Genomic DNA, 1,153,433 nt, shown 5'->3' with positions numbered 1-1,153,433 from the left:
AGCATTGAGTTCATTGACGTTTAGAGTGAGTACTGAAAGATTTATTGCCATTATGATGCTTGTAGAGTTGGAGTTTCTGGTGGTGTTCTCTGGTCCTTTCTAATCTTTGTTGCTTTTGGTGTATATATATATTTTTTCATCTTTTCTCCCCTCAGAGAGTCCCCCTTAAAATTTCTTGCAGGGCTGGTATAGTGATCACAAACTCCTTTAACTTTTGTTTGTCTGGGAAACTTTCTATCTCTCCTTCTATTTTGAATGACAGCCTTGCTGGATAAAGAATTCTTGGCTGCATATTTTTCTGATTCAGCACATTGAATATATCCTGCCACTCGTTTCTGGCCTGCCAAGGTTCTGTGGATCGGTCTGCTGGAAACCTGATCTGTGTTCCCTTGTAGCTTAGGGACTTTTTTTCCCTTGCTGCTTTCATGATTCTCTCCTTGCCTGAGTATTTTGTGAATTAGACTATGATGTGCCTTGTTGATGGTTGGTTTTTGTTGAATCTAATGGGTGTCCCCTGTGCTTCTTGGATTTTGATGTCTGTGTCTTTCCCCAGGTTAGGAAAGTTTTCTGCTATGATTTGCTCACATAACCCTTCTACCCCTATTCCTCTCTCTTCCTCTTCTAGGACCCCTATGATTCTGATGTTATTCCTTGTTAATGAATCACTGATTTCTCTAATTCTTAAATCGTGCTCTTTTGCCTTAATCTCCCTCTTTTTTTCTGCTTCATTATTCTCTATAAGTTTGTCCTCTATATCGTTGATTCTCTGTTCTGCCTCATCCATCCTTACCACTGCTGCATCCATCTGTGATTGCAGCTCAATTATAGTATTTTTAATTTCATTCTGACTAGTTTTTACTTCTTTTATCACTGCAGAAAGGGATTCTAGTCTATTTTTGACTCCAGCTAGTATTCTTATTAGGGTGATTCTAAATTCTGGTTCAGACATCTCACTTGCATCTGTGTTGGTTAAATCCCAGGCTGTCATTTCTTCGTGCTTTTTCTTTGGGGTGAATTCCTTCGTTTTGTCATTTTGAAGGGAGAAAAGGAATTAATGAGTTAGAAAAATTTTAAATTAAAAGTTAAAAAAATTTAAAATTAAAAAATTAAAAACACACACACCAAAAAAAAAAAAAAATCAAATAAATGATGCTAGATCCTAGGTGTGTTTTGGTCTGGGTGTTGAAAGTGGTTTGACAGATTAGAGAAAAAGTGGGGGTGGGGAAAGGAAGTCATTTGAGAATTTGAAAAAATGAATACACTGAAGTAGACTAAAAAGAAATGATGGAAGTAAAGTAGAATTTTAAAAATTTACACAGAAGTAAAGAATATACTAGAAAAAAATTAAAGAAAAATATTTTTAATAAAAATTGAAAATTAAAAATGATATTTTTCTCTTTCTGTACTGAAGGAAAAGAAAAGAAATGAAAAAGAGAAAAAATAGAAAAGAAAGAAAAAAAGGGGATCGTTTGAAAATTTGAAAAAGTGAATACATGAAGTGGACTAAAATGAAATGATGGAAGTAAAACAGAATTTGAAAAAATTTACACAAAAGTAAAAATATAGACTGGAGTTTGGTTCTCGAGGCGGCGGCAGCAGCGGCGGCGGCTCCGGTGGCTCCTCCTCCTCCTCTGGTGGCGGTGGCGGTGGCGCCCCGGGCCCGAGCCCCGGCTCCCCTCTCCGCCACCCCGCGTGCCCCCTCCTTCCCCGGCACCGCGGGGAACATGAGGCTCCGCTCCCGGAGGCCGGCGAGTGAGTGACCCCCATCCCCCGCCTCAGCCCGCCCGCCCGCTGGCCCGGCCGCTCCCCCCCGCCTCGCCCAGGCAATGACAGCGGCTCCGGCGTCTCCGCAGCAGATCAGGGACCGGCTGCTGCAGGCCATCGACCCCCAGAGCAACGTAAGAACCCGCTGCGCGGGCCGGGACGGAGGCCGCGTGGGCCCGGGACCCTCCCCCTCCCCAATGCCCCTCGCCCGCCGGGCTCCGGGGAACCCGCCCGACGCCCACCTGCCCCCGAGGGCCGCTGCCATCCCGGTCTCTCGCCCCACGGGCCCGAGCCGGGGGCAGGTCAGGCAGTCTGGCGGCGCTGGGTACGTGAGGCCGAGGCTTCCGTGCGGCCTGGGCGGAGGGAGCAGAAGGGAACTGAGGCCAGAGCTTTGCCTTTTCTTCCGCTCCAGATGTATGACCCTTACTGCTCCTTACGAAGCTCACCCGCCTTGCCCTTCCCCGGGGACCCGCGACCCCCGGGAAGTCTTCCCGGCGGGGGGGGAGGGGAGGGAGAAAGGCTGTGGAGCAACTGGTGTCCGGGGTATGACTCGGGCGCCTGTGCCGCCTGTGTCTCGGCCTTCTGGGTGATCAGGAAAGTCCTCCTTTCCTCTTCTCCCGGCTGGAAGCATCTTCCTGGCTTCAGAGGGACCCCCCCTCCCCGCCCCCAGCCTACTTTGCCCTTAGCCGGGTGCCCAGGGCGCGTGGAGAGTCCCCCCTTGGTTCTGCGAGTGGACATGCCTTTGCCGAGTCCCTCCTGGGATCGCTGCCGACGGTAGATGATCGTGGGGAGGGTGGGATCCTTCCTGTTGCCTTTCTAGGCCTAAATGCCCATTGCGTCTTCTGACCAAGCCAGAGCCCCGCTTTTTGGTGTGAATTAGAGGTGGTGATTTTCTTTCCTGTTCTTCAAGAACGCTCCTTCGGCTATTACTTCCCCCCACCTGAGGGTTCCGGCTTGGTGGCTTGTCACTTAGAGGGTCAGGGTCAACCCCAGGGTGTTGCTTTTTTAGATGGTCCTCCACCGAGGCTACTGTTTGCAGAGAGATCTTCTCTGCCCGTCTTCGCGTGTGTAGGGGAAGACTCGTAGTGTCTCCCCTCATGTTTTCTCAAAGGGATTGTTGGCAGTAGGGGTCATTTTCTCCTGTGGCAGGAGCAGGTTGAGCAGTAGGAAGATGTTGTGGCAGGTATGAGATGAGCCCCTGCATTTGCTGGGAGACCAGGAAGTGGCCATTGAGATCACTTTTTAATATGCTGGAGATCCAAGGAAAAAACCTTTTTGTCTTGGGCCAGGTAACTCCGGTTTCTCTCACTGTTGGGTTTTTGTTTTTCCTTTACATTGGTTTGACTAATTACTCTTAGGGCTGTGCTTTAGCCTGGTATTTTTGGAATAATTCACATTGGCTTGTATAATTTTGGTAGAAATTGAGGAGTTACGGTGTCTGTAAGTCTCTGGTTTTTGTATCATAAGTAATCCTCTTGTTCCTAGTCTTCAGGCCCCATTAAGATCGACTTGGTGGTAATTGTCTTCAACAAATGTTGTATACATTTTTGTTATGACTTTGGGGGTGGAGTAGGCACAAGCTATATAAAACCTTCCAGAATATTTTGCAGTAACTGGAGCCGCTGCAGTTCCTAAGACTGAAATATTAGAGAATAAAACAAATGACATGAAAAAAAAAAAAAAAGAAAAAAGTAAAAATATAGTAAAAAAAATAAAGAAAAATATTTTTAATAAAATTTGAAAATAAAACTCATTTTTTTCTCTTTCTGTATTCAAAAAAAGAAGTGAAAAAGAGAAAAAAATAAAATTGAATAGATGGACCTGCTAACAGATAGAAATATGACTGAAATTACTTCGTTTCCCCTAGAAGTCAGATTATGAAGCTCTTTATCGTCCATAAACTAAGCAGGCGGTGAGACTTGTGTTCTTGAAAAGTGAGGTTGGCCCTGTTGGGCGGGGCTTAGTATAACGGCTCTGTTCTCCACTAGATGGCGCTGCTAACCTACTTGGGTAGATTGTTGTGGCACTCATAGGTGCGTATGCGCATGTGTGGAAGTGGTGAAAATGGCGTCATCCAGCTACCTAGTCTCTAGTATCAGAACTCTGTTCTCCCTGATCAGCAATCGCGCACCCTTCCGCCGCCTTCTGCTTTTGTCCACTCCCCACTTTTTCACTGTCCGTGACCAAGCCCCAGGTATTTCCTCTCTCCCAAGTTTTGTCTCAGATGCAACTGTTTTCCCTAGCCCCTTATTTCTAAAGGACTGTGGCTTTGGCCCATTCCGTTCCTCTGTGAGAGGGTCTCATCAAGCAATGGCCAAATATCGGCTGTACCCAGGAATGCCTGCTGGACACTGCTGCTGCCGCCAGTGCCCCAGGACTGCAGCCAGGTGCCAGCCCGACCCAGAAAAAGTTCGTGAGATAGTGTAGCAGCAGCGTTTCAGGGATTATGGAAAATCACAACACACATCTAGCACCAGGCTTCACCCTTAGCGGCATTGTTCCAGCACCAGCGAATGTGGCCGCTCTCTGGTTTCTGCTGGGACCAGGTGGCTTCAACAGTCTCTACCAAATGTCCTTCCAGCAGTGGAACCACTTTTCCCCGTGTGGCCTGAGAACCTCCGGGACCCCACTCTGCTCCTGGGGATTCACCCTTCCCACCAGAGCACCGCCAGGTATCAAGCTGTGGAGTTGCAGACTCTGCACTCCCCTTGTTTACAGTCTTAATGGAACTTAAGCCCTTTCCTTTCTCCTTTATCCCTTTTTAGTTTAGTCCCTGTGGCTGTTTCCAATTTTCCACTTTCTCTCCAGCTGCTTTTGGAGAGGGGTGCTTTTACCGTATTCCCCCCCCCCCCCCCGGCCACCAATCTCCATCCTCTCTCTGCCCACAAAAGCTGCTCCCTGCCCATCTTGGCTTCTTGCTCCCCAAGTTCACCTCTCCGTGCCATGTATCTGGTGAATTCTGTGGTTCAGGTTGTGGAGATTGTTGTGTTAATCCTCAAATCAGTTTTCTAGGTGTGCAGGATGGTTTAATGTTGGTCCGGCTGTATTTCATGGAGGCAAGACACACAAAAAACTTTCATGCTGTTCCACCATCTTGGCTCAACCCCCCACTCCCCCCCCAAGATTATGGTTCTTAAAAAAATACAAGATTCAAGCTGTGGCCATTCTTTTTGTCTTCTTTTTTTTTCTTTTTAAATGTTTATTTATTTTTGAGAGAGAGAGTGAGCGAGCGAACACGCACATGAGTGGAGGAGGGGGATAGAGGATCTGAAGTAGGCTCCACACTGACAGCAGAGAGCCAATGCAGGGCTTCAACTCATGAACTACGAGATCATGACCTGAGCCAAAGTCGAATGCTCAACCAACTGAGCCATTCAGGTGCCCCCAGGATCTGGCCATTCTTTTCTCCTTTTTTAATGTTTATTTTTGAGACACAAAGAGATAGAGCATGAGTGGGGGAGGGGCAGAGAGAGAGGGGAAGACAGAATTTGAAGCAGGCTCCAGGCTCTGAGCTGTCAGCACAGAGCCCCACAATGGTCTCAAACTTGTCAGCCGCCAGATTGTGACCTGAGCTGAAGTCAGATGCTCAGCTGACTGAGCCACCCAGTTGCCCCAGGCTCTGCCATTCTTAAGGAACAAGGTCAACAAGGTCAAGATCCTGAGATGTGTAAGAAGATCAAAGATTTTTCCTACTGACCCTCTTCCATATACAATGAAATTGAAGGAGACAGTTCTACATCTAAGCACTTTGTTTTATTCCAAAATAATAAAGTCTCATTCTGGCAAGTTGGAAAGAGATGCAAGGAAGAAGGATTGAAAAATGCAAACTAGAGGGATGAAAAGTTGAATATTATGCCTTTTCGCTGTGGTGTGCTTGGTTTTTACCTTTGAGTAATCATATTTTGAAACCTCACATGACTGCTAGTCTGAAATGACGAAGCGGTGTAGGTCACTTAACCTTGGAAGAATAAGATGAATCACTTCAACTTTACAGAGCGTGTACTTTATTGTTTTCTTTAAAGTAAAGATGAATTCTTGCCAAAAGCAAGGAAAAATCATTAGAATATTTAATTTTTCTCAGACAATATCTGTCATTTATTAGTATTCTTTGAATGAATTGTCCTTTAATGTAATTTTGATGGGATAAAATGATTTTCTCTAAGTACTAAATTTGAAATGGGTGTGGGAAGAGAGACAGAGGTGGGGGATGGGAGGAGATGGAGGGAGATTAGAAGCAGAATAGATTGTGGGGAAATAACATATTACTATCGCTCTCCAGAAAAGTATTTACCCTTTTCTCCTCTTCAGCTACCTTTTAACATTTCAGAATGGAAGTTTCTGGGGAAGAACTGTGGTGACTTCATACAGTGGTGAGCTGGAGCCTTGGAATCTCCTTTATTGACAGCTCAGATTTACAATCTCTCCCCATCTGTTTACAGGCATAATATGCCGCTTGACAGACATTAAATAAATTAAAGGAATTTTTAATCAAAGAAGAATGAAAAATGTTTTCAGTAGGGTCACACCCCAATTCCAACACTATTTAAAATGGATTTGCAGTTGAGATTACTTTTGTTAACTAGTATTTCTAGCTTAGTTTACCAACTCTGCAGCTAGTGTTAATTCTTGTGCTGGCCATTCCTTAGACTAGTTCTGGCAATGGTTACCTGAGTTAGCTTGTAACTAGATGAGCAGATCTTGGAGATAGCACTTGGTATATTGCTAAGAGCATGGCATTAGTTGTTTTAAGATCTGTGGTCAAGTTTTGGTAAGCATCCTCTCCTAGGGGCTGACTCTTGGAGTCTCTTCTTCTGCTTCTGCAAAATGGGAGTACCAGATCTACTTTGTTTATTTGGCCCAGGGAGTCATGGTAATAGTCAAACAAAACTGTTACATGTGAAATAGCTTTGACAAGTACAGAGAATACAAATGTAACAGAAGGCCATTACAGGAAAAGCAAAGTGCTTATTTGGAAGGATGGATGCTTGCGCCAGCCTGTGGAAGGACTTGGTTAATGCAATTGCCTCTCATTCCTGTAAGGGGCGCTATGAAGAGGACATTGGGTTTGTTGGCAAGTGTGCTAGTACTTTGCTTGCCAACTGTGCCAGAAAAGAGTATATAACTAGTGGGAAGGTACTCCAATAAGGTCTAGTGCATCTTGGTTCTGCCTTAGATGGACAAAGCTGGACCCCAGGGGAAGGTCTGGAATTCATCCAATGTGAGAGCTATCTGTACTCTGGAGAAGTTTCCTGTGAAGAAGACCTGCATCCTCATCCCTGTCAGCTCTGGTACATGTGTCACCAGTGACTCAGGGTGGGGCAGAAGGGAAGAGACTATGTCACTTTGACAAACATCACACATGAAGTTGAGGATTATAATCTGCTGTCTTCAATTATTTTTTCAAACAGCATTTATTGGGTGCCTACTCTGTGATAGGCCATGTATTAGGAGATTGAAAGATTAAGAGATGCAAATGTAATTGGGATATGGTTCCTGCCATTAGGATGCTTAACCAGGTGGGGAGACAGACATGGAAAATTTCCAACACTACAATGGTGTGACGCTGTACAAGCACAGGCAAGAAAGTGGTTAATTCTGCTCAGGACGGGGTGAGGAAAGACTTCACAGCCTTCACTGAGCTGGGTCTTAAGGAACCAGTATGAATTACCAAAGATGACAAAGGAGGGAAAAGTATTCTTAGAGGAAGCAGCATATTCAAAAGCATGAAGGGGGTGAATGAGCATGGTGTGATTGTTGGGTATGTAAGTAGAGTGTGGGGATGGGAGTGGAGAATAGTGATGAGAGATGATGTCAGAAGTGTAGAAAGACACCAGATCATGAAGGGCCTTTTTATCTGCCTAATAGACTGAGGGTTCTTAAGGAAAATCTTGGGTTCCCAATCTATAGTCTTCTCTAAGATGCATGAAAATAACTTACTTGGTCAGTAGAGTGGAGCCCAGAAGTTTTCTCAAGGTGGGGGATAAAGAAGGATTCAAGTGTTTTAAATTCCTCTAGGGTGTGTATAAGAAAGAGTAGATAAGCTTGAAAAAGCACCCCCGAAGATTCCCAGTGGTCTTTGCAGAGAGTCACAGGACTGATTTGGGATAAGGAGAACTAGGTAGAACTGGAGACATAGATCTGTTCAGTCAGTGAACAGTGCTGCTGCCTCACTCTGATTCTCAGGGACAGATGCACCTAGAATGTGGAGACAGTGCTCACAAAAGATTGGGTTTGAAGTAGAACATCCTGGGCAGATTATTCTCACCAGAATGCTTCTACATTCATTCCTTAAGGTTGACCTTCCAAGATGCCTACAGAATTGCAGAAAAGCTTTATGCCTTTTCACCTACTGGAGTAACCCTATAGCCTTTGACTTTCTCCTTAAGGGGTCTGAAGAGCTGAAACAGGGTGAAGAATGTCCTTTCATCAGCTGACAATCCAGCATATCCAGGTACCTCATGGGTTAAACTATCACTTCATAGATACCTATTATTTTAATTTTTTTTAACGTTTATTTATTTTTGGGACAGAGAGAGACAGAGCATGAACGGGGGAGGGGCAGAGAGAGAGGGAGACACAGAATCGGAAGCAGGCTCCAGGCTCTGAGCCATCAGCCCAAAGCCGGACGCGGGTCTCGAACTCACAAACTGCGAGATCGTGACCTGAGCCGAAGTCGGACGCTCAACCGACTGAGCCACCCAGGTGCCCCGATACCTATTATTTTAGATGCCATTAATTTTATTACTACATGTTATTAACATGAACCACCTAGTATATTGCAAACAAGATACCACTTTCTCTTCTATGTGTATTAATTGCTGTAGTTGTATTATTATCATTGCTTCCAGTACTTCTAGCCCTAACTACTACACTATTAGCATGACTTCTTTTTTTTTAATTTTTTTTAATGTTTATTTATTTTTGAGAGAGACAGACAGAGTGAGAAAGGGGGAGGGACAGAGAAAGAGGGAGACACAATCTGAAGCAGACTCTAGGCTCTGAGCTGTCAGCATAGAGCCCAATGTGGGGCTCGAGCTCACGAACCATGAGGTGATGATCTGAACCAAAGTCAAATGCTTAACCAGCTGAGCCTCCCAGGAGTCCCAAGCAGGACTTACTTTATCAAATTTCTTATCAATATTTATTTTGATTCTTTGAACTTTGTGAAAGATTTATTCTAATTTTACCTGGAGTCAGAATAATTTTACTTACATTAACATATTATTCAGGAGCCAAATTAGTCCTTTTGTTATATAGAAATAATATGAGCAATATCATTAATTAGATTTTTGGAGTATATTCTGCGTATGTCATTTAGTTACCATAGAAATGGTGCTAGAACCAGTTGCATACTTCACATTTTCTACAATAATTATTCCTCACTTAATATGGGTAAAATTCTTCAATTGACCAGATACTTTACATAGAATAAATATTAAATGATGGCCAGATATACAACAAGACTTAGGCTTTACTTTCTTATTTACTATTGATGGGTGTGAAGGTTAGTCAACTCAGCTGAGGTATAGTATCCAGTTATTTAATCAAACACTAATCTAAGTGTTTCTGTGAAGGTATTTTGTAAATGTGGTTAATATCTACAATCAGTTGACTTTATTTATTTATTTATTTATTTATTTATTTTTAATTTTTTTTTTTCAACGTTTATTTATTTTTGGGACAGAGAGAGACAGAGCATGAACGGGGGAGGGGCAGAGAGAGAGGGAGACACAGAATCGGAAACAGGCTCCAGGCTCTGAGCCATCAGCCCAGAGCCTGACGCGGGGCTCGAACTCCCGGACCGCGAGATCGTGACCTGGCTGAAGTCGGACGCTTAACCGACTGCGCCACCCAGGTGCCCCTACAATCAGTTGACTTTAAATAAAGATTAATCTTGATACTAGGGGTGGGCAGTTGGAAAGCCTTAAGAGCAAAAACCGAGGTTCCTTTAGAAGAAATTTTGCCTTAGGACTGCAGCATTTTTATGTCTGAGTTTCCAGCCTGCCAGACTGCCCTACAAATTTCAGTTTTGCTCATTTCCACTATGTCCTGTCTAGAGGAGTTAGTGGCTTTGTACACTTTTCCATTAGTTTCAGGATATACACCATGTTACATGAGCCAAAAGCCAACATTACAATGATATTCCTAAATGTTAATTTAACTCTCTCCCTCAAAATATATTCTTAGTCTTTCTACTTTGTTATATGCTTACACAGCATGAAACAGTGTCTCATCTATAGGGTCATTTATTTCACTAAAAAAAAGTAATACTAAGAGTTAATAATTAGAGAAGCATTTGCCTGAAATAAGAAGTATGCTTTCCATCATAGCAAACATTTGAAGAACCAATTTTTATAGAAGCTTAAGTATTCATAACATTTGAAATACCAAAAGACCCAGCATCTTGAGAATCAAATTTCTCAAAATTAGTTTCAATCTTATGCCCCTAAGACTTTTTCTTAGCAGATAAATTATTTGTAAAAATTATCATACAACCTTGTCAAAGTGACTTATTGACTCAAAGTCCTGTGCCATGATGGTGTGGCATTCTAACTGTAGTTTCAAAATGCAAGTTCTCCTATTTTAGAAAAATTGTTATATTTCCATGACCATGTCCTTATAATTACATTTAATTATGTGCAAAATTATCTTACATAAGCACAATAGACACTCATGAAGTAGAAATGATATGAACTAAGTTATCTGCAGTTATTTTAATTTTCATTTTTTATCTTTGTGAATTCTTTGCTTAAATCCATTTTTAATGGATAAAATTAATAACCTGTTCTTAGCCACAGAAACAATAGGACATCAAAGATATTGAAGTTATGAATATATAGACTATGAAATTTTAACTTTGATTCATACGTGATTTCAACACAGACTAACTTAAAACATAGACAATTTCATCAACTAGAATTTGATAATCAAATGGTACTACTCATGAAACTTTAGATCCAGATATTAATCTCATCAAAAGATGTTCTCTACCTATGAGCTGTGTCATCTTTAAATTTAAAAAGACAGACATTATTCTAGGAGTTTTAAATCACGCAAAATTAATATTCACAAGACTTGGTATCCGTTAAGAGCCGTGCTTTGAAATCATGATTCAGTCCATAGTGCTTGAAATGGCACCTACAGAATATTTTAAAAGCCAATCTGCATGCATACTATAAATTAATTGAGGAGCTCGCATAACGTCAACATTTTCAATTACACATTGAGAATTTAAATTGTTCCTCAATGACATGGCCCGATTAGACACAGCACTGTCTTATCAGGAATTCTAGCATCATTTATCAATTTTCAATTTAAAATCTCTGGTTTCATACACACACACACACACACACACACACACACACACACTCAAATGTATGTTTGTTTATTTTTAAGTAGGCTTCATGCCTAGTGTGGAGCCCAGTGCAGGGTTTGAACTAAGAAACCTGAGATCAAGAGTTGGACATTTAGCCAACTGAGCTACCCAGGTGCCCCTGATTTTATTTTTATGCTATCAAACCTTGCTCAAAACACTTGAAACACCAAAAATGCCCAGCTCTTTGAGACACAAAATGAAGCAAAATGTATTTGCCTTTTTCATTACTTCATAACATTGGAATTGCCTGTTATAATCTTAATTATGTTTTAAACAGTTCTGTTCTTTCCCCAAACTGTTTTATTAGGAACTACATAGTTCATTACATTCTAGAAGTGATTAGTCTAACAACTTTAAAAATAACTAATTAACAACAAACTAATAAACAACAAGCTAATTAACAACAACAAACTAACTGACAACAAACTTGATCTCTAGTATTTCTATCACTTATTTTATTTATTGGGACTACAAACTTGTTAGAGGTGCTATACCAGACATTCACCCCATCCACTCAAATCTCAATAACCCTACCAATAGTGGTTCTACTGTAATAAGCAAGAACAGTTATTACTGGTTTCCGTTATAAAACCCAAACTTCACTGTACATTTTCTACCTCAAGGCATGTCTATTTCACTTATCCCTATGTTAGTAGTCAACCAATAGCCCTTGCCATACAGCTTAGAACCAATTTACAGCTGGCCATCTATTAATTCACCAAATTTGGAGAGAAATATTAGCCCTATTATCAATTTGTCCACTTGTCCACTGATACTGTCAATAGAACTTATTATTTTAGTACTTCTTACAGTTTTAGAGTTAGCAGTTGCCTTAATCCCCATGTCTTAACTCTTTTAGGAAATAAATCAAGACTCACAAAATATATATTCACTATATAGGAAACCAGAGCCATTAGCCATTAACAGGAGCAGTATTGATTCTATTATGTATTAATAATCTCAGGATTGACTATGATTCTATTTCAACTCATCAGCCCTATTAATACTAGGATTATTAATCAACACATTAACAATATACCAATGATGGTGAGATACTGTATAGGAATGTATTTTCCAAGATTGTTGCATATCAGTTGTATAAAATGACTTTGAATATAGAAAAGTCCTCTTCATTCTGTTAGAAGCACTTTTCTTTGCAGGCTTTTCCCGCATTTTCTTAAACTTAATGCTTGGGCTAGGACATGGTAGATGCTGACCAACAACAGGTGTGTGTGTGTGTGTGTGTGTGTGTGTGTGTGTGTGTGTGTGTATTTTTTCCTGCTATATTCTCTAGAAGTGCCGTTATTTGACACTTTAATCTTTCAAGCTTCTGCCATTCTTATTACTTGAGCCCATCACTGTCTAAGAACAGGAAATCACTAGCAGACATTACAACCGGTATTTATCACCATTGCTTAAGGAGTTTACATTATTACAGGCTTTAGGATATTATGAAAGAGATTCACTGTCTCTGATAACATCTATGGCTCAACATTTTCTAGAGAAAGAAGATGTTATGGATAGCATGTAATTATTTATATCACACTCCTTAATCATGAGCTTTCTGTGTCAACTAAAATTCCACTTCACATCTAATCAGTGCTTTGGGTTTAAAGTTGCTTTGGGTTTAAAGGGCCTGATATTGACCCCTTCTAGATGTCATGTGATTATTACTTTATGTATTAATTTATTGATGAGGAGGCCATTTTTCAAGTATTAATAGTATAATTGACTTAAAATTAGTTACTTTTGACATAAATCTAAGAATAGTTTAGTATGATTACCTGTAGTTAACACACTATTCATTTCTATATTAGTAGTTATCACAACCTCATGACCACAATTAAACTAGTCACAGAAAATCAAGTCCATATCAATATAGATTTGACCCATTAGGATCTGCTTGCCTACCACTTTCAATAAAATTCTTCATAGGGTCACTTACAGTCTTACTATTAAACTTAGAAATTAGGACTTTTGGGGCACCTTGGTAGCTTAGTCGGTTAAGCATCCAACTTTCACTCAGGTCATGATCTTGCAGTCCCTGAGTTTGAGCCCTGCATCAGGCTCTGTGCTAACAGCTCAGAGCCTGGAGCCTGCTTCAGATTCTTTGTTTCCCTCTCTCTCTGCCCCTCCCCTGCTCACACCCAGTCTTCCTCTCTCTCTCAAAAATAAATAAACATTAAAAAACATTTAAAAAAAGAAAACAAAATAAATTAGGCCTTTTGACCATTACCTTGGGTTTCCCACATAATCAACCTACAAACTATCTTGTAGTGTGTATTCTTATTCCATTTTTTGCCAACCCACAAATGAATCAAAGAGGTACTTGAAGGAATAGAATGAACCTAGCAGGAAGTTTTGCTTTCATTTTGAAGTTCTTTCATCACTGTCTTAACAGCTAGGATGTCAACACTTTATGCTAAAATCTGTTATGAAGTCCCTGATACAGAAAAAGTGCTCTGCAGTAACAACTCTCCCCTTTCCTTTCGTGTTTCTATACTTCTGCTCTGGAGACACTTGTCTCTAACTGCATGTATTTTAATCGCTTGTTTTTTGTTTTTTGTTTTTTGTTTTTTGTTTTTCTGAATAAGTCAATGAAATCAAGGGAGAGCCTCAGCCCATCATGTGAACAGACAAGAAATGCATGGGCAGCAGTTGGGCATCCTGCCTGCACTTTGTCCTCTTCTTAGAGCTCCTCACTTTTCTCCAAGCCTGTTGAATCATTCGCCTCATAGGTCCTTCTACCCCAAGTTATTCCATCAGCATCAAGAGCTTATTGCCTTGTCTTCTTATTCCTCAGACCAGCTCAAAGAAGTGGAACCTAATTATTATTGGCTCTACTGCTTTACTGTGCTCAGTGCAGTTTAGTGACACTTAGAAATTCTTAGAGCTCTAAGTGAAGTAAACCAATACAAGTCTACCCAGTTCACTTTACATCTAAACCAAACATACAATGATATATCAGAAATGACTTCCATCCTTTGGATCCTAGTATCACAGATTGAGATAACTACACAAACAACTATAAGAACACTTCAGTACAGAAGGTGATTGTAGGTCACTGGAAGGTTGGGGCACCAACGACCCAGAATCATTCAACAACACCCTGACTTTCTCAGCTGTTCTTTTCTCATTTTGCTTGTAACCAAAAGTAACAGAAACAGGCATTTCCCTTTGGGGAGAGATTTTCATTTAGAAAGCCGGGTGGGGTTTGACAAGATGGTGTGGACCCAGTTTGTGCTCTCAGCCTCCTCTTTTGGGTCTGCCATTTTAATTGACTATCATCTTCCTCCAACCTCCTCTGAAGGTAGGATCTGGTAGGAGCTGAGTCAGTCATGTGTACCTTAGCATGAACTGAAGCATGGTTACTTTTTGTTTTCTAAGAATAAGAGGCTTGGTCTCAGCTGGGAATCTCATAACTTGGTAGTGTATGTCAGTGAAGGAGGAGGGTTGGTCTGCCTGGGCTCAACATGTTTCATCACTAAAGCCCCTAAAGTGGTAGTTCTCACTGCGTTGTTCTTGGATCAGCAGTATTAGCATAAGCTGGAAACTTAATAGAAATACTCACACCAGATCTATTGACTCAGATATTTGGGAAGGTGAGGAGGAGAGGCAGCCATGCAGAATCACCCTCAGATTTGAAATCCCATGCCCCAGGAATCAGGGGCCGTATAAGCAAGGGAGGCCGAGTTGCTGTGGCAGCATCTATTGTACGAAGTTATTATGTATGGAAAATTTGTTGTAATCATGTGAACAAAACACTGGGCCAGTCCCAGGGATTAATATTTGTGATTATGGGAGAAACTGGGATTAATTTTTGTGATGAATATTACTCTGTAATGGGATTTTATGCATCCAAGAGAATATGATTTGCTAATGGAATTAAGAGCACGAACTAGGGAAATGCTCATCTATTTGTGAGCTTGAATTTGCATGCAAACAATGAATAGGCTAATTACAACACTGATCCATTCAGACTCAAGGCTTTCTTATTCCCTTTTCAAAGTGTTATCTTTTGCCCTTGGAAGTAATGAAACTGTATTTCTTTTAAAATGCTCTCAGACTCACCAGACCATCATTTGTCCTCAAATAGGGAAAATGTGCAGGATTTTATAATTTTGAAAACCCTCAAATCTAGTATTAGAGAACAAAAACCATTAACAATGAGGAAAGGAAGGAGAGAGAAAGAGGAAGAGAGAAGATCATAGTACAAAAGGTGTAATTTGGGAAGAATGTCAACCTAAAAACAAGAAACCAGTGCAAGGGGTGAAGTGTTTATTTAGAAACAAAGAATTGTAATTAGGGGTATGCAAATTTAGGTAGAAACACAAATAATGCCCTGATTACAGAGGATGAGCTAAGGGTTTTTATGGGAAAAAATATTAGATGAAGTTATTTTTAAGAAGAGTTCATTGGGGCTGATAAGCAGGGCTAGATTGTAACTTATTGATTAGTCAGGCAAAGTGGTCACTAAGCAAAAGTTCACTTTTACCAATCTTTTCAAACAGCATTTTCTCATTCTTGCTGACTTCTTGGCATGTTGATGATTTGGCTCAGTTCAAAGGTTTAGAAAATAGGATGTGCAAGGCAGTTCCTCTGAAATGACTGCTCCTGCTCTATTTTTAGGAGATTCACTTTGTCATTTTTCACATTTCCCTCTTTTGAGCAAGATCTTTACCTGAAAGCATTGTTGATCAACTACTAGAATTGGGTTTTCTCACGTTTTTGGTATTTAGTCCTTCATTGCCAAGGAGATTCATTAATTCCTTGTGGGCAGGAAGGCTCATTCCTGATATTTTTTGTCCCAGGATGGAGGAAAAATGGCTTCTTTAGTAGCCTTTAGGCCACATTTGAACAAGTGCACCAGAACAGAGGAAGGCTTCTTGTCAGGTTTTATAAATTAAACAGAGTTTGGTAAAGTTCTTTTAACAAGCCAAATCAATATTGGAAATCAATTCACAATGTTGGGCTACCATTATTTGTATGGAGTGGGTTTTTTTGTTTGTTTGTTTTTGTTTGTTTGTTTTTTTTTGTGAGAGAGGGCACAAGTGAGCAAGGGGCAGAGAGAGAGAGAGAGAGAGAGAGAGAGAGAGAGAGAATCCTACAAGGGGCAGAGAGAGATAGAGGGAAAGAGAGAGAGAAAGAAGTGGGGCTCACCCAAGGCTCGTGTTTCACCCAAGGTGGAGCTTGTATTCACCCAATGTGGGACTTGAACTCATGAACCGTGAGATCATGACCTGAGCTGAGTCAGATGCTTAATGACTGAGCCACTCACATGCCCTGTGTGGAATTTTTATAGCACTATGATAAACAACAGAAGCAGAGTCTTATAATAATAACAATTTCTAGAGTCAGAAGTAAGGCACAAATTCTAAACTGTATAATAGTTTTAAACTATGAGGCTCTATCTGATGGTAGACAACAAAACAGGTCAAAAGGCCAAGAGCTTTCTAGAAGTACATATTATACCTGCTTTCTAAAGGTACCAGTGGGGTTGTTCTCTAATTTTGTGCAATTGTGTTTCAATCACACAAACTTATCCAAGTATAGCAGGTGGTATTAACAATGGAGCAGATGCCATCTTGCTCTGCTAAGGTATAGTCAGGAGCAAATCTGTCACGCAGAACAACTTGAGCAGGTGAATTCAAAGATTGTTCTTGGGCAACTATTGCCTTAGTGGTAGATTTAGCAGTGACCCCTGAAGTTTTATATAAATTTATGATCATGTATGACTTTGCATTAGCACCCTGCCATGGAAATAAGATTCTCAAAAATCGTATTCCTTTAGTGTCATAGACACCTCTGGCAATTCTTTTTTTTTTTTTTTTTTTTTAATTTACATCCAAATTAGTTAGCATATAGTGCAACGATTCCAGGAGTAGATTCCTTAATGCCCCTTACCGAACTAGCCCATCCCCCCTCCCACAACCCCTCCAGTAACTCTCTGTTCTCTATATTTATATTTTTTATATAAAAATATAAATATATTTTTATATTATTATAAAAATAATATCCCTGTTTTTATATTATTTTTGTTTTCCTTCCCTTATGTTCATCTGTTTTGTCTCTTCAAATCCTCATATGAGTGAAGTCATAAGATTTTTGTTTTTCTGTGACTGATTTCACTTAGCATAACACCCTCCAGTTCCATCCATGTAGTTGCAAATGGCAAGATTTCATTCTTTCTGATTGCCAAGTAATACTCCATTGTATATATATATACCACATCTTCTTTATCCGTTCATCCATCGAGGGACATTTGGGCTCTTTCCATACTTTGGATATTGTTGGTAGTCCTGCTATAAACATTGGGGTGCATGTGTCCCTTTGAAACAGCACACCTGTATCTCGTGGATAAATACCTAGTACTGCAATTGCTGGGTTGTAGGGTAGTTCTATTTTTAGTTTTTTGAGGAACCTCCTGACTGTTTTCCAGAGTGGCTGCACCAGCTTGCATTGCCACCAACAATCCAAAAGAGATCCTATTTCTCCGCATCCTTGCCAACATCTGTTGTTGCCTGAGTTGTTAATGTTAGCCATTCTGACAGGTGTGAGGTGGTATCTCATTGTGTTTTTGATTTGTATTTCCCTGATGATGAGTAAAGTTGAGAATTTTTTCATGTGTCAGGTGGCCATCTGGATGTCCTCTGTGGAGAAGTGTCTATTCATGTCTTTTGCCCATTTCTTCACTGGATTATTTGTTTTTTGGATTTTGAGTTTGATAAGCTCTTTATAGATTTTGGATACTAACACTTTATCTGTTATGTCGTTTGCAAATATCTTCTCCCATTCTGTCAGTTGCCTTTTGGTTTTGCTGATTGTTTCCTTCGCTGTGTAGAAGCTTTGTATTTTGATGAGGTCCCAGTAGTTCATTTTTTGTTTTGTTTTGTTTTGTTTTTGTTTCCCTTGCCTCGGGAGACGTGTTGAGTAAGCAGTTGCTGCGGGCAAGACCAAAGAGGTTTTTGCCTGCTTTCTCCTTGAGGATTTTGATGGCTTCCTGTCTTACATTGAGGTCTTTCACCCATTTTGAGTTTATTTTTGTGTATGGTGTAAGAAAGTGGTCCAGGTTCATTCTTCTGCATGTCACTGTCCAGTTTTCCCAGCACCACTTGCTGAAGAGACTGTCTTTATTCCATTGGATATTCTTTCCTACTTGGTCAAAGATTAGTTGGCCATACATTTGTGGGTCCATTTCTGGGCTCTCTATTCTGTTCCATTGATCTGAGTGTCTGTTCTTGTGCCAGTACCATACTGTCTTGATCATTACAGCTTTGTAGTATAGCCGAAGTCCGGGATTGTGATGCCTCCTGCTTTGGTTTTCTTTTTCAAGATTGCTTTGGCTATTCGGGGTCTTTTCTGGTTCCATACAAATTTTAGCATTATTTGTTCTAGCTCTGTGAAGAATGCTGGTGTTACTTTGATAGGGATCGCGTTGAATATGTAGATTGCTTTGGGTAGTATCGACATTTTAACAACATTTGTTCTTCCTATTCAGGAGCATGGGATCTTTTTCCATTTCTTTGTGTCTTCTTCAATTTCTTTCATAAGATTTCTATAGTTTTCAGTGTATAGATTTTTCACCACTTTGGTTGGATTTATTCCTAGGTATTTTATAGTTTTTGGTGCAATTGTAAATGGGATGGATTCAATGATTTCTTTCTGTCACTTCATTGTTGGTGTATAGGAATGCAACCGATTTCTGTGCATTGATTTTGTATCCTGCAACTTTGCTGAATTCATGCATCAGTTCTAGCAGTTTTTTGGTGGAATCTTTTGGGTTTTCCATGTAGAGTGTCATGTCATCTGCAAAGAGTGAAAGCTTGACCTCCTCCTGGACGATTTGGATGCCTTTTATTTCTTTGTGTTGTCTGATTGCAGAGGCTAAGACTTCCAATCCTATGTTGAATAACAGTGGCGAGAGTGGACATCCCTGTCTTGTTCCTGACCTTAGGGGGAAAGCTCTCCGTTTTTCCCCATTGAGGATGATATTAGTGTTGGGTTGCTCGTATATGGCTTTTATGATCTCGAGGTATGCTCCTTCTAGCCCTACTTTCTTGAGGGTTTTTATCAAGAAAGGATGCTGTATTTTGTCAAATGCTTTCTCTGTATCTATTGAGAGGATCATATGGTTCTTGTCCTTTCTTTTATTGATGTGATGAACCACGCTAATTGTTTTGTGGATATTGAACCAGCCCTGCATCCCAGGTATAAATCCCACTTGGTTGTGGTGAATAATTTTTTTAGTGTATTGTTGGATCTGGTTGGCTAATATCTTGTTGAGGATTTTGGCATCCATGTTCATCAGGGAAATTGGTCTATAGTTCTCCTTTTTAGTGGGGTCTCTGTCTGGTTTTGGAATCAGGGTAATGCTGGCTTCATAGAAAAAGTTTGGAAGTTTTCCTTCCATTTCTATTTTTTGGAACGGTTTCAAGAGAATAGGTGTTAACTCTTCCTTAAATGTTGAGTAGAATTCCCCTGGAAAGCCATCGGGCCCTGGGTTCTTGTTTTGTGGCAGGTTTTTGATTACTAATTCGAATTCCTTACTGGTGATGGGTCTGTTCAAATTTTCTATTTCTTCCTGTTTCAGTTTTGGTAGTGTATGTGTTTCTAGGAATTTGTCCATTTCTTCCAGATTGCCCATTTTATTGGCATATAATTGCCCATAATATTCTCTTATTATTGTTTTTATTTCTGCTGTGTTGGTTGTGATCTCTCCTCTTTCATTCTTGATTTTATTTATTTGTGTCCTCTCCGTTTTCTTTTTGATCAAACTGGCTAGGGGCTTATCAATTTTGTTCATTCTTTCAAAGAACCATCTTCTAGTTTCACTGATCTGTTCTGGTTTTTTTTTTGGTTTCGATAGCATTAATTTCTGCCCTAATCTTTATTATTTCCTGTCTTCTGCTGTTTTGGGGTTTTATTTGCTGTTCTTTTTCCAGCTCCTTAAGGTGCAAGGTTAGGTTGTGTATCTGAGATGTTTCTTCCTTCTTTAGGAAGGCCTGGATTGCTATACTTTCCTCTTATGACCGCCTTTGCTGCATCCCAGTATTTTTGGGTTGTGGTGTTATCATTTTCATTGACTTCCATATACGTTTTTTAAAAAAATTTTTTTTTCAACGTTTATTTATTTTTGGGACAGAGAGAGACAGAGCATGAACGGGGGAGGGGCAGAGAGAGAGGGAGACACAGAATCAGAAACAGGCTCCAGGCTCTGAGCCATCAGCCCAGAGCCTGACGCGGGGCTCGAACTCCCAGACCGCGAGATCGTGACCTGGCTGAAGTCGGACGCTTAACCGACTGCGCCACCCAGGCGCCCCACTTCCATATACGTTTTAATTTCCTCTCTAACTTCTTGGTTATCCCATTCATTCTTTACTAGGATGTTCTTCAGTCTCCAAGTATTTGTTACCTTCCGAATTTTGTCTTAATGTTGATTTTGAGTTTCATAGTGTTGTGGTCTGAAAATATGCACGGTATGATCTCGACCTTTTTGTACTTACTTAGGGCTGACTTGTGTCCCAGTATATGCTCTATCCTGGAGAACGTTCCATGTGCCCTAGAGAAGAATGTATATTCTGCTGCTTTAGGATGAAATGTTCTGAATATATCTGTTAAGTCCATCTGGTCCAGGGTGTCATTCAAAGCCACTGTTTCCTTGTTGATTTTTTGACTAGATGATCTGTCCATTGCTGTGAGTGGGGTGTTGAAGTCTCCTACTATTATGGTATTACTATCAATGAGTTTCTTTATGTATGAGTTTCTATATATTTGGGTGCTCCCACATTTGGCGCATCAGTGTTTAGAATCGTTAGGTCTTGGTGGATAGACCCCTTGATTATGATATAATGCCCTTCTGCATCTGTTGATACAGTCTTTATTTTCAAGTCTAGATTATCTGTTCTAAGTATGGCTACTCCGCCTTTCTTTTGTTGACCATTAGCATGACAGGTGGTTCTCCATCCCCTTACTTTCAATCTTTAGGTCTAAAGTGGGTCTCTTGTAAACAGCATATAGATGGATCTTGTTTTCTTAACCATTCTGTTACCCTATGTCTTTTAATTGGAGCATTGAGTTCATTGACGTTTAGAGTGAGTACTGAAAGATATGAATTTATTGCCATTATGATGCTTGTAGAGTTGGAGTTTCTGGTGGTGTTCTCTAGTCCTTTCTAATCTTTGTTGCTTTTGGTATTTATATATATTTTTTCATCTTTTCTCCCCTCAGAGAGTCCCCCTTAAAATTTCTTGCATGGCTGGTATAGTGATCACAAACTCCTTTAACTTTTGTTTGTCTGGGAAACTTTCTATCTCTCCTTCTATTTTGAATGACAGCCTTGCTGGATAAAGAATTCTTGGCTGCATATTTTTCTCATTCAGCACATTGAATATATCCTGCCGCTCGTTTCTGGCCTGCCAAGGTTCTGTGGATCGGTCTGCTGGAAACCTGATCTGTGTTCCCTTGTAGCTTAGGGACTTTTTTTCCCTTGCTGCTTTCATGATTCTCTCCTTACCTGAGTATTTTGTGAATTAGACTATGATGTGCCTTGTTGATGGTTGGTTTTTGTTGAATCTAATGGGGGTCCTCTGTGTTTCTTGGATTTTGATGTCTGTGTCTTTCCCCAGGTTAGGAAAGTTTTCTGCTATGATTTGCTCACATAACCCTTCTACTTCTATTTCTGTCTCTTCCTATTCTGAGACCCCTATGATTCTGATGTTATTCCATTTTAATGAGTCACTGATTTCTCTAATTCTTAAATCTTGCACTTTTTGCCTTAATCCACCTCTTTTCTTCTGCTTCATTATTTTCTGTAAGTATGTCCTCTATATCACTGATTCTGTGTTCTGTCTCATCCATCCTTGCCACTGCTGCATCCATCCCTGATTGCAGCTCAGCTATAGCATTTTTAATTTCATTTTGGCTATTTTTTACTTCTTTTATCTCTGCAGAAAGGGATTCTAGTCTATTTTAGACTCCTTATTCTTATTATCATGATTCTAAATTCTGGTTCAGACATCTCACTTGCATCTGTGTTGGTTAAATCCCTGGCTGTCGTTTCTTCATGCTCTTTCTTTTGGGGTGAATTGCTTTGTTTTGTCATTTTGAAGGGAGAAAAGGAATTAATGAGGTAGAAAAATTAAAATAAAAAATTAAAATTAAAAAGTTAAACACACACACACCAAAAAAAAAAAATCAAATAAATGATGCTAGATCCTAGGTGTGTTTTGGTCTGGGTGTTGAAAGTGGCTTGACAGATTAGAGAAAAAAAAGAGGGGGCGGGGAGAAAAGAAAAGAAAAAAAAAGGAAATCGTTTGAGAATTTGAAAAAATGAATACACTGAAGTAGAATAAAATGAGATGGTGGGAGTAAAATAGAATTTGAAAAAATATAAACAAAAGTAAAGAATATAGTAGAGAAAAATTAAAGAAAAATATTTTTAATAAAAATTGAAAATAAATATGAATTTTTTTCTTTTTTTTTTTTAATTTTTTTTTTCAACATTTATTTATTTTTGCGACAGAGAGAGACAGAACATGAACGGGGGAGGGGCAGAGAGAGAGGGAGACACAGAATCGGAAACAGGCTCCAGGCTCTGAGCCATCAGCCCAGAGCCTGACGCGGGGCTCGAACTCCCGGACCGTGAGATCGTGACCTGGCTGAAGTCGGACGCTTAACCGACTGCGCCACCCAGGCGCCCCTGAATTTTTTTCTGTGAGAAAAAAGAAACTAAAAAGAGAAAAAAGATAAAAAAGAAAAAAGAAAAGAAATCATTTGAAAATTGAAAAAGTGAATACTCTGTAGCAGAGTAAATTAAAATGATGGAAGTAAAATAGAATTTGAAAAAATTTACATAAAAGCAAAAGATATAGTTATAAAAATGACATAAAAATATCTTTAATAGAAATTGAAAGTAAAAATGAAGTTTTCTCTTTCTGCATTCAAGAATAAGAAAAGAAACTAAAAAGAGAAAAAAAGAAAGAGAAAAAAGGAAATTGAAAATTGAAAGGTGAATATACTGAAGTAGACTAAGATAAAATGATGGAAGTAAAATAGAACTTGAAAAATTTACACAAAAGTAAAAAATGTAGTAATAAAAATTAAATAAAAATGTTTTTAATAAAATTTGAAAATAAAACTGATTTTTTTCTCTCTCTGTATTCAAGAAAAAAAGAGAATTGTAAAAGAGAAAAAGAAAAAAAAAGAGAAAGAAAATTGAATAGATGAACCTACTAACAGATTGCAGTAGGATTGAAATTACTTCGTTTTCCCCTAGAAGGCAGTCTATATAGCGCTTTATAGTCCATAAACTAGCCAGCAGTGAGACTTGTGTTCTTGAAGAGCAAAGTTGGCCCAGTCTAGTGGGGCTAAGTGTAACGGCTTCGGTGTCCACTAGATGGCGCCGCTAGACTACTGGGGTGGATTGTTGCGGGGCTCCTCGGTGCGTTTGCGCATGCGCGGGAGCGGTAAAAATGGCGATACTGTTACCCAGTCTGTTTTCCGGGATCAGCAATCGCGTACCCATCCTCTGTCTTCAGCTCTCGGCCACTCCCCGCTTTTTCCCTCTCCATGACAGGCCCCAGGCAGTACCTCTCTCTTGAGTTTTGTCTCAGACGCGGCTGTTTTCCCCGGCCCCTTACTTCTGAAGGACTGCAGCTTTGACCCGTTCTGACCCTCTGCGGGAAGGTCTCACCAAGCAGTGGCGGAATGAGCAATGGCCAAATGTCGGCCGCACCCAGGAACGCTTGCTGGACCCTGCTGCTGCCGGTGCTCCAAGACTGTGGCCAGATGCCAGCCCGTCCCAGAAAATGTTCGCGAGACAGTGTAGCAGCAGTGTTTCAGGGAATATGGAAAATCACAACACCTGGCACCAGGCTTCACCCTTAACGACCTTGCCCCAACACCAGCAAATGTGGCTGCCTTCCGGGGTCTGCTGGTACCAGGTGGCTTCAACAGTCTCTACCAAATGTCCTTCTAGCAGTGGAACCACTTTTCCCCGTGTGGCCTGAGAACCTCCCGGACCCCACTCTGTTCCTGGGGATTCACCCTTCCTACCAGAGCACCGCCAGGTATGGAGCTGTGGAGTTGCAGACTCTGCACTCCCCTTGTTTACAGTCTTAATGGAATTTAAACCCTCTCCTTTCTTCTTTTTCCCTTTTAGTTTAGTCCCTGTGGCTGTTTCCAGTTTTCCACTTTATCTCCAGCTGCTTTTGGGGAGGGGCGCTTTTCCTATATTCTCCCCCCCTGCACCCCAGTCTCCATCCTCTCTCTGCCTGCAAAAGTGGTTCCCTACCCTTTCACGGCTGCTCGCTCCCCAAATTCACTTCTCCGCGCCTTGTACCTGCTGAATTCTGTGGTTTAGGTTGTGCAGATTGTTGTGTTAATCCTCCAATCAGTTTTCTAGGTATGTAGGATGGTTTAGTGTTGGTCTGGCTGTATTTCATGGATGCAAGACACACAAAAAACTTCCATGCTGTTCCGCCATCTTTGCTCCTTCTGGCAATTCTTATTTTAGTGTATGATATAGATTAATGGGGGATGTCCAAGTCTGAGTCTCTGATTATTTAATGAAATAGGCGTAACCAATAAGCCAACTGTGTAGTAGCCTCCAAGTTGATAAAGATTTAAGCAATGTCTTCCCCACAAATCTTTCTGCCACTACAACTAAAAATAAATCTGAATGGGGTGCAGATCATGAAGTTATCCTAATGATATTGATTGAACCAAGGATTTGAAGGATGCAAGCAATTAAGAAGGCTATCTGCAAGTGGAGTACAATTATATTGACATATAGAAGTAAGGGCTGCAGAGGAAAAACAGTTGAAACCTGGAATGCTTGGCAAGCTTAATGTTTCATTTTTACAAATGTTACCTCTTAAATCTCTGGAGGGTCTATTGGTTAGGCAAGTAGTTCTAAAAGGAATCCAGGTGGACCTTACACAATACAGAGGCTTAATAGTACACTTAGCACGAGGCATTGGAGGAGGAATGGTGGAGATATTGGTAATTAAATGTACTAACAGATCTTTAGATTTATGTGTAGAGTGAGGCTTTTGATGGCAAACCCTGTTGATTCGGCAGGACAGCTAGGAGTAGGAACTTTCTTTAAGTGGGAAACATGAATCCTAGGATCAATACCATTGAGCTTTGCAGTACAAAGTTCAGGTAAGAGTACCTGATATGGTCCTTTCCATCTTGGTTGTAAGGATTTATTTTGGAGATGTCATTTTCAATAAACAAAATCGCTTGGTTGTAAGTTGTGGTGTTATATTACTTCGCCTCCAGGGAGCACACTGAAAAGATTGTATGATTTTTGTTCATGACCTTAATTAATCCCTTAAAAAAATAGAGAATATCTTCTTTAATTAGTTGAGCATTAAATGCAGCTGGGGCCAGATACAAAGTTCTCCCAGTTACAATATTGAAGGGAGACAGCTTATGTTTTCTGAGAGGAGTGCCCCTTAAATTCAACAGGACCATAGGAAGTGCATAGACCAGGTCAATTTTGATGTTTTCACAAATTTAGCTGTGTTTTAATGATGTCATTTGTTCTTTCCACCAGTCCACAGGACTGAGGGTGGTAGACAAAATGGAAATGTTGTAATATAGGCGAAATAGAGCACATTTGCTTGAAGATGTGGTCAGTAAAATTCATTTCACAGTCACCATGGGAGTCCAAGGCTATGCCCCAAGCAGGTATGATGTTTTCTAACAATACTTGTGCAACAGTTGAAGCAGTAGCCTGCCAGCAAAGAAATGTCTTAACCCAATGAGAAAACATAGAGATCATGACAAGGACATATAGTATTTGTAAACTTGAGAAGGAGACAGCTGGATAAAATCTGTTTGCCAAACCTCAAAAGTCCCATTAAGTCATGACCCACTACAAAATGGCCAGCAGCTATCTGAATGATTTTCCCTGGGTTAAATTTTGGGCAAACAGTGCAGGTTAACTGAGCTTCCTTAGCAGCCTTAGTGACATTTCCTCACCAGTATTATTTCATAAAGCTTATAAGTTTGTCAGTTGTCCAGTGAGTCATTTTGTGGGTCATTTCAAGTAGGACTTTTGGTTGTTTTGTTTGTTTTTCATAAATTCTGATAGCACTGGTTTATTGTTTGATCCATACCGTGAATTAAAAAAAAATTTTTTTTTTAACATTTATTTATTTTTGAGAGACAGAGCAAGACAGAGCATGAGTAGGGGAGGGCCAAAGTGGGGTGGGGACAGAATCTGAAGCAGGCTCCAGGCTCTGAGCTGCCAGCACAGAGACTGACGCGGGGCTCAAACTCATGGACTGTGAGATCATGCCCTGAGCCTGAGTCGGACGCTTAACTGACTGAGCCACCCAGGCACCTCTCATGAATTTTTTAATGAACTGAAAACATGACGATTGTGAGTCCAATAAAGTTTTTCTCTATGGGATGCCTTGGATTGGACACCCTTAACAATAAGATTCAAATACTCTTTTGGAAAATAATCAATATTTGCTATAAGGTTCTTAGTTTCAGTGGAACTTAAGGCAGTTGTTTTTGCTGCTTGATCAGCTGGGTTATTTCCTTTAGCCTCATCTGATTCTAATTTTGAATATCAGGGAACTTCAGGGGCGCCTGGGTGGCGCAGTCGGTTAAGCGTCCGACTTCAGCCAGGTCACGATCTCGCGGTCCGGGAGTTCGAGCCCCGCGTCGGGCTCTGGGCTGATGGCTCAGAGCCTGGAGCCTGTTTCCGATTCTGTGTCTCCCTCTCTCTCTGCCCCTCCCCCGTTCATGCTCTGTCTCTCTCTGTCCCAAAAATAAATAAATGTTGAAAAAAAAAAAATTAAAAAAAAAAAAATATCAGGGAACTTCATAATGGCCAAGCCAGAGGGAAGTTGCTAACAATTCATTGACAAAAACTCCATTTTTAAAAATGTTGATTTATATTTGAAGGAGAGAGAGACAGAGGGTGAGCAGGGGAGGGGCAGAAGACAGGCAGACACAAGAATCTGAAGCAGGATCCAGGCTCTGAGCTGTGAGCACAGAGCCTGAAGCAGGGCTCGAACCCATGAACTGTGAAATCATGACTTGAGCTGATGTCAGATGCTTAACTGACTGAGCTACCCAGGTTCCCTGACAAAAACTCCATTTTTAATTTGCTATCTTTTGGACACTAAAAATCCTCTTTGTTTACAAAGCACACCAAAATCATGAACCACCCAAAGGTGTAGTGATCATTTGTGGAGATATTTGAAGTTTTATCTTTTACAAAAGTAGAAACTTTGTACACATTTTGCTAAAGGTTCAGAGCAGGGAACTGTGGCCTCAAAGCAAGGTTTCTTCCTGTATGGTGGTTGATGAGCTGCCCAATGGGATACTTTGCCGTGGATGTGACCCAGAACCTTTCAGGACCTGAAAGCAGGATTTTTCTTTAAAAGCCCCCACATGCTATAGCCAATCTGAGTGCTCAGCTTTCTGGTGCCACTTTCCTTGTTTACACTGGCCTCCCCTCTGTCCTCAAATCTACCAAGTTCTTCCATACACAGGGCTTCCTAACATGCTGTTCCCTCTGCTTTCAGTGCTTTTCTGATTATTCACTTAGCTGGACCCAATCCATCCTTCACAGGCTTAAACATTATTTCCCTAGATACCCTCTGCCTCAGTCTGGTATATTCCTTTGTTTTTTATTCTTCTGGGGTCCTATATTTTTCCTTTGAAATGCTTGTGTAGGGGAGGAAAAGTTTTCTTCCACCTTCTTTGGGCCCCTGGCTGGGTTTAAAAAATTAAACTGACGAAGACAGATTAACAGGAGAAAAGCATGCACAGTATTTAGGTTGTATGTGACACAGGAGCCTTCATAAGGAAATTAAGACCCAAAGAAATGGCTAAAATTGAGTGTTTTTATGCTAGGTTTGATGAAGAGTGTATGGTCATGGAAAGATGTGATAGGATAGGACAAAGGTGAGCTAAGGGTAGTAGACAGGGGGAGACTTACCAAGTCCTTTTGTTGGGAAAATGAATAAAGTTTTACACCATAAGATGGCCTACGGGACTAAAACAAGCTCTGGTCTCTAGCGTAGAGACCCCTCTTCTGGGTTCTTCTTGCCCTGTTTGCCGCGTGCGCAAAAACCCACCACAGATAAGGAAGCTGAAAACTATGAATTACCCTTCCCGCCTTCATTCAGGGTTCAGATCTTTGGAGAAAAGGTCTCCTCTGAGCCCGCTGGTGTTAAATAAATCTCTGATCCGCCAAGATCTCCGAGTGCTGAATGGTTTTTCTGCCAGTGTTCCAGCTTGGTTCTGTAACACTGTTAGTTTAGATTTCTCTCAGTTTTTGGAGACAGATAGAAGTGCTCCTTTCCTCTAGCATAGGGAGGGCATCTCTCACATGAGGATTTTATGGCTTGCTTCAGGAGAAAGTCAGAAAGTCTTTTTTTTTTTTTAATATTACATTTTTTTTTAACTTTTAAATTTTTTAAATTTTTTATTTGAGAGAGAGAACATGAGTGGAAGAGAGAGGCAGTGAGAGAGAGAGAGAGGGAGAGAGAGGAGGAGAGGGAGAGAGAGACTCTTAAGCAGGCTCTACACTCAGCATGGAACCTGACATGGGGCTCGATCCCACAACACTGGAACAATGACCTGAGCTTAAATCAAGAGTCATATGATGAGGGAGCATAAGGCAAGCTGAGGGCAAAGTACAAGCTAGTATATCCCCCACCCTCAGGTGGAATATGTGTTATATTCCTCAAGCACTCCTGCTTGCCCAGGAACAAAGGAAAGGAAAGAAAACAAATGGTTAACTGATAGAGGTCACAGGACACAGGATAGAGATATTCAGGACACCAGTCTCCATCAGTTCATACATATCTTAGTAAATTATAAGAAAAAGGCAATCTTATCAATAGCCTAATCTCCAGAAACCTACTGACTTAGTTTCCTGAAGCCCCTATTATCGCCCTCCCCTCTATAGTGATGTGGGGAATAAAGGCAAGAAGGAAATGGCAGGTAAAATTAAATTTCTTTATAACCTGCAGCCCATTGACAAATACTTGAAGCAAATACAGAGTATACCATTTCCCCAGGAACCCCCTACTGTCCTAATGTTAATGCCTGACTAGAGGAAAAACAACTGTAGCTTGATGATAGTAAGGCCTCCGGTATCTTAGGAGTCCTCTTTAGTATATCAAAGTCCTTCTGGAGGCTTCTGTTTTGACTTTACCCCCCCCCCCCCAAATCCATAGTATATAACCAGTCATTCTTCACAATCCCAGGGCAGCATTTTCTGTCCATGGGTCCTGTCCTATGCTTTAATAAATCACCTTTTTACACTAAAGACGTCTTCAAGAATTCTTTCTTGACCATCAGCTCCAAACCCTCCTATCATTCCAAAACCTCATCATCGGACACTCAACCAACTGAGCCACCCAGGCACCCTGAAAGTCTTTTCTGAGTATGCTTTTTCTCAAATTCCTTCAATTTGAAATATTCAACATGCCAAGGTGGCATTTTGGGGTAGTCTGTCCTGAAACCTGTCACTTATCACAATTCAATTTCACACTTATCTGTGTGATTATTTGTTTAATGTCTGCCTTGCCCACCAGACTGTAAGTTTCCTGGGGGCAAGAACCATGTCTGCCTCCACTGCTGAATAACACAGTGCCTGACATAATAGACACACAATGTATTTTTGTTGAATGAATAAAAAGCAGAGTAAAAATTCTTGACTGCTCTCTTCTGCTAAATCTGATTCCCCATGGATTAATCTAACTGCTGGAGTTTCTCTTCTCTGCTCCAGCAGACTGTGCTTAGGCTCCCCCAAACTGGCATGTTTTCTGCCTGAAAAATAACCTGCATCTTTCTCTCAGAGACCTAATAGCTTACATGCCCTGGTTCTGCCAGTCTCTTCCTGGAATTTGCCTCTGTCCCTCACCAAACCTCCATTCCTTATTCTATCATTTGTCTTTATTTTCTACAAGGGAAGGATAGTTTGGAACACCAAGGTTCCTTTCCTTTTGTCATTTAAAAACAAGAGGTAGGTATCACACTACAAAGACTGAAGGAGCAATGGCTTAGCTCAGGGTACAGTCAGCCTGGGCTCTGAGCTGGACAACTATTTTGATGCATAACCTTCACATATGTGCTGTGACAACAGTGGAAGAGACTGTGTCTGAGAGTACAGATTTTGTGGGGACTAGCTCTCAGGCACTAGGTGTATGCTGTTTGCTGGTTTTTGGAGTAGCTATTGTTTGTTATGACTGCTGCTGTAAAACCCCAGGGGCTCCATTGACATAGAATGCAATCTGAATGGCTCCTCTTGGAGTTTGCAATGTGGAGGGATTGCTGTTGTGTATTCCAGGCCTTGTTTATGGATAAAAAAAAAAATAAATAAATTCGAATTTTGTTCCGTGGCTTTTAGGATGAAGTTGTCTGGGTCTGGGCCTTTAAATCAAATAGGCAGCAACTTTATTAAGTGACAGACATAAAATATCCCCTAGGAAAGTCTTAATTTTCCAAGTCAATAAATCTGAACACCAATAACCAGACTGAAATGATTATATTAAAAAGAAAGAAAGGAAAAAAAAAAAAAAACAACTTGTAAGTTTTGAAGTAGTCGATTTGTAAGTCTGTAAGGATTTTAAGGGTCACTCTTGATTTTAGCATCTGAGTATGTGAGTTTCTTTCTTCTTCCAAACAAAGTACAACAGTTCAAGTTCATCTGGGATTTGGATCATGTGGAGTCTATATGAAATGACCCTGGGGCTAAGCAAGTGAGTATGGTAGTGAAGAGGAAGGTAAAGACAATGGATTCTTCTGCTGTGTTTTTGTTGGGAATATTTTCCACTTGTGCACAGAATAGAAAATCTAAACAACTGTTCTCAAAATGTTTATTAAATGCACGGATGAATAGTTAGGTCTGGCGATGGAAAGGGCTCAAGGCTATGAATGAGACAACTTGAGATTTAGCCAAATCTTTCCACTAAAGGGAGAGGGCATGGAAAGGAAATATCAGTTAGGAGGCTCTTAGAGAAATTCTAGGAAAAGATTATGGTCATTGAACCAAGGAATTGCTATACAGCAAAGGCTTTCTGGTGACTGTGAGAACACATGACAGACACTTTGGGTTGGCTCCCTGATGGCCATTTCACTGTACTTCCATTAACTGCCTCCTATTATGGCAGCTGAGAAAAGTCAGATGCTTACTTTCCCAGCCTTCCTGGTAGCTATAGTTGTCCATATAACCTGGTTCTGTCCAGTGAGACTAGAGAGAGTCAGCTGGGAATACTGTGAGTAGAACTTTACTCTCTGATAAAAAGAGAGAAGACCCTCATGATGGTTCTTTTTCACACCCCTCTCCCTGTTGTGCAGCCCTCCACTCATCCTGGACATGTTCATGTAGACTTGGTGCCTGCATTTGCAATGTCCATCTTGTGACCAAAGGTGAACACTCATAAAAACTACAGAGATGCTGACTCAGGGTCCTGACCCTGTGTTGCTTTTGAGCAAGTTTTAGAATTATTCATGTCCAGATTTAATTTTTTTATAGTTAAAGATACCCTTGGTTTTATTGTTGTGGTTGTTATTTACAGCCAAAATCATTTCTAATTGATGCAGAACATAATATAGTTTTCACTAGTCTATGGAAGCAGTGTGGACTGATAAGGAGAAGGCTGGGTTTTATTTTGAATCATACAGACCTTGCTTCATCATTTACTAGCTATGTGAACTTGCAAGGTAATATATACATGTGTTAAATGAGGGAATTGGAAAAATGGATGCTAAGATCATACCATGAGTAAAAAAATAGTGCCCTAATGATAATGGTAAAAAAAAAAAAAAAAAAAAAAAAAAACGGGGGGGTGGTGGTGGTGCTGGTGGTGGCAGAATGATAGTGTATACTGTAGGGACGACCAAAGGAGATCTATAGTCTCAGTGTTCCATAGATTGGGTTTAGTTGCCCCAGACATGACCTAGCATCATGTGTTTTTAAAGGGCAAACAAGAATTTTATTTATGACAGTTCTGTTCTTATGAAGAGCTTACTTCAGAGCATGACACCATCTGCAGCATGTCAGGGGGGTTTTCTTGTTGCCTTAATATGTAATTAGCAGATGCATCTTACTGTCAGCTCTGAAGACCTGGTCTCTGTGGAGCCTCTGCAGCATCTCAAGTTTTGGCTGGATGGGTGCCATGTTGCTATGGCAACAGCTACACTCCTAGCACCAGGAATGTGCTTGTTTTTCTAAGAGCCAGGCGTTGGCCTTCTACATCAGGGGGAGCATGTTTTCTCCTTCGTGAAGTCTGCCACAGAAGTCTCTGGCCCCACTTTTAGCCACTGGTTTATCCTACAACTCGACTCCCTCCACTTGGCTGGCCAGACAAATGCTGTCATTTTAGGCTATATGTAGGATAGAACTTTCTGGGTTGGGACTTTTTGAGGTAGACACTCATTTGGGTATAATTTGCTGGATCTAGCAAAGTGCTTCTTTTGAAGGGAAAAAAAGAATTTGATGATACACATCCCATTCTTTAAACAGCAAGGTTTTTGGGGGAGGCTACTGGCCAAATTCTCACCTGTATTTTCTAGGAGACCAAATGAGCTCTGCCATGCAATAAGAAGTCTAAGTAAAATGCTGGGTTCCAGGGGATGCCTAACTGAGAGTGATTAGAAACTGGAAAGTATGTATACAACTTTTTTCCCCAGAGAGGTTTAACCACAGCCTGACCACCATAGTGGCTCACTATGTTCAGCTCTGACTTCATCAGCGCATCTGTTATCCCTTCCCTCTGTAAACTGGGCTTCCAGGGCTGAAAGAAGCAAGAAAATTGATGAAAGCCCAGACCAGGGCCCACACTTACATACGATCTTGAACAACCAGAATTTCCTGAATTTTCTCTTTTATCAAAGAGGGGGATCTGGAAGGTGTGCATTTTTTCTTTCTGTGAAGGATTAAATTATAATAGTATATTCAATTTAAAGAAATAACAGCCATGTGCTATTTAAACCTTGTATCTAGTCTTACAGATGAGAGAGTAGTGGAGATCCTGGTTTGAACCTAAACTGACTTTATATCTGAGATTTGGAGCTTTCTGGGCAACTGTAGAATACAGGGATGGGGGGGAGGGGCAAATGACAGGACCACCAGGAGTCTATTCGCATGTGGAAATAAGAAACCTATTGGAGAAGAATTTCTCCTGAGGGATAAAGAGGACAAGCTATGCCCAAATTTATGGTCTCAGCCATTAAAGTGGAGGGTGGCTTTGAGAATAGAATGGTGCCTGAATCTCATTTATTCTCTGGATATTGAACCTTTGGCAGAGAGCTACAAGTGAAAAACAAAATAAAATAGAAAACTGATTTCGCACAAAAATCTCTAACAGGAGCAAGAAATTCGGTCTATGTGGCACAGTGTGGACTCAGCCATCCTTGAGGAAGGACATGGAGGCTTAAATCTATCAGGCTCAGCAACAGCAATAGGTAATAGAACGAAAAGTAGCCCAACAGGGGCCACTGTCTGCAAATGGGCACTGGAAGTAATCTCTAGTCAGGACCTCAATATCTGGTGTAGTCGAAGGGACTGATTCATTAATGAATGTGAAAATTCCCACAAGAACTCCCACAAATGTAAGAGCATAATTTTAAGGGTGCAGGAGATCTAGCCAGAGTGGGTCAGCACCAGAAAACCACAGCTCATTTAGTTAGTGATCCTGGACTGGCATGCCCTTGGGCAAAGCGCTTGTAAGAGTATCTGATTCTAATATACCATGATAAATGCATGAGAGAAGGAATGCCAAGACACTATGGGGACACACCAGAGACACACTCAAATCAGACTGTGCAGGTTAAAGGAAGCTTCTGAGAACATGTGATTCTGTAAGTAAAAACTAGTTAAGTGAAAAGGGCCCGGAAGGGCATTCTGGGCAGAAGGAAGACTGTGTGTCAGGGCAGAGAAGCAAGAGGCATGATGTGAGCAGGGATTGTAAGTGGAGCTTGGAAAGGGTGGAACACAGGCTGCCTGTAGGAGGATGGCATGGTGGGAGGTGTAAATGGTGTTGACCATGCAGGCAGATGACAAATTGGGAAGGGCTTTCTCTGGCTTGTCAAAGAGTTTGGGCTTAATCTTGAAGGCTGAGGTGAGACTTTTCAGTTGGGGGAGCAATGTGATTAAATTTACTTTTCAGAGAACTACTTCTAGCAGAGGTACATGGACGAACAAGGTAGGGAGTCAGACTCGTTTGGAGGTTCTTATAGCATGTGTAGCAAAAATTGTGAGAGCCTGAACTAAGAAGCTTTTATATTGCAGGTGTTTGTCCGGAGAAGGTCAGACTGTAAGGATGTAATGCAGTTTCCACAAGTCTAAGGGGCATTGTGATATTCTGGGAATATAGAGGTTTTCTTTGGGAGCAGACAGCAGTGGGTTCAAATCCCTTGGCCTGCAGTAACTGACCAAATTGTCCTAGTAAGATGCATATGCCAGCTGTATGAATCTACATTTTATTCACTTATAAAATGAGGATAATGCTACAAACCTCAAGATATTGTGATGGTTGAATGAAATATGTGGTATGTAAATAGTCACTCATAAGTAGATTAAGACATATGACTTCTTTTTCCTCCTCTTTTCATGGTGTACATACAAAGACTTGCCATGTTGTGGTTACCTAAATCGAAGCACTAATTATTATTTTTATAGCAAATCCCCACCCCATTTAAACATTACTATAGAGACCTGACTCTCCCAGGAAGCTCAGAAAAGAGGTTGAAGCAATAAGTAGTTGTCATATCCTCTTGTGATTTTTATGTCTACATGAATATAAATTTGAAAAAACAAAGAGATGTCCTTCTCAAATGTGCTTTTTAGTAACACTTTTCTAAGGCCTTATCACCATAATTTTAAAGAAGATAAAAATGTGGAAAAAATTTTTCTTTAAAACAAAAGGATGCATCTGAAAGTTCTTGGAAATAGAGTATATTAACTGACTTTTTGGATGTATTTAACCAGGTACAACAATTTAACACATGTTATATCAGCAGTCTCATTTAGTATTCATGAACTTGGGGAATAGAGATCCTGCTGATAATAGAATAAAGGGTACTTTAGTTCTGAGCAGTCCAAAGCTGAATTCACATAAAAAATGGTCTCCAAGTTGTTCCTGATGGAGGAATAAAAGAACAAAAACTGTTCCTTGAGTGGTGGAAGCAAGCATCAAGCATCCCCTGGAGGGCTTGTTAAAACACAGACTGCTGGGGCCCAGCCCTATAGTTTCTGATTCAGTAGGTCTGGGGTGGGGCCCAGGGATTTACATTTCCAATAATTCCTGAGGTAAACCTGCATTAGTTGGTTTGGGCTGCCATACAAAATACCATAGACTGGGTAGCTTAAGCATCAGATATTTATTTTCTCATAGTTATTGAGGCTGGGAAGTCTAAGAATCAAGATGCTGGCTGAGTCAGTTGCTGGTGAGGACTTTCTGAATTGTAGATAGCTTCCTTCTTGCCGTGTCCTCACATGGAGGAGAAATAGAGTATAGATGAGCAAGTTCTTTGGTATCTCTGCTTATAAGGCACCAATCCCATCAGAAGAGCCTATCCTTATGACCTCATCTAACCCCCATTACCTCCTCTCAAAGGTCTTATCTCCAGATATCATGTGAATTTTGGGAAGGACAACCTCTGAATTTTGGGAAGGACACACCTTAGGTCCATAACATTCCATCTCTGGCTCCTCCAAATTCATGTACTTCTTACAAGCAAAATACATTCATTCAGTCCTAATAGCCCCCAGAAGTTTTAACTGATTCCAGAATCTAAAGTCTCTAAAGTGTAAGGTCCAAAGTCTTATTTAAGTCTTAATCTCAGATCTTAATCTTATCTCAGATGGGATTTAAGATATGATTTAACCTGAAGCAAAATTCCTCTGTAACTCCGAACTTGTGAAACCGGGAAAGTTTATGTGTTTCCCAAATGGAATGGTGGGACAAGCATAGGACAGACATCCTCATTTCCAAAAGGGAGAAATTTGAAGGAAAAAAGGAATGATGGGTCCCAAGCAAGCCCAAATGTTGGCAAGACAAATTCCATGAGATCTTAGGGTTTGAGAATCATCCTCTTTGGTTTGATGCTCTGCCCTCCAGGCCCACTGAGGTGGCAGTGTCAATCCCATTGTTTGACAGGGTGGCTGCCCCTTCAACTCCTACAGAATACCGCCCTGATAGCTCTCTGAGAGGACCCACCTTCTTCAATTAAGGAGGAAGAAAGCTTGGGGCCGTTAGAGTGGAGTGGTAGCCTGGATGATGTCTGAATTTCTTCCGTTTCCTTGAAGAATAAAACATGTTTGCAGCTGGACAGCTGTATTCGTTCCTACTCTTTGGTCCTGTAGGATTCCAGGAGTCTGACAGTCTTCTTTCATTCTATCCCGTTTTTTTTTGTTCCCCTTTAGTCCCAGCTGGTAGTGTTTTTGCTGGTCTTTTCCCATCTCTGTTCTGACTTCTGGGGAGATAACTGATTGAGTCCATGAGTCACAGCATAATCTTTTTATCAAACAATTGGTGAGCCACACCCTTAGTAATCTGATCTTTTTGCAACCTCCAAATTCTGGTTCCTTTTCACTTAACAATTCCTTAATTTCTCTCTTCCTTTACCTTTTACTATAAGCAGGTAAGAGGAACAAAGCCCCTTCTTCAAAGCTCTGCTGAGAAATCTCCTCAACTAAATATTCAAGTGCATCCTTCGCAAGTTCTACTTTCCACAACATACTAGAACACAGTTCAGCTAAGCCAAGTTGTTTCCCACTTCATCATGAGGATTGCTTTTCTTCCATGTTCTAATCATCTGTTCCTCATTTCTGTCTGCAATAGCACCAGAATGGCCCTTTACCATCCATATTTCTACCAACCATTGTATTCACAGCAATTTAGCATATTAATTTTGGAGAGACACAAATATTTAGTCCATAACCATGCTGGTGGTCTGGAGATCACACTGAGAACCATAGAGCTTGGTAGGTCAACTGTTGCATTTTATCTTGCATACTTCGTAGGTGACGCTAAATAGTCTTGGACCCTAAGTATATTATCAAAAAGCCACAGACTACACATGCCTCTCAATCTGTATCATTCTTAGATTTGACGATGTTGAGTCCTGCTCTGTGTCCTGTGCTTTAAAGGGCCCCATTCTGGCCTTTCTCTGGCCTCACCCTTCCCCATGGGTAAAGAGTCCATGAAGCCAAGTGGTTTGCCACCATGGAGCCTGTGTCTTTCTTCTGGACCCATTCCTCTGGATTCCTGGGACACTGGAATTCCCTGTCCAAAAGGCCCTGGGCCCATTATTTTCCTAGGGTAGGGGGAATAGGAAGACAAAGGGACAGGGCTGGACAAGGACAGACAGGAGTTCTGATATTTCTACCCTTGAGCCTGATTTTCCACATCATCATGAAGGTGTATTTGTCAAGACATAAGACAGAACATTTTTAAACCCCTTTTCTTTCAGCATGATTTATAACTTTTAAATATTTACACAGATGGTACATGGAAGTCCTTTTGTACTCTTGCCCTGGGCTCCACGAATGTTATGGCAGGCCTGCTTCAACTAACAATAAAATAGGCAGGAAAAGTTACCCATGGTCTCTTAACTTATAGAACATTAATGTATCTTTGTATGTTCTATATTAATTCTACTCAAAATTGTGGTCCCCAGACTAGCAGCATCACCATTACCTGGGAGATTATTAGAAATGAAAATCCTTGGGACCCACCCCAGACACACTGAATCAGAGTCTGGGGGTGCAGCCAAGGCATGTGTGCTTCATCAAGTCCTCCAGATGATTCTGATGCCTGCTAAAGTTTGAGAATCTTTGTGCTAGACCACTGCTTCTCAAGTTTCAGTGTGCATAAAAAAATCACCTAGGATTTAGTTAAAATGCAGTTTCTGATTCTACATTAGGAGTTGAGATTCTATAATGCTAACAGGCTCCCAAGTGATGCCAATGCTACTGGCATGTTGCCCTTATTTTAATTAATTAATTAATTAATTAATTAATTAATTTTTAGCATTTATTTATTTTTGAGAGAGAGAGAGAGCATGAGCAAGGGAGGGGCAGAGAGAGGAAGACACAGAATCCAAAGCAGCCTCAAACTCACAAACCGTGAGATCATGACCTGAGCTGAAGTCTGATGCTTAACCAACTGAGCCACCCAGGTGCCCCTGTTGCCCTTATTTTAAGTAGCAAGGCTAAATCACTCCAGCCTGTAGCTATAATTAGAAAAGATGATAGCCTTTTCAGTGGATCAGGATTATCTTCTGATTTCACCCCACCCAATGCAATTTGTGGTTATAGACAGAGTATGTTGACCAGAAGTTGGATGGGAAACTGAGCTTCCTGCTCTCTTAGAGAGGATATTCATCACACCGTGTGTAAGTAGACCACAGACGTTGCTTCTTGGCCATGTTAAGTGGAGATGGTGTGATCTCAGAAAAGAAAAACCATGTTATGGTGCATATAGATAGGCTTATGGGACCATTGTGGCCTCACAGAAATTCCAGTGTGGACAAAGGATGTCATAAAGCCCATAAAGTAAGGTCCTTGCCTGCCTTCCCCATGCTGTAGATGAGGTTAAGTTCTATGCTGCTTGAGGTGGGGGTTCAGATTCTGAAATTACTTGCAAATTGAGCTATAGAAAAAGAAAGTACTAGTGTTTCTTGAATGCTTGTTTTTTTCTTTTGTTTCTTGTTTTTGTATTTGGATTGAGACTAGTTGCCAACTATATATTTGTCTGCCAGGGTTGCCATAACTAGTGGTTTAAACAACAGAAATTTATTTCTCACAGTTCTAGGGGTTAGAAGTCCAAGATCAAGGTGCTGCAGGTTCAGTTTCTCCTGAGACCTCTCTCCACGGCTTGCAGTTGGCTAGCTCCTCACTATATCGCATCAAGACACACACGGTCTTTCCCCTGTGTGCGTGCATCCCTGATGTCTCATCCTTTCCTTATATTGGATTAGAACCTCACTCTCACGACTTCATTTAACCCTAATTAATTCTTTAAAGTCTCTATCTCCAAATACAGCTGTATTCTAAGGTCCTGGAGATTAGGACTTCAACATGAATTTTGAGGGACACAATTCAACTCATAACAATATTGTGTAGTGTGCAGGGAGCCCCTGATCTGGGCTGGAGACCAAGTCTGTACTCCTGGAATGGCTTAGCTGTTAGAGGAACCTCTTTCTGGAACTTTAAATATGGCTTGATCACTGTCTTAGACCTTATGACTTGCTTGTTTTGTTTTTGACAGATGCTCTGTCTACCCAGAGTGGGGCTGTGGCTGCTCTTTTCCTTCCCAGATCCTGAGGTTTCCCACACTCTCTCCTGTAACACCCTCTTATTCCCTGCTAGGAAGCCCACTTGCTCCTGAGTCAGGCAAGTTGTCTACAGGTTTCGCTGACATCTTAGAGTTCACTTGAAAGCCTTGCTATCTGAATGTACACAGAATTTAACTCCTACTTCAGCTGACTTTTCTAAACTGCTGTTATCTGCCTACCCTTCAAAGATCACCTTTTAATTTAGGATAGACTGATTATTTAAGCATCTCTAGGCTAGAGACAAGGCGACTGGAGTTAGAAGAGGGGAAAAAGTTTAAATTAATTCTTTCTCTCTCTTCCTACCTGTCAAGTACCCTCACCTTTTAGAAAACAAAGCTTGTTTTGCTGTCATTAAAGAGCAAGACCTTTAGGGGTATGTGGGTGGTTCAGTTGGTTAAGCTGCCGACTTCAGCTCAGGTAATGATCTCACAGTTCATAGGTTCAATTCCCATATCAGGATCTGTGCTGACAGCTCAGAGCCTGGAGCCTGCTTTGGATTCTGTGTCTCCCTCTCTCTCTGCCCCTCCCCAAAACATGCGCACATGCTCTCTCTCTCTCAAAATTAAATAAACATTTAAAATAATTAAAAAAAAGAGTAAGCCCTTTAAGAACCTTTGCTTTGAAGAGAAAAAGACTAAATGAAGTTTCCTGATAAGAGAGTCTCCTAAGTGACATTTGAGAATCCTAAGTGACTGAGTTTGGAGGAGTGCTCTGTTTTTAGGGACACACTTTTCCCCTGGTCATCATATTTAAGATCTTAAAGAAGTACTGGGAGCAACCACATTCAAAAAGCAAATGGAAAAGAGTGGTCACTGCTATAGAACAGAGTCTGGAACAATGATTTTTATGGTAATCCTGGGAAACCAAGGCCATAAGCTGTTTCTAGACAGTGAGTTACAGGAATTTCAGGTATGGTCATCATAGAATCACTGTCTCTGAAAGGAACAATCCAAATGACAGCCCTGCCTTAGTTTAAAGCTAGGTTCTCTTTTCTGCTTATTATGGATCTTTGATAAGAAATACAATTGCTGAGAAGTCTGTTTTGCTTGCTGTTTGCTACGAGCATTGTGAAGCCCTTCCTGAATGTAACCCGCTGTGTAGTAGAATGGGTTGTAAACCTTCCTAAATGTAGTCTGATAGGTAATGGAATGAGTAATTGTACATAAACTAACCGGCATTTCTCGCTTCTGTAAACCTGCTTGCTTAGCACATTCCCCACCTACCCTACCCTCTTCCCCCTTCCCCCTTTTTCCTCCCGCCACAAGTAACGGACAAAGCCTTCCCGCCAAAGGACAGACAAAGGACGCCCAATCAGAGAACAACAAATGTCCTTACTTTAAAATCAACCAATCAGGCCCCTCATAATTTGAAACCTCCCCTGTGCTATTTGTCTCTGTCTATAAAAACGCTGTACCAACCCTGATCGAGGCCTCTTGCGTCACCGGCGACGAGTGCGCAGAGGACCAGGTTCGAACCTGCAATAAACGACCCTTGCCGCTTGGCTTTGACTCACGACTCTGGTGGACTTTTGTGGGAGGTTTCGGAACTTCGGGCATTACATCTCAAATTGTAGCATGGGTATTGGTCCCTTTTGGTATTCTGGTCAGATACTCAGGGGATGTTTATCATCCTTGTTTTAAAATCAAGAAGCTGAGTCAGGAGAGTAATGTGACATGCCAAGTGATACAGCTAATATGTTGCAGAAGCAGGGCTAGAACTCAGATGTGGCCACTCTACTGCATCGCAGGCAGGCAGAAACTCCAGAGCTGCTCCACCTCACTCACCATGTTTCAATAGTGAGACCTATCGACTCGATTCTTAAATCCATGTCATTATTTGAGAAGGATGAAACAACACCATTGATCAGAAACCTGCATTTCTCAGAGATTACATGTACCTCTTGGCTTACAGACAGCTTAAATCTCAGCCATACAGAATATGGTAAGTTAGCCTGTTTTTGGATCTCAGACATTTCTTCTATCTCTGAATTGGTTGTGGTGCCTGATTTGAGATGTTATGAAATCCTGTCTTTTAATGAAGCCTAATAAGGTGTACCTAGCAGGGCCTCACTTACCATGAAAGTCATACTGGGCACTAGAAATGTTTGAATAAACAAGAATCATCAAACAGGATAATTTGATAAAGGGAAGATTTGAAGCTTTCTGAGTTTGTAGCATCACCTGGCGCAATAAGCCAAGTTGTCTCCCCCCAAAATTCATAAGCTGAAGTCCTAAGCCCCCCCCCCCATAATGGTATTTGGAGAGGGCCTTTGGGAGGTAATTAGGGTTAGATGAGGTCATGGGAGAGGGGTCCTACTGATGGGATTACTGGATTTACAAGAAGAGGAAGAGAGACACGTTGTGAAGGTGACCATCTGCAAGCCAGGAACAGAATCAGCTGGCAGCTTGATCTTGGACTTCCCAGCCTCTAGGACTCAGAGAAATAAATATCTGTTGTTTGTAAGCCATTCAGTCAATAGCAGACAGAGCGGACTAATAAACCTGGTTTTAAACCCAAGGAGTTCTCTGGAAAGGAGGCCCTCCAGGACTAGTATTTCAGACTCATTTAAAAGCACAATGAAAGGAGGGGGCGCCTGGGTGGCTTAGTCAGTTGAGCGTCCGACTTTGGATCAGGTCATAATCTCACGGTTTGTGAGTTCGAGCCCCGTCTCCAGTTCTGTGCTGACAACTCAGAGCCTGGAGCTGCTTCAGATTGTATCTCCCTCTCTCTCTGCCCCTCCCCTGCTCGTGCTCTGTCTCTCTGTCTCTCTCAAAAATAAATAAACATTAAAAAAAAATTTAAAAGCACAATGAAAGGACAGTGGACTTTTATGAGCCCAAATGTTAGTGTATTTCTCACAATCATAAAGTAAGCCTGTTACAATGATAATCTTTATTTTTGGTGACAGCTCTTTAGAGGTGACTGAGCATGGAGCCTTTTTTTTTTTTTAAACAACTGGTGATTGGAAAAAAAGAATCTTCTGGGATTATTTAAGGCCCAATGCGTTGGCTGTGTGCTCTTGTAATTCATGGATCTCAGTTGTCATTATAAGACTTAGACAGAGGCGAGTAACTTCTGAGACAGACTGCCTGGTCTCTGTTCAACACTTCCTGGTTGACTGAGAGGAGAGACAGCAGAAAGGACAGGGGTCACAACTGGCCCTGGAGGAAATCTGGGAGCTGTTTTCCAAATCATTATCAACTAGCTAAATGGTCACAGTTGCAGTAGGATGGGTACCTGTGTTCTAAGGAAGGAAAAAAGGAAAGACAATCCCCCTATTGGATGTAACAGTAATATCTCAGCTGTCAGTCAGGAGCAGGAAGGTTAACACCGTGCAGGAAGGCTGTAAGAGGCAGGCAGTGCAGTGGAAAGAGCTGGGCTCAGGAATTAGACAGTTGTGAAATTGATTCTGGCCTTAGCCACTGGTTGAGTTAGAATAAGCCACTCATCTGTGCTGATAACACTGCTTGTAAGATGGTCCTGTGGGTTGGTGATAAGTCAGAGAATTTCCTAATTGGCTTCTCTGTCTCCATGGGCACCACACAGGCCAGTCCTCCATCATCTCTCATCTGGCCAACAACAGCCACCTGACTGCTATCCTGATTTACTCTTACCCCCTTCGGCCTGTTCTCCACACAGAAGCCAGTATATCTTAACACATTAATCAGGTCATGTTCCCCCTGCTTAAAACCTTTTAACCCTGTGGGTATATAATCATACCCAAACTACCAACCACAGCTTATAAGGCTCTGCCAAATCTGCAGCATGCCTAGATTTTTGAGCCTTATCTTACAGTTCTTCAAATATGCTCAACCCTTTTCTGCATCAGGGCCTTTACATATATTGTACCCTCTGCCTAGAATGTTCTTACCTCCTCTGTTTGCTTACTTAATTTCCTTCTCATCTTTCAATTCTCAGGCCTTCTTGAATTACATTTCTACCTTCTTCATAGAACTCAACACAAACTGCAATTATTGTGTTTTCCTTTGTTTTTTAGATCTATTTTCCCTGATAGGATGGAATCTACACTGAGGACAAGGACCATGGCAGTCTTGTTTATCATTGATTCTCAGTGCTTAGGACTACATAATTGTATATATATGATACATCATTGTTTAAGGAGGTCACATATACATGCACACACGTGTATACACACACATATGTGTGTGTGTATACAGCCTACTTGATGTAGTCTAAATGCTAAAACATAAAACTGAAGAAATACCTCTTTTAAACATAAATAAATGACTCCAACACATAAGGCTTTCAAAACAACATAGTTAAAATTTATTAAAGCATAATGAATCTTATAATTATTCATAATTATTATATTAAAGTCATGAAAATCGTATTTTCTCTGTTATTTGTACTGTATGAAAACATTACTTTTAAGAATATTAAAGACTTAATTCAAACCATATGGAAGATGGTAATTGTGTGGAGTACATATTAATATCCAAAGAAAAATTCTTCTGGGATCACACTTTGGGAAAGGCTATTGATTAGGGTTCATTGATGACACTGAAAATGAAGTTGTAGGCTCACAGAGAAGCTAATGCTTAAAACCAAGTCTTAAAAGATAGCTTTTGCCAACTGGGTGCTGGTGGTGACAGTGGAAGTGGTCCTAGTGGTGGTGGTGGTGGTGATGATAATGACTGTGTTAATGGAATTAAATGTGATGATTACTCATAGTGGCGGTGCCGTTAGCACTGATGGTGGTGGTGGCGAAGCTTGTGTTCATTTCATCAGAGCATGTGGAAGTATAAAGAAAAAGAGTGTGGTAGAGAACTATAGATTTTCAACATAACTGGTACCAAGGAGCATGTATTTTTTTAGAAAACATGAGGATAAAGAGGAAGGCAGGAGTATCACAATGTGCTAAAAAGTTTGTACTTTATCCTATGAGGATAATGTGTTCTTTGTAGATGTTTTATTAGAACCCTTATTAGGGTTTATTCAGTAGACAGAAAATGGAGATTTGGATTAAGAAGGTCATTTTGGCAGCAGTGAGATAATGGATTATAGTGGAAACAGTGCCTTAATTGGTCATAGGGCAATTCTCGATTCTGACTTATCTTAGGCTCCAATTCTTTTTCTTTTTCTTTGTTTTTAAAACTACTTTATTGAGGCATGACTGACTTGTTAAAAAATTACACATATTAAATATATATAGCTTGATGAATTTAGGAAGAATACACACTTATGAAACCATTACTACCATCAAGGCCATAGATATATTCATTACCTCCCAAAGATTCCTCCCACCCCCTTTCTTGTTGTTGTTATTGTCATTGTTATTATTATTATTATTTATTATTATTATTATTTTGGTGGCAGGAACACTTAATATAAGATCTATCCTTTTAGAAAATTTTGGGGCGCCTGGGTGGCGCAGTCGGTTAAGCGTCCGACTTCAGCCAGGTCACGATCTCGCGGTCCGTGAGTTCGAGCCCCGCGTCAGGCTCTGGGCTGATGGCTCAGAGCCTGGAGCCTGTTTCCGATTCTGTGTCTCCCTCTCTCTCTGCCCCTCCCCCGTTCATGCTCTGTCTCTCTCTGTCCCAAAAAAATAAATAAACGTTGAAAAAAAAATTAAAAAAAAAAAAAAAAAAAGAAAATTTTAAGTATACAATACAATACTGTTAACTGTTGGTACTATGTTGTATAGCAGACCCCCAGAACTTATTTACTTTAAATAGCTGAAACTTTGTACTGTTTTGCCATCATCTCTCCATTTCCCCCTTCCCCTCAGCCACTGGCCATTACGTCATTCTGCTTCTATGAGTTTGTTTCAGACTTCACGTGTAAGTGATAACATACAGTATTTGTCTTTCTGTATTTGGCTTATTTCATTTAGCAAAATGTCCTCCAGGTCCATGTTGTCACAAATGTCAGGATTTCCTCTTTTTAAGGTTCAATAGTCTTCCAGTCCATGTGTATACCACATCTTCTGCATTCATTCATCTGTCCATGGATATTTAGGTTGTTTCTGTATCTTGTTTTTTGTGAGAAATACTGCAATGAATATGGGAGTACAGATATCTCTTAAAGATTCTGATTTCAATTATTTTAGAAATATACCCAGCAATGGGATTGCTGGATCATATGGTAGTTCTATATTTAATTTTTTGAGGAACCTCCATATTTTTTCCATAGTAACTTCACCAATTTACATTCCCACTAGCACTATACCAGGGTTTCCTTTTCTCCACATCCTTAACAACATGGTTATCTTTTGGTTTTGTTTTTAATAATAGTCAACCTAACAGGTATGAGGAGATCATATGGTTTTGGCTTGCGTGTCCCTCATGATTAGTGATGTTGAGCACCTTTTCATATACCTGTTGGCCATTTATATGTTTTTGGAGAGGTGTCCATTCATGTCCTTTGCCCAAATTTTAATTGGGTTATTTGGGGGTTTTTTGCTGCTGAGTTGTTATATATTTTGCAAATTAACCCCTTATCAGATACATGGGTTGCAAATATTTTCTCCCATTTTGTAGTTTCCCTTTTCATTTTTTAAAAATGTTTATTTACTTTTTGAGAGAGAGAGAGAGAGAGAGAGAGACAGAGACAGAGACAGAGCTCAAGCAGGGGAGGGACAGAGTGAGAGGGAGACACAGAATCCGAAGCAGGCTCCAGCCTCTGAGCTGTCAGCACAGAGCCTGATATGGGGCTCAAACCTACAAACCATGAGATCATGACCTGAGCCGAAGTCTGGCGCTTAACCGACTGAACCACCCAGGCACCCCCGTTTTCATTTTGTTGATGGTTTCCTTTGCTGTGCAGAAGCTCTTTAGTTTGATGTACTCCTACTTGTTTATTTTTGGTTCTGGTGTCAAATCTAAAAAATCGTTATAAAAATTGATGTCAGGGAACTTACTCTCTATGTTATCTTCTAGGAGTTTTACAGTTTCAGGTCTTACAGTTAAGTCTTTAATCTATTTTGAGTTGGTTTTTGTGTGTGGTTTAAGATAGGGATCCAATTTCATTCTCTTGTATTGGCTGTCCAGTTTTTCTAATACCAGTTATTAAACAGTCTAACATTTTGTATTCTTGGCATCCTATCACAAATTAGCAAACTGTACATGTGTCGGTTTATTTTGGGTTCTCTACTCTGTTTTATTGGTCTGTGTGTCTGTTTTTATGCCAGTACCATACTGTTTTGATTACTATAGATTTGTAATATAATTTGAAATCAGTCAATATGATGCCTCTAGTTTTGTCTGCTTTCTTAAGATTGCTTGAGCTATTTGGATGTTTTGTGACTCCATATGAATTTTAGGATTGTTTGTTGTATTTCTTTGAAAAATGCCATTGGATTGATAGAGATTACATTGAATCTGTAGATTACTTTGAGTAGTAAAAAATTTTTTTAATTTTTAAAAAAAATTTTTTAATGTTTATTTTTGAGAGAGAGACAGAGTGTGAGTGGGGGAGGGGCAGAGAGAGGGGGGGGTCACAGAATCCAAAGCAGGCTACAGGCTCTGAGCTGTCAGCACAGAGCCCGATGTGGGCTGCACCCACAAATTGTGAGATCATGACCTGAGCCAAAGTTGGACTCTTAACAGACTGAGCCACCCAGGCGCCCCTTTAACTTTTTTTTTTTTTTTTAACATATATTTATTATTCAGAGACAGACAGAGCATGAGCATGGGAGGGGCAGAGACAGGGAGAGACACAGAATCTGAAGCAGGCTCCAGGCTCTGAGCTGTCAGCACAAAGCCTGATGTGGGGCTCAAACTCACAAACGTGAGATCATGACCTAAGCCGAAGTCGGACATTCAAGGGACTGAGCCACCCAGGTGCCCTGAGTAGTACAAATATTTTAAAAATATTAATTCTTCTAATTCATGAGCATGCAATATCTTTCCATTTATTTGCATCTTCTTCAATTTCTCATTAATGCTTTATTGTTTTCAGTGTATAGATCTTTCACCTCCTTGGGTAAACTTTTTTCTAAGTATTTTATTCTTTTTGATGCTATTATAAATGGGAGTTATTTTATTTTATTTATTTTTAAAAAATATATTTTTTTAATGTTTATTTATTTTTGAGAGAGAGAGAGACAGAATGTGAGTGGGTTGGGGCAGAGAGAGAGGGAGGCACAGAATCTGAAGCAGGCTTCAGGCTCCGAGGTGTCAGCACAGAGCCCAACACGGGGCTCGAATTCACAGACCGTGAGATCATGACCCGAGCTGAAGTCGGATGCTCAACTGACTGAGCCCCCCAGGTGCCCCAAAATGGGATTTTCTTAATTTATTTTTCAAATAGTTCATTGTTAGTGTATAGAAATGTGCTGATTTTTTACATTGACTTTGTATTCTGCAATTTAATTGAATTTGATTATTAGTCCTAATAGGTTTTTGGTGAAGTCTTTAGAGTTTTCTGTGCATATGATCATGTCATCTGCAAACTGATAATTTTACTTCTTCCTTTCCATCGGGCCCCAATTCTTCTCCTAAGAAAGCATAGACAGAACAAGTTAATTTAAAATTGGAGGAAATCCATAATTCCCAGCTTGGTTAAATACTTCTTATTTATTTCTTCCCTATTTAGTCCAGGAACACCTCTTTTCTGCTGTATGCCTGGGCTGAGCACTGATATCTCTCCTATTCCTTTTTTTTTCTGTTCCCCCTCCAGAATGTTCCATGCCTGACAGATACATCTTTTTGTAACTCCTTAGTTCCTTTACTGATGCATCATCATGTATGATCATGATACTTGCAAACCATGGTTGAGGATATAATTTTACCCCAAAATGATTAACATCTGTCTTCTACTCTCATTTCACCTGATTAAGCTGAAACTTGATCTTGTATAATTCAAGGCTAGTCACTTCTAGGATTTTCTCAGATAAATTCAGCATCTCTCCCTTTTCCCTACCCACACTCTGTGGGTGTGAATGGTAGGGTGGTTTATATGGGGCACTAGATAGATGGAAATGGGGCATTGTGTCCTTGACTGGCATCCACTGTTGAGATAAACCATCTTTTTTTCTAATCAGCATTTATCCTATGGTATCTATTGAGGGGGCCAAGTCTCTCAAATGGCTTCTAGTCAAAACCAGTGGCTGTTTCTTTAATATGGATATGAGACTCTTGTAGACCTGCCTCCTCTACATAACATAAGTGTCACGTGGAAAAAAACTGAGTATCAGGTGAGGGCATGTAGGAAGTATCCATTTGGCTTCCCTCGCCCACTGCCTCTATCCCCCGTTCATTGACCCATGTTGCTTACCCTTGCCATGAGTGTTGCTGTAAAGACCCTGAGTGTTTACCCATATTCTGAGTTAGAAAGAATACAAGCTTCCAGTTATGAAATGAATAAGTCACAGGAATACAAGGCACAGCATAAGAAACATAGTCAATGACATTGTAAAAGCATTGATGATAACAGATGGTAGCTACAGTTGTGGTGAGCATAGCATAATGTATAAACTTGTTGAATAACTATGTTGTACACTTGAAACTAATGTAATGTGTGTCAACTATACACAAATGAAAAAAAAATGTAAAGAAACAATACTGGTAATGGAGACCCAGGTGTATAATCATAGGTCCTCTATTTGTAGTATTGCTTCTTCCTAACTTTTTTCACTGCCTTCTTCTTCTGATTTTAATATTTGGATTAATTGAGATTTTCCGTACTTGTGAATTATCATCAGTCCGTGTGCTATTCTAAAAAGAGCAGAAGATACTATGCTGCATTCACTCTTGTCAGCATATGATATGTGGTTAAATAAGGTTAATCAGCTTTTGACAGTTATAGAAGAATTTTGGGAGTCATGTGAGTAATATCTTAAAGAAAAAATCCACTAGAAGGGAAGAAATAAATAAAGAAGGAAAACTGACATTGAGTCATGCTTCCTGTCTGATGGTGTGCTTGGCCTTTTCATATGTAGCAACTTTTAAGACATAAAACAGTGTTTTATGTGAGATAGGCATGTGTTATCCTGCTTTTAGAGCTGAAGTAATTAAGGTTCAGAAAGACCAAGTAACTTGCCTAAAGTTAAACATTTTATAAGTAGGAGAATCAGAATCTAAATCCAAACCCCATTATCTCCAAAGGCCAAGCTACAAACAATAGTTAACTGAATAGTTAAATTAGAAAATTCTTTTGAAATCACTGGCACATAAAGAATTTCAATAGGGTAAAACCACAAGATTGATAAAATATACTTTATGTTATTCTGATATCTATAAAGGAAATATTTTATTTTTAAAAAACTTTTAAAGTTTATTTATTTTGAGAGAGAGACCAAGTGGGTGTGTATGCACAGGAGAGGGGCATAGAGAGAAGGAGAGACAAAATCCCAAGCAGATCCCACACTGTCATCACAGAGCCAACAACGGGGTTCAATCTCATGAACCTTGAGATTATGACCCAAGCCTAAATCGAGAGTTGGACATTTAACTGGCTGAGCCACCCAGGCATCCCTATAAAGGAAATACTTTAAATGGAGACAATCCACAGAAGAGTGAGCTGGCCTTTGGTACTTTAACCATAATTTTAGACTAAAAGCCACAATACTATGTCTAAATTGCTGAGCTTTCTTGGAGAACTTGTTCTAATCAAATTGCATATTGATTAATATTGGAATGAAGAAAACCAAATCATTCTAGCACATAGTGGTTTCAATAAATACCTATTGATTGGGGGGGGGGCTGGGTGGCTCAGTTGCTTAAGCGTCTGACTTGGGTTCACATCATGATCTTGCAGGTCGTGGATACAAGCCCCCATTAAACTCTGTGCTGACAACTTGGAGCCTGGAGCCTGCTTCAGATTCTGTGTCTCCCTCTCTCTCTCTGCCCCTTCCCTGCTCACACTCTGTCAATCTCTCTCTCAAAAATAAATGTTAAAAATTTTTTAAAAAATACTTTATATAATAAATACCTACTGATTAAATGAAAGAGTTCTGATAATAAGAGTTTAGAAAAAAAGACACTAAAATACAGACACAATAGATTTAAAAATATATTTGATAGAAAAATCTTAACTTGAATTAAGAATAACCATTAAAATAAAACTAGAATAAAACTAGAATAAAAATTCTCTAATGGATCCAAAAATATTATATATCTTTAGATCATTCTTAAATAGAGCCAAGTTAACCATTAATATCAGTTTGAGAGTCAACTGTAGAGAGAATGAGCAGAGAGAAAGAGATGCAAGCTACTGTTTTGAATAGGGATTTATTTTAGTGGATTATTTATATATTAATAAATAGTCTCAATCCAGCAAACTAATCCTCATAGGATGTTCTCCTTTTACTTTGAGTTTGTTCAGTGCTTTTTACAGCAAAACAAAATAACGAAAGTAATACTTTTATTCTTTAAACAAAAAGTTTTTAAATGTTTATTTTTGAGAGAGCATGAGCAGGGGAGGCGCAGAGAGAGAAGGAGACACAGAATCTGAAGCAGGCTCCAGGCTTTGAGCTGTCAGCACAGAGCCCCACGTGGCGCTCGAACTCACAAACTGTGAGATCATGACCTGAGCCGAAGTCAGATGCTTAACTGACTGAGCCACCCAGACACCCTTGCTTTTATTCTTTTTTTTTTTATTTTTTTTATTTTTTTTATTTAAAAAAAAATTTTTTTTTTTTCCAACGTTTATTTATTTTTGGGACAGAGAGAGACAGAGCATGAACGGGGGAGGGGCAGAGAGAGAGGGAGACACAGAATCTGAAACAGGCTCCAGGCTCTGAGCCATCAGCCCAGAGCCTGACGCGGGGCTCGAACTCACGGACCGTGAGATCGTGATCTGGCTGAAGTCGGACGCTTAACTGACTGCGCCACCCAGGCGGCCCCTTGCTTTTATTCTTAATGCCACTTCAGACTATTGAATTTTTGATATAGTATAGAAATCACAATGTTTCCATGGCACCAACCATTTGGGTCAGTGAAAAATGAGATGAGTCTGTTATTGTGGTTCAATATTTTATATCTTTGCAATGTGTATAAAATTTCTAAACCCATGATGTAGGTCATAGTAATATTCCTTGCCCCATAAATTAATAGCAGTTGTCTTATTTGGTGAATTAACCTTCAGTGAATAACTTCTGAAAAATACACATGAATTTATGGTACTTAAATGTTTTTCTATTTAGAAGAAAATAATTCTAATTTATGTAAATGTTCAAGCTGATGAAAGGACCCCAGGAAATGATAGGATGAACCTTTTGATCTTGCTACCTAAAGTGAGAATTAAATGCTTGCTACCACTGAAATGCTTGATTTAAGACATGACCCTTCCTCTTTGCCTCTCAGTCTCTGTCTCAAATAATTACCAAAATTTATAGCAACTAATTTGGAAAAATGACTCCATTTTAGCTTACAAACAAACCATCTGAAACTTCAGACTTTCTGCACATGGAATAAAGTGGGCTAACTACTGAGTAAGAATATCGTTCTGTGTTGACAAAAAAATGTAATAGGAGCAGAGCTACTATTTTCCATAAGGCAGCAGAGAATGCTAACACTCTTCCAGTCAAGGGCAGGACTGAGCAGACCAAAGGACACATTTTCAAGGGCACTGGAGTCACATCAGAAATAGCCACAGCCTTACTGCCTGCCTAATTAGGTTGCCTTTGGACATTCAATTTAGCATATTGAATCCCTATAATGAGCAAATGGCTGTGTTTGATGTGTGTCTGCTTTAGCAGGAGAGGTCAATTAGGGTCAAGAAAAAATCTTTTGGGTTTATAAATACTTTGGGTGTCATGTAGTTCCATACTCTTGATGTGATGCTGAGGAAGCTGATGTCCTCAGAGGTTAATTGACTTCCCCCAAGGTCATACTGCTACTACGATGGGCAAAGCTAGGGCTATCACACAAGCCTCCTGAATTTCAGTTCATCTCTATTCCACTTCATCACCTGTCTCCCCAGATGTCTACTTTTTGCTTACTTTGCATAGTAAACAGATGGTTCTTCTCTACTTCTCATTTAACTGAATGGCCAAAGCATCTTGGACCTTAGCCATGCTGTATTCTTTGCAAGAATGAACTTGGCTTTCTTTGATCTTCCCCTAAATGATGAAGCATTTTGATCCTCAGCTACCAAGAAGAGTTCACAAGAGTGTAATGACTATACTTCACCTTGGTCAGTTATAGGTTTTAAGTTTCTCACTCCCCTCGTGGGGAAAGGCACAGACCTGGGACATTGAACACAGCTGGTTTTCCAGGCACTAAGATGAAGTATGGGAATGGAGTAAAGACAGGAGGGTAGGTAGCAAGTAGGGAGCTAACAGTAAAAGGAGGGTCTGAAACCAAAACCATCTCGATAAAGCAATAAATCCCATTGGGGCTGGGGAGCTCAGAGTGTAGGATCTGAGCCCATCTGTTCCTTCCCACCCCCTGCCTCCATGACTTTCCTAGCACTGGAGGGCTTGGCTGGAGTTGTACCACAATGGAGAGTGGGCTTTGCTCATTCTAGCTCTTTGTGGCGAGTAAGCAGGGGGCTGTCACGGAGGACAGTTGGGCACCTGCTGTGGGAATTATATTTTTAGGGGAAAAATGGTTTCCAAATTTTTCCTGAAAACAAAATAAAACAAATAAACAAAAGCAACTCTTAAGATTGTTTCATGTATTTCAGGGTCAGAGAAGACCTACTCCAGAAAACATACCAATTCCACAGAGTTCCATAATTAAATTACTACTTGAGTTATAGTAACTACCTCTAAAGATCACTTCTGGCTGAACCCCATACAAATCTAAACATGCCAATGATATCTTTTTAAATGAGTGCTATACTTCTATTTGAAAAATATCTCTTCACCAAAATTTTTCAAAGAGAGCAAGGAAGTAATTCAAAATTAAAGAAATGCAACAGCCATTAACTACTATATGACTTTTCAATATTCTTCACAAAATTTATGCCTAAGAAGTTCTTTAAGAAAAGAAGTGCTTCCAAAAGCTCAGCTAGGTGGGAGAGAAAGTATTTCCAATGTGCTGATTCAAGAATGTTCTTCAAGCGTATGTATTAGGTTCCAGTTGAACAAGTGCTCATGGAATAGATTACACATGAAAGATGTTTGTTATAGGTTTGCGTCAAACCAAACATCCAAAAGAAGCAGATGCCAGAAGCACTGCTGTACGTGTGGAGATCTTAGAATCTAAACGTGGAAATATTTATTGATATATTTTATATTTAAGACTATGGAGAAAAAGACTATGATGCAGCCCTTGGTTTACCTGGTCCCAACTCTGTTTCGCTAAGAGGTATGCATTCTCATCTGTGAAGAAGGCTTCAAATGAAAGCTAGAGGTGGAGATGATGACCTTGACAAACTATGTACTAAATGCAAAAACAAAACAAACACACAAACAAACAATAAACTCCAAACAACAAGAGGGTTGTGATTTGAGTGAATTTAGTAAATTAAAACATTCCATATTGAAAATAATTATATTTATAGATAGCATTGGAACAAAACAATTAAAATGTTCACCAGTGAGTGACTTCAAAGATTGATACAGGTTGAGCCAAAAATAAGAAAAACTTGCCTTTGGCTTCATCAAAATGGTAAGCCAGATCCCTTCCTTTTTATAATTGAAGCCATTCACTACTTTCATTCTGGTTTATTAATATGGAAATACAAAGAACAATATGAGGAACCTTTGTTTTTCTATTCTTTTGTATACTAGTTGATAAGGAATGCCAAATGTTCTGGAAAAAAGGAAACGAGGGAATATATGAATTAATTTATAATGAGACACATGTGTCCTGTAGTTTTACCAAGATGAATATATTTTTAATTATTCTTTTTTATTCTTTATTGATTAAACAAACTTAGAAAATAGTCATGTATAATATATGCTGATCTATTCACTTGGGCTTTTTTTTTTTTTTAAAGGTAATTATGTAAGGTACAATATCTAATGGAATTTTTCAAAGTAGTGTGGATTGAGAAAACTTATTTCAAACATTATATTCCAAAGTTTACCATGTTCTAATTTCCATACTACATTTTGATATAATGTGTTATCTAAAAACAAACTGAAGAGTTTGTGACATTGAACATGTGGTTCTTGATCAGTTGGCAATATCATGTAATCTCAGCTCTGAGGATGACATGGAGCTAAGAGAGGCAAGGTCAAATCTCAGAATAAAGATTGTGAGAACCACCTTAGGAGGTGGAAGGTGATTGAGTCTCTTTATGATGGAGGTGGAGTGGAAATAATGGGGATTGGATGAAAGAGCAACCTGGAACAGAGAAGATGTAGGTATCGTGAGTAGAAGTGGCTGGGGGAGAGTTTTTATCGAGCCCCACATTTCCCTGAGTGAATATTACCTTCCCAAAGCCATGTGAGAAGGGACAATGGCAGGGCCAGCCCCTTAGCTGGAGGCTGCAGGACAATATTAAGCTCATAGTCTGGCTGTCCATAGATATCAGTGAAAGCCCTGAGCTGGGGACTCTGAATGGTCAGTCCTTTCTCCACTCTCCACTTCAAAAGCTGGATTATCACTGAGTCACCTATTGACAAAGAGCAGAGCCTAAGAAGTAAGCACAGGTGTTTCTTGAGAACCAGGATTGCTTGATGAATGTGTTGGGAGGAGGTGGATGAAGCAAGTAGTTGAGCCTAGATTGACAAAAGGAGAGTAAAATTAAAAAAGAAATCAAAGACTAAGAAAACTGGTCTAATGACTTCAGTAAAGAAGTGTTTTAATAGCAATATTGGACACAAAGTAATGACGGGAGGGAAATTTGAAAAATTAAATTTAAGTATAAAATAAAGATATTCTTGAACATGCAAGGCCCCGAAAAGTATCCATTTTGGTAACATTGTTGAAAGAATTATATATTCTGGAAGAAGAAAAATAAACCCAGTACTCTAGGAAATACATAAATACGTAAAATGTACTGCCTAAAAAGAAATACAAATGCACATATATTTATTTACATGGAAAACAACCAACTAACCATTCAGAATGAAAGCTGAAGATGATATTGCATTGCATACACATATAATATTGCACATACACACATATATGTGCATGCATGCAAATGCCTAGTATTCACATCTTCACGCATATCCTTTCTATACTGAACCTGGGCTGGCCTGTGTAGAATGTGGCAGAAGAGACACTGTGTGACTATTAAGGCTAGGTCAGAAGAAGCCTTGCAGCTTCAGTCTTGGTCTCTTGGAATGCTTATTCTGGTGAAAATGAGCAGTCATGTAAGAAGCTTGAATACCTTGAGAATGTCCAAGCTAACAACATAGTGAAGCCACATGGAAGTAAGTCCCCAGCTATTTCAATATCTCAGCTGAGGCACCAGAGCTGTGAACTGTCTTGGATGTTAGGTCCAGTCGAACCTTCAGATGACTCCAGTCCAGCCGTCACTTGAGTGGAACTGCATTAGAGATGCTAGTGAGAAGTATTTATATAACTCTGGTCATTGTATAGAACCAAAGAGATAATAACGAGTTGTTGTAAGCCACAACATTTTGGGGTGCTTTGTTATAAAGCAATAGATAGCTGAAACAATCGAGTAGTAGTTTGATTGCACAATGACCCTGATTATCCCTCTCTTCCTGCATCTTTGCCCTTTGCAGTGTGAAATTGGTAGCTTATTTAATCAAGAAGTGGAGTCTATTTATCCATCCTTTGAGTCTGCATTGGCTTTGTGATTTGCTGTGGCCGTTAGGTTGTAGTAAAAAATGATAGTGCTTCTGTGTTCTCTCTCATGGAACTCTGCTACCCACTTGAAAACAAGTCCAGGCTAGTGTGTTGGAAGATTATAGAGCTGTTAAGCAGAGATGTTGGCTCAGTCATCCCAGACAAGGCCCAAGGCATACAAACCAGCCAAGAGATTTAAAGCCATCTAACTGACCTGCAGTTGACCTCAAAGGCCTGAGTGAACACTGTCAAGCCTAGCCTTAGAACTGCCTGGGTAACTCGTAGACTTGTGAGCAAAACTAAATGTTTATTGTTGTATGCTGTTGAAATTTTCTGTTTATTGCATAGCATTATTGTGGCAACAGGTAACTAATCCATTTAGAGAGAAAAAAGAATCCATTCCAAATTTAGAACAAAACCTATGATGATACTAATATACTTCCAAGGTAGTAGTAAAGATATCACATGGATGTAAAAACATGTTAAGATAGTGTTGTTCAGGATCTTGATCAGACAAGTCTGACGAGACTCATCAAAGATACAACAGAACGTGCAAAAAAACAAAATATGCTGTGAAAAGAGGAAATAATTCTAAATAAGAAATTTTAAGACAACAAAATTATAATCAATTATCACTTTTAATTTAAACATCGAAATCCCACATGAACCAATGATTGGTGAAAAGAATTAAAATTATTGGGGCACCTAGTGGCTCAGTCGGTTAAGCATCTGACTTCTGCTCAGGTCATGATCATATATGGTTCGTGAGTTTGAGCCCTGCATGGGGCTCTCTGTTTTCAGCACACAGCCTGCTTTGGATCCTCTGTCTTCCTGTCTCTTTGCCCCTCCCCCACTTGCACACGCACTCTCTCTCTTAAAAATAAACAAACATTAAAAAATAAATTAAAATTATCTTCTCAACCAAGAAAAAGTCTTGGTTGCAGATAACAGAATCCACTCAAGGAAGTTTAAGTAAAAAGGACTTTTAAGGGAGTATGGATTGCTCAGACTATTTTTAAAAAGCCTAATGAAATAGTCTTTAGGCTGAACTTGCAGGATAAACTCCCCCAAAACTTCACTGCAGAACTGAGTCAGCTTGGAACCTGCTTCTACTGTAGTCAGAAGAAGGCTGAATTAAGGAGTCACTAGTAAGACTGTTAGCTCCTGAATCATGCTGCATTTCCCACAATCTAAGCCAGAACTGTCTGCTTCTCTCACCATATGACTTGGTTCTGAATCAAGATTTAGTGTGCATACTTTGATTGAGGGAACCTAAGTCATATTTGGCCCTCTAGCTGTAAAGAAATCTTAGAAATATGATTTTCAGCTTTCTAGTCTCTGAATGCTGGTATAAGGTTCGAACCTCTGTTGAGTGTGTAAGTCTGTAGTATTTCTCACCCTTGACTTGTTTGTTCAGAATATAAAAATGTTAATATTAAGAAATTAATAGGAAAAAAAAAACCCAAAGTATAGATCTTAAAAGTTAGGGATAATCAACCAAAGTACGATAATAAAATGTGTAACTTTCAAACTATCAGAAAAATATATTGATTTATCCAATGGAAGTTTGGAATGAAAGAAAAAAAACCCCACTATATGATAAATTGAAAATATGTTGATGACTGAAAACAAGAAATAAAATTACAAAAACAAATTCTGATGTAACAGTAATTACAATAAATGTAAATAGACTAAACCAAAAATAAAAGACTCTGAGATTGGAAGAAATATGTTTTCTACAAGAGAAAAATTTAAAATAAAATTCTGTAGATGGAAAATTGAAAAAGTGAAAGTTGTACTGCTTGACAGTAATAATGTCAAGATTTGTTGGACAGAGCTAAATTAATTTGTATAGGAAAAGTTATAGCTTTGATCTATCTGATAAAAAATAAAGTATTTTATTTAAATTTTTTTTTTCAACGTTTATTTTATTTTTGGGACAGAGAGAGACAGAGCATGAACGGGGGAGGGGCAGAGAAAGAGGGAGACACAGAATCGGAAACAGGCTCCAGGCTCTGAGCCATCAGCCCAGAGCCCGACGCGGGGCTCGAACTCACGGACCGCGAGATCGTGACCTGGCTGAAGTCGGACACTTAACCGACTGCGCCACCCAGGCGCCCCAAAGTATTTTATTTAAGAAGATAGAAGAAGCACACGAAACAAAAGCCAAAGAAAAATGGAGAATAGAAACAATAAATATTACAGCAAAAATATTAAGAGCAATTAAAATAGAGGATAACAAAGTGAAAACTCAGTCATAGTTTTTATTATTTATTTATTTATTTGTTTATTTTTAATTAAAAAATTTTTTTTAATGTTTATTCATTTTTCTGAGAGACAGCATGAGTGAGGGAGGGGCAGAGAGAGAGGGAGACACAGAATCCGAAGCAGGCTCCAGGCTCTGAGCTGTCAGCACAGAGCCCAAGGTGGGGCTCGAACACAGGGACCATGAGATCATGACCTGAGCTGAAGTTGGACGCACAACCGACTGAGCCACCCAGGCACCCCTCATAGTTTTTAATATACCTAAAAAGTTAGACAAATCGTTAATCAAGGACAAAAGAAAATATGCAAATAAAACATTTAATGAAAAAGGGAAACAGTTACAAGCAAAGTTAGGCTTTTAAATAATAAAGTTATAAGCAACCATCACTCTCAGATTTGTAATAGAAATTCCAAATGGATCAGGGCTACTAACGGAAATGAAATGGGAATTATCCTACCTTCAAACTAGCTATTTTAATGGATGGGTTCTAATAGAATTTCAATGAGCAAATAATTCTCATTTAAGTAAATTGTTCCAGAAACTTGAAAAGACTAAAAGCAAAATGAGTCATTTTTGAGGATAGCATAACCTTGATTCTTAAAGCAGTCAATAAAACAAAATAAAATTGTAAGTCCAGTTATGACAGAAAAATCCAGTGTAAAGTTTTAGATAATGAAAGCCAATCATATATTATAGAAATGTAATATGATCTAGTAGAATTTATTCCAGGAATACAAGACTAACTGAAAATCAGAAAATCTATCATTAAAATGAATCACATTAGGGGCTCCTGGGTGACTCAGTCGGTTAAGTGTCCGACTTTGGCTCAGGTCATGATCTCATGGTTTGTGGGTCTGAGCCCCGCATTGGATTCTGTGGTGACAGCTCAGAGCCTGGAGCCTGCTTTGGATTCTGTGTCTCCTTCTCTCTCTGCCCCTCCCCACTTGTGCTCTGCCTCTGTCTTTCAAAAACAAATAAATGTAAAAAAAAAAATTTTAAAAGAAAGAATCACATTAATAGAAAGAACTTGATAAATTTTAACATCTCTTGATGGAAAAAAAAAAAGTACCTCACAGTAAGTTAAGACATGAAGGAAACTCCATTAACTTGGTAAATATTGCGTACAAAAACACTACAGAAAATACTTAGTGGATAAACTTTTATTTATTTATTTATTTATTTATTTATTTATTTATTTATTTATTTAATGGAGCAACTTTAAATTCACTCCCTTTTAGATCTGGAACAACAGAAGAACAGGCATATAAGCAATGCTTACTGACCCACAAATAATTAAAGGTCCTGGCTAATGCAGAAAGACAAGAAATAGAAATGAGAGGGAAAAGAGTTTGGAAGAAAGAGCAAACTTGTTATTTGCATACAACATAATCATCTGCATAAAAAACACAGCACAATAAGCAGACAAACTCTTAGTATAATGAGAGAGTTCAGAAGATTGCTAGTTAAAGGTAAACTTAGGAAACTCCACCATAGCAATAATTGAAAATGCTATAGAAAAACAGGCACGATAACAACAAAATTACATATAAAATTACATATTACATAGTTAGGAATCAATTACAAAGAATGCAAAAAATTATCATAAAAAATTTTAAACTATAAGAGAAATAAAATAAGGCCTGAATGATTAGAAAGCTATAGCATGTTAATGACAGAATGACAATGTTGTAAAGATCTAAATTGTCCTCATGTTAATCCACCAATTTAACACAATTCTAATAAAAAGTTCTTGTGGTGTCAGAGTGGAGGATATTCTCTTAAACATGATAGTAAAATTGCAAAAATAAGGTAAAAATAGTAGACTTAGTTATATACAATTAAGGATTTCTATTAAAGAAGACTATAGGTAAATTTAACAGAATGAGGATGAGCTTGGAGAAGATATATACTGTATACTAACAAGTGATTAATATCTAAGATATGCAATGAACAAATCAGTAAAGAAAAGAAAATGCTCAAAAGAAATAAATAAGCAATCCATAGAAGGAGAAATCTATATGGGTAACAAGTATGTGAAGAGATGTCCAATTTCAGTAGTAATCAGAAATGTAAATGAAAACAGTAGCAATCTCCTTTATAAGCATCAGATTGGCGAATGTTAGAATGTTGGAAAATCCCAAGTGGGCAAACAGGAATTCTCACGCAGCCCTCCTGGGAATGTAAAGGAACAATTTCTGAAGTACTTCATAATAATGAAATACTATATAGCAGTCAGAGGTAACAATATTATATCAATGTAGATGCAGTCATCACTGTATAATATTAATACATATTAATATTATATATATATTTTTTTAATTTTATTGTTTATTTTTTAAAATTTATACCCAAATTAGCATATAGTGCAACAATGATTTCAGGAGTAGATTCTTTAATGCCCCTTACCCATTTAGCCCATCCCCCCTCCCACAACCCCTCCAGCAACCATCAGTTTGTTCTCCATATTTATGAATCTTTTCTGTTTTGTCCCCCTCCCTGTTTTTATATTATTTTTGTTTCCCTTCCCTTATGTTCATCTGTTTTGTCTCTTCAAGTCCTCATATGAGTGAAGTCATATGATTTTTGTCTTTCTCTGACTAATTTCACTTAGCATAATGCCCTCCAGTTCTATCCACGTAGTTGCAAATGGCAAGATTTCATTCTTTCTGATCGCCAAGTAATACTCCATTGTATATATGTACTACATCTTCTTTATCCATTCATCCATCGAGGGACATTTGGGCTCTTTCCATACTTTGGCTATGGTTGATAGTGCTGCTATAAACATTGGGGTGCATGTGTCCCTTTGAAACAGCACACCTGTATCCCGTGGATAAATGCCTAGTAGTGCAATTGCTGGGTCATAGGGTAGTTCTATTTTTAGTTTTTTGAGGAACCTCCTGACTGTTTTCCAGAGTGGCTGCACTAGCTTGCACTGCCACCAACAATGCAAAAGAGATCCTCTTTCTCCACATCCTTGCCAACATCTGTTGTTGCCTGAGTTGTTAAAGTTAGCCATCCTGACAAGTGTGAGGTGGTATCTCATTGTGGTTTTGATTTGTATTTCCCTGATGATGAGTGAAGTTGAGCATTTTTCATGTGTTGGCCATCTGGATGTCTTCTTTGGAGAAGTGTCTATTCATGTCTTTTGCCCGTTTCTTCACTGGATTATTTGTTTTTTGGGTATTGAGTTTGATAAGCTCTTTATAGATTTTGGATACTAACCCTTTATCTGATATGTTGTTTGCAAATATCTTCTCCCATTCCGTCGGTTGCCTTTTTTAAATTTTTTTTTTTTTCAACGTTTATTTATTTTTGGGACAGAGAGAGACAGAGCATGAACGGGGGAGGGGCAGAGAGAGAGGGAGACACAGAATCGGAAACAGGCTCCAGGCTCCGAGCCATCAGCCCAGAGCCCGACGCGGGGCTCGAACTCACGGACCGCGAGATCGTGACCTGGCTGAAGTCGGACGCTTAACCGACTGCGCCACCCAGGCGCCCCCGTCGGTTGCCTTTTAGTTTTGCTGATTGTTTCCTTTGCTGTGCAGAAGCTTTTTATTTTGATGAGGTCCTAGTAGTTCATTTTTGCTTTTGTTTCTCTTGCCTCTGGAGACGTGTTGAGTAAGAAGTTGCTGTGGGCAAGGTCAAAGAGGTTTTTGCCTGCTTTCTCCTCGAGGATTTTGATGGCTTCCTATCTTACATTCAGGTCTTCCATCCATTTTGAGTTTATTTTTGTTAATATTATACATATTAAAAAAAAAGCAATGGAATAATTCAGTGCTATTTGTATACTTTGAAATCACATTCACATATCTTTCCAAGACACCTGTAGATGCAATGATATACATTAAGCACGTTAGAATTCATGCCTATGGGGCAAGGGGGGGAAGGGAAATAATTGTGTGGGTTATGATGGGGAAAAACACAGAAATAAAACAAGAGAAGAGCTTTGCATGGATTGATGATGATAGCCTGAAACTGAAGAATATTGTACGCAACACTCTCTGTCCAAAGTCCAAAAGGAGGACAATAACAAAACAAAGTAAGGAGTGTGAAGCACAAGTCTGTGGGGCTGAGTGAGGAATCCAAGTGTGGTAAAAGTGCCATGTAGAGAGAATTTCAGAGGGCTGAGCCTGTTTCACCTGACATCAGTATATACCAAACTCAAGGTTGGTTTTCAAGGTTCTTCCTGCAAGCCGTGGGCACCCTAGTGAATTGTTCATGAAATGGGAATAATTTGATACTAAAAATATTAGAATTGCTAGATGAGTGCTGGGGTGCTATATAACAAAGTACCACAGACTGGGTACTTTGTAACAACAGAAATTTATTTCTCACAGTTCTGGAGTCTGGAAGTCTAAGATTAGGGTTCCAGCATGGTCAGGTCCTGGTGAGACTCTCTTCTGGGTTGGTTGCACACTCCTGTCTTCTCTTTCTATCCTCACATGGCAGAGAATAGAGAGAGGGAGCAAGGTCTCTCCTGACTCATGAGGGCACTACTCTCCATCATGGGGGCTCCACTCTCATGACCTCATTTAATCCTAATCATCTCCCAAAGGCCCCACCAATGAATTACTATCGCATTGTGGGGTAGGGTTTCAATGTATCAATTTGGGAGGTGGGGGACAGTGGCATTCAGTCCATTCACATGCTATAAGGATTCATTGGCAGTGTATTGCAAGGCAATTTGCAGGGAGCACATTAAGCCTCTCTTTCCACAAAAGAGCTCTTTGAGGAGAAGTAACAAATGCACATCTTCCTCTATGACCCTTGTAGTATTTTATTTGGCCATCCTCTTATTCATCCCACCACTTGAGAGTGGTTCCTCTTCACATCAGAGTGGCATATCCAGACTCTGCATGCAGGGGTAAAGTGGGCTTCAGTCTTGGCTCACAGCTTTGCACAGGGCTTGGTATCCAATCATAAATTAGTCCCTAAGGGGGCATGAGAACATCCCAGTAATTTGTTCTGACAAAAGCTGGATTAAACATTTCCAGGTCATTTGGTGCTCAGTGTGGCTCAATTAGGCACACCCGAACCCACAGGCATCTGGCTTTTTGTACTTTTGGAGAACAAACCAACATGAGAGAGAAAGTCACCACAGCAACTCCATGTGGCTGGGAGACAGAAAGTCATAAACACTGGATTCTTCCCAGCCCAGCCCTGGGACAGACTCCATTTATGTACCATTTGATGCAGTGAGCTTATTAGGTTCTCTTAGATGGCTATATGCATTCCACAAGAACATGAATTTGCTTATTTTTTTTTAAATTAGACTTTAAAGTGCCATTATTAATACAAGCACTTCTATCAAGAATGTCAGATCTCATTTTTATTTTAATTTCAAATCTCAAATTTATATTCTCTGCTATTTTTAATTCAAAAGTATTATGTGATTCATCACACAGCATGTGTTACTAGATTCCTTAGGATTTCATATATTCTAGCAACTTCTAATGGTTTACATAAACATACCTGGCGTGCATTAAATGAAGTTTAGTCATTTTAAATGCAGGGTAGTCTCCACTGCATTTCTATCTTTTAAAATTTGTTTTGCTTTTAAGCTAGTGGTTTCATTATTTTTCTTTTTAACACTCAACTTATTTAGGGTTTAGGACCATTTTTCCCTGTGACATTAGTTTCAAACTAACTTTTTTGCCTTGAATTATTTTCCTGATGAATTTTGGTCATGATGGAGTAGGCTGAATAAAGCTGTGAGTTAAGTATATTTCCCCCCACTTAATCCAGTTGAACACCTTTATATCAGCTTAATATTCCATAATATACAAACAGCTGAAATATTTTCCCAATTGTTTTCAGATTTGATTACCTAAAAAAGTTTTATAACTATTTTTAAAGGGGGATTAAAAACCAATAACAGTGGTGGTCCTTAAATATCAAATTAGAATTCTTGCTGAAAAATTAACAAGTGAAATAAATCAGTCCAGTGTCTGATTGCACATCAAATGATAAAGATCAACTTCCCCTTTGTGGAAATGCTAAAGCTGTTCTCACTGCACTTCTCTTCCTGTCCTTTGAAAATTTGAATGAAATATTATTTCAGTGGCTAGATATAAAGCTAGCAATATATGTACATGTGTAATCCTCTAGAGTTGCAAGGAAACTACCAGTTGCTTGTCTAGGTGACCACTGAATAGTGTCTTAGAACTTCCAAAATTAGAGGTTGTCTCTGAAGGCAGGATTAGAAGTTATTGATATTGTTTCTTTGCAAGGAGGTGGATATTTTAGGGTTCTAAGTCAAAGGATTTTGTCATCTCTTTCTCCACTATCAAATACAGTGCTAAAAAATGTTGTCTATCCTATCTAGCTTCTAGTTTTCTGGCAAAAGTGAGATTTAAAGATATAAATAGCTGTGGAACCCAAGGTGGCAGATAGGGGATAGGATATAGCAGAAAGGTTTTGCTCTCCATTCTCAAGCCTTTGGCAGAAATGCATTGGTTGTTCCAGGAGTAACAGTAGTAACAGACAGGTAGTCTGATCCTTTTCAAACCTTCTTCAGAAGAAAAATTTGGGTCCACTATGTCTGTCAATACTAATTGTCTTAATTCATTCAGGACAATGGGAGATGAGATTCTTTCTTTCTTCTAGAAGAATTATAGATCGCAAGTCAGCACAGTCTTCCAACAAAGAGTTCTGAGCAAGGTATTCGGCAGATATTACATTTCTCCTCCCTCAGTGTATTTATCTTCTGGAGAACAGTCACACAGATCTTCCTGTAACTTGCTTACAAACAGTGGTTATAGTCTATTAACCTCCTTTGTTCCCTGAGGAAGAGAAAAATAATTACGTAGGTATGTTAGATTGTCCTAAGGTTTTTGAGAATCTCTTCTAACATTCTTCACCTTGATTGTATCAATTGGTAACCAATGTCTGTGACAATCTTTGGTGCATAAAATATTCCCTTATTTGATCTGTTAAAGTTAAATAAAGATGGATAGTTATGATTGCCTGCCTTGATAACAAACTCCCAAGTCAAATTAATGCAGAATTTCTATGCAAGACTACTTTCATCCCAGCTGTCTGGAGATTACCATTACAGATTTCAGATTGCTCACGTTTATTCAATATATTTGGCTTGTTGCTTTCACTTAATTTTCAACTTTAGAATTGGTTTTATTGTGTTTTCTATTCTTATTACAACAAATAGGATTCTTCTGATTGAGTCCAATTTAAATGGAGTCTGAAAACTGAGGCAAGTGCCAATTTACCTCAGCATATTAGATTTGAAGCTAATGTCATGGCCTTAATAAGTCTTAACTTAAACACTGTATGTGATTTTTGAGCAACACCATTTCCTTCTGTAAATTGGGTTTTACATTAATTATAATCTCTTATATGTCACCGTATGTCTTGCATTTGCAAAGCACTGGCTGTAACATTACACAGTTTATTTAAATTGACACACAGTTTTTCAGTATTTACCACTTTAATTACTTGGTGATTATTTAGTGCCTAAATTGGAACCTTGGTCATTTAAACATAAAACACTTATTGGAAGTTTAGTCCCCTGTAACTGCTAGAATCAAGCATTTACTAACAGCTGCAATATGTTTTTGAACCTCATATCCCTCCAAGTATTAGGGCAACATAACTTTCTCAAAAGGCCAGGGTAGCTGTTTCTTGTATCCCTGACAAACGATGATCCTTTTTCTTCCTGAACATCTATAGAGACAAGAAGCTGACAGCTTCCAAAAGCAGGCATTAAGGCACTAGATGCCACAAAAATGTGGGCATAGGGAGTGGTGGAATGAGTGTACTATAAGAACAGAAAATCATACTTGAGCAATTGAATTATTCTCCATATTCACAGAATTCAAGCCACACACATTGGGTGACTGAAATGGGTGGAGCCTAATGATGTAACTGAAGTTTAGAAAGTCTTGGAGATGGGAGCCTCCCTGGTGAGTAAGTCTCCCTTGTGGACTCAGGTTCTCCAGATGATGGGAGAAGTAGTTGGGGCATAAAGTTGTGGAAAAGAAACCTGGAGGTCAGTAATTGCCATTAAAAAAAGAAGGGGGGGGGTGCCTGGGTGGCTCAGTCGGTTAAGCATCCAACTTTTGATTTCAGTTCAGGTCATGATCTTACAGTTTATGATTAGAACCATGCTTGGGATTATTTCTCTCTCTCTCTCTCCATCTGTCTCTGCCCCTCCACTGCTCACATGTGCGTGTGCTCTCTCTCTTTCTCTCTCTCAAAAATACATAAATGAACATTAAAAAAAAAAAAAAAGAATAAAGGAGCAGTAAAGTTGCCACTCCCAGTGCTATTAGGGTGATTTCATATTTCTCAGTCACCTATCTTTCCTGAATCAGAATTGCTACTATGTTCTATTTCCTGAATGCTATTCTTCTATATGTACTTTAAGAACTGAAGGCTTTTCCAAGAACAACCAGATGTAACACCACTAGAAAAAAGTCATGATGTACCTTTTCCACATAGACTTTTCAGTAAAACAGTTACATACACATACACAACAGTGAGTTGATATGCTTAAGTTCTATTCACTCAGCCCTAGGAAAAAGAAAACAAAAAACACTTCTACAGAGAGATAGACAATCTTAGGTTATCTTAGTGTCAAAAGGCAGCACTTTTTTCTTAAAGAATTTTTTAAGTTTATTTATTTATTTTGAGAGAGAGAATGAATGTAGGGGAGGGGCAGAGAGAGAGGGAGACAGAGAATCCAAAGCAGGCTCCAGGCTCTGAGCTGTCAGCACAGAGCCTGACACGGAGCTTGAACCCACAAACCGCGAGGTCATGACCTGAGCCGAAATCAGATGCTTAATAAACAGAGCCACCCAGGTGCCCCTGATTTGGACCTCTTTCAGTCTCCTTTCGAATCTGGTTTCCTCTTATTACAGTCCATCAGAAGATACACTGGCTACTATAGAATTGTTGCAGAGATTGGATATTTTTGACTAAAATGAAATTTTTGGCTTCTGTATTAGTTTTAGTTATCAATGTGATCTTATTACTTGGAAGCAAAATCGACCATCAGAAAAGTGAGAAATTTAATTTTTGAGGAGGCTTCAGAGGAATGGAATAGATAATTAAATTGAGGCTACATGACTAAATCACTGCGAAGGCTTGTCTTGCCTATAAAAATGGTCAGTCTGTTTTTATTTTTAGCAGAAAAGCTGGGACATTGAACAGAGATCCTTGCCTATCTTCACTTCTCCTTTTTGTGGTAACAGGGATTTGCTTCAGCTGTCTGCATCTTCCCCCAGTAGAATAAGGTCCCTGTCTATTCCTGAGGATTCAGGTCAGACCAAGACATTCCACCCTCACTTTGTCCCCTAATGTCTATCACACCATTCTGCATATTCTCTGCACCCATCTGTTATGATCTTGGTTATTTATTAATTTCCTTAATGGAAGTAAGCTTCTTGAGCATGTTATTTATTTGGTTTTGTTTGTTGTGCCTAGTACAGTGCTGAGCACATGGTAGGCACCCCTCAAATATTTACTGACCCAATGGTGGAATACAATTACAATTAATCTTGGGCTGCTTTCCTTTGTTCTTTTTAGTCATCCATGACTTTCTAAAGGAGGAGAAAGAACTGTCCCAAAACCTAGAGCCATTGTTCACATTCATTTACTAATTTAATGACACATAAACTGAACAGTTCTAATATTGGTTTCCTTCAATGATATGCATATATTCCATTCACTGTTAGAATTAGTTTGACCATGATAACTTGGAAGTGAATCCTGGAGAACAAATTTTAACAACAACCACCAATATATGTATCTACTGCTTCTTAGGTGCCAGGCATTGTTCTAAATTCTTTATTTGGATGGTCTCATTTAATTTTTACAACATCTTTGGCTATAGGTACTCCTGTTTTCTCAATTTCTAGAGTGGGAAATTTGCATAGAAAGGCTAAGTAACTTGCTTAGGGGCCACCCAGGATATAAACCCAGGTAATCAGGCTCCAGAATCTGTGCTCTCCACCTAGGAAAGGTGGTGGATGGAAGGGGTCTGTCTCTCAAACATTCTCAGAATCGAGATGGTTCTTAAATATCTTCCTTAAAACATCACTGCCCAAGTACTTCATGTTTCTCCTGGAATACTTTCAGTGATAAACAACTCACAACCTTATAAAGTAGAACACCGCATCTTCTGACCAAGTTCATATTTTTGAAAAGCTTTTCCTAAATATTGAACTAAGGCCTTTTCTTCTCCACTTTCTTATTTGTTCCCTTTGGTGCATGAAACAATTCCAGTCCTTCCTCCAGCTGACTGTCCTTCTGACACAGGACACGGTCTATCACAAGCCTTCTGAATTTTCTTGTCCCCACGTTGTACATCCCCAGCCTCATGATTGTTTAAGGATTTGTTTAAACCATGTACGACATGGTTTCACATGTATTCATCCTGGCCTCTGTTATCTGAATGCATTCCATGTTCTGCAAAGTTTGTCTTTCAACTTGAAGCTCTTCTTGAATTAAACCTTGTAATTGAAATACATGAATCATGATATCCTCCTGTCTAGTCCTTTTAAAGTTCTCTACCTTTGGCTTTGGTAATACTATCTGAATATTTTTTCTTTTTTTTTTTTTTTTAAGTTTGTTTGTTTATTTTGAGAGAGGGCAAGCAGGGTAGGGGCAGAGTGAGAGAGGAGAGACAGAGAATCCCAAACAGGCTCCGCCCTGTCAGCACAGAGCCTGATGAGGGCCAGGAACTCACAAACAGTGAGATATGACCTGAGCGGAAATCAAGAGTTGGACACTTAACTGACTGAGCTATCCAGGTGCCCCTGAATATTTTTTCTTTTATTTGCTAATATGATGCCAAAGTGAGGCTCTTGTAGGTTTCAGGAAGCAAAGATAAGCTCAGGAGACAGAGATTTGCAGCAAAGCCACATGAGGAAATAAGGGATACTTAGGGCCACACTGAGGCCACAGCAATAGCTCTGGGGCATGACAGGAATTTCAGTAGATGTCCCCTCAGAAATGGGTTCCTGTGTTCCCTCTCTGCTGCCCGGTCACTCCTGGGATTCAGCCAGTCTCCCACTTTGTACCTGTTGTTCCTGACTTCTGGCTATTTCATATTCTCTTTTCTCCTATTCTGGCTTCTATTGTTTCTGTGCTTCTTCCTGCTCCTTCTCTATGTATGTTTTTCAGATTCACATTAAGGTATTTAGACTGGAAAATGTGTAGGCTTCTCTCCCCACTCTTAACTATCCTGAATTTCAAAGTAAATGCCATGTGAAGTTTTATGATAAATATATATAAGTCCAGAAAAAGTTCTGATTTTTTTCCCCTGTAATTATCATTTTAATGCTTTCAAAATAAAACAAATATCAATTATTTCCATAATACTTTCTTTGGCACTCTGGTGATATGAACTTTGCCTATTCAGAAATCAGAATGTTTTTATTTCCCCTTACGAACTGCTAATTCTTTTTTTTTTTTATGCCAGGTTCTCAAACGGTCTAAGCAATGAGATCTGATCAGCTCAATTAGGTCACAATTGTGCCTGTTTGGCAGGATCCGTGAGCCAGGCTGCTCTTTAATCAGGCATGCCTTCTTGGTACAACCAGCTGTAACCAGGATTTCAGGGTTACGTGGTACCAAATAGCCCCCTGGGTGGGTGTAGCTGAAATCCTTGAGTGGGTGAGGAGTCTGTCAGGCAGATCACATGGCCATTTGTATATACATATATGTATACAGACCGCTGGAGGACTTGCTCACTGCCACATTCTACACCATGATTAATTCTTTCACCTTGAAATGTGGTGTCCTCAGTGAAGTACAAACTAACTCATGTTGCCAACCGTCCTAGGGGACCCTGGTCTTCACAAACCAGGGCTCCAGTGAGACACATGGCACTGGCCAGACCACTCTAGGGTGTGCAGGTGGCAATGGAGAGGGGGAAGCCATCTGGCTCTCCACGTACAAGAGACCTGTATCCTGCACTTGGCTCAACTTGAGTATGGGAAATATACCAGCTAGCAACCTTTGGAGGGTGCTGGTATTTCTACCACTCTATTAAGGATTTCAGTGATACCAGTTTAGATATGTGTGTTTTTGCTCTAACCTTATCATTGTTTTTCCAAGGAAGTGATATTCATGTATAGAAATAGCGCCTGTGAAAGCCGACAGAAACACAGGCAGACCCCAGAGAGCCATCTGCTGGACTCTAATCTGCCCTGATGCTCTCTCAGGCTCATCTGCAGGGTCCGTTTGGTGGCCATATTTGAGCTGTCCTGAAGGCTTCTGCTTGGCCCTGGAGTCTTCCCTTCTCCTTATACTATGCCTGTGACAGCTGATGTTTGTTCCAGGGCAGCCTGGCAAGTTGCCCAATAGCAGAGAGCTTATTTCCAGACATGCAAAGACGCTGGCAGATTGGGGAGAAAAAGTGGGTTGTTTTTATTTTCATGCCCAGGAGTAATTGCACAGAAAGGCGATGCCCTGGGCGTTTCCCCACCAGCAGCAGATGTCACTGGTTGGGGGGAAGAAGTGCAGCCTCTCCTCCCCTCCTCACTTCCCTTTTCCTGGTAAAGCCCAAGGCAATAAAATTAAATCAAGCATTACTATTTTTTACATTGAAAATGCTCTTGAGTTTGAATTATGGATTCAAATGGCTCTTAAAGAGAGCACCCGAGGGGCTCTGAATGCTGCCAGATGGCAGGGGAGCCAGGCAGGGGAGCCAGCACCGGCTGTCTCTGACAGAGATAAGACCACAGGAGGCTCCTTTCTCTTGTAAACTGTGAGAAACCAGCCACACACATCTCCAGTTCAAGGTTTTCCTCCCCTTCCTACATTGGTGTTTGTGTTCGGTGGGATTCCTTGCCCAGGGTTGACTCATTAGGCCTTTTGGGTAGCTGGCCCTCATTTGTGAGCCACATGCAAGGCTGCTGGTGTCTAGCCAGGTAATTCAGGTCTGTGACTTGTATCCTGTAACATCCCCCAGGCCTTGGAGACACTTGATCTGGCACCTGGGGAAGACTGGAGAAGCTCCCGGTCTGTAAAAGCTTGTGGGGGAAGGTAGGGAGGAAATGCACAGAGGGAGAAGAGAGAATCTGCCAGAAATTAAATGCAGACAGTCTGCTCCTCAGAGTAGCCAAGGCTCTTTGGAGATGGGGATGGGGCTTGGTTCTGCTGCCCATTCCCAGAGGATATGACCTAAACTGAAATCTTTTTCAGGCTCCTCTCAGTCTTACAGTTGTTCAGAATGTCTCAGTCCACTGAACATCTGTCCATCCACTCACCCACACTCCCATCCAACAAAGATGGGTCTTCTGCTGATGCTGTGCTGTAGGCTGGATGACAAAGCTGAACAAATCACGGAAGCTATTATCTACTATGAGACTCCCGCATGTGGCTGCTCTCAGAACTCCCCAGGAGCTTTTAGAGAAACTCAGCATCCCTGGTTTCACCCCAGACCTATTGAGTCTGTATCTCTGGGTGTGAGGAGGCCTGGAAATCTCATTTTCAAAGCTCCCCAGGTGATTTTGATGTGCACTTGAGTTTGAGAACGACCTAGGGGGTAAGCAGTTATAGTCAGAAGGTGGGACACATGCTAGAAAATCAATTGCAAGTGCCAGGTGAACCCCTGAACAAAGTTCTCTGAAATTTCACTCCATTCTGGAGGAGTGGGGAAAGGTAAGAGAGGAGGTGACATGGAGCAGGTTCTTGAAGGGTGAGCAGTTTTCCAAGCAAGCTATTGGAGCAAGAAGATTCTAGCCACCAGAAATGGCAGTCACAAGAGCATGGAAGTGTTCAAGGAATTATGGGGAGTTCAGTGTTGTGGAAGGATGGGTACCCCTGGGGTACACAAGCAGTGAGTCTGGTACTGGTGCAAACAAAAAGTAGTGCATGTTTCAGGGGAAAGTTGGCTTGAGTTCGGGTTTCTCTAAGATGATCTGCGGTGATGTTCAAGAAAAAATGTGAAATGCATTTAAATCCCAAGAAAGCTGTCTGACTGGAGACATCATTTTGGAAACCAAAGCATATGGTTAGATAGGAAGGTGCCTGGGCATCTGTGTAGCAACCTCCGCAAGTAGCTGTGAGAGCTTCAGGGCGGGCCCAGGATCCAGCCCAGACCCTGGAGGTAGTCTGGGAAACTCCAGGCCTCTAAAACTCTAGAGCGGACCTGGAGCTTTCTTTGGACGTAGCTTTTAGAGGATGTCTCATGTCCAGACAGAGTCCTCTTGAGGCTGACTCTGCAGTGGGTGCGAGTAGTAGGGTGAAGTGCCTTTTAAATAAGACACCCTCTTTGTGTTCAGCCAGCCAGGGCCACGAACGTGGTAAGGCCCTCCACCGAGCCCCTCTACCCAGTCATTCTCCAACAGGGAGCTGGTTGGGGCACAGTATCTGCTCACTCCTTTATTTGACAAACAAGTACTGAGCATCTGCTGTGTGCCAGGGACTGTGTGTGGCTTGGTGGATATGAGGTCGAATGAACGCAGCTCCCTAGGTGTGTATCTACTTCTGCCATTGATGTTATTTGTAAAGCTTTATGTCCCCCTCCTTTATTTTTCTTTCTTTCTGAGTGAAACAGGGTAAATATGCTGCCACTTCTTACCAAAAAATGTGTTATGCGTTGAATAAACTCAAATGAACAAAGAAAACCAGAAGAATCCATCTTTGCTTACTCTGTTCTCCAACAAAGCAGTTTAATGTTGTATTTAGTGTATAAGTCATTCCCCAGGAGAGCTCCACTTGAGAACAATCAGTGGAATGAAGTCTCTAGTTCTGAATTGTCTTTTTGGATAACAAAAACTTGGGGTGAATAATGATAATGATAATAATAATAAAAGATGTACTGGAAGATGCCTTTTGTTAAAGGAGGGAAAAAAACTGCAGACATTTTTTAATGCTATGTCTGATCTCTATACAGAAACCTGTCAGCTTCATGCTGTTTTTAGTCAATTTCACAGTGGGGGAGAGAAATGCCGATGACTTAGGAGAAACAAGTTCAAAGTAGGTAACACAATTGCTGAAAGCATTTCCTCAAAAGGAGAGCTTTATAGTTGTAGCTAAAAGCAAATAGAAATCTAGGTGCATATATGGAGAGTGTTTCCAGGTGATGGTTGTGGGAAGTACAGACCCAGGGAGGGTTGGGAGGCTGCTTTTTTGGAGAAAACAGGGAATTTTGTGCACCTACATTGACTCTAAGTTTACATGTAAGGGTGCAGATGTTGCTGTTCTGTTCTTGGAAGAATGCCTTCCCCAGAGTCCTCACCTTGGGGTGAGGACGGGATGTGTTGAGCAAGAGCACCAGAATTTTCAATCTCAGCCTGTTTGTACTCAGGATTCATGGCAGGCTCAATGAGTATTAACTGAATGAATAATATGCTTGTATTTTATTATATCATATTAATATTAACAATTGCTCTAAGACAGTGATGGTCCTGGCACTAAGACCACTCTCCCAGAGTTCAGACTACTAGCATAAAGCCCAAGACAAACTTAATTGAATTATTCTTCCTCATTTCTGTGTCAAGATGCTTTTATTTATTTATTTTTAATTTTTTAAAATTTTTATTTATTTTTGAGACAGAGAGAGAGAGCGAGAGCTAGAGCGAGCGCACAAGTGGGGGAGGGGCAGAGAGAGAGGGAGACACAGAATCCAAAGCCAGCTCCAGGCTCCGAGCTGTCAGCACAGAGCTTGATGTGGGGCTTGAACCCACCAACTGTGAGATCATGACCTGAGATGAAGTTGGATGCTTGACTGACTGAGCTGCCCAGGCACCCCTGTCAAGATGCTTTTAAAGGAGGGGAGAAGGTTCAAGTTAGTAAGGTGACCCTTATTACCATTAGGTATGCCTTGGACTTCACCAAAGGAATGTCCCTACAGCGACTATACAGAGGGAACTTGCCACCACACACTTTGGCCTGAATACTGGAGTGGGAGCAGCTGTTTGGATTTGACCACAGGCCACATTAAGATCTGAGATGAGTGTGGCAGGATGAATGGCAAGGAGACATAAGGTAGTGATGGAAGAGGATGAGACGTCTGTGGGAGAATTATCTTCCCTAACTCAGTGCCTTAGAAAGGGAAGGAGGCAGGAGATATTAAAACTATGAATAAATGAAAACAGGACTCTTTCCTGGCCACTGAACATTTGGACCATTGCTGCTTCTGGAAGTCCCTTTCTGATCCATACCATTAATATGATGCATGGTGTTTCTTCAACCAATGTGTGCCACTCTTTAAAGTCTGTTGAATTACGCTAACAAACTGAGTGTTTTTATTTACTGTGTTCTTTCCCAGCTCTTTTCCTTATACACGTGTCCAGAGACAGCTCCTGATTGGTCCAAATGGTCATTTGGGTCATATGTGGCCCAGCTGGCACTGCAACTGTCACCGCATGCCTTCCTTCACTGTTTATTAGAATGCCTTTCATTCCCAGTGTTCTTCCCAGAGGCCAAAATGTTTGTGGCTGCCATATGGTACCCACTTCCCTTATTTTGTGGGATCCTGGCAGCCTCCCATCTCCATTCGTTTCTGGGTCCTGCTTTTATCTGACAAAGCAGTTCATTCACATACAAAAGTTAGTGAGTTGTCTGGCTAACTGTGGGGTACAGTGTAGTAGCTCCTTCTCCACAGCATGTGCATAGGAAAGTCTATCAATTCTTCCTAGACTTTGATTTATGTCATGCAATATCTATTATATTTGATCTGTATGGTTCCAGAAGTCAGTCTATAACATCCTAAAGCGCAAATACCTTGCTTTTGTCATTTTCCTATTTTTTGATAATTGTATCACCATGCCAAATAATGCTGAGATAAACATTTGTAATCTATCTCCTTTCTTTAAAAAAACAAAAAAGTTTATTTGTTTTGAGAGAGAGAGAGAAAGAGAGAGTGTGCAGAGAGAGAGAAAGAGAGCTGGAGAGAGAGAATCTCAAGCAGGCTCTGCACTGTCGGCACAGAGCCCATTGTGGGTCTTGGCCTTATGAACCATGACATCATGACCTGAGCCAAAATCAAGAGTCAGACACTTAACCAACTGAGCCTACCATCCTTTCTTTGGGATGATTTTTCTTAATGAATCAACCTTAATTTTTAAGGTTAACTCCCATGAAGGGATCATGAATCAAGAATTTAAGTTATATTGGCTTTTACAAAGATATTATGGTTACTTGGTCATGTCCATAGCTTACTGGACTGGGACAAACCATCAAGGTAGATCTCTTGAAATATTTCTATTTTGTCAGGTAGGTAGTGCTATTTCCCATGTTCATGGGTATGTAGTCAGGGCAAAGAGGTGATGACCCTTGACGTGGGCCTGCTTTGTGGGCCTTTTCAATGAAGTTCTGTGAAAACAGAGCTGAGCATGGAGAATACTGTATGACTTAAAAAATGCTAATCCCTGTGATTTATTTTAGCACATTTGAGTCTTTATTTGTAATATTTATTATAGTCTCAATGGATTGCCTGATCTACTTTCCTGCTATTGTTTTAAAGAAATTTCTCTCCAGATATAGTACTGAGTGAAGTAATTTGCTTGAATGTAATGTTAAATTAACTGCACATAGCCTAGGTAGAGAAGTCTCCTTGTTGATTTCCTGAGGGTCAGCGTGAGCTCACCTTAAGTGGTGCCAAGTGGGTCCTGTGGGGCTGTGGAAGGTCACAGCACCAGCAAGAGGGGCTCCTTTGTCAAGAACAGTGGTGTAGAGCCTAGGCCTCCAGGAAAACCCAAGAGAAGGAGTAGTGTTGGCAAAGCTGCGAAGTCATTGCCCAGGAAACTAGACACCTCTGGAATAGAGTCACATCTGCGGTGACAAAATTGCCACAGAGTTGAATAGACTTGTGTTTTACTTGGAGAGAAGCCAGTCAGCAGGAAGCCCTGAGCAAAAGGCAGCGTCATTCTGGAGGCACTCTACTGGCTAAGGATTTACCTTCTGCCTCTTTCCCCCCACTTCCTTAATCCCCTGACTTTTAGAAATAAGAATGAAAGCTGTGGGGTGCTTGGATGGCTCATTGGGTTGAACATCCAATTTCGGCTGAGGTCATGATCTCACAGTTTGTGAGTTCGAGCCCCGCATGAGGCTTGTTGCTTTCAGAGTGGAGTCTGCTTTGGATCTTCTGCCCCCACCCTCCTTGGCCCCTCCCCACTCATGCTCTCTCTCAAAAATAACTAAACATTAAAACAAATAAAAACCCAAAAGCTAAAACCATGGTAGATCTAGTTAAAATATTGTATTTTTATATTCAAATAAACATTACAGGCAAATGTGCAAGGTTCAGGGGTAAAGAATTTTCTTTACACAGTGGAAAAAAAAGTAAACAAATGAGACTTCCTACTTTGTTAGTTTATGTTGTTAATCACAAATTGCAAAATCCCTCACTATTTTTCTATCAAATTAATGAGAGAGAAACCCTCCTGTATTAGTTTGTGAGGGCTGCCAAAACCAAGTCCCAGACACTGGGCAGCTTACATAACAGAAATGTATTTTCTCACAGTTCTGGAGACCAGAAGTTAAAGATCAAGCTGTCATTGGGGTTGGTTTCTTTTGAGGCCTCTCTCCTTGGCTTGTAGATGGCTGTTTTCTCCCTGTGTCTTCACATGGTGTTTCCTCTGTGTGTGTGTGTGTGTGTGTGTGTGTCTGTCTGTTTGTCTGTCTGTCTGTCTGGGTCCTAATCTCTTCTTATAAGGACCCCAGTTGAGTTGGATTAGAGCTTGTCTTAATGACCTTATTTAACCTTAATTGCCTCTTTAAAGACCCTATCCCCAGATATAGTTACATTCTGAGGTGCTGGGATTAGCATGGATTTTGTGGAGACACTTTAGCACACTTTCTTCATGAGAGTTTTGGAGTACATTCTAAAACTGTGCAGATTTTCTGTGATTAAAAATTATATTTAAAACATTTTAAATTCCTACCAAATATGTGCCCAAAACTCCACGAGGTCCAATGTGAGCCTCGAGGGAAGGAATTGGAGTCCTTTTCAAAGTAAGATTGAAATGAGTGTGAAGACAGAAATAACTTTAAAAATGGGAAAGTTAAAAGGATAGTTTATAACAGTCTGCTAAAATGAATATTAACTGTAAAAGAAGAGAGTCATGGGAGCTGGAATTTTCAAGGTGGGATTTTTGGAAGAGGTAGATTTTTAGCAAGAACACAGTGGGGGGGGGGGGTGGGCAATGGTGCCTGGGTAGCTCCGCCCATTAAGTGTCCTACTCTTGATTTTGGCTCAGGTCATGATCTCACACGCTTTAGGATATTGAACCCTGCGTTGGGCTCTGTGCTGACAGGGTGGAGACTGCTTGGAATTCAGTCTCTGTCTGTCTGTCTGTCTGTCTCTCTCTCTCTCTCTCTCTCTCTCTCTCTCTCTGCCCCTCCCATGCATACATTCTCTCTCAAAATAAATAAACTAAAAAAAAAAAAGAACACATAATATGCTGTCTATCCCTCATCCCCTTTTTTCTCAAGCTTTACCAATTCCACACATGTGTACTTCATCTTTTGATGGCTTAATTAGCACAAAAAGTCTAGGATCTGGTGGTTCCTGTTTCTCTACTAGAGTAGGAGGAAAGTTTGAGTGTCCTTTCCCTTCCTCCCCTTCCTCTTGTTAGTTATATTGTCCTTATTTCTTTTTCTTTCTATAAAAAATAGCACAGTACTCACTAGCAAAAGCTCTTATACCTAGGATTATATACATTAATCTCAGGGTGCCTGGCTGGCTCAGTCAGTGGGGTGTGTGACTGTTGATCTCAAAGTTGTAGGTTTGGGCCCTACACTGGGTGTAGAAATTATTTAGTAAAATCTTAAAATATATACATATATATCTTGGTGGAAGTGAAAATTATCTGCATACCTAATCCTTTTGGAGAGAAGTAGTGTGTCTGCCTTAAGTAAGAGTAGTTATTTTTTCTTGTGTGAGAACACTCAGACTGAATGCCTAACGAGTAAATTTAGGAATCAGTTAGAACATTCACATTTAAGTCAGAAATAATTATTTTCTGAATGTTGGCTACTAATGTTGGCTATAAAATTGCACTAGGCTTTGGATGACAGGGTGCAAAATATGAACAGGAACATAATCCAGAGCTTTCAGTGAGCAAGAGGGCAGCAGATAATGGGGGTTAAGGTGTAAGCAGACTCTTCTTGGACTGATATTAAAATGCCGTTTCTGTGTTTCTAGTAGCTTCCAAGATCTAAGAAAAGTTTTGCAGATCTTCAAGTTTTGCTGACCAAACCTGATTTGCCTCTACCCAAGAAGCAGTTATCAGTATTAATTTTAGTCACTTGTTTGGTACTTTTGTCACAAAGTAGATTACATTCCCTGAAATACAATAATTTTCCTCTCCAATATCTATCACATTATTCCTACCAAGCAGACCTCTAGCACAGGTAGGAGAAAAGATGAAAGGACAAAATTTCTGAATGCTACAGTTGAAGAATTCTGGAAAAAAAACACTCCTGGGCAAATGTCTGTTGAGCACCTGCTATGTGCTAGGCATTGTCCTTGGTGATACAGTTAGAAAGATGAAAAATGCATGATTCTACACTCAGGAAGCTCACATTTTGGTGGAAGAGATGCTCAAACCTCTTAATATCATACAATGTCAACCAACAGCACTGTACTAGAAATACACACAAAGTGATGTAGAAACTCCGACTAGAAAGTAACTGACTGTGAGGAGTTAGTTACAGAATAGGTTACTCTGCAGAACAGGTGAAGCTTGAGGCTAGGGACTTGAAGGGTAAGTGAGAGTTTACCAGGTAGAGAACAGATGGAAAGATGTGACAGGCTGGTGACAACATAATGACAGCAGAGAGGATAAAGTGCATATGATCGGTACACGTTGTCATAGTGCAAAATGGAAGCAATTTAAATGCTCGACACCACAGGGGAATGCATAAGTACATTGCTAAATATTCATACAGTGGACTATTATGTAACCTTTTTAAATGATGTTTACAAAGACGTTTTAATGTGGGGAAGTGCTTATGCTATAATATTAAGAAAAAAATAAGCAAATATAATGGTCTATAATGGATTAAGCTCATCTTTTATGGACATAAAAGTCTGGAAGAAAAATGTACATATCATTGCTTTTTGCTAGTTTGCAGTATTTGAATTCAGCTTTCATGAGTTTATATTGTTTTAATAGAAAAACGAGTCAGAAAATTAAAAAGAGTGTATGTCAGGTTGCAGAGTAAAGACTAGAGTAGCTGGAGCTGAGGCCTGGGGGAGGGAGATGAGGCAGCAGGCCACCCTGCTGCGGTCACTTACTTATCCTGGAGCTGATAGGGAATTATGGAACTCCAGTTTGTATTGAACACTGAAGCCCTGTTAAAACAGAAAAATGAGTCATGAGGGGCAGAACACTGAGCTTCCATCACTTGTAAATTTTTGCCTTGAGTTACAGTGGTGGTCATGCTGCTGGGTCCACAAATACCATGGACCCAATTTTCTATGCATTCTGTTGCCTCTTGATAAGCCCTATACAGCAGTTTTTCCCTCTAGAGCTGGAATAGATTACTGCTACTACTATTGAACACTTGGAGAGCTACTTGGCTTGCATTTACATAAATATATTTTTCCATTGTGGTTTTCTACCTGTGTATAATTAAATTTGCACAAGTTAAATACGCATACACCCATGGTGTACTGGCTTTTCTGGCAGAGCTGTGTCCTCAGGAATAGGGACATAGGACTTCCAGGTTTGGAAGGGGACAGAAGGGCAAAGGCTTAAGATGTGTTTTGCCATCATGGAGTGTTTTCGTGGAACACCCTGGGAATCTGGGGGTCGGTGGGGAAACCTTCAGTGTTAGGGTTGGAAGTCCAAGGAGTAAAGGTAGGGGAACCTTAAGCTCAAATTTACTTACTTCTCAGGTTTTTCTAGGGTTGGAATGAAAATTGCAGCTAGGCCATATTGTTATTTGACATCAATACGTCTAACTTGTGAGATTTTATTCAAGCCAGTGCAAAAAAAAAAAAAAAAAAAAAATCTAGCCAGCCAGCCATCTAGGATGACAAATTCTGACATAGATAAATAAGAGTGCACCTTCTTTGTTTACACAAGGCCTTTGATATCTGAGGCCAGGCTTGACACAGTCTGTCTCAAAGGATGGAGACTGCTACCGCACCTTGGAAAGAAGCAGGCGTAGAGACACCGACCACATCTCCTCACTCCTGCCCTCTGTCCTCAGCTTGTGGGTGCAAGCTTCCCTGAGAGAACAGTCTCATGGCAGAACAGAGAGACAGGTCTGAATTTGTGCCGATGGTTGATGGAGCATGTCAGGGGCTCAAGCAATGAATTTCTCTAGAACTAGTATGTAGCTACCCAGAGCATACAACGGCCGGGAGCTGGTTAAGGCCAGGCTCTTGCAAAGACAAATTACCCACATCACTATGACCCAACCAAATTTGTGAAAGTTGAATCTGAAAAGAAGTATTATCAGTGAATGAAAAAAAAACCTGGCTCAAAAAGTTCCCGGGACTTAATGAAAGAGTCTTAGCTAGTCAGTGAGCAAGCTGGGGCTAAGAGCTCAGCTCCCCAAGCCCCCGACTGTACTCCAGAAGTCAGCACATCTCATTTCACTGTTGTTCCATGATTTCCATTGGCAACATGAGATTATCCTCACCTTCTCCTCTTTTAACACAATGGTACACACATAGGCTTGAAATTTTTTCTCAGTTTTGATTCGAGGAAAGCTGGTGGTGCCCTTTGTTTTACAGTCGAGCTGTTGCAACCTGACTGAGCAGGCCAAAGTGGAAATGTGAGAAGAGCTTTTCCCCAGACAGTTAGAATACATAATGCAGATGGAAATTTCCAAGATCTGAATCCCTAAACCTGGACAGATCTCCCCTCTGTCCTTGAAATATATAAGTAAACTAGCAAGATGTAAAAAAATTGAACCCAAGTAAATATTCATCATTTTCCTTCTTCCATTCTGGATCCTACAGAATATAACAGGTGGTGCTCTTTGCATTGGCTCTTGGATTTTAAAGTGTACGTGTGCAGAGGGCCTGGGTAGCTCAGTTAGTTGAGCATCCGACTTCGGCTCAGGTCATGATCTCATGGTTTGTGGGATTGAGCCCCGCATTGGGCTCCGTATTGACAGCTCAGAGCCTGGAGCCTGCTTCAGATTCTGTGCCTCCCCCTCTCTCTGCCCCTCCCCCACCCCCGACTCACACTCTCTTTTTCCCTCTCTCTCTCACAAATAAACATTAAACAAATTTAAAACATTAAAGTGTATGTGTGTATAGGAGCAAGTGTGTGTGAGCATCTGTGTGCAAGTGTGTGAGTGTGTGTGCATGAAAGTGTGCCTGTGTGGGTGTGCATGTGATTATGAGTGTGTGAGGACATGTAAGCACATGTAAGCACCAGAATGTGGGTGTGCCTGTGTCAGAGTGTTGTGCATGTGTGTGCACTTTGGTAAAAATAGGAGTTGAGACACTAATTTCTTTTGATAACCAGTCCAACTTCTGCAGCTCCAGTTATGACATACACCTGTTTGCAGCACTCTTAAGATGGGAAATTGTATTCATGTTGACAGCACAGTTTTCAGAGTAGTGGTTTTAATAGGTTGAAGGCACATCAGCGGTATTTAGAGATGTTTGACAATGTCAGGAAAATATTTGCCTTCATTTCTTAACTGCTCCAAGTTTTGATGCGAGTACCAAGGCACGTATTAAAGGCCAAGATTTTACTTTCAGATATAGCAAAGGCTTTATGGAGCGCCTGGGTGGTGCAGTCGGTTAAGCAAAGGCTTTATTTATAGGAAAGATATGTGTTCTAGTCTTGCCTTCCTCCCTTTCAAATTTCATACTGCAGCCAAAATGATTTCAAATTCATGATTAAATTTGTTACTCTCTACCTGAATTCCTTTAATTATTTCTGTAGAAAACAACAAATATTGGTTGCCTACCCAATTCACTCCCTGCTTCCGATGGATGTCATTTAGTTGGACATCCCTGACCTCAGAGCTCCAACGCCATAGCACTAGAGATGGATGCTGGCTGGCTGAAGCCTCAGCGACTTCACCTTCTCAGCAGCTTTCCTGCCCACAGTCACCTGCTCAAGGCTGGAGTGTGCGCTCAGCTGGGAGGCCAGGGTGCATCTCAGGATCTTTTCTTGAAATGCTGGGACCGAGACATGCCCTCTTTCAGGATAAGCTGAGGCAGACCCAACCCTAGGAAATGTTGGCATCTTGAAATCGGGATGGGAGCCAACCTGGGGAAGCTGTGATCCTTTAGAAAGTGAAGTAAAGAGAAAGAATGTGAGCCCGTAGTGACTCTATTACAATAGTCCTGAAGCTCACCTGCTTGAGGGCTCACTGTGAGACCTGAGCATTCTTGGGGAGAGTGCCGGTGACCCCGCCACTGCACTCTCCACCAGCCTCCATTGTCTCCTGCCTGAAGGTGTCTCCAGGTGTGAAGTGGGCCCCAGTCTCTGTTCATGCATGCCCCCACTCAAGAAAATGTACAGCAGTTACTCCTACGTGCTCCCTCCCTCTGCTCCTCCTTAGAGGGGGTGAGCCTGTGAGATTCTGCCACTCCCGGAAAAGGAGACTGATGCCTAGAGTCAGTCCCTCCCTAGAGGGGGATCCCCCTCCCTCTAGGCACTTCTAGGTGCTCCAAGAGATGTTTTTGACCTCCTCCTTTTGTTCCAGAGTATTCAAAACAGGGGGATGAAAGTGCCCTCTCCAGACCTCTTTGCCTTGAGGACTTCCTTCTGGATTTCTACTATTTTCCTTACATAGGACACAGAGATAAGTGAAGTCCTGGGGGATGACTTGTGTATCTTTCAGTAATTCTCACAGAACATGTCCAGAAGCTCTTCTTTAAGATTTGAGGACATTATTACTAATTGCCCTCAGCATTGGGACTTAAATAAACAGTTTTGTGATAAGAACAAAAATGCCATCCAATGTCCTATTATAGGTCTCAAGACTAAAGGTCCACATTAAAGACACTAATTGTGAAAATATTTTTAAGTGACAAATTATAGGTGCACAGTGTTTCATAAAAGAATGGCAAGTACACATGGATTTCTAATTAGCAATAAAAAGAACACTTTCAGAAGTACTTTTGTTGAGAGAAAAACAGAATTGTTCTGGCAGATAATATGAATGAGGTGTAATGGGTTGTGCATAAGACGATAGAGAGTAGTGTGGATTGTGGTAAACTACACCACAGAGCTGTTTAAAAAGGTCAGCTGAAACTCAGTTCCAGAGATTTTGTTTCATGAAGAAACATGGCCTTAAAACTAGGTCCTATTGTGTCTTTTTTAAAACAGTTTATTTTTTTTGAGAGAGAGAGAGAGAGAAAGAGAGAGAGAGCAGAGAGAGAGGGAGAGAGAGAATCCCAAACAGACTCTGCACTGTTAATGCAGAGCCTAATGTGAGGCTCGGTCCCACAACTAGGAGCTCCTCATCTGAGGCAAAATCAAGAGTTGGATGCTTACCTGAATGAGCCACCCAGGTGACTCTAGATCCTATTATTTCTTAAGAGGAGTTGGAAATACTTTTTTTTTTTTAAATGTAAAGTCCCCCAAATTTTAAATAATGGCAACTAAATCAAAAAACATACTGGGCTCAACAAAAGCCTAACTAACACCTGGCCAAATGTGGTATTTAGAACAACAGTTTACCACCTCTGAGAAAGTGCTATATAAATATTAAACGTTATGATGATGGGAATGATGAATGCTGTTCAACATTTTCTAAACAATGCTCTAAAGTGATAACTGTGTATTTCAGTAATCTAAAATATGTCCGGGGCGACTGGGTGGCTCAGTCGGCTAAGCATCCACCTTCGTCTCAGGTCATGATCTCATGGTTCTTGAGTTCAAGCCCCATACTGGGCTCTCAGCTGTCAGCACAAAGCCTGCTTCAGATCCTCCTTCCCCTTCTCTCTCTGCACCTCCCTTGCTCATGCTCTCTTTCTCTCAAAAATAAATAAAACATTTAAAAAATATGTCAATCTGGGGCACCTGGGTGGCTCAGTCAGTGAAGCATCGGACTCTTGATTTTAACTCAGATCATGATGTCACGGTCATGAGATCAAGCCCCATGTTGGACTCCACGCTCGGCATGGAGCCTGCTGAAGGTTCTCTCCCTCTCCCTCTTCTCTCTCTCTCTCTGCCCCTCCCCTGAGCTCTCTCTCAAAAAATAAATAAATGAATAAAATGAAATATGGCGATCTGATCCTATTGTCCTGAAGCTCAGCATTTCTACCAGGTGGACTTTGCTGGAAGACAGACTCTATAGGTATTAGGTGGTGATATTTAATTCCTAGAGCAGTTGTCCCCTGTGCTCCAAGTGACAGGACCAGCATACCCTTCATCATTGGGTGGCAGGGGTTAAAAATATACTGAATCAAAATCTATTCACTTGCATATCACTATCCTTTGACTCAAAAGGTAGGATGGGTCAAGGAGAAGGATGGGAAGTCAATGACCAGTACCAAACAGACTCTTACTGAAGAAATGAATGAAATGGGTGTAACGCCATGGTTGTGTTCACATCCATGTATTTTTATCAAATGTTTTTAAAATTCAGTCTGATTCATTCATTTTCAGTTCAGTGAGCCCCATACTATGGAAATGATTTTTGTAAACATCTCTCAGGCCAAGAGGCTTTTGTTTAGGCTTCACGAAGAATTAGCAGTGCAAAGCTCTGAGAAGTTTTGCCCTCCAAATCAATTTATGTGACAATGTTAGAATAATTGCTTGTGTGATATGCAGAGAAAGACACTTGAGGCAGTGGTTCCAGATGAGGGCTCTTTGTAAAATGCAAGCATCCAGCCGGCTGACCAATGGCTGCTAGTGCTACCTTCACAGGCTCTTCCTTGTTGTTGTGGAATTTGTCCTGCTGCTGGTGGGGGCGGAGTTCTCCCACATGCATTTGCTTTAATGTCAACTTCTTTAAGTGGCATAGAGGTGGGAGGCTGGTTCCTAGGGTTTTCCCTTCCCATTCTTTCTCCTCACCTACTCTTCTGCCTCCCCTTTATAACTTGTGCTCACACACACTCAAGCATTCACAAATTGCTACACTCTCATTTTACCTCCAAACGAGTACTGGGAGAGCATCCTTTTGCGTAACGAGGCCAATGGCTTGGGGAAGGAAGGAAAAGGAAAAAAGAACACCCTCCTAAGAAAGATGACAATTCTCATCAGGTTTATAGTCAATCTTTTAGAATTATTCTATTTTACTTAAAAAATAACTTTTCACAAGGAGGAGTGCCTTTGGCTATGTTTCTAACTCTAAAAGAGTCTAGACTGGCTTTTTGTACTGGTTGGCTTAGTCACTCATTCAATTAATATTTCTTGACCCTCTTCTAAGCATTAGGCACTGTTTGAGTCAGTGGAAAGAGAACAACGACAACAAAAAAAGACAAAAACACCTACTTTTCCAGTGGATGTAAATGAATTAGATTAGAGCAGCAAGGTTGTATTCAGAGGGCAAATTATCAGCAGGTGGACAGTAAGATCAAACACCTGTTGAAGATGATTTGCATTTTAAGTGCACAAACACTGTTTTCTCAAAGCATAGTTTCTTATTTAGAAAAAAAAATCACAGTCGATTCTTAAATACAGAGAGCAAACTGAGGGTTGCTGGAGGGGTCATGGATGAGAGGATGGCTTAAATGGGTGAGGGGCATTAAGGAGGCACTTATTGGGATGAGCACTGGGTGTTATATGTAAGTGATGAATCACTGGGTTCTACTCCTGAAGCCAAGACTACACTGTATGTTAACTAACTTGAATGTAAATTTAAAAAGAAAAAAGAAAAAAAGAAAAAATCACAATCTTCAAGAAATGAGGCATTCATTGGGTTTCAATAGAAAATATACTTGGTTTTATTATGGTTAAAAAGTGAAGCACTATCCCTACTCATAGATGCAGAGGCTGAGACTGCATCCTCACAACTACCATTTACTAGTGTTAAAAGAAATCTAGGCATATTTAAATTTTTTTAAGTTTATTTATTTATTTTGAGAGTGTGTGTGTGTGAGTGCACGAGGGGCAGAGAGAGAGGAGAGAGAGAATCCCAAGCAGTCTCCATGCTGTCAGTGCAGAGCCCAATGTGGGGCTTGGTCTCACAAATCATGAGAGCATGACCTGAGCCAGGATCAGGAGTTGGTTGTTTAACTGACTGAGCCACCCAGCCACCCCACATATTAACATTTTTGAGTTTATGTGAGCAAAATCAATTTAAGTCAGGCAGTATCCAATCTAACAGAAAAGAGCTCTGAGGAGCTGTACAAAATAAAAGACTTTTATAGGCAGAAGGGAGCAGGGACAGGAATGTGATAGTAGGCAAGAGGGAATTGATCATTGCAAGGTTATGTTCCTTTGGGGGATGGCAGGGGTCTATCAGGCATATCACCTAACTAGTACTGATCAGAAGATTTCTGAGAGACTGGTTGAAGCTTCCATTTCTAGGAAAGCCAAAATTGTAACTAAGCCTTGGTTTGGTGATGTGGGGCTTAGCATAAGTGGCTCAATTTTGGGCCTGTTTTCTTATTTTTAACCAGCATTGCCACCTTGGGAGTGTCTCCTTTTTTCCCTCTAAGTACCCTTGTTTGTAAAATGGGGTTAGTCCCTAATACAAGATAGACCTATGATGGCATTTAGATAGTGTGCTCTCAGGAAAAAGCATTTTGTCCACTGTGAAGTGCCACAGAGGATATTATGGTTAAGTTTGGGAGTAGGTGAGGTGAGTTGGAAGGGAGAGGAGGCAGAGGGAGACCAGGACCCAAGTGGAGACAAACGTATCTAAAGAGATGGTCCAGGCGGGGGTGGTTGTTGTGGAAATGGCCTGATCTCCTAGTGCCCTGGATGAGATTATGGCAAAGAGACCTTTTCTGGAGGCAATGTCCTCACTACTCTGTTATTATGCAAGTGAATATGACTAGTTTCGGGTCTGGGCAGGTACTTAGGAGAACTGTTCTGTTGTCCAAGTTCATTAACTACCCATGTGATGCTGGGAAGTTACTGCACTATTCTGGGCTCCACGTTCCATGCAGCTCATTGGCAAACAGCCTCAGGAGATTGGGCTTTTGGTAGGTTGGAGGTGGAGGCGGGGGGCACCCACCTACCTGGAGCAGGAGGACACTGGCAGTTTCCCCATATAGGAGTCTGCTTTGCCTTTCTTTGGGAGCTGAAAATTTCAGTGTAGTGCAGTTTAAATGGTTTAAAAAGGACATGAGGAATAGAGGACGTGCTTTGCTGAAGCTATAGATGTCAGATTATAAATCAGAGAGTGGTAAGGGACCTTGGACCACCTAAATCCAAATTCCACATTTTGTGGGTTAGGAAGAGAGCTGGTAATGATACATCCCATGTGACCTACCCCCATGAGAATCAGCACCCTCTTTACTTTTCTCCACATGCCTTTGACTGTCTATAAGGCTTATATTAGGGTGGATCTTTTACATATAAAGTTGACTTTATATCGAAATCTTGTTATCATAAAGGATTATGAGTTTTCTTATAATACTGAAGGTTTGTTGTACTAGTTCCATGAACTATTGATCTCTCTGTGCATATGCTTGTGCATGCGTGTGTGTGTGTGTGTGTGTGTGTGTGTGTGCTTGTGTGTGGGTCCATGCATGTGTTTGTGCGTGTGCATGAATGCCTATGTTCTGTTGACCCAACTGTGCTGGTTGATCTGGTTCACTGTAATCCCAGGTCAGGGGAAAGGGAGCAGACACTCTTCTAAAATACTAGAAGTGTATTCAAACACTATGGTAACCAGTAAATTTATATTTACATTAGCTTATCACAATCTTATTTTAGTATTTGACTTAGTTTCATTCATTTTTAAACTTCACTTTCAAACTTTTAAAGCTCTTTTCCTCCCCCTGGAGGCCACACCTGTCTATGTTTTCCCAGAGTGTGTGTGTGTGTGTGTGTGTGTGTGTGTGTGTGTGTGTGTGTGTTGAGGGGCAGGGGTGTGGTCTGTTATTAATTAATTAATTTCTTTATTGGCCTATTTAGTTCTGTCCCTACTTCTAAGCCAAGCCCTTCTGGTGCTTTGGGATACAGAGGAGAGGCACAGGGCAAAGATGTCACTCTCCCACTGAGCAGTCTATAGTTCCTTCATTGTTGTTTCTCTGGCTCATACAGGCTGCCTGGCATCATGCTCCCCCTGCAGTGGCCCAGGTCCAGTGTGCCTCTCCAGGAGGCACCGCTGTGGCAGGTTTCCTCCTGCTGGAGCTCCCTGCCCTGGCCTGGGAGAGCCAGCTCTGCTGGACCTCCTCCACCACACCTGTTAAGCCCTCCAAAGACTGTCTGTCCCACAGTCCCATTTGCTGGGTTCCCAACCCCAGCTGGAGGACACTAGGGTGAGGAATTGGCAAGTATGAGTTCAGCTCTGTCTGAGATGGCCACCCCACCTGTGGGGACACCTGACATCCTTGCCACGGCCATTCCAGGAGTGTGGGCCACTGCTCTGCTGTCCGCTCCGCATCCCTGATCTCACTCCTCTTGTCCTTTGCTGGGAGCAGATGGGCAAGCCAGAGACTAAGCAGACATGGGTCAGGGAAAGAACTGCCCTCCTCTCTTTCTTCCAGACACCCCAACTTAATGAGAGGTTCTCTTGGGGTGCTCCACTCTTGACTTTGGAGAGAGTAAGCACTCCGTCTCTCCACAAGGAAGGCCTAGCTTCTCTCCATCACTGCACTCCCCTAGATGGCAGACTCCTCCTTCTTTGGGTTTAATCTGAGTCGGGGGTGGGATGTTCTTGGAGGGCTGGTTGGTTCCAAAGATTTCAGTGAGCCTGCAGGCCCCTACTACCCACTCTAGCTGCAGGCAGATGTCAGCTCTCTGAACTAGGAAAGGGCTTTTAGGGCCTTTGTTCTTGGCCTTGGACCTTTGCCACAATTCCGAGACACCAGGAGAAATCCCTCTTGACATTCTGTATCACAGCCAACATACTCTGTTCTCTGTCAAAGAGCTCAAATCAAACCCCTGGTGTTTCAAGGCAAGATGTGCAATCCGGAATCCCACTGATTGCTAGCACATAGTTCAGAGGTATACATTTCAGTTTTAATGGGAAAATATGTCCAATTTTCTCTAAACTTTTGACTAATATGTAAAGAGCTAAATTTTTCTTTAATATGTTGCTTTTGTATTTTTAATCCTGAAGAGAAATTTCCAGAAAATGAGATTTTCACATAAGTTTAACTAGTTTGTAAATAGTTGTACATAGTAAACTGATAACTCAACATTTGTTTGGTTATTTTAATTAATTATTAAAAAACTCTGTAGCAGAGAAACAGACCTGCCCAATGTCATCCAGTGGGATTAGTCAGTGGCCAGGGAGGGCCAGATACTAAGGCTCCACCATAATGGGGCTCACGGGTTCTCTATTATATACCCTAAATCTTCCAGAAATCATCTTGACCCCCAACACCTAATTTGATGGTTTAACTGCATGATAACTGTACCTCACACTGTGTTTGAGAGTAACAGACCTCCATGTAAGTGTAAGTCACGAGGTGGAATTTTTTAAAGTTTATGTAATAGTAGTTTAATTATTTCAGTGCAGCGACTATCTGGGCCACCTAAACCAGGTGTCAAAATATTCCTTCTGCAATGATGCAAAATATTTCTTTTGCAGTGAATACAGAAATGAGGTATCCAATGGGTTTCAATAGAAAATATACTTGCTTTTAGTATGGTTAAAAAGTGGAGCACTATCCCTACTCATAGACGTTGAGGAGAGCATTTCCAGTCTCCTACACACAGGGGGTTTAACTGCAGCATCAATTCATATGTGTCTATTGTTGGGGAACTTATTGGTGCAAACACCAGCATGTATATTTGATGGCCAGTTTTTAAAAATGTTTTAATAACTGGCTTTATTATCTTTTAGCAGACATATAAATAAATTCTTTTTGGGTTACAGGGGGAAAATAGTCAAAAAGATTGATTGGAGAAACAATTTTCCTAACTGCATCATAATGGAGTAGAAGCAATAATTTTATTAAAGAACTTTTTTCCGCAAAAAGAAAAAGCTGGAAGGAGTTTATGCATTTATCGGACCTGCCAGAGATCCAGAGATGTCTCTTTCACAGTGGCTAGAATTTCCCAAATATGCCAAGTGAAACATACATGGAACCAGGGAGCCTCACGGTCCTGGGGGTAAGACAGTTGACTTTGAAATAGGAGCAGACCAGCCAGGTCAGCCAGCAAATGGGTGAAGAACAAGAAAGAAGCCAGACAGACACTTTGAAGCCGATCATTTAGGGACAGCATGACTGACCATCTTGGTATTTCTGAGTTGCAAAACTGCTTGAATCCCTGCTTTAATGCCCTGCTTTGTGAGGTCCCTAAATAGTTCTTCCTCAGAGAGAGATCTGGCCTTATGGGTGAACTGTGTAGGCTTGCTTTCAGGATATCTTCTTTTGCTTTGCTTGGTTGATAAAAGCATAGTCACAGATTCATTCTTTTACCTAGTATATGTGTGTTGTCGGGGGCTGTCTTCTGCAGCCACCACATTGGGTGTCTTCTATGGGAAGTGGCACAGAGTGTTACTTACACAGGGCAGGACCTGGTCCTTCAGGGGACCTGTATTAGTCTTCTCAGCTGCCATAACAAAATACCACGGGCTGGGTGGCTTAAACAACAGACATTTATTTTCTCACGGTTCTGGAGGTTAGAAGTCTGCCCCGGACTGAATGTTTGTGCCTCCCTCCCCCCCATTCATATGTTGAAAGCCTAATCCCAGTGTAATGGTATTTGATGCGAGGCCTTTGGAGGTAATTAGGTCATTAGGGTGGAGCCCTCAGGTATACGATTTGTGCCCATATAAGAAGACACCAGAGAGCTAGCTAGCTTTCTCTCCACCAGATGAGGATATAATGAGAAATCAGCAGTCTGCAACCAACCCAGAGGAGGGCCCTCACCTGACCTTGTTGGTACCCTCATCTCAGACTTGCAGCTTCCAGAGATACATTTCTGTTGTTTAAAAGCCACCCAGCCCATGGTAGTTTGTTGTAATATACCAAACTGACTAAAGTTCAAGATCAAGGTGCCAGCAAATTTGGTTCCAGGTGAGAGCTCTCTCTCTGGTTTGCAGATAGATGCCTTCTTGCTCTGTACTACTCACATGGCCCATCTTCTGTGCATACAATCAATGACAGAGAGAGAGGACAGAGAGCACAAAATTAGCTCTGGTGTCTCCTCTTTCTATAAGGACATTAGTTTTATTGGATCAGGGCTCCAACCTGATGGCCCCATTTAACCTTAATTACCTCCCTAAAAGTCCTATCTCCACATATGCTCACACTGGGGGTTAGGACTTCACTATATGGATTTTAGGGATACACACTTCAGTCCATAAGAAGACCCATGTGGCACACCCGTATGAACTGATGTCTGGCCCTTGTGGGTTCCAGCATTGATGTCTTCACATGTCACCTGACTTAATCCATTCTGGGATTCACCTCCTGGACTTTTCCAATAGTCTCTATCCACAAATGAACTTTTGCCCCTTACCTGTCTCCATCCTACACACATTGCTTCAGCTCCCCCTTCCTACTTCCTGCCCCTGTGTCAGAGTCACCTGCCATGGGCATCTTGCTGCAGAAGAGGGTGCATTAATCCATGTCATTTTTGCTTCTACCATGTACAAGACAGATCAGGATCTATGTCAAAGATTCATCTTGGGAGAAAACTCCATATTGAAGTCCCCAGGGCCTGGAAATTAGCTCTTGCCCTTCAGTAGATACTACTGTGTGAGGTGCTCTGCTAGGACTGAGGGAGATGTAGTCTCTATTCCCACAGTGGATGGGATCCCTTTCAATCCATGATGAACTGTCAATTTAACAAGAAAACCCTGAGTGATTTATTAAAAGATAGACTTTGACAGCAAAGTATTTGCAAACATATATCACCCCTCTGGAAACCATAAACCTGCTCCTGTTTGTGGCGATGCATTTATTCATCCAGCAATCACACGTGTTCATTATAGAGGGAGTGTAAGTTGCCAGCAGAGGCCAGAGTAGGTGAGACTGGAAATTTAGACAGGATTCAGATTATGAAGGCCTTGTGTTCCTAGCTGAAGACTTTGTTCTGCAGGTAATAGGAAAGGTAGAGGCACAGGGGATAGATTCATGTGACTCTGAAGTTGTGGAACCCACAGGATATGGACCATGAGGGCAAGGGCTCACTGCATAATAACCCCTGGCTTCTGGCTGGTGAGCCTGGGGGGCTGTCTTCTAGAAAGGGAATGCAGAAGTCAGAGCAGGCTTCTGGCAGGGGTGATGGTTTTGCTTGGGGAGCATGGAAGTGGCAGATGCCAGGGGGGCATCTAGGTGGGGATTCTGAGAGTCTGTGTTTCCCTTGAGCCTGGGTGCTCTGTAAAGAGACCTTTTCTTCTCACTCTCTCCTTCTTTGGTACCTGCTTCTGTCTGAAAGCCTTTCTCCTTCTGCCTGGCTCATTCTCAGGCCATCTTCAAACTCCTTTCCCGGAGTTCCTTGGAGGGATCCTCCCCAGGAGTACCACTTTATCCACCAGGTCCATGGCTGACTTTAGCCCCTAAGCGTGATTATTTTGTCACAACTGCTGTCCTGCCTGGACGCAGCCTGAACCCCCCTCCCCCCACCCCTTTCCATGTGCTCAGGCATGACTTGGGTTGTCTGTCCCCAGCTGTTTGTGCTTCCGGGTTGGATAGCCAGCTGCATCTTGTGGCTCCCTAATTACCCCTTTACTAAAACACTGTAGAGTCCTAAGCTCTTCTAGGTACAGACTGTTCCTGGGTACACTTAGAACTTAAGGAAACAGAGAGACAACATTAGGACATTGCTATCACAGAGCCTTTTTGGAAAGTAGACCCAGTAATATAAATAAATGCATGATGAAAAAAAATCAAAACATAGGATGTCCAGGGTCCTTTCCTGGAGGGGAGACAGTGTAGAAACAAGGCTCGGTCTTTCAGGAAATGCCTTTCATCCCCTTCCTCATTTTCTCAAACTCAGGTCAGAGAACCTCTTATTTCAGGTTCTGGTGAAAACACGAGGTAGAAGCCCTGTTTCTGAATTATAATAATAAATATTATAATAATAATATAATGCATGTTTTATGCCATTTAATCCTCATAGCAAGGCTATACTTACTGTTATATACTGTTATTATTCCTTTTTTTTTTTTTTTTTTTACAAGAAAAAGACATGGAGCTTAAACAGGTTACGTCACTTGTCCATGGGTCCCACAGCATGGCAGTGGTGAGACTAGGCTCAAACCTACCTACCCAGGACGCATGTCGCTGTGTGTATACTGGGCCTAATAGTGTCTCCCCCAAATTCAAGTCCACTTGGAGCCTCAGAATGTGACCTTATTTGGAAATAGCTCTTTGTGGATATGATTAGCTAAGATGAGGTCAATGCTGGATTAGGGTGGGCCCTAAATCCAGTGACTGGTGTCCTTATCGGAAGGTCACGTGAAGACACAGAGACATAGGGGTGAGAAAGCCAGGTGAAGATGCAGATTGGAGGGATGGGTCCTCAAGCCAAGAGCACCACGGATTGCTGGCGACCACCTATGCCAGAAAAGGATCTTGGGACAGATTCTCCCTCAGAGCCTCAAGAAGGAACCAACCCTGCTGGCATGTTGGTTTCAGATATCTAGCCTCCACAACTGTGCACTGATAAATTTTTGTTGTTTTAAGTCACTCAGTTGTTACAATACCCCAGGAAACTGACACACTGGACTATGGCTGAATTAATTTTTCAAATCATTTCTGAATAGTCAAAATGATAATCATTTTCCAGGTACTTTCCATCTTCTTCCAGTGTTGATTTGACAAGGCTTATTTTAACCTAGATTCATTTCCTCCTTTATACAAAATTTCCTGGTTTATTTATGTATAGGTGTGCCATCTAGTGGCATGAAGTGAGAAATGCTTGTTATTTTTAGAAATGGCTATGATTTGAGTAGTCTCATTTGCTTGCTCCCTGAAGAATATCAGAAAGAAAATCCTGTAGTAGAATCTTTCCTAAATATCTGTCTGAGTGACACAAGATAATTCAGATGATTTTCTAAAATTATATCTAGGTTTTAAAAGAGGTAAAATTAAGACATTAATTTTAAGTCGGACTTACAGCAAAAAAAAAAATTTTTTTTTGGCATTATTTTTACAATTCAGCGTATTATGAGGAAGTTTGTGTCAAAAATACATGAACCTTGTGGGAATATCTTTTAGTTTTATTGTGAATTAAAGTAACTTTAGTAACTTAACCAACTTTATCTCTGCATCTACAGATCTACCTACCTATCTCCATATATGCATATTTTATAAGATTTGATGTTATTATTGGGAGATTATTATACAAACAGCATTAACAGATTTAGCTGCATTTAACCTACATACATAGGGTAATTCTGCCATACAAAAATAGAATGAAAATGGATTATGCTACTTTCAACCCCACTGCCTTTTTGTAATGGTGAATGATGTTGTTTTCAAAATTACCCATGGGTTAGTCCTCCTGGCAGTGCCCCAATCATCTCACACCAGGAATGGAGGAATTCTCACTGTGTTCCCCTCCACCTCGTAGAGCACTGCTCAGTTAATCCTTGCAAGGCTCTACTTTCTTCCCCTGCTAAGTCAGTGGATTTTTTTCTCTTACCTTTCCAAGCTTCCTGCTCTAGGGCCCCAGACTAAGGAATGATGGTGTCACCACCCCTCAACATTTATCTTACATGATTCAAAGTAAAGCATCCCCTGACCCATAAAAGACACAGGTTACATCTACTTTGGAAGGTAAATAGCCCCTTCTTAGAATTTTGGTTTGCAAAATTCTTGATAAACTTGGCCAAGTTTAAGATTTCTCCTTTTCAGGGACCTCTGCTTGCTCATGCCCTCAACAAGTACTCAATTTGCTTCTTAGATCACGCACCTTAGTTGTCAAACTGATTTGCTTCAGTGCCTCATTTATAACCTGTCTCCCTCGTTGCTCTCCTTCCTCAGCCCTCCCTCTCATGCTGACTAATGTTCGTTCTGGTGTCCATGACAGACTTGTGCTCGGCTCTCACCTGAAATGGTGCTGTCTCTCTCCACGAGCCAAGTTCCAACAATTCTCTAAGGCCCACACCAAATCATGCCTTCTGCAAAGGCAGGAACATTTTTTAAACCCACTTTGGCCCTGCCAGCATCAACATGTGTTCTGTTTTTCTTCATCCATAACTGAAAATTTGGAAAGACTGGGTGGCTTTCCATGGAACACTTCAAGATCTCTTTTTAAATCGTTCATTTTAGACACCTTGTAATCTGAAAGATGTAAACAGTGGAAATACTGCTTGGCAAAACCCAATAAAGAAATCAAGAAAGATTTTATTTTATAACTCTCCCTGGATGATGCATGGCTTGATAGAGCAATGTTTTTTAGATTGATAGCACTCGGCAGAGCTTTCTGTGGGGAATATTGTTGACTCATGTACAACGAATAATTTTTATATTGAAATTCACTCCTAGTTTATCTGATGTTTCTATCTGCCTCGAGACTTTAGCAAACATAAAAATGAAAAAAATATTGGCATATAACAAGAGAGTATTTTTAATCTAGCATTTTTACTAGAAACACATTATTGCTTTTTTAAATGGAAAAGCCAATTATTTTACACTCACAACAGAATCATTCAAATCATAAAACATCCAAGAAAGTGCTTAAAAAAATAAAAATGATTGACTCTTCAGACTCTGATTGCCCTGACACTGTATGTTCTAGCTTGGAAATTTTCTGATCTTGTAAAAAGGCCATCTTTCTTTCATCTCTTCTTCCCACAGACCTAAGAAGTTTTTGGTTGGGGAGAGGGCAGTTACTTATGCTTAGGAAATTTTGATGTGACATTGCTGCCCTTTGGAGGCCTTTTTTTATGACTGGATTTTCAGTTTCTTCCATAGCTTGTTACATGATGCCAGGAATTAATCATTAGTTGTGGCTGCGAAAAGGAAAAAAAAAAAAAAGGAAACAATAACTATAATAAATACATAATATATTTACTTGTTATATTTAATAAATAATAAATATGTAATACATAAAACATAATAAAATATAACGAACACTCTGTGTTGGTGCTTGTTATAGCGAAAATAGTAGGCACTGAACTATTTGTCACTAGAGGTGCCTGTTAAATTGCCATGTGCTACAAAATCTTTCTCTCTTTATTTTTATTACTTTTTTATATACATATATAGAGATATTGAAAGCAAGAGTGCCGGAGAGGGGCAGAGGGACAGAGAGAGAGAATCTTGAGCAGGCTCCATGCTCAGTACAGAGCCTGATGCGGGGCTCAATGCCACGACCGGGAGATCATGACCTGAGCTGAAATCAAGAGTCAGACGCTGAACTGACTGAGCCACCCAGGCTACTAGAAAACAGAAGCCTCATACACAACATGGCTACCATAAGCTTTGTTATTTGTATCTTGATCAAATCAAGGCTATGATAATTAGACATTCAATTAGAGTTAGATGTCAGAGCTGTTATTGTCAAAACGCGGAAACTGTTGCATACATAATACATGTTAGAAATAGGCTCTCCTTTGTAAGCAATGTGAGATAGTCAACATATAAGGATTGGCTGTTCCTCTTGCATGAATAAGATGTAAAAACTGGAGGAGGCCTACAGTCTACATCCTTAGGGGAAATACCACACGCTCAGTCCCTAATGGTCCCGTGTCCCATTGGTGTAAGATGATTGCTTGCTGATGCCTAAAAGTCTAACAGAATGTTGCCTCTATGTGCTGTTGTATCTGCCTCAAGGGAACTTGTCAGGAAACCTAAAAGGGATCCAGGAAGATGGGACTTCTGTTAGCTTACGTGGAGTTTTGTGCTGCTTGCTAATGAGTGTGTGGTCAACACGTACCTGTATACATGTTACCTTTGCTTTTGTTATAGCCTGAATAGCAAGAGTGGGGCCACAGCTCACCCTTATCTACATCAAACTGCTCTATAGGCTCCTGCTAAGGTCAGCTTCTGGTAGCTGAGGTTAGTTAGTAACAGTATATAAACTTGCCTTTGTAAAATGCCTTAGTTGAGGGAATACATGTCAACATCTTATCAATCAACATTGATAATTGGCTAGACTGTATTGCCCTTTGGCATAACTAAATTACATAGCATGCTAGATGATGAAAGTCTTATTAAAAAAAAAGAAAAATAGAGCAAGGTAAGAAGAAGCAGTTGTGGGGGCAGAGTAGTTGGGTCCTCTGGGGTCTTAGCTATTTTAAGTACTTTGCCTTTTTCTCTGAGACAAATAGGGGGACATTGCAGGGTTTTGAGCAGAGGACTGACATAATCTGATGTAGGATCATTCTGATAGTTGGATTGAGAATAGTCTTGGAGAGCTGGGCTGGAAGCAGGTTCACCAGTGAGGATGCTTTTTTGGGAATCCAGGAGAGAGATGACGGTCTCTCAGGCATCAAGGGTATCCAGGAGTGGTTGCAGCTAGATCTGTTTTATAGTTAGAGCTTACTAGGTTTGCTGATGGATTTCATCGAAGATATAGGAGCAGGAAGAGCCAACAATGACCCCCTTTTGGCCTCAGCATCTGGAAAATGGAATTTCCATTAGCTGAAAAATTGAAGCCTGGGATGAAGTAGGGTTGAAGAAAATAAATAAATATGGGGATATCTTGTAATCCATAACTGCTATAAAAATGTCAGCCTGTAGAATTTGGCGTGTTTATCAAGTCTATGTAATTTAGCATGTTTTAGTAAACTGTTGCTTTTTGCCTAACGTACTCTTGTGTAAATCTCCTGGTTTCTGATGATCGCATCACACCCCGCACAAGAAATCTGCTTTCATTTGCTCTGATTGCTTCTTGTCTCCCTGACAACCTCCTGCCCTGCCTCCAGTCCAGCACAGTGCTGAGGTAAAGATTATTGGCGGGAATTGGCGGGAACCAGACCATTTGCACCTGTTAGCTAGTGAGGAAGTTTGCCATCTGCTTAGCTTATGAAATCACTTAAAGAGCAGAACATAGTTTCTGTCACCAGTTTGCCTCCAACAGTCATTAGTAATGTGAGATGTTTATTGAATTTGGGGTTCCTAGGGTCTGGCCTGTCAGGATCTGGTTCAACTTTTAGATTTCTCTTTCTTGGAGACTTCACAGAAAAACCTCATGGTGCCAAAAATATACATGATATGTTAAGCATTAGCGTGGAGTAGTGAGGTGAGATGTGCCATCCAGATCCTAAGAAGGAGGAAAAAAATGAAACATTCAAAACACCATATTCTTGTTTACTTAAAAAATTACTAACGTACTTTCTAGCCATGGTAACACGTAACAGAGACTGGATTCAATCTCTAACATAAAAAAGGAAAACCAGACAAAATGTAGGAAACAAAGGTTTCCACACATTGGCTATGAAGCAATGCAGGACTGTGATCCTTGAGGAAAGGACAACCAAATCAGTAAGATGAGCTCTGGAACTGACCCAAACTGTTGCCCAAAGGCAGTTTCCAGGCTGCAGAGTCTGGAAGTCTGGCTGAGTTGAAAAGCTTGAAATTGGAATTCTGGGGGCTAGATGCCTGGAGTTTGTGGGACAGAATATCAGGGAAGAGAGCTACAGAGAGTTTCTGAGACACGCAGATGGGTCCTCTCTGGTCTTTGGCCGAGCTCTGATCTGCTCGTGTGTGAGAAGACACTCAGCCAGCACTAGATCAAACATGTCCCAGAGCTCACACTGGGTTGGGAGTATATCATATCCCCACAAGCTAGAGTGGGGAGGCCTTGTAAGATGTGGACATTGAGTAGGATGAGAAGAAGGGGGTTAGCACGAGACTGCCAGTTTCTCCTGACCCATCCTGGTGAACTTTAAAGCAAGTTTCAAAAGGATGAAACTGTTCCTAAGTAACTTGGGTCTAAGTAACTGCGTGCTAAAATAGAGTCCAATACTCCTTAAAGTGCTACAACAAAATCCAGTACCCCGCAAAATGTAAAATTTACAATATCCAGCCAGCATCCAATCCAAATGACCAGGTATATTAGTTTCTTGGAGCTGTCATAGCAAAGGCACACAAACTGGGTGGCTTAGGATAACAGAAATGGATTCTCTCACAAGAGAATTAGTTGACATAGATGTTGCAACAACTATGATAAAAATTCTCCATATGCAGGGTGCGTGGGTGGCTCAGTCGGTTAAGCGTCTGACTTGGGCTCACGTCATGATCTCAAGGTTTGCATGTTCGTGCGCTGTGTGGGGCTCTGGGCTGACAGCTCAAAGCCTGGAGTCTGCTTCAGATTCTGTATCTCCCTCTCTCTCTAACCCTTCCCTGCTCACACTCTATTTCTCTCTCTCTCAAAAATAAACAAACATGAAAAAAAATTACAAAAATTCTCCGTATGCTCCATTTTGGATAGTTTTTTTTTATTATGTGTTCTTTTGGGTTATTTTTTATATAATTTCATCTAATCTCTGTAATAGCATAGAAGACAGAGATTAATATTGTAAGTCATAAGTAACCCCTTAAAAAACTTTGCGAATGCGAGTCATGGAAATTTTCATAGTTCCTTCCTTACTTTTAAATGGAAATAATAATACTTAAACCTCACAGATAAGTTGTGATGATCAAGTGAAAGTTTTATAAATTACCTGTTATATAATTGACTCTTATTAAAGACTAGCAAGTATTTTTGTTAATAAAAGCTGAGGCAATGACAAAAGCAATTATAGGTCCAATTATGATAGACCTATGATGGATGAGGCTGACCACAATAGTTTAATTATGATGGTTTTGATTTATTGCTTTTGGTAAGAACTGTACCAATTCAGACAAGCTGGGATAAGGCGAAAGTCAAATTTGAATGAGCAGTCTTAATTACAGAATTTGAAGAAATGGTTTTTGATTATTGTCAACTACCTGCAGTAATTTGAACCAGGCAGCAAAGTTTTGCCTAGTATATATTCTTAAGGGACTGGGCTTTAATGATTACATAAAATGATCTTTCATTAGCATAACAGGCTTTCAGTTGCTATAAAACAGTTTCTTTACATAAGCAGTTTGTTTTCTTTAGCGATAGTATAACTCCTATTGGAATGATTTGACCAGCAACAACCATATGACAATTTCTTTATAGAGCCAGGCACCAGCCTCAAGGCACCAGCTGAGGGCTATAGCCCTGGCCATTGGGGCACCTGCACCCTGGGGAGCCCCCCTGTGAATGCCTGCCCTCTGGTGATGCCACTTCTTTCCTGTTGTTCCCCCACCTGTGGTGGTGGTAGCTGCTTCCTGTAGTTAGTAATATCCAGATTATTTTAGCCTGAGAATTTTTGCCCTTTCAGTGCTCCAACAACCATACAACCAAGTCCTGAGTTAAATCCCCTCTGTTTTAAATACCTAGCATAACTATTCTCTTGACCAGATCCCAGCTGATAGCATATACCAAGAGAAACAGTTGGCACCGACCAGACCAGAGAGATGCCAGAGATGGAGCAGAGGGGCAGTAACCAGAGAACGAGCTGGAGCTGTGTGGGGGGCAGGAACTAGAAGGAGGATTTCTAGGGCAACCCACCCAGTTGGTTGATGATGCAGCTTTGGCAGAGTGTGCTGTCCTAGTTGCGCCCCCACCAGCGTTTCCTGCTCTCTAGCTGAGTGGCCTTGTCAAAGCCTCATCCACTACTTACAACATGGGTCTTCAGTTTGCAAAATGTGAAGGTTAGTCCAGAGGAATCCCATGCCATGCTTCTTTTTGGCTGTAAGTTTCTCTTGAATGGTTGACAGTTTTGCCCAGGTCCAGGTCGGGAAGACTCTCCTGTTTCTTTCCATATGCTAAGGGAATACAGGATTAAGAAAGCAGAATGATTTGGCCCCCTGGCATGCACAGCCTCTTGAACAGGTAGCAGAAAGGTTTTGTACAGCCTCTGTCAGGTTCAGATACCAGTCAGCCAGAGGAGGCAGCACATGTCAGACTTGGCCGAAAGCGCTGCCACATGGCACTGACCATGTCACAGTGCAGCATGTTACATGCCAGTATGATTGTGTTTGAATGGTGGTCATTCCAAGTGTGGCAGCAAGATGAAGTCATAACCAGAAAGCTAATTAGGTTCCTGGGATGGTGCAAAAGGAGGCACCGGGCAGGATTCCTGAATATGGTATAATTAAAATGACTATGCATGTTTTCCCATATATAAAATGTACTGCCTTTTCTGAATAAGTTTTACAAGAAGGAATAAAGTCTAATTGCTTGCCACTTAAAAAAAATTTTTTTTAATATTTATTTTTGACAGAGAGAGAGAGAGAGAGAGAGACCGAGCATGAGCGGGGGAGGGGCAGAGAGAGAGACACACACAGAAACCGAAGCAGGCTCCAGGCTCTGAGCTGTCAGCACAGAGCCCGAAACAGGGCTCGAACTCACAGACCGTGAGATCATGACCCGAGCTGAAGTTGGATGCTCAACTGACTGAGCCACCCAGGCATCCCAGTTTGCCACTTTTTAAAGAACTGGACTTTTTATTTTAGGTCTATTGTATGTGGCAGCTAGGTCTCCTTGGTCTTAATATAATTAGTATGGAAAAAGCTTTGAATTTGTTCCTGTGAAATTCACAGGGACGTGTCTGCATCCTGCCCGTGGGCTTCTGGCAAAACCTGTTTTGTATTCTGATATAAGGTGACCCGATATCAAAGCCTTATACCCTCAGCAGGTGAAGATGATGATATTGGACACTGAAGGGATCTGGGACTCTGAAAAGCATCATTTGCAATTAGTTTGAGGGTAGGTAGCTCAGCTGGCTGGCTTTCAGGTTGTCAGTTACCATGAAAAAGTATCTGCTGGATATTGAATACCTATGACAGTAATAGTATCCTGGGTATCAATCAGTTGGAAAATAAATCCTTTCAGGGTGGGTCAGATGTTGTTGGTCTTTAATTTCCACGGGCCAGATCATTTTCTGGTCCTGATGTAAGCATTCAGAGGACTTGAAACCATTCTTTTTTGGCCACATATGAATGAGGCTAAAACAGCCGCCATCCATTTTCAGCTTGTACCACCTACTGAGCCAACCCATCCCCAAACCACGGTCAGCTGCTCGTAAGGGATCCCCCATATGGCTGTGGCTTTGGGTTGAGAAAACGACAACGTGGTTGACAAGGGGCTCTGAGCTACCGGCTCACACAACTTGCTTGTGCCCTTTGATCTTGCTCATTTGAGATCCCAGACATACTATTTCCATCTTGTGATGAATTGCTGCTGGGCTCACTGGACACTATGACTTGGTGGGTCTGATAATAGGCCCACGCTCATGCTGAGCAGTTCTGGATGCATGATTGCTCTGGTGGTGTCCCATGGCCAACCACTCGACCTCACACGTAGCCCAGGAGCAAATGAGAAGGTGTTTTTCTTTAATTTTTTTTTTTAACTTTTATTTATTTTTGAGAGACTGAGCATGAATGGGGGAGGGGCAGAGAGAGAGGGAAACACAGAATCCAAAGCAGGCTCCAGGCTCTGAGCTGCCCAGACGCAGGGCTCGAACCCATGAACTGTGAGATCATGACCTGTGCCGAAGTCAGACGCTTAACCGACTGAGCCACCCAGGAGCCCCGAGAAGGTGTTTTTCAAGAGGCCTTGAATTATTTCCTGCATGGGACATGGCCGTGTGCAAGACGCCCAGGGCCTGTGTGGTCATCCTCCACTGGGGATTACTACACACTCCACACGGCATCCCTTCCCACAGCTACTATCTCTCACGCTATAGGGTCTGCCGGTTCACAGGCCCAGGTGACAGGACTCCTTGTGCACCAGAACCGAGACCTGCTGTAGAGCTCTTCTCTTCTCTGGGTCCCACTTAAGGCTGGTGGACTTTGTGTCACCCACTATGGAGACTGAAGCATATTCCCAGGTGTGGCACATGCCGCCTGTAGAACCTCAATGCGCTGAGCTAACATTTTCAAGGTTGAAGGTGTAAGATATAATAATTTGTCTTTTCCTTTGGAGAGGATTTACTGGCATGCCTCTTGCCACTCGACTCCAGGATTTTTATTGATGAAGTGCCTTGAATCTTTGTAAGGCTTATCTTTTACCTTCTGGAGCACATGAGTCTTTCCAAAGCCTCTGGCACGCTAGACTTCTCAACTCATCCTGGCCAATTAGCATAATGTTATATACGTGATGCATCAGTGTGATTCTTTGTGGGATATCCACATAGTCCACACATCTTAGTATATTGTTACCAGTGGAAGGAGAGTTGACATGGCTCGGGGTTTGTACAGTCCTGCCTATTCCATGTGAATGGAAACTGTTTCTGATCTCCCTTTCTTTAACAAATGTTTATTCAATTTTGAGAGAAAGCATGAGTTGGGGAGGGGGATGAGGGAGAGGGCGACAGAGGATCCCAAGCTGGTTCTGCACCCACAGCAACAAGCCTGACGAGAGGCTTCAATTCACGAATTATGAGATCATTACCTGAGCCAGACACTCAACTGACTGAGCCACCAAGGTGCCCCTGAACTTCTCTGATTAGAAAAGAAGATATGTCAAATCAATGGCCAGAAAAATACCACATCTGGCATAGTGGCTGCAATTGGGCTATTCTTTAGTTGAGTTTTCAATATTCCACTCTAGAGCCTGTTTGTTTCTCCATAGGCCAGACAGGAGAATGAAACGAAGATCTGATGGGTACCATCATCCTGCATCCCTTTTTAAAAAAAAATTTTTTTAACATTTATTTATTTTTGAGACACACACACACACACACACACACACACACACACACACACACAGAGAGAGAGAACAGAAGCAGGGTAGGGGTAGAGAGAGACAGGGAGACACAGAATCTGAAGCAGGCTCCAGGCTCCGAGCTGTCAGTACAGAGCCTGATGTGGGGCTCAAACTCACAAACTGTGAGATCGTGACCTGAACCGAAGTAGGACACTTAACCAACTAAGCCACCTAGACACCCCCTTTTTTTAAAAAAAAAAATTTTAACGACCATCCTTCATCCTTTAGGTCCTTAAGGGTAGCATTGATTCCTGCCATCTCCCCACCCCTTGGACCTGATATTTTTTAAAAGTTGGTGGTGGGCATTTTCAGAGGCTTCAGTTTGACTTTCCCCACCATGATACCCCTTATCTCACAAGTTGAGGCCCCAACTTGTGTTATAACTACTGACAAAAGCATTGATTAAGCATGCCAGTCCCAATTATGAATTCAGGAACAAGGTAAATCTTATTTGGTGGGTCCACAGACCCAGTGGACTCCATCTATCACATCATAACCCCCTCCTGCAAAGAGGAGGACCAGAATGATGCATTGTCACAAATCGGGAATAGATGGTAAATATCAAAAGAATGGCACTGATGGTGATGGTTACAGGAACTGGAAGAAAAACATTGGAGCCAAAGACCCTTATTCTAAGATCCTTATAAATATAGCATATTCCTGGAGTGGATGCTTGGGAGATTTATATGTAAGATGAAATTTATGTAATGTAAATTTAAATGTATATGTATATCTGCTAATAATCAGCAGGGGTGCATTATTTTTATTTCAGAAATAGATATCTCCACCCCCTCCCCAAAGAATATCAGACACTTCCATCAAAATAAAATAAATTACTCATTGGAGCTTACTAATTTTGAATTGACAGGCACGGATCCAAGGGAAATATGGATATGAGCAAGTAACAAGAACATGTCAGCTGCAGTTTACTTTCATCCTTAAGTGTGTTGCCCTTGACAGTTTTAATAACTATTTCTGTCTAAGTTACAAAGCTTTGTACTGTCTGTTTGGCTTTTAGTTAAATTGGCTCCCTGAAAAAGGAATATATGCTAACGCTCATGCTCCAGTTGCTTTCAAGTAAAGCAGATTAGCAGTATCATGCATCATGTCGGTTTCTGCTCAGTAATCACAAATGTTGACATGTTTCTTCAAAAATGTATTCACTACATCTGCTGCTTTCTGAAAGACTGAAATAGTGGCTCTTTTTTTGGAAATGGCATTAATGGCATATTGATAACCACGTTTGGTTACAATACACATTGTGAGATCCATATGCAGAATAAAAGGCCCATCTCTCTTTCCAAATGGATTGCTATTAAAACTCTCAGAACTCTCAGCTCTGGCTCAGCTGAGCAGGCAAGTGGCCCAGCAGGAGCCGGTTCCTTTGCCTTGACTGTCTTTCACAGTAATGAGGGCCTTTAGTATTTGGAAGGGACATCAAAGGTCATCTGGTGGCAAGAAGATCCCACATCTGACATCGCATTTATCAGATTCTCCTGGGGAGCTTAAAAATACATCCATCGCCGTCCTTATGCAGTCCCAGTAAATCAGAATACCTGGAAGAAGAACTTGAAAAACATCAGCCAGATCTGGGGATTGCTGATCTGGTCCAGCTGCCTTCATGATTTCAGTAAGTCTTCATATTTAGAGTCAGAAGTAAGTAGGTCTTGTTAAACTTATCTCCAACATCTGGTTGTTGAACTATTTGTGAATGTCCTTGCACGGACAGACCAGAGCCATCGGGTTTTTATCTGATGGGGCATCATGTCCCGTTCATCTCCATATCCTCCCACAGAGCTTCTGCTGTGCCTTGTTCAGAGCCACAACATAACATAGTTTGAGTCAGATGAATTAATAAACTTAGGTTTTAGACTTTCTTTCAGACAAAAAGGGAAAAAATAAATGTCATTCTTATTTTCTTTTTGTACCTAAACATTGGCTGTATCAGAACAAAAACTGTTGTAATTATTTAAAAGCATGAAGTGGATTCCTTACCCATACGGAGGAATTTGAAGTTCTTCATTGCCATCTGCTGGAGTCAGTGTTGCACTAAATCCAAACTGCTGTAGTATACCAAAGCTTCCCCCGTAAAACAGTTTATATGGCTAATAATGCTGGAACTCCTATCCCCCCCAGGCCCCAGGCTAAAAGCCAGGTGCCACCCGGAGACATGTGGATGCAGAGTTGTGGGAATGAGGAGGCGTGGATTCCAGCCAGGTATCTCCAAATTTCGTCGCTCCAGACACATATTCATGCTCAGCTGCCTTCACTTCTGGGGGCAAAGTGGAAGCTTCTATAGTGAATGGTTCTGATCCTTGAGCTCAGAGAGAACGCTCCTTTCCCAGTTGTTTGGTGGGAGAGCGAAGCTGAAAGGGAAGCAGGCTCAGCGTCCCGGGACTGAAGCTGTGTGTGCGCTGGGCACACGTGAGCCCGTGGTGTCCTCTGTGAGGTGGAGACCCGAGCTACTCACAGACTAACACATGCCTCCTACTGTTAGGACAAACTGTCTGGAAGCATCTGTTTACTTATCCTTAACACAGTGTAAATCAGTAATATTCATCCTTTCTCATCCTTCTGTGAGGATGTAAGGTGGGTCTGTGTCCCTGAAGGACTCTTCCCCGGGTCTATTCCACCCTGTCCATTACTTATAGCAGGAGATTATTAAGGACATTGAAGAAAAAGTGCATCCTATTCCCTATTATAAGAAGGATGGGTCTTTTCTTGCTTTTTCAACATATATGAAACAGGATGACCCAAACCAAGCGAACCTGAACTCAAAGCCTCAAATTTGCTGGGATAACTCGAGGACAGTGTTATCTCTGGGCTGGATGGCCCTTCGCTATCACGGGAGTGGAAGAAACTCTTCCTTCCCGTGCTATGGCTGTGGCTGGGCAGATGGAGGGGACGTACTTACCTGGAGCTCTAAGCACTTACGTGTGCTGGCATAGGTGTGCTTTACTTACATGATGCCCTTGCCCCTGGGCCTGCATCAAGCTGCATGTTAAATGGGGGACGTGTAGTAGGTTTTTGTTGCCCTGAGTCCTGAAGCGTGAGACCTTTATCGGTCTCCGCGGGACACATTCTGCCTTTCTCTTCTCCTGGGTCCTGACTTTTTTGTTCTTTTTCCCTTTTCCCAGGCCCACCTCCCCCTTGGCATATGACCAATCCTCAGCCATGACTTAGTTCTAACAGGTGACAGGCAAGAAAAGTAGCCAACACTTGGAAGAGGAGAGACTGGGGCAGAGGAGGGTGGGGCGGGAGCAGGCCCAAGAAAGAGTTTGAGTTGGGTCATCATTTCAGCGCTAGGGCCACGTCCTCCCTGAAGCTATCTGTGATGATGACCCTACTCCCCCCTCGTGACCCACCATTATCTGTACCTTTCATGGGGGCCACTTGTCACATTCTGCCTTACTTAGAGGTGCTACATACAGATAAGAACTCCTCTGGCTTATCATCTGTTCTGGGGCAATTTTCAACTTTCAAAACAAAAAAAATCATCTTTCTATCCTGCACATCGCAAAAAACACCATGTGACTTACTTTTAATATTAAATACTTGTTGAACTAATAAAAGCAGGAGATGGGAGCTGGGTTTCAGCCTGAGGCTTGTAGCTCACAAAGAACAAAACCGCCCAGTGTAAAGGGAAGTGAGAGTGTGTGGACCTACTGGTTGGGACATTCCTGGGGAAGAAAGAAGTTATCCTGTAGATGTGCCAAAAAGTCTCCATCAGAATTAATTCAACCTCATTGGGGTGCCTGGGTGGCTCAGTTGGTTAAGTGTGGGACTCTTGGTTTCAGCTTAGATCATGATCTCACAGTTCACACGTTCCAGCCCCGTGTCGGGCCTTTCGCTGACAGCACGGAGCCTTGGGGATTCTCTCTCTCCCTCTCTCTCTCTCTGTCTCTCAAATAAAGTTAAGTTTTTTTTTTTTTTTTTCCAAGAAGTTCAACCTCAGAATGCAATGGTTAATAAATTTAGGAAGTGAGTGAAGTACAAATTATAAATGAGTACATATATTTAGATGTTCATTTATTTGATGCATAGAATGAAAGTTTTCACAATTAACGTAAACCCACAGTATGAGTGCAACAGAAGGCAAACTGAAAGTGTATAGATGACATTTATCCAGTTTCTGAATAAAAACCAACTATGCAAAGCCATGTTTGGCTCAGGAGCGCAGCTCCATTATGTGGTATTTAATAATCCCCACCAGCCCTCCTGTATTGGCTACAGATGTGGTTCTTCCTGTCAGTCATGTGGGCACTATCCCTGCAGCAAGTGCAGTAGGTAATAGAGATAGGTTGCACTGAAGTTAGAAATGTCATGGATTATGTAGCTCACCCTGATGTCCTAAATGTTGTGGTACTGTGCTCTGAGTCTGAAAGTCAAATAAGAGCTGGACCCATTAAGAGTAGAAATATTGAACTCACATGGTCTGAAAAAACAAAAACTGAGCTCATTTAGTAAGGCATGCTTGCAATTCTCTGCAATTAAAAACTGTTAGTAACCATGATGGATAGGGACCCTCCGTTTTCAAGCGTAATTACAAGAATGAACCGAGGGTTTGCGATCTGCTCACTAGAGGGTGTTAGACACTAAAGAGCTGCCTTCTCAAGGAGCGCTGAGCTGGACTGACCAAGACTCAGGAAAACAGATGCCAGACTTCCTGTGACAGGGCCGTCTTTTCATAGATTTTTAAAAAAGGATCCTTTACTAGTATGGTCAATAAATCAGAATAATTTTTAAATTGTTTTTCTAATTTTACTGTAAATGTTCACTGGAGGAAAACAGAAAAGTAATAGAGATACCCTAACATATGAAGAGTATTTTAATTCACTTATAAAGTCCACATTGAGAACTAAACATGATTAATAACAGGTTTAACCACAGACTTGCTGGAAGCTGAACATTCTTAAGCAACACAAGCCACGATTTCATATGGTTTCACTTAGTATTTTGGTGTCTATCTGTATTTTCTTTCCTATGCTTATAAAGTGTTAATAATTTATTTTTTACTTGATATTATACAGAGACTATGTATTAACGTTCATGTATGAATATATTACTTATAAGTTTATGTCTAGGCTTTGCATATTATGTGGATCAATACTAGATTATTCTCTAAGTTTTGAAAGGTAATTTTCAAGGAAATGGATTATCAGTCCAAACTTTGCCTGAAATCACTGTTTTCCGTAACTGTAATTTTTTTCAGCTGCTTAACAGAGACAAAAAAGGCGACAGCTAATTAATATCAGTTGTATCAATTGTATCTTGCTTGTATCAAGCAAGATAGAGAATAAAAAGCAATGGTTCTTGATATCAAAGATTGTGTAATCTAGCCAGGGAAATGACACTAACAGCATTGCAGGAATGAATGATGGTGAAGTAAGCAGAATGCCAGTGCCAGTCCAATATTCCTGTAACATTGAGTTGTAGACCCTGCCTGCGGAAGAAGCTCCGAGAAGGAATCAGAGTTAGGTGAACTTTTCCAATTGGCCTCCTGGAAGAAGCAGAATTCAGAATACAGTTTTGAGAAGGCAGGGACTGCGCCTAACTTCTTCATTACTGCATCCCCAGCGTTCAGGGTGAGGCCTGGAATGCAATTCGTTTCTTAAAAACGTCAGCACCTCTGCTCTTTTTATGTAAGAATGGTGATACTGCCCTCCAGGGGAGGATGTGTCATTGAAGATATTTTCCAGTCCTGTGAGGAGGCCATTCACTCATGTATCAGGTTTTCCTACTATCTTTTATTAGAGAAGTAATGAGGTTCTGGAACACTGTCTAGGGCCATAAGTCAGAGTGCAGGTCATTAGCTCTTGTTGCAGGTGAACTTTTAACCTTAGCTTCACGAGCACGGAATGAGCTAATCCGCCACCAGTGATATATAAAATATGCTCAACAGAAGTATATTGTTTTTTTCTTTTTCTCTGTTGTCTTGAAAGACCTAGAATAAAAGGGAAAAAATGGCTAAGAGAAGCTTAAAGGTATGGGAAGATGTGTGGTGATGGAGTTTTTTTCCCTCTGTAGTCTCTTGAAACATTCTCACACAAAATCCTGTTCTGAATAAAGTATGAAGGCTAGAATGAAAATTGCAGTGCACGGTTAAGCCAGGCATTCAAAATGCCTTACAGATTTTGAAACTATATTCTGGTTTTAATTTTTTCATGCTATATGATCGGTGCTGGCTGTAGGCCATGCGTCCTCTCAAGTTGGAAACCTCTTGCCAGGCAGAACATTGCTGGAAGCTATTAGAGACGCCAGCTCTGTCAACACAGGACACCCGTGGGCTTAGCTATCCTGCATGGGCCTAGGGCCGAGGTAAAGAACTTATATTAGATGCATTTGAATTTTGGGACTCAGTGACCACATTTCCCAGCTTTGAGGGCCAGGCAAAAGACATAAACAGGTTTACCCGAGATACAAAATCTGGCTACAGTTTCTCGGATTGCACACAAAACACTGAAGTAGCTTAAACATTTAAACATTAGTGTTGCCTACCACTTTAGGAACTACAATCCCCTGCTAGATTCAGTGTGAACTGGTTGCAGTGATGGTAGAAAACAAGAACGCACTGAAACTTCTGAAATGTTAATGAAGCTATTATTGCAGAAGGAACCCTGCTCTGAGATTTGGGTTTCCTTGTGTCAGTGGCTACTAATTAGCTGCATGTCCTTTGGTTAGTGTCCTCCCATTTCTGGTCTCACTTTCCTATCTGTAAAACAGGTCAAACTAGGCAACCTAAGATCCTTTCTTGCTCTGCCACTGTATGCTTCACAGATCATAGCTTAGTCAATATATCTTAGGTGTAGAAATGATTCTGAAACTATTTGTGTGTATTAACCTTGAAAAAAAAGGTAGGCTTCTGGTTGAGGAAAAATGCATGACAGATTTCATGTATTATACCCCAAACTGTGCCACTAAAAAAATCAATGCAATTTCTAATATTCTGTACATTTGACTTAAAAATAATTAATGATTTTCTGCTTTTCAGGTTGGTTTTAGTGAATGTAACTGACGGCAACATGTACTTGTTTGTATTATATTTTGTTAATTGGCAAAAAAATTTCAGGGAATTTGTTGGGGTGGCTGGTGCGAACCATTCTAGTTTTGAGAAGCAATGAAGACTGAGGAAGAAGAAATAGAGAGTTTACATTTTACATTTTATTGGGATTAGGTGTTTAGAAACAGAACTTCCTCGGCAGCCGAAACACTGTAATGAGGGAAATAAAATGTTCCTGGCTAAGTCAATGTCCCTGTGCATTCATATTACCTACCTATGAGCACATGTTTTGAATTTTGGCCTGAGTATCTAATGGCATGCAGAGTTCTTCACTTGACGTCTGCTCATCAGGGTGATGTCACACTTGTCTGGCCAGGAGCTATTGCTAGATGAAATTTTCTTGACTCAAGGATCATGCTGTGTATGGCATGTGCATGTGGTGGGGGATAGAATCTAAATACATAAGTATCAGACTTCAGCAGAGGTCAGTGATCTCAGAATGGCATTACATCTATTTCTGCTCTTACCAAACTTATACTCCAGCTTTTTTTTTTTTTTTTTTTTTTGTCCTGGTGATTTTTTCCTCTTTGGATTTTACCTGAGTAGACAAGCATGAAATGAAGTTCTCTTTGCATTTTACTAATGTCAGGAATTCTTGCAGCTCAATATCGCTGATTGGTAATGGTCCACCACACCAGGGACAGGTAGTGGCTTTACGCAATGCCCGGGACTCCTTCAATCCACCGACTTCCCCAAGGATCATGGCCTGCCAGTTCACAGCTGAGTCCTTCCCCAGGCATTGCTCTTAGCCTTAGGGGGTGACCTTGCCCCAGTTTCCATCTCCTTCCTAGGGTGGCCTACGTCCAAAATCCGGTCAATGTGGAGGTACAAAGGCCTGGCCTCCTTGTCTCAAGCTTGCATGGCCCTGAGGGCCATCTCAGCTCCTGGCCTCCTACGGGATTCACTGAGGCTGACTGAGATCTTGATCACAGCTGCATCACAGTTTAACCTCGCCTTCTGCCCAGTTCCACATCTCTTTTTTACCTCACCATGTCATTCCTCAGAGCCCCCAGGGAAGCCTCCTGGGTGCTAACCTCGGACTCACAGTCTGTTTCCCTGCAAACAGACTGAATGGGAACTGTTTTCCCATTTAATGGTGTGAGCTTCCTCAGTGTCCATGCTCAATCCTAGTAAGATAAACTCTTCTGGAAAAGTTAATATTGACTGTCTGGAATATTAACACATAAAATTTAGTATTTGTATTTTTCACTTTAGTGTCTAGTAGAAAATTCTAAAATAAAAAAAATAAATGACTCTTTTACTTATTGCAAATATTCCTAAAACCTCATTCCTTCTTTGGATATATTGGAATGGTCTTTAAAAAATTACAAAGTATTGTTCAGTATGATAATCATGGCCTCTTTTAATAGTGTCTTTATATGATTTATCCACTAGCTTTTTTCATCTTCATTAGAATGAAAAATTAAAATGCTTGATATTGTTCATAAGAAATAATTAGTGCAGCTGAACACACATAGAACTGGATTTTTTTCCTTATGATTTATTTCTTCACTGTTGTGACTCAAACCACACACATAAGTAACAATGAAAATTTCAAAGAAATAGCCTAAACTGGTACTACTTTGTACCAGTTTATATGCACGTGCCCTGTACCTTCCATGAAAATTCCATTTTTATAAATCCATTTTTAGGATTTTTTGGGGGGAGTCATAATTGAACTTAGTAACTTTTGTCCACCTTTTAACTAAGCCACAAGAGATATTCAACTGAGATTGTTGACATATGCCTCTTAAAGAAAGTAGTGTGCTTTTATCATGATGATCTCTTGCCAGATTTAGAAATTAACAAATGAAACAAAGTAGATTTTATATCAAAATGGCACCTAGAAATTTCAATTGATAGATGTATCAAATATATAAATAAGTGACATAAATTCTATTTCTCTAGGAAATAGAGGAATTTGCAACTTTGTAATATCTTTTATGAAGCAAAATCTGTCTCTTCAGTAATAAAATCAAGGTGTATTTAAAAATTTATTTTAGGCTGAAGCTCCCCAATTTTTCGTGCATGGGATGCAATATTTGACATTTTTCAGTTTGGTTTTTTTTCAAGCTCAAGGTGTTCATAGCTCAATACAGTTTACAGAATGGATGCTTTTCCTTATCAAATGACCACTGTCTGTATGGATTGATATTATGAAAATCATGGGGTTGTTCAGGCAGGGGCAGGGAAGCACTGTATCATTAGTATCCACTATGCAGGCTATAGAAAACATTTCCAGTAAAAGCCTGATGCTGCCATCTTGGAGTTGGCAGAGAGACGACATGGCTATGGGCAGGGTGAAGCAAAGCCTAATGTTCAAATGGCATCTGAGACACATATGCTATTTATAGAGTTGAGAGAGTAATCTGGTAAAAGAATTACACTGGGTTTCCATAACCTGTCTTGGAAGCCTGTTCTATTCCATCCATGTCTCTACTTGGGTGTCAAAGTTAAAGAGACCTCTGGTTAGAAGTTTCAGAAAATAAGTTCTGTTTCTTACTCTAACTGGGTTGTTCAACCTTTCTCTCTGGGGCTATTTCCAAATTTCCAAATTTGGGGTCTTCCAAATTTCACTTGTGTCTCTCAAAGCTGATGGGGGAAAAAATAAAAAAGTGCACAGATGCTGATATTTAAGGGAATACAATGCCCTTTGAAAGATCTGAATAGGAATTAAACATATAAGCGTATAAATGGAGAATCATGTAACTATTTGTCAAACTTACGAGGTATAACAAATTCATTATTAATAGCTGGGGCAAGGGATATCACCTTATGTTTCCTGTCCTGATGAAATCTGATATCTTTCCAAATGGTGTTGATCATCGTTGTTTTGGCATCTGGTACCTTCTTTGCTTTGGGAAAGGTTTTGGGCCACAAAAAGGTAGTGATTGCTTACAGCCAAATCAATTGGGGAAATTTTTGGTTAAATTGATTTCTTCACTGTAGAACTTCTCAGATCCTGTATTATGAGTCTTCAAGAAAGGGATATCATAGTGAGTGTCACTTATCTAGATAATTTGATCACAAAATCGTTTTTGTGCATGATTCATTAGTGTGCATTTGAAAGAGGGATTTCTGGGTCAGTTTTGGAAATGCTGACCTAGTTCTGTTTTTGATTATAATATTTTAGAAAGTTTTTCTAGCTTTGTAAAATGAATTGGAAGTTTTAGAATTTCTCCCCCCCCGCCCATGCTTTGAAAGTCACTACAAAAAATTACAAGGATTTGTAACTCTTAATTCTTCTTGTGTAAGATGGGCCAGACGACAAAAGTCATTCCACGTTTGAGGTTCCATGAGAATTATTTTTTGAGCAATAAAATTTTATTTTTATCCTTTTTCTTTAAAAGTTTATGTATTTATTTTGAGGATGGGGGAAGGGGCAGAAAGAGAGAATTCCAAGCAGGCTTAGTGCTGTCAGCACAGAGCCCTATAGGGGGACTGATCCCACAAGTCAGATGCTCAAATGAAGAAGCCACCCAGGAGCCCCACCTTTGTTGTTTTTTAAACACAACTTTCTTAGGACCCCTGGGTGGCTCAAGTCGGTTAAGCAATTGACTCTTGATTTCAGCTCAGGTCATGATCTAATGATTCATGAGATGGAACCCTGTGCTGTCAGCATGGAGCCTGCTTGGAATTTTCTCCCTCTCTCTGTCTCTGTCTCTCTCTCTCAAAATCAAATATAAATAAACATTAAAAAAATAAACACAACTTTCTTATGCAACATAACCTTTTCTATGTTGGACTTCCTAACCAGCAAATAGGCAATTCAAAGGATACAAGGAGATCAAAGATTAATGATGATGTGAATAAATTGGACTTTCTAGAACCACCCTTGCTTTTCATAAAGGAATGCTGAACTTTAGTGACTTTAGCAGTCCGCATGAAGACAAGGGTCTATGAGGTTGGAGAATCCATGCCTGGCAGCTGACTGCCTGATATCACTTCTTACAGGGGATAGGAATGGTGGGGGGGGGGGGGGGCAGGGTATAGGTGGGTGTATATCAAATCTCAGGGACCTGTACTGAAAAAACACATTTCTATTTCACTTAAACCATGTTACTCAGTTTCCAGATTAAGATTTTTTTTGAGTACCACTTTGCACCACTGAGGTACCTGATATTTACAAAGCATCTTATATATAACCTAGTTTTAAATATTTTACTGTGCTATTGTATCTACTCAAGGTGTTAACAAAACAGGCCTGGTCATGTTTTACTACAATATGGTTATTGATCTATATTTATGTTTTTCTACTTGCTCTTGAGTAAGTTTTGAAAATTCACACAGTGGAAATAAATTTTAGGTCCAAGATGAAGCCACTCCTGACCAAGGTGCTATGTCAGCAAACCAATTTTTGTGTTTCTATAACGTCCCCCTTGACCAGAAACACGTATATCCAGTCACCCAATATCCGAATACTGATTTCCTTATTCCTTGATTTCTCTAAATGAGGTCAGATATGCAGCACCAACCAATCATGCCCCATTTTCTGTTGCCACTTCTTTTTTAAAAATGTTTATGGGGGTGCCTGGGTGGCTCAGTCGGTTGGGCGGCCGACTTCGGCTTGGGTCATGATCTCGCAGTCCGTGAGTTCGGCCCCACATCGGGCTCTGTGCTGACAGCTCAGAGCTTGGAGCCTGTTTCAGATTCTATGTCTCCCTCTCTCTGACCCTCCCCCGTTCATGCTCTGTCTCTCTCTGTCTCAAAAACAAATAAACGTTAAAAAAAAAAAATTAAAAAAAAAAGTTTATGTATTTATTTTGAGAGTGAGTGGGGAAGGGGCAGAGAGAATCCAAGCAGGCTCTGCACTGACAGCACAGAGCCTAACCGGGGCTCAAACTCACCAGCCATGAGATCATGACCTGAGCTGAAACCAAGAGCCAAATGTTTAACCACTGAACCATCCAGACACCCCTCCCTGTTACTACTTCTTTTTTTTTTTAATGTTTTTTTAATTTATTTTTAAGACAGCATGAGTGGGGATGGGGCAAAGAGAGGGGGAGACACAGAATCTGAAGCAGGCTCCAGGCTCCGAGCTGTCAGCACAGAGCCCGACACAGGGCTCGAACTCATGAACCATGAGATCATGACCTAAGCCGAAGTCAGATGCTCAACCGACCGAGCCCCCCGGGCCCCCCAACCTGTTACTACTTCTAATGCTCTATAAAGTTTGCTCTTGATCCAAATCCCTCAGGAAGAGTGTTCCACTGCTTGTGAGACATTGAACTCCCTCAATGCATGGATTGTTTTGCCTTCAACAAAGGACAATAAACTTGTTACTAACTTTAGTTTTGTCATTTGACTTTGCCTTTGCAAAAATTATGTATTTTACCATCTTTTTAAAATCCTACTTCTCAACAGACGATGAGCAACAGAAGTCATGTGTTTTCCATCTTTCTCAAGCCCATATCACCAGCACAGTGTTGCACAAGGTAGACATTTATAAAATGTGGTGAGATCATGTCTGCAGGTCAGCGTTGTCATTCTTCATAGCATCATTCTGCACATGTTCGTGTGATACTGTAATATAATGAGAAATGTATATTTGGTTTTCTCTGGTTCCTGGCAGAGCTCCTAAAATCCTTGGAATTTCCTGAATGAAAGGGATGGGGGGAACATCTTTTGTAATTCATAACAAGCCTCTTTCAACTATACCAGAGTCATGCTAAAGAGGTGACCCTTAGAGGTAGGGGACTGGTTGCCAGAGGAACCAACCCTGTGATTAGAGGTTTGTAACTTTCAGCCCCACCCTCTGATCTCAGGGAGGGGAGAGGGGCTGAAAATTGAGTTAATCACCAATGACCAATGCTTTAATCAATCATTCCTGCATAATGAAATAAGAAAGCCTAAAAAATTCTAAAACATAAAAATTCTAAACAGTGGAGTTCAGAGAGCTTCCGGGTTGGAGAATTCATCGATATGCTGAGAGAATGGTGCACCCAGAGAGGCGTGGAAGCTCTGTGCTGCCCCCCCTTACCCTACCCTGCATAGTTCTTACATTTGGCTGTTCCTGAATTATAGGCTTTAGACTAAACCAGTCATAGTACGTAAACTATTTTCCTGAATTCTGTGAGCCATCCTAGAAAATTATCAAACCTGACGAGAGGGTCATGGGAACCCTCCATTTACAGCCGGTAGGTCAGAAGTACAGGAAGCCTGGACTTTGAAACTGGTGTGTGAAGTGGTGGCAGTCTTGTGGGACTAAACTCTTGTGGGTGTGTGCTAATTCCAGGTAGTGTCAGAACTGAATTACAATTCAATTGTAAGGGTTGGAGAATTTGTTGTTGATATGGGAAACCAACCACCACCCTTGACATTTAGTGTCAAAGGTGTTCTGGGAATAGAAATAGATCATAGTGTTAGCTAGTGATAACTATCATCTATCTATTGAGTGGTCGATATTTTGCCAGCGCTCACCATATATTGTTTCTAATTCCAATGATCTTTTAAGATCATATTCTTGGCACCATTTTACTAATGACAAAACTAAAACAATTGCTTAGTAAAGTTTATATTTCAGATAAACTGAGTTTTCAGTTCTCCCTAACTTGCGATCCCTGCCTACCCTTACCCCACACTAGGCTACTACTACATGTCTCTCTAGCCATAAGAAATCTACTGGGGACAATTTATTCAATGAACATATACTGAGTGCCTCCTGTGGTCCCATTATTCTGCAGGATGCTGTGTGTCAGAACATAACAGAAGGAGAATAATAATAGTAGGAGAAAACATTTAATTCTCAAAAAAATAGATACTTTTATTGTCTTCCTCTTACAGAGGAGAACAGTGAGGCACAGGATTGCTATGTAATTTGTCCAAGGCCACACAGCTGAGTGGCAGAGCCATTACTGAAACACAAGACATCTGACTCCAAAGTTGAAATGCCTCTTATATGCCATCCCTTATATCAATGCGTTTTGAGTCTGATTTGAAAACAAAACAGATATACATGATACAGCTATAGAACTATGATTCCATAGTGTCCATACAAATCTGAAAGAACATGCTATAACCTTCATATTCAAGACAAAAATATCTTCATGGATCTCATATGCAAGTTTCGTGAGCTGCAATGTGATTCAATAGCTTATAATGATCAGTTCAGTTACTTGGTTTAACTACAAATTTTTGTTCAGTTAATTTTTTATGTCATCTTTTGATTGAAATTCCCTAAAAAGAAGCTCCCATCATGACTATTTCTGCCATTCTGAATCTCAAAAAGACAAGGACCAAGAAGATCACATATGAGCCTCTGAATAGAATATAATATCTTTGGTGAAATGCAGTTGGCTCATTTAGACATAGTTCTGCTCAAAATAACCTAGATGGGCTGGATGGAATTTATTGCATTACTAATGTTCTAAAGGCAGATTTCCCAGTAATAACTCACCCATGAAACTCTACTTCAACAAAAGGCTACTTGATGGCATAGAATAAACTGAAATGCTTTTTTACAGCCAGAGATTTCCAAACCATCTATACCCCCATCCCTGTAAGCAAATGGGTCAGAAATATTTATGAGGCACCTTGCATTTTTATCACCTCTGCAATGGAATATAGCAATTTCATCATGACCACATTCCATCTCTACCTTTATTCTGGTGATGGACTCCTTAGCATATCATAAGCAATCCATTAGTGAAAGGAACTTTGGCATTCAGAAAGGAATGAAGGGGAAAAACAGAAGTTGTTGAAACTAGTTATTTTTGAGCAATATACTATCAATAGCTAAACTAAGTTTAATAGTTAATTTCAGAACAGTGTCAGCATAGGCAGTTGGGAAGATAGCTGCCTGGTAATTTAATTGATCTGCTGAAGGTATTAACCATTTATTTTTCTTTCTTATAGAAAGAAACATTCAGTTGATCTTGGTAAATTCCAAATGGCCAGCATTTGAGACATGATGTAAGACTCATCACAGACAGGTTAGCTTTGTTTTCCCCCTTTTTTTCCTAAGAAAGAAGCATGTGATAATAACTGCTTTAAAAGCATCTCTTAAAGCTGTCAGAGGTCAAATTAAACATTAAAGCATTTTGCCGTTGATCAGCATTGCTGTTTTGTCTTTCTTCCTTGTTAGAATGCTATATAGAGAAAGCCAATATGTGATTTTACATTAATTTTTTAAGAATAATGATTTTATTATTTATGTAAGTGTTGCATGATTTTTATTTTAAAATTCAAGCAACTCAAAAGTTCACAAAGAAGAAAACTTAAAAAATGAACTAGAAAGGGAATCTATATTATATTAGCTAATATAGATAATAATAAAATCTAAGTATGAAAAAACATCAAGTAACATATATACTTTTGTTATTTTAAATTATTTTCTTTTAGAAACCCTGGTTAAAAATTTGGTTAGCCAACTCTCAAATTTCATTATACTTTCATAAGGTATGAGACATACACTGTTTAAACTGAAATTTGTAGATGACCTTATATGAAATGCTAGTTCTAGATTATTCTAGTTTTTATTTTTTATTTTTAAATTTTTAATTAAAAATACTTTTTTTAGTTTATTTATTTTACTTTGAGAGAGAGAGAGAGAGAGAGAGAGAGAGAGGGCAAGCAGGGTAGGAGCAGAGAGAGAGAGGGAGAGAGAGAATTTCAAGTGCTCCACACTGTCAGCACAGAGCCCGATGCTGGGCTCGTACTCACAAACTGTGAGATCATGAACTGAGCCAAAATTGAGTCTGATGCTTAACTGACTGAGCCACCCAGGTGTCCCTTTATTTTTATTATTTTACATTTTTTATTTTAATTCCAATTAGTTAACATACAGTGTTGTATTAGTTTCAGGTATACAATATAGCGATTCAACACTTCAGTCCATCACCAGTGCTCATCACAGGTGCACTCCTTAATCCCTATCACCTACTTAACTCATCCCTATACCTACCTCCCCTCTGGTAACCATCAGTTTATTCTGCATAATGAAAAGTCTGTTTCTTGATTTGTCACTCTCTTATTATTTTTTTTTCCTTTGCTTGCTTGTTTTGCTTCTTAAATTCCACATCTGAGTGAAATCATATGATTTTTCTCTGACTTATTTTGCTCAGCATAATATTCTAGCTCCATCCATGCCATTACAAATGGCAAGATTCCATTCTTTTTTATGGCTGAATAGTATTTCATTGTATATATATACCATTCCCTCTTTATCCATTCATCAGCTGATGGACACTTGGGCTGCTTCCATAATTTGGCTATTGTAAATAGTGCTGCTATAAACACAGGGGTGCCTATATCCTTTTGAATGAGTGCTTTTGTGTTCTTTGGGTAAATACCCAGTAGTGTGATTGTTGGATCATAGGGTAGTTCTATTTTTAACTATTTGAGGAACCACCATACCGTTTTCCAGAGTGGCTGCATCAGTTTGCATTCTCACCAACAGTGCAGGAGTGTTCCTTTTTCTCCACATCCTTGCCAACACCTGTTGTTTCTTGTGTTTTTGATTTTAGCCATTCTGACAGGTGTGAAGTGATATCTCATTGTGGTTTTGATTTGCATTTCCCTAATGATCAGTGATGTCGAGTATCTTTTCATGTATCTGTTGACCATCTGTATGTCTTCTTTGGAGAAAGGTCTATTCATGTCTTCTGCCCATATTTTAATTGGATTGTTTTTAGGGTGTTGGGTTTTATCAATTCCTTATATATTTTGGATACTAACCCTTTATTGGATATGTCATTTGCAGTAGATTTTACTTTTCAAAGGAAATATGGCTTTGTATTAATACAAATTTCATTGTGTTAATTAATATTAATTTGTTATTATTAAGTACCCATGCACAAAGCATTTTTTTAGTCATAAAGATAAATATGGTAGCAGAGACTAGGTAGGTACTTGGACACACAGGTAGATGATATTTACTAACCTTCCTTCGCATTAGACTTGTGACTAAATTCTGTCTGGTGGAATGTGGATAGATTGATACACAACTTTAGGGAGAAACCAGAAGATTTCCCATGCATTTATGTAAAGGCTTTTATTTCTTTGCTTCCCATAAAGATCTAGTGAAAGATTTTGAAGTTCTAGGTGTTAGTGGGGCCACTGGATGAATAAAGCTCTTGATAATTATTTTTACTAATACTTATTGGTGAAACCTTATAGAAATTATTTTTTCAAGTAATGTGGGCATTGATTTTATATACAAAAATCACCTGTAATTATGATACTTTCTTTCATACAGTAACCCAGTTGCCTCCACTTTTTGTTCTATAATTAACATGCAGCTAGATTTCTGTCATTATCATATGATTTCTAGAGATGCCTGAAATCACTCTAGTGTTCTGAATGGGAAGAGACTTGGATGGATTTTCTTTCTTTTCTTGCCTTAAAAAAAAATTTACTCTGTTATCATAGATCCTGGGTGTTCATTTTATTTCCTTTCTATGCTATCAGATAAGTTTTCCTGCTTTTTAAAACTAAGAATAAATGCGCTTCACACAAATCACCACAAACCTCATATTTTTCTGCTGTCTACATGCTTTTCTCATATCTTCTTTCATCATCATGTGCAATTTTGGTTTTCCTCAGCACTTTTAATTTTTAATTTTTTTTTTCAACGTTTATTTATTTTTGGGACAGAGAGAGACAAAGCATGAACGGGGGAGGGGCAGAGAGAGAGGGAGACACAGAATCGGAAACAGGCTCCAGGCTCTGAGCCATCAGCCCAGAGCCTGACACGGGGCTCGAACTCAGGGACCGCGAGATCGTGACCTGGCTGAAGTTGGACGCTTAACCGACTGCGCCACCCAGGCGCCCCAGCACTTTTAATTTTTAAAAATGTTTATTTTGAGAGAGAGACAGAGCGAGTGAGCACACAAACAGGGGAGGGGCAAAGAGAGGGGAGAGAGAGAAAGACACAGAATCTGAAGCAGGCTGCAGGCTCTGAGCTGTCAGCACAGAGCCCGACATGGGGATGGAACTCACAGACTGTGAGATCATGACCCGAGCCAAAGGCAGACGCTCAACCGACTGAGCCACCCAGACGGTTTTGATTTTCCTCAGCACCTTAAGTGTGGGAGATGGATGCCAAATGCTTTGAAGCTTATGACCTAGGTTAAAAGGCCACAGGAGGCCTGAACAGACTTGGAGACACCAGAAAACAACCGTGTTGCAATGACCTTCACCACCTCACCATGCAGTAGCTCATGAATGGTCAACACAACGACCTTATGTGGGCTGCATAAACATTGTCCTTCCCTGGCATGAAAATAACCACATTTTTAGAAAATATTTTTGCAAAAATGTAGGATTTAGAGATTAGGATTATTTATCCCGGAGACAATGACTATGGAAGGCTTCCCTCAAGTTTACAAGGAGTTATTATGCAGAGAATAGGGACCAGCTGTTCTCCATCTCTGAAGAATCCCGAAGAGAGAGCTAACCCTCAGCATGAAGTAATTAGGTTGGGTATGAAAAAGGATTCCTGGTGGTGAGAGTGAAACAAGGAAATGAACCTCTTCGAGGAATACCTTAAAATCGGAAAGAACTCCAAAAGCAGAATCACTGTCCTGGAGCACTCCCAACATGTGAAATCTCTAAAAGCCTTGTACTTGTAGGAAATGTGCAATTACTTATCTGCATTTCTCAATGGGCATCCATGACATCCTCAGTGACTGCATGTTTATGGTGGTGTGTTGGGCATGTATTTCCTCTAGATGGTAAGTAATTTGTGTTTTGTTTCCTCATATGGTTCTAGTGATGCAGTCTGGGGAGGTAGGATTGTGTTGGCCGTGGCAGGCATCCTGCTCTATTATTTTGATTCCAAGATCTATGTGGTGTTTGACAAATTGCTTAATCTCTCTGAGACTTGATTTCCTATAATAAAAGAGGATAATTAAGGAATAAATACGTTTATTTATATATATACGTTTATAAATACGTTTATAAATAAAATAAATAAAATAAAATAAAATAAAAATAAAAATGTTTATATATATGTTTATAAATACATTTATTTATATATAAAAAACGAAATTAAACGTTTATTCATTTTTGAGAGATCGAGAGAGACAGAGTAGGAGTGGGGGAAGGACAGAGAGAGGGAGACACAGAATCTGAAGCAGACTCCAGGCTCTGAGCTGTCAGCACAGAGCTAGACGTGGGACGCAATCCGTGAGATCATGACCTGAGCTGAAGTTGGATGTTGAACCGACTGAGCCACCCAGGCATCCCTATTTACTTTTTTACTTTAGACAGAAACAGAGAGAGAGTGAGCACGTAGGGGAGGGGACAGAGACAAAGAGAGAGGGAGAGAATCTTAAGCAGGCTCCATGCTCAGCGTAGAGCCCAAGGCAGGGCTGGATCCCATGACTCTGGAATCATGACCTGAGCCAAAATCAAGAGTCTGGACGCTCAACCAACTGAGCCACCCAGGGGCCCCTCCATGATTCATTTTAAAAGCAAAATACCACTTAGAAATTTAAAAATTCTCTCAAACAATTCCTTTGTCAAAGAGAAAATCAAAAGTAATATGTCAGAATATCTGGAAAACATTATTAATTAAAACATGACATATCAAAACCCATGATACAGCTAAAACTGTGCTCAGAGGAAAAATATACAACCTTAAATGTTTTTATAGATGAACAAAAATTAATTTAGTAAGCATCACATTTTAAAAATTAGATAAAAGACAAGGAGATAAACCCAAGAAAAGTTGAAGGAAGTAACTCAGAAATTTAAAAGCAAAAATTAATGAATATAAAACAGGAAAATGATAAGCCTGAAAAATAAATTCAAGAGTTGACTCTTTGAAAAACTAGTGAAAAAGAGAAAAGCATAATTATACAAAATAATAAAGGAGATGGGGAAATGACCATGGATACTGAGGAAATGGAAGTAATTGACTCTTGATCAACTCAATATTGGGGTGAAGTGGAATAGTTTTTAGGGAAAGGTAAATTGCTAAAACCATCCCCTTCCCCTTTCCTATGGAAAGAGGAAGGCCATTTTCCATATTCAGAGACCATTTACTGTGAAAGAGATACATAAAAGTTGTTCAAAACGCTAATGCCTGTCTAATGACAGCTTGGCTCTAATTGATGCAACTATAAATGTGGGGGAGGGGAGGGGGGGAAAGAGATATAGAAATTGGAAAAGAGAAGGTAAATTATTGTTTGTAGATAATGATTTATATATCAAAACCTAAGAAAATCAACTGAAAATTAGTGTCGATCATAAGCAAATTTGGAAAGTTGTATACAAAATTCATATAAAAAAGTATAATGGAAAAAACACATTTAGAAAAACAACCCATAAATAAACTCAAGAAGAAATGTGCAAGAATTTTATGAAAAGAATTCTAACACATAAAAGAAGTCTTCACTAAATAGAAAAGCATTTCGTGTTCTTGGAAGGGTACATGGAATGTTACGAAGTTTCACACATCCCCAAGTTAATCCTAAACTTAATGCAAGTTAATTAAAGATAAGGAGTTTTTAATTTTTATTATTTTTTCTTTTTTTGTGGGAACTAAGTGGTTTGAAAATTCAAGAGAAAAATTAAATCTGTCAGAATAGCAAAAATAGTTCTGAAAATAAGAGCAACAAAGGGGGATGAGACATGCAGATTTTAAAATATATTTTAAAGCTAAGATATTTAAAACAGATTGTTACTTGTATGTGAATACACAGGTCCCTAATAAAAGCTAGTAGGTCAAGAAATAGATTCAGGTCTCTATCCTTTTTTTTAAAAATTTTTTTTTTCAACGTTTTTTATTTATTTTTGGGACAGAGAGAGACAGAGCATGAACGGGGGAGGGGCAGAGAGAGAGGGAGACACAGAATCCAAAACAGGCTCCAGGCTCCGAGCCATCAGCCCAGAGCCCGACGCGGGGCTCGAACTCACGGACCGCGAGATCGTGACCTGGCTGAAGTCGGACGCTTAACCGACTGCGCCACCCAGGCGCCCCCAGGTCTCTATCCTAATAAGAGTTTAGATTACAATAAAAGACTCTTAAGTACAGAGAACAAACTGATGGTTGCTGGTGGGGTGTTGGGTAAGGGGGATGGGCTAAAAGGGTGATGGGCATTAGGGAGGGCAAGGGAGTTATAGGTAAGTGACGAATCACTAAATTCTATTCCTGAAATCATTATTATACTATATGTAAACTAATTTGGATTTAAATGAAAAAAAAAGAGTTTAGGTTACAGAGGTACATGCATTTGTCAAATTCAATTAATGTACAGTTAAGATTTATACATTTCACTGTATATAGTTTATTTTGAAAAAAATATTAAAATGTATTGGACTCTTGTCCAATGACATGCATACTAAACTATTCAAAGGGAAGAGTGCTGCTATCTGCATTTTATTTTGAAAAAAATCAGAAAATCAAAAAATGAGATGGATTGATGAAATTTTGTACACATAGATGGGAAATTTTGTAATTATGTAAAACTATCTCAACATTGCCATGTGCTTGAAAATGTCACGATAAAGTGTTGGAAAATAAGTTTAAATGTATAGAGATTTAGAATACAGTAAAGATGAAAGTGGTTTTAACTTTATAGAATGAAAGATTTTGTCTCCTATTATAATAGTTTTAGGAACCAGAATGCTACTGGGAAGGGCTAGGTCTAGGGAACAGAATTACTCCTGGGGTGACTCTCATAGATTCTGTAGTGTTCCTGGGGGTTCTGACTTGTGAGGCTGTGTGAAGCCTCCATGAGGGCTTTCCCATTGGGAGGCATGTTGGCCAGCAAGGGGAGCACAGGTCCTCTGGGACAGCACATGTTCAAAGAGCCGGGAGAAAAATGTAGTCACTGGACCAGAGCACATGTGCAGGCCAAGGATGGCTCTGTCCTTCAAGCATGGTTATTATTCACTCCTTTGAGTTTTGTGTTAAGCTGCTCTCTTATAGCTTAAAGCTTTAGGATTGAGAACAGTTTGTCCAGGAGTTCTGAGTAGTTCATAAAGTACAGTTATTTAACTATTTGTCTTCTGTGGTTTTGTGCTGCTCAACCCTATATTTATAGTTCTCAAAGATTGTGTGGAATGGGTGTTGGGAGAAGAGCATTTTTCTGTTTTGTACACAGCCCAGCCCCCAGCAGGAGTAATTTTGCCACCATGCGGAGAGAACTAGCCACACTTCAACCGTAAAAATGCCCTTTGGCTCTGATGGGTAAATTTGGGGTTCCTTTTGTTTAGGGTCTGAGGGTGGGATAGGTGTATACCTTTGGGTAGTAAAAGGGAAATATCAGGGGGCACCTGGGTGGCTCAGTCGGTTGAACATGACTTTGGCTCAGGTCATGATCTCAGGGTCCATGGGTTCGAGCCCTACATTGGGTTCTGTGCTGGCAGCCTGGAGCCTGCTTTGGACTCTGTGTCACCCTCTCTCTTTCTGCCCCTCCATCACTCACACTCTGTCTCTCTCTCTCTCGAAAATGAATAAATGTTAAAAATTTTTTTTTTTTAATTTTTTTTTTCAACGTTTATTTATTTTTTTTGGGACAGAGAGAGACAGAGCATGAACGGGCGAGGGGCAGAGAGAGAGGGAGACACAGAATTGGAAACAGGCTCCAGGCTCTGAGCCATTAGCCCAGAGCCCGACGCGGGGCTCGAACTCACGGACCGCGAGATCGTGACCTGGCTGAAGTCGGACGCTTAACCGATTGCGCCACCCAGGCGCCCCAAAAAAATTTTTTTAATAAAAATAAATAAATGGGAAATATCAGAAACTTGATTCCATAGTTTTGAGAGTTCTTAGGGAGAGTTCTTAGGGAGGGGAAAGTGTTAAACAGTTTACAGAATATGTTTACAACTGAATAGGTTTCCTCAGCATATCCTTCATTGAAAATATCAGCTTTCATGTCCCCTTTTTTTGTTCTGAAAAATTACCACTTGAAAATACAGAAATGCTAATGCATGGTCTCTGAGAAAAAACTTGTTTGTCTTTTGGTTTAAATTTATTTGATTGACAATATCGTGGGCCTTTAAAACCCTACACCTGCCTGAGCACTATTGGAAACAAGCACTGGAAAGCTTTCAGTGATGAAGGTCACCCAGCTCCCACACATAGTTCCCACTGGACATTATTTCCATGAGGTATAAAGTGTATAATTAGCAAAGGGTCAGCAAATAAGGTTTTTAAGAATGTGATTATAGAAGCAGAAAATCATTTCAGGCAAGAATGTAAAATGTGGGTGTTAAAGTGTTCAGTGATGAACTGGACCACATCCCCAATTCCAGCTGCTTTGTACTCTCTTCACAAACTCACCTTCAAAGCTCCAGACTGTGCAAAGTGCCTTATATACCTTTGCCACTTAACTTTCATGATAATCCTATAAATTGGTCTTATCTCTGTTTTACAGATCAAGAAAACTGAGGCCAAGAGAGTAAAGTCAAGTTAAAGCATAATTTTCAAAAAGATAAAATCAGAACTCTCAAATATAAAAAGGACCTGTATCAAATATTTTATTGAATTCATAATTAAGGAGGGAAAAAGATGTTATGATCAGTTCAAAGAGCATTAAGAGTGTATTTACCATCAACATAACAAAGAAATGCTAGGACGAGATTGATGAACTAGATATAGAACTGGTTAATGTCCAGCAGGCCATTGAGATTTGGGGTTATCTACTCCATTGGGCATAAATTACTTGAATCTCTACTGGACAGAAATGTACAAGTTATCAAGTAAATTCCCTAAGTATGGGAACTTTAATCAATAGTAAAAATGAGGTGAACACAGTATGGGTCTTGACAATCCTTGAATGACCTTTGTCCCTATGTGATACTGAAAGAATCTGCCTCCATCTGTCTGCCTTATTTCCAAGTATGAAGAATTTTTCTGGCAGTAACCTGTTCCAGGTCTCACAAATAGCATAGTAGTAGAGCAGAGATTCAAACTCCCGACACTGTGACTCTACCGTCCATGTATTCAACCTGTTGTCATGACTCAGTAATGAGTTTTTTTTTTTTTAAAGACTATTGGAATCTATCAGATCTGTGCAGATAATTCCCTTTGATAGCCAATGCATCTTTGAAACACAAAGATTCTCTAGGTGATGAAACCATCCAACCCAGCCAATAAACATCAATCTGAAGTAATAGCACCTTTTGTGTCTGTGTTCGTAGAGATTGCTCAGGCTACGGACTCCAAGAACAGGAGTACTATATTAAGAATGACACTGAAAAAAACACTTTATATTTACCTCTGTCTTTATCTATATGAAAACATTCAAGAAATAGATTCAGACTGAAATCATATTTCATATACTGTTTTGCAAGATGGGGGTACTGGTGGCAACGGCTTGAAGTTTAGGGAAAAATGTCTTAGAATAAGAAATGGATACATAGATGCTCACCTTGGGGTATCTATCAGCCTTCTTCCTTAAATTCCTTTATACTTTACAGTAGGCTAATAAAGGATTCTCATATATAATCACTGAACACATCATGTCATGAATCATGTAAAATCAGTGAACATGTCATGTCACCAAAGAGGTCATGGATACCAGGAAAGCAGCAGGAAGGTGAGAGGTTGGAAGTAAGGAGGCTGACTGTGAAATTGGAAAAGTCACTTCACTTTTCCATGCATGCCTGCTGCTGTCATGGGCTCCATTCTGCCCAGGTCCCAGCCTGGCCCCACAACTCTGCTCCCCGCAGCTCTGCACTGTCCGAGGCTCTGGCCTGCCCACAGTGTCCACTGCTATGTGGATGCTGTTACAGGACTTAGAGCTTGGGCCCGCGCATACTCGAGCTGTGGCTGGATCGATACATCACGCATACACAGTCTCCTGAATATCCTTCTGCTTGTGCACATGCTCCATTTCTCCATCAACTCTGATGAAACCCAAGAGCAAAGATAAATTATTAAGAATTTCAAGACACTGACATCAGAGCATTAAGCCAAGCATGAGGGCCTTTTTAGCACAGAGTCCTAAATGACGGTACAGGTTGCATACCAAGAAGCTGGCCCTGAAAGGAACTCTCAGGGCCTTGTAAATGCACGACTTTGTGATTTCACTTACTGGCTCTCTCCAAATCATCTTCTTGTATCCCGAAACCTCTGTTCTGATATATTTACCAAGGAACAAATCTTTAATGTTTGGGTGGATGATGATAAACATACAAGACTAAGAATGAACAGTTAAAAATGGGAAAAGTCAGAAGAATCTGATGCCACAGAAGCCAAGAAAGAATTTCAAGAAGAATAAAGTAACCAAGTGACACTAAGAGATCATCAGTAAGTAAGATCAGGACTGAAAAATTTCCATGGACTTTGGCCACATGGAATTTACGTGATAATAGATCTTCATGATCTTAGGAACAAGCTGTTTTAATAGAAAAATGCAGGCAGAAGCTAAATCAGAAGTGCATTGGGAAGTGAGTGGGAGTTGAAAAATGGACTCCTACAACCCGCCTTATGCGGCCTGAGGATGAAGAGATAATCTAAGACAACCCTCAGGAATGACTGTGGCTACACGTATCAGGGAACATCTAGTTCTTTGTACATGTTGCTTCTCATTCATCTTTATCTCTGCTTATGATAATTTAATTATAATATCATGTATTGGGAATCTACTACGTGTTAGGCTAGCGCTGAGCACATAATACCCATTTATCTCTAATTCTGCAACAACCTTGTATGCTATTTCTCTCATTTTCCAAATGAAGAAATAGACTCAAGAGTACACATGACTTGTTTAAGTTCACACAGCGATCGCCAGAGATGGTGTTCAAACTTGATCCTGAGTCCCTCCTCCTTCACTATCATAGTCCCTGCTGCTTTGAGCCACTCTTTCTTTTCTATGACATGTAAGGAGTCCCAGGGAAGAGGATCAGGTAGTTTGTAATCCTTTGTTGCCTCTTACTCATTAATCTCAATACATTTCATATTTTGGACACCTCAGATTGGATAAATATTGTTCAATATATTCTATTGCAATTTGCTGAACCTTTTGCTTGGACTTTGAACACACAAATTTCTTGACACAGCAACTTGGTCAACAAAAATTCATAATATGGGAAAGTCCCACCCAACCTATCAAAACCTTATTAGTCACACCTTTGTAAATGTGCCACACTACTTTCTGCCCTCATTAATAGTCACCTTTATTGATGAGAACTGACCACCACCCTGGTCCAAGTCTCCACCATTTCTTATCTGTATCATTACAATAGTCACTAACAAGTCTGCTTCTACCTTTGGTCTCAATCAAACAGCCACAAATGAGACTTCAGAACTATAGGTCTGATCATGTAATCTCTCTCTTCAAAACTTTCTGTTGGCTCCCTGTTTCACTCAGAGGGAAAAAACAAAATTCTAACAACAGCTGATAAAGCCTCCTTACTACCTGGACTCTTCCCTTACTGCCATCCCCCTTGCTCACCCTGCTGGAGTCACACTAACTCCTTGTTGTCCTTTCTCCCAATGCTGTTTTACCTCTCCCTGATTTTTTGCCTTCGAGGTCTGGGGTTCTTTTCTAAAACTTTTTTGTTTCAAGAACTAATTTTAACTTGTTAAAAAATTGAGGTATAATTCACATAACATAAAATTCACTCTTTTAAAGTATACAATTCAAGGGCACCTGTGTGGCTCCCAACTTTGGCTCAGGTCATGATCTTGCAGTCCATGGGTTTGAGCTCTGCATCAAGCTCTGTGCTGACGGCTCAGAGCCTGGAGCCTGCTTTGGATTCTGTGTCTCCCCCTTTCTCTGCCCCTCCCATGCTTGTGCTCTGTCTCTCTCACTGTCAAAAATAAACACTAAGAAAAATAAAGTGTACAATTCTGTGGTTTGAGTATATTCACAAAGTTGTGCAACCAGTACTGTTATCTAATTCCAGAACATTTTCATCACTCCCCAAGAAAACTCAATAGCCTTTAGCCATCACTCCCCATTCCCATCTCCCCCAGTCCAGAGCAACCATCAATTTACTTTCTGTCTCTATGGTTTCTCCTATTGTGGACATTTCATATAGACAGAATCATACAATACAGTATGACATTTTTACATACCATGATATTTTCAATGTTCAACCATGCTGTAGGATGTACCAAAACATATTTTAATGGTTGACTATTACCCTGTGTGGCTATACCACATTTAGCTTATCTCTTCATCAGTTTATAGATATTTGGTTTGTTTCTACTTTTTGAGCCTTATGAATAATGCTGCCCTGAACTTCTGTATATAGTTTTTGTATACTTGTTTTCAATTCTTTTGGGTATACACCTAAGAATGGAATTGCTAGGTCATAAGGTAGTTCTATATCTAACATTTTGAGGAATTACAAAACTTTTTTAGAGTGGCTGAACCATTTTACATTCCTACCAGCATTGTATGAGGGGTCCAATTTCTCTACATCTTTGTCAACCCTTGTTATTGTACAACTTTTTATTTTAGCCATTTTGGTGGGGGTGAAGTGGTATCTTATTGTGGTTTTGATTTACAGTTCTCTAATGACTAATGATTTGAGTGTATTTTCATATGCTTATTGACTACTTATACATTTCCTTTGGATAAAAATCTATTTGAATGCTTTGCCCTTTTTAAACTGGGTTGTCTCTTGTTGAGTTGTAAGACTTTTTTTTTTAATATATTCTGGATATTAAACCATTGTCAGATATATGATTTGCAAATATTTTTTCCAATTCCATAGATTATCTTTTTTCTTTCTCAGTGGTATTCTTTGATATACGAAAGTTTTAAATTTTGATGAGGCCAATTTATCTGTTTTTTTTTTGATTGCTTGTACTTTATGTATGTTTCTTTATCTAAGAAACTGTTGCCTGTTTTACCCCTATGATTTCTTCTAATTTTATAGTTTTAGCTCTTACATTTAGGTCTTTGGTTCATTTTGGCTTAATTTTTGTATATGGTATGAGGTAGGAGTTCACTTTCATTCTTTTGTATGTAGAAGACTAGTTGTCCCAGCACCATTTGTTGAAAAGACTATTCTTTCCCTAATATACTGTCTTGGCACCTCAGTTGAAAATCAATTAACCACTAGTGAGTGGATTTATTTCTGGATGTTCAATTCTATTCTATTCACCTGTATGTCTCTCCTTATGCCTGTACCACACATTATTGATTACTGTAGCTTTATAGTACATTTTCAAATCAGTAAGTGTGAGTCCCTTGTATTTCCTCTTTAAGATTGTTTTGATTATTCAGGGTCCTTTGCAATTCCATATGAATTCTAAGATTAGATTTTCCATTTCTGTAAAAAAGACCATTGGTATTTTGATAGGAATACAGTCACCCTGTAGATTGTTTTGAGTGGTACTGCCATCTTTAACAATATTGTTTCAATTCGTGAACACAGAATGCCTATTTATTTAGATTTTCTTTAATTTCCTTCAGCAAGGGTTTGTTAGTCTTTAGTTACAAGGCTTATACATCTTTGATTAAATTTATTCTTTATTCTTAAGTATTTTATTCTTTTTGATGCTATTGTAATGTTATTTTTTAATTTTCAAACTGTTCATTGCTATTGTGTAGAAATACAATTGACTTTTGCATGTTGATCTTATATTTTACAATCTTGCTGAATTTGATTATTACTTCTAATAGAGTTTTTTGGGGGGTGGGTTTTTTGAGCTGGGGTGGCTCAGTTGGTTAAGCATCTGACTTCAGCTCAGGTCATGATCTCACGGTTCACAACTTCAAGCCCCACATAGGGCTCTGTGCTGACAGCTCAGAGCCTGGAGCCTGCTTCTGGTTCTGTGTGTGTGTCTCTCTCTGCCCCTCCCCTGCTCATGCTCTCTCTCTCTCAAAAATACATAAATATTAAAAAATTTTAAAAAATAAGAGAGTTTTTTTGTGTGCAGAAGGGGCTCTTAAGGATTTATTGGTATATGAGATCATGTTATATGCAAATGAAGATAGCTTAATTCTTCTTTTCTAATTTGGATGACTTTTTATCTCATCTTCTTGCCTAATTCTCCTGGCTACAACCTCCAGTACAGTATTGAATCAAAGTATAAGCGTACACGTTCTTGTTTTATTCATGAGATTGGTGGTGGGGGGGGGGCATCCAGTCTTTTGCCATTAAATATGATGCTAGCTGTGAGTTTTTGTAGATTCCCTTTATGAGGTTGGGGAAGTTCGCTTTTATTACCAATTGGTTGGTTGGAGTCTGTCAAATGCTTTTCTGCATTTAGTGAGATGATCATGTGTTTTTTTTTTTTTGTTTTGTTTTTTGGGCTTTTAAAAAAATTTTATTAATATGGTGTTATTAATATGGTGTATTACATGAATTGGTATTTGAATTTTGTGCTGACTTTGCATTCCTGGGTTAAATCCCACTTGGTCCTGGGATGTAATTCAGGATGTTTTATGTTGCTGGATTTGGTTTGTCAGTTTATTGTTGAGAATTTTTCACCTATATTCATTAGAGAGATTGGTCTGTAGTTTTTTTCTTATAATATCTTTGGTTTGGGTATTGGAGTAATACTGGCCTTGTAGAATGAGTTGGGAAGTCTTCTCTCCTCTTCTATAGTTTTTGAGGTATTGGTGTTAACTCTAAATGTTTGGAAGAATTCACCAGCGAAGATACCTGTTCCAGGGCTTTTTTTTTTTTTTTTAATTATTTTTTAAATGTTTATTTTTGAGAGGGAGAGAGACAGAGAGACAGAGTGTGAGTGGAGGAGGGGCAGAGAGACAGGGAGACAAAATCTGAAGCAGGTTCCAGGCTGTGAGCTGTCAACACAGAGCCTGACTTGGGGCTGGAACTCACAAACTGCGAGATCCTGACCTGAGCTGAAGTCTGATGCTTAACCATGCTTAACCAACTGAGCCACCGTGGCACCCCTCAGGGCTTTTCTTTGTGAAACATTTTTTTTATTATAACTTCAATTGCTTTACTTGTTATAAGTCTATTCAAATTTTCTTTCTTTTTGAATCAGTTTGGGTAAGCTAAGGTCTTAAGAGGAATTTGTCCATTTAATCTATCATGTGAAGATTTATCTACTATAATTCCAGACACTAATGGTTAGAAAAAATTAGAAAAATGAAGAATTACGATTTATCTTGAATAAAAAGCCAAATATTTGACTTTTTTACCTTAAGTGCCCTGGAAGAATCTAATGTCACTTTGATAATAAGGGATTTGAGAACTCATGAAGAAATTTTTATGCAAAGTAGAAATGTAAAACATTCCTAAATGGTATGCCCTAAGAGGAAGATTAGAAAATTGTCAAAAGAGGCCCTTGCATTTGAGTTCAGAGTGAATTCAGTCTATTAGTGAATAAAACATTTTTCCTGAATAAACATTATAATTATTTTTTAAAAGTTACTGATGGGATACCAAAGAAATGAGATTCTAGACTGAACTCCTTTCTGAGATCTGGGCAATTCATGTTCATTGAATTAGTTCCCCCCCCCCCCCCTCATTTTCTGTAGAAAACAAAAATAAATGATGAGTTATAAAGTAATTCCTCCTCAAAATTCAAATTGGTAGCAATGTTAATAATTGTCAGTTTTATATCAAAAAAGAAAGCTTAAGGTAATTTTAATGTAGAAATGTTTTCATACATTCTGTTTTTAACCACTTTAGGCAAATTGTTTTATACTAGTATATATGTATATTTGTTTTTTGGATGGTATGTCACTGTTTCTTTTTAATATCTTTTTTTTTTTTTTTGGTCTTAAGATAGGGTATTCATTTGAATCTATTTAGTTTAAAAAATCAGTATTTAAGTGAGATTAATCACTTTTTCATTCTATCTCTGTTTATCTTGCCTCAATTAACCTTTTATCAATATATAATTATTTAGTATTAAAAAAAATGGACTTTACCAGGGATTTTGTTACATAGATATTACAAGTCTCTCTTCTGTCTGGTATACCCAGGCATTTTTAAAAGTATATTTACGTTGTATATAGAGAAAGAGAGAGATGACAACTGTGCTTGAATGATACAACATAAACATATTGTATAATCATGTAATAAACTTACCACATTGTTGGCTGCACAGTCTAATTATAGGCATATGACTTGAGGTAAAAAATCAATTCATCCCGAATTCATATATCACAAAGGATTCACTGTGGCTGAGGCGTCACTGCAAGTGGGAAAGTAGGAAGATGAGGCTTTTCAGGTACTCAGTGAGGAGTTCAGATTTTTATTTTCTGGGAGATGGAGAACCATGGGTGGATTCTGGTGAGTGATGAGATGTGGTCATTTGCAGGGACACCTCCCTCTCGGAGCTCTGTGGAGGTAGACTTGGTCAGGCAACTCTTGTCTTTTCAAGAAGGACACCCTTAATCTTGTGGTGGACTTTCTGAGAAGTTGGTCACAGGGTCATTTTGCAAAACTTTTCCATCCAGACCTGAAAATTAAAGTTATTCCAGTGAGAATCTAGAGCACAGTCTAGGTCATATTACATAAACCAGGTTGGACTTTGAAAAATGGGATGTCCTATTTTTATACATTGCTAATAAAAACAAGCTTATGACTGCTCTCTGAAAATTCTAGGCAATACCCCAGCCTTTCGTTGTTTTAGTTTCTAGTACATTTATATTAAAATGTTCTGTTTTTAGAATGGTTCACAGTGAGGGGCACCACTTAATTTACTTTATCTTTTGCATCCTGTAATGTAATAAATGTCTGTATTTCCACATAGCTTTTTCATCTCCTCTTTATGACCCCTCCACTGTGGAGAGGTATCACTATTCTCATTTTAAAATTCAAGAGGCTGATACTCAGGTTAAGCAACTTGGCCTTCATTACAGAAATAGCAGAGTTGGAATTTGAAGCCAGGTCTTTCCGACTCCAAAGTGTTTCTCCCCCAGTAGATTACCCTCTCTCCTTGATAGAACTTGTCTAATTGCAGTGCCGTTTTTCCTCTGTACACCCCCTTTCCTAAACATTTTCTCCATGTTGCCTGAAGGCATTGGGTGAATTAAAAATCTGCCCATCTCTGGGTTAGGATAGCTCAACTTCTTTAATTGTTTAGCTTATGTAGCCCTTTGCTTCCTCCATGATAACAGGATAAAGAAGAGCCAGGGGAGATCTGTTCTCCAACACCTTACATCACTGTGCAGACAATTGGCAGTCAGGAGAGAGGCAGCTGCCACACTCTTCAGATATCTATTTAAAGTTCAAAGAGACGGTGCGTGACAACAACGAAGAGGTGAGTGTGGCCCTGACCAACCCACCCAGCAACAGGAAGAATGGCTGAAAAAGGTAAGATTTAAGGCATCAGACCCTCTTGGTAAGACAGGCCCAAGCTCCCTGGTTTGTTTTATGTTCCCCAGTATTTAGTATTTCTCAGTTATTCTTAAGAATGTGGTATCTCTGCTAAATGGGCATTCATCATATATGTTAGCATGGCTACGAAAAAAGCCATTCAATGTACAATTTATGGATTATGTCTGTATGTTACATGTAGTTTCAAAGGATCAAACAGAAGAGCTTAATTTGTTCATGCTTGTTTTGAAAGAGGTGGGAGTCAGCTATTCTCGAGTGTTATACAAGATTCGAGGTATTGTGGTGTGCTGGACCAGAATTGAGGACATTTGATTCTGTCCTCAATTCATGGCTGTCCACAGATCAGCCATGTGAGTTTGGGGAAGCTCCGCTAGCTCTCTGGGCCTGCCTCTAAAGTGAAAATAAATAAAATGGACTTAGTCATTTCTGATATGCTTCAGATCTGAATTTCTTATTTTCTGGTTTTAAAATGTGAGTTATATTTAAGAAAAATGATTGACTCTACTATGACAGAAGGGGCTGAATATATATTGTATCCAAGAAATGCTTTTTTTTTTTTTTTTCAACGTTTATTTATTTTTGGGACAGAGAGAGACAGAGCATGAACGGGGGAGGGGCAGAGAGAGAGGGAGACACAGAATCGGAAACAGGCTCCAGGCTCTGAGCCATCAGCCCAGAGCCCGACGCGGGGCTCGAACTCGCGGACCGCGAGATCGTGACCTGGCTGAAGTCGGACGCCCAACCGACTGCGCCACCCAGGCGCCCCAAGAAATGCTTTTTTACACTACACTGTTTGCTCTTAATCTGGACAATGATCTCATGAGATAGGCAGTATTGTCTTCATTTCCATTTTACAGATAAGGAAACTGAGGCATAGCTGAGTATAGCCACTTGCCTGTGATCATAGAAAGTGGTGACAGCAGATTCTGAATGCAGACAGTCTTGTTTCAGAGCACAGTGCCCTTAAGGATACTTCCAGGTATAACCTCTTGGGCATGCTCAGAATTGGACAGAGAGAAGCGTTTTGAAATCACTCTTCATATTTAAAAAGAAGTTTTGTGCTTGTTTGTGCCATAATATAAGTGACCTATGCAAAGTATATTTGTTCCTATATATTCCTATTTCAAAATAATGCTACAGATTATGGTAAAACTTAAAATATTCATGTTAAAAGAACACAAATGCAACCATACTCTGAGTGTTGAAATGCAGTCAACTGTACTGTTTTACAATCAGTAGTAAATAATGAGATATATACTTTTAGGGCTTTATTATATGTAAATTTTAGAATCGTACAAAAATATGCTTGTATAAGATATTTATAAATGCTCAATTAGAATATTTGTATTAATTTTTAAGTTCTTTGAAACTGGGAAAAAAGTGAAATCGCATATATGAACAGTTCAAAAAAGTTACTGCTATGTACTCCCACTGTAATGGCACCTTAATTCATAAAAAGGCTTTCATCCAAATGAGAGTAAAGGGCACATCACAATGTTCGCTTTATACTTAAAGCAATACCACAGGCAGGTAAAGAGAAAGGTTTTTCCATGAGTGGTTAATGCTTTGTTCAAGGTCAAAGCGAGATGGAGAAGCAAGGAAAACCCGTTGAATTTGTGAGAGTTAAAAGACATGCCAACATTCCTGGAAAGATAGATTTAAACTATTAAAGTTCACTTTAACTGCACAAAGTTTGCTTTTATTAGAGGAGCTCCTAATTTTAGAAGTGTTTCTTTTCCTGATGATTTTAATAGTAATTAAAAAAAAAAACTTCACATTTTAAAATGATAGAAATGGTAACAGGCACACAATTGCTAAGAATATGCGTTCTCTTTGTTAGCTGGTGGTACAAAACCCAATTGTGCTTTTCAGTTAAGAATATATGAGTCCTTAATGTGTGGACATTAATTCTATATGATGTCTTTTTGTGCTCTTTTTGAATCTTTTTGTGTGGTGTGCATGTACAATGAATATTTAAAAAATGATAATTTTATAAATTGCTTTCTTCAGATTAGAGTTCAAAATAGACACAGGAGTAATCATTGTTCTAAATGTCTTTTATGTGTGTTGGATCAGTGTTGGTTGCTCTATTGAATATGTTAAGAAAATAGAATCTCTTTAGTTGAGAATGATTATATAAGGTATAATGCTTTTCTTTTCCTATGATACTTAGGATTAAAGTCAGCTATGAAGGCTAACAACAATTTTCAATAACTTTCCCTATATTATGATTATTTAGTTTAGGAGGAATTGCCTCAAAAGTCATTTTTGATGGTTTCTATGTAAACAGCTGCTGTGTTCTTGAACAAATGCAGGGATGTGTTCTGTGTACCCTAGGCACACACACAGGAAGGTTAGAGTTTGCAAAGCTCTTGCACATGCACAGTATCATTTGATCCTCTCAACAACTCAGGGAGGTAGATATCACAAGTTTCATTATCTCTACAAATAGGGAAGTTCAAGCTCAGAGTTGCCCAAGGTCGCATAACTGTATAAGGAAAGCCTATCATTTGAACACAGGTCTTTCCTTTTAAATACCCAGCCGAGTCTCATGTACCCTTTGTAAAACAGAAGATAATAATCATGTCTGAGAGTGACTGAAGAGTGTATTTTTTTTTCCTCTTGATATTATCAGATTCCATTTATTCTCTCAAATAAATTCTCTATCTTCAGAAGATATGATGCCAAAATGACCTACCTACTCTGTTTTCTTTTCTTTATTTTTAACCAGAATCTACACTATCACACCTTCTGGTCCCTATTCTTCTCTTGATTGGCTGGATTGTGGGCTGCATCATAATGGTTTATGTTGTCTTCTCTTAGAAAGGTAAAGTTTTCAATAATTGAATGTGTTTATTCATAAAGACCATACGTTACTCCAGGAATAATCTTTTCTGTTTTACTAATGGAACATTTTATCATACAGGCAAGAAGACTTCAGATTGACTTCATTTAGAAGAATTAAGAAAAACATGAACATGACAGATTATTAAACATTTCTCATGTAAATAAACTGCAATGGTTGACATCACTTTCTAACCTTGGATTTGTAACCTGTTACTTTGGTGTACATATGAATCTTTTTAGGACCTTTTAAAAATTCCAACTACAAATAAGAACTGTAAGAAATTATGGATGAATTTCTCTATAACCTGGGAATAGGAAAAATGTTCCAAACTTTGACTAAAAATGCATAACCAATAGGGAAAAGTTTGATAAATTACATTAAAAATTTTGGGGGGGTGCCCACCAAAAAAAAACCCTATAGAAAAAATGAGCTAGAGATGAATAGAGATCGTTGTTCACAGAAAATAAGCTGTAAATATAAACTTCCCCTTCCCCTCTTGCTCATGATAAAAGAAGTGTAATTAAAACCGCACTGGAGAACCATCGCTCACCTCGTAGCTGGGACAAAACAAAGATGTTTGACTTTATATATGTGGGGAATAAAACACGCTCATATACTGCCTTTAGAAATTAAAAATGGTACAGAATTTTTAGAGGTGTTTGACAGTCAATATCTATCAGAATTAAATATGTATTTAACTTCTGACTCAGCCATTCCTTTTCTAAGAATATTGCATTTCCCACAGATGCACACTGGTAAAAGTGCAAAATGGCATCTGCACAGGCCTACTTATTAAGGCATAATTTGTTATAGCAAAAACCTGGAAACAAGCCAAGGGTCCATTAACAGGGGGCTGACTAAATAAACTGAGTTCTAGCTACATAATGTGTTACTTGGACGTCTGTGAAAACGAATGAAGGGAGTCTCTATATACTGATGTGATGTCATCCCCAAGTCAAAGTGTTGAGTGAAAAAAGCCAGGTACAGAATTATGTATTCTACGTTTCTATAAAATGGAGGGGGCTGTATCAATATGCACATTCTTATTCAAGGGCTCAATATTCTTTTCTCCAGCACTTTAAAACAGAAGGTAACGTTTTAAAGGAGGAATAGAAATGAATTTTTCTATTTTTCTATGTTTCCACATCCAACCTGATCATTTTCTCAGAGAACAAAGAAAGCTTAGCGCAGTAAAAAAGAACAAAAATTTTGGAAGTCAGATTGCTTTATCCTAACTTGGGAGTCCTTTGAATAGTTAATTAATCTCTCTAACCTCAGTTTTCTCAACTATAAAAGAAGGATAATAATATTCTCATGGGATTGTTTTGAGGACCACAATGTTTTCTAAACCTGCCTGATCTGAATTGACTGAGTCATTTGTGAAAAATACAGATTCTTGAGCTCCTTCTCTAAGAGTTTATTTTGGTAGGTCTGGAGAAAGCCTGTTAAAAAAATCAATTCTCCAGGTGATTTTTATTATCATAGAAGTTTGGAAAACACACTTACAGTGTATGTGTATATGTAGGCATTCCTCCAGATACATATAGACATTGATCCACGACAGCTTACATTGGTAAGTCCCAGCCACTTTTCTGTTTATTGCTGCAGCAAAAAAAATTGCACTATATTATATATATATATATATATATATATATATAATATATAATATTATATATTATATTATATTATATTATATTATATTATATTATATTATTATTATATTATATTATATTTTAATTACATTAGGTATAATGATACATAGTACTATTTGTCCACTAATATTTTCACATATGTGAATTTTATTTTCTTTATTAAATTTAAGCCCTTTATTGGTGAATCCATTTCTTACCTTTTCAACATATAGACTATAATTCAAATTAGACAACTACTAAATATGCACCAAAAGGGTAATTATTTTCCCCCTACAATATCCTTGAATACACAATGTTGATGCTCTAAGTTTGAACTTTAAAGATGTTGAAGTAATTTAAGCTGGATTGGAATTCTCAAAGAAGTGACTAGTGATCTGTGAATAATACATCTGAGTAGATGATTGCATACAGATCTTATAAGGCATAGAAGCTTATATGTTTTTAAATTTCCAAAATCTTCAGTGTACATTCTGTCAAAGTGCAGTTATACCTATTTGAGAAGAGTATGATGGGTTAACTGTTTCTTGACATTTTTGACAGAATTAATGCCTAGCCTTACATCATCATAATACCCACCCTATGCCTCTCCCCTACCCCAAGACCTGTATTGATATTAGAGCTGAGAAATACTACTTTTCTAATACCTATTAGGACATAAAATATAAAGAACTTTAAAGAAAGCTGTTTATCACTCTCTGTGTCTGGGAAAAGTGACAAATTCCACTGAGTCTTGAAATGTTTAAGGAAACTCCTCATGATCTACCAAGCTCAACAGAGCTGAGAAAATTCCCAAGGATAAGTCCTGGAAGAGAGATCCCTGTGCACAACAGATACAAGGTTTTCAAGTAATATGCATCTATCGATCTTATAATAAAATAAACCTGAATTTCTCTTTTTTTCTGAGGAAATTTCCTAGTTTTATTTATTATTTGTTTTATTTACTGTCCTTTATTTTTGCTTATTGCAGTTTCTCAGACATCCCCTTTCTCCTCTTCTTTCTTAGACAAGCACAGTAGTTCCACTTAAAACATAAATATACATTAGCCTGAGATTCCTTTAGAGGAAAGAAAGAACATCAAAAGCAGAAGAATATTTTGAGTTGGTAATTTCCCTGAGAATGAGATGGATAAGGTGTTTTATTCTGCTCTCCTTTGAAAGTGATTTCCTGTTTTGCAAAGTGAGATGGGTATGCAATTTCTTATAAATCATCTGAACGAATCCTGAGTGGGCACAAAGTGGGTTTTTTTTTTTTTTTTTTTGGAAGGACAGAAATATCCCAGGGCTTCAAATTTAGGCCATTATCGGAGATTTAAGACCATTTTCAGTAATTTCCCTGGGCTGGGCATACACGCCCTTATAAATTCAAAATTCCAAATGACACAAATATAGAGCTGATGAAGTTATTTTTAGAGCTTATGCCTATGACTATTAAAGGAAATAGGATATTGATTAGAATCTTGATGCTGAATGAAATAGGGTCATGGAGAGATTGTTTTGAGTTACAGGTTACCTGCTCTGTAAAATCGGTCCAGAAGTGGAGAGTAAATGGAAACAGGCTTAAAAAGTGGTTTGCATACTGATGTGCTTAAAGCCTCTAACCTGGCATCCTATTTGTTTTCTCTCATCTCTACCATGTGAAGATATACTCAGGATAGGATGTATTTGCATTTAGAAAATGCAATTCCCTAGTTTAATCGACACGGTGATCTCATCAGGATGTTATAGACATTGGGCATATTCCTCATTTATCTCGCTAAAGGTAGAAACTTGCTTTGGAGCCCATTGACATTAGATGGAGAGATTGCTTTGGACCTCTTCAAGCATATAGCCAGATCTGTCCAATTTTGTTTTTCCCTTCATTTTCTGCTCTTATCTTTATTTAATATTCTCTCTCACTCTCCTCCTATTTCCCTGTTGTACGGAATTGACACTTCTTTTCTGGTCTCAGTAGCCCATGGGGAGTAATGATATCACCTTAATATCAGTAATTCTAACTTCCTTGGCTCTTGCACCCTCCTGCTGAGGAAGCCAGGAGGGTCTCATGTGGCTCACATGGGCTTATGAATATGTCCCCTGCTCTAGTCACCACTTCTCCTCTCCAGGACCCAGCCGTGTCTCAGAGACACTGTGGGTGGTTTCCCATTTCCCTCATCTCTCCCATGGCAGCCCTCACTGGGCCTATATGTTGGTCTGTGAGCAAGTAGTTGTTTGTCGAGTTCTAAAGCAGTGCTGCCTAATGTTACATACTCCTCAGGGCTTAATTAAATAGTTCTTTTAGTTTTCATTTTCAGCCTCCCCTCTGGCTCCCTAGGACATACATCCAGGGCAGAGCCAGACAGACTCAAGTGGCACCTGCCACACTGAATTCACTATCACTGGGTCAAGTTCCTCAAGCCTGGCTTCTTCGAGGAGTTCTCCCAGGAGTCTCCTCAAAGTTATGCAAGCAGGCTTTAGTTTATTTGCCAGATCAAGATACCAGACATGCTGAGAGCTGTTGGGATCTCACTGCCACTCGAGTAATGCATCTGGATTCTCAGAGTCTTATGATACAAATAAGTAGGGTCGGTGATAATTTAAGACAAAATACTGGTCTCAACCTGCCAAACAGATTTAAAATGTCTTTTAATGTTTATTTATTTTTGACAGGGAGAGAGAGAGAGAGAGAGAGAGAGAGTCAGAGAGGGAGATGCAGAATCTGAAGCAGGCTCCAGGCTCTGAGCTGTCAGCACAGAGCCCGACAAACTACAAGACCATGACCTGAGCTGAAGTCATTTGCTCAAGTGACTGAGCCACCCAGGCACCCCCCACCAAACAGATTTAAAAACGAGTCGACTGATTAACCATTGGAAGAACATTATTTTAGAATTCAGTGTTATTAGACATTATCATCTTGGTAAGAGTTTATCTGAGCACCCTTACCTCCAAACACACACACACGCGCACACACACACACACACACACACACACACACACACACATTCCCCACTAAATAAATGGCAGATCCTCTTTTTCAAACTGATGTATAGTTGACATATAATATTAGGTTCAGGTATACAACACAGTGATTCAACATTTATATTGATTACAAAATGTTCACCATGATGAGCGTAATAAACTCTTTCAATGTAGGATGTGTGACAATGTAGGATTCACTAGACATGACAGGAAGATGTCTCATGGATATATATGAAGTGAATAAGTGAATGAATGCCTGAACATTACCTTTAACCAAACAGCCTCATGAGATATATTAAGAGCGTGAAGCTCTTAGCACAGTGTCTAACACTTACTATGTGCCCAACTAATGTAAGATTATTTTAATCATTATTAATATCACAATTTTCCTTATTACATCTTACATACATTCTTACTTATTCCAGTGAACAACTCTGTGAAGTAGAAATTATCATTAACTCCGTGCTGAAAATAAGCAGGCTGGAGTACAGAAATGTTGAGACTTGTTCATGATTATATAGTTAGTGACTGGTACAAACAATACTTGACCCCATGTCTTCTGATTTCAAATTACAAATTGTTTTCTACTATACTGTATGATCAAATTATAAGACTTTTTTTTCTGAGAGAGAGAGAGTGCAAGTGGGATAGAGGAGCAGAGGTAGAGAGAGGGAGAATCTCAAGCAGGTTCCATGCTCAGCCAGGAGCCCGACGCAGGGCTCAATCCCACAGCCCTGGGGGTCATGACCTGAACTGAAATCAAGAGTCAGACGCTCAGCCAACTAAGCCACCCAGGTGCCCCTAAGATTCTTTTTGAACTATACTAGAAGATGCACCAAATTTCAGAGGAGGAAATCTCTACCCTATATTCAAAGAATTAACAACTACATTTGTTTCTTCTAGGTGACATTTTATTTTCATGCTTCTTGGTCTCCACATTTGTGTCCGTTGGCACAACCTCCATTCTTTCTCTAACCTCCTTTTGGTTTTCCATTCAGTCCCTTTCTGTGTAATATTGTCAAGTTCTTAGGTTTCTGTTGTCAGTCTTTTGACATTAAAGGATCTTTGTACCATAGAACTTAAGGCTCTTAACCAGGTATATCTGGGCTGCCTACTTTCATTTCTAGCTCTAAGCCAACTTTGCATGTTCTGTTCTGGAAAATAACTACTCTTGGCCCTAGCATATTCCACCCCTTTTCCAAACACCTAAATTTATATAACTGCCTCCTTCTAGACTTTAAATTTTGGCTCAAATGTGAGCCTCCTCCAAGAAGCAAAGGGACATGGAACTTTAAAGCTTTCTCTGTATCTACAGATAGAGTGAGCTGAGGGTTTTCATGTTGTAAGTGCTGTAGCAATATTCACACAAGTGCTTGCAAGTAAACATGTAATCCCTAGATAGTAAGGGTTTTTAGATCCTTGCATAGTTCTAATAACAAAGACATGTGAAGACTATCATTAAAAGAGACATCTGTAATAAAGGCCCTCTTCTCCTGACAACCTCAAACAATTCAGTAGTAAAAAGTTCAGATTTGCTTCATCTATCTTCAGTGCTGCTCACTTCCTCAGAAGTATCTGCTATTAGCAATTAAGTGGGTATCCATCCAAAATCATTGCAATGTGTTTACCAGATAGTTTACATTATATGGTTGTAAAAGTGTTCTTATTCATTATCTCACTTGATTCTCATGAAAGGTAGGTGTATCCAGATGTGTGAAATAAGACTTAGGAAGTCTTTATTTGGGCAAAGTCCCACAGCTGGTCACCAGCTCAGCAGAACTTAACCCAGGGCTGTTGTATATAGTCTTTGTTGCTATAACAGATGCCAACTTGCAGTGTGTGTATTTAAGATTGATGGAAATGGAGAGAGCATTGAACTTGTACAGTAAATGACTTAGTCTTATTTATGGTGTGGCATGTATCTATATTGCTTACATTTTTATATTCCATTAGCCTATATCTTCATGTAGTTAAAGCACTGAAGAGCTGCACTTGCTCTGAGATGCTCAAAAGTCCCTCCCTTACCCCTTTCTTCTTCGCTAAGCCCAAGGCTGATGTATTCATTTTTCTACCAATCTTGATAGAGGTATACAGTGAAGTTGATATGGGATCTCTGAAAGTCCAACTGTCTGGTTTCCTGGTGCATGTCTCTACAATGTGATGAGTTAAAATTTTTCAAGTTTAGACGGGGCACCTGGGTGGCTCAGTTGGTTAAGCGTCTGACTCAATATCAGCTCAAGTCATGATCTGGAGGTTTAGGAGTCCAAGCCCTGTTGTCAGGCTCTGTGCTGACAGTGCAGAGCCTTCTTGGGATTCTCTCTCTTCCTGTCTTTCTGCTCCTCACCTCCTCTCAAAATAAATAAATAAATTTAAAAAATACTTAAAAAAAGTAAAAGTTTTCAAGTTAAGAGACGTCGCTTCATAGTCCTGGGACTTAGCTATGATACAGAATACCCAGAAAAGTAATCCTTTATGCACCAAAAAAATAATAAAATTACCTAGCAATAAATTTAACAAAGGAGTGAAAAACTGTGCTCTGAAAACTCTAAGACATTGAAGAAAGAATGGTTATTGCAGCATTAACCATAACCAAGATATGGAAACAGTCCAAGTGTTCATTAATAGAGGAAGGGATGAAGAAGAGGTAGTATATATATACAATGAAATGTTTTTCAGCCATGAGAAAGAATGGGGGTGCCTGGGTGGCTCAGTCTGTTAAGCATCCAACTTCGGCTCAGGTCATGATCTCACGGTCTGTGAGTTTGAGCCCCGTGTCGGGCTATGTGCTGACAGCTCGGAGCCTAGAGCCTGCTTTGGACTCTGTGTCTCCCTCTCTCTCTGCCCCTCCCCTGTTCATTCTCTCTCTCTTCTCAAAAATGAATAAACATTAAAAAAAAGAAACAAGAAAGAATGAAATCTTGCCACTTGTAACAACATGGATAGAGCTAGATGGTATAATGTTAAGCAAAATATGTCAGAGAAAGACAAATACCGTATGATTTCACTCATATGGCAAGTTTAAGAAACAAAACAAATAAGCAAAGGAAAAAAAGAGAGAAAGACAAACCAAGAAACAGACTCTTCACTATAGAGAACAAACTGATAGTTACCAGAGGGGAGGTAGATGGGGGGGATGGGTGAAATAGATCATGGGGATTAAGAAGTATACTTGTGATGAGCACTGGGTGATGTATGGAACTGTTGAATGACTTTATTATACATCTGAAACTAATATAACACTGTATGTTAACTATACTGGAATTAAAATAAAACACTTTTAAAAAAGTAATTCTTTGGAAGACTTTTTAAAAAATCCATGTCTACATAAATTCAATTTAGAGAAAAGAGAAAAAATAAATCAGTGGCATTTTAGTGATGACTCCCATCCAGGAATCCAAAGAGGTTTAAAAACAGCAACAGCAGCAGCAACAGCTCATTACTCTTAGTAGCGTATCTACAGATAGTGACAAGGAAACCTGTTGAGAAGAAAAGTGGCGTGAGGGGCGCCTGGGTGGCTTGGTCGGTTGAGCGTCCGACTTCGGCTCAGGTCATGATCTCACGGTCCGTGAGTTTGAGCCCCGCGTCGGGCTCTGTGCTGACAGCTCAGAGCCTGGAGCCTGTTTCAGATTCTGTGTCTCCCTCTCTCTCTGCCCCTCCCCTGTTCATACTCTGTCTCTCTCTGTCTCAAAAATAAATAAACGTTAAAAAAAAAAAAATTTAAAGAAAAGTGGCGTGGTGTATGAATACATCAGGTAATAGAAGCACAATAGAGTCCAAGTAGAAAGCAGGGTGTTGTGACCCATTATCTCGAGTAAAGCAGGCCAGGATCAAGTGTGGGGAGGAACTCAGTGTTATATTTTCAAACCACATTTGACTTTTCTTTGATGTCACATTAAGAAATTTAGCTACTGAGAAGCATTTGAAATTCATTGCCTGAAGTAATTTTGCCTAACAGTTATCAACTGGAATTTAGGAGAAGGCCGTATTCCAGGTAGTGAAAGGATGTGCCCTTCCGATTAATCATCTCAGTCTAAAAAAATGGTAAAGAGAAAGTCCAACTCAATACTCAGCCTTGGAAAAATGGTTGGAATCCCACTTCCCTTGAGATAGGTGGCTTATGAGTTGGTGACTATTTACAGAAGGACTTGAAGAACAGTGAAAATTTAAAGGCTCAGTTATCATCAGTCATGTTGCAGTTAATTAGACTGATTTCCAGCAAAAGTACTTGATGTGTTGTGGTTTTTTTTTTTTTTTCCCCATGTCTGGCCCATCTATTGTTTGATAAAAGATTGTAATAGAGATCTGGTTAATTTTCTAGTAAATTGATAAAGTTTTTTTTAAACAACCAGAACAAAGACCTGTGTGGTATGAATCATCTGTGCACATAAGTGTCCAGAACCACACTGTCCTTCGTTGTCATAGAGGTCAATGTACTCAAGTCAATGTACTCTGTATTTTTAAAGCCCACCCCCCCTTAGTTTTCCAACACGTCTTCCTACATCCTTCCAAATCTTATTTATTCCTTTCCAATAATTCACTACTATATCCCACTAAGTTTTATCTGAAGGAATTTTAACCATGTAGTAAAGAAAATAAAGTCCATGTGGGTATAAGTGTGTGTGTGTGTAACATGAAAAATAAATTTGATAAAAAAGTTTCCTTCCTCTTAAAACTATTTCAAGTCTCTGGGTATTTCTTATTCCAATAGTTCTCAATATTTGGTCCCTGGACAAGTAGCATCAGCATCATCTGGAAACCTGTTAGAGATGCATACACTGGGACTCCAGTGCTTTTCAATCAGAAACTTTGGGGGTGGGGCCCAGCCATGGTCTTTTAACAAGTCTTTTTAGGTGATTGTGATACACACGTGTTCATGTTGGGAAGCTCTGTCTCCAAGCTGTCTAACTTCTAAAATATCATCTCAGCTTGGGCATGTATCGGTAACAACCTGACACAGTCTTTTTCTTGAAATCCATGAGTTTCTTTAAAAAAATTTTTTAAATGTTTATTTATTTTTGAGAGAGAGAGACAGAGTGACAGCAGGGAACGGACGGAGAGAGGGAGACACAGAATCTGAAGCAGGCTCCAGGCTCTGAGCTGTCAGCAGAGAGCCCAACGCGGGGCTGGTACTCACGAACTGTGAGATCATGACCTGAGCCAAAGTTGGACGCTCAACTGACTGTCACCCAGGTGCCCATGATGAATATCTTTTAAAGTACAGTTTTTTGCTCTCTTTCTGAATCTGGCTCTAATTTACTTTTGATGAACATTACTCCATTCTTGATAATTCAGAGGTCACAAATTCACATGCTTGGGGGACAGCAAGGTAGTGGAGGTGAGAGACACAAAACCAAAAGTAGAGAACAGTGAAAACTATGTGAACAAATGGAGAATTCACTCCTTCCTGCTTGCATCCATTGAAATTCATATTTAAAAGAATATTATCTGATAAAACAGACAACATTGTAATCAATGAGACTTAAAAATCTATTTTAAATATATTGTCAAGAAAAGATTTATAAAAAGTGCCTTTAATTCCAGTTGCTGTTGAAATTACATTTAAATATATATGAACCCCAGAGGAAATAAAATAAAAATGTATAGTACAGTAAGATTCTTTGCTTTGTGTTAGACTTTAGGAAACCAAAGCCAGTTCTACAGCTAGGTTTAAAGACTTGTGCAGGATTTGAGATCTTTTTACAATGACTTGATTTTATTTCCTTGTCTGATTTCACTTAGCATTAGGTTAAGAAATATATGCAAGAGCAAATTCGAGACATCTGCCTCTTGAAAAGAAATCAAAGCATGGGGAGGCAGAGGAACTAACATAAAATACACTTTTTTGATCTAAGATCACTGCTGTACAGGACTCTCGGGCTTTTGGATAAAAAGTTAATGTAAGTAAAGCAAGTGTTACTGATTTCCCTTCATCTAATGAAGGTTTAGAAAAGGAAATGACATTTTCCCCTCTTCCAAGAGAAGACATTATCTTTCTAGTTTGCATATGCTTCACCTCAAACCTTGAAAAAGATTTATTTCCTTTTAGCTTAATGAACATATTTGCTTTGTTGGGTTTCTGGAAACTATACTATAAGAGGAAATAAAATTTAGATATAGGATCTCTTTTATTGTCTTTCTCTAAACAAGATCATGTCCGTGTTTTAAAACTCATTGTTAGGTTCTAATGATAGTGAAATTCTTTAAATCATGGTATTTCAAACATGAAGTAGGTAAGTTTTAAAAGTTTACCTAAGAGGGATGCCTAGGTGGCTCAGTTGGTTGAGCGTCCCACTTCGGCTCAGGTCATGATCTCATGGTTCATGAGTTTGAGCCCCGTGTCAGGATCTGTGCTGACCGCTCAGAGCCTGGATCCTGTTTCAGATTCTGTGTCTCCCTCTTTCACTCTCCTCCCCCCCACTCATGCTCTGTCTCTTTCTTCTCAAAAATACATAAACGTTAAAAAAATTTTTTTTTAAATAATAAAAAAATAAAATGCTGTCTATTTTTTAATTAAAAAATTTTTTTAGTATTTGGATCAGCACAGTGCTCTATGGTTGTGTCATCAGAGCAAGCCCTTAATCACCCCTTTTTCTGGTGGCTACAGGGATGATGGGTGCAGGATGGGGCCTTTCTGGTCCATAACACAGGGTTCCCTGAGACATCTTTTTTTTCCTGGGGTTACCTGAGTAGATGCCTACTGGAAGATGGCTCTTGCACAGAAGACCTGGCTGGTGTGGTAGCCCTGGCAGAGCCTGAACCCTTACACCTTGAAATCTTCAGTACACTTTCATATAGGCATTGGTCAAGGTGACCAACTATCCCAGTTTGGGTATCTATGGAATGGGAGAAAATTGGCAAACTGTTAATAACTGATAAACTGTTAACTGATAAAGTGTTAATATTCAGAATATATGGGGAACTCCCATAACTAGCAAAAAACCCAAAGAGCCCAATTAAAAAATGGGCAAAGGAACTGAAGAGACATTTCTCCAAAGAAGATATGCAAATGCCCAAGGGGAAGGTGAGAAAGTACCCAGCATCAATAATCATCAGGGACATGCAAATCAAAACCACAATAAGATATCACCTTACATCTGGGGTGGGGAAAAAAAAAAGATATCACCTTACATCTGTTAGGATGTCTTTAAAAAAAAAAAAAAAGGAAAAAAAAAGTGTTGGCAAGGATGTGGAGAAATTGGAACCCTTGTATGCTATTAATGGAAATACAAACTGGCAATTCACTATAGTAAAGAGTACGGTGCTCCCTCAAAAAATTAGAAATAGAACTATCATATCCAGCAATCCCACTTCAGGGTATATATCCAAAGAAAATGACATCACTACCTCCAAGAGATATTTTCACTCTCAAGGCTATCATCACAATAGCTGAGACATAGAAGCAACCTAAGTATCCAAGGACAGATGAATGGATAAAGAAAATGTGGTATACACATACAATGTCATATTATCCAGTCTTTAAAAGAAGGAAATCCTGCCACTCATGACAGCATGGATGAACTGAAGGACATTATGCTGAGAGAAATAAGTCAGACACAGGACAAACACTACCTAACACTTAGATGAGGAATCTAAAATAAATAAAGTCATAGAAGCAGAGAGTAGGATGATGGTTGCCAGGGAAGGGGGAAACAGGGAGGTATTAATTAGTGAAAGGGTACAAAGTTTCAGTTATGCAAGATGAGTAAGTCCTAGAGATATATTGTACCACGTAGGTCCTGTAGTTAACAAAACTGTATAGTATACTTAAAAGTTTGTTAAGGAGGTAGATCTTATGTTAAATGTTTTTATCACACATTAAATAATAATAATAAAGAAGGAAAGATAAGTGATGAATATCTTTATGGCATAGATTGTGGTAAAGGTTTTTTGAGTGTATACTTATCACTAAACTCAACAAATTGTATATTTAAACATATACAGCTTTTTGTATGTCAACCATACCTCAATAAAGTGGTTTAAAAAATCATTGGAACTGAGTTATAGTTATTAGTAGCAAGGAACTGATAAAAATCATAGATTTATTAACTTGAATTACATGAAGTTGGAATGTTCACCTATTTTGATCTATAAAAATGGCAATTTAATATGGTAACATATCATGAATTTTGAAAATAATTATTAAGTCTAAATAATAAAGTTTTATTTAATATATATACATTGACTTGAACAGAAAGAATTTATGTGAAAGCTTCTAGGGATTCTGATATCCTTTGAAGACTGATCCATACTCTAGGGATCTGAATGTGTCAGGTTAAATTCAACTTAACAACACTTTATTGTGCATGCACTATGTGCCAGATACTGTTCTAGGTGCATCAACAGATATATCAACAGATATATATCAACAGGGTTATATCAACAGATAAAATGTCTTCTTTTATTTTAAGGTTCCTACTGTCATGGAACGCAACTTACATTGTGATAGGGAGAAACAGAGAAATAGGAATTTTAAGAATTTTTCTACTACTATCTTTTTTCTGCTCTAGCATCCAATCCAGGATACCATGTTGAAATCAGCAGTCATATCTCCTTAGTCTTCTCCAATCTGTGACAGTTTTGCCATGTCTTTCAGGACCTTGTCACTTTTGTGGAAGAGTGGTCAGGTATTTTTTAGGCTCTGTCTCAATTTAAAATTGAGTTTGTCTGTGTTCCTGTAATTGGGCTAAGATTTTAGATTTGGGAGATGATCACCACAGAGATGATGGGGTTTTCTCTTGGCATCCTACCAGGGGTCTCAACATGACTTATCACCAGTGATTCAGCTGTGATCACTTGGTTGAGGGGAGTATTTTCCAGGTTTCTTCTATTCCTCAGAAGTGAGTCACTAGGTCCAGCCTACACTCAAGAGTTGGGAATTAAGCTTCCCCTCCTAGAGGGAGGATTATCAAACAATTTGTGGACACATGATAAAACCACTATAGTAATTGATAAATATTTGAGGGGAGGTACTTTGAAGCTATGCAAATATTCTGATTCTTTTTAAAGTTTTGTGTTAATCAGTGGATCTTGCCTCAGAAATTATTGCTGTGGAGTTCTAATGGTGATATTCTGTTTCCCTCATTTCTTCCACACTTATTAATTGGAATTTTTTGTGAGGAGGATTTGTCTCTTCTCACCAATGTATTTATATATTTAATTTTTAATTTATATTACTATGGATTCATGGATTTTTCCTCCTTGAATAATAGTCCAATACTACGATTATTTTGTTACTCAGATTGCTCCAACTGTGGCCATTGGAAAGTCTTTTGGTCTTGTTCCTGTGCCTTTTTGAAGTGTCCTCATTTTTTACAGTGCTTCCTTACTTTCTGGTGCTATAAAATGCTCCAAACTTATCTTGCATTTTCTCATCCCCAGCCCTAGAATCAGCCATTTCTCCAAGGAGCCCTGGTACCTCATATTGGAGAATGATATTTACTTTTTTTTTTTTTTAATTTTTTTTTTTAATGTTTATTTATTTTTGAGACAGAGAGAGACAGAGCATGAACGGGGGAGGGTCAGAGAGAGGGAGACACAGAATCTGAAACAGGCTCCAGGCTCTGAGCGGTCAGCACAGAGCCCGACGCGGGGCTCGAACTCACGGAGTGTGAGATCGTGACCTGAGCCGAAGTCGACCGCTTAACCGACTGAGCCACCCAGGCGCCCCGAGAATGATATTTAGAAGGCAGGATCTGGGCACTATACCCCATTATTGCTGGGATGCCACTGCTTCTTGACCCTCCTTGCAGACAGAGCCAGGAAACAGATGTATATCACTAACCCAAGTGTGTATCACTAACCTAAGATTCCTATGCTGCTGTAACAAATTACTGAGGACTTAGTGACTTGAACAACACCAATTCATCTTACACTTCTGGAGGTCAAAAGTCTAAAATAGATTTCAGTAGGCTAAAATCAAGATGTTGGCAGGTTAGTGTTACTTCTGGAGGCTATAGGAGAGATTTTGTTCCCTCACCTTTTCTGTCTCCTACAGGCTTCCTGCATTCCTTGGCTCATGGCCTTTTCTTCCATCTTCAAACTTGGCATCATAGCATTTCAGATCCATATTGCATCAATGTGATACTCTGCTTTTGTTGTCCCATCTCCTCCTCTGACTCTTTTTAAGGATGGTTGTGATTACATTGGACCCACCCAGCTAATCCAAGTGAATTCCCCCATCTCAGGGTTCTAAATGTGATCACATCTGCAGTGTCCCTTTTGCCATGGAAGGTAACATATTCACAGGTTCTAAGGATTAGGATGTGGACATCTTTACAAAGGGGTCATTCTGCTACCTACCACTTTGCATACGAACAGGTACTAAATTTATGTATGTATCTACCTGTCTTTACATATATTAAAATAAACATGGGTTCATACTGATCTCTGGATCTATTTTGATAATAGAACCAATTCGATTTATATTTAGATTGGATGAGAGGTATGAAAGGAATAGAGGAGTCCAGGATGACTTAAGCTTTTGACCAGAGCAGTGGGGAGAACAAAGTTGCTATCAACAGAGAAAAACAAGGCTATGGGCAGAGCAGCTTTTGCAGGAAAGATCAAGAGTTTAGTTTTGGGAATGGTGAGTTATAGATTTTATTTAAAATGCAAGTGGAGTTGTTGACTAGAAGTTTGGATATAAGAGTTTAGAATTTTGGAGGAAAGTGTGAGCTAGATATACAAATTTTAGAGCTATTGGCATATAGATTGCATTTCATGCATGGATGATATCTTCAAGGAAGTGAGTGTAGATAGAGAAAAGATCCAAGGACTGAGCCCTGCCATTTTCCAGGATTAAGAGATTGTAAAGAAGAATAAAATGAAGGAGAGGGTAAATTTAAATGGGTGGATTTTAGCTGCCTTGGTAATAGGATAAACCAGAACAGCTCTGACTTGGAAAGACTGATTTATGATGGATATGTAATTTTAAAATGGATACTGAATATCAGTAGGAAGAATAGTTGGTATTAAAAAATATAAGGATATCATCTTAAAATTATTACATGAAATAAAATATTTTTCTCAATCTCAATAGAAACCAGTATTTCTATACTTGCCTCTTATAGAAGAAAATTGAGGGAAAATATCCCCAACCTTGTATTCATTATTTATCCAAATAGCCAGACTCCTGGTTCTACTGAGATTTATTATAACCCATTAGCACCAAAAGCATGGATTCTTGCAGAAGTAGTGGATTTTGGCCTGGTTGTAGTATCACATACTGTCTTGCTGTTTTGTTCGACTACTTGGGTTGCAAGCAGTCTTAGAAGAACTAAAATACAAAGCAGCCAGTTCCTCAATTTACTAGACCTATGAAGCAATGAAAGTTGATTTCGGCTATTGTATGAGGCAGATAGTTAGGGAGAAAGCACTCTTCAAAGACAATTGCTTCAAGTTCTAAAAATTCTTTGAAACAACACATTTTTTACGGAACTGTAGAGATATTAGTCCTTATTAACAATCTTATTATCCTCCAATTCTCATAGTGCCAATTATGTGTGTGGAAACATACACAAAACAGTATTAAGGGCAAGATTACAATGAATAATCCTTTCCACTTCAGTCTAAAAATATCCATTCCAGGGTGGAGATCAGCAAAGTCAAAAGAATTGCTGATTACAAAATGAGTCATAACATCGGTCCATTGATTGGAGATGTAAATGTAATTTCCTCTTAAATTACCCGTGGGTTGCAATTTAGCAGTATTAGATTATGACGATTGCATGAGTTTATCTAGGTACTTTTCTATTTAATTTAGCAGCTATCTCAAGAGGCGTGGACTATGAGGAATCAACATGAATACAGATTGCTAACAGATGAAGCCTGGGCAGAATCTTGCCTTGACTGGCATTTAGGGTTCCTAAAATTACTCATTCAGATACTGGTTGCCGGGTATATTTTAAGCCCAAAGCAATGTCACATGCCTTCCAGGCACTGGTGAGTTTGGGGTGTGTGTGTGTGTGTGTGTGTGTGTGTGTGTGAAATGTGCTCATTCTAAGGAAACTCAGATGATTCCTTAATATTGGCTGGTGAATGCATGATTCTACTAGAAGTTATTCTGTCATGGGGGATGAAATGAGCAGGGTCAGTGCACCTAACAGAGCTGCCACATTTGGCAAAAGTGAATGCTGCCTCTGCCACTCCAGGTCTTTTTGTTTGTTTGTTTGTTTGTTTGTTTGTTTGTTTTTTCTTAAGCCAGAAGATTATACAAACACTTAAGAATATAAGAATTTTCATACCATCTGACAGCCTAATACTTCCAGTTCACAGCAGTGAGATGACAATGCCATAGGACAGAAAAATAGGTTTTAAAACAGAATGAAGCTTTTTACAGTTCTCTATCAGGTGTTAAGCTGTTATTTCCTTTTGTTTAAAGATAAAGATTCATGGCCCAAACTATGAAACATTAAAGGTCTACAGACAGTGCTTTGTTGTGTGGGATTCTCACTTTTTGTTTTACACCAAAAAAATGTCTATAAGTAAATGCTGAAAACAATTCTCTTCAAATAAGTCGGTATCTGTGCAATGTGATAGCTATCCACCTTTGAGAAAAGTAGGCAAATGCTGTATTAGTTTGCGAATGTATGAAAATACAGAGGCCCCGGGTGGTTCTGTGCCATGTGGTAGATCTGCATAGAGGTAACCTTGGGATTTCACTATTACTTGAATGAGCTGGGTGAGTGAGTGAAACTCTGTGGGGTTTTATTCTAGCACCTATTTTTATTATGATTCTAGCTTGAATTAACTAGAATGAAAAAAATGAACGAGTGGACAAAATAGAATAATTATAGAACCAAGGGAAGTTCTTATGAAGAATTTCCATGATTTAGTTTCATGGATGTTAGCAATTGTTGAATGGCAAAAAGGGCTTCATGGCCAAATAAGTTTGGGAAAAGCTGAGCTTAATAAAGCTGAACAGATTTCTTTACTGAAAGACTGCTCAGAATTTTTTATATGATAATGTACATTTTGAATCTCTAAGAAAGGGATATATATGTATACATATCTTTACATACATAGATAACAGATACAGATATGTGTGTATATGTTTTTTCAAATATACATTTTATATGGATAAATATATATACATACAAATATATACAACACAATACAAATACATACATATACATACATATATATGTATATATATATATATATATACACATACACACATACATACACTTTTTATAATGAATAGCACCTGAAGAAAGTTGTGTACCCCACATCTGGCACCAAGTTGAAGCATTAGCTGGCTGTGTGATTTTATTTGAGTCACTTAGCCTCTCTGGACCTTGTTTCCTTCCTCTGCTAAATTAAGGGAGTGAACTAAATGACCTTTCAGGTCTTTTGAAGTTCTAAGAACTAAGTCTCCATTTTATGGAAAGATATCATTAACCTTGTAGACAGCAACCACAAAATGTGTACTAAATATCATCAGCTTTTCTTGATGATACATCATGGATCTATAAAACATGTATTTATCTAAACCCTTCTTTTAGCTGTGAATCAGCAGTTTACAAGAACAAATGCTTACTGAGCTTACTTCTTCTACTACTTGGCTCCAAACAACTGGTACACATTAACTGGTGTTTCTTAGTTCTTATTTCCAGTGTTTGGGGTAAGCCTGTGTCAAGAAGTCCATTTTGTTTTCGGCTGCCACCACAAAGCAGCTATCTTATAAATTCAAACACCTGAGGTCCCGGGGACCTACCCTTAGTCATCTTGAAATCAGTTCTCTTTGGACCCCTAGGCCATTCAATATCATACCCAGAGGCATTTTCCTAAGTGGACTGATACCTTTGGCAGGTCTCTCCAAATAATTTGCCTTCCTAGGAATATCTGGTTCTAGGGCACAGACCAAACAGTATCATTCCCTTTGGGGTCTGAGGATAGGATGGCATCTGGATTTATCTAGGCTTGGGCAGTGTGGACCACTACCTCAGTGGCTCATATTACAATGTAAAGATCCCTGTTTGGACACCATAACATTACCTTTTGGGGTGATAAATGTTTTATTGTTATTCTACTGGTGCAGCCACAAGATGGCATTCTTTTTGTATATTTTCCCCTTTTGCTTAACCATTTCCTAGGACAGAAGTTATTTTTGAGGCACGGAAATAACTAATCTAGATGAAACAAATGGGTATTTTCTTGCCAATATCAACCAAAATGGATGGATGGGCTGTTTTAGTTGAGAGGAAAATTATCCATAAAGCATAATGTTTTAGATTATTTACAGAAATTGCCTCAAAAATGAAGCTCAGAAGAATCTCATAACAAAAACCTCAACTTTTTAAAGAATAGGCAAGAGTTGAAAATGATTCTCCATAATACTGTATGTCTGATGAAACATAACATTTGTAAGAAAAATGGCATGAATAAAACAATGGTATTGATTCACCTCTTTTGGAAAAACATGTATATATTTATGATTTGAAGAGTACCAGTTTGTTGTAGACCAAGGAGCATGGATGTTTAGCAGATGACTGTGATATTGATCCAAACATTCTGCCTCTTTCTAAATGGGAGCCAAGAATATGGTCTAGTTTATAACTTCTGGTTCCATTTTTTTTTTTTTTTTTTTAATATTCACTCCCACTCATCCCCTAAGGAAACAACAGTACATATAATCAAAAGGAAATATTTCTTCTTCTGTTCTTTGTTGGGTCAACTCATGATAATTAGAAGAGAATTGCCAGTTGTATTTTGAAAAAGGAAAATTATATTAATAAAACGCTTTCGTCCTGCATTGCCCACACACTGATTAAATTGTCTGGGCCAATTTGTGGGGTAATCATGACTTTCTAACTTCTCAGAATAGCTTGCGTATGTTCCCCTTTGTCCCAGAACAATACCCTAATCTGCTGGCATGTGGGCTTGTTGTTTCATCAGCAAGGCATGCTTGGATTCTCATAGGATTGAATACAATGATTCCCTTCCTGGGAGTACCGGACCCCCAAAAGTTTTCTGATCTGAGTGGCATGGCTCCTTGGAACCAATCCATTATTCTTTGTCCCTTTGTAATGTTCAGCCATTTGCAGTTGTTTACTCTTCTCAATATATCTCTCTTGATTTGTATATGAAACAGCTCGTTTGGGCCTTCTTCTTAGCTTATAAATCGAATAGGAAGGAGTAATTGAATAGAAAGGACTAAGGTAGGTATGGGAATAAGCTGCAAGAGAGCCTGGAGGCAGAGCTCATTTGTGGTAAAACTGTTAAGTAGTTGAAAGGAGGAAGAAGAGGGAGAGGAGGGGTTTTTGAAATTCCTTTCTAGAATTTCCTCCTGCCACTTCCTCCAAATTTTAAGACACACACACACACACACACAAACACACACACGTGCGCATGCACATTCACACACACACTCCAATCCTTGCTCTCTCTTTTTGCTGCTCCATGGCCTCTCCTGAGTCCTCTTTTTATCCTCTATGGACAATCAATCCTTCTTAAGGTTTTAGGTTTTTCTCTGTAATATCCACTGATAGTAATGAAAGGTATGCTCTATTATTTGCATCTTCTACAGAACTTAAAATCAGAGCCTTTAAGGACTCTGCAGAAGTAGATAAAAAGGGGTATAATAAAATTACTAGTGTTGGTATCAGTATTTGTGATAAGAGACCCAGATTTGATGACACAATGGATCACCATTAAAAGTAAATCATTGCTAGGGTGCCTGGGTGGCTCAGTCCATTAAGTGTTCGACTCTTGGGATTGAGTCCACGTCGGGATCCTGAGCATGGAGCCTGCTTGGAATTCTCTCTCTCCCCTTCCCCTGCTCATACTCCCACGAGCTGCGCACACGCTCTCTTTCTCTTAAAATAAGTAAATAAACATTAAAAAAATAAATCCTCACATATTGAAGAAACAATCACCTGAATTTGCTGCAATAAATTTTATCTAGAATACTGCTTTCTGTTAATACTGTCAATACTGCTTTCTGATCTGGAAATAGCAGGTAGATAATTTTATTAGGTAAAATAAAATTTCCACTTTCCACCTAAATAAAAATTTCCATTTTCCTGTTCTCCAATATTACATATATGCAAATACTTTTTAACTTGAAAACTCCCTTTGGTAATATCACACTGCCTTCAAAAGAAGCATCTTATTTTAAGGGTATTAAGATGAGTGTTTTGAAGAGTTCCCAATTAGTGATAAACCATTGTGACTATTCACACCCTTAACTGTCTTCCAAGACTGACTTATGGCTTTGATCTTTACCTTGTTGATTAAGTATGTTTGGTAAGATTTTATGTTACATCTGACCAAACTGGCTGTTTCGTTATCCAAATACGTTAATTCAGGTTCCCACAACAACATGGGGAAGCAGCCCTCTGTGGCATCCCTCTGTCATTGCTGTGTGCTGTTTGCAGAGAACAGGTGGTGCCTATGTTCCTCCTATGATCAGTGTTTCTCCCACGGCCACGGTCCAAAGGACACGGTGCCTTTCTCCGCAGAGAGGCTGGAAAGGGTCCAGGAACAGGCAAATTCAAGATCTGGGATTAGGGAGATTTCCTTAGAAGGTGGGCTAAAAATGAGGTCTAGAAAGACCAGGGCTACCAGGTGATAGGAAGGAGTCTGTAACAGTTGCCTGGTGGTGAGATGTTTGTGTATGAAATTCCTGAGTGGAGAACAGGGCAGCTGTGCCTTGAAAACATAAGAGTCACTTTAAGACAGGTTAGAGACAGACTTAGCCTCCATCTCCAGGCTATTTGCTGATGACCCTCTGTGAGTTACGGTACCGTTTGGATAGATGTTATAGCTGTTCTCTTTAGGAGTTAGTCACCTTAAATTAAAAGTAGAGACTATGTGAACAATTTAAGACTATGTAGCATAAGGTAAGAATTTAGACCCTAGAATTTAAGACTCCACACTCATTCCAGATAGGAATATTATTTTTCTAGTTGAGAAACATGGCCTTTTGGCAGGCAAAGCCAGTGCTCATGAGCTGATAAAAATGGTCCCAGTGCGTGCTTAGTTGCCACCCCAGGTGACATGACATGAACAGCTGTTGCAAAATCTCAGACCTTGATTCCTGCCAGACCACAGGCTACTGAGCCCAGAAAACAAAACCATGACTCATAGTGAACATTCATGGCCCCTGAGGTGGATACAGTCACACACTCACACACACACATATACACACACACACACAGAGTGCTGCAGGAACTTGGACTCTGTTACCTGGCTGTCCATGTCTTTGTAAGGACGCAACCCTCACCCGTTCCTGACAGAATCCAAAGACCTTTGTGGAACCGCTCCCTACTTCCCAACACTGTGAAAAGGAGTGTGTGTTTCCAAAGGAAAGTGCAGGCTCTAAAAGGATCTGTTTGTGGCGAATGGGTGGCTCAGTTAAGATTAAGCATCTGACTCTTGATTTCAGCTCAGGTCGTGATCTCACTGTTGGGAGTTTGAGCCCTGCATTGGACTCTGCGCGGACAGCGTGGAGCCTGCTTGGAATTCTCTGTCTCCCTCTCTCTCTGCCCCTCCCCTACTTATGCTGTCTCAGTCTCTCTCAAAATAAATAAATAAACTTAAAGGAAAAAAAGGACTGTTTAACTTCCTTTTAGTTCCTCTTTGCCGAGTTCTCCTGGGACTCTATGTTTGGGGAAGATACAAGTTTTGAGTCTGAATCTTTCCTTTAGAGTAAGTCAGGCAATCTTGGGGGTCTTTGTGATCCCTGTGGTCGGGTGGCAGTCTTCAGGATGCTATGGCCATCATCAGAAAAGTGGGTCCATTGCAACTCTATGATTCTCTGATTTGGGACTTGGGCAAATAAAGACCTAACTTCTGGATCTAAGACTAGTATCCTGAAAATTTTAAAAATTTGGAAGTCAGTGACAAATGGTGGAAAATGACACAAACGATTCCACGTCAGCGTGAACTTCCCAGGCCCAGGCAGTTACCACAGCCAAGAGAAGCAGGCCACACACAGCCTGGCTGGTTGGGTGGATAGGAAGTGGCAAGGACTGTGGCAAGCTACTGGGACCAGGTCTTGTCTAAAGAAAAGGGGGAATTTGAAGCTCGGCACTAGCTGACTGTTGCCACATGAAGAGATGAGCTTATGGGTGCCAGCTCGTCTGGTTTCTTTCAGGAGAAGCCAGAGATCCAATGTAGTAAATGACACCCCTGAGGTTTAAATATTGGGCACTAATTCAAGTTGTAAAAAAGACAAAAAAAAATCAAATTGCTTTGTGGTTCAAATAAGACCAGTGCAGATAAGCTATGAGTTACCAAATATTTTTAAGTTTATTTATTTATTTTGAGAGAGAGCAAGCATGAGAGGGGGGAAGGGCAGAGAGAGAGGAGAATCCCAAGCAGGCTCCAAGGCTGTCAGCAAAGACTTGATACAAGGTTTGATCCCACAAACTGCAAGATCATGACCTGAGCAAAAATCAAGAGTTGGACACTTAAATGATTGAGCCACCCATTTTTTGACCCATTTTTTGTACAGGAAGACATTACAATATCAAAATTTTGATTGATAATCGCTTACATGGAATTTTCTAAAACTGCACTTACTTTAATATAAAATTTTGTTTTTAATTGCTTACCTTTCTGCCTAGAACATAACAGATCTTGAATAAATATTTGTAAAACGAATGATTAGAATACAATTGGTACTTCTTGTAGATACTGCCTGTTGGTTCTGTTTCCTGCATTCCAGTGTGAGAAATGTGTCCTAGGATATGGAGTAACATGGTTATTCAGTTGGTAGGTAATGGAGCTGGTGGCACAGCATCTTTAGGCTACACTGTACTACTTGGAGCTATCCACCAAATTCAACTCACAAAAGATTCCAGTAGGAGTCTGGCTGTAGCTCCCATCACTTGGGCTCAGTTCCCAGCCTCCCTGTCTCCTTACTCCAGTTTCCCCATATATTTATTTAAAATTTTTTAATGTTTATTTATTTTTAAGAGAGAGAGAGAGATTCAGAGCATGAGAGGGGGAGAGGCAGGGAGAGAGGGAAACAGAATCCAAAGCAGGCTCCAGGCTCTGAGCTGTCAGCACAGAGCCTGATGCAGGGCTTGAACTCAAGAGCCACCAGATCATGACCTGAGCCAAAGTTGGACACTTAACCTACTGAACCGCATAGTCACCCCTCCCCATACATTTATGAAGCATGTACTGTCTTCCAGTCGGGGAGATGAAAAAAGTAAAGAGACACCTTATAATCCAACATGGAAAGTGAATCAGAGGTGCAGGGGTAGAATCTGGGGTCCTAGACATATGAAGCTTATGCCTCTGAGTTACATATTTTATCTTTTTCCCTTTCCAAAGATTCCTCCAGACAATACCCTTGTTTTGATTATCTATTGGTACATAAACTTAGCAGTGTAAAACAATAAACCCTAACTTGTTATCATTACCTCTCTTGGTTTTGTGAGCTGACTGGACAGAGTTGCTTAAGATCTCTTGCCTGTTGCAACCAGACAATGAGTGCATCTAGAGTTCTCCCTTTCTCTCTCTGTTTTTTCCTCTCTGTAATGACTCCTTCTAAAGGACTTTTCATTTCTCCTGGCCTTCTGACTGTCTTCCCCAAACAAACATATTGGTGCAGTTCTATGGAAAGTCCTTTCCCACGTGCTAAGATTAAGGAGCGCCATGAAAAACCAAACTGTTTCACAGCAGAGGCTCTGAGGACAGCAGAATCTATGAGTGATTGTCTTAGAAGCTAGAGGTCTGGAAGAGTCCTGGGCTTACCTAATCCCACAAGTGGGTAACATGTGTTATGTAAATCATTGACACATAGACTATTTGAAGCCAGAATAAAAATGGCAAAACTTCCTGGAGCATCAATTAACTCAAACACTTGAGAAGAAAAAATAAATTAATTCACAGGACTTTTAAGATATCAGTTTTATATTAAAGTCAATAACCTGAATTTTAAATAATAAAACCAATACTCAGGGAAAGGTGCACTTGTGTGGGGACCCTTGTGAAATTCTCAGTGTGCACGTTCAGTTTCCTCTTCTACAACATTTGGCATTCTTTCTGGAAGAGTTGAGGCATCACGAGCTCTCCCATGTTACCGTTGAAAATCAAGATAAGAGTGTTTGTTCTTAGTGGAGGATTTGAGCTTAGGTCTTACTGATTCTAAGAGGTGCTTTATTCTTCAAAATTCTGTGTCTTTCAGGACATTGGAGCAGGAAAACCTTAGCTGCTTCTGCTGTGGAGTCGTGATTATCCAGGCCCAACGGTAGGTCCTACACATCCTGGCCTCTGTTAATTCCTTCCTCCTGCTGGACTCAGCATTTTTACTTATGGGTAGTACTAGATGGTAGTCCTAGACTGTGGTATCTACTGTTTATGGTGTTGTTTGCTTGTTGGCTATATTTATCATGCCTTCTTTTCTATCTACTTCCTCATACAGCAAAGGAATTTTCCTTTCGGGGGGGTTCTTCCTGATTTTATGTGCTCTTGGATGTACCGTCAAGCACATGCTCCCACTCTGCCCCTCTCCCTATCAACTCCCATCCCCTTCCTTGACCACAGATCAAAACATATAAACTAAACAGAGCCAAATCAGGAAACCACACATGTTAATTTCTTTCACTACTGTAACAAATTAGCACAAACCTAGTGGCTTAAAACAACAAAACTTTATTCTTTCACAGTTCTAGAGGCCAGAGTCCAAAATTGGTATTGGCACAGCTGGTTCCATCTGGAGGTGCTAAGAGAGAATCTGCTTCTTGCCTTTTCCACCTTCTAAACCTGTATTCCTTGTCTCGTGGCTCCTTCCATCTTCACAGCACAGCAATCCAATCTCTGCTTCCATAATCACAGTTCTCAGTTCCTTCTCTCAGACTCTGATTCTTTCTGCCCCTTTCTTCTGAAGATCCTTGTGATAGTATTGGGCTCACCTGGATAATCCAGGATAATCCCCCCATTGCAAGGTTTCTTAATTTAATCACATTTGCAATGTCCCTTTTGCCTCATAAAGTAACATATTCACAGGCTACAGAGATTAGAATGTGAACATCTTGGGGGGGGGGGCATTTTTTGTATACCATTCTCCTGGGAAAGTAGTTCATCCAAAGGTGGACATGTGACCTAAACAGGAAAATTAAATCTTTCCCTGGGATTATTATTAGGATGGGAGGAGAAGTTATTTTTCCTAGGAGTGGCTAATCTTGAAGAAAATTATGGTGGTGCTGCCGGCAACTCTGTTTCCAGTTACTGGGCAAAGCTCATCTGTAGCAGGAGGGAATAAAGCCAAATGATTGAGAGCTGTAGCCAAGAACATGGAAGCAAAAGGCAGTGGTGATAATATTTGAGCACCTGTATCCAGCTACACTTGAAACCAGACCTTCTTGTGATTTCCCAGGCTTACAAACCAATAAGATCTCTTTTTGCTTTGAGCTGAATTTATATACTAATGACTCCGTATTTTTCTTAAACCATGAGAAGGAAAGGGATGTGGGAGCCAACTCAATTATTTGTCTGTTCTTTTTCAGGGATATGATAACTGTTTGAATATAAATGAAGTTGAAGCTGTCAAAATAAGTCTTTATAAACATGATTAAGTTTTGTTTTCTTATGTCTGTGCTCTACCAAACTACAACAGGGAATTAGAAGCTAACTATATTAAAAAATATGAATGTGACTGTAACTGGAATGTTACTGAAATAATACATTCCTTGACTTTTTGCCACTGTTTTCTCATTTCCAAAAGGAAAACAAAAGAACATTTCTCTTTTATGGGAAACCAATTCTTATAGGCTCTCTTGTCTAGAGAAAGGCAGGTGCATTGTGTTAGTAACTTTTTGTCATTCAGGCCTGAAAATGTTTGTTCAGTAAGGTTAGATCCATTAAGAGATTATCATTGGCTTGTCCTGAGAGGATGTAGTTACAGAAATAGTTAAAGATGTAGTTGAAGAACGAGTGGTCCAACTCAAAGGGAGGGTATAGAATGGTGGATTACAGTGGCCACATTCTTTCAGGATGTGAAGATTCTTTCCTTCCCCTTCAGTCTGGGTTGGCCTTATGGTTTTTTCTGACAAGCAGAATATGGAGGAAGTGGTGCCTTGCTAGTGTCACCTCCAGCTCCTTAGAGGACAGCTTCTCTTACTTTTCCTTGAACCACTGCCTCTTAGGATCCAGACACCATGGAATAAGCATTGACTAGATCACTAAGTGATAAGAGGCCACACAGAGAGACTGTGGAGGAAGAGACATTGGGACTTGCTAGCTCCAGTGGTACAGAGAGATGAAAGCAGTTGCACGAATGGTTTTCAGTTGCAAATATTGTTGCAACAAAGATGAGACTTTCCCCATTGAGGTGCGCCCAAAATGAAGAACCATGGGAGATATTTGGTTGTATTTTAAGCTCTTAATTTAAGCTCTTGGGGTTATTTGTTATGCTGCAAAAGATCATGGAAACAGGTACGGCTGCCTAAGATTGGAAATAAGGGATTGGCAGTGGGTACCATGGTGGCTGAGACTTGCACGATACACTTTTCTTCAATGCATCCTGTAAGTGGAGAATGCTGCGTGGTTATCAGGAAAGTGAGCATCAAGTGCCAGCCAGCAGGAGCCATGGAGAAGGAAGGCTTCCATGGCCACATTTGGCACAGAAGGTGGAGGATTGGGACAGGTTGGGCCTTTGGCAAAGTTTTCTAACAGAACATGTTTCTTCACCTTTCCTCCTTCCTGGCTGTCTGGAAGATGTCATGAGAAGAGCTCTAGCAGTCGTCATAAACCATGAGACAATTTTGCGCATGAAAATTATGCACTAAAAATGGCAGAACAGAATGTTGGAAGGATCCTAAGAATTAGATGACTTTGTGGAGCTGCTGTACCTGGAGTCCTGATTTCCAGATTTCTTTCACTTGATGGAATAACCGTTATTTCCTTAAGCCCCATTAGGTCTCATTTACATTGACTGAAGGCATTTTCTCACTGATATACTACACAAAATGACTAAAGTTATGTTTCCCCCAGACCTTAGTAAATTATGAAATGAACCATATCTAACATGATTTATAAAAGTAAAGAAATATAATGTTTCCCCTACCTTTGCTTCACAAAGCAGATCTTTTAGTAACAGGTCTTTAGAAAATAGTAGCATTAGAGCCCATGGAGACATTATAGCCAACCAGGTTTCCCTTATACACTGAAGACATTGTGAAAAAAGCTCGAGATTTAAGTGGATGTAAACTTGGGTGTGAGTCCTAGCTCTTTCTCCTCAGGCAGGTGAGTTACTCTCCCGGAACTTCATATCCCTTATGTGAAAAATGGACGTAAGACACCTGAGTGTCTGGGATGATATAATGAAGTACCTCAAGAAATACAACTTACACTCCTTGACACATAGAGAGTCCTCAATAAATGACAATGTTACAGATTGTGCCCAGTAGAGAAAAAGGGAAATTATAGAGAAAAGAAAAAAGTAAAAGTAGAGAGACAGTAGATGGCACAGAGGAAAGAAGGCTCAGATGTGATGATAATGATTTTCAAAGCTCTGTTTTCTGCAGACCTTCATTTTCCCAAGGAGCAGAGATATTATCTATAGCAGGGAGATACTATAGTTAGCAGGTTATTAAACCAGCTATTAACCCAAACACCCAGCTCTATGCTCAGGATTTGAAAACAGAACAAAACCTCAAATCTGGGCAGTTGTAAAGAAAAGAAGCCAGTATGAATGAAGAATTCACTTTCAGTTATTTCTTCAGCAAATATTGATGACTTCCAGTGTTCCAAGTGTTGAGGATATAGTGGAGAACAAGACAGACCAAGCTCCTGTGCTTGGGAGCTTTCATTATAGTGGTACAGGACAGGCAATACATATGTAAACTAAAGCACATACTGTCAGGTACTGAGGGATACGTTGATGAAAGAACAAGCAAGTGAAGAGAGAGAGGGATAATTGTAGGAGAGATGATTTTTAAAATAGGCTTCTGAGGTCCAAAATTGTACCTAAAGAATATAAATTAAATATGTAAAGATTAAAATTTGCTTGGTTATTGTATCTTCAAACCATCATGGGTTTTGTCTGAGGGTCATAGAAAGAGATGCTGATCATTTTCTTCTTTATAGAAAGATTTCACAAAACAGTTCCTAAATATACTTACTCAGTATCCTTAAACTAGTCATACAATCTCTCCAAGCCTCAGTTTTCTTAACTGTAAACATTAAAGCCATAATATCCACTTCACAACGTTTGTGGGAAACCAAGTGAAAACATTAAGGTTTATGAAATGTCTGGCACACTTTCAAAGCTCAAGGAATATTCATTCCTTTCTCTTTTCTTGGAGTAGGATTTAACAAAAAGAAAGTGATCCAAACTAAAGCAAGACATCATTTGTGGAAAGACAAGAATTCTTGATTGTTGGGGTGATGACTTTGAAATTGAGCTTCTGATGGTGTTTGTGGATTACTGAGATATTTGGGGAGAGGAAGCCCATGTGTGTCCTTTAATAAGAATGAAGACAATGGGTTGGGTACAGTCATTCCTTCGCATTTTTTTCTAGTTCTGTGGTTCTGAACTTGGTTTCTGCCCTTTCTTTTTCAGGCTAGAAGTCAAAGTTTCCTAGATGTGAGTTCACTAACTTGTGCGGGAGCGCCTACATTACAATCATCTGAGAACTTGTTATAAATATAGATCCCTTGGTCCCAGCTCAAGATTCTTCCCCCCAGCTCTAGACATTTTGATTCGGCCATTCAGGAGTCGGGACTGAGTGATACTGAGTGATATTTGATACTGAGACAGAATTGTATCAAATTCCATTTTAGGTTGTTCATTTACTTATAATAAAAAATGGCTCTTCTCCTTTGAGTCTCCTGTGTAATTTTGCTTATCATTTGCCCTCAATTTGTAAAAGGAAAATAAAAATCTATAGCAGTATTTCCCTAACACGACCTAACATTTTCCTTACATAACTTTCTATATCCATTTCAATCTAGTTACTAGTGAATTAAAGAATCTCAACAACAAATTTAAATTTTCACTTCCATCTTCAAGTGGATTGTGCACAAACCAGGGGGTACTTTCCTAACCCCTTTCTTTTATAAATTTTAGCTTAGAAAATAATGAAACCATTACATTTAGCTAGATATCTAAAATTGTTATTTATTTATTTATTTATTTATTTATTTATTTATTTAAAGTTTATTTACTTGAGAAAGAGAGAGACAGCATGCGTGAGAGAGAGAGCAGGGAAGCAGAGGGAGAGAGAGAATCCCAAGTATGTTCCACACTGTCGAGACCGACATGGGACTCGATCTCACAAACTGTAAGATCATGACCTGAGCTGAAATCAAGAGTCCAACACTTAATCAACTAAACCACCCAGGTGCCCCTAAAATTCATATTTAAAGATCCTAAAAAAACAAACTTACCAGTAACTGCTATTGGTACAACTTGGTAAATAACTGAAAAAAAAAATTAGATCTGTATCTCACAATGTATAGTGGTGTAAATTCCAAATAGATCAACTATTTAAATGTAAGAAAATAAAACCATACAATTACTAAAAGAATACATGGGAAGGTAGGAGAAACTGGCCGCGTAGGAGGATGCTGGGCTCACCGTGTCCTGCTGATTGCTTAGATTCCACCCACATCTGCCTAATTTACCCCGATAACCACCAGAAGACTAGCAGAATGGACTCACTGGAGCCAAGCGTAGATGAGAGGCCCACAGAAGAGGGTAGGAAGGGCGGAGAGGCGGTGTGCACTACAGGGACTGGCGGGAGGGACCCGGGGCAGTGGAGGGGCAGCCAGCCCACCCAGCAAGGCAGAGCCCCTGAGTCTGGCCATAAAAGCGGAGGGGCCTCACGGAGTGTGTTCTGACAGCCAGTGGGACTTAACATCTGGAATGTTATAAGTCAACAGCTCTGCTTGGAGAGCAGGAGGGAGAGTTGTTGAGCCTCGGAGGACAGAGCTCAGCTTGGCGGGAACAAAGGCATGGAAAGCACTGTCTCCCTCACCCATCCCCCAGCCAAAATCCCAAAGGGAGCCAGTTCCCCTCACGTAACTTGCTTGCACCGTGCAAACACCCAACGCTGTGCTTCTGTGGATCCATCCCTCCATCGGGTCTGCCTCCCTCCTGGTGCTGCAGGGCCCCTCCCAAAGCAGACCACTGAAGACAAAGCCAGCTGAGCCTGCCCCTCCCGCCCCTGTGCACCTTCCGGATCCACCCCGGCTAATATGCCAGATCCCATAGAAGCAGTACCACAAGACTGGCAGTGTGCAAGTAGCCCAGACAGAGGCCACACCACTTCACAGTGAGTCCTGCCCCTGGGAGAGGGGAAGATAAGGTACACACCAGTCTGACTGTGGCCCCAGCGGTGGGCTGGGGGCAGACATCAGGTCTGACTGTGGCCCTGCCCACCAACGCAAGTTACTCCAGACAGAACAGAGGAAGAGCTCTGCAGTTCCCCGCCACTCCAGGGACTATCCAAAATGACGAAACAGAAGAATTCTCCTCAAAAGAAACTCCAGGAAGTAGCGACAGCTAACAAACTGATCAAAAACGATTTAAGCGATGTAACAGAAAATGAATTTAAAATAATAGTCATAAAATTAATCCCTGGGCTTGAAAAAAGTATAGAGGACAGCAGGGAATCTATTACTACAGAGATCAAGGGACTAAGAAACAGTCAGGAGGAGATAAAAATGCTATAAATGAGCTGCAAAATAAAATGGAGGCGACCACAGCTCAGATTGAAGAGGCAGAGGAGAGAATAGGTGAATTAGAAGATAAATTATGGAATAAGAAGAAGCTGAGAAAAAGAGAGATAAAAAAGTCCAGGAGTATGAGGGGAGACTTAGAGAACTAAGTGACATAATTAAACGAAATAATGTACACATAATTGGGATTCCAGAGGAGGAAGAGAGAGGAAAAGGTGCTGAAGATGTACTGGAAGAAATCATAGCTGAGAACTTCCCTGATCTGGGGAAGGAAAAAAGCATTGAAATCCAAGAGGCACAGAGAACTCCCTTCAGATGTAACTTGAATCGATCTTCTGCATGACATATCATAGTGAAACTGGCAAAATACAAGGATAAAGAGAGAATTCTGAAAGCAGCTAGGGATAAACATGCTCTAACATATAAAGGGAGACCAATAAGACTTGTGATGGATCTGTCTACTGAAACTTGGCAGGCCAGAAAGGAATGGCAGGAAATCTTCAATGTGATGAACAGAAAAAATATGCTGCTGAGAATCCTTTATCCAGCAAGTCTGTCATGTAGAATACAAGGAGAGATAAAGGTCTTCCCAAACAAAAACTGAAGGAATTCATCACCACTAAACCAACCCTACAAGAGATCCTAAAGGGGATCCTGTGAGACAAAGTACCAGAGACATCAATGCAAGCATGAAACCTACAGACATCACAATGACTCTAAACCCGTATCTTTCAATAATAACACAATGTCAATGGGCTAAATGCTCCAACCAAGACATAGGGTATCAAAATGGATAAAAAACCAAGACCCATCTATTTGCTGTCTACAAGAGACTCATTTTAGACCTGAGGACACCTTCAGATTGAAAGTGAGGGGTTGGAGAGCTACCTATCATGCTACTGCAAGTCAAAAGAAAGCTGGAGTAGCCATACTTATATCAGACAAACTAGACTTTAAATTAAAGGCTGTAACAAGAGATGAAGAAGGGCATTATATAATAATTACAGGGTCTATCCATCAGGAAGAGCTAACAATTTTAAATGTCTATGTGCCAAATACAGGAGCCCACAAATATCTAAAACAATTAATCACAAACATAAACAACCTTATTGATAATAATGTGGCAATTGCAGGGGACTTTAATACTCCACTTACAACAATGGATAGATCATCTAGACACAGGATCAATAAAGAAACAAGGGCCCTGAATGATACACTGGATCAGATAGACTTGATAGATATATTTAGAACTCTGTATCCCAAAGCAACAGAATATACTTTCTTCTCAAGTGCACATGGAACCTTCTCCAAGATAGATCACATACTGGGTCACAAAACAGCCCTTCATAAGTATACAAGAATTGAGATCATACCATGCACACTTTCAGACCACAATGTGATGAAGCTTGAAATCAACCACAAGAAAAAGTCTGGAAAACCTCTAAAAGCATGGAGGTTAAAGAACACCCTACTAAAGAATGAATGGGTCAAGCAGACAATTAGAGAAGAAATTTAAAAATATATGGAAACAAATGAAAATGAAAATACAACTATCCAAACGCTTTGGGATGCAGCAAAGGCAGTCCTGAGAGGAAAATACATTGCAATCCAGGCCTATCTCAAGAAACAAGAAAAATCCCAAATACAAAATCTAATAGTACACCTAAAGGAAATAGAAGCAAAACAACAAAGGCAGCCTAAACCCAGCAGAAGAAGAGAAATAATAAAGATCAGAGCAGAAATAAACAATGTAAAATCTAAAAACACTGTAGAGCAGATCAACGAAACCAAGAGTTGGTTTTTTAAAAAAATAAACAAAATGGATAAACCTCTAGCCAGGCTTCTCAATAAGAAAAGGGAGATGACCCAAATAGATAAAATCATGAATGAAAACGGAATTATTACAACCAATCCCTCAGAAATACAAGCAATTATCAGGGAGTACTATGAAAAATTATATGCCAACAAACTGGACAACCTGGAAGAAATGGACAAATTTCTAAACACCCACACACTTCCAAAACTCAAACAGGAGGAAATAGAAAGCTTGAACAGACCCATAACCAGCGAAGAAATTGAATCAGTTATCAAAAATCTCGCAACGAATAAGAGTCCAGGACCAGATGGCTTCCCTGGGGACTTCTACCAGACATTTAAAGCAGAGATAATTCCTATCCTTCTCAAGCTACTCCAAAAAATAGAAAGGGAAGGAAAACTTCCAGACTCATTCTATGAAGCCAGCATTACTTTGATTCCTAAACCAGACAGAGACCCAGTAAAAAAAGAGAACTACAGGCCAATATCCCTGATGAATATGGATGCAAAAATTCTCAATAAGATACCAGCAAATCGAATTCAACTGCATATAAAAAGAATTATTCACCATGATCAAGTGGGATTCATTCCTGGGCTGCAGGGCTGGTTCAACAGTCGCAAATCAATCAATGTGATACATCACATTAATAAAAGAAAAGATAAGAACCATATGACACTGTCAATTGATGCATAAAAAGCATTTGACAAAATTCAGCATCCTTTCTTAATAAAAACCCTCGAGAAAGTCAGGGTAGAAGGAACATACTTAACATCATAAAAGCCATTTATGAAAAGCCCACAGCTAATATCATCCTCAATGGGGAAAAACTGAGAGCGTTCCCCCTGAGATCAGGAACACGAAGGGATGTCCACTCTCACCGCTGTTGTTTAACATAGTGTTGCAAGTGCTAGCATCAGCAATCAGACAACAAAAGGAAATCAAAGGCATCAAAATTGGCAAAGAAAAAGTCAAGCTTTCACTTTTTGCAGATGACATGATATTATACATGGAAAACCCGACAGACACCACCAAAAGTCTGCTAGAACTGATACGTGAATCCAGCAAAGTCGCAGGATACAAAATCAACGTACAGAAATCAGTTGCATTCTTATATACTAACAATGAAGCAACAGAATTACAAATAAAGAAACTGATCCCATTCACAATTGCACCAAGAAGCATAAAATACCTAGGAATAAATCTAACCAAAGATGTAAAAGATCTGTATGCTGAAAACTATAGAAAGCTTATGAAGGAAATTGAACAAGATATAAAGAAATGGAAAAACATTCCATGCTCATGGAATGGAAGAATAAATATTGTTAAAATGTCAATACTACCCAAAGCTACCTACACATTCAATGCAATCCCAATCAAAACTGCACCAGCATTCTTCTCGAAGCTAGAACAAGCAATCCTAAAATTTGTATGGAACCACAAAAGGCCCCAAAGAGCCAAAGTAATTTTGAAGAAGAAGACCAAAGCAGGAGGCATCACAATCCCAGACTTTAGCCTCTACTACAAAGCTGTAATCATCGGGACAGCATGGTATTGGCACAAAAACAGACACATAGACCAATGGAATAGAACAGAAACCCCAGAACTAGACCCACAAATGTATGGCCAACTAATCTTTGACAAAGCAGGAAAGAATATCCAATGGAAAAAAGACAGTCTCTTTAACAAATGGTGCTGGGAGAACTGGACAGCAACATGCAGAAGGATGAAACTAGACCACTTTCTTACACCATTCACAAAAACAAACTCAAAATGGATAAAGGACCTGAATTTGATACAGGAAACCATCAAAACCCTAGAGGAGAAAGCAGGAAAAAACCTCTCTGACCTCAGCCGCAGCAATTTCTTACCTGACACATCCCCAAAGGCAAGGGAAATAAAAGCAAAAATGAAGTATTGGGACCTCATGAAGATAAAAAGCTTCTGCACTGCAGAAGAAACAATCAACAAAACTAAAAGGCAACCAACGGAATGGGAAAAGATGTTTGCAAATGACCTATCAGACAAAGGGCTAGTATCCAAAATCTATAAAGAACTGACCAAACTCCACACCCGAAAAACAAATAATCCAGTGAAGAAATGGGCAGAAAACATGAATAGATGCTTCTCTAAAGAAGACATCCAGATGGCCAACAGGCACATGAAAAGATGCTCAATGTCACTCCTCATCAGGGAAATACAAATCAAAACCACACTCAGATATCACCTCACGCCAGTCAGAGTGGCTAAAATGAACAAAACAGGAGATTATAGATGCTGGAAAGGATGTGGAGAAACGGGAACCCTCTTGCACTATTGGTGGGAATGCAAACTGGTGCAGCTGCTCTGGAAAACAGTGTGGAGGTTCCTCAAAAAATTAAAAATAGACCTACCCTATGACCCAGCAGTAGCACTGCTAGGAATTTACCCAAGGGATACAGGAGTACTGATGCAAAGGGGCACTTGTACCCCAATGTTTATAGCAGCACTTTCAACAATAGCTAAATTATGGAAAGATGCTAAATGTCCATCAACTGATGAATGGATAAAGAAATTGTGGTTTATATACACAATGGAATACTATGTGGCAATGAGAAAAAATGAAATATGGCCCTTTGTAGCAACATGGATGGAACTGGAGAGTGTTATGATAAGTGAAATAAGTCATACAGGGAAGAACAGATTCTATATGTTTTCACTCCTATGTGGATCCTGAGAAACTTAACAGAAGAGGCAGGGGAAGAAAAAAAATGGTTAGAGAGGGAGGGAGCCAAAACATAAGAGACTCCTAAAAACTGAGAACAAACTGAAGGTTTATGGGGGGTGGGAGGGAGGTGTGGGTGGGTGATGGATATTGAGGAGGGCACCTGTTGGGATGAGCACTGGGTGTTGTATGGAAACCAATTTGACATTAAATTGCATAATAAAAAAAAAAAAAAGAAAAATGCCATTCCATTAAAAAAAAAAAAAAGAATACATGGATAGATTTCTTTATCTGATCTGAGTAAGGAAGGTCTTTCCAGGGCTCAAATTTCAGATGTCATAAAAGATTAGGTAAAAGCCCAAAATTCTGCATGGCAATAAAAGTGCCACCAGAAATATGTTAAAAGACAAACAATAAACTGGGAAAAAGATCTCCAGCTCATATTACAAATGAAAATTAATATCCTTAATATAGAGTTCCTTTAAATGAAAAGGTATGTATACTTTTTAAAAATTGGCAGATACAGAAAGGATACAGAAAAGATACAGAAAAAAGAAATGTAAATGGTCTCTAAAACTTATGATGTTCAAAGTTCCTCATGATAAAAAAGTTAACACTATATTAAGATACCATTTCTCACCTAGGGATTGGTAGAATCTAACTTTGCCTTCAGGCACATTCATCTGTTGCTAGTGGGAATGTAAATCGGTATAACTCCTGTGGAGAGCAATTTGACACTAACAATCAAAGTTACAACTGCATCTACCCTTTGACTGGGCAAGTCCACTTCTGGGTATTTCTCCTACAGTATCTCTTCCTTTGTGCACGATGATGTGTGTTTGAGGGTTTTTTATTTCAGCTTTGTCTGTTGAAATGGTCCAAATGTCCAACAAAGGAGGATTAGCTAAATATTTCATGTACATTCAAACAATGGAATACTTTACCACTGTAAACATGTGGATGCCATTCACAGATATGGAACGCCTCCAAGATGTGTGGTTTCACACGGGAAGAAAGGCGTAGGGCAACCTGTTAGGCTAACTTCTGTGTAGCAAGGGCAGGAGGAGAGTGCATACCCATATTAATTTTTATTTGAGTCAAAAATCTTTGTTGTAAGTAAATTAATAAGATAGTTGAAGAGGAGGGAAGCGGGTTGGATTCAAGGACGAGTGGACACTTTTGTTTTGCCATCACCATGTGGTTAATAACTTTATCTGAAAGAAAATATCTGATAATATTTTGTTTTTTTTTTTAAGTTTGTTTTTCTTTTAGTGATCTCTATACCCAATGTGCGTATAGAGTCGCAGGCTCCACCAACTGAGCCAGCCAGGCACCCCTGACGATAGTTTTTAACATAGGTTTTACCAGTGAAGCAGGAGACTGTATTCCTTTTCCTACAGTTTTGTTTTACACACCAGAAGACTGTATCACCTAAGATGTAAAATTTAAAGGCCTCTGTGGAAAACCAAGAATGAGCAGATCCCATGTGGATAATTAGTGTTTTAAATAAAAATAATATTTTGACCAGAGGAATGTGAAGGAAATTATAGACCATCCCACGCCAAACACAAGAGGAAAACTCCCTACGAAGGTGGTGTAAAAAACAGATTGCAGGGGCCTCCACATAATTTTTCCAGAATGAGAGTGGACTAGCCATGAACCATGTGTGTTTAAAGATTTTTTTTTCCATGAAAGTGAGAAATCCATCTAGTGAAATGTTATTTTAAATACACTAAAAACCATGAAGAAAAGGTGTTATTAGTCCTCAACTGTGTGTTTTGGCTGCAAATAACAAAAGAACCTTTTCCTAGTGCCATAATCAGAAGGAAGCGGGCCTCTCGTGTGGGTTCAGAGACTTAATAAAGTCACAAAATTGCTTCTAAAGCCCCAGACATAAGCATGCATGTTCAAGGAGGATGAAAAGGAGGAACTGCTTTTATAAGAAACAAAAAAGAATACACAGTAACTTTGCCTAAACTCCCTAGCATACTTTTCTCCCACCTCTCATTGGCCCAACTGTGTCACATGGCCATTCCTAAGTGCAAGGGGCAGGGATGGGAGAATGAGAATATAGTTTTGCCAGTTTCTGCAGCAGGAACAGGAAGTGGAAAGTGTTAGGAAGGCAGCCCACAATGTATGCCGTACTGTAATTGGTGATGGGCACATCTTCAAGTGCCTCTGCTGCATATGGTCCGTGGGGGGGGCGGTTATTAGATCCCCAGCTGGAGGCTTATTTGAGGCTGATTTCTCCCGTATTAAAGGAGGACGCAACAAGAGATTTCTTTACATTTCCTGGGCCTCTACCCTTTAGGAACTGCCCACCTGTTTTCTGCAGCTGTAAAAGTGTAGTGCCCTTTAATACAACACTATTCAGGGCACCTGGGTGTCTCAGTCGGTTAAGTGACCGACTTCAGCTCAGGTCATGATCTCATGGCTGGTGGGTTCGGACTGCGTTGGGCTCTGTGCTGACAGCTTGGAGCCTGGAGCCTGCTTCCGATTCTGTGTCTCCCTCTCTCTCTGACCCTTCCCTGCTCACTCTGTCTGTCTCTCTCTCTCTCTGTCTCTCAAAAATAAAATAAAACTTAAAAAATATAACACTATCCTACCCCTGTTCTATTATTATATTATTATTATATGTTTAACTTTAAAAATGGCTATTAGCGAGCACTTCAATAACCTTTGAGAAAATCTGTTCACTGGATATTCTAACAGAGTGACACTTTCTTTAAGAAATTGCCTGATGGTAAGTCCGTCTGGCTTGAGTTCCTTTGATTATTTCAGTACCTTTGGGAGCTTGGAAGGCATTCCTCATCCCTTGAATATTAAAGATTTGTGTATGACCTTTCTGCCCAATCAAATAATTAGTGTAAGCCAAGTCTTGTAAAGTGAAAGCAAATACTCTTAACCAGGAAATACAATTTTAATAAGGTGTTTGTCTGCCATTACCCCCAAAGCATGCCTTCTCTCCAACAGGTTTATACTGTGCTAAAGAACAATTTAGATAATTCTCTCATTAAAACCCAATGTTGATAATTTTTAGATGATTACCTTCTTCAAGAAATACATTGTACTTAACATTGCAAAGCCATTCAGCAAATTGGTATTTATAATAATTTGGTGCAGGTGGCATTTCAATGTCACTAATTGCTGTGATGGATTGTCATGTTTGGTGATTCCTTGCTAAAGTTCCTTCTAGCTCCATCAAATGTCCTGTGATTCCATGGGTGATCTTATTTATTTAATTTCAATTTTTTTTAAAGATTTTATTTTTAAGTAATCTCTACAATCAGTGTGGGGCTTGCACTCACAACCCTGAGGTCAAGAGTCCCACTCTCCACTGAGGAAGCCAACCAGGCGTCTCACAGCATTCATATTTAAAAAAATAAGCTACAGTTGACTGAAAGTCTGAACTTGCTATTTCTTTTGATCTCAAATCCAGGTATGTAAGTTTGATCTTAGGGTGAGAAAGTGGCCCACCCAAAATATTTATTCCACCTAATTCTCAATATCCCCTCAAGAGGAGACAGATTTTTTTTTTAAGTCATCAATAGGGAATCCTTTGAATGTAGATTGCCGTGGAGGGGGTAATACCTAATATTGATGGGAAATAAGTCTTGCTCCTCCTGGTGTTGGAGTAGAAATTAGATTAGTAAAAGAGATTAACAGAAAGGTGGAAAGTAGTCTTGCTGGAGGTGGATATTCTTCACTCACTAAAATATGCATTTCTTATGGGAAGGACAATCATCCATCCTAGAATTCACAAAGTCTGTCTACTCAATTACTCATCTGGCAATGTTTATTGAGCAACTGCTTTATAAAAGACACTGATACAAAAAGAACCTTCTTTTCGTATCTATTCTCCTCATATTGGGGATGAGAATATGGAGGGCAGAGAGGCAATGTTTTACAATGTTTTTAGAGCCAGAGAAATCCATAATTTAATAACATTTACAAAGATGTCTCAAACCTGAAGCAGACACAGATGGAACTGAGTGTGTGAGGTAGCCTCACACCCAGCAGCCCAGCTGCTCTCCTCTCTCTCTGAAGTCTCTCCAGGTTGCAACGTGAACATTTTTGCTGAAGGGATGAAATGAGCCCCCTCACTGAATGGCATCCCTTCTGAAGAGTCGCCACTCATATAGCTCAGCTGTTTGACATCAAGACCCCTTACATTCACTTAGTGGCCTGGTCAAGGTTGTTGACATCCAACCTCCAGGATTTTTGCAATACTTGTGATGTCCCAGAGAGGTGAATGGGGCAGAGGTGAGAGACCTCCTGTCTGGCACCAGGGTTGCAAATTGAAATGTTTACAAGAGCATATGCCAGCAAAGTACTTATGTGAACTGACACAGTGGGGAAGAGGGGAACTGTGCTGCACATGCTCCATCGAAAGGAGATAGCTCTTCAACTCCAGTTCCCTTCTGCCCAGATGTTCTCATTTTTCAAGAAAAGCCAGAAATCCAGGGCGCCTGGGTAGCTCAGTTGGTTCAGCGTCCAACTCTTGATTTCAGCTTAGGTCATGATCTCATGGTCATAAGATCAAGCCCCTAAGTCAGGCTCTGAGCTGAGAGCATGGATCCTGCTTGGGATTCTCTCTCTCCCTCTTTCTCTCTCTGCCCCTCCCCCACTCATGCTCTCTAAATAAATAAATAAACAAACATACATTAAAAAAGAGAAGCCAGGGGGAGGAGCCAAGATGGCTCAACAGCATGGAAATGTTTTGGATGTCTCGCGTCCATGAAATATAGCCAGACCAACACTAAACCATCCTACACACCTAGAAAACTGACTGGAGGATTAACACAGCAATATGAACAACCTGAACCACAGAATTCAGCAGGTACGCAGCACAGAGAAGTGAACTTGGGGAGCGAGAAGGCGCAGGAAGGGAGGTGCTTTTGTGAGAGGAGTAGAGGACGGAGACTGGGGGGAGAATACGGGGAAAGCACCCCTCCCCCAAAGCAGCTGGAGAGAAAGTGGAAAATTGGAAACCGCCGCAGGGACTAAACTAAAAAGGGAGAAAGGAGAAAGGAGAGGGTTTAAATTCCAGTAAGACTATAAACAAGGGGAGTGCAGAGTCTGCAACTCCACAGCCCGATACCTGGTGGTGCTCTGGTGGAAAGGGCGAATCCCCAGGAACAGAGTGCGGTCCGGGAGGTTCTCACGCCACACGGGGAAGAGCGGTTCTACTGCTGAAAGGACATTTGGTAGAGACTGTTGAAGCCATCTGGTCCCAGCAGACCCCACAAACTGGCCACATTCGCTGGTGCTGGAACAAGGTTAAGGGTGAAGCCTGGTGCCGGGTGTGTTGTGATTTTCTATAATCCCTGAAACGCTGCTGCTACACTGTCTCGTGAACATTTTCTGGGATGTGCTGGCACCTGGCCGCAGCCTCGGGGCACCGGCAGCAGCAGGGTCCAGCTAGCGTTCCTGGGTGCGGCCGACATTCGGCCATTGCTCATTCGGCCACTGCTTGGTGAGACCCTCCCGCAGAGGGGCAGAACGGGTCAAAGCGGCAGTCCTTCAGAAGTAAGGGGCCGGGGAAGGCAGCCACATCTGAGACAAAATTCGGGAGAGATACTGCCTGGGGCCTCGTCAGGGAGAGTGAAAAAGGCAGGGAGTGGCCGAGAGCTGAAGACAGAGGATGCCTGCGCGATTGCTGATCCCGAAAAACAGACTGGGTAACTGAGTATCGCCATTTTTACCGCTCCCGCGCATGCGCAAACGCACCTTCGAAACCCACAACAATCCACCTCAGTAGGATAGCAGCGCCATCTAGTGGAAAGCGGAGCCATTACACTGAGCCTCACCCAACTGGGCCAACCTCGCTCTTCGAGAACACAAGTCTCACTGCTGGCTTAGTTTATGGACTATAAAGTGCAATTCAATTTTCTTTCTTTTCCTTTTTTTCTCTTTTACACTTCTTTTTCTTGAATACAGAAAGAGAAAAAATTCATTTTTATTTTCAATTTTTATTAAAATTTTTTCTTTATTTTTTATTACTATATTTTTACTTTTGTGTAAAGTGTATTCATTTTTTCAAATTCTCAAACGATTTCCTCCCACCCCCCTTTTTTTCTCTGTCAAACCACTTTCAACACCCAGATCCAAACACACCTAGGATCTAGCATCATTTATTCAATTTTGTGTGTGTGTGTGTGTTTAAGTTTTTAATTATAATATTTTTTAATTTTAATATTTTTTAATTTTAATTTTTCTACCTTATTAATTCCTTTTCTCCCTTTAAAATGACAAAACAGGGGCGCCTGGGTGGCGCAGTCGGTTAAGCGTCCGACTTCAGCCAGGTCACGATCTCACGGTCCGTGAGTTCGAGCCCCGCGTCAGGCTCTGGGCTGATGGCTCAGAGCCTGGAGCCTGTTTCCGATTCTGTGTCTCCCTCTCTCTCTGCCCCTCCCCCGTTCATGCTCTGTCTCTCTCTGTCCCCAAAATAAATAAACGTTGAAAAAAAAAATTTAAAATGACAAAACAAAGGAATTCACCCCAAAAGAAAGAGCATGAAGAAACAACAGCCAGGGATTTAACCAACACAGATATAAGCTAGCTGTCTAAACCAGACTTTAGAATCACGATAATAAGAATACTAGCTGGAGTAGATAATAGATTAGAACCCCTTTCTGCAGAGATAAAGGAAGTAAAAAATAGCCAGAATGAAATTAAAAATGCTATAACTGAGCTGCAATCAGGGATGGCTGCAGCGGCAAGGTTGGATGAGGCAGAACAGAGAGTCAGTAATATAGAGGACAAACTTATGGAGAATAATGAAACAGAAAAAAAAGAGGGGATTAAGGCAAAAGAGCACGATTTAAGAATTAGAGAAATCATATATAAGATATATACCAAAAGCAACAAAGATTAGAAAGGAACAGAGAACACCACCAGAAACTCCAACACTACAAGCATCATAATGGCAATAAATTCATATCTTTCAGTACTCACTCTAAACGTCAATGGACCAATGCTCCAATCAAAAGACATAGGGTAACAGAATGGATAAGGAAACAAGACCCATCTATATGCTGTTTACAAGAGACCCACTTTAGACCTAAAGACACCTACAAATTGAAAACAAGGGGATGGAGAACCATCTATCATGCTAATGGTCAACAAAAGAAAGCCGGAGTAGCCATACTTATATCAGACAATCTAGACTTGAAAATAAAGACTGTATCAAGAGATGCAGAAGGGCATTATATCATATTCAAGAGATCTATCCACCAAGAAGACCTAACAATTGTAAACACTGATGTGCCAAATGTGGAAGCACCCATATATTTAAATCAATTAATCACAAACATAAAGAAACTCATAGATAGTAATACCATAATAGTAGGAGACTTCAACACCCCACTCACAGCAATGGACAGATCATCTAATCAAAAAATCAACAAGGAAACAATGGCTTTGAATGACACACTAGACCAGATGGACTTAACAGATATATTCAGAACATTTCATCCTAAAGCAGCAGAATATACATTCTTCTCCTGTACACATGGAACGTTCTCCAGAATAGACCATATACTGGGACACAAATCAGCCCCAAATAAGTACAAAAAGATCAAGATCATACCATGCATATTTTGAGACCACAACACTATGAAACTTGAAATCAACTTTAATAAAAAATTTGGAAAGGTAACAAATACTTGGAGACTGAAGAACACCCTATTAAAGAATGAATGGGATAACCAAGAAGTTAAAGAGGAAATTAAAAAGTGTATGGAAGCCAATGAAAATGATAACACCACAACCCAAAACCTCTGGGAGGCAGCAAAGGCGGTCATAAGAGGAGAGTATATAGCAATCCAGGTCTTCCTAAAGAAGGAAGAAAGATCTCAGATACACAACCTAACCTTATGCCTTAAGGAGCTGGAAAAAGAACAGCAAATAAAACCCCAAAACAGCAGAAGACAGGAAATAATAAAGATTAGAGCAGAAATTAATGCTATCGAAACCAAAAAAACCAGTAGAACAGATCAATGAACCCAGAAGCTGGTTCTTTGAAAGAATGAACAAAATTGATAAACCACTAGCCAGTCTGATCAAAAAGAAAAAGGAAAGGACCCAAATAAACAAAATCAAGAATGAAAGAGGAGAGATCACAACCAACACAGCAGAAATAAAAACAATAATAAGAGAATATTATGGGCAATTATATGCCAATAAAATGGGCAATCTAGAAGAAATGGACAAATTCCTAGAAATATATACACTACCAAAACTGAAACAGGAAGAAATAGAATATTTGATCACACCCGTCACCAGTAAGGAAATCGAATTAGTAATCAAAACTCTGCCCAAAAACAAGAGCCCGAGGCCATATGGCTTTCCAGGGGAATTCTACTCAACATTTAAGGAAGAGTTAACACCTATTCTCTTGAAACTGTTCCAAAAAATAGAAATGGAAGGAAAACTTCCAAACTCTTTCTATGAAGCCAGCATTACCTTGATCCCCAAACCAGAGACCTCACTAAAAAGGAGAACTATAGACCAATTTCCCTGATGAACATGGATGCCAAAATCCTCAACAAGATATTAGCCAACCGGATCCAACAATACATTAAAAAAATTATTCACCATGACCAGGTAGGATTTATACCTGGGATGCAGGGCTGGTTCAATATCTGCAAAACAATTAATGTGAGTCATCACATCAATAAAAGAAAGGACAAGAACCATACGATCCTCTCAATAGATGCAGAGAAAGCATTTGACAAAATACAGCATCCTTTCTTGATAAAAACCCTCAAGAAAGTAGGGATAGAAGGAGCATACCTCGAGATCATAAAAGCTGTATATGAAAGACCCAATGCTAATATCATCCCCAGTGGGGAAAAACTGAGAGCTTTCCCCCTAAGGTCAGGAACAAGACAGGGATGTCCACTCTCGCCACTGTTAGTAAACATAGGATTGGAAGTCTTAGCCTCTGCAATCAGACAACACAAAGAAATAAAAACCATCCAGATTGGCCAGGAGGAGGTCAACTTTCACTCTTCGCAGATGACATGATACTGTATATGGAAAACCCAAAAGATACCACCAAAAAACTGCTAGAATTGATCCATGAATCAGCAAATTACAGGATATAAAATCAATGTACAGAAATTGGTTGCGTTCTTATACACCAACAATGAAGCAACAGAAAGAGAAATCAAGGAATCAATCCCATTTACAGCTGCACAAAAAACCATAAAATACCTAGGAATAAATCTTAGCAAAGAGGTGAAAAATCTATATGCTGAAAACTACAGAAAGCTTATGAAAGAAATTGAAGAAGACACAAAAAAATGGAAAAAGATTCTATGCTCCTGGATAGGCAGAACAAATATTGTTAAAATGTCGATTCTACCCAAGCAATTTACATATTCAATGCAGTCCCTATCAAAATAACACCAGCATTCTTCACAGAGCTAGAACAAATAATGCTAAAATTTGTATGGAACCAGAAAAGACCCTGAATAGCCAAAGCAATCTTGAAAAAGAAAACCAAAGCAGGAGGCATCACAATCCCAGACTTCAAACTATACTACAAAGCTGTAATCGTTAAGACAGTATGGTACTGGCACGAGAACAGACACTCATATCAATGGAACAGAATAGAGAACCCAGAAATGGACCTACAAACGTATGGGCAACTAACCTTTGATAAAGCAGGGAAGAATATCCAATGGAATAAAGACAGTCTCTTCAGCAAGTGGTGCTGGGAAAACTGGACAGTGACATGCAGAAGAATGAACATGGACCACCTTCTTACACCATACACAAAAATAAACTCAAAATGGATGGAAAGACCTCAATGTAAGACAGGAAGCCATCAAAATCCTCGAGGAGAAAGCAGGCAAAAACCTCTTTGATCTTGCCCACAGCAACTTCTTACTCAACACATCTCCAGAGGCAAGGGAAACAAACAAACAAACAAACAAATGAACTACTGGGACCTCATCAAAATAAAAAGCTTCTGCACAGTGAAGGAAACAATCAGCAAAACCAAAAGGCAACCGACAGAATGGGAGAAGATATTTGCAAACGACATATCAGATAAAGTGTTAGTATCCAAAATCTATAAAGAGCTTATCAAACTCAACACCCAAAAAACAAATAATCCAGTGAAGAAATGAGCAAAAGACATGAATAGATACTTCTCCAAAGACGACAGTTAGATGGCCAATCAACACATGAAAAAATGCTCAACATCACTCATCATCAGGGGAATACAAATCAAAACCACAATGAGATACCACCTCACACCAGTCAGAATGGCTAACATTAACAACTCAGGCAATAACAGATGTTGACAAGGATGCAGAGAAAGAGGATCTCTTTTCCATTGTTGGTGGCAATGCAAGCTGGTGCAGCCACTCTGGAAAACAGTCAGGAGGTTCCTCAAAAAACTAAAAATAGAACTACCCTATGACCCAACAATGGCACTACTAGGTATTTATTCAAGGGATACAAGTGTGCTGTTTTGAAGGGACACATGCACCCCCATGTTTATAGCAGCACTATCAACAATAACCAAAGTATGGAAAGAGCCCAAATGTCCATCGATGGATGAATGGATAAAGAAGATGTGTTATATATATGTATATATATATGTATGTATGTATGTATATATATGTATATATATATATACATATATATACATACATACATACATATATATATGTGGAGTATTACTCGGTAAGCAAAAAAAGAATGAAATCTTGCCATTTGCAACTATGTGGATGGAACTGGAGGGTATTATGCTAAGTGAAGTTAGTCATAGAAAGAGAAAAATCATATGACTTCACTCATATGAGAACTGTAAGAGACAAAACAGATGAATATAAGGGAAGGGAAACAAAAATAATATAAAAACAGGGAGGGGGACAAAACAGAAGAGACTCATAAATATGGAGAACAAACTGAGGGTTATGGGAGGGGTTGTGGGAGGGGGGATGGGCTAAATGGGTAAGGAGCACTAAGGAATCTACTCCTGTAATCATTGTTGCACTATGTGCTAACTAATTTTGATGTAAATTTTAAAAAATAAAATAAAATAAAATAAATAAATCACTGAGTTTATGCAAAAAAAAGAGAAGCTAGAAATGTATATTTTTATGATAGTAACTAATTCAAATCTTTAACACTTTTGGAACCAAACAAAACATGTTTGTGGGCTGGCTGTCAGTTTGAAATTTCTGATTTACAACTCTGATTTTAGGCCTTACCTGAGTATCTTCTTCATTGACCAGGGTTATTGTCTTTTTATATTCATTCCGTATAACTGAGATTGCAACAGAAGTCGAGTTGAGCGATAAATAATATGGAGATTCAAATGCAAACACCACAATATAAGATGCACTAGTTATAATAATAGTGACATTAAATAATGTGCATGATATTACATTCGTTAATGATGAGTTCAGTCCCTCACTATATCACCTTTGGTAAGTGACTTAACCTCTGTTTCAATTTCCTCATTTGTAAAATAGGGATATATTAGTATTTACCTCAAAAAATTGTGAGGACTAAATGAGATAATGCATATAAAATAACTTGATGAATTAATGACATATGACGTTATGAGCGGGATCTAAAACAGCACCCCTCTTCACTCTCTGAGATTTAAACCAGTTGAAATATAATAAAGCTATTCCATGGAGAACTAAATATCATCACTATCAATGGTAAAGGCTAGGTTGCAAGTCACATTAATTGGACTAACGAAATGGGCTTGCTAACTATCTATGTCCCATTCCTGGCCTTGACACAATCTGTCTGAGAGAAATTTTGCTTTCAGAGGAACGGACACTTAACCCAGAGTACTAACTGCCCTTGGTCCAGATGCAAAGGAAAAAGGGGCTTAGTGTCTTTGTTCACTCCCACTTTTGGTATTAGCTCTGTCTGAGAAACAGTAACCAATGGCTGTCAACTAATGGTAATGCTCCCCTCCAAGAAGAGTCAAGGGTAAAACAAGAAGCCTGGGATATTGAGGGGAAATCCTCCTCAAGGAAAAAAAGGAAAGGAATAGGGAAGAAGCAATTTCCCTAAGAATTAGTAAGTTCTCAATAAGTGGCATCTATTATAATCACCATTAATTTTCAGTGTGATAGCCTTTAGATGAATTACAAGATGAGCCTTGCCAAAATGTAATCAATGTAGCCCCAAGCAGGAATTCTGCAAACTGTGTTCTTTAGAATCTAAAAGAAAAGCTGGGAAAAATGGATCCAGGATCAAATAATTTTGGAAAAATGTGCATTAAAGAAGAAATGGATTTCTCCATCACAGGGCATCTTAGAGTTTTTAATATGTTAATTAGCACTTGGCATGATGATAAATATGGATAATGAATGCCTCTATCTCATACTTATTTGTATTAGGACACTTTTCTCCTAGCATGTTCATCAACATCCTAGGAACAATGCTCTGTGGATGATGGTTAGGGAAATGCTAATTTGGATTAATTTTAGGGGGCGCCTGGGTGGCTCAGTCGGTTAAGCGTCCGACTTCAGCCCAGGTCATGATCTTGTGGTTCGTGAGTTCGAGCCTAGTATCGGGTTCTGTGCTGACAGCTCAGAGCCTGGAGCCTGATTCAGATTCTGTGTCTCCTTCTCTCTCTACCCACCCCCGACTTGTGCCCTCTCTCTCTCTCTCAAAAATAAATAAACGTTAAAAAAATATATTAATTTAAATCAACCAATTTTCCAAATACTTAGGAAAAACACTATTACATATCATATACATCAACTTACTACAAACTTACACCAAAAACCCCCCCAAAAAACAAAAAAAACCCCTGAAAACAAAACTAAGCACATGGAAAGCAAAGTACACTTTATTAAATTCTCCTGCCTTTAAAAATGTGTGTGTGTGTGTGTGTGTGTGTGTGTGTGTGTGTGTGTTGTGACCCAGAAATTCAAATAAAAGCAGTGAATTCTCTCTTAGACAAAGGCAAAGATTTATTTTTTTGTTCAGTTTGGGTACCAGTAGGCTTTGTCATTACCAGCTAGGCTCTCCTTACTGGACTGAGCTGGTTTCTGCATATGGGGCATTATGTACAATGTTGGGAAGAAGGGAGGATTTGAATTTAGGGTCCCATTAAATTTAGGTTTCTAATTCAAGCAAAAGATTCTTTAAAAACAAACAAACAACAAACAAACAACAAAACTAGTTTGAGCTGCCAATTTATTGCTTTCTTCCTAACGTTTTCTTTATAATAACTAAACAAAATGGAAGCCATATGCTTTCAATTCCTTTATAATTCTTTTTTTTTAAATTTTTTTTCAACGTTTTTTATTTATTTTTGGGACAGAGAGAGACAGAGCATGAACGGGGGAGGGGCAGAGAGAAAGGGAGACACAGAATCGGAAACAGGCTCCAGGCTCTGAGCCATCAGCCCAGAGCCCGATGCGGGGCTCGAACTCACGGACTGCGAGATCGTGACCTGGCTGAAGTCGGACGCTTAACCGACTGCGCCACCCAGGCGCCCCACAATTCCTTTATAATTCTTGTTCCAAATGCAGTGTAAAAATTATCCGTTCAAACATTAACTTCTAAATGGTCTTGGTTTTATTTAACCAGTTTATTCCAGCTTTGAACTTGGCAGGTATAGAGGTCTAACCAGTTTTTAATATGGACGAACTGTTCTTGCAATTTCTTTGTGACACCATGTTTCAGCCTTGGTGTTCTCTTTAATAAGAAATACAGCAACTAATATTTACAGAGTGTGTGCCAAGAACATTATTTCATTTGATGTTCACAAACATCTTCTAAAGTAGATGCGATTATTTTGCCCATTTCACAGATGGGGACTGGGGTTTATAGAGAGGCTAAACAGTTCCCGAGGCCACCTAGTTTATACAAAGCTGTGGTTTGATGGGAACTCAGGCTGTGTGCACTTCGTTCTGTCCCTGAACCACATGTCCAGTCTAAGAGTACTTGGAGATACAGTTCTTAAAACCCATCTGGTTCTTCAAGATCTTTACAGAGTCATAAATTTGTATGAATCCAAACATGCTTTGTTTACTGTTTACATGAATGAGTCTATATTTGGTAACTCCCAGGGCGCTCTCAATAATTTAAAAACCACAATGTTCAAACTGTTCTGGGAGGAAGAGATTAATAGGAACAAAGAGTTAGCTGATGCTGTTTAATTGGGCAAGCATGAGAGGCTGAATAAAAAAGAGAAAGACTGGCTCAATTATGGATGGGATGCTACATGGATGAGAATGTAGTTGTATTCTTGAAGCTTTAAGTGGAAATGGATGGGTTGCACGTCAAAAATCCATGCCATGTAGGAATATCAAAGGATTGTAAAAGTTGCAAAGGATACTTTACAACTGAGGCCATGGTGAAATAAAAGCAGCAGAAATGCTAAAGGCTCAGGTATCTGAAAACTGTTTTCAAAATATCTACCACAGACTAAGATATATTATACATGGGCACCTTTGCAGATGTGCCAGGATTTATACTTTATCTGATTTGAATTCTGAGAGGGTACATGATCATGGATGAGGATAAATCACCTCTTCAAATGCAGAAAGGTTCCTTCTTTCATTTAGATAGGTTGGAGTTTTGTTTTTTCTTCTCTTTGTTGTTGCAGCTTGAGAAATGTTCTGTCATGTGAAACAGATTATGCTCTGTGAAATCATCTGAAAGAATATTAAAGCCACATTGTGGCTTTGCATGGCATGTTACTTCCTTTGGGGTATGGGAGGGAATTGTAGTTCATGGTCTTACTAATCAAATACTCCAAGGTGAGTACCAAATTTGATCTTTCAGGAAGATCCTTGAACCTTTACCAAAGCTACTATATGAGATACATACATGCCTGAAATGGAGTTCCTGCCTCCACAGACACATAGTCGCATGGAGTATCCCACATACACATCAAGTATCTATTATATGAGAGAGGACTGTGGCAAAAGCTCCAATGGGGAAATGACACTTGGTAGAACCCAGAGTAGGCAGTTTAAGTTGACCTGAGGATATTAGAGAAGATGTCGCAGAGGAAGAGTCATTTGAGTTTGTGTGAAAGAATAAGCAAGATTTTGACTAGAGACAAGTAGGAGGCAGCAATTTCAAGCTTAAAAGTAGCTTCAATCAACAAGGAGGAGTGGGATTTGCAGGTAGTTAAAGGTTGCATCTTCAGTTAAAGGATGCAGATCTAATTGAAAGACAAAACAGAAAACAGACACATTTATTTCAGATTCAGTCTGTGGATTGCTAGTTTTCAACCTTTGGGTTAAAAGATCAAAGGGCTCACAGTCAACAAACCCTATCCACCACTCAGAGCTTCAACTCAGCTTTTTTATTGTCTTTTTCTTAAAAGGTGAACAGATAATCAGGTACCCGAGAAAACTTAGCATAAAAGACAAAGGCTAAAAAACACACACAAAATGGACAATTTGAGGAAACCCAAAACTCTGCATAAACATGAGAACATCGAAAGGAGAATTACCATTACTCCCCTTAGAGAGGTAGGAAAAGATATTGCATCTCTGAACCATGAGCAAGATGCTATTATAATTAAAAAACCCAACTCTTAGAAATTACAAAATACTATAGCCAGACATAAGAAAAAAAATAAGAGTAATGTTATAAAGTAGAGAAAAGATCCTATAAAGCAGACTGTATTCATTTCCTAGGACTGCTATAACAAAATATCAGAGTCTGGGTGGCTTAAACAAAGGAAATTTATTTTCTCACACTTCTGGAGTCTGGAGGTTGAAGATCAAGATGTCACTAGGATTGGTTTCTTCTGAGGCCTCCTTCTTCTCCTTGTAGATAACCACTTTCATGTTCACATGGCATTCTCTCCCTGGGTGTGCCTGTATCCAAATTTCCTTTTCTTAAAAGTACCAGTCACATTGGATTAAAGCCCACTCTAATGACCTCATTCTAACTTAATTATCTCTTTAAAGACTCTGTACCTAAATACAGTCACATTCTGAGGTACTGGCAGATAGAACTTCAACATTTTAATGTTTGGGAAACATGATCCAGCATATAACATAGACCAAAAAGGATTAGAAATGGAAAACTGGGAGAAAAAGTAAAGAATGGTAGAAAACTAGGAGAGAAGATCCAATATCTGAAAAATATGAGCTCCAGAGTAAGAGAACAGATAAAAAAACAAAGAGGAGAATAAGTCATTAATGAAGAAATTTAACAAAAATTTCCAGAATTTTAAGACCCAAGTTGCAAGATGAAAAAGCACTTTATAGGGGAGCCTGGATGGCTCAGTTGGTTAAGTGTCTGACTTTGGATCAGGTCATGATCTCATGGTTCATGGGTTCGAGCCCCGTGTGGGGTCTGTGCTGGCAGCCCAGAGCCTGAAGCCTGCTCTTGATTCTGTGTCTTCCTCTCTTTCTGCCCTTCCTCTGCTCACACTCTGTCTCTCTCTCTCTCAAAAATAAACATTAAAAAAATTTTTTAAAGTGCTTTATAGCAAGAAAATGGATGAAAATAGGCCCGCATCAAGACAATTATAAAAAAATTTTCAAATACCAAAGGCAAAGGGAAGTCCCTATAAAAATGTAGTGGGAAAAACACAGGTCATATATGAAAGACTAGGAATCAGAACACTTTCAGACTTCTCAAAAGCCAATATTGAGAGCTAGAAGATAGTGGATCAGTGCCTTCAACAATTTGGAGAAAAACAGTATTTTCCAGTATGAATTCTATATTCGGCAAGTTATAAATTGAATGGATGGCAGAATATAAGTATGTTCAGAAAAGTAGTCTCAAAATTCTTCTTTTAAATACTCTTTCTCAGAGCTTCTGGAGGATGTGTGCCACCAAAATTGGAAAGCAAAGAAAACTACAGACAGAGTAGTTGTTCTCCTTCTTGGCTACTCATTGAAATCAACTGGAATGCTTTAAGAAATACTGCTGTTTGGGTCCCACCTCCAAAAGTTCTGTGTTAATTGGCCTTGGATGAGGCCCAGGCATCAGGATTTCTTAAAGTTCCCCCAGATGATTTTTATGTATATTCAAGGTAGACATAGAAGAAACAAGAGACAGGAAGGGAATCCCCATGGTGATACAGAAGGAATTCTGAAACAAAAGGTCTACAATGAGAATAGAGTGCAAGTCATTTATGATGGAGCAAGTAGGAAAACCTCAAAAGAAATTTCTTCAAATAGACAAAATTGAAATAAGACATACTGAAAAGTATAGAGAAGAGACTTGGACAACTGATGGAGAGTTTTGTGTTGAGCCAACGCTAAGTACATAGGAAACGAAACAAATATAAAAACTAGAAAATTATTAATCCCGCCAACACACACACAAAAATTCAGGTAAGGAAAACTTATCAGAGCCTACTACATGGCTTGGTCATGGAAAGAACCTACATGAACTCTGAATATTGGGAAGGAAGGGCAGAGGAAGTCTACAGGTGTGCAATGGGGTGTGTGTGTGTGTGCATGCACAAGAGTTGTGTTTACCTTTTCTATGGTAAGAAATCAAGATTTAATGGTTAAAAATAAAATATCAATGAGCAGCCATACAAGTGTGGTATTTAGAAAGCCAAAATCTTGAAAGTTTTGCTTCCGGAGAGTGCGAAGTAGGTTGGAAGGCTAGGGGATTGTTTTTTCTCATCAAAAGTTTTGTAAAACTGGGGCGCCTGGGTGGCTCAGTCAGTTAAGAGTCCGACTTCGGCTCAGGTCATGATCTCGCAGTCTGTGGGTTCAAGCCCTGCGTCGGGCTCTGTGCTGACAGCTCAGAGCCTGGAGCCTGTTTCAGATTCTGTGTCTCCCTCTTTCTCTGACCCTCCCCTGTTCATGCTCTCTCTCTGTCTCAAAAATAAATAAATGTTAAAAAAATTTTTTTTTAAAAGTTTTGTAAAACTATTTCACTCCTTAAACCATTTACATTTTTAATTTTATTAAAGTAAAAATTAAAATATACAAACAGTATAAGAACAAAAAAAGATGAGATATACTACTGAGGGATGACAGAGACAAACATGAGAACAGACAGGCTAGATCATGCCTTGACTTAAACATTGGTGTTAGGAAAATCAACCAGATCCTTCTACAGAGACCTCTTGGAGTTGAGATACCAATATGGAAGACTTATTTTAGGATGAAAGAGGGGAATCTTTCAGGGAATAGATATGTTCTAGATTTCCTTTTAAGGTCAGAGGACTTTATCAGAGAATAAAGCTATCTAAGGACACTAAAGAACTCAGCATTTAATCACCCAACTATTTATTCAACAAACATTTATGGACCAATGGCACTACCCTGGATATTAGATATAATTGGGAAAGGTGACTAATCCCCCTTTGGACATCAATTTAGCAGAGGAATAAAGTGATAAAAAAATAGGGTAGTAGATTCTGTGATGGAAGATATGGTGCTATGGACATATTTAAGAAGTTCATATAAAGACAGCTAAAAAGGAAATTATTCAGAGGGGTAGGTCAAGTAGCAGCTTATGAACTCTGATAAGAATTGTGTACTTTTTTTTTAATTCTCAGACCTTATTCATCTTATAGCTGAAAGTGTGTACCTTTTTGATTGATTGATTGATTTTTTAAATCAATCTCTTCCCTTTTCTCCCCACCCATAGCTCCTGGCAACCACTTTTCTATACTCCGTTTCTATGAATTTGACTTTTAATTTATATTCAATATATAAGGGAAACCATGGAGTATTTTCTTTTTCTGCCTGACGTATTTCATGTAGCATAATACCCTCAAGACCTATCCACATTGCCAGAAGCTTCAGGATTTCCATCGTCCTTGTGACTAAATAATATCCAATTGTATATGTGTACCACATCTTTATTCATTCATCCATTGATGGGCACTTAGGTTGTTTTTGTTTCTTATAGACTTTACCCAAAGAGAAGCAGGGAGACATTAAGAGTTATACACAGAACTGCTATTTATAGAATAGATTAGAAAGGACAAGGATGAATAAAGAAAGGCTCTTGCCGCAACCATGTAACAAAGGCTTAAACTAGGGAAGAGTAAGAGGAATGGTGAGCAGATAAAGGACATATTGGAAGGCAAAATCCGTGGAACTTAGGACTTCATGACTGATTGAATGTGGGCAGTAAGGGAAAGGAGGAAAGGTACAATGTGGTACAATGTGGGTACAGCAATATGAACGACAGCATCATTCTCAAAAATATGAAGAGGGGCAGATTCCAAGGGAAAGTCTTTAGTTCCATTTTGAGCATATTGAGTTTCATATATAATAGCCAAGCGAAAATGTATGCTCCAGTTTATGTGATCAGACCTTTAGAGAGAGAACTGTACAGGTGATATAAAGCTGAGAGTCTTAGATGATAATTGGAAGCGTGTATGCAGGAAAGGTTGTGAAAGGAAGGTATAGAGAGTAAGAAGAAAAGACACTGGTAGAACCATGAGGATCACTACTATTTTAAAAATAGAAGATTAGGTGGCTGGAAAAAAAAAAAACTGGAAAGAAGTAGCCCAATAGATAAGAAGAAAACTAGAAGACAAAGTATTAAGAAGGAAGGATCCAATTAGGAAGGATGAAGAAAATACAGAAGAATGGGAATAATTAATAGAACAATGTACTTGAGGGAATGAGAAGTGAGCTTCAGATAGAAGAGGAGGCAAGCTAGCTTCTCCAATTCAATGGGAGAGAAGAAGAAAAGGATAGATGCAAATACATGTAAGCTTTCATTTAAGATGGCAGTAAGTAGACTTGAGTCCAAATCTGCTTGATCCTTTCTCATCTTGAAGTAGGAACCAGGGCATTTGCTGAGAGTGAAAGGGAATAGTAAGTTTGGAAATCTGAGGAAAATAGGGAATGCTTGATGTTCCCTTTGTGGAAAATGAGAAATAAAGCTTATTAAGAAAATGTCAGAGAATTCCAGGTACCTATGATGGCTCCAGTGCTGTTGGGAACTATGTCATATCTGTGTTGCATGATTTTCTCCAGCAGCCTAAATCTAGCATTTAAATCTACCAGACCTCACAACATGCTGCCTTTAATTTCTTTGGTGTTCTCAATCCACACGGTTACTTCCAAAGCATTCATCATTTCTATCTGTCGCCTTGCTGTAAAAATTCCTGTCCCCTTCCACAGCCAGGCTGGGGCAGAGGTGGGCATGGTTACCCAGTATTCACCTGAGGGATTTCTTATTATAGATGGATAGGGAAGCTCTGATAACTCTAAAAATAATGAGTGGCTACATTTCATTCTAGTTGATTAGTATATATAGAAGAAAGTTTTGAAATTTGGTAATGATAACTGAAACCATCTATGACAATAAGACTATAGTCAACCTAAGTCAACATGATTTTTTGTTTACTCCAGAAAAGCTTTGCCTTGCAAACAAATAAACCAATAATAGAAACCAATATATAACTTTACTATTTGCTTCAGAAAATTCCTACAAATTATTAACTGGAGATAGCCCTATCTGCTCAGTGGGGCAAACTTACTTACAAACAGCTGTTTATATATCAAGGCTTACTTCAAGACTCTTGCCTTGTTGGGGTCACTGATTCTAAACCACTGTGTTACAAAATTTGCTGAATCCCAGTCTGTTCCCTATCTTGAAAGATATGTCTTAAACCATTTGACCTCAGACCCCCAAAGCCCTATATGTATCCCATTTCTTCCCATTGTTAAGATTCTGTTCATATTTTGGGGTGTTCAAATAGGGAAAATTTAGAGATATAGCAGAAAACAAATAATTGAAATTTAGAACTTTTCAGCACTTCTTAGCTATAAAATCTGTCCCCCAAGGACTGGGTCAAACTATTTTCAATTCTCCAAACTTGCATCTACTCCTCTTTGGTGGATGTCTCATTACAGAAGTTCCCCCCATGTAAACAATCTTCCAGCTGAATCCATTGTTGCCCATCTTCACCTCCCACAAAAACTCGATTACCAACACCTGTTAACTCTACCTCATAAATAGCTCCCAAGTTCATGTGCTCTTTACCATCACCACAGCCACACTCTCATCCAGCTCACTTTGGCCTCTGCAACAGTGTCCTGATCCTCTTCTAGTGCTTCCTGCCATTTCTACAGGATGGGACCCACAGTACCCTGATATCAAGGGAGAAGTTTGCTTACGGTTTGAGAAAATTGGGTAGAGATTCTGACTATCTCAGTTTCCTCCTACATGCTCCCAAGACTGAAAAGATTAATATTTTGCTTTGGACAGAACAATTATGAGCAATGAAACTGAATCATTAATAAAAAAAACCTCCTGACAAACAAAACTCCAGGATGAGATGGCTTCCCAGGGGAATTCTACCAAACATTTAAAGAACAGTTAATACCTATTCTTCTCAAACTATTCAAAAAAATAGAAGAGGAAGGAAAACTTCCAAATTAATTCTATGAGGCCAGCATTACCCTGATACCAAACCCAGAGATGGACATGACAAAAAAAGCGAACTACAGGTCTATATCTCTGATGAATATAGATGCAAAAATTCTCAACAAAATACTAGCAAGCTGAATCCAACAATACATTAAAAAAATAATTCAACCATTATCAAGTGGGATTTATTTCTAGCATGCAGGGGTGGTTCAATATTTGCAAACCAATCAAAATGTTATATCCTATCTATAAGAGAAAAGATTAAAACTATTTGATCAACAGACGCAGAAAAAGCATTTGGCAAAATACAACATCCATTCATGATAAAAAAAAGTCAACAAAGCAGAGTCAGAGGGAACATACCTCAACATAATAAAGGCCATATATGAAAAACCCACAACTAACATCATACTCAATTGTGAAGAACAGAACTTTTTGTTTAAAGTCAGGAACAAGACAAGGATGTCCACTGTCACCACTTTTATTCAATATAGTACTGGAAGTCCTAGTCATGGCAATCAGACAAGAAAAAGGAATAAAAGGCATCCAAATTGGTAGGGAAGAAGTAAAACTCTCACTATTTGCAAATGATATGACACTATATATAGAAAACCCTAAAGACTCCACCAAGAAACTACTAGAAATGATACATGAATTCAGTAAGGTCACAGGATACAAAATCAATATACAGAAATCTGTAGCATTTCTATACACTAATAATGAAGTAGCAGAAAGAAATTAAGATAACAATCCCATTTACAAGTGCACTAAAAGTAATAAAATAGCTAGGAATACACTTAACCAAGAAAGAGAAAGACTTGTACTCTGAAAACTATAAAACATCAATGAAAGAAATTGAAGATGACACAAATGGAAAGATATTCTGTACTCATGAATTAGAAAAATTAATATTGTTGAAAATATCCATACTTTAACAAAGCCATCTACAGATTTAATGCAATCCCTATCTACATGCCAATAGCATTTTTCCCATAGAACCGGAATTAATAATTCTAAAATTTGTCTGGAACCACAAAAGTCCCCAAATAGTCAAAGCAATCTCGAAAAAGAACAAAACTGGAGGTGTCACAAACCCAGATTTCAAAATATACTACAGAGCTGTAAGAACCAAAACAGTATGGTACTGGCACATAGATCAATGAAACAAAATATCAAGCCCAGAAATAAACCCATGAGTATATGGTCAATTAATCTTTGACAAAGGAGGAAGGAATATTCAATGGGAAAAAAAGATATTCTCTTCAAGTGGTGGGAAAACTGGACAGCTACATACTAAAGAATTAAACTGGACCACTTTCTTACACCATACACAAAAATAAATTCAAAATAGATTTAGGACCTAACTGTGAGAGCTGAAACCATAAAAATCCTAGAAGAGAACACAGGCAGTAATTTCTCTGATATTGGCTGCAGTAACATTTTTCTAGATGTATCTCCTAAGGCAAAGGAAACAAAAGGAAAAATAAACTATTGGGATTAAATCAAAATAAAAAGCTTCTACACAGCAAAGTAAACAATCAACAAAACTATAACAATAAACAATATACTGAATGGAAGAAGATATTTACAAACAACATACCCAATAAAGAGTTAGCATCCAAAATACATAAAGAACTTATACAACTCAAGACTGAAGAAACCAAATAATCCAATTAAAAAATGGACCGAAGATATGAACAGACATTTCTTTAAAGAAGACATCCAGATAGCCAACTGACACATGAAAAGATGCTCAACATCAATCATCATTAGGGAAATGCAAATCAAAACTACCATGAGATACCCCTGCACAGCTATCAGAATAACTAAAATCAAAAACACAAAAAACAACAAGTGTTGGTGAGATTGTGGAGAATAAAGGAACGCTGTGGGTAGGAATGCAAACTGATGCAGCCACAGTAGTAGACAGTATGGAAGTTCCTCAAAAAATTGCAAGTAAAACTACCATATGATCCAGTAATTCTACTATTGGGTGTTAACCCAAAGAACACAAAAACACTAATTCAAAAGGATACAAGCACCCCTATGTTTATTGCAGCATTATTTACAATAGCGAAATTATGGAAACAGCTCAAATGTCCATTGATAGATGAATAGATAATGAAGATGTGGCATATATACACAATGGAATATTACTCAGCTATAGAAAAGGATGAAATCTTGCCATTTACAACAACATGGATGGAGCTAGAGAGTATAATGAAAAGTGAAATCAGCCAGTCAGAAAAAGCCAAATACCATATGATTTCACTTACATGTGTAATTTAAGAAACAAAAACAAACAAGCAAAGGAAAAAAGAGACAAATGACAAAGCAGACTCTTAACTGTGTAACGGAACAAACTGATGGTTAGTTACCAGGAGGGGAGATGGATGTGGGGTATGGGCAAAATAGGTGAAGGAGATTGAGACTAAACTCATCATGATGAGCACTGGGTAATGTATGGAATTACTGAATCACTATTGTACACCTGAAACTAATATAACACTGTATGTTAACTAACCGGAATTAAAATTTTAAAAAGCTCAATATTTTGATGCACGCACAGATGTGGATGGTGTGTCTGTTCTAACACACTGCATAGGAATCTTGGCACTAAATTCTTCTCAGTATATTAGCATTTGAAGCATTTTTTCATCTTGTATCACCAATTTTTAGTCATCTGTCTCTCACATAGTGAATACCTAACATGTGTTGTCGAATTGGCACAAACTAATTTCTGGAGCTGATATCTTGAAACACAGATTACTCGGGGGGCCTGGGTGGCTCAGTCGGTTAAGCGTCTGACTTCGGCTCAGGTCATGATCTCGCGGTCTGTGGGTTCGAGCCCCACGTGGGGCTCTGTGCTGACAGCTCAGAGCCTGAAGCCTGTTTCAGATTCTGTGTCTCCCTCTCTCTGACCCTCCCCCGTTCATGCTCTGTCTCTCTCTGTCTCAAAAATAAATAAAATGTTAAAAAAAAAATTAAAAAAAAAAAAGAAACACAGATTACTCATGTCATGAAGAGCAAAACCTTTTGGGGAGCCAAGATAAAGCCTTATTTCCACAAACCGTCTTTCAAGATCCTCTCTCTCCCTCACAAGGCACCTTTGCAATCTGACCTGGAATTCTACTAGTGAGTTACATGGGATTTCACTTCAGGCTTCTGGACTCTACTCTGCATTCTTACATTTTTGTATCCTTTCTCGTGTAATACCCTCAACTCAGCATGCCCTTCATCTCATTTTTGGCTTGAGGAAATTTGCTGATTCTTTAAAACCCAACTAAATGTCACCTCCTCATGTAAGTCTTCTCTAAATGACTGTGTCCTTTTTATGTTTTTTTAAAGTACTTCGTTAATAGTCTGTAGTGGAGATTTAAAAAAAAAAAATACAGTTAACAGCTGACAGTATTCTTCTTAGGGAAGAAGATGCCTTTGGGTAGCATAAGGTCTTGACAATGCCCAAACAGGTAAAAGGAGAGCAAAAGATCTGGAAAAAAAAAATAATAAGTAGCCCAACCTCTGTGTGTGAGAAACGGGTAGGAAATGGCTGAGTAACATGGTGGAGTAATCTAAAGGGTCAGGATAGGGACTTTGGTATTCTATTTTAGGTTGTTATATCACTATATGGTATTTCTAAAGATTTCAGTGAAGTATGCCACATGTTTAAAAGCCTCATGAATGTTGGTTTTATTTTATTTTATTTATTTTGGGGAGGCACAATCGGTTTGAAAGTGGTAGAAATAAAGGTACATTCACAAGATAGAGTAAAAAATAAGACAGCAGAGCAGAATGTGGAAATTGAAGGTGTTACGAGTTACAGGACAAAAATGGGGATTTAAGTCAGTCTTCTCTGTATCTCAAGGGACAGCAAAGCCTTGGCTGGGTTTCACCTCAATTATAGCAGTTATCATAGTGCATTTTAGATTATAGACGATTATAGGTGGTAGGTATTTTCCCTGGGGGGCAGGATCCCATTGAAACATGGATGCCTCGGCTGCAATCATGGATATGACATGGGGACTGAGACAATTCATAGAAGAAGGGGAGTTCTAGGCAGAAAAGCAATGTGTGTCTGTGACAAGCAATTAATTTTCTTCATGTAACTCAGCATAATTGTTAATGTCACCTACTGGACTCTTAATCCTGTGTTGTACATTGTACTGCTGTTTGAGAGATCTTACTAGGTGGAATCATCCCAACACACCATAAATTTCTTGTGGTAACTACATTTCTATGCACTCCCTTTGCACCAAATGCAAGTTTAGAAACAAGCTGAAGTGTGCCTTTTATGAGGACAGAGATTGTATCTGTTCTGTTTACCACTGAATCCAAGCACAGTGCCTGGCTCACTCTGTAAGCAGAATAAATATTTGTTAAAATAATGAAAAAATTAATAGTTGCTCTGTAAACTTTTAACCAGTTTCTTGAATGATGCATTCTCATGATCTGGAAGTGGAAGAAATGTGGTGATTGGCAGCTGAAGAGAAATAAGGCATAGAAAAATACAGAATGTGCTGATCTATATAACTTATTGTTAAGGTTGCTTTTTCTTTTGTTGGTGCCAATTAACCTCATATGATACACAATTGAAGCATGGTTATCTAAAATCTGTGTTTGATGATTTTCCAATTAATTTGCAAATGAATTTCCATGTTTGCCAGCAAATTGAATTGGGTCCACTAAAATACAATCTTGCTTTCTGGGTTTTTTGAATTCTATTCCCTTTTCACTTTAAAGCAAACTAGAAATGCATATGAAAGTATGGCTTGAGTTGGGTTGCTGGAGACTACCCCGAAATGTTCTAGGAAAAGGTATCTATGAAGTGTATCCTTGCCTGTTGCTGTTCATTCCCCAGGTTTTCAAAATTCTAACCTGCCTGCTACTTAACTGAAATTTGTGACTGAGTTTCAATGGTTAAATATCCTCCAGTTTCTGGGCACTATCAATTCCTCCAGTTTCTGGGCACTATCAATTTCCTCTGGGAATTGAAAACACGTTTGTCAATTTCACATGCACGAATCTTGCAGAAATACAGTTCTAGGAGGCACTGAAAGTACTTACCAGACTAAAAGCTTTTTTTTTTTTTTTTTGTGAGCAATTAACGTAATTAAAATACTTGGTTACATCTGATGGCCTCATTTTCTGAATACTGTAATGATCAGAGTAGAATAAATACATTTGATACATATTGATCAAATATTGCAGTACTTTTGCCCTCTGAATTTTTATTTGATTTTTCTGAATAATTTTGTGTTATATAATTTGCAGCTGTTCTCTTGTTGCCCTATATACTCTTAGCGTTTACTGTCTTAGGTTCCTGGGACATGCATAAAAAGTACCACAGTAGTGTAGCTTAAGCAACAGAAATTTATTCTTTCACAGTTTTGGAGGCTAGAAGTCCAAAATCAAGATTAAGCTTAGTTACTTCTAAGAATGCGCTCCATGCCTCTCTCCTGGCTTCTGGTGGATTACTGACAAATGTTGGTGTTCCTGCCTCATAGAGGCCTCACCAGCATCTCTGCCTTCATCTTCGTGTGGCTTTCTCCTTGTGTGTGTGTTTGCTCTTGGTGTCCAAATTTCCCTTCTAAGGACACCATCCATATTGGATTAGGGCCCACCCTAATAAACCCATCTTAACTTGATCATCAGCAAAGGCCCTATTTCCAAATGAGGTCCCATTCACAGGCACTATGGGTTAGGGCTTCAATATCTTTGGGAGATACGGTTTGGCCCATCATGGTGGCATAACATTGTCAGTGATGGCTGTAAGGGAGGATGAATAAGAAACTGAAATTTCTTTGAAGCATTGAGCTGGGCCCTGAAGGGGCCAAGTGCAAGGCTTGGTGGGGAGAGACAGAACACTTCACAAGCTATGAGAATAGAGATTCACTGTGATTCCTTTGATTACTGTCTAATACCTGAACCAAACACAAATGGAAGGGTTTTTTGGAAAGAGATAAATAGTCAAAAAAAAAAAAAAAAAAGGGCTGGATTTCAGTCCTGGCTCTGCCATTTTTCCAGCTCAGTAATCCCGTATAAGCAAACCAACTTCTGCAAGCCTCTCTTTCCTTGTTTGTAGATGGAAGATCTAATAGCTTGAGGGTTAAGTGAGACACTCTATGTAAAGTACCCAGAACTGTACCTAAAATTTAGCAGAGCTCAAAAATAGGTCTTTCCTTCTCCTTACTCCTTTTTCAATGCTCTTTCCCTCTATCCTTGAGGTCCTAAAATTGCTCATACTAGTGGCTTTCAATAAGTGAAAATTTTGGAGCATCATATTGCAACTTTTTAAGAAAAGTGAACGAAGGATGAAGCGGCATATGCATTGCAAAAATTGAAGGATTTTGAACTCTTCTGTCTCCCATTCTGACTCATGGGTTAAGCATTAGGGTTAAGACATATAGTTTCAGCAGTTCTTTTAAAATGCTTTCCTTGGGGTGCCTGGGTGGCTCAGTTGGTTGAGTTACAGACTCTTGATTTTAGCTCAGGTCATGATCTCACGATCATGTTGGACTCTGAGCAGAGTGTGGAGCCTGCATAAGATTCTCTCTCTCTCTCTCTCTTTCTCTCCCACTGCCCCTCTCCCTCACTCAAGTTCTCTCTTTCTCTCTCTCAAATTGAAAAAAAAATAACTTTTCTGTCTACTGGGAGATTGTCATAGGAACACATTAGCATCTAATAACTCTTAAGGGGGGCTATTTATCAGATGAGCCAGCAGGGGCTTGAGGGAATGGGATAAGATCAGATGGGTTTGTTATATCTAAAAGGACGAGAGCCATTTACCTGGTATTTACTAAGCTCCTCCCCGGTGCCAGGAATTGTGATTGAGCCAGGTGTCTGCCTTCAGAAAACTTGCCTTTTTCTCCCATGGGAAGCCTGTGTTTCTGGAAGCATCTGCCATGCATGGTCTGTATGTGAGGGCTGGCTGTAGGGAGGGTACTGAGGAAAGTTATGGGTGAGAAGGGTAAGCCTCCAAGAACTTCACTTATGCCTCAGAACATTCCTGATGGAAGGGAAACAAAGACCCAAGAAACAATGTCTTATCAAGGAAATGAGTAGAGAACTTTGAATCTAGTTACAATGGGCCTCATTCAACAATAAGAAAGAAAGCATGGGCTTCCCTTGGGCTCTGTTTCTTATTGTTCACAGTTAGGTACCATTCCCCTTATTTAGTCACGTGGAGACTTCTCAAGTTTCAATGACATGCAGTGTTAGATTTTAGACATCATCTATCCAACTCCCTCAATTTAGAAGAAAAATTGAAGTGGGGTGCCTGGGTGGCTCAGTTGATTGTCTGACTCTTGATTTCAGCTCAGGTCATGATCTCATGGTTTGTGAGTTCAAGCCCTGCATCGGGCTTCTCACTGGCAGTGTGGAGCCTGCTTGGGATTCTCTCTCTTTCCCGCTCTCCTATTTCTCTCTCTCTCTCTCAAAATAAATAAACTTTAAAAAAAATAGAGGAGAAATTGAAGCATTTAGAGACTAGGTCGCTTGCCCAAGGTCACAGCCTCCTTCGTGACAGGTTTCCTTACCTCCAGTTCTGCTCCCTTTCCTTTTGGAGTTGTTAACAAGACACAGCAATAATTTTAATTTGTATTCATTTTGAAGTTCTAATTGTCAATTTCTCTTTTGATATGCATAAATGGGACATGGATTTTCTGCTTTGTTTTCCTTCACTTCTATCAAAATTGAGTTGTTGGTTGGTGCCCAGATGCTCTGTGCTTTAAGCTTGGATTATTTGAAATAGAATTCATTACCCTGGGAAACTAGAATTTTTTTCATCTCCTTGCAGTGATCCTTCTTTTTTTTCTGTAAAGAGTCATCTTGACATGGTTTATTACCATGTCTTCCAACCATTCCTCTAGCTATTCTTACCATTTGATTTTGATTTTCATTAATGACCAGGTGTTAGGCAGCTGCTCTGCTCATTTTGGGTTCATCCTAATTTTCGAGTTCCTTCTTTATTAGCCTGGACTGTTTTGTATAGGCTATCTTTAATGGCTTGGCCCAGTTTCAAATTACAAAATAGGTTTAATTAGTTAGATTCCTGCCAAAGCCAGTTGATTTCAGAATGAGGCATGGTTTTAAAATATTTTTCACTATTTTTCACTACTGGCCTTACATGACAACTTTATTTGTAATCTTGGATTTAAAAAGAAGTTATCTCATAATGATCAAGGCTGGGAATGCCAAATAATTCTAAATTTGTTTTTCGTGGTGCATAAGACACAGACATTTAAACAAAAGAATTATTATGTTAGTTTTATATTTCCTAATGAAGCTAGTATCTTATAGGAATTTATTGCAGACAGACCTAGTTTTATTAGTTCCAAGAAAGAAATAGTCTCTGTCTTTCCTCAATAGAACCAAGTAATAAATAACCTTATTAGCTACCAGGTCAACCTGTGGTGATAGACATTTTGGAAATCTATGTTGCCACAAATGTTGTTTTATTTTGACTGTTGCATAACATATTGGCAAGTCTATTAAAAATTTCTTGGGTTGACAAAGTCTTCACTGGCCCAGTTTATCTGCACTGACCCCTACATGACTTATCAAGGAAGACCTGGAATCCTAAGACTTGAGAAGTATAGGTTGGTACTTGCCTGGCTGGGCTGAATCTGGCTTAATGGGCCAGGTGTTTTCCTCCTCTCTACTCAGGGTCAAAGGATCTTTGGGCATAAAGTCCTTTGGAAGAAGTGCTGTTCTTTTCACAAATACCTCAGTAGTGTCTATGTCTGGATTGCCCTTCTGGGTAATAGAGCAGATACATATACTTTAGCAACAATTCTCTGTAGGGAGCTAATGGAAGACAGTGTGAAATACTGATTGAGTGATCTCCCTAACTTTTTGTAGAAAGGGTTCAACCCACTGAATTTCTTTGGATCAGAGACCAATTAGTTTGGCAACCCATGTAATTTTTAAGGTATTGAATTCCCATTTACTTGTACCTCAACTAGTGTAAATAATGTTTCCACATAAAACTAAATCTCTAGACCCATTTAAATATGCCTAACTTGTTCCCACAATCACATTCTGAGAACACTAAAGAACCATCAAGTCTGCTGACCCACATTGCTTGAATAGCTCTTGGCCACCTCATCATGTTAGGTTACCCTCATCTACCAATCCTATTCCAGCTTCTTTGGTTTCCCAAGTGAGTGTAGTGACATGTATGGTCACTATGTTTAAAGAATAGAGTGTTTTAATATATGTTCCATTCCATAGGATCTTTGTACGATGGAAGCCACAGAGCCACACTGAAATTTCTTTTGTGAGAATTTGGAGAATGATTCTTTGGAGGACCAATACTCTATCAATACAACGTTAAGGTCAATAAAATATTTTAGGCTTGAAAAATGTTTTTGGGTCCAAAATATGAAACTCATGTAAACTCACATAAATTATATTTCATGTGAAATCTAAATATATTTCAATATGTTTGATATGAAGTAGGGTAGAACTTCCAAAAGTAAGAATATTCAAAGTCTAGGAAGCTTTTAAAATGCCTTGGTTTTGTCCCTGCATGGCTCCCACAGCCCAGCGGAAGCTAATGGGCCAATGCCCCATCCCTGGCCATTCCCACAGTCTAACCAAAGCCAGTGGGTGTGTGCAGCTTACACAGGAAGATGCACCTTGTGTGCCTGACTTTGGTGGCTGGTAGAATGGTGTTTCTGGGCCTCATGTGTCTGAAATAATCAGAGATACAGTTCTGAGTGGGCTACCATCTCCAGAGCACTGGGTAGACAGCAAATGGAAACACACCTCAGTTTTCCTGTGAAAAAGGCCTACTTACTTGTCCCGGAGCTTCAGCCTGAGAGGCAGACATCAGGTTTGTCACACATATCGAGCTCTGGAGGTATTCCTAAGGAACATAGGCCAGGAGACATCATCTTTGCTGTCCCTTGGCCTCACTGCAGTTTGTCAGTACTTCTCAGAAAGGAGAGGAACCCGAATTTTTGCAACTGTGTCCAAGGGACCACCTTCAGATCACCTGGTCTGGAGGCCAGCAGGATTTATGATCAATTAATGTGATAAACTACATTAACCAAATGAAGGATTAAAATCATATGGTCATTTCAACAGATGTAGAGAAATTACTTGACAAGATTCAACATTCATTTATGATAAAAACTCACAACAAAGTGGGTGTTGATAGAAAGTACCTCAACGTATTACAAAGGCCATATGTGATAAACCCACTGCTAACATCATACTCAACAGTGAAAACCTGAAAGCTTTTCCTTTATGATCAGGAACAAGACAAGAATGCCCACTCTTTCCACTTCTGTTTGACACAGTGTGGAAGTCCTAGCCACAGAAATGAAGCAGGAAAAGGAAATAAAAGCCATCAAAATTGGAAAGGAGGAAATAAAATGGTCACTATTTGCAGATGATATGATTTTATATTTAGAAAACTCAGGATCTGAATGGACATTTTTTTCAGAAAAGACATACAAATAGCCAATGAAAAGACACTCAAAATCACTAATCATCAGGGAAATGCAAATCAAAACCATAATGAGATATTACCTCACACCTGTTAGAATGGCTATTGTAAAAAAAAAACACAAGAAATTACAAGTGTTGATGTGTGGAGAAAAGGGAACCCTCATGCATTGTTGGTGAGAATGTAAATTGCTGCAGCCCTGTGGAAAACAGTATGGGGATTCCTCAAAACAATTAAAAAGAGAACTAGCATATGATCTAGCAATTCCACCTCTGTGTATTTATAAAAAAAGAAAAGAAAGAAGGGAAGAAAGAAAGAAAGAAAGAAAGAAAGAAAGAAAGAAAGAAAGAAAGAAATATTAATTCAAAAAAATATATATGCACCCCTATATTTATTGCAGGCCTTATTTACAATAGCCAAGCTATGGAAACAACCTAAATGTCCATCAATGGATGAGTGGATAAAGAAGATGTGGTATATGTGTATAAAACAGAATACTATTCAGCCATAAAAAGAATGAAATCTTGCCATTTGAGACAAAATGATGGTATTCTGCCAAGGGAAATAAGTTAAACAGAGAAAGACAAATACCATATGATTTCACTTAAATATGGAACAAATAAAAAATAAACAAATAAAATAAAGAAATAAAAATAACAAATAAAAAATAAACAAAACTCATAGATGTGGAGAACTGGTGGTTGCCAGAGGGGAATGGGGTGGAGGGATGGGCAAAATGGGTGAAAGGAGCAAGAGAAAACATATTTTAACCTCTTAACATTTTTTTTGGAGAGAGAGAGGACAGAGAGAGAGAAGAGAGAGAGGGAGAGAACAAGCTAGGAAGGGGCAGAGAGAGAGGGAGAGAGAGAATCTTAAGCAGGCTCCATGCCCAGTGTGGAGCCTGATGCTGGGCTCCATCTCACGACAATGAGATCATGACCTGAGCCAAATTGAGAGTTGGATGCTTAACTGAGCTACGCAGGTGCCCCTAACCTCTTACCTTTGATAAAATTAGGGCCAATATTGTAGAATAGGGACTATTCTGAGTCCTTTATACTTCATGGCATATTTCACAGAACTGTGGAAGATTGGGAGTTTCAGGGGACAACAGATCATAACTGATACATTTAGGGCTGTTGCTTTCCAAAGCAGTCAAAATGGCTGCTGCAGAAGTGACTGTGAATGTCATGACTCATGAATGACAATGAGTCTTTTTCAGACTCCTTTCTCAGTCTTGTGACTAGTTCTGGTCAACAAAGTGTGAGTGAAAATTGTGGCTCTCACTTTTACGGCTGGGTGTTCTATGTGATTTCTCCAAGATCTCTGTGTTCTCCCCAATCCATCTGGTGGGAAGTGAAGAATTCCAAGATGGTGCGTAAAAATGCTAGAAGGAGCCAGATAGCAGTCATGGGTCAAAGAACACCTAGGGAAACTGTCCAGCTGTATTGGATTATTTTACTATAATTCCCTTTTGTCATATAAATTCTGAATAGAATTGGCTTCCATACTATCATATGGTTTGTAGCATATACAATCTAAAGTTTAAGTCCACAATTATTCTTCTCAATAGTAATGAATCTCACATTGGCTGTGTGATCCTGAGATTTTATCATATAGTTTCTCTGGTCATTCATATATGATATTTAAACTTTTGTTTCTTCCTTCCAGAGATCGATGACTTTATAATGACTCCTTGTATTTGTTAGCACACAGATTGAGCTGCTGTAACAGTCTCCCGTCCTCCTCATAAAACAAACTCAGACTCAAACGAGATAGAAGTTTATTTCTTTCTCATTCAGTAGTTCAGAATAGGCCCAGAGTGAGCTTTCCCAGGGACCCAGAGTCTATCTATCTTGTAACTTTACCACCCCACATTGAAACTAGCTCCTCAGCACATTTGTATGCTCCAGGATGTACTATGGAGTGCAAGTAATATCCTTAAATAATATGATCCAGAAGTTGTACCCTCTGCTTCTGTTCACATTCTATTTGCTGAAACTTAATTATGTGTCCAACCACCCCTGGTTGGAAAATATAGTTTCTAGCTGAGTAGCCATGTGCTCACAAAACTCAAGAAATTCTGTTATAAAAAGGAAAAAAAAAGGACAGTGGCCACGGGGGCACCCCTGTTCTTACCTGACTAACCACTTTGGGATTTAGGCTACATTTCAGTATCAGAAGGGATCTATTTGGCATAGCCTGTACTACTCGATAGTAAACCTCCTTGCAGAGGAAAAGCATTGCCTCCCCTTGAAATAATAATGAATACATTTATTATCATACAGCAATCTTACATTTTTCTATTAAGGAACTAATCCATGGAAAATGCACTTTCCTGCAATATATTTTAAGTGCCATTTTGTGAGCCTGCACTGTATTTACACTAGGATTTAGGAAGTCCAAAATAATTTCTACCAACCAATTAGAATGGGTGCCAGTTGTGAACACAGGGCACACTCATATAGGTGCCTACCAGCTGAGTATCAGCCCTGTCTAGGGGTGGGTTATGCTCAACAAGAATTTGTTTACAGTGAACTGAGGAACCTAATGGAAGATAATTATCCCAAGGGAAGTGAGAATTGAGATTTAAGTTTGGTTTAGCAAAAACTAAACAAAACAAACGAGCAAAGGAAGAAAAAAGAGAGAGAAAGAAAAAAGAAACAGACTCTTCACTATAGAAAACAAATTGGTTATCAGAGGGGAGGGGGGCGGGGATGGGTGAAATAGTTGATGGAGATTGAGGATCACATTTGTTAAAAGTACAAGTGATAATTATGGAAATGTTGAATTACTATATTGTACACCTGAAACTAATATAACACTGTATGTTATAGTATAGTATACTGGAATTTTTTTTTTAAAAAGTTTGGGTTAGGAGAAAGGAGATTCTGAGCTCAGTACATTGTCACCGAGAATGTGGCCACTTGTCTTTTTTTTTTTTTTTTTAAATCTTAACATTTATTTATTTTTGAGAGAGAGAGAGAGAGAGAGAGAGTGAGTGGGGGAGGTGCAGAGAGAGAGGGAGACACAGAATCTGAAGCAGGTTCCAGGCTGCACACTATCAACACAGAGCCCAGTGTGGGGCTTGAACTCACGAACTGTGAGATCATATGAGATCATCACCTGAGCTGAAGTCAGACACTTAACTGACTGAGCCACCCAGGAGCCCCAGCCACTAGTACTAATTTGAACTTAGGTCAAGAGGTATGCAATAACAAGGCACATAAAAGCAATATATATATATATATACACACACACACACACACACACACACACACACATATGTATTCTATACTATATAGCACCATATATTCTATAATTATAGCATGTGATATATATTATATATTACATATTATATTAGAATATTATTCTATATTATATATTAGATAATTATAGCATTATATATATATATGTATGTATATATCCCCTCTTTCAAAATAAAAATCTTTGTGGGATATGGAACACAAGGTGTCAATAACATGGTAGCTGATGCAATGGAAAGATTCTACACTGGAATCTTTGGCAGTAATAAGAGACAGAGCCCACAGGTCAGATGACAGTGTCCTCAGTGTCTGGCATTGGCACTCTGAGAGCTGTGTCACGGGGCATAGGTAGCTGTGGCTCTCCCTTTCGTGGGGATTAGCAGCAGTAGCGCCCTTTGTGAGCGCTGGAGCACAGCTACCACATTCGGAATTGGCACTAATAAGGAACATCTTTGCAGGAAACTGGAGCCAAAGAGGAAGGAATTCTTGAGTGGTCAAGAGTACTGAACTTGGTGTGACATGGAACATGTATGTGGTCCCCAAAGGACTCTCAGAAATATCTGGGAGGAAGTTGAGAAGGTCGGGAATTTGTTCCTACATAATGAATGGCAGTTAAGACAAAGTGAAACTGTTTGGTGACATTTATTGTGATGCTTTCTCTACCATCTCTCCCTGCTTTATGAATAGTTAATGTTCTTGATCTATTGTATCTACTGCTTGTGGCCTTATCTAATAGAGCTAGCTCCAGGCCTTCCTGCCTCACTGCCCTTGGACTTTATCATTGATTTGCCCTGATTTCCATAGGAAGGAGCAGCTCCAACATAGCACACTTTCTTTTTTTTTAATTTTAACTTTTATTATTGTTAAAATACTTTTTTATTTTTAAATTTTATTTAATTCCAAGTTAGTTACCATATGGTGTAATAATGATTTCAGGGGTAGAATTTGGTGATCATCACTTTTCATTTTTACTTTAGAGAGAGAGAGCGTGTGAGTAGGGGAGAGGGGTAAGGGGAGAGAAAGAATCTAAAGTAGGCTTTACACTTAGGGTGGAGCCTGGTGTGGGGCTCCATCCCATGATCTTGGGACCATCACCTGAGCTGAAATCAAGAGTTGGACACTCAACTGACTGAGCCACCCCGGTACCCTGCATATTCTATTCAGGGAACAGGTGATCCTGAGGCTGAAATTACGTAAAATATCCTTTCCCCTCTTCTACTCAACTGTTTCTTTTGTGTTGCCTTGACCTCTTTCTGAGTACCATTTGCAGCTTCTGATTCAAGGCTCAACAACAGAATCAGAACCACACTTCTAAAAAAGTCTCCCTTGTTCTAGCCTTTTGCCACAATTTTCTATTCTAATTATGTTCGCTTATCATTAGTCTTGCCTCTGAACTTTAACCTGTTAATTTTAATCTAGCAAAATGTCTTACCAGAGGAAAGGATATAAAAGTCACTTTATTAAATGACTCAAACAAATGGTTGGAGACTATCTTAGTTGGAATATATTGAAAATATTTTGACAGGTGTGTTTGGTGGTAGAATTAAATACAATGACATAAACTTGGCTCATGGTCTCCAAACAGAAAAAGAATTGGAGTGCTACAAAGTACCAGATGCTGTACCCAGCCCAAAAGGTACAGTAGTGAAGAAAACAGGCATGAATTCTTGTGTTGTTTACTAGATGTCTGGTTTCATGTTAGTACAATCCCCTCTCTCGGCAAAAAATCAGACTTTAAATTTCAAAGGCACTTAGAGCATTTAAACTTTTTGGATTGGAATTCTAGATTCCCATAATTTTGGCCCCAAACTACTTTGAGAAGTGAACTTGCTTCTGGTTAATTTTAGACAACTCCACTGGCTCTGTGAAGAACTGTCCCAGCTACCAACTTTGACTCAGGTCGTTCTCTTGTCTTGAAATTCCTGTCTTGTTATTTTCCCTTTAAAAATCTTTAAACCTAGTCAGTCCATATTTAAAACCTAGCTTAATAATACATCTTACTAAAGTCTTTGCAAATGATTGCAACTGGATGTAGTCCTCTCATTTGAACTCCCTTATCATTTCCATAACTAAATCCCATATCATAATTATTCTGACTTAACTCCCTTGAATTGGCATTAACTCATGTGTTGCCATTGTGTGAATTGGAGAAAGGCATCCCTTTCTCAAAACACTTTACATTCATCTATTGGAAAATTGTGAGTTTGTAGAATAAGAAAATTATAGCCATCTGTGGGAAAAGTTACAAATACACAAATCAGTTATATCTAAGACATACAAGAAGCCCCCTAGATTGTGTCACTTTTGATGGCCACCCTGGTTTCACTTATTAGGTTGCTAGTTGCCCTTGGTTATGCCAATGGTGTGCTGGTAAATGTTGAACAGCTGGCTGTCTGGGAAAAAGCAATCAACCAAGCCATCAGCCAACCAGCCAACCCTGATGCGTAGTGTTGGTTGACCTCAAGCTTCCAAAATGACATCAACTAGCTCACAAAACTCATAAAAATTTAAAAATCAGCTCTCATCAGCTGTCAATAGTTGGCTCCAGCATATCACAGGCTGGGCTTTGTTCACTCATTTTTCCATCTATAGAGCTCAGTAAGAGTTGAAGAAGTCCTGAGCGATGCACGTATGGAGCTTACAGGTGTTATACATTGAAAAATCAGGAATATTCTTGGTGTTGCTACCAAGGACAGCATGCACTTGCCAGTGTGACTATCTCCTCTTTATTTCTAATGTTGCAGGGCAATATGTCTTTTTTATGACATACACCTGAGGCTGAAGTGCAGAAGTTCCTGAGAACACAGCAATTTATTAGCTTGCCCTAAGGTAAAAATAATACCTATAAATAACTTTTCAGTAAAATGCAATATGCCAAGTGCAGTAAAATCTCAAGGCTGCTTTATGATTAGTATTTCCATGGTCCTGGGTTTCTATTTTCTCAAAGCTTTGCTTAAACAATTTATATTTTAGCTACTTTAGTGGATAAAGCCATAAATATTTTCCTGACATATTAGTGCTTAGACAGGGAAGGCCCTGTTGCTGGTTAATTAGTTTGCATGCTGAGATGAAAGGTGGGTGATCGGTAAGGCTTGTTAAGTGTCACATACCTAACCTTGGCTAAGATGAATTATGTTTATTTTATAAAGACCAATGTTTTAGTCTTCGTGTGAGTCAGTTACAACTTTGTATTAGTTGAGAATAATGAAAATTCATATCTAGTTATCTCAAATTGATGTCATACCATATACTTCACTACCTAATAACAGGTAAGTGAAGAAGAGTAAATATTCTTTGATATTTTTTTTTTATTTAAAAAAAATTTGTTTAACGTTTATTTATTTTTGAGACAGAGAGAGGCAGAGCATGAACGGGGGAGGGTCAGAGAGAGAGGGAGACACAGAATCGGAAGCAGGCTCCAGGCTCTGGGCCATCATCAGCCCAGAGCCCGACGCGGGGCTCGAACTCACGGACCGTGAGATCGTGACCTGAGCTGAAGTCGGACGCTTAACCGACTGAGCCACCCAGGCGCCCCAAATATTCTTTGATATTAAAACAGTTGCATATATTTTGCCATCAGAAGACAATATCTGAGCTTAGCATAATTTTCAAAACGTTTAAATAATTCTGAAGTATTGTGCAATGACTATTAATATCATGTATATTCTATAGCTGCCTTAGCAAATTACCACAAACTTAGTGGTTTAAAAGAGCATGAATCTATTATTTTACAATTTGGTAGGTCAGAAATCTGATACAGGTCGCCTTGGGCCAAAAAAAAAAAAAAAAAAGGTATCAGCAGGGCTGTGTTCCTTCTGGAAGCTCTAGGGGAGAATCTGTCCTCCTTTGGTTTTTCCAGCTTCTAGAAGCCAGCTGCATCCCTTGGTTTGTTACCCTCCTCCTCTGCCCTCAAAGTCAGCCACAGCTGACTCTCACATGGAACTCTCATACGGTTTCACTCTCTGCTGTCCCCGTTTTCATTTTTAAGAACCTTTGTGGTTATGTTGAGCCTGCCTGGATAACCCAGGATAATTTCACCTTCTGAAGGTCAGGTCAGCAGCAACCTTAATTCCTCTTGCAACTTTTAATTCCCCTTTGCCCAAAACCCTAATATATTCACAGGTTCTGGGAATTAGTATGTGGACATACATAAAAATTTATATTTTTATACTTACTTCTGAGCAAACTATGTTTCAAAGGAGTTAAATAGCTTCCCCAAGGTGTCTGGGTTGATGCCATTTTCTAAGCAAAGTGAAGATAACTTGCCTAAATTGTTTCCCCACAAATTATTATCTCATTCAAATCTTCGATTTTGTTTAGAGTGTTCTTGCTTTTGCTCTTTACTTTTGAAGAAATCCTCTGCTACTTAAAGGATCGCAGGTTTTGTGCCTTTTCTGTTTCAAGAATGTCTAGTGCAGAAAGTGATTTAAAAAGGGATCAAGTAAACGATTCACCTAGAGCAACATGAAAGACAACACGGTAAAAAGAAAAAACAAAATTCTAGTCTTTTAGCCAAAAGCCCTCATGTTTTTAAAGACCCACAGGCTTAATTAGTGTCAAGGAAAAGTCAGAGGTAAGCATCAAAGTATTTAAATATCAACTCCGTTGAAAATACAATTTGCTGGCGACTGGTACAGTATCCTTCCCTGAGAGGTGCTTGTGATTATGACCATTTTGAAGAGGAGGAAATTGAGGCTTAGAGGAGCCAAATGCTTCCCATGTAGCCATTTGGCTGGTCTTTGCTTTGACCCTGTGTGTCCCTGGGTCTATCTGGCTCTCTCTCGATTCAGATTTTTTCCATAACACTGTGCCCTAGTTCCTCTGCACGATGATATCTTTCGTCATCTCCAAGGAGTTTGGTTTGCAAAATATTCCATCTGCCTGCCTTCTGGTTTTGAAAACGCTTTGATCTTAACTCTGATTTTAATTCTCAGACAATGGAAATGCAAAGAAATAGTCATTTGTTAAGAGTAGTGATTTAGCAACAGGACTGGAATAAGAGCAGAATTCAAAATTCCCAGGAGATCTAGGATGAGTAACATCCTTATCATACAACTTCTAGCAAATGCAAGAAATAAACAGGACCTCTTTCTATGTGGAATGATGATGAACAAACTTTGAGGATAGCGTCAGATATCTGGACAAATAAGGGAAGGTTTTCTTCCAAAAAATGTTTACGAAACATGTCAAAAAGCCAACAGTGAATAATGAATGACTGTGTCAGTTTTAGAGTGCAGACTCCCCTTTGCTGTGTCTTCCATTGCTACATAGATTAACTGTGGACTTCTTACTCTTTTGTTGACTAATTTTAACCTTCTCCAATATATTTCCTTGCCTCCTTCTGCAAATGTCAAGATCCTAACCATACGATCAAGTGCAACTTCAGTGTTGGTTCTTCCAGAATGCCTGGCATCCTGGGAGGGAAAAGTTTTCTGAATTCTCAAATTTTGCTTTCTCATATCTCTCAGCACATCACACATTCAGCTGCATTTATTTGTGTGCATTTTTGATGTCTTTACTATATTAAAAGGCCAGCTGTCTTCATTTATTTTTATCTTCTAGTGGGCCCAGTAGAAGACTGTCTTCTAATGGGCCTTTTTATGTGATACAGTGCATCACACATAAAAGGTGCCTGATGTTTCATCAATGAATAAGCGAATGGATGTAGTGGACAAGTGTAGTGTCAGCCCAAGACTGTTACTTTGTCTTGTTTTTCTTTTCTAGCTCCTTTGATTGTTGCTTCTAATACAGTACCTTCAGCATAGCAGATGTTCTATAAGTGTCTATGGACATGACTTCAAAATACTTAATGTTCTCTTAAAAATCACAATGGCTTATATAAAGTCATAAAAGTAATTGGAAAAGATATTATTTTCATTAATTTTCCTTAAAGGAGTATTCTGGGAATTATTAGCTACAAATGAGTTTATCTTGATAGATTAAAATGAATTTTACAGTGATGTAGAGAGTTTTGATAGTAAATTTATGTAGATTTTGGACTTCAGCATACCTTGGCCTTATCATTTACTACATGTGTGAATTTGGGCAAATTAGTTAACCTTTGTGAAACTCAAATTCACCATCTATAAAACAGGAGTAGAACATTACCTCACAGGTTAGTTATATTAAGTGGAAACTCTACACAAACAGTCTATATTATATGTCTGGCTCACAATAAATAATAGGTATTGTTTCTCTTCCTCACCCTCTTTTATTATTTTCACTTTTCTTAAATATTAAATCTAACTAAAATGCATGCATGTCTTCATTTTGATTACACAAAATTAAAGTCAACATATTCAAAATTTAATATGCATAATATAATCCAAACCTAGATGTTTTATAAAGCATTTAAGAAGCATCTTGTATTACTAGTGTTTTGGACATGTTTATTTTTCTTTCTCTCTTAGGAATGGTCCTTTTTGTCTTTTGGAAAGCTATCCTTCTCTGAGGGTAGGGTTAGGGTTAGGGGCAGAGTTGACCATCACGCTTTCTTCTGGAGAAAGGCAGTCTGCAACAATGAGGTAGACACATGGAAAGAAGACCTAGTCATACATGTCCCACATTTGGTACTGTGGATCAATAAAGTCTCTAGTTTTGGCTAAACTAGCATGAGTGTGATCTTCACATTTATAACCAAAGTCATAAGTAAACATGTATGAGCAGGGAGTTACCTGGATTCATTGTATCCTTTTGCCTCCTCCCTGTTCTACCTCTAAATTCTAGTATCTGAGCCCCTAGGTACACCATGGTGCCTACCTGGTGGAGTATTTAGGTCTGATCACTGTATAATTTACAGACTACTGTTTCAGTCAAATGCTGTAACCTTAACCTTGGCCAGGATTTGGCAAATGTTAGGATTTTGTATGAGCGGAGACCAGGTGGGAGAGAGTGGCAAGATCAGTCAACCCTTAGTATTTTTAGGGAGAAAAAAGAACAAAAAAACCTCTCAAACACATGCGTTGTTCTCACTGAATCACCTTGAACACAGTCAGTGGAAGGTCCTTAAAATTCCCCTGCTCTGTGTGAAGCAGTGTGTGTCAAAACCACCCTGGGAAGCAGATCTGGCCCGTGGTGGGAGAAGGGGGCTCCTGACCAAAATCCATTTCACTGGATTCCTTGCGTCTAAGTGGTCTGAGCTACTAAACTGAATAGCTTCTTAAGTAAATGAACACAGCTTAAATTCATAGGAATTATTAGGTTTCTTTTGGGGGATCAATTTTCTCCTCATTCCTCTTCCTTCCATCTTTTCTCCCTTACTTACTTCCTCCTCTCTTCCAAATAACATTTTTTAGATGGCTTTAAAGTGTAATGTTGTCACCTTTTAGAGACATTTAAAATGCAGAGGGCAAAAGGAAGTAAGAATCACCTGTAATACTACCACTCAGAGATATTCCCTCTTAATTTGGGGCATACATTCTTCCAACTCCTTTTCTATGCAACGATATTTTAACATAATTGAAATCATGATGCATACTTAATTCCATCCTCTTCTGATTTTCTTTGAACAAATCTAAACATTTTCCGCTATTTCTTTTTTTCTCCCTATTGCTTTGATTCTAAAGGTAAAGCTGCCATGAACACCTTAGCATTGCATCTTTGATGCCATATTTCAGGAGACATAGAGCATTGATAGCATGCATGTTGGAAGACTTACACCAAGGTAATTGACAATCCAGATATTGTACTTGACCCCATTTTTGTCTTCCTGCATACAGCGTGGACTTTTAGGATGCATTATAATTGGAAATAACAAGATCAGAGATGACACCAAGTGCATTTATAGGAGTAGAATCAGATGTTAACATGCCTGATACCTGAAAAAATTGTTGTTAGTTTCTGGGTAGAAAGGAAATTCAGAAATATAAAACTTAGTCACAATTGCTAGACTTCCAGTCTTCCTACGCTGTTCAAGCCGAGAGCCCATCATTATTTCTGGCAAAAGTCAGTGCTCGTTTGTCTGTCAGGCTTCTCTTGCACAACCTAGAGGTTCTGCTTTGTCAAACAACAAAACAGAAGCACAGTAGTTTGGCTATAAAGTTGAAAATAACAGTAGTATTTCTCACTGTTTTAGAGGAAATTCCAAATACAAAGGAGTTAAAATTAAGACAACACTGTTAAAGAAAAGAATAGAATGCAATACACATGTGCCATGTGTATTGACATTCGTCCCATGTGGCTCCTCTCTTCACCTGATTAACCAAAAGTCAAATCCTTCAACCCAGGGATGGTGCACAAAGACACTTTTGGTTTGTGCCTAAGTCAATTCCTATGCCATCTGGAAACCTTTGCACTGAATATGTGGAAAGAAATCAGATCAGAAAATGATAGTATCTTTGGAAGAATGGGGTGATATAAATAAGAAGATATTGGTGAAATAGTTTATATCATTCATTGTTAAAAGATCCATTTTGAAGCTGGCAGGAAGTATAAGATTACAGAGATAAAAGCTCTAACATTGGCTTTAACATTTTTCAAGACATAAACGCTGTGGGGGCTTACGTGGCGTTAGGGAAGACTTGGACTAAGAGTAAAAGCAATACTATGAAAAATGTTTGTTTTTATTTTGTATTTTTGACACTGGAACCCATAAAACCTTCTGATTTTCCATCTTTTCCAGGATGGAGTCTCATTTCCAAACTAACAGTTATCTTCTACTTTGAGAACTCCACCTGTGACAACAGGAATAATAAAGGCTTTCAAGAAAACTACTAAGAGCAGTGTAGACCCTAACTAGATAAAACTTTGGTCTGTGTCCTTTGAACTATAACGTTGTTGACTTGGACTCAGGCATTTACACAAGAGTTTTGAAATTATTTTACCCAGTGGTTCTTAACTGGGGGGATAAATTACAAGCAAAGAAGTACTGGATACATTCTCCTTCTCTTGTTGAGAACTACTGGTAGAATCTAACTTTCTTTTATTTCAGGGGGGAAAAGCAAAGATCCAAGAGAATGGATCAAATGTCCAAAGTCACCTTGTCATTTATGGAAGAACAGGACTAGGAGAAGACTCTTCTCCCAGGATAGCATCCTTTCCACCTTAGAGCTAGAATCCACATGGACACTGAAGCATGAAGGCAGACTCCTTACCAAGGGTGGCTGCTGAGTAATTCTTTGTCCTCTTCCCTGAGTTACATTGTCTCCCGACCCTTAATGTCTCAGCTTCTAAACTCTTTCCTTGACCAGGATTCATCCATGGTGAAATTGGATTTATGTTTGAGCTTACCTGATGGAACAACTCCAAGTGATTGGGATTGGTTGAGAGAGAGCCATACAACTCAACAACAGTGCCATGCAAGATTAAGAACATCCTCATGTGTGAGGGAGGGGAAAGTTTTGGCCTTCTCACTTTGGTGTATCCCTTAGTCCCAGGAAATCTGGTATTTCTAGACACGGGACATCCAGACACTAGAGAGTTGTTCCCCCCTGCCCCATCCGCCCATAAAATTTCACTCAAGTCCTTCCATAGGGATGGGAGTCTGACATTTTAAAGAGTGGGGAATCTAGTGTCTTTTTATAATTTGTACTAGTTGCTTTTTGGCTAAGATAGATACTAAGTGATTCAAAGACAGTTGTTCTCTTCAGAACTGGAACCTCCTATTGCTCCAATTACCAATATTACTTAAAAGTGTTTTCAGTTTAGTTTAAAGAAAGATACCCATAAGTATACTTTTAATTGTCCATGATAACAGTGGTAGTGATACAAGAAGAAAAGATAAGGATATCCATGGCTAGTATAAAACTGTATTTTCAATATTTATAATAACTTTAGGAAATATTTGTGGAAATGAGCCCATTAAAATCTCAAGTTAAAAAAGATGGCACCATTTGTAACAACCCCAAACTGGAAACTTCTCAAGTGCCTATCAACAATGGAATGGGTGAACTGTAGTATAATCACAATAGAATATTATTGAATATTCTATTGAAATCACAATAGAATATTATTGAGCAATGATAATGAAAGATCCACAGTCAAATGCAACAATATGGATGAATCTCAAATGTAATGCTGAGTGAAAGAAGCCAGACGCAAAAGAATACATACTGATTAATTGAAACCAATGTATGATATTAAAAGTCAGGACAGTAGTTGTCCTTGGAGGAGCACAGTGGTGGTTGGAAGAAGGGGCTTCTAAGGCACTAGTAATATTCTGTTTCTTAAAGGTGCTGGTTACAGGGCTGTCCACGGTAGGAGAAAGTTCACTGAGCTGGGTACACTTACGTTTTATGAAACTGTTGTGTGTTATATTTCAATAACTTTTTTTTTCTTTAAAAAAGGCCAATGGGCATCTTTCAAGAAGCAAGAAAACCAACACTCATATTTTGAACAGAAATTCCCTCATTTTCGTTTTGTTAGGAAAAATAAGGATGTTGGAAGTGTGCCTCTTTTGTAAAATGTTAATCAAGTAATGAAATGAACCAAACTAGCTAAAAGGACAGGGAAAGAGAACATGAAAGCCTCAAGAGATGAGTTCCTATCAGGGACGCAACAGTCCCCTCCCAGAACTCTTATGTGAGTTAGGATTTTAGAAGCAGGTCTGTCTGAGGTGGGGAAGTCTCTCATTTATATCCAGAAATGCACTTTCCAAAGCTAGACAGCTAGCACAATAGGCTTAGTGAGTAATGGGCTCACAATTTCAATTTATTATCAAAATATTTCCATCAGACAACAAACCTGAAAAGATAAAGAGATGCAGAGCTATATAGATGCCCTTTTATCGGAGCCACCTCAGGGACAGATTTTATTCTGAAAATCCTGATTGTAAACCACAGGTCTTATGTATCTTTAGACAACTGTCCAATGGCCATTTTTCACCTAGTTTGTGCTTAAAGTTTTTTATCAATATGATTTATAAGTGTAAAAATCTCAAATCTTCATCTGTACATCACTTTACAGATCTTGGTTCGGAACTATCTGTCTGAAACTTCGATATTCAGTGATTACCTATAATAATAATTACTTAGTCATAAATGTAATAATTAAATATAAAAATTATTATTTATACATTACTACAAATCTCTTAAAAAGATCAAGTTTTGAGAGGGAGAGAGAACAAGAAATTGCTTAGAAAATTGCAGGGAGCCTTGAGAATTTCAACATCAGTGAAAGCAGGTATAATGAAAAATAGTTTCAGACATTCATTTTCGCCCTAAGAGTAGCTTAAAATACAATGATTTCAGGATGAATAACTGATGATTGGAAAAACTGGTTTAAAATTACATTAGGTCCCACGGCCCCAACATGTATAAGAATTCTTTGGAAGATTTTTGCAGGAGCATAAATGTTACAAATAAAAATAAAAATAAGTAATTAGGCAATGTGTGTTTTAACTCTCATGCCACTGCTGTGCTTTTGGAGCCAACTGTATTCTCCAATCTCTTCTTTCTCCCTTTGATTAGAAATCCCAGTCTACATCAAGTGGTTAACACTGTTTTCAAGAGGGGACATCAAACTGGCAGATCATATGAGAAACAGAAATGAATGGTAATATCTTTAGACATAAAGCGTTATTTACACAGTGAGAAGTGATTGATTTGATAGACACCAGACCCCACCCCTCCTCTCCATACCTTTTCCAGAATAACCTAACTTCGTTTCTAAATGATGCTCTCTCATCTCTGTTAACTACCCCCATGTAATTACAGTGACTTCGGTGGCCCATTTTCTCTTGGACAGAGTTTCCCATTTTCATAGTGTTGGCAAGGCTAACCAAAGGCTACGTCGCTTTTTCTGAAGATCACCAAACTCGGCATTTCTTTTCTGGATTCATGTATGAGTTCTTGCGGCAATGATAGGCCTCTGAAAACTCAGGGGAGTTCTGCAAAGTCCCAATAATTCTGTGAAACAAAACAAAGTCACCATCAGCATTTGATACTTATGTCCATACCATATAGGAGAAGCTCTACAGAATTTCTATAGGTGTAGGCCTATTGAGGGAATTTGAAATTTACAGTTTAAGAGAGTAATAATTATCATAAAAAAGAAACAGGTAGAATAAATTTGTTATTTGTTAATAGAATTTTTAAGTGAGCAGGTAACAAACCACAGGAATTAAGAGCACAGATTTGAAGATGGCATGGCTTGAATCCTGGTTGTAAGTTGAATCTATTTCGCTTCTCTGTGCTTCACTTTCCTTTTCTATAAATGCATATGATAATAGTACCTGCATCTTAAGGTTGTCAGTAAAGTAAGTAAGATATACACGTTGTAAAATAAATGAATAATACATATTTGGCATTGCAGTTATTATAATAAGAGTTTGGCCAAAAATAAAATCATGAGTGTTCATTATCTTTTGGAAGGGCTCACACAGTAACAAGTATAACAGACTAAATAGATATTTGTTGATTTAATAAGGAAGAGAATTATTTTCTTTCTTTCCAAAAGAACTCCATAGATATCAGAAACTGGATTCAGCCTGAGTAACTGGAAAAGGCTGGCAGAAAGTCAATTTCTTCTTATCTCTGACCCCAATGGGCAAAAACAACACTGTCCAACCCACTTTCGGCACCAAGCAACATTTGAGGAGACAGATAGGTCAGTACAGTGATGCAGAGGTGATGTTTTCACATCAACCCCAAACCAGCTCCTTCCCTTCTCTTCCCACTGGGACCACCCCACCACACCCACCTTGGATTGGGAGGAAGGGCAGGGAGGCGAACAGACTAGGGTGATGGGAAGACCTCAAGCAAGTGACAGGAGAGTATGTTCTAATTACTGAGATTTCCTCACGTGGCAGATGTGCTAAGTGTAAATCTTTGCACTCTTATCTCCTCTAACCCATTCTCTAAATCAAATCCCCTAATTCCCTTATTTAAAATCTTCCAGGGGCTTGAATGAAAGTCAACTTCCTTTCTGTGGCTTCCAGTGTTTTGAGGGCTCCAGCCGACCTTCCCGGCTTCCTCATAGTACGTTCGTTCTTCATCCCATTTCTCTCAAACTACACCAACCTACTTTCCATTCATCAAACCAGCCAATTTCTTTCCCTCTTCAGGGCTTTCTGCTCCCACTGACCATAGTCCCTGGAAAGTTTACTCCCCAGTGACTACATGACTCACTCCTTCGCAGCCTTCATGCCTCCACTTAAACACCCCTCCTCAGAGGCTTTCTTCAAATAATGTCCAGATTAGTTCCTTCCACCTGCAGTAGCCCTCTTGGTTCACAGTGATTTGTTCTCCTTCTTTACTTCCTGACATAACCCTACCTTGTAATGTGAGGGCAAAATACTGTGTATCTCTTGCTCCCTGCTGCCCTCCCCCCAAGCCTAGCACAGTGCTTTGTATATTGTAGGACTCAGGACATACATACCGAATAAATGAGTCTGTTGGCTGGTCACGGTGATTACATGTATACGAGGAATAGGGCATTATAAAGAAAATGTCCTGCTTGGCATTTGTGTTGTTTATTTGCTACAACCAACTAGAGAGAAAGCAAGCATTTGCTTTCCTTATTCCCATTCCAGGAAAGATAACTGAATTTCTGAAAATCTGACTCCCTAATGTGTCAACTATTACCACATCAACTATCTCTCATCCCCAACACTGCAACTCCTCTATCCCTTCAGGGAGAATGTAAACCTTTTTGGTTATGTGTGTATTTTTAGTACTCCTAGAAAAGTCCTAAAGATTAATAGGAATCTTCCTGGTATTGGGGGGAGGGCGGGTGATGATTGAAATGGGGTGGGGGCCAGAGCTGGGGCATTTACGTCTATTAGTCCATTTGATACGGAAAAGACTGGCTTCCCAGTGCTGAGGAGGGGCCCAGTAATGTGCCCTCTCCTTTGTGTGAACGGCACAGACATGCCTCCCACTATGAGCAGGGTCCTGAGAGAACCTCTGATAGGATGGGGTGTAATGGGCCCTTGCCCATAACCACCTGAAGGAAATTGAGCCACCTGACTTCAGAGGGAGCCCTTGAATTGCAGGGATATCAGCAGTGACCACAGCAGGCTGGAGATGGAGGCTAATTCCCTAATTTCTAGGTCTTCGGGTTCCTGAACAATCTTAAAAAGGAGTACACTGAAAACTACTGAAATTAAACTTCTTACTTCCTTGCTTAGGGTGGGAGCTTGCGATTGAGTTAATTTGCTATTATAGTAATAATAATAATAATAATAATAATAATAATAATAATAAATGTGTCACTTCTTACATCTAAAAGTTTAAGAACAAATTCACTTGATACTTGGTCAAAAGTGATTATATGCAGGAATAAAAAGATTTTATTTTATTTTTAGTAATCTCTATTCCCAACGTGGGGCTCGAACTCATGACCCCATGATCAAGAGTCACATGTTCTACCAACTGAGCCAGCCAGGCGCTCCAAAGAATAAAAGGATTTTAGACATCAGGAATTTGTATTGGTCTTTAGTCTTTTAAGTTTCTGGGCTCATGGACTCTGAGACAGAAAGATGCTTTGATTCATTTAATTCAATCCCCTTTCCACTTTAGGAAGCCCTATATGCTGGCTGAATGACAGTCATCATGGTGGCCCGATTGTTCCTCAAACTGGGGAGGAAGCTCCCTGATGGGCAAGGAAATCATCTGAGAGTCACTGAATGGAAGAGCTGCTGTTTTTTGTTTTCATTTTAGTAAACTTTTTAAATAAAAGGATTGTGTCTTAGATATAATCATATGGGGACAAGTACTTCAGTAAAATGTCCAAACCCATGACTTAATTCTACATTTGTCATAAAAATATTAAGGAAATTAAACACATACACACACACACACACACACACACACCCCTCAAAAAAGGGAAGTCTTCACAAAGCACCAATGGGAGTTAGCAATGTGGCAACACTCAACCTCAGGCACACTTAGCTCTTCATTTCAATTCCAGCTCTTCTCTTTCCATCCAAAGGCTTCGCTTAGACAATTTGATTCTGAATAATTAGGTCAACAACGTACCAGGCCTTCACTTACCTTCCTAGCACTCTAATTAATGTCTTATTGTTTACATTAAATCTTTGGATGGAGGACATAAATAATCTATTTCAAAAAATGGATACATTATTAATCAAACGAATCCCTTCTCTTAAGAGTGGGGTCATATTTCATTAATATTACATAAAATACTTACCTGAATTTCGTGCTACATGAAAACTGTGTGGCATATGTGTTTATAATAACAAAGATAAATGGCTCTTATTAATTATTTCTTAAAGTGATTTACTTGAAAGTTTTATTTTATTATATAAAATATTTTATTGTACTATTGTTGTTTATTGCCTTGGCAAATAATCACTTCTTTTAAAAACATTTAAGATATAGAGAGTTGAACATCAGGTGACCAAGAAGACTACCTCTGCCTGCACTTAACTGGATTTTTGAATTACTGAATGAGCTTTTTGCAATTAATTGGTCTTCTGACAACCCTTTGTTCCCTCTTTTAAATGAATGACTTGGTTACCAGGTTAACTAGCTTCATTCATAAGTAAACTATCCAATCTTTATCATTAACTGTTGTTGATGATTTTGTTAAAGTAAGGTCACCTTGATCAGCTTATGCTCCACTATGGATTGACAAAGAAATAAATGCCAGAATAGATTCCCAGATCCAGTCTGAAGATTAACAAGTGCTAACAGGAATTCTACAGGGTTCACCAAAATCCAAACTAACACTTACAAAATATCAAAACCAATGCTAATATTTAAGGTAAATGGAGGAAACATTAGTATTTCAAAGACGATTTAGCATATGCATTCTATATCATAGAATAATAGGGAATAAAATCACCATATTACTTGGAAATGTCTACATAAAACACTAGAAAGACTATCTTACAAAAAGTGCTAGAAATTAATCTGTGGGGAAAATTTCTTGCTTTATTAGTAGTGTTAGTTCTATAAAGTGCCCTTATATTCTGACTGGAAGACAATTATCCACCAATTTAAGCATCTATTTTAAAAATTTTTCTTAAGTGTTTGTTTTTCAGAGAGAGAGACAGAGCATGCGCAGGGGAGTGGCAGGAAGAGAGGGAGACACAGAATCTGAAGCAGGTTCAAGGCTCTGAGCTGTCAGCACAGAGCCCGATGCAGGGCTCAAACTCACAGACTGCAAGATCATGACCTGAGCCAAAGTCGGATGCTTAACTGAGCCACCAAGGGGAGCCTAGCAACTTAAGCATCTAAATTAGCACTATTACTATTTAAGTAGCATATACATTGGTATCACTTTGTCCCTTTGGACTTCCTTTAAAAAAAAGTATCAGACCCTTTTATATTGTTTAGAAGTATTACATCTGGATAACTTAGAAACACATGTGTAGTTTATATGGTAAATATTAGCATAACAACCATTCCGAGTGACTGCAGATGGCTAAGAAAAACTGAATTTCCAAAGAAGTCATTTAAATTTTGAGTTCAATTTCTAGAACCTCATGGGGAAATGTTTTTGTTTTAAATACTAAAGTTTTTAGAAGTTTATGTAAAGTACATAAGACTTTGGTTAGGAAGAATAAGACAATTACAGCTCAGACCTAACAAATTGTTTTATAGATTCAGCTTTATATCAAGTATATTTTGTCTTTTGTTGTTAATACTGTGAATATTTAAGCGTAAGCTTACAAAATCTCCCTCTATTTCAGAAATGTTTCTACACAGCCCACTATGCACAATTTTTCACTAGCAATTCAATTTCTATTAGTTTTTAAGGCTCTTTAAAAAATATGTTTTACTTTGTAGAGCCAGGAAGCAGCTTGTTTCCAAAACTAAATGTAACCTCAACCTTTTGCCAAGGAAATCCCTTTACCTCCAGAGAAAATAATAATTTCCTTGACAAAGGGTTGGCATTCCATTTACCCTTTTAAAAAAAACAACACATACTTTTCTTGCTATAAATGAAAAATAGTCAAGGAGGCATCTTTTGCACCAGGGTAGAGAAAATGAAAGTTACAAATAATTTTACATATTTTATAATAAAATAATATGTACTTTTATAGAGAGCAAATTTTACATATTTATAATAAAATCCTTTCAGTTTAAAATTGAAGGTAGAACAGTTACATATTTACCTACATATCATTTAACCGGTGATCAGTTACTGGCATTCTGAACTATACAGACATAAGAAATGAGCAACAAAGAGCCCTTGACTTTAGTTAATAAAAACTGTTTCAAATTACTCATGGAAATTCTTATTCTGTTTATACCTTTCGTGTCTAAAAATAATTCTAGTACTAATTTTCACACACATATATGTAACAGACACTTCTATATTAACATTAATATTCAATGGCTCTTATGAGAATTTAATCCTCATTTTATATATTAAGGAATTGATTAAGTAACAGCTTGCAAATGGCAGAATCATGGGTGGAACTCAAGTGTTTCTTACTTCAAAGCTTGCATTCATTTTTTTTTTTTTTTTTACCATACAAGTTTAAAGATATGCTTTCTGACCTAATCAGAATAAAGGAATGAAATGGCAAAAGGCAGGCAATGTAGTAACAGAAAAGAGAACTAGGAAAGAAACAAACAGAAAAACCCTAATAAAAAGCCAAAATTAAAAGTCAAAAAAAGCACTACTGTATCCCCATCAGTGGCTCCGTATTGTAGGAATAAGTCGCTTCCCACACTAGCTTTTGAGGATTTCAGGAGACTAATAAGCACTAAAATGCCAACTAGTAGTCATAACAGTCTGTGTCATTTAAAAACAAAGGCTAGGTTTTGTTGAGGATACTGTGTTAATAAGGCAACAGGGTAGAAAATATTTTAAACAGAGAAATTTTCATCCAGTGGTTAAGATGAAAACATTAACACTCAAGGGACAAATTGTAGCTATCAAAAGCTTTCAATTTGCAAGCCTCATTCTCTGAGGATGCCAGGTGTATCACGTACTACAATAATATTACTTAAATTCACTTAGGTTTCTACGGACATATGCTTTAGTTCATCGGGATATGGAGGGAAGAACTTTGACCAATTAGATTGTTATCATGGTTAATGTGAGCGCATAAATTGCATTCATTGCCTTCAGAATTCGATTCCCGTACCTTCATTTCTGAAGACTTCAGTAAGGAAAAAGCAAATTCTAGAAACGAAACAGTTACTTGGGTAAACCATGATGGGAATTGACCTAATGACTTTTGCTGCTCATTACCTAAAAAAGAAGTTAATTTGAATATTCTACCAAGACTGAATTTACCTTGGATTATAAACATATTGGGCATACAATAAACAGTTGCTGAAAGAATGCATTTTGAAAGAACTGTTAAGGCAAATACTAAATGATGGTGATTACAATGATGATACTAGAACAAGCTGAGTAAATTCTTTAATTTGTAAATGTGCTATTTTATTGTTTCATAATTGAATGTGGTTTTTCCCCAGGAGTGAATGATCCGGGCAGTATACTTATGGCTATTTTAGGAAGGGCTTTTAAAACTCAGCCCCTTAATTCTCTCTTGTTCTCAAACTGTTTTCTAACCACTCTACAAAATTTTTAATTTATTTTTCAGAGTTCCTGCTTGAGAAGTGTTGTTGATCATTTAGCAGTGATGAAGTGGTATAGTATGTTGGAAGGGGGAGCATTAATAATTTAGTCCTAACTGGATACACAGGGATCCAGGATTTAACACTGAAACACTGGTTCGAGTGATTCTCTTTCACTGTTTTGATTTCTCTGAGATTTTCTGGTCTCGGAAGGACTTTAGGTTTCTTCTAACTCAACCCTCCACTCTACAGCGCATTTTTCTCCAGCATCCTTAATGACCTGTTCTCTGACTTCCGCTTCAAGGTATCCTCTCCTGGAGCTCTGGGGCTAACTTTATGTTGGACAGCCACTGATTACCTCTAATTAAGCCTCTAATTCTAATCAACCTCTAATTAAAGAACATTTCTCTTTATGTTGAATGCAAATCTTTCTTTGGAATAGGTACTCATTGGTGCTAGGCTTAAACTTTTCATAGCCTCTTAAAAATGTCTATGCTAGCTTTAAATAGAGCTACTATTCTCAGGCAGCATCTTTGTTGGAATCCATCAAGCACTGAGCATTGGTCACGTATATTCTGAGGATAACAGCAGTCAAGGCTATGCTCATGTAAACATGACATTTATCCTGTTTTGTTCTGGTGATCATTTGTTCTATGACCCTCAAAAGAAAAAAACAAGTGTATTTCAAAATTTTATAGTCACAGTTAGAAAAAAAAAACAATTTCCAAATTTAGAAGTAATGGAGTCAATATTGGAGCACCGGACTGCTGTTCAAACCCATGTACCTGAAATTCCCTGGGCTGTGAACATCTGTTTTAATGGAGTTGACAGCATACTCTGGCCTGTAGGTCCCACACCACACCTAGGGATAGGGATAGAAAAAGGAAAGTAGTGTGCTTAGGTTCAAAGATTATTTGTTTCAGAAAGCCAACTTCCTATTGCAAAAATTAAATTGGAATTCTGCATTCCCCAACCATTTACTCTTCAAATAATTCTTCAGTGATAGGCAACCAGAAACATAATTATCATTAATATGATATGATAGTCTGTTATAAACAATGAAAGTCAGTCAAGTCAAATGCTCTGCCATAACTGATTAAAACAAGAAAACTCAGCATGCAATATCTAACTTACTATGAAATTATAACTCAACATGATTTTCATATCTATCAATCAAAAAAAGATACACTACCTGGGCAAAGTTCAAGAAGAATAGTTGTTTGTGATTTAGGTCAAGTCCAGGAAGTAGTTTTTCTTCACCATTCTTTTTAACATAATTTTGATAGGCCTAGGCAGTTAATGAAATAGAAACATGATGTTTATAATTTTGAAATTTATGTATAAATCTATGCAAAAGACCATGTAACCAAGTAACCAAGTAATTAACTTTTTATATCAGGATCGCCATAATAATATATTTACATATGGAAACTTAACAACTATTTCATGGATTAGAAAGAAAACCAGAATTTATTTACAAATGGTCTGAAAATATCAATGATCAATAAATGTCAGTTGAATGAATGGATGACTTAAATAAATGATGAAAAACTTATCTAAATATTGTTCTATAGAGAGATGGATAAGTCTGGTTGTTGGAAGAATGGATTGCCAAGGGAGTTTGTGATGGTTATATTTAGCACAGTTATTACTCTTAGCAAAAAGACTTTCATCAGACTTCGTTTGAATGATTCAGGCCCAAAGTCAAGGCATTCCTTAAGATCTCTTAAAAATTAGTATCCTATGATTCTAAGCATAAAGATGAGCCGTTATTGTGGCCCCCTGGAAGACAAGGCAAAATAGACTGAACCTCAGTTGCATTAGGAAGAAGGAATTTAGGTTACTTGAATGTCAGAAAGTGTTCTTAATTCTTAAGGCTTTATGAACTCTATTAAAAAATGCAGTTTTTCTCCACTAAATATACTTAAGAGATTTACAACAAACTTTCTGAGATGTGTTACTTCCAATTTAATACAAAGGAAAGCGATCACTCAGATAGGCAGAAGATATATTTCATTTCTTCCTCCTTGCCATTGACATAGATTTACTGAGTATCTCCTTTGTAAAGATGCTAGGAGCATGGGGAAGACTTGATCCTGCTCCCTCCTAGGAAGCTCACAATATAGCAAGGGGACAAGGTATTAGATTCTATGATTTCACATATAATAAAATATTTGCACACTTGTAATTTGCTTCATTATAATAATTCTGTACTTGTTTTAGGTGAGGATCTTCATGGAAGTACCATCAACTCAGATTTTGACTAGAGTTTTACAGGAATGATTTTTAATCTGTCTGAATATTAGAATAACTGTGGGGGTTTGGGAGTATTAAGAGTGCCAATTCCGTCCACTTCCAGGCAAAATGAAGTGACAAGAACTGGATTTACCTTCCTGCTGAAACAACCAAATGATGGACAAAATATATGGAACAATGGTGCACATTACACTGGACATCAGGCAAAAAGGAGAGTGACCTCTCTGAGATGGTGAACATATAGGATAAGCCCTATAATTGCCCCAGTGTATTGCCTTAAGCATTTGCAGTTTACAACGTAGAGAAGAGAAACTCAATCAGAGTTTAAGGGACTGCTTGAGTTGAGGAGGAGCTGAGAGTTCAAGGACACCAAGGACAGAGTCCTGAAGAGGAGAAAGCCACACAGAAGAGGATCTCTAGAGATCAAGTATTCAGCTGAGTATGTGAGTATGCATATGAGCAAACTACCAGAAACTAGGGAAGGAACCATGAAAAAGGATTAGAGATAAAAATGCCTAGTATTCACACAGGACAAAAATGGAAGACCTTGAGTTTCACACAGTAGGGTCTTGCCTCAGCAGTGGAGAATAATTGTCCCTGGACTGAACACTACCCTAGTCCCACCAAATAAGTTGTAAAAGCAAGATCCAAAAGGATCAAACCATTTCTAAGGAATTTACCTGTGTCCAAGTATAAAGCTCAAGAATATTTGTGCGAAAACAAAATACCTAGTATCATAAGAGGTAAAATGCACATTGATTGGCATCCAGTCAAAATATTACCAAGCATTCAAAGAAACAGCAACGTACCACCCCCCACCCACCCCAGATTCTGTTGGGATTCATTCTTTTGGAAACTTTGCAGGCAGCTTAATCTCTCAAGTCTCACACTTTGATCATCCATGGTCACTGCCAAGTCACAGGTTCTACCAGTCATCTTTCCCTCACTGCTTCCCCTTTCCTGGCCCAACCATTAAGGCCCTCCTACTCCCCTCTAACCCATACATTTCTATAGTGGGAAAATAACCCTACATCTTCATCCATTGCATAGGACATTCCATCTGTGTTGGTTTTAGAGAAGCGTGGTTCTGTCCTGAGGCACCTTGACCCTTGCACCTTCTCAAGTAGACACTGCTCATTGTCTCACATGTGAGCTACCTCGGGGTTAGAAGAGGCATTTAAAACTACCCTCTCTCTTTCTCCTTGTTGATTCCAAGACCAGTATCCCTCTACTCTTTTGTGAAAATCCCTACTTTTTCTTGTGCGCATGGCATCGACTAGATCATCTTTCAACCCATCAAATAATGACATCTTTCATGGAAGGTTTGCAGTTACATCTCCAGCGCTGAGAATAGTAAGGTCCTCAACAAGTATTTGTTGAATGCAAGAATGAATGGAAGGCTAAACGAGATTCTAAGGGATGCTCCATGGATATACCCCTCTGGATATAATAGTTTGGATGATTACAAGGCTACATGCCACAAGGCCATATCACTTCAGTCCCTCACTGTATCAGTGTAACTGGACTGTGGTTGATGCTGATTATGGTTCCTAACTGCTTCACCTGCTGTGAAACTGGGGGTCCCATTTAGTACACTGATCAATGACTGAAAGAATCCTTTTTATGAGATACCTTTTCTAAAAAATTATTTCAGAGATTATTTCTTAGAAAAATGTTGCTTCCTCTATGGAACGTGCATGTCTCCTCGTTTCTGCTCATATAACATTCCATGTTTCTTCTCCTCAGCTTCTCAGGAGCTTAGACTGGTGTTCAGCTCAATCATAACTGTACTGCCCAATCCCCTTTTTCCCCATGTATTTTCTACTTTTTATTCATTGCTTACTCCCTACATTATATGCACCTTTTGCTAAAGGCTTTACATCAGTGATTAAGTATGATAAATATATACTCCAAACATTAAAATGGGAAACAATTATTACTCACTCTGTATGCTTGGCCAATGCCTCCATTATCAGCAATATTTTCTCCCAGTGTATTAATTCCATTGAGCTGTTAAAAAACAAAAGATGCTTAAAGATTCTTACCTGTATTTGGATTGTTAAGAAGGCATCAATAATGCACTTAAGATGGACTATATCTATTCCTCAAAAAATTGAAAATAGGGGCACCTGGGTGGCGCAGTCGGTTAAGCGTCCGACTTCAGCCAGGTCACGATCTCGCGGTCCGTGAGTTCGAGCCCCGCGTTAGGCTCTGGGCTGATGGCTCAGAGCCTGGAGCCTGTTTCCGATTCTGTGTCTCCCTCTCTCTCTGCCCCTCCCCCGTTCATGCTCTGTCTCTCTCTGTCCCAAAAATAAATAAACGTTGAAAAAAAAATTTTTTTTTAATAAAAAAAAAAAAATTGAAAATAGAAATACCATATGATTCAATAATTTCACTATTGGGTATTTACCCAGGGAAAACAAAAACACTAACTTGAAAAGATATATTTATTTACTGTAGCATTACCACAGCCAGGGCACAGAAACAACTAAGTGTCTATGGATAGGCAAACAGGTAAGGAAGAAGTGACACTCACACACACGCCCACACACACACAGGAATATTACACAGCCATAAAAAAGTGTGAGATCATGTCATTTGAGGCAACACGGATGGACCTAGAAGGTATTATGTTGTCAGGCTGAGAAAGACAAATACCATATGACTCCACGCATAAATGGAATCTAAAAAGGATGAATTAAAAAACCAGAACTATAGGGGCGCCTGGGTGGCGCAGTCGGTTAAGCGTCCGACTTCAGCCAGGTCACGATCTCGCAGTCCGTGAGTTCGAGCCCCGCGTCAGGCTCTGGGCTGATGGCTCGGAGCCTGGAGCCTGTTTCCGATTCTGTGTCTCCCTCTCTCTCTGCCCCTCCCCCATTCATGCTCTGTCTCTCTCTGTCCCAAAAATAAATAAAAACGGAGAAAAAAAAATTTAAAAAAAAAAAAAAAAACAAAAAAAAAAAAAACCAGAACTATAAATAGAGAACAAACTAATAGTTGCCAGAGGGAAAGGGGACAGGGGGATGGACCAAATGGGTGAAGACCAGAGGGATATTCAGGCTTCCAGTTATAGAATGAGGAAGGCACAAGAATAAAAAGCAGAGCATAAGGAATACAGTCAGTGATACTGTAATAACAATGTCAAGAGACAGATGGTAGCTACACTTGTGGTGAAACCACAGTGTATAAAATTGTCAAGTCACTAAATTATATATCTGAAACTAATGTAACATTACATGTCATCTACATTCAAACAAAATAAAACATCATCGTCGTCAACAACAACAATAAAAAAGACTGAATATATCTAAAACTTTTCAAGAGAGTGCTGATGACATACATGTTGTCCACCAGCTAGGTCCCAGGAGAAGTTTCCATACTGGTACACCATGCATTGGGATTGGTCTTTAAAATTATTTGCAGACTGTTGAGTCCACCAGTCAACAAGGTCTCCATCCTTATTAAAATTCCTGCCTGTAATATAATGATTTAAGTAAAATGGGAACTCATTACATCAAGAACTACAATAAGGTATCTTTAATCTGAAAGGCAAGGAACAAAATACCACTGTGTGAGAGAACACTACACTGGACAGGTAATGAGAGGAACTGCTCCCCTCCTCATCCTGTGTTGATGAAACCTGGGTTGCCAGGGCCTGCTTTGCTGATGTGCCTTAGTATTAATCCGAGCCTTGCGTCCACTTGGTTCCTGATATCTCAGCCGAGGCCACCAGGTAAACCACTCCTGAAATCGTGCCTTGTTTCTCTTGGAGAGTTTTCATGTTGACCAAGACTGTTTAATTTGATATTTTGAAACTTAAAAAGACCATTATTTTTATTCTGCATTCATTTCATATCTCAGACCCTTCATGAAACACACCGTGGACTCAGTTTCCCTCGACTTCAAGCACACAGAAAGAAGTGCCTTCCTCCTAGGGCTTTCCCACTAATGCTAAACACATTGATCTTTCCCTTTTTTGAGCTACAGTGGCATTTATTACATGTCATGTTTTAAGACTTCATTTTATCATCCTTTTAAATAGTTACTTATGATGTAGTGAATAAGAAAAGGGCTACAAATTACTTGAACTCACATCCTGATTCCACTAATTCCTAGCAATTCTTTCATGTGCCTTTACTTTTTTCCATTAAAAAAACTGAAATGGTATTAGTACCTACCTGTGAAAATTACTGTATAGTTGAATTAATAGACACTTTCATGAAATAAGACCAAACATTTATCATTGACAAATATCAGTGTCTTCTCAATGTAAATATTTGTGTTATTCCGTCAAGAGCGGAAAGCACACATTGCTTACCTCACTACTAGAAATTTCTGATCTTCCTAAGAACAATTTAAAAGGAATACTAAAAGTATGATTATTAGCCAGTGGTACATTGATGAATAAATATGCTCTTGTATTGATCAAGTATAATAACTCTTAATCAGGTTTATCAGCCAAAGGAAAGTGTCCACGGCACTTTACCATTGTCATCGAAGCCATGGGTGATTTCATGTCCTATGACCATGCCGATACCCCCATAGTTCAATGAGTTAGACTGCTGAGCACTGAAGAAGGGGGGCTGCAGGATGCCAGCTGGGAAGACTACAAAGAAAGAAGATGGTTAAAGATTATTGGCATTATTCTGTGATGGCAGGCCTGGGGCTGGCTTTCTGCCTGGTAAGCTATTTTCCAGTATGTCAGTTCCACTTAATTGTATATAAAAATCTTCTGTGATAAAACAAATGTAGGTCTTTTATTATTGATGACAACAGAGAGCTCATCCCAAAGCGGTACTGTAATCTATGATTTATAATCACAATTCACTTTACAAACTCTGCTAAGATTGTTTTTTGCTATAAAGAGTTTAGAGCAAGGGAAAATTATCATCTTCATTCAGAAAGTCTTTTCCCCACTGCAAATATTTGGGAGAAACAGTTATTTAATAACACAAGTATTTCTTTTAATGTCATCTCTAACATTTTATTCATCTACAATAGCTTGTTAAATAAACAGAACTACTCAATGAAAGGCATCCTCCAATCACATTGCCCAATTTTACTTTTAACAAGGCACCCGTGGCTGTTTATTTCCTTATTTTTGGTTGTTGTTCTTCCTTTTCTTATTGCCCTCACCTGCTCTAGACCCTCGAATATCAGTCCTTTGAGAGCAGAGATTTGTAGGCCCAGAGATACATTTGTTTATTTGTTGAGTCCATTTGTTTTTTGAGTTCATTATCTTCAGCATCTAAAACTAGCAAGGTGCCTGGAACATAATAGGTGCTTAAGAAATAGGTTGAATGGGTGAATGATCAATGATAAATGAACAAATGAATTTACTAAAGACTTTATTAAATAAATATTTTTATGTCTACCCTGACATCTGCATTAACTTGCTAGCTTTTTACACTTAGATGTCTCACAAACTTTAAATTTCATGTGTCAAACATCAAACTCATCATTTTCCCTTCTAAACCATCACTCTCTTGACTTTATTTCTGATAATGGCATCTGAAGGGTCTCAATCATCCAACATGAACATTTTTTATTTATCTTACATGCTTTTTTTATTGTTTAAATATTTGTTTATTTGTTTGTTTGTTTTTACAAAGTCTTATATAGTCTACTTAGGAAAAGACCAGGTCATGTACCTTCCTTCCAGAAGCGTTTCTTCTGTTTATCTCCTCCTATCAGTCTTATTGCCACCATCCTACTTCATATTATCATTCCTTGTCTTAAGAATTACTTAATTTCCATGGGGCACCTGGGTGGCTCAGTTGGCTAAGCATCCAACTTTGGCTCAGGTCATGATCTCATGGTTCGTGAGTCCGAGCCCTGCATCGGGCTCTGGGCTGACAGCTTAGAGCCTGTAGCCTGCTTGGATGCTCTCTCTCTCTCTCTCTGTCTCTGTCCCTCCCCTGCTAGTGCTCTGTCTCTCAAAAATAAATAACCATTAAAAATTAAAAAAAAAAAAATTTAATTTCCTATGTGATCTTTCCACTTCCTGTCTCACCCAACTATAATCTATCCTAGATCTAATCCATCCTGCAGCCAGACTAAAATGCACCTCTTTGATGGGGGGTAGGGGAAAGGGGAAAGTGGGTGATGGACATTGAGGAGGGCATTTGCTGGGATGAGCCCTGGGTATTGTATGGAAAGCAATCTGACAATAAATCCTATTTTAAAAAAAAACCACGCAACTCTGGTCATTATCACTCCCCTGAGAAAAATCCTTGGGTGGCTTTGATACTTTCTAACTAAATATAGCATCTTTTTCCTAGCCTTTGCCTCCATGGTCCTCTCCTACTTCATCTTCCTCATGCCCACCCCCTTCCTCATAGTACTCATAACTTAGCAATTTCATCTTACATGTTTTAAAATTCTAGTATCTACTGAGTTACATCCTGTAATAATAATAATAATAATAATAATAATAATAATAATAATAAAATCTTTGGTAGCAACACCTATTGCATGCAAAACCCTAGGCGACTGCTATGTGGGATTCTAAGAAAAGTCAAGAGAAGGTCCCGACCTTAAGAAATCTAAGATCTAGTTATACAGAGTAGCAAATGTTGTTTCTTTGTCTTTTGGGTGGGGCGAATATGGCATAGCCTTGAATGGATTTCAAGGATAAATATTGGATATTTACAGAGGAGACTTTAAAAATATGCTGGACAATTTAAATGCTCTCCAGACCTTTAAAAAAAATCTAGAAAGTTGCCATAACATCCAAAATGACAAAATAATTAGAAAATAAATACTTCTGTCCTTGGAGAATTTTGATGAAAGTTATACCTCACATGTAGCTGCCTGAGTTATCAACAGTGCCAAGAAATTATTTTTAGCTTAAAGTATTAAAATTATGTGCAGTACGTTATTCACTTAAAGTGAATACTATCTCCCACACTATGTACTTTGATTAAAATCCACCCGTTATATAAAATGCTCTTATGAAATGTGCTATCAAGACTAAACATTAACTGTAAAGATCCTGCTGCTTTAATTGTACCCTGATATGTCATTCTTCAGGCAAGTGATAATATTTTTATGGTTCATATTAAATACTAGTCTTCAAGATCAGCTTTGCAAATTATGATTTCTTGTTTTACACTATCAGCTAAATCTCAGTGATGAGGATTTTCCCCATTAGCCTATCACTATTACCAGTAGACTTCACAACTGTTGATAACAATTACTTAGTTGTACATTTTTTACATTCATGATTGTCAATTAGTTAATTACATAAGTCACTGGTCCATGAAACAAAAAACTGTGTTTCTCCCTAACTCCCATGCCCTCGCTTCCCTGGTTTATTTTTTTAAGGCTGCGAGCAATTCAATTTTAGAATCTTGTATAAAGCTTGATGACATCAGGTGAAATCAATTTGGGGTGGAAAAAAGTTAAAGATTATTTTTTATGTTAAATGGAATATCAATATGTTTGGAAACATTTGCTCTTAATTTTCAAGACTGAAAATGAGATTCCTAAGAACACGTAATGTAACTTTAGAAAATTTATTATTTCAATGTCATCATACATTACCCAGGTTGAATACACTAGATAATCCATGGGAGGTTTCTGGAGCTCTATGGAGCAAATGTGTGGGGAATAAGAACCAGTGAATTAAACACTTTCAGTATGCCTTCCTGTCTGGGAAGCTGATTTTTTTTTTAAATTGATGGAAACTGGCAGGGGTGCATAAGGCAGAATAGAGTCTTCCTGTGTGAGTTAGAACAAAAAGTGTTTGGAGTTGAATTAAAAAGAAGAAATTATTAATATGATAACTCCCTAAATGATAATAAAACAAGTTCTTTTTTACCATAACATAAAAAGGCCAATCCCATGAGAAATTACATGTGATCTAATTTAAGGTATTTGTGTGAGGGTAGGAGGGTCATTTATGAGACACATGCTATTCTATAGCTATTCTAATTCTGTAATGCGCAATTCCAAAATCAAAAGTTGTATATCTATGTATGTATACAGATACACAGACAGACAGACAGACACACACACACACACACACACACACACACACACACACACACTTCTATCTAGAAGAAAGATGAAGGTCTGGATCTTCAATTATTTTTAGTTAAGACAATCCCCACGTTGAAGATTTAAATGAATTGTCAAAGAAAAAACATACACATGTCAAAGATTTCTTCTTGCATGACACTTTCCTTTCCTCTGAATTGCTGTTATTGTAACACAAGCATATGAAAAGATGTTAACAATTTTTCAGATACTGAATTTCTACCTGATGAATTTATCTTCAGAATCTTTAAAAGGTCTTTCTTATTAAGAATGCTTATTGTAGCCAATTCTTGATTATTCAGAGGATAACTGACTACTTTGTGAAATGTTAGGCCACTTTTACCTTCTGCCTTTTTCCTTTTGCTGTGTGCTTCTTTGGTTAGAGGGTATCAAATTCAAATTGAGAACATTCTCTGGTCTTCTCTGATCAGGGAACCTCTGAAGTAAACCAATTTTGAGCCAGCTCCAGGGATATGAGGTAATTCAGAGCCTAACAAGATCCTGCCTTGACCTAAACTGTAGATCTGCTCTAGAGAGGGGCTGAAGGGATTATCATACCAGAGTGGTTCTACAAAAGGTCTGTATGGGTCTTCTTGCTGGAATGAATCAGCACCAGGTCTGATAGGATCCAGGGTCCTTCCTCAGCTGGATTAAAATAAAGCTGTATCTTTTAGTCTGCTCAAATACAGACTGAAGTCCAGGCTGCCTCATTTTGCCTTGGAATTCCATAAAAGCTCATTATCCTGTTTAACTCCAAGTCTATAATGAACTAGATATTATACTGACAGAACTAGTGAATATCAAAAAGAGGTCTTCAAAGTGAAGGCTCTCCAGAGAGAAAGGCACTTTTAAGAAAGGACTGAATGGTTTCTAGGAATACATTGAAAAGGGTAGACTGCATGTATTCTTAGTTGATCATTAAACAGACGCTGGTCTGGGTTTAGGTAATCATTGCACCAGCTAGGAAATGTACTAGACTAGACTTTGAACTAATTGATTTTAACCAACTGCATATGACTTACTTATTATTGATATGTTATAAAAAACAAGTCTTGGGGCACCTGGGTGGCTGTTGGTTAAGCATCCGACTTAATTTTACCTCAGGTCATGATCTCATGGTTGTGAGAATGAGCCCTGCATTGGGCTCTACACTGAGCATACAGCCTGCTTGGGATTCTCTCTCTCCCTCTCTCTCTGCCCCTCCCCCACTGGCTCCACTTGCTCCTACAGTCTCTCTCTCTCTAAATAAATAAATTAATTTAAAAAAACACACCAAAACCCCCCCAAAACACACACAACTTTTCTGATTATTTTATATAATTAATTTTCATGTCATATACCAAAATAAATTCCAGATGGCTAATGATTTACTCCAAAAATAAAGACCATAAACATACCAGAAGAAAATGTAGCTAATTTCTTAATTTAACTTTTCCTTGGTTTAAAAGCAAGGGGGAAAGGTATAATCGAACTTTAAAACAAAATCAGAGTTATAATTTCTTTTAAAGTTTGTTTTTTAACCAATGGTAAAAAATATTGCAGGATTTTCCACTATATCTAATCTAATTTGTAACAGAATTCAAGAAAAATGAGGTTTAGGGCATGAGATTTTATTTGAGAATAATGCTGAAAATATTTCCCCTCTTCATTCTCGACCACACTTTGAAATGAAGGGCTAGACTAAGTACACCTGGAGACACTGGCTGTACTGTTTGTTTAGTATACCTCTGATAGTAGTCAATCTGTTGGGTGCCTTTCTACATATTTAAAACCCTTGGGAAAAAATAGGTCCATTTATGTAATACTTAAGAAAAAGTTTAAAGATCTCAAAGTCTTCCCAGGGGAAAAAATTATATATCTTTGTTCTATTAAGTCATTTAGTTATTCATTATACCTCTCACTCATGTATTCATTTCTACACATATTCCTATAACATTACTACTCATGAACATATTAGTTTTTTTTTTGATTAAAAGTAGTTAAGCAAATATAATTTCACATGGTTCAACCTAATATAACTGACTTTTCAACTTTCTGAGACCTTTGGAATCTTCCAGAAAAATGGGTGATAGAGATCAGGACCATCCCCACCAGAGCTAACATACATAATTGCCTGGAGGGTGGGATTGCTGCAAAGCTGGTTCATGGAACCTTAAACTTATGCTGATGCTTAGAAAGTCCTAAAGTCAATATAACTTGATGGAGACATGAGAGACATTTAAAAAGCATTCAGAAATAAAATAAAAGTACTTAGACATAAGATAAACCATTTAGCCACAGATGAGAACATTGCAAAAGAAAGAAAACCACTTAATGTAATTTGTACTAACTTAAAATTTGCTATTACAGTGAAAAGAGGTACATGGATGCATTTACTTTTGAGGAGTATATTCAATAAATCAATAACTCGGCCTCTGCTGTGCTTTTATGGGGAGTACTTTAAATTGGTCATGCAATTCACTACAAGTTGGTAACAACAGAGAAATATTAAAGAATTGTTTAGGAATAGACCTTACCTATCTGATTTCTGCCTGAAGAATAAAATGCATTGACTACAGCTGCTCCACTTATCCACCTATGGAAAACATAAGAACTCATTACAAATTATACTATTATCATCTGATTCAATCTACTCAACGCAATAAAAGCATTATTACTATTCCAAGAGGAATCTTAACTTTCTGTTTGAAATATGACCAACAAGTTAAAATTAGTTCACTAGGTAAGACAGCTCATTTGAAAATATTTCTACTTTTTGAAAAATCAGAATATATCCCCGTCTGCAAATCTGTTATTTCACCTGTGTGAATTTTGTGGAGGCATCTCACAGTACAAAACCTATTCATATGTACCTTTTTGGAAACTGCAATGGATTAACATTATATTGAAATATGTTTACCTTTAGGTTCCTGATACTTGGTAACTATACCAACAATTCTGGAGCAATTGGCAGAATATTGAAGTGTAAGTTGTTAAAACTTCATATTCAAATATATTTACATCTTTTGAATGTTCTAGTTTATTTTGAAACTAAGATATCCCCTTCTCAGGTAGTTAGTTTCAGGTAGTCTGCCTCTGATTACTGCCATTTAAAATTACCTTTTTTAAATGAAGCAATCCAGCTAATTGAGCAAAGGCATATTTTGGTATAATGACTGCAAAGTGAAATCCAGGTGGATCTTAAGTGGATTTGTCTGTCTGTCTATGTATACCATGACTTAGTCTCCATGCAGTATTTAGAGATTTCATAAAATACAGTTCCTGACTTCAGTTTAGTTGAAGAGATGAAAAAGCAGCATAAATTACCATAAGACTAAATGAGAAAATGGAAAAAAAAAAATAGCTCGCAGACAATAATTTGAGGGCAGTATTAAGCTAAAGAACAGGTGACAATGGTCCCATGTCTTTCTGCTCAGATATTATGAAAATTGCATACCAGTAATCATTGTTGGGGGTGTCTGGGTGGCTCACTCAGTTAAGGGTCCAACTCTTGGTTTTGGCTCAGGTCATGATCTTACAGTTTGTGAGACAGAGCTCCACGCTGGGCTCTGCACTGACAGTGCTGAGCCTGCTTGGGGTTCTCTCTCTCTCTCTTTCTGTGTGTGTGTGTGTGTGTGTGTGTGTGTGTGTGTGTGTCTCCTTGCCCCTCCCCTGCTTGTGTACATGCTCTCTCTCTCTCTCTCAAAATAAATAAATAAATAAATAAACATTAAAAAAGACCCAATAATCATTGTTAGAATATTACTCAGGCTTAAAAAGGAATGAAACCATGCCATTTGTGGCAACATGGATGAACTTAGAGGGTATTATGCTAAGTGAAAGATGTTAGGCAGAGAAAGACAAATACCACATGATTTCACTTATATGTGGAATCTAAAAAAACAAAACAAATGAACAAACAAAAATCAAAAACAGACCCCATAAATACAGAGAATGAACTGATGATTTCCAGAGGGGAGGGGTGTGGGGGGATGGGCAAAATGGGTGAAGGAGAGTGGGAGGTACAGGCTCCTAGTTATGGAATAAATGTCACAGGAGGAAAGGTACAGCACAGGGAATATAATCAATGGTATATAATAGCACTGTATGGTGACAGATAGTAGCTACACTTGTAGTGAGCACAGCATAATCCAGAGTTGTTGAATCACTATATTGTACCCTTGAAACTCATGTAACATTATATGTCAACTATATTTCAGTAAAATAAAAAATAAAATTATTGTTCAGCACTTTTTTGCAACAGGATTAATATTCCAATCTTAATAAGACTTTTATATATGTACATTTTATTTATATATATTATATATACTAGTATATATATGTGTGTATACACACACACACACACACACACACACAGTCATTGAATAATAGATAATGCTTAATTTCAGATAACCCCTTAAATGTCAGCACACATGCATACACTTAAGACAATCATATATTATTAGCTAACGGTTTCACTGTAGTTATGCCACTTTCAGGGCAATAATTAGTGTGCCAATTATTATCCTACTCATGGAAGGAGTTTACAGTAATTAGTACAATGAGGTTAAATCAGAACTGTTTCCAGACCCTGCTTTGCAAGGTAAGCAGTACAAAGTCAGCTGTCCAAATCAACATTTTAGCTACAATTTCAGTAACTATTGTGGGATGTCAGATGTGAGTTCCTATTTTGATCTCTTAAAAAGAACTGAGCGAAAGCCATATATAACAACTGTCTGATAAATTCTAATTAAGTATGAATTTTATCTCCAATAACACGACTCAGACATTCATAGAAAACATCGGGAAATTAAAAAAAAAAAATCCAGATAACACTTCTCTGAATTTTTCTTTAGAAAGAAAATTAATTTGAAGACGGAGTGTGTGTATGGGAGGGGATGGCTGAACAATATTTTTGTAGTTTGATGCCATTTTAAATAGATAAAAACATTTTCAAACAGGATGGTGTGACTGATAGATCAGTTTTTCCCAATTTCATCATAGGTGAGTCATCACTATTTAAATTTCTTGCAGGTTGAGGATTACAAGCAAATAATTACATTTATTTTAATTAAACTCCACTTGATTCCCACATAATTCTCACATGACTCACAGCAAAAACATATAAATCCAGGGGTGTTAAGACTAAAATCAAGAGATCAGGAACCATACAGAGCAAGTCGATTTTGTTCGTGTGACCAAAAAGGCATTACGAAAGACAATACTTATGTAAGTAAAAACCATGATCAGGAAAAATGATTTATCAGGATTATGTTTACATATATTCACATAGTTATTCACATAGTTATTCTGACTTAGGTTCAAGTGTGGCTCTGAGTTGTGTGGCAGGAGGGGCAAAATGGACAGCGTGCTCCCGCTACTCCTGAGGAGAAACACCATTCCTTACAGCGACTCTTCAGAAAGGTATTTTTCATGTGGTCTCAACATTTTGATAGCACCTATGGCAGTAGACTTTATGCACAAATAGCTTAAAATTATTCATTTTAATTGTCATAAAATTGATGTAACATGTTTCCAGGTCTCAGTTGTTTTAAGGTTCAGTTTCTCAATTATGAACCGATTTAGTGATGGTATACTCCTCATGGACTTTTATGGGTAATCACAAATCATATGCCAATTTTTTGGTTCTGGACTCAGGCACATGCTACAAATGACAGACCAAAGGTGCCAATCCAAAATGTTTTCTTAAAATAAGTAAAGCACAGAGGAAAGGAGCTGGATGTATGAAAATGTTTCAGAGAGCAACAGGTCTCAGAAGGAGGACATAGATGAATGAAGTTTATAGACCCTTCTCATGTTTACTGCTTTGGTAAAAATAAATGTCATACCTTTGTTTTAGTGCTTTTCTGTTGTTCTGTTACATGACTTTGAGGGGTTTATGATTGCATTTTGATTCATGTCTGTAACTTTCCAGGAGGGAGTGCTTTACATATTAAAACGTCCATGGTGAATTATGCTTTCAAGAAAATATGGAGCTATTTATGACCACAAAACTCCCAAATAAAATTGGAATTACACACTACAGAGCAGTAGTGTGTAGCATTTGCTTTTTCTTCCCTGAGAACCTGCACAATGCATCCTTAGACTACCCCTGGGTGATTCAAGATTGAAAAGCACAGGGCATACTGTCCCTGGGAACAACAGGAACTTGAAATACTGAGATTGAATCGTTACACCTTAAATAAAATGATGATAACAGCTACAGGTTCAGCATCTAACATGTGTGGTCAGTCATGAAATATCTCAGTACGCTGGATGTAAAAAGCTAAATTACGGCAAAGAAAATATTTTTCAAGTTAAAGGTGATGTAATGGAAACCGTAAGTTCATTTGATTTGGACACAGCCTCAAAGTTTCAGGAAAAGCTTCCATTTATGGAACAGAAACACATTTGATGCTGAATAGCAGCACAGAAAAGAGAAAATGCACAACAGAAGAGAAAACCAAATGGTGGTGATTCTTGCCCTAAAATAATGGGTAGTGCAGGTTGACGGTACCTTTAACGTCCAGGCTGGAGGCCAGATACTAGCAGCTGCCTGGAGCAGGTATCAGACCTGAGTGATGAAATCACACCCATTCTTTGATTTTTCTTCCTGCCTCCAATGGTCCGAGTGGGCAGGAGTTTGGGTGTGTGTGGTATTAAGCAAAGAATGGGAAAGCAAGAAGGAGGAAAACTTTAATTTTGGAGCCATGATTTCGTCAGGTGAACGGATTTTGGTTTGGGGGCATTTGACAGCAGAACAAAGATGGGCCACTCTAAGCAGCACAGACCTCAAAGCTGAACTAACAGTGTGGATGGGAAATATGACTGAAATACCCTTGAGATGGGGACCAGGTGTTTCTCTTCTATCTCTTATTACCCTGAAGAACCCAGGCAGTGATGAATTAAAGCACAAAGACATCAGTTTTATAGCAGAGACGAAAGGCAGAAGTCGACAGCCTGATCCCGCAGCCTTTTGGATGTAATAAACCCACTGGATTGCAAAAGCACCTGGAATTTAACTCCTCTTTCACCCTCTCATATGTAACTTTAAAACTTAAAACAACAAAACTGTTAATGCCCCTTTCCCTGAAAGTGTTCCATTTCCCAGCATCTAGTGGTCCCAAAGCAACTCCTTTAAGATCAGCAGTACGAAACAATGGTTTTCTCTATCTTCCTCAAGTCCTTGTGGAAAGGAGAATTCTCATTTTGTAATCCCAATAACCACTGTAACCTTTCACATTTATTAATATTCTTTCATCAAGACTTCAGAGTTTCCTATACCTATAGACCTTCATTCAGCCAAACCAATCATACAAGATAGATGACACGTCCAATTTTCAGGTGTAGAAACTAAGGCACAGCATGCTTTTCTGACCTTCGAATGCACTTAAAAACTAAGCAATACAACAGGGACACGAATATGTAAACTACGGAGAAAGAGGACCCTCTCATCTTCCATCCAAATCCTCTACTTCTGAGCTGTCGATCTGTATTATATAACACATTTCAGTACAAGGATGAATGCCATTTCCTTGCTAAACTCTTTAAAAATGAAAGTGCTCATTTTTACTTACTTATCTTCAATATACAAAACTCAGTTTTATTTATATACACTGGCAATGTCAATCCAAAATGAATTAAGAAAACAATGCCATCTACAATACTACTAAGAACAATAAAAGATTTAGGCACAAATTTAACAAAAGAAGGGCAAGATGTGTACGTTGAAAACTCCAAAACACTACTGAAAGAAATTAAAGAGGACTTAAAAACCTAGAAGAAATATGCCACTTTCATGAATCAGAAAACTTAATTTTTTATTGAGGTATAATTAACATATAACATATTAGTTTCAGGTGTACAATATAATGCTTTGATATTTGTATACACTGCAAAATGATCATCACAATGAATCTAATTACCATCCGTCACAATACAAAGTTATGAAAAACATGTTTTTGTTTTCTCTTTTGGCAGCTTTCAAATATGCACTACATATTATTGACTGTAATCACCAAGTTATATACATTACATCCCCACAACTAATTATTTTATACCTAGAAGTCTGAATCTCTTGATCCCCTTTATGTATATTACCCAGCCCCAAACCATCCTCTGCCCTGACAACTACCATTCTGTTCTATGTATCTATAAGTTTTGTTTTTTCATTTGTTTTCTAGATATCACATATAAGGGAAATCATACAGTATTTGTTTTTCTCTGCCTCGTTTCTCTTAGCATTTACCATCAAATTCCATCCATGTTGTCACAAATGGCAATATTTCACCCTTTTTATGGCTGAATAGTATTCCCTTGTGTGTGTGCATGTGTGTGTATATGATGTATATGTATAAATATACACACACGTACACACACACACACACACACACACACACATGCATACATACATACTGCATCTTCTATCCATTCATTCATCAATGTAAACTTAGGTTGTTCCCACATCTTGGCTATTGTAAATAATGCTGCAATAAATATAAGGGTGCATATATCTTTCTAAATTAGTGTTATTATTTTCTTCAAATAAATACCAGGAAGTGGAATTGCTGGGTCATATGGTATACTTCTATTTGTATCTTTAGGAAACTCCACACTGTTTTCCATTGTGGCTGCACCAATTTATATTCCCACCAATAGTGTACAACAGGTCCCCTGCTAAACTTGCCATTTTTTTTTTCTTTTTGGTAATAAACATTCTAACATTGTGAGGTGATATCTCATTGTGATTGCTTTGCATTTCCCTGGTTAGTAACATTGAGCATCATATCATGTGCCTCTTAGTCATCTTTTGTGTCTTCTTTGGAAAAATGATTATTGAGATCCTCTGCTCATTTTTTAATTGGACTGTTTTTTTTTTTTTTTTTTTGCTGATGAGTTGTAGGATACACACACACACACACACACACACACACACACACACACACACATATATATATAGTCTCCAGCTTTTATCTTCTCTCTCAATATTGCTTTGGCTATTTGGGATGTCTTGTGTTTCAATACAAATTTTAGGACTGTTTGTTCTTTTTCTGTGAAAAATGCTACTGGAATTTTGATAGAGATTGCATTAAACCTATAGATTGATTTGGTAATATGGAATATATGGTTTTAATGCTCTTTCATTGGGAACATATTTGTCTGCTTTCTCATTTTGTTTGACTCTTTTCACTTGTTTCTATGTACTAGGCAAAACAACTACCTTTCGAAGTATTGAAGGAGTGCCCTTGTGTAGGAAACTTATCTCTCAACCTTGCCCTAGGTCTTTGCTCTCTCTCAACCTTTGTAGGTATCAAAGCAACCTGATTCATTCTTCATAGATCCCAGTTGTTGAGGGTGTGGCAAGACTTGTCAGTGTTCCAAAGGGAGGAATCTCATTTAGCACCCAGTTTGAGGTTGACTGGAAGCCCCTGAGACAGCAGTTTCTAAAGTACACAAATATATAGTTTTGAGGGACTGCAATTGTAAACCCTGCTGGCCTCCAGACCACTTGATCTGCAGGTGTCCCTGTTGTATAGTTATAAAAATTGGGGCTTCTGAAGAGTATACAAGCTCCTTTTTGGGAGGTACTGGGGAGGTGTAGTGAGACGCAAAGATGGTATCCCCAGCCTACATTCTCTGAGAGCACCTCCATAGCCTCTAGACCTGTAGCACACCTGAAGTCTGCCCCTCAGACTGAAAAGCTCCCGGACAAATAAATAGGGCTTTCACACAGAAATACTGGAGGTATGTTTTAGTCTACAGTCTGTGTAGTACTCTGGGGGTGGTTGCCTGCCAAAAACTATCTCTCAAATTGTTACAGTCCTTGGGATCTGGTGGCTTCTTAACACAAGCCCCCTGGCCACCAGAGCCAGGTAATTAAGGAGCATCCCCTGTGTGTCCTGTATATGCTCGTTCACTTCAGCAAGGCAGCAGAATAGCACAGAGCTGAGGCACTCCTACCTATGTTATCAAGGGAGAGAGAGAGAGCGAGAGAGAGAGAAAGAGAGCAAAGTTGGTGTCCACCCATTCCTCTCTCCCCATGGAGTCCCAACAGGCCCATGCCCTTTCGGCAGATGAGTTAGGATTAGCAAATAAATCTCCTTCACATATAATCTAGGCCCTTTTCAAACTGCTGCTTTTGTGCTGGTCCCTGGAGTGACTGGAGTCTGCATGCAAGCCCTTTAAGATAATTATCTCAGTTCTCTCTGTCCTTTTGGGTCTCTTGGATTTGAGTCCCACTGGTTTTCACATCTCTCCATTGCAGGTCCCACAGGTTGGTGTGATGTGGGGAACAAACACCTCAGTCCTCAGAAAGAAGCTCTGGATTGGTGAAATCCCCCCTTCCCAGTTGTGGGTCACTGCACCAGGGATAGTGTTTTTGGCAAGACCACCAAACTGCCTCTCCCACCCATCTCAATTTGGCCCTTTTACTGTTTGTCATGAAGAAGCTGTTCAGCTAGTTTTCAGGTCTTTATCAGAGGGAATAACTGTTCCATATGTAGCTATAGATTCAGTCCATGGAATGACGTGAGTTCAGGATCTTCCTAGGCTGCCATTTGGGACTGCCCCTTTGAAAGTGCTCCTTTTAAAATTGTTTCACACTTAGGTCTCCCCCTTACCCTAATACACTTTAGGATGCTGGCCTCTACCCTACAACGGAGTCATTTTAGAAGACCAATCATGACCAGACTGTAACAAAAACAGCTACTATTTAATAAGCACCTAAGTTATACGACAGGCACATATACAATATATAACACAACAACCCCATAAGGCAAAAGTAGATGTTATTTTCCTCAGTTTATAAAGGAATCACTGATACTCATATTATGGAGGTTGTCTAAGTTTACACAGTAAGTGGCAGAGCAAGAACCTTAACTCAGGGCTGCCCATTCTGTCTAAGTCCCATTTTCCACGGTCCCATCGTCCCTCCCTGACTGCAAATTCTTTCCACTGTTCCATAAAGTGCAATGTTTTTTACCCAAAGATAAAAGCACAGCAGGATAAAAGAGCCTCTTTAAACTATTCATTGATGTTGCAGAAGAGTTGTTAACATAACTGAAGTACTCTGATTACCTGAGAGGTGAGAACCAAGACACCCATTGTGACCTGAAATTGGGAGAATCCACTTCTTCAACAAAATGCAACAGAAATCACTGATGTGATTTTCTTCCTAGAAGTCATCAGTTGGTGGCATGTAGTTCTAAGTTTGGCAACAAGGCACATTCTTTTTAGTCTTTGAGAAGTTTCTATCTGTATACGCACAAATGTGTGCCCCTTCATTTGTGTGATGTGCCAAATTCAGAGAAATTCCCAAACTGGAAAATATATGGGTGGGTGAATCAGTTGTCAGAATTTTCTTTTGATGACTTTTTTCCTGATTTAGAATAATCTTGGGATCTTTCAAGAACTGAAACTTCTTCTATCCTATATAACCCTTAGCAATAACATAACTTACATTATGTCTATTGTCTATCTCATTAGACAGTAACTCCATGGAATCAATGATATTTCTTTTTTTTTAATTATAGTAAGAACATCTGCCAGAAGTTATATCTTCTTAATACACTTTAACGCATTGAAAACTGTGTGTACAAAGCTGCACAGATCTCTAGAGGTTATTGATCTTGCTTAATTTATACTTTATGCCTTTTGACTAATAACTCCCCATCTACTCCTCTCCTCCAGCCCCTGGTAATCACAATTCCATTCTTTGGTTTTATGAATTTGACTATTTTAGAAAAACTCACATAAGTGGAATCATGCAGTATTTGTCTTTCTCTATCTGGCTTATTTCACTTAGCATAATGTTTTCATGTTCATCCATGTTGTATATTGCAGAATCTCCTACTCTTTAAAAGCTGAATGTATTCCATTGTATATATGAACCACATTTTCTTTATCCATTTATCGGTCAGTGGAAACAGGTTGTTTCCACATCTATCTGTTCTGAATGGTGCTGCAATGAACAAGGGAGAGCAAATATTCCCTGAAGATATCGATTTCAATTCTTTGGAATATATTTAGAAATGGGTTTCCTGGGTCATATGGTAGTTCTATTTCTAATTTTTTGAGGAACTGCCATACTGTTTTCCACAGCAGCTGCACCATTTTGCATTCCCACCAATGGTGTGCAAGCTCTCCAATTTCTCCATATCCTTTACCAATACTTCTCTCTCTCTCTTTCTCTCTCTCTCTCTCTCTCTTTTTTTATAACAGTCATCCTGACAGCAGTGATGTGTTATCTCATTGTTGGTTTTGACTTGCATTTCCCTGATGATTACTAACGCTGAGCATCTTTTCACGTGTCTGTCAGCCATTTATAAGTCTTCTTTGGAGAAATGTCTATTCAAGCCCTTAACCCATTTTTAAATTGGCTTATTACTTTTTTTGTTACTGAGTTTTAGAGGTCTCTTATATATTTTGTAGATTATCACCTTATCAGAAATATGATTTAACCAATGTTTTCTCCCACTTCATACATTGCTTTTTTATTCTGTTGGTCATTTCCTTTGCTGTGCAGAAGCTTTTTAGTTTAATACTGTCTCACTTGTTTATTTTATGCTTTGTTCTTAATTGTATCTCTAAGACTTAGGGAACATGATAGGTGCTCAATATGTATTTGGGCCTTGGCATATGAATGAGTCCTCCAACCTCCAAGAGAGATGACTCCCCTCCTTGGACTCTGGGAAGGGGGAAGGCACTAGGCCTAGGTGAGGCACTCCTTCTATGCAGGCTATAGAGAGCCATGGCCACCAAGAGCTATGCACCAACTGAAATATCATCCCCTCAAGATGGTACACTAGTAGGGGCACCTGGGTGGCTCAGTTGGTTAAGCCTCCGACTTCAGTTCAGGTCATGATCTTGCGGTTTGTGAGTTCGAGCCCCGTGTCGGGCTCTGTGCTCACAGCTTGGAGCCTGGAGCCTGTTTCAGAATCTGTGTCTCCCTCTGCCCCTCTCCTGCTCACACTCTGTCTCTCAATAATAAATAAACGTTAAAAAAAATAAAAAAAAATAAAAAGATGGTACACTAGTGTAAAAGTTCTAGAATTCTTTTGCAAAATCTCTTAGTTTAAAACTTCAACCTTTAAACCATTTAATTCCCTTCTCTACTTCCCATCCCCTCTAAAAAAGCCAAAAACCCAAACCAAACAAACACACAAAAAAACCCAAAGCCTTCCTTGGGTGCTAATTAAAAAGCAGAAATGTTTTTATCCTTATCATGAAGAGCACTGAGTAATGTATAGAATTGTTGAATCACTAATCTAATGCTGTATGTTAATCATACAGGAATTGCAATAAAAACTTAATTTTAAAAAAGCAGAAATGTTTTTACTGATCAAATATGTTTTGCTTATAGCCTCCAAAACACAGCGGAAAACCACAAAGCCTGGCAGTTTAATGGGAGCCTAAAAGATGGAAATCTCAAATTTTCAACTATTACAACAAATGTAGAACACAAGAATTCCATGGCAGTATGTGGGAACCAGAATGATTTGTCCAAATTTAGTCTATCTGTTATTCCATGTTCCTGGCTCAGTAGTGCTTGATGAGCCAAATAATCTTTTTTGTAAATCCTCCCCATACATCTATGCTCATGGAGACTCATTTGTGTCTCAAGTCTCCAGCACTCCGCACACACACCCTGGACAGTTCCTACCAACACCACCTCTATACCATCTCATTTACCCACATTATATTATATTATATTATATTACATTACATTATATTATATTATATTATATTATATCATATTATTATATTATATTATATATTATATTAGTGGATATATTATATGATATATAATATAATAGCCCTGCATACTATTTTTCTTCTGATAACCAAGCTCACTGATATAGGACTTCATTAGAAAGAAGACTGGCTCTAGAAATATCAGTGAAGGGGAAAAATAGAAGGGTTATTTTAGAAAGAAGTGAGCTACTTCCCTACCTCTCTGGAGAGCATGTTCTTTTTCTCTCGAGTCACCTGATGTGTAGAAGCCAAGGAGGAAAACTTCTTGGCTCTTATCAAAACTTCACAGTTAGGCCCACAGAATTTGAATGCTGGAATCTTAAAGATGATATACAGTCTAAATCAACCTGCTCATTTTATAAATAAGAAAACTACATGCCTTTTAAAGGGCCACAGGTAGTAAGTGGCAGAACTGGGACACTGAAAGAGAGTTAATGACTCATTGCAGTGGCAAATCCATGGTGTCGCTTCACAGGGTACCAACCTCCCTGCTGTTTTTGGTGGTGTTGACCTTTCAGAAAAAAACACACAGAGCCACAGTGCTGGCTGCCAGGGATTGCCACCACCCAACGAGCCCAGATTAGAAAAGACAGCAGGCTTGAAGCAATGACAGGGAAGACAGATGAACCAACCATTTTGTTCTGTTTTGTTTCTAGTGAATCTTCTGTTCATGTCAATATTAATTTAAATGCTGACATGTTGCTTCTAGAGAATGTTCTACTAATAAGTAAAGGTTTAATGGTGGTTTTAAAAAAGTGCTGTTCTAGCACTTGTAACAGAACCAAGCAAACTCTGCCTTTTATCAGATTTAACTGTTACTTACTTGCTTCTTTCTTTAGATTGTGAGCTCCTGGCTCCAGGGCCACATTTTATTCATCTATATCCTTTACAGTGTTTATTTAGCACAATGATTTGCACGTTGCAGCTGCTCAATAAAATGCTTATTGAACTGGCTCTTATCAATATACCTGTGTTTTTATTTTGAAACACAACAGCAGGAAAGATGAAGCAATGAAATGAATCTTTGTAGTTTTTGATAAGTAACGCCACGGCTCAGTGGTCATGATTTACAAACAGGGCCACATCACAGTTATATCACAGGAAGTTGTGTCCTGAGAAACTAACAAAATAACATCAAATCTAAAACACAAGAAAAGGAATGCTTTCTGTTGTTATTCTTGTACATTTTTCTTTCTCTTTAGAGGTTTATGTTCTATTGACTCTAAGTGAATAATCATGTTACTGGAAATAAAATCATTATAGATATATATCTAAGTAATTTTGCCAAAGGATATTACATTCTAAGTTTATCACTCTTACTATCTGATAATATGACATATTTGAAATTCTTTACAAACTGGTACCAAAGACCCAGAGAACACAATGTTTGGGATAATTTTGGAAACACTAGGCACTCAGAAACCCCATGAACCAAGCTTTTCAAATTTAAATCCCTGTCCTTTGCAGTAGCTGCCTGCTCAAATGGGCAGAAGGCTCTTTTAGTGAAATGATTAAATCAGGTAGATCACATACAGACTTCCAGGACTCTCTCAATGTTTTGAATCTGTTAAACAGAGAGAGTAGCGGAGAGCTGTTATATAACTTCACTGACCATGATGGTGAAATGCTTGGATGTGACACTCTCTACCTTAGCAGTTGAGTTCACTTCATCAGCATGATTACAAACCACTACTGTATCATTTATTAACCCCAGAAACATTGAGGAAGGGTCTATATTCTGTTCATCAGTGTTCAGGCTCTGGTGACACAAACATTTGGTTTCTGCTTTCAACAAGGACTAGGGCAGGCACAAGGTGAAGAGAAAAATGCAGTGGGGTGCTATGAATAAGGAAGTAATGTTCTAGTTGAGTCCAACAATATATAGGCTTCTGTTAGATGAACAAGGACAGAAAGGGTGATCCACGGTAAGGGACAAGGAGAAAGAAAAGATGGAAGAATGACCTAGAGTTATTCCTATAGCTGGAGGTTTGGGCAATGCTGGGAGGGTGGGCAGGGTGAATCTAAAGGAATTCTGGAGAGCTAATGGGAGGAATGCAGAGCCTTGTACCATGAGATAGGCAATAGGGATATATTGAAAGGTTTTCATCAGGAAATAACACGACTCATTCTGATTTAAAAAATCTCTAGGGTATTAGTAAGGAGAATGAGCTGAAGGAAAGTAAGATGATTGGTGATAAGATTAGGAAAAAATTAGTAATAACTTTGGTGAACAATGAGACATGCCTGAATTTACTCAGTGACCATGGAGAGAGTAAGATGGAGATCCCCTAGCAATACCTATATAATCTTTAAGTAGCAGCTGGTAGATGTAAACTTTTGGTTTTGAATGGGGATCTGGAGTAGATATTACTATAGATGTCAGAGATGAGAGAAAGAGATCAGTCTAGAATGGTGAGTCCCTGATTTCTGTCTTGATAACAATAAGATGAAAGTTGCTGGAAAATATAGGGCAATATGAGGATATGGGGAGAAAGATGATCAAGTTTTGTCCCAAATGGAAAATTCTGTGTTTGTAGGGTCTGTGGAACACCTATGTAGAGATGTTTCATGGGTAGCTAGACATGTGGGTTGAAAACAAATCTGGGCCAGGTACAAATATTCAGTGGTCATAATGGCGGTAGAAGATGCCAAGAAGCATATGAGTTTGCCCAGTGAGGGGAAAAACAAACAAACAAACAAAAACAGGTCCAGAAACTTATTACTTGGTTAATTGACTGAATTAATTCAAATTGATTGTTGTCTTGAAAATATAATGCATCTACAATACCCTACAATATAAACCCTACATAATCCATAGTTTTTCCCATCCCTGTCCCATCAATTGTGGGCATGGGCACTATTTCTCCTGCAAGACCTTAGGAGTGAGGACTTGAGCATCTGAAAATGTAGTTCTCTGAGAGGTAACTACAAACTATTTGAACAAAGCAGAAGCAGTAGATGTGTCTGCCTGAACACACACAGTGAGGATTTGAATTTGGTATACATAAAAAAGGAAGGAGAACATAGTGACTTTATTACTACTACACAATTACAAAATAGTTCTGAAACTTTCACTCCAAGAAACCTCAAAAAAATATAAGGAACTGTCATGACATTGTATCCCACAGTCCTAATGGTTTGACGTGATCACTGTCAAAAGTGCTTCCAATATTTTGGAAAACGAAAAATAAATTTTAAACCTAAACTGCCAAATTAAAAGCATCACCCTGTAAAAAGAAAATGACACAAAACTAAATACGAAGAGTATCATTAACCAAAAGGAACTAACACTAACTCAGAGGTTCTCACTTGAAGTTGGGGGGTAGTACTTAAAAAGAATCCAATACCTGGCTCCCCACCCACAGGCAAGTACATCACAGGCAAGGGTAGTGAGATTGGGGCCTCAGTACTATTTCTAGGGCTCCCCAGGTGACTCTCCTGTACAGCCAGAATTTAGAACCCTTGGACTCAGTACACAGGCAGAAGAAGAGAAAGGAAAAGAAACTAGTCTGACATGGCAGAGAAGACCTTAGAAGCCATATTGCACTTATGATGACTATCAGAAGCTCATGGGAAGGACCCAAAATGTTCTGTTGACCTATGCGTGCTACTGAGCAAACATTCATTAAAACAGTGTACACAGCTTTCACTTGTGATTATTGTAAGGGAAAAGGACTCAAGAGAAAAGCAACACATATGATGAAAGGGAATGAAAAATGCAAACTATATTACGAAATAATTGTAGAACTTTGGACTACATTAAGTTCAAAAGAAAACATGAAGCCATAACTCAACAACTATTTTTAAAATTATGAAAAAGTCTTCTGGTGTCATATGGATGCAGGTTATATTAGCTATTTTCAGAAACACTATTTGACAATATTTCTCTGTAGATATTTCACACAGTACTAACAATTATTAAATGTAAGTATATGCATCTTAAAGAAAAAAATTCAGACTTACAAGAAACTTCTCAGTTTATAAGTTTACCCACTGAATATTCTTTTTGATGACTTTTTTGTGGGTTTCTTGAAATAGGGTTTCACAACCAATTACAACACAAACCATATGCACCCACTCTTCTTCCTTCTTTGCCAGCTAGGACACTAAACGTTCTCTGACATTTGCAGCCCTGTTTTTAGCACCAGACAATACATTTACTGCAGTATAAACCCAGAGGTCAGCAAAGGAAATCAATCTCTCTTTCATGGCAACTGACAGATTCAAAATGCTGTACAGAGATTGAACGTATTGGCATTTTCACTTAGGAATTTTGTCCAACCTGTACTTAGTTAACTGAGAACAGAACAGCCTGTCATCAAACAGTCTCACATCACTTTGTACACTTCCTGGCACATTTCCCTCCTAGTGGTAGAGTTTATTATATATGTCTTTCTTACCTTCTGCTGTTGTAATATAATATAATATAATATAATATAATATAATATAATATAATATAATATAATATAATTAAAGTTCACTTGTGATTCTCCCAGTTCCCAATGAAACCTGGACTTAGTGTTCTACAATATTAGTTTAGTAAATGAATAAATGAACGAATAAATGAATACATGAATAATAAACCAAGCACCTCACTGTCATGTTATTTTGTTGGCTACCACACGATCAAGTTAGTACATTTCTTTTTTATTCGCTCACTCACTCTTTAACTCAGTTTTAACTGAAAACCTTCCATGTGTTCAGCATGCTGCTGAGCAGTCAAAAGGAATAGCCCCTGTTCTCTAGAAGTTAAGAGCCCAGCAAGAAAAAGTCAACATAAGCAGCTCTAGGGCTCTATGTGCACAAACACACAAGTTGATGCATGTTAATATGTTAGACATACTGAGTTAGACACACCCATTTAGTTGAAAAATAAACACTAAGCTGATGTTAACATGAAGCACCAATGCCACTGATAAGCAGGGATTAAGAGCATTTGAAGGCAACTCCCATTATCTCTTATTTGGCTGCCACAAGTTTGAGGGGCGTGTCACACGGAGCAGTCTAGAAGGGGATGGAGTTGTGGGATGACTGACCCATAGAAAACAGGTGGGGCAGGAGATAATTCCGAGTTCCACAAGTGTGGCCTCAGAGAAAACTTGCTCTGGGTTACCTAGGTTAAGGTGTTCTTGAGAAACTTGTCCACAAAGTAGAGGAAATAGGTAATAATATGAGAGGAAACCAAAGAAATGAGGTAGCCTGAGGCCACCATAATAAAAAAAATTTTAATTTTGCTTAAATCTTTGACCCACCTTTAGCATATTCTTGGATGCTCTTAGAGGTATTCACTCCATTGAAGGAGGATATTGTACTTTTTTAACATTAACATTGAGTCAGGTTCTTTCTCTTAACCCAACAATGAGAGGGGAAAAGCCCCTTTTCTGAATGAACATATAGCAAACTGGAATATACATACTCATCCTTGTCCACCTTTTCTCGGAGCTTCTTTAGTTGTTTATTTTGGCCAAACTTCAAGTTTTGAATTATGTTCTCAAAGTATTCATCTTCCTTGTAGTTCAACTATATTACATAAAAGGTTTTGGGAAAAATAGTCAAAATTTCTGCTAAAAAAACATAGGGAACATTTTCTTAAATCGTATCAGTTAATAAAGTTAACGGAGAGCATTAAAACTTACCAAAGAAGGATTTAATTCCATTTAGCCTAGTTCTATATAATAGGTCACTGTCGCTCTAACTAAATCGCTACTTTAGTCTATTCTTCTGTAACTAATCAAATGAACCGAGTGTCAGACAAGCTTTCCTATATTGATAGTAACCCTTACATGACAGATAAGAGCACATTCCATTTTAGCACCTACAATGTACCAGGCACTGTTCTCAGCACTTTATATATTACATGTTTTTAATCCTTATAATAATCTTATGAAGATGGGTTGTTATTGCCATTTTAAAGCTGAGGAAACCAAGGCAATTAAGTCACTTGCCCAAGTTAGTGAATGGTGGAGCTGGGATTTGAACCCAAGAAGTTCCCTGTGGGTCTATGTTCTTAGCCATCAGACTCCTGCCACAAAGGACCCCAGGACTCAGATGCTGCAGCCAGCTCATTTACAAGAAATAGTCAAGCTTTTCTATAAATGTAAAGAGAGAAGAGGACACTGTGGCTTGCAAACTCCCATGTTAGACCGGTAATCAATGGATTAGGAATCACTGACATCCCCACTTCTGGGCAAGGATCACCTTGTTGTCACCAGGGTCTCAAGGAGTTGCAGGGACCAAGATTAGCAACAGGATCCTCAGCTGGGTCTTAAATCAATAGTGTAGTGACTTGAATCAATTCCGTTCTCTTTTCATTGTTACATTACCAGAGGGGAATAAAACTGATTCTGGTTTTCAAATGGTAGGTTTTTGTTTTGTTTTATTTTTTTTTGAATACAGAGGCATAACCTGGTTTTTATCCAGTGGAGGAATAATAGGAAAGCGAAGGGGAACTGAAGACGTGACTTTCCAGGCCTGGACCAGAGGAGATAAGGAGCCTGAGTGCGGCCTGTTGCTCATCACTTTGATGTCTACCCCTTGATGCTCTTTAAAGGACACCAGATTTTTCCAGTACTGTTCAATGGAATATATGGAGACCAAGATCACAAAAACCAAATATGAACCAGGCCAATGAAACAAAAGGCTTAAACTAAAACACAAGTTCTGGCTTCAGTGGAAAAGGCTTTTATATAACAAGACCTTTGGCCTTAGGCTACTTCACATCATTTCGGGCACCCCACAGCTGCAAATGACATCATCACCAGCCCCAGGTATCATTAGCACAGTCTGTATAGAGACTTACCTCGAGGTATTCATTATTCAGTTTGTTGTCATTTGAAATAATGTCATCAGGATAGCCAATTCTTTCTTTAATTGCTAAGGCCTATGAAAATTAAAATATTGAATATAAGGATAATTCTATAGCTTTCAAATGCAAACATTATATATATATTTTTTAAATGCAAACATTATAATTTGCCCATGACTGCCAATTGAATAACCTGCTCCATACTGTTTACAAAGATAGTATCTGACAACACTTAAATAGAGATCTTTGCAATGGCTTCTCCCTGGGGTTGAAAATAAACAAAAACCGGTTCTGAAATTTAGCTTCTAATACCCTATTCTTATAGGCTCCAGCTTTCCCAAGAAAACCAAAATGAAAACTGACAAGTCATTGTTCCTCATGTATTGTACTTCTATGAAATTTTTCTCTGAAAGGCTTTTTTCTTCCATTTCTTAGGAGGGGTAAGTAATAGAGCTTCCATTCTACCAGCTTATAATTGTCTTTCCATTTCACTGATTTGGCTGAGAAAACAGATATGGGCTTACAAGTTTAGTGCTAATGTTCTTTCTGAGTATGGAGTCCTGGAGTTTATATGTTCTCTTTTGGTCTCCAAGGCCAGTGTACCTATCTTCCACAGTTAAATGAATGGCATTATTTAAATGAGTAGAAGACAGGACTTGCCTTGTTGTACTAGCTCATGTTTACCACTTGCTTACTACCCTTGCTAATTTTTATTTTTATTATTTTAAAATTGTTTACTTTTTTTTTATTATTTTATTACTAGTTTACTATTGCAATATCTTTCCATTTTTTATTTCTCTCATTTTTTCAAAGATATTTGACTTTTGATTCTATCATATTACATTGCTCTTAAATATTTTAATTATGCAGGGCGCCTGGGTGGCTCAGTCAGTTGAACGTCCGACTCTTGGTTTCGGCTCGGGTCATGATCTCACAGTTTGTGAGTTTGAGCCCCGCTTCGGGTTCTGTGCTGATGGTGTGGAGCCTGCTTGGGATCCTCTCTCTCCCTCTTTCTGCCCCTCCCCTGCTCACTTTCTCTCTCTTTCAAAATAAATAGATAAAAACCTAAAAAAGTAATTTAATTATGCTACAAATCTGTTTCATAAGCACAGGATTTCCGCAGTGGATCAGACAGGATATGCGTAAGTCTGTTTTAGGCCAAGCCCATTTTCTTGTAGGTTTCCACACCACTGCCCATTACCATCAGCCCCTTCTCAGAGGTTTTTTATTTTCTAGAAGACACTTCCCCAAAGAGTGTCCTAAGGGACACAAACTACAGAATTAGGTCTACATAAAAAGGATTTATTGTCAAATACTTTGGGTAAATACTGTGACAAAAACATTCAGCAGGCTTCTTTACTGCAGCTTAAAATTAGGTAATTGTAAGTGTCCAATTGTAAGCATAAGGAATTAATTTGTCTATTTACTCACTCAATACATATTCAAGCATCTATGATGAGTCGGGTACTTTGTAAGGGGCTGAGAATACAATGCTAGGAAAAAATTTCTCCCCCCAGAGAGCTTACCATAAAGTTCAACGACAGACAATGTAATGAGTGTTAGGTATGGTGCCTTAAAATCATCTCCCAGAAGCATGTAACCTAGTCTAGGGTGGGATCAGGAAAGTCTTCCTACAGGAAATGTTCCCTAAATTCTTTGACCGTGAGAGTCTTCTTCAGGGAACTACTTGTGGGTTCAGTGGCTTATGATACTGCCTTGGGAAAAGATGATCTAGCATAATCCAGTTGTGCTACATCAAATAGACCCAGGTCAAGATAGCTAGAACATGAAAGGAGTAGACCCGGCCTGAATTTCTGAGGAATTTCTGAGTCAGTGATGAAAAGACAGATATACTTTGGTGCCTAAATTCTAGACCTAACCTATCTCCAGCTTTGAGAATACTGAAAAAGATAGTCCTTCCACATGATTTAATCCTGGAAAGAACTAGACTGTATCTTGGTTTTTTATTATAGTAGGTTCATAGACTCTTTCTGTATCAGTTTGAAGAATGGTCTGTTCTTCTTGCCATCCCAACTATAGAGGAATTATCAGGTTGCATGTGAATTTTGCTGCCAAAGTACATAGAATTTCCACTGGACATATTCCTTCTAGTTTTATATAGTTATCAAGACAAATGACCGTAGTAAGTTTAAACCTAAGATTTCCTTAGGCATCTGACACCTTTATTCTTTAAAAAAAAATTTTTTTAACATTTATTCATTTTTTGGAGAGAGACAGAGCATGAGTTGGGGAGGACAGAGGGAGACACAGAATCTGAAGCAGGTTCCAGGCTCTGAGCTGTCAGTGCAGAGCCTGACGCCAGGCTTAAACCCATGAACCATGAGATCGTGACCTGAGCCAAAGTCGGACACTTAACCGACTAAGCCACCCAGAAGCCCTGACACCTTTGTTCTTATGCAAGATATGAGAAGTCCCAGTAACAGGTGCACAATGGGGTAGATAAGAATAGCTATAACAAGGCTCCTTCAACATCCCTTTAACTGTAGATCACCATGTAATACTCAAATAATGCATCACCTTACACTTACAGAAATTTAGCACTTTTCTCCCTAGGTCATATAAAAGTCTAAATCAGGCATGTTTTCTAAAACTTGAGCTGGAAATCTGCATTAAACATTAAGGGATATTTTTTAGGCTTTAGTAGAGTCCTTTTGCATAAGCTTTATGAAAAGAGGAGATGAACCATTGATAGTATCTTTCGGTTCTTGTTCATCTAAGATTTTTCCTTGTTTTCTGAAGACTCCTTAAAAAAAAAAAAAGAAAATTGGAGATCTTTCAAAGGTTTGAACTGAACATGGACAGTAGGAGCTGGATGCAAAGAGATAATAAAAGGTGAAAAATCATAGAAACAAATCTTTATCCACGAAAACTGTTCCTGGAAACATGACATCTTGAAGGAGCTTGCTTAATTTTATGCAATCCTTGAACTTCTTTCTTCTGAACTTCCTTAAAAGTTGATCTTTGCTTGTAAAGCAATTGTTAGCTAATAGTGAGCTTTGTGTTTCTTTTTTACCTTTTCCTCAGCTTTCTTTTTCGTCTCAGCATCCATCCAAGTGAGGTCATCTAAAGTCTGGATAAAAACCTCTCGGATCTGTGTAATCAAATCCTCAACCTAAAATGAAAGGAACAGAAGACAAATTTAGGCCATGAATTAATTTTCTGTAACACAAATTTTAACAAACAGGGCTTTGAGCTGCCTTTATAGGACTCAATAATATGTTAATGCATGTAAATTTATAGACAAACCATGACCTAAACAAATGGATACATGTGGATAATTATGTTTTCAAAGGAATCTTGCTACTATTGACACTAATGGTGAAATAGGTCTTATATATGCATTAATGAAAAAATTATCTTTAGAATGTAATGGCTTCAGGACGCCTGGGTGGCTCAATCTGACTTTGGCTCAGGTCATGATCTCACCATTAGTGAGTTCGAGCCCTGTGTAGAGTTCTGTGCTGACATCTCGGATTCTGTGTCTCCCTCTCTTTCTGTCCTCCCCCACCTGTGCTCTGTCTCTCTTTCTCTCAAAAATAAACATAAAAAAAAAAGAACATAATGGTTTCCATTATCATAAAAAAAAACACATAAAATAGTAGCTGTCATCACTGTTAGTAGTTCAATTAAGCATAAAGTAGCATTTTAATAGTTTCTTTCACTTAGTCTTTAAGTTCCATGGTCTTCATTTCAATAACAATGAAAAATGGAGTACTTTTTTAGATATTTCAAATAAACCCTAAAACCTTACTTTCAAAGTTTTTCAGAAAACTAATTCTTGGTCAGTCTTGCCAATAGGAGAATTTACAATTACCTGTATCAACAGAACATGTGAGTGAGTGGGTACTCTGAATACATTGTTTCGGGACGGGGGACGATTGGTTTTGGACTAGACAACTTTAAGATCAGAAACAGAAGCAGATCTTTTGGGAGAGGGAGGAGGAGAGTGGTTGAGAAATAACCACAAATTGTGATACAGAGATTCTCCGCCAATTAATAAACTTTAGCCCAATTATGAACTATTGTAATTGCCCACTGATGGAAACAATTAACTGATAAGAGTATTGTGCTGAAAACATTACCACATGTTTACTCTCTCCAGCGAATGCAGCTTCCACGTACAGCCTTCCCACAGCATTTTCCATATTCCCATTGACATAGTTCGCACAACGTCTCCACGTTGCTGTCTCTGATGTTGTGCCATAAAGGGCCTAAGGGCGAGAGAAAGGAAATGACATCTGACCACGAGAAGATGGCCAGAGCAAGGTAGAACACATATTTCACAGGGACTCTGTTCTTTATGTCCTCTAAATTCTGCTTCTCCTCACAAGGCATGTTGTCCTTGCCCAAGACAAAAACGTAATCCAACTGGAGCATTTACTTACAAATAATCTGAAAACAAGGTATATTTTCGGCAGCACATCCCAGTGGAACTTTGGGCCGTTACAGGTGAATACCCTTGTAGACAGTTTTAGAAAACAACAACAAAATGGCCCCCCTTCCACCAAAACCAAAAATATATATATAACAGTTACAACTGCATAAACGTAAACACGAAGTGATGTTCAATTTATGTAACAAGGGAGGTATCTGGTATATAAGAAAACACATTTCAGTTTTTTAATAATTTAGCTGAATTTCCAGTACTTAGAAGAACTGTATGTGAATAATTTTAAGTACTAACGAGGGAATTAACTGAGGTGAGGGAAATCGAGCAAAAGACCATTTTTGCAGGCTTTAATTTCAAAACTTTGTCTACATTTTCTTTCAAAGGGTAAATGCTAGAAATGTCAAATAAACAGTTGTTTCCTTTCCATAACACCAATCAATACGTTTGCCAGAGTTTTTCCTCTTCAATCCCTCCTGCCCTCTCCCCTCACCACAGCACTAATAGGATGATTGTTTAAATAATGCAGGTACAGCCTAGTAAAAAGCCTTAAGGTTGTCTCCAGGTAGCTGTACTCTCAGTGGATTGTCCACATCAAAGTAGTCCACCAGTCTTTATGTCTAGTGTGCTACGGGCACCTGAAAATGAAATTTATTCAGATAGACCCCCTTGCAGTTACGTTTAACACAACAAAAAACCAAGCCAGTATTCTCTCACCAACTGCTCAAATAACCAAATGCATCTCCTTCCAGGGCAATTCAATCATGCTGCCAGAGTAGACAATCATGGGATGGCAAAGCCCTTGAAAGCTGGCTTTCCTAGGCAACAGAGCCAAAATACGGGCAAAATAACCAACATTTGGCATTTTGACTCTTGGCAAAGTTCACCACATTCTAGCACATGGCAAGCCTTCATAACCATGTATCTCTTTATGCGTTAAGTCTTAAGAAAAGAGAGATTTTTTCTTCACCTTGCGGAAAGCATTTCTGGACTCCTTGTAGGTTCGGCTGAGGCTGCTTACAAGATCCATTATGAATCGCCAGGACATTAAATTTTGAAGATCTCTGTATAAAAAAACCCACCACCCAGCAACAGAAAAGATGAGGCTGCAAAGCTTCTAAAGAGTGATATTAAATGTAAATTTTGAGGACATAGGCACTCTGACATACCTACCTGGCAGAATATTTGGTAAGAGTGAGCTTAAGTTTGGTTAAATATTCTGGAGCATAAACAACCACCTCTTCTTCATTTGGAATATTAATATTCACAGTTGACATGATTTCATTTGTAAAATTTGACCAGCTGAATGGCTGGAAAAAAGCAGGCATAAAACATTCAGTCATTTTGGATTTCTCTTCTTGGTTCTAAGACTCAATTATGGTTATGGAGTCAGACATGGTTAGAGTGTCATTTGCATCACTATAGAATTACCACAATGGCCAGTTTATTTGCGTGCGATTTTTCCTCCATTGTTTCAATCAGTTCCTGAATAGAAATTAGTTCTGTAGCATGATTATTTAGAGAGCAGCATTCAACCAACCATTTAAGAGCAAAAGCAAAGCCCTTAAGCATAGAGAATATACAGCTAGAAATTAAGCTCGATGTCATCTTCTTGGTCTAACTCACATTAAAAAAAAAATGAAAAAGCTTTATAAAATAAAGCTTCCTACATTTATGCAAAAATTTAAATGGGTATAAAGTGATTATCTTTTAAAGGTGGATATTAAACAATCCATTCAAACACAGTGATACATCTCAGTGGAGATCCTGCTATAAATGAAAGTATACTATTGTAGGAGAGGTACAGTAATGTCACAGATACAACACAAATGGTCCAATGAAGCCAAACAACACATTTGAAACTATCAATATTGGGTCTATAGGCATATGCAATTTTTACACTTTGGAGCTGCTAAGAGATGAAATCTTATCTGTTATTCTCTAAATGGTTATTCAACCACCAGTAGATGTAAGAAAAAAACACAGATGTAGAAGTACATAAAAATAAAGATCACTAAGTATGTAGTACTATATACTTGTCTTAATTTCCTTTGGTAGTTTGGACCATTGTTTCCAAACATATTTATTAAAACCCTTAACACTTATTATTTTAAGCAGCTTCATGTGAGAAATTCCTAACAATAGGTCATGCCTTTACAAAATATCCCCCCTCCCTTTTTTTCCTGTAATTAGTGCCAAAGAGAATTCTATCAGTGAATGTGATGGTTTGTAGATTTTCCCATGGATCTTGCTACTTTTCACAATCATGTGTATGAACTTATACACAAGGATACACGCATAGTCCCCAAAAGAGATTATTATGTACTGGCTAATGAATTACAACTGTTTATAAATGGAATCTATGAGACAGATTTTTCTTCTTATTTCTTGTGTTCTATTTCTCCACTATTGCTCGGAACATCTCGATAGATGGCCTTGATGAGAATATGGCAAGTTCCATAAATAAATTATCCTTTTTAAGAGTTAAAAAGAAATCTAGTGGCTTTATTATTTGACTGGCCAAGTCCAATGGCTATACAGTTGTATTTCAGAAGGATTTTCCAGTTTAATGTTTTCCAAACTTTTTGTTACAATAGTCTAATATCATTGCATAGCTGCCTTGAAAGGAGTTTTAATTTGAAATTCACTCTAACTAAATATAATACAATGATTTCACATGATTTTTTTTTTCCCAGTCTTGTCATCAGGTCAAATGGTTGGTGTCCTCTAAATTCATTTTGACATTCAATTTATTTCAAAAAGTAAATAATCACTGAATTTTAACCAACTATATTTCAATGTTATAATTTTAGAAATGACACAATAACAGAGCACATAAAACTTGGTACTTACCTTCCCATTGATCTCTAGTGAAAAGTTATTTTGGAGCTGGGCTAATGTCATTTTGTTATAAAGAAGCATTGGATCATTTCGATCTTCAGATTTAGTTGTAGCCTATGGATTTAATTTTTGATCATTGTTTTAGAACTAAGAATGATTTAGAAAAATATAACTCTATATGAAGGAAAAAGAAGTATGGAATAGGTACAACATAACTCAAGCTCTATTTTGTATACTTGTTTAATGGTTAAAATAAATTGATATCAAAAAGAGAAGTGAAATTTAGGAGATTTTAAGTATATTTAGTAATAATCATCACTATTTGGCTGCCATGTCGAATACAAAATTCTACAAAAATCTTTTTGTACTTTGACAACTGCTGAACCACACAGACAGTGTCCACAGGCCTCTTTCTTTTTAAGGGTCATGGCCAGCTCAGTTGTTGCTGTGGTTGGTTTATATGATAACTTTCTCAAATACAGTCTTCTCCAATGCAGGTCTCAAATACTCTCTCCCACCTCCTCATTGCCACTATCCAGCGTCCCAGGTAAAATCCAGACAGGAAAAACAAAAACAAAAACAAACCAAAAACCATAATGACTTCTGCAAGAATTTAAAGCCAGTAAGAGAGAAAATTCCTAGTGCACACCACAGTCATACGAGGAGAGTGCCAGCACCTTCTATTTTTGTGACTCCTATCCCACCTAATTAGTTTAACACACTATACTCAACAGCATCCAGTTTTATTTACTTGTTTGTTTATTTTTCACTCAACCAAAAAAGAAAATCGTAGTAGCAACTCCTCAACTAGTGGCTGAAATTAGCAAAGTCAATTTTAAGTGAGGAGAGACAAAAGGTAGAAGTTTAATATGGGAATTATTTCTCGGTGACAATGGCTCCAATTTCCCCTTTAGGTACTTATTTATTCATTACTTAAAAAATTATTTATTGAACATCTCCTGAATGCAATAATTAGCCGGATTCTGTTAGAGATACACAGGTGATTCAAACAAGACTAAGACCTCACCTCAACCTGAATTTAAGAGAGAAGGAAAAACAAAGACACGAATAATTCTGAGGTAAGATACAACTATCACAGAGCTAAGGCTGATCAAAGGATGACATGGTCTGGGAACGGCCAAGTGGTAAAAACCCAGGGCAATAAACTATTCTCCTCTCACCACTCTGTGTCCAGCACAGAATCACATGTAACCCATCCAAACGCCATTCATCCAGCTGCAGCTCCAAGCAAAGTCTGGCTCTGATTGGAGATTTTTGGTCGCATGTAGCTCCAGGAAAGCTAAAATTGCCCTCAAAGATCTTTAGTCTTCAAGATGCTGAGGGCAGTGGCAAGCACATGGGGATTTAGGAACACGGGTTGTTGTTTGCAATGTCAGAGAGAGGTCTGTAGATTCTAGACTGAACCTGACCATGCGTTTAATCAATAACCTTGATACTGCTTAGACAGAATTAACTCCTTGAGACCGCAGACTCTTGTCAGAGCAAAGTCAGACAAGAAAGTGCCAATTCATGCCTGGGTGGCTCAGTCCGTTAAGCGTCTGACTTCAGCTCAGGTCACCATCTCACGGTCCATGAGTTCGAGCCCCGCGTCGGGCTCTGTGCTGACAGCTCAGAGCCTGGAGCCTGCTTCAGATTCTGTGTCTCCCCCTCTCTCTGACCCTCCCCCGTTCATGCTCTGTCTCTGTCTCAAAAATAAATAAACATTAAAAAAAAAAATTAAAAAAAAGAAAGTGCCAATTCAGACTCCAAGGGTTCATCTGAAACTAGAGAAAACTCAGGAAAACACCCTGTGGGCTTTGCTGCTAAACCTTGCCTGTCAGACCCTTTGAGCCAGCCTGGTGGTCTGAACTCAGTAACATCACACTGTCATGTGGTCATATTCAGGGACTAGTATTTCTAAGCAAAAGGACAGTCAATCTCTGTGATCACCTTAAACTTTAAAATAAAGCAAAGGAAAACTATACATAGCAATGGCATGTGCCCTGAATCTCAAGGACATTTCAACAAATGACTGCAAATAGGCTTTTGGTATAATCCACTTATAATAAGTAATTAAGTGTATCTAGTTTAATATTTGCCAAACTTAGTATGCCTCCTGGCTATCAGGAACCCAGTTTACTACAAAACTCTACAGTTTCAAAGGTCCTCATAAAGTCAATGATTCATTACTGAGCTATGCATTCTTACCAGTTGGTTACAAAGTTGCACATTTTACCTTTAAAATATGATAGAGAGGAGAAAAGAAAAAAAGAGTGGTGAAAATTTAGTGTATTAAAAAAAATGTGTTTTACATTGGCAATTTCTTTTTCCAATTCCATAACTCTCTTCATTTCCAAAGAAAGTTGGTTTTCATCGATGGGCAGTCCTTTCTCCTTACGAATCAATCTGGCCACAGAAATCATAAAATCCACGTATGCTATACAAGCCTGCAAGAAATAAATAATAATGAACTGTCGGAGAACATTCTAAATATTTAGCATGACGATTTAACTTAAAATTTATTAATTTTTGGTAACACATAAAGCGCAGTAAAACAAATATCATTTTCTAAATCCTAAAAGAAATGACCTGCCCAGGGGCGCCTGAGTGGCTCTGTCCGTGAAGTGTCTGACTTCGGCTCAGTCATGATCTCAAGGTTCATGAGTTTAAGCCCCACATCAGGCTCTGTGCTGACAGCTTGGAGCCTGGAGCCTGCTTCAGATTCTGTGTTTCCCTCTCTCTCTGCCCCTTCCCCACTTGCGCTCTGTCTCTCAAAAATAAATAAACATTAAAAAAAATTAAAAAAAAAAAAGAAAAAGAATAAGAAATGACCTGCACAAATTCTTAGAAAGTCATCATGTGTTTGAATTAGAGCAGAACAAAAAAAGTATCATTTGAAGGTACTAAGTAATTTATCACTATTTGATTTGGGAATTCTATAATTTTCTATTCATTATCAAGTTATTTTAAATTGCCTTACTAAGAATGCAGTTGCAAAAACACTTGATAAGCAATAACCTAGCATTTTTTCTTGAATAATAATAAATTATTTTACTGAATTCCATTCTCAGATTTTCTATGCTTATGTATGTCCTTTTCAAATGTTCTTGAAGAGATGGCCACAAACTCATATAACATTATCAGGACATCTTTAGATCTTTTCTTTGGCCAAGCATTTGTTTTTTGTTTATTTTTGTTGTTTTTGCTGCTGTTGTTGTCTAAGCAGCAAATGAGACTGTGTGCTCATAATTTGGCTCACAATATAAAATTTCTATATCTGGATATTTGAGCTTTTCTAAGGACTTAAATTCTTTCCATTTTATCTTCACATGCATTTTAACTTTGAGAAGGTAAGCCATAAACTAGTTATATTATCAACCTTTTACAGAATATATAATGCCTTACTCAAATTCAGAGTGGCATCAACACCAGGAAATGGAATACCACTTATGTAGATTTCAACCCATTGCTATTCAGCCATTATTATCCATCAGCAATTAAAATAAATTATGATCCCACCCCGTAAAATTTACTCAAAATTCAAGTTCCTAGCACCAGCTTAATGACAAACAGACAACCATGATTAGGGAAGTCATGCCACACAAGTTTGTGGTTAATGGGCACTTCTGTGCTTCTAATACTCATTCACAGGGTAAATACGAAGGGAGGTTATACAGCGCTTAACACTTTGTAGTTTCAAGAGGGTTTAATATCCCTACTTATTGATTATCAGTCAAAGGAGCACACTTATATTCACTGTGAGTACAAAAGGCGCATCTGAATTTGTAGTGACTCATTAAGAGGATCAAACATAAAACCTACAGGCAAATAAAAAAATATTTTATCAAGCAAGATGTACAGGTATTATCAATTTGAAAATCAAAAGGACCACTTAAAGTAAGGTTTAGATACTGGCATTCTATGACCTTCACTAAATGCTAAGTAAACAGTTCCCCAGGGAGAGGGTTTCTCTTTTCATGGATACCCCGTGATGCTGGGGTATCCAGCTAGCATCTCTATTCTTGGAACTGCTACTCAATAGAACAAACTATTTTTTCAGCTGTGGGCCTGTATTAAAAACCTAATCCACTAAGGCAACAGGGATAAAAGGATGTTTTTATGTATATTCTCACCAAATCATTCTTTTCCTATTAAAAGGTAATCAGAATTCTTGTTTCCCTTTGAAGTAAACAAATATGTCTGATTTCACATCTCACGGGACCAACTATTCCAAAGTATAAGCATGCAGCATTTTGAATTAACCATATTTCTAATCATATAAATTCATCTGCATTCAGCAGGGAATTACTACTGACTATGAAGGAAATGGTAATTTGAATTTTCCAGTATCAGTCTGCTGAGATTCCTTTTGATTTTGTGGGATGCTTTTTTTGGTAATGAGGTAAGAAAGCAATAACAAGAACGCTCTCCTGCCCTTCACCGATGCTGCAAACTGGTTCTACTCCAGTATCTTTATCTTTACAGGTTCATTTAAAGACTCTAGAACTTGGCATAAGGCAAGCACAAGAACTCTGGATGGTGCTTCCAGTCTGCTGAGCTGGTAAGGTTTCCCAGAAAACTGGAAGCATATGATATCATCAATCTCTGGGATTCTTGAATATTTAATACAGCTACATGGAATACACTACCTCCTTTAATCAGCTCCATTACCTGGCAACTACTCCAATATGACTGATTAAAATGTGTGTCTTAGTATCTTGATTATCTTTCCTGGCTTCCAAATTTATCTAGTAGCTGTCAGAACCCAAGCTTACTCCTGCTGTTAAATCCTTTTTACAAGATGTGATTCTACCCTAAGGTTTTAATACTCTTCCCTGAGATACTTATAGATATGTAATATGCCAAATGATAGTAATTGTCATGATTTGGGGAGAAAGTAATCAACGTATATTTTAACATTTAAATAGTACATTGGCCAGTACATTCAATTTTTCTTTTTTGGTACTGAAAGAGCAATTAGTTACTAGGACAAGGGTCACAGCCAGTGGTCATAAGGTGGCCTTGTTTAAGCCTTCACACAGTGAATCCTTTATGTGAAAAAGAATCGGGGCGCCTGGGTGGCTCATTCTGTTGAGCATCTGTCCTCGGCTCAGGTCTGATCTCACTGTTTGTGAGTTCGAGCCCCACATCAGGCTTTGTGCTGATAGCTCAGAGCGTGGAGCCTGCTTTGGATTCTGTGTCTCCCTCTCTGTCTCTGATCCTCTCCCACTCACACTCTGTGTGTGTCTCTCTCTCAAAAATAAATAAACATCAAAAAACTTTTTTTTAAAAAAAAGAATCCACCTAAATATCTACAGAGCCCTCCTTTTAACTTTTTTTTTAACGTTTTATTTATTTTTGAGACAGGGAGAGACAGAGCATGAATGGGGGAGGGTCAGAGAGAGGGAGACACAGAATCTGAAACAGGCTCCAGGCTCTGAGCTGTCAGCACAGAGCCCGACGCCGGGCTCGAACTCACGGACCGCAAGATCATGATCTGAGCCGAAGTCGGCTGCTTAACCGACTGAGCCACCCAGGCACCCCCAGAGCCCTCCTTTTAAAAATAAAACTTTGTACATCCCAATTCCTATAATAGCAGGTTCAGAGATGATCATTGGTTTCACATGGTTTTATGGTAAAATTCGTAATAATAGCTTTGTGAATTTTTAAATTACATATTATCAATGGGACAATATTTACTAACATCCAAGACCATGAATTGTCACTCTTATTAGAACTATCTTCATTTTGCAGGACCAAAAAATGGTACTTATAAATTGGCTCTGTTCAGAAATTGGGCTTCTCCTGCTTAGAACAAAGCTGGTATTTGTTGGTTGCCAAAGAGAAAAAGAGCAATGACATATTACTATTGTCCTTCAAAATTTAGCATCTTTGTTTATGAACAACAGCAAGACCCAGGGAGGAACAGATAGCTTTCTAGTTAGATTGGCTGATATTTGGGTACCTGAGGGCAACAACAACCTAAGGATCAGGGTTTCGCCTCCAAAGATTCTGTCCTGGGACACCCAGCTCTTACCAATTTTCTGCGTTCCCTTTTCTAGAGGAGTCATGTGGAGATGACTGAGAAGTCATCGAACTGTGCTATTCTTATCCACTGATGCCCAGGGATTTTTTTTTGAAGTTTTCCTCACTTTTTTTTTTTTAATTTTATTTTTTATTTTTTAAAATTTACATCCAAATTAGTTAGCATATAGTGAAACACTGATTTCAGTAGATTCCTTAATGCCCCTTACCCATTTAGCCCATCCCCCCTCCCACAACCCCTCCTGTAACCCTCAGTTTGTTCTCCATATTTATGAGTCTCTTCTGTTTTGTCCCCCTCCCTGTTTTTATATTATTTTTGTTTCCCTTCCCTTAGGTTCATCTGTTTTGTCTCTTAAATTTTTTTTTTTTTTCAACGTTTATTTACTTTTTGGGACAGAGAGAGACAGAGCATGAATGGGCGAGGGGCAGAGAGAGAGGGAGACACAGAATCGGAAACAGGCTCCAGGCTCTGAGCCATCAGCCCAGAGCCCGACGTGGGGCTCGAACTCACGGACCGTGAGATCGTGACCTGGTTGAAGTCGGACGCTTAACCGACTGCGCCACCCAGGCGCCCCTGTTTTGTCTCTTAAAGTCCTCATATGAGTGAAGTCATATGACTGACTGACTGATTTCACTTAGCATAATACCCTGCAGTTCCATCCACGTAGTTGCAAATGGCAAGATTTCATTCTTTTTGATTACCGAGTAATACTCTATTGTATATATATATACCACATCTTCTTTATCCATTCATCCATCAATGGACATTTGGATGCCCAGAGATTTTTAATAATGCTCCACAGAAAGTTTCCTGAAGGAACACACAGGGGACACCAAGTGGGAAAGACAGGTTTCCCATCAAAAAGGCTTGTTATTTTTTTGACCGCTTAAACATCATTGTCAGGGAGCACGCACCTGTCGCACTAGAGACCTGCTCCCCTGCAGGGACTGCAGACAGAATTGAGAAAGAGCACCCAATCTGAGCAGGAGAAACACCAGACTCGAGAGGATCCACTGTAGACCAGCATGGGAACTCTTTGGGGGCTTTCATCAGATTATGAATGAGGAGAACCTAGAGACTGATGTGAGCACTTATTGTGTAACTTCTAAGGTTTATTGCAGATGTTTGAGAAGCTGTATGTAGTTCCTTTTATAAACCACGTTCAATCCATCTCAAAAAATTCTCTTGTCAGTGCCACACATGCCAAGACAAGTCTTGTCATATTCACATATTCTTGTCATATTCACTAAGTCTCAAGTTTAAAAGCTCTTTTACATTTTGTTAAATACAGATGCCTGGACTGGGTACAATCTCCTGACTGTTAGTCACCTGGTGCCCAGAAAGGACAAAATGAGGTCAGCAGTTTCCCTTGCAGAATCTGTTTTATCAAGTCAGCCAAGCAGCAGCCAGTGTGATCTTTTTAAAAACCAAACCAAATTACATCTAAATTCTCCACCGACCCCTATCCCCAGTCACTCACCTTGTATCACCTTGTTTTGTTTCCTTTATAACACTACTGTCTGCATTTATCTTATTTCCTTATATTATTTACTTGTTTCTTTGCTTTCTATCTCTTGACATTAGAACAGGAGTTCTAGGTGAACAGGAACTTTTCTGCCTTGTTTCCTTGGTATATCTGCCACCTAGAAAAATATCTGTCACATAGTAGAAGCTCAATAAATATCTACTGATTTTAAAAAATGAATTTTGGGGCGCCTGGTGGCTCAGTCACTTAAGCATCATGATCCACTCAGGTCATGATCTCACAGTTCATGGGTTTGAGCCCCACATCAGGCTCTGCGCTGATGGTGTGGAGCCTGCTTGGGATTCTTTCTTTCTCCCTCTCTCTCTGCCCTTCCCCTGCTCATGTGCACTCTCTCTCTTGCTCTCTCAAAATAGATAAATAAACTTAAAAAATTAAAAAATAAATTAAAAAATGAAGCTAAATTTTAAGTATATTAAGTAAGTTTCCCTCACTTCCTATGTCATCAGACTTCCATTCTCAGCCCAAGTCTGGAACAGTTTCTCTCTGCTTGTATTTTGGGTAAGTGAGCAAACAAAATCCTCTGTAGGTTTAACTCAATTCCAGCTTGCGCCTGCTCATTGAAAGGATTGCAAACCTCAGCTTTTGTTCCTTCCTTCTTTCCCGGTCTGCATTTTCTCTTATTCAGACACACAGACCCTGGGTCATCTCTTTTTGGCTTCCAACCGTCCTGGCCATGTTCCAAGTCCTCTATCCTCATCCCTCAAACATCTCCATTTTCATGAGCCCTCAGTTTTTCTAAGTGGATTGAATTTGTTCATGATTCTGGACTCCTTCTTCCCTCCTATGCCCCTATAGCACTATATCCTGTGGCTTCTAATTTCCAATTTCTGCCCCACCTCCTCTGGTTCTCATCTGCTAGACCAGTGGTTTGCTCACTTTTCTTTTAGCCCTGAAATGCTCTGTTCAAATAAATATTTTGTTGATGTGTAAGCAAGTAAAATAAATCCTGATGGATTGTCTTGAAGCATGTAGGCAAGAAGGTGTGGCTACACAGAGCCCTGCTATTGAGACACACAAAGAGGTCTTAGGTTTGGAAACTGCTACTCTGGCTTATTCTACTTTCTCAGACAAACACGGAGCATAAATAAACATATCTATAACCCAATTATGTTCAAATATTTGGGGTGGCTAACCTACAGATTTCTTTACAAAACAGGACAAGGTAACAATTAGCCTTGATAATCTAGAGGTAATTAAAGGGAAGCTTTGAAAACTGTTCCAATTTATCCTCAAATACAGAGTTGGGAGACTCTTCTGAAGGTGAGTAGCTTCTTAAGAAAATTCATGCCATCATTCCTTTCAGTGACTCAATCAATATACAAGAACTTTCTCACATAAGGCTGGTTCCAATGAAAAATTATGGATAGGATGATTATCTTTTATGGGTAATGTGTATCTTTCCTATTGTTTTCTTTGCAAAGAAACTATACCCTTAGAACGTACAGAATTATTTCAAATCTCAACTTCTGTCCTGTGAGGTAGTAGTGTGTCATTCAACTTAATCAGAGTAGGTTTTATTACTTACAATTAATGTTCTTTTTTTTTTATTTATTTATTTATTTATTTATTTATTTATTTATTTATTTTACATTTATTTATTTTTGAGAGACAGAGAGCGACAGAGCGTGAGCAGGGGAGGGGCAGAGCGAGAGGGAGACACAGAATCCAAAGCAGGCTCCAGGCTCCGAGCTGTCCGCACAGAGTCCGACGCAGGGCTTGAACCCACGAACTGCAAGATCGTGACCTGAGACGAAGTCGGACGCTCAACCGACTGAGCCACCCAGACGCCCGTACAATTAATGTTCTTAACTGACACATGGATCTTTTAATCTGTGAGTTTAAGCAAGTCATTTTACTTCTTTGGGTCTCTGTTTCCTCATTTGTAAGAGAAGAGTTTGGACTAAATCCTCTAATGTCCCATTTAGTTCTTAAAGTCTGTGCATGAGTAACCTTAATTGTTAAGAAAACATATGAATGTGTCATGTACGAAATATTAGAATATATATCTTTGGTTTCTATTATCATAGGGCATGTTCTCTTCTTTAAGTGAGACAGAAAGTACAGAAAATGAAAAGGAACAGAGGTATTTAAGTTCAGAAAGATAACCAGACGAATATCATACGCATTTCTCAAAATATAACATTTGAAACTGCCAGAATAAAAGCACGTAATAAGTCTGAAAAGCAAGAAGGCCTTTTAACAAGAGAAAAATAGGTTTTGTCTTTGAGGAAGGAGGTGAGAGATAGTTCTTGGGAAAAAAAATGCATCATCTATTTTCATTACTTAGTAGTGTAATGACACAAAGCATTTTACTGTTTTGAATGCCATACAATTATCACAACACAAAAATTCCATTTGGAGGGTATCAAAAGCAAACACACATACACACACACACACACCACAAACATATTTCTATGAAGCAGAATGCGCTTTCATAGTAGGTGCTGTTTCCATTGTTTGTGACAAGTTTAGCTTAGGATTATGAGGAAGACTTCTTGAATGGGCTGGATATCCTCAAAGAGGAGCCAAGAAGGATCTGGGGAAATGGGGTTAGGTAATGATCTGATCAAGATTTATGTTTAGGGTCCTTATGATCAAAGAGGGGATGTGACCCTCCCTCATGACCCTGGCCCCTGAGGCATAACTGCAGAATCAGACTCCACACTATAGTTTGAAAATCATTGGTTAGAGTGACTGGCAAGGAAGCCAGGCTTCTCTAGTCAAAGATGGAGCCCCTTTCCTGGTAAAATTTGGTGACCTCATGCCAATCCTCAAAATTTCTCTTGGTTATTTCCAATAAAATAATGTGGAATGCAAAAGTATGGGGCCCACTGACTATGTGAATATATCTCAGACAAACTGAAAGTGTAGCAGAGAAAGAATTAGACGTTAAAAAGAGGAAGAGGGATACATCGTTTATAGGATGTTTGTAAGATACTTAGGAAATATAGTCCATTAGCCACTGATATTCTAGAGTTCACACTTGCCCCAAAATCAAGGTGAGGAACTAGGAGGGAGCTCTAACAGATTGGGTGTTTCTACCTTCCTTTTCTTTCCTCTCTTCCCTGCCATCTTCCCCCTCAACTGTTTATCTACTGATTCCGTTCATCCCCTGATTCACTTAGTATTCATTTGATAACTAATAAGGGTCAGGAACCAAGCTGGACACTAGAAATGAAGCAAAGAATAAGTGAGACATGCCACAGTTGCCACTAATTTTACACTTTCCTAGGGGGGGAAAGTGACATTAAATAAAAAAGTATCCAGAAATCCATGCGCTATGGGAACATAAAGGTATTTTCGTCTAGTTACAAGTTCCAGGGAAGGCCTTCATGAGGAAATAAAATTTAAACTTAGATTGACAGGGTGAGGAGAAAAGGAAGAGAGAGGGCTGGGCAGGTGGCAGGTATGCGAGCAGTACTCCAGGCAAGGGAGCAGATATATAAAAGCCTATAAGTGAGAAAATCAATGAAGACCAGTGTTACACTGATACAATGATATTAAGATTTCTTCTAGTTTTATAACTTTTCCACTAGATGTTATTTCATTACTCTATCCTTTTCATCATTTTTTTTCATGAAGCAATACAACACTAAGGAAAAAGTATTCACAGAGGTTAACTTTTTTCAGAGATAGCAAGGTAGTGGGAAAACTAGAATTAACTTTTACTTGAGAGCTGGCTAGGGATACAGAATAGAAACTAAGTGAGGGATTACAGGTAGGTGTGTCTGGGAGAGAGTAGCATATATCATGAGGGCAATAAGGAAAAATATGGAATTTCTTCTGTGGCCACACATATTCTTTGTTCTCCCCCTGACATCCCCCCGCCCCATGCAGTTAATGGATTTGAAAAGAGGGGGAGGGTCCACAAATATTCTAGTAATTATCCATTTCCAGGATGAAAATTAGATTTTATCCCATATGCCAACCCCCCTTTGACTGGTTGCTTGGAGCTGGAGCACCGAGCTGAGAAGTATTCTGGGGCCTGATGTTAGCAGGAAAGGGTACAATTAGTACAATTACCAATAGCCCTATTTATGGAAGCGGGGCAAGGCAGCAAGCATGCTGTGTGTTTCCTTGTCTAATCCAGATCACTGAGGGGCACCTAATTTGAACTGGTAACTTCCTGGCTGTAAATGCCAATGCTGCTGGATTTTCCCTATCATTTGCTCATTTAAAGAACCTTCCTAGTATAAAGTCCTACTCTTATGTCTTTGGCATCCAAAATTCCCTTCTTCTGTTTAGTAATAGAGCTTTCCTCCCTGTCAACCACATGTTAAAAGGCACACACATGGCCACCCAGCTTAAGACTACATTTCCCAGAATACTTAGAATTTAGCTGTGGCCACATGGCAATGTTCTAACCAATGGAATGTATGCAACTTCTGCATCACTTACATAAAAAGAAATCTTTTTTTTTTTTTTCTTTCCTCGTGGCAGGAAATGTGAACAGAGCATTGGCGAACCAACTCTGACCAAACAGACTAATATAAAACATGAGAAGACTTAATGTTAGAGCAATAAGGTGGTCAAAGAAGCTGTGGTCTCAGCCACTCCCATGGAGCAGTGTTTCCTTCCTCCCCTGACTGCCCGCCTCCTTCTGTATTACAACAGGAGATAGAAATAAGCCTCTCTCTGGTTGGAGCTTCAGTATTTTTAGGTCTCTGTTACCGTAGCTTAGCCAGAACCCAACTAATTTACAAACTCAAGGGCACACAGGGACCAGGAAGTCCATATAACCCAGTAATCATCTAAATGACTGCTCAAGGCTGAAGAACAAGTGCACTATGGAAAGCAGCAGCCACCTGGGAACGCAGGCCTAGGGCTTCCAACCCTACTAATTTATCAAGAAATCTAGATTCGCAGATCTTACACTATCATTATCTTACAATATTGTTAACAATATTGGCAACTAATCCAAACTTAAAAAACAAAACAAAACTGCGGGTTAAACAAAAATGCCTCTGTGTCAGACTCAAGTCTATGATGGCCAGTGTATGACCTGTTCTAGATTACAAGACAGCATTGAATCGAAAACACACAAATACACCATCATCCTAAGAACTGCTTTTTTTAGCGGGGGGGAATAAATTTCCCCCCAAATACACTGACTGCCAGGTAGTCCCTGATATCAGAGATATTAGAGGTCAAAAAAAACCTGGCATATTTTTAGGATTGGAAAAATTAATGTTTTTTAGGACACAATCCTGAATATGAGAAACATTCCAATTCATGATGATGACAGTGTAACATAATGAGCCAGAATTCCTCAATCACCCTCAACTCTGCAGCAGGAAGTAGCTCATAAAGCCTGTAATAGCTACAGCCCACACAGTTACTAGATGATAATGAACTCAAATATCCCACCTCCATTTGACTGTCTGTGCTACTAGTAGTGGCCTTTTATAACATATCTTTTTCTTCATTTCAATGTTGTGTAGCCACTCAAAAAGGCACTTTACAGTGGATTGATTCCACGTTATCTGAACTTAATAATTAGGCAAAATAAATGCTTGACACAAACATATTTAGCTAATAATTTTCACTATGAAGTCATTTCAGCCATATCACTACCTTGTAACCCATCAGGATCATCAAACGTAAACTTATTTCTGAGTTACCAAACAATTATGAGGAAAACATTTATAACATCTTCCCCAAATATCTAATTATACGTCCCATTGCTGGGTTTGTCTTGTGTTGTGTTTTACATCAATAAGCATAGGCACACAAACATCAGTGTGAGGGCAGTAAGGCTGTGACATAATACAAAGCATTCTAGAATACCCCCCAGTTCTGTGGCATATGATGCTCCCTGGCTCCCTGACCAATGTTAGAGTCAGAATGTGGCTGCAAAGCTTTGTCTGAACCCGATGCTCCTTCCTAGGTAGTCCTCTGAAAGTCACATCCGGTGACTGGTTCTGAAAGGGCACTATAGAGTATGATGTGTCTCCTTCTCATACTGGACCATTCCCTGAACCTCAATGGCACTGCCCTAGACCATGATTATCTGTTTTTGTTTGTTTGTTTGTTTGTTTGTTTTAAGTAGGCTCCATGCTGGGCGTGTAGCCCAGGATGGGACTTGAAATCACCACCCTGAACTGAGATCAAGACCTGAGCTGAGATCAAGAGTTGGGTGCTTAACCAACTGAGCCACCTGGGCAGTTCCATTTACTTTTTAAATGACTCAATTTATAGAGGAAATGAAACATTTATAATTCACTTTTCAAAATGGGTCATATGACTTAAATAGTAAGAATCAAGACACAAATAAGGAATTTCAAGTTTCCTTATTCCTTAAAAGACTTTCATGGAGCATCTGGGTGGATCAGTCAGTTAAGCGTCCAGCTTCGGCTCAGGGCATGATCTCGCGGTTTGTGAGTACAAGCCCAGCGTCGGGCTCTGTGCTGACACCTTGGAGCCTGGAGCCTGCTTTGGATTCTGTGTCTTCCTCTCTCTCTGCCCCTCCCCCACTCACATTCTTGTCTCTCTCTCAAAAATAAATAAACATTTAAAAAAAAAAAGGACTTTTGGGAGCCTGGGTGGCTCAGTGGGTTGAGCGTCCCACTTTCAGCTCAGGTCCTGATCTCACGGCTTGTGGGTTCAAGCCCCACATCGGGCTCTGTGCTGACAGCTCGGAGCCTGAAGCCTGCTTCAGATTCTGTGTCTCCCTCTCTCTCTGCCCCTACCCCTCTCACGCTCTGTCTGTGTCTCTGTCTCTCTCTCTCTCAAAGATAAATAAATGTCAAAAAAAAAATTTTTTTTTTTAAATTAAAAAAAATAAAAAAATAAAAAAAAAAGGACTTTGATTCATTCTGCTGAGAGTATGCATTCAGTCCAAGGAAGCTCACTACTATGTATATTAAGTTTAAATTTGGCCTTAATCTTTTTTGGTATTTATAAGTTTACACCAATTGTTTCTGTAGCTTTCTGTTGTTGTTTGTTTGTTTACCTCTTCGTATATTCCAGTGCATTCATAGTAGTCTCTGGAAGGGAGGCCAAGTCGAGGCTGATCAATCTGTAAAAAATATACCAAGAAGAAAATAAACCATTCAGTTGATGTGGGACAGTTGGACAAAATACAAGCATGTCTATCTCTGTATGAGCAAGAGCCTAGTGTTCTTGCTGTTTATAAGGGTAACAACAGTCAGACAATGAGTGAATACAAATTAGGCACTGGTTTCCATACTACTTGGCAGTTTTACAGTGATGGGTAGTTAGGTAATCTGGAAGAGTATGCTGCAGGTATTTGAGGAAAACCAAAGAAACTTGAATGAAATACACCAGGAAGAATTTTTTAATGCAAAACCAAAGGTGCAGGTGGACAAAAACATGTTAGAAGCTAAGACTTGGAAGTTTCTAAATTACACATTTACAGGACATTTGGCTTCCTGAGATTCTAATATGCTCTCCTGGAAGACATTCTCTTCTCCCACCCTTAATGGGGATGAGAAAAAACCAAAAAAGTGGAAACCTCTGTGGTAACTCTACAACTGTTTCTCTAGTGGAAATCTTGCCAGAGATTTTTTTTGAGATTCCCTACCCTGGGGGTGGGGGGTAGGGGAGACTCCTCCTCGGTTCTCTCCTGCTCTGCTCAACACTTGAGCAGACCCAGCTGACAGCAGAGTGTGTGAAAGAGGAAACTAGTTTCTGCTCGAGTGTGTCTGGTCCACTGGACCACCTGGAGAGCCACCTGGACACATGTGCAGCTTTGCGAGATTGCTTCCTATGCACCGCGTGGTTTGATGGGTACGGGGCAAACTAGGGCATGTATGGGTTAAAGTGAGAAACCCAGCAGCTGTAAAGAGCCCAGGACAATACAAAAGAAACAGAACCCAGAGGATTAGCATGGAAAGAGCCAGAAGGTGTCACCACAGATAGGGCTCTGCCCCCTTTCCAACCTCCCCACTCTCCCTAGGAAATCTCTTCATGGTGATCATGCAGAATGCTGGTACTGAAGAGCCAAAGGAGTGAATTCCAGAAGGGAGAAGGGGGCCCACTGTAGAAGACAGCTGGGTTCAATTCCTTTCATGATTTTAATAAAAATGGCCATAAAGATTTATACAACAGTGACATAAATATGAATCTGTGTCTTGCAACTTTTGGGGTACTTTCTTTCACAGGAGACCAAAAACAAAGCTCTGTAAATATTTTAGTCCATTCCAAACACACTCATTAAGTATTAATTTCATCTTAGGTGACACCTTAAGTAAACCTAAATGAATGGCTTACATGAGGGGGAAAAAATCTAAAACACCGATTTTAAAAGAACAGTATTTTATTTGCCTTCACTGAGAAAAAAGTTCAGATATTCTTTAGTAACAGCCAAAACTGTACTCAAAATCCTTTTCTCAAAAAACAAACAAAAAACCAAAAAAAACCCACTCCCCCACCCCCAAATCCCCCAAATCCCTTTTCTGTGTCCTTTTGGGAAGCAATTGGAAATTTCTGGTTTCCAGATTTGCATTACTCATGTAAACCAAACTATGCTCCTTTCATGAACATATGGAGAAATCAGGTGCTGTTTCAAATTAGGGGGCCCTTTCATTTCTTTAATTTATTTTATGAAGAAAGCAGTATCAAACCTAAGGTAGCAGAAGGGAGACACGACCACAGCATTAAGAGAATACTTTCAAAATTGGGAATCCAGGTTTCAGGGACAGAGTACAAATTTATTACTATCTTGCTCATGCAATTCAAATGAGAATATGCATTATTTCTAAATACCAACAACAACAATGTATGCAGAAATGTTATTAACAATTTAAAGCTAACTTGGCTGTCAGCCCACAAACTTACATGAATTATATGGTTCACAGAGTTCTTATCATCAGTGCCAACAAAAAAATTAAGAATGACTTTTTTCCCAAATTTAGAATTCAGCTGTGCAATAGATTTCTCAGCTGTCCAAGAAGGACCTAAAGCAAAGAAAGGTGAAGAATACTTTTAAAAGTTTCAGTGCATTAATGTGATACTATAATAACATAGATTCTATATGGAAATTACATTTTTAAAAAAGAATGAAAATCACCTTACCATAGGTCTGCTCCCAGTTGTCTGTTGCTACGGGCCAATCATATATATCTGGTAGTAGACTGAGTAGAGGTTTTCCGCCTCTGCTATCAATAGCGGCTTTTGGAAACAATGAAAACAAATTCCTTATGAAGTCTTTGCATATTTTGGCACTCTCTTCATGAAATACAAGGAAGAGCACTTACATTCATTTATACAAGATCTGTACAGTGTTTTTGCTTTCTGCACTGCTATTATATCTTCAGTTTTGGGTTCCTGAAGAACATCTGAAATAGAGCATGGAGTACAACCCATCAATGCAATTGCTCATTTGCAGCTGTAATTAACATTTGCAGTGCAGGTTCAGAAAAAAAGCTTGCTTTTGTGTATGTATGTTCACTCCCTCCCCATGCTAAAACCCTCCAGGAAAAACTAAACCCCCTACCAGATCATTATTCCTAGTGCAGAACTGGGAGTTGATTTCATTAGCCAAGTTAGATGAAAGTCTTTTTGACTAGATTCTCTTTTTTTGTGAACAATGACGTGTACTGCTCTGCCATACATAAGTTCCTGTTTTTTTTAAATTAAGATGAAAAAGAAATAATAATGCAGAGGAATATGGAATTTAATATGATAGTCTTCTCGATAGCTGGAAATAATTATCTTTGTGTGATTGTACTGTTCATGCTCCAGATGAATTGAATGAATTATTCTACTTGTTTGGATGTTCTAAAATAGCAAAAATTGTTTTTCTACAAAGTAACTTCTAGAAGTGGGGAACAGAAGACGGAGGATAGCAGAAGACTAGACAAGACTTCCTCAACTTCCCAGGGAGAGTATCTTAGCTGGGTTAGAATAAATACCCACCCAGGGATATAAACGTCAGTAACATCTTCAATACAGTAATGGCTCAATATCGACATCAACCCAGGGCCAGGGTGGGAAAATAGAATGGAGGTGGTGTTTGGTGGCAATCAATTAACTCATTTAAATTTTTTTTTAATGTTTATTTTTGAGAGAGGGAGACAGAGAGGCAGAGCCAGGGGGACAGAGGATCCCAAGCGGATCTGTGCTGACAGCAGTGAGCCGATGTGGGGCTTGAACTCTTGGACCACGAGATCATGACCTGAACCAAAGTCGGAAGCTTAACTAACTGAGCCACCCAGGCACCCCAATTAATTTCTTATTGTGTGAAATGGCATAAGATGCCACCCTGTAGAGAGGACAGATTTTGTCGTATGTGTACCCACAAATGAAAGCAGGAATGCTGAGATGCCAACATATCCATTTCAGCGTTACCACCCTCAGAGAGACTTGGTGGTGAGCCACAAAACTTGGAGGGATTCTCGGCTTTAATCTTCTGTGACATTCTCTGTAATGGCTAAGAGTTGTATCTTTAAAAAATGGATATATTAAGAGAGAAATCTTTGATGCGTAGACACAAACTCCACTAACCTTTCAAAACGACTTCTAGTTCATCTCTTAAAATGTCAAAGTTACTGTAACGGGAGCTGGTCTCAGGAATGACGTTGCGTTTCAACCAGCCTCCACAGGCATATTTAAAAAAGTCTGTACAAGGCTCAGCAGTGGCATCCATGTTCTGGATCAGTCGAGCAGCTGAAAGACCAGAGAATGAACGAGATCAAATGAAGGGTGCATTTCTTAAGTAGTTTGGAAGGGGGGAAAAGAGGCATGTTATTTCTCCTTTATGATCAAGTCAACTGCACTGATGCTCCTTTTTCTTACTTCTCTAATGGTCAATTGAGGAGGAATGATGACTCTTATCTATGTATAGTCCTCCCTTCCTTTGTTAGAGTTGGTTAGGTTTATTCCTGACAGGTCTCGGTCTTCCCATCCTACATCCCACCCCCACCTCCAAATAACTGAGGTTCTTGCTAGCTCCTATCTCAGATGACAACAAAGAACACAGGTCTGCCTTACCAGGCCTGAACCTGGGGCTGACACAGGCGGCTCTTCACTCTATTAATTTTAGCGGCTGACTCTACTTTTCAAATTTCTGTGACTTTCGAATGTCTCTGAGACTCTAAGGGAAGTGGGATTGTTCTTTGTTTTTTTAAAGTAATCTCTAAACCTAATGTGAGGCTCAAACTCACGACCCTGAGATCAAGCGTCTCATGCTCCACTGAGGGGAGCCAGCCAGGTGCCCCTGTGGGACTGTTAATGCATTTTATCACTCTACTATTACTACTTCTTGGACCTCGCTCACAATATTTTTGCAATTCAAATTTGACATCCGATTTGCACTTGTTTATGTAGAGTCTGTCATTACAAAATCGGCTGTAAGCTCATTAGCTTTTCTTATGTCCACTCTTTTATCTTTGAAAAACTACAATGAAGATACAAATGAGCCAACACCGAGTATTTACAACGTGCAAAACCCTGACTGTGCTAGGTGCTGCAGTTGATAGAAGGATGTATAAAATATGAATTACTGCCATTGAGGAGAAGGATAACATGCACAGGAGGCCCAACACCCACAATTCCTACACCTGGAAGAGTGAGAAAACCCTCCCACTGTCCTCCCCACGTTCTTTCTCATCCAAGTTGAACTGTTTTGCAGTAAAAACAAAAGACCAATTGAGAATTCATCTGTATCAAGAGAGTATAAGTTCTCAAATGAGCTTTTGAAAAGACTTCACTTTCTGAATTAATTAATTAAAAAACTTCAAACAATTGCTGAGCTGTGTGGATTCTTCCAACTTGGAATGGTTAAGTCTGTTTTGCAGCTCAATTCTCAAGCCTCGGCTTCTTACCACCCTCTGGATGTGTTTGCCTGGCTGCCACTTCAGGCTCCAAGTCTTTAATGCTGAACTACGGGTCGTCTCCAGACCATAGTCTGGACTCGTGCACCTTGGTACACAGCACAACCATCATCATGGCCTCCCGGGTTTGAACTTTGGGTAACGCTCTGTATTTCCCCCTCCCGCTTAGGTTATTGGTAACTCCTTTGCCTCTTTCCTATACTCGCCGTGATGAGTTTACATTTTCACTCCCTTTTGGCTAGAAGTCACCCAACTATTCATCTTGCTAATACCATCTCTCTACTTGTATATATTCCACATATCTTTCACAGATTAAACTTCCCCAAATACACTTTTGCGGGCCACTCTCTCACTGGAATATGGCAGTAGCTTGCCATTGCCCAGGTTAAATTACAAAATTCTTTAATTGGCCTCTAAATCTTTACTAATCAAAAAAAGTCTCTACCTTCTCTTTTTTTCCTGTGTTTTTACTCAAACTCTCTGCCCCAACCAGACAGCCTCGCTACATGTGCCACAAACGTTCCTGTGTTTCTCTGCTGGGTGCTGGTGCTTCTCAATTCCTCATCCTACCCTTCTAACTTCTCTTCCCTTTCTTCCCAAATGCTGCTCACCATTCAAGGTTCAGCATGTGGCCCATCTCTTCCCTGAGGCTCCCATGACTCCATACTTTCAGGGAATATTTCTTTCCCTGAACTTCTGAGAGCTCATTGCCTCACTCAGTCCTTAATGCTCATTGTGGACACCTACACCATCTTCCTAACCATTCTGTTGATGAACTTAGCCTCTTTGCATTCCCATCACCTAGCACCTCATAAAAGACAGGCACAAATGGCTGTGTGTGATGACATTACTGAGTTATCTGTGAGTCCTCTTACTCCTTCCTCTGACACACCCCCTCCCCCGCTCCAGCACGTCAGACCAGTTCTCATCTCCTGGCCTCCAGTCCATGCCTTCCTTTCAACGCCCACTGTTTCTGCTCTCTTTCGGGCCCTCCTTCTTTTAGGATCTATCCACGCCCTTTTGCCCAAGTTGTGGCCCCAGGCCTGTGCCCACTGCAATCCACCCTGTGGGTCAACTGGATTAATGTTGCCATAACATTTCAGCATGCCATTTCCATTCCGAGGTTTTCAAAATACTCCATCTGCATTTATAATAAAATCTAGAAAAAATATATAAATATACACCAACATATCATAAAATCCCCACCTGAAACTAATGTTAACACTTTATGTTAATTTTACATGAGTAAAAAGAAAACAAACAAAATCATAGATGGAATAAATGACTCTGGGAGAAATTTTAAAATAAATACAGACTCCACAGCATATTCTCATTCTGATGCGTCTAGTGAAGCTTCTCTCTCACTACTTCCTCACACACGCCTTCTGTCCCAGTAAAATGGCTGCGTCAGTTTGTGCTGTGAACACCTTACAGTTTTCTGCTTTTGTAACTTTGACCGTGCTGCATCAAGCCCTACTAAAATATCCTTTTTAATATTTTCATATTTAGAGATTTCAGGCATTTTCAAGGCCTCAGTTCAAACCATCCTTCTTCATGAAGGACTGTCCTCGCAAAATCTATATCAGCTGCCATCGTACTCATTTTTTTGTTGTTGGAAAAAAACATTACCTCCTCACCTGGACTGTGTAGTTCTGGTAAAGAAGGGAATGTGTTTTCCAGGTCTCTTACAGAGCCCAATGTTGCAGTGAATCAAAATTGGTCAGTAAAAACTCTTAATTTAAAACCTCAGGTAAAGATTAGGAAATTGATTTTAAAAAGATAGAAAAACTAACTCCCTTAAATGCTGAGGGAAATGAAAATATGATGACAGGGGAGGTGAAAATAAAGACCCTAAAACTTGGAGAATTATCACATTTAAAGTGAAAAACCAGAAAACTGGGGGCCTGAAAGAAGAGCTAACCAAAGATGGTCTAAGCAGACATTTTTAGCAATTTTATGTACCTTTTGTCTTTTAAAATACTTTTAAGTATTAAAAATGAGCATTGTAAAGGCAACTGCCATTTTGGGAGCACTTCTAGTTTCTTCCCTCCCTGGGGAAATGGAAGGTTTATGCCCCTAACATCACAAGGAGCAAGCAATAAACTCCGAGGGGGAAGAGCAGTGAACCAGTAATGAGTCAGTAGAATGAACAAGTCTTACTGCCTATTTGGAAACAGCACATACCCTTTTAAACACCTTGAACAAAAAGGAGGAGCAGTGAAGCGGCTCTATGCTCATGAGCACAAATCCACTGCCATGTGAATGCCTCTGTACGTCTCACTTCTCCCACAAACAAAAAAGGAGGATCCTTCCCATCTAGGTGGAATTCATCACCTGACACCCGGTTCAACTACCTACATCTGGAAAACAAACCAAAGAAGCAGGATTCAAACAATTTGTGAGGGCTTAGCAGGCAACAGATAGGAAGAGACAACTTTGCAAACTCTTTCCTGTGCCACTTTTCAAATTTCCTTTGACCAGAGCTCATCTGAGCATGGGCGCTTCCAATCACTTCAAAGAGAGCTTGCTGTCCTGGTGAATATTTTGGGGCCATGGGCCAAGGCAAGTCATGGGCTAGCACTTTTATGCCGGGTCTTTGATCAAGCTTCCTTTAATCTCTTATCGTGGGTTTGATTCTCATTTTGCACCTTACCATCCGGACCTCTGTGCTGACTTTTCTTTGAAGTCAGCAGTAGACCTGCGGGTAGAAGGCCTGTAGGAAACAGACGCTCAGCTGTCAAACTGGTCGTAATTGTTTTTATATTTTGCGCTTTGTTTTGAATTACTCAACCTCTCCACGCAGCCACACCTGGGCTCTTCAGATGTTTCCTTATCTGTGTGTTTCTGACTCCTGAGTAAACAAATGTGGTTTAAAAACAAATAAAATTATTCACCTTAATAAGTAGACATAAAGAATGATGTAGTAAAGGCAAAAGTATTGACACAGAATGATGCTGACCACATGTTCTTAAAGTGAAAGAAACCGTATTTATGCTATTTTTAAAAATCGACATAAAAGCACAGAAAGTCTAAAAGACATAGCAGTTACATCTGGTTGGAGGATTATGAGTGTGTTTAATTTTGTATTAGTTGCTTATCTTTATTTTCCAATTTGTATTAGATGAACATGCACTGCTTTTGCAATAAGAAAAAAAGCATTTTTAATTTAAGAAAATAGTCACATAAAGACAAGAAAAGTAATCTTCTATTAATAATGAGCTTATTTCTTATGAATGACAATTCCAAATGTTCGAGGCTGATAATACATGACACACCATTTTTTTTCCTAACTAATCTTCTTGTAACATTCTCCTAACTTGCTTGACTATAGGAAATTTAAAACAAGCTCAACTACCATCCGGGAAGTTATTAATTACTGTATTCATTACCAAGGGTCTATTGTGTGGGAATGGATTAGAAGATGCTGTAGAAGCTGGGAAAATGTTTGGGGTCCTTAAATCAGGCAGACCGGTTTTGAATCCCTGAGCTTCACCACTTTTTACTTGTACAAGATTAAGTAATGTCCCCAAGATCAAGCAGCTAGTAAATGATGGAGTCACTGGCCTTGCACGTAGGCTCCCAGGGCCCCAGGTTCACCACCCTCTTCCCTCGGTATTTTGGATAGACCAGGTGGGGGTATGTGAGAAGCAGCGACTTGCATTCTTTCCCTTTCTTCTTCTTTTTCCACTTCTTCTCAGTTACCCTCTATTTTGCCCTTGCCCTCTCCCCTCTCTGCCACTCTGTAACCACAGCTTCCCAACTTTATCACCAGCAACAAGTCTCGGGTCAAAGGTAAGAGAAAGTATCAGGGCTTGGAAGGTCTGTGGTGGCCAGGAAGAAGGAAAAAGGTTAACCCCCCCCCCCAACAAACAAACAAAACAGATGAATTCCTCACGGCAGGGTAAGTGGACAGGCTAGTGGCATACAGCCCATTTGTATTCAAGAAGGGCGTCTTTTTTTTTTTTTTTTAACTTTTTAAACGTTTATTTATTTTTGAGAGAGAGAGGCAGAGTACAAGCTGGGGAGGGGCAGAGAGAGAGGGAGACATAGAATCCGAAGCAGGCTCTAACCTCTGAGCTGTTAGCACAGAGCCCGATGTGGGGCTCGAACCCACGAACTGTGAGATCATGACCTGAGCCAAAGTCAGATGCTTAACTGACTGAGCCATCCAGATGCCCCAACAACCTACACTTCTAAGTGCACTTCAGTCCCTTATAAACCCCTGGCCCCATATTGCAGGAAGCCACACATATATCTCCTGTGTACAGGCCCACTCCTTCCAGGCCTCCTCTCTACTATATTGCCTTTGGCCTCCATAACCTTTTGCCCCATCCATGACCCAGTTCGGTCTGGTGCAGGACCTATGTGAAAATGCCTTTCTTTCATCTGTCATCGTCCTGGAGGAGTCTCAAAGAGGCTCCTCATGTCTCCAGGTAAATAGCTGTCTGACATTTTAGCTCCATGCCTCCCTCTCCCAAGAACCACAAGGACTGATAGGCCTGGTTTGGGGGAGACAATAATAGCAAAACCTGCACTCTGTTCAGAATTATTTCTCTCCTCTGATGGGCAAGTCTTTGTTTAAGGGCCATGTTTGTTGAGCTTGACTTTCTATTCCTCCAAGATGAGCTCTCTCTAATCTCAGGAGCCTCTTGGGCCTCTCAGGCAATAGACTGGGGGCATAACTACACCAGTTTTCAGATAGGATTGGACATGAGGAAGCTCCAGCTACACTGGAATTCCACTTCATGTCACCAATGGCTTCCATGCCACACGATCCCCTGCTTTCCAACAATATCAATAGTTTGCTACCTGAAAATAGGACTTTTGGCACTATGCCCAAGAAATATTTCAATGTTTATACATATACATTCCCTAGAGACTAGTTTTCTGGGTGTGTGTGTGTGTGTGTGTGTGTTTTAAAAAGATTTCTGAATGTGTCAGGTGCTCTTGGGGAAATTTTCAGGAAAATAAGGGAAACCTGAAATAAATAGGATTGCCACAAGCAGCAAATAAATAAACTGGATAGCATAAAGCTTTGTGCTGTGGCACTTTGTGGACTTAACATTAGTTAATACTGGTCCCTACTCAGTAGTTCACTGATGCTTTCCCATAAGAATGAATTCATGGGAATTATGAACATGGTCCATTCTTTTTATTTGATGTAGTTCTAACGTCACAACTAACACTGAATTAGCAAGTACAGAGTCATTGACAACTGGAGAAATACAGAGTTAGGTTCTTATTAGCTTCTGACCACAGAGCATTTTCATCAACCAATCAATACATAATCTTGTTTTATGTGTTTCTATTTGATTGAAAGACATTTTATTTAATATATATCATTGAGTCATTAATACCGAACTCACAGCCAATAGTGCTACAACTCATGAGGGAACAAAGCTTATCTAACACAGGTGTTTTCTTTGTAAGGCACAACACAGCTTTCTGATGCTTAGAAATACTAACAGTATTTCAGCACAATGTTTGGAACCCTTTTTAAATAGGGAAATAACCAACAAAAAAACACAAAAAATACGACAAATACGACACTAAATAGACCAAGGACCCTTGCTTACAGTCCTTGTTAGACCTCAGCCGGACACACACGTGTCGGGTGACTCAGATCTTTCACCAATCTGCTCAGGTCTGCAAATGACCTCAAAAGCACCACACACATTGATTTTGGGGGTTACAAATAAATTTTAGCCAGCCAGGTGAGTTGGCAAACGGGGAACTCTCAAAGAATTTGGATCAACTATATACTTTCGTCTGTTTCTTCTTTGAGGCTTTTTAACTATCCAGAAGATGTACAAACCAGGCAACAATATGTAGTGGCAATGAATTCAAATAATTTCATCCTCAATTACCAAACTTATATTCTAGTGTCAAAGATTTTGAATAGGTTAGGCATCTATTTACAACATAAGTGCCACACATCTGATTCTGTGAAAAAATTTCTTCCTTGACTGTTCTTACTCTGCACGTAACTAAGTCTTAGGAAATGGTATAGAAGCAAAACTGTTTTCAGCCTGTTCTCTCCAAATCAGCCTAAGTCGTTGGCTTTTTGACCCCAACCACACAACATTTTCATTTCATTATCTTAAAATCACTATAATCAGCCTAGCTTATGACTGTTCTGGAAGTGTCCAGAAGAGGTCAGAGAAATGTTGGGGTACCTACAAATGCTCTTGTAAAGACCTTAGGACACCCATTTCTGACCCAACCTTCTTTCCTAAATGTGTGCTTTATTAATACCTGATATTACTTACTGGGAAAATTTGACAATTTAAAAATCTCTTTTGACAACATTCTGAAAGTATTGCTGACCTTATTCCCCTGCTGCTACCCTCCTCCCGCCATCCCCCAGCCAAAATTAAGGCCAAGTCAGAACGTTTTGAAAGAACACAAGGAAAATGCAATGTAATCACAACGGGTCACAAAGGACTCCATTCAAAAGGCAGTAATGTAGAAACTGGATTCTAGAGGACCATTCCTAAAGGGAAAATGACTGAAAATTAGCAAGCACACAGACTAATGCTAATAAAAACCAAATGGTTTTCATTGCAAACATTCTGGATTCTTCCACTTTTAAATGAAATCCTTGTCCCCAAATTGCTTTTGTAATACCTTGGTGAAGGAAAGGTTGCAGGAGTGGGATGGGGAAATATCTGATGCTGAATTTAATCCAGACTGCTAGTTTATCATTTAATCAACCACTCCCTGTCAACCTCTGGTGAAGTTCCAGCTAAGCCAAGGTCAAGTCTTAACACTAGTCTAATTGATCAGCATCAAGAAAAGCCGTCACTATACATTTGTTCAGAAACTGTGGATTTATACAAGTAGGTCTGAGGAAAGCATAGTGGCTTTAATCTGTAGAGCTGCAACTCCCCGGAAAGGAGCCCTATTATTTCATGTCTTAACTTGAGATGTAGTTAGTATATAAGTATATTTCAGATATGCATGTGATCAATTTACCTTAAATGTATAGACAAAAACACATGTCTGCATGCACGTGCTACAGTTAACCTGGTATCCATTTGCTATCAGATTTACAGATAAACTCACTACCAGATTCACATATAGAATGTAAACTATAGGATTTCACTTGGGTTGAGCCAAAGATGCTTATGTAATAATAATAATAATAATAATAATAATAATAATAATAAATAATAGCCAATGGTGGACATGTGTCAGGCACCAAGCCCTTACTGTGTGAAAAGTACTGTTTTAAGTTCTTCAAAATTTGTTTTCATTAAACTGTATATGGTAACTACATTTTTGTCCCCATTTTAGAGCTAGAGAAATTGAGGATGTTGGTAAGCAACAAAGCCAAGGTTTGACTCAAGCAGTGGTGGCCAGAGTCTGAGCTCTTCTGTGATGCTAAGTTGCCTCTTTGCTTTAAATGTTTTTTTCTTATAATTGCTCAACAGAGTAATACATATTACTTCTATTTTAAGGAAATCTAAGCACAGAGTCGTCACATGTCCAAGATGACCAAGATAACTTTAGATAGAGCATTGGCTTAATTTTAGGCTGTTGTTTTTAATACAGTATCATTCTGCCATGACCAAATAACATTAAAGAAATTTTAGAAGCTACACAGAAAGGGGAAGAAAATCCAAATTAAATTAAACAGCAACCAGTTTGGGGGGGGAGCGGGAGGGCAGTTTTGATGCCAAATTAAGGTTTTAATTGCTCTATAATGTGAGTATAGCTACATGAATTTTTTTTTTTTACCTCATTTGGCCCTGAATTTTAGAATTTGTTGAGATAATCACAGAAATCTCAAGTCTAATAGACACACAATAATAATTCTTTTTTGGCTCTCCCCAAATTAGTGAAATTCTTATTAGTGAAATTCATTATCTTATAGTCCATTTAAATGAATGGCTCACAGCCAAGAGAGGACAGTCAATAATTTTCCAATAGGGATTCCTCCAAAAATCAAAACCCAAAACATATTCTTTTAATAACCCAAAGCCTTGACACTGTGTTACAGTTAAGTTAAAGTGCCATATGTCTAAAAATAATTTTTCTTTCCCAGGTCCAATTTGCATTTTGAATCCTAAAAGATTCTTTGCTAGCAAAAAGCTATTAGAGATTATACTGCAATTTAAATACAATATATCACTTAAAATAAGTTATCAGGGCTGCAGGTTCATTATAATGTTAATGAATAATAATGTTCCTTTTTGAGGAAAGATAGAGAAGGTTACTGAAAGGCTAGGTTGTTCTCTCAGTAACTTCTGTCAGGTAGATTCCAAGATCCCTGGACACTGGTGGATGTCTCTAAAGAGAAAGCAGTGAACTTACATACCCCTGTTTCTCCCATTGAAACATTTTGTTAATTTAGACCACAGTACTGAGCAAGAATGACCAGACACCTTCTCTAATATGCAATTACTGAGAATAACTCAAAACATTCTGCCTTTGCATCAATTTTGGTTACAGGGTGGTGCAAAAAGATCACAGCAGGAAGATGAGCTGGGTCATCAGTGCTTTTATAAAACTGATGTTGGAATCATAAGACAGCTCTTTTCTAGTGAGCACTATTCAATGCAGTATGTATAACAAACTAAGCACTTAGTGGACACAAGGTCGTGTTTGGCTCCAAATGTTTGTATTTTTTGATGAATAGCTCTTTTATAGTATCAAAAACACAGAGGATTACGCTAAGTCATTTGCCTTTTCCAAAAAAATGTTCTCCTTGTGGGGCATGAAAAGACTCCAAAACTTTTCAACTCATTTTGACAAGTATTTTTGAGTATCCCCATGATATCTGACAGTACTCAGAACTGAACACACCAGGCTGAATAAACAGGTATCATCCCTGCCCTCGGAGAGCTTGCAGGTTTTCCTCTGAAACGAGACTATTTCTTTCGTAATGCACATAAACTCCTATAATGTCACTGTATCTAGACATGCATGGTTCTCATTTTCAATCGCTAAATTTAGCCAGTATTCAGTTGATAAGTAAAGCTCTTATTTTATATGCAACCTGAGATAAGGAGGCACATGCAGTGTTTCCATGTGCCTGTGTTTGCACGTGTGAGCCGACCAGGAATCTGAACGGTCACGTTGTGAATGAAATGACCAGGGATAGGGAACCTGAGGAGATGATGGTTGAAAACCAGCAACACTTAGCTAATCTGGGGCATCCAAGAGAAGGAAAGCACAGGGACTTCATTAAATAAGAGTGGAAATGGATTATGGAGAAGAGAGAAGCTCCGAGAGAGCTGGAGTCAAACAAGAAGGGCCAGACTAGTGGTGATTTGGGTCCTAGAGAGCTGGTTATGCTTACCTGAGTAGGAAATTCATTGAAAATTCTCCCTGAAATACCTCCAGAAACGGTTTCCTTGTTGACCTAATTCTAGCTTAGGAGGGTAGAATTAGCAAGGTAAATTAAACAATTGAGAAGAGAGTCATTGGCTTTGCCACCAGCAAAGGAGATGAATCAGACAGAAAAGGGCTCAACTTAAGTTGCTTGACAGAGAAACCCAGAACTGAGAAACCTGACTTACGTAAGCAGGACAAAGCCAGAATGAAAACACTTCTTTGCTGCCATATTTGTGGATCAGGTGCCCTGACAAATCACTTTGCCTGAACAACAGTGGTTTTGTGACATCAAAATAAGGAAGTCGAGGATAAACATAAAACATAAGTGAAAACTTTATTTACTCAACCAATATGTATGGACAATTTACTATGTGCCATGCACCTTGCTAGGTGGTGAAGACAGAATGATAAATAAGATAGAAAGAGTTGAAACTTTCACTATAGTGGGAAAAACTAGACATTGGACAACTAACTACAAGTGAGATGTAAGTTATGGGTATGTAGGGAATGAAGGAAGAATTAGCTAGGCAAAGGTGGAGAGAAGACCATTTCATTCATTCATTCATTCATTGTTCCACAAATATTTGAGTCAGGTACCAAGCTGTGTTCCAGGTGGAGAAGGTGGGTGATGGCCTTGACAAAAGAGGACTGGAGTGTAAGAGTCTATGGGTGTGAAAAGGTAGGCTAACCTCTGAAGAAGGGATGCAGGATGGATAAAGGATGAAAAGCTACGTTCCCAAAGCTTCAGCACCTACATTCCCAAAGCTTTTCCTATCTTTGATTGGTGGAAGCAGACTTGTGGGAACTAGTAAGCAGGGGCTTGGCCCTTATCACTCTGTCCAGTGAAGGGGAGGGATATGATCATGGGAAAGAGGATTTACTCCTGCTGAGGCTGCAGGAAACAGCCAGCCTTGTCCTGTAAGTTCTCATCATGAGCATCTCATGGAGACAGCTTTCCCTTTATTTTCTACCTTGATGGCTGGTCACAAAATTCTCAAGAATCTCTTGGACACGTGCCCTGCCAAATGGACTTATGCTTTCACGAGCCCTAGCTTAGATGGGTCTTCTCCATGAATCCAGAGTTCTTATGGACTACAGATGTTAAGCTGTGGGCTGACCTCCTCCGTAGGTTTCATATATTGTAGCATCATTTGTATGATGATATGGTTAGATGAGAGATGGGGCCTCGGATCATCAATGATGATGTATCAGTATGAGACATGCAATTACTGAGAAATAAAGCATATTTCCAGGTAACCCACAGAATACAGAAGCAATAATAATTGTAGATACACTCTTTACCCAGAACAAGGGATCTACTCTGCACAACCAGGCCATAATGGTCATTCCAAAAGAATTCTTCCTTCTCAATTAAGTATGTCTTCTCATAGTAAATTATCACCATCTGTTATTTAAAAGCTTTGAAAATCACACATGTGCTCTATCAGCATCTTAAAATATTTTGACACTGGGTTCTTTTTCCTGTTACTATGCTTGAATTAAAAAAGACTTTTTGGGGATGCAAACTGTTGCAGTCACTCTGGAAAACAGCATGGAAGTTCCTCAAAAAATTTTAAAAAATTAAAAATAGAACTACCCTACGACCCAGCAATTGCACTACTAGGTATTTATCCAAGGGATACAGGTATGCTATTTTGAAGGGACACATGTACCCCCATGTTTATAGCAGCGCTATCGACAAGAGCCAAAGTATGGAAAGAGCCCAAACGTCCATAGATGGAGAATGGATAAAGAAGATGTGGTATATGCAGTATTACTCGGCAATCAAAAAAGAATGAAATCTTGTCATTTGCAACTACGTGGATGGAACTAGAGGGTATTATGCTAAGCAAAATTAGTCAGAGAAAGACAAATATCATGTGACTTCACTCATGAGGACTTTAAGATACAAAACAGATGAACATAAGGGAAGGGAAGCAAAAATAATATAAAAACAAGGAGGGGGACAAAACATAAAAGACTCTTAAATATAGAGAACAAACAGAGGGCTGCTGGAGGGGTTGTGGGAGGGGGGATGGGCTAAATGGGTAAGGGGCATTAAGGAATCTACTCCAGAAGTCATTGTTGCACTTAATTAAAAAATTAATTAATTTTTAAAACTGACTTTTATGGGCCCTGCACTGAACATGGAAGCTGCTTGAGATTCTCTCGCTCTCTTCCTCTGCCCTGCTCCCCTGTTCTCTCTCTCCCTCCTTTTCTCTCTCTAAAATAAAATTAAAAATTAAAAAAAAAGGACTTTTATTGTTCATTTAAAGTCAGGTAGGCAATATCCGAAAAAAAAAATTTAACTTTTCACACATAATTAGATTTTCTTGTATTAAACAGGACAAAAAATGGATTCCTCCCTCCTAAGTTTTTAAAATTAACAGGTATGGTAGCTGATGTATGAGAGAAAAAGCAGGATCCTTGGCTTTCTGTGTTGACGTACAAAATTAGTGGCCTGTCCCTCCCTCAGTAAAGGAAGAAACATTTTTGTTCCACGTAAAATGTTTGTCATGTACATAACCTGGGCTCAGGTAGAAGCAGTACGAGCCAGTCCAGTGAGACTGAATCCTACTTTAGATGGACTACAAGTGTCAGCAACAGAGGAAGCTTCCAGCTAAGAGCAATGTCGGGATTGGAACCCACAGGCAGTTCCAACGAAGGAGATGTAACCAGCAGTGTGCTGATCCAAGAAAGTTCTGCAAGGTCTGGCAAAAGGTAATGAGGTTAGGAGCTAAGCTAGGTTTCAGTCCCAGAAGACAGGAAAGAAAAAGGGGAAAGAGACTCCAGAAGCGGGGAACGAGCCAGAAGTGAGGTCCCAAGGGACAAGGTAGGACCCTACGCAACTGGAGCTGAGGTCAGAGGCAGCTCACGCATGAGACTCACCAGATTTGGAGCCCGAGCCACTGACCATGACCTTAGTGAGTGCCTGGGCCTGAAATGGGTCTGACTCTACAACAGAGACCCTGTGTGGAACCCAACTAGTTTGTAAACTTTTTAAATCTTCTCATCTCTTTTCTCGGTTTTAATTTTATTATCACAGTTAAAATACATCATGTCAAATTTCATAGCAATTATTGCTACTATCTTATATTCTCTTTTAAAAGATTCATATTGGGGTGCCTGGGTGGCTCAGTCGGTTAAGCATCCTACTTGGGCTCAGGTCATGATCTCACAGTCCGTGAGTTCGAGCCCCGCATCGGGCTCTGTGCCGACCGCTCAGAGCCTGGAGCCTGCTTCGGATTCTGTGTCTCCCTTTCTCTAACCCTCCCCTGTTCATGCTCTATCTCTCTCTGTCTCAAAAATAAATAAACATTAAAAAAAATTTTAAAGATTCATATTTGCATGGATAGGGGTTTAAGAGGACTTTCAAGGCTTCACTTGTGCCATTTCTTCTCAACATGCTTCTCAACATGTATCCTTGCTACAGAATAGTGTATACAGGGCTTTGAGAAATTTTCTGTTCGGTTAATGACTTTTTATATATTGCTTCTTTCACTCGATCCACTCAAATATAATTAAGTTATTTCTCTGAACAAATACAATTATTAATATTTTGCTTCTTGGCAATATCTAAGTTAGTGAAATCATTAGTTGTTATATACATATGTTTGGGGATAATGAATTCATCTGGCTTCAGACTAGCAGACGTATCAAAACATCCTAATTTCACTCAGCTAATTTCATTATACCAGAAAATTAAGCCCATGGCTTTAACAAAAGCTTTCTTTTCTGGGAGTATTTTTAAGTAACTACTGGATCCTCAAGCACATCTTATTATAAGTCTTTAATGATTTAGGAGTCCTTTCAATAAGAATTTCTTTGAAGTTCAGGAAAGCCTTGATTAACAAAAGAAACTTTTTAAAGAGATGGCCTGGGCCATATCCATCATGTTATAGTTGGCTTGCTTCTTTCTGCTTTAAGCATCAAGCGCTGAGGAACAGACGCACTGAGGGCTATTGGTTGCCTGCTAACTGATTTCAATTTGACTTCCCAATCATCTGGTCTGTGCTGTGGACCAAATCCCTTTTTTCAGGTTCACAGCTAAGGTCCTACTACTTGTTAGACTCCTGCCGACTGAAGTTTCTAAAAAAGATATTTTGGGGTGCCTGGCTGGCTCAGTCGGTAGAGCATGCTACTCTTGACCTCAGGGTTGTAAGTTTGAGTGTAGAAATCACTTAAAAACAAAATCTTTAAAGAAAATAAATAAAAATTAATTAATTAATTAATTAAAATTCAAAAAGATATTTTTATTTCTAAAGTGTGACAATTCCAAGTTGTCTGGGTGGCTCAGTCAGGTTAGCATCTGACTCTCGATCTCAGCTCAGGTCATGAGCTCATGGTTCATGAGTTCAAGTCTTATATGTGGCTCTGCGCTGACAGCGTGGAGCCTGCTTGGAGTTATCTTTCTCCTCTCTCTCTGCCCCTTTCCTGTTCGCTCTCTCTGTCTCTGTCTCTCAAAATAAATAAACTTAAAAAAATAAATAAAATGTGACAATTCCACTTTGTTTTTTGTTTTTTTTTAATTTTGAAGGAAGATCGTGTCTCTGAGAAACGTTTAAACAAACATTTTGTTTTAAGGTAAGAACTCACTGATTCACTTTGACTCTTCTACCTAGGCTAGTGAAAAGATAAATAGAATGAATTCATTAGTGATTCCGTCAAATGGAGTTCAACAACAACATGCCAGACGGGTGGTCCTCCACCATGACCTCTTGCTGGTTGCTGTTTACCCACTTGAATTATATAATTACATATGACAGCACGTGAGCCAAAAGCCCTAACTGGCGTGAACTAATTTCTAGCTCTGGTGGCACATCCTAAGACTCTAGAATCTCATTCCTGTCAGCTCCATTTGGAAGGGTATCTCCCGCAAACTTTTCTCTGGAGAAGGAATGATAAGGGTGTGGGATGTGAAACAGGAGAGCATTTTAAGTATTTAAGTATTAAATTAAGTATTTCAGTATTAAGCTCTAAGCCTTATAGAGTGCAGCCACCAGCTCTCTGCTTTAATCAGAAAGCCTTCCCCTGAAGCTCCCTGGCCTTCTGGCACTCTGAGACACTGAGAGACAAAACTAGCCTTCTATTATCACTACAGGTAGCATCCAAATCATTTCTCTTCACACTGCTTGTTTAGGCTTCTGCCAGTTGATCATTCCAGCATCAACTACCTTACCTCTTTAACTGTCTGGACATTCTTCACTGTTTATTAAATATTAACGCCTTGCTCAGTCTTCCCTTCCATGAAAGTTCTGCCATCTTCCCAGGTAACATCAGGGACTTTAGGGACCACCTCTGCTACTCTCCAGCTCTAGAATTTCTGAACTTTCTGAACTGTCATGACCTTCACCTCCACTCCACATCAGTACATGCATTTTGATGGTAACATCCTGAGGTTGCCATCACCCAGAACAGTTCTACCTTTGAAATCTTCGACTTGAGTAACCTATGTGCCGACCTTCTGATCCTTAGAAGGTTTTTCATTTGTTTATTCCCTCTATACCTGCTTTTGAACTTCACTGAGAGCTCACCTCGCACCTACTCTATTTTCCCTTTGTGTTTATCTTCTATCCAGCCTACATTCTTAGTGCCATCATTTAAACCAACATCTCATCACAGTATTTCATTCCCTTGCTCCCTGCAAATAAGCCTACCCTGAATCTATCCAGCTGCCTTCCAACTATAGGCTAAGATATTTAGTAGTGTATTTTAGGCCCACCTGGGTGGCTCAGTCAGTTAAGAGCCTGACTTTGGCTCAGGTCATGATCTCACAGTTCGTGAGTTCAAGCCCCACATCGGGCCCTCTGCTGTCAGTGCACAGCCTGCTTTAGATCCTCTGTACCCTCCCCTCTCTCTGCCCCTGCCCCATTTGTGCTCTCTCTCAAAAATAAACATCAAAAAGTAATATATTTTACACATTGATTCATTGACCGTCTCCTTTTTTATTGGGAGCTTCTTGTAAGCCTGGACTTTGTGTTAAACACTTCTACATCCTCAGCAACCAGTGTAGTGCTCAATATCTGTTGAAGATATTATCAGTGGTGCCAGAAAATCCCAAAACTACCTTGGTTAACGCCATTTCAAATAATGGCCTTAAGCTTCACCAGGGTTATCAATCCTGTGCACAGTCTTTCTGCATACATGGCCCTGGCTGGCCTTCCCTTCCCCTCTATACACTGCCCCTTTTCAGCCTTTGATACTCTCACTTTCTCTGCCAGCTCAGGCCCAGCAGCAGACTTTGCTTCTTACTTCACAGGGAAAACTGAAGTAACTGGATGATAACCAACACACCTTCCTATCCTTCCCAGCCTCCAAACATACTTGTATTCAAGCCATCGTTGCCTCCTCCCCCGTAAGAGAGGAAGAGGGGGCTCTCCTCTGTCTCGGGAGTCCTACCACCTTTTCCCTGGATATATCCTCCTTATGTCCCCAGGAACTAGACTTATCAATTTTCCCACTTTCCACCTGAAATTTCAACTTCTTCCTCTGTGCTCCCATTTCTTATCAACCTCTCAGCTGCAGTAAACTCCAACAATCTTACTTTTTAACATACTCTCTTCCTTATGGTTTGGTGATTTTACACTTCCCTGGTTTTCCATTTACCTCCCTGACTCCTCCCCTTCTATCCCTTTTGGAAGTCTTCATTTCCTTCCTGGGAAATCTCAACCACACCCTCTGTATGCTGACGGTTCCTGAATCCTTATATCCAACCCTGACTTTGCCACATGGAAGACTTATGAGTATTTCCAATCTACACTGTCTCGAAAGAGACTTTTCACTGCATATTAAAATCTATCCATTCTCTCCAACCTGTTACCAGTCAAACCCAGGCAACCATTAGTTCTCATCCCAGAGAAGTGGGCAGTAGCCTAGTTTCCTGCCCACAGCCATTCTTTAGTTACAGTTCTGAACAAGTCATGCTTCATTTGAAACCCTTCCTTCCATAACTTCTCTGGGCTCTTAGTTAAAGGTAACATCCTGATAACATCCAGGTAACTTTACCATGGTCCACATGATCCAGCTCCTGCTCATCTCTGTGCCAACACTCAACACTTCCCCTCCTCATCCCCACTTTCACATCCTCATACGCACCCTCTGTGCCTTAGCCCTACAGCTATTCCTTCAGTTCCTCAATATTGTCAAGCTATCCCTCACACTTGGGATGCAGAAATGTTATTACCTTGTATGTATGGGTAAATCTCTTCCTCTACCTCACCAGGTATGAGCTAGATAGGAGGCAAACCTCTGCTTAAAATCCTTCAGATCCTCCCTATAACATATTTATTTATTTTCCATAAGCTTTAGGAGGAATTACAACCCATGTAGTATGTGAACTACCCCAATTAATTTTTCCAATATCATGTCTTGCTAGCCTGGTGCATTTTTCCAGCCATCATGAATCATGTGCAGGTCCTCAACTCAACTCAGCCTTTGCTTGCATGCTGCATCTAGCCTATGCACATGCTGTTCTCTGCTCCACTGGTCTGGTAGTCTCTGACTATCCTTCAGAACTTAGTGGGTGACATTTCCTCTTGCTAATGAGTTCCTGGCCCCATCACAGTCACTCGAGCTGCCCATTCCCATGAGTTATCTGGTTCAGGTGTTCCTTTCTCAGAGTGCCCACAGCACAGTCTGCTTATTTCTGTCATAGCACTTACCCACACCATATGGTTATTTAGTTTATTGGTCTGTCATGCTGACCGGACTACCACTTTCCTGACGACAGGGGGTATCTGAGTTCATGGTCCTGAGTGTCTAGGAAAAGGCTCAGCATTTAGATGGTGCCCACTTAATGTTTTTGGAAAAAAATCAATAAACGAACAGAGGCATGGATAAACAAATGAATGGATGGATGAGGAAAGAAGTTGTCTTGTTCTCTGTGAAGACATCCCGGTCCACATTTTTCCAGGGAAATTCAGGAGGACATTCCAGGTTCACCTTCTCCATTACTAGCAGATAAAAAGGCCAGTGCCTCACCCACTCTAACTGAGTTGTCAGTGGGTAGCACAGCCTGAAACTGCACCTGTTAAAGCAACTATTTGGTTAACATATACACTTCTTTTTAAAAATGCAAACATCCAGGTAATTCCTATATACCTTAATGTCAACTGATATACTTACAATGCTTTTCTTCTGACCCCTAACAGAGACCACTCCACTGAAGGAACAAGAACTTTGTGTGTCAGGGAGGAGAGATGGTTTGGCATGGGTATATTTTAAAAGCTTCCCAAATTATCCCAATAAGCAGCCGTAGCTGAGAATCCCTATTCTTCAGCACTTCTCAGACTTTATTGTGCACACTGTTCTCCTGGGGACTACACTAAAAATGCAGCTGCAGATTCAATAGGTCTGAGGTGGGGCCTGAGAATTTGCACTTTTGCAAGTTTCCCAGCTGATGCCAATGCTGATGCTGCCAGTCTGTGGGCCACACTTTGAACAGCAAGGATCTAGTTATTCTTATTGCCACAGGTCTCTGGTTTATTTACTTTTGGGGTCAGTGAGTGGCGAGGGAAGGGATAACAGAGAGAGTGTGCAAGGGCAAGCATGGAGTAACTATGGATTCAAATCAGTGTGCCTGATGGTAAGTTTTGTTCTATAGGAAATGTGGATCTAAGTGCCCATTTCTGATTGTGCACACTTTAACTTATTCACAGGCGGACCTGTCATACCTTGTGCTACGATAGAGCACAGAAGTCAAGGAAAATGTTAATAAGGGATGACAAATTATAGACTATATAGACTATATAGAACTATATAGAATATATAGACTATATAGAACATTCTCTCTCTCTCTCTCCTTCCCTCTCTTTTGACCATGCTTTCATCTTTAAAAATATGTTGATTGCTTTTTGGTTCTCAATAAATAGCCTAAACAGGGCATCTGCAACTTGCATGAAAAAAAACACATTAAATGGAATATATCCGTGCATTATACCTACGGTGCATCTCCATGAAGGATGTGTCATGTGAAATGGGCTATCATTATTAGTCTTTGCTGTTTCTCTGTAAAATGAGACACTGTAATTCCAATTTTGTAGATAAGGAAAATAAAATGCAGCAAGCTAAACTGACTTAATTAAGATCACATGCTAACAACACAGGATGTGGCCAAAACTTGTATCTTTGCTCTCCCATGCTAAGTTGGCTTAGTGGAAAAAGGAGCAGTAATCTTTCAAAAGATTGTGCCTTAATTATTCATAACACTTGTATCTCTTTGAAATAAAGCTTACTATTTAACATTCTTTCTTCTACACATATCTACTGCTGGAATTTGTCTATGTTCTATTCATCCAATTATTAACCTATTGAAATGAATTCAAAGTGGCCTTACAGGGATACATAAATTAACTCATATACACTGGATGAAAAAGAAAAAAGAGGATAGGAATAATGCTAATGAATCAAATGGTATACAAAGAGGTCTTATAATTACAAGGTGAAAACAAATTTGACTCTTGACTTACTAGCAGTCAAGGTGAAACGGGACACATTTCACAGAACCCATATGTGAAACCAACACATTTTTTCCAAGAGCAGGATTATTTCCAAAAGCAAACTGCTTTGCGGTAGACCCCATATTCTGACTTTGTTTCAGAAATGGCTGGCCTACCTTGCCCTATGATATCACATGCATCTCTGACACCCTCTGAAAGCGAAACCCCCCCAGTGCATGCAAACAATGTTTCCAATGTCCAATTTTGAATTTTAACTTCCTACTTGATTTTCTGTTTCCATAGACTTTCATCAATATTAGCCTAATACAATCCAATAATCGATACTCAAACTGAGAAGCTTGAGTTACTTAGTGAAGATTTGGTAGACACTTAAAAGGAAATGTAATCATTTTTAATTGCAAAAATGGGATTAAACACTTAATAGCAAGCAGAAGATCAAAATATAATTACTTAGAGGCGCCTGGGTGGCTCGGTAGGTTAAGCGTCTGACTTCGGGTCAGGTTATGATCTCACAGTTGGTGGTTTCAAGCCCCGCATTGGGCTCTGTGCTGACAGCTCAGAGCCTGGAGCCTGCTTCAGATTCTGTGTCTCCCTCTCTCTCTGCCCCTCCCCTGCTCGTGCTCTGTCTCTCTCTCTCTCAAAAATAAATAAATTAAAAGCAATGTTAAAAAATATAATGATTTATAGATGGACACTGGAGAGATAAAAAAAGGGATGAGGGTGGTTTTGTTTTGTCTGTCATTGGCTTTATTAAGTTACAATTTGCATACCATAAAATTCAACCAACACTTTTTTTTTTTTTAATTTTTTTTTTCAACGTTTATTTATTTTTGGGACAGAGAGAGACAGAGCATGAACGGGGGAGGGGCAGAGAGAGAGGGAGACACAGAAGCGGAAACAGGCTCCAGGCTCTGAGCCATCAGCCCAGAGCCTGACGCGGGGCTCGAACTCCCGGACCACGAGATCGTGACCTGGCTGAAGTCGGACGCTTAACCGACTGCGCCACCCAGGCGCCCCTCAACCAACACTTTTTAATAAATTATCCAGTTGCACAAAACCATCACTGTAATCCAACTTTAGAATGTGTCCATTACCTAAAAGCCTCCCTAGGGCCCATTTGCTGCAATTCCTGCCCCACTCCCAGCCCCAGGCAATAGCTGTTCTGCCTTCTGCCTCTTTAATTTTGCCTTCTCTGAAAATTTCATGTAAGTGGAATTGTATAATATGCACGTTTTCGTGTCTGGTTTATTTCACTTAACAATGTCTGAGGTTCATGCATACCATTGCATGTGTCATAGTTTGTTCCTTTTTATTGCTGTGTTGTATTCCCGTTTACAGCTATACCTTATTTTGTTCATTTACCTGTTGATAGACATTTGGGTTGTTTCCATGTTTTGGCTATTATGAATAATCCCATAATGAACAATCACAGAGAAATTCTTGTGAGGACGTGTGCTTTCATTTCTTTTAGGGAAATACCTAGGTATGAAATTGCTGGTCATATGCAAAGAGTATGTTTAACTTTTTATGAAAATCACCAAATACTTTCCCAATTGGTTTTAAAAAAATTTTTTTTTTCAACGTTTATTTATTTTTGGGACAGAGAGAGACAGAGCATGAACGGGGGAGGGGCAGAGAGAGAGGGAGACACAGAATGGGAAACAGGCTCCAGGCTCTGAGCCATCAACCCAGAGCCCGACGCGGGGCTCGAACTCACGGACCGTGAGATCGTGACCTGGCTGAAGTCGGACGCTTAACCAACTGCGCCACCCAGGCGCCCCATCCCAATTGGTTTTTAGATACTCACCTGGGAGGTACTGAGGTATTTTTCCATTCCCACCAACAATGTTTGATGTCTCCAGTCTCTATATCCTCACTAACACTTGATACTCTTTTTTTTTTAGTGTTTATTTATTTATTTTGAGAGAGAGAGAGAGAGCCCATGCAAGCAAGTATGAGTGAGTGGGAGAGGGGCAGAGAGTGAGGGAAGAGAATCCCAAACAGGTTCCATGCTGTTAGCATTGAGCCCAATGCGGGGCTCAATCCCACAAACTGTGAGATCATGACCTGAGCTGGTACCAAGAGTTGGATGCCTAATCAACTGAACCACCTGGGCACCTTTCTTTCTTTCTTTCTTTCTTTCTTTCTTTCTTTCTTTCTTTCTTTCTTTCTTTTTTAATTACAGCCTTTCTGATGGTTATAAGGTGAGGGTATGTTGAATAGAGAGAATATATCCTGGTTTTCAGTCAGTCAGTCATAGGATAAAAACTAGTTCCTTCCCCCCACCCCACGCGCCCCCTCCCCCCACCTCTACTGTATATCCTTTTCTGAACAATCAGAGAGAATGAAATCTTTCAGGATTCAAGGGTTTGGGAATTGTCCCCTTATGAATTTTTAATTCTCTATTTTTCAATTTCCCTTAAATAATCTACTAATATTATCAACTTGATCTTCATATTATATCAAAGGCTTAATGGAAAGCACTTGCCACCCCACAGTTTGCTGAGGAACAGAACAAAGCAAGACCCTTGAACTACAGCCATACCTCTCACTCTGCAATGTTAAGTGAGTGCAAAGCCAGAGGCCTCATCCTAGCCAAAGCAGAGTTTATATCCACTCTCCTTTATATATAGGTGATGTTCACAGCTGTGAAACAAACCTTAGGATTCCAAATAAGCTTACCAGGCATTGTTAAATTTCCTTCCCTTTAACCATTTCATTCAACTTATCTATGTTTTCCATACCTTGGCCATGCATTAAGGAAAAAAAATAAAATAATGGTGTACCACTGCTTAAATTCTACCCAGAAGGTAAGAAAAATATGTTACATATGTTTGTTTTTATCACATAATTGATTCCCTTCTTGGAAAGGATTTGATTGACAGATGCTAATTTTGACCGGGGAAATTTTCAAGGAAGTATTGCTACACAATAGTCGGGAGAATGGTGTCGGGAAAGCTGCCCAAAGCAAACTGCCACATGCCACATTTACATGAACAAAGGTGTGTCTCAGCCAGCTTTCTACTAAGATACCTGTTAGCCGGAAGGATTTTTCTCAAACTTAATTACAAAATAAAATAGCCTCATCTCCTACTCCGAAAGGTTGCTACACACCTGGTAGCCCTGAAGAGTCAGTCTGCAGTCTTTCTTGTACTTATCTAGTTGTGCCATTTTTCTCCATGGAGGCTTCATGGGGTGTTAACAGGCAAGAAAGGAGAGACCGTGGCCAACAGTGAGAGACCTTTTCCTGTTGCTGCCAGGAAAAGTCCAGTTGGTGCCAAGATACTTCACCCAGGGCATTACCAGAATCTGACCCTTACAAAAGTGAGCAGAAATTTGAAGGTTCATACTCTGAATATGAATACATTATCTCGGGGCGCCTGGGTGGCGCAGTCGGTTAAGCGTCCGACTTCAGCCAGGTCACGATCTCGCGGTCCGGGAGTTCGAGCCCTGCGTCAGGCTCTGGGCTGATGGCTCAGAGTCTGGAGCCTGTTTCCGATTCTGTGTCTCCCTCTCTCTCTGCCCCTCCCCCGTTCATGCTCTGTCTCTCTCTGTCCCAAAAATAAATAAACGTTGAAAAAAAAAAAAATTTGAATACATTATCTCACCATGCTGAATATATCTTTCAAGTGAACAGAATGCCTCCTTTCCTTCTATTAATAATTAAGTACTTATCAAAAGTTTGCTTGGTAGGAAAAAAAAAAAGTTTGCTTGGTGAGTAGAGATTTAAAGGAAAGGAAATGAATAGTTCTGAGAGATTTTATCCAAGGCTTGATGCTCCATGAACCTGTCTCTCGGTGTCTCTCGGGCTACCATGATTATGCAGTATACAACCTGCACAATGTACAGACAGTCTTTCTCTCTCTCTTGTGCATTGTATTGCTCATGTATCTTAACTTGGCTTCTCCATCCCCCAAAGAGTCTAAGACAACACTGTTAATATTTGCTTCTTTAAGACCACTCAATTGCAGTTGTATTTGATGTACTAAAATCACTGATGAAGCTGCTCACTGTTCTCAGTAAAATAGCTGTTTTCTGGAGTGGAGAGATATTTGTTCTCCTCCTTCTCAGTCTGGATTTAATTATTTCAACTCTCCGAGAGTCATCTTATGCCTCTTAGCATTAGATTCTAGCAGGAGGGGAGGCAATCTGCTTTCATACAATGTAAAGACATTGGGTATTAAAAGGTTGATAGACTCCTAGTCTCCTTCGAGGCAACACGGAGGAATGGTCACCATTACAAGCTCCAGAATCAGGCTACCTGGGCTGGCATCCCAGGCCAAGTTTGTTCATTTATAAAAATAAGATATAATGGTACCTACCTCACAGGGTCATTGTAAGAATCAAACGTATTGATACATATAAACTGCTTAAATAGTGTCAGACAAATAACTCTTCAGTGTTAACTATTATTACTTTCTTTTATTATTGTCTCTTTCTATTCTATTCTATTCTATTCTATTCTATTCTATTCTATTCTATTCTATTCTATCCTATTCTATTCCACTCTATTCTATTATTATTCTCCTATATTCTATTATTATACTCCCCTGTAAATCTATTTAACATTCCTTCCCCATACTCTATATCACACACCTCCATTTAGTAATAAAGCAGCAGCTTGGTGGGAAACGCTTGTGCATGTATGTATGTACATATTTTAATTCCTTACCAACAGTCTGAAAATAAAGGAATGATGGAGGGTGTATTAGAAGTTCCCTCTCACTGCTATAACAAATTACCACAAACTTAATGGCTTAAAGCAGCACAAATTTCCTGTCGTACAGTCCCAAGAAGGGTTGCCAGCACTGTACTCTGTCTGGATGCTGTAAGAGAGAACCGTTCCTTTCCCCTCCCAGGTTCTCGAGGCGGCACACATTTCTTGGCTTGGGGCTGTATCATTCCAACCTCTGCTTTCTGCACTGCTTTGGTCATATCCCTTTCTCTGATTCTACCCTTCTGCTCCCTTCCCCTTATAAGCATGCTTATGATTACATAAATCCATCCAAATAATTCAGGATAATCTCCCCATTTCAAGATTCTTAAGTTAAATTTGCAAAGTCCTTCCCCCCCCCCCACCATATAAGGTAATATATTTGCAGGATCCAGGGATAGGAAGTGGATATCTTTAGGGAGGCATTATTCCACCTACCACAATGGGAAAAGCACTGGATGATCTCTTGAGATCATTCAAGCCAGTGGTACCTAATTGGAGGTGGCTCTGATGTCCCAAGGGGACAATGGCAGTATCTGGAGATATTTTTTGGTTGTCACAAGTTGGGAAGGGAATGGTACTAGACATCTAGTGGGTAAGAGGTCAGGGATGTTGCTAAACATCTTATAATGCACACGACGGCCTCCTCACCCCGACAAAGAATTATCCAGGCCAAAATGGCAACAGTGATGAAGCTGAGAAACCCTGATTTAAAGCATGTGATTCCTTGAAATCTTCCGAGCTAGTAAGGTTACAATACAATGGAAACCAGTTTCAGGATTTAGATGTATATGGAGAAGTTTGAGAAATCACAAGCAAGCTCTATAACTCCATGTTTTGACAATCTTATATAGTAAATAAGAGATGAATAACATTACTCATGCTTTAATAGTAGGGTTTTGAACACTACCTTAACTTGTTATTTGTTAAGTAGTGTTTCTTTTATTTTAGGTTGGTATAATCTTTCATACTGGTGCATTTCATATACATGTAAATTATCTTTAAGTATGTATTATAAACATAATTTATGTATGTTATAAATATTAAAACTCATAGATTCTCAGATTTAAAGTACCTAACACCAAACAGATTTCAAGATAATCTATATTTTTGCCTTCGTATGACCTGATATCTATCCCTTGACTTGAAAGGATCAGAGAAGTACACTTGCTATGACATCCTCATCTATCAAGAGAAAGACATAAGTTAGAACCAACTTTTACTTAAAGTAAGCACCTTGGCTCTCAATACCTACTTTTCCAATTCTTATCAGTCTCTGTGCTCAAGGTTGAATTCTCCCAGTCTTTGTATGTATCTATTTTAATGCTTATTTATTTATTTTGAGAGAAAGAGAGATTTCAAGCAGGGGGAGGGGCAGAGAGAGAGAGGGAGAGAGAGAATCCCAAGAAGGCTCCATGTTGCCAACACAGATCCCAACGCTGGACTCAAGGTCATGAACCATGAGATCATGATCTAAGCCGAAATCAAGAGTCAGACATTTAACTGACTGAGCCACCCAGGAGCCCCTCTCCCAGTCATTTTTTTAAAAATTTTTTCAATATTTATTTATTTTTGAGAGAGAGAGAGAGAGAGAGACACAGAGTGTGAGCGGGGGAGGAGCAGAGAGAGAGACACACACAGAATCTAAAGCAGGCTACACGCTCTGAGCTGTCAGAACAAAGCCTGACATGGGGCTCAAACCCATGAACCGTGAGATCATGACCTGAACTGAAGTTGGACGTTTAACCAACTGAGTCACCCAGGCACCCCTCTCCCAGTCTTTTTAAAGCAATCTAGAAATTGTTGGTAGGAGACCTTATATTCTTTTCAACATCTTTTTTTCCCCATGTTTCTTTTCCTTTCCATTCACTGCTCATTCATTTTTCTTTAATACTTTTTTCTGTCTAAGAATTCCCCTAGAATTTTGTTAATTTGCAGCAACTTTTTTTAAGTTTATTTATTTTGAGACAGACAAAGAGTGCGAGTGGGGGAGGGGCAGAGAAAGAGAGAGAATCTCAAGCAGGCTCTGTGCTGTCAGCACAGAACCCACGTGGGGCTCCAGCTCACGAAACCGTGAGCCGAAATCAAGAGTCAGATGCTTAACCAACTGAGCCACCCAGGCGCCCCAATTTGAGCTGCTAAAAACAGTAGTTGTATCTTTTATGGCAGAAAAGGTTGACTAACAAGCAGGGAACTGTGGGTGTGTAAGTGGGCACAAGTGTGAATACTGTACCCATAAGGGTGAGTTTCAATCTTCATTTTCCCCCCCAGGAAGAACAGTAACTAGCAATATGAAAGTATTTTAACAGCTTGTAAACAAACAGAGCCAAATAAAGAAGATCACAGTTATTCAGCAACTTTGTTTACCACTGACACTATTTCTATTGTATACATTTCCCTGCCAAGGTACAATTCTATAATGTGTTTTACGTTTGGTATGATTTCTAAGCTACAATGAAAGGATACATGTTAAATATGTCTTAATGAATTGAGATTTCCCAAACACCACTTTAAGAAAAAAAAGCCAAAGTCCAATCCCTAAGCAGTAAATCACACCTAAGATTCCATATTCCAGATATCACATTGCTAATTGGGGTAGGTACCACTAGATGAGGCTGCCCAGACTCTCTGTATCTGCCTAGTTAAAAAATTCCATTTCTTCACGGTACCCAGGTAGCTCAGCCAGTTAAGCATCTGACTTCAGCTCAGGTCATGATCTTACGGTTCATGGGTTTGAGCCCCATGTCAGGCTCTATGCTGACAGCTCAGAGCCTGGAGCCTGCTTTGGATTCTGTGTCTCCCTCTCTCTGCCCCTCTCCCACTCGACTCTATCTGTCTCTCAAAAATGAACATTAAAACATTTTTTTAGTTCCATTTCTTTGTATTAAATTAAAATTAAAGAGAAAGAGAATGAGAGACTATGTGTGAAAGAGAGCCTATAGATTAAGAGACTTAGAAGACATGTCAAGTGTATTAAGGACAGAGAAACTTGGAGATAATTAGAGGTCAATACATAAGTGGGAGTTTCTCAAAACAGGATAAGAATGAGCATATAATAAAAGAAAAGTGGGGGATGAGCAAATGATAACTTTGACAACTTGGGCACATACCAACTCTGGCACAGTGCCCCTGGACATCTCCCAGCCAAGGGATCTGTGCAGCCATTTTCTGGGGAACAAAGAAACTTCTTTTGTTTCTGGAAAGCCCTTGGGTGGGCAAGTGACTGTTAGTATGTTGAGCAACCAGTGGCTAATGTCCCAATCAGGCCTCCCTCCAGTCACCTACATCATATCTCAGGTGTCCTGTCAGTGCACATGAGATCCAGAGCAACTACAGCAATAAAAACATCAAAAAGCAATATACAGAAGAGCAAAGGGCAAACATTCAGAACATTAAACTATCACCTAAAATCCCAAGATATTTTCTCATCATTATTTTGCAAAGGTCAATGCATAACAGAAACCCAGATAAAACCATCTAATAGGAAATGGTTCAAAATCATTTGGGACAGGCTATTTCTTAGAAGACATGTGAACATTAGAAAAGAGGTCTAGAATCTCCTGACAAAGGAGACAGGAGGTAAATAGTGTTCATATCCCAGGCTGTTGCACCCAGCTACCACCTTCTTCTTGTCAAATGCTTTTCTCTTTTTCACCACTCTCTAATTGATGTGACAGCTTATAACTCCACACACTTTCTCGGTTCCCTTCTCTGACTTTTCTTTTCCTTGTACTCTAACTCTTGATGTCCTCTTAAGTTCAGCCCTTGTAGCTCATCTCCTTTTAAGAACCCAAATACCCCACAAGGCTTCACTTATCGCTCCTGGACAGATCCTAAATGACCCACACGAGAGATCTTCCTACACCCCATCTCTACCCTCTTGCCGTCTATACCCACTTGTGCATAACCCCTGGCTTAGACCCAACCTGTCCAAATCCATATTAATCACATCTCTCCCTTAAACAAATTTACCTCCAAACTTCTCTATTTCTGTGCGCATGGTTACCATTTTCCTGAGTCCCGTAGATTTTAAAACTTGGGATCAGATCATTTTCTTTTTCCCTTTTTTTAAAGTTTATTTACTTATTTACAGGGCACGGGAGGGGCAGAGACAGAGAGAATCCCAAGTAGGCTCCGTACCATCAGTGCAGAGCTGATGCGGGGCTCAAACTTACAAACCGTGAGATCATGACCCAAGCCAAAACCAAGAGTTGGACGCTTACCTGACTGAGCCACCCAGGTGCCCCAAAACTTGGCATTATTTTCAGATCATTCATATTCTTCACTTAACAATACTGTTCCACTGAGTCATCCAATTCTCCCTTCATGTGGTCACAGGGCTCTCTCATACCACTCTAAGCTGCTCCTCAAGGCACCCCTCCATTACAGCAGCAGTCCCTATCTGCCCACCCTCTCTGGCTCATCACTTTTCACTGAACCTACCCAACTCCGCACTCCCAGAATCATCTTTCGGCTTTGCCTTACTGAATGATCTGTCCTGGAAAATATCCGTTTCTCCTTCATTACAACATCAAAGCTAACACATGCATTTCCAAAGCTCTCCATCACGTGGCCCTATCTATCAAGCCTACATATTCACTGTTTCTCAACAACATGATTGATTCCTGTTCTCTGTCCTTACTTGGAATTCCCTCTTCTATACCTGTACTTCTAACCCTTAGCCCATATCAAGGCCCCTCCCAAATCTCTCTTCTCCAACTGGCTTTACGGACCACACAACACTCCCTTCTTAGTTCATGCCCCTCTGATCACCTGCATCGAGAAGTCAACATGATAATATGATGCTCTCGCCATTTCAGCGTGTTGTCTTTCTCCAACTACCTGGCAAACTCCAAGAAGCTAGAGATACAGTCCTCTATCACCCTTACCACACACTCCAGAGCTGGAAAGAGCAAATTCTTTTTTAGAATAAACTAGCTAATCAATCTAGTACTTAAGTACTTTTGGATTTTCCTTGACTATAAATAAATGATCTATAATAAATAAAAGTATACACAAAGGAAATATAGAGATATTTGTCTATTAGCATTTGATTTTTAAATGTTAATACATTACTTGCAAAACTATTCCATTTGAAAACCATCTTCTTACCTGATTTTATGCAGTCTGACGACTTGCAAATGCCATCTAGAAAAAGAAGGGAATATGCATAAATATCTGCAATGCGGGTTTGTAATTTCTCCCTATATTCTGTTCTTTTAAAAACTGCCAATTAGGGGTGCCTGGGTGGCGCAGTCGGTTAAGCGTCCGACTTCAGCCAGGTCACGATCTCGCGGTCCGTGAGTTCGAGCCCCGCGTCGGGCTCTGGGCTGATGGCTCAGAGCCTGGAGCCTGTTTCTGATTCTGTGTCTCCCTCTCTCTCTGCCCCTCCCCCGTTCATGCTCTGTCTCTCTCTGTCCCAAAAATAAATAAACGTTGAAAAAAAAATTAAAAAAAAAATTGCCAATTAAATAATAAACTCCTTAAAGCAAGAACTAAAACCTGAGTATTGTATGTCATTGCCAATAGTTAGAAAGAACATAGAGAAATAAAATAGGTAAATCCTAAATTTAAACACTTTATTGTGAAAAACACCAATTTATTGTATCATCGCTACTCACTAAGCCCTAGATCTACTAAATTCAAATCATCAGTTGTTTCAGTACGGTAATCTTTTTTTTCCCCCTATTAAGGAACTAATCTTTTCTAATCTTTATTGTGAAAACTGCTAAGACTCAAATTAGACCTCTTAGATTCCTGTGAAGCCCTTTAGAATTTCAATGACACAACAAATTTCACTAATTGAAGCTGGCCACAAAATGGTGTATACTTTAATCAAATAAAATTATACACTAGAATCCTTATAAAATAAGCATGAGTGCACTAAATATACTTGGCAATTAATAACTTAGCTCAAACATAAAAGACATTGTACTTTAGTCAGAGTTAACTGTTTCGACATATTGATGTTACATTTTATGAAGAAATCTTTATACCACCATCCTTAAGTATCTCTCTCCATAACACATTTGCTTGGTAGACGAAAAAGGCGTAAGATGAAGATTTCACTCTCTTGTGCATTTTTGTGTGCACAGGTGTGGGAGTCACTCACCATCATAGGTTGCATAGAGTGCGATCATCGTCACGGCGATGATGGTAAGGAGCAGGACAAGGACGGAGAGACTGATCTCCAGTGAGGTCCATCGTTGTTTCTTTGGCCTTGGAGTGTTGATATCAGTTATATCCATCTGACTTTCTGATTTGCCCATCACCTAAAATCTGGAAAAAAAATTTTTGTTAAGTCTTTAAATACTACCAACAAACTAATACATAGATAAAAAGAAGAGAAAATGTGTGTACAACTTTCCAAATGCTAATGTGGCTAGATAAAAGTAAATGACTAATTAATTTTAAGTAAGAAATCAAGTTCTGTTTTTGAAAGTCAGAATTTTGATTCTGAAAACACAGTATAGAGCCAATGAATTTGACATGATCAGTCACAATTTTTTTTTTTAAATAACAGTAAAGATCCAAACAAAATTAGACAAGAAGACTTAGCTAAATACTCACATAAGATTCCTATGGCAGTTCATAAGCAAATAATTGCTGTACCATCATAAAGCAAAGTTTTAAACTCACCCTTCTGAACTTTGGACAACATCAAAGGTGAATTTTATATCTTGCTCCAATGGTTTCCTTCATAAGCATGGAAATCAATGACTAATACTTTGAGGTTTTGACTAAGCAGTAATTTGAAACATGAATACAGATAAAAACAAAAAGGAACAAACACTTGTGATAGCTTATTTTTAGTCTTTTTTTTTTTAATGTTTTATTTATTTTTGAGACAGACGGGGACAGAGCATGAGCAGGGGAGGGGCAGAGAGAGAGGGAGACACGGAATCTGAAGCAGGCTCCAGGCTCTGAGCTGTCAGCACAGCTCAGAGCCTGACGCGGGGTTCGAACTCACGAACTGCGAGATCATGACCTGAACCGCAGTCGGACGCTTAACCGACTGAGCCACCCAGGCACCCCTTGTTTTTAGTCTTAAAAACAACTTTTATTTTTACAAGCTCAAAATTACAACTACTGCTGATGTGGGTATCTATTAACTGGTTAGACAACATTCTGATGGTCACTCAGTGAACCAAAAGTCAGTGGTTTACACCCAGAGATAGCTGTTAACCTTAATCACTGTTTCTTCGTGCGACTGAAGAAGAAAAAAATATATGCATTAAAAAACCCTCCTTGCAGGTCAGGGTAACAATTGTTAAGATACTAACTTAATTTATATTTAAATTAATATTAATACTTCTAATAATAGCTGACATTTGTTGAGTGCTTCCCGTGTGTCAGTCACTAGTTCTTAGTGCTTTACCTGTGCTGATTATTTTAATCTTTGTAAAGTGGGTATTAATATTCCAATTCTATACTTTAGGAAACCGAGGCACATAAAACTCAGGGAACTTTCCCCACTACAAAACTAGTAAATGTTCTTTACAGAGAACACATTTGGTCACTGTTTGAAATAAAAATGTATCATATCATCACACAATAAAAGCTATTTTAGATCTTATTGCAGAAGTTTTGGAAAGGGGGAGGGAAGTTAAGGGGATGAAAGCCTAAATATTAAATTTCATTAGGTTTCTTTTAGAGCCCTTGTGGTTCTTTATTGACCATCCACCAAAGCTCCAATTTTTCTGCATGACTGTAGAAAAGGGCATCATAAACTAACAGATTAGCTGTTTATAACTTTATACCAATTAAGCACATAACTTAGTTCCTAGAGGAAGTGACTCCTCAGAAATACTCTTAAAGATCTTTGTTGAACACCCACAATTTGCCTGATGGTATGTTTTGTGGAAACTGAGGCACAGGATAAAGTAGAAAATGGATTCTACATTTGAAGTGTGGACTGGGAGATCCCACTGATAGCTAGGAATTTAATCTCCCCAGTGAGTTATTAATAAGTGAACCACAGCTGGACTTTAGAGTTCTGGATACAAAGTCTTAAGCACGCTGTCCTCTTGATTACAGGAGGCTATAACCAAGGACAGACTATCAAATAAAAATATTTTATTAGACCATGAAAACTGTGTCTGCTCAATAAAAGTGGGATGTAATGTACCTGAATGTTAAAATGTCTTACTTAATGGTTATGTAACTCATGTTGGCTTAGTCTCACAGACCCTGGGGTTATGATATGGAATTGCATTGATCGTGGCCCTTGGAGTTTTAATACGGATGTTGATTGGGGAAAGAAAAGATGGGACCAAATTTAATACTTGGACACCATTCAGAGAGGTAAACAATAAAAAGAATAATTTTCCCCGTTTCCCCAGAAGAATTCAAGAGTGGCGTAAACAGCATCTGAATATTAATCACATTTGCCTTGCATGAGCATTTGTCTTACTGCTCTAATATTTCAGAAGACAATCTAGCCAAGTTTCCCTGAAATAATACGATCCACTTCTCATTAAAAAAAATTTTTTTTTAACATTTATTTATTATTGAGAGACCAAGAGACACAGAGCGTGAGCAGGGGAGGAGCAGAGAGAGGGGGAGACACAGAATCTGAAATAAGCTCCAGGCTCTGAGCTGTCAGCACAGAGCCCAACATGGGGCTCGAACCCACAAACTGTGAGATCATGACCTGAGCCAAAGTCGGTCGCCCAACCAACTGAGCCACCCAGGCGCCCTGATCCACTTCTCATTTTAGTTCTCTCTGAGAACAACAATCAGTTTCTGTAGTAAAACTTAGGGCCAGGAACCAGGGTAGCCACAGGTTTAAATTAAAGGTGCTCTTTGGCTCCACCAGGCTTCCAACTTCAGAAAACTGGTAGGCAGGCATGTCTTTCTCCCGTCTAGGTTACTTTTCCCTCACTTCTCCTTACCCTTGAGACTGGGGTACAGAGGCAGCTGGGCTTTTAATGGTTCTGCACCTAAGACTGCAGAAATTGTTACAGGGAAATAAAGGCAGTGACTACAGCTGTTAGCCCTTTTACCTGCATCAAAAGAATATCATCTTTGAATCACCTGCAAACCCTCCATCTGCCCCTCTTGTAAACACGCTGATTTTTTTTTTTTTTTTGGTCTTTTGCTCCTAAGTAGCAATTTTGAACAGCACTGAGCAAAAGGAGAAATGATACAAGTTTAACTTCCTGGTTAACTTTGCCATTCATTTCCAGACACTTCTGGTGGATTCACTATGTTCCTATAAGAAAACAGGAGCCAGAATCTTGAACACCAAGATCAATCACCAACCCCCTAGATACAGAATATTCAAGTCAACTACACCCAACCCCATTTTAGAGAAGGGAGGGAAGAGTGCAAAAGGATACAAAAAAAATTATAAAGTTGATACTTATAGTTCCATATAAAGCAGGATATGCCCCCCACCCCAAAATACCTACATGTTTAAAATAGTACATCTCAATTGGAGATATGGTCAGAAAGTTTCAACCAAAAAGGAGACACTTCTAGAGGAGAGAACAGAGAATTAGGAGATCTAACCCAACAAGAAATCTGCCAACTTCAGCTAAATAACATTACCAAAAGAATGATTATTTTGCTTAAGTAGAAACAGCATTCCAAAGCAATATAAAGCAGCAATTCTTACACCAGTTGAGAATAGAGTCAAATCAACCTACAGGATAACTGCTTTGTTAAAGGGAAGTCTATAAACCTAAGCGATTTTCATCTTCACAGCACTTTCCCACATTAGCATTTCTGCAAGTCCCTGAGGGTACACTATTAAAACAATCTTGTGTTATGGAAACTGAGGCACAGGAAGCAGGAGAGACAGGTTGCATATTTAGGCTGTAGCTGCGGAGGCTGAAGAGGCAGGTCAAGAGAGAAACCATCTCCTTTTTTCCCAGGACATTACTGTGTAGGTGTTCCCGGGGGTCTGGACACAAAGTAACAACCACATCACTCCCATATGCCGTGCAGCTTTTCAACAGAAGTCACAGCAGCGAGTTCAAGAAAGTACCGGACAAATTTTTTAAGTGCTGGGGCCCAGAAATAATGCAAGAGTGAAGACGCTGCAATCCTCCAAAGCCGGCCTGCCGATTGGCAGCTCCCCAATGCTGACACTGCACGTCAGGTACTACTTTCCAGTTTAATAAAATTACCATTTGCATCACCTATGGGGGAGGAACAGACTCAATCAAGTGGCTAAAGAGGAACGTTTGGTTGCAATTACCCTTATTTTCGAATAATACAAATACACTGAGGCCAATGAGGTAAGAAAACTTTCACCTACCTAGGAACTCCCCCCCCCCCTGCTCCCGCCAACCAACCCTCTGTGATTTAAGCACTCTATCAGCATAAATTATATAACAGCAAGCTAAGGTTAGGGCAAGATGAAGAGCTAGGGTAATGAAAGGATCTTCAGGTTAGGAAAAGTAAAAACAGAAAAGTGAGTTACAAATGAGAAAATCCGATAGAAACCAAAATGAAAACAAACCTTGCTTTAAAAAAAAAAAAAAAAAAATCCGTGTCTGTAACAGCGGAATGGCAAATTCCCAGCCCCCAGATCAGACCCCCTGCAATTTGGTAGCGCTGATCCCGGCAACCAAACATAACTCCCCGAGGCAGAGGCTGCAGGGAGCTGTAGAAATGAACCCGAAGACTCGACCCCACATCACTCGCAGACCCCTCCTCCAGGTCACCCTCTTCGCCCCTTCCCTCACTCTTCGAGTCCTAGATGCGGCACCTTCCCAGGGCACGCCTCCCTCGCCCACGGCCGCGGGGTCCCGGGCGCTCGATTGCGCCGGAGCCGAGCCGCTGCCCCTGCTCCGTGCGCCTCCCGGGCGGCCGCTGCCCTCGGTCGGCTGTGTCCGCCCCGTGCCCGTCCCACCGGCTCCCACCGCCCGTGCTCTCGCGCCCTTCGGACCCTTCTCCCCAGCTCCCAGGTGCGGGCTCGCTCTCCCAGGACTCACCAGTGGGATTCGGGAGAAGTTGGAGGCTGCTGAGCAGACACATCCCGACCAATGAGCGCGCGGGGCCGGGCGTGGGGAGCCCCGCCGAGCGCCGGTCGGTCCGTGCGTCCGCCCCAGCGCGCCCCGAGCGGCGCGGGCTCCGGGCGGCGGGCGGCGGCGGCGCCGAGCGAGGCCGGACTCGGGGGAGGTTCCGGCCCCGCGGCGGCCCGGGCCGAAGGAGCGAGGGGGAACCGGGCATCCCTCGGACCCGCACCCGGAGGGACTCACCGTGGCCTCTCAGCGGATCCCGCGCCGGGAGTTGGGCGGCTGCTCCCGCCTGCGCGCGGTCAAGCTTCGCCACTTGCACATCTCCGCGCCCCGCGCGTCTCGGCGCTCTCACCCCCCCCCCCCCGTCCCCCCCGCCGCAGGACGAGCGAGAGGAGCAGTTCCCTGGGTGACCTGAAGGTTTCCGCTAGGTCTCCCGAACCCTGTCACATCGTGTGTGGGGGCCGGGTGTGCGTGCGTGCGAGAAAGCCCCCCCACCTCACCCTTCCCAAAAGGGCTTTGCCAAACATTCTTGGAATTGCTTAGCGTCGGGGCTTTCAAGAAAACAATGCATCGCCTCTTGGAGAATGTGTAGTGCTGATGAAGGTTCTGTTGCTCTCCCTAGTCAACCTGAGACCAAAATGATTCTCTTCTCACATTCTTCTTTCTCTCTCCTTCTCCTCCCTCCATCCCAGCTTCCTTCCTTTCCTATTTGTTTTGTTCTGTCCCTTCCCTTTTTTGTTTCCTTTCTTTCTTGACCCCTCTCCCTTTTCCTTCTTCCCGTCTTTCTCCTCCTCTCTCCTCTTTCTTCTCTTCCTTTCTTGGTCAGACCAAAATGATGTCAAGAGCTATATTCTGTATTGAAACTCCCCACTCCCACCTCCTGACTCTTGGGAATCTAGTGATGTGTATATCCAAAGGCTTGGGGACCGGGAACGAGAGAGTCACAGAAAAATAAGCGAAGGTGTGTCTGCCTTCTAAAATTAGCTATAATGTGTCTGGACCCTTCTCGTTTTCATGGAGCCAAGTAGCAGCACAGCATTCTCATGTAAGACATGCGATTCCCCCTCAAGGAAGTTTAAAAAAAATACTTTTTGCACAAAGGCGATTTCTTTATAAAAGCTACCTTCAGCAGCTCTAAGAGTCAAGGAGCTCAGAAGAACTAGACCTCCCATATTGGTGTGGTTTGGGGGTTTGGGGGTTTTGTTTTGCTTACATGATTTTTAGTTCAATTATTCAATGCCATAGCTTCAACAGTGTCCTTTTCCTTTTTCAAATCATGTCTCATTGCAAACACAGACACACACACACACCCTGAGGAAGTCATACTGAAATACAGGTGACTTTTCCTGAACTCGCAATTATCTGTTTTTGACATCAAGTAACTGACAGATTTTACATTCTTTACGTGGTAGACCTGAAAAGCAAGGAGAAATAGTAATACTTGCTAGTGAAATAGTAAGTGGGATACAATGTAGAGACATTTTTTAAGAAGTTAAAATAATTATTAAATAACTAGATTAATATACATCAATCTAATATATAGGCTTCAAAAGAATTCTCTCCATATCTCTCTGCTTTACTCTTGTCTGGTTCATGTGTTACACACCACTTAATCCTCATGACAACCCTAAAATATGGATGTAATTGCCCCATAAATGAGCATAAGGAGCTTGGCCAAGTTAAAACTACTGGGAACTGTTTCAACTGGAATATGAACCCAGTTCATTTTTTTTTAAGATCTGATTTTTAAGTAATCTCTGCACCCAATGTGGGGATTGGGGATTGAATTTACAAACCCCAAGATCAAGAGTCTCCTGTTCTACCAACTGAGCCAGCCAGGAGCCCCTGAGTCTAGTTCATTTTTGATTCAAATGCTGAGTTACAATTCTCCTCATTTTACAGAAAGGACTGAAGCATAGGTACGTGATTTACTAAAATTCATTGTGTGAGAAATCTTGTTCTTCTAACACTCTAGTGCTTAATTTTTACTACTTTTCAGCTAAATTACCAAAATGTTATTTCAACCTTACATAATCAACAATGAACTACAAGCAGTTAGAAAAGTCCTTTTTTTTTTTTTTCCCCATGTAGCCAGGCCTCAGTTTCTTCACAGGGAGCCCCATGTATTAAAAATGTAATATGTTTCTTCTGATTAACATAATAATGAATATTGGGGGATGCCTGGCCAGAATAATCCCCAAATTTGCATACCAACAGAAAATGCAACTTAAATTCATGCCTGATCTTAACATTTCCATTTAAACTTTTCAAGCTACATTTTGTTTTCCAATTTGCACAAAAATTTTAAACAGAAAAAGGTTCTTTTTGGAAGGTAATAGAATACCCTCGCAGTTCAGGAATATCTAATTACCAGTAGAAAATAAGACAGTCTGGTTTGTGTATAGTGCCTCTAAACTTATAGCTGGAAGTTGAAAATAAAGGTAATTCATTTAAATTCTTTTAAAAATTAAAGATTTGTTAATGAGAACTTTTCGGACTATTCAGTGATAAGCATATATCATAGTTTTAGTTCTGTCTTGTTGCAAGAGGAAAACATTGCAGGAAGCCAATTCAAAGATCCACTCTTAGTGTAGGGGTATTTTACAGGGGAAGAAAAATGAAAAGAGAATATACAGAAAAAGAAAAAAGGTATAGTTAAAGTTGTTTTTAGACTGTCTTTCAGCTGATAGTCAAGAAGGTGTGTTTCCCACAAGTCTTAATCTCATTAAAGTTTACCAAAATTTAAGGGTTTCATCAGGAATGCTAAATCTCTTCCTAGAAGGAGGTTAAACAAGTTTAAGAAGATTTCTCTTTTAAAGGATCTAATAAAGAAAGAGTCCCCAGGTTAGGAAACTCAGAAAACCTGAGACTTATAGAGGTTGTACAAGGTCATGCAATTTAGTGGGTTATAGAGATGGACCAGAAAGTAGTCCTCCGGGCTACCATGCATAAGTTATTAACAGTGGAATGATGCGTTGGTTCCGACAAGTTACAGAGTAAGATCCTTAAAAGCTGTCCCTGTACACAACACTTACAAACGCTTGATACAGGATTTTTTAAAGGCCCTTTAAATGCACCACTGAGCCAGCAAGAAAGGGAAGGAAACGCCAAGATTAAAGTCATGAATTCAGAAAGTCTTGTAAGTGTTAAAGGTGGTGCTGTCCTGGGGTGGCTACCCATCTGCAGCCTCACCAAACCTACGGTTGCATTTGTAACAGGACTTGTAAGTGCCAAGGACTTCTTAGAGAGCAAGGTGAAAAGTCAAGTCAGAGATTCCTACCTAAAACTGAGGCCACTGAAAAGAAACATCTGCAGTGCAAAGGTGAACTAGAAAAAGAAAAAAACAAAACTCAAACCCCATTCACATCCCCTCCCTTCCCTCCCTACCCCAAACCAAAATATGTTTGCTTTTTTCAGCCTTGACTCTGGCAGGTAAATTTACACCAAAAAGTTACTGGTGAATCATAATCAGATGGACAGTAGGGCTAGCTAGGATTTAAACGAATTCTGTGGCCTGAAAATTCCCAAGTTAAAAGTTTGTAGTAAAGTGGTTCCAGCTAGACTATACCAAACAAAAATTGAAAGAATTATTATCACTCAGCTCTCACTAAAGGAACTTACTGAGAATACATTTATAAAACAAAATGATACTGAAGTAGGAAAGCTGAAAGGACTCCATTTTATTTATTTATTTATTTATTTATTTATTTATTTATTTTCAAATTTTTATTTTATTATTTTTTTTAAATACAATTTTTATTGTCAAGTTAGCTAACATACAGTGTATATAGTATGCTCTTGATTTCAGGAGTAGATTCCCATGATTCCTTGCTTACCATTTTAGAAAGGTTCCATCTTTACTGTTTTTTTGCTAGGCTCCATTTATTCATATTCCATATTTACCTCTGAATAAGCCAAAGAAGCTATGTTCCCACTTCAAGGGGGAAAAAGAAAGTTAATTGTTCTCTGAATTTTGTCCTAGGCCTCAAACACCTAATAACGCTTAAGAAGAACCAGATCCCAAATATGTTCCAGAACATTAGCTTCAAACAAACCTCAGCTGATATTGGCATCAATACCCCTACCTTCGGTAATTCATGGAATAACACCTATTGTTCACCTGACACTCATCTCTGATTGGACCCAACCATGGATTCCTGAAGATATACATCCCCTACACCCTTGTCCAAGATAAACCCCAAGCCCCAAGCAATGATGAGACTCATTCTCCTTTTCTTTGGGGGTCACCCAGATATTCTGTCTACTATTCTCTGTCACTCCCCCTATTCAATAAAGTCTGTTTTCATTTTCTCCAGCTTGCATTTGATTTCTATCCTGTGTGAAGCCAAGGACCCTCTTGACTGGGTTCTTGGACTCAGCTTGCCTGCATCAATACTAGATAGATAAGTTATTTAAAGGAGTGATAAGCAAAGAATATAGTAACAATGTAAGAAAATCTAAGTAAACATTGACTTAAAAAAAATGTTTGGGTATACAGATGGCCAATAGACACATGAAAAGGTGTTCAGCATCACTCATCATCAGGAAAATGCAAATCAAAACTAAAATGGGATATCATCTCACACCTATCAGAATGGCTAAAATCAGCAACACAAGAAATGACAGGTGTTGGCAAGGATGTGGAGAAAAGGGAACACTTATGCACTGTTGGTGGGAATGCAAACTGGTGCAGCTACTCTGGAAAGTAGTATGGAGTTTACTCAAAAAGTTAAAAATAGGGGCACCTGGGTGGCTCAGTCGGTTAAGCGTCCTACTCTTGATCTCTGCTCAGGTCATGATCTCTCAATTCATGGGATCGAGCCCTACATTGAGCTCTGTCCTGACAGTGTGGAGCCTGCTTAGGATTCTCTCTCTGCCTCTCTCTTTGCCCCTCCCTGCCTCCAAATAGATAAATAAGTTTTTTCTTAAAGCTAAAAGTAGAACTACTCTATAATCCAGCAATTACACTACTAGGTATTTACCCAAAAACTACAAAAATACTAATTCAAAGGGATACATGCATCCCAATGTTTTTTGTGGTTTTTTTTTTTTAATTTTTTTAAATGTTTATTTATTTTTGAAGGAGAGAGAGACAGAGTGTGAATGGGGGAGGGGCAAAGAGAGAGGGAGACACAGAATCCAAAGCAGGCTCCAGGCTCTGAGCTGTCAGCACAGAGCCTGATGCAGGGCTTGAACTCACAAACTGTGAGATCGTGACCTGAGCCAAAGTTGGACACTCAACCAACTGAGCCACCCAGGCACCCCCATGCATCCCAAAGTTTATAGCAGCATTATCTACAGTAGACAAACTATGGAAAAATCCCAAATGTCCATTGGCTGGAATATTAGTGATAAAAAGGAATGACATCTTGCCATTTGTAACAACATGGATGGATCTAGAGAGTATTATGCTAAGTGAAATAAGTCAGTCAAAAAAAGACAAATACCATATGATTTCACTCATATGTGGAATTAAGCAACAAAACAAAGGAGCATAGGGAAAACAAAGAGAGAAGCAAACCAAGAAACGGACTCTTAACTGTAGATAACAAACTGATGGTTACCAGAGAGGAGGGGGGTGGAGGGATGGATGAAATAGGTGATGGGGATTAAGGAATACACTTGTGATGAGCACCAGATGTTGTATGGACATGCTGAATCACTAAATTGTACACCTGAAACTAATATTACACTGTATGCTAACTAACTGGAATTTGAATTAAAAAAAAAGTCTGGGGATAAAAAAGATCAACTAAAATATTAGACAATAATGGTGTATAACTTGATAGTTTGATTAGAGCTAAAGCACTCTAACAGTGCTTATTTATGTTGTCGGAAAGGAAGATAATGATAATGATAATGATTTTAGACTTTATTAAATTAATTATACATGTAAAAATTACTAGTGTAAGTATTCAATGAGGAGAAATTGAGTGCATGAGGTCAAATGTTGCAGAGAGGTAAAAAAACTAGAATTAATAAAAGGAAATCTAAAGGAAAATAAGGAAAGAGAAAAAGGAAACATTAGAAAAGACATACGGTACAAAATTAACATGGTAGAAATAAATCTAAATATATCAGTTACAATAAATATAATTGGACTTAATTCTCCAGTTACAGGACAAAGATTGTAATGCAATAAATAGACAAAATTCAGCTATCTTCTATTTAGGAAACAAATCTAAAATATAAGAACATAGAATGGTTGAAAGCAAAATGACGGATAAACATATGTCAAATATTAACCAAAAGATAACTGGTACAGAAATACTGTAATCAGATAAAACACTTCAATTTACCAAAAAAAACCAAATAAAGTAATCAGTTCAGCAGGATAATACAATTCTAAATGTGATTACATCCAGTAGCATAAATTTTAAATATGTATTGCAAAAAATAACAGAACTATAAAAAGAAATTGATAATTCACCGTGATAAGGATGATTTCATTTTTTATTAAAAAAATTTTTTTAATGTTTATTTATTTTTGAGAGAGAGAGAGAGAGAGACAAAGAGGGGTAGAAAGAGAAAGAGACAGAATCTGAAGCAGGTTCCAGGCTCTCAGCTATCAGCACAGAGACTGACATGGGGCTCGAACTCACAAACCGCAAAATCGTAACTTGAGACTAAGTTGGAAGCTCAACCCACTGCCACTCAGGCACCCCCATGATAAGGATTATTTGAATACACTTTTCTCAATATTTAATAAATCATGTGAACAAATTAGTAACAACCCAGAAGGTCTGAATAACAATACTAACATTCTTCCATAAGTATATTGAACATTTCATTCAAGGATTGGAGAACACACACTTGTCCTTGACAAGTAATCTTATGGAAGCTGTGGGCTAGATTTTGGGCAAGGGAGCTTCTATAGCAGTTTGTATTTTAAAGCCTCTTTCTCTTTCTTTCTTTTCTTTCTTTCTTTTTTTTTTTTTCTGTAGAGAATTATCTCCCTGAAGTTTGCATTTCAAGGAGATGGCCCAGATAAGAAGGTAAGAGTTAGTTTTATTTTAGCTTAGGGGAGAAGACCTTAAAAAAAAAAAAAATCCTATCAGGTTCTGAGTATCAGCTTCCAGTTTGGCCAACAATTAAAAAAAAAAAAAAAACCTTTTAAATATCTTTCAATTTCTGCTGGGAAAACAGTAAATATTTCTGGCAATACTGAACACCCCCTTAGACTTCAGAGGCATTCACGAATTGAGTGCGAAAGCTATTTTATTTTTCTATCAGGTACTACAGACAGAGATCTGGAAGAGCTGACTCTGGTGAGAATCCTCACCCTTAGCTGGCTTCTGCCAGTTTTCCATCCACAGGCTATGCATGGGGGTTAAAGCAGAGGGTATACCACTGGTATCTACCAGAATTTCCCAAGGGTTTTCTTTAACTGTAATTTTAGTTTCCCTTAGCTGTTTAAGGGAATAAAATAGCAGTTTACCAGAAAATTCCTGAGTGTCATCAACTCTGGGAGGGGTCCGTAAGGAGGTTCTCCGTTGACGGTAGATTCAGGGTTATCTGTAAGGCCACTGACTTGGTGGACTTGCGCTCATGGTCTTGTAATCTCTTTAGAGTGGAAAGATAATGTAGAGAGAGGATAAATGATAGAATGAATGCTTTAAAGGAGGAAGGAGAGGAGAAGTAGGAATTGCGTCCATCTTTCATTTCAGGTGCCTCTTGTGTTGTGTGTGTGTGATTTTTTTTTGCAATGAAGCTATTTTAGAATCTTGAAGTGTTTTTGAAGCCTTCAGCTTACCTATTAAAATAGGTATCTCATTCTGTTTGTTTAATTTGGGAACACAATTTTTAAGTGCACTTCTTAAATGATCTCAGCTAATTGGAACATTCCTCAGAATGGCCATTGTAATTTCCCTCCCTGAGGGCTGGCAGCAGTTTTGTAGGACCCTTAGCCACAAATGGAGTTCAACCCACATTTCTGTCCAGCCATATTTTAAGAACCCCAACCTGACAGTTACTAAGTTCTCAGGACACAAAACAATGATCTTGTCTAATTCTAGGGGGTTTGGGGGTAAGATTTTTTCATTTTTGTAAATATTTATAAGTTCCAGGACCATAGCAATTAGATGTCAAATAAGCAGATTTAAGTATCCCATTCTTTTTCAGCTAAGCCTTTGGATCTCTTGGAGCCAAACTAATACCTAAGGAAGATGTGCCACTGGAGTGGAGATTGTGTGTGTTTTAGAGCGAACGTCATTGCATAGAGATTTTCTTGAGGTTGGCAGGTGACCTAGAGTCAATCTAACCTGTTCTGAGACCAACGTATCCTAACCCAGCAGTCTTCTTAGAGTTAGGTGGCAAATACTCTAACAGCTTTTAAGTGCTCAACCCATGCCCACCACGTTTTGTGGCCTTTTATCTTCCAAGATTCCCAGAAGCAATATAGCCTTTACTTAGTGGACCCAGTTCAGCTTAACCTCGACCCAGTCTGATCCCATATCCAGTCCAGTTCTTAAGTCTGACCTGTCTCATCTTGGACCTGGTCCAGTTTTTAAATTGAATCCAATCCATTCCAAACCAATCAGCATTTCCCAATGTGAAACCTAGGGAGTGGGGAGAGGACTGAACTGGTGGACCCCAAAGAATGGGGATTGCAGACTGATTGCAAACAAATTGGGAAATACAGCTGCCACCAGCGCTTCCCAACATGGAATCTCGGGAAGAATTCCAAACAAATGTGGAACTGCAGACTAAACTACCAGCAGTTCCCAAAGTAGAATCTGGGGGCAGAATTAAGGCCTGGGGTTTCTAATCAAATAGGGAACTGACTAGAAATTCAATTAGATCAGGAGCTTCACAAAGAGAGTGGAGCCTAGAATCCAGAGAAACTTACCCAGAGCCCTCTGAAATGGCCGAACGGCGGAAATGGCGAGCAAGACTGAACTCAAAGGGTTCTCAGGTTACCACTCCTGTTTTTCTTTTCCTCTCTGAAGCTATCAGAAGTTTGCTTCTTATGTTTGCCACCGCCGCCACCAAAACTGCTTTTAAAAATTCAGCTGAGTAAATATGAAGATCTAATTGGCTTTATTCAATGATTCATGAAACAGGCAGCATCCCATCTGGCAAATGGAAAGGAGTTTCAAAGAGCTATACAAACAAAATGGGAGACTTTTATAGGCAAAGGGGTGGGAACAATGGAAGAGTTGATTATCTCATCTTCCTTTGGGGACAGAAAGGGGTCTATCAGGTGGATTACTTCGCCATCCCTTAAACCAGATTGACTGGTTTAAGATTACATTCCTGGGAGAGGTTGAAACTGCAATTACATTAGGTACTAAGTCTTGGTTTGCTGAAGTGGGGCTTAGCACAAGTGACTCAATTTGGGGCCTATTTTTTCTTTTTTTATCAGTATATATTGGAGAATGTCTTTATGACCTTGCAATAAGGAATTGTTTCAAAACCCAAAAAGTTCAAAATATAAAGAGATTGCTAAATTTAATTTACAAATTAAATTCTATTTGTTGGCCAAAAACCTTTGTAAAGACAATAAAAAGCAAAGCACTAGGAAAAGATCTACAACATATTAAAGTGGAAAATTATTAGAATATATAAAGAACTGCAAATGAAAGCCAGACAATCCCTCCAAATCGATAAAAGACAGACATTAAAACAAAGGCTAAATAAAAATGACCGTAGCATATAAGAAGATACACAATCTTATTAATAGGTAACTGCCAATTAAAACTCCAATGTAAGCCCAAGTTTTACTCAATGTGACTTCTTACACATCGCTGGGAAGAGTATTAATTTGTATAATCTTCCAGGAGGAAAAAAAATAGTTGTCCTTGTAAAGGGCAAATGATATTATTAGCTGTCTTTTCAATAGAGTTTGGGGCATTGGCTAGCATAAGAGTAGGAAAACTTGCTCTGCAAAGGGCCAGATAGTTAATGTTTTAGACTGTTCACATATATTTCTGTTGCATATCTTCTTTTTTTTTCTTTTTTACAACCCCTTAAAAAGTATCTTAGCTTGTGGGCTCCATAAAAGCAGGCTACTGACCACTACTGAATTTGTCCAGTCAGCTATAGTTTGCAGATCCCTGGCTAGCAGATCTCTCAGGATTATCTGACTTTATTGGGGTGTATACCTCAGGTTGACTTTCTATTGACCATACTATTTTGCAACTGTGAAAAGGTAACCTTTATTGGAAACTGATAGCAATGCAAATGTACTTGTGTGGGAATTTGTGGGAAAACGACAGCAATGGAAATGATTCTTGTTTAAAATAATGCAAATAAATCTTTTCCGGCAAAGACACTAATGATTTCCATTGAAAAGATAACCCCAAACATTACATTTCGTTGGCCTAGGCCAATAAAAGTTTGACAGGCCAATATAGTGTTGGAAAAAAACTACACTTTAGCAAACCATTTTGGAAAACATTTGCATTATCTGGAAAGTTGAAAAGGCACACAATTTACAATCCAGCAATTCTCCCTTCAGATACATATTCTAGAAGAAAGCCTGCACATGTGCACCTGGAGATATGAGCAAGACTTCACCACAGCATTATCTATAAGAATCCTGAAAAATAACTAGAAACAACACAAAATTCCATTGATGGCAGAATGGGTAAAATATTGTAACACATCCATAACATGGAATACTAGTAGAACACTACACAGAATGCAAAATAAGCAACTGCAGCTAAACAAATCAATATGGATGATTCAGAAAAATGATGTTGAGTGAAAAAGCAAGCAAATCCTGTGCAGGATTGCATAGATTCAAAGAAAACAAAAGATATGATGCTTATGTAATCAAGGAAGCCATAGTTTAGTGGGTAAGAGAAACACGAACAAGCATGGACACTAGAACACGGTAATTTTCATAACTGAGTTATATATAAAGTTCATTTGCTATGTGATAGGCAACTTTTTACCACTGGGCATATCAGAATACTTCATCACATAACACATCTTTTATTTGGTGTGAGGAATTTGTTAGGTAGAGGAGAGGATAAAAACATTCAAGACAGAGAGAACATAGAGAACATTCTCTGTGCCTTGAATATTGTATGACATACATTGTAATATTTTAATGACTTCAAACGGTTTAGCATTGCTGAAGGCTAAAAGGCATGGGGAGGAAGAACAGATGGGGAGCAGTTTCTTGTGAAAAGACTGAAGAGGTAGGGACCAGATAATGAAGGAATTTGTACCTGATGCAAACTGTTTACACTTTGTTGCATGCAATAGAAAATCATGGTGGAATTCATGCAAGGGAGCAATAAAGTCAGCCTTGTACATGAGAATGCCCAGCCTGCATTGATGGTCATGGAAATCATGGACAACAGGGCAAAAAGGTAGGCAGACATCCCCTAGAAAGCTACTACAATGAAGGGTGCCTGGGTGGCTCAGTTGGTTAAGCATCCGGCTTTGGGTCAGGTCATGATCTCATGGTTCATGGTTCAAGCCCTGTGTCAGGCTCTGGCAGCTCAGAGCCTGGAGCCTGCTTCGGAGTCGGTGTCTCCCTTTCTCTCTGCCCTTCCTCGCTCACACTCTCTCTCTGAAAAATAAATAAACATTAAAAAAAAAAGGCTAGTTCAATGATTATTTTAAGTTTGTTTTTTATTTTGAGAGACAAAGAGAGCAACAGGAGAGGGGCAGAGAGAGAGGGAGGGAGAGAATTTCAAACAGGCTTCACGCTGTCAGTGCTGAGCCTGACGCAGGGTCCATCTCATGAATCGTGAGATCACAATCTGAGAAGAAATCAAAAGTCAGACACAAGTGACTGAGCCACCCAGGCACACCAGCTAGTACAATGATTCTTATAAGAGGTGTTTTTAAAATAACTGAATGATCTAAGGCAATTCAAGATTAAAGAATCCATAGGATTTAGTGATTTTTTAATATTGAGGGTAGCAAAGAAGCAGGAATCTAGAGGGACTCCTGCATTTGGGCAACCAGGTGGGTCTGTCACTTCACAGAGCGAGGGATCATTTAGCGGTGAGCTATGGATAGGATGTTGGACATCTCGTTGAAATTGTAGCATTTCTGTCATGTGATAGAATGTAACAGTGGGATGTTTGTTGCTTCCAACAGTCCAGCAAAACATCTAAATATCTGTTATGTGACACATGCAATAATTATCTGCGATGATGGGACAAATGAGACTCAGAAACATTGTAACTTCAGGTTTCACTCCCCAAGCAGTTTTTTGATTGACCATAACTGACGGACTGAAAATTAAATTTCAAAACGTGGAATTGAGCCTATTCTCTGGCTAAACTGTTCCATGTGCTCTGATATTGCAGGGCAGGAAAGTCCCTACGGGGACCCGCTGCACTTTCCCCTCACATGAGGACGTGACTAAGCTCAATTACGGAACCATGCTCATCCCCCAGCCATGTTCCCAAGCAGCTCTGAAATTCCCGCATTGACAACGTATAGAGAAAGGGGAAGAGTGGAGATTCTACGGCACAGCTTGTGTGGACACTGGGCATTCACAAACCTGGAACTAATTCTGGCTCGGAGGGAGGGCTGTCTGTGGCAGGCACGTCGAGGCTGCCCATCACCACATACTAAGGAACATGTGCATCTGATTCACTGCCATTAGACCTCTCTGATGCATTTCCTGTGGACATCTGTGGCAAGAGCAGGGAGTTGAGTAGTACATCACAGCAGCGACAGGAAGAACCCAGATTGGGGACAGCTGTTCAGCCTTGGCACAGTTTACCTTTAAATCTCTGGTTCTTTCTGATTCTGACCTTGAATGGGGTTGCTGATTACAAACAGTCAAAACTAGGACAAGCAAGATAAAGAAAAGAAGTGTGGCTTCTAAGCGACCTCTGAGTGGGAAACTTTGCATCTTACCTTGATATAATCATATTGTAAATGTAATCAATTCCCAGCTTCTCTTGGATCCATAGTTTCCCAGAAAAATTGCCAAATGAAATAGAAATATCTTGATTTTAGACTCGTGTTTTCTGCTTTATGCCTTAGCAATTCATTTGCAAAGATAAAGTTTATCTTTAACCCCATCATTCTTAATCCTTTCCATCAGATAGACATTCTTACCAGTTCAGATTATTGCATTTCCTTACATTCTTTAAGTCCAAATGAAGTCTTTAAAATTCACCCTGATCTGTACGTGCAGATGTATGCACATAGAGGCTTTTAGTGTATATTTTTATTATAATGTTTACAATTTCTGAAAGCCAAATCCTAAGGAAAACTCACTGCTGTAACTAATTGTTATGACCCTTTTCAATGTTAAAAAAAAAATCCCTTCAAGTACAGTGACTTGGGAATACTTCACAATAGTTTGCTCCGTGCACATTAATACGCTATAACTTTCTAAGTTAGGCCAGAAAAGTTAAAGAAATGAAAGTAGGATCCATTTGACAAGGGCAAAATTTGTGTAATTGAAAGCTCCAAAAATATTAAATAATGCGGTCTGTCTTGTTTTTGCTCCTATCAGACTGACTGTATTATTATAGATGAGTTGTTTGTTCCCCTAGCCCACCTGTGATATCTAATGGCTATCGGTAGAGGCTGCAGTTATATTCCCAAGGGAAACTAATCTCTTCCTGTTCCCTCTGATTATGCCCATTTCCTGCTGCTTCTGGAGCTGGGTAGGGAGGCAGATCCCAATAAGGTATTTTTGCTGGGATCGTCTGACATCACAAAGATAAGGGATAGGTTTAGTCACATTCTTGCTAAATTAAGCCAGTATCAGGGTATTAAAATAGCTGAAGGTAATGGAGCCTATCCCTAGTCTGTTAAACTGACAGTATTGCTTTTTACTCATTTGAAACTCAATGAGTTTCTTTCTGCTAAGGAATTCGGGGTCAGATTAATTTCTCTAGTAACTCTTTGAAGTAGGTGCTAATAAAATTAAAAAAAAAAAAAAGGTTTCCCCATAAAGTACAATTTTTCTCCTCCTCTAATATCTCCAATAAATTGCTAAGGCACAATTTCACATTCTAGCAGGGAGTGATTAGTATTTCTCTAAAGTCTCAAAGAAAAAGGGTCAGGTTAGTACTCTTCAATCACAAGGATGCTCTTCTTCTCCCCAAATCAGTCATTTGTGGGTTCACCCTTTTCCTGGGCCCGGAAAAACCTCTCTTAATGCTGAGCTGTCCCCCTCTCATTAATCCTCTCACCTGGTTACTGAAAACCTTCTTTAATTCTCTCCGTTATTTCTAGCCCTGTGACCTTTTAAAGACTTTCATATATTTCGTGAACTTTCACTTCTCAGTTCCACAACACTGTGCTAACACTGGCCTCTCCCATCCTCTTTTTCCTCTGTGTCTACTGAACAAAGCATCTTTGCTTCTCCTTTCATCTCTTTACCATTTCTTCCTTGCTTTTATCCATCCTTCTTTACGGTTCCATGAGGCCCATGGTCTTGTGGCCCACAACTAACAAACCTTCATCAATTAGCCCCGTGTGTTTCCTGAATGGCAGACTCATGTTTCCTTCCATTTGCAGGACACTGCACATACGCATGCTTCTGGGACCCGGCAAATTTTACACAACCAGCATTGCCCAAGTTCATCTAGGTTTCATACGTCCGAGTGGTCTTTCATGACTTCTTTAATACTGTCCATATAGTTAAGTTCCCAAGTCCTAGCAGTTTTTATCTCTACAGGATCTCTTGACTCCTTTCTTTACATTCCATTCCCAAAGCCAACATTAGCCAGCATGAATTCTCTTCTCTTATTTTTCCTGGATTATTATATTAATATTTTAACTGCTATCCTTACAAAAAGTATAATTTCATCTTTTTTTGATCCCATTTCATTGTTCACTTTAGTCCGTGGTTGATTGGTAGATGAGGCAAGGAAGAATTGTCCCCAATAAGTTTGAGAAGAAACATAGCCTTGCTAATACCTTGCTTTTGGCTTTCTAGCCTTGAGCTGGGAGAAAATACATTTCTGTTGTTTTAAGGACCAGTGGTGGTACTTTGTTAAAGCAGCCCTAGACAACTAATACTGACATCTAGGAGATCATTACATAGATTAAGGGGGAAAATCTTCCAGGTATAGGTAACAGTATGTTCAAAGGTGTAGAAAAGTACAAGAGTGCCCAGAGGAATGCCATCAAAGCAAGTGAGTTGTTTAAAGTCAAAGTGATCTGTGTAGTTCAATGAATAATAAATACACAAACAGTGTGTGGTGTTTCTTATTATTTCACACAATGAGTATGTGCCTCAGAATGAACAAAAGAAATGAGACACAAACCTTAGCCTCTTTTTTTCTTTTCCTTAGCCTGTCTCTTAGGCCTCTCATCATTGAGTATTTTGCCAATTGGAGGATTAACACAGTTGTGCCATATACTTTAAAAAAATAAATAACATCATTCCTAAACATGAGCCAAACACTATATTTGGTTCTCAACCAAAGAAACAGGTACCTATTCCAATATGGACAAAACACTGGATATATTTTAATTCCTGACAGGTCTTTTACAGGTTTCTAATTTGGCACCTTCGTGATGTGTTTTCATGGATAATTTTGGTTCTAAATAGTTTTTGTCTGCCTGCTGATTTGAGGCTCTAGAACTCCTTAGTAAGATTCAGCTTTACTGTAAAAGGTTGTATGATGCCCAACTTTCTGTTTCTGAAAGACCTCAAAGTTGGTCACTCATGATTGGGGAAATGCAAGTCAAAACAACATTGAGATATCACCTCACATCTGTCAAAATGGCTAAAATTAAAAAAATATAAGAAACAACAAGTGTTGGTGAGGATGTGGAGAAAAAGGCACCCTCTTGCACTATTGGTAGTAATGCGAATTGGTGCAGCCACAGTTAAAAGCAGTATGGAGGTTCCCCAAAAAATTAAAAAATAGAACCACCCTACAATCCAGTAATCACATTACTGGGTATTTACCCCCAAAACACAAAAACACTAATTCAAAGGAATACATGCACCCTGCTGTTTATAGCAACATTACTTACAATAGCCAAATTATAGAAGCAGCCCATCAACTGATGGATAAAGAAGATGTGGTATATATAAATAATGGAATATTATTCAGCCATAAAAAAGAATGAAATCTTGCCATTTGCAACAACATGGATGTAGCTAGAGAGTGTAATGCTAAGTGAAATGTCAGTCAGAGAAAAACAAATACCAAATGACCTCACTCATATGTGGAATTTAATGAACAAAACAGGTGAGCAAAGGGAAAGAAAAGAGAGGGAGAGACAAACCAAGAAACAGACTCTTAACTATAGAGAACAAACTGATAGTTACTAGAGGAGAGGTGGTAGGAGGATGGGTAAAGTAGGCCATGGGGATTAAAGAGTACACTTGTCATGATGAGCACCAGGTGACATATGGAATTAAAAAAAAAAAATCTCAGAGTTAGAGGGTAGGGTGTAATTCATCAACAGATGGGAAATTTTTATTTTCTTTACCAAGCCAGTGAAATTGAGACAGTTTAACAAATCCTTTTTTTTCTTTTCCAGCATAAAAAGAATTGCCACATATATTGGATAACTACATATATTCATCCACATTATATAATATATGCACGTGCCTGTGTTATGTGTGTGTGTGTGTATGTGTGTGCATGCATACATACAATGGGGAAACTGAGATGAAGAGAAATCAAGGAATTCTTTGAAGTTATAGAACTGATAAAGGGAAATTGTCGGATATTAATTTATATATTCTAACTTCAAATTTAATATTTTTCCAACTTGAGTATGATGATTATTCTATATATATATGTGATTTTCCAGCACAGAGGTCCTCAATGGGGAAAATTTTGCTTTTCAGGCAATATTTGGCAATGTCTGAAGACATTTCACTTGTCCCACTGTGGGTCGGACATTGGGGGTGCTGGTGGCAGCTGGTGGACAGAGGCCCAGATCTGAACATCTTACAATATACAGCACATCCCCTCAGAAATAGAGTTATCTAGTCCAAAATGTCAGTAGAACCAGGATCAGAAAATTGTGATCAAGCATAATGGCTAATAATGAATATTACTACCATATGCTAAGAAATAAATTATTCCTAAGCAACTTTTCTTTACCCTTGAAATATCCCTGATTAATTACATAGTATTCTCACTTTACAAATGGGGAAACTAAAATGGAGAGATTAATTTGCCTCAGCAGGTGATGGGGCTAAAACTCAAACACAGATATTATTGTTGCTGAGGACTTTACTTTTAACACTACATTCTAACCAGCTCACTGTCAGGAAGGTCATCATATGATAAAACGTGATTCCAAATAACTTTCAGTTAAGGATTATTTTATGCTTTGGTTGCCTTTGCCTGACAACAAGTATTGTATTGTATTGTATTATATAAGACAATGATGTGGTGTAAAATTTGCTGAAATCAATTTTCGTTGGCAGAACAAAATCAGTCATACAATGAACACAGGATCATGTTATCCTGTCTGAAAAATAAATGTTTGTGCCTGATTTATACCTCGGAGAAGTAGAAATGTAATTTTAAAATCCTTTTACCTCCTTTAAGATAAAATTTATAAGGTACTTCTGTGATCACCTAGCAACTTTTATCCAGCTATATTATTGTTGAGAATTTTTTTTTGAGAAAAAGAATTTTTTTAATGACCAAGAGACCTTAGGGAATTTGAATTAAAAAGTGGTCATCAGTAATAGCGGGCTGCCTAATTCAGAACAACATTCCCACTGTGAACAACGGAAAAACAAAGGAAGATAACATGATGAAATAGTGAAAAAGCAGGGGTCAAGATCTGGAGAAAGAGGTAACCTAGAAAGTGAGTCCTCAATTCAGGGCCCTAGAGGAAAACTCTAGGGAAAAGGATCAATTCTTGATGAGGTCTGAGAGCCTGAGACGGCAGTGCTTTGACAATTTTGTACAGCAAGAAAGACACAGTGGAGGCTAGAACCTGCCAAGAGAAGGAAACTAGTGAACCCCTCAGTGCTTTGGATTTAGACCCCAAAGGATATACCTTAAAGAGGAGGATGTACTGAAAACAATCTGTCCCTTCTAAGATACTTTTTACTTACATACTGTTTTCACCTTGGGACATCTTTTTTCACATAGGCTATATGCAAAGTTATCCTTTGATAAGGCATATCTCAGACAAAGTTGTGAAAGATTCAGAGTGAAAGATTCACACCCCCCCCAACCCACTTATTGTCATCAGGACCTTTGGACTTCCCCTCCAGTACAGCCATTAGTTCTGGCTCTCTGGGAGGGACCTGAGGGCTCTAGAATCATGGAACGTTACAGCTGGAAAAAAAATCTTAGATTATTTTGTTCAGACCCCCTCATTTTACAAATGAGTAAACTAAGGACCAGTGAGGCGAGCATACTTGCCCTAAATTACTGCACTAAGGAATAAATACCTGTTGTAAAACTTAGTAAACCATCATAACCATAAGTATTTCACCTAACACATTAAGAAAGCTTCTAGCAAAAGAAAAGGACTTTAATAATGGGGTTTTAGCTTGCAGCCGGCCCAAAGGGACATCTGCAGATCACAGAGACTGTCTCACATATATGAAATTATATAATTTTGCTGCAACTTCTCAGAACATCATTTTTGTCCCCAGCCTCTCAAAGGGCAGGTATAAAGGTCTATTCTTGAAGTCAGTAACCTATGATCTAATGGCCCAATGTAATTTTAGGTGGCACACAAAGTATTTGTGACCACATTCTTCTACCCTTATCCTTATAATTTAAGAGAGCCGTAAACAGATTAACAGCTCCTGCTTGGACACTCTGGGTCTAGTCTCCTAGGCCCAAATCTATTCAACAACATTTTTACTCAATTCTTATATTGTTAAAAATTTTTTTCATTTTATTTTCTTGTGTTTACTACACTAGGTGTGAATAATGATAATTTTTGCTTCTTTTTTGTTGAATTTTGTTCTTTTTTATTGAATTTGTTACATATAAATGTTCATTTACCTAGAATTTCGGAATTATAGAAATAGCTTTTACTATTGATATATCTTTGATTCTCTTGGATAAAACCTACATTGGTCATTGGTTTTATATATCTATATATATCTATATGTATCTATATGTATCTATATGTATCTATATATGGTTTTATATATCTATATGTATCTATATGTATCTATATATATCTATATATATATAAATCCCAAGATTTTGGGATCATGAGTCAGACACTCAACTGATTGAGCCACCCAGGCACCTCTATATTTTTCTTTTTTTTTTTTTTTTAAATTTTTTTTTTCAACGTTTTTATTTATTTTTGGGACAGACAGAGACAGAGCATGAACGGGGGAGGGGCAGAGAGAGAGGGAGACACAGAATCGGAAACAGGCTCCAGGCTCCGAGCCATCAGCCCAGAGCCTGACGCGGGGCTCGAACTCACAGACCGCGAGATCGTGACCTGGCTGAAGTCGGACGCTCAACCGACTGCGCCACCCAGGCGCCCCTATATTTTTCTTTTTTAATCATTTAATATACTTTTGATTTAAACTTGCTAGCAATTTATCACAGATGGTGGCATCTTCATTCATAAAAGACATAGGCCTTTAGCTTCTGTTCTCTATGGGAGGTAGGCAAGGTAATAGTTAATAGCTTGTCTTCTAGAACCAAGTTACTTGGGTTCCATCTCAAGCCCAACATTTATTTATTTATTTATTTTTTAAATTTTTTTTTTCAACGTTTATTTATTTTTGGGACAGAGAGAGACAGAGCATGAACGGGGGAGGGGCAGAGAGAGAGGGAGACACACAATCGGAAACAGGCTCCAGGCTCTGAGCCATCAGCCCAGAGCCCGACGCGGGGCTCGAACTCCCGGACCGCGAGATCGTGACCTGGCTGAAGTCGGACGCTTAACCGACTGCGCCACCCAGGCGCCCCAAGCCCAACATTTATTAATTGTGGGATCTTAACCTCTCTGTGTATAAGTTTTCTTATCTGTAAAAGGTGATAATAGTATCTATTTCATAAGCATTTTGTGAGAGTTAAATGAATTTATATTCTTGGAACACTTACAGTAGTCCTTTTTATACAAAAAGCTCTTTATAAGCATTAACGTCTTTCTGGCCACGTCTTAACGTCATTCTGGCCAGGTTTTGCTATCAATATGCTAACCTCATAAAACACACTTGGAGGTGATCCTTCTTTTTCTATGATCTGGAAACACTTAAAAGGCAGAATAATTATCTATTCCTTGGGGATTTGAAATAACTCAGTTATGAAATCACCCCAAACCTGTGCCCTTTGGCAGGGGGTGGGGATAGCGCTTTGACAAATTCACATTTTCTTTATCTTCTTGGCGTAGTTTTTTGGATATGGGTAGTTTACTGGAAAATTACACTTGCTATTTGAAAATATTAAGATTTTTCAAATGTATCAATATATGGGTTTTGTTTTTAATCTTTTCTTAATGAAACTTAAAATATATGTATTCATTTGTGGCATTTTCAGAGTCAGGTTATGGTTTGGTTATCAACTTATTCTTTATTTGTTCCTTTTTTCCATTTAATTCTGATGTCATCTTTTAATATTATTTTCGTTTTTTGGGTTTTTCTAACTTATGTTAAATGCTTTAGTTTGTTCTTTGGTACAATGTTGTCAAACTGCTTTAAAAGTGCGAAGAAATAGTTAAGAGATGTTTCTTCTCTTTTTCTTTTTTCTTTAATTTTCTTTTAATGTTTATTTATTTATTTATGTTTTATTTTTTAATGTTGATTTTTGAGAGAGAGAGAGAGAGAGAGAGAGAGACAGAGTAGGAGTGGGGGAGGGGTGCAGGGAGAGAGAGAGGAAGATGCAGAATCCTTAACAGGCTCCAGGCTCTGAGCTGTCAGCACAGAGCCTGATGCGGGGCTCAAACTCGTGAACTGCGAGATCATGACCTGAGTCAAAGTCAGGCGCTCAACCATCTAAGCCATCCAGGCGCCCCTGATCTTATTTATTTATTTATAAATATAATTTATTGTCAAATTGGCTAACATACAGTGTGTAAAGTGTGCTCTTGGTTTTTGGGGTAGATTCCTAAGATTCATTGTTTACACATGAAAACAGTGCTCATCCCAACAAGTGCCCTCCTCAATGCCCATCACCCATTTTCCCCTCTCCCCCACCCCCCCATCAGCCCCCAGTTTGTCCTCTGTATTTAAGAGTCTCTTATGGTTTGCCTCCCTCCCTCTCTGTAGCTATTTTTTTTCCCCTTCCCTTCCCCCATGGTCTTCTGTTAAGCTTCTCAAGATCCACATATGAGTGAAAACATATGATATCTGTCTTTCTCTGACTGACTTATTTCACTCAGCGTAATACCTTCTAGTTCCATCCACGGTGCTGAAAGTGGCATGATTTCATTCTTTCACATTGCCAAGTAGTATTCCATTGTATACATAAACCACATCTTCTTTATCCATTCATCAGTTGATGGACATTTGGTCTCTTTCCATAATTTGACTAATGTTGAAAGTGCTGCTATAAAACATTGGGGCACATGTGCCCCTATGAATCAGCACTCCTGTATCCTTTGGATAAGTTCCTAGTAGTGCTATTGTGGGGTTGTAGGGTAGTTTTATTTTTATTTTTATTATTATTTTTTTAAAGTTTATTTAAGAGAGAGACAGAACGTGAGCTGGGGAGGGGCAGAGAGAGAGGGGGACACAGAATCTGAAGCAGGCTCCAGGTTCTGAGCCATCAGCACAGAGCCCGATGTGGGGCTTGAACCCACAAACTGCGAGATCATGACCTGAGCTGAAGTCAGACGCTCAACCAACCGAGCCACCCAGGCACTCTGGGTAGTTCTATTTTTAATTTTTTGAGGAACCTCTAAAACTGTTTTCCAGAGTGGCTGCACCAGTGCACATTCCCACCAACAGTGCAAGAAGGTTCCCATTTCTCCACATCCTTGCCAGCATTTGTTGTTTCCTGGGTTGTTAATACTAGCCACTCTGACAGGTGTGAGGTGGTATCTCATTGTGGTTTTGATTTGTATTTTCCTGATAATGAGTGACATTGAGCATCTTTTCATGTGTCTGTTGGCCTTCTGGATGTCTTCTTTGGAAAAATGTCTATTCATGTCTTCTGCCTATTTCTTCACTGGAATATTTGTTTTTCAGGTGTTGAATTTAGTAAGTTCTTTATAGATTTTGGATACTAACTCTTTATCTGATAAGCCATTTGCTGGCAAATATCTTCTCCCATTCCTTTGGTTGCCTTTTAGTTTTGTTGATTGTTTCCTTTGCAGTGCAGAAACTTTTATCTTGATGAGCTCCCAATAGTTCATTTTTGCTTTTAATTCCTTTGCCTTTGGAGATTTGTCTAGTAAGAAATTGCTGCAGCTGAGGTCAAAGAGGTTGTTGCCTGTTTTCTCCTCTAGGGTTTTGATGGTTTCCTGTCTCATATTTAGGTTTCATATTTCATCCATTTTGAGTTTATTTTTGTGCATGGTGTAAGAAAGTGGTTTAGTTTCATTCTTCTGCATGTTGCTGTCCAGTTTTCCCAGCACCATTTGCTAAAGAGATGCTCTTTCTTCTATTGGATACTCTTTCCTGCTTTGTCAAAGATTAGTTGGCCATTAATGTTTATTTATTTTTGAGAGAGAGACAGAGAGTGAGTAGGAGAGGGGCAGAGAGTGAGGGAGACACAGAATCCAAAGCAGGATCTAGGTTCTGAGCAAGCTTTGAGTACAGAGCCCAACGTGGGACCCAAACCCATGAACCGTGAGATCATAACCTGAGTCAAAGTCAGACACTTAACGAACTGAGCCACCTGGGCACCCTTCTTTCTCTTTTTCTAACACAAGCACACTATATTTATATGTTATTTGTTATGATTACATTCTCACTAATTAGTTAATTGATTCATTCACAAATATTTATTTAGAACTAGACATTGTCCAGGGTGCTGGAAGTGAATGTAGGGCAGTGAACAGTAAACAAAATGGGCATTGCCTTCAACAAGAATAAATGCAGTGATTAAATGTGCTCTGAGGACAGGGGGATGCTTTTCCTCTTTCTTGGATTCGAACTGATAGAATTCTACTGCCTAACCCTTGAGATCAATTATGATCAGGAGTCTTTATTTAAAATTTTGACAATTTTAGCTTAACTGTACACATGTATTATTATTATTATTACTTATAGGGATTTATACAAGTTTTTTTAAATCAACTTCCTATTGATACATCTTAGAATATATGATAGCTAAGTAAGTTGGTATCCTCTGTTGTTCAGTATGTTTGCCATGGGCTTTCCAGAGCAAGATGGTAAAAAAAAAAAAAAAAAAAAAAAAAAAAAAAAAAAAAAGTTATATTATAGACCCCTCTTTCTCTAAAAATTAAAAAATTGAAAATAAGTTTAAAACAGCAATTGCAAACATGCATGAAAGAAAATATTAGTGTAGTAGTAGGAGTCAAACAAATAAATACATAACCAAGCCAGGGAAAGAGAGGTAGAATGTAACAGGCATTGTGAAGATTCCTTCCCTCATCCCTCCTGTAAGCCATTGGGGGAAAGATGAATTATATCCTAAAAAGTATCATTGATCCTTACCCTTTCACTGTTCCCTTCCCCTCTCACACAGTCATTACAGTTCGAAAACAAAGGAATGAATAAAGACATCAGCTTGGGAAGAACTCTCAAACCCTTTGAGAGTATGAAATATAAACAGCTATCTATCAGCACACCAGAGGCAGGCAAGTCCACTAGGGCTTACCCAGCGAGAGGTGAACTGAGTAGAGAAGTCTGAAAAGGTATAATAATCAGCCAAATTAATTGGCCTTTTATTTTTTTTAAGTTTATTTATTTTGGGGGGTGTATGTGGGAGGGGCAGAGGGAGAGAGAAAGAATCCCAAGAGGGCTCCATGCTGTCAGCACAAAGCCTAATGTAGGGCTTGAACTCACATACCATGAGATCGTGACCTGAGCCAAAACCAAGAGTCTGATGCTCAACTGCCTGAGCCACCCCTAATTGGTCTTTTAAAACAGTTTAGGGATCTAGTAAAAAGGATGCCAAATGATAAAATAAAATCATCTTAGGGAAGAGGCACTTGGAGAACTGCAGGTGAAAGCCTATCAATTTTATTTTCTACAAACCAATGTCTTATAGTCAAAAACAAAAAATACCTGAGTGGGAGGAGACTGAATTCAGCTAAAAAAATATGGTAAGGGAATTGAAGATCTGGGATTACTATCTGAAGTTGCTGAATGGAGAAAAATGAGCTATATCCTAAGAGTAGTTCCATTTAAAAAATTCTTAAAAAAGAAATAAAGCAACAAAAAACAAAACCCCCCAAATCTGTGGCCTGACTACAACGAGTAAACTAAGGCCCTGAACTCTTTTTAAAAAAAGGCAAACCAATTTTTTATTACACTTTTTGTATAACATACATTTAGAAAAACGCATAAATCACAAGTATACATCTCTGAATTTTCACAAAGTTAAGACACCCGCACAATTGCACCAAAAAGTGAAACCTTGCTAGTGCCTCCGAGATCCCCCTGGACCCATTACTAGTCATTCCCTATTTGTCCCAGAAGTACCCATTATTCAAACTTCTCATCCCACAGGTTAGTTTTTTAACTGTTTATAAATGGAGAATTCACGCAATAGACTTTGTATTACTTTGGGCTGTCAGGGAAAAAAAAAACGCCAAGACTTAGTGGCTAAACAATAGAAATGTACTTTCTCATTTCTGGAGGCTGGGAGTCCCAGATCAAGTTTCAGTCAATTCAGTTTCATGGCAGGGAGCTCTCTTCCTGGCTTGCAGACAGTTGTCTTTTTGCTATGCCTTCACATGGTGGAGAGAAAGCAAGTTCTCTGGTGTGTCCTCTTAGAAGGGCACTGATCCTATCAGATTGTGGCCCCATACTCATAACCTCTTTAATCTTCATTTTCTCCTAAGGCCTGAATGCAGTCACAATGGGGGTTAGGGCTTCAATTTATGTTTTGAGTGGACACATTTAATCCGTAACAGATTCTCTCTTTTTTGCTCAACATTGTTTGTAATTTCTGTGTATTCATTCTTATTACTATATGGTATTTCATTGTGTGAGCATATCACATTTCCCCCCATTTTACAGTTGAGATATTTGAACAGTTTCTTGTTTGGAAATGCTATGAGCATATTTTATATGTCTTTTAGTGAACGTATGAATACATTTGGCAAACACATGAATATAATACTCATGTTCATTATATATTTAAGAGTTGAATTGCTGGGTAATGGAGTATACATATGACTCAGGTTTAGTAGATGGATACTGCCAAACAATTTTGCAAGATAGTTGAAGTAGTTTATGTTAGCAATTTATGAGATTTCTGTTTACTTTAGATCCTTGCCAATTCATTCATTGTCATTTTAGCCATATGTTTATTGGCCAAAAGATACTCATTGAAGTCTTTAGTCCATTCTCAAGTATAGTGAATTTCTAACAATGAGAGAGCACATAGGCAAGATCATCTGTCTGTGATTTGTCATAGCTGGACTTAATTCTTTCTATTCATGCACAATTAGGGAAATGATAGTATTCATACCAAAACTCTGTGGAATAAAAAATAGGGTCTCAGTTACATGGAAGGAAGATAAGAAGAATGTACCCAAATTATTTACCACCAAAAGAAGGTTTTGGCAAAAAACTCAAATGAATAACAATGAAGGCAAAAAGAAATTGCATGAAAGCTACATAAAATCACTATAATAAAAATTATTAAAAAAAGAATTAGTATAAAAAATTCTAATAGGTGAAATACATGATATGGCAAAAAAAAAAAAAAAAAAAAAAAAAACCAGAAAACAAAGCCAAAGAAATAAAAGTAAATTGCACACTGCATTAGTGTCCTACGTCTGCCATAACATATTACCACAAACTAAGTGACTTGAAACAACAGAAATTTATTCTCTCACAGTTCTGGAGGATAGCTTCTGTTGATTGCTGGCAATCCTTGGCCATCTTCTCTCTCTGTGGACCTGTGAAACCAGAAAACAAACTATCTGCTTTCAAAATATAATGGTAGGTCAGGCACAGGATAAACATTACCATTCCCAAGGGAGAAATCAGAAGGAATAAAGCAAGTCTCAAGCAAGTCTAAAACCCAGCAGGGAAAATTCCATTAGATAGATGCAAGGCCTGGGAATCATCATCTAAGGTGTGATGCTGTGTCCTCTGGGCCTGCGGCAGTGGCCTTACCCTCTGGCCTCTGCCTTTGCGTCTGTAGCTCTGCCTTTGGAACCACTCTGTGTCCTTGAAGGCCAAGGCCAAGCCCATATTTGCAGCCAAGAAATTTATCAGCTTTTTTTTCCCCCCTTGTAGAATCTCAGAAGTGTGACAGCTTTCCTTCATTTTGTCCCATCTCTGTCTCTTTTTAGTCCAGGCTGGTAGTGTGTCTGTTCATATAACATTCTCAGAAGACTTGTTAGTCTCCCATGTAATTCACAGTGGTCTATGCCATCTTACAAGAAAGTCCTCCACAGATCTTCCCCAGCTTTGGTTGGGAAGGTTGATTGATCCGTGATTTCCGTACTTAATCTATTCAACAAAAGTTGCCCAGAATCCATGATCCTGCCTCTAGAGCATGCTATCTACATTAGGCTGATAATTTTCCAAATCATCAGATTTGGTGCCATCTCTTTCCTTTCACATTTTACTACCAGCTTCAGCAAGAAGAAACTAGGTTGAACCCATCACACTTTGCTTGGAAGTATCCTTAGCTAAATATCCAAGTTCATCATTTATAAATTCTGCTTTTCACCAAACTATAGAATGCAACTCAGCCAAAGTTTCTGGCACTTCATAACATGAATCATCTTTCCTCTATTTGACAATAACATATCCCTTGTTTCCTCCTGAGACCTCACCAGGAGCACCTTGGATGTTCATATTTTTTACCAACATTCAGTTCATGACAATACATGTGTTTTCGAAGATGGTGGAAGCTGTGTCTACCATGCCCCTCACTTCCATCTGAGCCCTCAGCTGACGTGCCTTTAACATTCATATTTCTCTCAACCATCTCCTTAAGGCATCTAGACTTTTTCTATGAAAATTCTTCCAGCCTCTACCCATTTCCCAATTCCAAAGCCACTTCCACATTTTTAGGTATTTGGTACTGCAGCCTCTCACTTTCAAGTACCAAAATTGGCATTTTTGGTACTTTGCTGGGGCTGCCATAACAAATTACTATAAACAGGTAGCTTTAAAAACCAGATTTATTCTTTCACACTTCACAAGGCCACGAGTTCAAAATCAAGTGTCAGCAGAGTTGGTTTGAGGCAGAAACTCTCCCATGTCTCTCTCCTGGCTTCTCGTGGTTGGTTGCCAGCAACCCTTGGCATTCCTAGCTCATAGAACTACTACTCGAACCTCTTCATCCATCTTTACATGGCCTTTTTCTCCTGTGTCTCTTTGTTTTTTTTGCTGTTTCAAATAAAGGCAGTGTCATGGGATTCAGGGCACCCTCTAATCCAGCATTACCTCATCTCAATTCTTGGCTTAATTATATCTTCAAACACCCTATTTCCAAATAAGGTCATATTCTGAGGTTCTGGGTGGACATGAATTTTGGGAGGACACAGTTCAACCCATTGCACACACCATGAGAAGTCTGACCGCAAAAGAATTAGGAAGAACATGATTTGGGTTAGAAAAAAGAGATACAAAATAAAATAGTGAAGTTTCAGAAAGATGAAATGGGAGATTTCAGGGCCAAGGGAACAAAGAGGGTGCTTAATACAGAAGTAATGAACAAATTAGAATTAGTAAGGATTAGAATAGACATGTCAAAGACAGAGTTTCTGAAATGGAGGAAAGGTTTGGGATAATCACAGTGATTTGACATAAAAGCAACAAAGATTAAAGCAGCTAGAGGGCAGGTAATAAATGTGGAGAGCAAAAGTCAATGCCACATAAAGATCTCCAGTATCTGTGAATAAGATAAACTAAACACTAGAGTAGAAAAAAGTATTCTGATACAGAATTATTAGTATTTTTATAGGAAAAAGGAAAAACTGAAACTACGGATTAAAAGGCCCACGATGTTCGAGGAAAAATTGATGCAGGCTGTTCATTACCAAGGGATGTTCTGAAGAATTTACTGAACTCCAAGGACAAAAAAATCTGCAAAAATATAGTGATAGAAAGGCTATATTCAGGAAATTTCAGACTTCCTCAGATTTTACAGTGAGGCAATCTCTACTAAACTCTGAGGAAAAAGTTAATAAAAATTTTTATGCAAGCCTTGTTATGTAAGCACCAAGGCAAAGCTATCTTTTTTTTTTCCTTAAGTAAGCTTTTACATCCAACATGGAGTTTGAACCAGGACCCTGAGTTCAAGAGTCATATGCTCTACCAACCGCCCCTAAGGCAAAGCTATCTTTAAACAAATGCAAACATCTCAAAATAATCTCACTCTAGCCCATCTCTCCCACTGATCACAATGAAACAAACTCTGAACAACAAATAAACAAGCATGTTCTGAATTGCTCAAGGACTCTGAAAAGAAACAAAACCAGATAGGTGGTAGAGGAGCAAAAACTGAGGAAAATGTTCCACGTAGGGTGACTTTCTCATTTATTTATGAATTTATCTTTCCTCTGTGGCCCTGCTCTAAGGGTAGACCCCACAGAAATCAGGGGAAGGGGTCGTCACCAGCTGAAGAGTGTGCCTTAAGGAAAGTCCTGGAAAGGAGAGAGGGAAAGAAGGGGATTTCTGATTTGATGCAGGATCCTACACCTAGATCCTAGGTCAGGCCCAGCTCCTGATCTCTGGGTGCATAGGTCAACGAGCACATGGCAAGGCCTTCAAACATGGAGCTGAGCTTTGAGCCATATGCACAAGTCTCAGCTTCACCCAGGAATAATGTCACCCTGGAACAATATCTATACGGGAAAGACCCAAACAGAGGCCTAAAAAGATCTGACCCGAAAACTGGACTACTCCAAAAATTCTCATACTAATCAATGAACGCATGGGCCAGAGATTTGCAAAGCCTCAAAAAACTGAACTGAGATTTGAATTCCCACTCATAGAAATAAGACCAATTCTACTGTTTCTTTAAAATTTGTTTTTAAGGTTTATTTATTTTTGAGAGAGAGAGAGAGAGAGCACGAGCAGGGGAGGGGCAGAGAGAGGGAGACACAGAATCCGAAGCAGGCTCCAGGCTCTGAGCTGTCAGCACAGTGTCTGACGTAGGGCTCTAACTCGTGAACCTTGAGATCATGACCTGAGTCGAAGTCATTCGCTTAACCAACTGAGCCACCCAGGTGCCCCATCAATCCTAATGTGTAAGTCATATTAGTTTCTCCAGAGGATTAAAACAAGCCCTATCATCTATACAACATAACTTTCACAATGTCCAGGATACAATAGAAAACTACTCTGTATACACAGAACCAAGAAGAGACTTTAATGCAGCTATTATATATTAAAACTATGCAACGTGATGCGGAGGAAACACTCCTAAAAAGAATGGAATGAGAGAAAGCCTCATAAGATAAGTCGAGTCTATAAAAAGGAAATTTTGAAATGATAAATGTAATAAATAAATTAAAAAAACTTACTGGTAGATAGACCTATAAGTTGAGTAGAGATGACAGAGGAACAAGTCAGTAAATGTGAAATAAATCAATAGAAATTATCCAACCTGAAGAATAGAGGAAAAAAAAATTGGGGAAGAAAAAAAACAATAACAAACCACCTCAGCTCTTACGGACTAATGTGACAATACCAAAAGGTCTAGCACATGAGCAGAGCTCCAGAGAGTCTGTGTAAGAGACATAGAAGCACAAAAAATGGCTGAAGAAAAAAGCGGCTGAAACTTCTCAAATTTGTTGAAAGTCATAAATTTATAGATTCAAGATCAGCAAACCCCAAACAGTATAAACTCAAAGAATACCATGGAAAATAAGGAAAATAAGACAATACTTTGGACTGAATTATACTTAAAAGATGACATATCCACAGTTATGAGATAAAGCTGTTCTAAGAGTAAAACTTAAAACACTAAATGCTTTAAAGAAGAAATCTTGGGGCACCTGAGTGGCTCAGTCAGTTAAGCATCTGATTTTGATTTGGGCTTATATCATGATCTCAAGGTTGTGGAAATGAGATCCCACAGGCTCTACTCTGAGTATGGAGCCTGTTTAAGATTATTTCTTTCCTCCTTCCTCTGCCCCTCTCCTCCACTAGTGTGCTCTCTCTCCCTAAAATAAGATTAAAAAAAGAAAGAAAGAAAAGAAGAAATCTAAAATCAATGCCTAACATTCCATATTAAGAAGCTAAAGAAAGAGTGAAATAGGTCCAAAGTCAGTAGAATAAAGGAAATAATAAAGATTAGAAATCAACAAAATAGAAAACAAACAATAAAGAAAATTAACAAAGTCAAAAGTTGGTCCATTGAAAAAACCAACAATATCAACACAGACCAACACATTCTTAGGTAAAGTGATCAAGAAAAAAGAAAAAGAAGATAAATTGTCATGATCAGGAATGAAAAAGATATTAGAGAAGAGCCTATACATATTAAAATGATGATTAATTTTTAAAAACCTCAAACCATAACTTCCTGAAAATTTACACTTTTCCTAAAGAGACCTTTTGGTAAACAAAATATCAAACTAAATGTGTGCAAAATATAGCAGTGGTATACTCTAAAACATCAGTTCAAATAGTTTCAAAGATAATTACAACCTGATTTAAAAGTATTTCAGGGAGGGGCACCTGGCTGGGTCAGTTGGTAGAGCATGCAACTCTTGATCTCAGGGTTGTGAGTTCAAGCCCACATTGGGTGTAGAGCTTACTTAAATTACTATATATATATATATATATATATTTTTTTTTTTTTTCAGTGAATAGTGAAAGGAAAACTAGTGACTAGTTCCACTAGTTCTCCTAAATCATGACTAGTTCAGGAGAAAAATGATACCAAAACGTGCTCCCCGCCCCACTCTAAAATTATAACCTAGTCTCACTCATAATATTAATGCAAGTATCTTTTAAATCTTTGTAAATAGCGTTAAGTAGTCAATTAAGGAATAGTATTTCTTGGCTTGGTGAGGTTCATCCCAAGAATGAAAAGATGTTTACAGCTTGGAAAATGAAGTAATTTAATTACTCATAATATTGGCCTAAAAGAGGAAAACTGATTATTCTTATCCTATTCAAATGAAGATATTTGACAAACACCTATCATAATCAAAACACTTAGTGGAGAAACAGTATAAACATTCAAATTAAAATCAGGATAAAGGGAAGGATTCCCAGTGTTAATAATATTATTAATATTGTTCAGGAAGTGATAGTGAATACAAATTAAACAAGACAAAGAAATTAGAAGGATAAATACTGGAAGGAAAAAAGAAAAGGGAAACCAAAGAAAAACTTATTTGCAGGTGAGATGATTGTCTACTTTGAAAATTTAAAAGAACCACACACAAAACAACCCTCTTACAATTAAAATAAATTTTAAAATAAATTTAAGTTATTTGAAATCAAATAAAACTAAAAGAAATTTTAGCAAGATGGCTGGTTTCAAAATTAATGTACAAAAGTCAGAACCTTCTCTAACAACAAACTATAACATGTCAGATGAAAAAAAAGAAAAGGTACCATTCACAATGGTTCTAAAAAGATACGCACTGAATTTATAAGACTTTTTTGACTACATTTTTAAAACTATTGAGATTGGTAAAGGAAATGATACTTTGTTTATGGGTAGGTAAGAAAAATGATCAATTAATGCTAACTTAATTTATTAATTTAAGTCATTCAATCTCATTGAAACACCAAAAGGTTGGGGGGAAATTAGACAAAGTGTTACCAGAGTAAATTTGTGGAAGTAAACATGTAAGGATAGGAAGGACAATTCTGGAAAAGCAATGAAAAAAAACCAAACAAACTAGTCTACTAGATAATAAAATGTGTAATCGAGTTAAAACAACTAAAAGAGTTTAGTATACCAAAGAAATACACCTAGGAAACATAATAAATGATCCTGTGGTTGGTGCAACTATTTATGGGAAATTAGGATATTATGAAGGTGCCATACCAAATCAGTGGGGAAAAAAAAGATTAATTAATAGCATTGGAAAAACTTGCTAACAGTTTAGAAAAAATAAATTTATCCCTTACTTAAAATGAATCTCAAAATAGTTTCTAGGTACATTAAAAATCTAAAAATAAAATTATAAAATTACTAAAAGAAAAGTGGGTAAACTTATATGTAATCTTGTTATTGGGAGGCTTTCTAGGCAGGACACCAAACACCAAAGCCATAAAAGAAAAGTTAAAAGAATTGTATTTGCAAGAAGAAAAAGAAAAAAAGACGAACTTGGAAAAAAATTTATAACAGATAAAGCTTACAAATGGTGATTTTTCTGGGGCGCCTGGGTGGCGCAGTCGGTTAAGCGTCCGACTTCAGCCAGGTCACGATCTCGCGGTCCGTGAGTTCGAGCCCCGCGTCGGGCTCTGGGCTGATGGCTCAGAGCCTGGAGCCTGTTTCCGATTGTGTGTCTCCCTCTCTCTCTGCCCCTCCCCCGTTCATGCTCTGTCTCTCTCTGTCCCAAAAATAAATAAACGTTGAAAAAAAATTAAAAAAAAAATGGTGATTTTTCTGAATTTACAGATGGTTTATATGAATCCCCACGTAAAAGACAATGAGTGTAGAAAAACACGCAAAGGTGATAAATGCTTAATGGAGAAAGAAATGTAAATGGCCAAAACCATGAAAAGATACTCACTTTCACTCATAATTAAAGTCGACAAAAGCAAAAAATGGTGATCTTTTTCACCTTTTACATTAACAAAGGTAAGGAGGTTTGATATTCAATGTTGGGGAGGATATGAAGAAATATATGCATTCATATATCACTGGTAGGAAAACAAAATATACAACTTCTTTGAAAGATAATTCAGCAACAGTTATTCAAATTGAAAAATGAGAAGATTCAAATTCTCTTTGGTATATGATGCAATTTGTGTAAAACATTAAACACGTGTGTGTGTGTGTGTTTGTGTGTGTGTGTGTGTGTGTGTGTGTGTGCGTGTGTGTCTGTGTCTTTCCCCTTCTCCCTGAAGGATCCGTAAGAAACTCTTCCCATTAGTTACCTTTGGAGAGAAGGACTCTTCATGAAATGGGAAGAGAGACATTTTCTTTTTATATCATGAATGTTTTTGTTTACAGGGTTTTCCTTTTTTTTTTCCCTAACCATAATTCGGTATCTCAAAATAAAAAGAAACTAGCCAGACGCCTACCTCTCACATTCTCACAAAAGATGACCAGGCTGATGGAAGGAATTCCATTGCAGAGATTCTCAGCAGCTAGTTTGTATCCTTTCTTCTGAACTTACCTGACAGGAGGATTTAAAAGAGCAGTTGGGAAAAGCTCTCAGTACCTGAGTGTCTGTGCACATTATCTCAGAGAAGATGAAAGCCAGCATGGTCATTAAGACAGCCAACTCCATTTGACTAATTTCTCTAAACTCCTAAATTGAAATACTCCTTTGTTGAAAACATTTTTGAGAGCTAAGTAGAGTTCTTATAAGATGACAAAATTCAATTTCAAAAAGATTAAAAGGAGTGGTTCATAAAAGTTTAGAAACATTTAGAGTGTTTATCTCTCTGATTGAGACAGTATGATGCTGCTGACAATCTTCTTTCCTCTCTGACTCTAAATGGCCATACCTTTTAGTAACTTGATACACAGCCTTTGGGTCTTTGGCATTTAAGACGTGGTACTTGAGGATTTAAGTTTTTCCATTTTCCTTTCCTATCTTTCATCTCTAGCTCTTTGTTTTCTATTAAATTGAACTCCCTCTTCCTTCTTTTCATTCATTTCTCTAAGATACCACCCTGTGCACTTCTATTTAAATAGAGATTCTGGAGTATGAAGACAATTTCCAAAAGGTCTTTGGGTGGATTAATAGGCCTTAAATACCCTGCAGGATGATTTGAACCATCATTTCAAAGATAAAAGTAATGGTTGCTTGTCTTACTTTTTCTTATTAGTTTTATTTATCTCATGACAAAATCCTTCTTTTCTCTTAAAACTAAATTTATGGATCTTTTTAAAGCTATAAAGCGGTTTTGTGTAATAATAAGTGCAACATAGCCTTCTGCTACCCTTCCATGAAATCCCTTCTGAAAATTTGCTGCGATAGAAATAGTCAAGAAACCAAAGAAGTTGTGACCTTTCTAGGTGTGTGGCTTTTTTATCTGTACTCTGGAATCAAGTTTAAGGTCTTTGCTGCCACCATATTTAATACTACCTGCTCATGCATTTTGTATCACATTGCCTGCCCACTTTTATATTTTTATCGTACTTCTCACTCTCTGAAAATATTTTTTTTGGTATAATTGTATGTTATCTGTGTTGTTCATAGATTGGAGGCCAATTTCCCATGAAGTCAATGAAGCTAAACTTCAGAGCCCCTGTTTCACCTGGGGCCCGTGTGAGTGTGGGAGTTTCTGGAAGCTGTGGAGTATTCAGGGTAAAGAGGGGAAGGCAGTCTGCCACTGAGAGGCCTTAGCATGTAGGCATGTCTAGTAATTTGCTTACAGGTATCTCAGAAGAAAGGGGCCTGAACCTCCAATGCCCCAAAAGTGGTTGGATTTTTTTCTCTTATTCCTAATAAGTAGTCACTACTATATCTAATTTGATATCTATAATTTGTAGGTTGCTTTGTCTCAGAGAGGGCCTGCCAAATTATGTTCATTTAAGGCTCTACAAATCCTTACCGTGTCACTGATTAGAATGTAAACCCCGTGAAAAGGCCGTGTCAGCTGCTTTCATCATCGTAATCTTAAAGCCTACAGCACATAGGAGATACTTCACAAATCTTTGCTGAAAAAAATATTGAGATGAGGGAGATCGAGGAGAAGAGCATTCCAAGACTACTGATCTGAGAACAGATATGGCTTATTTCAGGAGCCGCAGAAAGGTTAGTGTGGTCGGAACATGCGAACGATGGAGAGGAGAGATATGGGCATACGCAAGGCCCAGAAAATTCTAGGTGCATTGGAATATTGAGACATGACTGGCTTTATTTTATTTTATTTTTATGACATGAACTTTTTTTTTTCCTTTTCAGTTCTAGTGTAGTTAACATACAGCACTGTATTTATTTAGACACGACTGTCTAAATATAAAAGATGACTTTGGTTGCTCCGTAGAAAATGGATTGGAGGGAGAAACAATAGTGAGGGCAGATCTGCAGGGGAGTGATGGTGTGGACGTGGACCAGTGACAATTAGAGAGAGGGACTGAAGTAAGGGATTCAGGATGGATATGAAAGATCAAAACAGCAGCATTTTCTGTTGCACTAAGTGTGGAAAGGGAGTGAGAGGCTGCAGGAAGGGTTCATGGAATTTTGTGGAATTTTTGTGGTCTGATGCTCTTTGTTATGTTGCACAGTCCTGGGGAAAATGCAAATAGAGAGGGTCTAGATAACACCTAGTAGAGCCATGTTCTTTCTTTGTAACAGAAATTGACATTTCAATGGCAGATTTCCCTAATGCTTTGAGACACAGATTCAGAATCACTAGCATCAGTCTCACCTTGACTTTTTCCTCAAATATACATTTTAAATAGTTACTTAAAATTTCTAAATCATAACATTATAAGGCTATATGGAGGAATCCAGATAATTTTTTAAAATTTTAGTAATTTTTCAAATGTATTCCATTTTAAATATAGGTCTGAAATATTGTTGACCAGTCTCCTTTTTTCTTTTCTTTCTTTCTTTTTTTTTTTTTTGAGATACTTTTGAACTTACAGGAAAGTTGCAAGAATACTATAAACAGGGGCATCTGAGTAGCTCAGTCAGTTGAGTGCCCAACTCTTCATTCTGGCTCAGGTCATGATCTCATGATTCATGAGGTCCAGCACTGTGTCAGGCTCTGTGCTGACAGCGCAGAGCCTGCTTGAGATTCTCTGTCTCCCTCTCTCTCTCTCCCTTCCTCTCTCTCTTTCTCTCTCTCTCGTGCTTGTGCACGCGTGCTCTCTCTCTAGAAAATAAATATTAAAAAAAAGAGAATGCTATAAAGAAATATTAGATATTTTTACCCAGATTCCTCCAAATATGAACATTTGCTGTATTTGCTCTATTCTCTCTCTACACAATACACAATATATATCACATATATGTGTGCACATATGTGTATATTTAACTTTATACTTACACATTATTCTTTTTCTGAACCACTTGAGAGTAAGTTGCAGACATGACGTCCCTTTCCCCCCAAATACCCCACTGTGGATTTTCTAAAAACAAGCAATTCTCTTGCACAACCACTCTAAAATGCTCAAAATCAGGAAATTATCTTTAACACAATACTATAATCAGCCAATTTTATGGAGATTGTTTTGGCCATTATTTTTAAATGCAAAGATCTAGCTTAATATCTTTTCCCAACAATGTTATTGGAATGAAAGTGGGCATTTTATTTTTTATTTATATATATATATATACATATACATATACATATATGTATATATATATTTAATATGAAATTTACTGTCAAATTGGTTTCTATACAACACCCAGTGCTCATCCAAACAGGTGCCCTCCTCAATGCCCATCACCCACTTTCCCCTCCCTCCCACCCCCTCCATCAACCCTCAGTTTATTCTCAGTTTTTAAGAGTCTCTTATAGTTTGGCTCCCTCCCTCTCTAACTTTTTTTTTCCTTCCCCTCCCCCATGATCTTCTGTTAAGTTTCTCAGGATCCACATAAGAGTGAAAACATTTGGTATCTGTCTTTCTCTGTATGACTTATTTCACTTAGCATAACACTCTCCCATTTTATTTTATTTTTTTAAGTTTATTTATTTGAGAGAGACAGAGAGAGAGAGAGCACAAGAGACAGTGGGGGAAGGACAGAGACAGAGGAAGAGGGAAAATCCCAGACAGGTTCTGTACAGTTAGTGCAGGACCCAACATGGGACTCCATCTCAGTGACCTCGAAATCATGACCTGAGCCTAAATCAGGAGTCGGACACTTAACTGAATCACCCAGGTGCCTTAAAAGTGGGCATTTTAAAAATGAGAGGTATTTGTTCAGTACCAACTGACTGAATCTTATTTTATTTATTTATTTATTTTTTTTTAAATTTTTTTTTCAACGTTTATTTATTTTTGGGACAGAGAGAGACAGAGCATGAACGGGGGAGGGTCAGAGAGAGAGGGAGACACAGAATCGGAAACAGGCTCCAGGCTCTGAGCCATCAGCCCAGAGCCCGACGCGGGGCTCGAACTCACGGACCGCAAGATCGTGACCTGGCTGAAGTCGGACGCTTAACCGACTGCGCCACCCAGGCGCCCCTGACTGAATCTTATTTTAAATTTATGATCCTTACCCTCAAATCCTTACCGCCTGGCAATTCTACTATCTCTCCCTGATCTATTTAATTCTCACTTTCCTAACTGACACACCTTTTCCATTTTTGTCAAATTCCGACAACTCTCTTGCCTCTTTTCACTCTCAGCTGATGATCTTTTTACTTCACCGAGGAAAGAGTAGCCACCAAAAGAGGACTTCCATACATTCTCACCACAAAGCCTGTCAAACCATCTTGTACCCACATCCTCTGTCTTATTTTCCACTTATTTTCCACTTATTTCCACTTATTTGCCACTATGAAGGGGTTATTTTTCCTCCTGCCTATAGTCCACCCTTCCTCTTGGCACTGGGTCTGGTCCGCATCCAGGATTTGTGGGCCTCAACGGCCTCCTCCAGCATTTGTGTTCTGTGGTTTTCTCTCCCCACTTTTGAGTCATCAATATCTTCTTCATTAGATCATCCACTTGACCACCCAAAGCTGACTTCATCACTCCCTACCACCATCACTCCCCCTACTACCCATTCCCCTTACAATAAACACAGAGTTGTGTACACTCATTATCTCCACTTCCTCTCCAGTTAGGCCAATTCTCCCCTACAATTCCATTACAATTGTTCTCACCAAGATCATCGGTGACCTATGTTTTCAGATTCAATGATCATTTCCCAATGCTCACTTCATTTGACTTATCAGCAGCATTTGACACAATTGGGCATTCCTTCCTTGAGATACTTTCTTCACTTGGCTTGTAGGTTACTCCATGGTTTTCCTCCCTCACTCATTCCTTCTTTTCTTTTCCTTTGTTGGTTCTTCCTCAACTGTTTGAGCTCTAAAGGCTGGAGTTCTCTTGGGCTCACTCCTCTGAGCACTTCTCTTCCTATTCCCATTTTGCGCAATTTCACTCAGTTTCAATGTTTTAATATCATGTATACAATGATGTCTGCCAGCAGCTGAGCAGACTGTTAAGGTCACAAACTCTGGAGCTAACTACCTGGCTTTGAACGTGCCCCCTCCAGTTACTAGCCCTTTAAACATAGGAAATTATTTCTCTGTGCCTCAATTTCCTTAGCTGTGAAGTGGGGATAATTACAGTACTTACTTACCAATTTGGGGAGAATTGATACTAGTCAAATTTAAGTTGGAAAACATAAGCCACTTTAAGCATTTACAACAAAGGGAATTTAATGCATTCTAATAGTAGTGTAAGTGATTAGAAGAGTTGAAAAGCCAACCAAGGGATGCTGAGGAAATCCAGACATTATTAGTAATGACAATAAGCCACTACCACTACCTGGAGAGACAAAGAAAGACTTACTAGAAAGCTATAATACTCAAGAGTATGGAACTGTCATTAGAATACACATGTCAATCAATTCAACAGAACAGAGAGTCCAAAAATAGTATAATTAATTGAATTTTGAAAAAGGTGCCAGCATAATTCAACAGATAAAGTAAATTATTTTCTGAAAATAGTACTGGGAAAACAGTATATCCATTTGGGAAAAAAAATAAACTGCACACTGTATATAAAAATTAACGAGATAAACCACTGAGCTAACCCTGAAAGTTAAAACTATAAAACTTCTAGAAAAAAAAAACACAACATAGGATAAAGTAGTTGCAAACAAGGTAAGCCAAAATGTTTTTGGAAATAGAAACCACAAACCATACACAATTTTTGATGAATTAGACTTTAACAAAATTAAAAGTTCTGCTCTTCAATATACACTACTCTTCAAAAGAAGAGGCAAGCCACAGACCAGAAGAAATTATTTTCTATGCATATAGTTGACAAAAGAGTGATACCCAGAATGTAGCAGGAACTCTTACAGCTCAATAATAAAAAAGCAAACAACACTCAGTCATAAAAAGAAATAAACTACTGATGCACGCAACATGTATGAAACCAGGAAAATACTACTTGGAGTGAAAGACGTTAACCAAAAGATTGCATACTATATGACCACGTGTATATAAAACTCTGAAGGAGGCAAATCTAAGGTACAGGGACAGAAAACAGATCAGTTGTTACCCAGGACCTGTGGTGTTGGGGAATGGATTAGGACAGGGTACAAGGGAAATTTGGGGGATGATGGAAAACATTCTACTTATTGATTGCAATGGTAGCTATACAAATGTATGCATTTGTCAAAACTCATTGAACAGAACACTTTAACTTGGTGCATTTTGTTTATGAATTTTACTTCAATTAAATTAATTTTATTAAAAAGTTAAAAAGAATGTAATAAGCCCAAACATGAATTACTGACTTTTCCTGAAAACCTTCTGTTCTCCCAATTCTGCCCATTTCAATATATGAAAAATTTATTTCTCCAATTGCTCAGGCCATCAATCAGAGTCTTTCTTCACTCTTCTCTTTCTCTCATGTTTCACCTCTAACCCACTGGCAAATTCCATCAGCTTTACCTTCAAAATACATTTGATTGGTGGGAATGTAAATTGGCAAAACCACAACGGAAAACTAGTATGGAGGTTCCTCAAAAAATTAAAAATAAAAATACCATATTATCCAGCAATTCCAGTTCTAAGTATTTATACAAAGAAAATGAAAATTAACTTGAAGGATCTCTGTTGCTCCCATTTTCATTGCAGCATTATTTATAACAGCCAAGATATAGAAACAACCTAAGTGTCCCCTGATGGATGGATGGGTAAAGAAGATGTGGTGTGGGGGCTCCTGGGTGACTCAGTCAGTGAAGCATCCAACTCTTGATTTCAGCTCAAATCATGATCTCAGGGTTCCTGGGATAGGAACCACACAGACCCTGCTTGGGATTCTCTCTTCTCCCTCTCTCTCTGCCCCTCCCCTGCTCATGTGCATGTGCATGTGTTTGAGCTCTCTTTCTCTCTCTCTCTCAAAATAAATAAATAAACACTAAAAAAAAAAAGTGGTGTCTACACCCCCCCCCCGCCACACACACATGGGAGTATTATCCAGCAGTAAAAAATAATGAAATCTTGCCATGTGTGACAACACGGATGGACCTTGAGGGCATTATGCTAAGTGCAATAAACCAGGCAGAGAAAGAAAAATGCATATGTTCTCTTTTGTATGTGGAATCTTAAAAAGAAAATAAAGAAAACAAACTCAAAGATAGAACAGATTAGTGGTTGCAAGAGGCAGGGGTGGGGTGGGAGAAATGGGTGAACTGTTTTGTTTTGTTTTTTTTAATTTAAATACTTTGAGTTAAAAAATGTTGAATGTTAAAAAAATACATCTTGAATATGATCACTTCTCGTCACCTTCACCACGACTGCACTGGTTCAAGCTACCATCATTTTTGCCTGGATTACTGAAGCCACCTCCCTGAGGAAGTTTTTCTCAGCAGCTCCAGCTCATTTATGGTATGCGTTCTACTGCTCTCCCCTGGTAACTTGTCTCATTCCGAGTCAGAGACAACTTTCTTACACTGGCCTGCTGGACCCCATCATCTGCCCCATATTACCTCTCTCACTGCATCCCCTCCCCTCTCCCCAAATTCCACTGAAATCCTTGCTGTTGCTCAAACGTGTCAAAGACAGTTCCAGTCAAGGTCTTCTTGTGCTCGCTCCTCCCTGAAGGAGAGCAGGCCAGCTCGTCTGCAAAGCTCAGCTGTCACTTCTTTCTGTCTCCTGTCACAGGCTACCCGCAACCCTACCATGTGATCTCTGTTCCTTTTCCTTGCTGCATTTTTACTCTCGGTCCTTATAATTCCCAGACGTATATTTGTTTAATTGCTTTTGTTAGGTCTTTTTCTCACATAGAATATAAGAGAGTGGGAAGTTTGTTTTGTTTTCTCTATCTCTAGCACCTGGAATGGTGCACTCAATAAATTTTTATTATTTTACTAGTCATGCATAACATATAATTTACATTGGTTTTACATTTATATATGTTTAGTACATAAATATTTTAAATATAAAATACATATTATATGTAATATATAAATTATAATATATTAATATTAATAAGCATGCAAATATTTATTGAATAAATGAATGAATTGATTTAGTCTTGAGGCATTGTACACACATATGCATTTTATGTTTTCTCCCTTCTTACTATGGAAGTTTTGTTTTCTTTTAATGTTTTCATTTACTTTCGAGAGAGAGACAGCGTGAGCAGGGGAGGGGCAGAGAGAAAGGAAGACACAGAATACAAAGCAGACCTCAGGCTCTGAGGTGTCAGCACAGAGCCCAACGTGGGACTTGAACCCACGAACCATGAGATCATGACCTGAGCCGAAGTCAGAGGCTTAACATACTGAGCCACCCAGGCGCCCCTTGCTATGGAAGCTTTATTTTTACTCCATCGTAATTCCCTAAAACAATCATCTGTCTCCACTGTTGCGTGAACATCTTCATCACAGCCTACAAATGCTTGGAAGTGCTGTCATATGTCCTCTCGGAGTCTACTATAAACATAAATAATTCATTCTGGCTTCTTCAGCACTCAGCCAGTGTGCTCTGCCATTCTGCTCAACTGCAGAACTCCAGGCAGCCACCTTTAATTGATTGGATTTGGCAGGGAATATGAAACCTGTTTGTTGTCCTAGATGTAAATTCAAACTTTCTTTGGTAGTTGTTTTAGGCTTGATTTCCAAACTGACCAAGAGACATGGACCCATGGGGTAAAATGGAAATTACACGCTCTTTAAAGCTTTTCCAACCTTGCTGGGATGGACCAAAGAGGCAGACAGTACATTAAATAATGATTACTGCATATTTTATTAAGACTCTAGGGGTTTAGCTTAAAAATAAAACTCCCAGTTCTCCTTCATCTGTGCCTTGACAAGATCTCAATTTAATTGAGTCCTATTCTTTCGTAGCCTCCTAAAGTCTAATCAATCACAGATCTCAAAGGCAAGTACAGAAAACCCTTCAAATTGTTATCTTCCTTGTTAATAACGAGAGCCCTTTATGAACACGCTCTGTACCTCTTCTAAGTGAGATGAAGTCCACAAGGCCAGGGAAACATCATTTTCACTCTCTTGCTCCTAAAATCGAACTGATAAGTCTGGTCCTTATTTCTAATGAGGTTTTTGAATGTAAAGTAAGATGCTTAATATTACCAGGGGATTCCGGGACAGGAAAAACAGATATAAAAGAAAAAGTCAATCTTCTGCCATGTGTTTGGAACTCAGGAATTTACTGGTGACGGTTGGGGAACATACCGTCCCAAATCCTTATCTTCCTCTCTGTCATAACCCTCTGGTACTTGCTAGACAGGTAAACTGTCCCTATGTTACCCCCTCCCCAAAGACCAATTCCTTAAAACTTGAGTCTTACTTGTTAAGCTGAGAAGAAGATGTGTTTCTTAGACAGGATTTAGATGTCATCTTTTTCCTTGTGTACATTCTAAAAATCTGCAGCCTAATTCTTTAAAGCAACTGGCCAAGTTTTCTATATACATTAATTGAGATACTTCTCTAATTTTGAATCTGTTGATATCTTTGGTTTAAGGAATTTCTTCTGATGTAGTTGTAATTAAATTGCATATCACCTCGAATTTATTCTGGCCCGAGGGAAGAAAGTTGCCTGGGATTTTCATTAACTTTTTAATTAGCCTTTTGGTGGTTACCTCCGATAGATTATTTTATTTTTAATAGAACACAGCTACATCTGTTCATTATATTCACTACAAACTAAATCTTATTTTTGAAGTGCCCATAGTTGCTTCATGGCAACATTTCCTTATTTGTTTAATCTGCTATTTCAGCCTTCAACTATGGATAGAATGTTTTAACATCAATAGGAAACAACGCTGGGCAGATAAATGTTGCCTTTTAACATTGAAATTGTCTGTTATTTTATTTTAAACTTTAGAAAATTGGGGCCCCTGGATGGCTCAGTTGGTTAAGTGGCCCACTTCGGCTCAGGTCATGATCTCATGGTTGGTGGGTTCAATGCCCCACGTTGGGCTCTGTGCTGACAGCTCAGAGCCTGGAGCCTGCTTTGGATTCTGTGTCTCCCTCTCTCTCTGCTCCTCTCCTGCTTGTGCTCGTCTCTCTTTCCCTCTCTCAAAAATAAATAAACACTAAAAAAATTTGTTTAATAAAATAAACTTTAGAAAATGGTTCAAATAGTCTATATCCTCATCTAACTATGAGTTTTAATTTTATTGGTATTTATATCAATACGTTTTTAGTTTTATCTATTAGAATTCCTTTGTAATGAAGCTGGTTTCTACCACAGTTTGAATGAATAAACATTTTTTTTGAAATACATTAACTTGCAAATAAGGAAAAGCTTAATATAATACACTTAGCCTCGATGGTGGACGGCATTGTTTATTCTGACAACAGTATGTTAAGAATTTTTTCCATAATTGCTTCTTATCGTGTTCACAGTGGTTTAGTAATAAAACAGTAAAAAGGTAGTGAAATCTAAAGGTGTTTTACCTAAGGTTGACTTTTGATCCTGAACTTTGAAGACAGTCAGTTCATTAAGAATAACTGTACTTTCCACTTCTAACATATGAGACTTTGAGAAAGTTCTTTCATGCCCTGACACTTATTGCCCCTTCTATAAAATGTGGATTGTAGGAGTGCCTGGGTGGCTCAGTCAGTTAGATGTTCAACTCTTAACTTTGGCTCAGGTCATGATCTCAGGGTTGTGAGATCGAGCCCCATGTCGAGCTCTGTGCTGAGTATGGAGCTTGCCTAAGATTCTCTCTCCTATTCTTTCTCTCTGTCTCTCCCACCTTCAAAAAAAAAAAAAAAGCCTTTTTCTTTTTCCAGTATGTAATCAGTATTACATGTATTAGTTGGAAATATGGAAGGCAGATAGGACAGTGTCTGGTCCCCTGTACAGTCCCCTTGTTAATAATGTGCCAGCCACATGTGTTTCCTTTCTTCTCCTGATCCCTGTCTTTAGACTTTGCCCTCCTATCCCCTCTACCTCCAGATGTTTACATGGCTAGCTCCTTTTCTACATTCTCACCTCATCAGGGAAGTAACCACCCAATCTAACCGCCATCCTTAATTAGTTATGATATTACACATCACTCCATTTTATGGTCCTCATAACCCTTATCAATAGATACAATTACCTTCCTTTTCTGTTTATTTGTTTATTTTCTTTATACCATTCAAGCTCTTGGAGAGTAAGGATATTATTGTCTTTCTTTTCACTGAATCCCCAGAGCCTAGAAGAGAGAGTGATATATAACAATCGAGTGAATAAATGGCAGTTGTCACCCTTTTCCAGTGAATTCACTGGCATTCCAAAAGAATCATCTTTTTTTAGAGTGGCATTTACCTATGCATAAACAGATTGCTAGAAATTAGTAAATAGATAACTAAAAACAAGGCAAGGGTGTACCTCTGCCTTTATTTGATTATGCTGATGAGAAATAAAAATATACTGTAGGTAAAAGATTTATTCATTCACTAAATAAACCTACCATGTGAGCACGTAGTATGAACTAAGGATTGGGCTAGTCATTGCAGTTAAAATGCATGAGAGGCTTCAGGGGACCCTGGGTGGCTCAGCCGGTTAAGCATTGGACTTCAGCTCAGGTCATGATCTCGGGGTTTGTGGGTTTAAGCTCTGCGTCAGGCTCTATGCTGACAGCTCGGAGCCTGAAGCCTGCTTAGGTTTCTGTGTCTCCCTCTTTCTCTGCCCCTCCCCTTGTCGTGCTCTGTCTCTCTCTCGGGAATAAATAAACATTAGAAGAAGAAAAAGAAAAAGAAGAAGAAGAAGAGGAGGAGAAAGAGGAAGAAGAAGAAGAAGCGGAAGGGGAAGGGGAAGGGGAAGGGGAAGGAGAAGGAGAAGAAGAAGAAGAAGAAGAAGAAGAAGAGGAGGAGAAAGAGGAAGAAGAAGAAGAAGCGGAAGGGGAAGGGGAAGGGGAAGGGGAAGGAGAAGGAGAAGAAGAAGAAGAAGAAGAAGAAGAAGAAGAGAGTTCATATTTTAAAAGCACCTAAATCTAATTTGTACAGTAAACCAGGTATTCACTCAAATTGTTGCCTTTCAGTTAGCTATGCCTTTATGCTATGAAAATGCTAAAATGTTAGATAAGCCCAGGCCAAGGGATTTTGTGGAAAGTAGCCCAAGGCTAAGAAATCTTTACAGCAGTGACATTTGAGCTGGACCTTAAAGACTGAGTGGAGGATTTCAGGGTAGAGAAAGAAAGAAGGTCATTTAGAGAATACAACTAGCATGAACAAAAACCCAGAAGAGTCCTTGTCCTCCTGTGTGTTGGGGTCAGGGAGGTGGTGGGGAGGAATCAGCCAATAGCCTAAAAGGCTGAACAAACATAGGAGGGAGTGGCAAGACTGGAAAGGTAATTGAAACCTTAAAGAATCATAAATACCTTACCCGGGGCTTAGATTTTAAACTGTAGGTGATAGAAAGTGTAAGCTGGATTAGATCTGCATTTTAGAAAGGTCATCGCTATGACTATGCTGAAGAGGAGAGGGTTTCTAGAAGACAGGAAAGAGACCTGAGGCAGTGAGCAGTTAGAGTAGGAATGCTGTCTAGTAGTCCAGGCAGGAAGCCCTGAATCAGGAAGTTCAGTAGTAAGCTTCAAAGAAAGAGACGGGTTTGAGGGAAATTCAGTAAGGTAATACTGCTAAACCAAAGATAATTCTGGAAATGGCCAAGAGTATTGACAAATATTAGAAATATGACAAGAAAAGCTGGACTTCAATTTTGGAGATGTGGAAAGTGAGGTGCCTGCAAGGTGTCTAGACTTGCAGATCTACTGGGAGGCTTAGTCTTTGAATGAATGTTTGTTAAAGTTCAAATCATTGTCTGAGTGGTCAAATGGACAGAATAAAGTAGTGAGTCTGTTGTAAACTTGTTTCATTTGGAGACATAAGGGAGGAAAGAGGTAGGAAACATCATCAATGTGCTCCTAGACATATGTGCTTCTATAACTTTGCCAAGAATCGTGGATACTGAGTAACTAATTAGGTTGTTACTTAAGAGGCTTATTTTTCTTACAGGGAAGCAAGAGTCTGATTCTGCCTTTGCCCTTGAGCACAGTGATAATAACAATAGTTTGACACTCAAATAATAATCATTTATTAATTGCCGACTACAGTCAGGCAGTGAGATGAGCTCTTTCCACGAATCAGCTCATTGAATCCTCATTTTATGAAGCAGGTACTATCATTGTTCTCTCCACTTTACAGAAGAGGAAACAAAGACAGCAGGAATTTTCCCAAGTCACAAAGCCAAGCAGCGGTAGAAGTGGGATTTAAATCCTGGCACCCTGGCTTATGACAACCTTTCACCTCTGGGATACATCCTGTAGCATGTTTCTCATGTCAGTCGGACCCTGTGGTGTGCCCTTGAGCCTCTGTACATGCTATATTTTGGACTGACACGTTCTTAACCTCTTCAATTCTTCTTTCTTTTTCTTTTTTTTTTTTAACTCTTCAAATAAGTTTTATCTTCACTTTGCAGAAGCCAGTCTTATTGAACTTATCTTTGGTTTTATCTCCCTTTATATTATTTCTTTGTGAAGTTTGTTTATTTATTTTAGAGAGAGCATGAATGGGGGAAGGGCAGAGAGAGAGAGAGAGAGGGAGAGAGAGAGAGAATCCCAAGCAGGCTCCATGCTGTCAGCACATAGCCTGATGCAAGGCTTTATCTCATGAACCGTGAAATCATGACCTGAGCTAAAATCAAGAGTTGGATGCTTAACCTGTGAAACCACACAGGCGTCCCAAACTCTTCAATTCTTTTAACCACTTGGTTCTTCTGACAGATGAGCGACAGGAGCCTCCATAAACAGACACTGAGCTGGGATACTGGGATACCCCTTTTAAAGACAAAAACAGGGGCGCCTGGGTGGCGCAGTCGGTTAAGCGTCCGACTTCAACCAGGTCACCATCTCGCGGTCCGGGAGTTCGAGCCCCGCGTCGGGCTCTGGGCTGATGGCTCAGAGCCTGGAGCCTGTTTCCGATTGTGTGTCTCCCTCTCTCTCTGCCCCTCCCCCGTTCATGCTCTGTCTCTCTCTGTCCCAAAAATAAATAAACGTTGAAAAAAAAATAAAAAAAAAAAGACAAAAACAAACACCCCAAAACCCTAGGCACTCAAATCCTTATAGTAACAATTTCCCCAGAGAAAAGCATAGGGCACGTACACAGTAGACCAAATTTAGCAGGTGCTGCTAAAAGAAATGTCCAGGACCACACTGGCCAGAGGGACAGAACCCGTACTTTGTCTTCACTAGGCTTTTCTCTGGGATTGCCGTTCTCTTTGTGGATTGTGAAAATCTGATACCTGGTGTCCGTTAATCTCTACACAAATCTGACACCGCCTGGTACCTACTTTGCCTCTCCTTTTACCTATATACTTCCCCCAATTCCTGATTTACTGTGCACCCTGGGGTCGGCTTTCAGAAGAACAAATCACACACTCGCTACAGTTTATTAGCTAAGCAGAGGCTTTCTGTCAATACTTCTCTGTTTTATTTGCCCTGTCTGTTGGGAGGCATGTGATGGCTGTGGCTGGGTTGCACACCTGGGTGCTGTATTTCCTCCGAGAGCCAGGAGCAGAGACAGGAGTGTCACAGACATTCTGCTCCATTTTTTTCAGGAAGCTGCACCATTGACTGCCCCTCAGACCACATCTAAGCAGCTCCATCTTCTTTCTGCCAGACGGCCTTCAAATATGTAGAGACAGCTATTATATTCAGTGGGTCTAGCTTCTCCAAGTTGAGAAATCCCACCTGGTCAGCTATTTTTCTTGTGGCATGGTGTTGAGTGGCTTAACAGTCCTTCCTGGGGGATTCCAGAGATACTTGCTGCAATTCCCCTCTACTTCCTATAGCATTATTTCTATATAAGGTGGTCCTTTTTAAAAAAAATTTTTTTTTGTTTAGAAAGAGAGCATGAGTGTGCACAAGTGCGGGGGGGGGGAGGGGGGAGGAGAAAAGGGAGGGGGGAGAGAGAGAGAATCTTAAGGAGGCTCTACACCCAGCACAGAGCCAGATGCAGGGCTTGATCCCACGACCCTGGGATCATGACCTGAGCAGGAACCAAGAGTCGGATGCTCAACAGATTGAGCCACCCACCTGCCCCAAGTTGGGCCATTTTTATTTATTATATAACATTTTCCGCATTTATGGTTTATATACATATCAATATGCAACTTTATAGGAAATGTACCCTTATGACAAATATCCCTGTTTCTATGTCACACTGAAATTCCTAAATTCCTTAACTCAAATCCCCAAATCAGGGCAATATCGGTGCATAAACTATCAGAAAAGAGCCACATGTAAATAATACCAGTTACAACAGAAAAAAAGTAAAATAACATCAATATGTAAAAGTAAGACTGTGTTAAAGAATGAAATTCAACTAAGTATGAAGTTTTCATGGGCCTCAGTAAGTGCTTCAGGAATACCATCTAGCAAGTAGAGGGGAGCACTGAAGAATTGTATGGAATGAAAGGTTTTTATAGGAAAGAGTATGAGGCAAGAAAGTTATTAGCAAGAGAAAAGAAAGAATTCTTCCAGGCAAGGTCATACTCCTTTAGGTGATAGAGCAATGGGTCTTATTAGGTAGATTATCTCATCTTCCTTTAAGGGATAGAGAGAGCTCACATAACAGATTACCTCATAGGTGCTGTTCAGAGAATTCCTGGCTCCTGGCTGACCTGTTATGACTACGTTTCTGGGGGAGGTTGGAAGTGCAATGAGGTTAGGCATTAAGCCCCGGTTTGGTGACTTGGCCTAAGTAGGTCCATTGTGGGTCCCCTGGTTTTCTTTTTAGCAACTGGATAACATTAATATTGTCCTTCCTGTACAACTTGCTTGTCTTCTCTCAAACTACCAGCCTTATTTATCATTCTTGTGCAAACAATGTGAATCATTACATACACCAAATTAAGCATGGTGGAAGTGGGGGGGGGCAGATTAGAAACAGCACAAAGTGAAACACTCACAGCACATGATATATCAGTGTAGGGTAGATAAGATTCCAAAGCTCCAAGTAAACTTAAACAGTTAATAATAATTAAAAAAATAAATAAATAAAACTGAACTACTCACAGTCAAGAACCTGGGTGGTATATACTCCTTCAAATTCCCATATAGTATATCCTTGTATATGGTTGTGTTTATAACAGGTCACAAAATCCTCAGTGTATCTCTGGCCAGGCCAGTGCAGGCACAAATTCCTGTTGTACAAGGAATCCCACTCCTCAATTTCCAGCCATGACAATTAACAACCCCAATTCATGCTCAGTGTGGGGGCCACACCATTGTTCTTAACATTAAAAACCACACGGCTTTTATATTCCCACCACATTCCACAGAGCTCCAGCTCTTGTTTGCTGGGTAATTTCTAAGAATGCCTTTGTGTTCTTATCTCAGTGTCCTCTGGAGTTGTAAATTCAGTGCCCTGCACACTTATCCTCCGCATGAACAAGGAGCTGAACTGTCTTCGGAGCAGAGTTTTACTTTCTTGGTGCTCTCTGCCCCTGCTCACCCTCTCTGAGTTCAGTTGTGCGATTCCCTGAAACGAGCATGTTCCTTTCCTTTGCCGTAGCCCTGCTCTCTGGCCTGGGCATCTTCAGAACTCGAAACCTGGTTGCTGAGAGAGGGATTCTCCAGAGTCCCCTTCCCATGATTCTGACCTTTCCCCCAGGAGGCGTTAGCAAATATCTCTCGGAAGTTGCCCTGTGTCATGCACTTTATGAAATATGTTTGCTCTTTATCGTCATTTTTAATCTAAAGCATTTTTTTTCCAAGGCAAAATCTTACTGAGAGACTCAAAAAATTAAAGATATAATATTGAGGGTAGATTTGGATGCTGGAGACTGAAGTCCTTATTCTCCCCCTCCTCTGACCAGTAATGCTCTACAGAAGGGACCCTAAAAACACTCTGAAGGGGCACCTGGTGGCTCAGTTTGTTCAGGGTCAAACTTTGGCTCAGGTCATGAACTCACAATTTGTGAGTTAGAGCCCCATGTCATCAGGCTCTGTGCTACTAACAGCTCAGAGCCTGGAGACTGCTTTGGATTCAGTGTCTCCCTTTCTCTCTGCCCCTCCCCTGCTCTCTCTCTCTCTCTCTCTCAAAAATAAATAAATTAATTAAAAAAAAAATAAGATGTTTGCTAAGCTGTCCTTCAGAGTGTTTTCAAAAAATTTTTTTTTAAGTTTATTTATTTATTTTGAGGGACACAGAGACAGTGTGAGCAGAGGAGGGACAGAGAGAGAGAGAGAGAGAGAGAGAGAGAGAGAGAGAATCCCAAGCAGGCTTTGTGCTGCCACGGCAGAGTCCAATGTGGGGCTTGAACCCACAAACTGTGAGATCATGACCTAAAGCTGCAACCAATAGTTGGACACTTAAGCAACTGGGCCACCCAGGCACCCTGTAAACACCTTATTAAATCAACATAAATCTCAGGGCACCTGGGTGGCTCAGTGGGTTAAATGTCTGACTTTGGCTCAGGTCATGATCTCGCTGTTGATGAGTTTGAGCCCTGCGTTGGGCTCTGTGCTGACAGCTCAGAGCCTGGAGCCTGCTTCAGATTCTGTATCTCCCTCTCTCTCTGCTCCTCCTCTGTTTGCACTCTGTCTCTCTCTCTCAAAAGTAAATAAACATTAAAAAAATTTAACTCAACATAAATCTCCTTTCTTCCTTCTTTCTTCCTTTCCTCCCTCCCCTCTCTCTTTCCTTTCTCTTCTCTTGTCCATAAGACTCTACTTCCAGTTTACAGTCTTAAAACTTCCTCTCTGGTTCATTCTGAAAACATTGTTTCATGTCTTTTCTTTGTTAACGGATCCTTTAACTTTTCCTTTGTCTATAAGAACACTGATTTTACTGAATTCAGAACATTTCTCTGTACTAATTTTACTTTTTCAGTAAGCGTTTGCTGAACAATTTTTATATTCTTAGTCCTAGAAAAGCAAACATCCTTGTCCTCATGGATTTCCCATTTGGGTGGTACAAAATAGATGGTAAGCACAATGCTAAGTAAATTATTTATTAGAAATTCATACATAGGAGAAAGAAAAGTCATTTCGGGAGATGAATAGGGAGTAGTGGGGAGAGTTGTTCCCATTTTAAATCTTGCACCTTGAAGGATGTGAGCAGTGGCAAAATCTGGGATAACAGCATTTCAGGTCGGGAGTGCTAACAGGCAAAGGCTTCGGAGGGCAACACATTTGACATGTTGGACAAACAGTTAAGAAGGCAGTGTGAATGGAGGGGTGAGAACAAAGCTGAAAGCGGGAGAAGAGCTCAGAGATAGGGGCCAATCTCACAGAGCCTTATAAGCCATTACAAAGACCTTGGCTTCTGCTCCTAGTGAGGATGGAAGTCGCTGGAGATTCTGATGACTATATGCTCTGGCTTATGCTTTTCAAGGGTCACTTGGCTGCTGGAGGTGAAGAAATTGCAGTAGGACAAAGGTGGAAGCAGGAAAGCCAGTTAAGAGGCTATTACTTTAGAAAGTTCTTGACTCTTCGATTTATCTCAACTAATACTCTGTTGGCCTCTTACTGTATTCCAGGCACTGAGTTAGGTGAGGGTCTGCGGGTGAGGGGGGAAGAGAGGATGGTGGTTAACAAAGCTTTCTAATTTTTTTGATTGGTCTCCTTCCACATCCAGACTGTCTACTGACTATACATTCGGCAGCTTTGTAATTCTTTTTTTTTAAGTCTATTTTTTTTTAAGTTTATTTACATATTTTGAGAGAGACCGAGACAGCACAAGTGGGAGAGGGGCAGAGAAAGAGGGAGAAAGAGAGAATCCCCAGCAGGCTCCACGCTGCCAGTGCAGAGCCCAAACCCACGAAGCCAGGAGATCATGACCTGAGCCTAAGCCAAGAGTCAGGACTGAACCGACTGAGCCACCCAGGAGCCCCAGCAACTCTGTAATTCTTTAACTCTGTGTTCCCTCTACACGGCGGAGATGCAAGAGATAAATCTGCTGGGTGGGCCCTAATCCAATCTGACGGGTATCCTTCTAAAAACAGGAAATTAGAACACACAGAGAGACACCAGCGTGCACAGAGGGATGGCCATGTGAGAGACAGCAAGACGGCAGCTCTCTGTAAGCCAAGGAGAGACACCTCAAGTGAAAACAGCCCTGTGGGCACTTTGATCTTGAACTTCCATCCAGAACTGTGAGAAAATAGATTTCTGTTTTAAGTCACTCTGACTGTGGTATTTTGTTATGGCAGCCCTAGCAAACTAGTACAATATAGTAAGAAAAAGCAGTCACTGGAATAATAGAAAATTAAGAGGACTTTAGGAATATTGAAGGTAACAAATAAATTGTACACACACACACACACACACACACACACACAGAGAGAAAATGAAATTAAAACAATGTCTTGATTACTGCCCTTTAAAAATGGCTACATGGGACAATGATGATTATTAAGTGTAACTCTACAATTTCACAAACAGTTTTTCTCTGGAAAGTCAAGCAACTTGTGCAGGGTCACTAGCAAGAAAATGGCAAGAGCCAGATGGCCTCCCCTCCTCACTTCTCGTTCGATGCTGCTTCTCTGCTAGCCTGAACTTGCACCACAGGTTTGTTTCAATTAACACAATAGACGGCACACTACTGTTTACTGTGGGGTTGTATTTAGTTTATGCCCATCGTTTGGAGTAGTTTTCCAGAAACAACCACAAGGGAAGCAGTGAAGCCTATCAAAGCAGTTTTACTCAGTGTGGGTGGCTTTCTGAAGGGCTTTGTCTGTTCATACTGTAAGGAAGTGTGACTTAAAGGCCAGATGATAGGAATAATTTTCACCTATAGGAATCTGCTTAACCATTCATATTAAGGGGCTCTTTAACTTGTGGCAGAAACAAACACAGCTAACCCTCACTTGTACCCTCGGCCTTCCTCCCTTACAAAGTAATGATTGTGAACTTTGAAACAATTACTTAAATATATGTGTGTGGGGGTGGAAGATTTGCAAATCAAATCACATAGTTCAGCTAAATATAGCCTTTGTCAGAAGTAATTTGTGAGCAAATAAAAATTAAGAACCAGAATCCGCTGTGGACCATAACATGGAAATAATGCCTATTGTTCTCAGAGAATTTTCAGACTGTGACCATTTTCTATGAATCCAGACTGACCCAGAGGTGCACAACTGTTGAAAGACATCACCACTGCATCTCAAGTGGAGGTGTCATTCTACTTTACAATGTGGTTTCTATAAAGGTGAAAACAATCTAATAGAGCTGGAATGATTTGGGGGGGATAATCTAGAAACAAGAGAGTTTAGTGTTTTGTGAGCGACTCATCCACACTTGCCTACAAAGAAGTGACTGACATTGTCTTTCTGGTCACAGATAACATTATTTGTTATATTAGTATCTGTGTACATAAGTGCACATGAAATATCTAATATGCATCTGTTTACTTTTTACCTTATTGGCATTTCCGGGCAGTGGTGAACTCCCATTTCGTAAATCATGTTCCTCATTACGACCATACTTTTTTCTTCTGAATCTCAGTATCTTGTCTGAAGTCGAACCTGTTACTCAACATTTTGAATTTAATTCAAATGTAATTTTCCCTCAGTTTTACGTGCATGTCAACATGCGCTTGTACACGGGACCTTAGCATTCCTTAATACTTGTCCTGCCATGTGTTTAATTTGGCCCCTATAGGTCTTTTTGGACTTTTTATTGTCAGATATACAAAATAATGGCAGATAAATACATAATCAAAACTCTGATAACATCTTCCTGTTTGAAAATAAATGTGCTCAGTTTGTGCAGTACAGAGTGTCCTAGGTCACATGTCATACAGGTTACCCTGACTGGGTGACACCACACGCACACTTGTGCATCTTCTCATTAACAACATTAACTATGCCACCAATAATGACAGCAGACCAATAAATACAGCAAAACTTTAAAAAAAATTTTTTTTAATGTTTATTCATTTTTGAGAGACAGAGGAAGACAGAACATGAGTGGGAGAGGGGCAGAGAGAGGGGGAGTCACAGAATCTGAAGCAGGCTCCAGCCTCCGAACTATTAGCACAGAACTCTATGCAGGGCTCAAACGCACGAACCGTGAGATCATGACCTGGGCTGAAGTTGGACGTTTAACTGACTGAGCCACCCACGCGCCCCTTGAATTCAAATGTAGTAGGTGCTTTCTGCCTAAACATAGCATCCTAAAATATTTCCTCCATCAGGAAATGTTTACTGAGCCTCCCTACTATGAATAGTAGAAGTTCTGGGTGTTCAATGGTGACTAAAGCATGTTTCTTTCCCTCATGTATTCATATTTTAGTGGGGGGACTAAACAAACAGATACGAAGGAAATCAAAATAAATAAAATAATTTCAATTTGTAATGAGCTCTATGAAGCAAAGAGAAAGCAGGCAGGGTTTGGATTTTATGTTCTACGAAAGGCTTTTATGCCAAAGAGTAACAGGATACAATTTACATCTAAAGAAACTCCCTCGCTGGTTCCCTACAGTAGTGAGAATGGTTTAGACACAAGAGTGGGAGCAGGACAGAGTTGGAAGGTTGTGTAGTAATTTGGACACAAGACAAAGGTGACTTGATACCTAGGTGATGGAAAGATGACTGAATATGGTGGCAAGGGGACGAGAGACAGACAGACACCCAAGATGGCTTCTGGGGATCTGGCGTGAGGACCCACGTGGATGGGGAAGCCATACATTGAGGTGAGAGAGAACATGGGTCATGATATGATTGCATTAAACATGTTAGAATTGAAGTCTCTATGATATGTGATGTTGGGCCGGTAGTTGGGTCTGTGAGCATAGAGTTCACGGGAAATGTCATGGTGGGAGGTACAGGGTAGCATTCCTCAGCACATCCCTGGGAATGAAGATCTCACCAAGGAGAGGAATAGGGTAGCGAGAAGGAGAGGCCAAACAGTAAGAAGAAAACTAGCTTGGAAGAATGTTGTTTTGGGGAGGAGGGGCGTCCAATGCTGCCAAGAGTTCAGTGAGATGAAAACAGAGAGATATCTTTGAATGTGAGGGGTGCCTCTGATTCCTGACTTTAAATGCGGGTAGCAATAGTCTTTATCTCCGCAGAATTTTGTAAGGATTTAATGACTTTATACAGATAAACCCCTTAGGGGTGTGCCTGAAACATTTCCTTCAACAAACCTTTCTTGAGTACTCACTGTACTCACTGCACAGGACTAGGTGTGAAGGTCTCAGAGTGAACACCTCTGTCCGAATGGACAGAAAGAGGAGGCAGACAATAAACAATGAGATGATGAGGATTATAAAGAAAAATTGAAGCTCCATAGGGGAGATGAGGAAAGCACAGGGTGGGCGACTCTTTTTATTTTATTCTATTCTATTCTATTCTATTCTATTCTATTCTATTCTATTCTATTCTATTTTAGAGAAAGAGAGGGAGCGTGAGTGGGGGAGAGGGGCAGAGGTAGAGAGAGAGAGAATCTCAAGCAGGCTCCACACTCAGCATACAGCCTGACACAGGGCTTGTTTCTATGACCCTGGGATCGTGTCCTGAGCCAAAATCAAGAGTTGGATGCTCAACTGACTGAGTGACCCAGGGCCCCACAGGGTGAATCATTTTAAAAGGGGTGGTCAAAGGAGCAACACCTGCAGATATCTGGAATGATGGGCAGCCCTGGAAGAGGGAAAAGGCAGGAGATTCCTGCTGTGTTCAAAGGACAGGAGCAGCCTGGGTCAGGGGGAGAGGAAATATGATCAAAATCATAGATTCATTATGACCATTATTTGCATTGGCCACAAGGGCATCTAAAATGACTTTGACCAGGTTCAGTGAGGTCCTGAGTGTGTCATCAGACTGAAGGAAGGAAGAGGAAACAGAAGGAGGTGAGAAACAGAAGGAAAGTTCAGCTATGAAGGAGAGCAGAGAAAGGCAGTGGAGCCATCATGCTTATCATCTTCTAATTTCTTATCAGCAACCGAGAGCGAGAGGAGAGAACAGGAATGAAGAGCTTGAAACAGAGCTAAGAATGTGTTCTGTTTTGCTCCTTTGAGTGAGGGATACTAGGACATGTTCCTATGCTGATGAGAAGAAGCTGCTAGGAGAGGCTTGTGAAGGGAGGGAAGGGTGGGTAAGTGAGGGGGGCAGCACCATGAGAAGGTGGGGGACAGAGCCGGGCACAAGTGGACAGAACCTTTCACAAGAGGCAGGATGGGAGGGGAGAAGCAGACCATGCAGGGAGTCAGTCTGAAAGTGAGGTGCTGAGGAGAGTGGGGGTGCTTAGCCCAGAGGGCTTCTGTGGATAACATATGAGTTGCTAGAGGCAGCTGTCAGGAGAGGATGAGGACGATTTGAAGAGAAAAGGAAGGTCTGAAATGGTGGGAGATGGGAGACAACATGCTAGCAAAAACGTGGAAGAAATTGCAGAGTCCTATTGAATACCCTTTTGAGGTTTCAGATCAGGAGTTTAAAAAGGGCACCTGGGGAGCTCAGTTGGTCAAGCGTCCAACTTCAGCTTAGGTCATGGTCTTACGGCTTGTGAGTTCGAGCCCCGTGTCAGGCTCTATGCTGACAGCTCAGAGCCTGGAGCTAGCTTCGGATTCTGTGTCTCCCTCTCTCTCTGCCCCTCCTCCACTCATGCCCTGTCTCTCTCTCTCTCAAAAATAAATAAAAACATTAAAAAAAATAAAATGGAACAAGTCTATATAGTCTGCTTTAATCTTCTTTGACCACTGCCACTCCCCCACCCCCAGCTTCTACCTACAGTTATTCATGTATCTTTTCTGAAAGAAATCATAAAGGTTCGGGGGGTGGGGGTGGGGAGCGGTGTGTGGCATAGGAGTAGGGGGTAAGAATTTAGCCCATAGGAAAAATAAACAAAAATAGAAAAAAAAAAAGCAAAACCTCTTTTAAGTTGTTTATTTTGTTTTTGTAGAAAATGGTATGCATATAGCTTATCCATACTTCCCATGAGTATTAATTAAAAGGAACTTTGGTATTTAATCAGCAGCAGGCTTTGTTCTCTTCGGGTAGCTTGAGGAGCATTACCGTATGCCTTGTGAAGATAATGACATTCTCCTTTTCAAAAAAAAGCACAAGCAAAACTACAATATAGCTGTTGTTTTTTTGGCATCCAGCATTGAGTCTTCTTGGTCAACTGATACACGCACTTGCCAATAGCACAGTGGTGATGCAGACATCGAATAGCTATTCTAGAGCTTTGGGGGATTTTACAGGGCTATGGGGATAACAGGAAGTGCAAGGTACGTCAGGCTGGATTTGTCTTCTCCCATCTACATATAGGAAACCCTTATTGATGCTTGGATTAACCAGCCCATTTAGTTTCCACATACTGCCACAGAGCAAATAGTTGACAGCATTTTCTCGTCATTTTCAAAGCAGATACATGAGAATCAAGTTGAGTGGGCAAGCTCAGAATATGGTGAGACTGTTTCTCCTGGCTGCAAAGAGAAAGGACATTGAACCCATAAATTAGCAACAATTATGCCTTTGTACTATGTCACTAGATTCCATTAGATGTGTGTCTTTGTTATTCCCTCACAGGCTCATTCCTCCCTGCTGGCAAATTTATTAGACATATTACTCAGAGTTGTAAAGAATGGCACTTTTTTCATTACTGTGTTTAAAGGGTGAAAAGTCCCTTTCTTCCCCTTGTACTACATGGAGCAAATCCAGGTGAATAACAAGTTAATCCAAAGGGAGGTTTAAGCACAGTTCAGAACTGAGGAGCGAGAATAAAGATGAGAAGTAGGTTTGCATTTCACCTATTGATTCAAAATAGCCTTTTTGTTTTCTCCCCTAAAAATCCTAAGCACAACCCACTCTTGCCTTCACTCTCACATGCCCTACAGCAAAGTGTCTGAATTCTCACCTCAACTCTGCAAGATTCAGTCAACTTTAGGTTTAGAATTACAAGAAAATTTGAAGTAAAGCTACTAAGGATTCTGATTATGTATTCTGGAGCTTTGTTTTTTTTTTTTTTTGTTTGTTTGTTTTTGTTTTTTTAAAGTTTTTATTTATTTTTGGGACAGAGAGAGACAGAGCATGAACGGGGGAGGGGCAGAGAGAGAGGGAGACACAGAATCGGAAACAGGCTCCAGGCTCTGAGCTGTCAGCCCAGAGCCTGATGCGGGGCTCGAACTCAAGGACCGCGAGATCGTGACCTGGCTGAAGTCGGACGCTTAACCGACTGCGCCACCCAGGCGCCCCTGGAGCTTTGTTTTTAAGATTGGCTTTTCAATGGAGAGATAGGAAGGAAGCAGGAGCTAGGAAGCAGGAGCTAGGATGGACCCAGGGACAGAACTGGTATCAGACGTAGAGTTAAGGCATTCTAAGCCTGGCATTCTAAGGGTGTGGTGAGCTTGTCCGTGATTGAGGCCACACTCCTTTCAGGGGATTCCACCAGGAGGTTGGAGTCCAGTGGAGATAGCAGGCTGCCGTTAGAACTTGGCTGTCAGGTCATTTGGATGATCCTTCTGGGGGTACCTAGAATGATCAGGCCCTCAGAGGAGAACGAAAAGTGGGATCGTTGCTCCCCTGTCATTGAGGGTGAGAGTGGAGGCTGACACCAGGACTCCAGGTCAGAAAAATTTAAGCAAACAAAGGAGAGGACAAGATGAGTAGTGAGGAAGACTGCAACTCAAGGGCCACGTGGACATCAAAGTTTAGCTCTGTCAGCCTGAGCTTCTTGTCAGAAGGGCATACAAGGAAACACAAGAAGGAAAGTAGGACCCAGGAAAGCTTCTATATTATTACACTGCTCTTATATCAAATCACGAAGATTATAAGGGTAAATGCAAAACAATCCCCTTTCTATTTCTTCACTGTATTTATTGCTATGGTTTAATTTTATAGACCGATACTAACATATATTAAGGACCTAATATAATCCTGAAACTTTAAGTAGCATGATTTCTCTAAATCCTAAGTGTGTTACTTTGGTTTTACAGAAGAAACTGAAGTTCATAGAAGTTAAATGAGTTGCCTAAGGTGACAAGTCAAATTGTGGAGCCTGGACACAGAGTCTTGGCAAATGGCTGTGAGTTTTCCACCGAGCCATGTGGACCCTTTTATTTGGTAGTGTTTGCTAGTTTAATTTTTCATGCACCGAAGTGCCTGTTAATCTAGTTCATTCGATTTGTAAGAGTGTCCGTTCTACTGTTTTGATATTCTGTGGACTGCAATGACAACTAGGACATCCTTGAACAGAAGTGTCCTCTTCTGTGCTCAGCCTCACGGAAACCAGTGCCCAAGCCACGTGGCTGAGACCCAAGGGTTGACTCTGCCACACTTCAGAGCAGTTGACAAATTGCTCACAGCTGTCTGGGGTTAAAGAACTCATCTCCGAGAAGTGACACTTTCTCATTCTTTTTTTAAAGAGACAAGCACGCCTCCTTTCCCTCTTCACAAACTCATGATTGCTCTACTTTGAAATGGCCCCTGTGGTCGCTGTTTTGTCTGATTCGGTCTCTACCCTTGCATTTTTCTCAGACTTCACTTCCATTTGTTAACCATGACAGAACATCTTCTCATCCCATCCAACATGTTTCAAATGACACAAAAAAGAGATGTCGTGATATCTCTGTTGAAGCAAGATACCCTACCACTTGAAAATGCTTCTGGATTTTTGCATTTAATTGGGATGGGTGGCCTGTTAGCACCAAAGGTGGAAGTAAATGACTTCTGCATCCAATGTGAAAATGTGTTGTGAACTCTTTAATGTGGATGGCTTATCCAATGACTCGGGTTAACTGAGGCCAGTGGTTTTCAGAGTGTTAATATCAGAAATCACAAAGAGAGCTAACTAATATATGGAAACACAATTAATAAATAGGTAAAAGAGAGTTTTGAAGGTTGCCAGCTCAATGACAAATAAGCAAGGTCCTAATTTTATTCTCACCCAAGTGCTTGCAGCAACCTTGAAATGCCATTGATGTGGATGTCAGTTTACTAAAACATTATTTAAAAGCTGGCTAAATAAAGATGATTTATTTATGGCATTATTTTTTTAATTCCTCAAAACTACTGCTGCCACAGGAGCCCAAATTTCTTTTTTCTTAGAGCTGGTTGTTATGAAGTATCTAGTTTTTAATTTACTCGTGCTGTATAAAGGCCACAAAACCACAACAATTTATAATTTATCTTGCCCACAACTGAGTACAGTTTAAGGAACAAATTGTCAAGAAGCTACATGACAGTAATTGGACTATTCCACGTCACACTGTGAATTTCCAAAGTATTCAACCACTTGTCTTAAATAGGTGCTACAGAAATAAATACATTGTTTGGACCACATCAGGCATTTCCACCTCTTTTTTTTTCCCCCTCTCTGTCTCTAAATAAGCTTTTAAAAGGCCAACATTCCTACATAAATAAAGTTGTAAAACTTTCAGCAGATCATAGTAATTGTAACTGTGCTTTGTATAGTGTAATTCTAGGCAGAGTAACCTAACCTGTATCAGTGAAGAGGTCACATCACTTCTGTACTCTGAAAAGATAATGCAGCCTCTTAGAAGATTTAAGATTTTTCTGCTCATCCTATTAAAAAAGGCAAATGAAACACAAAAAATTGATTTTGATAATGTTTCACTTAATCCGGTATGTCAAAGATATTATCGTTTCAACATATGATCAATATTTTAAAATGCAAATAAAATATTTTACTTTATTTGCACTAAATCCTTGAAATCCAGTGAATGTTTTATTTATTTTTTTAATATGAAATTTCTTGTCAAATTGGTTTCCATATTCAGTGGATGTTTTTTACTTACAGCACCTCCCTCTCAGTTTGGAGTGGCCATAGTTCAAGGACTAAACACCCATATGTTGCCCGTGGCTACTATATTGGACAGCACAAGGTTATGCTGAGAGCAGAGGTAATCTGTTAAAATGAAGTGAGAAGTTATTCAGAGCTCATCCTATATTGAACAACATTTCTAATACATTCATTTCTGTTTTATTCTATTCTATAAATATTTCTTGAACAACTGCTAAATTCAAGACAACATTATGCAGCAACAGGGTCTACATATATTAAGGAAAATATGCTAGTTCCTGCCCTTAAGGAACCTGCTAACCAGTGGTGTGCAGAATTACTATAAACTGTACTAACATCTGCTATGTGATGAACCTGTGCCAGTAATAGTTCTGGGCAATTGGAATTTAATTCTTTCTTCCCTGTGAAAAACATAATTTTTGAGGATATTTACTTACACAAATTCTGTATAATGTAGAACCAGAAGAAAAATATTTCTGAGCCATAAATTTGCTCGTGTGTATGGCAACAGTGTGATAAACTTTTTAAAAAATTTTATTAACGTTTTGATTTAATTTATTTATTTGTTTGTTTGCTTATTTATTTATTTATTTATTTGAGAGACATAGAGAAACAGAGCACAGGCAGGGGATGGCAGAGAGAGAGAGAGAGAGACAGAAGCCAAAGCAGTCTCCAGGCTCTGAGCTGTCAGTCAGCACAGAGCCCAATGGGGGCCTCGAACCCACAAATGCAAGATCATAACCTGAGCCAAAGTTGGATGTTCAACTGACTGAGCCACCTAGGCACGCCAATACTTACATTCTTAATAAGAAACACGAAATACGGGGGCGCCTGGGTGGCGCAGTCGGTTAAGCGTCCGACTTCAGCCAGGTCACGATCTCACGGTCTGTGAGTTCGAGCCCCGCGTCGGGCTCTGGGCTGATGGCTCGGAGCCTGGAGCCTGTTTCTGATTCTGTGTCTCCCTCTCTCTCTGCCCCTCCCCTGTTCATGCTCTGTCTCTCTCTGTCCCCAAAATAAATAAACGTTGAAAAAAAAAATTAAAAAAAAAAAAAGAAACACGAAATACGTAAACAACGAAGTATTGCCACGTAGGAGGTGGTCAGTGTTATGCAAGACAGAAGTTGCGATACATGTTCGTTGTTAAGAAAGAAAGCAGATGAGAAATAAGTGTTGTGTTTTGAATTTATAAAAACTATCTTGATCTTTCGTTTGAAAAGGTGCAAAAAGTAAATATGTTATTTGAACGACTTCAGATATGTATCATCCCATTTTTCTCCCCTAGATGAGCCTTTTCCTCCCCTGCTTCTCCTGCAAAGACTATGTCTAAATAAAGGGGGATGAAAGCAACTTACGTGTCTTCGCAGTGATGAGTAAAAGTAGGACTGTTGTGGACTGAATTGTCTCTCATCCCCAATGTTGAATTCAAATGGGAGCATCTGGAACGGGGAGAAAATAGATCTCTGTTGTTTCAGCTACCAGTCTGGTATTTCGTTATGGCAGCCCTAGCAAATTAATACAAGGGCCTGTGGAAGTAGGTGTTAATGTTGGCTCATAGTGACAGTTTACATGGTTTTCCTTTACTGGAGTGATAGTAGGGTATGGTGATGGTGAGGGCAAAGTGTTTGATTCCTGGAAACACTGATGGGCATAGTCTGAAACTCACTTCATCTAGACTTCTTTTCTCTATAGATTTTCTTTCAATAGCAGCTGGTGTAGAATTTTCAGAATGGCTCTCCCAGGAAGGGGAAGATAAAAAGGAAAGCAAAGAAAGTAAGAAGGAAAAGGAAAGCTAGTAAAAACTTGATTCTTGATAAATAGTGACTTATACAAAAGCTGTAGAATAGCACAGATATATGTCTACTATATATAACAGGCATGCTAAATACTGAATGACTGAAGGCCTAGAGTCTTGATAAATACCCAGCCAACTCAAACTACATTTAATGGAAAGCATTTGTATGTACAAAATCTCTGTTTAATAGTGAATTACTGAGAATTTACTATATGCCAGCACTTGGGCCAAAGACTCTACATATTTTTGTTCATTAAGTCCTTACAAGATGCTCATAAGTGAGTCACCATTAGTATTCCATTTTGCAGATGAGGGTTTGAGATGTGTAGAAATCTGCACAGTATCAAAGTATCCCATTATAGAGCTAGTACTTAAATCCAGATCTTTCTGACTTGAAGTCTGAAGTCTTAGCCACTACAAAATAGGTTCTTCAAGAAACAAATGAAGAAATGAAGAATATGCTTTTAATATAAGGCTTCTCCAAATAAGGTGTCAACATTTGGCATCTTACCTACCTAAAACTGAGTACTTTTGATTTGTTATTTGGATAATAATAATATTTAGTGGTTGATATTGAATTTTCTTTTAGAAGTATATTCTTAAAAATTCACAGTCAAAGCTTAGTGATAGCAAAATGTTTGGTAAGTTTGGGGGCCATAAAACAAAGGAAAAAGAATAAACCTGACAATAAGAAATCTTCTCCTGGGATCTTTTTCAGATTTAGCTGTTTTGTCAGATAACATGTAGAACATTATTTTAAAACTCCAAGGCAGAGTGAAATAACTTACCCACTTATCAAAAGAGTTTCATGTTTAAATTATGTCTTTTTCAGAAATCACACTCTGGGAGACAATGTTTCTAAATTTCCATTTTTTTAAATTGTCTTTAATGGCTTGTCCTGAAATTTTTATTGGATCCTTTCAAATTCATTTTTTTCCAAAAGGATATGCAGTTTCTAAGTTTACATGTACTTTATCTGAGTTTTGTTTGAGGATTTATCTCAATAACATTGCCAGGATTTATATTTCATTTCCTGATTGTCTTATCAAATGAAGAGAGAGTATGGCCTGTCTCCTGATTACCGAGAAAAGAAACATTCAGGTTGGTTTCAGTCCATTTACAATATGTTGTAAAAGGGAAAGAGGAAGCTGGCTATTAAAGACCATTTGAGTGGAGGGCTATACATTCTTTAGACTTTCAGAGATAGCGTATGGAATTGGAGAAATTCCTACCCATAAACACACTATATCAATGATTTTTATAATCCTCCAAGTCTTAATGCTACACTTATATATCTGCTCAAACTTAATTATTACAACACCAAGGGGCCGAAGTAAATTGACAAAGGAAGTAATTATCCTCAACTTAGCCTAAACCACCACTTTAAGGAGGCAAATACTGAAGCACTAACTATGGAAACAAGCAAAGTAACTCACAAATAAAACCCTCGCCCATTTAATGGAGATGAAGTATATATTTTTCTCTTTTTTTCAATGTTTATTGGGGCTCCTGGGTGGCTCAGTCAGTTAAGCATCTGACTTCAGCTCAGGTCATGATCTCATCGTTCATGAGTTCGAGCTCTGTATCAGGCTCAGTGCTGACAGTGCAGAGTCTGCTTGGGATTCTCTCTTCCTCTCTCTCTCTCTCTCTCTCTCTCTCTCCCTCTCTCTGCCCTTCCCCTGCTTGCTGTCTCTCAAAATAAATAAATAAACTTAAAAAATGTTTATTTATTTTGAGAGAGAAAGAGAGTATGCATGTGAGCAGGGGGTGGGGCAGAGAGAGAGGAGAGAGAGAATCCCAAGCAGGCTCTGAGCTGTCAGCACAGAGCCTGACATGGGGCCCAATGTGGGGCTGGATCTCAGGAACCGTGAGACCATGACCTGAGCCGAAATCAAGCGGTGGACGTTTAACCAACTAAGTCACCCAGGCACCCTTAATTTTTTTCTTGACCAGCATTTCCTAAAAAGTCTTCCATGGAACAGAAGAAACATCAATCTCCTTTTTGGACTCTTCTAAATTGGGGAAATACAACAGAACCTCACCCTTCCCTTCGAGATACACAATTAATGGTTCTGAGAAGGCCTGCAGTGAGGAGACTACTGCAGTGTATTTAACCTGAATCTTCTTGGGTACAGAATTTTTTTTTAGAATCTTACTAGCAATATTCTCCAGAACATGCCTAGGGGATTGCTACATGTGTAACTGGAGATTGGTGTGTGTGTGTGTGTGTGTGTGTGTGTGTGTATGTGTGTGTGTGTGCGCTGTATTGATCTTTAATTAAGTAGAGACTTCCAATCACCTTACCTAGGGACCATTATACCCACTGCTCTGTTTGACCATCAGTCTCTTGTCTCTCTCCAGCAATGGTGAGGCATATGCCCTTTCTGTGGGGAAGAGAAATCCATGGTTTGTCACCTTTTCCAATAATAAAAATGTTGGAGAGGCGGGGGCAAAGTGTTGCTATTGGCATCTTTCACGTGAGCCACATTAAAGGAACAAAAGTGTCTCTGTTGGTGACCATACCAATTCTTCAAAAATATGGAATGCTTCATGAATTTGTGTGTCATCCTTGCACAGGGGCCTTGCTAATCTTCTCTGTATCATTCCAATTTTAATATATGTGCTGCCGTAGTGAGCATTAGGCGAATGCTTTCACATTATCTTTCTCTCTTTTAGAAATATTGGATCAAAATACTAAATTAATGTAACCAAATATTTTCCTTTTGAACTTGGGTGAGTGGCTTTTGGTTAAAAGAAAAAAAAAGTGAAAAAAGTGATGTACTGGAAGTAGCTGTCAGAATTTGACTTTCCAAAGAAGAGCTTTGTTCAATTCCAAAATTATTAAATCAGCAAAGAAATGTGTTCAAACAAATAGTATTAAAAATATATATAACAGAAAGAGGAAGCTGAGCACCTAGCTAGAGGCCAGATCGCTCAGAGCCTTATAAATATGACCATTCATCTGGAGCAGGATTACACCCATTGTTCCTGTGTAATTATTAGTAATGTTCTCTTCCACTCACAAAAATATCTTGGTACAGACAGTAAATTACATGACCACCCTACTTGCACGCCACTCTAAAAAATTTAATGAGTCTGTCATATGCACAGAATTCTGATTGTCTCTCTCTGGGGAGGTACAGGGAGGACAGGGTAAAAATTGACCTAAAATGTTAGGGCCTCAAATGAAAATTTGTAGGAAAATTACCGATATGTTTTCAGATTTGGTCCACTGTCAAAACTATGAGTAGCCAAGTGATAATTAAGAGAATGAAGTGGAAACTTAGTTAAATTAAATTTTTAAACATTTTTAAAGGTGATTTATTTATTTTGAGGGGTGGAGAGGGGCAAAGACAGAGAGAGAATCCGAAGCAAGCTCCATGCTGTCAGCACAGAACACCACAAGTGGCTCCATCTCATGAACTGGAGATCATGACCTGAGCCAAAATCAACAGTCCGGACACTTTTGTGACTGAGCCACCCAGGCGCCCCAAATTGAGAAGTCTGTAGTTAAAGAACTAACAAATGGGGGAGGGGAGGATTTGAAGCTAAGACTGTGTTTGTCAGTATAGTTTGAAACATGTCCATCTTAACACAAATTTTGAACAAATGAACTCTCATTTGTAGTTATTAATTTTTATGAAAAGTAAATGATTTAATTTTCCCCTTCTGATTCCTAAGAGTCAGAATTTATTCAGGCAGGCTGGAGATTGGTATGATCCAGGCGTGGCAGAGACTTTGTTCTTGAAAGTTCTGGATTCCAGTGTCCTGGTTACCAAAACAAAGCCATGAGATAATTTCTTTGCCAAAAGTGATCACGCATGTGATTATGTACCTTGAGCCTTTTAGAGGGTCATTTCATCTCTACTCAACATTGTCAAAAATCAAACTCTTCTCTAAAAGACCTCAGATCTGCCTGTTGGTTTAATTAAAACTACACCAAAAGGAAATAGATATAAGAGGAACTTTCATACTTTGGTTATTTTCCTTTATTGTGCCATAATCAAGGAGGGTCATAAAAATGTCGAGGGCTATGGAAGCTTTACAGAATTAAATTTGTGGAAGGTTTACTATGAACACATTGTGTTTCTTTTTCAGTCCATGTATGGGCCAATCAAGAGACTTATTTAATGTCAGAAAGTCAAGAATGATGAAGACCATGGCTTTGATTCTCTCTCTCTCTCTTTCTCTCTCTGTCTTTGACCATGGCTTTAATTCTTCACATAAATACAGAATGGTCCTGGGGATGACACAAATGTTCCAGAACTTCTCCTAGTATTTTGGGGGCAGGGATTATCACCTGGGAAATTTGAGCTGTCAGCTCAGCTGGTTTTCTAGATGAGTGGCTTTATGTATCAGATTCTCAGCATTAGCGATCAGTCACCCTCAAGGTCATGAAGACTATGTGGATGGACCAACATGACTTCTCTTATAAAATGGAGGTCTAAAAAGTCTGCTCGCACAGCCAAAGGTAGAAGGACATTTGTTTCCTTTTCTGACAGCATGGCTGTCAAGATTGTGCCCCTACATCAGAACTTTGATTTTAATGAGTAAGAAATGCAGACAACAGTAAAACCAAAACCAAGTAAGCAACACAACAAAAATATAAAAGAAGTTACCTCTAACATCTTCTCCCTGATCAGACTACATTCAAATCAAGAGTACCTTTAAATGAATCTTGATTCTTTTGAATTCCTGCTGCCACTGCCGTAGTTCATAGCCCATCTTTTCTTGTCTATATTAATAGAATAGCTTCTAGCTTTGTCCCTGGACACTACTCTTCCCCTCCTAGATACATCCTTTAGCATTTCACTTGAGATATTTTTTAAGAACAGTTTTGATCATGTCACTTTCCTGTTTAAGCACTTAACATTGTAGCTAGTACCTATTTAAAGCAAATTATCATATTTTTGTTTGGTGATACGTAAATATACAAACATACTCTGAGATAATTATTTCTTATCATTTAGGCTTTTTTCTTTTAATACTCATAGGCTTTTTTAGATTATTTTTCCAGATTTTTATTATATGTCACTCCTGTAAATGCATGAGAAGGGAAACATAAGCTGTAGGTATGGTCAATGACAATTATGTCATAACTCCTGTTGTGAGACACTATCCGTTGAAAGATACAGTGTAATGCCAGAATTGTCAAAAAGTGAAAAACGTGTATCTTAAAATAAATAAAATATGGTGAATGCCTACCATATAATATAGCAATTTCAGTTTTTGGTATTTCCTCAAAAGAGTTAAAATCTTATGTCCAGGGGCATCTGGGTGGCTCAGTCAGTTGAGTGTCTGACTTTAGCTTAGGTCATGATCTCACGGTTTGTGAGATCGAGCCCTGCATCTGGCTCTGTGCTGGTAGAACGGAGCCTGCTTGGGATTCTCTCTCCCTCTCCCTCTCTCTGCCCCTCCCACACTCAGGCTTTCTCTCTCAAAAATGAATAAACACTAAAAAAGCTTATGTCTACACAAAAACCTGCACATGGACGTTTGTAGCAGGTTTATTCATAACTGCTAACATTTGAAAGCAACCAAGTTATCCTTCAGTAGGTGAATGGGCAAAAAAAGTATCATACATTCGGACAATGGAATATTAGTCATTAATAAAAAGAAATGAGCTACCATGCCATGAGAAGATATGGAGGAAACGTAAATGTATATAACTAACTGAGAGAACCAATCTGACAAGACTACATACAGTGTGATTCTGACTACATGACATTCTGGAAAAGGCAAAACTATGGAGGCAGTAAAAAAGTCAGTGGTTGCTGTGAGGTTGGGAAGGATGAATAGGTGGGGCACAAAGGATTTTTAGGGCCATGAAAATACTCTGTATGATACCATAATGATGAATACATTTGCCCAAACCCCAAAGTGAACTATAATGTAAACTATGGACTTTGGGGGATGATGTGTCAATGTGGGTTCATCAATTGTCACAAATGCACCATTCTCTGTGGGAGATGTCAACAATGGATGAAGCTACGCATGTGGTGGGGAAAGGGTATATGGGAAATGTCTGTACCTTCTTATCAATTTTGCTGTGAACCTTAAAATGCTCACTAAAATATTAAAGTTTAGGGGTGCCTGGGTGGCTCAGTCAGTTAAGCATCCCAACTCGATTTCTACTCAGGTTGTGGTCTCATGGTTTGTGAAATCGAGACCCACATTGGGCTCTATGCTGACAGTGTTGACCCTGCTTGGGATTCTCTCCCTCTCAAAATAAATAATAAATAAAAACATTTTTAAATTAAAGGTTAAATTAAAAAATGGTGAATGTTAGTTTCATGCATTCCTCCCCTCTTCCCAGTTCCCCCATCTTTGACTCTGGGTAAAAAAAAGTCTAAATCTCTCAGCTTGAGACTCAAGGATTTTCATTTCATAATCTGGCCAAAGCTGGGTTTTTTTTTAATCTAGCTTCTTTCCATTTGCTAGTGTGTCAACACACTTGTACTTTCATTTTCTTCTGTTCTATGCCCCTTTCCTTCCTTCCCTGAAATCCTGGATTTGATGCCTCCTCCTTTGTTTTCCCTCTCCACCCTAACACTGTTGGCTCCTCCCTGTGGTCCTCACAAAGCATTATCTGCATACTAACAGAGAGGGCTTTGAACTCCTTGCTCTGTAGTTGGTAGAATATATGTTAGTGGCCAACTGTTTTTATGGTGCCTGGAGCATGGAGATGCTTCATAAATATATTTGGACTAAATTGTTCTAATACAAAATAGTAGGAAATCCATTCAAGAATAAAATAGTAAAATATGTGCCAGAAATTCTGCTATCGTCATCATCACCATTATCATCAACCAAACGAAGTCATCTAGCTGTATTACTTGTGATAAAAACTGATTAAAAATAGGCCTTCCAGGTGTGGATGGCAAGCTTGGTGTTTAATGTTTTCTCCTTTTCCTCTAGAGCAAATCTGCTGGGAATCCAGGAGTGATGCTCAAATTTCTAGATGAAGGGCAGCAGCAAAGCGTCCTTGGGCTGCTCAAGGTCATGGCATTGGTTGGGCAGAGACCTCCTCCAGTAGATGAGGAACTGGGTCTTCCATGGGACCGAAGTCAACTATATGTGAAAGCCTGATCAAAGAGACAAATAATGCTTCCATTCCTTACTCCTTTAAGGTCATTGTTCCAGAATAATTGAGAAATGTCATGTCTCCTGCTCTTACCATGTTTACTCCAAGTGTTTTCTCTTCTGCTTATTTAATACTTTTCTTTGTGTTCATGAAACAATGGGCAGAAATATTTCCCACAGCAGCTCACTACCCTTCTCTCTGTGCATAAGGAGGATTTATGTAGTTATAGTCTTTGTTTTGTTTTAACCCTTGAAAAATTGTGTCTCCTCCAAATTTAGAAGTACGTAAATCAGTATCACAGAACTGAAGTTAGACATGAGTAGCATTAAAGCTGGCATGACATATTTAAGAAAAAGATGTTTTTTGATGAAGCAAGCTGAAATATACATGCCATACACCCAATTGCATGTTTTTGTGATTTACAGAGAATTATTTGAGGTGTTTCCTGGCAATTTGTACTAATTTGTTCATTATTTATAGTACCAATTATTGCCTTTTCCAGATACAATTTCACTCCTAGTGGCATGGAAAACATGTTTTGAATAAATCTTGGCAAGAATAAAGGCATAAATACTTGAACTTTGTTCATTCAAAACAAAGCTGTGTGCTTCATTTGGAAACTAGTGCAGTAGAGCAGCTTTGTTATTTTTCATACTACTCTGTTGATTTTATAGTAGGGCTTCTTAACCATAACGTATCTCCTGAAGTTTGAAGAGCTGGCTGGATGTGCTCACAAAGATGGAGGAGCAAGGTGATGAAGGATGGTCAGGCAGTTATCCTTCCACATTCACAATGTTGGTCCTTGACCCACCCAAGTGTGAAGTCTTTCTACTGAAACACATTCATATTTGTGTATTCAAAGTAGAAAGATCCAGGAGTTAAGTGTTTATATTGTTTTCAAATATAATTATTTGGGAACCTTTTTTCAAAATGATATTTGTGCTTAACTGAGGCGTATATACCCAGTCAAAATTTGTTAAGATAAACAAACCACAACAGCAACATGCTGGATCGTCTGCTCCAATTGTGTCAAGGGTAATCAGTGACAGAGCTAATTTTAGAACTCAAATGTCTGAAACTGCAGTTCACTTGATCCTGTGCTCTATCATGCTAAAGCCAGAAAACTTGTGGAAAATTGCTATTGCCACTCAATTTTCAACGTGACGTTGGCCCCGTTGCCAGGTGATGAAATGGCTCTCTGTGTGTGATGGTTCTGGGCCCAATCCTATTGGTCACAAGTAACAGTCATCATCCAATTCTGTGCCAGGAAAAGACCGTGATTGCTTCTTTAAGAAAATAGAATCTTCTAATAATTGTTTAAATAGGCAAGATACTTTTGAAGCACACTTCTGATTTATTTCTCCTTTAGGTAATCTGTGACTTCCAGTTGATGTGACATATTAAAAGAGCTACTTTTCTCCTAGCTTAATGAATATTCGTCGATTTGTTGAACGGATGTATTTCATTTACCTCTGTAGCCTCCCAAGTACCTCATGCAGGTCCTTGCACACCATACTGGTAAATAGGGGTGGTTGAATGAAATTGGTGTAGGGCTCATGCCTGCTGCCCCTCTTTCCCTTTCCCATCGCCCCTCTCTGTCTTCCCACATCTCTTTTTTCATCTTTTCACTTTTTCTCTCTTTTTTAAAATAATACATTATTTTTCCAAAGCCATACTGCTAATTACTCTAAAATTTGGTTTCTTATGGTTTTCTCAGCAGTTTCTCAGTATATGTCATGGTGAGCAATTTTTAAGAAAATGTCAGTTAGCCCTAGTAAAGCTCAACTTCATGCCAATCTTTATAGAAATTATATAAATATTTATATACATCATAATATAACTTTTAAAGTTAAACTGTGGAGGATAAGCTTAGGAATCCCCTGGGCTTACACCAATGGGTTAACAAGGCACAAAGAAATACAAATAAAATGCTCACACCCGAGTTTGGGTAAACCAGATTGGCACCCCAAGAATAGGGGGTGCAAAGTCACCCAGAGAATAGGGAGGTAGGTGCAAAGGTGCCAGGAATAGGGAGGTGCAAACACACCCCAAAACAGAGAGGGGGTGCAGAGCCCCCAGAATAGAGAGGGAGGGGCAAAGGCCTAAAATAGGAATGGCACAAAGGTGCCCAATACATAGGTGTATGAAATAAACAAGATTAGATATTCAGGGTGGAAGCACCCCCAATTTAGCACTATAGCAGAAAAGCTGCTTTCATAGGAGGATAGGGCCAGGTTAGGTAAATTGGTGAATTGGACTATGGACCGCTCTGCTGCAGGCAAAGCAGCCCAGAGCAGAGATGGTTAACAAAAGAAAAGGTGCCTTGTCAACCCTGAGGTTACTCCCCCATCTGCCTCACCCCTAGGTTAGCTAAGATAAACAGAGGTGCTGCCTCATGTCCGCTGTAAACAACCTTCCTCCCGACAGCCTGGCACCCGGATTTTGTTTTGTATTAACCCAAACCCCTAATCACAAATATCTTCAAGACCCCCTTTCCCTCACATCCACAAGTTAATGTTCACAGATTCATTGTCTCTTTGTGCACGTCCATCGCCATGTTTGTAAGCCCTCTGATCCTAATAAAAATGGGCAAGGACGCTTATTCGGGGATGCTATCTTTTCCCAGACATTAGCCATCTCTCGCTTTCAATCCTGAGTCCCACTCTTTTGCTAGACGAGAGAGAGCTTTAGACCCAGAGTCTACAACATTATACAATGCATTTATATAAAGTAAGATTAGATTAGTTAGAATTAAGATTTTGATTCAGGAACCTTATTAGTATTATTGATAGAACAGCTATCATGACCAATTTTCAGCTCATTTGGCTATTTCATGCTGTCAACTAAGTAAACGGTTCTGTTGACCAGGCCAGTTACATCTGTTCTCCCTCTTCATATCCAGAGGTCCAGTGAGGAGTGTGTAGAAAACTATTTTCTACTTAGCTAGTGGACAGGTTGGTGCAGGCATTCTTTCATATTACATAACACTGACTGATGACAACACGAGGGGCTAGATATGCTCTACTTGTATTCTTAGATAGGTTTAGAGACAGGTGACTTGTGGAAACCTCAGAGTGAAGCAGGGATTCGTATCTGTACAAACTCATGGTCAAGATACAAAAGAATTCAACAAATAGTTGTGGGTTGAGTGATTGACCAGGGATTTAAAAGGCATGTTCACTAGATAGTTCAGAAGAAATATAAATGTTTTGGACTACACTCTTAATGTCTATTGCTTGCAATTATTTTTCTTTTGATCAACTATGGCCTTGAGGACTCTGCAGACAATACTACTTTGTAGGGGCGCCTGGGTGGCGCAGTCGGTTAAGCGTCCGACTTCAGCCAGGTCACGATCTCGCAGTCTGTGAGTTCGAGCCCCGCATCGGGCTCTGGGCTGATGGCTCAGAGCGTGGAGCCTGTTTCCGATTCTGTGTCTCCCTCTCTCTCTGCCCCTCCCCCGTTCATGCTCTGTCTCTCTCTGTCCCAAAAATAAATAAACGTTGAAAAAAAAATTAAAAAAAAAAAAAAGAATACTACTTTGTATATTCACAGTGCTTTATACTTTATATATCACATCTCCATTTATTTTCTTCTTTAATTTTCACAAAGACCATATGAGGAAAGGTGCTATTTTCACATAAGGAGCATACAGATATGAAGTTTATGTGTTTTAGTAAAAGTCTTCTAGGAATTTTGCCTACTTGGTATCACAGGATCTTAAGAATTTGGGGGTCACTGAGCACATACATGTATTATCTTTTATAGTCAAAGACATTCTTATTCATCTAACATAAAAAGGTTTGTTCCCTCCAATCAGGCATGGTGTTAAAGGGGAGAGATATGAATTTGCAGTCTTGAATCCTGGTTCCATAGCATGTTAACAATGTGATCTTGGGTTACTTATTAATCTCACCAAGTCTTATTTCTCATTTAATAATCATAGGAATTATTCTATATAGTTACTATTGGGATTAGATGAAATAATGTAGATAAGGAGCTTGGATTGCAATAGGCATGATTTGAGTCAATTTCCTATCAGAATTACTCTGTACCAATGTATCTAGACTATCTTCCCCAATATCAGTATTAATGAATGACACTCTTTGAGAGATAACTCGTTAACAATTCCAACTGAGGCCTTTGAAAAATAGAAGAGTAACTATCCATGATTTGGTCCCTGACAAAATCAAACCCGGAGCGTTGACCTCATGAGCAAGCAGTAAAGAAGTCTAATCAGTTGCAAACTTGGTATGGCTCATTGGACCACTGAAGGAAGTCTTGGGACTTCATGCATGTACACCCCTCTCAACATTCAGATCTAGCCCTATTCTGGCATAATTGTGCTACAGTTCACTCACCTGGTGCAAATGGCACAAATTTAAGCCATTAAACAAGTTAAACAATTATGGAACACATTAGATTCTACCTTGAGTATTGTCTTGCTGATTAAAAACTTGCATACTGACGGAGGGATCTGATTGTAGAAAGAATTGCCATAAAGTTTAAAATTTTTAAAAAAAATTTTTATGTTAATTTTTTTTTTTTAAATTTTTTTTCAACGTTTATTTATTTTTGGGACAGAGAGAGACAGAGCATGAACGGGGGAGGGGCAGAGAGAGAGGGAGACACAGAATCGGAAATAGGCTCCAGGCTCTGAGCCATCAGCCCAGAGCCTGAAGCGGGGCTCAAACTCAAGGACCGCGAGATCGTGACCTGGCTGAAGTTGGAAGCTTAGCCGACTGCGCCACCCAGGCGCCCCTATGTTAATTTGTTTTTGAGAGAGAGAGAGGGAGTGGGGGAGGGGCAGAGAGAGAGAGAGGGAGATACAGAATCTGAAGCAGGCTCCAGGCTCTGAGCTGTCAGCACAGAGCCTGACACAGGGCTCGAACACACGGACAGTGAGACCATGACTTGAGCTGAAGTTGGACACCCAATGGACTGAGCCACCCAGGCGCCCCAGAATAAATAAATAAATATCCTCTCCCATATTTTATTGATGACTATGAGGAGTCATTGGTAAAGTTTCAACCATCAGTGGCAATATAACAGTGGTTTCACTGAATGGATTATGAGTGATTTTTCATCTTTGCTTCTTTTTGCTTCTCTGTTTTCTTCAGAATATAATGAGGTGGGAGCAATCAATCAGCCAACTGATCAATCAGCACACATGGGAAAGAAATTTTGAGAATGTAGGTGGGGGGCGGGGATAGAATAAAAATACCTTCACTTAACTCCTAGGAATTGCTTTTCATCAAGAGCAAGTAGTTTTGTCCATCTATGTTCTGAGTCTTTTCTGCTCAGAAGTTAGATTTTCTTTTCCTGAAGCAGCTCTTTCTGCCCATCCATGGGTCTCATCAGCACAATCTGTAGGCTTTATATGCAGCTGGCTTTCCCTGTTTTTACTTTTGAATGGGTAGATTATTTCTTTCCAGCAGTTCTGGTTTTTTTTTTTGTTTTTTTTTTTTCTGATTGACCCAAAATGGGTGCAGATGTGGTAAGCACATGCTAAAAGTTGTTGAATATTATTTTCACCCTGAAGAAAGGCCTGACATAAGCAGTTTCAGATTGTGTGAATTCTTGATTTCACAGTGGCCTTCCAACACTGGTTCTGTTGCCAGTGATAACAGAAACCAGGGAGAGACCTTGGGAGGTAAACCACAGATTTACTTAGTTTCCAAGAATTGATGACCTCATGTGTTCCTTAGTGGGTGATTTCGTGAAATGCAGAGGTATAAAATGAAGTTTTGATTTTCAAAATTGGCACTAGGGGCTAAATCATGATGTATGGTATTTTCCCTATATTTTTTCCTTCACTTTTCAGTGTATACTTACAGATGTCAACTTCTCTTATTTGCCTATTTACACCAAAGATCATCTCTTTGTGCCAATTTTAAATTCTGAATTTTTGTTTGTTTCTTTCTAATACCTTTCTGTTAGCTGCATGGTGTACTGAAGAGCCATTAAACTGGGAATCAAAAATCTACATTTTTCTCTTGTGTGTGAAATGATTATATATACCATGAATATGTAATTGCTGGAAACCAGGATAATGTACAATTGCTAATCATATTGATCCTAAATTGTTTTTCAATATTTACAGAAACACTAAATAGCGTTAATGTGACTATATTTTTTTTTTCCTGGAGCTTAAAATTACACATTCGAGAGGTTCTCAGAGACGGAGTTTTCATGTTCCCACAGATAATTTTTTTTTACCTGGGGTAATTCATAACTTCCTTCTTGATAGAAAATAGTCAAGGTATTGGTTGAATTAGTATATTTCCTTATATCTCTAAACATCCAAGACTTAGATTAATGCACTCAATCACTCACTTATTTAACTAAAATGCATTGAGTGCTGACCACATACCAGGTACTTTTCCCAAAATCAGGGATACGGTGACAATCAGCGAACCAGTTCCTGCTGTCATATTGTCTGCCGGCTAGTCTAGAGATGGACAAATGAGCAATTGCCATAAGAGCACATTGGAGGAACACCTGCGCCTAGATCTGGGGGTCAGGAAAGGGATTTTGAGAGGAAGGGAGATATAAAAAGCAAGGAGGTGTTATCCAGGCCTTTGCATTGTTGAGAAAGGGAAAGTGACAGGGTGGGCATGTGTTTGTATGTGAAGGAAGAGAAGAAAAGCGGGAAACAGGGAGCATTAGATAGCTAATTGCTTAAGTCTACAGTTGGAATAGATTAAAACAACAATAAAAGCGGGTGGAAACTTACTCCATGATTATCACTAGGTTCTTGCAAGCTCACTGGCTAGTTCCAAGGTTTGCTTTCTTGGAACACAGAAAGAGAATTTAATAAATTTCCCCTTAGGGGGAGGAGAAAGTTAATAGACCACTAAAAGGGCCTAATTTACCACCCAGGATTAGATTACTCAGAGTTAAAATAGGGCAATTAAGATGCAGAAGCCATGTTTAGAAGCTAGAAAGTATAGTCAGTGCAATTCTAAAAGACCAAAGTCCTTCAGAAAACACTACGGTTTGTTCAATGCACTGAAGCTTTAATTTCTCAAGAACCTCATACCTTGGTTTCAGCTGAAAGGAAAATGAAGCAAATCACTCTGATTCTGTTTTTCATGGTCAGACACGGGCTTCACTGTACTAGATTGTTTGGTTTGGCTGTGTGCAAGGATCAAATTCATGCTGTAAGAGGAAAATCGTGATCTCTCTGAAATATGTCTTAAACTTCTTTGCCAGCTCCAAACGAAGGAGTCATATTGATTCTATATTATGGAGCCATGTTCTAAGCTCAATTCCTAACCCTTAAATGATCCTTCCTGATTATTTGGCCTGTTTTCATAATTTTTTATTTGGATTGTCACCAGTGTCATTTCTCACCCATCTCAGAATCCAGGTGGACTTCCTGGTGGAGCTGGTTCTGAATGCCATGATGCTCCCTTAGCATTTTGTAGAAAGACCCAACTCAGCTCCTAAACACACCTGGTTTGGGAGAAGTTTGAAGTTCTGCAAGACCTTTAAGATGCTTAAATTTCAATTCAAGGACTGAGGCACAGATTAATTTAAATTATTTAAAAGACAGCAGATGCTTCAAGTGGCCCTTCAAACTTGGGATTTATTCATTCATTCAAGACATATTTACTGAACATCTATTATGCACCAAGCACTGTTTTAGGTATTCTATAGTGTGGCTGAAAGTGTAAATGTACTGAGTCAGAATTCTAGTATCATGACCCAAATTCTATCTTCCAACCGTGGCTGAGATAATAATAATCCTAGCTCTGCCACTCAGTAGCTTTGTGGCCCTTGACAGACCTCTCCTTTACTGAACTTTAGGTGTCACATTCTTCAACTGTGCCCAACAACGTCTACATTCACCAGTGGATTGGAAAAGAATGGATGTGACCAGCTAAGCAGAGGGGGAGCCGCTTTGTGAGCTCTGGTCTCTCAACTGTTCCCCTGCCAGGTACTACCTTCCAGGGCCAGCCAAACCAGTAGGCAGCCACAAATATTTCCCTTCAGGAACTCCTCCTCTTCCATCAGGTCTGAGCTGTAACAGGACTTCCTCCAGAAGCCATCCTTGACATTGCCTGTGACTATATACTCCTGATAAGCTTTTCTGTGGTGTCCTGCACTACCTCTACTATAGCCCTTACTATGATAATCATAACAGATGTTTAATCTGTTATCTACCTCTCTGCAAGAGTCTAAGCTTTAGGAAAACAGGTCACGTATCTGCTCTGCTTTATGGTATAACCCCAATGTTTCACGTAGTCCATTTATAATCATTGAATGAATGAATGAATGAATGAATATATCCTTACAGGCCTGCTAAAGAGTTTACAAAGGAGACCAGAAAGGAGCACATTTTGTCCATAGTGGTTGCTGTGTACTTGGACACCTGCAATTTCATTTTAAGCCTCATGACCACATTACATGGCAAGTGTTACAGGTATTTTGACTCCTGTCTGCTGACGACATCGAGGTTCAGAGAGTAGTCATTTGTATTATGTATGGCTAGAAAGTAGGAGACCTTGAATTGGAACTCAGCTCAGTTTGATGCCAAACGCTTTGTTCTGTCCATTAAATCACAGCATTTCTTAGCACTGAGAAACCCTTCTGGGACTTACGACAATGGCAACTGGGATGAGAGCCACCTGGAATTTGATCTTTGTGGGTGCCCGCTCCCATAGTTTATTTTTCATTTCTATCTGCTGCTTTGCTCTTATCAGATAAAGAAAAACAGCAGCTGCTACTGGTGCTGTTGATTGGGATTTCTATTTGAAAATGAAATCTTGGGCATCTGTTCTTTCCTGTTACATTTTACCATGAAAAAAAAAATCGATTTTGTTTTTCTAATCATTTTTTTTCAAAAGGTAATGCATGGATGTAGTAAAAATGTAAACAACGCAAAAAGGTATTTCTTTTTTTAAAAGAATGCTAGCATACTGCGCTTATCCCTGTACTTTGTGTCAGTGAATAATATATCTTCCAGATTATTCCATATTGGCACATAAGAATGCATATTTCATGGGGCGCCTGCGTGGCTCAGTCGGGTAAGCCTCTGACTTCATCTCGGGTCATGATTTCATGATTTGTGTGTTCAAGCCCCACATCAGGCTCTGTGCTGTCAGTGCAGCACCTGCTTTGGATCCACTGTCTCCCTCTCTCTCCACCCCTCCCCTGCTAACGCTCTTTCAAAAAAAATTTTTTTTAATAAAAAGTACATATTTCATCATTTTCATGATTACATATAATTTCATTTTATTTTTAACACATAAATGGTAGGTTTAATAATATGATAACCACACAAAAAGTAAGATAACATCAAAAGTTATACTATTTACCTGATGAGCACAAGACTAAGTGTTATTTTAATGAACATAGGTTAAGTCAAGCAATATGACAACAAAAATAGAATTTTCATAGAGTAGGAAAGTACAGTTTATTTTTATATTGAAAGAAATAAAAATTCTTAAAAGTTCCATTCCTTTCATTGTTAATCACTGTGGCCAAGTATCACTTAGAATCACAGAGTTTCAGAACTGAGAATTACTCTAGGGATGATTTAATAGTGTGGTTTTAAAGAAGTGTGTGTGTGTGTGTGTGTGTGCACGTTTTTCTTGGAAAATAAGGTTATACAGAGGCAAAGTAATGTCTTATTTGCTGAGCACATACTTTGGGCCTGAATTATCATAAGTATCATTGGCAACTTATCACTTTAACAACCTTAGAGACAGGTACGGTTATATTTATTTTACAGGTGGGAGACAGAAATGCAAACATTGTCTGATTCTCAACCCCATGCTTATAAGTGTAGCACACCACTTTGTCTACCAGGTTTAAAATGACTAAATTCCAGGGGCTTCTGGGTGGCGCAGTCGGTTAAGCGTCCGACTTCAGCCAGGTCACGATCTCGCGGTCCGTGAGTTCGAGCCCCGCATCGGGCTCTGGGCTGATGGCTCAGAGCCTGGAGCCTGTTTCCGATTCTGTGTCTCCCTCTCTCTCTGCCCCTCCCCCGTTCATGCTCTGTCTCTCTCTGTCCCAAAAATAAATCAACGTTGAAAAAAAAAATTAAAAAAAAATAAATAAATAAAATGACTAAATTCCAGAAATGGTCTCAGTACCCACACACTTACCCCTAATCTTCAACCCTGAAGACTCCGGAAGAGGCTTCTTCAAACCTTTATGATTTTTCAGAACATGTTTTTAAAATCTCTATAGAGTCCATTCCCATGGTTAATAATCAGCCACTACTCACTGGTAGAGCTATGTCAGTTTTTAAAATATTAATATTTTTCACATAATATTAATATTTCTGAATGTTCAATAAATAGTCCTGGGGGACACAACTATTCTTTGAGACATGCTGGTTGTTATGCGTCCTCCCCAAAATTTATATGGACCCACTCAGGACTTCAGAATGTAAACGTATTTGGAGATATGGTCTTTGAAAAGGTGATTAAGCTAAAATGAGGCCCTTAGAGTAGGACCCTAATCCCATTTGACTGAAATCTTCATAAGAAGAGAAAGAGACACCAACGCTCTTTCTTTTAACCCACGTATGCGCAAAGAAAAGGCCATGTAAGGACACAGAAGGCTTGCCATCTGTAAGCCAGGGAGAGAAGCCTCAGAAGAAACCTAATGTGTTGACACCTTGGTGTTGGTCTTCCAGGCTTCCAGAACTGTGAGAAAATAACCAGCTGTTGTTTTAGCCACCTAGTCTGTGGTATTTTGTCAATGGCAGCTTGAGCAGACTAATATATTGGTCCTCCTCATAATCTGGAAACTAAAGAGTCAATGCTTGGCGAACAGCAGAGGGCCTCCCTGAGGGAACTTGCTCTGGTGGGTGAGTCCCTGTAACTGTGCCCTCCCTAGCAATGGACATTTTGCTTGTTTCCAACAAACAATGCTGCCATAAATTATCTTATACAGATGTTTATATGTTCATTTGGGGATATATTTTAGGATGCATTTCTAGAAATGAAATTGCTGGGTTTGTTAATTTCAAAAATAACTGCATGTAGCTTAATATTCTTCAGAAAGTATTTTTAAAAAATTACTCTGGGCAAAGCTGCATTGTGCAAGACACTAGTATATTAGTTGAGCTCATTCTGGCTTCTTGACATTAACAGCTACCTTGCCTTTGAAGAAAATTTTCAAAGTAGGAAGTATTTCAGATGCATTAGGGAGAAGAGGTTTTGGTATATTCCACCACCTGATAAGTGAAACCCGAAGCCACAAAGGGAGGAAATGTCTAAGCAGCTCTGACAATGGCTTTGGGTGTGATCAAGGCCACAGAGTACCACTGCTGAGAATAGAGGCTTAAAATGATGTCTTTTCCCTTGGACATCCATTGCCTACAAAACTTACACATGATGACAGTTTACATTATGTTCATTCCTTCAGGAATAATTACTGTGCCTCCATGTGGAAGTTTTCTCATTCCAAAGAAGCAGGATCATCCATCATATCAATGTGATATGGTTTTGCCAGATGCCAGATGAATTAGCAAGTGGTGTTCAAGACACACATTCATCAATTCTGACTAGTGCTTAAATAAAATCATAAGGATGGATATGGCTTTAGAAAGTACTGGTGGGCTTTCAACATATTTTAAAAATTGTCCAGACAGATATATGGTTCTTTTAGTCACTTAAAAAAATTTTAGAATGAAAATAGCTTTTGTCAAAAACTAGCTGTTCTTGAATTTAAATTGAAAAAGGCCAGAGGCAGAAATTCTCAAACTTGCCTGTACATCAGAATCACCTGGGGGTTTTGTTAAAACACAGATTACTGGGCCACACCCCAAAATAGTACATGGTTCTGCATTTTTAACAGGTTTTCAGATGATGCTGATGCGTCTGGTCACAGGTTTGCTATTCTTGATAAGTCTTTTACAAAAGTTAAGGCATGTATAAATCACCTAGGGATCTTTTTAAAATGCAGATTTGGATCCAGCAGGGGCTCAAAATTCTGCATTTTGACAAGCTCCCAGATAATGCTGAGGCTGCTGGTTTATCGACCACACTTTGAGCATCAAGTTTCTATACAATGTATAGAACGCATTCATTGTTTGACATTTTGGGAGGTTCCTGATTAAAAGATAAAGGTAATTAAAGAAATGTTTGCATTCTACCCACTCCTCCCCAGTTTCTCTGTCAGATATCGAAGAATGTCTTGAAACTGATTGCCAGGCCTTTTACGGTAACTTGGCTTCTCTCACCCACGAAACGTATTCAATTTGACCCATTCTTGCCACTTGCCAGTTTTGCCGAGGCCCCACTTTGATAGATTTTTCAACCACATGTCAACAAATAGAAACTGGGCATGGAACATTTTTGGTCCTTGAGACCACATAGAGTGTGGTCAGAAGCTGAGGTTTAGAGTAGGAAAGTAAGTTTCCTAAGACACAAAGCCCAGGGCAAGTATACTACTTCCTCTCTGAAGATGGATGTAAAGGTTGTGAGAGGGAGGGAAGGGTATCCCTTGATGATCTGGTGATGGTGACTGTGTTCTAGAAATAGGGCACGGCCTTGCTGGAAACTAGTGGTCCAGAGCAGGGCAATTACCCATATACCTAACGTCTCCCGCTCAGGACTTTGAATTAAGAGAGTAGAGGTCTCAGGGTGCCTAGGTGGCTTAGTCGGTTAAACGTCCAACTCTTGATTTTGGCTAAGGCCTTGATCTCACAGTCGTGAGCTGGAGCCCTGCATTGGGCTCTGCACTGGGCATGCAGTCTGCTTAAGATTCTCTCTCTTTCTCTCTCTCTCTGTCCCTCTGCCTCTGTCCCCCACTTGAGCGTGCACACACACACTCTCTCCTTCTCTGTCTCTCTCAAAAAAAAAAATTAAACAAATTTTAAAGAAAGTAGAAGTCTCTCAGTTTCCATGTCTCAAAGCAAAGCCTCCAGGAGGGACTTTGGACTTTAGTCATTAGGTTCCAGGACCCATCCTCTGTCCTACACTTCATATACTAGTTTATATCCATTCATACTGGGGACATTTCATTCTGGGGAACTGAATCACAGAACCACAGACTCTTAGAGTTGAGAAGAACTTTAAGAGTTAGCTGAGGCTTTTCCTCCTCTGAGACTGATTCATCACTAATAAAACTAGCAAGTGATAAGTGTATAATCCATCTATCTCTAAAATAACAATTGCTAGATATCAGAACACTTACATCCAAAATTCGAGGATACTCTGACTAGTATTAACACACCTCAGAAACAGAAGGGGACATTTGATGAGCGTGGAGTCAATTAGAGCTGGGGGAACTGAGAAGTTTCGTGAGGCATTTCACCTAAATATGGAAGAATCTGAGAACTAACTTGTTCTGCTGTTAATATTGCAGCCCTTAGCTCTGGATTCTCTGAGCTCACCTTAGATTCAAGCATTCTGTGTATGACAGCCAGGTCTCATTCTCAGACTGCATGTCACAAAGTTTGGTTTGGAAAATATAGTACATAACTACAGAGCTCATCTTCCCTGGGGCTGGCATCTCTTTGTCCCTGTACAGTATCTCTCTGTCTCCTGGAGAGGACAGAAGGCCCTGATGGATTCTGTCTGCCCTGCTCTCCTGGCTCCTGTTTCTGTGCTGATGGCCCCACTCTCCGTGAGGCCCTCAAGCCTCAGAATCAAACATTTGGTAAGTTTTCTCAGCCTCATGCATGTATGAGCCTCAGGTTTTGTGGGTTCGTGAAGGTTAGCCTGTAAGTTGCAAGGAATGAAATACAGACTTGGTTTTTTTTAAAAAAAATTATTACTGTTAAGCATCATCAGTAAATCACTTAAGCTCTTATGACGTACAACAGACCATTAAGACTTAAAAGTTTATAGCCATTTCCAAATCTGAGTTCCTGCAGGTCTCCTGTCTTTGTTATCTTTTCTAAAAGTATATAATCAAGCTGTGTAACCAACTGTGTAACTAAACTCTAAGCAGGTCTTAATATATTCAAGCTTAATATTTTCCAATGTATATAATAAAAGTATAATGAATCATTGTTTAAGAATTCATTAATGGATCATTTATATAGTGAGCATTTATGTTATTCTGTACCCACAGTGTTAGATGCAAAGGGACACAAAAACCAATGAGGCGTGGCCTTTTCCCTGAGGGAACTCACTGTCTGTGGGGGACATAGGCATTCATTTTTTCATTCACTCATTCCAAGAGTATTATTGAATTCTTGTCATGCTTCGGCCATTGTTCTAAGCGCTGAGGAGCTTATATATTAATGGTAGTAGCTGGGTGGTGAGGGAGAGGAAGGAGACAGACAAGTGGACCAGAGAAATCACCTTGGTCAAAAAAGAAGGTAAAAAACAAAACAAGAGAACAAACAGAAAAACATTAAAGCAAGGTAATGGGAGGTCGGAGAAAGCACTTCTTACTGTGTGATGATAGTAAGGAGACTTGAAAGATCAGGTCATGTGATGATCTGGAGGAAGAGCATTCCAGGGGAGAAGGAATCAAAGGTCCTAAGTCCAGAAGAAACCCTATATATTCCTGAGAGAGAAGTCCAGGGAACCTGAAAGTAATGACACAAGATGGCAGTGGGAAGAGATAAGACAGTATAAACAGTTTTGGAAAGATGAGAAGGGCAGGGAGTGTGGGGTTCTGTCAGGGGAGTGTTCACGAATGAGATGGCTTTTGCAGTCTTTAAGAGTGGGAGCCTTCGGTGATTCATCTAGGGTGCGCTCAAAACTCTTGCCTCAGGAGGCTAAACTAAGGCAAGGAGTGGGGAGGGAGCTGGGTGGGAGAGGGGAGGTGATGGTTGGGGCAACACAGTCCAAAGGCTGCTTATAATTTTATAAATTCCCATAAATGAAAATGTCCAGAAACAACTTACATGCCTAGAGATACACCTTTTTAAAAAATGTTTATTTGTTTATTTATTTTTTGAGAAAGACAGAACACGAGTGGGGGTGGGGCAGAGAGAGAAGGAGACAGAATCCAAGCAACCTCCAGGCTCTGAGCTGTCAGCACAAAGCCTGATGGGGGTGGGGGGTGGGGGGAGGCCCAACTCACAAATCCAGAGATCATGACCTGAACTGAAGTTGGATGCTTAACCAACTGAGCCACCCAGGCACCCCTAGAGATATACAACTTTCTAATGATTTTCATAGATCTACTTTGGCTCAGTTCTCTTCTGAGTGATCATGAATTCCAACTTAGTGAAGTCTGCATTAATGAGCTTTTCATACAGTCATACCTTTTCTTCAATGAAATTGAAATCTATGCCAAAAAAGCTTTTTTCCTTATCAAGCCTATCTATCTTTTTCAAAAACAGATGTGTGTGTGTGTGTGTTGTGTGTGTGTGTGTGTGTTGTGCATTTTTTCTTTTTTAATGGAGATGTTTAGGGATTAGGAAAAATAGTGAATTTAGTCATCTTGATTAGTCCTTCCTGATAAAAACTGTGGGTTCTCTAAAAATGTTACCCACTTTGTGGCTGGAAATACTTCAATGATAATAATACTTAAAAAGGGATTTAATACATTACAGGCTTAAATATATACCAGAAGTATTCTTTTGGACGTGTGTGTGTGTGTGTGTGTGAGAGAGAGAGAGAGAGAGAGAGAGAGCAAGTGATTCTGATATTTTAAGACAACAGATGATCCAGGTGTGTTGAAGTACCACCATTGGCTCAGGGTGTTAATGTTCCTCTCTTTTAGATCCTCAGCACATCTAGAGTTTTATGGACAAAAATGACATGTAATGGAGCTCATTTAGTATCATCCTAAACCATCTGATATATTCAAACTTCTCTTTCATATTCTGAAAACAATGTGTTTCTGGATTTGACAATTCTGCTTGGGTCTGGCCTTGCGTGTATCAGTGGAACCAACCACAAAGCCAGTGTTTTCTGCTGCTTAGCTCTGACAAACACAGGTAGGGGCATTGTGAAATTGGTTTTACAATTACTCCAAAATACATTTATCTACACTTAACTTGCATTCCTGGGCAGTCTTGTCACAAACTTTATTTTTAACTAAGAGGATTTCAAAGCTTGGTATTTTCGAGAATTGCAGTAGTGTTTGTGTTCTTTAAAACATAAATTACATTCTTATGCATAAGCTAAGGTTAGGAAAGCATGTAATATTTTCTCTCATGTTTTATCTTTTAATAGAAAGATTAGAATAATAGCACTTTAAATTCAACTCAGATAGTATTTTTTTAAACCAGTTTTTTAGAAACCGTATTTCTCATTCTATCTTTTCAGTACACATTTGAATTACTTTTAAACTTCCAAACGCACCACATTCCCCAGAGGTTGGCTTCGTGGAGGATGGAGCATTTTCCAGTCAACCCTGCTTAGTGGCTGAAATTGTTCAATTTGTCTAAAATTGCACCTGAATTAATGCAGGGAGTGAATTATGTATTATATTACTTTTTAAAATTCAAGACACAATGCAACCTTTCCAGGTACTCAGGGCCATCATGAAAGTATAAGTGCAGTAAATGATGTGACATACGATTTGAAGAGAGAGGCTAAGAGACAGTCCTTTCCACCCCCTTCCCTTTTCTCTCTCCTCAGGGCCTAAAATTTCTCTATTAGAAAGACTTTGTGCCTGGAAGTATGAGAATAGAATGCAAATGGCTCTATAAAGGGTTAAATGCAAAACAATGATTAATCTATGACTTCTCCATGGAAATGTATTCCTTAGATTACCTAGCAAGCCCTTGGGGGTGAGGGATAGCATTGGCAAGTGTTTTATCTACGGGAATAGTAGAGAACAGATAAGTTCTAATTTTCTTGCCCCAGTTTTTAAAAAATTCAGAATGTGTGTGATGAGTTGGGGAGCTTTAAAGGGAATAAAGGATTGTTTAAATAACTGGTAGACAGACGAGGGCTCCTGATGTGTCTATTTGACTAGATTCTTCTCGAGACTTTCCATCTCTGCAAATTCATTCCATTTTTCAGATTGCCCTGTCGGACCTCCACCCAGACTCTTAATGGAATTCTTCCTGTCTTCAAATCTCAGTTCAGTTGCTGTTTGTTTCCAGAATTCTTCTCTCATCCTGATTTCCTTCCTACTCTCTTGATTAGTTAAGTGCTTCCCCTTCTACCTCTGGAGCACAATGTGCACCTCTCTTGCAGTTACCTTTCCTTACAAGGGTTTGTTTGGTTCTCTCTCCTACCAGAATGTGAGCTCTTCAATGGCTGGGACCAAGGGTCCTATATTCTTTGGAGGACCTGGCATAGTTAGACAATAAATGTGGAATAAATGCATTTCAGTGCTGATCTAGTGTGTTTCCCTACTTGTTTATCTCCTCTATTTGAAGATAAACATTGCTAGATCATCTTCCATTTCAAGGCCTGTAATTTTTTTGTAGATTTTCTAGTCATCACTATTTTTTTTCCGCTCTGAGTTCCTCGCAATCTTTATAAAATGGAAGCTACATGTGTAACGTCCAATATTATATGTCCTCCTGCTGTCTAACAACACCACCCTTCCCCGACTCATTCAGAACAGGTAGCTGAGGGCTGTTCCCTGCTTGCCAGAGGAAGGGCAGCTATCAGTTTGAAGACCTCCAACTCTGGACCTCTTTCATTTGCTGGGTTCTGCTTCCCTCTTCGACAAGAGACTCCTTCTTCAACATGCAGTTCTGCAGTTCATTTGTTCTGTGTCCTTTGAGAGATCATTCCATGCTGCCTCTCTTCTGTATGTTCAACCACTCCAGTGACTCCTCCCCTCGGCATGCACATATACACAAATCTCTCTAAATAAAAAACTCTCATAATCACAAGTTCCTTTATCTCTGTTCGTCCTTCATCTTTATTCAATAAAATGATAATTATTACTTGCAACCCTAATCTCGATTTTCATTTACTCCTAAATACTGAGTCATCCACGATCATTGCCAAAGCAAATGTTAGCTTCAGTCTTTAATCTAACTTTCATCCTCACTGCATTTGACTATGTTGGCCACAGCCAAATTTTTGAAACTTTCTGAGTTTTTTTTTACAACTCTCTGTTCCTTCCTGATTTTCACTTACATCTCCAGCCAGCCTACTGAACCTGCTCTATGAGTCTCTCTTTTTCCATTTGCTGCTTAAATGCTGATATTTTCCAAGGCTCTGCTCTTGGCTTGTTTTGCATCCTCTCCAAGGGTAATTTCTTCAAACACACAGCATCCAATACCAGCTATGTTGAAGGATTCTCAAATATCTACGTCCAATCCAGATTAAATTTAGCATTCCCAGGTGCTCAGTCTGGAACTTGGGAGTCATCTTAAGTTTTTCTTTCCTCTTCGTCCTGTATCTAATGGTTTATGACCAGTTAGCAGGTAGAAGCTGAAGCTGAAGATTCCTTCTCCCTGTTTTCCCCCAAAGGAGTGGATCAGGTTGAAGAGCCGTTTCTTTCTTGTAGGAGAAGCATGGTCAGAGATTGCTCAGACTCAGGATCATCATGTTTGACCTTACCCTGGTGAGGATAGTGTACATGCGTGAGGTCTTTTCAGGAAGTGTCCTTCCTCTCAAGAGCTTTGTGAAGGCTCCCAGGGAGCCACCATACAGCCATATGTCTCCTCTCCTGCCTCCTCACTCCCCCTCCCACATCTTCTCCCTAAGTTCCCTTTCCTTCCTTTGCCTCTTTCCCTCTGCATAGGTGTGACTTTTTTCCGCATTGAAGAATGCGTTACATTTTTGAATGGACTAGCCATGGAAGGGCTTTCATCCTGCTTTTATTCTAGATTTTTAAGACTGAACTTGCTTAGCAAAAGGAATTCCTCTGTGAAACAGATAGTTTACAAAACTTCTCTATTGGCTTTTGGGTCAACATCCCCAGATAGAAATAAAGGGGTACTTTTTTATCTTGCTTTGTTCTCTGTGTATATATATTTTCTTCTGGAAATCATAGGGGGAGGTTGGTAGCCAAAAACAAGATTCAATTATTCATGGACCTCTCGTCAATATAATTTTAATGTCAGTTACTCTCTCTTTTCACCAGCAGCCACAATTGCTTTGATTCTACCTCCTAACTATTCCAAGAATCTGTCTCTGTGGTAGAATGCACAAATGATCACAGTTCTTTTATAGCCCTCATATCAACAGGCACAATCTTCCTCTATTCCTGGAATCGGGCTGAACTTGTGACTTGCTTCTTCTCATAGATTGGGGCTGAGAGTGTGTGCGTTTTGAGACAGGGCCTCGAGAGGCCTTGCACATTTCTTCTTGGTCTCTTGGAGCCCTGCCTCCCCCACATGCACAATTCTAGCCAGCCTGCTAGAGGATAAGACAGAGAAGAGGTCACCAGAGCCACCTTAGATCAGCCAGCTCTCAGCTGACAGCTAGCCGAACACAAGTACACGAATTAGCTTGTTGAGCTGGGAGCGCGGCCCCAGTCAGCAGAATCCCAGCTAAGATCAGACCAAAGGGATGGCTTGCAGAATCATACTAATTTCTCAATCTCGACACCATTGACATTTTGGACTGGAGGATTCTTGGCAGGCTGTCCTGTAAACTGTTGGATGTTTAGCAGCCACCCTGGCCTCTACTCACTGATGCCAGTAGCACTGCTTCTCACTGTGATAACCAAAAATAGCTCCAGACACTGCCAACCGTCCCCTGATGGTGCTGGTGGGGGACATAGCTCCCCCCATCCCACACACACACCACAGTTGAGAAACAATGAGCTAAGTCAATGGTTGTTGCTTTAAGCCTCCAAGTTTTGGGGAGTAGTTTATTACATAGAAAGAGCGAATTAATGCAGTTCCTATCTTTCTAGCTCTACTGTCATCGTCTTAGGTGAGGTCCCTATAACTTTGTTTTGCCTAAATCACTGCCAGTTGCCTAATCAGGGCTCCTACTTCCTGTGGTTTCCTTTAATCCATCCTACACATTTCCACCAATCGTTAAACAAATAAATATACAAACACAGATCTGATCATATCATGTCATGCTTAAATAAACTTTACTGGTGCCTCATTGCCTACATGGTACAATTCCAAACTCCCAGCATATAAGTGCTTCATCATCTGGTCTCTCTGCTGCAAACCTGATTTGCTGCCTCTCCCATACACCTTGTTTTCAATGTCATAACACTAATTGCTGTTCTGGAATGTGTCTTATCTTTTCATGCTTTTGTGTCTGAAATTTAAATTCAAATAATTTAGATCCTGCTTTCTACCACCTTTATTCTGAAGGATTTTATAGCTTACAGCTAATTGCTTCACAAGTATAGACATATACATGCATAATTACATACACACACATGAACTTACATAGAGAGAGAATCTGATGAGATTGGAACTCAAATTTCAATGTTTTCAGTTTTGTGGAAGTTTGTGGGCACTCCTAAGAAGTATTTTACTAACCACAAGATCTTCACGATATATCCTAGTATAGTACATATTTGTTTTAATAGGCATTCGTTGTGTCATTTTATCTTGATTTGGTAAAAGTAACCTAAATTCTTTTTAGAAAATTACCTTTTCCCCTTGGGGTACAAGAACAATAGAATAATCACTCAGGGTATCTTGCCCCTCTCTAGTTAAGAGGTGGGAGTGTGACTTAAGCTTAGGCCCATCCATATCTCCTCCAGGCTACTGGCTGTTGAGCAGAATGATGTAAAATCCTAAAATTTGATTAGAGCTTGCTCATCTTGTGGTGGCTGATTGACTCCTGCATTCTGGTCTAGTTCTTGATTCCTTAATTCCTATTGTATTTCAAACCTGGTGCATGCTTCTCTTTGGTTTTGTAAGCTACCTTTGATCCTTTCAATACATTATTTTTCTGCTTTTCTTACTCAGAATTGTTTTCTGTTACTTGCAGCCAAACAACGATATCCCAGGTCACCTAATTTATTATTCTTGCAATAGAAAATCAGTAATTAAAACATAAGTAAAGCAAGAATGAATAACCAGAGTCAATGTGTCTTCTATGACCTTAGATACATTAACAAAGTTCCCGTTGCTTTTCAAACGAAAGTTAGTTTTTATCTCTTTGAAGTATATTCCAAACACAAATTTATTGTGAAACTTCAAGCCAAGTTATCTGAATCCTTTCTTGGTCTAAGGAAAAGTCGGACTGCCATGAAACTAAAAATTCTATAGTACAGACATCCACAGATCTAGAAGTCCCTGACTTTGACATGCTAGATATTTGGGATATATTATATTCTGATTATTTAAGATCAATACCTCCAAGCTAAAACTGATTATTTGGCATTTGGTATGAAGTATTTTCTCTTGAGTTTTTTTGGAATAATGACAGTAATACCTTCTGAAGGACTTGGAAAAATAGCACTGACATTCATTCAGAAGAATAAAGACCTGGTATTAGTTTTTCCTGTGACCAACTGTTATACAGTTGACCTCTCTGTGACTTTTTGAGAGAGGAAATTGTAACTTATTCATCTTTTTAATACATGAACTTGGCCCCTAACACTTTCTTTCTTTCTTTTTTTTCCTTTTTCTATTGGAGGAAGTTCCTTGAAAGTCTATTCCCAATGATATGTAATTGCTCTAACTTGTTCTTATTTTTATTTCAAAATAATAATATTGAACTAATTTGCAGATATTTCATGATATATACCTTTGACTAAATCAATGTGGATTTACATGTTCCAAGAATTATAAACTTTATTTTAAACGTGTCAAAAGTGGGCAAGCACCGAAGTTTAGAGGGTTTTTTTTTTTTATGTTGTATGTTACTTCTGTTTTAAACTCCCCACATACAAATAGAAACAATGTTATGAGTTTAATTCCTCTGGCCTCCAATGGGACTCCACTGCCTTGCTTAGGTTTCTGAGAGACACAAGAAAGACCTCTTGAGGCAGTTATTAATGCTATTTTCCTAATATTTCCTGTTATCCCTGTTCTGCATGCATGGGTTTATTACCTCTCATCCCCATGGTGGCTCAGTGGGGTATGTGATTGGTTTGGGTTAATAAGTTTTATACAGAAGTAATGTATGTTACTTACAGGAAAATCACTTGCTAGACAGTGTGAGAACTTTTAGTATTCTCTTTTTCTCTCTAGCACATTGGAGATGGTAGAATGCTCCATCAGTGAGTGTGAAATGGGGGTGCCCTGTGAATGAATGCTATGAGCAGAACCAGCAGACATGTATGTAGATTGAATAAGAAACAAAACTTGATTGTTTCAAACCAGTAAGATTTTGTTGTTTGGGCAGCATCACGTGGCTTTTTCTGTCTGATATACCTCTCCATTTCTGAAGAGTAGTTGTCCTGGAATCTCTACTTTTCTTCTAAAGATAAACTGTGTTGGAGAAGCAAGAAGAAAAGCTGAAGCTCTGTCTCTCTTGACAATATCTCGAGTTTCCATCATGGCCTTCCATAGATTTTGTGAAAGCACAGACCAACGTTCCTGTCTCTTTTTCTGTCCACCTCCAAAAACCCATAAATCTCCTGAAAGGTTAAAAATGTCTTAGGTAAATTTCCATCGCACAAAACTCCATTCTTTAATTTTTTTCTTTTTTTTTTTTTTTTAATTTTTTTTTTAAACGTTTTTTTTTTTTATTTATTTTTGGGACAGAGAGAGACAGAGCATGAACAGGGGAGGGGCAGAGAGAGAGGGAGACACAGAATCGGAAACAGGCTCCAGGCTCCGAGCCATCAGCCCAGAGCCCGACGCGGGGCTCGAACTCACGGACCGCGAGATCGTGACCTGGCTGAAGTCGGACGCTTAACCGACTGCGCCACCCAGGCGCCCCTAATTTTTTTCTTGATGTTTATTCATTTTTGAGAGATAGAGAGAGACAGAGCATGAGTGGGGGAGGGGCGGAGAGAGAGGGAGACACAGAATCTGAAGCAGGCTCCAGGCTCCAAGCTGTCAGCACAGAGCCTGATGTGGGACTCAAACTCATGGACCATGAGATCATGACCTGAGCTGAACCTGGACACGTGACCAACTGAGCCACCCAGGTGCCCCACAAAACTCCATTCTTAAAAAATAGAATGGAAAAAAAAAAAATCTGCCTCCTCCCTGCCCTCACCAAATTTCTTGTTATCCGTTAAAATTCCTTCTTTTTTACCTAACAAAGTTTCTAACACTCCAACCTGTTGTGTATCTTCTTGCAAAAAGAGAAGAGCGAATAGTATTTCCCAGCTTTTCTGACTCCCAGCTTAGTAAGTTCTCTTGCTCTTTCCTTCAGTCTTTACATTTCTCCCCATCACTGTTTACTTGGTCTTGCTGCCCGCCATGTCCTCATCCTGGAGAGGGCTTAAGTAAAACAGGGATGAGGATACAACAGTGCTTTCCTGAACATTTCCTTCTTCCAGCATAAAATATGCCCTGCTTTCGAAAAGCTTGCTCTTAGAATTGGTAGTCACACTGACACTGCTTTGACTGCATTTATGAGATTTGGAGAGCAATAACCTCCAGATTTTGTGATTCTGGAAGGGTTATACATCTGCAAGTTGACAAGAGGGCTCAAGAAAGCTTCTTTCTTCTATTCATTCTATTTAGCTGGAGGTAAGTGGCCCAACAGAGACCAGTGAAAACACGGGAGCAAAAGGAGAAGATAGGGTCTTGGGTCACAGGTAGTGAATGAAGGAGAAAACAGTACACAATCTGAAGTTGCATACTTTCCACTGGCCACAGTGGGGAAACTGAGATGATTTTATTTTGAAAATGCAGGTTGAAGCCTTTAAAAAAAATGCTTTGATTCTGGGGAAAAGTAAATTTCTTCAGGATGAGTTATTTCTTCCCTCCGAGTATTTTTTAAAATTATTCTATTGCTTTTACAGAAAACCAGTGTTTTAAATGTGTGGGGTTTTTTTTTTTTTGTATGGAAAAGGACGGTATATAAATAAAATGAAATAGTCCACATATCTCTGATTGATTTGTTGAACTGCTGGAGTGTTCTGTTGGAAAACATTCTAAGACTCTGGTTTGATCCAGTGGTGACGGAATAGCCATGATAGCCAAGGCTTTGGGTGCTCTAAATTTGTCATCCCCATTCTAGAAAGTATCTGAGGGATACTCTCTTACATTCATGTACATCGAGGAAGAAAAGGGACAGTGTCGTTCTCAAAATATAATTGTCTATTTTCCACTTTAACACCGCTAGAGAAAGAGTTAAATTGGACATTTTTGTCTCCCATAGGTTTTTTGTTTGTTTGTTTGTTTGTTTGTTTTTCAGCCTAGAACTTCTGAAAGCTGACCTAGAGGCAGCACTATGTAGTAGAGTATCTTTGAAGCTTTCTCGGGAGGGTTTTGGTTTGCCTGTTTGTTTTTACTGCAATCTCACACAAATCTCTAGTACAAAACAAGCAACAGTGGAACTATTTTGTTTAAAGAGGAAACAGTGATCTAAGACCCAAATTCCCTAGACCTCTTCCCCTTGCCCTTTGGCACACTTAAGGATCTACGGACTTTATCCAATGCAGTCGGAAGCTCCAAAAGTGACCTGTGAGCCAGACAGACTGTATGAGAATCTATTGCTTGCTTCCAGGCTATATAAAACCTTGGATAAGTTAGCCCATCCAAGACCCGTTTTTTTTTTTTTTAATCAGATAAATAAAATAGCAGTCTTTGGTTTGCAAAGTTCTTGTCAGATTGAATTAAGAAGGCAGAACATAATAAATGAGTGACAACAATGATTCTTATTTTCACTCCTGCTTGAAGCTAAATCCAACATATTGCATCAAATTCTTTAAGTAATTTCTTGCCATTGTCTTTCAAAATTTGTAGGTTGCTGTGGATTTTTCTTTAGTTTTTCTTTGTTGCCTCAATCAGCCCCAATATTGTGCTTTTTTTTTTTAATGTTGTTTTTGTTTTTCATTCATCTAGTCAAACAATGGATAAAATATCTTCTCCTTTATTTTCTATTTGTCACATTCTCATCAATGGTAATATCTTACTTTTACTAATTCAAATAACCAATCCCACCAATAACCAATAACAGTTTTAGATATAATTTAGCTTGCTTATCCATTTAATAAATGGTGTCCAACATATCTTCTACAATTGCCTAATGTGTGTTTCGGTAATTTTTCTCTTTATAGATTTTTTGCTTAGAACTCATATATATGCACTACTTTCATGAGTTTCAAGGTTATACATTGTTATATCATGTGTACATATGTTCTTTATGTAAGGAAAGAATCAGTGAAAATATAAAATTTTACCTTAGAGCACTTTCTATATGCAAAACTAGCCCAATGAACAATAGGATGCTATTTGTGAAGCCTGTCAGTTTGCTTTTCCCTCTATTCCTTAGACTTAACTGTTGCAAGATGCTTTTTCATTTTTCACCTTTCCTTCTTTTATCTTAGCTCATTCTTGGCACCTTTGTCATAGTCATTAACTATTGCAGGTTTTTAAATATTAGACATTATTACCTCTTTGCAATATTTGTTTCAAGTCTATACCTACCTCCTGATTTCTGGTAGACTTACTTCTCTCTCTCGCGCGCGCGCTCTCTTTCTTTTAATTTAATTTTTTTATTTTTTATTTATTTTTTTATTCTTAAGTTAGTTAACATACAGTATAGTCTTGGCTTCAGGAGTAGAACCCAGTGATCCATGACTTACATATAACACCCAGTGCTCATCCCAGCAAGTGCCCTCCTTAATGCCTATCACCCATTTACCTGACCCCAATCAACACTTAGTCTGTTCTCTGTATTTAAGAGTCTCTTGTGGTTTGCCTCCCTCTCTCTTTTTATCTTATTTTTCCTTTCTTCCCCTATGATCATCTGTTAAGTTTCTCAAATTCCACATATGAGTGAAATCATATGATACTTATCTTTTTCTGATTGACTTATTTCACTTAGCATAATACCCTCCAGTTCCATCCATGTTGTTGCAAATTGCAACATTTCATTCATTTTCATTGCTGAGTAGTATTCCAGTGTGTGTGTGTGTGCGCGCGCGCGCGCGTGTGTCCATAACTTCTTTTTTTTTTTATTTATATATGAAATTTATTGTCAAATTGGTTTCCATACAACACCCAGTGCTCATCCCAAAAGGTGCCCTCCTCAATACCCATCACCCACCCTCTCCTCCCTCCCACCCCCCATCAACCCTTAGTTTGTTCTCAGTTCTCAACAGTCTCTTATGCTTTGGCTCTCTCCCACTCTAACCTCTTTTTTTTTTTTCCTTCCCCTCCCCCATGGGTTCCTGTTAAGTTTCTCAGGATCCACATAAGAGTGAAACCATATGGTATCTGTCTTTCTCTGTATGGCTTATTTCACTTAGCATCACACTCTCCAGTTCCATCCACGTTGCTACAAAAGGCCATATTTCATTTTTTCTCATTGCCATGTAGTATTCCATTATGTATATAAACCACAATTTCTTTATCCATTCATCAGTTGATGGACATTTAGGCTCTTTCCATAATTTGGCTATTGTTGAGAGTGCTGCTATGAACATTGGGGTACAAGTGCCCCTATGCATCAGTACTCCTGTGTCCCTTGGAGAAATTCCTAGCAGTGCTATTGCTGGGTCATAGGGTAGGTCTATTTTTAATTTTCTGAGGAACCTCCACACTGCTTTCCAGAGCGGCTGCACCAATTTGCATTCCCACCAACAGTGCAAGAGGGTTCCCGTTTCTCCACAGCCTCGCCAGCATCTATAGTCTCCTGATTTGTTCATTTTGGCCACTCTGACTGGCGTGAGGTGATACCTGAGTGTGGTTTTGATTTGTATTTCCCTGATGAGGAGCGACGCTGAACATCTTTTCATGTGCCTGTTGGCCATCCGGATGTCTTCTTTAGAGAAGTGTCTATTCATGTTTTCTGCCCATTTCTTCACTGGGTTATTTGCTTTTCAGGTGTGGAGTTTGGTGAGCTCTTTATAGATTTTGGATACTAGCCCTTTGTCCGATATGTCATTTGCAAATATCTTTTCCCATTCCATTGGTTGCCTTTTAGTTTTGTTGGTTGTTTCCTTTGCTGTGCAGAAGCTTTTGATCTTCATAAGGTCCCAGTAATTCACTTTTGCTTTTAATTCCCTTGCCTTTGGGGATGTGTCGAGTAAGAGATTGCTACGGCTGAGGTCAGAGAGGTCTTTTCCTGCTTTCTCCTCTAAGGTTTTGATGGTTTCCTGTCTCACATTCAGGTCCTTTATCCATTTTGAGTTTATTTTTGTGAATGGTGTGAGAAAGTGGTCTAGTTTCAACCTTCTGCATGTTGCTGTCCAGTTCTCCCAGCACCATTTGTTAAAGAGACTGTCTTTTTTCCATTGGATGTTCTTTCCTGCTTTGTCAAAGATGAGTTGGCCATACGTTTGTGGGTCTAGTTCTGGGGTTTCTATTCTATTCCATTGGTCTATGTGTCTGTTTTTGTGCCAATACCATGCTGTCTTGATGATGACAGCTTTGTAGTAGAGGCTAAAGTCTGGGACTGTGATGCCTCCTGCTTTGGTCTTCTTCTTCAAAATTACTTTGGCTATTCGGGGCCTTTTGTGGTTCCATATGAATTTTAGGATTGCTTGTTCTAGTTTCGAGAAGAATGCTGGTGCAATTTTGATTGGGATTGCATTGAATGTGTAGATAACTTTGGGTAGTATTGACATTTTGACAATATTTATTCTTCCAATCCATGAGCAAGGAATGTCTTTCCATTTCTTTAAATCTTCTTCAATTACCTTCATAAGCTTTCTATAGTTTTCAGCATACAGATCCTTTACATCTTTGGTTAGATTTATTCCTAGGTATTTTATGCTTCTTGGTGCAATTGTGAATGGGATCAGTTTCTTTATTTGTCTTTCTGTTGCTTCATTGTTAGTGTATAAGAATGCAGCTGATTTCTGTACATTGATTTTGTATCCTGCGACTTTGCTGAATTCATGGATCAGTTCTAGCAGACTTTTGGTGGAGTCTATCGGATTTTCCATGTATAATATCATGTCATCTGCAAAAAGCGAAAGCTTGACTTCATCTTTGCCAATTTTGATGCCTTTGATTTCCTTTTGTTGTCTGATTGCTGATGCTAGAACTTCCAGCACTATGTTAAACAACAGCGGTGAGAGTGGGCATCCCTGTCGTGTTCCTGATCTCAGGGAAAAAGCTCTCAGTTTTTCCCCGTTGAGGATGATGTTAGCTGTGGGCTTTTCATAAATGGCTTTTATGATCTTTAAGTATGTTCCCTCTATCCCGACTTTCTCAAGGGTTTTTATTAAGAAAGGGTGCTGGATTTTGTCAAAGGCCTTTTCTGCATCGATTGACAGGATCATATGGTTCTTCCCTTTTTTTTGTTAATGTGATGTATCACGTTGATTGATTTGCGAATGTTGAACCAGCCCTGCATCCCAGGAATGAATCCCACTTGATCATGGTGAATAATTCTTTTTATATGCCGTTGAATTCGATTTGCTAGTATCTTATTGAGAATTTTTGCATCCATATTCATCAGGGATATTGGCCTGTAGTTCTCTTTTTTTACTGGGTCTCTGTCTGGTTTAGGAATCAAAGTAATACTGGCTTCATAGAATGAGTCTGGAAGTTTTCCTTCCCTTTCTATTTCTTGGAATAGCTTGAGAAGGATAGGTATTATCTCTGCTTTAAACGTCTGGTAGAACTCCCCTGGGAAGCCATCTGGTCCTGGACTCTTATTTGTTGGGAGATTTTTGATAACCGATTCAATTTCTTCGCTGGTGATGGGTCTGTTCAAGCTTTCTATTTCCTCCTGGAAGAGTGTGGGTGTTCAGGAATTTGTCCATTTCTTCCAGGTTGTCCAATTTGTTGGCATATAATTTTTCATAGTATTCCCTGATAATTGTTTGTATCTCTGAGGGATTGGTTGTAATAATTCCATTTTCATTCATGATTTTATCTATTTGGGTCATCTCCCTTTTCTTTTTGAGAAGCCTGGCTAGAGGTTTGTCAATTTTGTTTATTTTTTCAAAAAACCAACTCTTGGTTTTGTTGATCTGCTCTACAGTTTTTTTAGATTCTATATTGTTTATTTCTGCTCTGATCTTTATTATTTCTCTTCTTCTGCTGGGTTTAGGCTGCCTTTGCTGTTCTGCTTCTATTTCCTTTAGGTGTGCTGTTAGATTTTGTATTTGGGATTTTTCTTGTTTCTTGAGATAGGCCTGGATTGCAATGTATTTTCCTCTCAGGACTGCCTTCGCTGCGTCCCAAAGCGTTTGGATTGTTGTATTTTCATTTTCGTTTGTTTCCATATATTTTTTAATTTCTTCTCTAATTGCCTGGTTGACCCACTCATTCGTTAGTAGGGTGTTCTTTAACCTCCATGCTTTTGGAGGTTTTCCAGACTTTTTTCTGTGGTTGATTTCAAGCTTCATAGCATTGTGGTCTGAAAGTATGCATGGTATGATTTCAATTCTTGTAAACTTATGAAGGGCTGTTTTGTGGCCCAGTATATGATCTATCTTGGAGAATGTTCCATGTGCACTCGAGAAGAAAGTATATTCTGTTGCTTTGGGATGCAGAGTTCTAAATATATCTGTCAAGTCCATCTGATCCAATGTCTCATTCAGGGCCCTTGTTTCTTTATTGACCGTGTGTCTAGATGATCTATCCATTTCTGTAAGTGGGGTGTTAAAGTCCCCTGCAATTACCACATTCTTATCAATAAGGTTGCTTATGTTTATGAGTAATTGTTTTATATATTTGGGTGCTCCGGTATTCGGCGCATAGACATTTATAATTGTTAGCTCTTCCTGATGGATAGACCCTGTCACTATTATATAATATCCTTCTTCATCTCTTGTTACAGCCTTTAATTTAAAGTCTAGTTTGTCTGATATAAGTATGGCTACTCCAGCTTTCTTTTGGCTTCCAGTAGCATGATAAATAGTTCTCCATCCCCTCACTCTCAATCTAAAGGTGTCCTCAGGTCTAAAATGAGTCTCTTGTAGACAGCAAATAGATGGGTCTTGTTTTTTTATCCATTCTGATACCCTATGTCTTTTGGTGGGCGCATTTAATCCATTTACATTCAGTGTTATTATAGAAAGATATGGGTTTAGAGTCATTGTGATGTCTGTATGTTTTATGCTTGTAGTGTTGTCTCTGGTACTTTGTCTCACAGGGTCCCCCTTAGGATCTCTTGTAGGGCTGGTTTAGTGGTGACAAATTCCTTCAGTTTTTGTTTGTTTGGGAAGACCTTTATCTCTCCTTCTATTCTAAATGACAGACTTGCTGGATAAAGGATTCTCGGCTGCATATTTTTTCTGTCTAGCACACTGAAAATCTCGTGCCAATTCTTTCTGGCCTGCCAAGTTTCAAAAGAGAGATCAGTCACGAGTCTTATAGGTCTCCCTTTATATGTGAGGGCACGTTTACCCCTTGCTGCTTTCAGAATTTTCTCTTTATCCTTGTATTTTGCCAGTTTGACTATGATATGTCATGCAGAAGATCGATTCAAGTTACGTCTGAAGGGAGTTCTCTGTGCCTCTTGGATTTCAATGCCTTTTTCCTTCCCCACTTCAGGGAACTTCTCAGCTATTATTTCTTCAAGTACCCCTTCAGCACCTTTCCCTCTCTCTTCCTCCTCTGGGATACCAATTATGCGTATATTATTTCTTTTTAGTGTATCACTTAGTTCTCTAATTTTCCCCTCATACTCCTGGATTTTTTTATCTCTCTTTTTCTCCGCTTCCTCTTTTTCCATAACTATCTTCTAGTTCACCTATTCTCTCCTCTGCCTCTTCAATCTGAGCCATGGTGGTTTCCATTTTGTTATGCATTTCGTTTAAAGCGTTTTTCAGCTCCTCGTGACTGTTCCTTAGTCCCTTGATCTCTGTAGCAAGAGATTCTCTGCTGTCAGCTATACTGTTTTCAAGCCCAGCGATTAATTTTATGACTATTATTCTAAATTCACTTTCTGTTATATTATTTAAATCCTTTTTGATCAGCTCATTAGCTGTTGTTATTTCCTGGAGATTCTTCTGAGGGGAATTCTTCCGCTTGGTCATTTTGGATAGTCCCTGGCATGGTGAGGACCTGCAGGGCACTTCCCCTGTGCTGTGGTGTATAACTGGAGTTGGTGGGCGGAGCCGCAGTCAGACCTGATGTCTGCTCCCAGCCCACCGCTGTGTCCACAGTCAGACTGGTGTGTGCCTTCTCTTCCCCTCTCCTAGGGGCGGGATTCACTGTGGGGTGGGGTGGCCTGTCTGGGCTACTTGCACACTGCCAGGCTTGTGATGCTGGGGATCTGGCGTCTTAGCTGGGGTGGGTAGGCAAGGTGCACAGGGGCAGGAGGGGCAGGCTTAGCTTGCTTCTCCTTAGGTGATCCTCTTCAGGAGGGGCCCTGTGGCAGCAGGAGGGAGTCAGATCCGCTGCCGGAAGTTTGGCTCCGCAGAAGCGCAGAGTTGGGTGTTTGCGCGGAGCGAGCAAGTTCCCTGGCAGGAACTGGTTCTCTTTGGGATTTTGGCTGGGGGATGGGCGGGGGAGATGGCGCTGGCGAGCGCCTTTGTTTCCTACCAAACTGAGCTCTGTCGTCAGGGGGCTCAGCAGCTCTCCTTCCCTTTGTCCTCCAGCCTTCCCGCTTTCTGAGCAGAGCTGTTAACTTATGACCTCCCAGACGCTAAGTCGCGCTTGCTGTCGGAACACAGTCCGTCAGGCCCCTCCTCTTTTTGCAAGCCAGACTCGGGGGCTCTGCTTGGCCGGCGAGCTGCCCCTCCGCCCCGGCTCCCTCCCGCCAGTCCGTGGAGCGCGCACCGCCTCGCCGCCCTTCCTACCCTCTTCTGTGGGCCTCTCGTCTGCGCTTGGCTCCGGCGACTCCGTTCTGCTAATCCTCTGGCGGTTTTCTGGGTTTTTTAGGCAGGTGTAGGTGGAATCTAAGTGATCAGCAGGACGCGCGGTGAGCCCAGCATCCTCCTACGCCGCCATCTTCCCTCTCTCCCCATAACTTCTTAATTCATTCATCAGTTGCTGGACATTTGGGCTCTTTCCATAATTTGCCTATTGTTGATAGTGCTGCTATAAACTTCGGCGTGCATGTGCCCTTTTGAATCAGCATTTTTGTATCCTTTGGATAAATTCCTAATAGTGCAATTGCTGGGTCATAGGGTAGTTCTATTTTTAATGTTTTGAGGAACCTCCATATTGTTTTCCTGAGTAGACTCACTTCTCTTAATGTTGTTGCTTAAATGTTAAGAAATATGGGAAATAGATTCAGTGAAGAAAGTTAACAGTTCCTAGAAGGACTTTTAAAAAATCATTGTCCGGGGTGCCTGGGTAGCTCACTCAGTTGAGCACTGACTTTGACCCTGGTCATAATCTCGCAGTTTGTGAGTTGGAGCCCCACGTCGGGCTCTGTGCTGACAGCTCAGAGCCTGGAACCTGCTTCAGATTCTGTGTCTCCCTCTCTTCCTGCCCCTCCCCCTCTCACACACACACACACACACACACACACTCTCTCTCTCTCTCTCTCTCTCTCTCAAAATAAATAAACATTAAAATAAATAAATAAAATAAAATAAAATATCATTGTCCTATTAATTTACAGTTTTACCAAATTCTGGTATTCATGGGATTAACCCTTGAATAAGTCCCATCTATACAAAAATGGGACAGACTAAAACAGAATTTACTGTAAATAACTAAAAAAATATTACTTCTATCTTTTTCATCAAGTAAAAGATCGTTTTAATCTGAATTCCCTGTTCAATGAAATCTTTGATGTTTTTATTTTGTTATAATTTCTCATTAAAAGGGAGTACATAAATGAGAGAGATTTGGAGTGACTTTGTTGGTCAAGGTGATTACCATGTGAGAGAAAATACCTTCTATACATAATGCAGAAACAGGAAGACTTTAACAAAAATGCATCTTCTAAAATGGCCAGGGAAAATAGGATGAGAAGAAAAAACTTAGCTTAGAATGAAATTATGAGATTGGAAAGATCTACAATGAAAAATTTTTAGCAGCCAAAGTCAAGTTTACATTCCTGACCCATTAGCTAAATGTAGAAAAGAACTTCACATTCTAATATGAGGAGCTTCTTGAAGAGTTTAGACAACCAACTTTCTTTGAGTAGATATTTAGATAAAAGCAAATTAATGAGCATGTTCTATTAAACAATTTTTTTCTCTGTGACAAAGATTTTAATGGAAGAAATGTATTCTCTAGAAATATAGACTAAAGAAAGACAGCTAGAATTCTTGTAGGTTATACATGAGGTGCCTAAAGGTAGCTTTCATATGGTTTGCTAACTGTTGTCAAAGAGTTACCAACAGGTCTTCACATCTTTGAACTAAAATACACCAAGCTTATTAAGGAAACTCAAAGTAAGATCCAAGCTGGCACAGCATTTCCGGGCCATGTGATCCAATGAATTAAACTTCAATCATCACTTCCTAAACAAAGTAGAGCTGAGGTTCTCATGTGGGCAAAGTTTCCCCCTCTCAAGGGTCACGACTGCTTTTGAAAGGCCCTGTGATGGGGCCCAAGGGAGTTTTGATTTGAGAATCACAGGAAATGTTTTTTCCACCTTCCAATGAAATTCAAAGTTTGAATAATATGACCATTCAGGCTTTCTATAATTGTTTTGCTTTAACAACTTATTAAATAATGCACAACATAGAACAAAAAAGAAATGTGTGTATATGTTGTGTGTGCGTGTAAAACTATTTGCAAGGAACTTGTATTAGTAATTACAGCCTTTTTTCAATCCCTCTGCAATGTAGTAGAGATGAGTCACTTAGCTGAGCATTTTGATGTTGCCTAATTGAGGACCGAGCTGTTTACAAAATTATCCTGAAAGGAAAAAAAGTCTTGTGATTGAGGCCCTTTCGCTTGGCAAAATGCACATTGTCATTTTACTACCAGATTGGAAAACATCTGAGAAAGTCTCTCTCTGTAGTTTTAAAGTTACTATCTTTATTTTTTATTTTTTTTTAAGGTAAAATACTTAACAGATTTTTTTTTAGTTATTTTATTTATTTATTATTTTTATTTTTTATTTTTTTAATATATGAAATGTATTGTCAAATTGGTTTCCATACAACACCCAGTGCTCATCCCAAAAGATGCCCTCTTCAATGTCCATCATACTATCTTTATTTCATAAGTTAAAAAATTTTAATTTTCTATATATGTGTATTAATATTTCATATTTAATAGTTCATATATTTTCAAACATGCATATGCATTAATATGCAATATTTCATATATATGCAAATGTTATGCAATATCTCATATATATGCAAATATGCATACTTTGTATAAATATGCAATATTTAAATATTTCTTAAGAACTCTTGGTCTTGGAATCAGGAGACCAGTTTGACCAAAGAAACCAAAAAACAAAAAAACACACACAAAAAAAAATCCCTTTAAGCTTGTGGCTTTCACTAGTACTTTTAGTATTTAGAAACTTCAACTCATTTATGAATTTTATTTTTTTTATTTTTTTCCAACGTTTTTATTTATTTTTGGGACAGAGAGAGACAGAGCATGAATGGGGGAGGGGCAGAGAGAGAGGGAGACACAGAATCGGAAACAGGCTCCAGGCTCTGAGCCATCAGCCCAGAGCCTGACACGGGGCTCAAACTCAGGGACCGCGAGATCGTGACCTGGCTGAAGTCGGACGCTTAACCGACTGCGCCACCCAGGCGCCCCTCATTTATGAATTTTAAAAGTCAATATATGAGACCATTTGATAAATGAGTTGCAGATTTTTTAGATTAGAAAAATTAAATCAATTTTACATTAAGAACCTGTGGAATGTCACAAATGCCAGAAAGACAATGGACTTCTACAAAACCTTGATCCCACGCCCCATTAATAAAAAATTTTGAGCTCAGAGATCAACATACTTTTATTTATTTATGTAAATTATAAAATATACATATAAAATAAGGCAAAAATGTGATATAAAAATAACACAGCGTTTTCTTATACTTAAAGGAGTGAATGCAATCACCACCGATTGGAAAGATTAAGATAAATCTAATGTAGCAATCTCTGTTCCAGCTCTGGAGAGCCTCTCTGAGGCAGGGAGGGTACACACTGACCAGCTTTTGTGGTTTCACTGGTGAAACATGGGAGGGGAGAGGTCAGTGTTCCCCCACCCACTGGGGGACTCTAAACACCCACTTGAATCAGAATCACTTGCGTGTTTTTAAAAAATACTGATGCCTGCATTCTAACCCCAGGGATGTGACTTCAATTGGTCTGATGGGGGAAGGGATTAGGCACTGATATTTTAAAATCTCCCAGGAGCAGAGCATAATGTATAGAGTTGTTGAATCACTATTCAGTACACCTGAAACTACTGTAACATTGTATGTCAACTATATTTCTTTTTTTTTAATTTAAAAGTTTTTTTTTAATATTTATTTTTGAGAGAGAGAGAGAGAGAAAGACAGAGAAAGAGTGGGGGAAGGACAGAGAGAGAGGGAGACACAGAATCCAAAGCAGGCTCCTGGCTCTGAGCTGTCAGCACAGAGCCCAGTGTGAGGTTTGAACCCACGAACCATGAGATCATGACCTGAGCCAAAGTCTGAAGCTTAAACGACTGAGCCACCCAGGCGCCCCTCAACTATATTTCAATAAAGGAAAAAGAAGACAGGATGTCCTTGTTCTTTTATGGTTAAGACGGTAATTGAAACATAGTTTGTGCAAAGTATATGGGAAAGAACTGGCTTAAGAAAGAGAGAAACAAACAAACAAACAAACAAACAAGAAATAGAGAAACAAGCCACTGTCCAATAAATAAAAATAAAATAAAATAAAGTAAAGCAAAAAACCAAATAAAATCTTCCCAGGAGAAGTCAGTATGTAGCTGGGGCTGAGAATCACCACCCAAGTCCCAGAGTAGCTCCTCTGTCTTTGTGTGGTCTTCAGTGGACATTCCCAGCAGGAAGTGACTGCAGTTCCCAGCCGCAGTGCCCGGTGGGACGTTGAAGTGGCTGAAAGGACACGGAGGAAGCACTGATGTGTCCAGTCGCATGTGACTGCACAGTCCTGGGAAGGTGTTTATTTGAATGGGGAGAAGCGATAGCTGTGCCCTCCAAGATGGTGCCCAGCAGAAGTGGTGCGGTTGAGGTGAGGGCCAGACTGGTGAGAGTGCGCTGGTGCGTCCTCAGGAGAGTATTTTAGGGGCTGAGATCCTGGGTGAGCAGGCGGGAACAAGGACTACGTTTGCAGCTTAAATTAATGCCATTCCTATGTCATTAAGCCTTCCACCGCCCGAGGACGCTTAGGGAAACTCAGGTTACAGCATGAATATTGAAACAATAACCAACTTTTACAGAGAGCTTCATAATTTACAAAGCTCTTTTGTATATATTATGTTACTTGATCCACACTGCATCCCTGGGAGGTACTAGGGTAAATGCTATTAGTTCCATTTTATAAAGGAGAATAATGAAGTTCAGAAGAGTTAAATATTTGCCTGAGGTCATACATTATTAAAGGGCAGAGCCAGAATGCCAGCTTAGGCCTCTCAGCTCCCAACCTTCTTTTTCTTTCTTTCTACCATAACTTTAACTGGTAGAAAATGCTTGGTGAAGTACAGATGAGGATTCCTATGAATTCGTGTGGTTATTGATCTATTCAGAAATGGGGTAAATCTCTCTTGGGGCTTGCCTGCTTTGCTGCATTTGCTTGTCACCATAGCCAAAGCTAATATTTAGCCGTACCAGTTGTTAAAATGCTGAAAGGCCTCTTGCTTGCTTAGTAAATAGTTACTGTCCTGGGCCCCTAATCCCTCTGCCACCAGAGTCCCTGCAACCCCAGTTCTTCCCCTGGGATCTCCTGGATCTTGCAGCGATCCAACAACTTAGGGGTTAGTACCTGGCACAGCAAAGATACTCCTGTCTCTGGTTCAGTGTTAAAAGCCAAAATGAGTGCCTGGGCTGTTAAATCCGCGGTTGTTAAAAATGAGAAATATTGCCCTTCCCCATAGGCGTTCACATGCAAATTCGGCTGTTTCACAAATTAATTTCATTGATAATAATAGGGTACAGGGAATGGATCAGCGAAACATTGATCCATGCCTCCATCCAATGATGCATTTAGCCTTTGATCAAGTTCTTTGGATTTGCCTCCTTAAAATCTCTCTGTGTTTCTCCCCTACTCCCACCATTACTACCTGAATTCGGATTTTCACCACCTTTCACTTACACTTGCTAGATAGTCCCTGTCCTTCATCTAAACCCCCACAGTTTTTTTTTCACACTGTCTCCAGACAGTTGGGTGTAAAATTCAAATCTGACGGTGTCCCTATCCTTTTGGACATTATCAAAGGCTGCCCTTTATCAATTGAATTTTCCCCACTTTATTGTCATAATGAACATATAACACTGTGCAAATACAAGGTGTACAATGTGATGATTTGATACACCTATATATTGCAGAATGATTACTAGAGGGAGAGTTAGTTAACATCTCTGTCACCTTACCTGATTACCGTTTTTTGTAATGTTTGATGATAACATTTAAGGTCTGTTCTCTTAGCAACTTTCAAGTATCTAATACAGAATTGTCAACTATAGTCACCATGCTAGACGTTAGATCCCCAGAACTGATTCATCTTGTAACTGAAAGTTTGTACTCCTTGGGCAACATTTCCCTATTTCCCCCATCCTCCAACCCCTGGCAACCACCATTTTACTCTGAGTTCATAAAAATCTGTTTAATATAAGACCCTCTACTCTGGTTCGTGCTCTCTTTTTCAGCTTCACAGCTCACTGGACACAATTGTTGTGCTCACATCACAGTGAAATACCCCGAGTTCTCCAACTGATATACCTATAAATGTCAGCGGACAGACACTGCTAAATGTTTTTCAAAGCAGTAGGAATTCTGAATCTAGATATGTATGACAACTACCAAACTCTAAATATATGTCTGCATACTGCAATTAACAGCTTATTTGGATCTGGATAATGTGCAAGAATGGAGAGACATCATTTTCAGGAAAGGGCTAACACCAAGTGAGTCCTGGCAAGTTTCTCTTTATGTAGAGAGGGATTTTAAGCATCACTTTGATATTTAAATAGTTAGAAACACATTAATTTCAGCCATTATTTGATAATAAGTCTGTGTTATAACTGGCATAATCTTTTTTTTTTCTTTCCCAGAATCTGGTCTGTAAACCCAGTTGCCGAATGGAATTTGAAAAGGGGCTCCATTCGCCAAGATTCTGTGAAAAGCGATACAATGAGAGGAACAAAGAGAGAGAGGGAGAACAAAGAAACATTTTCCCATCTCTTAAATGATGTGAAGAATTCCTATTTTAGAAAAAAAAAAAAAGAAAAAAGACCCTCAGTTTGTAAGTGCTTGGCTAAACATGTAAATCATAAGTATTTTATGCTTTGTTTTTTATACTCCTTAATTGCTAAGCTGTAAACTAAGACTTTTCAATAATAGTCTCTTCATTATTTATCCTATCTTATAACCTTGAAACAGGTTGTCCCAAAGCATTTTTCATTGAGCTAATATGTGTGGAATCTTTGGGGAGCCTGGGTGGCTCAGTCGGTTAAGCCTCTGCTTTCGGCTCAGGATGTGATCTCACAGTTTGTGAGTTTGAGCCCTGTGTCGGGCTCAGTGCTGACAGCGCAGAGCTTGGAGTCTGCTTCGAGTTCTGTGTCTCCCTCTGTCTCTGTGCCTCCCCTGCTCACACTCTGTCTCTCCTCTCTCTCTCTCTCTCTCTCTCTCTCTCTCTCAAGAATAAACATTAAAAATACATATGTGTGTGTGGAATCTTTTCCTTAATGGATTTCAGGGTTAAGAGCACTGCTCCAGATCTCTTTTGAAGAATATGGAACATGCATTTCTAGTATCTTATCCACAGTTCAGGGAATCAAGAAGTGTTCAGTTCCCTACCTTCTATTCTTTGCACTGAAATGACCATTTAACCTTTCTTACTCTCAAAGTGCAAACAAGGAATTAAATGCCAAGTGATGTATAGGCCATGTGAAGTAATACATGTACGAAGAAGTATGCACATTGAAACATACCTGAAGTTTGGCAGTTCGTACCACATGGCTTTTAATGCCTAGTCAGAACAAGAATGAAGAAACACTGAATAAGAATAAAGAAAACTATATGTGTATTTACTTTCTAAATTAAAAAGCATGACCATATTTTGTCTAAGTTCTCACATAATTTCAGGGAATTTAGAATATTATAATCCTTTCCTGTACTGTGTTACTTGGTGTACAAGGAAATTTGATGACAGAAGGAAGACCAGAGGACCAAAACTTTTATTATTTGCCAGTAGGCGAATGCTGGGGGTAAGGTTCAAAGGGAATTTTCTTAGAAATTTTGGCAAGATGAGAGTAGCTTTAGATTATGGGATTTTATGTTTGTGTTTCCTGTGCTGACTCCTGTATCTGCTCAAGGCTGAGGCACAAACCACATTTACTTAGTACTTTGGTTTCAGAAACTCTCCTTCAATATAGCCTAGGCCTTCTAAATTAAAAAAAAATCAGGTTAAACTATCTGACAGAAAGTGTGCTTGTGTGTGTGTGTGTGTGTGTGTGTGTATGTGTGTGTGTATGTGTGAGAGAGACTTGATTTATACAGAGCACTGGAATTAAATCGCATTTATTCATAATCTGGTGAGCAATGTTAATTAGAAGAATGAAAGAATTAGAAGAATGTTAGGTGTTATTCTAATTAATGTTAATTAGAAGATTGAAATTGGGACTACTTTGAAAATTCCAGGGTGTATGCAGGCATATATTTTTCAAACAATGTCTCAACACTTTGAAAATTCTTGTCCAGGCTTTAGATCCTATTGTTGTGGTTTCTGTCCACCTAATGGTATATGAAGATCTTCTCTTCCCTTTTTTGAAGGTCCCTTCTCTCCTCTTAGAGTTTGATAATACCAAACAGGAACCAATATAGTAAATTATAAGAGGCAAAAGTTTATCCATCCCTTCTATTGTTGATGCTTTATCAAAAATACTGACATCCTTTGGTATGAGAGAGAAATATATCCCCAAACCACAAATTATAATACCTGTTCAATTCTAGTCTAAAAACACTTGACAAAGAAAGAACACTTTCTACTAGCAATTCCAACTCTAGACTATCCATCCCACATCGTGTTTTACAGATGCACCGTAGATCGGATATTGCGCACAGGTAGGAGTCCTGATTCTGGTGTTTGCTTGCGTGTTGCATGACCCTAAGTAACTTCTCTGAGCCTCAGTGTTCTCATTTGTCAAATAGGAGTAATAACATGCAGGGCAGTTGAGAGGATCACGTGAGTGGATATACATAAAGCACTTCCATAGCTGAAGATACTACAGTTCTACTTGGGAACCAGCAGGAAGCATGGTCCAGAGCCTGGTAGGAGCATAGTGTCTTTGCACCCTTGCCTCCTCACACAGTTTCTTGCAGAATTTGAGTCTGAGCCATTTTTGTTCACCTCCTTTCACGAGGGCAGGAGCCTCATCCCAGCTTCTGTCCTCAAAGAGTGAGTGTTTCTGTCGCCTTCTTGCCTGGAATGTTCTTGGGCCCCCTTTCTCAGTGGCCACTAAACTCCTGACCACTGTTGCCTGCTGGCTTTGGCTCTGGTTTTTGCTTTCTGTTTCTGTCCGACAAAAATGCTTCTGTGTTTGAGACGAGCTATGTTATTTTTTTGTTGCTGTCTCTGTTACCAACATATGTATGTGTTTAGAGTAGAGAGTGTGTATCAAAGCCTGAACTTACGCAGCCAACTTGACTTGAATGAAGTCTTCATTGGTGCAAGCGTTCTATAAACTGTACATAAATTCAGTAACATATAAGACATCATACTGGTGGGCTTAAAAAAGAAAACCTAAAGTTCATCTTTTTCTGAACTCTCATCTGGCATCACTGAGAATACTTGACAGTTCAATGACTAAATCACTTGTAGACTACGACAGGTTGGTAGCATTCAAAGCATGGTTTATGAACTCTGCTGATCCCTCCCTGAACTACTACTGGTCCAGGGCAAGATAAGTTCAGAAAGTGACAGTAAGCACTAGGAAACTTTTAGAGCAGTTGACAAAGTAATTTTGTATTTGTTGTAATAGAATTAGCTTATATTTTTATCTTCTTTTTAAAATTATTTTAGGGAGAGAGATAGTGAGCAGGGTAAAGCGGAATTGAGAATCTCAAGCAGGCTCCATACTCAGCACAGAGCCTGATGTGAGGCTCGATCCCACGATCCTGGGATCAAGACCTGAACCAAAATCAAGAGTCAGTCACTCAACTGAGTGAGTCACCCAAGTGCCCCTATTTTTATGTCTTTTTAATTTCTTTTTTGGGTACTTTACAAATTATTTGTAACAGATTAGAAATGAATACAATTAGGCCCTTTACTACAAATAGTTTACACTGTTTACACTGTTACTAATGCTTATTATATTTCATCATATATGTTTCATCAGTTTAATTCATGCTGTTAATCTAGATATCACAAAATAAGAAAGCAACGTAGCCAATTAAGCTATACAAAATGTCTACAAATCAAAATCCAGCACCCTTTCTTAATAAAAACCCTTGAGAAAGTCGGGATAGAAGGAACATACTTAAAGATCGTAAAAGCCATTTATGAAAAGTCCACAGCTAACATCATCCTCAACGGGGAAAAACTGAGAGCTTTTTCCCTGAGATCAGGAACACGACAGGGATGCCCACTCTCACCGCTGTTGTTTAACATAGTGCTGGAAGTTCTAGCATCAGCAATCAGACAACAAAAGGAAATCAAAGGCATCAAAATTGGCAAAGATGAAGTCAAGCTTTCGCTTTTTGCAGATGACATGATATTATACATGGAAAATCCAATAGACTCCACCAAAAGTCTGCTAGAACTGATACATGAATTCAGCAAAGTTACAGGATACAAAATCAATGTACAGAAATCAGCTGCATTCTTATACACTAACAATGAAGCAACAGAAAGACAAATAAAGAAACTGATCCCATTCACAATTGCACCAAGAAGCATAAAATACCTAGGAATAAATCTAACCAAAGATGTAAAGGATCTGTATGCTGAAAACTATAGAAAGCTTATGAAGGTAATTGAAGAAGATTTAAAGAAATGGAAAGACATTCCTTGCTCATGGACTGGAAGAATAAATATTGTCAAAATGTCAATACTACCCAAAGCTATCTACACATTCAATGCAATCCCAATCAAAATTGCACCAGCATTCTTCTCGAAACTAGAACAAGCAATCCTAAAATTCATATGGAACCACAAAAGGCCCCGAATAGCCAAAGTAATTTTGAAGAAGAAGACCAAAGCAGGAGGCATCACAATCCCAGACTTTAGCCTCTACTACAAAGCTGTCATCATCAAGACAGCATGGTATTGGCACAAAAACAGACACACAGACCAATGGAATAGAATAGAAACCCCAGAACTAGACCCACAAACGTATGGCCAACTCATCTTTGACAAAGCAGGAAAGAACATCTAATGGAAAAAAGACAGTCTCTTTAACAAATGGTGCTGGGAGAACTGGACAGCAACATGCAGAAGGTTGAAACTAGACCACTTTCTCACACCATTCACAAAAATAAACTCAAAATGGATAAAGGACCTGAATGTGAGACAGGAAACCATCAAAACCTTAGAGGAGAAAGCAGGAAAAGACCTCTCTGACCTCAGCCGTAGCAATCTCTTCCTCGACACATCCCCAAAGGCAAGGGAATTAAAAGCAAAAGTGAATTACTGGGACCTTATGAAGATCAAAAGCTTCTGCACAGCAAAGGAAACAACCAACAAAACTAAAAGGCAACCAACGGAATGGGAAAAGATATTTGCAAATGACATATCGGACAAAGGGCTAGTATCCAAAATCTATAAAGAGCTCACCAAACTCCACACCCGAAAAGCAAATAACCCAGTGAAGAAATGGGCAGAAAACATGAATAGACACTTCTCGAAAGAAGACATCCGGATGGCCAACAGGCACATGAAAAGATGTTCAGCGTCGCTCCTCATCAGGGAAATACAAATCAAAACCACACTCAGGTATCACCTCACGCCAGTCAGAGTGGCCAAAATGAACAAATCAGGAGACTATAGATGCTGGCGAGGATGTGGAGAAACGGGAACCCTCTTGCACTGTTGGTGGGAATGCAAATTGGTGCAGCCGCTCTGGAAAGCAGTGTGGAGGTTCCTCAGAAAATTAAAAATAGACCTACCCTATGACCCAGCAATAGCACTGCTAGGAATTTCTCCAAGGGACACAGGAGTACTGATGCATAGGGGCACTTGTACCCCAATGTTCATAGCAGCACTCTCAACAATAGCCAAATTATGGAAAGAGCCTAAATGTCCATCAACTGATGAATGGATAAAGAAATTGTGGTTTATATACACTATGGAATACTACGTGGCAATGAGAAAAAATGAAATATGGCCTTTTGTAGCAACGTGGATGGAACTGGAGAGTGTGATGCTAAGTGAAATAAGCCATACAGAGAAAGACAGATACCATATGGTTTCACTCTTATGTGGATCCTGAGAAACTTAACAGGAACCCATGGGGGAGGGGAAGGAAAAAAAAAAAAAGAGGTTAGAGTGGGAGAGAGCCAAAGCATAAGAGACTGTTGAGAACTGAGAACAAACTAAGGGTTGATGGGGGGGTGGGAGGGAGGAGAGGGTGGGTGATGGGTATTGAGGAGGGCACCTTTTGGGATGAGCACTGGGTGTTGTATGGAAACCAATTTGACAATAAATTTCATATATAAATTAAAAAAAAAAAGAATAAACATTAAAAAGAATAAAAAAAAATGTCTACAAATCACCTATATTATTTATTTATCTGAAAGGACTCTTTCAGACATCTAACTTAATTTAAAAAGAATCATAGATCACCCTCATTTAAGTATAAAAAGGAAAATATTAACACAATAAATTAATGAAGATATTTTTCAAACTTCTTCACATTCAGACTCCAATGTTTCTGACTCAGTCTTCAACTTAGAGGTATTGATGTCTGTGTTTTTCTACACAATATTGTCCTCTGGGTTATCAAAAGTGTTGAGGGCATGAAATTTCTTTGAAGACTTTTCAAATATAATTTGTAGGTTTTCTTTAAATTCCCAAACTACCATACTCTGGTTTCTCTTCAGATCGCATCAATCTTTCACCTTTTTAAATTCCCAAACTACTGATTTTATTAGAAAGTATCAACAGACAGTTGCATGTATTTCAGGAACAATCCTATCATAAGGTTATGTACTTGTATCATCCTTTCTTAGGTTTTATGAAGCATTTGATTATTGTATTGTAAGGAAAGACAGAATTGTATCTCTTCAAAGAGGAACATCTGCCTCTTTAATACCAAATGTATACTCAACCACTTTGTTTTCATACCTTCCTGCAGACACAGTAACCTTTGTGTTTTAATGGTGAGTTATACTGTGATCTTCTAAAAGACATTCAAAAATGGAGCACCTGGGTGTCTCAGTTAAGTGTCTGACTCTTGGTTTTGGCTCAGATCATAATCTTACAGTTCGTGGGTTGGAACCCCACGTCGGGCTCTGCACTAACAGCACGGAGCCTGCTTGGGATTGTCTCTTCCTCTTTCTCTGCATCTCCCTTCTCAAAATAAATAAACTTAAAAGAAGACATTCAAAAAAGCAGTTAAAGTCAACACCACATGGTATCAACTGGGCATTTATCTCAAATGAAGTGATAAGAATATGAAAGCTAAGACTGAACCCTAGATGCTTAGGCAAGTCCTGGCTTATGTGATTGTTGTGGTTTACAGCCACAGATCCTAATATCACAAAAGATAAACTGAGAGCAAGTGTGTTTTCAAATTGATGAAATATGGTAATTTGGAATTAATAACTTTTAAGAGTGACCTGTCATTTCACCTACCTTAGAGACATGTAGGTTCCTCGTTAATATTTATTCCTAGGGGAAGCACTAAGCTTATTTAATTCATCTAAATAGAATTCCTTCAATTTAAAGGAGTATCTGTATGGAGACTGCAACATCCCATTGACAAATTCAACTGGCTGACAACAGAGTTCACTAAATATTTGAGTGATTTAATTTACCTAACTACTTACTCCAAAGACAGGGTGTATCTAGCACTCCGTAACAAACCCTCAGCACTTACTATGTGTAAGGTATTATTCATAGCAACCTTTTAAGTTAGGTGACTGTTAGCTTCCCCAGCTGTAAGACTAGGCAACAAAGGTACAGAGAGGTTAGTATGTTGTGGGGCCAGGACTCAAACCAGAGTATATTGGCCCAAGAGCTCAAAGTCTGAGCTTTTTTTTTAACTTATGCTATACTGAGTCTCAACAAGTAAAGTTATTTCAGTTACATATGTGGTTCTCAAAAGAGCCCGTAGTTGATTAAATAATACAATCCCCTAAAACCTTCCAGATCTTGAAAGCACATAACAGCTCCTACGTTAAACAAACAAACCAACTGGGCTAGTCAAGGTCTTGAAAATGAGCGGAACCAGCTGAAGAAAATGTAGTTCATTTACAGCCTTTATCAAGTCTTAATAAATGCCTTTGGCAAACAAACACAGTCAGAACAAAAATTACTTTCTAGTACCACAGAAAAGAAAAAATGTTGGCAGGGACTATGGAAATGTGGCGACTAGTAGTTATTCAGTTGAAAGGGAATAGAAACTGAGACTTACTTAGAATTTTGATGCCAAACAAAAGTATTACAATGAAATTATAGGAGACCAACTTGTCCAGGCTATCATGTTTCCCCACTATTGATATACAATGGTGAAATTGAATCACCAAGGAAGACAAAGCAAGTAATGACCCCAGCTATTTGTCAGAATGATATCCTGGTACAAATGAAACTGAATTTGTTAAAACTCAATTTTCTGAAGTAGACCCATTTCCTCTTGTTAAAGGATTTAAATAGTAAATTTTTCCTTACCCAAAATACAGCTCATAAAAATATCCATTGGTCAAATATGAATGAATCTTAGAATTCTCTGAAGGCCTTTATTTAAGAAATGCAATGTATAAAATAATTGAACAACAGGGAATTTTACATGTTATAAAAGGATGCAGTTATATTTCACAGAGAATTTAGTTTCCCATGAATTAAGCGGCTTTCCAGATCATTGTTTGATTAAGAGGTTGGGTTCCAAGAAACTTAAAAGTGTATTTAATGGTAGAGTATAGATGAATCAAATAAATGAATAAAAGAAATTTGGAATGATGACATAAATTAGCACCAAAGATTTTATTGCACTTACATCAGTACTGCTTTTTAAAAAATTCCTGCATCAATTAGGGAAAAAAAGACAGTGGGATATTAAAAAACTATCCACTTTGGCTAAGAGATCATATTACAACTTTTATTTTTATTTAAAAGATATTCATGTTATATTTGTATGTACACGTTATATATCATACTTATATTAAAATTAAGACATTATACTGTATTGATTTTTGAAACCTGAATTGGCCCAGGAGCCTTCACTTGGTCAGTGTATTAGGGTTGGGGGAGGTCTTCCTGTCAGAAGGATGAGTTTCCCCCAATGATGGTTCATTTTACGTGTCTTTTTTTTGCTAGTCCAGCATGTCAGGTATTTACACATGTGCACACACTGTCACACATGCACCCATGCACACATGCACACACATCTATATCCTTTGGTTCTGTTTTTCTGGAGAACCCTAATATGCATCCCATAAAGGAATTGAGAGTGAGACTGTCATTTATCTGCTCTCTTCCAAAAAAATAAGATATATTTTAATTTATGTGTACTCAGCTGAATGAACTTATAGAATATATTCATTATTTTAAACTAAAATCATCTTCACAAAATGGACAATGAGCCAAAAGAGTTTCCCTCTCATATAGAAAACTCAAATCGAGATTATATTAAAATCAAGCACAAATAAATGTTGATGCTTCATAACTATATCTTAAGGAAAAAAACAGTCATGATTCGATTAGATACAAGCAGCCTGTTGTAGAAGTTCAAATATCAGGAAGTGTATTTGAAAAATGGATTTACATTAATGATGAGCTTTGCCCTAAGTATATATTATGCTGGGAAAGAATAATGCATGATTTTTAAAAACTACTTGTATGGTTTATAAATAAGTAGTGGGGGATACATACAAAATGTATTTTAATGAAATGGATGGTTATTCAAAAAAGTCTGGAGATTAATTCCAGTGACTGTCTAATGGAATTAGACAAATTGACTGGTAAGACCAGCTGTCTTAAAACTAATCTTTGCTATTTGATATCAAAATAGTGGTTACTCTTAGACAGGGTAAGTAGAGACCTGTGCACGAAGGGGCTCCTGGTGCTAGTGATATTGTTTTCTTGGTCTGGATTTGGTTACATGGATTTTTTTGGTGCATGAAAGTTCGTTGAGCCCTTTGAGCAGGCACTTTTCTCTATGTTTGCTAAACTTCATAAAAAATTTAACAAAAAGTAGCCTCAAACTGGAAAATGTATCCCTTTACAAGTTCTAAAAGCAGAATGAGGCTAATTGGTATATAAACCAGTTGTGACTATAAAAGTGAGAAAATAGAGAGCAACTACTTTATAACCATCTGGGAAATAGGCTAGGACTTCAGATTGCTTGGAAATTTTGCATGTCTGTTCATGAGGGATACCAGTATGCAGTTTCCCTGTAGTGTCTTTTCAGGATTGGATTGAGGGCTGTGCTGGCATTATAGAATGAATTGGGAAGTGTTTCTTTCTTGCCTCTTTTTTTTTTTTTTTTTTTTTTTTTAAGATTTTTGCTGTTGTTGTTAATATTTATTTATTTTTGAGAGAGACAGAGAGGTGAGCAGGGGAGGGGAGAGAAAGAGGGAGACACAGAATCCGAAGCAGGCTCCAGGCTCTGAGCTGTCAGCACAGAGCCTGACATGGGGCTCCAACCCATGAACTGTGACATCATGACCTGAGCTCAAGTCTGTCACTTCTGACACTTAACCAGCTGAGCCATCCAGGCACCCTGGGAAGTGTTTTTTCCTTTCAACTTTCTCAAAGACTTTGTTTACTATTGGTAACATTTCTTCCTTCGATATTTGGTAGCATTCCCTTTTGTGGGAAAGTTTATCATTATGAATTTAATTTTAAATAGATATTGGGCTATTCCAATTATTTACTTCTTGAGTGAGGGTTGGTTGACATTCCATGATTTTTCCCCTTACATCTAAATTAAGTTTATTAGCATAATTGTTCATCAGATTCTTTTATTATCCTTTTAGAGTCTGTAGGATGTGTAATGATGTCACCTCTCTTTTCTGATGTTGGCAACTTATCTCTTCCCTATGTTTTTCCTGATGAGTCAGTCTCGCTGGAGTTTATTGGTCTTCATAAAAAATCAGCTTTTGATGTCATTGATTTTTCTCTTTTTCTGTAGTTTATTTTATTAATGTTTGCTTTGATCATTTCCTTTCTTCTGCTTAAGTTGAGTTTAATTTGATTTTTTTCTAGTTTTTTAATTTGTTTCTTAATGTATAAATTGAAGTTTTTAGTTTGAGGCCTTTTTCTTTTCAAATATAGTCATTGCTGATATATTTTTACTGACTTCTTTCAGATTAAGTATTTTTTATCATTTCATTTAAACTTTTTTATTGGTTTATAAGTTAAAACCATTGTGTGTGAGTGTGTGTGTGTGTGTGTGTGTGTGCGTGCCCGTGTGTGTGCCCATGTGTGTGTTTAGGGTTGCTTTAAGGTTCACAGTATACATGTTAACTGATCACAGTGCCCTAAATGGTATACTACTTTATGTACAGTATAACAACCTCACAACAGTATGCTTCCCTATCTCCCTTCCTGGCCTTTGTAATATTGTTGTCATTTTCCTTCTACATATATTATAGATCCCATAATACACTGCTATTGTTTTTTTCTTTAAACACTCTATTATCTTTTAATGACATTTAAATAATAATATAATATAATAATATATATATAATAATATAATAACTTTTTTTAGTTTTACTCTTTCCAGTGTTTTTCATTCCTTTGCAAGGACTTATAGTTTCATCTGGTGTCATTTTTTTCTGCTTAAAAGACTTCCTTTAATATGGTCTTAGAGTAAAAAGTCTCCTAGCAATGAATTCTTCCATATATATATATACATATATATATATTTATATTTATGTCTGAAGAAGTCTTTATTTTACTTTTGTTCTGAAAGATAATTTTCCTGGGTAAAAAAATTCTAAGTTGACAGGTTTTTAAAACTTCAATTTCTGCTCTATAGTCTTTTTAATTCATACCACACCAAATCTAATTTTCCATGCATAAATGTTAAGGCTCATCTTATGAATTTAATTGATTGTCCTGCTACTCTTTAAAAATAATCTTCAAATCCAGGCATGCTATTTCCCTTCTTTGTCCCTCTCTCTGTAACATTACCTCCATTTTAAGTTCCTGTCTTCTCATTTTTCAAGTTCTATTAAAAGTTTAAAGTTTATCTTTGCCTTACCTTCTCTAAGAGGCCTTTCTTTTTTTCATTATTTTGGTTTCTTTTTCTCACAATCTTTTTTTTATAGTATTTGGACTATCAGAATTTTTGTTCTTAATTATATAGTACAGCTTTTTGTTGTTTCTGGTCTTATCTTGTATATTTGATGAAAGCTCTTAGGGAAAAATGAGTAATTTATACTGTGTAAGCCCTCTGCACCAATCCCTTCCTATCCCTCCTGCTCTTCTCAGTTTTATAGGTGCTTTTTAAAGCTTTGATTAATAAGGTACTAAATAATCCTCTGAACTGCACATACATTACCTCTGGGAAACTGAAAGTAATTTATTAACAGAGTCAGAAGTTGTACCAGAAAGTCCAATTTCCCCAACTTTAATCCCAGCAAAAGATTTGCGTTCTAAACAGAAATATTGAGCTTTCGGGGGAAAAATTGCGATTTCAGAAATTGTGGTCTAGTTTTGGTTTTGTGATTTTTAAAATGGTTAAAACGATCAAGTGATGAGACTCATTTTCCAGCAGAGATTGTGGCACTCATTTGGGCAGAACATTCTTTATATGCAGATTAAGGAGGGTTAATAGTAACATATTGAGCTATATTAGATTCCCTTGGGTATCCTACCAGGTTAGTTTCATGAGAGAAGACAGAGACTGAAATATTGACACTCATATTATGTTCTCAATCTCCAGGCTTAGAAATAGTATCCCTTTCTAACTGTGGAATTTTATGTGCAAATTAATTTTATGCACACTCATATCAAGGCTTGTCATATATATATACAAACACATATATGTCTCAAATCAAATAGATAAAAATAGAATTAGAATAGCATGACCATTTTGGGTTTTCAGGGCATCATCTTAGTTTTCTAGTTAAAATGTCTTCAAAGGCCTCCTAGTTATAATCAAAATATTTATGAATATGTTAAAATTTATCATTAACATCAGTTGGCAGATATAGACATTTTTGCTCCCAATTTAGCATCAGCCATCCGTTCTTCTGCATTTGTGTGAATAGTTTTCTGATTCAACTCATGTATCTACTGAACTACTGCATTACAAATCCTAACAGAATGACTCATTTTGTTTAAAAACCTGGGTTTACACCAATTTATTTGAGCTATATTTAATATATAAATACCACATCATATTATAATATGAGAAATGCATTTCCCCCTCTGCATGAGGCTAGCGGTGTGAAAAATAGAACAAGGTAAGAACCCAGCCCATTTATGTCAAAATAACAGGATTTTATTTGAAGTTGTCTGGGGAGTTATATAATTATATTCAGATTTTATGTGGAATATTTCTCTGCAGATATAGCATATAGTTAGTGTTCTTATAGCCTAAGTTGCTCCATTGGAAAATGGTTAAACATATTTGGGAAATCTTGCATATCAAGTCCCTTTCTTGGAGATTCTTAGTGAGCATTTATACATCAAGAATCTTAGATATTCGCAGGGCCCCTGGGAGGCTCAGTTGGGTACACGTCCCACCTCAGCTCAGGTCATGATCTCACTGTTCCTGGGTTCAAGCCCCGCATCGGGCTCTGTGCTGACAGCCTGTCTTGGTTCTTTGTCTCCCTCGGTCTCTGCCCCTCGCTTGCTCATGCTCTCTCTCTGCGTCAAAAATAAATTAAAAAGTTAAAAAAAAAAACAATCTTAGATATTTGCATAAAAGGAAGCTTTTTTTAAAAATTTATTTGAGAGAAAGAGAGTAAGTGGGGGAGGGACAGAGAGAGAAGGAGAGAGAGAAATCCCAAGCAGGGTCCTCATTGTCATCCATGAACCATGAGATAATGACCTGAGCTGAAATCAAGAGTTGGATGCTTAACTGACTGAGCCACCCAGGTGCCCCAAAGGAAGCTTGTTTTTAAAACCTGTTTTACAGTATTTAACTTGGCATTTTCCAAATATCTCAGTGAGTACAGACTACAACTCTATGTGCCCTAGGTTCAATGTTTTATAGGACAAGCTTTGGGAAACCCTGAGCTAGCATATTTATCTGGATATTTCTTTCTTATCAAATGAATATAAGGAATTAATTCCCTTTTATCCTGACCTGAACACATGCAAAATATGCAGATAAATACAGGGTTTTACAGTCTATGGCATTTGCTTTACTTGTGTCCTGTCTGTTGGAATAATTAGTCATCCCGTTCAATATGTCAAATTACTCACTCTACTACACCTCTTGAAGTTTCTGCCTAATTTCTTTTTTCTCAGAACTCATGTTCAAAACTGCAGCATGTACCCACTAATTTCATTTGTCTTATATGACTATAATTCCTAGCAGAGCTGATGAGATCAGGAGGAGGCATCTGACACAACGTGGCCTTGTCCATCTTTCTTTGTGTTTTAAAGTGGACTTCATGTCTAGCGCAGAGACCAACGTGGGGCTTGCATTCACAACCTGGAGATCAAGACTTGAGCTGAGATCAAGAGGCAGATGCTCAACCCACTGAGCCTGGCAGGTGCCCCTGGACCTGTCCATTTCTTATGAGAGTTGGGAATGGGGCTCTAGGAGGGACGGTTAGTCTCTGTGTGGGATTGGAACTGTACCATGGCAACAGTATGCTATGTGAATGAAGCAGAGAAAGCCAGTTTTGAAAGGGAAGGTTGAGAGGACTTCCTAAAAGTTTGGGGGTTTTTTTGTTTTTTTTTGTTGGTTTTTTTTTTTTTTTTTTTTTTAATGGTCTCTGATCCTTTCTGTTTTCTTTTTTTTTTTTTTTTTAATTTTTTTTTTTTCAATGTTTATTTATTTTTGGGACAGAGAGAGACAGAGCATGAACGGGGGAGGGGCAGAGAGAGAGGGAGACACAGAATCGGAAACAGGCTCCAGGCTCCGAGCCATCAGCCCAGAGCCCGATGCGGGACTCGAACTCACGGACGCGAGATCGTGACCTGGCTGAAGTCGGACGCTTAACCGACTGCGCCACCCAGGCGCCCCCTTTTCTGTTTTCTAGGTACATTGCTGCCCTTAGGTTTTAAAAGACAGTATCTATGTGTCCATGTAGCTATCTATGTATCTAAAGATCTATTATCTGGGGCGCCTGGGTGGCTCAGTCGGTTAGGCCTCCGACTTGGGCTCAAGTCATGATCTCGCGGTCCGTGAGTTGGAGCCCCGCGTCAGGCTCTGTGCTGACAGCTCAGAGCCTGGAGCCTGTTTCAGATTCTGTGTCTCCCTATCTCTCTCTGACCCTCCCCCGTTCATGCTGTCTCTCCCTGTCTCAAAAATAAATAAACATTAAAAAAAATTTTTTAAATAAATAAATAAAGATCTATTGTCTATCAAACTTCTTCCTTTCTATCTAGAAATGCCAACATATAAATAAATGATTCATTAATTCATACATTTTTTATTTTTTTGCTTAAGCTAACTCAAGTTGTTTAATATTTCTTACTTCTCCCAAACCCTGACATCACATAAGTCACACCCCATTCCTTTTAATCTCAGTTTAGAAATTCAAATTAATCCAATCATTTTCCAATCATTTTCACATTTACTCAGTTCTCAGTAAATTTTCTGAGTGTTTTCTGTGCCAGTCTTTGGGGAAGATCCTTAACTACTTTTAGCTTCCTGATGTGACCAACATTTCCAATCATTTTCACATTTACTCAATTCTCACTAAATTTTCTGAGTGTTTTCTGTGCCAGTCTTTAGGGAAGATCCTTAACTACTTTTAGCTTCCTGATGTGACCAGAGTAAATGCACCTGAGACCACATTCCTATTTGTTCTTGAGGTGGAACGTAGGACTAGAATACCTATAATGCTTTGCTAGAAATCTTTTTGTTAAGGCAGGTACAAGAAGACTAAGGTGTAAAGAGCAATGAAAGGTCAGAGATTTTACCCTCCCTGCAAACTAAAAAAATTCATCTGTTACAATTTCATTAAGTGCTAGTAGAAGAGGCAAGACTCCTAGGTCTGAGAGAAAAGATTTTATTACAGTAGTATCAGAAGCCAGAATATCAAAATTATTTTGTGTCAGTTCTCTGAGCCCCAATTCCCACAAGATAACATGAAAAACGTCAGGTGATACTGCACATGTAGTGGGTTACATTGTCAGGGAAAAATCTTGAGCTTAGAGAAGCCTTATATAATAGGCAATATGCTGGGAAATACTATCTTTATCTTCCAAGGTTATTTGCTATACAAATATCCATGATACTCCAGAACCAAGGCAATCTGCATACAGGAGTGCGAGTCATGAGAGATCATGAATTGTCTTCCACAGGGAGAATTTTGGTTTGGAATTCCTTCTCTGAAATAAAGTCTTTGTTGTTGTTGTTGTTGTTGTTGTTTCATTATTTAATCATTTTATTTTATTTTATTTTCATCACAGAAAGTTTACTCTGTAATCCTTATCCCCTATTTCACCCAACTCCCACCACCTCTCCTCTGGTAACCATCAGTTTGTTCTCTATAGTTAAGAGTCTATTTCTTCGTTTGTCCCTCTCTCTTCTTTACCTTTGCTCATTTGTTTTGCTTCTTAAATTCCACCGATGAATGACATGATGTGATATCTGTCTTTGACTTATTTCACTTAGCATAATACTCTCTAGCTCAATTCATATTGTTGCAAATGGCAAAATGTCGTTCCTTTTTACAGCTGAATAATATTCTATTGTACGTATATACCACATTTTGTTTTTCATTCTCAAGTTAGTTAACATACAGTGTAGTCTTGGCTTCAGGAGTAGAACCCAGTGATTCATCACTTACATATAACACCCAGTGTGGAATAAAATCTTTTAGAATAACCAGGCAGATCAATGGGACAATAATAGATTCTTCCCTATATGAGCATAGAGTTGATTTTTGCTGTCTGAACTGAAAATTTTATTTTGCTATTGTTTTTGCAATTCGATTCTGACACTGGCTACCCAGAGTTAGTATGGACTTCCAAGGTTAAGGACATAGTTCTCCAGTTCTCTCCTTACTTCACATGCCAGGCACAGGCTCCCGGGTTCTCAGGTTACCCACACTTCTGGGTAACCAAATTTGTGAGTTCCCTCAACCGCCACCCCTCCCTCCCCCCAGTTTCAATAATTCAACAGAATGACTCACAGAACTCAGTCAAGCACCATACTTATGATTACAGTTTTATTATAAAGGATACAAATGAGGATCAGCCAAAGGGAGCAGTGCATTGGGCAAGGTCTGGGAGGGTCCTAAATGTGAAGCTTCCATGTCTTTAGAACATGTCACTCTCTTGACACATCAATGTATGATAACCAACTAGGGAAGTTTCCCCAAGCTTCAGATGTCCAGAGTTTTTACTGGGTTTTCATTTGGTAGGAATGGTTGATTGGATCATTGACCACTCCTCTCTTTCTCAGAGGTCAGCAGATGGAGTTGGTATCAGGTGGCTCGCTGGAAGCCTCAACTCTCTAATCATGTGGTTGGTCTTCCCTTCAAGACCAGCTCCCATCCTGATGTTAACTAGGGACCCTCCATGAGTCACCTTATTTGCATAACTCAGGTGTAGTCATGGGTCCACCATGAATAACAAAGACATTTTTATCACTCAGGAAATTCCAAGGGATTTACAGCTCCTTCCTAGGAACCAGAGACAAAGATCAGATAAATTCAAATTCTTCATTGTAGAACAGTTTTCCACCTATTTTCCCAGCTGTGTACAGCAATAATTTTGTAGAGTAGATGAAGGAGAAGGAGAAGGAGAAGGAGAAGGAGAAGGAGAAGGAAAAAAGAAAGAAAGGAAGGAAATAAGGCAGAAAGAAAGGAAGAAAAGACTATAGATTGGAACTGCAATAAACCAATAAATTATTTGATAAAGAACACATGACTTTCCAGTTGTTAATTTTTCCAACCTGAACAATGATGTCTCCTATCATTTAAATTTTCTCTTTGATATCTTCTTCAAATCCTACTTTTCTAATCAAGGCTATACACAAGCATTTTATATTTTTATTATTATTGTAAATTATATTGTCATTTGATTTTCCTATTATTATGAGTGTATGGGGCTATTATTAGCTGAGTATATATTCTGTATCAAGGCATTTTAATAGGTTAATTATTTCTAACAGTTTTTAAGGAATTTGTTTCTTTGTTTCCTATCATTGGGCATAGTCAGAATTTCAGGAACAACATTAAATAAAAATGGGTGAGGGGTGCCTGGGTGGCGCAGTCGGTTAAGCGTCCGACTTCAGCCAGGTCACGATCTCGCGGTCCGTGAGTTCGAGCCCCGCGTCGGGCTCTGGGCTGATGGCTCAGAGCCTGGAGCCTGTTTCCGATTCTGTGTCTCCCTCTCTCTCTGCCCCTCCCCCATTCATGCTCTGTCTCTCTCTGTCCCAAAAATAAATAAACGTTGAAAAAAAAAATTAAAAAAAAAAAAAAATGGGTGATAGTGAACCTCCTGTTTTCTTTGGGATTTTTATGGACATTCCACCAAAATGTTATCATTTCATTGTCATGTGATTTTGTTCTTATCCATTTTACATTTTTATCCTTTGTGTAACATTTCAATTAATGACTATGCTCCATGGTCTAGTCTCAACTGAAGCACTATTGGCATTTTGGGTAGATTATTTTTCATTATACTGGGCTGTTTCACACACAGCAGAACATTTAGCATAAAAATAACAATAGTGTCCCTCAGGTAATGGTGACAACCTCAAAAGTTCCCACACATCCCCATTCGTCTTGCACTAGCCAGCTGCCCACCACTCTGGGCGTCCAGAACATACTCTGTCCTCTGGCTTCTACCCTCTCTTCTCTGCCTTGCTTTACTCTCCACTATAGGCGGAAGGTCTGTGACCCCAGTCCATTGAAGGTACAATTCCAGTGCCCCATGATTTTAGAAACAAAAAGATATTTGAGAAATAGAGTTTTCTTTCCTTTCTTTCTTTCTTTCTTTCTTTCTTTCTTCCTTTCTTTTCTTTCTTTCTTCCTTTCTTTCTTCCTTTCTTCTATGTTTATTTATTTATTTTGAGAGAGAGAGAGAGAGAGAATCCCAATGCAGGCTCAATCTCACAGACCATGAGACACATGATCTGAGCTGAAATCAAGAGTTGGACACTTAATCGACTAAGATACCCAGGTGTCCCAGGAATAGAGTTTTCAACAGTTCTAATTTATCTCCTCCCCTGATCAACGTGCTTTCATTGCTTCTGAGCTGAGCACAATTTGAGGGGTCTTAGCCTGGTTCAAGAGGTTGAGTGTCAGCAATAGCAACTCATTATGTGTTTTTATCAACTCAATTTCTTAACTAAGAAACACTGATTTCTTATAAATGATTGGTCTTTTTAATTGAATTTTATTTTATTATGGTTTATTTTATGGTCCTGATGTGATTTCTGCCCTGTGTTTTTATACCTCACTTTACCAATATAGGAAAGAAAAACTTTTTTCCTTTTACCTATCTTAGATTCACTGACCAAGGCCCAGCAAATAAAACTGATAGAAGACAGATTAACAAGAGAAAAACAAACAGAAGATGATGAACATGTACATGACAAGGAGAGGGCACCTCTACAAATTCCTGTTCTGGTTTTAGGCAGATGGGGAAGGACAGAGAGCTTTTCTTATATCTGCTTCTTGTCAACTGCCTTCCGCTCAAAATAATCTTTATGACAGAGTGGCATATTTTGGGGTGACATATTCTGCTACCCTGAAATAGCAAGTTGAAAGAGAAACTCAAGTTTCTATGTCATCATATTCAAAGAAACACACTCTGCTTTTTTGCTTATGTGGCAAGATGCATATATTTATTCATTCATGTAAGAAATATTGGTCAAATACCTACTGTGTTCATTGGCCGTTTTGGAGGAGCTGGATTCGTGACTTTGAAGCTATTCTCATGTGTATTGATTAGACAAGAATCAATCTACCAAGATAGAGTGAGATGGTCTTCATATGTTGATTTTTAAAAATATATTCGTTCAACATTCTGACTAAAGCAATGTTCAGTAGAATACCTCATGCTACATGAATAAAAGCAAGTTATTATAATGAGCTTTGCAGCTGAAAATGACAGCACTGGACATAGAGATACACCGAGTAGACATGAGAATTATTTTGCTTGTATCATTGCCAACTTAATATATTTAAAAGCATATTATTGTTAGAATGTATTTCATGTGCTAGAAAATCATGTCTTTGCTAGGACACGCATATCTGTAATGACTGAATGATATTGAGTCTGTGTGATGAAGACCTGAGTCAAATATTTAAATTTTATCTTTAAACAGAGCACATCAGTTGGCATTCTGGTAAATTTATTTTCTGCATGCAGCGTAAGGACTCTGACTTCAAGGCCTTCATCAGAAAGCTAAAGCCATTTTTTTTCCTCCAGTGATATTTTTCCCCTAAGAATTACATTTTAATATTTTGCTGGGTATTGTTTTTCTGTTCTGTTTAGATATTTAGTTCCTAATCACACGTTTCAGATCATATTTTGATTTTATTTGGCATCTTTTCATTTTGATAGTATGGCATCTTTGTTTGCTGTCTTCTTTCCCATCCCAAGTTCTCCTTGTTCTCCTTGTTCTTATTGGTAGATCTAGTGAAATCAGTATTGATACAAGAAATGTCTTGTTCTAGCTCCAAGTGGAGATTTGTGAGGTAATTAAGAGACACTGTAGCTTAGTGCTTACAAGAGCAGCTCTGGAACCAGATTCCCTGGGATGAAATAATTGTTCTCTGTGACTGTAAGCTGATTTCTGCATTTGGGTTTCTACATGTGAAAAATGGAATTTATGGTACATCTCACAGTCTTCTTGGGAAGATTAAACATGCTAAAATATACGAAGTGTCGAGAGCAGTGGCTGACTCATAGTAAATGCTATGCAAATCTGTATTATATAGCTTTACATTCAGTTTTATATTTTCTTTTTTTTTTTTTTTTTTAAATTTTTGGGACAGAGAGAGACAGAGCATGAACGGGGGAGGGGCAGAGAGAGAGGGAGACACAGAATCGGAAACAGGCTCCAGGCTCTGAGCCATCAGCCCAGAGCCCGACGCGGGGCTCGAACTCACGGACCGCGAGATCTCGACCTGGCTGAAGTCGGACGCTTAACCGACTGCGCCACCCAGGCGCCCCCAGTTTTATATTTTCTTAATGTACTTTGAATTAATTCCTTGTAGCTTGACTTAAATTTTGTATACTCATTCTATGTGCCAGGACAGTTAGTTAAAAAAAAAAAGAAAAGAAATCATAGTTTTGTTAAGAAAGAGCAGCATCTATGGAGCTACTGGAATACATTTTAAAATTCTGCAATGTTAGGGGGTGCCTGGGTGGCTCAGTCAAACGTCTGACTCTTGATTCTGGCTCAGGTCATGATCTCATGGATCAGTTCGCGAGATTGACACCCGCGTCAGGCTGTTGGGCTCTGCACTGTTAGTGCAGAGCCTGCTGGGGATTCTCTCTCTCCCTCTCTCTCTGCCCTTTCCCTGCTCACACTCTCTTCTCTCAAAATAAATAAATAGCATTAATAAAATAAAATAAAATTCTGCAATGTCAGGATATACTAGAGAGACTCTCTTTATTTTTTTTTTCTTTTTTTTTCAACGTTTTATTTATTTTTTGGGGACAGAGAGAGACAGAGCATGAACGGGGGAGGGGCAGAGAGAGAGGGAGACACAGAATCGGAAACAGGCTCCAGGCTCTGAGCCATCAGCCCAGAGCCTGACGCGGGGCTCGAACTCACGGACCGCGAGATCGTGACCTGGCTGAAGTCGGACGCTTAACCGACTGCGCCACCCAGGCGCCCCGAGACTCTCTTTAAATATCACAAACTTTTTTTCTCATACAAGTTCAGGAAGGAAAACTCTAGTTATAGAAATATTAGGTTCTTTACAAAGAGGTTGTGTTTTTTCCTCAAACTGTTTCTTGGGAGTGACCGTTATGGGATTCTACCTTTTCTCACCTCTGAATCAGGTCAGCACCTAGTTTATGGCTCAATGTCCAATGCATCCTGTTGATAGACTGTAAATTTCTCCAACATTATGTATTCTAGTGATTTCTACAGGGTCATCCTACTGGGGAACATTAGCTGATGGGGGTTTTTCGGTGAGACCCTTAAATATCTCTGCCACACCAATGAATATCTTGAAATACATTTGTACTATGAAAGCATTTTTTTGTGCATCTCTGACAGGATATAGGCAAGAATGGGCTTTTGAGCTAATAAGCAAAAATCTAAGGAAGAAGGTTTTCAGGACAAAAAAAGTTCTTAAGGAATACTTGGGGAGAGTTCAATTCCATTACTTTATTATGTTTTCTGAAGGGCATACCACTGCCAAGATATGAAATAACCAGGAGGAATATTACTGAGGTGATGACAAACTTTTCCAGTAATAGCTACAAATGATATCATTTTCTTCCAAACCAAACTATGCAATATTTTTAAAGGGAGGCCAGTAACATTATAATATCTAGAGGAAAAATAAAAAGGTAGGGAGGCATCCTCCTTACTGACTGATTACATCCCGGAGACTGTAGAAGATTGAAAGCTATCTAGATAAGTAGTTTAAGGTGAGCTGTTTCAGATGTGGAAAGAATGTTGAGGTGTCTGATAAAGAAAACACATTAAAATAGTGATATGTAATTAGAGCTTTACAAATTAAAGTATCTCTTCATGTTCATTCAGTTAAAAATATGAAACATTTAAAATTATAAAAGAATGCAAAAAGACATTAAATCAAAACAATAATTTGGGATTAGAGTTATAATGTAATGAGACATTTTCAAGGTGAAGAATATGAATACACAGTTGATTTTATAATAAAACTACAAATACTTACAATATAATATTACATTAGAGCTGTTTTTAACCAATGATAATATTGATATTTTTACAGTAATTAATGAGCTATTTGATGCTAATTCTGACTTCCAAAGTACAGTTAAAAGAACCATATCTAATCAGCTTTCAACATTTTAAGTCTGATCATCAGTAACTGACAGGTAAACATTTTCCAAAGGCTTTGCATCCTCATTATTTGGGGGAAAATATAGCTTTGACTATGATCAGGCAGGAAAGGTTTGGCCAAATCACGTGAAATAGAATCTGGATAATGAATTTCCTTATCAATGTAATGACTGACTTCTGCTGCCAAAATGGTGTAAAATCAATCACACCTCATAAAATGCTTGTCCCTACTGGGTGGGGCGGAAGCAATGGAATTTTTTTTTTAAGTTTTTATTTAAATTCCAGCTAGTTAACATGAAATGTAGTATTAGTTTCAGATGTAGAATTTAGTGACTCAACAGTTCCTTGCAATATCCCGTGTTCCTTACAAGCATGCTCCTTAATCCCCATCACCTATTTAACCCATCCCCCGCCCACTTCCCCTCTGGTGACCATCAGTGTGTTCTCTATAGTTAAGAGTTTGTTTCTTGGTTTTCCTCTTTTTTCCCCCTTGTGTTTATTTGTTTTGTTTCTTAAATTCCACAAGTGAGTGAAATCATATGGTATTTATCTTTCTCTGGCTGGCTTATTTTGCTTAGCATAATACTTTCTAGTATTATGCATGTTATGAAACAATGGAATTCTTGGCTCCACACTCACTGAGGAGTGTTTTCCCCTGATGAAGGTGTCTCTTGGTCAGGACAACAGTGACAGGGGACAGTTAAAGGAAGCACAGAGGAGCAGCCTGGGTGTCCTCTGGCAGCCCCTCAGTTCTTTGGCCACGGGACCGATGGGCCATCGGACCCATGAAATAATTCCATGCACAGAAGGGTAAAAAAGAGGCAAAATGCTGAACTTCATGGCCTTTTCACTTTGAGAACAGTAACTGACTTAATATGACTGCAATAGCTTTTGAATTGGTATCATTTTAATGTAACAAACATAAAATACACAGACACACAGACACACACCCCTGTTTGGTTTATGTTCTCCTAATACCTATTCTAATTCCTGATTATATCTTAACACCATTTTTATTTACATCCTTTACCCCTTCAGTTTAATCATTCAAATATATTTTGTCTTTTCTTATTAATTTATACAATTTTTAAAATCTAGTTTTTTTTTTTTTTAATGTTTACGTATTTTTGAGAAAGGGAGATAGAGCGTGAGTGGGGGAGGAGCAGAGAGAGAGGGAAACACAGAATCTGAAGCAGGCTCAGCGCTCTGAGCTGTCAGCACAGAGCCCAAAGTGGAATTTGAACTCACAGACCTCAAGATCATGACCTGAGCCAAAGATGGAAGTTTAACTGACCGAGCCACCCAGGTGCCCCAATCTATTTTTTTTATTAACGTACGCATTGCCTTTAGTTTTCTTTCATAACTTTTGTTTTCACTCCATCTTCTTTATTTTATTCTGGTTTCTTATTTTATCTTTGTATCTGGTAGTATCTTCTTTCAGTTTACTTAATTTTTAAAAACTACTAGCTAATGTATTATAGCTCTTCCCTTTAACTATTTTTTTTATTACTATCCTAGTTTATTAAATTACAGGTAAGAAATAAGGCCCATGCTATAAAGTTAATGTGTACTTCCAAGAAAGGAGGTTGATGGCTTTTGTCTATGTCTCTTGGCCTTTTTTTTTTTTTAACATAGCTAACCTCTTGACTATTAAAAAAAAATTTTTTTTTAATGTTTATTTATTTTTGAGAGAGACAGAGACAGAATGCGAGTATGTTAGGGGCAGAAAGAGAGGGAGACACAGAGTCCAGAGCAAGCTCCAGGCTCTGAGCTCAGTACAGAGTCCGATGTGGGGCTCGAACTCACGAGCTGTGAGATCATGACCTGAGCTGAAGTTGGACGCTCAACTGACTGAACCACCCAGGTGCCCCACCTCTTGCCTATTTTAAATCGACAAAAGTATTTTGGTAAATTAATTCCATTGTACAACTGTGAGTTTCACTTATAAAAAGTATTCACCTCAACCTTAGGCTTCAAATTATCACATGTGTAAACGCAGGCCTTGTTTTTTTATTAACTAGTAGTGAAATTTTTCCACAAATTCTGACCATTGGCTTCATGCACATTATCATATCCCATACTGAGGGCCTGTTGGAGCAAGTTTTATATATTTGAATTTTCTTTAATGTGTTAATTTTATTTATTTTTAATTCACTTTTATTAAATTTTTTAAACATTTTATTTATTTCTGAGAGTCAAAAAGAGACAGAGTATAAGCGGGGGAGGGGTAGAAAGAGAGGGAGACACAGAATCCAAAGCAGTCTCCAGGCTCTGAGCTGTCTGCACAGAGCCTGACACAGGGCTCGAACCCACAAACCATGAGATCATGACCTGAACTGAAGTCAGATGCTTAACCAACTGGGCTACCCAGGTGCCCCAATTTATTTTTAAAATTGAGATATACTTGACATGTAACATATATTAGTTTCAGGTGTACAACAAAATAACTTGATATTTGTATATATTGTAAAATGGTCACAGTAAGTGTAGTTAACATCCGTTTCCATACATAGTTAGAAATTTTTTTCTTGTAACGAGAATCATGTGTTTATTTTAGAACTGAAGGAACAATGTACAGGAATGTACAGGGTATCCTTTCCAGCTTTCAAAACCCAAGTAATCACAAACAAATAGGAAAACGGAGAATTCACTACTGGGCCACATATTTCCTTTTACCTGTAAAGTCATACAATGGCTTTTCCTAATTGAAGTTCTATTTTTCCTTTCATAATCAAGTCTTCATCCTCAACTTTGCTCATGAGGCCACAGGGAACTCATTGACATAAACAGAAGAACTGAAGAAAGCCTGAAGCAAAAGGACAAAGTAAATGCAAAAACTACACACCAGGAGCTGAAATATGGTTGAGACCCAATGAGAATGGACATGAAATTTTCACCCATTCATATATAATGATTTTTGCAGATGCTAGTTAATGGTTTTCACTTCTGCATTTTTCGCAAGCCCTGGAATTCATCAGATCTGGAAGCAAATGTTTCAACAGTTCCCAGAGAATTTCTGGCCTACCCATATCCAGGAAGTTATGGGAGTCTCATGAGGAATCCTGTTCTTGTAATAGTTATGGTCCATTTTGCAAATCCTGAAGAGTTGAATTAGGGTCAGCAACAGCTACTATTTATTTGTTGCTCACCAAGCACCAGACACTGTGCTAAATTCTTCGTATATATATCATGCCATTTATGTCTTACAACAGCCCTATTAAATAGACATTATTTTCTCCACTTTCTAGTGAGAACTCTGAAACTCAGTTAACTTAACTCCAGGTCACACAACCAGTAATTGGCAGAGATGGGACTGGAATCCAGGTCTTAAAGGTTATATTCTTTACCAGCTAACATTACCCCTAATAAATACAGCAAGATTCCAAATACTTATTTAAACTCTGGGAAGAATCTTTAATAGGGAAAAACAGAATTTTTCCTCTAAGGTCAGGGACGAGACAATGATGTCCACTCTTATCACTTCTATTCAGCATAGTACTGGAAATCCTAGCCATAGCAATCAGACAACAAAAAGGAATAAAAGCAATAAATTGGCAAGGAAAAAGGAAAACTTCACTGTTAGCAGATGACATGATGCTATAGAAATCCGAAAACACTCACCCAAAAAACTGCTAGAACTGATGAACAAATTCAGTAAAGTTGCAGGATACAGGGTCAATGTACAGAAATTGGTTGAATTTCTATACACCAATAATGGAGCAGCAGAAAGAGAGATCAAGGGATCAATTCTATTTACATTTGCACCAAAAATAATAAGATACCTAGGAATAAACCCAACCAAACAGGTGAAAGATCTACACTCAGAAAGCTATAAAACACTGATGAAAGAAATTGAAGACAACACAAAGAAATGGAAAGACATTCCATGCTCATTGATTAGAGGAACAAATATTATTAAAATATCTATACTACCCAAAGCAATCTACACATTTAATGAAATTCCTATCAAAATACCACAGCACTTTTCACAGAACTAGAACAAACAATCCTAAAATTTGTACAGAATCACAAAAGACTCCAAATAGCCCAAGCTATCTTGAAAAACAAACTCAAAGCTGGAGGCATCACAAGTCTGAATTTCAATCCATATCACAAAGCTATCACTATCAAGACAGTATGGTACCGGCACAAAAACAGACACATAGATCAGTGGAACAGAATAGAAAACCCAGAAATAAATCCACAACAATGTGGACAATTAATTTCAATGAAGCAGGAAAAAATATCCAGTAGGAAAAAGACAGTCTCTTTAACAAATGATGCTGGGAAAACTGGATAGCAACATGCAAAAGAAAGAAACTAGACCACTTTCTTACACCATACACAAAAATAAAGTCAAAATGGATTAAAGACCTAAATGTGAGACCTGAAACCATAAAACTTCTAGGACAGAACATAGGCAATAACTTCTTTGACATGAGCCATAATAACTTTTTTTATGGATATGTCTTCTAAGGCAGGAGAAACAAAAGCAAAAATAAACTATTGGGGCTACATTAAAATAAAAAAAAAACTCTACACAGAGAAGGAAACAATCAACAAAACTAAAAGGCAACATATGGAATTAGAAAAGATATTTGCAAATGACATATCTGATAATGGGTTAGTATCCAAAATATATAAAGAACTTATAAAACTCAAAACCCCAAAACCAAATAATCCAACAAAAATGGGTAAAGACATGAACAGACATTCCTCCACAGAATACACACAGATGGCCCATAGACACATGAAAAGTTGTTCATCATCACTTACCATCAGGGAAAGGAAATCAAAACTACAATGAGATATCACCACATACCTGTCAGAATGGTTAAAATTAACAACACAAGAAGTAACAGGTGTTAGTAATGATGTGGAGAAAAAGGAACACTAGTGCACTGTTGGTAGGAATGCAAACTGGTGCAGCCACTGTGAAAAACAGTATGGAGATTCTTCAAAAAGTTAAAAATAGAAATACCCTATGATCCAGTAATTGTGATACTAGATATTTATCCAAAGAATACAAAAATTCTAATTCATAGGGATACATGAACCCCTATGTTTATAGCAACATTACTTATGATAGCCAAGATATGGGAGCATCCTAAATGTCCATTGATTGATGAATGGATAAAGAAGAAGAGGTGTATTTACACAATGGAACATTATACAGCCATGAAAAAGCATGAAATCTTGTCATTTGCAATGACATGGATAGAGAGTATAATGATAAGTGAAATAAATAATTCAGAGAAAGACAAATATCACATGATCTCACTCATATGTGGAATTTAAGAGAACAAATGAGCAAAGGAAAACAGAGAGTGAGAGATCAAGAAACAGACTTTTAATTACAGAGAACAAATTGATAGTTACCAGAAGGGAGGGGGGGTGGGGAAATAGATGAAATAGGTGAAGGGGATTAAGGAGTGCACTTATTTTTTTTTTTAATTTATTTTAAGTAAACTCTATGCCACACATCGTCGTGATAAGCACAGGGTAATGTATGGAATGGTTGAATCACTATATTTTATACCTGAAACCAATATAACACCATATGTTAGCTAAATGGAATTAAAATAAAAACTTAAGAAGCAAAACAAAACAAAACAAAAATTAAAAAAGCAAAATAACCTCTGAGAAGAACAGGCATATAAAATTGTCAAATGTTTGCAAGTGAACTTTGAATCAATTGTGAGATAAGCAGATGGATATGGAAAAAGGTCTCCATCATCATTGTGATCTTATCAGCATCATTTAAAATTTAGTGACTTATGGTCCCATATTAAGATTTATGGGCCAAAGCAGCATAAAAGCCATAGTCACCAACTGTAAATGATATGATATCAAATGATCAAGTCAAAAATTCCAATCTGTAAAAATTACATCTAGTGTAATATATTAAAATTGCATAAATCACAAGAAGTTAAATAACTACATGAATAACTCTTCTTTAGAACCCCAGGCCTGCCTTAGCTTAAGCATTCTCAGGGTTCTATCTCCCTTACCTTGGCCTTTCCCTTACCCTCTTGTTGTCATTTCCTTGCCTTCTATTTTAATGACAATCTGCTCAAGAAACTTTTCTTAAATAAAAACGTTAAATGTTAACATAGTTCTGCTTAAAACATCTGAATTCATAAACAGAACCAAAACATTTTCCTGTGTTAAAGTCTTCAATTCGAGGGCAGGGTAGAAATTCTGTTAGCCTCCTGTTTTCATGTAATGATTTACTAAATTCTAATGCATTTTTTCTTACATCTCTAAAATAGGAAATTATCTCTTTTATTTAGGCCTTTGTTTCTTCAATCTGGGTAGGAGTTTACCTTTCACTCACTCATCCTATAGGTAAAATATCTTTCTACAAACCCAGTCCTTTGATCTCATACTAGTCATATCTAAGCAGGACTGTTTCCCTTGTCTTCCATTGGAGGGTTGACATCAGCGTCTCTCTGGTAAGCAGCATAGTGTATTTTCATTCAGCCATGGAGGGCTTCTAAATTCCAGGAAGTGTGCTGAGTGCTGGCTGGGGTATAAATATAGGAAAAGACACATGTCCTTTCCTAGGGCATTTACAGTCAATAGATGAGCTTTTCCTACCTAGCTCTTACTTTATGGTTCCCACACTCCATCCAAACCAAATTTGTCTCTTTGTCGCCTGTGTATTGAGTTGATACATTAGCGACAGCAATGTCTGAATATCTGAATGGAGTTTCTACCACACCCCTCTGTGGTTTTCACTGGAAATTTCCTTCTCAGAACATCCACTGCTTTCAGCAACATCCTAACTCAGCCTCTCTGGCCAGTGTGCCCCGCGATGGCTTTTATTCTACCCTGCCGGCACCCAAGTTAGATCATTCTCTTTAGTGGAAGGAAAGAGAAAATGAACAGTAAGATAACATTCTATAGGAGGAAGTTTTGCTACTTTCCTTTTCTGTCCTAGGAGCTAAAGAATTTCTATCTTATTAGTGGGCAGGTAGTAGTGAAGCATCAAGGTCCTGGAGTCAGGTTGCATGGGTTCAAATGCTGAATCTGACCATCCCTACCTGTGACCTTGGGCCACTTATTTAAACTCTGTGGGCCTCTATCATATTCTGTTAAATAGTATTTTAAATAGAGTCTACCTGTCAGGGTTGTTGGGAGCATTAAATGAGATACAGTGTAAAATAGATTTAGAAGAGCTCAGGTAAAATGCTAAATACATTATTATTACTAAAAAGAATTCATTTTCTTTCATGACTTCAATGAAGACTGACGTGAAATTGGCTTAGGATTTAAAATTTGCTATAGTCCCCTGTATCAAGATCCCAAAATAACTATAACACACAAAAAAAGTTCTAATGATTTGATCTAATATTTCCACTTGGGAAATATATCCTAAGGAAATAATCCAAGATGCAGACAAACTTAGGTATAGAAATATTCACAACATCAATTATTTCAAAGAACATAAAGGCACATCTACATGAACCTTTCACTTATATATTAATATATATCAATGTACTAGTAAATATAATATTAAATACATATGAAATATATATAGTTAATGTATAAAATATATAGTAAAGATGTATATATCTTTATACGTTAAATTTATATGTTTATACATTTATACATTAAAATACATTAAATATATTAACATATAAAGTATATATTTAAATATATAATTAATTAGAAAATTTTTCTTAAATAGAATTTTAATGAATGTCTATTGTTTCATTTACTAAGGTACCATTGGTTACTTTTTATTTTTTATTTTTATTTATTTTTTTAAAGTTTAGTTATTTATTTTGAGAAAGGGGGGGAGGGGCAGAGAGCTAGGGAGAGAGAGAATCCCCAGCAGGTTCCATGCTACCAGCACAGAGCCCGACAAGGAGCTCAAACTCACAAACCATGAGATAATGATCTGGGCTGAAACCAAGAGCAGGCCAATTAACTGACTGAGCCACCCAGCTGCCCTGGTTACTTTTTTATTTAATAGACATTTATTAAAACTCTCTATATAAATGTTTCCTGATGAATGCAAATGCTCATTAATGAAAAAATGGACTAGAAAACTGTATACATAATATAGGCACAACTGAAAAATAATATGGATAGGAGAGAAATAGAGCAAATTTATTTGAGCGGTTAACTTTTGGTGGTAAGACTATGGATGATCTCTGTGTTTATCTGTATTTAAACCCTTTTTTTTTTTCGGCACTGAGCTTGTCAATTTATAATCTTAATGAAAAATATTTTTAAAAATTGACATGGACAGCACAGTAGTTTTATAAAATACCCTTTGCAAATTGAAATCTAGTGGGAGTTTTAATTATTGTAAGTACTTTAGGGATTCTAAAATGTTTGGCAGAGGGGACTGACTGTTTTCAATAATGATTCTCATTTAGTAAAATGCTTTGTACTCTGTGAACATTTGTTTTGTGATTGTTGACATACCAATAGACTGGTTGACAAAATCTTTAAATGTTTAAGTTTTAGTAATTAAGCAGAGCAAATGGAAAAATTACAAGAGTTCTTTATTATACATATGAATCGTTTTCTGATTCCTTCTTTCTTTTTCTTTTTCTTTCTTTCTTTCTTTTTTTTTTTTATGAGGCTACTGGGTCTGCTAAAAAATCAGCACACTATGGGTTGTGTATTTTCACAGACCTAGCAGCAGATGTAAGGGGACAAAGAGAGAGAAACCTTGAAGGACCAAGGAAGAAAAATTTGAAGAAAAGGCCATCAGAAGCCATAGCAAAAGTCCTGAGAGTGATCATTGGCAGCTTCTGGGACAGGTGGGGGTTATGCAATTTCTAAGGCTGCAAAATATTTCCTTCAAGAGTGAGAGGGGCTAGATTTCTATTGCTGGACCTAGAAAAGAGGGTTAAGCTTCCTTGACCTACCCCTACAACAGCTGCTCAATAATAAACTCATCGGACTTGTCCTCACATTTGCTGAGATGAGGCTCTAAAATGGCACCTGAATATTCTGGAACAGACCCAAATAAGTAGAGTCAGAAGACAGTTAAGAAGCTGCAAAGCCATTGCTGGCTACAATTTTACCAGGAGCCCAGAGCCTGACTTCAGTTTCTCCCTTTCCTACTAGGAGTAGAGACTGTCGTGTTCAGAGGGCTGTTTTCCTGGGACCACCCCAATTGTGATGTGAAACCATAGCACTCTCAAAGTTCTTTCATCCACGACTCTCATTTCTGTGCTTGAACTTCAAGCCATCACCTAGAAGTTATGAGAACTGTAGTTCAAAGAAAAACAGAACAGGAGCAGAAAACCTCCAATTTTGGCAGAGAAAAATACAACGAAGATTCTCAGCAAAGATGGCAGAATTCTCTAGAGACTTTGGTGTGGTTTGAATCATTTGCCCTATTTGTGAACATCTTTTTCTTTACTGCTTTTTATCATCATCAACATCATCTCCTATATAGTGCCTTACAGTAGGCAAAAAATTTATTCAATTTAATCTTCACAGGAACCCTACAAAAATTGTTATCTTTTTATAGATGAAGAAATCAAAACTCAGGGATCAAATGATTTTTCCAGCTGGTAAGCTACTCAAACTCATATTTTCTGAATCTTGTTCATCCATTTGGTCCTAGAATTGACATGAACTATCATGTCACTTGTCCCAAATGACAAAACCTTGGAACTGACTTTATTCTCACTCAAGTGTGTCCCAAATTGTTGAAAGCTTCCTTTGGGCACCTTGGTATTCTAGTTGTTGATGCTTACAATGTGCAGGAGTCTGAGTGGGATAGGAAGGATTCTGCCCGACGGTTGTTGCTTGGGTTTGGGACATTAGTTTAATCTATTTGCACTATCCTAAAGTGGCAGATTGTTGGCAATATTCTACCCTTAAGACTTTCTTGATATATTATCCATAAATACACAGTTTTTCCAATGCTTACCTTTGGCAGTAAAAAAAAAAGAAAAAATGTTATTTTAGGCCCAGAAGCAAAGACTAAGAAGGTTATGGGCAAAAAATACATTGTCACAGGTCTTCAAATCTTAAATAGACCTGGTAAACATTTCCAGTTCCCAGAGCTCATGTTGGCTCTCTTCAAAGAACTCCAAGCCCTGTTTATAACTTAAAAAGACCTCCTTTACCCTGATAACACCTTGGTGTCAGACTCTGAAAAAACAGAGCTGTCAAGTGTCAACATTTTGTGGAGAGAGGTCAAATTAGCATTTCCTCCTGAGAATTTTCTCCAGCTTTTCCTGTTTCTGGCTCTGGCACTTAAAGAAAGGCAGGGCTGTTTATTATTCCTTAGGCCTGGATGAGAAAAGACCCCGCTCTGTTGCTCTCAGAGGATGGTAAAACTACTCGATGGCAAAAGTGAAAGGGGACATGAAAGTTCCCAACTTTGGCAGGCTCTCATTTTTTCCTGTCTATGTTGGCTTATTTAGTACAGTATGACAAACCTTAGGTTATAAAAAAGGGCTAGCGAAATTATATCAGTTTGGGTTTCACTGAAATACATTTTTTATAGGATTTCATGTTTTTAATTCAAATATTTATTGAGCACCTTCTCTGCATAAGGCACTATGGGAGGTAAAAAGATGACTTATTCAATCATGTTCTTCCTTTCCTATGCCTATCCCAACACCAGGTGATCATTCTATAAGCTTCAGTGGTAGTCAACATGGACCTTAATCACAGCGGTCATTCAAAAAAATATTTATTGAAGATCACTTCAGTGCCAGGCAATGTGCTAGGTCTTGAGAAATAGCAGCCCCCCCCCCCCCCCACTAAGCTGTATAACCTGAGGGCTGAGATTTAAATAGAAAATATGTGAACTAAAATGATATTGGATACCTCTATTGAACAAAAGGGAAGGTGGAAACTCAAGGAAATACAGGAAAGAGGCGTCCAGGTGGCAGGAAAAGGTGGGTGGTCTCTTTCATCCTAAAATTAAATACCTCCACAGATTTTAGGTGTTTGCATTTTGACTCACGATTTAAAGTCCTTCAAAAGGGAACCCAATTGGCTGAGCTTGTGTCATGGGCCTACCACTTGACCACAGTCACTTACATAGATGATCCCGGCACACACATCAACAAAGTGGGACTTCATTGGAAAGGATGAGAATGTGTCACTAAATCAAGAGGAACAAACGCAGACAACCAAAACCCTACAAATACACACTATGCACGGCAATACACAAAAACCTTTTATATCTAGGTTCTGGAACTTAAAAAGGAAATGCATACTTTAGGTTTTCTCCAGAAGGATTAACTCTCTTCTGCTACCTGACTCCTCTCAATTTTCTGCAGTCTTCATTCAGAAGGAATCTGATAATAATTACTCATAAACCCATTGCTGATATGTAGTACTAAATTAGGCAGACTAAGAACGGGTAAGCCACAGAATTCTTAAATAATTAACTCATTTGCCTTAATGTTCATCTAAGGATTAGTTTGCTTTTTATCTGTGCATCTGTGCTGAATTATGTAGTTTTTCTAAGTAAATCCTCTCTTTTTCCTTGTAATTCAGAAAATGGAATTCTCTAACCTCAGAGTCCTCATTCTTTTGGGCACTACAATAGCTACATTTCTCAACATCTTTAAACTTCCGTTTTCCCACTTATCAAATGGGAGCTAGTCCAATCTAAGTAAAATGATCTTTTCTGGTCTATATACTTACACAGACATAGAAGTCCTTATTTTCCTTCATAAGCCTTAATTTTCAGTCAGATTGGCCCAATGGGGGAAAAAAATTGAAAATAGGTCAAGTTGAACTCTGGTGCTTACTCTGTTTTCTTTTTGTTGTTTTGGGTTTTTTTCTCCTGTTCTTTATGCCCATTTCCACATTTCCCTCTCGCCCTTAGTGGGATCAATCGTGTAGAAAGTGAACAGACACATATTTTAGGATAGTAAGTTTTAGGAATAACAGACATTGCATCCTGAATCCACTTTTCTACAGATTGCTCAAATCTCACTGTAAATGTAGCCACATATTCCAAGGCCCATAACTACAGTTTGGCTTTATGAGAAAAATGGACTCTTCGACACAGGCTGTGAATCAATGGTTTCAAGATCTGTACAGCTTGCCTCTTCCATGTTCTGGAAATTCAGTCACTTATTCCTTAGTCATAAAGGGGATTTCAAACCAGTTCACATCACGTAGCACAAACTGCATCTGATTATGTGACACATCATGAATTCTTTTGACTCCCTAGGCAAATCAAGATTCCATATAGTATTACGTTCATTTTTTTATGACTCATAGAAATTTTTTTTCCTTGTAAATTTAAAGATAAGATTTTTAAAAAATCTCTAAGTAAGTTCTGGTGGTCCCTAGACATTTTCTTTTCCTTGCCCTTCTGTCTTGAGAAAGAATGGCTGACCCCTGCTCTTTTACCCTTAGAATGTCCCTCTAGATCCTTATTGTTATCTTACTCTCCTATTGCTTGTGTGGCTGATTAGGTTTCTCCACTTACTACCAAAAGCCTCACTTAAAAAAATTTTTTTTTAACGTTTATTTTATTTTTGAGAGAGAGAGAACCAGAGTATGAGTGGGGGAGGGGCAGAGAAAGAGGGAGACACAGAATCCGAAGCAGGATCCAGGTTCTGAGCTGTCAGCACAGAGACGGACACAAGGCTCAAACCCACAAACTGTAAGATCATGACCTGAGCCAAAGTTGGATGCTTAACCCACTGACCCACCCAGGTGCCCCCAAAGGCTTCACTTTTGGAATGAAAACATTTTTCCAAGGGACTCTGGGTTCTCTGGTGATAAACAATTTCTCCAGATTGGTACTTTATATTACTTATGATGATTGATAACAAATTATGAATGTGACAGTATCTCTAGCTTCACCTAGCTTCAGTGAATCTTAAAATACTGTTTGTTTAAGTAGTTTAGCACCCAACATCTGTGTTAAGTTGATTTTGTTAATAGTGTAAGATTCTAACACACTTTGGAGGACTAAAAGCAAAATCTCTTACAAAGATTTCATAACCATGAATATTGATGAGCTAGGCTTGGGAGAAATATTAACAATAACTTCTGAGAAACTACTCTTTAAAAAAACTTTTTATATTGAAATAATTTCAAATTTTAAAAAGTATAATAGATACAGTAAAAGGAACACTAGTGTTACCCTTTTACCCACATTCACCTATTGTTATTTTATCTCATTTACTTGATCTTTTGTCATTTGCTCTGTCATTGAGTACCTACTCTTTTGCCTTGGTCTTACCTGCTTGCAATTTCTAATCCTCACCCTAAGCTTATGCACTATCATCCATATTTTAGATATAAGAGAACTAGGCTTGAAGAGATAAAGTCGACCTCTTTTATTTCTTGACTCTTCTCCTTATAAGTATGTTTTAATTTCCCTTTGGAGAACTCTTATTCTCCATCCTTATAGTTTAGATGGTGGGCTCTTCCCCCAGCTATTATGGGTGAATTCTTGTTCCAGGCTCTGCAAATGAGGGCAGTGCATACTCTTTTGCTACAGCAACTGGTTCAGAGATCAGCATGTGACCCAATTCAGGTAAATTAGAATCAATCAGCATTAGCCTCAGGGCATTTTTTTCTGGAACAAATAGGGAAGCAATTCTTTTCACCTTGGAGTTGTTAAGCTGAAGAATGTGAGTTTGGAGTTGTTAGGCATATTCTGTTTTTCTACCTCGAAGAGAGTTACTGTGAGACTGAGAATAAAGCCAACAGAGGACTGGCGGAGAGAGCTGTAGATTCCTGGAATCAGTATTTACAAGCTACTGACTCAGTCCTGGAAGCCAACAGTTTCCCTTTTTGCTCTATCCAGGTTGATGTGGGATTGTGTCACTTGCCACTGAAAACATTCTGACTGATCAAGAAGCTATGTCCGGGGCGCCTGGGTGGCGCAGTCGGTTGAGCGTCCGACTTCAGCCAGGTCACGATCTCGCGGTCCGTGAGTTCGAGCCCCGCGTCGGGCTCTGGGCTGATGGCTCAGAGCCTGGAGCCTGTTTCCGATTCTGTGTCTCCCTCTCTCTCTGCCCCTCTCCCGTTCATGCTCTGTCTCTCTCTGTCCCAAAAATAAAATAAATGTTGAAAAAAAAAAATTAAAAAAAAAAAATAAATTAAAAAAAAAAAAAAAAAAAAAAAAAAAAGCTATGTCCTTCTCCAAGATTATATGACTATTAAGTGTCAGGAGCTAGGATTTGAACTAAATTCTTAGGTCAAACCCTTCCATCTTTTAAGTAGAGAATATGCCTTTCCATTGCCACAGAGAGCTGGAGAACAAGGAGGAGAAAACTGCACACATACAACTTTTCAAGAAGTATTATCTCAGTAAACCAGTTTGTTTTCCAACATGTCTGGCACATGTGTCCTTGCAGAATACCATGCTTATGTTAAAATTCACTGGAGAAGGAAGTAGAAATCAGAATAGCTTCCTGTGTCCTCATTATAAATTAATGGAGGGAGGAGACATAAAAGTCATAAAAAGTAAAACGGGAAAAAAGGCAAATTAAGAAGTTTGATCATTTTAAAATGAATGAAAAATTGCTGAACAATTTCTGTCTGAAGCAAAAAGTTAAAGGCATCATACCCTTAAAACACTAATCTGGTGTTTCCAACACTATCCAAAGAGTGACTGGCTTCAGATCCTTTAGGAACATAACACTAGAGTTACCTTAGCTCTCTCTTTCTTGCCTCCATTAAAATGTCCCTAAATAAGTCCTGATGATTCTTTTATTTTTTCTTTTATATAGCCATGGCCCTGGCATTTAAAGTCAAACCAGGACTGCTACAATAATGTATTTGCTAGACTTCTGCTTTCAGGCAGGGGGACTTTGTCACCTAAGAATGTACTAAACTCGTGTTTTTTAAGTCACAAGTACATCATAGAAATAATTTAGTAGGACATGGCCAGTATTTACTTTTAAGCAGAATGGAATAGAATGAAACAGAACAAGATAGAACAGGAGTGTTGCAAGGATAGGTGTTGCAGAACAATTTTATATAGATATGGGGAGTCCTGATACAGGTACAGGTATTGAAATAGATCTCGGTAATGATGTGAATGTATATGTGTGCATGTGTGTGTTGAGTTGTCCTTTAGAATATATTTCCTTCTGTGGGTTATGAACAAAAAAGTTGGAAAACCAATGAATGGACAAAGCAGTAATCAATCAAATCAATCAAAGAGAATATAGCAAAGTATCTAGTTTGTGCAACCATTGCTATAGGAATCATCATTATAAAATATGTTTGCTTTTGAACAATTCATGCTAGGAAAATTACAGTGAATACAAATATCCATAAATTCTAAGAACCTTCAAATGTGCTTCAAGGCTTGCCACCAGATGATACTTTCTGTGAGATAATCCTTATCTGTCATTACTCTCCGAGCGTTGCTCTTCTCCTCTTCTCTGCCAAGTGATATTCATCCAGCATCTTGTTCAAAACACATCTTCTCCACAAAACGGTGGGAAACTTTGTCTTCGGAGAAAGTTACCTTATACTTCATTTGATCAAAATATTTTGTACTTATTACTAAAACAGGACATGCTCCTTGTAGAAAATTTGGAAAACAAAGAGAAAAAAAGGTATAAAGAGAGAAAGGGAAAATCATCCATACTAATCTAGAATTATCCATTATTATCATTTTGGCTAGCTAGAAATTGTCTCTAGATGGTGACAGAAAAATTTTTATTTTGACATGTTGAAGAAGAATCACAATAATTCCCCTCAATTTTTCCCATTTAAAGCTGAAATAAAATATAGCCAATGTGGGCACAAATCTTTGATAATTAAATGATTAATAATTATCACTCTTGAGTCTTTTTTAAAAAAATTTTTTGATGTTTATTTTTGAGAGAGAGACAGAGAGAGACAGAGCCAGCATGAATGGGGGGAGGGGCAGAGAGAAAGAGGGAGACACAGAATCCAAAGCAGACTCCTGGCTCTGAACAGGCTGTCAGCACACAGCCCAACAGGGGGCTCACAGTCACAAACTGTGAGATCAAGACTTGAGCCGAAGGTGGATGCTTAGCTGACTGAGCCACCCAGGTGCCGTCACTCTTGAGTCTTAACTACAAGAAGAATAGGGATTTAACCAAGATTATCTGTGATTAAAGGATATTTACAAGAATTGATGTAACTAGGAGTACCTGCCCAGTCAGTTAAACGTCTGACTCTTGAATTCAGCTCAGGTCATGATCTCAAGGTTCTTGAGTTGGAGCCCCACATGGGGCTCTGAGCTGACAGCATGGTACCTGCTTGAGATTCTCCCTCTTTCTTTGCCCCTCCCCACTTCTGAAAATAAACTTATAAATAGTTGATGCAACTTATTAGTTTCACTAATTGAACAGATTTTGCTTTAATTCAGAAAAGCTGATTTTTAGAGTGTCACAATAATGTTTTGGCTTGGCAAGAATATGATCTACACAGTGGTGTAGATGGGTAGTGGTGTAGATGTAGATGGATATGATCTACACAGTAGTGGTGATGGGTTGAAAAATTCATGAAAACAAAACACGTGGGAAATGCTACATGTTTAGAGGAGAACAGGATTGGACTTGTAACTCCAGTTTACGTTTCTGCAGTCTTCCCCCTCAACTACCCTTCCAAATAAATTAATGATAAAGCTAGAAAGAATAACAAGGGTTTTTGCTGAAATGTGGATATATTTTCATTCCTCCTACTTGGATATCATGGGAAGCAAATCTGAGGTTATGAATATTAAATGTCAAGGTCTGGTTTACCATCTCATCCCTGTGTCTTGTCCCCACATTTTGGGTCACATTCAAGCTCCCATTCACATCAAAGGGCGCTTTGCCCCAAGGCAAGGAATTGATGGGTTTTAGGAACAGAATGAGGGTTTGCCCCACTGGGAATAAGTAAAGGAAAAGAAGGTTAGCTTTTGTTGAAGAAAGAAAGCAAAAAAGTCTGTCTAGAAGTTGGAATAAAAAATAAAACTTTTTCAGAAATCTTTGTTATTTGATGTAGAAACCAAGGCAATGTTTGAAGTTAACAATTTAGCAGTTTTTATTCAATGCCTTCCAGAAACAGTAGTTATCTGTAAGCAGCAGTGTCCTAAGGTCTCTGTGGTCTTCTCTAAAAGTCTTTTCTTATCACAGGTCACGAAAACTTGTGATGGGAATTTAACAAAACACCCAGTGTTTAAGAAATTAAGATTTTGGGGCGCCTGGGTGGCTCAGTCATTAAGCGTCCGACTTCGGCTCAGGTCATGATCTCGCGGTCCCTGAGTTCAAGCCCCGTGTAGGGCTCTGTGCTGACTGCTCAGAGCCTGGATCCTGTTTCAGATTCTGTGTCTCCCTCTCTCTCTGACCCTCCCCCGTTCATGCTCTGTCTCTCTCTGCCTCAAAAATAAATAAACGTTAAAAAAAAAGAAATTAAGATTTCATCTTAGGCTTTCCTAGTAGGGGAAAGAAAAAAAATTACTGTGTACTTCAGCAAATATGACCCTTAGGAAATTGGAAAATGACCAAAGAAATGGAAAGAAAATCCTTTTACTATATCCCACTGGAAAAGTTCTGTAAAGCTAGGGCAGAGCCAGCTTTTGACTGATTTTTGTACCAAAACTAACAAAAGCAAAAAAATCAACCACCTTAGATGAGGACAGAGGTTAGTGTCTTACACTTATGGTCCACCTTGTTTTCTATGGACTTTGCATGAGATACATTGCATTTCCTCTCAGGGAAGTCCATTGCCCTATAAGTCCCTGCCTGACTAGCCTCTTCCCAGGAGGATGGAAGGCAGCATCTGTTGAGCTGAACTGTTTGAAATTGCTAGTAATCAGTAGTAGGCACTTTAGATATGTTATTGCTTTAATCCCTACAGTTCTGCTTTGAGGTAGGCACTACTATCCACAAGAAGCTGATAAGAAAGGAGGTCAGAGGGTAATGTAATTTGCCTACATGAGGGTCACTCGGCTTGTCTGTGTTGGACCTGGGATTCAAATAAGGTCTGACTCTGACAACAGTGATGAGTTCATCAGAGAACAAAAGTTATAAAGACATTTTTGAAACATTTTCTTGGAGGTTCCAAATTAAAAGCAATTCACTAAGTGTGTTAAGGTGGAAAGTGGGAATCCATTCTTTCTAGACGAAAGGGGGAGAATGGGGAAGGCTAAATATAGAAGATCAAAATTCATTACTCATTGAAGGACAGAGTCAACTGTGTACAACATGCCACATATCTGGGACAAAATAAAGGCATTAATTTGCCTCTTAATGAAGAATGGCAAGAGGTAGTGTATAAATGCAATGGTATTTCGAATAAAAAAGGAAATTTAGAAACTCAAGGGAAACACAGACTCTGGATTTTTAAAAAGTCTTAGTACTCTTTATCATAAACAGTGTTAGAATACTTTAGTAGTGTCTAACAAAGCAGACCCAAATTATGATTCTAGGACTTTATTTTTGGTTAGGAAATGAATGCAATAATGAGTTTTCTAGGCACATTTACTGGCATGCAGGTGTACAGAGGTCTTACTTTTTTGCAACCTCAAATGTTTGCTCTGTTCTCTAAAAGACTTGGAGGAATTCATTCCTCTGGTTTATTATGGATAGTTCCTTCTCTGTGAGATTTAGAAAAAAGGCACTAAAGAAATATGTTTTTCTGTCTTTGAGCTGATTATGTATGTAAATAATCAGCATTCTTTTGTTTGTTTGTTTGTTTTAAGAAACATTCACTGAAAAGCAAACCTTCACTATATTCCTGCATAATGGATTCAAGCCACTTAGTTGAGTAAAATGTGTTCAGTTAGTCACTCCAATAATCTAGAGGTGAGGTTAACCAGGGTTCTTGCATTTCTTGTCAGCTCTGCATGTACAGTGACAAAAAGTCACAGAAAAACTATTACTCTTCTAATTTTTAAAAGTTCAAAATTTTTTCTTTTAAAAATTTTAGTTCCCTTAAATCTACACTAGGGATATAATACACACAGCTGTGCTTTGACCAGTATAATGGTTCAAAAAGTATCTCTGAAAATATGAAAGAGTTATAACCCACTAAATAGCAAATTCTTAAATGTTGATCAAAGTAAGATTAAACCATTCTCAATGCCACAAGTGAAAAAGTGCTAGGCAAATACTGTTAACTCTCAAATATTAGTACATTGCTCTTTTGTTGTTTTGTTTTGCATTATTGATCTTCATTTTTAAAATTCTTTTCCCAGCCATTGTCTGACTTTTTAATCACCAAAAAAAGGTACTGGAGTCTTGGTTCAATGAACAAGGTGGACAGGAAAGAAACTTTGAAACTTAAATCAATCTTAGATAAGTTACAATAATGGACAGGGATGGGCTGGGATAAATGTCACTTTGCCTTGGAGCAAAATTTAAGGGGGCATGAAAAAAACTCAATAATTAAAATAATATTTTGAAAATAAACAAAAATTAACACAAAAATCCATGATGAAAAAATTAAAATTAGAAATAAAGATGGGCTATTATTTATTTGTTTTTCCATCCTATATTTTTGCATAACTGGAACAGTTATTTCTAACCAGTCCATAGTTTTTAGCCAAGGTGGCCCTCATGGTGTCTGCCAGGTGGTTTATGAGGACTGACAATGGTGTGTGAACACTGTTTTGATTGTAGAACTTTTATTAACTCTTTCCACTTGGTTTAAACTATGAGAGGATATTTTGATAAATATAGAGATGCACACATAGTTTTTCTTTTGCCTCACCTCCAACATGGCTCTGCCTAGCACTGATAATGGAGTGAGTTCCAAGCAGCTGACAATTCCGAATGCATCTATTAACATTTAGGTTTGAAGATGAGTGTGTTTAATGTTCTGGGAATTTGTTTCACACACAGTTAGAGGTTATTTAATTAATTCCTAAAGAAATTAAAATGTATCCTACTTTTCCTATCAACATTTTGGAATGCCAAGGTCCATCTTACCACTGCTCTAAGCAAAGAGATGTATGCCTCATCCCTAGTATAGTGGTTGACATGAATTAGCTACCAAATACATGTTAGTTCTCTGATCTTGCAAAGTCCTACAAGTAGAAAAAGACACTGGGGTCTTAATTGTTAAGGAAGAGTAGTAATAAATAGTAATCATTCAAGTTTATTACACTTGATAACCTCAAAAATTCCTCTCCTTCTCCTTCTTCTCCTTCCTCTTCCTGGTCATTTATATTTCTTTCCAAGGCTGGGAAGACCTAGGCCCCTTCTCTCAAAGCCAAAATTAAGTATAACCAAATTTCTTTTCCCAGCTTCTTTCCCCTACAGGCAAAAACTAAAAAAAAACATGGCATCTAAGTTCCTGTGAGTTTCTACTTTATCTCAATGTGTGAAACTTCTTGAGGTCATGTTCAGTGTCTTGAATATCATACATTTTTTTGATAAATGCATGTTGAATTAAGTGCCATGAATCTGAATTGTAGCAACAGTCTGACTACCAATTTTTGGCTTGTTTTTGCCTGGGTTACAGTGGCTGGTGGCTTTTATGTGCCTGGCTAATATCAGTCTGGAGCAGCACAATGCTTTGTATGGGGATTATCAAAAGTACCTGGAGAGAGCCAAGTCCTCAGGAAATTCAACCCATATCATGCTGTGTTGGTTCCCAGGGAGAATTTTAAAAGATTTCTAGGCAAAATAACCTTGTTGTTTGATTAGAAGGGATCGAGTTAGCCTGAATCCGTCACCTAGAGGGGAAGATCTTTGCCTTACATACAGTACCAAAATTAGAGGGGAAAAAATGAAAACTTGTATATTACAAAAACACCCAAAAATACAGGGTAAGAGCAAGCTGTAATGCAATTTTTTTTTTTTTTTTTTTTTTTTTTTTTTTTTTTTTTTGAGTGGAAGGTTAGAGAGAAACTTACCATGCAGGTAGTTTGAAAATCTCCTACAAATCCATTCTAAGTTTCTGGTATATCCCCATTTTCTCCAGTTTGCAAATTTACCCACACTGTGAAAAAAATAACATAAATCAAAAGAATAATAATGATGGTGAGAATTTTAATCTCATTTCAGGCGGGTAGGCCACAGATTAGGGGATGGGGACTCTCAAGGCTCATAAACAACAACCTTAAGTATGCATAGCCTTAGAAACAAGTCAAGGAATAATAGCTAGATCCAGTCATGTAGAATGTTTTCATATAGTGTATTTACCTTCTAGTTTTAAGGGCAGCACAAGGAAATATGTCTAAAGGTACCATTGAAGATACTGTACTCATTGAAGAACTAATTGTTGATTATTTCTACACAACCCCTCCAAATACGCATCTAGCCTCTAAGAAAACAAAAGTCAACCATATGATGCTGCTTAAAACCTAATGAGATGTTATGCAGAGAGTAGATATTTAATACATTTGAAGTTAGATTTTGAGATTGGCTATGCTTATATGTAAACCTCTTATAAGCAATGTTATGTGATTTTGAGTTTTGCTCAGTACAGAAATGTATATATATATATATATATATATATATATATTTCCTAGATCAAAATAATTTTTTTCTTTTTACTATGTGGTCATTTATAATCCCACTAAATATAAAATGATTTCATCAATTCACTATGTACAATATAAATAATGAATCTTTTACCATTGTTTTCTCAAGATATCCAAAATCTGAAATGAAATATTATCCTGTCTACTCACCAAAAAACAAAAACAACAACAACAACAACAAAACCCCCAAAACCAACCAACCAAACAACCAAACAAACAAAAACCCAAAATAAAACAAAAACCAAACTACATTATAAAATAGTGTTAGTTATATAGGATAAAAATTTGGCCATGTATTATTGATCTTACGGAGGTAATCTTGCAGAGTGTAAAGCTAGTTTAGAGTGTCCTAAAACATAGAGTTATTAGAGGAAATATTTTTGATACCTTTAGTGCAGAACAATTTGACCTGGATCTTGAAAGCCAGACAGCCTAGTTTAAAAGTGATAGGTAGTGGTGTAGCTGGTATTACTGCTGCTCTAAAGGGAAAGTTTAGTAGCATTTTTCACTTGAAGTCTATTGACTGAAATGGAAGGAGGGTCTGAGAGAGAAACTGTGATAGCTAAGAATTAGTTACATTTTCTTTCAGTCTGGGTATCTGGCAAAATAGTAGTTCTAACACCTTAATGTACAGCATTTGAAAATAGGAACTTCTAGGACTTCCTGACCCTTTTAGTGTATTCACAATAGAGGTGTCCATGTTGTGATTCCAGTGGACAAGAGGCGGTCAGCGTACTCTGGCCAGTGAGCTGCTTAATGAGAGAAGATAAATCTCTGGCTTTCACATGTTATTAAAGAAGTCTTTGAAAATACTGATGTTTAGTTTGGTTTTCAGCTGGACACTCAGAGGTGGTTAACCTCCCAGACCAATTGCAGTCATGTTGAAAATACTCTGGAATGAGTGGTTGGTTAACTGCAGGTGTTTGGCTGTGAAAGTTGAAGAAGCGCAAACATGAAGTTAGAACATTGTGACGATATGACTGGTTCTTAATGACTTGAATGGAAGCTGAGAGAAAACAACATTTATTACCAATTTATTTCCTTTTCAGAAGTGTCTCTATGATGCCAAACATCTGGATGAAAAGCAAGAAGGCTTAGAGAATCCTTTGCAAAGATTTTGTCCTCATCCATCTAGTCATTCACTTGTTCAATAAACATTTACCAGGTGTTTATTGTACACTCACCAAAGAGCTTAGCAGGGGAGGAAGTTATGCACACATACTAATATTATTATAGAACTTAGAAATTGGAGAGTGCTACAAGAGACATGTAAATAAACTATTACACCTGAGCAGATTACTCATCTATAGGAGACTCGGACACCTTCTGGATGAGATAGCCTTGAGCTGAACTTTAAACTGGATGTTTTTATTCTAACGTGGAGTTTAGGCTATGTAACAAACACTCTTTCAATTGCAAAGTGTAGAAAACACAAGTAAAACATGACTTCAGGTACTGGGGAGGGTAAAATCCATTAGAGCATGATGGTTCTCATTCAAGCCACACGGCTGCAATACAGCGGGAACATTTTCTATAACGTTGAGAACAGAAGTGGAGTGGTGTGCTCAGTCCAGAATGTGAGAAGAGATTGGCTTAGAAAGAGATTGGCTGGTATTTATTAAACAATAGTCTACGATGTGATGTTGTAAAGGTAAATGCAGCTGTAAAAGTCAGATGAGGACTTCAACAGCATACAGAAGTAGAAGAAGCAGGGAAGATAAAAAGGGCTTAGATTATGATCGTGACAGCGAAGTTAGAGGGGTGGATATATATTCTATTAATTAATAAATTTTTATTTTAGAGATATAAAGTGTGAGCAGGGGAGAGAGGGCAGAGAGAGAGAGAGAGAGAGAGAGAATCTTAAGCAGGTTCCATGCTCACTGCAAAGACCGACGAGGGGGCTTGATCCCACAACCCTGGGAACATGACCTGAGCTGAAATCAAAACCAAAGGAGCTAAAACAAAATACATATTTTATGAGAATTTTAATTCTATGCTTTTGGATTACCAACAATTCCTCATGTATACACATTGTTTTGTAAAAACTCAAAAGAACTCTGTGCCTTTTGTCTTAAGAACAGTAAGTTCTATTTTGCCAAGTATAAGGAAGTGTAGATGCCAAGAGTTTCAAGCTTTGCTTAATATTAAGTTACAACTCATATTTGAGGAAACTTGCAAAAACCTGGCACAATGTCATCACTGGAAAACAAAAGCAGCTATAAACCAATGGATTCCTTGGTACCTAACAAAATAATCCAAAGGATAACGCACTAAATGCAGATGGAGACCAGATTCTTCAAGACTGGCAGCTGGTCCATCATGGATGTCTGGAAAAAAAAACCTTACAAATTAGGGGAAATTATTTTTTTTAATGGAACATTTCATCACAACTATATAATCATAACCACATAGTTTACATTTCTTAAATGCCAGGTGCTTTGATAAGGGCTTTGTAAACAATGCAATTTAATCCTCTCAACAGCAGTAGGAGGTAGGTGTATTGTTACAATCATTTCACTGATGAGAACTGAGCAAGAGAGATGATAGGTAACTTCTTCCAGTTTATACAGCCAGCAAGAAGTGGGTCTGGGATTTGAACTTCAGGATCTGATGTCAGGGCCAGGTTTACATCGGTTATTATGATACATTCCATTAGTATACAAATGTGTATTTTCTAAGGAAAGAGCATGAATAGTAATGACCAGTTAACCCCTCTCTGGTGAAAAGGACTTTTGGTATCCCTTTAGTTCAGTGTAGAAAGTTCAGTAGATTGAATTATGGAAATTTTCTTAGTTCTAACTTACTGCCTTTATACCTGTACCACTTAATCTTTTCTAGTGTCCTGACTTCTTCAATGAAACAAAAGCTAAGGATATTCTTTCCATTAAAAAAAAACCCCAAACACATGCATAGAAACCATTGCTTAAAGCTTCAGAAAATGGATGGGCTCCAAGTAACTTAGGTTAAAGACTCATCTTCCCCTTCCCTTGTAGCATCTTCTTAGAAAGTTAAATTTTGGTTAATTAGCAGGATGGAGGAGTCCCCTGACCCTGCCAAAAACTTCACTTATTTATTAGATGTGTTACTTATTAGATCAACAAAACTGTAGTGCTTAATCAGTCTTGCTCTTTTCTGGATATAAAGAGAATTCGTTGACTTGAGCAGGTATTCATGGTAGAAGGTAGATATTTGAACTGAATTGGGTAATCTCAAACCCACTTGAATTTCAATGTTGCATTAAAAATTTCACTGTATAAATGTCTGAGCCCAAGTAACTAAGAGCTCTCAAACACTCCAAAGGACATTAAATGAATGACTTGAAAAAGATTAAATCTACTTTGTGTCAGTCAGTCCTTGCTTACCATAGTCCTGTCCCTGCAAGTTGTAGATGCATTCTAGCACTCCCTAAGCTGTGATGCCAAACCCCAGAATTGAGGAGCTGTCAACTTGACAAGATATTGGTAATTTTTCTTCCTCCATCAAATTGGGGTAGTGAAGCCTGACTTCAATACATAGAATTGTGACTTTTCTAAATTGCTATTGTCATCTTTATGACATCAGATCTGACCCCAGAAAAACCCAGCCTTGTTTCTGATTTTTCTCACTGCAGTCCAGGACAATTACCAGCTCCTGCATCTAGCGCACTAACTCACCCTTCACTCTTGGTCACCCCTCCTATATGGGTGACTTCTAAGTAATAATGTATCATAATCCTTGTGACTTGGTAATTAACAGCCAGGTCTTCCTTAATAAGACTTTGCCTTCACATTTCCCTTATTCCTATCTTTCTATGCCTCAGTTTCAGCTTCTACAAAGTTAGGATCATAATAATAGTTATCCATGGGATTATTAGTGAGGACTAAATGAGTTAATGCGCATGAAAAACATGGAACAGGGTCTGGCACTATCAGAATGTTGGCAGTGGCTGTTGTGAACAGGGTTGATAGTAGTTTTATTGCCCTGGCTTGAGCTCAGCCAAGAATGACAGGCAGCCAGTTCCAGCTACAGTCCATGGTAGCCTACAGTTACTAATAGCCAGTTTGAGAGGAAAAATTCAAATATATTTATTCAATAATTTTTGTGATATCCACTATGTGCCAGGCACAGTGTTATTTGCTGACAACTCCCATGACCTAATAAAATCAGAGGTGCTGTGCTAAAATAATAACTGAAAGTGTCACAAAGATATATTCAGAATATAATGTGACGCATGCCTAGAAACTTGGTCAGTGGAGTGTATGGTATTTTCTGGTCTACTATGGTTGAAGCAAAGATCCCTTTCCCAGCAGGGCTCCTGCCCTGGTAATTGACAAAGCTTAGTTTCTGTTCTCTTCTCTGCTCTTCTTATTTCTGTGGGCTTCCCATGGATAACCACAGTTCCTCACCTGTTGAGAGGGGTTTAGTCATTGCTCAGACATGGTAAACAGTTATGCTAGGCTCTTCTGATCTTATTTATCACAGTTTTTGACTCTCATATTGGTTCTGTAAGTTGATTCAGCCTAATGGATTTGTTTGGTGCTTAAGTTGTGTTAGGTATTGAGGGAAAAAGGTGAATGAATATTAAGCTGTTCTTGTCCTTTGAGGAGCATTATTATTCCATGTGGAGGAGACAGACTGCAAAGTAGGGCATCTCAATATGTTAAGGAGAGTCTGAGTTCACAGGGCACCATGGCACCCATTGATGTTAGAGCTTTCCCTCCACCTCCCGCTTCTCATTACAGCACGTACCGCCCATTATGTGAAAACATGGTGTTCCTGACTCACAGTCTGTAGGAGTTGTACTCTGAGTTTTACATTCTGTTTTTTTCCAGTACTGGTAATGGGGCTGTACTGAATCATTTATTTACACTTTCTTGGCCAGTTTATTTTGACATATGACATGTATTTGCTGATGGAGAAAACACATGCAGCTTGTAAGTATGGTGCAATGTTTTTCCTTTGGAAATAGAAACAAGAGAGACCTCATTGAAGTTTTACTAGCTAAATAGTTTTCTGATGTTCCTAAATGGGTCCAAAGTAGTCCTGCAGTATCCCTTCTGTGTGTATATACATGTGTACACATGCATGTTGTGAGGGATGGGAAGGATATAATAACACCTATACAATGCACTGTTTGGATAGTATTTGGGGCGAAGGAAAACAAGTGGCACATTGCTAATTTGGACCCTTTTACATGTTTCTTGCCAGACTGATTTGTCTGGACTAAGCATCTATACTTTCCTTAATCCTTAGTGTTTGCTATAAAATAATTTCTTGTTCCACGCATTTTTAAATTGGTCTGGATCTAGACTCAGTCAATATTCCACATGGTGCAGGAATTGCTCTCACTTTATTGATTGGACACTGCTCGTCTAATTGTAGAGTAACTTACTTCCTCAGACTTACTGTGCCTGTGACTCTGGCTGAGCCAGCAGCCTCACCGGTGAGCTCAGGCCTCCCCACACGCGGTTCTCCTGACAGGTCCTTCACCTTTCCCCAAACGGTCTCTGCCCTTATATTCTTCTGGATTTCGTCCACACTGTTTATTCCGTGTGGAATAGCCTCTCTCTTCCCTTGACTCTACCTAGAGAACATGTCCTCACCTTTCAAGACCCATCTCAGATTCCGCCTGCCTGAGATGCCTCCTCCACCTTTCTGGCACAGTGTGGGGGCTCCCTGCACTGTGTTTCCACTGCACTCTATACCCACCATGGATGCGTGTAACACCCATGACTCAGTACTGTAATGACTCATTTCTGTTTTGTTCTTTTTTTTTTTTAATCAACAAAACTTTGAGCTCCATTTGGATAGGAAACTTCAAGTCATTTGACACTTCCTGATTACCCAACACAGTGCCTGCCATATACAAGAATTTCAACTGTGAACCAGATGAGTAAACTTTATAGTAATATTTAAAGAAACATCAAGAAGAGTATTATGTAGCTCTTTTCTCTTACCCATACTCAACTGTGTCAATCATCAATTAGTCCCTCTTTGGGCTTCCTTATTCTTCTTTAATATTGATTGTCATCTTTCTTTCATGTATTTGCTTTTAGTACTGCAAAGCATTAGCACTTGATGTGTTTATAGTTGCCTGGTGGTTTGATGTATTAATATTTTAAGTACTGTTGGATTTAATAGCCTCTCTTTCTCTAAACTAGACCCACCAGTGAGATAATGCTGAATGCCTTCTCACTGCTCCTGTCTCTGAGACGCTCTAGCCGTTCAATCCTGAGTGGAACCATTTTCAAGGCAGAAGTGGCTTTTTGCTATTCTGTCTAGTAATTTAAGGAATGATTTTGAATCATATTTTCCTGCCTTAGTGGTTTATATCTTCATTTTTTTGTGACCAAAATCTATGAGTAAAGATCAGGACACTTAGTTTTTCTCAATCATCTTAAACTGTCATGATCCCTGTTTCCCAGTCAGAGCAAGATTTTCTTGCAAGTTGTGATGCTCACTCCACCAACTCATTCTTGTGATGGAAGAACCTTCTACACACTGAAGGGGCTTCATGCTTTCTGTTATTGTTTTTAAAGCTAGATCTTGTCAGATACCTGCCTTTTGTTCACAGAGAAGCACTGCCATTTTCTTCCAGATATAATGGGAATGAAAAATGCCTCTCCAAACAAAAACATAAAATACTTTTTTTTACATATGCTGACAAAGAATGTAGTCTCAGAAAAGATTTCCTTTTGTGATAAATTAAACTCCAACTCATGAATCTTTAAAATTATTCCTTCCTTCCTGCTGTGGACATGAATTTCTAAAGTGGTGTGTGTGTGTGTGTGTGTGTGTGTGTGTGTGTGTGTGTAGACATTAATTATTGACAGAGTGAAAAGTCGAACAAACCATGGCAAAAAATTCATCTTCATAGTAATTTATATATCCACGTCTCCTTGCTTTTCCTAATCCTGTTTCCTTATTATTTAATGGTTTCTACCTTTACTACTAATGCATGAATGTGCTTTTGCCAACTCATCTTTTTAGTTGAAAAGTAAAAGCTATGAAATACAAACACACTTTGAAGTTAATAATAATAAGCTAGTATTTATTGAACACTTTCATGTAACCAACTCTAGTAAGGATTACCTCATTTTGGTCATGAATTATAATCAAAATGGAAACACTAAATGAAATCCTTAAAAGCAAAGTAGAAGCAGTACATTTATAAACCATAGAAATACCCTGATAATTTCTTTTGTCCTTACATAAGCGCAGCCCTCAGTCTGTATTTGATCTTCAGTTACCACAGACAAATTCATCTCACTCTCTTTTCTTGCTTTCATTTTAGTCAGAGAACATTAAAGAAATAGTATTTCTGGGGTACTGTGCCATTCGGGCATTCTTAGTGTATCAGTGCATCACATACACTCAGGGGAGTTGTGAATAGTTACAGGAAATGAAACCTACAGAAATGAGGACCCATTTACGTACCTTACTGTTAACTATTTTAACTCTGAAAATAGGCAGTATTTTTTTTAGAGGTTTTTAAGTTTCCAGTATAATTAACATACAGTGTTAAATTAGTTTCAGGTGTACGATATAGTGATTCAACAATTCCATACCTTACTGAGTGCTCATCACAATAAGTGTAGTCTTAATCCCCTTCACCTGCTCACCCATCCCCCCACCCACCTCCCTTCTCTTACCAACAAAACAAAATCAGTTTGTTCTCTATAGTTGAGCTTATTTTTTTGTTTGTCTCTTTTTTTCTTGTTCATCTGTTTTGTTTCTTAAATTCCACATATGCGTGAGATCATATGGTATTTGTCTTTCTCTGATTGACTTATTGCACTTAGCATAATACACTCAGTTCCATCCATGTTGTTGCAAATGGCAAGATTTCATTCTTTTTTATGGCTGAGTAATATTCCATTGTATGTAAATACCAGTTCTTTATCCATTCATCTATCGATGGGACACTGGGGTTGCTTCCATACTCTGGCTATTGTAAATAATGCTGGAATAAACATAGGGGTGAATATATCTTTTTGTATTAGTGTTTTCATATTCTTTGGGTAAATACCCAGTAGTGTGATTATTGGATCATAGGGTACTTCTATGTTTAATTTTTTTGAGGAAACTCCATACTTTTTTCCATAATAGCTGCACAATTTGCATTCTCACCAACAGTGCACGAGTGTTCCTTTCACTCCACATCCTCACCAACACTTTTTGTTTCTTATGTTTTTGATGTTAGCCATTCTGACAGGTGTGAGATGATATCTAATTCTAGTTTTGATTTGCGTTTCCCTGATCATGAGTAATGTTGAGAATCTTTTCATGTGTCAAAACAGGCAGTATTAAATTCGTACTTTGCTGTATTCAGTCAGTCTAATGTAGCAAGTTAATTATTTTTAATTTTTTGGTAGTAAATAATAGCAAAAGAAGAAACAAAGAGATGTAAAAATGTCTTCTCTCAAGGACTTTGAGAAACCAAAGTGATCTTATACTTTAGAGAAAAAGTGATTTTACAGAGTTGGAAGTAAAACCCAGGAAGATTCAATATCCTGCCCAAAGTCACAGAACCAGTTAGCAATGAGTAAGGTGAAACCCACATCTACTGTCTCCTGTGCAATCCTCTCTTGACCACAGAGAATATCTTTTTCTAGAATTTCTCCCTTTCCTTTTGATTTCCTTATCCCTTTTATTTTATTTTATTTTATTTTATTTTATTTTATTTATTTTTGTAACAACATGATACTTTTTATTACTCTTTCCTCTGCTTCAAATTTGTCTTGCTGGTTTCTCTATACCCTCTTGCCTTTGCCTTCTTTTCTTGGTTTATAAAAAGTTTTATTTCCCTTGCAGAATTTCTTTGTTTTTATCCTTTTAATGATTTTAAATTACCTCTTACTTTTACTATTTTCACTCAGAGACTCCGAGAAGGGATTAGAAATTTTGAGATGTTGGATGTCAATTGTCCAAATCAAATTAGCCAAAATAACAACAACCAAAAGCCAATAATGAAGAAAAATGCTGTTTAGCCAAGTATGTTCATCTTAGGTTTGTATTTGCGATTTTTTTTTAATAGTACAGCTGTTGCAGCTGAATCCTGTATGTTGAAATTTGGATGGTTTTCATTTTGGAAGATAGTAATAAATCTGAGAGTAGAATAGTTATTCTAATAAAAATGTTTTTTTTAAAAAAGTACATATTTACACAGGAGAGAAAATAAATGCAGTGTTATTGGTTATTTATTGCTTTTAATTCACAATTTAGCAGCTACTTACCACACAATCTTATATTTATTCTCTGGTTATTTTATGTTGGCTCCATTTTCCAAGTAGAGTGCCATAAGACTACTGTGCCCAGTTTATATGCTAATTTTAAGTTTCAGATGTGCTTGTATTGTGTATATGCATTAAAAAAAGACATATATCTGCTCAAATAAACTCCATTTCCTGCCTTGTCTGAATCACATGTCAGGATCAAGTTCAAATAAGAGGGCAGACACTGACCCATATGCCCCCTTGACTGAAGAAGTAGAAAGTGTTGTACACACAAAAACTGAGAAATGGTAAGATACCCTTTATCTTTCTCTTATCTCCCCATGGTGATCTCCTTTGACCTCCACCAGTGACCTGCACATGTGAGGCCTGCGATGTAACACAGTAAGGTTAAGATAGGAGAAGTATAAAGGGAGGCTTGGGAGAGACCTGTTATGAGCACAGGCACCTTGGCATTTTAGTAACTATCACCATTGCCATTAAAATGCAATGGTTTGTTCAAGCTGCCTTGAAAAAATTTTAAAAACATACAAAAACATTTAAAGGCATTTAAAAGCCCTTCATCTGTGTATGCATGTGTATTTAGTTATTTTGTTTGGCCCAAAGAGGATTAAAGAGACCAAGGGAATGTTCACTCACCGTTTCCAACTTTGCCGTTTTGCTGCAAAGTGTCATTTCTGATCACTGGTTTAGTTAAACATGTGCACAGAGCACGTAATTGTTGTCCAGGTTGATCTGAACAACACTGCTCCAAATTTCTGGCAGGAGTTATGATCAGAACACAACATTCATGAGAAATTAGACTTGGCCCACAACATACTCAGTGCACAAAAGAATCCAGGCAGTGGGTCTAGTAAAAATGAGGAAGTGGCTGTAAAAGAAATGTCACATATTCACCTCTCTTTGTATTCTTTTCGATGGTGATTTTTATAGAAATTTTATTCTGTTTCCTATCCACCTGCCTTTAATAATGTGTTTTCCCCTCTTAATTGTTCATTCAAATCTGCACTACAATTGAGTTACAGAATGAATACAGAAGCATCTAAAGGCCCTGGCTGGGAAAACAGAATTTAAAAAGATAAAGTAAATAAAGAAGACTACATTGTCTACCACTCCAGTCCAAAATGGTTTCTCCCTTCCTTGTCTTCTGTAATGTTTTAATCTGTCCTGCTATATCAGTCCTGATTGTCTGCTCTACCATATTTATGCCAGTTCAAAAGACAGAATAGTATATAATCAAATAAATTAGTTGTCTGTAAACTATCAAGTATCGCTGCATAGGCAGTGTATTTAAACTTATTTTATATGTTACTTCCGGTTCTCAATTTATGTCATAATTACTCTAAAAATTTTCTCTTACCTAGCCTCATGCTGGACAAAAGGAGGGCCTATATTATTGACTCACTTAATAATCATTAATTATAATTTTTGAAAATTATTCTCAACCACTGAAGAGCACACTGACTCAAGGCTAATATTCTTCAACGATAATCCCATTAAAGCCAGTAGCTTCTGAGAGAAACCTTCAATTGGAAAAAGAGTTCAGTTTCCTTTATTCCTAAATACATGTTTCCTTTCCCTTTTGAATAAATCAGGTAGATTTTTCCATTTGAAAATAATGATTATTTCTACATTGGTACAAAGTTCTAGATGTACCAAAAGCCTTCAATAAAAAGAAAACAATTAAAAAATTGACTCTCATGACTATTAGTAATCCATTAACAGTAATCTCCTTGAAGATAGAGACTCTCAGGTATTATTTTTGAATTGTTTTCAGCACATAACAAGTGATGTTATAGAGGCTTCATTAAGGCATGTTGAATAAATGAATAGAGAGGTTTGATACTAGGGGAGTACATCTGTGACCGGCAGACCTTGGCTGTAACTATTGCTACCAAAGGAGAATTAACAGCATGAAAGGTATCTCATGATCAAATGAAAAATAGCATGAAAATGCCTTTTAATTTAGGAGTCATACTCCTGGGCTAATCACTGAGCATGAAGTTGTCTATAAAAGGGACACTTCCTATGAAAATGATTTGTTAACATTCATTTCATGATGGAGGTTTTACCACACGATACCTAGGTTTGCTCTGATAAGGATATCCAGTTGGAATTGCTACCTTATTTATATGTTATCTTAATAAGGGAAATGTGTCTAAATTAATTGGGAAAGATAAAGCACATGCAAAGCAGAGAATGAAGAAACATCAGTGATAGAAGGAAAAATCTGTAACCAGAGATAAAGAATTTCTTGATATTAAACCCAATAAAAAACACTTAAAAGGAAATGCACCATGTGCAAACCTCCGTCAGTTATCTGTCTCCTTTGCTGAATCCAGCTCCTTTTCCTCCTCTGTAATCGTCTCCCAAGGTTTCTACTCCTCCCACAGTGTGCTCTATTTATCCCATTATTCACTGAAGCCACGGCTGGAGTTTGAGTGCAAGGCCATATTTGCAACTCTATGCAGATTTCTGTTTTAACATCCTATTTTCATTTCAAATTTAAGAACAGAACATCTGAACCCACTCACTTTAAAATAACTCTTTTGCCTAACTTCCTTATTTTCTTCTTCATTTAGTCACCTATTAGGGGAACTTGATCTTCTTTTATTTGCTACAACCAAATTCGCTCTGAAGCATGTATTTTTTAAAACATGTATGGAGAATTTGTAAGGGCACATTTACAAGGGTTTTACTCCCTCGTAGCAGTAAAGCTAACCAACAGAACTAAAAAAAAGAGCAATAAAAATGATCTCTATTGACTTTTAGAAAGGTCTTAACCTCATACTACAAATCCAACAGTTATTATCAAGACACAAGTTCAATCTAATGTATACAAAACACTAGTTTCTCAACACAGTGCAGCAAGTGTCATTAAAGTGTTGCAGAAATTAAGTGAAATTCAGGTGTTGCAGAAATAAGCAAACAAACAAATATGAAAGCCGCCAATAATGTCCACCAGTTAGAGAGGCATGGGCTATACGCATGAATAAACTGTGGGAAAGAACCGAAATATTTTGTCTTGAGCCAATTCTTCAACTGCAGCTCAGCCACAATTGAGGAAAACCTCGAGGCTAAGCAGCTTCTTACTTGATGGGCTACAATTTGGAAGCAGGTCTACTGTGAAACAAACTGCAGACAACAAATGACCAAATACTCAAGGACCTAAAATCAGAAGCACAGAATGTCCTTCTGGTTGACTTTTCATCTGGGTGAACACACTGAAGTAGGAGAACACCTCTTCCCAGCAACACCGTATGTGCTGTTGTGGTACCAGCTGGGTCTTCAGCCAGGCTTACTGGATGTGGAGATTGAGCTCCAACAAATTTTGAGACAAAACAGCAGAAAAAAAACTCTTCTGCCTAAGTCCCACCTCCCTTCCTTTGGTTCTCAGGAAAGTGAATGAACATATGCCAACAACACTCAAACCTCCATGATGTTGTTTGTGAAGAGGAAGGTCTGAGGGGGTTAGAGAGATGTCTCCCACACTAGTTTAGGGAAAATAGCAGAATGGCAGATCTGTACCCCGCCAAAGGTAAGAAAATTATATGAGAGGAAGGATCATGTTCCTTTTGTCCATGAGTCTATGGCCAATACCTCTGGCAGTACCTGCTACAGAAGGGGCTCAATAAGGATTTGATTAAAAAAAATGATCATTGCAGAAGGTAGGAGTATGGATGTTAAAGTCAGAGATGGTTAGGAGACTTAGACTGGCAACTTTTTGGCTTTGTGTCTTTGGGAAAGTTATATAAATTCATGTAATAATAACACCTATCTCACTGTGGGAATTAAAAGACATAATATATTTAAAGTGTTTAGCACATGACTCTGCTGGTTATCCCAGCTTGGTCCTCCAGCTTGGCTTGCTAGTAACACTATTTTCTACTCTTACCATTTGAGGCCTACAGAGTGGTAAGGGTTCTCCACCATTGAGGATCTTTGGGCTCCTCAACATCCCTTACTGGTTTCTTTAATCCCAACCACAACACTGTAAGGTTTACTTACATGAAAGTTTCTTCAATCTTCAGAATTGGATTTTGCTTCCTGATAGTATTTTGAGTGATATAGGGCCTAGAAAAGAGTAATAATGAGAAAGGATGAACTTCTGGTGGTGGTGTTGGTAAGTGGTATTAGTAATGGTCTTAGCAGTAGTAATCAGAGTAGTAGAGCAATAAGAATAGTGGCAACTGTCATTGTTACTGTTGAAGGGCAGAAAGTCTCAAAGTATGACAGAAAAACTGCTACAGCAAACAAACACAAACAATCTAAAATCTATCTTGTATTCCCTAAGAAGAGAGACTTTAGACAATAACAATTTTGCATTATCAAGAAAATGAAAGAAAATGTGGAATTTTTTGATACAAGCTATTAAAAATATTGATATAGGGGTACCTGTGTGGCTCAGTTGGTTAAGCATCCAACTTTGGCTCAGGTCATGATCTGATGATTCGTGAGTTCAAGCCCCACGTCAGGCTCTGTGCTAACAGTTAGAGCCTGGAGCCCACTTCAGATTCTGTATCTTCCTCTCTCTCTGCCCCTCCCCTGCTCATGTTCTGTCTTTCTCTCTCTCAAAAATAAATAAACATTAAAAAAATTTTTTTAAGCTTTTGATATAAAATGATTAACTGATGTATTAACTAAAAATAACAGTACTAATAAAGGAAATAATGTAGAAAATTAATGTTGTTACAAAATATTAGAATAAATTTTAAACTAGAACACGTATTAGTAATCTAAGAAATAGGATCAGTAACATACTTGAGAACTTAATTTAAAAAATTCCAAAGAAGCGGTGCCTGGGTGGTTCAGTCAGTTGAGCATCCAACTTCAGCTCAGGTCACGATCTCACAGTTCGTGGGTTTGAGCCGCCTGTTGGGCTCTGTGCTGACAGCTTGTTCAGAGCCTGGAGCCTGCTTCAGATGCTGTGTCTCCTCTCTCTAACCGCCCCCCCCCCCAACTTGTGCTCTGTCTCTTTCTGTCTCTCAAACATAAATAAAAGTTAAAAAAATTTTTTTTAGTTCCAAGGAAAAATTTTTTAAATGAGGACTGTTAAATAGATATTAGAATCCAATATGTGGATAGTTGATTTTCTGAAAAAGAGAACAGAAAGAGTATTCAAAGAAATATTAGAATAAAAATACTTTAATGAAATGGCATCATCCTATAATTCAGGAAGTTTCATTGCCCATGAAAAAGAGAAAGAGATGAGACAGAGACAGAGAGAAAAAGGAGATAGAAAAAGGGGGAAAGGTTACCCTGGTGAATTAGTGATCTTCAGTTATGTAAAAATATTATTCATTATGCAGGCAAATAAGTAAGTTTACTTATCGGGCTTCTCATTAGAAGTTTTGGATAAAAGAAAGCAGTAGAGCAATATTATTAAAAAGTATTGAATATAAAATTGTGAACCAAGAATTAAATATTTAACCAAGTTTTTCATATGTCAAAGCTTAGAAAAATAGACTCAATAATTTAAAAAGTCCATCTGAATATTACTCGACAATCAAAAAGAATGAAATGTTGCCATTTGCAACAATGTGGATGGAACTAGAGTGTATAGTGCTAAGCGAAATAAGTCAGTCAGAGAAAGATAAATATCATATGACTTCACTCATATGTGGAATTGAAGAAACAAAACAGATGAACACAGGGGAAGGGAAGTAAAAATAAGATAAAAACAGAGAGGGAAACAAACCATAAGAGATTCATAAGTACAGAGAATAAACTGAAGTTTGTTTGAGGGGTGTTCGATGGGGGGATGGACTAAATAGGTGATGGGCATTAAGGAGAGCACTTGTTGAGGATATCAATGACACAGTCACAGGGGTATAGAAAAACAAACATAGATTATATAGCAAATTACAGAAAACAAAAGAAATAAAAATAAGCTGGAGGATGTGAAACCAAATATGATTATTCAGGGGCACCTGGGTGGCTCAGTTGTTCAAGCATCTGACTCTTGATTTTGGCTCAGGTCATGATCTCACGGATCGTGGGATAGAGCCCAGAGCCCCATGTTGGTTTCTGCACTGACAGTGTCGAGCCTGCTTGGAATTTTCTCTATCTCCCTCTCTTTCTATCCTTATCCTGCTTGTATGCATATGTGCACGTGCTCTCCCGAAATAAATAAATAAAATTTTAAAAAATATGACTGTTCAGTAATAATTACAAATAAAATAGTGTTTTAGGAGGGGTCGCCTGGGTGACTCAGCTGGTGAAGCATCCGACTTCGGCTCTGAGGTCATTCATGGTCTCACAACTTGTGAGTTCGAGCCCTGCACTGGGCTCTGTGCTGACAGTCAGAGCCTGCTTCAGATTCTATGTCTCCCCCCTCTCCCTGGCCCTTCTCTGACTCATGCTCTGTCTCTATCTCTCTCAAAAATGAATAGACATTTAAAAACGTTTAAAAATAGACTTTTAGGAGAAAATGATTCTATTCAAAAAACTTAAAATGATGTGCAATCCACAAAAGAGATACTGAAAATATGTGTTTCAGAAAGTTTGAAAATAAATAATGATCCAAAGAAAAATCAACAGAAAACTAGTAGGAATAATGTTAAATTCAACAACTTACTTATGATGTGCCTTGACATAGTTTTCTTCATGTTTCTTCTTCCTGGGATTCATTGCGCTTTCTGAATCTTGGGTTTGCAGTTTTCATCAAATTTGGAATTTTTTGACTATTATTTCATCAAATATTTTATTATGTTCCCCCTTTTCCCCAGGACTGAAAACATGCATCTTAGGCTGTATAATATAGACTCATACTTCACTGAGGCTCTAACTTTTGTTGTCTTTCTTTCCTCCATTTCATTTTGGTAGTTTCTATCACCTTGTCTGCAAGTTCCCCCACTTTTCTTCTGCAGTTTCTAATCTATAATCACAGTATCATTTTTCATCTGTAGAATTTTGATTTGAATGTTTTTTATATCCCTCATTCTTCTCCTCATATGTTCATATGGGGAATTTAAAAAACATGTTTTAATGCTCTTATTGAATTGTATTACTTATGTCATTTTAGGGTCTGTTCTATTGACTTTCTCCCTCCTAACTATGGAGCATATTTTCTTGCCACGTTGCATGCATGTTAAGTTTTGACTGTATGCTGGATATTGGTTCCTTTCTATCTCCTGTGCTGAATCTCTCCCTCTTTTGGTATGGGGGATTTTTTCTGGGACTCACTAAGTTACTTGGAAACAATCGATCCTTTCATAACCTGCCTTTAAAGTTTGTTAGAGCAGGTCCTGGACAGCCTTTAGTCTAGAGCTAATTTGGCTGCTGAGGCAATGCTTTCCTGAGGACTGACAGATGCTCTCTGTAGAGGAGGCCTTTCCACTTGGCTGGTGGGAGCACAAATTATGTTTGGCCCTGTGTGAGCTCTGGGGATTGTTCTGCTCATTCCTTTCCAGTGGGTCTTTCCTAAGTCTTGGGCTGTTTTCTTATACACAGGTGCATACCAACACTGAGCCAAAAACTTGGGGGATCCTTCAGCAAATCTCCCAGACCATCTCTGCATCTTCCTCCTTCTGGTTCTCTGCTGTGAACACTCTATTCATGTTGGCTTTCATGAACTGCATACTGTTTCTTCAACTCAGCAAGGCTGCTGGGCTCTGGGTTTGTCTTCTTTCTGGTACCATCCAGAAACTTGCTATAAGCTGGAGCACTCATAGGTCTAAATTCACTTGTTTTCCTTCTCTTACAAATCACTATCCTGTGTTGTTTGTTGTTCAATGTCTGAAAACTATTGCTTCACATATTAGGTATGGTTTTATAATGGTACAATGTGAGAGATGAGTCCCCATTCCTGTTATTCTACCATGTACAGATGGATATGTCCTCATGCTAAAATCAGACAAATTTGAATTCAAGACAAAAAGCATTAAAATGGACAGTTATTTTTGTTACCGTTATAATCCATATGAAAGCATAATTGCCTTATACCTTTTGCACAGAATTAATTCTTTCATCTATTGCACAAATTTTGACTATCTATCATGTGCCAACACTTTTCTGTTACTGGACAATTTAAAAGGGGAGTCAATATTCCTACTCTCAAAAAGCTTCTAATGGAACACAGAAAGATATTAATAAATAAACACCTCCAGATAAAATGATCAATAGTGAATGTTGTAGAGAGAAGTAAAGTTGGGTGATATAATAAGTATCTATCAGATCAGAGCTTCCTGAGACATTGGTAATTTCACCTAAGATCCGAGTAACAAGAAGGAAACCACAATGCACAAAACAGGAAGAGGAACATTCTGGAAAGTGGGAATAGTACACACACTCTATTTATGTGAGTGAGCTTGTCTTATCTGAGGAAGAGAGAGAAGGCCAGTGTGGCTAGAGGGTGCTGGGGAAAGGGAAGGATACGGTCACCGAGAGACAGGCTCAAGCCAAACCTATATACTTTGTGAGCATATCAAAGTGTGCATTTTGTGCAAAGTGTCCAAACTATGTGGAGTTTGGATGGAAAGCCGTTGGGAGATTTTAAGCAGAGGAGCAGGGGAGTTCATTCTGACTTCCATGTGAGATTCAAGAATGGAATCAGAAGATTACTGGAGGGTTGATTTCAGTAATCTATGAAGGAGATAGCTGGCTTGGACTAGAGTAGTGTTAGTAGAGAGATTGGGAAGTGGATGGATTTGCAATTTGTATGGAGGTAGATTTAACAAGTCTTACTATTGAATTGGATGAGGAAACCCTTTTAATTTTTGGTTTGAGTAACTGAGTTTGTGGTCTTACCATTTATTTATAGAGAGAAGAATGAAAGACAATCTAATTGGGGGATATAAAATAAAAACAACAACATAAAAAATGAGAAACAGAGACACACACCAAAAGAAAAACTTTAAAACACTTCAATTTTCCACTGACCAAGAAGAGAAAAGTAAAAATATAAAAAAAGACCAGGTTCGGAGTAATAGAAATATGTATTTAAGCTTATATCATTTTAAAAGAGAATATACTTTTGTTCCAAGGCTCATGAGGCATTTACATAAATTATCTGTGTATTAGGCATGAAAGGAAATGTCAAAAAATTCTAATATATGGAAATAGTAGAGACCAATTTTACTATAGTACAATAAAATTAGAAATAAATTAGGAAATTCAAATAGAATTAAAATGAATACTCAAATACTTGGAAATTTAAAAGTATGATTTAGAAAATAATTCTTGGGTCAAAAAGGAGCACAAAACTACAATGTAAAAAGAAAAAAAATATTGTTAAAAATCTACATAATACATATAATGAATCCAAAGATGTGCTCAGGAAAACTGATAGCTTTAAACTTTTTCATTACTAAATAAGAAAAATAAATAAATCAGTACTCAACCCCCAAAACAGAAAATGGGCAACCAAATAGGTACATGAAAAACACTGTAGGGAAGTAACCGTACCAGAAAGAAAGACCTAAAATGAATGAAATGATAAATCCAAGGGTAGTTTATTAGAAATGCCAAAAATACATGAATTGTGAGCCAGAAGAAAAATAAGAAAACAAACTTATACCATATTAGAAAAGGTATTAACAAATGAAAACATACGCTATACACAACATTATAATGAGTGAGAAAATTTGGTCTAAACATACCTATTTCTAGGAAAATATAAAATATGAAACTTGAGCCAAGAAGAAAAATAAAAGGAGAAATTTATAGAATAACTTTCTTTTATGTCTCCAAGCCACAGATAAGTTCTAGGTGATTTATACTGTTCCAGAGCATAAGGAAAGAAAGCAAACTTCATAATGTTTTAAATGAATTCAGAAAAACTCAAAAACATTATTTTTCAATGGAAACAAAAAAAGTACAATTTCAGTCTAGCTCCATTTGTATATATTCACATGAGTATCCTAAATAAAATGTTAGTAATTAGAATCCAGGAAAACATAGAAAGTCTTATAAATTCATGATCATAAAGATTCCTTCCAAGAATGCTATAAATGATGATTAATTTTAACGAGTAAAAGGGGAAATATTATCATCCTTAATGATTTCTCAAGAAGTATTTGGTAAAAGTCACTATTTCTGATTTTTTTAAAAGGATTATGTGGGTTGTACCACACACACACACACACACACACGTACATACACACATTCATGGTATATATTTTATACATAACACTAAAAGTCTGTGTTGAACTTAACTGTGTATCAAACAGACTAATTCTGGGAAATATAGTCAAATAAACTTAGGAATTTCTCCATTAAAATGTCTTTATTACAGGTTTATAAAATGTAAAAAGCACAATAAAAGCCTTAAGACACTGTATAAAAGAAACTTGTTTAACTGTAATGGATAAACCAACAAAAAACCTTTTTTTTCAGTGCACTATTAACATGTCCTGAAAGACTTTTCATCATGATCAGTTTTGAATTTATGTACTAGAAAAGTTCCATTAAGATCAAGAGCGTCATTGTCATGTTAGCCATTGCCACTAGACAATAGAATGAAACACAATATTTTGATATTGAAAATAAATAGGTGAAATTATAATTTTTGTAGATAATATAATAATGTGGAATTTTCCAGAGAATACTAAAAAAAATATGAAGTACATTAAGAGTTTATAAAAGTGGCCAATAACAAAATTAACATACAAAAATATACTTTTCTTTATAAGCAGTAATTAATTAGAAAATAAAGGACATAAGCTACAATATTAAAAACAAAATATTAAATTATCTAGATAATAATAAACTTAGAAAGAAATATATAGAACTTTACTTTGAGGAAAACTCTGAAACTACCAAGCACCATAAGGAAGACTTAAATAAAAAGACAGTTCTTAGTCCTATAGTTAACGCTAAATATTTTTAAAATGTAAATTCTCCTGGAAAGCATTTATAAATGTATATAATTCCATTTAAAACACCAATTGGATTTTTTGTAATTTAATAGAAAATGATTTTAAATTTTATAAATTTAAATCAGTATAAATTCTGGAAAATGTTTAAGAAATTCTGATGAAAGAGAGAGTAAGGAGATATATGCTTTCAAATAGAAAAAATATATTATAAAATAGCAGTTATAAAAATAACTGTATGCTGTAGGAACAAACTGACATTAATGGAAAGGACCAGAGAAACCATGAGTAAGCACATCAGTGTGAGCGTTTAGTGTGATAAATATGACATCTGATGTCAGGTGGAGGGGTGCAGGATTAGTTATGCAAAAAAGGTGGTGAAATAATTGAGGAGCCCATTGAAGAAATGAAACATCCCCAACAAGCTGTAGGCTGATTAAATGTTTATAGAAAATTAAATTATTAGATAATGCATAAATCAAAATTTTTATAATGTTGAGGAAGTTCCTTCTAAATTTTCAAGCATATTGTACACATGCACAAGAGAAGAGAGAGAGAGAGACAGAGAGATAGAGAAACAGAGAGAGAGAGAGAGAGAGAGAGAGGGAGAGAGAGAGAAAGAAGAAAAACATAAAAGCAAGGATGAATAGATCTTAACAAAATAAGAGAGAACTTGTGACCTGCAGAAATATAGTAAATGAGTTTCAAAATAACCTCAGGAACCAGGAAAAATACTTGCAACATGTATAATAGATGAAGAGCTAATTTCTCTAATATTAATAAATACATTAAAAAAAGGGGCGCCTGGGTGGCGCAGTCGGTTAAGCGTCCGACTTCAGCCAGGTCACGATCTCGCGGTCCGGGAGTTCGAGCCCCGCGTCAGGCTCTGGGCTGATGGCTCGGAGCCTGGAGCCTGTTTCCGATTCTGTGTCTCCCTCTCTCTCTGCCCCTCCCCCGTTCATGCTCTGTCTCTCTCTGTCCCAAAAATAAATAAACGTTGAAAAAAAAAAATTTAAAAATAAATAAATAAATAAATAAATTTAGGGGTGCCTGGGTGGCTCAGTTGGTAAGCATCCGACTTCAGCTCAGGTCATAATCTCACGGATCATGGATTCCAGTCCCACATCAGGCTCTGTGCTGACAGCTCAGAGCCTGGAGTCTGCTTCCTATTCTGTGTCTCCCTCTCTCTCTGCTCCTCCCCTGCTCATGCTCTGTCTCTCTCTTCTCTCTCAAAAACAAAAAAAAAACAAAAAAAACAAAACCAATAAAACATTAAAAAAACTTTTTTAAAACAAATTTAAAAACATACATACCATGATAGGAAAACAGGCAAAGGAGATGAAAGGCATTTCAGAAAGGAAAAGCATAAATGACCAATGAATATTTGGAAGGATATTCCACTTTATCAGTAATCAAAGAAATGAAACTATCAATGAGTATTTTGAAGAGAAGCACATAACAAAACTCATTATTTTGGAAACGTGGGGACATTCTTACTTGAAATACATATTTGAGCAACTTTTCTAACAGTGTTTAAAATGTTTATCAAATGTAAAACATATATTTTTTAGTCTAGCGATCCAACTGCTATATTAATTAAACCAAGAAAATAATCCTGCAAGTATGTCAACACTCATAAATGAGGACGATGATGTGTGGTTTTACTTTGGTGTGCTCTGTCAGTGTTCACATCGGTGTTCTGATATCTTCAACCAAAGAATTCCAATTTCCTTCTTTATGTTTAATATAAAAGTAGAAACAACTGCATGTTTGTCAAGTGAAGCAAAAGAAGTAAGTATAGTACTGTAAATGAAATGGGTGAGGTCGATAAAGGGGATTAAGAGGACACGTGTGATGTGCCCTGAGTAATGTACAGAATTGTTGAATTGCTATACTGTACACCCGAAACTAACATAACATTGTATATTAATTATAGTTCAAGTTAAAAAAGAGAGAGAAGTAAATGAAATCTATACTATCATTGAGATCAGTTAGACAAATCTTGTACTGACATTGTTTAATAAAAAAAAAGACTAGAAAAACAGTATGTACAGTGCATTTACTTAAAACTCTTGACTGTATATCCATGAAAAGAAAACTGTCCAGAAACAGGTTCAGCTAATCATTTAGAGGGTTTTTTTTTACCTGAACTGTGGAATTTGGAGTGATTTTTTTCATTTCATCTTTGTATTATTTGATTTTTTTAAACAAATACTATCTATTACTTTTACAATTTTTAACACTACAAAATATGTAAATTTAGAGAAAAAGGGATATGTCTAAGTAACATAATTTTAAAGTGGAACAGAAAGAAAGTAATTATGGAAAAGGCCTTCATATCGAGACCAAAATCTACAATAGTTTTAGAATGGAGAGAAGCTAGATTGTAGGATTTTAAAAAAAGAAAATGAAAAGCTATAAGAGATAAATTTGGAACTTAGACTGGTTTTTCTTTTCCCCGTATTCCATTACCTCTTTTGTACTGCTCCAGCTTTTTCATCTCTTTTCTGCATTTTCTGCATTTGAATATTTAAAAAAAAATTTTAATGTTTATTTTTCAGAGAGAGACAGACACAGAGTGTGAGCGGGGGAGGGGTAGTGAGAGGGGGAGACACAGAATCTGAAGCAGGCTGCAGGCTCTGAGCTGTCAGCACAGACCCTGATGTGGGGCTCCAACCCATGAGATCATGACCTCAGCTGAAGTCCAAGGCTTTACTGACTGAGCCACCCAGGCGCCCCTCTGCATTTCAATATTAATCTCCTCTCCTTCTTTACCTTAGAGATGACACCTGGTGGTATGCTATCTAGCTCCCCATTTCTTTGCTCACATTGCACGAAATCATCCATACCACCCCCTCTCAGAGGTGTGCAAGCATAGGAAATGTTTTATGTAGGTTAAAAATGCACAAACAGGGTCTTGGATAGAAATACCATGCATTGGAGCAAGAAATATACTGATTTAAACACTGCTTTGTTAGGGGTTTTTCTTCAAAACCGATCCCTACCTTTTTAACACTTTATGTTATCCTTCTTCTTTGCTTCTGTCCAATTTCTTCTCTATTGCTTGCTATTTTCTCTTTGGCCTGCAGACTTTCATCCATCTTTCACATTTACCCTCCGTCCCTGCTTTCATTCTTTCTTTCAATAGCGGTTTCCTTCCATTTTGAACCTATGTAACATGTTAAAACTGGAGGCCTGGAGTTGTTCTTCTGAGTGTAAAAGGTAGTAGGTAGAACACAGTAATTAATTTTTGTTTATAGTAAAGACAGCACATCAAAAAAGAATGACAATGGGTGAACTAAAGAAACAAGACCACACAGAGTCAATACCACCTGATAAACTGCACACACTGGGAAGTTAACCTCGTAATGAAGGAGTTGTGTTTATACTTTCATGTTTCTCTAACAATACTGCTGTAAGAATGACCGTTTTGCAGGGAGGAGAATGCGTCTGTATTATATAGCAGTACAGTTAACCTTTAAATGTTGGGGTGGGGTTAGGAGGGTTGACCTCCCCCTCCCCCTGCACAGTGGAAAATCCATGGGTAACTTTTGACTTTCCCAAAACATAACGCTAATAGTCTACTGTTGACTAGAAGCCTTACTGATATCATAAACAGTTCATTAACACATATTTTGTATGCTACGTGTATTATATACTATATTCTCACAATAAAGTAAGTTAGAAAAGAAAATGTTATTATGAAAATCATAAGAGGGAGAAAGTACATTTACATAACCATGCTGTACTTACTGGGGAAAAAAAACCCAAGAAACAAAAACTGTGTGTAAGTGGACCTGTGCAGTTCAAACCGGTGGTGTTCAGGGATCAACTGTAATTAGTTCTTATTCATAGTAAGTCCTAGTACACTGCCTCCTCCCTCCCTTATTTCCTCCAAGCCCTGTGATTCTCTCCCTCCAGGTGATGCTTTGGATCATTTCACTTCTTTCCATCTCCCATCCCCACTCACAGCAGACGCCTCCCAACAGGCCTCCCCATCTTCTATCTGGACCCTCTAAAACCCATTCTACACACAGCAGCCAGGGTTATCTTTAAAAATATTTATATGATCATAGTAATCCTTACCTTAACACCCTTAAATAACTTCCAATGCTACTTAGAAGAGAATTTAAAGTTGTTAAAATTTAAAATTTTAAATTAACATGTTGTATGATGTCCTGCATGACCTCGCCTGGGCCAGCTTCCATGACTTCCTCCCAACACTGAGCCCCTCATTCACTGACCTCCAGACTCACTGGTCTTCTTTTAAGGTCTAGATGGACCAACTACTTCCTACCTCAGGGCCCACATGCAAGCTGATCTCCCTCGGTGATTCTTTCCTTCCCACTCTTCACCTGGCCAACACTTTTCCCTCAAGCCTCACTTGCAGCAGATTTTGTGGTTCTCTTGCTCATTACCTCTTCCAATCTCTTCTGGTATAGCATCCTGACTGCTTTACTCATACTGCTTTGCTGTCTGAGTTCTGAATGCGATTTATGTTTACCAAACAGAAGATCTCATGCAAGGCTTGAATCCAGAACTGAGTTAACTGGAGAGAAAAGCAGGGTTTGAGGCGACCATTTTTATGAAGCAGAGCTTAGCCTAGGGGATGTGGTTCTGGGGTCAGCAGTAAGAATTATCAGCTCTCTGATTCTGGCAGAAGTAGTAGCTCCTTTCATGGTCCATCTGTGGTATGGCTTTGGGGACCATTTATGGCAGCTCATTCTAGGGACTAAAGCTGAACCACTCATTCTGAAAGCCATTTAATACTCTGCAATGAATACTTTTGCATTTAAGGCTACCTAACACAGATTCTGTTATCTATGGCTGAACCTTGACTGTCCCTCCTCAATCTTCAGACTCCTCAGTTGTACTATTTAATTATATTTGACATTTCTTTCAGAGCACTTGTTCTAATTTGTAATTACATATTTACTCATGTGTTGGTCTGTCTCAATTGTTAGATTATCAGCTTCATGAGAACATAGTAAGTGCTTAACACAAAACTGTTGAAGAAATTAATAAAGCAAAACTATATTAAGATTCTTCTTTACTTACTGCTTGATTACCTGCTTTCCTTAGGTTCTAGAACTGTAGATATATTGGTTGTTTGGATATAACTACTGTTAGTGATTGTCATTATTCATTCTGCATTCACCCAAAGTCATCTTGTATTGTTTTACCCTGGCAATACAGACTCCATTAGAAGTTCCTTCTTGAATCTGATCTCGCTACAATGACTAGGGTTAAACTAAGTTTCCCTAACATCCACTCTTGGATATGAAAGAATATATATTTTGCAGAGAAAGTGTGTAAATAGTGGAGCACAATAAATCTGATATGAGATTTGGACAATTAGGCTAATGTGTTCCTGCTATACAAAGTCTTATTCGGGTTTTTTTTTTTTTTTTTAGTTTATTCTGAGAGAAAGAGAAACAGAGAGAGAGAGAGAGTAGGGAGGGGCAGAGAGAGAGAGAGAGACAGAATCCCAAGCGGGCTCCACACTGCAGCATGGACCCTGATGTGGGGGTCGAACTCACAAATGTGTGAGATCGTAACCTAGGCTGAAATCAAGAGTTGGACGCTTAACCAACTGAGCCACCCAGGTGCCCCTTTGGGTTTTTGATATCCAACTAGAAGAAGAAAAAAAAGGTTAGTGACAGGAAAGAGCAGAACATTATTGAAACTTGGTTTCTTCAGTTGTATCCTATGTCTTTCACATTAGACAAATTTGTACCGGTGTTTCATGTTAAAGGATGAAACATAGTTAGACCTAGAAAATCATCCATTATGCTATATTTCATATGAAGGAGGTCAGTGGGTAGATAGCACAAGATGAAACAAAAGGAAATAAGACAGCTAAATCATGCAAAGAATAAGCTAGCAGACTCAGAAAGCTTACCTTTTATGACTGGCATGTACAAGTGTTCATGTGCAGATCTAGGTCATCTTTTGGTGACCTTTGAAGAGAGCAAGCCTGCTCCTCTTCCTGGTTTCCTTATATCAGTGAATGAAATTACCAACCTAGGAACCCAGACATTAACCTTGATTCTTCCTTCTTTCTTATGGATTCAACTGCTTCATCCAATTTGATCAATAACCACATTCTTTAAATTTCCCTTTTCTTAACCTTTTTTTTGGCTCTAATTTGACAGTATTATTAAAACAGCCTCCTAATTGGTTTTCCATCACTTCAATTTAGAATGATATGCCTAAAATCCAAATATTATCATATTACTCCCTGCTTAAAATCCTTTAGTGGCCTCCCTTTTTAGTCAGGCAAGACACTTTATGACCCCTTCTCATGCCTTACCACTCCCCCACCTATGCCCTCTTCCTACTATCTTTACTGAAATACTTTAAATTCCCAGAAGGCATTGGATCCTCTCCCTACTCCCCATCCCCCCAGGTTTTTGCACTCACTGCTCCATATCCCTGTTTCCCATACTCTTTGTTTGGCTGACTTCAACTCAGTTTACAGGATTCTGTTTAGATATCACTTCTCTAAGAAACCTTTCCCAAACCCCAGTGCTTGGGTTACATTTAAACTTCATGGTTCTCTAAAAAATTCTATCGCTATCATAATTTATCATCCTTCTGAATTTGCCTCTTTACTTGTCTTCTTGTCCATTAGGATTAGGTTTTGTTTAATATTAAAAAATAATAACAGTGACTTAAACAAGTTGGAGGCTTATTTTTATTTATACAAAGGAAATCAATAAATGGGCAGTCCTGTGCTGGTGTGTCAACTTCAAAGTCATCATGTTTCTAGGACCCTTCTATTTTTCTAAACTTCCACAGCACATGGTTTCCATCCCTAGGTTGCCGCATGTCCAGGAGAACTCCAGCAATTATGTCTCCCTATCAGACAGTAGGAAGGAAGAGAAAGCAATGGATAAAAGATGGATTTACTCTGTTTAGTTTCCTTCTATAGCGCTTTCCTGGAAGTCTCACCCAATACCTTACCTTACTTTTTATTGTCTACCCCTAGCTACAGGGGTGACTGGGAAGTGTCACTTTTTCATTGGGCACATCGATGCTTGCCTTTACATGGTAAGGAAGAAGGGAAGGAGGGATTTTGAGTAGACAGCCAGCAATCACTGCTACGCTGGGCTATTTCTTGTTCAAGGGCAGGACTATTTGTTTTGTTTTGTTTTGCTTTTTGCATTGTCCTCAGACCTGAGCAGCACACCACACACTGAGTAGATGTTCAATAAGTATTCACTGAGCCAAATGCATAAATGGTTTAAAAATAAATAGTATAATATTGGCATGCTAACAGACTAGATTGTGCTTTCTCATATATGAAATAGAGAGTCTCCAAAGTTTTTCTTTTTCAAGTTGTGTAATTATTTTTTGTTTTCTAAATAAAATCTTATCTAGAATCCGATATGGAGCAATAAAAGTGGAATGCTTGGGTTGGAGCCAAGCAGCCTGCATCTTGATTTGCTCTCCCCTTCTAGATTCCCCAGGAAGAGCCATGTAATATCTTTTTAGTACTCCAGGCCTTCACAAATCACAATTTGAAGACAACTGGACTCATGATCCCACCAGCACAGGAATCTCTGAATTAAGGTACTATCGTATCATCAGGAAATAATCAACCCAGCTTGTTATCGACAAAAATTAAGCCAACTCTTTTGTCCCTGACAATGATGTCATCCATTCTTGGAATACTGAAATGCTACACCAAAATGCTGAAGTAAGAAAAGATGCAATTTTAATGGCAAATGCAAAACATAACTTGGTGGTCTATATGGAATATTGAAAAGAAAACATACAGTCCTCTTCAGTTTCAATTTTGCCTGTTCTCAAGGTGTAACTCATATCCTAGTTCACCCATAAAGTCTTCACAGATATTCCCCGACTACCCACTTCTAAAGTAGATGTAGGGACTGGATGGAACTTGCCCATTAGATGCAGATCATGGAGTCAAGGGGAGATATAGTATAGAACACTGAGGAGTAAAGCTGGGATGAAAAAGTCAAGCAGAGAGTGGGGCACAATTAATCTTCAGATGGTCAGAGAGGTAAAAATAAGTATGAGGCAAAAAGTTAAATACTAGCATAGAGTCAATGGATTTAAAAGAAAAGGTAGAAGAAAGTACACAAAGTAGTTAGCATATAAGGCTTTTTATTGGTTAGCTCTGACCACCATTGTGAATAGCTACGATTCACTTTAACTTTAATATATGCTAGCATTTAAAAAAATTTTTTTAATGTTTATTTATTTTTGAGACAGGGACAGAGTGTAAACAGGGAAGGGGCAGAGAGAGAGGGAGACACAGAATCTGAAACAGGCTCTAGGCTCTGAGCTGTCAGCACAGAGCCTGACGTGGGGCTCGAACCCATGAACTGTGAGATCATGACCTGAGCTGAAGTCGGACTCTTAACCGACTGAGCCATCCAGGCGCCCCAATGCTAGCATTTTGATGGGAATTTTACACATGTTCTTCTTAGTCTTCATACCAACCTTGAAAAACTGCTATTATTATTCCCATTTTTATCAACAAAGAAGCTGTGGCTTTAAAAAGATCAATTCTTCGTATCTTTGATGGGAAAGAAGGAACTATGAACTTATGGTTCAGTATGTCTTAATCCAGTGCTGCTCTATGTTCTTTCCAACACCAAGATGTTGCTGTGATTGCTGAATTATAGTGCTCTCAGAAAGGATCTTCCTCTTTCATCAGTTTGGCTAATGGCTCTTCAGAGAGGTGTTTAAGACTGCTTCTGTAAATACAGCCTTTGGGGTGAGGACTGAAAAACTTGGTATTTAATGGTAATTATTTCTATTTACTCTTACCTTATGAACTCAGAAGTCTGCACAAACATTGACTCATAAATTGTGAGGTAATGGGTGCTAAACAACATTGACATTTATTATTTTCATAGTACAGTCTATCTCCTTCTTTGATCATCTCCAAAATATACCATCACATTCCTATTGGAAGAATCTCCTTTCATCGTTCAGAAAGGGTCCTGTTTCAGTGGGCAAGGACCTTCTACTGGGACCCCCTCCTGGGGGTTAAATTATGAATTTAAATAGTAGTTAACCAAGGAAACAAGATGCTACAGTTGTCCTGCCCCCACTGACCTATATAGTTACATCTTTCTCATCTTACATTTTCCTGTTTCCTCACTGCCTGGATCTCCACCCCCATCCATCACTGGAAACCAGGTTGAACCCAGCAGTGACTAAATCTCTGAACCATCTCACTCCAACTAATTCATTGGTTGCTGATTGACTGAAAGGCCAACTTTTCCCTTTTAGACTATTTCTGTAAAGTTCACCAGTGAATCATGTGTCATCAAATGGCCACTGAGTCTCCTTAACAGAGAGACAAATGTTACCAAAGTAGAAGCAGTTGTACCTTTTCCTGGAGAAGTTGTTAGAAAGTGTACAAAGCTTTCCACAGCTGTACAGAACCACCTGGAGTGGTTCAAGGCTCTATTATATCAATTTTCTGAAATATTCTTCTGGTTTGGCCTCCTTCTCAGAGGAGGAATGTCTTGGGCTCCTTCCCACCAGCATCTCTTTCCTTCCTTCTGGCTGAGAACCATCCCCAGCCTTCTGGGCACTGATGCCTTCAAGAACAAGGTGGCATGTGAAATAAGAAACAACCAACTCAAGATTTTATAATTAAATAATTAGATTAATTAATCATGTAATTTAAAGTGAATAATTTACTTTCATCTGAATTATTCAAATGTTTTAAATTTGATGGATTTTTTTGGTAACTTCAATCATATGAATCATTGGCTCGAGTTATTCTGGGTGAATAGAGATTGACTACATTTTTAGATACAATAGGTCCAACATGTAAGAATTTGATTTTGAAATCCTATGCTACATGAATTTCAAGCCCCTCTTAGGAATATATGGAGCAAGGAGAAAAAAAGGACTTATTGTGATTTTGAATAGTTCAGCCAGTCTTCACTGGATTGTTAGTATTTTTCATTTTTTTGACATATGATTAGCTAATTTTCTTCCATGCCTGTAATGATTTATGTTTTTATATGCGATCATTTCTTTGGTTATCCTTACACTCTTAGCATAGTGTTGGGCACATCCATGGCACTAGTAAAAATGTACTTTGAAACTGACTTTTTTAAATAAAATATTCTAGGGGCACCTGGGTGGCTCAGTTGGTTAAGCATCTGACTTTGGCTCATGTTATGATCTCGCAGTTCATGGATACAAGCCCCGCATTGGGCTCTGTGCTGACAGCTCAGAGCCTAGAGCCTGCTTCGGATTCTGTGTCTCCCTTTCTCTCTGCCCTCCCATCACGCATGCTCTGTCTCTCTCTGAAAAATAAATAAAAAACATAAAAAATATTTAAGGTTTAAAAATAAAATATTCTAGTGTGTGGATTATGATAAATACCAACTTCTCCTACTGGCCACTAGTGATAATAGTAGGATATATTCTCATGGAACACTTAGAGTAGGATTTTGTTTTGTGATGGACTTTCTTAAAGATAAGCAAATAATAGGCTATTTTAAAAGCTTCAAACACTTATGTTAAAATACATCTGTTTCTTAATTGCCCTGAAAATCTTTCCCAGTCTGGGTGTTGTAAGTGGGGCTTCCCTAAAAATAAGCAAGAGTTCAAAATTGGCCACAAATAAGCCCAAAGAGAATAAATTTAAAATGTGGCTCCCTGCCATCTTGCAATGTTCTTACAGTAAATGGGAAGTGCTATGCCCCCTCCCTTAACTATTCTTTGGCTGATGGCTTTTCTTGGGAATATATTTTCCTAGAGAAATCCTACGAATGGTTGTTTCCTTGAAAGGGCGTGTGCTTTTGCTGGTGAATGTTGATATAGGAAGAAGATGAAAGAAACGTGAAGGGCTAGAAAGGCCCCACAGTTGGTGTAGGGGAAGGGGCAGGGAGAGATTCATGTTTGTTGAGTCCCTATTTTAGCTAAGTGCTAACATCTAACATAATTTTTACTCTGTTAGATGATTTATTGATGAATCACTGAAAATTAATGAAATTGCCTAAATTCACTTTTCTTTCAGAAAAAAAGGGAAGAATTTGAAGTTAATAGATTGAAAACAGAATAGTAGGTCTGTTAAGAAGGATCACCTATGCTGCTTCTCTTCATCAGCCTAGAAGCAGGTCACACAGGGTGGGATCTCACTCGGGCAGACATGAGCCCTACACACCAGCTTCATCTCCTCCTGATGGGAGATGTCTGATGTCTAATTAACAGAGGACTATGCTTTTAGTACCATAATCAGAGAGGAAGGTTCACATGTAAATACCCTGAAGAAAGGCAGCACATAGCTTTCAATTAACACTCAAGTGTTAATAACAATTATGCTACTATACTTACCAAGCATATGGTGAGCACTTAACATATAATTTCTATTTGATTCATAATCACCTTAAAAGTGTTATTTACATGGTAAATATGAAGCAATTATAACTTAGAGTAAATTATTATCACAAGGAATGGAAAGGCCAGTATTGGACACCAAATCTTTTTTTTTCCTTTACTCCCTATAATTTATTTATTTTTTTATAATTTATATCCAAGTTAGTTAGCACATGGTGCCACAATGATTTCAGGAGTAGATTCCTTAAGCCCCTTACCCATCAAATCTCTACTCTTAAATGCAGTAGTAATCATGTTTCAGCGTTGCATGTGAAATTAAAAGTGATTATTATCTGGACATTTACTGGTTTTTTTGACCACCTGACCCCAAAGGAGTATTGTTTTTTTGGTAACCTTACCCTCATTTTCCTACTCTCAGTCCAAGTGCTTTTTAGTGGTTGACTCCATTTTCAGAAACAGAAGTTGCCCCAGATGAGTCTAAAACTGGTCAGCTCGCACCATCTTCTTGGCCATAGTTATTGGTTCCAGATGGGCATGTATGGAAATGAGAACTGATAAAACACAGAACTAACATTTGGGCTTCTGAGAAAGAGACTTTATCTATTTCTTGCAGATTTGATAGTATGAGTGTGAAGTTGGGTGCTGCAGTTATTTTATGATGATCAGGATGAGTCTAAAGCTGCCAATGCCTACCACCTAGAACATGGGAATGGAGAATGGCACAACTAATCCTTATGAGTCAGAGTAGAGAGATGAATCCTGATGGTCATTTGTCCCTGATTCAGACTCTACCAGAAGATATCATTATTGAAATACTCTACAATTATATGAGACAATGCTTTCCTTTTTTTGTTTATGGCAATTTGAGTTTCCTATTGTTTGGGAGTGAACAAATCCTGATATTTTAATTTTACTCAAAAGCACTAACCATAAAAGCAATTATTACACTAGTTAACTAGATTACACTAAAATTAAGCCCTTATCCATGTGAAAAGTCATCATAATTTGGAAGACAAGATCCCACACAGTAAAAAATATATAACACATAAAATTGAAGGATTAGTATCCAAACTATGTAAAGAATCTTAGAAATCAGACCATAATGACAGAAAAAATAACACATTCATTTTTATAATAAAACTGGCATATAAGCACAAAAATTATTTTAAAGGATTTAAATGAAACGTGATTTCCTGTTAATACCACACCTCCATTCTCCTTGCCCAAAGATACACATTTTTGATCTTTTCTCTTTGCATTATTCTCTTGGTTAAACCAAAATATATACTAACATGTATTCTTTATATCAGTAAAACTGTATCATGGTATGGGTATGCATATGAGGAAGGACCCCTCAGCCTGGCTATTCCACACACAGTACATACCCCCTAGCCAATCTCTCTCTAAAAATGTTGACTTAGAGGGGCACCTGGGTGGCTCAGTTGGTTAAACTTCTGACTCCTGGTTTTGGCTCAGGTCACAATTTCATGGTTGGTGACCTTGAGCCCTGCATTGGGCTCTGCGCTGACACTGAAGCCTGCTTGGGATTCTCTCTTTCCCTCTCTCTCTGACCCTCTGGCAGGGCTCTCTCTCTCTCTCTTGCTTTCTCTCTCTCTCTCTCAAAATAAATTAATAAAATTAAAAAAATTTATTTAAACATGTTGACTTAGAGATGATGGGCTTTCCCCTCAGCTGCAGGAATCCTGTGTGCTCTGAGAGTAGCCTGTTTTCTCAATTCAGTCTTCAGCCTTTCAATGTGATCTCCGGAACCTCGTCAAAATAATCAGTGCAATAATTTCACCCCTTTCAATTGTCAGTGTTGCTATCAATTCAATGTCAGTGGTACACCTTTATTTTTATTTCCATGGGATCTAAGGAAGAGAGGTAAACATATTTCCCCAGTCTTTAATTTGGAAGCTGTGGTAAGCAGATTTCTCAGATGGCCCCCAAATTCTCATCCCCTGGTATACGTGCTCCTCCTGGTTATCAGGCAACACTAATCTAGGTGTTGTTGGAAGTGATTTTGCAGATGTAAAGTCCCAAATCAGCTCATGTCAGATTGTCTGGACGGGTCTCATCTAATCACACTAGCTCCTAAAATTTGAGTCAAGAGGTCAGAAATGGAGGAGGCCAGAGATCTGAAGCACAGGAAGGAGTCTATGCACCATCACTGGCTTGAAAATGGAGGGGGCCATGTAGCAAGGAGCAAGGAGTGCAGGTGATCTCCAGGAGAGGAGAGTGGTCCCCAGCTGACAGTCCACAGGGATACAGTGCCCCCAGTCCTACAATCACAAAGAATGAAATTCTGCAAACAACCTGAATGAACTTAGAAGCGGATTCTTCCTCAGAGCTTCCGGAGGGCAAATCAGCCCAACTGATCTTGATATCAATTTTTAAGCCATGAGCAGAAAGCCTAGCCACATCATGCCTGGACTTCAGAACTGTGAAACTAATAAATGGATGTTGTTCTAAGCCACTGAGTTTGTGGCAACTTTTACACAGCATAGAAAATGAATAAAAAGTCTAACTTCAAATACCAATCTCAGAAGTTCTGTCCTTTTAAAAAGTTCCACAGGTATTAACCTCTCAGGTTAAGTGCTGGAATTGTACTCTACTGTCTGAAAGCAAGTCTCCTGCGGTAGATTGGTTAGTGAAGAAGCACCATGGTACTGGATCAGGGTCATGATCTTTTCTCACAAGAAGAAATTTCTCAAGAGTTTTAGAAGCCTTGAAGGTTGAGAAAACCTGAGAGTCCTGCCTGGATGGTGAACTTTTTGTCAGGGTGAATTCTAGACATTCATTCATTCAATAAGCATTTGTGAGCATCGACAGCACTCCAGGTACAATAGTCTATTGGATAAAACTTGTGCAAACAACACGCAGTAAATACTGTAATAACCTTGCTAGTCAAAGTGCGAGGCACTTGGGAGTATCCTAAAAGTACTGAATCTCAGACCTCACAAGAGACCTACTGAATCAGAATCTGCATTTTAACAACACCCAGAAGATTTGTTGTTTTTCTTTTAATGTTTATTTATTTTTGAGAGAGATAAACAGAGTAGGGAAGGGGCAGAGAGAGTGAGGGAGACACAGAATCCGAAACAGGTTCCATGCTCCGAGCTGTCAGCACAGAGCCGGATGCAGGGCTTGAACTCACGAACCGTGAGATCATGACCTGAGCCAAAGTTGGAGGCTTAACCAACTGAGCCATCCAGGCACCCCAAGTCAGCTTCAGTCTTATAACGATAATATTAAACATAGTCTAAGGAAGAGATATTTTCTGTCTCTTAGAAATTAAGGTGATATAACTGATTACTAATGGCATAATAATCATTACCTTTGGCCAGTAGGTTAACTCTGAACTTTATCCACAATTAAAAAAAAAAAATGTTTTTCTTGACATTTCTATTGTCCCGTCCAGCTTGCATCACATTTCATCTATTACATTCTTCATATAGCTCAGTTTATCTTCAGACTAAGAAATTATTTTTAATTATCCTAAAGAAAAGAATAGAGAGGATTTTGTGGAGATGGAACGGAGAGAGAGGACATATGTGAGCAATAATGGGATAGAGCATCAGAAAGTCAAATCAAGTAAGACTGAGGGCATTATTGCAATAGATAGATGGGTTGGTCTGAGTGATTTATACATCACTTCTACACCAAAATTGCTTGGAAGTTATTAAGATGGTGGGATAAACACTTGTTGAATCTGAACTATCAAATTAAATGAACTTTCATTAATTGCTTCTACCTGTAGTACCTGACTCCACCTTTCCAGAAACGCTTCTCAAATCAAACATAATTGTAGATACATGAAGATATAATTCATTTATTATACCGCTAATCTGAAAAATTACTGTTCTATATCCAGGATGATCATAAATCTCTGGGGGAGAGATGTTTATATTTCTTTTGTATTCCAAATAACTATTTACCATATAAAAGGCATGCTTCCAACAAATGCTTATTGATTAATGAGGAAATAATTAAATAGTATGCAAAAGATATATAGCTGATAATTTTAGCCTCTTAATAGGTGCTTTGGCCCTAGGTCTTTACATCCTGACTTGCCCTTGAGTCACACACATCGGCCAATCTATGAAATTAAGCCTTGAGTTTCCAATGGATTATGGTAATTATTTGAAGCTCTTTTTTCCCAGCTATTTCCACATTGATGAAGCACATTCTCAGAGGTTTCAGAATTGTGCTGCTGGAGGTTCAGATAGTTTTGATCAGAACACCCTCCTTCAGGTGGTCCCCAGAAACTGAACTTCTAGTCCTGGCTTTCCAGTTGACACCTAACTGAACCTATGAATTTCATGTGTGGGAAGGGGATTGTTTGACTTTGGCAAACTCTTTTCAAGCATTTTAGCTTTAATGTGCCTATCAATGTTGATTTTAAAGAAGCATTATTATTAAGGATCAATAGCTTTGGAGGAATAAGTAATGGGTCAATCTTTCCCTTTCTACATGCCTCTAGATACATGAATATTCTTAGAAGCTAGAAAAAAATTTGCCTTTGCTAGCCTTGTAATATATTGATTTCATTGCCTGTAGTCAGATAGGTCTGACTTAGCCTTCCATTATTTTTTTCTCAGTAGCTGACATATCAAAATCCATACTATTTTATTTTGTTTTGTGGAAAGGTAATATAGTAGAAACATGGCAACTGAAGGCTTCTTCTGAATAGATGGGAATGATTTCTACCAAGCATACAGACATTTGGTGGTTTCCTGCCATTTGTAACTCCATAGTCTCTGTACCTCACTGAATTTGGTTTGAGTCAACGATTGTATTAAGAGTGTAGTAATACAAGTTAAACACTCTCTAAGAGGAATATTGTATTTCATGATACTATTTGCACCTGGGAATTAACTGTTGCTCAGACCAGTAAAGCAGATAATCACATAACAGCTTCTTTAGAGTATAATATTGATCTTTCCCTATCTCTGCTACCATTTTAATATGAGACACATTTAACTTTGAGTTTCACATTGAGTCATAAAAGTTACCGGAAAAAGGTACCTAGCATAATTAAAAAGTCATCTTGTACTTTATTGCAATATAAGCACAGGGTTCCAGTACATTACAAATTCAGCTTAAATTTTATACTAATATTGGCTGAGTTTTGTATCTTCTGTTTTATGTATATTGGGCTCCCCTCAGTCTGAAAGAAATGGTTTTCTTGTAGGATAATAATGAACACCATGACATAATGACTTCATGACTTCCTGTCAGAAACCTTGCTGCTGGAGCTTGATGTAATGAAAATCGGATTTTTATGCAACTTAATTAACTGTTATCTCCCATTCTCTCCATGTAGTAAAATTAAATGACATTTCTTCCTTAAATGATGGAAATACAATCTCTTTAATGGAAAAGTTTAATAAATAAATGTTAATAAATGTAAAACAGCATACTAATTTCTTATTTTTAAAAAAAGTATTTTATTAAATAAAAGATGCATTTAATTTGGAAAGAAAGATGTATTTAATTTAGAAAGAAAAAAGTTAATTTCCGGGGGAAAAAGTCTGCCTTTAGATATATGATTTGGTAGCTCATGAAAAATATTGGGGTTTTTTCCCCTGAAACCTGATCTCTCAAACTACATTATCCTTACCTCAGAGTCCAATTGTTTTGTATACTGAATAAATAAAAGAGATGTAAGTTTTCTTTAAAAGAATCTTTGACACACCTTAATTCAAGAAAAGAAGCAACTTAAAGAGAATTTTTTTTTTAGGTAATTTTAATGATTAACAATTGTTTGGGGAAAGAATTCATTTCTCAAATGCTACTACTTCGGTTGGTTTAATAAAACAAGGAAATTCGTAAGACATCATTTTTACAGTTTTGTTTATGTTTATTTATTTATTTTGAGAGAGAGAGAACACGTGTGTGCAAGAGTGAGCAAGTGCAAGCAGGGAGGGGCAGAGAGAGAGGAGAGAGAGAATGCTAAGCAGGTTCTATATTGATACCTCAAGAACCTGAGCAGAAATCAAGAGTTGGTTGCTTACCCAATTGAGCTATCCAGGCACCTGCAGCATGCCTCAATAGGTTAAGTGTCCGCCCTTTGATTTTGGCTCAGAACACAGTCCCAGGATCCTGGGAACAGGCCCCTCTTTGGGCTCCACCCGGTACATGGAGCCTACATGGAGCTTGCTTGAGATTCTCTCTCTCTCTCCATCCCTCTCCCCCACTCATGTTCTTTCTCTCTCAAATAAAAAAAATTTTAAAATAAATACTATGTTTGAACATCACATGTTTTAGAGCTGCTGATGAGTGCAATAGGTAGGGAAATAAAATAACCAATATAAATATTTGAAAAGATTAAATGGCATTATCTTGTTTTGCAAATTACATGATATAAATCTGAGGGATTCTAGTAAAACTAACTTATAGAATGATAAAGAAGACTAAATACACTGCTGTATACCAATTGATTGTATACAAGATTGATAGTTTTTCTGTATACTAGTAATAAATACATAGAAATTAAAAAAATACCTTTTGTGTCTAGTTTCTTGCACTTCCATAATGTTTCCAAAGTTCATCAATGTTGTAGCATGTATCAAGTTCATTCTTTTTAAGTAAAATTCTATTGTATGAATAGTCTTATACTTTGTTCATCTATTATATTTTGATGGACACTTAGGTTCTTCCTAGAATTCATTCCTTTTTATAGCTTAATATTTCACTGAATGGATATACCACATTTTGTTTATCTATTTTTCAGTTGATGGACATTTGTATTGTTTTTACTTTTTGGATATTATGAATAATGCTACTATGTACATCTACAAACAATTTTTTTTGTGAACATGTTTTCAGTTATTTTGGGTATATACAGAGGACTGTAATTTCTGGGTCATGTGGTAAATTCTATTTAACTTTTTGAGGAAATGCTGGACTTCTCTACAGTGGCTACACCATTTTACATCTCCGGCAGTAATGTATGATGGTTCCAATTTCTCCATACCCTCATTAATACTTGTTCTCTTTCTTTCTTCTTTCTTTCTTTCTTTTGTCAACCTAATGTATATTAAATAGTATCTCATTGTGGTTTTGATTTGTATTTTCCCAATGATTAATGATGTTGAACATATCTTTCCATATGCATGTATCTTCTTTGGGAAAATGTCTGTTCAAATTCTTTCCCTGTATTCAAGTTGGGTTATTTGTCTTTTTATTATTGAGCTCTAAGTGATCTTTATATATTCTAGATATTAGACCCTAATCAGATATATTATCTCCCATTGCAGGGGTTATCTTTTTACTTTCTTGATACTATCTTTTGATGTACAAAAGCTTTTAATTTGATGAAGTCTAATGAACGATTTAATTTTTAAGAAACTAAATAAGGGGGCACCTGGCTCAGTCAGTTAAGTGGCCAACTCTTGATTTTGGCTCAGGTTCATGAAGTTTGTGAGATGGAGCCCCTCAATGGGCTTTACACTGAGCTGTGGGGTCTGCTTAAGATTCTCTCTCTCTCTCTCTCTCTCTCTCTCTCTCCCTCTCTCCCTCTCCCCCCCCCCCCCGCCGTCCCTCCCATGTTTGTGCTCTCTCAAAAAAAAAAAAAAAAAAGAAATTTAATAATGAAGAGTATTTCATTTTTACACACATATTAAACATTATAGGTCTCTTCATTTCTGTGAGTACACAATTGCTATCTGTTAAACATTTTCCTCCAGCTCTGAGATCTTCCTAACATTTTGTGTGTGTGTGTGTGTGTGCGCGTGCACGCACGTGCATAGTTCTGCTAGTGACAAGGTCCTTCAGGTTTTATTTATCTGATAATGTAATGGAGGGAGGTGAGATAATTAGCTTTGCTATTTAAAATCTCTGTACTGTAATGTTTTACTTTTTACAACAAGCTTCTTTTATTTTTTTTTTTTAATTTTTTTTTTTCAATGTTTATTTATTTTTGGGACAGAGAGAGACAGAGCATGAACGGGGGAGGGGCAGAGAGAGAGGGAGACACAGAATCGGAAACAGGCTCCAGGCTCCGAGCCATCAGCCCAGAGCCCGACGCGGGGCTCGAACTCACGGACCGCGAGATCGTGACCTGGCTGAAGTCGGACGCTTAACCGACTGCGCCACCCAGGCGCCCCAACAAGCTTCTTTTAGTACTATCAAACAATAAGAGTTTAAAAAGAAAAACATTCAATTTCAACAAGAGTTGAATTTATTCATTAAGACAATCTTCTTATGTTAACAGGTTACTCATTACAAAGAAAAGAGATAACAAAATTTTGTTTGATCTCTTCATTTTTTCCAGCTTACTGAGTTTTTTGTCCCTCTATGCACTAATGTTAGCTATTCCTCAAAAACTCACTTATTGAATATATTCTAAATAATACATCTACTAAGGCATTTCTGAGAGGGGCAAATAAAGTCAAGATGGGAAAAAGATTCACAGAAAATTAGGTCAACCAGTTCTATTATTATGATTACATGAGTGGAAAGGTTTCAAAATGGAACTTATTTTCTAACTTAATATTCTTTAATGTCAAATTTTCTTATTCAATGATAGTGGTAAGAGCATGGAATGATGTTAATATAAAGTACCTTTTCATTCACAAATGCGTAACTTTAAAGAGTAAGAGAAGTTCTACAGAGAAAAAGGTTGAAAGCAATATAAAAGTATTCTAGTCTTCCAGACACTTGAGAATTATTCATAATGCTACTTTTCATGATGCTATCATGATGCTAATTATTCATGATGCTATCATAGACATTTCCTGTATGCAGTCTGGAGGAAGAAGTAGAAAAGTAATTCAGTTTTATTATTTAGGCTATTTATAGTCTTAGGTGAGCAACTGGTATTTCACAAAGTGAGTTATGTTTTGACAGATTGAGGTTCTTCATGTAGGTGATGAAAAAAGATAATTAATTTCTAAAAGTGAATTTAATCCACATAGGCAACTTATCCGTACATTGCAATTTGGAGGAGGAATGGTACTGTGAAGTGAAAGATTTGTTATTTCTATCCTCTGTAACTGGATGATTTATTTTGTAAGTGCGTGTGTATTACCTGTAGTGTAGCAACACTGGACATAAAATTAGAATACATAATTTTGAGTCTTGGATTTTTTCTTAACTAGTGGGATAAGCATGAGTAAGTCATTTAAACATTTCTAAACTGAGGAGAACCTGGGTGCCTCAGTCGTTTAAGTGTCCAACTTCGGCTCAAGTCATGATCTCACAGTTCATGGGTTTGAGCCCTGTGACAGGCTCTGTGCTGTGTGCTGACAGCTGACCTATCATATAAGATTAATGAGAGATCAAAATAAGATAATGTTTATAAAGGCAGTTCATAAAATTCTTTACAAATAAATGTATCATTATCCTTCACTCATCATTGTACCATTCTCTATCCATGGGCTTATTCTTTAATGATTATCCTTATGATATTTTTCTGAATATAAAAGTCACATTTTCTGTAAGCAAAAATACAAATAATTAAATACCTCCACCAAATAAAAAATGTTTGGTTACCTTTCCATCTAATTATTACTGGTAATTATAGATAGCTTTTAAAAATGTGTATTATTAAATATATGATCTTCATAGCATTTCATTTTGTTTTATTTGGCATTACACTATGAATATTTTCCCATGTCCTTAACTATACTTTAAGCAATCTAATGACTGTATGGTATGTCATCATATAGTATACAACCTATTTAATTGGTTCTCTCGGGTCAAACATTTATAGTTTAAGACTTTTGTGACATACTCCCAAACTATTCTTACTTACTATTTCATAATCAACATTTCACAATAAAAGAGGTTATTTCTTAATGGAAACCCCACCCCAAACTGGGTATTATATAATTTTTCTTACTACATTTTTATCTTAAATTGATTTTAATAATTTATGTGCACTATTGCAATAGCTTCATAAATTATTTTCTCTTTCTACCCTTACTATCAATAAATTCTCGTAACAGTAACCTTTAAATTTTAAATTATGAAATATTTTTACCAGATTTTAATTTAGATATAACTTACATATAAAATTTGCAATTTAAAGTATATGATTCATGGTTTTTAGCCTATTCACAAGATTGTGTAACCATTACCACAGTCTAATTGAAGAATTTTTTTATCAAAAGTACTTCATACCTATTAGCAGTCACTTCCCATTCCTTTTTCTTCCATTCTCTGTCAATGACTAATCTAATTTTCATCTCTATGATTTTGCCTATTCTGGATATTTCATATAAATGGAATCCTAGAGAATGTGGCTGTGCAGGAAAAAGCACATCAGGCTTAGGTTACTCAAACTGTGCACATGACCAAGAAAGGTCTATTTTCAGAATTGCCCCTTGGCCAGCTCTGGGACCTGAGTTCTGAGCCCTTGCAGTGTTCAACCTGGTAACTCTTTGTATACCAGCAGACTTGGACCATGCTGTATCATTTGCCTGTATACTTTATGTTAACTATATGATTAGTGTGAAACCTATTTTTTTGCTCTGCAGATCTGGAGTCTGAGTAGCTGAATGTGAGTACATGAGTAGCTGAATCTGAGTAGCCTATGTGACTGACCCTGAGTAAAAATCCTGGATATCAAGGTTCATGTCAGCCTCCCTAATGGACAACACTTTGCATCTGTTGTCACACACATCTGTTGCTGTGAGAATTAAGTGCATCCTATGTGACTTCACCAGAGGCGTTCACTTGGAAACTTACACATGGTTTCTCCTCAACTTGCTCATATGCACTTTTTCCTTTTGCTTTTCATTGGCATCCTTTTCTGTAGTAAATCAAAACCATGAATAATATAACAACATCTGGTTCTTTTGAGTTTTTCTAGTGAGCCATCAAGTCTGAGGATGGTCTTGGGAACCACTGACAGAGGGAATTTAGTGTTTGGCTTCTTTAATTTAGTATAATGTTTTCAAGGTTTATCCATACCATATGTATGAGTACTTTGTATCTTTTTTATTTCTGAATAATATTTCATTGTATGGATATACCATATTTTGTTTATGAATTTATCTGTTAATGGACACTTGGGTTATTTCTACTTTGGGGATATTATGAACAGTACTGCTATGAAAATGCATGAACAAGTTTTTTCTGTGAACTTATGTTTTCAATTTTCTTTTGTATATAACTAGGAGTGGAATTGCTGGGTCATATGGTAACTCTATATTTAACTTTTTGAGGACCTGCCAAATTGTTTTTCACAGCAATGCATCATTTTACACTCCTACCAGCAATGTATGAGAGCTCCAATTTCTCCACATCCTCACCAAACCTCGTTTTCTTTCTTTTTTTATTATGACCACCCTAGGGGGTGTGAAAAGGTATCTTGTGGTTTTGATTTGCATTTCCCTGGTAAATATTGATGTTGAGCATCTTTTCACATGATTATTTGTTGCTGTATATCTTCTTTGAAGAAACACCTACTCAGATCCTTTGCTCATCTTTAAATTGGGTTATTTGTCTTTTTATTGTTGAGTTGTAAGAGTTCTTTATATATTCTGGATACCAGACCTTTATTATATATATGACTTGCAAATATTTTCTCCCATTGTGTGGGTTCTCTTTTCATTTACTTGATGGTATCCTTTGAAGCACAAACAGTTTTAATTTTGATGAATTTATTTTTTCTTTTGTTTCTTGGGCTTTTGATGTCATATACACACTATATTAAACATTCAGAAAAAAATAATATGGCATGTAATTATGTACTCACAACAGCTAACATTTTTCTGCAGTATTTGTGTTTTTTTTAGAAAGTAACATGTGACTTAATATCTATCTTTTCCTGTTTTTGTTTTCACTCAGAGTATATAAAAATCCTGAAGCTGATATGTACCATTTCCTCCTAAATTATTTTCAATAATTTTATGATATGGGTAAAAATCTTCAGTTAATTATAGCATTATTTTATTGTATAAAACATTTACATAAATGGCATCATGTGCCTAGCTTTTTATAATGTTTTTCTCTATATTAATGTTTTAAAATTTTATTCACATTCCCATGTAGATCTTATTTTCACCTCTATATTGTGTTCAATTATGTAAATAAATTAGTTTATTTTTTTTTCATTTTCTACAAATGTAAGATTAGGTTGCTTTCAATTTTTTTTCTTCTATAAATAATGCTTTCATGTGCATTTTTGTACGTGTCTCTAAGCGCACAAGGGGAAACTTTTGGGGCGGGGGAGAGGGCAAGCAGGGGACAGGCTCTGCACTGACAGGCTGAAGCAAGGAGCCTGATGCAGGGCTTGAGCTCATGAACTGCGAGATTATGACCTGAGCTGAAGTCAGGTGTTCAACTGACTAAGCCACCCAGGTGCCCCACAAGGGGGAACATTTTTAATGCTATCTACCTAAAAGTAAAATTATTAGATTAAAAATATACTTATGATAATTTTACTATAAATTGCCAAACTGCTCTGTATAATAATTTATATCCAACTAGCAAAGTATGAGTCAAGATATTTCTACTTGTTCATCGACATTTTGTTAGACTTGTAAATGTTTACTAATGAGATAGTTATAACTTCATATCTCATCAAATTATAACTTTAATTAATCTGGGGGCACCTGGGAGGCTCATTCAGTTAAACCTCTGACTCTTGGTTTCAGTTTAGGTCATGATCTCATTGTTGTGAGGTCAAGCCCTACACAGACTCTGTGCTGACAGTATGGAGCCTGCTTGGGATTCTCTCTCTCCCCCTCTCTCTACACTTCCCCTGCTCATGTTCTCTCTCTTTCTCAAAATAAATAAATAAACCTTTAAAAATAATTGGAATTCCTAAATGTCCATCAACTGATGAATGGATAAAGAAATTGTGGTTTATATACACAATGGAGTACTACATGGCAATGAGAAAGAATGAAATATGGCCCTTTGTAGCAACGTGGATGGAACTGGAGAGTGTGATGCTAAGTGAAATAAGCCATACAGAGAAAGACAGATACCATATGGTTTCACTCTTATATGGATCCTGAGAAACTTAACAGAAACCCATGGGGGAGGGGAAGGAAAAAAAAAAGAGGTTAGAGTGGGAGAGAGCCAAAGCATAAGAGACTCTTAAAAACTGAGAACAAACTGAGGGTTGATGGGGGGTGAGAGGGAGGGGAGAGTGGGTGATGGGTATTGAGGAGGGCACCTTTTGGGATGAGCACTGGGTATTATATGGAAACCAATTTGACAATAAATTTCATATATTGAAAAAAATAATTGGAATTAATCTGTTTATTAGTAAGATTGGTCCTCATATTTACTGGCTATTGAATTTCCTTTCTTATAAAATTTTTGTTTACATTATTTGACCATTCTACTACTGCTTTTGCTCCTGAGAGCTTCTTATAGATTTGTTACAGTTTTTAATATATTCTGGATATTAATGCATCACGAGTTGCATGCATTGCTCGTACCTGCATTTTTATTTTTATGCTATTCTTTCCAAAGAGAAGCTTTAAATTTTAGTTTATTAGTCTTTTTCTTTATGATTTCTTTTCTGTGTATTTTGAAACACATATTATGAAACCCTTCCATACCCCACCTTCATGAAAATATTATCTTATATTTCCCTAAAATTTTGAAAGATTTTATTTTATGTTTGGGTTATTAATCCATCTTGATTTGAATTTCGCATACAGTATGCACCAGGTAATTAATTTTATTTTTCCATAGAGACAGTCAAGCATTACAGCAGTATTACTAAAGTAGTTTACCATTATACATCTTGGCTGATAGGTTATTTCATTTGTATAAGAAATTCTCAAGTATAAATTATGTTTCTCCATTAAGTTATTGAATACCTTACACTAAATCTATCCTTTGATTATATATTTTATTGTTCTTGTGAATGGCATCTTATTACTATTTTAATTTTAATGGGATTTGCTATTTATATTTTTTGTGCTTAATTTGCATTCAGAAAGCTATCAGTGCTATTAAAAATTTCTTCCTGAAGTACATTCTATAATAATACAGTGAGGATCTGTGAGTGGCAAATTATCTTAATCTTTGACTGAAAATGCCCTAATTTCATCCTTATTCTTGCATTGTATTTTATCCATGTATAGAAATCTTGGTTGATAAGATTTTTACCTTCAGCACTGTTGGGATATCATTCTATAATTTTTTGGGTTTTATTTTGGTTATTGAGAGGCTGCTGCCAATCAAATTTTTTTTCTTTGTTGGTTATGTGACCTTTCTTTCTGGTAGCATTTATGTTTTTCTTTTACTCTTTATCTTCTTGATATATGTAATTTCATTAAAATATGGTCAAAGTTAAATTTCTTTTTAATTATTATACCCAGGAATTTTTAGCTCCTTTATTTTTAGGATTCATACCTTTTATTAATAGTGGAAAATTCTGTCATTATTTTGAAAATTATGATCTTTGCCCATTCTGTCATTCTCTCCTTCTGAAATTTCTATTTTGATATGGTAGGTCTTTTCATCCTTTCTTTATGTTTTGAATCTCTTTTTCATATTTTTCATCTCTTCAACTTCTTATGTTGTATTCTGAGCAATTTCCTCAGATATTTCTTCTAATACATTGATTATCTCTTCAGCTATATTTAATCTTTTAAACCAATCTACATAGTGTGCTAAGGTTTTTATTTCTGCAACTACTTGTTGGATTTCTGGAATTTCTCTTTATATTTTCTCAGAATCTGTCGACTATTTAAAAAATTTATACTTTATTTATTTACACTATTTATGTATTATTGTGGCTTGTATTACTTTATTTATCTTCAGTTATTTTAAACATTCTTCCTTTTGAGGCTCTCAGAATATTGTTTGATGATATCAAGCTCAAGGAATGCTAACCCTCCTATTTGTTGTTGTTGTTTCTGCTGACTCTTGCTCATGAGGAACTTTGTGCATTTTTGATGACACGCTTATCTTCAGTAGAGAGTTTTTCCTCTAGCAAATCCATAAAATTTGAACTGTAAATTTCTCTGCAGAGAATAGTTTGCATTTACTTCACTGGGAAATAAGCTACGAAGAGTCTATATATTGATTTCTCAGTTTGAGGATTCCTCAACGTTCAGCTGATATAAATTTCAATTCCATACCCACTGGTGGTACAGTAAATTTTACTTTTTATTCTACCTAGAATCCTATAGCGTCCATGTTCCAGTGGTTGGAGGTTTAAAAACATCACCCTTGGTGAAAAGTCTTTAGAAAAAAATCTCATCACTATCATTCTACTATTTGGGAACACAAAGCCATAGCTCTTGTTCCTACTGGGCTTATTACTTATTACTTCAGGTTTTAGCATTAGGTCTTATATCCATGTCCACATTTTTCCCAAGTCTACTCTGGTGACAACCCCTGAGCTTATATTAACTAATTTTCAGTTTACTTGACTTCTGTCACTTGTGGTTACTCTTTTCTTTCCTTTAGACTCTACCATATATTTCAAATTTTGCTTTGTTTTAATTCAGCATTTCTATATGTTGTTATCAGAGAGGTTCAGTATTAAGCCAGTGTTAATGCATTTTTGTTCTAAACAGAATAGTACTCAGAGCAAAGCATGTGTAATTTCTATATTTAGAAAGCTACCGACTGCTCCTTTGTGGGCTACTATGGTCAATTTTTGTAAATGATACCTGGATTATTTAAAACAAAGAGAAAATCTCTTACATTAATAGTTTATTTAATCAAGTTTGGTGTGCTTCTCCAATTCAATTTTGTAACTTTATACTTGATTTGCTGGGCTAAGTATTATGTAAAATTCACTTACCAATATTACCATACTGATGTTTATTTCTCCTTGTATTTTCAACAGCTTTTGTTTTATACTTTATTAGTATGTTTTATTGAATGTTTTCTTAGTAAAAAGTTACCTATATGTGCCATTTCTGCTTAAAACCTTATATTCAAATTTGACTCATTCTAATATTCTGATCCCTACTTTCTTTGTGCTTGCATTTGTTGGGTAGATCTTTAAATACCTTAAAGATCCCAAGTCAAAACTGTGTCTCTTATAGACATCATACGATCCCATCTGTTTTTTGGACCCTGACTGATACGAACATATATTATTTGCATGTTTGCTATTGTTATGGCAGATGTTTGGGTCTTTTGTCATTTACTTTATGCTTAATGGCTTGGCTTCTAAAATTTTTCACTGCTATTTCCTTTGATATGTAATTGTTTTTTATTTGATTTCTTCACTCTGATAATTTAGAAGAAATATGTGCTATATTTTTATATATTTCAATAATAAATGTATACCAATATTTCTGAATTAGTAAATTTAAAAACCTAAACAATATGTGATGTCTCCCTGTATATATATTTATAGAGGTTATAGATTAACAACTTTTATATATCCTTGACTATTTTTCTAGTCAGATACAATTCTTTTTCAATTCATGCTGATAATTTATATTTTCCCTCAAATTAAATAATTTCTTAATATTTCCTTTTGTATTTTATGTATCGGTAGGGTTTTGTCTTCTTGATTAGACTTGCATAGGGATCTATTCTGTTGCCTTTACTATTGTTTCACCATAAAACTCCAATTCCTAGGTTTATCATTTAAGTTTACAGCTTTTCCTTTAAAAATGTATTATAGTATTTTCTCCTTCTATTTATGTATTTTATTCTTCTTGCTTTCCTTATGTTTGTATGCTTGTTCTTTCAACTTCTTCAGTTCTTACGCATATTTTATTAAAGTCTATAAATGCACTTCAGAACAGCTTTGTCCTCAGTCTCCCGATTTTGATACATATTGATCTTATTGTTGGCACAGATATTTTGTTTTATTTATTTTATTTCTTTAATATAATTTATTGTCAGATTGGTTTCCATACAATACCCAGTGCTCAGCCCAACAAGTGCCCTCCTCCCTGTCCATCACCCACTTTCCCCTCTCCCCCACCCCTCATCTACCCTTAGTTTGTTCTCAGTCCTTAAGAGTCTTTCATGGTTTGCCTCCCTCCCTCTCTGTAACTTTTTTTCCCCTCCCCCATGGGAGGGGGAGACCTTCCCCTCCCCCATGGTCTTCTGTTAAGTTTCTTAAGATCCACATATGAGTGAAAACATATGGTATCTGTCTTTCTCTGCCTGGCTTATTTCACTTAACATAATACCCTCCAGTTCCATCCACATTGCAGCAAATGGCCATATTTCATTCTTTCTCATTGCCAAGTAGTATTCCATTGTATATATAAACCACATCTTCTTTACCCATTCGTCAGTTGATGGACATTTAGGCTCTTTCCATAATTTGGTTATTGTTTAAAGTGCTGCTACACACATTGGGGTACATGTGCCCCTATGCATCAGCACTCCTGTATCCTTTGGGTAGATACCTAGCAGTCGCACAGATATTTTAAATATCCTCTTTGGCCAAAGAGTTATTAAAAATAATCTTTTTAGGGGCGACTGGGTGGCTCAGTTAGTTACGCGTCCGACTTTGGCTCAGGTCATGATCTCACAGTTAGAGCCCTGAGTGGGGTTCTGTGCTGACAGCTCAGATATGGGAGCCTGCTTCAGATTCTGTGTCTCCCTCTCTCTGCCCCTCCCCTGCTCACGCTCTATCTCTTTCTTAAAAACAAATAAACATTTCAAAAAATTAAAAAATATTATGTTTACCTTTCATTAAATTTGCTTATTAAAAACATCTTCTTGGGAACCTGGGTAGCTCAGTCAGTTTAGCCTCCAACTTCAGCTCAGGTTTTGATCTCACAGTTCCTGAGTTCGAGCCCTGCATCTAGGGATCCTCTGTCTCCCTCTCTCTCTGCCCCTTCCCCGCTCATGCACATGAGTGCACATATGTGCGTGCGCTCTCTCTCAAAAATAAATAAAAATATTTTTAAAAGTTAAAAAGAATTAAAAACATCCTATTCTTAAGTACAATTTATTGTTTATGGTTAGAATATACAATCTACTCACAATTTTTGTTTTGTGGAATTCGTAAAAGTTTGTCAACATTTTAAGATCATCTGAAAACATTGTCTATTCTGTTTGTAGGTTAGAGTCTTTTTTCTTTCTAGCAATCTACATTAACGAAGATTGTGTAAATGCTTTAAAAAATCTGTATTGGCATGGGGCTCAGTCGGTTAAGGTCATGATCTCATGGTTTGTGGATTCGAGTCCCGCATCGGGCTCTGTGCTGAACTCTTGCTCAGAGCCTGGAGACTGCTTCAGATTCTGTGTCTCCTTTTCACTCTGCCCCTCCTCCGTTCACACTCTGTCTCACCCTGTCTCTCAAAAATAAATAAATAAATGTAAAAAAAATTAAATATTAAAAAATCTGTATTGGCTTAACTGAAATAATAAACTTCATTTCTTATTCCTGCAATAGTCTAAGGTGGCTATAACTGGTCTGGTGATCTGCTCCGATGATTTAGGGATCCAGTCTCCTTTTGCCTTCCTAGGGCACTACTACTCAAAGTGTAGCAATGTACAAATTGTTATCTGTCAGCAATAAAATAAGGAGCTCATAGCAGAATATAAATCAACTGCATTACTTATCACAGTGTTTAATTCAGTTGATATATTGTTCATAGCCAAACTTTTCTCCATGAAGGATGCAGTGCCTGCTTTAGGGCCTGAGAATGCTCCACTGTATCTTCTATATCTTATTAGTAGGCCAGGAAAAGAGACAGCAGAGAGAATTGTTAGGAGACTGCTTTTGGTAGTAGCCATGCCTAGAAGTGGCATATATCATTCTGCCCACATCTCACTGATTACAATTCACATGACTTCATGCAACTATAAGAGAAGCTGGAAAAATATAGGATGGCTAAGTGCCCAAGAAGAAGAAAAAATGGTTTTGTGAACACAGTAGTCTCTGCTACAACTTTTTCTGTATTTTCCATTCTCCTTGCTCATCATAGGAATATCTGCAACACTTTTTGTTCTCAATCCATTACTAACAACCACATATATATGCATTTCTTCTTACCCAAGACATAAGGATGACTTTCAATCAATACTTATTTTAAGACACAATATTGGGCTTTGTTTTTCTATTTTCTTCATCTGACCTATAAATAAGCTTTTTCCCTCAGTTTATACATACTTTTTAACAGACATCATTAGGTTGGTTCTCTGCCAACAGTAAATAACAGAACTAGCTGTGTCCATCCTGCCTTGAAGACTGTTTCCAGTTCTGATCACATGTCACACTATTGCTGTTGGTACGTTTTAGAAACATACATGAATCAGATGCTTGGCCAGTATTATTTTCTAAACTCTTCAACTTGTCAGAGGCTTCTGAATGGCACAAATAAAATTTTTAATTCTAATCTCACCATGACTTGTATTGTTAGTCCCACTTTACACAAAATTGTGTAGTCTTCTCTACATATTCAGAACTTGGGGGTTATAAAAGATTTCTTGATTTTTTTATTATAGGGCTAACTTTTCTGAAAGAGAAAATTTTGTTCACTCTTTCAGACAAATGGTTTAATTTCTTTCCCTTTTAATGACCCAATATGGATCTTCCACAGCAACTTGAAGAATGTATTTTAAAACTCATGATTCTTGAAGAACCACCCCAAATCTTAAAGGACAAAGACAAACCAGAGATTTCTGGAATCTCTGTGATAACTCAGCTTAAACCCAGGAATTATAAATGTAAAAACTAATGGGCCATAAAGATCTGAGGAAGTAAGTTTATTACAATCAGACTTGCAAGAGTGACTAATTTATCTTTCAGTTCAGTTCAAGCAATTGTATGTTTACTTTATGCTTGGTAGCCTATTTTGAAAAATAATTGTAATAATTTGTCCAACTTGCTTTGCTGCAATGTAGTGTGTTTTAACTTGGTATGCTTTGTTTGAGCAGCTTTGTCAATAATGCAAATTTCTGATTTGTGGCAGAATGTGTGTGGTAACAGCGAAACCCAGACCTGGCTTCTATAGAAGGTGGGGTGAAGTTCATATACTTACCTATTTGGAAAGCTATAAAAAAGACAAAGTAATTACTCTATGGCATCTGAAAGGCTGAAACTTGAGTGCTATATATTGCACATTTTAAAAAGTGTGGATCATTTCTATTATTTTTTTCTGTAAAACTTGACTAGGATATCTGTATTTGGGTATCAATCATTGGTCCTTTGCTGTCATTACTTAGTAATCTTAACATCATGTTTTTAAATGTCAGATTCGTCCTATCCAAGAGTATGTGTTTTTTCTTTTTTTGCAGTACTTGGGACTATTTCAGAGTTATTATAAGAACTCATTTTTCACTGGATTAGCACTGTGTCTCTCTTATGATCAATGTATGTTTTACGAACTTGTATTCATTTTATTGTCCATATCACTTTTAAAAACGTAGCGATGATGGATTACTTAGTGTCATGAACTTGAGTTCATTTTGTTCAGCAAGAATTTTCCAACTTTTTAGCCCTCTTCTTTATTAAAAAAAATTAATGTTTACTTACCATTGCGAGACAGAGAGAGAGAGAGACAGAGCATGAGCAGGGGAGGGGCAGAGAGAGAGGGAGACACAGAATCTAAAGCAGGCTCCAGGCTCTGAGCTGCCAGCACAGACCCTGACACAGGGCTTGAACCCATGATCTGTGAGATTGTGACCTGAGCCAAAGTCAGAAGCTTAACCAACTGAGCCACCCTGGCACCCCTAGCCCTCTTCTTGAAAAAGCAACACCTTCTTTCCCATAAATACCAATCTTTGGTAGCCATGCCTTTTCATGCTCACCTCAGAAACTTGATTGGAAGGCAATTCTGTATAGTTGGTCAAATTTCTGGATCACTAAGGGATGAACGGAACTTAGTCCTGTGCTACCATGGTACAGACTGTGATGACAATACATTGGTACCTAGCACATTTAATCTCAGAAATATTTTCGTATTTTTGTTTATATTTGGTATTAGTACATGGACAAATGTTTTATTCTTTTGTTGGCTTTCTCTTTAGATTTTCATAATCTATGTTTGAAAGGGGCTGAGAAAACTCTGCAAGACAACTTTGATACTGAAAAACAATGGAGCACTGTAATATTTGTCATTGTCATTTCTAATTGGTTTCATTTATACTATAGCAAGACCTAGTTTGATTTTAAGAGAGCTTATTTTCTCTATGTAGAGCATTGTATAGCAGCTAGCATACCATTTGTTATGTAGTAGATACAAAATTAAATATATTTCTAACCTCACTTGTGGGCAAAGGATAGTCTTATTTTAGACAGCAGTCAGTAAGTTCTGATACCTTCATTCAGAAGTGACGACAGAATTTCCATACCGCATAAAGAATGCTCAGGAATGCTAGGAGATAGCCTTAAGGGCACTGGGGTATGTGTGTGTATAGGGAGGCTCTGTACAGCTCAGTGACATATGGCCACAGGGTATAATAGAAACAATGTTGAGTCAGCAGGACTGGGTGGCAATGCGAGGATTCTGTCTCAGCCCCTTGAGTTCAACTCTGACCTGGGGAGGCAGGACTAGGTTGTCACTGAGAGTACTTTCTATCTCTACAATCATTCAATTTATGACAGGCCCCTGAAATGTGTCATTTCTAAAGCTAGATATAACTCAGTCCAGTTCTAAATTATGCCAAATGCTCTAAATTAAAACATTTAATTAACCAAATCACTAGGTGTTGCATGCATTCGTTATTAAATATCTGATCTACTCATAATCACTGAGTATCCTCTGGTGAAGAGTCAGCCTTTCTAAACTGCCTCACTCACAAAGGCTGATAATCTTTCCCTTATACAGGCAGTTGACACCATTGGGTACTTTTGATTTTCTATTCTGACTTTACTAATGTTTCTGTGATACTGATGAACACCTTGGATTTCTATCTCCTTAAAGAGCTACACTGGATATTAGTTGCATTTTTCTTGAGACTTGTAGCTTATTCTTATATTAAAGCTAATCATTGGGGTATAAATAATATACAAGCATACATCCCTTCAGATGTTTCTATAATTTCCATTCCTCCTTTCTCTCATTGCTGACCTCATCCTTAAGTCTTGAAACCTTTTCTGATCCATCTCCTGCCTTTGAGAAACTTAAAGTCATGCAGTCATTTGTAGGTGCCTATCCTATTCTTAAAACATAACTCTGAAGTTGCTGGTGAAATTGCTGGCTCATACCAAAAAAGGAGACTTTAATTCATTTCCCTGAAAAGTTGCCATATCCTTTTCTCCCTTCCCTTCTTACCTTACAGAGATATCTTTCTCCTCTGACTTTTTCCTCATCCCAACCACCTGAGCGACCCCCCTTCAACTTCCCCTCCCCTTCTGCCACACATAATCTTTCAGGTACCAATGTGACAAAGAGCTCCCGTGTGTTAACTGACAACTGTGATGATTTATAGTGACCAACCATCAGACATATGTGGTAAGGGATGAAAAGTTTGCATCCAGTCTCCTTGGAAAGGTGTTCTAAGGTCAGTAGTTGAAGTTTGCTGCGGGCATGGGATGAATAACTGAAGGGAAAGAGATGTGTATTCAGAGTCTCCTTATTCTGTTTAAGGACCACTCACTGTGGAAAGTCCAGTCTGAGCGCCTTAGAAGGAATGAAGTATTACGTGATGTAATATGTTATTTTCATTATCCTTCCTCTTTTATAATATGCAAGGTCTATTTATAGGTGAACTGAAAGATTTTACTGACGATACTTCACAGTATAGGTATTGTACCTTTCATCTTGTTTTCAGTTGTGTAAGAAACACAACGAGTAACTTGAACAGCATCTGTCCATTTGTGAGGAGGATGCATCTGACTAATGAATGAGTCAATTACTCTGAAGATATTTCCTCATGTTGAGATGCTGTGACTCTAGGACAAATTTGGAGATATATTTCAACCATTATCTAAACGCAATGCTACTTGCAGAACAAGGGTCTGCAAACATTCTTTTGTGCAGGGGCTGATAATAAGTATTTTCAGCTTTGTGGGCCATTTAAGAGATCTTGGTTGCACATTATTCTTTTTTTAAAAATCCTTTAAAAATGGAAAAAGTGCTAGCACACGGTTCTTACAAAGTTTACCAACTTTTTGTTTAGATTGCAAACATCAGAGAAACTGCCGTACGTACATAGAACTTTATGAGCTTGCTCCCTTAGACAACAATATTCTCAGTAAAATGGACTAAACTTCAATATAACAATTACAAAATTAAAATGCAATCCTAAGACAACGTGATGTATTTTCCATCATCACATATCTTATGGTTAACAAAGTTTTGATTTTTGTCCCCTACATAAGTAATATAAGGAGAATATATAACAATAAAAAATGAAAAAGAAAACTACTTAAAAATATTCCTATCTAGACAAGTTCCAGAAGGCTAGGAGTTTTAAATCACAAAGTAAAAATGATCATCTTCAGTCTAACCCAACTTACTCTTTACTTGTAACTCATCGTTGTCTTCATGCCTATGCCATCTCACTATATACGTCCATTTGCACCCGAAAGAAATTTATTAAAAATTCCATTCTGAGCATAAAAAACATCTAGCACATATCAGATCAACATTCAAAATGCTGATGGTTAGTGATGAGAATCAGACACCATATAGAAGTATTCCCTTTGTAGACATCAAAGAGAGTCTTTTTATCTAGGGAAGGGAAAACAACAGATGCTTTCAGAAGCACTATGATTAGTTGGTAGAGCCTGAGTATTCATTACATGTGACCTAAACAAATAGAAATAGCTTGACTTGTAGCTGATTTTGTCATGATGTCCAATCATTCATAATTGTGAATAAAGAGGATGCACTACTGTAAATCATACATTAACTAAATACAGGTGACCAATTGGAAAATAACTCACTTTTTGTCTTTTCTGAAATTCTGCTTCCTCATATATGGTGCTGATATACTGGTAAATAATTCAGTGATTCTGAAACAAACAAAAAAATTATTGGGTTAAGCCTTCTCAATTCTAAGAAAGAAGGTCTTTTTTAGATTAGCAGAATGTTCGTAGAGGACAACTATAATTTTTCTGTGTAGCATAAGTAAGGCTAAGAAACATTTATCACTGAATTTCTCAAACCATTTTGTGCTGGAAAGCCTTATCAATCATTTGAGTATATGGCATTATTTTTGTTTTACTTCTTTTTTCCACATATATATATATATATAAAACAACCTATAAGTAACCTGAGTGAAGATTCAACATGAGTCACAAATACACATTCCGTAACAGGAACTGCACAATATCATTTAAAAGCTTCTGAACAGAAAGTTTCTATTACATTTTTGTGCTCCAAAGGAAACCCAATGTCCTCATATCTCAAAAATCTTTTGGAGAGAACTTGTGGTTTAAGCAAGTGGAAAAAAGTCAATTGCATATTCTCTCTTCTAAGGGAGTATTTTACTTAATGCTTTCAATATTATTAATTTCTTCTCAATTATGAATTGCTCTATTTGTGAAAATTACTTTGGGCCAAATAATAAAGTAAGTGCTTAATATGGAAAGGCAAATAAATGGGTTTCAGTCTCATTAATTTTTTGTTTTCTTTTATTTCATAAAATGTATTTCCATTCAGCAAATTTTAATTACTCACCAATTGTATGTAAAATCCTATGTTATAATAGGTATATTATGGGATACCAAGATGGATCAAGGATGGTCCTTGTTCTGAAAGTGCTTAGCTTTAGTGATTATGACAATTGAGACATCCAAAACAATATTAAAATAGGGAGACACAGCGGCGCCTGGGTGGCTCAGTTGATTAAGTGTCCAACTTTGGCTCAGGTCATGATCTCATGGTTCGTGGGTTCGAGCCACGCATCGGGCTCTGTGCTGACAGCTCAGAGTCTGGAGCCTGCTTCAGATTCTGTGTCTCCCTCTCTTTGTGACCCTCCCCTGTCCCCTCTGTCTCTCTCTCTCTCTCTCTCAAAAGTAATAAAACATTAAAAAATAAAAGACAGAGACCTATTATATGAAATGCCATAAACGAAATAAAGCTGCTTTTACCCTGATTGTTCACACGGATATCTTGGTCTGTACAATGACTTGTCTAAATGTGTCCTTCATAGCTTTCTTGTCACATATGTGATGATAAGAAAGCTTACTCTTAAAATTAGTTGCTGATATATGAAGAAGAGGCAGGCACACAGATACATACAGAACAAGAAAGCTGAAAACTATAAATAGATTGTCAACAACTCTGAAGCTAATTATGAAAATGGAAAGTTAATAGAAATGCTTTGAACACATGCTAAATTTCTATGGTAAGTCATTCAATCTCTTTAAATATTTGCTAATGCTATAGTGCTTTTGTACAAGTTATTTTTATAGATCAAGAAATCTGTGATTCTCTTTTATTTAGAAATGATTTTCTATTCTGTAGCATGTGTAAGGTATGATTATACATTTTGAGAGCAATTGAAGCTCTACCTCGTCATTACGGTGAATCCTTCCAGACAGAACCATAAACAAACAGCCTAGTCCTCTGTGGGAGACAAGGATGTACACGTTTGATTAATGGTTGGCACGGATGACACCTGGAAACCAAACAGTTGGAGTCATACCTCAGGAAATGCTTCAAGGACATAAGGAAGCACCATCTGAAGCAACACAGATGCTGATAACAGAGAAATAGTTATATCCAGGATGAAAACTGTGAATAAAGGAAGCAACTGAACTTAAATAGAAACCAGAGGGCAGAATGCAGAGCAGGAAAGGGACGATGAAAGAACAAAAGCAGTGGGCCTGACAAGTGGCACCTGCTCTCATGAATCATACACCTTTTCCCCTCCTTTCGAGTCGCTCTTGAGCTAGCTCCTCTTCAGTCTTCCCTCCTCCAGATAGGGTCGCCGAGCCATTCTCTCCTTTAACATTTGTTCTTCCCTTATTTTAACTCTATCTCCATGTCTTGCTCATTTAAACTTTCATTATTCCTGCTTGCTTGCTTTCCCCCTCCACCCCTGTTCTTTTTTCCTGAATGATAAGGTCCATCTTTCTAAGATTGAAAAATTACGGCTTCATTAAAAAACTCTATATTTATTTCTGGACAATGGTATTTATACAGATAACATTTTAGTGAGTCAAGACTCACGGAGAGGATCTATTACTGCAAGTCCCACGTGGCCACACTGGTCACAGTGGGATTTCCGAGGAAATAGAAGTCACAGTTGATCATCAAGTCTTATGTTCAGGTGTTTTTTCTGAAGCTCAGTTGATTTATATCTAAAGTGGAGCTGATATTGCATTTTTGAGGGTGGAAATTTATCTCGCTGAGAGCTGAGATTCTGAAATGACTACTTATGAAGAAATTGCCTTATATCTATGTTCCTTAAAAAGATTCTGTTCTTTTGATATGTTCTCAAAATTATGCTCTGATGTAGCCTGGACATGTATTTCCCAGTCCTGAAAGAAGATTTATATCAAAAGAAATAAAGGCACATGACCCTACTAATGATGGGTACTGAGAAAACAGACAATATAGTTATTTTATGTCTCTCAGCTAAGCTAGTGATTTAAAGGTAAAAGAAAAGCTTAAAGCAATTTTCTTTAGAACATAAAGACAGAGAAAAGTCCAGATGGACATAAACTATGCTCTTGGTGAAAGACACACAACTACAAATATTCATATTGCTGGTGAGTGGATGTACAGTATAGGTATTATCTCGTCGATCTCATGAGTAAAAAATGTAGCTTCTCTTTACAATAAAGTTAGGGAGAGACAGGACAATTCATGTTAGTAAGGTGAAAAATCCTTTGCCAGTCAAAGGCTTTTTGGTAAGAGTTAAAGCTCATAGTAAATAAAGAATTCTGGAATCAACAGTGTGGACAGGCTTCAGGAAGACCCTACACTTAGCTTACTTTAGACTAGGGTCACTCTATTATTGCATTGATAATAGTGAAGGGTTTATGATTTTAACAACTACTTTTTCAAAAGTTATGTCATCTATACTTTAACATACAAATCACTGAGTTTAAGTCATGGTTCATTTTCTTAGTTAACCATCAGAGGTCATGCTCACTCATTGGATTATTATCCCTGGTGACAACATACTTTATAGTTACTGTACCAAGGGGAAACCAATTCACCTCCTAACTCCCCAAGCATTGGCTGTGCAAAACATAATTTATTTGTTCATCCTGATATTAACTTAACAAAAATTTTAGTTTATGCCCTCGGCGTTGGAGATGCAATAATAAACAAGAAAGACACAGTTTCTTCCCTTATAGAAAGGGAGACAGAAAATTAAATTATAATGGATTCAAAGAAGGATAATTCATAAAGAATACATAATTCTTCTTAGGATGGCCAGAGAAAGGGCTGGTGTTTTGGCAAAGGGTTGTGAAAAGATGCAATTAAAACTTTTTAAACAAGGGAGAAGAGTGGCCAGATTTGTGATTTAGAAAGACCTTATTGGCTACAATGTAAATCATTGAATAGAGGATGACAAGAGTGAAAGCCAAGAATATTTTTTGAAGTTTTTCAGGTCTTTGATGACAATAACCTGGCTGAGGGAGGTGACATTAGGTAAGGAGAGAAAAGAAGAGATTCAAGACCATTTGAGAATAAATTAAGAAGCTTTGATAATTTATTAGATGTGAGGAGTCAGGGAAAGGACAGGACTCAAGAATGACATTCAGATTTTGAGCATCTGAGTAGATGGCCAATCAAGGATATTCAGTAAGTATTTGGATCTATATAATCTGAATGCACAAATATAGACAGTGGAGTAGCCAGCATAGACACGGTGCTATGTAGTTCTGTCTGTGATGGGGATTAATAGTTTAGAAAGCAACACAAGTGCTTTTTTAATGGTTGCTAATGGGAAGAATGTGGCAAATTAATAAGAATTCCCCAGGCTTTAAAATTAGCTTTTCACTTTTGTTGGTTTCCAAGAAAATCCTTCATAGAAGAATTAATTAATTTCATGAATTTATTTAAAAAGTAATTACTTAAGAATAATTGTGGAATTATAAAAACTGTTAACCTGTTTGTATGTATATCCTAAATGGGAATATCAATCATACTTAAAAAGCACATTTTTCTTATATTTTTTCATTTTTAATTTATTTAAAGACCACATTTTAAAACAATGCATATTTTCAATCTTAGATGATTTGACTATAACAGGAATTCTAAATAGGAAATCACCAAGTATTCATACAAAAACCACTTATAGCCTCTACTAATTTAGGCTCAGGGTTGGGGGAAGTTCTGTAATAACCAACTATAAGCAGTTCACTTGATTCACTGAAGGCAACCATGAATAGTTATCGTAACTTGCCTGATTAAAAAGTTTCCTGGGCTATGGATGAACAAACTATAGTCAATGAACTTTCAGATAAGATGACTTAATTAATTTTAGCTTATGTTATTTATAATAAACCTTTTCTTAACATTTACTCTAACTCATCATTAGTTTGCTCATGATTTCCCAATGATTACCTTCAACTCACATTTATCTTTTGAACTCTAAACAAATTGGGTAAAACAATATTTTGAAATATGATTTAAGGTTTCCTCCTCAACATTTTCTTATAATTTTTGCTCTGCCACCATTTCAGTCATAGTAATTCATTACCTCAGGGGAGGGATGATGCAATAGAAAGCAGAAGTAAATTTGGGGGCTTTTCGATTTCAACAGCCTATCCCTCAAGAGAATATGGGGAAGAATTCAGAACATAAAAATGGATTTGGAAGGATATATGATAGTCAAAGGGCTCAGGTTTTCCATTCTGGAGACGATTCAGTGTCCCTTGGCTGGGAAAGAAAATGAATCAGAGAAGCAAAGAAAGCTGAGATATTGATGCATCCCTGAGAAGGTTTTTTGTGTCTGCCTCTCTCTCATTCACCTCACCACATCCAAGCCAGGACCAGGTCCCAAGGCAGTGGCTGGAATCCTAGTGTAGACAGAAGTTGTTTTTCCCCAGACCCTCTCCAGACTTACAGTACTGCACATCAAGACTTACTAAAAAGCAACATTAATTAAAACAATGAAATATTAGGGTGCCTGGGTAGCTCAGTGTATTGAACATCTGACTCTTGGTGTCAGCTCAGGTCATGATCTCGTGGATCATGGGTTCAAGCCCAAGGTTGGCTCCACACCGACAGCATGGAGGATGCTTGGGATTCTCTCTCTCCCTCCTCTCTGCCCTTCACCTGCTCAAGCTTGCTCTCTCTCTCTCTCTCTCTCTCTCTCTCTGTCTCTGCAATTAAACTACTGGCTCAATTAAAATATCAATATTGGGAAACTTGGGATTTTGCCCCTACCTCAAACCAAAATATCAAGTCCAGGTGGATTATTTATCTAGATGTGAAAGTTAAAACAATAAAGTTTTAAAATGTTTATTTATTTTTGAGAGAGCTAGAGACAGAGAGACAGAGACAGAAGGAGGGAGAGAGAGAGGGAGACAGAGAATCCCGAGCAGGCCCCGCACCATCAGCGCAAAGCCAGACATGGGGCTTTAACTCATGAATGGTGAGAACATGCCCTGAGCTGAAATCAAGAGGTGCTTAATCGACTGAGCCACCCAGGTGCCCCAAAACAATAAAGCTTTTAGAAGATAATATAGGAGAATATCTACCAACCTTAAACTTAGAACAAAGAAAGACTTCTTAAACAACGTATAAACAGCACAAAACCTAAAGTAAAATGGTACAGTCCTGATCCTCAAATGGCTTTGGCACAGTCTACAAAGATGCTTTAGCTTCCTTTCAGGTTTTTCCAATTCATGTGGCACACAAATAGCAATCACGGTGGCTAACACATCTTCCAGAAACAACACTACAGCAGTTATTGATATAGATTCTTCAAAGATCTCCTTATCTCATCATTTGCTGTAGTGAAGGCTGATTTTGTAGGTTCAAGGACAAAGGTAATTATTTCAAATCTTTAAGGGAAAAATTTTAAAGCTGTATCAAAGGAGAATTGGGGAAAGGGAAGGCTAATTTTCTGAGATCCAGGAATCCTGTGTTCCATGCTGCCTCTGCTGCTAGCTTAGAAAATATCAGTGTTTCTGGGCTTCATATTTATCCCCAAATGGAGAATGATAATGTCAACTTGTGATCGACTATTCAAAGGATGTGATAAACATAAATGCAGTATTAAAGCTTTGTGAATTCTTCACAGAAAATAAACGCAATGTAAACCCAGCAATGCCATGATTAAAACATGCTTTATCTTCTCTATATTTCTAGACATAACGGTTATTTACATAATCCTTCCAGTACCTAGAAGAGCTTATGCCCACATCATTTCACTTACATCGATTGCTCTATAGAACCCACAGATACCTGTACTTGGATTTCTTGAGTAATAACCACTGCAGCTAATTATAACTTTTTGAGAAAGAAATTTTAAAAACAGTGTCTTCCTCAAATGGGCTACATTTAAAATTCAGTGAATGAAATTTGACAAAAATCCATTAAATTAAGTCAGGGTTATCCAATATTGTATTAGAAAACCTCATCAGTATAATAAAGTAAGAAAAAGAAATAAAGATGTTTGGGATTTCAGATGGTAGGATTGTATCTATAGAAAATCCAAACAAATGTATAACTAAATTATTAAAGCTGATAAGTGATTTACAAGGTTAGTGGATATAAAGTCAATATTGGCAAAAATTAATTGTAATGTTAATACCAGCAGGAAAACATTCAGTTAAATTTGAAATGCAATGCTTTCACAAGAGCAGAAAAGCATGAATATGTAGGAATAAATCTCACAAATGATGTTTAAGACCTCTATCTGAAAACCATAATTATCACTGAAATGAATTAACAAAGGCCAAAGTAAATAAGGTAATATATATCTGAAGAAAATAAATCACTGTCTCAAGAAGATATCTGCACTCCCATGTTCACTGCAGCATTATTAACAATAACCAAGACATGGATACAACCTGAGTCCACTGAGAAATAAGAGGATAAAGAAGTTCTGACACACACTCAAACTCTAAGATGAATCAGTTCTGGGCATACAGCGTGGTGACTATAGTTGAAAATACTGTGTTGTATATTTGAAAGTTGCTAACAAAGCAGGTCTTAAAAGTTCTTACCACATGCGCACGCATACACACACATATGTAACTGTAGGGTGATGGGTGTGTTAGCTAACCTTAGTTTGGTAACGATTTTGCAATGTATATGTGTATCAAAATGTCACCATGTACACTTTAAATGTAATGTTATAAGTTAAATTATATCTGAATAAACCCGGGTGGGCGGAATTCTGTCCCTTAAAGATTTGAAATAGTTACTTCTGTCCCTGAAACTTCAAAGTCAACTTTCACTACAGGGACTAATTAGATCCAGAGGTTTTCAAAGACTCTGTATCACAGCAGCTACAGTGTTGCTTACTATAAGATGTCTTTACCCACAGTGATTGCTACATGCGTGCCCAGTGCAATGGAAAAGTCTGAGAAACAGCTAAAAGCCAAGGCCATTTGAGGATTTGTGGTTGTATCATTAGTTGCTAAACATGTTTGAATCTCTATCACACTCACAGTTAGCTTTAAGCATTTCCTTCAGAAAGTTCTTCTCCATCGCTCACTGATTCCAAGCACATTTGGCTGCTGCCTGTGTAATGAATGCTATTGTTTCTTAATTTTTTCTGCTTGTTTGGTGAAACTGCTTCAAGGTTGCTGTAAAACGTTTTCTGACACTCCATTTCTGCTCTTGGTACATGACATACAGAGTCCTGTCATAAAATTGTAAAATATTTGGTATCTGTAAGTTTTGAGGAAGCTCATGGCAGGAATTATATTGACAGCTTCAAATGTGAATTTCGAGCCCAATTCTAATTATAAATTTGACATTTTGCTGTTTTTTAAAAACTTCCTTTCTTTTGGTTTTATATTTTCATTTGACCTCCTTTTTTTTTTTTTTTTTTTTTTTTTTTTTTTTTTTAACTCAAAGCAAATTAGTGCTGTGGTGATGTCTTCCCAGGAAGGAGACTCCCCACAGAATGCATACTGCAGCTACATCAAGCACGGCATATGAAACCACAGAAACTAGGGATACCGTTAATCTGGGTGGGAGGTCTGGCTCTAAAAAGCCAAATAAGTCTTCTACTCTCACTTATGGTTTTATGTATCAGCATGAACCAAGAGCCAAGGTGATTTGGGTTTCTATTTTCAGTGTATAATTTGGTTCCTTGAGATGATATTGAACTACTTATATAACAAACATACAGACATTGAATCAATACAACTTTGCTATAGCTGTTGTTGCTGTGTTACTATGTTGGAAAAAAAAAAGTTGTGTGTTGCAATCTTCTTTTTTTTAAGTTTATTTATTTATTTTGAGAGAGACAGAGAGAGAGAGAGAATGGGCAGCAGAGGGGCAAAGAGAGGGAGAGAGAGAAATCCAAGCAGGCTCCGTGCTGTCAGTGCAGAGCCCGAGGTGGGGCTCAATCACAGGAACCAAAACATGAGAACATGACCTGAGCCAAAATCAAGAGTTAGACACTTAACTGACTGAGCCACCCAGGCGCCCCAGATTGGAATTTTCAAAAATGTAATTCTAGGGCAACAACCAGGTGACAACATCAGGCAATATTTATCAACCCCTTATTTTTATCATTGTGTTATACTGTGATACAGCATGTTATCAGTACAAAATGCTTTCCCTCCGGGGTTCACACCTGACAGTGATTTCTAGGGAACCCAACAGGATTGTGTTCCACTGGCCAACTCGCAGGAGAGACCAGAAGACATCTGAAGGAAAGAATTTGAAGTATTAATTTCTAGACTAGGGAGTCTGGCAATTTGGAATACAGTGGAGTGTCTGTCTTGCTAGGGAGGAGCAGGACAGAGGGGGGAAAGGGCAGCCAGTGAAAAGGACTGCCAACCATATAAGAAAAGGTAACTTCTAAGAAATTTACCTCCTTTCCCCACTGAAATCAATTATCTGGGTGTTGATGTGAGAGACACAAAGAAGGGTCCTTTACTCACTTATGGTCCCTGAGAAGAGAGGACAGCATGGAGCAAAGCGGAACAGCAGAACATGGACAAACCTTAGAGGTCAGGGGTGGGGGGTGCAAGACCAACTGAGTCTTGGGCAGAGCATTGCAGCTCCCGGGCACTACCTCAGCAGTTAGGGCAGAAAAGGGAAGAGATCGGCTCCCTTATGCATGTGAAGTGTCTGGTGCATGGTAAAGAAAGTCGACCCAGAAAATTACTGTTTGTTGCTGTTCTTCTGTTCCTATTTTCAGTCCCAGACCAATACGACCTGCGAAATGCAGATTACATAAAAATTGAAACACTCTCTTGAGAAAAAGAAAGGCACACCCTTCAACTTTCCCTTGGCCCATATTCCTTCCTAATTTTCCATCTTCTTAGATAATGTTTCTTTTTTTTTTTTTAATTTTTTTTTCAACGTTTTTATTTATTTATGGGAAAGAGACAGAGCATGAACGGGGGAGGGGCAGAGAGAGAGGGAGACACAGAATCGGAAACAGGCTCCAGGCTCCGAGCCATCAGCCCAGAGCCTGACGCAGGGCTCGAACTCACGACCATGAGATCGTGACCTGGCTGAAGTCGGACGCTTAACCGACTGCGCCACCCAGGCGCCCCAGATAATGTTTCTTATACCTGAAACATCTCTCTACTTCTCTGCTGCCCCCCACCCCATTTAATCGTATCAGTCATGGTGTAGAAGCCATGTTAAACTGAATTCTAACTCACATCCTATATCATAGTGTGGATGGTTTGAATTTATTCTTTCACCTGCTTCCCTTATTTGTGTTTCTTTTCCTGGTCAATTTTATCCGTCTGTCAGGTCACCTAATGTAAGGCCTTTGGAGCCACCCCAACTCCTCTTTCAGCCTCACTCTCATTCTGCACATTGCACATTTCCTCTGCTCTCTCACTGGGCTGTACTCCACTCTCAGGCCCTCACAGCCAGCCACACACAGCTCTGCCCTAAACTGCTAACACTGCTTCCTACCTGCAGCCACTATCCCCTCTTCTGTCCTCTGGGAGCTACCAGAATTATGTCTGCAGAATGCAAATCAGATTATGTCATTTCTTTATTTTTTTTTAAGTTTATTTATTTACTTTGAGAGAGAGAGAGAGAGAGAGAGAGAGAGAGAGAGAGAGAGAAAGAGAGAGAGAGAGAGAGAGAGAAAACATGAGCAGGGGAGGGGCAGAAAGAGAGGAAGAGACAGAGACTCCCAAGCATGCTCTGTGCTGTCAGCGCAAAGCCCCACACAGGGCTTGAATCCACAAACCATGAAATCATGACCTGATCCAAAATCAAGAGTCAGACGCTTAACTGACCGACCCACCCAGGTGCCCCAAATTATGTCATTTCTTTAACTTAAAATTGCCCATGCTTCTACAAAGAACACACTAGATGTTTTTTAAACTGGGAGTGGGGGGATAAAGAGATGCATGATGGCTTTCAAGGAGGTCTAAGAACCCTCTGACACTGCACTCAAGGACTTGTTTTATGAGCATGACGTATGCTTGTCACTAAGTGTCAGCAGATTTCAACAGACCCTCAAAAGTGTCTGTGCTGTGACATGGCCTGTGCTCGCCACCAGGTCAACCAAAGCAGGTTCAGGGCAATGCAAGGGGAAGGAGCACACAGTGCTGAGGGTACCATTGAGTTCCAGAGTCAGACAGTCCTGGGTTCAGTCACCTTGCTGGCTGATCTGGCACATGGGGTAATATCCCTCTTCTCATAGAACTGTTTTAGATATTAACTTTAATAACGATGTAAGGTAACTGGGAAATAATAGACACTCAGCAAATTGTTGCTTCTTCACCATAAATCTTCGGATGTCCAAAGACAAAATATTTGTAAGAACACTACTCTCAACCTCCCTAGCAATAAATCCCTCCTTTATCAGTTGGTGATTTTTGCTTCAAGTCATAAAAGTCCATATCAAATTGGCTACATCATTTAAGGGAATATATTACCTCATGTGGCTCAAAAAGGCTCAGAGAGAGAGTATGCTTCAGGTGCACTTTGTACGAGACTCCACCTCCAGTGTTCTCTTCTACTTGGCTCTGTTCTTCCCTGTGCATCAGATTCTTCTTCGGGCCAGTTTTCCTCGTGGTGACAAAGTGACTACAGCAACTCCAGCCCTCACAACTGCACTTCACACCATCTAGAACAATTAACAGTATTTGCATCCGGGAATTCCCAGCCAAAGTCCGAGATTCCTTCTACTCGGACTGAGATGCCCTCACTGGCCCACCCTGAGTCCACCTCTACCCCTGAGGTTACATCTTTTGCCATAAGCATCTCTCGAGCCAGCTGAATCCACAAAGGGAATTCAGGGCCATTGTGAAGAACAATATTTACAAAATTTAACAATCCATATGACGCAAACAACTAATCCGAACACATACCAGCCCATTCAGAACAGATGTCAGTTGGAAAACAACTGGTATTTCTGGACTGGTGCTCAGAACTGAGTCTCAACTCTGCCTCGGGGGAGGAAAAAGATGTTGGCACCTCTCAGGGATCCTGTGCATACCTACTCAAGAATGAGCTAATCTTCATCATTCTTCACATCGTGCTTTGCAGCTAGAAAATCAGGATTCAGCTTGTGCTACCTGCTAATGGGCTTTGCCTAGAAAACAAGGTAGGAAGAGAGAAAAAAGGCAGTTATGACATCTCCTATTCTCTATAAAGAAATAAATCCACTGGAGAGGAAAAAAAACCCTCTTAACTCTAAAAATGTTTCTAAAAAGTTCTACTTTAACACTTTGGGTTGGTAATTTATACCACTCTCATACACAGAAACACTTAGAAATGCATTACTTCCTTTTAATCATTTCAAGTCATTTTCAAAAGTTTAGCAATCCCGAATCAATTTTTAGTCTACGATAGGAAGACCAATTAACACTGTTTGCTATTGTTTAGTTTCATTTCATATGAAATTATTCACAAATCGTTTCTCGAATCCAACCCAGGAATTCAAACTGTGAGCACAAAACAGAGCCTCACATTATGGAGAAACATAACTGGGCAACTTTGTTTCTCCTTTGCCTCTAAATTCTGCTTTTCTCAGCTATGGGTCTGGAAACTTTCCAGATGCCAACAGGGTGGGGGAGTTGTAACACCGGCTTGGCATGTGAAGCACACCACAGATTCTTCAGCAAAACGTCAGAGTAATGATGTGAATGTGCTGGAATGTTGGGGGGAGAGTGGCAGCTGGTCTTTAATCTCAGGTAGTATTTTCTTTTGAAAAATCAAATTAAAAAGAGAATGTGTGCCCAGATTAGCTGGTTTGAAAACCCTTGGTTTATCTGAAAGTAGGAAGTAGCTTTAACATGTCTCAGAGGCAAGGATAAATGTTACTATTCTGTTTGTTGTAGTCAAAGGAGGCAGTTACCGTGGAGGACTTCCACAAGAATAACTTATTTTAGAACTTCACATGAAATATATGAGGAACACGTGTCATGGTCCCGTTTCACTCATTCATTTATTTGCTCATGCATTCCATTCAAGAAATGGCTGCTGAACCAAGAACACTTGGTTGTCGGGCAGTGTTCTAACTCCTTCAAGGACAGAATACAACCAAATAGGCTAAGTCCTTGCTCTCTTGGAGCCTGTATCCCAGCGCAAGGCGGACGAAAGAACAAATAAATTTTAAAATAGCAAACAAATAAGCACAAAATATATAGAATGGTGATAAATGATATGAAAAAGATCAATAGAGTTACTGAATGGAGAGAGGGGTCGGTGGTGAGGTGATACGTGTAGGAGGTCAGGGAAGACCTTGCCTTTGGGTAGAGAATCATGAATGAGTAAGACAACAAGCCTGCAATATCTGGGCTAGAGTGTTCCAGGCCACAAGAACAGACAGCATGCACAAACCACACAGAGAAGCCTCCCAACACCCCTGTGACATGGGTAGGGCAGGTAATTGAGCCTTGGAGACCCGAGGAAACTGGGATTCAGAGCACTACATAGCAGACCCAGGAATGGAGCTCATCAGTTCAAACTCCCAATCTTTTGTTCTAGAAAGATCAAGCGCTACTTAAGTGCTTTCCGAGCTTTTCAGAGTCGCTTTTTAATTGAGACAGTTTCCTCGAATAAAAATTTAAGTGGAATCTCAATTTGTGAAATGGATAAAAATGTAACCCCTAGGGAAGAAGTGAACAGGAAGTGTTTGCTCATGCCTCATGCCCAGCCCTGGCCCCAGCCCGGGAGGCCTTTCCTCTGAGGATCCTGGGCATCTCCTGCAGGCTCCTTGCACCTCCCTCGGTGTTCCTGACACAACCCTCCGTGCCTGGGGGAAAGAATGCGTGAGAGTGGCTAGTGAAGGATACAGAAGGAAAAACAAATAAACAAGGCATATTACGCCAAGACCAATCGTCTCCATCTGCTTGCAGACCTGCAGAAAATGGCCTTTTATTTTTTTCAAGATCCAATACAAAGTTTCCTCAGTTTTGCAGGGAGGCAGCATTTGATATCTATTTCTCCACCACAAATTACTCCCAAACTTAGTGATTTAATACATCAAATAGTTATTATGTCTCAGTTTCTGTGGGTCAGGAATCTGGGCACAGTTTATCTGGATCCTCTGACTAACGCCTTCCATGAAGCTAGGATTAATGTGTTGTCATGTCATTTGGGCAGCAGGGATCTCAGAGCTCTGCTGGAGGAGGATCCGCTTCCAGACTCATTCGTGTGCTTGTGCTAAGGTTGAGTTTTGTGCAGGTTGTTGGACTGAGGGCCTTAGTGTCTTGCTAGCTGTTGGCTGGGAGCCCTTAGTATCTCGTCACCTGGGTCACTCACTGCACAGGATAGCTCACTCCATACGGCAAGCAGCTGGTTTCGCTCAGAGCGAGAGAGCAGACAGAGAGAGTAGACAAAAGGAAGTCAGAGTGTTTGTGTAGCCTCACTTCCAAGGGGACATCCCACCACTTCGCTTATTTTACTCATTAAAAGGGGATCACTGGGCCCAGGCTTCACTCAAGAAGAAAGATTACACAAAGGCGTGAATTCCAGGAGGCAGGGATCTTTGGGGGACATTTTTGAGGCTCCCTACTACAAGAAGGAAAACATAAATTCACATAATCATTAAATGGTTAATATATGCAATAAACTTTTAGTCTTTTTATACATTATTTTACCTTGCTTTACAACAACCTAAAATATGTATGTTGGTGTTTCTTTCATCAGTCGTTTTTAATATGGTGTCCTTGTTCTGTATGCCTTTTTTTTTTTTTTTTACTCTATGCTAGGAAATAAAACTTCTTTTTGAAAAGACCCTATTCAGAAATTTCTTGCTTACATGATTAGTTATAATTCCACTTCAGTACAGATAGAAACCTTCATTATAGATATTATTAAAATTCTTGACATCTTTTCTAGAAGTACAAGGAAAACCTCAGTAAATGCCCTCAAAAGTACTCACAAGCAAGTTTTGTGGACGAGCTAAAAAATATCCTGGACTATTTCTGTGTTTAATTATCTATGTCATCAATTAGTCTTTCTAAAGTTACCTATAGAATGATGAAGTTGAGTATATTGAAGAAGTTTGTCCACCTGTCTGCATTCTTCAACAAACTTTGAAGCATCTTTTTTTTTAATTTTTCTTAATGTTTACTTATTTTGAGGGAGAGACAGAGTGCGAGCACGGGTGGGTGGAGAGAGATAGGGGACACAGAATCTGAAGCAGGCTATAAGCTCTGAGCTGTCAGCACAGAGCCTGATGCAGGGCTCAAACTCACGAACCACAAGATCGTGACCTGAGCCGAAGTTGGACGCTTAACCAACTGAGCCACCCAGGCGCCCCACCAAACTGTAAGCTTCTGGAGGGACCACTCTTTATATACACAGTGCCTGGCACACACAAGTGCTCTGCAAACATATGCTGAATGAGTGACCAGCAGTGACTTCACAGGGAACCACAAGAAAACTCTGCCAAAATAGCCATATCTAACTAATTAAAATAATTAACAGTCTTTATGTGATAACATCCTTCAGGGAAGAATTCAAGAATTTATATAGCAGATAACAGTTCTAAAGGATCCTAGACATCAGATATCAGCTCCTCCAGTTGGTCCAAAAATATAGGTGAAGAGCTCAGTCAATATAGTCCAGAAGTTACTCTAATGAGTGACATGTATTCTGTGACTCGGCACTTAAAATAGATTGTGAAGACATCAAGAAGGCAGAGTAGAGAGCCTTCCGTCCAACTGCAGCAGAAGCATTTTTAAACAATTTTACGTACTTTATTTACTATTCGTGTTATGGGGATTGAGTGGGATTGGGTGGAGATCCAAGATTAGGTTCCATCTAGATGGCAGTGCTCTTAAAATGTGAGAGGTGGTCAAGGAAGAGGAAATCAAGGGTGGGGAGGTTTAAGGAACTAAAAGAGATGCTGGAGCCAGTGTATCAGTCCAATCAGCAGCAAATTTTCTGTTCTTTCCTCCTCTCTTTCCTGGTTCATTAGAGAGGGCTGGGCAAGGGAACCATACCTGGTTTTTAGCCTCCCAAGTCTCAGATCCTATTTATTATCCTGAGACACTAGCTTCTCTCAGGTTCTTGCTAGGTATTCCCTCTACCTTTACTTTACATTAAAAAAATTGTGAGGAGGTGGATTTTTGAACTAGCAGAGATGACCATCAATGGCTAAGCTTGGCTTTGCCCTCCAACCACCACTGGCCTCCTTGCTCCTGCTGTGACCCACCTGCCACACACAGGATTTACCCTGAGGCACACCAGTAGTTAAGTTAGGGCTACAAGATTTTTTCTTTTGTTTTGTTTTGCTTTGTTTTTGCTTTTGTTTTTTAGCAACGATTTTTTACAAAAATAATTTTGAAGCAATCAAATGCAATACACTGCAATGACCTCTGTTTCACAAAGCTTTATCTAACAAACCCCCAGCTGATTTAAATGACCCTCTTCTTTATGCCTTTCCTGCCCTGCGTATCTCTATCCCAGTACTCACCATATTGTACTGTCATCCCTGATTTACTTGTTCCTCTCCCGACTAGGCTGGGACCTTTAGGATCATGGCATATTAGACATGCTGGATGCCACAAGCTCTTAATATTATTTGATTAAAATAGTAAAATAAGAGAGTGAAAGAAATGAGGATTTAATTAGAGGCAACTTTCTTTTTCATTCTAAATCTGTCTATCAACTAAGCTGACTGGGAAAGAGGTAGACGAGAACTTCTGGATGGTCTCTTACTTTAACAAAGTGTTAAGAAGCAACTTCTTCCAACTCCAGCACCACTACCACCAGGCAGGTTTTGTAGGAAGGTTCAAACCCATCACTTTGGAAGCTGTGTGCATTTTGATGAACTGTTATTTGGGCTGAGATTGAACGCAAACTGACCTCCCTGAGCCAACGTAACTCACTGTTTATTATCTTATAGAGGGGATTGCATAGTATTTACATTATATAGTATTTACAGTATTACATTCATAGCACTTAAGAAAACTTTGGTGCAAGGCATGGTTTCTCCACTTGGAGTCATGTAATCTTGGTCAGACTATTTAACTGCCTGAGTTTCTCCATTTGTGCAATGGAGGTAACAATAACAATAAGAAGAAATAATATCAACAAACACAGCAACACTTGCTTCTCCCTTGTGATGCAGTTGTGAGGACCAAGGTGATGATGATTGTGCAACTATTTCCTAAACTATAAAGTACAATTTCTGCCAAGAGCCTCTCTGAGAAGCAAACGTAGAAAGCAAGAATTGACTGATCAGAGTGAGTCTGAGATGTTAACACTCTGTTTGAGGAGAAAGATTTTCCAAAATCATAATGCCTTTATGAGTCAGCACAGGGCTCAACTTCAAACTGTCCTTTCACATATGAATATGCTTTAACTTTATTTCATATTTCATGATGTTGGTGAGGAACAAATTCTGAGTAAACACACCAAGCGCACTCTTATCTCTGGGGCCATTAATGAGTTTTAGCTTCTGGGTGTCTCTTAAGATCTTACTAAGACTGAAAGCTCTTGAGTAGAGAAGAATGATTTTAAACAAATAACCCAAAATTACTGCCAATATTCCTAGGTAGAACACTGCATATTTCTACATCAGTAGATGTTATCTGCTTTAGCATGCTATATGCTAGACTTTCACGGCAAAACTTCACAGCTCAGTGTAGGCACATTCTACTGGACCACGAAGACCCACTCTAGCTGGGGTACACCCCATCCCCAAGAGGCCAGCTGTTTCTCAGAAAGGAACCAGAAATCCTGCACCTTCTTAAGATCTTTTTTTTTCTATTGTTTTTCCATAGACTCATTGCAAACATCTCCTCTGGAAAGAAAAAGTAGAGTGAGCTTTCCAGAAGGGAAACTTGTAGCTTAAGAGAGGGGATTTATGCTGTAAGAAGTATGTCTTGAACATACATAGGCAGTTTAAGCACCACCTTTCTTTGACTTCGTCTCTCCGAAACGGGCAAAACAATAAGAAATGAGTTTTACTTACGAACACCCCATTGTTAACAATCAGAACTTAGGAGAATGGGGGAGGTGGGAAAAATGGGTGAAGGGGGTCAAAAGTTACAAACTTCCAGTTATAACATGAGTAAGTCATGAGGATGTAATATATAGCATTGTGACTATAGTTAATAATACTGTATTGCATTTTTGAAAGTTGCTAAGAGAGTAGATGTTATAAGTGCTCCTCCCAAGAAAAGAATTTGTAACTATGTATGGTGATGGATGGTAACTAGACTTATTGTGATGATCATTTTGCAAAATACACAAATATCTAATCATTATGTTGTACACCTGAAACTAATATAAGGTAATATGTCAATCATTCCTTGGTTATAAAAAAAATGAGAAACTGGTTAACTTTAGCTCATTCTCAAGATATCAGCAGCCACTGACCAGGTTTCCCATTTTTCCAAATCAATCATTATATGTTCTTGTAGCACTATACCTCTCTCCTTCATAATGATTAGCATAGTGGTGATTTTATAGCTCTGTGTGTGACTCCTTTGTTTAAAAGTGCAGGCTCTGGACCCAAATTACATGGGTTAAAATTCTGACTCCACCACATACAAGGCTGGGTGAATAAGCACCTTCCTTTCAGCTCTACTTCTTCTGCTCTACTGCTACTTCTTCATCTGTAGATTGGGGACCATAATGGTCCCTATGTCATAGAGTTGTGAGAATTAAACATACAGAGATAACATATAGAGCCCTTATAACAATGCCCTCCACAGAGTAAGTGCTTCATAGATGTTAACAATTTGTTTTGTTGAAGCTCTGACAGCTTCAAGTTTTATGAGAGCAGGCATATCATTGCCTAATATCCATCATAATGTCATATGAAAGAGCCCTTTTAAGTAAACATTTGTTGAATAAATGAATAAACAACCTATTCTGTAAGATTTCATCCAGTTTTACAAGTATTCTGTTTTTGTAGTAACTTCAGAAAACAAAGTAGAAAGCAAAATCAATTGTGGTGGAAAGTGATTCATGAACACTTGACATTTGACCTCAATTACTTCTTAGATTAATACAAGGTAAAATTAATAAAACATTAAACACTGTAGACTAAGGATAGTATTTCTAAAAAACTCATACATACTTGTTAAATTTCCCGTTATAGCTAAACAAACCATTTGCTTTTGGGGGAGGGATGAAAACCATTAGAATACACTTAAAATATTGATACATGATAGCTCCAGAATCTAGTGCTAAAAATTAATGAAAACTTTTAAGATCTATGCTCTCAGTAACTTTCAAATATATAACACAGTATTATTAACTACAGTTAAAGCGTTAAAAATATATCAGCACATGGTTCAGATTGGCCTTGCCTAAAACTGGCTTTGATGACTTCCCTACAAAGAGTTTTCTAGGATAACTACCGAAAAGACCATATTTATTATCATTGAATAAAAAAATATGAGGTGATTTTTTAAAATCCTTGGTTATAACATCACCTCGAAGAGCAATAACTCAGATGTAAAAGCTGAGAGAAAATACATCAATATACTAAGGCCATTGTATACAATCCAAAATAAGTGATTAAAAAGAAGTGTGCCTTCAAAAAACCTCCCAAAGGATAATATAATTTTTAAAGCTTTTCCTGAAAGCATTTCCTTTACATCTTGCCATTTCTGTCAGCAAAGATTAACTGTATAAGCACCATCTTGCTATACTGGAGGAAAGTAGTAGGCAGTTGGGAGACCTGCCTTTCTTGTGACATAATATTAGGGGCTCTGGGAGCACTTCCTTGAAAATAGTGCCTTTCCTTTCTGATTGACAGTTCTAACATTTCTTTAAGGAGTTAAAGTCTATTTACTCAATGATTAGAATGAAGACTTAAAACGCAAATACAAGTTAAAATGAAGCGTTGATGACTGATCTGGGCACTTTCTAAATGGGTTTTGATAGGAGACAAAAGAATGGGGAAGAATTTTAGTGCAATAAATAAATTAAATAAGAAAGGGGAGGTTGTTGACCTCAAAGACAAATGTCAACATAATAATTTTGGCCAACCAAACCTCTGATTAAATCTGAAGTTAAAGCCATAAATGCTCCCTGGAAATAAACTTTTTGTTGGAAAAGATCCTTTTTCCTTGGATTTTCTTAGGGTTTCCTTCTACTCTATTATTTTTAATCTACATTATGGAAAATAAAACACAATATTGTTATGGCTTGTCAAAGAAAGTTCACCTCTTTTGCTTCTACTGTTTTTGGCAGAGATGACAGAGCCTCAATAACATAAATATTTTCATTGCATTATTGAAAGCAACAGACAGAAATGACAAGCCATAAATGTTTATTTACTCAATTAATGAATAAATGAATGGATGGATGAATAAAAGAATGATGAGGGAGGAAGCAGAGATACAGTTTTTGGAATGGGTGCAGCTTTCTACATGGGCAGTCACAGAAAGAAAGGCACTAATTTGCAGAAAGGAATTGGCACACAAAGACTATATGTAAGCATTTCTTATTTCATAGTTTTTTTTGGACGGTGGTAGTTTATACTGGCAAAAAGGGTTTCACGTGTGCTGAAACTTTTCCAGTTTACGGTTTAAGTCTAGAAATAATTTTCTATTTAAGCCATTGGACTAAACAGTGGATAATTAAGAGGATGTCAAAGCTTAGGCATACTGCTAAAGCCACATTCTCAAAGGTCACTGATTATTTCCTGATTTACAAGTTCATTCATCTTTTCTTTATTCCTATCCTCCCTGATCTTTCACAAGAATTGACATTCTTGACTACCCCATCATTGAAGACATCTGTAGTTTCTGCATCACTTCCCTCTCTTGCTCCTACTGATGGCTTCTCTTTCTAGGCTGCCCCCTAATGGTATGTATTGCTTTAGTTTCAGTCTTCTATCCTGCTCTTTTGTATCTTTTCTATTGGAGTTCCCATTTGGCTTCAACTCCATCAATAAATTCCTCTAGATTAAAGCCTGTATTTTGCAGTTTTGATCTGCCTCTTGAACTCTTATCCCACATTTTCAATATTGGGATGAATAGTTGCTCCTGGAGATTGCATTGGTGATTCACAATTAACTATGAAATTCATTATTCTCTGTGAATTGGCTGCTCCATTTCACTTCCTGTTTTTTTTGAACCCTGCTTCCAGAAGATACACTTTTGAGCAATAGAACAAGCTACACTGGGAGTGACCAGAAAGTGGAAGCTAAACATTGTGCTTGGGATAGGAGGGAAAAGCCAAAAACAAGTAGAGACAAGAAGTTTGGCCAAACCATATCCTATATCATAATGATACTGAAAGTTCTAGAAGATGGTCTCAGCTTTATAGTTTTATTTTGTTTAAGCTTTTTAGCTTTGATTTTAAAAGTTTTGAGGTATTTTGGTTCTGAGAAGATGATCACATCCAGGGGATAGGCAGTAAGATAAGGATTTTGTCATAAGAACTAAAGTAAAAGATCAGGGTCTAAGTTAAGGCAAGTTACTTAGTTTCCCTGAATGCCATCTTCTTATCATTAAAAAAAATGGGGCAACAGTTAACTTGAAGTTTTTTTGTAGAGATTAGAAATGATACACATCAAAATGTGATTCTTAGTGTGTTCAATATATACTAGTCATTATTACCTCTATCACTTGATTTTCCCAATTTGAACCTGAGTTGTTTTTAGTTGTTTTCTTTAACCAGTAGCCCTGTGTCGAATTGAACACTAACACTAAGACTGTTCCACAGTCTTCCTTATACATTTTTACTAACTCCACCTTACGGCAAGTCCTGAAATGCACCAGCAGGAGCCTTCCAGTGGTATCGACCTTGAAATATTTTCTTTCAATGGCACAACTCTTATTACATTTCCCTATCCAAATGTATTGTCATGGCTTACCCCTGCTTTCCAGATATGATCTGTAATTATTGACAGATCACAAAGAGCCGTGCACAATGTGGCCACATCCTCATTTTCTAGTATAGCATAATTTGTTAACTCACTGTTTTATGAACTCTACTCACTTCTGTCTCTTTGCCTTTCATCACATTTCCCCCCTTTCCCCAATACCTTCTCCCTTCCTCTTTAGCTCTCTAATCCTAGATACTTTTTCCATCTTGGCTTAAATCACTCCTTCAAAAACCTTTACCAAATCACTCTAGCTCACCAAACAGTCTCTGCCCCCGAATTTGTAGCACAAACTGTATAAACATTTAGTTGGCCATTAGTTATATACATAAGCTTTGTCAGTTTGTGGCCCATATTGTTAATTAATGCTCCCACATCATTTGTGTCTTTCATGTCAACTATTTTAAGTCACCAACATTGTTGACTCTAACTTTGATTTAGGGACCAGTGAAGAACATACTCAATAAACTTTGGGGTCAATACTAAACTTTTGCATTTGTTATTCATTCGATATATGTCTATTTTATAACTCAACATATGAGGCATACTGTTGGCTGTGGGATAGAAAATGAATCAGATAGGCTAAAAATCTTACAGTCCAATGAGCAATATGGACAGGTAAATAACTGATTAAGGTGCAGCAGAAATCCTATAGAAGACACATGCACAAAACCAACAGTATCGCAGTGATAGGCTGCTTAACTCTGCTCTGCCAGAAGGGAAGGCCAGAGGGATCTTCACAGAGTAACTAATACTTGAGTTGTGAATGGATGAGTATGGGTTCTCCATAGTGGGAGGCAGTCAGGGAGAGCTGTACAGAAATAGCAAACAAGAAAAACATGCACAAAGACATGGATCCCTAAGTACAATTTTGTATGACTGATTCATGCATAAGGTATATAGTAGTGGGGCTCAGAAATAAGATTGAAGAGAAGGACCCTAAAACCAAATCATGAAGAAACTATATGCTAAGAGGTCAGGTCATTATCTAGAAGGTAAAACAAACCAACAAACGGAATAGTGAAAGTTTTTTTTAAGACCCTTCAGAGGGAAATGATTAATTTGTGTTTTAGGAAGATCACTTAGAAAAGGATGGTGTGAGACAGCCTGGTGACAAGAGGCCTGATAGAAATCAATTTCTTTTTTTTTTTTTTTTTTTTCAACGTTTATTTATTTTTGGGACAGAGAGAGACAGAGCATGAACGGGGGAGGGGTAGAGAGAGAGGGAGACACAGAATCTGAAACAGGCTCCAGGCTCTGAGCCATCAGTCCAGAGCCTGACGCGGGGCTGGAACTCACAGACCGCGAGATCGTGACCTGGCTGAAGTCGGACGCTTAACCGACTGCGCCACCCAGGTGCCCCTAGAAATCAATTTCAATAGTCCAACAAGAGATTATGACATTGGTAGTACACAGAAGCCATCAGATTCAAGGGATGTTTTAGTGGTAGATAAAATTTGGGAATATTGGGGCATAGGTGAGATCATGGAATTGAGAAAATTCCGAGTGATCCAAGTTTTCTAAACTGCAGGTAAACGATGATGCCATTAGTCAAGAAAAGGAAGAGAGCATTATAGTCCAGAGTTCATTTTATAATATATTTCTCTACCACTTCTTTTAAAAGGCTCGATGTAAACAGAGAAGCCAAAACCATCCAGTTGAAAAAGATAATACTTTATGTTTTATTCACATTAATTCTTTGGAACAACAGAAAGCAATTATTAGTTGGAAAGAATGTATAAGCATAAAAATTTTATGAGAGTGACTTAGTATATACAGTAATTTATGATAACATTACATTCTGGCAGTTTAGCTTTTAGGTCTCCATTTTTAATTGAGACGAAATAATTTTATGGAATAGAAAGTAAACTCAAAAACTTCATGAATTGCTTTAATATCATTATATCACATGATTACATATTCTTACACCACTATTTTGAGGTTCATCCAGCTATTCTTAGGAAAAGGCCATTCAAGCAATAATCAATGATTAAAGAAGAATCTATGCATGAGTAATTCTTCATGATAAATAAGGAAAATATGCCAGCCTTAATATTTCAGATGAGATGGAGTTGGGAGAGTCTTAATTTGCTTAGTATTAGAACTATATAACCAAATATTTTAAAACCTGGAAAGGGACTAAATTGTTTGGTTCTACCTTTTTATTTAATGGATGAAGAAACTGAGAATTATTAATTTAAGTGACATAAACAGGGCCAAAATTGGGTTTAAAACTACTGTCTAAACCAGTAAAAGTTTCTTAAATGTCAATGTGGTACAATTGAAAGGGAAAACTATTTCAAATCAAAAGAAACATATTTCAGTTCCAACTCTGACACTAGCTATGTGATCAACTGCAAACCATTTAATCATTGTGACACCCAGTTTCCTTATCTGTAAGACAGGAATCATACTTTTTGTTTCACGGGATCATCGTGAGGAACAAATACAATGATATATATATAAACTCTTTGTGTGAATTATAAAACACTCAAAATGTAATAGATTATATTTGTAGAGTGAATATTTAGCTATGATTTAATGAAACAACCTGGCATTTGTTGAGTAGCTGCTCTATGCCAGAATCTTTTTTTTGTATGCTATTTTATCCTTATATCAACCATTGAAGTAAATGCTATTCTCCAATTTTATAGATGAAAAAGATAAAGGAAGCTCAGCGAGAGTAAATAACCTTCTCTATATCACACAGCAGATACATAGAGGAACCAGGATTCAAAGCTTCATCTGCTTGGTAACAAATTTACCAATAGACTTTCCACTACTATATAATTCTGGCAGTCATGAAAAAGAAAACCACTTCCTGAATTTGGGCTAGCATGGATAAAAAAAGAATGAGGATTGGGGGACAGAAAGAGAGCCTGATGGACTGGAATATAAGCATGAATTCTACTCCAGGCAATGAGAAATAATCCAGGTTTTGTAATTCGTGGTCAGAAGCATGGCTAGATGAAGATGTAAAAGCACCCAAGAAGGATGATAAATTGGGCTCTTGGGTGGATTCATAATTGGTCCCTTCAAACTGTTATTCTTTAAGTAAGTGTTCAACAATTTAAAGTCCTCCAGCTGAGAGCTGTGTGCAGAAGGGAGAAGGAACACCCTAGAGTGGATCAATCTCTCCTCTTTTCTCAAGAAAAATTGAGAATTTGCCCCAAATTAACACATTTCCTTTAGCAAAAGAAAAACACTGAAATTAGCCGGAGCTATTTGGATTGATAGTGTGTGTGGGTGTGTGGTGTGGTATGATGTGGTGTGATGTGGTGTGATGTGGTGTGGGAGTATGTGCACAAGCATGTGTGCACATGTGGTGGGAGGGAACATCGGGATGAAATTCTTTCCTTTGCCTTATTCTAAAGATATTTTAATGTACCTCATTTTAACTTCCAGGAGAGGAGTTTGGATAAACACATTTTATTTTACTATGCAATTGATAATTCACCATCCCTCATAGATGAGTGCTCCAACAATTTTTTCTTTTACCCTTAATCTGGCTCTTGACAAAAATGTGATCCAAACTAGGTATAGGAAATATTGTGAGGGTCTGCAAACAGAATGGAGTGGAAGTTTATTCTATTTTATTTATTTATTTATTCATTCATTTATTTATTTATTTAAAAAAATTTTTTTTGAGTAAACTCCATGCCAGATGTGGGAACTTCATGCCAGATGTGGGACCTCCAAGATTAAGAGTTGCATGCTCTGCCAACTGAGCCAGCCAGGCACCTACAGAAGGTGATTTTTTAAAATGTTTTCTTTACTTTTGTGACAGAGAGAGACAGTGTGCAAGTGGGGCAGGGGCAGAGAGAGAGAGGGAGACACAGAATCTATAGCAGGCTCCAGACTCTGAGCTGTCAACATAGAGAGTTGACCTGGGCTTAAACTCATGAACTATGAGATCATAACCTGAGCCAAAGTCAGATGCTTAACTGATTGAGACACCCAGGCACCCCTGGAAGATGATTTTAAAGTGAAACACTGGGCAGGTTAGGACAGAGGAATCGAAGCTAAGAGCCATCCATAGACAATTGATCAAGGCCAATAACTAGCAAAATTTAAGTTGAAAAAATAAACAATGTTCCCAAAGTGTAGATCTAGTTCTTTTCTTACAATGTGATTTTAGGCAAAACTCTTAAATCAGTTTCATCATCTGAAACCTGGGGTATTTACTTAGCACTTTTTCATATAGATATATATATATATATACACACACACACACACACATATATATACACATATATATGTGCATATAATATCTATATGAAAAAGATATACATAGATATATATGTGTATATATATATTTTTTTCATGTATATGCTTACATATAAACATATGCCTAGTCCTTGTCATATATATTTGGCACACACACACACACACACACACACACACACACACACGTATGTATATTTAAGTTTTTCAGGGGAGAGCTTTGAGAACAAAAGCTAACAAACAAGATGGGTTCCCTCATGTCAAGGGAGAGAAACCAAAATTTTAATCAGGTTGAATGATCATGAGACTAAATGGCCGTCAGCACAACCTGAGGTGACAAGCTTGCACAAATTTCAACAAAATACGCAGAAAGATTCTTGCAACACATCTTACCATGCTCTTCAGAGATTGCCACATCCTAAAGTTGCTATCAGAAATAATGAAGTGTATTGCTGCTTGTCACTCTGCTCCTAAAGTTGCTTTTTGGGACATGGGTCTCACCAACCTCCATAAGTATACAAAACTTGCAGCTTTTGCCTATTTAACCTCAGGCTTAAACCTTCCCCTTTGAAGCATACTTTCAGTTTGTAGCCAAAGGTTATGTCTCTCTGGTTTGCAAACTATATGGCAATATAGCTTTCCCTTGCCTCTGACAAATCTTTGCATCCCAGGAATTTTTGTTGACATTCCTTAATGTCAGAAGTGGGATGTACAATGACTCCCAGACCCCTCTCCACATCCTCTCAGACTGACTCCATCAGGCTCATTTGCTCCTCAGTGGTGTCGGGAGACATTCAGGAGCACCCTGTCACATCCAAGTCCTCCCACTTTTTCTGGTTAAGGTCTCAGAAGTTTTCTGCCTTGGTAAGAATCCTACCCTCCAGGAGGGTCTTCTCTCATTAAGGTTGTGAGATCTCACACTCCAGAAGGGTTGCTCCCTCATTCAGGTTTGACCACTGCAACACGAAAGGATGTTGTTGTTTGGGACCAGAGCCTGACCAACCTCAATAAGGACACAGAACTTGCAGTTTTTCCTATTTAATCCAAAGCCTAAACCTTCCCCTTTGGAGCATACTTTCAGTTTGTAGCCAAAGCCTATGTCTCCCTGGTTTGCAAACTGTATGGCAATAAAGTTTTCCCTTGCCTCTGACCAAATCTTTGCATCCCAGGGATTTTTGTTGACAGCTTTTAATAAATATATTTATCATTTAGTAAGGACTAAACATTTTATAAATACTCATTCATTCCTCAGAGCCACCCTATGATGTAAGTGCTGTTACACTGCATTTTGCAGAAGTATAGAAGGTTAGGATATAAAACTAATGAGTGACAGAGATGGGATTGGAACCCTGGCTGTCTGTTTTCAGAATCTGTATTAACCTTTCCACTATGATACTTAGCCAGTTTACAGAATTACTGGGACGATTAAGTGGAAAAGTTACCTTTCCATAGGATAATTATCTTAATAGACTTACCTATCACTTTCAATGTTTTTAGTTTCATGGACTGCTTTGAGAATCTGGTGAAATCATTGATATCATACCAGCAGATATCATACCAGCAGAATACATAGATACACTAAGCATAAAAACTATTGTGCCATTTCCAAGATTTTATAGACTTCAAAAGTCTATTAATGGACATGAGGCTAACAAAAAGACTGATAGACCTGACTGGATTCCCTAAACTTCAGTCTCTTCCCACAAGAAATAAGACTGAAAATATAGCGATCCACTTTCCAGCTACCAGGTTCAGGGCTGAGAGACATACATGTAATTTAGGGATAAATTCCATACTACTTTAAATTGCTTAACTGTGTATTATTCAGGAGTCTTGGTTTAAATTTCCTTTGCTAGTTTATATTCAGGGTTAAACATGGAGCGGGGAGAAAGAGTTTGGCCAAAGTGTTTGGTCTTTGTGGAATCCAAAATACAGTATTTGAAAACTACTGTGGAGGAGATGGTGGCATTTAGCCATCCTGAGTTGCAAGAATCACATCTTGTCAGCTTTCGCAGATTTGCTTTTTTTTTTAAATATGAAATTTATTGTCAAGTTGGTTTCCATACAACACCCAGTGCTCATCCCAACAGGTGCCCTCCTCAATGCCCATCACCCACTTTCCCCTCCCTCCCACCCCCCATCAACCCTCAGTTTATTCTCAGTTTTTAAGAGTCTCTTACGGTTTGCCTCCCTCCCTCACTTTTTTTCCCCCTTCCCCTCCCCCATGGTCTTCTGTTAAGTTTCTCAGGATCCACATAAGAGTGAAAACATGTGGTATCTGTCTCTCTGTAGAACTTATTTCACTTAGCATAACATTCTCCAGTTCCATCCACATTGCTACAAAAGGCCAGATTTCATTCTTTCTCATTGCCAAGTAGTATTCCATTGTATATATAAACCACAACTTCCTCATCCATTCATCAGTTGATGGACATTTAGGCTCTTTGCAGATTTGCTTTTGACCTCAATTATCTCTACATCCCTTCTTCATTAGAGCACATTGGGAGAGTCAACAAAATGGTGCCATTCAGGGCCACATTAAGGAAAACCTTTCTTGCAAGTTGTACATTCCTCCACTTTTTCTGACACTTAAAAATTCTGAATAAGGTTATTACGTTGTTTGAAACCCCATTGTGATTCAAATCAATAAGTTCAGTAGAGAAAATTCACTGAACAATTAACTGTGGCTTCTAATGGCTGTTCATATTCTCGCCAGCAGACACAACAGCAAACCCATACTGTTTACCACTGATTACTAAGACCAGAAAGCAAGAAAAAAAAAAGGCATTGTTAGTTTTGTTTTGTTTTCCAGTTGGTTGTCTCTCCAAAAAAGACACAATTGTCTTTTAAATCAAATTTTTACCCCCCTTTTTTTCTATTCCATGTTGACAGGTCCAATTACAATTAATGAAGAAGTAAAGAACAGTTGTGTAACTTAGCATTATTTTAAATTTTCTCCACTTGATTCAAGAGCAGCTGAACAGATACTGACAAGATTATTTTATGATTTTAAAAACTTAAGGTAAAAAGTTATGGTGTGTATAAGAAATGACAAAAATCTCTGCTTTGATGTGAGCCACTGAAATCAGCAAGAGAGAATCTGTGTGTGTGTGTGTGTGTGTGTGTGTGTGTGTGTGTGTGTGTGTGTGTGTTTAAGCTGATCAATGAATTAACAAAGCCCAGTTCTTTACTGCTTCAGACAATTTTACCTATTAAGCTTTCACTCCCCTAGTCAAACCCATTCTACCAATTTCAATTCTATTTCTAAATCAGTGTTTTGCTCAACTTGAAAGGAGATTCATAAATTATTGGTAAGCATCGGTATCTATGTTCTAGGGAAAGTGCAGAGAGATAAATTAGCTCAACTATTAGTGGAATTTTGCAGGTTTTGTTCCAACTAAGAATTCTCAAGGAAACAATGTGAATTTAGTAGTTTCATATCATACTTTCTAGTTAGCAAAAACTATTGGTCAATGATATTCAATGAGATGGTTTATAGAAATACTTTTGTCCTTTGAGGGAAAAGCCACTATGCAATACTAAGCTGGTGGTATGATTAGAATACTTATTGAAAAATAGGTATTTTTCACACTCACCAGTATGATAGAAAAAATTATAAAAGAAAATTTTCTTGGCTCAAAGAATGTCTCAGATTCTCTAATTATTAGCTCTTTTTCTGCCACACACTATTGGGAATAACTCAGCTTATTCATTCATTCAACCATTCACTTATTTAATCAACACATATTTTTTTTAATTAACATGCTTTAAAGTAGGAGTCCACAAACTTTTTCTTTAAAGGGACAGATAGTAAATACTTTAGGCTTTATGGGATATAAGATCTCTTTCATAAATATCTAATTCTGCTGTTGTAGTGTAAAAGCAGCCACAGGCAATACTTAAATGATTGGGTGTGGCTGTGTTTCAATAAAACTTAATTTATGAAAACAGACAGCACCTGGGTGGTTCAGCTGGTTAAGCATCTGAATCTTGGTTTTGGCTCAGGTCATGATCTCATGACTCGTGGGTTCAAGCACCACATCAGGCTCTGCAGTGGCAATGTGGAGCCTGCTTGGGATTCTCTCTCTCTCCCTTTCTACCCCTCCCCACTTTTGCTGTTTCTGTCTCTCTCAAAATAAATAAACTTAAAAACAAACAGACAGCCAGTTTCCTGCAAGCCACAGTTTGCAACCTTTTTTTAAAAAAGTAGATGCTTTGTGGGAATGCAAGCTGGTGCAGTCACTTTGGAAAACAGTATGGACGTTCCTCAAAAAACTAAAAATAGAGCTACCCAATGACCCAACAATTGCACTACTAGGCATTTATCCAAGGGACAGGTGTGTTGTTTCGAAGAGACAAATGCACCCCCATGTTTATAGCAGCACTATCAACAATAGCCAAAGTATGGAAAGAGCCCAAATGTCCATCGATGGATGAATGGACAAAGAAGATGTGATATATATATATATATATATATATATATATATATATACACACACACACACACACACACACACACACAATGAAGTACTCCTCGGCAATCAAAAAGAATGAAATCTTGCCATTTGCAACTACATGGATGGAACTGGAGGGTATTATGCTAAGTGAAATTAGTCAGTCAGAGAAAGACAAAAATCATATGACTTCACTCATATGAGGACTTTAAGAGACAAAACAGATGAACATAAGGGAAGGGAAACAAAAATTATATAAAAACAGGGAGGGGGACAAAACAGAAGAGACTCATAAATATGGAGAACAAACTGAGGGTTGTAGGAGGGGTTGTGGGAGGGGGGATGGGCTAAATGGGTAAGAGGCACTAAAGAATCTAGTCCTGAAATCATTGTTGCACTATATGCTAACTGCTTTGGATGTAAATTTTAAAAAATGAAAAATAAAAAAAGTTAAAATAAAAAAAATAAAATAAAAATAAAAAGTAGATGCTTTGTTCTGCATAAAATGCAAAATTGTTTAAAACATATAACTTGCGGTCGATAAGTCACAGTGTTCTTAGCAGAAAGAAAGGACTCAGTCCAGTTTCTTCAAATTCTATACAATGACTGTCTTAACTTAAATGCTTTTATTTTCATTTTACACTCACTGAAGTTTAGGCATTTCAAAATAAACACAGAAATGTTATTTTCTCCATCAAATAAATAGGCAATTTAACTAAAATCTTGATCTGTATTCTGAAACTTTGCTTAGTATATTGTACAAGCTGAGCAATGACAGAATTCTGTTTTAAAGAAGATGAAAAAGGGGAACCTGGGTGGCTCAGTTCACTAAGCATCCGACTTCGGCTCAAGTCATGGTCTTATGTTTCTCAGGTTCCAGCCCACATCAGGCTCTGTGCTGACAGCTCAGAGCTTGGAGCCTGCTTCAGATTCTGTATCTCCCTCTGTCTCTGCACCTCCTCTGCCCTCTCTCTTCTATCTCTCTCTCTCTCTCTCTCTCTCTCTCTCATTCTTTCTCTCAAAAATAAACATTTAAAAAAAATTTTTTTTTCAACGTTTATTTATTTTTGGGACAGAGAGAGACAGAGCATGAACGGGGGAGGGGCAGAGAGAGAGGGAGACACAGAATCTGAAACAGGCTCCAGGCTCTGAGCCATCAGCCCAGAGCCTGACGCGGGGGCTTGAACTCCCGGACCGCGAGATCGTGACCTGGCTGAAGTCGGACGCTTAACCGACTGCGCCACCCAGGCGCCCCTCAAAAATAAACATTTTAAAGAAATTTAAAAAAAGGAAAATGAAAGAAATTTAAAGAACAATTAAAAAACTATGAACTTCAATACTACTATGTGAAGTTAAATAATACTCCATGAAAATGTTTATTCTATTATCAAATTTAGAACATCAAAGATCCTCTTGGAAACAGAGGTAACAGTACTCTGGGGAAAACTTCAATTCATAAAGTAATTACTTGGTAGGTACAATTTATGGGTAGAAAATTGGACTATTTTGGAAAAGTTTGGGCTCTTTTAAACATGAATAACAAAGAGGTCTTCTCTTGTTTTTCTAGATTCCTACCATGATTTTATGTAAAACCAGCTCCCTCTAGTGATGACAATCATGTTTTTCACCAAGAAAGCAAGAGGCTTTCTTGATTATGTATATAAAACCCTTTGGAACTGAATCTCAAAATATACACCTGAGGAGATCAAGTTTTACTGCAGAGAATATAAAAATTCTAATAAACTCCTGAGTTATTCTTTAACTCTTTCTTATTTTAATGTTATTTCAAAAACATAGTAGTATGGGGATGACCTTGATGTCCTCTGATTCAATTTGTTCTATTTGCTCCTGGGAAAGGCGGGCCCAGACAACTGAATCAACTCTTTTATATCAAATAGAAATCAATTCCGTTTTTAAAAAATCCAATTAAGAAGTTAATGATTCAATGTAAAGATATAAATTTTTTAATGCTGATTTCTATACATAAATATAGTAATTTAAACCTACATTTCTAACATCCAATTGCTTTGGTATTCTTTGATATTATTGAGGATGAACACTTAAATTGTAACTTTAATAATGTAAAACATCAGCTAACTATTGAAAAATGGACTCCTCGCCAGAAGCTCTGAAGTTTGGCTATAGTTGGTATGATGTAGACTAGCAGTTAGTAACTTTTTCTGCAAATAGTAAATATTTTCAGCTTTACAGGCCATATGTTCTGTGTTGCAACTACTCACATCTGGGATACAAAGGCAAGTGTAGGCAACACAGAGATGAATGAGTGTGGCTGTGTTCTGCTAAAAGATAATTTTCAGAAAAAGGTAAACTCATGTCTCTTACATAGATATAAAAATAAACTTATGTAAGGATTTTATTCTACTTGCACGAGGGAACAGATAGATGCTACAAAGAGTTCCAAGGAAAAGTCAAAAGGCACCCATTTCTATGGAGTAAATGAGTTGAATTGCAAGTGGATGCAAAACTATTTTCCAGAAAGGAATGAGAAGTTGAATTTGAGCTGTGGATGGTTTGCTGACCCCTGGACTTCTGATGTACAGTCTGCATTTTCTCAAGCAGGCAAAGATAAAGTATGTCATAAAGCAAGTAAAAGGATTAGAGACAAGCCTCACAAGCAGCATTTTGAATATGCTATTTCTCTGATCCCTTTAGGGCTAATTTATAGACAATAGTAAGATGTTTGAAAAGTAGGCTGGTAATGTTTATTGCTAATTCTCAAAACATTTTGTGTGTAGGCATGTATGGTGTGTTTGCACATATATGTATGCATATAAAGAAAATGATGCAAGAAAATGAGTTTTAAAAACTAAAACATAGGGGCGCCTGGGTGGCGCAGTCGGTTAAGCGTCCGACTTCAGCCAGGTCACGATCTCGCGGTCCGTGAGTTCGAGCCCCGCATCAGGCTCTGGGCTGATGGCTCAGAGCCTGGAGCCTGTTTCCGATTCTGTGTCTCCCTCTCTCTCTGCTCCTCCCCCGTTCATGCTCTGTCTCTCTCTGTCCCAAAAATAAATAAAAACGTTGAAAAAAAAAAATTTAAAAAAAAAAAAAAAAAAAACTAAAACATAAAAGAGAAAATATGTAAGTGGAAAATAAAAGAGTAGGATGGTTGAAAGTGAAGAGGGAGAGAAGCTAGCACTTTGAAAATTTCAGACTAAAAAGGAGTTACCAGTTCCCTGAATTTTAAGAAAGAAGAGATAAAACATATTCACAAGTAGGAAAAAAACTAACTATAAAAATACTTAATAGAATTCTACATGCAATTTTATGAGAAAGATTAGAAGTTCCAGAGGAAATGGCTTATTCCTAAAAATATTAGTTATAAAAATTGAAAAGAGTAAGTAGAACTTAAGTAGCCCAATTAGCACAGAAGATTGAAAGAGTAGAGAGTTTTACCACCAGAAAGGCACTAGGATTAGATAATTCTACAGGTGATTCTAACCAACTTTAAAAAAAAAGATTATTTCAAATTGATTTAAATTATCCCAGATTCTAGAAAAAGATAAAAGTTAACATAATACTAATAACAAAATGTAACAAACATAGAATGGAAAAAAAAACAAAACTATCGTCCAATTTCACTTGTAAGGTATAAGTTCAATTCAGCAAAATGTTGAATGAATAAGATAATTTTGAACTTGTGAGTTTAATATAAGGACAGTTGAATATCAGAAAATCTATTAACAAATTAAAGCAAAAACATATACTTAATATATTCTGAAAAATATATTTTCTACATTAAGTGAAATAAAAGAAACTTCCTAAATATGATAAGGACATAAACCCAAGCCCAAAAGAAAACTACATCATTCTAAATTTGGCACACTAAAACTTGTCTTTAATATAAAAAATAGGGGCGCCTGGGTGGCTCAGTCAGTTGAGTGTCCGACTTCGGCTCAGGTCATGATCTCGTGGTGTGTGAGTTCGAGCCCCGCGTTGGGCTCTGTGCTGACAGCTCAGACACTGAAGCCTGCTTCGGATTCTGTGTCTCCCTCTCTCTCTGCCCCTCTCCCATTCGCTCTGCCTATCTCTCAAAAATAAATTAAAAAAAAATTTTTTTAAATAAATACAGGTCATTTCCTTTCAATTAATTAGTTGCTCAACAGCGTTTTGGAGATTTTTGCAAATGGACATGACAAGAAGATGAGAAATGGACATAAGTATCAGAAAAGATAATATAAAATTCACCCGTTTGCTGAGGTACTATTATGGATTTACCTAGAAAATTCATGAGAATATAAATAAAAATAAAACAGAATAAAAGAATCAGAATAAAAGAATCAAATAAAGTGGCTAGAAACCAGAAACATTACAGAAAGCAACTGCTTTTCCTCACATGAGTAATCAACAGATGGAGGGAAATCACACATTCCTTCTACCCCAGAGGGGGAAAATCCTGTAAAATATGTAAGAGTAAATTTAGGAGGTAATGGTACATATGGGAGTGTAGAGACTCTAAAATCTTATTTAATGACATAAAACTGAAAGGAAAAAGGAGAAATAGACATTTAATACTCTTTTTTAACTTATAATGCAAGTAGATAGAAAATCAGTAAGGATAGAGAAAAGATGAATAATTGTATCAAAAAAGTTGACCTAATTGAAACATATAAAATAGTGTACTCAAACAGAGCAGAACACAGATTTCCTTCAAATACACATCAAACTAATACTCACCTAGATTGAGTATACATTTATCCATAACATAAGTCATAAATACTTTTAAAGAATTTGAGTTATAGGGTATGTTCTCTGATCATAATGAATTTAATTTAGACATCAAGAAAAATATATCTTAAAAATCTTCAAATATGACCACATGCTTCCAAATAGCACAAGGAAGTCACAAGGGAAATTAGAGAAGATTTGGTGATATAAATTTCATGTGATGGTACTTATATAAGTTATATACATATGTTACATACATATGTTAAACACTGGATATACAGACTTTATTTTATCTAAGTTATAACTCAATAAAGGTGATTTTTTAAAAACACTGATAGAAGAAGACAAATTTTGTACAGCTGCCAATTACATAAAACTTATTATTTCAAGTTAGTGTGTAAGATAGAAATGTGGTGTGCTTAAAATATAAATGTATTTTCTAATATATACTTTTTGTACATTTTTGTACCTTTTATAGAAAGACTAAGAAAAATAGAAACATGAATCAAAAATTTGCAAAAACAATAATATAGCCCTTAAAAATATGAAAAAATGATCAACCTCACTTAGCATTAGAAAAATGCAAAATAAAGCTCCACTGTTTTTCAATTACCATTTTTGGCTATCACACTGGCAAAAATTAAAATGTAGGATAATGCTTCTGTTTGTGAGGCTGTAGGTACTCTCATTCACTGCTGGCAGAATTAAATAGGTACAAACTTTTTGGAAGGGAACTTGACAATATCTAACAAAACTACATATACACTCATGTTTTGATCCAGAAATTTCTCCTAGGAATTTACCCTAAGGATACACACTTTGGCAATAAGAACAAATATATGCATAAAGTTACCCACTGTGGCACTATTTTGTAATCGTGAAAGAAAGAATCTGACTGCCATACATAGAACTGTTGTTGAATGAACCGTGGTGTAATCATACAATGGCATACTACAAAACTACAAAAAAAGAATGAGGAAGATATCTATTGAACTGACTTAGAATGATTTCCAGAAATACTAACTAAAAATATGCAAAGTATGAGTACCTATAGTTGCTACCTTTTTAAAGACTGAGAAATAAGAATATACACACATCTACTCATTTGCTCAAAAAGAAACACAGGGAGAATAATCAAGAAAACTAGTGAGGTTGATTATCTACAGGATATAAGTGAGAAAGAGTATAAAGAATGGAGGAAAGGGGCACCTGGGTGGCTCAGTGGGTTAAGTGTGTGACTTTGGCTCAGGGCATGATTTCACGGTTGGTGGGTTTGAGACTCGTGTCAGTCTCTGTGCTGACAGGTCAGAGCCTGGGGCCTGCTTCGGATTCTCTGTCTTCTCTCTGCCCTTCCCCCACTTGCACTCTGTCTCTTAAGAAATGAATAAACAGGGGCGCCTGGGTGGCGCAGTCGGTTAAGCGTCCGACTTCAGCCAGGTCACGATCTCGCGGTCCGTGGGTTCGAGCCCCGCGTCGGGCTCTGGGCTGATGGCTCAGAGCCTGGAGCCTGTTTCCGATTCTGTGTCTCCCTCTCTCTCTGCCCCTCCCCCGTTCATGCTCTGTCTCTCTCTGTCCCAAAAATAAATAAAAAAAAAACGTTGAAAAAAAAATTAAAAAAAAAAAATGAATAAACATTTAAAAATTAGGAAAAAAAAGAACGGAGGAAAGAATGGGGTAGAAGTGATGGGATAGTGACACTTTGATGAATGTAACTTTTAGAACACTGTTTTGCAAACTAAAAAAAAGGAAAAAAAATGAGAAAACCTCAAATACAGAATACAAGTAGAACAAGTAAATCTAATTCTATTTCACATGAATAAACATAACCACATTGAAGTGAGGCAAGTGGGAAAAGAGTCAATTTAAGTCACATTTGGAAACAGTAATTTGATTAACTTCAAACTAAAGATAAAAAGAACTATAACCTAATATTGAATTCTAATTACTAGGTTTGTTTTTCACAGTGTTACAAGTTAACAGTTCTGAAATTACTTAATGTGGGACGCCTGGGTGGCTCAGTAGATTGAGTGTCTGATTTTGACTCAGGTCATGATCTTGTGGTCCGGTCTGTGAGTTCAAGCCCCACATCAGGCTCTGTGCTGACCACTCAGAGCCTGGAGCCTGCTTCAGATTCTGTGTCTCCTTTCTGCCCCTTCCCTGCTCATGCTCTGTCTGTCTCTCTCTCTCTGTCTCAAAAATAAATAAACATTTAAAAAAGTAAATTAAATTACTTAACATGTATTGTAAGTCAGATCAAGGAAATAAACATATTGTATACAATGGGATTAAGGTTTCTTATTGCCAGGGGAAAGGGGAAAGGTTGGAATAAACTTTTTTGGGTTGAATCAGAATTTGAGCTATATGTATGGATATTTTATAATATTATAGATATATAGATATAGACAGATAAACATAGATGTGTGTGTGTGTGTGTGTGTGTGTGTGTGTGTGTGTGTGTTTTCTACTCTGCTGAAAGGACCTAGGTGCAATGCCATTCCAGTAGTAATGAGATAACTTAATGCCCACATCTAGTTTCTGAATACCATTCTCCACTAAAAGGAACCACTCCTTGAAGAAATGGTTGAGTCCAGCATGGATATGATAAAATATAAGATAAGCCTGGAAACATGTTTTGTGCCAGAAAGTAAGGTAATACTATTAACAATAATGACAACATGTCAAAAAGACAGAGGAGCCAGTTTAAAGGGGATCCCACTGTCTAGTATGGGACAAGTTGAACAAAAAATGATTATTATAAAAATTATACTCATAATTATGATTATTTAATAACATAGGAATCTATGAGTCCATACATATATAAACAAACACATAAATATATATATCAGGGAAAAAGAAAAGCTCTTACACACAGCTGAATGTCAACTAATAAATGTAAAAATAATGATAGAATTAGAAAGTTATTTGTCAAACATCATGGTAATAATTGATTTAAGCAAGAATCATCATCACATGTTAAACTAGTGCGGACAAAGTTGAAGACAAACAATATATTTACATGATCACAAAATATCCCTTCATAAATTACAAGTAGAAAAATAGCAAGTACAGCAGAGAAACTTGGGAGACACCACCTTAATCAATTGAGCAACGTTTACATTACCAGAAATAAAACATTTCTCCTGAAATGTATAGTATAGTATATAGTATAGTATATACATTTATATAATACTATGTATAGAGGAAAAAATAGCATTTTTCTGGTATTCTTTCAAAGATGTATAACCTGACTACAATCATAAGTCAACATTAGACAAACTCAAATTAAAGAATAGTCTACAAAATACTTGCCCTTTATTCTCCAAGGGTGCCAATGTCATGAAAGACAAAGACTGAGAGAGACAGACTGTTCCAGACTGAAGGAGACTAAAGAGACATGGAAATCTGTGAACCTGGATGGGATATAGGCCACAGAATTTTTTTTCTTTTGCTAATAAATGCATTCATGAAACAATCATGAAACCTGAATAATGTCTGTGGATTAGATAATAGTATTCTGTCAATAATAATTTCCTGACTTTGGAGAATTGTATTGAGGTTATTTAAGATATATTCTTATTTATGGGAAAAGAGGCATTGTGTGTACAATATACTCTCAAAAGGGACAGAAATGTGTTATATATATATGTATGTATGTATATAAATACACACACACACAAATATACAGAGAGATGAAAGAGAATAGGAAAGAAAATAGGGTAACATGGTAATATTTGAACCTGAGTGAAGCTATACAGCATGTTTTTGACAATTTATTCTATGTTTTCTGTAAGTATGAGTACATTTATTTGAAAAAGTCTTTTTTTAAAGTCCAATCAGCTGGAATGTTTTCAGCCATAAATTGGTAGATATTCTGACTAAAGTAGTGCAAAAATAGGGCTTTTTATCTCAAAAACCAAAACTCCCCACTTTTTTTTTTATATATGAAATTTATTGTCAAATTGGTTTCCATACAACACCCAGTGCTCATCCCAAAAGGTGCCCTCCTCAGTACCCATCACCCACCCTCTCCTCCCTCCCACCCCCCATCAACCCTTCAAAACTCCCCACTTTTACTCATACTTCAGCTCTCAATTTAGATGTCATCTCCTTAGCAATGGCCAATTGTTTCAAGAATTTCATAGCTTAATATTTTACATTTTATTTATTAGAGTCAAGATCCAAACAAAGTCCACATAATTGTCATTGGTTGATTTGTCTCAGGACTCTTTTAAACAAACTTTTCCTTAAAAATAAATAAATAAAAATAAATAAATAAATAAACAAACTCCCCCCCCCCCCCCCCCCCTTGAACTGGGTGAAGACACAAGCAGAAAAGCCCCTTTCTGTCTGGTTTTCTCCACCAGCACGTGCAGGGAGCAGCTCTGCCGTCTCTCGTGCTACTGGGTACTAACACCCACAGTGTCAGAGAGAAGTAACCAGTCACAGCTCAGTGAGAAGATGCTTGAGACAAAAACCTGCCACCCACAGGGTTTTTATTTGCTTTGTGGTGCTCCCCGTCTAGGGGTTAGTATCTCTGATCTATCTCTTGGCCTGTACCTACCTTATGACTCAAATTAGGAAAACTCACACATTTTCAGTGAAGATCCCCTCTCTAGTTCCCCAGGACATATACTGTTTTCTGAACTTCAATTATCTGGCTCCCCCTACATCAAATACAGCAGATATCCTTGAAAGTTGGTAGCAGGTAGATGATACACAGCTCTAAACTTCTACTGATGACATGGACTTTCCTCTATTTGTATTTTTCCTCATCATTGCACTCAAATCTTAGAAAGGGGCTGGTGTTCTATTTTTTCCCAGAAATTTTATCCATGGTTTTTGCTACCCCTATACCAATAAGCATGTGGTAAAGAGCCCCAAATATTATAGTTAGAAAGAATTTAAGATCATTTCATGCATTCTATTATTTTATAATGGAGAAACCAAGTTCCATAGCAAGGGAAGTACCTTGACTAAGATGAACCCAAATCTTGCCACCTAATTAAGTGTCCTTGTTCAACCCAGTTCAATATCCAAGTCCCGCTGCAACTGAGGGCTTTTTGTAGTTAATATTCTTCTCTCTCCAACATCTATGAGAAACTGTCACATTTTTAAGTTTTCTTACATATAGTCCTCAACTTGAATTAGTTTGCCAGATTTCAGGCCTAAATACAACTTTATCATTCCAGGGTTTAATTCTTTGGAAATAGATGGTTATATCATAAACATGTCCATACAACTTCAATCATACGAAAAGCATTAATGATATTATTTTGGATATCTCATGTAATTAGTTTCTTGTTTTATTACTATTTGAGAGAGAGAGAGAGAGAGAATGGGTGCGGCAGGGGCAGAGAGAGACGGGGGGCGGGGTGGGGAGAGAGAGAATCTCAAGCGGGCTCCACATTCATTGTGGAACCGGACGGGGGGCTTGATCCCACCACCCTGGGATCATGACCTGAGCCGTAATCGAGTCGGACTCTCAACCACCTGAGCCACCCAGGCTCCCCATAATTAGTTTCTTTTTATAAATTACACATGCTCATATAAAATTGATGAAATGTGTGGTTTTTAAAAAGGTGTGAGAAAATCCAAATCCTTTTGTCAGAGTGACCTCATTTTCTCATTAATCTTTTCTGAGAAAAGCTATTACCTTTTATCACCCTTTTCTTCACTTGATAATGTTGAACTAGCTAATACCATATGGTCTTTATCACTTATGCCAGATAGTTTTATGTAATTTGAATTGATTAACTTTAGAAAAAGTTCTGTTGTAAATAATGTACAATAGGCACATAATAACATATAAAACATATTGTAGTAAACTAAAATATAAATATTCAGGAAAATTATACTTAAGAGAGGTTCAAATGCATCTTGGTAACAAGCTGATAAAAGAAAAAAATCATTTTGTTTGCAGTGAATTAAAATGCATGGTAAAATTAAATCATACATTAAAACTTCTAGTTTATAATCTATTAAAATATGTAATATATTGTTATAAAAACTCTAAGCTTCAATACATTTACATTCAATGAAACCCACCAAAATATGACAGGTCTAGGTTAGTTACAATTGGAAATTGCCCCAACAGCATAATTTACTCACATTGCTCACAATATCAAGTAGTATTTTACTGTATTCTTAAAATGCAATAAACTTTATCCACTGGAAGTAAAGGAAACATTCATTAACTAATTAATTTACTAAAGCACAATAATCTCCTTTACATCTTTTTTTAAAGAAGTAAAGCAAGTGGACAGGAAGGAGGAAAAGAATTGAAGAGAAAGAGGTGGGATAGAGAGAATAAACAAATAGTAACTGAATAATTTACTAGATTTTTAAATAGTTACATTATTTGGTCAGTGTATAACTTTCATAATGAATTTGTATTTATGTGTTAAGTTAAAAGAATAGTTAAAGGACAATAACTTCTACTGAATAGAAAGTCCCATATTAAAACCACACTTTTTCATCTCATACTGAATTTAAAGCTAACTCTCAATTATTTATGCTGTTGGTATATGTTGGCAAAATATAATTAAAGTTCGTATTTAAGATACAAGTAGGAGCATGCCTGAGCAGCTCAGTCAGTTAAGCATCTGATTCTTGATTTCAGCTCAGGTCATGATGTCACAGTTATGAGATTAAGCCCCACAGCCAGGCTCCATGCTGGGTGAGGAGCTTTCTTAAGATTCTCTCTCTCCTCACTCTCTCTTCCTCTGTCTCCCTCTGCCTCTCTCCCCTGCTTGCTCTCTCTCAAAAAAAAAAAAAAAAAAAAATATCCTGAGGGCTTTGTTTTATTTGATGTTGCAGTTTCAACTAATTATTTAATTTACATTTTTATTAAGTTTTAATTTTAATTCCAGTGATTCAACAATTCCATACTGTTTTATTTATTTATTTTTTAAATGATTATGAGGATTTTCAAAAATGTTTATTAATTTATTTTAGGAGAGAGAGAAAGAGAGCACAAGCAGGGGAGGAGCAGAGAGAGAGGGAGACACAGAATCCAAAGCAGGTTCCAGGCCCTGAACTGTCAGCACAGAGCCCCATGCAGGGCTTGAACCCACAAACCGCGAGATCATGACCTGAGCTGAAGTAGGACGCTCAACCGACTGAGCCACCCAGGCACCCCTATTTTTTTTAACTTTAGTCACTAATTGAGTTAACCCTAACCCAACTGAAATCAATATTTTTCCAGGACTGTTAAAATTGCAGACTAGAATGATTAATGTTTGCCATTATATTCCTCTCCTTTTTCATCAAGTGATAGTGATGTTCATGAGGAGTTAGATGGAGGAGAGAACAAAGAACAGGAGTAATATAATTTGCCAATCAGGACTTAAGTAATGGAAGTTTGACTGCATTTGAAAACTGATGTAATGATGGAGAAATTTTAAAAAACTGAATTTTTAAGAGTGTTGAATTGTAAAATACAAAAAGACATTATCTGTGGAAGTTCTTAAATAGATACTTATTTTTAGCTTTAATTTTTTCCTAAAAACACAACTATTTCTGATTTAAAAGTTTAGTATATGTAATACACACTGGAGTATATAAATACATTGCCCTTTAAGGAATTTAGTCAGCCTATTATGGATTGAATTATCTGTGATTTGCTTTCTTTCTTCTGGTTATATTAAAGAAGGGAACTGTTTCATGGCATCTTAGGTCTTCTTGCAATTAATTCCAAATTAACAGAATATAGTTTATTCAGGGCAATCAACTCAAATCAACTTGACTACTGACAAAATACATTCAGAGAGGAAATGTTAAATCAGAACTTTTATTCCAGACAATAAATAAGAAATTTGAAGAAACTCAGAAAAAAATAGCTTTATATTAGAATACAAGCCTACCATTCAATTTTCATATCTGGTTTAGATAGGTTTTCTTTATTTCTCTTTCTCCTTCCTTCCTTTTCTTCTTTTCTTTACAGATCCTTTGTACAGTTTTCTTTAATTGATTTTTTGGTAAAATATGAAAAACATAAAGAGCAGCCAGATACCATGTCATTTTGAAAATGGTTAACCCGTCCACAGTCTGGAAGGGCTTTTTTAAATAAATGTTAGAAAGTTCATGAGCAAATAGTGTGTAAATGCCTATTGTAGTATATCAACAAACAAAAAACTACTTTAAAAAAAACCAACAACAGTTAGTGGCAATATGAAAGGCCAGAGTGGTTTCCTATGAAGTTATTTGTAGATATCATCCTCCAAATTTTCCAGTAGTAATTCTAGACTGCTGAAGGGTCATCTGCTGTGAGGCTAAAATTAAGATAAAAGGAGAAAAGTGAACAAAAGAAAGTTTTATAAAGGGAGTACTGGTTAAGCCTTCCTGTACAAGAAAAGTCCAGAACTATAAAGTTCATTGGGATCATCTCCAGACTAGAGAAAAAGTGTGGGTTAATCTTTAGAAAACTCTGTTAAGGAAGAAAATTGAAATTTCCAAAGAGTTTTTTCTTATCATCTAAAACTCAACACAGACAAATATTAATCCATTATCTTCCCCCAATAATAAGTTAATGAAATGAGCCAGTAACCTATCAATTTAACAAGAAATCTAGGAGGCATTATAGATTAACTCCAGATTAATCCCATTTCTAATGATTCCATAGACCTCTTGTCCATCTTACTTCCTTAATATTGTTAATATCTACCCCAGCCTCTTCATTCTCATAGTTTTGGTGCAGTCTCTCCTTATCTCCCTGGATTATTGAAATTTCCTTCTAAATGGTTTGCTTATATTTTAGTCTCTGTACCTTGCAATCTATTTGTCACATGATTGGCATAGTAATTTTCTGGAAAAAGAGAAATAAGATCATATTGTTACCCTGATTAAAACATTCAACTAAACTATTTGCATAGTATACAGGGTCTTCCACTATTTGGCCATTTTTTCTCTCCCTAATTTCATGCTCTGTTGCTTCCTCTGCTATACAACACACCTTGGTCATCATATTAGACTACTGACAGCACCATATTTACAGTAACCTCTCTGCAAAACGTTCTTTCATGTTTCCATTCATTTGCCCATACTGTTCCCTGTACTTAGAATCCTCTTTTTCCAACCCCTTCTCATAAATTCCCACCTCTTGCTCAAGACCCACACAAGAATTTCTTCCTCTTGGAACCCTTCCCTGGCCCTTCCTACCCTACATAATCCTTCGTACTACCACTGTACCATGAACACATGTGCCATATTCCTATCATACTAAGTTGTAATGACTTATTTATACATTTCTCTCTCTTCCAAGACTGTGGATTTCTGGAAATGATCCCTTTTCATCTTTATATGTGGGCACCTTATGTTTACTCAAAAATGTTGCATGAATGAATAATTGAATTAATGAATCAGTATTCTTTTTAAAAATTTTTTAAACATTTATTTATTTTTGACAGACAGAGTGAGACAGAGCATGAGCAGGGGAAGGGAAGAGAGAGGGAGACACAGAATCTGAAACAGGTTCCAGGCTCTGAGCTGTCAGCACAGAGCCCAACATGGTACTTGAACTCATGGACTACAAGATCATGATCTAAGCCAAAGTTGGAGGTTAACCGACTGAGCCACACAGGCATCTCAATAAGTCAATGTTCTAATGATGCTGAGACAGAGAGGTATTTAGAGATTTGTCCAAATATACCGCATGAATGAGGGGTAGGTCCAGAAAAAGATTCTGGTGCCTCCCATTCCTTTCTCTTCCTCAGATGCCCAGACCATGATTCACTGTTTCAGTAACAAAAGAAGATGGAAAATTTTTAATTTTTCTTACATAAAATTATCCACCCTAAGAAACTATCCACTGTGCCCCCACTGTGTGGCTTTTAGGAGTAAAAATGGGTCTTGATGCTCTAGTTGCATTTTTTGGGAACGTTCTTTCTTTCTAGGCACAATATGCCCAGAATAGATTCCTGCAGCACTCGTATTTGAATAAGGGAACTAAACTAAAAATGTCCTAAGTAACTCAAAAGAGAATTGATGTCAACAATCAACTGTTGCCCGTTTTTTTCTTTTTATTCTTCTTCTGAAATAGATTAAGCACTCCTCATTCTTTCTTGCCATGAACTAAAAATTTGTCTGGATATGTTAGCTACAATGTCCCTAGAGGTTTCAAGTTCAGGAAAAAAACCCACTTATTTAAAAATGGTAGGTTGACATCTCCTTGAGTCATTAAATATGTTTTAAAGTTTTGTACAATGTAACTCTGTTTCTAAAGTAACTATGACTTGAGAAATCTTTTATTGAAAAAATTTTTTCTGGACTCTCCACAGAAGCATTTAAGAAGCATTTATCATGTGATTATCCTGTTCTTCAGACTACTTATTATAAGTAGATAATATTAAGATTATAAGTAAGATACATTTCCTTTTTTCATGAGCATAAAGAAGACATCATAATCCCATTTAAATATTTGAGTAAGTAAATTTAATCCCATTTAAATATTGAGTTAAATATTTGAGTAAGTAAAAAAAGGTGCAATTTTTTTACACAGTGTAGGTTTTTCTTTTTCAAGTTTTTATTTAAATGCCAGTTAGTTAACTTATAGTGTAATGTGTAGAATTTAGTGATTCATCACTTACATACAATGTCCAGTGTCCATCACAAAAGGTGCAAAATTATTAGCAACCTTTTTTTTAATGTTTATAAAAACATTAAAGGGGGGGGGGAAGGGAGAGAGAGAGCATGAGCAGGAGTGGAGGTGGAGCAGAGAGAGAGGACAGAGAGAGAGAAGGGCACAGAGGATCCAAAGCAGGCTCTATGTGAGCAGCAGAGAGCCTGATGTGAGGCTTGAACTCATGAAATGTGAGATCATGACCTGAGCCGAAGTCAGATGCTCAACAAACTGAGCCACCCAGGTGCCCCAGCAACTTTTATAAGCCTTATAAAACCTTCGTCTCCTTATGCCTTATTTCAGTGCATTCAAAGAAACACACATCTCATTCTGATAGCCTTGAAAAATAATGCTATTCTTTCAATGGGTTTTCTTGTGGAAATAGCACAGGAAATTAGATAACATAGTACACTACAAAATTTGCTAAAGATCGTCTTCTGATATTTCAGATTCCCTCTAGGATTTCACTTTTTGTGGCAGCTCTTCTCTTGCTGTCCACAAAGTCCTCTCACTGCCACACTTCCCTCCAACTACTCCTTGTTCTCTCTCCCCCACCATCTGTAACTCATACTTACAGCACATGACCCTCCCCACTGAGCAGAGCCCCCAGGAATATGCTTTCAGTTCCGCGCTCTGATTGCTTATCATAAAAAGAACAGCTCTTCTGAAATTCAGGTGAATAAAATTCCCCATTCTGTTAAATATCATAATGCAGAATATGATTGATTATGTAAAAAAGGAAAATAGAAAAAAAAAGTGCTATGATATTCAGTATTGAAAAATCACTCTGGATTGAAATGTTGATCTAAGACTGTGAAAGAGGAGGGAATCTGCTCAGCCAGAGAGACAGGTAAGACAGCACTAAGAGGAGATAAGCAGAGAAAAGCCAGTCTAGGTGAGATGAGCTGATGAGTAACATTGCATGGATCAAGAATGAATGTGCAGTTGGGCAGGCAATACGTTCTGATGGGCTGGAGGATTTGAGAAAGACGGTCAAGGTAGACACTACTGAAAAGTTATTTGTAAACCCAGAATGCCCAAGACATGTACAGATCTTGGGCATTCTCTGATCAAATGATCCTTTAGATCACAGGCAGTCATTACAGGTGTTCTGTTGCTAAGTGACACAGTGATAAAAGAGGAGTTGAAGAGGGGACACATGAGAGAGGGATATCTTAAAAGGAGGGGAGTTGACACAGACATAAACTAATGAAAGACAGCTGGCAGAAATGGATAGAAATGGGAAAGAAACAACTTGCCTATTTTTTCTACATCCACTGATAGTTTTGACAAGAAAGCATTCATCAGCCTCATTTAAATTAGTCATTTTTATAAGGACCCCAGTAAATAATAAAAGAACAAACTTGTTCATTTATTTTTTCTTTCTGGCACTCCCATTGCTACCTAAGGACGAAATAAGAGGCATAGAATAATTTTTTTTAATGTTTATTTATTTTTGAGACAGAGAAAGAGCACAAGCAGGGGAGGGGCAGAGAGAGACAGAGGGAGGGAGAGAATCCCAACCAGGATCATTGCTGTCAGCACAAAGCCCGATGCAAGACTCTATCTCACCAACCGTGATATGATGCCCTAACCCAAAATTGAGAGTCAGATGCTTAACTGACTGAGCCAACCCCCATGGCATAGAATAATTTGATAATTAAATATGTATACAATTTTTACATTTTCAAGTTTTTTTGATTTGGAAAGCTGATGAAATTTTGAGGCAGACATTAATCTAAGTCATTTTCTAATGTAAAATCATTTGAATGAATATCATTTGTAATGTTCTAAAAATGTTTCAGTTTCTTTGAGTATTTGTATAATGTCTGAGAATATTCAATTCTTTTAAAATGTAAAGCTTCATATTTCCACACCTGGGGAATTTTGAGCATAATTATAAATAATAAATATTAATTTCCTCATCTTTCAATTCTGCTATGCCATTCTAAAACAGGCCACAATTATAGTGGCTATCCTTAAAATATATAAGCAATTCAATAACACTTTTGTTATGACAAGTGCTAATGCACATTTAAAATATTTTTATTAAAAGCCTTAGAAGGTTTTCATTCACTTATCCCTGTATTTCCCTATAGACTTACTGGTTTAATGACCAACAGTGCAGTAATTAAGCATCACTTCAGTGTCATATGAAAGGGAAATGTTTTGCTTTCAACTAGCAAGCACTTTACAACTCAGTCAGATGTGGGTGTATGTGCATATGAAAGCATGAGTAAAGAGGAGAGAGACAGATTAGAGAGCCTTTTAGATTCCTTTTCAAATTAATGCCATTAAGTCCACTTATAAGAATAAAATATGGAGTACCTGAAGGTGTTATGCTCAGCTGGTCACAGGAGAGTGCTACAGCACCATTAAATTACCTGCTCTAAAATAACTGAAAGAAATCATGCACTGGAGAATGACTTAATGTGCTTGAGTGAGCGTTGCCTTGCATGGTTGATTGAAAGAAATAATAGCACATGCTGGTAGAAATTATAGTAGAATACCAAATCTACTTCATAATATCTCCAGATGTTAAGAACGGAATGATAAAGTGTGACAGAACTATCTTGTGCTATAATTATTTTAATCTTTGCAGTGCTATTATAAAAGATTTCAATTTTGTCAAATTACCCCGTGCATTTTAAAATTCCCTTTCAGCCAGCTTTTAACATTTCCACTAAATTGTTCTACATTCATTGCAGGCAGCATCCTCTTGAGCCAGTGGGAATGCAATATGTGGACAAGATCACATTTAACAACCTGTTCTTCCTTGAAATAAAAGCTAAATAACAGAGATGTGATTCTAGTCCTTGATAATGGGAATACTTTGCAGTCAAATATTTCTTTCCACAGAATTTCAATAACTTCATGCATCACAATTCATTTTTATGACTTAAAGAGAGGAACAATGTATGATTCCTACTTTCTAGACAAAAACACTATATCACCTCAGAATCCAAAAGAATCCATGTCAGTAACTGCAAGAACTGCAAGCCGGATTTCTGACATCTAGATTCTGCTCGTGAAAATAAAGCTCCTTTGTCCAATTTAATCATCAGTTTCACAAGGATCACTTTATGATACTGAATTCACACTTGAGAGGGCTGAGTAACATAATCAAGCATGATAATTCACTAAGCACAAAGAACCCTTGAAGGGAGGCTGCAATTATGTTGGGTTCCCATGGAAATTTTGAGATATTAAGGAAAGTCATAGACACATTCCCCAGGGCAATGCAAAAAACCCACAGCGCTCTACATATAATTTTAGGGGGTGGGTGGGTTACAGGCTCCAGAGCAACTGTTTACAAGGGTATTGTCCTTATGGCACATAGATTGGGGTGGTTGGGTGTAGTTTCTACAGAGTTCTGGGTTTACTATCAGCCTAAGCCACATCTTCTACCTTTCTCCAGTGCCTATGTCAGGTTACCTCAACTTAATATCATGCTCATTAGACTGTAGATTTGAGGAGAGAGAAATGTTAAACATTTTCTAGCATTTAGGAGGCTTAAAATCAAATGTAAGAGTAACTAATTTGTGGCCATGTTCATCCAGAAAGATTGCCAGTAAAGTCAGTGAGAAACTAAAAACCCTATTAAATTAATTTTTTTCTAATTAGCTCTATTGGAATTTATAGAAAGAGCCTAGGATAATATTTTGAATGCTACATAGTATTTCATATTTACCTAACAGTAAATATTAAGACCTAAACTATAAAAGCCAAAAATATGGAATAATTATTTATTGAACCGAAGGGACCAGGAAGGCTGGCATAAAAGGTATCCTGGTGATAAAATGTGTGGAAAGTACATCAGTGGCTGGTAAGGCCTCCCCAGTATTTTGGTCTCGCATGAGATCTAGACACTAAATAGCCCAAACTTGAACAATATACCACTCAGGGAGAGAGAGACTCAAAATTAAATTTGTAGATTTGAAGACAATGAAAAAATGTTTTGCTTTCTTTTTCCTAGCACACCTGAACTGATGTCAAGTAGGTTTAACTTTTCTTATCACTGTGTTTACTTCCATGGTTGACTAAGCTGAGCAGGCTTGTACAAGCAACAAGCAGCTCATAGGGTTCTAGAAAATGAACAGTCCTATATGGTCCCTTTCAGCACCCACAAGTCATTTCCTACAAAATAGTCTCCTGGTTCTGTTCGTTTCATAAGGGGGTTATGTCAGCGTGGCAGCAAACTCCAGTAAGAGATATTATAAATCAAGAAATACACCTGGATAAAGAAATTGTGGTTTATATACACAATGGAGTACTACATGGCAATGAGAAAGAATGAAATATGGCCCTTTGTAGCAACGTGGATGGAACTGGAGAGTGTTAATGCTAAGTGAAATAAGCCATACAGAGAAAGACAGATACCATATGTTTTCACTCTTATGTGGATCCTGAGAAACTTAACAGGAACCCATGGGGGAGTGGAAGGAAAAAAAAAAAGAGGTTAGAGTGGGAGAGAGACAAAGCATAAGAGACTCTTAAAAACTGAGAACAAACTGAGGGTTGATGAGGGGTGGGGGGGGAGGGGAGGGGAGGTGTGGGTATTGAAGAGGGCATCTTTTGGGATGAGCACTGGGTGTTGTATGGAAACCAATTTGACAATAAATTTCATATATATATAAAAAAAAGAAATACACCTGGAGAACAAGGGCATAAGGATGGCTCCTCTAGTTGCAGGCTCCAGTTCTGTTGTGAAGGAAGAGACAGGAAATACCCCTTCTTGGACTGGCCAGACTTTCATTTGCCTCTCCTCAAATGGTAATAGCATGGAATTCTCACGTGAGGGGATGCAGAACACAGAGCACTACACGATGCTTAAATTGGGTCTCACTTGAAACTAGTACCTCATGTGGCCCACTTGCACCCCTCCAGCCTTTGCTACAAAGGACGCAGATCTACCTTGACTACTCCTGAAATAGCCAATGCTCTAAAAACTATTTTTTCTCATCCCTAATCTTTCCTCATCTCCACATTCAAATATCACAAAAACTGTAATTTCTGCAGTGCATCTTAACTAGGTTAAGAAAGAAAGATGTACAAACTAGTCTATAGTTCAGAAATGGCTTTCAAGGGTATTTGGTAAACAAAAGATATTTTCATTGCTGGTATTTCAGGGACTAGGGATACTCTTTGAAAAGTAAAGGGAGTGTATTAGTGGGTAGTCATGGGCTAAATACCCAAGATTTTGCCTTTGGACATCAGAATAGCCTTCTATTCTACAGAATCTCCCACAACCCATCTTGTCCACTTAGAGAAGAAGGTATCTGAGAGCCATGATTTTTGTCCCTCTTTCCCTGTCCAAGAAGGCCTTCCTTAAGTGGAACCCTTGGAGAGAGAGCTCAAAGACATGAATTTTGGAAGAGGAAAGGGTATCCAGAAATCTTCAGAGATACTTCAGAATAGCTTTCTTTTGTTTAATTTTCTTCTTTTCTGCAACATTATGTGGCCAAGTTGTTTTGGCATAGTAAAAGCCTTTTAGTCATTTAAGTTAGCTGTTTGCAATTTATCTTCAGTTACTATAGAACAAAACACAATTAAAATAATTAATGATAGATCAATTTCAAGTTTACTTGTTATAATACTAAGCTTTCTTTACCTAAGCATGTCTCATTTGTACATATTGAATGGCTTTCCAAAGCCTCAAAAACTTAAAACATAACCATGGATTGTGATTCTAAATCCATTGGTAAATTGGTTGTTTAGAACTCAGCATACACCTTCCCACAGAAATGGGAAGAAATGTTTAAGTAGAGTGAACTCCCTAATTGTTGTGACTCAATACAGAGGGAGTATTCAGGGTCTAAGGAGGAGATTAAGGGGATGGATTTGTAATCTAGATGGAAACACAAGAGGTATAAGAGAGCAATGGGATTAAAAACTTATGGAACATGGAACACAATTCCAGATTTAGACAGTAGGGATGATTTCACTTAATAAAAGCTCAGAGTTTGTATGATAGGACAGTCCTGGGTTCATAGAAAGTAGGGTAAGTTTGGTAAGAACCTAGAATTCTGGATTTAGACATGTGATATGCCAAGGTGTGAAAATCCCATGTGTTCAAGAAAAGAACTTATTTTCAGTCTGCTTCTTGAAAACTAGAGGCCAGTATAGTATCAGTGTGTGGATTCAGGGTGATCAAACTCCTTGGATAGGGAATATGAACAAAGCATTGTTGAAAAGTGTGAGATTGATGGGGTCCATCGTAAATGCTTGTGTATCAGTTAGGATTGCTTCATAACAAACTCAATATACAAATGTAATATGGAAGCTAGCCATTATACCTGGGCGCTGTGCCATACTGCTAGTTGATATAAAATGGACTTACTGACAATGCACAGAATCAATCATTCATATCTGTGGCTCTTCTGAAAAGGCTTATATGAATGTATCCATCTTGTTGTCCAGTTGTGTTGAAACACAAATTTGTCAGAAACCAGTTTACGGATTAAGTTCCATATTTTATAATTTCTTCCAAGCTGCTAAAATAAAATAGCATCATTTAACTTGATCTAGTTTTTCAGGAAACTAAACTAGCATTTGTTATAGCAAGGGTATGTTTGAACTTTTAACAAGTTACTTGTACCTGAGTAATGGAATAATATCTCTTCATAATGATTTTGCAGTGTAATGAGTTCTAAAAGAGGTATTAGTTTAACGGTTTTCCATTTTCTGTAATGTGTTGAATCTTCTCAGGTGTCAATTTTTTAAATGCTGAATATAGTTTTCAAGAAATCAGAATTCCATTAAAGTCTTAATCAACTTTATGCAGGCTTTAAACATGATTGTTTTTCTTCCTTTGGGAAATAATCCTTTGTTATTAATTTAAAACCCACTTGCCTTCAGTTCCTCTTATAAGAATATTCTCTGATAATCTAATGAACTATTTTTGTTTTACTAGTTACTATGGCTTGAATTACATACTCTCAAAAAGATATGTTGAAGTCCTAACACCAAGTATCTCAGAAAGTGACCTTATTCCAAAATAGTGTCTTTGCAGATGTAGACAAGTTAAGATGAGGTTGTTAAGGTGAGCCCTAAATCTACATGACTAGCACCCTTGTGAAAAGAGGAGAGTTGGGCACAAACACAGACATGCACTGGGAAGATAATGTGAAGTGACACAAGAAAAATATCATGTGAAGACAGAGGATTGAAGTAATAAATCTACAAACCAAGGAATGCCAAAGATTACCAACAAACTACCAGAAGCTAGGAATAGACAAGAAAAGATTCCCTACAGGTTTCAGACAAAGAACAGCTCTGCCGATCCCCTGATTGTGGACTTGCAGAATCCAGAACTGTTGAGACAATAAGCTTCTGTTGTTTCAAGCCACTTAACGGTACCTTGGTAAGACAGCCCTAGCAGACTAATACAGTAGTCAAGTTAAGACTTTTGTCAACTAAAGAATGTCTTTGCACACCTTTCTTAGCAAAGATACTATCTCCAGGGGCACCTAGGTGGCTCAGTCGGTTAAGTGTCTGACTTCGGCTCAGGTCATGATCTCACAGTTCGTGGGTTCGAGCCCTGCATCGGGCTCTGTGCTGACAGCTCAGAGTCTGGAGCCTGCTTTGATTCTGTGTCTCCCTCTCTCTCTGCCCCTTGCCTGCTCACACTCTGTCTCTCTCTCTCTCAACAATAAATAAACATAAAAAAAATTTAAAAAAAAGGATACCATCTCCATGAATTCTTTTACTTCTGGAGAGGAGCCCAAACACAATATCCAGCTGTGAGCCGTCATCTCATCTCCCTCTGTCTTTCTGACATTTCCCCCCACAGAGTTGCAATGCAAGCAAATTACCAGACAGGATCACAGAACAGTCAAAATCAGGTTACCTAAGGCAAACCTAAAATAATCTTAAAAAGGCAAACATTTAATTCTCCAAATGTCCTTGAGAACCACTTTGTGTAATGTACTAAATGGATAATAAAATAATTGTGAAGAGACAATGCAAAGAAATAACTCAAAGAAATTTTATAGTTTCAAAAGTAAATAGGATAGAGATAATTAAATGGTATTTTAACCTTATCTATGTTTTAGTTTTTCACATAGATAACATATTCATGCTTTTATGTATAATTAAAAAGTAATTTTAAAAGAGTGAATAGAACTTTCAGCTTTGTTGATAATTATAATTTTTCACATTTAGATAAAGATTAATCCAAGAGAACATTCTATTAGTAGACCAGTCATAGACAGTTATCTGTTAATTGAATAAGAAAGAAAAATGCAAAATGTACTCCAATGGTCCCTAGTCACCTTTACTTGTCTCAGAAAATACCAAAACTATGTGAATTATTTTCTTGATAACTAGGTATGTCAATATTGAGCTATCAAGTCCTCATCTCCTTATCTGATAGGTGGGCTTCATCTGTTCTCACCACCAACCTCATGTTGATCTTTTTCCATGTTTGGCCTGAAACAAGATTCAAGAACGTATAATTAGATTAAAGTAGAAAGGACTGTTCCCTCATGAAAGAGAACCAGAAGTGTGCTTAGAAGATGGCTTCCTGGTGTGTTTCCATGGAGCTCTTTCTGCCCACACTCCCCACCATGTCATCAGGGTAGGACCAGAGTTCCTATCCATCTGATAAGAGTGGAGGCCGGGGTCACAAATGCTCCCTATTCAGCCTCCATAGCTCCCTCTGGGTCTGGAATAATGCCAAAACATTCATGATGGTGGGGGTAGGGACGGCTCTGGCATCCATCACTGCAGACCTAGGGCTGCAGAATGGGGGTAAGAAGGGTGATCGTATGCTTACAATTTATTACTAGTGGCATGTCTACTTATTACCAGTGGCATGCCTCTTTAGTCTTTGCCTCTGTCATCTTTTTGACTGTGGAATAAGGCCTGAAGACTCTTTATCACAAACCAGGGAAGGCAAAGAGAAAGAGAGAACTGGGGCCAGGACTGGATCTGATCTCTGATCAGGTCAGGCAGAAGGTAAAGATGCACTGGTGCAAAGTTTAGCAATGGTCAAACAGCTGGAGAGGCAAGGCATGGTGAAGAGAGAGCACAAATATACTGAGCACAATTCAAGAAAGCAGGTGGCACCTAGCAGGGGGTTAAGGGTCCTAACAGATGGGCAGAGCCCAGGGTGGGGTAATCTTGGGGCAGAAGCTGCCAGTTATTGTCCAAGTATCTATCCACAGAAAATTAGATCTCTAGGCACCAAAATTGGTTCAGGGACACAGCCCCAGGCTGTGAAGAAGAAGAATTGCATTCCAGGGAAGAGAAAATGACAAAAATTGGGGGACAGGTAAGAAGTTCATGTCTGGAAAATAAGAGGTAAGGAAAGTCCAGGAAGAGCGGCAGTGCAGGGAGCAACGGAAGTTATCATTGCTGAGGCACTTGGTTCTGATTCTGCATCTAATCAGCAGCAGAGACATGGGGGAGCGGTCACTAATGAGACTTTCCTACCACTGGGCTAAGAAATGCTGACCCTCACCAGACTGGAGATGGAAAGACTGAGGTGGTTAAGAACGCCTCACCAATGACTGGCTCAACACAGAAACTGGGATGAAATGGAGCTGGTAGGAAGATGGCACTAACTGAAAACTTAGAGAAGTAGAAACATAGGCAATGGCATTAGTTTGGGGAGTGATACTACATTTAGGAGACATCTCCTGAAACTGGATTTTTTTTTGATATTGAAACAGAATTTTTGCAGTTAAAGTTTTTCATATTCCAATATTCACAAAACCTCTCTCTAGAATTAATTTCAGTGCATTATAAAGTGTAATGGTGGGCTTTTGCCACATCTATCCTTTCTAGCTTATAGTTTTTGATATATAGCTAAGTTTTCTCATTTCATTCTCTTATGGAACTCCTTCTGGTAAGACCCTGATGCTTGGCTGTATATTTCACAATTTATTTGGGCATCCTATAGGAGTCTCCAAATGACTGTCCCCAGAATCAACATCATCACCATTTTACTCAGCCTCTAAATTACTCTGAAACTTGGAACTATTCAAACAAGGATAGACTTTCATGTTGCCATTTTTTTAAAAAAGTATTTTGGTCTAACAAAATCTTGGTTAAAGTTAAAATCTATATAACATCTGCTTTACATGAGCTATTTCCATACCCAACAAAATTTCATTAGTCAATAATTGTTTTTCCTGATTATCCATTTAACACTCTATGACAAAAATTACAGACTGTACCATGAACACTTTGTACCTACCTATATGGTGTTAGAAACCATGTTCATTTATGACTGCCTCTCTCCTTATCACATTCAGTTAGTCACCAGGAAGGCTCTATGATTTCTCTTCTGCTTTCTATGAACCTATAGTGCCTAGCTCCAGCTCTCACCATCCCTCACCTGAACTTGTCACTCCTGACTAGTTTCCCTGCTTTCAGTGACTTACACTTTTATTTTTTTAAGTTTATTTTTTTATTTATTCTGAGAGAGAGAGAGAGAGAGAGAGAGAGAGAGAGAGAGAGAGAGAACAAGTAGGGGAAGAGCAGAGAGAGAGGGAGAGAGCTAATCCCAAACAATTCTTTCCACATTGTCACTGTGGAGCCCGACTCGGGGATCAGTCTCACAATTGTGAGATCATGACCTGAGCCAAATTCAAGTCAGATGCTTAACCAACTGCACCCAGTTGCCTGACAGTATCTTACACTTTTAATCCACACATATTCTGTTTACCTTTCTAAAACATAACTGTATCAATGTTTCTCTTTTAAATATTCACTACTTTCTGCTTATGGACAAGACCAAACACATACTCCTTAGTGTGGTACAAAAAACACCTGACAGTCTAACCATAACCAATTTATTTTTTCTGATGCTTCTTTGATGTTACTTACTCTGGTCAAATAGCACATCCTCTGGGAAGCCTACCATGTTCTACCCTCTCCTTCCTCCCTCCCTTGCCCAAATCAAGTCATTGTATGTGTTCCACAGCTCTTTGTGCAGATCTCTCATACCATTCATTATCTCACATCAGTTATATCTCATATATCCTTTTCCTCCACTAGACCAGCTTCTGAAGATTATGCAACATGCCTTACTTATATTTGAAGATTTAATGTTTAAAAGGCGCTTACCACCCACTAGGTACTAGTGTGTATTAGCTGACTGAATAAAAAGACATTAATTCATGTAAAAGTTACCACCATGATTGTGATAGTATTGCCTCTTTATCTTATTATTATTTATATTTAAACAAATTGATGAGGAATTTTACAAACAAGAGGTTAGGAGTTTTGATGATCTTTTGTTGAGACAGCAATTTAACAAACACTGTAGAAGCTTCCCCCATACATACATACATATGTACAAAGAGGTCAAAACAAAGTCAGAGATTACAATAGGTCTTCACTAAAGGATGCCAGACTTACAAAGTATTTCTAGAACCATTTATATTCTTCATTGCTTTGTGTTGATTTTTCATGTTGTTTATTTTTAAATAACCTTGAATTGGTATGTCCATGGTAACCAGAACTGTGCACAAAATGTTATTCACTCTCTCCTTGAATTTCAGGAAATACTTCTCTGTGATGCTAAATGCCTAAATTACTAGATTTCCCCCCTTTGAAAGTCTCTTTTAAAGGGAACTTTCTACTATGGAAACTATTTCTTTTAAAACAGCAAAAATTACACAGCACAGATTTCACATTTACAGTGGATAATTTATTAGCTGCATTTACAAGCTTTAGTGTCTTATTTGTTAAATAATACATCTTTTGATTTTTTAAGAGTCTTAGTCAAATTATCTCACTTAATAGTGCTATCTTTTTTTTTTAATTGAAGCATAATAGAGACACAATATTACATCAGGTGTACAACATAGTATAATTGCACTATCTTCTAGAAACAAAAGATGAAGGGGCCTTGATTTAAAAAGGTGAAATAGGGATTCTTTTCAGTCTATTATATGGGTTTTCAAGCTCAAATATCCAGCCAGAATTACAAAGCCTCCAAGAAAAAAAAAAATATATGTAAATATATGTATACATATGTAAATGTATATGTGTTTGGTGTGTGTGTGTGTGTGTGTGTGTGTGTGTGTGTGTGTATACACACCAAACTATCACAGGGGACTCATATTTATTTATTTATTTATTTGTTTAAGCCCTGAATTTTAGAACCGTTTTTTATTGCAGAAAAGCAGACAAATGTCAGTGGGTTTTTCCTACTTAAATAAACAAATTAAATACTATATGACCTAGGGATATTTCTGAAATTACTTCCCTGAGTATGCCACAGACGTCTTATAATCACAGGGGACTCATATTTATTACAACAGTACATGATGTCAAGTACACTAGCCACTACGTAAGAAGTAAATTATGAATCTGTTTGCTGTAAAGAAAACATGGAAATTAAACATTCTCAAAAATCTGAGTCCTAGCTGAAAACAAAACCAGCCTAATAATAATCAAGAAATAAGCCCACTAAAAATGATGCATTGCTGGTCACGTTATGGTGTACTCCATTTCTGCCTTTAATTAATTTTCAAAGAACTTATTCCTGGATATGGGAGAGGCTGTACTTATGGTATTTGCTTCAGATCACTTGGGATGACAAGATGCTAGGTACATTTTTAAAGATTTCCAGAGTTTAAAAAAGACTGAAGGGAATTTTCACCAGCCTATATTTTTTCCAGCTGTAGTGAGGTAAGATTGTCAAATAAAATTGTATATTTTGCATATGATGATTTGATGTACATATACACTGTGAAATGGTTACCAGAATCAAGTTTATTAATACTGCCAGCATTCTACATAGTATCTTTATGTGTCTGTGTGTGTGTGTGTGTGTGTGTGTGTGTCTGTGTGTGTGTGATGAGAATGCTTAAGATATGCTCTTTTAGCAACTTTGAAAAATATAATACAGTATTATCAACTCTAGTTATCATGCTATACATGACATGACATCCTCAGAACTTTCTCTTCTCATAATTGGGAGTGTGTACCCTTTGACCAATATTGTCCCATTTCCTCCCAATCCTAGCTCCTGGCAAACATCATTCAAGTCTCTGTTTATGAGTTTGACTCTTATTTTAATAATCCATGTGCAAGTGAATTCATATAGTTCATTTGTTTTTCTCTGGCTTATTTCACTTATCCCAATGTCCTCTAGGTTCATCTGTGTTGTTGCAAATGGCAGGATTTTCTTTTTATGGCTGAATAATATTCCATTATTTATATATGTGATATATATTTCGTGTCTTTTTTAACGTACTCATCTGCCAGTGGACACATATTATTTCCATTATCTTGGCTATTGTGAATAATGTTATTAGCCTCATAACTAAAAACTATTAAAATGTGTCCCTGTTATTAGAACACATGAAACTCATGTTTTGCCTTACAAACGTAATTTACAAAGCCACTGACTTAAAGGTTCCTTCATGAAAGGTGAGTTTGGTTGGTTATAAGAAAACTTGCTACATCTATATTCCTGGGATAATTTTTAGTCGAAAAATATGTCATCAGCCTTTGTTTCTCTCAAGGAAGAATACTATGTAAAATGTCAGTCATTGTGAATATCAAAAAAAAAAACCTTCAAATTGTGTTAAATAAAATTGTACTATTCTGCTAATGGAGAGACTTGTCTCAGGGTAGGAAATTCAATTTCTTTAATCAAGTTTACAGTGGAATGTTGGTCTGTGATCTGGTTGTCCATTTTCTTTTTCTTTCTCTCTTTTTCTTTTTTCCTTTCCTCCCTCCCTTCTTTTCTTCCTTCCTTCTTCCTTCCTTCCTTCCTTCTTTCCTTCCTTCCCCTCTTCCTCTCTTTCTCTCCCTTTTCCTTTCTTTCTTAACTATTCCCATAGTACAAAACAGGATGCAGTAGACATATAATTAAACTCTCTTAATAGTCAGGCTAAGGCTTGCTTTTGGAGACATTCATGTGAAGGAGGGGAGGATTTCAGCCCATTCTGACTTATTCTAGACCTGTTTATTCTAGCCCTTGTCAGCCTGCACAGTGGGGCTGGAACCTTCACTGGCCACCTCAGGGTGGGAAACATGGGGGGATCCGCTTCCTTGGGACAGTGAGAGCAGCACTGCTTGTAGAAAGGAGTGGCAACAAGGGAGGGAACACTGACATATTGCCCAAGTACACCAAATTACCACAGAATATGCTGCATCTTGACTCCTTTGGGCAAAGGAAAGTGGCTGAAGAATTCATTAATTTGATGTGCAAAGATAATTCCTCTTAATAACAAAAGCACACTTCGGTGCTTAAAAAAGGGGGGGATAGGGTAGGAGGAGAGAAAGTGATTGTCCTTGACATCATGAGCCATGATATTGTCAAATTTTCTGTAGTGTTATTCATATAAAATATCAGTTCTTCATGATCTATTTTAACATAGCCAGATGCACGTACTGTTAGAAAAATGTAATTTTTCTTCATTTGACTTTCATATGGAGTACAGGAGACACTGCAGATTCCTAGCAGGGAGGAATCTGCAGGAAAGCAGTCACCCCACCATCTAAAACTGTATCCTTCCAAGTTTTGTCATGAATGGAATATAAAGTTCCATAGTTACACAAAGCAACACAGAGGACTGAACTAGAAATGAAACCAAATAGTCCCCGGGGCCTGGAGGTCATCATTGAACTTTCTGATGTGGATACACAGTGCTCACAGTGTGCCAGGGTGGCCTGGCATCAATATTATGTCTATTACAAATTCTAGAACATGTTTCTCCGAAAGGTCCATGTAGAACACACATTACAATCTCACTGGGTCCACTATCATTTCCTTGTGATCCTACTTTTCTAATATCAGGGTGTCTGTCCTCTTTGCAACCCCACCTCCCCCGCTCTACTTTCTCACCTCTTACCCACTAGACCTTCACCAGAGTGGTAAAATGAAAAGAGATTTTGGTTTATAGCAAAATATGTAGGTCTGACTTCTGGCTCCACTGCATTCCAATTGTGTGACCTTGTACAAGTTATTTGTTGAGCCTCTACAACATATTGGTGGCTTTGATTCATCTTTTCTCATTTAATTCTCACAACAATTCCATAAGACAGGTTTTTCCAGATTAGTGAGGCGGGGTGGGGGACAGGGGAAAAGGAGGTCACTGACGCACTGAGAAATCCCACAATTTCACCAACCTAAGTAAACTGGACTAAGCCACATTGTGAACTCAGCTTCCTCAGATTTCACAATCTGCTGTTTCTAACATTACACAAAGCCTCACACTTTGTCAAACTACTTTTCAGGTTCAAGCTTTAATTTCTTCATGTACAAAATTGTGCTGATGTTGCTATGTCCCATGTAGCAGATACATTGTGTAAAACAGTAAACAAGATGATGTGAAAGTAGCGAGCATAAATAATAACAGCTACCTTTCCTTTCTTTAGTCATCCTAAATGCTCTTTTCCTCCTGCCCCTTGCTTATTCAATCCATTCCAAATACCACGGCTGAACTAATCACCCATCTTCTCACATCAAGCTTCTTATCAAAGGTCTCCAAACGCTTCCCACTGATTAGAGGATCATGCTCAAGCTCCTCCCTTTGGTATTCAGGACCCTCAACACATGATAACAGTTATTGCCTACCACTCTTCTCAAAAATAACTACAGGTTCTCCTTGACTTTGGGTATGCTACTCCACTGTGTTCAGTGCCATTTGCCTGCTTCTACAAATCCACATCATGGCTCTCTCCCCCCTCATGGAGTCTTCCACTATTTCTTTATCAAAAAAGCTGCCCATAATCTCTCCCCAATTTGAATTTCCCTACCATTTAGGTAACTGTCTCTTCTGATACTTACATCTCCTGTCTCATATCTTATTTCCATAGGTGTTCTATGTCCTCCAGAAGAGTTGACATTCTTTGAGGGCTGGTTGTACTTTTTTAAAAGATTTTTTAATGTTTATTTATTTTTGAGAGAGAGAAAGGTGGGGGGGGAGGGGAGAGAGAGAGAGAGAGAGAGAGAGAGAGAGAGAGAGAGAATGAGCAGGGGAGGTGCAGAGAGAGAAGAAGACACAGAATCCAAAGCAGGCTCCAGGCTCTGAGCTATCAGCACAGAGCATGACACGGAGCTCAAACTCAGGAATTGTGAGATCATTAACAGAGCCAAAGTCAGCTGTTTAACTGACTGAGCCACCCAGGCACCCCTGGTTGTAATTTTTTATGCCATTTTACAGTTTTCTAATAAAAAGAATGAATGAGCTTTTTAAAAACCTCAATTTGCTTGAATTTCTGCATTCTACTACTTACCCTCTAACATGATTAAGAAATAAAATGTTGTGGAATATTTTTCCATGCTTTATAAAACACATTACCTCAATATAAGCAACATAAACATATTACAAAATAAACAGCCACTAGATATTTAGTCCATAATGTGACACAACTATTGAAAAGTTCAATTATGACATATTATATTGTATATAGCATCTATAAGGACATGTTTTCTTGTCCACTGACTGGATACTGATGCTGTATTCTTTGGTTTGTTGCTGATCTACACGGCACAAGTATCTTTTGCATAGGCAAAAAAAAGATTTTTTTTTTTAACCTGTACTTTAAAAAGAAAAAAAATCCCCAAACTTTAATTTGTGGATTTGAGAAAACCCTAGAAATAAAGTCAATCTCAAACGTAGGATATTTCCAGAAGATTTTTAAGAATGTTCTCTCTGGATGGCTCTAAGTTCAGTAGACACTAGAGACTTAATCAACTGAAAAATAACACCTTAGTTGTACATTAAAGAAAAGAGAGGAAAGAAACTCAGTTATTATGCTTTTCAATGTTCTGATATTCCCAGACATTTGTTGTGTTCCTGAAAGATATCTGCACATTCTATAAGAAAAAGCAATAATACTAAATTCCATTCCCTTGAGATTAGAATTGGATCTTAATTATTTTATTTTTCAAAACTTAAAATCAATTCCCCCAGGCATGGGGCATTAATATATGGAATCATATGCAATTTGCTGAAAGTGAATTTCACAGTTAATGGAATCAAACAGACATGGCATACTCTGGAAAACAGTGTGGAGGTTCCTCAAAAAATTAAAAATAGACCATATGACCCAGCAATAACATACTGGGAATTTATCCAAAGGATACAGGAGTGCTGATTCATAGGGGCATATGTACTCCAGTGTTTATAGCAGCGCTATCAACAATAGCCAAATTATGGAAAGAGCCCAAATATCCATCAACTGATGAATGGATAAAGAGGATGTGATATATATACAGTGGGATACTACTCAGCAATGAAAAAAGAATGAAATCCTGCCATTTGTAACAATGTGGATGGAACTGGAGGGTATTATGCTAAGTGAAATAAGCCAGTCAGAGAAAGACAGATATTACATGTTTTCACTCGTATGTTGAAGTTGAGAAACTTAACAGAAGACCATGGGAGAAGAGAAAGAAAAAAAAAATAGTTACAAAGAGAGAGGGAGGCAAATCATAAGTGATCTTAAATACAGAGAAGAAACTGAGGGTTGATGGGGGTAGGGGGATAGGTAAAATGGATGATGGGCATTGAGGAGGGCACTTGTTGGGATGAGCACTGAGTGTTGTATGTAAGTGATGAATCATGGAAATCTACTCCCGAAGCCAAGAGCACACTATATACACTGTATATTAGCTAACTTGACAATAAATTATATATATATATATATATATATATATATATATATATATAATAAATATATATATACAGAGAGAGAGAGAGACATTAAAATATAAACAGACATGGCATGAAGAAGGGTAAATCCACAAAATCCATAAGTAAGCAGTATGGAATTTCCCATTTGAGGACATGGAAAGAAATGACTAGGACATTAGACCATCAGATAGATACTTAACAAATGGTAGACTAAGTACTTACTACTAAGAAAAAGGGGAGAACCTTGATTTTGGAAGGCACTACAAATAAACAGTTGAGCATAGTGAAACTAAGGCACATACTCTTTTTATCAGTGGTACAAAGGGAAAATGGATAGTGTTTCAAAAAGGTTTACATGCATTCATAGATGAAAGTATTGAAATCAGTTGCCAAAAGAAAACATGGTTAGAATAAAACTGGACTGTTGGCTGTGAGATCTACACTTAATGTTAATAAGTGCTTAATAAATGCCTAGTGCTACTGTTTACCTATATTAGTTAAAATCATCCTGTCAGTAAATATTGCAGATAAAATTTATTATTATCTCTATTTTGTAGAGAAGGAAGTGGAAGCACAGAGAGGTTAGAGATTCTCCCAAGGCAAGGTCTCTAGTATTTAGGAGAGCCAGGATTAAAACCTCCATCTAGAATAGTTGCAGAGCCATTGTAAGAAAAGATGGATGGAAGAAACTTGATAATTCAACATTTTCCTGAAGTTCAGTGGTCTTTTTTTCCCCCAAAGAATCTCTTCAATCTTATGGCCCCTTAATATGAACTGACTAATGTACATATGTACTCTTTCTTTCCATCAAGGTGCAGTTGCGCTCTTAGTGCATGGGTACCAGGAGAGGTGATCCCACCCCTCTGAACTTGACCCACTTCAATAGATGGGGATCCACCAGGGTTATACAGATCATGTAAAAATGTCAAAAATTCCAGCTCTATCTAAACATACCTCTGCCACAGAGGACCTGCAGAGAGCACAAGATATGAGAGATGGTGCTGTCTGTGACATGAATTGTTCATGTGAACAGAAAAGAAGATAAATGCAAACTCAAACACTAAGGTCAGTTTTATATATTCTCTGTGATAACCACTGATAAAGGATGCAAGATGTTATAGACCAGGAATAGCATTCTTCAGGGGAACAAAGAGGAGAAAAATGCAATCCAACTTAGGTTCAAAAAACCCACTCTGACTCTGATTCTGTTGAGTTCACCTCCTCATTCCCTCAGTCACTTGCCCCCTTTGAAGTTTCTCCAACATGGTACTTTTTTGAGAAGATGACATTAAGGTTATCTGTGAACCACTGAATAGAACCTAATGTGGTTGTATTTTATGTTTTATTGCATAAAGCCAATTTATAAAATTATGGTTATATTATACACTTTCATCTGATGAGCCATTATTGGCTGATCTAGTCTGATTATAACTAATCACACTTGCTGCTTCTATTCCAAATGACTAGTGCTGGCTTTGTAACACAATACAGTGCTGTGATCGTCCTGAAACCACATTCATTATTAATCAAGGATGGTCATATGCCTGAATGACTCTATTCCAAAAACATAAATAATCTATCAAGATTTGCCAAGGAGTGATTTTGCTTCCTTCACCATTGGAATTATTTATTTTAAGATTTTTTTAGAAGCATGCAATTTCCTTCATTTTAATAAAGATCATTTATTCTTCCTCATGAGCCACCATTTTATAAATAACCTTCCTTAATGGTTAAAAAATGGACCTAACACAGCTCATCTTCTTCCTCTGTACTGAGTGTTATGTGCAATTTATGTCTCTAAATGATTGAAAAATGGGAAAGAACCTCATCTGTGGGCAGACTAATCAAGAGTTAGTGTAGTGTATGTGCTTACATATACTACTGAAATGATCAAGGGGCAGACGAGATGCTGTCCATTATTATAATTGTCTTTCTGACTTAGAATGAGGCTTTAATGTGAGTTAAAGTAAAAAAAAGTATTTCCCTAGTAAAGTAAATATGGTCCCAAAGGACTGTAATTTTGGAATGTCAGACTGAAATCTACATTGTAGGTACAGATGTGGTTTCTGGCAACTACAAGTTGCATTGCAGGCAAACTTTCCTCTTCCAGAAAAAGGGCTGTGAAGTCTTTTCAGCTAACAGTTTATAAACAATAATGAAGGATCTGAGCCTCTTTAGGGCATTTTAGAATCACATATTCTTTGAAGGAAAAAATCCTAAGAAGATGTTTAGTAAAGAAATGACTTAAAAGAACATAACAAAATTTTTGCATAATTTTATTTATGAAAAGAAATAGAAACTGAATAAAACCAACTACTTTTAAGTCATCTGTGGAAACAGCACCTGAAGGGAAATTCCTGCTCTACACATCACTTGGGAAAATGCTGGTTACTGTTTTTAGTTACTGTTTTATTTTGTTAAATTCACCATATTTTTTTCATAAAAAGTTCTTTTCAAAGAAAGAATCTGAACTCTCTAATCACCTCATACTCTCTTGAAATAGAAAGTCAGGAGAATACTAACAGTTATGATAGTATAAATAATAATATATGATTTATAAAACAAAAAAGTAACTTTCTTCTCTAAAAACATCAAGTTAACTAATATATGTATCATAATTAATGCTAGCATTTTAATTTATTTTTTTATTTTTTATTTTTTTTTAGTTTCCAATGCTATTCTCCTTTTTTTATATTAAATATAGTTTATTGTCAAATTGGTTTCCATACAACACCCAGTGCTCAATGCAACAGGTGTCCTCCTCAATGCCCATCACCCACTTTCCCCTCTCCCCCACCCCCTCCATCAACCCTCAGTTTGTTCTCAGTATCTAAGAGTCTCTTATGGTTTGCCTCCTCCCTCTGTAACTTTTTTTTTCTCCCCTTCCCCTCCCCCATGGCCTTCTGTTAAGTTTCTCAGGATCCACATGTGAGTGAAAACATATGATATCTGTCTTTCTCTGCCTGACTTATTTCACTTAGCATAATACTCTCTGGTTCCATCCACGTTGCTACAAATGGCCAGATTTCATTCTTTCTCATTGGCAAGTAGTATTCCATTGTATATAGAAACCACATCTTCTTTATCCATTCATCAGTTGATGGACATTTAGGCTCTTTCCATAATTTGGCTATGGTTGAAAGTGCTGCTGTAAACATTGGGGTACATGGGCCCCTATGCATCAGCACTCCTGTATCCCTTAAGTAAATTCCTAGTAGTGCTACTGCTGGGTCATAGGGTAGATCTATTTTTAATTTTTTGAGGAACCTCCACACTGTCTTCCAGAGCGGCCGCACCAGTTTGCAATCCCACCAACAGTGCAAGAGGGTTCCCGTTTCTCCACATCCTCTCCAGCATCTATAGTCTCCTGATTTGTTCATTTTGGCCACTCTGACTGGCGTGAGGTGATATCTCAGTGTGGTTTTGATTTGTATTTCCCTGATGAGGAGTGATGTTGAGCATCTTTTCATGTGCCTGTTGGCCATCTGGATGTCTTCTTTAGAGAAGCGTCTATTCATGTTTTCTGCCCATTTCTTCACTGGATTATTTGTTTTTCGGGTGTGGAGTTTGGTCAGTTCTTTATAGATTTTGGATACTAGCCCTTTGTCTGATATGTCACTTGCAAATATCTTTTCCTATTCCATCGGTTGCCTTTTAGTTTTGTTGACTGTTTCCTTTGCAGTGCAGAAGCTTTTTATCTTGATGAGGTGCCAATAGTTCATTTTTGCTTTTAATTTTCTTGCCTTTGGAGATGTGTCGAGTAAGAAATTGCTGCGGCTGAGGTCAGAGAGGTTTTTTCCTGCTTTCTCCTCTAGGGTTTTGATGGTTTCCTGTCTCACATTCAGGTCCTTTATCCATTTTGAGTTTATTTTTGTGAATGGTGTAAGAAAGTGGTCTAGTTTCATTCTTCTGCATGTTGCTGTCCAGCTCTCCCAGCACAAATTATTAAACAGACTGTCTTTTTTCCATTGGATATCCTTTCCTGCTTTGGCAAAGATTAGTTGGCCATACTTTTGTGGGTCCAATTCTGGAGTCTCTGTTCTATTCCATTGGTCTCTGTGTCTGCTTTTGTGCCAACACCATACTGTCTTGATGATTACAGCTTTGTAGTATAGGCTAAAGTCTGGGATTGTGATATCTCCCACTTTGGTCTTCTTCTTCAGTATTACTTTGGCTATTCGGGGTCTTTTGTGATTCCATACAAATTTTAGGATTGCTTGTTCTAGCTTCGAGAAGAATGCTGGTGCAATTTTGATTGGGATTAATGCTAGCATTTTTATAAACTCCTTTTGGAGAAATTGAAGAATTATGGTAAACAAATTATGAAGCAAAAATCTCTCCCAAATAATACATGTGCTTTAAAATATGTGAAGTATTACAAAGGGCTAGTTACAAAACCTGTTTTCAAATAGTCATATTACTTCATTACAAATGCATGTTATTCTAGTATTTGGGGGAAAGTCCATCCAAAAGATTTAAAAATCACTACTCTTCCAATCCTATTATCACTAAAGTAACTTTTACATTAGTTGAAAATAAGAAAACTAACTTCTGCCATCTCTCTCTAAAACAAGAAGGTGTCCACATGAAGCACTGGAACAGGATACAACTGTCATAAGCATACCATATATTGACTGATGTATCTATCAGGTGTGCAGATATTTAATTTTGCTTCTCTCTATACGGACTCGATTTCTATTTTGAGTCCCCATCTCTACCTGAAGGTAGAAAGACTAATGTAGTTGCTTATAATAAACTATTCAAATTTACTGTTCTCTTAGTCATTTAAATCTGAAACTCAGTCATGGAGGATTTTTCCTGAGGCTGATTCTCTGCTGAAAGTGTATTCACTGGTTTGAAATTAATGGGTGAGAGGTACACATACGAAATGTGTCTTAAATTTCCCCACAATGGGATCCACGAAGAGGCAACATCTACCACCTGGCCTGCAGCTCACAGTCCACGTGCCAGGTGGCAGTCCATCTACCACCTCCCAGAATCCTTTTTACCTTCCAGTGCTAACTACCAAATGTAGGCCACCTTTGGTCTCCCCAGAAAATATTTGGATATTCAACTACTTCTTTAGGGGATGTGGACTCTCTGAGGCTGTACTCAGACCTCCATCTATGCTTTCATACAGCCAGTTCTACTCTATTACCCACGGAGTAAAAGGAAAACAAGGAGGAACCAGAACACTTATCCCTTTAATGTCCAGATCCATGCATTGTTTTATTACTCTTTATTTTAGTCCCAAGGAGGAGGATGGGGCAGCCCACATCTTCCCAGCTCAGAGGACATTCATATATTTGAAATACAAGGGAAAAAAACAGTTTTGCCAGATCCCATCTTCATTCAAATCTTTCCTGGACTATTCATTTTGATATTCTAAGCCAACAATGTGGCTTCTTTTAGTTTCTAATTTTGTACTCTTTCCAGGACATTGAGGCTCCCATCTATGAGCTCACATGAAGAGGACCACCAGGTGAAGGCAAAGGGAAAAAACAGAATGCTGCACAATTACATTTCACTGCATTATCATACAGCAGCAACCTACAAGATATGCCACCTGTTTGTCAACTGTACCAGCTTCCTTCTTTTCTACCTGCTCATGAGTCAGTTTCCCTAAGGCTGTCAGATAAAGAATCAGATACCAAGTCACTGGTAGTTAAAGAACACACTGAAGTGAATTCCCTAAATACATAGAGCCCTCTGATCAACTTCTTGGTCTTTTTAAAAAAATATTTTTAATTTTTAAAAATTGTTACTTATTTATTTACTTATTCATTCATTCATTCATTCATTCATTCATTCATTCACTCATTCATTCATTTAAGAGAGAAACAGAGTATGAGCAGGGAAGGAGCAGAGAGAGATGGAGACACAGAATCCAAAGCAGGCTTCAGGCTCTGAACTGTCAGCACAGAGCCCTATGCAGGACTGGAACCCACAAATTGTGAGATCATGACCTGAGCAGAAGTCAGAGCACTGGCTGAGCCACCCACGCATCCCAATCAACTTCTTTTTTTTTTTTTTTTTTCAATTTATTTATTTTTGGGACAGAGAGAGACAGAGCATGAACGGGGGAGGGTCAGAGAGAGGGAGACACAGAATCGGAAACAGGCTCCAGGCTCTGAGCCATCAGCCCAGAGCCTGACGCGGGGCTCGAACTCAAAGACCGCGAGATCGTGACCTGGCTGAAGTCGGACGCCTAACCGACTGCGCCACCCAGGTGCCCCTCAACTTCTTTTTAATAGGTCTCCTGTAACCTACAAATCTGAGAGCTTTCACTGGGATGGGTCCCAGCCCTAACCTTCCATGGACTGGCTCAGGCTTATGCTGCCATTGTAGTTCTATGTGCTGGCAAGTGAGCAAGCAGAGAAATGAGCTACTGGCTGAACTCTAGGTTCTGGAGAAGGCTTAAATGGACTGCAATGTGTCTATGGAGATATCATGAGCAGGTAGGGTTTCAATGAGCTAGGTAGGCAGGAAACAAGATCAAATGCCAGAACTTTCTTTATCTCTTTCCATTTCACTGATCAGAAAGAATTCTCTCAGGATAAACAAACAAACAAACAAACAAACAAACAAACAAACAAAAATAAGAAAAGAGAGCGCCCAAAATGAGTGCCAGTTGCTTGGTAGCCATGCAATGTTCACATATACTCATCAGCCATATTGAAACTTACAAACTGAAACAGAAACATGTTTCCACCTTCCTAATACAACTATCTCTTGTATCAGATTCATCATCTCATAAAAAGGGAAGACCCCAACTCCCACAAGTCACTCTTTCTATCTCGAAGTAATGCTCATTCCTCCTCCAGTAAAACCACAATTCCCCTTTGATATCCTTCAACTTAAAGATTATTACATTCACAACCCCCAATACACTTTAAATTAAATAGTAGGGAAAGAAGAGATGAGAAAGATTAGTTAATACACACAAATGTCAGCATAATAAAGCAAGGAAAATATATGCATAGTTACTCTAATCCTCATTTTTGCATTTGATTATGAGGTTGTAGTTGGCAATTATAGCCTTGTTTTTTAGTACCTATTCCATGTTGTCTTTTCTCTCTGCCACCCCACAAAAGGACATCTCTCTTTATGATTCAGATCTTTACTGATAAAGGAACTTATTTCTTAGTTGTTTTCTCTGTAGTATGGATGAGCTCAAAGCACTCCAAGAACGCTAGTTTCTAGAACTAGCTCTCCTTACTCCCATTGTGAAACAAACACTATTTCTCTTTGATCATCATAATAAATATCCCCACCTAATACAGTAAACACCTTTTTTGCCTGTCGGTAAAGAGGGACTAGAAATTCCAAATGGCCAGATGGCAGTCTTAATACCCAGTTAAGTGGAAATATTATGTTTCCTCATGAAAGCCTATATTATCTGTTAACCCCTCTAAATCAATATAATTTAAAGTTATAGGACTAGAAGTAGAAATTCTGTAAGAAATTGATAATGATAATAGTGCGAAGGCCATAATGACTTCTACCCCGCCTTGGTTCTAGATACATGATTTCTGGCTAAGAAAGAAACAGCACCATATACTGGTAACTAGTTATATTACTATCTACATCTTGTAGGACAGGGACCCATCCTCAAAGGTTTTGTTACCCAACTCACTGCATAGTTGAGTCTTTAATCAACCATTCCCCCATGCTATCATGTCATCTACTGCTGTATGATAAAGTAAATGTCAAGACAGTAAATCCTTTGTTAAAGTGTGAGATACCATGTTGTTGAATAAAATATTTAAAGATCTGTGGGTTAATCTAAAATTTATATTAGAAGGCAGAGGCATAGAATAACTAAACCTAAAACAATCTTGAAAAAAATAAAGTAGAAGGTATCACTCTACCCGTTATTAAACCCTACTATATAGTTACAGTAATTAAAATATTATGATATTGGTGGAGAGAAAGACATATAGATAAATATGACAAGAGTGTAAGAGTGCAAAATTCAGCAGAAGAAAAATGCCTTTTCAACAAATGGTACTGGGACAATTGGACATCCATAGGCCAAGAAAAAAAAAAACAAACGACACCTCATTAGACCACATACAAAAATTAACTCAAAATAGATCAAAGACTTAAATGTACAATAAAAACTATAAAATAGGAAAATAACAGAGGAAAAAACCCTTTGGGATCTAAATCTAGGCAAAAGATTTTTTAGACTTGACCCCTAAAGCATGAACCACAGAAGGAAAAATTGAACAACTGGACCTCATCAAAATTAAAACCTTTTTTGTTCTTTGAAACACCCTATTAAAGGGATAAAAATAAAAGTTCTATTCCGGGAGAAACTATTTGTAAACCATATATATGACAAGAGTAGTATCTCCAACTCTCAAAACATAAAGAACTCTCACAACCCAACAGTCAAAAAAAAAGAAGAAGAAGAAAACAATTAGAAAATGGCCAAAAGCCATGAAGGGACATTTTATGCAAGAAGATATACATATAGTAAATAGACAAATGTAAATATACTCAATATCACTAACTATTAGGGAAATGCAAATTAAAACCACAATGAGATATCACTATACATTTGTCAGAATGGTTAAAATTAAAAAGTAGTGATAACCCCAAATTCTGTGGAGAATGCAGGAAAACACTACATCCCTTATATATTTCTGGTGAAATGGAAAATGATACAGCCACTTTGGAAAATGGTCTGGTGGTTTCCTATAAAATTTAACATGCAATTCCCATATGACCCTTAGGCACTTATCCCAGAGAAATAAAAACTTACATTCATACAACCTATACAGGACTGCTCATAGTCCTAATCAGGTAGCAATATAGATGTCTCTCAATAGGTGGACAGTTAAAGAAATTGTGATGAATCCATACCACAGAATATTACTCAGCAATAAAAAGGAATGGATTATTGATATATACAATAATGTGGATTAATTGCCTGGGAATTGTGCTCAGTGAAAAGACCTATTCCCAAAAGGTCATATGATATTCATTTATATTACATTTTTGAAAATATAGAAATGCAGAAGAGATTAGTGGTTATTTCAGGAAACAGGAATAGAGGTATGGAAGAGAGGTGGGTATGGCTATAAATGAACGTTGACTATATCAATGTTGGTATCCTAGCTGTGATGGTACTCAAGGCAAGAACATGACAAACAGAAAAAACAAATCTGTATAGCAACTATCTACTTCAAGAAAGCCAAATTCCTGTTCTCTCCATGAAAGAGGGGTACAATGCAATCAACCTGTATCAGACAATAGATTGGTACTCCTGGGGGAATGGTACCATAATGAAGTCTCAATACTAGACTCTGCTGTTTTCAGGTTAGGCACTCTACAAAGATGTTATCCAGATTAGCCTTGGTGAAGGGAAATTTCCATTGTCAAGGCAATAAAAAATCTTCATGTAAATCTTTTACTTAGAGTCCACTGAGAAAGCATTACAGTTTATAAGTACTGATTCCCATCCATGTAATGGGTCCTCATGTCCACCTGATTATTGAGAATCTCCTCTGCAGTACAGGTCCTTTGCTATCCTGTTTTGGTTTTTTTTGGTTTGTTTTTTTTTTTTTGGTTTTTTGTTTTTGTTTTTGTTTTTTTCTGTTAGCATCTAACTTCTTTTTTTTTTTTCCTGTATGTCATTTGTTTTCTTTAAGTCACTTTCATGGTTCATCCAAATGGGAATTCTATTTTCATGTTGTTTTCACCCAATCTGACATTCTTAACTTTCAGTAAGGAACCTTACTCATTCACATTATAGTGAGGGAAATAAAGTAAATACATGCAGTAGCAAGAAACATGCTAGGATGATTTGTGCACCAACTATGTACAAAAACAGTATCTTTGTAGGAGTCTGTGAATTGTACCTAAAAGCTTAATGACTATAACACATCTAAATATAAAGCTATTGAAAAAATGCTAGTTAGTGGGTTAGTTGTCTAGTTTTGAATCAAAAAATATGGTTATTACAGTGTTTAAATAATATATTGCATATATTAAAAATGCTACAAGATAATTATGACTTCGTATTTGAGTCATCTTTGGAGTTTTCCAATATCATTCACAGATTCATTTTCATCATCAAAAAATGAGTTAGAAATCAGAGAGAACAGTAATACCAAACTCATTTTATGAGTGAAAAAAAACTCATTTATGAGCTTACTTATCTCATTTATGAGATAAGTAAGCAGTTGGATATTTGTGCAGGAGGCTCAGAAGTGAGGTTGGGGCGCTGAACCTTCAGATAGGATGTGATCAGCATTAAAATGGTACTTAAAGTTATGGAAATGAAAACGATCCCAATGGAAAGAATGTAGGAAAAAGGCAAGTCAAAGCACTAAGCCTTGGAGCATTGCATAATTTGGGTATCAAGTCACTGAGAAGCAACAAGCAAAGGAAGTTGAGAAGGAGCATCTAGATAAATAATCAGACCAGCCTCCTGGAAGATATGTGCAGAAACGTTTTAAGGAGGAGAGAAGTGAGAATGAGCCAGTGGGTTTAACAATGTGAAAGTCTTTGATGAATTAGAAGGAAGAAGCCTGGTTTCCTACCAACCAAACAACTTCTTGAAGGAGACACACACATAGCAGCTATTACCTATATATCCTTCCAGGAAAGCTAGTCACTTTATTTCAGATTATGACAAATAGAGATGCAATAATGATGATGTAAATAATAACCCTGGATTGAGTATTTACTCCGTGTCTAGCACTGTGTTAGGCATTTAGAAGACATTAACCTTGTTGACATAGAACTTATAACCATCAATTTGTAGTTGAAGAAATTACCTGCTGGTTTGCCTATGAAGAAACTGATGTTCAAAGAGACTAAATGATATGCTGAAGTCATTCAGTTAATAAATAGTAAAGCCAAAATTTGAACAAAATTTGTTTTTTCTTGATTTCAAAGTCTATACATTCTACTATGCCACAATTAAATATTGATAGAAATATGCACCTACTCATATGCATGTGTCATTATAATAATAATTCCAAGAAAACAAGGAAGATGAAAAGAGAGACACTGGAGGGAAAATTTTATGCTAGAAGAGCCAAAGCCTGCAGGGAAGCCTGTGTCTAAACAATTAATGTTGGTTATTATCTAAACAACATGGACATTTTGAAGAAAAAATAACTATATTTATAACTAGCTCAGGTATCCCTCCATAACATCATTAGAACTGTTCCAGTTAATTAAAGGAAGACAATCTTGCTTCCATTAATACACACATACTGCCCCAACCTTCTTGGATTATTAAAGATATCATACCAGCAATCATTGTCAGAAATCAAAGTTCCTATCAAAATGTCAATATGCATTTTTCTACCCTGCACCTATCTGTATGAGGATGGAACTAGGTTTATGGTAATTTACAATCTCTGTGTCTTTGTCTTTCTCTGTCTCTTTCTGTATATATAATATTATATATATTTAGAAATTATTTATTATATAATAATTATTATATATTTAAAATGATTATTATATATTTATGTTATATATTTATATTTATATTATTCATATTAAATATTTATATAATATTTTATATTATATATTAAAAGTAATATTAAACATTACAGAATATTTATATTATATTATATATTTATTACATTATATATTATATAATTATATATAAATATATAATTATATAATATTATTATATTTTATATATTTATATATAATATAAATTTATATATTATATTATTATACATTATATATATTATCTATATATAATTATTATATTATAGCATAATATAATGATATTATTGTATAAATCAATTCATGTAACAATTAATTAATATATTAATATTATATATTATATTGTATGTTATATATAATTATTATAATTATTAATATATTATAATATATATATTCAAAGATAATAATATATATAATATGTTATATAAGTTTATATATATTATATATGATATACTATATTATATATATTTAGAAAAATCAATTACATACTTATAATATGAAAAATCAAGTACTCGAAAAATCAAGTACATATTTATAATACCCTATATATACATTTAGAGAGAGAGAGAGAATATTGAGAGAATATATATTAAGAGAAAGATTCAGCAAAATCTTACTCACAAGTACATTAGTCATTTTATATTTTAATCTTGCCACCAATTCACTAAGTAGTAGTTTTGTTTTGTTTCTTTGCAGTCATTTATTACAGAAATTTTGCTATTTAACAACTATAACCCCACTCATGAACAAATGAAACTGATAAAAATTTTTTTAATCAAAAATTTTTCTGTTCAGTTTTTTTCTAATTGCGAATTAAAATGTATATGGATATTATGGATATGATTTACTCTCTTTCTTTTCATTTCTCCTGTAAGTCTACTTTTAAAAAAAATAATATTTATCCATTTACTTTTGAAAGACAGAATACAAGCAGGGGAGGGACAAAGAGAGAGAGGGAGACACAGAATCCAAAGCAGGCTCCAGGCTCTGAGGTGTCAGCAGAGCCCAAGAGCCCAACACAGAGCTCGAACTCATGAACTGTGAGATCATGACCTGAGCCAAAGTCCGAAACTTAACCAACTGAGCCACCCAAGAGCCTCTGTAATTCTACTTTTCATTTATTATTTATATGAGTTACTTCCAGTAAGCGATCACTTAGTGCTATTGTAAATATAAAACTTAAAGAAAATATAAACTGAAAATATATGCTTTAAAAAATCACAACCACATCACACTTTCATTATAAATTATATCATAGAGAAAAATGTTCATTCTTGGCTTTTATACAAAATATTTCAGTAATACGAGAAGCCAAAGGAAGTACTTTAAGATTATAAATTTAATGTTGGCATTGTTTCTAAAATAAAGAAAAAAGGGAACTAGCATTTGATTATATACTGTTAACTTTGATAGATATTTCAATGATTTATTCAATAGATGTTTACTTCTCTATCTTCCACTATGGACCAGGCACTATACCAGGTAGTAAGAATGCATCAGAGAAAAAAAGAAAAACAACAAGAAAAACCACACTTGTGAAGGTTTAATTCCCAAAACAACCCCTATCTTCAGTATTATCTCCATTTTCTAAATGGGAAAATGCAAGGCTAGAGAAATTAGTCAACTTGTTCAAGTTTGCACATCTAGTGATGGGGCAAAAAGCAATCTGAATTCCCGATTTCTCCAAACTTCCTTCTCTTTCCAACTGTGCTACAGCAGCTCCTCTTTACATACCAACTGCCTACAATTGACGAAAGATTTATAGATCTGCTTTTTCATTCCCTAGAATCAATTTTTTACTGCCCACAAATTTAATACTAATAAAAACAACATTAATGGATTTTTTTCTGGATTTAGACAAATGGATTATAGAATTCAAAAAGAAAAGTAAATAAACAAGCATAGCTGGGAAACTCCTAAACAGCAAGTACAATGAAGGCACACTAGCCATACCAGACCCAAAAACATATTATAAAATTTATGCAGTAAAAATGTGGTATTTGTGATTAAATAAACCAATAAAAGAATCGAAAATTTAAAACTACTTGCATATGGATCTATCAAATGAAATACAGTACTTGTTTATGGAGATGTAATTCACATACCTAAAATCTGTAGAATTCAATGATTCATGGTATTTTCACAGAGTTTAACCACTATTACTACATTCTTTTTTTTTTAGTTAAAAAAAATTAATGTTTATTTCTTTTTTTTTTTTTTTTTTTTTTTTTTATTTATTTTTGGGACAGAGAGAGACAGAGCATGAACAGGGGAGGGGCAGAGAGAGCGGGAGACACAGAATCGGAAATAGGCTCCAGGCCCTGAGCCATCAGCACAGAGCCTGATGCGGGGCTCGAACTCACGGACTGCGAGATCGTGACCTGGCTGAAGTCGGACGCTTAACTGACTGCGCCACCCAGGCGCCCCTAATGTTTATTTCTGAGAGAGAGAGACAGACAGAATCTGAGTGGGGGAGGGGCAGAGAGAGAGGGAGACACAGAATCCAAAGCAGGCTCCAGGCTCCAAGCTGTCAGCACAGAGCCCAATACAGGGCTCAAACTCACTAGCCATGAGATCACGACCTGAGTCAAAGTCCATCGCTTAACCAACTGAGCCACCCAGGCACCCCTTTACTACCTTCTAATTATAGAACATTTTAGCACTCCAAAAGGAAATTTTGCACCCATTATCAGTTACTTTTCATTAGACTCCAGCTCAACTCAAACTCTTGTAGATTAGATAATCACTAATTTACTACTCGATCTCTATAGATTTGTCTCTTCTAGACATTTCATAGAAAATGAAATTATCCAATATGTAGTCTTTTATGACTGGCTTCTTTCACTTGTAATGCTTTCACTTGTAATGTTTTCAAGGTTCATCCATGTCATAGCATGCATCAGTTCTTCATTCTTTTCATTGCTAGATAAAATAATATTTTATGAGCATATCATATTTATTGTCCATTCATCACTTGCTGGACATTTGAATTGCTTTCACTTTTTGGCAATTATTTAGAGAACTTCTTTGAAAATTCATGCACAAGATTTTGTATATGCTTATCTTTGTAATTCTCTTGAGCATATACTTAGGAGTGGAATTGCTGATACATGTGTAACTCTGTATTTAACATTTGGAGGAACTATCAAATTGTTTCCAAAGATGGGTGCACCATTTTACATTCCCATCTGCAATGAATAATGCTTCCAATTTTTCTACATCTTCGCTAACATTATCGTCAGTCTTTTTTGTTATAGATATCCTAGTGAATGTGAAATGGTACCTTATTGAGATTTAGGTTTACGTTTCTCTAATAACTAATGATGTTGATCGTGTTTACGTGTACTTATTAATAATTTGTGTATCTTAGAGAAAAGTTTACTCAGAACCTTTGGCCACTTTATTTTTAAAATTTTTTAATGTTTATTTTTGAGACAGTGTACAAGCAGGGGAGGGATGGAAAGAGAGGGGGACAGAGGATCCGAAACGACCCTGGACTGACAGCACAGAGCTCAATGTGGGGCTTGAACCCACGAACCATGAGATCATGACCAGAGCCACCCAGGTGCCCCTGCCCGTTTTTAAAATAAATTATTTACCTTTCTTCTTTTTTACCTGAGTATTTACAACTATACATTTTCCTCTGAGTACTTCTTTAGGTACATCTCATAATTTTTGGCTTTCTGTGCTTTGCCTTTACTTACCTAAAAGTATTTTCTCATTTCCTTGATGAATTCTTTGTCAACTCTTTGGTTACTTAGAATTATATTTTAATTTCCACATATTTGTGAATTTCTCTAAGTTTTTTCCTGATATTTATTTCTAATATAAATTTATTGTAGTTAAAGAGCATACTTTTTATAACTCCAATCCTTTTAAATTTATTGAGGCTTGTTTAATGACCTAGCATATGGTCTACTCTGGAGAATGTTCCACATACGTGAGATTAACGTGTGTTCTGCTGTTGCTAGGTGGAGTGTTCTATGAATGTCTGTTATGTATACTTGGTTTATAGTGTTGTTCAAGTCTTTTATTTCCTTATTGATCTTCTCTCTAGTACTATTATTGTCAGTGGGTTATCAAAATCTCCAAGAATTATTGTTGAATTGTCTAGCTCTCTCAATTTTTGTGATTTTGCCTCATGTATTTTGGACCTCTGTTGTTCATTGTATATATGTTTAGAATTGTTATTATCTTCTTGATGGATTGACCCTTTTATCATTATAATATGTCCCTTTTTAGCTCTAGCAACAAGTTTTGTTTTAAAGTCTATTTTCTCTGATTTTAATATAGTCACTTCAGCTTTCTTATGATTGCAATTTTCATGTTACATTTTTTCCCATCCTTTTACTTTCATCCTATTTACCTTTGAGTCTAAAGTATCTACTATCGACAGCATATAATTGAATTGACTAATACATTCACATTTAGTTACTAATGATATGGTTGGATTCAAGTTTGACATTTCGCTTTTTGTTATATTTTTATTTCTGTTATTTGTTCCCCTGTTCCTTCTTTTGCCTATTTATGAATTTAGAAAATATGTTCTAGTATAGCATACATCCCTTAATTACAGTTATTTTAAACAATTATTTTAAAATAATTTAAATTTAATTTTTAAATAGATTTTAAAAATACTTTTAAAATTACTCTCTATACTAGTGGCTTGGTGGCTTGTAATACATAACCTATCAAAGGTGTTTACTAACTTAATTCTAGTGAGATATATAAGCTTTATTTCTATGAAGCTCTATCTCCTGTGTGTGGGGGGGGGGGGCAGGGTTATTTTTTATACTTATATCTATGTTGTGGAAATCCAAGAATATACTATCAAAATTATTATAATATGTAATTTTGTCTTCTCAAGTAGCTGAAAGAAGGAGGGAGAGTATATATTTATAGGGTTTGCTATATATATTAACCTTTGTATATACTATTACTAGTTATTTTCATTGGTTTCTGGGATTTGAGTCACCATCTAGTGTCTAATAGAGCTGTGTTCCCACCAACTTCCTTTGTGCTATCATGGTCAAATATATTTCTTTATGTTATAGGCTAAACAATAAAAACATATATAGTTCAATACAATTTCTTTTTAATTTTACTGAAATTAGAAATTACTGAAAAGAAATATGCAATTATGTTGTCTTTCTAATTACCTACATATTTATATTTACTGATATTCTGTTTTCTCCTGAGGATCAAATTACTGTCAGGGGTCACTTGCTTTCATTCTGGAGAACTCTCTTTAATGTTTTTGTTTTTTTTTTTTTAATTTTTTTTCAACGTTTTTATTTATTTTTGGGACAGAGAGAGACAGAGCATGAATGGGGGAGGGGCAGAGAGAGAGGGAGACACAGAATCGGAAACAGGCTCCAGGCTCTGAGCCATCAGCCCAGAGCCTGACGCGGGGCTCGAACTCACGGACTGCGAGATCGTGACCTGGCTGAAGCCGGACGCTTAACCGACTGCGCCACCCAGGCACCCCTCTTTAATGTTTTTTATAAGGTAGTCCTACCATCAATGAATTCTCTCAGCTTTTGCTTATCTGGAATGTCTTTTTTTTTTTTTTTCATTTTTCAAAGATAGCTTTGCTATTTCTCCACATCCTCGCCAACACTTGTTTTTTTGTGATATTGATTTTAGCCATTCTGACAGGTGTGAGGTGATCTCATCATGACTTTGATTTGCATTTTCCTGATCATGAGTAATGTTCAGCATCTTCTTTGGAGAAATGTCTGTTCATGTCTTCTGCCATTTTTAACTAGATTACTTGGGGTTTTTTTGTTGTTGTTATTTTGTTTTTTGTTTGTTTGTTTGTTTTTTGGTATTGACTTCCATACGTTTTTTATGTAGTTTGGATACTAACCTTTTATTGGAAACATCATTTTCAAATATCATTTCCCATTCAGTAGGTTGTCTTTTAGTTTTGTTGACTGTTTTCTTTGCTGTGAAGAAGATTTTTATTTTGATGCAGTCCCAATAGTTTATTTTTGTTTTTGCTTCCTTTGCCTCAGGAGACATATGTAGAAAAAAAATTGTTATGGCCAATGTCAGATAAATTACTGCCTGTGCTCTCTTCTAGGGTTTTTATGGTTTCAGGTCTCACATTTAGGTCTTTAATGAATTTTGAGTTTATTATTGTGTATGGTGTGAAAAAATGGTCCAGTTTCATTTTGCATGTAGCCATCCATTTTTCCCAACACCATTTGTTGTATTCTTGTCCTTTCCCATTGCATATTCTTGCCTCCTTTGTCTAGTATTAAGTGACCATATACTTGTGGGCTTATTTCTGGGCTCTCTATTCTGTTCTATTGATCTATGTGTCTATTTTTGTGCCAGTACCATATTGCTTTGATTACTACAGCTTTGTAGTATATCTTGATATCTGGGATTGTGATACCTCTAGTTTTGTTCTTCTTTTTCTAGATTGCTTTGGATATTCAGGGTCTCTTGTGGTTCCTTACAAATTTTAAGATTATCTGTTGTAGTTCTGTGAAAAATGTTTTTGGTGTTTTGCTAGGGATTGCATTAAATCTGTAGATGACTTTGGAAGACATTTTAACAATATTCGTTCTTCCAATCCCTGAGCATTGAATATCCTTCCATTTGTTTGTGTCATCTTCAATTTCTTTCCTCAGTGTTTTATAGTTTTCAGATTATAAGTTTTTCACTTTCTTGGTTAAGTTTATTCCTAGGTATTTTATTAGTATTGGTGCACTTGTAAATGGAATTATCTTATTAATTTACTTTCTGCTGCTTCATTATTAGCGTATAGAAATGCAATGGATTTCTATGTAGTGACTTTGTATCCTGTAATGTTACTGGATTCATTTATCAGTTATCACAGGTTTCTGGTGAAGTCTTTAGGATTTTCTATATATTGTATCATGTCATCAGCAAATAGCAAAAGTTTTATATCTTCTTTACCAATTTGGATGCTTTTTATTTCTTTTTCTTGTCTGAGAGCTGTGGCTAGACTTCCAGTACTATGTTGAATTAAAAGTGGTTAGAGTGGACATCCTTGTCTTATTCCTGACCTTAAAAGAAAAGTTCTGTTTTTCACCATTGAGTATGATGTTAGCCATGGTTTTTCCTATATGAGGTATGTTCCCTGTACCCTGCTTTGTTGAGGATTTTTTATCATGAATGGATGTTGTACTTTGTCAAATGCTTTTTCTGCATCTATTAAAATGCTCATATGGTTTGTATCCTTTCTCTTGTTGATGTGATGTGTCACATTGGTTAATTTGAAAATATTGAACCATCCTTACATTTCAGAAATAAATCCCATTTGATCATGGTGAGTGATTTTTTTAATGTATTGTTGATTGTATTTGCTAATTTCTGTTAAGGATTTTTGCATCTGTTTATCAGAGATATTGGCCTGTAGTTCTTTTTTGTTGTAGTGTCTTTATCTGGTTTTGGTATCAGGAAAGGGTAATTCTGAGCTCACAGAATGAATTTGGAGAAGAATAGTGATTAACTCTTTCTTAAATGTTTGGTAGAATTCACCTGTGAAGCCATCTGACTCTGGACTTTCGTTTGTTCAGAGTTTTTTGATTACTGATTCAATTTCATTGCTGGCAATAAATCTGTTCAAATTTTCTATTTCTTCCTGCTTCAGTTTTGGGAGGTTATATGTTTCTAGGAATTTACCCATTTCTCCTAGGTTGTTCAATTTGTTGGCATATAATTTTTCATAATAATCTTTTATAATCTGTGTATTTCTGTAATGTTGGTTGTTATTTCCCTACTTTACTTTCTTATTTTGGTTATTTGAGTCCCTCCCCCTTTTTTATGAGTCTGACTAAAAGTTTATTGAGTTTGTTTATCTTTCAAAGAACCAGTTCCTGGTTTCATTGATATGTTTTATTTTTTTAGTTTCTATTTTATTTCTTTCTGCTCTACTTCCTTCTTTATTATTTTCTTCCTTCTACTGGTTTTGGGTTTTGTTCGATATTCTTTTTCCAGCTCTTTTCAGTGTAATGTTAGGTGGTTCATTTCAAATTTGCTTGCTTCTTGAGGTAGGCCTATATTGCTTCTTGAGGTAGGCCTCTTAGAAGAACATTTGTTGTATCTCAAAGATTTTGGACGACTGTGTTTTCATTTTCATTTGTCTCCATGTACTTTTTGGTTTCTTCTTTGATTTTGATTTCTTCACCTACCCATTCATTGTTTAGTAGCATGTTATTAAACCTCCATGTATTTGTGTTCTTTCCAGTTTTTTCCTTGTATTGATTTCTAGTTTTATAGCATTGTGGTTGGAAAACATGCATAGTATCACTTCAATCTTTTTTTAATTTATTGAGACTTATTTTGTGGCCTAACATGTAATTTATTCAGGACAATGTTCCAGGTGTACATTAAAAAAATGTGTATTCCTCTGTTTTAGGATAGAAGATTCTGATATATCTGTCAGATCCATCTGGTCTAATGTGTCATTCAAATCAATAGTTTCCTTGTTGATTTCCTGTTTGGATGATCTACCCATTGATGTAACTTAAGTGTTAAAGTCTCCTACTATTATTATATTACTGTTGATTACTTCCTTTATGTTTGTTATTAACTGCTTTATATATTTGAGTGTTCCCATGGTGGATGCATAAATATTTACAATCGTTATATCTTCTTGTTAGATTGTTTCTTTTATGATTATGTAGAGTTTTTGTCTCTTGTTACAGTCTTTGTTTTAGAGTCCATTTTATCATGTAAGTAGTACCACCTCAGCTTTCTTTTCACTTCCATTTGCATGATAAATGCTTTTCTATCCCTCTGTTTTCTTTTTTTTTTTTAAACTTGAGAGAGAGAGAGCCAGAGTGAGAGAGAGAGAGACCATGTGGAGCAGAGAGAATATCAAGCAGGCTCTATGCTCAGTGTGGAATCTAATGCAGGGCACCCTGGTATCATGACCTGTGCCTAAATCAAGAGCTGCATGCTCAACTGACTGAGCCACTAGGTGAGCCTCCATCCCCTCACTTTCAATCTGCATGTGTGCTTAGGTCTGAAATGAGTCTCTTGTAGGTAGCATATAGATGGGTCTTATTTTTTTATTGACTTTGTCACCCTATGTCTTTTTATTGGAGCATCCAGTCCATTTACATTCAAAGTAATTATTGACAGGTATGTACTTGTTGCCATTTTGTTAATTGTTGTATAGTTGCTTTTGTAGTTCTTTGTTCTTTTCTTCTCTTGCTCTCTTCTCTCAGGGTTTGCTGGCTTTCTTTAGTGATATACTTGGATTCCTTTCTCTTTATTTTTTGAATATCTATGAATGGTTTTTGATTTGTGGTTACCATTAGGTTTATATATGGCATCTTATGCCTACAGCAGTCTATATGAAGTTGATGGTCACTGAACTTTGAACCCATTCCTTATGTCTCCCCTCACCATGTTTTAGGTATATGGTATCATTATTTAGATCCGTGTGTGTGTGTGTGTGTGTGTGTGTGTGTGTGTGTGTGTGAATCCCTTGACTGATTTTTATAGATATACTTAATTTTACTGTTTTTGTGCTTCCAATTTTTCTTACTCCTGCTTATGATCTTTACTTTCCACGCAGAGTTCCTTTTTGGATTTCTTGTAGGGCAGTTTAGTGGCCATAAATTTCTTAAACTTTTGTTTATCTGGGAAACTCTTTCTCTCTCCTATTCTAAATTGTAGTCACTGGATAGACTATTCTTGGTTGCACGGTTTTTTCTTTTAGCACTTTGAATATATCATGACTCTCCCTTCTAGCCTGCAAAGTGTCTGCTGAAACCTCAGCTGATAGCATTATGGAGTTTCCCTTGTTTATAACTGTTTTCTTTGCTCTTGCTGTCTTTAAAATTCTCTCTTTATCATCACTTTTTTTTCCATTATAATTACTATGTAACTTGGTGTGGACCTTGGGTGGATTTTGTTGGGGGCTTTCTGTGCCTCCTTCATCTGGATTTGTTCGTCCTCAGACCTGGGAAGTTTTCAGTTATTTCTTCAGATAAATTTTTCTGCTAACTTTTCTCTCTCTTCTCCTTATGGGATCCCTATAATGCAAATATTATTATGCTTGATGGTTTTGCTGGGTTCTCTATGTCTATTTTCATTTATCATTATTAATTTTTCTCTCTCCTGGTCAGCTTGATTACTTTTCATTACTCTGCTATCCAGGTCACTGATCAATTATTCTGCTTCCTCTAGTCTCCTGTTTATTCCCCCCAGTGTATTTATAATTTGAGTTATTGAGCTCTTCATCTCTGATTCATTCTTTTTGTTTTCTATCTCTGTTAAGCGTCTTAATGAGGTCTTTCACTCTTTTCCCAAGTTCATTGAGTATCTTTATGACTATTACTTTAATTCTCTATGAGGGAAATTACTTATCTCTGGTTCTTTTAGCTCTCTTGCTGTGATTTTTCATGTTCTTTCATTTGGGATTTATTCCTCTGTCTCCTCATTTTTTCTAACTTTATGTGTCTGTTTCTATGTGTTAGAAAAGTCAGCGATGTTTTCTACTCTTGAAAGTAGTGGCCTTAAGAAGAAGAAGTCCTATAGTGTCCTGCATTGTAATGTCTCCTATTTATCAGAACCTGGCACTTCAGGGGTGTCTTCTATGTGTGTTGTATGTGCCTTACTATTGTGGTGGAGCCATGTTTGCCTTCAGCCTAGTTGTCTGCAGTGGCTCTTTGTTGTGAGCAGGGTTTGGTCTTTGTGTTGTTAGCGGACCAGTCTGGGGCTGCCTTAGGCTTGAGTTGAGACAGACCACATGCTTGCCAGAGATGTGGTAGCACTGAAATTCTGGGTGCTCTCTCTGTGTTGTCTCCTGAAAAGCTTGCATTGGTAGGTCAGGCCTAAAGTCAAACCAGATATCTGCCCTCCTTTCCCCACAGCTGGGGCTTCAGTCAGACTATTGTGTGTGGTTATCTTCCCCTTTCTTTGGGGTAGGAGTCACTTTGCAGTGGTGCTGATCCCTGCCAGGGATGCCTGAAACCTTCCAGGCTTGTGACACTGCTTTGGATGGGCTGTGGTTAAGGACATATTGGAGCAGGTCTGCAGGAGAAAATGGGAGCAGGGCATGAAGAGTTGGCAAGGTTTGTGCAGGTCTGCTGTGGGAGGGGACATGAATCAGAGGCCTAGCTGGAGAGGGTGTGTCTGCAGAACATGGGGAGTGCATTGTTAGCAAGTTAGGTAGCCACTGCACTGGTTCCTGCAGGTGTTTATGTTTTGGCTGGGGGGGTGGGAAGGGGAGAGAAATGGCACCTGCCAGCTCCTTTGTTCCTAGAGAATTCACCAAATGATCTCTGCCCCTCCGGCACACATATTATTAAGCAAATCTCCCTCCTGTATATCGCAGGGATTTTTCTAACTGCTGCTTCTATGCTGTATTTCTGAGGGGCTGTTTTTTTGTGCTGTCTCACTAAGGGTAGGGACTCTGTTTTCTTTCACTCTCCTGGCTCTCTCAGAGCTGAGCCCACTAATTTTTAAAGTTCTAGGTGGTAAACCCCACTGATTGTAAGAAGTCATGAAATTATGCCCTTCTGGTTTTCAAAGCCATATGTTATAGGGATTTATCTTCCCCATGCAGGCTTCATAGTCTAAGAGTCTATTTTTCTCCCCTCTCCACGTGTGTGGCCTCTATTGCTCCGCTGGACAGTCTTGTGGGTCCATTTAGTTCCTTATTAGGTCTTTGCCCTTCCTACCCTCCTTGATGTTCCCTCTCCTCTACATTTAACTGTGGAGAGTCTGTTCTCCCAGTTTTGGGGTCATTTTCTGGATTATTTACACTGATGTGGTGTTATCCTGTTGTATCCATGGGATGAAGTGAACTTGGGGTTCTCCTACTCTGCCATCTTCCCCTCAATTCAGACCATAGTTTTGGAAAGAAGTTAGCCATTAATCGTACGAGTGTTCCCTTGTATGTGATAGGACATTTTCTCTTGTAATTTTAAATATTTTTTTTCTTTGTATTTGTTTCCAACATTTGACTATAATGTGCCTGGGTCTGGATCTCTTTGTGTTTATCCTGTCTTTGTGTTTATTGGGTTTGTTGAACCTTTTGGATATATAGATTGATGTTTTATATCAAATTGGGAAGTTTGTAGCTATTATTTCCTCAAATACTTTTTCTTCCCCCTTTTCTTTCTCTTCTTCTGAGGTTCTCTTTATTTTTCCTCTCTGTTCTTTAGAATGCATAATCTTTATTAATCTATACTCAAGTTCAAATCCACTCTATAAGTTCAAATCTACTCTTGAACTCTAGTGATCTTTTAATTTCAGTTATTGTGTTTTCCAAATCTAGAATTTCCATTCGGTTCTTTTTAAAATAATTTCTACATTTGCTGTGACATTGTCATTATATCTCTCTTTAATTCTTCAAACATGGTTTCCCTTCAGTTTTTAAACATATTTCTATAGCTTCTTTAAAGTCTTTGTCTGATAAGTCCAATATTTAGACCCCTTCATAGGTAGTTTCTATTACCTGCTTTTGTTTTTAATATGGGTCACACTTTCCTGTTTCTTTTCACATCTTACACTCTTGTGCCAAAAACTGGAAATTTTTGATAATATATTTATCCTATAGCCACTCTGAATACTGATTCCCATCCCCCATGTTTGTTGATATTGTTTGGTTGTTTATTTTTTAGTGACTTGACTAATTTGATGAAGTTTATTTTCTCCAGAGTAATGCAGTCTCTGACATCACTCTTATTGCAGTGCAACCTGGGGACTACATACAGCCTTCCTGAGCACCAGGAAATGAGTAAGGTTTTAACTTGCTTTCCTTGACTATCTCTTTCCCTGAACTCCCCATTAAGTTTCTGGTTGGTCTTCCTTTATTGGTATCACATGGCACCCTTAACCTCCCTTAATTGCTATGTAATTATTGTATTTTAAAAATAATTGTTAAATAAAATTTTATATGGTCTCACCCAGTTGAAGTTAGGCTCCTTGGCAGGGGCAGGTTGTTGTCAGGAAGTTCATTTTGTAGAAGTATTTCAACTGATAAATGATAGATACAGAATGTTACCACTCTAATGAATGAGTGGATTTACACAATGAATGCCAAAGGTTGCTAAAATCATCAAAACTGTCAACCAGTTAATTTTTATCTCCAAGTTGAAGAATACATCTTTCATCTTTGAAGTATTCTTGTGAAAGTGGGAAAAAAGTCTTACTAAGCTTCTGGATCTAACTATGATGTTTTGGGATATATAAAGAAAAACTTGTTAAATGACACCACAAGAATACATTGAACAAAATCCAAATGTTGGCAGTGCCACAGGATGAATCATTCCCTTTCTTAAAAAAAATAAATCAAGAAGTAAAAGAAAACAGATGGGGAGAAGATAACCTAGAGATTATTAAAGGCTTAAGAGACCTATATCAATGGATCTTCTATAGATCCTGATTTTAGCAACCTATAAAATAAAGTGAGACAATCAAGGAAATTTTTAACACTGATAAAATGTATATCATTGTGTAATTATATTTAATTATTTTTATATATAATAATCTTACAGTGGTCATTCTTTTCAAAAGTATTCTTATGTTTACAGATATACAATGAAATATTTATAGATAAAATAATAAGTTGTTATACATGCACTGCAAAATGATCCAGAGATAGAAAATGTGGAGAGTTAATGATGAAACAAAATTGGTAATGAGTTTACAATTGTTGAAACTGGCAAAGGATTGATTCATAGCATCCTTATATTATTTTGAAATTTTCCATAATAAAGAGTTAAAAAATAAGCAACACATATTAACCAACTGTGTACTCATCATCATGTTAAGTAATGTTGAACAATAAAATAACTATACATTATGACTTTGCTTTTTTATCTAATTCAGGTGAGAAGATTAAAGTCATAAAACAATAAAATTCAATGGAATTAAAAGTTAAAATGTTTGGTGCAGACTGTAGGTACCCAGAGAGGAATTAAATTCCTGAGGCCTGGAGAAGTTAGAAGATAAAAGATTCAAGTTGGTATTTTAAAGGATGAAACAGATATGAACAGATAAAAGGAATACAGAAGAGCTTGGGCAATTTACTAGATTCTGTAAAGGTTAATAAATAAAAATCTTTTAGTATTTTGCTTGGGATATACTTCCCAATAATCCACCCCTGGGTTCTCGAAGGCAAACTAAGAAGGTTTAAAAACTTCAGAATTCTTCCTTGAATTAATCTCTGAATATTAAATTATGGAAATTTCATCAAGTACACATAGTCCTTCTGTCATCATATTTTAAAGGTCATCTCTTGTTCTCTTGAAGAAAAACTGTCTCTTCCCAGTAAAAAACTGAAACACCTATTTCAAATAAAAGTAAAGATGGAAGTCTTTCCCTGCACAACCTGCCACTTTACAAAGGAAATCATTATACAAGTTATCCAGGAGTTGAATGTATCCTTAACTCTCATAGGTAAGTACAAAAGAAGCATACAAATAGAAGGTATGCTTTGTACAATTCAAAGAGAACTTATGTCCACATAAGTGGACATAACTATTTGTGGCCCCCATTAGACTTCCCATCTGGATTAGAGAAATAGTTCTTCCAATTTTTGGCTTAACCATAATTTATGCACCAAGTCATTTCCTTGCTAGGAAAAGAAAAAAACCTATGTTTATCCAAAACCATCTAGTAAAACAGTTTATAAGGTGTGAAACTGAGACCTAAAGAGGCTAAGCAACTTATATAAAGTCACAGTTATTGCTTTATTAAGTAAAGCAAGGAATAATACTATAATGAGTCTAACCAGTAAGGGAATAAGGTTATTATTATTAAATATATAACAAAATGTAAGACACATTTTATATTATGTATATTTTCCCCTCTCAAATTTCATTTTAATTCTTACCTATTTTATCACACATTTTTGCATACATATATGCAAAGGTTTTTTTGTTGTTGTTCACCTGACAGGAACGGTTTCACTTGATAAACTATGTTCATCTTGAATGTACTACAAAGCCATATAGCACACTGCATTAGTTTTCCACTCATCAATTCTGCCAAACTTCTTACTATTAGAACCACAGGTTTATTCAGGTGGATAGACATATGGTTTCAGAGGGTTTAGTTCCTCTCTAGCACCAATGGATGAATTTCAATAACTTAAGGCAATGGTTCTCCAACTAATGTCAACAGATAATATTCAATGTTATCAAAATAAATATCAAAAACATGACAATATTTTAGAAATAGCAAAGTCATTTTCATAAAAATATGAATGCACTAATTACCTTTTTCACTGTGTTGACATTTGAACTGATGATGCATTGGTGGATAAAACAGCTAGCAATTCAGTACAAAGCAAGGCAATGGCCCAACTATACTAGAAGTCATTGTATTGTTCACCAACACACAGTCAAGTAAAAAATGAAAAGAAAATGCCATTTCACTTAAGAATTTCCTTCATGAGGTAGTAACAATTGATGTTATTAAATCTGTCATTTTAACATTCTTTGTGACAAAATAAACCTACTAATATGTAATGGGTTTTTTGCTACACACATAAAGCCCATCTACTACATTCCAAAGTGCAATAATTGGTTCAAGGAAAAGTATTAATGTGATTGAGTTGAGAGCTGAATTAGCCATGTTTTCATGGGACAGCATTTTTATCTGAAAGATGACTCACAAACTATTGTTATCAGGCTTCAGTGTTGAGTAGAAATTTTCTCAATAATAAGCCAACTGGGCCACTGACTTCAAGGAAATCGGTTGTTAACATTTGTGGCCATTACATTTGAACTTTCAAGTGAAAATTCAAATTTTAGAAAGCATATCCCCTCCTGTGAGCACACACAGGTTCCAAAACTTAAGGGCTCTTCTGATGAGATCAGTGATGATACTAAAAATGTGACGATGTCATATTTTGATATTATATAAGAAAATGTGACAAAACTTGGGAGATGTGTATAATCAGAGAATAAATATTTTGTAAATGACCAATTCAAAATATTACCAAATCATACACGGACAAAAGATCCATTCAAAGTGGAGAACAGACCGATAAATTTTAATGTAACAGAGTGAAAAACATTTCTTGAAGTTGCTTCAGATTCCACATTACAACTAACCTCTAATATACTAAAACTTACCAAGTTTTGTTGTAGTATCTAGGATGAATTGCTACAATTATCTGGAAGGCTATTAAAATAATCCTCCCTTTCTAACTATGTATCTCTGTAAGGCTGGATTTTCTTCAATATAATTCAATCAACAACATATCACAACAGATAGAATAAAGAAACAGGAGGATTTAAATTTTTTCTTCTATGCTAAATGTTAGAGATTTACAAAAATGGAAAATATGCCACTGTTCTCATTAAATATTTATGAAAAGTCTTTTATATAAAAATATGTCATTTATGTTACCATATCATGGGTTTATTGTTATTTTTAAATCAGTTAGTAAACAGACACTTCAAAAATTTACCAGTTTCAATTTCTAATACTGGTAAATATTTTTTTTTAATTTTTTTAATGTTTATTTATTTTTTAGAGAGACAGAATGCAAGTAGGGAAGGGAAAATACCTGGGAGAGATTTTATTTCTCTTTGAAAGGGATATAAGAAGGTGAATTGTCCTTCTGATACTTTATACTATTGTATGAGTATGTGTGCTTGGTGCTGCTGCAGTCATTTAATGACCATGAGAGGACAAGCATGAGGACAAGAGCCAACAAGTAGAAAGTAACAAAACAGAAAGATTGAAGGACACTGGATCTTTGACAACTTAGTTAAGTATCAAACCCAAACCACCTCCTGACTTCTTTTTATGTGAAATAGCAAACCAACTTCTTTTCCATGACTTTTTGAGATTACTCTTTTTCTTTTCTTTTACTTGCAAAAAGATCATCCTAAGTAACACAGAATGTTTAGGTGTGTATATTATTTTAGTGTTTCCTTTTGTAATTGCTAGTTGACATTTACATGATGGGAATCTGTTTAATATCTATGTTAACAACTAAAACAATTATGATTTAATGGTGAATAAAATGGTTTACTTAATTGGTATTTATAGCAACATGCATATTAATCATTCACATACTTAATACAATATTTTGTTGGATTCCATACACACAAAGTTGCTTCTAATTATAATTTAGTTCCCCTGCATGGAGAGATTGCACAGTATAACACAAATGATTATCGTGGTTTATATGAAATTGGCATTAGCTCTCTACAGTCCAAAAACTTTAATATGTATTCCAGATGTACCTTTATTTTTTATTTGCATTGTGACCTTGGGTTCAATCTCATATTTAATTTTATGATGATGTAGTTTCAGATTTGGATCTTTATTTAATCTGCTTCAATATTTTGACTTCAATACCAAAGTAGAGCATGCCCATAAAGATAAGTTTATTAGATAAAGCAGTATTATTAAGAGCTGCAGGGCTTAATTTGCCAATTTATGATAATCATATTTCACATTTTAAGAAACATTATCTAGGGCAGGGATTCTCAATATTGGCACTGTTGATATTTTGGGCCAGATAATTCTCTGTTGCAGATAGCTGTCCCATGCATTATAGGATGTTTAGCAGGATCCCTGGCATCTACTCACTGGATGGCAGTAGCATGCACTCCCTTTCTCCCACCCAGTGTTGACAATGAAAAATATTTACAAACATTGCCAAATGTACCCTGGGCAGGGGGAGGGTTGTAAAACTGCCTCCTTTCCCATTGAAAACTACTGGTCTATGAGATAATTAAAAAAAAAAAAAAAACCTGATTTGGTCTGCCACTTTTAGCATAACTCAGAAGCATGATCATGTCTATCTTGACTATCATTTTTTTTAATTCCTTAGAAACGATTGCTAAGGTTGTTTACCCTTCTCCCTCCTTACTGCCCCATCTTGAGGGGGCCAACAGCCTTAGGAAACAGAAGGCATAAGTAGCATGCTCTAGAAAGGAGAGAGAGAGGAGAAAGAAAAAAAAAAGATTCCTACGTTTCCTTAATTATGGTATTAAGTATCCATTCTTTAAATACCTTTATCGAATAGGTAGTTATATTTTTTTATAATTGTTTAATTCTATTAGTTTTTTAAAATATAATTTATTGCCCTTGTATGTATGGCTAACATACAATGTATACAGTGTGCTCTTGGTTTTGGTGGTAGATTCCTGTGATTCATCATTTACATACAACACCCAGTGCTCATCCCAAGTCAGTTATGTTTAATTATAAATGTAAGTTAATGATTCATGATTGCTGGTCTACGTTATCATTGTAGTGATCTTATCTAACTTGCTCAAAATTGTGTCCCCAGATTCTAACAGTTTTTCCATTCTTGGTAGACATTCAGTGTATAGCTAATAAATCCATAAATGAAGTTCTCATTACCTTACCATGACTAAACAAACCCACCAATTAGTAGAGTGCTTGTTTAAAAGTTCTTCCTGTAAGTGGAGGGCATCTAACAAAAAATATTGAATATTGCCATATAAAAACTTCGACATCAGGCACCCTCATTATTATCAAAAGATTCAGTCCAAAGAAGATTATAAGCCTCAAACAACTAACTGTAAAATGTAAAGCAAAACATCAACAAATTAATATAAAAATAAATGTGAAGTCCTATGAGAACAGAGAGAGAGAAGAAATGACTTGAAGATTAGAACACTGAAAGAATAAAGTGATAACTGGATTGAGCCTTTGAGGAGAGGACTCTTACAGGCTAAGGGACAGTGTGAAGAAAGGCTTTGAATTTTGAAGACACCAAGGAGAGCTTCACTAAGTCTGAAATTAATATAACTATGTCAGTTTTCTTTTGCTTAGAGTTTGTATGAAATATATTTTTCAGTCCTTTTACTGAGTTTTGTACTTAAGATGTGTTTTTTATTTAAAAAATGTGTTTCTTATAAACAGCATGTAAGCCTTTTTAAATCCAATATGATAATCTTAGCCTTTTACTTGTAATATGTGGCCCATTTATATTTAATATTGTTGTTTATAGTGTTGGGCCCATATCTATTATTTTATAACTTGTTTTTTATTTAGCTAATCTATTCTATGGGTTTTTTTTTTAATTTCTTGCCATCTCTTAGATAACTTTTTTATTCTCCCATATTGTATTCTTTATTAGTTATACGCTGTTTTGCTATTCTTTGTATGTTTAACACTCTGGGATTTTAGGATGTATCCTTGATAATTGTCTAATACAAGATATTACTTTTACCACTTCCACATTAATGTTAGAACCTCAGAAGACTTTAGCTTCATATATCACTGCCTACTTTTTGAGTAATGATTGTCTTCAAATTTAATTCTACATATATTTTAAACTTCCCAAGGCATTACTAGAATCATTTCTGTATAGTCTACATTCATTTATATTTATCCACATATTCATCCTTTCTGATACTCTTAATTCTTTTCTATGTACACTTGTTTCAATTTCCCCCTGCCAAAAAAAGTTTCTTTTACATTTCTTTTAAAGCAGGCTTACTGGGAATGAATTCTTCCATTTTTTAGCAAAAATATCTCAGTCATGCTCCTTGGTATTTACCCAGAGGGACTAAAAACTTATGTTTACACAAAAAGCTGGATGTGGATGTTTATAGCAGGTTTATTCATAATTGTCAAGCTTGGAAATAACCAAGAGGTTTTTCATTAGAATAAATAAATGGAAAAATAAACTGGTATATCTAGGCAATGGAATATTATTCAGTGCTAAAAAGAAATGAGCTATCAAGCCATGAAAAAAACATGGAGAAAACCTAAATGTATATTACTAAGTGAAAGAAGCCAATCTGAAAATGCTATATACTGTATGATTCCAATTATATGCCATTCCCCCCAAAAAAAGCAAACTATGGAGACAGGAAAGAGATCAGTGATTACCTGTGGTTGGGAGTGAGCACAGGAGGTAGATGAACAGGTGCAACACAGAGGATTTTTAGGACAGTGAAAATACTCTGTCTAATAACATGATGATGGATACATGTCAGTATAAATTTGTCCAATCCCATAGAATGTACAATACCAAGAATGGAAATCTCTTTTCTTTCCTTCCCTTCAGTGTTGCTGTGAACCTGATCTTCTCTAAAAATAATTAAGTCTTAATAATAAAAAAATTAAAAAATAGAGTGGAGAACTGATCACTTTCATCTAATTATGAGGGACTAAGCTCTGGGAGTTGGCAGTTGAGATATGATTTTGGTAAGATTCAGTCTACCTACGATTTGTATCTGTTCCTGTGGTATGGCCTTCAATAGGCCTTTAAATGAGAATTTAGCGTCTTTGTCTTTTTAGTACTAAGAAACTGGCATTTCCACTCTTCAGAGTTATTTGAATTAGCTTTTTAAGTTTTTGCTCTACATATCTTCAGAACATGGCAAAGTCTTGAGATGGGGATTGGCTGTGTGTTTGAGGTGTCTTGGGTCTCTAATTTTCGTCACTCTAACCCACATAAGTTCAAAAACTGTGATTGTTTATCTGTGTCTTAGCAGCAGCTCTCTGTCTCCACACTCATATTCTAAGCCTTTTGTTTATACCCAGAATCAGCAAATGTCCTCAGAGAAAAAGGAAACTACAGATCTTCAGTCTAAGTCTGAAATTACCTGTTTTCTCTGGATTTTCAGTTCTAAGGCTTTTTACTTCAGCAGCTGACACCTTAAAAAAAGCATTTTTATAATTTGCCTAGATTTTCTAGTTGCCGTGAATATTTCATCCTGCCCTGAAGCAACAGTCCTAAAAGCCATATTTAGAGAACTTTATTTAGAGAACTTCTAAGAGTATGCAATTAAATTTTATATCTTTCCTATGCTACAGATTAATTTTTCTAACTGCCTTCAACACAATTTTTTTTTAATTTTAATGTGTTCAAAATAGAACTAATCCTTCTATTTTCCCATTATTATAATAATTGCATCAGATTCCTGATTACAATCATGTTGGGGGTTAGGGATAGTTGCAATATTAAACAAAATTGCAATAATTAATGATATTTAATAAGAATATGTAATAATTATTAATATTGTTTCATAATTAAACAATATTAAGCAACATTAAGCAAATCATCACTGAGAAGATAACCTTTGAAAAAACACCTGGCAAAAAGAATAAGCTATGGAAATGTCTGGAAGAAGAGAAGAAGGAATAGCAAATTCAAAGAAACTGATACAAGAGTGTATCTGATGATTTTGTATAATGGCAAGCAGGTTGATATGACTGGGGCCGAGTGAGCAAGCGGAAAGTAACAAAGGTTAAATTCAGACCAGGACTTAATTTAAACATTGTCTTTAACTCTTCATTTTTCATCAATACTTTGCATCCAATATTTCTTATGCCCTAGAGGTTTTAGCAATTAATTATATTGATATACATGGCTCATTAGAATTCTGTTACCACCACTCCCATTTATCTCCTATTGTCTACAGATAATTACCAATCAGAAACTGATCCTCCCAGTCTTAGAAGTCCCCACTCCAAATAAATTTCAAATGAAACATTTTCTTCTGCCACAACCAGTATCATGGTCACAGGATAAGACTTTAAAGATTCCTAAAACTCTGGATTTTTCCAATACTATATTTGAATAGGTCAATTAAAGAGGAGGAAATGTCCATTTTCTACAACAGGTGATTGGGTTGTTTGAATATAAGTGACTACCCTATTTTAATGCTTACCACAATATTAGAAAACAGTGAGAATTGTGGAATCTACTTAGATCTATTCAAAAGTCAAATGGATTTGAGTATAAGACTGTGCTAGAAAATGAATGAAATTTTCAACTTCCTGTTGTTGGGAAAAATCTAAGTAAAATAATCATTTGGCCTCATGACTTCTTGGCAGAAATTTCACAAAAAAACCACAGTGCTCTGCATCCTAGAGATGCATTTTGAATTTCACATTGTTGTCAGTTATTTTCACATATACGTTATACTGATGCATACTGCTTTCACAAAATAACCAAACACGATTATTGGTTTTCTAATGAAAAAGTGATTTTTAAGACATACAAGAATAAGAGTGTCCATATAGCCTCCACTTCCTGATTCTTTCATTAACACAATTAAAAGCTCATTCTGTGAGCTCCCTATATATCCTTTGGGAAAACATCTGTTGTTTTCTGTTACACGAATTAACATCAATATGCCTTTTCAGTCCTGGGCTTGGATTGTCTTCCTCTAATTTGGCACATTTAAGAATCTTATCATCCCTCTGTTGCAAAATAATGGTTTCAAATACTTAATAAATAATGCAATATTACTTGTAGCGAAAATCAAAGAAACCAAAAGATACGTTTGAAAATAACAGCACAACAAATCTGATTTCTGAGGGAAATGTTAGAAGACTTTAATTTTTTTTTCTTTACTTTTTATTTTTGTAAGAGAGAGGCAAAACACTGCTTCTTATGATCAACATTTTAATTTTTCCTGTGGAGCAGGAAAACGAAAGCTGCTATGGCAAGGGAGAAAGAAGAAAGAGACAAAGAAGAATGGTGGGTAAATTTTCACACTTTGTATGCTAGATGCTAAGTTCTAAAATATTTGTGATATAATGTAAAGAATGAAACATATTATGAAAGAAGTTAAACAAAAGAAATGGAATATTTAGTAGATTAAACAAATTTTTTCTGATGTTTTAAAAATCCATGGTTGATACAAAGTAAGAAATCTATGCAATAATAAAACACTAACAAAATGTCTGTTTTGACTAGATTAAAAAAATTAACACTTGCATTTTTATATAAAGAAATATGGCCAAAACAATGGTTGCAGCTGTTATTGTAGACACTATGTATATACATTATATATAGATACATATGCAAAATGTAGAATATAACATTCTAACATAAGCTATATTTTATGGGTTGCAGGAAAATCATGACTAATTTGTTGATTTGTTTGATTGTTTAGAATCTCAGAAAGCTGTTTTTGAATGTGAAGTAAAAGGAAATTTAGTTTTTGAGATGAACTGTGACTTGTGATTTGAAAGCCTGCTGAAGAGGCACCGGTTGGCTCAGTCGGTTGAGCATCCAACTTGGGCTTAGGTCATGATCTCCCAGTCTGTGAGTTAGAGCCTTATGTCAGGCTCCGTGCTGACAGCTCAGGGCCTGGAGTCTGCTTTGAATTCTTTCTCCCTCTCTCTGCCCCTACCTCACTCTCACTTTTTCTCTCTCTCTCTCAAAAATAAATACACATTCATGGGGAATAAGCTTAGGAATTCCCTGAGCACGGATGGGTTAACAAGGCATAAAGAATTAGAAAGCCATAGGACTTACACACCCAGGTTTGGGTAAACAAGATTAGGTAAATAAGATTAGGTAAACCCAGCAAAGGCCCCCAGTATAAGGACAAAGATATAGGAATAGAAAAGCCTGGTGATGAAAGCATCAAAAATGAGGTAAGCAAGTCTAGGTATTCAGGGAGAAGGGCCCCCCAACTTAGTACAATAGCAGAAAACTGCTTTCACAGGAAGGAAGGAAGGACCAAATTAGGTAAACAGGTAAATAGGGCTATAGACTGCTGGAGGGTGAAGTTGCCCAGAGGGGAGCTAATTAGCAAAAGAAACGTGCCTTGTTGATCCTGAGGTAGCATGCTCTGTCTTTCTTGTCCCCTAGGCTAGTTTAGGGAAAGGGAGGTGGGTCTGCTGTAAACAACCTTCTGCCCAGCACCAGAATTTTGTTTTGTATTACCCAAACCCCTAACACCCCATATCTTCAAAACCCCCTTTTCCCCCATGCCCATGAGTTAACATTCACAGTTTCATTATCTCTTTGAAGGAGCTGCTGTATGTAAGTGGAGATACAACATAACTGAGTCCAGGTTGAGACCTAGATGAAAGAGAAAGAGCAAAGCAGACTCTAATGGTTTACACTTCATAGATCCTGAGGTGTTGATTTGGGGTGGTTTTATGAAGAAGGTGAGTAACTGGGAGAATTTTCAAAAAGGGCTGAGGCATTCTTGGGCAGAGAGGAGTAGAAAAACCATTCTAGAAAAGAGTGGAGAAGAAACGGTATTATATAAGGAAAATGCAAGGCAATTGTGAGAAGATGAAAAGATCTTGGGAGGGTGATAGTTCCTCTTTGCTAAGTTTATTTAATGTTGAACTGAAGAAGCACTTTAAATAAAGAACTTCCCTCTCTTTCTCTCTCTCTCTCTCAAAACTACTCCATTTACAAGTACAAATACACCTTCTTAAAGTTTTCAACACTTAAAAACTTTCCTGAACCCAAATCTCTCATACTATGTATCAAGACAAAGACAAGTCTGAAGTCCAAAGCTCTGAAAGCTGAGATCTTATTGGTAACTCATTTGATGGCAAAATCTGATCTGGCATGAACCTACATGAAGCTACGCATAGTCTTTCTTTATCCCACTTGATAAGACAATCCATAGGTTTGACTACAGAATATTAAAGTGCTTGGAGGGGCACCTGGGTAGTTAAGCGGCCGACTTCAGCCAGGTCACGATCTCGCGGTCCGGGAGTTCGAGCCCCGCGTCGGGCTCTGGGCTGATGGCTCAGAGCCTGGAGCCTGTTTCCGATTCTGTGTCTCCCTCTCTCTCTGCCCCTCCCCCGTTCATGCTCTGTCTCTCTCTGTCCCAAAAATAAATAAACGTTGGAAAAAAAAAATAAATTAAAAAAAAATAAATAAATAAATAAATAAATAAATAAATTTTAAAAATAAAATAAAATAAAACAAAAATAAATAAAGTTCTTGGAGTCCCACCCCAGACCCTGCTGGAGGATGTTGTAGGATAGAGTTGGTTTATGTATTATATTCAATATACAGGTGTTAACTTTTAAAGATCTCAAAATTTCTGAAGTCTGAAACATATTTGTTTCTAAGGGCTTCAGATAAAGGACTGTGGTCCTATTAGAATCAGCTCTCATCCTTGCTTCTCCATTTAAATAATACCAATTCTTTTTTATTTCGTGTTTTAAGGTAATTGCTTTCCCCTTTAAATCAATGCTGTGAATTCCCTATGACTTCTTTCGAACTTTCTTCAAATTCTTTATGTTTCTTTTAAAGTTACTGAGTCCAAATTTGGATATAAAACAGAAGTGAACATCTGAGCAGTTCTTATTATATGGTTTATTACCATTTCCTCATTTTCATCATCTAGGAGTATTTTTTAAAGGATTGTTTTGCTGTCTATTCAAAGTAGATTAAATGGACAAAGTCCTTCCTCAATGTCAACTCATAAATGATCAGTATCCAGTTGGTGCTTTGCATACAATAGACTGTCAAAAATGTTTCTTGAATAAATCCAAACATGGCTGATTATTAAAGCTCTATTCTTATTTACACAATGCTATCTCATGCTTTTTAAAATGCAATGCTTTTATACATATGTAACTTATTATGATTCCTCTGTTTTCTTCCTCAATTTGATGTCTTTTTTTTTTAATCTCAAATTATGCCACAGTAAACCTGTCCCTGCTAAGTTTTATTTTTGATGGATCCTCTTTATTAAAGTTGTTTTGAATTCTAAGCATATGTCCAAGATAATATATATTGTTCTTAGCTTAGGATCATCTGCAAATCTAATATATACTCTCACTTGTTTTATTTTCTAAAGGGATTACCAAGAAAGGCATAAGTTGATGTAAAATAGGAAAATGTGAAATATTTAAAAATATTTATTTTATACTTGGTCCTGCTACCTTCATTCTGTCAGGGAACACATTATAAAGATAGATTCTCAAAACTGACAATATTTTCACTTTATAGACATGACATCAATATTTAAACTATGGTCCATTACATGGCCTCTATCCCCAAGAAACCCATGGTCTATTGAGAAGGTAAACACATGAACAAATAGTTCATTTTCAGTGCAAATTCAAAATGATTTTGAGTGCAATCACACAGGTTTGTTTTAGGAATTGTATTTTGGGAAAGTTTGAAAGGAGAGTACTCCAACAGAACATGATTACACTTCCCAGGATGAAGAGGAAGGAAAGATGTTTTGAAGATATGAAATAACAAGAACAAAGGCACTAGTAACAAAATAAACTATAGGGTACACAAATACACAGAGACAAAAGGGGAAATTTTTAAGGAACTCTGAGCCAATCAGTGTGACTAGGTAAAATACAGATATGGGTCAAACCAAAAAAGGACCATCTAAGGCTGTGGTAGGTCTTTGGGCTTTGTCTGAAGACAGTGAAGCACATTGATTCAGAATCTTTGCATTTTAGAAAGAGATATTTCTGGCTGCATTGCTGAGGATAGATGGAAGGTTTGGGGACTGAATTTGGGGTGAAGTGGTTGTCACATTCAATGAGAAACACTAATGGCTGAAGTGAAGTGACCGCAGTAAGCACAAAGCAGACAAGGGACAAGGGATGGTGAAGAGGATATTTGTCTGTGAATAGAGTGTGAAGCATTGGTAGTTCGGAATCAGTCATGGTGGGAATACTTACATCACAGAAATTGGCTCCCCCATCATTCCCCCAAGTCCTTCCTAAAGATTTACCAGCATATCATTGAGAAAATATTTGAAATAGAAACAAATTATATTGCACATTTCTTTGGTTTGTAAAAGCAGTCATATATTACTGGCACAAAGACCAAGTTGGCTATAAGTTATTTTAATTATTTGGAGTCTTTTACAAAAGCCATCCCTTCTCTCTGATGTGCAAAAGGAAAGAGGAAAAGAATGAGTTATGGGGTTATTGCATGGCTGGAAAAAATGCTTAAGAGGCTTCTGCAGGTCTCTGGGGTTTCAGGCAGCTCCTGAATTGCCAGACATGTTTATATTGGCTTAGAAGAAGGTCTACAGTTGGAGTTGCCTACTGAATTTTTGAGTTTTATAATGTGGACAAACAAAATAAGTACATACTAAGGAAAAGAGTTACACTTAAGAATGTTGCCTGAAATAATAGTCTCTGTAATAGAAACCAAAGGTTAATCTTACAATTCAGTTGGATTTATTTTGAGTGTATATATGTTATAATTATTTGGCATATAGGTCTGTAGAAAGCCACTCCTGAATATATATATTTATAATGTGACCTGACCCTTCCATTCTGAACAGGGATAACTAATTGATTTTAGTTTCTATCTCTGGTTGTAAGCGCATTTATAATAGATTAGCTGATGTAACCTAGTTAAAGTTTACGCTATAGTCACAAAAATGAGAATTTGACACAGAAAGTAACTTAAACAATATATAAAGGCTTCTCTTTTTCCCTCCATTTTTCATGTTAGAGACAATTTCTGCATGGTATAGTTGCTGTTCCTTTCCTCTCTCTTCCTTTCTTTCCCTCCCTCTTTCCTTCATCCTTCCTTTCTGTCCTTCCTCTTTGTTTCTTTATTAGATTTTTTAAAATGTTTTACTTCTTTGTTTTGACAGAGAGAGAGAGAGAGAGAAATAGCACACATGAACAGGGGAGAGGCAGAGAGTCAGGGGGGTGGAGAGAGAGAATCCCAAGCAGGCTTGGGTGATGCCAGCACAGAGCCTGCTGCAAACTGTGAGATCATGACCTGAGCCAAAATTAAGATCATGACTTTAACCAATTGAGCCACTCAGGCGCCCATCGTTATTAGATCTTAAATTAAAATTTTGAGCTGGTATCCACGTTTCAAATTTTTCAAAAATAAAACTAAAGTATATAGGGGACAGGAACCCCTCATATTCTATCCTTCCTGTCCTCCCCCCCCTTCTTACAGGTGACAAGTGTGACATGTATTCTCATTGCTGTTTTAACTATGCCAACCATGAAAATTCATTAGCATTTTATGTATTAATTTTTCCCCTTACTTTTTGTAAGGATAAGATGCAGTATAGGAAATTATCTAGAACATCTACCATGTGTAAGTCACTTCAGAGTGCTATAATAGTCTCTAGACTGGGTGATTTATAAACAACAAATACTTGTTTCTCACAGTTTTGGAGGCTGAGAAGTCCAAGATCAAGGTGCTGGCAGTGTCTGGTGAAGACCTGCTTGCTGGTTCATACAGCAAGTCTTTTTGCCGTCTGACATGGCAGAAGGGACAAGAGAGCTTTCTAGGGTCTGTTTTATAAGAGCACTAATCCCATTAATGAGGGCTTCATCTTCCCAACCTAATCACTTCCCAAAGGCTCACCTAATATTTACAGCACACTGGGGATTGGATTTCTACATATGAATTTAGGAGAACACAAATATTCAGTCTACAGCATCCCACTTATGCCTGCATAATTTACGTATAGGTCTTTGATGACCTATTTTCCAACAGGGCCAACCAGTCAGGGTCAAGAGGCTAGTGGGATTTTAATAGTCCAGTTTTCTTCCCCCCTTTCAGTCTACCTGGTAATTATCAAGGGTAACAGAGCTGAGATTTATCAAAAGTTAGAACAAAAGTAGATGGGATAAAGTAGACTCCAACATAAGGGAGATTGTCAAGGTCAAGCCTTTGTAAGAACTTCTCCTTTTACATGGTCACTGCTTTCCTTCTACCAGGTAGTTCTTCAAAATGAGGAGATGGGGGAGTTTCGTAGTTACAGATGAAAGGCCATAGCTACAAAGAACTAAGAACTCTCAGGATGGAAAAACCTCTGGAATGCTAGACAATCAAGGGCAGGGTACAAAAAAGAATGAAAGCAATTTGATTTGAAAGATATCCAAATACATCATCCATCCCAAAAGTATATTTCACTGTTATTCAATCTAGTAATTCATGGGGTTTTCTCCACTGATTTTATGTTAATAAACACATGAGCAACATTTTGGGAAAGAATAATTATTTCTTATACCCAGTCTAGTAATATTAATAAAATATATTTTTCTCTTCTATTTTATAAATAAAATATTTATATTTTATTTGTTGATAAAATATATATATATATCAACAAATATTGTTGATATAAATATATATATACATATCAACAAATATTGTTGATATAATGTTTCTAGAATATATTTTGTTTTCTAACTTAATTCTTCAATCTATTTCTTTTCTAACCTCTATTTTTCTTATTTATGCTTTTTTCCCCATATATGTATTCACCTTTGTTACCCACACTAGGTTCTTTGTTTTCAGAGAAAGATGGCATGTGGATACATTATAAAAGAGAATACTTCAAGTAGAGAAGTATTGATGATAACATTTCACTTGAAACTTTTTCTGGAACAATATGGCTACAAGTAAACAAATTAAACAATTCAAATAGAGAAATGTTAGAACTGACATTCCACCTGGGATAATGGCCTCTTGAGTGCCTTGGGGGTTGACTATTTTCATGAAATAGCTATACTATTATTTTGCTTCCTGATCTGCTTGCGTGGGTGTGCATTCTTTCCTCTTCTCATCCTTTACTTTTTAAAATGTGCACTGTTTTTAAATCTCAGATGCACAAACAGATCATGGCTCATAAGTTTTGTTTTGTTTGGTTATGACTCAGAATTATTACCTGTTGGATTATACTCACCAAACTGACAAGTTTTCAGGGGGAAATAAAAGTAAACCTCATCATATTTACCGAAATGTAGAAGTGGACATTGTGGATTATAAAAAAGCAGGTTTCAAAGCAGTGTGTACAGTATGACATCATTTTGTTAAAGAAATACATGTCTTTATAAATATTTTTTTCCAGATAGTAAGATCTGGAAAGACTTGTACTAACGTATTAACTGTGGTGATGTCTGGGCAGTAGAAGTATTTCCTCATTTATCTTCCAAAAATTTTTATAATGTAATTTATCAGTACATGAACGCGAGTGTGTCAGGTATAAACCCTCACTACTCTCTCACATAGGTTATATTTACCTGTAATTGCTAATATTCTTCACCTCCTACTTTTATGTTATCACAGAAATTCATTTCACCAAAATAAAAATGTTAGTAAAATCATTCAGCCACTCAGTCAGGTAATATGCCAAATAGTCCTTGGTGCTGGGATATAGAAGACAAAATACATGTAGATTCTTACAGGATAGTGGGGCAGAAAAATAGAAATATGAGATAAGGATTGCATTTACCACAGTATGTAATGATTTTACTTATGTACCTGTCTGTTGTTTGTGTGTCTTCCACAGTAGATAGTAAGACCTCAGCAGGCAAATTTGCCTTGGTCTTCCCAGTGCCCACAATAATGTCTGGTATGTGGCAGGCAACCAATAAATGAGTTGAATAACTAAACTGATCAAATACATACATATTTGATGTAGCTAGAACTACGAAGTAAACAAGTAGGGTGATGATGTAGAGAAAAATGGGAGATCAACTTTAACTTGAGTGTTTGGGCTTATATATTAAGCCAAGACCTGACGGCAGAGAAGAAAGAAAAACAAATAAGTCAAAGAATATTGATGTTTTTTTTTTTCTTCTAATTTTGTTAACCTTGTTTCTTTCTCTTATGTTTTGGAAAGGAAGATTTGAGTACTCTGTAGATATACTTCAGGAAAATGTCTTTTTCCTATCCCCTCAGATACCTCCTCAGAAAACATACTGATAATTGTTTGAAAGAAAAATTGATATTTTTTGATATGAGAGGCATACTTGACATACCTTTCTCCTCCTGCTTCTGAAATAACTTCTAGAAAAAAACTTATTTATTCATGATCTTTGAGTCACTCAAGACTATAGATGGTGTTTTGGTTTGGTCTATTAACAAATTTAAATGAACTGTAGATCGATTACATTTTACCTTTTTCATAAATATTTTGTTAATAACCAGATAAGCTATTATCAAGAAATAAGTTAGCAAATTTAACACTTTAAAACCAAGGTGTGTGTGTGTGTGTGTGTGTGTGTGTGTGTGTGTGTGTGTATCCCAGAGACAGAGAGAATGGAAGAGAGGGAGGGAGGGAGGAAATTAGGAAGTAAGCAAGTGAGAAAGAAAAAGAAGAGAGAGAAGATGCTAATCCTGATGACAGTGGCAAAAGAATAGATCCTATGCTGGTCTAGCTTTTCTTATTCATTTCATCCCATGTTATTCTAAGTTCCCTAAAAGCAGGTGCCATAAGTGAGTGAAGCAGCCTTAGGCTTCCATATACCATTGTGCAGATGAGCAATTCTAAGGAACTCTATTCACATTTGTAATCTTTGTAGATGAGTATATCTATTAAGACAACTTTCTAGGTGATAGTAGTAAGTTATCTTGAAAAAAGGCAGCCCTTTCTAATTTACATGAAGGAGTCATTTGGACTAGTGGTAGAGCACGGACTATGGATATTGGGGAGGAAGGTATCGCTCTGTGGGGGCAACTGTTACCCAATGGCAATCAATTGTTTTAGTGCCATTCTATGTCATTATATCAGATGTCATTCTACGATTGAAGAACATGGATTTTTTTTCAAAAGAAGCTAGAAATACAGCATTTTATGTGAAATCTAATTTTTTAAATACTTGCTCAGAGACTTAAATTAATCATGCCCACAGGCTAGATGTTGTGCATGAGTTACTGTTTGCAGATCTCTGCCCTTGACCCTCACAAACTCCTCTTTGGCTTGGATGGGTGCCTTTTGCTTCAGGCATCTGTTGGTGAACCTTCATAATGCAACACTTTCTTCTGAGAAGTTTTTGTCTAAGTTCCCTGTTAAGGCTGTTTTCTCTATAGAGTTAATGTCTTGTTCATTCACTTCCCTTCTCATTTCACATTTGAAAGCCCTTTTGGAATGGAATAATCTCTTTACTTACCCAGCATGACATCACTTCCTGCAATTCTCATAAAACAGCTCTTTGTACCCTCCACACTAGCTTTGCAAGTTACAGCTGAAAGACTGCAGGCACAATACTGAGCAAAATTCACTAAAATGGCATGAGTGAGGAAACAGCTGTAGTTTTTAAAAAAATTTTTTTTTTCAACGTTTATTTATTTTTGGGACAGAGAGAGACAGAGCATGAACGGGGGAGGGGCAGAGAGAGAGGGAGACACAGAATCGGAAACAGGCTCCAGGCTCTGAGCCATCAGCCCAGAGCCCGACGCGGGGCTCGAACTCACGGACCGCGAGATCATGACCTGGCTGAAGTCGGACGCTTAACCGACTGCGCCACCCAGGCGCCCCCAGCTGTAGTTTTTAAATGTATAGTATACACACACATATATACATTCTATATATGTAGATATATATACACATTATATGTAGGTATATATACACATTATACCTACATATATAGAATGTATATATGTGTGTGTATACTATACATTTAAAAGTATATACATATTATACCTACATATATAGAATGTATATATGTGTGTGTATATATACATTATACCTACATACATAGAATATATGTATACTACGTATATAGTATGTATATATACTGTATTCTGTTTTATGTATTATCTATACATTGATATATAAGTATAAATTTATATATTATATATTATATATAATAAAATAGATATTGTATAAAAATTTTATATAAATATAAAATATATATCTATGTTATAGATATTTATATATAATCTATAAACAGAATCAATAGTATATATAACAGAAGCTATAAAATATGTATATTCTCTTTTCTGTATTACACACACACACACACACACACACACACACACACACACATAAAGAGGTTTATATAAGGAACTGGTTTGTGTGATTATAGAGGCTAACAAGTCTAAAATTTGCAGAGGGGCGCCTGGGTGGCTCAGTCGGTTGGGTGTCTGACTTCAGCTCAGGTCAGGATCTCGCGGTCCATAAGTTTGGGCCCCGCATCGGGCTCTGTGCTATCAGTTCGGAGCCTGGAGCCTGCTTCGGATTCTGTGTCTCCCTCTCTCTCTGCCCCTCCCTCTCTCTCTGCCCCTTCCTCACTCACACTCTGTCTCTCTCCATCAAAAAATGAATAAACGTTAAAAAAAAACATTAAAATTTGCAGAGCCACTGTTCCAGTTTGAGTCCTAAGGCCTGCAGGCTTCTATAGAACCAGCAAAAGTCAATGTCTCAGTTTGAAGGCCATTAAACAGGAGAAATCTCTTTTCCTGGGGAAGCCCAGCCTTTTGTTCTATTCATGCCTTTAAACTGATTGGATGAGGCCCACTCATATTATGGAGAGCAATCTGATTTACTTAGCCTATCAATTTAAGTGTTATCTCATCCAAAAACAGTCTCACAGAAACACCCAGAATAATGTTTGACCGAAAATCTGGGCACCCCGCCCCGTGGCCCAGTCAAATTCACACTCAAACTAAGCATACCATATTCATTATAAAGAAATACTCTTTCTTGTCAAATAATAATATAATCATGCTAGGAATTAGAAAAAGAGAAAGAAAACATAAATTATCAATGATAGGAATGAAAAATGATACTTTACTAAAGACCCTAAAGATGTTAAAAAAATAAAAATATGCTTGATGATTTGGATGAAATGGATAAATTCCTAAATACATGTTCCTAAAATTGACAAGAAAATAAATAGAAAATTTAAATAATGAAGATCTATTTAAGAAATTGAATTTGTTAAGTTTTTCCTACAAGGAAAATCCTATTTAGGCAACATAATTGATGAATTCTTCCAAACATGAAAAAAATAGTAACAATGGGATTACTCACAATCTTTCAAATAACAGAAACAGAGAGAAAACTTCACAATGTGTTCATGAAGCCAATATAGCCTTGATTCCAGAACCAGATATTATAAGCAAAATTATAACCCTGAAGAAGGTAAGGGCTTAGAAGAGTCAGGAATAAAAAGGGAAATCAATAGGGCAGAAACAGAGCAAATAAGCGGAGCAGGGGATAAAATTGGAGAGAAATAGTGGCCAGCCATGTAGGACTCTACAGGTCATGGAAGAAGATTCTGAAATGCATTAAAGTCAGTAGTCATCAGTTTACTTACATTCATATATTTAACCTAAATATGAGATTTCATGTCATAAGTAAATTTACAAAGAAGAATCTTCACTTAATATCACCTCAATGTAATATTAAATATTATTCTTTATTGAATCCTTTTAAACTTTTAAGAAATTATGCTCATGTCACATTTGAAACAAATAAAAATATTAAATATTTTCATTTGTATATCATATTATGACAAATTTTAATAGTATTTTTTTAACAATACAAAGTGGTTACTCTTAAAGATACACATAAGTTGTATTATGAAAAAGCACATTGCTACCATCTCAAACATCTTATTTTATTGACTAATTTTCCCTTCTTGGCACTGCAAATTAAAAAACAAAAAAAAAGGTGTCCAGTAGAATTTCCTTCCTTCCCTCTCTCATCTGGCACACTCTCTTTTTGTCCTTCCTTATCTTTTTCTTTCCTTTCATGGAATGCATACTTGAGGTCAAAATGTAGCCGAACACGTCAAAGGAAACTCCTTTTACCTATCAAGTATAATAGAACTAGGATTTTTAACAAGTCAAATAAGAAAAAAAGGTTACCATATTAGCACATGAAGATAAAGTGGTTCCAAAATTTTTGAGTCGATATATGATTACAAGAATAATTCTGAAATCTCAAGCTATGTTGACAAACTCTGTACAACATTTGATTGTATCTGACCACAAAAGTATATTCCCTTTTTTGAAACTGCTTAAAATCAAAACCATGACTACCATCGATGAGATCTCAGTATAGGCTTTGTGAAGCTAGCCAAAGGGGGGGGGGGGGGTGGAATCTGTTTTTTAACATGGTAAAAGTTTACCTCCTGCTTTCGCAAAGTGCGCTCGTCAAGAGGATCTACTGATTTACTTTCTGAGATGACTCAAAGTTATCTAGGCTTCTCCTAGTTGTGTCTGTCACCTTTGGCAGTCCTTGCTCCTCACAATGTGGATGAATGAGAATAAGACCATGAGGACCTTCTAGAAGTCAGGCAGAATACATCTTTCCATTTACATTCCATTGGTCAGAACTAATCATATAGCCTCATCTAAATGCAAGTGATCTGAGAAATGTTGTCTTCCTGTGTGCCCAAGAGAAAAAGAAAATAGTCTGGTGATCACATAGCACTTTACTGGCACAAGCTGAAAGTGCATATGCAAAAATCATTAGTGAAGGCCTCACAAATAAAATATACGACAATTCTCATTTTTAAAAATTTCATACCATAGAATTAGAGGAGATGGAGTGGGGGGAGTCAAAATAAAGAGACTATGCCTCATTATCATTTATAAATTGACTGTAAGGCTACCTATATCCCCAAGTAAACAGAGTAAACAATAACATCATTTATTTTGCTTCTAGGCTAACCATATATCCAAACTGCAACTCTTTTTAAAAAAAAAATTTAACATTTATTTATTTTTGATAGAGAGAGACAGAGTGCAAGCAGGGGAGGGGCAGGGAGAGAGGGAGACACAGAATCCAAAGCAGGCTCCAGGCCTGAGCTGTCAACACAGAGTCCGAAGTGGTGCTCAAACTCAGGAACCATAAGATCATGACCTGAGCCGAAGTCAGATGCTCAACAACTGAGCCGCCCAGGCGCCCCAAAACTGCAACTCTTAATAGGCTTTTCTCTTCTCTGGGAATATCTCAGACTGCTTTGCAAGATAGACAAACCTTGAACAAAAGTGCACAAAGGTCTGTTATCTTGCTCAAAATAGTGAATCATGGAGGCCTGTGCTTCAAAATAACATTTTCTTCCAACTACATTTAAAAATGCATGTATATACAGACATATACATGTATATGTATGTATTTGTGTGTGTGTGTGTGTGTGTGTGTGTGTGTGTGTGTGTGTGTGTATTTCTGGGAATTATGGAATACTTGAATCTGCTTTAGCTTGCTAAGAAATGGAAAGTGATAATCTCTATGGCTCAAATAAATAAACATCAACAACCACAAAACTAAGATCCAATGCTTGTCAAAAAATTTAATAGCAGGGAGTTAGCATGTAAAAAAGTTAATTCTCTTATGAAAAGCCAATTTCTCTCTGCCTTCTGCAAGGGATATCTGGGTTAGTAATTCAAAACACTAATTGCCTGAGTTTAGAAACTCCTGGGATTTGTAAGAGTCAGAAGGTCAAGATACTAGGACAGGTAAGTGAAGCCTTGTTGGCATGAACTAGCAATTGGTTGGGTCTGGCATGGCAGGTATTTTCTATTAAACGAAAGGATGAGAAGGGAAAATAACCCAAGGGAATGCTGAGTTAAAAGCTAGTGACAGCAGGAGGGCTTAGAGCAAAGCAATCATTAAAAGTCCTTTGGGGCTGGCTTCTTTAAAAGAGCTTGCTGATGACATGTTTCATGGTCCTACCCAATTTTTTTTTTTTTTTTTTTTTTTGGTTTTGGTTTTCCTTTGGAGACAGCAGTTCACTGCTGGCCTCACTTGTGTAAACGATATGCACTTTTCCAAGCAACCCTGGTGCGTGTGGAAGGCTCAGGTAGATGAGATCTTGGAGAATACCTTTTCCTTTCTGTGTTTGACCCTTTATACATTTCTCCTGAAACTCAGAGCTGGTTTTCCTACCTGCTCCCTCTCCTCTGTTTTCTTTTTCTTATGTGCTCAATTTCTGAAGACACACTCTCCAGCCAGCCAGGTAGTGCTCTATCCTTCACAGCTTCCACAGCCCCAGGGGGAACAAAGCCAAGTGACTGCTTCCTGAAAAGGCATCTCTACCAATGTTGAGGTAGAAGGACAGTGTTACTAGGGAGCATCTCTGTCCTAAAACATTGAAAATCAGTGCCTTTAGGATTCAAACTGCATTTTAAATATATTTCTTGATGTTATTATAAGAGTAATACGCTCATAAAAATAAAAACAAATATAGAATGTAAAACTCTTCTCCTGCATCCTCCCCCAGTCAGAACAGTTTGATATGTAGTCTTTTCCAGAATTACCCTATGTGTATGTAACCATGTACATGCCATACATACATCCACCTGTGTACTCATCTGAGATTTGTAAATTGAGTTATAGTTTACATAAAATAAACTGCACACATTTTAGATGTACAATTTAATGAGTTTTATAAATGTATACTCCACCCCAGTGGAGATATAGGTCCTACCCATCATGCCAGAAAGCTCCCCTATGTTCCTTTCTAGCCAATTTCCATAGTTCGAGAGGTAACTCTTACTTAGATTTCAAATATCACAGATTAGTTTTGCCTTTTTTATACATTGTATGCCTTTAAGCTTTCCTTTGCTCAATGCAATGCTTTTGGGTTTCCATCTTGTTGAAACATATATCAGTAAACTACTGATAGTCCTTTTTTTTTAAACAAGTAGTATTCTATTTTGTATGAACCCACAGTTTTTTAAAGATCTTCCTATTAATGGAGATGTACACATATATAATTTTCTATACACAAAAAGGGTTGCACTATGCAACAATTTCCATGAATTTCTTTTCATTTTTCCATTCAGAATTATGGAAATGCTGGACGTGCTTCCCTAAATGTCCCTGTGACTTAACTCATTCTTTACTAAGACTGCAGTCTTCCTTCATACAGATATACGATGTGCTATATATTATATACTTGATCCCCTATCTATAATTATAATTATAATATAATTTTAATATAGTTTTATAAATTAAAGTTATCCTTGCAAACAATTGCAAAAGTTACCATGGTGAAGATGTGTGTCTAAGACACACTACAGAATATCTAAATCAAAATCAAAATTCTTGGGGTGCCTGGGTGGCTCAGTCAGTTAAGCATCTGACTTCAACTCAGGTCATGATCTTGTGATTTGTGAGTTCGAGCCCCATGTTGGACTCTATGTTGAGAGCTCAAAGCCTGGAGACTGCTTCGGATTCTGTGTCTCCCTCTCTCTCTCTGTCCCTCCCCTGTTCATGCTCTGTCTCTCTGTATCTCAAAAATAAATAAACATTTAAAAAAATCAAAATTCTCTCACTTTGCAAGCCCATTACCAAGATAGGACCACATTTGACATTTTTTGTTTTGTTTTGTTTTCTTAAATAACAAACTAGTAGTTGTGAGACCCTTACTTTAAATAAGAATACAGATTTCAGTGCTGGTTTTATCAGCTTTAGAAATATCTCTTGGTTCTCTGATATGAAAGATGAGGATTTTAGTATTTTTGTACTACTCTCACCTCTTTTACCTGTCTCTACCTCCACATTTATATTTTGGTTATGTTGTTATTTTTACATTATATTTGCATTCTGTTCTACAACAATAATTAGTTCTATTCAGTCTGTCTAGAATTTGGCTCTTTAAATGTAAACATATATAAGAGTGTTTCAAATCTATCATGATATAAATGTTTTTCACTCAAGAACTAAGTTGTATAAATAGGACAAAAAAAGAAATAAAAAGTAATATTATATCAATAAATCCCTATTGTTCAAAGGTGAATATTTCAAGGGTTGGAGAGTGGAGTAATCCATTGTTTCTACTTTAATCAGGTTGTTAGTATCTTATACTTTATAATCAACTAGAATTGGTATTTTTATTTATTTGTTTGTTTGTTTGTTTTTGGTATCCCTGTTTCATTTTGTGGAAATGTCTCCATACAGATTATTTTTTCTTGCATAATTATTAACTTTGAGTCTTTGCATTTTCAAAATATTAATTTGCCACATATTTGAGAGTTGGGAGGGAAGTGCTGAGAGACAGAGGTCTGATGTCCTCCATCTAGTTCTCTCTCCTTCACAGAGAATCTTCATTTTCTCTTTGAATGCTTTCAGGGTTTTTTTCCCCTTTATTTATGGTGTTCTAAAATTTCTAGCACCTACCTATGTTGGGGCTTCATTCATTTGTCCTGTCTGCCACTTGGTGGACTATTTTTACCTACCCTCTACCTTCTTTTTCTTTATTTAAAATATTATTTCTTCTTCATTTTCTTTGCAACCAGCCTTTGCATCTCCTTAAAACAGATGGTAGAGCATCTAAATTGATTTCCTTATGTGCGTTAATGTTACCTTTTCAGTCTCTGTTTTGGGTCTACATTGTGAACAACTTTTCCTATTTATCTTCCAGATCCAGTATAAGGCTCTGTCCATTGTTTTATTCAAATCACTGACTCTCTTTTTTAATTTCAGCAATATTTTAAATTTCAATATAGTTGTTACATAGTTATGCTTTTTTATAAAAATATGTTATAATATTTAAAAAGTTATATGGGACTTACTATGTTTCAGGCATATTTTAAACATTCTGTATGTAACAACTCACTTATCCTCACCCTCACCATAACATTGATTCTTAATTCTATTCTTAACCTCATTTCACAGATTAAGAAACAGAAACACAAAGTTAAAATGTCTTGTCCAAGAACACAGCTGACTTCAGTGACCATGCTTCTAACTACTGTGCTGAACTTCCTTTCGGTTTATTGTTGTAATATCTTCACAAATATTTCTTAAAATACTAATCCAATGATTTAGTAGGGATTTGTTGTTGCTGTTGCTATTCTAATTACCTTTTTTTCCATTAAGATTAAAACTCTTATGTTTATATTAGCTTAATCAGTTAATTCAGTTGAATGCATTAATGTAAATATGCCAATGAATATTGATCCTAAAATAAAGTACAGAATTCCCTACCATAACCTGTGGGGTCCTGCAAGGCTGGCCCATATTGCTCTCCAATCTTATCTCCTTTCCCTTTATGCTTGTGATGCTTCAGTCCTACTGGCCTTCATTTTTCTCATTAACTCTTCTAAACACTTGCCCTCTATATAGAGGTTGTTCTCTCTGCCTGGAATCCTCTTTCCCCAGTTCTTCGTTTGGCTGGCTTTTTATCATTCAAGTTTTCCTGCTCAAATGTCCTCTCTTCAGAAAAAAACACCCCAACCTTCCAAACCAAAGTGGACTCCATCTTGATATCCTCTTTCATTGATAAAAAGTAACACAATCCATAAAAAACATGCTAATTTCTTAGTTTACCTGTTTATTTTTTAAACCCTATCTAGAAAACTAGGGCAGAGACTTTTGGTACATCCCACACACCTAGCACTATGCCTGGAGCACAGCAGGCAGTCTTGACTTGACTTGAACTTAAGTTGAACTGAATAAGCATCACTGTTCAAATAACTAGTGTTCCTACCCAAGTAATTGAAACATAACAACCAATCCTCACATCTATTTGAATACATAAGGAGAAGAACAAGTGCAGGAGAATGATGGCAAAAGCATTTTTACCATTTTACATTAAAAAACTCACAATGATAAGATCTCTTACCTATAAAATCAAGCAATATGTTTTAAATGAAAATACCTTACTTCAGCTGAATATTCATTGAGAATAAACTTTGTTTTTCTTTCCATTTTCTTTAGGCACAGTTGTGTTTTAATTAAGGACAATATCTTACACTAGCAGCCTTTGGGATATATTCCATTGATCAAAGGTGAGAAACAAATAGGTGACATTTATAAGGACTCCAAGGCATGTATGTCTTTTATATGAAAGGAGACCAATTTAAAGTCTCACAGTGTGGTGTTACTAATGGTCCTCAGCTAGGCAACCTTCTGAAAAGTTCAATTTTGATTAAAATGCAATTACTTTTCTGTAAGTAATGGAGAAAGGATCGACTCAGAGAATAGAGGAAAGGAAACATCAGGGAGGGAGGGGAAAGAGCAGCTACTAAGTGAAATGTAGAAATTGGAAATACAAATCTTGAGAAAATTCTTCAGTTAATATACAAAAATATTGCAAAAATGCTGTCTTCAAGGCCAAAGTTTGAAGGCATGGCTATTTTAAAGGGCAATTTTGTTAAGGCTAATAAGCCAAATAATTTCATATCTAATATAGCCAATGAACTTCATATATTCTAAAATAGCTTCATAATATTATGGCAATTCCTTTGGTAACTACTCCCAGGCATCTAACAATTAAATAAAAAAGACTCCAAACCTTCTCTTTTACATAGTCACTAATCAGTTCATGAGATAATCTTTTGTTTTTCCAAATTTCTAAAATCTAATTTCTCATCATAATGAATGACTTCGAGAATAGAGCTAATGTCATTTTTTTAAATATTGGCCAGACAGTCTCTTTTTAAAGGTTATTAGAAACCCAACTTCAACCAAAGTAGTCAGGCAAGAGTTCTCTCCCCTCACTCTGACGAAGGTAGATTTATTTCTGAGACATACTGAATAGGAGAGGATGTGTATTTGGGCATACCACATCTGGCAGAGGGTGAGGGTGAGGAGCCACAATGAGAATAGGGGGACTAACTGAGTAGTTGCAGGCTGAGTAGTAAGTCCTTCCTCCATCCACTCCAGTTCCCTTGCCTGGATTAAAGAATATAGATAGCTAAGCCTACTACCAATATATACATACACACACTCACACACACACATGTGCATGTGCACATGCACACACGGCAGATCACTAGAAGATTAATCTCTAGAGAAACTTCATGGGTCCAGACAAAAGACCTACATATTTGGGGGTGCCTGGGTGGCTCAGTCGGTTGAGCGCCCAACTTTTGGTTTCAGCTCAGGTCATGATCTCATGTTATGTGAGTTCGGGCCCCGCATTGGGCTCTGTGCAGCTCAGAGCCTGCTTGGGATTCTCTCTCTCTTCCTCTCTCTCTCTCTCTCTGCCCCTCCCCTCATTTACACACACTCTCTCTGTCTCTCTCTGTCTCTCTAGATAAATGAATAAAATATTTAAAAAAATTTAAAAAAAGACCTACATATTTGTATACTATCCAAAGAGAACAAAGTCCAAAAGAGAAACTCAAGAGGAGAGCAACACTTTAGGAACTGACAGAAAAAAATAAAATTTAAGACAAAAAAAGAAGGAAGGGAGGGAGACGGGGGAGGGAGAGAAAGAGAGAGAGAGAGAGAGGAAAGAAAGATGAGTGGAAAGCAGGAAGGAAAGAAAATAGGAAAGAAGGATGGAAGGAAGGAAGGAAGGAAGGAAGGAAGGAAGGAAGGAAGGGAGGAAGGAAAGAAGGAAGGAAGGAAGGAAGGAAGGAAGGAAGGAAGGAAGGAAGGAAGGAGGGAGGAAGCCTGTGAGGCAGTAGAAACACCAGAAAAGTAAGCCATAAGTGCTTACACAAGCCAAGTGTAAGGTGCTCCATAAGCCAAGAAAAGATGACACTGTCCAGTATCAAATGTTGAGTAGAGGTTAAACCAAATGAGAAGGGAAGCATGCCCATGGAATATCACCACTCTTTTGTGTGTGTGTGTATGTGTGTGTGTGTGTGTGTTGTTTTGTTTTGTTGTTGTTGTTGTTTTATAGTATTTTCAAGAGCATTTTCATTAGAGTACTATGAAGGGAAGTCAGATTGTGGATGGAGGACTGAATGAGAAATGAGAATAATGACAAGTAATGTAGGCAGTTCTTTCAATATGTTTAGCTATAAAAGAGAGGAGAGACTTGGAGGAGGGGCTAGAGGGGTTGGAAGGGATGAAGTGTTGGAATGAATGAATGGTTGTTTGTTTGTATTTGCAATGTTGTTTTTAAGGAAGAGGCTTATAGCCATCTAAGTCCTCATTGAAAAAAGCAAGGGGCAAAGAAATTGAAAAGAAAAGAGACTGGGTAAGTAATGAAGTTAGGTTATGGAAAGAGACAGAACCAGAGGCCAGGTGGAAAGAAGAATCCATGCAAGAGGAGGAATTCTCTTCTAATTTCACAGGAGGGGAAGAGAAATGGGAGACTTGCAGTCACAAGTAAGTTTGTAGAACTTGGTAGCAAAAAGGTAAAAGGGATTCTTTCTCAAATTCTGGGGAAGTAAGTGATAAGGTTACACACTGAGAACCAGGAACAGTAAGGAAGAGATTTTAGAGTTGTCGAGATGGAGAAGAAAAGCATGAACTGACAGAGAACTAGCAAAATTGCCAATGTTTGAGTTGAGATTGGAGGCTGGATGTATTGTGTCCTGAATAAGTTTCATGGTCTGACATTTACACAAAGTATCAAGAAAAATTAGCAGGTTGGTGAATGTTTCACCAGACAGGTACAATGGGAGGAGAATGAAGTAAAGGATTTGAGATGTTCATAAGATTGGTAGAAATAATGAACCATTGACCCTAGCTTCATAGGGAAAAATACGAATGCAGGGTAGAACTGATAGGGAAATATTAACAGTCCAGTATATCAGTGGTCAAAATAAGACAGAAGAATTGGCATATTGAGAGTAAACTGAACAGACAATAAGAAACTTAGGAAATGGCACCTCCATACACCTAGAAATAATCTTGATGCTACCCCTATTACCATATCTAGTTCATAAGCTGTTCTTATTAGCTCCACCACAACTAAAGTATTTCCTGAGTCTATCCATTTTTCACCCATCCTCCGCTGACATCTTTGTTTAATGCACAATTAGACCACTGGGACATCCTTCTAACCCCCAGCTCCCACTTTCTCTCCCTGATCTTTTCATAATGCTGTCTCTCCATAATAGCCAGAGTGACCTGCTCCAAGTTCAGTACTTCCTTAAGTGCTTCCAATCACACTATGCGTGAATGTATAAACACAGATTTATAGGATGGATGTATTAGGGTCTATTGTTTTTACTTGCTGTGCATCTATCTATTCCCCCCAATTTTGCTTTGGGAAATAACCTAGTCTTTCCTTCATAAAGTCTCATTTAAATGAGACTCAATTAGGGGCGCCTGGGTGGCGCAGTCGGTTAAGCGTCCGACTTCAGCCAGGTCACGATCTCGCGCTCTGTGAGTTCGAGCCCCGCGTCGGGCTCTGGGCTGATGGCTTGGAGCCTGTTTCCGATTCTGTGTCTCCCTCTCTCTCTGCCTCTCCCCCATTCATGCTCTGTCTCTCTCTGTCCCCAAAATAAATAAATGTTGAAAAAAAATTAAAAAAAAAAAAAAAAAAAAAATAAATGAGACTCAATTAAAACTGTCAGCCAGGGAGTCCCATCCACTCCTGGCATGTGGTTCAGTCAAGCTCATCATTCTTCTTCAGGGAATTTCAATCTTGACCAGAATGATGTTGAATGAGGAAAACTACTGGAGCTGATTCATGTTAATGGTTACAAACTAAGATTTTCCCTTAATTCCTACATACCTAAATATCTGGGGCAACCTGTTTTCTTTGCTTTTTGAGAGATGGTTCTTCAAATTTTCCTTCCCTACTGTGAGTTACATCATAGGTTTAAGCATAAGTTGAGAAGAGTCCTTTTGTCTTGCTCTGCAACCAGAGAATGCTTACTAAAAAACTAGAAGTGTAACACAATTAGAAGAAATCATATTTATTTTAATAATTATAGAGTATGCTAGGTGCAAAACAAAATATCAGAAATTCTGAACAAAAAATATATAAATTCTTTCAGAACTAGTTCTTGTCTTCAAGCAACTTAAAGGGAGATAAGGAAAATTATCAAATAACTTTAATTCAAGATAAAAATGAGATTAGTGGCAAAAGAAATATAGGTGAAATGCTGAGGTAAATTGTGGAAAGGGATTCCTCCAGTTGGGGCAATTGTGGCAAAACCAACAGTTGGTCTATGCTTAGGATTTGGGCATGCTGACTTAGGAAGGCATTCAGGATCAGCATAGCAATGCAGAGAGATGGGAAAGCATCAAGTATGTGTGGTGGTCAGTATGTAGATCAATTTGCTACAGCACAGGGTTCATGAAGGAGAATAATGAGTAGTGTATTAGAACTGAAAAGCCAGGCTAGGAGAAGTCTGGGTTGGAGTTTGAAGGCAATAAGGAGCCAAACACTATTTGTGCAGAGTTGTTTAGAAAAGCAAGGTGTGCAAAGTCATGTGTGATGTACTGAAGCAAGTTAAAGAACAAATTAAAGACACAACTTTCAAGGTATTGTGATGGTTCAATTAAGGTATTATTAGTACTAGAACAAAGAAAATTTCAAATACTTTCTATTTAACTGATGACTGAAAGGTAAGAATCAAAAAAAAAGGCAGTGAGGTCTTGAACTGAATAAAATGCTGAACTTGATAAAAAATATTCCACAGCTCTGTACTTCAAGCTCTCGTTTCTCTGTCTTCCCTCTCCCAAGTTTCAGTTGTCCATCTTTAGCTGCCCATGCGTTTTCACTTGGATAGGCCAGTGTTATCATAAACTAACATACCTAAAAACAAATGTCTCCTTTGATCCTCTACCCCATGAATCATCTCCCCCCCCCTTTTTTTTTTTTTTTACCAAACTTAGAAACAGCTCTGCCTCTTCCTGTCCTTCAACTCCCATTCATCTCTGCATCACAGCAGTTAGGAAAGACCCTTATTCATTCATGCCTGGTTCACTGCAGCCTCTTCCTGATAAATCACACTGTTCCCATATCTCCCCACTACACAGCAAGACATCAATAAACTCTGCCTAATCTAAAGTTGATAAATTAACCTGACAAGCGCAATGCAGCTTTCATTGCCATATGGACATGCTGAAAACACCTAAAAAATATTACTTCCATGCTCAAAAAATTATAATGAATCCTACTTGCTCCAAGTAGGTGCTGGGTGAGAATTACTTTTCCTATTCTTTTAGATTTCTAAGGTCCACTAGGTTATGTGCATGTGCATGTGTATATTTGTGTAAATGAGGGAGTGTGACTGTACACACACTAATAGAGCCAAAGGAGATAAGAGATAGAAACCTGGATTCCCCAGGAGGGGGAGGGAAGGCCATATTACTCAAGTAGACATCACCTTTTATCTTCCAACTGTGAGGGCTATGATGGGGAAAGAAGGAAAGTGAAAAGGCAGCTGCTCTACTTGTGTCTACTAGGGGGAGCTCCGGCAGGTTAAAAACCTCTGCTTATCTGTTCATGTATTCAGCTGTTTCATCTTCAGAGGTTTCTATTGATTCAACCTATCTACATAATGTCCAGCTTTAATCCACATTATTCCAAAAGGACAAACCCTGTGTATCAACAGATGTTTAAAAAAAATACTGGCTCGACCGGGTAACTGCAGGCACTGACACCTGGAAATCATCAAAACACTGGAAAAGAACTAGATTCATTCATGTAGAAAAGAAATAGCCAAAGGTAGTTTAGTATGATTTTAGTATATACTTAGTGCTTATTTAGAGATTGATAACCTAAGAACAAGAAGAAATAATCTCAATGTCTCCAGTTTCAGTTAAATACTCATTGAAAAAAATATTTTTAAAATGTTGTGTAGGGCGCTTGGGTGGATCAGTTGGTTAAGCATTAGAATTCGGCTCAGGTCATGATCTCATGGCTTGGGAGTTCAAGCCCTGCATTGGGCTCTGTACTGACAGCTCAGAGCCTGGATCTTCAGATTCTGTGTCTCCCTCTATCTCTGCCCCTCCCCCGCTCATTCTCACTCGCTCGCTCTCTCTCTCTCTCTCAAAACTAAGCATTAAAATTTAAAAAAAATAAGTAAAATTAAAATGTGTGATCATCTTTTATGTCTTTAAGGGAACAAAGGCTTTGTTTGATAGTAGGGCTGAGGTGCAGTCCTGTCTGAAGTCAGGCTGAGAGACAGGATGGGAAGAGAATGACAGACTTGTTAACTCAAAGCCCAGCACCCTGACATCTTGTTGCAATTCTCTGTACTCAGGCCAGGGTTAAAATGAAATAGCAATGTTCCCAAGAGTAATAAGTTCAGAATGAGCAGATTTGTGGATATTTCACACTGGTACTGAGTGCAATGGGTACAGGAGAATAGGATGACAGATGTGTTTGTTATAAGATAAACAGTTCATCTGAATGCATGAATTTAATAAAGAGACTCTGAAGTATTCTCTCCCTCTCTCTTTTAAGTATTCTCTTTTGATATTGCTAGTCCATTTAGAGATATAGTTTTTACAAAGTCTTACAATAGATTCTGAATAAGCTCAGGTTACAGCCTATGGTTCATTACTCAAATGTCTCCATGTTGGCAGTTTCTGACTTCATCGTTATTAAAAATTTGGCATTATTCCAAACATCTGGACTCTCTTATAGTAAAAATCAAAGCCACAATGGAAACTGTGACTAAAGCCACTTAAAAAAAAATATATATATATATATGTGTGTATATATATATATATATATATATATATATATATATATATATATATAAAACAAGTTTTTACTAGGGCATGTGATTATTTTTCATTCTGCTCTTTAAGTCTTGTTCTTTTCTTATCTAATCTCCAAAACGTAATTCATTAGAACTAAAACAATGGACTTCACTGCAATTGCATTTTCTCCTGAGCTAAAAGAAACAGCTCTCTGTGGCTGTAGTAAAGTTGATCTACAGAGCTTTCCCATGTAAATTTGTTTTGCAATAATGAAGCAGCTATATATCCATCCCTCTTTTAGTCAAAATTCTTAAAGCTAATATTCACTTATCTATTCACTCAGCATGTATTTACTGAGTATCTACTAAATGCCAACATTGTTAATATTCAATGATTAGCATAAATTTGTCCCAGCCCTCAAAATTATATGTAGCACGTATTATTGAAATCCTTGACTCAGTTATGAGCAAACAGGAAGGTTATTTTATTCTTTTGAATATGTATATTCATAAGAATTCATATATATCTGAATATATAGGAATATAAGACTGGCTTTAGCTACCGGTATCCTTTATATTGATTGCTAGAAACTCTCAAGTGGTAAGGTAAAGGATAAGTGCAGGAGACAGACTTTTGCATATCGCACAAAGGTATTACAATTGTTATGTAGATGAGGAATGACACTTGATAGCTGTAAAACCATATAAAAGAAAGGGGGAACAACTTGCCCCAGGAAGTAGTTTTTAAATAGAAACAGAAGGATAAGTAAGTTTAAAAAGATGGAATGTGGTAAGTTTAAGAAGAAAATTTGAGGTAGCAGGTATAGTATTTACAAAAGTCCTGTGGTAAAAGGGAATGCAGGATCTTCCAGTAACTGAGAGAAATTCACTTCAGCTAGGGACAGAATGAGAGTGAGGGAGCATTGGGAATCTAAGGCTGGCACTTTTGTTGCTTGCTCATCTTTCTCTTCATATGACTCCAAAGTATGGAGTCATCTGAGCAAAGGGGAAAGTTCTATAGTGCATTAGCTGAAGTTTGTTGAGTGCGTTCTACAAATGTGTCCCTATCTGACTGAAAACTGAGTAGGACCATATAAAGTGGTGAATGGTACATTGATGATCACCGTTCTCAAACTCTCCCCCTTTTCCCTGAGGCAAGATTGGAGGAGCATGGAGTTTTAAGTTCCTAATGGAAACCAAAGTTAAAGCATGTCTCCAATCACCTGCTGCCCCTGTCACGCCACATCCCTCCACCCCCCTCACACACACCCATACACCAGGTCCTCCAGCATGGTGGAGTAAGAGGAGCAAGCCATACCCCAAGGTTCTTTGAGGTAAGCTGAGCCACCTACCAATAGGCCACAAGGGCAAGCCAGCCCCCAGGATGTCGGCACCACTGGCAGCAGACATCACAGCTCTAAGGTTACCAGTCCTTAGTTAGAGTCAGCTACTAGTATGCCTGTGAATGTATATGAATAACTTGGCCCTCTTTTTGACCATAACTGAGTAAAAAAAATGTCAGGAATACCTGCTACATATAATTGTGATTACAGAAATTACTGGGTAATTACTTAATATCTCTCTTCCCTGCTGGAACACAAATCCCCCTAGAGGAGAGACCATCTTTCCTATTCATCACTGTAGGCCCAGTGGAGTGCCTTGCATGTAGTTATCACCCAAAACTGTTCTATTTTTGTTGATGACATAATGGTGTCATTTCCTTTGATGGGAGACAGTGAAGAAAGAGTATGTGTGAAGGGAAAGAACAGAAACCCAAAGCTCAGATGAGAAACTTAGGTCCTGGCTATCAAATAGGATCACTGAATTTAGGACTGTATTTGAGCCTTGGGACTGAATAAGATTGTAGAGGAAGTAAGGGTAAAGTGAGACAACAGACAAAAACGTAGAAATGGTACTTTCAATCTAATACAATAAAAAAGAGAATAAAGAAATCTGGGGCAACCAAAAGAAGAGGCACTTTACTGGGGGTGTGTAGGACAGGTTAAAGTGATCCAGGAAAAGGAAAGTGTAAAGGGTGTTATGAACAGAGCAAAGGCTATAAGCTAAAGCAAGGGATTGGGAGGATGAAAAGAGTGTGTGTGCTTGTGTGGCACAACATCTGAGAAGCCAAGTGCCAGGCAGAGAATGAGACAGGTAGCAGAACCTAGAGTGCTGAGCCACGTATGTGTTTTAGAAGGATCTCAAGTGAATTATCAGAATGTAATATGGAGGCTAACATACATAACATATGTAATATGACTTACAGCAAGGAAGAAGCTAGATGGTGATAGACTATGGAAATAAATGGAGGGTAGAGGGAGAGCCAGGATCCAGAATCTTGAGTAGTTCCTATAATAACCCCCTTCAGTGACTTGGGCAAATATTTGTTGAAAGAATGAAGTAAGGAGGAATCAGTTAATCAATCCATGCATCAATGAATTAACACAATTTCAAGGAGGTTTCATAATTAGAAGAAAAAAGATGGAATTGTTATTTTAGAAATGAACCATTTAGATATCTGAAACAACAGGAAAAAAGTGTTTTTAAATTGTCATACATGCAATGTAAATCATGTAAAAAAAAAGGTATTTTTCTTCATTTTTTTTAACCATAGAGCAAAGAAGTTAGGGAGCACTCTTGTGAATTTACAAAAGTAGATATTCAAAAGCTTGAAATAATATAGACCAAATTTTGTTTTTTCTTAGTAACTCTTTTATTTGCATTTGTGATTTTTTTTATCTAATGGCTCTGAGATGATACTTGAGATGAGACTACTCAATTTATATTTACTTCACACTTCTAGTTATTATGCTCAATTTCTAAAAAGTATAGTTGACCATAACCTATGCTATCATAAATGCCTGTCATTATGATCTACAAGCAATCCCAAATTCAAGACATATCCCTTGAGTTTGACTGGCTTAGAACTCTTAGTGTATTGAGTGGGTATTTTGTTCTCAGTGCGAATGGGCATTTTGCTCTCATTAAGGTATTTACCTTTATCTCCAATTTATAGTCAGAAAATTCATCCTGCTCTAAGGCCCAGAAAAAGTAAAAGTATAACACAAAGATATGTAACTAGAGAATAAAAAAAAAAAACAAAACAGGGCAAAAACTACTTAGTGTTGTGCTTGTTCTAGAACCAAAGCACTGCCATTGTGCTCATAACATTATCGTTTTGAATAAAATTAGATTAATTGAAAAATAAATACTTAATTAGCACCCCTTCAAAGCTGCTCAGAAATCTGTCCTGATTTCAGACATGAAAATGTTTGTACTTCATTAATATTGCATCACACAAATGAGCATTTATAGCTTTGAAGAGCTTAGCACTTCATAGATTTGCTCTTTTGAAAATTTTCAAACCTCCTTTAAAGTTATTTACTTAAGGCAGATGGCATTTTCTGCCCTTTCTTTTTGGTAAAAGATTATTTGATCCAAGGTAATGAGAAGTATCCCTCTGAGGTTTGAAGCCTCATTTTCCCCCCAGATAGAAGCATACATCAGAGGCACATTTCAAGACTTTAAATTGCTTGGTCAAATAGCTTGTGCATGGTGAATATTTGTTGGTTAGCTGGTTTATTGGATTTACTGATTAACTGAAATATAAATTGAATACATTTACAATTCTAGGTAAGATTAATAAAATGAAATATGGTTGTTAATCAAATAGAAATAAATTGGCAATGAGCAGCCATGGAATCCTGAGTTTTACAACTTTCACTCTAAGAAAGTGAAAAAATTTTAAAGTTTTTATTTAAATTGCCGTTAGTTAACATACAGTGTAATATTAGTTTCAGGTGTATAATTTAGTGATTCAATTCTTACACATAAGACCCAGTGCTCATCACAACAAATGCCCTCCTTAATCCCCATCACCCATTTACCCCATCCTCCCACCCCACTGCCCTCTAGCAGCCCTCAGTTTGCTCTCTATAGTTGAGAGCATGTTTTATGATTTGCCTGTCTATTTTTCCCTCCATGTTCTTTTGTTTCATTTCTTACATTCCACATATGAGTGAAATCATATGGTATTTGTCTTTCTTTAACTGATTTATTTTTCTTAGCATAATACTCTCTAGCTCCATTGATGGTATTACAAATGGCAATATTTCGTCTTTTTTTATGGTTGAGTTATATTCAACTGTATATGTATGCTACATCTTCTTTATCCATTCATCAGTTGATGGACATTTGGGTTCTTTTCATAATTTGGCTATTGTAGGTAATTCTACAGGGTGCACATATCCTTTTGAATTAGTATTTTTGTTCATTTGAGTAAATTCCTTGTAGTGCAATTTTTGGATCAGAGGGTAATGCTATTTTTAACTTTCTGAGGAATCTCCATACTGTTTTCCAGAACGGCTGCATCAGTTCTCATTCCCACCAACAATGCAAGAGGGTTTCCCTTTTTCCTTGCCAATGCCTGTTATTTCTTGTGTTGTTAATTTTAGCCTTTCTGACAGGTGTGAGGTGATATCTAACTGTAGTTCTGATTTGTATTTCCCTGATGATGGGTGATGTTATTAGAAGTCCTAGCCACAGAAATCAGATGACGACAACAACAACAACAAAATAAAAGGCATCCAAATCAGCAAGGAAGAAGTAAAACTTTCACTATTTGCAGATGACATGATACTCTATATAGAAAACCTGAAAGATTCAACCAAAAAGTTGATAGAACTGATACATGGATTAGTAAGTCATAGGATACAAAATGAACATACAGAAATCTGTTGTATTTCTATGCACAAATAATGAAGCAGCAGAAAGAGAAATCAAGGAATCAATCCCATTTATAATTGCACCAAAACCCAGAAGATACATAGGAATAAACTAGACTAAAGAGATTAAAGAACTGTACTCCAAAAACTATAAAACACTGATGAAAGAAATTGAAGATGACAGAAAGAAATGGAAAAACATTCCATGTTCATGTATTGGATGAACAAACATTGTTAAAATGTCTATACTATCCAAAGCTATCTATACATTTAATACAACCCCTATCAAAATACTACCAGCATTTTTCACAGAGCTAGAGCAAATAATTTGTATGGAATTGTTTGAACTTTGTATGGAGCCACAAAAGATCCCAAATAGCCAAAGCAACCTTGAAAAAGAAAAGCAAAGCTGGAGGCATCACAATTCTAGATTTTAAGCTATATTAAAAAGCTATAGTCAACAAGAAGTATGGTTTTGACACAAAAACACAGATCAATAGAACAAAACAGAAAACCCAGAAATGAAGCCACAACTACATGGTCAATTAACCTTTTACAGAGCGGGAAAGAATATCCAATGGAAAAAAGAGTCTCTTCAAAAAATGGTGTTGGTTATTCCCAAAGGCAAGGGAATTAAAAGCAAAAATGAACTACTGGGACCTTATGAAGATAAAAAGCTTCTGCACAGCAAAGGAAACAACCAACAAAACTAAAAGGCAACCAACGGAATGGGAAAAGATATTTGCAAAGGACATATCAGATAAAGGGCTAGTATCCAAAATCTATAAAGAGCTCACCAAACTCCACACCCGAAAAACAAATAACCCAGTGAAGAAATGGGCAGAAAACATGAATAGATGCTTCTCTAAAGAAGACATCCAGATGGCCAACAGGCACATGAAAAGATGCTCAATGTCGCTCCTCATCAGGGAAATACAAATCAAAACCACACTGAGATATCACCTCACGCCAGTCAGAGTGGCCAAAATGAACAAATCAGGAGACTATAGATGCTGGCGAGGATGTGGAGAAACGGGAACCCTCTTGCACTGTTGGTGGGAATGCAAATTGGTGCAGCCACTCTGGAAAACAGTGTGGAGGTTCCTCAGAAAATTAAAAATAGACCTACCCTATGACCCAGCAATAGCACTGCTAGGAATTTACCCAAGGGATACAGGAGTGCTGATGCATAGGGGCACTTGTACCCCAATGTTTATAGCAGAACTCTCAACAATAGCCAAATTGTGGAAAGAATCTAAATGTCCATCAACTGATGAATGGATAAAGAAATTGTGGTTTATATACACAATGGAGTACTACGTGGCAATGAGAAAGAATGAAATATGGCCCTTTGTAGCAACATGGATGGAACTGGAGAGTGTGATGATAAGTGAAATAAGCCATACAGAGAAAGACAGATACCATATGTTTTCACTCTTATGTGGATCCTGAGAAACTTAACAGAAACCCATGGGGGAGGGGAAGGAAAAAAAGAAAAAAGAGGTTAGAGTGGGAGAGAGCCAAAGCATAAGAGACTCTTAAAAACTGAGAACAAACTGAGGGTTGATGGGGGGTGGGAGAGTGGGGAGGGTGGGTGATGGGTATTGAGGAGGGCACCTTTTGGGATGAGCACTGGGTGTTGTATGGAAACCAATTTGACAATAAATTTCATATATTGAAAAAAAAAGGTGTTGGGAAAACTGGACAACAACATGCAAAAGAATCAAACTAGACCACTTTCTTACACCATACACAAAAATAAATTCAAAATTCCTAAATGTGAAACAGGAAACCATTAAAATCCTAGAGGAGAACCCAGGCAGTAACCTCTTTGACATTGGTCACAGCAACTTCTTACTAGATATGTCTCCTGAGGCAGGGGAAATAAAAGAAAGAAAAAAAAAAGTATTGGGACTTCATTAAAATAAAAAGCTTCTGCACAGTGAAGGAAGCAATCAATAAAAGTAAAAGGCAACCTACAGAATGGGAGAAGATATTTTCAAATGATATACTTGTAAAGGGTTAATATCCAAAATATATAAAGAGCTTATAAAACTCAACACTCAAAAAACCAATAATACAATTAAAAAATGGGCCAGAAGACATGAATAGACACTTTTCCATAGAAGACACACAGATGGCCAACAGAAGAAAGTGAAATCTTCTTTAGAGTTTAATTTGAATTCATAATGTGGAATAATGTTGTTATTAGTCTAGAGAGATAGTCTAAGAAGCTTTATTTTTAGGTTAAAAACATAGGTTTTAAAGACCTGAAAATAATTTGTCCAAAGTTAGAATTCTCATACTAGAACCAAGGTCTTCTGAACTGTTGATACAAACAAATGAGTTGTGAACATGTACTGGAAAGCAGCCAAGACCAAGAAGCCTAGTTCTGATCTTGGGTTCTAGCCTCATTTTTGCCATCAGATAATGAATTTCTTTGAAATCTTTTTTAAGTAGTGTAGTCCAAGGGGTGCCTTGCACCAGGGGGTGCAAGCATCTGACTTAGGCTCAGCTCATGATCTCACAGTTTGTGGGTTCAAGCCTCATGTCAGGCTCTGTGCTGAGAGCTCAGAGCCTAAAACCTGCTTCAGATTCTGTGTCTTCCTCTATCTCTTCCCTTCCTCTGCTCACACTTTGTCTCTTTCTGTCTCTCAAAAATAGATAAAGGTTAAAAAAATTAAATAATGTAGTCCCATGTCCTACATACTTCCTGGCACACGCTAGACACACAATAAATGTGCGAAGAATGAATAAATGAATGACTGAATATGCTTCCTACTTATGCCTCCATGGGAAATTCACTCAAACCTTCTAAGATTCAATGTCTCCAAAGGAGATTAGATGATTTCAAAGCTCAGTAGATATGTAATTGGACCATCATTGCGGTCACTTCCTCCTCTAAAGTTCAGTGGCTCATCTTGAATATTACTATGATGTTAAAGCTACTTTCTAAATTCAAATATAAAAGCAACCTTGTTTTTCACAAGGTTGAATATATCTTCTAAATTTAGGATCCTGTATTTTTGTAATTATCATTAAACATTTAATGACTGATTTGTATGTTCATAACTATTCTTGTAATTGAATAGAATTGAATATACTCATGTGTGTGGTAAGGGAATGTTTTTCTTTATTCATTTCAGTTATGTTCTAAGAGAGTTTTGTTGAAGATCACTAAGATATGTTTTAAATAAATGTAGTATAAAAACTATACTTATTTTCAATATTTGGGAACTCCAGTTTCAATTTCTGGTCAACCAGAATCAAGACAATCTGACTGAGTGATAGATTCATATCATACTTTTTAATATCCTTCATTCTGGGAGCAAGATATTCAATATCCTTTATAGATGACTCTTTCAAAATATATTTTGACAGTAAGATACAAACCTAATCTTGGAATGTTCTCTTCTTTAACTTTAAAGTTTTATGACGCTCTGCTTATCTAACTAAGCTATGAAGATTTAAAATGATTAATATTAATAGCAATTTTATTCATCTTTAGTCTACATATGAAAAAAGATTAAATCAAAGTCTTTATAAAAGCTATAGTAATATCTTGCTGATCTTAAAGTCATATAATGGTAACCTCAAGTGTTCAGAACCTGAAAATCCATTTAAAAAGCCCCTTAACAGATGAAACATTCCTTAAAAATATTATATCCCTCTGTCTCTTTCTTAAAAGGACACTCATAATTGCATTTAGGGCCCACTTGGATAATCCAGAATAATCCTCCCATGTCAACATTTTAAATGTAATTACATTTTCAAAGTTCCTTTTTCTTTTTAAGATAACATTTGCAGGTCCCAAGGATTAAAACCTGGTATCTGTAGTTGCCATCATTCAGCCTACAATGATAGGGTAGATGAAAATTAAGTGCACAAAAATTCTTGGTGAAGTTGCCAGCATGCAGTAAAAAGCTATTCACTGAACATTTTAAAAAGTTGAGTGCCTATCATGCATGAGCCTCTATAGATATATAAGTGAAAAAAAATAGATGAGCCCTTCCCTTCAAGGAGTTCTCATTTTAGTGTGGGAAACATATAACCAACAATGAATAGATAGATAGATAGATAGATAGATAGATAGATAGATAGATACATAGGACAAACAGATAGGTAGATAGAGATAGGGAGATAGAAAAATAGGTGAAATTATGGGGAAAATAAAGCATAGCAAAGAGGCTAAGATACACTGCAGTTTAGAGGAGTGACTAAAGCCATACTTATAAGATTGTGCAATTAAGTGGATATATGCTTATAGGAAAAAAAATTCATCAAAGATAGCCATTATCATTATTAGCATTTATCACAGTTTATTATTCTATATTTATCTATATCATGATTTGTTTAACATTTGGTTCCCTAACTAAATTTCCATAAAGGCAGGACTGGGTCTATCTGAGAAACTGCTGCACTTTTGGTGTCTGGCAGAATCCTTATACATAGGAGACACTGAACAAATATTTGTAGAATAACTGAATAAAAATAACGAGAGTAGCAAATATTTTTATCTAAACAAGATGACATTATTAGAATGTTTTTAATCTCAGACTTACATGTCTGGCTTTGATTCGAGTAGCTTGAAACAGACAAATGCTTCAATTATGCAGTTAGATATAAAACAAATAGTAAAAACCCACATCTGTTTGAAACCAGAAAGCTCTGAAGAGAACTGGTATGTGGGAGGCCAAGATCAGAGAGAGAAGAGAATCTCGAGAAAGGTGAACTGATGTTTTTTGAGTCACTTTTTCCCTTAAGGCATCTGCCAGTTGTAAGCATAGGACAAGAGAAGCTATGCAGAGGAATGATAGCCAAGAGCCAGAGAATTCAGTCTATATTTGGATAACATCAAAGAAATAAAGAGATATTACAGGAGTTTTCCTACTGATAGTGACCAATGCTCTGTTGTCTGACACCAACTGGTGTCCAACAATTCCATTCAGTTCTGACACTAGCTATCTGGAGTTAGCTCAGACCCCACAGATTAAGGGCTCAGTTCCACAAGACTGCTTCCACTTTAGGAAATAATACTCTTATTAATAGTAATTATAATAAAATATATAATATTTAATAATTATATACAATAAGATAATAAGAATGCATACTCTTATTTCTGCCCAGCTGGCTATAAATTCTGGGGTACTCATGACTCCACTTCAGGGTCAATAATTCACTAGAATGACTCACAGAACTCAGGAAAACAATTACCTTACTTTTACTGACTTATAAAAGTTACAACTCAGGAACAATCAAATGGAAGAGATGCATGGGGCGAGGTATGGGGGAGGGGCACAGATCTTCCATGCCTTCTTCAGGTACACCACTCTCTCAGTACCTCAAAGTATTCACTAACCCAAAAACTCTCCAAACTTCATCACTTAGGGTTTTTTTATGGAGGTTTCATTACATAGGTATAATGGATTATTAACTTAATCTTCAGTTCCTCTTCTCTTCCCAGAAGGTTAGGGCAGGGGGCTGAAATATCCATGTTTCTACTCAAATCTTGGTCTTTCTGGCAACAAGCCCCCATTCTGAAGCTATCTGGGTGCTCACCAAGAGTCATCTCATTAGAACAAAAGATGCTCCTATCACTCCTATCATTCAGGAAATGTTAAGAGTTTTAAGAGCTCTATGCCAACAGGGACAATGACCTGTGTCTTTCTATGACACCACAGATATAAAAATTCAATTTAGGGCTCAATCCCCACTTCCAGGAAGATCAAGTAGATAGAATTTACCCTATTTCATCCACTAAAAGCTCTGGACATTATATATAAAACAAATTTAAAAAACTCATATGACCATATGACCCACATACTCAGCCATTTTATTCGTAGGTATTTACCCAGGGGAAATGAAAGCATGAGCCCATACAGACTTTACACAAATGTCTATGGCAGCTTTTTCATAATAGCCAAAATTGAAAACAATCCAAATGTCCATTAATATGTAAATGGATAAATAAATCGTGGTATAGCTATATAGTGGAAGAGTACTGTGCAATAAAAATGAACACAAAAACAGGAATGAATCTCAAATTAATTTTGTTCAGTGAAGGAGGCCAGAGGAAAAGCTACTACCCATTGTATGATTCCATTTATATGAAATTTTAGGAAACTTAAACATAATGATAGAAAATAAGAACACAGTGGTTGTTTGGGGGTTTGGGGTTAGGAAAGGGTGGGAGAGACCAATTAACAAAGTGCTAGTAGGAAATTTGTATGGTTTCATAGATGAATACATGTGTCAAAATTTATCAAATCATATATACTCTAAATATGTGAAGTTTATAAGACATTAATTAGACTTCAAGAAAGGTATTAAAAATTAATTCCATATTTGTCTATGTGAACATGCAAACTGTAGTAAAGGCTCCAGAAGCTTATATATCAGAGTGATATGCATGATTCTAGCTCTCGGAAAAAGGTTGGAATTGGGGTTGATAATCAAAGTGGAGTTTTTCATTATCTGTGGTATTTTAATCCACAAAAGAAAAACACAGTTATTTTAAATATTTTTAAATTATAAAACAATGTGACAAATTTTATTATACTGGGAACCCAAATTAAAGAGGCAGAGATAGAAGAGGAAAACGACTTTCAGAAAAAACTTTGCAGAAGAAACAATACTTGGTCTCAATCTTAAAGACTAAGTAGGATTCTCTGAGGGGAGACAATCTAAAGATAATAAGCAGTATAAGAGAACATCGACTGAGGGATCAGCGCTGCGTAGTGCTAGGGTGTGCTGGAGCTTAAGGTGGGAGGGGTAGAGGTCTGTGCCAGGCAGAGAGGATCTTGCAAGCGATGGTCAAAGTGTAATGGAGCCTAGAAAGAATGGGCAGCCATTAAGAGTTTGAAGTGGAAACATAATACAATAAAATTTGTGTTTTTTAAAAAAAACAATCACTCTGATGGCACTGTAAAAAAAGATCATGATGATTTGTACAGAAGAGTTCCCAACCTCAGGCCTTAGAATGAAGGGGGAAAAAAGATGAACTTAAAAGATTATTGAAGTGTAAAAGGGTTTCATGTGTTTTAGGGAAATACGGTAGTTTAGAGATTAGGTGATTGGGGATATTATGGCACAAATAACACAGAGACAAAGAATCTCTTTGTTGTGTTATTTTGTTTTATTTTGCTTTGTTTGTGATTTAGTTTTACAGAGGTGGAAATGGTTGGTTCTAGGCAGAGATTTTTGAGATTTTTGCAACATTTATGGATGAATATAAAAGCCCAGCAATTAGGAGAGAGGTTGGGTTATTAGCCAACAACATGAATGTATTAGCTGATACCAAGAGACTGGCCAGAATTACCCAAAGAAAACATGCAGAAAGAGAATAGAAATTAGCTAAGGGTAGAATCCTATAGAACAAAAACGGTTAAGGTATTTTTAAAAAAGAAAAAGGAGTTGAACAAGAGGTGAGGTTGTGGTAGCTAAGAATGCAGAACATATAAAGAGCATGGAGAGGTCAAGTGTTTCAGCAAAGAGAGTGGGGGGGCCACGAGTGTGAAGAGTAAGAGGGGTTATTAGAATTGGCCATTGAAAGCCATGGATGGTGACCCTGTGCAGGGTCTTTTTGACAGTGTGAGAGTGGAAGCCAGGTTAGAATTCATGTGAGGGAATTGATTCGGTGACATAGATTAGGCATTCAAATCATCTGGAGAAGAGAATGAGAGAATTAGAGTGGCAGCCTGAGAGGAAGACTGAGCCAAAGAAAGGAGACGCAGCCCACAGAAGCAAGAATAGAGACAAGAGAACGGAGGACTTACTTGAGCGAAGTCCTAGGAGACAGGAGAGGATGAAATCAAGGGCACTAGCTCCTGCAATTGAGAAGGAAGTAGTGATCAAGAGGTTACTGGTAAGTGAGGGAAATTGAGGAATTTCACTCTAGGTTTCTTCATTCCCTTCCTTTTTCCTTCCTTCCTTCCTTCCTTCCTTCCTTCCTTCCTTCCTTCCTTCCTTCCTCCCTCCCTCCCTTCCTTCCTTCCTTCCCTCTTTCCTTCCTTTTTTTGGGCAGGGGGAGGAGAGGGTTAAGATCATCTGCTAGGAGTGAAGACATTAAGGGTGAAATAATATGATGAAGATCTAGAAAGGTTTAATGCAGGCCTTCATGATATATGTGAGGAGTTAAATAAGACTGCTAAAAGTTGTGCAAAAACTTGCATGGTCCAGCTGAGTTGCAGATGTGTGTTTATAATGGTAGGCATCAGGTCCTTTAATGATTCTAACCCAATTAGGCCTCATTAGTAAGCAGTGGTTCTCAGCCATAGCTACATGATGAAATCACATGGGGAACTTTAGAAAGCACTTCCACTTGGGTCATATTCCCAAATACTCTGATTGAATAGGTCTGGGATGTGACCTGGGTATTAAGAATTTTAAAAGCTCATTAGATGATTCTAATGTGTAGCCAAGCTGAGAAACATAGCACTAAACACTCACATCTTTCATTACTTAAACTCAGAACTGAATTCAAAGTATGGAATATAGTTGGATTTAAACTAAAAAGTGAAACATGGATCTCAAAGGTAATAATAAATAACTATCCATGGAAGAACTTCAGAGATTGTCACATCTTCATGCTGCGCACATTCACATTTTAGAAGTTTATATTTTCAGCACCCAGGCCTGCAGCTGTTGTATACCCACATCAGTAGGACTGTCATAAAATCTCAGGATATTTTTAAGATTTAGCAACTACCTGACAAATAGTGAGGGTGAATGATGCCAGGTCTATAATGTCCATCTTTCAATTACTGATTCAGCATATATATTCAGCAAAAGTATCATCTTGGTTGTTCTGAGCTTATTTTTTCCTCTCTTGCTTCTCATACTGATTTTTAATCTAAAACAAATGCCATATATACTAATATAATGAGTAACACAAGAGGAAATGTCAGCCTGGACTCTACAGTCCTGTCACTCAGTTTTGTAGATTAACCTTTGATTTTATAAGCCTGGCAAGTTGAGTCATTCTTCATAATTTCAGGAAAGAAGAACATTATAACACAAAATAATAGTTTATTAAATTACAATAAGGAAAGTGATTTCCATCTGGGACACATTCTTGTTGGTCAATCAACCCATTATTCTCTTTTCATCAGAGAAAGTAACACTTCATTTATATGGAGGTCACATGATTCCATCTTTAGTGTCTGGAATAAAACCAAATTTTAAAAAGTCCTCTGGGCAGTCAGAACAGATTTTACAAGGCCCATACACTAAAACTTGGGTAATTCTGTCATTGGATTAACCCCTGATCCTTCACTCGCACTTATGTTTTCAGATTCAGAATACTCATTCTAATTGGGAAAACCGAGTTTGAATCAAGTCACAGGTGACTAGAAAGAGCAAACTAAAAGCAAAGGGGACTGTTAGAAGGAGTCGCAACACCAGACGCAAGAAACTGCCGCTGACACTGAGAGAGGAGACACAAAAACTACCTCCGGCTCCAAAAAGAAGCAGACAAAAGATCTCAAAAAACAGGAATCATTTCAATTAAATACAAATGGCCTTACATACCTCTAGATTCTCTGGGGCCTAATAGAGACTCTGAAACAAGGAAAATTTTATGTTTATTTATTTATTTTGAAATAAATAACTAAACACACTGTGTCTATGCGCATACACTTATATGTGTGTTATTTGAGGGTTTAAAATTACTCTTTTTAATTTAGAGAATTAATGTATTTGGCTATATCCATCTTTGAAAATCAGGAACTGGTTTACTTTAATCATGTTATGGCAGACTGAAATCCTTGTCTCTGATAAAAGCAGATATGATGTCAACCTGTTAGAGTGCCCTTTCTTCTGTAGTCTGCCAAGAAAACCCACTCTGGTCTAATTTTTTTGGATCCATGAATCAATCACAGCATCATCCCTCTTCAACCTGAGAGACTTTTATTTACCTGTTATTGTGAGTTTATATTAATCTTAGTTCATTTTGTGGGATGAAAATTTATCCTCTTCCAGTCTACATCAAGTCAGCATCATTTATATCCTTTTAGTGAGTTAATTCCATATCAAAATGAAAGAGGAGTTACTGCTCGGAGACCTCCTTGCATTCAGTTAATGTTATCCATGGTAAATAGCATCAACTGACTTTTCTTCTCCATAGATTTGGAGATGCAACTTTTTTGGCAGGAGCCTGGAAATTTTTACCCACCAAACTTATCAGTGTTCATATAGTAATACCATCAGCATGCATGTGATGCCTATGAGCAAACATACAATCAACCCAATGTGAATAAAGTAACATACGGCTACAAAAGATATTATTTATTAAGGTGCACTACCATCCAAAATGCACATAAAAGTTAAATATAAATATATAAATGGATATGTGAACTTAGGAAGATCACAAGGAACAATTCATCTCCAAAATTGAGATCCTTAGTAGCATTCAGAAAGTTGTTTTTTTTTTTTTTTTTTTCCCCAGTATCTGAGTATCTTAAATTACAAATAAGAAGATAGGGTCCAAATATAAAAGAGTAAAGCACACTAAGGCATTTATTTATGAAATAAAAAGCATCAATATCCATTTCCAGAAATATAATGGCAAAGGTAAATGCCCTGGATAAAACCTAATAAACATCCTTTTAAATATATAGGTAAGCCCACAAAAAAGAAAAATTCCAGGGGTCAAAGGAAAACACCTCCCTGGAGAATTAGCCATCACAGGCTTAGGTTCAAATTTACAGCACTGATATGGTCAGCAAAGTTTAACTATCAGAGGGTCTGATACAAAATATACTTGAAGACCAATGACACTCCTAGGACTTCAGGCAGGAAAAAAATGCAACCTATTTCAGGAACGACAATCCCTTCACCCAGGTGAAAAGGATCACTACTTATAAAAGTCTGCTGAAAATGAGTTTCTCCTCAACCTCCAACAAGAAATCTAATGAAAGCATCACCTTTGAAGCAATGTGCCACACTAAGTTGTTCTTTCGCTTATTTTCTCTATGGCCACCCTAAGTTGGTTTTCTTCATGTTACTTTCAATTCTAAATTCTACTCACTGTTCAGACATAATCTTTCCATAAATTGATTTATATATTATCATATCCTCAAGTCTTATCATGCTTCTGAAGTAGAAGGAAAGAAGCATGAAAGGACATAGAAACACAGTCTTTTAAAATCCAGGCTTTTTCAATAATCTGTCAACTAGGAATGTAATTCAGTTAATAGGGCAAAAGTTAAGCAGTTACATACATATTTCTAGAGGAAAAATAGTAAATAGCTATAGACAATTATTTTTTTTGAAACAACCTTTTTTACAGTTATATCATAGAATTATTCCAGATTTGATGTAACTTCCTGTACTTTCTTCCTGCGTATATGAGTAAAATATGGAATTTTTTTACTCATATAACTCAGAAATCTAAAATTTTTTCTGTCTTCAGAGGAGTGAATTGCTTGCCATGTATAGTTTAAGTTCAAAGTATATTTTATGTATTCAATTTGCTCAAATATCAGAAATTCCCACAACGAATTCTATTTACCAAAATACATTATTTTCCGACTCTGACAAACTGGCATTCTTGTATACAGATAATTTTAGTGACTGAAACTTTTGTTAAGGAAGAGGCAAAACCTCTGGGTGGTCAGCTCATCTTACAAATAACGAAGATAAATTCCTGAGAACAGCAGCCCTGAAAGTTACCTGAAGCAAGAAAACTGCCTGTCAGAAGTGAGGACTGAGGTGGAGTCCCCTCTTTGCCCTATGGGTGGGTGTTCTTCACCTCATGATTCTAAAAGTCGCTCCCCAAAGACATTCCAGAGTATTCCAAAGTTCAGGAAAAGTTCTGTCACCTTTAGCAACTTCCATGGAGAGAATCAATCTGTTTACAGAACAGCCAGCCACCTTCAGAGGTATGTGGGACAGAAGTCTGAGATTTTAAACCAATCCTGTGAACACCTCTTTTATTTAGCTTTTACTTTGTAGGACTCTTAAAAAAATTGAAGACTTCATACATTAATAACAGAGATTTCTACACTTCAAACTGCGTGAGAGGAAAGGATCAGATATAGTTCATGAGTAAAAGGACAGGTATTTGGATTTCCTGACACAGATGTCAAAACTTACTTTATGTATTTCTGTATTTATTTAGCAAACACTTACATCTTACTATTTGCCACACAGTGCTGGGCACTGAGGAGATCAAAAGTGAAGAAGCATTGTCAGTGCTCTCAGGGAACTAACAGATTAAGTTAAGGAGAACATTGTGAACCGTCACTTAGAATAATTGTGATTGATTTTTCTTTTGGCTTCTCTCCAGTTTCTGCAAGAAAAGTGCTGCTTGGAATAATAGCCACACTGTATGTTCCACACCTTGGCAGTAGCTTGGGGCAAAAAGTGCTTCTACAGAGTGCTGCTATTGAATGAAAAGTGGTCAGGACAACTTGTGTTCCATATTTTCAAGTCATAGGAAAGTGACAAACGATAAGAATGAAAACTTCAGCAGTAATTACCTGATGCTAAAAAAACTATTTGATTTGGTACCAAAAATGAAAAATATCATTCAGCAGTCAGTTCACCCCTAGGCTGGGAGGTTGGAAGGTGGTAGGAATAATACCAAGCCACTTATTACTCATTACAGCACTTATATAACCTCATCTATTTTTACTACATCCAAGTGTGGCCATATTTTTTTTATTCTCAACAGATTGAATCTCTGAAATACACTTCTTGCATTCCACAGACTTCTCATACCTCAAGCCATAGTTCCAGAATCATGTCCTCATGACTCCTTATCAAACCAAGTCCATAATGGTGCCACCCTTTCTGTGCTCCTGCAGTATTCAGAGTCTGGCCACCCACTCTGAGACTCTAGTATGTTTGTGCTATGGAGCTCTCCAGCCATAGTAACCTCCATAACATTAGGAATCATGTCTTTATAATTCTTCTGCACCTAGCATTGCTCTGAGAAAAAGTAGGCTCTCATTAATGTCAGTTCAATTTGATTCTTCAACAGAGTTTCTAAATTATAAATAGTAAGGAGAAAAACCTTAAATCCTATCAGAAAAATAGTTCTCCCAGGTTATGCAATAACTTTATAAGCAAGGACCTCTGATCCTAACCACCCAGCATGATGCTGGACAGTAGAAATGCAATGAAAATTAATTTGCTGGCTCATGGATACACAATAAGTAACAAAATAATATGCCACTAAAGATGTGAATGAGTATATATCTAAAAGCATCTATATTTTCAAAACAAGAAGAATGATTGGTCAGCATCTACCATGCAAGAGTAAGTAATTAGAACTTCCATTTAATTAGCACATTAATATCTTAAACATTATCATAATAGCTAAACATAATGGACAGTAACATACAGAATCAATAAGCCACAGTCTCTAGGATTACACTAGAGAAATTGAAACCTGTTCAAGAGACTAGGCTTTTTTGACATATGGTAAATGAATATTTCAGCACCAAATACTAGTAGTATTTATTCTCAAAATTAAAAAGAAAGGATAAGGGTGAGGTTGAACAGGAAAAAGCAATTCTGATTTTGTTGGAAGTCTTTCATATTGTTTCAGTCTCACCCATGAAGTAAGCAAGGGTTGCATTTACAGCTTCCAACAATTCACTCTTTACTGACTTAACTTGAATCTCCTTTTTTTTTATATTGTGACACTGACATCGTAAAAGCCACAGAAGATGAACCGGTGCCTCAAACAGGCATTTAATTTTGCACTTCAATATGTTCTTATTTCATGAAAATGTTCTTATAAAAATCAATTTTAAAGTGTCCATTAACATTTTTTGGCTTCCCTGATGGAACTTACCTAGTCTCTAAAAAGAGTATACACAGCTTGTTCTTCCATCAGAAAAATCAAAGAAAATATGATAATTTATTTGACTTGGTATATTATTAGTGTGTTTTAGGACATCAAAAAAATCTTTATTTCAAACCTTTTAACCCAGTATCTTCTCTTTTCCTGGAAAATATTATTTTTGTAAGGATGTTAGTGTAATATGAAATAATTCAAGGAGGCATGGCTCACTGACACTTTAATACTTAAATGTTAGCCCTTTAAGGAAGATTTGCTTATCTTTAAGTAACATCTAAAATGATGATCCTTGCTCTAATGCCTCCCTAATTGAATTCCCACCCAGCTCCAGCATTCAGATTTTTCAGCCTATAGATTTCCCATTCTTTAATGCATCTAATATTAGCCAGAGATATTGTTTAAAATTGAGTCAGATCATGTCACTACTCTGCTCAAAATATCAGTAGCTTCCTATCTCATTCAGAATAAAGGCCAAAGTCTATAAAATCACCTGCCAAGACCATGGAGTCTTGTCCATGACCCCTTTTGGACCTCATCCCGTGTCTATTTCCCTCCAGCAGCTTGTTCCTTAAATATGCCTAACCCACTCTCATCACAGGGTCTTTGCACTCACCACTGTCTCTGCCTGGAACGCTCTTTGCCCAGATATTTGCAAAGTTTCTCCCTCGTTTCCTTCAGGCTTCTGCTCAAATGACATCTCACGAAGGTCTTCCATGGCTATCATATAAACCAGCAATACTCCCTTGCCAGTACTTAGTCCCCTTTCCCTGCTTTATTTTTATCCATAGCACTTATTACTAAGTGATCCCATAATATATTTACCTATCTGTCATTTATTATCTTCCTCTCCATTAACATATAAGCTCCTGCAAAGTAAGGACTTTTGGTCTTTTTTGTTCACTGCTGTGCCTGCAGTTCCTGTATGAGTGCCCGGACATAGTTGCAACTCAATAAATATTTGTTGGATTAATGGATTCATTGTTGTAAATAGAAACACGTATTAATACTTATGAAACTCCAGCATGCAAATGTAGCATGACATTTCTCTCTGAAATCAGTTCCCTGCAAATTATATCTACATTAAATATAACTCAGTTATCTGTCATTAAAGAATTAAACCATTCTAACACAATAGAAGAGTACAAATGGAGGCCAACTTGTCATATGTCTAAATATTTAAGAATTATTGAACAAGCTAAAAATGTTAATATATAACATGTCTTTCTACCTTGATAAATATGCCTTATTAAGGCAAAATCTTCAAGCCATATTTTTTAGAAATTATTTTGAAATAAATGAAAATTCACTTCTATGCCTTTTCACTTTTGTTTAGTTTTGGGGTGTGCGTGGGGAGAGAGAGAGAGAGAGAGAGAGAGAATGAGAGAAAAAGAGACCGTATGTTTTGTTTATTTTTGCCAAGAATTGACAGTCTTCAAAATGAGAATTTGAGGTGCAGACTTCTTGAAAATATTCTGATAATCTCATACATAAAAGCAGTAGCCAACCTGGTCCTAACAGAACCAAGTTTGGGGTAACTTTTCATGTTGGCCCAATAGCCCTAGCTATTATTCATTGTATAAGGAAACTAAACTGGGAACTGATACTAAAAATATTTTCAGTATAATCCAATAGCTTTTGATGCCCTTCTTTCAAAATAAACACTACAAGATGATTAAGAGAAACAAATATGTAAGTGAAAAAGAATGAAAGAGAGGTTTTAATTCATGTGAGAGTGAATTATTAGTGCCTTTGGGAAATAATAAAATGTAGACAACATGAGCTAACCCCAAAGGACTAGATAATCCAGATGTAAAAACATGACACAGAGGTACAAATAATTCACCCAACAATATGATTTCAGGAAAACTTCTAAATAAGGCATAGCAGTGTAGCATAGTTGTATTTATAAATCTTGAAATAAATGTTAAAAGTAGAACTCAAAGATTAGCTTTCACAAGAAAGACAACAATAATAATAGAAATAATTTTATATCATTTATTTTGTGTCAGGCATTGTTCTAAGTGCTTTTCATATATGCATTCATTTAACTCTAAAAATGATCACTTTGAAAAAGGCACTACTATTATCCTCAACTTAAAGACAAGGGAAATGAGCCACTTAACATTCAAGTCACTTGCCCAAGGTGGTATAGTTGAAATTTGAATTTAGTCCTGTAGTTCTTGAGTTCATACTCTTAACTACTACTACTACTCTACACTTTCTTTAGCCTAAACAATATAAACATAATTAAAATAATAACTGTACCTTAGTTGTATACAGTGATTTATGATGCACAAAATGTCACTCTACATTCATTACCTTATCAGAGACTTACAAATACTCTATGTTACATGTAATCATGTTATTCCTGTGTTACATGTAAGGATCTTTAAAGGCTTTGCTTTTTGGATAAGCAAGGCAAGAAAAAATACTCCACTTGTGAAGGAAAAATTAAGGTTGCACAGGATTAGTAAAGCAATGGGGTTTCCAGTCCTAATCTCCTTAGGGCGGCACTTAGAGCATATACATGGCTTCCAACCAAAAGACGTGACTGCAAAGATTGCAATGTTAAATTCAGTTAGCCCAAGAGTCCGAAGTGAGGAAAATAATTCTTCACTTGTGTTGCCATTGGTCTCAACATTCATTCCCTTTCTTTATGAAATAGAAAACTAACTTTTGCTTTGAGAAAACTGTTCTTCTGTCCATGACAATCTTATGGTATGTGATTTTGTGCTAGACCAGTCATGCATTTGAAAACACTGGAGTTGATTCATGCCCTGACGCCCAAAAAACTATGTGTTTCTGCTGTAGTTACTCTAGCTCCTATCCTTTTAAAGCTTGGTTCTTCACCTCTCTTTCTGCTGCTTAAACTCTGAAAAAAAATTTTCTTAGGCAGAACAATTGATTTGAACAAGCTTAATTCTAGTTAATTCTGTTGAATTCCATTAAATTATATTAAATAAGTTTAATTCTAGCTGATTCCGATGAAGTAGAATCAATTTCTGTTGCTTACAACCAAGAATCTTAACAGATCATTTTTATTGATTGATTGATTGATTGATTGATTAATTTAGAAAAAGAGAGACAATGAGAGAGAGTGTGCACAAGCCAGGGTGGGGGTGGGGGGAGAGATGGAGGGATAGAGAGAGAGAGAAGAATCTCAAGCAGGCTTCCTGCTCAGTGCAGAGCCTGACATGGGGCTCAATCTCACGACCCTGGGATCATGACCTGAAAAGTCAAGAGTTGGATGCTCAACCGAATGAGCCACCCAGGCGCCCCTATTTATTTATTATAATCACCGTTTTTAAGGGTTTTTTTTAAATTCCAGTTAACAATGAGTGTAATATTAGTTTCAGGTGTACAAATAGTGATTCAACAATTCCATACAACACCCAGAGCTCATCACAGCAAGTATACTCCTTAATCCGCATTACCTATTTAGCCCATCCACCCACCCATCTCCTCTCTGGTAACCATCAGTTTGTTCTTTATAGTTAAGAGTCTGGTTCTTTGTTTACCTCCCACTCTCTTTTTTTTTTCTCTTTGTTCACTTGTTTTGTTTCTTAAATTCCACATATGAGTGAAATCATACGGTATTTGTCATTCTCTAACTGACTTATTTTGTTTAGCATGATACTCTCTAGCACCATCCAGGTTGTTCCACTATGTATATATATGCCACATCTTCTTTTTTTTAAAATATGGAATGCTTGATGAATTTATATGTCATCCTTGCATAGGGGCCATGCTAATCTTCTCTGTATTGTTCCAATTTTAGTATATGTGTGGCCAAAATGAGCACTGTTACATTTTCTTTATCCATTCATCAGTCAATGGACACTTGGGTTGTTTCCATAATTTGGCTGTTGTACATAATGCTGCTATGAACATTAGGGTGCATGTATTCCTTTAAATTAGTATTTTTGTGTTCTTTGGGTAAATACCCAATTTTGTGCCCCTCAGGTCAAAAATATTTTTTGGAGAGGTGAAAATTTTAAATTAGGAAACCACTGAAAATAGAAACATAATTTTCAGTTCAACCAACCCCTCCAAAACCTTCTTTCAGACAAACTATGGAACCACCTAATGGAGAAAAACTTAGAGTTCACTTCAAAGGCTATTTAATAACATTCTAAATCCTAAATAATTTAGCAGTGGAAACAAAAAAAAATATATTGAATTAAATTAGATTCATTGAGTTTCCTTTCTGGTCTCTTTATTCTTCTAGGGCATGATTCTTTGATTCGATAATGAAATGCACTTTAGCAATCATTTCAATAGGGTCGTCACCAAAAATTTCAAGTTCTTCATCTTATTTAATTAGTTTTAAACATAGTGTTATCCTTACACAAGCCTAAATTCCTATTTTAGAAAAAAATTCATATGCAAATAATGATTCTCATGGAATGAAACAGTGAGGAATGAATGACTACTATCTGAATAGACTCTAAATATGATAAATGTGAAATGCAATGACAAAGGCAGCCAAAGAATAGATTTCTTCAGAGACTATCATTGTTGAGCATTGACCATAATTCTAAGCAAGATCTTGACTAAAATTCTAAGTAAAAATACTTGCAAAAATATCATATTTTATCAACTTTAAAAACTTTCACTGTCTAACAAATATACAGAATGTGTATTTGTAATCGTAATAGTCACAGAATGTTTAGATCTTAAATAGCATGAATAGCCAGTAGGAGAAAAGAAATTATGTAGAAGGATTCCAAATCCCAATATGTTTTTGTATATATTTCTATGTGATTACTTATCGACTAAATACATGTAAGCTATACATCAAAGACTTAGATACATCAAGCTTTAGAATTGAAAAAGATTTGTGTGCCCTTTTAGTCTGATTTTCTCATTTCCTTATTTTAAGAATAATGTATGTGAAAACTCTCTGTGGAAGCTCTGTTTTGCTCTTATTTTCAAATATGAGAATTCTTAGGTCTGGAAGAGTTAAGAAGTTGCTACGTCACATGGCTAGTTAGTGGCCAGCCTAAACTGGCCCCCAAAGAAGGTTCCCCTAAAGATAGTAAACAAGCAAACAACAACAATAAAAGTCAGTAATCTAAGTAATAATAAATATTGTCAAAATGCTAAAGGGGGAAAATGGTAAACAGTACCACAGTGGAAATGGGATATTAAATTAGGTATTCAAGGAAACTATCGCTAGAAATCATGGCTGGGATATGAATCATGAAGAGGAATCAGCTGTGATAAACTATGTTGTGAATGAGGAAAATGTCAAAGGCAAAGCCATGGATCTCTTTCAACTGTGATAAAGTATAAAATAACATCCTACATGACCTTTTTTAAACCCCTATTTAATCCTAAAAGTCAAGTTCCTTCCATTATACCACTGTGTTTACATGTGGCTTAGTTTCTCATGAAATCTCCCCAAAAGGGCGAGATCACATATACATTTAACATATGTGCAGATACATAACAGAATTTTAGTTCTGTAAAATACTTTCAAACACATTATTTTATTTGATGTTTACAAATAATTCTATACAGTAGGCAAGGTAGATGTTACTGGGAATGAAATGAACATCAGTTTTTTTCAAAACCTGGTCTTACCACTAAAACAACTTTAATCCTTGGGCATACAACTTTTAAACTCTCTGTAACTAGATTTCTTCAATGGTCAGGGTGTACCTTTTTTATAGGGTTGTTGTAATAATGTAAAGATATTCTTCAAAATGTTTTTGATCAAGGTACGTAGGAATTTTAAATAATGATTCCGAATAAATGCAATTTTTAGTTAAGGAATGAGAACTGGAACACTCAAAACTTTCAGTGGTATATTAAAGTCATACTACAGAAATGTGTTAGAAATTTAAATCTTTTACATTTGGAACCTCTACTCTTCCTATCCTTTTAGCCATTGCCTAATTACATATAAACTCTATTACATAAGGAATCTTTATGCTATTGAAACACAGCAATGTTAACAATCTACCTTACTTCTAAACAGCTGTTAGTTATGGCTTGGACCTGGCTTTTTGTTGCAGTAGGTTGTGGTATTGGTAGTAGTTTTTTGTTGCTGTTGTTATTTACCTTGGGAGTTAGCTTGTTTTTTGTTTTGTTTTTCTTTGTTTTATTTTAGGGTTGTATGATGTTTGAACACACAGGAAGAATGGATGAAGTGTGACATTAATGAACCAGCAGTGTTGGTTGCTTGGATTTTGTGCTCATCTAATCTTAGAGGATTCTTTATGAAGCAAGGGAAGGCTAACATGTTACAAGTAAACTAGAAAACAAATGTATGAAAGTATTCTCTCCCCATATTTTAATTTAAGCTTTTATATATTCATCCAAATAGTCCAACCACCTTTCCCATCACACTGCTATCTGGGGGAAGAAAATTATTCTGTTGTTAAGATTTAGTCAGAGCTTTGAATACCTTGAACCCAGAAATAACCCAGCTGCTCCTTGGAAACTTCCCTCAAGTGAACTCAGATTTATGCAAGAATAACCCCACAGAGGCAAAAGAAATAGAGTTTTCAAAGATAGAACTGCATTAAAAACTGCATATTTGGCCACACTTACACATCAAAGTTTACAATCTTCCACTGACAATTACATTATAGTGTAACTATTATCTGTCCTTGATCTTGGCATCAGAAAGTCAATGTTAATCCTTTGCAAGCCAAATTAGATGTAGAACAGAAGATCAAGATGAAGTTCTAATTTTATGGAAAATCATACAAAGATGTTCCATAACCTTCACAGTCATTTCCTATAGAATGTTACATTCATGCTATCTACAATGAGAAAATTGAGATTCATAAAAGATAAGCTGTTTATCGAAGGCCACACAAAAAGTGACAGAATCAGGATTTGATCTCCAGTCTCTGTAGAGAGGATCTTTCTACTATATAGGGTCTCTCCAGTTTAGAGCATCTTAAAGATTTCATAGCAATGTTGCATACATTAGCTTATTTCCAACCTAAATTGAGCTTATTTAATTAGCAATGATGAAAACAGAAGGTCAAGCGCTAAATAGAATCAATTCAGTCAACCCTCCCTATTCATCATTTTCTGTTTATACTGCAATTACTTTTTAATAATTTCAGAATACAGTCTCATTTGTTAGTGGGGGAAAAAAGGAGTTGGGAAGGATTTATAAGCAGTGATTAATTTTTTAAATATATAGCTGGAAAAGACAAATTGCTTTCCTGCTTCCTTATTATGCTAGCTAATGCTTATCATTTCATACACATGTCAAACGCTAATTGATTAAACTTTGAAAGAGGAAGGGAAAGAACAGCATCTCACTTTGAAATATCTTTGAGAACTTCAAATTAAAATGAACAGAAGATAATCGGGGGTGGAGGGAAACTCACACTCTCTTCATTTCAAACCAAGAGCTCACAAAAGATACCAATTCAAACCTCCCACCTGCTTGGCAATTTGAGAAAAAAAGACCAACTTATTAATATGCTCTTTTAGTTAATTCTAACATCTTGATGGTAAGTGGGCATCTGTATACTTGTTTTCATTCAGTAACCTTCTGTTTGCATCATTTTCCACATGATAAGCCCACAACTCAAAGCAAGTTTGATGTGTACCCTGATAAAGCTAATCTGGCAGCAGGCAGTTTGGAAGGCTTTTCTGCATAGCAAATTAGCAGTTAGGTAATTTCTCCAAGGAAGAGTGGGAGGAGCCCTGGGTCTTTTAAAATGCCAAATAGATCGTTATTGTCATCAAGTCTTTTTTCCTTAACAAAGTTAACTTCTTTAAGTGTCACTGAGAGAGAGCTAGGGTCCTTTAGAAAATGAATATGGATTCCCTGGTAGTGAGCTCAGGATCATAGGTCCATGGCCAGAAACTAAACTATATTTCTGACCAACTACTTGGCAAATACGAGTCATTACGTGTAAAGGAGAATTGCCCAAAATGTGAAGCCCTCATATCACACAACACACAAAAGTCAATTCCATATCCCCCACTGCTTTGATTGCTCAGTGAAAGCAACACACTCACTTAATGGGGAGAAAGCACCAAATTTCTATGAATACCGAACACTTACAGCAGTCACTAGGCCCTCCAGACCACTACAGGGCTTAGTTCCTAGTCCATTGTTTCCATTTCCCTTTTTTAAGATCTCCTAAATGTTGCAGTGAAAAAATGGTACTCCAGTTGCCTGAAATAATTAATGTGTTTCTAATGTGTCTTTCCAACAGAACACGATTTAGCTATTAGCCTGACTAAAGGCTCTTATTAGTGTCTTCCATCAGGAACCAAAGATTCTTAGAATGTCAGAGGTTTATAAAGACTACATCTTGCAACATTCCATTTAATACCTATATCTATATGATTTCTCTTAACATTACTGCAATTGTTCTTTAATGCAGAACTAGTTGCAAAAGCTAGTCCAAAATCAGTCCAAATCTGAAGAATTCACCAATTTAAAGGAAATGTAATTTTATTACTTTAGTAACATATAATTACAACAACAAAAAATAATCAAAATCTTAGGTGGTGGTTTTCAGCTAGAAATCAGCTTTTCATTTACTCTCCGTATAGATTCAGTAAAAATTGACTGAAAATAGTTTTCTTAAAGAGATTATACTTTCTTTTCTCTTATTCCAACTTAAAAGTTAGTTGCCAAAAAAAAAAAACACCACAATTTGTTAATAGAAAATGTAAAGATAAATCTCAAATGAATCTAAGAAGAGTTACCACAAATTCTGAATTAGTAAAAACTTAGATTTTACTATAATAAAAACTAGGTTAAATCATCTTATCATTTATTGAACATTTAACATATGTTAATGTATATAACATTTAACATATGATAATGTATATGTTATATACATTAACATATGTTAAATGTAATAACATGTATGCAAGCTCCTTCTGTAAATGTATTCAATACATTAGTGAATAAAATAATCTGGGACTGAGGGAGAGAGATAAACAATAAAAATGTTGGATAGTTCTAAGTGCCATGCAAATTAAAAAAAATAATAATAAGGATAGGATAGGGGAATGGGGAGTGTTTGAAAGTACAAGTTGTAATTTAAGATGTCCTGGCCTGGTTAGGCCTCATACAGTAGGTATTATGTGATCAAGGTAAAGTAAGTAAGGAGGGAATCATGCTGGGTCATGAGTTTTCTGGCAAAGGGAAGGTAAGTGTGAGGTCCCCAAAGTGTAAATATGCTGATAGGTTTGAACATCATCAAAGCATTAATGTGCCTACAGCAGACTCAGCAAAGGAGAACACAGGAAAAGAAAAGGACAAAAATCTGTGGTGGGGGTAGGAGGCCACAATCAGGAAGGATTTGGAAGGACTCACTTTCACTCAGTGAGACAGGGAGCCACTGGCGGGGGTTGAGCAAAGGGAGGACATACTGAACACATTTCTGAAACTATCATCTGGCTGCTGTGTTGAGAATAGATTACAGGAAGGCAGGGATTGAAACAGGGGAGCAGTTGTAGGCTATTCTGCCAATCAAGGTAAGAGGTGATGGTAGCTTGAACCAGAAAAGAAGTAAAAGGTACAAGCGGCTTCAATGACACCCACCTTTGATCTCTTTGCCTCAAGTACTTTGTTCTCCTTATATAACAGGATTTATTGTGCTATATTGTCATATATATTTTTGTAATATTTCTCTCTAAATAGACTGTGAATACCTCGAAGACAGGGACTATATCTTACTCATTCTGTACTGTCAAAGTTTAGCACTCTGCCAATCATTTGAAGGTGCTCTCTATATACATTTGTTGAATAAAGTTAAAATTAATCACAGTAAACAATATTGGATTTTTCATTTCAGAATAATTTTTTAAATGTAATTGAGAGGTAAAAAAAAAAAAAAATGAGAGGTTTGAATATAGAAAAGCCAGCCAGAATTACTAAGCTGTGAGATAGCAAAAATATAATGTATTTTGTGCCTTACCGCACTGTGAAGTAATTCACATTTAATGGTGATCTGTGGCTCTTTAATAGTATCATATATTTTCTACAAAAGCATAACAAATTTTACATTCTTTAAATTTGGCTATTGAAGAAAGAATGCCAAACTCTTCAAAATCTTAACTGTAAGAAAGATGACCATGTTTTCAGAAGTACTCAGGAGAGAAACGGTTCTTTAAGAAACCGCAGATTAAATGGAATGGAGTTACATTATAGAATTACAGATAATACACAATATAAAAGTGTAGATTACATTTGTACTCAGGATGCCTTTAGGAAAAGCTATATTAACATAGAATTGTTGGGTCTAATTTGAAAAATGTTTCATGGGACATAAAGAGTATAAAAATGCCAAAACCTTCCACCAAAACTGACTATAAGGATGAATTGGAAAATAATGGTTTTTAACCCTTATTTATTTCTTTAACAGGAGTATAGAAAATATGGATTTCTCTTCTAGAATAATTCATTTTTTCTGATCATAAAAATAAATCATAATTTTTTGCCAACAAAACATTTTCTCGGGCTGTCCGGGTGGCTCAGTCGGTTAAGCATCTGATTTTGGTTCAGGTCATGATCTCGCAATCGGTGGGTTTGAGCCCCGTGTCAGGCTATGCGCTGACAGTCTGGAGCCTGCTTGGGATTCTCTCTCTCCCTCTGTCTCTCTGCCCCTCCCCACTTGCGCTTTTTCTCTCTCTCTCAAAAATAAATAAATAAACTTTGAAACATTTTCTCTATTAATATTTTGGTATATTTCTAATCTTTTTTCAGTGTAAAAATGTATATTTTCTTATTTTACAAAATTAAAATCACACTATACGTATCCCATAGCATGTATGTTTTCCTTATATATCTGACCATTTTCCCATGTCATTAGGTATTTTTGAAGATATGTTTTACTGCATTTGTGTTACCAATTTACTATTTTTTCAGTTGATCAAATATATACTGAGTACCTGCTATGCACTTGATAACACATTAAGCACTAGAGACTGACTTGTGGAGTTCTTGCTCTTGCCGAGCTTACATTCAACAAACAATGCCAATAAAATATGAAGATGCTATAGGATGCTATGAAAACACAGTGGATCACCTAACCTAGTCTAGGGAAATCAGTCTCCAGTTAAGCTGAGACATACAGGATAAGTAGGAGAATAAACAGTATGTGTTGAAGGATGTCTGGATTATTTTCCAAACAAAGGAAAATAGAAAAACCATAACTTGTTCAAGGTATTGAAAGAAGTTTATCATGGCAAAAAGGAAGAAAAGAGGGGCTAGAAAAAGGATGTCGAGCTTGAGGACCTAGGATATTACCAAATGACAACTTCCACTATACAGCTTAATATATAGGTTTGGTGTTCAACAGAGGTCACTATTTTTTCTTCTTTGAATCCTTATTTCTGGTGACTTAAGCTCTCACTTAGTGATAGTAATAAGTGAAAACTACCTAGAGGGGCTTTAGTTATCTGCTCTCACATTTGGAATCCCATAATAATTTCTTCAACTGTTCTAAATTAAAGCAAATATTAACTTCATATAGGCTAGTATTTATATTTCATTTTTTCTACTTAATATTTTAATGTAAATGTCTTGTAAAGACATAATGAGTTCTGTCAAATCCTGGAACATTTCCTTTGGCCCCAAATTATTAGGTTCCTAAGTGGCTTGGGCTGTAAAATGCTTGTAGTTTTCATATATTCTGAGACTGGGGAATTGTGAAACTCTGATGGGGGTTAGGAAGGAGCACTGATCCTCATTTCTGTCTCTAGAATTACAGTGGCACTTATAGTCCTCAGTTTTCTCATCTGTAAATCTAGAGGACTGAACTAGGTGATCTCTATGGCTCATTCCAGTTTTATTAGTCTTTGATTGTAATGGAAATCCCTTTTAGATGGTGTTTAAGTTAACAGAGAATGTAACAAGAAGAAAAGTTAAATTCATAGAACAGGTATTTGTTCAACATGTCTATTTTGTGGTGAGAGCTTCATTAAATAGCCCATTAGCACCTCTTTTATGAAAGCACTTGTACTACATTTAAGGTTGCCAAATTGAGCAAATAAAAATACAGAACACACAGTTGAATTTGAATTCCAGATAACGATAAATAACCTTTTAGTATAAGTATGCCCCATGCAATGTCTTAAATCTAGTTGAAGAGTCCTATATCTTATCAGTTACCCTAATTACATTTTCAACCTAAAGTTTATTGTAATCATTAGAAAATAAATTTTTTACTCCTGCAAGATAGTCTTTTGTCATTTTTTGCCAGTGAATTGGCAAAATACTTTCATAGACATTATTTAAAAACACCTAAATTCTTCTTGCTTTGTGCTCCTGAAATGTGCAGTTAGGAATGAGTGCAACACATAGTAAACTTCTGTAATTTAAAATACTGCTTCAATATGCTCCTGCCTATTCAAGATAGTAAGGGTATAGAGTGTTCTGATTAATTTGCTATTCTTTAGTGTTTACCTGTGTCTCACATGGATTTTTTTAATATGAAATTTATTGTCAAATTGATTTCCATACAACACCCAGTGCTCATCCCAACAGGTGCCCTCTTTAATACCCCCTCACCTACCCTCCCCTCCCTTCCAGCCCCCATCTACCTTCAGTTTGTTCTCAGTTTTGGCTTCCTCTTATGTTTTGGCTCCCTCCCTCTCTAACCTTTTTTTTTCCTTCCCCTCCCCCATGGTCTTCTGTTAAGTTTCTCAGGATCCACATAGGAGTGAAAACATACGGTATCTGTCTTTCTCTATATGACTTATTCCACTCTCCATAACACTCTCTAGTTCCATCCACATTGCTACAAAAGGCCATATTTCATCCTTTCCTATTGCCATGTGGTATTCCATTGTGTATATAAACCACAATTTCTTTATCCATTCATTAGTTAATGGACATTTAGGGTTTTTCCATAATTTGGCTATAGTTGAAAGTGCTGCTGTAAACATTGGGGTACATGGGCCCCTAGGCATCAGCACTCCTGTATCCCTTGGGTAAATTCCTAGGAGTGCTATTGCTGGGTCATAGGGGAGATCTATTTTTAATTTTTTGAGGAATCTCCACACAGTTTTCCAGAGCAGCTGCACGAGTTTCCATTCCCACCAACAGTGCAAGAGGGTTCCTGTTTCTCCACATCCTCTCCAGCATCTATAGTCTCCTGATTTGTTCATTTCAGCCACTCTGACTGTCGTGAGGTGGTATCTCAGTGTGGTTTTGATTTGTATTTCCCTGATAAGGAGTAACATTGAGCATCTTTTCATGTGCCCGTTGGCCATCTGGATGTCTTCTTTAGAGAAGTGTCTATTCATGTTTTCTGTCCATTTCTTCACTGGATTATTTGTTTTTCGGGTGTGGAGTTTGGTCAGTTCTGTATAGATTTTGGATACTAGCCCTTTGTCTGATATATCATTTGCAAATATCTTTTCCCATTCCATCGGTTGTCTTTTAGTTTTCTTGATTGTTTCCTTTTCAGTGCAGAAGCTCTTTATCTTCATGAGGTCCCAATACTTCATTTTTGCTTTTAATTCCCTTGCCTTTGGGGATGTGTCAAGTAAGAAATTGCTGCGGCTGAGGTCAGAGAGGTTTTTTTCCTGCTTTTTCCTCTAGGGTTTTGATGGTTTCCTGTCTCAAATTCAGGTCCTTTATCCATTTTGAGTTTATTTTTGTGAATGGTGTAAGAAAGAGGTCTAGTTTCATTCTTCTGCATGTTGCTGTCCAGCTCTCCCAGCACCATTTGTTAAGGAGACTGTCTGTTTTCCTTTGGATATTCTTTCCTGTTTTGTCAAAGATCAGTTAGCCATACTTTTGTGGGTCTAATTCTGGGGTTTCTATTCTATTCATTGGTCTATGTGTCTGTGTTTGTGCCAATACCATGCTGTCTTGATGATTACAGCTTTGTAGTAGAGGCTAAAGTCTGGGATTGTGATGCCTCCTGCTTTGGTCTTCTTCTTCAAAATTGCTTTGGCTATTCGGGGTCTTTTGTGGTTCTATACAAATGTTAGGATTGCTTGTTCTAGCTTCAAGAAGAATGCTGGTGCAATTTTGATTGGGATTGCATTGAATGTGCAGATAGCTTTGGGTAGTATTGACATTTTAACAATATTTATTCTTCCAATCCATGAGCACGGAATGTTTTTCCATCTGTTTATATCTTCTTCAATTTCCTTCATAAGCTTTCTATAGTTTTCAGCATACAGATCTTTTACATCTTTGGTTAGGTTTATTCCTAGGTATTTTATGATTCTTGGTGCAATTGTGAATGGGATCTGTTTATTTGTCTTTCTGTTGCTTCATTGTTAGTGTATAAGAATGCAACTGATTTCTGTACATTGATTTTGTATCCTGCGACTTTGCTGAATTCATGTATCAGTTCTAGCAGACTTCTGGTGGAGTCTATCGGGTTTTCCATGTATAATATCATGTCATCTGCAAAAAGTGAAAGCTTGATTTCATCTTTGCCAATTTTGATGCCTTTAATTTCCTTTTGTTGTCTGATTGCTGATGCTAGCACTTCCAACACTATGTTAAACAACAGCAGTGAGAGTGGACATCCCTATCGTGTTCCTGATCTCAGGAGGAAAGCTCTCAGTTTTTCCCCATTGAGGATGATATTAGCTGTGGGCTTTTCATAAATGGCTTTTATGATCTTTAAGTATGTTCCTTCTATCCCGACTTTCTCAAGGGTTTTTATTAAGAAACGATGCTGAATTTTGTCAAATGCTTTTTCTGCATCGATTGACAGGATCATATGGTTCTTATCTTTTCTTTTATTAATGTGATGTATCACATTGATTGATTTGCAAATGTTGAACCAGCCCTGCATCCCAGGAATGAATCCCACTTGATCATTGTGAATAATTCTTTTTATATGCTGTTGAATTCGACTTGCTACTATCTTATTGAGAATTTTGCATCCATATTCATCAGGGATATTGGCCTGTAGTTCTGTTTTTTTTGCTGAGTCTCTGTCTGGTTTAGGAATCAAAGTAATGCTGGCTTCATAGAATGAGTCTGGAAGTTTTCCTTCCCTTTCTATTTTTTGGAACAGCTTGAGAAGGATAGGTATTATCTCTGCTTTAAATGTCTGGTAGAATTCCCCAGGGAAGCCATCTGGTCCTGGACTCTTATTTGTTGGGAGATTTTTGATAACTGATTCAATTTCTTCGCTGGTTATGGGTCTGTTCAAGTTTTCTATTTCTTCCTGTTTGAGTTTTGGAAGTGGGTGGGTGCTTAGGAATTTGTCCATTTCTTCCAGGTTGTCCAGCTTGTTGGCATATAATTTTTCATAGTATTCCCTGATAACTGCATGTATTACTGCAGGATTGGTTGTAATAATTCCATTTTCATTCATGATTTTATCTATTTGGGTCATTTTCCTTTTCTTTTTGAGAAGCCTGGCTAGAGGTTTATCAATTTTGTTTATTTTTTCAAAAAACCAACTCTTCGTTTCATTGATCTGCTCTACAGGTTTTTTTTTTTTTTTATTCTATATTGTTTATTTCTGCTCTGATCTTTATTATTTCTCTTCTTCTGCTGGATTTGGGGTGTCTTTGCTGTTCTGTTTCTATTTCCTTTAGGTGTGCTGTTAGATTTTGTATTTGGGATTTTTCTTGTTTCTTGAGATAGGCCTGGATTGCAATGTATTTTCCTCTCAGGACTGCCTTCGCTGCATTCCAAAGCATTTGGATGGTTGCATTTTCATTTTCATTTGTTTCTGTATATTTTTTAATTTCTTCTCTAATTGCCTGGTTGACCCATTCATTCTTTAGTAGGGTGTTCTTTAACCTCCATGCTTTTGGAGGTTTTCCAGACTTTTTCCTGTGGTTGATTTTAAGTTTTATAGCATTGTGGTCCGAAAGTGTGCATGGTATGGTCTCAATTCTTTTATATTTATTAACGGCTGTTTTGTGACCAAGTATGTGATCTGTCTTAGAGAATGTTCCATGTGCACTCGAGAAGAAAGTATATTCTGTTCCTTTGGGATGCAGAGTTCTAAATACATCTGTCAAGTCCATCTGATACAATGTATCATTCAGGGCCCTTGTTTCTTTATTGATCCTGGGTCTAGATGATCTATCCATTGTTGTAAGTGGAGTATTAAAGTCCCCTGCAATTACAACATTCTTATCAATAAGGTTGCTTATGTTTGTGATTAATTGTTTTATATATTTGGGGGCTCCCGTATTCGGCGCATAGACATTTATAATTGTTAGCTCTTCCTGATGGATAGACCCTGTAATTATTATGTAATGCCCTTCTTCATCTCTTGTTACAGGTTTTAATTTAAAGTCTAGTTTGTCTGATATAAGTATGGCTACTCCACCTTTCTTTTGACTTCCAGAAGCATGATAGATAGTTCTCCATCCCCTCACTTTCAATCTGAAGTTGTCCTCAGGTCTAAAATGAGTCTCTTATAGACAGCAAATAGATGGGTCTTGTTTTTTTATCCATTCTGATATCCTATGTCTTTTGGTTGGAGCATTTAGTCCATTTACATTCAGTGTTACTATAGAAAGATATGGGTTTAGAGTCATTGTGATGTCTGTAGGTTTCATGCTTGTAGTGATGTCTCTGGTACTTTGTGTTCCTTGCAACATTTCACTCACAGAATCCCGCTCAGGATCTCTTGTAGGGCTGGTTTAGTGGTGATGAATTCCTTCAGGTTTTGTTTGTTTGGGAAGACCTTTATCTCTCCTTCTATTCTGAATGACAGACTTGCTGTATAAAGGATTCTTGGCTGCATATTTTTTCTGTTCATCACATTGGAGATTTCCTACCATTCCTTTCTGGCCTGCCAAGTTTCAGTAGGTAGGTCTGCCACTAGTCTTATGGGTCTCCCTTTATAAGTTACAGCATGTTTATCCCTAGGTGCTTTCAGAATTTTCTCTTTATCCTTGTATTTTGCCACTTTCACTATGATATGTCATGCAGAAGATCGATTCAAGTTACGTCTGAAGGGAGTTCTCTGTGCCTCTTGGATTTCAATGCCTTTTTCCTTCCCCAGATCAGGGAAGTTCTCAACTATGATTTGTTCAAGTACACCTTCAGCCCCTTTCTCTCTCTCTCTTCCTCTTCTGGAATTCCTATTATACGGATATTGTTCCTTGTGATTGCATCACTTACTTCTCTAATTCTCCCCTCATACTCCTGGATTTTTTTATGTCTCTTTTTCTCAGCTTCCTCTTTTTCCATAATTTTATCTTCTAATTCACCTATTCTCTCCTCTGCCTCTTCAATCCGAGCTGTGGTCGCCTCCATTTTATTTTGCACCTCATTTATAGCAATTTTTAGCTCTTCATGACTATTTCTTAGTCCCTTGATCTCTGTAGCAATACATTCTCTGCTGTCCTCTATAGTTTTTTCAAGCCCAGAGATTAATTTTATGACTATTATTCTAAATTCTTGTTCCGTTATATTGCTTAACTCGTTTTTGATCATTTTGTTAGCTGTCACTACTTCCTGGAATTTCTTTTGAGGAGAATTCTTCTGTTTCCTCATTTTGGGTAGTCCCTGGGGTGGCTCAGAACTGCAGGGCACTTCCCCTGTGCTGTCTGAGTAACTTGTGTTGGTGGGCAGGGCCGCAGTCAGACCCGATATCTGCCCCCAGCCCACCACTGGGGCCACAGTCAGACTGGTGTGTACCTTATCTTCCCCTCTTGCAGGGGCAGGACTCACTGTGGAGTGGTGTGGCCCCTGTCTGGGCTACTTGCACACTGCCAGGCTTCTGGTACTGCTTCGATGGGATCTGGCATATTAGCCGGGGTGGATCTGCAAGGTACACAGGGGTGGGAGGGGCAGGATTAGCTTGCTTTGCCATCCGTGGTCCCCTATGGGAGGGGCCCTGCAGCACCAGGTCAGAGGGATGGATCCACAGAAGCACAGCATTGTGTGTTTGCACGGTGCAAGCAAGTTCAGTGATGGGAACTGGTTCCCTTTGGGACTTTGGCTGGGGGATGGGAGAGGGAGATGGCGCTTGCCAGTGCCTTTGTTCCCTGACGAGCTGAGCTCTGTCTTCCTGGGCTCAATACCACTCCCTCCCAGTGTCCTCTCACCCTCCACTCTCGGAGCAGAGCTGTTGACTTATAACATTCCAGATGTTAAGTCCCGCTGGCTGTCAGAACTCACGGAATCCAGCCCCTCCGCTTTTGCAAGCCAGACTTGGGGGCTCCGCCTTGCCAGGCGGGCTGCCCCTCCACTGCCCCGGCTCCCTCCTGCCAGTCTGTGTAGCACACACCGCCTCTCCACCCTTCCTACCCTCTTCCATGGGCCTCTTGTCTACACTGGGCTCCTGAGAGTCTGTTCTGCTAGTCTTCTGGCGGTTTTCTGGGTTATTTAGGCAGGTGTGGGTGAAATCTAAGTGGTCAGCAGGATGAGGTGAGCCCAGTGTCCTCCTATGCTGCCATCTTCCCCTGGATCTCTCACATGGATTTTTCAATTTTCCAGAAAATTGTAAAGATTACACTTAACATGAAAAACTGCTTCATGATACCAAAAACACAATACATAAAAGGAAAAATTGATAGTTTGCACCTCATCAAAATGAAAAACTTATGCTCTGTGAAAGCTATGTAAAGAGAATGAAAAAACAAGCTGCAGGCTGAAGAAAATATTTGCAAGCCAGATATCTAACAAAGGCCTTGTACTGAGAATGTATAATGAACTCCTAAAACTCCACTTAGAAATGGAAAGGAAAACCATGAAGAGGATACATGGATGATAAATAACATTAGTCATTAGGGAAACACAATGTAATGTGCTCTTTTATTATTTTGTTTTGTTTTGAAAGGGAGGTGAAACGCATACAACATGCAAGTAACCATTTTAAAGCATGCAGTTCAGTGGTATTTTAGTGCATTCACAATGTTGTACAGCTACTACCACTCTGTAGTTTCAAAACTTACTCATCACTCCATGTGACGGTTAATTTTATGTGTCATCTTGGGTGGGCCATGATTCCCAGATATTTGGTCATATATTATTCTGTACGTTTCTATAAAAGTATTTTGGGGTAAGATTAACATTTAAATCAGTACTTTGAGTAAGGGAGATTGCTTTCCATTATGTGGGACAGCCCACATCCAATCAGTTGTTGTCCTGAACAGAACAAAAGATTGACCTCCCTGAGCAAGAGGGAATTCTGGCAGCAGACAGCCTTCACACTTAAATTACAACACTGATACATCCCTGAGTTTTCAGCCTGCTGACCCACCTTGCAGATTTTGTACTTGCCAGCCTCTGTAATCATCTGAGTTAGTTTCTTAAAATAAATATCTTTCCGTTTGTATACACACATTAGTCCTTCTGTTTCTCTGCAGAGCTCTGACTAATACACCCCTGAAGAATATCTCATACTGTAAGTGATCATTTCCTATTTCTCCTACTCCCCCATCCCCTGGCAACCACTAATCTCCTTTCTGTCTCTATGAATTTGTCTCTTCTGGATATAAGAGATATAAAACGAATCATACAATATGTGCCCTTTTTGTGTCTGCTTTCTTTCACTTAACGTAATGTTTCTGAGGTTCATCCAAGCTGTAGTATGTATCAGTTCTTCATTCTTTTTTACATTGGAATAATATTCCATTACATGCATATACAGCATTGTTTATCCATTCATCTATGGGTAGACATATGAATTGTTTCTACCTTTTGGCTTTTGTGAATAATGCTGCCATAAACGTTTATGTATCAGTTTCTGTGTGGACATACATTGTCATTTCTCTCAGGTACATGCCTAAGAGTGGAATTGCTGTGTCATATGGTAACATTTAACATTTCAGAAACCACCAAACTGTTTTTCACAGTGGCTGCACTATTTTACATCCTCATCAGTAGTATCCAAGAGCTCCTATTTCTCTATAACCTCATTAACACTTGTTATTGTCTGATTTTTAAAAAATTATTATGGTTTAAAAAATTATTGTGGTTTTGATTTCCTTAATAACCAATGAAATTAAACATATTCATGTACTTGTCAGACATTTGTATATCTTTGGAGAAATGTCAAAACCAGTGTTCATTTGTTAAATGGGCTATCTTTTTGCTGGTGAATTACAGGAGTTCTTTATATATTCTGGATACTAAACCCTTATCAGAGATATAATTTGCAATGCAGATTATCTTAAAATTTTCTTGATAGTGTTATTTGAGGAACAAAAGCTTTTAAAATTTATGAAGTTCCATTTGTATATTTTCTTTTGTTGTCCATACTTTTGATACCAAAAAATCTATTACCAAATCTGAGGTCATGAGAATTTATTCCTACATTTTATCCTAATAGTTTTATAGTTATAGCTCTTATATTAGGTTGTAACATTTATATATGGAGTGAAGTGAGAGTCCACCCTCATTCTTTTCTATGTGGTTATTCAGTTGTCTATCCAGCAACATTTGTTGAAGAAACTATTCCTTCCCCACTGAATGGTGTTGTCACCTTTGTTGAAAATCAATTGACCAGAGATGTTTGGGTTTATATCTGGACTCTCAATTCTACTCCTTGATCCACATGTCTATCCTTATGCCAGTACATTACTGTTTTGATTACTATAGCTTTTTAATTAAGTTTTGAAATTAGGAAGCACGAGTCCTCTAACTTTGTTTTTATTTTTCAATATCGTTTTGGCTATTTTGGACCCCCTGAAATTTAATATAGATCTGAGGATCAGTTTCTCCATTTCTGCTAAAAAGATCATTGGAATTTTGGTAAAGAATGCATTGAATCTGTATATCATTTGGCAAGGTATTGTTATATTAACAACATTGTCTTCCAATCCATGAACTTGAGATGTCTTTCAATTTAATTAGGTCTTTTTAAAGTTCTTTCAGAAATATTTTGTAGTTTTCAATATATAAGACTTTCACCTCCTTGGTTTTAATTTATTCTCAGGTATTTTATTTTCTCTTATTATATATGAAATTGTTTTCTTAATTTTCTTTAGAATGTTTTTTTTTTCCTGGTGCATAAAACAGAAAGGAGTTTTGTACATTTATCTTGTGCCCTTCTACTTTGTTGAACCTGCCTACTAGCATTAATAATTTTTTTGGTTGATTCTTTGGGATGTCCTATATATAGAATCATGCTCTCTGTGAATAGACATAATTTTACTTCTTCCATTTCAATTTAGATATGCATAATTTCTTTTTCTTGCTTAACTTCTCTGGCTATGACTTCCAGGATGATGTTTGAATAGCAGTAGCAAAAATGAGCACCCTTGTCTTGTTCCTGATATATGAGAGTAAGCTTTTAGTTTTTCACTATTGAATGTTAGCTGTGAGGTTTTCATATTTTCATCAATGTCTTTACCTTGTTGAGGGAATTCCCTTCTTTTCCAACTTTTTAGAGTTTTTGTCATGAAAGGGTGTTAGATTTTGTCAAATACTGTTTTCTGTATCTATTGAGATTTTTTTTTAATTTAAGCTAGTTTAAGCTTTTCTTTTACTAACAATTGTATCTTCTATTATTTTGCTTTAACCTTTTTTTTTTTTTGTTCTCTTCTCACAGAAAATGATTTAGCAAGTGGGAAGTTTTATTTGATGAGTAATAATTGGCCATTGGGTGGCAAGGAAGTCCAGAGAAATGGCCCTGTTAGATGACTGATTTTACTGGCCTTAATGTCACTATTATATGGGTCTTGATTTATATCAAGCTGTGAAAGGTTGTGGCCTTAAACAATGAGAAATAAAAACAAAATAAAACAAAAAAATCCTTATTTATAGTTTTGTCCTAGTATGTAGGAACAACACTGATATGAATAGAACTGAGAAGATGCGTCATATCTCTTGGCATAACATACTTCTTTTGTCCCCAGAAATGATTTCAAGAAACAATATTTATTTGGGGTGAACTGTCCCTTGAAGTCCCTATTGGTTTCCAGCAAATCTTGTCCAAAGCCTGAGGCCATCTGTTCCACAATAATTATTTTTCTTGGAAAAGATTTATTGAATGGGAAGGTGAAATGTTTAATGCATCATAAAATAATAGTGATTATGAAGATTATAATCAGAGAGTCTTTAGCTTTCTTTTTGTTTTCCCATTTGGAAGCTCCAGAACTTTCATTTCTTACTCATTTCGAGAAAAGATTTAGAAGTTGTAGGATACAACGTGTGCAAATTCAGAACAAGATCAAGAATGGGACCAGTTCTGTCCAGTCAGTGCTTTCAGGATCTCACAGTTCTCCAATCTTCAAATATTTTTAAAGAACAAGGGAAATAATCATCCCAACACAACAGACCGAATGTTAACGTGACAGATAAGTATCAGATCACCTAAGTTGTCATTTCCTTAAGTTTTCTTTCTTTCAATTTCTTTTTCATTTCTTAAAACTATTGAAAAGCATTTATTTCATTCTCAATGTTATTTATTCTTTAAATGAGAACAGAGCATGACATAAAGAACTAAATGGGTAAGATTATTCCAAGTGTCATTGAAAAAGACAGGATATTTGGAAATGATCACTTGATTAAAGAACCAGAATAAAGAGAAATGAAATGTAAAACAGAGAAGAGGAAAATTACTGCATACACATTCATGTGGTTGAACTGGACAAATACTCAGGGATATTTTGGAGGAGAGGAAAAAAAGTGAAAGCGTTTCCTTCCCACCTTCACTCTATAAAATATCTTTACAGTTACATGTTCACCATTTTGGTAATTCTGACTAATAGATTTATAAGATTTTTGTAAGAAGAAGAATTGTGATGATTAAAAGAGATGTCATTCGGTCTGTTTATAACAAAGTCCATTCCCATCACTACCAGAGCTTTGGGAACAAAATAAGAGCATTACAGTGTTTTCTTCCAGTTGCCAATATAAGACCCAAGAGGCTCTTGTTTCCACAGGGGATAAGGGCAATTATACTATTGTTCACCGCCCTCCAAAAAAAAAATCCCAAGTAATTTCCGCTAACAGACTTAAAACCTATTTTCCCTCATTAGTCATTAAATATGATAAACTCAAAGACTTTCAGAACAAGAATGTACGAGAAGCCCTAATTGTTAAAACTGGATTTTTAGCAAAGCTTTTACATTTTTTTCCAAGTGCTCAATAAGATTAAATATTCATCAGCTGCAACCAAGAAATGCCTGTAAACCCAGTGTGCTGTGTACTTACTTCAGGGCTCCCAGAACATTTACACTGATAACAAGCTACTTACTGCATAAATGTCGGTGGGATTAAAAGTGGCTGATACTCAGCAGCCATTAATAAGAGCTCTAGCAGCATGCTTGAAGGCTGGGAGCCTGGTCCTATATTTTGGATTAAGTAAGATCATAAAAAGAAAGACTAGTTCCATTGACTCCTCGTGCTATCCAACCGATGCTGCTGCCTACCTGTCATTTCCAGCAGAATCAGAGAAAGCAGCAAAGCTCAGACTTGAGACCAGTAGAAGAAGCATGAGCTAAAAACTATTAATAAATAAGTAGATGCAACATGTAGCAGGATCCTCAAGACTGGCATTAACAATGAATGGAATAGGGGTGTCTTGGTGGCTCAGTTGGTTGAGTGCCTGACTTTAGCTCAAGTCATGATCTCATGGTTTGTGAGTTCAAGCCCTGCTTTGGGTCTGTGCTGAAGCTCAGAGCTCAGAGCCTGAAGCCTGCTTCAGAATCTGTCTCCTCCTCTTTCTGCCTCTCCCCACCTGTGCCCTGTCTCTCTATCTCTCATAAATAAATAAATGTTAAAAAAAAAAAAAAACCAATGAATGGAGTAAACCAACAACATACATGAAAAGTAACAGGATATACTGCTATCCTGTGAGATTTTTATTGTTATCATCCATAAAACCTTACTATAAAATACCCACTTTTTCATAATCACTTAATTTAAATTTTAAAATATTTATGTGTGTATATACAAAATAGGGGTTTTTTTGCCTTATAGATTTATTTATTTTTTTATTTCAAGTTTTTATTTCAAGTCTAGTTAGTTAACATATAGTGTAATATTAGTTGCAGGAGTAGAATTTATGATTTGTCATTTACATATAACACCCAGTTCTCATCACAAGTACCCTCCTTAATATCCATCATCCATTTAGCCTATCCCCACTGCCCACTTCCCCTCCAGCAACACTCAGTTTGTTCTCTATAATTAAGAGTATATTTTATGGTTTTCCTCTCTCTCTCTTTTTTTCCCCTTCCCCCACGTTCATCTGTTTTGTTTCTTAAATTCCACCTTAAGTGAAATCATATGGTATTTGTCTTTCTCTAACTGACTTACTTCACTTAGTATAGTTCGTTCTATCTCCATCCACATTGTTGCAAATGGCAAGATCTCATTCTTTTGGTTGAGTAATATTTCATTGTGTGTGTGTGTGTGTATATATATATGTACACACCACATCTTCTGTATTTCTGTATTCATTCATCAGTTGACGGACATTTGGGCTCCTTCCATAATTTCGCTATTGTTGATAATGCTGCTATATGCATCACGGTGCAGGTGCCCCTTCGAATCGATACTTTTGTATTCTTTGGGTTGAATACCTAGTAGTGCAATTGCTGGATCATTTTAACTTTTAGAGGAATCTCCATACTGTTCTCCAGAGTGGCCAAAATAGTTTCTATCTAACAAATGGCTCATGTTCTAAATGTTAATTAATAAACAACATTCTAAATCAAGGCTGAAATTGCAAGCCAGGTTACAAATAAATTCACACTTCCTAGAAATTTAATAGTAGTTTTCTAAAATAACCACCACATTTCCTTCCATAATTGACTATGAATGAACCCTTTAATTAATGGTGGAGCTTTATATCACAACTGCTTAATGGTTTTTTTAATCTTTTTTAAAAGAAGTAATTCAAATATAGAATGTATTCTTAAAATATTTGCTATGATTACTCTTTTTATGACTTTGATCTATTATTATAAGCATTCTCTTTGTAATATGCTGGTAATTTTTCATATGGCATGGGGCATGGGGTTACATAGGTACTGCTTACTCTTCTTTCTTGCTCAATTACCATATTTTTTGAAATTATAGTAAGACAAAGATAGCTACAAAACATACAGCATAATCACATGAGGCCTTTTTAACAAAATTATTTAGTAACTTAAAGCAATAACACCTCTTCAAAGTGATAGTTTTACCCTCTAAAATGCATTTTGCTTTGTTTTCAGTGACCTTTGCCTTCACGGCATTCTCCTAAAATATAACTGGATTCTAAATGGTTGGAAAAATTAACTGACACTCAGAAATTCATTAAAGAGAGATTACTAAGTGTTCTTTAAATACAGTAGTGGCCTTGACTTTGTGTTGACTGAGCTATTTACAAGTCTGTAGAGAAAGGGGCTAACTTGTAGACTTTTGTCCAGTAGAGATGGAGATATATAGTATAATGTCCTCTGCCAATGATGGCCACATCCTAATCTCTGGAAACTGCAGATATATTATGTTACATAGTAAAAGGGACTTTGAAGATGTGATTAAGTTAAGCATCTTGTAATGGGAAGATTAGCCTGGTTTATTCAGATAGGCCTAATGCTCAGGATCCATGATAACATATCTTGATTTTCTGGACACTTCATAAAATGTGAGATTGAACAAAACCAAGCATACAAAATACTGATGTGTATATTTAATATTTTAACATGTACTTTGAGTCCGTGTAAAGTATATTTCAAAATATACTTTCAAATATTCAAAAATAATGAACATTTTATATTTATATTTCATATTTATATTCAGTACTTCACAGGGTTTGGGAACAAGACTGTGTGTGGTGGGGAGTTGAAGCCAGAGAAGCAGTGGTTATATAATTTTCTTGCCAATGAATAGATGCCTTATTATTCACTTGACATTAGTGCAGTACATTCATATTCTTAAAAGAAATCCAGTTGTAGGTGACTTTCTGTGTTTGACCTTATATTTTTTCTTATAGTCTCCTACATCAAGGGTATATTTACAAAGGGCCTCAATTATTTCAGCTGTAAAGTAGGAAAACTGAAATAATCCCCAAGGTCATTTTTAGCTCTAAGTTTCCACATATCATTTTTATTTGGTCCTAGCAACAAGAAAGTAGTGAGAGAGTTTAATACTGTCATTCACCAATAAATTCATTTAACGAACATTTATAATTTAGTGTCTGCAATGTGCCAGGCACTGTTTTAGGCACAGAGAATATGGCAGCAAGCAGCAAGTTCTATCATAGGGTTTAAATGCAAGTGGGGTAGGAAGACAACAAAAAAATATGCAAATTAATATAATTTTAATGTCAGGTTGTATAACTTCTACTGAAAATATTTAGCAGGATAAGGAGGAAGTAAGACTATATGCCAATATATCTCAAGCATCTCTTTTTTAGAATCAACTATTCTTACTTTGTATTGTTTCTATAGTCTGTCAAATTTTTCATTTGTTATAGCCTGAAATTTTTAATTATTCTTTATGTTATACCAGTTCCTTGGTTTCTCGACTATTTTTATTTTTTTATTTTTTTTATTTTTTTTTTTTTTTAATTTTTTTTTTCAACGTTTATTTATTTTTGGGATAGAGAGAGACAGAGCATGAACGGGGGAGGGGCAGAGAGAGAGGGAGACACAGAATCGGAAACAGGCTCCAGGCTCTGAGCCATCAGCCCAGAGCCCGACGCGGGGCTCGAACTCACGGACCGCGAGATCGTGACCTGGCTGAAGTCGGACGCTTAACCGACTGCGCCACCCAGGCGCCCCTCTCGACTATTTTTAAATGGAGTTGTCACTTAAACTATTCTGAAGTGTAATTAGTTCAACACCTTCAGAAAACTAAGTATTTCTCAGTGCTAAGTCAATTGCTAAGTCATTGCTACGAAGCTTCAATGCAAAAAATTCCACCACTTATTAGTGTTGTTGGCAAAAACAGATGAAAAGGCAAAGGCTAGTGGCATAGTGGCATAGTAAAAAAAAAAAAATTGAAAGCATGCATTTAGCAACACAAACACTATTTCTAAACTAGCATTTCCTATTGTTCTTTGTCCTTTGAGGGCGGTACATTGTTAACCTACAAGGATTCTTCTTTTCTGAAAATGGTCTGTAGAAAACAAGGACAGACTTCCAATAGCTCGGACTTTTACTACATCACCCCACATCCTTACTTTAGCTAACTGGTCCAGCAGTGGACACCTGGTGTGAGCTGGGCCAATCAGATTCTTTTTTTTTTCTTTATCAGGACCATGGTATTTATAATAAAGGAACCTAGAAGCAAAACATTATAAAAGCTAAGTCATTTTATTTATTTATTTATTCATTTTATTTATTTTTAGAGAGAAAGAGAGAGAATCTCAAGCAGGCTCCAGGCTCAGCACAGAGACCAACGTGGGACTGATCATGACCTGAGTCAAAATCAAAAGTTGGCTACTTAATCCACTGACACACCCTGGTGCCCTAAAATCTAAGTTATTTTAAATTACAATTGTCTAGATAGGGTCTGTGGGGTAATATAGTTATTGATTCTTCATTATTCACCTCCTTTTTTTGTTCCATGAGATAGCTTAATGTTATTTTTAAAACTTCACTTTTTTTTTTTAACCTTTATTTGTTTGAGAGAGAGAGAGAGAGAGAGCACAAGCAGGGGAGGGGCAGAGAGAGAGAAAATGGGGGGGGGGGGAGAGAGAGAGAGAGAGAGAGAGAGAGAGAGAAAGAATCCCAAGCAGACTGCACACTCAGCTTGGAGCCTGACATGGGGCTTGATCCCATGACTGTGAGATCATGACCTAAGCCGAAATCAAGAGTTGGTCACTTATCCAACTGAACCACCCAGGTGCCCCTAAAACTTCACCTTCAAATTTAATCTAATGAGAATCCTTTACATTGCTTGCTTTTGCAACAATTGCACCAGACTGACTTTTACAATTAGAATGCCATTGCAAATTTGGGTCTCATGTGTTTGAGCCCCCTGAATAATTTAGATACGCAAAGCACATTCTTTTGATCAATTTCATTATTGTTTAATTAATCACAAGCCTGATAAGCTTCTGTCAGACAAAAGCTGAAGGAGTGAGAAGGAAATAAAATAGATAGTGTAAATCTCCATGTCCTCCATAATCAGAAAATATCTGTTGTGAGTTCATGCATGAAAAAAATTAAAAAAAAAACTCTGAGGCCCAAAACATATTCAGTAAATAAAATAAAATAAAGCAAAGTTTGCTTCAATACATAAAGGACTTCTAGCCTTGTGCTGTCCAATATGGTTGCCATTAGCCACATGCAGGTATCGAGCTCTTGAAACGTGGCTAATTCAAATTAATTTTTAAAATATTTTTAAATGTTTTATTTATTTTTGAGAGAGAGAGAGAGACAGAGAGAGAGAGAGAGAGACAAAGAATCCGAAGCAGGCTCCAGGCTGTCAGCACAGAGCCTTATATGAGGCTTGAACTCACAAACCATGATATCATGACCTGGGCTGAAGTTGGACACTCAATTGACCGAGACACCCAGGCGCCCCTAAATGCAGCTAATTCAAATTCAGATGTGCTACTAGTATAAAATACATACCAAGTTTCAAAGACTTATGAAAAAAATCCCAATAATTTTATATTGATTTCATACTGAAATGATAATATTTTGGCTATGTTGGGTTACATGAAGAATGTTATTAAAATTAATTTTACCTTTTTCTTCCTTTTTAAATGTGGCTACTAGAAAATTTTAAATTAAATATAAGGCTCACATTATATTTCTATTGAATAGCACTGCTTCTGGAGTCTGTGGAGGATATAATACTGTTCATTAAAGGGAAAATGGACAACTTTGAGTCCACTGAGTCCATACTGAGTCCTATGGCTTCTTCAGTATAGCTATTAAATGATTACAAATATAAAAAAATATATAGCCAGGCTGAATATGCATATTGGATTTAGAACTCTCTATTCAGCTGCCCCTCATCCTGAAGTAGTCAATAGGGACAACTGTCCTTCTTGTCTCAGACCTTCTGCCCTCGAAGGTGCATTTAGCTTTAATTCTTGGGCTACGAGGAATAAAAATGACATAAAACTGTGTGTAATTTATACAGTTTTTATGAACAATTTGAGAGCTTTTCCAAGACAAAAAGAAAAAATTTAACTCCTCTTATGTTATGTTTAGGTCAGAAAGTATAGCAGTGAGGTATCTAAAAAGTCTGAGACTAAATACCTTAGAATGCACATTATATAATGGAGAGCATTTAAGCTTAACTCTCGAAAGAAAAAAGACTAATAAAATGAGACTAGATTAAGGAAACTCAGCAACTCCATTAAGCATAAGAACATTCACATTATAGGGGCGCCTGGGTGGCGCAGTCGGTTAAGCGTCCGACTTCAGCCAGGTCACGATCTCGCGGTCCGTGAGTTCGAGCCCCGCGTCGGGCTCTGGGCTGATGGCTCAGAGCCTGGAGCCTGTTTCCGATTCTGTGTCTCCCTCTCTCTCTGCCCCTCCCCCGTTCATGCTCTGTCTCTCTCTGTCCCAAAAATAAATAAACGTTGGAAAAAAAAAAAAAAATTTTAAGAACATTCACATTATAGAGATCCCAGAAAGAAAAGAGAAAGAAAATGAGGCAGAAAATTATTTTTTGGAAGAACTAATACCTGAAAACTTTCCTAATCTGAAGAAGGAAACAGAAATCCAGATCCAAGAAAGCCCCAGTAAAATCAACTCAAGGAAGTCCATATTTAGGTGCATAGCAATTAAAATGGCAAAACCAAAGTCTGATAAAAAGACAATTTTAAAAGCAACAAGAGAAAAGGAGACAGTTACATACAAGGGAAATCTCATAAGGCTATCTGTGATTTTTCAGCAGGTGCTTTGCAGACCAGAAAAGAGTGGCATGATATATTCAAAATGCTGAAAGAAAACAAACAAACAAACAAACAAACAAAAACCTACAACCAAGAATATTCAACAAGGCTATCACTCAGGATAAAAGGAGAGATAGTTTTCCAGACAAACAAAAGTAAAAAGAAATAATTACCACTAAACTAGTCCTATAAGAAATATTAAAGAAGACTCTGAATAGAAAGGAAAGACCATAAGCAGGAATAAGAAAAGGAGGAAGCACAAAAGCAGTAAAATTAAGTATATATATAAAAATCAGTCAAGGGATTTACAAAATAAAGGGATATAAATTATGATATTATATACCTAAAACATGGAGGGGAGCAGATTAAAAATTTTGTGCTTTTAGAATGGGTTCAAACTTAAGCTACCATCAATTCAGTATAGACTGCTGTAAGCATAAGATGTTAAATAAAAACTCAATGGTAACCACAAATCAAAAACTGGTAATAGATAATCAAAAATTAAAAAGGAATCCAAGTGTATTACTAAGAAAGCCAGCAAGCCATGAGAGAAGAGCAAAAGAAACAGAGAACTACAAAAACAACCATAAAACAAGTAACAAAATGGCAATAAGTACATACCTATCGATAACTGCTTTGAATGTAAATGGACTAAAAGTTCCAATCAAAAGACATAGAGTGACACTGAGTAAAAAAACAACAACATCTCTATATGCTGCCTACAGGAGACTCATTTCAGCCCGAAAGAAACCTGCAAATTGAAAGTGAGGGGATGGAGAAACACTTACCATGCAAATGAATGTCAAAAGAAAGCCGAGGTAGCACTACCTATATCAGACAAAATAGACTTTGTTTTAAAGTCTTGTCTCTATAACAAGAGACAAAGTAGGACACTATATCTAATAAAGGGTACAATGCAACATGCACCCAAAAATGGGAGCAAACAAATACATAAAACAGCTAATCACAAACATAAAGGAAGAAATCAATAGTAATACAATAACAGTAAAGGACTTTAACATCCCACTTACATCAGTGCATAGATCATCCAAACACAAGGAAAACAGTGGCTTCGAATGACACATTGGACCAGATGAATCTGATAGATATATCTTTTCAAATGCACATGAATATCCTCCAGAAGAGATCAGTGTTAGGTCACAAAACAAGTCCCAACAAATTCAAAAAGACTGAAGTGATACCATGAGTCTTTTCTGACAGCAATGTTATGAAACTAGAAATCAACCACAAGAAAAAATCTGGAAAGAACATCAATACATGGAGGTTAAATAACATGCTACTAAATAATGAATGAGTCAACCAAGAAATCAAAAAGGAAATAAAAATAGACATGGAGACAAATGAAAATGAAACACAATGGTCCAAAATCTTTGGGATGCAGCAAACACTGTTCCATGCAGGAAGTTTATAGCAAGAGAGGTCTACCTCAAGGAGCAAGAAAAATCTCACATAAGCAACCAAACCTTACACACCTAAAGAGATAGAAAAAAAAGAACAAAGAAAACCAAAAACTAGTAGAAGGGGGAAAAAAAGATTTGAGCAGAAATAAAATGAAATAAAAGCAAAACAAAAAACTAATAAAATGGATCAATGAAACCAGGAGCTGATTCTTTGGGAAAAAATCAACAAAATTGATAAAACTTTAGCTATATTCATAACAAAAAGAGGACTCAAATAAACAAAATCAGAAATGGAAGAGAAGAAATAATAATGGATACCAGAGAAATACAAAGGATTATAAAAGAATACTATGAAAAAGTATATGCCAACAAATTGGACAACCTAAAAGAAATGGATAAATTCCTAGAAACATATAACCTCCCAAAAATCAATCAGGAAGAAATAGAAAATTTGAACAGACTGATTACCATCAATGAAATTGAATGAGTAATTAAAAAGTCTGAACAAACAAAAGTCCAGGACCAGCTGGCTTCACAGGGGAATTTTACCAAACATTTAAAGAAGAGTTAATATCTATACTTCTCCAAATTCATTCTATGAGGCCAGTATTATTACCCTGATACTAAAATCAAATAAAGACATTATAACAAAAGAGAACCACAGGCCAATATCTCTGATGAACAAGGATGCAAAAATCCTCGACCAAATATCAGTAAATCAAATCCAACAATACATTAAAAAAATCAGTCGCCACCATGAAGTGAGATTTATTCCTTGGATGCAAGGGTGGTTTGATATTTGCAAGTCAACCAACATGATATAGCACATCAATAAGAGAAAGGATATAAAACATGATTATATCAATAGATGCAGAAAAAGCATTTGACCAAGTGTAATATCCATTCATGATAAAAACCTTCAACAAAGTAGGTTTAGAGGGAACATACCTCAACATAATAAAGGCCATATATGAAACACCATAAATATCCTAGAAGAGAGCACAGGCAATAATTTCTCTGATATCAGCTGTAGCAACATTTTTCTAGATACATCTACTGAAGCATGGAAACAAAAACAGAAACAAAAACAAAAAACTATTGGGACATCAAAATCAAAATCTTCTGCACAGCAAAGGACATAATTAACAAAACAAAAGGACAATTTACAGAATGGGAGAAAATATTTGCAAATGATATATCTGATAAGGGGTTAGTATCCAAAATGTATAAAGATTTATACAACTCAACATCAAGAAAACAAATAATCCAATTAAAAATGGGCAGGAGGCATGAACAGACATTTTTCCACAAAAGATATACAGATCAGATGGCCAACAGACACATGAAAAGATACTAAACATCACTCATCATCAGGGAAATGCAAATCAAAACCACAATGAGATATCACCTCACATCTGTCAGAGTGGCTAAAATCAAAAACATAAGGACAAACAAGTGTTGGTAAGGATGTGGAGAAAAAGGAACTTTCATGCACTCTTCATGGGAATGCAAGCTGGTGCAGCCACTGTGGAAAACAGTATTGAGATTTCTCAAAATATTAAAAATTGAATCATCCTATGCTCCAGCAATTCAACTACCGGGTATTTATCCAAAGAACACAAAACACTAATTCAAAAAGATATATGCAGCATTTTATACATGCTGTGTTTATTGCAGCATTATTTACAATAGCCAAGATATGGAAGAAAACCAAGTGTTCATTGATAGATGAATAGATAAAGAAGAGGTGATGTATACACATTGCATATATAATGGAATATATAATGAAGTATTACTTAGCCATAAAAAATGAAATCTTGCCATTTGCAACATTGATGGATCTAGAGGGTATAATGCTGCTAAGTGAAAGAAGTCAATCAGAGAAAGACAAATATCATATGATCTCACTCATACGTGGGATTTAAGGAACAAACCAAATGAACAAAGAAAAAAAGAGACAAAAACAAACAAACAAACAAAAAAACAAAAAGAAAAAAAACCAGACTCTTAACTATAGAGAACAAACTGGTGGTACCAGAGGGGAGGTGGGTGAGGATATGAGTAAAATAGGTGAAGGGGATTAAGGGTACACTTATCGTGATGAGCACTGAGAAATGTACAGACTTTTTGAATCTCTATGTTGTATACCTGAAATTAATATAACACTGTACATTAATTATAATGGAATTAAAAAAAGGAATGCACACTATAAGGTGTCCCATTTTTATACAGATGCCAATATACAGTGCCACTGTCCAAATGATACCCCTTCAACATATGTAGATTAAAATACTTAAGAGAATTTTAAATGGTCTTTTACGTTCCACTGGGAATTATGTCAACTCCATTCCAAATAACTCCCCTTTTACTCTTTATCTCAGAACCTAGCTTATTTTTCATCGTAACACCCATAACTATCTGACAGTACAACCAATATTTACTTATTTCTTTATTGTCAAAATCCATTTCCAGAATGTAAGCTTACTGAGGGCAGGGACTTTGTTTTATTCACTGCTATAATATGCCTCCATAAATAACACTATCTGATGCATATTTATTTCTCTCTCTCTCTCTCTCTCTCTCTCTCTCTATATATATATATATATATATACACACACACACACATATACACATACATATATATATATATAAAGAATGATATATATCATTCATCATCAATGAATGAACAAATATTAATTTTATGGAAATAAATTATTATGTTTCTTCTTTTTAGGTTTATTTATTTATTTTGAGAGAGACAGAGACAGCATGAGCAGGGGAGGGGAAGAGAGTGAGGGAGAGAATCCCAAGCAGGCTCCTCACTGTCAGCACAGAGCCTGATGTGGGGTTTGAACTCAAGAAACCATCAGATCATGACCTGAGCCAAAACCTAGAGTTGGACATTCAACCAATTGAGCCACCCAGGTGCCCCAAATCATTATGTTTCTTTACTCCAAATTCACTACTCTACTATGGTGGTTTACTGGCCTAAGCATTCTAAAATCCACCATATTTATAAAGATTTAGAGACCAAATTAATAATCTACCTCCTATTGCTTTTTGGAGCATTCTCTGTGGTATAAAAATAAAACTCTCAGTATATAAAAATCGAATTATCTCTGGGCATCTCACACAAAGAAAAGGAGTATGTAAAATAACAGGAAAAATAAAAATCTACTTAACTGGTTAAGAAATTTTATGGATGAAAAATTTGTTTTTAAATAAAGATCAGTTTTGATATTTTCCTTCCTCTTACCTTTGTCCTGATCCTGCTTTTCAATAAACTCTTAAAATGATCCAGGTATACCATTTTAGAGTTTATGTTGTCTTCTTGGGCCTTCTCCATTCATAATGTTAAGTGTCTAGAAATGTCTACATGTATTGTTTAATACATTCTCTTAAACCATCAGCCATTGGGAGCCTGGTGGCTCAGTTAGTTAAGTGTCCAACTCTTGATATCAGCTCAGGTCACAATCTCATGATTTATGAGACTGACCCCACATCAGGCTCTGTGCTGACAGCGTGGAGTCTGCTTGGGACTCTCTCTGTCAGGATTCTCTCTCTCTCACTCTCTGCCCCTTCCCCACCTGTGCATGCATGTTCTCTCTCTCTCTCAAAATAAATAAATAAACATTTTTTTAAAAATCAGCCATTAGCAGTCATCAAAAGACTCTTGTGTGTATTATCACAGATATTGGCTTGCAGCAAGGTAGTTTGTACCAGAAGCTCCTCACCATCCTGCAATGGCTAGATAAAGAGGACATAATTTGGCTGCCTCCCATCACAACTCCTTGTCTTAGAAACTCTAAGATGATGCCAGAAATTTGGGGTGAGATATGTAATTACTTTGACAGAACTTCTCTGATGTTCTTCCTTACTTCCTCTTGCCTTAAGACAACCATTTGTATGCCCTTATCTAGATCCCCTTCCATATTACACCCTCATGTAATAGTTATGTATTTCTTTAAGATTACTGTGAGAAAGTAACCTTCTACCCATGATAGATGGTATTAAGTACACAAAAAGAATAAATATTAAAATTACTTTTGTTTGGTCTCATCTATAAATTTTTATAGAACAGTTACTTTTTTTTTAATTTGAGAGAGAGAGCATGAGTAGGGGAGAGGAGCAGAGAGAGACAGGAGCAGAGAGCAGAGTCTTAAGCAGACTCCATGCTCAATGTGCGGCTGGACGTGGCACTCAGTCCCACAACTCTGGGATCATTACCTGAGCTGAAATCAAGAGTCAGACGCTCAAGTGACTGAGATACCCAGGCACCCCTATAGAAGAGTCTAAAGAGAATTGAGATTTCAACTCGGTTAAAATGTATTAGCTCCTATTTTCTAGCACTTTTTGCTTTTCAAAAAAAAAAAAACTGCATTCACTCATTAACTCAATAAATATTTTTTATGAATAATGTGTAGATTTTGGAGGTATAAAATGCATAAGATGGATGGCTTGGAAGAAGTTAAGTTGACAGCCTGAAGACCAGTAAGAACAATAATAAGTAGTCTGTGAAAGAAACTCTAAGAGCCTGAGCTAAGGCAGAAATAGAACAAGGAGAATTTAAGCAGAAAAGTGACTTACACTGAGTTGGATAGGTGATAGAGAGGATATAATTGAGCGTGACTCCATGGTTTCCAGCTGGGTAAGTGGGTAAGTGGTGGTTCTGTTCACTAAGATGAAAAGGGGAATGCAACAGAAGGTGTTCTATCCCTTTTCATTCCACAGACATCCTGGGATAGCTATCTACAACCATAGCTTCACTTACCAACAACATGCTATTGGTTTCAAAACCTTCAGCTCTTGCCCACATTTGTACTTAAGGCTTTTAACACAAATGAGACTGCTAATGGGACAGCTCCACTTAGATGTTCCACAGGAGTCTCAAACACAACCTTTACAAATAAACTCACCATCTTCTCCCAAAACCACTCTTGCATCCTGATCTTAGGGAATTCATTTACCATTTAATAAAGAACTAAAAGTCTATTTTATTTCTTCTTCCCACTCATGTTCCACTTTCGCTTCATCATCAAATCATGTTAATATCTACTATATCTTTTCAATACTTTTAATTTTTCTCCATACTTTTTTTTTACCTTAGTTTACATAAATTATGTTCTTATTCTAGTATTGCCCTATTTCATTTTGACATGCTATCTGGTCTTGCCAAGTTCATTCAGAATTATGTTCTTAAAATATGACTTTTCTTACTTAAACCTTTTATACAACTCTCAATTGCCTTCAGGATAAATTTGATCCCTTCAACACGGCTGACTAATTTCTATAAGAAGTGGCTCTAGTTTACCTCTTCAGTCTTGTCTCTCAGCCTTGCTCTTTTCCCGACTAAGCCACTGCCACTCATGCATTGCCATTATAACCCTCTGCATGGCAAACACAATGAATCAATTACCTTTAACATCCAATATATTTTAAATGTTAAGTTAGAGAAGAACTAAAAATTTTCTATGAATTTCTCAATTTATATTACCAAGAGCAATTATAGACAATTAATGGAGGCAGAAAGCAAAATACAGCGGCTCCAGGGATCATGCATCAAGAGTAATAAGGAAATGATAGCAGAAAAGGTAGAAAAAACTCATCAAGTTATCAAATATTGACTGAATTGACCAGGTACCAGTTACCAGCACATGACACAATAAATGGGTGTACGACGCCAAACTGATCCTTGAAATTTAGGTAAGAGTTAAATTACCTAGAAGAAACTGTTAAGGGTATCCCAATCCAAGTCTAGCCAAATAGTATCACAAAAACAAAAAGTTGGAAGAAAGACTTCTGTCGACAAAGGAAGATGATTTCAAGCAATCTTGCAATACTAGAGCATGAAATAGGAGGACAGAAAATAATGAGAGGAGACGCATAAATAGAAAAGAATCAGTCCATAGAGGGTTTTATCATGTCATGTCCTTAGATCTGATTTTTTTTAGCAGATAAAATGTCATGGGAAAAGAAATTTCATTCCATTCATTGTTTTTTTTTTTTTTAATTTTTTTTTCAATGTTTATTTATTTTTGGGACAGAGAGAGACAGAGCATGAACGGGGGAGGGTCAGAGAGAGAGGGAGACACAGAATCGGAAACAGGCTCCAGGCTCTGAGCCATCAGCCCAGAGCCCGACGCGGGGCTCGAACTCACGGACCGCGAGATCGTGACCTGGCTGAAGTCGGACGCTTAACCGACTGCGCCACCCAGGCGCCCCACCATTCATTGTTTAGTAGCATGTTATTTAGCCACAGATTTGAGGAAACCGAGGAAACCCAACAACTAAATGCAATGTAGGATGCAGGACTCGATTATGAAACAGAAACGGGATGCTGAGGAGAGGGAAACCGATGCATAACTAAAGCCTGGAGTTTACTTAATTGTAATCAGCAATATTAACTTACTGGTTTCAAGCAATGTGCTATGGTCATGTGACATGTTAACATGGGTAAGGAAATGAAGGAAGTTTAAAGTTATTTCAAATTGAGAATAAACTGAGGGTTGATGGGGGTGGGAGGGAGGGGAAAGTGGGTGATGGGCATTGAGGAGGGCACCTGTTGGGATGAGCACTGGGTGTTGTATGGAAACCAACCTGACAATAAATTTCATATTAAAATAAATAAATAAATAAATAAAACACAAAAAAATAAAAATAAAAAAAATAAAGTTATTTCAAAGCTAAAATATTTTTAAAAAGTGATGGCACAAATATATTTTTCAAAAAACTTCCAGACAACACTGAACTGTATCCAATAAACATAAATCATTTTTTTAAAAATTCATCAATATTGGGGCACCTGGTCAGCTCAGTCAGTTAAGCGTCTGACTTCGGCTCAGGTCATGATCTCACAGCTTGTGAATTTGAGCCCCGTGTCAGGCTCTGTGCTGACAGCTCAGAGCCTGGAACATGCTTCGGATTCTGTGTCTCCTCTCTCTGCCCCTCCCCCACCCACACTCTGTTTCTCTCTCTCTCTCTCTCTCTCAAAAATAAATAAATAAATAAATAAATAAATAAATAAATAAATAAGCAAACATTTGAAAAAAAATTAATTCATCAATATATATTAGTTTCTGTATTTGTTTTTTTCTCTTCATCTTCCTCTGCCCTGGAGCCTAAATTCATCTAAATAAGAGGTGGCCTCATGGCTAACACATAGTTTAAATTAGCTTTGTGAAGCTGTAAGGATTCTGAGAAGGTATACAGGAGCCCCAGAATGGAGACAGCAGCTTTTACAGATTAGGCTTCTTTTTTTTTTTTTTTTTTAATTTTTTTTTTTTCAACGTTTATTTATTTTTGGGACAGAGAGAGACAGAGCATGAACGGGGGAGGGGCAGAGAGAGAGGGAGACACAGAATCGGAAACAGGCTCCAGGCTCTGAGCCATCAGCCCAGAGCCCGACGCGGGGCTCGAACTCACGGACCGCGAGATCGTGACCTGGCTGAAGTCGGACGCTTAACCGACTGCGCCACCCAGGCGCCCCAGATTAGGCTTCTTTATAGGCAGGGATGTGGACTCAAAAGACAAACAAGTAAATTTTATCTTATTATTAATTTAATTTTAAAAATGTGTATTTATTTTGAGAGAGAGTGAGTGTGTGTGCACGTACAAGAGCAGGGGAGGGGCAGAGAGAGAGGGAGAGACAGAATCCCAAGCAGGCTCCACGTTGTCAGTGCAGACTCAGGGCTCGATCTCATGAATCATGAGATCATGACCTGAGCCAAAATCAAGAGTCAGATGCTTAACTGACTGAGTCACCCAGGTGCCCTAAACAAGTCCACTAAAGCCACTGAAAAAGTCAAATGACCAAAGACCAGAGCATTTGAAAGTCTATATTTGAATATGTGTTCTTCCACTTGTAAATGTGCAAATGTGTAAATGTGAACCACTTGGGACCTCTGTTACCTTATCTGGTAACTGGAGATACCACAAATACTGACTTCTGAGGATTGTTGTAATAATTTTGTTTCTATTTACTGTAAAATCACCATCTGTAAAAAATCACCATTTACTGTAAAATCATCATCTATTAGATGTTACTGATAAAAGATGTAAAGATCATATTTAAAATGCTCTTTGAAATACAGATCTGAAGAAAATGTAGGTTTTTTTTTTAATTTTGTTATTGTTGTTGTTTTTCCTGCAGTTAAACGAACATTTGGGAAAGCAGAAGTGTTGCTAGCATTTCTGACTTGCACAGAGCACATGGTCATATTTCTATTTGGCAGCTAAGGAAAACAACTGCTGGGATTTAAGCAGTTACTCCTACTTAAAAGGACTATGATAGATTGTTAAAACTGAATTTTAATGTTATTAATAAATGTCTGAAGATAACTGTAAGGTGGTAATTAATTATAGAGAGTCTCTGGAACTATTACATGCTCACATTTGTCATCACCACATCTCTGAAATACCAGAATGATGCTGATAGATTAGCCTCATTACCCACACAAACTCCAAGACATCTCTTGGAGTCTCCCATTAAGGAGGTTTGCTCCAATTCCCTTTCCCAAAATTACTATCAACCTATTGACAATTGACCAAGCAATAGTGACAACTTAGTGAATGCTATGTCCTTGCTTTGTTTTAAAAAGAAAACCACGACTTTATTTTCACCTAACACAAACACAAAAACACTTTTCTCCCCAGGCACATAAGTAATGCATTGTAACATTTAGTTTTGGGCTCCCCTTCCAAGAAATCTCCTGGTTGGTTATACTCCCACCTCTTTGGCCACTCATTCTAGTCTTTGCTGTGGGTTCTCTCTCTTCAACCCATCTCTTAAACATTATTTTCCAAAGAATTTTAGATTCTCTTCCCCTCAACTACTACAGATTGTCTGATAAGTAAACCTGTCTATAAACTGCCTCTACTTACTGTGGACACCATCATCTTTGCTTTAATTATTATAACAGCTTCCTATATAGTTGCTGTCCTTGTAGTTTCTCTGCAGCCCATTCTCTGCATGACAGCCAAAAGTGATCTTTCTATGATACTAATCTAATCATGTTAATCCCCTGATTAAGCCCTAAGAGTTTCCCACTGCCCTCAAGACGAAGCACAAACTCTTAGTTGTCACCTTCATGATCTAACTCCTCTTAATCTATTAAGCTTTCCAGTTCCAGATCTTAACCACTCCATCTGCTACCAATACATTCTACAATCACATGTATTTTTCTTTTCTATGTCTCCTGAATTGGAAATTTCCATTCATTTATGGTGACTAACACTGTTCTAGGCACATAAGTGTTCAATAAATAATTGTTAAATGAATGAATGAGTGAAAATGGCAATCTTTACAAACAAGGCAAGTCAATGCAAAAATTAACAACTTATATCAAAATACACAAAAGTCACTAATTGGAAAACATAATTTTTAACAATAATAAAGAAAGGGAAATAAGCATTAACATGATCAACCTAGGGGTGCCTGGCTGGCTCAGTGGGTAGAGAATGCAAATCTTGATCTCAGGGTTGTGAGTTAAAGCCCCATACTGGGCTTAGAACCTACCTAAAAAAAAAAAAAAAAAAAAAAAAAAAAACTAAAACAAATAAATAAGATGATCATCCTAATGTCATATTTTAAAATAAGTTTAAAAATATAAAAAAATAGCAATATATTCTTATTATCAATCTATTACTAAGAGAATGCACAATTTTATTCTCTGTAAAACAAGCTTAAGTAGTGTACGACTTAACTTATTTTGGCACTTAAAATATAAAATGTGTACTACTGACATTTATATAATAGTGTAGTTGAAGAAACCCACTGCCTGTTCAGTTTTGTAGAGGAAAAAAATTTTTGCGTGCTTCATAAGAAATTTACAGAAGCTACTGGCTCAAGAGATGAAAAACAGCCTCTTGATGGAATACTAAGTACTGCCTGCTCTATTATGCAGCATTTCTACAGAAACAGGAGCAGATCCCAGCAGCATTTTATGAATCTGTATGGACATGTGAGAGTCTTCATTTGTTTCCCAGGAAAGTTTCTTATTACAAAAAGGTTACTGCCTAAGTTAACTGCCCTCTATTTTCATCTTTAGAGACAGGCAGCAGGCATCCATATTCTTATCCAACAACCCTCTGATTTTAACTCATTCTAAACCTATGACTTTCAAAATTTACTTTTGACATGATAACAGGAGGAAAAAAAGGTAAGAAAATTTGAGCAGTTCAAGATGTAGTGGCAGCCCTAGTAGGAATATGGAATGGAAAATTGTGTTCCTATTACAAATGCCCATTATTTATTTATTGATAAGCATTCATATCTAGGTCATGAAGACAAATCACATTCATAATTTCTCAATCATTATCATTTTAAATTTTAATAGGTAAACACATGGACTCTTATTCTCCCTGTGTGAATTATTCAAATGTAAAGGCTACAACCTCAAACAACATGATGTTATATAAATGAGGCATAGAACATAGGAAACAGTTAACCATAAAGAATAAATTGAGGGGTGCCTGGGTGGCGCCGTCGGTTAAGTGTCCGACTTCAGCCAGGTCACGATCTCGCGGTCCGTGAGTTCGAGCCCCGCGTCAGGCTCTGGGCTGATGGCTCAGAACCTGGAGCCTGTTTCCGATTCTGTGTCTCCCTCTCTCTCTGCCCCTCCCCTGTTCGTGCTCTGTCTCTCTCTGTCCCAAAAATAAATAAAAAACGTTGAAAAAAAAATTAAAAAAAAAAAAAAAAAGAATAAATTGAATTGACAAGTCCCCTTCAGTAACAGTCCTAGTCTCTATGTACGTATTTGAAGATTTAGAAGCTAGTTCTGTTACAAAAAGTTCTACAGTCTAATCACCTCCCTGGTATTATAACTTCCCGTCTTGAATTCTTTTCTTAGGCAAACTCCTGACACAATATGAAGTATAATTAGGCAGCATTTCTTCATGTAGCAGCCAATCTTACTACTATATTTGAATTTAATTTAATTACTGAAACACAATTAATTTAAATGAAAAATTGCTTGTATGTGAACAAGGAACAGTTGGCTCATCACCACAGCTACACTAGTTAGACGGCATATCTATCCTGTTCTGTTTATTCTAGGCAAAGCACTTACAAAGAGATTAACAAATACAGAAGTCTCAGCAAAGTGATAAAGAGTATACATATTTGTAATACAAGGAATTACTACTTGAATATAAGCTCCATGAGGTCATAGTCTTTATTTTTCACTGTAATGTATTCAACATCTAAAACATTCCTTGGCACATAATAAGTGTTCAGTAAATATATGTTGAAAAAAATTAACAAATGAATATGAATAAAGAACTGAAAAAGATATACTTAACAAAACTACAAAAGCTATCTTCAAAGATTTAAAAGCTATGGAGTGACAAAGATAATATTAGACATATCTTGCAGAACTTCAGATAGCAAAACTAGAAGCAACAGATAAGAATTACAAAATAATTTCTAATAAATAAAGTTAGAACAAGCTACCAAGAAAACCAGAAGTTTCCTTTCTGACTGAGAGTTTAGATTATGTGAACTTTACTGTCCTTTCCAAATTTGACTCCATAAATACAAAAAAATAAATTTGTTTTCTAGTATTTTTTCAGGTGATTGCTAAACCTGCTGTTATAATTTTGTAAAGATGGCAATACGTGTGTAATTTTTATCTGTCATTTACAGATAAATGTGTATATTTGTTATGAGAGAAGTCCATCTAATAATATATAGTATTCAAAATATTTGACCATTTTACCCAAGTAATAATTCCAATAATAATACAAATCACATATCAAGGGCTTCATGATAAATTTTCTCCAAATTAAAAAATATATATTACAGATTCACTGCAATTCTTATCAAAATTCCAATGACATTTTTCACAGAAATAGAACAAAGAACCCTAAATTTTGTATGAACCACGAAAAACACCAAATAGCCAAAGCAATCTTGAACAAGAACAAAGTTGGAGGCATCAGACTTCCTGATTTCAAACTATATTAGTAAGCTATAATTGCACGGTATTGGCATAAAAACAGACACATAGATCAGTGAAACATAACTGAGAGTCCAGATATAAACTCACACATATATGGTTAATTAATTTACAGAGTATGTAAGAATGCACAGTGGGAAAATGACAGTCTCTTCAATAAATTGTGTGGTGAAACTGGATAGCCACTTGCAATGGAACAAAATTATATTCTGATCTTCCATCATACACAAAACTCAACTCAAAATGGATTAAAGACTTGAACATAGGACCTGAAACCATAAAACTGCAGGAAGAAAATACAGAAGGTAAGCTTCCAGGCATGAGTCTTGGCAATGATATTTTTGGATTTGATACCAAAAAACAAAGGCAACAAAAGCAAAAATCAACAGGTGGGACTATATCAAACTAAGAAGCTTCTGTGTAGCAAAGGAAACCATCAACAAAATGAAAAGTCAACCTACTAAATGGGAGAAAATATTTACAAATAATATAACTGATAATCAGGGCAAAATACATAAAGAATTCATACCACTCAGCAGCAGAAGACAAAAAAAAAAAAAAAAGAAAGAAAAAAAGCATGTCATCTGATCAAAAAATGGGCAAAGCACCTGAATAGACACTTTTTGAAGGAAGACATACAAATAGCCAACAGGTATGAAAAGGTTCTCAACATCATTAACCATGAGGGAAATGCAAATAAAAACCACAATGAGATATCACTTCACACCTGTCAGAATGGCTATTATCAAAAAGACAAGAAGCAATGAGTGTTGTCAAGGATGTGTAAAAAGGGGACCCTTGTGCACTGTTGGTAGGAATGTAAATTAGTGCAGCCACTATGGAAAACAGTATGAAGTTTCTTCAAAAAACTAAGAATAGAATTACTACATGATACAGCATTTCCACTTCTGGGTATATACTCAAAGGAAATGAAATCACTACCACTTTGCGCATCTCCATGTTGACTGCATCTTATTTACAATAGGCAAAATTACCTCAAAGATACAGAGAACAGATTGGTGATTGCCAGAGGTAGGGGGTAGAAAATGGTCCAAATGGATGAAGGAGGTCAAAATGCATAAACTTCCAGTTACAAGATAAATAAGTTCTGGGGACATAATGTACAGCATTGTAACTATAGTTACCACTACTGTATTGTAGATTCGAAAAGTTGCTAAGAGAGTAGATCTTAAAGTTCTCATCATATGAAAACAATTGTAACTATGTGAGGTGATGGATGTTAACTAATTGTGGCAGTCGTTTTACAATATTTACACATATCAAATCATTATACCCTTCAAACTAATGCAATGTTACTTGTCAATTATATCTCAAGAAAATTGGGGGTGGGGTAGAAAAGATATAAAAAGTTCTCGATTTTTGATTGGGGAAGGCACATTATCAAGGCTGGAACTTACAAAGTCAAATAATGTGAAAATTTTAATTACAAAAAAAAAATAAAACTGCATGGCAAAAAAATACATAAAATTAAAATAACAACACATAAAACACATATTGCAAAGTTTTGATATCCTTAATTTATAATGCATTCCTACAAAGCAGTATAGAAGGGACAATCTAACAGAAAATTGGCAAATGCAAATAGGCACATTATGGACGACAAATGAACAACCAGTGAAAACTCCAAAAGATATTCAGTCTCTAATGAGAAAGAAGTACAAATCAAAACAAATGGAAACTTTTTATGCTCACAGAAGCAATTACATGAGCGATGTATGGGGTTTGATCAAAATAAGCAAAACCTCTATGAGAGTTGTAAGGAATTTGTTACAAGGGATTGGATTTGCTGTAGTTGCACAAGGTGGTTGAACAGGTTGAGTCAGCTGTCCCTGAATCTGTTGCTGGGTCTTCCGTTAGCAGGGCTGGAGGTCAGAAGGAAGGAAAGATAGGACAGTAAGGAAGAACCTGAATCTGTGAGGACTAGTAGGAACCCATGGCTCTCTCTAGAACTGCAGAACCTCTACAGGTCTCTCAGTGCTTCCAAGCCTCCAACTTCAATGATGGAGTGACAGGAGAAGCCTTAGTGCATTTCTTGAAGAAGCTAAATGTGCCCCTGGCACTTGGCCCAGGAGTCAGAGAAACAGAAGCTGGAGGGGTAATGGGCAGGACAGGTGCTCAACAAGGTGAGGCAGAGAGCCCTAGCAATGGGCAGGCACAGCAACGGCCTCTGTCTCAACAAGGGCTTCTGCTTATTCTCCTCTTCCAACCAGCAAGATTTCTCTTGTGGTCAAAAGAACCCACACTATGCAGGAATGGGGTTCTGGAAATTGTTATTTCCAGCTCAGCTGACATATTGCAAAGCCACCACAAATAACAATAATCATGATAATGATAAACATGTATTGAGTGCTTACTATGTAACAAGAACGGGTCTAATTCTTGACAGCAGTTTTTTGAGGTAATTGTGATATTATTCTGGAAATGTCCAGATACAGAAAGTGAAGCACAGAAAGATTAAACAACATCTGAACCAAGGCAGTCTGATTTCAGAGCTGTACTATTAATAACTACTCTTATTATTAGCCAGGTTTGATGAGGGTGTGGTCAAAGAAGAACTTTCATACTGTAGAAGGAGGCTTTGGGTTACACTGGCATTTAAATTTGCCAGAGTACTATTTATTTTGAGCAGGCACAAGGTGACAATTAGACCTGGGACCCATCTGAGATTTTCTCAGCATCAAAGCAAAAACAAAAATGAAATAAACAACAACAACAACAAACACCTACACAATTTATACTGTGATGGATCACAGTTTAATTCTTTTACATTTGAGGAAATCTTCAAATGAGGAAAGGCTTGCAGATTTTAGGGACAATTTAGGATGAAAGAAACGTGGAAGCACTTACAGTGAAGAAAGTAAATGGATGGGGAAGATGAAGAAAATTTTAAAATATTACTTCTGTCTGGGGTACCTGGGTGGCTCAGTTGGTTGAGCATCCAACTTCGGCTCAGGGCATGATCTCATGGTCTGTGAGTTCGAGCCCCACGTTGGGCTCTGTGCTGACAGCTCAGAGCCTGGAGCCTGCTTTGGATTATGTGTCTCCCTCTCTCTCTGCCCCTCTCCTCTCACTCTCTGTCTCTCTATCTCTCTCAAAATTAAATAAACATTAATTTTTTTTTAAATATTACTGCTGTCTATGTATGTCTTCATGGTATTTGGTAATGCAAATAAAGTATTTGTTATATTAAGATTAAAAAAATTTTAATTCATTTGCTATAACAAATTTATATTATAAATATTTTAAAAGAGCACTACTATAATATTTTATAAGCTTTGGGCATTCCTATCCTGTGTGATTAGAAATCTGCATTCCTGGATGATTAGGAAATTAAAAAAAAACAACTTTGTAGTTAAGCATTGAATATCCCACAATGAGATAACCAATACCAGAATGAATCTGCTCTATAAACATAGTGAGAGACATATCTTGTATTAATTTAAATTTAATAAGGTCTTTCCCCTTCCTGCTTTGTCTTGGAACAATGTTTTTCACCCAGTTCCCTTGACCTAGGAGGCATTTGGTTATGTATAGAGGTGTGTTTCTTTGTCACAGTGTCACTGCAGAGCACTTAATAGTCAGGGGCTAGATCGATAAACTCCTAAAGGGTACAGACTAGTCCCACAACACAAAAGAGTCCTGTCCAAAATGCCAATAGCACACTCATGAGAAACATCTAACCATTTCCTCCCAGTCTAGCTAAGAAGGACAATTTCAACTACTCTACATTAAATCCACAGGTTTCAATACAAAATCCATTTTAACTTATAATGTTTCAACCAAGATCAGTCTGTGAAGTTATTTCTACTTCTACAATACATGGTTAAGCAAACCAAATTTTATATGACCTTTCTGAAGAAAAAACTTCTCTGTATTCTCAAGTACAAGATGAATCTGCATACCTTTTGATGTATCAATTTCATATGTATAAATTTACCATTAGGAAAAATTAAACAAGGTGTACAAAAAATGAAGCTGCAAGAATCCATTGTAACACTGTTCAATGTAACATTGTTTATGAAGGCAAGTAGGTGGACACCTTTATATCCATTAACAAAGTATTAGTTAAATCGATGGCATATGCATGCAATGGAATACAAAGCAGCCATTAAGAGGGATAGATAATTGAACACATATGCACATGGTATAATAGCCAAGATATATTATTATCTTTAAAAAGCAGTTTGCAAAATAGTATATATATATATATATATATATATATATATATATATATATGTAGTTACATATGTATATAATTATAAATGTAGCCTAGACTTCACCAAGAAAATTATACTAGAAATTAAAGGTCTTTGTATATGCTATTTCCAAAATATAAACACTACATGATTTACTAAATGCTGTGGTATAGATGATATTTACTTTTAACAATACTTAATTGATTTTTATATTTTTAGGTTGAACCCAATTGCACTTGTAAACGAAGTACATATTAATGTTCAAATGTATATTATAAACATTTAAGGTAAAACATAAACAGTGATATGCACTTCCTTTCATATGGAAGTCATGAAAATAAATATCAATTCTGCAGATGCACATAAGTTTTATCCATTTTTCTACGTCAGCAGCAAGTTGGTAAGGTACCTGACAATGTAAATAAAGGCCAGGATAGAAATGGGGATGGTTCAGTATAGATGTATCTAAATTTAGAGACCATGTTTATATATTTTTCTCTCAAGCAGTTTTTTTTTCACTGCTATTGCCCAAAATGTTTACCCACTTTCACTTTTCTCCTAATCTCTTCAACTGTCTCAAATACTATATTTCATTAAATACAAGATGGCACCGATTGTGAGAAATCACTATTTCATGTAGCACTAAGAAAGAAATAAAATTTATCCCCTACAATTTTTATTCAAAGAATATCTTTAAATTCATTTAGGCATAAATTTCTGTCATATATATACCACTCCTGTGCATACTTAAAAATGAGAAGAAAGTGAAGTAAACAGGCTACAGTATTCTTTCAATTAACTTCATGATTTTCTGAATCACTTTCAACTCAGCTGATAGATGCCCCTGGTTTTCCATCCAATATATCCTCTGTGCCACCGTAAGCATGGGTGATGCAGCATGTCATAGAGGAGTGCCCTTCTCCTGTCTTAATAAGTTTCTTCCTAGACACCAACACCCATTTTACAAGATTTGATGTTGGTGTTTTTTTGACCTTACAAGATGCCAATAAAAGGTTTCAGACAACAACCAGGACATGTGTATTTTCCCTGTTTGATCCTTAAGTTGTTTGTTGCTTGAATTACTAATGGCTTGTAGTTTTCCAATAATGACAGCAGGAACCAGGTTTGTGCACAGGCAGACAGTTAACTGTGTCACAAAAGCTGGTTGGTTCACTGCAGTGACAAGATGCCATCAATTGTTAACACACATCTCTAGTTCAGGGATGTTAAAATGTAAACAAATGTGCTACTTGTAATCAATGAAATGTAGCCCTGGTACCATCATTTTATGGATTGGAAAGTAGGATGCTGAACTCTCTTATTGCCCATAAAATCACACTGCCAGCAAGTCAATAAGCCAGGGCTTAACCATAGGTCTCAAAAAATACTGTGTTTCAGATCTCACATCTTATCAGTAGATGTAACATTAGGCTTTAAGTCCTTTCAATCTCAAGGATTCTTACAAAGTAGATTTGTGCTTTCTATTAGGCTCTTAAGGAGATTTTCTTTTAGTTTCCTCTTCACCTCTAGCTATTTTATAGATGCCTGCAGATGCCAAATATACATCCTACACATAACTACAATAGTCTACAGCGATCTTCTCTTTTTTTAGTTTCCAATTTTCATAGATATCACACGGTCACATAATTCCCTGCTAATTATTTAGTCTGTGCTATAAAATTTTTCATCTCTTGAACCATAAAAGGCTTACTGGTAACAAATACTATTGCTATGTTATAAGGGGTACTTAATAATTTTAACCAGATAAGTTATCTATAATTTACAAACTTCAAAAAAAAAAAAACACAGAGAATTATTAGTATCAGGTTACTTCCATAATTATCCAAGTAACCAAAAGAGAATATCATATATTGTAGTAATTTTTAATCACTTGGCTTTCAATTTATTGCACATTTTCTCTTAGGTTTACTGTGTGTGTGTGTGTGTGTGTGTGTGTGTGTGTGTGTTTGTGTGTGCGCGCGCGCATGTGTGTGTGTCCCACCACTAATGAATGTTCCCATTTCCCTTTCCCCTGGAGTTGCTTAACAAGCTATAACAAAGCTTGTCACAATAGAACTCCAGGGTAAAGAAAGCTACCAGGGTTTTTATTTATTTTGAAAAAGAATATTATAAAGAAAAAGATGAAGCAGATATTTATCTCAAATCCAGGTTTGGCCTTATCTGTCTTATGTAGCAGAGAGATCTTTTCTATTTTTTCAGTGTAGTCCTGCTGAAATGGCATTTCTGCATTCATTTGCTAGATATCTTCAGTTATTCAGATGGTTCCCCATTCTTTTTTTTTCTTTTTAATGTTTATTTTTGACAGAGACAGAGCATGAGTAGGGGAGGGGCAGGGAGAGAGGGAGACACAGAATCTGAAGCAGCCTCCAGGCTCTCAGCTGTCAGCACAGATCCCAACGCAGTGCCCCCAAACCCACAAACTGCAGGATTCGAGCCGAAGTCAGATGCTTAACCAAGTGATCCACCCAGGTGCCCAGATGGTTCCCCATTCTTAAATTGTTTATTGGTTGCTTTCCTGTATTCTTGTAGGTTATTTTCATCAATCCGAATGCATGTTTGATTATTGTTGTGTCTCATGTAGGTTTTGTTCTTCCTCTCTCAGTGAAATGCTAATATGTGGGGAAAGCTGTGCCTGCTGCTAAATCCCAGAATCTCATGTTTTGACAAAAGCCCCAGAGCCTTATAATTTATAAATAGTGACTCCTCTTATACATACCACAGATATTTGACATGCTCGCCCTGACATTTATGTGCTAACAGATGGGGCTTCCCATTTAACAGTAAGGCAGAAAACCCCAAGTCACATTGAACAGTCTGCTTCTCTGGGTAAAACACAAGAGTAAAGAACACACTTTAATCATTCAGCAAGCACACCGTGGATCTTTTATTCTGTCAACTCTATTGGTGTCCTTGATACACGAAGAGCACGTCCTCATTACCTTCTGGGAATTCGTGCATTTACCAGAGGCTGCATGTAAAATTAAAGAACAGCCTTCCTGTCTAAGGCATAGATCTGGAACCCAACTAATGTGATTTCATCCTAGCCTAGCCTAACTTGAGGGGAGGGGCATTTATTCCAATATTGGGTTACTGTTTTCTGTTTCTTTTTAGTTAGTATTTAAAACATCAATGCCCTCAACTTCTTTACAGTCATCTTTGGGCGTATGTCACAAATCCCCTACCACATTTCTTTACTCCTAACCTTGGAGGATGAGAATTATTATTTTTTTAATCTTTTAAATCCATAGCTTGGTAACATTACCAATTTGAGATCTTCAGGCTGCAGGGAACCTTTAATACTGCACAGATATCTTGAAAATTGTTCATTATGAGTTATTTCTTCTACATCACCTCTGAAGTTCAATCTATTCAGTATCCAGTCCCCACTATTCCACTGAAATTGTTCTTACCAACATGGCCATTACCTCCAATATATCCAGTTCAATGGATAAATTGCAGTTCTCAGCTTTTAATTCTTTTTTTTTTAATTTTTTTAATGTTTATTTATTTCTGAGACAGAGAGACAGAGCATGAGTGGGGGAGGGGCAGAGAGAAGGCAACACAGAATCCAAAGCTGGCTCCAGGCTCTGAGCTGTCAGCACAGAGACCAACATGGGGCTTGAACTCACGAGCTGTGAGATCATGACCTGAGCTGAAGTCAGTCACTCAACTGACTGAGCCATCCAGGCACCCCTCTCAGCTTTTAATTCTGTGAAATAAATTTCTCATAATAGTCTTCCTATCTTTTTAGTGACTCCTTTACAGCCTGCTTTGTAAACTTCTATTCCTTTACTCAACTCCTTAATTACTGGCATCATCTGAGCTTCCTTCTCAGCACTCTTTCTTCATTCTCTACTTTTTCTTCCTTGGTCATTTCATCCCCCTTTATGGTCTCAATTACCACCAAAATATTGATCACAATGTCACCTATATCTTCAAAATATAATCTTTTATCTCAAATTTTCTTTAACTGTAAAATCCATGTTCCCAACTTCCTACAAAACACCTCCACTGAACATATCACTGGTATCTCAAACTCAGCATGTTCAGTCTGAACTTGTCATCATCCCTATTAATGTGCTCTATTTCTTTGTTCCCTATTTCAGAATATAGTTCATCATTTATCCAGTTGCCCAAGCAAGAAATCTGAACTTCATCCTTGTCTCTGTTTTTGCCATGACCCCTTACAACCAACTAGTTACTGCATCCTAACTTTACCATTTCCTTAATACTTCCCAAACCTGCTCTCAAACTTCCATTTCTACAGCTCAGCATGTGAGTTCAGCCATTGTCAGCTTTGGACTGAATCTGTACACAGTGTCCTAGCTCCCTCTCCATCAATCTATTACACTTCTACAAAGTGACATCCAAATGCACAAACTGGATCACATCATTCCACCGTTTAGCATCTTTAATGGCTACCATTCAACTTCGGGAGGAAAGAAATATAACATCATACAAGACCTTGCAAGAATGAAATCTTGTACAGTTTTATCACTATAAATACCCTCAATACTACATACACCTTTTGTGGCCCAGCTTATACCCTGAGCCCTGATGCTGAATTATTATTTTTTTTTTTTAATTTTTTTTTTCAACGTTTATTTATTTTTGGGACAGAGAGAGACAGAGCATGAACGGGGGAGGGGCAGAGAGAGAAAGGGAGACACAGAGTCGGAAACAGGCTCCAGGCTCTGAGCCATCAGCCCAGAGCCTGACGCGGGGCTCGAACTCACGGACCGCGAGATCGTGACCTGGCTGAAGTCGGACGCTTAACCGACTGCGCCACCCAGGCGCCCCCTGATGCTGAATTATATACTCCCCTTGGCTGCAATCATATCTTAGGCAAATTTCTATTGAGGAGTCATCATATGTTGTCATAATTATATTTCTCCCTTAAAAGGAAGAAATTTTATTTCATTTCTGGGCTCCCCAATACCTGGCACATAATAAGAACTCAACAAGTCTTTGTTGAGTGTATGTCTAGTTATAATTGTGAAAATATAAAAATTTTGTCTCTTCTTAGTATATTCACTGCCTGTTCTTTATTGAAAATATGGCTTAAGGAAAACTTCTGTTGCAAATTCAACTGAACTCAGAAGTTTCAATAATCACAACTGAAGCATAATAAAATGATCAAAGTGAAAATAAAGAGAAAGATCCAATGATACCATAAAACAAAATTATGGATTACATAGTATTTGAGAATAATTTTTTTTTCATTCTAAAGATGCTTTTAAATAAGTTTAATTGGCCAATTCCTAGAGGTGATATTTGATTTTATACCTGAATCTAAAAAAGAATATAAGATCTGGGGGTGCCTGGGTGGCTCAGTCAAACGTCTAACTTTGGCTTAGGTCATGAGCTCGCCGTCTGGTCTGTGAGTTTGAGCCCCGTGTCAAGGCTCTGTGCTGACCGCTCAGAGCCTGGAGCCTGCTTTGGATTCTGTGTCCCCCTCTCTCTCTGCTCCTCCTCTGCTCACTCTCTGTCTCTCAAAAATGAATAAATGTTAAAAAAAATTTTTAAGTTTATTAAAAAAATGGAAAAAAAAAAAAGAATACAAGATCTGGTATGCTCAAAGCAAGAACAAGGACAAATGTAACCCAGTCCATCCAGCAACAATTTCACAGCCTTCTAGATCTGCAAAACTCAGTGTGGATTTTCAGACTTATATGTAACAAAATTTGTCTCCACATTTTAGATGGTCCAGTCAGACAAATTAAGAGCAAGAAATTCAATATATCTGAATTTCAACAGCATTAGTAATTTATAGTTCACCTTCCACAGGCATCAACAAATAGAAAGGTCTGAAACTGACTCCCAGCTAAGGTCATATATCATCTAAGTTGTACTTAAAAGAACCTTGAGGGATGCCATAAAACTTTTTAAAAAATCAAAACTAGAAATTCACTTTCATGTTAAAAATAAATATCACCTTTTAGATTTTATGTTGAGAATTGCCAAATCCAACAGTGATTTGGGGATACGACAGACAGGAAACCTAGAGACTCCCACTGAAAATACTATATGAAGTAATAAGACCTATTTGTAAATGAGAGGAATTTCATTGTTTCATTTTCTTATAAATTACACTGTATATTGACTTTAATGTTTTAGATGAGATCTGAATAGCCAAACAGTCACAAAATTTAAAATTATGAATATACTTGTGATAGACAGCTATTAATATAAATACTTTGATCATATAGTAAAGCTCAAAGCTATTTCCATAGAGAAAGAGATCAATATAGCACTGAAGAGTAAATTATACACTTCATCTTTCTTAAATATGTGGATAAGTAATAAGATTCCTAATTAAATTATTCCTTGTAGATTAGAAAATAAAAACCAATGTATTAAATGTTTTAGTATGTTAGAAGAAATTCAAGATGCACTAAGTAATTATCATGGAAGAATCATGCACCTAAAAATGTATAATGGAAAATTAGTGAAATGGTTAAAGTCTCTTAAGTAGGTTTGGACATGGAAGACAGAAAATTAACTAACTATATAAATGGAGTGACAGATAAATAGAAAAGGAAACTACTTTTAGTTACTATGAATTAAGGAATCAAATAGGAAATTATTCCTTGTAGCTGTCAGCACAGAGCCCAATGCAGGGCTAGAACTCAGGGACGGCGAGACGATGACCCGAGCTGAACTCTGTCGCTTAACTGATGGAGCCACCTTCGTGCCCCAAGAAATAATCAACTTTTTTTTTTTTCAACGTTTATTTATTTTTGGGACAGAGAGAGACAGAGCATGACGGGGGAGGGGCAGAGAGAGAGGAAGACACAGAATCGGAAACAGGCTCCAGGCTCTGAGCCATCAGCCCAGAGCCTGACGCGGGGCTCGAACTCACAGACTGCGAGATCGTGACCTGGCTGAAGTCGGACGCTTAACCGACTGCGCCACCCAGGCGCCCCAGTAATCAACTTTTTAAAAATATACCATGAAAGAAATAGGCCAAAGTTAAAATGAATTAACTAAATAGGTAGAATCACATGAAATAAAAGTGAATAACAGATCTAGAGTTCAATAGCATCTTAGATGTGATTAATGAATATAAGCAACATAAGCTGTACTGTACTAGTAGAAGTAGGGATAGCCTACAAAGTGGTGAGTGATGGCATGATTTGAACCTAGGCAGCTTCTGGAGACTATATTGAACTTCTTCCTATACATACTGCTTCTCTGTATATAAATATTCAATCAGTTTGGAAAGAAATGAAAACATGCCCCTAAAATCATACAACTAGGCAAGACTTGAAAATTATCAAATATCAAGAGAAAAAATAGCTGCTACTTGACTATACAGATGAACATATAGGAAGTAGGCTCAGAAATTAAAGTAATAGTAGACAAGTTGAAAGCAACGTTAGTGATTCATGAAAGCATAGAAACTACGGGTGATATAGGCTATATAGAATATAGTGGTAAACAAATAAACAAAACAAAACAAGAAAAGCAAAAAGGTCAACAACATCAAAAAACCTCACAAACCCATGCAGGGATCTCTTCCCTAAGAATATTTGCAGCCAGCCAGCCTCTTCTCCTGTGTATTTTTTTGGTGAGTCAGTTCCATTTCACACATGGAACTATAAATTCTAGCTATAAAGTTCTAATCTTTAGAAGTTCCTTCAACTGAACAAAACCCCCTTTTCCAACTTTTACACATTAAACCCAGATGTGTGCTAAAATGAAACAAATGTACTATCTATTCAATATAAGGGTACACAGTCATTGAAAATAACTATCTTGGGTATTTCACTTTAGATTTTTCCTCACACAAAATATCTTTAAAGTTCTTTCATAAATACAACACCTGTTTAGTGAGTATATTGTGTGTTCCAGGCACTAAAGAAACAAAGACAAATAAAGAAGTTACTGTTCCTCAGTAACCTATGCTCCAGAGTAGGGAAACATTGTATAAAAGAGTGACTAAAGAAATCCTTTGTAGCTAGGTCAGAACAGAGTGTCGTGGGAGTACAAAAGGTAGAATAACTAACCCTGACTCAGAGGGAAACAAAAAAGTTTCACAGTTAAGGTGAAATTTTAGCTGATGCTTAATTAATGAGCTTTCTAAAAGATACGACACCAACCACAAAGACTCCACAGTGGAAAAGATTTTGATTTGTTCCTAGGACACAAAACTACTCTCTTAGGGAATCATCAGCAAGAAGAATGGTTCAAGACTAGGTTGAAGTGATGGAAAAAGCCAGATCATCGGGTCCTTCGGGCTAGAGCAAGGAATTTGCATCTTAGTATAGGAAGGATATGAGTAGGAAAAGGTGGTTCTCTGATGAACATTTTTAAATGAGTACTTTGGTAGCTATGTAGAACATAGACTGAAAAGGAATGAATGGAAGTAGGGAGATCAGTTAGAGGCTAACGCAGTCATGCAGGTGGAAAGGAGGGCAGCTTGGCCTAGGTTGGGAGCAAATGAAGCCTAAGAGAAGTAGTTTAATTCAAAATCTGTTCTAGAGGTAGAATTGACAGGATTTGCCAATGCATAAGGAAAGAAAGTGAAAAATCAAGATTCTTAAGAATTCGGTTTGAGCAACTGTTGTATCTTTTACTGAGATGAGAAAACTGAGGGCGGTACAAGGTTAGAGAATAAAATCAAGACTTTGGTATTGAATGTGCCTTTTTTGTGTGCAACGTCTAGCAGGCATCCAAGCGTGAATGGCAGGCATTAGAATTCTCAGGGAAAAGTTCTTGGATCAAGATATAAATTCGAGTAATTAAAGCATCAATCCAGAAAATATCACCTAGGGAAGGGAAGAAGACCAAAGACCAAGCTCTGCTTCCAACAGTCTCTAGAAATAAATTAGAGAGGAGGCATTGGCCAAAGGGCATGAGAAGAAATGGATAGTTAAGTATGAAGAAAACTGAAAATATGAAGTGTCAAAAAAGACAAGAAAGAAGAGTGCTTTATGAAGGTGGAAATGGTCAGTTATGTCCAATACCAAGAAGAAATAGAGAATGGCTATTGGTCTGGTAGGATGGGAGTTACTGGTAATGTGGACTGACTGGGATAGAATCAGGGAGTGAGGCAGACTCATGCCCATTTAAAATAGGTGGAACAGACCATGGAGCTGACAAGATGGAGGCAGTGTGGATACCTCTGTTGGGAAAATCTGTAAATTCTTTTCTGAAAGAATCTATTCTCTTTATGATCCTTTAATCTACGGCATTATATATGCTATCTAGAAGGGGAAAAAAAGATGCTAATGTTAATATATTGCCTAACACATACTTACGCTAGACATTCTTTGCTTTTTCAGACCAATTCTGCAGCCTTCTCTATTCTCCTCTGTGTTCTAACTTCAGCCAGGGTCTATTACATTCTGATTTCTAGTTGGGTTTAGTCTATGGGAGTCACCAGTAGAAGAGAGGGTAGAAGGAAGCAGAGAGGTCAAGGTTATTTATTCTCTGCATTTTGCCTGCTGGTCCAAGGTCTGGCAGTAGTCTCCTCTTATACTTAAGGCCTCAGCTTTTACTGAGACCCTATACATATAGTCACCCACTGGCAGCAATAGCTACCTTTTCTTGTCCTTTCTTGTCCTATCCTCAAAGGAGGATAATGGTTTCCTACTATTGCTACCCCAGTCCTTGGGTATTTCACTATTCTTGATTGATTGCTGCAGTTCTACCTATACTTTGTAACCCGTCCCTTCCCTCAAATTTTTTCAATTGCCCTTTGGAGTGTGCTATTTCTTTCCCACTGGGACCCTAACTGACACAAGTCTCAAAAAGGGTTTGTTGAAAGCAGGCGGACTCTATTTTTCTTAGAGAACACATGCTTTATGATCATTGTCAAATATTTCAATCTGTTCTGGAATAAGGCAGGGCTATCAGGAATAATGGGAAACACAGAGAAGAAAGAAAGGAAAGAGAGGGAGATCAGTTACTTTCCTAGCCATTGGAATTTTTCACCCTGTCTTCAACTGAGTGAGCTGTCTCAATTTTCTCCAAGTCAATCCTCTTATGGCACAAAAGCCAGCCTTTCAGAACCCAATCTCCAACATGTTAAATATATCTCTTTTTTCTGGGATTTTGGATACCTTTATTTTAAATAGCCATAGATACATTATGGTGTGTTATATTCAGATAACACATCAAAGAATAAGATTTCCTCAGGTCTCTAGGTTGGTAACATAATATCTCAGCCCACTCAGCCAGATGTATAATGCCTGGTATTTGTTTCCTGACAAGAGGTTTTATAACAAGACAATTTCTAAAAAGTTTCCCTGACTGATTTAAATTTTCTTGCTATAGCCACCAATCTCAGTAACAAAGATTTGGGGAACATAATTTTTTCCTCACGTTGTTGAATTAATACAAAGGATAAATGGGCTCTCTTAAGGAGTGGAAAAAAAAACGCTACTTTCAGTGAGAAACCATGCTTTGTGGATTAAAAATGTTTAAATTTTGTCAGGGGAAGTGCATATTTTCTTTTGCATTTTATTTATCTTTCATGTTGAGCTGTAAAGTTTAATCTAAGTTTCTAGGGGGAAAATCTACAGGGAAAAAGCCTAAAATATATTAAAGTTCTATAGTGGAAATGTCACTTTGCCAGTCATATCTAGTTCCCCCTTTCAGGTTAACCTATGTTTCTCTTTTCCAACTTCAACATAAAAGAAGTTTAGTTTAACAACACTAGATATTTTTCTCAAAAAAAATCTTTACGTGAACAACCCTTTAAAGGCACTATCCTAATTATCATAAAACATCACAAAGTTTTTGTGTCCACAGCCTAGGAAACTAATTTTTAAAAGAGACTTTGGATGAATGGGTTGGGAAATAATTTCATCTATCATCTAGCTAGGTATTGTTATCTAGCACTCAATAAATACGATGTTCCTTTGGACTGAGCTTTCATCAGAGATGTTCTCAGCCAGTACCAGAAATAGAACATTTTCATTTGGAGGCCCCAAAACTGGATGTAGTACTTCAGAAATAGACATAGATAGATGCATTCGCTAGCACACTGGTTTTCCAAATAATTTGTGAGGAAGCTTTCAAGCCTAGTACCCCATTAACCAATTTTAATTTAGACTTTGGCAGATATTTGAAAGAGCAGCAGCAAAGTGGGGGTTAAAAACAAGAGAAGCATGGGAATTTTGTTTTGGTTAGGATTAAGCTGCCAGCACTCCGGCCATGGGTGCAATGAATTGCCAAAGAGAATGAACAGGAAAAACAAAACAAAACAAAACAAAACAAAAAGATAAGTTGGTTTTACCAGGAAGAGTTTTTCTTCTGGAGCTCCAGAAATAAGTGACTATATGGGCATATCTAATTTTTCCTACAAAGTGTTTCATAAATGCCTTATATTTGTTTTTTCAATAAAAAGAAAACTACAAATGAGTAACATTTTTCATCACCTCCCCCATCCCAGTTGCTTCCAGAATTAATGATTACTGGTTGTCTTTGTTTATTCAGGCTGCTGTAACAAAACGCCACGGACTGGGCAGCTGAGAAACAACAGAAATTTATTTCTCACAGTTCTGGATTCTGGAAGTCCAAAATCAAAGTGCCAGCATAGGTACCTCTTTTGGGTTGTAAAGTGCCAACCTTTCTCTGTAAAACCATGCAGTGGGAGCGACGAGGGAGTTCTGTGAGGAAATCTATTATAAGAGCACTAATCCCATTTGTAAGTATCCACCTTCAGGACCTATGCACCTCCCAAAGACTCCACCCACTAATACCATCTTCTTTACAGGTTAGGGTTTCAACATATGAATTTGGTGGTGGCGGTGGTGGTAGAATAGGTGGGACATAAACATTCAGACCGACCATAGCACTAGTTATGCCATGACAGTGGGGTGGAAAGTGTATGCTGAACACAGGGAAAGGAATGAGAGACAAAGAAGGGGAAAAAAAATGAAGAGTTTTCAATTAATAGTAGTTAAATTACCATACAAGTATTTATATAGCTTTCTCTTCCACAGCCTCTCCTTCAAATGGTTGCCATGTAAACTGTGAGTTTTAGAAGACTGAAGCCCTTGAGATTCACAGTGTTTATTGGTTAAGACTGTGCATTTTAGTCATTTGATTAAGGATAGTGCGAAACTCATTCAAATAGCAGCTGGCAACTGTCCTTGGAGTCACTGTCCTTGGAGTCATGGTTAGACAAGCTTGCAAAAGCAAGCCCTGAAAAATTAATAGAAGTAGACAATTTCTCAGTGATTATGGTATAATAGTTACAACACTTTTTTTCCAGAAATTGAATGAATCATAATAAATCAAGGATAGAATATGAGTTTTTCCCAGAATTATTAAAATATGTATGTGTGTTTATGTGTGTGTGCATATATATAAAAACACGAAAAAAAATCATTTCAGAAGTTTGGAATCTAAAGGAAGAGATATAATGGGACATCACCAGGAGATTAAAATAAATTCTATTTTTTAATGCCTTGCCAAATGAGGCTCTGGGCCTTATTTTAATCGTTAAATGAGATTTAAGATGTGAATTTTCTTTAATTCTATGAATATACTACTTAACCAAGGGTCAAATTCCTAAATTATGTTCTACTTCTTTTCCTCCTTTACTTTGTACAGACAGCCTCTGAGTTCTACTATTTCTTCAGACAGTGCATTCTCCCAATCTACCAACCTTCCCTGCACAACTCACTGAGTTGAAACTTTCATAACAGAATCAAGTGTTCTTAGAATCTCAAGGACATGTAGTGGCATCTAAATCCGCCCAGGGTAGAAATTCTGTCTAGACTAGAGCATCCCTGACTGACAGCAACTTAGTCTTTAGCAGAAACAATTGTAACTGAGGAGTGAAAGAGCAAGATCTAGTTCATACATCACCTACTAACTGGACAACAATGAAATAAATGACAACAAATGATTACTTGTCAGTGGAATACAAAACAATGCCCATTTACATAGGCCTTTATGTAAAAACTCTTTACAACCTCTAACATTTTGTAAGATGTACTATTATAACTTAATTCTTTCGTATTTCACCTGTCAACCTATTTATATTTATCTCTGGTTATTATAAGTTCTTTTTTTCCTCCCTTAAAAAGGGCCCAGCCTGTTTGCATAAGGCTGAACCTTGAAGAACACAGAATGGTCTACTGGTATTGTTGCCCCTGAATGTCATGAGGGATACATGGATGGTCATGTCAGCAAGGTCAGGCATAGCTATAACATCAGTAAGGAACAGTGTCTATTAGATATAAGCTGTTAAATTATTTCAAAATCTTGATGGAACATTACAGATTGTACCAATAACTATCTCTTAGTTTCTGCGTTCTTCCAGCCAAGGTCTACATCTTTAAGATTAAATATACACATGTGAGGTGTGGAATAATAACACTTCTGCTTTAAAAGGAGCCCATGGAGTGAAATCTTGGACTACTGCTGAGAGCTGCTCAAGCTCCATAATACTCCATTTTTTGTAATATTAGGACCCACATATGGTAGACACTTTTTTCTAACCTCACATTGTTTATTGGCTTCAACAAACCAGTTTGGTGGACTTTTACTAGCAGATTAGTGGTGATTTTCTTACATCAAACTCCGAATCCTGCCACTCCAATTAGCTGCCCATATACACACCTTCCTCCATAAGGCCTTCCCCATTCTACGTCTCTATGTTCACCTCTCCCTGCACTCCGACACTAAAATTCTCAACTCTGTGACAGCACAGACATTCTGTTTTACACTGTGTAATCCATTTTCTTGCCTATCTTTCCTAAAGAGTCATAAGTTCCTTAGATGCCTGATAATGTGATAAGTGAATGAGGTAAAGAATGAGGAAATCATTTTAATAAATGGCCATAGAAAGAATCTCTGTTTTCCCCTCTGTTGTGTAATATTTTTAATACTTTGTGTTCTCCAAATAGGATAATATTTCTGATCCTGATTGATTAATCACTGGGTGTTGTATGGAAACCAATTTGACAATAAATTTCATATATTAAAAAGAAAGAAATATAAATTTATTATCATTTAAATTTCATTTTAATAGAATATTTCAGAACAAATTCAAGCTCCTAGATGTGTCATGTGGGGAAGCACTCAAAATGCTCAAAGTTGAAAAGTGGCCTTTGTTTCCAGAAATGGCCTATATTGTTGAAGAGATATATCTTAGTGCCACATTTATCAGTCAGAGGTTATAAAAATCCATAGGGTAAATAAAATGAATATTCCTGTACTAATTTAATTAAAGATTTAGAGAAAAAAATCATGTTTATAATCAAATAAATACAGAGATATTATATATTTATATGTAATATATATTACATGTTTATGTCTAGTTTATAATAAAATAAACATGGATAATAGGAAATTTCACATTTTAAAAAAATGAAATGTAAGAATATAACAACTATGACAATCCCTTCAGACTAAGCTTCTCTAGCCCCTGGGGATCTTTGTTCATTCTGTGCTTTTAGGGAAACTTGGGTAGAAACCTGTAGCCTACAGAGGGAATAAAAATAGTTGTAAGAGCAAATACAAATGGATGACAACGGGTACATATAAGTAAGCTGATACACTGTGTAGTTACACAAAAGGTTATCTTACTCGCCTCTCTTACTGTTGTCTCTCCTAAATTTACACCTGGGATTAATTTATTCCACAGACAAGTTTCCCTCACTATGATACAGGCACTGCCCAGGCAGTGAAAGGACAAAGACAGATGTGACATGACTGCTTGCCTGAAGGAGCTTTCTGATGAGTCAGTGGTAATGGACGTGCATCCAGAGGTGCAGGGGGGAGGGTGCAGTGAGGCCCAAGAAAGACAGCAGTCAGAACAGTCTTCCTGAAGCAAATATCTATGTATTATAATCAGAATTTTAAAATTGAGCAAATTAAAGAAAATATGAATTCCGAGGTAAGCCCCAGAGAAATCTTTTCCAAGTGCCTAACATCGTCTGTGTATAAATATTCAATAGTTAATCTGTCACAGATAGGATTTTGTAAATAAATTCAGACATGACCTTCATTTGCTTTGTGCTCTAGCAAAAGTAACAAAGTTCCTATAGCCACAGAGAGCCCCTGGTTCCATTACAGCAACCACACTGGCTTAGAAAAGCCACAGACAACTGAGAAGGGAATACTTTTTGAATACTTTAATACTTCTTTTAAAGCCATGGCAACCATAAAACAGTTGTAGAAATAAAGAGTTTTGAATTTTTGACATATTTTTTTTTTAATTTCAAGTGTTCTGGATTTGCACATACTTAATATTATAGTTAAGACATTATGAATCTGAAGTGGCCTAAGGCTCCTTTGTCAAGGATTCACTGAATAATTTTAAGTTATAGAGGAATTTTTAAATGCTTTGTCATTTTGAAAACATTTATAATACTTTGCAGAAACTCATTAACCATTCAGACATTGAGTAAGGCCATGGGTTTTTGTAGATTTTATTCCATACCTTAATATGAGCCATAGTAAGACAAATCACTACAATAATGAATAGATTTTTACTTCACTGAAAATGATATCTGGATTTTTCAGCTTTTAATTTTTATAGATCATGGCCAATGGCCTCAAAACAGCTCCATGGGTTACTGAAAAACATTTTTGAGGATTCACTAATCTACTTAGAAGCATTGGTATTATGCTTTCGTACTTAAAACTAAAAAATGAAATAAATTTCTTTTTTGTATAACTTTTCTCTAGGATTTAATACCATAGTGTCTAATATTAGTTCAGTGACCTTTCTTGTCATATTTATTCACATCTGAAGGAGGAAAAGAGTGAATTCTTAAATAGAATAAAAAGACAGAATTTGTTTATCTTTTTAAAAAGAAAATAAAAACACAAATTTGTCTTTATTTTTCCTTATCGTAGAACAACCAAAATGTGTGCATGTCATTTAGCTCCATAATGAAATTATGTATTGCTCAGAGCACTCTGTACAGGATTTTATTATTAATGATTTTGACATCACAAAGATTAATGTATTATTACTGAAAAATCAATTGCTTAAAATAAGTTTAGAAAGTGATTCAGTTGAAAGATAATTGAGGCTGCATCTAAACAAAATGTTTCAGTGCAGTGAAGCATGAATCATAAATTTAAGTAAACATGTATTACTTTACATTTTTCACACACTCTCCAATATCAGCATTAGAAATGATGAGTGCAAGTTTCACTTCTACACCCTATACTGTCAAATACGGAGACATTTAGGTTTTGATACCATCATGTTCATAGGAACTTCGCAAATCTCAACCACAGAGTCACTGTCAAATCTGGATGTCTGCATCTGCTGATTTTCTTGGAAGCACCATCCATGAGGGACATTGTTTTCAATAGCCTGGTCAAACCATATCCACATGTATGTTGTTGGTCGTGAACTAAATCTATCACAAAGCTTGAAAAAAAAACCAATTCAAAATGGATGCCCTCCTGAGTAGAGTCTCCTAGATCGTGAAATCCTGGCAAGGAGGATCAACGCTGCCTTCTTTGTCGAACCCTTAGAGCCTGGCACACAGTTTTGGTGAATAGATGTCTGTAGAATAAAACTTCACGTAACCATTGGTTAGTCATACCATCATGAAATATGAAGAATATCCCGGTTTTTTTTTTAATTTTTTTAATGTTTATTTATTTTTGAGACAGAGAGAGACAGAGCATGAACAGGGGAGGGGCAGAGAGAGAGGGAGACACAGAATCTGAAGCAGGCTCCAGGCTCTGAGCTGTCAGCACAGAGCCCGACGCGGGGCTCGAACTCATGGACCGTGAGATCATGACCTGAGCCGAAGTCGGACGCTTAACTGACCGAGCCACCCAGGCACCCCAAGAATATCCCGTTTTAAACTTAAGGTTACTGTTGCCAGTTGTCTGCCCTTCCTCTGAATTTCTACAGCACTTGTCTAGAACACACATATGGAACCGTACTGCTTTATATGAGATATTTTTTTCTTTCTCTTCCTCCCTTGCCTCTCTTCTTAAATTTGATATATGCCATGTCTTTAAACAAGCTGTAAACACCTAGAGAACAAGAACACTGTCATATGTTCCTTTATGGTTCCAAACAATCTTATAAAGCAAAAAGTTCAAGAAAATTTCAGATAAAAAATAATGTTCTATTTTCTTCCTGAAGTATACTTATTCTTTTATAATTTTCATGGTTTTATCCATCTACTTGACAATTTACAATGAGGGCAATCTATTAAATGTACAGAACCAACATGTATATTAAGATGAGATAAACCAGGTTCTGATAATTTTAAAGATATTTGGGATAGTAAGAGCATTTTCCAGAGAAAATCCTTATAGCATGGTCCTAAAGAGAGTTCCTTCCCTCTTCCTATCCATCTTCAACTTTAAGCTATTTCTCTTTCCTGGCCAAATTCCTCCTGGAATCGACAAGTTTGTAGACTTTGAACTCATTCTCACATAAGGAACTAGTGTGGAACTCTATCCAAGCGTCAGGCCAAGGACAAAGGATGGAAAGCAACAGGAACTGGGATGAGCTTGCCACTTTGAGTTCCCAAAGCAACTGCCATCAGCCTTTTATGAATGTGGAGAGTGTTCCTGATGCTGCAAAGACCAGTAAAGAATGAATGGGAGGACAAAATTTTTCTCCCAGTTAAGATTTGGAGAGGACAAGAACTCAACAATCAAAGAGGATTTGCCAGACGCCTCAGCAGGCAACTGACAGCCTGCCTGCCTCTACAACAGAAGCCCCACCTCCACATCCCACCACCTCTGAAACTCCCAGTCTGAGATACCCCTACAGCCAGACCTGAGCTGTAGTGAGCCAACAAGGAAAAATCACATCTAAAGGAGGTCATCAGCCAAAAGAAACACAAAATAAATTTCCAATGAGACAGAATGGCTGTAGGAGAAAATGTAAAAAATTATTTTAAAATAATAAAAAGAACAACACCAAAAGAGATTCCAAAATCTGATGACTTCTCACTATCGCCACCAGAGCTACTATATTCTATGCCATCGTCCTCTCATGCCAGTGTTATTGCAATACTTCCTCTTCTAATTCCTAATATTCCTAATATTGCTCTCCTTATTGTCTTTTCACATAGAAGTCAGATTTTTCTATTGAAAATGCAGGTCAGAGGAGGCACTGTGAAAGATTTTGGCAGCAAGGGCTTGGTTTATGAATCCCCTAAGACATTTCATAAAAACAGAGAAACTAGAAGAGCAAAACCAAACAGCCATGGACAACATTGATAACAAAACTAGGTGACAAGACTCCCCCACAAATAAGGAGGTGGTAAAAGCCTCTAAAATCCATGTAATATCAGCATTTGTATGAGAGGAAATGGAGAGGAGGCACTTAGGCTTTAGTTAGCCCTGAGCACGGTAGAGCCCTACAATCAAGAATACGTACCCTCTGGAAAGTTCAGTGGACCAATCTAAGAGTCACAAAGAAACTTTCAATTCACAGTGAGTGAGGAAGACTATCATGGACTATATACTATAATGGTACTAGAGTAGTCTGGGTCTTATAAACTCCTGACACTAACAAACCAAAACTTGTTTTCAAGTCAAAGACCCACACTGTAGAAAAATTACTTTTAGTAGTATGTAAATTGAACGAGACAGGGAAATGTGGACAGAGATGATCCATATAATAACATTGGAGGAAGGAAATAAAGGAAATTATATTGCAACTTTATCAATCCAGCAAAAAAAAAAAAAAAAGGAAAAAGAGAATAAAATGTTAACAAAAATTATAAATTACAAACATAAAGGCAGAAGGAATAAGCCAAGCAAATCAGGTATTACACTAAATGTGAAACATTGAAATCTATCACTAATCAGACTGGGTTAAAACAATAACAAAAAACCTATAAAGAGAAAAGATCCTAAGACTTCTCATGACTAGGAGAATTTTTTTTTCTTTTTTTATTGTATCTATATGAGATAATGGATATTAACTAAACTCTACTGTGGTAGAATGATTGCTGTGGTAATCATTTCATAATATATGTAAATTAAACCATCATGTGATACATCTTAAACTTATACAGTGATGTATGTCAAGTGTTTCTCAATGGAAAATAAACAGGCTATTTGTTGCTTCAAAAAAATACACTTATCATTAAGTTATAAAGAATGGTCGAAAATAACAAGGTAGGAAAGGAAAAGAAAAAAATACCAGGCAAAGGCAAAGAGAAAGTAAGTGGGAATAGAACCAACAGAGTGAAATATAAAGTTAAAAGCAATAAATAGTATACAAATAGATACTACATCAGAAGATATAATATATAAAGCAAAAGCATTCAAAATGGAACAAGAATTTGATATGTATACTATTAAAATAAAAGCCTACAATAGTTTTTTTCAGAATGAGATAGATCTGGTCAACACAAAAAATGCAGCATATATTTACCAAATTGATGATTTGTCTGGCTATAAAGAAAACCCTCTTGTCAGAATAAAATCCAATTAAGTTGGAAACAAAGTTTTTAATAAAAACCTTGGGGTGCCTGGGTGGTTCAGTCAGTTAAATGTTCAACTCTTGATTTAGGCTCAGGTTTGTGAGATCGAGCCCCAAGTTGGGCTCTGTGCTGACAGCATGCAGCCTTCTTGGGATTCTCTCTCTCCCTCTCTCTCTCTCTCTCTGCTTCTCCCTTGCTCACACACAAGTGTATGTGTTCACTCTCTTTCAAAATAAATAAACAACTAAAAACTTAAAAAAGAAAAATCTCAAGTACTCAGATATTAGGAAACACTCTCTCCTCAAGAGCACTTGTATCAAAGAAGATATAAATGTGAAACAATAAGCTACATAGGAAGCAACAAAAAGAAAACACTTTGCAGCAGATAAAGTAGTGTGCAAATTTTACTAGAATATCAGTGTCTTTGTGGCAAGATTTTGTGCTTATGTGTTCCTAAATCAGAGAACACAGTAAATGTTCAATAAATATTTATTTACTGAATACATACCAAAACCAATGGGGCACAACAAAAACATTCAGATGAAAACAAAATATTTGGTACTTACCATCAAAAATTACAAAAAGCATAACAAATCAAAAAAAATTAGAAAGATGAAATTAATACAATGGCTCAAAAGATTAATTTTTAATGAAAAAAAATCCAAAAGTTTTCATACTTTGAAAGTATGAAGATTATTAATTAATCTGATCAAGAAAAACAAAAGGGGAACACAAATGAATTTAGGCATGAGAATGGAACCATAGACAAAGGAAAGTGAAAATAATTACCAGAAAATATCATATGTAATTCTACGGCTTTAAATTTATAAACCTCTTAGGGGAACCCAGGTGCCCCTAAGGCATCAGTTAAGCATCCAACTTCAGCTCAGGTCATTATCTCATGGTCCATGAGTTCGAGCCCAGCAGTGGTTCTGTGCTGACAGCTCGGAGCCTGGAGCCTGCTTCAGATTCTGTGTCTCCCTCTCTCTCTGCCCCTCCCTGACCCACACTCTGTCTGTCTCTCAAAAATGAATAAATGTTTTTTAAAAAGTTAAATTTATAAACCTCTTAAAAAGGATTATTTCCTAGCAAAAGAGAAAACTATTAAATTTGACCTCAAGAAGAAATTGAAAATTTGAAAAACTGTAAAGGTGAAAAGGAAAAACACTATATAATTTAAAATACAATTCCATGAGGTGACTCAAAAAAGCAGAGTTGTAAGCATCAATCTGAAAAATATATATAACATTGTTATGTTTGTATCTATTTCAGTTGGCATCCCTCCATAAAATAGTTACAATTGCCAGGACGAGAAACTTTCCCAGTGTCTAGAAAAGGGGCCAATGGGCGTACACTACTACCTAGCAACTCCTTAGAGAGGCTTTCCCACACAAGTATAAGCAGCCATAATCACAAATATTCACTTGTAATGGTGAAGATTTGAAAATAATCTAAGTGGGAAAACAATCTCCATGGGAGGGGAGTGAACAAACACATTGTGATACATTCAACCAAATGATTTTATGTGGCAGTTAAAATGGATACAGCTCAAAAATGTGTTGAGTGAAAAAAGCAAGTTGTAGAAAAATATTTGTATATGAAGCCAGTTATGTAAAGTTTTAAGATAAACAAGACAATGACTCTACATTTGTTTCAGACGGGTATGTATGTAACGGAGGATAAGAATATGGACCAGATACACAGTTACATCACAGGAATTGCCTGCAGAGAGAAGCAGCAGCAAGTACCCTAGAAAGAGACAGAAACCTCAACTTTAATTTTTGCCATTTAAAAAGAGATCTAGAATAAATATGACAAACTGCCAATATGTTTTAAAATTCTGTGAATATGCAAAATTCTGTAAAACTCTTAGTCACAGTCCTAAATTTATATTGCCTTCCAAAAGCTCTTTTCTACATTCCTTTCCTCCCGTTAAGTTCCCAGTTTCCTGAGAGGCACCCAGTACTGTCTCCTTCCCTATACCAACTCTCCAAAAGCAGTCTGATATCTGCTGTTGGTATTTAGACTAATTTAAAGCAGCTTATTACTCTCAGAAATATCTAATTATCTAATTGTTGAATCTGGATCTGTAGATGTACTTCCCAAACATTAAAATAGCCGGGAAGATAGCTGCATCTTTGTAATTGTAGTGCTCTCTTTCTGGGGAACTGCTTTTCCCCAGGCTCCTGGAACCACATCTGCTGGGCAACCTTTTATATCCCTGTGTGTAATTCAAGTCCAGCTCAATAGAAAGCAATTAACTTGAGTATTGTTTTATTATTAAATTAACGCAAGAGACTTGCATAGGGACATTCTAGTAGTCATGATACTGCATATAATTGCATAAGCACATGTGTCAGTTCCCTAGATGGATAGGGTGACCAAACACATGACAAATCTTAGTTTTCCTTAGACAATAGTTTGCTGGTTGACTATGTGTTTAGAGAAATACAGGTAGGGGGATGGCTGAGTTTGGAATTAGGCACTTGATACTCTCAAGGCTGCTTCTTCCTCAACGGGACCAGGAAGCTACTTCTCCAAAATGTGCAAGCTGTGGAGCAGGATACAACTTTTTGGCTGTGCACACACGGGCAGATTGCCACTGGCTGGAACAGAAAGCTTAATAACTTCTCCATTAGCAAGGATTTAGACTTTACCTCAGCTGGTTTTAAATAAGTTTTAACATAATTCAAGATTCCCTCAATGAGTACAAACAACATATACTTTCTAGTAGGTCTGGTAAATGTTCTTAGATTTCTGTACCCCTTAAAATCAGGTAGTAAACAGTTTATAATATTAAATAACTAAAAGCGTGGTTGACTATAGTTTCATTAGTTTTTTTTCTTAATTGGCCCATTAAACTCATTTATAGGATCTGAACATTTCTTACGAAAATTAGAAACTTCTGCTTCTATTATAAGGAAGTCAGATAAATGACTCATGAAAATGTTAGAATCAGGGGCGCCCGTGTGGCTCAGCTGGTTAAGCATCCGACTTCAGCACAGGTCACCATCTCAGGATTCCTGAGTTCAAACCCCGTACAGAGCTCTCTGCTGTCGGCACAGGGCCTGCTTTGGATCCTCTGTTCCCCTTCTCTCTCTGCCCCTCCCCTGCTCATGATCTCACTCTCTCTAAAATAAATAAACTTTGGGGTGCCTCGGTGGCTTAGTCAGTTAGGCAGTTAAGCATCTGACTTCACCTCAGGTCATGATCTTGTGGTTCATGAGTTCGAGCCCTGCATCCAGCTCTGTGCTTGACAGCTCAGAGCCTGGAGCCTGCTTCAGATTCTGTGTCTCCCTCTCTCTCTGCCCCTCCCCAACCCATGCGCGCACGCTCTCTCTCTCTCTCTCTCTCTCTCACAACTAAACATTAAAAAAAAAATTAAATAAACATAAAAAAGAAAATGTTAGAATCATACTGATAATTTAAGTATATAATTGCAAGCTATATGTTCAATTACCTAAATTTAAATGATTGCTTTTGGTAATAATGCATTAAATGTATAATATGCCCATGCATTATTGCTTCTTAAATATCAATATCCATGTTTCATAGTAGAAACATTGCTTAAATAGTTTAGGAATAGAATTATATACTCAGGGTCACTTGTGTTAATTTATGTGACTTCTTGGTTTGGACATATATTCATATAGGTTCCAGTTTCAAAACTATTTTATATTCTGGGTTTGATATCAAGAAGTTTTAATCTTATAATATGTTAACACAAAATACTTGATAGCTCTGTGAAAACTGTTGTAATACAGAGAAATTATACTGGCATTAGAGTTAAGAAAAGTTCAACTAGATATATTTATTCCTATAATCAGTTACTACAGAATCATTTTTACTTGATATATATTAGAAATAAAATGTGAACTATTCCTCTGAAGGAAAAAGTATACAATCACATTTCCATAAGACTGAGGCAAAATAAAGCAAACATTTACCTCTAACCTCTCCATAATTTGCAAACTGTAAATTATGGATAAAGCTAAAATGGAATACTTATAAAATACATTTGTCTGAATATCAAATATACCCCCCCAATGTAACTCTTACTTAGACTAAAGCTCTGATGAAATTAAGTAATGGCATTTCTGTAGTTATTTAGAAAGATGATTGACTCCTAAACAAAACATTAATAATAATGGGCACTTTGGCTCTGAACAAATGTGTTAATCCCCTTTCCCTTAAAAAAAATGGAATTCTTGAAAAGCACAGTATGTCAGGGCTCACTCAGCAACATATGTACTAAATTTGAAACAATACAGATAAGATTAGCATGGTCCCTATGCAAGGATGACACACAAATTCCTGAAAAATTATCTTTCTTAAGATATAGAAGCAACCCAAGTGTCCATCGATAGAGGAATGGATAAAAAGGATGAGATATATATGTATACAATATGTATATATTTTTCCATGAATATTATATATATAAGAATATTACTCAGCCACAAAAAAGGATGAGGTCTTGCCATCCGCAACAACATGGATGAACCTAGAGGATATTATGGCAAATGAAATAAGTCACAGTTGAAAGACAAATACCATATGATTTCCTTTATATGTGGAATCTAGGAAACCAAATGAATATACAAACAACAAATAAACCAGAACCAGACCTATCAGTGCAGAGAGCAAATTGATGGTTGTTGGAGGGGAGTGGGGGTGGGGGCTGGGCAGGACGAATAAGGAGGAGTGGAAGATGTGGGCTTCCAGCTGTGGAATGAGTGGGTCAGCAAAATGAGAGTAAACAATAAGGAACGTGGTCTGTGGCACTGTGATGGGATCGTACGCTGACCAATGGTGACTCACACTTGTGGCGAGCATAGCACAATGCATAGCAATGTTGAATCACAACGTTATACACCAGGAACCAGTGTAGCATTGTGTGTCAAGCACACTCAGGAAAAAAAAAAAAAAAAAAAAAAAAGCAAGCACAGTGTATCATCCAGAGTGAGGTATGCTATAGGTAAAAAGTTGCCTTGTGGCCATAAAGATTTTTAAATAAATGTTTCTAAAATTCTTTAGAATAAATGTTTTAAAAGATTGAGCTCTAGATCTTGCTGCAAAGAACATGATTGTGTTTCAATGAGTGGCAGAAAAGTCACTGCCATATTGTGTCAGCAAAACCTTCCAGAAATCTGCTGTGCAGGGTGTCAGAGAAAACTATTCACAGGGAGACATCTGCCCAGAGGCACTCTGCTAAAATCACCAGGGGAAGCTGCTGGCAGCTGAGTCCTGCTGACCACCAGGCACTTCAGGAGGCAGAAGATGGAGAAGCTGTAAGTGCCACAGGAGCCTGCCTAGTGAGGGTGCTCTGGCACCAGGAGGCAGAGTCCTTTGGTCCTTCAGTGTCTCTCCATCATCCACTTGCAAAGCCTCGACACTTTGGTGGCCACAGAAAAATATTTACGGGCCCAAATTTGTTCTCGCAGAGTAATATAAAAGAGTGAATTTGGAAGTGGAAGGCTCTAAATCAATAACAATTACATTTGGTCAGGTCACATCCACATGGCTGTCCTGATTTGTGTGCAGTGTTCCTCTAACTGGTGATCTGGAGGCCCTGGCTTTTTCTTCTGTGTGATTTTTCTATCTTCTGCATGCAGTGTTCAGTGTCACAGCACTTGGTTGTATCAAATCAGTCAAAGGAAAAAGATCATGAAGAATGTCATGAGAAAGTTTCTAAAGGCAAGGTCCAGAAGTGGCATGTATCACTTCTACTCACACGTCATCGGCAAGAACCCAGTCATATGCTCACACCCAATTGCTAAGGTAGACTAGGAAATGTAGTCAAGCTGGTGCCCAGGAGGGAGAAATGGTTTTGGTGACTAGTTAGTCTCTGTCACAGATAATTTCTCTTAACTTATTATTTTATTATTCCTGGAAGCAATGCATTTTAACTACTAGTCACCACAGTTACCCCTGGCCTGGATGATAGTAATATATGTGTGTAATATCCCCAGATGTCAGCTGGGGCCCCTCCAGCCCATTAAAACCTGATGATAATGGTAATACATGTACATATATATTGAGATGTCAGCTAAGAATCCTCTGCCCACTGAGTTCCAGATAAAATTTGCCCAGATCCCTAGTTTCATGTCCCAGAGAGGTCTGCAAATTCCCAGAGTTCTCATATTCTCCTAGTCTTCTCCATGTCTAACTTCTGCTTTCACACATACTGTTGCGATTCCTCACTGCTCTGATCCAGATATGAAATCCAAATCTTTCATCGATTTCCACCCAAAAATAATCATTTAAACACACACGCACAGGTATGGAAGACTTTCCTGAAGATTTGCGAATGCCAGAGGAGGTTTAAATTATAGCAGGAGGAATAATTTCAAACTATATACTAAGCAACCTCCTGTCCTTTAGTACCAACTAAAATTTCTGAGGCTCTTCTCATCATTTGGTTTCCTTCTTCACATCATGTCGCCATCCCTTTCTCCCCAGAGTCTCTTTACCTCTCAAGAGGAAAATCAATCCCCTTTACTTTATCATGCCAGAACAACTTAACCATTTTTATTAGTTGTTTCTTAAGTTCCTACTGACACCAGTGTTCTGGGAGTCTTATTTGCCGTCCCCAGGGAGTCTAAATGTACTCTAAGAGAAATCCATGTGCTGGTTGTTAAAGCTAAAATTTTTACATTATTTCATATAAAGTCAAAATTGACTTGATTACTGACTCTACTAAGAGTTCTACCAGATCAGCTTTCCCAGCGTGTGTTCTATAGTGCACCTGTCCTATGAGATAATCTGCAGACTAAATGCATACATAAATAAGCGAGATCTACAATCAAGTAATTTTAAGAAACTCTGCATACTATACTCCCCTTCTTGGAAATTCATAATGCACATTCAACATATTGACAGCTGGGAAAAGTCATGTACCTGTTTAGCTGTGATAGTAGCTAACTTACTTGATGACATAACCTTTTTTTGCACAAAATGCCTTCTACTGTACAGAATATACAGAATGTAGAAACTCCTTTCTAGCTACAATGTTCTGAAACACTATAATTCTTACACACCTATATGACTAATGACAAAACAACCATAAAAAAAATATGAGCCCAATAGCCTGGCCAGATGGGAACTGTCACACACTTTTTTTTACTGCAGGAGCCCTCTCCCTCTCTGGTGACCACTATGTCCACCCAGAGTTTAAGTCATCTGGTTATTCTAAGAGAGTGAGGCAGAGACTTTCAGACACTAATCAGAAATCACCAGGAAAAAAGAAGGCAAATTTCCCAGCTGGTGCTAAAAGTTCCCATCTCTCCACTTTGATCTTCACCAAGGCTACTTGAGGCAGGGCTTTGACTGACTAACAAACGTCCCCTCCCTCTTTCCTATTTGTATTTCCTGTGTTGTCTTGAGACAAGCTGCTTCTGCTCCCTGACTCCTCCCCAATATTTAACTTTTCACCAATCCTGGACTTTTGATCCTTTTGGTTAAAAATACGCTTGTTTGTAATGTAATCAAATTTTATAGCAAGTCAGCAGTCTAGACAGTAGGTGACTTTTATTGGCCCTTCTAACCTTGACACTATGAAGTAGTTTGACTTTTCCTCTAGTAGAACATATTGACTAGCAAACTTAAAAATTCATCTTAAGTGAGAAATACTATTGGGTAGCACAATTCATTTCAATGCTGTCACCAAGTCACAGGCCCATGTTTTTATCGCTTTGAAAGTGTCTTGAAAAACACAAAGTGTGATATAAATACAGTAAATCATTAGTATTTCCTGTCACTTTCTTTGGGAAAATATTTATTTCTGCTTTGGGTACTTTAGACTCTGAAATAAATGTATTGAAGTCTTCTTTCAGATAAATTAATTAACTTTTTTTAAACAAGGTAGAAGTCTTTATATTAACTGGCTGTAAGTTCTTTGCCTGATACATGTGTTGCAATTGTTATTACCCAGTCTAATGGCTTGCCTTTCATTTTCTTAAGGGTGTCTTTTAAATAGCAGAATTAAAATTTTTTTAAGTTTGATTTATCCACTTTCCTCCAGAATATTTATAGTTTTAATTTTTATGTTTAAGTCTGTAATCCACAAATGTTTGTGAATGATATGAACTAGAGATCAAGATTAATTATTTTTCATATAGTTACCTGGATGTTACAGCACCATTTGTTTAAAAAATTTCCTTTCTCCATTGAAACTCTTAGTGCCTTCATTAAAAATCTATTGACCATGAATGGTAGATCTGTTTCTGAGCTCTATTCTGTCCCATTGGTTTATTTTTCTATCCTTATTCTAATATCAGAGACTTAATTACTATAAGTGTAGAGTAAGTCTTGAAATCAAGTAGTGTAAGTCCTCCAATCTTGTTCTTTTTCAAGATTGTTTTGTTTATTCTAGGGTCTTTTATACCAAAATTAATTTTAGAATCACTTGATTTATATTTAAAAATACATACATAAATACAGGCCTATTGCTGTTTTAAGTGGGATTGCATTAAATTTCTGTCAATTTGAGAAATTCATATCTTAAATATTAGATAATGTCATCCATAAAAATGGTATAATCCTCCATTTGTTTAGGTTTTTAAAATTTCTCTTTGAAACATTTTTCATTTACTGTATAGAAATTATGCACACTTTAAATTTATTCATAAATATAAAATGTGTTTTTTTGAGAGACAGAATGAGTAGGGGAGGGGCAGAGAGAAAGGGAGAGAAAATCTCAAGCAGGCTCCAATGTGGAGCCTGACGTGGGCTCCATCTCACAACCTTGAGATCATGACCCTGAGATCACAACCTGAGCGGAAACCAAGAGTCCGATGCTTCACCGACTGCACCACCCAGGAGTCTCTCTAAAATGTTTTTAATGCTGTTATAAAGCATGCTATTTTAAAGTTCCCTTTTCCAAATGTTTGTTCCTAATATAGGGAAACACTAATATCTCCACTGTCCCAGATTTACCACATGAAAACAATTCTTTAATTAAAAAGTAAATCAGTAAGTTAAACTATGAGAAATATAAACCAAGTGCAGTTTACTTGCTGATAAGACTGACTGTTCAGAATTTATTTCCCAATAATATCTTCATAAATTGATTGGCTCTTTATCCATGATAAAACTATTAAGGAGAATGTGAGAGATGGCACCAGAAATAAAAACTTCTAAAGAATTTAATTAAATGCCTCAGTTTCTATGTTCTCTGCCCTTGGCCCATGAACAAAGTTTTAATGTAGTAAGCTTTAATTTAAACTAATCTTTTTTTTTTAATTTTTTTTTAACGTTTATTTATTTTTGAGACAGAGAGAGACAGAGCATGAACAGGGGAGGGTCAGAGAGAGAGGGAGACACAGAATCTGAAACAGGCTCCAGGCTCTGAGCAGTCAGCACAGAGCCCGACGCGGGGCTCGAACCCACAAGCTGTGAGATCATGACCTGAGCCAAAGTCAGACTGAGCCACCCAGGCGCCCCCTTAAACTAATCTTTTAATCAGGCTCTGTGCTGACACTCAGAGCCTGGAGCCTGCTTCAGATTCTGTGTCTCCCTCTCTCTCTGCCCCTCCCCTGCTCATGCTCTTTCTCTCTCTGTCTCAAAAATAAATATAAAACATTAAAAAAAAAAACTAGTAGTTAATCCATGCTCAAATTCAATTAGAATTTTATAAAAATCATTTTAAGCCAGTCTAGAAAATATATTTGTAAGGCGCAAAACCTGATTAATAAATCCAGTATCTATGTTATAAAATGTATACATTGCCACCTCCAAATCTTTTAAATCCTGTAACTATCTTCTCTTCCTTCCCAAACCCCTAAAGTCCTTATTCTCATACCTTTTCTTTTTTCTCCCTAATCTTTATTATTCTTAATGTCTTACCTTACAGTGATTATCTTACTTCTATTTTCTTTCTCCAAAATTTTGTTTAACTTCAAGTTAGTTAACATAGTGTTGTATTGGTTTCAGGACTAGAATTTAGTGATTCACCACTTACATATAATACCCAGTACTCATCCCAAAAAGTGCCCTCCTTAATGCCCATCACCCATTTAGCCCATCCCCTCACCCACCTCCCCTCCAGCAACCCTCAGTTTACTCTCTATTGTTAAGACTCTCTTATGGTTTGCCTCTCTGTTATATCTTATTTAATTTTTCCTTCCCTTTACCTATGTTCATGTTTTGTTTCTTAAATTCCACATATGAGTGAAATCATATGGTGTTTGTCTTTCTCTGACCAACTTATTTCACTTAGCATAATACACTCCAGCTACATCCACATCATTGCAGATGGCGAGATTTCAATTCTTCTTGATGGCTGAGAAATATTCCATTATATATATCTCACATCTTCTTTATCCATTCATCAGTCGATGGACATTTGGGCTCTTTCCATTGTGCTGCTATAAACATTTGGGTGCATGTGCCCCTTCAAAACAGCATTCCTGTATCCTTTGGATAAATACCTAGTAGTGCAATTGCTGGGTCAGAGGGTAGTTCTATCTTTAATTTTATGAGGAACCTCCACACTATTTTCCAGAGTGGCTGCACCAGTTTGCATTCCCACCAGCAGTGTATGAGGGTTCCCCTTTCTCTACATCCTCACCAATATCTTTTGTTTCCTAAGTTGTTAATTTTAGTCATTCTGAGAGGTATGAGGTGATATCTCATTGTGGTTTTGATTTGTATTTCCCTGGTGATGAATGAAGTTGAACATTTTTTCATGTGTCTGTTAGCCATCTGGATGTCTTCTTTGGAGAAGTGTCTCTTCATGTCTTCTGACCATTTCTTAACTGGATTATTTATTGTTTGGGTCTTGAGTTTGATAAATTCTTTATAGATATTTTGGATACTAGCCCTTTACTCAATATGTCATTTGCAAATATCTTTTCCCATTCCATAGGTTGCCTTTTACTTTTGTTGATTGCTTCCTTTGCTGTGCAGAAAGAAGCTTTTTATACTGATAAAGTCCCAATAGTTAATTCTTATTTTTATTTACCTTGCTTCCAGTGACATGTCTAGTAAGAAGTTGTTGTGGCCTAGGTCAGGTAGGTTGCTGCCTGTTTTCTCCTTTAGGATTTTGATGGTTTCCAGTCTCACATTTACATCTTTCATGCATTTTTTATTTATTTTTGTGTACTTTCATTCTTCTGCATATTGCTGTCCAGTTTTCCCAACACCATTTGCTGAAGAGACTGTCTTCTTTCCATTGGCTACTCTTTCCTGTTTTGTCGATTAATTGACCATACAATTGTGGGTCCATTTCTGGGTCCTCTATTCTGTTCCATTGATCTATGTGTTTGTTTTTGTGCCAGCAGAATACTGTCTTGATAATTACAGCTTTGTAATACAACTTGAAGTCTAGAATTATGATGCCTCCTGCTTTACTTTTCTCTTTCAACATTACCTTGGCATTTTGGGTCTTTTAGGGTTCCATACAAATTCTAGAATTGTTTATTCTGTTAAAAATGCTGGCGTTATTTTGATTGGGATTGCATTGACTATATAGATTCCTTTGGGTAGTATGGACATTTTAACAATGTTTGTTATTCCAGTCCATGAGATGGAATACTTTTCCATTTCTTTATGTCTTCTTCAATTTCCTTCATAAGTGTTCTATAGTTTTCAGAATACAGATCTTTTACCTCTTTGGATAGGTTTATTCCTATGGATCTTACGGGTTTTGGTGCAATTGTAAATGAGATTAATTCCTTGATTTCTCTCTCTGATGCTTCTTTATTGGTGTACAGAAATGAAATAGATTTCAGTACATTGATTTTATATCCTGCAACTTTGCTGAATTCACATATCAGTTCTAATAATTTTTTGGTGGAGTCTTTTGGGGTTTCCACATAGAATATCATATCATTTGCAAAGAGTGGAAGTTTGACTTCCTCCTTGTTGATTTGGATGCCTTTTATATCTTTTTGTTCTCTTATTGTTGAAGCTAGGACTTCCAATATTATGTTAAACAACAGTAGTAAGAGTGGACATCACTGTCATGTTCCTGACCTTATGGGAAAATCTCTCAGTTTTTCCCCATTGAGGATGATATTAGCTGTGGGTCTTTCACATACAGCCTTTATGATATTGAGGTATGTTCCTTCTATCCATACTTTCTTGAGGGTTTTTATCAAGAAAGGATGTTATATTTTTTGTCAAATGCTTTTCTGTGTCTATTGAGAGAATCATAAGGTTTTTATCCTTTCTTTTATTAATGCAGCATATCGCGTTGATTGATTTGTGGATATTGAACCACCTCTGCAGCTCAGGAATCAATCCCACTTGATTGTGGTGAATAATTCTTTTAATGTACTGCAGGATTAGATTTGCTAGTATCTTGTTGAGTTTTGTGCATCCATGTCCATCAGGAATATTGGTCTTTAATTCTCCTTTTTAGTGGGGTCTTTCTCTGGTTTTGGAAGCAAAGTAATTCTGGCTTCAAAAAATGAGTTTGGAAGGATTCCTTCCACTTCTATTTTTTGGAACAGTTTCAGAAGAATAGGTATTAATTCATCTCTGAGTGTTTGGTATAATTTACCTGGGAAGCCATCTGGCCCTGAACTCTTGTTTGTTGGGAGATTTTTGATTACTGATTCAATTTCTTTACTGGTTATATGTGTGTTCAAAATTTCTATTTCTTCCTTTTCAGTTTTGGTAGTCTATATGCTTCTAGGAATTTATCCTTTTCTTCCATGTTGCCCAATGTGTTGGCATATTATTGCTCATAATTTCTCTTATAATTGTTTGTTATTTCTGCAGTGTTGGTTGTGATCTCTCCTCTTTCATTTGTGATTTTATTTATTTATTTATTTATTTATTTATTTATTTATTTATTTATTTTGATAAGTCTGGCTAGTGGTTTACCAATTTTGCTAATTCTTTCAAAAAACCAGTTCCTAGTTTCATTTATCTGTTCTACTGTTTTTCTTATTTCTATATAATTTATTTCTGTGCTAACCTTTATTATTTCCCTTTATCTGCTGTTCTTTTTCCAGCTCTTCTATGTGTAAGGTTAGGTTGTGTATTTAAGACTTTTTTTCCTTCTGGAGAAAGGCCTGAATTGCTATATACTTCCCTCTTATGACTGTCTTTGTTGCATCCCAAACGTTTTGGACTTTTATGTTTTCATTTTCATTGGCTTCCCTGTAGGTTTTTAGTTTTTCTTTAAATTCCTTGTTAACCCATTCATTCTTTAACAAGAATGTATTGGTGATCTTTCAAATTTTTTTCTTGTGGTTGACTTCAAGTTTCAGAGCGTTGTGGTTGGAAAATATGCAGGGTATGATCTCAATCTTTTTGTACTGGTAGAAGCCTGAATTGTGACCCAGTATGTGATAGTTCCTAGAGAATGTTCCATGTGCACTCAAAAGAATGTATATTCTGCTGCTTTAGGATGAAATGCTCTGAATATATATATATATATATATATATATATATATATATATATATATATCTGTTAAGTCTATCTGGTCTAAGTGTCATTCAAAGCCATTGTGTCCTTGTTTATCTTATGCTTAGATGATCTGTCCATTGCTATAAGTGGGGTGTTAAAGTCTCCTCCTGTTATTGTATTATTATCAATGAGTTTCTTTATATCTGAACTTCTATTTTAAAGGTAACTAGATTTTTCTTTTCTTGAATAAATCTTCATAAAAGAGGCTTGTCTGGCTCCCATCATGTTTTTCTCTTGAATATCCCCCTGTCTTCATCAGGTACTCACTAAACAAACTTCCCATGTCAGCACATGCCCAGAACATAAAAGGGATTTTGGATAAATATTTTAAATATGTAAATGAGTAAACTAATAGATGTATAAATTAAATGAATCTGGATTATATTATCAACTTTCCCTAAATTCTCTAACATTAGTAATTCAAGAATGATTTTCCAATCCTAACCCCTGCTGAACATTTTTGTTGCACTTGGTACCACTGACACCTTCCTCCTTCATAACTTTGTCTTGTGTTTGCTTTAATTTCTTCTTTCTTATAACATTATGTTTCTATCACATTATTTTGTTCCTTATCTTCCTCCCACTCACTTCTATTGACCTTCTAGTTCTTTTCCTCTACATGTGTTTCTTAAGAGTTCATCCAATTTCCAGTTTAAATTGATTTTATGGATCAGATATGCTACCACCTCATAGAGTGCCCCTATGAATGCAAAAAAGGCAGACTTTCTGGGCAGACACAGCTCTGTAGATGCACAGATTGTGAATATAAGCCACTTTTGTACAAATCTGAAAAAAACGCATCTTCCTTGGACTCAGCCAGATATACCATAAAAGAAGTTCTGTGAATGGTTCCCAAATCTAAATTTCTAGACAAACTGTCAAACCTGCATTACCTGTAAAGGGTTCATAGGAATACTCTTAGGTAATATGGGATTAGGTCAAAAAATCAAAATTAGTTCCTTTCATCTAAATGTACTATTGTTTCTAAATCCAAGATTGCATTACTTTATCAATGATCAAGCCATTCTGATGTGTACTTAACTTTTTTCCCCCAGTTTTGCTAAGAAATAGTTGACATTGGGGTACCTGGGTGGCTCAGTCGGTTAAGCATCTGACTTCTGACTGCAGCTCAGGTCATGATCTCGCAGCCAGTGAGTTCAGGTCCCACATTAGGCTCTGTGCTGACAGCTCAGAGCCTGGAGCCTGCTTCAGATTCTGTGTCTCCCTCTCTCTCTGCTCCTCCCCCACTCATGTTCTCTCTCTTTCTCTGTCTCTCAAAGATGAATAAATGTTAAAAAAAATTAAAAAAAAAAGAAATAGTTGACATAGATTACTCTATAAATTTAAGGTGTTACTGCATAATGGTTCAATTTACATATATTGTCAAATGATTACCACAATAGGTTCAGCTAACATCCATCTTGTCATATAGATAAAATAAAAAGAAAGAGAAAAAAAGAAAAAAAATTCTCCTTGTGATGAGAACTCAGAGGATTTACTTGTCTTAACAACTTTCCTATATATCATACAGCATCATTAGCTTTAGACATCATATTGTACATTACATCCCTAGTACTTATTTATCTTATACCTGGAAGTTTGCACCTTTTGACCACAATTTTCCCTCCCCCTACCTTCCACATAACCACAAGTGTGATCTCTTTTTCTAGGAGGTTTTGTTGTTGTTGTTGTTGCTGTTGTTTTCTGTGTGTATTTTTTTTAATCATACAGTACTTGTCTTTCTCCATTAGACTTATTTCACTTAGCATAGTGCCTTCAAGGTCTATCCACGTTGTAACAAATGGTAGGAGATCCTCATTTTTTACAGCTGAATAACATTCCATTGTGTGTGTGTGTGTGTGTGTGTGTGTGTGTGTGTGTGTGTGTGTGTATCACAACTTCTTTAACCATTCATCCATCAACAAACACTTAGGTTGTTTCCATGTCTCGGTTACTATAAATAATGCTGTTACAAAGTGGGGTGCAGATATCTTCTTGGGGTAGTGTTTTCACTTCCTTTGAAACATACAGTGGAATATTATTAAGCCATAAAAAAGAATGAGATCTTGCCATTTGTAACAACACTGATGGACCTAGAGGAGTTTATGCTAAGTGAAATAGGTCAGTCATAGAAAGATAAATACCACATGATTTCACTTATACAAGGAATCTAAAAAAGCAAAGAAAAACAAACAAAAAACAAAAGAGACTCATAAATACAGAGAACAAACTGGTGGTTGTCAGGAGAGGGTGGGACCATGGGCAAAATAGGTGAGGGAATTAAGAGGTACAAATTTTCCAGTTATAAAATAAATAAGTGATGGAGATGAAAAGTGCAGCATAAGGAATATAGTCAATAATATTACAATAACATTGTATGGTGACAGATGGTAACTACAGTTGTGGTGAGCATTGTGTAGAATTGTCCAATCACTATGTTGTGCATCTGAAACTAATATAACATTGTATATCAACTATACCTAAATAATAAAAAAAATTAAAGAATAAAACCAAAACAATAAAGAGAAAAAAATATACATGTTCTTACTTTCTTACCTTAATCTTTGAAAGAGACTTATGGCAACTATTAAGTTATCACTCATCAACCAATTCTCTTCAAATTAAATACAGCTAAACTCTTACATAATTTTAATTTAAAAGAACACAAATATATACTCTAAAAATGTTTTCTTCTGGACTTCCAAATCTCTTTATAGCCCGCTTCTTAATTTCCATAAAGTGAGACATATATATAATTTAGAGTCAAATAGTTTTATAAGGCCTTTGGGTGGGGGAGTGGGATTATCTTTCTTCTACCCCATTTCTTGCCTCACATAAGTAGGTATTTTTAACTCTCCATGATGATTCTACTGCTATATATCAAGCATATTTTTGTCTTTCTATTTTAGGTATTTTTTGGTTGATTTATAAATAATTAATTGACAATTGTACAACTCTGAAGAAAGGTTTTACCTAACATAGTAATTAGAATGTAAGTTTTCTATTAGAAATTTTCACAAATGTTCCCATTGTACAATTGAGTGATATGGTGTAATTTAATAATTTTATATCCATTGGATATTTATTTCCAGCTCAGAGTAGAGATGGAACTATATAAAGTAGGAATTAAAATATAATCAATATAATCCAAATTTAGGAAGCCAGGCAGAAAGAGGGCATTAACTCTCTCACAGAAGGATTTTCAACCCTGGAGCGATAATTCCTTTTGGGGTCTTGCAACATGGACATTTGCTTCAACAACAGGGTTCCATAGAGCTGGAATATTTACTAATGTGTCCTTAAGAACTAATACCCAGAGTGCCAGCTGACTGGGAAATGTGACTCCTGGTGTCTTGCTGGGAAAAAAAGCAAAAATAACTAAAAATATAATCTATTGTTTTTAATATATCCGATTCAAAATGCTTATGAAATTTAAGGTTTGGGGGTGCCCGGGTGGATTAGTTGATTAAGTGTCCAACTTCTGCTCAGGTTATGATCTCATAGTTCATGGGTTTGAGCCCCACATCGGGTTCTATGCTGACAGATCAGAGCCTGCTTCAGATTTTCTTTTTCTCTCTCTCTCTCTCTCTCTCTCTCTCTCTCTCTCTCTCTGTCCCTACCCTGTTCATGCCCTGTCTCTCTCTCAACAACAAATAAATAGGCATTTAAAAAAAAGAAATTTAAGGTTTGTGTCAGAAGGAAGACTGTAGAAGGTGATGAGTCATTTCAAAGATGACAATTCCTCTTCATTGAGAACAGAATGAAAGCCATCCTAACATAGCCAGGCAGCTACCCTGCCTTGACATCCAAAACATGAATGGCTTGCAGGAGAAAGAGATGTTATGATGAAGATAACAAACACTGACATCACAAGGCTTGTTAAAGGTCAGAAAAGCCAGCCATTAGGTGGCAGATTCTGAATTCAATCATTTTTAAAGTTTAAAAAAATTTTTTAGTTACGAGGATGTTTTGTTTCTCAAATTTTTAAGAAATAGAAATTTTTAAGAAATATAACTCCTATCACTATTGCTATCTAAAACCATTTTTCACCTTATTAATTAGAAGTTAAAACACATGGGGCACGTGGGTGGCTCAGTTGGTTAAGTATCCGACATCGGCTCAAGTCATGATCTCAAGGTACATGAGTTCAAGAAGCCTCCTTCAGACCCTTTACCCCTGCTCTCTCTGCCCCTGTCCCACTCATTCTCATTCTCTCTCTCTCTCAAAAATAAAAATAAATAACTTTTTAACAAAAGTTAAAATACACAAATGTCATAAGTGATAACAGTAGTGGCATTAAACAAGGACCATGAAAACACTTTTCCCAGAGTAAATACATGAGTCATCATAAGCCTCTGTGCTTTGCATATTCAGTTTTGTCTACCTAGAGCCCTCTTCCTACCCCCACATCTCCCTACTTTGTCAGTGGCCAGTGAAGTGCTTACCATTTAAGAACTAGGCCCCAATAGTCTCCTCCCTCATGGGTTTGCTAGCAGCTAATTCTCTGCTCAGCTGGCACAATCTGTTCTACACCTCCTTCAGGCCAGGTAGTGTGCATGCTGCCCAAGCACTCGCCTGTGCGTCCTTTCCCCAGCTGTTCTTGCTCACCCTTGTCCCAAGATCATTGTCCTAATCTTAACAAGTTCTTCCTACATCTCTGTGAATTTCTCTGAGAACCTCTTGACTTGTAGCCAGAGAGGATGTAACCCAGAGACCTGATACAGCAGACTCAGTGGGATATTCCTGTTATACTCTGAGCTCAGAGAACTACCAAAGGTGATGTCATTCACCTCACTGCAAGAACTACTTAGAAGTGTCTAGTTCAAAGGCTATGTCCTAACACTGACCAGGACTCTACCCTCAGCACAAGACTTTTTAAGGAGAAAAAGATTATTCCCATTACCTAACCTCCACCACCCCCATGTTAGTAGAAATGGAGCGGGGCTCCTTCCCCATTCTCTTCCTAAAGCAAAGGAAGAGGAGTCCAAGAGCATCACTAATAATATTAACTAGAAATAGAGGGTACATTTTTATTTTCTTAATTTGAGTTCTCCTAGAAAGAAAACCTTGAGATAAGAACACATACGCAGAAGTCATTTATTTGAGAAGTGCAAGAAGTATTGGTAAGGGAGAAGGGAAGAAAGCAAAGGAAGGAACGGTAACAGGAGGTTAATCCTTCTAGGGAAATTTGGAGTCAGAGTCAAACACATGCCTGAGAATTTTCCCTGAGGGGGAAGGGAGCTGGGGTATGTATACACCAACTCCAGTCAGGAATTTGTTGAAGGCTACTTTGGGAAGGGGTGGTGGTGTTATTATACTGACATTGTAATCCTTCCTCAGGAGACACAGAAATGGCAAAGTGGACTCCATAGCAAGAGAGAAGGCCTTTGGGTGGTTGACTAGAGGCTTACTAAGGGTGTTACCCAGTAACTTAACAGGAGTCCAAGTCTCCTATATTCTAGCAGTGCTTCAACTGCACCAATTAAGCACTTTAACTTTTCAATATCCATAGATTTATTTGACTTCACCTCCTTCTACATATGGAGTAACATTTTAGTCAGACAGGAAACTGAACCATATACTCATGAGTTTTTGAAGGAGTCAGAGGTAGTGGCAGCTTAACTCAATATCCAAGACTCCTAACTCCCAAATCAGTTCTCTTTACAACTGTAAACCTCCCGGACCCTTCCTTGACTTTTAAACTTTAAAACTGTTCAGAGCCCCTGTTCGGATAGCTCAGAGCCTGGAGCCTGCTTTGGATTCTGTGTCTCCCTCTCTCTCTGTCCCTCCCCCCACATTATTCCCATTACTTAACCTCCACCATCCCACATTAGTAGAAATGGAGCGGGGGCTCCTTCCCCATTCTCTTCCTGTCTCTCTCCCTCTCTCAAAAATAAACAAACATTAAAAAAAATTTTAAACTGTTCACAGCCCATGGGCATTCGAACAACATTAGTATCAATATATTGCTATTGCCTTGAATATGATGATATTGATACTTTTGTCAAACTGATGTCCACTTGATAGCTCTACTGAAACAATATACCCATATAATCTCAGACATGTTAGGATGAACTGGAGGGTCCACCTACTTAGATGAGTTGTGTATTAAGTTTCTTCAAAGAATGCAGTACTAACAAGTTACATTACACTCTCAGAGTGGTTTTTAGAGCCCTCTTTAGAAATATAAAAGGTAATAAACTTTTTATTTTCTATGTTCTCAGATATTCCAATAGTGGGAAGAAATACCATCGTGAAATAGGTGGAAAAACACTTAAGCACACCAGATGAGCTTCCTCCTGATCAGACATTTTCCTATCTTCCTGAAAGGGGGAATTCAGGGATGTGGAAAATGGAGGGAGAGAACCAGAACAACATAACCCTGCTATAGTCAGTAAAAATTTGCTTATGAGTAAGTTGTTGTTGTTGTTGTTGGTGGTGGTGGTGGTGGTGTTTTCAAAAGAGCCAGCATAGAAGCTTTGAATGAATGGTTTCTCATTTCTTCCCCCTCTAGTGTCTTGAGTTTTATTTTTTTTACTTTTGGCTTTTTGGAGTTTTTTCACCTGTGAGTACCAAGGGCTCACATTGGCTTTTTTCCAGTAAACAACTTAAGAGAATGACTGATGGACAGCTATGTATTTTCAAGAGCTTCAGTCATTATGCATCTGAAGGAAAGACAACAATACCACAGAGAGTTATCAGCACATATATTAATGCATAAAGATTCTGCTTAATATCTAGAAAGGTAATAAAACAAATTTGGGGGGAGATGGTTATTACAACTATCAAATATTTTCTTAAAACATTAAAACATAATTTGAACCTCTACATAACAATGGGAAGAATGTGAGTGTTCCTATCCTTCAAAGTTGAAGCTGTTTTTTGTGGTTTGACTCAGAATAGTCTCCTAACCAAAACTGCCTGGATAGCTCATCATTATGGCTATAGAGCATGAGTTTTTTGGGAACAGCATGTTAAACCATTCATCCAACAAATATTGTTGAGAGGCACAAGAGATATAAAAGTAAAAATTTCATAGTCTTTGTTCTCCTGGAGCTGAGTTCACATGTGGAAAGCAGTTAACTGAATAGGCAAAAATAATGAAAAATAAGTACAAATTAGGGTACTGTAGGAATATAGGAGGCACAGTCAACCCAGTCTTTGGGATTTAGGGAAGCTAGCAGTTGGTGTTGGAAGACATGGAGTAGCTAAAAGTATACTCCAGGCAAAAACACTGCTGTGGAGGCGAAGGAAAGTAGAGCACCCTTGGGAGACCCTGGCTAGTTCTGGTGAACTGCACAGTAATAAGCAAGGACTATAAACTGGTGACAAATGGGGCTGGAAAGGCAAAGGCCTTAGAAGTCATGTGAAAGAGTTGGAAGTTTATCTAAATATAGTAATAATTAATTAAGAAGGCTCAAAGAAGAAAGTATCATAGTTTTGTATACTTTGGAACAATTGCTCTGGCTGTACCATGGAGACTCTTCTTAGAAAATGTAAGACCTGTAAGACAGGAAAAGTCCTAAGGGTTCTCTAACAATAATTCAGACAAAGGCAGTGGTAGCCTGAATTATAATAGTGATGATAAGTATAGCGAGAAATAAATAGATTTGAGAGATATTTAAGAAGAAGACCGTGTAGGCCCTGGTGATTGTTTAGATGCCTGTAAAAAAGGACAAGAAACAATCACAACTTCCGGCCTGGACAACTGAACAGGTGCTGTGCCACTTCCCAAAGACTAAAAACTGAGGAAGAGATGCAGTTTTTATGTGCATAAGGCACTCCCTGGAAATTGGGATTTTCCTAATAACATTTATAATTGTTTCAAATTACCTCAAGGTCTTTTACTGTGCCACAGATCACAATACAATATACATTTTACAGGGGAAAAATTCCAGGTTTAAAGAAATTACATGGCTTGCCCATGATCACACAGATGATAAATGGCAACACCAGGATTGGAGCACGATCTTAAGGTTTCTAACACCATTGCTTGTTGCACTCTGCCTCTATTCCCTGGAAGCTGCATTAGCTCTTAAGAACCACAGGGATAATATCTTTTGCAGTATTATCAGTGATTACTTAATGATGTTCTGATGACCTGAAAGAGATGATATTGCCTTCCAAGCTATTCAGTCCACTCATCCAGCAAGGCTATTTCAGTCCCCCAGAGCTTGGTGTCTTTACAGGGATCTTATTTTTAAAAAGAACCTTGAAATAGTTTTTCTACCTTTCCCTTAAAAGTGTTCCACAACGACATTAAAAATAGCTATTTGTTTCAAAATGAGTAAACATTCAGAAGTAGGTCTTCATCAGATAATAAAATCATCATATTCTTATGATTTTTGCATGAAAAAAATATCATGGAGTCTATTTTCTGACTATTGGTCGATTATTTACCATGTCAGTTTTAATGTGTTATTTTATTTTCTATCACTATTTTCCCTGTATTACTATCTTAGCTTCCTAGAGGTTTCTGAGACCAGTATCCACTATCAACAGCTGCTCTGCTGATACAAATAAAGTATAATCCAATTTTCTGAAGTTTTAAAAGTACTACTCCTATTAAGTAATGAAGACAATCTTCTCAATCTTCTTCCATACATGTTTATTAAAATTTGGTACCTACTACAAATTATCAATACCAAAATCTAGTGTAAGAGGAGTCTGGAAAGATAGGGACAGCAACAAGCCTTGAATCCCAACATAAAAACAGACAGAAAAACCACAGTAACTAAGCCATGGAAAACATGAGGTGACAGATTACCCTCATGAACCTCAAAATACAAAGCAGATGAAGACAAACTATAGCCCCAAGACTTGATGGCATTAGCACTTGAGCAAGAGAAAGCAGAGGAAAGAAGTAGGGAATCTGATGGATCTAAGAATAAATAAAAACCCAAAAGAGCCAACAGCTAATCACTGGAAAGTACATCAAGCTGATTAGGAAACAGGAGTTAAAATCAGAATTTCTGCCCAATTCAGTATTGGATGAATAAGAGGATTGCATGAGAGGAGCTAAAAGGATTGAGAAGTTTAGCCCTTAGAGCCTGTGTACTCTTGAAACCAACTTGCCATGGCCTTTTTTTTTTTTTTTTTTTTTTTTGGCTAGAGCCCACACTGAGGAGAAATTGCTGGAAGTAGAATCAAAATCAAGCAGGGTATGTAACAGAGATGAAGGAAATAGAAGGTCTAGATAAAAGTAGGGAAGGGGAAGAGAGCCAGGGAATCTCAGAAAGTAAGTTGCTATCTTCTCAGAAAGTAAGTTGCCATGTTTTGGAACACGATGCTAAAACAAGAGATAAGAGAGTACTGTGAAAGGAAAAAAGCTATTTGAGCAAAGCCCCTTCAAAAACAAATTTCACACAAAAATGTGAATGATGAACCTAGAAAGCTTATCCAATCATACAGTGAAGAAGCTATCAAAAACTTCAAAGGTCATGACAAAAGGATTCAGGACCCCACTTGATCACTGAGCATCTTCTAACATCACAAAAAAGATACAAGCAGACATTACATGCCTTCTGATGAAGGAATACACCAGGCCCTAGAGTCTTGCCAAAGGGATACAATCTGAGTTCAATCAATGGATTAAACTCCAGGTACCAGGGGCGCCTGGGTGGCTCAGTCAGTTAAGTGGCGAACATCAGCTCAGGTCATGATCTCATGGTTCGTGGGTTCCAGCCCCGCATCGGGCTCTGTGCTGACAGCTCAGAGCCTGGAGCCTGCTTCAGATTCTATGTCTTCCTTCCTCTCTGCCCCTCCCCCCCAATAAAAAATAAATAAATATAAAAATTTTTAAAAATAAAAAATAAAAAAATAAAATAAACTCCAGGTACTAGTCACCGATTTACAAGGACAGAGGTACATGATGATGTTGACCATGAAAATGCATTTAACCAAATCTAGACAGTGGGAAATTTACTAGTCAAGTGTCCTGAGTCTTTCACCACAAACAATGTAAGTGGGAGCTGGGGGGGTACATAAAATTAAAAAAAAAAAACTACCAATTAAAATAGACTTTAAAAATATTTCAAACAAAATTTTAAAGAGGCAAGACTAAACTATACTTTGTAGGAATTCACACTTGGGTAAGAAAACTTTAAAGAAAAGAAGAGAGTGATTACTTTAGGAATTGGCATAAATTTTTTTTTAACATTTATTTATTTTTGAGAGATAGAGCACAAGCTGGGGAGGGGCAGAGAAAGAGGGAAACACAGAATCCAAAGCAGGTTCCAGGCTCTGAGCTGTTAGCACAGAGACTGACTTGAACTCATGAACTGCAAAACCATGACCTGAGTCAAAGTCAGACTCTTAACCAACTGAGCCACCCCGGCATCCCTGGAATAAATGTTTTTAAAGTATTTTTTTAATTTGCAGTTTTTTCACTACATGTTCCACTCTCCCCACCCACCCACACACACACACCAACTCCCACTTATGTTGTAATATACTGAAAGAAAGACTCAGGACTTTTAACAGGAAAGTTATGTTAACTTTCATGGAGGGATTCTGGGGAAGCTGACAAAGTTCTATTTCTTGATTACATGGTGCTCGCCTCAAATACATCAATAAACTATCCATCTGTTTGTGAAGAGTTTCTGTATCTGTGTTTTACTTTGAAATAAAATGGTTTTGTAAAAATCCAGTATAACGGGTTACTGATATAGGAGAAAACACCATATTTTGTTATTTTAAATACTTAAATAACTTTTATAACAAAACCATGATTCATATGACTCACAGAGACCTCTGTGATTCTATTTTTGAGATAATTCATTATCTGACATTTCAGAATCACTTTAATGAGCAAGAACTTTCCCCATTGGTAATATCCTGCTTCATGTTGATGTTCCTACAGTCTGGTGTATAGTAAATAGTCATTAATATTCACTGAAATAACAATGGCTGCTTTTCAAATAGCATATTTGGTCTTGAATTTTAAATCATCTTGAAATACACACTTGTTCATTTGCCAGCCTCCATAAGAAAACACAACTATGACTTCAGAAACCCACCTCATTCTTTGTAATCTCACATTAATCTGGGGAGAATTCTATCATTTGAAAAATAAATATTAATATTATTTTTACATGAAAATTTTCACAGAAAAACAACATTAATTTATTTTAAGATTTTAATCTCTTTAAAAATATAAATAAGTAAGTAAAGGAATAGTAGGTAACATTGTATAAATACAATGCCCATGATACTAGACATTTTTTTAATGTTTTTTTAATTGGAGAATAGGGAGTAAAATAGGAGCAATCTTCCATTTATCACCAGAAAAAAATGCACATCAAGATTTTACAAAGTAGAAAAATGATAACCAATATGGAGCTTGCAGGAAAAATGATGTGTACTTATGATTATTTAGTTTGATATTAAAACCTTAAAATCTATTTCAGGTATAGATTCATTTTTAGTTATGACCTGAGATCATCCTAGGAACTTTCATCATGGTTATTAAACTATTTTCTACACTTTTCTTCTCTACTTTGTTCTTTCTCTTAAGAACTCTGATTTCATTTTTAAAAGTGCAAAATCCATCTCTACTTCCTGACGATGACAATTACATTTAAATCTTTTTTAAAGGAGAGCTATTTTGAGCTGTTGCATTTACTTTTCAAAATCATTACTTTTGTCATGGACAGAGTAACTTCAGAATAGCCAAAGTCTCTAAAAAGTAATTATCCTTGATTTTTTTTTCCTTGAGAATTTAAAACCATTTTTATCCTATGCCCTAGATAGTGTCTCCTGATCAATTCTATTTTGCTCTTTACGGCATTATTTGTTTCCTAGATTTGACAAATTTATACCATCCCTCCTAGAAATAGCTTGGCAAATTCCAAAACTAAAAAGATATTTTAAAGTTTAAGTTTATAATCACAAGATTTTCTCGTCCTGAGTGCTAATTTTTCCAGGCAAGACCGTTTTTTTGTATCTCTATATTTGTGACCACAGAATATCATCCCAGGAGAACTCAGTAAATAGTGGTCAATTCTGAATAGGCAATAAATTTACTAAATTATTAGTATTATAATTAAAGTTATTAATTGTACTCAACCATGAAAACTTTAGGTAATTCTGGAACTTAGAAACACACAAATGGCATACATAGATAATATATTTACTTTGTTTTAATACTTGGTATCATATAAACACAGGTGATGGAAGAGAGTCAATTCTGTACAGCATTAGAATTATCCAATGTAAAAAATAACTCAGAAGTCCTACTTTCCCAATACAAATGTATACAGTGGTCAGAGGGTCAGAAGCTTGTAGCCAATATTCACTTAGGAGAGCATTTAGTACAATGGTGCTGCTAACAATGACAGAGAGAGAGCATTTTAAAGATCCCAAGACCCAGTGCTGCTTTTTGGGGTGCTGCACAAACGTCTGATCAAAGAGGTAAAGCTAAAATCCATCCCGTGCTCTACTTGCCAAGCCCCACACCCTAGGGGGAGGGGTGCCAAGTGGCAGCATTCACAGAGGGGTGTCTTTTCCTATCATCACAAAGGTAATGTACTTCCGCCCTAGAACTGCTGAATTAAAATATATAGGGGTGGGTCCCCAACAATTTTTATTTTTAAAATCTCTTTACGATTCCTAAGGACTTCCCATAGCTAAGAGTAACTTTAGAAACAGCACTACTTCTCATACCATATCCTTTCAATACACTGGAATTAGTGGAGGGGGATTACATGAATGAATGAATGAATGAATGAATGAATGAATGAATGAATGAATATGTTCAGCTGCACCCGAAGTCTTATATTAAACTGTTTTATCATCATAACACATGAGTTAAATCTAGGCAGCACAAAATCATCCCAATGACAGTTTAAAAATCTGGTCACTCTACAACATGCTAGATATACATAGTATTAAACAAATAATTTGATTTTCCCTCCATGGATTACATAACAAATTGGCCATTCTGACATTGTGTAGGAACAATCTGAATCACAATTTACAGAAATTATAACACTGAGAATAATGTAATGTAAAAGGGAAAACGGAAGACACATAAATTTTGAATACTTTTAAGTAGAGGGACTTGGGGGAACATTTTATTTACATAGTCTCAAAACAGATCGCTGGCTCAAGGAAGATAGACAAGAAAGAAAAGGAAAGGAAAGGAAAAGTAAGGGTCACTAATTTAAAAAACTATGGCAAAATTAAGATTCATGTTTCAGTATTATTTAAGAACATGAATAAACTTCTCCAGGGAACCATCAGCAGTGACCATAGTTAGGCTTGGATATAAGTCTATCCTACAAATGGTGGTGAAATAAGAGTCCTGAACAAGGTAACAGCATTAGAAAATCAAGGGTTTACAGCCAGAGACTTTTTAAAATTCCAGTTCCATCAGGTATACCTGTGTTACATTAATCTTGTTAATTTCCTTCTTCAAGCTTCAGCTTATTCAACTATATTGTTATAGGATTATGTGTGAGAGACACACAAAAACGTACCTAATGGTACAGAGTACACAGTAAATGCAAAGGATATATTCTCAGCCACTCTTTTACTAATTTGCAAGATTGCTACTCCATAACAGCATGAATCTAAGGAATACTGAGAGGGAAGCCAACTTCCTCTCTTCAGGAAAAAAAAAAAAAAAAATCAGAGGCAGAGAAGATAATGCCAGTGTGCCTTGAGGGTTAGGCATGGAAACTTCAGAAAGGGAGAGTCAAGAAAAGAGGGATTGATTTCAATGTCAAAATTACAGTTGTAAGCTTATAAACCTCCCTAAAATATTCACTTGCTTCTCACTCCCTTAAACCATAATTTCTATTAGTGTATTTAAGAACATTCTTTTCATTCTCTCTCTCTAATCTATCTCTTCTCTCTCCAGTTTATTTACTGCAGTGTTCCTTACTCTATAGATTCATCCACCTCATGGAAACCTCCTATCTACTGATCTTACCACTGACCATAACTCCTTTGTGTTCTCACTTCCCTCTTTACCCAGCTGGGTATTGGGTATTCATCTCTGGTAACACTTTTATGTAGATCATTAATTTCCTTGTTCATCTCTCCCTTAACCTTTCTCTTTTGAAAAAATCCTAATTCTGTTTAGTTCGACTCTTTACTCACTTTGCAGTGCTGGGAGAGAGTCTTTCTCCTGCTCCATGCAGTTGAACAGAGCAGGAGAAAGACACGTGATTCTCTCCCTTTAAATTCGAAAATACAAGTGGGCATTCAGCACTGCCTTGCATTCTCCTAAGAAATTAACTTTCTTCTTCTTGTGGAAAACTAATTCACACCTTCTTTCCTATACTCAAATTTCCATTATCTCCTCCCTCCTTTCCCACTCTCTCCTGATGACCTTGACATCTGTAGCACTCAGAAAATTAGAAGCAACAGCAAAAAAAACTCCAGTACCAACTCTGCTCAACTCCCTGCTTCTGTATCCATATACTCTGCCTTCCCTTCTGTTGCAATAGCATTCTTAACTTTGTGTGTGTGTGTGTGTGTGTGTGTGTGTGTGTGTGTGTACCATGAGACCCTTTAGAAGTCTGGTGAAACCTATGGAATCTTTTCAGAGTAATGTTCTCAAATGCATAAAACAATGCTTAGGAATACAAAGGAAACCAATTATATTAAAAATCAGCTATCAAAATGTTTAAAAACTTATAGTACAGTAATACATGTGTTTCCTTTTTTAATGTTTATTTATTTTTGAAAGAGAGAGAGAGAGAGCACAGGAGAGGGGCAGAGAGAGAGAGGGAGACAGAGGATCTGAAGCAGGCACCACATTATCAGTGCAGAGTCAGAAGCAGGGCTCGAACTCATCAACCATGAGACTATGACTGAGCTATAGTCCGACGCTAAACTGACTGAGCCACCCAGCTGCCTCCATGTGTTTCTTTATCAATGCATTATACAATGATCTAGCAGGTATTCTAGTAACTAACACATTTTAATATAGTAAGGAGAAACAACATTTACGATATTTCCAATAGTTGCTATGTGATTTGAAAATATCTATGTTGGTAGCCAATTCTGATTTATTGATTCACTATTGAAGAAAACATTAAATTTCACTTAGAGATCAATAAAAATAAAGATGCAGTTTTTTGCCCATTCAAGTTCACAAACTTCCTGAATTCTTATCTGTGGGCTTCTTGGAAGTCAATGGATATCAGATTTTAAATCCCAGATAAAGCCAACTACTGCACTCACACAAAAGTTGACCATATACTGGGTGTAAAAGCAAATTTCAAGGGATTAAAATCTGATCTTATTGAAGCTAAACCATAGAAATCAATAATAGACAACTAGCAAATATCTCTATATTTGGAAATTAAGAAATATAAATAACCTATGTGTCAAATAATGAATTAAAGTAAAAGTTAGGAAAGTTTTTAATCTAAATTATAACAAAATAACAAATGATTAAGTATCCAAATTTTTGTGATATATATGAAGAAGTGTTAAAGGATATTTATAGCCTTTAAAATTAAATACATAAATCAGAAAGCAAGGGTTGAAAATTGAGCCAAGCATGTATCTCAGGAAGAAAAAGAAAAGCAAAATAAACTCAAAGAAAATGATAAGAGCATTCATGGAAGAATGATAAGAGCAGAAACTAATGAAATAAACAAACACATTAGTGGGAATCAACAAAGCCACAGGCTGATTCTTTGAAAAGACTAGTATGTTGATAAAATTCTTGGAAGAATAATCAAAAAAAACAAGAGACAACACATATCAACCAAAGAACATCACTATAGATCCTACAGACATTGAAAATATATATGAGCATGTAATAAGCAACTTCACACCAATAAAATATTGAAAATTTAAGTGGCATGGACACAATTCTAATAAAGAACATATACCAATATGAACTAAGAAGATAGAAAAATGTGAATAGTCCTGTGATTATTAAAGAAATTAAAACCATAATGAAAAACTTCTTAAAGAAAACTATAGGCCAAGATGGCTTCCCTAGTGAACTTTTCCAAGCATTTAAGAAACAGTTGTCCTCAAACTTACAAAAACCCCTAGAATATAAAGGGGGAAGTGAAAATTATTTAACTTGTTCTGTGAAGCTACCATAATTTTCATATCAAAATCTGACAAGGAAACCACAAGGAAAGAAAATTAAGCTCAATACCACCCATGTACATAGACCCCAAAACCCTAAACAAGATGTTGGTTAATCATATTCAAAAAATATAAAATAAATAAAATATAATAAAGATGATAATAATCAAAGTTGTTTTAACACTTAAAAATTAGCATAATTCACATTAACAAAATGAAGATTAAAAAAATGTGATTTCAGCAGATGCAGAAATAAAGTTGCATAAGATTTAACATTTTCATAATTTAAAATAGCAAACTAGAAGCTTCCTTAATATGATTTTTAAATGATAACAAAAATATTTACAAAATATAAAATTTATCTACATTAACGAACAGAAGATACACATACAATAACTTTTTTCAGAACACCAGCAGCAACAATTTGGAAAATAACCGTTATAAAATTGTGTCACTCAAAATAACATAAAAAAATACCAAATAGGCATTTTGTTCCCATTTCCTGGGTGAGGGGAAGCCTAAGCACCCAAGGAGAAATGAGTAGGAGCAGATAGAGGTGGAGGAGAGATGGCATTTAAGGCAGTGGTGCAAGGAAGTTTAGAGCTGTTTGATAAGAAAGTGCCACAGACTATCTAACCCAACATGCAAATAGCAGGTGCTACAAAGATGGTGGCAGCTATGGCAGTGCTTCTACTGATATTTTATGTTATATTTCCAGCACTTGAAATAAAAATGAATCCAAGTTTAGGAAGTCACTTTTCAGGATCAGAATTATACACAGCTGCATGTTCTACAGAATCTCCCAGATCAAAAGAAGCAGTTTTCAAAATAAGTGTCAGGTTTATAGAGCTACAACATAGATACAATAGAATTAATTCCTTCTTTTGTATATGAGTTTTGACAAACATATTCAGCCATGTGTCCAGGATAGAGACTATGGCCGTCACTCCCAAAAGTACTCTTGTGCCACTTTGTGGTCAATATTCTCCCCTCCTCCCTAGCCTTTGCCAAGGATTATTGATATGTTTCATGTTCTTGTAGTTTTGTCTTTTACAGAGTGTCACATGCCTCCTTGCTTCCAGAAATATCTTTTAAAAGGATATAGGTATTTCTAAAACACTTTGAAATTTCCTCACTACAATAGAATTTTACTATAGGACTTTCTGATAACTTCATATTTTAAGTGAAATTCTAAGTAAAAATCCAATGCACAGTATAATCATGTGTATTGAAAAGGACAAAATATTAAATACAGATGAAAATACAGTAGTCCCTCCTTATCTGTAGAGAATATGTTCCAAGAACTCCAGTGGATACCTGAAATTGCAGATAGTACCGACCCTATATACTATGTTTTTTTCCTATGCACACATGCCTATGATAAGGTTTAACTTATGAATTAGGCATAGTGGGAGATGAATAATAACTAATGATAAAGTAGAACAGAAATAACAACATGGTATAATAAACATTATGTGAATATGCTCGCTCTCTCTCTCTCTCTCTCTCTCAGAATATCTCATTGTATTGTACTCACCCTTCTTGTGATAATGTGAGATGACAAAATGCCCATGAAATGAGATGAAGTGCGGCGAATGATGCAGGCAGCGTGACGTAGTGTTAGGCTGCTACTGACCTGCTGACCATTTGTCAGAAGGAGGATCATCTGTTTCCAGACTGTGGTTGATCACAGATAACTGAAACTGTGGAAAGCAAAACCGCAGATAAGTGGGACTACTATATATGAAAATAAGTTTAAGAGCATTTACATAGTCTTTTCTACGTGCCAGCTACACTTCATCCCCAACTATTATGAGTAATTTTACACATAATAACTCATTTAATCTTACAACACTGTAAGGAAGCTATTATAGTCCAAGTTTTATGGATGAGGAAATTGAAGCTCAGACAAAGACATCTGCCCAAGGTCACATGGATGGTAGGTGGCAGAACCACTTGGCAAACAAGCTGGTTCTGTATCTATTCTTTAAAGAAGAAGAAGGAAAAGGAAGGGAAGGGGAAGAAGAAGAGGAAGAAGGAGAAAGAGGAGAGGAAGGGGGAGGGAGGGGGGAGGAGAAGAAGGCAAGAGAATATAAAGTTCAGCCAAAATAGATTGGATCATAGCACCCTGGAGATTAAGGATGACCTAGCCATGCATCTATGTATATACACTAGCAAATTAGATTAATCAAATCAGCACACTGTATATGGAAAGGAACTTGCTTTCCTTCCGTTTATCACAGGGGAAACTAAGGTCCAGAAAAACAAAAATTTGCGCAGTATTACTAGGCTAATTTATGGATTACTTGGCAGTGAAATAAAGGCATTCTCTTCAATACTGTTTCAAAATATCCTTAATCACTTTGAAGTAGATACTGCAGGCAAGTTGCCTGTCATATACAGAGCCCTATTCTGAAAACCCTCAAATGTCTTGATTCTCACAGACCCTTTCCGAACAGATAGATGAGATGTGTTACATATAGGTGATTATGCCTTATTTCATATGACTTTGCTAGTCCAGGATCATTGTGTGACCAAAGGGTATGTATTTCAAGAGCTGTGCCCTACAGGGTTACTCTCTACTGAGGAGTGACTGAAATATCTCAGGGGGACTTTAAAGGAAAGAGACATAGTTGACAGGTACAAATGCAGAGGGAAACAAAAAGCAAAAGCAGAAGTCTTGAGGCACTAGATTCTCTTGAGTAAGCCAAGGACTTGAGATAAAAATAAGGATTGGTGTCAGAATAAAATGAAACAGGAATACGGACGCAAAGTTGAAGGAACAAGTCACTAGTCCTAGACTGCCCTAAGGTCAACATAGTGGCTTTAATATTACTAGGTTAGGGTACTTAAAGTGCAGACCTGCTCTAGCAATATCAGAAACACTTGGGAAATGGTTAGGAGTGCAAATTCTCAGGGCCCGTGCAGATTTACTCAATCTAAAATGGGGTGGGGTGGGGGCCAGCAGACTGTGTTTTCAATAAGCACCCTAGATGATTCTGATGTGTTATAAAGTTCAAGAACCACAGCACTAGGTCAGTGCTGTATCCTGAATCACAGTCTGAATGACATTCCATTTCCTTACTTTCTTACTCACTCTCCCTAAATCCTTTAAAATAAAATCCTGCGTCCTGGAGTAACCCGACAGTTTCTGTTCCTTGCAGCAATCTAATTAACACTCAGCTTCAAGTGTTGGAGAACTGTACATAATCAATTTTAATGAATTGTTTGAGCTTTAATTATTCAACTGATACTACTCTTTTGCATATTAAATTCTTCATTCATTAATTCAGTAAATATTTATTAATTGCTTGCCATGTGCTGGACAGTACATAGCAGTGAACTTGCAAAAAGTTCTGCTTTCATAGGACTAGATTATGGTAAGAAGGAACAGAAAATAAACAAATAAATAAAGCAGATACATCGGATAAGGGCTATGGGAAAAAATGAAGCAGCAGGGAAGGTGATAGGGTGTGTAGAGCAGTTTTTGTGATTTTAAAAAGGGTAGACAGGAAGGCATCTCTAAGGTGACATTTGAGCAAATACCTGAAGGCTATTTGAGGCAAGGCTTGGTGATACTTGGGGGAAGGGAGCTTGTAGAGGCTTGTAGGAACAGCAAGGAGGCCAGCCTGGCTGGAGCTAAAGGAGCGAGGAGAGGCGCGGTAGGCAAAAATCCAGAGACACTAACAAGAAGCTAGATGGTTTAAGAGTTTACAAGGAATTGTAAAGACTTTGGGGTTCGTTTGTTATTTTTGTAAGGTCTGGGCATTTCATTTCCCCAGTAACATAAACCTCTGGGTTCTTTATTTAATAGGAATAAACTGCCTAGCTTGTTAACCAACATGCACAGTGTATTTGTGCCATTTGGGAATGCCAGATTGACCTAGCAGCTTTTCAATCATAATTCCTGGCTGGCCCTGAAGACAGTGATACCAGAAGAGGGGTCTAAGCTGTTCTAAAAGGGAGAGTCAAAAAATAGATCTCTTCTGTCTGGAGATAGATGAATTCTGTTCAGCATTTTAAATCAAGTGACCTTTTCTGAGGTGAAAGTGACTCCACAGAGAAAACAATTCTCTTTGGGATAGTTTCTCATTAGGTTGGGAGGATGCATGTGTTGCTTTCTGAAACCATTTATTGCCAACTACACAGAAAGTTATATGAAAATGTTCGTTTGACTCAGCTCTAAGACCTAAATCCATTTGAACAGATGTATCTAGACAGGAGTGACTGTAAATAGCACATTCCCTCATTGTACACTGTTCCACACATTTGCGGGTCAGCAACGAACATAGAACACAGCAGTCCCAGCCACGTGGAACTCACACTACAGAACAGGGAGGCAAACACACACACACACACACACACACACACACACACACACACACACATAAACAACAAGTAGGCAAAGAGACAAGAGTGGTATGAAAAGGGAAGTAGACAAAGAGCGACTTGTAGAAGTTGTGAATTTCTACTTTAGATTAACTGGTCATCTCTCTGAAGAGATGACATTTAAGTTAAAACCTAAAGGATGAGAAGCCAGCCTTGCAAAGATCTGGGGGCCAACAACAGTTTGAATAGTTCATGATCCACGATAATCCTTAACACTGATATTGTAATCTGTGGCTTTCACTTCTGTTTCACCTACATTGATTTGATTTTTGTTATCCTCACAATAATACTGTAGAGGATGTACAGTTGGTGTTATTTGGCCTATTTTGCAGGTGAGAAACTAGGCTTAAGAGAGGTCTAAGAGCTTGCCAAAGACAGGTTTCAGTAGGTGGGCCTTGGCAATCATTTCTTCCTGACCCAGTTTGTTGCTACTGTGATTCCAAAGAAAATGAATATTCTCAAGTCAAGTAACATCAATGTCATGGAGAGGACAGAAAGAGGAACAAAATTACCTTTAGGTTTCAGTTATTTGTAAAAGATAAAGACAAATAATTCACCTGTAAGTTTTTGACTATAGTTTTTCATTTAAAAGTTTTATTTTTGGTCATCTAGATTTGAGGGGTGATAATGCTCTTTTAAACTGCCTTTAAAATTTGCATTTTCCTTCTAATTTAAACAATAGACACTTAAATATTATTTACTGGATGCTGAAAGATTTAATAAGACTTTTTTAAAAGAGACGAAACCTACACAAATTTCTGCTACATTTTGACCTTACATATTCCTTATATGCATTGATTTTCAAAATAAACCCATGCATAATTTCTAAATCTAGGGCTACCAGGACAAGAATATATTTGATCAGAGAGATCATTAAAGTTAAAAAAAATTTACAACTACAAATACAAATACAAACTATTATACTCTATTGATATTAGTATTAAGATTTGTGCAATGGCAAGTTTCTCTTCAATTCCTAGAGGCCTGTATTATAGGAAAGACTATAGTTTTCCAAGGATTCTTTTGTTCCCTGGCCTTCTAATATCAACAGTATAAATAGTAAGAAAATTTTTTTTCCTAGCTTTTCTAGAAATGTGCAGCTCTCTTTTTCATTTAACAATGATATATTTCAGGGAACAAATTTAAGAAATATTCCTGTTATCTTTTAATGGGATGAGAAACTCTTTCTTTGTCTCATGGATTTTAGAGGACCACAATTGTAAGTTCAGCTGCCACACATGATGAGAAATATTTCTAAAACTTACAGAAACATAATCTTTTGAAATTATAGGATACAATGTTATCTTGTTTAACATTAAAGCTGACTTTACCACAGTGATCTATATTTAGTACATAATCTAGTACATAATAATAGACTGTTTGAAAGTCATCACACATGGCAGGAAAACAGAGGGATAATGACAAACATTGGTAGTGCTAAAATCAACAGTAGATGCAAGTTGTGATAATAACAGTATTACAGTAAAAGACAGTCTGTGCCTTCAGTTACAGCATACCAGGTACCAGGCTAAGCACTCTGCTTACATTATCTTATTTAATCCTAAAATCAATTCTATCACATAGGGACTTACAGTATTATTGTATCAATTTTACATGTGCAGAAACTGACTTGCAAAAGATTAAGCAACTTGCCCACGGTCACATTTTTACGGAGTAGTAGAGCCAGCATATCATTCTGGCTTTGAAGCTGCCCTCTGTTGCAATTGTATAGTAATTCTGTTAAGGATATATGGCATCTTGGGGCGCCTGGGTGGCGCAGTCGGTTAAGCGTCCGACTTCAGCCAGGTCGCGATCTCGCGGTCCGTGAGTTCGAGCCCCGCGTCAGGCTCTGGGCTGATGGCTCGGAGCCTGGAGCCTGTTTCCGATTCTGTGTCTCCCTCTCTCTCTGCCCCTCCCCCGTTCATGCTCTGTCTCTCTCTATCCCAAAAATAAATAAACGTTGAAAAAAAAATTAAAAAAAAAAAAAAAAGGATATATGGCATCTTTATATACTAGTGCAGCAGCATTCAAATGGTATCCCACAAAATACTAGTGAAGGTATATGGTATTTCATATCAAAAAGATTCCATGATCAAATAATTTTAAGAAACCCGGCATGTTAAAAATCTCTTCTTGCAGATTCACAATGCACATTATATATGGAGGCCCAAAGAATTCCTGCAGTAAAGAATTCTGTCTAACCAGCATGTTCCAAATGTGTGTGTGTGTGTGTGTGTGTGTGTGTGTGTGTGTGTGTGTGTGTATTATAACACTTCATGAATTACTAATGCAACATAGTCTGGGAAACACAACACTCTTAGATTTTTTGCCAATATCCCAGTATCTCTGATAGATGCAGAATAAATATTAAAATCCAATTAAAAACTTGCCACTAAAAAAAAAACAACTATAGGGGCGCCTGGGTGGTTCAGGTGGTTAAGCATCCAACTTTGGCTCAGGTTGTGATCTCATGGTTCATGGGTTTGAGCCCCACATCGGGCTCTGTGCTGACAGCTCAGAGCCTGGAGCCTGCTTTGGATTCTGTGTCTCCCTCCCTCTGCCCCTCCTCCACTCACGTTCTGTTTCTCTCTCTGTGTCTCTCAAAAATGAATAAATGTTTAAAAAATTTAAAAAAACACAGAAAATTTCCAACTGTTTTTCACCTATAGCTATTGTCCCTACATCACCCATTTCCCACTTAGCAGCATGCCAGACAATGAATGCGTAATATCTATAGGACGTCTGCAAAATTAGGAAACATAGGACAAACTTAGTGTTAAACAATGTTAGTTTGATTTTCAAATGTCATGCTTATTATATTTTCAGATGGCATACTTCTGAAATTAAAGATATGAGAATAACTGTTCTTCTAATATTTCTAGACTTTTGGATGCCCTGTTACTACTGTGTATCAGATTACTCTAACCTGAGAATTACTGCTAATTAAGAAAACACGGAAAAACAAATAGCTTTGCCAAAGCAAACCTCCCTCCAGTATGTAAAATGAGTTGCTGTTTATACTAGAGAGCTACCCACTGGAGGAAGTAGTCAAAAAAATGTTGACCCTCCTTATTAGGCATGATATACATATATATGTTCTTCATCACCCCATACCTAACTTCAGAGCACACCTTTGTGCCTCATTCCCTTTCTCTCCAAAGCATGCACTCTACATCTGCCAGAAGGGTCTTCATAGAATATCATTTCAATTATAGACTTTCAGGCTATGTGTTACCAAATCAACATCTCCCAAAGTGAACTCCATAGAGTATAATCTCCTCAAAATGCACTTCCTAATTCAACAAAGAAAAATATTCCAGTCAAGAAAGTTAGAATTATCCTGGATTAAACAAAGTGAAACTGGCTTCTTTACTGTAAAATCTGTGTATTAAGAATCTATAAAAGGAGGACATATTGTATTGAGGTTCTGAAAATATTCTGACCATGAAGACCTGTTTTCAAAGAGCATTTCATAGTCTCAGAATTTCTTAGCAGTCATTTGGAGAATTGCTGACCTGAAATAAGAAAAGCAAGTTCTTGTGTCTGGTTTCAAGGTCATCCTTGTTGTGCTGCATCCTATTATGTTCAACCTTATTTCCCACCACTCTTGTTTCACAACCTTATTTCCCAATAACCACTCAGATGTTATTGAACATCTATTATATACTGTGCACTATGAAACACAATCCCTGCCTTCCAATGAGATAGACAGACCAAGAGGCAGGAATTGTGCATAAAGATGAGTGCTCTGACAGAGAGGAATACTGGGTCCAATGGTAAGCATAGGCAAAAATCTAGCCCAGCCTTGAGAAAGCTTCTCAGAAGACGTATCATAAGGAATGAAGAAAGATGAGTGAGTCAGCAATGAGAGGATAACTAATGTTATCCTGAAATGTTATCCTGAAATTTCAGGCAAAAGGTATATGCAGAGAAATGAAATAGACCATGTAGGTTTGGGTACCATCAAATTGATCATATGGCAGTAATCTACTCTAAAGGGGCAGAGTGCAGAGCAATAGGTTGGACAGTTATACTGAAGGCAAATTTTGTTGGTCCTAGCATACATTCCTAAAGAATTTAGGGGTGCCTGGGTGGCTCAGGTGGTTGAGTGTCCAACTTCAGCTCTGGTCATGATCTCATAGTTGATGATTTCCAGGCCCACATCGGGCTCTGTGCTGACACTCAGAGCCTGGAGCCTGCTTCAGATTCTGTATGTCCCTCTCTCTCTCTGCCCCTCCCCTGCTCATATTCTGTCTCTCTCTGTCTCAAAAATAAATATAAACATTATATTTAAATGTTTAATTTAAAAAAATATTTTTTATTTAAAAATATTATTAAATGTTTATTAAATGTTTAAATATTTTAAAAAAATTTAGATTTTATCCTATTGTATACTCAAGAGATTGGCAAAACCTTTTCTGTAAAGTATAAGAATAAAAATTTTAGGCTTCGTGGGCCATATGGTCTCTGCCACAACTATTTAATGCCACCACTGTTGTGTAAAAGCAGTCATAGACAATAGGCAAACGAATCAATGTACCTGTGTTCCAATAAAACTTTATTAAAAAACAGGTGGTAGGCTAGACTTGGTCTGTGAGCTGTAGTTTGCCCTACCCCCAACCCCAGTATAGAATTTTGTTTCTCAAAGTTTCATTTGGAGTCCAGCAGTGGCAGCAGAAAACTTGTTAGAAATGCAGAATCTCAGGCTGCCTTGCAGACCCACTGAATCTGAATTGTTTAATTGTATGTGCACATCCAAGTTTAAGAAGCACAACTGGTAAACACTCGATGGTTTCAAGCATAAAAATTATATAATCAGCTTTCTTGCAGCTGCAACGTGAATCTTTCCGAATATTCCCCATCCAATATTTACCATATCTGCAAACCCTCAATACTGTTCAAGCCCCAGCTTTATCCAGTCATATCCCACCCATAAAACCATTTGCCCCCAACCTGAAATGATCACTTCCTTCTCTGATATCTTAGAGCACAAAAACATGTTTCTTCACTTTTCTGTGAATTTTCATGGGTCATGATATGCTCAAGAATAAGAGCTATATCCATACATTTGTAATTCCCACAAAGCCTACCAATGAAATACATGGAAGAAAAAATGTATTCCAAAAAAATGTGCCAGTTTAGTAACTGGTGTTGATAATTTACACTGGAGCTACAGAGCTATTAACTATGGTACTGGTACTGCCTTAGGGGACATGGTTTCATATTCCACAGAAGACATCTATCCTTGGGCTGGGAAGTTCTCTAAAAAGTGTACCTCTAAGCTAGATGCAAGAGGGCTGGGTCAGAGGAAATGTATGATACAGAACAAACTCATTAAAAAAAATTTTTTTTTGGGGGGGGGCATCATCTCTAGATATTTCCTTAACTCTTAAAAGTCTCATCTTCAGAAATACCCACCAAACTTTGTTTCACCATATCAAGAGGTCTGTGTAGTTCCAAATCAAAGCCCTAAAGTATGGTTGGATTCACTTGAGACATTTATGGAATTTGTTATAATCTTGCTACCATCAATCAAAGGTATCCAGTATTCCAGGGTAATCTCATTTTCTCCTGGTTGGTAAAGGAGGTTAGTAGCTAAACTTGAGCCTGAAGGCCTCATTCACACAACCGTGGGCCACTCTACATAAGTTATTCAAGAGAATATGTATGCTGGAATACTCAAGACTTAGGATGCTTGCTAACTCTGTCTCTGGGCAGGCAAGAATACCGTCTGGGATAATTTACCAAAACCAAGTTTCTGGGAACCAGGGCTAGGAATGGAGAAGAATGGTGGTCCGTGGGCTGTAGAACGTAGCACCTAAGAGGAAGAAATGAAAGAGAGACTATCTAAGGGTAAAACGAGAATCAGAATGCCTCTTTTGTCCAGTACAAAAAATCTGCATAGTTATAGAAGAACTTGGAACAATATAGCAGAGCAATCACATGACTAAGGGAAAGTGGAAGGCAGAGCCAGGAGTATTTCCCAGAGGTATGGGAATATAACTACAGGACTTTACGGGGTGCCAGAAACCTTTCCTATGGAAGAGAAACTGTTACAAATATGCATAATTTTGGAACAACAGGAGTTGGTCTAAGTTGAATATAATTCACTTAGTTCCATAGAGCAGAAGACGAAGAGGATAAATGTCAGTCTTTACCCCACAGTTTCCTCTATATAATGAACATCACAATATTTTAAAAAACTTTTGCATGAATGGTTTTGGGGAGATTTATATCCATTAATTTTTAAAAGGAAACAGTTTTAAAGTCCCTTCTCTGGCCAACTAAACCCTTCCTCATGCTCATCTAGAATGAGGATTGGCACTAAAGCATAGAGAAATCCCAACAGAATTGTGATCTGGCAGCCACAGTTCAATTTAATGACTAAATATTATCAGGTTTTCTTCAAAGAAATGCCATTAGGGAGGCATTAGAAAAGCAATGGTTTAGCATTTCAGAAACTGTCTATGAAGATGGTACCATAAATCACAGTAATGGAATAAAAGTTAACTTTGAGCACTTACAATATACTAACCCTCAGCATTCTATAAAGATGATCTCATTGTTTTCTCACAAAACCCTTTTAAGTGACAATGTACTCCCCATTTTGTAACTGAGGAAACTTAAATACCAAGCAGCAGGTTCACACAGAGCCATTCTGACCCTCTGCTTTTAGCCAACACAGAATGGTGCCCCACCATGCTGTGTGCCCAACAGCCAACAGAATCCTGTCTTCTTAAGTGATCACTTGTCTAATGTAACACAACATCATCAACAGTACAAAAGATTGTTTGAGAAATTCCCATTTTATGAACAGTTTCACTGAAATAAAATACTTTTAACTAAATTTACAAACTTCCAAATTATCAATGAGATTTTTTCTCACAAAATCAGCCTTAGTGCTCTGACTCATAAGCTGGTTTGTTTTTGTGTTTATAATGGAGATAGGCCTAAATGTTTCTCTAAATATAACATATTTCCATCAATTATCTTTAGATTTCTTCCTGTAAAAAAGGAACTAAAAGATTCCAATAATACTGAATTTACTTAGCATGGCAATGATTTATTGAACATTTCAGCATTTTAGCCCACAGTTTCGATGTGAATGTTTAAGACTGGAATATAACAAACCTCAATGAAAAATAAAGATGAATTTACTGAAAATATAGCAACTAATTGATGTAAACATGGTAAATATTAACTATTAACTAAAGAAGCTCATTTTTAACAGAATTTATTTATTTATTTTTCTATCTATCTATCTATCTATCTATCTATCTATCTATTATTTATTTTGAGAGAGAGAGTGCACACGAGTGCAACTGAGGGAGAGAATCTTAAGCAGGCCCCATACTGAGCACAGAGCCCAATGTGGAGCTCGATCTCACAACCGTGAAATCATGACCACTGAATGAGCCACCCACACACCCCAGAATGAAAATTTTTTATTTCCTATAAAAATCCACAGGGAAAATTGTCGAGAAATGTTATTTATTAACAAAAGTGACTATTTTTAACAATAGATATATATTTACTTAAGTTATCCTTAAGAAACGTAGAAACTACAAAATTCTGTGTACCTATACTGATTTACAAATCTTGCTTGCTTTTAAAAAAAAACTACTTTAAAACAGCTGTCTTATTCCTTTCAAATCAAACTCTCCTTAATTGTATAATCCATCTTTTATAAGTTATTTTATTTCTATAAGCTCTGAATGTAAGAGAAATATGGATCATGTAATAAAGATGTTTACTATTAAGTATGTGTACAAAGTCCTTGGGATATTTTAATGAGCTTTCAAGATGAATAAACTAAGTTACTGAGTATAAATTATGTCACTTGTATTTGTTCTTTTACATACATTATCAAAGAAACTGTATGATACATATTGTTATGTCCATTTTATAGAGAGAAAGCTAAGTGACCTACTTACCTAAAGTCACACAGCTAGTAAATAAAACTCAAATTACCATTTGGTTATTTTGCTTCATATTGCAAATATTTCTGCATTCTTACTGACCTCAAGAAGAAATTTCTATATCAGATAGGTCTACAAGAATCTAGAGTAAAATGACAATGAAGTCAGAAGAAATGATAATGATGTTGATGCTATTTAAAAGCTTATTATGTGGCAGTCATTATGTTAAGCATTTTATATGCATCATTTCATTTAATCTTAAGACTATCATATGAAATAAGTAGTTTGACTATCTCCATCTTATAAATAACAGACAAAAAAGTTAAAAAACTGTCTCACTTCAAAATTAAATATCTTAATCTCCCCAGAATGAGACATGAAAGTGTACCAGGGAGATTTGTCAAATTAATTTTATATTGTACATTATAAACCCATTAAATTTATGGTTATGAAGCCTACATAATAATGGGAAATACTTGTGATAAGGTAAAGTTCAAAGTAGGGTATACATATCTAAATGTGCTACATTATTACAACTATATAAAAACAGGCTTAATGAAAACCTAGAAGAAACATATATGGTTGGAAGAACTCCAGAATGATCTTTAATGACCTATGCCCTTGATGAAACTATGAATAGGATAGAATTTCACTCCCATGATTATATGACAAAAGGGTTTTTATAAATGTAATTAAGGTTTCTAATCAGTTGAGTTCATCAAAAGGAAGACTATTGAAATTCATTATAATCAGATAAGCTGAGTCTAGAGACAGAAGATATTCTCCTGATGGCCCAGTAGAAAGCAAACATCTGTGTTGTGAACTATCTGTGGAAACCATGTGGCAGGGAACTGTGGGTACCCTCCAGTAGCTGAGAATGGCTGCTGGATGACAGCTAGTAAGAAAATGGGACTCTTCATCATATAGCCACAGAGAACTGAATTCTGACAACAACCTTAAAGAGCTTGGAAGAGGACCTTGAACTCAAGATTAGAACTGTAGCCTGGGACAAAACCTTGATCATAGCCTTCTGAGACATGAACAGAGGGGCAGTTAAGCTGTGTCCAGGCCCAAAACTAACTTCAGTTTTTTTTTTTTTTTCATCTGTAAATGGGGTTTAAAAGAGTGTCTACCTCATAAGGTTGTAAGGATTAATTAATTGATTCATGTGAATTGCCTGAAACAATGGGTTTAAATTATATATTGTTAAGTAGGAAAACACTCCAAAATTTAGTAGTTTAAAGCAACAACTATTGGGGCGCCTGGGTGGCGCAGTCGGTTAAGCGTCCGACTTCAACCAGGTCACGATCTCACAGTCCGTGAGTTCGAGCCCCGCGTCGGGCTCTGGGCTGATGGCTCAGAGCCTGGAGCCTGTTTCCGATCTGTGTCTCCCTCTCTCTCTGCCCCTCGCCCGTTCATGCTCTGTCTCTCTCTGTCCCAAAAATAAATAAACGTTGAAAAAAAATTTTTTTAAAAAAAGCAACAACTATTGGTCATCTCATACTTTCTGGGTGAGGAATCCATATGTAGTTATCTAGGTCCTTAAGTTTAGGGTCACTTCTAAGGCTGCAATCAGGATGTTGGCCAGAGCTTCAGTAAAGGCTTGACTGGGGAAGAGTCAGCTGCCAAATTCACTCATGTGGTTGTTGGCAAGATTCAGTTCCTCTCAGATTGTTGAACTGAGAAATTTACTGGCTATTGGCTACAGGCCACCCTTAGCTCCCTGTCACGTGAGACTTTCAACAGAGTAGCTAACAAATGACATCTTGCTTCATCAAGGAGATCAAACAACAGAATGTGAACACAGTGGAACTCATATTCTCTTTGTAACCTAATCTCAGAAGTGAGAGCTAGACACATTTGCTATATTCTATTCATTAGAAGCACAGTACAAAGTCCAACCCATAGTTAAAGCGGGGCATTATACATGGACATGAATACCAGCAGGCAGGAATCGTTAAAAGGCATCTTAAAAGCCTGATGCCTGAAACAGTAGTTCTCAGTAAGTGTTAGTTATTATTGGTATTATTAAGTGCTTATAAGAATAAGCTAAGCACAGGGGTGCCTGGGTGGCTCAGTTGGTTAAGCATTCAACTTTAGCTCAGCTCATGATATCACAATTAATGAGTTCAAGCCCCACATCAGGCTCTCTGCTGTCAGCACAGAGCCTAATTTGGATCCTCTATCTTCCTCTCTCTGTCCCTTGCACTCACTCTCTCTTTCTCAAAAATAAATAAATGTTAAAAAAAAAAAAGAATAAGCTAAGCACAACAAAAGAATTGCAAGATGGCCTTAATGAATGTTTATTGAGTACTGTGTGCTAGATACTATTTTAAAAAGTAAGATCCAAAGATGAATGGGGCATGGATACTTATCTTTCAGGGAGTTCATAGTCTTAATGAAGCAGAAAAACTCCTATTTGATGTGATGGAATAGGTATAAGATTCAGTGGGGTTACAAAGAAAAGAGTAAATGGTCACCTTAAGGAATGAGGTGATGCTTGACCTAATTCGTGAGCAATAAGCAGTGTTAACAAAATTTGGAAAGAGCAATCCAGGCAAGAGAAAGGTATGGATAAAGATAAGAAGGGGCAAAAAAAAAAAAAAAAAACATGCCACATTTGGGGAACTAATGCTTGGCCAATATGACTGGAGAGTAACAATAAGTAAGTCTATAAGGAAAGCATAGATTTCCAGATGACAATTCTTTCCTGATCAAATAATTATAGTTTAGCTTTGAATGTGAAATATGAAGATTTAGAGGTGATAAGTCTAGGTGTAGTAGCTGAGGGGGCAGTCACAGGTATCTAGCTGAGGGGGAATACATCTGAGCTGGAGAGGTAGATTTCAGCATCATCAGAAATCATATGTTAATTGGAATCCTGGGAATAGATTAAGTCATCTGGAGAAAGTATAGAGAATAATTAAAGAGTAAGCCTGTCCTAGGAAACTTAGGAAAACAAAATTTAAAATGCAGGATAAAAGCACAAAAAAAGACAAAAGAATAATCAGAGGGATAGAGAACAATCAGGAAAGCGTGATGTCTTAGACGTTAAGAAAGTCAGGATGCTCAAGAAACGGAAAGTGGTCAATGATGTCAAATGACACAGAGAGATCAAGAGTGAAATGTGGATGGTCAAAAGAAATCCACTTACCACACAAGAAAAAGGTCAATTATCAATTCATACCAAAATTCTTATATCCATGAACTCTCTGTAATCACTATTAATCATTCTTCATTTCCAAATGCACACACTGAACTAGGTAACACAGCTAGTGGGTGGTGGAGCCAATACTTGATTCCACAGTTTTCAGATCCCAACGCCCAGTTTTGAACTCTAAACATAAAGTTTGGGTAAAGTTATTACAGTAGGTTAAATGGTTCCTCCCCAAATATGTCTACATCCTCACCTCTGAGACCTATAATTATTGCCTTACTTAGAAAAAAGCATCTTTGCAGATGTAATTAAGAATCTCAAAATGAGAACATCCTGAATTATCCAGGTTGGCATCAAATCCAATGGCAACTGTCCTTAAAAGAAACACAAAGAGGAGAGACACACAGAGAGAAGAGGCGACCATGTGAAGACAAAGACAGAAGTTGGAGTGATGCAGTGACAAGCCAAGGAATGCCTGGGGACACCAGCATCTGGAAGAGGCAAGGAAAAATTCTCTCCCAGAAATTTTAGCAGGGAGCACGGCCCAGCCCACATTTTGATTTCATATTTCTAGCCTCCAGAATTATGAGAATAAATTTCTGTTGTTTTAAACCACCAAGCTTATGGAAATTTGCTATGGCAGCCTTGGGAAATGAATGTACTTGGTATCTTAGCTTGGGGTGCTATTAAAAACATCATAGCTAGGGGCGCCCAGGTGGCTCAGTTGGTTAAGCATCCGACTTCGGCTCAGGTCATGGTCTTGCAGTTTGTTGGGCTCTGTGCTGACAGCTCAGAGCCTGGAGCCTGCTTCTGATTCTGTGTCTCCCTCTCTGTCTGCCCCTCCCCTGTTCACGCTCTGTCTCTTAATAATAAATAAACGTTAAAAAAAAATTTTGTTAATACCATAAACTAGATGGCTTATCAACAACAGAAACTGATTTTCTCACAGTTCTGAAAGACAGAAGTCTAAGAACCTGGTATCATCATGATCAGGTTCTGGTGAGAGCCCTTTTTGAGGCTGTAGACAGCTAAGGTCACCTTCTATCCTCACATAGAAACAGTGAAGAGCTCTTTGAGGACTGTTTTCGCAGGGGCACAAGGGGCTCCTGGGGGGCGCAGTCAGTTAAGCCTCCGACTCTTGATCTCAGCTCAGGTCATGATCTCGCAGTTCCTGAGTTTGAGCCCCCCATTGTACTCTATGCCACCTTGGGATTCTGTCTCTCCTTCTCTCTGACCCATCCCAGCTTGTGTGCATGTGTGCTCTCTAAGTAAATAAATAAAGTTAAAAAAATTTTTTAACAAAAAAAAAACAACAACAACAACAACAAGGGCACTAATCCCATTCATCCAGCCTCTAACCTCATGACCTTATCACTTCCCAAAGGCCCTACCTCCTAATACTATCACACTTGGCGGTAAGTGTTCAACATACGTATTTTGTGAAGACACGTTCAGTTCAAAACAATTGGTAATGGTGTTTTTTGTTTGTTTTTTGTATTTGTTTTATTTGGGGGGGCATATTTTAGAAGAATCATTCTAAGGAAAAAGGAATTTGATTAATCAAGTGAACCATTTTAAAATAAAAATTTCTTGATTATTGCTATTTAAAGGGCCATTGCCATGCACATTTTTTAGAGGAGCAAGGTGCTCTTACCATTAGAACTTAATGTCTATCACTGGTGTAGCAAAACCTCATAATAAGCCATGAAAACAATGGCTTTCAATTAAAGCTTTCGATTATAATAAATAACAAATGCTTCCAGAAAAGCAGAATATTTTTTAAAAATATTTCAGTACTTCACAGGAATAATCAGCTGCGTCCTTTTAAATCAGATTTAACCAAAATGTTTCCAAAAAAATTATTTTATTCAACAATATTGAGATGTTCTAGCATTATGCAAAACTGACTTAGTTTGACTATTAGAAAGTGTGTTGGTGATCCAAACTAAGAAGTAGTTAAGTGGTGATCGCCAACCAAAATTTTCCCAATGTCTCAAACTCTAGAGTTCTAGCATTTAATTTTTCAAGTTTATCATAACTTCTTTTTCCTGTGTCAATGTGTTTTCAGTGATGGGACACCAAAGATAATATATTATCTTCTCCAAAGGTATTTTAGAGACCTCATTAGTACTCTTTTCACCAGATTCATAAAAGATAAATGATTCTGCATTGTATATGTGGCTTCATTCCCTTTTACTATTTGACATTATGACAGATCTGGATTTTAAGCATCATAACTCACTCAACCTAATTATGCCCTATTTTATAGTTTGCTACATTATATTTGAAAAGCACATTATTCATCGTAGTCTGAAAACTTTCATGGGAAAAATGTGAATGTATTAATTTAGTTAACAATGCTTCAAGCAAAGTAAAAATTAAAATTGACATTTTCTCTGACTGCTAGAACACACATTATGGCAAACAAATGAAATTACTTATTTTGAAGTCATGTTTTACTAATTTTATTAGTATATTAATATACTATAGTATATTAGTATACATTTTTATTCATATATATACTAATTTTATTTAGTAATTTCCGAATATCCAACAAGTAGTTAGATAAATATCAGAAATTATATTTTGTTTTAATGCAACATAAAGTAAAAAGGAATACGAGATGGGATTAATGCATGAAAAATAAATACATTTTTACCCTCTTAAGGCAATTTCAAGACAGTGTAGTGTTAATAGAAAGACTATGAACCTTTTATTCAGGCAAATATGATTTTCAATCTCCGCTCCACCACTAACTAGCTGAGTGATACATCATATAGCAATTAACCTCTCTCAGACTTTATTCTCATCTGCATAATGAAAGAGTACCTACTACCTTCTGGGCCACTCTGAAAATTAAATGTAGTAAGTGAGTAAGGTATTAATAGCGACTGACAGATAGTAAACAATCACTACCTGATTGATATTGTTATTGTTGTTGTTGAATTTACCTTTATCATGTGAAGTGCTAAAAGGGCAACCACATGATTTGTGAATCTTCCTAGATAGGATATCATTCCTTTTCTTATCTCTTCTCAGATTCTGCTACCATTTCTTTCTATATTCATTTCATTGCTTATATGTTCTATTACAAAGAAATAATCACAACTTTGAGATGTCTGGTAAAACTGACTGTGTCATTACCATGTGGCTTCTTAATGTTTTTAGGCAATCAAGCTCACTTGGGAAATATGGAGTCCATAATGAATGAAGAATGACAAACTTAGGAAATGCTTCCTCAGACATTTTCCTTTTGTCTGATGTGAGGCAATGATCAGTTTTTTGTCTCTCTTCATGTATAATAAAGTATGCAAATACAATTCGAAGTCTCAACTGCAGATTTAGTCAGATTATGTTTTTAAAAGCAGTCTTTATTTTTGAGAGTTACATACTGAAATATTTATAGTGTCTTGCAAATCAGAGTTGCCCAATAAATAGTGGTTATTATAATTATATGTTTGACCAGGGAAACATCCCAAATTAGTACTGCTGAAAAGACAAAGTAGAATCTTCTTGGAAATGTGGTAAATTAAGATTATACAAGAAGCATCATTGCTGCACACAACAGAGAAATAATTCCCCAAAAGGAAAATTGGGGTGTTTCACCACAGGTAAGAGAACGAATGCTGGGTAGCAAAAAAACAAATATCTACCATATTAAGAAAATAGGAAACTTTTTTTTTAGTTTATTGAGAGAGAGAGAGAGAGCGTGTGCATGCACATGAATGTAAGAAGGGCAGAAAGAGAGAGAGAGAGACAGAATCCCAAGCAGGCTCCATGCTGTCAGCACAGAACCCAACACAGGGCTTGATCCCACAAACCATGAGATCATGGCCTGAGCTGAAATCAAGAGTTGGACACTCAACCAACTGAGCCACCCAGGCACCCCAGAAACTTTTGTTTTAAACCTTGTATGTAGTTTTATATAAACTAAGGATATATATAAAAAGATGGAGTAATGTTGCCTTTTAAAATTTTCAGTTACATCCTAAATCAAAACTAAATTTCTACCCATGCCTTACTCTTCTGCATGGCAGCGCAAAGCATTAAACAGACACTGTGAGTGTTCATACTTTGCCTGTCCATCCATCCCCTGTATGCACATGGGTGTGATTGGGCTAAGAGTGTAAAGTTTACCCCAAAAAGAACATTGAATCAAGTAGTATCTTTGGGCTTTTACACTAAGCTTGGGCATAAGAATTAGTTATGTACTGACAGAAAGGAACATATTGAGACAACATTTTGATCAAAATATGATCCATGTATTTAAGAAGACAGAAATGTATCATTGCATCACAAATTAACTTAAATATTAGTTTATTTAATGATCCTGAAGTATGCGAACCTAGATTTAGACTGACTCTGTGGCAGCTTAATAGCAAAAAAAAAAAAAAAAAAAAAAAAAAAAAATGGATAATGGCCACCATTTTGTTCTTGGCTTATTTTCTTGAGATTATTATAGTCAAAAGTGTCACTTGGATTCAGATCTTGACAAAGGGCCTTCTTCACTCTCATTCCCCTTGAAATACAATTCAGAAGACCAATAACCTATCTTTCTGGATGGTTATTATTATTATTCAACAGTACAGAGGATGCAACAAAGATCTAGTAAATAGTCACCTCTCACTTTTTTTTTTTAATGTTTATTTATTTTTGAGAGAGAGAGAGCGAGCGAGCTCGAGTGGAGGAGGAGCAGAGAGAGAGGGAGACAGAATTTGAAGCAGGCTTCAGGACCTGAGCTGTCAGCACAGAGCCCGACACGGGGCTTGAACTCATGAACCTTAAGATCATGACCTGAGCTGAAGTTGGACACTCAACCGACTGAGTCACCCAGGCGCCCCGTTACCTCTCTTTTAATGTTGAATAAGTCCCTTTTAGGGGTAGTTGAAAAGTTTATAATGAGAAAACAAAACAGCTTTATTATTTTTTTTTTATGTGTCAGAATCATTTTGAGAACTTGTTATAAATATAGATGCCTGTGCTCCTTCTCCAAGAGATTCTGATATGTTGTGTTTGGTGTGGGACAGCTTGTGAATTATTATAAAGGTCTCTAGTTGATTTTGATACACATAAAGTTGGAAAATCACCTGAATAAAATATAAATCAACATGCAAAAAACCCTTAAATTTCTACTCAAAGATTTAGATTATATGTAATTGTGGTTAACTCTAGTCAGAGCTCACAACAATTTAGAGTTTTAAGTTGAGATTTAAAAAATACACATCATTGGGGCCCCTGGGTGGCTCAGTTGGTTAAGCATCCAACTCTTGATCTTGGCTCAGGTCATGATCTCATGAGTTTGTGAGTTTGAGCCCTGCTATGCACTATCAGTGCAGAGCCTTCTTGGGATTTTCTCTCTCCCTCTCTCTCTGTCCCTTCCCTGATTGTGCTCTCTGTCTCTCTCTCAGAATAAATAAATTAACTTTAAAAAATTTTTAATAAAAATATACACATCATTAGCTTCTTCCTCATGTCAATTTGAGAATCTGTCAATTTCTCACAATTTATATACAATTTATATAAAATTTCACTGACAAAGTTAGAGGATGTTTTAAATGATATGCTTTTTTTTTTTAAGTTTGTTTATCTGATAGAGACAGAGTGAAAAGAGGAGGGGCAGAGATGGAGGGAAATTGAATCCCAAACAGGCTCCTTCTGCACTGATAGCACAGAGCCCAACATGGGGTTTGAACTCACAAAACTGTGAGATCATGACCTGAACTAAAATGGAGTGTTGGACGCTTAACCGACTGAGCCACCCAGGCACCCCTAAATGGTATGCTTAGTATCATAAATACATCCCATTACTGAAAGACCACAATTCACTCCACTATGCACATACAAAATGTATCTGACCATAATGAAGAGAATCAAAACCTAAATATTTTAAATTATGTTCATATAGTGACTTAGAACATCCAGTTCTGGAAAACATGTCAACTTTTTTAGATGTTAAGATTTAAAAAGCTCTTAATTTCTTTCAGAAGGCAGTCTGTATCCAAAAATCACTACAGGGGCACCTGGCTGGCTGAGTAGGAGGAGCGTGCAGCTCTTGATCTTGAGGTGGTGAGTTGGAGCCCCATATTGGGTGTAGAGATTACTAAAAATAAATAAACTTTAAAAAAAAATCACTACAGTGATAATTACATTAGCAATGATCATGTGTAAGTTTCTGTTTGCTGAAATCCTCACTAAAGAATTGTTCAATGGGGCACCTGGGTGGCTCAGTTGGTTAAGTGTCCGACTTCGGCTCAGGTCACGATCTCACGGTTTGTGGGTTTGAGCCCTGCGTCGGCTATGTGCTAACAGCTCAGAGCCCGGAGCCTGCTTCAGATTCTGTCTCCCTCTCTCTCTGCCCCTCCCCTGTTCACACTCTGTCTCTCTCAAGAATAAATAAACATTAAATGCCTGCTTGGCATTCTCTCATTCTCTCTCTCTCTCTCTCTGACCACCCCCCAAAATAAGTAAATAAGCTTTAAGAAAAGGGGGGAGGTGATAGAGTATGGAAAAGTGGTTAAGCCAGTGGTTCCTTTTTTAAAAAATTTTTTGGATGTTTATTTATTTTTGAGATGGGGGAGGGGCAGAGAGAGGGAGACAGAATCCAAAGCAGGCTCTAGGCTCTGAGCTGTCAGCACTGAGCCGGACATGGGACTCGAACTCACGTACCACAAGATCATGTCCTGAGCCAAAGTCGGACACACAACGGATTGAGCCACCCAGGTGCTCCAAGCCAGGGGTTCTTAAAGCAGAGTACCCAGGAAGAAAGCATAAGCATCTCCTGGGAACTTTGTAGAAATATAAATTCTCTGACCTCACTCCAGACCTTCTAAGTCAGAAACTCTGGATATAGGGCCCAACAATCTATGTTTAATAAGCCCTCTAGGGGATTCTGATGCATGCTAAAATTTGAAATGCACTTAAAGCTATTGGTTCCCAAACACAGCTGCACACTGAAATTGCCCGGGAAGCTTAGAAAAAGAAAATTCCCACCCCAGAGATTCTGGCTTAATTGGGCCAGACTCTGACCCAAATACCAGGATTTTTAAAAGTTCCCCTCAGGTGATATCAGTGAGTGTCCAATTATGATAGACTGTTGGTTCTGGTTGGGGAGACTCAGTGGATAGTGATGATACTTATCAAAGAAAGGGGAAGCTTTAAAAGAAAATCTGTTGCCATTTTCCTGGCCTGTTTTCTGTGGAATCCCAAAATAAGCACACCAGATTTTATCTAAAAATCTTTCTGTAGTTTACTATAGGCAAACAGACAAAAAAAAATAACATAAATATCAAAATATGGACACATTACAATTGCATCAAATCTTTAAAAGTTCTCATAGCACCCTTTTCATTCTCTGAATCATTTCTTAAACTAATTTCCAGAAGCTCTAATGTCCTTCCATTTTCCTCCCCTTTTTATTACTAAACATGGAATTCATCAGTGCTCCCTCTTCATTTAGTCCACATCCTTAACATAGTGGCTAGGCACACAGGTTACCTGGGTGCAAATCCTAAATTTCACTACTTAGTAGCTCTGTGGGTTTAGGCAATTTACTTAACTTCTCTGTGCCTGTTTCTTCATCTTTAAGTGGGAATAACAATAGAACCTACCTCTTAGGGTTGACTGAAGATGGAATGAATTACCAATTGTAAAGTTCTTAGAAGAGTGCCTGGCACATGGTTAAGTGTTGTGTGTTTGTTAAATAAAAATTTTAAAGCTTGGTTTGGAACATTTGATGTGAATCATAAGGCATTCAAGGGCTTCCTGGTATGAGGGAGGTGATTTGCATCAAGTAAGCCTCACCTGTGCTCCAGGAAACACAACATTATTATAACTCCTGTAACTAGACTGCCAAGTCTTTGAAGACATGTGCTATGGATTATCCATTTTTGTATCTCCACTTCCTAGCACGCTGTCAGGCCCACAGGAATTGCTCAATAAATATTTGTTAAATAAATGAACTAATGATGGATTATTCATTTCATTCATTGATTTTTACTCTTTATAGAAAATAAGATTTCAAATGATATCTTCTAAGAGGAAATAAACAGTTTTGAGATGGTGGTTTAAGCCAAAGTGTCCCTAGCTGGAGGCAAAAGATAAACAGGACTACATTACACATCCTCCCTCATTAATATCTAGCCATAAATCAGGTGGGTCTGGACATGCAGAAAAATCTATCAGAGATATGCTGGGAGGGAGAGAGGCAGGGAAATGAGGCTGGACAGACCTCATCTTCTTCTTCCTGGAAGAAGAGGAAGAAAAAAAAAAGGCTTAGAGCACCAGAAAGTCATGTCTGAAGCAGTTTCCACAGGCCTATCAGAATCAGGAAAGTTCATATTCTTAAAATTGCTGCCAAAGAAATTAAAGCATTATTTAATTCTTGATGGACGTGGAATCAGGGCCAGCTCTCCATTAGCTCGCTCCTGACCTTGAGTGAGTCACTTAGCCTCTCTGAGCCTCAGTTTCCAACTCTCCAAAATAAGGCGTTGACTAATGATCCAAAAGGTCCTTTACAGCTGTGCAGTCCTTTGATTCTAACAGCAGATTGAGACTTTAAGCTCTTCCAAGGAAAAATAAAAATACTTTCCTTTAAAATACATGGGGCTATTTCAGGGACCCTGTATCTTTTGTCTGCGTTTAATAATACTGACTACTCATAAAATTCATCCTGTGTTTTAAACTTTTATTTATAATGACATGGACTGACACTCAGTTTAGGATAATTACCAAAAAACAGAGCTTAATGCACTAGACCACATTTATTTTTAACTTTGAGTCACCCATCACAACTAGGTAATAGCAAAATGCTATGAAATTCCTAACAGTCTGTAGAGTCTTTGTAAAAACTAGCTTGAAAATATCACAATACTGATTTAGTTCTTAAACAATTTATTAGTAAAATTTAAAAAGCTGTACTCATCATCTGGATTATAGTTGCTCTCTAGACTTACAAAAAAAATCAATCACTAACTTTGGAGTAGGTAGGTAAGAAGAATGAGTCATGATTCTGTGACTTTTATGCTTAGATGCAAATTGCACATAACACATCTAGGGATTTGTGTCAAACTCAGGTTTAAATGGTGGAAACTGATTTATCTATTTACTTGAATTACAAAGTCTCAGTGCCTGTAGGCAATCAATCTTACTCTTTGCAGAAAGACATCAGATATTTGAGATTTTTACCACAAAGCCTACTATGCCCTCAATGTGCTATCTCTGATTATTCTTACATGAAATCTCAGTTGGGAAAAGTTCACCATACTAGCCATCTTGATAGCTTCAGAGAAACACTTCATTAGATTCTAAAGCACTCAAGCCATTCCTCCAAAGCACAGACAAACCTCCAGAGTCTCCTTCAAAAATTACTCACAACCCAACTACTATTGGGGCCATAAAATGCACAGCCTCAGAACCACAGAGTTAAGGCAGAAAGAAGTTCTTTATTCTGCTAATTCCATAAGGAATATTTTTCCATGTTATCAAAGTCTCTAAAGCCCCATAAAATATTATGTTCCTGTCAACACTGACTTCAGATAAACACTCCAAACATGAAAGCAGTTCCCAGAAACTGAAAGTCAGTTCTTTCTTTGACACATAGCTGGGGCTTGTCATTCCCAATCCAACATTCATCCATTCATCACGTTGAGTATTTCTAAGCATCTAAAAAGTTCATGCCATGTATTAATTTATCACTAGTTTTGCCAATTTGTGCATGACAAGTCTTTTGTGGAAGAGTGAGACATTTATTTTTTTTTTAATTTTTTTTTTCAACGTTTATTTATTTTGGGGACAGAGAGAGACAGAGCATGAACGGGGGAGGGGCAGAGAGAGAGGGAGACACAGAATCGGAAACAGGCTCCAGGCTCTGAGCCATCAGCCCAGAGCCCGACGCGGGGCTCGAACTCACGGACCGCGAGATCGTGACCTGGCTGAAGTCGGACGCTTAACCAACTGCGCCACCCAGGCGCCCCGGAAGAGTGAGACATTTAGCTGGTGAGTAAATCTAGCATCTCAAACTCTACAAATTTTGTTGCAATCTATTTGTAATCACAGAAACATTGTTCTTTATTTAGTGTTCTCTGAAACAGAGTCAAATGTTCAAGATGGGGACTAAAATGCAGAGAATTAGGAGCTTCCCAAAAAGAGATAGTTCTTGACCAGAAAAAAAAATTCTATGAGGGAAATTATATGCCATCGTAATTCCTTGTACACACTGAAATAGTCTGAAATGTAGCTATTGTGAATGTTAAAGGTCTGTTATCATATGCAAAAGGCAAGTGATAATGAATGCTGGCAAATATTTGTGAATTCAACTATACTTTATTGAGAGTAAAGATGATCACGACATGGGTGAAATTTCTTAGTTAACTGTAAGTCACTTTACAAATAAAAATATTAAAAGTAATATAGAAAAAAAGTACTGATGCATCCTCATTTTAAGGATGCTGGAGTGTAATAAAGGATAAAGAGTCCATTTCTGTAATTCTTCTGAGAACACAAAAAGTTCTAATTATATTTTGCCTCCATACCATTTCTGTTTCCACAAGTTCCTAAAAGAAAATTCTGTGTCTGGAAGAACTACGTAAGAAACAAGAAGAGAAACACACAAACAGGGACTGAGAGAAGGGGAGGGAAGGAGAGAGGGAAAAATCTGAAATCTCTAAAGAACTAGATTTATATATTACATGTATTTAATGTTAGGTAAGTGGCACTACCAAAAGAATATTTTATAGTCTCACAGCACGCTTGTCATCTTCAATACAGTGATGGGAGTTGTATGTTGGTTATCGGCTAGGTTAACAGTAAAAACTCTCTTATAGGGCTATGTTTTAGAGAGATGAGTGTATTTTATTGGTTTTATTAATCAAATACAAACTGGCCTGCAACTTACTACTTTAACGTCTGTCCTAAAATATTGTAGGACAAGTTTAAATTTACTGATAACTTCCACATCTCAATACTGAAAGCCTGCATTTTTGTTTCTAAAAATGATTACTTTCTTTAAAAAGATCCAAGAAATGGATCCTAGAATCATGGATTTTTCAGAATGGACAGAGGCTTTCAATGTCACTCAGCCTAACTGCCAATTGGAATTATGAATTATCTTGAAAACGTCCTGGGCCAGTGAGAACCTGCATGTTCTTTGGACACTTCCCATGATAGGGAATCTCACTACTCTGGGAGATCTTCATTTCCACTTCAAAGAGTCCTGGTGGTTTAAAATTTATCTATTCACTTTAAATCTGCCTCTATTTGCACAGTATGGTCCTAATTTCTTCAGATGGAGAATCAAAGAACATATCTAATCTCACTTCCATGTGAAAACCCCATAAATGTTCAGCAGTGGCTGTACGGAAAGCATTTGGAAGAGACCCTTGCATGTAATGACCACTCAATAAATGCAAGCTATTATTACTTTTACCATCAAAACCCTAAAAACGCTTTTTCCTCAGACTTTTCCATACCTAGTTTCTTCAAGAGCCCCTTCTGTAGAATGCTTTAAAAACTCCTCTCAGTCTCAACATGGTCAAGACACCCAAATTTTTTTCAGAGATTGAGAACCTGTCCTAAAATGATAGGATGCTATGATTCTAGCTACATCTTTATTTCTTCACCATTTTCTTGTTTGTTTGTTTACAAAGGCAGTTTAGTTCAACTCAATAAAACAAATATTGGGTGCTCGTGTGACACAATACAATCTGAAATCTTCCTAGCAGGGGACTCTGAAAGAAGAGAAAATCATTATGCAGGTTTTCCTTTGCTCTTTCATAATTATTATTTATCTATTTACCCACTACTGATATATATTAAGATCTTTTCTTATCCTTACTATTAATCAGTTCTGTTACCAACTGGTAGTGTTCATTGGCTTTGTTTAAGAAAGTTGACTATAGGGGCGCCTGGGTGGCACAGTCGGTTAAGCGTCCGACTTCAGCCAGGTCACCATCTCGCGGTCCGGGAGTTCGAGCCCCGCGTCGGGCTCTGGGCTGATGGCTCAGAGCCTGGAGCCTGTTTCCGATTCTGTGTCTCCCTCTCTCTCTGCCCCTCCCCCGTTCATGCTCTGTCTCTCTCTGTCCCAAAAAAAAAAAAAAAAAAAGTTGAAAAAAAAAAAAGAAAGTTGACTATAGGATTTATATTAATTTTATATTATAAATATTTATAAAATGCAAATTTTAGGTTTTTTAATTGGCTGAATCCCATTATAACCAAACTCTATTAATATATATATACATATATATAATTATTATTATAATATATACATCAGGTTTTGTTCTAACAATCCCCTAAGATTCTAAGAATCTGAGAATCTTCAGTACAATAAAATGTTAGTATAAATAGAGAACTGGAGGAGTCCTGGGAAGTATTTTAAAGGATGTTTACTGTCAAACATGAGTACTGCTTTCACTTGAAGCAAATGAATTCTTGAGCTCTAGATATTTAACTTGGGCTTCATTATCATTATCATTATCATTATTATTTTCAAACTGTATTTATTAGGGGGATTTCCAATGAAAGATAATAGTGAAAAGGTTTTTCTACTCAACTGTCCTCTATAAAACTAACTACTCCTGGGTACCTGGGTGACTCTATCGGTTGAGTGGCTCACTTCGGCTGGGTCATGATCTCACTGTTTGTGAGTTTGAGCCTTCAGATCCTCTGCCCCCCACCTCTCTCTGCCCCTCCCCCACTCTCTCTCAAAAATAAACAAACACTAAAAAAACAAAAACTAACCACTCCTGCCCTAAAAGAGAACAATGAAAAACAGAGAATAAAACTCCACCTTTAATGAAGCTGTCCAAACAAGTAAATTTTGTACGGAAGGTGGTGAGAGGATGACAAGAACAATCCTATGTCTCCATTGCTAACTTAAACGAGGAGGCCATTAGATGGAGGTGACTCTAATGCCATGGTGGCCTACATAAACAAACCAAAATCTAAACCTACAAATGCCTCCAAGTTTGGAAATGGAAACGTAAGGACAACCAACTGCAAAATAGCCAACTAGGTTTTAAGCTATAGTCAATCAATCATTTCCTTTCTTTGCTTCCATACCTTCCCACTATAAGTAGTTCTGCTAGCTCCTCTCAGAGAAGCACTTCTAACTACTTCTGGTTCGGGCCACCCAATTCAAATCAATTTTGCTTAAATAAATTATTAAAATTTTACTTTTAACACTGTAGTCCAGAGTAGAGTTGTATGAAAGTCTGTGAAATGCTGTACCTTGAAATAGAGAATATAGCTTCTTTTTAAATACCTATGGATTTTCAAAAAAATGAATTAAATCTTATATGACCACAAAAACCTAAATTCATTCCAAAATTTATTTTTTTTTCAATATATGAAGTTTATTGTCATATTGGTTTCCATACAACACCAAGTGCCCTCCTCAATACCCATCACCCATCCTCCCATCCCTCCCATCCCCCATCAACCCTCAGTTTGTTCTCAGTTTTTAAGAGTCTCTTATGCTTTGGCTCTCTTCCACTCTAATCTCTTTTTTTTTTTTCCTTCCCCTCCCCCATGGGTTTCTGTTAAGTTTCTCAGGATCCACATAAGAGTGAAAATATATGGTATCTGTCTTTCTCTGTATGGCTTATTTCACTTAGCATCACACTCTCCAGTTCCATCCATGTTGCTACAAAGGGCCATATTTCATTCTTTCTCATTGCCACGTAGTACTCCATTGTGTATATAAACCACAATTTCTTTATCCATTCATCAGTTGATGGACATTTAGGCTCTTTCCATAATTTGGCTATTGTTGAGTGCTGCTATAAACATTGGGGTACAAGTGTCCCTATGCATCAGTACTCCTGTATCCCTTGGGTAAATTCCTAGCAGTCATTCCAAAATTTATAAATAGTGTGGTCATTTTCTCTCATTCAATATACTACTACTAGAAGTATGGAGGGGCGCCTGGGTGGTGCAGTTGGTTAAGCGTCCGACTTCAGCCAGGTCACAATCTCCCGGTCCGTGAGTTCGAGCCCCGCGTCAGGCTCTGGGCTGATGGTTCAGAGCCTGGAGCCTGTTTCCGATTCTGTGTCTCCCTCTCTCTCTGCCCCTCCCCCGTTCATGCTCTGTCTCTCTCTGTCCCAAAAATAAATAAAAACGTTGGAAAAAAAAATTAAAAAAAAAAAAGAAGTATGGAGAAAATATTTTTTTAATCCTCCTACCTGGCAATTAAAATGAAAACCTTTCAAATAACTTTGGATCTAAATGAAAAACAGCCAAATTGCATATAAATTTTTAAATGATGATAATGAAAGTAATATGAACTCTTACATTCTCCCTCATCTCCCCTCCTGTGTTGCTCATACCATGTAAATCTGCCAGTTCTTTGAGGAGGCATCAAAGAAGACTCTAGTATCCACCATAGCCAGGGAACACCCAAGGAAACAAAACTCAAAACAGAAAGTTATTCATTTTCAAGCAACAGATAAATCCTATTGTGATTAGTAGGGTTTGCCACTGAAATTGGAATAAGGGTTTAATGTGATGGTCATTCAATGAAATAAACATATCCAAACAGTTGGAAATGAAGAAACAAGATTAATTTGAGCTCCAAAGAGAAGATGCTACTTTACTCCAGAATTATTCTCCATACACAGCAGTATATTCACAATGGGAAAATACCATCTGGTTCCAGCACATAACAGACTAATACTTCCGTTCTCACTTCAAATCAGAATCTATGCGATTTAGCTATTTAGCTGTAACAAAGTATAGATTTTAAAAAATAATTGTATATATTTATATATAATTAATATATATATAATATAATTGTATATATATTTTCAAGCATTCACATTGTGAAGCAAAAACAAATGGAATTAATAATTATGTAATCCAAGAAGTTAAAAATAATAATAGTGGTTTCTTACTTTTTTTTTTTAATATTTATTTTTGAGAGAGAGACAGACAGAATGCGAGCAGGCACAGAGCAGAGAGAGGGAGACACAGAATCCAAAGCAGGCTCCAGGCTCTGAGCTGTCAGCACTGAGCCTGACACGGGGCTCGAACCCACGGACCGCGAGACTGTGACCTGAGCTGAAGTTGGAAGCTTAACCGACTGAGCCACCCAGGAGCCCCCAAAATAGTTTTCAAATTTAATGAGTTAAAAGAAGAAAAACAGTGGATTAGAAAATAAATTCAGAAGCTGGTGCTTTAAATAAAGCAATAAAATAGATCATCCACTACAATCTAATCAAGCAAGTAGAGTGCCAAAATAAAAAATATATATTCAAAATGGAACTTAGAAGGAGAGAAATAGCTAAGATCCGGGAAAATCATAAAAAAATATTGGAGAATGATTTGCTCAACTCTATGCAAATATATTTGAAAACCCAAATGAAATAATTTTTTTTCCTTTTATTTCTATACCCTGATCCTATTTCCCTTACCCCTTAGGGATCCAATGTATTATTGTGTTTACTATTTAGATTTTTGTTTCAGTGTCTCCTTATAAAATGTGACTCAATGTTTTATGTGCATTTATTTCCAACAAATGTAAATAGTATCGTACCTACATTTCCCTACTGGCTTTTTTTAAACACCGAAGTTTATAAGACTCATTCCTATTGCTCTGTGTGTGACTCACCAGTACTTTTCACAGCGGCCTATGTTCATCAACCACATTTAGCTATTCTCTCTTCCAGTTATGGGCACTATAGCCTCAACTCACCACTCACACAGCCGAGACTACGACAAACACACTGGTACATGTCCACTTATGTATATGTATGAAACCTTCATATAAATACCAGGTTATAGATTTGAATTTCCTTAATCTCCCCAGAAAAGTGCTTTCTCAGAAAGACTGCATCATGCCATAACTGTAACCAGCAATGCAGAAAGTTTCTATATTTCCATATCCCTGCTAAACTTTGGCATCATTCAGCTTTTTTATTTTTGTCAATTCAATAGGTGCGAAATATTTGATCATTGCTTTAATTTGCATTTCTCTATTTTTTATATTTCTTCATATGTTTCTTGGCTTTTAGGATTTCCGTTTCAATAAACTGTCTGTTCATACCATTTTCCAGTTTTTACATTGGGATGGTTGTCCTCTGAATGTTTATTTAGAGCTATTTCTTTTCTTTTCTTTTTTTCTCTTCTCTTCTCTTCTTTTATTGTTGTAAGAACACTTAACATGAGATCTACTCTCTTAATTTGTTCAAGTGTCCTATACAGTACTGTCAGTCATTTTGAAGAGATATTTGCATGTCTTTGTTCATTGAAGCCCTATTCGTGACAGCTAAGATGTGGAAACAACCTAAATGTGCATTTGTAGATGAGTAGATAAAGAAAATGTGATCTATACATACAAAAGGATATTATTCAGCCTTTACAAAAGAAGGAAATTCTCCAATATGTGACAATACAAATGAATCTTAAGGATATTATGCTAAGTGAAATAAGCCAGTTACAGATGAAGCTATTATTTTTTTTTTAATTTTTATTTTAGAAAGAGAGAGCAAGCAAGGTAGAGGCGCAGAGGGAGAGGCAGGGGGAGAGAGAGAGAGAGACAGAAAGAGGATCTTTTTTTTTTTTTTTGAAGTTTATTTATTTATTTTGAGAGACAGAGCACATGTGAGTGGGGGAGAGGGACAGAGGAAGAAAGAGAGAATCTTAAGCAGTCTCCGTGTTCAGAGCTCAGAGCAAGGCTTGATGTGGGGCTCAATTTCACAATTCCTGAGATCGTGACCTGAGCCAAAATCAAGAGTCAGACCATAACCGACTGAGCCACCCAGGTGCCCTAACAGAGAGAGAGAGAGACAGAGAGACAGAAAGACAGAAACATGGGGATCCATCCCACAACCCTGAGATCATGACCTGAACCGAAACCAAGAGTTAGACACTCAATTGGCTGAGCCAGCTATCCAGGAACCCTGAAGCTATTACGTTTGATAGACATTAATCATCTTTTGTTTTTCTTTGGTTTTAGCAATCATAAAAACATTCTTTCCTTTTGTAATCTCTCTACCAGCCTTGTCCACGGTATTTGGTTTTTAGCAGAAATATTTAATTCTTAATTTTGATGTAAAAAGCTTCATCAATATTTTTCCTTTTTGATTTGTATGTTTTCAGTTTTAATTAGTAGACCTTCACTTCTCTGGATTACAAAAGATCTTAATAGTTTGCCTTTTACATTTAAGTCTCTCATTCATCCAAAATCACCTTCATACATGGTACATGATTAGGGTCCATTTTTATTTTTCTCCATAAAGGAAGCCATCACCTACTCTATAGCTTCATGGTGATATGTTTGTAATATATGTTGTCAGAAATGCACAGGCCTGTCTCTGAACTCACTGTTCTGTTGCATTGTTAGTTCATGTGTTCTTGTGCTAATATCATGCCACCTTTAGAACAAGGGCTTCATTGCATGTATTATTTTGCTCTTATAACACTAATTTGGCTATTAATGAACTTCTATTCTTCCAAATAAATTTTAAGTTGTTTATTGAGTTCCTCAAAAAACTTCAACTAGGTTTTTGATTGGAAATGCTTTGAATATGCAGATAAATTTAGAAAGAATTCCCATCACTGTAATACTAAGTCACATTATCCAGAATCATGGAATATCTTTTCATTTATTTAAGTCATCTTCTTAGACCTTTTGTTAAAGTTTTAAGGTTTTTCCCAAGTAGGGCTTGAGTGTTCATGGTTAAATTAATTCTTCAGACATTTCATGATTTTTACTGCTTCAAGGGCTGAAATTATGAAAATAAGTATTTTATTACATTTTCTAGTTGGTTATTGCTGCTACTGATTTTTAAAAATTGATCTTTTGCCCAACAAATTCTCTTTTTAGTTGTAATAATTTGTCTGTAAGTTCTTTTGTTTCCTAGGTTTATGATCATTATCGTTTGCACATAATGCTAGTTTTCTTCCTTAACTTTCATCCCTTCCAAAATCGTTTGTATTTTTTTCCTCATAACATTGGTTAGGACCCCCATCAATATGTGCAACAGTAATGGTAATAGTGGGTATACTTGTTTTGTTCTTATTGGGAGATAATTATCCATGCATATCTAATGTTTCTACATGTCTTACAAACAGAGAACTGTCTTTCTAGATTCTCTTTTCAGTGATGTGTTTCCAAAGTAAAAGGCAGGTTTGCTTACAGCCTTGGAAGAAAAAATAGTGTCTCCCTCAAGAGTGAAGGGCAGGTATGCTTACTGCTCACGATAAACTATTTGTATTCCCTAAGCTAGTTAAGGGTTTCTCTTCTGCAAACCAATCTCCACTTGTGTACAGGTGGTCATCTGGCCTTCTGCGTGTTACCCAGAGGAAAGTTGGGCTTGGGAAATTGGCACAAGAAAATACCGATATTCTATTGCTATTGCTGTAGTAAAATTCTTTATTCCTGAACCAGAAATCCCCTGTATTTTGTCATGAAACTGCAGCAAGCGAACTTATTAGCTTGCAAGTAGGGTAAAATCTACAAGCATTTGCTTGTAATAACTCTGAACTGACAACAACACAAATGTCCATCTCTGGTGGAATTGATAAATTGTGGGATATTCATAAATTTGGAATTTATATACCAAAGAGAAAGAAATACTATATTAAAAAACATGGATGAATCTCACAAACATCATGCTGAGCAAATGAAGGTAGACACACAAAAGTGCATACTTTACATTTCCAAGGAAAACTAGTTTATAATTACAGACGAAAAGTCAGGACATTGGTTACTCTTGGGGTTGGGGAGAATGGTAACTGGAAGGGGCACAGAGGGCTTCTGACATTTTGGTAAAGTATTTCTTCACCTAAGTACTATTTACACAGGTAAGCTCACTTTGTGAAAATTTATTGATTTGTACATTTATCACTTGCACATTTTTCTTATGCATATTATAGTCCAATGGAATTTATGTAAAAATATTATTTCATTGGAAAGAAATCAACAGAAAATAATCTGTGAAAGGAGAATTAGAAATAGGCATTATTTCAATGGGAAACTATTATACCTATATGCTAAAGGTGCCATATCAAATCAGTTGTGAAAAGATAGGTTATATAAAATATGTTGGAGCAACTGGATAGATACCTGGGAAATAAAAACCAAGCAAAATCCTTTTCTAAATTCTCTTCTAAATTCTCATACCAAATATATTCAACAAGTAAAAATGTAAATGCAAAAAGTGCTTCCATATTAGTACAAAAAATGACAGAATTTACTGTATGCTTTTGATGTGAAGTATTTTGTGTGACACAAATGAAAATATTAATAATTTGCCTTAAAAGTAAAAACTTCTTGGGGTGCTTGAGTGGCTCAGTCAGTTGAGTGTCTGACTTTGGCTCAGGTTATGATCTCATGGTTTGTGGGATGGAGCCCTGTGTCGGACTCTGTGCTGACAGCGGAGTCTGCTTGGTATTCTTTCCCTCCCTCTCTCTCTCTCTCTCTCCTTTTGCCTGTTCATGCTGTGTCTCTCTCAAAAATAAACAAATATTTTAAAAAAAGTAAAAACTTCTTAAAAAAAAAAACATAAGTAGATTAACAAGTGCCCTTGAGATACTATTTCTTAGATCCTGCTTGTCCCCACTCATGAAGATTTTGATGATCTCGAAGTTGTTCAGTGACCAAATTTATTTTGAACAAAAGGGGAGTATGACTATGTTGAACTTTATCTGAGCCATTGGCTCCAAGAGAACAGTAATGGTTCAGAGATTCCCACCCTTTATGTTCTGGAAATCACTAAATACAAAGGACAACCATGTTCTGGCATTTTTCCAGATAAGACCCACCTCCAACTTTATCGGTAGTTCCTTTGTTCACTTGCCTCTATACAACCCAGGCCCCCCTTTTTCTTTGAGTGGTTTCCCATTAATGAATGCTCTCTCAAGTGCAATAGCCTAAATAAAATAGAATCTTTTTAAAAAATAAAAATGAATCATAAACAAGATCAAAATGTAACTGACAAATTCAGAATAAATATCTGAACATATAAACTTTTTCCCTTCACACACAACAGGCACTTATAAATCCATATTTTTTTAACCTGGTAGACTGATGAAAAATTAAAAATTTTCAAAATGTTCAGTACTCATGAAAATGTGTGAAAAACAGGCAGTCTTAATAATGTTTGAGTTTATGCTATTGCTATTGGTGCAACTTGTTGGTAGGCACATAGTCAAATCTGTCAAAATTTAAAGTGACTTTGGCCCAGCAATTCTAATATATGGAATTTACCTTGGATATGTACTTATAAAAAAAATTCTTTCATATATGTACAAGGATGCTCATTCAATATTACTTTTCAGAGCAAAACAATCAGAAAAAAAAACCCTTACAACTTTTTTTAAATTTTTTTAAATGTTTATTTATTTTTGAGAGAGAGAAACAGAGTGCAAGTGGGGGTAGGGCAGAGAGAGAGAGAGACACAGAATCCAAAGCAGGCTCCAGGCTCTGAGCTGTCAGCACAGAGCCCAACTCAGGGCTTGAACTAAGCCTAAGTCAGACGCTTAACCAACTGAGCCACCCAGGTGCCCCTTACAACTTTTTTTTTAAGTAACTAATTAAATAAAGTATAAATAAAGTATAATTCATTCACATAGTCAAATACAAAACAGCTATATAATAGGAATGAAATGCTGATATGAAGTGATCTCCATTGTAGTCTGATCCATAAAAAAAAAACACAAAAGATGTAAGTATGATCACATATGTATATAGATTCCATTTGTATGTACACATGAAACTGATAATAGGAATTAACTTCTGCATAGCGAGAGCATTGTTTTGTTTTATTTGGGGGTTTTGTTGTCATCACTTTGTATCTATATTTAACCCATTTTCGAGTCTCACTTAATGGCTTTCATCTCAAATCCTTTCTGGAACAGGAGCAGCTGGGTGGCTCAGTCAATTAAGCATCTGACTTTGGCTCAGGTCATGCTCTTGCGGTTCGTGAGTTTGACCCACGCTAGGCTCTGTGCTGACAGTGCAGAGCCTGCTTTGGATTCTCTGCCTTCCTTCCCTGCTCACATTCTCTCTCAAAAATAAATAAACATTAAAAAAATCCTTCCTGGACAAATCAATTTTAAAATATACAATCTGTGTTTATCAGTTTGTATCTCTTACCCCTGACCTTGCTAGGCAGGCCATATTCCTCCAACCCCAATACCTGCCACCACCAGTACCAAAATGTATCAGCCTAGATACCACAGGTCTACTATAATTCTCCCCCCACACATTCCTCTTCTCTTCCTTCTTTTCATTGCACATTTTAATTTGAGCGTCAAATGAGAAATGGCATAATGTGTACAGTGACTTTGTGGTTCTGATTATGTATTGGACATGGAAGGAAAGGAAGGAGATAACTGTTTCCTCATCATAACTGTTTCCCCTTTATTGTTATCTACCAGAGAACCCAGGCTGATGATGTTTTGAAGATAATGGTCAGTTATGAAGATAAGCATACCAGAAATTCACCATTATTTATTCTAAGCTGTTACGATGCTTTTCATCTGAGCTCTTAAAGTTCTTCAGGATAGATATTATTATCCTGTCTATGAAGATAGAGGAGCTGCTGAGCTATAGACAAGATTAAGTGGCTTGTTGAAGGATTCAAAGCAAGCCTGATGAGAGTTAGAAATCACATCCAGGTGGAGCACCTGGGTGGCTCAGTCGGTTGAGCAGTTGAGCCTCTGACTTTGGCTCAGGTCATGATCTCACAGCTAGTGAGCTTGAGCCCTGGGCTGGCCCCTGGCTCACGCGGATCTGGCTTCAGATCCTCTGTCCCCTCTCTCTCTACCCCTTCCCTGCTGGTGCTCTCTATCTCAAAAATAAATAAACATGAAAGGAAAAGAAAAGAAAAGAGAAGAGAAGAGAAGAGAAGAGAAGAGAAGAGAAGAGAAGAGAAAAGAAAAGAAAAGAAAAGAAAAGAAAAGAAAAGAAAAGAAAAGAAAAGAAAAGAAAAGAAAGAGGAAGGAAGGAAGGAAGGAAGGAAGGAAGGAAGGAAGGAAGGAAGGGAGAGAGAAATTACATCTAGGTTTTTGGATTCCAGCTTCTCTACCACAGTGACCAGAGAATTGGTATCACTTTCACCATTATAGGACTATTAGTTCTAAGCCATTACCATGTCTTTCTTTCATTCAAGATTTTATAAGTTCTTCATAAATAAATAAAATTGCCATTCAAACACACCCCAAAACCTGGGGTATTTCTCAGAACAAAATCCAGACACCTTTGCCCTTGTGAATAAGTAACAAATGAGGAAAAGAAGGAAGGTCCATTTTTACTTTAGTCACTGAATCATAGTATCATCTTGAGCATGTGATTTTGCTTGCATGCTCTAACTTGTCAGCTGTAGAGTTTCGATAAAGCTTCGCTACTCCTTGGGGAAGTAAGAGCTACTGAGATAATTTCTTTAAAACCCTTGGAGTTCAATGATACTAAATGAAAAGAAACAATGGGTGGCCATCTGCATCATTCTATTTACTGAGTTAGGACCTCAGAAATGTGTGTTGCCTCAGGACATTCTCTTCCCCAGCAATCCCTCTGATTTATTGAAGCTCACAGGATGTTTGCAAAGGCAAGATATCTAGAGAATACAGCAGAAAAATAAAGCACATACAATCTGCCTCTTCTATAAGCCAGGGTTCTGTCTCTGGATTACATGGGTTCAAAAACGAATCCCTTCACTTAACAGCAGTGTGACTTTAGATGGGTTATTTATTCTTGTGCCTCAGTTCCTTTGTCTGGAAAATGGGGCTAAAACTAAGATTTACATCATAGAATTGTGAAATTAGTTAATACATGTAAATAACTTTGAAGACTGTCCAGCACATTATAAGAACTAAAATAAATGTTAGACATTGTTATTGATGTTATTGACATTATTATTAATTACATATAAATGTATTTACATATTAATATAAAATTAATTATATAATACATATTCTTATATATGTTAGAATACATAAGATGTGGATGTGCTGACTCTCACAAATGACCCAAACATTTTATCAATTTGAGATCACTTTGCATTAACATGCTCCTCTTTTAGATAACCCAAGGCTCAACAATTTTTTTTTAAAGGCCAGATAATAAGTATTTTTGGCTTTGTTGATTGCACAGTCTCTGCCACAATTACTCAGGGTTCAACTCTGTTGTTGTAGCTTGAAAGTAACCATAAAAAGACTTAAATGAGTGGGTGTTGCTATGTTCCCTTAAAAGTGTACTCATAAAGACAGACCATAGTTTGCCAACCTCTAAAATAAACCAAGAAATATTTCTAAGTCATTCCCTTTACTTAATGAAGTAAGGGACCTCAATAAGTACACTTCCTGCCAAAAGACAGGAGATAAAACATATTTCCTATTACCATGCCCCACATATCACCTCAAGGCAAGATGATGATGCTCCTATAGGGCAGACTGCTCGGGTAAGAAAGCAAAACCAGAGCACTGAACACAGAGAAGCCATTCCTAGGGAAATGAGTGGCATGTATCTCACAAAGGACTGGAAAGAGAAACCATCTTTAAGAACATGGTCGATGAAGTTTGGGTACTTAAAGCAAACCTTTAGCATTTATAGATGTAAAGTTTCTGAAAACACTAAGAAAGGCTTTACTTAAGGAAGCAATGTCCCAGCACACGCAGATGTGGAACAGGAATGATGGTGGCAGGGAGGGGAAGGGGCTGTCACATAATAATTGAGGACTAGCATAACAGGGACTCTGCAAGATGAAAAGAAATCTGGACCAGACTAGAACCAAGAACTAATCTCATAGCTACTTATGAATTTTCATCAGGTCCCTACTGAAAAGAAACTAAAAATTAGTATCAGAATCCCTTTGTATATCGCTTATAGTGATAGTACTTAGCTCAGGATATTGTTCTATCCTTGAAATACTAAAATTGAAACTACTTGTAGTTTAAATGGACCTTGGGAAAATAAGCTACAGGGGTCCCCCTGCATTACCTCATTTCTAATGTAAGGCTTGTTCAATTTGTTGTGCAGAAGGACATTCTAATCCTAAGCATCAAATATTTATTGTATTGAATCCCCTGGATGAAAGGTTAATCAGAGGGGACTTTAAGAGAGAAGATAGTATGAAAAATGACTGGATCATAAGCTTCACAAGGACAGAAAACATAATGTTCTGTTTACCACTAATGCACACTGTCTGACTGACCTTCAGACATTCAAATAGATGTGGAATAAATGAACGAAAGTTTATAGTTTACCATTGTGTTTAGAGTAGTCAAATATTATTTATATTTTTATCTACAGAGTGCACTATTATTTTCAATCCATTCAATAGCTTCACACAGTTTTACATAAAAACTCTCCTCCAGATACCATCTTTATTATATAGCTAGGTGGACCTTACATAACTATCCTAGTCAAGGTCCTTGCCCAAAATGAGTAAAAACTGAGTAAGCAGTGACCCATAATGACAAATCTTACTTCTTTCTGTAGCTAATCTACATTAACGTATTACATATATTAACTGTATATGTACATACTTCCAAATTTTGTCTCATCCAGGGAATAGGTTTTAAAAAATAATGGAATCTCCCATTTGAGAGACCTTTGAAACAACCCCCCAAAATATAGAGGGGCATTTTTGGGTTGACAGGATATTTAGCAGGTTGCTAAAGATTAAATTCATGAACTTAGTCTTTGACTTCGAGCCATGTTAAATTATGCCCTTATTCATAATTATTAGACTATATTAAACATTGTAGGTTTCTGATAAGATATTGAAAAAGAAGAAAATAAATCACAGCATTAGGGCTCTCCTATGATGCCAAATTGCTAGTCACTTTTTTGGAAAACCATCAGCTAAAGCAGAGTATGCATGTATTTTATATACTTTTTATATAATTATATATATACATAATAAATTTATATATTTATTACATTTATCTAATTTAGATTTTATTTGTATATTATATGTATTGTACATATACTGGATAATTTATGAGGTCTTTCGTTTGAGTTTTGATAATAAGTTACTAAGAGTTTTAAGCTGGGCCAGTCCTCTAAAATATTTTGCCTGCATAACACTATATTTCTAGAAACAAAAAAAAAATATTATACCTTCATGATTAACTTTATAACGCTTTTTTTTAATTATCATAAAACAAAGCTAAACGTTTCCATTTGGTCCCGTGGTTACTTTTTTATTGCTAAAGCCCTATATAGCAAAGGATGTTACTTTGCCTTATTCAACAAGAATTTTTTATGCTGTTTTCTACACTTTCAGGATTTTCAGATATAAATAATACAGACTTTTACAGAAATGAATTGCCTTCAGTGCTTTGCAAAGGTATCATTACATCAAGGACTTCATAAACTAAAAACCTAATGAAATTACTGCCATGTAATTCTCTGCAGGTTGTTTCCTAGGCTGTAATGCTATATTCAGTATACGTTTTAAAGTAACCAAAGCAGCAGTGGACTACTGCTTCACTTCATCTGGTCTGATATAATCATAATTTCTATGTAAATCAATATAAATTTATATTATTAAATGATTTGAAGACTGGATTTTAAATAATTGAAGACATAAGGTTTTATTGTGAGACAGAGGAACGAGGCTCACTCACAGGAACTGAGTAAATTTTTTTACGGCACAAAGAGGTCTCTTGGAAATCTTTCTTCCTAGTCTACTAAAAGTTATACTGGTTATTTGAAAAGCATTTAGAGTGATTTATTTTTTTTTTTTAAGATCAAGAGGATATTGTAAAGAAAATGAGATTATGGCTCAGATTATGGCTAAGTACTACTTTCAAGAAACTCATATATAAAATATATGTGTATAGATATGTAACATATCCATATATATAATATATGTATTATAAAACATATACCTTGGTAAGAGGTTGTTTATAAATTAACATTTTGAAAAATGTTTTTGAAATATAAAACATTGTGGAAAATAAAACATTTCAAACATTCTTTCTGAGAAACAAATTTATGATAATCAACATCCATTGGAAGTGTTCCCAAGCATGAGGTGCTAAGAGGAAATAATTGGAAAATATATGTCGGTTGTGATTCAGAATGCAGAGCCAGATTATGATTTTTAAAACTGGCTCTACCACTTACTGACTGTGTGGGGGCAATGGTATACCTAACCATATTAGGATGAGCTAGGTTACCACCCAGTAAAACTCAACACCAAAAATGAGTGACTTACAAAATAAATTTTACTTCCCATCCATACAAAGCTTATGTAGGTTCACTCAGATCTCCAGGGCAGCCAGGATCCTTCAGTAGGTGCAACATTCCAGGCTGCTTGAATTTTATAGAATCTTCATACTGATAAGGGCCTCCATCCCATCATAGCAGGGGCAGAGCAAGCATGGAGAACCCAAGCATCAGGTCTTACAGGCTTTCCCTTTTCTATTATGACACTATTGATTATTGTGAAATAGGCAGAGAATTATGATAAAGTTAACCTGATTTTAAAATTGTATCATCTCATTTTAGAACTTGAAAGGACCTAAAAATACTCCAGACAAGCCCCCTTATTTTACAGATTCGGAAACAGACACAGAAACAGAAGAGAAAGCATAACAATTTTTGCCCAAGATTACACAGCCAGCAATAGCAGAGTCTGAAGTTCAAATACAGATATCCCGGGGCGCCTGGGTGGCGCAGTCGGTTAAGCGTCCGACTTCAGCCAGGTCACGATCTCACGGTCCGGTCCGCGAGTTCGAGCCCCGCGTCGGGCTCTGGGCTGATGGCTCAGAGCCTGGAGCCTGTTTCCGATTCTGTGTCTCCCTCTCTCTCTCTGCCCCTCCCCCGTTCATGCTCTGTCTCTCTCTGTCCCAAAAATAAATAAATGTTGAAAAAAAAAATTAAAAAAATAAAAAAATAAAACAAAAACAAAAACAAATACAGATATCCCTTCTAGCTCCCTAATGGCTGCAATTCTACCACAACCTATGGAAGTGTTCCAACCTTCTTGCCTCTTCTGTCATATCCTAAAGATCAGGGCAACAAGGTGCTTAGGTGTCTCTTTTCTAAATTCACATTGAATGGAAAACCCAAAAATGATGTTAATGATAGAGGAAATGTCTCCAGGCCTCCAATGGTATTGCCACAGCTACTCTCAATTTCTACTCTTTGTATTTTAACAGTGTGATACTTATCATCCAACTCAATTGAAAATCCAGGATTAAATTCCATATTGAAAAATAATATTTTTGCTTAGAGGAGGAAAGAATAGGTCTGAGAAAAGAGACAGAAAAGCATACCACAGAACTTTGAAAATGATTTTAAAAAGAAAGTCGTGTTTATCATGTTGTGCTTTCTGAAGCAACACTATTTGAAAATGAATTTATCCTCAGACTCTTCTTTACCCACGCTGTGCTGCAAGGTCTATTACTATCGGTAGGGAGAAATGGAGTGCTGAGCTATAGCTGTAACAGGTGGGTTTTGTTTCCATTTGCTGAGTGAAGGGGAAATAAAACAACATGTCATAAGCAAAGTGCCTACTGTGTTTACTGAAGGGTATGGATGGCAATGACTAACACAATCACTTTCCACATGAGCAGATTCATGTTCAAAATATAGCTTCAGTTACCACGAAAATGAAAGGAATGATCAGAGTTCTATTACCATTTCCATTCACTTAGTTCATTATCATGTAACTTTCTACTTTCTCTGTGAGGAAAGGCACCCTCAGCTCATGAGGCTGAGTTGAGGAGGAATGCTACCCTCAAGCATCCTGGGAAACGCCTGACCAGAAGTGAGACAGTCAGAGACCATGGGAACAAGCCTTAAGTGAAAAACATTATTCACTTGGGGCACTTTCTATTGGCTGTTATTGTTAAACTGCTTCTTTTACAAGAGCAAAACTGGGATGCAGCGCCATATACAAGCCAGACTTAAAACAGAGGACCCGGGCTCCAAAAAGCACCAATGGACTGACTGCCTGAGTTGCCTGCCAATATCAACCAATCAAGGTGAGTCTCCTCCAACTGAACAGCACCAAGCCTTTCTTCTTTCCCTTTTTCCTCTTAGCATACTGGACTGGTGGGAACTGGAACGGGAACTTTATATAAGCAGGGCCTCTCCCATGTCGGAAGGCCAGCCTTAACTATTCTCTGCTGGTGATGTGTCACCCTTCAGCTGAAGCTGTAGCCCCAATAAGGCCTTGTTTGTGCCTTTGATTTGTGGGTCTGGTCGTTTCAGTTGTCAGGCTTAATTAAGTACTCGACTCTGGTAACAGAACTACTGTTGCCAGTTACTTCTTTGCTGAGCCACTCATCTTGCAAAGCTGACGATTTTTTAAATGAATTCAGAGGTGCAATTATTGTATGTGACACCCTCAATACACCCGTTAAGAATGTTTTTGTGGGGGTAATCTCCTTTTAGACCCTATATAATATCATCTGACTTTAACAACTAGAGAACATTTATTCAAATGGCAGCTTGCTTACTGGATGACATTGACAGAAAATAGTTACATGCCTGAAGCCCAAAGATTCTGCAAAATTTTGTTTAGTGTAATGAAGACCATAATGACATTCTTATTATTAAGCACAACATATATTTAAAAAACAAAAGCTGGTACATCCTATTCTTTTAAAATGGCATTGAGACTATTCTTTCTCTAAAGCATTATGTATCAGAGAGGTCTAGATAAGAATAGAAGCAATCCTTTAGTGGAGTAGCTTAGACCTCTCAAAGATGATATTTGTCATTCATATCAAGCCTGAGCGAGTATTTTGGCTAGTTTTATATGTCAGAACCAAAACTGAAGGCTTAGCAAGGACACCGTTTCTTGCTTTGAATGAGGCAGGCTAAGAAGATGTACATCATTTTGCTCACACACTGAACTCCCCTCCCTTTTGTTCCTGCTTCTCTCCTGCTTGGAGTTGACTCCTCCTTCCTGCAGCTCTGAGGATCACAGGCTGATTGAAGAACACAGCGGTTCGACGGGGAGCTGTGCTCAGTGTCTGTCTCTCTCTTATTTTCCTTCTCTATCTCTCTCTCTCCCTCCCTCTCCTTCCCCCACCCCCCACCATCCCCCCTCCCCCGCTCTGTTTTGCTTGTGTCTCTCTCTGAACCTGCAAAGCTGACACCTACCTGATAATCTCTCTGCCTTTGAATGCAGCTCTGGAACCAAATGCATCGCTTTACTGCTCTTAAAAAGTGAATAGAGTTTGATTACCTCAAGCTACAAGCTGCTTTGCTCCCTAAGAAGGACACAAAAGGAGCCAGACATCATTGTTTTTCAATCTACCTGAGAAGCTTTTTGCATTTATGCCAGAAACTTGATGGTTTCAGGAGGAAGTTTGGGGTTTGTTTTTAATTGGAATGTTGAAAAGTTTTTTACTGATGCTTTTAAATGGAACTCAATTTTTAAATATGGGTTGAGTCAGATCTAAAGGAGACATGCCTGATCATTTTCTGCTGGACTGACGGGGAACTTCTAGAGGGAAACTTGGTAGGAGAAAATGAGATCTGATTTGCAACTAACAATCATGCTTTATTTTGAGAATATTTACAGACTCACTGAAAGGGAAATTAAATATTGACCAAAGACAATGTCTGGATTTTCCAGTAACTTATCAACAAATGACTCTACCCTGTGGAAAGAAAATCATAATTCGACGGACCTTTTAAATCTGCCAGGAACTCTGAATATCTATCTGTTTTGCCTGACATGCTTAATGACTCTTGCAGCCCTGGCAGGCAGCATTTATTCGCTAGTTTCCCTGCTGAAAACGCACAACAGAACCGTTGTGTCCATGCTTGTGGCTTCCTGGTCTGGGGATGATCTCATGAGTGTCCTGTCGGTGACCATCTTCATGTTTTTGCAGTGGCCAAACCAGGTCCCTGACTACTTCCAGGCTCTGTGCACCACCTCTGCCTTACTATATTTATGCCAGGGCCTCTCGAGCAACTTAAAGGCGACTCTCCTAGTCTCCTACAACTTTTACTCGATGCACAGGGCTGTGGGGAGCCAGGCAGCCTCCAGAAGATCCGGCCAGGTGCTCGGCGTGGTGCTGACCGTGTGGGCAGCCAGTCTGCTGCTCTCGGCGCTCCCGCTGTGCGGCTGGGGCACCTTCGTGCGCACGCCGTGGGGCTGTCTGGCGGACTGCTCCAGTTCCTACGTGCTGCTCCTCTTCGCTGTGTACACTTCGGCCTTCGGACTCCTCGCCGGCCTCTCTGTCCCGCTCACTCACCAGTTGCTGTGTTCGGAGGAGCCGCCGAGGCTCCACGCCAACTACCAGGAGATTTCCCGCGGAGCTTCCACTCCTGGGACCCCTCCAAGTCGGGGGGGAGTGCTTTCCTTGTCTCCAGATGATGCTCCCGGCCCTGCGCTGCGCTGTTCTGGGGGATGCTCCCCCAGCTCCGACACTGTGTTTGGACCGGGTCCACCAGCGAGGGCACAGCTGGGGCAGGGGCCGGGACACGAGGCTGCCGCTGTGGTTGGAGCCTGCAGGCGTGAGAACCGGGGGACTCTCTATGGCACCAGGAGCTTCACCGTGAGCGTAGCGCAGAAGCGCTTCTCTTTGATCCTAGCGCTGACGAAAGTCATCCTTTGGCTGCCCATGATGGTAAAAGTGCAGTTTCTCACGTGCGCGGGTGTGTGTACCAGACAGTATGAGTGCGTGTTGGGAATAGCGTCCCCGGTTGAGAGAGTCCCCAAGAGACGCACAGTTAAGTCCGCTTCCAAATGTATCTGCTGGGTTTAGACTCGCACTTGGGGGAAGGCAGCTCACCGGTAGAGCTTGCAGACTTCGAAGCCTTTGCTACTAAGTGCTTCTCCTTTCAAAATTGGGGAGGGGGACAGGGAGCACTTTTGGGCGCGGGGGACAGTTTTCCTAGATCTAACGTGGCCAAGGGTGTTGTTCTCTTCTCCTGTAGCAATATCTGGGAATATTCAGAAAAGAAGGGAGGTAGTAAAAGGGTTTTCTTTCCAGCCAACCCTCTGTCATCCCTTTCTCTCCAATCCATTTCTGCCTAGTAAGGACACCGCCCATCCTCAGCAGGGAGAGAGATTGGAGAGTTGCAATCAGAAGTAGAGAGGGAAGAGAGCGGCCCAAATAGGCTTTTTTTTTAATATGAAATTTATTGTCAAGTTGGTTTCCATACAACACCCAGTGCTCATCCCAACAGGTGCCCTCCTCAATGCCCATCACCCACTTTCCCCTCCCTCCCATCCCCCATCAACCCTCAGTTTATTCTTAGTTTTTAAGAGTCTCTTATGGAGGAGGCAAACAGGCTTTTTTGTTCAAGCCTTCAGGAAGGAACCCAGTTTTGACCCAGGAAGGTGGCGTCCTGCTGTGACAAACAGGCTGGGGAGTGGGGTGAAGTGAGGGTCCAAGGATGTGACAAAGGCCATCTGGAGTACCAGATGCAGGTTTTCAGGATGCCTGCCTGTTTTCCCAGTAGCGTCCCCACTATTGTAAATTGTGCTTCTCTGGAGGAGACCTGAGGTGGCAGGGGCACAGACCAGGCACCCAGGAGTGGAAACCACCCAAAGCCCTGTGGTCTAAATCAGGGGGCCTCATTCATCCCAAGAGATCCCAGTGGTCCATCACCAAAATTGAGCTTCTGACTCTCAGGCAGGAAAGGAGCCTGGAGAAGGGTGCTGGGGCAGCATGCTTGGGGGAAAGGCCTGGCAAAGTTGAAAATTGTATCCTGGGATAGGTCTGAAGCTCTTTGCCTTTGCAGATCCACATGATGGTCCAGCACGTGGTAGGGTTTCAGAGCCCTCCCTTCGAGACACTCAGCTTTCTACTAACCCTGCTGGCCACCACTGTAACCCCAGTGTTTGTCTTGTCCAAACGCTGGACCCATCTGCCCTGTGGCTGCATCATCAACTGTAAGCAGAACGCATATACAGTGGCATCTGATGGGGAAAAAAGTAAGTCCTTGACAGTGTGGGGTTGGGGGCAATAAGCATACAAACACAGAAAAGTGGTCCATTGAGAAGTTGCCTGAGTAGGGAATGACGAATCCAAGCATAAATGTAAATAAAGAGAGGAAATTATAATGTGAAACAATTCTTAGCAAAGTGTTGGGATAAGTTTTAAAGGAGCCAGGTTTAAAACAACTCTGTGACGTGTTTGTACATTGAATAATTATTTTAGGGAAGAAAGGAACAGACAGAATTCATTCAACACAGCATGAAGTCTAAAAGGCCCTTAGATGTTATATCCACTGTAGTTCTTAGACCAGAGTAGAAAATAAATTCCCTTCCCAAGTCTACATATGAGAAACCTGTATCTGAAAAGAGATTAACTCTTTGAAGAGTTTAAAAACACATTATATTATAGTCCATTATTATGTAATGGAACAGGAAAGAAAAGTATTTTTATTATTTTGCTTCTTGTATTCATTCTTATGGGGTTTTAAGAAGTTTTCAGAGTAGCGTGCCTGAAAACAAAGTTTAAGGGGCTCCTGTCTGGTTCAGTCAGGAGAGCATGTGACTCTTGAAATCAGTTTTGAGATTGAGCCCCACATGGGGTGTAGAGATTACTTAAAAATAAAATCTTAAAAAAAAAAACCCACAAATTTGAAGTATATGCCTCTGTTTTCAGAAAACACAAAAAACTCTCAGGTCAAGAAGGGACAAGGGTGGCAGAGTTTGTCCGTGTAGAAAAAACTTTAACGGAAAAAAAAGTAAGTAAAAATAGTTCATCTCAGACTATTTCAGAGGTAAAAAAAAAAAAAAACTGGAGAATATTAAAATATATTCTACAATCAATTCTACAACAGTGTTGTTTTATAAACATTAATTAATCATGAACTGGTCATTTTCCCTGTATTGATGACATTTAAAATTTATTATGTCTAGGTATTTTTCAAATGATGAGAGGATTTCTTTACTTTTAAGGATGCCATAAAGTTTTATTGTTAATAGATGCCAAATTTATCTATGTCTTTAAAACAAAATAACCATGGAACTTCTATAACAATTCTGTGCTTCTGGAGATTACTATCCAGAGCAACGGTGACACAGAAAATTAATAATAAATACTCTGAGCCACCAAGAACATATATAAAATTCATTTATAAGACTGGGAGTTCTAGCATTCTATCAAATGTTAACCTTTTGCCACTAAATTAATGAGCCAGCATTGTTTTATAGTATTTAAGGTTATGAGAGAGATAATAAAAGTTGAATGCCAGAGAAAATGAAAAGTCTTAGTAAAGTGATGTAGGGCCGTCATCTTTAAGAAGTAAAGGACACCCATATCAGAGCTGAAAACAAAGCAATGCAACAGACCTATCACTGCAAATGGTATAGGAAATATTCTCTCTTGTACTGCATAAGATTACAAGAGACTATGGCAGGCTGGAAGAATCAACAATCACATTAATTTCTCACGCTGGAAATTAAAACCACACTTTTCAAGATCAAAATAATATTTTTCCTCTAAACTTACCATCGTTTTTCTTTGTATTTAAATTTTCAGGGAAAAACTCCCTGAAATATTGTAGGCTTATAAAAAGAGGCATGACTTCAAAAATCAAACACTGTGAGAAACATTAGTTTCAAATGCTTGTAGTCCAAATGGCTCCATTCTCTTTATGATCCCAGATTCTGCTGTAGGGAAACTCTGAGAACAAGAATGATGTAATTTCATTGTCTGAGAACCCATCATATACTTTCCTGTTGCTAGGATGATACAAGAACAGAATTTTCAAACCCCAAAGATACTCTTCCTCAGGTAGGCAAGTGCCTAATCAAGTGCCTTGATTCTTTGGGAGTATGGCTCCAGTTTTACATTTAGGCTTTTTCTCCTTAACAAACTAAGATTCCCCTTTTTACATTCTTCATCAGTGAACTCAAAAAGCAAGGACGCTTCCTAACTCATATTGACTATAAGTTCATTTTGCAGATGTAAACATCATTCTCTATCTCAGCCTTCATGAATGCAAGTGGAGAGACATGCAATCAAAAAATGAATGTCAGTAATGGGAAATAATTTGCAGATTAACAATTCTCTCTTGTTTCCAACAATAACCTGTATTACTAGTGTCTCAAAACAAAAGTGTTAAAAAAAACAAAGATGATTTTAACAAAGAGGTCTCAGGTGGCAGACATATGGACTGGATATGGCTTTCAGACTCATTTTCTTTGCATGAGATGATGTTTTCTTTTTTAATTAAATAAACAGTTAAAATATTTTCTGTAAAACCAGATTTTCAACTTTTATTGTAAGCAAAATCAAAATATCTGCTAAGTGCCATATTACTCTGGAGAATTATTTATTTTTATAAGCTGATATAATTAACTAATAATGTTTGAAATTACAATTAGCAAGGTGTGACTAAAGGCAAAAGACTAAAGCTAATTCATGTTTCATCCAGGGCTTAGCTTTTCAGAACAAATACAACATTATACACACACACACACACACACACACACACACACACAGACACACACACACACACAATTTTTTTGTAAGTATAGAGAGCATAAACTTCAAAAGATCCTGACTGTATTCTGATGATCTTTAAGTTTCTGTTATTAAACTGTTGTCAACTGTTATATTGTTATAACCTATTATCTCCATTCATTACCTCAGTCAGAATTTACCTTAGGTTCTCTCATGGGTCTAATTAGCAGTAAAGCAATTTCACATAAAGGTTAGTAATTCAAATTCTGGAATCAGCTGACTTTAAATTCAAATCTCTTTACCAGGTAGGTAGGTCTTAGGTAGGTCTCCTCTACCAGCCTCAGTTTTTTCAACTGTAAAATAGAACTCATAAGCCTTTTATTATGCAGTGTTTTTGCTGTGTTAAATGACATGACCTGTGGGCATAAATTAGCCCTGGAGTTCTCTGTTTCTCCATGGTGTAAATCACACTCTTCCTTCTCATAGCCTACCTCAGACTGCCTCTTCATGACCTGGAGGCAGATTCTCCATTGACAGTCTGCACACTCCTTCAAAAACATTACTCATTTTTTCTCTACACATTTCATAATTATAATATACAGCTAATCAGATATATAGCCACAGACATCAGTTTTATTGTGTTATATGATAAAATGGGATTTATGAGTTTTTGTTTGCTTACTGTCCTGGAGTTCACAATTTGTAACTTTGTATCTTTTTTGAGAGAAAATGGAAACCCATCAATAATTAAAATATTCTTTTAGTTCCTCCACTTTCACACTGTTGAACTAAGTTAAAAATCCTAATTTAATTTCACTGAACTATATTACTAGAAAAAGTAAGTAGAACTATACATAAGACAGGATATAAAATATTAATATATGTTTCTACTTTGTATTTTCTTTGGATAGAAATTCTTGTTTGTGTTCTGGCTCAAACAATGAATGTTTTGTCTCAAATAATGAATGATACCTATAAATTCTACTTTCAGTCAGCAGAATAGCCTTGTAAATCTTCAGTTATGGGAAAAATTTTGGTAATAGAATCAGCATATGAATGGCACTAGGATTTATTGTAAAATGAATCAAATTTTATTTGTTGTTCCCACAGAAAATTTATAACTTCATAGACCTTTCCACCAAGGATAGCTAAATGTCTGGTATATGATACTGATTTATCCAAGTAGAAATACTTTGAAATGAGCCATGTTTTGAAAGATGAATACCAAAACATTAAATTGCATTTTGTCTACTATCCTGATGTAACTTCATTCTTAATACATAAAGTAATGATCCAGTATTTAATGACATTCACACATAAAAATTGTATCACTTTCTGCCACATTCTCACTTTTCTACTAACACTTCATACCATATCCACCAACCAGTAGTAATATATTAAGATACTCTTACATTTCTCTTGGTTTAAACCATAAACTTTTATGCATTCCTATTAAATTCATTTTGTAATTAACCAGGTTTAGAGACACGTTGCAAAGTGCTTTAGATCACAAAAATATGAATCTATTCACTATTTTTTATAATTCATTCCAAATGTATTTGTATCAGAAATATATGTTCATTTAAAAAGTTTAAAAACTGTGTTGCAGCATTTTCTAATTTTTAATGTATGCATATATAAACATATAAATGTCAGGATTGGAATACATGAAAATATTTAATGCAGTCATATCTGTTGCTGATGTTGTCAGATGAATAACTCGTGTAATATTAAGGCCCTCTTAATAATTTCTAGCAAAATAAAATTTAGAAATATATTTTATCCCCATATAAAGTAATGTATGGATAACTGATAGATTAAAAAAGCTAAAACTAAAACTGCATATATGTGAGAGTTTTCGAATTTATGGTTAAATTTTTGTTCATTAAACTGCTTTAAAGACTGCAGGGTTCTTGGAATTGTATGCACTTTAAACAAGCCTCTCACTGTACAAGTGAGAAAAGTTAGGCCCAGAGTAATTAGATACCTTGAATTTATAAGGTGTAATTACTTTCATACATAATTGACAGGTAATGAAGATAGTTTTTAAAATCATAATAATCAATTTGAATGCACTTTCCTATTTTTATTCCCTATGTATATCCAATTGTTTATACCTACCTTCTTAACCATGGAACTTTGTTTTTGTTTTTACTTAGCCAAGAGGAGAGGCTTTGAATTCAATCTGTCATTCCAAAGGAGTTACGGGATTTATAAAATAGCACGTGAAGATTACTATGATGATGATGAAAATTCTACATCCTATCACAATCTCATGAATTCTGAATGCAAAACTACAAAAGACTCTCAGAGAGACACTCATAATATCTTTAATGCCATAAAAGTGGAAATCAGCACCACACCCTCTCGGGACAGTTCTGTACTAAAAGGGATCAACAAATGCACAAATACTGATATTATGGAGGCTAAACAGGATTGCCACAGTGGAAAGGGTGTTGATCCACTGATTTCTGAAGAAACAGGAGGTGATACAAACTATGAAGAAACCACCTTTTTGGAAGGGCCAGAAAGAAGACTTTCTCATGAGGAGAGTCAGAAACCAGACCTTTCAGACTGGGAATGGTGTAGGAGTAAATCAGAAAGAACCCCTCGTCAGGTACAGTAAAGGTTGTTCTTTCTGTGAAATAAAAAGTGAGGCCAAATATGATAGGCATGGGAAAAAAAAAAGATCAGTTGCTTATTTCATTCAATTTCACTTGCTTTGATTAATTTCCATAATATTAAATTTTATTTCAAGGTGTTCTTTTGAGGGATTTAAAATTTTAAGTTTTACATTTTATTCAAAATCTGTATGTTTTGGCATTGACAGAGCTAAACAGGCTCTTTGAGAAGGGTAGAGCTTTATAGTTTAACCTCAAGTAATCTGTCTAAATTCAGACTAGACTCTCAGAACTTGTTTCAAATTAGTTAACCTGGAAGTTTTCCTTTTCCCTCTCCCCCACAAAAAGTGCTCAAGGTCAGTTTTCTTCTTGACATAAAGGCAAATATTTATACAGCTAGTGGTGAGGAGGGCAGTCCTGCTGCAACTAAACTAGACAGTTTGCCTATTCTTCTTGCTAGAACTAGTCCCTCTAATACCCAGTAGGGAAAAAAGATCTATTCCAGAATATACTGAAGGGAGCCTTTACAAACTCTGCTAAATGTTCCATCCCTTTAAGGATAGAAGAATGGCTTTATAATGTTTTATAAACCAAAAGAATTTGCACCTTAATTTTATTCCATTTTATCCTAGGTTCTAGCCTGCCTAGAATGATAAGGGATACTTCTTACTTTATTGAAACTATAGTCTAATGTTGGTATGAGATTGTTCTTTATTCCAAACTTTCATATCTGCTAATTAAAGCTGCCCGTGCTTTCCATACTACTGATTAACTGGAAAGAAGAGGCTTTTCTACAAGATTTAATGGAAATCAAACTCCACTTGTCAAAACAAAAACATAATTCCAGAAATATGTGTAAGGAATAATGCATTCATTAGTCAAAATATGACCATATAACACCAAATATGAATATGGATAGAATAATCTCAGATTTCCTTTATTCTCAGTGATAATTAAAACTACTAGTCTTATTCTAATATCACTGTTGAAAAAGTAAGTTATATAATAAAACAAAATATACAAAATATATTATTAAAATAATTATTCCTATTATTTAGTAATTAAGTATTTCAAAAAAAAATCAGTAAATATTTGCCACAAATTAAAAATAACAGTGAAAAGTATACTATTGACAGGCCACAGGGACACAATGCTCAGTATTTTTAGAAGAAAATGGTACCCCAGCTAAGAGGAAAACCCTACAGTTTCATCATCAATTTGTTCCCGAATAATCTAAACCTCTTGGTTTTCTTGTACTTAAAAATTGTTAAGTAATATCATGATGAAGTGTCTGTATGTGTGTGTGTGTGCCTGTGTGTATGTGTGTTTGCATCCCAGTAACTTGCAAATACCTTCGTGTGTTACTCCTTTATTCCATCCCCATGCTTACCTCTTAGGAGTTACAGCTATCCTGAATCATCATTGTTTGTTTTATTATTTTATCACAAATGAGTGCATTTCTAACATAATATATTATTTAGTTTTGCTTATTTTGAGCTTTCTAAAGATGGTGTCATACTGTACCTAATTTTCTGGGACTTGTCTTTTTCCCACTCAACACTACTTTAAATGACTCCATTTTCTTATGTATTTTGCCAAAAACATTGGGAATTATCATCTAAAGTATCACAACTTATAACCCTCATTAAAAATTCTTGATTATAGTCTGGAGAGTATAATCAATTACCCTAGAATCTTATGAAAGGATCAGACACTGTTTACACATAATATACTGTCCTATGAGAAAAATGAAACACAGCTTATCCACAAGCCTCTATAAATCATAAATAAAATGATATATAGAAAGCACAAAACTTGGATCAGTCCAGATCAAATACCAATCAATACCTTTCAACTATAAGGATTTGCTTAAGTATTAATATTTTAACATCTCTGAGGAGCAAGTAGTTAAAAAAAACTGATCTAAAATGATGGTTGTGAAAAAAAAATATTAGTGATAAAATAAGGGAACACTCAGGAAAGATAAAATTTATATTTTCAGAGACTAATTGAAATTAAATGAAATACTATCATAAATTTTCAAACAACAGTAAGAAATCCTTGGATTATAGGCTGATGTTATTGATAGGCCTTGCCTTTTAGCAAATTTGCCTCTGAACTTTAAGGTTAACATGTAACCAAAATATATTTAGGTACAAAATGCTTATGAAAACACTTCCATGACCAAAGACAGATTTTTACTCTTAACCTATTCTTCACCACAGATATTTCATGGGAGTAGATGATGACTTAGAAACCACTTTCATTTTATCCTTTTCTTCCAAATACCTTCTTTGCTCTGAAAGCAATGTTAACTTATGTATCTTAAAGTGATACATTAAACTGCAGTAGACACTACAATATGTCTATAAAAACACTATCTTTTCTGATTTTCTGTGGTTGTACTTTGACATTTTTAGTCCGAATCTATTAGTTCATGTTTAATGGTTCTACATTGAATGGTGTGTCTTCTTTATTCTTAAGCTTAAAAAAAAAAACCCGCAGGTTTGATTTAAAATATATTTAGTGAGCCCTACTTTATTTTGACAATACATGCTGCTTAATTTTTTATTAGAGTTTAAGTTAGTAAACAAATTCCCAGTGTATTTTGTTTGAAATCCTGGCAGGAGTGAAAGCATCAGATCAACGTTAAGGTGTAAAGAAGATGGTAGTAGAATGCCTTCGGGAGTTTAAATGTGATCCAATAAAATTTATCAGAGTTGAAAGTGCTAGTAAGACTGAAATTCAGTGTTAACCACAATACCACTCCTTTTTGGATCCCTAATAGGTAGAATCCTAAAATATTCAGATAAAAATTAGATAAAAAAATCCTAAAATCCTAAAATCCTAAAATATTCAGATAAAAATTAGAAATGTCAGAGCTCTGGGGCACCTGGGTGGCTCAGTCAGTTAAGCATCTGACTTCAACTCAGGTCATGATCTCATGGTTTGTGAGTTCAGGCCCCACGTCAGGCTCTGTGCTGACAGCTCAGAGCCTGGAGCCTGTTTCGGATTCTGTGTCTCCCTCTCTCTCTGCCCTTCCCCTGCTCATGCTCTCTCTCTCTCTCAAAAATAAATAAACATTAAAAAAATTAAAAAAAAAAAAAGAAATGTTGGAGCTCTTCAGTTACAAAGTTTTAATATGGTGTGACTGTTCTTCAAATGAAATAATGATTTTCAGAACCTAAGAGTTTTGCCATCTATGAATAAATAAAATTGGACTTATAAAATAATTCGGTGGCTTGTGGGTGTTAACTCTAATTTTCTCTTTTAATACAAAGTTCATCAATAAATTCCATTTTCTTTTAATGTGTTGTCTTAAAGCTCTAGAAACTCATATGTTTATTATAATCAATCAGAAACAGAGATATGTTGTAACTATATCACTTAATCCCTCTTGTAATCCTAGCATCATAGCATCTGAAAGGTGAAAGGTCCTCCATTAAGCCAGTAGAATATAGAAAAACAGATTCTGAAACAATTCTTCTCAAATGAGAGACCAAGCAGGGAGAAGTGATTACATTTGAATGAGCTACACAAATCATTTAGCAGAAGGATGTATACACAAACAAGAACTAACTTTAAAGTCATCTGAGCATTAAAAAAGTTTTATTCTCATTTTAAGTGAAACGTTTTAACTATCTAAAAATAGTTTTAAAATCCAAGTTGTGTCTGCTGACAGAGTGAAGTGGTAGCAATGGTTTCTATAACTTTTTAATATTATTGTTTCTTTAAATAATTTTCATAAAAAACTGTGGAAACCAGAAATCAAACTAGATTATTTGGGGTTCTTTAAATTAGAGCTTCTCATTCTTTTAATGTAAGTTCAAGTTAGTTAACATACAGCGTAGTCTTGGATTCAGCAGTAGAACTCAGTCACTCATCTCTTACATATGACACCCAGTGCTCATCCTGAAAAGTGCCCTCCTTAATGCCCGTCACCCACTGAACCCATCCTCCTACCACCTGCCCTCCAGCAACCTTCAGTTTGTTCTCTGTATTTAAGAGTTTCTTACTGTTTCTCTCTCTCTCTGTTTTTATCTTACTTCTCTTTCCCTTCCCCTGTGTTCATCTGTTGTGTTAAACGCCACATATGAGTTTCTCATATTTTAATGTGCAAATAAGTCAAATGGATGTCTTGTTAAAATGTAGATTGTGGGGGTGCCTGGGTGGTTCATTTGGTTGAGTGTCTGACTTCTGCTCAGGTCATGATCTCAACAGTTCATGGGTTTGAGCCCTGTTTTGGGCTCTGTGCTGACAGCTCAGAGCCTGGAGCCTGCTTCAGATTCTGTGTCTCCCTCTCTCTCTGCCCCTCCCCTGCTTGCTCTCTCTCTCTGTCTCTGTCTTTCTCTCTCTCTCTCTTAAAAATAAATAAACATAAACAATTTTTTTAATGTAGATTGTGACTAGTAAATCTGAGGTGGGCTCCAAGATTCTGCATTTCTGACAAACCCCTAGCTGACTGGAGTGCAAAATAAAAGCCCATCCCAGACCTATACAATCAGAATCTCCCAGCTCATTCAAATGCACATTAAAATTTAAGAAGTACCACATTAGCATCTAATCACTGGGAGATAAATACTAGTTTAAAAAACAGGGCAAAATTAATCCTTTCCACTTAATATATGCCTCATAAAGTAAAATAAGACTAGAAGAAAATACTCCAATACAGTAGTGTCCCATTATCTGTGGGGGATATGTTCCAAGACTCCCCGTGGATGCCTGAAATGTAAATAGCACTGAACCCTACATATACTATGTTTTTTTTCCTATATAAAAATACCTGTGATGCAGCTTAATTTATAAGTTAGGCACAGTAAGAGATTAATAATAATAACAAAAATTAGAACAATTACATTAACATACTGTAATAAAAGTTATGGGAATGTGGTCACTCTCTCAATTTCAAAATATCTTATTGTACTGTACTCACCCTTCTTCATGTGATGCTATGAGATGATAAAATGCTACATGATGAAATGAAGTGAAGTGAGTGACAGGCATTGTGATGTAGCATTAGGCTACCATCGACCTTCCGATGATATATCAGCAAGATCATCTGCTTCTAGACCACAGTGGACTATGGGTAACTGAAACCACAGAAAGTGAGGCCTGGATAAGTGAGGGGGCTACCTGTATGCATATCTCTTACCTCTCCCCAAAAAGAGTGTATCTTCTCTTTTCATTTTAAAAAATAAACTATTAAAAAATTAAATCAGGCATAAAATAGTGTTTCCCATGACATTGTTAACTTAATATTGGCAAATGCTTAAACCTATTCTCTGAATAATTTGTGACATTTTTCACTGACGTGACTGTAGGAGAAAAAATCATTTGTCACTTATTTGTAGCCTCAAGACAGTCATCTTACAGCAAATAACTGTCTGGAGTATAGATATTTTATATTTAGCTACATCCATTTGTTACAGTGTTTAGTTCATCACTCACTGTTCAGATACCTAAAAAAAACTGTTACACTGCTTTTTAAATATTTTTTTTTAATGTTTATTTATTTTGAGAGAGAAAGTGTGAGCGGGATAGGGGCAGAGAGACAGGGAGATAAGAGAATCCAAAGCAGGCTCCGCGTGGTCAGTGCAAAGTCCAACATGGGGCTCACACCCACAAATGGGGGGATCATGACCTGAGCTGATGTGGGACACTCAACTGACTGAGCCACCCAGGCACCTCTACTGCTTTATTTTTTCAAAAGTGTTTGTAACTTTTATTGTTTTATCATTGTAAAGTAATATAATTATTGTAGAAAATTTAGAAATTACTGATAAGCAAAGAAAAAATACCCAATTCCAACCACCCAAAGTTAACCACTGTTTACATTTTATCACATAAAACTTCAGGCTCTTTCCCATGCATATATTTTTACTTTTGAAAAAAACAGGATCACATTGCATGTGCTCTTTTGGAATCTGATTTTCTCTGCATAAGAGGAGAATTAATTTCTTCCTGCTTTAAATTGTTCAAGCACTTTTTTGAGATTATCTGGGACAGTTTAGAATGGCTATTTGGAGTGTGGCTGAAAACTCATCCATGAATGCAAATTTGTTCTCAAGCATTCAAAGTACTGAAAGTTGAAGCTAAGGGAATTTCATCGTAAAGTAATTCAAATATGTCATAAAATTTTTGTAATCCTCACAGCGTGTATCATTTGCTAAAATGAAGTAAAACTGAGCTGTTTAACTGTTCACTTTCTACAAACTCAGGGGGATTATCATCGGATCCAAGCTCGTGTGGACTCCTATAACTCACCTTTTAAGCTAATTTTGTTAACATTCTTAAAAACACCTTGTAATTTAAGGAGACCTTAAAAGGCTATGTACTAGAACTGCCGAGTATGGCTTGAGTCTCTTCTACAACCTCCTATTGAGTGGTTATCCCTCACTTGAACTCAAACGGCTGGAAATTCATTACATTTTTTAAACTTTTTATTGTGAACTAATTTTAGACTTACAAAACAGTTTCAAAAATAGTAGAGAGTTCTATATCCTTCATCCAGCTTCCACTAATGTTAATATGTTACGTGACAGTAACGTAATTATCAGAAAACTCACAATTAATTTATAGACCTTATTTCAATTTTGCCAGTCATCCTGCTTATGTTGTCTTTTTGGTCCAGAATCTAATCCCAGATCCCATACCACATCTGTTGCTATGACTACTCAGTCTCTTCCAATCTACAGCTTCCAATACAGTTATTCAGTCTTTCCTTGTCTTGTACAACTTTGACATGTGTGAACTACTGGACAGTTTGTTTTGTTTCTGGAATGTCCTTCAATTGTGTTATGTTTTCCATTGATTAAGTTGAAGTTACGCATTTTTGGCAAGAATACTACAGAAGTGATGTTTGCTCTTTCCAGTGCATCAGATCAAGAAGTACATGGTGTTGATACGTCTTGTGATGGCAATTTCATATAGGTGATGCATTCCAGATTTCTCCATGTAAAATTACTATTTTCCCTTGGTAATCTATATGTAATTTATTTGTAATTTATAATATCTTATGAGGAGATATTTTGAGACCAGGCAAATATTGTTTCATGTCATACTATTGCCCACTAATTTCAGCATTAATTGATGAATCTTGCCTGCAACAATTATATGAAGGTAATTTTCTATTTCTATCATTCCTTCTATATTTATTATTGGAATTGTCCTGAAAGAAAAAGCTATCTCTTCTCCTTCATTTGCTTATTTATTTATATCAGTATGGGCTCAAAGATTCTATTTTAATCTGTAGGTTATAAGCCATACTACTATTCTTTACTTTACTACTCCAGTTGTCCTATATTTGGCCATTGGAAGCTCTTCCAGGTTGGTGCCTTATATCCATCCAGCATGCTATCCTCATCTTTTTAACACTTCCTTATTTTCTAGCAGCACAAGAAATTCCAGCCTCATCTTCTGTTATCCCTGATGCATCCTTGGAATCAAGCATTTTTCCAAGGAGTTCTGGTTCCTTTTATTGGACAATGGTATTTAGAAACCAACATCCGGGTGCTACATATGCTCATTGCTGCTGGGGTGTCTTGCTTCTAGACCCTATCATTGGACAGATCTAGGAAATGGATATATGTATACTCATGTACACATCAATATTTCTGTAACAGTTTCTCTGTGTAAATCATTTAAAACCATGCACTTATACTGATACCTCCCAGTCCAATCAAATACCATAGATTCATTAATGCCTTTCCCTTTTCTTGTTACTTCTTTTTCTAACAGTGAGAAAACTGACTTTGATTCTCCAGAAACATATTTACTTATTTGCTCAATTGCACACCTATACTCTTGTGGGGAAAGAAAAGTATTGACTAGAATATAATGGTTGTATACACTTCTTTTCATCTTTAAATTTTTTTTTTCAACGTTTATTTATTTTTGGGACAGAGAGAGACAGAGCATGAACGGGGGAGGGGCAGAGAGAGAGGGAGACACAGAATCGGAAACAGGCTCCAGGCTCTGAGCCATCAGCCCAGAGCCTGACGCGGGGCTCGAACTCACGGACCGCGAGATCGTGACCTGGCTGAAGTCGGACGCTTAACCGACTGCGCCACCCAGGCGCCCCACTTCTTTTCATCTTTAATCTTACAGTTTATAGTCAAAATACAATCTTCCCCATTGACTTAGGTTATTTTCATTTTCATTCCTTTCATTTTATATTATGAGTTCCTCCCACTTTATTTTTGATTTTGATTATTTATGTTTGAGTATGTGAAACATTACTATGATTCCAAGAATCAGAACTACATAAAATATGTGCTTTCCTCCCTCATTCCTTCTTCTCTATTCCCATTTTCCCATTCTTTCCACCCTGTACCTACCTATCCCCTGTAAGTAATCAATCTCATAGTTTCTGGTTTAACTACCCTGTATTTCTTTTTGCACAAATAAGCAGATACATGCATACCTTCTTATATCTCCTTCTTCCTTACATATAACTCTTTTGTACTTTACTTTTTTCACTTAACAATATATCATAGAAGTTACTCCATACCAGTTTATAGAGATTTCACTTTTTATATCTGCATAATTATCCATAGTGTGGCTATACCACAGTTAATTCAATCACTCTCTTACATGGGCCTTATGATGTTTCTAATATTTTGCAATTAAAAAATATAGCAGTAAACAACATTATGCACATGTATTTTCATATTTTTGGAGGCGTATCTTCAGAATAAATTCCTAGAATTAGGATTTGGGGGTCAAAAATATAGTTTTGTTAGGAATTGCCAAATTCTCTTCCAGAAGGGTCATACCAGTCTGCATTCCCATCAGAGGCCTCTTTTCCTCACAATCTCGGTAATAATATATTATTATGCTTTTTAAATTTTTGCCAGTCTGGTATTATATGTAAGTGATGAATCACTAAGTTCTACTCTTGAAATTAATTTTACACTATATGTTAACTAACTAGAATTTAAATAAAAACTGGAAACATTAAAAAATTTTTTAAATTAAAAATACATAAATTTTTGCCAGTCTGATAGGATACAATCTCAGAGTTGTTTTAAATTATATTTATGTAATTATAAATGAGTTTGAATACTTTTCACACATTTAAGAGCCATTTTGTCTTTTTATATTTTGTAAATTGTCTGTTCTTATCCTTTCCTTATGTTTCTATCAGGTTTTTGTCCCTTTATCCTTTGATTTTTAAGAGTTCTTTTTTTTAATGTTTATTTTTGAGAGACACAGAGAGAGAGACAGCATGTGAGCAGGGGAGGGACAGAGAGGGAGTGAGATACAGAATCCGAAGCAAGCTCCAGGCTCTGAGCTGTCAGAAAAGAGCCTGATGCCAGGCTCAAACTCACGAACCGTGAGATCATGGCCTAAGCCAAAGTCAGACACTTGACTGAGCCACCCAGGTGCCCCTAATTGCCTCTGGATTTTTTTGAGTCAGATAAACAATTTAAAATGGAATTCACCTTTGTTTTCTTCTAGTACTTGTACGGTTTCAACTTTTACATTTAGATCTCAGATCCATTTGGAATTTATTTTTGTATTTGGTGTCAAGATATTAATATAATTTTGTTTTTTGTCTTTTTTTTAGATGTTTATTTATTTTGAAAGAGAGAGGGAGCATGAGTACACGAGCTGGGGAGGGGCAGAGAGAGAGAGAGAGAGAGAGAGAGAGAGAGAGAGAGAGAGAGAATCCCGAGTAGGCCCTACCCTGTCAGTGCAGAGCCTGAGGCAGGGCTTGATCCCAGGAACCCTGAGATCATGACCTGAGCTGAAATCAAGAGTTGATACTTAACCAACTGAGCCATCCAGGGACCCCAATTTTGTCTTTTTTTCTAAATAGTTACCCATCATTTATTTTTCAAAAATATTTATTTATTTTTGAGAGAGAGAATGTAACTGAGTGGGGGAGGGGCAGAGAGAAAGGGGGACAGAGGATCTGAAGCTGGCTCTGTGCTGACAGCAGAGAGCCCCATGGGAGGCTCAACCGTCTAAGCCATCCAGGTGCCCCTTCCCATAATTTATTAAAAAGCATAATTTGGGGTGCCTGGGTGGCTCAATCAGTTGAGCATCCAATTTCAGCTCAGGTCATGATCTCATAGTTCATGGGTTCAAGCCCAATGGGCTTGTGCTGACAGCTCAGATTGCTTGGCTTGCTTTGGATTCCGTGTCTCCTCCTCTGCCTCTCCCTTGCTCATGTGCTCGCTCTCACTCTCTCTCTCTCTCTCAAAAATAAATAAATATTTTTTAAAATTAAAGAAAAAAAAAGACTTGCCTTAAAAAGAAGCATAATTTATTTAAAAGTCCACCATTACCCACAGTGTTTTGAAATATCATCTTTATCTTATACTATATTTTCATACCTACTTGGGTCTATTTCTGGGCTTTCTATTCTATTCCACTATCTATTCATACACCAGTATCTCACTGTCTTAATTAGAGAGACTATTATAGCAAGTTTTTTTTTTTAATATATGAAATTTATTGTCAAATTAGTTTCCATACAACACCCAGTGCTCATCCCAAAAGATGCCCTCTTCAATGCCCATCACCTCCCCTCCTCTTCCTCCCACCCCCCATATTATAGCAAGTTTTAATGTCTGGGAGGGCTGATTTCCCCCCACCCCCACCTGGCCGGTATTTTTCTTTTTCAGTATTTTTCTTGCTATTCTTGAATGTTTGCTTTTTCATATCAAATTTACTTTCAACTTGTCTAACTCCATAAAAAAGCTTCATCAGGATTGTGTTAAATTTATAAATTAGTTCAGAGAGAACTGACATCTTTATAATATTTAGCTGTCTTATCTGAGAACAGGGAATGTCTTTCCATTTTTTCTAATCTACTCTTGTTATCTTTCTCCTGAAAGACTTTAAAGCTTTCTTCCTACAAGTGTTATATCTTTTTGCTAAGTTTATTCCAAAGTACTCAATCTTATTTTCATTGTAAATGAGGTTCTTCTACCATTATGTCCTCTAACTGGTTATTATTTGTATATATTAAGGATATTGATTTCTGCCTGTTAATATTATCTCTGCTACACTACTGAATTATTTTATTGTTTCAGGAAAATCATTGATTATCATTATTTAAGGTTTTCTAGGCATGCTGTCATATCATCATCAAATAGAGATAGTTTTACTTTTTTATCAATTCTTATACCTCACTTTTAAATGTTTTTAAATTTTTTGTTTATTTTTGAGACACACAGAAAAACAAAGTACAAGCAGGGGAGGGGCAGAGAGAGGGAGACACAGAATCTGAAGCAGGCTCCAGGCTCGAAGCTATCAGCACAAAGCTCAACCCCAGAGCCCAACACGGGCCCCACAAACCTCGAGATCATGATCTGAGCCAAAGTCAAACACACACTTAACCAACTAAGCCACCCAGGCTCCCCTCTTATACCTCTCCTTAATTTCTCTTGTCTGGTTGTATTAGCCAATAATTCTCGAACAATTTTGCATAGTGGAGGAGACAGGGCATCCTTACCTAATTACTGATCTTAGTGAAAGCTTTCTGATGCTTTCTTATTAAAGAAGATACTGGCTCTCGCTACTTTATAAAGCAGGTAATTTAATCTTTGATGATGATGATTATGATGATAATGAGACAATGGTGATGATAACTAATACTTATTGAGCACGTGCTATGTGTCACACACAGTTTTAAGCACTTTACATATAATTGCTTATTTAGTATTCACAAAGACTATTTGGTAGGCATTATTATCCAATTTAACAGATGGGAAAACTGAAGCACAGAAAAGTTTATCAGAGCCTGAGAGTAAACTCAGGCCATCTGACTCCAGAGATAGTCCACATATGCAACTATCCTAACTGCTTTAGAGTGATAATTTTGATAGTTAGAAAATCATTTCTCATACCAAATCCTATCCATTCCCCTCACACAGGAAGATTAATATCACCTGGAGATACTTTAAAAATACCCCAATCCCACCCACAGAAATTCTGATTTAATTGGTCTACAGCAAGATTTGGGTATCAATGCTTTTAAAAACTGTGTGTATATATGTGCAAAATATATCCTCAACAAAAAACTTGCATTTAGAATATATAATTTATAAAGAACACCAATAAGTGAGTGAGAAGTAACAGACAACCCAATCATATATGACCAAAGATTTAAACTCATACTTCACATAAGAGGAAATGAAAATAACCATACAGATATATAAAGGTATGCCACATCATTAATAATCTGGAAATCTCAATTAAAATAGCAATGAGACACCACTGTACACCCACAAAAATAGCCAAAAGTAAATAGTCTGACAATGCCAAGGTTGATGAGAAACAGTCTGGCAGCATCTACAAAAGGTAGATGCCTCATATTCCAGCAATTCCACTCAGGCATACACTCTAGAATTGCGCTGTCCAATACAGTAGCCTCTAGTCATATGTATCTATTTAAATCTAAATTATTTAATTTTTTATTTAGAAGTCAATTCCTCAGTTGCACTATTCACAGTTCCAGAGCTTAATATCCAAATATGGCTAGTGGCTACTGTATCGGACAACACAAATATAAACCATTTCCATCACTGCAGTTCTATTGGACAGTGCTACACCAGAACATGTTTATGTTTCCGGAAGCTCTGTTTGCAATAGCCTCAACATTTAGGAATAGACCAAAAGTCCATCAATGTTATAATGGGTAAATAAGTTGTTGAATATTTCTACAAAGAATACCATGTGCAGAAGTGTATATTACATTAAGCCAAAGAAACTTGCCTGATCGCTTCCAAGTCTGGGAGGGGCTCTAGCAATGTGTTAATATGGACATATGTTTTTATAAAATTAGTAAAAATCATATTTGTGTATTCCTTTCCTTAAAGAAGAAGACAAGTAATATAAGCTTCAAGGCTCTTGATATCTAGTCCAAGCCATAATCAAAAAAACAATGAAATTAAAAACAAAACAAAACAAAACTAAAGCTACATAAAATGTGAATGAGTTTTGCAAGTATATCAAAGAAACGTAACCAAATACACTCTATGACTGTATTTAATAAAGCTTAAAATCAGACACAACTGAATTAAATGATTCAGGGACAATACAAAATGGTAAAACTGTAAAGAAGAACCAGAAGGTAATTATCACAGAAGTCTAAGTAGTGTTTGTCTTTAGAAAGAAATTATGCAAGAAAGTACACATGTGGTCCCCTGGAGTGCTGGAAATGTTCTATTTCTCATCTTAGGGAGTGATTATAGTTTCTTAACTGCATAGTTATTCTTAATGGTGTCTTGAATGTGTGTTATGTTTCACAATTTTAAAGAAGTTAAAAATAAGTAGTTTGCCCAGATGATTTCTGATGAGCATCCATTGCCCAAGGCCTTTCACCACATCTTGCTTCTGTCTCTTGAATCCCTCCTGAATCATTCTCTTACCTCTTTCCCTTGCTGTTAAGCTAATGGAATATGCTTATCCAATTTTTCATGTTTCTGTCTTTTCTCATTATGCTAACTAAATATTGTTACTTACTTCAACCGTTCTTATCATAAATTCATTTAGAATAGCCTATAGTCCTTTAAATATGCAAAACCCAGAATCAAACAGAATATTCAAGTTGTCTCTCCTCCTTTACACTATGACCTAAACAGTTGACCCTTAAACAATACAAGGATTAGGGAAGCCAAACTAACCCAGAATTGAAAATCCATGTATAACATTTGAATCTCCAAAAACTTAACTGACAGCCTACTATGGACCAGAAGCCTTACCAATAACATAAACAGTCCATTAACACAAATTTTGTATATGTATTATATATTATACTCTTAAAATACAGTAAGCTAGAGAAAATAAAATACTATTAAGAAAATCATTAGGAAGAGAAAATACATTTACAGTGCTGTGCTATATTTATTTTTAAAAACCTGCATATAAGTAAGACCTGTGTGATTCAAACCCATATTGTTCAAGGGTCAACTGTACTTCTCTTAATGCATCTTAAGATCAAATTCACTCATTTAGCAGTCATATTGTGCTGCTGTTGTGTTTAATATCAGCTAACACTTTTATGCCCTTTTTGCTCATGCTGCCACTTAGCCATTTGGTACATTTGTAGTCTATTGCTTGGACCAGTTATATCGTCTCTCTGTTCAATTTCATCTTGTTCTACTCAGCCCACTCTTCCGTTACTTTTGGTAGCCTTTTCTAGTGCTATCAAAAAATGCTTTCAGATGATTCTAAGACCTGAATCTACACTATCATTCCACAATTTGAATCACCCACGGATTTAACAGGTCACCCTTCATACTTTTATTCAAACTGTTGATTAAAAATGCAGAGCAAGACAGGGCAAAAGAGAGAGGTCTGCTGCACACTGTGTAAACAAGTCCCCTTGTTCATTTTGGTTTATTTAGAAACACCTTCAGTGTTCAGTCTTTGGAGTCTGACAGATCTTTTCCTGGATGTGTTCCCTCCCATTTTACATGGCTAAATCCTGCTTGTCCTTCAGGTCTCCATTTAAATATTTTATACTCTGGGAAGCCTTTCCTACGTTTCCAGTTACACACTCATATTATACCCTCTACTTATTAAATACTCATTTATTTAACTTTCCTGTGTTAGGAATTAACTTTGTGATGACAGGGTGGGTATTCATTTTCTTAATTATTTCATCTATCATCAGCACCAAGCATAATGCCTGAAAGCTACTGTGTATTCAATAAATAGTTGCTGAATGAATGAATGAATGAATGAATGAAATGAAATGAAATAATAGTATCAAATATGGTGTGGTTATTATGCACCAAATATAGTGTTTATTATTATGGTGTTTATTATTATGGTGTTTATTTCTTATTATGGCATATTATACACTGAAATAAGTATTTGATATATATTATCTAATCTTCACAATATCAGTTTTATAATTTCCCTATATTATAGAACAGGATACAGGGGTACAGAGGTAGAGGCAATACTGAATTCTGGTCTGCCTGTTTCCAAAGCCCATGCTCCATCTGCCACATTCCATAAGAGACCAGTCACTGCTAGAGTGAAAATACATTATAATCCATGATTAAAACAAAGGGCATTACATATCATTTTGTTTAAAATAATATTTGTTCCAAAATGAATGGTTGTCAGTGAAAGCAACTATGTTTCAAGCCGAAGTGTGGAGGTGTCTGAGGTGTTGGTAATAGTCGGTAATGCTGCTCTCTAGTAAAGAGAACTCAGTCTGTCAAAGAACAAGGACTTTTTACAATTAGTGCCATAGAGATACTTCAGGCCATGCTTTCAAATACTTCTAACAGTCTTACCTGGGCAAGTGGACCATATATCTTTGGGACAGAGGAAAGCTGCCAACAACCCTGAAAACAATTATAGGAATTTTGATTCCAACATGGAGAGTTAGGTTCCAGGAGAGACTGGGGTTCAAGATAGGATCCAGAATGAGATCCTATCCAGAATGAGAAAGGAGTCCAAGACTAGTCTAAGGATAAAGGTGATATTTATTACACTAAATGATTGTGTCACTTTAAAAACCTTTGTGTGAATAATATTAAAATAGATACTACTCTTTATTGTAAATTCCACATAGACCCCTATAGTTGCAAATGAGAGATACAGTTCTGATATGAAGGTTGGCTATAACTCTCATACATTAATGAGTAAGATGAAATTGAAACAACAAATACATATGTTATCTTTTGTAGTCAATGATATGTGACTTTTATTGAATCAGTTTTCTATTTTCTGTGTTCTTCACAATGTAACATGTAATGTGCAATGTAATATGCAAGATACTTTTAATTCTAAATATCTATTAGATATTAGATTTGACATTAGATTACATATTGCTGACTTCTAGGGTATAAATACTCTCACCATGGTTATTTGCATAGGATAACACTGATAAGATCATTGAATGCAGAGTTAGGGAGAAATGTGCAGCAGCACATTATACAGTATTTCCAATATATAAAACAGGCACAGACAATTTCAAGAGCAGGTATAATTTTAAAAAATGTAATAAATAGGAAGTGGTGAATTTTGGGTATTAGTAATCTTCCTTTTTAATATAGTTTATTGTAGGTTTATATAGTTTACTTTTTAACAACTGCATCTCAAGATTGCTGAAATTTTTAGAGTCAGTAAAAGCCAGTTCCAGTATACCAATGACATACTCCATTCAACATAAACCACATGCAGTAACACCCAGTGTCTGATCACATGAGCCCTAGTCTCTCTAAGCCTGCTGTCCTAGATTCTTTCTTACCAGACTGCTTTCTTGGCATGAGTGTTTCTAACTCTATCTCTTCTTAGAATTTCATTATTTCTCTGTTTTACCATTTATGAATCTATCCTTTACCAGGCACTTCACCCCAGAATTGATGTAGGTGTTTGGTCTTCCTAGCTTGACTCTCAATGTTCCGAAAAAACAGGGATTGAATTTGCTTCCATTTCAAAGCAATGTCTGAATCATAAACACTTATTTCTCCACCTCCCCCCACCATTCCCAATGGACATACAGAACAGTGGGAAAGATACAAACACCTAAGTTACATGGCTAGTATTATAAGGTAAAACTCAAGGCTGTATCTTCTGGTTCAATGTTTAGTGATCCTTAAAAAAAATACATACATACAATATATATATATATATATATATATATATATATATATATATATATATATATATATTCTTTGAAATAAGAAGTAACTGATAGAAGAATTCATTCTCTCTCTCTCTTTTTTTTTAACCTGTCTCCTTCCCTACACCAGCCTGGTGGAAATAATTGATGAAGACCTAAAGGGTTAAAAAGCAAGGGGAAGAAAGAAAGGATCTCTATCCCCTACAAAGTCCTTACATACATAATGAAAATCTGATCTTAATATTTATATTCCTAAAATATTTTATTAGTATCAAGCTTTATTTGAAATTATGTTTATAAAATCATGATATTTTATTCACCTTCAGACAGAATTTAGATTTTTAAACCATCTGAATATAACATCCTATCAAATTACATAATGTTCAATTTAGATAGTTATTTCCTATACTGAGTTGAAATAAGTTTTAGATTTAGGGAGCCTTTCAAGTAAAAGAGGAGTAAGAAAATCAACTCATTATAGACAGCAATTCTTTTCAGCCTCCCATCATAGTAAAAGTCACAAAAGAATATATATATATATATATATATATATATATATATATATATATACACACACATATATGTATATATATGTATATATATGTATGTATATACATACACACAGAATATATATGTGCATATATATATATATAATTAAGAATACTGTTTCCTTATATCTTGAAAATATAAATTCCTTAATATATAAACCAATAACATGTGACCTCTACTATTCCTTGACAATTAGCTGCTTGACTTTATTTCTTAGTGTCTAAGTTAACTCACTTATAAAATGGCAATAGTTATATTGATCTCACACTAAACAAAGATTCCCAAATAAAAATGGAGGTTAAGGACACCTGGGTGGCTCAGTTGGTTAAGTGTCCAACTCTTGGTCTTGATTTCAGTTCAGGTCATGATCTCACGGTTTGTGAGATGGAGCCCTGTGTTGGGCTCTGCAGTGACAGTGTAGAGCCTGCTTGGGATTCTCTCTCCCCCCTCTCTCTCTCTGCCCCTCCCTCACTCACATGCATGCATGCACGCGTACTCTCTCTCAAAATAAATAAACACCACTTCAGCACTATGTAGATTTAGGTTCAGAACTATACACACACATTAGCATATTTATAATTTTTGATAGTTCCTGCCCCTATCTGAGCCTAAGGAATCAGGGAAATTATAGTCAAGAAATATACAACTTTCAAATATTAAATAAGTATTCTGGCTGTGTTTTTCCTATCAATAAATTACTTTTAAATGATTTCCTATTCTTCCACATCTGGTTTTTGTTGTTGTTGTTGTTGTTGTTTTCCTTTGGTCTGTATACATAAAGGTTTAAAAAACATTACCTTTAATTATATGACTTATAATTAAATAATAATTAATAAATAATTAATTATAATAATTAATATTATTATAATATTATTAACATTATTAAATATTATTAATAATAATTAATTAATTATAAATGACTTATAATTAAATATAATTATAATTATAATTATATGACTTACAAAAGTATATGACTTTTTAGGCATGGATGGTTTGGGTCTTGGTCTATAAATTACTAAACAACCTGATTTAAAAGATATTTCCACAAATCTACCTTCTTACCTTTCTGTTTACATCCTAAGAATTAAGTCAGTTCTTAAGAGTATTATTTATTTGCTTTTTTAGGTCAGTATCTTCAGACCTATCTTAGCTTCCTATCAGGTGTGTATCCCAGCACTCACTTTTCCTTCTAAAATATTCCAGTTTTTATAGTTTCTTCCTCATTATAGTTTTCCACATATAAGAATTACAGACCTGCTGATCTGAACTTCAGAATTGGGATCTACGAGAAAGCAATTACTCTTTTTACAAATCAAGAAGGGAGGATTCAGTTTGAATGATAATTGGTAGACAGAATCTAATCATTGGGGAGTTGGAATACTAGTTAGAAGACAATTATCTTAAGGCCTCTAACAGCTGACTGGTTAATGCTAGTCAATGCATTCCAATATATAATTGGAATGTTTAAAACATTTAGATTTGAGTTTAAGCTTTATAGTATCCAAAACTTTCTTCCAAATGCATTTTAAGATAACTTAATACTTGTTAACCTACTATTGGCTATTCCATCTAGGTTTTCTGAAACCAGGTCTCCTATGCTATAAAGATGCACTGTACAGTAAAGTAGCCACTAGCCATATATGGCCAAACTTAAATTTAAATTAAAATTAAATAAGATTTAAAAATGATTCCACCCAAAATGTGGCTAGTGGCTTGTGTCCAGTGGCTACTTCATGGAGTGTGAAGTCATAGAACATTTCTGTCTTTGCAAAACATTCTATTGGATGGAGCTGTTCTAAAGCTTCTTTAAATAGCTGAAATGCATGTTTTATCCTTGCATCCATTACTGCCAAAATCAGGTTATTATAAAGAAGAGATCAGAGAGACTCAGGACTCACATCTATCCTACCCACTCCCAATCCAAGATTAGTGTCAAGCCAAACCTGAGAGGCTTTAGTCTGCACTAAAACATCTACAAAACATTTGTTTTTCTATATAATGATCCCAGCAGACCTACTGTTTCCCTTGTTAGAAGGGAAAACTCATAGGAGATAAGGTCATTTTCAAAATGAGTTGGACCATTTCCCGGGTAACTTCAGCAAGTCTGGATGTACTCTACCCCTGGCATAGGTGACTGTTCTTTCTTTCCTCTGTGCCTTTTTAAATACCCCTCTCTACTCTGTCTTTAATCATGTGTTTTTGTAATTATGTATTTGCCATATTTACTAGATTATGATTAAATATTTGTGTCTCTGGTATGAGTCTGGTATGGTACCAGCTGTGAACTTAGTACTCCATAATGATGAATAAATGAATACATGATCTGGGGCTCAACCACTTTCTCCCAGATTTTTCTACAAGTGGTTACCTTTTCTTGGAATTCTGAGGAAACCATTTGTTATTTTTCCTCTCCTGTGTTAACTCTCACTCTCACTCACCAGGTAGTGCCCTGGTAAAGACAAATGGTTCTATTATTTTATTTAAATACATGTTTATATTTTTAAAGTATTTAGCTTAATAGTGATTCTATCCTGCTTTTCCAGACAGTGGTCAATTCATCAGGAAGAATTCTGCTCCCCCTCCATCTGTGCCATGAATGATATAGTTCTGTGCTAGTATAGTCAACCTCCAGGTCACATGGATTGAAGTCAAGGTCAGGTCAACAGAGTTGGGTGAAAGAATCAGGGGATGGTAAGTAAGAGATGATGGCCCGCCTGACCCTGTTCTTGACTGTTAACTCTACAGTCCTTGCTGGGGAGGGGACAATAGCTATGTTTTCTGAATGTTGCTTCCAAGGTCGGCCAGAAAGTCGTTCCTAAGTGAGTCCTCAGGTACAAGCATAGTTGGAGATCCAAGTATTTAGAAACCCAGAAAATTCAGAAATAAGAATTGTAGTGTGGGGGTGCCTGAGTGGCTCAGTCAGTTAAGCGTCCGACTTCGGCTCAGGTCATGATCTCACAGTTTGTGAGTTCGAGCCCCGTGTCGGGTTCTGGGCTGACAGCTCAGAGCCTGGAGCCCGCTTCAGATTCTGTGTCTCTCTCTGTCTGCCCCTCTGCTGCTTGCACTCTGTCTCTCGCATTGTCTCAAAAATAAATAAACATTAAAAAAAAAAAAAGAATTGTAGTGCAATAGAAACTGGAAAGAGACAGAGAAGTTGTTTGAAATTCTCCTGATATAATCAGGAAAAACAAAAGGAAAATTAGATTCCAAATTAGTATATTTCCCACAAGTTATAATCAATAAGAGTATACACATTTTGGAATGTTGCACTTTACTCAGCAGTTCACAATTAAATTTTCCACAATTAATTTTAATAGATGAGAAAAATTAAATGCAAATGTGCTTTAAATGTACGGTACCAGAGAATCATTGGGATTTTCCAAATAAGTGATTAACTGAAATACGATTTTTCAAAAGAATCTGAAAAAGCAGTGGTATTTTTAATGGATTTTATTAGACACTGTGTATACTGTGTATGGTTTACAGTTCACATATCAGTGTGCTTTTCTCCAACTCGAAGTAGGCAACAAATTATTATTTATTTTAAATATCTCTGCACACCTTGAAGCAAGTTACAAAAAACAGTGGTCCTCCAAAAAAAAAAAAAAAACCCAAAAACTCCTCTGGCTTATTTTTTTCACATTTGTCTTATCCTTTGCTTCATTTTTCTAGAGTCATACCATAGGGGTTCACAGGATGTGTACTGTTTAATAATAGAAAACAGTGCTGGCAGAATGAAAATGTTTCCAGGTTGTTTTTTCTTCTCAGGGTAGATTTTTCAGCGCTCAGGATAGCTTGCTTGATGTGATGATAATAATGTACTCTCTAATAAGAAACCTGGTTCTTCAGATGTGGTCTTATTTATTTTCCACTAATCCCATGAGGCAGGGGAAGGTACAGCTTTTTGAAGCTTAATAAGACACCCAGAGATAGTGGATGATTGAACTGGAGAAATAATTTAGACTCACTGACTCCTACTCTACCAAAATTAAAGGAGATGTGAGATCTGACCTATGCTTGGGTCCAGTCAGGTTTGAGTTCATGTCAGGTCACTGCATCTCAACGTTAGGTAGTGTGGGGAGAATGTGAGGGTACCTCTGACTGTGCCTATATCATTGACTCAAACAAACATTCACTGAGCCCAGGGCTTAGGTACTAATATTCAAAGACAATAAGAACCCTGGCTTTCAAATTATTTAGAGATCAGGAAGGGCAGGAGGTTACAGATAATAACAATATTTCAAAAAATTGATTACTGCAGCTTGTCCAAAAGTGCTATAGTCACAGCTAATTCTGCCAAAGGGAGAGTGGAAATCATCACAACTTTCACTGTGAGCCTTGAAAGGAATAATAGTCCACCCTGCAGAAGGGGTGGAGGAAGAGAGTACATTCCAACACACAGAGGCATGAGAAGTCCAGGAACTTTCCACGTTACATTTTGGTATAAAATTTCTGTTTGAAAATTGCAGTGATAGGTATTGCTTATATATATATATACAGTTACACATTTTGAAACTTAACATGTGGATAGCATAATCCTGAGATTGTCTTGGATATTTCTTTTAAAGGAAAAAAAGAGAAAAATACACTTCAACTCCTTCTTCCAAGAGAGAAAAGCTGAATTTTTCCCATATGAATAAGAGGGAAATACATAATTATAATATTTTTAAAATACTGACTCTCTTGTTCAGACATCCCCAGCTTTATTAATTGGAAATGCCTCTGCAGGAAAAATTACAAATTAATGTTTTTTAAATAACTAAATCTTAGTGTCTTGTCAATGAGGATTAAATTGGCAGTGGCCATGTTTCTTTTTTGTCCCTAATCCTGTGTTTTCTTCAGCAACACCTTTCACAGGGATATCTTGCCCATCTAGAATGCAGTGTCTCTCTAAGGCAAGCCCCAGTTGGAATCAAAGAGTGAGAGGTGGTCTCCCATAAGGAATGACGCACATTGCCTTAAGGAATTGGTTTACACTACAAAAGGCTTCTTGTGTAGTCGGAGAGATGAGTATAGGCTCCACTGTGGAACTCTAATGTCTTAACACATCTATACAAATAGCCCTTTCCTATGATTATGGAGTTGCACCATGAGACTGCACCATCCTCCTCTCACAGTAGAGTATTCCTTTGAGGTTAGATATGAATCATTTTGGTGGGAATTTGTCATGCTTAGCCTATAAAGTTGCAAACAAAGATAAACAGGTATCCCTGCATCTTCAGGAATGACATCTAGCTCTTTGTAGTTGTGTAAGTTACAATGTGGATCTCTGGAGTCAGAGCCATGTACTTCAAAACTGGTACTTTCTAGTTCTGATCCATAACTATTGTTCAACCTCTTTTGGACCCTAAATACTCTCAACTGAAAAGGGGGATAAAAATACTTACAGCCAAAGGTATTGAGGTGAAACAAGCTAAAAGTATGAAGCATCTTTCAAATACTAGGTGTTTGTTGTTAATTAAATATGTATGTATTCATGAATTCATTCAACTAATATTTGTTATGAGCCATTAGTCATTCTGCTTATATGCACCAGAGTCAGAAAGTTACAGAAATTGTGACAGATATTCCCTTGGAGATGCACTGGAGGTCTTTAGATTTATGCTTGTCTCTCAACCAGTTCCTAAGGGGAGAATGTATATACTAGATTTGATGGTAAACAGACAAACAAAACAAGAGCTCCCTCCAAATCATGCAGCTGATAAAAAGCCTAGTCAATACTCTACCCAGAATGTCAGATTCTAGGACTCACTTTTACCTTTCTTCTTGCCCTCCTCACTCCCCCTACTATCTGTGAGAGGACAAGGAAGTAATTCACAAAAAGGACACTGACTGGTTTACTGAAACTTTATAAATAATTTCCTGCCTATGTAAGAGTTCCTCTTCTGAGTTTTAAGCTTCTTACTACTCAGCACCAGTATGAAAAATATGAATGTCTACTCTGGATTTTCTATCTCCAAAGGGTTCCCAGGGAGTGGTTATAATAACCAAGTGAAATAGCCTTCAGATTCATCATCCTTTCCCCCTGCCATATTGCAAGTTTCTTTTCAGCAAACACCAGTCCCCAGACACAGAATGACCCCTACATAACCCATAGCTCAGATATGCACTGCACACTTATATCCTTTAAGAAACAGTATTTTTCAGGGGTGCCTGGGTGGCTCAGTTGGTTAATGTTCGACTTAAGCTCAGGTCATGGTCTTGTGGTTCATGGGTTTGAGCCCCTCATCGGGCACTGTGCTGACAGCTCAGGGCCTGCAGCTTGCTTCAGATTCTGTGTCTCCTTCTCACTCTGCCCCTCCCTCGCTCACACTCTGTCTCTCTCTCTCTTTCTCTCCCTCTCAAAAATAAATAAACATTAAAAAAAAACAGTATTTTTCAAAACACAAGCACACAAGCATGCATACAACCACACTCATAAAACAGATAATATGTATTCAAAACTGTAGTCTATTTGCATGTCCATTTGGGGGAAGTTCACAGAAGTTGGCAGGAGAAAAGGTGAAAAGGAGTCAGTAATAGCTCACATTTCACCATTTTCTGTCTATGAGAATAACTAATAATTATTTCATAATTATTCTATAGCCCAAAAAAGTCATCATCCTGATGATGCAATTCCAACCATGCAATCTATCTCATCTTAGCTCTACCATGAGAGTAATCATACATAAAAGCACATAAACCCAGAACCTTGGATAGATTTCTTATTGCTTGGCAGAATTTGGTTTCTAGCTCTGGTTCTGGGATGATTATGTGACTTTGGGCAGGCTCTTTGCCCTTGTTTTCTTATCTGAAATATGAGACATTTGAGAAAAAACTTAAGATTGGAACTCAGGTAACCTCAGTATTTTCCAGCCCTAAAATGCTATAGTCTATAATTCTTTCATATATTGCAGAGTCCCCAGATCTCACTTCAAAAAATTCTCTCCAGAGTAGTAGGGTTTTCCCTATTCTAGTTATGTAAGTACAACTTTTGGGCTTCCACAGCAACTATGTAATGGTCTCAGTTGGTATTTCTTATTGAACTGGTCTATATCTACTACAAAGCTATGCACCCTAAGGCAGTATTGAGGAGGCAAACAGATTTTGGCTTTGAATAATTATTTTTATGTTTGAGGTGTTACTGATTGTTCTATGTAATTAGAGCCTAGAAATGTTTCTACATGAGAAAATGGCTACACCTTTACTTTACTAGTAGTAGCGATTGATAACTCTGCTTCTTTCAAGTGTAGTTTATAGAAATAAAATCTCACCTGGGGTGCCTGGATGGCTCAGTTGGTTAAACATTCAACTTTGGCTAAGATCATGATCTCATAATTCATGGCTTCAAGCCCCATGTCTGGCTCTGTGCTGACAGCTCAGAGCCTGGAGACTGCTTCAGATTCTGTGTCTCCTCTCTCTGTCCCTCCTCCGCTTGCTCTCTCTCTCTCTGTCTCTCTCTCTCAAAAATAAATAAATGTTTAAACAAAATTAAATTAAATTAAAAAAAAAGAAATAAAATCTCACGTAAGGCTTTAGGGAAGTGCCTGGAGCTTTTTAATCTTCAAGAATTTCTAAACCTCCTCTGAATTTTCAGCAAAGTACAGAGGCCATGGTAACTTCATTTCCTCCTTAAAGGTCAAAGCCTAACTGTAGCACCTATGTTTCTCAAGCATATGCCTGTGGAATATGGGATTCTGAGTACCAGAGAATTTGCCATACAAAGCATAAATCAGAACTTTGTCATGGGAAAGCGTCAAATCACTTGACAAGAGTTTTCAAGAGTCCACAAATTACTGTATCAACAAGCTTTTTTTTTTTTAACCTACTTTAGTGTGCCTGGCACTGTGCTCCATATTCACTGCCAGGGACTGAAACAAAATAAGAACTGAAAATACTGCTTCCTTTCAGGGAAAGAAATCTGTATAGAAGCAGGTTCTTCAGCCAAGAGTACTTGCATTATCTCCAATCTTGGGACAGCCCATGAGTTAGAGGAAGCAGAGATGATAGTGTGCAGTCTGAGATGGTGTAAATGTGGCCTACTCAGTGGAATTTCTCAGCCCCAGGCCTGTTTTCTGAGCTTCCACCTTCCCCTGCTCTCTCACAGCTGGGTCAACTCATTTCATCTTCTGCAAATCCAGCCTCACTATTTATTTTCAGAGCAATCTGGGTTTTAGTAGGCTATAAATGCCTCCATTCATCCAGGCTTATTATAGTATCCCTTTTCCTGCAGGCTGGTCCCAGACACAGGGCATGGGCACTGTGTCCTGAGTTACCCTCGCTACAATCGAAACTAGAGTCATTTTCTACTCTTTCCAGATCTTGATACCCGTATTTCAGCCCTAATCCTACCTCTCAATTCCAGCTCACGTAGGAGACAGAGCGACTTGCCAAAAATCAATTCCCTGAAGAAGCAATTTTCTGAATGGCTAATTCACTGAATTTAATAAATTTATCAATATATCAACAATTTGTTTTAAGGGACATTCTTTTTGAATATATTAAATGAATTTGGAGATATTCATATTGAGACTATATTCAAGAAAATGTCTTACTCAAATACGATCAAGAATATATTCTTCTTGAATACATTAAATATGAATATTCTACTTATGAAACTGTTCTTTAAGAACATACTCATAAGAAAACTTAATGACCCGTATGACCCTCAGCATCTAATAAGTTAAACATTATTTAAAATATAGAGTAAAATTTATTAATTGAATATATTCAAGAGAACTAATTCTTAGTATAAGAACTTGATAATTGATAAATTTCATGAAACTGTCATTTGAAAAATTGATCTTTTAATAAATTGGCTTTCTGCAACATGATTTTTGGCAAAGGGATATCGAGCTCTCTGGGTGCTGTGTCTGTGCTTCCATAGACAGGCTTCCTATACCAATTGTCAGTCTTCCTGGATTTCAGAGCATTTTCTTCTCTACCCACCCCTGGCTAAGCTCTGCTACATATGGCCACTGGTGCTGACTGGACACTGCTGCTTCCTGAAGTTAGCTGGGTCTTACCTATGACTGAAATGCCATTGCTGACTGTCTTATCTTACCCAAATGAAGCCATATATTAGAGACTCAACTCTTCCCACTCTCTCTTGCTCAGCTTTAATGACAAATCTCAAGATACAAAAGAGCCAGAAGCTTGTCTTCTTTTTCCTTCCAACACCCCATTCTTAAATGTTTCCTTGTCTCTCATAATAATACCAGAATTATAAGAAACCTTGAAAATCCACAGGGAAATATATTAACTCCTTATGTTGAAAAAATATCTTACTACCTTTTAGCAGAGTAACCCCTGTTAGAAGATTTCTTATTGTTTGGAGTATGATAGAAGTAGGTGGGCAGCAAAATAGGCAATTTTAACATCAATTTGATTCATTTAGGTTGAAAACAGTATTTCCCCTTCCTCCCTTGTAAAGACAAATGTACATTTCTAAAAGGTTTGTGCTAGGAAGTAATCACATCTTTTTTTTTAAAAAAAAAGTGTAACTATCCGGAATTCAAATAAAAACTTAAAAAATAAAAACAAAACTACATAAAAATAGTAACTCTCTTACCAGAAAAAAAGAGTATCATGAAATCCAATTTTGAGTGTTATGACTTAACATATGACTTCACTGCTCTTGCATAAGTGGACTTCAAATCATTATCTTATTTTCTCCAATTCCATACACCTTAGAGTCTGTTTTATCTTGCTCCTCACCCCCGCTACCACCAAATATAATGACTTTATGTTCAATATCTTAAAGCAATTAGACATTTCTGGTATGGTAGGGAACATTTCAAAATAATTATTAGTTATAAGAAAAACTAAATCCTAAGTATTTGGAGACCAACAGAACTGAATTAACTTGAAAATATAGCAATTCAAATAGTAAAAACTTATTTTGTTGACATTCAAGAAAAATACTAGCTGAAAAATTCAATTTCTCAAATCTAAATGATACAGTGGTTGCTGATCTGAAAAGTCATGTGAAAAGCAAGTATATGATGATCATGGCAATGTGAATGGAACAGATAAGGTCACATGAATGGCAAAAGGTACTGAGGTCCAGTGAATGCACCTTGATTATGTAATAACCTTCTCCCAAGGAAACCCATAATGTATTCACTATATTTTAGTCCATTTAAAAAAAAAATCTCACTTGCATCAGTCAAGATACACACTTAGCTGCCTTTCTGAGGTTTTATTTAGAGCAATGGTCCTTAAACCTGACTGTTCATTAGAATTACCTAATGATCAAAATCTAACAATCAAAATTTCTAATAATTACCTAATAATCAAAATTTCTCAGTGTGGAATCCTGGTATTTGCGTTTTAAAAGTTTTCCGAAGAGATTCTGATGAATATCTAGACTTGGAAAACACTGGTTTAGAGCAAAGTATCTGCCAGACCCAAAAAATACAACTGTAGGAATTTTCTTCCCACTTTTTCTGCCCCAGAGGTTAGTCATTGGCTTTAATGTTCCTGCTTTTAAAATCCTGTATCTGACATTGATTTAGCTCAGAAGATGTTGGGTTTAGGTTTGCTTGGGACTTATTTGGATACAAAGACTAATAGCAGGTGGTTAAGCTAATGGATTTAAAAAAAAAACTCTATATGAATAATCTAACACTTAAATTCTATTACAGAATTGGATATTAGCAGTTTGGATTTAACTTACTTAGGTACAACAATTTTGACCTTGAAATAATTAATTTATGTAATTAGTAATTCAGAATATTAAAATCAAAACATGTTCATTTCTAAAAGAAGGATAGGAAGAAGAGAAATTGATCTGGGGAGGCATTAAAGGGATATTTGCAGAATAGAAGAGCCTATTTGCTGAAACACACGATGAAAGAGTGACCTCTATTTTTCTCAGCCATAGTAGGACCTGCATGATTCTCATCAGTATAAATGTTTATTTCTATTTTAATCTTTAATGAGCTATTATCTCCAATTTTAGTTAAAGTACAAAGACAATCACAAAGTGCCTCAAGAAGATTGAGCAAATAGATTTGTCTCGGTTCTTTGAACAAATCTGATAATAATGAAGACAGCCGTCTAGATAATAAAATCACTACCTTTTTGAGTTATCTTGCTATTCATGCCTTAATATTTCCATATTATGAGAGAAGCACTATGTTTATATTTGATCTCTTATCAGTAAGCTAACCATGGCATACTGAATGTATATACTGGTGTGAGAGGCAGGAGGACAGCATAATAATTAAGTCAAAGAACGTATCATAATAATCTTTTAATAATTTTTTATGTAAAAGGGAGTTTTAATGGAGACTTAGATGAAATAATATTGGTTTTGTTTTTGTTTTATTAACATATAGTGTTATATTAGTTTCGGCTATACAATATAATTTAATTCTATACATTTCTCAGTGTTCCAAATATAATGACTTTATATCTTTTTCACCTATTCTCTCACTCGCCTCCTCTCTGGTAACCACCAGTTTGTTCTCTGTGTTTAAGAGTCTATTTTCTCTTTCATCTCTTTTTTTCTTTATTTGTTTTTTAAATTCCACATCTGAGTAAAATCATATGGTTATCAACATCTCTTTCTCTGACTGACTTATTTCAGGTAGCATTATACTCTCCAGGTCCATCCATGTTGTTGCAAATGGAAAGGTTTCAGTCATTTTTATGGCTGAGTAATATTCCAGTGTGTGTGTGTGTGTGTGTGTGTGTGTGTGTGTGTGTGTGTATCAATTTCTTTATCTATTCATCTATGGATAGACAATTGGGTTGCTTTCATATCTTGGCTATTATAAATAACACTGCAACAGACTTAGGATGTACATATCTTTTTAATATATGGTTTTATTAATATCAATATTATTTAATTGTATTCATTAACATTAATATTGCTTTATTTCTATAAATCACATAAATAAGTAATTTAGTGTAATCACATAAATGTAGGAATAAATAGTATAAAAGCAGTTCCCTTGCAAAAAGGACATTTCCTGTTTACTTAACCTAATTTTCTTTTGTTCCTTATTTGCATTAAATGACTGTGACAACAGAAGGGTTTTGGTGAAATGGGCATCTGTTCAAACAGTAGAAATATCTTTCCACCAAAAAATAATTTTGCAATTAATTAATTACACGGTTTCTGAAGCACAATATAATGCATGCAGTTAACTCCCTGGAAGTAGACTGAATAAAAGTTCAGTTCCCCAGAAACTGCACACCATTGATGCTTACAAGTTTCATGAATAGGAAAACACATACACTTACTCAGAGATGTTAGTAAAAAAGAGCTAACTAATGTCAACTATATAAATGTCAAACAAAAACATGCATATTCATTTACCATTTGTGCCTAACCTTTATTTTCTAGAAAAGAGAGGAGGGTTGAGGAGTGTTTTATTTTTGTCTTTTTTTGTTGTTGCTGTTTTTCTACCAAAAACTAAACAGAAAACACACACGTACGTGCGCGCGCACACACACCACCCCAGAATTGATTTTGTGTTAAATCTTATACTTTTTTAATCAGTGCTATAAATAGCAGCACAAAAGGAAGAACAACAAAGTTGGAGGTCTTGCACTACCTGATTTCAAAACTTACTATAAAGACACAATATTCAAATGGTTTGGTGCTGACATAATGAGAGTAGAAAAATGAAACAGAATTGAGAGTCCAGGAAAAAAATTACATTAGTGAGCAATTGATTTTTGACAAGGAGACCAAACAATTCCATAGGTAAAAGATACAGAATTTTCAAAAAATGGTGCTCATAATTAGATATTGATATGCAAAAAAAAAAGAGGAAGAAGGAGAGATTAGACCTTACTTCAGATCATACATAAAAGTTAACTCAAATAGATCAAAGTTATAAAGGCAACAACTAACGCCACAAAACTTCAGAAGAAACCTCAAGAAAAAAATATTTATGACCTTGGGTTAAACAAAGAGTTCTTAGATGTTACACCAAAGTAGAATTCATAAAAGAATAAATTGATAAAAGTGAACATCAAAGTAAATAAATAAATAGCTTTGATTTAAAAAGTAGATTCATAAGTAACTGTTGTGCTCCAAAAGATGCTATTAAGAAAATTTATAAATAAGCCACAGACTGGGAAAAAATATTTGCAAATCATACTTCTGATAAAGGATTTGTATCCACAATATGTAAAGAATACTTACAAACAATTACAAGAAGAAAACCAACCCAATTTTTAAAAGAAGCATAACATTTGAATAGACAGTTAACCAAAGAAGATAGAGAATAGTTAATAAGCACATGAAAAAATCCTCAAGAGAACTGGAGAAACACAAATTAAAACCATAATGAGACACCACAACACATGCACTAGAATAGCTACACTTAAAAAGATAGACAGTAATAAGAGTTGAAAAGGATACAAAGAAATTTCAACATTCATACACTGCTAGTGCCAATGCAAAATTATATGCCCACTTTGGAAAAAACTTTGGTGATTTCCAAAAAAGTTAAACATAAGCTTATATAGCACAGCAATTTCACTCCTAGTATTATACACAAGAAAATGAAAACACACTTTCATACAAAGACATGTACATGAATGTTTACAGCAGCACTATTCATAATAGCCAAAAACCACAAGCAATCCAAATGTCTCCGAGTAGAGAATGGATAAAAGACATGGTATACCCATACAACAGGATTCTATTCAGCAATAAAATGAGTGAATTACCAATACATACTACCATATAAAAAAACTTCAAAAACATTATGCAAAGTGAGAGAAGCCAGACTCAAAAGACTACATACATATTCTGTCCTTCCACATGGAATGTCCATAAGATTTAAACCTATATAGACAGAAAGTAGAATAATGGTTTCCAGGGGCTGGAAGCCAAAACAAGGATTAACTACAAATGGGCATGAGGAAACTTTTTGTCAGGGGGGTGATGGAAATGTTCTGAGACAGGATTGTGGTGATGGTTGCATAATTCTATAAATTGACTAGAAATCATTACATTGTATATTTACAGTGAGTGAATTTAGCAGTATGTAAATTATACCTTAATAAAACTGTTTGTAAAAATAAAAATAATTGCAGAGCACAGCATGAAGATATTCCAGGCCAGAGAATACTGCTCATGCTGGCTTACAGATACGCTTTATAAATTTAAAGCCAAAACATGCTATACCTAAAATCTCTTTTCTTTTAATACTTTATTCCTGTTCACGGGCCCTACTATCAAATATTAAGTAAGTAATGATACAATGCATTTTTTCCCACTCACTTTAAATATGTTCCATTGCCAAGTCACAACTTTTTAGTTTCTAAATACCTGCCACAGTTTATCACCACCAATTACCCTATGTATTTTACTGATTGTTATCTTCTGATGTCTTTTTTTTAATGCAGGACTACCAATGCTTAGAGCTTCCAATAATGTTTCTTGAAACATACACTCTTCTGAATATGCATCTGTTTTATTTACTTCTTACTTTATTTCATGTAATTCTCAAAATAACCCTATAAAACAGACATTATTGTTATCCCTATATTATGTTAAAGGAAACTGAGGCAAGGATAAATTGCCCAAGGTTACCTATATCTATGTGGTAGAGCTAAGATATTATTTTTTTTTTAATTTTTTTTTTCAACGTTTATTTATTTTTTGGGACAGAGAGACAGAGCATGAACGGGGGAGGGGCAGAGAGAGAGGGAGACACAGAATCGGAAACATGCTCCAGGCTCTGAGCCATCAGCCCAGAGCCCGACGCGGGGCTTGAACTCACGGACCGCGAGATCGTGACCTGGCCAAAGTCGGACACTCAACCGACTGCGCCACCCAGGCGCCCCATAGATATTATTTCTAATGTTTATTTATTTTTGAGAGAGACAGAGCACAAGCGGGCAAGGGGCAGAGAGAGAGGGAGACACAGAATCCAAAGCAGGCTCCAGACTCTGAACTGTCAGTACAGAGCCCAATGCGGGGCTCACACCCATGAACTGTGAGATCATGACCTGAGCCAAAGGCAGATGCTTAACCAACTGAGCCACCTAGGCACCCCTGATTTCTAAGCTCAACTTTTAACCACTGATCTGAACAGTTTCTCAGAAGCACTGCAAGAGAGAGAGTGTTTTGCATATTATCTTCCATTTTTAGTACTGGAGTCTGTTGCCTTGTATATTTTTAGATATACCTGTTTTATGTGTAATTTCTTACTGATGTGATTTTATTTTTTTATGTTTTTTAAAATTTAAATTCAAGTTAGCTAACATATAATGTAGTGTTGGTTTCAGAAGTAGAATTCACTGATTAACACCCAGTGCTCATCCCAACAAGTGCCTTCTTTAATGCCCATCACCCATTTAACCCATCTCTTCCACCATCCGCCTCCCCTCCAGTACCCCTCAGTTTGTTCTCTATATTTAAGAGTCTCCTAGGTTTGCCTGCCTCTCTGTTTTTATCTTATTTTATTTCTCCTTCCTTCCCCTATGTTCATCTGTTTTGTTTTTAAAATCCACATATGAGTGAAATATATTTATCTTTCTCTGATTGACTTATTTTGCTGAGCATAGTATACTCTAGTTTCATCTAGTGTTGCAAATGGCAAGATTTCATTCTTTTTGATCACCCAGTAATATTCCATTACACACACACACACACACACACACACACACACACACACACACACATACACACACACACACCCCACATCTTCTTTATCCATTCATCAGTTGATGGACATTTGGGCTCTCTCCATAATTTGGCTATTCTTGATAGTGCTACCATAAACACTGAGGTGCGTGTGCCCCTTCAAATCAATGTTTCTATATCCTTTGGATAAAATGCCAGTAGTGCAATTCCTGGATCGTAGCGTAGTTCTACTTTTAACTTTTTGAGGAAACTCCATACTGTTTTCCAGAGTGGCTGCACCATTTTGCATTCTCACCCATAGTATAAAAGAGTTCCCCTTTCTCCACATCCTCACCATCTGTTGTTTCCTGAGTTGTTCATTTTAGTCATTTTGACAGGTATGAGGTGGTATCTCATTGTGGTTTTGATTTGTATTTCCCTGATGATGAGTGATGTTGAGCATCTTTTCATGTGTCTGTTAGCCATTTGGATGTCTTCTTTGCAAAAGTGTCTATTCATGTCTTCTGACTATTTCTAAACTGAATTATTTTTTTTTTGGGTGTTGAGTTTGAGAACTTCTTTATAGTTTTTGGATACTAATCCTTTATTCGATATGTCATTTGCAAATATCTTCTCCCATTTTGTTAGTTGCCTTTTAGTTTTGTTTCCTTCCCTGTGAAGAAGCTTTTTAAAGTGATGAGGTTCCAGTAGTTCATTTTTGCTTGTTTCCTTTGCCTCTAGAGACATGTCTAATAAGAAACTGTAAGAGGTTGCTCACTATTTTTTCCTCTAGGATTTTGATTAGCTGTCTTATATTTAGGTCTTTTATCCATATTGTATTTATTTTTGTGTATGGTAGACAAAAGTGGTCCAGTTTCATTCTTCTGCACGTTGCTGTCCAGGTTTCCAACACCATTTGTTGAAGAGACTGTCTTTTTTCCATTGGATATTCTTTCCTGCCTTGTCGAAGACTAGTTCGCCATACATTTGTGGATCCATTTCCATGCACATGGATTGGAAGAACAAATATTGTTAAAATGTCTATACTACCCAAAGCAATCTACACATTCAATGCAATCTCTATAAAAATAGCACCAGCATTTTTCACAAAGCTAGAACAAACAATTCTAAAATTTGTATGGAACCAGAAAAGACTCCAAATAGCCAAAGTAATGTTGAAAAAGAAAACCAAAAGTCGAGGCATCACAACTCAGGACTTCAAGGTGTATTACAAAACTGTAATCATCAAGGCAGTATGGTACTGGCACAGACATAGACACAGAGATCAATGTAACAGAATAGAGAACCCAGAAATGCACCCACTAATCTTTGACAAAGTAGATATAGTTGTTTAAAACAGGAATGCCCTCTTTGGTGTATACCACTCCTTCCCTCCAGCTTCCCTAAGACAAACCATGAAATATGCAGAGACATCATATGAATTTGATATTCATTTCTCCAACATAACGTTTGTTTGGTGTTAGTAATTGGGAAAAGTTATTAAAAACACACATAGACAAAATGAATAAGAAGACACAGACATACACATACTTAAAAAGTGTTTATTTTACTTCCTGGTAGAACTTTGAATTTTACCCCAATAACTAATTTCTTTATACACATTGCTTCATTCTGACATGTATAATATATATAAGGAGGAACAATTTGAACAGAGAGATGCATTTTTAGAAACTTTGTAACAGGAAATGAGTCTCTAAGAAAACTGAAGCCCTGACTATATAACTTCTTTAAAAACAATGAGAATACCAGTAAGGGTTTATAAGAAATGCTTCTTCCAGCAACTGAAAGCTGAATTAATTAAAAAGCAAAAGATAAAAACAGTAATGTTTTATACTTAACATAGTCAGATATATGAATATACACCAAATTCATCATAGCTCATTTTTACAATTTTTGTTTAATCTGACTGCCCGTATGTGAGAAAAATGTGATTTGATTCATGTTAAGTTTTGGATTAAGATCTGTTTAGCATTTTATTTTTTAAATATATTTTTAATTTAAATTCAAATTACTTAACATACAGTATAGTCCTAGCTTCAGGAGCAGAACCCAGTGATTCATCTCTTAACATATGATACTCAGTGCTCATCCCCAAAACTTCTTTCCTCAATGTGCATCACCCATTTAAAAATGCTGAACAGATCTTGATCCATGTTAACTTTTGGATTAAGATCTGTTCAGCATTTTAAAAATTAACGTTCTGGCACATCTAGTCCTCTGGTGAAAATAACATCCTAGTTTCAAGTTGACAAAATAGCCTAAAGGTATTTTGCACAGGAATTTATACAGATTTAATACTGACAAAGACGTCCCGTAGTGAGTCTTGATGATAGCACTGAATAGAGTTCAGTGGGGAGGAAAAACTTTTAAAAAGATGAAAGTCATTTGAAAAAATACAATATTTACACAATGCCATATTTTGGCTTGGAACTATTGAGGACAAAATGTTCTCAAATCATTTAAGTTTTTTAAAGGTAATGTTTCCTACTTAACACAAATAAAATTGCATATTAACACATAATGTACTCCTACTAGGAAAAGGACAGGAAGCAAGCAATATTAAAATGTGACTCTTGGGTGGACATTTGGATTAAAATTTCATATTGAATATTTCCTAAGGAGCACAGGATATTAGAATTTCTAGAAACAAACCACTATCAAAAGCTGCTATACAGCTAGTTCTAAAAATTTATCTTCAAACTGTATCACATCTCATGTAGCCTTGGAAGGCTAGCCAGAGAGAACAGGGCTATTAAGTGTCTCTGCAATAGCATTCTGTTAGAAAGGATGGGTGGGTTATTGCAAGTGCCAGTAAGTTTGCTCAGCTCATTCCAAGAGTTTGTCTGAGGATTTAAACCTGTATCTCTAATGATGGTATCACAAAAGCAAGAAACCAACCAACAGCCAACTGCTTTTCAATCTTTCCTTAGATTTTCCAAGAATAGTTTTTTACCAAAACATGCCCCTGAGCTATATACACTAATTCAAACAAATTCGATATGTCTGTGTTCCTCTCCTGTGATATTTGACCAAACCTGGTTTGAGTTGGGAACACCCCTCTATTTCTGAGTATTGTGAGGGACTAGAGTCCTTGCCCCCAACACTTGCCATTTGAGGACTCTTGGAGAAAGTTAAGACTTGTGTGAGCTACTTTAGATATGTGGTCAAGCTCTCAAAGAGCTCATAGTATTTTTAAATTGATCAGGCAAAAACTCTAATTAGGACAGTTTCTATGGCATTTTTTTTTCTTTTTTTCTTCCTCACTCTTTTATTAGACATAAAGATTAAAATTGCTTCCTCCATTTTCTTTTTATTCATTCATTTGATAAATATTTATTTAGGGCCCACTAAAGGGCAGGCAGTGTCTTAGGTGCTGAGACTGTAGCAATGAATAGACATTTACCTCTTTTCATGGCATATTATTGTTACCTAAAATCCCACATATCATATTGGTTCAGAAGAGCTGAAGATGCCTGAAAAAAAGGAGTCCTGAGGGAAGCAGGAAAGGATACGGAATTCTGGAAAAAAGCCATGTATGTTCTCTTTAGGCCTTTGGTATACAAGAAGATAAGAGGCAGGATGAACTGTTATCTCTGTTCTTGTCATATCTATTTCTAAAATATACCGTGACCATGTTTCCTTGAACAGTAACAAAAAATTTGATTGCCACTTCTGACAAAAATAAACATGTATAACAAGAAAAGATTTTTCAAACTGAAACTGTCAGATAAAACCCAGGCTATTTGATCAAAACGTTTGGCAATCAGTGTTAAAGTTTCAGGGGCTTCTTTCAAAATTTCCCAAGGGCTTTTTTTTCTCAATGTGGGTTTCATCCGCCACCGTCCTTGTATTGGGCCCTGAGAGGAAAGGGCTTATATGTGTGTCTTTGCACTGATTCCATTTGTAATGGCTTGATTCTCCATTTTGTATTCCCTACCTTTTCAGGCATCAGTGAACTTTTCAGTCCTTATCCCATCTGACAGCTTAGTAACATCTGACACTGTTGTATCTCTCTTCTACTCTTTCCTTGATTTTGATTACATTTTACATTTCTGATTATTCTCCTACCACTGTGGCTCACTCCCTGGACTCCTTTAAGATCTCCTCTATCTCTGCCCATTCCTTAAATGTTCATGCTTCCCAGGATCCTCTTGTCATTTCACACACTCTTGATTCAATTTCATCTCAAATATATACTCAAATATATATTCCAGGTCAAATCTCTCCTGAGCCCCAGGCCCCAATATGCAACCTCCTGCTGAGTTTCTCTAGATGGACACACCAGAAACACCTCAATTTCAGCTTTCCAACACTGTACTTCTGATCTCCTGACCCCATCCCCCATCCCCATCCCTCCAAACTTGCTTCTCTTCTTTGTGCCCTCTCTCTGGAAATAACACCATCACCCATCCAGTTGCCCAAGTCAGACACTTGGCCAATATCCTTGAATCCCTTTCTGTGTCACAACTCATATCAAATCATTCACCAAATCCTACATCCTAAATATGTCTTGCTATTCCCATGTCTCACCATAGCTATTGTCTCTTTCTTAATTTAAATCATCACTCTCTCTTAATGGCCTCTTTACTGGTCCTCCTGACTCTGGGTTTGGACCCTTCCAATCTGTTTAACTGACCATAGTCCAGAATAAATATGCAAAAATGTAATTTGCATCATGTCAAATCCCTCTTAGAACACTCTGGTGATTCCTTTCTCATTCAGATCAGGGTTGAAAATCCTTAATGTGGCTTAAGTGTTTGGTTCCTGTGGCTTCATTTCTCCTCAACCTCATCTTGAAGTCTTTGCTCAAGTCATTCTAAGTATTAATAATTTTACTTCCTTGTTTATGCCATGCTGTTTTTTTTCCCACCACAAAAAGCACAAATCCCTCTTAGAGGAGATTATCCAGTAATTTGTGTTATTGAGTGATGTCACATCTAATGTTTCTCCAATGGCATGTCTCTAAATAAGCCTTATAATTCCTGCTGTGATTTCTTTGTATTTATTTTATTTTAAAGTTTATTTATTTGAGAGAGAGAGAGAGAGAACACAAGAAAGAGGAGAGAGAGAATCCCAAGCAGGCTCCACAGAGACTGATGTGCGGCTGGAACTCATGAACCTTGAGATCATGACCTGAGCCTAAAACCAAGAGTCAGGGGCTTAAACAACTGAGCCACCCAGGTACCTCTCTCTTTTTTTTTAATGTCTAATTTTGAGAGAGAGAGAGAGAGAGAGTGCAGGGGAGAGACAGAGACAGAAGGCGACACAAAATCTGAAGCAGGCTCCAGGCTCTGAGCTGTCAGCACAGAGCCCTACATGGGGCTCAAACTCATGAGCCTTGAGATCATGACCTGAGCTGAAGTCGGATGCTTAACCACTTAACCGAGCCACCTAGGTGTCCCTGCTGTGATTTCTTAATACTGACCCTTGAGACAGTCATTCATATAGGTTATGTGGGGCTTGGATATTATCTTTTGGAAGACACATCTTTTTTTTTAAAAGTAGACAAATAATGAATATAAAATTAGGTATTAAAACGAATATTTATTTAGAACAAGAAAAGAAATCACAACAAGAAAAGAAATGTACTGGTGCCCTGGAGATTAAGGTACCTTTCTTCTGATAGTTCTTTAGGTCATTTCCCATATACACTTACCTAAGAAATGCCTTCTGATTGCAGCTTGGCTTGCCCGCCCTTCTCACAACACTACAACTTCCAATAATAATCAGCACTCAGGTTAGCCCATGCTTGTGAATGGCTCTGGAATGTTAGCTTCATGATGAATTTGTGTTCTCCTGTCTCCTGTTTTGATATTTTTAAATAGTCTTTAGGTGCTCCAACTAACATAAATTCCCATTTGGTTTTTTAGTAATATTTAGGAAATCGGAGAATATAGGCATGTAGCGAGTATTTCTTAATGCCCTTCTCTGAGGTGTTGAGTAAATTAACCAAGAAACTGCTTACTCTGTGTAACATCACAGCTCAATATTCATTTTCTAGTATCTTCCTAAGTCAATGGTTCTTAAAGATGGCTATATAGAAGAATCAACTGGAGAGCCCTTAACAAATATAAATTCTTGGTTCCAGTTCTAAATTTACTCAATTAGAATCTCCCAGAGCAAAGCCAAAAATCTGTGTTTTTAACAAGTTCTACTGGTGATTCTTATGTGGTCAGTGGAGTGGCATTTGGGAACAGTTGGTCTAAAGAACTGAAAAAACCAGGTTGTAGGTCTGACTCACTGAAGTACAAATAGTCTCAATCCCTGGATTTAATTTTCTTCAAACAATTTTATGATACAAGGAATCACTGGATCTAAGAATCTGGGCGGCCTATTGCAGATTCCCAGGACTCCCACATTAGGATAGCAAACTTACTCTGAAATGTTAGTAATTATTGAGAGGGAAGAGGAAGAAAAACACTATTCACTGCCCCAAATTAAAAGAAAGAAAGAAAGAAAGAAAGAAAGAAAGAAAGAAAGAAAGAAAGAAAGAAAGAAAGAAAGAAAGAAAAACACTAGAGGGTGCCTGGGTGACTCAGTCAAGTTAAGCATCTGATTTTGGCTCAGGTCATGATCTCACCGTCGGTGAGTTCAAGTCCCGTGTCGGGCTCCTTGCCAACAGCTCAGAGCCTGGAGCCTGTTTCGGATTCTGTGTCTCCTTCTCTCTCTGCCCCTCCCCTACTTGCACACGCTCTCTCTCTGTCTCACTCTCTCTCTCTCTCTCTCTCTCAAAAATAAAATAAAACTTTTAAAATTTAAAAAAAGACTGGAGCATCACCACTTTTCACCCTGTGAAATTAAAACAGGTGTTTGTGCATATGTTTGTCCCATCTACTACACAATATAATTAAAACCAAAATAAAAAAAATTAAATGTAAATATCTTAGTAATTCCAGCAGTTAAAAAACCACTATTGTGCATGTTACAAACATGTAAATTTTATTAGGACAAGGATTTTTATCTATTCCTGAGGTTGCTATATATATGTATATTACTCTCTCCCCAGGAACAAGAAAGAGTAGTCAGATATGTATGCCATTTTCACTTTCACAGGACTTATTTTCTCTGAAGGCAAGTGGTTAATTTCCAGAGTATGCAAATGTGTGATGTTCTATCCATAAATGCATCATTACTATTCTCCTTTTTGGAGACCTAATGATATCACTAAGGTTTTTAGTTAATTTTTTCTAAAGAATCTTTGTAACAATGTTTTCAAAAAGAATTGCTTAGTATTGGCTGTGTGGGATGGAAAGATTTTGGAGACCTTGCCTTCTAAATCAGTCTTAGAAAACATTTCCACATGTCATGTTCTATTGCTTTGTAAGTAGTGAGAAGAAAGAAAATTTAAGTGTGAGAAGAAAGAATGGGGCAGTCTTTTTATACTTAAGATTTGAAACTTTGTATTTCTTCAAAAGAGCAATGAGTTGCATTAGGTTCTGTCTTAAGAATAATGACTCTATCGTTTTTGTAAAAATAACTTGCTCACTATTTTTCAAACGAAGCAAGTACAGAAAAAAAGAGAGAGGCAACTAATCAAGATCAGATACTACCCAGAAAGAACCATAGCTCTCTATGCACATAAATGGAGAGAACAACAATGAATGGATGGATGGATGGATGGATGGATGGATGGATGGATGGGTAGATGGAAGGGAGGAAGGAAGGAAGGAAGGAAGGAAGGAAGGAAGGAAGGAAGGAAGGAAGGAAGGAAGGAAAGCAGGAAGGAAGGAAGGGGAGAAGAGAGGGAGGGAGGGAGGAAAATCATTTCATATCCCTAGTCCCTTGAATACTTTCTGGCTCATAAAAGGTACTCAGTAAAAAAATATAGTGAATGAATGAATTGGATTGTATAATTTTTTTCTAGAGTCACACTGCCCAGATTAGAATTTCATTTTTACTATTTAGTATATGTTTGACCTTGAAAAAAGGTACTAAACATCTTTGCGCTTCAGTTAACTCATCTATAAAGTGAGGATAGTAATAACACTAACCTTCACCAAGGACAATCTTAAGTGAAAGTGGAAAATGTGTGTGTGTGTGTGTGTGTGTGTGTGTGTGTGTGTGTGTATGCACACATGCGGCAAGCAAACATAGAATGCCTACCAGTAGATTTTGATACCACTGCCTTGATTCATGTTAAAGGACCAACAGTTTTACCCATCCTTGCTTTTGCACCATTAGTGAACATGTCAGCACACTGAAAACGCCAAATAAAGCTTTAGTATTACAATGAAAATCATTTTAACTATTTTTTGAGAACCTCTGCTTCAGACCACCTCTTGTAAATAGAATGCATGGCCAAAATTATCAGGATATTTTCAAGTCACCTTCCTTCTGTACAGCTGCTTATAGAAATGGGTAACCATTTGTTTCTTTTTGTGATCACTACGTTCAGAAGCTTACACATGAGGCTGAGTCTCTTATTTGGTTGCTGCTTTAATCCATGGCTATGCTTTTTTTCTTCACCTGATTACTGGATGAGAGAGATTCTGTGTTTGTACTAAATTCAACCACCTTTATCCATAAGTGTATTGGGGTTTTATAATTAATTAAAAATCACCGCATTTTTTCTTTTACTATTAAGTTTGAGATTCTCTTCCATTGAACAGGACTTTGCATCAGGGTTTCGCCAGGGGAGCAGAAGCACTATGAGTGTTACAGGGTAAGAGACTTATTTAGAATTGTGGGAAAAGCTGGATGTAAAGGTCTGGGTGAGAAGTTGGAGGGTCAGAGACGGAGTTACCAATCAGTCATATGTGTCCAGCCACCAATGTAGGAACATGAAGGGGGAATTTATGTAGAGGTCTATGAAAAACTATTACCTATAATAAACCACAACCTCAATGAGTCCACAGCCAAGCATCTGGGGGTGGATCTGTGGCCACTGTTGGTCAACAATGCCAGCAGTCAGGAAGAAAAAGTAGATGTGGAGCAGGAGAGGGAAGCGACAAGCCGGCACCTGCCAAGTACCTCTTCTTCCTATCTCTGTATCTGCTTGTGAAAAGAGCTCCAGATGGTTATGGTAACTGCCTTGTCTCTACCTTCCAAATACTGGACAAGTTCCTATCTTGGCCAATTCTAACTTGAAAGCATACAACAAGGGGATTTTGGAAAATGTAATTCTCAGCTTACCTACCTCACAGAGCACAAACTGCCAGAGTCTAAGGGCATATACTGTCTTTTTTTAAGGTATAAATATTAGCCTTATCAAATGATCTTCTATGTAAAAAGCATAAAAAAACTTTATACAGAATTTTGCCCCCATTTTGCAAAAAAAAAAAAAATTGCAAAAACTAAAAGAAAATCCCTTTAATTTAGATAAATTATAATAGGCTATACAAAGTTGAATGATTATTTTTTTCAAAAGGATTAAAATTCACAAAATTATAATCACATGGAAGTCATCCTTCATTTGCTATAACCCAGGGACTGCTTGGTGCATATTCTTCAGATACAATTTTAATTGCAAAAATTAAGCTATAATGTATCATTTTTATCATCAGAAAAAACTATAAGTTATACACACATACAATACAGACATACATACACAATATACACATAGGTCTCCTACCAATGTCTAGTGTTCAATAACTATTTCCTATGATTTAAGATTTAAGTCAGAACTATATATAAACGTCATTAAACCCTCCTTGTAGGTTTCTTTCTAAACATTGGTATATAAACGGCTTCATTTGCTTTCTTGTTATTTTATCTCCCCACAACAGACATTTTCATTGTACACAGTACATTGTGACTTAGATTTCATACATTTTGAAAGCACAGAAAATGTTCCATCAGCAATAGTACCTCATTGATTTAAAAAGGGAGGGCCTGGGGCGCCTGGGTGGCGCAGTCGGTTAAGCGTCCGACTTCAGCCAGGTCACGATCTCGCGGTCCGTGAGTTCGAGCCCCGCGTCAGGCTCTGGGCTGATGGCTCAGAGCCTGGAGCCTGTTTCCGATTCTGTGTCTCCCTCTCTCTCTGCCCCTCCCCCGTTCATGCTCTGTCTCTCTCTGTCCCCAAAATAAATAAAAAAAAAAAACGTTGAAAAAAAAATTAAAAAAAAAAAAAAGGGAGGGCCTTTTAAGGGGCTTGGATCTATAATTTCTTTTGGCAAGCTTTCAAAGTAAATTTTGTGATTTTAATGTCTTTCAGAAGAACATCCCCACTTAGATATTTTTCAAGGAACAAAGTGCTTTCTTTGAGGTTAACTTTGCCAAAATAGAGTCAGATAATATTGAAATATGAAGAGACAAGAGGTACTTGGGTGTTGATCTGCCCAACTCCCTCTTTATATAGATAATGAAATGAAGGCCTATAGTGAGTATACTATCTGTCTAGGGTCACACAGCTATTTATTTGGTAGCAGAACAAGTGCTGTATTTCAGCGTGTCCTGAATATCAGTCACTCTTTAAAAAAAAAAAAAAAAAAAAAAAAAAAAAAAAAAAAGCTTTATCGAGAGATATTTATCATTCTCCCATTTCAAGTGTATAATTGAACGGTCTCTAGTAAATTTACCAAGCTGTGCAATCATCATCAATCAGTTTTAGAATACTTTCATCACATCAATTAGATCCCACATGCCCAATTACACATAATCTATCACCACTCCCTGTCCCAGGATACCTCTAATCTGTCTCCACAGATTTTTTTTTTTTGGTTTGATATTTTTACTATATTATGCTGATAAAAACATTTTTGTCTTCTATACTTTTTACAAATGTCATCAACATGGATCTCAACACATTTTCTAGAGTATAGGAATCTCACCAAAAACACTGCATTTAAACTATCTTAAAAATGAAAATATAGGGGCACATGGTGGCTTAGTCAGTTAAGTGTGAGACTCTTGATTCTGGCTCAGGTCATGATCTCATGGTGTTTTGGTTTGAGCCACGCATCAGGCTCTGTGCTGACAGTGTGGAGCCTGCTTAGAATTTTCTCTCTCCCTCTCTCTCTGCCACTCCCCCAGCTCATGCTGTCTCTGTCTCTCTCAAAAATAAATAAACTTAAAAAAATGAAAATATGTATCTTCTTTCCTGACCTAATTCTAGTCAATGAGTTTTGAGAAAATTTTTTTCATGCAATCATTAAATTTCTTCTGACACTTTTGACACAGCACCCAGTTGAATGAATGCATATCATTAAGACAAGAAAAACTATTTCATTTCATAGGATTCATTTATTCCTGATAAAATATCATTTCTTTTCTAAACAGAATCAGTGTGTGCTTCCTTTCAAGCTATATTCTTTATTTTGTTAGAAAAACAGAAAGAATTGAAAACACTGGAAATAAATTTAGACATATCACATCAGAGATGAAATGTCTTTAATAGAGATAAGAGATTCAGTTTTTAGGCCAAAGAATAGAAAAACTTACCCAATAATCCCAAGAGCAGCAACACATTTAAATTCAAAATTCTCACAGGATTTCTCATAGCCTGTGATGGTTGTGCTCATGAACTCAGATAAAGCCGAAAAGTATGAATTGAAAATATGAGAATACCAATTTTCAGAAAGAAAGAAAGAAAGAAAGAAAGAAAGAAAGAAAGAAAGAAAGAAAGAAAGTTATTTAAATGTAATGATATATTCATTTCAGAAGCTTACATTTTGGCCATAAGATTAATGTAAAATGAAGTTTGGTGCTAAAACTTTATCGTTTTTCATCATAATGGCTCACTCATTAATACAAATGCCATTTGATTAAAGCATTAGAATATATTAAAGGCATTCAAAAGGATAAGATTTTTTTTTCATCCAATTCAGCTACAAAGTTGGCTTCGTGGGAGGGGTGGTTTGTTACTCCTTTAACTGAAATTGAATTCTCTCCTCAAATTCTCTAAACTGCTAACATGATAAAATAGCAAAATCTATTTACTGATGAAGTCATGTAATTTTAGAATTGTAAGGAACCTTACAGGTTGTATGTCTTTTGCTATTCAAAAAGTGTAGTCCATGGACCAGCAGCCTCAGCATCATCTGAGAGCTTTCAGTAAGTGCAGAATCACAGACCACCACAGACCTGCTGAATCTGAATCTGCATTTGCACAGAAAAAAAGTTTTAAATTTTGATCAAGTCTAATTTATCAATTTTTCTTTTATGAATCATGCTTTTGTTACCAAGTCTAAGAACTCTTTGCTTAGCCTTAGATCTCAAAGATTTTCTCCTACGTTTTTAATAAAAGTTTTATAGTTTTGTTTTGTTTTTAGAGACGGTGTGTGAGAGTGGGGGAGATGGGCCAAAAGAAGAGAGAGAAAGAGAGAGTCTTAAGCAGGCTCCATGTTCAGCATGAAGCCCCACACAGGGCTCGATCCCATGACCATGGGATCATGACTGTGGGATCACGACCTGAGCAGAAATCAAGCCAGATGCTCAACTTACTGAGCCATTCAGGCACCACAAAAGTTTTATAGTTTTACATTAAGACTATGATCCATTTTGAGTTAGGTTTTTAATTAAGTATGAAATTTTGTTCTAGGTTTTTTGTTTGTCTATGGATGTCCAATTGCTCCAGCATTTTCTATCTTTCCTCTGTTGAATTGCTTTTACACGTTTGTCTAAAAGCAGTTGGGTGTATTTGTGTGGGTCTTATACTTCTGAGTTCTCTCATTGATCTATATGTTTATTGCTCCACCAACAGCATAGTCTTGATTATTGTAGCTGTATTTGCCTTTCCATATTTTTTAATAATCATGTCTCGAGCTGCAAAAAAAAATCTTGATGGGATTTTAATAGGAATTACATTAAACCTATACATCAATTTGGGGAGAACTGACATGTTTATTATGTCAAGTATTCTAGTCCATGTACACAAGACATCTCTCCACTTATTTAGATATTTGATTTCTTTCATGAGTCATGTAGTTATAGACATATAAGTCTTATACAGGTTTTGCTAGACTAACACCTAAATATTTCACTTTTTTTGAGCAACTGTAAATGGTATTGTATTTTTTTTTTGATGTCCATATGATCACTGCTACTATAGTGAAATGCAAATGATTTTGTGTGTTTAATTTTTTTAAAATCTGTATTCATTTTTGGGGCGCCTGGGTGGCGCAGTCGGTTAAGCGTCCGACTTCAGCCAGGTCACGATCTCGCGGTCTGTGAGTTCGAGCCCCGCGTCAGGCTCTGGGCTGATGGCTCAGAGCCTGGAGCCTGTTTCCGATTCTGTGTCTCCCTCTCTCTCTGCCCCTCCCCCGTTCATGCTCTGTCTCTCTCTGTCTCAAAAATAAATAAACATTAAAAAAAATTAAAAAAAAATCTGTATTCATTTTCGAGAAAGAGAGGGAGACAGAGTGCGAGCAGGGGACGGACAGAGAGAGAGGGAGACACAGAATCCAAAGCAGGCTCCAGGCTTTAAGCTGTCAGGACAGAGCCTGATGCAGGGCTTGAACTCACGAAAGGCAAGATCATGACCTGAGTAGAAGTTGGACACTTAACCAACTGAGCCACCCAGATGCCCCTAATTTTGTATGTTTAACTTGCAGGTAACCTTGATTATCTCACTTGTTAGTTCTAGGAGTTTTTGTAGATTCTTTGAGAATTTCTAAATAGACCAATCATATCATCTGCAGTTTTAGTTCTTCCTTTCTGGTCTACTTTTGATTTCTTTTTCTTGACTACTGCACTGGCTAGAAATTCCAGCACTATGTTGAATAGGAGTGGTAAGAACTGACATCCTAGCCTTGTTCCTGATCTTTAAGTGAAAGCAGTCTCTCAGCATTAAATATAATGTTAGTTGTAGGGTTTTTATAGATGCTCTTTATCAAAGTGAGAAATTTACTCTCTATTCTTATTTTGTCATGAATAATGTTGAATTTTGTCAAGGTGCCTTTCCATATCAATTTATATATGTGATTTTCCTTCTCTAGCCTATTAATATGGTGGATCACATCACCTTATTTTTGAATACTGAAATTAGCCTTGCAGTTCTATAATAAATCCCACTTAATCATGAACTACAATTCTTATTGACTGCTGAATTCCATTTCCTAATATTTGTTAAGGATATTTACATCTATACTATGCATATATCTAGGTCCATACTGTGAGTAATACAGACCTGTAGCGTTTTGTTTTGTTTTGTTTTGTTTTGTTTTGTTTTGTTTTGTTTTGTTTGTTTGTACTGTCTAGTTTTAGTAACAGGGCAAAACTAGCTTCACAAAATGAATTGAGAAGTGTTCCTTCTTTTATTTTCAGGAAGATATTTTGTAGAATTTATATTAATCATCTTTAGATGTTGGGCAGATTTCTCCAGTGAAACCATCTGGGCCTGGTGATTTCTTTTTGGGAGTTTTAAAATTATTACCCTAATTACCCTAGTGGTTATAGAGCTATTCAAATTATCTATTTCATATTGGGTCCATTGTTGTAGTTTGTCTTTTACAAGGAATGGGTCCATTTCTTCTAAGTTGTCAAATTTAAGTGTACAAAGTTGTTTGTAGTATTCCCTTAACCCCTGCATAGTCTGTGGTGATGTCCCATTTTATTCCTAATATTAATAATTTGTGTCTTCTTTTATTCTTTGTCAGTGTTGCTAGAGGTTTGTCAATATTATTGAACTGTTGAAAAAACCAATTCTTTATTTCATGATTTTCTCTATTGTTTTGTTTCAATTTCATTGACTTCTGCTCTTATCTTTATGATTCCTTTCCTTATTCTTGCTTGGATTTTATTTTGTTCTTCTTTTTCTAGATTTAATTTTTTTCTCATGTGTATTTATTTATTTTTTTAATGTTTATTTATTTTTGAGGGGGGGGAGGGGAAGAGAGAGAGGGAGACACAGAATCTGAAGCAGGCTCCAGGCTCTGAGTTGTCAGCACAGAGCCCAACGTGGGGCCCAAACAAATGAAGAATGAGATCATGACCTAAGCCAAAGTCAGACACTTAACCGACTGAGCCATCTTCTTCTAGATTATAGAGGTGGGAGCTTAAATTATGGACTTGAGACTGTTCTTCTTATCTAATGTATGCATTCAGTGCCTTAAATTTCCCTTCCAGCATGGCTTTAGATACATCTCCCAAATTTTTATATGTTGTATTTTCATTTTTCTTCAGCTCAATGTATTTTTTTTATAATTTCCTTTATGACTTCTCTCTGACTCTTGGATTATTGAGAAGTGTTTTTAGTTACAGAAGTTTGGAGATTTTCCTGTTATCTTTCTATTATTTATTTCTATCTTGAATCCATTGTGGCTGGAGAATACAATTTTAATTCTTTCAAATTTATTGAGGCTTATTTTATGTCCCAGATATGACCAATTTTGGTATATGTTCCACAGGCACTTGAAAATAAGAGGTATTCTGCTCTCATTGGACAATTTTCTATAAATAAAAGATTTTTCTATAACAATTTCTATAAATGTTGATTAGATCATGTTATAGTTGATGGTATTCTTTTATATGCTTGCTGAATTTCTGCTTAGTTGCTCTGTTTGTTATTGAGAGAAGGGTAGTGAAGTCTCCAGCTGTAATTGTGAACTTAACTATCTTTTCTTTCAGTTCTATCAGTTTGCTTAACATATTTTCAACTCCTGTTGTTTGGTGTGTACAGAGTTAGGATTTCTGTGTCTTCTCGGTAGACTGATCTTTTTATCATAACCCTCTGCTCTAGTAACTTTCCGTTACTCTAACATCTATTTATCTGATATTAATATACCCAGTTTTTTCTTTGATTGATATTTGCATGCTGTATCTTTTTCTATCTTTCAACTTTTAACCTTCCTATAGTATTATATGTGAAGTGATTTTTTTTGTAGACAGTATATAATTGTCATATTTTTAATCCATCGTGGTAATCTCTGGCTTTTATTTGGTATATTTAGACCATGAGAATAAAATACTGCAGAGGAATACACTGTCTGATTAGGAGATAAAGATTGCAAAAGTAGCATTAAATTATGTACATCTTCCTAAACTCCTTACCTCAATTACTGGTACTAGACACTAGGACTAGAAATCTCAAAAACATCATGCATTCTTTTCTTACCTCCCAATAATACCTAATAGCTAACACTTACGGAGCACGTACTTTGTGTGAGACACTCAACTAAACATTTCACATCCATTAATTTATTTATTCTTAATATTTTGGAAATGAGCAACTGAGGCTTAGAGAGGTAAGGATTACAGCAATAGTGACTCAACTGAGTTCTACAGCAGGTGTATGTGACTCCACAGCAGTAATTCACCATGACCCTCAAGGTTTGCCTCTGTAATTCCACCAGAGTCCATCCCACATTTGCCATTTCTACTATCAGTACAGAAGCTCAGATTCCCTTTCCTTTTGCACATAATGATTTCAAAAATCTGCTAACTGGTCTCCCTGACACCATGCTGTCCTTCCTTCAATCCATCTTTTATAGGGTCCCCCATTATCTTCTTATACCTTAAGTGGCATAGTGGAAAACATTTGGAATCTGAGCTGAGTTTAGATCACAGCTCAAAACTTAACTTTGTATATGACGTAAGCAAGTTGGTTAACTCTCCACACCTCAATTTACTTACCTGTAAAATGGAAATAATTTTACCTCCCTTATAGATTATTGTATTAAATTACATTTCACATGTAAAATACCAAGTGTGCTGCCTGCATATAGTAGACATTCCATATATCTTAATTTCTTTCCTTTCCTTAAATGTGAAAACAAAAATCAGTGGTTCCCCCCTACCCCTTGCTTCTGGGATACAGTCAAAACTCATTATTGTGGTGTACAGGGCTCTTCGGCCTGGGCCCAACTTCTGTTTCCAGTCTCATTTCCCTGTACATTATGTCATTCCCCTCAAATTCCATTTGCCTTTGCTCTCGCTATTCCCTTATCCTGGAATACATTTTTCCAGCATTTGTGCCTACTGGAAATATCTTTGGGAACCCTATTTAGAAACCATTTTCTCAAGTATTTTTTCTAAATATTCCCTTCACTTCCTAATGTGTGTGAATTAATCCCACCTATCCCTTGTCCCCACAGGACATGGTGGGGTCTAGCTGAATTAGGAGAATGAGGTATTATTCATATTTTATCACAAACATTATGCCTTGAAGTAGCAGAATGACTAAGAGCAGAGAGTTTGAGACAGATAATCCTGGATTTGGATTTGACTATGACATTTACTTTTATCCCCATGACTCAGTTATATTACCTATAAAATTGGGATGGTAGTGTCTCTATTTTACAAGGTTAATATGAAAATCAAGTAAGAAAACGTATATCAAGTGCTTAGTAAGAAATCTAACATATATGGCTTGCATTTAGCAATATCAGTAAATATTTGTTATGATGAATATTAATTTTAAATTTGTTACTCAGTTGTGATAAAAATCATTTTAAAAAAGCTAAATTTATAGATTGAAGGTTTGTGAGGATTAAATGGGAAATGTGTTCAAATACCTAGCACTATGAAACATAGTGCCCTTTATGAAGGCCCTTACTTTCTTGCCCTTACTCTCTTTGCCTTGAGTAATTCATGTGTCTTCCTTATTCTGGTTTACGAAACATTTAAATGAAGGTGGCAAGATGACACAAGGAATACTATAGAAATTGAATATACGAAAATATTGCAGTCACACAGTTTTAAATAAAATTCCAAAAGTAAATTATTAAAACTTTAGTTTATTGTTTTTCTCACAAAGTTCTCACTCACTCTATTTTTGGTTTTAGTGTCTTTACCTCTTCTCCCTCAACCCATCTGAGATGGTCTGAGTGACTTACTTCCTCAAATATCTGTACTTTTAGACCCCTAAAAGTCACCTAAATAATCTAAAAGTCATCTATATGATTTTAATTTACATTAAAATTGTCAGTCACTGGGATTATTCATGAGTTAGTGATAGAAGTCTAGCTTCCAGGGCAGAAAACCCATGATCTATCTCTGCCTAAAGCAGATTTCTTTTCAAGTGACAACATGGTACATTGGAAAGAACACTTAACTAGGCATTAAAACACCTGAGTCCTGGTGCCAGTCCCACTACTATTACTTGCATGACCCTGGGAAAGTGGCTTCTCCTGCTGTCAATTCTCAATTATAAAATGAGAAGTCAGAACTCCGTGGTTTCGGGTAAGTGAAATGATTTTACATGTTATGTCTTTCTTAAGTTCAGTGACTCAGACAATCAACACAATACTTCACCTTGTGAGGAGAGAAATTTGAAGTAACTCTTTCATATTGTAATTTCACCCTGAATTCACCTCCAGGCTTATAGTGAAGAAATAAAAACTTCAATATGCCCAAGGTCAGTAAGTCTGAATCAATTATCACAGCAGATTATTTGTGCTAATGTGTTTACATGGCATGCTCTCTCCTACTGAAGCATTTGTGAGGTTTAGAGACTGCTTTTCATTTTTAAATAAAAAGCTCCCAGCCACCTACGCTCAGGAGTACAGCAATAATGGATTATCATTATTCCTGACAGCATATGCTAATTCATAGACTTTGAAATGGAAAGAAAGCAGAGACTATGAAATGACTAGTTTTATGTTCCCTGAATCTATCATTATTTTTTATCATGCAGTAAACGTTCACATATAATCCAGTCCCATAATATTCTATTTTATTTTTATAAAAAAAATATGTTCGACTATGACCTTCTGATGCATTTGTAACTATCATCATTTGTTATATAGGGCTGTTAAATATAAAAAAAATAAATTTTAAACACCAATACTTTTAAAAGATGATCTTATTTTTTTCTGCTTTAGGAAGTTAAAATATGGAATCTAAAAACCTACAAGGTCAATGTTGCAGGTTCATTCATTCATGCACACATTTATTCATTCAACAAATATTTTTTGAGGACCCACCATGTGTCAGACACTGGTATAGATAGTAGAGAAAATAAATATCGAGGAAATATTCCTTTCCCTGAAGGAGATTACATTCTATGTGGATTTGACAAAAATGCCATGCAGTTCCAGTCTCCAAAAGAAAATGGGCAGTTGTAGAATTTTACAAATGTTTCATTACATACGTATTTTTTACCTATTTGCATAAAACACTGTATTAATTTCCTAGGGCAACTGTAACAAATTACTTAAACTTAAGATAGTTTAAAACAACAGAAATCTATGGTCTCATATTTCTGGAGGCCAGAAGTTCAAAGTCAAGGGGTCAACAAGGCCATGTTCCTTTGAGGCTCTAGGGGAGTATTCCTTCTTGGTTTCTAATAGCAAAACTCTAAGTGCTGTCTTCTTCTTCACATGGCCATCTTCCCTCTATGTGAGTCTGTGTCAAAATTTCTCTTTCTTAAAAGGACACCAGTCAATGGATTAGGGCCCACCCATATACATTATGACCTCATTTTAGTTTGATTAGGTTTGCAAAGACTCTATTTCCAAATAACATCATATTCACAGGGTGCAGGTGGATATGAATTTTGGAGGGGACACACTAGTCAACCCAGTACAAAGATGAAGATAAATTAGACCAATAATAACAGGGTTTTTTTTTGTTTTATCTCCTCACAATTAATGTTAATTTTCACTTAAGATTTAATGCTTTTTACTTTTAGTCTCATTTTGAAATTATTCTTGAACTTTCTGAATGGCTACAAATCCGTGGGTAACTTTGTGTTTTGTGATTCAAATTCTATACTATTTTCTTCTTCTGACATAGGATTCATTATTTAAATGTTAAAGCTATTTAAAATGTTTACATTGACAGCTTATTGGACTCAAATTTTATAATAATTTTTACACTAAAATGAGTGAGGGGATTCTGATTCATTACAGACCATATTCACTTTATTTTGTCTGTGTAGGATCAGATGATCCAGTTCCTTTCTGATCATTTAAGATAGTTTTCTTTCACAGGTGCCATTTGCTACTCTTTAAAAAATGTGAATAGGGGCCTCTCGGTTGAGCGTCCGACTTCGGCTCAGGTCATGATCTCGCGGTCCGTGAGTTAGACCCCTGCGTCGGGCTCTGTGCTGACAGCGCAGAGCCTGAAGCCTGTTTCGGATTCTGTGTCTCCCTCTCTCTGACCCTCCCCCATTCATGTTCTGTCTCTCTCTGTTTCAAATAAATAAATAAACGTTAAAAAAAATTTTTAAAAAAAGAAGAAACATTTAAAAAGTAAATAAATAAGAATAGAAAATAAACTATAACCCAATTAGGATTCTCATTCTAATCAATCAAACCATCAGGGCAAAATTTTGAGATAATGCCCTGCACCCACTTTGTCTTCTAATCTAAAAATAGCACAAACACCAAATCCAGAGTATTGATTCGTAAACCCCAAAGGCAGCACAAACAAACCTCCAATATAGCACAAACCCCAAATGTTATGTGAACTTCAAACTGACTACCAAACTGAACTCTGAGCTGACTACCATCATAGGCAACCCGTACTCAGTACCCTACCCCTACATCCAGGATGCCCTTCTAGTAACATTTTGCATTCTCTACCTCCTCTATTACCTAATAAACTTCCATAAGCAAAGTCGTCGTCGTCGTCATCATCATCATCATCATCACCATCACCATCATCAAACAACTCAGGCATATAAAACATAAAAGTTGAAGCCCTTTCTCCATCCACTCTCAGAGGAAACATTTGTTTGGGACGTAGCCTTTCAGATCTTTTCTGTATGTAGAATATATACGTGGGCTTGTCTACATATCTTTTCCTATATATGTATAATTTGCTGAGTAGTTTCCTGGTAGGTGTTTTTCTACAAGAAAATGGGGTCATACTTTACATATTATTTTGCAACTTGCTATTATCACTCAAAATGTATTGAAATTATTTTACCCAGGGAGAACTTATAGCTTTACCTCATTCTTTCAAGACAGCTTTCTGATACATTTAAGTTATTTCTACTTGGGGGCTTACAACAGTGCTGAAATAAACAAAACTATGTGTTGATATTTGGTGGTGGGACTGACTCTCCAGAAATAGGACTGCTGGTAAATATATGCAGTTTTTATTTCATAATGAGATACAATTAAAAAGTACCCTAAAGATGGCATTTATCTTTTTATTTCTTCATCTTCTCTTTTTTTTTTTTTTTTTTTTTTTTTTTTTTTTTTTTGTGGTGGAGGGCAATCTGAGATGCTAAAGATGACCCATTGTTTTTATTTACTTTTTGTTGATAATTTGTGAAACTAAGAATATTTTCACATGTTTATTTTCCACTTGTACTTCTTCCTTCCATTGCTCTACCCATTTCCTTTTTCCCTTTTTCCTGCTGAGGTGTTTATCTTACTGATTTGGAAAAATTCTCTATATTATAACTATTAAATTTTACCTCCTATATGCTGCAAATATTTTCTCCTGGGATGCCATTTGCTTTCTACCTTTGTTTTCAGCATATATTTCTACATGAACATTTTCAATTTTTCTGCAATCATATCTGTCCCTCTTTTACTTTGTCATTTCTGTTTTTCATTCCAGATTTGTAAAAGTCTTCTTCACATGTCATTTTAAAAGAATCATTAAGACTCAAATTATTTTTGCATATAACATGAAAAGGAACCTAATTTAATTCTGCAATGGATAGTCAATTGAATCTTATTTTTAAATGCATCTTTGTGATAAACTATATTTGGTTTCTTGGCTGCTTAATTTATTATATCTTGCCATTAACAACTTGTATTAATTAATGTAGCTTCATATTATGTTTATAAATTCCAAAATTTCTAGGTTATACACATTTATTCTTGCAAATAAATCTTGCAAATAAATCTTGCAAATAAATCTATTTATTTATTTATTTATTTATTATTTATTTATGTTCTAAAATAATATTCCATTGGTATTCCACTAAGATTTTTATTAAAATTATATTAAATCTGGGGCACCTAATGGCTCAGTCAGTTAAGCATCCAGCTCTTAATTACAGCTCAGGTCATGATCTCACATTCATGAAATCAAGCCCCATATCAGGCTCCATGCTGGGAGACTGCTTAAGATTCTCTCTCTCTCCCTCTCTCAAAAAAAAAAAAAAAAATGTATTAAATCAATAAGATAAAATAAATTTGCCATATTTACAATATAGAGTTTTCCCATGTGGAAATACTGTTTCTTTTGTCCCCTCTTTATTCAGGATTTCTTTCATTATAGTGTTTTTTCATATTATTTTCACACATTTTTATACTTTTGTTACTATTCTGAATGGCCCTTTTTAAATCATATCTTTTGATTGGTAACTCCTATTGATGTCTTAACATTTACCTACAATTCAGCAACCTTACTAAACTCCCATATTAGTTCTTTTTTTTAGAGTTTCTTCCTATGAATTTCTAAGTAGACAATATTTTCACCTGAAAATTATGATAATTTTCTTTCTTCTTAATATTTATATTTCATATTTCCTTTTCTTGACTGTTCTAGGACCTCTAGAACAGTACTATTAAAGGACAGCACTGATATCAAGTATTTCTTTTCATCTATAAAAATTGAGCCCTGCCCAGGTCTCCTTTTGCCTCACTCCATCTAGGTTAAGTACTCTTATTCCATATTCTTGTCATTCTGCAGCCAGGTCTATTGTAGCATGAGTCACATGGAAATACAATCATTTATGAGCTAGGTATTTGTGTATTCTATGAGCTCTTAAGACATGACAGCCTCTTCATTCTTATAGACCTACCAGATAACCCAGTACTAGTACATAATAGTGGTTCAGCTAGTCTGTTTTCTTGCTTACCATTTCTCTCCATTTAGTTCTCACTCCATATTCTAAAAGAGGTGGAAATTCTATTGATTTTACTCAAATTCTGTTAGATTTCTTCCTGAATCTCTGCCCTTATTACTTCTCTCTTTATTCATGCTCCCATTTTCCCTAACCTGGAACAAGGTTTTTCTAACTTAAATAAAAGATGAGTCTCTTTCAAAGAAAAAAATTCTATTAATCTTACTGTCAAATCAACTTTTTATGATTTTGCTTAAAAACATACAAACAATATTTGGTAAAATTCCTTACACTTATAGTTCTTATACAAATTTAAAGCCAAAACAAATTTATACATTAAATAGTTTTATAATCAGTAGAATTAAAATTACTAAATTGGCTTAAAGTGACAGTACCGTTTTGCTGAAATTAACATGCCAATTTTGAATTAAAAATGTAAAGATGTATGGGGCATCTGGGTGGCTCAGTTGGTTAAGCATCTGATTTCAGCTCAGTTCATGATCTCATGGTTCGTGAGTTCAAGCCCTGCATTGGGCTCTGTGCTGACAGCTCAGAGCCTGGAGCCTGTTTCAGATTCTGTGTCCCTGCTTTCTCTGCCCCCTGCCTTTCAAAAATAAACAAACATTTTAAAAAATATTTTAAGTGTAAAGATGCACAGGTAAATCTACTTATATATAATCTATCTCTGTGTATTTACTTCTGTGACTCTCAAATGGAGACTATCCCTTAGAATAAGAAAGTTTCAGAGTGTAATTTCGATAACTCAAGGCTTTCTGTGATATTTCAGAATACTCAGACTTCATACTTTAGCTGAACTCTGGCACTATGCAATTCCCAAATGTCAATTTTAATGAGATGTCATTTGATAACTCAGTAAGCCTTACTTGTTCATTTGAAGTAAAGTTAGCATGGGACAGTTATTGAAATCTGCATTATGGGGATGTGTAAAATCAGATGCAAAAAAATTTCTTTATCACATTTACTTTTATATTAACTGCTCACCAGTGATGCAAGTTGGTACAATTAAGACCTGGCTATGCTTATTGATGCTCTAGTGAAGGTTCTTTTAAGGTAGATATGCCAATACTGCTGAGCCCTGTCTGATAACTCATTTTTCTCATCCCATTTTTCTTTTTGAAACTGGTATACTCCATAGGACTTTGTTTATTCGGTGTGCCATATCAAAGGAAAAGAATTTTTTAAGTACTGAGATGGAGCTGTTTTTTATTCTTGCAATAGAGTGTACTGTAAGGAAGTCCCCCTTCCATATTGACTAGCTCTCAGAATGAAGAAGGTTATATTTATAACATGAAATGACAGTCAAATTTTCTGGTTAAATCATATTTTGGTCAATTTTTATTTAAAAACAATAGAAGTTTCTGTCTTTGATAAAATTTTTTCTCAGAATAGTAAGTTTTTAGGTTGGTCCTTCGACTCATGACTTACCACTCAGAATGCAAAACTTTTAAACCTGTAAATGTTTTCTTAATTCTTAAGATCAATTTCAAATGCCACCCCTGTATGAAATCTCTGTACCAAAAGTGGTCATTCCTTGGACACCACAGAGCTCAGTTCCTATCTCTACTTATACAGTTGGAACTAAAATTTTATTTTCTTCCTTAACATGCCGTTGTCACCCAATTCTGTCAGGTCTCTGAATGAAGAGACAGTATATCTGTATACCCAATACAAGTTCAGAATCTGCAGTGTCCCCCCTTATCCATGGGGAATATATTCTAAGACCCCTAGTGGATACCTGAAATCATGGTTAGTACCAAACCAGTGCATACTATGCTTTTTTTCTACACAAACATACGTATGATGATGTTTAATTTACAAATTAGGCAAAGTAAGAGGTGAATAGAAATAATGAAAAATAAAATGGAACTATTACACCAATGTATTGAAATAAAAGTTATGTGAATGTGTTCTGTCTCTCTCAATATCCTATTGCACTTTATTCATTCCCTTCTTGTAATGATGTGAGATGATAAAATGCCTACATGATAAGATAAAGTGAGGTGAATGACGTAAGCATTGTGACACAGTGTTAGGCTACACCTGACCTTCTGACCATCTTGTAGAAGGAGAATCATCTGCTTTCAGACTGCAGTTTACTGTAGGTAACTAAAATTATGAAAAGTGAAACTGTGATCAGAAGATTACTGAAATAGGTACTCAGCAAATGTCAATTTAATGAATGGATGAACAAAAAATAAATTAAGGCCATTTCCCCTTTGCCAAAAGTTGCTATCATTCAAATAATGCTTTGGTACAGTAATGAACCTAAGTATTGTCCCTCTGTTTCTCCTGCTTCAGCCACACATGTGAAGTTGAAGTTCTTTGCCTCAGCAGAAGGGTAAACTGCACTTTATAGTGTGAGTGTGCAAAGTTTTCAGCCCTTTAGGGTACAAGGCCCTAAAGTTAGGTTCCCAGGACCCTTAAAAAATAAAGAGAATTCAAGACTTCTCCACAGGGAGTAACTAGAAAAGACTGGTAACATGTCTCACATACCCTAGGCTATATTTTTCATTGTCCCTAAATTCAAAGAATTGGGCATGAAGGCACCTGAATGAAGCTCATGATACATTCTCCCTTAACAATTTCTCTTAGAAAAGAATGCAAATTTTAATCCTGGGCTTCCTCTAGCCACACTTAGGTCTGGATATAAAATGCCTATAGCAAACAGGATGACCAACTATTCTGGTTTTCCTGGAACTGAGAGGGTTCCTAAAATGCAAGAATTTCAGTGCTAAAACTGGCATAGTTGCAGGCAAATAGGAAAGTTGATCATCCTAAATTGGCAAATACCATGAGCCTTCACGCCAATTCCCCAGTAAAGACACATTTAAGCCAATCCAGTTAGTAACTCTAGGCTTTTTAGGTGGTCAGCACAAGTATAAAAGTGTCTGTTAACCATCTTCCTTCCCCCTTTTTTTCTGGACTGTAACATTTCTTTAGTTAGGGATCTCAAACCTTACCATGCAACAGAATCACCTAAAAGGCTGGTTAATTTCATAGATCTGAGGTAGGGCTCAAAAATTTGCATTTCTTACAAGTTATCAGGTAATAATGACACTGGTCTGGGGACCTAGCTTTGAGAACCATTGCTTTAGAAGTTTGGCATATTACTACCTTCTTCTGAGATTAACGTGTAATCAAAAAAGAAAACAAGTCAATTGGAAGCATGAAGGCATGAATCAATAATATAAAATACAGACTATTTTAAGATTCAGTCTTTTTTTTTTTTCATTTCTTAAGCACTTTTCAGTGGTGAGCACAAATTTTAAAAAATCTTAACATACAAAGTTTTAAATATAATATAAAAGGTTCTAACTTGCAGGAAAGTTTTTGCTGAGATGTGGGGGAGTTCTCTATTATTGGATATACTTTAATGACTGTGATTTCCCTATGGAAAAGTGAGCACAGGGTAGCACAGTTCTGGAGACATTTGGTTCCTCTTCTGTGTACTCAAAACTAACAGCTGAAGTATACTTTATACTACCTCTGAATCATAGTTTCACAATTATCATTCTCTCTGACATACTAAACAGGAAAAACAAAAAGTACATTTTGAATATTACAGTCTACATTTCTTTCAACCTATGCAAACTTTTTAATGTAACAAAAAATACAAAAGCAATTCCAGATTGTAAATTTGCATTCAATTTTATGCCCAAATTCTGCTTTTGGAAACACCTACCACTGCCCCCATCAAAACACAAATTTTGCCTTAAACTGTGGAATTATGTTCTTCACCTTCAAAGAAAGGTTCCTGGCTGTCCTCATTTAGGTGTTATATTTGACCTAGGAGAAACTAAACTATAGTGGTTTAATAGCAGAATTTAAAACCCATATCTATAAAGGTTTCTAGGGAAATGGGTCTGAAACAGAAAAAACAAAAAACTTTACCATTTTGATGAATAAAGTAAATTTTTAAATGGCCTAATTTCAGAAACTAGGTTTCAATAGTAACAATTTTGTTTTTGTTCCCAGCGTTCTGGTGGTGCCCTTGCCATTCCCTTGTGTGCATTCCAGGGGACTGTGTCTCTCCAAGCACCTACAGGGAAAACCCTATCTCTTTCTACCTATGAGGTAAGTGCTGAAGGACAAAAGATAACCCCAGCCTCTAAGAAAATAGAAGTCTATCGATCCAAAAGTGTTGGCCATGAACCAAACTCAGAAGATTCTCCCTCCACATTTGCGGACACCAGTGTGAAAATACACTTGGAAGTTCTTGAAATTTGTGATAACGAAGAAGCCTTGGATACCGTGTCAATCATTAGCAACATCAGCCAGTCCTCTACACAGGTCAGATCTCCATCCCTACGCTACTCGAGAAAAGAAAACAGATTCGTTTCTTGTGATTTAGGGGAAACAGCCTCATACTCTCTCTTCTTACCTACAAGTAATCCTGATGGTGATATCAACATCTCCATTCCGGACACTGTTGAAGCACACAGGCAGAACAGTAAAAGGCAGCATCAAGAGAAGGAAGGCTACCAGGAGGAAATCCAGTTGTTAAATAAAGCTTACAGAAAAAGAGAGGAAGAAGGCAAGGGTAACTTGTGATCATTTGGTCTAATAAAGGCAAGAACGGATCTGCAAGTTCAAACTACTTAACGATTTTGTTCTGAGGCTATTTGATTTCCTTTATAACCTGTTGGTTTACATAAGCATTACAGATTTAGTAGTTAATTGTTTTTAGGAGGAGCAGCTAGAACTAGTGTAAACACTTAAGTGCTTTTGATGTATTACCTGTAGATCACACACTGTGGTATTTAAAGGTTTGTTTCTTATCTGATTCCTAGGCTGTTTTCTAGATCAAATATCAGCCTCATATACTAACGTTTTTGCCTCTTTGTCATCTTCAGAGTAAACAGAAAGTTGTATAAATTCAATAAATATATTATTACCATTCTCATGTTTCAACACATAATACTAGACTTTACTGCAAAGGATAAAAAGATATTTTGGGAATGGAAGAAATGTAGCAAAATTCTGAGTTGTATTTGAAGAGACTTGCCTACATGTGCCTAGCAAAAGAAGCTCATTACAGTTAACTGCTTTAGCTTTACACTGATGTCTAGAAAATATATTCTCATGTAAAAAGGCAAACTAGCTAGCTTCCATCTTTGAAACATGCATGTCCATAATCTGTAAATAGTTGTTTCCTTCATTTCCATAAAATATGAATTGCTTACTAAATGTTTTTCTTCCTTTCTAAAATGTATTTTCCTTTCATCTTTTTACAATGTCAAGACTGCCCTTGAAACAAAATGTTGTGTGTTATAAGCGGAATTAGTAGTCCATAACTAAAATATTATTGGAAAAGGTTGTATATGTACACATCATCATTTCTAGAATTGTTTTACTTTAATGGAAATTGGGGAAAAACACTGCCAGATTAAGTTCCGTGAGGGATGCTCAACTAGATTAACAAATTTCCAGGTAAAGCAGAGGAAAATCCACTAAGTAAAAAGTAAAACTGTATGTTTCTAAAGCTGCAGATTTGGCAAACCTTCTTAGCTATTCTTAAAGGATAGAAAATTTTAGTACAAATATTGTCCTAAGTTTAGGTACTTTTTGGTTTTTTTCTCAAAGATGTGTATCTCAAGAAAATTCAATACATATTATTAAATGAGTGTAAGATATACATTTCAAGATTAATTTTTAAATGTGTTACATTGCAAAAATGTAGGAATCACCTTGTCCAATTATTAGTAATGTATATCTCAAAAACTATAGACTAATTTGTTTCTTAAAAATGGTTTATTCTGATCTTTCTTCAAACATACATTAAATGTATTACTTCAGTGTTTATTTTCCAAAGTTATTGAGTTGACATTCTACATGGTATTTAACTGTGCAACACATCTTACATATCTTATTTACTACAGACTGAGTGAATTATTCTTTTAATGATTTATTTTGGTTTCTATTTTATATTGAATCAGAATTCTAAATTATTTGAAATGGACTTTCAGACATTTCATCTCCAGAAGAGTTGTTTTTTTTTTTTTTTGGCCATCAAGAAGTCATTTTCAAAATAATTCTCTCAGTGGACTTTATCTCTCATGTAATCTCTCAGTATCTCATCTTCTGAATTTGGGAACCAAATGTAATGCAACTAGTAATGTTTGTAAAACAAGCCTCAAATAATGTATAACACATAAATTCAAATTCAAATATATTACCATTACAAATATATTTTATTTATTTATTTATTTATTTATTTATTTATTTATTTATTTATTTAAATATATTTTATTTTAAGAGCCTTTTTATAACCCTAAAATTGAGGGCTATTTTACCATCATGACAAATGGCCAGATCAATCAAATATTATAAATTTATGGCATTAAATGCCTGTTATAAAAGTAAAGTTGAACTGAATATTCTAATAATGCTTTGTAAAAGGTAAGTTTTGATATATTAAATTTAGGTGTATAATTTTATGAAAAAGAAAGATGATTTTGTTGCTTTTGAGTACAATTTCTGTCAGAAAGGAAATTAGAAACAGAACCACAATAAAACTTAAAAAAAATAATAAAGATTTAAATACAAATAAATCCTTTCTAGCTGGCACAGTTCTTTAATGCATAGGAGAAGACAATGGAAATCAATATTTAAAGAGCACCAGAACTGGATTGGAAAACAGTAATACTGTGCTTTCCTCCTGTGTTCTATTTTCTTTTCACTGGACTTGGGCCTATGCTAGGAGAACTGGCAAAACAAAACAACACAAACAAAAAAAACAAAAACAAAAACAAAAAACCTACAATATTCCCATTTAATTGCCCTTAGCTGCTGAATTAACTGTACACAGACGCATGTAAAAGTTGTGCTGTATTGACACATTAGTTCAATTATTTAGCCCAAAACCTTAGTTTGAGAGGCTAATCAGCATCATTATACTATTCTGTAATACTTCAAACTCCAATCCAATTATAGTTGAAGCCACAAGAAAAATCAACAGGGGCTGTGCCTACGCAGGAATATCTCCTCCCAAACCAAGAGCACACTGTATACACTGTATGTTAGCCAACTTGACTATAAATTATACTGTAAAAAAAAGAAAGAAAGAAAGAGTAAGGTTAAACTATATCAGTATAAACTCTACCTACTCTTTAAAACAATTATGATTGCATGGGGCGCCTGGGTGGCTCAGTTGGTTGGGCATCCGACTACAGCCCAGGCCATGATCTCGTGGCTCCTGAGCTCCAGCCCCAAGTCAGGTTCTGTGCTGACAGCTCAGAATCTGGAGCCTACTTTGGATTCTGTGTCTCCCTCTCTCTCTGCCCCTCCCCTGCTTGCACTCTGTCTCCCTCTCTCACAAAAATAAATAAACGTTAAAAAAAAATTTTAAGTGATTATGACTGCAAAAATGTATTTCTGGCATAGGAAATACCCTTTTAGATATCTTGTGCTATATTTAAATAGCTTACTCTGTTATACTGTTATTATTAATAAATTCAATATTTCATATAGTTTATTTCTTTCCTCTATAAATTCATGAATCTGAATTCAAAAACTACTTATTATCTAATAAAAATATCACCATCTGGTGGTGACTCCTACAAACTGTAAATACATAATCCCTAAGACTCCCAGTTAATATAAACCCACATATAATCCCAAAGAGTTCCAAGAGTTGTGACTGACAGAGGCAACCATTTTGAAGACAGTAACCATCACAGTATTACTCAGAATGTAATAAAAACCATTTGGTTATGCAGTGTTTCAAAGCTTTTCTCAACGTGGTTTTTAGTATTGGTTTTCATAAACAGATTTTCTCTTAGTTTCTTATTTATTCTATTAAGTTACTTTGATTCATTTATTGTAACATTATATCATTATAGCATATAGAATGCCTGCTATATGCTAGAAATTGTTCTAGGTACTTAGGACTATGACTGAACAAAAACAACGCACACATACACACTCACACATATATGTACATTTGTATGAGTTTGAACCAATTGCAAATTTAGAGAACACAGTCCACATAAGACTTCCCTCACTTCTGACTCCAAATGCAAATTTAGGGTATCCCAAAACCACTATCAGTTTCAATAATTAACTGCAGCCAACAGATCTCACAGAAAGCTGTATTCTCACAGTTACAGTGCATTTCAGGGAAAGGATACAGATTAAAATCAGCCAAGAGAAGAATCACATATAGCAAAGTCCAGGAAAAGTCTAAATGTGAAGCTTCTGTTATCCTCTCCCCATGGAGTCATAGATAGCATTACTTTCAGCATCAGCGTATGATAACATATAGGGAATACTGCCAACAAGGAAAGCTCATTTGAATCCTGGCATCCAGAGTCTTTACTGGGGCTCCATCATGGTAGGGGTAGGGTAAAGCATGGTTGACAGCTCACATGACTAATTTCCAGCTCCTCAGGAAGTCAAGCTGATAAGGAATGACCCAAAACCCCTACTGTAAATCACACTGTTACTATTTGGCTGCTCCAAGGCACCCAGACAAACAAGATAGATAGATAGATAGATAGACAGATAGATAGATCAGGTAATGCTAAATGTATTGATAGAAAGTAGGTACCAGAGGTAAAAATGATGAGGAAAAAAAATGAAAATAAAGGGACAGTGATGGAAGGAGTGTTTTTTCAAATACTTTAGTTAGGAAACACTTCACTGATAACATACTATTTCATCAGAGAGTTAAATAAAGTGATGAAACATGCTGTGTATCTAGGGAAATCATAGTTCTATCCAAGGGAGCATCAAGTTTCCAGAAGTAGGAGTATGCCTTTGGTATTTGACGAAACCATCCAGGAGGTCAATGTGAATGCAGAAGAGTGAGAGAAAAAGTAGTTGGAAATAAAGACAAATAAAAGCACAGAGAGGCAGACCATTAATGCCTTGCAGACCAGGTATGGACTTTGAATCTTTTTCTAAATGAGGTGGGAAGTGATCGGAGGGTTCTGAGCAAAGAAATGACACATTTGATTACAAAATCACAAATGACCACTGTCTGTTGTTGTCAAGGGGAAAAGGCGATACAAGTACAAATACGATTACAGAACAAACAGGAGGTTATTTTAATAGTCTGGGTTAGAGATGATATTTGCTAGAATTAGGGTGGTAGCAACAGAGATGGTGATGGTATTGTATTCTGATTCAATAAATAGGAAGGATTTCCTTGGTAACTACCTAAGTTACACATTCCTTTAAAAAAAGTTTTTTTCATTTATTTATTTTAGAGAAAGAGTGCGCATGTGAGCTGGGGAGAGGGGCAGAGGGAGCAGAGAGAATCCCAAGCAGGCTCCATGCTGAGCTGATGCAGGGCTCGATACCATGACCCTAGGATCATGACCTGAGCCAAAATCAAGAGTTGGACGCCCAACTGACTGAGCCACCCAGATTCTCCACTTACATTTCTTAAATGTTTTTCTATGGAGCCTGTAATTTGAGGTAAAAAATTACCTCTGGCATCTATTTTCTGTTAATACCTTGGAATATCCCAGTGTTTCTAATGTCCTCCACATATCACAGAGGCTAGAAGCCTGAAAACTACATTTTCCAGTCTCTTTTGCTGGCAAGTTTCAGATTTAGTGTCTGCTAGAAAGAGGAATTTGCACAAGATCTGGAAGACAGGGGTGCCTAGGAGGCTCAGTCAGTTCAGCATCCAACTTCAGCTCAGGTCATGATCTCACGGCTCGTGAGTTCGAGCCCCGCATCAGGTTCACTGCTGTCAGCATGGAGCATGTTTCGGAACTTCTGTCCCCCTCTCTCTCTGCTGCTCCCCCACTCATGCTCTCTCTCTCAAAAATGGATAAACATTAAAAAAAAAGAGAGACTAGAAAGAGTTGAAGAAAAGCAGCAGCAGTTAAAAGCTTTTAAAAGCAGTTAAAAGTAGTTGAGACTTTCTCTTCTAAGGTATGGTTCAGGGGTCTAGGCTCTTTCCATCTTGTAGTTCCACTCTTTCATTTTTATTATCATTATCCTCATCCATATTAAGCTGGCATAAGGGCAAAGGGCAGAGAGGATCCAGCAAGGACTGTTCCAGGGATGGCCTGGAAAAACAGCACCTCAATCACTGCTGCTTCTGCTACACTGGAGACCTCTGGGTATACAGACATTCCTAACATCAAAGGAGGTTAAGAAATAGACCTATCTGTGCAGAGGAAGAAGAAACCTAAATTTGGCAAACAGCTAGCTATCCAGTCTCTGACACATGCTATGACCCCACTAAGCACTAACACCACTAATACACCACACTCTATTAGAATGTAAATAGTGCCCCATCCCTGGTGTCACAAGATGCAGATGCATACCACAATCCAAGAATGGCACATCTTCCAGGGTTTGAGTTATCTGGTCTTGATTCTAGAACAGACTATACTGCTACAAACATAGATCAATTTGTGCATGTGATTTCTTCTCCAACTCAAGATACAAAAAAAAAAAAAAAATCATATTTGTATGTCTTTCCTACAGTCTTGGGATTTCAACTTCAAAATCCACAAAGAACACATACACAAATACAAAATCACATGTTCTTCTTGAGAATGAGCAGGAACTTGCTGGCACTGGGCAATCAAAACCCAAATACAAAATGACCGCAATGACAATCTTCTGCAATATTACATAGAATGATTTAGGTTCCTGGAGTCACATTATTTTGAAACAGTTTATTACAGAGGACAATCTGTACCTTAACATAAGCATAGTCTCACTGAGTAATTTTTCCAGAAAAAAAGAAAAAAAATACCTCAGGAGCAAATTTTAGTCTCCACCACTTAGCAGAAATGCAATCCCCAGAAGCTTTAAAATGTGAAGGTCAAAAAATATTAGGGTTTGGATAAATCCATGGTCAGCTGGTTACAGTAGTGAAGATACATAGCTACTTACTTAAGTTTAAGAGTTTGTATTTCTATTATTTTTTATAGAGAAAAAAAGTATTAAAATTTGTTTTCTTAGTACTCATTCAAAACATTTTTCCCTAAATTCCCAGATTGTCTACTTACATTGGGCAGCGAAAAATCCACTAATTGAATTAGATTATGTAGTTTTCAAGGGAAAATATGTTATGCAAAACATTCAAGAAGATGTTTAACATGAATACTAAAATCCATTTTTTCTTTCTTTTTATGAGAAGCAGATAGAATTAGCAGACAATGGCAGTAATTCATAGTTACAATGACAAAACATCTGGTTTGCATGGGATAGTCCCAATTTACAATTGTTTTCCTGGCATAACAATTAATAGTGTCCTCTTTAACTCTCACAGAATTGGACAATAAGTTATCCAATCACACTATAGTTGTGAAGCAAGTTATATCTAATCTAGGTGTTTTTCCCCCAAAACATAGGTAACCTATACTAATTAAAAAGGAAATAGGTAATGTCTACCAATTTGAGCCCCCAAATTTTATGTGACAAGATGTTCTATTGAGTTGTTTGATAATTTTCCAGTATTTTTCCTGATATAAGAAGGAAACATTTTCTCCATGTCTCCCTACCTCCACCCCAAAACAGTCAGATCTTTACAGATCTAAGACTACTCTTATCAGCATGTCCCCTCTCCCCACCACCAAGAAGAGGTCAGAGTCCATTAAGGATTCCATTTTCCAAGGGGAACACTAAACAAAATTCCCATCCAGTCCCTCATGAATATTAGGCCCATGAAAAATTATGCTAGAGTTGTTTCACAGGGTTGGGGTAAAGAAAATGGAGAATGAGAGATTTCCTGAGATTGGGAAAACTGGCAGTTTCCCATAATGGTGTGGTCTTGTGTGGCTCACCCTAGCTGCCATCTTGGGAGTCACTGGACTGGGAGGTCCATGCCTGTGGGAGTTAGATACCAAACGCCATGGGTGTGAATGCAATAGTTTTGCATTCTGTGCCCAGCCCATGATTAGTGGAGATTACATTTAAGAAAGACATCTTTCAGCATTCCCAGAGCACAGCACAAAGCAGAGCATCAGCAAGAGTAACAATGGCAGTTATAATGAGTCAGTCATTTCTTTTGTTTTCTGGCATTAGGTAACCAAAGAATTCTTATTGGTTCCAACCAAAGCAGGAAAAAAAAAAAAAAAAAAAAAAAAGTACCAACTGATACTTTTCTTCCCATTTGTTCTAAAGTGTATGTCTAAAGCAATAGCCTAAAGCAATACCATACTATCTCATGCTGAAGAAGTCAGGAAAACATGGTAATTTTAAATTTATAACTAAGATTCTGCTTAGGATCAACAAACATGAGGTGAAGGAAAATAATAGAATTTATCAGGAAATAGAGATCACACTACCTCTCTCTCTGGGGTTTTCATAAGGATTGTATGAAATATGGAATATCATATTACTTTCCTATTGCTGCCATAACAAATTGCCACAAAGTTGGAGTCTTAACACAAATTTACTACTGCACAGTTCTGTGGCACAGACTTTTGATAAGATCCTCACTAGGCTAAAATTTAGGGTTTGGCAAGGGGTATTCCTTTCTGGAGGCTCTAAGGGAGAATCCATTTCCTTTTCCAGCTCTAGATGCTGCCTACATTCCATTACACAGAGCTCATCCAGATAACCTAGGATAATGTCCCCATTTTAAGGTCAGCTGATTAGCAACCTTAATTTCCCTTGGCCATGTAGTTTAACATATTCACAGGTTTTAGGGATTAGGATGTGCACATCTATGAGGGTCACATTCTGCAGACCATAAATGTGAATTGCCTGGCCCAATACCCAGCAAATGCTAAGCAACAAATAAACATTAGTTCTCTTTTCCACTTACTCTCTGTTCAGGCTGCCTTAACAAATACCCCAGGTTTCAGTGGTATTAAACCACTTCAGGGGCATCTGGGAAGCTCAGTCAGTTAAGCCTCTAACTCTTGGCTTCAGCTCAGGTTGTGATCTCACAGCTCATGAGTTCGAGCTGTGCATCGGGCTCTGTGCTGACAGTGCAGAGCCTGCTTGGGATTCTCTTTCTCTCCCTCTCTCTCCATGACACCCACCCCCCCACCCCCCATGCATGCTCTCTCTCTCTCACTCTTAAAATAAATAAATAAAAACTTTAAAAAAACCACTTTATTGGTTTAATAAGTAAATACCATGTTTAAATAATTAAGTACCACTTATTTATGGTATTATTCTGGCTTAAACAACAGAAATTTATTTCTCACAGTTCTGGAGGCTGGGAAGCCCAAGATCAAGGTGCCAGCAGATTTGTTCTCTGGTGAGAGCACCCTTCCTGGCTTCTACATAGCCTCTTTGTCCACACATGCCTTTCTTCTGAGGAAAGAAAGGATAAGCTCTCTGGTATCTTTTCTTATAAGGACACTAATCCCATCAGATTAGAGCCCCAATTTCATGAACTCATTTAATTTCTTTCCTTAGAGGCACCATCTCCAAATACAGCTACACTGGGGGTTAGAGCTTCAACATATAAATTTTGAGGAGACACATTCAATTCATAACACTTTCTCACCTAACAACCCACACTACCTCCTTCAAATTTTGCCGCGACCATCCCCAATATGCCTACTCAATCTTACCTACTGAACAATTCACATACTTGTCATATAGGTATGCCCAATGAATTTCAATACATTTATTGGAACTATTCAATAGTTTTAATCATATTTGCCAAGGACTACCAAAATGTGTCTCGTCTGCTCTCTCTGTGCTTTTAACTCATGTAGTCAACCACTTTCTAGACATCTGTATTTGGATGTTTCATAGGCTCCTCAAACTCCACATGTATTATTTAGACACATTAACTCAACCCTCCCTCAAGTCCAAAAAAAATCCTCCTCATCTAGTGTTCTTCATCTCAAGATATGGTACCTTCTTATTTGGTAGTCATTCAAATCGTAAACTCAAGGGTTATCTGACCACTTCCTCTAATTATCCATATCAAGTGAATCATCAAATCTGACATATTTATCTCCAAATAACTCTTGATCCCAGTCCTTCCCATGTTCCATCTTGCCTCCACTAAACCACAGCCTGTTAACTAGCCTCTCTATATCCACTTTTGCCTCCTCCATTTCTTTCTATTCAAAACAGCCAAAAATAATCAGTCTCCTACTTAAAGTTTACTGTTGTTCTCTATGTGGTATATAAGTTCCTCCATGCTTATGCTCCTTTCTACCTCTTTGGTCTTCTCCAACAGTCTTTAAATTTCAGTGTAGAGTTTTCTCAGTCTCCAATATTTTATCACTTTCCCTCATACACATTCTTTCCTCCACCTGGAATAATCTCTCCCCTTCCTCATTAGTCTGGCTAAAGTCTACTTATCTCAAAAGTCACTGCTTAACCTCTAGTGCTTTAAAAAGGACTTACCTGACTCCAAAATTAAGTTATTTTGCAGTAACATCTATGGCTGTTGGGAAGAAAAATCTTTTCCTTTACTCTCTTAGGTTTACTTCTTAGAGGCCTGCAAATTAAAATGACAAAAGACAGATTAACAAGGAAAGAGACAAATTTAATCACATACCCATGGGACTTCATACAAAAATGTGTTTCAACAGATGGGTAGAACAGATGGCATATACACCACTCTTAATAGGAGAAGAGGAGGAGGAGAAAGGCACTCATGGGAAAATACTTCTAGGAAGGAAAAATGGGCTCTTACGAAATAGATGGGATATATAACAGTTTTGTGGCAATGCCTGCTTAGCCTGCTTAACATTGGAATGCTGACTTCTAGTCTCCAGTGATAAGTCCATCTTATCAGTTCCTCTCCCAGGGGAAGGGGTTTATGACAATTGAGTTCTTTTGAATCCTTCTGGGAGGCTCTGCTTTTAGGAAGTTCCAAGATTTCAGGAATTGAATGCCTCTGCTCAAAGTAATTTTTATGCCACAGAGGTGTATTCTGGACCCCTTCAAAGCATACAGCGTTTTCCTTTCTTACCTCACTGCACAACCATTTCTTTTGCCTTTATCTTCTCAAGACGGTAAGCAAATGAAAGATGGTGCCACACTTGTCGTGTTCAGTGAGTATCCCTAGCACCTTTAAATCAGTGAAAATATGTAAATGAACTGGATGTCCCCTAGTGAACCTAGTGTCCCCTGCACCCTATTGGATAAAGGCAGTAAATAATGACAATCCTTTAAGAAAGGCAGGGGCAGTTTTATATTTATGTATTTCAAACTGGTGTCAGGCTGTTTTCAAGATGTAGCTACCAAAAAACCCAAAAATATGAACTCTTTTTTTATTTCTTTCAAGACTTTTAGGAGAAAACGCATCGATCCACAGGTTCTTTTACTGTGTCAACAGATGTTTACTATCCACGGCCTAATTGGACGCAAATTCCGGATTTAATCATGGATAATAAGAAAGTAAAAAGTAAAACCTATTTCCTCACATGTTTGGTGTAGGTAAGGAAACCCGCGAGCCTTTTGCTCCCTCTCCCTCCAGAGGTACAAAAATAGAGGACTGCGGGCACACCAAGAAGACTTCACCTGAGCCAACTTCCTGATAACAGATGTCGTCCTCCCTGACGTCACCGGAAACAGCTACTTGTGACGCTCCAATAGCCCTCCCTCTCGCGCTGGGCGCCGGAAGCAAAACGGAAGTGGACGTGCACTAGCTTCCGGGCCCGGACGCCATTTCTAGCGGTTGCAGGTTCTCACGAGTTGTAGCCTGCTGGGACAATGAGCTATGACTACCATCAGAGCTGGGGCCGCGATGGCGGGCCCCGCAGCTCCGGCGGGGGCTATGGGGGAAGCTATGGAGGGGGCCATGGAGGGGGCCATGGAGGGAACCGAGGCTCTGGAGGCGGCGGCGGCGGCGGCGGAGGAGGAGGTGGTCGAGGCGGCCGAGGCCGACATCCCGGGCACCTGAAAGGCCGCGAAATTGGCTTGTGGTATGCGAAGAAACAGGGTCAGAAGAACAAGGAAGCGGAGAGGCAGGAGGTAAATCTGAAACTCGATAGTGGAGAGGGATGAGGCAGGACAGGCTTTTTCCCTTCCGCCGCCCCTAACCTTTTCGTTTTTTGTTCCTTGACTCATGCATGTGCTGTGTGAAATGAAAATCAAGTGTGCAAAGGTATTATGCTACAACTTCCGGTAGCGGATATTATGTAGTTTAACATTAGCCATGCTCATCTGACCTGGAGCAGTTAGGATTTGTGCAGGCTGGATGTATATTTTGCTTTAAGGACGTGAGAACTGTGAACAAAACAAATGTTAAGTTCACGTCCTATCGGAAGTTAACTTCATTGGGGTATCACTGTGTTAGTATCTCTGGCCGCCCTTTCCCTTAGAAAAATTTTGGTCACTTTTATTTAAGTTCTTTGCCCAAAGAGTTCGAAAATAGCGGCCTTCTTGATACATACAAGTTTGCGCGGAATAAAAGCTGTCAAGTACTATTTTGAATGTAGATCGCTCAGAAGAATAGCCTAGCTTTCATATTTAGCATTAAAAAATAGCCACAAACCCAGGTTTTTTGTTTTTATGTTGGGCTGGGGAGGTTTCTGATGAGTAGCAGCTCCTCTTTGAGAAGGAAACGTGGGATCCTAGAAATAGGAGACGTTTCAAGAGATTATTTAGTCTCTTCGCGTTGGTAATTGCCCGGCCCATTTGGTTTGTGTCTTGAAGATCTGTAGTAAGGAAAGCATTAAAGTTCGCTGAGTGGCTTATTTTAGTTTAGTTTTTTTTTTTTTTTTTTTTTTTAAATTAAACAGAAGCTTTCATACTATAAGCCTGAGAACAACATTTTAGTAACTTCATTAAAAGCACCTTTCATGTTAGGTACTGAATGTATGTAATTAAGTTCTCATTTAGGCTTCTGCTTTTAAATTATTCCATTTCTTTATTTTTCTTTTATCCGTGTCGTTTTCATCAAAATGATTTTTTGGCACTATCCATTTATCTTCACACCTTATCACCTTCTCTTTAAAAAATATATATACGTACATGTTTGTCAGCCCAAAAGTAACTTGTTCATTGAGAAGACTTTTTTTTTTTAAATGAAGGGGAGCACATCTAAGTCATCTTGACATTGCAAGGATAATTGGCTGATTGCTATAAAAGGATGTGCACAGTAACTAGAAAAGTTACTCTTCATCAAGTTTTATTTAGCTCACATTATGGCTGTTGCCCTGGGGATCTAAAGAAACATGATACTGGGAAATATGATATTGGTTGGGAAAATATGCGAACAGATGAAAAATTTAATCAGGAAAAATTGCTCATTATTTCCACCTGAAGCTAGTTGTGTTATGGATCATTCTGAATGGAATTCTGGATTTCTACCCCTTCCCAAACCTTCATTTTAGTAAATGTTACTACCATTTATTCACTTGCAACTCCCAAACAGGATTTATCTTTAATATTTCTCTTTCATTTCAGCAAATCTGCCTGCTCTTTTTATAATATATCCCAAATCCAACGACTTGTCTCCACAGCAGTTACCATAGATCAAGCCACTATTTTGTTCAGTGTTCTTGGCCTCCTAACTAGTCTTTTGGCTCCCACTCCTGCTCTCCACTGAGTCTGTCCTTTGTAGAACCGCTCACAGTACTTTCAAAAGCAAAAAGTAGATTGCCTCATTCTCTAGCTCACAATTTGGGATTGGAAGCCAGGTCACATCTGTCTGAGTTGAATATATTTCAGTTGCATTCTAACATGTTTTACAGGAATCTTGGTAATATAGCTTCAATATACTACGTTTCCCTCTGTGTACTTAACTCTGAGCCCATGTTCCCAATCTGATGTAATTGTAGCTTTTGTAAATATACTTCTATTTTTGCTTTGTATTACGATTCTTCTACCATTCTCTCTAAAATGCACCTCCGTCTTCTCTATCTCAATATGACCATTTTTCAATGATTGGCTCATCCTACCTTTTTTTTTTTTTTTTTTTTTGACCACCTTCAGCCATATATGATTGCTTCCCAATTTCCCTAACTTTTAATTTTTAGATAATCCCTATGTTTACAAAGTTACCACATTCTAACAATGTGCTCTTTTTCTTTCAATTTTCATTTTTTTAAATTAATGATTGATATGTTTGAGACACTACCTTAAGCACTGTATTAATAGGGTGTAGGCCCTACCTTAAAGAAATTGTGGTGTTAGGGGCTGTTACAGGGATAGTTTACAATGTTAAAATATCAAAAGGAGAATGTGGATTATCATCTAACTCAGACTAGGAAGATTGTAGATTTTCCAGAGGAAATAACTCTTAACGTGAAACTTGGAAGATAGCGAAGTGTGTGTATGTTTGGAATTGGGGGATTTGGAAAGGGATTCTCAGGCAGAGGCAGCAGCACATGCCACAACTTAGAGGTCAAGAGGAACATGTTCAAGGAACTGAAAGAATAAGAGCATGGGTGTTGGAGTGTGGTGAGATGAAGGCAGAGCAGTGGCTTTCAAACTTGTTGACAGTTTCCCACAGGAAGAAATATATGTTAATTTGCAGCCTAGTGTACAGGTATGTATAACTGAACAAAAAGTTTCATAAAATGATAATTATCTGTACATTGCTCTGAGTGTGGTGTTGGTATCTTTTTTGCTCTTTTTTTTTTAATTGATATAATGATTCTTTAATATAATTTCATAAGCAACAATCTGAAAAGCCTGGTACTAGAAAAATAAGCAGCGCCTTGAAATTCATTGACTTGCCCCTAGGAACTCCTGTTTAAATTCATTTTCATACCAGTATAGAGAATGAACTGAAAAGAGGCAGTTCTGGGACAGGGAGACCAGTTAAGTAGCCTTTGCAGTAATTAAGGTGAGAAATGATAGCTTAAATTAGTACATGAAGATGGATGGAAGAAAGTGGACAGATTAAAGCAATTTAGGTGATTCAGAAGTGATTTTATCTGGGAGGGAAGGGGAAAGCAAGTATGTATTAATAAATGACATGTTTATGACTATATAAGAAACAGGCTTGATGGAGGAAGATAGACTCAGCTTAAGGACCCTGAGTTTGATGTTGTAGGGCATAAAAGTGAGGATTTCAGGGAGGTAGGAGGCCCTGTGGATCTGATGCCTAGAGAAATCTAGATTGGCAGTTCGTGGTCCTATGGATAGTAGGTCCTATGGATAGTGAATGGAGAAGACAAGTGGGTGCAGGCCTAAATTCTATAGATCATTGTTTTTCAGACTTGAAAGTCTTGGCACCTTTTTAAAATGTGGGACGAGGGTGGAGTGAGAGATACTATTTTCCTGACAGAATCCCAAATGGTGTCAGTGTTGCTAGTTTGGAGATCACTAGGGTTCAGTGTAGAGTAAGAAAATTTAAGGGTTGGAGTAAGAGAAGTTTCATAGATTCTTATCTAGGAAGGAACAGCCAGAGAAGAGGAAAATAAGGTGGGTGTTTGGAATCCAGGAGCAGTGTTGAAGGCAGCAAAGGGTGTATGAAAACAGGAAAGTAATCAAATAGTGGCAAATGCTACAGAGATGTCAAGTAAGGTCAGAACTCAGAGTGTCTATTGGATTTAGCAACAAGGTCCTTGGCAACTTTAATGAGAGCCCTTTCTGTGGAGTGGTGGAGGTAAAAGCCAGATTGCAGGGGGCTGACTAGTGAAGGAGAGGTGAAGAAATGGAGAACTTATCAATCAGTTTTACTGTGAAGAGGAGAAAGAAAAATAGGGCAGTATCTGATAGGGTTGGGTGGATTCAAAAGAGGATTTTGTGTTGTAGAAGTAAAGAGATTTGGGAGGCTTAGGTGGCTCAGTCTGTTAAGTGACCAACTCTGATTTCCTCTCAGATCATGATCTCGTGGCTCCTGAGACCCAGTCCGGCTCCAAACAGACAGTGTGGAGCCTGCTTGGGATTCTCTCCCTCCCTCTCTTGTCTGCCCCCACCCCTGATGTGCACACACTCTTTCTCTGTCTCACAAAATAAATAAACGTTTTTTTCTTTTTAAGGTGAAGAAATTTGACTCTATTCCTGTTCATGTACTGATGGTAGGGAGTCAGTGGAGAGGAAACGTTTATCAGGTAGATTAAATTATGCTGCAGTAGTAAACAGCCTCCAAATCATAGGGAGTTATAACAGCAAAGGTTGCTATTCTACTCAAATTACTGGACCATTGAAAGTTAGGTTGAGAGTTCTCCTTATGAGAATGGCTCACAGAGCTCCACCCATCTGAAAAGTAGCTGGTTTTGGTGGCAGCTGGAGGGAATACAGTAAATTGCCCTGATTCTTAAGAGACTCCTGTTTACATTTCTCTGGCCAGTAAGTCACATGGTCATGCTTACGTCATGGGTGGGAAAATGTACTTCTACCATATACCTGGAAAGAGGCAAACCAGAATATTGATCAGTAGGCTAATGACTACCAGAGAGAGATTTAGGAAAGGAATGTAAATCTCAATAGAAGAATTAGCCCTGAGGAGGTGAAAGGAATTACTGGACTGCAGAGTTTAGTGGAGAAATCAACCTTAAGCAGGAAAATGGCCTCCCAATTCCATTAATGGGAAGGAAGAGAACAAAGGATAGATTCTGATACAGGTGGACTTGGGTTTGGTGGCAATCAGTTGAGGACTTTTCCATTTGTTTTTGTTTTCTTTGTGAAATGTTGAGGGTAAACAGGAAGGTGGTAATGGTTTAAAATAGTTGCACACAATTAGAAGCTAATAAACGTAGACAATTTGCTGGATATCACTGTGGATCTTCTTTGCCAGGAATTTATGACTAAAAGCAAGGATATTTGAGGTTGTCCAAAAAAGGGGAAAACAATAAAAAAAATTAAATGCCATGATAAAATAAAATAGTCATGACACCCAAAACATGATTGAGATTCTCCATGCTTGAGGGGTGAGGTAGAGTGAAGGGTGATACCACTGGTAGAAGATTAGGAGGAAGTAACCTACCAAAAAAAAAGGTTAGATCCATGTTTGGAATTTTGGCACTCCTAAAATCTCCACTGCCCATAGCCTCTGGAGCCTCATTGTGGGAGAACCTTGTTAAAAACAATTTATAGGAGGTATAAGTTGTGTTTTTATTAAAAAGTATAAATTATTGGGCGCACCTGAGTGGCTCAGTCAGTTAAACGTCCGACTTTGGCTCAGGTCATTATCTCACAGTTGATGGGTTTGAGTCCTGCATCAGGCTCTGCCCTGAATGACTCAGAGGATGGAGCCTGCTTTAGATTCTGTCTCTCCCTCTTTCTCTATCCCTTCCCCTGCTTGTACTTTGTCTCTCTCTCAAAAATAGGTAAACATAAAAAAAAAAAAGTGTAAATTATGTTTTCAGGGGCTTTTTCATTTTTCAGTCATCCTGCCTTTTTTGTGAATATCTAAAACTCATACAGCAAGGTGAGAAGACTTTTGTTCTGCTGGTAGAGATAAAAAAAACTTCAAAATATAAGGTTTTGCTTGGTTGAAGAAATGCTATTCTGTGACTTTCAATTGGAAATAAATCATTCTTCAGAGAAGAAGTGCTTAATCTGTCCCATTTTGAAAGTGAACAGAAGAAACAGTGCCTTTGGGTGGTTGAGGTGTTGGGAAAAATTAAGGAAACTTTGCTTGATAATGACTTTATGTCTTGGGGTTCCTTCCTAGAGTAGTCTTTAATCATTAAAATGTCCTGTAGTTTCTAACTGCCAAGAAAAAACTCAATAACCATTTCATGTAGGTATACAAAGCAATAAATGTTAACATGTGCTGAGGACATTACAGAATTCAAAGTATAGGGCAGAAATGTTCCAATAATGAAACTCTGTGTTGGGTGTCCCCAAGACCACTCAGGTTCCGTAATTTACTAGAAGGAATTGCAGAACTCTGAAGAGGTGACATATGCAATGTTTTGGGGTTTTTTACAGCAGATCTTTACAAATTAAAATCATCACAGGTAAAAAAGATGCGTAGAGCAGTCTAGGAGAAACCAGGTACAAGCTCCTAGTCTTGGTGGAGACTACATACCCTATACTATGAAGAGATACATTAGTCTGATATATAAACCATTTTAACGAGATTTTCATGCTGTATAGTTAAAAAAAAAATGATGGGCTTTAGTACCTGTCAATAAACAGATTTTGCTCTAACCTGTGCTTCCTTACGGCTTTCCTATCAGCCAGAGTTTGGACTTTTTAATTGTATAAGCATAATGATTGTTTTAGTAAACTTTTCAGTTAAGTTGCAAAAGTCTTCTGGAATTTCCCAGAGATCTGCTTGTATTCTTTTTGTGTATTTCTTTAAAGAGAAAAATGGATTTAACACAAAAGTCATGCACATTCATTGCAAAAAATAGATTGAGCCATTCATCCTTTTGGCAAACTTCTCTGCAGCATCTACTACTGTGTGTCAGAAATACATCTGGGGGCGCCTGGGTGGCTCAGTGAGTTAAGTGTCCGACTTTGGCTCAGGTTATGATCTCACGGTTCGTGGGTTTGAGCCCCGTCTTGGGCTCTGTGCTAACAGATCAGGGTCTGGAGTCTGCTTCGGATTCTGTGTCTCCCCTCCCCTGCTAGTGCTCTGTTTCTCTGTCTCTCAGAAGTGAATAAACATTAAAAAAAAAAAAAAAAATACATCTGGAAGACATACTGCAAAAATGTACGATATAAAGTGAATAATCTTTCAATATTAATAATAATGAAAATAAGATTGTGCTGCATATATTTTCTACAACTGGTGTTTTTTTTTTTTTTTTTCATTTAATATCTTGGTCGTCTTTCCTGTCTGCACACTTGAGGAAAAATCTACCCTCTCTTAACTACTCTGTTTAAATTCAACTAGTTACAATATCCAATTATAAAAGAACAGTTGTAAAAGTTCTTGTTCTTACTGTGTACAGTGTAATTCCTATCCTGTCCGGTATTGTTTGTTTAATTCTCTTCTGAAGCAGCTACATCATCACCATATTGGAGCATCATCTTCATGAATGTTGATCAATTTTATTTATTTCCTCTGAGCTCAGCCTTCTTCGTAATGTATTCATCTTTTTACTGTAAGAACTTTAAAGTGCTCATTGCCACCAAATATTATTTCCAGTTTTCAATTAGCTTTTTTTTAAACCAAACATTTGTGTTTTAGTAACTTTAATTGTGAGTATCTTTGAAAATTTCAGACAGAAAAATTTATAATAATCAGTATGTGAGAGGGTAGAAGAGAAAGGAACCGAAGTTTTAGTAAGGGATGTAAATGTACTTTCTTTGCCGGTTATATTGCAGCTAATTTTATAGGTATATATAGCAGAAAAAGGATATATATAAAAATATTAACATTAGGTCTGTGAAGTGAAATCGGACTAGAGCACCTGGTAGGGCAATTTTAGGTTTCATATGAATGTTGGATATGTATATATCTGCTCTTTTGTTTTAGTTATCAAATGATTTTGTACATGCTTTCTAGTGTTGATAAGGATACTGTTTGCTTTGCACAAAATAGAGAGCCGTAGTACACATGGATGAACGTCGAGAAGAACAAATTGTGCAGCTGCTGCATTCAGTCCAAGCTAAGAATGATAAAGATTCGGAAGCACAGATATCCTGGTTTGCTCCTGAAGATCACGGGTAAAGCAAAACACATTCTTTTAAAGAATGGACCGAGTTAACACTTCTTTCATAGCATTGGCTAGGGGGAAAAAAGATAATAAAAATAACCTCTTTAGACTCTTCAATAAGTGAAATTTAACCTTGAAGTAAGCCTTTTTCTTATATAGACTGACTGTATTTGGTGGTAGATTGAAAAAAATCCAGATGGCACATTCATTCCACAGAAAGCTAAATGGTAGGAATAGTCTATTTGGATATGTGATCATTATTAAGTTATTGTTTATTGTTTTCCTTTTCACCATCTTTGTATTTCCAAAATTCTGGGAGAAATCTGTAAGAAGTTAAATTGTTGCTATTTTAGGATGATTACGGGGGCTGTACCATGTAGAGGAAAAATTAAGAGAGGTTTTTCTGGGACTCTATAATGTAGCATCCCATTTATAAGCACTCAGAAATGGTGGCAGGAAGAAAATGGAAGTTGTGAAATGAAGCTTAGAAAAATCAGAAAAATACGGTAAGTCATTGCAATGGAGGGATGACTTATGTGAATTTTAATTTTTTTAGCTACACAAGGAATAACTTGTATGGTAATATCTATTTACAAGGAGGAAAACTTTGAATTCATTATAAAAATCTAAGTATTTTCATAATTGATCTAAGAAAGAATAATAGCTGGTGATTTTAAAGTAAATAGCATATTGTTTTGTTTCAGGGCTGTAGCAGCTCTTCATTTAACCTTTTATCATTTTTTTATTTTGTCAAAATAGTTACGGGACTGAAGCTCCTGCTGAGAGCAAACCAAACTCAGAGAAAAAACTTGAGGACCAGGAAAAGAAATTGATAAATCAAGAAAAGAGGACATTTAGAATCAGGGACAAATATATTGACCGAGATTCTGAGTATCTCTTGCAAGAAAATGAACCTGATGTAACCTTAGACCAACATCTATTGGAAGATTTACAAAAGAAAAAAAGTGACCCTCGGTATATTGAAATGCAGGTAATGGAAAGCAAGATGTGGAAAAAGTTTTTGTCATTTCTTCTCACACTTGATAAAAATATATTTACGTTTAGAAGTAGCTACGTGGTATAGATCAGTGGTATTTCTATAGACTGTTCTCTGTGGGGATTCTTTCTCTTATACCAGAGAAAAGCATTGGGAGTGGAATTGCATATAACCTACAGCAGCTTACATAGTGAGGGGAAGAAATTAGTTGAACCTTTCTTGGACAGTTTTGTGAGATGTCGTAAGAGACAAGGTGGTTAAAATTGTAAGGTGTCTAGACCATTTAATCCAACTCCTTCCTTTTACAGATGATAAAATTAAATACCCCAAAGTTATGATGTACATATGTTCACCAGCATTTTAAAGATAAGACTGTGACAAGAACAAAATTCTTCTGAGTTTTTCAGTATGTTCTTTCTATGGTAGGCAAGATATTTTTAGGTCCCTTCCTGTTAAAACATAAAATTTACGCTTTGTAGATATTCTAGAGATAGATGTAATAAAATGTTCACGTGTATTTCTTTTAAGAGAAAATGAGGAAATTCTGAGGGCCACATCTTTAATATGCAAATATGTATTATTCTTTGTGAGAAAGGCAGAATATCACCTGTCCCTTAGGAAAGAAAGGATCCATTGACTGTCGTTGATCAGGTTGGATATCCTGATTAGAACAGTTGAGGTAAAGGGGCACCTGGATTGCTCAGTCGGTTAAGTGTCTTGACTCTCGGTTTTGGCTCACTCATGATCTCACAGTTTCATGAGTTTGAGCCCTGCATTGGGCACTGCACTGACAGCACAGAGCCTACTTGGGATTCTTTCTCTCCCACTTTCTCTGCCCCTCCCCTGCTCATGCTGTCTTTGTCCCTCTCAAAATAAATAAACTTAAAAAAATTATTTAAAAAAAAAAAAGTGGGGCACCAGGGTGGCTCAGTCAGTTAAGCGTCCAACTTCAGCTCAGGTCATGTCATGATCGCAGGTCTGTGAGTTTGAGCCCTGTGTCGGTCTCTGTGCTGAGAGTTCAGAGCCTGGAACCTGCTTCAGATTCTGTGTCTCCCTCTCTCTCTGCCCCTCCCCTGCTCATGCTTTGTCGCTGTCTCTCAAAAATGAAAAAATTAAAAAAAAAAAAAAAAAAAAAAACAGTTGAGGTAAGGTTGTCCAGAGGGGAATTGTGTAATTTTTTGATGCCTATGTAGTGAAAATATGATTCCAGGACAGGAGACTTCAAGTTTAATCATTTCAGATTATTGTGGTTGAGAGCAGAGCTTCTTTTATAGCCTTAGGAAGAAGGAGATTTAGCTCCTATCTCTCTGCTTTGTTTGGAGGACAGACTCAAATATTAAAAATGTGTAAGTGATCCAGTAAGGAAGTTAGGAGAACAAATGTGTAAAACATTCTTCCTATTGGCTAGACACTTAGACTTCACATGTACTACATCATTTAAACCTCCCAACACCCCTGTGTAAGAAATTCTGCATATTTGTGATGGAGAGGGGAAAATATCTTAGGTTAAGTGACCTATCTACAGTTGCACAGCTAGTAACAGAATCCAGTCTAAAATTCAGATGTGTTGGGTGCCTGGGTGGCTCAGTTGGTTGAGCCCCTGACTCTTCTTTTCAGCTCAGGTCATGATCTCACAGTTGTGCCATCAAGCCCTAGGTCATGTGGAACCTGTTTGGGATTCTCTGTCTCCCTCTCCTTTTGCCCTTTGTTTGTGCTCTTGCTCTCTCAAAATAAATAAAATAAAAAATAAAATAAAAGTTAGATGTGCTTAAGAGCTCAACTTTTTAATCCTTTTTGGTAATATGCCATTGTTATGATTTATTTAATAAACATTAATTTTCCATTTTTTACATGTCTGTCATTGTGCTGTGTTTTCTGAAGACTAATAAGACATTTCCTGTCTTCAAGCAGCTTATAATGTTCATTGCCTCATATCTCAGGGTTACAGCCAGAAATTAGGAAATAGAAGGGTTGTCTGTCTTGATAAAGAATATTGGGTTGTAACTATCTTCAGCATTTACATATTTAGAAAGCAAATGTGGTTAATGCTAGTTTCAAATTTAATGGGAGAGCTTCTATATATTTCTATATTGAGATGGTTACATTGAAGTACATGAAGTACTTCTAGAAATCATTAAATGGTTTTAAATAATGTATTATAATAAATTACCAACAAAAGTGTGGCAACTTGTTTCAAATTGCTAGAATTCATTCAGGTCATCACATTGCCTTGTTTTTTATGATACTGAGAATTACCTGACTGACCATAACCAAGCAGGCATATATAGCATAGTTAATAATGCTAATATATATATATAATGTTAAGGTATTAACAATGTGTTATATATATAATGCTAATATATAATATATAGCGTATAGTTAGTAATGCTACCCTGTATATTTGAAAGTTGCTAAGAGCTTAAAAGTTCTTGTTATAAAGAAAAAAATTGTAAATATGTGTGATGATGGATATTAACTAGACTTAACTGTGGTAATCATTTCATAGTACAAGAAGATACTGAATCATGTTATACACCTGAAACTATTATAATGTTGTATGTCAATTACATCACAATAAAAAAAATAGTGGGGGATTTTTTTTATTCTCCTATTTTGACAAATCAGGTAGGCAAAAGATGAGGGCAATATTTCAAGAAATAAAAATTTTTGAAAAATGGCAATAATATACTGGGACAGTTCTAATTTTACTGCTTTTTTTTTTCTTTTTAATAAAGGAAGTTTATTAAAGCTATGGTTTTTTCATGTTATAATGTACCTAGGTCATTGTAAACCATAATACTCTTAAGTGTATGTCATTTTCATGTAGTGTAGGTTTTCAGAATTGCAAAGACATCGTCAAATAAAAGATACAGGAGTTAATCATTTCTTCTTGGGTGTTTCAGTTGCAATTCACCAAAAATTAAGTAGCTTATATGTGTCAGAAACTGCTACTTTTTATACAAAGGTTTTTCATTCAGATTCCTTGCAACCTTATGAGATACAACCTTTGAGGGATTCAGGATCCAGGTTTGTCTTAAGATCTTAGCTCTTAAATGGTAGGACCAGATTTTCTTCACATATTACTTGTTTTATGTATTTATTTATTTTTTTAATGTTTATTTAGTTTTGAGAGACACAGTGACAGAGTGAGAGCAGGGGAGGGGCAGAGAGAGAGAGAGGGAGCCACAATCCAAAGCAGGCAGCAGGCTCCAGGCTCTGGGCTATCAGCACAGAGTCCGACGTGGGGCTTGAACCCACGAACTGTGAGATAGTGACCTGAGCCGAAGCCGGACGCTTAACTGACTGAGCCACCCAGGTGCCCCACATGTTACTTGTTTTCAATTTTCTTTGATTCTCAAAGGCAAGTACCCATAAGTAATTAATCTGTACCAGTGCCTTATGGATTAGTAAATGGTGGATTGATGGGTGGGAAAATGAATTGTGATAGCAAAACAAATCTAAGATGAATATATAAAACAAACAAAAGATGGTAAAAGTAATTTAGGGACTAGAAGAATGCTATATTAGACGACAGATCAGATTGCATTTTACTGCCGCTTTAACTCAAAGTGTCTCCACTCTGTTGAATGTAATGGAATTCTCTTTTTCAGTGTTTTAAAAATAAAGGGGATTGTTAAGTTCATGAGTTCTTTTTTATAAAAATTCTTTTTTAAGTCTTGATACTTGACATAATCAATGAAGTAATAATATATTGGGATTCTAGCATATTTATGATATATTCTGATTACCATGATTGTAATTTGATTCTTTTGTGAAAATTAACAATTGTTTTTAATTTTCAGCATTTCAGGGAAAAGCTGCCTTCATATGGAATGCAAAAGGTAAAATAAATAATATATCCTTTAATTTGCAAAATACTTAAAATATAATTCTTTTAAGATCTATATCAAAAAATACAAACTAAAGAACTTTCCTCTGAAGGATATTATTGAAAGTTCATTTTATTCTTTTGAATTTTTGAAAGACCAAAAGAAAAAAATGGTCATGAAACCATTTTCCTGAACTTTTCTCATTTCTGTCTAAAATGAAATGTTTAGAACTTTAAGAAAAATAGAATTTTCACATGTAAGTTATCTTGGGTAAATACCCTTACTCCTAATTTGAGACCAAACATTTTAGTTAAAATTGAGACTACTGAAAATAGAGTACTTTAGTTAATTTATTATGCTTTATTACATAGTTACCTTATAGAGAGTAATACAGTTCTCCATCCTACTCTGTTCTCTCAGCCTTACTTTGTTTTGATTAAAGTTTTGGTTAAGTACCACCTGCCACAGTGTTTTTTCCTCCCTTAGGCTGGTGTAAATTCTTGAGGACAAAGTGTTCACTATGTATTACTTGACTCAGAGACCCCCCCCCCCCCCCAGTAAATAATGAATTAATCACATGCTGTACAAGCTATAATTTCATTGTTTAAACTTGGAACTTGTTCTGATATATGTATAGTGTGTTAGAGTAGATGGGAAAATTTTTAAAGGTGAGTTTTCAAAATGTAGATAAAAATAACCTCCAATACTACTTTGAAGTAGTAGGATGGTCTTATTAATACAGTGAATATTACTATTAAAAATATTAGTGTTTATCTAAAAGTTTTAAGAAAGACCTTCCCCAAATGTGAGGTTTTCCAGATATTTGAAGTTTACCCCTTTGATTTAGGTATTTACAAACTTTAATTATTTGAAAGGAAATACATTATAGACTTCCTTGTTCTCTGGAACAGCATACAAAACTTGTTCTGCAGACAAAGCCATATTGTTTGAGTTTTGATATAACCCCTTAATGTCTTCAGTAGTTGGTTGGGTATTGGGATTTTTCTTGTACTCAGTAGTCCTACACTCAGCATTCTTTTTAATGTTTATTCTTAGGTGTAGAACTTAGAGCTGTCTCTTCTAGTTCTTGTTGGTGTGTTTTCCTTTCATAGTGCCTTGTGTTTGTTTTTTTCATAATTTGATGCTGCTTTTCTCTTGAAAACAGGTAGACCCAGATATACAAACTGTCAGCATTGCATTTAACAAAATTTTAAATGCATTAATACCTTTGTTAAAAATGGTTACCTTCAGTTTGATGGTATTTTGATTACTGCTTTTTCAGAGTTAGTCACTATGTGATGTTCTTCAACTTATTTTCCATTTTGAAATAGGAATTGGTGAATATGATTGATAACCATCAAGTAACAGTAATAAGTGGTGAAACTGGTTGTGGAAAAACTACTCAAGTTACTCAGTTCATTTTGGATAACTACATTGAAAGAGGAAAAGGATCTGCATGCAGGATAGTTTGTACTCAGCCAAGAAGAATTAGTGCCATTTCGGTAAGTAATGTCTCACTTTTTAAAATTCCCCACTTTATGGGGCGCCTGGGTGGCGCAGTCGGTTAAGCGTCCGACTTCAGCCAGGTCACGATCTCGCGGTCCGTGAGTTCGAGCCCCGTGTCGAGCTCTGGGCTGATGGCTCAGAGCCTGGAGCCTGTTTCCAATTCTGTGTCTCCCTCTCTCTCTGCCCCTCCCCCGTTCATGCTCTGTCTCTCTCTGTCCCAAAAATAAATAAACGTTAAAAAAAAAAAAAAATTTTAAAATTCCCCACTTTATTTTCCATCCTCCTAGTCTTGCTGGAACTAAACCGCTTTGAAGGTTTGTAATGGTTCTTAAATAGATTTAGGATGTGTTGTTTTGAAACTAAATATTTGGTAGTAAAGACCAAAATCTTGAATGACCTCTTATAATAGATGTTCATGAGTTTAAGATAAATTATAAATTCAGGTAAATTTTAGTATAAAATTAGAAGAAGAGAAAGCTGATAAATTTTTGTGGGATTATAAACTCCAAATAATCCCCATCAGTATAGATGCTTTAAATGTTACCACTTGATTCATTCAGCATTGTTTTTTGGTTCTCAGATTGTTTTTTCAGTATGTAAGTACACTGATGGTGAAAGCAGGAAGCCTTGCATATTTTAGCTGCATTTTAAATTTTTTAATGCAATTGCTCAGTAAGAGGGAATTTATCATAAAAATTAAGATACTATTTTAGGTTTATCCTATTAATACTTTTAGGTACATGTTTATTACAAACAGCATTTCTGTTTGTTTAGTTAGATGACCTAGTTAAATGTATGGGTTATGTATTTTTTAATATGTTAGGGGTTTCTTGCAACATTTGATGGGTATAGTGAATTTATTTCAGTGTTGCATGGTTTTTTGTGTAAATTTAAATTATAAAGATTTACGGTTATGTTTAGTTGTATGATACTGCTATTTATCATCTCCAGGTCATTTAATAAAGAATTTGGTTAGACTGTGTTACCAATTGTGACAATATTTTGGAGAAAATAACAGTATACATTTAAACTATGATTTCTAAAGAAAGTACAGTAGTCTTTTTGGTAGAATCATATTTCTAGAAATTATATAAGATGACAGAATGGCAAAAAAGAACCACTTTTGGTATAATACAATTATATAGCTAGATTTAAGTAAGTTAAAAATATGATCAATTTTCACTAATATAATATTACACATATATATTGACAGTTGGAAGAAATCTAGGTTATTTTTTGTTTATTTTTCCAAGATCTGTTGGTACTTGAATGGGCAATTTAGTAAGTAATAAAAAGTGAAATAGTGGCCTAACTCAGTGTATACAGGATGTACTGACTGGAAAGTTTTATTTCTGAAGTATTGTTTCTTAATTATGCCATTTTCTATTTCTAATCTCATAAATCACTGTTCTGTCACAAGATGTCTATTGGTTACTTTTAGTTACATAAATCCGTGTTGGATTATCAATTCCAAGTTAATTTTTGGCAGCCATAACTTTTAGAACAAAACCAAGAACCAGGAATGAAGCAACACCAATCTCTACCAAAAACAAAATCTCGAGGAACAAAAAGTACTTTGCCCTCAAATTATATACAAGGTTTATAAGTTTAGATCATGATTTCTAACTGTTTTAGAAAAGTTCAAAAGAAAGGTAGAGATGAATGAGAGGATGCTATATAGAAAGGCAGTTTGAAAATAGCGATGAGAATTTGCCTTGAAGGGCTTTTTAAGAGAAAGTGAAAAGTCAACATAAGAGGCAGTAGTCTGCAGCTTTTAAGGGACAATACCCGGTTTTAGAACCCTTGAATTTTAGTATCTGTCTCTTTTTTTAACTCCTAAAAATCTGATGAACATTTTTTTAGAAATCCCAGATTTTATGGAAGTTCAAGGTATTTGTCCTAAAGGAAATCCTATTTTCTTTGTAAATGTCTTTTATTTTGATTAAAGGTTGCAGAGAGAGTGGCCGCAGAAAGGGCCGAATCTTGTGGCAATGGTAATAGTACCGGATACCAGATTCGTCTCCAGAGGTAAAGAATGTTCACCTCTTGTATACAGGTAGATTTTAGTGAAACTTTGAAGTTAGAGATTCAAAAGAAAGATTTCCCCCTATTTTTATGTTGATTACTATTAAAATTAACATTTAAAGTAACTGCAGCATAGGAAGCTTGCAAACTACAAACTCCTGTTTGGATTGTCTTTTTTTTAAAGTGTGCTTTTATATTATTAAATGACTAGAGAAATAACTTATCTGGATATACATTAGTAGATCATCACTGCACTTGAAAGGAGTTGCTGTCTTTGTATCTTTTGGTACCACCATCCACTGCCATCCCTTCCCCCCCCCCCCCCCCCCCCCCATTGACTTTATTGATTTTGGTATCTTTAACTTACCGTATATCTGTAGTCCTTTTCTGGAGCTCAAGATTCCATTTAGCTTTTTAAATGAACTGATTTTTCAGTCACTGAACAGAAATTTAGGCCCCTAAGTGTTGTTTTCTGAATGTTAATGGTTATGCCTTTAAAAAGACATCATTGATGTATCCTGACAGTGAAAATAATGTATAGTGAACTTGAATGTAGTATTTCCCATTACTCTGTTGCAGTAAGCATTCCTATAACCAAAAAGTTAATTGTGAAGATTTTCTTTTAAACTTTTGTGGTACTTAGTAATTTGTTTAGTAAAGACACTAAAACCAAAACTCATCTCCTGTCTTTCATTCACAGTCGGTTGCCAAGGAAGCAGGGTTCTATCTTATACTGTACAACAGGAATTATCCTTCAGTGGCTGCAGTCAGACTCGTGAGTATGTTTCACTTCAGGACAGACAGTTAGTTAGTTAGACATTAGCAAAAGATGTCAGTATTAAATTGGATTTTACTAATTGTTGAAGTAGAATGGTTCCGTTTTTGAATTTTGTACTAAGTTTCATACTTCACACTTTTGCTTTAGGCGTTTGTCCAGTGTTAGTCATATTGTGCTTGATGAAATCCATGAGAGAAACCTACAGTCAGATGTTTTAATGACTGTTATTAAAGATCTTCTCAATTTTCGACCTGACCTGAAAGTCATATTAATGAGTGCAACATTGAATGCTGAGAAATTTTCAGAATATTTTGGTGAGTAAATTTTATGATTATTGCTTTAGGAAGTTATCACAAAGCCACTGAATTTAGAGTTAATAAAATTAAAAAAATTAAAAAAAAAAAATCAAAAAATGTCTAATACATTTCTAGGTACCAGGTACTTAAAATAAATGTTTAGTAAATATTCTCCTAGCTTCTAATCTCATAGATTAGAGAATTGAGCCTATTTTTGAAAGGTGGCATCATCTGTGTTACAGTGAAGACATGTAGGTTTTTGGTGCCACCATCAGGTAATTAAGGTGGCATCAATGAGTTCAAACCGCAGGTTTGAATAATTTTTTGAACATTTTTTTTGTGATTGTTCTGTGGTTTTCATGTACTGTCACAGGCTAGAGTGGCAGCTTGCTAATACTAATAGTACTCATGGCCACTTCTGGAACACCTTCAGTGTGCCAGGTGTACTGTATTTGGCACTTTATCATCTTAACACCTCGTGAGGTAGGTGCTAGTATTCCTATTTTTGCCGATGTGTCTTTCCAGTATGCCTTGTAATGGTTGCATAATTAAGAGAGGGTTGAGGGGTGCCCGGGTGGCTCAGTCGGTTAAGCGTCTGAATTCACCTTCAGCTCAGGTCATGATCTCATGGTTCATGAGTTCGAGCCCTGCATTGGGCTCTTGTGCTGACAGCTCAGAGCCTGGAGCCTGCTTTGGATTCTGTGTCTCCCTGTTTCTCTCTACCCCTCCCCAGCTCGCTCGCTGTCTCTCAAAAATAAGTAAATATTTAAAAAAAGAGTTGAAAGGATTTGAAACAAAATTTGACTAGCTGTAGAGTACATTTTTTAAAAAATATGCTTATCTTTTTTGCTTCCAGTTGCAGGAGAAGGAGAGGAAAATGGTGGGGGGTGGGGTAAGGGTGAATAGTTAAAATGGAAGCTTAAAGACGTGTGAAATTAGTTGCTTGTATTGTTTTGTTTGTTTGTTGTTGTTTTGATGCATGGTCCAGACCTAACATTGAATAAACTGCTCAAACTTGTGCAATTCACAGGCAGAGCTGTGAGACCACCTGAGATACTTTTTGACCTTTGATGCTATGTTGGCCTTGGTTTACAATGTATACTGCTTATTTTGCATGGTCTGAAATATAAGTAGCATTTAAGTAACAGTACTAAGAGAGGTAGTTTTTTGTGTTTTTTTTTTTTAACTAGTGTTTCTTTTTTTTTTTTTTTTAATTTTTTAAACATTTATTTATTTTTGACACAGAGACAAAGCATGAATAGGGGAGGGTCAGAGAGAGAGGGAGACACAGAATCTGAAACAGGCTCCAGGCTCTGAGCTGTCAGCACAGAGCCCGACGCGGGGCTGGAACTCACAGACTGTGAGATCATGACCTGAGCCGAAGTTGGCCGCTTAACTGACTGACCCACCCAGGTGCCCCTAGTGTTTCTAAAATAATAAGTAACAATTTAATATTTTGCTAGGTCTTATTTGAACTACTTTTTTTTCTCTTTTCCTGATTCTGGGTACCATAAGAGTAGTGCTTCTTAAGTTGATTTCACTAAAACTTGGGTTCTGCTGGTACCATCTTGACTAGTGATGGAGAGGAAATAGACTTCCAACTAATGAGTTATGAGTCCAACTTAAAATGCTCTATTCTTTGATATATTATGTTACTTTGTAGAACCGTGATGCGTGTGTACAGTTTGGTAGCAGTAAAATGGTAGTAAGTGAAGAGTAGACTGCTACTTTTCATTAAATTCATTATGGAAAAATAGGGTAGAATTGTAAAAGTGCCAGGACCATCTTTGAACTTAAGAAAGGTACTGGCCTATTTATAATCTGTTAATTTTTTTTTTTTTTTTAAACATTTTGAGTATAGATTTATGTCTTGTCTGCCATAATAGGTAACTGTCCAATGATACACATACCTGGTTTTACTTTTCCGGTTGCGGAGTATCTTTTGGAAGATATAATTGAAAAAATAAGGTAAGTAAATATTAGGAAATAAGAGGTTTAAAAATACTAATGCCACCTTTTTTTTTTCTGTTAAACTTTAATCTCAGAAGCTCTTTTTTAACCACTACCTTCTAAAACATTGTTTTTCCTTAAATCAGGGATTCCCAAACTTGGTTGCACATTAAAATCACCTGGAGCCCTTTAAAATCCAGATGCCCAATTCACACTCCCTACCTTAATTACATTACAAAATCTGGGCTGGTAGCCAGGCATCAGTTTTTTAAAGCTCCCTGGGCAGCAAAGTTTGGGAACCTTTGTTATTAGTGCTTGAACCTCTCCTCTGTCCTACCAAGTTTTCAGTTTTTGCTGGCTTCCATTGCCTACCCTTTACATAAGATTTCCCCTGAGGGTTCTTAATTAGCCTTTTTTCAGTCTTTCATGGTTTCACTGTGCCATCCTGTTTCCATGGCCATAGTTGTGTATTTTCACAGCTCTCAGAGCTGGAGCTTCTGAAGCTTTCCCTGAACTTTGCATTTGGTATCTAACTCTCTACTCAGCAGCATTCCAGTACCACAGGTATCTTGAAGCTCACGTTTTTCCAGCTGAAATCATTATCTTCTGTTCATTCCCCACTGTGCTTCCACCAAAACGTTAAAATGAAATAATTTCTTTTTGCAAGTTTGCCTTACAATGGTTACTATCCTCCACGCAGTGTCTGAGCTGTAAATCCAAAGACTAATATTTATCAAGCAGTTGATAAACCTTACCAGGATATGCTAACTGCTCTACATGCCTAGTAACTCAGTCTAAATCATTCTGTACTCCCACCTTTCCCACAGTACAAACCCTGAGAGCTTTCTCCTTGCATGTGCCCTCTCATTTCTGTTTTTTCTGCTCAAGGTTGTTATTATCTCTTCCGTGCTAGTAGTTCCTCTTCTGGTACTGTCTTCACTCTCACATATATGTGAGAGTGCCATGTATTTTCCTACAAAATCTGGTTACGTGAGCTTTCTCCCCCTTGTCAAGCCTCCTGAAATTTTTCTTTAAAAACTTGTTTAAGGACCTTTATGTTTGTCATGACCTGTAGCAGAATACCTCAACTAGTATACCCAAATTATTGATCCCTTCAACACTCTGGCCATTAGCTACTAACAGTCTTCTCCGAGGGGATATACCAATTAATATTTGAATTTCTTGTTGAGGGAAGGGCTGGGAAAACACAGCCCATAGGATCAGGTTCCTGTTCCCTAGTTAGTCATCCTAAAGCTCTATACAATCTGGCTCTATCCTTTTTTTCTAGTCTTATGTGTCTCCTGGCATACCTATGCTAAATGTACCATTCCCTAATATGCCAGCCAGTGCCCTTTCATTCACGATTTTGTGCTTTGTTACATGCTATGTTGTCCTTTTAGACCCCTTCTCCACCCTTTATGTATAAACTTAATTATGTGAGAACAAATTCCAACTTCACTGTCTGTTAAGCTTTTTCTTACCCTCTCACAGAGCGGGTTGCTTTCTCATCAACCTGTAGCAGGTTTATCATATCTCTTACAATACTTACCATATTGTCAGGTACTTCACCTTTATATTTACCTCTTGCAATAGATTTCAGATTTGTCCAAGGTCAAGCATTTTGTCCTGTTCATCTCTATAACTAGAGTACAGCACAGTGCCTGGCCTATAGTAAACATGCAAATAAATATATGGACAGATATGGAAACACTTGTGTTTTAAGATTCCACAGCTTGCTTGTTAAGTGAGAAAACGGAAGTGATGGTGGGAAGGTGAAAACAAAGATCCTACAGTCGGTTTTACATGGAGAAAAGTCTGTTCAATTTTTTTGGTGGACATTTAAACAGATTTTTATTAAACTTCATGCCTGCCCTGTGCATTAGGGTCTGATCATAAAACAAGGAAAGACTTGGTACCTATCCTCAGAGCTTAAATGTAGACAGAAAGACATAGATGCTGTCCTGTAAAGTATGACTGACCCATTCTGGAAGAAGTAAAGAATGTATTGGGAATGAGGTATAACCTCATTAGCATGGGATAGACTGGGCAAGTGAGGAAAGTAGTGAAATTCAGGGTAGGAAAAAGGGAAGTGTGTATATCAGAGAGGGTAGAACATAACTAAAAGTGAGAGAGGGTATCTTAATCGTCTGTGCTCTGGTTTTGTCATCAGTAAGCTTTATTATGCATTCTCTCTTCAATTCCACTTTGCACCATTCCTCTCACTTCCTACTGTGGCACGTTTACCAATTATTTTCTAGTAACAGGTGACAGTAGTGCAAGTAAAGTTTGAGGGAACAGTAAGCTAAAATTATTTAATGATGAATTACTTTCTTAAGCTCCTTAGAAGGCAGGGAATGTTCAGGGAACTAAAGAGTCTCGGAAGCAAAAGAAGGGTGTATGTGCCCTTGTCATCCCCTAGTCAGCCCTAAGAGGGGAGTTGAAGGAAGGTGATCCCTCGACAGAAGTTTTCAGGCGAAGCCCCCATCTGTCCCTTCCCAGAAGAAGAGCTGAACTGAAGGGAAGGAAACAGGGTGAAGATGATATGGAGGGTTGTCATTGGGCGCTTGGCTGGGGAGGGGGGGCGTTGAAGCTTACCTCTGTTTTTTGGAATTGCTGGGAAGGGAGCCAACTGTGGGTCCATCCTGCTGACTAGGACTAATCTCTGTCTCAGGTTGCCCTACCTCAAGTTGATGCCTCTATATGTATCGAAGACTTAGGGGAATCCTGGGTCACAGGTACTGAATAGGGAAGGGGTTAACACTTTTTGGGTGTCTACTATGTGTCAGGCACTGTGCTTTATCTTACTGCATTTTTCTTTTATTCTCCTGCCAATATTATTATAAGTATTATAATATCTCAAATAGGCAAACCGAAGGGCAGAGGTTTATATCTTGTCCAAGGTTACACAGGTAGTCAGTGGCAGAGCACGGACATCAGTTCTGTCTGACTCTAAAGCCCATGGTCCAGACCCCCCTTTTCCATCTAGATGCTCTCCCTAGGTGAATTCCCAGGGGCTTTGTGGTCAAAGCGTAGTTTCACTTTTCTTTGTCTCCTCCCACCCCCATGCCTTTCAAACCATTTAAGTTAGGTGGAATTCTTAGGCAGATGCGCCCTCTGTTTTTAGCAGTCACTAATGGCGTGGTGGAGTCATGGCATATAGTATTGGATTGACACATAGGAGACTTGAATACAGATTCTGGCTCTGCCAGTTGGCTCTGACTGTAAGACTGAGCAGAATTAAATAGTTCTCAAGCATGAGTGGGTCTGAGGTCCATAGATAAATTTTCTCAATTTCCTGGGGCACTAATTCAAATTCCTAGATTAGCAGACCCCAACCAGACCTACGGAGTCCAAATCACAAGGGATAGGACTCAGGATTCTGTATTTTATAAGCTCTCTGGGATTCTTATGTGCACTCAGGTTTGGAAACCTATATATTCAAAATCTGAGTCTTGTACTAGGCATTTATTATTTTATATGTGATATTTATATTTACATTAAATAGTAATGTTAACTTTTTAGAGCAAACTTAAAAGTTACTGTAGAATTATTTTTTTTTATTTTGACTGCTAATGATCTAAAGTTTTATGTACTTTGGTAGAGAAAAATGATTTTTATATAAAATGTTGGATTTTATATATTAATGAACAGCTACTAATAAACTATTTAGTAGCGTTCACTAGAAAGCATAATGAAATGTTCTTTAAAATCCTCTTTAAAACCCGAAAGTAAAAAGTCACAGATATTTGCTAAAACCAGAGAGTTTGCAAAAGGTTTAAGCTATTTAAGAATTTTTTTATTTATTTTAGATATGTTCCAGAACAAAAAGAACACAGGTCCCAGTTTAAGAGGGGTTTCATGCAAGGGCATGTAAACAGACAAGAAAAAGAAGAAAAAGAAGCAATCTATAAAGAACGCTGGCCAGATTATGTAAGGGAACTGCGAAAAAGGTACGTGTTTTTTGCTTGTTTTTAATCTAATTTGAGAGCACAGAGGCTAAATGACTAAAACAAAAAAGCAGAGATTGTCTTCTTGAATTTGTTTCTAACTATTGTTATCCCACTAATACTTCTATATGTTAATTGTGTTTTCCCATTTGCTGATTGAATTAATTTTAAGATTTTAAGGTAACAGGTTGAACCTTAGGAAACTTGATCAGGTATTTCATGACTTCCTATTTAACTTTGATAGGTATTCTGCAAGTACTGTAGATGTTCTGGAAATGATCGATGATGATAAAGTTGATCTGAATTTGATTGCTGCCCTTATCCGACACATTGTTTTGGAAGAAGAGGTTAGTTTTTTGTTTGTTTCTTGGTGATGTAATTTTAATTTCATTAATATATCAAGACCCTGAGAAAAGAAGAATAATTTTTTAAATGCTTTTTACAAGTAGCATATGGAAGAAATTGTTTTGACACTAGAAATAAGAATCTCAGAATACCAAAATTGAGGCATTTGATCTATTTGAAGAAAAGACTAAACAAATGAAATATCTGCGTTGTAAATCCTATTTTTAAAGAGTGAGCTTCAGGATGACTAGGTGGCTCAGTCAGTTAAGCATCCAACTCTTGATTTGAGCTCACGTCATGATCTCACAGTTTGTGAGATTGAGTCCTACATGGGGCTCCACACTGGCAGCACAGAACCTCTTTGGGCTTTGAGAGAACTCTCTCCCTCTTTCTCTGCCCCTCCCTCACTTGCTTTCTCTCTCTTTCTCTCTCTCAAAATAAATAAACATTAAAAAGAGTGAGCTTCTATCCTTTAGTTATAATCAGTAAATAAAACTTCTGAAGCTAGTTTAAGTGTGCACAGAAGTTTACATTTAGTGTGTTTGGTTACGTGATACTTTGTAATGGTTATTTCCCCTCCATATAGGATGGTGCGATACTGGTCTTCCTACCAGGCTGGGACAATATCAGCACTTTACATGATCTCTTGATGTCACAAGTGATGTTTAAATCAGGTATTATGGAAATGCATTTTATTACAATTCTAAGAATAGTACTTAAATCATATGCAGCATGTTTTTTTTTTTTTTCTTTTATTTGAAGAAGCGTTGCTTAGTCTAAGGCTGCCTCACTGTAGGAACTTGGTGGTCTTAAGCCCAGGTTGGGTTTTTTCAAAAGTTGGATCTCTTTCTTTTTTAAAAATAAAGTTCTAGGTCAGAAGATGAAGGTGGTAGGTATATGGTGAAGTTCTTTATTTTGGTATTATGAGAATATTTTACTTCTTTTTCTAAATTTGCCTAATAATATTGAGCCCTTAAAGTTAAGATGTTGGTACTTGCGTTTGTTTTTTCACTCACTGCTGCATTTAATTGGGCAGAAAAGAAGGTTGAATTTATCCCTTAGCCCAGCGTTCCTCAGTTCTGAATATACAAGTCACTAGTGGTGCTTCTGTAAAATTCAGATACTCAGACCCCATCCTCACCCCAAATCTGAGAATGTGACTTGAACGTCTGTAGTTTTGAAAAATTCTATAGGTGCTTCCAACGCTTAAATAGCATGTTTAAGAGACATAATCTCTTATGTCTCAGAAATAAATGGGACCATTTTTCTCCTATAAAATGCAGCCAGAGCATTTTCAGGAATAATTATTAACTTCCCATCAGTAAAATACAAAGCAAATTCTATTTAGTATTGTATAATTCTAATTATATTTTCTAAACTTAATCTCTTGAAGTGCTTTTGACACATTTTATTTTTACAAGACACTAAAAATGTTTTGATCTAAATGTATTGACTGAAATAGTAAAGCAGTATTTTTCATTCTTTGTTAAATCCCATTGTAGTAATGTCCTCAAAACATTCTCTGTAATTAAAATTATTTACTGTTCTCTAGCTGAAAAATGTTTTTATCTGATTACCAGGGCTTCTCTGTAATGAAATAACTACTTTCAGTGATAACGTTTGTCTGTAGAAAAAGTGTAGTTGTGATTAAACTATGCAATTGAATTATTTTTTTAAACAACTGGGATTCTTTTTTTGGCCGAACCTTCTAACGTTGGTCTCTCCCACCCCCCAAAAAAACACTACTGTGTGATCTTTTAGTTTTAAAAAATGTGAGTATGTGTGGGGCACTGAGCTGGCTCAATCAGTAAAGCATGCAGCTCTTGATCTCAGGGTCGTGAGTTCAAGCCCCATGTTGGGTGTAGAGTTTACTTCAAATAAAAAATGTTGAGTATGTGTATATATTTACCAGGAAAAATACAAGGAAGATCTACCAAAATGTAACACTACAATTACATGCTGTGATATTGGTTATTATAATTGACTTTATTAATTTTCTAATTATTCTCAAGGAAGGAGGTATTAATTTATACTTTTACCACCTGCTCAATTCTTTTTAAAAAGAAATCTTACCAAAGTTTAACAAGAATGTTTTTTCTCAAGTTATAGTTTTAAAATTTAGCCTTAATAATTGGCTGTACTCTGTTGACCATGTTAAAAGGGGCAAAAAAATTTGGTCTAACTCCATACTGACTAAAGGTGAATTTTGAAACGCAATTTATCGAATGCTTATCAACTTATTTTTTTCTTCTCATAAGAGTATAGACTTTGTTCCCACTGACTACTGTAGTTGTGCAATATCAGCAGTCTAAACTCTTTTTACCCCAATTATGTTACCTTTAACAGAATTGTTTTTACTTTCATTGTTTTACCTGGCTACTGATTTTTTTTAACTTGTAATGAAACATTTAAACTTAGAGAAAACTAGAGAATCGTATAGTGAACAACATATACCAATGACTTCAATGCAGCAACTATTTTTGTGATCTGATTTTTTCCTTTTTAAAATAAATTGCAGCTGTCATATATTATCTCTCAAAATATATGCATCTCTAAAAATGTACTTTTCTATATAATATATAACCATAGTACCATTTTTCTATCTAATTCTTAACATCATCTAATAATCCAGTCTATAATCAGATTTTCCCATTTTCCCCCAAAAGTGTCTTTCACAGCTACTAGTTCAAATTACAGAAAATTGTAAGCCAGATAAGTCTTTTATTCCACATAATCACTTTCATATCCCCCTTACCTTCCCCATGGTAATGATTTGTGGAAAAGACTAGGCTAGGTCCACCTACCTAGATTTTCTAGATTTGTCTGAATCTGAGTCTTCATAATATCATCATTTGATCCTTTCTTACCTATACTTGTAAAATGGAAGTTATATCTTAAGGCCTAATCCAACTCAAAGTAAATTATTTTTGGCCTGAGTATTGATCGAGTTAATGCATTTCATATTGTGTTACAGAGACAAGTAATTCAGAGCAATCTTTTTAGCAATGTCAATTGCTTGACAGCTTTTTACTACCTTTTAAGATTTGTAACCCTTATCAGAGGATTTGGGGAGTATCATATTTCCTTTGAATAACAATAGTTTTTGGCAGGGGGAATACAGTTATCTTGAGTCATCTCGATACTTGCTAGAGATTTAAGTCTTTAAGTCGGGTTGCATTTTTTTGTAATCATAGCTAAACTTGAAGTTTACCCTTGCTTCCTTAACATTCCCTTATTTCCATCACTAATAACTACACCAAACTTTCTCCCTACTGTCTAGTAATCACGAATGGGTTGAACTATTTCATTTTGAAACTTAAAAAGTAGGAATGTGATTTTGCATTTCTAACAAAATTATATTTAAAAATGTGGGTCACTTTACCAGTGCTGTTTCATTATTTTTTTAACATAAAAGTGGACATGGGAATTTCATTAAAGTGCTCTAAAAATTCACTTATTATCTATATGATTAACATACTGAGGATCACCCAAAGTCTATAAACTTATATTCATATTAGAGCGAATTTTTTGGTGTTCAGTTAACTGATGGGAATAGAACTAATGATGTTTTCTAGCATAATTTGAAAAGATTGTTCCTAACTTTTAAGCATTCTTTAGGAATTTGGGGAATATGTTTATCAATGTGAAATAAATTGACAGAATAAAATGTCAGTAGGAACTTACTGGAGCACTAAGAAAACAAGAAAATAAAAAGAATAAAGTTTCTCCAATTATATATAGTAATATAAATTAAGAATTATGTGCTTAACTAATCTGGAACTTTTCTGCAACTGTTTGTCTTAAAGTTTACTTTTCTTTTTTAATTTTCAGACAGGTTTATTATTATACCCTTACATTCACTGATGCCTACGGTTAACCAGACACAGGTATGTTGTTAGATTTATTCATCCTCTGTCTTTCAGATTGAGGCAAGCTTCAGATTAAGGACTGCTTATTATCTTTTATTTTCTTTTATTTTTTTTGAAGGTGTATTTTCAAGTAGTAATCCATATAAAAATCACTTCTTTAAGAACTTTGCAAATGAGTCTTCAGGGGATAATTGCACAAAAACTCGAGTAATTGAGTGTAATTAACAAATTAGTTTTGTCAGCATTAGGGAAAAGTTTATAGACTGGTTTCACCAGTAACTTGTTTGGGTTGCAGTTATCTATGACATACTACAGCTTGATGTTTGAGATTTTGATTTAACAATTAATCTATTTGTAGGTATGAGATTTCCTGTTTTATCAATAATATATTATTATGGTTTTGAATGTTTTCTCTCTTGTCAGGTTCAGGCATGTCCCTCGTTAGGATCAACACTGCATTCTCAAAGACAAGATAGTTTTCTGGACTGCAGTGTTTGCAGGCCCTGATAAAAGGAGATGGCTCAGAAGAAAGTCTGTCTCTCTCTCTCTCTCTCTCTCTCTCTCTCTCTCTCTCTCTCGTACTTTTTCCCCTCCTTTTGTGAGAAAAATCTCAAGACATTTCTTACTGAGGCTCTTTTAATATCTTTTCTGCTGATTCTTTAATCCTGAGTAAGCCTCAGCCAACCCAATTAGAGTGCATACCTAAGTGAAGACAAGGGGTGAAGGACTCTTAGTTCCAAAGACCAGACAGAAGAGTACTTCCACTCTGACACTCTAATTGTAAACTGTGTATTCCTTTGCTAGAAATTATATGACTACATTAGAAATTATATTTTCTGTTGATTACCTTTGATGTAAATGAAGAGATAAATGTATGTATTTCTTTGCATTATAGCCAAGTGGTACTTGACCACACGTTTTCCTTTTACTCAGGTGGCTTTCTGAAGGATACCATTGAAGATTTTTTTTTTTTTTTTTTAGTTTGACTTCAAAAACTTGTATGTAGTGGTACAGCCCACTGCTGTCCATTCTGAGTTTGGCATCTGCCTGGGTGGTTGGTGTCCCTTACCCTTAGAGTTTTGGATCATTCGTAATTCTTATTGTTAAACTGAACTCTCTCTCTCTCAAGAGTTTGATACACAAAAAAACATTTTGCTTTACAGTTCTTGTTAAAAAACATTCTGTAAATTTAAGTAATCCTATTTCATTTGAAATTTAGTTTGTGATAAGGTTCATTCTAAAATCTGGGAGATTTTGTTTGGTTTAACGAAAATGATAGTTTAATTGAAAATGATGTGTACCTATAAGTATGTGTACAAATGTTAGATGCATATGTGAAGGAATGAACGCAATGTTGAAAAGGAACAGTATCTGAAGTAATTCTGATTGGAAGAATGATGTCTTAGAAATTAATGTGCTTTTGAGGTTTTGATGTATTGATTCTTACAGGTATTTAAAAGAACTCCTCCTGGTGTTCGGAAAATAGTAATTGCTACCAATATTGCAGAGACTAGGTAAAAATTGTTTTAAATATCAACTACTGATGATTATGAGTTTTGAGCCCCATAAATTAGCATACCTTATACACTTCTCTTTCTAAAAGATACTTCATAATGTCTTTAAAATTAATTTAGTCATGGTGTTGGGCAGAGGCTTTTGTTTGCTTTCTAATCCTATAATGGATTAGCCTTTCTAAGTGTTTTTTAAAAAGCCTTCTTGGGGTGCCTGGTGGCTCAGTTGGTTAAGTGTCCAACTTCAGCCCAAGTCATGATCTCACAGTTGGTGAGTTTGAGCCCTGCAATGGGCTCTGTGCTGACAGCTCAGAGCCTGGAGCCTACCTCAAATTCTGTGTCTCTCTCTCTCTCTCTCTCTCTCTCTCTCTCTCTCTCTCTGCACCTCCCCTGCTTGCACAGTGACTCTGTCTCAAAAATATACATTAAAAAAAAAACCTTCTTAAGGAATCTTAAGGAATCATGGGAGTTGAGGTCAATTTTGGTTTTGCCTTTTTCTGGTTGGGGGTCGTATTTGGTAATTAGTTATAAATAGCCTTAAAATTTCTTATATTCCTTTGGAAGCATTAATATGTCTGTATACTCATTGAAACAGATTTTTCTGTGGAAGCTGATATTAAACCATGTGGGAACTTGGGACCACAGAGCTAGGTACAAAAGTCATCAAGCAAGCTATGAAGTTTAACTATGGGCAAATAAAAATTCCTCATGTCATCTGCAGAATTGACTGCCACTACAGCTCCTGATGCTGCCTGCCCAACAAGGGGCTTGATCCCTGTAATGTTGGTGAATGTGGGAACAGTGGTGAAAATCCCTAACTGCAAAATCAATATGACTAATTAAAAATGCTTTGAAGTCCCTATCTGTAGTCCTGTTAGAGGTTATGTGCTTTTAATGTATTTTTAATATTTCATACATCTGTTTTCCAAACAGCATTACCATAGATGATGTAGTTTATGTAATAGATGGAGGAAAAATAAAAGAGACACACTTTGACACACAAAACAACATCAGTACCATGTCTGCTGAGTGGGTTAGTAAAGCTAATGCCAAACAAAGGAAAGGTCGAGCTGGAAGGTAAGATGGAACCTTTGTCTGTAAGTTGTTTTAATCATAGTTTCTTTGGAAAAATATCTGCCAAGTTTTCTATTTTTAATTTTTCAATCTAGTTAATTAAAATTAATATTCTTTGTTAATTTGTTATTCTATTTAATTTTGTTTCCATTTTTTAAAAAGCATGAATTACTAATCATAACTAGTAATAATATTTGAATGTCATGTTATCTCCTAAACACTTTGTATATATTAACTTGCTTAATCTTCACAACAATGCTAGGAACTAGGTTATTGCCCCCATTTTAAGGGTATGGAAATTATGGTATAAAGAAATTAAAAGTTAAACAGTTGTGTAAGTAGCAGAGTCAGGACTTGAACTCGGGCAGTCTGGCTCCAGTCTGGGCTGCTAACCCTGTACTTTACATCTATACTGGTTTTTCACTATTAGTTACCAATGAAAACACAAGGAAGTTTTCTCATTGATATGGGGGTAGCATAAGAAATAATATCTTTATCTTAATGGTAGAAAGAGTGATTTGCCTTTAACACAAGTAATTGCATTTATTATTCATTTTAATACATACTTCCTAGAAGTTTTACACCCTTACTCATATGAGTGGTAGAATCACGTCTGAAGTTGTAGAAGAGAGTTTTTCTTTTGCCTCCTACAGGTAGTACGAAAAAATTTCCATTAATCTTCAGATAACTGGCGTAAGTAAGGAAAGGAGAGTTAGATAATTTCAGCAATACTTTGTTTTACATTTGTAGGTAGTAAAGCTCTGTATCTTGCTATAATCTTTGCAGATTTTCCCACTGCAATTTGTAGGCCGTTTATTAGATTATGCAGTTGCTGCTCTTGAGCTGAAGTGATAGCTTATTTTAAGAATAATCTCTAAGACTGAGGTTTTCTCATGAAGACTTAATACCACTGGATACTAATTCAAGTAGTATTCACCATTGTGGTACACTTTTTTATATGAATAGTAAACATACTAGCCTTAGGTTTGATCCATAAAACGGTTCTAGAAATAAAGTAAACGAAGTATTATGTTTCATCTAAATTTTCATTTGCAGTAGCTTGATAGAAGTTAACTATGGAATTACAGTGGTTTAATTCAAATGAAAAATAGCCCCTTGTAGGGTCCACAGATATAAATTCCTTTAGCAAAGCCTGATTTGATTAATAATTACTTTGAAGGCCAGATCAAACTATATTATATGGTCCTCAGTGGAAGCATTCTTCGTTTTTACAGGCATGTTATATTAATAGATGATGGGTCTTTGTATACTTGTGACAGAAATAGCTAAGAATTTTAGAATTTATTTTTATTCCTATAGAAAACGGGCCTCCCCCTCCTTTAGCAGCAAGAGCCCATAGGAATATTTATTCTGTTTGAAAATATATGAATACCCTCACCTCTACATGTCTGTCCTTAACACTGTCCATTTATATCACTAAAGAAAAATTCAGCAACTAAAACATTTCCAAAATCCCTCTGAGAGCTCACTAAATAGCACATACTTAAAAGATTTTAAATAATATAGACAGGTTAACATAATGCTAGGATTATTACATAAAATGCTCACAAGGCATATAGAGGGTAGACCTCAGTAAACAGTTATTAAGCACAGCATTCTGGAATCTGTAAGTTAGTAAAAAGGAACCAAATTATTGGTGCGGGGAGGAAGTCATCTCTTTCTTAAAACTAGAACATAGGGATAATGGATCTAGATACTGTTACTCAGATACATGGGGAGAAGGAATGTATGATTAATAAAAATGAAAAAAAATTAAGTTAGTTATGTTTTTATACTTTTATAGTTTTTATAAATTAAAAAAAATTAAGTTAGTTATGGTGTAGTTCATATGATACAGATATGGGCTATTTTCCCTGCCTGCTATTTTCTCTGGAGTTCTAAAAAGTCATTGGTAATGTTCCTTTTATTTATTTGTTTTTTAAGAGTGCAGCCTGGTCATTGCTATCATCTATATAATGGTCTTAGAGCAAGCCTTCTGGATGACTATCAACTGCCAGAAATTTTGAGAACTCCTCTGGAAGAGCTTTGTTTACAAATAAAGGTAAATTAGGTGGGAGAGTTAAGAAACTAAATGGAGAGTGGGGTTCTAATTTTCAACATTTGTATAGAAGAAAGTAGTATATTAATCTGTGAAGAATTGTTATCTTGCATGTGTGTGTGTGTGTGTGTGTGTGTGTGTGTGTGTTTTAGTAAACTGTCTTTAAACTTCCTTCAAATGTTTATTAAACACATTTTATCATGTACTGCTCTAGGATCATGCTGCCTGTGTTTGAATCCTAACTCCCCTGACAAGCTAGTGGCAAGTTATTTAAATAAAGCTTATATAGAATTCTTTAGAACATTGCCTGGCATGTAGTGAGTAAGTGTTCAGTAAATAAATATTAGCTACAAGTACTGTTACTACATCTTAAGGTGCTGTCCGTCTGATAAACCACTCACCATTTTTTGGCATTTTATATGTATTTTGATAGAAACAACCTTTTTATTTTGAAAATGATTGGTAAATTAACCTATTTGTTGAGATTTTAACCAGCTACTTTTCTCATTAATATAAAGCTGGTGGGTGATAGAAAGTAGTAATGTGAAAATCGTGTATAAGTTTGATGCTTTATTAATTGACTGACACAGGCATGACTAAACTGTTAATGTCAGTATATGATATATGTTTAATTATATTTGTCTTCCCCCAGATTTTAAGGCTAGGTGGAATTGCTTATTTTCTGAGTAGGTTAATGGATCCACCATCAGATGAAGCGGTGTCACTCTCCATAAAACACCTGATGGAACTGGTAAATTTTATTTTATTTTTCAAAATGTTAAGTTAGATTTATAATGTTAGAGCATGTAAGCCACCTGATTAAAAAATTTACTCTCATTACTATGAAGTAGATCAATGAATACACAGTGCCAAATTTGATTTACTCTTTGGCTTGGTATATGAAACATGAATTAGAAAGTTATAAAATGATACCTTTGTGATGGTCTTATTATTCTGGGTCCTTTCCACACAATTTTTTTCATTGTAGGCTTGTTTTAAAACTAGATAAAATTTTGGGGGCGCCCGGGTGGCTCATTCGGTTAAGCGTCCGACTTCAGCCTAGGTCATGATCTCGCTGTTCTGGATTTCAAGCCCCGCATTGTTCTCTGTGCTGACAGCTCGGAGCCTGGAGCCTGTTTCAGATTTTGTGTCTCCCTCCCTCTCTCTGTCTTTGCCCCTTCCCCACTCATACTTTATCTGTCTCTCTCAAAAATAAACATAAAAAAAAAAAAACTAGATAAAATTTTATATCTTTCAGTTTACTGGTCTTTGTCTTCATTTGCATTCTTCAGATGAATTTGGTTGGTATCTTAGATTCTTCTGATTACCATAATGTTTCAGAGCTTTTCTCAAATCCAAATAATTTAATGACTGTGGACATCTTATGAAGGCAGTTCTTGTATTTTTGAAAGAATACTAGTGAGCTTTATATCCCCCTGCCTGACATTTGGTCTTAATTTTTTTTTTTTTTTGTTTGTTTTGTTCTGCTTTAGTTTCTTTCTGTGACATCATTGTTTTGAGAAACTAGTTTCAGTGACTTAACAAGTGACTACTTAGTTGGTAGCCATCCCTGCACAAGACCGTATTGAGAAGAGTCACAGGACTGGCTATGAATTAGTACCCAGAGTGAGGAGAAGGGCGCTGTGAGGTAATGCTCAGAGAAGAGAAAAAGTGGTTCAAGCTGTCCTCTCCAATAAGGCAGCCACTGGTCACATGTGACTATTTAAATTTGAATTTTGAAGTAAATTACAAATTCAGCATCTCTAGTCACATTGCACATAGAACATTTTTGTCATTGCTAAAATTCTGTTGATTCATGTGGGGTTAGAGGTTTCTGAAGATGTACTTTATATATTTCATTTTTATTTAAGCCATTTATACAGGTAATTTTGAGAATTTGACCTACATCAGAACACTGTAGTAGCTTTTAATGTGAGTTATTTAAATGAAAAAGCATTGTTAATTATCTGTCTTTGTTGGAATTTGTATTAGGTTTAGTGAGGTTCCTGGTACTTTAGGAAGTAGTACAGTTTTACTGCTAACCTGTCTTCCCACCTAGGCTTTTATCTAGTAGAATAGAGCTTTGCTGCTATTTCGTCTAATAGAATAGAGCTAGGTGGCAATCAGAGAATCAACTTACTGTTGATGGTAGAGATGGATGACCAGAGAACAGTTGGACTCTGAAGCCCAAGTGGGTGGCTTCTTCTCTCCCAACTGAATTTAAGAGCCAGTCTTTACTTAGCCGTTTGCTTGAAACGGCCATGCAAATCCTTCTCCATCATGAAAAGGCCAGCAAATCCTTCTCCCAACAGTAGATTCCAAAGCTTTTTTAAAGTTTGTATTTAAATTCCAGTTAAAATACAGTGTAGTATTAGTTTCAGGTGTACCATATAGTGATTTGATGCTTCCTTAAGACACCCAGTGCTCATCACAAGTGCATTCCTTATCGCCATCACCTGTTTAACCCATCTCCCCACCCATCTCCCCTCTGGTAACCATCTGTTCTCTGTAATTAAGAGTCTGTTTCTTGGTTTGCCTCTCTGGGATTTTTTTGTTTTTGTTTTTGTTTTTGTTTTTCTGTATGCTCTTTGGTTTCTTAAATTTTATGTATGAGTTAAATTATTAGGTGTTTGTCTTTCTCTGAATGACTTATTTCACTTAGCATGATATTCCACATCTTTGGAAATGTCAAGATTTCATTCTTTTTTATAGTTGAGTAATATTCCATTATATATATATATATATATGTGTGTGTGTGTGTATATATATATATATATATATATATATATATATATATATATATATGCATGCCACATCTTCTTTATCCATTCATCAGTTGGTGGACACTTGGGCTGCTTTTATAGTTTAACTATTGTAGACAGTGCTGCTGTAAACATTTGGGGTGCATGTATCCCTTTGAATTGGTATTTTTGTATTCTTGGAGCGAATACCTGGTAGTGCAGTTGCTGGATTGTAAGGTAATTCTATTTCTAACTTTTTGAAGAATGGCCATGCTGTTTTCCACGGTGGATACACCAGTTTGGGTTCCCACCAACAGTGCATCATTAGGGTTCCCCTTTCTCCACATCTTCGCCAACACCTTTTGTTTCTTGTGTTGATTTTAGCCATTCTGATAAGCATGAGGTGATATCTCATTGTGGTTTCTATTTGTATTTCCTTAATGACAAGTGATGAGCATCTTTTCATGTGTCTGTTAGCCATCTATATTTTTTGGAAAAATGTCTGTTCATGTCTTCTGCCCATTTTTAATCAGATTATTCATTTTTAGGGTGTTGAGTTTTATAAGTTCTTTATATATTTTGAATACTAACCCTCTATCAGATATGTCATTTCCAGTTATTTTCTCCCATTCTGTAGGTTGCTTTTTAGTTTTGTTGATGGTTGGTTGGGGAAGGGGCAGAGAATCCCAAGCAGACTCCTTGCTGTCAGTGCGGACCCAAGCACAGGGCTCCCATTTTGCAAACCGAAATCATGAGATCATGACTTGAATTGAAATCAGGAGTCAGACACTTAACCCATTAAGCCACCTAGGGGCCCTATAAATAGTTCTGTTTATCCCTTTCCAATCATCTAGGACCCATAGTACAATCTTGAGCAGAAGTGTTATGATAGTGTACATTCTTGTGTTCTTTTTCTCAGAGGGAAAGCTGTCAACAATTTGTTGAGTGTATTTGTTGAAGATTTTTTTCATGGAAACTGTCAAATTAAGGAAGTTTCTGATTTGCTAAAAGATTTTTATTGTGCATGGATAATTGATTTTGTCAAATCCCTTTTCTGCCTCTCATGAGATTATGATGTGGGTTTTTTCTTGTTTAATTTGCTGTGTATTGGATTACATTGATTTTTTTTTTTCAAATGTTAAACCAACTTTCATTCCTGAAACAAATCTAACTTGCTGGGATTCAATTTGCCTTTTTTTTTTTTTCCTCCCTGTGGTTTCTCATGCATAAGTTTATTTAGTAGTTTTCCTTTCTCCAAATGTCCCTGTCCAGTTTGTTACCAAGATTATGCCAGGTACAAAAAAACAAGTAGGGAGCATTATATATTTTTTTTGTTTTTCTGTTCTCTGAAAGAATTTTTTGTAAGATTAAGGTTATTTCCACCATAAATGTTTAGTAGAAGTCTTTTCTGATGGGATACATACGGGTTATGGTTTTTATTTTTTGTTGATATCTTTTTGTGTACCTAGTTATTTTATTTGTGTACTGGACATTGCATTTATAGTGCTCTTTGTAGATAAAAATTTGAAACCTAAGATGATGATAACTTTCTCCAGCGAAGATTTATGTTGCTTCTGCCAGGAAAAGAAGCACCAGTTCTGGGCTCACCTCCCTGGACTTCTGTTATTCTCCAAATTCTATACTTAAAATTTTTATACTTCTTTTTTAACTCCTCAGTGTCTTCAAGTAGCTTTCCTAACTATATTCAGTGGGACAATTGGACCAAATTACCTAGGTAATCAGAGCAGTAGCCCACCCCCCGTTTTCAGTGTTCTGGATATGCCCATTATTTCTTGCCTTCCTGTCTGATGTCTCTTAAACTACCAGAATCAAAGCTTTGCATTATATATTTCGAATATATAATAGTTGTTTCTTTCTTTGTTTTATTTTGTCCCACAACACCAGGGGGTGATTTTATTTGATTGAAAGTTTGCTAATGTGGTATTTCTCTTATTTCTCTCCTAACATTTAGAGTAGGGCCAGGTTGTGGATATTTTGTCTATTTTAATGTAAGTTTCTAACCTTTGCTGACTTCAGAAATTCTGTTGTGGTGAAGAAAACAGCATCGAACAATATTAAAGCATTTGGGTCTAAGAGTGAGAACTCTCCTGTTGTTTATTTTAAAGCAAACTAAAATAGCTTTGAATAGGATGCTTTACAGTGTTGATTTTAAACATAAATCCGTGCTTTACAGAATGCTTTGGATAAACAAGAAGAATTGACACCCCTTGGAGTCCACTTAGCACGATTACCAGTTGAGCCACACATTGGAAAAATGATTCTTTTTGGAGCTCTTTTCTGTTGTTTAGACCCAGTACTCACCATTGCTGCTAGTCTCAGCTTCAAAGATCCTTTTGTCATTCCATTGGTAAGAAAGATACAGATAAAAGGCTAAGCGTTTTTATATTCACAGAATAGTTTTTGTTGAGATCCATTTTTCAACATTTTATTTGAATGCCTTTCTCACTTGACCATCAGGGCAATTTAAGTGGCCTTCATCTATTTTTTCTTTTTTTTTTTTTTTCTTCTTCTTTCTTAAGGGCAAAGAAAAGATTGCAGATGCAAGAAGAAAAGAATTGGCAAAAGATACCAAAAGTGACCATCTGACAGTTGTGAATGCATTTGAGGTAAAAAATGACTTGTTCTGGATTGTGACAGTTCATTCAAGTGAAAAGCTGATAATAGACGTACTCACTTTTTAAAATGCGTATATTTAATAGGTATCAGGAATAAATTGCTGAGTGTTTAAAATTAGGTGAACATTTAAAAAACATTACACATGATATATTTTTTGATAGTTCATTACATTTACCCTTTTGGGAAAAAAAATCTGTATTTGTGTTTTGATAACAGTAGAACAAATTAACAGTTTATCTTAAAAATCTATTTTATATTCATTTATATCTTTTTGTTGACATTCGTAAAAGATGGTCTTAGTCTGTTTATTAATAAACTATAACTTATTCAGATTTAACATTTTGATGAGTATGCTAATCATGCACATTATTTAGAGAGACCGTTTCTCCTCCCAAAAGTCAAGCTTATGTGAGGAATACATTTATCACCCATATTTGCAAAATTTAAATGTAATTAGGTTTTCAGAGATAGTATCTTTTTACTGTAGCTCTAGATTCATTTTTATACCACATATTATGGGAAAGTTTATGTATTTTTTTTCCTTGAGCTCATCCAGTATTAACTTTTCTTTTTCCCCATCTTCCCTTGTCTGTGTATATAACTTCATATATATATATATATATATATATATATATGTATATATATATATATATGTTTTGTATATTCCAATACAGTAGCATTAGAATTTGTTCAGCAGAGTGTTCTTTTTTATTAATACCTAATATATATGATGGCATTTTGTATAAAATACACAGTATATTGTTATATAACTTGTACTTGTTTGTATGAAGAAAGGTCTGGAAATTCATTAATGGGTATATCTTAACTAGAATCATGGGGAGTGCTTTTTTTTAATAGTATGTGAATTTCAAAATTCTTTGAGTAGTTTATAAAGAAGATGAAGTATTGGTTAAACTAGTAAGAATCTTTGCTTTGATGAACAATATTAATAGTTTTCTTTAATTTCTTTGCTCCATAGGGCTGGGAAGATGCTAGACGACGTGGTTTCAGATATGAAAAAGACTATTGCTGGGAATATTTTTTGTCTTCAAACACATTGCAGGTAATGGTGAATGTTTTGAAATGATTCCCCAATATGTTTATATGTATCCATTTTGTATAGTTAGATCTTCAGCAAAAAAGTTAATGGTGTGAGTTTGTTATATGAAGTTAAATGATTATACAAAATAATAGAAGGAATCTTTATTAAATAAATCAACTGCAACAAAACAAAGGTATATAATATAATAAACATAAAGGTGGCTAATGGCTAAGAAAAGAAACAAGATTCCAGAGTACAGCAGGAAAATGTAGTAAAGCTTGGGTACTCTTTGCCCCCACCTTCTAGTTGCTGTTTTGATGATTCAGCCTGAAAATGCTCACTGATACTCCTAAAATCTATTTTAAAATAATAAACAGTATCTTTACCTTAACTTTTGGATAGTTTATCTTTAATAAGAAAACACTGGAAAGGAGGCCTTTGTGAACCAGAGATCGTAAATAAACAGGACAGATAGACATCAGACATAACGACTCTACACTGAATTGGAGAAGTGTAAGATTAGGAATTCCTCATGTTCCCCTGTTACATGTACATTCCAGTGATAGGGCAGGAACCTTGGTACTGGACATTTAACAAATGTACAAGGGGGTAAAAGAATCAAGAATCTAGCATGTCTAGCAAATCTAATAAAAGCTGTGCAAACATTAACAAAATGAAATATGACAGTTCTCAAAGTTACAACAATCAATGTCAAAAAAGAATAGATTACAACATATCTCAACAGAAAATACTGTTCAACTGCTTCATAGTAAATAACAGTTTAGGAAGAATATGAATTCAATAAAACAAAGATAAAAAAATAAACCAATAATAGAGTGGATGAAAAGACTGCTGACCTAAGAAGACACATTGATGACCAAAAGAATTACAGGGAACAAAATGGATATCCCTGTAAAGGATTGATATAGAAGAAAGAGTCTAGGTAATCACAGTTTGTAGATGCAGCCACAAAAGAAAAAATTGAAAACAATAAGTAAAAAGCTTCTAGACAGGAAGACAGGACTGATCCATCATAAAGATAATAGGTGTCTCTCCATAGAAAATTCAGGTGTAATTATGACTATGTATTCAGAGATATGTGCAAGAACATTTCCTTCAATAAAGAAAATAAAATGAACTACATGTATGAAAAGATGACTGAATCCAAGGGTTGAGAATATTCTATCCAGTCAAGATATTAATTCACCTATAAAGACAGAGGACAGGCATTCAAGAATGCATTTGAAATACTACACCCATGAGCTGTTCTTGAAAAAGAGACATTGAATTGCTGTCTACTAAGAGATAAAAAGAATTTCGGAAATGGAGAGTACCTATTAAATCAATGAGTGTTGTGTGTGGATATTATTTAAATATAGAACAAATACAAAACAGTATTGGGAATTAAAGATACAGAATAGAATAGAGTAGAATAGTTATTATTCTGAACAGTATAAAATAATGGTAATAAAAAAACCTGGACATGGTCTAGAGTGTCAGAGTCACGTAGTTCACAAAAGGGATGTAGACTTAAGACCAACTTTACGTTTCATAATCTCTTATTTTAAGCTTAAAGGATCCTTTATTATCTTTTGTGATTGTGAAAATTTAAGATTCATCAGTTTAATTTTTATTTCTATTTAACTTTTTTTTTTTAAATTTTTTTTTTCAACATTTATTTATCTTTGGGACAGAGAGAGACAGAGCATGAATGGGGGAGGGGCAGAGAGAGAGGGAGACACAGAATCGGAAACAGGCTCCAGGCTCTGAGCCATCAGCCCAGAGCCCGACGCGGGGCTCGAACTCACAGACCGCGAGATCGTGACCTGGCTGAAGTCGGACGCTTAACCGACTGCGCCACCCAGGCGCCCCCTATTTAACTTTTTAAAATTGAACTCAAATTATCCAGCACCCCCAAAAAATTGAACTCAAATTAATTTTAATACTTGTATTAAAATAGCTTTTATACATTATCCCATTGTTAGGATAGCATTTCTATCTAACTCTTCTGTCAGTATATATGTGTAAATATCTGCAGTATTATTTAGTTAGTTAATGGTTACTTCTGACTAAACTGAGTTAGGGAAATTTCATTTGTCCTTCCTGTATTACTTGTGTGCTTTATAATGAGCCATGCATCATATTTATTCAAATTAGGATTCTTCTTCAAAACAAAACAATAAAACAGACATTAAGCCTTTGTGCCAGTATGTAACAGCAGTTAATTCTCAGTAGTAGAACTATGGATGTAGTGGAAATATATGGATGTTGATTATTTTATTTATGCTTTTCTGTTTTGGGGGGGTTTTGTTTGTTTTCAGAATATGGGGTGGAGAACCATTTTTTAAATTATGTTAATGAATCTTCTGCAGAATGGAGCAATACTTAAAACATCAGTGGTTATTCCTTAATATCAGGCAAAACTTTTCTGTTAAAAAATCAGATGATATTTTAGGCTTATAGGCCATATGGTCTCTGTTAGAGCCACTCACTTCTGTTATTATAGTGTAAAAGTAACCATAAATAATAGCTGAGCGAGTGTGACTTTGTTTCAGTAAAACTTTACTGACAAAAATAGGTGTTTGTAAATTTTGTAGTTTGCCAGCCTCTGCTCTAAAACATCACATTTTTGCAAGTGTCTTATAAAGCAAGGAAAACTTAACAGCTATTTATATGAGTATACGTTGTATGGCCCCTATAAAAATCTGTATGAAAGGTATTCTAGTTCTGTTTGTTACCATTGCTCCCTAGATGCTGCATAACATGAAAGGACAGTTTGCTGAGCATCTTCTTGGAGCTGGATTTGTAAGCAGTAGAAATCCTAAGGATCCAAAATCTAATATAAATTCAGGTAAAGAAGAAAATGCAGTGTAAATAGCTTGCTTTTTGCATTGTTTGTTGTATCTGTATTTTAATTTTTTTCCCCTCTACCTACTCCCAATAGATAATGAGAAGATAATTAAAGCTGTCATCTGTGCTGGTTTATATCCTAAAGTTGCTAAAATCCGACTAAATTTGGGTAAAAAAAGAAAAATGTAAGCATTGAAGATTATTATGAATTATTTCTAATTGTCTCCTTCAGCTTTTGAAATCCTCTTTATGGCAGCAGAGCTTATATTTTAAACTTGTTCTTCTTTATATTTGGGCCATGTTCTTGTTCTTTACTTTTGATCTAAATTGAAGAGAATGCAGGGGCACCTGGGTGGCTCAGTCAGTTAAGCATCTGACTTTGGCTCAGGTCATTATCTCACAGTTTGTCAGTTCAAGCCCCATGTCGGGCTCTATGCTGACAGCTCAGAGGCTGGAGCCTGCTTGGGATTCTGTGTCTCCCTCTCGCTGTTCCTACCCTGCTTGCACTCTCTCTCTCTCTCAAAAATAAAAAATAAAGATTAAAAAAAATAATAAATTTAAGAGAATGCAAACTATTTAACACAGGCATCACTTTCCCTCATAGCACTTACCTGGAGTCAGCTCTCCCATCACCCATTATTCACAAAGAACGTTAATGAAATATAATACTAGGGTAAATATTAGGAAAGTAAGCCAGCTATTAAAAAAAAAAAGTCAGTACAGAGGCATCTGGGTGGCTCGGTCGGCTAAGTGTCCAACTTCTGCTCAGGTCATGATGTCATAGTTGGTGAGTTCAAACCCCACGTCAGGTTCTCTGCTGACAGCTCAGAGCCTGGAGCCTGCTTTGGATTCTGTGTCTCCCTCTCTCTTCCCCTCCCCTGATTGTGTTCTCTCTCTCTCTCTGTTTCTCTCAAAAATAAACATTTAAAAACAGTGCATTACCTAGAGAAGACTTTTTTAGGATTTCTTCTCTTCTAAGACACATAATTTTCTAATTTACCTCTTTGATGAAAATTGTGATTTCACTGTTTTAGGTAATAAGGTATAACTTTTAAATATATGTACAAATAATTAGCCTCAGGAATAATTGGAGACTGCAAGGCATATTTTTTGCCTAGCAAATAAGTTCATTCTAGTGAGGAAACAGCAACTCTAAGTCACAGATGTGTAGTAGTGTGTGAATGAAGACACATTAGACTCTTGTGTCATGTCATTAAAAGAGTCCCTAGCCAGTGGATTCATAAGTGAATATGTTAATTTGAGCATTGTGTCCTAAGGAAGTAATTCCAAATGTTTTTTTAAAAGGTGTATTGTAAAGAACATAGGTGTCCAAAAAAAAAAGTGGGGAAATTATTTGATATTATCATATTATAATGGCATTTAAGCTCATATAAATAAGGCATATAAAACAGTTACTGTACAATAACAAAATAAACTGACATTAAATGAAAAAGTTTGGATATCCTATGATGATAAACATGAAAAAATACAAGATCTCAAAGACAGATTAAAGTGCAGACATTGTTTTAGGGCAGTGCTTCTCAACTGGGGTGACTTTACCTGCCAAGGGACATTTTATTTGACTGTGACATTTGAGGTAGTTCCATCTGGGGCAGTACTACTAGCATCTAGTAGATAGAGGCCAGAGATGCTATTAAACCTTTAATATCCAGGACAGCCTCCACGACAAGGATTACTCAGTTTAATATGTCAAATATGCAGAGTTTGAAAAACCTTATTGTCACATAGGAAGCTATGGATAACATGAATTTTAATCATTGTAACTGGATTATCTACACTTTAAGTGAACCAGGTACTTTTTTGATATCATTACTTTGTCAGTTTTTTAAAATATCCATTCTTGTCTTTACAGATAGCTTAACAGAGAGACTCTGAAATACATTTTATAAATTTCTCTGCCATCCTATGAAGGATTTAGGGGAAAAAAATGTAGTTCTGTTTGTATCGGTGCTTTATTTTGGTCTAGACCAGGGATCAGCCAATTTTAGCATGCTTGGCCAAGATCTTGTTGGTATAAATTTTTATTGGAACAGCCACACCTCTTCGTTTACATGTTGTCTGTGTCTGCTTTCCTGCTTTGTCAGCAGACTTGAGTAGCTGTGATGGAGCTCATATGGCTTACAAAGCCTAAAATATTTTGTGTGTGGTCCTGTACAGAAAAAGTTTGCCAACCCCTGCTGCTTTCATGATGTAAGGTTATAGGGTGGCATTGGTTAAATAGGCTGTGGTGAGGAAGAATAATTTCTGATTTTATTCTAAGGACTCATGACTGTGATTCATGAATTTGGTTAGAAGTATTATGAGTTCCTAGAACCATGGAAAGATACTCTTAAAAACAAATAGGAAGGATTAATGGATTAAGAGCTTTTATGTTGTCATTTAATACAGGCAATTACCATTGATTGTTTCAAAAGAAACTGTCAGACATCTCCATGTTGAATAATATTGATTAAAGACTCGTGTATTTTGAGGTAAAACTTTTATGACTATCAAAGAAAAGACCCTGGAAATTGAAAGACTGACTAGAGCTATGTCAGAATACCTTTATTCCTTTGCAGTGCAGAAGCATGAAGATAAAAAGCTTCTGCATTGCAAAGGAAACAGTCAACAAAACTAAAAGGCAACCGACAGAATGGGAAAAGATACTTGCGAATGACATATCAGACAGAGGGCTAGTATCCAAAATCTATAAAGAACTTACCAAACTCCACACGCAAAAAACAATCCAGTGAAGAAATGGGCAGAAAACATGAATTAGACACTTCTCTAAAGAAGACATCCAGATGGCCAACAGGCACATGAAAAGATGCTCAACGTCCCTCCTCATCAGGGAAATCCAAATCAAAACCACACTGAGATACCACCTCACGCCAGTCAGAGTGGCTAAAATGAACAAATCAGGAGACTATAGATGGCTGGAGAGGATGTGGAGAGATGGGAACCCTTTTGCGCTGTTGGTGGGAATGCAGAGTGGTGCAGCCACTCTGGAAAACAGTGTGGAGTTTCCTCAGAAAATTAAAAATAGATCTACCCTATGACCCAGCAATAGCACTGCTAAGAATTTACCCAAGGGATACAGGAGTGCTGATGGATAGGGGCACTTGTACCCCGATGTTTATAGCAGCACTTTAAACAATAGCCAAATTATGGAAAGAGCCTAAACGTCCATCAACTGATGAATGGATAAAGAAATTGTGGTTTATATACACAATGGAATACTGCTTGGCAGTGAGAAAGAATGAACTATGGCCTTTTGTAGCAACGTGGATGGAATTGGAGAGTGTTATGCTAAGTGAAATAAGTCATACAGAGAAAGACAGATACCATATGTTTTCACTCTTATGTGGATCCTGAGAAACTTAACAGAAACCCATGGGGGAGGGGAAGGAAAAAAAAAAAAAGAGGTCAAAGTGGAAGAGAGCCAAAGCATAAGAGACTCTTAAAAACTGAGAACAAACTGAGGGTTGATGGGGGGTGGGAGGGAGGGGAGGGTGGGTGATGCGTATTGAGAATGGCAGCTTTGGGGATGAGCATTGGGTGTTGTATGGAAACCAATTTGACAATAAACTTCATATATTGGAAAAAAAAAAAAATGAGAATAAGGGACGCCTGGGTGGCTCAGTTGGTTAAGCGTCCGACTTCGGCTCGGGTCATGATCTCACAGTCTGTGAGTTCAAGCCCCGCGTCGGGCTCTGTGCTGACAGCTCAGAGGCTGGAGCCTGTTTCAGATTCTGTGTCTCCCTCTCTCTCTGCTTCTCCCCTGCTCATGCTCTGTCTCTCTGCCTCAAAAATAAATAAAAACATGAAAAAAAAATTAAAAAACTGAGAATTAATGAGGGGTGATGGGGGTGGGGAGGGAGGGGAAAGTGGGTGATGGGCATTGAGGAGGGCACCTGTGGGATGAGCACTGAGTGTTGTATGGAAACCAATTTGACAATAAATTTCATATTTAAAAAAAATACATTTATTCCAAGTATTCCCATTCTGAAATTGGGGGATTTGAATGAATAAGAAACCATTGATAACATTTTAGGATAGGTTTTTAAAAATAAGTTGTAGCTAAAATCCCTTTTAAAGAAAATTCTTAATTTTTTATTTTATATTCGTCTGGGTGTGTAACCTATGAAATTCTTTATTTTTTAAAAATGTTTATTTTGAGAGAGTGAGAGAGGATGCACGCTCGCACACAAGTAGAGGGAAAGGCAAAGAGAGAATCCCACACAGGCTCCATATTGTGAGCATAGAGCCCAGCTCAGCACTCAATCCCATAAACATGAGGTCATGACCTGAGCTGAGATCCTTATTAAAAGTTAGATGCTTAACCGACTGAGCCACCCAGGGTCCCCATAATTGTTCATTTTACAAAGTTATTTTGGAAATTAAGGGTATTGTCAGTATTGTGATTGATGGTAAAATGTATACACTATTCTCTTGGTCTGAATACCTTAGAATTATTTCAGATATTTATTTTATTCTTAGTTTTTTAGTAGTATAGTGTGAATAACAGAATTAAGGGATATTTCCTCACCTAAGATGTTCAGTAATTACACCTGTGAGAAAAGAGTTTGTCATGTGGTTATTCATATTTAACTGATATTTTTCCATGTTTGTTAAAATTCTGTTCACAAATACAAATTTGTAAATTTATGTAACAAAAAGTTAACTCACCTGTGGAATTTTTTTTTAGATTCTGGGATTGGTTTGGATCTCCTAGAATTTGTCTAACAAATTGCATTTTAACTTTTTTTAAAGGGTCAAAGTTTACACAAAAACTGATGGACTAGTTGCTATTCATCCTAAATCTGTTAATGTGGAGCAAACAGAATTTCACTACAACTGGCTTATCTATCACCTGAAGATGAGAACAAGTAGTGTAAGTGAATATTTAACATAATCATGCACCTCGAACATCGATCTTTTTTACAGTTGCGTATTTCTCACAATTATGAACAAAATTTGTTCTCTTCTGAAAATTTTTCTTCTGACATGAATTAAGGCTTTTCCTTTTTAATGTTTATTTATATATTTTGAGAGAGAGAAAATGCATGCGTGGGGGAGGGGCAGAGAGAGAGAGAATCCCAAGTATGCTCAGCCCTGTCATTGTGAGCCTGCCAGGAGGTGGTGGCTGTGGGGTGTGGAAGGACTCAATCCCATGAACTGTTGAGATCATGACCTGAGCTGGACATTTAAGTTACTGAGCCACCCAGGCGCCCCGAATTATAACTCTTTGAAGAAAATAATCTAGGGGCGCCTGGGTGGCGCAGTTGGTTAAGCGTCCGACTTCAGCCAGGTCACGATCTCGCGGTCCGTGAGTTCGAGCCCCGCGTCAGGCTCTGGGCTGATGGCTCAGAGCCTGGAGCCTGTTTCCGACTCTGTCTCCCTCTCTCTCTGCCCCTCCCCCGTTCATGCTCTGTCTCTCTCTGTCCCAAAAATAAATAAAAAACATTGAAAAAAAAATTAAAAAAAAAAAAAAAGAAAATAATCTATATTTTTAATGTGCAGCAGGTCTATCACGATGGATCTTTGTATTTTATTTAATTGGGACAGTTACTTGCTTTGCATAGTTTTCCTTCAGAGCCTGTTTTGAATAAATACTGGCATTCTCGGGTATAGGGGTTTACACCATATTTTGCTGATATTTCAATGTATCAAGTATTGGTCAGAACATTGAGTGAGATTCTGTTTATATATAGATAAAAATAATTTCAGATACATTAGTGTTTTCATTGTGTCACTCAGGAAATATTTTTTTTAAAGAACAGTGCTATTTGAATTGAAACAAATATAAAACTGTGTTCTCTGGATTAATGAAGACTGGCTAGTTTAAAATGATATATTCTCAAAATTAGTTTCAGTAATCACAGTAGCAGGATAACACCTGATTTAGAAGGAAAGCACTAATATCATTAGTACTGGTGGCAGTGAATCAATGTGGCAATAATCTTTCAGACTCCTGAGCATTTTAGTTTGCTTTAATTCTCATTACAGATATACTTGTATGACTGCACAGAGGTTTCCCCATACTGTCTCTTGTTCTTTGGAGGTGATATTTCCATCCAGAAGGATAATGATCAGGAAACTATTGCCGTAGATGAATGGATTGTCTTTCAGTCTCCAGCAAGAATTGCCCATCTTGTTAAGGTGACTGACTTTACATGATTGTCTTTGAATCTGCAGGCAAGTTAGCATGTGATCTTGCGGTTTTGTCCCAAGTGTTATATATGTCGCATTAAACATTTCTTGCTCTATTTGAACAGAGCAAATGGTGTTGAGAAATTGATGCAGTTTCTCAGAATTGTTTTTTGAGGTATTTATGGACCAGCCGTTCTAAACGGCTCGGTGTGATTGAAGTTTGAATTTTTTAACTGGAGTATACTTGAGTTGGCTACTCATAACCACACTTTAGTTAGTTGCTCACTAAATATTTCAGTATTATGTATAATAGCTTATAAAATTCCTTGTAACAGCTAAAGTCACTTTTATTTATTACTCCGCTTAATAGTGTATTTGCCATTGTTGAACATATGTGATTTTTCCAACCTTAGGAATTAAGAAAAGAACTAGATATCCTTCTGCAAGAGAAGATCGAAAGTCCCCATCCGGTAGATTGGAAGGACACTAAATCCAGAGACTGTGCAGTACTGTCAGCTATTATAGACTTGATTAAAACACAGGAAAAAGCAAGTCCCAGGAACTTTCCACCACGGTTCCAGGATGGATATTACAGCTGACAACTCTTCTGTGGTGGTCTGAAACTTTGACAGCCATTTTCCATCATAGTTTAATTTTTGGCTAGATGCCAAACCACGGGACATGAATAATTTCCATATGTAAGGTAGAAATCTTCAGTAGGTAGTAAAGATGTAATGTGCATGATTTAACAATGTTATCTGTAGCTATTATAAATATATCATAAAAAGCAATATGTTTTCTGATCATATATTCTGTTGTGGTCATGTCCATACTTTGGGAGGACTGCTCTTATATATATTGAGTGTTGTACCACTTGAGAAATGCCTTTGTTCTTTTAAGAAAAGTTAATCTTTCTGCCCATAATGACTGAATACAGAAACCGGTAAAAAACAGAATGGTTAGCCAAAAAGCAGTATCAAGTTAAAAATTTGAACACAACCACATTTTTAAGTAAAACTTCTATTAGAGGTAAATTAATCTGTTGTTATAAAGCCCAGTATTTAATAAAATGTACAGTGTATAAATCTCATCTAGCTTTTTGGCTTGGTTTCTACATCCATCTATCCTTTGGCTTATTTGATTTTTTTAATCTTTTTAGAATATATTTGTACCCCTTTTACTTTACCCGGTGCAGCATAATGTAGCAATTGAGAACATGAGTCTAGACTTGACCACCTAAGTTCAAATTTCAGCTGTGACTTACCAGCTCCCTTGGGCAAGTTACTTGGCTTTTCTCTTTTCTTTATCTGTAAAATAAAGGTAACAATTGTTGAGGATCAAATATGTTAATGTAAAGTGCCTAGACTAGTGTCTGGCACATAGAATGTATTCACTAAATCTTAGTTATTATTTGTCCCTGGATTTTATTTTTTTATAGCAATCCATTTTACATTCATTTTTGTGTTCTGAGTTCTGCTTTACCCTCTTAACCAATGGAAGCTAGCGTGACAGGGCTAGTGATAGGCTAATATTTTCAGCCTTATCAGACTGTGATAAATACTGTTGGTTGCTATCCAACAGCCATTTTTTCCTCCCCATTCGCTTGACTGGTCAAGTGTTCTTCCTCTACATAGCCTTGTGCCCAGGGGTATTAGACTCTCTTCCTCAAGGGTAACTCGGACTGTTAAGCCAGTTCTGCATGGTCTTATTCTCCTTAGAAGTAACTGATGAGGCATGAGTATGTGAACCTGTGTTGTCAATAGCAACTGACGAGTGATCTGCGAGAGGGCATCTGAGAAAGATTTTCCTCACTAGTAGATTTAGAGGAGGAAATTTTCTCCTGTGGACATTGTCTTATCCGAATCTGGCACTGCTGTAGCCATTTTAGGATTCCAGGGGATAATGATGTTGGCTCAGTGGAAAGATATAAATCACTACAGTCCTTGATAATGCTAGTGAGCTGCTGAATTATCCAGTTCTAGATTTGCCTTGCACGTGGACTTATTTTAATATCATAAACCCTTCTTCATTGAGTTAAGCCACTTTTAGGTAGTATATTGTGTATAACTTGGCAGAAAGCATATTAACTGAAACACATGGTCTCCATCATTGAGTGTTTGCTGCGGCCTCTGTTTCTACCATTTCTTTTGTGATCTGACAGTTTGAACCACATGTCTGACAAAAGGTGTAAAAGTAGTGAACCTGAACATACCGCAAAAAGAAAAGAACATCCTGCTGCACTCTAAAAAATTCAAATTTTACTGTGCCTTCCAATAAATGTAAGGAAACCAAAGGAAGAGTATCGAATAATAACTGGGATTTATTCATTATGCTATGGTGATTTGAGTAACAGCACTGGTTCAGGTACTGCTCTCATTTCTGGGAATGTGTGTCAACCTATCCTTATTATCTAAAGGTTTTGAATGTACTGTGTCCTAAGTCCATTCTCTTGGCTAGTCTCCCAAAAGTGATCTTTTACTGAATTCTTGCATTGAGTCCTATGACAATATTGTGGTTTTGTCCCTAAACTCAAGGTGACCTGACCATTGGGTCCCATTTGCTCTATGAGTGTTTTTATGTCTGCGTATGTGTGTTTTTTCTTGCTTTTACTCTCCAGTTTAAATTCACAGTAGGCCAAAATGGTCTTGGAAGAAAGCATTTAAAGAATCTCTTTTAAAAAAAAAGGGATTATTACTTAATTGGTTCCATGTTCCCAAACCAATATTTAATCTCCATATGAATGAGGAAAATGTTCCTAAAGAATTGTTTAAATCAGCTATTGAGAGAGATTAAAGCGGTTACTATCACTCTCAATTTATGTCTTCTGTACAGCTGATCAGGATGGAAATCTTGATTGAAGGTGCTATTTGTGTTGTTTCTTTTGTTTACAAAATAGTATATTACTGAGTGGAAAATTTTGTTCCAGATCTAAGTACTATTTGTTATTTAGTAGTTTTAAAGAATCAAGACATTTAAAAGAAAAATCTATTTGCCTCACCATTCTTAGCAATACCTAGAACTCTTGAACTCTTGAACTCTGTCTAGAATAACTAAGACAGAAACTTGGGTGGGTGGGGGGAACAAAGAAACCCCTGAGTAATCTTTAAAATGTGTGTTTGAAAAGTGAATGCATGTAATGCTTCCTAATTCATTAACTTGGGCAAAAGCTCTAGATACGTTTATACCTGTTACAGGTGATTTTCTGTTCTTCCTATATTTTTAAAACAAAGTCCACCCCAAAAGCTAGAAATTATTGAAAAGCTTTAGAATGAATTTATTTTAGTACCCCTTCACCCAAAGTAAATCATAAATTTTCTTCCACTCTTTTAGCTCTGTGTTTGTGTATATTTATTTTTAAGTAATTGTGATCATGTGGTATAATATGCTAATTGTTTTTAAATATTTTTCTGATTTTAAGACAGTAAACCCTTATTTGTAGAATATTTGGGAATTGAATATATGAAGAAAAGCATGTTACCACTGTTACCTTTTCATGTATTTCCATGCTTTTTTTTTTTAGCTTTAAGGAATTATTTTATATATAATAAAATTTGCCAATTCAAGTGTATAATCCCATGAATATTGTCAACGTATAAAGTCATGTAATGCCTGCCACCATAATCCTGATATAGAACATTCCCATCACCTAAGTTTTCCTTTTCCCCTTTGCAGTCATTCCCCTGCCTCTATTCCTACCCATTGACAACCATTGATCTGCTATTTGTCACTATTTTTGCCTTTTCTAGAATTTCCAGTAAATGGAAAATCATATTTAGTCTTTTGTGTCCAGTTGCTTTTACTTAATGCTTCTGAGATAGTCATGTTGTTGCATGTGTCAGTAGTTTGTTCCTCTTTTATTGTTTAATTGTATTGCCTTGTATGGTTATACCATAGTTTGTTTATTCTTTGACTAGTTGATGGACCTTTCAGTTATTTTTTATTATTATTATAAATAAAGCTGCTGTGAACATTTGTATACAAGGCTGTGTGTAGATAAAGGTTTTCATTTCTCTTAGGAAGATACCTATGATTAAGATTGTTGTATCATATGGTAAGTGTGTTTAACTTTGTAAGAAACTGCCAAACTGATTTCCAAAGTGGGTGTGCTATTTTACATTCCCACTGGCAATATATGAGGGGTTCCAAGTGTTTCAAATCCTTGCTAGTACTTGGTATTTTTGTTATTTGGTGTTGTTTAAGGTTAGCCTTCAGTAGATGTGGAGTTCTGTATCATTGTGGTTTTAATTTGCATTTATTTCTATAATGATTAGGGATACCAATCTATAGTTGCCTTTTTGTGGGGTAATGGTGGCCTTACAAAATGTGTTGGGAAGTCTTACTCTTCCAGTTTCTGAAAGAGGTTTGTATAGAATTGGTGTTAATTCCTTAAATGCTTGTAAGAATTCCATGAGGGGCCCTTGGGTGGCTCCACTGGTTAAGTGTCTGACTCTTGGTTTCGGCTCAGGTCATGATCTCACAGTTTTGTGAGCTCGAGCCCCACATTAGGCCTTGCGCTGACAGTATGGAGCCTGCTTGGGATTCTCTCTCTCCCTCTCTCTCTCTCTCTCTCAGAATAAAGAAGTAAAATTATTAAAAATATTCTCCGGTGAAACTGCACCTGACATTTCTTTTTCAGAAGTTTTTAGACAAATTCTATTTAGTAGTTAGGGGACTATTTAGAGCTTTGGTAGTTTGTGGTTTTCCATGAGTTGGCCCATTTTATCTTAGTTGTTGAATTTATGAGTCTGAAGTTGTTTAAGTATCTCTTTATCCTTTTAATGCCTGAGGAATCTGTAATGATGTCCCCTTTCATTCTTGACACTGGTAATTTTTATTATTAGTCTTGCTAAAAGGTGCATCAGTTGTGTTCACCTTTTCAAAGAACCCATTTTTTAATTAAGTTGTTTTCAAAGATTTTATTAAAGATTAATCACACCCAATGTAGGGCTTGAACCCACGACCCTAAGACCAAGAGTCACATGCTCCCCCAGCTGAGACAGTCAGGCTCTCCTAATTGAGTTGTTTTCTAATTATGGAGATTTGAGAGTTCTTTGTATATTCTGGATGCCACTGCTTTATCAGGTCTGTATTTTGCAAGATTTTCTCCTATTCTGGATTATCTTTTCTTCTGTCACAGAGCAGATATTTTTTTATTTTAACAAAGTTCAGTTTATAATTTTTTTCTTTCATGCATCCTGCATTTGGTTGTCAAAAAAAAAAAAAAAAAGTCACTGCCAAACCAAAGATCACCTAGATTTTCTATGTTACTTTCTATTTACGTATGTGTGTATATATGTTTATTTTTGAGAGAGACAGTGTGAGCGGGGCAGGGGCAGAGAAAGAGGGAGACATGGAATCTGAAGAGAATCCGAAGCAGGCTCCAGGCTCTGAGCTGTCAGCACAGAGCCTGATGCAGGGTTTGAACCCACAAACTGTGAGATTATGACCTGAGCCGAAGTCGATGCTCAACTGACTGAGCCACCCAGGCACCCCTTCTGTGTTACTTCCTAAGGGTTTTACAGCTTTTGTGTTTTACATTTAAGTCTAAGTTTCCAAGTGGTTATTTTTATTACTTATTTCTAACCCAAGTGTAATCATAGAACTCTGTATACAATTTCAGTCCTTTAAAATTTGTTGAAACTTGCTTTATGACCCAGGAAATGGTCAAATGTTTTAATATTCTGTGTGTTCTTGAACATATATGCTCAAATTGTGATGTTCTATATATGCCTATTAAGTTTTAAATTATCGTTAAGAACTCCCACACTTTCATTGATTTTTATCTCCTTCTACACTTTTATTTTTATGTAGCAAATGAGAGAGTTAAAGTGTTACAGGCTATGATTTTGGATTAATTTCTTAAATTTCTCCCAATTTTTGTTTTATATATATTGAGACCATATTATTGAGAGAAAATATACATGGATTTTATCTTCCTGGTTCACTAAAACTTGCATCATTATCTAGGGTCTCTCTGTCCCTAGTCATACCTTTTATCTTAAAACCTATTTTGTCTAATATTGACACAGCTACATGTAGTAAATATTGTGAATATTGGGATGTTCTGCCCAGTTCCTCCCTCAGGACTGAAGGAATATGTCCTTAGCTGCTGCAAGTGCTGTCAGATGACTGCCTTCACCCATCAGCCCTCTATAGGAATTGTCCTCAGCTGATGGGAATCACCTTACCCAAGGCCACTTCCCCCTGCGGAAAGCCTCCATCCTATGACCAATTAGAGCAGTTTCTAAAGGTATAGTCCCTTTTCCAATGCTCCCTGTCTCTCCACTCATCTGGGACTCCAAATGAACCTCTGCATTTTCCTGATCTCTTCTCTATATGCTTCTTTGTGGGTGTTTCTCCTAGCCTCTCTTCCAGTTCACCAACTACCTAATCTGTTAAACCTAGTTCCATAATTTCTAGTGGTGGTGGTTTTTTTCCCCCCTCAGTTGCTTCTTACAGTTGTTTTGTACTGTGTTGCATTTTAAAGTTTGGCTGAGATTTATCTCTATAAAGGTGGTGGTTATAATTGTTCTATGCATGTAATGATTTCACTAGAGTCCCTGTAAGTATGTTTTTTCTGTATCATTTGTGTCTCCCAAATGTTTGCTAATTTGTGGAACCTTTTGAGAAATTGTTTTTGGAAATAACTGAGAACTAAGAGGATGCTAGCTTCCTGCAGAGTAAGGCTTAACTTGCTTTTGTCAGGACCTCAGTGTGCTAGAAGCCCAAAGAGCAAAGTTTGCGGTCCTCCAAGCTCATATCCTCACTCCAGAACAAGCCCTTTGGAGATTTAATGCACAAGAGTGATAACTGTAGGCACTAAACTCTGCCCTGCGTTATTTGGCACTGCAGTCCCCCAAGTGGCTCTGCCTCTGCTGCTTTCTAAAGTCCGGGGAAAACACAGGACATTTGGGATACGGAGGAGGGAGTAAAGAGGGGAATGGATCTTGCTAGGTTCAGAGAAGGTATACCCATCTCTTTCCTCTTCCGTCACTGGCTTGAGGAAAAATCCAACAAAGATGCCTTTGGTGTTTCCTATCACATGGCTGTATTATGACTAGATACATGATACAGGGGAACTAATTAGCGTTTTACGACTTACAAGTGGTGGTGTAGGCAGAATTTTAACATGACCCACATTATCCCTGCCCCCTCCCCCCACGTGTTGGATCTGTGGTTATGTGATGTTGCATGGTAAAGGAATTTTGTGGATCTAATTAAGGTCCCAAATCAGTTTATTCTGAGTTAATCCTAAGAGTGATTATCCTGTTGTAGGTCTAATAATTATGTGAGTTCCTTAAAAGCAGAGTTTTCTCCAGCTGGTAGCGTAAGATGGAGTCAGATTGCAAATGTGAAAAAGATTAAACATGCCACAGCTGCCTTGAAGATGAAGGAACAGATCCAAGAAGCTGTGAGCAACCCCCACCCCTGGCAGCCAGCAAAAAAGCAGGGTTCTTGGTCCTACAACTACAAGGAACCGAATTCTGCCAGCCACAGGTATGAGCATGAAAGATACCAAGCTCTGGCTGAGAAAGCAGCCAGCCAACACTTTGATGTCAGCCTAGTGAGACTGAGACTAAGCAGAGAACCTACCATGCCATATTGCCATATTGGCCTTCTTACTACACAACCGTGAGATAATAAATGGGTGTGGCTTAAGGCATAAAGTTCGTGGTAATCTGTCATGCAGTAAAAGAAAATACAGGAGTCAGTCTTCGCCTTCCACCAAGATTCACAAAGTGGTGAAATTTCACAAGCACAAAGGTTTGGCTACTAGGTGGCCAAAATGAGTAGGATGTAACGGAGAACCACAGACTACTTAAGATAGGCTGTTCAGTTGTGTAGTTTTGTGGAAACTGAGAAGAAATCACGGCCCAGCTCCTTAGGCCCCAGCCTTCTGGGGCAGCTGATGCCACCATGTACCCAACAAGGAAAGATCAGTGGCCTCGAACGTTAGCTATAGATCCCTTCTGAATAGACCTCTGATTTGACCCAAAATTCAGCAAATTATATACTTACTGCATTCTATAGTGAATTAAATCACACAAGTACTAAAGAACAAGTATATACAAAATCTTTATAAATTCACTTATTTCACCAAAAGTATACAAGCAGTATCAATTCACTGAGACAAAAATGAGTATTTTTGTTCTCCACAGGTCACTGAAGTCCTTGTACAATTCCAAGAAGCTATTCATAGAAACGGAACTAGGTTTGAAAACAGTACTGTGTCATGTAAAAATTACAATTCACTGTTGAAATTAAACATTGTGAATAATGTTAAGTACCTGCTGTATAACACTTTATCCAATAACAGTATTAACTGCTTGCTAAATAAGGCTTTGATTTATAAAATGCACATATTTCCAAGACTGTTTAACATCTCTACTTATAAATTAATTCACAGGATTCCTATAGTTGCTTTTTAGCTTCAAATGGATATTAGCGAAACTAATACGAAATGATCCCCTTTGCAAGCAATGAATTTACTTTCCTTCCTAAATGCAAACATCACATGAAATTAGATTAGAACCTTTTTAACCTCTCCTCTAAAGGGTCTGTGACATGAAAGAGGAGACCAATGCCTTGTTTACCAACCTGGAGACATCTCTTGCCATCAATTCACTGAGTGGCCCCGACCTCCAGGAACTCAGGGCCTGGCATGTCTTTTACATCCAGCACTGTATATGCATAAGCAAAGGAGAGCAAACAAGGGACCAGAAGGCCCCGTGTGAGCCAAGCATACTGAGCAACCACACTGTGCTTCTGCTTTACTCACTTCACTCATGATCTGGGTACCTGGTTGGCAGGCAGTAGATGGGACATGTCACACACAGATCTGAGTCCTCGAATAATGTACCCTTTGCCAGGTGTTTGTCCCTTTGTGGGAGAAAAATGGAGTAGAGAGGAACATAGCTGCCGGTAAAAGTTACTTTCCCCTCTCTCCATCTTCCAAACCGTCACTCCCTATGAAATGTACTATTAAAATTATTTTTCTCTCTCCTTGCACCAATGGAAGAAATGAAGTTCTGCAGACACCCACAGTTAAGAGATCCTCCAGATCCAGCAAACAAGACCCTTAGGACATATGAAACGGATTCCCATTAAGACCAAACTGTTATGCTTCAATTAGGTACCAGGCTGGCATCTTGATACCTTGGTGAAGCCTAAATTTTACCTTCCTTGAGACTGTATTTCAGCCAATTGCCTGTTTGGAATAGGAGTAGGAACAGTCAAAAATATTAAATTATAAAAGGCAAAAAATTATTAAAGGCAAAACAGCCTCATGTCAGTTTATCAGCTCACTTGGGAATATTTTTTAAAAAAGTACGACCCCTGTCCTACATTCAGGATTTTGTCACTTATGTGAACCATCTAAATCCTATCTTATTAGAGTAGCTCGAGTTTTATCAGGTTATACCAGTATTGGGTGAGGTGAATCTAAAAAGAAAATCTCCTAAGTAAGCTTCTCTCCTAAGGAGAAAAGAGGTGGCAAAAATTCAAGTGTCAATTTCCCTTTCCTGGGAAGAATTTTAGAAAAACTCAATAGCTCATCTTTTGAGCTCTGCCAGCTCCTTATGAAATCCTCATAGCATTAGAATCATCTAAAATATAAGAGGCAGAAAACATATTTACAAAACTGGGCATTCTTTAAAAACAACTCTTGCTAATACTGGGAAAACCATGTAAAGGAAATGTCAAAAGGGGGACAGAAACATCCTTGGCAAAGTGAGGAAAGAGAAGACCAGGGTACAGCATCTAATATACGTTTTTAATGCCAGAAAATGGTGAACGTAGGAGGAGCTGAGAGGCGGCCTGGTCCCTGAAGTGGACTGCTCGGCTATCTGCGGACCTAAGGAAGTTTGCAAGTGGATGGCTGTGCACACACCGAACCTTGCGAACCAACTGGTAGCTGTTCTCTTGAGAGAGCATAACCACCTGGCAAGCTTAAAGGCAAGTGTTTTCATTCTTTTAATTAAACAGGCTGTGTTAAAATTCACAACAAAGCCGGCCCAGAACCAAGCAGCCCGCTGTGATGTAGTGCAAATCTCGCGGTAACGCAAGGCCGTCGAGAGGCTACACATTGGTTTCCAGTCCTAGCAAGCGTCCCATTCTCTCCACGTTCTTGTCAATTGTAGCCTGACAGGTTATCTCCTTGGCACATTCCATAGGAAACCAGCCTCTCTCTCCGTCTCGCAGTCGTTCCCCCTCATACCAGCCTGCAAACAGGAACAGAGTCTTCATGAAGCAATGAGTGTCTGGATGAATCTGGACCCTGCCTGGCTCTGAGGAGGATGTACCCCAGCTTGTGCATGACGTGATGGAAGGTGAGGAGAAAGTGCAACACAGGGAAGGGCCTCAAGGAGGAATGAATGACATACCCGAGGTGGCACACCATCAGGAACCCTGAAGGGAGAAGGTTGAAGAGAGCCTGGGAGCTTGGGCTGGGCTGGAGAAGGGGATGCTGTGCATAGGTAGGGGCAGCAGGAAAAGGATTTTTTTTTTCCCTTAAGTGAGGAAGGAAGAACCTCAAAATGAGAAGTCACTGGGGGAGTAGGAAGGAAGGGAAACATGGTTCCTTTTGAATAATACACCATGTGACTGCCTTCCTATTCAGAAACAAAAGCAATGGTGTCGCTAGAGGAAAGGCAGGAGCAAATGAGCAAACAAACCAAAGGGATATGAAATATGAGCGAGCTTTAATAATGAAATGAGACTCTTTGGTTCTTTGGCACCCTGAATGCTGCACCAGGAGTATCCCTAAGAACCCCCACTTACCATCGCTGACACGTTGATAGATGAGAACCACATCTGCCACCTGTAGGGAGAGTTCGTCTGGCTGTTTGGCAGTGAAGGATCTAATGATTTCTACCTGGGTCAGCGCTGCGGGGGTAAAGGGGACATACTAAGCTCCCAGTAGCAGAACAGGTACAAATCAATACAGTATATTTACTCAATCTTTCTGTGCAATTCAAGGCCAGCTTGACAGAAACAAGTTAAGTTTCTATCAAGCAGAAACTCTGTTCCTCGAACAGTCTTATTTGGCTAAGAGCTTTAGAACTTTAGAAGCTCAGGATCAAGAGAAGCCTTTTATGATGCATGCATCCCCTCAAAAATAACCTTGATAAGGAGCCATTAGTCATGTCACATAACAGAGCAGACAACAGCCATTGTGCATTGGGGAAACTGAGGCCAGACAGATTAGGTGATGTGCGAAGGCCATGCAACTAGTGATAAAATCTGCAGTACCCCCATTCTCCCGGTTCCCACCCAGGGGCTTTTCCCTAGTTCACCAGCACAGGAAAGCTGCCAAATAAGGTCAGAAATAAAAGGAGCTCCAACTGAAAGTCAAACAATATTTCGAGTTCTCCCAACGTGCTGGCTCATAACAATTGTAACTTCAGTGACTTGATACTGACATGAGTTCTTAATTTTTTTTAAACATAAAACTTGATTTTAGGCAACTTTTAAACCAATCACTTTAGCTTTGGCTCTCAGCTTAAAGCTATGATCTCTGAGTGCTCCAAGCTAACCACTCTGGCTGTCCTAGTTCTTTCGTTTTGACCGTCCAGCTAGAAACATCCAGAAAAACATAAAATCAAAGTCAAGGTGCTACTAAGCAAATGACACCACCCTTTATTTACTGCATCAGTTTCTACTTCCCTAGAAGAAGGAAATGTATTTTCTTAATGTTATCACTTTAATAAATAAGGTCAAAAGGAATGGTAACATAATTTTCTTTAAGATTAAAAAATACATTCCACTTTGATTCAGACTGTCAGTATGGAGAAGGCTTAAACGTGCAACTCCTGCCCACTAACAATGCTGAAAATCGAAGAGGTTTACAGTACAAGCAGAGCTTTCAATGTAAGTTACTTAACTTAATCCTGACAATATCCCTGCATTGTATATAGGGATACCCCTGACTTGCAGATGCACAGGCTCAGGAAGGCTGTGCAACAATTGGCCACGTTTATGCAACAAAGAACTGCACCTTGGATTTGAATTCAGACCCCCTGACCTCCAAGGCAGGGATCACACAGTTCTGACGTAGGGCCACAGGAAGGAAAGCCTGGAGGAAACTTACAGTGCGGGTATTGTGGCCATTAAGCACTATTAACCCAGCGTCCAGCAGGGGGCACAGCCCCTCCACATTCCAGAGCAGGCTGCCCTCCAGGTACTTACAGGTTCGGTCCAGAGGTTGCTTCCCGCTACTGTGTCCCAGGGCAGTGATCCAGCGGGCTCGCTCACTCCTAAAACACACAGAGCATATCCAACTGAGAGATTCAAGGTCTCTGGACACAATGCAAAGCCATTCCCAGAAAACAGGGAGAGACTCCCCAGAGAGTTATGGGGGTGTATGAGTTATTTAAAAAGGATAACCTGGGGAATCTAGGCTGAAAATTAGTCAACACTGTTAAAACAGATTCTGAATGAATTTGACTAATTATTGATTAAACAGAATTTAAGTTTAACATTTTTACATTTTTTTAATGTTTATTTTTTGTGAGAGAAAGACACAGAGCATGAGCAGAGGAGATGTAGAGAGAGAGAGAGAGGGAGACACAGAATCCGAAGCAGGGTCCAGACTCTGAGCTATCAGCACAGAGTCCGATGTGGGGGCTCAAACTCAGGAACCACAAGATCATGACCTGAGCTGATGTCGGACGCTAAACCGACTGAGCCATCCAGTTGCCCCTCAACATTTTTTAAATTTAAATTCAAGTTAGTTAACATACAGAGTGGTTTTGGCTACAGGTGTCGAACCCAGTGATTCATCTCTTACATATGACACCACTATTTAATAAAGAGCTGATTACACTATCACATAATCACATAAAGATATTTAGTATATTCAATCTGATATTTTAACATTTCAAAAAGGTGAATTTCATTTAAAAAAACTCCTAGTAAATCACTTTCTCTACACTCTCTTCTTTCCCCACACTCAAACCATTTCACAAAGATGAGAAACTTGACCTATTTAAAGTTGTGTAGTTCTTTATACGGCTAATACTGCCAAACATGAGCCTTATTGAAATAAAAATTCTTTGAACGTTTTTAGACTGTTCACAAATGCTTAAAATGGCTTAATGAATACAGCCAAAAAAATGTTGAGGGAAAAAACGAACTGGGACTTTTTATATAAAGCCATCATTACATGAAACAAAACAATTATTTAAAGGATCAGAAGTTTCAGATAAGCATTATTCCATAATTCAGTTATCCTCCGAAGGTCCAGTATCAAGATTGCAATTAAGTAAATAAGGCTCACACACACACTTTAAAATCTTTGAGGCACTTAGTAACTAACCCATACTACATAGCAGACACAAGCATGTGACATCCATTACTTCATGTAATCCTCCAAAAACCCATTTAAAGGATGAGAAAGAAGGCTGTGTGGAGGTCCCAAGGCAAGTGATACAAGTCGCCAGTTTTTATAAGGCACTCCACTGTCTTAAGAAGGGGCACCTTTATGCCTGTACTTGAAATACATTTTTTTCTCCTGTAACAGCTTGTACCTAAAGATGGTTGTCACCCTTGCCCCATCTTCTCCGCCCCTCAAGCATCCTTCCACACAGACTGCTTGTGGGCCTGGGGCATGCCACACTGTTCCACACCCTTTCCTGCCCGTTCCCACTCTCAAGTAGAACCTCTGTTTCCACCCCTCATACTCATCATTAATGAAGAACATCCATAAAACAATGCACTAATCTTAAGTGTATACAGATCTGTGAGTGCTTATGTAGGTGCACCCAACACCTTGTGTCCCTTTCCCATCAATAACCTCCCACAAAGGGAACCACCACCAGAGACTCATTTTACCTGTAGTGTACTTTATAATGGAATTCTTCAGCATGTCCACTCAATCTTGCAAACACAAGCCTCACCTTCTCCAGCTGGCCTCCTCTGATGCAGGAGCCCACACCTCCATCCCCATCCAGTTTGCCAATTCTGCTCCCACGCACTCCTCTGCTCAGCCCTATCCCGTTGCTGGCTAGCTGGAAGCCTCACGAAGGCAGGCATCTTGCCCGTTCAGTTCACTGCCGTATCTCCAGAACATAACCAAGGCCTATAAAGATCTGTTAACCGGATGATCATGACCACTCATCACATACTGACCCCCATTTAGTGGCTTGTCTGTTTCTCTTGGCCATAAACTTCAGGAGGTAAGGCATTGGGTCTTGTTCTAAATAGTTATTAGAGCACTTATGTGCCAGCTGTGCTACTTTTTTGTATTTGGTGAGTACCATCTAATTTAATCTTTAGGACAATACTGAAATTAAATATTACCATTCTTCCCCCCCACACCCTCCAGAGGACAAAGCTGGAGTGTTAATAAGCATTTGTGCACAGTGACACAGCTAAGTGATGGAGTCAGAAAATAAGCCAGGTAGGGTGCCTGGGTGGCTCAGTTGAGCGTCCGACTTCAGCTCAGGTCATGATCTCACAGCTCGTGAGTTCGAGCCCCATGTCAGGCTCTATGCTGACAGCTCGGAGCCTGGAGCCTGCTTTGGATTCTGTGTCTCTCTCTCGAAAATAAAATAAAACATTAAAAAAAATTAAAAAAAAAAAAAAGAAGGCAGTTTGGGATCTAGAAGGTGATGCTCCCTATCAGGTGCTCTCAAAGTAATGAGGGAAGTCAGGAAGGGTGGAAACTGCGATGTGCTGAAAGACAGACTTAGTTAAGAAAATGAGGCTGGGCCCTAATCAAGCTGATGCAGCAGGTAGTAATGTGCACAATTTGTGTAGAAACCGATGATACGGCTTGCTTTAAAAAACAAAACAAAAATAGTATAGGACACAAAGGGCCTCGGGGTGGTTTTATAAGGAACAAGTTTTATAAAGCACAGCCTTCTTTAAAATAATCTTAAGCCAACACTTAAATCCTTGATATCATCTCTGTCAGATATAAGATCTATTTTTTACTCGGGCTCAACTGGAAATTTCCAAAGTACAAAGATAACTGAAAACTAAATAATACTGTACAGATGGAAAAATTGTTCACCAAGAGACATCTAAAATGATCCACGTGCCATTCCCAAACAAGTCAGCCTCCTCCTTGCCTTACCGTGCGTCTTCACACGACCCTGACTCCTGGCTGCGGCCCTTCAGTTAGACTCCCAGGCACAGCCCGCCTCTGGCACCGAGTGGCCAGTTTCAGTGACAGGCCTGACCCTGCAGACAGTTTCCAGAAATCCAGATGAAACCTTTCACTCGTGTGGCATGCTGCCTGGATGCTAATGGCATCCCTTAGACACGGCAGCCTCTCACAGAGACTCGAGAGGACAGAACAAGACACTCCTTGTTGCCCTCACTGAAAGGAGCCGCTTCTTGAAATGGCTTCAATGAAGCCAGTCCCACCCCCTCTTACATGCCGTCAAAACCGCACAACTTTCCCCGGGGCCTCCCAGAGCCCTGCCAAGGAGCTGCTTCCCACTATGCAGCAGAAAGCACTGCCTTCCTAAAGCAGGCAGGAGACTCCCTCAATATAAGAGGGAATTCTGAGAACAAAAAAAGCCAGGGCACAGACCTACCCATTATTAAACTGAGATATCAAGCCCAGGGCTCACTTGCAGACAGCTATCTTCTCCAGGGACAATATGAAACAATCAACATGAATTCACAGTCCACCCCACACCCCGTTCGCAGACTTTTCCCTTTGCCCAAATAAAGTGAGAGAATAAGTAACGCCATTCATGTGGACCTGGGCACATCAACGTCTAAGACACCCGAACGCTGCTCCCTTAGACCAACATCCACTGAGCGCCTCCTGCCTTTGCATGAGCCCTGTACTAAGATGGGGTTGCAAAGTGAGTAAAACAGGGTCTCTTGCTCTCCACAGCCTTCAGTGTGAAGGAGCAGAGAGGGAAGCAAACAAACACAAAATCCAGCACAGTATGCAGTGGGCTGTGGCGGAACATTCTGCTTAAAACACATGGCACCCAGGGAGAGAAAGAAGACTGAGAAGAGACGTTCCACATAAATACCTGCAAGTAGAGTCCTTTCCTAAGACCCGTGTTCTTCATGCACAGCATAAAATTAAGCACCTGCAGTTCCCTACTCAGGAGTCAGATGTGGTAGCACCATGGCCTGCCTCTCATACAATTAAGCACAGTAGGCTTAAACTTAATTGCATAAAGGTCGAAGTCACAAAGCTGGATTTCTCATTGAATGCCAGGCATCTGCTAGAAAAGACAGATACGTACTGAGAAAAATGGGAGAGCAGGCTTTGAAACAAAGAGGCAGGGCTGCAGAACAGACAGGGGCTGTTGAACCTTCTCTGTGTCCCTCTTACAGTGGCAGCTGGCCAGATACCTTTTGTGTTTCTTGTCACAGCCTACAAATTTACCTGGGGTTCCTTTTGAAACTCCTACACCCACGGCCTTTGGGGGAAAGTCCTTCAAGCCTTTGTAAAGAGCAGGTTTGTGAGGATGGTTGTTTTTGTTCGTTCCCTCACACACTCAGTTCAACCAGAGGAGTTCTGATCCATGAAAGAAAACCCACAGGGTAAAAAAATGTCATCATGAATGCTGTGCATCAAAATCTTACAAAGCTGGACACATGTTCACAACTTACCTAATTTAAAAAATCTAACCAAAGCAATTCTCTTAGCCCACTAAGAGGGTTCTAAAATTCAGATTTTGTGACGTTATATAATTAAGCCAATTATTTCTTGAATTATCTGTTTCCTCAATGATATGAGACCCATATCATCACCTGCCCTCCTGTTGAAGTGGGGCTGGTGATGACGATCACAGAAGATCATGTGCTTTGAGGGGTACTATGCAGTGTAAGAGATCATTCCTGGATGTGGATTCCAGATTCAACGAGGGGAAAAATACTACAACCTATGATAAATACATTTTTTGCACATAAATTACCACCTATTGTGGATTATTTTTTTTTAGGGGATGAAGTACAAGAGCATGTCAGACATACTATGTACAATTTTATTCCACTTACTTCCTGTTGTTAATTAAATCATTAACAGAAGCAGGAAGGCCGCAGACTCCCTGGCAAACAATGCGCCTTTATGAGGAGGCCCGGGAATTGGTCATCTGGATGGCTGACAGGACCAGCCACATTCACAAGGCTTCTACTTCTTTCAGTGAGGGAGAAATTTTGAGAAGGATCTTTGATTATGGTTTAAGGTGATTATATCCTACAGCTCAACACAATGGGTAAAGAAAATGTGCGTTTGTCACTGAGCGTGTCCTGATGTCTCACGGCCGCATACACGGAGCCCAAATGCCATTCACATTCCACTGTAAACCCAGGAAGCCAAGGACGCCACTTGCTGCAGCCTCTGGTCTGTGCCAGCTGCAGCTGTGTGTGCTTCCTCTTAATGAAGGCAGACAATGGGGGCTCTCCGGCTCCCACATTCCTCTAGAAAGGCCCAGAGGGAGAAGAATGACAGCGGTAAAATATTCATCCTTTGTCCTTTTATAAAAGATAAGCTTTTGTACTTTTCACAGACTACTGTCTCATTAACAATGTGACTTAAGATTTTGAACAGCAGACAGAGATAACACCATCTACATGGGTTAGATGTACATCCTAAGAAAATTTTAACCACATCCTTTATAGCAATCTTTGAAAAACAAGTGGAACGTAGAGAACACTTGCCTCAGCAGCACAAAAAGGACAGTGAATAGATAAAGACTGACAGGGAAGCGATACTTCCCTACACGTGGTTACTATTTATTCTACCTTGCCTTCTAAAAAAGCTAACTATATTAATTATGGGTCAGTCCCAAAAATATGTATTGGGAACTGGCCACGGACAAAAGTGAGACAAAAGACAAAGCTGGAGTTGAGTGTAGGGATTAGTAATAAAACCACACAAAACTGACTGGAGAGAAGGAGAATCATTAGGACACTACAGGGTGTCTCAAAAGAGAAGTGATACATAGGTTGTCCTCGGGAATGTGGAAAGATGCAATGGACTTTTGCACAGGAAGAACTGGCAGATGACAGATTTGTTCAGACCTGGAAGCATCACATATGACACCAGTCTCCAGATTGGATCAACTCGAAATGGTGCCAATGGTACCACTTTACCACTTACAGAAATGTGTGTTTAGGGAAAGCAGTGGGTAGCTGACTGGCTCAGGTAGGCTGCATTTCTGATGGGAGAACGAATAAGGATGGTTAGAAATGGAAGGAAAGCTAAGAGAGTACAGATAACAGGTGAAGAAAAAATCTCAAAAAGGGAGTCAGGGTGAATGAGCTGAACAGTCAACAAAATGAAATGACACTGGAGGTAAAGAAAGGAAGACTGTTGAATGGGGCAACTAGGAAGCCACTACTCATCTTTCGATGGAACAGCCTTAACAGGGACGCAGAGGAAGAAGTCATACTGAAGACCCTTAAGGAACAACTTAACATGGTACTAGCTGCTCAAACCTAAAATCCAAAACATCATCAATTCGTCTCTCACAGCCACCCCAACTCATCCAATCCGTAAATTCATCCTATTCTCTGCCTCCGAAATAGCGTGTTTCTATCTCCCCTCTCAGACCACAGCCCAAGCCACTGCCAGGACTCCCCTTGACTACTGCACCAGGACCCTATTTGCTCTCTTCTGCCCCCATTCCAATCTTCCGGAGAACTTCCTGCCATGACTTAAAAGGCTCTACATGCTTGCTTCTCAAAATACGTGTGGTGAAGAACCAGTCCTCACCCCCCCCCCCCACCTCAACCTCCTATCCCATCCACTGTGAACCAAGTGTTCTTAGAAATACAACAAAAATGAGTTACTGTTAAAATAATCACATGCTTTGATGATGCAGAAATGTCGAAATGCTCTAAGTTCTTAATTCCTTCCCTCATGCACAGGAGGTTATGGTTTGAGGACTGATGGCCCACGGGCCATACTGGAATAGCTCTGCTCTGAAATGATCTGGCCTCTGTTGGCCTCTTGACCACCCACTCTCTCCTTGGTTTATTCTGATCTAGCCATTTTCACGATGTTCAAGCCAAGTTTGACAACATCAAACTCGTTTCTCTAGAAGTTTTGCATTTGTTGTTTCCTTTGCCTAGAACATTCTGGCCCTGCATTTTCCCACAGGCTGACTCCCCCTTGTCACTCAGGGTTCAGTTCAAATGTCACCTCAGAGAAGTCTTCCTGCACCATCTATTCTGTTTTTTATTATGGAATTGAAACAATATGATGCCCTAAATTTACCATCTGAGTTTCCACAAATGTTTTTCCTTTTTAGTCTATGGACCTAAGAATACAATTCACGTTTTAATAATTTCTCACATTTAATAGCAAGTGGCGGGGCGCCTGGGTAGCTCAGTCGGTTAAGCATCTGACTTCGGCTCAGGTCATGATCTCATGGCTCGTGAGTTCAAGCCCCGCATCGGGCTCTGTGCTGACAGCTCGGAGCCTGGAGCCTGCTTCGGATTCTGTGTCTCCCTCTATCTCTGACCTTCCCCCGTTCATGCTCTCTCTGTGTCTCAAAAATAAATAAACATTAAAAAAAAATTGAAATAGCAAGTGGCTTCCTGGAGTTTCCCTTCTAGGGAAAAAGGGCGAAATGGCAAGGTAGGGGTGGACTAGTCTGACTGGTGGCATCTCAGTAGGAAGATTCAAATTTGTTACCAGAAAGAACACTAGATTCAGGAGGTTCAGGGTCTAGTCCCAGCTTTGGCAACAACTCACTTCCTGTATGACCTCAGGCAAATCATATCACCTTTGTCTCATTTTACATATGGGAGAAAAAATGAGGGAGGTGGAGTACCAACCAGTAATTAGGGCCACTACATATTTTACTGTCTAAACAAGACACCTTTGAGAGTCAAAGTGGGTGCTATTGTTAGTTGTGCCAGAACAGACATTATACTGATCCTGAAGAAACCAAGATGTATGGTCACTTTACTTCAGCTCAGTTTTATCCTTCTCTAGAAACCCCTATGGGACCCTTCCTCATGTTCTATGGCTGGCTCCATTTGGCACATCCCGGATGCTCAATGTTTACCCCATTTCCTTTTGGGAAGCTTTTCTACATTCTTTATGTAATCAAAGTTATTGATCTGTTCTACAATTTCACCATTATAATGACTGAACTGTTGTGTCAAACAGCTGCACCCCTCCTGCTGATTTTACATTCTGTATATCCCCACATGATCTCTGTTGACAACAGTTTTTCAAAGAAGGTAAATATTTAGGTATGAACCACCTCCTTTTTCAAACCAAAGAATAAGTAGACAAAGGACATTAGTAACTAGTATAAAGTACTGCAGATATTAAAAGGCCAGAATGGTGGTGAAAACCTGGTTTTCTCAACCAGTTTGCTAATAGGCCACCTTAATCACACATAACATACAAGACAAGAAACTTCAAAAACATATATTCACCTATAAATTTTGCAAATCTTAGAAGCAAAGAAAATACTCTACATAGACCAAAACTCTCATTGCTCAAAACCAGTTCAGCCCAGGGCTGACCTGCCCTTTTCCAACATGGCATATAATTGCTAGGCTTTTAAAAAGTGAATTGTTTTCTGGGGTTTTTTTGTTTTTTTTTTTAAGGAAAGTACATCCTGGCTGTAACATTTTCTTTCAATACAAATGCTATTTTATGCCTTGTATGCTTAAAGATGTTTATTTACTTTTCAACTGATACCTAAGTTGGTGGTGGAGGGGAGGAGAGTGAGGGAGTCACTCCTGTACCCAAGGAGACCTCTGCCTCTCTGGAATGTTCTACACATAGGAGTCAGACCCATGGCTCATATCATTTATGGGTGACATAACTCAATATTCTGAGAACATTTATGATTGAGGAAATGAATATACGATTCAGTCCATGGCAAGATCAAAAGGCAAGAAGGTAAACAAATGCTACAGAATGTCCCAGAAAAGGATCTAGCCTTGGTATAAAAAGAACTGGACGTGTCGGTTTACTTCCTACTTTGCTGGAATAATCTCAGAAACAAGGGGTGGAGGTTACATAAATAATGAAAGAGACAGTCAGGAAAAGCTCTGCTGATACGTTGGCAAGACCTGAATATAGAACAAACAATCCTAAAAAAGAAAAAGAAAGAGAAAAAACAATCCTTATAAACACAGGAAAGGAAAACACAAAGCAAAACCAGCAACACTTTCACCATTACTAACTAAAACTGACAACTGAAAATCTGTTTGAGAATTCTCTAAAATCTCTGGATAAGCACTCATCTCCAAAGCCTTTAAAGACTTTTCACCCTTAAAATCATATAAGATCCAAAACTTAGACATACTAAATTCTCTTTTAAAGAGAGGCTTCCCCAGAGGAAGGCTGGGTTGGTCTTCACTGGACAAGAGGTTTAATCACTTCCAGAGTTGAAGAAATGCCTTCCTGAGCCCTGGTCTTACGTGTGCTGGTCATCTGCACAGACCAGCAATAGCACCCACCCAGAGGAGCAAATACAGGAACGTGCCTGGAATGCTGCAGGCTCCTTCAGCAATTTCATGGAAGAGCTCCAGGACCTTAAGAAAAGACATTTCTTTGTTTCGTAAAAAAACACATAGGATGAAGCTCCTTTTCTTATTCCCTCTACTAACTCTCAAGTTCATTTGGAATACTCTATTTTGGCAAATTTTCAAATCTCAAATGGAGTTTACATCAACCTATCCCTCTTGGTTTGCTTTAGCCTTTGAAAAGTTACTTCTAGTGCCAAAAAGATACGAAATGATCGTCGAAAACGTTTTATATGGATGCTTTGTAATTGTAATCTTTTTCTGATATCTCTCTTTAAAGACCCAGAAACACTGTTAAAATACTCTCAAGAGGTAGGGACACCTCTCTGGGTTTACTTTCATTAAGATTTTGCTACAGTCTCGGGGTTGTTATTCACCAGCTGCTGATCCATTTTAATTACACCACCTGGGAACCTTGGCAGATTTGGGTGGGAGGTATGCGTAGGATGATCCCTGAGGATAAAGAGTCAGAGAACTTCCCCTTTCCTCTACTGTTCCACCCAACATAATACCGGCCTGTGATGACTGTTTCAAGAGGAGGTCTCCAGCTTCCAAACAAATAAATTGCTCAACTGTCTCTAAATGGACCAAACCATGGGGGTAGACTTGAAAATTAAGCTCGCTTGGGGCGCCTGGGTGGCGCAGTCGGTTAAGCGTCCGACTTCAGCCAGGTCACGATCTCGCGGTCCGTGAGTTCGAGCCCCGCATCGGGCTCTGGGCTGATGGCTCAGAGCCTGGAGCCTGTTTCGGATTCTGTGTCTCCCTCTCTCTCTGCCCCTCCCCCGTTCATGCTCTGTCTCTCTCTGTCCCAAAAATAAATAAACATTGAAAAAAAAAAATTTAAAAAAAAAAAGAAAATTAAGCTCGCTTGCCTTCATCCATCCAGTGTGAGGACGGACTGCACCATGACCACTAGTACACCAGCAGACACACACAGCGGGACTCTCTATTTAGCCTTGGCATCAATTCTGATAGGAAAGTGGATTCATTAATGTTTCCCCAAACCAAGTATCTCTTTTGATAGAAATCATCAGGCTTTTTGCTGTCTAGCTGAAGGCAGGTGACTGCAAAATGGCCTTACCTCCTTTATCTGGGAAAACTTACAGCCTACGTGGAAACTACCAGGTGTCAACTACCCATGGCTCATGGGTCATATCTTTATCAATGATTAAAATAAAGTGATTTTTAAACCACTTTCTAAATATAAAAGCACACCACCTAAAGCACAATGCATCCATCAGGATTCATGAAGATGAATATAATAACACCCATCTCTCGAGATGTTGAGAGGATCACAATGAAAAGATGAGATTCTCCATGAAGCACCTAGACCCAGCATGTGGGGCATAATAGGTACTCAGCAAAAAATACATAGTAGCTACTGTTCACCAGTTTTTTAGAGAGTCTCAGACCAAGGGTAAGTAATTAGGGAAGAATGACACCAGATAATTCTGAAACCATCCCTGTCCGTACTTACTGTGTCTCAGCCCCTAGCAGCATTTCCACTTTCTCACTCGCATGGTTACTCAGGACTGTCAGAGTAAAGAGGTGGCTGGCAGAGCTCTGTCTTGAATAAAGCATTGTAGAACTGTTCTTCCCTGGAGAAGAATTAAGCTCTTCATTGTCACAAGATTCCACCAATAGCTGATCTCTTAAGGAATAATCATTGACGTTGTAACTTTCTTCACTAGAAGGAAAAGGGAAAAGAACATGTCAACAATTCAATGGATAAGACTGTGACACTGTCCATTTTCAAGTCACATTCAGGGAGAAGGTGATGGGGAGGAAGGAAGGATAGGAGGAGAATGATTTATTTAAAACTTTTTTTAATGATTATTTTTGAGACAGAGACAGAGCACATGTGAGGGAGGGGCAGAGAGAGAGGGAAACACAGAATCTGAAGCAGGCTCCAGGCTCTGAGCTCTCAGCACAGAGCCCGATGCGGGGCTTGAACTCACGAACCATGAGATTATGACGTGAGCCGAAGTCAGACGCTTAACCAACTGAGCCACCCAGGCATCCTGAAAATGATTTATTTTAAAATATGAACTAGAGGGGCGCTTGGGTGGCTCAGTTGGTTAGGCAACCGACTTTGGCTCAGGTCATGATCTCAGTTTGTGAGTTCGAGCCCCACGTCAGGCTCTGTGCTGACAGCTCAGAGCCTGGAGCCTGCTTCAGATTCTGTGTCTCCCCCTTTCTCTAGTCCTCCCTGCTCATGCTCTGTGTCTGTCTCTCAATGATAAATAAGTGTTAAAAATTTTTTTTAAATGAATGAGAATCTGAATTATATATACTGATTATGAATCAATATAATCCTCCCGAATTAAGCCTGTTAATTACTATTTTTCTGCAATGTATAAATTGTATCTCAGGTTTGAAAGCAATATTAAAAATAATGCTGGGGAAGGGGCACCTGGGTGGCTCAGTCGGTTAAGCATCCAACTTCAGCTCAGGTCATGATCTTGTGGTATGTGAGTTTGAGTCCTGCATCGGGCTCTGTGCTGACAGCTCAGAGCCTGGAGCCTGCTTCGGATTCTCTGTCTCCCTCTCTCTCTGCGCCTACCCAGCTTGTGCTCTCTCTTTCAAAAAAATAAACATTAAAAAAAAGTTTTTTTTAAAAATAATGCTAGGGGCACCTGAGTTGAGTGTTGGACATGGGCTCAGGTCATGATCTTGCAGTTTCTGAGTTTGAGCCCATTTCAGGCTTTCTACTGTTGGCCTGTCAGTGCAGAGCCCGCTTCAGATCCTCTGTCCCCCTCTCTCTGCCCCTCCGTGACTTGTGCACTCCAAAAAATAAATATTTAAAAACAAAACAAATAATGCTAAACTCTAGCTTTAATTTTACATTATCCTGGAACTGGATAATGTATTACAAGTGAGACACACATGCATAGTGGTAATGCTCGAACAGGCACACTTCCCCAGTCTTCCCTCTGTCCGCAGAATAAAGAGGGAGCCCCAAACCTACCCATGCTCTGGATAACAACAGCTCAGTCCCAGCCTCCAAACCACCAGGCACAGGAGGGAAGAAGAGCCTTGGAGATCTGCCTAAGCCATCCTTCTAACACACACAGCCTCACCACCTGCTTCAGAAACCACCAGGACTGATTTCTCTATCCCTGCTTATGCCCATGATCCCAGTATTCTCCATTCCCCTGGAATCTCATCCCCATAGCACTGTGAACACACCTAATCTGGCTCTATCTCCCTGAGCTCCTCAGCTTGTTCCTGAACCCCTTCTGTGTCCTCCAGAAATGGACCTCATATAGGGAATCCAGCAAAATCTTGTAAATCCTCAGCTTGTCCTTGAACCCCCCCTTTACTTTCTTGCCTTAACAGAAGCTTGGCTCTCCCTAGAAAACATGGCCTCCCCATAAGGCTTTCTATCAGCTGGTTTCTCATGCTGCTGCTAGACAGTGATCACTTCTTCCTCCCCAAAAGTCCTTAGCTTTGAAGCTCATGCTGTCCGGCTCTATCTCATAATCAAAGTCAAGGAAAGACTCCCAGTTGAGTTATCTACCCATATGAGTTTAGTTGCTGGCTCACGGTCCCCCTACAACACTAGTTTCTTAAATTTCCACACAGGGGAGACTTCCATTACCCCGGCTTGTCAGTTCCTTGACTTCCCCTTCCCCAACCATCTTACCTTCTGTCCTTCAGCTACCCCACCATCGTCATACCCTAGACCTTGTCATTGAAATCAACTGCAATGTCTCTGTAATCCCAATGTCAAACACCCTCTCCAACCATCTGTCTCTCCTACTCCCCTCTTCTTCTAATCCTCAACCCCAATGATTCTTTTTTTTTTAATTGTTTTTAACGAGTATTTATTTTTTAGAGAGAGAGATTCAGAGCATGAGAGGGGGAGAGGCAGAGAGAGAGGGAGACACAGAAACCGAAGGAGGCTCCAGGCTCTGAGCTGTCAGCACAAAGCCCGACACGGGGCTCAAACTCATGAACCATGAGATCATGACCTGAGCCTAAGTTGGACACTCAACCGACTGAGCCACCCAGGCGCCCCTCAACCCCAATGATTCTTTAGCCCACTGACCCTACCACCTTTCCCCTGTCCTTGAACCCTTTATGCTTACTAGATTACCCAGCTTGGATTTCTAGGGATGTAGTTATAATCACCACGTGTATACATGCTCATCTCTTTGGCAAATCCCAACCCTGGTTAGATACAGCTCTCCCTCTACTCCACATCTGTGCCCTTGCAGCTGAACATGGGAAAGCTCAAGAAAGAACTGCTGAATAAATGGATGACTATGCAATATATTCTAATATATTCTGGGAACAATATTGAATATTCACCTTATTTAAAATTTTTTTTTTCTCTTTTTTTTCAACGTTTATTTTTTTCTTTTTGGGACAGAGAGAGACAGAGCATGAACGGGGGAGGGGCAGAGAGAGAGGGAGACACAGAATCGGAAACAGGCTCCAGGCTCTGAGCCATCAGCCCAGAGCCTGATGCGGGGCTCGAACTCACGGACCGCGAGATCGTGACCTGGCTGAAGTCAGACGCTTAACCGACTGCGCCACCCAGGCGTCCCAAATATTCACCTTATTTAATAATAAATGCAAATGTATGAACCCAGGGGAGCTATGAGGAAATGAAACTCCTCATGCCCAACTACACTAGGCATTTCAGGATAGGCCGCTTTGCTCAAGATTTCTTAGAATTTCTTTCATTCAGTGGCGGACGTCTACCAGTCAACCACTCCCTTATAACTCTCCTTAGGAAAATTTATAAAATCTTTTCTAAAATTTAGTTTGGTATTCTCTCTTCAAAAGACAGCACACAGTTATTATCTATAAAAGCAAAATACTGCCTTCTGATCAAGTCTACTTGTTGCTACAGTAATAATCTGTATTAACTGGAAGTTCACATGGCAAGATCATTTCCAAAGCTTTCCTGAGACTGCCTGCAAACCAACACAGCCAGAGCCAGCATATATAAAATATTTCTCATATCAAAATAAGGTTTATCAAAGTTCACATGATTTTCATCAAAGGAGAAAGCAGAATAATACACTTTACAAACAAGTAAGGTTGTATTTTCAAAAGACCATGTGTACAAGAAACAAAGCAATTTTTGGCAGAGCAGGGAATGCTTATAATGTTGTCTAGAGATCTTAAACATGGAGTTAACAGCTCAGAACCCAGGATAAAAACCAAACCGCAAAAGAACACAAGCAGAGCCTCAACATCAAAAACGAGAAAGAACAAGAAGAACGAGGGCCTCCTTGTTGCCATCCTCTCTCTGTAGCTCTAGTTTTTTGGTCCAACTCACAAGTTAAACAAGATGACCTGTTAGCCAAAGACACCCATTTCCAGTTAAAAGGAATTCTGTTTTCTCAGAGAAATCCAAGCATCCTAATGTTGCGTATATGGGTGTTCAGGTAGTGCCCTAACCAATGACACTGCATAGGTATTCTTCATCTTTCCAAAGAAATAAAAGGCCAAGAAATGTATATGCCATAAGCCCATCATTCAAGAGGACTCAAGTTCCAAAAAGTTGTCGGCAGTGAAGTGGTTCCACCTATTTAAGACCAAGAGGTCACAGGAAAGCCATGTAAACTCTTATGAGTTAACTAGTTAAGTCTTCCTTTTCCTCTTAATTTTCTGAGTTCCTATTTTCCCCAGTGTTTGTGTCAGTATCCGCTAATGTGTTGCAATGATGCTCTGAATCTTTGTCTTTTGGAGGCAATTAAAGCCAGAAAAAGTAGAAAAATTAAGAGTTTTTTAATTGTTCTCTGGAGCAATGACAACTACAATGCCATTAAGAGTTGGGGTGACTATGTGACCTAGTTTATGCCTGTTATCCTCTCAAATGTCCAGTTTGGAAGATAAATTGTGGCCACTTTATTTTATAGCTATGTGACTTCACCTCGAGGTATCCATTTCTATACATCTGCACATTTGTGTCACAGAATAGGCCTGAACAGGGAACTTTTCCCACTCTTTGAATTTCTTGAATCCAAAATAGGACACAGGAAACACATTTGCTCTTTGTTGTTGTTAACTGATCCAATAGCAAGCATCCAATATTACTTCACCTAGACCTGTAAACTTCATTACACAATGTTTACAAACTTCTTCACTACTCTTAATATGTTTATATTTTAAAAACCTTGGTTTCATTGAACAGTAAATCAATTATTTATTCTCACCCTCTATTATTCAAACCAACTGAAACAAAAACTAAAAAGCCATTCCCTCTTGCTAACACATCTGTGTTCTCTCTCTCTCTCTCTCTCTCACACACTCACACACACACACACACACACACACACACACTCTCAATCTCATAAAGGTTCAAAACAATCCTACTTTCTCCTCTGAATCTGCTAACTATTGGATAAAACTCATTCTCCTAATGTCAGTCGGCACCTCTCTCTCATGCTAATACAAAAGGAAAAATCTGTGTTAAGATAAGTGCCTGAGCAGAAGGAAGAGGGGAGAATCCATAGCCAGATGCAGCTATTTACAAACCTACTTCCCTCCTCTGCTTACTCACCCATGTCCAATAAGTATAACAGAGGCTAAGCTGGGGTGGGTAAGAAACCCCTTTCCTGAGGGAAGTTGATGCTAATCAGACTTCCCCATGTTTGTCTCTATCATTTAACAAACATATGGTTTACATGGTCTCCGAAACAATTTGGATCATGTAATTAGGAAGTTAAATTGCACAGAAAAAGGCAAATGGAAAAACCACCTTTCCTTGCATGGAGAAGTTTATATGTAGACTTCCTTTGATTGTCTTATGTGTGCTCCAAGTTTGCCAGCTGCTCATCAAGGCTGTCTGCTTTGTGCAAGCAGGACCCCTATCAGGTGCAGCAATCACATCTATAGACGTCCGTTGCTCTGCCATGTAAACAGTGACGGATCTCGCTGTTGAAATCTACTTAAAGTCCTAGTAACCTCTGCTGAGATTCCATTCTTTCCTTTCTTTTTTTTTTTTTGTTTCTTTTTTTTCTCTTCCCTTCCCTTCCTTTTCTTCCCTTCCCTTCCTTTTTCTTCCCTTCCCTTTCTCTCACCAGATAGAGAGCTATCAGTAGAGAACAGGATCTGGTGGTAAATACATACCTCAATTATTCTTCCCTCAGGAAGGCATTCTTTTGTTAAGCAGTTCAAATAGTGTGTGGTCCTACCATATGCAACCTAATGAAGAGGGTTAAAAGATGACATACCTTATTGTGAATAGTGGCTTTCTTAAAAAGATTATTATGGATCACTTTTAACTTTCTGCCCCATCAATTTCTAGAAAGGCTGGGATTTTTCATACTGGGCCTCTATTTATTACTTTTAAATCAGGATATTTCACAACTGCATACAACAGGCACTTTTTTTTTTTTATTATTGTTTATCTATTTTTGAGGCAGAGAGAGACAGAGCACCAGCAGGGAAGGGGCAGAGAGAGAGAGACACACACACAGAATCTGAAGTAGGCTCTAGGCTCTGAGCTGTCAGCACAGAGCCCAACGCGGGTCTTGAACTCACGAATCCGTAAGACCAAGACCTGAGCTGAAGTCGACGCTTCACCAACTGAGCCACCCAGGCGCCCCAACAGGCACACATTTTTAAAATACCAAAGCCACATATATACATATGCATTAGTGAGTGTAGCAGGACAGATACCAACCTCAGCACAGGAGTTACTCTGGGGAGGAAGAGGAGGAAGAGGAAGATGAGATGATGGTGGAGATACTATGGATGTACCCGCAGTATTACATCAGGGCTTTTTTGTTTAAAAAGGAATGATCTGACAGTAATATGGCAAAAAGTTAATGTCTATTATATCTGGATGATAGGTATGTTAGTGTTTGATAAGAAAAACTTAAAGAATAATAAATGCATCGTGTCTGTGGATGTTTAAGGGTACAGTTGAAGTGACTATTGCACAATGGAATTTTTCTGGACCTACAGAAAAAGGATTATTTGCAGATGACATCATTGCCTGAAAAGATATTACAAAGTAAGAGTGAATTCAATAAAGTAGTTGCGTTGAGACAAAAACACAAAAAACCAAAAACAAAACAAAACAAAACAAAAAAAAGCTTTTCTATATATGACTGACACATGGTTAGAAAATGTAATAAAGTAAGTCATCTTATTTATAAGAGCCACAAAACCCATAAAATATTTAGGATTAAGCCTAACAAGTTTCTGCTATATGAAAACAGTTTCTGCTATATTTCAGAAGAAAGCCTGAATGGATACAGAAGTTTGATATTATAGAGGTTCCAATTCTTTCTAAATTAAAATATAACTTTATCATATCACAACAAAGTACAAACAGGGTTTTTTGGGATGTGGTGAAGAATGGGAACAGTCAAGCTGATCTTTGTAAAACATACAAAAAATAAACACGTAAATACAGTCAGAAAGATTATGGAAAAGAATGAGAGCCATCCAGCCTTATGACATATTAAAAGCATATTGTAAAACTACAGTAATTCGAAGACTGGGCCTGGGGATGAACTGACAGATGGGTTAGTGAAACAGAGGAGTGGGTTCATGAACTGATCCAAACACATCTGGGAATTTAGGACATGGTAGAGGTGACATTTCAAATCTGTAGGAAATTGACAGGTTAGTCAACAAATAATATTGGAACATCTGAAGAAACATCTGGAAAAAAAAATTTTTGGATCCCAATCTCATTCAGTAACCAGGATCATCTCCTTGGACCCAAGCTCTGGGTCCATTAAGAGTCATGAGGAAGAGGTGGTGACAGAACAGGTCTTTCTCCTAGGCACAGACCCATCTGGACTTGCCTTGTGATTGGAGGTGGGGGGTACTCTTAAACATGCAAATATCTTAGAGAGAGTTCCCAACTTAACCTTTATTAGCAAACCCTTTACTTTAAGTACATAATAAGGATGACCAGGAAGGGGAAATAGGCTAGTTGACCAAGATGGAGCCATACATATGAAAGGAAAGATGTGATGGGGGAAGTGAGGGGAAGGGTTGATTGTGAAGGCCAGCTTTCCCACAACCCACTGCTCCTCAGCCCTAGGAGTTGTCTCATATTTTACCATGGCATTGGTATGGGACTTTCTTTTACAGCCAAAATCTGACAGATGGAAACCCAACTAGCACCTCCAATTCTTCTTTTCATAAGAGTTAAATTTAAAAGAATTGATGCTATCAATGAATTATCCAAAACAATATGATTTTTCGCATACATCAAGATAGTGATGTTTATTTTTTACCTATGCAGTAAGTAGCTCCAGAGACTTTGTTTAAAACATGCACACAGTTGCCCTGTCCTGAAAAACCTTCACTTGAATCTGCTGGTGCAAGACAGATGTCTCCTGAGCTACTCACTGCCTGCATTTTTGGTTTCTCAGACCCTGTGTCTACGTGCCAGTGAAAGTGCTCCCCAAGGCCAGCATGGCCCAGCATCCCACCAAACCCAATGACTTGAATTTCACCACTATTCTTGACATCTACAAAATTTGATGATGTGGAGTACTGTGACATCCTGAAACTCTACCTTCCTCTTCTCATGCTTGTGTAACATTTCTAAGTCATCCTCCTTTTGGGTCATTCTCCAAGATCCTCTCCTAGACCCCTGCTGTTCTCTCAGGATTTATAATGGCTCTCCCATTCTCCCCGCCTGTTGATTCACACGACTGGATGAGGTTTGATAAAATTAGAGTTTCTTCCTATTTTCCTTTAAGACATGCATATGAATTCCTCTGGTGCAAATTTCCATTAATTTCTCTTCTCCTTCCGAAAACATGATTTCTAAATCCCTATATCTGATCTTGTGCTTAACTAGAATAAAAATACCCTAGTTAACATTTCTGGAATGGAGACTATTGGTCTATACTGAAATTTATTTTGAGTTAAGAGATTGAAACATTATGTCACATGACTGACATTGATTTTACTAAACTTTAACGCTTAGTTTTAGAATAATACAAACAAGTATTTAGTGAAATAATGTGCAATTTTAAAGTAATGAAGTACAACAGGTAAGAGTAGAGACTTGATTTAGAATGCCTGGTGAGAATCCCAATTCTATCACTTACTCACTTCATGATCTTGAGCACATTACTGATCCCCTTGGTGTTTTAACTTTCTCATCTGTAAAATGGGGATCACAATACCAATCTCCTTGGATTGTTGTGAGAACTAAGTGATATATTTATTACTTGTAAATATAAGTCATATATTATTTTGTTGGAAGTAAAGTTCTTAGAGTCATGCCTGACTCACAACCAGTAAATGTTAGCTATTATTTTTAATTTTCCTGACAGATCATGCATTTCAATTGCTTGACATTTTGTTCAAGGCTTGATAATTGCATGCACTTTGCAAATGGGCAAGTGAACAGAGCACAACTTGAACTAAATATGTATCTCAAGAAATTCATAATATGGCAAGTACTCCAACAAAACAAGGCATGGTATTTATCCAGAAACTGAGTTCAGTCTTACTTGTTCAGTCCTTCAAAACAATTCTGAAGACTAACAAACATGCCATATGCTTGCTATTTCATTGTCAAGAATATAACAAATAGTTGTAAGGACCACATTTGTTGGTAAGATAAGGATCTGCTGTGATTCATGGTCACCAAAAAACATGACTAGTGACGCATCACAGGACTAGAAAGGCCTCATTCCTCTCAACACCGATCTCCAGATTCCACAGCCCAGGATCCTGTGCCCATGGGATGCCCTGAACCCATGGTCCTTAAAAACAGGAGATGGGCAAGTGCAAGAGGCTGTTACCAACTTCCTGAAGCTTTCTCTCTGGCATAACTACAACTAAGCAAGCTCTAAAGAGCAAGTAGGCAGCCTCTTAAATTGGCAACAGGATTACTACAAATTACTAAGTAATCTTCATACTCAGGTTTACTTCCATTGGCTTCCTCGAATGAAAGGAAAAAAATACACCGAATTCACTTTTTTCAGCCACAAACTTATACTGTCTCCTAATCAGTTGTGAGGGATATTGCAAGACAATTGATACTAGAGAAGTGTACACATGAGTAATATCAACTTATAAAGGAATAAACGTAGATCAATGGTTATCCTTGCCATCTGACAAGAACGGGGAGGGAGAGGCACTGAGTTAAACATGTGTATTTCTAAGATCATGTATTGGGGGCCATAAATCATGTCTGACTCCACAGTGTACCACAACCTTCAGATGTATAGCAATGGCTAAAGGTCTCAAACCATTTTTTAAAACTGTAAAATAATCTAGAAGAAGGGCAATAACTTAATTTGTGCCAAGATCCTTAGAGAAAAATACAATGTCTAGGGATAATAATGATACTCAGCATGTATCAGTCACATAGCAGAGACTATTTGCTGTCTTTATGTGCATTATCTTATTTAATTCTCACAGAAATTCCATGAAGATGATGAACCATTAGACCCATTTTACAGATGATAATACTGAGGCTCTAAAAGATTAACAGTAACTTGCCCAAGGTCACATGGCCAGGACTTGAGCCCAGTTCTACTCAACCCCAGACATTGATATTGTGCTTCCCAGTCACCACAGATTTCAACATTGAACAGCAATGTCAACTCTTCCTACAAATTAGAGGAAATGATACCCAAACCACTCAATCTTTAACCAAGATTCTCTTAAAAGTTAATTTCCTGAGGAAGAAATTTATTCTGCAGAGGAAGAGAGACAATGTCAGGTGACTTGAGCTCTCTATAATAGATAAGACTTCAAAATGGAAAAACTCAAAACGAGGTCAAGCCAGGCTGTGACCCTTTGCAGGGAGCCTGCACAGCTTTAAGCCACTGGGCATTCAAACTGCTTGGGAACACTCAAGTTCTAACTTAAGTCCCTGAACTTGTGGATCATGATCTGGTAATAATCCATTATAGAAAATCCTTTTTTAAGCCCTCAGGATTTGTAATGTATCTTAGAGTTCAAGTTATGTCAATATATGTAACATTATGGAACCAGGAATCAGGAAATGAAAACCTACTGCCTTAAATGTCTTCAGGAAGGAAATGTTACAAAAAGGAAACTCTCTTCCCTGTACTCTGATGCTAGATTATCTAAAACGCAGAGGAAAGCTCGCAAATGCAATTTGGTACCGGTTCTAATTTCCTCCTAAGATTAGTAAGGCTGTTTCTCAAAATAAAAGGTGCAAGCTTCTAGGCTGTATTTCCCCAATGACATTACAGGATGAGGAAAGGTGAAAATATTCTAGAAAAATAAAGTTAAAACATAATGAACATAAAGAAATTGTTTAGAGAGGAGGCTTTGGAGTCAGAGACTCAGATTAGAATCCTGGGTCTTTTCTGAAGGACCTTGGAAGAGCCTTTCTCTCTCTGCCTCCGTGTCCACAGTCGTAAAGTGGAAATACTACTAATACTACATTGCTATAGCAACTCGACAGTATGTTGCATATGCACTCTGTGTACTGTACGTGCTCGATAATATGGGTTCTTGTCATCATTATTACTATCACAACTCACCTAACTGCAGGAAGTACCCGAAAACATCAGGGCTGGATCATTCGTGGGCAGAGAATTGAGAAGAATGAAAACACAAATCAGAACATGACTATACTTACTATACTTTCTTGTTATAGATAACAAGACTAGACTAGATTTCTGCATTCTTTTGGTGCTGTGCAGGACACCCAGACCCGGCCCATATATCTGTGTGCTTCAAACATGCTGGAGGACACATCTGGGCTGGTGGGAACAAAAAGGTACTACCAAGATACTCACATGAACCACAGCTGGATGACTAACACCAGCCAAAAGGAAGTGGGTTCCGAGTCTCCAATCACTTCCGGCCTCTTTGAACTAATGCCCCACCCCCTTCCTGCATTTATCTGAAAGGCAAGGCATTAGTTCTTTTACAGAGCTCTTCTTTTTTTCCCCACACTACTTGTATGTTAGTGTTCTCTGGAAAAGATGATTTCCCGGTTGTGGCTGGAACTGTCTATCATCTAATCCGCTGTCAGCCTCCCCTGCTTCTTGTCTACCAAGTCCCAGTGTGTCCAGCTGCAGGGGGTGCAGCATGGCTGAACCTGAACAATCATGGCTCTCCTGTTCCCCTTTGTCTTATGCTGGCGTTCCCAGCCTCTCTTCTACTGATGACAAGTCTTGTGACCCAAGACTGACCCATGAAACATAAGAAGCCTCCCGGGCACTGTCTGGGAAAGGTTTTCCTCTGCTGATAAAAAAGAAAAGCCACTTAAGGAAGGAGTCCCTTTGGTCAGCCTTTCCTTCTCAGCCTTGCCTCCCTGCTAGGTGTTTGAATGAAGTCATGATGTTTGGACCTGCAGAAACCAGCTGCAGCCCTGAAGCTATATGCATGGGGGCGAAAAGTAAAAAGAGCTCGCTGCATGCAGGTGAAGAAGAGATGGGGTTGGGTTACTCACGACACTGGACCCAGACTGCCTCCCCTTAGTCACATGTTTGCCTACAGAAGTAAATGTCTTCAGTGTTTGAGCCACTGTTATTTGAAGATTCTGTTACATATTAAAAAAAGCTTTCCTAAGTGATCCAACATTGAATCTCTCAAAGAGAAATGGAGTACGCAGGGTTTCCCAAGCTCACCTGACTTGGGGTGTGTGTGTGTGTGTGTGTGTGTGTGTGTGTGTGTGTGTGTGTGAAAGAGAGAGAGAGAGAGAGAGAGACAGAGACAGATAAGTGAACAGTTTTTTTACTTAAACTCCTTGGTATAACTATACTTTTACTTGCAGCTCAAAACATTAATTGATACAATAGTACAAAATAAAAGCAGGTCTGAAAACACTTTCTCTATAAAGCAGTTTTGCAAATACAGTCCTAAATTTTTTTGAAAGTGAGGTTATGTGGCATCACTGGGTAAGTTTATAGGTAAAGCTCAGAGATATGAAAAGCCACGTGATAAACACAGGTCCAGATTTGTATTTGCCAAAGTTAATTAAGGTTAATATATAATGGGACACATGGGTGGCGCAGTCAGTTGACCATCTGACACTTGATTTTGACTCAGATCAGCATCCTATAGTTATCGGATCGAGCCCTGTGTCAGGCTTAAGATCTCAATCTCTCTCTCTCTCTCTCTCCCCCTTTCCATCTGCCCCTCTTTCCTGCTTGCACTCTCTCTTTGAATATTTTTTTTTTTAGTGTTTATTTTTGAGAGAGAGGGAGACACAGAATCCAAAGCAGGCTCCAGAGTCTGAGCTGTCAGCACAGAGCCAAACATGGGGCTTGAACTCACGGACTGTGAGATCATAAGCTGAGCCGAAGTCAGACGCTTAACTGACTGAGCCACCGAGGTACCACCCCCTTTCTAAAATCAAATAAACAAACAAATAAATAAATAGGAATCTGTAATGGAGAATACAAAAAAAAATCATCTTTTAAAAATAAGGGAGAATTCAAAGTAATTTTAGCTTGGGGATGGAATGCAGGGGTCTGCCCATTGAGTAATGCATTCACTCAAACTGTTTATATTTACACAATCGGTTCCAATTTAACAGATATTTATAAATGATCATTATGGGCCAGGTGCTGGGCTATGCACTGAGGATACAAAGGTCAACAAGACAGATATGAACACCCAGTAACACAAATGTTACCACAGAGAAAGTACAGGGTTTTATGGGACCATAAAGCAACAGAACTGAACCCACTCCAGAGGACTGGATCATAGCACCCAGGGGGTGTGACAATTAAAACCTAAAGAATAAAAAGGGCTTTGCCTAGAAAAGGCTTGGGTGGAGTGGATCAGTGGGGAGGGAGAGAATCCAGGCAAAGAAACATGTGCCAGGTCCTGGTGGCTAAAAAGGGGTTCAGTGAGGCTAGTGCAAGGTAAGGCCACAGAAGGGCCATCTACAAGGATGAACTGAGTAGATGTGCCTTTCAAAAAGCACACTCTAAAAAACTAAAATAAGAAGATAAGAAGCAGACTCTGGCTGTGGAACGTAAAGTGGACGGAGGACGGTGGCAGGACTCCAGTCGGGTGTGTGTCACAGGTGAATTCAAGGTGGCCCCACAAGGGCAGTAGCCCTGTGAGAGGAGAAAAGCAATTTCACGGGCGGCTTACGAGGTCGGTATTGGCTGGGCAGGGGAGCACCTGTGGATAAGGAACCAAAGTAATCTCTTGGGTTTATTGAGGAGCACCTGGATGCATGGAGGTGGCTTGAACAAATGAAGGGGAGACTTTGGACAAGGAACAGGTGTGAGAAAGAAAATGTGGATGAAGGTGACCTAGGAGCCCTCAAAATACAGGTGCTCAAGTCACGTGACCATGAGGACATTCCAAAATTATGAGAAATGGCATCATCAATCGATGTTAAAAAAAAAAAAAAAAAAAGGTTTGTTCTAGAACTGGCTTATAGCACATTTATTTTTTTTTATCTGATTATAATCATAATTCAACAGTGGTGATGGTCTGGGCAATGTAGAGAGCTGAACTGTGTCCTCGAAAAGTCTAGCCCCTGAGACCTGTACATGGGACCTTATTTAGAAGTAAGGTCTTTGCAGATGTAATCAAGTTAGGGTGAGATCATCCTGGAGCAGAGTAGGCCCTAAATCCAGTAACTGGCGTCCTTATAAGGACAGAGGGATTTTGAGATACACTGGGACACAGAGAGAAGGCCGTGTAAAGACAGAGGCAGAGACTCAAGTTGCGCTACTGTAAGCCAAGGAAGCCCAGGGGCCACCAGAAGCTGCAAGAGGTGAGGCAGGATTCCTTGCAGAGACTTCAGAGGGAACATGGCCCTGCGAGCATTTTTATTTCGAACCTCTGCCTCCAGAATTGTGACACGATCCATTCCCATGGTCTTGAGCCATCCTGTTTGTCACTCTTTGCTACCGCAGCCGATGAAAACGAACACAGGGGGATCTGCATTTTGTCTCAGAAGAAATTGGGAGGGGAGACTGAAGCCAGATATAAGGCACTGAACGAGAATAAGGTGGTTAACTACCTTACAAAATAAGGCTTTGGCTGGGGAGCCTGGGTGGCTCAGACAATTGAGCGTCTGACTTCGGCTCACGTCATGATCTCGCAGTCTGTAGATTCGAGCCCCACAGCAGGCTCCGTGCTGACAGTTCAGAGCCTGGAGCCTGCTTCCGATTCTGTGTCTCCCTCTCTCTCTGTGCCTCCCCTATTCACACTCTGTCTCTGTCTCTCTCTCTCAAAAAATAAACATTAAAAAAAATAAGGCTTTGAAGAATGTGAAGTGTTTAGGTCTTAGGTTCAGTTTTTACATTTCTGGAGACCAGACTATAGTTACTTGGTCTCTAAGGTTGTTCATGGGTATAGTCTAGCCTACACACTGTAATCGATCATCATAAATAAGTTATGAGGCACAAATGAGTTACTATTCATTAACCTGGCAATCTATTCCTTTCTTACAATATTCCTGTCACGGCTGTGTCAGGTCTGATAGGTTTGCACACCTTCAGTACTCTGAAGGCAGTGCTGGTTCACAGTCTGCTGTGACTGTGGTACAGTGGTTCCCCACTGGGGGCAATTTGGCGCCCCAGGGACACACGACGATGTCTGGAGACCTTTTTGGTTGTCACCACTGAGAAGGAGGTGCTGCTAGCGAGGAGAGGCCAGGGATGCTGCTAAAACAACCTAGAAAGCACAGGGCAGCCCTTGTGACAAAGAACTGTGTGGCCTCAACAGTACCGACTTGAGAACTCTGCTCTAGAAGTACCCACATACCCCGCAGTCAAAGCTTCAACCACCGAAGAATTCACTTTCTCATCCAGAAGAGTCTATCTGGTCACGTATCCTGCAGAGATCTGGTAGGACAGTCTATGAATACAGTGATCTACAAACATCCCAAGGCTAACAGAGACTTTAAACTTCCTCTGATATTTTATTTGTTTTTAAACGTTTATTTTTTTTTAATTTTTTTAACGTTTATTTATTTTTGAGACAGAGAGAGACAGAGCATGAACAGGGGAGGGTCAGAGAGAGGGAGACACAGAATCTGAAACAGGCTCCAGGCTCTGAGCAGTCAGCACAGAGCATGACGCGGGGCTTGAACTCACGGACCGCGAGATCATGACCTGAGCCGAAGTCGGACGCTTAACCGACTGAGCCACCCAGGCACCCCAACGTTTATTTATTTTTTGAAGGAGACAAAGCACAAGCATGGGAGGAGCAGAGAGAGAGGGAGACAGAGAATCCCAAGCAGGTTCCGTGCTATCAGCGCAGAGCTGGATGCGGGACTCAAACCCGTGAACCGCGAGATCATGACCTGAGCCGAAATCTAGAGTCGGACGTTTAACCCACTAAAGCCACCCAGGTGCCCCATAAACCTCCTCTGATATGCTAGAAAAGGTGAAAATCCCTGACCTAGAAGACAGCCCCACGGTCGCTAAGCGCTCTGCAAGCGCCAGCACTAATACACGCACCGTGAAGCGGAGGAGGCCACACACGAGGCAGTCTGTGGAACAAGCTCAGCATAAACCATCTGCCAGACTGGGTCAGAGGAGGAAGAGTAACTGCCCTCCCCCGGTGGCCAGGAGCCTCCCTGAAGCTGAAACCCACTGGAGACCCAGCAGCTAAGCCCCTTGGCTGAACCCTGGCATTACAATTAGGCAGTGGGTGCCTGCATGGGTCCTATGGGGCTGGCACACGTAAGTATCCTTTATCTGAACCTTGTAGCCAAGCCGAAATTACTGCCTTCTTCAGAGCTGCTGTATCTCCTTCGCTGCTGCCTCTGGCATGTGAAGCATTTGCACTTGCTTCATTGAAGCAACAGTGTAAATACGGCTGCACATACTGTACATTTTTAACCAAGCCTGTTTATCAAGTCTCTGTGGTCTGCTTGTCACCCTCACCAGGTATTCGGGTCATAAACAACTTGAGCCTCCAATGCTATTCTCCTTGTCAAGAGCACCTTAGAAATATGATGAGCTAACTGGTAGGGGCAAAAGAAATCCCAGTTTGGGTAAAGGCAAAGTTAGGTACCAAGGCTGGCCTCTTCCCTGGCGCTGTAGATTTTGTTGTTTCATTTACTAATAAGACAAGTTTGAACATACCCGAGCAAATAAACGTGAGAGAGCTAGGAAAGCAAGGTTCCTTATGCAGTAATGGCAGAATCTGCTGTGGAGGACAAAGCACACTGCTAAGTAGAATGGTATATACCTTAATTCTGAAGGTCAAATGTCTGCCTTTATTGGGTAGTTCTCGTCAAGTTCGAGAGTAAAAGTTGTATTCTACTAGTTTAAATACCCTTAATGTTTTCATCAAGTCACTGAAGACATCATTATCAAAGGTACATTTATATTTAAAATTGGCTTCGTACTGTCAATGTATATTTTATCATTAAAATAAGAAGTTTAGCTAAAGCTTTTGGTCCATTGAGACAGAACAAATATTTCAACAGCTGGAAGATGTTAAAAGTCCAGGGCAATGGCATTTGAAGAGTCCCACAGAACTACTTGCCCTAAAGACAACACATCTCAAAGAAAGCCTGAAGAAACATGCTATCTCAGAGGATACCAACAAAACACAAAAAAGAAATTATAATCCCTCTCCAATTTTTATTTATAAAAACCTACTCAGCTATTAGAACTATTTACACTTCCGCAGGTACGAGAAATCATTTCTTCTTGAAGTTACGGAAACACTATTTTCCTAAGTATGAAAAACACTAATCGGCATCTTTATGTATTATCATAGTCATATGATGGCTTTTCATAGTCTTCAGCTCAGCTAGACAGCCAAGCAAGTGAAATAAGCCATAATGCAGTCTGATTAAAAGGAGCAAAAAGGAAAGCTCAAACTCTGTTTTGATTTAGTTTGAATTTTCAAGCTAAACTGTCAGCAACTCAGATGGAGAATTTAACTATCTCATGATACATCTGTACATTTATTTTATGTATCCATACAAGTCTGCTACCATGATTCTCTTCTTCATCTTGTCTAAACTGGACCCCATGTACTGCCCATACTCCTATTATATGGCAGTAATTCAGCCCACCATCCCGGTCTTCCTATGTGGAAACACACCACGGATGTATGTTTCTCCCCTAAGTTCATATTCTAGAAAATACAGAATATTTATGAAGGACCAGTAGAAAAATACTTTACAATCCTATATACATTGAATACACTTATGAAGAATGTTCGCTAAAGGCAGAGCCGAGGGGAGTGTGTGTGTGTGTGTGTGTGTGTGTGTGTGTGTGTGTGTGTTTTGAGTAGGGATAGTTAGAACAAATAGTGTAAAAAAAAAAAAAAGTTTGTACAGTATTCCTCCCGGATGTCTTCCTACAACGGAACATGAATATACAACCAAAAGTCCAAAGTAAGAAGGAACATTCTGCCAAATGATTTACTTTAGTCCCTTCAGAAGGAAGTACTGGTGTATTGTTGTCATTTTCCCTGTCACAGGGAGACTTTCTAGACCAGCAAACATTAAGAGCAGTGGATTTTAAATTAAGTTACAAACACTAGAGTTGCATCCCAGCTTGTTCTGAACTGGAGCTACTTTGATCTGTTTGTTTTATACAACAGTTTTATGGCAGACGAAGTTTGAAAAAAGCTGATGGGGAATAATAAGAGTGCTACCTCCCCAGGGACTTGGTGAGAATCCAGCGACACAAATGTGTCAAATGCTCAGAACAGTGGCTTGCACACTATAAAAGCTCAACAGAGGTTGGCTGGGATGATGATGTTGACAATGATTTGATTCTTAACTGTGGATGTAATTTGAAGACAATGAAACATGGTTTCCTTCATGGTTCCACATGTAGAAATTATGCGTCTAACCTCACAAGCTTTTAAAGGATAATCACCCCTAAAAGGCATTTGAATTACAGAGCCTTAACGCTGGATGTACAGCCAGCAACCTCACAAAAGGGTTTACCTCTTCTTCTTTGTGATAATGAGTACGTCGTTGAAGAGGAAGAAGTAGACTTGCTGTTTAGATGTCCTTCTTGAGAAGAGCACCGTGTCTTCCACGTAGGCTGTCAATTCACCTCTTTTCACCAACCACCGGGAAGAGGAGACTAGAGGAAAAGGCTGCAGAACGAGAAAAATTCAGTGTATGAAGCCAAATTAAAGTCCTTTTAAGACTGTGGAAGGGAAAATAAAAACTCACATCGAAACAAATGATACATATCATGGGATACATCATTACTTGTAAGTATATAATAGTGAAATATAATTAAAGAAGTACAGTACATTCTTCAAGAGTAAATAAAAAGAGAACAATTATTTTACAATATGAAAAATCTATTAACTTGCCTATATGATAACTAAAACTCAATGAGAAAATTTTATTGAGTCAGCCAAATATTATTACCCTTCCAATAACTCTCACCTGAAAAGGAAGACTGACAAGGAGTCCCTTAAAACTGAAAAGCTGCAAAATGAAATCCATCAGTATCAACTGTAGTTACTTTAAACACCACAAATCAGAATCTGAATATACGATTATTGTAGTTAACAAACGAAAAAGATCTGCATTCATTCTATGAACTAAAAAGACTTTATTCAGGGGTGCCTGGGTGGCTCGGCTGGTTGAGCATCCAGCTTCGACTCTGGTCGGGATTTCGCAGTTTATGGGTTCAAGCCCCACATCAGGATCTGCACTGACAGCTCAGAGCCTGCTTCGGATTCTCTGTCTCCCTCTCTCTACCCTTCCCCTGCTCATGTTTTCTCTCTCTCTCTCTCTCTCTCCAAAATAAAAATTAAAAAAATTGTTTTAAATAAAAAAATAATAACAAATAAAAAGACTTTATTCAAGGGGTGCCCGGGTGGCTCAGTCGGTTAGGCATCTGACTTCAGCTCAGGTCATGATGGTCTGTGAGTTTGAGCCTCAAGTCAGGCTCTGTGCTGATAGCTCAGAGCCTAGAGCCTGCTTTGGGTACTGTGTCTCCCTCTCTCTCTCTACCGTTCCCCCACTTATATTCTCTCTCTCTCTCTCTCTCTCTCTCTCAAAAATAAAAATTAATAACAAATTGTTGTAAATAAAAAAAATAAATAAAAAGACTTTGTTCAAGGGGTGCCTGGGTGGCTCAGTTGGTTAGGCGTCTGACTTTGGCTCAGATCACGATCTCGTGGTCTGTGATTTCAAGCCCCACATCAGGTTCTGTGCTGACAGCTCAGCCTGGAGCCTCTTTGGATTCTGTGTCTCCCTGTCTCTCTGCCCCTCCCCCACTCGTACTTGGTCTTTCTCTTAAAAATAAACATTAAAAAAATTTTTTTAAAAAGACTTTATTCAGAAAGAAAAACTCCCCACAAACTATGTTTTGTCTACTGATTACCTACTAAGCCATATTTTGGAGAACACCGGTTCTTAAGTTTATAGCAGTTTTCCTCATGGAAATTCATCTCTGAAGGCATCATGCCACTTTCTGACTGTGAAAACAATGCTTTTCCAAAATAATCCATCTTAATCTCATAGAAAAGGCTCTACCCAAGGAATTACATACTGCTTTTTCTTTACCCAGCACCTAGTTTCCAACTGGAAAACTCAAAGCCAAAGAACAATCCTTATCCTTGGGTGCTTTTTTTTTCTTTTTAAAGTTACCATAAATGCTTACTGCCAAAAATCTGATTAAAAAAAAAAAAACTGTATCCATAGAATAATCAAGAGTTCTTGGACACACAAAACATAACTGTAGTATAGTAGTATGGTCCAACCAAATGTCATCCTTTTCAGAGAACAGTGAATAAAAATAGCTAGAGGAAGATACTAGAGAGGAAATAAGAGCTAAGAAAGGATTTCTTTTTTTTTTTTTTTTTTTTTACTTTTATAAAGGGACTTTTATAAGGAGGTTGCTCATCAGTTACATACTATTTTCCTGAAGGTTTAAAAGGAAGATGAAAGATTATGGCTGACCTCAAACTTTCAAAGCTGGCTATTAAGGGAAACTCATGGAGTTTCCAGCCCCCAAATTTCAAATCAAACGATTATCCGACTGAGATGGCTGAGACTTTAAAGACCAAAGATAGACAGAGAGATGCTTAGATAACTCCGGAGGACCCCACCAGCACACCCAAGAGGTCACCACAAGGGATCGCATGTCGGGTTTGGTCCTGGGAAGGGCTGCAATTACTGGGAGCCCAGGGCTATCATTGTATTTCGTGTAACTCTACAGGATAAACCAAGGACAGTGTTGTGGTTAAATTCCAGTATACATGCCACCCTACAACTGTTCTTGGTGTAGGAGATGGGAGAAGAAAGTTTTTTTAAACTGCATTGTTTTTAAAATAGATTTTTATGGATTCCTCATATTCCACTAGGCAAAAATAAATTTCTAATAAAGATCTAAAATCCACAGTGGCTTTCAAGAGGTCAATGCTTTTTTGGAAAATAAAAATCTAATGTTATAAATGTTTTTTGTTTCAAAATTTATTGTTAGAAGATTAAACTCATATTTTTAAATTTTTTTAATGTTTATTTATTTTTGAGAGAGAGAGAGACAGAGAGACAGAGAATGTGAGCAGGGGAGGGGCAGAGAGAGGGAGACATGGAATCCAAAGCAGGCCTCAGACTCTGAGCTGTCAGTACAGAGCCCGAGGTGGGGCATGAACTCATGAACCGCAAGATCATGACCTGAGCCTAAGTCAGATGCTTAACAGACTGAGCCACCCAGGTGCCCCTCAGACAGTTTTGTGTTTTTTTTTTTTTTTAAAGGAAGAAACTATTGAAATGATCCAAAGAAAAGAATCCAAACAATCCCAAGTCAGAATAAATGAATTCCTCTAGTTAAGAAACTCTGACTAGAACCAACATTGGAAAAGAAATCCATGAATAAAAATATATCCTTAAAAGTACTGAAATAATTCCTATGGAGAAAAGAGTTTCCATTCTTTTTTTCCTAGAAAACTAGTCTCAGCATAAAATTTAACTGATTTTATGGGCCAGTAAGACAAAGAAGAACCACTGAAGACTAAATTGTTTTTTAGTTGAGATAAAATTCATCATTTAACCATCTTAAAGTGTATATATAATTCAGTGATTTTTAGTACATTCACAATGCAGTGCAATGATCATCACTACCTAATTCCAGGACATTTTCATTACCCTAAAAAGAAACCCCAGGGCACCTGGGTGGCTCAGTCGGTTGAGCATCAGACTTCAGCTCAGGTCATAATCTCACCTGTGAGTTCAAGTCCTGTGTCAGGCTCTGTGCTGACAGCTCAGAGCCTGGAGCCTACTTCACATTTTGTGTCTCCCTCTCTCTCTGCCTCTCCCCTGCTTGCGCGCTCTCGCTCTCTCTCTCTCTCTCTCTCTCTCTCTCTCTCAAAAATAAACAAAGATTTAAAAAAATGAAACCCCACATGCAATAAAAGTAGTCACTCTCCATTCTGCCTTCCCATCCTCGGCTCATGCCCTGGCAGTCATTAATCTACCTTCTAACGCTATACCTTGGCCTGTTCTGAATACTTCACATCAACAGAATTATATAGTACAAGACTTTCAAGTCTGAGGTTCATCCATGTGGTAGCATGTATCAGACTTCAGTACTTTATGGTTAAACACTATTTAATTGTATGAATATACATTTTATTTATCGATTCACCTATTTTGTTGATAGACATTTGGGTTGTTTCCCCTTTTTTGGCTATTATGAATAATGCTGCCATGAACATTCGTGTACAAGTTTTCGTTTGAGCAAATGTCTTCAATTATTTTGAGTATATACCTAGGAATGGAATTGCTAGGTCATATAGTAACCCTATGTTTAACTTTTTGAAAAACCGCAAACCGTCTTTCATAGCACAAAGACTTTTTTTTAATAATATATATACATTTTTAAATTTTATTTAAAACCAAGTTAGTCAACATATAGTGTAGTATTGGTTTCAGGAGTAGAATTTAGTGATTCATCACGTACATATAATCTCCAGTGCTCATCCCAACAAGTGCCTTCCTTAATGCCCCTCGCCCATTTAGCCCACTGCCCCATCCACCTCCCCTCCAGAAACCCTTAGTTTGTTCTCTATATTTAAGAGTCTCTTGTGATCTTTTTAACACCTTAGGGTTCTGCATTTTGTCTGCTATATCCTAGACTTCTACTTATTAGCAAGGCCCCCAAACAATGACCAGCAAATCCATCCACCCACCAATACAACACCACCCCACTCAATTACTCTTAACTTACAGCTTATGGTGTAGCGCGACAATCCTCTACTTCCCCATGTATTTATTTATAAGGCCAAACTTCCCATGACAAGCCAAAAAGTAATCCTCCTCAACTCTGTGGAGGCAACTTCTAGAGAAAGCTGTGGTCTAGTGGAAAAAACACTGGATTTGAGGCACAAACTGGTCTCTGATCTCAGTTTGGTGACTGACTTTTTCCCCTATAACCCTCATTTCCCTTCCTCCCACCAAGGTTGTTAGATGAAAAGCCAAATCTGTCTAAACAGTCTCACATCCTATTCACTCTCCAGCACTGTAACATGCCCACCAGGCCTATGAAACTATTCCAGCCATGAATCTGAATGATACTTACTGCTTGCCTCCTATGAAACACATCTGTTCCAAGTCCTTTACATCTAGTAAATTAATTTTATCCTCACAAGAACTCCAAGGGCAAGTACCATTATCAGTCCCATTGTAAGGTTCAGAAAACTGAGACATAAAGCAATGTCCAAGCTCATACAGCTGTCCAAATTCTAATTTGGAATTTTCTAATGCATTTTCATCCTTATCTTTTTCTTTTTAATGTTTATTTATTTTTGAGAGAGAGAGAGAGCAGGGAAGCGGCAGAGAGGGATACACAGAATCTGAAGCAGGCTCCAGGCTCTGAGCTGTCAGCACAGAGCCTGACGCAGGGCTTGAACCCATGAACCGTGAGATCATGACCTGAGTTGAAATTGGATGCTTAATGGACTAAGCCACCCAGATGCCCTGTCTTCCTTATCTTTTTCTTATCACTTTGAGTTTATATGTTGAAAATATTAACCTACTATCTAATATGTGAGCTGCAAATATCTTTCCAGTTTGCTATTTCTCTTTTCACTTTATTATGTCTTTTATTTTTGCCCTCTATAGAGAAATCTTTACATTTTTTCATATAAATGAACTCATCAATTTTTTTTTAATAACTTCTGGATTTGGGGGGCACCGGGGTGGCTGAGCCAGTTAAGTGTCCGACTCTTGATTTTGGCTCAGGTCACAGTTTGCGAGTTAGAGCCTTGCATCAGACTCTGTGCTGACAGTGTGGAGCCTGCTTGGGATTCTCTGTCTCCCTCTGTCTCTCTGCCCCTCCCCCCCCCAAAAACAAAAAAAATAAACATTAAAAAACAATGACTTCTGGATTTGGAATAAGTTCAAAAGGACTTCCCCATGTCGCTAAAGTGTCACTTCCCTGCCTAGAACTTTTCACTGGCTCCCAAATGACCTTGCTCAGCTGCTCCTCTTGGCACACAAGGCGCCACATGAGCTGCTTTTTACTGCTCTGGTTCTGCCTTACTCCCCCTGCACCTCATGCCTACCCACACTGGACACATACAGTTGCTGGACTACAGCAGCTGAAGCCATGCCCTGTGCATTTGCTCCTGCTTTCAACTTCCAGAAGCCTCTTCCTAACTCGCCTTTCAAGATTCAGCTCAAACATAACTCTGGGATGAAGCCTCACCTGACTGCTACAAGGTTGTGCTCCCCACCCCTCTATTCCTCACAGGTAGGGATGACCACCCCCTTCCCATGAGAGTGTTCTCACAAAAAAAAAAAAAGTGAGAGAAAGAGAGAGAAAGAGATGGGGAGGGTCAAACAGTAAAAACAGACTCTTAACTATAGAGAACAAACTGAGAGTTGCTGCACAGGAGGTAGGCAGAGGGACAGGCTAAATGGGTGATGCACATTAAGGAGGGCACTTATTGCGATGAGTACTGGGTGTTGTATGTAAGTGATGAATCACTAACTTCTAAGAACAATAAAAATAAATAATAGTAAAAAAAAAAAAAAAAAGCCAGGTGCCCTCAACTGTCTTCATCTACTGTGACAGCTGTAGACTTTGCTGACTCCTCTGTAATTCTGTAGTCTCCTATTAGACTGTTAGATCCTTGAGGGCAGGGATCATGTTTTGGTTTTCATGCTGCCTTCCACAAAGTGCTCACAAAATTTGATGAAACAATGTATGTGCTTGGACAAATCACTGAACTTCCAATATCTATCTTCACATCTTTAAAATGAACTGAGGGGCGCCTGGGTGGCTATTGGTTAAAGCGGCCAACTTCAGCTCAGGTCATGATTTTGTGGTTTGTGGGTTTGAGCCCTGTATCAGGCTCTGTGCTGACAGCTCAGAGCCTGGAGCCTGCTTCGGATTCTGTGTCTCCCTCTCTCTTTGCTCCTTACTCTCTCTCTCTCAAAAATAAACAAGCATTAAAAAAATTTTTTTTCATAAAAAATATAAAATGAACGGAATAAAAATGTCCATTGTTGTCCATAAAGTGTTACAGAAATAAGATCCTAAGATTTTAAGAGTATTTCTAAGTGACCTGAATTAAGCACCTCATTATAAAATCAACACATAGATTATCTTCCTTTAGGCTCGCAAATAATTTTAAGCATTGAATCAAAAGAAAACAACCCAAAATTCATGAACTTAATTGATGTTAATCATGTATTTTTAAGGACGCTTAGGGTAAGCATTTTTCAATAACAAATTAATTTTGGGTTCTAGAGAAATAGACCTTAAAGATATCTTAAGCCAATTGGGGCACCTGGATGGCTCAGTCAGTTAAGCGTCTGACTTCAGCTCAGGTCATGATCTCTCGGTTCATGGGTTCGAGTCCCACATCAGGCTCTGTGCTAACAGCAAGCCTGGAGCCTGCTTTGGATTCTGTGTCTCCATCTCTCTGCCCCTCCCCTGCTCGTGCACTCTCTCGCATGCTCTCTCTCCCTCTCTCTCTCAAAAATAAATAAATTTTTAAAAAAATGTTTTTTAATAAAAAAAGATATCTTAAGCCAAGTGATTTTCAGTGAAGAAAAAAAAAATTGTTAGGTAAAGAATTTATCATCTTTAAAAATCAAACTGGGGGCGCCTGGGTGGCGCAGTCGGTTAAGCGTCCGACTTCAGCCAGGTCAAGATCTCGCGGTCCGGGAGTTCGAGCCCCGCGTCAGGCTCTGGGCTGATGGCTCGGAGCCTGGAGCCTGTTTCCGATTCTGTGTCTCCCTCTCTCTCTGCCCCTTCCCCGTTCATGCTCTGTCTCTCTCTGTCCCAAAAATAAATAAACGTTGAAAAAAAAAAAATTAAAAAAAAAAAAAAATCAAACTGGTTAGGGATTTATAATCTATAAAAAAAATGGGCAGAGCAGGGGGTGGTGAGGAGGTAGCACCTGGGTGGCTCAGTCAGTTAAGCGTTCAGCTCTTGGTTTCTGCTCAGGTCATGTTCTCAGGGTTTGTGAGTTCGAGCCCCACACAGGGCTCCAGTGTGGAGTCTGCAAGTGATTCTTTCTACCCCCATCCCCCACCTCTCTCTGTCACTCCCCCACTTGCTCGGTCTCTCTCAAAATACATAAACTTTAAAAAAAGAAGAGATAAAACTTTTGATGTCTAGACATATTTTCTAAAATACTTAAAACAAATTACAGAGAAAAAAAAGTTCGGTTTTGAGGGATGGGGGAAAGATGGGTTTTGAAATTACCGTAAATTTCTGTAGAAGATATTATAACTGAGTGTGTGTGTGTGTGTGTGTGTGTGTGTGTGAGAGTTTTTAGCAAGTACCTATCACCTTCTGCTCTAAGAATTATGGGTCATGTTCCAACATCTAAATAGTTATAGTCACGATGTTCTAGTGAAAGAGTTTACACTGATCTGCAAGTCAGGATATATGGACCCTAGTCCTGATCCTACCACCATTAGTCCAGTGACCCTGTTAACAATGAAGTATTCTCCGGGCTTTATTTTCCTTTTTTATACAAATAAAAGCATACAGTTACACTGTACCAGTGTCTCTATAATAGCAGAGAATCTGCTCTCTGCATAAGGCTATGAAATGATGATCACTGTATTTCTACTGCACAATTTAGGAGCACTTTTACTATGAAAAAATATGACCAGTCATTTTAAGTTGCTTCATTAAGTTTACAAGTTACAAAATAAAACAGAATCACAATCGTGAGCATTCACATCCACTAAGAACTCAGTTGTGAGCCAACAAAAGACTGGGACCTCTATTTGCCATTAATGGTCATTTTCTTTTTCACTCATCCTGTCATCCACTCCTAAGTGGTGTCAGACAAGCAGTAATAGGGAGCGCATATTCAAAAAAGAACTATGGAAGAAAAACAAATTTGAAAAGAACTTTCCACTAACAACCTTTGTTTGGCAAACTGGAAGAGGAGTGCCCTTATCTGATTTAGGAGAACACGTGATCCAATTCACGGGATACCACTGTTTTGCAGGACACTTTGAGAATACTAAAGAAATCACCTTTCCATTCCAAAATTCTATTTTTCTTAACTACCTTTTTCCCTAAATTTGGCATCTTCCTGGGGGGAGGGAAGTGGGAGGGAATGTGCTAGTTAGATAACATGTAACCTGTGGCCTGGAGAAAGGCAACTTTATCTGGTGACCATAAGCAAGAGAGCTGCCTGGTCCGTCTGCATCTATCTCCCTCGGTCAGTCCAGTCCCTCTCCAATCAATTTATGGCCCTTCTTTGAAAAGCAAATTCCTATCTACTCTGTTGCCCTCAACTACCTCTCTCTATTTACATAAGACATAGGCAAGAGCAGCAATAAATCTGTTTATGAAGAAATACGAGAATACCTTAATTTTAAATTCCAACTGGGAATTAATGGTGTACATCATTTCAGTCCTTTCCATCTTCCGAGCTCCTTCATTGCACAGTCGAACCAACTGGGAACACAGAATAATAAGGAGGGTTAAGAGGTCAAGGAGAGAAACCTTAATTTCAAATGCAGATCTCTCACAGGAAATAATTTGCACTTTGGAACCTCCAGAGACTCATTTCTGACAGTTAAAGAACTCACAGTTTTACACAGTTAAGATATTGTACCCCGTTAGAGGTGGTGGATTAAGATGTGAGGACAGAGGGGGAAAAAAAACTCCTGAAAAGTCTGGGAGGAGCCCTCTGAGGGCTCTCCCACAGTCTGATCTCGGACCCTTCAGCTCCTTTCCTCTGCCCCTCCTCTCCTCTCCTTTGCCAGGGAAACCAGGGAAACCTCACGCAGCCCCAGGGAAGATGCGCAGTCCAAATGGCTGGGGCAGACTACCAACTTCAAAGGCAAAGTTTAAGCAGACTGTTACCTGTAAAGCATAGGACCAGAGCACAGGATGCTAAAAGAGAGAAACCTTCGGTGGAAACTACTGGTCAGTGATTTCTTCAAGGATAGGAACTTCAGTGTAATTAGAACTACTGAATTATCTACAAACTGAATGCATTCAAAGTCCTCTGATAAGGGCCTGTGACTTATAATAAAATTTATTTGGTCTTGGTTCATAGTTCCCAGCACACAGTCCCTACAGTCCTTATAATTTCTATTTACAAGAGCCATAGGGGCATTTTTAGTTATAATATTTACTTTTGTTCCCAGTTCCCAAAAGCTCCAGAGCGATGATGGTGAAATGGGTGTCTTCTTATTCATAAGAAGCCCCTTTCAACCGCATCTGAGTTTATGTTAATGAAGTAGCTTTCAGAAAGGCCCTAAGGATAGGGGCCAGCTGCCAGCAGAGCCAACCAAGTGATTACAGAGAGGGTTGTAACTTTCAGCCCTACCACACCCTCCCCCACCAGACTTCTGGGGAGGGGAGAGGGCTGGTGATTGACTATGAAGTTCAGAGAGCTCCAGGTTGGTGAACAAGAACACATCTACATACTGGGAGGGTATGAAGACTCCATGAAGACAGAAACTCCCGTGCTTGAGACCCTTCCAGACCTCATCATAGCATTGGTCTAGGCAGAGTGAACACCATGAGCAAAGGGTATACGATGGCAAAGTGCTGGTGTGCCCAAGAAAGTATAAGATACTGACACATGAAGATGGCACAAGATGGAACTAGAGGCCAGGGTCAAAGCACACAAGGTCTTAAGGCATCTGGACTGTATTCCAAGTGCAAAGAGAAAGTCTTACCAGCAGGCTTTCAGCAGGAACGTGATATGATGCAATTTATGCTGTGATCATATGCTTTTCACAACGTATTTATTCAACCCCCTACTGATGGACGCTTAAACAATTTATGATTGCCTAATGCATTTCTAGATTTGGAGGGTACCCCAATCTTCAGTTACAGCTTATCTTTAAGTCTGAACCTAAAGAGTTCACTGATGCAGGGAATGATGGCTATACCTGATCACGGCTAGGAATCTGAAACTGCACTATCCTGAAAGGATTAAGACATGTCAGAGTGAAATCTAACTAGGCAGCCATGGCTCCAGACATTATTATAATTTCTCTCGTGGAGTATGTTCACAGTTCCCAAATCTACGTTCCCAGACTCGGTCTGTCCCCTAGGCTCTACCTCCACCTAGAAGACATCTCTTCTTGGATGACTCACAGGCATCTCAAACTCAGAATGAGAATAACAAAACCTGAACATCACCTCCAATGCTCACTCCCTGCAGCTGAAAAACCTAGCCCTCACAGCTCTCAGACACGGCCCTCTTCTTTGTGCTCCATATCCAAGCAGTCATAAAGCCTCCTTAATGCTGCTGTTCCACGGTCCATGACCCTCCCTTTGTATTGTACCCGGAACTCAGGCTCAAACTCCCTCTTCCCTACCAATTCTCTGCCATCCCTTGCTGCTACCCTACTCTTACACATCCTCCAGATAATGCTGTCAATCTTTTTAAGTTCAAATCTGATCATGAAATGCCTTGGCCTAAAAGCCTTAGAAAGCTCCCCTTGGTTTTCAGAATTAGGTCTTAGTAAAACCATGATCTGGCAACTGCTTATTGACTGCAAGCCTGTTCCCACTCCTATCTTGGGCCTCAGCCCTGCAAAATTTCTGGACCAAGCCCCACGTTCCATCCTGCCCTTGCACTTTTGCATGTGCTTCCCTTTCCCTCTGCCTGAATACCCTTCAACCCGCTCTGTCCAACCAACTCCTTATCTACTAGATTTATACCCCCCTACCTGTCTTTCAAGACTTATCTGGGGCATTTCCTCTCCAAAAAGAATGAAAAGCAGAGATTGTGAAATCTCCATTATTTGTAAACCCAGTGCCCACAACCCAGCACCTAAAAACACAAGGAACATTCAGCAAATGTTTCTGCCTGAACAAGCTGCCTTCAGAGACAGTTTATAAATCACTTAAAAATAAGGTGGGTGGGAGGAGGGAACAGCTTCTTTATAGCAATCCTGTTTTAAAATGAGAGGGGTGGGGCGCCTGGGTGGCTCTGTCAGTTGAGAGTATGTACGACTTCAGCTCAGGTCATGATCTCACAGTTCTTGGGTTCAAGCCCCACTACGGGCTCTGTGCTGACAGCTCGGAGCCTGGAGCCTGCTTTGGATTCTGTGTCTCCCTCTCTCTCTCTGCCCCTTCCCTGCTCACACTCTCTTTCTCAAAAAATAAACATTAAAAAAAATTATAAAGTCTACTTTATAAAAAATAAAATAAAATAAAATAAAATAGGGGAAAATGGCATTATTAAGTTTGGGTTATCATCTTATTTCTTAAACTTTCAAATATCGACTCCCTCAGCAAAGGATAAGAGTCAGCCACCATGTCAGAAAACAACGTTTTCGAAGGCATATTAAAAACAAAAAGGTTCCCAAACTATCTTAACCAACAGTCTCATCAGTAGAGCCCATTTTAACGGCTATTTCAAAAGGACGAGCACTAATTCAGGTATGTGTGCTCTGGTGCTTTTGATTAAAATCAAGCTCAGCATATTAAAGCCATGACTTCCTTTAGCAGCTGTTAAAGCTTTATTAAATTTAACTCACTAATTTCTTTAGGACAAATTTATTTTTTTTAAAAAAAGCTCAAACACTCTAATAAGGAAATAAAAATTTAAAATAAAATATTTAAAGTCGTTCAAACTTACAAAGATTAAAAGAATATCTGATGCTGAGAAGTGTGCAGTAAGGCCAACATTTACATATCATGGTGGCCATGAACATGGGGACAACCTTTTATGAAGGCCCTTGGGGGCCTTTAAAAAATACCTACATTTTTTCCAGTAAACCCAGTTCTAGAAATTTATCTTTAGAAATAATCAGATGAGCACAATCACTGATGCAAGACAACGTTCTAGGCAGTACTTTGTAGAACAGTAAGTCAAACAGGTACCACACAAATGCATTTTTCAGTGTACGTTTATACCATGCACCGGTATTAGAACAAACATCCAACTGGGAGGATGTATAATAGAATGACAACAGTCATCACCTTTGACAAAAGTACTGATATATTTTTAGGTCTCTTAAATTTTCTAAATATCCTAGTTTATTTAAAAAATATACCTCTGTAAACCTGAAACGCATTCTTACAGAGCAGTACCTAAAAGGCATAACAGAAAACTTATGAATCCCTCCCTTCCACACAAAGCTTGCTGTGTATGATTCTGGAACTGTTTCTACATACCAGTAACATACATATGTGCGTCAACACATTGTATTATTTAGATGTTATCACACCATTTGTACTGTTCTGCAACTTAATGTTCCTCACGTAACAATATAGCTTAGGGATCTTTCCCTGTCAACAGGTAGATACATCTACCTTGCTGCAAATGGCTGAAGCAGTAGTTACAGAGAAGAGTGAAGAGACTTGGCTATTTTGCCACTAGGAGAAGAGCTTATAATTTAATAGTATTTCCAAACAGAGGTAACATTTGTGGGAGGTAAGAGTGAAAGCAGTTAATCTTTTCCATGGGAGAGTAAATGGAAGAGAACGGCAGCAAAGACTTCACGGGCCTAAGAAACTCTCTCTCGACCACCACTCTTTCAACACCAGACATCATTGTGTACCATCTGAACTTCAGATTCCCTGGAAATTGCCCTCCCCCTAGCTCCACCCCAGCATGTGAACAGAAAGTCAGAAGTAAACAAATTGTTATTTAGGAGAAACATCTTTCTTGCTTTTGAGTTGTTCAACTAGGCCAATAAGATTTTCCAAGGCCCCAAATTCGGTAAGCTGTAAGTCTCATTCCAGCAACACGTATGAGGAATCTCAATGACATTATTCACACTATACAAAAAACAAAAAACAAAAAAACCCAAAAAAACAAAAAACAAAAAAGCAAAAAAACTTCATTACATTAGCAGTTTAATTACCAGAGAAGATATTACTCATGTTTTCTAAGAACGAGTAACTATCCAGAGACACTTGTCCAGGGGCCTTCCACAGAGTCTGGCTCTAAAAACTTGGACCTTGATATACCAAATTTCACTCTCTAAAATAAATACTGGGAACTCCCAATTTCTTTCTTTTTTAGATAAAGCAAACAAGTGAAATTCTGCATTTTAAATTTTAAGAAATTTGTTAATGTTTGAGAGAGAGAGAGAGAGAGAGAGAGAGAGCAGAGGAATGGCAGAGAGAGAGGTAAACAGAATCCAAAGCAGGCTCCAGGCTCCGAGCTGTCAGCACAGAGATCGACATGGGCGTCTAATTCACAAACCGTGAGATCATGACCTGAGCTGAAGTCAGATGCTTAACCAACTAAGCCACCCAGGCACCCTGCATTTTAATTTTGAACAATAAATGCTCTATATGTACAATCTTTTTGTTGAAAATACTGATACTGTTTTCCCAGAATCTGTAACTCCTCATCAGTAACCTACACAAATGCAAAAGAAGATTAATTGCTGAGCTGACCATATTAGTGGTTTTAGTTACCACACAATACTAGGAGACTAGGGAAACAATGCTGATGTTCATAACCTGTGCTCAAGAGAGAAAAAGAAATGCAGAGAAAACAAGTCACGAAGACAGCATTTCTTCACAGAGTGCCTTTTGTATGCTAATAGTATCAGATTAAGGCAATTCACTGATCCCTTACATTTTTGCCAGCCTTTGCTACAACTACCAGTGTCAAATCCAGTGAACAAGAGATGCCTGAAGGAATGTTGTGGCTTACTGTGACTGGGATGTGAAATTCTTGGAGACACTAAATATCATTCCTAATTCAACAACTACTACTACCTTCCTCTTACTTCTTTTGTGTGAATTCTTTTTTAACGTCTCAGTAACAACCAAATAAAATCTGACAAAATGTCCTTCAAATCCAAGGTTAGAACTTCTCTAGTAGCTCCACCTCTAAAGACCGTCTCCCCTACTGCCTCCAAGGAGGCAGCACGGGATATGTGATCCAGAGGAGAGGCCCATGGGCAGGAGGACCTTAGGTAACCCATGTCAGGCTAAGTTTCTTCACTCGGTGTTTCCCAAAGTGGGTTGTGCAGACCAATGATAGGGCAAGAGATGAATTTAAGTGGTTGGCAGATTGCTCTGGTTTAAATTTCTATACCCCTCCAAGCTCATATGGTGAACCCCTGACCCCCAAAGTTGATGGTATGGGGCAGTGGGGCCTCTGGGAGGTGCTTTAAATGTCATGAGGGTAGAGGGGGCACCTGGGTGGCTCAGTCGGTTCAGTGTCCAACTCCGACTCAGGTCACAATCTCATGGTTCGTGAGTTCAAGCCCAGCATTAGACTCTGCAATGGCAGCTCAAAGCCTGCTTTGGATCCTCTGTTTCCCTCTCTCTCTCTCTGTCCCTCTCTTGCTTGCTCTCTCTCTCTCTCAAAATTAAATTAAAAATATTAAAAAAAAAAAAAAGTCATGAGGGTAGAGCCTTCATGAATGGTATTAGTGTTCTTAAAAAAGAAGCCCTACTGCCCCCATAGTCCCTTTGACCATGTAAGGCTACAAGGAGAAATCTGCCACCAGAGAGGACCCTCACCCAACCATGCTGGCACCTTGATCTTGGACTCTTCAAACCTCCAGAACTGTTATAAATAACAAATGCCTGTTGTTTAAAAGCCACCCAGTCTGTGGTATTTTGTTACTGCAGCCTGAATGGACTAAGGCACAGATAATCTTACTTTTAAATAAAAAAATGGATGTTGGTGGCTCAGTCGGTTGAGCGTCCAACTTCAGCTCAGGTCATGATCTCAGGGTTCGTGAGTTTGAGCCCTCCATCGGGCTCTGTGTTGACAGCTCCGAGCCTGAAGCCTGCTTCCCATTCTGTCTCCCTCTCTCTCTGCCCCTCCCCTGCTCATGCTCTGTCTCTGTCTCTCAAAAATAAACAGGGGGCGAAGGGGGAGGGAGAAGGAGAGGGAGAAAGAAAGAAGGAGAGGGAGAAAGAAAGAAGGAGAGGGAGAAAGAAAGAGGGAGGCGGAGAAAGAAAGGGGGAGGCAGGGAGGGGAAGGGGGAGGCGGAGAAAGAAAGAGGGAAGCGGGGAGGGGGAGGGGAGGGAGGCGGGGAGGGAGAAAGAGAGGAAGAAAGAGAAGGAGAAAGAGAGGGAGAAAGAGAAGGAGAAAGATAAAGACAAAGAAAAAAATGGATGTTAGAAAAATAAATTAGCTCACAAAGCCCATAATTTTGTAGGTACATCCTCAAGGATGAGGATATGTAAAAGGCAGTCAACTTAAACCTGATTAAAAGAAACCGTCAAGTGTACCTCACAGTAAAGTGGTGCAAAAGTGTACCAGACTCTAAGGTGATGAGGTAGCTCCAAGGGTTCAGGAAGCTTCTGATGCTATCATGATCTCTGCCCCCTCTGCCTAGCTCATACAGTATCCTCACTGACTCCTACATCTTCTACAGCTTTCTCTCAGCTAGACATTCCTATTAGCATTTAAAAGGTACCCACAGATTTTTTAATCTGTAAACAAACAGAGACTTCCCACACTTTTCTTTCAGCTACAGCTCACTGGCAGCCACCGTGTTGCAACAGCCTGCTACGCTTGCCAGCCAGCTGCAAATCCATGCCTCCCACCCATTCCTAACACACTGCAATCCGGCCTCCCCACCTGCCACTGTGAGGACACAACCCACCTGATGATAAACCCACGAATGCCTCACTCATTACGCACTGTATCCTCTAGGGGCACTCGACAGCGCTGACCCTCCTTCCACCAAATCATCTGCCGTTTGCCAGGCCATTACGATTTTCCTCCTTCTTTGGTACGGTTTGGTTTTTAAGTGGCCTCTGTGACGAATGGTGAAGTTCCTCATGGTTGTGCCTCAGACTCACTATTCTTCTTACTGTACACATTCTTCCTAGGAAATGTCATCCACCCTCCCAACTTCAGAACCCATGCTATGCCCACGCCTCCCAAATCCAGGTCTCCACTATTCAAGCCAACTTGGATATTCTGTAAGAACCTCTGTTATAACCTATCCAAAATGGAAGTCAGCAGCTTCTCCCTATGTTTCTATTGTAAAGGTAAATAGGAACATCCATGTAGCTGCTCAAGCCAGAGACCATACTCCTTGACTTCTGATCCCAAATACACTCACCCAATCAATCTCTGTGCTACTTCCTCAACATTCTATTATATATTGCTTCTCTGCATCTTACGGTCATATCCATAAAGGCCACTGTCACCTCTAGCCTACTCAACTACAAAAGCCTCACAACTGGTCCCATCCCCATTGTCACCTTCACAACACATGAATTTATAGCTTCTGTATCCTCTGAAGAGAAGGTCCACACGTCCTAACATGGCTTCTTGGTATTCTTTCCTAGATTGGACTCTATAGCCACATAAAGAACATTCCAGCTCTTCCAAATCCTCCAAATACTTTCTCGCTGTTGGGTCTCTACACACACCTGAGACATTCTCTTTCCCTCCAAGCCCTGGCTCCCAGCAAGCTAAGCTTGCTTTAGATTTCAGCTTGAACATCACTATGTTCTTCCCTACCATGCCACTCACCATCCTTTATTATAATTCTTATTTAATGTCCTCCTTCCCCTTTACATAGCACAGTCCACAATGGCATTAACCACAACTGTCTTATGTACCCATCACCATATTTTCAGGGGCTGGCTTCATGCCTGGCACCATAGTTGATACTCAGGAAATAGCTGTTTAATGAGAGAATGAATAAACAACTATTCGGATACCGAAAGAAAATGAGGTATCTATTGGCCCTTACAGCAAGACTGTCTGAAATAGTCAAAATACTAACTTCACTTCGTCTTTTAGCTACCTAAGGAACTCCGTGCAAATGGCTTTGAGAATCTACCAGTATTTGGCACCAAAGCCAGACACATACTCTTCCAAGGTGTTGAATGGTTTACTGTGCGATGAACTAGCTGTTCCACAGTTACCTTGCTCACTTCCTTTAAGGCTCTTTTGCAGACTTCATACTTCGGAGAGTCCTTAGGTGTCTTCTGACAGATAGTCTGCAATGAAGTAAAAGAAAAACAAAATCAAGGTCCAGCCACATCGTTTTACTCACAGCAAACTCAATAATGCTGAACACAACATTATGGACACGTATGAAGATGATATTACAATCCAATTACAAAACTAGGAAATACTCGTTAGATGCACAGGATCCAAGTAAATCCAGGGAATTATTTAATATGAAAATAGACTTCAGAGGTAGATGAACCTGGTTTCAAATCCAAGTTCTGTCCCTTACTAGCTATTTGACTTTGGGCAAGTCACCTACCTAGTCTCTGTAAGCCTCAGTTTCCTTACCTGTAAAATGGGAATAATGCCAACCTCGTCACAAAGCTGTTGCCAGGATTAAATGAAAATACATGTAAAGTTTTCTCTATGAGTGCCTAGCATACGGTAGGCCCTCAGTGAAAGACAAAATCACTTTAGTTATTACCAACATCATCATTTAGGTAAGTATGTTTGTAGATAATACAATTGAATAAAAAGATCAAGAAAAACAAGCTGCTGGATTTTCTGTTGATATATTGACACGTAATTTTTGTGATGCTGAGATTGACTTTAAAGAGGGTCATTTCAAGGTACACCGAATTACATAGTTTTTGAGATCATATCCATGCAAAGCCAATGGAACCATTTAAATTGTTAAAAATGTTCATCTCAATTAACAAGTTTAACTAACACTCCTAATGAACTAAAATGGAAGGGACAATGCTTTAAGTACATTTAGATTCTGCCCAGGTGGCCAGATTCTGACATGTAGGAAACTATTAGGGCAAGAGCACCAAACAGAAGTGGAAGGTAAGTTGGAAACTGGCAAACCACTGGTACCTTGAATGTGGGTAAGCACTAGGCTTACAAATCCAAAGTCAGGTGTCAGGATTGTTATACGTACTATGTGAAAAGCAAAGAGTGAGCCAGGGGGTTTATGTTAATGGTTCTCAATTTTTTTTGACTATGACCCCCTGTAAGAAATACATTTACATTAGCAACCAGTACAGGTATACACAAAGATGAAATAAGGTTTTATTTGAAATAAAATTTAATGACATTATGATCTGTGTACATCATGTACCGCACATGCTATTTCATTTTTTTAATAAACACTACTTGTGATTCAAAAATCAATTTCATGACCCGCTAATGTACAGAAGCAGTAACCAAACACTGCCCTGAAAGCAGGCATCCTGAGTCCTAAAGTGTCTAATTTTATGTAAAATTTTGTGACTACTGAATTTTCTAGGGAGAATGACTATAGCTTTACTCATAATCTCAAAAGGGCCTCTGACCCAAAAAGTTTTGAGCCCACTGGACAATCATGGCATTTACCTTCAACATAGTATGTTAGATTCTGAGTCCTAATCTATTCTGTCAATTTTCTCTCAATTAAACAGAGAAAATATAGAAGGTCGAGAGATCATGGCATATACAAAATCTAAAGAAATATGGCTAAAAGACATTTTCAGAAGAAAAAGAACCCTGAAAATTTGTAACACTGCAAGAAATGTTGCATTTACAAAGCACCCATTTCTCCTTTTAAACAACAGCAAAATTTGAAATATTTCACTTAGATGGATCAAAGTTTCAAATGTTTATGGAAGTGTGAGAGGGGCGCCTGGGTGGCTTGGTCGGTTAAGCGTCCAACTTCAGCTCAGGTCATGACCTCATGGTCCGTGAGTTCGAGCCCCACGTCGGGCTCTGTGCTGACCACTCAGAGCCTGCAGCCTGTTTCAGATTCTGTTTCTCCCTCTCTCTCTGCCCCTCCCCTGTTCATGCTTTGTCTCTCTCGGTCTCAAAAATAAATAAACGTTAAAAAAAAAATTTAATAAAAAAAAAAAGAAAGTGTGAGAAATCATATGAAATAAACTCTTTTTAAATGACTTTTTACTTCTGAGAAAATCTTATGGAAGAAAGTACAACAGCTGCTCCTTGAATGTATCTTTGCAAAGTTCACAATTTTTACACAACTCAGGACAAGCCTATATACTATATATATTAATTTAGTCAAGAAACACGGAATGTTGGGCACCTGAGTGGCTCAGTCAGTTGAGCATCCGACTTTGGCTCAGGTCATGATCTCACAGCTCATTAGTTCGAGCCCTGTGTCAGACACTGTACTGATAGCTCGGAGCCTGGAGCCTGCTTCAGATTCTCTCTCTCTCTCTCTCTCTCTCTCTCTCTGCCCCTCCCCCCCACTCTCTTTCTCTCTCTCTCTCAAAAAATAAGCATTAAAAAAAAAAAAATAAGAAACACAGAGTGTCTATTATTGTCAAGCTTAACATTTACTTCTTCATTTGTTTTCATGTCAACCCTGCAGGTACATATTATGCTTATGCTTCAGATGAAGTTAGGCAGTTTGCCTGGGATCACATTGTAAGCTGAAGGGACCAGAATCTGTGCCCAGATCTGTCTTACTCCAAAAGCCACAGGACTTCTATGATGCCAAGTTTACACGTCAGAGTCCCTTCTCTGGAAGTGCTGTGGGTGTTCGTGGGGAAGAAGATACATCTGCTCGGGAGGGCACTGAGTAAGGCTTTAGTGAGGAGCATTAGGGCCAGTGCTTGGAAAATAGGCTGGCTTGTGTTGTGAGGCTGAGAAGCGGCAGCCAACAGCAACGTGAAAAAGGTGCAGAGCGGGTAAGTCCAGGAACAAGTGTGGATGGCATCTAAAAATAAACCTTTTTTTAAGCTGAAATTTGGTTTTGATAACCTGGCTGCATTCTATCCTGAGACATGGTAAATACTGAAATATTGTTCTCAAAAAAAGAAAAAATTAGAGAGCTACATTTTCAAATTCTGCAAGTCTCCCGATATTTACAAGGAGAGAAGTTCCTAAATCACAAGGGAAGGCTATGAAGGTAGTCAACTGAGGTGAAGCTGGAGAGCAGCAAGGTGTCAGAAAATTCTGGAACAACTACCAAAAACCTCCCCGAACCAAGCAGCACAGCCAACAAAGTGATTATAATCACACACTTTTACTCATTGCAAAATGCCAGTGCTTTTAGAATATCTCTTCAAATTTGTAACGGAATATGGAATATGGAATTTTGTAACCTTAAGCATAACTTTTGGCAGTATTTGTATCCTATGTTTTGACCTGTCAAAAAATCAAGTATGTTAAAACTGACGTGAATGTTATGATCCAATTTTAAAGTAAAACTATAGCAAAATACTTCAATTGGATCACAAAGACACTATTTGGTCCATTAGCTGGTTGGGACCTGAATAGGGCCACCTGGTTCTCCTGTCATCGCTGCTGCTGCTGTGGTTCCAGCTCAGCCAGTGTGCGGGGGTCCTCCCCCCACGCCGGGCACCTCGCTGTCCTCTCTGCTCTGCCCCATACCAGGCAACCTCAACTCCCTTCTCCCAGCCACATCCTGCCACCATTCAAAATCAAATCCTTGTTTTCTTCATGAATGTTCCCTAAAATAAGAAGGATGCTGACTTTCGTCACTTTCCTTTGTGCATTACAAAATGGGGGCAAGTTCGTGCCTTCTAGTGCCAAAGAGTGTGTCTCATTCCCATGTAAAGCCGAAGTGCCTCAGCACCTTGAAACACTACAAGGAAGGGATCTTAGTGATCAAGCTGAGGAAACTGAGGCCCAAATAAAATGTTAAGTGACTTGCCCAAGGTCACATGCCAAGTGGCTCAGCTGGAAATGGAATCCAAGCCTCTTGTCTTCAATAAGCCAATATATTTTCCCATTTCAAAAAATGAGTGAGTGATGTAATCTGAATTCCTCAGAGTGACTACACAAGCCTAAATTGAAGATGATTTCCAACGATATTAGACACAAGTGAGACTTTCCAACTGAAGGGCACCTTCTCACTTTACTTGGAGGATTTTATAAGAGGGATATAGACTACATTGATTTCAGTGAAAGCACAATAATCTTCTTAATCAGATTTATAGCAGCACAGCTCCCCACAGAGGAGAGAGCCACCAGGTCATGTCTTACATCCATCAGCAGGGGCAGGCGAGTTACCCTCTGCATGGGGAGGATGAGGAAGGAGATCATGGGTAAGTTCCTACAGTCTTCATGGGACTCAATTCGTGACAATACTTCTTTAAAAGACGGGTTGGTGGCTCTGAGAAAGAAAAAGAAAGAAGCAACTTCAAAATATTTCCTCTTCAAATCAAAAAGTAAAAATATATTACAGGCATACCTCAAAGATATTGTGGGTCTGGTTTCAGACCACCACAACTCAAGAAAATACTGCAATATAGCAAGCCAAATGAATTTTTGGTTTCCCAATGCCTGTAAAAGTTATGTTTGCACTACACTGTGGTCTGTTATGTGAGCAATGGCATTATGTCTTTAAAAAATGATGTACATACCTTAATTAAATCATACTTTATGGCTAAAAAATGCTAACTATCATCTGAGCTCTCAGTGAGTCATAATCACTGACCACAGATCACCATAACAAACATAATAATGAAAATGTTTGAAATATTGTGAGAATTACCAAAACATAACAGAGACAGCAAGTGAGCAAATGCTGTGGAAAAATGGCACCAACAGACTTGCTCGATGCAGGGCTACAACCAACCTTCGATTTGTAAAAAAATGCAGTATCTGCAAAGTGCAATTAAGTAAAGCACAATAAAACTTGATGCCTCTATAAAATGTGATAAACTCCTATATGATGATTTTTTAATACATAAAACAACAATTACATAAATAGGCACAGATGGCTTGTCTGCCTTTTATAGTGAAGACTGGATATGAGTTTAAGGCAACAATATGAACAATATGTATGTGCTAGAAATTTATAAAAGTATAAAGCAAACAAATGAAGAGGCAATGGTATCACAATGATGAACCTATCTGTGAACATATGAATTATAACCAGCATACAGACTAGATCTCATTAACTGATAATCTACATATAGTCCATTAAAAAGATAACAAATGGTATGTTTTAAGTCACTTCTCTACCCCCAGATAATAATCTAAGAAACATCAGACTGGATTTATTTACTAGGAGGCTCCTAGCCTTTTTCAGAGCTTCTAAGACAGAAAATTTTCTGGCCATGTCATCCAGAATATTTCTCCCCTCCCAGTGACATAAGAGCAGTGATAATATTGCCACATTTTCGGAACTTAGCAAGATACACGGACATATATGATCTCACGTGGAAACAGCCCTACACCATCTAATGAAGGCCAAGAGGGGATTCCATTAAGAATGGAGTCTCAGGAAGATCCTCCACTTGCCAAGTAACAGACCTATTATTTGGTGAAGACAGAAGTCAAACCAAGGCCTTCTGACTTCCGGTGGGTGCCCTTACCCCAGGATCACTCACTCTCTCACCTCACTTTACCCCAGAGGTGCTCTGGGGAGTTCCCTTGTGACTTACAACATGGAGGGGAGGGGGGATGGCATTGGATACTGTAATCCCACGTTGGGGGATGGGGGAGGCCAAGAAGCAGGGCAGTGCAATTGTGACCCCCCATTTTTTAAATGTATTTTGGAAATTACATGTTTTGGTTCATAAACCCGTAAATACCTAGAATAGCAAACTGAAAGAAATTACACAGAAATGGTTTATTTTCATTTTCTCAAATTGAGGAGTTTTATAAGTTTCCTTTCCTGCTAGCTTTAAAAAAAGATTCTTGGAAATGCAAAAAATAAATAAAGAAAACTGTAATTCAGTTGCATATTTAAATCCCTCAGGTCACAGGACCCCTACCTCCAAAGATTCTGATTAAACTGCCTGGGACGGACACTAGGCATTCACTGCATGTTTGCCTCTTTTCAAAGATTCTCAACGTGCAGCCAGTCACTGCCCTACATGTAAATTCACAACATTTGCAACAAAACCCCTGAAAACACAACTACGACTTTCCATGTGACAGCTCAAATGGTGGTATCAGGAAGCTAATTTAGATACAGTCTTTATTTTTCTTTAAGACTTTAAGTGACTTCTATACCTAATGTGGGGTTCAAACTTAGCAACCCCGAGATCAGGAGTCATGTGCTCTTCCCACTGAGCCAGCCAGGTGCCCCTAGAGCTTTTATTTTTTAAGAGTTACATAATGTACAGCAGTGCCTATTCACATTTTTTAAATCCTACAAAACAAAATGAAAACAGAATTAAATTCAGCTCTAATTCAAAGCTCTGTTTTCAAATTTGCATTTTCTAACGGTTACATAGCAACCTCTATTATCAGCAGTAGGGGGATTAAGGAAAGCAAGGGGTAAGGTTATGCACCGAAGAACGTTTGTCGACGTCTGGCAACATTTTTGGTTGTCACAAATGGAGTGAGGGGCATCTAGTGCACAGAGGCCAGGGATGCTATAAAACATGCTACAGGGGCGCCTGGGTGGTTCAGTTGGTTAAAGACCCAACTTCAGCTCAGGTCATGATCTCGTGATCCCTGAGTTCAAACCCCACATCAAGCTCTTTGATGTCAGCGCAGAGCCCACTTCAGTTCCTCTGCTGCCCCCTTTCTCTGCCCCTCCCCTGCTCGTGCTTTCTCTCAAAAATAAATATTTAAAAAACTTACTTAAAAGACGAAGAAAAAAAAAAAAAAACATGCTACAGTGCACAGGATAGCACCCATGGCAAAGACTTATCCAGACCAAAATGTCCACAGTGCTGACAAACCCAGCTTTGTACTTAAAAATCTCATTTGGGGTTGCCAGCTGTTGGTTTTCCACATGCCCATTGTAAGAGTTCATGAGACTGTGGAGGGAGAAGGGGCACTATCAGTCCTTCCCACCAACTTGGACTTCAATGGACTGCTTCTCCCAGCAGCCATGAGGTAATAATCATCACCAGCCCAAATCCCTCCACAGGGGTTCACACATCCCACAGAAGCTGACCAGAGCTCCACGCTGCGGTCATAAATGCCACAACCCACAGAGGGGATAAGAGTGATAACAGCTGTCAGCCCCCAAACCGGGTTTATGGCGATGCACAACTGTGCTATAAAACAGCTACTAGAGATAAACAGGGTCCCCCAAAATAAAATGAAACATTATTGAACAATCACTGACTTTTAAGAGTAAAGGAGTATCTATCACATCAAAACTCTCAGTAACCTAAATAGGACAAAGGGAAAAGGTGAGGAGGCAAATTTAAAGCCAATTCTTTTTTGTTGCACAATTAAAGCATTTAAGAACATTTTTCCCCCTTCTCGCCTCACTTCTAACTACCCAGGAGAAAATCAGCAACTCTTCTAAAAACAAAAACAAAAACAAAAACAACAACAACAACAACAAAAACAACTTAATATTGAGTTGTCATTTGAACGGAGGAAGATTAGAGTAACAGAGAAACTCTGGATCCTAGGCAAAACAGGAGTTCAACTCAAGAACTCTACTGGCCTGAAGCAAACTACTTAATAGCCAGGTAATGGCTTAGAAAACCAGAGAGTTTGGCATGACAATCACTCCTGTGTTTTGCAGCAATTTAAAGAAACAACAAGGAAAACAGTAACAGAAACCCCTAATTTCATAATTGCTTTAGAGAGAAAGTGCTCCACAGACTAGAATTTTCTATTCAAACACCCTCACCCTGAAAGCCATCCTGGGAAATTGCCTATCCGGAGGCATTTCTAAATATAATGTAAGATATCAATTCATTTCTATCTATGTGACCCAATTAAAATGAGGTGAGGCTATTGAATGTAACATTCAACATCTCTTACAACAATTTCTGTAGTGTTCGTTGTTGGTAGACTTCATTTGTGCAGTATTTCACATATGGGTCAAATGTGGATGCTGTGTGCTTTTCCACAATGTCACTTATGTCATCTATGAAGATATTATTCTGATGTCTTGCTTCCAACTCCATAAAGAATCTGAAAAAAAAAAAAAAAAAACAAAGAAAAGCATTTACATTTTCTTCCATATAGTTAAAAAAAAAAAAAAAAATCAGGGGCGCCCGGGTGGCTCAGTCAGTTAGGCGTCCGACTTCAGCTCAGGTCATGATCTCTTGGTTCATGAGTTTGAGCCCACATCGGGCTCTGTGCTGACAGCTCAGAGCCTGGAGCCTGCTTGAGATAGTTTCTGTGTGTGTGTGTGTCTCTCTCTCTCTCTCTCTCTTTCTCTCTCTCCCTCTCCCCTGCTCTCACTCTATCTCCTCTCTCAAAAATAAACATTAAAAAAAATGTTAAATTTAAAAAATCAAAGATGATTCTCATGCAATCTTATTATACAGGGTTTAAAAATGTCAACAGTGCACAATACCATCTCAAAGAGATACAAGAAAAAAACTATAAAAAATTGTCGAAGTTTAAATCTATCACATTAACATCTTAATACTTCAAGTGTTCAACTGGAAACACTGATAACACAGGTCCTTTTTGTGCTTTTAGGTATATTTTAGAACGTACAAATTTCACTACTTTTTTCTAAGTATTCCCTAGATATTGGAGGAGGAGGTTCATGTTTCCATATTTTATTGTACTGAAAAGTCTATGAGCAAAACATCTAAATAAGTACTTAAAAAACAAGTCTGAAATAAACCTAATTCTGTGGGCTTTCTCTGAAAATAATCATATTTTAACTCTAATGATATGCATGACATTTAAATGTACTCAGAAATTATTCAGATTGCATTTTAGGGTTGCCAGATTTGGGGTGGGTGTGTGTATCGACCCATTTATCTAGTGTCCAGTCCAGTGAAAATTACATTTCAGATAAAAGAGTAATTTTTTTAGTACCGGTATGTATAAAATTAGTGCCTGGGACATCTTGAGCATCCTGTATTTTATCTGGCAACTCTAGAGGGCATCCACATTTTACAGCACATCAAAATCAGGTATTTGAAAAAGGTTTCTACCCAGAGCATTGCTGCTCAAAATGTAGTCCACAGACCAGGCATCTAAGGGCTGACTAGAAATGCAGAATCTCACCACCTACCTCCCCCAGTCTGAACCTGCCTTATATCAAGATCTTCAGATGATTCAAAACACACTAAAAACAGAGATGAACCTCCATAGAGCACACTTAGTGTCCAAGTTCGGAGGGATAAGAAAATCTATTAGAAATAACTATCACTGTGTGACCAAAGCATCTTCCAAAGAAAGTGTAATGAAGGTGAAATCAACAGTAATTTCTAACACTGACGTCTGGAGGTCAAGGATACAAGGGAATATGGTTTTCAATAAGCTCTTAGCATTCCTCACATCATTTCTCCTAACCAGTGGACTCCAAATACAAAATTCAAGGCTGACAGTGAATGAGACAACAGAAATGTATACAAGATGATTAATAGTAAATATAGCCTAACATTTTCTCACATTTTCATCTCAGTTATTTTCAAAGAAAATCCTGGCACTCAGCAATAAGGTAAGATTTTAAAAGGTCTTAATTTTATATACTTACATGTACATTAATCTCATTGTAGTAGTATAAACTGTGTTTGTCATCATTACATATTTGATTTTTTAATGTTTTCATAGGAGCTTAAAAGATGAAGAAATATACATTAACTCATAGAAGAGTAAAACTATGTATACCCTGAGAAAGCACCTGTATTTTTATTTCCTTTGAGAAGGATTTAGGGAAAATAATTAGTAGGATTCCCATCCACAAGATTGTAATTGGCCCAGTCCCCCAAGCCCTTGTTTAAAACAGCAAGAGAAAAAAACTTAAAGCACACTTGGCTGGGCTATTTGGCTTTCCTTCCAAAGGTGTCAGGGTTAGTATGCACAATTCTTACATAGTAGGTCAGAAAATACACCAGTATGTTCCAAAATAGCTGCATACTGCTTTGTCAGGACTGATTCTATTAACATTCAAGGAAAATATCAAACCCTCTCCTAAAAGTTTCAGCAATTGCAAAAACAACCAACTCCAAACTCACATGTTTATTAAAAGATATTTAAAAGCCATGTTTCTCAAAAGCTATTTTCTATAGAGACTGGTCCCTGACTTCAAGAAATCTATGCTACATTGGGAAGGTAAGTCTGATAAACATAAATGATAAAGACAACATGCTTGCATAAAATCACTTGTTGGAACATACATGCCTAGCAGGGGTGGTGTCACTGTTTCTTTAATTACATGAACTATAAATTTTTTTATTGGGGCAAAATATATGTAACATAAAATTTACCATTTTAACCATTAAAAAAATTTTTTTAAATCTTTATTTATTTTTGAGAGAGAGACAGCATCTGAGCAGGGAAAGAACAGAGAGAGGGAGACACAGAATCCAAAATCAGAATCAGACACAGAATCAGACTCCAGGCTCTGAGCTGTCACTACACAGCCTGACGCAGGGCTCGAACTCACAAACTGTGAGATCGTGACCTGAGCCGAAGTTGGAGCTCAACCAACTGAGCTCCATTTAACCATTTAACGTACTCCATTTTAACCATTTTTAAATGTACAATTCAATGGCATTAGTCACATTCATGATGTTGTACAACTATCGCCCCTATTTCCAAAATATTTTCATCACCTCCAACAGAAATGCTGTACCCATCACCTAATAATGCTCTATTCCGCTTTTCCCCAGCCCCTGATCACTTCTAATCTACTTTCTAACTCTATGCATTTGCCTGTTCTAGATATCTCATATAAGTGGAATCATGAAATGTTTGTACTTTTTATCGGGCTTAATACCCTTAGCGTATGTTTTCTGGTCAATCTCTGCTGACACATGTAACAGAACTTTATTCCTCTTTATGGATGAATAATATTCTATTGTGTATATATATATATTATGTTTATCCATTCACCTGTTGAACATTTGCACACGAGCATCTATGGGAGTCCTTGTTTTCAAGTCTTTGGGGCTATATATCTAGAAGTGGAACTTCAACCTGACCGTCTCTGCCAATAATCATATATATCAAGAAATGATAGAATAATGCCAAGAACCACTATTGAAGAAGCTGAGTTATATGCCAAGGAGAGATTATTTCATTAAGTGAAAGCTGAATAGGAAATGATCCTTTTCTTTCTGACACTCACAGAGGAGTAGCCCATGGGCGGCACAGAGCCAATTAATTAGAACGTATGACCTGTAACAGAGGTCAGGGCGACTGAGAACATGGTAAACTCAGGTGAGGAAAGGTGCAAGGAGGGTCATCACTAATGAGGATGACGTTACTGGAAGCAGAGGGGCAGGGGAGACAATGTAGATATTGGGGAACTGGCGTTCATTGAGGCTGAGGTGTTGACCACAGGAGGGCCAACGGCAGAGAATGAGGGCTGAAGAGCAGGTCAGAGCTAGACTACAAAGGTCTGATTATATGCTGAGGAGCTAGGGCTTTATCTGTGGACAGCGGGAACCACTGGAGGTGATGACGGCAGTAATAAATCATCAAATCAGAGAAAAATTGGGGCAGAGAAGGGATAGATTACAGGTGAAGAGAAAATGGACCAGAAGCAGACCAGTGAAATGGCCAACATGGCATAAAACCTGACAGTGGGAAATCAAAGAGAGAGGATACCAATTAGGGTAACAATGTGAGGGAGAAGTTCACAGAATGAAGATATTCATCAGATGGGAAGTCAAGGAAGATGCTGGGGTTTCCCTATTCAAGGTCTTCCCCTGGGCATCATCAAGGTGGGCCATTAAATCATTCACAAAGACAGGGATTTAGGAGGAGTGAGGAGAGGCAAGAAGGAAGCAATTTCATTTTGCCTTGGACATGTGAAACGGACAGCTGAAAATACACATCTGTGAGAATTCAGAGCCACAGGAATTCTAGGTTGTGTGTAGTCAAGTAGTTCACTTTTAGCTGGTTTTCCTATAAATGCAAAGTACTTGATAATTATTTTAACTCCAAGTGTCTTTCAGGAAAATGTTCAAAGACAGTTGAAAAAATAAGAAACTACTCATAAGGTCATTATCGTGCAAATCTAAGAAATAAAGGTCTTAGAGGCAAATATCCCTTACAGTTTGTCTTTAAGTAACTATTATAGTCTGAAGGAATGCAACTACATAACCAAAAACAACAGTAACTTGGCTTTTCCCAATGAAAAGGAAAATTCATTTATCACAGTAAAAGCCTTGCCAAAGTACAAGATTAAAAACAAAGCACTAATGAAATATCTGTTTATGCTACTCACTTTCACATAAACCAAGCCACCCATCTTTTATTTTGACAGTAGCATAATTAAGACATAATTTAAAGCTTCCTATGTTAAATTATCTATTGGTTATTTTGGCAAATTTGCATATTTTACTAAGCAAGCTGGGCTACAAAAAGACCAAGAAAGTTATTACTGAAGAATGAGGTATTATTTCAATAACCAAGGACGCTGGAGATCCAAATCAAACCTGAAGCCAAAGTAAAAGCATGCTGGTTCCCTCAATGAAATTTAAATGAGTTTGTGAAGTAATTTGGCTTATTTGAAGGACAACATTTTAAGGGAAATATATTTCAACCCTATGAATTGTTTTTTTCTGGACAATATTTCCTCTTTGTTGCATTACCAAGATGATCGTGTTTTATAAGCAAACGTGTTACACAGTCTTCCCCTCTCTCTCTCTCTCTCTCTCTCTCTCTCTCTCCCCGCTCCACACCCCTCAATCAAAATTCTAATCTCATCACTAAAGTGTAGATTTTAAGAAACGTCTGATGGACCGACCAGAAAAGGCTTCTTGGAAACAGCGCCTCCTGACCAGAAACCCAAGGTAGCCCTGTTTGACCTCTCCAGCACCAGCACAACCACACCCACGCTTCAAATGCAACCTTGCAACCTGCCCAGGTGAGCTCCCTAGCTGTGTAGACAATGGTCAGACCACTGAGAACACCACGGTGGCCTCTCAGGAGCTGGAACTTCAAGATAAGTTAATGACAAGTCTATGTTAGAAAAGCTTAATCATGACCTATATCCTTGACTCTAGTATTTTCCAGAACTGCTAGGACTGCATATTCTCTAGGATTTTTGTGGTTGCTTCATCAAGTGATGGTCTTAAAAGTGGCACCACATTGTGGGCTAAAAGACAAATTCAACAATGAAGGAGGTGTTTCTCATATACCCAGCACATGCACTTGTTAGCTTCACTTTTTCCCTTCTGTAGTGGGCAGAAAAGACACAAATGTGAAGTATAAATGTCTATCATACTAACAGCCTTCTTAATATTCAATTGGTGGGGCGCTGGGGTGACTCAGTCAGGTAAGTGTCTGATTCTTGATTTCAGCTAAGGTCATGATCTCACAGTTGATGGGATCAAGCCCCATGTCTGGCTCTGCACGGACAGCACAGAGCCTGCTTAGGATTCTCTCTCCCTCTCTCTGCCCCTCCCCTGCCTGTGCTCCCTCCCTCTTAAAAATAAACAATTTAAAAAATATTCTGTTGGTAATGTAATTAGCATGTCTGACGTGAGTGTTCCTGATAGCTCTTGAGGGCTGTACAGTAAATTCACCAATCTATACAGGAGATTAAAATTTATTTAATACAGACAACAAATCAGATTCAAGCAGTCACCACCAAATCTCCTCCCATGTGTCCAGCTCAAGGTGAAAGGCTTTGGTAGATGTCAAGGAGCAAACGATTGATATTCATGATCACCAAGCCCAGTGCTACATGTTTCCCATATACTGCCTCATTTAATTTAATCTTCAAGCCCACTTTATGAGATGCCTACCATACCCATTTTAGAGATCAGAAAACCAAGGCTAAGAGAGCTTATGACAAAAACTAAAACAATGGAGCCTCCATCTGAACCAGAGCCACAGCCTTCCGGAGCCCAGTGCCCATGCTCAAAGCACACCTACTGCTTCTGCTCACAGATGCCCACTGAGCTGGTCTGCTACCACCAGCCATCCTTCAATCTAGACATCCAGTAAAAAGACTAACAGCTGGAGCTGAGAAAGAACTATATTATTTTCCAAGAAGACCAGCTGTCGAATCATCTCAGCACGTAAATCACACACATCAACACAGTGAAGACTTGCACCGTTGATTTACGCTGTGGCAAGATCTGCGGGGCAGCAGACGAACTGTCGACCACCCCAGGTACAGCCTCCAGGGGAAGACAATTAGGAAGGCCACAGCTAGTGATGGATTCTGGTCCCCGCCGACACAGCATAAGCTAATGCTGGTTTCACAGAAGCCCTGTGAATCTCCGAGCCATTCCTTTTTGCCCTCCTTGTACCCTGCTGCCCTCCACATTGCCTAACAAAGTCCCAATCAGCTTTCAAGTCTCAGATTAAATTTCATCTCCTTTCAAGAAGCTTTTCCTGACCCTCTGGGCTGCGTTGCTTTATGTTCTTTATAAACCCCTCCGTTGGTATCCCTACTATGATCCCAATTAATTATATTATGATTGTGTTTACATTTGCCTCTCTTAGCAAGATCTAGAGGACAGGGGCCAGGTCTCTTGTGTTCAAGTACCTGACTCTAACTGTAGTATGACCAAAAACCGGACCATAGTACCTGAAACACAGTCAAATATTTGACATGAATAAATAAAAAATTTAAATTTTAGTTTATTTAAATTACAAAAAAATTATTTAAATTATAGTTAATACACAGTGCAATATTGGTTTGAATAAATCAAATTTGTGTTTTCAATAGGAAATTAAAGATGAAACAGGTTCAAGCAATTTTGTTTTACCAAAAACCTAACACCCACATATTGGTCAGTCTCTACACATGCTTTACTCACTGATGTATCAAATGAACATGTATTTTTGGACCACAAACTGGGTTCCCAAAACTACAGCAGGGCACAGTGAGGGCCACCAACCAATGAGGATACAAACTCCCTGCACAAGCTTTTAGGGTCCCATCAAGTAGGATCACCCAGTTGAGATGGAGGCCAGTCCTAGTTTCTTCGCTGCCAGCTGCATTCTCCGAAAAACCTGCCTGGACCAGCCCCTCCCCCACCCAGTTCAGGGAGGATTCTCGCTTGGCTAAGAGGCTCAGCACTCAGCGCTTTAGCTGGAGAAGCGCAGAAAGCAGGGCTCTGGTTATAATCAGCGCTGTCCCGTGCCCTTCCTGGAATGGCATCCTTTCAAGGTACTTTTCCTTCATTAATATCCATCTGCCTAACGCAGGCTCAAATCATTCTTGGACTTCTTCCTCACTTGAATGAGCCGTCAATCTAAACAGCTGCAGTCTCCCACCAGAGAGGGTCATATTCACTTATGCTGGAGACATGTAACATACCAGGCAGGTTTCGCATGTCTAAGTCGCTATTATATAATAAAATATCTTCGCCAAAGAAATATTCCAGATAAGTGGCAGCAAACTATTTGCTGCTGGAAATACTTTCCTAACAGAGCACCAACAGAACATCCTGTACTGTACCAACAATGAATTTATATTCTGCTGCAGACAAGTGAGCTTTGGGGCTTGTTCGTTTGGGGCTTTTTGGTGGCAGTCATTTTGACGCTAAAGATCAGCGTCAATTTCCTTTACTACTACACTGGATTGGGGATGGCAGTGCATGACAAGAGTACCACCACTAACCCATGGCAGACATCACAAACCAATTGTGGCACTCTGCCCAGACCCAGAATCTGCACTCCAAGCAGCCATTATCGATCAATCCAAATTGATGAATAAGGTGAAGCCCATCTATGAATCCTTCACCAGTCTAGCAACGATGGAAAAGTACGTTACTTTGACAAAAATATAGGGCTGCTGCTTCTCAATCAGACTACCCTACATTCTGATGTGGTAAAGGTCTCACGAGGTTTCCTCCTTAGCAGACTATGATACATATATCTTGTCATGTTCTATTTTAGCTTTTTCTTCTGAAATGTTATCTCTGGACTGATAAGGGATAAGGGTTGAAATTAAGACTGATTGGGAATGTGAGATTTAAATAAATAAATGAATAAATAGGTTATATATATGTATATGTGTGTGTGTGTGTGTGTGTGTGTGTGTGTGTGTGTATCTTATATATATCTCCTAACAAAACTGTTCTGGTAAACCTAAACCTAACTCTTCATTCTGACAGCTGCTGCTTGGTCCTTAAAATCTCTAGGATGGTTTTTGTTAAGAGATTCTTATCACCCTGTGAAAACCTTTAAGATCAGCCTAGGCAGAGAACAGAAGAGACTGGGGTGAAAAAGAGAAACTAAGGGTTTTCCTACCCTCAATACCACACAACACAGAGCTTTCTTGGGTTTAAATCCAGTACCCCCAGGCACCTTCAGTTCAAGGCGCCTAGCAATCCCAAAACAACGAAGGTGGAGCTAGGGCCAGGGAAGAGAGACGCAAAGACAGACTGCAGAGCTAAGGGCCCCCCACCCAAGACCACTCCACCTCAGTTAAGGCTCCCCTTTAATTATTTTTTCCTCTCACTGATGACGTACGTGCTCGAAGGAATGTAAAATGGACCATACGAAGATAGGAAAATAGTGCTTTAAAAGTTCTTGCAATTTTAATGCCATTAGGCTGTTTTCACTTAAAAATGAGAATTTAAAGTCTTTATCATCTGAATGTTTCACAAAAACATATTGGACAGAAAAGGGCTTGTTCCCATGGTAACTTACTGCATACTTGATTCTTTTGTTTCAGGGCTACTCACATGCATTCATCCATATTGTAATTTCTCCTGGAATGAGGATAACATGCTAATGAACGACAGAAACTATTCTTATCAAAATGTCCTTAGAAGATATCAAAGCTGCTGTATGAACTGGCCTGTAATGCCCTGGGTTATTATACTTTTTAATTTTTTTTTATTTGAGCACAACTATTAATTTCCACACAACAGAAAATCATTCCCAAATTTTATATATGACCACTGAGACTGAGACCAAGTATGCTTGGTTCACCATTGGCTTTCCAGGAGCTGGCAAGGAATGAGCACTCGATAAATGTGCTGAATGAATCAAAACCAGATACCTGCTAGTCCTCCTTGCCCCATTGTTAAAGTACCATCTTCCAAGGAGAGCAACAGGGAGTGATAATGTAAAGCAAGTATGCACCAATCACGATTTAATACGTACATTAAATTAGCACGGTCCTCTCTCGGCATGGGTGGGCTGTGGTGAGATGGCTCTGAATGGCTCTGCTGGTCAGCAAATATCAGGGTAAACACATGGCTGGTTAGGCTTTTTGCACAGCATCTAGGATACCGGGCTTGTAACCTCAAGAATAATTTTGCTAATCCATCGCCTGGCAAAAATCCTTTGAAAACTCAAAACCTAGGAAAGATTTATGACTTCTGAGGAACTGTTTCCTTTTATTAGATGACAGTTACATAACCGATTCTGTGACCCTTTTACCTTGGCTGCCTGGAAGGATAAAGCTGTGTTTAACCCTCACTCCTAGTAACGCTAGACAGGAGATGTAGCTGAGCACCTTGGCTATCATCATTGCTGCCTTGTTTTCTATTTCTCGCTTAAACAGCCACATTCATCTCCCACTCAAACATGTCATTTACTGTAAGTTGCCTTGAGCCTTCTGTGGATGCAACTGGGAATATAAATTATCAATTATAAACAAACCAGGAAAACGTGGATTCTTGGTGGCTGCTGGGAAACAGCCACCAAGAATGAATTTATAGAATACTGGAACAAAGTCAAGTAAAACAAAACAGTCTTCAGGCTGAAGCCCCCTTTCCTATTGTGGGTTGGTAATTCTGGAATAAAACCAGCACATGAAAGGACACATTTCTCTTCAGGCACTATTTCCAGATCCTTTTGCATGGTGCCCACAGTATTTCAAGTCAGAATTCAATCCGCAAAGAAGAGTAACATTTGAAGTAAGCCCCAAATCTTTGCATCTTTGTTTTTTATTAATTGTGTCCCCAAAAGTTGTCTTCCTAAAGAAAGAAATACGTCCTATAGCTCTCATCAATTTCATCAAGAAGAAAAAGGGACCAGGACACAATTTAGAAAAACTATAAAAAAGTCAGTTTCCAGGGCGCCTGTTGAGCATCTGACTTTGGTGAGGTGAGTTTGGCTCGTGAGTTCCAGCCCCACATCGGGCTCTGTGCTGACAGCTCAGAGCCTGGAGCCTGCTTTAGATTCTATGTCTCCCTCTCTCTCTGCCCCTAACCCACTCGCATTCTGTCTCTGTCTCTCTCAAAAATAAATAAACATTAAAAAAAATTTTTTTTTTAAAAAGGTCCGTTTCCTAAGGCATAACACCCTAAGAAAAATGATGCTTGCCTACGCAAGAGAAATAGAATTTCAAGTCCTCTCTGACATTTTTCAAACCTGTTGCAGTTTACACAGCAGCTGGCTCCTGTCCTCCCTCTTCGGACAGCCCTCTCCGAATTTCAGCAAGGATTTTTTAAATGCTTTCTTTTTAGACGGTTATTAGCACTGGCTAGCAAAGTATCCAAAGAAAAGGATCTATGGGATAAACAAATTCTCGTTCTGGCTCTTAAGTGGATTTGAGATAATGATAAATTTCTGTTTCTTCATTTAGTAAAACAAAATGAACAAATGAATGGAGAAGACTAGGTCAACCATCGGTCCCACCACACACCATAATCAGCCCACGAAAGACCACCAGCAAGCATCACAGCCAAGAGGTAAACATGCCAGAAAGAAGGGAAAAGAGCCCACAGTCCAATGGTAGGGGAGCATGAAGGAACAAAACGAGGCAACATGAGATGATTAAGCCTCCAAATCACCTCCTCAATACTAAAGACCAGGGTTTCTGCTTTCTCTTTCCCAATATTAGGGATAGGTGGTGATCTCTTATCTCACAAGTAAATGCTATTAGACAGTAATACCTACAGGTGAATAGACGTTCAGATAAGGTCAATTTCACACATTACCTACTGGAGCAAGGCTAATTGTATACCATTACATCGCACCTCTGGAAAATGAGTGCAGGCTCAGGAGCCAGATGGCCTAGGTTCAAGTCCCGGCCCCCTCTTTTACTAGCTGTGTAACCTTAGGCAATTCGCTTAAAATCAGCAAGTCCTATTTCCTCATTTGTAAAATGGGAATAATAATGGTATGACCTCATGTGGTTCTCATGATGACTGAGTGAATTAAACCATGGTAAGTGGTTACAATATGGTCTGGCACACGGTACACACTCATTACCATTAATTATTATCATTTAAAGTGCAATAAATGCCTTTCCCTCCTATATGAATTCTATGAATTCACACATCTTTTAAATAATGCCAGTAAGCTGTCTTGCTTTTCCAGTACAGTCTGTTCAAAGACAGCAAACCCAGCTCCTATATTTCCATCAATTAAGTCCCAGTGGGCAGATAGAATAATCCTGCCATACACCAAATAAGCTCAAAATCACAGATATGCGTGTTCAACAACTTTTAAATTTTTTTTAATTTTTAAAAAAAATTTTAATGTTTAATTTATGAGAGAGAGAGAGAGAGAGAGAGAGAGAGAGAAAATGTGAGCACAGGAGGGTCAGAGAGAGGAGACACAGAATCTGAAGCAGGGTCCAGGCTGTGAGCTGGCAGCATAGAGCCCAACGTGGGGCTCGAACTCACTAATTGTGAGATCATGACCTGACCCAAAGTCAGACGCTTCACCAACTGAGCCACCCAGGCACCCCTAAAAATTTTTAATAGATACTTATCAATGACAAAACTAGGGGTGCCTGAGTGGTTCACTCGGCTAAGCATCCGACCCTTGATTTCGACTCAGGTCATCATCTTATGGTCATGGGATCAAGCCCTGTATCAGGCTCCATGCTGGGCATGCATGGAGCCTGCTTAGGATTCTTACTCTCCCTAGCCCTTTGCCCCTCCTCCACTCACACACAAGCTCTCTTGCACACGTGTGCTCACTCTCTCTAAAAAAAAGAAAATTAGAGGAGGATCTCATTGGTCCTTTTTAGGACCTATGTTTTGGTACTTCCTCAGTGAGTTACAAACGGGAAAGCAACAAAGTAGGGCAAACTAACAACTTTCTGCCAAGAAGTAGTAGAACATTTTTTTTTTTATACTGTGAGGAAGAAGTCATGTCATGTCACAATTATGAGGCATTAAGCTAGGCAAGGCACAGACACACTTGGCAAAAACACAAAAGGCACTATGTTTATCTGTAGAGCGCCCTGTGGCAGGCTGAATCATGGCCCCCAAGGATGTCCATGTCCTGTGACAATGTTCTCTTACACAGTAAAAATGACTTTGCAGATATGATTAAGGATCCTGAGGGGGAAGTCCTCCTGGATTTTCCAGGTAGGCCCAATGTAATGAGAAGGGTCCCTCTAAGCAGAGGACAGGAAGATCAGGATCAGAGAGAAGATGTAAGGATGGAAGCAGAAATCAAAGAGAAAAACAATAAACACAATGCACTTAGCTTTAGAGACAGAAGAAAGGGGCATACGCCAAGGTATGCAGGTGGCCTCCAGGAGCTGGGAAAGGCTCAGAAACAGATTATCCTCTGAATGGATAAAGAAGATGTGGTATGCATATACAATGGAGTATTATTCGACAATCAAAAAGAATGAAACCTTGCCACTTGCAACTACGTGGATGAAACTCAAGGGTATTATGCTAAACAAAATTAGTCAGAGAAAGACAAATATCATATGACTTCACTCATATGAGGAATTTAAGATACAAAACAGATGAACATAAGGGAAGGGAAGCAAACATAATATACAAACAGGGAGGGGGACAAAAACATAAGACACTCTTCAATATGGATAACAAACAGAGGGTTACTGGAGGGGTTGTTGGGGGGCGGGGATGGGCCAAATGGGTAAGGGGCATTAAGGAATCTACTCTCGAAATCATTGTTGCACTATATGCTAACTAACTTGGATGTAAATTAAAAATAAATAAAAAGTAAAAAAAAAAAAAAAAAGAACAGATTATCCTCTAGAGCCTCCAGAAGGAACTATCCCTGGTGATACCTCGACTTGAGAAAAAAGTTGTGTTGTTTTAAACCACTAAGTTTGCAGTAATATGCTACAGCAGCAATAGGAAATTAATATATCCCCTTAATCCTTTTGGAATCTGTCATCTAACCTCTGTTCCTTCTCCCATATCTAATATCCACTATCTGTAAGGAGGCCCCTGGATTATTCATGGAATCTGTCATCTAACCTCTGTTCCTTCTCCCATATCTAATATCCACTATCTGTAAGGAGGCCCCTGGATTATTCATGAGCCTGACTTTAGAGGTTCGTCAATTCCAGAAAGCAGAAGGTTCAAGACCCAGCTCCCTCTCCTATTCCTTCATTCCACGATTACTTAACTGAACACCTACTATGTGCCAGGCTCTATTTTAGGCACACAGAACACACAGCCCAGGGCAATTCCAACAAAAATCTCCACCTCTATAGCACTTACAGTCTAGTTCCTAGGGGGTAAGCCATCCCTGCTCTGCTCCTTCAGGGCCCTCCTGGAGGACTATGCCAACAACTGTTAGCACCACTGATGAAAAACAGAACAAAACACTGTCTTTTTAAGGTCCTCCAAAAGACACTTCAAAAGGTAAGAGACTTCCGTATTCGGTAACCACCAGAAAGGAGGAGGGAGATGGGGAAGTGAGGGAATGGTAGGAGCAGAGATGGGAACTCACAGCTTGTGCCCAGGGAAGGTGGTGGTGGACCTCAGGGTTTGTTAATGGTAGACTTTCAAAGGAGTCAATGACACAAAGGAGTTTAGGAACCACTGGCTTTATGTAATGAAAACAGCTAACATAGAAAGATACACAGAAATTGGGAAATCACTAGAAGATGAAATTTTAGATGTAGCTTGGGCCGAGGCTGTGAATAACTTGGGAGTCCTTGGTAAGCAGTTTCAATGCCTTAAGTAACAGAGGACTATGGAGATTGCTTATATTTTAGGCAAGTAACCAGGAGGTAGCAGGGTAAAGAACAGGATGTAGAGCTGAAGACTCAACTGTGGTGTGAAGAAGAAAGCAAGGAGGCCATCCACACTCTACACACATAATCCACTTAGGAGAAGAGAAGCCTGGCCATTCCTCAAAATGTCTGGGAGTTCCCATATCACCCAGCAATCCCCCTCCTAGGTATATATCCAAGAGAAAGGAAAACATATGTTCACACAAAAACCTGCACCCAAATGTTCATGGCAGCATAATTTATAATGGCAAATAGGAGAAACAGCCCAATGTCGACCAACTAACAAATGGCTCAATAACATCCAGTATATCCATATGATGGGATATTACTCTGCAACAGGAAAGTACTGACACATGCTACAACATGGATGAACCTTGAACACGTTACGCCAGGTCAAAGAAGCCAGTCACAGAAGATCATATATTATGTGATTCCATTAATACGAAGTGTCCAGAATAGTCAAATTCACAGAAACAGAAAGTGGATTCATGGTTGTTCTGGAGATGGGGAAGTGTGGGGGGAAATGGGGAATGAGTGCTAATGGATACAGCCTTTCTTTTTGAGAAAAGCTCAGAGAGCTTTGCTCAGCCTGTGAATACACTAAAACCACCAAATTATACAACTTAAACAGATTATTTGTATGGTGTATGAATTATTCTTTCAATAAAAAGGACAGCAGCTGGGAAATGGACAGAAGGGGTCAAAGCTGCTATCTGTTAATTGTGTTCATGCATGGAGCACGCTCTTTTCCTACTTTCCCAGACAGTGATTCTGTATGTGTTTCGTCTCTTGTCAAGTGACTCTTACTAAAAGTTCCAGGACTTAAACAATATAAGCAAGCTGTCCTGGCTGAGGCAGGGCCAGAAGGCCCAGAGTCCAGTTGTTTGGCTTCCATGACACCCAAACTGGCCAACCCCAAAGTGCCTTCCGGAAATTCCAGGCCCCACAACAACACAATCTGAAACCACTCCACAGACCCAAAGGGCTGAGAGATGTGGGAGTATTAAACATCTCTGTAGGCTCAGTGAGAGGGAATCTAGCCCAAACCTCGCTAGCCACACCGGGGAACTGGAGACAGTACGGGCACACCAAATCGGCCCTGCCCCCCTGCATTGGCCTCTGACCCAAATAACAACTGTTAACCTTTTGCTCCCTTACCATACAAGATTCCCTAGTGAGAGGGAATAATGGTTTCATTTATAGAAAGCTAAGAAAGGTTTGCTTTTACAACCTCCCGTGAGACCTGCAGAGAGGTCCAATGATGGCAGTTTAGTCTAGAAGAGTCAAAATGTTCCAAAAATTTTACCTAGCATTTGACCACAACCAAGATGCTTATTACGCTCTTTAATAATGATAAATTTCGGATTACAAAACACATTATCTATTCCTTGAGGGAAATTTCTACAGTAGATGTACCTCTCAAATCCCCATGTGATGCTGCCAGTAATTTATAAACCATGCACAGTCACATTTCACCAGTTTGTGTTCTCTTTTATACATGCACCCCCTCCTTCTCTTATTTCCCTACCAAAACTTTGGCCCCAAAACACACGTCTTCTGCAATGGTATTTTCCCTCTTCATGATGCACCGCCCCCCCACCATCCCCTCCTTTTTTTACCCTGCTTCAATCCACTTTTAAGAACCTACCCAAATCCCTTCTAAAAAATCTGGCCCTTTCATCCCCTTCTAAACCATCAATGGGAGCCAACTGTCCAAACCAAATCTCTAACTGTTGGCTTCTCACCACAAAACTCCTTCTAAGAAAAGCCCATGGATGCACACCTCTTCTTGGTTCCTTCCCATGCACCTGCCTGAGCCACTTTACAAAGCCAGCCTATATGCCCGTACCCACCTACCTACCGTGGAAGGACAAAGCCATGGCAGAATCTTCTTTCGTTGCTTGCTAACAATGCTCATGCAAGATCACCACAACTCTGTCATTCGCCAGAATACGCAGTGGCTAGACTGTAGAGAGGTAACCACGCAAGTCTGCAGGGAGTCTGTCATGTTCCGGTCTTTTTTTTTTTTTATTGGCATCTTAATAGCTATAGTGGAAACTCCTGCATAAAGCTTAATCTGGACTTTGGCCAATATACACAGGCACTTGCATTTGATCAATTTAGCATCAAAGAGTAGCTCCCAACCACACTCTCCATCCTCACTTTCTGCAAAAGCAGAGCCAGCTCTCAGCTAGTCGTAGGCATTTGAGGACTAAAGAGACCTCCTACTGTAGTTTACTCAAGGGAGAGCTGCACTGTGATCCCTTTGTAGGGTGATGGTCTCCACTTCGAAGGAATGCAAGAGGCTACTACCCCCGTGGGAGGGAAGGATGTGCTACTGAACAGCAGGACTAAAGGATCCAGGTCCTGCTGCGGCACACGACTGATCAATCACTCAAGTTGTCAGCAGCTTCTCTAGTTTTCGTAGCCCATCTGAAACTGAAGAGGGCTTGGCACTAGTGGTAGCAAGGCCAATGTGAGTTTCAACTACATAATTATCATCTGCTAGACCTTGTATAGGGCTTTACAGCTTCCAAGTGCTTTTATACTTTCCATTCAACAGTAGTCCTTATTCTAAGGGCTTTTCTTAGAACTCATTAGAGCTATACAAAATAAATACCCACCAGCCTCTTTCTAAAACAAAACTTAACAAAACATACAGTAGAAAAAAAAAATTGGCAAACTAGAAAACCATAATTAATCTATACAGAATTGCTCCATGAGAAGTGGTCCCTGAAACAAAAAATCTTCTGGAGGTTTTATGATTATTATGAATCAGCAATAAACTAAATACACCATGCTGAATTGACTATGTTATCTCTAGGAATTTTCAAAGAACAAGACTTTTGTAAAATGTCATTTCATTAAGGCTTGCTTTACTTTTGCAAATTTTCAGGTCTCTGTATATTAATTCCTTATACGTTTTTGTTCTTGTTGTTTAAGGTTAGCTTGAAGAGAGTCGCCTGGGTGGCTCAGTTGGTTAAGTGTCTGACTCTTAATTTTGGCTCAGGTCATGATCTCATGGTTTGTGAGTTTGAACCCTTCGCTGGGCTCTGCACTGACAGTGTGAGACCTGCTTGGGATGCTGTCTCCCTCTCTGTGCCCTTCCCCTGCTTGCTCTGTATCTGTCTCTCAAAAATAAATACTTTAAAAAAAAAAAAAAAAAAAGGTTAGCTTGAAGATAAATAAGAGGGAAAAAAAAGATGGAAGTATTTTATTGCCTTGGAAAGTTAATAGACACATGAATCAATGCCTGCCCTTCTCTGACAGCCAAAATGGCCTTATGATCCGCAGCTTTCCCACTGCAAGTTCTCAGTGACAACCAACCTTGGCTCCAATGGTTTGATTTAAGTGTAGCTGCAGGTGCAGAGACAGAGGCCAAAAAATCTAACCACAACCTTTCATAGAGAGACCTTTTAAACAGGATGAAAGTGATGCCATCACTGTTTCTTAGACGTTCAAAACCCAAACTTTACCCTTGACTTTATGATACAGGGTAGTAAAATACAGGTTTTAAAAAAGTAGACACTGAAAGCATTCTAGGTAGGAGCCCCTACACCAGTATATCGTGATTTGCATGCAGAGGGCATTTTCACTGTATCTAGGACCTCCAGGGATTCAACATAACATAATCGTCTCCCTCATCTATTTTCTCTGTGTTTATACAAGATATATTTCTCTTATCAACGTATTTTCTAATTTTAACTATTTCTCAGTTTTCTGTAGTTGCCTTACCTTCTTACCAGACTAACACCTAGGAATCAACTCGTTTAACTTTTTAAATCAGACTAACAAAATTCAATTGTGTATTGAAAATATACAAGAAAGGCGAAAGGCACTATTTTTACTTCTATGTTAATACCATATAAAAGGCAAATCTATCTGATGCTTTAGCTGCTCTATTATCAAAAAACTGACAGGGTAGTATAATTTAACCAAGTACCCATTTAATTTTAACAGACTGAAAAAATCAAGATAAGCATGTGTTATTGAAAATTATACAAGTGTATTTTCTTAATGCCTCAAATTACATACTATTAACCATTAGTCAGAAATGTACTTGAAATTCTTTATGCTTAATTTCCCTAAGTCCTGGTGACAGCAGGCACCCTAATACATTAAAACATATTTTCCCTTCCTCTGTCCTCCAACACCGCTAAATTTATAGAGGTCTCTGAGGAACTCCAAGACTGTGACTTGTGTGACACGAGCACAAGGCCAATTGATCTTATCAGGCTAATTTAAACCAAATGATCAACAAAATGTGCATTAGAGCTCTCAAATGGGTGGCTGATGGGTTGAAACTGCCCTATACATGTGTATTTAAAAAATCTGAATTAACTCCCAACGTTTAAAAATCAAGAGACTGCACCCACCCATTCTAATTTCCCACTTTTCTTGAAATATCAGATCATAACAAAGAGTTCAAACTCCCCCAACAGTCACAGTGGCTGGAACTGCACTCACACCTCTTTACAGCGACCACCCCCACCCCCCAGCACCAGAACCATCCTGTACCCATCCTGCTTCACTCAGCTATGTGATCTGGCTGCCAAGGCAGGCATTTGAATTTGTCCCCCTTTAGAGAGGGCTCTGAGATCAGGTTTGGGTCTGAATTCTGGCTTATCACTTAGTATCTGAGTATTTACCACTCTAGCAATTTATTTAGCCTCTCCGTCATCTGCTAAAAAGGATATAATACTATCTCCCGCAGAGATTGTGGCAAGGGTTAAATAAAGCACAAAATAGAGAAAGGATTTGACACAGCACCTGGCACACGGGGCTGCTTAAATGGTGGCAGGTGTTATCTCCAAATGTCAAAGCACCAAAGGATACGTGACAAGATGTAATTTTCCTTCCAAGTCAAATCACTATTTCCACCTCCTCAAATTTATGTATAATTAGAAGCTAAATGAGTTTTAGGATTCATTAAACTTCTGCTTCGATTTGTCAGGAACCTGTAAGGCCAAACTCCACATATGTAGAAAAAATAAAAACCTCTGCAACTTTTCATTCAATTCCTAAGAAAAGCAATATACTGTTCATCAGGAATAGTTTGATACACACATCAATGGTTCCTCATTAACAGAAAAAAAAAGTTTTTATCAACCTATAAAATATTATTTCAACTCTGAGGAAGAATTAATTGCTGAAGTTAACATCAAATTTAACAAGTATATGGTTATAAAATGTTTGTCCTTCATTATCAAGGCTTTGGAGTTTGCAAACTGCTATAGCTGGTATTTCCGTGAGAACTATAATTAATCAAGAACATTTACACTTTGATTACAGAAGGAATAAAGGAAGACAAATTATACTCAACCATCTCCTCATAATCTTAATGCAATCTTGGATAGCAAAAATCAGTGCGAAAGTCTTGTCAACTTATATTCATAACCTGAGCCAGAAGAAAGTAGATGAGAAGCTAAGTCCAATTATTTATAACATGCTGGCAAAAGTCCAAGACAGGACCATAGTTAAATGTTAGAGGGGCTGGGGAAGGAGGGAAAAAGAATCCATGGAAACTTTACTAATAAATTCTCTTGCAATGGCATATTTAGGTATTAACAGCACCTGGCTGAACACATGACATTCTGATGATAAGTAAACTGTGCTGTAAAGCCTTAACAATTTTTCAAATGTTGATTTTGGCTACTGCCTATCTGAAAATTGGTCCAAACATGGGCTGAATTAAGATCCTTATGAGCACTTTGCTTTAAAGTCAATAGTAGTAAAGCACAGCCTAACCCTTACACACTATGCCAACACGTGAAAACCAGGTACCTTATTGGTGCAATAGATGTTGTTATAAAGCTAGTATTTTTGTAAATCAAATCACAAACAAATGGCCAAACAAACAAAAAACCCTGCATGGTTCATTTGGTAAAAAGGCAATTTGGGGATGGAAATGCTGCCACTGAGAAGTTGTCCGTTCTATTAAGTCTAATCTTAGACCAACCATTCTTTAAACACCTATCTCCGCCTTCAGCAAACAAGTGAAACCAGGAAGAAACACCTACATCCGACTGTCCCAGTAAAACTTCAACAAAAGCATCTTGCCTTTTTGAGTGAAGCACTCAATCCTTCCTTTCTCCGATTAGCAGGAATACCAATTACCCCAATAACCCTTTGAAGGCCCAAGACTAATGAGTTCTGAAGGTGCATCCTTTATACACTGATCACACAGTGAAGTGAACCTACAGCAACTGCTTCTGGTGCAGAACTCTGCAACCTACAGACACAGTACAAAATATGGATCCTCCAAAAAAAAAACCTTCCATCTTGGGGAATCCTTTTAAGTTGTTTTTTTTTTTTTTAATGTTTATTTTTGAGAGAGAAAGAGAGAGCATGGGGGAGGGGCAGAGAGAGAGGGAGGATCTGAAGGAGGCTCTGTGCTGACAGCTGATGCAGGGCTTGAACGTACAAACCATGAGATCACGTCCTGAGCCAAAGTCAGATGCGTAACTGACTGAGCCACCCAGGAGCCCCTAAAGTAATTCTTAAGGTATACTGATTTGTTTCCCCTATAAACACAGAAAGAGAACAAAAAGCAAGCTAGATACCACTTGGCTTCTAGCCACACCATTCCCCTAGGTCTCCTTCAACCCCGTCCCCACCACCATCAGCTGCTCCTTCTCAGCCTCCTTTGCTGGCCCTTCTCCCATAATCCCAGTCTCTTAGTGTTGGAAAGTCCCAAGGCTTCGTGCTTGGCATTCACTCCTGCATCTCCATCCTTTCTGTAGAAACCTCACCCAACATCCTTGCCTGAAATCCCATCTAAATACCAACCCCTCCCAAACATGTTTCAAGCCATCAAACTGCCAAATCTAGACTTAGATACCCAACTGCCTGCTCAGCACTGGCTCCCTAGGGCATGTGAGAAAAATAATCACTTAAAAACTGAACACTACAGTTAATGGCAAAACTATGGAGAGAGTAAAAAGATCAGTGGTTGCCATGGGCTTGGGCAGAGGGAGGGGATGAATAGACAGAACACAGAGGATTTCTGGGGCAGTGAAACTAACCTGTATGATACTATCATGGTGGATACGTGTCATTATACATTTGTCAAAACCCACAGATTGTACACCAAGAAGGAACTCTACTGTAACCTAGGATTTTTGGTGAAATGATGTGTCAGCATGGGTTTGATGATCACAAGTGTATCACTCTGGTGAAAGGTGTTGATAGCAAAGGAGGCTGTGCTTGTGGGAGATCAGGGAATACATGGGCAATCTGTATTTTCCACTCAATTTTGCTGTAACCTAAAACTGTTCTAAAAAATAAAGTATACTGAAACATCAGTGAATGAGCCAAATGAAGAGACACCTAAAAGTGTATCACTTAATCTGTTCCTGTGTATCAGGGTGTATTCACAGCATCCTAGCTAGAAAAGTATACAATGCTTTTTCTAAAGATCTCCAGAGGGAGGAAGGTCCTCATCACCCTTTAGTAGCAGTGACATCAGCCAAGAGTTTACACTTACCTCCACCAGTGGAGTCCATAGACACTCTGTCTCTTCTCACGTGGTTAGAAGTTAAGACGAGTTTTATGGGAGCTTCTTAACCAACCCTGATCTCTTAGATCCCTTGACCAGTAGTGTTTTCCACAAGTCCTTCCTGGCTACTGGAGGAAGAGCTGACCAGTGGTAAAGACATAACTCACTAACCAGAACCACACTCCAGACTACTCTTTTTTTTGGAGCAGGAAGCAAAATGAGTAAAAGCCACACACCTGCCACATCTGAATATTCAACCTGTTCCCCTTAATTTCATCTTTTCCTAGCAGCCCTCCAAAACTAGGGGAAGGGAGTTTTCAACTTAGCTCTTGAAGAGGACAAAAGAAGATAATCATGCCAACCTGTATTTACAGAAGTAGCCACTAATTAGGTATTATCAGATAATGAAGAATCATCCTCACAGCTGGTGAACATCAACACATAATTTATTCCCCAAATTGGGATACCTTTTGAGAGTGAAATGGGGCAATTAATAATCCCACCAGTACAAATGAAATCATCCTGGGCAGATGAGAATGTGCAATTACCCTAATAATTTATTTATTTATTTTTTTAACGTTTTATTTATTTTTGAGACAGGGAGAGACAGAGCATGAACGGGGGAGGGTCAGAGAGAGAGGGAGACACAGAATCTGAAACAGGCTCCAGGCTCTGAGCTGTCAGCACAGAGCCCGACGCGGGGCTCAAACTCATGGACAGTGAGATCGTGACCTGAGCCGAAGTCGGACGCCCAACCGACTGAGCCACCCAGGCGCCCCTACCCTAATAATTTAAACACTTACTGAATACCACCAACTATTCCAACTGCTTTTCATGTATTGACTAATTTAATTTCCACAACAACCCAAGAAAGTAGGTACTGTTATTTCCATTTTTATGTACGTGCATACTGAGGCACAAAGATGTTAAAAAGCTTGCCCAGGGTCACGCAGGACATGCAGGAGAACAGGGATTAGACCCCAGGCAGGCTGATGACACTCTTGGTTAGTCACCATGCCATACTGTAACACTACTTTAGCAACATTCTAGAAGTCTCCATTTTTACAGCATTTTAGAATTAGAAGCATTTTAGAAGCAATTAAATCTTAATCACAGTTTTTGACAGTCCTGAATTATTTCATTATGGGACAATTTCCTTTCTCTTACATCCAAGTGAAATTACTCCTGATATACCTTAGGGTGGAATGAGAAAAGATAAACCCAACTAGAGCTAACAAGGAGCTGGCCACTTAAGTTTTGTATATACTGATGATTCTCATTACTTATGGTAGTTATGTTCTATAAAGTTACCGCAAACACTGAATTAGCGAATACTGAACCAGTGCTCCTAGTGGAAATACGGAGTTAGCTTTCTATAAGCCTCTCATCACAGCATTTTCATCAACTGATCAATACATAACCTTATTTTATGTATGCTTCTGTTTAAGGATGTTTCCTTTAATATTATTAATTCCCTAGCATTGAACTTGTGGCCAACAACACTACAACTCATGCCTGGCAAAGCTTATCCAACACAGACATTTCTCCATAAGGCACAGAACAGCCTCCTTGCACCTAGAAACTCCAGATAGCACTTCAGCATTGTATCTTTCAGGGGCCATTTTAAAGAGCAAGATCACCAACCAAAAAGGCCACAAAAATGTGAAAAATGTGGCATTAAGTAGACTGCGTGTCTGAACGACTGCAAAAGCACAGCAAGTATTAATTCTGGGTTACAAATAAATTTGAGTGAGTAGGCAATTCGCAAATATGGAATCCACAAATAAAGAGTATCAACTGTACACATCACTCACAAACTTCCTGCAGCAGCATAAGTACAGAGACTTCAACACTGACGGGCAAATCTGAGTGCAAAGTCCCCACTCAAATACCCACTGGTTGGGTGACTGTGGGTAACTCACCTCCCTCTGAGCCACCTTTTTCTGATCTATAAAGTAATCATGGGGGCGCCTGGGTGGCTCAGTCGGGTAAGCGTCCGACTTCAGCTCAGGTCACGATCTCGCGGTCCGTGAGTTCGAGCCCTGCATCGGGCTCTGGGCTGATGGCTCAGAGCCTGCAGCCTGCTTCCGATTCTGTGTCTCCCTCTCTCTCTGCCCCTCCCCCGTTCATGCTCTGTCTTTCTCTGTCTCAAAAATAAATAAACGTTAAAAAAAATAAAAATTAAAAAAAAAAGTAATCATGCCTAAACCTTCTCTTCTTTGGGTCAAATAATAGCAATTTTAATAACTTTGTATCTTGAGTTTTACTTTACATTTCTAACTGTTTTTCACACAGCCAAGGCCCCATATTTCTCATATGCTATGGAGTCGAGCTAAATAGAAGAACCTGGTTCTGATCTAACTGAAGCAAACGAAGTGGGATAGGCATACTGCCTCTTCTCAGGGAGCGTAAATTTAAACTCCAATGAGAGAAAAAAGGATGCAGAATAGTGTATAGTCAGCATGCTAGTTCTTAAGAAAAGAGAGACAACAAGAAACCATTCGTATTTGCCTATACTTACATAAGGAAATGTTGGCAGAAAGGGTGCCTGGGTGGCTCAGTCGGTTAAGCTTCCAACTTTTGATGTCAATTCAGGTCATGATCTCACAGTGAGGTTGGTGGGTTCGAGCCCCGCATCTGGCTCCACGCTGACAGTGTGGAGCCTGCTTGAGATTCTCATTCTCTCTCTCTCTCTCTCTCTCTCTCTCTGCCCATCCCTCACTCACTCTCACACACACTCTCTCTCTCTCTGAAAATAAATAAACTTTAAAAATTTACAAAGAGGGGCAAGAGGGGCACCTGGGTGGCTCAGGCCGTTAAGCGTCTGACTTTGGCTCAGGTCATGATCTCATGGTCCATGAGTTCGAGCCCCATGTCGGGCTCTGTGCTGATAGCTCAGAGCCTGGAGCCTGTTTCAGATTCTGTGCCTCCCTATCTCTCTCTGACCCTTCCCCTGTCCATGCTCTGTCTCTGTCTCAATAATAAACGGTAAAAAAAAAAAAAAATTTTTAATAAATAAATAAATAAATAAATAAAAATAAAAATAAAAATTTACAAAGAAATGCTGGTAGGAGAAACAAGACATCTTTCATGGTAAAAGAGTGTGGGGGTAACAGGGTCAATGCGAATAGGAGGGTGAGCAAGGCATCTCAGTGCACAAGTCTATACCATTGATACTGTTTGCACTTTAAGCCATGTAAATACATAACTTACTAAGAACACAATGAAATATTCTTTCTTGTAAAATTAGGAATCAAGCAAGGGTCAGACTTAGCTCTGATTCTAATCAGCTGTGGGACCCAGGGGGACTAGAAGTTACAGAATGGGATAGGTGGCCTCTAATCTCCCCCCTCTATCCTACACATGCATGGAAATAGTTTATTAAACACAAAACAAAGTAAAAGTGTTAACCAAGCTCGGCTGTACCACAGCGATTACCAGGAGAAACAAATTAATAGAAAGTGGGCTAGATCTTAGTCAAGCTTATCTAACAAGACAGGTTTCACAATTTCTATTTCCTATTTTAAATAAATTATCTGACAGTTTAAAAAACAAAACTGTCATCATGAGTTACAGAAATTTTAACAAAACTAAACATTATCTAAGAACATGACATAAAAGGAGTTTCTAGTAAAACAGAAATCTGATGACTTTTCCTTAAGCTAGATAAACTGACAATATCCAAATCCCCCATATTTATAAATCACTCAGACGTAAGGAAGGCAAAGAACTATGTATTCAAACTAAAAGCACATTTAGTATTTTGAACTATGATAGATATAACCCAGGCTCTGTTTTTCTTTAAATAAAAATCTTCATACTATAGTTAAATGATCAATTTATTACATTACAAAACGTTGGTTTACTAAGCCCTATTCTATATATACCAGTCGCCCATTTAATGAAATTAGTTGCAAATATAAAGTAATTAACATATGACTAGTATGTTCATATATATGACTGTATAGTTCAAGACTAAGTTAAATTATATTTGAATTAAAAAATCTATTAAACTAAACTTTTGTTAAATAGCAGTAACCTTATGAGATCAATCTAGTAAGAGAGCATAAGGTAGGAAAAAAAACTAAGGGTTAAGAGTGACTTCCCTGTTTCCCCAGGCTGTGCTGAGGTCCTGCTTTGAGGGGTACCCCATTTCTCAGGTACCTGTTCCCTGTGTGCTAACCCCAACAGATCACCAGGACAGAAATTATGCCTGTCCTATTCAGTATTATATTTCCAATGCCTAGCACATTGCCTGGTACATAGTAGGTACTCTATAAATTATTGTTAAAAAAAAAACCTCACCCTAAAATATTTTATCAAAGAGGAATATGTAATGCTCAAAAATCTCATATTCACAGAAATGACTATTTCCCTAAGAAATTAATTCCGTAAGTCATGTGGAACAATTCATTTAAAGTAGGAGAAAAAAAAAACAAACAAACAGGGGAAACCCTGGCTTACTGGGGAGTACAGGAAGAGGGAAAAAAAACATACCTAATCTTATCCTTCATTTGAGAATCTGGCTATTTGACTAAAAGGAAATAAATAGGTACTGGTGCAGAACAGTGTGTAAGGTAAGCTATCGTCACATAAAAAATATCATACTTGTACATGCAGAGAGCATCTCTGGAAGCTATACAACAAACCAGTTGTACTGGGGGACTTACTTCTCACTGCATACCCTTTGGCAGAATTTGAATTTTTTACCACATATGTCTATTATTTTGAGTGGTGATGGGCAGGACCTCTCACCCACTATTTCTTGTATTATAACAGAGTAGCCTCCTCCAGATGATCAATATCTAGCCAGCCTTGACGAGGAAAAAGCATGCATTTCAAATGGATCAAAGCAGTTCTAGACAAATTAAACCTTTACTTTGTCACGCTTTGCCTAATTGAATTCCAGGCTCATTAAAAGAAATACTGCCACCAAGATAATCAAAATGTTATGCCACGTTGTCCTCAGACATGGTGTTCAACAGTTTGCAGAGGAAAGGAACAGGCAGTTATGCTTTTAGAGCCCTCTGCCCCATCTGTTTTTCATAGCTTGGATGTTGACTCTCAGAAAACTGTTTTCATATATTATCTTATTAGCAGGTTATTCACATCTTTACTTCTTCCAGCCAATCTTTCCCACATTAAAAAAAAAAAAAAAAAAAAAAAAAAAAACTGGCCATGTATACAGCTACATTTTTCCATACCATCCCCAAAAGGCTTTTACCACTTACCACATCCAGGCCCTAATGTAAGTCAGACTGTGAGCCTAAGGTAATGTTTGCAAAGCCCACCCTCATGAGCCTCACGAGACCAACTTTCATGAATTCACACACCATGGGGAGAATATACTGTCTAGCAAAAGCACTGGTAGAAATAAGTAATTCTCCAGCGTGAGTTGGTGAGAACAGACTCCTAAGTGGACAAGCACCTCAGGGCCCCAGTTTTAGACTCCTTAGTTAGTCTGATAAACATTAGCTCCATGCTGACGGAAAACTCACTTTGCAGCTAACATGTGGAAGGATGAAGTGATCCGCTTACAGACGAGATTAGGATTCCTTGCTCTAGTCTCAGGAGAGACAAGTGTGATCAGTAAGAATTAGACTTCAAAATTAAGAATCAGTTCATGCCAAGAAAGTCTGCAATAAAACAGACAAAAAAGCAAGCCAAAGTTTCTCCAGCCTGAACATCTGAGCTTCCAAACACACGGGGTCTTCAAAGAGTCCAGAAGAATATGTTTTATTCAACAATATGTGGAGGCAGAGTGTTTTAAGTTTAGATCATTACACGTTCCCCCTTCTCTAACAGTTGGAAAGGATACTTAATGTGCAAAAAAGCAGAACCACCCTTAGTGTAAACTGTTCGGAAATGTTAGTAAAATGACATCCTGACCTCTATAGCTATTAATAAATTGGTTAACTGATACTCCGATATTCTAAATTAATAAAGCTATATTCTGATCACAAAAGTAGTTTCGTGTTAGTAAACTGGATACTGGCCAGAAGACTGAAAAAGAAAAATAAAGGGATAGGCAAGGGCCCAAATAAAGGCATTTAATACAGCGATCCCTATGGTTGGCAATAAACACAAATAAACACAACTCTTCCCTGATATTTAATGTGGCTTAAAACCTGCAAAACATACATTCCCAGATGACTCCACCAGATGCTCCAAAAATTAGACATAAAGCAGCTAAATCTGTGATAATAGATTAAAAAAAAAAAAATAGTCCTCCTGATGATCTTTAACTTAACGCTACTTACTGAAATCTGAGAGAATAATTTCATGGCTTTAATCATTTCTGCTCCCTTTTCAATAGAATAGACTCAACTAAAATTTCAACTTGTGAAAGTGGCTATAAAGATGTCCTGGAGGGGCACCTGGGTGGCTCAGTCAGTTGAGCGTCCGCCTTCAGCTCTGGTCATGATCTCGCAGCATGTGAGTTTGAGCCCCGCATGGGCTCACTGCTGACAATTCAGAGCCCACTTCAGAGCCTCAATCGCCCTCTCTCTGCCCCTCCCCTGCTCATACTCTCTTCTCAAAAAATTAATAAAAACATTAAAAAAAAATATGTCCTGGCAAACATCTTATTCCTAGCATATGTTTCAAAGATATCTACACACACACAAAAACACATACATACATATGTGTAACGAAGTGTTGTGCATCAAACATACACAAGATGCAAGAGAATCAGAAGTAGGAGTTCCAGAACAGGACAACTTCAGCAGATAAACACAAACACTGCCATTGTGCCCTGTTCTGGTTGTTCATATCACTCTTCTCTGCTAGAAAAGAAATTCCAATGAACTCTCGATACAGAGACAGTTTTCTTGCTACAAAGGGACCTTTGTTTGAAACCCCCACAAGTGACAAGGTCAATCTTAGCCAATCTTGACGTTTCTATGGAACCTTTCCACCAAATTTTTTTCCAAATTCAAATCATTTCCTGAAACCTTTTTGAAATCCAAAGAAAACACTGTATAGATAAAGTATCAGTTAGGTTCTTTAACAAATACCATTCATGATACATTTTCCTCAAGATATTTTTCTACAAATATACTTGTAAAATCTAAAATCGCAAGGCTTGTGTGACTTAATCCCCATCCTTTAAAAAAACACACGAAGAATATGGTAATAATATACTGAATTAATATTTAAAACAGTATTAACCTGTCTTCTTAGCATATAGAAAGTGATTTCAGATTTTTTAATAAAATCATATTTTCACAGCTTTTACACAAAGCTGACATTTTAAAAATTAAACTATTTTTCTGCAAGGTTGCTCAGTATTTACATTACCACATACGGGACAAAGAATTCTTTCATTTAAGTCCTAAGAAAGACTTGCAAACTCATTTTCTATGAAAGTTTACTCTGAAAACATCAGACTTTTCACAAAGAAGCAGCAAATAATCTGAATTTAGACAGCACTTTCCAAACATACATTCTCTTTTCTTCCCCAAATCATTGTGAAAGTAGTTGAAGGACCTCAACAAAAACAATTTGAATGTTTTTTTAATTTTATTGAATAGTTGCATATTAGGGCTTCTGATAAGATATACATTATAAGATTTAATTAGCTTATTTCTAGAGAACACAGTCAACACTTCAACCATGGAGCCACATTCAGAGACTGCCAAGGATAAAGCTACTGGACAGTTATCCCTGAGGGAACGATGATCAGGGGGAAATAACAAGATGATGTCTATGATGTGCCATGCACGGAGCAGTGTCAGAACACTAAATGCTCTTTGCTTTTAAGTTCTCCACATTCTAAGAGGTCAAAGACATGCAAATAGGAGATAAGCATCTAATCACGCTCTACAACTAGCGCCAAAAGTGATGTATACCAAAAAGAGCAAATCCTAATTATTTTCCAGATGGGCAATCCCTAATAGAGGCCCTACACTGAAACCATAAATGTGCTTAAAATGTTGTGTAGTTCTGAAAAAGTGGTCTAGGGGAATGCATTCTAAAGAAGCAAAAAAAAAAAAAAAAAAAAAAAAAAAAAAATCACTAGTTTCCATTTCTTTTAAGTGAATGATCTTAAAGCAATTCACATAATTTGGGTTTCAAGCTCCTGCAGTAAAGAAATGATGGTATTCCACAAGACTCTATAAAGGATTAAATCAGATGAAATAAGAAAAGCATTGGAGAAACAAAATTGATGCCCAGGTGCTAATAATTAATGCACAGCGTTTAGAGGTAACATCTGACAATAAATGAGCAATAAGCAAGCTTAAAGGAGTTTGCTTTTGAAATTTAATTCGTCAACCATCTTCCTCATGCTTAAATCAAGTGCTAGATTTAACTTGGCGAGATCACAAAGTTTACATTAAAATCTTTTCCATCGGCCAGAAAAACTGTGTGGTCCTGCTTGTTTAACTCAAAACTGGCAGAGTCAAAAATCCATGTAATGGTTCAAAATCTACAGCTGTAAATGCAATGCAGATGAAATACTTCAACTACACCCCAGCCATTGTTTCTTTTTCCATAATTCTACTCTAGTTTAAGATTGATAACAGCTAATGACTGAGCCTGGTAACACTTCCATCTGTCCCAACCAAGATCCTGGTCCAAGTTTAAATCTCTGTGTGACAACTCAGAATCCACAGACTCTCGGACCTTGCAAAAGCAATGCAAAAAGGCAAAAAAGCGTGTAGTAGCCCCAACCATCTGCAAAAACCAACCAGGAGAATGGCCCAATTGGCAGCCGGAGCATGTTAGGGTGTGTTTTGAAAGAATGTTCCAAGGAATCCACTGCTTACAACACAAACACAATACTGAGAGGAAGCAAACAGCTCAGATTTTAGTCCTAACCTAAGTCAGAACTAACATGCTTTATGATCAAGGAAGAATCCATTTATTTTTACTTCATTCAATATCAAAATGAAGATGATTGTTATAATGTTGTAAAACATGCCACGATCATCTTTAAGAAGAAACTCACGCAAACCATTGTGCCACAATCCAAAAAACCTATTCTTTAACCTAGTCCTTAAACAATGACAGCAGAGGCAAATATAGAGAGAATATCATACAAAAGTCACTAAATAAGTAATTCAGAGACATTTCATAAACCAGATAGAGATGATCAAAATAACAGTACTAATATCAACAAAATCACTCCTACTTGAGTTTACCTAGTCATCGCACCAAGTGTGATCCCCTTTAATTCTCATACCAACCCTATGAGGTTAGATAAGCTACGGTCCCCATTGGACAGAGGGAGAACTAAGATGTAGAGATAGTAAGTATTTGCCAAGGGAAATAAAAGCAAAATTGAACTACTGGGATCTCATCAAGATAAAAAGCTTCTGCACAGTACAGGAAACAATCAACAAAACTAAAAGGCAACCAACGGAATGGGAGAAGATATTTGCAAATGAAATATCCAATAAAGGGTTAGTATCCAAAATCTACAAAGAACTTACCAAACTCAACATCCATGCAGAAATGGGCAGAAGACATGAATAGACACTTTTCCAAAGAAGACTTCCAGATGGCAAACAGACATATGAAAAGATGCTCAATATTGCTCATCATTCGGGAAATACCAATCAAAACTACACTGAGATACCACCTCACACCGGTCAGAGTGGCTGAAATTAACAACTCAGGAAACAACAGATGTTGGCAAGGATGTGGAGAAAGGGGAACCCTCTTGCACTGTTGGTGGGAATGTAAACTGGCACAGCCACTCTGGAAAACAGTATGGAGGTTCCTCAAAAAATTAAAAATAGAACTATAAGCCAGCAATTGCACTAGTAGGTATTTATATAAAGGAGTGCTGATTCATAGGGGCACATGTACCCCACAGTTTATAGCAGTGCTATCAACAATCGCCAAATTATGGAAAGAGTCCAAATGTCCATCAACTGATGAATGGATAAAGAAGATATGGTGTGTGTATATATATATATATATATAGTGGAATACTACTCAGCAACGAAAAAGAATGAAATCTTGCCATCTGCAACAATGTGGATGGAACTGGAGGGTATTATGCTAAGTGAAATAAGCCAGTCAGAGGTTCTGGGGGTTCAATCTAATTCTTTCTTGGATTTCCTCACTACCAGTTTAGAGTTAACCTGTTCAAATTGCCTGAAATAGTTACCTAAGAGTCCATCTGTTTTCAGGTTCCAAAATATTGCTGTCATTGTCTCTTCTTTTTAAATTTTGGGGTTTTGGGGGCGCCTGGGTGGCGCAGTCGGTTAAGCGTCCGACCTCAGCCAGGTCACGATCTCGCGGTCCGTGAGTTCGAGCCCCGCGTCGGGCTCTGGGCTGATGGCTCAGAGCCTGGAGCCTGTTTCCGATTCTGTGTCTCCCTCTCTCTCTGCCCCTCCCCCGTTCATGCTCTGTCTCTCTCTGTCCCAAAAATAAATAAAAAACGTTGAAAAAAAAAAAAATTTTAAATTTTGGGGTTTTGTTTTGTTTTGGTTTTTTTGGTCTGCTTGTTTTATTTGCTTGTTTTTGATCCTTGGGGGTTTATGTTCTTGACTATTCTATCATTTTTGATGGAATTTCAGAAAGGAATGAACTTAAGGGCATACGTCTCCTCAGTCATCTTTAACTAGGTGGCATCAGTTACAAAGACTTACAAACTCTTCAGACCTCTCACTGCTTCTCCACAGCCTTCCCTGAAAGGACTGGGGCTATTATTCAGACACCTGTCATCCTTCTTCCCCTACTTGAAATGATACTTAAATAACTACTTATTTCTTGTACTATTACTTCAGACACTGGTTATTACTAAAAGCTGAACAATGTGGACTAAAATATCCATGCTATTGTAGAGTACTTGAGGTGAATTTCAAATCAACTTCTTTGTTTCCTTATCTCAGGATGGAAAAAGCCAAAGCATGTCATAAAGAGTAGCTTCTGAGTGTCACTGTCTTTCAACTATCAGCTGAAGAAGTTGGATTTTAAAAAGAAAGATTTTTTGTTCCATGAAGATAAACAGGGCAGTTGCTTTATTTACCAAAGATTCTGTGGTAAACTTCTATGGAGTAAAAAAAAAAAAAAAAAAAAAATTTGCTGACCAAAAACAATGGCAATAGCCAATACTTCAGGTTCTACAACATAAAGAGTTCCATATTCTCTGGCCTAGTTAAACTTAATTATGTTTTCTTGTAAAATTTAGCTTTAGGGGCGCCTGAGTGGTTAAGCGTCCAATTTCGGTTCAGGTCATGATCTCAAGGTTCGTGGGTTCAAGCTCCACACTTCAGGTCCTCTGTCCCTCTCGCCCTCTGCCTCTCAAAAATAAATAAACTTCAAAAATAAATAAGTAAATAAATAAATAAATAATAAAATTTAGCTTTAAAAATTAGGAAGGATGAAATGCTAATATTTTTTTTTTAATTTTTTTTTTCAACGTTTATTTATTTTTGGGACAGAGAGAGACAGAGCATGAACGGGGGAGGGGCAGAGAGAGAGGGAGACACAGAATCGGAAACAGGCTCCAGGCTCTGAGCCATCAGCCCAGAGCCTGACGCGGGGCTCGAACTCATGGACTGCGAGATCGTGACCTGGCTGAAGTCGGACGCTTAACCGACTGCGCCACCCAGGCGCCCCTGAAATGCTAATATTAATACTATAAAAGTTTTTAAGGTTTACTGTTAATGCATTAAAGTTGAGTTTTTAATTACCAAATAGGAAACCTACTTTACAACACAGATATGCTACACCATTATTTGAGTAAAATGTCAACTTTTGGAACATAAAGTCATTTCACAAAATAATATTAAAGCATATATACTGAGAACAGTATTTAGTGTCCCCTGATATTTCAATTTTCATATAATCTGATTAAAATCAGGAAAAAGAATCTTCTAGAGAAGCAAGTGCTGGGTAAGTACTATTTTGTATGTTTATTATTTTTGTAAGTTACTCTTCCACACAAGGCAGAAACTGAAGAGTTTGGCATTAGCTGCTCATCATATCTTGGGAACAAATTCAGTTCCTCAGGACACGAAAGCACATTGATGGATATTTTTATTTTACTCTGTAAAATTGAAGATGGCATAGTTTTAGCTTTAAATTACTTCCTAAAGAAATGCTAATCTCTTAACTTTGGAAGGTGAAAAAGAAAAGCAAGCATCTTGCAAAGTTCTTTAGCAGTATATTTTTTTTTTTATTTTTTTTATTTTTTTATTTTTTTTTTATTTTTTTTTTTTTCCAACGTTTATTTATTTTTGGGACAGAGAGAGACAGAGCATGAACGGGGGAGGGGCAGAGAGAGAGGGAGACACAGAATCGGAAACAGGCTCCAGGCTCTGAGCCATCAGCCCAGAGCCCGACGCGGGGCTCGAACTCACGGACCGCGAGATCGTGACCTGGCTGAAGTCGGACGCTTAACTGACTGCGCCACCCAGGCGCCCCTAGCAGTATATTTTTATAGGTTGCAAATAATAGTATATTCTATTATTGAAAAAATTTAAATCCATCACCTAGAAATTTATAATGAAAACTCAGCATTGGGAGTACAAACACATCATTTTATAAAACATCAAAACAAAGGCTCATCTACTTTTCATTTTGCAGAAATCCTTTTAACACAAAACACCTTACTTAGAGCATAGCATTTCTAAAGACAGCCATAGGGTTGACATTTAGTCTTTACTAAAGGTCATTTCTTTTCCTGAAATTATGTCTTTTACCATCAATAGATCTTAAATGTAAAAGCAAGAATTAGATCATATTCTGCTGCAAATGTATGTAAATCAATCATACTTGTAGGTCTTTTCCTATTAATACAGAAATTATCTATAAATCATTCTGAATGGACATAGATACATGAAAGCATCTTTGGTCCTTAAAAGACAGGAGGCCCATGAATCCAGAGGGGTTTCACGAATCTGAGTCAGAAGGAAGTTAACACAGTTAAGGTAAAAGGCAGTAGGTCCAGAGCTGGGAGGTCAAAGGCTCTGCACTGGCATGGACCCAAAGGCATAAATTTAGAAGATTCAGCTCTAATCATCACCGAAGGAAAAGAAAAGAGGCATTTTCCTAGGAGGGGACAAATATAGGATCAGCAGGAGTCCAGCTACCTCCTCACACACACAATGCAAACAGTTGCCAGGCCAGAAAGGGTCACAGGAAGGCATTAAAGAGAAAGCCAAGGAGCCTGAGAAAGATTGGCGTCATTCTTATCCTATTTACTTCATTTCTATCCCAAACCACAGGCTCCTTAAATGTTTTTGTGCCAAAATTCTGACACTGGCTTTCTTTTCCATTCCCTTTTACCCATGCATCTCAAGGAGGGCACACCTGGCATCTGGACAGGACAATTCATGAGTGTCTGGGTGAGTCCTACCAACAGTAGGGTGCCTGGCACTTCTGTCCCCACCTTCAAATGCCAGGAGAGTCTCCAAGTCACTGGAGCAATCAAAACTACATTTCCAAATGCCCCTAGTTGGTAAATACAACCACCGCCACCACTTGAAAACCAACTGTTACAAGCTCCAGCATCTCATTTAAACCCACAGTGTGGAGAACTAACTCAAATCTACATCTCTAGTCAAGATTTTTCTGGAGTTCTAATCCGTTTTTCTCCTTTCAAGTTGACATTCTCCCCTCATGCTCCACTGTCACTTCAAAACTGGTCCCAACTGAATTCCTTATCTCCCTAAGCCCCAACCTGTTTGCCTTATATCCTAGCTAATACAACCACTGTCCACAGTCAACCGGGCAGACACCTGTGGGAGGCAAACAAAACTCCTCTTTCTCACCAAGTCCTCAAGACTCCATGTCCCAAGTATCTCACAAGTCCTTCATAGGACCCCTCTGTTTCCCATCATGTCCAGCTGTATTACTGCAGTGACCTCAAACCTTCCACCATCTTTACATCCTCTCTAATGCAAACACCATACTGTCATCTCCTGGGCCACCCTGGCCGTCCCCTACCAGATCACTCCATGTTTCCACACAGCCTTCAGGAAACTTTGAAAACTCCTCAGCTGCGCACACAAAGGCCTTCACCATCTGCTCTCACCCTCACCAGGGACCCTTCAGACCATAACCTCCAGCATGACCCAGGCCTATCCATACAGATGTGCCACCAGCTACTGATGATCCTTGGAGACCAAGAGACACTGGGTGGATGCCAGCAGAAATGCTCTAGAACCCAGGCATCTTGCAGAATAGGAGGCTCCACAAGTGATGACTGAAATGAGCAATTCTTTACAAAACAAAGAACTTAGTAGGGAAATGCCACTGATAAGCACTCACACCCAGAATCGGAATGATCTTGTCCCTGCCTGCTTTCATATAACATCTTCTTACACAGAAAGGCTTCTTAGTGTTATTTATCGGCAAGCAGTGAAGAACCTGAGCCACTATTGAATTCACAAAGCTTGTTCTGACCTCAACTGTAGCTACAATTTTTCATGAAAGTACAACAATGAAGATAGTCTTGATTATGCCACACTGAGCAACGCCATGCTTCATCAGTAATCACTAATTTGAACACCAGTCATTTGCTTTATTCAACATTTTATTTAGTATTTCCTTAGGACTGGAAACTCTTTCATGGGTAGCACATCAAGTAGGTATCACATTAAATTTTTTTTTTAATGTTTATTTTTGAGACAGAGAGAGATAGAGCATGAGCGGGGGAGGAGCAGAGAGAGAGGGAGACACAGAATCTGAAGCAGGCTCCAGGCTCTGAGCTGTCACCACAGAGCCCAAGATGGGGCCTGAACCCATAAACCATGAGATCATGACCTGAGCCAAAGTCAGATGCTCAATAGGCTGAGCCACCCAGGTGCCCGAGAAATGAAAACTTTTTAATGAAATCATAAAAGATTTCAATTTTTTAAAAGATTGAAATTAAAATCACAAAATTGTAATCTATAACTTAAACAAAATGACTTACTTATTTCATGGTTAACCAGCTATAGATTTTTTTTTAATCCCCATTTAATAAATAAGAAATGAGGGGAGAAGGTTTAGCAACCTGTTCAAGGTTAACCAACTACCAAAAGGAAAGGCAACTGCTGGAGCCCAGGACCCTGGTGAACTACCCTGATAAGCAAGCAGTGCTTTGGGAGCCCAAAGAAGGTAAGGACACAAAGCATCCTCTGCCCAAGAACTGTTGCTGTCTACAACAGAATTTACTAAAGGCTTTCTCTGGAGTCATTTATACACTGCAAGAAGCTGACTGACGCCCACACAAGTCAAAGAACAATTCCACAGAAGAATAAAAACATGCCACTGTGGTTTTCAGAAAACATATTCTCATTGAAATCATGACTTACATTTTATAGTTATCAAAACAGTATTAATTCTTGATAGCTGTGTATCTAAAACAGAGCTCTGGTTTTATAGATCAACCAAAATACACGTTAAAATGAAGGAGACTCACTTTGAAATGTGAATACCTTTCAAATAGGGACACACCATCTAAGGCTCTTGTTCTGACTCTTCACTGAAGGAGAAAAGAGATGTCCCTTTCTCTTACCAAAACTGCTAAGACTACCAAGAGGACCAATGGGCTGAACACAAGCAACAACCCCACGTCTAAACAAGGATTTCCAAGCCGTGGTGCATGCCCGCACCCACACACCACGGGCCCACTGCCTCCTCAAAACACGTTCTTTTTAAGTATCCACATCAGTATCAAGATTACCAAGATCTTTTCCTGTGGCAGAATTTGGATTCTGAAGTTGTGTCACTTCCATGAAATTTTGAAGATCTCATGGATCTGACCACAAACTCCAGCACTCTGAAGTAGCCTCAATTCATAGGCTTACGTGTTCAACATGAATGGTCAATCTTGTAAGTTCAAAAGGAAGATCTACTTGCACACAGTGAAGGTGCCAGTGGGCATGAGCATGTTATCATTACTGTCTGCTTGGCTCTACCCTAACGTAACAAATAAACAATGTCCAGATTCACAAGAATACTCCCTACCTAGGACAGATCCGGTTTTTGTGGGTAGTAAAGCAGGTACAACACATAGGCACAAAAATTAGAAAAATAAATAGGCACGGGGCACCTGACTGGCTCAGTTGGTTAGGCGTCTGACTCTTGATTTCGCCTCGGGTCATGATCTCACAGTTCGTGGGATTGAGCCCCGTATCGGGCTCTGTTCTGACAGCGCAGAGCCTGCCTGGGATTCTTTCTCTGTCTCTTTCTCTCTCTGCCCCTCTCCCACTCTTTCTCTCAAAATAAATAAACTTTTAAAAAAAAAATTTTTTTTTTCATGTTTATTTATTTTTGAGACAGAGAGAGACAGAGCATGAACAGGGGAGGAGCAGAGAGAGAGAGAGAGACAGAATCTGAAACAGGCTCCAGGCTCTGAGCTGTCAGCACAGAGCCTGACGCGGGGCTCGAACTCACGGACCATGAGATCATGACCTGAGCTGAAGTCAGACTCTTTTTTTTTTTTTTTCAACATTTATTTATTTTTGGGACAGAGAGAGACAGAGCATGAACGGGGGAGGGGCAGAGAGAGAGGGAGACACAGAATCGGAAACAGGCTCCAGGCTCTGAGCCATCAGCCCAGAGCCTGATGCGGGGCTCGAACTCACGGACCGCGAGATCGTGACCTGGCTGAAGTCGGACGCTTAACCGACTGCGCCACCCAGGCGCCCCTGAAGTCAGACTCTTAACCGACCAAGCCACCCAGGCGCGCCTAAATAAACTTTAAAAAAAAAAAGAAAAAAAAAAAAAAAAACAGGCACAAAAGCAAATAATTAATTAAAGCTTAAGCTTCATTAATTAGATGGTAAACCCACCTTTGACCCAACTATATAAAATTGCCAATATTCAACCATTTTGACCTAGCAAATTAGCAACTCAGGATGGCTCAGCTTAGCCCACTGCTGGCACATGGCTCCAGTACAGGCTCTGTAGTTCACTCAAAAGAATACAAGAGCTCATCACAGGTATACAAGCTGAGATTCCTACACTCACTAAAACTAATAATGGAAACTCCTCTAATAGTATTTATGGAATCTTAAATAGGGAAAACCTAAAGAAACCAGCAGGTCACTGTGACTACATTTTCAAAAGAATAATTACATATATGAACAAAAAATGTGAAAATGTAGACAAAAATAACGTTTGTATTTGACTAGTATGACTGTGAGTCATTTTCTCCTGCACAACTAAAAGTTGTTCTATTATTGGTATAATTTAAAAGGAAGAATAAAAGGACAAGTGTGAGGAGAACAGGGAGGGACAGAGGAGTGAGAGACAACTCATTATGCACTTGGCATCCATCTAGACATCAACAACCTGAAACATACCTTAAAATTTATTTCAAGGCATAAAGATAAAAGCCAATTAACTCCATGAGATACCTCATACTTCTAAAGGTCTTGTTTGAGGTAACACAGATGTTCGTTAGTAAGGAATGTCTTGGCCTGACTAAAGGCCAACTAAGGTGAACTTACTTTTTGCTTGCCTCACACACATCCATAATGTTGGAGAAAAGATGGTGACTCTCTGTTTTGGTCATCGTATCACTCAGTTCTTTAGAATTTTTAAACATTCGTATCAAGATCTCCAAGCTGAGTAAATATGAGTGTTCAGAGGATATGACTTCAAAGATAGCCTGGTAAAGAGGGGAAAAGAAAGACATCATTAGTTCTTATAATTGAAGAACTAAAACAAGTTCTCATAACTCTCCTATAAAAAAGACATATCTTGAAAAGCAAAAAAAGATAAGCATTAAGGAAAACGCATCACCTAACTACTGACTTCATGTAAAGCATGAACATCCAAACCTCAAGAAATAGAGTCACTGTAAAAATGAAAATGAAAATGAAAATGAAAATGAAAATGAAAATGAAAATGAAAAAGTGGAAGCACTTGGATGACTTGAGATTGCATCCTGAGGTCATGCTTTGCCAAGGGGTGGAATCTATGGAAGAAAGCTAGGGCCTGTCATAAAATCTCAGTGTGACATTAATTAACCTTTGGGGTCATCTCCTACAGCCCTGTTTTCAAAGTAGACTGATCTGGGACAGTAAGGATTTATAGACATCACTTGAGATTCAGAGAAAATTTCTTACAAATACATTTCTTTGCTCTCCTCTTGTGTGGGCCCTTTCTCTCCCCATGTTTCAGTCTAACAAATTTGCAGTCAATAACAGCAAAGAGTCTGGGTGTATTAAAAGAGCAGGACTGTATTCACCCTTAAAAGGTTTTTATCAGCCACAGGAATTCTTTTATATTAAACTCATACAACTGAAAGTAATTCTGTTTATTCAACAAGCCACCCTCTCTGCTCTCGTCAATATCTCAAGAAGGAGCGAAGGACTGTCTGCAGAAATGGTTGGTGTCAGGCACACAATGGTTACCTGGTAAGTGTTCATAATGATGAAAAGCCAGCCCACATAAGTGAATAGGCACCTACACCCTGTGTAAGGAATTCATCTAGCTCCTTAACAAAAATCACTTCAGGGGCTCCTGGGTGGCTCAGTCGGTTAAGCGTCTGACTTCGGCTCAGGTCATGATCTCGTGGTCTGTGGGTTCAAGCCCCGCATCGGGCTCTGTGCTGACAGCTTAGAGCCTGGAGCCTGCTTCACATTCTGTGTGTCTCTCTCTCTCTCTCCCTGCACCTCCCCTGCTCATGCTCTCTCTCTCTCTCTCTCTCTTACACACACAAAAACAAATAACATTTAAAAAACAAAAACAAAAAAACAAAAACCACTTCAGATCCTCCAAGAATCACAATATAGGGATTCTTCCTGAGGTAGGGTGGTAAACATCCTTGCAGGCTTGAGATGTGCATCCTTCCCGGAGATCTCCCTGGTAACACTGACATCATTGCCTTGACCTCCAGGGCTCCTCCCCACCTCCCCTCAAGCCCTTGACCCAAAAGGCACAGGAGATTCTTCCCATAAGGCCCTGTGCTGTGGCTGAGACTAGGTGGGAGCAGCTGGGCCATATTTTGTAAGTCAGCTTTGTGGTGCTGGTCTCAACGTTCGCCTCCCTTTTCAGCATCTATAAGCTTTAAAGGAAGTCTTACTTAAAGGTGTTGGTCTAGCCTCAGCTGTGCTCCAGGCACTTAAGTGAGGATATTAAGAGTCTCACTTGACCTGAATCTTGTATAATTCTATTCAGTCAATACAATTATCCTTAGGAAATGCAATGCAGACTGAAGAAAATTGTCACTTCCTGACCAAAAATAGTGGATTTCAGGTTGTTCATAGATATGGTAACTTGGAATGACAAAATATTTTCAAAAGCAAAAGCTTTTGTAATCAAATGCAAAATACTAAGATTTGAACAAAAATATGACATGAACGATATAGAATAGATCACGTGAAAAGATGAGTAAGTGGTAGTTTAATATAACAGATTTAATATAATAACTGCTAAAACATCCTGCAATAGAGCCATCAACTACTTAAAAGAAAATTGGGTTAAACTTTCTAAAAATAGCCATATAGGAACAGAAAGAAACCATAAAGTTAGATTTATTGCCATCACTAGTTTTTTATATCACAAATCTGAATATTTTCAAAATATAGGGGAAAGAAATAGGGTTAAATAGGAAAGGTTTAAAAGAACACAAATGTTCAAATCAAATGGGCTTAGGACCCTAGAGTAGCTCTTGAATTTGTCCACAAAGAAACACTGTTTATGTTGCGATAAAGAAAAAAAAAAAAAAAAATATCACCTACTGTCCAAAATTTGGACAATAGCTTTTTTTTTAAAGGTGGAATTTAGAAAATGGACTACAGGGGCGCCTGGGTGGCGCAGTCGGTTAAGCGTCCGACTTCAGCCAGGTCACGATCTTGCGGTCCGTGAGTTCGAGCCCCGCGTCAGGCTCTGGGCTGATGGCTCAGAGCCTGGAGCCTGTTTCCGATTCTGTGTCTCCCTCTCTCTCTGCCCCTCCCCTGTTCATGCTCTGTCTCTCTCTGTCCCAAAAATAAATAAACGTTGAAAAAAAAAAAATTTTTTAGAAAATGGACTACATACATATTAATACTACATTAATATATATTAACCTACATAAATCCCAAATATAGTGCTGAATGTCAAAAGCAAACAAAAAACATGTTCAGAATAAGCATGTATCTACATTTTAACACACACACATGCACCCAAATGCATGTACATAAATATATGTAATACATGACTTAAAAACACAATTTGGATAGATACACATCATTTCATAATTACAGTTGCCTCTGGGGAGGAGAGGAAGAAAATGACAACTGAGGAGAAAAGGAACTCTACTTTATTGAAAGTCTTGTTGTCTTTAAAAAATATGAGTAAAAAGTATAAATGTAATATATTTGTTAATTCTCAGTGATGGGTACACCAATGTTATATACTATTCTTAAACTTAAAAAAAAAAATGGCACTATAATGTACCCGTGTATTTTTGTGTTATTTATGCCCATGAAACAAAAATACAGTGCATGTCCTTTGTGCAATATTTGTGTGTGTATATGTATACACACATATATACATAAACATATATATACATGTTAATATGCATAAAACAAGAGAAAAGTGTTTTGAGAACTTCACAATATTATTACAATGAGTAATTTCCTTAAACTACATTTATTTAAACTTCAAGTTGTAAAATGCTATTACTATCAGTTTTATTTTTTATTAAGTAAACCTTTATTTTGGTACAAATTTAATTTCTAGAAATCTTGTATAGAGGGTTCAGAGTTCCTGTATTTCCTTCATCCAGCTTCCCCTAGCCAGGGCACATGACACAGCGAGGGTACATTACATTTTAACCGTAGACAAATTTATGTACTTTACTCAGATTTCATCAGTTTTCCCACCAACATCCTTTTTCAATTCCAGGACCTAACATCTCATTCATTTTTCAACATATTTCTTTCAGTTTAAATATCTCTACTAGGTGCTTTGTTATTTAAGTTAAAATGACATTAAGGTATTTTAAAGTTTTCTTTTCTGGGTGCTTACGTGGAGCTTTATTTGACAACGATCACATACCCCCTATGTTAAAAGAACAAAACGAATACGTTTTCGAAGGAAAACACTGAACCAGTGCACACAGTAGATGAAAGCACACACATTCCTTGGAGCTCTAAAAAGTATCTGCTTGGGGTACCTGGGTGGCTCAGTCAGTTAAGCATCCAACTCTTGATTTCGGCTCAGGTCATGCCTCATGGTTCATGAGTTTGAGCCCTGCATCCAGCTTTGCACTGGCAGTATGGAGCCTGCTTGGAATTCTCTCTCTCTGTCTCTCTCTCGCTCTCTCTCCCTCTCTCTCTACCCCTCCCCTACTCACACGGTCTGTCTCTCGAAATAAATTTAAAAACTTAACAAATATATCAAAAATATAAATAAAAGTATCTGCCAGTAGAAAACATACCTCCTGTCTCTTTCTTTCCTCCTGGCTAACTGTCTGTGATAATCCATTTCTTTTCACCTAGAGGAAAAAGCAAAAGAAAGTTGGGCTCATTAACTTTAACAATTTGTCACGTAAGGCATAACTCCACACCCTTCGAGAAATGAACTATAGGAAACTATGCAAGACATGTGAATTAAGCACATATTAATTTCTGGGTCCCTCATGTAATATTGAATCATATTAATAAACTAGCATTAACACAAAATAACTGCAAAGCGTGTAGAACACTCTCCTATCAGGTTGCATTAATCTGCTCTAGTCTTAGGTCTACATATTCCTAAAATACTTCTCAAATTAACTTCACAAATCATAAGTGAAGAAACCTAACAATAAAGAAAGTGAAGCCATCCCTCAAAAGTTTACTGCCCAAGACCGCACACTTAAAAAGTAACTTTAATTCTGTATTTCACCAAGACTCCACAGAATACCCGTGCTCTTCATAGAAACCCAATCAAACAGGAAAACAAAGTCCTCTCTGTCCGAATTTCACATATTTAAATTTGCCAAATAAGGATGTTAGCCTGATGTTCTTTGGACAAGCAACAGTACCCACAAGGGCCATGAACGCCAGTCTCATACTGGGAGTAACGCAGTTGCAGCGTTAGGTAAATCACTGCAGTCCCTACCTAAATTACAACCCATTTTTATTTGATTACTGCAGATTCTATCATAATTCGGTTTCTAAACCAAAGAGTAGAGGCTGAACTAAGAACTCCATGAAGGCGGGGCCTGGTGTGTTTTCTGCTACACCTGACACTGAGTCTGGCACAGGAAAGATACTCGTGTTTTTCAGCTGAAGATTAAATTAGCAAAAGAGGGGCGCCTGGGTGACTCAGTCGGTTAAGCGGCCGACTTCAGCCCGGGTCACGATCTCACGGTCCCTGAGTTCGAGCCCCGCGTCGGGCTCTGTGCTGATGGCTCGGAGCCTGGAGCCTGCTTCCGATTCTGTGTCTCCCTCTCTCTCTGCCCCTCCCCCGTTCATGCTCTGTCTCTCTCTGTCTCAAAAATAAATAAACGTTAAAAAAAAAATTAAAAAAATAAATAAATTAGCAAACGGTCAGGCATACATACAAGTTGACCAATTAAATTCTGTGCTTAAGAGAAAGAAGGACCGCAAGAAAGGTGAGTGCCCTCCCCTTTTCTGAGAAACTAATAGCAATAAAATATTAACACAGGTCTTCAAACATTTTTGTTTTCATACTTCCTAATAAAGTTTTCTTAACCATGTTCCCCTAGATCATTCTTAAGTCGACATCTCAAAGTTTTCGTTGTGTATTTAAAGAATTAAAAAGATGGGGCACCTGGGTGTCTCAGTCGGTTAAGCATCCAACCTGATTTCAGTTCAGGTTCATGAGATCAAGTCCCACACTGGGCTCCATGCTGACAGTGTGGAGCCTGCTTGGGATTCTCTCTCTCCCTCTGTCCTTTGCCCCTCCCTCACTCACATGCTCTCTCTCTCTCTCTCTCTCTCAAAATAAATAAACATTTATAAAATAAGAATTAAAAGATATCGTTTTCTGCTAATTGTAAATCTAGACATTTTAAAACCCGTTGCCTACACTGTTTTCAATGTATCCAGTGGAATATAAAAAATATAATGATGTGATATCCACCACCATCCATTTAAAGATAAATATACTTTCCATAACAACTGGAGATTATTCTTCTTTCTCCATAAAAATCACATTTCTATGTCAATTTCCCTCCCAAATTTCCTAATGTAATTCTATGTGTTAGGGTAGCTGAGGAATTACCCTAGTATACTTTGATGCAAAAGTACACTTTTACATTTAATTTTCTAAAATATCTTCTGACCAATGAGTTTTAAGTATAAAAGACCCTCTCCTGGATTATATAATCACCACAATTATCATTAATAACCTATGATCAAAATAACACAATCACTTCCAACTTTAATGCATTAGACCCTAAAAATGAATTTTACTGAGAATGCAACCCTTAGTAAGGTGGCGACTTTATGATGGCTTCATTAAAAGAGGCTTCCCTAAAACCAATATTCTAAAAAAAATTGTTTTTTAATGTTTATTGATTTTTTAGAGACAGAGAGAGCACGAGCAGGGGAGGGGAAGACAGAGAGGGCAACACAGAATCCAAAGCAAGTTCCAGGCTCTGAGCCTTCAGCACAGAGCCCAACGTGGGGCTTGAACTCACTAACCATGAGATAATGACCTGAGCCAAAGTCAGAGGCTTAACCGACTGAGCCACCCAGGCGCCCCTAAAACCAGTATTCTAAATTGACCCCCTGTATCTTGCGCCCCAGTGGTCTGACACATTGGAACAAGGCACCACCCTAAGATAGGAGATGGAAAAGAGAGACGCCTTTCTTTAGTAAAAATGCAAAAGGGTAACTGTAAGAGAGGAAACCAGGAAAAAACCCTGGGGTAACACTGTGCACATGCAGTCTCAGTGTTAGAAAGGAGGATAGCTGGAACTTAAAGATCTGGAAAATGGTGTCCCTGTCCACTCTGCAGAGTCTCCATGAACCCCTGCTGGCACAAGCCCTGTGTGAAGGCCGCTGGTGCACAGTGCCCTACATGGTGCTGCCGTGGAAATGAAGACAATCACATGTCACAGTCTCCAACCTGACTTTTGGAAAAGGACAAAAAACAGTACAGTCGTGTAGAAAGAGTCTTAAATCAATAATGGTAAAGGTAGCAATCACTGACTGAACATTTATTGTGTGCCTGGAAGTGTGGAAATAAGCACTTTATACCTCTGTTCCCATTGAATCCTCATAAAAACTCAAGAAAGTCAATACTATTCTTATCTCCAATTCAGGTTTAAGATCTGAGATCACATAGCCAACAGGTAGCAAGGCCAGGATCTGCCTTCATGCCTGTCTAACTCCAGAGCTCATGCTCTCCATCATGATATTATATGGCTGAGGGACTCCTGCTCTCTGCGAGAGGCACCTCTTTTCTAGTGTTGGGCAATCATTACTAAGACTCCTTCTAATGCCAGGTCTGTAGCAAGTCTCCATATGTTCTTTTTCATCCACCCATACTGTGGAATGTTCTTAGCCTTACCCACCATCCTGACCCTGGGTCAGCCTGTCAGCAAGAATTCATGGCTAAAAAGGCTTCTTCATCCATTTTATAAGGGAGGAGACTGGCCAGAAGAATGAAACCGTTCAGCACTGCTCCCATTTGGTTAACCCTGAGCAGGAATTTCACAGGATTTCCTTCCTGACACACAGTCCTGGCAGATCGATATCCAGGCACCATGCCCACAATCTCTGCAGGTGAGATCACCAGAATCGCCATGCACTGGCATCCCTGTCCAAAATTATTAGTGAGTTCAGACCAAGAAATCTTAAGAGAAAGAGAGTGAACCACATGGGCGTTGAGACCCATACTGATGACAGCTAGTTTACTGAGGGATTAACAGTACTTCATCCTATCAAAAAGAAAAGAAAAAAAGATCCCTAGCTAAAATAGTTTTTCTTTAGAGGGGGAAGAAAGGTAGTGTTGAAAAGGCAAAGTGCTAACTCCCAGAATTATCATATTTCATTAATACTAATACAAACAATGATAAAATACTCCTTTAACAAAAAGTCATCAGTAAGAAACCAGCAACCCATACAAAACCACAGAGAAGAAAGAAAGAAAGAAAGAAAGAAAGAAAGAAAGAAAGAAAGAAAAGAAAAGAAAAGAAAAGAAAAGAAAAGAAAAGAAAAGAAAAGAAAAGAAAAGAAAAGAAAAGAAAAGAAAGAAGATTCTAGGGGAGTGTTCTTGGGTCATAATTAAGAAATCTGAAGTGCAGCATATTGGAGAAGCCTGAAAGTTTACTCCAGAGAGTTATGACAGACCAAGCCCTCCTGGCTGGCTGCCAGACCACTGCTCTGGGGCCTGCCCTCCTATCCCAGCCCTTCTCTGTTCAGGGCAGGCTAGACAGCTTCTCCCTCCAGAGCCAAGAGGAATCATTTTGTCCACCTGAGACCTCTTTCTACATTCAACTCTAAATTAAGTAGTACCTGAGAGCAGATACCTGAATGTAGAAGGTCATGAACAGGCCAGGTGCTTTCAGAGACTAAGGAGTGTGGAGAGATGTAACCAGACAAAGAGAGGGAGAGAATGATATCAAAGGAGGCCCCATGGAGACTAGCAAAAGGCAGAGTACAGAATATTAGGGTAGAATGAACACACTAGAGCAAAAGATCAAGCAGAAAGAAACAAGGAAGGAAAGGAGGGGTGGAGAGTAGAAAAGGAAGGGAAATAAGGAGAATATGAATATTAAATACCTCTAGAAATTTTCTAATTCAAAAACAGCAACCTTATCAGTAAACCTAAGTAAACTCACTGAAATGCTCAGCCTATTTTTCCCCCCCAAGGGAAGAAAAAATGCATAGAAAACATATATTTATACCTACAGGTTTTTTTTTTAATTTTTTTTTAACGTTTATTTATTTTTGGGACAGAGAGAGACAAAGCATGAATGGGGGAGGGGCAGAGAGAGAGGGAGACACAGAATCAGAAACAGGCTCCAGGCTCTGAGCCATCAGCCCAGAGCCCGACGTGGGGCTCGAATTCACAGACCGCGAGATCGTGACCTGAGCCGAAGTCGGACGCCCAACCAACTGAGCCACCCAGGCACCCCTATACCTACAGTTTTTTAAATTGACCTGTTTTTTGCAGTTTGCACATTTGTGCTAAGAGAATCTGAAATATTATCAAGTTCATCATGTTTCTTCAAGTGTTCCTCATTTCCATGTGTAGAAAAGAAAAAAAAAATAGTATAACAGCCTCCAACACCTGATTCCTGTGTGCTATCCTAAATGAAAAAAGAATTAAAATTGTACAGGCCTCTTCTATATTTTAACCTATATCTCGTACTGGTAGTTCTGGCTGAGTACAACTGGGAACACACAGACAGCAAAAGCAACACTCCTCTAAATATGTGACTTCATTCGAGGTTTCTTACTCCTCACTGATTTAAAATTTTTAATTTAACTATGTCATCAGTAAATAAAACTGAAAAAGTAGTTTAATGAAACACTAACAACTGGATTCAACCTGGGGTTCTTGATTTTGTATACCCTAACAGTTCACCTAATCTAATCTGCCATGGCAGATTCCAGACTCTATGAAGAAAGTATGAAGCATGACATTATCTTCAATATTTTAAACAGATAAAAATTACTTCAAATAAAACAACACAACTGAGCCCAAATCTATAGTTTGTGTTTTTTTTAATGTTTATTTATTTTTGAGAGGGAGAGACAGAGCATGAGCAGGGAGGGGCAGAGAGAGAGGGAGACACAGAATCTAAAGCAGGCTCCAGAGGCTCCCAGCTGTCAGTACAGAGCCCTAAATTGGGCTCAAACTCATGAACTGCAAGATCACGACCTGAGCTGAAGCTGGACACTGAACCGACTGAGCCACCCAGGTACTCCCCAAATCTATAATTTTAACATAAGTTACAAAATATAAATGTATGTATGGGGCTTATCAAGACAGTGAATGCAGAGAACTCATTAATGTTATAATGGTTTTACATTCATCCTTATGATTCTATTTATATATACGTATTTATTGCTGTAATCAGTATTGAAACTCTTCACTCATGATCTTTGTAAGGGATATAATTTGCATATTCAAATGAGATGGAAATTGAAAATTGGCTAAAACTAATAAAGAACGATACAAGATACTTCATCTATGGAAATGATATTGTCTAGTTAGACCTAAAATGTAGTTTTTGAAACTGATAAAAAGGTAAACTCTGTAAAGTATAATGCCAGAAGTTAATTATTAGATACTCCATCTAAAATTCATGCCTGGCTCCTTCTTGATACCTTGCAGGCAGGCTTTTAGCACTTAATTCCATTCCTGTACTCACCATAGTTACGGGAGTTTTCACCTTGCAGAGAATTGTGTCCAGACATCCATAAACTTTGCACAATTATTCCTTGGCCTTTGACTTCATTGACTGGAATAGGTTATGAGCCAAGTTCTCTAAGTCCCAAACAGAGCCCTGGTATTGCCATTTATACAGAACCTATCTACAGAATAGAGCTGGTCCTATATCTGTGGGGGGAGCTGACATTAGTAACACCAATTTCTCAGCCGACTAGATGATCATTTTCCACGGTGTATGTTCTCAGGCCCTCCATGAGTTGACACTATTTCTAGATAAGATGCAGGCACATTCTTTCTATGTTTCCCCACCAGCCAGGGAAACCAGAATGAGAGGGCCCCAAAAGACTGACTGACCAAAAAGGTTCAGAAATATAGCTGGTGAAAAATTAGAACAGGTATTTATACTCCAAGATCACTCTGGCTCTGTAAAGCACTAATGTACATTGAATACTCAACTTGAGCTAAGACCTTTAAACTTGCTGGAGTTTACCCACTTGCTGAAAATCATCTGGTTATTCACGCCTGTTGGTGATTCCCTATTCACAGGCTTTTGTTCTCAAGAGTTCAAGAGTGGGAAGGGAATGAATTGCCAAGTAAAATTATACCATGAGACACAATCACTCCCAGGTCCTTTCTACAGACTTAACACAACCCATACAGCCCCTGAATTACAAATGAGCTAGAGTTCTTTCACTGTAAATAACATGGGAACGGCCGCCCCCTGAGAGTATGTCTGAAGTCCCTAAAATGAAAAATCTGTGCAGATCCAGAAATAGTGTCCTTGCAACCAGGCCTGTAGGCTCTCTCTAGTCCCACCTCATTCATATCATCAGAAGGACCCTGAGAGATCACACTACCCAAGCTACGAGCTGCCACAGAACATCAGTCTAAAGGGTCAGAGATCTAAAAATACATTAAAAAAAAAAAACTAAAAAATAAAGAGTCAGACATCGGTGTAACCAAAGATCAGATAAATGAGATCAAGAGGAAGACAGTGTCACATTTTTAGGGAAGAGTGGGTAAATAGATAAAACACTATTTAAAAAAATGAAGAGGTAGAAGACAATGGTCCGACTAATAAAATCATAGGCTTGATTTTAAAAATATGTCAACTAACATGCCAGGGACCTCCTAATTCATTTGTTCAAAAAACCGATCTCCTCTTTGATCTACTGTAGTAATAATCCTGTAATCCTCACCAAAGTTCTTGGATCTTAAGAAGCAGCAAGCAGCCTCCTGGAGGTAACCTCAGGTCTGCTAAATCAATGGCAAACTCAGATAAGGCAGGCCAGGGCTCGAGGTTTTCTCTCCTCTATGGCCCGTGTCACCTTCTACAGACAGAGCCAGGATTCCCGAATGAACCCAAATTATTCCAATACAGATAGGAGGCAGAGAGCACAAACCACAAGCAGATAGGTAGTTAAACGTACAAGAATGAACTGTTGTCCTTTGTACAATTTAGGAGATAAGCATGCATTACTTCATCGTAGCCAGCCAGCCGTCACTAGCTAGCTACCTGTATCCGGCCAACTCCTGATGCAATTCTTGTTGGCCCTCAATTTACTTCTCAAACGACTGCTGCATCAAATGCTCACCATGCACCAGAACTTGTAACACCTAAACCTTATCACAACCATGCAAGGAGGCTGGCTCTATCCCTATTTTACAAATGAAACACAGAATCACGGAAAAGTTAAATCATTAGCCCTAATATTATTGCAGTAAAACTGGGATGCAAACCCAGTCCTGCCTCCTCCCCCCCACCCCCACCCCCAAGGCTGTGAGCTCTTAACCATCGCAGCACCCTGCCTTCTAACACTTCTGAATTCCTGGCGGTTGTAATCTGCAGCTGTTCATCCCCTAAAACAGTCCTCCTCCTGAATGCCCCAGACACCTCACCTCCCACTGGGTTCCCAGCTTCTGCTGCTCTTGAAAGCTACCCTGTCAGCGGGGGACCCTGCAACTTAACTCTTTCATTAGTCTTGACATGACTCCTGCTAAAAACATTCCTCTCTTTCACTTGCAGCTCTCACTAGCCTCATTCCCCTATGGGCTGCTGAGCCCAGATTCCAGCATAGTCAACCTCTAGCCCCCAGATGAGAAGCAGCTCTCCGTATCGATCAACAATTAAGAGAAGAAAGTGAAGTTAGGAAAGGCATGAAAAGCTAATGACATGAAGTAGAAAGGATGGAAAGGAAGCTGACTTTAGAAGAGAAGGGCAATTCTCTAAAAGCATTTAATAAAAGGCAAGATGCTTAAAAAGTAAAACGTTTAACAGAATCCCCAGAAGCAGTGCTCACAGTGGTTAACCGGCAAAGGCCTGGAATTGGTGGTAAAGTCAAAACAGATTTCAGCCTTAACTGGCATGCTGCATGTTGTAATAAGGAGAATCTACCTGTATTACTTCTGTGATTCAAAAACACTGTTTGAAAGAACTTAATCAGCTTTAGATTTTGAGTTTTATAGTGAAGACCGCAGAACAAACGACTGACAACAGGGAGTTGGGTAAAAGAACTAAATATCCACTTATTTGATGAAACAGGCTATGGGCTTGAAAAAAAGTTCTTGTAGAAGAAAGTTTAATGACATGAAAAGTCATTCACAACATGGTTAAGAGAAAAAAAATGAGTTACAAAACAGCAGATTTAAAGACATGAAGCGATATTTATATTGGTGGGGGAAATATGGGTAACAAGGCAATATTAAATTATTGAGCTTTTGCTCAAAAGAAAAAACTCTATACATATATACATTTTTTTTAAAAGTCTGCGAAGTTCTATATCAAAACGTCAATAATGATGGGGAGGGGAGAGATTTCAACTAATTTTTATTTTCTTCCTTTGGTACTTGTAATTCTTCCTGGTACTTTGTAATTACAGCCTCATTTTTAATAAAAGCTAAAATATGTTTCAAAGTCCTCTCTCGAAAGGAGGAAAGCAAGCACAGCAGGCAAATGGAATTGTTCCAGGGTGTCAATATTACCTGCGTTCCTTTGTTGTCGCCCACAAGGAAAGCTAGAGGTGTGGCAGGTGACCACTAGCAGATAAAAGAAGCGAAATAGCTAAGGGAAAGGGAGGCAACAAGAAAGCAAGATTTCAATCAAGCCCAAACCACGCAGTGGCTTCTGAGGCAGTGATGAAAGTGATTGAGGACAGGCAGGGGTGCAGGTGTGACAGTGGTGACTGGACTCGAAGTAGGTAACTGAGCATGAGCACCTCTGACTCATAGTGAAGGCGCGAGTCAACACGGGCTGATGAAGGCAGAACAGGGCTGAGGTGCGCTCCTCTTGCAGGGCAGGAAAACTCCCGTTTGTGAAGGTGGTGGGAACATTTCAGTGGCTCTTTCACTTTTGTCTGTTGTTTTTGTCAAGTGGCAGATGGAGCGGAACGATCAACTCCAAAACAGTAAGTTACTTAAAACAACACTGACAATAAAGTTAATTTCCTAGACTTGCAATAAAAATCTAACCTGAGCAAAACCTGTTCTGGAATATTGGGTAAGAAAGTGAACTAACTGATATTTTACCTTAGGTGTACAAAAAGCATGCAATGTTTTCATCAGACAGGGATTGTCTCATGGTATGGAGGAGATCTGAGACACAGGCACAGAACTACCACTGTTGTTCTTCCTTTACCTATATGTCAAATGCCATTCAAGCCATATTTCAGACTTCCACTGCTTTTATTTCCTACTCTTCTGCCCACCTAGTTGTAGTCATATTCTCTAGAGAAAACTTCCCTGACCTTTATGGCTCTCTATAGTATCTATCTGGGTCATTCATTTTGGCATCGTGTCCTACATTCTTTCAGAAACATCATTTAGATATTTCATTTCTATTGTCTTCTGAACCAGCTTCTAAGTTCCTACAGTGCAGGTACTGGGATCTAGGCTTGCTTTGTTTGTTCCATTCACTACAATGCAGTGTTAATATCAATGGATTTTGGAATCAGACACCAGTGCTTTCCAAACTACAAGTGATTGACACAATCAAGTTCATGGATTTCTGGTCAACATCTATTTAAATGTAATAAAACAGAAAGGACAGAAAACACCATTGTGTAATGCAAGTACTGAGGATAACTTCTAACTTTTGACACGTACACACACACACACACACACACACACACACACACACACACAATTACAAGGTAAAATGTATTTCTCGTTATGCTCCACCTCTGATAGGCAGCGTGTTTGCAGCATCAATTTCCACCATTTGTAAATTTACACTACATACGTGAGTCATGTCGCTCAACAACATGTCGGTCTCACAGACCCCTACAGGAAATGCTGTTCTACTCACAACCTCCACAAAATAAATGACCCAAGGTGGCCACATTGACCACCATAATGCATCATGGAGGCCAAAGCTGACTGGAAAATACCTAATTAGGCACCTTGAGCCAAACAACAATAAATGTTTAGGTGGCCTCTTAAGTGGGGGGGAAGTGCTGAGCTAATATGATCCGATATGATCCTCTCAAGAAACTGAACTGGGTAGATATATATGGGAGCTGAAAGGATAACATGAGGTGGGGGAGGCCCATCCCAGGTGACCTCAAGTCTAAGTTACCAGAACTCTGACACTGAGTATGCAGGAACTCTTGGGTGAAAACACAGACACAGTAAAATGGGACAATAAGTTCATGACAAGAAGTGAGCCAACAGGCAGATAGTTGCTGAGTCACATGATCGGCCAAGTACCAGAGGTAAATATAGTTCCTGCTCTTCCAGAGCCCTACGTACCTGTATCCATGATAACGGGGCACCTGAGAGGCCCTGTTCTAGGTAATCACAAGACCCTAACAAAAACAGTAGGAGCCTAACCATATTTAACATCTCACAGTCTCAGTCACCTTGAAACAAAGTAGAGAAACAGCACTGCCCTCATGGTATTGTCCTAAGGACTACATAAACTGTAATGAAATGACCTAGGACAATCTCCAATGCACAGTAAGTCCTCTGCAAATATTTGGTCAATAATTTAACTGTATGTAAACAAATTAATATCCTAATTGTCCAATGGCAGGTCCCAGAGCTACAGCTCTCCTGCAGGTCAGTCACTGCACTGCCTGCTCACACTGAGACCTTGAACCCATGTGGCTAGAAGGGCTCCCTGTTGCTCAGTTGAGCAAACAACAATCACACTCCTCTGCCTATTACTACCAGAAACAGAGTTTCCTGCCACTTCAAAATGGGAACCACTCCATTTTTGTGTTATTGCAGTTGGACGGGTGGCAGTGTTTCTCTCCCACGCCAAAAGGGAAAATAATCTTCAATTTCCTTTCACTGACAACACTACTTCTGTAGAAGCTGTCCATTGGCTTTATCATCTTTTATAGCTTCAATTGAAGATATTCAGATAATGAGTGCCATAATAATGCTAAGACCTAATAAGAGTACAGACTAAAGTAGAAAATCCAGACTATCAGTACTCTGGATAAATCAAATTTTGAGAAAACACATTTTTAAGCACAAGTTCCATATCTAAAGATTCAATAGTAATTTTTATAGTGATGACTTCTTCCATCATCATGGAGACAAATCATTCTGTGGATGTGGCCTTGAGGAAACAGTCCCATCATCAGACTAAAGGAGGAGACACCAGAAGGGCATATCTTAAGATCAAGACAGTAAATGCAAGAATCTGACAGATGATTTCCACAATCCAAGGCTCAGTATTCAGAACTCCTCAAAGTACCTGAGGCTTCCCTCCTTTTACCTAATTGTACTATGTTTCTACAGAATGCTATTGTTCTTGCATGCACCCTATGTACCTCTTCAAAAGAAATACCAAGTGAAAAATTAGGTTGCAAATGAATTTGATTTCATAGCATGCAAACACCTACCATGGGCTAACACAGTTCTAAACTATGAAGATGCCAATTTCCCCCAATGTATCAAAGACATGTATTAGATCCAGGATGCAGCCAAACAACCATCAGTAATTTTTTTTAATAAAAATTAAATATAAAAAAAAAATTAAATATAGCCTCCAAGTGGTCCCTAAATAGGAAACTTCCTTGTTGTTTTCACTGATGCATAACTTTCTACTGTTTTCATTTCTGGGATTAGTTTTCTGCATTTATTCATTCATTTACACATTCATTCATAAATTCATCCAGTAGTTACTGCAAGTCTTCTGTAAGTCAGGCACCGTTTCATGTGCTAGGAATAGACCAAGAAACAAAATGGACAAAAGCCTCTGCCTTCATGTACCTTTTATTCCAGCAGAGTAGATGGGCAATTAACCAAAAAAGTAAATAACACAGTATGTTAGAGAGGTAAGTGTCACAGGATAAGAAATGTTAAGAAAGTGTAAGGGAGAAAGCCATCTGGCTCTCTGGAAGAAGAGTTACTAGGGGCACCTGGGTGGCTCAGTCAGTTAAGCGTCCGACTTCGGCTCAGGTCATGATCTCACAGTCCATGAGTTCAAGCCCTGCGTCGGGCTCTGTGCTGACAGCTCAGAGCCTGGAGCTCGTTTCGGATTCTGTGTCTCCCTCTCTCTCTGCCCCTCCCCTGTTCATGCTCTGTCTCTCTGTCTCAAAAATAAATAAACGTTAAAAAAAAAAATTTTTTTTTTTTAAAAAAAGAAGAGTTACTAGCAGCTGGGCAGACCACAAATGCAAAGGCCCTGGCGCAGAGTACACCTTGTATTCAAGGACCATCAGTGAGACTGAGCAATGAGCAAGATGGCGGAGATAAGTCCAGAAAGGTAACCAGGACAGATTATACAGCTTCAATGGCTACTGTAAGACTTGGCCTTTACTCTAAGTGGAGGTGAGAACACTTTAGGGTTCAGAACAAAAAGCATCTTGGCATATTTTAACAGGATCACAAACAAAAATATAATTATATGCTCCTACATGGAGGAGAGATGAAAAGAGGCCCCAGTAGATGCAGGAGTTGAGCTGAAAAGCAGTGGGGATAATCCACTTCTAGGCCGGACAGGGCAGAACAGCAGAGTAGCTCTATTCTGAAGGTAAAGGTAACAGGCTTTGCAACAAATTTGAAGAAGGTTATGGGAGAAACAGAAGACTGAGGAATGACACCAAGGTTTTGGATGTTGGCAAGTAGAAAGATGGAATTGCTATTTGTTGAGAAAATAAAAATAAAAATAAAAGAGAGTAATCAGAAGTGAACTTTTGCACAGGTTAACTCTGAGAAGCCAATTAGATACCAGAAATGAAGCTGGATATCCTTCTCTGAAAATTCAGCAAAAGGTCCAGTCTAGAAATAGACACTAGAAGTCATCAGAGCATGTGATGTATTTAAATCCACAAGATCAGATGAGATCACCAAATGAGTGCACGTAAGAGGCCCAAAGATGGAGCCTCGGGAGCCTCCAACATTCAGAGATGGGAAGAGTGAGGAAGAGCCCACGAAGCAGAGCAAGAAGCTCCAGTTGCACCAATTTTAACTCCTCTTACCCACCATCACCCCAGAGGGTCCACGTACAGGATGGTTTCTCTGCCTGAGATTCCTCAATCCTGTGCCTGTCCCCCACCACCAACTTTACCCAGACACCTATGTGGACACACCATTGATGGCAGGCTCCTGTCCCTTCCTCTCCCACCATCTATCGGTTGACAGCACCTCGCCCAGACAAGTGCCCTCCCTCATAGGATCTCAGAGCACCACAAACCTGTCCTTCATGGCATTAATACAGTTGTAATTCTGTCATTTATTTGTGGGATTATTTGATATTTGTCTCACCATGAAAAGTGTCTGTAAGGACATGAAAGCAAGGCGGAATCTGTTTTGCTCTATCTCCGAGGTCTAGCACGGGGCCTAGAATACAGCAGGCTCTCCATAAAGACCAGATGAATGAAGGAATCACTCCTCAATCTCTCTCCTTGGTTTTCTGCTCAATGAAATAATAAGACCTTCTTTGTATTGGGTCCCAAGTCTAGGTTTCTGTTTGAAATGCCTTTTTGTAGTTATGCTGACCAAAATTTAATATCCCTGTGCTCATCAACTCCCACTTTCTTGGAGCACCTGTCTCTTGTGTTCTGCCTCCCTAGGGGCATGGTGCATACACGCCCACAATTCACATCCCATTGTTCTCTCAGGAGAATCAAGAACATAAATACTGGTATATCTACTACTCAATTGCCCTTTCATTAATCAGCTTCAGCTGGAGCAGTTTATATATCTATATATATTCTTCAGAAAGAGTTATACAGCTCAAGTTCCAACTCTGCTATAATTCAGAAAAAGGAAAACTTCTAAAGGTGATATGAACAACATGGAAACTACTCGATATATAGAGAGCTCAAGTAAGGTGTTTCCAGTATTTAGAGATTAAACAAGAAAAAAAATCCTCAAACTGAAATTTTAAAAAAAGAAAAGAAACAAAATTACAAATAAATATTTACAGGGGCACCTGGGTGGCTCAGTCGGTTGGGCGTCCGACTTCAGCTCAGGTCATGATCTCACAGTCTGTGAGTTCAAGCCCTGCGTCAGGCTCTGAACTGACAGCTCAGAGCCTGGAGCCTGCTTCAGATTCTGTCTCCCTCTCTCTCTGCCACTCCCCAGCTCGCACTCTGTCTCTCTCTCAAAAATAAAATAAAATAAATATAAAAAAATATTTACATGTATATTTGTGTGTGCATTTTTCTTTTTTTTTTTTTTTTTTTAAATTTTTTTTTCAACGTTTATTTATTTTTGGGACAGAGAGAGACAGAGCATGAACGGGGGAGGGGCAGAGAGAGAGGGAGACACAGAATCGGAAACAGGCTCCAGGCTCCGAGCCATCAGCCCAGAGCCCGACGCGGGGCTCGAACCCACGGACTGCGAGATCGTGACCTGGCTGAAGTCGGACGCTTAACCGACTGCGCCACCCAGGCGCCCCATGTGTGTGCATTTTTCTAAAGACCCATGCCTCAAAGTTTTTATTATATTCTCAATGCACGTATAACTACCCAAAAGGAAAGACGGCAAAACAGATATCCATCCTATACAATAACACAGCAGCTAGAAAGAACAGTGAAGATCATGTATAGACATGAAATGATTGATATGATACATCACTCAGAAAAAAAGCAAAATTGTGAACACTGTACAGTTTATATTTAAGTAAACACATGTGATCTTTATATTTCCCTTAAATGTGTATGTGTGGATTTTGAGAAGAATGTTACGAAATTAAGAACAAAACTGCCTAGGGGCGCCTGGGTGGCTGTCATTTAAGCATCAGACCTCAGCTCAAGTCATGATCTCACAGCTCGTGGGTTCCGGCCCCGCATCGGGCTCTGTGCTGACAGCTCAACGCCTGGAGCCTGCTTCAGATTCTGGGTCTCCCTCTCTGTCCCTCCCCAGCTTGCGCTCTTTCTCTCTCTCAAAAATAAATAAACACTTAAAAAAAATTTTTTTTAAAGAATAGCGCTACCAATAGAGAAGGGGAAAGAGATTGGGATTGCAGATATGACAAAAGAGATTTTAGTCTTACCTGACTGAAGACTAAAGAATTGTTTGAATTCTTTTTTTACATGGACAATGTATTATGTGTTGCTTACATAAGTCAAAATTAATTTTTAAAAATGTTAAGAGGACCCCATAATCTAACTGTACTAATATGGCAGGAGCATTTAGAGCCTAGTCCCTGGCTCAGCTAAGCAGGCCCCCAGCTCCAGGCTCCTCAGCTAGAACAGGATCTCTGCTTGGGTCTCAGGTCCAGGCACATGGACCTCTATCTCTGTATAAAGATACAAATATTCTGTATTTCTGTATAAAGATACAAACATTTCAGGAGACCTACTGCCAACTTAAAAGCGTGGATAAGTAGATATCTAAAGCCCAGACTGTTTCCACTATGAGCACTAAAAGCAAGCCAGACATGAAAAATGAGCATGTTTTTTTCTATTTTTTAAAAAACAAAAGATAGGTATGGTAAAAGGCACAAATCCCCATCTTAGGTAAAAAATAATTTTATGAGACTGCTATGTTGCAAAAGGTAAATAGAAAATTATATGACTGAAGATTATTTTATGCAAGTCACTGAACTGAAAATTAATTCAGACACGTGTGAAAATGTAAGGAAAAAGAATGCAATTTTCTATGACCTCTCCATGCATTAAGCATTTCTGCAAACAGGATGATATTCAGGTTTATCACATCTGTGGAGCTCTGGTTTTTAGTAGAAAATAGTACGTCTTCTCACCATGAACACAATATAAATTCTAAAAGAATAAGTCCCATCAGATAAAACTGCTAAGTCTCCAAAGTGTCTGTTATATATTCAACTGAATGAAATTACACGTATGTCAAAGTCACCATTTTTCAAATCGTCCTTTCTCGTTTGGCAGTTCGCAAAAGCTGTCCAGCGGCAAACTGTGCATCTTAAGAGCAGAGCCAGGGCTCAGAGACTGAAGTCCTGACATCAGATCTCCCATTACGCCGTTGGCCACACTACGCACAGCTGAACACTGATGAAAACAGAAAAATCAGTTCCTCGCTAGAGTTTAGCATTTCTGAACAACCTAAAGAGATACTCAAAATGATTCAAGATTACTGATAAAGCCCCATGTCAGCAAGTGCAAATGAAGAGTGCAGAAGAGGATGACTATATTAGGTGTTGAATTCCAGCAGAAAGTCTGCCTGCGTGCTTGTTTTTGCCTGAGGAGTCTGAACGCCCTTTTCAAAGGTACCTGGCATGTCAAGGTGATGGAAATTACACAAACACACCCCATGGCAAATAAATGGGGTCAGGGCATGGCTGGCGAGGGTGGCTTTGGTGCTGTCGCTGATCTTGACAAAGCAAACACTGGTTTCACAACCATCATTTTTTAGTACATGCACAGTGTGTGATCTCAGGGAAGGGAGGGGTGTTTGTGATAAAAAACAAAAAGACTCCAGTCAACATCTATCTTTTGCTTTTGGTAATATTGTAAATGCTTCCAGGATCCCAGTGAAGGATGAACTTTAGGGAAATCCTGAAGCTCTCGTTGCGTCCAATACTCAGCTGGCTACACACCCGGCACTAACTGTAACAAGCACTCAGTGTTCCATCCCAGACTAATAATATCATCAGTATTTCTCTTCAGACCTCAAGCTTTTCCTAGGGATCCAAGAACTGTTGGCTTAGTCCTCATGCTGCCATTTTAGGTGAGTCACAAGCAACATACCTGTATGGGGCAGGTTCCTAGTCTCGGCACAGATGCCTAGAGGTTAAAAATGACTTCCCTGGCTCAAAACCTCAAACCCTTTGCACTTCAAAACTGGGAACCATAATAATTGAAAATTGTATCTCATATATTAGTGTTCTCGAAGGCCTGAAGAGAAGCACAGAGTTATATTCCCTGGAATGCAGACATTCTATCTCTACCTACTTTTACCTACTCGGAGAGGTCTGCCCACTTTGACAATCAAGTGAATGAAGAGCAAGCCTGTCACCATCTTATGAAATTAAGGAGCCCAGGTTGTATTCCTGACCACAGGACAACAGCCACCTCTACATGGAGAACCTGCTGGCACAGCCACCAATGCTGAGTTCATCACCATCAATTCACCTTAACCCGACTGGAGAAGTCCGTGGCAGCTAGACTCTCTATGCCATTGAGGCCCAACTAAATGTCTCTTACACAGTTCTAATTCTCCCTCATTGCTAGATAATCACAACCCTACAGTTAAACCTGTCCCCAGCAATGTAAACGGGGACACTTGTCACCTGTGTGATTGTCCAATAGAACCAAAGGAGACACAAAAGCAAGCACACTAAGACACTACACTATGGACTGAAGGCTTAAAGAGCTGTGTAACAACCATAAATTACTGCAAACTGCTGCACTTCTGAAGAGCCTTTTGCATACTGAATGCTTCTCACGGCCAACTGGTAAGAAAGGTTTCATCATCCCAGGAGGCAGGCAGGTGTTTGCAACAAAGAGATTTTTAGAAAATAGAACAACCAACAACAGCCAATGCACATGTGTGCTCACACACACCCCTCCCAAGTAGAAAGTCAATAGATGCCAAACTGAGACTTAACCTTTTGCCAGAAAACCCCTTGTCCTACTCTCTAGAATCAAGGCCTTACTCAAAGAAGAGTTTTGTGTTAAAGTGATATATGCAAGGGGCACCTGGGTGGCTCAGTCAGTTATGCATCTGACTTTGGCTCAGGTCATGATCTCATGGTCCATGAGTTGGAGCCCTGCATCGGGCTCTGTGCCAACAGTTCAGAGCTCGGAGCCTGCTTTGGATTCTGTGTCTCCTTTCTCTCTACACCTCCCTTGCTCTCTCTCTCGCTCAAAAATAATAAACATTAAAAAAAAATTTTGTAAGTAAAGTGATACCTGCAAGATTAGATGCAGGTTACCCTACTAATTTGGCACATTAAAGGGAAGCATGGAAAGAGCAGATGTTTTCTGAAACCCACCGTAAACACTGTGGCCCCGCTACAAGGAAGGATTAGGGCAGGAGGTCAAATGGAGAAATGGAGGTGCTGATCCCTTATGGAAACATCCTGACATTGGTCATAACTCACAAAGCTTCCTCTCTTTAGGCTCCTAACTGCAACTTGGACATACCAACTGCTAGGCTTTTTAAAATAGTAATGACCACTTTCTGCCACTGAAATATCTACTTTCCTAAAAGCCAGAGCTGCTTGCTTGCATCTCTTTAGTGGACAGAAAACCCACGTGGGAAGGACAGAAGAGAACTTCAGGGCAGTACTTATTCTGGGAAGGCAGAAAGGAGCAAAGTGCTGGATATGAGGGTGGTTAACTGGATCTGCCTTAAGAAATGGAGATCTGGATGTTAAAATGGTAACATTTGTTCAATGTGGGTGGCAGGTACCCAGAAATCTATTACACATACTTATTTTTAAGTTTTTCCGCATGTTTCAAGTACTTTATAGTAGAAAACTAAAGTAAAATGTTTTAAATGTGAAAAGGAGACACAAAAAGCATAAAGGAAATGCAATCTGGTGCCTAAGAATGGGAAGAGGCGAAGTCCAATGCTGCTTTGATTAAATGTGATTGCCAAGCAACACAATAAATACACACAAGCCTCCTGGAAACACCGAAATCCAAGATAACACACACCAAAGTTAGAAGCCACTTTATAGCTTTACATTTTATCACCAGAGAGTCTTTTGATTGCAGTCTTGTTAACAAAAGGCACATCGATTTATCTTTGGCCAAATGAAATGCAGGCCCATATTTGAAGCTGTACGGAGTAGGTCCTGGAGTATTATTTTAATATGCATTTGTTAATCTAGATGAAAGCCAAATTTCAGGGGGCGGAAGTACAGCAGCTTGCTCTTCAGCACTAAATCTAGGTTGGATCAGAGTGTGAGTGACACGGAAACACACATTTCTGTTTAGCGTGCAGAGAAGAACAGCAAGATTTAGGCCCGTGCTAACAAATGCAGCTGCCGCCACCACAGAGGAAGAACTCAAAAAATCCACAGCTTTCTTTTTGAGGATCCTCAACCAAATGGCCCACACCAACAGTGGAATGACAGCCATTTAGAGTTAGCATGGCCTCTAAGGGCCTGTCACCAGTTTCTCCACATATGTGCTCAGGGATTTACTATCACGAGATCATTAGATGAGGGTGTAAGGCTGCCAACATGCTGGTTCTGTGGATGGGTGTGACCACCTGACCACAAGCGAAAATCACAGAAACATCACAAAAGTTCCAAAGTTGTTAGCACAGGAGACAAGACTGGCCCATAAATCCTTTGTTGGCCTCACACATCATTTTTCTAAAATTTCTAAAATTGAATTAGGATAATACTCATAAAAAAAAAAAAATCCAGATTTCGGCTTTCTCTTTTCTAAATGTCAGAAGGTCTGGCAACACAGGGCTGGCGTGACCTAAGTGGCCGCTGCTCAGGTTCCATCAGGCCTGTTCACCACAGTCCCCACCAGGCCTCATCCTCCACACTCACCAGCATCAGTTGTAACACCACCTGCCCTTTTAATCTGAGGGAATTTTAATTTAATTTTAATTCAGGACATTTTAATCTGTGGAATAATACTAAGGGAGCCACAGCTTGGAGGCACTGGAAATGAATAAATTCTCCTTAGAACAGAATTAGGGGCTGGGAGGGAGACAGGGGGAAAGGGCTAGTTTTCTAGAATTCTGAATTCCAACAGAGAGTAGAAGAGAGGAGGAAGAACCTGACCAGAAGTCATTCTCGTTATCACCATACATCCATTCCCATATCCCTGTTTATGAGCTCCAACATATACAACTCCTTTTCTTATACTGGTGCAATCCCTAAATATATGATATTCTTGACGCTGAACAATGCTCATTTCAGCTTAAGAGGGAATCGCTTCTGCTCCCACATTGCCTAAGGGACTCACAGAGGTGTACTGGCTTGTTTTTTGATGCAATGCTCCCACCACCCAAGCCAGCCATGGGAATTCCTTTCTACTTGGTAATGCATCAGATGCCCACAGATGCTGTGCCCAAACTCCTATCAAGTAAACTAAGCTGCACACTGTGACATTTGTTAAACCAGGAAGAAGAGAAATTATGGCTATAAACAAAGATGTTTGATGCAGAGAGGAAAAATTACTCATCGACACAAAATAAGTATCAGACAGGCTCACACAAAAGATGCACAGAGGGATATGGAACAGAATGCCATTCATTAATCAACTGCAAGAACATATAATTGTGTCTATATCAAATGAAATGTCCAAGGAAAAACTGTCATAAACTCCCTATTGTGCATAGATACACATACACGTAACTGTATATACAGCCATAATTACGATAAAGTTCAGGATAGATTAAGTTACCTCTACATATATACTACATAAAAAATAAAAAATAAATAAAAATTTAAAAAAATTAAAAACAAGAAAAGATACTGAGCAGGAAAAGCTTCCAGAGCATAGTATATTAGTGTCAAGTCACCTTATTTTATCAAAACCTGATTTTCCCAATCAGAAGCGTTAAAGTCCATGTTCTCACCAGTGCCTGAAGACTTTCAAGACCCATTTCACAATCTAAAAAGAAGAGGAGTCTTTCTCTTCTGGGTTACAAGATCATTGGCAGAAAAAGTTAAAACCACATCCAGACCTAATTTCCACAGCTTGGTTTTTTCATGCCCACAGATCGGAAAGAAAAAGGTAAACACTCACCGCAGAAAGCTGGCTCCATGTGGATCTCAGTGGCTTGTGGTGAATCACAATTTTTTCATCTGACTTCTGTTCTTTGGGCTCCGACTCTTCATCAGAGTCAATGTCAAGAGCCTTTTCTTTGTAGTTCTGATACAGGACAGCATTTTCTGTTAAGAAATACAAACCCTACAGGTCAATAATTGCCCCCATCTTTATGCTAGTTTTTCTAAACATCCATATTTATACAAGGTTTGGGCTCCAGTTTAATGAACAACAAGGAAACAAATGGATTTCATCACTGAAGAAAAGTGATCACCAAAAAGTGATTTTCTCACTCACACAGCTCTGTCCCCAATTCACCTACAGGGGAATGGGAGGGATCCATACATGAAATACCAATGGAAGCAAAGTTTCCATGTTTCTGTCTACCACCCACAGAGGATAGCCATGCCTATTAAATCACTGTTTTTCTTTAGGTTAGACTGAATTCATACCCTACCTTTCCTTCAAAGCCCATCACCATTCATTTACCTATTTAACCAACATTTATTGTATATCTACAATGTGCCAAGGGCTGAGAGCAAATGGAAAATAAATGAAACTTCTTGTGCCCTTACAAGCTAAAAATAGGAAGAGAAAAATATTCCAAGTCACTCACTCATTTATTCATTCAACTGATATTTATAAAATGCCTCCTGGATGCCAACAACTGCTAGGGATACAATGAACAAAAAAGATAAAAATCTCAATCTTCATAGAGCGGACATTGGAGTGAGCAAAGAGTGATAATAAATAAACAAGTAATTTTTATGGTATGTCAGATGCTGATAAGTGTCATGGAGAAAAGCAAAACCTGGAAAGGGGGCAACGTTACAATGAGGGTATGTAGATTTTAAATAGGGTGGTTTAGGAAGGCCTCACCAAAGTGATATTTAATCTAAAAAAGGTGAGAAAGCAAGACATCTTACAGCTGGCAAAAGAACATCCCAACAGAGGGAAGAGCAAGTACAAAGGTCCTGGGACAGGAGTCTGTTTGGTATGTCTCTATGTGTGAGGACCAGCAAGGAGGCCTATATGGGTGAAACAGGGTGAGGGAAGGGAGGAAGCTTAAGAGATGGGGGCTGGAGATGAAGAGAGGGCAGATCACGTAGGCTGTTCAATGCCATGGAAAGGACTCTGATTTTCAGTCGGAGAAGGCAAGTCACTGTAGGGTTGAAGACAAAATAATCTTGCACATATACGTACCTATAAACTGAATGATTTTTATATGGGTGCTTGAAGAACAGATTCTCAGCAGGGTGTGACCTCTTGTGGGCGGGGTGGGGGGTGGGGGTAGGCGGTGGTCAAACAGGTGTTACTGAGAAAAATCTAAGATCTGAAAGCTGAGAAGCTTCAGAGCTAAAGGAAAAAGTATATGCAAAAGCCCTGAGGCAAAAAGAAACATAATACCTTAGAAGAACAAAGGAAAAGTCAATGTGTAGAGTATGGGTGTCTAGTGGACAAAGGGTGCTAGGTGGGTTTAGGGAGGTGAGCCAGATAGTCTAAATCAAGCAGAGATTTGCAGGCGATGTTAAAGAACTGGATTTTATCCCAAGTACAAAACAACTGAATTTCTTCCACACTGCGAAGATTGTATTTTATCCTGATTACAAAGGGAATCCATGGAAAGGAAAAGATTTGATTATATTGTTGGAGCAAAATACTAGCTGCATAGAGAACTAATTAGGATGCTATGCAAGAATGGAGATGGGCTATTGAGGATGGCCTGGAGATGGGGGTCAGAGAAAGGGAGGTGGTAAGGATGTTTCCTACGTCTGCAGGTCCCAACAGCTGCACAGCAGGAGATGGAACGCCTGAGGAGATGTAGCTTTAGAGGGAAAGATCATGAATTTGATTTGGGACCTACTGACTTTGAAATGCCTTTCCCACCTACCGAAGAAAACAGACATCTGCCTCTTCATCAACTACTGCATGTTCTATATGCACCATGACTAAAGTAATACTGGAGTCGATGCAAGATTTTACTGTTCTCTGATGGTTTTACATATGTAAAACAGATTATGAGGGTAAAGACTGCGTTACCACACCTCTGTAGTGTTCTCTAAAGTACCAGTGGTTGGCACAAAACATGCATACATTGTTGATAAGATTACTCACTCATTCTCACAACAACAAAGGCAATAGTATTATTGGCCTCATTTCATCCATGAGGACACTGAGTCTTGGTGAAGTCAAGATGCTTGCTCAATGTCACACAACTGATGAACAGAAACTGTACGATGACAACCCAGGTCCCTGGTTGGCAGGTTCTCACCACTCTACTGCACCTCATCCTAAGCTACATTCTTCTTAGTCATTAACTCTAAGAATCCTGTATTCCTCATGTACGTATCTGTGAAAATTTCCAGGCCATCATATTGAGAAGAGACCAAAGAGTGCACAGAAACAGCTCCTTATAAAAGGAAACAACATACAACTACGTATAAAAAATAAAAGTAAAGGGGCGCCTGGGTGGCTCAGTCGGTTAAGCGTCCGACTTCAGCTCAGGTCACAATCTTGCGGTCCGCAAGTTCGAGCCCCGCGTCCGGCTCTGGGCTAATGGCTCAGAGCCTGGAGTCTGCTTCCGATTCTGTGTCTCCCTCTCTCTCTGCCCCTCCCCCGTTCGTGCTGTGTCTCTCTCTGTCTCAAAAATAAATAAACGTTAAAAAAAATTTTTTTTAATTAAATAAATAAATAAATAAATAAATAAATAAATAAATGTAAAAATAAAAATAAAAAGTCTGTCCTCGGACTTAAAAAAAAAAAAAAAAGTTCAACATTTTTAACCCTTTGAGACAAAGATCCCAGAATCAATGTCAACTTCTAGAAGATGCAAACCATCTCTCTAAATGCCTATTAGGTAGATACTCTGTTTACTTCATGGTCATAAAGTGATTCAAGAGTAAGCAAAATGGACTCAGGACCAGTTATCTGCCCTCATACTGGCTATGCGATGGTGGGCAAGACACTAAATCTCTCCAAGCTCCCAGTTTCTTCAATTATAAAATCAGAGAGATGAATTTGCCCAAACCAGCTAAAATATCATATATTTTATATATTCGTTGCACCTCAGATTGGTGCAATGAATACATTTTTATGAACTGGTCATGTTTAAATGCTCCAAGGGAACGGATTTTTATAAGAATTACATAGGGAAATATTTTGTAATCACCTAAGATTACGTATTTTATATCTCTGGGTGATTTTACGGTAGATTTACTTATAGAGAGGCATACCCTTCTTCATTACTCTTGAAAGATTAGAAAATCTTAACATTTCAAAGCATGACAGAAAGTAACTACCTTCACCTCCACCATGTTCCTCCCACCCCAGGAAGGCTGCAGGTGGGGCTGTTTGCTTTGTGCTCTTCCAGTTACTTGACACTTGACCCGTCTGTATATACAAAGTCCTCTAATCTGATTAGGGTTTGAACACCTGGCTGAGCAGCTTTTGTTTTTGTGATCCTTCACAAAAATACTATACGGGTTACAAATTCTTAGGAATAGGTTTGTATCAGCCAGGACAGTTAGAGTTCCCCCAAGTTGAAACTTGATAAGCAAATAGGAAGTCAGTAATGATACTAAAATTTGGAAATACGGAGAAAAGAATATTAAGTCAAAGGAACTATGACTTAAGATTTAAGTGCCAAACTCAGGATTTTTAACTCAAAATCTAGAGCTGGCTCTTACTCTTTGTCCATTTTTTGAGGGAGGCGGGGATGGAGCCAGGGTAGATAAGAATTAAAAATCCAGGATGTTGGCTGACAAAGTTATCAGTTTACAAAGAATGCCGTTAATTCCATTTGCTGGTATTACTGGATGAAAATTTAGCTTAGTGCAGAGATTCATACTGTATAATTTGGGAAGAAGTTGGACATTTTTCTCATGTTAAGTGTTTTTGTTACTGCGGTTGGATTTCAACTTATAATTGATATTCCACATTGAAACAGCAATAAAAGTCTGGAAAATCAAATGCTTACCTTCCCCATCAAATGTTCCTTGTCCTTTCAGCATTTTTTTCTAAGAAACAAGCAAAAAAGGAAAAAGCAAAGCAAACTATGTATGAATGAGCCAAACAGAAAATACAGCTATTTTAAGAAAATTACTTCTTTTGTTGTTACATTCATTAGATTTCCAAAAGCATACAGCAGACGATCCCTTGAGTAGTTCACTCATCTGACTACTACAATTCACTAAACTGGTAAAATAAAATGTACAACATCCCACAGACCCCAGCAAAACAGCTTGAGAATCCTCAAAAGACCAGCAAGCAGCTCATTTCACTACTGGTGATTCACCATCACTGTTAAACTGAGCTGCGCTATACTTGCAGAGTTGGGGGGTGGGGGATAAAAACCACCTAAAATGTTATGTAATTTAAGGCCATGAGGTCGAAAATAAAATAGCCTTACTTGTCTATGACATATTGACATTTGTACAAACCGGTTCCACTTCTCTGATTAACCAAGGAAAGTTGAGGCTGCCAAAATGAATTTCTGCTGAGATCTGTCTTGTTTCTGGAGAAAGCAGCACATACACACTCCAAAATGTCCTTCTTTAGTTTTCCCTATCTCTTTATGTCATATTTGGCAGTATTTTAACCTATGAAATTTCTAGGCCTCGATCAGGGAACAGAGTTCACTTGAATCTGAAGTTCTGAGCTACCAACTTGTTAAATGCTCTCAAGAATAAATGGACACAACATGGGAATAAAATGCAACCACTGACAGTGGCGACAGAGACAAGCAACAACAAAGATGACAAACATTTGTAACTTTTGTGATTCTGGCAATTAATTTTAAAACTCACATTTTACCTGGATGGCATTTACTATATTATCACTACTCCAAGAAAAATTCAGTAAGTAATTAGCATGAATTACTTTCAATAATTAAAATAATCAATATGCTCAAAAGAAATGGGTAGTTTCCTGTCTCAGCTGTGATGAATCAGCAACCCCTGACACCTCTAAACAGGCCCCACACATTTTGACCATTCAGTCAAGAGTACCACACCCGCTCTCCACCTCCTGTTCAGCTACCTGTATTAAAAGTGTTCAGGACTCACTCAGCCAGTACCTAATTTGCTGTATTTCTTTTTCACATTTGCCCCCCACATTCTGCCATTCTGCCTGAGTTTAGAAAGTTAAAACAGTGGTAAGAGTTTTACTTCCTCCCACCAAGCTGCATTAACCTGGCTGTGACTGCCTGCAACAGAATGGCCAAGAGATAGATGTGCACAGGTCTGATCAACACGAGAATTGAAAGAGAACGATAACTTCTGGTTTCCTCTGTGCCCCTCCCCCCACCCCCAACACCTTCGCTTTTGGCTTGGTGAATGCCTGGCTTAATGAGTGACACTCCTGCTCACCCTTACCTTCATCCTTCCCAGACTGGAAAACTTCTCCTTGTCTTCCATCACTGCTTTCAGAACAGGCTGGGACATTCTGTTCTTCTTCTTTGAAGTGGTAGGACTGTCAAAATCAAAGCCACTGACCACCGCCCGACGATAGGACGTGGACCGCAAGCCTCTCCGCAGAGACCCTGGGCTGTCCACGTCGTTCTCCGCCTCACCCTCATCGTCTGCAGGGCCCAGAGGTGCTCCGAGACCCTCCACCATGCTACGCACCTTGAGGAGTCTCCTGTGGGGCTCCACATTCTGACTGTTGGATTTACTTATTTTAATTTCCGAGGCCAGGTTCTTTGGAATGATTTGCTGCTTCCCCACTTTGAGGGCAGCAGGGCTGTTTGTGCTCAAAACCACTGAAGGATTCTCTGGGAGCTCGTTCTCCTGTGAGGGCAGCCTTTGGAGGGGGAGTTTTTGTTCCAAAGACCTTTTCTGGGGCGCAGGAGAGAGTTTCGAGGGTCCCGGCTCAGGGTCCTTAGTCGTCTGGCCGGATTGCGACCCAGAGCCTGGGGAGTCGATGTTAGGGATTAGCCCATTTGCAGCAGGCAAAAGCAGTGGGCTGGTGGTCAATCCGGTCAGGTCTCCCTCCCGGCTACAGCAAGCGGGCGAGTTAGGAGTCCGCTGGGGGCGCAGCGGGTGCGGCATGGGCGAGGTCACTGTGCCATTTGCTGGGGATTTCGGGGAGCCCCCTGAAAACGCTTTGGGAGCCTGGGGAGACTTGGGACGTCGGAGCCGAGGAGAAACAGCTCTGTATTCCGGGGAGACTGTCCTCCCATTGGTCACCACCCTACGATGAGTACAAAGCAGCAGGGGGTTCCCCTGGACGGTCCTGCCCTCAGAAGCGGTGGGTAGCTGTGTAGGAGTCTGCACCGCGGGGAGCGTCCCTCGGTCCTCCACTGGGAAATCCGTGATCAGCAATCCGCTGGGGCTCTGGTACGACTGGGGCCTCGGCTTGCTCCGGCCCAGCAACTGAGGCTGAGGAGTTGACCGCCTCCGCCATAAAGGGGTTAAGCTGTTGCTAGAAAAATCCACATCACTCTCGCTGTCCATAGCGGAGACTCGGAGGTCAGCCCGAGAGGGAAGAGCACCCAGTTAGTCTTGCCTAAAGAGGAAAGAAGTCATGGAACTTTGCCTCCGGACAACCAGACACGCCTTGCAAACACGCGCTCTCGGAGTCTGGCAGTCACCCGACTGCTGTGCGCGATACAACTGCGTGTCAATTAATTACCCACCCTTTCTCGGGCAAAATCTGCGCCCACCTCGCTGCGTGTTCCGGAACAGAAATCTGGGCTGTACCCAGGCGGAATAATCCAATTACCTCCGCGTCTCTCCAGCGTCCAAAGACCACCCGCACGGAAAAAGCCCGCCACCAATACGCAGGGTGCAAGCTGATGCACAGGAAACTTTGCTACGAGTTCAGCTTTCTTGGGAAACTCGCCGCGCGACGCTTCCCTCCGCCGCCATCCAGCCGCCCAGCCCCGTCGTTGGTCCCCTCTCGCTCAAGCCGCCTGGCTCCTGGGCAGATTTACCTTCGGGACTTTACAAAACCCAGGGCCAACGAGCGCCCACTGCCCCTTGGGTGGCCCGGGTCTCAGATCGAATCACAGCAGCGGGAGATCTGGAGACCACAGCAGCCGACTGGAGCCATCGGCTCCGCCCTCAAGCTTGGTCCCGCCCTCAGCCTTGGCCCCGCCCCAGTTTTAGCCACTCTTAGACCCGCCTCTGTCTCAGCCTGAGCAAATCCTGCTTTCCCGCCCTGGCGTATCTTCGATCCCCTCCGGTCTCTGTTTAAAACACTTGAGCACACGTGGGCTGGGTGCCGAACTCAAGGGTTCCGGACCGGGAGCTGTGGGCGCGCTAGGCTGTTGCCAGGAGCACAGCGTGAGAAAGAGCGTGGGAGCCATGCGGAGTTGCAATTTAGAAAGCCCTGGGGCAGGGTTTGGGGGAGGGGGTGGTTTAGGGGTCTGGTCCTACGCAGAGAAGAGTTTTGCGAAATGCGTGAGTTGGGCTGCGCGGCTCTAAACGCTGAGAGCCAGTGCCCTCTCAGCATTCGGGTGGTCTTAAAACACAAATCTGATGGCCTCGCTCCCGTGCTTAAAATATAATATAGATTGATAGATATGCTTGCTTGTGCTTAGAGTATTTCCGGAAGGATGTGTACCGGCAGCTCGGGGGAGGGGAACTGGGTGGCTAGGAAGCTGGAGGGAGGAGGAGTTTTCATTCAATAATATTGGCCCTTTAATGCTTTGAATAGTGAATTTTACCAAAATTTATTTACCAAAAATAAATGCAATTTAAATTACAAAAAAAATTGGTTTCCAACCATACATAGAATAAAATTCAAAATTCTCCATGACTTACCAGGCCCTGCACGACCTGCCTATCTCTGTGGCAGTTTTTTCTCTCAACACTTTGCTTCACTATTCTTAGGCCACACCCACTTCAAGTTTAACCGCCTCAGAACCTGCCCTTTTGTTTTTCCTTGACCTTCTGACCCTTCCTCCGTCAGAGAGGACTTCCCAGACCCCTCCTGAATCAGATCTTGGCCCTGCTTATTTTCCCAGCCACCTGTTCTCTTCCTTTTCTACGGTTCATGACAATGTGCATATATACATTTATTTTTGTTATGTTTTGTCTTCTTTAGACTGTAAGTAAGCTTCAAGAGGGCAGGAGCCATGTGGCCATCCCTCCAGAATGCTCCCTTGCCAAATAGAAAGTTGGTTGTAACCTGGCCAAGCTCCTGCTATGTCCGAAGAATAAGGCAGACTGGAGGGAAAAATGACCATAAGATCTATATAATCAAGTCTATCAGCAAGACATATGGGCTGCTCTCCAAGTTCTCCCAGCATTCATGCATCCAGCCGGGATATAGTGAGTATCCACTGTGTGTGTTAAGTTACTCATTTTTGCCCTAGATACATTGAATGTGATGGCCAAAAATCTTGAGAGGCAAGCTCTGGGTTGTGAGATGAAGCAAGAAGTTTTTCATGTTTTATACTATTCTGTATTACCAAATGCTGTATGTTGAATATATATTACTTTGAGCTGAGATATTTCTGTAAACAAGAAATGGCATCAAAAAATTTTTCAAAGATAAGTGTAATCTATTTCTTAAACTTTAGTTAGTTAACATACAGTGCAGTATGGGTTTCAGGAGAATTCAGTAATTCGTCACATACATAACAAGGCCCAGTACTCATCACAATGCCCTCCTTAATACCCATGACCCATCTAGCCCATCTTCCACCCACCTCCCTTCATCAGCCCTCAGTTTGTTCTCTATCATTAAGAGTCTCTTGTGGCTTGTTTCCCTCTCTTCTCTTCCCCTCTTCCCATATGTTCATCTGTTGTTTGTTAAATTCCACATATGAGTGAAATCATATTGTATTTGTCTTTTTTGATTGACTTATTTCACTTAGCATAATACATTCTAACTCTATCCACATTGTTGCAAATGGCAAAATTTCATTCTTCTTGATGGCTGAGTAATATTCCATTGTGTAAGATACACATCATCTTTATCCATTCATCAGTCAATGGACATTTGGGTTCCCTCCATATTTTGGCTGTTGATGATGCTGCTATAAACATTGGGGTGTGTATACCCCTTTGAATCTGTATTATTGTATGCTTTGGGTAAATACCTTATAGTGCAATTGCTGGATCATAGGGTAGGTCTGTTTTTAGGCTCTTGAGGAACCTCCATACTGTTCTCAGAGTGGCTGCACCGGTTTGCATTCCCACCCACAGTACAAGAGGGTTCCCCTTTCTCCACATCCTCTCCAACACCTGTTGTTTCTTGTGTTAATTTTAGCCACTCTGACAGGTGTGAGGTGGTATCTCATTGTAGTTTTGATTTGTATTTCTCTGATGATGAATGATGTTGACCAACTTTTCATCTCTTAACCATCTAGATGTCATCTTTGGAAAAGTGTTTATTTGTGTCTTCTGCCAATTTCTTTAAGTGTTTATTTTTGAGAAAGAGAGAGCCAGGAAGGGGCAGAGAGAGAGGGGAACAGAGGATCTGAAGCAGACTGTGAAATCATGACCTGAGCCAAAGTCAGATGCTTAACCTACTGAACTAACCAGGCACTCCTACCCATTTCTTAACTGGGTTATTTGTTTTTTGCGTGTTGAGTTTAATAAGTTCTCTATAGATTTTGGATACTAACCCTTTATCAGATATGTTGTTTGCAAATATCTTCTCCCATTCTGCTGGTTGTCTTTTAATCTTTTTGATGGTTTCCTTCACCATGCAGAAGCTTTTTATCTTGATGAAGTCCCAGGAGCTCATGCTTGCTTTTATTTCCCTTGCCTTTGGCGACTTGTCTAATAAGAAGTTGCTGTGGCTGAGGTCAAAGAGGTTGTTGCCTGTTTTCTCCTCTGGGATTTTGATGGTTTCCTGTCTCACATTGAAGTCTTTCATCCATTTTGAATTTGTGTGTATGGTATAAGTGGTCCAGTTTCATTCTTCTACATGCCACCATCTAGTTTACCCGGCACCACTTGTTGAAGAGACCGTCTCTTTTTCCATTGGATATTTTTTCCTGCTTTGTCAAAAATTAGTTGGCCATGTAGTTCTGGGTCCACTTCTGGGTTTTCTATTTTGTTCTATTGATCTATGTGTCCGTTTTTGTGCCAGTACCATACTGTCTTGATGACTATAGCTTTGTAATGTAGCTTGAAACCCAGAATCGTGATGTCTCCAGTTTTGTTTTTCTTTTTTCAGGATTGCTTTGGCTATTCAGGGTCTTTTGTGGTTCCCTACAAATTTTAGGTTTGTTAGTTGTAGTAAAAAAAAAAAAAAAAAAATTAAGAGACTTAAAGAAGAAATACAGCTAATTACACAATCATAATACCCACTTTTTAATACAGAATATGTTCAATACTAACATATTACTTTTTATATTAGAAAAGTATAATAATTTAAAAATGCTTAACTGATGATAAATAAAGTGTTACCTAATTCAGAATGCAATCTGTGACTTATGTTAACAAGTTAAAAATCATGGTATGAGAAGCAAGCTTACCTTCAACCTACGTTGTGTCTGCAAACAAGTGTAGCAGAGGATTGTGAAGAAATCACAGGGCTTTCCTATCTCATTTCCAGGCAACAGCTTCATTCCCACCAAAACAGTAACAGAAGGCACCAAACTCTGTTCCTTCAATAGGGGAAATTTGGAAATTCACAGACTTACTGCCTATTTTAGCCTCCAATTTATCATTTCCAAATCAAAGAGAGCTTCAATTGTATGCACCACCAAGAAAGGACAAAGAGTTGCCAATTTAACTACACAACATGTTATCATTTAGGATTTTCGTGTTTTTGCTTATTAAAGACTACTTTTAGACTTGGACATAGATTTTTTTATACTAATATGCATATATATAAAAAAGAAATATAAGCAAATTAAATTGAGTAAAGTATTTCCAAAAATTTTGTACACTAAATATAATTCCAAATCCCTTTTCATACAGAACATCAATATGTGTTTTTGCACACAATACTAATGACAGGGCAGCATTTCTTAAAAGAATTTCCTAGTCTTGTCTCTGGAATTTGCTTCCTAGCCACTAACACTCATTCTGCAAGTTTGATGCTGGGGCCATCCTGTTTGATGCCATTACAAGCTCTGAAATTTTTTTTTTTTATGTTTATTCATTTCCTTTGAGAAAGAGAGAGCAAGCAGAAGCGGGGGAGAGAGAGAGGAAGAGGGAGAATCCCAAGCAGGTTCTGCGCTGTCATTGTGGCACCCAACGTGGGGCTCGATGTCAGGAATCGGAAGATCATGACCAGAGCCAAGATCAAGAGTTGGACGCTTAACCAACTGAGCGCCACCACCCCCCCCCCCCCGCCGTGCCCCTCTACAGCTTCTCTTTTAATGGCCACAAGAAAGTTTCTGACAAATTAAATTCCATGCCTTAATGATAGTCGTATATAATACATGAATGAATTGCTTTTACCAGCCTGTTGTTGCTTTGGAATTTCTTTCACCTAATTTGGCAATTTCTCTCGCCTTCAATAGCATCTGTTATCATATGACTTTGACACGTGTAGTACTAAATTGCAGAGACCTCAGTGAAATGATGACAATTCGAGCAGTTGTGACCATGTTCACAAATAAAGAGGCAATGCCAACTATATCATGACTGCCATCTGGCCATTGCTTATTTCTGAAGTAAGACATGTACCAGTTCCAGAGATTAAAATGTGGGGCCAAAGTGCTTCTTAGAATTGGAAAAATATATACATTGAGCTAATGAGGAATGATAGGTTCCAGTGGTATATATATTATTTTTCCATTTTTAAAAATTAATTTGTCCAGTTCTATTGAGTTATATTTGACATAACATTGTACTAGTTTAAGGTATACAGCATAATGGTTGATACATGTATATATTTCAAAATGTTTACAAGTGAGTTATCATGCATTACCTCACATTTATAACTTTTGTGTGTGCCGAGAACTTTTTCAATTTGCTGCTAGCAACTTCCAAATATATAATAATTAACTGCAATCATCATGGTGTCCTTTATGCCCCCAGAATTTACTTATAAGTATGAGTTTGCACATCTTGACCACCTTCACTCCTTACCCCCGATGATATTAAAATATTCGATGGTACAAGATACCAGAGGCTGAGATACCAATTATTGTTATATGTACGAAATCAATTTGCATTGATCACTAGTTATATGCCTGGTATAATAATTGTGCTAATTTAAGTGTCCTTTGTTAGCTAACTATATCTAAAACATTAAAAAATAGCAGGAGATACCCAACCTGAATTAGATGCATGGGAAGCTCCCTGTTCCCTGAATACCTTTGTAAAGAAGCATAGATAGAACTAGGCCGGAAGAATAGGTACACTATTGCGAGGTGGAGAACAAAAGAAGGGTATCCCAGAAACATGTCCCAGCATGAGCAAAAACATGAAAGGATGGCTAGAAAACAAATATTAAGTGCCAACTGTGTGTCACACATTGTCATTATTATGTAGAATTCAATCTCTCTCATTAATCCTGTCTGTACTTAAGTATGAAGTGCTGAGGGTCACAATGCTCTTCTCATACTATTGGGGAAGTGGTTGAGTAAGAATCCCAACTTGAGGGCGCCTGGGTGGCTCAGTTGTTTAAGCAATTGACTTTGGCTCAGGTCATGATCTCACAGTTTGTGGGTTCGAACCCCTCCTCAGGCTCTGTGCTGACAGTGTGGAGTCTCCTCAGGATTCTCTCTCTCCCTCTCTCTCTGCCCCACCCCCTGCCACTTGTGCTTTCTCACTCTCTCAAAATAAATAAATAAATAAACTTAAAGAAAAAAGAATCCTAACTTGGGTCTGTCATGGTCAGACTTCAGAGCCCACAAGCTCCATGTACCAGAAACTAAGCTCACAAGAACAGAGAGTTTGTAGTTAGAAGTTGTAGGAGATTCATGTGGCTAAATATGGTGAGAACCGAGTGTGGCATATGGCATAAACTAAGGGACCTGGATTTTACCTGGATGGCATCTGACACTCTCTGAAAGTACTTAAGCTTCTGTATCCTTTAAAACAATACATCTATCAACATTCAGTCTCAGAAATAAAAATAAACAGCTTTGTTGGTAGATTTTTAAAAAAATCTACCTAAGCCCATAAACTCTGAGAGTGATCTTAGAGAAAAATTAAAGAAAAATATTTATAAATATATAAGAACAAAGCATTAATATCTATATCATTTGCAAATCAGTAAGAAAAAGGTAACAATGGAAAAATGAGCAGAGTGAGAATGTAGGTTTCAGAGAAGACACAAATATACATGAAAATATATACAGCCTCAACAGTAAAGATAAAATGAAAAAAGTAATGAGATCATAGTTCTTCATCCACTAGCTCAACAACAAAAAAAAAACAAAACGTTTTTAACCCACTGTTAGCAAAAGTGCAGGGAAAAGAGAGTTTCAAGTCATTTATGGTAAGAATGTAAATTGGTGCAGCCTCTCTGGAGAGCAATTAGATGATACATACTCAGAACCTTGAAAACAGGCAAATGTTTGATGCAGGAACTCCACTATGCAGGATATAATCTTGAGGAAATTATCCTTGAGGTACGCAAAGAAGTATGTTCAAGGATGTTCATCAAAGCATTTCTTACTGTGGCAAAAAATTAGAAGCAGACTAAGTGTTTATTGGGAGGAGAGTCGTTAATAAATTAGGGTTACAATGCAACTACCAAAAATAGTGTAGATATACAATTATTCATAAAAAATTCAAAATGTTAAGTAGGAAAAAATGCTTTTACAAACATGTTTTTAAAATGCTGGTTTTAAACACATCATGCAGAATGTCCTCCTTGGCATTTTTAAACATGCAAATAGCTACGTGTATGTACGTCACATCTGGATTTGGAATATTTAAAATGTTAGCATGTCCACCTCTGGACAGCAAAACTTCAATTATGCTTTGCTATGCAACCAACCACCTTACCATCAGTGGCTTAAAAAGCCACTGTTGTTATTTATGGTTTCTCACCATCCTGTGGGCTGGTGCTTGGTTCCTCTGCTGGCCCCCCCGGCTCTCCTGTGTTGCTGCAGCCAGCTGTGGGATGGGCTGGATCTGAAGGACACAGATGGCCTCACTCACGTGCTTGATGGTTGGTGCTGGCGGTTAGCTGGGGCCCCTCAATTCTCTCTTTCTCGTACCTTAACCATCCCGGACAGGCCTAGTATCCCCTGTACAATGAAAAGATAAAGCCAAAATGACAAGGAAAAGTCTCAAAGGAAGTTTTGAAGATTGGTTCTTACTAGGGAAAATGTTCTTAAAGGGAGACTTTCTTTTTTTTTCAATTTTTTTTTTTTTACATTTATTTATTTTTGAGAAGACAGAGCACAAGCAGGGAAGGGCAGAGAGAAGGAGACACAGAATCCAAAGCAGTCTCCAGGCTCTGAGCAAGTTGTCAGCACAGAGCCCAACACGGGCTTGAACCCACAAACCATGCGATCATGACCTGAGCCGAAGTTGGATGCTGAGCCGACTGAGCCACGCAGGCGCCCCAAAGGGAGACTTTCTACAACACGTATAATATGGATTTGTATATTATCTTAGGCTTTTTTAAAACATTTTTTTGAGCACTCACGATATACCAGGCCCTCTTTGGAGTGCTTCGAATGTATTAAATAACTTAATCTTCACAATAACCTTATGAAGTAGAAACTACCATTGTCTCCATGTTATAAACGAGGAAACTAAAGCACAGGGAGGTTAAGTACGTGTGCAGTCTGGCCTCAGCTGGCTCATAACTATCACACTACTGTCATACTGTTTGTGACTCTGTTATTCATTCATATTCCTATTTTTCGCAAACAAAATGTAAGCACCCCAATGTCAGACTGGTTCTTTCTCTATCTCCTCAAGTTCTTCAGTAAGGAACAGATGGATGATAATGTCCCGAGCAAAGGACATACAGCAAAGGGCTGTGAGAAGGTGGAAGAGGGTCAGTAAAGTATCCTCCAGACTGAGAAGGCACTTTGAGACTGGGAAACAAAGCAAGTCACTCCATACCATTCATAGAGTTTTATCAGGGTAACTTACTGACAGAAAGATCACACGGACAGACCATCCACCGTGCTACGCAGCTATTCTCTACCCCCACTCAGACTTTAATCCACAGGTTTTCCAGAGCAAGGGGCATGGAGGTGAGGTCAAAGCATAGTTACCTAAAGGGGCACCATCTGTGCATCAGAAGGGCTCTAGCAGTTAGCTCAACTGGAGCCTTGTGCATGCGGTCATCTCTGCTAGTTACCCAAAGTGGGGTCTTCCGTGTGCTACTTTAGGGAAGATCAGAACAATCCTTCCTGCATGCTGGTCAAGGCACACATGAGCTTCCACGGGGCCTGGAACACGTGGCCCTGAGGGAGGTCATTGCATGGGCACGGAAATGATGGAGCACCCAAGATGGAGTCAGTGTTGTCAGCACCCCTCCGAGGGAGCATCCAGTGAGGAAGATAAACTCAAATGCTTTTGTTTGTTTGTTTGTTTGTTTGTTAACTTATTTTTAATGTTTATTTTTGAGAGAGAGAGAGAGAGAGAGAGCACGAAGTGGGGAGGGGCAGAGAGAGAGAGAGAGAGGGAGACACAGAATCCAAAGCAGGCTCCAGGCTCTGAGCTGTCAGCACAGAGCCCAACACAGGCCTGAACTCATGAACCATGAGATCATGACCTGAGCAGAAGTCACATGTTCAACCGACTGAGCCACCCAGGAGCCCCTCAAAGGGAAAGTTTCAGAAATGGAAGTCGATCAGCAGTCCTGGTCATGAACTAATACTTATTTGGCTTCTGGTTGGTGCCAGGCCCTGGGCTAGCCATAGATACAGTGGTAAAGAAAGTCCCCGCCTGGTCCTGCTAACAGTCTATAAGAAAAGAGCGATCCTTGAGGGCATCTAACGCCAACCCTGCTGCTCACGTGGTGCCCTTTCTTTTTTTTTTTTTTTAATTTTTTTTTTTTTTTCAACGTTTATTTATTTTTGGGACAGAGAGAGACAGAGCATGAACGGGGGAGAGGCAGAGAGAGAGGGAGACACAGAATCGGAAACAGGCTCCAGGCTCTGAGCCATCAGCCCAGAGCCCGACGCGGGGCTCGAACTCACGGACCGCGAGATCGTGACCTGGCTGAAGTCGGACGCTCAACCGACTGCGCCACCCAGGCGCCCCACGTGGTGCCCTTTCAACTAGCACCTTCAGGTGTGGTGGGCACGGAATCCAACTTGCAGGGCTTGTACAGAAAGCAGCCAGTGTGAAAACTCAGGACAGGCGCTTAACTGCTAGTGTGGGAATTTTGACAGGAAAATGAAGGAGGAAAAAAAGGCAGTTACTTGAGGGAAAAGGAGAAATAAGCAGTTTTATTTCAAGACTGGGGACATTTGGCTGGAAGTCAGGAAGCTGGGCTTCAGCCTGTGCCTGCCACTTTCTTCTTGTGGGAATGAGGACAAGTCATTTCATCTCTAAGACCACAGTTTCTTCATTGTCAGATGAATTGTCCCTCCTTCTCAGCACAGTTTGGAAAACACTGGTGTAGATTAGAGTTATTTAAATGTGGCCAGTGTAATGGTTGGGGGAAAGGGAGACAGGAAGGTGGGGTGGGGATTGGGGAGAGATCTGGACAGATAATTGTACAAAAACTTTCCCCTTATCTTGAACAGCAACTAATTAGAATAAATTTCTGTTATTCTAAATCTAGGGTTAAAAAAAGATCATAATGAGAAAAGGGTTTCATCAAGTTTAGAAGTTGGTGAAAATGGCTCTGAGGACTCTTCTTGATGGGCCTCAAGGAAATAGTAGAAAGACTCACTCAAGAGAGAAAGGGCCTCTTTTTCCTAGTCCTTGTATTCAGTGTCCAGTCCACTAATCCATGACTGCAGTGAGAATGATCACTCTTAATATATTCACCCTCCAGTGACGGTCAATTAGGAAGCTCTACATTCAACCACAGTCTATGATTAGGATCCCAGGTAAACCACAAGGGCAGTGTGGAGAGTGACTTTCAGAACTGGTCAGGTCCCAGGAGCTATTGTTTTATTCTTTGAATTGCAGGGATGAGCTAAGCAATTGGGCAGCCACTTTCTTCCATGGGGTCTAGTTTAAGGTCACTGCATGACTTGAACAGACTCTTTACCTCTCAGTACAGTACTCTCCTTGGTGGTTTGGCTTTTTGTTTTCTTTTTCTTTAAAATTTGAATATGTTTATATGGTAAAAATTATACAAAGTAAAAAGTTTCCTACTTGGCCCTCTAGATGCATCCACTGTGAACAGTTTGTTATATTTGATAAATTGTCAAATTTATGGTGGGATATAAACAAACATTTAAGGGCGCAAGGGTGGCTCAGTGGGTTAAGCGTCCGACTTCCGCTCGGATCATGATCTCACAGTTTGTGGGTTAGAGCCCTTCGTCGGGCGCTGTGCTGACAGCTCAGAGCCTGGAGCCTACTTCAGATTCTGTGTCTCCCTCTCTCTCTGCTCTTCTCTTTCTCTCAAAAATAAAGATTAAACAAACACATATCTGCACATATGGTAGACACACACACACAAACACACACAAAAATATCCTGTAACAACATTCTATACCTTATAATTTACCTTGGATATCATTCCATGCCGTATCATTCCACTACTTCTAGAACTACCACATACTTCTCAATGTCTGCATAGCCTTAGGTAGAATCAAATAAAATTGTCATGTTTGTAAGTCATAAGCAAATACTGACAATTTCATATGGTTCCACCTAATATTATGTAATTGATTAGCAAATTTCCTGTTGATAAATCTTTAAATCATTTCTTTGCAAAAGCTAAGCACCAATAAGGAAAAAAGTGTTCTCTCCAGCTTTAAATCTCCATGATTCTTTGCTTCGTTCCCATTCTTCAGTGCCTGGAATATGTAGGGTAGTAAAAGAGAACCTTTACTGAACAACAGTGCAGGTATGGTTTAATTCTATCAGGTGTAATTTGGAGTCTGCTCTAAGCACAATCTTGATGGTGAAATATGATGAACATGCTCAAAGCAGAGTTCTACTCCTTTTTGGGGAAATTGGGGTAAGAATGCCATCATCACTATCACTGATTTCCTTTGGTGATAAGTTCCCAGTGTCTATTTCCTCTTCTTTTCTGTCCTTTCCTAGATCCTGCTCTTTCTCTGGATCATCAATACAGAATGTAGAATCACAGCTCTTGTTTCATGAAGTTTGCTAAGTAATTTGAACAAAGAGATATCTGGATAGGCCACACTGTTCCTTTTGTGTGAAGAGTTTGGTGTTTGCAAAAGAACTTGAGATTAAAAAACAAAATCTGTTGGGTACACGCCACTTTTCAGGTAAAACTGTATCAGGAATCATGTGGGGACACTTAAAACTAGCCGATACTTTCAAGTTTTCTCCTGCCCAGATTAGTTTGGAAGAAATCCAGTCTTACTATCTCAAAAATTCAGCAGGAAAAAATAGCTGAAATAAATTAAGCCCATGATTACTAAATTCTGTGTTTACCTAGACATTCTGGCATTGGATTTCAAAGGCAAAGCTTTTTAGAAGTGGTTTTTAAACTCAGTTTTGCCATAGATTTTAAATTGGAAGAAAAATGGTAAACTAAACACATTTGAGCTCATTACCAAGCTACTCTCACCAAGCAGCACTAATAGAATTTGAAAAATGCTTTCCAGAATTGAGATCTGCCACCTAGCAACCACTTTGAAATGCTTCCTGTGCTGGCTCAAGACTACTCAAAATGCCCAATTTTGAAATTGGTGGGGCATTTTGCTGTGCATTGGCCACAGTCATTGAAGGGGGGATTAGAAGTTGGTTTTTAGGGCATGCAGATTAGAAAGACTGTTTAACTTAACTGCTTAACTGGGTTTTGAAATAGTGTTGGAAGATTAAATACAGATTAAAGATCGCATCAGGCATATGATACTAAAAAATTATTATTTATCTGAAATTCAAGTTTAACTGGGCATTCTGAATATTTATTTGTTACATCTGGTAACCCAATTTTGGGGAGATGTTTGTGGTGCAGAGCAGAGAAATGTTTATAAAATATATATCACATGTGTTGACTTGATCCCTCAAGGCTGCTAGCTTTACAGATCTCAAATATCTTATCCAGGGCACTGGTTAGTGAGCCTACAAGGGAGCCTGAAGTGCAGGTGTGGGCAGCACAGGAGCTAATGGAAAGGAACAAGAAAATCACCCTAAAACAAGGGGAGGACAGACAGCAAAAGGGGTTAATAGTGTAGGAGCAGGATGCACCCATGGAATGTAGTGCTGTGTGGTGAGGAGAGGGAACTGTCTAGAAAGCTGGGAGGAAGTTCAGGTGGCATATCAACATGTATTTTATTTTATTTTATATTTCAATTGAAGTAGAGTTGACAAAAAGTATTATATTAGTTTCATGTGTAAGCGTAGTGATTCGACAAGTATATACGCCATGAAATCCTTACCACGGTAAGTGTAGTTATCATCTGTCACCATAAAAAGTTATTACAATATTATTGACTATATGCCCTATGCTGTGCTTTTCATCTCTGTGACTTATTTATTTTATAACTGGAAGTTTGTACCTCTTAATCCCCTTTATCTATTTCACCCATCCCCTCCATCCTGTCCCCCTCCCCTCTGGCAACCACCAGTTGGCATTCATTTTGTTTCTAAGGGGAAGAAGGAGAGGAAGTGAAGCCCTCTGCATAAATGTGCACTCTGAAGCTTGGGCTGTGGGAGGGGTGCAAACTGGGCATCCATAGAGGGCACTTCCACCTCCAGGCAGCATTCAGACAATTTCAGGTCACTTGCAATAGCACGGACAGCCAGTCTGGGACTGCAAAGGCTTTGTCAAGACGCTGTTCTTCCAGCTTCACCTGGCCCAGTTCTGAGCTTGGCAGAGGCTGTTACTTTGTCTTCAATCTAGATTATAGCACATCATCCCCACCCCAGAAATCTGCAGCCCCTGATTAATTTACTGCAGCAGTACCAAATAGTTAAAACAGAATGCATACATAATCCCGTGTGTTTCCACGCGATTGAACATCTCCTGAAGGACACGCAAGAGGCTGCTAACTGTGGCAGAGGTGGGGATGAAGAGCGGGATGAAGAGCGGGTTGAAGAGGCCTGGAGTGAGTGGGTCCTGAATGCAGTGAGGTATACTTGCTCACATATCTTTGTACTCATTGGTTTATTTTTCTATGTATTGCATTATATTTAAATATATTTATATACTAAATATATTTGTTAAATATATTTATATATTTAATTATATTTAAGTATAAATCAATGACTAGGACAAATTCAGTCTAGAATCTGACTTATGTTTAAACTACTTTCCTCCCTGATTTAAAATGGCTCATTACAATAAGGTGTTTTTAAATTAATTTCTTTATATTAAGTTGCATGATTTGTATCCATTAGAGAGGTCTGGGATCTGACATTTCAGCCTGCTTTCTGGAAAATTAGCTGCTGAAATCAATGACAAATCAACGGCAACCCTTTACAAAAAGGTTTTGCTCGTATTTTTAAATGTTTACTCTGAGTTTTGTGCCATGCTGTTTTTATGTATAGACGTATAGAAGCTCAAAATGAAAGTCTGATAGAAACTAAATAAGAGTTTTGTATATTTTTTAAATAAAAGCAATATTGAATCTTACCTTGTATGTTCTTAGGCTAAGAGTCTTTGTCCCTTTTGTTCAGTAATGGATTTCTAGGACTTAAATTAGTTTTGGCACATATTATGTGCTCAGTAAATTGAATGAAGGTATACATGATCACTGGAAAATTCAAACATTACAGAAAAATATGATATTGAGTGTGTAATTTTCTCTAGTCTCTTTCCTCCAAATAATCACTTATTTCATTCTCTTAAAATAAAAAAAAATTATTTCTTAAGGAGTAAAAGTTTCATTATAAACATGTTTTTAAAAACTAATTGGTTAAATGATACCATAAAGAATCAAAAGAAAACAACAGAATGCAAGAAAATGTTTGAGACTTGCATAACTGGCAAAGGACTAGTATCTATAATATGTAAAGAACATATTCCAATCAATTAGAGAAGCTGGCAAACTACTTGAACACATGTTTTATACAAAGGTAGCTCCTAATAATCAAAGTCATATGAAGAGTATTCTCTTCCTTTAGTCACAAGGGAAATGAAAATGAAAACTATGCAGTCACCAGATTGGCAACAATGTTGAGGTCTCACAATAGTAAATGTCAGTAAGGGTCCTGAGCAATAAGAGCTCTCAGATATTGTCTGTGAGTGAGAAAACTAGCTAACCCAGTATAGATCACTCCTTAGCATTATCATTTAAAGCTAGAATACACAGCAATTCCACTCCTGACTACCCAAGAGAAGTTCATTAATACAACAGCAGTATTTGTAATATCCCCAAATTGGAAACTGCCCAAGTATCTACCAGAAGAGGAATGGATGTAAAAAGGTGGTATAGTCCCACTACAGAATTCTACATAGCAATGAAAATGGGGGGGGAAAAAGCATCTTTAGAATAAGACTCACCAACAAATAGTTGTTATAGAGGTTTTTCTAAGGGTTTCCTTAGGGGATCAGCAGGTCATTTCAGTGGAAGACTCTTCCCAGCGATTCAGAAATGTCCCAGCACTGGGATATTCCCATAAACAGCCTGCTTCACCTGAGGCCTGCAGTGTTATGGGGGCAGGGAGAAAAGGTTCACAGAGAGTCACTAAAGGGGGTTGTAGGTGAAGGGTAGACAGTGAAGCCAGGAAACATTCAGACAGTGGCATAAAGTCCCTGACCTAGAGATCAGAAAAAAGTCTTGGGCTGAAGCTACTAGAATCCCTACTGGGGTCTGTGCACTGGGGCTCCCAGGCCTGGCTGTGCATCAAGAAAGCTAGTTCTGCCCTGATAGAGATTCTCAAACATCTAGGTAGAAAGGGGCTGTAGAAAACGCTGGTCGCTCAGACTGAGGAATCCATAGAGGCAGAGGCTCTGGGTGACCTGCTGGTTCCTTGCCCCTGGCCTAGGGTCCTTGCTGCTGTTCTTACTGCTGCTGTTGCTTCTGACGCTGAGTGTCTTTGGCCCAGCTGTTCTTGAATCCCATCCGAACTTGAGCTCAGCTGAGGTTGAGTGTTTCAGCCAGTACCTCCTTTACTTTATAAGTTGGCTATCATCTTCTCAAGGTGCCTCTAACTCCAGCTGCTGTCTCCTATTATAGCGGTGTGTTCCTAACCCTGCCTTCTGATCGTGCACCTCTCTGGCTCTCAGTTTCCACATCAGAGAGCCATGAGTTCCCGAGGTGCTTTCGTCCTTTGTGTCTGCTATTTCTGCCCGTAATCATCAACTTGTTTGAACTACCATAAGTTTGTTCTACAGACATGAAGAAACGTGAATTTTAGGAGGTTTATGTACGTGGGATGAAGCTGGAGTTGGTAGTTGTAAAAAGACAATCAAATCTGAGCTCCACCATTCTCTAGGGGAGTCTGAGCAAGTCCTACATCTCCCTGAATTTTATTTTCTTATTTTTAAGTGGGGCTAATGGCTGTGACAATCACCCAAATTGGGTGTGAGCATGGAATTAGAGAGCACTTGTGAAAAATACTCTAAGCTCTGTACAAAACAAAGGTGGACATTTTATTATTGATTTACAGGGGCAGGATTCTCAAAGTTAAGTGCAACTGAGAAGAATTTTCAGTGCACTTAAGATCGGCTCCTGCCTGGACCACCTGTGTCCTCTGGAGATTCTCATTCTGCAGTCTGCAGCAGGACCCATGAATTTGCATTTTATAAAGTATCCAGGTGATTTTGATGCAGGTAACCCTTTGACCTCACGCTGAGAAAATGCTAGTTTCACTTCGGTTAATATTAACTGTTTCATATATACATATATATATATATTATTTGTTCAAAGAAATTCTTAGTATTTCCAGATGAATAAAAAGGATTTAATATTGAATAAAAGGGATGCCAAAGAAGTTCTCTTGGAAGACTGGAAAGTTTTTTGGAGGACATGATAAATAGAATTTGAATAAGCAAAAAAAGATTTCCTGGCTCCAACTCTAACATGTGTATGCATTCATGATTTTTTATGATATATATATATATATATATATATAGATATATATATTTCATTATTTTTATGTTGGGTGGTTGATCATTTCCTTACTGAATTTGAGCTCCTGGCATATCTAGAAAAATAGCCCTTTGCTGATTATATGCTTTGCCAGTCCATTCCTATAAAAATCTGAATAAAATGTTTTGGTATTTTCTTTTATGTCAAACTTGGAAAGGCCTATCCCATTCTATGATTATAAAAATATAAAACATGATTACCCATGTTTTCTTCTGGGACACTGACAGCCCAGAGTGGTGGTGCTGCTAAGATCCTGATCTTCTTGAAAAGGGTACTGCCTGGCTCCCGGCATGGCAGAGAAGTCTTTGCACTCCTGTGCTTGTGAAACTTGCTGGAAACCTGCCCTCTAGGGTGCCAGAAAAAACTATTCATAGGAAGGTGTCTTCCTGGAGGTATTTTGCTACAAAACTACCCAAGGGAGGTGGTAAGGCAAACTTCTGGCCAAGAGGAGCTGTTACAGATTGTACATTGCAGGAGCTAAGCATTTGGAGGGGCTGAGAGTCTCGCAGGAGCCTAGTGCTCTAGAAGCTAACAGCACTGCAGGAGGCAGAAGACCTAGTGGGCACAAAACTTACGAGGGAAGATGCATGAGGTGTGAGTTGGGGAGCTGCTGACCTCTGGGTGCTGTTGGTCACCATGCACTGCAGAAGCTGAATCCTCAAGAAGCTGTAAGTGCTGGAGTCTGGTGCTGAAGAAAACCACCTTTACGCTACAGGAGGCTGCCTAACAAGACACCAGAACCAGGAAGCAAATCCTTTTCTTTCTGCAAAGTCTCTCCAGCTCTCCACTGATACAGTTTCAGTGCCAGCTAGCAAACAATATTTAAAGGGCTCAGGTCCATTTTCACAGGATAAACTTGGAGATGAGGCAATCAGTAGGTAACCAGCACACGTTTTCATGAATTCTTACTGAATAATAAAAGCATTTAAGGGTATTCATTTTGTTCTGAGTGCATTTGTGTGCAATTCGCATTAAATTTTGTGTTGTTGTGTTTATATGTCACTCCTGTTTCCTAATTAGAATGTCATTGATGCTTTTGCTTTCTGTGAGTCAATAATTACATACATTTTATTTTTAGCTAACAGGTGGATTTTTATTTATTATTTATGTTTTCTTGCTGCATAAGTATTTACATATCACATTGCAATAAAAAATGTGCCTTTACTAGTTGTACTATTTGAGATCTATTAAGATTTGCTTTAGAGCATTTTTAAAATGTTTCATGGGTTTTTGAAAAGAATATAGGTCTGTATGATAAAAGCTCAATACATATACTAAGTAAGCTTTAAAATTGTATATTTAAAATATACATTATATATAATATGTATATTATATATAAATATACATTTAAAATGTATATTATATTGTTAACTTGGTCTTTAGAAAACAGATTAATGTCTCTGATTTTTTTTAATTTTTACTTTAATTTCTCATAAATTTTATTTTGTATATTTTTGTGCTATGTTATTTGGTATATACTCATTAATGTAGACTGGAAGAGCATATCCAATTTTTGTCATAGTATATTTGCCTAGGTATGTGGTAAATAGCAGATATTCAATAGACACTTATCTAATGATGGCCTTAATTTTAAAAAAAAATCATTTTTGAATACTATTTGTTTATTAGCATCAATATCATATCACTTATATTCTTAGAATAAGCTTTAAAATGTTAGCCAGAAAGAAGTGTATTCAAAAGATGGCAAGATTAGCAAAACTGTGGATAATTACTAAAGTTGGATGATGATACATGAGAATGAATAATACTGTTTTCCTTTTTTTTATTGCTTGAAGTTTTTCATAGTCAAAAATTCAAAATTATGCATACATAATTACTTATTAATTCTCCTCTTTGTAGGATAAATAATTACTTATTAATTCTCCCCTTTGTAGGATAAAACAGTTATTCCTTCTAATGGTTTCAGGTTTGGTTTTTTTGGTTTGTTTTTTTTTTTGTTCAGAGTCAGAGGATCATTCATAGAAATACAAGGCTTGGGCTACATTCATCATGTAAACTGACATCCAGTATTTTCCAATATTCATACAATATTCTCCATTGTGTCCCCCGCTTAAAATACTTAAAGGTTTAGTCTGCTTGTTTGTTTAATTAATACTTGAGCCTTAAAACGACTGCAGGCCTGGCTCAAAACCTTAGTGGCAGCCGTGTGAGAAACCCAGAGCCAGAGCACTCAGCTCAGCTGTGCCCCTATGGAAACTATGAGATAATAAGTGTTTTAAACCACTAAGTTTTGAAGTGATTTGTTATGCAACAGTAATCATTAATACAGCACCCAATATACTTCCAACTGATTCATTTTCTATTTGAATCTACCTGAGTTAAATTAACCTAAATTAATTTTTGTTCTTTGGTATCTTGTACCTTGACTGATACAGATGCTTACTACATTTTCTTAGTAATTTTTTAGTCTAATTTTTTCTCACTACTCAGTCAACTAGTATTTATGAGTACTTTTTCAAAACTGGTATATAGTTGATAGATTCTGTAGTTCTCTTACTCAAGCATTTTCAAATGCAATTCAAACTAAGAGATGCATTTTATTTTATTACCCAGTGACATATACACATGGGGACACATACACACCAAATTTCCTTACTTTTAATATATGCTGTATTCTTTTACATCGATATTCTGTTCTCTTTGACTCAGAAATAAACGCTAGTTACAATGTACTAAATCAATTTCATGACTGACTAATAAGTCAGTATTTGAAAAACATGACTATAAACTATCCTTCTTTCTCTTTCCCTTTCTCTCTTTTTGTTTGTTTTAGCATTTTGAGTTGTGCATGATACATCAGAGTCCAGTCTGTTTTCTTTTTTTCTTTTTCCTTAGAGAAGTAATCTGTTTGTTTGGTTGTTTTCCCCACCTGGGTGCCCTTAGAAAATTTTTTCCTTTATCCTTGAAAGTAATTTATTTTTTCAGATATTCCACATGTCCTTTCCATTTGAAAAGTGACATGTTTTCTGAGTTCAGGGATATTTTCTTCTATTTTGGAATTAGAAATCCAAGTTTCTTACCTTCTTTTCCCCCAGGGCTCAGGTATTTATCCTTTGACCTAAGGTCTGGGAGAGTTTCTTAAATAACCATGTAAATCACTGACTATGTTTTTAGCAATAGCTAATAGGTGGTTTTTTTTTTTTTTTATTACTGACATGGTGTTTTAAAATCAGATGGTTGTTTTTGAATCTATACAAGCTTTTTCTGTTGTCAGATTGTATCCATGCATATTTGCAAAACATATCTGAGAAAGTACATTTATCTAAATATATAAATTACTTATGTGTAAAGATACTCATTAGAAACATGGGCAAATGATATGAACAGACACTTGACCAGCAAAGATGTACAGATGGCAAATAGGTACATAGAAAGACGTTCTACACCACTAGCTATTAGGGAAAGGCAAGTTAAAGCCATGGTGACACTCTACTACACCCCTACTAAATGGCTAAAATTAAAAAGAATGACAATACCAAGTGCTGACAAGGTTACAAGCAGATGAAACCCTCATAAATTGCTAATGGAAATCAGTGTGGCAGTTCCTCATAAAGTTATACACATGTTTGTCATATGATCCAGCAATAACATCACTCCTAAGTATTTAACACAGAGGAATGAAGACATATGTTCCTGCAAAGACCTGTGTATGAATGTCTTTAATAGGTTTATTCATCATAGCTTCAAACTGGAAACAATCCAAATTTCCATCAACCAGTGAGTGAATAAACAAACTGTAGTGCATTCATAGAATGAAATAGAACAAATTGCACAGAACAAATTGCATAGATAGAACAAATTGCATAGAATGAAATAGAACATGCAACAACATGGATGAATCAATCATTATATTAAGGTAAAGAGGCCAAATACAAAAGGCTATATACTATGGAAAAGGCAAACCTATAGAGATAGAAAAAAGATCAGTAGTTGCTAGAGGCATCAGTATGGGGGCAGGAAGTAGACTGCCAAGTTGCTGGAAGGAACTCTGGGGTGATGGAAATTTTCAATACCTTGATTTTAGTGGTGGTTATGTGATTGTATACATTTGTCAAAATTCATGAAGACTGTAAATTTAAAAAGGGTGAATTTTACAGTGTAAATTATACTTTAATAAACCTGACTTTAAAAATAGATACACGGGGCGCCTGGGTGGCTCAGTTGGTTGAGTGTCCAACTCTTGATTTTGGCTCATGTCACGATCTCACGGTTCGTTATTTCGAGCCCTGCATCAGGCTCTGTGCTGCCACGGTAGAGCCTGTTAGGGATTTTCTCTCTCCCTCTCTCTCTGCCCCTCCCCAGCTCTCTCTCTCTCTCTCAAAATAAATAAATAAACATTAAAAAATTAAAAAAAAAAAAACGGATACAGAAAATTGGGAAGTTGTTTTTCCATCTGGTAGAACTTTTCCTGATCTCAAAATGTACTCATTTATAGAGACAATGTCTTTTTGACCCTTACAGAGATTATGAAAGAAATTTTGTTTTTAATTTTGTTTTCTTGGAGTAAATTTGCTTCCTAAGGAATATTTGTTATGATTCCTCAGAATAATCCCTTTCTTTTGAACCTTTGGTCCTTTATTTCATTATTGATTTTTTTTCTACTCAAAGAGTGAAGAATTAGAATTTGCCGGTTAAAAAGTTTGTCTCCTGAAATATTTTAATAAAAGGAAAGGTGGAATTTTCCATTTTGCTGGGCTATTCAGTTTGCTATCCATTTGCTTGGGTATTCAGTTGACTCTGCAGATGGAGATTTCTGGAAAGTAGCTCTTGACGAAGTAGTTACTTCTTAGCCACAATTTAGAGCATTTTTGCCATATGGAGTCCAGGGTCAGTACTAGGGTAGGCTCGATTGTTACCATATTGAGTGCACCAGCATACTGGGTGGGCAAGTTCATAACCAGGCTTTAACACAAGGATCACAGATTAACAAATCTACAGAGGCCAAAAGGTAACCTACCTGTACAAAATAATCCACAGAGATCTGCGAAAACCTGGAAAATGCTTGCCTTGTCTAAAAGGAACAGCTGCTGCTCAGCCCCAGTCTATTGTTGCCATGTGGGAATGTGGGTTTAGCTCTGCCAAAGAGAGCTTCTGATTTAACACAAGCCAGAAATCCAGATTTTTTTATGCAAATTTCCCATTTTTTAAAAATGTTGGCAATGAATTCTAAATTTTAAAAATACTATGTGGACCAATATTGTATGGTCCTAACAAAACCCATCTGTGGACCAGTTTGTAACCTCTGCCCTAAGAGCTGTTCCAGAGGAGGCCAGACATTCAGAGAGGGTGGTGGTAAATTGAGGTTTACTCACCCACGACCTAGAATAATTTTGTGGAACCCTGAACAGCCTCATTGTCTATCACAGTGGTTATTTTGGGACATAACAGATATGCCTTTTAAAGGCATCACACGGTCATAGTGATTGCATCCTCAGTATCTATTCTGACCCTCCCTTCATGCAAAATAAACAGGTGGTTTGTGTGGGACTCCCACCCCCTTCCAGTATAATATCCTCTTCACCCTCAATAGACAGTAATCCAGGCCAGTGCCAATCAGTGAACAGCATCTCCTAGACACAGGGACCAGACCACAGTGACTTTACTGGACAAAGGTTACAGATTTTAAATTTTTTTTTTCAACGTTTTTATTTATTTTTGGGACAGAGAGAGACAGAGCATGAACGGGGGAGGGGCAGAGAGAGAGGGAGACACAGAATCGGAAACAGGCTCCAGGCTCCGAGCCATCAGCCCAGAGCCTGACGCGGGGCTCGAACTCACAGACCGCGAGATCGTGACCTGGCTGAAGTCGGACGCTTAACCGACTGCGCCACCCAGCCGCCCCGGTTACAGATTTTAGAGTAGAAGAGCCCTTAGAGCTCAACCAGTTCAGTCCACTTATTTTCAGACAAGGAAACGAAACCCTGACAAATATTGTGATTTGGTGGAGATGTGTAGCTGCCTGGAGGTAGAGTTGAGACTCCAACCTCCAGGTAGAGTTGAGACCATAACCAGTTTCCTCACACTACCCCCTTTATTTAAATTCATTATGTTGTACTATGGGTGCCCCGGTGGCTCAGTTTGTTAAGCGTCCGACTCTTGATCTCAGCTCAGGTCCATGGTTCATGGGTTCGAGCCCTGCATCGGGCTCTGTGCTGACAGCATGGAGCCTGTTTGAAATTCTCTCTCCCTCTCTCTCTGTCCCTACCCTACTCGTGTTTACTCTCTCTCTCTCAAATAAATAAGTAAACTTAAAAAAACAAATTCATTATTTTGTTTTATAAACAACTTTCTTTGAGGTACGTTGCACTGATTACTCTCTCGTAACCATTATCATTTATATAATTTTATTAGTCTACCTGATTTCTGCAGTATTACCATACGTCATTACTGTATGCCTCCCTTCTCTGAACTCAAGATACATCTCAACATCGCTCATCTTACAACTGTGTCAATCAAGACTCTTTTAGTTACTAGAGGCAAAAAACGAATCAAACTTGCCCTAGCCAAAACCCTTTTTCTTTAAAACCGAAAGCCTATTGGTGGCACTGACCTTAGGCACTGCCAGATTCAGAGGCTCAGGTGTCTTGGTCTCTTGGTGTGCTGGCCTCTTTCTCTTCTGGACTTGACAACATCCTCTGTGCCACTGGGGAAGATGGCTGCCAGCAGCAGCAGGCTTACCTAATCATAATTTAGTAGCCGCATAGAGAAGTACCTTCTCTTAGGCTTTGTATATCAGCGTGGGAGACAGACCCTGATTCCCCCTCTTTGTGTCCTGGGTCTGCCACCTTGGACCTAGTGTCCGGAAAAGTATGCTACCATTATCCAGGTCCAGATTAGATCTTATTTCCACCCCTGCCAGGGGAAAGGAGGAGTTCCTGTGTTGAAAGCCCTCACGAGGACATCGATTTAGGGAGGTGTTCCCTAAAATAAACAAGTGGGAAAGGAGCAGGATGTTTTTAAAAGAAGAATGGGGATGGGCTAGAGTATTGCTATTTGTTATTTACAAACACCAGCTGTAAGAGTCCACTGAAGCAATTAAGTAACCAACATCGTTGCACACTAGTGTGATTATGTTTAGGAAATACAGGAGGATTCTGCTCAGTCCCGTGCTTTTGGGAGATAGGCTTGGTTGAGGTACAGGTGAGTGTACCCAGTGATGGCAGGGATGTTATTTATGTGCAGAAATGGAGTACTTTAAGAAGAGACAAAGGCTGCATCAAGGACAGATATGACCTGGGCTGATGAGAGTTGGACATAAGGTACAGGGATGTTTTGATGAGTTTCACACAAAACAAGCTTGGTGGGTCTTTTTTTCTTTTTTTAAAGTTTATTTATTTTTTTTTTTTTTTTAAATTTTTTTTCAACGTTTTTTATTTATTTTTGGGACAGAGAGAAACAGAGCATGAACGGGGGAGGGGCAGAGAGAGAGGGAGACACAGCATCGGAAACAGGCTCCAGGCTCCGAGCCGTCAGCCCAGAGCCTGACGCGGGGCTCGAACTCACGGACCGCGAGATCGTGACCTGGCTGAAGTCGGACGCTTAACCGACTGCGCCACCCAGGCGCCCCTAAAGTTTATTTATTTTTGAGAGATGGGGGGGGACAAGTGGGGGAGGGGCAGAGAGAGGGAGACACAGAATCCAAAGCAGGCTCCAGGCTCTGAGCTGTCACCACAGAGCCTGATGCAGGGCTCAAACTCACAAACTGTGAGATCGTGACCTGAGCTGAAGTTGGACGCTTAACTGACTGAGCCACCCAGCTGCCCCTTGGTTGGTCTTACCACAACAGCAGTAACTTCCCTACAAGTGTGTTTTTAAGTCATTAGAAAGCTCCTGACAACCAACACCCCATTTTTACAGATGCCAGACCTAGAGCAATTGCTAAGGAAAAGTGTAAATTGGTTTAAACTTTCTGAAGTTTACAATGTGTGTGCCCTTCAACTTAGCCATTCCTCTTCTCAGGATCTGTCCTAAGGAAATATTTATACATGGAGATTGTGCTTTAAGCTGTTAATTGCTGTTATAAATGGCAAGAAGACGGAAACAACCTAAATGTCTCATGATATAATACTGGGTAAGCAAAGAAATCATTATAAATGCAGACAAAGGAATACATTGCAGATATCTAAAATGCTGTGGGGAAAGAGTATTTAAAGAAATGGAAATCTGTTTTTAATATAATGTTAGATGAAAAAAACGACTTCCAAAATGGTTTAATGTTAGCTAACTTTTATTATGCTCTACCATATACCAGCCAGTTGTATTATCTTATTTAATTCTTAAAATTCTATATGGTAGACATCATCATTTTTCTCATATTACTTAACCTCTTTGAACTTCATTTCCCTATCTATAAATGCCATATGGTTGAGACAGTCAGTGGCCAGTCACATGTCTGGATTCAGAGCTGGCCCTGTTACTGTCTATGTGACTTTGGACAAGTTATTTTTTTCATCACAAGGTGCATTAAAAATATGCTTTATATTGCAAATCAGCACTCACATGCACACACAGACACAATATGATGGAAAAATTTGCAAACTAATACTTATTACTTAATACTTATTCTGAGTATTTATTTTTTATATAATTCCATTCCATTCTATTCTGATCTACTTTATTCTATTCCATTTTATTTTAATTAAGTTTTAAAAAAATTTAAAGAGAGAGAGGGTTGGGGGAGAGAGAATGAGCAGGGGAGGGGCAGAGAGAGAGAGAGAGGGAGAGAGAGAATCCCAAAAAGGATCCGCACTGTCAGCTTGGAGCCTGATGCAGGGCTCAATCTTGTGAACCACAAGATCATGCATGACCTGAGCTGAAACCAAGAGTTGGACGCTTAACTGACTGAGCCACCCAGGTGAATTTTATGTTTTGAAATGATTTGTATAGCCCACCAAACATAGCCCACTAAAGGTATCATGCCTGGTACTCAATAGATGCTCGGTAAATGGCAGCTATTATTCTTGCTGCCATTATTATTATTATTATTATTATTATTATTTTTGGTAGTAGCATTGAGATAGTGACAGCAGGTAAAGGCAGTATCCATTAAAAATAGGAGGAAAGTGGGATATTCAATTTATTTGGATCTTACCATATATTCAGAGTATGGAAGTAGTCCACAAATACAAGGCGAATTGCTACAATTACCATAAATATAACATATTTAAGAAAACACTGGAGTTTATTCTGTACTTCATAATAAGCTCAATTTTCAGTCATGGCAGTAAAGCTGGAAATTTGGCCTAGGGAGGCAGGCAATATTAAAAGAAAGGAATCAGAAGACTGGATTGATTGACAAACTCCAGACATATTAGAACTCTTTCAGTGACAGGTGACACAAAGTCAAAACCAGGCTAAAGGAACAGAGAATTTATTGACTCACATAGGAAAAGTTTCAGTAGTAGATCTACTGGCTTCAGGTACTATTGGATCCAGGTGCTCAGAAAACAGTTTTGTCTATCCTTCGGTTATACTTTATTACACTGGCTTCATTATCAGGCAGGTATTTCTTTAACAGTGGCCTCTGGCAACTGAAGCTTCCCATTTGGAAGAAAAAGTCTCTCCTGCCAAGTTTCAATAAAAGCCTTGCACCTGGCTCTCTTTGACTCACATTGTATTCCATGTTGAACTCAATTGCTCTGGCCAGAGGGATAAGTTTCTGTGACTGACCAGAAACCCCAGAACCATATGGACTAAAAGAGAAATAGGTGGGTTGCTAAAGGAAACAGGATGCTGCTACCAGCAGCAGGGAGAAACGATGTGGGTGTACAGAAAATAAGAAATGTCCACTGTAGTGAGTTATAGTTCAGAGCAGACCGAAGGTCAGAAGTTCACGTAGAAAGACAGTAGGCCCCAGAAACCCTTACGAAGTGAGTAGTGATAAGGGGCTAAAATTCAGGCATGAACCACAGACAAACCCTTGAGCCACAGTAACAAAAAAATTCAGAACTCCAGTAACCCTTACATACTTCACCTGTCTGGTGTGTGCACTGAGTGTCCTCCTGACACGAGGAAGGAAGAGATCTAGAGCAAGGGAACTGCATTAAACTAATGAATATGATTTCATTTAATTAAAAAACCACCGGTCCTCAGGCCCCCCCGGGAGTGTCTAAGTTCATACAGCTGGAAAGTGATGGAGTCAGTATTTCAACAGAGCTTTGCTTACTCAAAGCTCATAGTCGTTACCTCTGCCTGAATTTTTTCTTCCCGTATTTTTCTGACTGGTGAATTCCCAGTCACACTTAAGACTCTCGAGACTTCTGCATCCCTGGGATCCCATTACACTTAATTCACACCACCAGTGCAGAATCTTTTAACTCATTACTGTAATTAGTTGTTAACATACCTGTCAGTGGTGCCTAAATTCATTGATCATGCAGTCCTGTTGGTCAAAACTCGGGGCAACCTCTTCTATATGTATTTTTATTTATTTATACTTATATATGTATAAGTATGCACATATGTATATGCATATATATGTATGTACTTATAAGCATGCTGGGTACATATTTATAATGCTGAAGTTAGTATTAATGTCAGTGAGCCGCTTGAAGGCAGTGGCTGTGTGTCATTTTATCCAGTGCTTAGCGAAGTGCTTGATATACGCTGTGGCAACAGGATTCTCGAATGAAAAATTCTGAACATACACTTTGATACATGGTGATGATACAATTGTCCTTTATAGCTAGACACTTGCTGCATGTTATTCCAGAAAATGTAATCCTTATATTAGTTTTAACAGGTAGGCACTACTTTTCCCACTTTACAGATGAAGAATCTAAAGTTCAGAGAGATTAATAATGTCTAAAGTCACATGATAGGTAGCAAAATTCACATTCTAATCCAGGTCTCCAGAGCCCTCGATGATGTTTAGCTGAATACTACATTCAGATCTAGTTTAACACATGAACTGCCAATGCATCAGAATATTTTAAGTTGATGCAGTTCCGGAAAATTCAGAATTAAATAATTAATATTAGATAACCTTGTATTGTCGACACTTTTCCTAGTTGCATGCTTTGTCTTTCTAGCTAGACTGTAAGGTTTGTGCGCGTGATTGCTTTTTTTCTATCCTTTCTTGCCTCGCCCAGAGGCTTAGCAAATGTTTTCTGCTGGGTTATTTTTGAGGCAGACCAGGAAAAGGTGTGGGGGAGTGGGGCTGTGGGATGAGGGATGTAGGAGCAGGGCACGTAGCATTTATAGCGAGCCTGTCCTCAGTCCACACTCCACACACCACACGGCCTAGGCCGCTGAGCGTAGTACTAAGTAGCCATAGAGAAAACTCCTACTCCCAATTGCTTCACGTAACAGAAGTATCTAATTGAAAATAGATATTTCCACAAAATATTAGAGACTAGGATTTCAAAACTCCATTATTTGGTAGTAAGAATAGCACAGACATGATCACTCTGAGTTACTTAGGAAGTCTTTCAAAAAAATTCTTCAAGATTCATTCCCAGTAAAAAGTTGAAACATAAAACAAATGGAAAGATGCCAGTGCGAAAATTGTATCTGCAGTGTTGACTAGAAGTTAGGAAAAGCAAAGGGGCTTTCATAATGAGATAGAAATCAATGGTGAGTAGACATATTGTCCTGTTTTAAATGATACAACATAACAAATATGAGAACCAGAAAAAAAACCTCAAATGACATTAAATTCCAGAAATGAGTGTTTTAATGTGCTCATAGCATTTCCCCCCTGCCACTAAATCATCTGTATTAGACAAGCCACCTACTTGGAAATGAACTCATTTATCTATTGTGTTTCAAAAGTGAAGTGATGCTATAAACTCCTTTTAGATAGAAAATTGAAGAAATTCCTTTGTATGCATAAGCCCGAGAACAACCCAGCTGTGCCCTCTAGTGATCATGGGGTCCTGTTGCTTTATTAGGAAACTTGAAAACCACTGAAACAAATTTACTCTGGGTGCCTCTTCTATCTTAGAAATTAGCTTTCTAGAGGGGATGATTGCTACTCTGAAGATAAATGCAACTAGGAGACAGGTATAATGAATGTAAAACAAAAAGTTCTTTATTTTTGTTCTCTGAAGCTCCATTTTTCTTCACGTATAACTTCCTTTATAAATTTGGGTCATTCGTGAAACTGATACCTTCAATTCCACACTAGTCGGTTACCAGAGGGTTGGATTTAAGTATAAAGAATTCCTCACAGATACAATATTGCAAGTAAGTTGGATCAAGTTAGGGCAATAATTTCTAAAAGGCGTATTAACCTTCCTTAATACCTGTTATGATATATGATTTGGCAAGAACTCTGTCAGGGTGGAGGAATTTTCAGTCAAATCTGACTCTTGGCTCAATTTAATTTACCAGGAATATATGTGTATGTGTCTCAACTTCTTTGCTCAGTTGTAAATTCCTTGTATATAGGTCTTGTATGTTCTAGAACTTGGTATTTTGCACCATGTTTCAAAGTATCCCTAAAATATGGAAGGTTTAATTTTTTTTTTTTTTTTTTTTTTTTTTTTCAATGTTTATTTATTTTTGGGACAGAGAGAGACAGAGCATGAACGGGCGAGGGGCAGAGAGAGAGGGAGACACAGAATCGGAAACAGGCTCCAGGCTCTGAGCCATCAGCCCAGAGCCCGACGCGGGGCTCGAACTCACAGACCGTGAGATCGTGACCTGGTTGAAGTCGGACGCTTAACCGACTGCGCCACCCAGGCGCCCCAAATATGGAAGGTTTAAAACAGGTTTTTGGAAACAATCACCAACTTAGAAAAAAGTAGCAAAAACAGTTTTTTGTTTGTTTCTCGACAACTTAAGGGAAAGTTGCAGATATAATACCCACTCTTCACTGAATGTTTTAATGTGTATTTCCTACAAATAAAGACACTGTCCTACATAACCCTAAAGGCATCCAAATAAAAAAAAAAAAATACTCGGTATATTACTAAACCAAACCTCAGAGCTCATTTAAGTTTTGCCAATTATCCCAATAATGTCCTTTATACCTTCAAGCTCATGTGTTGTGTTTAGTAATTTCTCTTGAGTCTCCTTCCCTCTGGAACAGTTTTTCAGCCTCTTTTCACTTTCATGACTTCGATAACTTTTAAAGATTAGCCAGCCACTTACTTGGTGGAATGTTCCTCAGTTTGAGTTCGTCTGCTGTTTCCTTAGGACTAGACCTAGGTTATACACTGTTGGTGGGAATATCACAGAGGTGACGCTGTAGTCTCATTGCATCCTGTCAGGTGACTCATGATTTCAGTGTGCCCTGTTATTAATGCTTTTCATTTTCATTAATGCTTTAATCAAGTGTTGATGTCTGCCATGTTTCTCCGCTAGAAAGTTACTCTTTTCATTTTGTAACTTACAAGTGCTTTATTGCGAGTTCTTTTAGACTATGTAAATATTTCATTTTTCATCAAACTTCCAATGTATTCGTTTACATATATGTCTTTAGATTTATGGTTTAGATTTTATTCCATTGAACTCATTTAGTGGTCTCTTAATCTCATTATTTATTTTGTTCAAAGTTTCCCCAGTGGGGCGCCTGGGTGACTCAGTTGTTTAAGCGTCTGACTTCAGCTCAGGTCATGATCTCACAGGTTGTGAGTTCGAGCCTCCCCCCCCCAACCCCCCCCACCCACCCAGGCTCTATGGTCAGCTCAGAGCCTGGAGGCTGCTTTGGATTCTGTATCTCCCATTCTCTCTGCTCCTTCTCTCCTCGTGCTGTCTTGCTCTCTCTCAAAAATAAATAAACATTAAAAAAAAATTCAAAGTTTCCCCGAATGGGCCAATGGAAGCACCGACAAATTGACTTTTGTGTCCTTTTGACATGGTTTTTTGAGGTTTTTTGTTTGTTTGTTTTGTGTCTGTGTGTTTGTATTGATCATCTCATACTCTCCCTAACCCATCCCTGGCATCACTGGCATCAGTCATTTTTCTAAGGAGATCCTGGATATTTTTAGTAGACAATGGTATATAGATACCAAGATCTGGGCCCTATGCACTCTTGTTGCCCTCCCAGAAAACTGAGCTGAGGACTAGATGTGTGTCCGTGTAACATAAATACCCCCACACATCCATGCTTATTTTCATATTTATTGAAAACCATGATTCCATACTAACACCTCCAATTCCAGTCTGTCACAGTTCAATTTCTCCCTTTTCTTTGTTGTGGTTCCCCTCTCTGAGACTGAGAAACTTGGTGTTCATCTTTCTTGATATATTTTTGCTTACTCAATTTACCTAAATGTTGCCATGTTACATTTCACCTGCCATCACACTCTGGGGCTGACACTCCATGTCTGCCTGCTCATACGTGTTTGCTCTCCTAACCCCAGGTCCCATAACCCATGCAGGGCTCACCCTCTGCACTCCGGTTTCTCATTTAGAGCTGTCTCCTTGAGTGTAAGCCCTGCTCACCTTGATCAGGCTCTGACACCTGTTCCAAGCTCCCCTTCTCTCCCCATGCAGGGATCCCTCCTGATGCCGCCTGGGCTCCTATACCTACTCTGTAGTTGTTAGGGGAGCTCAGCAATGGTCCCTAGAGCTTTAGGACTGAAATTTCAGGAAAGGAAAGGAAGGAGGAAGGAAAAGAGCTTTTCTCTGTTTTCTTTAAATGTGTTTGAGGGAATGAATGGTATATTTGTTTCCTAGGACAGCAGTAACAAATTATCACAAGCAGGCTGGCTTAAAATGGCAGAAATTTATTGTCTTGCCGTTCTGGAGGCTAAGCTGTTGGTAGGACTGTGCCTTTTCTGAAGGCTCTAGAATAGAATCCTTCCTTGTATCTTCTTAGCTTCTGGTGGTCACTAGCAATCCTTGGTGTTGCGTGGCTTCCAGCTGTGTAACTGTAATCTCTGCCTCTGTCATCACATGGTGCTCCCTCTGTGTGTCTGTGTCTCCTCTCTTCTAAGGACACCAGTCATATTGAATTAAGGGCCCACCCTACTTATTAACTTAACTAATTATATCTAATTAAGAAGTGAATGGAAGAGTGGTATTTAGAAACCAAGATCTTGGGTGCTAGGCATTCCTATTGTTTGGCCACTTTTTTTTTTTTTTTTTAATATATATAAGTTTATTTATTTATTTTTGAGAGAGAGCACGGACAGGGGAGAGACAGAGAGAGGGGGGAAGAGAGAATTCCAAGCCGGCTCCTTGCTGTCAGCACAGAGACTGATGTGGGGCTTGAACCCACAAAAACCATGAGATAATGACCCCAGCTGAAATCAAGAGTCAGGATGCTTAGCTGGCTGAGCCACCCAGGTTTTTTTGTTTGGCTTTTTTTTTCTTTTTCTTTTTCTTTTTTTTTTTACTTTTAAGAAAAGTCTCTTCTGCCTGACTTGTAGATGCTTAAGTTCCTTACAGCTCTGTCCTGGCCCCCCTTGTCTCTTTACCTGCAACTCTTTCAACCATTCCCATGGTTTCATAGAACATCTCTACAACAACTTCCAACACTAGGTTTCTATTGAGTTTTTTCCACTGAGTTTGTCAACCTAGACCTCACTTCTAAGGTTCAGACTTTACACCACATTCTACCTATAACCATTACCCACCCCCCCCCCAGCTGTTTCACTTGTTCAAACCAATTTTTATTTTTATTTATTTATTTATTTATTTATTGCCCCAAGTTTGCCTTCTTTTTATTTTTTTTAAATATATGAAATTTATTGTCAAATTGGTCAAAACCAATTTTTAATCCTCCTTACCTACTTCCACTCCAAACTCACCTAGTCCCATGTCTTCCATCATAGGTAGGTAGCCCAACCCAAAGCAGCCAGTTATATTTAACCCTCAAATATTCTTTCCAAACCATCACTACAAATTCTCATATCTTCTGCTTACTCTTTCTGTTGTCTTTTCATCTCAGTTACCCTTATCCTAGTTAAAACCTCCATTATCTCTCAGCTGGCTGACTGTGTTTGCTCCTAAATTCCAGCCCCAATTCTTATATTGTCCCCTCTAATCTATTCTCCACAATACAGCCAGGGTGATTCTTTAAATAAACAACTTTTTATTATTATAGGTGTTTTTAGTTATGCATCAAAGAGTAGAAAAAATAGAATAATGACCCCCCTATACTCATCAGATTCAACCATTACCAGCATCTTTCCACACTTCCTTACTTGCTTCAACTTTCTTTTTCTTTCTTTCTCTCTCTCTTTCTTTCTTTCTTTCTTTCTTTCTTTCTTTCCTCCCTTGATACTTTCCTCCCTCCCTCCTTCCTCCTTTCTTTCCTTCCTTCTTCCTTAATTCCCTTGCTTCTCTCTCTATTTTTGTGAACATATTTTTAATAGGAAATTCCTGATATTATATAATTTCACCCTTAAATATTTCATAAAACATCTAAAGCAATGAAGAATATTTTCTTAGATAGCCATAATACCATTATCACAGCAAGCTACATTAAACCAAATTAAAAATAATTTCCCAATATCATCTAATCCTCAGTCCATATTCAGGTTTCTTTAATCATCTCAAAAATGTCTTTTTTACATTTTGTTTTTTTGTCAGACTAATCATTTAAAAATATGGACCATGTTCAAGATGAGATAGTCCCATTCTTTCCAGGTCCCCTCCCTTTTACAACTAAAAACCCTGGACATAACAAACCAAACAAGCATAGGAAGATTCTGAACAGTGGAAAGAACAAGGCTGATGCTCTAGGGATCTCAGGACTTGAGGAATGACATGGTGATGAGTTCCCCGAGTTTCTTTCTTGCCTCTCATATGTTTGAGATAGGTTATTGCCTCACAACTGGAACTGTCAATAGGCATAGACAAAAAAGCTCCAAGAAAAACCTGTTCCCTTAGCCAGAGGATCAGGAAAGTGATGGCCTCACAACAGAAAATCTTTCTGGTAATACCTGCCCTATTCCAATCAAATACCAACAGAAAAATTGCCTGCCTTCCTGTAGTTTCAGGGGGGCCAAACAGGAAGTGGATCTTCCATCCCTCTTTTGTCTCCATCCTGCCCTCCTCCCTCCCTACCCCTTCCCCCCACCCTATCCCCAATAGGTGTGGTGCTCTGATTTCTTCTGCTGGGATAAAGTCAGCGTAAAGTTGGTGAAACTGAGTGGGGAGACGATTTTCCATCTCCCCATTCAGCAGAAGCAGTTGGTTCTCTGATTCCCTAGCCTGGATAGCGTTGGTGGCAATCAGTGAGGAACAGATCTTTCCACCAGAAGCAGACATTGCTGCACTGCTCCTGCCAAGGTAGTATCAGGGAGGTCCAGTGGCAAGCTGAGCCTCCACTCCCATCTGGCAAGAGACTGAATGAGTCAGTACTTCATTATCTCCCACCCCTGAGTATCAGCAAGGCTTAGTTGGGGGCCAAGCCTCTGCCCAGATGCTGTAGCACAAAGCTGTGTGACTCAATCTTCAGTTTTCTTCCTCTCTGCATGTCAGCAGGGCCCAACAGGAGCTAAGCTTGCACTCCCATTCAGATACAATGAAACAAAGCTAATTGGTACCCTGATTTCACTGGGAAGGTGTCAATGGGGCTGATAGGGGAGCTGATTTTCTACCTCCCCATCTGCAACAAGGTAGTATAAGTGGGTGCCCCACTTTTGTTGGGGGTGCTGTTGGCAGGGCTCATTAGAAAGCTAAGCACACATAGCCACTCAGCCATTGCACTATATCTCAACAGGGTGACTGCTGGCTGTAAAACAAGATTAAATAGGATTCTGAGTCTCATAATATAATATCTAAAATATCTAGGATATAATTGAAAATGAAAATCACTTGTCACACCAACAAATCACAACTTGAATGAGAAAAGAATATTAACAGAGGCCTACACTAAGATGTTGGACATAGATTTCAGAATGATCTGACACAGATTTTTAAGCAGCCGTCATAAAAGTGTCTTAAACAATACCAAGTTCTCTTGAAACAAATGAAAAATGGAAAATATCAGCAGAGAAATATGTCCTAAGAAACAACCAGATGGAAATCATTGATGGAAAAATACAATAACTAAAGTAAAAAGGCTCAATAGTAAATTGGAGAAGGCAGAGGATAAAATCAGTGAAATTGAGGACAGTTAGTAGAACTTACCCAGTTTGAACACCAGAAAGAAAACAGACTGAAAAGAATTAATGAACAGAGTCTCACAGACCTGTGGGATAATAACAAAAGAGCTAATATTTATATCACTGGAGTGCTAAAAGGAGGTGAAAGAGAGTGGAACTGAAAAGTATCTGAAGAAATAAAGGCTGAAAACTTTCCAAAGTTGGCAAAAGATGTAAAAATGATTCAAGAAGGTGAGTCAAACTTAAATAGGATAAATGCAAAGAAACCTACTCGAAGACACATCATAATTAAACTTCTGAAAACAAAAGACAAAGTCTTCAGATATGGATCAGATGATGGCATGCTTCTGTTTCAAGCTTCCGGTGGTTTCCCTGTGCCCCTGATCCAGAGCTAGGCTTTATGATGGTGATTTGGGACTCCTATTCTTCAGTGCTATTAAGAATACCAGAGGTCTGCGGCGCCTGGGTGGCTCAGTTAGGCGGTTAGACGTCCTACTTTGGCTCAGGTGATGATCTCACGGCTTGTGAGTTGGAGCCCCGCCTTGGGCTCTGTGCTGACAGCTCGGAGCCTGGAGCCTGCTTCTGATTCTGTGTCTCCCTCTCTCTCTGCCTCTCCCCTGCTCATGCTCTGTCTCTCTGTCTCAAGAATAAACAAACATTAAAAAAAAAAAAAAAGAAACTTAAAAAAAAAAAAAAAAGAATACCAGAGGTCTAGCCACAGAAAGAGCCAGTGGCTTGCTTTAGTTCCCAACCATAAGGCTGTGCCTGTGTTCTCTCGTCTCTCTGGTCCCAGCTAAGCTATAATCTTAGGCAGCAGGAAACTTTTTTAAGCCTCCTTTTACAAGAAAAGAGACCCCATCCATGGCACTTATTCAAGCAGTGAGTCTGGCTCTGTGTGCTACATCCCCAACTTATCACTTAAATGAAACTTTTTAAGTCACCATTCCCTATCAGGATACAAACTCCCCACAGTCACTGCCTGCTTCTGACCCTGGAATCCAACAGAACCTTGAATCCACTCACGACTTTTCATTTCTGGCACATGGACATGTTTATCTGATTGTACATATTCTACATTTATTTATATTCATTCACTCTGTGAATAAATATTTAATGGTACATAGTTTGTGCTTAATATTTGGGTGGGAAGAACGTATATCAATTAGACATAGATTCTGCCCTAAAGATACTTAGAATCTGGTAGCAGAGATAACAGAGGTATATGCATTTTAGAGTGCTTGCTCTATGTGAAGCACTTTATGGGGGCTAACTCATTTAATACCTGTAACAACGTTGTGAGGTTAGTGCTACTATTATACTCTCCCATTATTTTCATCTTGTTTAGAGAAATGCTGAGGTAAAGTGACTAATTCACCCAAGGCAACACAGCTTGTTTATGGAGGAACCAGGAAGCTGACCAGTAAAAGGAAATCAATCTAAGTCTGGATGAGTGAATTATAGGCCAGTGCACTTGGCTCTGATGCAGCGGGCGATAAAGAACTTTTGAACGATGTAGAGCAGGGATGTGATCAAATAGCAAAAAGGTCAGTGTGATTTTAGCACACATGCAGGGTGGTTCAGATTAGGGGAGACTTTAATGAGGAGATTGTGAGGCAATGGGGGCCCAGAAATCATGGTAGCCATGAGAGTGGACTGGAAAGTAGAGAGTAACAGCATTTAGTGACAGATTAGAAATAGATGTAAGGAAGATCAAGCATCATTGGAAGGGGTGTCAGACTTTCCTGGATGTGAGCTTTGTTAGAGTTTTGCTACTCACTAGATGTGTGTACCTTTGACATGACATTTTTCTTCTCAATCCTGTTTGTTACATTTTCAAATGAAATGTGATGAGATTGGATTAGAGGCTCTAAAGTAGAAGCTACTATGGTTGGTTAAGCGTCTGGCTTCAGCTCAGGTCATGATCTCACGGTTCGTGGGTTCGAGCCCCATGTTGGGCTCGGTGCTGACAGCTCAGAGCCTGGAGCCTGCTTTGGATTCTGTGTCTCCCTCTTTCTCTGCCCCTCCCTGCTCACGCTCTGTCTCTCTCTATGTATATCTCTCTCCCTTTCAAAAATAAATAAACAATAAAAATAAAATAAAATAAAGTAGAAGCTACTATGTATTATTGTATTTAAAAACAACAACAACAACAACAACAACAAAGCATTTTATAAAAATTTGAATTAACTGCCTGGGGTGCCTGGGTGGCTCAGTCCGTTAAGCGTCCGACTTCAGTTCAGGTTATGATCTCACAGTTCATGAGTTTGAGCACTGCATAGGGCTCTGTGCTGACAGCTTGGACCCTGCTTCAGATTCTGTGTCTCCCTGTCTCTCTCTGCCCTCCCCCGCTCATGCTTTCTCTCTCCCTCTCTCTCTCTCAAAAATAAATAAACATTAAAAAAAATTTTTAAAATTTGAATTGACTGTCAACATCTGAACATTGGGATTATACACAAATCTGTATTTCTAGCTTTTCTTGAAAAACCGGAAGAACTGGTAAGACTAGGCTCCTGATCTCATAGAAAGGTAATGTGCTTTGTCCTGAGTAGCAGCTCTCCCTCCAGTGAGGCCACCACAGTCTTGCCTTCCCAACCCCTCCCTGATCCTATACGTTTGCTTCAATCACATCAATCATATTGCCTGTCTGGGCCCTGTAAACATCAGGATATTTTTAGCCCTGGGCTATATGAGTTTCCAGTTTCTTCCATTTGTAAATCTTGTCAATCTGTAACTCTCCCACAGAGTTTGTAACAACAATAGATAGGTTTAGGAGCTTATTTTGTGCACTATGTTCTAAACACTTCATGTATATAATCTCATTTAATCTTTAAAATAATTTTGACAGCAAAATTATTTTTATCATTATCCCCACGTAAGAAACAAAGTCCCATAGAGGCTAATTTGCCCAAGGTCATAGGTGACTAAGTGGTAAATCAGGATTTGAACCCAACAGTCTGACTCTAGAGCTAATGCTTCTGACTATTCAGTTCTGCAATGAGAAGTTCATGAGTTTTGGAAAAAGCCTAGTTGTGCAGGATGATGATTGTCAGTGTATCATGACCTTGAGGGGGATGAAGATAATCAAGATACTTCCTACTCTGGATAGAAAATCCTCAGCCATTGTAATTCTCCATGCCAATCGTCAGCCCAGCAAGAGGGACCCAAAGTGGTCCTAGTGGTAATGAAGAATTAAGAAATGGGACTTTCAAAAAGAAAGTCTTTGAAAAGGATTTAAGAATTAAGTGGGGAGAGGGTGCCTGGGTGGCTCAGTTAGTTGGTTGAGCATCTGACTCGATTTCCACTCAGGTCATGATCCCAAGGTTGTGGAATCCAGCCCCATGTCAGGCTCTGCATTGGGTGGAGTCTGCTTAAGATTCTGTCTCTTTCTCCCTCTGCCCCTCCCCACCCCCCCCAAAGGCAGGGAAAATAATTAAGGGGGAACAGAAGCCAGAGTAACAGCTTGAGGTGGGGGAAGGGTAGCATAGTAAAGCTAGACAAGTACTAGCCCTTTTCTTCTAGAAGAAAGCTATGAGTACAAACTTAGGATTTGGACTGGAGGTTGGGCAGGTGAGATATTGCTGTACACCCATCAAATCAAGTTTACAAACTATGAGGAACAAGTTGTTTTTACAAGACTATTCAGAATGTCACTGGGCAATGGAGCTCCAGAGAGAGCTTAATGACTATTTTAAATTGCTGACTTATTAACTGATATCCAGTGTTACCTAAAATACATTTTAATAAAATATGGAAAAATGTACATAAGTCTTGAGGAACTTGTGACCTATGAAAAGCTTAAATATAAAACCATAATTAGCATATTTTTCCTAAAACGTAAATGTAAGCATTTTACTTCTTTTTTTTTTTTTTAATTATTTTTTTTTCAACGTTTATTTATTTTTGGGACAGAGAGACAGAGCATGAACGCGGGAGGGGCAGAGAGAGGGAGACACAGAATCAGAAACAGGCTCCAGGCTCTGAGCCATCAGCCCAGAGCCCGACGCGGGGCTCGAACTCACGGACCGTGAGATCGTGACCTGGCTGAAGTCGGACGCTTAACCGACTGCGCCACCCAGGCGCCCCTCCTTCTTTATCATAATTTTCCTTTTTCTTTTCATTTTTTATTCCTTTTGTGAAAAAAATAGTACAGGAAATTATCTAAAAGTTATGTAATCAGGGGCGCCTGGGTGGCTCAGTCGGTTAAGCATCTGACTTCAGCTCAGGTCATGATCTCGCGGTTTGTGAGTTCGAGCCCCTTGTCGGGTTCTGTGCTGACAGCTCGGAGCCTGGAGCCTGCTTCGGATTCTGTGTCTCCCTCTATCTCTGCCCCTCCCCTGCTCATGCTCTGTCTCTTTCTGTCTCAAAAATAAATAAAACATTTAAAAAAAAATAAAAAAAAAGCTATGTAATCATTAAAGGCAAATGGAGCATATGTTTAAATGGTAAGTATAGTCTTATAATTACCTGGGCCAATTGAGATATGGATGAGATAAATGACTTATCTGCTATGATACACGTTTAGAAAAGTTGATAATAAACTAAGTTTAGAACTCTGTTTTATTTTTCCACTTAGGAAATATTTATTAAGCACCTATTTTATGCTGGGATTTAGATGCAAAGCAGAGAGAAAAAGATAATGTGATAAGATCCAGTACAGGCTTCAAGGAATTTATAATCTGCTCCAGGTATCTAAGGCCTGGCGACAGCAATTGACTTCAGTTTGGCTGTTTTGGGATGGATGATTACTTTCTGCAAAGTGTGGATTGATCCACTGCTCCAAAGTATCTTCCCCTATTTATCTGACATGGTAGGCCATATATGTCAGGGTGAAATTGGGCAGACCCCTGAGGTGGTATCAGATCTCCAATCTGATACACTAAACAATACCTTTCACTCTCTTCTTTCAAAGTGTGCAAATATGTTTAAGTTATAATATTAAATTTCTGTTTTTCTAATCAATTCATAAAATGGAAAATGGTTGAGCCAGTTCTTCATAAACTGGCCCTATTCTTTACTTCTGTTAAAACTGCTTTTAAAAGTACATAGAGTATTTTCATGGCAGTGCTCATGGCTTATGCTGACTGTTTTTTACTTCAGGAAAGGATAAGACAACTATGACCAGCATTGGGAAGGCAGGAATTTGTGAGAAATTGAGATAAGATTTTAGACCATCTCCTATGACCAAATACTACCAATTTTGAAAAATACTGTGATCAGCTGATATATTCAAGGGGTGGCTTGGCCTGATTTCCACCACTGTCTCCAAAGCCACTGTAAATACATTTTCTGGAAAATCTTTGCAAAAACAATGGGTTTGTTAGGCAAATACAGGTTCACAAAAAGTCCCTCGATACCCTCTTCCAACCAGAATGACTCCTTTGAGTGCTTCCTGCATAAAAATTCTGGAGCAGCCACCAGCTAAAATTCATTTTACAGAAGCTTGAAAGCTGCTGCCAAGCCCAGACCCTGAACTTGTCCTGGTGCTACCATTAGAGCTGTTCCTCAGGTTAACAAAACTCTTGTAACACGCAAGCCCTTCTGCAAGGATTAAACCAATGATGTGCAGTGAAGGATGGATTGGTTTAAGCAATATGGCTAGGAAGGCGAGAAGAGAAAGGTGTTCGGATGGTGGAAAAGAAAGAATGTGAATCTTTGTGCACCTGGAAAAGCAGGGCTGCTTGGGTGTGGGACTGTGTGAAAACACTCCAGGAAGAGCGGGACCAAGCCCCCAAGACATGTTTTTTTCATTTCAGAATTTTGCCTTGGGTAAGGAGTAACAGGGAAACAAAGAGAGCAGGCTCTTGCAGGTTAGCTGGACATTCTCCCCAAATAGGAATGTGGTCATTCATTTAGGCTCCCTCACCAATTTACATGTATACTTGGGCAGTCACTCCATTCATGTCGACGTTGATCTCACCAGAGCTGCGTTCTCCTCTGCAAAATGAAGGCCCTAGATTTCTTGATCTTTACTACTTTTTCCAGCTCTGTAGGTATATGCTTCTAGGTGGGAACCTTTGCAGTTGACTGAGGTCCAGGGGAGGCCAGTGATGTCCAGACAAGATGTTTGGAATGATTCTGTTCATTAAAAATGACAAAGGATTGTTCTGATATAAGAGAAGAGAAAGAAAGAAGAAAGAAGAAGAAGAAATTTTGAAAGAAGAAGAGGAAAGAAAATGGCTTGGTGTTCCCAGCTTTGAGCAGACTACATTTTGGGAGCAAAGTGAGGCTCGTTTGGCTAACCGTGTTCAGAGTGAGGGGGATTCTTTATTTCATCCAGTGCCTTCAACTACACAAAACTGGCTAATTGCAGTGGATTCACTGCAGTCATCAAAGAAAACATGGTTTAAAACTTAAAGGGTGAGTTCGGCTATAACAGAATAATCTGTTTCTTTTAGTTGGAGAGAAAGCTAAGCTTTGTCATTCCTTACGTAGAACATGAATTCTTTACATTGTTCCTATAAACAAACCTTTTTTTTCTTTTTATTTTGAGAAATGAGAAGTGTCATACATGAAACTCTGAAAATTATTGTGACTAAAGCCTCATAGTTTTACATCTCAAATAGTTCTGTGCTATGTTAAATCAAGGATGTGTAACTAATATTGTGAGAATATGGCAAATGGGATGGGGAAGGAAATGGTTTATAAATTTTAGAGTCACTGTAATTAATAGAAGGAAATACATAAGCTATTTTCATGTAATGAAATACACATGAACAGTTTCCAGTTGCATCATAGGCGTGGATTTGAAGGCAACATGGAATAGGGAAGGAGCCAACTTTAAAGATGTTTATTTTTTCTACATATGAGGAACATGTGGAATTAACTATATAGAAATATACATCTGAAAGTTAAATAACTACATCAACAAGTTAATATTCAACTCCTTGAGGGCAGAGATGGTTTTATTCATTTTTTAATTCTTAGTACTTCCAACAGTCCCTTCTACACAAAGACCATTTGGTACATTTTGAGAGAGGAAGGAAAAGTTTTTCCTAATAAAAGTTGGGAAAAGGCTTAACTGCCTGAATCTGTGGAAGAACTAATCATTTTCAAAAAGTGGTAAAAATCCACAAATAAAAACCAGATCATTTTATTCAGCACAGTTGAAGTTACTCTTTGAAAAAATGTTTATTCTTTGACTCGAATGTGCTGGAATGTACCAGGACTAACACAGTTGAGGAATAAGACACTCCTTGCTCTTAGAAAATCTTTGATCAAATAAGGGAGATAAACCAGAAAACGGTGACAAAGATCTCTAGTGATATAGATTATGTTGCGTAAATATATTAGAGGGAGATATTTTGTCTCATGGCATTTACTGAATGCCTATTACATGCTAGGCATTTACAAAATCATTTCTCTCACAAAGATGGGCATTATTATTCGATTCTACCTCACAGGTGTTGGAACTGAGGCTCAGAAGGGTGTGCGAGTGTAGAAATCAGAGCTGTCACTTTGGGCTAGATGTATGGGGCTCTGGGGCTCGCTAGCTCTCTTTTTGCTGCAAAAAGCTTTATTGTTTGCATTTGGTTCATGGCTGGGAGGAGGGCTCCAGGGTGGTTAAAAAGAAAAAGCTGCCTCATGGCTGCAGGGAGAGGCTCAGGCAGATGGTCTGGCCCTAGGCGGTTGTCAGGACCCCACGAAGGCTTCTGGGCTCCGGAGACTCCTAGTGGTGCTTGAGGGGGAGCCTTTCAAAGAGACCCTCATTTAGCTGCCTGGCGGCAGTCCGCGCAACTACTCAGGTGGTCGCTATCTCCTTGAGGAGTTTCGCCTCCCCACGCAGGAAGTGGCTCTCCAGGAAGTCCCAGAGCTGGGGTCTGCGCGGGAGGAGCCCGGAGCACGCAGCTCCAGAAGGGCCTGCTTCGGGCTCTTCTCCAGAGCCACGCGGTTCCCCGGCATCCGGGGTTCGGGCCCAGGGCCTTGGGACAACTGCACGTCCAGGAAGAGGGCGAGGCTCCGCGCGGGTTCTGCATCTTGGAGGGACGCGCGGCCCTCCCCGCTCCTCCTCAGCCCACTGGTGGAAGAAGTGGCCCTCGTGTTCCAGTTGCACCTTCGCAGTGAACCGAGGCCCAGGGAGAGGTAGGTGGAGGGGCCACCGTGGTGCGCTGACCAGGCGGTCGGTTGTCGAGACTCCATCTCGGTGGAATAATTCTGGTGAATCTGGGAGCCCGTGGCTGAAGGGCAGTGAGGAGCTAAGCGCAAAATCCGGCGTTGGCCAGTCCCGGGGGTCGAGGATGGCTGAGAAGATGGTTTCGAAGGCTGCGACTGGAAAAGAGGTTGCAGGGTAGTGGGAGGCTGCAAAAAGGGGCGTCCCTGGGTCTGTTCCATCCGAATACGGTTGAAGCAAGAGACAGATCCTAAGGGGACCTCTGGCACACTTCTGTGGGTCTCTTTTAACTACCACACAGTGTCTTTCTTTCATATCAGAGGAGGCTTGTGCAGGTAGTGACCTTGGGGCTGAGCCTTAGGGACTTTGTTCATAGTGTAGTCCTGCCCTGTGAAGTTTCCCCTTGGTGTCAGTGCTCTATGGCCTGCCCTCCCCTTCTCCTGACCCATTCTAAGTAAGGTCAGCTAGAGTCCTCTTTTTTTTTTAAATTTTTTTTTCAACGTTTATTTCTTTTTGGGACAGAGAGAGACAGAGCATGAACGGGGGAGGGGCAGAGAGAGAGGGAGACACAGAATCGGAAACAGGCTCCAGACTCTGAGCCATCAGCCCAGAGCCTGACACGGGGCTCGAACTCACGGACCGCGAGATCGTGACCTGGCTGAAGTCGGACTTAACCGACTGCGCCACCCAGGCGCCCCGTAGAGTCCTCTTTTGAGAATTCTCAAAAGGAATTTTAAGAAGAAGCAGTCACACTGGGTGTGTAGCAGCTGTGGGAAATGTGTACTGGGAATTGTGGAACATCATGTTCCTCACCACGTGGAAGAAGCTGGACCATGGGAGAGAAAATGAAGCTAATACTGATATGCCAATTACGGCAGAGATGAGAAAGAGGGACGGGGGGAGCAAGATGATGAGGTGGTCTTTGAAGGCAATATCAATTTAAGTTTAAAAAAAAAAAAGGAGGAAGTATAAAAGCGTCTCTGTCTGGGTTCCTGAGAAAGCAGAGCCTGGGGCCCATCCAGTCTTAAGGGGGTAGGCACGAGAGAGAAAAGAGAGACAGGAGAGGAGAAGGACACATTGAGGATGTGGTATTGAGCTGTCCGCCACTTGATATTCAATAACAATGATTTCTCTAAGTTGGAAGGGGAGGAATTTATCCCCTGACTCCTATTTCCTAAATGTCAAAGGTATGCCTGATGGGATATTGATGCTCTTCTCCTCTGAGTTGCCACATGTTTGCTTAGGGGGTTCACAGTATTAGCTACTACAAGGAAGCCTCAGGCAGAAGAGAGATGGATGGTATAGGCCTGAACTGAGGTGCTAATGAGTTGTGTGTGTGTGGAATTGGCTAGAGTCTATGCAGAGATGGTAGTAATACTACCTAGTTAACATGGTTGACATGAGAATTAAATGTTAATGTAAGTAAAATACATAGAACAGGGAAGGATAGCTAGTTAGCATTAGTATTGGTAGACATTAACTATGGTTGTTATTCTCCTACTCCTGCTACTACCACCACCAAAGGTTTTGCAAACGAGTAATGTTACCTTAAGTGTATATAGGATGGGTTAGAATCAGGGAGAAAGTGGAGATGAGGAGACCAGTTAGACCCAGGAACACACAGTTGAGTGTATTGAATGAATTAATCAGAAGACTATTGAAATAGTTCAGGTGAGCAGATAAATAAAGCAGATTGTTATATATTTTTAAAAATCATGTGGTCCTCTAGACCTGTCTTCGCCTTTTTTGTTTTTGTTTTTTTTTTTAAACCACATAGGCATAGAAGAATATTTCTATACCAGAAGAGTATCAGTGCAAGTATAAATGGCAACTAATTCTCAGTTTTGAAATCAGGGAATAATAGGGAGCAGTAGGGATTGAGGGAAACTGGAGACCATATGCCCTGTGTAAAGGAATAACCATTTCTCAGAAGCAGTTTGTTAATGCCATATGAGAAATCAGGCCAGATGCTGCCAGGTCTTCTGATATTTGAAAGGTAGCTGAAATCCTGAGATTTGTATGAAATCATCCACATTTTATTTATTTTTTTTAAATTTTTTTTTCAACGTTTATTTATTTTTGGGACAGAGAGAGATAGAGCATGAACGGGGGAGGGGCAGAGAGAGAGGGAGACACAGAATCGGAAACAGGCTCCAGGCTCTGAGCCATCAGCCCAGAGCCCGACGCGGGGCTCGAACTCCCGGACCGCGAGATCGTGACCTGGCTGAAGTCGGACGCTTAACCGACTGCGCCACCCAGGCGCCCCAAAATCATCCACATTTTAAAGGAGGTTCAAAAGTTTCTAAGATGTTATATCAAAGAAAACATACGTAACAGCCTCTTGAAAGCCACGGTTGTTAATTTGCAATCTTTCTGAGGACTGGGGAGGGCATAGAAGCCAGATTATAAGGCTGTGACTTCCTAGAGTACAGAAACCATGTCTTATTGAGATCTGTAAACTCAGTATTAATAGTACCTCACTGACTCAGGTATCAGGAAAGTGGTCCTTCCCTTATAATTTAGATGGGAGACAGACACATGAGCATATAATTATAATACCATGTGATAAATTCAATGATGGAGATGTGTCCAAATATTATGAGAGCACAGAAGTATGGTAACTAATTAAGAAAGCCTGTATCCAATAAACTTCTTGGAGGAGGTGATACAGCACCTCCTTTTTTTAAAAAAAACACCCAAACCCCAAAACCTAAGAAGATCACACACATTTTTTTCAGTATTTGCTTTATCATTCAAAGTGGTTAAAGCAAATACTGAAATTTACAGAAACATATAGTAATTCTGTACATTATTCAGCTTCATGCCATGGAAAACAATAAATGCATTAATGTTTACACTCAGTAGTAAAAATGGGCAACCAGAAAAAGTCAGACAGTGAAATATTTTATTTTCTTAGAAAATAACTTCATCATCTGCCAGGAAAAAATGTTTCAAAATTATAAGAGTGCTTGTTCAGCCAACATTAAAGGGGATTGACATATTTATTCTCTTATTTGCTTCTCAGACTTGGAAAATATGGTGGGCCTTTGATCATCAGATAAAACTGCCTTTAGTAAGAGACACAGATTTTATCTTTTGGAATAATAGAGAATTTTATATGCATATGCAGCAGTGAAACAATTAAATGTATTAGAAATGCCCTTGCAAATAGTTCAGAGATATGGTTGCATTTGAAAATTTTTAAGATTTTTTAAAACTTTATTTATTTATTTAGAGAGTGTGCATGTGAGTGGGGGAGGGGCAGAGAGAGAGGGAGAGAGAATCCCAAGCAGGCTCTATGCTATCAGCATGGAGCCCACCAGCATGGGGCTTAATTCCAGTAACCACAAGATGATGACCTTTACCGAAATCAAGAGTCAAGAGTCAGATGCTCAAATGACTGAGCCACCAAGATCTTTTTGAAATCTGAAAATCTGTTTTAATTTTGTTATTATGAAAAAGACAATATTTTGTTCTTGATAGAGGTATATCCCATTAAAATGAAGCCCAAATAGATGTGTAATTGCAAACTTGCTAAATTCGTTTAATTAACATTTTCTCAATCACTAACGTGAACAATGTGGAGAATCTGAAATGGAAGAATCACAGTGTTGTAAGTCAGTTACTATAGTATTTTAAATTCTATTTATATTTCTTTTTTTTTGATAAAAGATCTAAGACAGAGGCATATTAGAAGGAAATACTTATCTTGATGGGGAGAAATCCTCTTTGGGACTGGGAAACCACCTAATGTGCTTTAGCCACTCACCGAATTAGTTCCTGGTACCATCACATGTTAGTAATTTTGACTTTGGCTAATTAGTAGTTTATGGTAAACTAGACGTGACATAGGGTAGAATTGGGTTTTGAACCATTGAAAAGAGGGTGAAAGGATTTTAAAGGAGCTTACTGGTAGAAATGAGTCTCCAGATTAGATGTTTAAGATGATAAAAAAAAAAAAAAAAGAACAAGCTGTTCTCAAATGCTTGAGAAATAAGGACTTAAACAGATGAGCCATGCATAAATTATTTAAACCTTTTCTAAATCTTGTCTCATTTGGAAAGAACCTGAAAGATTATTCAGTGGCATTCAAATTTCACTTAAGTGAATGGAGGCCTAGCCTCCATTCTTTTTTCCCCCAACGCAGTTTTCCTTTGAGAAACCAGCCAGATTGTAAGCATGGAATTGATCTTATCTGACTGATCCTGGGGTGAGCCCTGAATGGTTTAAGCCAGTGGAATATTATCCATGACATAAGCTGGATCAGACATAGTGAACTTCTACTGAGACTGCTAGAACACAGATCCACTCTTCTCTCTTTGGCACCATTGCCACCCATTCTAGTATCATGAGGGGAGCCATACTGAAGAAAGATCTGATCCAAACAGATGGGCAAAACTGGAAATTGGCAGGGAAATGAAGACAAAGCCCTAAGGATACAGTAAACTTCAAATCTTTTGATGCCTAAAGACAACATTACCCTTGGACCTTTTAGTTGCTTGGACCAATGCATTCCTTTATTGTTGCAGTTATCTGGAGTGGGGATTCTTTCACCTGTGATTGATATTTGACACATTAGATGCTGACCAGGAATAAAGAAAAAGCCCAGTTGTTAGAAGATGATTCATGTTGGACACCAAGCCTCAGCAATAAGACCAAACGCTTCTTATGATTTGGGTGACTTGAGGTTAGAGGTGACCCGATGTTGAATCCCAAAGTACTGGGCAAGAACTATTTAAATGTCTTTTATTGTGGGGCGCCTGGGTCACTCAGTCAGTTGAGCATCTGACTCTTGATTTTGGCTCAGGTCATGATCTCATGGTTCTTGAGATTGAGCCCTGTGTTGGGCTCCATGCTGACAGTGTGGAGCCTGCTTGGGATTCTCTCTCTCCTTCTGTCTCTGCCCTCCCCCCACTTCCATGTGCTCTTATGCTCTCTCTCGCTCTCTCTTTCTCAAAAGTAAATAAAAGAAGTAAAATTAAAAAAAAAAGTCTTTTATTGAAAGTTAGGATTGTTTCTAGAATTTAGAGTGAAAGTTGAACCTGTAGATGGCAACAAATTTGATGGGAAGAAGATGGGTTAAGAAATAGCCTGGGCCTGAGTCCATTTATAGCACTCCTGAAATTGATCTTTTCTAGCAATTGGGGACAAAGTTTTTGAGTAGGACCTAATTTTGGTTTTATAATGTAGGACAAAGGAAAACATAATTGCATACAAATATATTAATTGACTACTTAAAAATAAATTTCCTTTGTAGCCGATATCTCTACCGATAAGTGAAGCAAATCTATGTGATGATTCTTTATTTAAATTGGCACCGAGAATGCACATGAGAATAATACAGTGACAGTTACAGTTAGAAGTTAAATTTCTTTGCTGTCCTCTTCCAGAGAGACTATACCTATCTTGTTTACTGTTATGTTCCCAGTATCTAGTACAATTACTGTTTGGCAAATTGGTAGATAACTGGTTGTCTACCTATGGATTCCCTGAAAGCTGACCATGACATAAGAAGTTGAAGGGAGGTGGTTTATTTGGGATGTGAACTTAGGCAGCCAAGCAAGGGAGTAGGCAAGTGACTAGAGAAAGGAAAAGAATGAATAAGAGTTGTGCTAATAAGCCATCTGTCATTGTAGGCAGCAGGAATTCAGTCCCACTGGGATTGAGTTCAGTCCCACTGAATTAGATTTACTCACAACCAAAGTAGTATTAACCAATATACTTTATGCTTTGTAGATATTATGTATATTTCTTTTTTGATATATATAATATCACAAAAGAAACCCATTTATTCTACAATGTGCTGAACAATTTATTGAAATAGAGATTCTAGGAGTCTGAGAATCCTAAAATGAACCATACACACCTCATCTACACTAAAAGAAAACAACTGGGAAGAAAACAATCTTATCTCTGCTCTTAGAAGAAAAATGACATGAATGTTTGGTCTACAGAAGAGCAAATCCCTTTAGAAGGTCCTGAGTCTAGCACATATGAAGGTGGGTTTTATACGCAAGTTTTATTTAGGACATCAAAGAACTCAGGGATGGTGTCAGGAGTCCATCAAGAAATGCTTTGTATCAGCAATGTGTGCTTGGTTTTTGTGTGTTCTAAAGATTTTTTAAAAAGTTTCTTTTACTGTGTATTTATCATCTTAATTGTGATGTAATGCTTTACAATGACATCGTAAGATAAACACTCCTGTTTTTTCCTCTTCTTTTTTCTGTAACTAACTATTGGGGACAAGTTTAAAAAGTAAATAGCTTGAGGATATCGTTACCTACATTATAAGGCTTTTTTATTTTATTTTTTCTTTTAAATAGAAAATTCCTGTGCTACTTTCAGTATGCTCCTATAAAACCCTGTTTATTTACTGCTTAATTTTCTATTTGACACTTTCATGATACTTATTAAAATTGAGAAACTGCTTCAAACGAATTTGTATTTATATACACCATATAGGATATTTCATGTAAAAGCAGCAGATCATTTGTGAGAAAGCGTAAGAAATTGACTTTATATATGATTCTGATGAGAAACTATGGTGTTTAATGTAGTTTTACAAACTTTTGAGTAATTTGTGTTGGCCAGGGATTGTGCTAGACACAAAATAATAGGCTGAATATCCAGCTTTCATAAAAAGCATGGCAGATGATTCTTGTTATTGGAGAGGCAATACCAAGAAAGTAGTGTGAGACTTAGCTATCTTTCCTGCAGTTGAGTTCTGAGAAGGCAAATCTGAAACCATGGGACTGACAACCTGATATTTCAGTCCCACTGCCAGGGGTACATTTATCCCAGGTAAACATTGCCCATGTAGGTGTTGTGCCAAGGTGGTGGGAATAAGAGGAATGTTTACCAGGAACAATAGTTACAAGTAATAGTTAAGTAGGAAGCACAAGTAATAGTTAAGGAGGAAAAGGAAGTCGCAGTGGGGCTGAGCTTCCTGTCTGGAAGAGTTTAGGGCAGTAAACAGGAAATTAGTTTTGAGATGAAAGCAGGGAGGATTGGGAGGAAGTTAAGTTGGATCAAGAGAGTGAGTGTTAAACCTCTGTAAATAGTAGGAGGATTAAAAGCCCACTTCCTGGGGCACCTGGGTGGCTCAGTCAGTTAAGCGTCCAACTTCAGCTCAGGTCATGATCTTGCAGTCCGTGAGTTCGAACCCCATGTCAGGCTCTGTGCTGATAGCTCAGAGGCTGGAGCCTGCTGTGGATTCTGTGTCTCCCTCTCCCACTGTCCTCTCTCCCGTTTGCACTCTTTCTCTCTCTCCAAAATAAATATAAATAAATAAATAAATAAAGTTAAAAAAGCTCACTTCTTTAGGATGCTACAGGAGTGAATCTGATAGTTCAAAATTGCTATTCAGAGCCAGACATCCTCCACAAATCACATAACTGAAAACCAAAACAATGAAGGCAATCTAGCTGTTACTTACAACATGCCAAGTAGTTTATTAGATTAAACTGTTTTTCCTAAAGTAGTTGTAGCAATTTATATTCCTACCTGCAGTCTTTGGGGATTCCAGTTGCTCCACATCCTCACCAACATCTGGTATCATATCTTTTTTGTTTCAGGATTATCAGTATTAAAAAAAAAAAAATCTCATGTATCTCATCAGGAGCAGGGTTGAGAACGAATTTCCTATTATCTGAGAGAATCATACTAAATAGATGAGAATAAGGACTGATGTTTAAAATGATCCTGTGGGAATATTACTTAACCTCTTTGTGTTAAATAGTCATTCATGAAATTAGGATAATGCTTCATAAGGTTGTTGTGAAGATTTAAATGTGTTAAGACATGTATAGCACATTATGTTTGCAGTGTTAACTATTATTATTGTATCTTTGCCACAGAGTCTACCAAGTAGTGAGCAAACATTTCTGGGTACATTCTTCCATGGGCTGTGCTCACCCTCCCTAAACACTCCCATATTCTACAGTTTAACTAGTCATTCATCCATTCATCAGGCAGGAATATCATAAAAGGCACCTTTTTAGTCATTATCTGACAATGCCAGACAGACAAATCCATGAGAAAAAAAAAAATGGTTGGATAGGAGGCAAGGGAAAATGAGGATGGGTTATCTTCATAATTTCCATTGCTTATAAATATCTTCACAAGAATGTCAACAGCCAAAGATACTAATTTTCTGCAAATTCACAACACTGGCTTAAGAAATACTTCTCTTAATTTTCTAAGAAATAAAATGGAGGAAATAAAATTTAAAAATCACTTATCATTGCACACACATATAAAATAATTTCTACCTATTTATACGGTTTCAGATACAATTTCAGAAGTAAGAAGACCTGGCAGGTGCTGTCCATGGAATCAGTGTAGGCTGAATTTTAGCTTATGAAAGTAAATTACTGTTTTTTTTTTTGTTGTTTATTTATTTATTTTGAGAGAGAGATCGATCAAGGTAGGGTAGGGGCAGAGAGAGAGGGGGGAGAGAACCAAGCAGGTTCTGCACTGTCAGCACGGAGCCCGACTCAGGACTCGAACTCACAAACCATGAGATCACGACCTGAGTGGAAATCAAGAGTCGGAGGCTTAACCAACTGAGCCACCCAAGCACCCCAGAAATTACTTTTATATCAAATCAACATATTGGAAAAAATATAACCTGAAATATGAATATAATTAGAAGCAATAACTAAGTATCCATTCCAAGCATAGCATTATATCAATTGTACTCTTTTTTTACCTTTATTTTTTTTTTTACATACTTATTTTTTTTAAATGTTTTTATTTATTTTTGAGACAGAGCATGAGCAGGGGAGGGGCAGAGAGAGAGGGAGACACAGGATCCGAAGCAGGCTTCAGGCTCTGAGCTGTCAGCACAGAGTCCGACGCGGGGCTCGAACTCAAGGAGTGTGAGATCATGACCTGAGCTGAAGTCAGATGCTTAACCGACTGAGCCACCCAGACGCCCCTATTTTTTTAGTAATCTTTACAACCCAATGTGGGGCTTAAACTCATGAACCTGAGATAAACAGTCATATGCTGTTCCAACTGATCCAGCCAGATGTCCCTATCAATTGTACTTTAAGGCAAAAAATAGCATATTTTGCTTGTGGTTATTCAGAACTTAGGAGCAAATAGATCAAGTTTATTTTACTTCTGAGGCAAGGCTGTTAAAAAGGCAACAATTTTTATTTGCCACCTATTGCATAACCAAACAAAGTACCTTTGGGTATGCTAGACTCAAACATGCATTGTCATGTATTTCACTCCAAGTATTTAAATATTACTTTGTAAATAATTCAAACAATATATAATATTGTAAGAAAGATATAATCGGAACCCCTACCACTATTAATATTTGCACATTCTCATTTGAATGTTTATTAAACTCTAGAAGTTTATGTCTTATTTTGTTTTCATTAGCTCATTGGGCCACATAGTTAGATTCAGATATAATACCTTAGAATAGCCACTGTAGTATATTTATTTGCTGGTTGCTTCATTCCATTCATTCCTCCCTCTTTTCTAAAAATACTTCAAATTTCCCATACCTGTGTGGATTGTTGTGGCTCCAGGTCACTGCAAGACAGCATATTAGCCCAGTTGAGTACTGTTGAGCTAGGCCAATCAGAACCAAGAAAAAACCCCTATGTTCTGGGATACCAGTCGTGGAAAGAGACTTTCTCTTTTCTACTGAAAACATATAGCCTGGAGACCTTCTTGAAAGTTCAAGGAGAATGCTGGCTGGAAATGGAACAACCACAAAGGAAATATTGCTAAGAAATGAGAGCAGTAACTATATTCCAGTCACGTTGTTTTTATCACTGGATTAAGCTTCTTCTGAAACAAAATCTACTCTAGCTTTATCAATTATGTGAGTCAATAAATTCCCTGTATTGTTTAATCCAGTTTGAGATGGAATTTTAGTTATTTGCAAGCAAAGTCATCCTGATGAATATGCTGGGCTACGGGTATTTTTACCATTTTTACGTAACAGCTCCATGATGGGAATGGCCAGGAGATCTATTCTTGCGTGTAGTCTCAGCTCTTGCATGGAACCACTGCTTCTAGACTGTAGAATGCTATATGGATAGATCACCGAGTTTTGTGTTAGGGGAAGTAAGTTTTAGTCTTTATTCTGATATTTTTGATTAATTTTGTAATTCACTGAATCTTCGTTTATCTACAAAATGAGGAAGTGGGTTTTCACCATGTTCTTTACCTGTCTATCACAGCAGAGCCCCTTTTCAAAAGAAATTTTATATGGAGCCCTAACCAATAAAACATCCAATTGTGAGTTGCAAGAAGGTTAATTATTTTTCTCGTTCCTGTATAGATAGCACTGCCATACATTTGACAAATTGTATGTGTCCAGCGAGTAGTTGTTGGATAAATGAATAAAAGAACTCCTGTGTTGGAGGGATGCCATGGAGTCTGGACCCCCTACTTACTTGGCCTTCCCCTCATTCTCCTGAGCTGTCCTTGAGCACCCACCAGTGAACTCCAGGGCTTGGCAGAGCACAGTCTGAAAATAATGACTAAATGATCTGTGAGGCCCTTCCAGTTCTAACATTGTGTGATCCAACCTAGTGATTCTCAGCTGTACCAGTATGGTAACGCATGTTGATTGTGTCATCAGAATTATATTCTGAGAGGTTTCAAATTATTTTTCCTATCCTACCATGATTTTGTTTTCTCTTACGCTGATCAATTAAGTACTGTTAATTAGTCACGTACTATTTTAATTAATCACCACTTGATTAACATAGCTTTTTAAAGAACCTACCATGCCCAGGCATTGTGCCTTCTGGTAGAAGGGTGAACAAGATGGAGTGGCAGATATGGTCCCATTGTCTTAGGGCCTCCATGGATGTATATTAGAACATCTCAAAAGGTTTTCAAAATCTTGATGCTCCTGGGTCTCACCCCCAGAGAATCTGATTTAATTGGTTTAAGGCCATGGCTCATAATGGAGGTGGGGTGATTTTACTGTCCAGGGGTGAAATATCTGGAGACATTTCTGATTCTCACAACTGGGGAGAGGGGTATTTCTGGCGTCTAGTGAACAGAAGTCAAGGATGCTATTAAACAATAGACAGCATAACTTCCCAGCAAATAATTATCTAGTACAAAATGGCAGCATTGCTGAGGCTGAGAAACACTGGTCTAGGGTTTGACCTGGTGATTCTAGTGTGCACTTAAGGTTGCAAATCACTCTTCTAGAATCTCCCAGGAAAGGGTGTTATGGTGGATGAAGGTTCTGTAGCAGTCTGTGTGATTTGGAAAGAGCTTCCTGTGTGATTCTCTATACCTTCCCTCCAGCCAGATTGAAATTCATGTTTTAAATATTTGGAAACTCCCAACGATGTGCAGTAAATTTGAAAGCTAAAAAGATAAACAGGATATGTTCTTAGGACTTAGGAGAATTATAATCTAGAGGAAAAAAGACATTCACAATCTATTTTACAATGGAGAGAGATGACTGGATTGCTGGAGATTTCTATTTTTTTTTTTTTTTTTTTTGCTTAGTTGTAGCTTCTAAAATTTCTAATATATTTGTACTAAAGTAGTAAAGTGGTAAAAACAAAAGATAATATAAATACATAAAAATTATGTAAATGTAAAAAATAAAAGAGTATATAAATTACTGTTTTTAAAGTGAAAAAAGTATGATCTCACAATGAGTATTGTTATTTGTCGAATGATGGCTAATTGAACAAATTAGCCCTTGCAAAAAGGCTTATTTGGAATGCATTGACTTCTCCATTCTGAGGTAGTTGAAGAGAGATTGGGCAACTGTCTAGTCTCTGTTTCTCTCTCTCTCTGTCTCCCTTTCTGTCTCCCTTTCTCTCTGTCGGCACATTCTCTCTCTCCACTCTCTGCATGTATGCATATGTATTTCATTGTCAGCCATCGTTGGTGAAGCTAACCACACTCCCTCTTCATAATGCATTTATGAAGTTGTGTGAAGCTAACACACACTCCCTCTTCATAATGCATTTTTCTTTGGGCTTTCAGGGGATAGTTTCATGACAATGAGGAGATATAAGGGGGCAGAATTTTACTTTTCCTTCCGTGATACCTATGTGTTTGTGTGTGTGTGTGTGTGTGTGTGTGTGTAGGAATGACTGTGTATAGGAAACAGATCTGAAGAGAGTTAAGGGCCTCATGTTTTTGGCAGAAATGGATCTGATGGGAAGTCAGTACATTTTAGGTATATGTAAGACCAAACGTTTGAGGTGTTGTGATAGTGGAGATAGATAAAAAATTGACAAGTAAAACTTTTAAAACTAGCATTTTTGAGGCTAATCTAAGCCTTACCTGGGGTCAAAAATATGTCTATGGGATTGTGAAATTAAAAACAAAACAAAACAAGACCCGATTTCTCTACTCGTCTTAAAGGATGGGAATCTCTGTATTAGTTTAGGTGCTTTCCAGAGTTCTTTCCGTTAGAACCATTTCTGGTATTTAAGTTTACTGGTGAGGGTGGGGGTGAAGAAAGAATGAATGAATAAAAGAGAGAGAGGGAGAGAGAGCATGTGTCAGGCAGTTCTTGGAGATCAACATAAGAGTTTAAAACACTCAGAAAAGCTGCTTGCTATTTTCAAAATAGGTACTTTGATCATTGTTTCAGTGGGATTTTAGAGGCTGGGGCAGGATTGTGTGGTGTTATGTGCTTCTTGCTTCTCCACATTTGCTCATTTAAGGCTCAGCTTAATTGACATTTTCTCCCAGGAAGTCTTCTTTGATCATGTCAGCACAAAGGACTTTGACAATTTTAAGACATGCAAAATAGTCACTGTTACATTATTTATTATTTTTAACAGTGAAATTCTCCTTAATTGGTTGCAAACTCACAGAGGCAGGACTTTGTTCATGTCTCCCCCCAGCAGGCCAAACCCGATGCTTTGGCATCAGAGGTCCTCAAAAAAGGTTTGTTGAAAGGGATAATTTTGTTTTCTTTCCCTAACCCAATAATAAGAGATATGATGCAATCCTTCTTCATTCTGGCTCTGATTGTAAGAAGCAACCACAACAAATTTTTCTATAAACCTCCCCATTTAGATGTAGTAGTTCAGTGTGCAGCCTCTGCAACCAAACCAGTAAAGGACACTATCTATTAATGTTAGATATCCACAAATGTTTCGGTTTCAAATACTTTCCACTGTTTTTTTTTTTTTTCTTTCTTTCACCAAATGAAATCTTTCCATGTTTTAGCTCTAAAAGAGATTAAGCACATTCAATCTAATTATGCAACCTACTGACAAAAGCAATCTAAATGTGAAACACTCTGCTGGTTGTATTTCACAGTTGCCATTGGAAACAGAGACAAGTTTGGAAAACTGTAAAGTCAAGTCTGAGCCTTGGCATTAGCATGCTTCTAAGGGAAGGCATTTCCTGGGTCTGTTCTTTCTTTCCTTCATTCTTTATATGCATGCTGGGTGTGTCCGGTCAGGCTCTACAATTAACTGAAAAGACTGTATCAAAGTAGGAATACTACATACATTAAAAGACGGACAAATGCTCTAAAAGTTAAACCAACAACAAACAAGCAAAACCCAACTTGCCAGGAAGTCTGAGGCTTGGTATTTTACAAAGCTATATAAAACACAGTTTATCTGATGTTAAAGAATACCAGTTGTCATGGTATTTACAAAATTCCTAATTCCATATATCCGTGGTAACTCCTTAGGCTAACATTTCAACCTTATGTATTTCAGTTGTTAGTTGCACATTTTGTCCCTCACCATGGTACCGTTTGTTATATTCAGATGCAAAGATGTACTATTTCCAAAACAGGTTTCTTAAGTATTTTCATTTACTTTAGGTTAAACAATGAACGGTGGGTTTCTTTCTAAAAATAATTTTGCTGATTATTTTGAAATGTAGGCTGGGTTTACATGATAGCTACAAAACATTTTGGAAGTGGAAGAAAGAGTGCTGGCATCAGTGTGGGGAACATTACGATGCACAAAATGGTTTCCTTGAAATGAGAGCACTCAGCCATGTTATGACAGCCGAGAGCCGGTTTGACCAGACAGCCAGTTTGACCAGTTTCTTTTTCCCTCAACTCTCCAGGCTCTCATGTGTGTTATCTGATTGCAGAGTCTTGCAGCTGACTGACAGGTATGGCAGACCCCTGCAGGACAGCTCTTTGTAACAAAAACTGAGCTCTGTGTTAACCTCTCTGTCAACTCAGAGCACCCAAGCATTAATCCAAGAAGCCTGAACTGTTTTCCTGAGTTCCTCACCTCACAGCAGTCCCTCTACCAGTGTGTGCTGTAGGGAGGAGATTCTCTCAGGTCCTGGGTACCTCCCCTTTTCTTCTGGCTTGTGGTGCTGAGATCCCAGAATGCCTTGAGGCAGGGCCCACCCAAGGGATTGCTAAATAGACTCCAATTTACACAGATCTTGAAATCATTAAAAATCTGGTTTCTGCATTCTATTTCATGTCCCAGACTTGTACTATTAGCCTCCACCCAAGACCTCCCAGCTGGAATCACAGTGCTTCCCAGCTGTAGGATTAGCATTGACTGCTTCCATTCATTCACTTACTTATTCACCCATCTGGTTATCTATCGGTATCTTCATTTAACCAATTTATCTACTAATCATTGCTACAGATGGAATGTTTATGTCACCCCAAAATTCATATGTTGAAACCTAATTCCCAGTGTGTGGGTATTTGGAGGTGGGCCTCTTGGGATTAGGTCATGAAGACAGAGCCCTCATAAATGGGATTAGTGCCCTTATAAAGAGACCCCAGAGAGCTCCTTAGCACTTTCTACCATGTGTGGACATAGCAGAAAGTCTACGCAACAGGAAGAAGGCTCTCACTGGATGTCAAATCTACCAACACCTTAATCTTAGACTTCTGGCCCCCAGAACTATAAGAAGTAAATATTTGTTGTTTATAAGCTACTCAGTCTACAGTATTCTGTTACAGCAGTTCAAACTGACTAAGACAGTCTTGCGTCATATACTGGGCACAGTGCCGTGAATACAGTGGTAAACAAAAGTAGACACAGTCCTGTTCACATAGGTCTTATAGTCTCCTGAGAGTAGAGGATAATCATCCCCAAGAAATTTAAAGTTAAAAATGAGTTAAATTCTTTAAAGAAAAGGTAGATGGTGCTATGAAAGGCGATACCAGGTTAGGGAGTAGGGAGGATGGGCAGCAAGGCTTTCTCCCAGAAAATTTGCATCTTGTCTGAGATGAGTTGGAGTTGTGTTGCCAAAAGCATGAGGTGGGGGTGAGGAGAGCATTTCAGACAGAAGGAGCCATGAGCAAAGCTCCTCTGGCAGAGGAGGGTCAGTATTGCCCGGGAACTGAGATAAGGACAGTATGACAAGAGCATGGAGAGTGAGAAGGAACAGGGTGGGAGAGGATCTGAAGGAAGCCTTGCAGGTCATGATTCTGATTCTGATCAGTAGGCTAAGAGAAATGATTAAACCCTTTAAAGCATGACAGCGGAGGGGCACCTGGCCGCCTCAGTCGATGGACCACATGACTCTTGATCTTGGGGTCATGAGTTCAAGCCCCACATTGGGTGTAGAGATTATTTAAAAAATATTAAAACATGACAGTGGAATGGCCACAATTATGAATTTTTCTTAAAAGATCACTTGGTTATTTTATTGAAAATGGATTAGAGTAGAGGCAGGAGTGAGATGGGTGATAGTAGTCTTTGTGTAGATGAAACTCCCTAGACCTTGGTGGTGTGGATGCAAGTAGTAGAGTATAGGCTTGAGAGTCTTTCTGAGGCAAATCCATTTAGATTAGTAATAGTAATTTACTACTACTACTAATAGTAATTTGGCATATGGAATGTGAAGGAGAGGATTCTGGGGCTGCGGAACTTTCTGACTGGTGCAGTTATTCACAGAAAGGGAGAACTGGAAGAGAGTGCATGTAAAGGAGAAGATTATGAAGTCAGTTATAGACATTTTGAGTTTGAGACATTTAACTAGAGATGTCGTGTAGGCATTTGAATATTTAAGTCTTAGTTTCCAGGGAGTGATCTGGAAGGGAATTACACATTTATGGATCACTGGTGTATTGGCGGTGAATGCATCCATAACTATGGCTGAGCTCTCCTGAGGAGAGAGTGTGAAGTAAGTTAAACAAGGGGACCTAGGACTGAAGACTATGGTATTCTAACATTTAATGGTCAGACAGAAGAAAAGGAAATTATCAGAGATTGAGAAGTGTGGTCAGAGAACTGAAGAGAAAACCAAGAGAGAATAGCATAGTGGATATTCTCCATTTGTCTTTTTATCTTTCTCCGTACCGCTGAACAGTGTAACCCATGGTCCCTTGCCCCTGGCTTGATGTTGGGCTCAGCCAATGAGAAAAGAGATCAGATACATTTCCCTGGCTCCCTTCCTCTTATGCTGTAGTTTTACAGTGGTTTTATTCTATAGTTTTTATGTTTGAGTGAGTTGAAGAATATATGAAGGGCAAAAGAGAGAGAATTAGAGCATAAGTATTAACACATTGGTGAGTCTTAAGGCCACATTTTGTGTGGCTGTAAGCAGAAGAATGTAGCCACTGTCAAATCATAGCACAGCAGATTGGCTTTCATGCTCCCCTATGTGCAAAATGTCTTGTGTGTGCTCTCTTTATCCTGTTCTACATCTCCCATATATTCTTCAATTTACTCCAATCTGGCAACCTAACCACATTTTGCATAAAGGAGAATATTCACAAGAACGTAGCTGGAGGCGAATATGGGCTCAAAGAAGAGCTAAAAAAACTGCAACACAAAAATCTCTAGTCAGGTCAAGAAGTATATTCATAGCTTTAGGATCAGCACCAAACTAATTTGGTGGAGATATGAATTAGTTTAGTTGCTGTAGTTCTAGGGTCTGGTGTATAATAGGAGAGATTTGCACACATACCAGAATTACCTGAAATGTGTTGTTGTTTTCCATTCCCCACCAGAGTGGCCCAATGTGTATGATTAGATGACTGCTTGCCTACCTTGTCTGGCTCTCTGGGTAGAACCGAGTCCATTTAGTCTTAATAATTATCTTACACAAATGGCTAGAGGGTTCTTAACTTGCAACATTCTAGAGCAAGCCTGTATTTTGGAATGAGAATGCTATAAAGTGTTCTGTTGAGTTTATGAAAAGCATGAATAATGAACTAATCCTGAAATTAATATTCCTGTTTTCTTTTAAGTTTTGCTGAAACTTTTAGCCAAATGAAGTTATACATTTTTCTTTGATCTTGTTTTATTTTCTTGGGTTGTCTGTGTCGTTCTGACACATATCTCTTACCTTGTGCCTATCTGTGCTAGGAAAGTTATATTCTTGGGTCTGTGCCTTAATTACTGAGGCAATTAAGATGTTTTTAAAAACATATTATTGCTTTGAGTTCACTTTAAGTATAAAAACACTATTAACTATCTTTAAAGAGGGTGGCTTCTATCCAGGGATTTCTGTTAAATGCCTTCTGCTAATTCTACTTATTCTCCTGAAAATGGCTTATTTTTTAATTTGCTGGATTTCAACTTTTGGCTTCTTTCTGAATACTCTCTATTGCCTTCCTGTGCTACCTACGTGTTGCAGTATGAGATTTATTTCACTTATTTTGTGAGGGAAAAGTAATTCACAGTCTGGGTCTGAGCTGAAAAAGATCCCCATTGGGCAAGAATAGCAGTGCCATGGTAATTCCAGCCTTAGTCTACTAAACATCCTTCCTGGATACAGATGCTCAGGAGTTTAACTGTTTTGGAAGCAGTATCACGTGGTTTACATAGATGCCAACATTTAGATATATACAAAGGATCTTTTAGCAAGGAAGAATGCAGAGGTGGAATTTAGAGCTGGATTAAAATTCAAACCTGAAAGATTTTAATTCCAAATTCTTCAGCTTCCTAGAAATTTTATACTTGGGGATAAACTATCCTTGGTAATTTTTAGGCTGTGATGGCTTTCTCTGATGATGGAAGCCTATAGGCCCAAGGCTACCTATACAGAGTGGGAACAAAATAGTAGTGGATTTGGGTTGGAAATTACCATCCTGGCTGAGCAGTCCTATTCTTGTTTATCCATGGCCTGAACTTTAGATTGCACTCAAGTGTGTCCTCCCTGACTGCTCTGCATTAGCCGAAACTCACTGGATTCTACTACTTGCCTACCCCAAATTATGTCATGGCTCCTCTGATTTATCACAGTTCCCAGTCTGAGTCTTTCACTTCAAATCCTGACCATTGCCACATCCTACATGGCACTAGCAAGAGGATATGACATCATGGAAGGGCACAGAGTTGGGATAAAATTACCAGGTACATTAGCACACTAAAACAAAATATTATTATTAATAGTAGTTTACATACTCTGTCCTTACCTATGTACATAACGTCTATGAGCATAAAGTTTGTAGGCAAATTTAACATAAGCCATTGTGTAAGGTGTCCAGCCATGCTTCAAAACTAGCAAGTAGAAGACTTGAGATACACTCTCAGCTTATGAAAATGACCTCATTCTACACATCATGGGCAACAAATACATGTTTGTTAAAATTAAGAAAAAAAGATTAGTTATATCTTGGAGGATGTCATAACTAAGCAAATAAAGTTTTTGCAGCCATTTAGAGATTGTGAAAAATTGAAAATTTCTCATCTTTGAATTTGGGTATTTAGGAACTGGTGTAGAATATATGTGTATATATTAGTATTCCATTTTGTTTTAGCAGCAATTTATTTATTTATTGATGTTTGTTTATTTTTGAGAGAGAGAGGGAGACACAGAATCCTAAGCAGGCTCCAGGCTCCAAGCTGTCCGCACAGAGCCTGATATGGGGCTTGAACTCACAAACCAGGAGATCATGACCTGAGCCAAAGTCAAACACTTCACTGACGGAACCACCCAGGTGCCCCTAGCAGCAATTTTTTTAAAAAGGAAATTCTGTCTGGAAACCCAACATGGGTGGGGTAGTTGCTTTGGTCGACAGAGTGGGAGTGAGATTGAGCTCTACCCACTTACCTTCCCTCTTCCCCTTGAGGGGTTCCCAGGAACTTGGTCTGGAAATCACTGGACTAGATGATCCCATGATCCTTTACACTTTTAATGTTTTATAATTCAGTATAACAAGCTTATTTGGACACTGTCTGAGGCTCAGTTCACTTCAAAAGTTTACATAACTGGTGAGCAACAGAGGTGGGTTTTGATACCAGATAGTCTGATTCCAAAGCCGACAATCTTTTTTTTTTGTTTGTTTGTGTTTATTTATTTGTGTGTGAGAGAGAGAGAGAGAGGGAGGGAGGGAGGGAGGGAGAGAAAGTGCAAGTGGGGGAGGTGCAGAGAGAGAAGGAGACATAGAATCCGAAGCAGGCTCCAGGCTCCGAGCTGTCAGCACAGAGCCCCATATAGGGCTTGAACTCACGGACCGTGAGATACGACCTGAGTTGAAGTTGGACACTTAACCGACTGAGCCACCCAGGCACCCCCCAAAGCCCCCAATCTTAACCACATAATGTACTGACTCCAACAGTGTTACTGCTATTTTTTCTATCTAAAATGTTAATATACTATGTTCTAAGATCACTGAGGAACAAACGAGCTTCACCTATTTGTGCATGAGTGGTATTCCTTTGGGTGTGCCCATACAGATCTTGTTTATTTATTACCACATAACAAATTACCCCAAATTCTGTGGCTTCAGATAATAATTTATTCATGCCTTTGTGGTTTGGGGATTTAAGCAAGCTTTGACTGGGTGATTCTTCTGCTCCACATGGTATTGACTGGGGTTATTTAGTGTTAATGCAGTGGTTTTGTGGTCTGGCCTACAAGCCTTACTCACATGCCTGGGACCTTAGTAGTAATGGACAGAAGGTTACACTCAGTTGAGTCCTTCTCCTTTCCAGTATGGCCTCCGGCCTTTCTATTTGGTCTTTTCATCAGGGTGATCAACTTTGTCATGTGGTTGCCCAGGGTGCCATATGTGAGTCTTCTAAGAGAGAAGATGTACAAGGTATCAGTCTCTTAGAGTCTGGTCCCAGAAATGGTTATAGCAATACTCCTACCATATTCTATCTAGTTAAAGCAGTCACAGAACGTACCTACATTCAAGGGATGGGGACACAGATCTAATCTTTTAACAAAAAATGTATTGGAGTATTTGAGGCCGTCTTTAATCTTTCACAGACTCAGCTGAGAAAGTAGTCTGTCAGAGCACGGCAAGCAAGTGCAAATGGGTTGCAGTCTGGATTTATATATTTTCCCCTCTGGTTTCAGGGATTTGGGAATTACAGTATGCTAGAGGATTTATGAGGCAATTCACTTAGTCAACCAAGTGTGAACATTGTTCTTTATCTTTGAGAGGGAAAAGCTGAATATAGGAGATGCTAGGGCCTATTTAAAGAAATTAATAGTTTCAAGAAAAGGGGGAAACCAGTTTGAATAACTATGGCAAGGTCAGAAGAGCAAGATAGATATCATTTCAGGGCAGAAAAGTTGAAGGTTAAATATTCTTTTACTGAGGCTCAAGACATTACCTGATTTTCAAGGATTGAACTCTTGGGGTGGAAGAAGGAAATTTTCCAGTGTCCTTTTTAAAAGGTGGGACTGTGGTAACCTTTGAGAAAAGAGGGCTAATTATGTAAATGCTCAGGATTACCCTGGAAGGAGAGGAGGTAGGAAGAGCTGGCCTATCTTTATATTTAGGAATGTAAAGTGGAAGGTACAATGAATCAACTGAGATGGTGACAGCTACCAAATGAAAGAGAGGAGCTATTTGGGGCTTGAGGGGAGAAACAGTAGATTTATCATTAGGAATTAGTACAGGTAAGTTAAATTTAGACATTTTGGAAGGGATGTGGGGGAAAGTGAAGGTGGAATTGAATGTGAGATGTAGCGAGAAAGTAAGAAGGAAGCTCTTGCAGACGAAAGGAAACCCTGAAACAGCTTGGTAAATAGAAGAAAAAAGGAAGAGGGAAAGGCCTATAGTGGAACCAGTGGACAGAAAGACCCAAATGAGTGAGGCCAGCAGGACGGGGGAGCACAGAACAAAGAGCCTAGAAGCAGGAACAGAGTTGGAGGAAGTGGAAGCATAGAACAGAAGCTGAGATTAACTGGAGACAAAAGAGAAGACTAACAGTTATTGAATTACAATGTCATAACTTTTTTTACTGTGTTTATTGTGATTATAATTCTTGTTACTTCCTACTTTCCCAGAGCAGTTGTTTCAAACCTTTTCTACTTTCTAAGCTTCAGTATTATTCTCAGCCAGTGACAGCATCTCCTGATCTGTTAGGAAGAGTGAGATCTTCAGAGAACACCATTAACTTCCCTTCAAGTTTATATCAGATTGTCTGTGTATTTGGTAATTGTCTCTCTTCTTTATTCTAATTTTAAAATGTCCCTTTTTCAGGATACTCTTGATGCCATTTTCTTGTGTCTTCTGTAGCAATCAGTTTTTTAATTATCCATTTCTTTCTCACATATTCAGTGCCTCCTACTCTTCTGACTTCTTTCCTTCTGAAGAGAAGCATTTTTGTGTCTGTCTTGTGCTGAAAATATCTTGTCCCTCCATTTGCTATTACAATGAACTATACGTCTTTATTCTTTTCATTTTTTTACTAAGCTTCTTGCAAAAGAAGTCTGAGTCTATTCAGTCCACAGGTTAAATATTTAAAGTTTTAAAGCAGGGAAGAAGAAATTTAACTTTAAAAAGAAAAGAAAATCATGCAGAAGCATTTCTCTTTTTTTTTTTTTTTAATTAATTTTTAAAGACCTAGCAATTCTTGCTGTGCTTTAGCCAATGATGAAGACAGTAGAGCCTGTTTTTGGTGTTTCTTGGTAGGTGAAGGAGGCAGAGATAAAGGGTGGATAAAATGCATCTGCAAAGAGTTTATAAAGATTCAATTCCAAAGAGAAAAAGATAATAGGAGAATCATAGTTATGCTTAATCTGGTACTGTGGAAAATGAAAAATACATAAAAAGTAATACACATATATGAAAGAGAAACAGAATGAGGGGAATGTGTGCGTGTGTGTGTGTGTGTGTGTGTGTGTGCGTGTGTGTTTTATAAGAAAGTGATAGACAATATTTTTGGAAATTTGTCACTTTGAAAGATAAGTTATAAATATATACTGTATACAGTAAGTATTTATCTGAAGTCACATAATCAGATCTATAAGAATTAATGCATTACTTTATTTCCTTTAAATCAACTTCTACCCTAACCTGGTTTCTCCATTCTGAGAAGTTGTTGAGGAATGCGGTATCAGTCCTGACTGTGATTCTCTCCCCTCTCCAGGATTACCCAGGAATCCCGAGGCTCATACAGTGTTGAGAAAACGAAGGTAGGGTCTTGACTCTCTAGTACATTGTGGTTGCTGCTGATATCCTCATGACCCAAGCACTCTTGGGAGTGTCTGGTGTATAATAGGAGAGATTTGCACACATACCAGAATTACCTGAAATGTGTTGTTGTTTTCCATTCCCCACGAGAGTGGTCCAATGTGTATGATAGGGTGACTGCTTGCCTACCTTGTCTGGCTCTCTGGGTAGAACTGAGTCCATTTAGTCCTAATAATTATCTACACCAATGGCTAGAGGGTTCTTAACTTGCAGCATTCTAGTCCATGGACTCTTGAAATTCAGCAGTTTTGTTTTTCCATGCTATGGGTTGAACAAAACTCATCTATGGGCTTGCCATTTGCCCTAGGGAACAGGATGTAGATCTTCTAGACTCTCTCCCCTTCCGAGCTACTCCTCCAAAATCCACACCCCCCAGCATGGACACATGGGACACCAGACTGACACTTCAAAGGGACTCCAGAGGAACTAGCACACCATATCTGCTGAGTGTAGACTTTCACAAAATATTACCTTCAAGTAGCTTTTGCTCCCAGATCTATAAATATCCCCATGGGGTCTGGTTCAGGTTTCAGGATAGGTAAGAACTATAACATGGACTCTGTTTACTCCTGAAGCAGAATAAAAATTGAGCATAAACAAATAAATACAAAGATATAAGTCTATAGGTATAGTTCCTTACTGCCTCCCTTGTATCTGACAGATGCACACCCAATCTCTGGGGTCTTGGCAGTCCCTGAAAAGGGACATGGGAAAAGGGAAATGCCCACCAGGTTGGAGGGAGACTCACTGCCCTTTATATTTCCAGCCACATCAACACCCTGAAATAACCTAGTCCTATAAAAGTCCATACTTCAGCTTCTCCAAGAAGCCATGTGAACCAGATAAAAAAAATCTGGAGTCCAGGCCTTGAAATTGTTGCTTTGCCAGCATGGGGACTTTCTCTTCTTATCTGAATTTCTCATTTAAGTCTGTTTAGGGACTTTTTTTGTGGGCAGGCCTGGCGGTGGCCACCACACTGAGGGAAAGATATTAAAAAAAGAGCCTATCTACCTTCTTGGAAAAGGGGAAGGGAAAATACGGAAAGAAAAAAAACACACACATTCATACAGTAATAACTTCTGCCAAACATATATAAGTATATTTTACTATGTAGGAGAGCAAATTAAAGTATGTATGTGGAAATGTTCTGATAAATGGACAGTTGCCTTCGGATATATTTGATTTCTGTTTTTCAAATTATAGTTTCCAAATATCCTGAGCAAGGTTTATGACAAAGACATAACTTCCATTTAGACAGTTGGATTTATAGTAGTTTATTTTAATCATCTATTTTAGGAATTCATTTCTGGCATAATGAATAAGATAATGTCTTATTTGGAGCCTGAGTTTTGCTCACTGAAAGAAAAATATTGTCAAAAACCAAAATTAACTGGAATTATATGCTAGGATATTGGCTACAATAATTGCTCAGTCTATACTGCATGTTTTCTTTGAAAACAGCAAAGTGTGATTGATGAGATTTCTGTAGCACCTTTACTCTGGAGCATTTAGGGAAATAATAGAGATCAGTTGCCAAGCTCAAATAATTATCTATAGACTAAGCAATTATGTCTAATCTTCTTTTATAATTAATACACTTCATTTATGATATAGCAACACAGTCCTTAATATGAAATTATGCTAATGTACTCACCAGTCTCAGTAAGGCATGAGCTATGAGCATTTCCTCAGATGGCATGGAAATAGCTTTATTTTGAGAAGTTCATGTTTCTCCACAGCTTCTCTTGTGACTAATTTCATATATCTTTGAGTTAGCTGTTGGTCACAATGTTGTTCCTGAAAGTCTATTTAAAAAGGGATCAGAACACATCAGTCTGTTGAACTAACTGGAAGTTAATTTTTTCCCCTGATGTACATTTTTTGAAGGGCAGAGTATAAAGAATGAAAAAAGCACTATATAAAAAGATAATGATTGATAATCTCTTATATATGATGGAATACACAAACTTACAGATTTAGTAATTACAACAAATTCCAATCATACTTGGATATAACACGGTGTAACTGCAGAAGTCTAAAAATAAAGAGAAGATTTTTAAAACAGAACCACAGATGGCTCAAAGAAATGACAATTATTCTAATAGCAAACTTCTCAACAATAGTAACAGATTCAAAAAATGGTGGAACGATTTATTTAAACTTCAGAGAAAATAAATGTTCATCTAGAATTTTAACCTTTGCTAAATTAAAACAGATAATGTTTTTTATTTATTTCTGAGAGAGAGAGACAGAATGTGAGTGGGGGAGAGGCAGAGAGGGAGACAGAATCCGAAGCAGGCTCTGAGCTGTCAGCACAGAGCCCTATGTGGGGCTTGAACTCATGAACCATGAGATCATGACTTGAGCTGAAGTTGGACACTCAACCAACTGAGCCACCCAGGCGCCCCATAACCTTTGCTAAATTTTAAAGAATTAATACAAAATAAAGACACTTTCCGACATAAAAAAAAAAAAAACCTGAAAACAATTGCAACCATTAGGTACTAAAGGAAGATTTAGAAGATGTGCTTGAGAGTACAGTATTCCTTTTTGTGTGTGGGGAGGGGTGTTGATGGAAATGTTCTAAAGTTGATTGTAGTGACGACTGCACAACTGAACATTCCAAAACCATTGTCTTACACACTATATTGTGTACAAATGGGTAAATTATATTGTATGTGTAGAGGGTTGTGTAGAGTGTCTCCCAAATTCATGTCTACCTGGAACCTCCGGAGATGGCCTTATTTGGGAATAAGGTCTTTGCAGATGTAATTAAAGATTTCAAGATGAAATCATTCTGAATTTAAGGTGAGCCCCAAATTCTATGACCAGTATCTTAATAAAAAGAGGATGAGACAACAGACACACAGAAGACCATGAGGCAGATAAATTACGTTGCCACAAGCCAAGGAACACTGGAAGCCATCAGAAGCTGGAAGAAGCAAGCAAAGATTCTCCTCTTCTGCCTTTGAAGGCAGTGTGGCCCTGCCAACACTTTGATTTCAGACTTCTGGCCTCTGTAGCTATAGAGAGAATACATTTCTATCATTTTAAGCCACTACATTTGTGGTAATTTGTTAGAGCAGCCCCGGGAAACTAATCCTGTAAGCTGATATATATGATGTTCTTGAAGAAGAAAGTAAATTGTTCTAGAAAGAATACTGAGATGTGGAAGGACTGATGAGCAAGGAACTTGGGAAATATGTGAGTGCATCTGGAAAAAATAATTTTATGGCATCAATATTAATACTTGATTTTGGTAGTTAAATTAAGATAGAACATAAATATTCAGCAAAATTAACATGTAAGATGAGAGGAATGTGATAAGAGTTCAATGTGAAATATTTGTGTTTGGGAGGAGGTTTTAAATATTGAAAAAAATTTTAGATGTTAAAATAAGTTTGCATGTTAAAAATTTTAAGTTAACAATTAAATGAATAGAAAAGCATATATACTTTTGAAAACTAAAAAATGGAATTAAATTGAAACTTACCAAAAAAGAAGAGGTTAAATTATCCATTAGAAGACAGAGATTGTTAGGTCAATTTAAAAAAAAAAAAAGTAAAAATCTAGTATATGCTGTCTCCAAGAGGAAGCTCAAAATCCAGAAGACACAAAAAGTTCAAAATGAGGGATGCCTGGGTAGCTCAGTGGGTTAAATGTCTGACTCTCGATTTCAGCTCAGGTCATGATCTCGTGGTTCTTGACATCTGGCCCTGTGTTGGGCACTGTGCTGACTCTCTCCCTCTTTCTGCCCCTCCCCTGCATTTGCTCTCTCTCAAAATAAATAAATAAACTTAAAAAAAAGTTCAAAATGAAAATACAGAAGCAGTTATAAGGTGATTAACTATTTTGGTTTGTACCAATCTCTTTGCTTTTGTGTATGTTTGAAACTGTTAATAGTAAAAATTCAAGTCAAAGAAAAGGTATCATTGGAGAAATGACAGATATTTAAAATATAGTGAAGAAACTCCTATGAACAAATCTATGCCAATGAATAAAAAAAAATTACAGACAATTTACTAGAAAACAAAATATAACTTGGCAAAACTCCATCAGGAATAATAATAAAAAACCCTTAGTACTCACATAACTATTAAAAATTGAAGCAGTAATTAAAAAAATCCTCACAAAGAAAAGAGTGGACACTAACACTTTTACTAGTGAATTCTATCAAGCCTTTATGGAGGAGTTAATTGTAATGCGATTTAAAACTTTCTTTAATGCAATTTAAATGCAATTTAAGCTTTTTCTAGAGAATATGAAAAGAGTAAACACTTCTCAACTCATTTTATGAGGCTTGTAAAACCAAGCTAGGATATTAAATAATGAAAGAAAATTATAGAACAATCTCATTCCAGAACACATGTTCCAAAACTCCTAAACAAACTCCAGCAAACAAAATCCAGCAAAGTGAAAAGCGTAGTGTGAAAATACAAAAACATGTTCAAGCTGGATATATCTTTAAAAATATGTACTACTAACTGGGCTCCTGTAGTTTTTAATCTGTTGCAGGAGCTCCTCAGACCTTTCCTGATTTCTCTCTCTGCATCTTGGCTAGTGGTCTCTCTGCTTGAATCAGGCTTTGTTTTCGGCTTCTACCAGGATTTGGCAAAAGCCCCCAGAGCAGAGAATAGCCAGTGACCATGGTCAACATTTCACTTAGGAAAGACTCTTCTATCTTTGGACTTTTAGTTCACTCAATCCTAATTATTTCTACAGTTCTTCATTTTCATTGTTTTTTGGTACTTGGCTTAATATATTACAATTTACCCGTTTACTGTGTATGGACACTTGAGTTATTTTCAGTATTTGACTATTATGAATAATGTTAGTATAAACACCTGGCACATGTCTCTCAAAGTGCATGTAGGGGGCACACCTAAGAATGGAATTGCTGAGGGACGGGATATGTGTATGCTCAACTTGGATAATGTCAAATGATTTTTCCAATTGTTGGTCAATTTATGTTCCCACTGATGGAGTGTTAGAATTTTCATTGTTTTTATTCTAGCCATTCTGATAAATGCATAGTGAGAACTTACGTTTTTAATTTGCATTTCTGATTACTAATGGGATTGAGAAACTTCATTCTATTTAATGGCTGTTTGGATGTCCATTTTTAAAAAATTAATTTAAGGAGGGCACTTGTTGGGATGAGCACTGGGTATTATATTTGACTGATGAATCACTGGGTTCTACTCATGAAACCAGTACCACACTGTATGTTAGCTAACTTGTATTTAAATAAATTAATTAAAATTTTTACTTTAATTTAACATTTATTTATTTTAAAATTTTTGTTCAAGTCTCCTGTCTTTTTCTACTGTGGCCATCTCTCTTTCATATTGATTTGCAGAAGTTTTTAATGTATTCTGAATCTGAGCCCTTGGTTACAATGATATATTTCTATCATTCTATGACTTGAATTTTTGCTCTTTAGTGGTTTTTTTTAATTAACAGAAGTTCTTCATTTCAATGTAGTCCAATTTATCAATTTCATTCTTTTTAGTTATTCCTCTTATTTAATTTTGACGGGGTCAACCAAAATAATGTTAAATAGAAGCAGTGAGGGGCGCCTGGGTGCCTCAGTCGGTTAAGCGTCCGACTTCTGCTCAAGTCATGATCTCGCGGTCCGTGAGTTCGAGCCCCACGTCGGGCTCTGTGCTGACAGCTCAGAGCCTGGAGCCTGTTTCAGATTCTGTGTCTCCCTCTCTCTCTGACCCTCCCCCGTTCATGCTCTGTCTCTCCCTGTCTCAAAAATAAATAAACGTTAAAAAAAAAAAATTAAAAAAAAAAGAAGCAGTGACAGCAGATATCTTGGTAGTGTTCTCAATCTCAAAAGGAAAGTGTACTTTGAGTTCTACATGTAAGGAGCTTAGAAGTCACCACTCTGTCCTAACAACAAGTAAAAAGCTGAACAAACTGAAAAATTGACAACTGTTCTTAGATCTGAAAGAAAAGTGAAGCCTCAAGGCAAACGACTCTCCCCCCAAATCAGAGAGACCAACAAAGGGATACAGAGAATCACAACATACCAGAACAGAAATCTCTATGGGAACCAGTGCTGTGGAAGGAAAACCTGAACTATAATTGATGAATTGCTGGTGGCTAGGTGAGGGCAAATCTGAGAGTCAAAAACTCCAGGGGACTCAGTCCTCATTGAGGGGCATGCTTTTGTGGTTGTCTCCAGGAGCTCACACAAGGTTTTCACAGTAAGTGTCAGAGAAACATTTCCTGTTGTTTCTAACAGAGGGAGGGAAAAAGAACCATTTTGGAATATGACTGAGTAGCATGTTCTTAACAAGGCCTGTTCTCCATTATGTACAGTATTTTCTGTATGTGATTAAAGATATCACCTTCTATCTTTACTTTGCAAAGGCTTTCTTAAAAATTATGATTGGGTTTTGAAGTATATCAAAGGGTTTCTTTCTATCTTTTTTTTTTTTTTTTTTTGGTAATGATTGAGATATTTGTATGGTTTTTGATTTGTAGTTTTATTTATTTGTTTTGAAAGAGAATGAGTACAAGTAGGGGAGGGGCAATGAGAGAGGGAAAGAGAGAATCCCACGCAGGCTCTGCATTGTCAGCACAAAGCCTGATGTGGGGCTTGATCTCACGACTGTGAGATCATGACCTGAGCCGAAACCAAGAGTCAGATGCTTAACTGACTGAGCCACCCATGCACCCCTAACCTGTAGTTTTAAAGAAAAGCTTTGCAACTCAAATTTCTTGGTTAATAGCATTTTTCTTCAGCTCTTTGAAGAGGTCACCCCTATGTCTTTTGGCTTTCATGGCTTTTGAAAAGTCAGCTCATAATCCTTTTCTTATAATTCTTCTATTTAAGAGGTCAGTTTTCTGTGGTTGCTTTAAAAATAAATTTCCTCTTTATCTTTGACTTTCAGCAATTTGTGTGGGAGTGGATTTCTTTGTGTTTTCTTGCTTGGGTTTGTTAAGTTTCTTAGATATGTAAATTAAATCCTTTCATCAGATTTTTTTAGTTTTCAACCATTATTCTTTCAAACATTTTTTCTTATGATTACAGCTACTCATGTGTTAGACTGCTTTTCATTGTTTCAGAAGGTTTTGTGGTTCTTTTTACTTTTCCTTCAGTCTTTTTGTTTTTCTTCCCTGTTTTCAGATTGGGTAATTTCTTTTTCTCTTTCTTTCTTTTTTGTTATTCTTTTTTCAATTCTTTTTATTATTTAATTATTTTTACTATATTGTCAAATTGGCTAACATACAGCGTGTCAAGTGTACTCTTGGTTTTTGGAGCAGATTCTTGTGGTTCATCGCTTACATACAACACCCAGTGCTCATCCCAACAAGTGCCCTCCTTAATGCCCATCACCCATTTTCCCCTCTCTCCCACACTCCCCTCTCAACCCTCAGGTTGTTCTCTGTATTTGAGTCTCTTATCGTTTGCCTCTCTCCCTCTCTGTTTGTAACTGTTTTTTTTTCCCCCTTCTCTTCCCCCATGGTCTTCTGTTAAGTTTCTCAAGATCCATATATGAGTGAAAACATGATATCAGATTGGGTAACTTCAATCGCAGTCTTTAAGGTCTCCTTGTTTTTCTGCCATCTCCAGTCTAACTGTAGTGCCCAGGCTAGGGATTTTATAACTTGAATATTTATATTCTTCAGATTTAGAATTATCATCTAAAAAATCATCTTTATTTTTGAATGAGATTGCCAGTTTATTCACTGATACCATATTTTCTTTCAATTCTTTTAAAATATTTATAGACCCGATAACCCTCTCTGTGGTGAGCCCCATATATTCTTTAGTACTTGGTTCACTGCCAAGTTTTTTAGGTATAAGGGAAGCCCACAGAGGGTTAGATTTAAAAAGCAGGACAAAAACATAAAAACAGGATAGAAAAGCAAGGGAAGCCTCTAAGGATACAAGTCATTTACTGCAGGTTTATTTACCTTGGGGTCTTTATTCTGACCTTTAGGTTTTCTGGAACGTGATTTTTCCCACAGTTTGGAATGTTTTTAAGAAGAGTGTCAAATTCACATATCCAGCTCAGCTTTTTTCCAGAATAGATTTCTCTCTGCTTTCTGTCTTCTTTGTAGTGTCCCCTGGCATCCTGTAACATATAGTTTAGTTATCAGTCACAACTTAGGGCAGTTTATGTTCTGAATTTGGATCTGTTGTTTTCATGCTGTGAATTCAAAATTCTTAGCTCTTCCAGTACAGGTGATTTCTTAGTGATTTTTAAGTAGTTTTATATAAAAATTTTCCCACTTTCCCCCTATTTTATAATTGTTACCTGTTGCAGGTTTATGGGATCACTCTTTCTTCCATCATTACTGGAAGTTGATCTTGAATTAACTTTGAATACTCTCAGTTTTTTTTATTACCTGAAAATATATTGATTTCACTTTATTTTTAAAGAATGATATTGTTGTGTATAAAACTGTACATTGGCAGTTATTTTTCTCTCAGTGTGTTAACACAGATTTTTTTTACTGTTTAAGCTTCTGTTGTTGCTCTTGGGGAATCAGCTGTTACTTTAAATTACAAACACTGTTTCCCTCTCATTTGATACAGTGCCTATTGCTGTAGTCTCTTCCATCACTTTTCTTAGCAAGTATTACTGTCTAAACTGTATATTTTTCATTAAAAGAAAGTTTTAATAGATGGATCCCTCTCACTTAAAATGTAAGGTCCATGGAAGCAGGAATTTTTCTACTATGTTTACTGTTTTACCCTCAACACAAAAAGTAGAGTCTGTCACATAATAAACACTTGGTAAATATTTGTTGAGGAGATGATAGAGGAACCTTGTCCATATTCTTGAGAGAGGCTAGTCATAAGTTCAGCTCTGCTTAAGGAATACTTTTCTTGGCACAAAAACTCAGGGGAATAGAATAGAGATCAGTGGAATAGAATAGAGAACCCAGAAATGGACCCACAAACGTATAGCCAGCTAATCTTTGACAAAGCGGGAAAGAATATCCAATGGAATAAAGACAGTCTCTTCAGCAAGTGGTACTGGGAAAACTGGACAGCGACATACAGAAAAATGAACTTGGACCACTTTCTTACACCATACCCAAAAGTAAACTCAAAATGGATGAAAGACCTAAATGTAAGACAGGAAACCATCAAAATCCTTTAGGAGAAAGCAGGCAAAAACCTCTTTGACCTTGGCCATAGGAACTTCTTACTCAACACATCTCTGGAGGCAAGGGAAACAAAAGCAAAAATGAACTACTGGGACCTCATCAAAATAAAAAGCTTCTGCACAGTGAAGGAAACAATCAGCAAAACTAAAAGGTAGTCGATGGAGTGGGAGGAGAAATTTGCAAGTGATGTATCAGTTAGTATCCAAAATCTATACAGAACTTATCCAACTCAACACCCAAAAAAACACACAATCCAGTGAAGAAATGGGCAAAAGACATGAATAGACACTTCTCCAAAGAAGGCATCCAGATAGCCACCCGACACATGAAAAAACACTCCACATCACTCATCATCAGGGAAATACAAATCAAAACCACAATGAGATACCACTTCACACCTGTCAGAATGGCTAACATTAACAACTCAGGTAACAACAGGTGTTGGCAAGGACCAGAGAAAGAGGATCTCTTTTGCACTGCTGGTGGGAATGCAAGCTGGTGCAGCTGCTCTGGAAAACAATATGGAGGTTCCTCAAAAAATTAAAAATAGAATTACCCTATGACCCAGCAATTAAACTACTAGGTATTTACCAGGGGATACAGGTGTGCTGTTTCGAAGGGGCACGTGCACCCCAATGTTTATAGCAGCACTATCAACAATAGCCAAAGTATGGAAAGAGCCCAAATGTGCATTGATGGATGAATGGATACAGAAGATGTGGTGTGTATATGTATGTATGTATGTGTATATATATATATATATATATATATATATGTATGTGTATATATATATGTATATATATGTATATATTCAATGGAGTATTACTTGGCAATCAAAAAGAATGAAATCTTGCCATTTGCAACTACGTGGATAGAACTAGAGGGTCTTATGCTAAGCGAAATTAGAGAAAGACAAATATATGAAATCACTCATATCAGGCCTTTAAGATACAAAACAGATGAGCATAAGGGAAGCAAGAATAATATAAAAACAGGGAGGGGGACAAAACATAAGAGACTCCTAAATATGGAGAACAAATAGAGAGTTACTGGAGGGGTTGTGGGAGGGGGAATGGGCTAAATGGGTAAGGGGCATTAAGGAATCTACTCCTGAAATCATTGTTGCACTCTATGCTAACTAACTTGGATGTAAATTAAAAAAAATAAAAAAAAATACAAAAAAAGGAATGCTTTTCTAAGTTCCTTAAGGAACATAAGACTGATTGTGTAATGTTTTAAATAAGATTCAAGTACAAAGGGAAAAAACACTGATCTATTGCAGCTGGTGAATATAATACTAGTAACTAAAAAACAGTAAAGCAAAAATTTAAAAAGTTTAGCTTATTAAAGAATTACCTGACTATGCTTAATAAAACAAAGGTTCCTGGTCAGTCCCTTTCTTCATAGAATTGTAAGTCAGCGAGGATGATGTGATACTCAGTGAGGTGCATTTTACGCTGCCATTTCAAACTTGGAGAAACCTTGGCCTAAAGAATAACAATTTGTTCCTTGAAGCATTGCAATGAGTAGTTAGTAGCTGAGTATGGAAAACATTTTCCGTCCTGACCAGAGCATATCTTCCTTCAGCATCCACTTTCTAACCTCCATAATAATTTACTGGAATTTGCAGAAAAAGCCCAACTTCTTCATGCTTTAATTTTCTTCTCTGTGAATTAATTATGGACTCACATTTACTATTTCATTTTTACAGAGTGCTGGAAGTAATATTCCTGGAGCAGAATCGAATACATTAAAATATCTGATAATAAATAGAGATTCCACTGGAGAGGAGCTTATGGGATCATGCTTCATTCTCTTAGATTTGCAGTATTAATATGCTCACCATCTGTGTTCAATCAATATTTATTTCTTTTCATATTTGAATGTAGTCCCAACTTGGAGACAGAGGGCTAAGAAATGCATTCTAAAATTGATCAGAGAAAAAATTAGCTACCTAACCTCATGACTATTTTCTGTTGACCTGTTTACTTTAGTCTCCATTTCAGTAATCCACAAATTCTTGCTACTACCTGATACTTGAATATAAAGCATTAAATTGTTGATTACAAAGATTTTGTTCTTAGGGGTCAGGAAAGGGTCAGGACATCCTGGTCTGGATTTCATTCTTTTCTAGACTTCCTGTGTAACTTTATGCTTTTCCATCTGCACTCAGGTTCCTGGTATAATAAAGGAGATATTTCAGTCCCTTTCTTTCATTGGTATGTAACTGAGTTTCTAATAGCAACTTCCCAGTAGAGGTGCAGGTGCTTATATTAAGAAAGGTCATTCTTACTACCTCTTGAATTTGGAATCATACCTTTAGGAGAATAAGCTTTACACTTTTCACTCAGCATACCCTCTTGTTTTAATTTTTAAAAGGTGGAAGTCTTTCCCCAAAGCTGTTGTAAGATTTCTTCCAATCTATTGAATTGAGGCATCTACTTTTTGAGGATCTGTAAGGATGGGTGTTACAGTTTTTAGTCATACAGTAGATTTCCCATGTACCCCTCCCAACTTTATATAATGGACCCCTTCACCATTTGCTTGATATTAGCAGGTAGGAATGAGACCCAGTCTTGTTTAATTGGAGCACCCATTCCCTTGGCTACACAGATTTGTTCAGAAGGTAATTTGTGACATCAAACAACCAATCAGACTCATTGGTCTATTTCTATTGGAACAAGGGTAGAAAATTGTTTCTTGCCTCTCTGGTCCCCTTGCTTGAAGGATATGAAGTTTAGACCACTGGCAACTGTCCTGCTTATAATATTATGGAGTCTGACAACTATAGAGAATGAGGCCCGCACTCAGGTGGAAGCAGAGTTTTTACCTGTGAGAAAGGATCTTGATGACCTGGTCCTGGATATATTTATGCCTGCTGGGGCTGCCCCTTCCCTTCCTAGTTATGTAAGTCAATATTTTTTTTTTCCTTTTGTTACCTTAAGCTAGTTGAATTTGGTTTCCGTTACTTGTAACTGAAAATGTCCAGACTAAAATGAACGACAACAACAACAAACAGAAATGGAGATTTTTAAGAAATGCAGCAATTTAGTAATCCCTTGAAATATGTAAATGAGTTTTTTGTATATACTACAGGTTTAGACATTTTCTTTTATAAGTTGTTTTCTGTCAGGATTCCATTACGCCTCATTTAGCTGACAATAAATTGCTATATCTTGATTAGAGATATAGGGACCTCTCATAATAATATGTTAAGGCAGATCCCAGAAAAACAGCCTTCCCAAAGTCTTTCATAACCTGGGTACACTGTCACCTTAAACTTAGCAAGCCAAAAATCATTATGGAGATGGATATGTCTCTTTCTTAAGGCGAGAGTTCCAGAGTAGCTGAATAGGTTTATTCTTTTGGGGCAGCACCATGATTCCTAGCTCTAGTTTCTAATACTTTAGGGGGAATTTTGCATTTGCCATTGGAGATATTATGTCAGTGCTTACTAGTGAGATGAATTAAAGATAAAGTTACCTTGTCTTACACTCTGGGACACTTTTAAAAGTAAAAGGAGCTTCCGTTAATAATTAGACCTAGGACAACAAATGCACACTGGGGACATTTTGAGAAAAGAGAGATATAGAGTCATTATAAGCAAAGATGATTGGCTCTTTCTCGAGAGTAGTAATTTTTAAACTGGTTCCACATTGGATTTGTCTGGGAAAATTAAAAACAAAAAACGTAAGCCAGGTCTTTCCACCCAGGGATTTTGTTTGAATTGTCTATGGTGGGATCTGGAATTCCACTTAAAAAAAAAATTCCTCTGGTGATTGCTTTGCGTTAGCCAGATCTGAGAACCATAACACCTTACCCTGAGTTTAACTCTTAGTTTTAGTATACACGTATGTAAACCTGACACTCAAAAGGTCAGGACCTGGTCTCCCTTCTTTCATTAGCTAAGTTGGTGTTCTTGGGCAAGTGATTTTCTGGTTTTCAGTGGCTTTATCTGTAGAAAAGGGGGCTTAGAATAGAAAAACTCTAAGATCTATTGAACTCGTATTCCACAATCCTGATCCTGTTGAAGAATTCTTCTTTCAAGGGAGTAAAAACTCGTGAAATCAGAACCTACTTCCTTCAGTCTTGGATCATGACAGAACATTACTCAGAGGAAGGATAAATCAAGTTCATGTTTTAGAAGCCAAGGATTTGTGGTATAAATGAAGTGATAGAACATACCCACATATTTCTTCCAGTGCTATTTGACAGTGCTTAGCTGTTTTTATGCCAGCTGAGAGGATGTAAGGCCTGCAACCCTCAGAGAGATTATGTAATCTCTGCAATCTAATCCAGTATAATATCCAGCAACCAAAATGTTGAAGGACAGGATTACTTTTCCCAGAAAGAATTTTTATGGTTTTATATAACGAGGCACTGCATCGGGTGTGTCTTGTTAATGACCTAATTCAGTGTGTTCTTATGTCTATAAATGGAAACAAACTGAGGGATACACAATTTGTCTAAAATAGAAGGCCTAGTTCAAGGTGTGAAATGTAATTTGTTAAGTCATTTTACAACTCAGTTTCTCATGCCCTTTAAGAACAAGATCCTTTAAGGCCTTATACAAGCATCGAATTACTTTGAGAAATATAACCCTGTTAAAATCTTCTCACCTCTGTGTGTCTGCTCCTTTTTGCCCTGTCTGGGTTAATGTATCAGGCAGGACATACTATATTTGCCGTTTTCTACAACACTCTGTTGTACCTTTTCCTCAAACTTGCCAGTTTGCAATCCTCCTTTCCCTTAAATGTTCTTTCCCTTCTAGCATAGCGTAGTTCCTAATAAATATGAGACGGGCCATCTCAGCAAACGTTTAACTCCTGAGTTAATCATATACAGACTATTTGTCCAAAAGGTGAACGAATTCCTACTGGCTCTTCAGCACTCTTAAGATTAAATGGCTCCAAGTTTTTTTTTTTTTCTGGATCTCTAGCTCAGCCTGTTAGAACCCCAGAAGTGAAACATGTTGCAAAATAATGTTCTTTGCGTACATCTCAACTCCAAAGACAAACTCTCTTTCCTGGATTGGTGTTAGCTAAGAAGAGGAAAACAATCATATTTAATTAATTTGCATTACTGTGTAAGTGGCTAATTGATTATGTTTCAATAGGACAAGCACCTTATGCATTCTGTTTAACTACTTACAATATTTTTTCTCTTCATGTTCTCTGTAAACAGTCTTAAGTTTTTTTCCTGTAACAATTTGTTAAAGCAAGTTGAGTTCGTATTTTGGGGTTGTTGGTGCACATTTCCACATAAAGTGGGGCTGTAAAATAATGCTTAGCTGATCAACCAGTCTCCAAAAAAAATCCATTTAATTCTTGTGCTGTGTATAAACAAGACTATTAATAAATATTGAATATGTGAATAACTGAATAGATAACAGGCAGAAAGGAGGGCTAGTCTACAGAGATCTGAGGGTGATATACAGTGCTTATCCTGGGCAAAACACTGGCCCTAGGCAAGACTATAATGCTCACAAAGTGTCTTTTGTATCATACATCCCTATTTATACTTCTTTTCAACCTCTTCAGGACCACTCTACAGTCCCTTCCTAGGTTCCTAACTATAGGTTTTTTTTTTTTGTTTTTTTTTTTTTTTACCTTTTCTTACTTATGCAAGGTCTCCTTGCTCCATTATTGACTATTTCTTCCCTACTCAGATTCTTCAAACCTCTCAAATAAAATCTATCTTTTCTGAAATTCTTTCTAAGCACATTTTAGTATAAAAATAATCTGATTTAAATATTATACTCCAAGATTGTGGCACTTTTTTTTTTAGTGTTTATTCTTGAGAGAGAGAGAAAGAATGTGAGCGGGAGAGGGAGACCCGGAATCTGAAGCAGGCTCTAGGCTCTGAGCTGTTAGCACAGAGCCAGACGTGGGGCTTGAACTCATGAATTGAGAGATCATGACCTGATCTGAAGTCAGATGCTTAACCAACTGAGCCACCCAGGTGCCCCAGGATTATGTGAACTTTAAGGGAAGGAAGGTATGTGTTAACCTGAAAGTACCCCCTTTACTGTCTTTACAGAGGCTTACCTAAGGAATGGAATTCATTTCACTCTTTTTGTGGGTTTGGACTGTGAGTCTTCGAGAGCTGCTACTCTGGGGCTAACTTTTATGAGTTAGAACCCAACAGAGTTAGACTTCATCTCTTCTTCAACTGATGACGTGAAATAATTGAATTAAGTAAAAAAGATGAAGACTAGAGACATAAATGCACTTGGTACTCATTTATTTCTTACCAGACCTATATCCCTTAGTACAGCTCTACTTAAAACTCTAAAATCTGTCTTCCTCCTCCCAAGATTGGTCTTTTATCTAAATTCGAAAAATGTTGTGAACCTGGAGCAGTGTATATTTTCTGAGCATTCCTGAAAACAAAATTCCATTATAAAAGTAGTAAGATCACATTGTAGAAAATTTGGGGAAAAAAAAGGGAAAAGGAAATACTACCTACAGTAGTATTATCCTGATATAAATTGATATAAATGAATATGATACTGTTTTGGCTGTTTTATCTTCATGTTTTTTGCCTAATAAAGACCTATTAATTATATTGAATGCTTGACCTCAGATAAAACACTTCATTTCTTCTTTCACAATATCACAGTGGCTCTCCGGGTATTTGGGATCTAAAAAGAATGATTATTTAGTAGCTATTTTATATGCTTCAAGAGTTTATATGTCAGAATCAGACTGTCATATAAATTGATGTTATTATCTGTTAAATTCTGAAAATCCAGAATCAAAGTCTAAGTTTATCCTTAGAAAAAATGATAATTTTGAAAATAGTAAGTAAATACAATTTCTTAACGAGATACCATTGTAATGTTCATATTTTCCGTATATTTAACATTACATCATATATTTGCCTCTACATTCTTGTCTGGATAGCAAGATGATGTGTCAAATTGCCTTGTCAAGACTTCTCTATATGATGTAGTCAAAGATACTGGAGTAGGTGGAGAGACCCTCTTATTACCCCTTTTGGACCCAGTTTTTTCATTTGTAATGATGGAACTGAATTAGATGATCTCTAAAGTTCAGTCCTATTTTACCAATAGATTATGTAGAGTTGAGAACTTGAAATTTCCTTGATTTAGTACAGAGTTATTTTTGGGCAGAAATGCCTTTTGTGTTCTCAAGACATGACACTAGTCTTCTAATATTTTTTAAAATATCTATTTGACAATAAATTTCATATATAAATAAAAAAAAATATCTGCTGAAAGAATTTTGAAAAACTACATATCTTCTTGCTCATATACATTTGAAATTTCTCATGATAATTATGAATAGTCACAAAGTATAACATTTCCAGTATAATGTAAATATTGACCTTTAAAAACTCTGTAAAAAGCACTCAGTATTACCTAACGGCCACAACAGTGTGTTACTAACTACAATCCATTCAAAAATTGATGAATAAACTTCAAACCAGAAATTTCACCTTTAGTTTGCTTTGTACTTGTATTTCTGTTCTATTCCTCTACAGAATTTTATCCTAAATTACATTTCATGCTTAAACATAAATTTTTAAATTAATTTATTATTTTTAAATTAATTTAAATTAATTTTATTAATAGATTACCTTTTAATGAAATTATACTACATGAAAATATTTTTTAGAAAATTTATGTCCATAAGAGTCTATTAAATGAGTTTTTATTATAGTTATTAGCATATAATTTAGGTAAACACAAATATATTATAAATTTTGACAATTATTATAGAAATAGGTTTCTTAGGGAGATGGTGGAAATTTTTACCAATGATCTTATATAGACATGGATGAATATTACTGCTAGAATGCCACAGGGTTGAGCATTAATTCTGCTCTAATTTTCATATTTACAGATGGAAAAAATTATGTCTATTTAAATAGGTAGGAGTGGAAGTTTTGTTGTAACATCGTCACTCAATTTGATTCTATTGATTCTGACTAATATAATCTCTTATTAAAAATATTTTTAATCATCTATCATTTGATAGTTTAGTTTCTTCTTAAATTTTTTCAAGGCAAGGATTGCTCATTAATTGCAATAAATAAATAAATAAATAAATAAATAAATAAATAAATAAGTAAAGATTTTATATCCCATTGTTAACTTTCTCAACACCTACACCAGTATTTCAAATGGTGTCTTTGGTGCTTCAGAGGTTTTTACATCGCAAAGGCAATGTTATTGTGAGGCAGAAGAAGGACAATCATGAAGGAGAACCATTTTATTTTATTTTATTTTATTTTATTTTATTTTATTTTATTTTATTTTATTTTATTTTATTATTTTTATTTTATTTTATTTTATTTTAGTATACTTGACACACAATGTTATTATATTAGTTTCAGGTGTACAACGTAGTGATTCAACAACTCTGTATGCTCTGCTCTGCTCGTAAGTGTAGCTGCCATCTGTCACCATACAACTCTATTAAAATACCTTTGATTATATTCCCTACAATGTACCTTTTATTTCTGTGACTTATTCATTCCCTCACCTGGGGTCTGTGTCTCCCACTCCTTACCCCTTTTGCTCATCTCCCTACCTCACTCCCCTCTGGCAACCATCAGTTTGTTCTCTGTATTTATAGGTCTGATTTTGCTTTTTGTTTGTTTATTCTTTTGTTTTGTTTTTTAGATTCTACATATGACAGATCATATGGTATTTGTTTTTTTCTGTCTGACTTATTTCACTTAGCATAATACCTTGTAGATCCATCCTTGTTGTTGCAAATGGCAAGATCTTATCCTTTTTTATGGCTGAGTAATATTCCAGTGTGTGTGTGTGAGTGTGTGATCATCTTTATCCATTTATCTACCAATGGACACTTGGGATGTTTCCAAGTCTTGTAAATAATGCTGCAGTAAACATACAGGTGCATTTATCTTTTCAAATTAGTGTTTTTTTCCCCCCACCCAATAGTGGAATTATTGGATCAGATGGTATTTCTATTTTTAATTTTTGGAGGAAACTTTATAGTGTTTTTCCACAGTGGCCGTACCAATTTACATTCCCTCCAGCAGTGCACAAGGGTTCCTTTTTCTCCACATCTTTGC

At 38.0% G+C, this 1,153,433-nt stretch overlaps 5 protein-coding genes, 7 long non-coding RNA genes and 3 other non-coding genes across 26 annotated transcripts; 6 read left to right on the top strand and 9 right to left on the bottom strand.

Annotated features, from left to right (window-relative positions):
• Positions 1 to 95,601: 95,601 nt before the first annotated feature.
• On the bottom strand, positions 95,602 to 101,217 carry LOC147577246 (uncharacterized). Of its 2 annotated transcripts, none has more exons than XR_015240072.1 (2): positions 100,632 to 101,217; positions 95,602 to 96,229 (listed from the first exon to the last, which is right to left on the bottom strand). It is a non-coding gene; the product is annotated as an uncharacterized LOC147577246 (long non-coding RNA). The 2 variants fall into 2 exon arrangements; XR_015240073.1 differs by having other exon boundaries at positions 100,701 to 101,217.
• Positions 101,218 to 105,139: 3,922 nt separating this feature from the next.
• Positions 105,140 to 139,271, top strand: STRIT1 (small transmembrane regulator of ion transport 1). Its single transcript, XM_025914148.2, has 4 exons — positions 105,140 to 105,637; positions 136,021 to 136,216; positions 138,972 to 139,067; positions 139,167 to 139,271. Exons 2-3 carry the CDS (start codon positions 136,204 to 136,206, stop codon positions 139,061 to 139,063), a joined length of 105 nt encoding a protein of 34 aa, XP_025769933.1. The 5' UTR covers positions 105,140 to 105,637; positions 136,021 to 136,203; the 3' UTR covers positions 139,064 to 139,067; positions 139,167 to 139,271.
• LOC147577244 (uncharacterized) lies at positions 108,020 to 180,421 on the bottom strand. The gene is made up of 3 exons (XR_015240071.1): positions 179,951 to 180,421; positions 134,987 to 135,359; positions 108,020 to 109,951 (listed from the first exon to the last, which is right to left on the bottom strand). It is a non-coding gene; the product is annotated as an uncharacterized LOC147577244 (long non-coding RNA).
• On the top strand, positions 163,834 to 168,476 carry LOC147577245 (uncharacterized). Its single transcript, XR_015240070.1, has 2 exons — positions 163,834 to 163,898; positions 168,213 to 168,476. It is a non-coding gene; the product is annotated as an uncharacterized LOC147577245 (long non-coding RNA).
• A 40,097-nt stretch (positions 180,422 to 220,518) lies between the features above and the next one.
• Positions 220,519 to 320,684, bottom strand: MME (membrane metalloendopeptidase). 6 transcript variants are annotated; one of them, XM_086674560.1, is made up of 23 exons: positions 320,522 to 320,684; positions 315,424 to 315,590; positions 314,424 to 314,459; positions 284,473 to 284,634; positions 283,224 to 283,304; positions 283,042 to 283,137; positions 282,805 to 282,923; positions 280,958 to 281,023; positions 268,726 to 268,860; positions 266,426 to 266,527; positions 264,746 to 264,882; positions 264,543 to 264,636; positions 263,268 to 263,396; positions 262,199 to 262,297; positions 259,159 to 259,239; positions 257,776 to 257,879; positions 241,145 to 241,203; positions 235,075 to 235,194; positions 233,929 to 234,062; positions 232,533 to 232,598; positions 229,525 to 229,620; positions 229,118 to 229,194; positions 220,519 to 221,735 (listed from the first exon to the last, which is right to left on the bottom strand). In XM_086674560.1, the coding sequence occupies exons 2-23, from the start codon at positions 315,578 to 315,580 to the stop codon at positions 221,636 to 221,638; spliced, it is 2,250 nt and encodes a 749-aa protein (XP_086530686.1). In that variant the 5' UTR covers positions 315,581 to 315,590; positions 320,522 to 320,684; the 3' UTR covers positions 220,519 to 221,635. The 6 variants fall into 6 exon arrangements, with proteins under 6 accessions (XP_086530686.1, XP_086530690.1, XP_086530691.1 ...); XM_086674564.1 differs by lacking the exon at positions 320,522 to 320,684 and adding an exon at positions 320,255 to 320,394; XM_086674565.1 differs by lacking the exon at positions 320,522 to 320,684 and adding an exon at positions 320,209 to 320,227.
• A 64,865-nt stretch (positions 320,685 to 385,549) lies between these two features.
• LOC112850512 (U6 spliceosomal RNA) lies at positions 385,550 to 385,656 on the bottom strand. Its single transcript, XR_003222638.1, has one exon. It is a non-coding gene; the product is annotated as a U6 spliceosomal RNA (small nuclear RNA).
• A 64,657-nt stretch (positions 385,657 to 450,313) lies between these two features.
• Positions 450,314 to 497,098, bottom strand: LOC147577243 (uncharacterized). Its single transcript, XR_015240068.1, has 6 exons — positions 494,698 to 497,098; positions 484,887 to 484,952; positions 481,518 to 481,749; positions 473,909 to 473,993; positions 471,037 to 471,122; positions 450,314 to 453,051 (listed from the first exon to the last, which is right to left on the bottom strand). It is a non-coding gene; the product is annotated as an uncharacterized LOC147577243 (long non-coding RNA).
• Positions 497,099 to 498,104: 1,006 nt separating this feature from the next.
• Positions 498,105 to 885,896, bottom strand: LOC147577242 (uncharacterized). 4 transcript variants are annotated; one of them, XR_015240064.1, is made up of 9 exons: positions 885,785 to 885,896; positions 884,760 to 884,853; positions 820,015 to 820,171; positions 764,201 to 764,366; positions 538,403 to 538,498; positions 537,840 to 538,030; positions 526,776 to 526,844; positions 506,370 to 506,530; positions 498,105 to 501,276 (listed from the first exon to the last, which is right to left on the bottom strand). It is a non-coding gene; the product is annotated as an uncharacterized LOC147577242 (long non-coding RNA). The 4 variants fall into 4 exon arrangements; XR_015240065.1 differs by lacking the exon at positions 885,785 to 885,896 and adding an exon at positions 885,331 to 885,751; XR_015240066.1 differs by lacking the exon at positions 820,015 to 820,171.
• On the bottom strand, positions 670,201 to 670,307 carry LOC112850519 (U6 spliceosomal RNA). Its single transcript, XR_003222643.1, has one exon. It is a non-coding gene; the product is annotated as a U6 spliceosomal RNA (small nuclear RNA).
• Positions 737,416 to 737,521, top strand: LOC112850533 (U6 spliceosomal RNA). Its single transcript, XR_003222657.1, has one exon. It is a non-coding gene; the product is annotated as a U6 spliceosomal RNA (small nuclear RNA).
• GPR149 (G protein-coupled receptor 149) lies at positions 807,179 to 876,348 on the top strand. Its single transcript, XM_025914102.2, has 4 exons — positions 807,179 to 808,665; positions 809,786 to 809,978; positions 814,620 to 815,077; positions 874,446 to 876,348. Exons 1-4 carry the CDS (start codon positions 807,649 to 807,651, stop codon positions 875,019 to 875,021), a joined length of 2,244 nt encoding a protein of 747 aa, XP_025769887.1. The 5' UTR covers positions 807,179 to 807,648; the 3' UTR covers positions 875,022 to 876,348.
• A 116-nt stretch (positions 885,897 to 886,012) lies between the features above and the next one.
• On the top strand, positions 886,013 to 937,257 carry DHX36 (DEAH-box helicase 36). The gene is made up of 25 exons (XM_025912901.2): positions 886,013 to 886,334; positions 893,758 to 893,882; positions 894,632 to 894,863; positions 898,673 to 898,711; positions 900,031 to 900,201; positions 902,154 to 902,233; positions 902,931 to 903,005; positions 903,156 to 903,322; positions 905,191 to 905,272; positions 909,064 to 909,204; positions 909,446 to 909,548; positions 910,133 to 910,220; positions 913,378 to 913,433; positions 914,865 to 914,929; positions 915,860 to 916,003; positions 917,945 to 918,062; positions 918,712 to 918,810; positions 922,995 to 923,168; positions 923,341 to 923,427; positions 924,417 to 924,500; positions 927,231 to 927,330; positions 927,424 to 927,514; positions 932,103 to 932,223; positions 933,339 to 933,491; positions 933,896 to 937,257. The coding sequence occupies exons 1-25, from the start codon at positions 886,074 to 886,076 to the stop codon at positions 934,079 to 934,081; spliced, it is 3,042 nt and encodes a 1,013-aa protein (XP_025768686.1). The 5' UTR covers positions 886,013 to 886,073; the 3' UTR covers positions 934,082 to 937,257.
• A 4,285-nt stretch (positions 937,258 to 941,542) lies between these two features.
• On the bottom strand, positions 941,543 to 1,070,269 carry ARHGEF26 (Rho guanine nucleotide exchange factor 26). Of its 3 annotated transcripts, XM_025913370.2 has the most exons (14): positions 1,069,101 to 1,070,269; positions 1,067,705 to 1,067,744; positions 1,063,708 to 1,063,853; positions 1,042,692 to 1,042,748; positions 1,038,772 to 1,038,932; positions 999,843 to 999,995; positions 996,141 to 996,270; positions 992,108 to 992,182; positions 983,639 to 983,728; positions 974,776 to 974,930; positions 956,431 to 956,640; positions 945,669 to 945,736; positions 944,262 to 944,366; positions 941,543 to 943,702 (listed from the first exon to the last, which is right to left on the bottom strand). In XM_025913370.2, exons 1-14 carry the CDS (start codon positions 1,070,178 to 1,070,180, stop codon positions 943,560 to 943,562), a joined length of 2,613 nt encoding a protein of 870 aa, XP_025769155.2. In that variant the 5' UTR covers positions 1,070,181 to 1,070,269; the 3' UTR covers positions 941,543 to 943,559. The 3 variants fall into 3 exon arrangements, with proteins under 3 accessions (XP_025769155.2, XP_086530685.1, XP_086530684.1); XM_086674559.1 differs by lacking the exon at positions 999,843 to 999,995; XM_086674558.1 differs by lacking the exon at positions 1,042,692 to 1,042,748.
• Positions 943,687 to 954,083, top strand: LOC147577241 (uncharacterized). Its single transcript, XR_015240069.1, has 2 exons — positions 943,687 to 943,810; positions 949,333 to 954,083. It is a non-coding gene; the product is annotated as an uncharacterized LOC147577241 (long non-coding RNA).
• A 3,891-nt stretch (positions 1,070,270 to 1,074,160) lies between the features above and the next one.
• On the bottom strand, positions 1,074,161 to 1,077,297 carry LOC147577240 (uncharacterized). The gene is made up of 2 exons (XR_015240063.1): positions 1,077,138 to 1,077,297; positions 1,074,161 to 1,074,292 (listed from the first exon to the last, which is right to left on the bottom strand). It is a non-coding gene; the product is annotated as an uncharacterized LOC147577240 (long non-coding RNA).
• Positions 1,077,298 to 1,153,433: the final 76,136 nt, after the last annotated feature.

The sequence above is a fragment of the Puma concolor genome, chromosome C2, assembly GCF_028749965.1.
Source record: "Puma concolor isolate L17-30 chromosome C2, mPumCon1.1.hap2, whole genome shotgun sequence".
NCBI lineage: Eukaryota > Metazoa > Chordata > Mammalia > Carnivora > Felidae > Puma > Puma concolor.
The sequence above is the reverse complement of the archived record's forward strand: the minus strand, read 5'-3'. Positions and strand labels throughout refer to the sequence as shown.

Excerpts from the sequence above, each read along its gene's own strand:
- DHX36 (XM_025912901.2), top strand. The coding sequence starts at position 886,074 with ATGAGCTATGACTACCATCAGAGCTGGGGCCGCGATGGCGGGCCCCGC. Across the intron at positions 886,335-893,757 it reads AGGAAGCGGAGAGGCAGGAG|AGAGCCGTAGTACACATGGA; the intron begins GTAAATCTGAAA and ends TGCACAAAATAG. Across the intron at positions 909,549-910,132 it reads ACATTGTTTTGGAAGAAGAG|GATGGTGCGATACTGGTCTT; the intron begins GTTAGTTTTTTG and ends CCCTCCATATAG.
- ARHGEF26 (XM_025913370.2), bottom strand. The coding sequence starts at position 1,070,180 with ATGGACAGCGAGAGTGATGTGGATTTTTCTAGCAACAGCTTAACCCCT. Across the intron at positions 1,038,933-1,042,691 it reads AGGAAAGAAAGAGACAGGAG|GCTATCTTTGAAGTCATATC; the intron begins GTATGTTTTCTA and ends CCTCTTTACCAG. Across the intron at positions 956,641-974,775 it reads ATTATCACAAAGAAGAAGAG|TGAAGAAAGTTACAACGTCA; the intron begins GTAAACCCTTTT and ends TTTTCCTTCTAG.
- GPR149 (XM_025914102.2), top strand. The coding sequence starts at position 807,649 with ATGTCTGGATTTTCCAGTAACTTATCAACAAATGACTCTACCCTGTGG. Across the intron at positions 808,666-809,785 it reads TCCTTTGGCTGCCCATGATG|ATCCACATGATGGTCCAGCA; the intron begins GTAAAAGTGCAG and ends TTGCCTTTGCAG. Across the intron at positions 809,979-814,619 it reads GGCATCTGATGGGGAAAAAA|CCAAGAGGAGAGGCTTTGAA; the intron begins GTAAGTCCTTGA and ends GTTTTTACTTAG.
- MME (XM_086674560.1), bottom strand. The coding sequence starts at position 315,580 with ATGGGCAAATCAGAAAGTCAGATGGATATAACTGATATCAACACTCCA. Across the intron at positions 314,460-315,423 it reads ACTCTATGCAACCTATGATG|ATGGCATTTGCAAGTCGTCA; the intron begins GTGAGTGACTCC and ends TTCTTTTTCTAG. Across the intron at positions 259,240-262,198 it reads AAAAGAAAGCTGAGGAAAAG|GCCTTAGCAATTAAAGAAAG; the intron begins GTAAAAAAGAAA and ends TAATTTTCATAG.